This window comes from Manis pentadactyla, chromosome 7, assembly GCF_030020395.1.
Source record: "Manis pentadactyla isolate mManPen7 chromosome 7, mManPen7.hap1, whole genome shotgun sequence".
Taxonomy (NCBI): Eukaryota; Metazoa; Chordata; class Mammalia; order Pholidota; family Manidae; genus Manis; species Manis pentadactyla.
Genome location: NC_080025.1, coordinates 119,333,847 through 120,351,026, shown reverse-complemented (window position 1 = coordinate 120,351,026; position 1,017,180 = coordinate 119,333,847). Strand labels below are relative to the sequence as shown.

General features: G+C 36.5%; 3 protein-coding genes across 8 annotated transcripts; 2 read left to right on the top strand and 1 right to left on the bottom strand.

Annotated features, from left to right (window-relative positions):
* The first annotated feature begins 61,461 nt into the window (after positions 1-61,461).
* On the top strand, positions 61,462-129,428 carry TSPAN12 (tetraspanin 12). Of its 6 annotated transcripts, XM_036905668.2 has the most exons (9): positions 61,462-61,576; positions 61,823-61,991; positions 62,890-63,025; positions 81,318-81,400; positions 82,260-82,395; positions 104,166-104,240; positions 107,916-108,023; positions 111,707-111,850; positions 128,163-129,428. In XM_036905668.2, exons 3-9 carry the CDS (start codon positions 62,960-62,962, stop codon positions 128,466-128,468), a joined length of 918 nt encoding a protein of 305 aa, XP_036761563.2. In that variant the 5' UTR covers positions 61,462-61,576; positions 61,823-61,991; positions 62,890-62,959; the 3' UTR covers positions 128,469-129,428. The 6 variants fall into 6 exon arrangements, with proteins under 6 accessions (XP_036761563.2, XP_036761567.2, XP_057360686.1 ...); XM_036905672.2 differs by lacking the exon at positions 104,166-104,240; XM_057504703.1 differs by lacking the exon at positions 61,462-61,576 and having other exon boundaries at positions 61,731-61,991.
* A 30,523-nt stretch (positions 129,429-159,951) lies between these two features.
* KCND2 (potassium voltage-gated channel subfamily D member 2) lies at positions 159,952-667,983 on the bottom strand. The gene is made up of 6 exons (XM_036905673.2): positions 666,324-667,983; positions 177,081-177,243; positions 165,844-165,939; positions 164,918-165,010; positions 161,864-162,111; positions 159,952-160,238 (listed from the first exon to the last, which is right to left on the bottom strand). The coding sequence occupies exons 1-6, from the start codon at positions 667,436-667,438 to the stop codon at positions 160,061-160,063; spliced, it is 1,893 nt and encodes a 630-aa protein (XP_036761568.2). The 5' UTR covers positions 667,439-667,983; the 3' UTR covers positions 159,952-160,060.
* Positions 667,984-667,999: 16 nt separating this feature from the next.
* On the top strand, positions 668,000-671,297 carry LOC118922657 (uncharacterized). Its single transcript, XM_036905674.2, has 2 exons — positions 668,000-668,551; positions 668,897-671,297. Exons 1-2 carry the CDS (start codon positions 668,000-668,002, stop codon positions 669,485-669,487), a joined length of 1,143 nt encoding a protein of 380 aa, XP_036761569.2. The 3' UTR covers positions 669,488-671,297.
* The last annotated feature ends 345,883 nt before the right edge of the window (positions 671,298-1,017,180 follow it).

The following is a 1,017,180-nucleotide window of genomic DNA, read 5'->3' as shown; positions in this document are numbered from 1 at the left end:
AGATGGAATCATCATGACTGCTAACTGTTAAACTCTGTGAAGAAAATAGGATTCCAGTGGTCATTCAAGTAATTGGACTGGAATACTGAGAAGAATTTTCTAAATAGAAGGCTTTGAAAAATTCTCAAATACACGAGTAGGTTGACTTCCAAAGTGTTTTTTAATTAGGCTTGCCCTAAGGAGCAAAGTGAAAGTGAAAGTAATATGGTAATTCATTTTGCTCTATGTATTTAAAATCCTCAGAAGTTCTAAATATTAATAGATAAATAAGATTCCTAGGGAACATGAGAAAGAATATTACCCCAGTTCATTTCAGTAAACATTGATTGAACAGCAAATACCATCAATACAAACATGACCAAGAAACAGTCACTGTTCTTGCAAGATGCACAACTTGGTAAGAGAATAAGGTGGTTAGTGAAAAATTGGTCAAATACAGTGTGGTAGGTGCTATCATATGGTCACATTTTGAGGAAGGAAGAATTAAGAATTCACATAAGTTTGATGGGGAAATGATTATTTCTTTGATGAGGAATGAATATATAGATTCAACAAAGGAATAAAGTGCTAGAGACCAATATAAAGACATATTGAATAAAATTTCCACAAATTCAAGTACTTTGCAGCCATTAAATATTATGTTTTTGATTACTAGCAAGGTAGATGTTCAACTACAGTATTTTCAGGAGTGCTGATGAGCTGATTTACGCTGATACAGCACTAACTTTTTTGTTAAAATACCAAGATAAGGTATTTCACATCATATGCCATCAGGGAATTGTAAATTAAAACCACAGCTATTAGAATGGCTGAAATCTGGGACACTGGCACCACCAAATGTTGGCCAGAATTGGAGCAACAAGAACTCTCATTCATTGTTGGTGGAAATGAAAAATGGTAACAGCTACTTTGGAAGACAGTTTGGCGGTTTCTTGCAAAACTAAACATACTCTTACCAAATGATCCAATAACTGCATTCTTGGTATTACCCAAAGAAGCTGAAAACTTATGTCCTTACAAAAACTTGCACACAGATGTTTATAGTACCTTTATCATAATTGCCAAAACTTGGAAGCAACCAAGATGTCCTTCAGTAGGCAAGTGGATAAATAAACTGTACATCCACACGATGGAATATTATTCAGTGCTAGAAAGAAAAGAGCTACCACAAGAATACATGGAAGAACTTTAAATGCATATAACCAAGTGAAAAAAGCCAATCTGAAAAGTCTGCTTACTTAACAATTCCAACTATATGACATTCTGGGACAGACAAAACTACGGAGACCACAAAAAGATCACTAGTTGCCAAGGGTTGGGAGAGGGTTTGGGGGTATGAATAGGCAGAGCACAGCAGATTTTTGGGAAATACTCTGCATGATATTATAATGATGGATACATGTCATTATATATTTGTCCAAACCCATAGAGTGTACAACACCAAGTGAACCATGTTTTAAATTATGAACACTTAGAGTAATTATGTGTCTGTATAGGTTTGCCAGTTATAACAAATGTATGACCTTGGTGAAGGGTTTTGATAATGGGAGAGGCTGTGCATGTGTGGAGGCAGGAGTATTTGGGAATTCTCTGTACTTTCCCCTCAGTTTTGCTGTGATCCTAAAACTGTTCTAAATTAATAAAGTCAATAGAAGATAAAGAATTGAGGTACTTCTAGTGGTTTGTATATAGTAGCTGCTCTGAGTTCCCAGAGTGTCCCACGCCACCCTGGCTGCCATGGCCCTTCCTGTGAGACTTTCTCGGGCTCCCTCATCATGAACCTACTAAGGTGTTAATAAGCAGCATGCCAGGACCCCTCTCCATTGAGGCCAGCCTCGGCAATGGGTTGTTAATTATTTTGGATATTATTCCTGTATACATTATGAAGTAAAATCAGGTTAGAAGTACTGTGTGGAATATGTGGATAGAAACAAATAGACACATTTATATTTAGACTTGAATCTACATTAGAAAATTAACAATTGTTATTTCTCAACAATGGTAGGATGACAGGTGACTATATTTTCTAAGTTTAAAATTATTTTATAATCAGATATATATTTGGAGAGAGAGAGATGAACGCAATCAGACTGGTACCTTATGTAGTATGTTGTGTGTGCACACAGAACTCTTTCCAAGTTCTATAAAACTGGACAAATATCAAATATTCCCGGAATAATCAGTTTTACTCTCCACAGCTTTTCTTAATTTTCCAAAGCTGAGTTAATATTGCTATTAGGATCAAAGTGCTATCCAAGTTTCAAAATACCACGCACAGTCATTAAGCAAAAGAAGCATTCAGGATTCTGAGTCCCATTACCGGTCTTGGGTCAGACACATAAAGGTCAGGATCTGGGGGAAGCAGATACACAAATAGGAAATGAGGTCAAGAACACAAGGAGGAAAGAATTATTTTCCAACTTAGATCCTGGAACACAGCACAACATGCAAAATGCTAAGTTAAGGTCAGCAGAGGTAGCAGAAACAACAGAATTCAGGTTTTGGATATAATTAATAATAGGGAGCAGTCTATTCTGCATGGCAGGCTAAGACCTGCTTCCCCACCAACCCACTGTCATGATGGCTGGTGCAGATGACACTGAAAGGAATCAGCATCCTTGTATCATTGAGGCTCTTTCTCATCTAGCTCAACACGTGTGTGTTTTCAGAATGGAACAGATAAGAGTAAACAAGCAAGTCTCTATGTTATCCAGACATAGATGGTAAGTGGATCCTTGGGAACAGATAACATTGTTCAATGCCAAAGGCATTGATTCGTAGTAAGACCATATTACAGATATGATTGCTAACCAGTAGACCATGGTTCTCCACCTGGGGCACCAGGGGTGATTTTGCCCCCCAGGGAGATTTGGCAATGTCTGGAGACATTTTTTTTCACTGTCATGACTTGGGGAAATATACTGGCATCTAGTGGGTAGAGGCCAAGGCTGCTGCTAAACATCCAGCAATACAAAGGACAACCACTTGCAAAAAATAATTTTCAGGTCCAATGTCAATAATGCCAAGGCTGAGAACATTTGCTGCAGACATGCTGTAGTTGCAGGGTACACAGTATTCTTGGGTCAGTGTTTCATGTCTTTCAGTAACGTGGTCATTTCCTTAACCCAGTAGTGTTGGTTTGAGAAAATTGTACAGCAGAGGGCAGTGATAAGCAAATTTCTGTGCTTGATTATCATTTGTCCTCCATAAGTTTTCTTCCTTTTTCTACTTCTTGAATCCCTAAAGCAAATATAATAATAGAAATAGAATAAATGAAAGAAAATAATTTTGTATTTTTGAAGAAAATATCACTACATTTTATGCAAAGGTTAAAGATTGTAGAATAGGAGTTCCACAGATACAAGAAACATGACTTGTTTATCTTCTGAGGACTGACATCTGCAACATTTTACTCAGAGAAAACAATTACCAATTGCATGGAAATATTAAGAAAATGAAATATGTCACCTCATACCAATATATAATCGATCATACTTTTCTGGGGAGACTATTCTAGGATTTAATAAATCTTAATTTTGTGAACTGCCAAATCCAACACTCTTACTATATGTTCTTTTGTAGTTAACACAATGAAATTCAGAGATGTTATTCTCCTTATATCAGATTCTACCTGCTCAAGGAACTTTAAAAATACATCGTCTTTTTCCAAATTAAGTAAATAGTCATCAAAATAACAAGAAGTCACAGAGAGCTTGAGAAAGGCCATTTTTATATTCAATGCTATTACTTTCCCCTTGGTAAAAATAATAATACTTATTATTACTGTATTTATAATAATAATAAAAATCATGACAAAATGAAAGACAGGAATCTGCCCAGTTTGAACCAAGCCTATAAATATTTTAATTGTGGTTTCAAAATTTTATGTTATGTTGCAATAAAAGCTTTTGTTATTTCAAGATATTAAATGTTTACCTCATTTTCTTCTAGTTATTTTAGAATTTCTTTCTTTATTGATATTTTTTAAACAATCTGAAACTTGGTTTTGACTTATATAAAAAAAGTAATTGAAAGTAATTATTTGCTAAATGGTCATTCAATTGTCCTCAAATTTTCAGTAGAAATAAAAATACTAGATGATGGATAGAGAACGAGAAAGAGAGGGAGAGATTTTTTTTCTCTGTAATGTGACAACAAACTAATAGTATAAAAGAGCTTATAATGAAATGCAGGAGACTCCTACCTTCTATATCCTCAGGTCTCTTCCATTCTTTGGAGGAAGTTATTTTCTGTTTTTAATTCTTCTAGTAGCTGCGTTCAGAACTTAAAGTTTCAGGTTTATAAAGTTCTTAAATATTAATTTTTGGATAAGATGTATTGTCCCTTCAATAAAAAAGATGAGTATGTAGAATACTTACACACCTTCCTGGCTTCTAGACTTTGATATATAATTATTGTTTCATTGGTTAGACTTTCAATGTCAATTAGGCACTTAAAGTGTGTAACCCTAATCCTAAGAACACTAACTCAGTTCGATCTCCTTGGACAGCATCTATTGACTTCTTCCTTGGAAGATGAAATTATTTGGGTGCCTAACTTTTTTATTTTTCACTGCAATGATATTTGAAAGAAATGTTTTCAGCACCATTTCCTAACGCCATCAAGTGTTGAAAACCATGCCACTGTTTACTTTGTTTTATGTTTATACTTGTTGTCCATCCCCCTCCCCTCTCTGTGTTTTCTAATTATTTTTCTATTTTTCTCATGCTACATACTCAATTACCTTTTAATTCTCCATCATCTTATCCACCTCTCTTGTTATACTCTAATCGATATTGGTTGCTGTCCATGCTTACTGCACATTGTTATCCTAGAACATTCTTTTATTATTGCTGGCATATGAAATATAATTAACTTTTAAATATTGACTTTATATCTCATTACTTGGCTAAATTCACTTACGTTCATAGGATATTTCTCATTTTTATAAAAATTCCTTTAAGATTTTCTAGGTGTATAAATCATATCATCTGTGAACAAAGACAGTGTAATGGGCTGAATTATGTCTCCTTCAAAATTCATATGTTGAAGTCTTAACCCTGAATACCTCAGAATGTGACTGAATTTGGAAATAGGGTCCTTACAAAATCAATTAAATTAAAATGAGGTAATTAGGATGGGCCCTAATCCAATATGACCCATGTAAGAAGGGGAAATTTGGATGAGACCACAGACAGACAGAAGACAATGTGAAGACATAGAAAGAAGATAAACTTCAGAAGGAACCAACCCTGTCAACACCTTGGTCTTGGACAACCAGCCACCAGAACTGTAAGAAAATTTCTAATGTTGAAACTACCCAGTCTGTGGAACTATAATCACCCTAGCAAACTAATACAGACAGTTTCACTTCTCTTCTATTTTGTGCACAGTTACAATGAATAGAGCATTCTAAGTAATGTTGAAAGTGGTAATAAGGAAAATGCTCCTGTTTTATTCCTAGTCCTTGGGATAGAGTGTTCAATAACTACATTATTAAATATGGTAATAGCTGTAGAGCTTTTGAAGAAAGTATTTGTCCTATTGAGGAGGTTCCCTTTTATTCTGACTTTGGTAAGTGTTCTTTAAAAATCAGAAATGGGTGTTGAATTTTGTCTAATGCTTTATCTGAATCTAGTGACATTATATATAATTTTCCTCCTCCTGATAAGGTGATTAATTTCACTGATTTATATAAGAAGATTAAAACAATTTTGCATTCCTGGTATAAAATCAACGAGTACTAATACTTTAGTAATACTTTTTGTATTATAATGATACAGTATTATATATACCACAGTGTCATTACTATTGTAGTACTGTAGTAATGCTTTTTATATATTGATGAACCTGATTTGCTGATATTTTGAGTGCTTTTTGTTCTATGTCATGAGGACTTTTGGTCAGTAGTTTTGTGTTTCTTTTTTCTTTTTTTGAGGTTTGATTTACATATAACATTTTATTAGTTTCAGGTGTACAACAAATGACTCAGTATTTGTATAACAAAATGATCACAAGTCTAGTTAGCATCTGTCACCATGCATAGTTACATAGTTACCTTTATTGTGATGAGAACTTTTAGATTTACTCTTAGCAACTTTCAAATATGCAATAAAATATTATTAAATATATTCACCATCCTGTACACTACATCCTCAGAACTTAATTACTTTATACCTGAAAGTTTACCTTTTTTGACTCTCTTCACCCATTTTGCTCATCCCCACCTCTGACTGGTAACCACCAATATATTCTCTGAGAGGTTTTTTTGTTTTGTTTTGTTTTGTTTTGGTATCATTAATCTACAATTACATGAGGAACATTATGTTTACTAGACTCCCCCCATCACCAAGTCCCCCCCCACATTACAGTCCCTGTCCATCAACATAGTAAGATGCTATAGAGTCACTACTTGTCTTCTCTGTGTTGTACAGCCCTACTTGTGCACCCCCACATTATACATGCTAATCATAATGCCCCCTTTCTCCCCCCACCCCCTTATCTTTCCCTTCCCACCCATCCTCCCCAGTCCCCTTTGCTTTGATAACTGTTAGTCCATTCTTGGGTTCTGTGAGTCTGCTGCTGTTTTGCTCCTTCAGTGTTTTTCTTTGTTCTTATACTCCACAGAGGAGTGAAATCATTTGATACTTGTCTTTCTCCATCTGGCGTATTTTACTGAGCATAATACCCTCTAGCTCCATCCATGTTTTTGCAAATGGTAGGATTTGTTTTCTTCTTATGGCTGAATAATATCCCATTGTATATATGTACCACATCTTCTTTATCCATTCATCTACTGATGGACACTTAGGTTGCTTCCATTTCTTGGCTATTGTAAATAGTGCTGCAATGAACATAGGGGTGCATATGTCTTTTTCAAACTGGGCTGCTGCATTCTTAGGGTAAATTCCTAGGAGTGGAATTCCTGGGTCAAATGGTACTTATATTTTTAGTTTTTTGAGGAACCTCCATACTGCTTTCCACAATGGTTGAACTAATTTACATTCCCACCAGCAGTGTAGGAGGGTCCCCCTTTCTCCACAACCTCGCCAACATTTCTTGTTTGTCTTTTGGATGTTGGCCATCCTTACTGGTGTGAGGTGATATCTCATTGTGGTTTTAATTTGCATTTCTCTGATGACTAGCGATGTGGAGCATCTTTTCATGTGTCTGTTGGCCATCTGAATTTCTTCTTTGGAGAACTGCCTGTTCAGCTCCTCTGCCCATTTTTTAATTGGATTATTGACTTTTTGTTTGTTGAGGTGCATGAGCTCTTTATATATTTTGGATGTCAACCCTTTATCAGATCTGTCATTTATAAATATATTCTCCCATACTGTAGGATGCCTTTTTATTCTATTGGTGGTGCCCTTTGCTGTACAGAAAAGCTCTTCAGCTTGATATAGTCCCACTTGTTCATTTTTGCTTTTGTTTCCCTTGCCTGGGGAGATATGTTCAGGAAGAAGTTGCTCATGTTTATGTCCAAGAGATTTTTGCCTATGTTTTTTTCTAAGAGTTTTATGGTTTCATGACTTACATTCAGGTCTTTGATTCATTTTGAATTTACTTTTGTGTATGGGATTAGACAATGATTCAGTTTCATTCTCTTACATGTAGTTGTCCAGTTTTGCCAGCACCAGCTGTTGAAGAGGCTGTCATTTCCCCATTGTATGTCCATGGCTACTTTATCATATATTAATTAACCATATACATTTGGGTTAATATCTGGACTCTCTATTCTGTTCCACTGGTCTGTGGGTCTGTTCTTGTGCCAGTACCAAATTGTCTTAATTACTGTGGCTTTGTAGTAAAGCTTGAATTTTGGGAAGTGAGATCCCCCCTGCTTTTGGTTCCTTCTCAGGATTGCTTTGGCTATTCGGGGTCTTTGGTGTTCCCATATGAATTTTAAAACTATTTGTTCCAGTTCATTGAAGAGTGCTGTTGGTATTTTGATAGGCATTGCATTGAATCTATAGATTGCTTTAGGCAGGATGGCCATTTTGACAATATTAATTCCTCCTAGCCAAGAGCATGGGATGAGTTTCCATTTGTTAGTGTCCTCTTTAATTTCTCTTAAGAGTGTCTTGTAGTTTTCAGGGTATAGGTCTTTCACTTCCTTGGTTAGGTTTATTCCTAGGTATTTTATTCTTTTTGATGCAATTGTGAATGGAATTGTTCTCCTGATTTCTCTTTCTGCTAGTTCATTGTTAGTGTATAGGAAAGCAGCAGATTTCTGTGTATTAATTTTGTATCCTGCAACTTTGCTGAATTCAGGTATTTGTTCTAGTAGTTTTGGAGTGGAGTCTTTAGGGTTTTTTATGCACAATATCATGTCATCTGCAAATAGTGACAGTTTGACTTTTTCTTTACCAATCTGGATGCCTTGTATTTCTTTGTTTTGTCTGATTGCCGTGGCTAGGACCTTCAGTACTATGTTGAATAACAGCGGGGAGAGTGGGCATCCCTGTCTTGTTCCCGATCGTAGAGGAAAAGCTTTCAGCTTCTCACTGTTAAGTATGTTTTTGGCTGTGGGTTTGTCATATATGGCCTTTATTATGTTGAGGTACTTGCCCTCTGTACTCTGAGAGTTTTTGTCTTTGTTTTTGTTTCTGTTTTTTTAGACTCCACTTTTAAGTGGGATCACATGGAATTTGTCTTCTCTGTCTGACTTATTTCTCTCAGCCTACTTTTTAGATCCATCCGTGTTGTCACAAATGGCCATATTTAATTGTTTTTTATAGCTGAATGATATGCCATTGTATATTTATAACACATATTCTTTATCCATTCATTCATCAGTGGATAAATAGGTCATTTCCATATCTAGGCTCTTGTAAATAATGCTGCAGTGAACATGGAGGTGCAGATATGTTTTTGATTAGTGTTTCCTTTTCTTCAGATGAATAGCCAGATGTGGAGTTGCTGGATTGCATGGTTGTTCTATTTTTAATTTTTGTGGACCCTGCATACTGTTTTCCATAGTGGTTGTACCAATTTATAGTCCACCAACTGTGCACATCCTTTCTTCACATCCTTGCCAATACTTGCTACTTCTTGTCTTTTGGATAATAGCCATTGTAACAGGTGTAAAGTGATATCTCTTTGTGGTGGACTGTCTCTCTTCAAGTAGAGGGTGAGATTGTTTTTATTTATATGAGAGGAAAATGTAATTATGTCGCATTATGTTAGGTGTTTTTTATTGATGTTTGTGGAAGTTCAGGGGGAAAAAATGTGTGTAAAATCAAGCAGCTAATACGGTGGCTTGTGGTGATATTTGTCATAGTTCTGAGCTGTTGTTGAATACATTGCCTATGTTTGGGAAATTCTTTATCTTAATAGGGGAAAAAAGGCAGAGAGATGATAGTTTTCCCAGATTTCCTTGTGGATGTGATTTCAGCACTCTAATGGGATGGGTCCAGAGTGAATCTAATCAGAAATTGATGACAAAGCTAACACCAATGAGAAATTTATGGTAGGATAGGGGTGGTGGTGTCCACAGCCAGTGCCAACAATGTGCAGAGCTAATAGTACTATCTGTAGTTTCCACGCTTAGCAGTGGTGACTCTATGTTCAATTCAGGGCTACAGATATTTAAAAAATATGTTACTCTTTTCTAAGCCCATTTGTGGGTCCTGCCAGAAGGCTGGTGAGCTACCTAATATCTCTTCTGAGAAGTTCATTTACTGCCTAAACTTATCAGACTTAAGTGTACATGTGTTTCAACCAAAAAATCTTCCTGAAACAGTTCCTTTCATTTTGTTGTTGTTCTTTTTCAAATTCGCAAGTTTAATGCTTCTTTATTTTCATTCATTCTTGTGTAGTAATGTATGTACAAATGGCTAACATTTCCTTTAAGCATTGTTTAATTTTTTCATTGTCACTACCATACATTGCAAATATTCTAAAATTTTGGCTTTATCATTGTTTCATCCCCAAAATTGCTTAACCAGGGAGTTTTGAATTTCTAGCTATTGTGAGGATTTTATGTTGTAGGTGTTTTCTATTTTTGTTGACTTCTAATTTACTGCCTTATTATCAAATTATGTGTTCTATGTTGTTTCTGTATTTTAGAATTTATTGAAATTTTATGGCTTAACATATGGTAACCTTTTATAAATGCTAAAGGAATTTTTGAAAAGTTGTTTTTGTTTTGAGGATATTGAATTTAATATCTACCTGTAAGTTCTACAGTATTGTTATGTAGGGTCCTTATATCCTTACTTATTTTTCTATCTACTTATTCTATCATGTGCTGAGCAAAGTATTGTTGTTTTTCTGTATCTCCTTGTATTTTCTTCAGCTTTGGATCTTGAAGCTATTGTTTTGTGCATAAAGATCCTTGAGAGATATTCATTGTGGACTGCATTATTTATTGTTTTAAAGTGTCCATTTTTTTCCTTTAAGCCTTTTGCTTTGACTTAATAATTACCTAATACTATTACTGCAAACCATACTTTCCCCATATGATTAATATTAGTTTTGCTTTTTTACTTTCAACCTTCCTTGAGTCATTTTATTTTAAATATGTCTCTTGCATCTGGTTGGTTATTATTTTACAGACAATCTAATAGATTAATGTAGTCTCTTACACTTGTAATGTGACAAATATGTTGAGATTTAGTTCAAATTGCATATTGTTTTCTGTTTTTAGTGTTTCCTTTGTTTTCTAAGATTTGCCAAGAAAGAAATATTTAGAGCATGATCTAAAGAAGCATAAAACATTGAAAAAATTGTTTTCTCCCTAGTCATCAGTTGCAAAGACTAGTAATTAACTCTGGCTTTCTCTTCTACATTAAGGCGAACACTGACCACGAGACTTTCTTAGTGTCAGATCCCTAGAGTCATGTATCATCTCCCTGGCTTCCCAGCTCTAGCTTTTTATTTAACATCTTGGATATTTTTCTGCTGACAAATATAAGACATTTTGTTTCTTTATGAGAGCTCCCCACTAACTTTTCTGCACGAAAGAAACTGCTTTCTCTCTCTCTCCCATTCACTATGCTTTCTGTTTTAAAGCCATGTAGTATAATTTGTAGAAAAAGAGTCGGTGAGGATCTTTGTTTCTACAACTTTAAGAATTATCTTTCCTTATTTTTCTTTTAAGTTTCTTCTTTAAATGGAGCCTCCCTTTCACTCCCTTCAAGTTTAGAGCTTTAAGGTCAATGTTCATTGACTTATTTAAGAAAATCTAAACTTCTTTTAAAATCTCACCGCTTCATAAACTTACCTCTAATAGGAACTGTGACTCTCTTTTCTACTATTTTCCCTTCGCAGTCTACATTATAAACACAAACTGGTAAGTGATTTGTTTTGAGGATTACACAATCATACATTCTTTTCTCAGTGAAGCAGGAGTATACCCATTTTCATTGTAAATTCTTACAGATAGTTATGTCAGTACATGCAATTCGATGATGATAAATATTGACTCAGTAGTGCTTTACCATGAACATATCACTCTTATGAAAAATTTACTTTGAACTATGTATATATTTTCAACCAAAGAAACAAATTTTGGGTAGCAACTAATCTATTTCAAGATCAAGATCATTAATTACATGTTTCCTCAACAGGAAAATGGAATTTCCCTGTATCTTCAAACTTGACTTTCAGCCCAGATTTGGACAAATACACACCTTCTCTTTTAGTTCATTTCATTTACAGCTGAATTAGTCATTATTTCCCTTTTGTTTCCCTGCAGTCTGAAAAAACATCATCAACTATTAACCATTTTATTTCCACTTACTCAAAATTTACTTTGAATTAATTTATGTCCCATTACCTGTGAGCACAAAGATCATACATCTTTAAAAGTGATTAACCCTTAGACAAAGTTGAGTTAAAAGATCAATTTTAACTTACATTTTATTTGTGTATTCAGTAAAAACAACTTTTGAAGGCCTATTTTTGCAATTGCTTTATATGAGTTAAAATATAATGTTACTTTGAAAGTTTGTTTTGGATCATTAAAATATTAAAATGTCTCCAAAGGTTGACTCTTATTTAAAGTTGTTAATTAGATATGGTTTATTGCTTTTAATACTATGGTAATACTAAAGATACATTTTTACTTTAATTTTTCTTAAAACCTTTTACATTGCAGTGTCTATAAAATCCCTTGTGCTTAAAAAAAATTGTTGGTACATACAAGATTAATAATGTCCTTAGGAGTTGGACAACATGGGACCAACTGCCTTCTTCATAATGCAGTAGCAGATACTTAACCTCTCCTTGCCTCAGCTTGCTTATCTGTAAAATGGGTATAATGATAGTTCCTACTACATAGGGTCGTTGTACAAATTAAATGAGTAGATACATATAAAGTTCTTATAAGAAGACCTAATATTTGTAAGCACTATAATAATGTTAGTTTTGTATTTCTCCAATACATAGTGTGGTAATTAAAATCATGGGCACTGAAGCTGGGCAAACATGGAGACCAATCCCAGTTCTTCCTCATACCACCAATGTGATGTTGGCCACTCATTCATTTATTTGCTCTCTCCTCCAAGCTCATATCTTCCCTATCTGTTATGTGAGGATACTAATACATACTTGCCACATTAGATGGATGGCTTAATATCATTCCTGAGCTAAACCCTGTGGTAAGCACTGAATTAATGGTGCTCACAAATTCCAAATATGTCTTAGAAAGTCTTTTAAATATTTTTTGGCAGAAACTAAAAAGTAAGCTTTATGTTAAGATGAAGACAGGCAAAAGTAATAAAAAGGAAAGAAAGAAGGAAGGAACTTTTAAGTGAATAAAGAATATTTTTCCCTTAAGTGCCAGCCTGTGGAAGTAGACAGGAATGAAAATCCCTGACTTGAACTAACACAACTCTGTGTCACTCTTGCCTTACACCAAAGCCCATTTGGTCTAAATGTCCTCATTTATCCAAATGTGAATTCCATGCTGACCCTCAGACTCAGGCCTGAGTTCTTGCATGGCAGGCAAATGTCTGTGTGTGAGGCTCTTCTTCCAAAAGTATTATTTTCACAAACATGCTGCCATTACAAGTATTATTCTTTATAAAGATGCCTATTCCTTGGGAGTTGTCAGAAATAAGCAAAATGGTTTATTCATTATCTCTTAATAGCTAAGTGTGGAGTGGAGCTCTATAGAATAAAGTTTGAGCGAAGAACAGAATGAAGAGTGTTTTAAAAATCCTGTTGGCTTTCTGGAGGGTATAACCTGTTAGCAGGACCTGGAAAGCTCAGAAAGTAATGATCTTGGAGGAATGTTAGAAGTAATTTCTTTAACTTTAAAATTAAAAATGAAATCACTGTTTTTGTAAATACTTCTATTTTGTAAAGAGCAGGAATAAAAATCATTAAACACACTTTTGGAATTATTGTAAATTTTTGTTATTTTATGGATCAAGAAATCATAACTTTCAAATAGTTGCTGTTTTACAATGGCTAAAAATAACCTCTTGGAAAAAAAGCCCCAGTCGGGGACTAGAGGTCACTACAAATAGGAGCATGACTCACAGAAATCTCATTAAAGTTCCATCTGAAAAAACGAGAGGAATAATTTGTATTCATATTTACATCATGCACATAGAAAGGTTCTTATGATTATGACTAATTCAGAGACTTAGATCTCTTCTCTCTCCTTAAATTGGGCCACTAGCTTCTAACTATATTCTCCTTCCCCCTCTATTACCTTGGTGGAAACACATTTTCCATAGGCTGTATTTAGGCATTTCTTTCTCAAAGATCTTGCCACTAATGTAACTCTGACCTTGTGCTACCAATCTGAGTCATTGTCATAGTAACACCTGAGTTTTGAATGTTCCTGATTTACTGTTATTATTCTGCCTGCCTCTTTTTTATCTTAATAATGATCATAATGTGCATTATTCATCTATTGTTTCACAAAAAATTAAAACTTAGTGACTTAAAACACACATAGACATTTATTATATCTCACAGTTTCTGTGTCAGAAATTTGGGAGGTGCTTGGCTGGGCAGCAATTCTGGCTCAGGGTCTCTCATGAGGTTGCAGTTGAAATGACTGCCAGGGTTCTACAGTCATCTCAAGGCCTGAGGGGGCTGGAGGATCTGTTTTCAAGGTGGCATTTTCATACGGACAGTGAATTGGTGCCAGCTTTAACAGCAAGCCTCAGTTCCTTTTCACTTGGATCTTTCTATAGGGTTACTTGAATACCCCTAGTGCATAGTGGCTGGCTTCCCTCAGCACAAACAATCCTAGAGAGTGAGGCAGAAGCCACAAGGCCCTCCAGGAACTAACCTCAGTCTTCATGATCCAACAAAGAAGAGGACTCAAGAAAAGAAAGCCCTACTAGCAATACACTTCTCAATGAAATCACTCAGGAGTCAGGAACCATTATGACCCCCAGTGAATCGTTAGCTGGTGAGTTTAGAGCATCCCTTTTCCTTTTCAATCTTAATAGCATCCCATTATCAGTGTAAGCCTTTTCATAGTCAGCTGGAGCTTTGGGCGATTCCCTGCTCTTGGATAGTATATGTGTGGAAACAGGAGTAAGTATATTAACTTCCATGGAAGTGTACATTGTCTTGTTAACCACAATGGTGGAACCTTTTGTTTTTCCAAGCTGTACCATTGCACTTGTTTTTCTTAAAATTAATATTTATTTGGGTTATAGATTACTGCTCTCTACCTCAGTTTTACTCTAGAGAATAAGTCTTACATGGAGGAGGTTATTGTTTGCTTTGGTTAAATGTGAGCTTTTTGGTACTCTTACTGAGTTAAGTATAAGTTTTCCTGGATAAGAAACAATTTTGCCTAACAATGAGATGATTAATGGCACGCAGCTCTGTAAGCCTAGGTACCTGAGCAAGAGTGTGTTAAAATGATAATTCTGTTACTGATTTAACCAGAGTGTCATGATTAGTGACATAGAATTCTGTAAGCAGAGATATTTATACAAAGAGTGTGGTAACTCATATACTATGTTTAGAACAAAACATTGTTTTGTTTTTTTAATTCTCTAAAACAAAAATTACAATGCAAGGCAAGTTACATAAATAAATTATGCTGGATTTAGATTGGTAGACTTACTGAGCATATATTACATTTTAAAACCTTACTGAACAGTAGTTGATGATCTAAAGTTGTTCTAAATGTGTATTTTAGAATAAGTGTACAGTAGCTAGTATAAATTAATTGCTTCTTATAAATAATTTTATATACTTTAATTTCAGTGAAAATCTTTTAATACACATTTCTTCAAGAAGTAGGTCCCAGCTTTAAGGCTGAAATACTTAGAATATATTACTACACTATATATCAGTGACTCAGTGAAATTCACTGGAGATAGCATTTCTCATTAAAAATTCCTGAAACAGCTCATTAGGCAAGCTGTATGAGTCAACCTCTGGTAATTTTTAGTAAAGTCCATAGAATTTAGTAGAATTAAAGTCCATACAATTAAAAATTGAAAGTGCTGGGAGAAAAGAACTGAAATACTTTCCACTTTGCTTCCACTAGTCCTAAGCTTCTGGTCTTTTACCTGTTTGCCCTTTAGAGTTGGGAAGGGATAAACAAAGAAAAGATCATATGAAAAGGTAGACAGTAAGATGAAGCACAGAAGTGAAGAGGCTCACTTGGCACAATTAGACCTTACTTAGAAGTCATGCTACAGAATGAAATGTTTATGTCTCCCTCTACCCCCAAATTCAGATCTTGATGCTGTAATTCCCAGTGTGATGTAAGTGGAGGCAGAGCCTTTGGGAGGTTATTAGATTTAGATGAGGCCATGTGAGTGGGACCCCATGATGGGATGGATTACTGCCCTTATAAGAAAAAGATACTAGCGCCCTCTCTCTCTCCACCATGTAAGCACACAGTGAGAAGGGGGCTCTCTGCATACCAAGAAGAGAGCTCTCCCCAGATACTGAATCTGTAGGCACCTGATCTTGGACTTCCTAGGTTCCAGAACTATAGGAAATAAAGGTCTGTTGTGTAAGCCTCCCAGTCTGTAGTATTTTGTTGTAGAAGCCCAAACTGGCTATATAGGCAGATAACTCAGGAAAGAATGTTCTAGGTGGAGGGAACAAATAGCTTCTCCTGAGGGAGAAGCATGCCTGGTGTTTTATTGAAACAGTAAGGAGTCTGGTGTGGATGTAACAGGATGGAAAAAAGGAGCATACATTAACCAATAAAATAGCCTACACCTGATCAACCCAAGTGGCATCATTTATGCCAATAGGATAATTATTAACTGGTAACCGAGCAAGAGTGTGGCTATCACTTTGGGAGAAGGAGATTTGGGGAATATTAGGGAAATATCCACACCATTTTGAGAATAATTTCCCCAGAAGAGATTATGTGTTAATAACCACAGTAATTTTATTTTAAAAAGTAGCTCTGTTTTGTATAATGTCATCTTCATTCTGAGACTCAGTATCTCCTCTTTTCACTGGAAGAAGAACTCAATCTCCATATCAGTCCAAACTACCTAGTCATGTATGTGGTTATGAGCTTACTGAACTGATAAAATCCTGTGTTTTTACTTTCCCTACACAAACATGCTATAGCCACTATTAAAATGCACTACTAAAACTCTTAAATAACTCTCCAAGTTTGCTAACTTATCATAAGTTTGCATAAATGCCACAATCAGTTTGCTTTATTACTTAATGTACCTAAAGAAAATCCCTTGACTCTTTTTGAATGTAAATTGCACAGCTAGCTAATCCAATTAAGGAACTGAGGTTTGGTCATGGGTCACATGGAGCTTATGGATGTCTCTTTCATCCTTGCATCCTTGTAATTGACAAAGTCCAACTGTAACATTTGAATCTATTATCTTATTTCCCATGACAATTTGGTGAAGACTTGGGAGGATCATCAAGTTCTGAGAACAGCAGAGGGGACATCATGCTGAGGACCAGGTGTGAAAAGAATAAGCTTCTTTCCTGTCTTACTTTCATTTCTTTCCCCTAGCTTCTCCTTTATTGTCCAAGGCTGTTGAGGCTATTTTCATCCTAGATCTGTTTTTTTCAAAGGCTTTGTTGTTTTAGCAAAAGAATATAAACTAATTCTATGTATCCAGCAGGTGGGAGGTGGAGTAATCCCTGTTCTGAGGTCCTTTTACACCAAGCAGTTCTGTAATTCTCTGCCACCAGCTGGGTGTCTTACAGTTCAATCCTATTCTGACACAAACTACCCAATGTTAACATCAAACTGCAGATTTAAGGACTCAGTCCCAAATACTGCCCTCACTTCAGATACCACTCCCAAATCCCAAGTCCCCAGGCTATCTGTACTCCGTCTGACTTGGCTACAAATTGTGGAATTCCTACAACTCCCCAAACCCCACCCACCCCAGTTCAAAAATTTAACTAGAATAACTCGCAGAACTCAAGAAAACACTTCATGGACATTTACATGGTTTGTTTTAAAGGATTCAATTGAAGAACATCCTTGTGGAAGAGCTGCATAAGGCAAGATATGAGAGTTGGGGTGGCAGGAAGCTTTTATGTCTTCTCAGGGAACATCACCCTAGAAGTACTTAGACGTGCTCACCACCTGGAAGCTCTCCACATCCTGTTTAAGTTTACTTGTGTGTGTTGAGATTTCGTTATACAGACACAACTGATTAAATCATTGGCCACTGGTTATTGAACTCAGTCTCCTGCCCCCTCTCCCCTGCCCAGAGGTTGAGGGATGATGCTGAATGTTCTAATCCTCCAGTTTCCTGGTTGATTTTCTTGGTGATCAGCCCCAACCTTGAAGCCATCTAGGGGCACCAAGTCATCTCATTAGCAAAGGTGAGGTATGGCCGTAAGGTCTTGTTATGAATAATGAAGATACTCCTATTACTCAGAAAATCCAAGAGTTTTAGGACCTCTGTATCAGGAACCAAGGACAAAGACCAAATATATTTTTTATTATACCACACCTGCTGCCTATTTCATGTCTTTCCTTTAGATACCATAAAATGTTTATGGTGTCCTAAGAACCAATTTAAAGGGGCTCCTCTAGCCAAATCTTGGCAAGATAAATGACAGAGGAGGAAAAACTCATGAATAGAATGTCAACTATTAAATGTTGAAAGGACAATGGAAAATAATCTCTTGGCCACAATCAGTTCAGACAAGAATCAATGGATGCTAGAAAAAGTGGGTATATGTGCGATGACAAATAAGATATTTATGTGTCTCAAAGTATCTCTCCCAAAATACTTATTACTTAGAAGGGAAATATAATAATTTTACAATGGAGAAATCTGGCAAACACTACCTAAACATAAATGACTGATGCTAATATCAACAGAAATGGGTCAAACCAATATCATGTGTCTCCTGACATGACTTTTTGAAGAACCCAACCTTACTTTTGTAGTATTCTTGCCAAAAATGTAGAACCTGACTCTAATCATGGGGAATATCAGACAACTGAGGATATTCTACTAACGCCTGGCCTATAGCCTTCAAAAATTGTCAAGATCATACAAGACAAAAAAAAAAAAAAAAAGGGCAGAGGAACTGTTCCAGGTTAAAGGAGACTAAGACAGGACAGTTACATGCAGCATATGATCTTTGATTACATTAAGGACTGGATTTTTTTTTCTTAAAGATGTTAGGGCAATAACAGAAAAGTAAACAAAATTTTCAGATAATGGTATTGAATCATTATTTTCTGATTTTCATAATTGTGTTATAGACATGTAAGAGTGATTTTTCTTCTTGGGAAATAAATACATGATAAAGTGTTTGGAGCAGAGAGTTTCATGTCTATAACTACTCATAAATTGTTCAAAAACTATATAGTAAAATATCACCAACAGTAACAGTTGGGGAGCCTGAGTGAAGGATAAATTTGAAGTTTTTTCAAAATATAAGGTAAGTTTCACAGACCTATTTGTACTCAAGAAAGAGAAAATCTACTGTCTTACCTGGACCCCTTATAAGGTCCTGAAAGGGCTCTAGAGATGATGGTGTACCATGGCAGATTTCCAAAAAACTGGTGACTTAAAGCAACAGAAACTTACCATTTCACAGTTTGGGAGGCCAGAAGTGTGAAATCAAGGTGTTGGCAGGGCTGTACTTTTTCAGGAGCCTCTAGGGAAGAAGACTTCCTGCTTTTTCCACTTCTGTGAGCATTCTTTGTGATTGCATCACTCCAGTCTCTGTCTCTGTCTTCACACAGTCTTTTCCTTTGTATCTTTGTCCTCCCTTCTCTAAGGATGATTAGCATTTGATTTAGGGCCCACCGGAGTAATCTAGGATGATCTCATCTCAAGATCTTTTACTTAATTATATCTGCAAAAATTCTTCCCCAAATAAGGTCACTTTCACAAGTTTGGGAGTTAGGACTTGAATATGTGTTTTGAAGGCCACCCACTACATATGGTCATATTTGCAAAATATGTTTTAAATACACTTGGTTAAGACTTATGTTTCTTTTCATGTCAGTGTTTTCTTTGTCACATTCTTCTTTGTGTTAGGTGGCTTTGGAGTTGTAAGCAATTTGGGGATCTGATGGGAATTTGAGTTGGACATACATTTGGTGTGAATGTAGAAGGAATGTTTATGTAATGGTACTCACTTGTAAGTAGCATTAAGTTATTGCTAGCATGCAGGTATAGGGATGGTTTCTAGGAATTCTTTTGTGCCCATTATATTGACTTATCACAGTGCCGTGATACAAAGGTGCAAGGTCATACCTATGTCATCACATGAATGTGTCTGACAGCAACCAGCCCTGGAAATATATGGGTCAAAAAAAGGGGGGAGGAGGGTGCTTAAATGTATGAAACAAGGCATTAATAGGTGGAAACTTATTCCAATCATTTGGTGTATAAAACTGAGCAAAAGCCTCTGTTCTTATCAATGCCTTGTCAAAAAAAGGCCTCTCTAATCAGAAATATACTTGATAATACAATGTATCAAATGATAAATACACAATGTATATTTTTTCAATATGAGCAAAATTGCATTTGTCAGAATTCCTGTGTTTTTAGGGCACCAAATTTTAGCAGTACTATAATCAATTAGTGTATCTATGTGTGAAGTCACACTTTTTATGCTTTCCAACATACTAGATATCTGCTCTATCATGAACTGGGGAAGTCTGGCTGCTACAACCTAGGGAAGATGCAAATGCCTACTGACTCAGTGGCATAACCTGAAGAAATAATAGTTCCAGTGACAAAATTCCTACCCATAATTAATAAGGCAATGTGTATAGTCCTAGAGTAAATTGATTACACAATTATGTAGATCAGTACAATATAGCAGCAATTTAAAAATTTGCTTTTCCCTTAATTTCAGATTAATTTTGTTTCTTTTTCTCAGAATTACTGATCCCACCAAAATTCAAACATGATTGTCAGAAAGTATCCTAGTTGAAGCAAGAAAAATGTAAACTGAAATGCAGAATGGAAGAAGTTTCAAAATGCCAAAAATTCTTTTATTATCTCACAGTAAAATTTTTGATGGTCTAAATCATGAAGATAAGGAAAAGAAGAAGGATATCCAAAAAGTATGGGAAATGAATGTACAACAACATTGAAAAAAAAATTATGAAATCAGTAAATTTTTTTTATTAAGGCATCAGTGATGTACAATCTTATGCTCAGATTTCACATGAGCAACATTGTGTTTACTACATTCCCCCCATTATCAAGTCCCCACCACATACCCTCATTACAGTCACTGTCCATCAGCATAGTAAGATGCTATAGAGTTACCACTTGTCTTCTCTGTTCTATACTTCCTTCCCCAGGCCCCCCCTATATTATGTGTGTTAACCATAATACCCCTTAATCATCTTATCAATTATCCCTCCCTTCCCATTCACCCTCTCCTGTCCCTTTCCCTTTGGAACTGTTAGTCCGTTCTTGGGTTCTGTGAGTCTGCTGCTGTGAAATCAGTAAATTTCTATATAGGAACTTTAAAGTTGATTTGAGGAAAGAAAGAAAAACACAATTTATATGAAAAATATCAGACAAACTGGTTAATGAGTATTGTCAACATAAAGAGCATCTAAGATTAGGAACAGCACAAGAAAAAATGACCTTCCTTGACATTGCACAGCTTATTATGAATAATAAACTTGATAGAGGTTTTCCCAGATTTTACAAAAATCCTAAATATTTACATGATATTAACAGTAAGGCATTATGAAGCTGAAAAATGCCTATTTTATTAATATAAAAATATTTGGATCAGTCCTTTGGGAAGAGTGAAATATCTGTTCTTTCTACAGAAACAATATTACAAAATTATCATCACATGAAAAGTCAATCAAAAGCATATATAAGCCAAAAATATAATGAAAAAACAATAATTCAAAGATGGGGCAGAGTAATTGATAGAAACATTAGCCCATATTTTTATATTTTGTAATGCTTGTGATATTTTTCACCTTTTTAAAAACTGCAAACTTGTGGCCCTTTTTCATTCTGAACAAATATTGACTTTTGTATTGAGCTGTAGATTTGTATTACTTAAGGGGGCTTTAAAACTGCACCCCCACTAATCTCAAAGGTACTGATCAGACCTTGGAATTTGAGTATGTGTAAATGTTAGTGACTCTGTTTTAACACATGAAGCTATCTTTATTTCACAGATATGGGACTTACTCTCTCAAGTGCATCCCCAGCACTATGATTCATAAAAACATAGTTTTTAAAATTAAAATAGTATTGAGAAAGCTAAATTCTCTACTTGTGATTGGTGCCCTCTAATTAAACAAACAGTAGTTGATTTTAAGGAATGAAAAAATTTTACTGGTAAAAATACAAAAAACTTGAGTTTGAATTTTTTTTCCTTAATGACTATATGTATGTATTTATATATAGTTAAAATATATATGAATTAAATGGTTTTGATCAAAAACTGTATTTTCCAATATAGTCTTAGGCTCAAAAATAAAATTAATTTTTGGTTTGATAAGAACAGACCCAGGCCATATAATAAATAAGTGGCTCAATTATCACAAGTATTTTTTAAAGTGGAAGTTTTAATTCTTGCCTATTAGCAAAGCCCTGGATGTAAAACAATGAAAATTATGGGCAAGAGGTTATTCGAATTAACATTACCCCCTACCCTGCTCCTCTTTAGTTTCCACTAAATTTTGAATGCACTTAATGCTGCTGAATTGTACACTTAAAAATGGTTAAAATAGTAAATTTTAGTATATTTACCACTAAATTTACAAATGGCATGTAAATATTTCATTTTAAAAAGCTTTAGTGGTTTTCCCAGCTTCTTTATTATTTGGAATAAACTTTTCATGAGTCAACATCACAGATGTTGCCATGATCAACATGCTTTGTGCTATAAATTCCATCATCTTTCTGGTGGACATAAACCATAATGTCTAGGAAAGCCAGTTAAAGAACCTCAGGTTTTGGCTGCCTCCCTATTCTTTGCCACTTACAGCCTTAGTAAATGACAAAATCGTTTTGTTTTTTTTTTAACTTTGACTGTGTTGTTCCACTCTCCCTAAAGCTTTTTATTTATTTTTTAAATTTTTAAATTTTTTTATTTTTTTTGAGAGGGCATCTGTACAGGGGACTCAATGCACAATCATTAATCAACCCCCAAGCCTAATTCTCAACAGTCTCCAATCTTCTGAAGCATAATGAACAAATTCTTACATGGTGAACAAATTCTTACATAGTGAATAAGTTCTTACATGGTGAACAGTGCAAGGGCAGTCATCACAGAAACTTCCGGTTTTGATCATGCATTATGAACTATAAACAATCAGGTCAAATATGAATATTCGTTTGATTTTTATACTTGATTTATATGTGAATCCCACATTTCTCCCTTATTATTATTATTATTATTATTATGTTTAATAAAATGCTGAAGTGGTAGGTAGATGCAAGATAAAGGTAGAAAACATAGTTTAGTGCTGTAAGAGGGCAAATGTACATGATCAGGTGTGTGCCTATAGACTAAGTATTAATCCAAGCTAGACAAGGGCAACAAAACATCCACGGATGCAGAAGATTTCTCTCCAAACAGGGGGGGTGAGGTTCTAAGCCTTACCTCTATTGATCCCCAATTTCTCACCTGATGGCCCCCCTGTCTTAGGTTGTTCCTCCCTTGAGGAATCTTACCCATCTCTGGCTAACCAGTCATCTTCTGGGGCCATACAGGGAAATGTAAAGTTGGTAAATGAGAGAGAAGCAATATTGTTTGGAAAGGTTAGCTTTTTACTTCTTTGCAGATTTATGCCCTGTGGCTTTTATGCCCAGCATTTGTCTTGAGGTATCTTTACCACTTGGAAGAATTATGATACTCGGTAATTTCAATATGAGGCACGAATTCTACTTAAGGGTTATAATTAGGAAGGAGGAAGAAAAGTAAAGCTTTTTATTTTTAACCAATTTATATTCTGATTGAGAATATTTGTGCCCCTTTATCCCTCTCATCCTCTAGAACCACCCACTCCAAACCCTCTACCATGGTAACCACTAGTAACTTCTCACTGTCTATAAGTCTACTTTTGTTTCATTCATTGTATTTTGCTTGGTTTTTGTATTCCACAAATACGTGAAATTATATGGTATTTGTCTTTCTCCACCTCTCTTATTTCACTGAGCATAATACCCTGTAGATCCATCCAGGTTTTGCAGGAAATCTTTTCTTTTTATGGCTGAGTAATGTTCCATTGTGTATATATACCACATCTTTATCCATTCATCTATCAATGGACAGACACTTAGGTTGTTTCCAAATCTTGGCTATTGTAAATAGTGTGGCAATAAACTTGGGGATGTATATATATTTTCAAGTCATGGATTTTGTTTTCTTCAGGTAATTTCCTAGAAGTGGAATTATTGGGTCAAATGGTATTTCTATTTTTAGTTTTTTGAGGAACCTCCATACTGCTTTCCACAGCGGTTGTACCAATTTATATTCCCACCAACAGTGTAGCAGCGTTCCCATTTCTCCACATCCTTGTCAACAGTTGCTATGTCTTGTCTTTTGGATAGTGGCCATTCTAACTGGTGTGAAGTGATAACTCATTGTGGTTTTGATTTGCATTTCCCTGATGATTAGTGATGTGGAGCATCTTTTCATGTGCCTGTTGTCCATTTGTATTTCTTCTTTGAAGAAATGTCTGTTCAGGTCCTCACTCATTTTTTAATTGGGTTATTTTATTTTATTTTTTTGGTGTTGATGTGTATGAGTTCTTTAGATATTCTGGTTGTTAGCCCCCTTTTTGGAAAAATCATTTATGAATATATTCTACCATACTGTAGGTTGCCTTTTTTGTTTTTCTGAGTGTGTCCTTTGCTGTACAGAGCATTTTAGTTTGATGTAGTCCCACTTGTTCACTTTTGATTTAGTTTCCCTTGCTGAAGGAGCAGTTTCCAGGAAAAAATTGCTCATACTTATGTTCAAGAGATTTTTGCCTAAAACTACCACTCTCCCTAAAGCTTTCTCTTCATTACTTTATTGTACTGATGTCTTCTTCTATTGTTCTTTTACTAAGTATGGTCTCCTGTTGTACTCATATTCTCAAAAGGGAGTTATGTGGCCACAGTTATCCCCCGACCAAGCTACAGCTTCTTTAACAGGTAGAGTTCTTAAAAGTTGCTAAGTCAGGTCTTTGGGTCAGGCATTGATCTGTGCATGATCCATTATGGTCTGGCCAGGTGGCCAGGGGCATGTGACACAAAGCATGGCAACAATCATGCAAAACCTGATTCAGGCCAATTCCTTGAGCATTACACAACCACTCTGAAGTGTTGATGTTGCTTGCATTGGGTACACAGATACATCACAAACATTGTACATTTGCATTGGCAAGATTAGAATTAAGGCTATCACTACAGACATGCCTAGGCAGAGCACATAGTGAAATAGTACACTAACTGGCACAGTCAATCCAAACTGGCTGGGCTGGAAGGCAGAGCAGTCTATAATACTGGCTTCAGCTTCCTAACCAAACTAAAGGTTTAAAGACTGAACAGTAGCAGATTGTGGCCTGTTGTGTATTTGTGAGATCTCATCTGTCATAATTACTAAATCTTCTTAATATATTTCATCACCATCAATGGAAGCCCATACTTTATCTAAAATGACCAGATAATATCACCACTCCCAGGATCCTGGACCATAGCCAGTCTTCTGGCATTACAGTGATCCTCGACGCAACCCAACACCACTGTGAACAGGATGCTGAAGCAGCTGTTGCAATAAGCTGAAAGGAAGAATTTGCAATCATTGAGCAAAGGAAATACATAGCAAACTGTACAAAGTATGTACAAGTAATGCAATCATGCCTTGAACAAAATATGATCTTTTTAGTTGAGTTTAATTGTAGAAATTAAGGCAGACTTGGAAATATAGTAGTCATTTCTCAAGAAAAAGTTCTCCTTTGACAAAATTTTGAAATTTGCTAATTTATCTATGTAATATTTGTGTCAATTACCCAATGTGGGATTTTAGTATATGCAATTTTTCAAATCACCCTTGTTGATAATTAAAGACAAAAGAGCTAGGGTTAGGAATAGAAAAATGAGTAAATCAGAGAGTAGAGAAAGAACACTTTATTTTGCAGTTAAGGTTGAAAAGATAAAGAATGTTAAAAAGAAGAAAACTTCATTTTTAGAAAAGATGTGAGTGAGCTGGGTCATGTACAAAATAAAGCTGATGGAGATGAACTAAGGATATGGGGACAATGGAAGCAGGGAGGAAAGGATTGGGATTGGCATGTAGATGTTAGCATCTCTAACCATCAAATCAGAAAGGCATTAAACAAAAAAGTCTTGTCGCTGTTATGATGGCAAATTTATTAAGCGATTAATGATAATACTGCCTTTCTCCTCCCCTGCATCCATCAAAATGAACCCTGCTTCATCTTGTCAGTTCTCCCCTCTACTGAGCTCCAGAAGAGGTACTGTTGTTTTCCACTTGTCTTTGGGGATTTCATGATGAACTACTGCAGAAGGAATGTGTGCTGAAAGGGAATAATTTGAATACTAGAGCAGTTTCAGGATCAAAACTTTCAAGAACGTTTTTCAGAGGAATTTTGGACAGAATGGCACAGAAGTTACCTTGTGAGAGAGAAGCAGATGAGTGAGGGAAGAAGAATTTTAAACATTGCCATAGAAAAATGTTTCTTTTAAGGACTCTAAGAAACACATGTGAAGAGTTTAAATTATTTTAAAATGATCTCTTTGGTTGTGTTCTGACTGCTTTGCTGACCTGATGCTGGACCTCATGGACTATGACTGTATAAATATTACCCTAGATTGTACATAATCCTCAATTTAATCCAACAGCTGTGCATATATCTTTTAGAAGCTGCAGTAAAGAGAGAGACTTGTTAGTGATTTAGGTGGTAAGCGAAACAAAATAGTGCAGAACAAATTCTTAGTTGCTTTCATTGATCATTATTTGTCTTATCCTTAGTGATAGTTTCTTCTCTTCTTTTTGTAGTGAATACAAAAGTATAATATTTTAACTGGTTAATTTCTGACTTCAGTTAACTCTATTCTATTTTTCTTAACTATAAATTCTCCTATGCAAGAATTTTCAAAGATATGACCTCTACAGTTGGGAAGATACTATTATAGTTTCAAATTTTTATTTTTCACAAATTGTATTTTTCACCTAAACTGATTAGTTTTGTTTCTCTTTCTATACATAGATTTCAGATGCACAGACATATCAACATACAAATAGCCAGACATGTATACAGATATCCTCACTGACCCCAGTCTTTTCCTCCTCCTTTCCCTCACTCTGTGTCTGTCTCTGTTTTTCTGTCTTTCTGGACACACATGTACACATACACACACACTTTCTTTTTTCCTTGGCACAGCTAAAAACATGACAATAAAAAAGATTAAAAATGCATTTCTCTTGGCCAAAGCCAAAGAGTTGATGGCAGTTCTTCTTTAAGCTCATCATTTGGCTATTATTAATAGGATCCTGTGGTTTAAAATATGATTAGTAAAGGCATACATGTCGTGGCAAAATGTATCTTGAAAATTGCCTCAATCTGAGCTGAAAAAATTGGATAAGAAACACAGCTACAACTAATGAGCCTAGCTTCCAATGGCTATATTTATAACTACTTCTATCTCAAATATATATAAAGACTGTCCATGCTATAAAATGCTCCAGGGCAACCACAGCATTGTGTTAAAAATGATTGAGCCCTGCTGGAGAAGCACCTATTTGGAGGAGTGCCTGATCAGGTCCAGCCCAGAGCTATGTGCTATTGGAAGCTGCTTCTCCCTTCAGTTTTCCTGTGCAACGGAATCTTCCTGAAGGTGGTGGGACCAATCAATCAATCTGCACAATGAAAGATACTAAGGATACCTATTCCCCCAAGTTTTTGCCTTTCCACAAATGCAGACTAGTTAACCAAGGTGAGTTCTTTACTCTCCCTGAAAAGAGCCTTTCTTTACACCCAGATTCCTAATTTGTCCTGGCAAATCCCATAGCAGCCCCATCAGAAAGTTTCCTTGAGGTATGCTCCACACATTCAGTTCAGTTCTACTCATCACACACCTTCAAAAACACTATCTTTTGACTAAACCTTAATTGTACTTAAAAATAACTTTTAGGAAAATGATTTCCTACCTTAAGAATGAAGAATGAGTGAAATAACCTCAGATGGAGTTCTAGTTCTTCTCCCAGCCTTGGGCAGAAAGAGTTGTATTTAAGGTCCCACTCCAGAACCTCCAGACCTTTGGAACCTTTGATGAGGGAAAGATGCAGAGTCACAGGTGAGATCCTCTTCTTCCCTCCTCAGGGCACATCATTCAAGTCCCAGCAGTCTGGGTTCTCCCAACAACACACTCGCTGGGTTGGGTTGGGGATGACTGCCGAGCTGAACTAGAAGCATAATCTCTCATTCTTTGGTCATTACTCTAACATGAGTGTGTCTGTCTAGCCTTGCTTCCCAAAGCAGCTCACCTTTCCATCAGCCTTCTTGTTTTCCCCCATTTCCAATTTTGTGTGTGTGTGTATGATATTTCTGGAAACAAAAATAAATTCCACCATGACATTTAATTATGACTTCCATTAGGCAGCCATGAAACTCAGAACCCCACAGTGTTTTCTACAATTGATTTTTGCCGGCCCAATCAGTAATTTCCACCTCTTGCAAGGATTTGAGGCCATGACATGCTATGTAAGTTGAATGGGATTTGAGTGTGAGAGCTAAACCTAAATGATGGATGGGCAACTCTGCCTCACCTCCTGTGTTGTTTGGACTTTCCCTGCTGTATCAGGATTGCAAGCACTGGGAGGCTGAGACATTCCACAGATCTCACTTACTTACATAAACTGTGAGTAACTCAGGTCTGAATTTCAGTCACTGCTGAGTTAAGAGACTAATCCTCTTCTGTGTGATTAACATGGCATTGATGAGTCACTGACTTAAATCCTATTTTCACTATGTTAAGTTTAAACCACTTACATCTATCATCACTTTCCCCGCTGTCTCAAGAATCATTCTATAGTATTTTACATTCTGTGTTCTCTTTTCTCAATTAAAGTGTTGTTACTGAACAAGGATAACTAAATGTAGGCTTATAAAGTCCTAACATGAGAATTACCATTATTTACAAATTTTTATTTAGAGAAAATGAAAATTTCATGAATTACCTTGGTTTATATAAGAAGCCCATTTTATCACATATCCTATATTTTGGTGAAGTTCCCAAGGAGTCAGTTTGCTAATGGAGAAACAGACTCATGATAATTTTACTTAATCTATATTCATTTGCAATATATTACAAAATTTTTGAAAGCCACACCTGGAAATAAATAATGAATAACTCTACATGCTAGCAATATTGTGTTTTAGATAAGCACATTAATTCATTGATACATTTCTCAGAAAACATTTAATACATGCTTAGGTATTAATTTTAATAATCACATTGAGACAGTAAAGTATTTTTAAGAGTGCTTTACTTGAAAAAAATTTTTTTGCAGAATGGCATATGATATTATTTGCTTGATATTTGTATGGATTGAGGCCCAGGCTAACAATGGATCACATAATCAGTTTAAGGAGAGAAAAGTCTAATGAATGTCTATTCTTGATGGCCTCATTCTATGTTACCTCTTCTTTCTAAAGTAATTTTTCCATTTTCTTAACAGATGCATAGAACATGTGCCTTCTTGTATGTCTTTTGTATCTTATAACAATTATTTGTATTTTTTATATTACTTTATCCTCATATCCTCAAAGATTCAGTTTTTATGTCATTAAAATTGTCATGTATGGATGGGGGAAAAAAGATAGTGGTGTGAGAAGTGAGGCAGAAATCTCCTCCCAAAACCACACATATTACGAAAATGCAGAACATACAACTATTTCTAAAACAGTGACCAGAAATAAGATTGCACTAGCCTGTCTACATCTGGGATATGAGAATGGAAAATCTACATCATGGAAAAGGGTAAAGTAACAAAGCTACAACCCAGTGGGACCTGAGTACTCCCCCCACCCCAGCTCACCGGTGGAAGAGAAACAGAGCAGGGAGGGAGTAGAAGCCCTGGACTGCTAAATACCCAGCCCTAGAAATCTGGTATGGGAGCACAAACACACGTTGCATGGTGCTCTGGAGATCAGAGGAGCTGAAAAGCAAAGTCAGAGACAGATTTCAGCCGCTAGGGGAGAAAAGGTTCCCACAACTGGCTGCTCTGGGACAAAAGAAAGGTGGGCACTTTGAAAGACTTCCCAACAGTGAGAGGGCTGCTAAAGGGCAAGGATTACACAGAGCTTGCTGCTCAGGAGAAGGAACAGGTGGACAAAATTGTCCTAGCACACCGAGCCCAGCAGGTTGGGAACTTTCAGGAGCTTCACGTGCTCCAGACCACTGGCTGGCAAAGCAGCCCTGAGGCCCCCCACTGTGACAAGTAGCCTGCCATTCCTTCCTCCCCTCCAGCACCTGCGCGCACACCTGCAGCCCCCACCATCATGCCAGGCCAGCTGGAGGATAGCTCCACCTACTGCAACTACAGTGGCTTAACACAGAGGCTGCTCCTTGTGCGTGGGGGTAATTGGCCCTGACAGCAGAGACAGACACAGTGGCAGGAAGCAGGAAAGGGCTGTGTCCTTCCAGCAGGCACCAGAGACACTTACCTGTGACACCCACCATTGCTCCAGGCCAGCCGGAGGGAAGCCAACCTACGGCAGCTTAGGGCCTTAATTCAGAGGCTGCTCCCTGCACACAGCCCACTGTCCTTGACAGCAGAGACTGGCTGTACAGTTGGGAAGCAAGAAAGAGCTCATTCTTTAGGGTAGGCACTGGCACTGCTTGCCTACGACCATCACTCCAGGTGCTGGGCACCTCTGAAGAGCAGAGCTTCTGGGCACTAGATGGCACTGCCTACACAAACCTAATATTTCTCATTAGCCAATATGATAATGAAAAGGCAGAACCTTTTTCAATCCAAAGTCCCTCAAGCACCAGAAAGAGGGCTCAGTCAAACTGAAATCACCAATCTTCCTGAAAAAGAATTAAAAATAAAAGTCAGAAGCATGCTAATGGAACTACAGAAAAATATTCAAGAGCTAAGGGATGAATTCAGGAGGGAGATAGACACCTTGAAAAGTACTCTAGCTGAAATGAAACATGTAGTGGAAGGATTTAAAAGCAGATTAGATGAGGTAGAGGACATGGTAAATGGAATAGAAATTAGAGAACAGGAATACAACAAAAAAGCTGAGGCAGAGAGAGAAAAAAGATTACTAGGAATGAAAGACTATTAAGAGAACTGTGTGACCAATCCAAATGAACAATATTTGCATTATAGGGGTACCAGAAGAAAAAGAGAGAGAAAAAGGGATAGAAAGTCTCTTTGAAGAAATAATTGATGAAAACTTCTGCAATCTGGGGAAAGAAATAGTCTCTCAGGCCATGGAAATGCACAGTTCTCCCAACACAAGAGACCCAAGGAAGACAACACCAAGAAATATAATAATTAAAATGGCAAAGATCAAGGACAAGGACAGAGTATTAAAAGGAGCCAGAGAGAGAAAAAAGAAAATCTATGAAAGAAAACCCATCAGGCTATCATCAGACTTCTCAGCAGAAACCTTACAGTCCAGAGGGGAGTGGCATGTTATATTCAATGCAATGAGACACAAGGGCCTCAAACCAAGAATCCTCTCCCCAGCAAGATTATCATTTAAATTTGAAGGAGGGTTTAAACAATTTCCAGACAAGCAAAACTTGAGGGAATTTATCTCTCACAAACCATCTCTACAGTGCATTTTAAAGGGACTGCTCTAGATGGAACTGCTCCTAAGGCCAAATAGCTGTCACTGGTAAAAATAAAACCACAGTAAAGGAAGTAGACCAATTAATTACTAACTAAATGCAAAATTAAATCAGCTAACCACAAAGTCAGTCAAGAGATACACATAGAGTACCTAAAATATAAAGAGTGGAGGAGGAAGAAAAGGAAAGGAGGAAAAAAAAGAATCTTCAGATTGTGTTTGTAATAGTATAATAAGCAAGTTAAGCTAGACTGTTAGATAGTAAAGAAGATCCCCTTGAAGCTTTGGTAACCAAAAATCCAAAGCCTGCAATGCAATAAGTACATGTCTATTGATAATCACCCTAAATGTAAATGGTCTGAACACACCAAACAAAAGACATAGAGTTACAGAATGGATAAAAAAACAAGACCCATCTATATGCTGCCTACAAGAGACTCACTTCAAACCCAAAGACATACATAGACTAAAAGTGAAGGGAAGAAAAAACATGTTTCAAGTAAATAATAGGGAGAAAAGACCAGGGAGATGCAACACTGTTCTTGTACTGGTATAAGAACAGAGCCATAGATCAATGGAATAGAATAGAAAGTCCAGATATAAACCCACACATAGATGCTCAATTAATATATGATAAAGGAGCATGGACATACAATGGAGAAAAGACAGCCTCTTCAATGACTGGTGTTGGCAAAACTGGGCAGCTATACATAAGAGAATGAAACTGGATTACTGTCTAACTCCATACACAAAAATAAATTCAAAATGGATCAAAGACCTGAATGTAAGTTCTGAAACCATAAAACTTTTAGAAGAAAATATTGGCAAAACTCTCTTGAATGTAAACATGAGCAACTTTTACATGAAAATATCTCCTAGGGCAAGGGAAACAAAAGCAAAAATGAAAAAGTGGGACTACATCAAACTAAAAAGCTTCTGTACAGCAAAGGACAACATCAGTAGAACAATAAGGTATCCTACAGTATGGGAGAATATATTCATAAATGACATATCTGATAAGGTGTTAACATCCAAAATACATAAAGAGCTCACACACCTCAATATCCAAAAAGCAAACAACCCAATTACAAAATGGGCAGAGTATCTGAACAGACACTTCTCTAAAGAAATTCACCTGGCCAACAGGCATATGAAAAGATGCTCAACATTGTTAATCATCAGGTAAATGCAAATTAAAACCAGTTAGGATGGCCAACATTCAAAAGACAAGCAACAATGAATGCTGGTGAGGATGCGGAGAAAGGGGAACCTTACTTCTGTTGGTGGGAATGTAAAGTAGTTCAACTATTGTGGAAAGCAATTTGGAGGTTCCTCAAAAAACTAAAAATAGAAATGACCATTTGACCCAGGAATTCCACTCCTAGGAATTTACCCTAAGAAAACAAGACTACAGATTCTAAAAGACATTTGCACCCCTATGTTTATCGCAGCACTATGTACAATAGCCAAGACTTGGAAGCAACCTAAGTGTCCATCAGTAGATGAACAGATAAAGAAGAGATGGTACATATACACAATGGAATATTATTCAGCCATAAGAAGTAACAAATCATACCATTTGCAACAACATGGATGGAGCTAGAGAGTATTATGCTCAGTGAAATAAGCCAGGTGGAGAAAGACAAGTACCAAATGATTTCACTCATTTATGGATTATAACAACAAAGCCAGAACTGAAGGAAAAACAGCACCAGACTCACAGAATCCAAGAATGGACTAACGGTTACCAAAAGGGAAGGGGTTGGGGAGGGTGGGTGGGAAGGGAGGGATAAGGGTTTTCAGGGGTATTATGATTAGCACACATAATATGGGGGGGCTCGGGGATGGCAGCATAGCACAGAGAAGACAAGTAGTGACTCTATAGCATCTTACTATGATGACGGACAGTGACTGTTACCGGGTGTGTGGTGGGGACTTGATAATGGGGGGAATGTAGTAACCACAATGTTGCTCATATGAAACCTGAGCATAAGATTATATATCAATAATACTTTAATTTAAAAAATTGTTATGTACTCTTAGTTTAATTTTTATTTTTTCATTAATGCCCTTATTTTAAAAACCATGACACAACTTTGCTTGGTCTTTCCAGTTTGAAAAATATTATGAAACTAATTATTTAACAAAACTGTGACCTTTCAGCTACTACTGACAAAAGAATGGATTTATTTCCAATGTACATCAAAAATGAAAACTGAACAAATACTAACAGCTGCCAAGCCATCAGCTTTCTGCTTATGACATACAAAACATACATTTCAAAGGGGCAGACATATGGGCTTTATATCATGTTTATGTAGGCTTTTGTGAACTAAATGCTACAAAAACTGTTCTATCCCAGACTATAGTTACATCTTTCACCTTAGGGATATCCATAAAAATTATTGCGTCAGGTTTTGGTAGAGTTAATATATTCCACTTAACCACAGTATGTTTTGTAGTTACTAGAAAATATGTTCCAGTTTGTTACTGTTTTCTTTTGAGGTGTAATTTACATACAGTGCAAATCAGTATTTTTGCATTTTGAAAAATGTACCACAATCAAGATAAAGTACTTTTCCATCATTCCCCCAAAATCACATGTATCCCTTTTGTCATTATTCTTTCTCCCCATACTCAGTTCCTGGCATGGAAAATCCTGACTGATTTGTTTTCTGTCCCTATTGTTTTGCCATTTGCAGAATGTCATATCAATAGAACCAGACACTATGTAACTTCTTGAGTTAGATTCTCTTTACTTAACATAATGCATTTGAGATTCATCAATGTTTTTATGTGTATTCAGAAGTATATTTCTTTGAATAGCTGAGTACAAGTACACTGCAGGATGTACTAGTTTGTTAATCCATTCACCAATGAAGGTCGTGTAGCTAGTTTTCAGTTTTGACAGTTACATAAAACTGCTATAAGCATTTGGTTTATTCTTATCAAACTCTTAGGTCTCCATTTAGAATGAGGATGAATTCATAGAAATGGGAACAGTGTAACAACTCACTCTTATCAAAGCATTACAATATAGTTCTTTTGGAGATATTTCCTTGACCGAGCAATATATTACCTATGACAAAGGTATAGGTAAATATTTCTTGACTGATATCTTTCATCTAGGAATTCTTTACCACTGTGGCTTAGGCCTAGAACATGATCCTACATCCATTTGGGACTCAGTTGTCTTCAGGTTCTGTAACAAGGATATAAACTATTAAAATAGTTCCATGTTTATCTTTAAAATAACAATGAAGCAGTATGACAGGAATCAGACGACTTCTAGCTAAGTGAAAAAGAATTTAATGGCAAAGTGATCAGAGATGCCTAAAATAAAGAAGGATAGTGTATTCTTTTTCTAAAGCAGCTGACCAAGACTAAAATAAATCAGTGCTATGTGAAGCAACGCAAGAGAGATTTACCTGTAAGTGTGCAACACAGATACAGGACTGGGGCTGTGTATTTCAAGCTATGTAGTACTCCACATCATTTAGCCTAGTGTTTTGTGCATAACAGCTTCAATAAATGATTTTTTAAAGATACATTTATATATATATATACAGCATGACCCCAAGCAAGGAACGTCAGTGCACCATGCTGTGCCTCACTTTACTTCATTCTCTACAATAATAAGTCATATCTTTTGACTTGGCAAATAATTTTCTGTCTTTTTCTTTCTATTTTGTGTTCTCTATGCCCTAATTCTTCAGACACATAATATGTACAGGAATAAGTAATTTATATTATCAAATTAATAACCTTTAAAATGCCTCCTGACAAGTTGACTATTTTGGAGCAATTCTTTCACAGTGAAATAAAAATACAATTAAAAGTATTAAGGGAAAATAATTAAGAAATGAAAGCAGTTAAGATGCTTTGTGATATTTAGGATCTATAATAATCTTCCTTTTGAACCTAAAGTTAGTATTTAATTATCATTAGTTGAAAACTATATTCTCCCACAAAATTAATATTGAACAAATATTTAAAGAAGGGGAAACAAATGCGCTTACATGGATTAGCATATGACTCAATCTGATTTTGCTTTAGACAAACTGATCATTAAGGGAAATACTACAGGCAAATTAACTATAGATGAATTACAGAGCCATGGATTCCACAGAGTTAAGATTAATATTTGGAAAACTTTTTACACAAAATAGTTACTAAGCTGAAATCACCTCAAGGATTTATTACATAGAAATGAATAAAGATAACCTGTAAATATTTGCACATAATATTTATTGAAATGTTTTTAATGGCCAAAACTATAAAAAATTTGAGTGTTATTTCAATACATCCACACAATGCAGCTATTCAAAAGTGTGAATTCTATTTATGTTTATTGGTTCAGAAGGATGTATCTGATGTATTTTTAAATGAAAAAACCAGATTGTCTATTAATATATGTTGCTCTATCTTTGTAAAAAAATTAACAAAACCTGTGTGTGTGTGTGTGTGTGTGTGTGTGTGTGTGTGTGTGAAGAAACAGAGAGAGGGAGAGAATGTGAGGAGGTAGTATGCACTGGCTTGTATGACCATGAAGAAATGAAGGTTAACTCTATTAGGTGGGTGGAAGAGCATTTAAAACATGGGTAGTAAACTTTCCTTTATCTTTGTATAACTCTTGCTTGGTTCTGTTGCTATGATTAGAGTGTGTTACTATTATAAGTAACAGACGTTTAACAAAATTAAAAATTTTAATTGCGGTCTCAGGAAATATCAGTTTACTTATCTCCATCTCTAGCTCTTCTTTCCTGCAGCAAATCCACGGCTGATCAAGCAAAAGTTCTTAATAACTGCTTACTTTTGATAATTTAAGGACTCCCTTGCTTAGAGGCATGGTATGAACTAGATGCCCTCTCAAGTTTGTTTTGACTCTGAACATATATCCATTCATATGAACATATATTCATCTACATTAAATTATGGGAAACTATAGGACACATTTTAGCCCAAATATTTATGTCCCATATAACTATGCCTCTATAGAATTAGGGAGTATTTTACAGTGGAAGTAAATGAATGACAGACTTTCAAGTTTTGATTTAGAAAATTCCCATGAATACATATACAGAAATATTGAGAATCCTTCATTCCAAATATATATATATATTATTTAAAAGCAGAAACATATGTACAAATTGAGGTAGAAATAAGATGGTGTGAGAAAATTATGAAGCCAGTTGCCATTTTAAAGTAATATTGTGTAAGACCACATTTATAACTTTCAATTGCTCTTTAATCTTACTCCTCTGCTCTCTCAGTTCCTTATATTAATATAACCTTTCTACCTCAGAAATTCTGAAGTATTCTAAGCAACCTCTGTACACTACAAAATTAAGTTTGAGGAAATTAATAAGTAAAATAATTAATGTCTTTTCTTTCCTTTTCTCTTCAGAAAGAAATGAGAACAGAAGGCACTAGAGATAATTTTCCACAACAGTTTTAATTAACTTAAATATGGAATGAAATTAAGGTATTCTACAAAGAAAACTAAAGCTGCATTATTCTCTTCCCCATCACACAAGGTGATCACAGTTACAAAAACACCAAACTCTAGTACTAATTTCAATCACTCCCCCTTCTGAAACTGAGTTTGGGGAGGCAAGGATCAGATCAGATCTCTGTGTTTCATAAATATTCCTGGTATAGCATCTTCTATACAACTATATTCAATAATTCACTACATATGGATTAAAAATGTCTCCTTGTAAATGTTTTCTGTGAATAACACAAGAGTATAATAGTAATAATTAAAAAAAGATCACTACTTGAGTCCTGGATAACAAAGAGAAAATAAAATCATTGCTCTCTTCTTCCTCCCTCTGATTTCCGAATGACCCAATTTCCAGGAAATTTACAGATACAGATCTCCTCTGTATGTGATATTCATATATATATATATATATATATGCAAACAACCCATTTATTATGGAGGAATGTGGGATATGGTCAAGTTCTCCTCTGGGGATGAAATGATGGTGCCTGATACATAAGAAACCAACTTAGAATGATCTGCTTATAGTCTTCTATAACTATATGACTTGGTCACTTAAAGTATGACTTGCTGGGAGATCCTAATCATATGGTAAAGGTCTTGGGAATTGGTTCGGAGTATGGACTTTGTAGTCAAACTGCTCGGACATATGTTTCTGCTCCACTCATTACTAGCAAGGGATGTTAGTGCATTAGTTTCTCTAAACTCAGCTTCCTCATTCTTGATTGCAGTGCCTAATTCATAGGATCATGAAGATTACATAAAGGGTTGCTTGCAAATTGGTTAGCAAAGTGCCTGACACATAGTCAATGGTCTATATATGTTAGCTATTAATAATATAAGTTCAGGGCCATTTCTCACTGAGCTAGAATGAATGTTTTGTTCCATGTCTGTATACTTCTGTTTTCTAGGTCCTGCAGTAAATTGAAAAAGAAAAAAGAAGAATTAAAGACCGAGATCGTTAAACAGAACTAGAGCTAATTTGCAGACCAATTAGACCAACGGAAATCATGACCCTAATGTGAAACATAATGGAAAATACCCTTCAGAACTGCCATGGTTCTTGGGAAGTAGTCAAAGATGACGGCATCAAAGGAGGATAATCTAGGGAAGACTACTTGTAATTCTTCGGGAGGATAAAAATAGCAATTCCAGGTGATTTAACCCATCTTTAAAATTTTCTTTCTTGAGACTGCAACTATGAGGAGTATGAGATGTGGAAATGGTTATGAAGTATTTTTTTGCTTCTGTCTGTAAGAGCTGGTTTCTGTGAGCCAGAAAAGAGGCAGAAGAGGTAAAAAAGTTCATAGGAAAGGTTAGAAAGAGTGAAGGGAAAACTTTATTAACCAGCATTTATGAATCAACTAATATGTGCTAGGCACTCAGCTAGGTGCTTGTTTGTATTATTTCAATCCTTTCATTAACTGCATAGGGATGTTCAGTCAGGGTAGGGTAGGTTATCCTGCAGTAACAACTCTCAGTGGCTTAAAGCAGCAAGATTTTAGATCCAGGTAATTCTCAAAAGCAGCACTTCTCCATGGGGTAGCTCAGACTTGCAACTCCATCTCATACCAACACATGCTTCCAAAATTGTCCCAGAAAATAAAGATACTTCTGGAAAGTTTCATAATGCCAATTAATGCTTCTTCCCAGAAATGACAGATTATATCTTACCAGCCAAAGTAAGTTACAGCAACATTCCTAACCATAATGGGTAAGAGAATCCAATTCCCTCATAAAGCACAAGAGGCAGAAGTACTGGTGAGCAACACTGATGTATATCGCAAAAGGGGACTTCCTGTTTTGAAGATGAGAAATTTGAGGTTCAGAAATGTTAACAACTTTGGTAAAATCACCCTGTTCTTACAGTGGTGTGTGGGAATGCAAAACTCATAAACCTATATTCTTTCCGTTGCATCACATTGCCTCACATATATTCATTTGCTCATTTATATTAATGTAAAGCACATATTTTCCACTTAAATCCATATAGATATGAGCATTGTAGTTATTCCACAGCCAGTTAAACACAGGTAAGTACATCAGTTATTGTAAAAATTACTGCTATTATAATCATGTACTTTGGAACAAGTTCTTATCCATTGATATTAAGATAAACTATTTACAATTTTGCAGTGCTGGCACATTATTTACTTGCTTTGCTTTTGTTTTCTAACAGATTTTAGTACTCATGTATCCTGAAGAAACCTCTGTTGTACACTTATAGGACAGTAAAATCCATGGCATGCTGTTCAAAGAAAGGGCACCAATTAGGCTAAGAACATTTTCCAAATTCAAGGAAGCCTTCTCCACATTTGAGCATGGTCTATGGATCAGTGAGGACAGTAGTTCAAAGGGACTAGTCAGTTTAGGAAAATAAGAACCTTGGTTACCCATTACATTTGCCTTTGTAAATAAAGTACAGTGAGTTTCCCTTTGATCTTAAGAAGATAGTTCAGCATGCTATACATAGCACAGACATGAAAGCGGATGAGCTTGCTTAAAATGAAATATGCCACCGAGTGATATAAAGCTTTCAACTCTTTTGAGCAGAAGCAGAAGTAATCTTATAAATAATGTCCTCACTTTGCAGTATTTTCATGGGACTTTTGTCATTAATTTCAGGTTATTTTTGATTAATCTGAATAAGCAATGGGCATTGCAGAGAAAATGTTATAAAACATTAGGCATAAATATGATCAATGATCTATGATCAGTTGCATATATCTGTTTCCATTTCTTGGGAATTACATCTAGCTTTCATGTTATTTCATCAAGAATCCCTGCCATCTCTTCTCTCTGGCCAGGACATTACAGTTTTTAAAATTAATTTAAAAATGCCTCCATGTCCTTATATTTTATCTTCCCCCAACTGGTTGACATGACTTGTCTTATTCTTGGTAGAGGTTGGTGCATTTAAAAAACAGAAAATAGGATAAAGTTACATTATTGTGTTTGCCATTTCAGTGACCCATTCTCAGCTTCTGGCAGATTTCTTCTGATACACTTGCCTCCTCGAATGTCAAGTTTTATCCTAGTTTTTAACAAATCCAGGCCAAGGCTTTTGCTAATATTTAGCTTACATTCCGAGAGCTGGCGTTTTAATCCAGGATTTGAACCCAAATGAATGAATCCCTATTGGAAGAACTTGCACCACAGGTTATAGATAGCGAGTAAAAACAGGGCTGAACAGCATGCAGCAACTCCCACAGGTGGTCTCGTCACTTGTTTGGAAAGTCACCTGTTTGGAAAGCTGACCCTGGTTGAAGGATATACATAATACATCCAATGATTCCTACTCTTGCTTTGTAGCTGTCGATGTTATGGTCTTTTTAAAAGTTTACTGAAGGAACCTTATTTTTTAAAACCCTAAAGTATCTATAAAGTTTGGGCTTTCAGTATTTACATGACCCCATGTTTCTTTGACAATTAAAACAAAAGGACCTATTTTTCAATTGGGTCATTATCGTAAACATTATTTTCCATTTTTTAAGAAATTATTCTAAGTAAATTAAAATTATGTTCCCATTTGATCATGTGTTTCTTGGAGATTAAAATAAATTTCTAGTTTTTTAAAGATTAGAAGTAAGTTACATATGGATAAACACAGAACTGTACTTTCATATCTAAAAGACAAACATGGTAGGGAAAATGATGGCCAAAGATGTCTCTGTTCTAATTTCTGGAACCTGGACATGTTACCTTGCATAAATAAAGAGACTTTGAGGATATGATTAATTTTAAGGACTTTGAGATAGGAAGATTATCCTGCATTATCCAGGTGGACCCAACTTAAACGAATCCTTATAGAATCTTTCAAACAGGAGAGAATCAGGGAGAAGAATGGTTACAGAGATGAAGGAGGCCATAAGCCAACAAATATGGATGGTCTCTAGAAGCTGAAAAAGACAAAGAAATGGATCATCTCTAGGGCCTCCAGAAAGGCACACAGCCCTGAAAAAATCTTGATTGAACCTGGTAAGAGCCATGTTAGACTTCTGAGCTTCAGAATTAAGACAAGAAATTTGTGCTGTTTTTAAGTCTCTTAGTTTGTGGTAATTTGTTATGGAAACAGTAGAAAAATAATACATTATTTTTGGTACCAGGAGTGAAGTTTGACCCCATATGCAATATACAATATATCAGATATTATTTTTCTTTAACTAGAGAAAAATAAAAGTCTAGCAATGAGATTTAATAACAAATTTGGAAAACAAAGCTACATATACAATTTCATTTAATAACTTTCTGTGTGCAGCAGTTATGTTTCTTTCTGGTTTGCAATGAAAATAATTTATTGGTTTTTCTAATTAAAGTTATAACATAAGAACATTAATACAGAAGAACAAAACCAACACAAACCAGAAGCCATCTGAAATCTATCTTGAGAAATCTTCCATTAATACTTTAATGGTTGCCATTTGACACATGTATATTTTCACACATATACATACATGCACATGCACAAAATGTTACATAAATGGAATCATTACACTTGCCATTTTTATCATGGATAAATTATTTTTGTTTGAAACCTACTTGTATAGAAAAATATTAAAACATACAACTAATGTATACATAATAATAAACACCTGTCCCCACTACTCAGCATAAGGAATAAAACATTTAACAGTACTTAGAAAGTCCCCTGTGTACAATTCCAACAGCATCTCCCCTCATTTGCTTCCAGAAGTGACCACGTTTCTTACTTTTATATTGATCTTCCCTTGCCTAAAGAACAGATTTAGCACTTACGGATTTATTCCTAAACAATTATTTTTTAGTTTTGAGAAACTGAGCAACAAGTCTAATTTATGTGTAAAAATAAAGCATTTAGTGCTATTAAATGAAGGTTCCTATGAAAATGTAAACAGAAAAGAATCTCTCAATCTCATAGTGCAGTTTAGCTCCATGGAGTCTATTCAGTACCTCTCTTATGATTTGGGGGGACTGAGTTATCCTTCATGAACTTGGAATTGAGGGAATTAATATTGAGATATGATAATGGATCATAGCAAAGACATGCAAAGAATGTTTTGAAAGGGAGAATAGTTTCCAGATCCATGAAACTTAACATTAACCTCATTTGATATATTAACAGAACTTATGGAAAAGAAAAAACAACCCTGCAAATGAGGCAAGGGATTTTACTGCATACAATATGCAGTAAAAGAGTGGAAAGATGAGAATCACAGAGGCATGTGCTCCTGGTGCCCATCCTGACCCAATCAGGGACAGAAGCAGTTCCCAGTACTCAACCCTTTCCTGACCCCATGGCAGATCAGGTCAGTCCTTCTTGAGCAGGTGGATGTTGCCTCGGCATGGGGCACCTACTCCCTATTCTTTGTGTGGAAGAATTCCTTGGCCCCTCTTGCCACAGAAGAAATGTCTTATCTAGTAAGTGAAAATTGGAAGAGAAAAATGTCACTCTTTGCTCACCTCTCTCTCTCCTCTTTGGAAGCTAGCCTTCCCACAAGATGCTTGCATTTTGGCCTATTTCCCCATAGTCAGGGGGTTGGCTGTGGGTCATTGGGATTGAGCAGCTGTACCAGTGACAATGTTAATGGTCTCATTCAGTGAAGAAATAGCATCCAGTTCACTTAGCTGCATAACTAGAGTTATGCCCTTTATCTAGCCCTTGTCAGTACTAAAGCTGACATTTTGAGCTCCATCTGTTTGACTCCAAATTTACCTCTTAGTTGGTAACCAAACTCTCAAGGTAGGAAGGGAGGCTATCTAACTTCTTTAAACCCCAGCAGATATATCAGAATGTCTTGTGCTGATGTCATTCACTAATCATCCAAATCATATATTTAATTCCTCTTTTTCTGATTCCATATTCACCAGACAGCCTTCAGCTAATAACTTGCCTCTGCATGAGATTTGTTTATAGGAAAATAATGTGTGCACCAGAAGATTTTAAGTGCCTGGCTTCCTTACCAGCCCAATTTCTTCTTGTAAATTAATACATTGACATTTTGATACTTTATTTTTGTGAGGCTGGTTAATGTGCATCTGTCCTTAGGAGATGTGTCTGTCAATAGAATGACCTTGGAAGTTGTGAGCAGAGGTGGTCAACAGAACTCCAAGGCATTTCAGCATTCAATCCAGTGGGGTTTTAATGCCATGGAGAGTTGGGTGGTTTGAGTAGTGTGAGGATACTTTATATTCAAATGTCTTTACACCTAGATGTAAATACATTTACTCAAGAACCAAGGAAAGCAAAATCCATTTAAGAGGGATGGCCACCTGGGTGAGAGTTGCAGATTCTAACCTGCCTTGAAAAGTAGGTAATGGTGTGATTCACTCCTAATGAATATGAGCCACATGAAATTTTCTTCTTTCACCTTTGAAGTCCTTATTATAGTCTGCTCACATCTGCAGGGTTTAGTGCACTCCATCCCTGTCACAGACAGGATCCAGTATTACCACAGGACTAGCCTCAGATCGTTGAAAAGCTGAGAAAGCCACTGCAAATTTGAATGCCAATATAACTCCTAAAATTTTGTGAGATGGTGTGTTTCCTTTGTGCAAATAATGTTTCATATCTGGAAAGATTTAGACTTAATTGTAGAAATGTTTAAGAGATCCACAATGTAATATTAATATTTTACACTAATTATTAAGTAGCTATAATGTATAAGAGACTTTAACTTGTACACCATTTTGTGTCTGATTGAACTGATTTAAAATTGTGCATCTAGACTGACCATAGTTAATGTTGTATATAATATTTGAACATTTAAGAAAACTTGAAACCATTTTGAAAGTTTCATTTATTAATTTTATAAGTATTGCTTAAATACTTGAGAAAGTTTGTTAAAATAATTTATGTTTATATAGAAAGAAATTGAGTCTATTGAATGTATTAATGCAATTTAAAATGCTAAAAGCAGTTTAATTAACAAGGTTTATAACTGGTTCCATGTAGTAATGAAGGGCCTCCTTTAAAGTGACTGAAGATTTGCTAGCTTTATACATGGCATAATAAGGTTTATAAAATGAACTGACAACTTAAACAATTAATGCTTGTTTACTTATAAGTGTATTTGAAAATTTTAAAAAGTAGCAACTTATTAATGATTTTTTTCTCCCATAAGAAGCAGTCTCTAGGAGACAAAATTCTCATTTAAGAGGAGTCACTTCTGATATCAAAAAGTTGAGACCAGTGTCTCAATTAGGCTGTGGTAAATTCACTAGAGAATGCCAGCTTTGGATGGCCATGTGGGATGGGGAACTGGTTTTTAATATACTGCATTCTGACCACAGTATTGGCAATTTCCTTACTTTTTGGGAACTTCTACATTTTTTTTAGTGCTTTATTAAAATAACTTATTTCCTTAGTGTACTGAATATTTAAAACAATGTACTGAGATTAAAGCACACACTTTAAGTAATCCTGGGTTCTTAACGGTTCTCAAGCAAGTTAGCTCTGGAAATAATGAAGACAGGCTTACAACTTTAATGATTGAATTGGCCTAACTTCCTAATGACTTTCCATGAGTTTTCACTTCACAAGATTTTTCTGCCCTTTACCTAGGTCCCACTGTGATGCATAAATAAATCATTGGTTATCAGTGTGGCAAGAGGAGTTACCAATGGCAATTGGTCTGAATTACAGCTCAGCCTTATAAGAGTTCTGAAACTTTGGGCAAGATATTCAACCTCTCAGTCTTCTTATCTGTAAATTGGGGATGATAATACCTACATTATAGGGTTGTTGCAAAGCTTAGAGATATTATATGAAAAGAGTGGGTATGAAACTGGCCCTCACAGAGGAAGATGTGATTCTTATGGGGCAGTATGAAAACAAAGCTGTTTATGTGTTGTTAGGTGAGAAAGAGTTAATTTCTGCAGTGGGTTGAGTGTGTGTGTGTGTGTATGTGTGAAAGGCCAGCTGCCTTGACAATGTGCTGCTACAGTGAATCATGGCTGGTCGCCAAACAGGCTCCAAAGACCCATGTGCAATGTTAGGCAATGATCTGCAGAGTGTAAATTATATCCTGCAAGAACTCTGACTCAGACTTCATGGGGTTGAAGCTCTGGCCTCAAACAGTCTCTCAGTGATCACATATCCTATACCCTATGGAATGAGGACAATCTCTAAGCCCAACAATTGTCCATATAGCTTTTGGTCTACTTAATTTCTCAAGGTCCCTTTATTCACTAGCCACATACTCTGGTGTTAGCTTTGTTCATATAGCCAGTGGATGCTTCAGGGTCCACCCCCCCATGAATATTTGATGCAAAATACCAGACATTGAAACTCTTATGAAAACTATCAAAAAGATCTTCCACATACTGTTGTGGTTGATGAAATTCTCAAAGTGGCATTTTATATCAGGCCCCAATACTAAACAACATTAAGAGAATCAAATACAATAATCTAGAATTTATTGAGAGAGAGAGAGGGGAGCCAAAGATGTTGACAATATTTGGATGCAAAAAGAATAAGGTGTTTTTTTAGGGAGTTAGGTAAAAGGAAAAAGATCTCCATTGATAGCTTTACTGAATTTCACTGTGTTTCAGTGAAGTCTTCATACATCTAAAGACACTCTATTTAAAAGAAATAGAATGATAGAGATGGGGTCTAATGAATAACAAGAAAGCTGCTGACTAATTCCATTAAGTAAGGAACATCGAAATCAAATATTTTACCATCATTCCAAATACACTTGGTATATCAAAAGTAAAAATTTTCTAGTTGATAACCTATTTCATTGAATTCTTCCCCATTTGGCCTAGTGGAGGCTGAATCTTTTAAGTATTAAAGTATTCATTGAATGACTAACTTTAAATTGCCTTCAAAAATGAGTTACACTTCTTATCATGATGTAGATTTTGATTAAAGTGATTTATTATATTATTTTAGAGAAGTTAATTTTTTTAATTTGAAAAGTATATTTACAGAATGCTTATCAAACAATTTAGACACTAAGGAGATGAACAATAGACACTGCTTTTAAAGAGGTTATAGTCTAGTGAAGTCCAGAGACCAACAAATAATTCTGATACACTATTTACATGTTAAAAGAGGTTACGTATTGTGTTATGGGAGCATACATGAGGGTCACTTAATTTAGCCTGGCTGCTAAAGAATCCAGTTTTAGGCCTACTGTGTTGAAATGCCAGTGAGTTGTCAATAGAAGCTGGATGTATGGTGGAGCAAGGAAAGGCCATAGAGGAACTCTAGGGGCTGACTCTTCACAAGTACGACAAATCAAATGTCTCTAGAGGCACTTGTCTCTCATGTGTAAACACTGTGCTATTCCTTATGATTGATTTCAGGTGTATATGAAAATGCAGTTTAAATACAAATATTATTTAGGGTGGCTTAGGAATTAACCAAAATAAAGAGTTTTGATGATATATCTGGTTAGGAAAATTTAGAGAGGAAGGGAAATATTCTAAGGAAGATTATAATTTCTAATCTCAGTTGCAAAGAACCTTTTGATTAATCCCTATAACACAATCTACAAAGTTAATAAAAATTGACTTACTGAAAATTGTGAAAGTAATGAAAATTTGGTCACAAAATTAATCTAAAAGGATCAAATATTTCAGTTTAAAATAGTTTACTTAAGTATATATTTTTAGTTTTCTTCAGATCTATTTTAGAGTTTTATTGTGAGTTTTTAATTATAGCTAGGAGAGAATTTAGAAAAATGCAGAAACAGAAAATTACAGAGAAGAAAATAAAAGTGCACATAATTTTACCTCTCTCATATTCCCTCCTCAATAGTCTCTTAACCTTTGATAATTGATATTTACATACACAGATACACACACACACTGATGTGTATACATGTGAGTTCTCTAGTCTATTTTAATTTTGGAGATGTGCAAAGTACTCCTGTGATCACTATTCCTTTAAATACAGAACAACAATATAGTTTAGTAAAAAGAACCCAAAATTTGAACTATCAGATCCATTTTGTAGTTATACAGAATGAGATAAATTGTTGAACTCTGAGCTGGCTCATGCAGTTTAAAATTCTGGCTCTATCTTTATTGCCATGTAACCTTGGGCAAATTTATTTACCATCAGGAAACTCAGTTCCCTTATCTGTAATAATAGGACAATAATTCCTACTACATTTTTATGAATAATGGATCAAGGCCAAAAATATCGATGTTACTGAAACTGAAGAAGTAGTCCAGTTGAGAGATTGCCGTTTTCTTCTTCTTAACTAGGTTGGTGACAACAGAGCCAGGGAATGAGATAGATATGAGGTATATTTTGCAGTTGACTGATACAACTTTCCAGTAGAGTGAAAACAGTTTAGGTATAACAGAAAAGGACAAATGAAGGATAAAATCTAGGTTTCTGGTTGAGTAATGAACGAGTAATGATTCCACTTACTACTTACAGAGAAGTGGTGTGGTGTTCCATTGCTGACAGGTACATTGCGCACACAGAAGCTTGAGATAACCTGTACATGATTGAATATTGAATCTGGAGTTCCCCGTGGAGGGAGTCAATGCTGAAGATATACTTAGAGGAGTTGTGAAGTTGTACATGTAATCTAAACTTGAGAACTAATTGAGATCGTACAAGGGAAGAAAGAGACTGAGGAGGGAAAGAAAAGGGAGAAAAATAACCAGAAGGGACAGACTGGCTCAGGAAACGCAGCTGCTCTCCATTCCATCATCTCCAGTGCCCTGCAAGGAGAAAGAGCTCTTGAAATTAATCCCACTGACTCTTTTCTTGGTTAATTTGGCCGAGTAGGGAGGGGACAGTAAAGACATATACGAAAGCCTTAAATAGAAGCAGCTGCTGACTCTGGGTAGTAATATGATGACTATTTCTTTAGCTTCAGTGGAATAATTTTGGTGAGTTTGATGAAACAGTTTAAAATATTCTTATGCTGACTGTATATACCTTTATGTCTTACCAATTTAAAAAAATTACATGGATAGATTTACAGAAGGGCATTTCCATGTGGACTTGAGATGATTTTAGGGTATAAAAAACTTGGATATGCCATGTGTTCAGTTTGAATTAGCCCATTGAGCAGATAGTACCGTTACAATTCTAAAGCACTCTGTGCCTGCTAATGATGGATGATCATTTCCCTTTGTGCTTTCCCCATTGTTATGAAATAAAATTAAATTATGTTGGCAATTTACATATATTATTCTGTAATAGTAACTGATTTTTTTGTTGGTATTTAATGGAAAGCAATAATTTAATAAGCCAATGAGAGTTTTAAATGCTTATTTTATTAAGTAAGGGATTTTTCTTCATTCTCCTATTCAACCTGTAAGCTTGGGGACATTTTTTTCCTTTTTTTTTTTCTTAAGGAATGAAAGAGATGAAAATCTACAGCATCCCCGGTTATGGGCTGCACTGAGGTTACTAAGTTAAAAAACAAGTTCAGCAAGTTTTAAAGAAAAGACCTGTTAGTTAAGCAGAAGACAAATATTTTCATTAGTGCTGAGTGGAAAAGGGAAAGTTTCATATAACACATCAATGTTCGATCACTTCTCACCTGAAGGCCTTTTAACTCAGAGATGAGAGGGAGAAAACAAAATAAAGAATTTGAAGTGAGGAGAATTTATGTCAGCAAAACATTTTTTTCCTCACAAAATACAGAAAGAAGAGATGTTATTTTATTCAGCACCTTTGTACTTTTTCTTAAAAGAGAAACTCATCAATTATTTTGTATATGTTTTTGACTAGAATGGAACAATTAAGGATAGCAACTAAAAAGAAGATGCTAAATGTAGTAAGAAAGATCCGGAAAGAAAGTGCATTGTTTAAGCACACTGCATGGTGTGTAATGTGCTGGAGATACAGGTGGCTTTTCCACTCCTGAACGTCATCTAACACCTAGATGGCTCCCGGAAGGCTTTATTTACCCCCTGGAAGGGCTGTGATGTCTGGACGTGTTGAAACTGAAGCAACGCTGTGGGGAGGCATCTCTAAAACAGAGGAATTTCTCCTGATGTGACCCTAGAACCGGGGAACTGAGTTGGGAAAGAGGAGAGTGAAGGTGTTCTGTTTTAAACCTATGAGTGTAATTGTTAGTAAGGAGAGTTGCTTTCTGTTATTTGTAGTACTTTCAACCCAGCTCCAAAGGAAGGTCACTCCAGGAACATGAAAAATTTGTACAGAAAATGCTGAGGTCCCAAACCACTCTGATTATGAACACATTAAAGGAACTGTTATGCTGGCTGGAGGAAGATCCACTCACCCCTCTACGTACACCCCCTTTCTCCTCTTAAGGAAAGAAGGAAAAAGACAGTGGGAAGAAAGAAGGCACGACAGTGGAGTCATGCCATGATTTGCCTACATCACTAGAGCAACAGGGTTCTGCAATGGAGTCGCAGTGGCAAGGGAAGTTAAGTCACTAGATCGGCACTTATGTCTGTAGAACAAAATATAGTGCTACCCAGAGACAGGGTGAGATCGGCTGAAACTTGTGGAAGGAAAGAAGAGTATGAAAGCTCACAGGCTAAAACAAACAAACCAAACCTATAGTAACTGTATTGTCCCCTCCTGTTGCAAACACATTCTCTCATGTTGGTGAAAACAGGCAGCACGTATCCATACAGAGGTTCTATTTAACACATTGAATGTCACTCTGACTCAGACACCAATAAATTAGAAGGGATGTTGTAAAGCCTTGGAACAGATCCTGGAGGATGCATGCTGCCCCAACCTTAATGCTTTATTTTCTAGATAGTGCAAAGACTGTGGGAGAGTGACAGGATAGCTGGAGAGACAAGGGCTCAGAGCAGCAGCTCTTTGCCATGTAGGTCAGAAGCATTTACTATTTTAATAACTTGTGTGGCCATATCAATGCTTGCAAGATGAATATAAACTCTGACTAAATTAGAGAACAATTCCCAAATGCTCCCCCCGTCTTGAAAACTTGAATCAATAGTGTGCAGCATTTTTTTACATTTTAGTTCAATGAATCTAAGCATGTTTCCTTAATTATTCATCAAGTATTTATTTTACTAAACATCACTTTTGATGGTAGAAAAGATTTTAGAATTACTTATTTTGAAACTTTATACCTCAGATCTATAATCAAAATTAAATTATTATGAAGTGGCTTTTATAGGTCTAGATCAAAACTTCATTCATGTATTCAAACAACATTCCAATGTAAACATGCATTTGAAATATTTCAGGAGCATTAAAAATAAAGACTGAGGAAGAATTCATTTAGTACAACCTTTCCAAGCATGATTTTCAAAAGGTAACCAGAATAGCAAATAAACTGAGCTAATCATAAATTATGAAAAATTATTAATAAGAAAGATTGCTTTTTTTCCATCATTGATGCAAATAGGGAAGAAACTGACTTGGATATAACTCAATTCTGCCAGCATGACAGATGGAGCGGCTGTCCCAACCAGCCAAAATCGACCATGCACATTAAATTAAACTACTTTCCAGCACTGAACTGGAGTTTGTTCTGCCCTCCTATGAGCCCTCAGTCGATTAAAGGCCATACATTCCAGGGGGCAGCAAGAACTTGTGATTCTGAGAACCAAGACTGTCCAATTAGGTGGCTCAGGGTTTCCTTAGTTATGAAAGGAATGGAAAAAGATATTAGGGAACTTGGAGAGTTTTCTGCTTGGGAGAATTATAGGCAGAATTTAGTCCTCTCTTCATGTCCATTTTCCCAAAGAAAAAAACAAAAGACAACAACAACAACAACAACAACAAAATCCCATTGCCAGATAGATAGACAGGTAATATTTCAAGTTAGGCTTGGCTCACCAGTGAGTGATACACGTACAGTCTCCATGTTCTTGCTTCTACTTCAGCCACCTCATTAACTCTTCCTCGTCTGATTCCTCCTTCCTTCATTTCAGTCTCCTTCCCTCCCATCCCCACCCAGCCTCCTCTTTCCTCTCCTCTCACCTCCCCTGTCCTCCTTCTTCCTCCATCTCTCAGCATCTCTGCCCCTTCCCCCGCCCGCCTTGTTCTTCCTTCCTCCCGGGTTCTCTCACTGCTCTCAGGCCAGTCACACAACACTCCCTTAGCTCTTTCCCTCCTCTTTGAAAGCTTCAGCACAGATAACGCGGCACAATGTTGGGAATTTGTCAGGGAATTTTGTGGGGATACGAGATAAGGTTGTATAAGAAATATTTTATGATGTGGGTATTTTTAACGGTTTACAGTGGTAAAATATTCAGCTTCTCTACAGTTAAGATCATTAGAAGAAAGTATATAAAAAAGGGTACAGATTAAACTAAATGTGCTTTAGTGCTACTAATTAAACTAAGTGAATACTTATGATTTGTTTGATCATTTTTGCATCAAGAAAATTTCTCAAATGGAGGATAATTACAGCAAAAGCCTAATTAGATGCTAACAGGCCATACTCTTCTGTTCTGATACATTAGTGATTTCTTTTGTGTTATAATTGTTGTATTCATCAGGGTAAGTTAAGTGTTGCTTTTCCAGGATTCATGTAGAACACTGCAACATGGGGAATGTGACTTAAGGAAGAACCAGTATTTGAAATGAGTTTGATATTTCTGGTCCAATTCTTTGTAATTTTATTATCTGCACTGCAAAAATTTCTAAACCATTTGGCACCACTGCTAGTTATAGCAGAAAACATGTCTTGAAAATCACCTTTCCCTCATTCTGTTATTCAACTGAGAATCTCAAATGTACTTGTTTCAAGCTCTTATTGATTACTGACATGCTCATTATTTTGTGATGACTACCAATTAATAAAAACCACACAACAATGTCATTTTTATCCTGCAACTGAAAGAATAATAGGTTAAATGCATTATGATTTAGGGTCTTGAATCTGAATTAATAAAGGAAATGAGAGCTACCAATTAGCATTGACTTATAATGATTATGAATGGCCAATGTACAAAAAATTACAGGTATAAATACGAATGTAGATGCCTAATGCAATGTAACATTATGAATGGTATGTTTTAGTCACAGCCATCTTCAAAGTTGAGAGACAAAAGAATAAGGAAGAAAGCAAATCCAATATCTATCATGCCTAGATACACCTAGAGGAGACAAAGAATTTGATTTATACAGCACAAGGACCATTTCTTCTAAACAGATCTTTTTTAACCAAAGTAATATGTAAACTAATATTGTAAACATAACTTTGAACCTCAACTATTGAGATGTTATTTATCACAATAATATCAAAACACTGAACTATTGTTACCAATAGAATCGAGGGACAGTTACCATATCAGCACTTGGGGGGTAGATTTATGAAAGGTTATTAGATCATGAAAGTATGCCTCTAAAAAAATTACTGTAGGTAGTATTTTTGGCAGAACTAGAAAGGACGGAATTTTAAATATATGCTTGAATCCAACTTTGAGTGGGAACTATAATATTAAAATTAAAGAAGTTAATTGATTGATAGGGATAAAGAAACTCATTCTTACCTCTCCAGATGGAGAGCCATTATGTAACTCCAGGTTTCCTGGCTCAGGGCAAATCTGGATTAGCAGCTCAGTTTTCTGCTTCCCAGTTCAATGATCATTTCACTCATACGCTTGAAGTAGCTCAGATACAATATTAGATTGGGAGTATTATGATCTGTTAAAAGTAAAATTCCCTTCAAATATTTTCTCAGAGCCTTTATTTCCAAAGATTAATTCAGTAATACTTTCATGACCAGAGGCCACTGATTTTAGGAGTTTAAGTACCCAGAACACAGATGAGGAAAGCACACACACAGGTACACACACAATCCTTACATTAAATTCTTATGCAAAAATAGACCACAAAATCCTTACACTAAAGCTCACCGCTTTTTCTGGACTCATTATGGTATATTTCCTTCGACTTTGAGTTCTGTTCTATTGCCTTTGTTCTCCCGATTTTCTGCCCAGAGTAGATAAGAAAATGCGTTCCTTAGCTTTGACAGGAAAGAGCAGGGCACAGGGCTGGGGAGAGCACCATCACTTGTTGCAAGCACACTGTGACCAGCAAAAACAACCGACAAGCCAGCACAACTAGCCTGACAGTGAGGAGACAGAAAGCTACATGAAAGATTCCTTTAGTAGAGAAGCCAATAACCTGCTTACTTCCAAAAGCTCAACACCGAAAAGACATTTATTTACATGTATTCACTGCTAAAACTCAAGCAGGTTTAGGCAAAACAAAAACCATACTAATCCCTACAGGGCAATTTAGGGAAGTGTTGGGGACAGTGCCCCACCTCTAGGACTTGAGGTACATTTCTGAAGGGTCGAGGCAGACTCAGTCTTGCTTCTTGCAGGTTTTAATATCCAAGGAGGCCTGACGTGTATGTATGTGTGTGTGTTGAAGGGTGTTTGTGGTGGGGGGGTGGAGCTGATGGTACATAGCATCAAGAAAATTTCAAATGAATCAGGTTGCAGCATTGTAACATTATGAATGGACAGTAGGGGCCCATTCTCAACAGGTCCAGAAAAATAAGAAACAAATTAAACTAGGGAACAAGACCTAGGCTTGGGAGGGAGAGATTAAGAACAGTGTTAAGGCATAGCCAGGAAGATGAGTTTCAGGGAGGATTTCTGATTCTAAATCGGATTCAGAATTGGAATGTCAAGTAAGGAAGCAGAGGCAGGAGCCCATAATTAGTACTTGGACCCCTAGTGTAGGGCCAACAGGGACAGGCTGCAGGACTTCTCAGAAGCTCTGGTAGCAGACAGTCTTGCCCTTCCTGTCACACCATCTACACTGCAACATCAAGGTTGTTTCAGCACCAGAGCGGGTTGAGCATGCACAAGAATGGAGCTGGGAATTTAGCAGCTGCTAAGGAAGATAAGAGTTGGTGTCATTATCTTTGATGAAGCAGGCAGGAAAATTATTTCCCTCCCTCCCTCCCCCCTTCCCTTCTTGCCTCCTCCCTTCCTTCTTTCCTCCCTCCTTCCCTTTCTTCCATTCTTACTTCCTTTTTTCCTTTCTGTTTTATGTAATTACTACTTGATCACCTATAGTCATTTCCTTAGCCAATTACAGCTTTGCTCCACCCACCTTGTCTGTGCTGTTATTGACAAACATATAACAATTTTATTACATTTCTACATGTTCTAGGCTCAACACATTATATATATATATACACACACGCACACACATATATAATGTATTGTTATATATATATGTAGTTGTATATAAATGTATTTATATCTATATAATGCATAGATGTAATATATATATCTATATAATGTACTGTTGATCTAGAACATATGGAAAGATTTGGTTGTTTAATAAATGGATTTACCTCTGTTTATTGATATTATCTGTATGAGGTGACACTGTGTTACATCTTCCTTCACTTCGTTAGACAAACTTCTGTGCTGTGAGCATCTTTCTAACGGCTACTTTGAAACGCTTTCCTGTGAGATCCAACATCAGGTCACATCACTGGCAGCATCTGTTGTCTGCTTACTTCCTAGTGTATGAATTATACTTTCCCATTTCTTTTCAGGCTTTGGAACTTCTTGTTGGACACTAGATTATTTTAGATAATATGTTGTAGCAACTCTAGGTACTGGTTGCTCCCTCCTCATCTGGGACTTGTTATTTGCTTGTTTATTTGTGGAATATCTTTCAGTGAAGTCCATTTCCCCCCATGGTGTTCAGCCTCTGGTGTTGCTCCCCAGGGACACAGCTTGGACTGTGCCTCAGGGACCCTGGGATGATGGTGGCACTGGTAGGGATCCCTTCTACTCTCTGCCTGACCATAGCAAGATGGTAAATTCCACTAAATGCCCACTGATCCATGTACTATTTTCAACAATGCCTTTGGGCATAGATTCCTCTACAAACTAATCTAATCAAAATGTGGCTTCTTGGAAGAAATAGTTTCAGAGGTTAGTGTTTGATATTTACCCTGATCCCAGAATGACTCCTCCTGGCTGTGTTAATCCCAGGTTCTCTTCTGAAAACTCACTGTCTGCAGCATAGGATGCACCTCCATTAGATCCATGAATCTCTCTCCAATTGCCTAGCACCAGAATTTCTCTTAGGAAGAGAACTGTGTGAAAGCTGAGACCTCTAGGGCGGAGTTTGAAAGAAGACTAGGAAACAAAAAGGTCAGGCTTGCAGCCCAAGCTGTGTCATCTGCCTGAGAAATTCCCAGGAATTTGGAGTTAGCATGTAAGCAGTGAGAGAGAACAGAGAACAGAGGTTCTGTCAACATGGAAACTTCAGGAAAAGACAAACATCAAGAAATAAGTAGTATTAGAGTAGCCAGAGGATTTCTAATATTTGTGTTTGAGTTGTATGTGGTGCTGCTATGGAGGTGGCTATGAATGTAGGCCTGTGCTGGCCATACTTTGAGAAGGAAGGCATTTTCTTCAAGGCTGTCATCCTTCAGAGAAAAGACCAGCATGCCCAGGAAGGCAAAATGGTCCATAAACTGATTCAGAACTCTAGAAAAAGTGTGTTCCTTCTTGAGCATCCCAAGAGGAGTTGCAAGGGGAGAAAAGTTTACCCACTGTTCTCGGAACTGGGGCTCAATCTATTCTATTTAAACTTCAAAGGACAATGTGACCAAGCTAAATTTAGGCCACTCACATATTATACTCATGCCCACTTTAGGAGGTAGGTATACAGATAAGGAAATGGAGGCCTATGAGGTAGAGTCATGTGCTGATTATCATCCTACCAGCAAGTGGGGAAGCCAGTATTCAAGTGCTCAGCTGACTTCAAACCCCTGCTGTTGTCAGTATGTTACTCTTAGGGACTAGAGGGATTTCTCTGTGATTCTTATACTTGAATCTTGCTTTTCTAAGGACCTGCATTCTTCTCCCTGGACCAGCCTCACCAACTAGGCCTCAGAAGAGGGGGCCTAAATCACCTTGACATGCAGAGGATCCTTCCTTGCTGTTGTGAACCTTTTCGTGTGTTTTGCTGCCAACTCTGGTGCCCCTGACTTCTGTCGGTCTGCCAGGGCGCCTATTGGCTCCCATTTGCTGGGCCTCTCTGATGCTGCCATCTGTCTTCCTGTTGAAATTTCCACCTCAAGCTTGCCAACACATTCCCCTCATACTTGGTTCCGCTCAGCTGCCTGGATTTACATGGCCTTTTAATGGGTCTTCACTCAAGTTCCAGTCACACCCTAATTGATTGGTAGTTTTTAGGTTCTGGCCATCACTGCCTGCTCCCAGAACTGAACGAGGCTTATTTGTGAGCCTGGGAAGCACAGCACACATGATAAGTTCATGGGAGAGTGAGCACCATTGGCCTGAACAGAGTGAAGGCTGTGGAGGAGAGGGAAGAGGGGACATGATTTAAAATGCCCCCAGGATATGCGCTAGTTGGGAACAGTATAAGAAAGAACAGAGAGACAGAGTAAGCCCCAACAGTGAGAAGTTTTCGTCTGCTGTATTTTCAGCTTCTGCGTGTGATCTAAGGAATGGCTTCAGGGACCTCCTTAATTAAGTTCACATATGGTCAGCCTTGCAGCCCAAGCCGGCTGCTGCCCCATTTTAGGTCACCTTTTCCAAAGTGAGAAGCAGCTCATCTCCACATTGGCAGACCTGGAAAGATTCCTCTCTGTGACCCAGTGCTAGTGTGATAGTGACTTATAAAATGCCATCAATATAAAACACACCACAAAACACAGCATTTAATTACTGTCAGTCATTTTGGAAAATCTGTATACGTTTTCTGAATCGAACAGGTTACATCCCAAGTCTTTTTTTCTAGTCATTTACATTGAGTAATATGACTGATAAAACTAAGCAATGTATTAAAATAATAGACATGCTTGTAAGTTATTAAAACTAATGGCATGAGTTATATACAGATGTCTTATGTCCATGACATGTTATCTCTTCCTTTATTATGGTGACTAGTGTCCTTTAATACTGCTTTATAAGAAAGAATGCTGTCAATACAAAGGTGGTAAACGTCATGGCAATAGCTCCTGAAACAATGAAAAAATGTAACATCATTACTGAACAAAAGCAGGAACACTAGCTTTCTTTTCTTATTCACCAGCCAACTGTGTATGCACTCACGCTATGAACTATGACATGAAAACTCACTACATCTCTAGTTTGCCATTCTTGGGTGTGGTTAATACACACACACATACAAATAATAACATAAGAATAGGAAGTGTAGGTTTCAATGATAAACCTTTTGTACAGGCTGAATTATAATCACAAAATCACAACTGTTTTTGTTACATAAAATGGTTGGTTTGTAGATGGTAGGGTGAGGACACTTGTGAATTTGGGTTAACTAACTGAAAATAATTTTGAAAATAAAATATTTTTACCTGGTATAAAAAAAATAAATGTCTTACTAATGCAGTGTTGAAGTAACCTGAAAGTTTTGAAGCACAGCAAAGAGAAAGGTCAACAGATGAAAACAAATGTCTGATTGTTGTGGTGACTGTTTCCCTTTGTCCTAGCTGTCGCATGGCAGGCATGACAAGAAGCTGAGTTAGTGGTACGATGGAACAATCCCTGAGGGATCTAAGAAAGGTAGAGTTTGGCAGTTATTCGTAAATGGAGTCATATTCTTTCCTTTTATTTACAGTTTGTTGCAAAGAACTGTAAGACTTTATACAGGTAAGAGTTCTTAAGTTCTCTAAATTTTGCTTTCTGAAGAGGAATTATGCTAATAAAGTGATAAATTCTTTGACAGTCAAAATTATGTTAGAACTTTTGTTATCTCCTATCAAAATTCTGAGTTTGTAGTAACAATTCAATAAGTATTTATTGAATAGGACTAGATTATTTATACCAGTGTCAGGTAGTGATATGAGTCCAAATCTCTGAACTTTGTACAGAGGCTGGGTTTGGATACATTTTAAGAGGAAATTCTTCTAGGGGTTTTCGGGTTTTCATGATGTTGCTGATTTGGGCAATCCTTTAATCACCATATGGTGTACAAGGCAAATATGGGTGCAGAATGTAAGCTTATATCTTGGGGTGGGAATGATGTAATGGAGTTTCCATAGGATCTTTTGCTGTGACCAGTAGGTTTCTGCTTCACTGGTTCTCAGTAACTAAGGGCTGTTGCTGAGTAAAGCTGCAGGAATTGTTGGCTGAGAGCTAGGGTTTTTTTTAGCAATGAACAGGAGAGAGAATGGTAGCATCATTCCTTTTCTTCAGCCTAAAGTTCAAACAAAATTCTGATGCTATTCAATTACCTAGCCTCCTCTGTCTGGCCATGCACTTCGGAGAAGAGTTGTTCCAGGCACAAGGAATTTGTCCTGATTGTTTTAAACTGGTCACAGCAGACCAGTAATTCTTGTTAATAACTGGTGCATATGTATGTGATGGGGTTTGAGCTAATGAATAATAAGGGGCAACCTGCTGCAAAACTTTTGGGAGAGGTTCTCTTGATCCTAAGGGAGAACCCTCCAGGGAATAGTTTCTTCCTCCTCTAGTAGTAACTGGATGCAATACCTGGATATCCAAAGCCATCTCGGGATCGTGAGAAAAGGTAGTCCAAGGACATTAGCTGATACATGGTGTACATCAGAAGAGTAAGGTGGAAAAAGAACTGATTCCTTGACGTCATTGTTGAGTGGATGAATTGCTATTTTTGGACTTATTGTTACAAGAAATAATATATTTACTTATGTCCTATTGCTGTGTCATTTTGAGTTGAATTTTCTGGTTTGCATAGGGTTGCCAGAATAGCAAATAAAAATTTAGGATGCACAGTTAAGTGTGAATTTCAGATAAACAATGAATAATTTTTAGTATTTACATGTCCAGTGCAGTATTTGTTTCATGCAAAATTTGGGACATCCTTACACCAAAAAATTATTTGTTGTTTATCTGCAATTCTAATCCAGCTGTTCATTTTGTATTTTATTTACCAACTTTAAACTTGTAGTTGAGAGTAGGCTACCTAAGTCAGTGATAAAAGGCTTTTTAAAGGTCCTATTGGGTGTACTCTTTCAGACGTAAAAGATGAAAGTAGATTTATCAATCACAGACTGAGTATATATAGTTGAAATTCAGCCTCATATTCTCAAGAACTAATAAAACATGTCTAGAATATTTTTCTTCTTGTGGCTTGTCAATGAGTCTCCACCCCAATTTGCAATATTATTGTAATACAGATTAACAATGGAAAGAGTCAGACAACTTCTCAATTTCTTCACTTCTTATATGTCCCTGTAGACATCAACTATCTCAGTCTCGGTATCTCACTGGGTTGTTATGGGTAATTAATAAGATGTATTTTGAGAAGCACCTATTATGTCAGGAACATATTACTTGCTAAACATTAGATCTCTTTCCTGTATTGTAATGAAGAGCTCTCTTAGGTGTACTTGTAAGGAGACTATACCTATGCAGCTCCTTCCCTTGCACAATATGAGCAGAATGAATGGAATAAGATATGTACAAATGAGTTGCTTGGTGGAGTGAGGAACTTGTAGTATCTTATTGCATAGCTGAGTTTTACTCCTGACTCTGGGACTGACACATAATGAGATTACACATAAATCTTAGTTCTTGTTATCTAAACTGACAAAATAATTTTGCTTTTTCTTGGAGATCAGGGGTCCATCTGATTCTTAATATCTTCAGCATGTGGTACAGTGGGTGCCACACACTCAAAAAGTATTTAGTGAAACAGACATGGCCATAGACTTGGTTTCTTACCTGATGGGCAGTGAACAGACCAGACACTCTCCCTGCTGTGTTATTCTACATTCAAAATAGTCATGACCGTTTTGTGATTTTCCATCATGCTTTTGTGCACACATAAAAAAGTTATTCTCATATGGAAAAATCTTACTGTGCTTCTATAATCCTGGAGAGGAGACTTGGAGAGAGGAAAGAGCAACGGCCCTCAAAGCGTTGAATGCCTATCAGATGGAGAAGGGCTGCTCATGCTGTAGACTCTCCAAAAGGCAGAACTAGAATAGAGGAGTAGAAGTTAAAAAGAGGTGTGGTCAAGTTTAAAGAATCAAAACTGCCCATACTGCCCTGTCTCAAATGTAATGAGATCTCCTCCACTACAATATTGATTCATAGCTTCTGATGATCATTTATCAGGATTATTATAGCAGTAACTACAGCTCTGTTTTCTTACCTGTAATTGGGGATATTAATCCCAATTTATTAACACTCAGGTAGAGGATCTGATCCAGCTAAACTGGAAGAGAGTGCTTTGCTAGTTTTCAGGCATCTGAAAAGTGCTAGTCGCAGTGGTTTTCAAACTTCAATGCAGATGAGAAAGAATTTGGGAACTTTGAAAAATTGGATGTCGAGGCCACATCTGAAGAGATTTCAATTTAATTGGTGCAGGTTATTGCATGAGCATTAGGATTTTTCCAAAGCTCCTAAGTGATTCTCGTGTATAGCAGTTTTGAGAGTCACTGAACTAGCATACTAGTTAGAGAGTTATGATTCTGGAATTAGAATGGAGACTGATTTGACTAGAGTTGTAACACTGAGCAACTTCTTTAACTTCTCTTGGTTCCATATTCCTTATTTACTAAAAAGTAGGGGGGACATGCGTATTTCTCAAGTTTTATTACTCTAGGGCCCTTAAAAGTTTATGAATTATGAAAAGGCATTTAACTGCTTTCTGGAAATAAAAGAGGATCTCTGTTTATTGATTTGGGAATTATGTGCACTCTTTTTGTCAGTTTTAATGGCAGTCACAGACTCCCCCAGTGTGGGGGTATTTCTCTCTCTCAAAGGAATGTGTGGTACCAGCAGCATTCAGAAGGTGGGCTGTTTGAGCAGTCTGTGCTTAGAACTGGTGTACACCCTGACTGGAGCAGAAACTGACAGAAGATAACAGTGGGTTTCTTTGCTCTTCTCCATGTTCCAGAAGATGCGCTGTTGCCAGAGTTAGAGTCATCTGATGGATAACTGCACGTTTTTCTTGGTATTTTGTGTGGATGGCTATCTTTGTGCTCTTCTGGGCTTGCTGCCTTACAATTGGCTTAGTGACTTGCTTGCCAAGACTTTTCCTAACCTTAACCTGGAACACTCCGTGTCTCTTTTAGTCTTGATTTTACTTCTACCCAAATGAGAGTGTGTATCTTGTCACTCTGGTCATACAGCAACTGACCCTAGACAGATGATGATGGACACAAGCCTCCAATTCCCTTTTTTTTCTCTGAAGAACTTTAAAGAGAACTCTCATTTTTAGGTTTTCTGGAAAATATTGCTTGTATTTCAGAGTATTCATACTTGTTAGTGAAGTGGTACTTGACATACAATATGCACAAAAATTAACATAGAAATGTGGACTATTATGAGGCATAAAACATCAACATTTTACATGGAGAATATGATTGAGTGATTTAAGTGTGAAACTTCTGAACTTCCAAAAGGGAAGGTACTTTTGGAAGGATCGTCTCCTATTATTTTAATTCTTCCTGAATTACTAGTTTCAAAAAAATTCAGAGACCCATCGTGATGCAAGCAATTCAAGACAAATCACCCACTTAAAACTCAAATAATCTTATTGGGGGGAAATTTTGGTGACTTTGGGTCACTCGTGAAAGAGTTAAATTATTCTTTTTCCTATCCTGGATGTCAGACCTGGACACATTTACTCTGGGGTTTATGTAAATGATATTATGTGCAAGGGGGAACAAAACCGGATTTTGTTGCTTTTTAAATCAGGGAGGGCACCAAAGCGATAAGAAGGATCATTAGGGCACCATGTTAGTGGCAAATCACAGGAGGTGGTTCCACAAAGGTTGTGAAAACTAGTTTCTCATTGCAGGAATTGGGTTGGGCCATTCCTCCACCCCCCTTCTCAAACACAAATATTTTCATATAATAAAAGCCAGTTTCCCTATGGTTATAAACCCAACCTCCCTGAACCTGACACCACCATTTTAAAGAGGTTTACTGCGTAGACTTTCCCAAAGTCTCTAGGCTTTAACTCCTTCTGGGCTGTGTCTGTGGAGGTGAGGCGTCCCTTCGGGGGCTCGTGTCGGGTGAAGGAACAAGAAACACCCACCAGGATCCAACCCGGCAGCCGGCGGCCGGAGCATGCGCTGAGAGTTTGTGCAGCTGGCCCTGGCCGCCGCCGCTGCCTCGAGTCCGGACTTGGCAAGGACTTGGGAGGGACAGCGGCGCTGGGAGGTGGCTTAGCAGAGACTTTCCAGCAACTGCTGCCCAGGACTCTTTTTTTTTTTCTTTCTTTTTCCCAGGAGGCGGCGACGGCGGCGGCGGGGAGAGAGGAAGAGAAGGAAGCGTCTCCAGCTGGAGCCAGTGCAGCCCCGGGGCTCACCGGGAGGAGCGCCCCTGCCCCGATGAGCCCCCGCCGTGCGTCCCCGACTGTCCCCCGGCTGGAGTGGGGCACGCAGTCCAGCGCCGACGGTGAGTGGCCGCGTGTCTCGCGTCTTTCCTGCGCGCGTCCCGCCAGCCCGCCGGCGGCTGCCCTGGGCGCTGTGTGCTAAACTACTTAGAGGCTGTCTCTGGGGCTCCCGGCGCCCTGCCGGGGGCGCGCGGACGCGGTGGCGGGGCGGTGACCGCGCTCTGCTTTGTGCTCCTCGGGCAGCTCCGAGCGCGGGGTCGCGGCAGCGGCCGGGGCCGGGGGAGGGGGACGTGAATGAGTAACTCGGCGTCTGCACAGCTGCACCGGCCCTAATTCCCCGGCGCCCCTCCCCGCCCCCGGTCCCAGGCTAATCCATCATTCCGGGGCCGAAACATCATTTCTCACGTTCTCCCAAAGAAACCCTGGTCGCGGGCAGAGTCCCAGCTCGGCGCTGCGCCCCCTCCAGTGCCCCGCATCCACACGCGAGCTGCGGGATGGGGTTGGGGGTGGGGGTCCAGGAACTGTCCTAAAAAGAGGGGCTCGCCGGCGGCGCCTGTGACGTCTCCCGGGGGAGTGTGGTTTCTGACCTTCGGGACAGTTCCGAGCTGAGCTGTCCCCGAGGAGGGGCGTGGACTGAGGGAGGCGTTAAAGAGCGTCTCATCAGAATGCAGAGGACAGCGCTGCGTGTCCCCTGAGAACTGGAGTTCGCTGTGCGCCTCCATTCATCCGGGGAGTCAATCTTTTCTCTTCTCAAGCAGGTGATATCTGAAGCCGGTTTGCTACTTCTGGGAGTTTAGGTTACCATTATAACTGTAACAAATGATTTTCGATGAAGCGATGTCTCGAATGAACTAGGCTTGGGACCAGATTCCGGACCCAGCTGAGGGCTGGCGGAGGAGGGATGAGCTGGGGGTGCGCAGCGCAGTGGTGAGAAGTCCGGGTTCTTCTCTCCCCCTGCAGATCGCCGCTGCTTTGCCCGTGGGGGTAGGATGTGGTGAAAGGATGGGTCTTCTTCTTTCCCGGGCTCACAATGGCCAGAGAAGATTCCGTGAAGTGCCTACGCTGCTTGCTCTACGCCCTCAATCTGCTCTTTTGGGTAAGTCAAACAGTTCCACTGCACCAACAGGTGGGGACGGCTGGACTCGGTTTCCTGCAGCCACCGTGTAATGCGCCAAAGGGCATGGCTGAACATTAATTAATTACATGGGATCAAACCCTCTGATTTTCAGAGAAAATTTGACCTTAAAATGCCTTTGATTTAGCTCGTTCCATTTGTAATAACAAAAAAGAAATCCACTCCTACAAGTGGCGGTAAAATTAGACTTCAACTTAATCTAGGGATATAAATAAATGCACGTGCTTGTAGATAAAGAAAATTATGACGAACTACTTAGGAAACTGCTTGTGTTCAGGAATTTCAGATAAATGTGCAAGCTGTAAATTGTTTCCTCACTTCTTCGTAGCCTATACTATCTGGTTGAGGCAAGCAGCCTTACTATTTTTGTAGGAATTCATATCCAGATATCCTATAAAGAGACTGGAGTAGTTCTTCTGGAAGATCCCATACAGCCTGAAAAGGTGTTTCTCATATACTATTTCTAAACTGGCCAAATTTTAAGGATTTTTGTGTATGCTTTTGGAAAATCCCATAACCATTTAAGGAAATAAAATACATAAGATTTAACAAGCTCATGGAAATCTTTGTGCTCTATGAGCTAATGACTTTTTAATGTTTTGCACCCAGGCATAAATTTTCATGATGTGTTATTAATAATCACATTATTATTTATAAAACTTATGAAGAAAATATAAAATTAAAACTTTGAATATTCCTTAGGGATGGCTCCATTTTAAGGTGACAAATTAAGCCTTACTTCAGTGAGTAATGTGAAATATATCTAAACTGGCATCATTTTTTTCCTCAACATGAGAAATAAAGTATTGAGTAGTTAAATGCACCACTTGGAAATGTAAAATCAGTAATTGATCGCAGTTTTAAATTCTAAAAAAGTACATTTTAAAGCCTGGTAATTAATTACCTGCTTAGTTAATAGGTATTAAGATTTCAAACTTTGTTTCTTTAAAATGTGTAGTAATTCTCACTCTATTTACTAGTCTTTCACTTTTCCAATTTATGCTTTTAAATTATAGAATCATCGTATTTTTATAACTAAGGGGGATTTAAAGATTACCTGGTTGAACTTCCTTACTTTGTGGATGAAAAAAGTAAGTGTAGGTTAGTGACTTGCCAAAGGTCGAATAGCCCAATGGTGACAGTGCCAGGAGCAGAACTCAGCGTTCTTGCCCCTAGGCAGTGCCTCCACATGGACAATTACTGAGTTCTGAACCTTGCAGTGTTTCTTAATAATCTGTATTTTGTAGAGGAAAAAACCCAAATCATTTAACAAAAATATTGCTCTTCTGAGTAATGAATTTGCTTAAAACACCTATTCCTTGAACAACTTCAGTGCTATGTCCCCAAAGAATAGAAAATATTCTTTCTTAGTTGTTATCTTGTGTTTCAGCTTTCTCATTTTCTGTGTTGGTGTTCTGATTTATTTATTTATCGAGATTGCTTCCTTCTTTCTCTGGCCCTTCTCTTCTCTCAGTATCAATCCCCTCTGTCAAAATAGTCCATGGTAACCACCTAGTGTGCATCCCTCTGTATTTTCCCTTGTTAAGTACAAAGATAGATTTATTTATACCTGTGTACATGTTGTTTTTAGTAGAATTTTTCTCTAAATTTTATATATTCTTTTATATTTTTCTGTTTTTTTTAAAGCACCTTCCTTTCTTGTCTTGGCTAAGGTTTCTTTCTCCATATGGACTTCAGATTATTTTGTATAATTAAAAATAGCTGTTGAGATTTTTGTTGGAATTGTATGACAGGTATATGCTAACTTTGGGGAAATTGGCATTCTTTCCATGTTGAAGCAATACTTATGGGTCCTATATTTCCTTACTGAGTCAAAAGTAGTTTTCAGCCTTGTGCCAGGCACACTCTTGGGCATCTTCACACTCCTCTCTCATCTGATTCTCATAGCAGTCCTGGAAAATAGGTTTTTTTTTTTTTTTTAGGTAAAGAAAAGTTGCTCAGAGAACTTCTGTAATTTGCTAATAAGGATCAGAACAGAGAGTCAAATTCCAATTTTCTTTTTTCTCCAAGTAGGAAATTATGCTACTGGGAATGGTAGTGAATTTATTTGCAATGGAGAACTAAACATCCCCGGTAGGAAGGGATTAGCTGTCCACCTGCTCATTCCAAGTCCTCTAAAGCAGTGCTAGTCCAATGCCATGTGCATAGGAATCACCTGGGCATCTTGTTACAGGGCAGATTCTGATCCAGCATGTCTGGGTGGAGCCTGAGCATCTGCATTTCTAAAAAGCTCCTCCATGATGCTCATACTGATGATCCCAGTGCCTCTCCTCAAGGAGCAAGGCTTTAGTCCTCGCTTTGACTTCACGCTGGAATTACAAGCAGAACAAACCAGTGGCATATGAGCCCCACTTCTGAAGCCAGCCTTCACCTCTTGGGTAGAGAGAGGGGATTGTTCTTACCTCTACTTTTGAAAGATTGAGAAACCTGCCTTCCTTACCTAAGAGATCAAAAGCTGTACCTTTTATTCTCCACTTTAGATATTTTTTTCCAATCTATTTGTATTATATTGGTACCCTTTCCCCTTCCCTACCCCAGAAGGGTTTTAGAGAAAAGCAAAATAAAGAGGACCTATACAATTTTGTTTTGCTGTTCTGGGAGTTGAAAACCTGAGTGATTTTTTTTTTTTTAAGTAAAAAAGGACACTCTGAATACTCAGTTTTTTAAAGTGTGAGGCACAGGCATGTCTAAGAGGAAGCAATCCACAGCACATTCAAGATCACAAATGCAATACCTTTTCTTCAATGCCGTGGACCAGTGACCTTGATTTGCCATCTGTTGAGTGGCTCTTCCATGCTTTGAAGAAGCATGAGCCTGGTGCTGCTGGACTGGGGGTGGCAAGCAGATACTGGACCTTCTAGGTTTGTCGTGAGTGTTGTGGGTTTGTAATGCGAACGGGCACATGAGACATGGTCCGTGAGTAAACTGCCCCAGGAACTCCTTTCAGGCCATGATTCTCATTCTGGTTATGATCGAGCAAGGATATGGGTGATTTTCACTTCATATTTATCACATGTTAGTATTTGAATGACATGTTATTTGAGTAAATGAAAGCTTTCCTTCATTTTGAAGAAATTGTGGCTTTATGATATGAGTGTTTGCCATTCTTAGGTGATAATTTTCTGCTTCTACAAGTATGGATAAAAAATATGGTTCTCTTTGGATGTTTCTGAAATTGATGAACACTGGCATTCATCAAATATGTTTACTATTTTGTTAAAGTATAATATCCCATCTGTAGCTTTTAACTCCCATTTCTCACCAGCAGATAAGAGCCATTGTTTTTCATTTACCACTACCGAAGATAGTAGCAGTGAAGAAGAACTACTCTGATGAAATATGAAAAGAAACTTATAAAAGAAATCCTAAAAGGTGGACAGGAAATCTAGTTCACCTTTTTGGAATATATGTGAGGTATGAAAAAACAGAAGGCTCAATGTTCTGTTTCTTTTTCTCTAGCCATTTGTAATGAACTGTTAGGTGCTTGACCCATGCAGACCCTAAAGAGATTCTTGGCAGGTGAACATTGGCATGCACACGGTATCTATAGAGTCATACAAAAATATGACTTTTTAAATTGATACTCTCAACTTTGTACTATGAAAGGCATTCAAGTTTCCTTTAATTCTAACTAAGGAAAAGTGGAGAGCTCTCTGACAAATGTTAGTGCTTTTCAAAAATAAACTTTAAGTAAACTTTATTATCAGGGGCAAAGCTGATAAACTTTTCTTATACAGTGTGGCCCAGCTGAGCAACTGTATGGTTGTTAAGCAAGGCCTTTTGAAGAGCAAGGCATTTTGGATGAGTCTTGGGGGCATACCTCTGCTACAGACAGGAGCAGTAGGCCCCTCACTCATCTGTCCCCACTCAGAATAAGCATGAACTGGGGCACTGGGAGACTGGACTTGGAGCTTCCTGCTGTTAGACTGCATAGAAACTGCAGTGTAGAATGAGACATTCCATCCTTTTACGGCATCGCCTATAGGGTGACCATAACATCTGTCATGGAAATCAAGACAATTCTGAGAGTAAAGTGGAGAGGGTATCTCTACTAAAAATTATGCCAGGACAGCAGAGGCTTAAAGCAGGTCAAAGAAGGATATATGGTCACTCCTTCTCCAGGGCAACATGATCTATAAAACCTCTTAGTCAGAACAGCTCCAGGGTACTAATGATTTATTATCTCTAATTAACAGATGTTCATGCATAAATGATACAAGTAACCTCTAGAAGTCATTTCAGCTATTATTTACATTGCCCTTTTTTTTTTTTTTTACAACACTTGAAAATAGTGTCTTCTATTTGTTCTCTTTTCTGCTGCTCATCTCCTGATAGAAGGTGAACTGAGAAGGTATAAACTGCCCAAAAATGCAGAGGGGAGCAGGCATGGGAGCATGAAACAGACCTGTCACTGGGAAGTACTGACACTGGACTGCCAGCCTCCAAATAATCAAGAATTGTTTACCTTTACATTTCAATAGCTAACTATTTGAATTCTTCTATTTTTTTTTTTAATGAAAGGGAATTTTAAAAGCATTTAGTTCCATTTCTCCATTTTTGACATGAGCAAAGAGAGGTCCTGAAAGTTGAATTACTCCTCCAAGTTCCCTGTCTCTCTTCTGCATTCTATTCTTTGCTAACAGATTTGGCATAAAAAGAAGAGTTCAGGTAGGTGGTTTTAGACATCTGAACAGAAATGATTGGTGTCACTGTCATCTTATATGAGACTATATATCATGTATGGCAGACAGCTGAAGGTTAAAAGTCTGTTTTTTGACTGTGACCATATTATTAGGCAGAAACTATAGGTATACATTTCATAATAAGGTTAGGGAATGTGCATTCACATAAAAAACTCTTATTTAGAAAACAACTTGGTTCAATACTTATTTTTACATAATTAGATTTAAGCAAAACTAGAATATATCTTCCAACACAGCAAGTTTCATGTTTATAAATATTTGTTGAGAGCTAGCATTTTCTAAATGTTTTTCAAGACAGAAGTGGCAAATATCTTGCTAAGTAAGGTGTTAAATGTATTTCTCTAACATTTGTTTTATTTTCTAAATATTTCCTCCAACTACAAATAATATTTTACATTATTGGAGAAAATGTAAGGAGCTATAACATAGTTACACATGATCACTGTAATGCAATGTGCCTAATAACTAATCATCATGAATGACATTTAAATAATTATTTTAATTTTGGAAATTACTAGACAATACCATTATTAGGAAGGACTTCTGAATTCCTTGTATAATTTGTGCTTCTAGATTTAATAACATCAGGATTGGTTACTGAGGTGACCTCATCTCATTTTAACTTAGTTTCTTGCTATAGTATGCAATGTATTTGTGGTCACTATGATGATTTTCTCAATCATTCTTTTAGAATGAAACTGTTCTCAGACATTTAATGTGGCTGGAAATAATGTCATAATAAAAGGTAATTTATTCTCAGAGTTGGTTGTTTACTGTGAGATAAAGCTTTGTGTTGATATGATTTATTTTGAGTAATGTTCTGTGCACAGATACTTGGGTAATAGATACTTGGGTAACAACTGCCAAAAACAGTAGGGCTAAGGAGAACACAAAAGTCTGTAGTTCAAAGGACTTTTGAGAACGCTGAAGCCAGCTTCCAATCTGATATATAAGTCTTTGATCTTATAATTCAGCAAGCATCTCTCTACTGGAAAACTCCCAGTGATAGAAAGCTTAGTTCTTCTTAAAGCATCTGCTGAAGTTCTTCAACAGTTTAATTATCTAGCAGGTTGAAATCATCTTCCTTTAATTTATTTTTTCATTCATTCATCCAATATATCTCAGGCCTCACTACCGGGCCTGAGACTCTGTTATATGCTGGGGCTGTACACAGTCTGTGTCCTGTAGCAGGGTGTGATGGGTGGGTAAAAATAGGAAACAATAGATAATGGCTCTATGAGGTCTGTCCAAGAACTCTGACTCCGGGTAAGGGGGGAATTGGGAGAAAATCTGTACATGCTAGCTGACAGTTGAGCTGGTCTTTAAGGATAAGGTTGCCCTGCTCTGAGGACAGAACGGCTGGGGCAGAGGGCATGCCAGGCAGAGGGAACTGCATGGGTGAGACTTAGAGGCTTGGGCAGAGCTGCATGAGCCCTCATGGAGAAGGCGAACAGGTTTTTTTCTTGCCCAGGTACAGAATGTGTGTGGGAAGGAACGGGCCGGAAACAGATTGAAGAGACAGGCTCAGAGGTGACTGAGGAGGGCCTGTGTGCCCTGTTCAAGAGTTTAAACTTTATTCTCCAGGGGAGAGTTGTGGGAAGTGGGTGGGAGAAGCTGTAAGGGGCAGCTGTGAGAGCTTTTAAGCCAAAGATCTGGATCTGTGGTTTATAAAGCTTACTGAAGCCTCCATCTGGGGTGGGACCTGTGAGCTGGAGAGTTCTATTGTAAGTTGACTAATTGCCTCACAAGAGCTTGAGGGCCTGAACTAGCCAGAAGTGGCAGGAAAGTGGGGAAACCCACCAGCGGTGTCAGGAACAGTCTGGAGGACTTGAAAATAAGTAGATATGGGACTGAGGAGGAGGGAGAGGTTCCACCTGACCACCAAGTTGCCACTTATGTGACTGAAGTGTTGATTATACCGTTTACTGAGACAGGCAACAGTGGGAGGGACAAGCAGGTTTCGAGAGGAATGGTGATGAGTTCAGTTTTAGGGATGTCAAGATGGAGAATGGCCGTGGATGTGCAGTAGGTACCTGTCAGAGCTTCCTGCCTCATCCATTTGTCAGACCTTCCAATATCTGAAGATTCCATTTCTGAACTGATTTAGGTCTGGTCTTGTCTTTTGAATTGAGAACTGATAAGAGAAAGCCCTGTGGTCAAGTGACTTGAGATAGTTAATTGGTCATATATATGAGATCCTACTCTGTTTTTTCATCAGATAAATATTCTATAAAATCAGACTTCTTATTATTGCAACATTTTATATGTGAGGAAATTAGAAAAGACTGACACATCCAGAGTCATCCAGCTCTAAAAAGGAGCAGAGCTGGAATTCAAACCATGGCTTTTTGATTCAGTGGCTTCTCATTGTCATTTTGGTCAGGACCATATACCTTAGAATTACCTCTAAGACTGTGTGATCTGGACCCTGCCTGGTTTTCCATTCTTACCACATGCCAATTTTCCTACCTTGACCAAATCATGTTGCCTTTTACCCTGAGACCTTCGCTGTTCGTTCTGACTAGAAGTTTCTTTTCGACCTTCCTCTCCCTAGTGAACTTGATGATTATTCTTCAGATTTCAGCTCTCAGAGAAGATCCTTTGACCCCATGGAACAGGTCAGTCACCTATTCCATCTACAACTAAAGGAGCTGTAGCACGTCATACCATTTGAAGAATGACCTCAAAACCCATGTACCTAACCATTCTACCATATTAGAAATGTTCTGGAATGTGCTATTTAAGAGAAATACACCTTTTTTTTAAATACATGGAAGAACTGTGTATATGGCAACTACTGATAATATATTACACAAAATTAAGAATCCAGTAATTCACTGACACCTGTCTCAGAGCTATTATATTGAAAAGCCTCTAAATAGCCTGTAAGAAATTAGAAGATGGAGAAACCAAGATCAGTTAGTACTTTAAAGAATGAATGGTAAAGAAGGAGGAGAATTATTTATGGCTGCAAAAGAATTTGAAGTAATTTGAGGTAAACTTAAGAATTTGAGGTAATAAAATGGCACACTGATATTTTTCCTGTCCCCCCATGGAACTTACAAGCTGTTTGAAGACCCACATACAGCCAAGGAAAACATAACCTCAGATTTAATAAAGTAGTCCATTGTTCCCTGCTAGTCCTGGGTGTTTTAATAGGCACTGTATTATTTAGGTATGGTAAGGGCAACGGATCAGGAGACGACTGCCATTGAAAAAATAATGTATTATATTCTTCGGTTCCAAAAGGGAGTACATATCTTGTCAGGGCAGGTCAAGAGGGGCAGCACTGGGATCCATCTCAAGGCAGAGAGAGAGGGTGTGGCTGGGCAAGAACTTTCATTGTGGCTTCTCCCAGAAGGAACGGAGAAGACAGGGTAGGTAGGTTTTGGATTAGCTAGTCTGAATAATTTCAGCAGCCTCTGGAGTATAGGGGCTGTCCCTAGTTGTCTGGCACCTGGACCTTGGATTGACTAGGGCAGGTATGGAGTGGGCAGAGCGAGAAATAGTAAAGGAAGTGGCTGGGGGTGTGGCCTCCAGGTTGGTTGTTTTGTATTTGAGAAGGAAAAGCAGATGCCTGGGGAGAAGGACTCTTCCCAGGGTGGGTGGAGGGCATGCAGCCAAGACAAGGTGACTCAGGCATATTATCACCTTGTCCAGACCAAGCTGTGTCCAGCATAGGCATACAGAACAGATGTTAAAGTGGTAAGTGTATGGAACCTAGAAGCGTGGTTAATACACTGTGGCTGACCCACTGGATAACTATCAAGGCTTACAATCTGTTCTTCATTCCCAAAAGAAATGATTGTAGTAAAAATTTTCCTAATTCTTCTCTGAACTATGGTCCCAGGATTCTCAACCTGTTTTAGGCCAAGGATGCCTAAGGTCCCATTCACCAAAGAATACAGTTCAGACTCAGCCTGACCACTACAGACTACCTCTGCCATCAAACCCCCTTCTAAAAAATTCCCTATGCTGTGCTTCCATCCTTGTGACTAATTCATTTATTTATTTATTTATTTATTTATTTGAGAGGGCATCTCTCATATTTATTGATCAAATGGTTGTTAACAGCAATGAAATTCTGTATAGGGGAGTCAATGCACAATCATTAATCCACCCCAAGCCTAATTCTCATCAGTCTCCGATCTTCTGAAGCATAACGAACAAGTTCTTACATGGTGAACAAATTCTTACATAGTGAATAAATTCTTACATGGTGAACAGTACAAGGGCAGTCATCACAGAAACTTTCGGTTTTGATCACTCATTATGAACTATAAACAATCAGGTCAAATATGAATATTCGTTTGATTTTATACTTGATTTATATGTGAATCCCACATTTCTCCCTTATTATTATTATTATTATTTTTAATAAAATGCTGAAGTGGTAGCTAGATGCAAGATAAAGGTAGAAAACATAGTTTAGTGCTGTAAGAAAGCAAATGTAGATGATCAGGTGTGTGCCTGTAGACTATGTGTTAATCCAAGCTAGATAAGGGCAATAAAACATCCACGGATGCAGAAGATTTCTCTCAGAACAGGGGGGGTGAGGTTCTAAGCCTCACCTCTGTTGATCCCCAGTTTCTCACCTGAAGGCCCCCCTGCAACTGTGCCTGTCTTAGGTTGTTCCTCCCTTGAGGAATCTTACCCATCTCTGACTAACCAGTCATCTTCCGGGGCCATACAGGGAAATGTAAAGTTGGTAAGTGAGAGAGAAGCCTTATTGTTTCAAAAGGTTAGCTTTTTACTTCTTTGCAGATTTATGCCCTGTGGCTTTTATGCCCAGCATTTGTCTTGAGGTATCTTTATCACTTGGAAGAATTATGATACTCGGTAAATTTGATTTGCGGCACGAATTCTATTTAAGGGTTGTAATTAGGAAGGAAGAAGAGAAGCTATAGAAGTAGCAGATGGAAGAAAACATGGGAAGGTTGATTATTTCTTTGACATATCTTCTTGTAGAGTAACTTAAGCATGTATAGGTTTTAAACTATTAATTAAATTGCACACACACATTAACATAATAGGAATACAGTTACATAACCAAAGCAGACCTACAATTACCAGCCATCTCCAGTGAAACCAAGAAAACCAGTTAGGCACCCTAAGCATTTGTAAAAACTTATCTATGATATGATGGATATTGTCTAACTTAATTTGAATAGTTTGAGAAAAATCAGACAAATTAAAACAACATATTCCTGGGAATTGTTCACATCCCATATGTTCTTTTAACAGTAGATAGTCTGTAGTCTCAAGATTTTGGAGCGCTGCAACTTGCACTTCTCCTAATTCTTGGTTGAGTTCCAACAGTATAGATCCAGTCAAATTTGTTGTTTTACTGTATGCACAGGCCAGCTTAGATATCTCCTTCTTCATTCCAATGGCAATTCCAGGAACCAGTGGGATGAATGCAGCTATAACTGCAACAGCGCCAGGATCTTTGTTGAAGTTTTTTGATGATCATTTTCTGGAATGACTCTTCCAGAGTATGTTGATGTTGGAACTTCTTCTTCATATCGTATCTTAGTTCATTTTCAGGGTAGCCAAATTAGGCTTTGATCCTCTGTATAAACACAAACAGACCCTTTGCCCACACTTTGATATGCCTTTTATACCATTGTGAAGAACTTATTGGAGGTCACCACACAGGAACTGCTTTTTTTTTTTAAGAGAAAGGAATATTATCAGAAAAATGTACTTCCATAGCTGATCATCTGACACCCTTTAAATGATCAAAATTAAGGATATTTAAAGCATGCATTACTCGTTGATTTACAGTTAGTTTTATCCTATCAGGGAGTAATCCCCCTTTCCTTTCTTTTTTTTTTTTTTTTTTTATCATTAATCTACAATTACATGAAGAATATTATGTTTACTAGGCTCTCCCTAAGAGTGACTTGCAGTTTTCAGGGGATAGGTCTTTCACTTCCTTGGTTAGGTTTATTCCTAGATATTTTATTCTTTTTGATGCAATTGTGAATGGAACTTTTCCTCATTTCTCTTTCTATTGGTTCATTGTTAGTGTATAGGAAAGCTACAGATTTCTGTGTGTTAATTTTGTATCCTGCAACTTTGCTGTATTCCAATATCAGTTCTAGTAGTTTTGGAGTGGAGTCTTTAGGGTTTTTTATGTACAATATCATGTCATCTGCAAATAGTGACAGTTTAACTTCTTCTTTACCAATCTGGATTCCTTGTATTTCTTTGTTTTGTCTAATTGCCATGGCTAGGACCTCCAGTACTATGTTAAATAACAGTGGGAGAGTGGTCATCCCTGTCTAGTTCCCGATCTCAGGGGAAAAGCTTTCAGCTTCTCGCTGTTCAGTATAATGTTGGCTGTGGGTTTCTCATATATGGCCTTTATTATGTTGAGGTACTTGTCCTCTATTCCCATTTTGCTGAGAGTTTTTATCATGAATGGATGTTGAATTTTGTCAAATGCTTGTTCTGCATCTATGGAGATGATCATGTGGTTTTTGTCTTTCTTTTTGTTGATGTGGATGATGTTGATGGATTTTCAAATGTTGTACTGTCCTTGCATCCCTCGGATGAATCCCACTTGGTCATGGTGTATGATCCTTTTGATATACTTTTGAATTCCGTTTGCTAATATTTTGTTGAGTCTTTTTGCATCTACATTCATCAGGGATATTGGTCTGTAATTTTCTTTTTTGGTGGGGTCTTTTCCTGGTTTTGGTATTAGGGTGATGTTTGCTTCTTATAATGAGTTTGGGAATATTCCCTCCTCTTCTATTTTTTGGAAAACTTTAAGGAGAATGGGTGTTATGTCTTCTCTGTTTTTCTGGTAAAATTCCGAGGTAAATCCATCCGGCCCGGGTGTTTTGTTTTTGGGTAGTTTTTTGATTACCGTTTCAATTTCTTTACTCGTAATTGGTTTGTTTAACTTTTGTGTTTCTTCCTTGGTCAGTCTTGGAAGGTTGTATTTTTCTAGGAAGTTGTCCATTTCTTCTAGGTTTTCCAGCTTGTTGGCATATAGGTTTTCATAGTAGTCTTTAATAATTCTTTGTATTTCTGTAGAGTCTGTCGTGATTTTTCCATTCTCATTTCTGATTCTGTTGATTTGTGTTGATTCTCTTTTTCTCTTAATAAATTTGGCTAGAGGCTTATCTATTTTGTTTATTTTCTCAAAGAACCAGCTCTTGGTTTCATTGATTTTTGCTATTGTTTTATTCTTCTCAATTTTGTTTATTTCTTCTCTGATCTTTATTATGTCCCTCCTTCTGCTGACTTTAGGCCTCATTTGTTCTTTTTTTTTCCAGTTTCAACAATTGTGATGTTAGACTATTCATTGGGATTGTTCTTCCTTCTTCAAGTGTGCCTGGATCGCTATATACTTTCCTCTTAAGACTGCTTTCACTGCGTCCCACAGAAGTTGGGGCTTTGTGTTGTTGTCATTTGTTTCCATATATTCCTTGATCTCTATTTTAATTTGTTCTTTCATCCATTGATTATTTAGGAGCATGTTGTTAAGTCTCCATGTGTTTGTGAGCCTTTTTGTTTTCTTTGTAGAATTTACTTCTAGTTTTATACCTTTGTGGTCTGAAAAATTGGTTGGTAAAATTTCAATATTTTGGAATTTACTGAGGCTCTTTTTGTGGGCTAGTATGTGGTCTATTCTGGTGAATGTTCCATGTGTACTTGAGAAGAATGTATATCCTGTTGCTTTTGATGTAGAGTTCTATAGATGTCTATTAGGTCCATCTGTTCTACTGTGTTGTTCAGTGCCTCCATGTCCTTACTTATTTTCTGCCCAGTGGATCTATCCTTTGGGGTGAGTGGTGTGTTGAAGTCTCCTAAAATGAATGCATTGCAGTCTATTTCCCCCTTTAGTTCTGTTAGTATTTGTTTCACATATGCTGGTGCTCCTGTGTTGGGTGCATATATATTTAGAATGGTTATATCCTCTTGTTGGACTGAGCCCTTTATCATTATGTAGTGTCCTTCTTTATCTCTTGTTACTTTCTTTGTTTTGAAGTCTATTTTGTCTGATATTAGTACTGCAACCCCTGCTTTCTTCTTGCTGTTGTTTGCCTGATATATGTTTTTCCATCCCTTGACTTTTAGTCTGTGCATGTCTTTGGGTTTGAGGTGAGTTTCTTGTAAGCAGCATATAGACGGGTCTTGCTTTTTTATCCATTCTATTACTCTGTATCTTTTGATTGGTGCATTAAGTCCATTTACATTTAGGGTGACTATTGAAAGATATGTACTTATTGCCATTGCAGGCTTTAAATTTGTGGTTAACAAAGGTTCAACATTAGCCTCTTTAGTATCTTACTGCCTAACTTAGCTCGCTTATTGAGCTGCTATATACACTGTCTGGAGATTCTTTTCTTCTCTCCCTTCTTATTCCTCCTCCTCCATTCTTCATATGTTGGGTGTTTTGTTCTGTGCTCTTTTTAGGAGTGCTCCCATCTAGAGCAGTCCTGTAAGATGCCCTGTAGAGGTGGTTTGTGGGAAGCAAATTCCCTCAGCTTTTGCTTGTCTGGGAATTGTTTAATCCCTCCATCATATTTAAATGATAGTCGTGCTGGATACAGTATCCTTGGTTGAGGACCCTTCTGTTTCATTGCATTAAATATATCATACCATTCTCTTCTGGCCTGTAGGGTTTCTGTCGAGAAGTCTGATGATAGCCTGATGGTTTTTCCTTCATAGGTGTCCTTTTTCTCTCTAGCTGCCTTTAAAACTCTTTCCTTGTCCTTGATCTTTGCCATTTTAATTATTATGTGTCTTGGTGTTGTCCTCGTTGGGTCCTTTCTGTTGGGGGTTCTGTGTATTTCTGTGGTCTGTTTGATTATTTCCTCCCCCAGTTTGGGGAAGTTTTCAGCAATTATTTCTTCAAAGACATTTTCTATCCCTTTTTATCTCTCTTCTTCTTCTGGTACCCCTATAATATGGATATTGTTCCTTTTGGATTGGTCACACAGTTCTCTTAATATTGTTTCATTCCTGTAGATCCTTTTATCTCTCTCTATGTCCGCCTCTATGTGTTCCTGTTCTCTGGTTTCTAGTCCATCAATGGCCTCTTGCATCTTATCCATTCTGCTTATAAATCCTTCCAGAGTTTGTTTCACTTCTGTAATATCCTTCCTGGCATCTGTGATCTCCCTCCGGACTTCATCCCATATCTCTTGTGTATTTCTCTGCATCTCCGTCAGCATGTTTATGATTTTTATTTTGAATTCTTTTTCAGGAATACTGGTTAGGTCTGTCTCCTTCTCTGGTGTTGCCTCTGTGATCTTGGTTTTCCTGTAATTTTGCTTTTTCATGGTGATAGAAATAGTTTGCAGAGCTGGAATGAGTGACGGCTGGAAGAACTTCCCTTCTTGTTGGTTTGTGGCCCTCCTCTCCTTGGAGAACAGTGACCTCTAGTGGCTTGTGCTGGGCAGCTGCGCGCAGATAGGGTTTCTGCTTCCTGCCCGGCTGCTATGGAGTTTATCTCCGCTGTTGCTGTGGGCGTGGCCTGGCTTGGGCTCCTGCTCCAAAATGGTGGAGTCGTGTTGGAGGGGGAGTGGCAGGGAGGCTATTTCTCTCCTTAAGGGGCCTCCGTGCTCCCTGCTGCCCAGGGGGCTAGATTGCCCAGAGATCCCCAGATTCCCTACCTCTGGACTAAGTGTCCCGCCCTGCCCTTTTAAGACTTCCAAAAAGCATTTGCCCAAACAAAACAACAACAGCAACAAAAAAGAAATTAAATAATTAAAAAAAAAAACAAAAAACCGTTCGCTTTTCTTTTTCCTCAGGCGCTGGCCTCAGGTACCCGCTCACTGGTCTTGCTGCCCTGTTTCCCTAGTATCCAGGACCCCACACATACCCTGTGTCTGCGCTCTGGTGTGGATGGCTGGGGCTGGGTGTTCAGCAGTCCTGGGCTCCCTCTCCCTCCTGCTCCGACTCCTCTCCTCCTGCCGGGAGCTGGGGTGAGGGGCACTCGGGTCCCGCCGGGCTGGGTCTTGTATCTTACCCTCTTTGCGAGGTGCTGGGTTCTTGCAGGTGTGGATGTGGTCTGGATGTTGTCCTGTGTCCTCTGGTCTCTATTCTAGGAAGAGTTGTCTTTGTTATATTTTCATAGATAAATGTGGTTTTGGGAGGAGTTTTCCGCTGCTCTACTCAAGCCGCCATCTTGGCTCCGCCTCTGACTAATTGATTTTATACTTGAGATCTTTTGCCTCTTTTTCCCCTTTACCTATTTCACCCCCCTCCTCCATGGCAACCACTAATCTCTTCTCTGTGTTGATGAGTCTATTTCTATTTTGTTTGTTTTGCTTTTTTAGATTCCACATATAAGTGAAATCATATGATATTTGTCTTCTCTGCCTGGCTTATTTGACTTTACATAACACCTACCCTCTAGGATCATCCATGTTGTCACAGATAGTGAGGTTTCATTCTTTTTATTACTGTGTGTGTGTGTATGTATATATATATATATACCACATCTTCTTTATTCATTCATCTATTGGGGACACAGATTGCTGCCTTATCTTGACTATTGTAAATAATGTGGCAATAAACATAGTGCATGTATCTTTTCAAATCAGCAATTTTTTTCTCTTCAGGTATATTCCCAGAAGCAGAATTACTGGGATATATGGCATTTCTATTTTCAGTTTTTTGAAAAATCTCCATATTGCTTTCCACAGTGGTGCCCCAATTTACATTCCTACCAATAGTGGGCTCCCTTTTCTCCACGTAATTTCCAACACTTGTTATTTCTTGTCTTTTGGGTAGTGGCCATCCTGACTGGTGTGTGGGGATATCTTATGGTGATTTTGATTTGCGTGTCCCTGATGACCAGTGATGTTGAGCATCTTGTCATATGTCTGTTTGCTATCTGTACGTCTTCTTTGGAAAATGTCTGTTCAGGTCCTCAGCCCATTTCTTAATTGGGTTATTTATTTATTTGGTGTTCAGTAGTATGAGTTCTTTATATATTTTGATATCAGCTCCTTAGCAGGTATGTTATTTTCAAATCTACTCTCCGATACAGTTGGGTGCCCTTTCGTTTTGTTGACAGTTGCCTTTGTGTTGTTGCATGTTCCGCTTTAAAAAGGAACTGTGCAGGCTAGCCTCCTCACTGTCCGTCAAACTTACAATGCTTGTTTCTAAACCCAGAAGGAAGTTTGTGACCAAGCCTAAAGCTCCAAAGACCAAAGACCTGGATTTGAATCTTAGCTCTGCCACTCAGAGTCTGAAAGACCTTGGCCAGGTTACTTCACTTTTCTGTGCTTCATGGTACATGTTACCATGTGTAATTATCTGGCCTATATATTTATTCCTTGTGTCTACAAAAGCCAGGATCTTGTTTCTTTTACTCATTTCTGGGTCTGCGAATCTAGCACAGACTGTACCAGGCAGATAGCAGGTGTTAAGTAAACATTTGCAATTGAATGAAGGACAGGTGAATTCACTAGCTGATTTTCTAAGCAGGTGGCCATACTTGCCTGTGTAAGAGGTCACAGAACTCTACATATTTTGCTTTACCTTGAAGCTTTTATCCAGAAAACATTTTCATGGCCACTGCTGGAGTCAGTATAGGCTCATTCCTAGCTTGTCTATTCATTATTTCAGCATTTACAGCTAAATCTATAAGATGTAATGAATGGTGAATGACATTCATTAAGATGCAAGAAATTATTAAAAATCAAGTTAAGGTAATTTTTACTCTACTATGCTTAAGAAGATAAGTATAAGACACATTTTAGAAAAAATTCCATCAAAATAGGAAAGACCTTCAGAACTTAGGGGTTAGCCTTCAGCTTTTGGAAAAGCTTCCCAGGAAGACTCCTTTTGAACATGTTCTAAGTAGTTGCGTTAAAAAAACTTTTTTTGAATTATGGACAATTTAAAACATACACAAAAGTAGAAAGCATTATATTTACCCCTAATTACTCAGTTTCAACAATTATCAACATAGCCTCCACTTTCCCCCTAACCCTCCTGCGTCATTGTTGTTAAACCATTCAGCATGTATCTCTAAAAGCTGTCGGTACTTAATAAAAAAAAACCTTAATACTTTTGCCACATCCAAAATAGTAAGCAATAATTCCTTAATATTTTCAAATATCCAGTCATGTTAAAATATCCCAGTTGCCTCTTTAATGCCTTTGTGGTTGGTTCGTTTGAATTAGGATCCAAATCAGGTCAACATACTGCACTGGGTAATCTATAACCTCTCAAATCTCTTTTAATTTACAACAGCTTCTCCTTCCTTCTTGCCTTTTTTTCACTTGCAAGTTTTAAAAAGTTGAATAAACCAGATCATTTGTTCTAAGAGTCTCTCATATTCTCAATTTTGCTGATTGCATCCCCATGGTGGCATTTAACAAGTTTAAATCTGTTCCCTGTATTTCCTATACACTGATCATTAGAGCTGGAGGCTTGATTAAATTCAGGTTTGACTAGTTGGTAAAAATATTTCAAAGGTATCTTTGTGAACTTCTGATTGCTGCGTGTTGGGACATCACATTGTAGCTATCTGTCTCTTTTTGTGATAGTAAGATTGATTAGTGGAGTCTCTTTGGTATCGTACATCAGCCTGGTCTCTTCATTCTAAAAGTCCCCATCAGCCTTTTACAGAAATGCAATAGTTCTCAGCCCTGACTACACATTAGAACATCTGTGCAGCCTTTACACATTTCTGATGCCTAGGTACCACTTCCAAGAACTGGTCCAGGGTGGATGTGGGATCAGTAATTTTTTTTCAGAGTCCTGGGTGATTTGGATGTACCAACAGGACCGAGAAGCACTGACCTGGTAATTTTGACAGCTACTGAGGATTTTTGCCTGGAGAGCCATCGTTTCAGAAGGGGTTGTTAAATAGTGATACTCTGTCATACTTTCTGCACATGTCAGCAGGAATTCTGTAAAAACTTTCATTAAATCTTTGGCTCTTTCTTTAGTCTGTATAGGAAAAGTAGGATAAATACTGGATTCTCTTCTGAACACTGAGCATCCAGACAAGTAAGTTTTAGTTATTCTTATGAATTCATACATTTAGTATATTTGATGTTTCAAACAGTTGCATTCATTGTATTATTACTATTATTTTGATGCTCAAATTGTTTGAACGTTAGCCAGTGGAAGCCCTTTCAAGTTACCTGCTTTGACATTCGTAGTATTTGATCGCTTCCATGCTTTTATGTCTGACATGTTTTAGCTCATCTTACACACTTGAAAAAATTTGTGTTCTGTGGCCACTTTGCCTTGCACAATTCAATTCCTATTTGAACCTGGAATCAGCCATTTCAGTGTAGCCATCTGTATTCTATTTTGTGACACTCTGTTTAGTGGCTATGACAAGATTACAAAATGGAATGGCAAATATTTATAGTAACAGTAAATTTCAACAGATCCTAAATGGTCATTAGGAAAAATCATAACAATTATGTGATGAAAATTCTTGATTTTCTTAATGTGATGAAATTTCTTAATAAATTATTAATCCTGCTGAGAATGTTGCCTACATTGTTGGTAACCAATTTGTATTTTTTTCTCCCCAGCTAATGTCCATCAGTGTGTTGGCAGTTTCTGCTTGGATGAGGGACTACCTAAATAATGTTCTGACTTTAACTGCAGAAACAAGGTAGGCTTCATAATTAATGATTACTACCTTTCATCAGCTTCCTCAGATGCTGGTTTCTAAGCAACTTTGTCCTTAGCTGTTTAGGTAGTAGTGCTCTTTCAGGATCCTTTGGAAAGTTTTTCTTGCCCATGGCAACCTTTGTTGCAGACGCTTGCATTTTCTCACATTCTCATTAAGGCATGCATCTTATCCCAGAGAACATTCTGGTTTGGGAATACCAGCTGCCTGTCCTCCCGACAATATGTCAGCCATATCACATTTGTGTATAAAGGACAGCCTAGCTACTTCTCTCTAAGAAAATCACTGCCAACTTTCTAACCTTCATGTTCCTGAACTAACGAAATCAAAACCCAGCAATGCCATTTTCTTCTCAAATTGCAAAGGTTGATCCCCTAACATCATATGGGGCAAATTACTAAACTTCTCCCAGCCTCAATTTCCTCTTCTCTGAATGGGGATGGCAACATATACTACTCTGAAATGTCTGAGTATGGTTTTGTAAAATCCTTAACACAATGGAGCTTAGTAAGCACTTAGTCCTTTTTTGTTGTCATTATTATTACCCTTAGTATTAGGGTTCTAGTTAATGATTTTTCCATAATTTTCCAGCAAAAATCATTTCTCTCTGCCATCCTCTTTCTTTTAATATGGACCAATTTCCCTTCATATTGAAGTCTCTCACGTTTTGGGGAAGGATCAGTTGTTGGGAAGGAAGTGCTGTACGTGGAGACCCAGATCAGGGAAGAAGAGGGAGATTGTTCTCAGCTGGGAAGGAGGGGAGAGTCCCTGGTGGTTTCCTGAGGCAAAGGCGTTTTGATTTTATTTTACCTATAATATGACATTATTGTTCTTCTTTCAGGGTAGAGGAGGCTGTCATCTTGACTTACTTTCCTGTGGTTCATCCAGTCATGATTGCTGTTTGCTGTTTCCTTATCATTGTTGGAATGTTAGGATATTGTGGAACGGTGAAAAGAAATCTGTTGCTTCTTGCATGGGTATGGGTTTGTATCTTCTCTTTCTTATGTTTAAAAAGACCAACCAGTACACTGTGTTGTGTTTTCATCAGCACACACGATTATGTTCTTAGGGAACTGTGAGAGCAATACTCTAATCTGGGGTAATTGTTCAACATCCTGTGAGAAGGGGAGCATTCTTTCCATGAGAGATGACTTCAATAGAAGTATTTGCAGTGGTCAAATGATGAGGCCTGGAAATACATAAGCTATTTAATTATTTCACTTGGGCTATGTGTTGACATTTTCATTTGGAAGTTGAGTTTTTTCTCATGTCATGGACCTTATTACAACTCAGACAGGCCCCTTACGACTAGAATTGTGAAGTCATAATGAAACTCGTTTCTTTCTCTCTCTCCTTTTTAAAAATAAACTTGCCCATAAACCACGTGGAAACTCAGGTAGTGCGGTAGCAGACAGACATTACAATCCCAGCATTGCCTTTACATAGGCTACTGGGTATAAATGAGTCTTTGTTTCTATAATCTTAGTGTTTTCTCTTTTTTTTAATTGTGAAAGAGTTGGACTAAATTACTTCTTTTTATTTTTCTTTTTATTTTTTTTAAGTGTACAACACAGTGATAAAACATTTATATACATCATTCTAGGTACCAGCTATCACCATACCAAGCTGTTACAATATCTTGACTATACTCCTTATGCTATACATTACATCCCGGTTACTTATTTATTTTACAATTGGAAGTCTGTCCTTTTTTTTTTTTTTTTTTTTTTTTTTGTGAGGGCATCTCTCATATTTATTGATCAAATGGTTGTTAACAACAATAAAATTCTGTATAGGGGAGTCAATGCTCAATGCACAATCATTAATCCACCCCAAGCCTAATTTTCGTCAGTCTCCAATCTTCTGAGGCATAACAAGCAAGTTCTTACATGGAGAACAAATTCTTACATAATGAATAAGTTACATAGTGAACAGTACAAGGGCAGTCATCACAGAAACTTTCGGTTTTGCTCATGCATTATGAACTATAAACAGTCAGTTCAAATATGAATACTCATTTGGTTTTTATACTTGATTTATATGTGGATACCACATTTCTCTCTTTATTATTATTATTTTTAATAAAATGCTGAAGTGGTAGGTAGATACAAGATAAAGGTAGAAAACATAGTTTAGTGTTGTAAGAGAGCAAATATAGATGATCAGGTGTGTGCCTGTAGACTATGTGTTAATCCAAGCTAGACAAGGGCAATAAAACATCCACGTATGCAGAAGATTTCTCTCAGAACGGGGGGGTGAGGTTCTAAGCCTCACCTCTGTTGATCCCCAATTCTCACCTGATGACCCCTCTGCGACTGTGCCTGTCTTAGGTTGTTCCTCCCTTGAGGAATCTTACCCGTCTCTGGCTAACCAGTCATCTTCCGGGGCCATACAGGGAAATGTAAAGTTGGTAAGTGAGAGAGAAGCCTTATTGTTTGAAATGGTTAGCTTTTTATTTCTTTGCATATTTATGCCCTGTAGCTTCTATGCCCAGCATTTGTCTTGAGGTGTCTTTACCACTTGGAAGAATTATGATACTCGGTAAATTTGATATGAGGCACGAATTCTATTTAAGGGTTGTAATTAGGAAGGAAGAAGAAAAGCTATAGAAGTAGCAGGCGGCAGAAAACCTGGGAAGATTATTTCTTTGACATATCTTCTTGTAGAGTAACTTCAGCATGTATAGGTTTTAAGCTACTACTTAAATTGCGCACACACATTAACATAATAGGAGTATAGTTACATAACCAAAGCATATCTGTAATTACCAGCCATCTCCAGTGAAACCAAGAAAACCAGTTAGGCACCTTAGGCATTTGTGAAAACTTATCTATGATATGGTGGATATTGTCCAACTGAACTTGAACAGTCTGAGAGAAATCAGATAAATTAAAACAACCCATTCCTGGGGAATGTTCACATCCCTTATGTTCTTTTAACAGTAAATAGTCTGTAGTTGTAAGATTTTGGAGCGCTACAATTTGCACTTCTCCTAATTCTTGGTTGAGTTCCAACAGTATAGATCCAGTCAAATTTGTTTTTTCACTGTATGCACAGGCCAGCTTAGATATCTCCTTCATTCCCATGGCAAGTCCAGGAGCTGGTGGGATGAGTGCATCTAAAGCTGTAGCAGTGCGTTGATCTTTGTTGGGATTTCTTGATGACCATCTTCTGGCATGAGTCTTCCAGAGAGTGCTGATGTTGGAAGTTCTCTTTCATATCGTATCTTAGTTCATTTTCAGGGTAGCCCAATTAGGCTTTGATTTCTGTATAAACGCAAACAGACCCTTTGCCTACACTTGTATATGCCCTTTATACCCTTGTGTAGAACTCATTGGAGGTTACCACACAGGAACAGTCCTTTTTTTTGTTTGTTTGTTTGTTTTGTTTTTTTTGTTTTTGGTATCACTAATCTACACTTACATGACGAATATTATGTTTACTAGGCTCTAAATTACTTCTTAAATTACCTTCAGCACTCAAATTCTATGATTCCAAAATCTATGGTTAGGCTTTTAATTAAAAAATTAGCGAACTCTCTTTTGATAATAACAACTTGAGTCAATTAAAAGTACAGTTTACATGTGAACTTTTTACATAAATATTTTTTGAAGCACTTTGAGTATACAAAATTTTGCATATTAGGGGCACCAGGTAGTGAGGCTGCTACCATGTAATTGCAGATGCATCAGATTCCTAAAAAATTCACCGAGTGCATTCCTTTCTTTGCAGTGGTTCTCAATGCTAGCTGCACATTAATTTCTTGCAGGGAACTTAAAAAATAGTTTAACAGTATGCTGGTATGCTAGATATCTGAGCATATTAAAAAAAACTCGATTGTAGCATTTGAACATTTCCTTGGGCTAAATACTCTCAGCATGGTTGATATCAGGCTACCAATGTGGTATCACTGAATGCAAGACTGGGGAGAGATGAACACAAATTGGCTCTCAGGAGCCAACTCCGCACACCCAGTGCTTGACTGGCTCCCATCCCAAGCCAATTAAAACAGAATCTAGTGTGAAGCTGAACTAAAGCTTTGCACTTCACAGGAAGAACCTGTGTTAATGTATTACTTGGCTTCTTGGAGTATAACTCTTCAGATCCATGATTGGAAAACCTTAAATGCTGCAGAAAATTAACCACTCTGAGAAGGGGCCATGCCCATTGCCTTACTTCTCTCTGCTTGGTATATAATGAGAGGGAGAATGGTTGGAAGGGTTTGGATTTTATTTTGCAACTTAAGGTAATAGGACAGTAATTTAAGAAAACTTCTGCAGGATTTACTTTGTATGAACTTTAGTGTTAAAGGATGGGTAAGGTATGTTAAATTAAAAAAATATATATCCTCAGAATCCTATTTTAAAACCATAGTCTCACTGCTGTTCTTCCCCCTCCCCCGATTCTGTATGACCCTGGATGGTCCCTGGACTGAGGTATGGGGTGGGGTGAGATAGCACATTTCATGAAAGCTCAAAGACCTTTAAGAACACATTCTGAAAACCATTTATACATTCCACTAGTATATGGATATATATTTGAATGCTAGTAAAGCAATTTGGCAAAGAACAAAGTAATTTGATCTCTCCCTGAGACAGAATGGATCATAGAAACCTGTGTGTGAAAAGCTAGTTTGTGAGGGAGGAAAGTGCTTTACGATGCAAAGGTGACCTAGAGGACTGAAGTTGTAAAGGCCATTAACTTATACATCCATTCATGCTTCAAATACGTACTGACAATATAGGCATTATTAGTTTTTACCATTAGACCAGTGTGTATGATAGACAGTTAATCCCACCACTGTCTGATGAGACCTCTAAGAAGGCTTTCCCGGGTGCTCTGAAGCCAGAGAGGAGATGCCTCTCAGCTGAGGGGTCAGCACCTCCTCTAGAAGGGTGTGGAGTGTAGACTGACACAGCTGTATCCTGTCCCTGCCTTTGCTTGTGGGGTGTACTCTTTTTCACAGGTAGTCCTCGGTGCATTGCTGTTGAGTGTGTCTATCTTGGCTGTTTTGTAACATTGACCACCTTTGGCAGTTCATTACCAGTTCCCATTGTGCTTCATCTTTTCCCATGAAAAGTTTCTTGACTCTACTCTGTCTGGATCCAGCACACCTTTTCCCTTGCTAGAGAATGATCTGTGGTCTCAACTCCCAACTCCCTGTCACTCATAAACAATGTGCATCTCATCTGCTTCTCGGGCAGTTTCTTCTCTGACTTCCTTTCTGCAGTATCCTCCTCTAAACAATTGCCAAGTCCTGTAAATACTGAATCCACAATTGCAGGAGCAGTGTCTTCTTTACTCTTACTTGGAGCACTCAGGTCCAGGCTCCCCTGACTTCTTGCTGAAGCAGTGCAGAGCCCCCTAAGTAAACTGCCTGCCTCTGTTGTCTCCTAATTTACCCAAATCTAATGTCTCAGTTTAATATGATGCAATGGTGATCACATTATTCCTCTGTTCCAAAAACTGGAAAGACTTCTGGTTGGGCATTGAAGTAGAGATGCCCTGATTTTGCATCGAATTCTTCTGCAATCAAGCCTTCATCTGCCATTTTTATCTTTCTCAACTACTTCATGTTCTCTGGTCAAACTGTATTTTCTGACCCTTGTACAAACTTCTTTTGCTCCAGTCTTCTCTGCTTATTCTTGCTGTCCTTTGAGGTGGGACTTTCTTAATACTTTTGTTTCAATACTACCAGCCCATGAAGACTGGTCTTAAATCATAATAATGACAAAGATGATGATGATGATCAAAATAGTTAACATTCTCAGGTGCTTACAGATACTCTAGAGATTTATGTGAATTTTTAAATAAGAAGAGTTTTACATGAACTGATCAATTTTGTCCTCTCCACAGTCCTAATGAAAGAGTATTAGGAAAGCAGGCATTATTATTCCCATAATGTAGGTGAGGAAATGAGGCAGGCTGGCCAAGTGATCTGCCTAAATTTGCATAGCCAGTAAATGGAGAATCTGGTGTTCAGACTGTGGCAGTCCAGTTCCAACAATATATTTATAACAACTTCCCTATTTTACTCTACAAATTGCTGCCTTTACCTAAGTGCTATAAATGTATCTTACATTGTATGAAAGATTTTCCCTATCATGTTTTATTTTAAATCTGACAACAATCATCTAAGATAATTATAAATGAGGCTCGGAGAGGTTCAGTAGTAGTATATATGCCCAACATCATGTAGCAAAAACGAGGAGGGTTTTGATTCAGACCTCAGAGTGTTTCTGATTGCCAATCCTGTTGTCACTGGGCATTTACCAAATGTCTCTAATAGATGCTTCTCACCCTTTGAAATCTAGCACATTTCCATTGTTGTAAATTTCCTTTTTTTTATAACCAGCCCAATCTACTGGACTACAAACAACTTGTTAATATGAACCATTCACCTTACCTACTGCTTTAATAAATGTTCATTAAATTGCCTAATATACAGGACATTAGAACAGTGTGAGTCGGGGAGGCCAGCATATCAGATGGAGGATAATGCCTGAAAGGCAGTGAGAGAGAGATTTTAAAGGAGGAATCTGCCTCTTAGATGTTTAGACTGCAAAGCTAATGACTTGCTAAAGTGGGGGGAACTCAGGCAAAATATGACATGATGTTAGATCTTTGGCAAATATTTGCAGGGCAACTCTCATGGTTTCTTCCTCTGTGCCCTTTAGCTTTTCAGCCTAATTAAAACAAACTTTAGGTGGCTCCTTACTTTTATTTTGGATGTAAATATTTAAACAAGCCCAATGCATTCAAACCAACTTGCCCATTTCCTTGTATTCAAAGTATTGTTTCACTTTTAAGACCTAGCCAGATTAGCAGGAAGAATATTTTTTTTAGACAACTAGTATCTCTGAGAGCTGCCATATCTCTTAAATGATTACTAAAAAACAGCTAGCAACAGGGCTATGGTGCTCCTCCAGCAGAAGTCAAAATGCCATTATTCATCAGGCCGACCAAGAAAAAATGAGACCCTCAAAACAGATCTTTATAACCAACTTGCCCTGCCATCTTACCCCCTCCAAGAAAATGCAACTCAGAGGCCACCATAGGAAACATTTCTGGTAACATTGGTTATGAATTTGACCCTTCTATTGAATTCTAGGTGCAAGTTGTTAAAAAACCCTAATGTAAGTTTCCTGAATAAATTACAGGACATCCAATTAAATTTAGATTTCAGAAAAACAACAAAATAATATTGCAGTGTAAGTATGTCCCATGCAATATTGAGGATATATATCTACTAAGCTGTTATTCATTGTTTATCTTAAACTCAAATTTAAAAGGGCATCCTGTAATCTTATTTGCTGAATCTGGCAACTCTGCTGTAACTAGATTTGTTCTTAATAAATGTGAAACTGTCGTAGAACAGAAACTTTTATGTATTTATATGAGGAGATTAAGAATAATTAAATTCTAATTATATTGGGAAAACAAGGCAAAAATGACTTGGGAAAATAAACTTGAAAATGCCATGTCGTTCAAAGTAATTTCAGTAGCAGAAATTCCTTCACTCTTTAAAAGACAAATTGAAGCTAAATGGAAATTGCTTTTAGGCTGTAGATGGGTATGTCCCAAGGCTTTTAGCTGTAGACTAAATGAAATTCATTTGTTACTGCAATTCTACCTTACTATTAACATAGGCATTAGGAAAGCAGTGCCAGCTCAGGGGGAATGTAAACAGATTGAACAGACGTGTTTACAATATCGACAACAGCTGAATGTCACCATCAGGAGATGTCATTTGTCAGAGTGTGATGCTAATAATATATGCTTGACTGCCAGCAAACCACATGTAGTCAAGTGTTGGTCAGAAATGAAATTGGAGGCACCTTATGTGTTAAGCAGTACCTTGTGTTTACCAGGGAAGGTTTTCTTTTTTTGTTTCAGTATTATTATTCCAGAGAATTTTCATATGGCTAGTGATTGTATGGAAGCACTTTTAAAGCTTTCTTAAAATAAGCAGTGATTGGACCAAATTTGAAATGACTCTCTTAATGGAAATCAAGTAAATTGTTAATGACCATGGAGAAATGAGCCATTCTCAGCTTTTTATTTGAAATCATAATGCAAAACTGTAATATCTTCAAAGAGTAATTTTCTGCAGTCTCTGTTTAAGGCTTTCTGTTAAGTAGTTATACATTTTATATTTATATAGCTAGTCCTAAGCCATTAAGTTAAAATTAAACTAAGTTAAATATGTTTATATTTTGTTTGTAATTTTGGTTGAGAACCTAGCATCTTTATTTCTGAATCAAGGTCCATTCACGGACTGCATGTTTAGCATCTGTCCAGTGTTTTACCCTGTTTCTGCAGTAAATACTTATAGCAGCTTTAGATGGTCAGACTTATTTTACAGTTGAGGAAGAGTAGAATGCCCAAAGATACACAGCTGCTAGCTGCTATCATTAGCATTCAAATACAGTCCATGCATGTTACTCCAGCACACTGCTATACATTTAATTAATACTGGCATTATTTCTGTAAGACAAATATGCTTCATTTATAATTCCGTTGAACCTTTAAAAGTATAATCATCTGATATCCTTATTATAAAAATAACCCTAAAAATTATACCATAATTCTCTCTTATTCTGTCAAAGATTTAAATGGTTTCTCCTTTCTCCTTTCTTCCCTTCTCATTCTCCTTTTCTTTCCTTTTTCCCTCCTTAAACATATATCAAGTACCCAATCTGTGACAGACACTTAACATACAAAGATGGGCAGGGAGAGTACAAAAACAAATGACATAGCAAAACCCAGTATTCAATTTATAAATAAATTATTATGGGAATTAGAATAGGGAGCAATTGAAGACTTCTGGCAGGTTTTGCAGGAAAATCTTTATCTGAGCTGTGTATGGAAGTGTGGAAGTGTTTTTTGGTGGAGAAGGGAAGGGGCTTTAGAGCAGCATGAAGAATGTGTGCACAGACACTTGGGGTGAAGGAACACAGCAAGTTTAGGCAAAGCGGAAATTCGTTGTGGTTCTGGTGTCAGTGCAGAGTTGTAGGAGAGAGTCTAACGTTATCTCTTGGGCTATGGAGAGCCCATGGAGGGCATTTCCAATGCTACAGAAATGCCATTGGCAATGGCACACGCTATAGAAAAGCTCGTTTGCTGTGAATGCTGGTTACCAGTTCAGCACAAGCTACCTTGAGGCGAACTCAGCAATTGTGAAGTGTTTTTGCTTTCACATCTGCTTGTCAGTTTATTGGCTTCCTCTGGCAAATGTAAAGCAGTAGACATTCATATAAAATCATATAGCTATGTAGATGACTCAGGAAACAGTTTTTCCTAAATGTTTAGAGTTAAGCATTTTAAGCGTTGTTATGTCTTGTTTCCTTATATATATAGTTTTTAGGGCCGGAGGCACTGGGAAGCCCTGTCCATGGTTACACAAATCATCTTCAGAAACCATGGTTGGGGTCTGAACTAAGACTTTGGGGACTGGATGGGAGGTGGCTGAATTTCAGTAGACCTTGCTGAGATGAAATTATGGAGAAAGAATTATACCACAGTAATGTTTGTATTACTTGACATCAGGAAATGAGGTATTATTCAATGTTATGCATTTTCATATGATAGAAACATGTCCCTTCAATACATTCATTATATTTTGGCATGTTAACTAGAATTCTTTAAAAGCTATAGTTGTTAAATTTAGTTGTTAAACTCAAAAAACTCTCCAGCAGAGGAAACTGAAGAAGATTTAGGCATTTCTGGACCTAGAGACTCCGTTTGGACATCTTGTTTTTGTGTGCATGGAAGCCCAGGACACAGTTTTGTAACCTCTTCCATTTCCTAAGTGATGGTGTTTGACTGCCTCTAACTATGCCCCAGAAAAGCACATTAAGTAGATGTCTTTGAAAGTAAATGTTGTGTCCAAGACTGGGACCCAGGACAATTGTGTGATATTCATGCCCTTCGTGTTGGGTCTTGGTGACAGGGTTTTGATGCTCATTGGACTTTGGCTTAACTTAGGGTTTGAAGGATGAATGGTTCAAGTTTTTGTATTTCTGCCCTTTGCATGCTTTAGGTGTACTCTGGCATGGTAAGCATTTTAAGCGTTGTTATGTCTTGTTTCCTTATATATACATTTGAGATAGCTTTGGTTAAATATAAGCCATGTAAATCTATATATATTGATTGGGTGAATGCCCTTTGTACAGAGTTCAAAGCCAGATTTTTCTCTGTCAGCACACGCTATAGAAAAGCTCATTTGCTGTGAATGCTGGTTACCAGTTCAGCACAAGCTACCTTGAGGCTAACTCAGCAACTGTGAAGTGTTTTTGCTTTCACATCTGCTTGTCAATTTATTGACTTCCTCTGGCAAATGTAAAGCAGTAAACATTCATATAAAATCTTATAGCTATGTAGATGACTCAGGAAACAGTTTTTCTTAAATGTTCAGAGTTAAAACAAAGGGGCAAATGACACATATAAAAGATGAGCATACTGTCCTTTAAACGAAGGAGGCAAGTTGCTGTCAGGTAAGCTTTTTAGAAGAATGATGCTTCATACTTACTTTATATGCAGTGTCTAATGAAATTGATGACTAAATAACAGCTTATTAATTAAAGTTGTTTCATGAAATTTCATAAATTTAAAAAACTTCCTTTTTCAGAATTGTGATCTATATATGTTTCTCTTTCTTCATATAAAGGGTGATAACAGGCCCTTATTATGTGCTCAGATAAAGATAAATGTTCTCACATGACAGAAATAGTAATTTAAATTTTATTTAGAATGTGCAAATCCAGTAGTTGTCTCACTTAGCATTCCTGTAAAGCAGTACATTTGGTTACTCTAAAATAAGTGGCTATCCTTGAATTTTCTTTAGGTTACCATTTTTCAGTTTTAAAACTGTAAAATTTGTAAACTAAATTTCCTCACAGTGATCACAACCATGAAGACATTTCTAAAACACTGTCTTTAAGAAGATCGGCATTTTATTAGATGATCTTTGCCAATGTAAGGGTGTTTCTAATTGCATAAACATATGAATTTTTCAGTATCTCTTTTAGGAAACACACATTAAAAATATTTTAAAATTTCAAGTTCTGTGCAGGGTTTGCATAGCTGAATTGAAGACATGGACTGGTAACTGTTAGTGAGACCGTAAGAGGTTTGCCTTTTAGAATTAAAGGATTTTAATTCTAACAGTTTTTCCTTTGCGTTATTAAAGATACTTTAAAATAACTCTAAGGAACAATAGCCTTGTTTTACTGAGAACATTGTATAAAGGAACATGAAGACGTGTTGGACCTGAGATCTAATGGTAGAGGGCAAAGTGTGGGTGGTTGGTAAATGCTGGGCAGAGGTAAGCTGTGGTTTACGGAAGGGCCCTTTCTCCCAGAGCACAGTATTTTGAGGAACTGAAAAGCTAGTGGAGAGATAAGACTTGGATGCTCACAGTGTGTTTGGAGAAGGGCATGTATAGGTCACATGGCAAATGTGTGCCACCTATGTGGGAGCTAGGGCTGTGTTGAGCTAGGGCCCAAATATGGGGACTCATGAATGGCACGCATACATACTCTGTGTTTGAAGTTTTGTGAGCCTGAGAATGATGTGGTCAGATCTATCTTTTGCTACATCATCCAGGTAGCAGTGTCTGTTCTTGTTTGCTTCCAGACCTTTTGCTCATTTACCTGGGACAGAAGAGCAAGCTGGTCTTGCCACTCTGGGGTGAGGGGGTTTCACATTTATAGAAGTTTTTTTAATGATAGAAGAGAGCATTGAAGGCATACATTTTTCCTCTAACAATCTGCCTTTGCTGATGAAGGAATAAAGGTATTCAGGTAGGGAAGTCTAGTTAATGATTTAGAATTTTGTCTAAATGTATATTTTAAACAAAATTCTACTAATCTGTATGTGTTTATTATTTTGTTCAGGTTTCATAGCAAAAATAGCTATCAAGTTGAATAGGCACCAGGAAACTGGTTGCTGGGCTAAGGTGCCCTGAGAGTGAGACAAGCCAGGTTCAAGGACTCTTGTGGAAAAGTTAGAACAGTAGTCCTTTGGAATGCTGCAGCAATTTTCCAGCCTCAGGGAAATAAAGTTCCATAAACAATTGACTAGTACCAGAGGATTGTTGTAGAACTGCTTGACTCATTTGAGACCAAGCTTTTCAAGCATGTTAGAAGCATTTACTTACAGATAATGGGCATGCTCCCCTCAGATCATCATCAATCTGTTCCTAAAAGCAGGCCTTCAGTGTCTCCACTTTTCAACACTGGTATAGCTCAAATATTCGTTGTAACAAAAGTGAATATCTTTCCATCAATCTGTAACTCATGCTATTTAATTCAAACTGTTCCTTCTATCAGTTAGACTGAATCTTAGGATGTTTATGCAACTTTGGTAAGAATTTAATGGCTTTATCATTATTTACACATGGTCTTCTTTCCCCGAACATTAAGCATGACTGTGAATTGGGTTATGTTCATATACTTTCTTCTTTTAAGGAAGAAAATATATTTTTTGGTTTAGGAAGAAAGTGTTTTTGCTTGAACAGATTTATCAAAGAAAAAAAAAGAAGAACAAAAAAGAATCAACTTCTCCACTTTCATTAGATATGTGGGTGTATGGATTTGAAAAATTTGAAGGAAACATTTTTCTTTAATACTCTTTAACAAATAGGGTTTGCAGTTATTCTGGGGAATATGTGAGAATAAGTTAATGTGCATAGCTTGTCTGAAAATAAAGGGAAAATAATTAAAAGACTGTGATTTAGAAGAAGATATTTTCACGCAAAGTTATAGAAAAGTATAAATTCTCTTTTTGCTTAAAAAATCATCTTTAGCAATTTCCTATTTCCTAAACTGCTGTCTTGCAAAAGGTGCTGTCATAAAGTGCCTATGATAATGAACTCATTCCACTTTTGTGTTTGGGAGGGATCTGGCCACATTTGGTTGGGTCTGAGAGGCATGATCTGGATCCGCCATTGAGTCTGTTGTTCTTTTGGCCTTGTTGGGTAGGAAATTTCTAAGGTTCCTTCCTATTTGCTCTAATGCCCAGTCTCTGGTGATGGGGACCCCTGTCTTGAATTCTGAGGGATGGTCCAATAATATGTAGCGGTATTCTCTTCAGAGACCAGTAACACCCTTTAACTCTCTCCAAACAGGGCTGAGCATGCAGACTTTAGCTGACGTAGCTTACAAAGCAACAGAAACTGTATACGTGGTGACCTGTCTACATGTCCAGCTACTTTATTGCCTTACCTTTAATGCTTTAACTCTCATGACATAGGTCTCTGACCCTGGGAACTCATAGCCCTTGACTTAAGTCCCTCGATCTTGGCATAACACATTTTTCTGTCTAATAGTTTGAACAATGTATGAAACAAACACCTACTAATTTGAATGTCACCAACATCTTTTTTAAAGGAATCAACTCAGTGATTACTGGGGTAAATAAAATTGAAAAGGGGAGTGAATTAAGATCCATTATTAGAAATAGTCCTCTATATTTCCTCAAATAAGAAAGAAAAAAGGGCCACAGCATGCCTATACTTTCTTATCTTAGCTAGAGTTTCTGCAGGGGCTCAGGCATGGCAAGACTTTGTTTCTTCAAAAACTGGTTTCTAGTTCTAGCTTTTTCCTAAATTAGACTGACCTCATTCCATGTATGATTCTTAAAAGAAAAAATATTTAATATTGCCTTTTCTTTGAAAGAACTGTAGAGAAACATAGAACATGGTGAATAATTGGCCTTTAGAAAGTACCAGGCTTGTGTCTACTATGACATCATTTTGAGGGAAGGCTGAACCAGATGCTTTGTGTGGATGAGTGTTTTAAGCAGCAGGCCCTCTTGGATTGTTAGAAGTTCAGTCCCAGTGGATTCTTAACAGAACGTCGGTTGTTCCATTATCTTGTACAAATATTTGGCACTGGAATTCTCTTATTTACTAACTATAAGTAATATTATATTTTTAAACCTCCAATCACTGGGGAAGGAAAAATAAACAACTGACATAGAGATACTTAGCACTGAAAGCTTGCAGAGTTTAGTATTTGACAGGGTAGAGACTGGAGTTTATCATTTATCATTTAGTGAATGCAGGCCTTTAATCACACTTTTTGTTTATTAAAAGTGTCGGTTATGTAGCATGTAGATAGGAGTCAAAAGGCACTGTGACTTTAGAACATTAAGATGTCCAGTAGGGTATGTTATATTTTGAAATAGTTTTTATTTGGAGGGAGGTGAGCCTCAGGTTGTATTAATTATCCAGAATAAGCAAAGCTGACTTTTCTCATTTCAAATTGTGTAAAATGTTGCTTGTGAAAAATCAATCTCAGTTTTTAGTTATAAATTAAGAGATTAGCAGATTTGTGTTTATAATTTTTACTTTTCCCTCAGTGAAATACATTCTTACTGAGGGATTCTATAATACTTGGCTGACTATCTGCTTGCTTACACAGAACAGCTTATGTAAAAGTGCTCAAGAAAACATTACAATTTATTTTAATGTAAAAATTCTTTTCCAGTTGGCATTTATATAGAAAAGTAGTTTGGAAAATAACTTCCTGGTAGGTTGTGATAGGTTGGATACAAGGTTTTTTGTTTCCTTTAAATAGTGTATATCTCAGAGTCCTCTCTATAACGCTGGATACAATGAGAATAAGTTTTATGTGAATAGGATTTACTTCCTATAAACACTCTTTGTAATCAAAAGTTATTTTTTACCTCTATCTCTCAACTGTTTATAAACTTTAATGCTTTCCAAAATGTAAACACTCAGTAAATTGATTGGCTTTGTTAGGATAGATTTGCTTTTCTCTATCTTTATCAGATTGATAAAAAAGTTAAAAATGAAAATTGAAAAATAAATCTATTTTCCCAAAAGCAAAAATTATTTGATATTTTATACAAAAGCAAGTACTGCTTTTTATAAATTGTGTTAATATACATTATTAACAGTAAAGATGAAAACAAAATAAATCACTTGTTTATTAGCACTTTTATAAAAGTTCAATTTAATGATCTGTTTAATGCTCAGTGTCTACATGGCACCAGATATCATTATAAAAATTGTATTAGTTTCATTATAAAAACTGACTTGCCCACTATTAAGTGGTCGAAGTAGAATCTGAATCCAGGGTGTGAGGTCCAAAACCTGTTCTCTGAGGAATTTAGTGCCTCTCAATCACAGAGGAATGTGCCAACTCCATGTTCTTTTTTCAAAAAAACAGAGATAATGATGTTTTTGTAATATTTATTGAGTGGTAAATTATATAATGTATGTACATCTCTGGCAAAATAAATGACTTGTTCATGCACATGTGTGTGTATGCACTCACACACTTGCATATACACACATATAAAAGTATGCTTGTTTTTTACATACTCGCTATATACTTGTAATTTTATATACACACAATATTTGATTATATAGACAAACATATATATCTCTTGAGCAAATAAACCAAATCAAGGCCTTCCTTCTGGAATGAAATTGCCCATGATATAGAGTTCTAGGCTTTAAAATTTTGTGACTGAAATTATTCTGGAAAATAATCTAACTCACTGATTTGAGCAGTTTTAATGAAAATATTGCAGGAGCATTCCAAATTGCCAAATAGGGTCTAGTGAAAGAGACCTCTTGGTGGGGTCTATAAACCCTTGTAAGCACACACTTTTGCATTTTGTTATAGCATCACTATTTTGAGCTCCTGAAGGTACATTAAGCAGAAGGATGACACCATCTGAGCATTATTTCCAGTTGCTACTGACCCTCTTCCATCTCAATTACCATGAAGTATAACTGAGCTACTTTTAATTTTCATCCCTTTTGAATAACTTTTTTTATGTAAACATACCTAAGTTGCTTCTTCTTTGAACCCTTTTCTCTTTGGCGAAAAGGCTTCAGGGGAGGCTACTGTTTGTTTTCATTTTGTTTTTACTTTTATCGGAGAGCTTCATATACCTATTTACAGAGCAAATTTAATTCTTAAATGCTTATTATGAAAAATACTAGTCTTCCAGGCTGACAACTTTCCATTCCTAAAAGGCAGCTGCTTTCAATTTTATTTCAGCATATGCCCTTGGAATTTACTTCCACATCTCTAAATCTCATACTTATGTAACTTTTCTCATTCTTTTAGATTTTAGTTTTAAGCACTATCCGTTGATTTCTTATGGAAGATGAGAAACCAGCACCCTTTCCTGCCCTCATGCCTCCCCTGATTCCCACCCCCATGTATAGTTCCTATCACACCTCAACTTCGACATATCATAATTTAGGTTTGATCAGTGTTTACCTGATTATGACTATGTAAATGTGCTTCACAGCTGGGCCACAGAAAGTACAAGGTTTAGTTTTTCTTTCTGGAATAATACTTTGTTTTTCTTGGAATTAATAATTCTCTTTGTTTTCTATGTATTTCAGTCTAATTCAGCACTAAACTCCCTCTGCTCTAAATGTTCTCTTTATATATTCAAATATTTCGTGCATTCTACCAATGATATTTTTTTAAAGGAAATCTTTCAGAACATTCTAGACCTGCTCCAGTGTAGGCCTGCTGAAGCTGTTGCTGTCATGGGATATCCCTTTACTACCAGTCTGAGATTTCCTTTTCCTCTATTGTTTTGGGGCCTTTGTTTTCTGGATTCCAAGTCATTGTCCTTCTCTGTTTAGTCTTTCATTTCAGGAAGCACATCTAGTAATTTCTGGAAAAAACATACAGAGCAGACACAATTTTTAAAAGACTGTATGTGTAAAAATGGCTTTATATACCTCTACATGTTAATTTTGCTGGCTATAGAATTATAGGTTGGACATCATTTTTTCCTCAGAATTTTGAAGACATACCTCTGCTGCTCTCTAGCTTCCAGTATTCTATTGAGAAATTCAGTGCTATTTTGGTTTTATTGGAGTTTTGAACCATTGTGGGAAAGGTGTGTAAACTTGAACTTTAATTTTCTGTTTCCAGGACTGTGCTTTATCCTCTACTCTGCCTAGTGTCCCCAGACCTGAGATTCTGTTTCACTGTCTCCACAGAATAAATCCCCCCAGCTTTTCTGTTGGTGGGGGTGGGTAGTCCCCCAGCTACGTATATGGGGAGGGGGGGGCCTGAGGAGTCTAACCTCTTCCTAAACAGGTTTTCAACAAGGCGTCCTCTTTTCAGCCCCTACCTTCATCCACTTCCAGAGGCATCCAGGGCTGCCAGCGCCTGAGCATTTGGGGCCACTGTAGTGTGAATCAGGCTGTCCCTGACTCTCCGCGCTACTGGCTGAGCATTCAGCTGTTGGGCGACTGCTGAGGTATTTGCTCTCTTCTATCTTCTTTGCACATTCCAAACTCTACTTGCTGTCATCTCCTTTTCCTTTATCTCTGGGTTTGTGCTTTAAAAAAAAAAAAATCCCTTTATTGTTGTTTTAGGGAAGTTTCAGGAGAGAAAAGGGGTAGAGCATGTGTTTAATCTGCTTTCTTTAGGGGAAATCCTGGGGAGGAGAGTGTCAAAGAACTAGATCACTTTTAGAACTAAATGTTTCTTTAAGAAAGGACTTTCTTGAGATTTATACTGTTTTGTCTGTACACAGATAATGTAATGAAACAACTTTCAGTGGGGGAACTAAATCCCCTTTATTTCTATTGGGAGATACATTTACCTATTTATCACCAAGGGCTTACATAGGAAGGTGAGATGTCATGCCCTTCCTTTCCTCTTAAGATAAATCCAGCAGACAAAGGGACTAGTAACATATGCCAGCCACTCTTGCCATTTTGTGACAACCTTAGTTTAAAATAACAGACCATTATTTCAGTATTTTTGGAAAAAGAAGCCAGGTTCCCAACCTGCTCCCCCCCCCATGCCCTTCCTGTTCTAGTTTCCTAATAAAGATTTTTGAAAAATACCAGCTATATTCTTACCACACGATTTTACTAAAGATTTTACCAGATAGCCTGTGGGATTAGATGTCTTTTAGTGGGAGTGATTCTGGTAGTTTTAGGAAGAGATGAATAGTTTTAGTCGCCATCATCCTACAATCATGGTTACGTCTATTCAAAGAATACACGTTGAGTACCTGCTCTGTGCCGGGTAGTGTGATAACTGGCCATAATGGTACCTCTTGTCCTTATTGAGTTTATGTTCCAAGAGAGACTATGTATGGTTAATAATCACTACCATTTAAGGATTGCTTCCTATATGACAGCACTTTATCTGTTTGAATCCTTAACGCAGCACTGCAAGGGGGTTTTAACATTCTCATTTTACAACTGAGGAAATGAAGGCCTTTTAATTTGCCCAGGGTCATCCAGCTGGTGGGTAAAGGCATCAGAATCTGGAGCCAGGTCTATTTTATTTCAAAGCCACTGCTCTTTCCATTTGTATAATTGTTAGAAAAGAGTCCAGAAAGCAATTTCACATTCATCATGTTTTATCTAACCCGATGAGGGCACTCATTTTTTAGTAGAAAGATAATTAATTATTCTCAACTTGAGAAATTTGGTGGAAAAAGTATCACTAATTAATTGCATCATTTTTGGGTGACATGTCTTATTATGAGCTTGCCTTGCTTGATGCAAGCTTTTTATGAACAATGTTTAGGGATGAAACTTATTCTTATAACACAAATTTTAGTTTAATTACATTAGAGGAATTTAGCTATTTTAAGGAACTCAATATTGCATAATTTTTAAAACAAAATAGCTTGTCATACAAATAATTGCATTCCAATTTCCTTGTATAAACACACACTTTCCCATTCTTCCTTTGTCTAAAATGTTTAGTTGTTAGCAGGGCAGGAATGATGGGTAGAGTCTGCACATTGTTCCTTTTCTTTAGCTATGTAAATTGTCTAAATGTTTAAGGACACACTGGATTATCGTGGAATAATTCACAAAACAAAAATGACAGCAGTAAAACAGAAAGACAATATTTAAAATATAAATGAGTAAGCAGAAGTCAAAAGGAATCAAATGTTAACAAAAAAACAGGGTTCACCTTTGAGAATCTCAACATAATTTGAAATTGGTCTTTTTAGTTGGTAAACTGATCATTACCACAAACATTCCTTGGGTACCTGCTGTGTGCCAGGGACTGTCCAGTCACTGAGGATAAAATAACGTTTAAGAACAAGAGGCCTACCAGCCAGAACCAGTGGGCTAGCAGTTCCGTGAGCCCTGTGACTTGTGGGTGAGGCAGTCAACTGGTTTGAACACGAAGCCTCTGAGGCCTGATATACAGCAGACAGAGAAACACAGAAAGAAGGAGAAAAATAATGGGACAAAGAATGAGAAGAAATACTGGAAAAATGATAATGAAGAAACTGGCACTTTGCAGGCCACAAAGGCTATGTATGGGAAGAAAGGGCATGTCAATATTGGATTGTATTTCACAAACCAGTTCAGAAAAGTATTATATAATTCTTGACAAACTTAAAACTTTCTAAACCACTGTCACGTGTGTCCAACCAACCTTGATGATAACAGTGAAGAAAGCTTTATCTTTATCTTCATTATACAGATGAACAGACTGAAGCCAGGGCCGTTTAATGATTTGCCAAAGATCACAATGTGTTTCAGAGCTGGGCTTGAACATCAGTCTTCTGACTCCAAATTCAGAGCCCTTTCCACCATTCCAGGACAGCACAAGGAGAAGACAGGAATGAGTGGCTCTGCAGACTAGATTGGTACAGGCCATCTCATCAAACCATGTGCACTAGGAAAGTAAGAGGCATAACACTAGGAAAGAGACACATGCTGACACCCTGAGGGGAGATACACACGTTCCCAGTCACACTGGGGACAAGAGACGGTTTTGTACTGGAATATGACATACATGTATGCTTCAAACCATAACAAAGTTCCATGGGAGCTATTGCTTGATTCTTTGCTAGTTTTGTTCTATGGATTAACACCATGTTTTATAGATGCCTAACTCAGATCCAGCCCTTACGCTGAATAATGGCGAAATGGTTCCCTGTGTGATAATCAGTGTGAGAATAAATTTAGCTAGACTCAGAGCTTACTGGAAAAGAAAATGCAGGGGTAAATGGGGTTGATCTGTTTATGTTGGCTTAAGGATGGATTTGATATTTGAAGATTTCCTTGGAATTAGAAGACTGGATGTGTGAGGCTAATGCAATGATAACAAAGTAGAGCCACTGACTGTGAAGAGGCAGCAGCGCTTGTAAAAACAAATATTTTATTTGAATTTAATTCTAGGTTTGATTTGTTCCAAGAAAGTTTTATGCTGTTGATGAAACTTGTATTTTAAATCTGAAGGTCAAATAAATCTGTGTTCCTGAGTATAAGTGGAATAAAGACACCATTGTTTTATATGGGAGAACTTGCACCAATGAGAACGCTAGAAATCTGAAAGAGTTGATCACTTCAGTTTTCCCAGAGTTAAAAGAGTGTCCAACTCATGTGGACCGCCTCCTTCCCATGATCGGTAATCTCAGTGTTCAGTTTGTAATGAGAGATAGTTTTATACATATAATATATATGCTTTATGTATGCATTCCTGGGGATGCTTAAGTTACAGTAAAGCTAGCTCATTGTAAAGCTCACTTTAAGAAGTCAAAGGTGATGCAGGCCTCTAGTTATTGTAGTGTTGTTTGGCTCTATAGGCCTGGCAGAGTTACTCAGGCATTATATGTATTACATGCATCTGAGCATGGCCCTTGGCCCTGTGCTGGGAGCCTTTCTGTGGTGCAGCACAGACATCATAAACCGGTCAGTGACTACAAGAGGAAAGAACAAGGGATATGACTCCAGTGGAGTTCAAAAGGATATAAAATCAATCCAGAAATCTGCATGGTTATCACCAAGGCAAAGTCAGGATATCTCCTACTTTCTTTCTAGCAACAGTGCACATAATTCTCGTCCGTGTCCGTGTTTTATCTTAGCAGTATCTTGCCTTTCAGAGCTGCCTTGGCTTTCATTGTAATTACACATCAATTTTGAAAAGAATTTAGGTCAGCGATCTGAGAAAACAAGAGTATCCCATAGTATAGTTTTACTCTGGAGTCTTAATCTACCCTAGGATTTTATCTTATCAAATATAAGAAAACTGATCTTGTGTATAATTATTGAACAGTTTATCTCTTTGTAATGTAAGGTGCAAATATAGTATTGTTTATGTCTAGCGATCTCTTGAGTAAAGTATTATGAGAGAGTTTGGAGAAAGCCTGACTTGGAATACTGTGTTGATAAAATTTCTTCTAATCATCATTTCAAGGCTAAAGTCTTCAAAGGAAGGCAACACTTGGAAATGAGATCTGAGGAGATTGAAGCTGACCAGGAGAACTACATATACTGAAAATAAAACTGCTTGTAAAATGGCATCTCCTTAATGGGATGTAGGATCCCAAAAGGGGACCTTTTTTCTTTGGAACCAATTATTTTTAAGCCACAGTATTGTCTAAGAGATTATGCAGCTATATAGTCTTCATTTTTTTTATATGAGAGCAAATAGCAGTGATTTATATTTTTAAATCATAGGGGACATACATGGAAGTATGTTTTATATTTACCTTTCCTTTTTTGGCAAAAATTATGAGCAAAGAAACTCAACGTTCAAGTCCTGATGGCTCACAGTCCTTAATAAGTTCATTTTTCCCTCCCATTTCCCTGGTAGCATCCTAGTTCTGCAATCTTTAATTTAGTTGCCCTGATCACACCCTTGCTTTCCAACAGGTCATTTTGCACAAAACAGCCAGAATTCAGTTTTTATTATGCACATCAGATCATACCCCTGCTAATGGATTTCAGTTAAACCTAAAATAAAATCCAAAATCCTTTCTGTAGTCCACAAAGATCTGACTCTTTGTACCTGCCATCTGCTCACACTCTCTGTGCGCCATCCCACCCCACTCTGTGCTTCAGTTACCACTGAGTTCTTAACTAGCTCGCTCACCCTGAAAGATGACCTTGCACTTCGTATTTCCTCCTACTGAGTGGCTCTTCCACAAGTCTTATCAGCATGGCCTTCTCCTTGTCATTACTGACTCATCTAAAATATCACCAAAGCCTTTTCTGGTCAACCAGTCCAAGGCAGCTCCCAGTCTCTTACTATCATATTGCTCGGTTTTGTTTTCATTTATTCTTTTACGGGATATACATTTATTGAGTACCTACTTTGTGATGAGCAATGCAATGAAGTCCCTGCCCTTAATGAAGCTGTCATTTCAGTGAAGGGGAATAATCAATAAACATCACTATCCTGTACCGCCAGCCCGACTAGCACTATAAAGGGAGTGAAAGATTCAGGAGAGCAGTGGTGGTGTCTTGTTTATGCTGGAATTAGTGCAGGGAGCTTTCAGAGAGCCCATTCTTTCTCACACTGTTGCTATCTACTTCCGTACAGTTGCCTCCACAGCTGGGGAGGTCCCAATACAGCCCACGGCACAGGGCCCCAATGTCCTAAGCCCTCCAAAATTGACTATGCACATTCTTGAGCAAGTCACATTGTCCACTTGTTGCACTAATTTTCTCTTTGTAAAATGAGGTAGTCCTATTCATTGCACAAGGTTCTTGAGTGAGTTAATGATGAAAGTACATGGTAAACAGGGCACTATTGCCTGGCCCACTGAGGTGAGTATTGGATGTTGTACACACGTCTCTAAATGTGCTGAAATTATTCCCAGCTGCTCCCAAGGGAGCTTCTTGAATATGTGCCTCTGTTTTTCTGTCCATCAGATAAACAACAGTGAATAATATTTAGTTTGTCTCTGATGAACATATTTTACTTTGATTTTATCTTAACAGCATTAATTTTCTGTTCTTCTACAGTACTTTGGGAGTTTACTTGTCATTTTCTGTGTAGAACTGGCTTGTGGTGTTTGGACATATGAGCAGGAAATTATGGTGAGTCAAAATGGGATATAAACACAATCTGAAATAATATCCAGTTTGGCCTTTTAAATCAGATACTTCGGAGTAGCTTAGGACACAATTATTAATCTGAGTATTTATACTCTATAATAACAATGAGTAGTCCCTTTACTTCTGAAAAATAACCCTTTCTTTTCTGTGTCTAAAGCATGGCTCCAAACCATAGTTTGTAATATTGCATTTGGTGTACTTTATGTCTTTAATTCCACAGCTTGCTTAAATCTGGATATAATGGACTAAAAATAACATCTGTTTGAAAATAAGTTAACCAAATTCTGAATGATAAGAGGAAAGATTTGAGTTTGTGACAGGATTGAGAAATCTTGAAGATCTGCATGAAAAATCTATCGAATATTCACCACAGCTGTATGCTGATGTCTAGGAAGCATGCATCTCCTTTTTGCAGCAAGATGAACCACCTTCCACGTTAAGAAGTGTATTTGAAGAGTTGCAGTGTGTTTACCTCAGTCTTCTACAAATGCTTTCACAGTTTGAGAGTTGGCTATGTGAAAACAGCTCTTCAGCACTTTTTTTCCTCTCATTTTGTTGTGGAATAAATTTTATACCTATGTTCGAATGAATATAGATCACAGCTTCTCAGTCTTTAGATTTTACCAGTCATGTCTGGCTTACCACTTGTTCTTCACCTTGCTCACACTGGGCATTATTACTTAATGTTTTCTCACTTTACTGGTGAAAATTGGTGTATTTATCACTTTGAGGTCAAGCAACTTTGCATGTTTGTGATTGCTGACAGTTTACATGGTTGCAGACCAGATTTTTTGCACTGTAAGCATCATAGAGTAATTCTGTTTCAGGAGAGAGATGTTTTCCCCCATGTTGTCCTTGGACTATCTACAGCTGGAGTCATCCAGGAGGATCCTTAAAAATGCACATTATAGGGCTCTAGGCCAGATATGCTAAGTCAGAATGGCGAGAAAGGCAGAGGAAGAAGGGGTAGGGACTGGGCATTTGCATTTGAGCAAGCTCACCAGGTGAGAGTTCAACATTTTAAAATCTAAAGGCTCTTAAGAAGAGAGGGAGGTTATTCTATTTGTTTCGGATATGCTTTTTGGCAGTTGTGTAATAAAACTGAAGTTGTTTCCGATACTGATGCCATTATTAAAGATTCAGTGGTGAACCTGCTACTGTAGTAAGACTGTTCAGAATCCTCAGTGGTAATTACAGACTAGTGGGTACTCTGCATGCTCCAGTTTGCACGTGAATGGGGCTTTGGCACTGCCACACATCTGAACCCCTTGAAAACACTTAGTGTATGACAACTCTCAGTCACAAAACAGAATTTATGACAATTTTTTCTCTATTGAAAATTGAAAAATCAGGGCATGTTTCAAATAAAGTTAAGAACTTTCTTTAAAACTAAATCTCCCTTAAAATAGGGTTGCTCCTGCTGTCTTTGAAAATCACGTGATTACTTCATCCCTAGAAACTTTTTTTTATATTTAGGGGAGTAAAAAAGTAGTTGGTTCCAGGGACTCAGTTTCTGGGTCTTATTGGTAAAGAAATGGTCTCTTTTATTTTTTTTTTCTGTTTTCAAAAAATACATGCATGTGTCTTCTTGATATTCAGGCAATGAATAGTAAATCATATAATTAATTCTTTATCCCCTCACCTCAGCCTTTGATTGTGTTCTTTCATAAGTAAAAGGTCTTTAGAAATGAGTTTACTTTCTGTGGATTTTTAAAATGGTTTGTATTGTGTTTATGTCATGCTCAAATTTGATAAATCTAATTTATAACAAGTTCAGAAAGAATTTAAGGGTTTTGAAAGGAAATGGTTTGATTGTAATATAATTCTGAGAATTGAATTGAAAGGAATTTGTACTTGTTCAGAAAACTTTCTTATATCCTGTTAAGGGGCAATCTGCGAATATCTTCTCAGTAACAGTGGCATTAAATGGGTGCACACTGCGATTTCCATTGAGGGCATATATAACTGTGCTTGTGTGTATCTCTCCCATTGAGCCACCAGGATAGAGCAAGGGATGTTTAAAAGTGAAATGTGGAAAGTAATCCTTTAGAAAAAAGTTTGTCAGAATTTTTTATTGCTTTTGCACTAATAGCAGTGTAAATGAAAACTGCCATTAAGTTTATTAGCTGCCAAATTTTGCAGAACCCAACCTTTGCATAGAATGGGCTTTGTGCTCTTAACTGTTCCATGAAAGAAGCCAGTAAATGTGTTTTCCTTCATTGCCAAATCACAGTATTTTGTGCCAGAATCTCAATGATCTCCTCTGTTTTTTGCCACATTTGGTCTCAGATCAATTGTGGCCACAAGGGGGAAGCAATTTACATTTATTTTGGAAAATAAAATAAAAAGTAAGGCTAATTCTAATAACCAAATCAAGAGATTTGATGTCAGTCTGTCACCCCATTATTTCTGTTGTTTATATAGTCATCTCCTATTCATTATTCCTTTTCTAGAAAAAAAGTCAATAATATTGTTTCAGATTATATATTCCTAGAGAATTTATTTCAATTTATTTTATGCTCAAAAGGATACAAGATAATAATACAGTGAGTAACTTGAACTTTAGTTAGTTCCCTGAACTTGGTTGGACATGAAGTGTACCCAATTGGCCCATTATTTGGAGAACTAAATTATGTGCCCAAGTGTTGAGGTGTTTTTTTTGTATTATAAATTTCCAAGTCATGAAAAGAAGCAAGTTAGCAAAGGAAAAAACATGAAGACTTTTCTGTGGTCAGGAATATTTAAACTACTTTACTGATGTTAATATTTTAAATAATAAGACTTTAAAATAACCTAAATCTTGAGTTGGTGTCAAGCTTGCTTGACTAAGCCCAGTCTGTATTACTCCACAGATCAGTCTGTCTGGTTTCCCAATTGCATAATCCAAACGTGATAGCACATGTGTGATGGGACTCGTATGCCTCCGTTTCTCCTATGGCACTATAGATAAAACACAGCATGACATGCTAACTAGATTTCTGGCCAACTATGTGCTGTGTATCTGAAGTTCTGTAATGATTCAACACTCTGTTAAGAGTCATGATGCTGGTGACATGAGAATAAAAGCACAAAAAATGCTTTAATTTGAGAACTATTTTTTCCAAAATTCTAGCATGCCTCCAAAATCCAATTTTGAAAAGGTGTTGACAAACTTATTTTAGAGTGTGGCCCACATGAGCTGAACTCTTGCCCTTCTTAATTCATCTTTTATTGCAGGGCTACAATTTGCAGTCATTTCAAAGAATAGCTTCATAGCATATGAAGTCAAATCAAAGGGCATTTCTCTGCAGAGATGAATTGTTTGAGGAGCTTTTCAGGTGAATCTGTAGGATGCATAGTAAACTACTTGTTTTTTGATTTTCTTGAGCATGATAATGACATTAAATGATTTTGCATTCTTTGCTAAATATGAAGTACCTCCTCGTTTAGTACAAAAATCTACACATAGAGATGGTTCAGTAAGTATTAGTAAGCCTTAGCTTAATTTAGGCCACAAATAAAAATTTTAAATAATATTTGTCAATTGCAATGCATTCCAAGTACGTGTATGTTTATGAGTTTGCGAGTGATTGTGTTTGTGAATATGTGAATGTCTGTGTGTTTGAATGTGTGTGTTTATCTATTACAGTTGTTGATATTTTGTTTTTTTATCTCCAGGTTCCAGTACAGTGGTCAGACATGGTCACTTTGAAAGCTAGAATGACAAATTATGGCTTACCTAGATACCGTTGGCTTACTCATGCTTGGAATTTTTTTCAGAGAGAGGTAAGTGCTACAGTTTCTGAGGTAGAGAGTGTGGAATAAATGGCACACTTCCAAAACAAATGTTCCAAACATTGGTTTTGGTTATTTACTCTGTGCTAAAGAAGTGGATCTCTTGATTTAGTTACCACCAGTGTAATTCTTTATTGAGAAATACCTTAGTTACTCCATGCCCTGGTTTTCTTCCCAAGTATGCCGTTTCCCTTTCATTTCACATGGTTCACATATATTTTAGAATTTCTTAAAAGTCTTTTTACTAAAACTGTGGTGTTTTCCTCATATGAGAGTTCCTTAATAAATATCCAATTTCACTTTGAATAGATCATTTTTCATGTTTTTAGCACTATCTGTATTTCAATCATCATTTAAAAATTTTAAATAATCGTTCTCATTTGAGAATAAGAACCAGTAAATAATTAAAAGCATGAACTTTCTAGTCAGAAAGACCTTGGTTCAAATTCTGGCTTCACTGCTTACTATTACATGAGTTTCTATAATTTACTTAACTTTTGTAAGCCTCAGTTTTTTCACTTGAAACATGGTGATAATAAGTACTTAGCTCTTCAGGGTGTTGAGAAGAGTAAGTGAGAAGGTTAAGATAAATTTGATTTTATTTAGTTTATCTTTGACAATAACATTACAGAGTTTAACTATTTTAGCTTTGCTGTCCTAACTTCCATAGAGCACTACATTCAGTCTTCTCAAACAGAGTGTATATTTAGGTGTTTAAAATCTGGTGACTTGAAATTAACCATTATTATTGTTTACAACCAAGCTTTTCTCCCAAGCAGTTTCCTTGTGATTGGAGTGATGTTTCCAGAGCATTCCCAAGGGTTCCTATTTCTTTAATTTCATTCAGTGCTGGGCCATAAGGTATTTGAGAGTCAGTGTCTTAAACGACAGCTACCCAGCTCTCTGCTCAGTTACTCTGTCCACTACACAGGCAGAGGTTCAAGTCCAGGAGAGTCTCCAAATCTGGCTCTTTGTGTCACAATCGTTGAGATGGTGAAAATTATCATTGTAACACAGATTTCCTGTTTGTTTAAATGCTTCCTGACTTTGTTTGTTTGCTGTTCATTTGTACTAAAAACAACATGAAGGGAAAATAAATGAAACATTAGGGAACTTATGATAAGCTCTGTTCAGCTACTGCCCTGGGTAAAAGCTGTCCAGAGCTTATTTTCTGGGAATTTGTGATGTAGACCATGATGACCTGGGTTAAGAAAAAAAATGAGTTTTTTTCTAATGGTAGGAAGAGGGCCTCCACCTAGATGGACAATTTACAAGCATTGTGAATGAGAGCACACATATTTTTAGATTTGTTGCATGCTAACAAGTCTCCTCCATATCATAGGCCTATTTTGCCCAAAAGAAAGTGGTGAAGACCTCTGGACACCCTCAGAGAGCTTTTAAAAGCCCGTTGTATTAGCTTGTTAGAGTTGCCATCATCACAATGTGCCACAGACTGGGTGGCTCAGGCAGCAGAAGTTCACTGTCTCACAGTTCAGGAGGCCAGGAGCTGAGATCAAGGTGTGGGCGGAGTTGCTGCCTTCCAGGGCCTCTCTCCTGGGCTTGCAGATGGCTGTCTTCTCTCTATGTTGTCATGTCTTCCCCCTGGATGTGTCTGTGTTTAAATGTCTTATTATAAGGACATCAGTCATATAGGATTAGGGCCCATCCTTATGACCTTAATTTAATCACCTCTGTAAAGACCCCATCTCCAAACACAGTCACATTCTTGGGGTCAGTGTGGATTTAGGGTGAGGGAGCCACAGTTCAGCTCATAACTTCCCTCTCCCAAAATAACTTGTAGAGCTGAAAGTGGCCTTGTCAAGCCTCAGGCTTCCTGACTCCGCTGTAGCTCTGTGGACTCTTGCTTAAGCCCTTGGCACATTTATTTAATACCTTGAAACAAAAAATGAAGTTTCGCAAATGTATTTTAATATAGTGGTTGGAGTACAGGCTTCAAATAAACAGACTCTGCCACACACTGCTTTGTGGCCCCAGCAGCTTTCTTAGCCCCTCAGATCCTCACTTCTTCATGTGTGGAGTGCTGGGGGCATTTCTTGTTTGACACAGTGTTAGCAAGGGTGGCCCCATCTCACAATGCCATTTTAAAGGAGGCAGGAAAAGTACAAGGAAATGTAGATCACAGGCATGGGTGACATAACAATGGGTTGTCTTGAGGGAGTTTGCAGGAAAATTTTCAGTACAAATTCATTATCTTCTGTTGATGAAGAAAAAAACTACCTAAAAATAAAAACAACTCAGCCACTTATTAAAATAAAAGGTGTTTGGCACTGGTATGCTTAAGTTATTTGGAAAATTCATTTATGTATAGCACCTCATTTCCTGACAAAGCCAATAATAATAAATGGGCTGTTTTATTGTGGATGGAGTTGGAGTATTCTGTATTCCAAGAACTGTCCTGTCATCAACGTGGAAAAACACATGTCATTAGGGAATGAGAGAAGTGGGTTTTCTCTGACTGCAAGGATGTAAAAATACTGACTTGGAAATGTAGTTGTTTATGATTTTTAGAAACTGAAGTCTTTTTACTACATACGTTTTGATGGATACTGTAACTTACATAAAATATATAATGTCAAATTATGTTTGACCTAATTTGTGATGTTCAGGTATATTCATGGCTTTTAGAACAAGTTTGTAAAAGGAAACTACTAAAAATATTTTTTAAGTTTCTTGGAAAATCTTAGTATAACTCATAGCATCAGTAATTCATCATTTAAGTACTCTGAAGGAGATTTTTTTCTTTTAAAAAATTAGATATTTAGGTAAATGAAAAGATGTAAAATCATTTTTAGTATTTTTCTTTTCATTTTAGATGAGAAGTGCAGAATTCTCCAAAATTGATCGTAGTTGAATTTTGCAATGGTAGATTGTGATATTTTATGACACAGTGTTAATCTTGGACATAGATCTGTGTCCTTGATCAGAGAAAGTTTTTGCTAATCTTTGGTGAAATGAGACAAAAAAGAAAAAAGGCAACATAGTTTATCTTAAATCCAACTTTACTTAGACTGAAGTCACATCATTTCTTCTGAGATTGTGGTGATAGAATATGATAATTTGTTTCAAGACTCTCACTTGGTTGAATACCAATTTGTTGGCCAAAACTGTGTTTATATCTCAAACAGTTTTGGAATTTTACTGGCTAATGAATCCAAGTTGGCTAATCTTTATGATGTGGGCTTTTTTGGTCAACAAATCTTTCTACACACATTATGGAAACTTTTAATATAATACATGAATTTTGTAAGTAGTTAAATTGTTAACTAGGTAATATGCAAATAGATTGATCAACTATTCCTTAGTGGCCAAGAGGTTACATGATAAATAGAAGACTTCAGCTATTTGTTGTGTTAGTGAGTAAATTAACCCTGTGGCTATATGATCATTTGTAGAGGACCTTGCAGCTGGGGAGTGAGACTCAGTTCTGCCTGATCTGTTCTCATGTGTTACGGGCATTATTGTTCAGAACTCTTCTATTGTGGAGCCCCTTACTACATGTTTGTCTTTGATGTAGAACGTACATGTATTATTAGGTGATGAAAGAAGTGAGTTTAGCTCTGGGTACAAAAATGTAAGAAATCTAGTGTTTAATCTCTGATAAATTAAGAAAATATTTTTGTAGTTTCTGGGCCTGACCAGTTGTTCTTTTGCAGTTTAAGTGCTGTGGAGTGGTGTATTTCACCGACTGGTTGGAAATGACAGAGATGGACTGGCCCCCGGATTCCTGTTGTGTTAAGGAATTCCCAGGATGTTCCAAACAGGCCCACCAGGAAGATCTCAGTGACCTTTATCAGGAGGTAAGGCCACATGTGGTTAACTTATGAATAAAGGAATGGGCCAATGAAATTTTCCTCTTCTGTCTAAACACAAAGGCTCTTAACATTTTTCTCTGATATGTGAAGAAACAGGATAAAGCTAAAAATCAATATAACATCTGAATACTAACTACATTTTAACAAAGGGAATTGGAAAAGACTAGGGTTTAGAATTTATTGGATTGTAAACTCTTGTCTGAAGTTCCATTGCTGCCTCCTAGGGGGTCTTTTGAAAACAGGCACATGCAGAGTGCGTAACTAACTCTGGATATTTGGGAAGACAACTTTTGGAGTTCCTGAGCAGAGTATGTATTTTAGGCCTCCACGTAGACTAAAACATGTAGAGGGGAAACAATCTCACTCTCCAGAGAGAATGCTGTCCTGTGCTCTTCGGTTCCCCCTGCTGGCTAACGATCAGTGATGTCAGCTTTAGTTAGCTGATGTGATGGAGTTAGATGCTCACTGGGATGATAATCAAGTGTCTCGTACCCAAGAAAGTTGCATATTTGTGTTTCCTGGGAGAATTTACCAGAATAATCAGTTATACCTTTGTTATCAGAAGTTTTCCTATTCCTTCATATTTAGTGGTGATTTTCAAACTTCATTACCAGCAGAATCCTATTTCAAATTATAATCTATACCATCCCATACAGTATCCAGTAGCTACATGTAGCTATTTAAATTAAATTTAAATTAAATTAAATTAAAATTTCATTTCCTCAGTTGCACTAGCTGTATTTCAAGGGCTCAAAAGCTATTTGGAACTAGTGGCTCCTGTATTGGACAACACCGATCTAGGATATTTCCATCCTTACAAAAAGTTTATTTGCAGTCTTGGTCAAGAATGGAAGCTCAAAATGTAAATCAGATGGAAGGGAAGCTGCTCAGGCTGAAGAGTTGGGATCATTTCCCAGCCAAACTTCCAGTCAAGTCCCTGGGTATCACACAGCACTATGGAAAACTTCTGGCTTAACATAAAGTAACAGCACTATTCACAATATAGCACACATACACACACATATATATAGTATGGCTGTAAAGATAAAGCTTTAAGACAAAACACATTAGAATTTGTGAAACATGTATTTTTACATATTTCAAGATGGTTACCTTAAGAGGTTACATATTTTTCTCTGGAAATACTATTATTATTCAGAACATCTTTTAGGCTGCCAGAGTCAGTTTGTGGAGTTGTATAAACATCAGTTTCATTAACTTAAAGTATAAACTAACTTATTTGAAAAAGATCCTGGATTACCTACAGAAATGATCCATTCTTTTCATGTCTTAGATATGAGTAGTTTTCGGCTGTTAAAAAATATTTATCTCAGAGAACAAGACTATGGCACATTTAGCAATATTCAAAATAAAGTGCTTTGAACTCTGAAGGAATAACACAAAGAAGAGTGCCTGGTATTTTTGAGCCTCAGAATTGTATTGGTTCCCTAGAGCTGCTGTAACAAGACAGCACAGAGTGATTGGCTTAAACAACAGATATTTATTGCCTCCCAATTGTGAAGGTTATGAATCTGAGTTCAAGGTGTCAGCAAGTTTGGTTCCTTCTGAGTGGTATGAGGAAGAATGTGTTCTACGCCTCCACCTCAGCTTCCCGTGGTTCTATGGCAATCATTGGCATTCCTTGGTTTGTAGAAGCATCACTCAATTTCTTCCTTCATCTTCACATGGCATTTTTCCTGTTTGCATCTGTCTCCAAATTTCCCCCTTTCATAAGGACACCAAGTCATATTGGATGAGGGACCCACCCTTCTTCACTACGAACTTATCTTAAATCATTATATCTACAACAATTCTATTTCCAAATAAGATCACATTCTGAGGTACTGGGGATTAGGACCTTGACATATGCATGTGGGGGGGACACAACTCAATTCATAACAAGAATTGTCCAAACAACTGGATAAGTGTTTATTTTAACAGGTAAGTAAAATACTTTTAGTAATGTCTCACACTACTGGGAAGCATTGTCTTTGGGTGTTATCATTTTAACCAAATAATGTTTAGTAAAACCTTTTGGCTTTGATGAAAAAAGAATATGCAAGGTGTTGTATATTGAACAAAGAATTATTGGGTCAATGTCCCTGAGTTCTTCAGTGATTATGCTACATCTTTTTCTCCGGATGAAAGCTGAATATTAGCAGGTGTCTGTAATAGGGATGGCCAATTAACAAGTTCATCAGTTAGTCTTGTTTGTTTCATAAAACAGAAAACAGTGCTTAATATTTTCTAAGATAATATTGAGTGCAGACATAATTGTGGATATGCAAACATTATAAGTTACCACTAAGTTTTTAGGAAGCAAATGATGGCTGTATAGATATAAATGTAGATACGTGAATTGAAACCTACCAACTTTCCTAGGGTGAACTTAATCCAATTTGTTAGTTTTTAGGAGTGGAATATCAATGTGAGAAATTATTGACTATACCACCATACATAATAATTTCCACCTTCTATAGTAATTAATATTAATAGTATGCTTATTGATCAATATTGATCCTGAAAATGGCAGAACGTGAATCAATTTGCCAGATCTTCCCACAAACTCTGAATCTGCATAAATTCATTTCACTTTTACCCTATTTTGTTGGAAAATATTCATTTAAATATGTAATAAAATTTTTCTGTTGTAAAAATGCAATTCATTTTACTAGTTCATCTTAGATTATTTTCACTTAGAAAATACTATTTTCATTGGTAGTATTTATATTGTGATGCTTTTCTTTCAGGATGTTTATAATTGCTTGTTCCATGAATTTTAAGATTGAAAAAAGCCACACTATTGTACCTGTGCAAACTGATGGTGTGATTATTTTAAGTTTTTTTCACATTTTCATCAAAAGACTTTCAGTAGTAAGCTGGCATTGTCATTATGACAATGTCATTCTATTACTTATATTATGAGATGTTCTTTAGACAGACTTCCAGCAGAGATGGAGGTTCATTCTGCTTTTGTGTTTACAATTAATAACAGATACTAATGTTGGTAGTGCTGTAGTGCATAATTATATGCATAGTTGACTTAGAAAAGTGGATCACCGCTTAGTAGTTTTATGGCTAATTATACTTTAAATACAATTAAATCGATCATTAAAAATAAGACTTAATTCCACTTTGCCCTGGAGAACATATGTTTCCTGATTGCTGTGTGCCCAGAGATCATCCACCTGGAAGATGAGGGGCCTACAAGGAAGAACCAGTGAGACATGGCTGGAGGTGTTTAGGATGTTTATTCTGAAGTAGCAAATGCTAAGAGGAGATATTTTAGATGTCTTCAAATGTTTCATAGTTCATCATTCAGAACAGGAACTAGATTTACTCACTGATGCACCAAGGGCCAGAATTTACAGGAAGGAAACTTTGAATCAGTAGAAGGAAGACCTTGCTCATCAAAATCCTTCCAACTGTGATACAAATTCTCTTGTAAAATAGTGAGTGAGTGTCTCATCACTAAAAATACTAAAGTCAAGGTCAGATACTCATGCCACTGGTGGGTAGAATGAGTTTTTTAAATTAAGAGTGAATCTAGACTAGATGAACTTCAAGGTCCCTTTTTTTCCATATTCTGTAAGCTCAGAGATAAGAACTGGCTTTTTTCCTGCAATCATTCTTCAGTAGACTGAAATCAAGGAAATAAATCATTCTCAACCATCTGGTGGCCTGCATAGTCCCTGACCCAATAATATTTTATGACACATTTGAAACCTGTGAAAAATGACAGAGCAGAAACTTAGCAACAATTGCACATCTTAGAAACATTCCCATCAGAGGTATTGCTGGGTTTGGTACACAGCTCCTCAAATACCTATAATGAACTACATACTTATATAAAAGTATAGATTTTTAAAAAATCACAGGTGAAAATATCTTCAGCCTTCAATTTGTTTCCATCAGATTCATTCATTCAAAATATTTTGTGAGGACCTGCTGGGCTCCAGGTATTGTAAATACTGATATTTACATTCTGATAGTGCAAAATGTTGCAGACAAAAACCTTTCCACTCTTTTAACTTATATTCTAGTTAGGGACATAGACATTTAGCAAGGACAAAGAGCAATAAAAAATAATTCCAGGTGGTAGTAAGCACTTTGAAGACTCTGAACAGGGTCATGTGCTGGAGAATGGCTTTATTGGTGAGGATACTGCATTAGATTGGATGGTAGGCAAGGAATAGGTTCTCTTTGGAGGTGGTGCTTAACTGAGACCAGTTGATGAGAAGGATGCAGATGTGCAAACATCTGTTGCAGAGTATTTTTTTGAGTCTAGGGAGCTGCAAGTGCAAAAGTCCACACAGAGGTGGCCTGGGTAGTTGTTACTGACTGCTTACCCGCCTGTTGATTGGTTTGTTTCTGTAACCATACTTTCCAAATATCACATGTGAAACTTGGCCTCAGTGAGACTTCAGAGTTTCGGTTGGTAAGATACAGGACTGTTAGGCATCTCTTCTTTCACCTGCTGAGTTTTCCACCATATCTGTTACTAAAGTTCTGTGTCTAGACTTTATCTGGAGAAGAAAAACAGAAGGAAAGAAGAAGACAGAGGCTGGTAGAGAAAAAGTCTTTGAAGTGCGGAGACTCTTGCCCATGGACCTGTTGCCCCACTTAGGTGGGCTTCAAGGGAAAAGTGATAACTGCCGCCGTTGTTTTCAATATTTTATATGCATTTCTTTCAGTGACTAGCATCCATAGTTTTCAACTGTTCTTGGGGTTCTATATCTAAAATGGTGAAGGACACAGTTGTAGATAATAATTAAAGTGTTTTGCTATCTCAGACAGGAAAGGAAGCATAAACATCTCCTTAAAGAGACTGAAATGCCATTTTCCAACTCTGTATGCCATGCCCAGAAAAGTAAATGGAAGTAAACAGACTCATGACAGGCCATAGTTCAAGAGGATCAGTGCAAAATATGAAATAAAGAGGGACAGAGAGTCAAGTAAAATGTACTCCTAAAGACACATTTCTTGGTTTTGTAGCTAGGAGGAAGACTACTGTTAAAAGATATTGGCTGCTTCTTCAGAAAACCAGTATCTGCAGAGGTTTATGTAAGGACAGAGATGGTTTTCTCCCGCTGCGTGTCTTTGGGGCACTTGTCCTTTAGACTATTCCATGTGGCGTTGAGTTTGAATGTTAAATGCTCTTAATAATTTGCTTTGTGACAAATTGTGTTGCTCAAACCATTTCTGCCTCTGTAGATGGTTGTTTATTTCTTCTCTGAGTAACAGAAAACATCTATAAGTAGGGAGAGGGAGAAGGGCAGGGGGCATTTGTGAAGGGAGATGATCTTTGTCTGTGAGTTGTGGCTCACAGGACAAAGACCCCAGATGATGACAAGTATGTGTAGGTCTCCAGTGTGCACAGACAGTAAATGGACATGTAGGGGTCCTCCTCCAGGTTAAAGGTGGGGGCAGTTCATAGAGAACCATGTGGGATGGGCTGTTTGTGGTTTGTATCCTCTCAGTTGTGTGTTAGCTGCTCTGTGAGCTGAGAGCCAAGAATTCATGCTGCTGGCCTCACCTAAACTGGGGATCTTCTTCCTGCTGTCCTTGGCAAATGGTATTTGTTTTATAATCTATGTATGTATTTTTTTCCTAGGGAGTATCTCAACACTGTTTGCTAACACTCTTCTAGTGTTAACATCTTTGACCAATTTAAAAATTGTGTCAATACTATGTTTTGACTAATAGAAGCTACTTTTATTTTATAATTTTCACACACAATATCTTAAGCACATAAGTATTTCTTCAGCACTTCTGAGCCAGAAGTAGAGGTGTGAATGTTGTAAGTATGAAAGGGCATGATGGGGAATAGGGGTGTGGCCTTCTGGCAAGCTCTACATAATTATGGGGTTGATTATTTTCTTTCAAGTATACCTGCTCTTAAGTTACTAGTGTGATTCTTCTTAAGATCAAGTAAATTGCCACACTGGAAACAAAATGAGGAGCAAGGGTTGAAAGAGAAGTCTAAGGCAGGAAGTAAGAGATAACAGCAGCTGCACTAATGTACAGTTAGTCAAATCTGCAGAGTAATGATCCTCACTGTCAGTGGCTAGAATAAGATGTAGGAATTGGATTGTCTTGAATTTTGGCACAAGAAGGAGCCTGACATAGGGTAGGCAATCCTTAATTGCTATTGTGTTTCTGTTTGGGATTTGCAGTGGGAGCACAGGACGGAGCACTAACTCACTGGGCTTCCAATCTTAGATAAGCAGGTGTCAGCAAGCAGCCTGGGGCCACAAAGGGCATTCCAAGCAGAGAGGCCCTGGTGCAAAGTTGAGCTGGAAGCAAAACCACACCGCTGGAGAACAGTGCATGAGGAGGGCCAAGTGGACAGGGCTGGACAGGGCAGACAGAGGATTATGAAGAGCTCTGTATGTCCTGAACGCATGGTTTTATACTGAGTTCTGTGAGTTATGCATTGCTAAATAAAAAGGCAGACAGCTCACAAATGTGAGGCTTAGGATGGAGTAGTCATGGGATTCTGATTTATTAATAATGAAGGTCTGTTCTCAGATAAACACACACCGAATCTCCTGCCCAGATAGGAAACAGTAGGCAGCTTTCAGGCTCAGTGGTTATTTAGATGGAATATCCCCAAGAAGTTCCATTCTCAGGGTTCTTTTACATAAAGTCAAATCCCTCCTGCCTCTGCTGACTTCATTATCTCCTCAGCAACACAGGCAGGGGACAGGTTGACTCTGACTTGAGGTGGTAGCTGTTTTATCATTGAAAAGCCCTGCAGGACCATTTAGGTTTGGTGGCAGGAAAATCCCTTTTATCTTCAGGCTTTGCTTGATCTAATCGGGCCTTGAACTATTCTGCAAGTTTCACTTCAGGTATACAAATGCCTTCTTTTCTTTCACTCTCTTTCTGATATGGTTCAATTGTGAGCTTCCTATTACCTATTCACTATTCAAACAACTTTTCTTCTCCTGCTTTTTCAGTAAAGACTTGAAAATTCTGTCTTTAGAATTGACTGATATGAAATCTATTATAATATTTTGACCTGAAAAAGCACCTCACAAAGTAACAATTTTGGATTTGTGCTTAAAAATCATATCCGCATTGTGGAGAATGAATTGAAATGAGTATTCGGTGTTGAGGCAGCGAAGAGAGTTAGGAAACCATTGTAGGTAATTCATGGGAGTGATTAGAAGGGCTGAATTCAGGTGGTGCCATTGAGGCTGGAGAGGAGGGGATGAAGGTGAAAGATATTTAAGGAAAGAAGGAACAGAATGATGAAGGAGGTGTGGGGAGTGAGTGTCAGGGAAGCTTCAAGGACACTTGACTTGGACTTGAATACTGGATAGATGAAGAAGCCATTCATTGCGGGGAGAGGTTGGATTTGATTAATTCCATTTTGGAAATGCAGGATTCAATGTTCCTGTCAGGTGTGCCATGTACAGAAATCCAGGAAGAAATATGAAGCTCAGGAGACAGAACTCAGCCAGAGATACGGGCTTTGTGTGTGCTAATTAGAGGAAGAGCTAACTCCAAATGCAATGGCTTGAATAACATGCGAGTCTGTTTCTCTGTCATAAACCAGGTAGGTGATCCAGGCTGCCAGGCAGTTCTGCTGTACTAGGTCATCCAGGGACCCAGGATGGTAGGTAAGACAGCTTCACCTGCTGTAATACCTGTCTTCCAGAGTTGCTTTTGTTTCTCTGAAGTTCCAGTCAGCAGGGGAGGGCTCACATGGCTGTGCTTAGCTGCAAGGGAGGCTGGGAAATGTGGTCTCCAGCTAGCAGGCTGTGTTCCCGGAGGGGACGTCAATTACTATGCAGATGTGGAGAACAGACTGGGTACGTTTGGGGGGCTAACAGTTTGCACAGTGGGTGTTATCAGCATATATGAGTCAATGAATGCATGGTACGACCACACAAAGAGAGAGTGTCGTGTATGTGGCAGAGGACAGAAGTTGGAGAATGGCAACACGTAAGGGCAGGGAAGGAGACATCTGTTGTAGACAGGGAAGAAATGGAAAGCAGTGTCCTAAAAGTCAAAGAAGGAGATTTTAGGAATGGATTTTCCTTAGTGAGGAAGCGTGGTTCAGAGGTTAGGACTAGACTGAGAAACCAGATTCTTTGGGTTAAATCTTTGCTCTACTTCTAACTGGCTATGTAACCTTGGGCAAGTTTTTTTTAAAAAACTTGTTTGTACTTCATTTTCCTCAGCTATAACATGAGAATAAACCGGAGTACCCATCTCAGGGTTATTTGAAGAGTGAGTAGCCCTTAGAATAGTTCCTGTGTGCAGTATATCTACCAGTAATAGCTGAGATTTAAAGCAAATTAGGGATTGAAAAGTAGACATTGGATTTTTCAAATAGGATACACATTTATGTAGCTCTATGAATGAGCATTTTATATCTATTATGACATTTAAGCCCTAAAATATTTCTATGAATGTACATTATCTCTAGTTAACCGAAGAGAAAAGTGAGGCACAAAAAAGCTAAGCAAGCTATTTAGAGCTAGTCAGCTATGGAGCCTAGGTCTATTTGATGCCAAAGCCCATAACTTTTCAACACTGAAGTTCTGAGGTGTGGAATACATGAGGAGAAGCAAGCTGAGGGTTTGTAGACTTTTTTTTCACTTCTAAACCTCAATTTCCCTATCTGTTAAGTGAGATAATAATAGTACCTGCCTCATTACACTATTCCAAAGATAAATCAAGCTACTTGATGAGAAACCCTTTGAAAACCACTTGGCACATAATAAACACAAATGTTCAATGCACAGTAGTTGCTAATGACAATAATAACAGTAATTTATTAATTTATTTATTAAAGTAGATAGAAAAATTAGCGATCTGTGATGAGATTTTTAACTAGCCAACTTGCACCTGCTTTTGCTGGTAATGATGGGAGAGGATGCATCTTCTGGCTATAGTACTTGTGCTGGCTGAAGGTAAATTTTCAGGTCAAGGTTTTGGGTGCTTCATGTGGTTTCCTACTTTGCTTGTTTTAACACCTTCCCACTTCTGATAGATGAACATTTAGATGGACAAAAGGGCCCAGTGAAAGACAGTGTTTGCATGAGCAGTTTGTAAATGTTCTGCTTAGTCAGGGCACGCCTGCTGCAGGAATTGGCCTCATCAGGGAGAACAGCACCCTCTGGGTTTTTTTACTTTAGTTTCTTTATAACAGCATTTTAAAAATATAAAAATGAAAAATATTCAGTAACTGCAGTCCCTTAAATCTGATGATTCTGCCTATTAGATAATGGGGCTACTGTGAGGATTAAATGAGATATGAGACCCTGTTGTTATTAAGAAATAAGAAGACTTTTTCTTCTGCATCTCCTATGCAAGGGTTTGGTTGACTCTTCAGAGAATAGAAAAGTCCTGTGGTGAATTTTATTACTTGCTGTTTAATTGCCTTTAAGGAAGCATTTATTTCCCTGCAGAGCTTGTGGGTATCAGTGGAGAACTTTTGGTCCAACCTGTTAAAGCTCATGAACCCATGAACTGCTATCATTCAATTTTTAAATTTTAGAAGAAATAGGGCTGAAGATTATATACTTGTACCTGATAATTAACACAGTCATTTCAGACTCGAGAGTCATGTTTATTACCAAAAATCAATTACAAAATTATTAATACTGTCATGTATTGGCACCTAGGTTTTATTTATACTATATCTTCATAAGCACATTGGAAGTCGGTGTAATTTTTTCATGCGGCCTGTGAATATTGAGTAGTGAAAAGCCATGGGTGTTCTTCCAATTTTAGAGACTCATTCTAGAGATAGATCATAGAAAAATTCATGTTTATAATTTCCTCTAGTGAAATGAGGCATTCTGACATGCCTTCAAACAGATCCCAGGAAATTAGGAACTGGTGGTTTTTCTCTGATAAAAAGATAGTGTTATTATTTACAGTTAATAATTGACCAGAATTTTAATATTACAGCAAATAAAGTAGGTTAGCCAATATGTCTTACTCATACCTTTGAATTATCTGAGGTTAATCCTATGGCTTAACATAGCTTTATTTAGGAATGAAACATATTTATGGTAAAGCAACTCATAATATTTTAGTTTGAGGAAAGCAAATAAGTTCAATTCAGTTCTTTCCTATTCAGAATAAAACACACTTTGAAAAGTGGAATGCAGTTTTCAACTTTAACATTTCTATTTCCTCTTTGACTCATTTAACAGAAATGTTTGTTTATGCAGCTAAATATCTGTGAATAGTACAATAGGTTATATAGAGGCACATTTGTATTTTTTTTCTATAGACTGAATACCTTTCTTTTCAACAAAAGTATCCAAGTTTACACTGAAAAGTGTAAACCTTATGCGTGATTTTTCAGTTGGTTCAAAATAAGCTCACAAGTTATGTATGTTCAGACTGAATTACTTCAGTGAGGATAATACAGAATGGACCATAAACCTTGGAGCTGTCTCTATGAAGAATTTAGGGAGTGGCCGAGGGAGATAATTATTTTATTCACAGAAATCTGGAAAAATAATGTCTTCCCAAGAAAAGGAATATTCTTTTGGGAAGTTAATCCTTAACTTAAAGTAAATATTTAAATGGTTTACTGATGATATCTAATATGTTGTAAATTTCTGCCATACCTTTTAAGTCATCAAAGAAGTAATAAATTGTGTGTAGTATAGATTTGTGCTTTTACTTATATTTTATATAAATATACAAACTATATGTTTTACTATATACTATGTTACATATACACACTATATTATATTTTATATATATGATATTATATATAAAATATATAATATATACTCTATTTTATATATTATCTATGTAAAAAATACTCTATTTATATGCCCTGTATCTTTTTTATTAAAGGATTTAATGTAGCATACAACAAAAAAGATAACATGAATTAATGATAAAACATAAACAGCCCTGGAAAATCTGGACTAGGGAAAGAGTAATTAGACATTCACATGAGGCAAACAGGGTTGCTGTTGTGGAGTTTTGTATACGCCTTTGAGCTTTCTGAAAACCCAGGTCAAAAGCAGCCATAATCAACTGAATGATTTCAATGGTAAAAAATCAAATATTCTAATTTTTCAAAGGGAGCAAAATTCTGAAGTAGTTTTTTCTAGTGGGATTTTCTATTTAGTATTCTAAATTACCTGGGGATATAGCTCCGATATTGTTTTTCACAAATCTTCCCAAAAGTAAAAAGACTGACATACTGTTAGAAAAAATGAGGACTCTAACTAGGTCTCTTGCCACCTCCACATGGAGGCCATCTTCAGGGCCCAGCGACCTGGAAGGAGGCCAGGCTCTGACTATCTGCTGTATGATACAATCCCACGTCCACGCCTCTGGGACACCTAAAAAACTTTTTTCATGGAATCCAACCCCATTCACAACAGTTGTGGTTGTCTCAGTATTTCATTGCATTCTCTAGTTTTCTAAAGTAAAAATCAGCGTTATTTTCAAAACACTGACAAAGTCCGCACAGTCCACAAAGAGGTCATCAGGACGATGCAATATATATATATTGGGAAAACTTGAAGGACTAAGAACACTTAGTCTGGAGAAGAGAGAGAGAGTGGTGAAAGGGGAAGCGCCGACCCCTCAGATAAAGGCTCCCTGCGCCATGACAAGGGATCATGTGAGGGCGGCGCTGGGACCCGGGGCGTCTCGCTAAGAACACAGATTCCAGCCAGGAAACGCGCGGCCAGAGCTGCTTTTGCCCAGGCTTGGGCAGGGCTGGCTGGTGAAGCAGGAGTTCCTGTGCTCGTTGGAAGTGCTCTTTCTTTGATGGCTCATTTTGTGTGTACATGAGCCATACTTTCTTGTTTCTTTGCATATCTTGTAATTTTTGTTTCTGTTGAGACCTAGACCTTTTAAATAATATGATGTAGAAACTCTGGGAATCAGATTTTCCTCTCTCCCTAAAGTTATTGTTTGTTCATTAATGATTTTCCCCAACTAACTCTGTAAAGTCTTTGTCTTGTGTGACCATTGAAGTCTCTGCTCAGTTAGCTTAGCAGTCAGTCATTGAATGAACTAGTGATTTCCTTAGATTCCAGGAATGAGCAACTTTTCCAGCGTTTGCCAAGGCTGCACAGAGCCTCACGTATAGGCAGAGGTGCGATCTTACGGCCTTGCCAGAGCTTCCGTCGCCTGCGCACTCCCTGGGCATGAGCTCAGCTCACCTCTGTGACTTTCTAGATCCGCGTGGATATACCACAGCTTTGCCAAGACTCCTGGTCCTCCCAGCTTCTCCCGTCAAGCTCTCTGACTCGCTCATTGTGTGTAACTGTTACCCCTGCCTCGGGCAGCCTCAGCGTTCACAGGTGCTTCTGGGGCTTTGGCAAGCACTCCCACGGGAAAGGCCATCCACCCTGATAGAGCTGCAGGTCAGGTTCAGATAAAGTCAGGCTTGCAAGCAAGGTCTTCCTGAAACCACCAGGTGGGACAAATAGTGACAGTTCCCTGAGAATGTCAAGGTTTTGAAGGAATTATAACCCTATTCTGCTGTCTCTGGCTTCCAGGCCCCTGGTTTTCACCATAACTGTGAGCTGTTAATTTTCAAGGCTACTGCAGAGCTGGGGAGCGGGAGATGGGAACAGCTCCAGTTAAACTGCTACAAAGCTTGCTGTTCTTACTGAGACTCAGGTGCTTCTCTTAAATAAATCTCAGATTACTGAAAGCCTTTGCTTAATTTTCAGAGTTCTAAAAAAGTTGATTCTGACAATTTTTGCTAGTGCTTTCATTGCTCATATGGAGGAGAGACATTCACAGGTCCCTTTCCTGCCAGTTTTGCTGATGTTATTCTAGAAGTGCTTTTTAGCCATGTTTTAAATGTTAAAAAGGTGAATTCATTGACTTCCAAGGTCTCCTCCTACTCCAGAATGTTCAGTGTTAACTAATATATCACATTGCCAAACCATTCTGGATAATATAATTTACTATACCTTCTTAAAATAAATGTGATTGTTTAAAATAAAATTGAAATACGGTCCCCAATGCCAGAATATGAAGCACAGTAGACTGTAGCTTAGTTAATAATCTCTGCTTTATTTTATTCACAGATGTAAAAAGAAATACTGCCTTTCCTGCACAGGTTTTCAGGTTAAAATGAATTATCCAAAAGGGGTGGGGGATCTTAAGACAATAGGAAGAACTGTATGGGTAAAATTTAAACGCCAGGGACTACTGAAAAGGTAAAAATCAAATGACGAATGACTTGGAGCCGTTCCCAGGCCTGAATCATCAGCACAGTTTTTTCTCTCCTGGTGTACCTTTAATTCTGAAATTTAATTATTATTACCAAAATATTAATAGGCCCACACTAATTCTTCCTTTATTCATTAAATTTCCATCTTTATACTAAGTCCTGAGAACATAGGTAAGGAATCAATTAAATATAATCTACAGCCTCTTATATCAGTTTTGTTTAAGATAGATATGTTGAGCAGGCACTGCATTACTTGGCACTGATGCTACATTTTATGTCCATATACATTAATTTACCAAATGTCTGAAGCTAAACTTTTTAAGCTTAACTATCTTTAAATGTAACTCTTTCCAAACTATTTTAAATTGTTCTCTGCTTAATGAGAAGACTCGTGATATAATGTCTCAGTGACAACTAATCATTTTGGATAGGTGCTTCCCTGTCCTGAAAACCAGTGACAGCCACCTCGGCTCTTTTGGACAAGGGCTGTTGCATCAGTATTCAGTGGTGACACAATGCAGTGATTTTGGCATTTTCATAGTCTTGTTAAAAGTGTTGTACCTTATGCTTATCCACTAATACCTGCTTCTCATAGATTTTTCTATCTATTTCAATTTGAGCTTTCTTACCTTCTGTGGGCTGACACACCAGAGAAGAGCTGACACCTACTGAACGCTTAACACATACTAGGCCCCATTCTAGGTGTTTCAATGTGTTTATTCATTTGATTCTTCCAGCATCCCAAACAGGTAGGCACTATTATTATCTATGTTTTCACATGAGAAAATTAAAGCTCCAAGAGAATAAATAGCTTGCCCAAAGTCACATAGCTTCCTAAATAGCAGAGCAGGGATTTGAAATTCAGAGTGATCTTACTCGTTATTCTACTCAGTGTCATCTGAGGACGCTTATTAGAATGGCACACAAACGTAAGAGTGAATGGACTCTAATAGACTGGCTGAGTAGAACTCTGAAGAGTCTTTGAACTTTGGTGAGTTGTCTTCTTGTGATATCTATTTTGGTTTCTCACAGAATGTGTGTGTACGTGTGCACGTGACATGCTTTATTTGTGTGTGCATTAAATAAGTAAGATGGCCAAAGAAGTGATTTCATTAAACCAATGTTAAGTAGTATTAAATTATAAATATTTTCATTCTTGGTGAAGTTGATGAAACTTTGCTTATCTTTTGCTGTTGATTTGTATACATGGTAAACCAGATAATATAGTTATTGGGATGTGTCTGTGACTAGCTTTACATGATTGTATTTCTTGAGACTAATGACTTATTGGGATATAGTTACTGATCAGTGTCTTTGGAAATCTATTATTATTCACTCCTCCCCTCCAATATAATGAACAAATTAACAACTGATTCAGTAATCTTGCCTTCCTTGGTTTAGTTGTGCTTTTTTTTGTGTGTGTGGAATCTGAAGAAGAAAACAAGGGGACAGTTATTTAAATACTTTTCTGGTTATTTTTATTCAAGTAGCTGCCTCAGCATTTACCCCTGTGTCACTTTTACCCCAAACTCAGAACAAAAACTTAAAAAAATCAAGTTCTCATTGTTGAAAACTGATTTTCCATGTTTCTCTTGTATTTCTGCATGTCTGATAAGCAGAGGTGCTAGCTGTCTTTGTTCTACACTGTCTTTTCAAAGGTTTTGCATGAAAAATAGCCTTGAAGATAGAAGTAGGATCTTTCTCCAGAGAAAAGGGCAGATTTACTGTCCAGTATAATAAAGATAATGTCTCTGTCTGATGCAAAGGACAAATATGCATACTGTCCCTTATAAAATATTAGGGTTCCCTGAGCTTAGGTTCCTCTCCCATGATGCAACCCATCCTCTGTGCAGGCATCAACTGGCTTCCTTAATGTTGCCTGTGGGACTTGAGGAACCAGCACATACCTCTTCCAAGTAGAGTAAAATCTGAGGATCTTCAAGGATTTGTTTGAAATTTGTTATTTTTATAAAATTCTCCTAGATTTTCACCTTAGTTGAGAATCAGTTTCCCTTTAGAAGAGTGTATTATCATTTATTTGCTGTGGATTCAATAGACATGGCAGGTCACCTATGCTTTGCTCACCTGAGAGGTGACTTAATGACAATAATTAGTCACATTCTACCTCCTTTTATTCCCATCCCCCAAGTTTTCCTTCAGTGTGGCTTTTCTTTCTCTTAACATTTTTTTCTCTGTTTTTTTAAAATTCTCTTCTGTATCTACTATAGGCACTCCCTAGTCTTTTGTACTTACAACAACACACAAAAAAAATCCTTGCTAATCTTTTAAAATCAGATGTCTCTAGTCTATAGGAGAGCTAAAGAGCTTTAAAACCCTTACCTGGTAGAACTAGAACTTTATGTCATGCCTTAAATTCCCCTATGTGTATTTCTGTGACAGGCAGTGGACAGAGGTATGTATGCATATGGGGCTTAGGAAGAGGGGAATAGACTGATTTCCACCCACCAGCATGTTTCAGTAGCAAACTGGGAAAACATTCCTGATCTTTGGGAAAAGCTTCTGACCAAATGAGCTATAATCTAGCAGTGAATACAAATAATAATAATGAAACATAGTTTATGAACATTTTGGATCAGTCTCTATCAGGAGTCAGCAGCCTGTGTCCTATGCCCACCCAGCTCTGGCTGGCTGCCCTTCTGTTCAAGTCTCACTGGAACACAACCACATCCATTCATTTACTTACTATCTGTGGCTGCTTCCCTGTTACAGTGGCAGAGATGAGTAGTTGCAGTAAAGACCATATGGCCTGCAAAGCCTAACAGATCTACTCTCTGGCCCTTTACAAAAAAGAAAAAGCTTGCCAAACCCTGCTCTAGATGTTGTGTTTTATACCAGTGGTTCTCAATTTCAGGTTGTGAAGAAGACAGAGGAAAGAATAAGCTTATTGGCCTCACTTGGGCCAGCTTTTCAAAAAGTCCACACACTTCATCTCTCCTCCAGCTTCTGATAGGCGTTCCTGTTGCAAGTCACTATCTTAAACTTCATGATTCAAGTTACTTGGTTCCATTAAAGATAGAGATTATTTTCACTATTTTGACCCTCTGTAGCACATCCAGTGTAATATTGACCATACTATTTCTTTTACAGGGATGTGGGAAGAAAATGTATTCCTTTTTGCGAGGAACCAAACAACTGCAGGTGCTAAGGTTTCTGGGGATCTCCATTGGAGTGACACAAATCCTGGCCATGATTCTCACCGTCACTCTTCTCTGGGCACTCTATTATGACAGAAGGGAGCCTGGGACAGACCGAATGATGTCCCTGAAGGACGACACGACCCAGCACCTGTCGTGTCACTCGGTAGAACTGCTGAAGCCAAGCCTGTCGAGGATCTTTGAACACACGTCGGTGGCAAACAGTTTTAACACACACTTTGAGATGGAGGAATTATAGAGAATGTCAAAGAAGGAAAGTTATTTTATTGGACTTGTGAATTTTTGAGCACATACTTACCTGTTTCAGAAATGTGCAAAAATAAAATGTTGCCATGAAAGAACGCCTAAGCATATAATTTTCTACCCTTTAAAATGAACAGGGAAAAATTGCATAGTGTAAGTCCCCACCAGGACAGTAGTTGATGCCCTTTGCAATGCTGGGCACAGATCTAATACCTGTGTTATAGCCTGTGTAAGATTTTTATGGACAGAGTTAGGCTTTGAGCTTCTGACATAGTTTGACCAACTTTTCTGCACCCATGTAAGTGAGCCACAGTGTGGTATGATTGGGGCTACAGTCAGGTTTGATTTACTTCCCTAAGCTTGCTAGTGTATAAACTACCAATTAACTGCTAATATAGTAGACAGTACTAATGACTTTTATTACTTGGCGTTATATTCTTTTGAGAGTGGATAGATTATACATAAGAAAACTCTAAATATTGATGACTACCTAAGTGATTTTTTGCGGGTTACTAAAATATTCTTACTACTTACAAGAGCAAACTAACATTGTCTTCAACTGATCAGGGATATATGTGTATATAAGAGTCTGTGTTAAGTCTGTATGATTTGGTAGATTTAGTTTCTTACAATGTTAAGAATAACAATTGTGAAAAGAATAAATTTGTCCTGTATAGCCCCATTATTTTTAACCTTTCCAGGAAATTTTTAATAGAGCTTTAAAATTCTGTCTGGGTTTATATTACATACACAACTGTCAATTTAAATACTTAACCACTAATTTTGAAAAATTATCAGTGTGATACAAAGAAATCATTATAATTCAGAAGGTAGTGTGGTCTCTATGAAGTAACAGGCAAGTTTAGACATCATTTAGTGCATTCAGCCATGGAGATGGATGCTATCTTTCTCCCAAACTAACTCTTTTTGACAATAAACACTTTTTAAAGGGGTTTACCTTTGCTTTCTCTAAACAAGAAGCAACAGTTTCCAAGTCTAAATATAATTCCACAGAGAATAGTGTTCCCTTTCTCCAGAAAAATGCTGTGAGAATCATTAAAACTGGTGACACTTTAACTAGAGATTTTCTTTGCTTTATTTCACTGACTAAGATACTGTGGTGCATTACAAAGATTATTAAATTCTTTACAAGAGTAAAATAATTTATTTGAAATGGGAAAAGTGCATTTTACTGTATGTTGTGCATGATGTTTATTTCTCAGAAAATGGAAAGAAACTTAAAACATATCAATAAATATTTTCTAGAGAGTAATAATTTATCTGTATTTAATTTTTACATTTTAATAGCACCTTCATCACTCAGGAACATTAACAGGGAGAGGAAAATATGAGAAGAAATGATTGAGTAAAGTAAAAAGGGATTTCCAAACTTAGGAACTAATCAGTAAGAGTATGTGTGTTCACTGAGAAAAAACAAAATGATGCCCCTTTACTTTTGTTTGTTTTTGAGCTGAATGATGTATAATGTATTTGATATAATATAAAAATGAGCTCATTTGTGTTTACTTATCTTTTCAATGTTTTCATTTTCCAGTTTCCTAAAGTAAGTGTTAAAAGAAAATGAGTCTAAGGAATATGTTTGAAATCAACTGCCAGATTTCATCTCTTCTATTGATTTAATTGAAAACTAAGTAAATCACTTAGAACCAAAAGAATCCTTTTTATAATTTCCTCAACATCCCTAGCTTCCCATAATTTCACCTAAAATGCCCAAGTGATTGAGACATCTCTATTATTTGAATTATTTCAATAGTGGTCAAATTTGGATGCTTTGTGTCTCATAGTCTCAGAAAGAACAAGCGTATATTGAGCTCAGTAAAAAAAATACAAGATAATAAGTAAAAGTCTATTTTTATATTTTTAGACTTGAGATATGTTGATATATTGCGTGATTTAGTGCTCTATAGAATAGTCAACATAGATTTAAACAATCATATATAATACACTTGCTTAATGGGAACAAATGACATTTATAACTGTGGTTTATAAAGATCTCTTATGGTAGCAGCGCACCTGGAATAATAAAACTGCAAGGGACTTACAAAAGTGCACCGTATATGGCAGAGCTGAGGGAGTTCACTGTGGAGGTACACTGGAAACAAAATTGTTAACTGTTTCTTTGGGAACTTTTAAAAGCTTTCTTTTGAAAAAATCACCATTTTTTAAAAGTAAAAATTAAAGATTATTTACAGACTGGTCAATAGACAAGCCAAAGTGCCCTAGAGATTCAGAGATGGCAGGAAGAGATGGTATCTGTCCTCAAGCACTGTAAAAATGGGGTCGAGAGACACTTATGCTAACCACAGATGATATTAATACAGGAATACGCATGTTTGTGACTATGAGGCAGAAGAGAGTGGAATTAAGGCCGCCACATGAAGGAAATGGCCTTCAAGCTGAGTTAGAAAGGAACAGTGGAGCTTAGCCAACCATGGAGCACATTTCTCTGAAGTTATAAAGTATACATTATTTTGGGGGCAGAGCCTGTCCTTCAAAGTAGATAGATCATAGATGCCTGAAGAGATACTATAGAAAAGGAAATGGGTGAAATTTAGGTTTTGGATCTCAATTTGTAAATTCAGTGGAGAGTCACTGAAATATTTTCAGAAAAGAAGTAATAAAGGAATTTCACTGTACTAGCCAAGTGGGAAACTAGGAAGAGGGAGACAGGTGAACCCATTGCACAACTCGGGAGGGTGGAGGTGAGGAGGGCCAGCCTTTGCCCCGTCTCAGTACGGAGTGCTCTGGAGTTACAGGACTCTGGAGACTCCGGAGGCACTGGCTAGATAGCTGTTGTGGTCCTGGAGAGACAGGAGGATCCTCACTAGTACAATGGAAGTAAAAAAAACTACAGTGCATGAAACAGATAACACAGTAAACCAACAAACATTGGTAGCAGCTTTATTTTGGGGATTATGGGACAAGAAGTTAAAGACTCGAAGTTTCTGGATTTTGTGCCATTAAATTGGCAATGGCATCAACCTAGATAGAAGACCGGAGGGGAACTGGTGTGCGGGAGGGTAATTAATTTGGTTTGGGACGTACAGAGTTGGACGTGCCTGCAGGACATACAGATGGAGATGTCTACAGTCAGCTGCAAATTCCAGGCTGGAGCTCATGAGAGTTCACTGTGAAGCCTGAAATTTTTTACACATTGCTTTCTGATCTCAGGAAGCCTGACAGAAAATGGGCTGAGAACCAAATCTTATGTGCAGAGAATCTTAAACGGGATGCTACAAGAACTTCCTTTTGTCTGAACTCCCACTCCTGTGGATGAGTCAAGGGAGGTGAAGAGAAGTGAATGCACCACTGAATCCTCTGTGGCAAAGGAACCACCCTCTTTTTAAAAAATACTGCCAAGTGCTATGTTACTTCACCCAACCCCCTTCCTATTATCATCCTGTGATTTAAAAGCAGATTCATTTTTTCTATTAACTGAGTTCTTATTTTCTCACATCCAGGCTCCTCCTAGAATCATGGATGAGAGAGTCTCTGATATCATCTTGAAAGCTCATTTATTTTCTGTTATGTTATTGTCATTATCTTTTATTTTACGTGCTTATGGGTGCATGTTGGGTGCCATACCACAGGGTACTAGTTACTTTACACATATTTTTTCTGCCCTTTTTTGCAATCTATAGTCATTAATAACCCTATTTTACGAGTGAAGAGGAGAAGCTTAGAGGAAATTTATTTAACAAGTGCGTGCCAGTGCCCTACCTTCCTCCCCCTCCATTCTGTGACACGGCATCTTCATCAGCCTGGGGTGAAGCTCTGCTGATGCCTTACATAAAAAAGCCAGATTGTTCTGCATGGGATTCAATATGTCCAATCTTAATTTGTCTCCAAATTCTGTTACTTCTTGCTTCAAAGTGACTCTTGCGTCTATGTAATTTCACTCGTCCTACTATTTGCCAGAACAAGTTACAATTATCTAAAGCTTTGATTGAAGTCATCAATTTATCTTCTCTCCCCACCTCTTATCTCCTCTCATTGATCTCTCTTGCACAAACACAGCCAAATTACTTTCTTTGATAAACCTTATTGAAGTGATTATATATATCACCTATTTTAAGTTTAGTTAGTTTTGACAAACATATATACTCATCTAACCACAACCACAATCAAGATATAGAACATTTCACCATTTCAAAAAGTTCAATCATGCCCCTTTGCTGTAAATCCCTGCCATCCCCATTCCTAGCCCCAGGTGACACTGACCTGCCATGCCTTACTCAGATTAACTCTCTTACAATGCAATTGTTTTCATATCACATCCTTACTCAAACACTTCACAGTTTTTAACTAACACAGAGCTTTCCAGCTCATTTGTGTTAATCATTTATGTGGCACATTGTGGTAAATGAAGGTCAGAGGCGACAGGCCATCCCAGTCCATGCCTGGCTAAGTGAGGACTGTAGGGCAGCAATAAGGCAGCACACAGATTTGGCTGCAATGTAGTGACTTAAATAAAATAGAAGTGAGTTTATAGCTACAAGTAAGAGAATTAAACTGTCTAACTCAGTACACAAAAGTAAACTCAAAATGGATTAAAGACCTAAATGTAAGACATAAAACCACAAAACTTTTAGAAGAAAACACAAACAAAAATCTTTGAACATAAACATGAGCAATTTTTTCCTGGACATATGTCGTCAGGCAAGGGAAACAGAATAAAAAATGAACAAGTGAGACTGCATCAAACAAATACTTTTGTACAGCAAAGGACACCATTAGCAGAACAGAAAAGCAACCTACAGTATGGGAGAATATATTCATAAATGTTTCATGCCATAAGAGGTTAACATCCAAAATACTTAAAGAACTCATATGCCTCAATGCCAAAAAACCAAATAACCTGATTAAAGAATGGGCAAAGGACCTGAACAGACATTTTTCCAAAGAAATATAGATGACCAACAGGCACATGAGAAGATGCTCTATATTGCTAATCATCAGGGAAATGCAAATCAAAACCACAGTGAAACATTAGCTCACACCAGTTAGAATGGCCCGTATCCAAAAGACAAGGAATAACAAGTGTCATTGAAGGTATGAAGAAAAGTGGACCCTCTTACACTGTTAGTAGGAATGTAAATTGGTGCAGCCACCATGGAAAGCAGTATGGAGTTTCCTCAAAAAACTAAAAATAGAAATACCACATGACCCAGTAATTCTACTCCAAGGAATTTACCTGAAGAAAGCAAAATCCCTAATGTGAAAAGATATATGCACCCTCCCCCCATGTTTGCCACCCATTATTTACCAAGAAATGGAAGCAACCTAAGTGTCCATCAGTAGATGAATGGATAAAGTAGATGTGGTACATATACACAGTGGAATATTATTCAGCCATAAAAAAGAAAGAAATCCTGCCATTTGCAACAAAAGGCCAGGTGGAGAGAGACAAATGCCATATGATTTCACTTATTTGTGGAATCTAAAAACAAAACAAAAAATGAACAAAACAGCAGTAGATTCACAGACACTGAGAAATGACTGGTGGTTACCATGGGGGTAGGGTTGGGGTGGGTGGGTGTGGAGGTTGAAGGTGATAAAGGGGCACAAAAAGTCTTGATCATAATATAAGTTGGTCAGGGGGCTGGTAGTACAGCGTGGTACTATGTTGACAGACAGTAACCACACTAGTTGGGGTGAAGATTTAATCATATAAGTGACAGTTAAGCCAGTGTGTTGTATACTTGGAACAAATATAAGATTTTATATCAATGATACTTGAGTTAAAAAAATGGAAATGAGTTTATATGTCATAAAACAAACATATGTGAGCAGCCGGAGGTATGGCTGCCCGGCGGTGTGAGAGGCTCAGGCTCCTTTCTGCGGCTGCTCTGCTCAGTCATACCCCAAGGGCATACTCTACTTCTGCATTTCAGGCATCAGGCTGGAGAAAGGGGTGAGTGAAAGAGGAGGAGGCATGCTTCTTCCCTTTAAGGACATACCGTGCAGCACACACTGCTTCCATTCACATCCCGCATCTACAGGGCCTGGGAGGGAATAGCGTGTGTATCCAGTCACACCAGGCATTTCAGTTCTATGACCACAGAAAATGAAAATGGGTATTAGGTGTCAACTAGCCATCTGCCACATTCCTTGACACTTGCAGAATAAAATCTTCCACTTGTACTTCTTTTTCCAAACTTATTCCCTAGTACTTTCCCATATGTTGCTGTACACCAGCCACATAGGCCGGCCACGGTCCACTCATTGCTTCCAGCATCCCATGTATGCTGTGCTTTCATGACTTTGTTTACATCCTGGTGCTTCTCTGACGTACCTTCATCTCCGCAGGTTCACCCTGCACTCAACCTTTAAGTCCCAGCTCAGCAGCCACTTCCTGCATCAACAACCCGATTCTCGGGACCACAGTGGTCCTTCCTCCTCTGAGCTGTTGCTATGATATCTAGTTTGATCCCTGTATTTTCTATTTTATTGTTTTCATTTATATTAGCATTTTCTTTTTGTATGTTTAGTCTCTTTTGAGAACAAATTTTATGTTATTTTGTAACCCATTCAGCATTTTGCATAGGCCTGAGTAGTGTTTCTTATGTATCAGTAGCATATCTATTCACTATGTGTATGAATTAATAAGTGCTTGAATTATGAGTTGGTTACATGAATCAAAAGCTGTTGTTCAAAATAATCCCATTAAGGAGAAACTGCTCTAAAGGAGGCCATCTGTTCTTGACTCGGATAGAGGGCACTGGGTTATCACGGGCTAAGGACTCATTTAGCTATAAATGGATGTAGATTGGATCTGCAGAATGCATTTAGAGCTCAGTCAAGTCTTATAAATGTCTGAGTGAACTATAAAATTGTACTTGTGGTCTAATAACATAATAGTGTCTTAGATTTATAAAATGCTTTTATGCCTAACACCAAATCCTTTAACTTTTAAATCTACATTTGTTTAACTGGGAGAGTACAGAGTAAAAGCTGAGTTTACATCACTAAAGAACTCTCTGGAGAGCTGAAGATTGGAACAAATGTCCACTAGCTTTGGATTTTCTTTGGAATATCTATGCAATTCTAGAAAATTACTTTAAAAATTGTGACATCCAAAACTTTTGCACTGTGTACATCAAACACAGTATTTCATTTACTCTTTTCATAATTCCAATGAGGTCAGTTTTATAAGAAAGATAAGGTACCTCCATAGGTACCTCAGAGAGCTTAAGGGGTATGCCCCAAATTACATAGCAAGTAAGTGATATTGCTGATATTTTACCCAAGTTTGTCTAAACTTCAGAGTCCATGATCTTAACTACTTTATAAGAGAGCTATTTTATTATGAGATTGCCTAAATTATTCTTAATTTCTTGGTCATGACATATTGTTATTTTATTCTATTGCTCAATTTTGCTATAATTTCCTTAGAAAATTTTTAATGTTCAAAGGTTTTATGCATTTTGTATGTGTGTATGTATGTGTGTATAAAGAGATTCATCTTTGATAGCTATTGTATCAAGGTCTACAAGCTAGAGTCCCATAAATACATTTATTTAAAATTTTATTTTTAGTTTAAGAACTTGGAAGGTATACATCCTGTCTTTAACTCTATAAGATAAAAATTCTTGTATCTGTCTGTCTGTTATTGACCTTAAGGATGCAAAATAAGACTTCTACCTCCAGCCAAGATGTGCTATTGGGGACCAAATATACCCTCCTACTTGAAATAGACAACAAAGTGCTGAGAGAACGATTTTCAATACACTGGGTATCAGGCAATAAAGAAAGGGATCTTTCAGAAACTGGTACCAAATGAGATGATCCTTGTGGTTTCCTCAACTTTTTGCCTTGAGAGAGCTTTCAGGGTGTAGTGAAGCGGGGGAGAATCTACATAGAGTTTGGAGGACTTCATATGCAGAAGATGTGAAACTCAGAATCTAGGGAGACCAAGGCAGTTAGGGTTCGGAGGAGAGAGATGCATAGACAAAGGACCTGCTGATATGTAGAATTTCCCCTCTGAGTATTCAGAAGAGAACTGAATCTACGGTTAGAGTGACAAGTGCCTAGTGTCCACAGAGAGCTGGGAAAAGTGCTACTCACACCAGCCAGACTAGAAAACCCCATAATTCATAGGGCATTGGCTGGAGTATGCAGGAAGTCCCATTTCAGTAGTGGAGAATAACTAGCCCTGGAATAAATTTGGCTCTTCTGGCATCAAACAAATCCTAAAAGCAGGATATTAGATTATCACAACCATTTCCATGTAATATAACTGCATCCAAAACAAAGCTCAAGAATATTTAAGAAAATATAAAAATGTCCAAAAGGAAAATTCACAATATCTGACATCCAGTCAAAGATTACCAGGAATGTTAAAAAGCAACAAAATATGACCACAGTGAGGAGAAAAACACCAATTGAAATACATTCAGAACTGCCACAGATATTAAAGTTAGCAGACAAAGATATTAAAAGAGTATATATACAGGCACACCTCAGAGCTACTGCATGTCCAGTTCCAGATTTCTACAAAAAGTGAATATCACATAAAATGAGCCAAATGAAGTTTTGGTTTCCCAGTGTATATAAAAGTTATGTTTACACTATGTTGCAGTCAATTAAGAGTGCTGCAGCATTCAATCTAAAAAAAAATGTATATACCATAAGTAATACAAACTGTATTGCTAAAAAGTACATCACCTGAGCTTTCAGTGAGTTGTAATCACTGATCATAAATCAGAAATATAATAATGATGAAAGAGTTTGAAATATTGTGAGAATTACCAAAATGAGACACACAGACATGAAGTGAGAAAATTCTGTGGCAGGGATAGACTTGTTCAATGCAGGATAGCCACAAACCTTCAATTTGTTAAAAAAAAAAAGTAATATTGTGAAGTGCAATAAACGAGGCATGCCTACAGTGATACTCCATGTGTTAAACTAATTAAGTGGAGATAGGGAAGATAATAAAAAGGACTTAAACTTTAAGAGATTAAAAACTACAAAGTATGACATTAAAAACATGCTGGATAAAATTAACAGTAATTAGCCATTGTAGAAGAAAATATTAATGAATTTCAAAGCAGACCATTAAAAATTATGTAAAAAGGAAATCAAAGAGAAAGAAAAATATCCAAAACAGGGAAAAAGGCATCCCTGAACTTTGACCATTTTAAACAATCTAATACACATATAATTGGAACCCTCAAGAGAGAGGGCAAAAGAAAGATGTGAATAAATGATATTAGTAAATTTTCCAATTTGATCTTAAAGTATCCAGGAATGTCATATCCATCAGATGGAATGTTATTCAATAATAAAAAAAGAATGGCCTATTGATCATACAACAGTATGGGTAAGTCTCGATGTAATTATGCCTCGAGCAACAAAAAGAATGACTTACTGATATACACAGCAACATGGGTGAAAAATCAAAAGAATTATGCCGAGTGAGAGAAGCCAAACAATAAATGGTGCATACTATAAGAGTCCATTTACATAAAACTCTAGAAAATTCAAAATAACTGATAGTGACAGAAGCAGATCAGCGGTTGCCTAGGGGAGGAAAAGGAGGGGAGGGAATAAGACTGAGCATGAGGAAACAGTCCTGGGGACGCTAGGTGTCTCGAATCCTGACAGTGGGAGAGGCTTCGTTATGTCCCCACCTGCCTCTTTAGGCTTAGGTCCACTTGCTACCTAGTTCCTCTTTGACCTGGCTGTCCTCAGTCCTGGCCTGAGCTTCGCTGACACCCTTCTTTATTAACCATTTGAACGATTTACTAGTCTTAGTGTGTAGTAGTTAACACTTTACTAGGACTTGACTGAATTTCTCCTGTTTTAGTGTAAGATAACTTCATCTGGACAGAGCTGAACAAACCATATGCTGAGCCTGCTCATAAGCCTGATGCATCAGGGCCTTGCAAACTAGGCAATCAGATGCAGCATCTCTTCTGTTTCTCAGGGATTTGCTTTTTCAGGATAATATGTCCTCCCAGGACATATTCTTTCTTTTTCTTAAAAGAAGTTTTTTAAAAAAAAGGCCTATAATTCATGATCTTTGAACTAGTAAGAAAGATAGAAATCATCTCTTAGTATGGCAGGAGAAGGTTCCCTCTGTTTTATAATTAATGTTCAAACATGTGTCAAAGGGCAGGGACCTGTAGCTAGAACAGTTAAAGGAAAACAAATGGATGCATTTTCTGAAATTAAAAATTAAGCCTTGGGCTAGTACCTTTTCTGTATTATGGACTAAGCAAGTGAGAATTTAAATGCCCTTGTGTTGCTAAGTTTTCCACACATGCATAGCTTAAAAATCTATTTCTTTCTGGAAAGATGTGCTCTGGCAAAATTGGAGAGAAATTGCTGTGATGAAGGTACAATGTGCTATTATTCTGCTTGCGGTTCAATATGAATCAATCTGACAATCAGATGTCTAATGGTGGTTTCTAATTTCCTTCTATTCTCTCCTAGTTTTCCTTGAGATTCAATCTTCTTATCTTCTCTTGCCAAGTTTGAGACCAATTCAATTCAATTTAATAAGATCCATTGAACATCTGCTATGTAGAATAAGAAGGGCTGGACACTGTGAAGGTCAGAAAAAAATATAAACTATAACCCTTGCCTCAGGGAACTCACAGTTTAATTGGAGAGATAGGGCAAATGGACATAGAATAGTTACAGTTTCTGGTGACTGAAGATATTCATTAATGTGTGAACTGAATTAACAACATTGAAAATTAATGTAAGACTAAATGAAAAATATGCAGTACACACAGGATTTCAGAGAAAGCAAGACATCAAGGCAGATGAAGTTTTGGCATATCATAGAAAAGTCGTATGGGAGGGGCACACTTTAATGAGAAAAAATGTGAGAAGGATATTTCAGGTTAAGGTCATCATAAATTAATCAAAGAGGTGGGCATTAGCATAGTGTGCACCCATCACAGGGAGGAGGCTGTTATGACTGGGGTAGTTAAAAACACAGAGGTAGTCTGGACTCAGATAATGGAGGGCCTTATAAGAATTTTGGACTTTATTCTGAGTACAGGGAGAACCTCACATGGGTTTTTATCAGCACAGCCATAGTTCTGAAGTCTGTATTTTCACTGCATGTAGGATAGACAGGAAGAAAAATACTCTGAAGGGAGGGGACCTGAATGTAGAAATACAGACACTTGGTGATGACAGCTGTGAAGCATTATGTTTGCAGCACGGTCAAGAGGAAAGAAACCTCGCATGGAAAGCAGAAAACAATGAGACTCACACATTATGAAAAATAAATTTATTTTGGCTCCCTGATTTACGAGTCAAAGGTTCAGGAGAATACAGTTCAAAAGACGAAAGAGAAATGAGAAGGTACAACTGTTGTAGAGATTTTGTTTTAGGCTCAAGTTTGAGATTATTGTGGCAAAGTCAGGATGATGCAGGTTTTTAAAGGAGAAGCTCAGACTAGAGACAACGTATAGTGGTGAGCTTTGACCCTTGGGAACAATTGGATTTCCTCTGTCAACTCAGCAGAATCCCTGTTTCTTCATTCTCCTGTGTCCTAGGAAAGCAGTCTGGAATCCATTCATCAGAATTTCCTGCTGGTATGGCTTCAGGGCAGATTTTTCCAATGAGAGCCACTTTCATGGATTTCCAAGGGCTCAGTCCTCCCGCCCCCTGTGGAACCCTGGTGGTGGCCTCCCGCCTGTGAGTGATCACCCCTACATTTCTGACCACCTTACTTTTGCTTCCTCCAGCCCTAATGGTATTCTAATTCCCTATATCAAACCTCTTTATACTCAAAATGTCTAAACCGGAGCCTTCCTTCCTCTTGAATCTGACACAGGAACACATTCTATGGAAAGAGAATATAAGCAGTGACTGAGATCAGGCTCCAGTTTTGTGTGTGTAGGAGCAGAAATAGACCCAGTGAAAGAGACAATGAATTGTCAGAAAATTAAGGAAAAAAAGGAGCACATCCTGTATGAGAGGCCGTTTCAGGGAAAATTGCAAGGAGAAACATGATTTTTTTTTTTACCGGGCACAGGGACAAAATAAACAAAAGGAGACTGCCTGCTGAGAAAAGGGTGCAGCCTTTGTCAAGGCGGAGGTCAACTGGCAGGAATTCAGTTTCTGTGGAGTCCCACACATTTAATTAGAATGACACTACCAAACACAGTGGACCAACATGATGTCTGGTGGGATGATAAGACGACTAGGGTCCCGGGAATGTGGATACCACAGAGGCCCAGAGAGTCCCTGGAGCTGAGTCAGTCCAGGGAATCTATAGCACTGTCCCTGCCACATGACAGAATTTTGCTTCTCTGATCTTTAGGAGTTAGTGTAGAGGAAGAGCATTTGCCATATCTCATAGTGGCATACTGAACCACATCTTGAAAAACTGCACAAGTGGCAACACGGCTTGATTTTATTTATGAAAATCCATATAATTCTACAAAATCCATCTGTCTTTGGCAAAGACCATGTAGGTGAATGAGGGGAAGAGCAGCCAATGGGTAGAGTTGCGGGCTGTGTGGCTTGTGATCAGCCAGGAGCTCTCCCCTATAGTCTGCACTGACAGCTGGGCTGTCTATCGGGGCTTGACCCTGTAGCCATGCCAACTAGCTGGTTGGTCATCGACCCCTTTGGGGGCAAGAATTGTGGCAAGACTTATGGGCCTGTGGTCAGACTAAAATAATTACAGTATACCATGTGCCACTGGCATCCCCAGGAAGTGATGAAGCAGATAAATTGGCTCAGATACGTTGGTTAGAAGGAAAGCCTGCCTCTGATGTAGCCCAATAGTTACATCAGAGTTTGTTGCATGCGGGGCAAAAGACAATGTGGGCTGTAGCCCGTCAGTGAGGCTTGCCTTTGACCTTTGAAGAAGTTAGTAGGGCCCCTCAGGAGTGTGTGTATGCTCCAAAAGGGACTTAGACTGAGTTCCGCAGCATCATGGGACAATAGCTAAGGGGTCTATACCCCTCGTCAGGTGGCAGATAGACTATATTGGGCCTCTACCTGTGTCAGGAGGATATCGGTATGCAATGACTTGTGTGGACACAGCTACTGGACTTCTGGGTGCTTTCCTGCCTGTTGTGCAGACCAACAGGCAACCAAAAGAGGCCTGGAGCATCTCTTTGCTGCCTATGGCCAACCACAGGTGATTGAGAGTGATCAGGGCACCCATTTTACTGGAAATGCACTGCAAGAATGCGTGTGACAGCTGGGAATCAAATGGAAGTTTCATGTGCCATACAATCCTACCACAGCAGGAATGATAGAGAGGCACAATGGCTTGTTAAAATCCAGACTAAAGTCAGATACCAACAGTCTGCGGGGATGGTCAGTCTGCTTATGGACCGTGCTATGGTGTTTGAACGAGAGACCCGAAAAGGGATCCCTGAGACCCGAAGACATGTTAACACATATGGCTGCCTCCTCTATATAACTGCAAGTACAAACCAAGGAAGAATTACTGACGTCAAGATTTGGCCACCAGAATAACATCTTGCTGCCAGCACCAACTGCACTGAACCCCGGAGAATCCATTAAGTGGACATGGCCTTGGACCTTTCGACACATGGACCATTGATGGCTGGCTCTCCTGGCACCTTGGGGACAAGGCCTGGAAGCTGATCTCCTGTGTATTCCTGGAATAACAGCAGAGTGGCTGCCAAAGGTTACAGTCATATATCCTGAATGGCCAGAAGGTAGGAGTATCTTACCTGGGAGTTTTGTTTGATCATGGCCAGTGCATGCACCTCCAGTAGCATTATATATAGACCCTTCAGTAACCCCCATGGGGAAAGGAGTAAAAGTATGGCATACTAGCCTGGAAGGGACCCCCTTCCTGCTACAGTCCTATCATAGGACCGCTCTCTTGCATGCATCCTACTTGATGGACAAGATTTGCCTATGTTGGTGTCATGAAAACATGTGTCTTATTGCTCCTAAAGTCTTTGTGGATTGGGAACTTCCTCTGGCTTGAGGATTATTATAATTTTTTGTTACTAGGAACCTCCTCTGGCTTGAGGATTATTATAATTTTTGTTATTATCTCTAAGTTGTTGTTATTCTCTGTTGCTACTGTGGAATCTGGTTACAGTGCTCCAGCTTTCTCGCACAGGGACCATCGCAGAAGACTGAAAGCGTGTAGATTGTAAGGTGAGAATCCTGGAGGGGTGGAGTGTGGGGAAGTTGGGGTTCCTATGGCCAGGATCCTTTCTGAACTTAAACCACCTGATGATGTAACTGGCCTGTTGCTGGGCTGCCATTTCCACACCTGTAGGCAATAAGCTATTATTGTGCTATCTAGAGAGCTTGGCCCAGTGCTCTGGGCAGAGGCAGAGATGCTAGTGCTCCACCTACCGCTAGGAGAACAAGCAGGGTAATAAACTCTTTCACCCCAAAGAACGTTTTGCTGTCAACTTCTTTGGTCACATTGAATCCATAGTGAACTTGCCTGGGGCTGAAACCCATTGGCAAGACAGTGAATTAAATGCAAGAGGTGACAGAAATCTCTACCCCTCATTGTTCAGATAGGACAGTGGCCCTGATCTCTGAAGTATTATTGGTGGTTTTCTACTTTTGAGGGGAGGGGCTGTTGCAGCCACTTTCATTCGATTCTTTCTGCCTTACAGTCCTTACTCCAAGGATCAAAGACCTAACTTGGGTATACCTCCTGCTGTTGAACTCCGGAACTGCACCCAGAAACTGTGTAGTTAAGCACAGGTGAGTTCACAGAACCGCTCAGTCCATAGTAAGGATGGACTCTGGCTTGTGCATTTCTTTCTCTGCATTATAATAAAGAATTTCTGGCTTTTCAACTCCATTTAATGTAAGCCATTGACTTCTGCAAGTCCCTCTTCTGCCTACGGGGCCACCCGGGCATTTAGGGTCTAGATTAGTGTTATCTCTGAGCCAGTCCAATAATCTCTGAAGAGTCTGAGTATTTCTTATTCCCCAATGCACAGCCAGACTAATAAATGACTGCAGGTGCCCTTGGGGAACCCAAGGAGGATTTACACAGCCTTCTGGTGGTAGTGTGGCAGGAGGCAACCTTGAGGGAATCTGGTCCCTTCATTTCAGGGGCCTATGTTTATGAACTGGCTCAAATCTGGGATTTGAGTGGCAAGTTGTGGCTCTTCATTGTTACAGTTAAAGTCAAAACTCTGCCTTGAGAATTAAAATTTTTAAAATTGTTTCTTATATTATAGGCTGTCCATATATAGTTTTTTCTAGGAACACCATACTCAGTTAGCTACTGCCAAAGATCTCTGTGGGTTCAGTTATTTTGATTATTGCTCTAGTTCTGCTGCTCATTCTGATAATCACTTCCAGCTGTCCCTTCACACTGAGCATCAGGGAGGCCCTTTCAAAGGGAGAGTCGCTCACATTGTCGTTGGCTTGAAGCACTTGAGCTTTTTAGGATGTCAGTCCTTTCTTTACTGGGCCTTTCCTTATATTTCTCAACTGGTTGGTAAAGGAGTGTTTCCTGAGCATTCACTTGGGAGAGAGTTATTGGGTGGGTGTCTTGCCAATGGGTTTCAGCCCCGGAAGAGTTCACTATGGATTCAATGAGACCAAAGAAATGACAATGGAACGTTCTTGGGGTGAAAGGGTTTATACCCAACTTTATTTCCACAGTGGCGGGTCAATCACTAGAATCCTGTCCACTCAGAGCGAGTCTGCATGCAGCAAGCTGGTCTCTGCCTCTGGACCTCTCTGCCCCCACGGCTGTCTCAGTCTCTGTCCTTGGCAGAGCTCCTAATATAGAGTCAATAGCAACATATTCCCACATGTGTGTAGTGAGCTAGCCAACCAGGGCCAGGTGAGAATCGTGGCCACAGGAACCTTCACTTTATCCACAGTGGGTGAGTAGGTCACACGATAAATTCACTCCAAATTCCTATCTCCCAAAGCTTCTGATCCTTTCATTAAATGTACCAAAGACATTCTGGCATCTCACCTTAATTTGCATACATGCCTATGTAAAATAATTATTAAAACACAAATGGACAGTGTAACATACAGATCTCAGGGTAAGGTTTCTGTATAGAGAGGGAAGAAGGGAATGGGAATCTGAAAGCTTCACTTGTAACTTTAAGGCTTCATTTCTGAAAAATTAAAGAAATACCTGAAACAAGGCAAAACATTAACATTTGTTAGATCTCAGTGGTGAGAACATATGTGTTTGTTTATTCTTCCTGCTTCTCAGTATTGTCAAAATATTTCATATTGAAAATATTTTAAAATCTCAAACAATCGAAATGAACCCACCTGTTGCAAGTAAACAGATCACAATGCAAAATGTTTGCTGAAATTCAGAAAGGTAGTTCTTAAAGGCTCTTAAGAAGAATTGACTACAACGAAAATGAACTTCTAAGAAGACAAAGAAACAGAATAAATTTATATTCTAATTTAAATTTTTTAAATGAAGAGATGCTAATTCTGCATGTTTCTTTAACTTGTTAAGTGGATCAATCTTGCCATTATGACAGCTTTAGTCATTCATTCCTAGACCAGCAACTTCCCCTAGGAATGCCCTTCTCCTTTATGTGAAAGGTTAGAGAAGACAAAGCTGAAAAAAACAGAGAGAAGTTTAACTCTAACTCCATGGTTATCTCAATAACCAACCGTGAGTACATATATTTTGTTTATACACATTTCATCTGAGGTTTCTTAAAGTATGGATTTTATTTGTAAGTGACCTTTAATATAATCATCTGCTTACAATTGCTGTGATTAGCGTGATTGTTTTTTAATGATTTCAACAGAGAGAAATCTGACTTCTCAGCTTGAACAGAGTAGAAACTAACGCTGAAAATGCTAACTTGACTCAGACTGTACAGCTCATCTCTGAGATTTGTTATCTTTAGTTCAGATAAAATAGTTCATACCAAGAATTACCAAGAAGGAGAAAGAACGAGCTCCTCATAATTTATAAAAGTAAAATAGAAGCATGCCAGAATCAGGTGTATGAGGCTATATGGGAACACTTAGGTAGAAATGCGTCCTTTGGAGTAAAATATTCTGGGCTCATACAATATAAGAACAATTTGAAAGAGGGACATTCAGTGTGGCCTGAATAAATGTATTCTATCCTCAAACAAACCAGTGATGTCTATCAGCCATTGCCATCAACATGCCAATAGCAGAGGGAGCAGACAAGGATGGCTGTGTGATCATCCTAAAACCTTGCCTTTTAAAAGGGCTTTCCGCAGGTTTTATTTTATTTAACTCTCCCATCCATCTTTAAGGTGGGCAGAACTTCACTTTAGAGATGCGGAAATGGAGACTCAAAAGGCTGGATAGACTTCCAAGGTCACACAGCCAGGCGGTGGTAGAGCCCGGGTTCCCGCACACGGACTACTTCTCCTTCCTCCTCTGTGTGCTCTTGGTCTTGACCTTCCATTTTTAGGGAGATTGGGGAGGGTTTAAAGTAGTTCTGTCTGGGAATACTTTACAAAACCCGTAGTGTATTAACACTGACCTCTAAGGGTTGTGTTTCAAGATCAGAAATGCTAATTGAGGTAGACAGCACTTTGACCAAAATAGCTGGAGGTGGAAGATGTGAACTACACGTGGGTCTGTGCCATGAGATCTCATTTCTGTTTTGAGAAAAGATGAGATCAGTTCTTATCTCTTCAAATACATTTAGCAGATTTGATTTTTTTTTTCTCTTGGGAGTAAAGCAATAAGAACATTGGAGGGGAAGCCTGTTATATGTTGTTACGTAGCACTTTCTGTCTCCATTATGCTGATGAACTCACTAGCTAATGCTTTGAATATTTACCCCAAAACTTAGTAGTTTGAAACAACAAATAGTTATTATCTCACAGTTTCTGAGAGCCACGTGGCTGCGTGGTTCTGGCTCAGGGTCTCTGATGAAGACACTGGATGAAGCTGCAGTCACCTGGAGGGGCCCCCCGGGATGAAGGGCCCACGTCCAAGGTGGTACGTTCGCGTGGCTGGCAACTGATGTGAGCTGTTGACTGGGAGTCTGGATTCCTCTCCGTATGGGTCACCTCACAACACAGTAGCCAGCTTGCCTCAGAGCAAGTGGTCCGAGACAGAGTGAAAAAGAACAGGAAAAAACACCCAAGATAAATGTGAAGTCTTCTTATAATCTAATCTTGAAGGGAGATTCTGCCACTATTGCCAGATTCAGTTAATTAGAAGAGATTCATTAAATGCGGCCCCCACACAAGGGAGGGAAATCTAGGAGGAAGGAATAGCAAAGAATTCTTGGACATTATCTTTAAAACCGCCACAATGCCTTGCCCAAATTCTTAGCTTTTGCAGGAGAAAGCACATAAAATAGATTTATTTTCCTTTTCAGTAGGTTCACATAGTAGTAAAACTGATAAAAACTGTCTTGCTATTTCTCATCCTTCACTGATAGTTCTATTTTCTCTGCTGCCCCTCCTCCTCTGTTTGCTTTAAAATGTTGGAAGAGCCCAGCTGCTCATGACTCCTTCTTTATGTACATGCTCACCTTGGCAACGCACTCCAGGACTGTGCTTTATACACCATCTCTAGTCTCACAATTCTGATTTCTATCTTCAGCACTGACCTCTCCTTGCAATTCCGCTTTTAGATATCCAGCTGCTCCGTGACTTCTTCATGTGGATCCCATGAATTTAAGGTGTACATGGTTAACAGAACTCCTGATCCCCCCACTTCTCTTCCGGGCTTCCCTGTCTTAGTAAATCCACCTAGTTGTTTAGGCTCTTCCTTGTCTCACGTCTAATCCCTTAGCAAGTCCTGTCAGTCCTGCCTTCAACATCTTTCCTGGATCCACCAAACTTTCTCCATCCCCACTGTTCCCCTTCTAGTTCACGCCACCTCCCTTCTCATCTGGACCCTTGCAGTAGCCTCCTGATAGGTTCCCTCACTTCCTTTCTGTTCCTTGTAAGTATTCTCGGGACTACAGCCACGATGATGTTTTGAACTCTCTATGGCTTTGTGTTTAACTTAGAATAATAAATCCGAACTCTCCTCTCTGACTTAGAATGTTTTACGTATCCTCGTCCCTGCTCACTAGCCAGCTGCACTGATCTTCACACTCATACATAGAACACAATTTGGCTTAACAAAGGTCTGATTGGAATTGAAACTTTATTTCAATTGTAACTAAAAAATTAGAACATGTGGATTAAGTAGTAATTATGAGAAACAATTGGACAGAAAACCTGAAGCAGGAGTATATACCATAAAAGTGAAGGACATGATCTATTTGTTCACGTTATGTGAAAAAAAAAAAAAAAAAGACCATGATTGGGATCAGTAAGTTGGGTACACCAGTAGGAAGTCCTTACTTAGTGGATGATGGGCTGATAAATAAAGATGGTAATATAGTGCTCCAATAAAAGTATAGTCAATGTAAAAATATACACAGTACTTAGGTATTTTGGTGCACGCTATCTGAACATGTGTGTATCTGTATTTTTGGTGTTTGTGGTGTGTACAAGTGTGTTCATGAGCACTCTGTGTGTATTATGTGCATGGGGGTGTGTAATGAACGTGTCTTGATGTGTGAGTATCTCAGTATATGCACATGCGTCAGTGTGTGTGCTTGGGTGGGTATCTGATGTGTGTCTCTGTATGTAGGGCTGTCCTGATTGATAAGCAGATCAGGCAGACTAGACAGTTTCCTGGAGAATACTCAGGGACCACAGATATCTTTCTCAATATTAATATTTCTCTAGAGATTCATTAAGTTTAAGTGGTCTCTTTTCAATTGCAAATATCCTGGGAATTGCGTCTGTCACTGTATCTTCGTGTGAGTTATTCTGATTGAATTGTGTTCCCCCTAGCACTGGCTGGCCTCCTAGCGCTGGCTGGCCACATTCAGAGATAAAAACTCAGGCAAGGGTCTCAGAAAAGGAAAGCCAGGGGACACTTGGGTGGCGGGTGGTGGCTCGCTGGCTGAGGCAACACCTCCTGAGTCGTCTCCCCAGGTCACAGGGATTCCTCCTATCTGTAGGACTGGCCAGTGCCTGGAAATGAGGGGAAAGTACAGAGAAGGAATTCAGATGAAACAAATGAAAACTCAGTCAGCTGCTCTCACACTTTGCTGAGTGCCATACATGCCTTGTACGTTTTTGTGCCTCAAAGGTTTCCAGGTGCTCTTTAGAGTTAGGGTCATGCCTCCTATTATTCAGAACAGTGAAAGGGCAGATTTGTCCCCAGTAGACACTGTCACCCCATGGTGAGCACAAACAGAGGATGGCAAGGGAACACACTCAGTGACTATGCCCTCCTCTGCCTCACAAGGCCACAGATGGAACCTGTGCGAGAGGCTCATGCGGGGGCCAGAGGCAGTGACCCTCCCTTCAAGGGCTCCTCCTTCTGCTCTCTGAGTCCAGGCCCTCCTTTCTGCATTCTGTTTCCCTTCTCTTTCCTGCAACTTCAGCCTTTCCTTTCCTGTCTACCTGGTCTTTCTTACCAAGACTGGAACATGCCGTGTTATAACCTATTAAGCCGGCAAAATAAAATCCCCACTCCTTTCATCTTGTGCTCCCCTGAGAGATCTCATCTCGGAGCTGGATTTCATTAACTCCTCTATGGTGCTGATTCCCAAATGAATAACTCTCAAATCCTCTTCTGTGCTGTGTACTTCTATATCTTACTAGTTACTTAAAGACCAAAGAGAAAGATCCCTGGGTGGATAAACTTTCAGGTTTTGGAGTCAGACTTAGAAACTTGGGGTTAATTCCAATCTTGCAGTTTATTTGCTGCATGACCCTAGGAAAGCATGTGACATCTCTCTGCCTTGACTTCTTTATCTATAAACTGGAGAAACTAAGAGTATATACTTGATAGGGATTTATGATGACAAATGAAGTAATACATTCAAAGCACTTAAAAACTGTGTCTGGCATACAATAAGCATTTAATAAATACTTCCCAATTCTTTTTATTACTATTATTTGCCCCTCCTCTTGGATGACTCATGCACATGTTTAACAGAACTCCTGATCCTCTCAGCAAATGGCACTTTCCTCCACTCAGCTATTTCAATCCGAAATCAACAGTTTCCTTAGACTTCTCTCATGCTGGTCACTACCAAGTCCCCTATGCTTTGACTTCAAGGTGTTCCTTCAGTCATTCAGCATCTCAGGTACCACTTCAAGCCAGCCATATGTCGTGGCTCACTTGAGCCGCTGAAATGGTTTCCTAATTGGTCTCTTGGCTTCCTTTGGGCCCTTTTCCCCAACTTATTCTTCAGCATACAGCAACTAGAGTGAATTTTAAAAGCGTACATTGGATTATGTTACTCCTCTGCTAAAAATTCTCTGTGGTTTCCCATTGGACCATGGCCAAAGTCAAAATCCTTATGTGGAAGAGTCTATAAATTCATTTACGCCTTTTACCGTGTCCACTTCCCCGTCTGCAGCCACTCCTCCCCTCACTTGTGGTGGCTCAACCACACAGGCCTTCTAACAGGTTTTCAAATGTTACAGGGGCTCTTCTCTTTTGCAGATTATAATTTTGCTTCTAGTGTCTGTCTAGAATGTTTTTCTCCCCTTTTGGAATAGCCCCCACTTCTCCTTTGGGCCCCAGTCAATGTCACTTCCTCAAAGAGAACTTTCCTGAACCTTGAATCTTAACTTAGGACCAGTCTGTTATTCCTTTCATGGTATCCTTTATTTTCCATTATGGCACTTAACCACGGCTTGCAATTATGTATTATCTGTGTGCTTATTTGCTTAATGATATTCCTTTCAACAAACATTGTAATATGACAGAGATCATATTTGTCTTGTCCATTATTTTATTTCAAATGTGCAGCAGAGCAGCACTTAATCAATATGTGTTGAATCCATAAAGTGAGTGAGTGAACTGTGGCTGATGTAAATACTTGTCATTTCAGTGAGGAAAGCACAGTAATATAGATATAAGCAAGTTGTAAGATGTTCCTAAGTGTTTTGATGTTAAGTGATGGAATCCAGAACTGTGTGCTGTACACAGATTTAATACTATTTCATTCTGTACTTGACAAAATGACCTACTCTGGTAAAGGAGTAAGCACATAGTCTTTGCAGCAAACCTGGGTCTGAATTCTATCTTAATCATTTACCAGTGGTGTAGCCTTGGCTAGTTGCTTAACTTACCCTGATCTAAAATGTCCTGTTTTAAAAATGGTTATCTTAACACCAGCTCCAAAGTTGTTGAGAAAATTGAAAGGAAGTCAATGGCTCGCGTTAGTTGCTTAATGAATAAAGGTTAGCTGTCATCTTCACTGAGAGACCTTTATTTTGGCAATTAATTATGAAAGGGAAAGAAATAGAAATCAAGAATGATAAACTGTTGATTTTTTTGCTTTCATATCCAGAAAAATCTGTCCCCAAATCATATAAAGTCCTGAAATAACGGGCAATTGAAGGGAAAAATTAAAGTCCATGAACTTTACTGAAATCAGATAGATTGGTTTTTCACATTCCCAGGGCAAATGTACAGACGTTTCACAGGTCTGAAATGCTCTTTAAGGGGGTGGCCTGTTATTCCTTCTACCGATCTCACATGGCTTTTCAGTGGCATTTTCATCAACACCGTATTTCATATTCCCCCCACCTGACCATTTTCACTGCTGATCTGAACACCCCATATATTTTTTCCTGGAGTGCATCTTACTATGAACTTGGTTTGCTTAATTCCACTTCTGCCTGTTTTGGGTCCGAGTCAACAAGTAGACTATCAATACCAAAAAGTAGCAGAATACAACACCCCAAAACATGACCATACGAATACAGAACTTGCCACCCCAGAATATGTTGCTTTGGTATATTGGTGTTTGTAGCTGTACGCACTTGTAAAACACCAAATGCAGGAGAGACTTTCTCTGAACCTCCCTTATCTGCCTAAAGATAAGTCCTCCAAAAGGAACTCAATATTCAGAGATGACCCGCCTGGCAGTTTCATCAATCAGGGAGAAGGACTGATCCTCCTCACAAGGGACTAGAATTCCACACCCTCCCTAGATAAACTGTCACAAACTCTCATACCTTCCATCTATTCTTCTTCCTAAAAATAATCTATCCTTCCCTGAGAGGTCCCCACCCCTTCTCTTTTTCCCTGTGAAAATGATATTCAATCCTGAATTCTAGGCCACCTTTGGTATCTCCCTGGGTCTCTTCCATGTATACATGAGGTATATACATTAATAAACTCCTGTTTTTCTCTTATTAATCTGTGTTTTGTTACGGGTTGGTCTTAGCCAAGAACTCAGACAGGAAAAAGGAAAATGATTTTTTTCTCCCCTGCAATACTAACAAGGGAAGAATCTTGTCACTGGCTTATGCCAGCACCTAGCACGGTGCCTGGAACATACAGTGTGCTCACAAAGAACCTGAATGAGGAGAAGGGTTACCTCCACAGCCCGAGCCTCATTATGCCCCTTTGCACTGCTGTTTTTATCATAGCTGAAGTATAATGCAAAAATCATTCCCCAAAATTCACTTTCTTGTTAGAAAATCTCTTGAAATGTATGTAGGTTAAAGCTGCAGGCATTATACTGTCCATTAAAGGAGCTGAAAAGAACTTTCTTGAGTCACACCTCACACTGTTTAATATTCAGGATGCACTTAACATTCCCTTTGGATGAGGAGACTTGCTTCCATCTCTTGGTATATCTCCAGTTCTCCACACAGTCATATACAGTATTAAACATGGACTGGAGACTGTGGGCATGTGTGTACATCTGTCATCCTTATCAATTATGAAGTCCTAAGAAAGTGGCTTAGCCACTTGAAAAGTAGGGAGGAGACAGGGCTGAAGCTCATAGATACGTTTTGAAAATAGAATGTGAAATTCTTGGTGTCCTTTTCAACTTTATGGTAAGAAAACAGAAGGATAGTTTGCTTTTCACAGCTCCACTATCAGATAAAATTACCTTAATGTTTAAAACAAGTTTAGCTAAGAAATTGATTACTTTTAAAGAAAATCTGTTGCTTTACTTAAAAGTAGCCTTATAGGCACAGATTCTCAATAATCTGCAAGTTAATAAACAATGAGTTTCTCTTTTTCATGTTTCACTCAAAATCACTGCTATCTCCTTTCTTTTCTGTGTTAGTGAACACAGGCTCAGGCATGCTGTGTATTTAAGCTTTAGAAAAAAGATAATGCTATTTGGTTATCCTAAGAATGCTACATTTGATAGTTCTTTTCAGGAAGATTCATTTAAAAGCCTAGACATAGCTACATCATAATTTTCTCCAATCAACAAAGAAAACAAACCACCAGAAGACTTAATGACTACTGACAAGAAAAGGTTGCCTTCCAAGAATTTCCTTAAAATTCTATTTTTATCAGTTAGTGAAATCAATGGAATACCACATTTTGCCTGTGTGTGTACGTGTGTGTGCATGTGTGCACGCATGTGTGTTTAACTCGCTCCCTCTAACATTTTCCCTCCTCAGTTTTATCTGAAACATCAAAGAGACTTCACAGTAAAACCACTGCATAAGTTATATGGTAATCTATGATTAAAAACAGAAATAAACATACAATAAATTTCTTAAGAACTTGTGTTTTTATAGCAATATTTTGTATTACTTCACATATTCCTATTATGAAAAATGCATTTGATGGCTTAAGTTAACTTTTTTTTTTGGCTTTCTCTTATATTGTGAAAAACCATTTCTTGAGGCTAGGCTCTTCTAATATATTTTGGACATCAAATTAATTTTTCTCTATTATGAGAAAAATGGAGAAGGGAAGTGCAGCTAATTAAAAATAAACAATAGACATTCTAAAGTTTATGCATTTAAATTTTGATTCTAAAATTATTATAGAAACATATTTAATCAATATCAGAGATACTCAGACACATGAACTGAGACATTTCTACTCTCACTTTTTGACTGATGACCTTAACCTTCTTCTCCTACACTGAGTTTATTGTAATCATTTTAGCATTCAATCTAAATTTAGGTTGAGATACTTTTTAAAATTTGAGTCTATAGGTGATAGAGGAAATGTCTTGAATTACTTTCAGATAATCTTACAAAATATATTACCTGTATCTAACAGTAAATAATTGCAGCATAATGAACTGAACTCTCAGAATATTTTCCAATGAACTGAATTCTAGGTAAGATGACCGGAGAAACAGACATGATTGAATTCTTCTGGTCTTTCAATCTCTGTATCTTCCACACAATATTTGGTTTCAGTTTCCTTAAGTCATTTAGGGCTCCATTTTTTAGTCTCTCATTAGTAGGCTTACACACACTTGGATGAATAAATGCATTTTGTTTTAGACACTAGGGAGTTGTCTTATGTTATATATATTAAGCCTCTTTTTCAAATAGAGTGTGATTTTTACATTAGAGTTTACCTGCTACATATTCCTACTTAGGGTAAAACAGAAATGAAGGATTTTAATCTTTCTGCAAGACAATTTGGAGGTTTTATTATTTCATTGAGGTACATTTTTATAATTTACCATCATTGTCAATAGGATTTAACGATAAATCATATATAATATTAACTTTTCTATACAATTCTTTTAAATCATAATTTCACCTGAATTTTTCATGTGAAAGAAGTTTTGGGAAAAATATTAATACTTAGGATGAATAGCACATCTGCCTTTTGAGAAGTAGGAAAGGGAAGATTGAGATGGAAAGTAAAGAGATATTATTAATAGGCCAGTGTTATTTTGGAACATAAAACAAGCAAACGATGAAACCCAAAGAAGAAGTTTTATTACAAGTAGTTATATCCCAAGTACCATTTTAAAAGGTACATTAAATTTTCTACAGTTCTGTATAAATCAAATGTCTGTGTTTACACCTTTATTGAAGCTCTCTATTTTACTAGGAGCAAATAAAAAATATCAGCAACCTACAGAAAAATTTCGAAGTTCTTTGCAAGGATGTAAAAATCCAAGCATATTTTTAATTGTTATCACACTAACTTGGGGTACAGAATTATGCAACCATTTTGCCTATCGGACTCTCTTTGCACCTTATTTTGCATATTGTGCTAAATGCCAATAGGACTTAACTGTCATCCTCTGGAATTTTTGCCTGAAAGAATTTGAACAAGATACAAAAGATAATGAAGGGTGGGAATTGTGGTTATGGACTTTAATTCTACCGTATTTCTGTTCTGTTATTACAAGTTTCCAGGACTTGGACTATAGACCAATTAGGTGACGCAAATTATAACTGCAGCCCTGATCAACAACCTTGAAAATTTTGGCAGGCCTTGTTCAAGAGAGGGAGTAAGTGAGAGATGATAGACGTTCTACCAAACAGTTCTCTCTGTTACTGGAAAGTTAGCTCAATGTGTATGCTGTGCTGATAAGCAGTTGCTGGAAAAGTCTTTGTCAACGAGGATAGAAGTGTTATTTTCCAGCTAGGTTCTATTTTTATTTTAATTCACCAATATCAACCAGAAATCGTTATTAGCAGCCCATTTTTCAAGGTAAGAAAGAAATACAGACCAAATAAAATGAGCAGAAACATTAATCACCTTTGATAACAACATTGCAATCAATAGACCACAGCTATCCAGGCTTCTTCCTGATACTGTTTCTTTTCATTTGTGTTTTATGTTAAAGGAAGAAATTACATCAATGTTCCTACAAAATAGAACTCTATTGCAGAAATAGGTGATTTAATTTTAAAAATTATATTATCTGAATTACAAAATTCCAGACCCGTCATTTTTCAGTGTTAAAGATTTCTCAACAGAAAAGTAGCTAATAAATTATCTAATAGAGTTTTACATTTCAAGCGATTAGCACAATGCCTGTCATGTATTTAGGACCTGGTAAAACTTAATAGTCTTCATTATTATTGTTATCTTTTCCTGGTTGTAATAGTCATTATTATTTAGTGTTCACTGTGAATTCACAGAATAAACTGTATATTGGAAAGGATGCATCCAGATTTTACTTCTGTAGTTTCTACATTGGTCCCTTACTAGGGTGGCTGGGAATTAAAAATGAGGCTCGTTAGGTCTAGGTGAAATCCTAGGTAAAAGTGTGAAGTGCATGACATTTTTACTTTTAAAATTTTTATATCCAGTGCCTCTGATTGGGAAATTTAACAGATTCGTCTATTCAAGGTTAAGGTACATGCTTCTGCACTTTCAGCTCTTTCCCATTTATTGGGGCTGGTTCCTTATTCTGCTCTTTTAGGGTTTTGTTCTCTGTTATACAGGGGGTCTGGGAGATCTCTGAGCAATTTATTGGTGCTTGAATATTAAAAACTGAGTATAGGTTAAGATAAGTACCTTTTGGGGTTAGAGTTTGTAGTTCTCTAACAAAGGAATTAATCTGATAAATGTAAAAAATGCTGAATTGTCAATTAGAATCAAAGCCTAATGACACATCCCTAGCACCTTGTAGCCTTGTCAATACCCCTATCCTTGTCTTCTAGGGTTTCTCCAGCTCTCTCTTCACATGTTTGGTACCCACCCTTCAATTCCCTTCTGCAGGCAGCCCCATGCCTTGGAATTGATAGAGACCACATAGACCCAAATGATTGGTGAATGCCTCTGATTGTAAACTTACCCTTCTTTCTAGATTTACTGCTCTGTTGTCCCATTCTCTGACATTTCAATGGGATTAAGCAGATGAATCAATTTGAGGTGGGATTAGGATTCACAGCAGCACTATGTGGTACTCCTCCTGCAACACTCTCTTAATAGCTTTTTTCACATCTTTTGAAACCATGGTGGGAAGGGCAGGATGGATACGTGGGAAAGACTAGTGTTTTTCATGCTCAAATTAGAGGATCTGATATGGATCTATTACTATTTCCACTGAAAGCTCTTTGCAGTGAATAGCTTTTATAATTGTCTTAGGCAAATGTGCTGTTCAAAAGTAGTAATTCCTTAAAAGTAAAAACAATACTCTTTTGAGAATATTTTACTATCCTAAATAAAATGAGCCAAGGTGGGTACAATTCAAACTCTTGCTTAGAAAAAAAAATACAGTGTGCCTATCCAATCGTGTTGAAAGTTCTGATGAAACTGATACAGTGCAGAGCAATAACCATTCTTATACCTGTGAGTTAATAAAACAAACACCTCAATAACACTCTGGGGAAAAGGAGATGCCTTTCTAATGAAACTCTGAGGAGTCATCTATTTGATATCCAGAACCCTTTTTATTCTTTTGAGCAATGTTGCTGGCAGACATGGAAATAACTCCCTGGAGGCTATTTCCAACTCAACATTGTAACTCAGTTGAAGGGATGGGGGTGTGTGTTGGACCTTTTACCATAGGATTGGCATCTCAGTAAATGAAGGACCGTAAAGGAAAAGAATTAATAAGAAAAAAGAGAAGACTATCCACCAAGCTGATCACTAGTTATCACTAGTTAAAACCACTCTGTGTTCTAAGTGATTTACTCTTTTTCCTTCTTCTAATAATCTCTTAACATATCCTTGTTTTTTGTCCCCTATTGAAGAGAAACAAAGCAGCATATGCATATTTTTTAAATAAAAATGTATGCATATGGGTGTGAATATATATAAACATACATATGTAGACACACACACACCCATAGCTAGACAAATAAATCCTGCTGTTTCCCTAGATAGAAAAGTCTTTGATTATGAATCTGAGTTCTGACTAAAGTTATTACCTCAGAGCTTCTCTTTACTTAACTCAAGAAGTATTTAAGGTTCAGGCATTAGCCTTACCTCTTGGTCCACAGTGTTCAAGAGGCAAGCGGCATGGGGTACAGGCTAAAAAACTGTGGGTCACACACTGCAAAGAGCACTCCACTTGAAAGTCTCACATTAAAAACAACAACAGATTTTACCCATGCTACCTTTTTTCCCAATGACCAATAAACATCGTACTATCCTTAAATTATCATAGTTAGTAGCTGTGGAGTTGTATTGTCAAGCAAGCTAATTCCAAAAACAGCCATTTAAAGCAATGATGCTCTTCTATTTTTAGATGATATTAACTTTTCTACTAAAGTCTCTGCCTAAATTCCCAGTGTAGCAGAAAGCTACTACCTCTACTGAATTAGGCTAATGTAAGTATCGTTCACTGTGGACGGGTTCTTTGAGTTTGCACATGTTACAGGGTCTTCCCGAGTATGTACTGCAAGTGTGGCACATCCTAGCTTTTGGAAACGAAGGAAGTCTAAGAAAAAAAGGGCAACAGTCAATCATTTTGTCCTGTTCAAGCATGCACATGTTTTATTTAAGTATTCTCCAAAGGTCTATTTTTTTCCAGCATAATGCAGATATTATGCTACCCTTTGAGATAAGATATATGAATTTAAAACAAAATCGGCAAAACAATGACCTTGGCTAGTCCATATGGTACACAGAAATAATTACACTTCACTTACAATACAGATGCACTTAACACAGTCATCAATAGTCATTCACCACCAACACAGTTTATTTTTAAATCACCTAAAACACCAAAAAGTTTTTTTTTCTTTTCCAAAAGTCTAAAGAAATGAATAGTTCGGGATAAATGATAAGTTGAAAAAGGAGGCATTATTGATAACTGAAATAATCTAACTGTATTTTTTAAATGCAATATTAATATCATGAAAATATAACTTCTCATTGGGAATCAAAAGACCTAGGTATTCCTGATTGTGGTTTCCTTAGTCTATTTTTTAAAAAGTTTTTCAACAAGTGCCATCAAAGAAGTTTCACTATATATTTGCTCTAGAAGCATAAAGTGACAAAAGGCAGGTGTTAGTATAATTGTTAATATTTACGCTCCAGGAAGATTAGTAATTTTTTAAAAGGCATACTAGGAATAAAGCCAGTTCTTCCCGACAGTAGGGCTTATTTTACTTTCACTCAGCAAATGTTTTTTAAGATCTACTATGTGCATAGCACTGTTCTAGAAGCTGTTCTAGAAATGGGAAGCAAGAAATTTTCTGGCTTTACTTGACAATGGCTGGATTAATTCCTTTTTATGATAAATCATGATAAGCATTTTAAAATCTCTATAATAGAGGGATAATTATTAACTCTTCCCATGTACAGAAGCTAAACCTTATTCCTTATAGTGGTGGTTTGGAATGAACAAAACTTCATTGGACATAAAACTTTTTTACACTGTCACGTGCAGACATGTTTGCTGTTAGATTTCAAAGGTGAAAAGGTATAAAGACTTTTCACTTAAATGTACATAGAGATCAACTTTGTATTATTAAACTTCCGTCCTCCTGATTTAGTGGAGAAAGTTGTTCCTTGCAACATACAGGAATCTTACAGAGATAAACTTGTGTTGCCTTCCCCAAATGCATAGAAAGCAGGCTTTCATCAAATATTGCTACATAAAGCACTGTAGTTTATCTCTGCATTTCAATTCACATTAGTTATTCTCAAAACGTATTCAAGATCTAAAGCAAAATAAATAATACATCAAGTGAGATTCTGGGATCATTGATCCTGTGGTATTAGTCCCAGCCAACTCTTTTTATGAAACATACGGTGATATATCTAGTATCTGGGCTTTTCCATAATAGCAAAGAGGTTAGAGATAATTCATAGACATCAACTCCTTTTTTTCTAATTTTTGACAAGGGGATTGATGATGATAATCTACTTACAAGATAAATTGTTGGGGGGATACAAAAGTAGGAAAGTCACTTGAGCTACAAAACATTAGTTGATGACGATAAACACAACAGAAAGGCGCTATAGAAATACAGGAACAACTAATGCACTGGCCTGGGATTACAGTGGACCAAATAATATTACTGAAAAACAGTTATGGCACAATAGTTTTGAATTAAAAAGTTATCTAAAACCTGGCCATACTGAAGCTTTTCTATGAATGTGGCTGTTACTGTATCTATGAAGATCTGGAAAGAACAACAAAAAATCCTGATTCCTGATACAACAGGTGTACAATGAATTATTGCAGTTGTAACAGTATCTAGGTGCAAGGTAAAACAATAATTAATATTGAACTATCTGAACACCTTAGTTTATTAATGAGCATCCCCATGAGCAATGCTGCAGTTCTAAAAGGAGTTAATTGGCACAGCCCACCATGGAATATGACAATCAGATTGTTGTAAGTGCACAGAAATTCCCCCTTTCTACAATTACAAGTTATCATGCCTATTCTGAAGACAACATAAGGACACCGATATCACTGCTCCAAAGAATTCTAGCATGCATTATGATGGTCTCCTCCAGTTCAGACAAATGTGTTGTATGAGTTTTTTTTTAATATGTGATCATCTTCATCATAGCCAATGTTCATGGTTTTAACAGGAAAAAATTTATCAAAAGGTCCTCCATATTTTTTTATTTTGCATTCACCTGGAACATTATGTTCAAAGATTTATTTTATTTATTTTATTAAAAAAGAGTTCTGGTCATAAGAAGCATCAGTAGGTGGCATTTCATTGTGCTCATTCACAAAGTTAAAGGGCCACTGACTTTTCCTCTGTAAAACAGGCCAAACTCTGTCTAGAAATGCCATTTGGTGATTTTATTTCCATCCTCAAGTTGGGTAGCTTTGTTTTTATTTCAGTATCAACCTTCTCGCTTTGTTGTTTTCGTCTGCAAAAGGTTTATTGTTTCTTCTCTCTTCCACATTGGGATTCTTCACACAGCTAGGGTTCAAATTCTCTCAGACCTGATTCTGTCTTACAAAGCAGACACTCTGACAATATTCCCCCCTGAATACTCAGGAGATTCTGGCCTGTCATCGCCTTCAGGAGTGGTTACTGGAGGTGTCGGGATGCTTATTATTGCTGTAGTCACATAAGGTTGTTCACAGTTTAGTTTAACACACTCTTCCATTTTGGCATTTAAACTGGATCGGCTGAGGAGGAAAAAAGAGATTTTAGAAAGAAAGTTGTTACTTAAAAGTTTTTTCCCTTCAACTGAGGGATATGTTCTCATGTTTATAAGCAACATTTTAAATGTCTAAGCACAATCACCATGATTAAAAAAAAAAGGAAGCCTCAAACTTTAATATATGTTAACACAAACAGTACTTAAGCTATTAATATTAAATCAATGCCTAAAAGTTAGCTCAACTTGGTGTAATCAGTGTTTCTTGAAGTGTTTTCTGTAAAAATGCAAGAAAGAAGATCAGTGAGTTTTGGAAAGCCTGGGTTGAGCAGCGTAAAATAGTTCTCTTTAAGACAGGACTTCTGAACAGTTTGGGATACCACTTTGAAAGGAATATGCTCTGTGGATGTATCTCCATTCTTTTGAGCAGACTCATTTTTCTCTCTTGTCTTCTGGAATACATGACACCCTTAAAGTTCTCAACTTAGTGACAGCCATATGCTCAGAACCCAAAAACTTAGCCATTACTAATACTTCAAGGTTTACCCAAGTGGCATTTTTGCAAGGGGAAACGGGGGAAAAAAGCAAAGGGGGGAGATACAGAAGGGCTTAAAATGAATTATTTTTACAGAAATATTAATTAAAATGTTCATGTCCTAAGATTTTATTTCTAAACACTTCTGTTTTCTACTTCATTTTGGAACAGATGCAAAACAATGCAGAGGTAGAATATCTTAGAGACAGAAGTCTCTCATTGCTCCAAAATGTAATATTCTGGTTCCAGAAACATCTGATTTATGTCACCATAGCCTGACTTCAGAAGCTCACCCAGGTTTTCCACAAAGATGGGATGTGAACAAGGAAGCAGCACTGAATTAATAGATTGTTAATATACAAATACAGCTATTAATTTGAAGAACAAAGAAATTTACTGTGGCAAAAACTGATCTTTCTAATGGCTTGTAGAGTTTGAATGTACTACTTATTACACATCTGTGTTGTGGGAAAACCAAACAGCAAATAAAGAGAAGTAAAGGAAAAGTACAAGTAGAAAATTTTCACTTAAATTGTCCATGAACTAACCAGGGGTGAACAATTTTAGCATTTTATTTATCTTTTCTTTTATATATTGGATTGATTTTTGTGCTGTTGTGGCCAAAATACCTTCTTGGTCAAAACTATATATTGATTCAAGAGATTGTGTAAGCACAGTTTTATTTTTCACTGTTACACTGAATGTGTTGATGTATTTTTAGATGCTGTTGAGTACCTTTCAATCATATCACTGTCCATTTAATTTGTCTCTTTTTAGTACTGTTGACTATCACGTCAGGCTGTTTGCATTTACATAAGAGGCTCCTGGGTGTAAGGGTGTCTGCTCAAATAAGAAAAAGTTGTGGAGTGAAAGAGGTAGAAATACATTTGCGCATGTTTGACCATCTTTCTCTACTCTTAATACTTATATAACTACTACTTTGACTCCTATATTATAGTAGATCTAATTTCCTACTTGTTACAGTATCAATTTCATCTCCTTCCAAACCCTAGGAGTTAGGACTTAGATGCCACAGAGGTAGCCACATGACTGTAGGTGGAGATACGCTCCGGAAATCAGGACAGGTGCGTGTACACACACAGATTACTCTCAGGTACCTGTTAGATAGCGGGGTTCTCTCCACACATCTGATCTGAATTGTGCTGAGTTCTTGCACACTGCCTCGGTGGCTTCCTGATACGTTGGCATTTGGGATGCGGAAAGTTTTCTTGTGTCGTCGTGAACAGCAAGTGCTGGTGACTCCTTGTTGTGAGGAGAGAGAGGGACTGTGACTTGAAGGACGATTAACAGTTGCAACTTCCATGCAGCTTTCTTCAAAGACTTGCTCATCCACAAACTCGTGATTCTGTTCCATAGTTGTAAGATTATGGGAAGAAAATATATAAACACATCTTAACTTAAAACAAGGAAATTATAGCTTTGTTTTTAAAACTCAAATATGCTCGTGTATATTTAGACAATCCCCTGGGTAATTAATACCATTTTAATAAAGATTAGAGTATCGAAGCCACCTCTGGCATTTGTGTGCAAATAAAATCTCTCCACTTAGACCTTAAGATCAATATACTCGGGCTTACTTGGTGTCCATTTTAGATGAAATTTCTCTTGAAATATCATTTATTAATTAAAACATCAAATTTGGACATTAGAAAACTACAGAAAAAGTGCTTGCAAATGAATGTAGATAATATCTAGAGGGACTGTGTAAATTCACATTGACTTTTATTTTTTAAACAGATTGAATATATGGAAAAAAGACTTTTAATCACTTGTCCAAAGTCAGGTTGTCTTTTATATATTAGGAAATATTTTAACACGGGATTGAAAACATTCTTTAATTAGAAAAGGAGATACCTAACACACTTTCTATTTCTTTAGATGCTCCTCAAAAATTCCTGATGTATAGAAAAACAGGACTTATTAGTGACATAAGTAAAATACATTTATCTGCAAAATGTGTCACTTTTATGTGTGACCTAGAAGGTGAGCACCACGCTTCTGAGGTCTCCTTTCTTTATTGTACATCAGTGGCTGTACTCATCATTTCTACCTGTAGTAAGAGCTCTTCTAGCCAAGCAGCAGTGATGGGCATCATTTCATACACCATATTTTAGAAAAACACAGCATAAAGTTTGCTTTTTATTATTTAATAAAGAATTGCCCTTCAAATGCCTGTGCAAGATTTTTACCTCACAAATATAAGGGAAAACATTTTTGGTTTGAACTAATAGAGAGCGACTCCAGTTACATTTTTTTTCCTTTGTGTGGGTGGGAACAATCTTATAACGAAGGATTTGCACTTGCCAAATTCCACCTAACCATCTCTCATCCTAAAAATATTAGTGAAACTATGGAGCCGATTCACTTGCCAACAGCAAACAGATTTTCTTTTGCTGAGAGAAGCATTCTGAAGTAAATGAAATTTAAGATTCTATTGCTTAGGGTCCAGAGAATATGATCAGATAAAACACAGTTTCATTTTTGAATTTCAATATTAAATTTTATAGAAAAAACATGGCTCACAAAGGATCACGATGTTTTCTTCTCTTGCAATGCACATTTCACACACATATACAAGTTCTTTATTAAATGAAATTCTAATTTATCTCATCAGTGACTGGAAATGAAAGTCACTCTGTTGTTGGTTATCCTATGTTTTTGTAGGTAGCTCAATTTAAGATGTATTAATTGGTGTTAAATAATACCTGATTTTTAAAAAGCCCTAAAAGGTAAAACAGTAAAAAAAAGAAAATAAAAGGGAAGTAAGATACAGGGATATATACAGTCAGTTAATGTTATCATTTGACTTTCAAAGCATTATCTTAAGTTACTGACCTTATCCTGTAAGTTATAGATCTTTATGTAAAAATGCAAATATAATCATGTAACTACCTTGTTTAAAGTCCTCAAAGAATTTTTCATTCATTATGAGATAAAAATTAAAGTTCTTTCCACGTCCCCAAAGCCTAGGATTATGTAGGCCATTGCCTCTCTGCCTATGTGCCACGCTGCATTCCCTAATTGTTCCCACCAGCCTCAGATTCTTTCACTTCCTCTGAGGTCACGTCCGGCCTTCCTCGGTGCTCACAGTGTCACCCACACTTTCTTTGCCTGACTAGCTCCTAGTCGTCCTCTGAGTTTCAACTCCGGCTATTCTGGGAGGCTTCTCCTGATCCCGCCTCACAGGCTCCGCCCCCACTGTCCGCTCCACTGCGGCTTCACGTACTCTGACGCTGACGCGGCTCACGGCCCTTCTCCAGGACCTGCCGAGTCTGTCCCCAGGGGGAGACTTGGCGAAGGCAGAGGTCGCACCTGACTTCATGCTGTCTCTGAGTCGGCCTCACTTTCTGGTACATAGTAGGCAAGTGACACATACTTGTTGAATGACCATACGGGTAAATGAATAAATAGATGGGCAAATGTATTAGAATTTAAAATAGAAATATGCATCTCCGGGGAGTGAGTGAGCATACTTGCTCAAATATGGAGGGAGTTTTGTTCTGCTCTGTGGTCTCAGCCTGTGACCCCTTCTGACAAGCTGTCCAGGCAACAGGTGCCTTTGCTAAAGAGGAACTCTGATTGACAGCGTATGAAGTGGAGAGACGCAGACTCAATCCTCAGCTCCAAGGCGCTTGCCAGTGATTAAATGTGTGATTTTTCTTATAAGAACAAGTACTTTTTATTATCCATCTCTGTTCATTACAACCTGTTAATGAGAGAAATGCTTATATTCAGTTAGTCTCAATTATTCTGTTATTGCTATTAATATTCCCCTTACCAGATGTCAGGAACACTTGAACTTCATATTTTTTTCTATTTAATGAGTGTTTTAAGAATCAGGGAAAAATGATAGTTTATAGGACTTGTAGTAGGCTGTTGGAAAACAGCCTTCCATTTACATTAAACTGGTATTTTAGACGAGTTAAAATCACCACTAAGGATACAAATATTTAAAATACAGGTCTAAAATATACTTTCCAAGTTGATATGTCATTATAGCCTTTCAAAGTAATTTCAAATATTGTGAGGGTTTCTCTGCATATTTTCCAATGATGCAGACAGTGAAATCATGCTTGGAAGCAGTGAGTTGTCACAAAACCAGACGAGATCGCTGTCCCAGGGCAGGGCCAGGTGTCAGGCCTTTTCCTTACCGTGGTTTTCTCTAGGCAGTGAAGCAGGTGGTGGTGCTGGGTTTCAAAGCTTGAGCCGGATTTGCTAAGAAAGGCCTGCTCATCCTCAGAGGACTGTGAACACAAAGATTAAAAAAAGGTTTTTTATTTGTGAACAATGAGAACCTCAGCTATAACTTTCCACAGAGAGATCCAACCTATTTCCTGAGATGAAATGGCAGCATTTTTATATTTTTAACTAAAAAGGGACAAATGTGCAGTGGCTTCTTAAGTTCGATAATCAGCATTTATGATTCATCAAATTAGCTGTCTGGTCTTTTAAACATGCCTCCCTGAATTGAAAATTTAAATCTCTTTTACTCATTCAACTACCAACTCTCTTTGAAAGCCTGAGAGCCATTCTTTTAGGACAATAAAATTTCATCTGGTGCTTAGATAATCCTGAAACCTCTACCAGGCCCACCTACAGAAAAGCTATTTTGTTAGTGAAGATGACTGGAACCCTAAATATTAAAGGAAAGTTTTGAGGTAAAAGTAAAGTTTCCCAAGTTGTATTTCATATGGTGTGACTTTGTGACACTGTATAGTGTTCCCTCCACATTAAGAAGTAAAATAAGGTATCATCCCTTCCTAATTGTACCCAAATGAACATTAAGGAACATAGTGATTTTGAAATAAAAATAAATGGGTATCAGTTGTTGAGAATTCCTGACCTTTCCCATGTTTTCACGAGACAGTGCAGAAATATTGCCTGATCACAAATGGGCATCATGAGATAAACTGCTACAGCCAAGAAGATACAAGACAAGGTTATTTAAAAATGACACTTTTGTGTTTCAGGAGCCATTTTCATAATCACCCACAAAAAAAATTTACAGTGAAGTAGAATGAAATCAATATTACACTAATAAATTGAGCATTAAAAGTAGTGAAGTGCTAGACTGTACCTGTAGCTGATTACTGAGTAAGCCATTCCGTTTGCTCTGCATGTAAGCATTTGCACTTCCGCTTTTGGCTGCCCGGATCCTGGCAAGTCTGGCTTTCTATAGAAGAACAATGAATGCTCTGTGAATACTTATGAGCTGTTTTCTTGTATAATCCTAATGTCAGCATACATATTTTTGAGAGTATGCCAGCATTTCACACGTAACTCTTGAAAATTAAATTTTCACCATTTGAGTGCTTTATTTTAGTTAACATTTATCAGTAAGATCAATTAACTGCTTTGGAGCTGGGTCATGCATTTAAGAATTATAAGTAAGTCTTTCCAGTAAGATCAAGTTATTTCATTATTGTTTCTGTCAATTGTGTTAGAGAAAAATAGGCAGTATTAGTTCACTTGTATTTTCACTTATCCCAATCTGAGTAACTCGATGAGATGAAGACCCAGAAAACCAGCTACAAACTCCTTTTCATTTAAACTAATGTCCTTCTTAAAATTAAAAATGAAGTTCCAGGAATCAATTGCCTGCCTGCCTTCTTCTTTCCTTTCTTTCTCTCTTCTTTTCCTTTCTTTCTTTTCTTCATTCCTTTCTTTTGTTAAAACACACAAATGAGTTATATCTGCACTCTCAAATGTCAAATTTTTTGTTTTCCCAACTATGTCATTAGATTGGCCAATGCAGACCCGGTGCTGAACAATATAGACTCTTGAAAAAAAAACAAACCCTAAATTTATCCACCTTGTCTACTGGCACAGATTTCTGGTATTCCATTCTATTTTAGAACTGCTATTGTCTATCTGCCCCACACTGTCATGAGATGAATCTGGTTTTCACTTCCTGGAGGGCACTATTTTGCTGACCATTCTATTTGTAGGATGCATGTCTAGAAAGTGTAGGTAAGGAAGCAATTGGGACAGCTTGAATAAGTTCTTGTAAAATTACCCCACAGAGACTCCTTTCCTCTTTCTAAAGAACCAAGATAAATACAATCTTTAGCCTCTGGCCCTGGAATGTTCTTTTTTATAGATTTTATATTTTTATTTTGATATTATTAATATAAAATCACATGAGCAACATTGTGGTTACTAGATTCTCCCCATTATCAAGTCCCCACCACATACCCCATTATAGTCAGTGTCCATGGGTGTAGTAAGATGCTATAGAGTCACTATTTGTCTTCTCTGTGCTACACTGCCTTCCCCGTGTCCCCACCCCCATGTTATGTGTGCTAATCGTAATGCCCCTTATTCCTCTTATCTCTCCCTTCCCACCCATCATCCCCAGTCCCTTTCCCTTTGGTAACTGTTAGTCCATTCTTGGGTTCTGTGCTGTTTTGTTCCTTCAGTTTTTCTTTGTTCTTATATCCACATGTGAGTGAAATCATTAGGTACTTGTCTTTCTCCTCCTGGGTTATTTCACTGAGCATAATGCCCTTCAGTTCCATCCATGTTGTTGCAAATGGTACAATTTGTTTTCTTCTTATGGCTGAATAATATTCCATTGTATGTATGTACCACATCTTCTTTATCCATTCAACTACTGATGGACACTTAGATAGCTTCCATTTCTTGGCTATGGTAAATAGTGCTGTGATAAACATAGGGGTGCATATGTTTTTTTGAAACTGGGATCCTACATTCTTCGCTCAAATTCCTAGGAGTGGAATTCCTGGGTCAAATGGTATTCCTATTTTTAGTTTTTTAAGGTACCTCCATATTGCTTTCCACAATGGTTGAACTAGTTTACATTCTCACTAGCAGTGCAGGAGGATTTCCCTTTCTCCACATTCTCACCAGCATTTGTTGTTCCTAGTCTTTTCTATGTTGGCCATTTTAACTGGTGTGAGGTGATATCTCATTGTGGTTCTAATTTGCATTTCCCTGATAATTAGCAATGTGGAACATCTTTTCATGTGCCTGTTGGCCATCTGAATTTCTTCTTTGGAGAAGTGTCTGCTTATATCCTCTGCCCATTTTTTAATAGGGTTATTTGCTTTTTGGGTGTTGAGGCGTGTAAGTTCTTTATATATTTTGGATGTTAACCCCTTGTCAGATACGTCATTTACAAATATATTCTCCCATACTGTAGGATGCCTTTTGTTCTGCTTATGGTGTCCTTTGCTGTACAGAAGCTTTCTAGCATGATGTAGTCCCATTTGTTAACTTTTGATTTTGTTTCCCTTGCCCAAGAAGATATGTTCAGGAAAAAGTTGCTCATGATTATATTCAAGAGATTTTTGCCTATGTTTTCTTCTAAGAGTTTTATGGTTTCATGACTTACATTCAGGTCTTTGATCCATTTTGAGTTTACTTTTGTATATGGGGTTAGACAATAATCCAGTTTCATTCTCTTACACGTAGCTGTACAGTTTTGCCAACACCAATTGTTGAAGAGGCTGTCATTTCCCCACTGTATATCCATGGCTCCTTTATCATATATTAATCAACCATATATGCTTGGGTTTATATCTAGGCTCTCTAGTGTGTTCCATTGGTCTATGGGTTTGTTCTTGTGCCAGTACCAAATTGTCTTGATTACTGTGGCTTTGTAGTAGAGCTTGAAGTTGGGGAGTGAGATCCCCCCTGCTTTATGCTTCCTTCTCACGATTACTGTGGCTATTCGGGGTCTTTTGTGGTTCCATATGAATTTTAAAACTATTTGTTCCAGTTCATTGAAGAATGCTGTTAGTATTTTGATAGGGATTGTATTGAATCTGTAGATTGCTTTAGGCAGGATGGCCATTTTGACAATATTAATTCTTCCTAGCTAAGAGCATGGGATGAGTTTCCATTTGTTAGTGTCCTCTTTAATTTATCTTGAGTGTCTTGTAGTTTTCAGGGTATAGGTCTTTCACTTCCTTGGTTAGGTTCATTCCTAAGTATTTTATTCTTTTTGATTCAATTGTGAATGGAATTGTTTTCCTGATTTCTCTCTCTGCTAGTTCAGTATTAGTGTATAGGGAAGCCACAGATTTCTGTGTATTAATTTTGTATCCTGCAACTTTGCTGAATTCAGATATTAGTTCTAGTAGTTTTGGAGTGGATTCTTTAGGGGTTTTTTTTATGTATAATATCATGTCATCTGCAAATAGTGACAGTTTAACTTCCTCTTTACCAATCTGGATTCCTTGTATTTCTTTGTTTTGTCTGATTGCCATGGCTAGGATCTCCAGTACTATGTTTAATAACAGTGGAGAGAGTGGGCATCCTTGTCTTGTTCCTGATCTTAAAGGAAAGGCTCTCAGCTTCTCGGTGTTAAGTATGATTTTGACTGTGTGTTTGTCATATATGGCCTTTATTATGTTGAGGTACTTGCCCTCTATACCCATCTTGTTGAGAGTTTTTATCATGAATGGATGTTGAATTTTGTTGGATGCTTTTTCAGCATCTATGGAGATGATCATGTGGTTTTGGTCTTTCTTTTTGTTGATGTGGTGGATGATGTTTGAATGGATTTTTGAATGTTATACAATCCTTGCATCCCTGGAATAAATCCTACTTGATCTTAATGGATGATTGATGTATTTTTGTGGAATGTTCTTTTTAATAAAAGTTTTAAAATTATGTAGATTTTTAAAATGGAAAATGGATATATACTTATGATAAAAATTTCAATAGTACAAAAGTGCATAAAAAACCATGAGCCTCCGTGAACCCTGGAGGCTGCCCTACAACTATGCTTCAGTGTCAACCACTGTTAAGGTTTCTAGAGAATCTTGACAGACATTTTCTTGGCATATAAAAGCAGTTATCTATATTCATATGTAATGCACATATATTTTTATTCAGTTGGGAGAATACACCTCGCATTCCTTTGCACTCAGCTGTTTTCATTTAATGCAGACTGGAACTCCTTTCAATTCTACGCATACAAAGCCACCTCATTTATTTCTGTATGAATGAAGCAACATTTATTTAGCAGCCAACTGCAATTAATTTTTAAGCATCTTTTTCTATTGAAAGCAATGCTCCCTGCTTTAAACATCATGATGAACTTATCTGCAAAACACACTTCCAGAAGCAGAATTCTTCCTGGATCTAAGGGTGGGTGCGCTCGCGTGTGTGTGTGTTGTTTGACAGGTTTTACCAAATTTCCCTCCAAAGTTATAGCGAGATGCCCTTTCACCTACAGCATTTGTGAGTAGCACTGTTATGTTTGAAGCTCTCAAATAGCATTAAGATATCATCTGGGTTCAAGTCCACCCCTTCTCTCTTCCTCTGGGAATTTATTCTTCCTGTGTGCTGATGCCAGGTTAAAATAATATTTTGTAAAAAGATCATATTTATAAATGACGGGAAAAATAGACAACTTTCACTCTTAATTGGCAGGATGCTGTTTAGAGCACTCAAAGTACTAAGACAACCCTCAAGAATCAATTTGGAGGGTAGAAAATTTTTAACTTCAAAAGCTGCACCGCACAGCCAGGATGTCAGGCCTGACTCCATAGAGCAATGGCAAGTGACAACTACATTTGGAAATGACTTAGAATTGATATACTAATTCAGAAGTAAGTAATTAAATATGCATTTGGTTTCCAGAAAGGGGCTGTTTTTGAAATTTCAGTCTCAAAATCTCCCTTTTCCCCCACTTCCTTTCCTCCCTCTTCCTTTCATTCCTTTCCTTTCTCTTTCTGCAACTACTGCATATAATTATATTGCTTGTATCGTAATACTGTTCTCACCTACGTCATTCTGCAAGCATTTAGCAGCAGCATTAGGAATATTACTTTCTTTCAGAAATGAGACATTTACGTTAACCAAAAATACTGCCCCGCAAAGGCAAATGACATATATTTCCCATAATGGAAAGCATACCTATGTTGGCAACCAGTACCACAGAAGTAGTTGTAAGCTGAGGGAAGAAAGAAGCAGTTGTTTTAGAGACAGATTAGCTATTTTGCTAAGTCATGTAGTGTGTTAGGAAAAAGAACCTCCCATATCAATTTCAATCATGACTTTTCTTTCATTTTACTACAATACTATATGAGTTAATTGGCTTAATTGGTCTTGCGGAGCACCACAGCCAATGTCTCTTGAATGCTAGCCTTTTGTACCTGTGATTACATCTTTGGTTTCAGTAGGTAATTAAGGGAAATTCTTCTGCAAAGATATTTTAGAAAATCACTTTACTTCTGACCCACTCAGCATGACAATCTTGGCAACTCTGGCTGTGCAATTTGGAGGTTAAAAGAAAATCACCTGCTAGTGAGAGGAAATGTATTCCTTAGAACCCCTCACCTCCAGCCCTGTAGGAAATACAACTTCTTGGCATGGCCAAGTGTCAGCACATATTAGGTAAATTAGAGTAAGTAAGGTTTCAGTAAATACTTTACCTTAGCCTATATGGAAATGTGGAGGCTTCCAAATTTTAATTAAAAAATAAGATTTATATTGTCAGTGTAAACTGACAATTATTTTCAAATTTGCAAATTTGAAGTTATTTTCAATTTTTTTGTTTGCCTTGAGAAATACTACTAATTAGAAAAAAAATTGTTTCATAGCACATTTTTCTTATGCATCCCAGTTCTTCATAAATTCAGTTTTCTTCTTAGTTTGCTAAATGGGGCAAGATTTTCTCAAAGTTAGTTCCAAGGAACTAGTAAGTGTTATGGGTAAAATTCAAACCAGTCACATGAAACAAAAAAAAACTGGTTTTGTGGTCAGAAAAAGTGTGGGAAATGCTGAGAGGTTAAACAGGTTTCTTTGCTGTTAGACTCCTCACAACATGTCATACTGTGGGTGTTCATTGTAAAGATGAACAGGGGAGGAGGGTGTGTGATTTTTCTCAGACTAATATGACATGGAACCCTTTTATGGAGAGCATTCAGAGGCTAGTTTGCAGTGGTTTTTAGCAGGTAGATGGTTTTCTAATCACAGCAAATGACATTATATAAACTTTACAATGTATTCTCTGCAACAGAGGCTGGGGGAGCCAAGCAGAGAAAGATGTAAAAGCCAAAAGCCATTGAAATAACAATTTTCTTAAATGGGATCTATCTTCTAAATGAGGTATAAAGCAGATCGTGAGACGTTATTGGCCAGGTTATTACCAAACCATAAAAAGTTTTCAATACTTTTGAAAAACAAAGGTGTCCTAGGCAGCCTTCAGTGTGAGGTAGAGAAGGCCTTTCTCCTTTGTAATCTGAGGCAATTCCTTACTTCTCAAATATCAGCTCACATAGTCCCTGTACCATTTATTCTGGAAATTTTACTTACACTTGTTTCTTTCACTTAAGCTTTAGTAAAATGCCTCAGGTGGAGGTAGTATATTAAGCTTCATCAGTTTTTAAAACTTTAAGAAATTTCTTGCATCCTTTCCATTTGCTAAGGAAAATAGCTCTACTAGAAATGTGACAAGTTAGTGCCAAATAATATGTATATGAAAGGAAGTCACTGGGAGAGAATGCAAGATTCCCAGTTCTAGTTTGGCTAAGCCTGGAGATGGCAGGCCTGGGCAGGCACAGTGCTGGGGTGTGGGGCAGTGGAAAGGACACAGGAATGGTCAGCAGAAGGGTCAGGGCAATGAGAGGGCAACCAGAGTATTCTAAGTGGGAAGAGGTGAGAACCGAAAGGGGTGAGGGTTCCAGAGACAAAAGTCATGCTTCCCCTTATTGTGGTAAAGTGGTCCTAGGAATGTCCAGCATACTCTAGAGACGGAGGACACTTCAAGGTGAAAGAGACCTGGATAGTCATTCTTTCACTCATTGCACAAATATTAAATATGCCTATTTTATGCTGAGCACTGCGCTCAGTACAATGGAGGGAGAGAGAATACAGTGGAATACATGATAAAAAATATGCGTAATACTGTGCGGGAAGAGAAAGAAGAACAATGAATAGAATCCACATCACTTAGAAAAATCTTCATCAGATGGGTGGTGTTTGAGTTAAATCTTGAGCCCACAGCAAGTGTTTGCCATATGACTATGTTAGGTGGTGTAGGGCTGGAATGGAGACTTAAGAGCAGAGGTAAGTAATTCAGTAAGGCTGATAAATAGAGTAGATATCAAGGAGTATGCAATCTCCAGATTCCTATGTGTGTTGATAATAGGGCGGTTATTGAACTACAGACAAAGAACCCCCAGAAAAACAAAAAAACAAAATGAGGTTTCCACAGAGATTTGGGGTAAGGACTGGATAATATTTTCTAATATTGAATAATCTCAGAAATCATTCTCAGGCTCCAATACATAATTATTTCTTGCTTTTTAATTTTTCTAGAATTCTATAGAAAAATTTTTTTGATTTGGACATTACTCAGTGTACTAGGCTATGGTTCTCAAAGTGTGTTTCAGGGACCAGCAGTATCAACACCACTTAGGAAATGCTAATATTTAGAAATGCAAATTTCCAGGCTCTAACCCAAAAACTACTGAATTGGATGCTTTGGGGGTCCAGCAATCTGTATGTTAACAAGCTCTTCAGATGATGCCATTGAATTTAAAGTTTGAAAACCACCATAGTAGAGTGTGATAAATGGCAGACTGAATATTGGTAACATTTCTCTTGCCAGTGTCAAATTTTTATAGGAAAAGTACAAAATTTATTTACGGTGTACCTTGGCTATACACTGCCTCATTGCTTCAACTCCTCACACTGTATTTAGAATTATCTATGGGAAAATCCCTAAAGATCAAGTTAAGCAATGCCAGAATTTCTTTGTCTTAGACTTTAATCAATAGGTATATAAGTATGAGCAAATCATCTAAAAAATGGGAATAACAACTACTTTTGCAAGTTGATTGTGAAAAATATAAATAACAGATATAAAGCACCTGGGACTTATGAGAAATTCTAGAGAGAACTGTTGTTGATGTTATTAGCATTATTAAATTATAATTATAATTACCTATTACTATAATACATGATAATTACACACAAGTTAGCCTAGCAAGTATGCAGATTATTGAGAGGTGTGATTTGTATTTTAAAAGAGGGTAGGTTCCCTGCTTCAAAATATCAACCCCAGCACCTGTCTCCGCAACATTTTAGCTTCATTTTGGAAAATACATTTAGTCCATTTACGTTGAAGATAATTATTAATAGGTATGTACATATCTTACTAATTGTTTTCTTGTTGTTTTTGTAGTTCCTCTCTGCTCCTTTCTTCTTCTCTTATACTCTTCTCTTGCTATTGATGGTTTTGCTTGGATTTCTTTTATTTTTTTATAACTTTTTTTGTGTATCTATTCTAGGCTTTAGGTGTGTGGTTACCAGAAGGTTTCCTAACTATATATAACTATATAACAGTCTGTATTAAGTTGATGGTCATTCTATTTCAAACACAATCTAAAAGAACTACTAATAAATATTTATTGAATAACTGAGTGAATAAATAAATCCCCTAAAATACAATTACCAATGGTTAGAGTGGGTGAGAGCTGTTATAGGTTAAGTATATTCACCCATATGTCAGTGGTTAGTTAAGAATTGGTCAAAGATTGATAGAAATGAGGTAGGTGATGCATCCCTTTGAGGGGTAAAGGGAGAAAGTAAAAAGCAGGAAAAATATTTGTGAGAGGGAAGAGCCTAGAAGAAGAAAGTATCCTTCAGTGTCTCAAATGCATATTATATTTATTTCATGCTTTTCTTTAGCTTTGAGTTGGCAATGGGACTAAACTTCCAAAAAATCTGTTCTAAAAAATATTTTGCAATATGACTTAATATTCAGGTTGAGTGATGTTTTTACTGAAGGGGCTACTTGCTTGACTGAATTAGCTAGTTGTTTTTGCATTACTTTAATATTTGTCAAAGCACCCAGTTCCAGATAATCCTAAACTGCTTTAACCTAATGAATGTTTATTCTGTTTTACTAATCTCCTGGAAAGAAAAATAGGAAATATCCCTTGATAACTTATTTAGTTCCATATCCATTGTTCTTTCTTAGATGACTATGTTCAGTTTATCGGTCACAGACTATTTACTGGACAGATCACAGTAGATTATTATATTTGGTGGTATTAAGCCAATTTTTCTAGGAGTTATGATGTGCAAAATTCATTTCATTATGGCAGAAACTTAGAATATAGGAGATATTTTAAAGATACCAAAAAAAGCATTCATAAAACTTGTTCTTCAATTTATTATACTTTTAAAATACCGCATTTATTTATTTTTGCATTCTACATCTACTTAAGCAAAAAGCTTTCTAAAATATCCTAAGATTTCCTTTATTGATTTGCTTGTTGCAGATGACAAAGTTTGAAAAAAATACAGGTATTTTGGAGATCGGTTTATCTGAAAATCAGATTTATCCTTCCTACAATTTTCATATAGGTGCCTTTGTATTGGCATTGAGAAAATGAATTATATATAGGTAGTGCTTATATCAAAAAAGGAATTTCTAGGATGGAAATGGATAGGTACTGGGGAACTCAGCTTTGTGAGGATTTCTGTTATTTTAAACAATGTGCTTGTGTGCCTAGTAGAAGGATTGTAAAGTGTGCCTGGAGCCACAGTTCTGGTCCATCAACATCTCTGGTGAAGGGGCCAGTTGTGCTGAATTGTTCTCTCCCTTCTTGCCAAAGCTGTGCCTGCATGAGACTACGACTGTCCACAGAGAGCCTTCTGCTAACCCTCGCTGTTTATTGGATTATCAGTTCCATATATTCATGTTAACTGGATGATTCTTAACAATAATTAAAGTGTAGGTGCTTGTCCAAAAATGGAGGATTCTGTACAGCAAGAAACGACATGGCTGAAAGAACAATTCTTTGCTAAAGGAAGAGAACTTCTAACAGCAGAAATGAATGAATTCTCTGGACAGTATGCTGTGTGACCATTCTGATTAGCTTGAAGTTTCTAAGGTTACACTGTGAGATTTTATACTTTCCTAAAGAGACTGTCATGTTCAAAGGCATATTTAAATTCCTGTTCTGGAAAATTACCTACAAAGCCAGTTATGAATTACACCAAAGTCTCTCATGCTTTCATAGTTGTACCACATTACCTGATTGTGCATCCACTTTAGTCATGGTTATGAATTGTTTTTGCATCTTAAAAAAAAAGAATTGTTTTTATAGGAAAACAATACAGTGTCCATGAAGAATACTGGAAATCTAGCTCCACAGTCCCGAGCAAACTACAAAAGGGATTTCCAAAATTATTCCTAATTAACAAGGGCCCTGCCTCAAAAGATGGCCCTTTTGACAAAGAATGGGGAAGGAAAATGTGCTAACATTTTGTCTGTTCTTCTGAGAGGCAGCCTGCCATAGTGTTTAAGTGTATGAACCTAGGAATCAGATTGGCTTGGATTGAATGATGGTTCTCCAATTTACTAGGTATGTAACCTAAGGACTTCTGAATTCTGGTTACCTTAGGACTCTAATCTACAATATAGGAATAATAATGGTAACTAACTCTGCGACTTCTGGAGACAATATGAACTATTTTTTTAAAGAACATCAAACCAATACCTGGCACAGAGTAAGCCACCAGTAAATGTAAAACATTGCTAATATGATATGCCTATATAGATTTATACACATTGCATACAATCTTAATTTTATTGTGAGGTAGGTATTGTTTTCCCAATTTTATAGCTGAGTATGCACCCTGCTAACTCTTAGATTAATGAACTGGCATCACAGAGTTCAGAGAAACAGTAAACTGCTGGGCCAGGAATACAACTCAGCTATAAACAATCAGCTGCTTAAAATATCTGGGACACATTTTGGTTCCCCTTCATAGTCCTTGTCAACTAGAACCAACTTAATCCCACATGAACAAAGACTAAATGAATAGGGTCTAGAAACCTGATTTTAATAAAATTTGCCAAGAATCAATCTTTAACCTCATTATGTTCATTAGTGCTATTCATGAGATATTTCTTTCCTTCTGCCTCTGGTTGCACAGTAGGATTGTATTTCCCTGCTCACTTTGAAGTCACGCTTGACTATGTGACTTGCTTTGGCTAATGCAATAGAGATGAAAGTGGCTTGGCCCACTTTCAGGAGGAGGTTTTAGGAGTCAGTGTGTGAGTCTTCATGTCCTTTTACCCCTGCCTGAATGATTATAGAAGTACATTGTCAAGATGGGGTTTCCATCACTGGACCAGTAATGGACCTGTAGCATGATGGAGAAATATTCCATGTAGCTTGTGCTACCTTGTGCTGACTGATGCAAATATTGACCAAATCCAGAACACTGAACAGTCGGTAAGGGATTTTTAAAGCTCATTGTCAAAGTCGGGTGCGCCAAAGAGAGGTGCCAAATCACGTTTGCACTGAGCCGTATACGCACCTTCTGTGCTCTCCGTTTGTCTGCTCGTTGGTTTTGGTGGTAGATTCGACTGAAGTTAGATACAATCACTGGAACAGGTAGAGCAATGACCAAGACCCCACTCAGAGAACAGATGGAGCCAAAAATCTTCCCTGCTATGGTTTTTGGTACCATGTCACCATACCTGGGTTAAAGAAAAAAAATACATTGTTTTAAGTCACAGAAAGTTCTTTCTACCTGCTACATAAAGAGCTTTTAGCCTTAAGCCAAATGATTTTTTGGACCAATCTATCTCTACTTCATGACTATAATATACGTGGCATAAGACCTCAATAAACCAGAAATTATGACTGAATATAAAAAATAACCTTTCAACCTTGCAGAAATTGATTCTAACATTTAGAAATCTCTTGATTGGAAAATATTTTAAGCCAGATGATGTAATGATAGCTCTTCAATCTATCTTTTATGTACTATGCAAAGTTCTTTATGCTTGCTTTTAGTCAATGTTTCCATGCTGAATTTGATAGTCTAGGTAGCACACTTCTCCACTTAATGTTTTCAACACTGCCTCGGTTATGAAATTTAAGCAGAAAAAGTGGTACAACGCATTCTTTTATCAGATATAATCACCTAAAAAGTAAACTTTCCAAGGTCCCATTAACCTTCATTTGTGAAATCCAATGGCCATTTCTTCATGACAGTCTTCTGGAAATCTAGCACCACATTTGAATTTGTATTTGAATAGTTCTCTTTCCCCTAGAAACACTTCTATTGGCTTCAGCATTAGGAAATTCCCTTAGTGGTCCTCCTACATCACTAGCTGCTGCTTCTTCATCTTCTTTTATGGCTCCATTTCCCTTATCTGATTTCTAAATCTTGGAGTAATGTGGGGTCTCAGACTCTTATCTTCTCCATATAAACCCTCTTCCTATGTGAGTTCATCCAACAGCATAGCTTAGAACTCTATGCTGCTATACCCTAATTTACTTTGGCAAGCCTGTCTATCTTGAATATCAGACTCGTATCTTTAGTGGTCTGTTCTGATGATTCCTAGCCCTGGACGTTTATGAGCTTAAGATTTAGATTAAGTCTTAAATTAGCCAAAAAGGAGCTCTTCTTTTCTAGCTTCTTCTGCCACCCTCAGATCTGTTCCTCCTGTGGTCTGTCACTTCTCATTACATGGAATGGCAAACATTGGGGTTGCTCACATCAAAATGGAAAGAGCCACCGCAATACTCAATCTCCACATCTCATTTCTCAGCTAGTCTTGTTATTTCTGACCAAACCAAATTATATCCTGTTTGGGTGGTGTCTTTCCTCAAGCTCCACTTTACCACAATACTTCAAGCCATCATCATCTCTTGCCCATCTCATGTACACAGCTTCTCACCTGAACTCTCTTTTTCACATTTACCACTTTACAAGCCATGTGCTACAACATAGCAGCCAGAATTATGGCTTTAAAATGGAGATTAGAGTGTTGCTACTTTGCTTAAACCTTCACTTCAAATAGATTTGAGACTAAAATAAATCCAAAGTCCTCACTTTTGTCTCCAAGGGCCTGTATCACTTAGCTCTTACCTGTGTTTCTCCCCACCTGCTACCACCCTCAATCTTCTCGGGTCGCACTGGCCACCCGGCTTTCTGTCACATGTGCAGCCCCCAGATAATCATTATTCAGGTTGAGACTTGTATGTCTCCATCCTAGAAGTTATTTTTCTGGCTGCTTTATCTATGGCATTCTTCTTCTCTCCCCCCGTCATTCTTTACAACATTTTCCCATTTGATTACATGTGGTATTTTCTAATTTATTAATGTATTAACTTTTTCACTCCCCCACTTGCCCTGCCAACATGAGAATACAACCTTGATGAAGCAGAAGCTACTCTGTGTTGTGTCTCACTAGCACAAAGCACACTCTTCATAAGTAGCTGAATGAATGCATTGCCTCTACCTTACTGACACAGAGTTCTTCTAAGAACTCCCTGGGAGGGAGACAAGAAGGCCTTCAGATCATACTATTGCAGAAGTCACCCAGCTGCATCTGCAGAGCTTCAACTACTACTTACTCCCTATTCCCTTCGGAGCTCAGGGCTGCTCAGCCCTCTGAGAGGAGCTCAGGCATTGGAATCCAGACTCAAAGGGGTTTAGGAGTACTTGGGGATACACTATATCTTGAAGGGTGGCCTAGGAAGTGATTGCTCTAATTAACATTCTTTGTGTGGCAACATGTTTGCGTGTCAATATGGAGATGGAAGTTTCAGAGGAACTGGCCCAGGGGAGGCTGGTGAGAGTGACAGCAGGCTATGCTGATTAGCACTGCATTTGGTAACCCCATTCCAGGCTCTGAGCCTCTGCTGTGAAGGTCCCTTCCTTCATTCTTATTTTTTTAAATTTTATTTTGGTATCATTAATCTACAATTACATGAAGGACATTATGTTTACTAGGCTCTCCCCTTCACCAAGTCCCCCCCCACATCCTCGTTCACACTCACTGTCCATCAACATAGTAAGATGCTGTAAAATCACTATTTGTCTTCTCTGTGTTGCACAGCCCTCCCTGTGCTCCCCCCCACTATACATGCTAATCATAATGCCCCCTTTCTTTTTTTCCCACCCTTATCCCTCCCTTCCCACCCGTCCACCCCAGTCCCTTTCCCTTTGGTAACTATTAGTCCATTCTTTGGTTCTGTGCTTCTGCTGCTGTTTTGTTCCTTCAGTTTTCTTTTGTTCTTATACTCCACATATGAGTGAAATCATTTGGTACTTGTCTTTCTCCACTTGGCTTATTTCACTGAGCATAATACCCTCTAGCTCCATTCATGTTGTTGCGAATGGTAGGATTTGTGTTTTTCTTATGGCTGAATAATATTCCATTGTGTATATGTACCACATCTTCTTTATCCATTCATCTACTGATGGACATTTAGGTTGCTTCCATATCTTGGCTATTGCAAATAGTGCAGTGATAAACAGAGGGGTGCATCTGTCTTTTTCAAACTGGAGTGCTGCATTCTTGGGGTAAATTCCTAGAAGTGACAATTCCTGGGTCAAATGGTATTTCTATTTTGAGCATTTTGAGGAACCTCCATACTGCTTTCCACAATGGTTGAACTAATTTACATTCCCACCAGCAGTGTAGGAGGGTTCCCCTTTCTCCACAACCTCGCCAACATTTGTTGTTGTTTGTCTTTTGGATGGTAGCCATCCTTACTGGTGTGAGATGATATCTCATTGTGGTTTTAATTTGCATTTCTCTGATGACAAGCGATGTGGAGCATCTTTTCATGTGTCTGTTGGCCATCTGAATTTCTTCTTTGGAGAACTGTCTATTCATCTCCTCTGCCCATTTTTTAATTGGGTTATTTGCTTTTTGTTTGTTGAGGTGTGTGAGCTCTTTATATATTTTGGATGTCAACCCTTTATCGGATCTGTCATTTATGAATATATTCTCTCATACTGTAGGATACCTTTTTGTTCTATTGATAGTGTCCTTTGCTGTACAGAAGCTTTTCAGCTTGATATAGTCCCATTTGTTCCTTTTTGCTTTTGTTTCCCTTGCCCGGGGAGATATGTTCAAGAAGAGGTCACTCATGTTTATGTCTAAGAGATTTTTGCCTATGTTTTTTTCTAAGAGTTTTATGGTTTCATGACTTACATTCAAGTCTTTGATCCATTTCGAATTTACTTTTGTGTATGGGGTTAGGCAGTGATCCAGTTTCATTCTCTTAGATGTAGCTGTCCAGTTTTGCCAGCACCACCTGTTGAAGAGACTGTCATTTCCCCATTGTATGTCCATGGCCCCTTTATCGAATATTAGTTGACCATATATGTTTGGGTTAATGTTTGGAGTCGCTATTCTGTTCCATTGGTCTGTGGCTCTGTTCTTGTGCCAGTACCAAATTGTCTTGATTACTGTGGCTTTGTAGTAGAGCTTGAAGTTGGGGAGTGAGATCCCCCCCCAACTTTATTCTTCCTTCTCAGGATTGCTTTAGCTATTTGGGGTCTTTGGTGTTTCCATATGAATTTTTGAACTATTTGATACAGTTCATTGAAGAATGCTGTTGGTAGTTTGATAGGGATTGCATTGAATCTGTACATTGCTTTGGGAAGGATGGCCATTTTGATGATATTAATTCTTCCTAGCCAGGAGCGTGGGATGAGTTTCCATTTGTTAGTGACCTCTTTAATTTCTCTTGAGTGTCTTATAGTTTTCAGGGTATAGGTCTTTCACTTCCTTGGTTAGGTTTATTCCTAGGTATTTTATTCTTTTTGATGCTATTGTGAATGGAATTGTTCTCCTGATTTCTCTTTCTGCTAGTTCATTGTTAGTGTATAGGAAAGCCACAGATTTCTGTGTGTTAATTTTGTATCCTCCAACTTTGCTGAATTCCAATATTAGCTCTAATAATTTCAGAGTGGAGTCTTTAGGGTTTTTTATGTACAATATCATGTCATCTGCAAATAGTGACAGTGTAACTTCTTCTTTACCAATCTGGATTCGTTGTATTTCTTTGTTTTGTCTAATTGCCGTGGCCAGGACCTCCAGTACCATGTTAAATAACAGTGCGGAGAGTGGGCATCCCTGTCTTGTTCCCGATCTCAGAGGAAAAGCTTTCAGCTTCTCGCTGTTCAGTATGATGTTGGCTGTGGGTTTATCATATATGGCCTTTATTATGTTGAGGTACTTGCCCTCTATACTCATTTTGTTGAGAATTTTTATCATGAATGGATATTGAATTTTACTGAATGCTTTTTCAGCATCTATGGAGATGATCTTGTGGTTTTTGTCTTTCTTTTTGTTGATGTGGTGGATGATGTTGATGGATTTTCGAATGTTGTACCATCCTTGCATCCCTGGGATGAATCCCACTTGGTCATGGTATATGATCGTTTTCATGTATTTTTGAATTCGGTTTGCTAATATTTTGTTGAGTATTTTTGCATCTACGTTCATCAGGGATATTGGTCTGTAGTTTTCTTTTTTGGTGGGGTCTTTGCCTGGTTTTGGTATTAGGGTGATGTTGGCTTCATAGAATGAGTTTGGGAGTATTCCCTCCTCTTCTGTTTTTTGGAAAACTTTAAGGAGAATGGGTATTATGTCTTCTCTGTATGTCTGATAAAATTCTGAGGTAAGTCCATGTGGCCCAGGGGTTTTGTTCTTTGGTAGTTTTTTGATTACCACTTCAATTTCGTTGCTGGTAATTGGTCTGTTTAGATTTTCTGTTTCTTTCTGGGTCAGTCTTGGAAGGTTGTATTTTTCTAGGAAGTTGTCCATTTCTCCTAGGTTTCCTAGCTTGTTAGTATATAGGTTATCATAGTACTCTCTAATAATTCTTTGTATTTCTGTGGGGTCCGTCGTGATTTTTCCTTTCTCGTTTCTGACACTGTTGATTTGTGTTGACTCTCTTTTCTTCTTAATGAGTCTGGCTAGAGGCTTATCTATTTTGTTTATTTTCTCGAAGAACCAGCTCTTGGTTTCATTGATTTTTGCTATTGTTTTATTCTTCTCAATTTTATTTATTTCTTCTCTGATCTTTATTATGCCCCTCCTTCTGCTGACCTTAGGCCTCATTTGTTCTTCTTTTTCCAGTTTCGATAATTGTGACATTAGACCATTCATTTGGGATTGTTCTTCCTTCTTTAAATATGCCTGGATTGCTATATACTTTCCTCTTAAGACTGCTTTTGCTGTATCCCACAGAACTTGGGGTTTTGTGTTGTTGTCATTTGTTTCCATATATTGCTGGATCTCCATTTTGATTTGGTCATTGATCCATTGATTATTTAGGAGCGTGTTGTTAAGCCTCCTTGTGTTTGTGAGCCTTTTTGCTTTCTTTGTACAATTTATTTCTAGTTTTTTGCCTTTGTGGTCTGAAAAGTTGGTTGGTAGGATTTCAATCTTTTGGAATTTACTGAGGCTCTTTTTGTGGCCTAGTATGTGGTCTATTCTGAAGATTGTTCAATGTGCACCTGAGAAGAATGTGTATCCTGTTGCTTTTGGATGTAGAGTTCTGTAGATGTCTATTAGGTCCATCTGTTCTAGTGTGTTGTTCAGTGCCTCTGTGTCCTTACTTATTTTCTGTCTGGTGTATCTGTCCTTTGGAGTGAGTGGTGTGTTGAAGTCTCCCAGAATGAAGGCATTGCATTCTATTTCCTCCTTTAATTCTGTTAGTATTTGTTTCACATGTGTTGGTGCTCCTGTATTGGGTGCATATATATTTATACTGGTTATATTCTCTTGTTGGGCTGAGCCCTTTATCATTATGTAATGTCCTTCTTTATCTTTTGTTACTTTCTTTATTTTGAAGTCTATTTTGTCTGATACTAGTATTGCAACAGCTGCTTTTTTCTCTCTGTTTTTTGCATGAAATATCTTTTTCCATCCCTTGACTTTTTAAGTCGGTGCATGTCTTTGGGTTTGAGGTGAGTCTCTTGTAAGCAGCATATGGATGGGTCTTGCTTTTTTATCCATTCTAATACTCTGTGTATTTTGATTGGTGCATTCGGTCCATTTACATTTAGGGTGATTATTGAAAGGTATGTACTTATTGCCATTGAAGGCGTTAAGTTTATGGTTACCAAATGTTCAAGGTTAGCTTTACTATTTTACTGTCTAACTTAACTCGCTTATTAAGCTATTATGAACATGGTCTGATGATTCTTTATTTCTCTCCTTTCTTATTCCTTCTCCTCCCTTCTTCATATGTTGGGTGTTTTGTTCTGTGCTCTTTTTAGGAGTGATCCCATCTAGAGCAGTCCCTGTAAGATGACCTGTAGAAGTGGTTTGTGGGAGGCAAATTCCCTCAAGTTTTGCTTGTCTGGGAATTGTTTAATCCCTCCTTCATATTCAAATGATAATTGTGCTGGATACAGTAGTCTTGGTTCGAGGCCCTTCTGTTTCATTGCATTAAGTATATCATGCCATTCTCTTCTGGCCTGTAGGGTTTCTGTTGAGAAGTCTGATGATAGCCTGATGGGTTTTCCTTTGTAGGTGACCTTTTTTTTCTCTCTGTCTGCCTTTAATACTTTGTCCTTGTCTTTGATCTTTGCCATTTTAATTATTATGTGTCTTGGTGTTGCCCTCCTTGGTTCCCTTGTCATGGGAGTTCTGTGTACCTCTGTGGTCTGAGAGGCCATTTCCTCCCCTAGTTTGGGGAAGTTTTCAGCAATTATTTCTTCAAATACATTTTCTATTCCTTTTTCTCTCTTCTTCTTCTTCTGGTACCCCTATAATGCAGATATTGTTCCATTTTGAATGGTCACACAGTTCTCTTAAAATTCTTTCATTCCTGGAGATCCTTTTATCTCTCTCTGCATCAGCTTCCTGCGTTCCTGTTCTACGTTTTCTAGTCCATTAATGGTCTCTTGCATCTCGTCCATTCTGTTTTGAAGTCCTTCCAGAACTTGTTTTATTGCTGTATTCTCCCTCCTTAGTTCTTGCATATTTCTCTTCAAGTCCATCAGCATGGTTATGACTTTTGTTTTGAATTCTTTTTCAGGAAGACTGGTTAAATCTATCTCCCCAGGTTCCTTCTCAGGGGAAGATGTAGCAGATGCTGAAGCTGTCTGGGTTAGTCTTGTCTGGATCAAATTTTTTTTGCCTTTTCATGTTGATAGGTGCAGTGGAGTGCTATTGACGCATCTATCAGCTGGGAGATTCAAGCCTTTTTCTACTTGGCTCCTGGCCTTTCTTTACTGGGACAACTCCAACCCCTAGTGTCTTGTGTTGGGCAATTGCGTGTAGACTGGGTCTCTGTATCTTGCCCTGCCGATATGGAGGAAGCTCCCGTGCTCTGGGAGTGGCCAGCCTCAGGCTGCCGCTCTGCTATGGCGGGTCCCCGGAGGGGTTATGGACAGGGGGCTGTTTGGCTGTTTACCTCCGTGGGGGGTCTCAGAGCTGTTGCCCAGGGGGTTAGTGCCACCCCCCCCGGAATTTCCTGCTGCTGGTCTGTGACCTGGGATGCTTCCGTCCAGCGGTGGGGTCCCTGTCCCTTTAAGACTTTCAAAAAGCACTCACTTTTCTTTGTCACAGGGGCGCCAGCCTCAGGGACCCGCTCAAAGGTCTTACTGTCCTGTTTCCCTAGTATCCAGCACCCCAATGCATGCACTGTGTCTGCGCTCTGGTGTGGATGGCTAGGGCTGGGTGTTTAGCAGTCCTGGGCTCCCTCCCCCTCCTCGCTCCGACTCCTCTCCTCCCGCCGGGAGCTGGGGGGAGGGGCACTCGGGTTCTGCTGGGCCGGGGCTTGTATCTTACCCCTTTCACCAGGCGCTGGGTTCTCGCAGGTGTGGATGTAGTCTGGCTGTTGTCCTGTGTCTTTTGGTCTCTCTTTTAGGATTAGTTGTATTTGTATTTTCAAAAATATATATGTTTTTGGGAGGAGATTCCCACTGTCCTACTCATGCCGCCATCTTTGCTCCGCCCCTGCCTCCTTTCTTCATTCTTGTTAGTGTTTGGGGGTGATCAGTAGTTGAGCTAATTCACTGTAACTAAAATTCCCACGACACTTTGGCATCAGAATAACAGTGTTAATTTATAGTAAAAATAAATAAATAACCCGAGAACTGGAATGCTGCATCCACATGAAACAGGGTCTCTTTCTGCAGTCCATCATGGAAGTTAAATCATAACTGAAGATAATGTCAGTGAGAAAACAATCAAAACTAAAGGACTTTCCAAGGTGAGCAGAAAAGGCTCAAGGATTTCTTACCATTGGGATATGTTAGCAGAATTGGAAGATCAACTTTTTATAAGATGCCCTGTGCACGAACCAATTTCCATGTTTGCCACAGTTCACACTGAATGCCTGGCTACATTTTATAAACAACTATTTCCCTTTGCACTGATTATGCAGTAGACCCTAGAGAAGTCTTAAACACACATATACAAGCATTTTTTTAAAAGGAATTTGCTTGTAGTATCTACCAAATAGGAACTAGAAACTGTTTTTCCAAAGAGAAAGTAAATAAAACAACTCTTTGATATGACCAGAGAAGACAAGCTTAGAGTCCATGTATTTAAAATGAACCTTTTAAAATAGAAACATATAAAATAGCTAAATGAAATCTATCATATCATTTTTCCTGTCTCTAAAATATTTTTAAAATTGATACTTATTAACAACTATTTATATTCTGTGCTCACTAAGTCATAAAGGAGGCAAGGCCTACATACTTATAATTACTAGAGAAAATTAATGGCTCAGTTGTGTGGTATGAACCCACAGCTCACAGTAAGGTTTTAGGAAGACAGAAGTCACGTTGGTTGGGGTAGCAGGTGTTGATGGTGGTAAGCATGGGGGTAAACATGCACTCAGAAAGGCCCACCTAAAAGAAGGGAGAAAATAGATTCTGAGGGATTCAGTCAGAGGGATTCTGGGCCAACATATAAGCAGGTTTCCCCAAGAAAGCAATTATTAATAAGGTGCCGGGGTTCAACCAGAGAAATAATCACTGCAAATCCTTTTTAAATGTAAACAGTTCAGAATATAAATAAATAAAGCAGAAAATGAACTTGTTACTCAGAAGGAAAAAAATGAGTGAAACAAAATGTCTTGTTCTTTTTGTAACAAAGAGTAGAAAGTAAGGATAAGACCCAGCTTGACGAAAGACAGCAAATTCACAGCCCAGAAGAATCCATTAGGGAAAAGAGATAACAGATACAATAGGGGTGGTTTCATGTCATAAAGCTATGCTATTCTGCATCAAATACAATTACGTTCATTATTTACCTCCATCGTACTTGTTTTGTAATCCAAATTTCGTTCACAATCAAGGAAGCATCATAGATGAGTCTTGAGATGACTGGCCAGTCCAGCAAGGTTACAGTGGGAAGAGGTAAGGAGAAAGAAGTACTCACTGATGGAGCCATCTTCTCTCATCTTTTCACTCTTGGGAGGAAGGACCATCCTTTCCCATGTTACAGAAAATGAGGATGGACCTCAAGGCTCTGCTGCTGTGAGGTTGAGGCACAGGGAGAAGTGGGAGGGTGCAGGAAGCAGATGGGCAGGGTGCTGACAAAGTGCAGGCTACCCTCTGCGGGCATCCACGAGAAGACTGCCTAAGGCCTTGGCCGGTTCCCAAGGAGCACCTCCTGCCTCCTTCCACACACTCCTTGGTACTGTACCTATGACCCTTTCTGCTTTCTCCCTGTTCCTTCTGTTTTATAAGGTTGGACTGCTTTGGTATTTGCAATCTTTTAAGTATATTTTCCTAGTTTGAGTATGTTAGGGAAGCATGAAAAACACACAGTGTGATTTGTACCTGTTCTTACATTGTCCACACTGTGTCTCTTCTCACTTCGGAGTAACCTTGAGAATGGAAATGGGTAATCTTTATCTGCAAACTTTTAATTGGACACAGACTCTGCTGGGGATGGGAAATAGCACTCTGGCAAAACCAGCTGTTTTCCTTTGTTTAACAAAAGATCTTTTAACTAGTATTCAAACTCATAGTAAGAAGCAAAACAGCATTTTATACCTCAAGAATCATCTCTCTCTGAAACTCAGTGGAGGGAAAGTTTAGAATAGAAAGCTTTCTAATGAGCAGAGACACTTATCATGGCTAAATGACCATTTAAAGTTTATGTATTGCCTACAATACTGCCATCTTTTAATGATTATTTCTATCCTAGGCAAGTCGTTTATCAGTTGATATATCATTATTTTTATTCCATATAAAAACATAACCTCATTTTTTCTGACTATTCTTAAATTTATGCTGTCTGAAAATACTGTATATTCTATTCTTTCTGTTTTCCTTTGCAGTTTAGTATCATGTCTCCAGACTTCAAAAATCCATTTTCCAAAAAAAGTTCCACTAAATTACATGGAGATGTGGTTTTAATGGAAACATTTTTTTTCTACACTTTAATAAAATTGATTAAGAGACTACAAGGGGCCTCTAAGACCAAGTAAGATAAATACTGAATTTTTAAAGAACAAACGAAAACAGGAGAGAGGTTAGCATAATATAAAGAATAACTCCCAAAAAGTTTTAAATAAAATGAGCAGACTTGAACTTTGTTCATTGAAAAGGAAGGTTTCCCATCCTTCTACTTTGCTCTGCTTCTTCTAACTTCCCTCTTTTTGCTACATTCAATATGGAGAGCCACTCTGGTTTCTTTCTGCTCCTTTTTCACCCTGGACACCTGCCAAATCTTATGTTTATTGCTCCCTTTCTTTCACATCAGTTAAAAAGGTACAATATGGAGGTGTCATTCACAAAAATATGTTCATTCTAAATTTGCGCATACTTCCCAAAATGCTTGGTTAAAATTACACCCTTTGCCATATGTTAAAGATCACATCAAACCAATTCCTTAGAAGAGATTCAAATGTTGGTTCTTGAAAATTTGAATCTCAAATAACATCTAAAAGTTTCATACAAAATACTTAAATTGCCAAAAAACTGGTTAGAGCTGGTTAATTCAGATAAACAGGTAGAGCTGTCAATCATCTATCCATTCATCCATCTTTCCAAGTTATCAAGTAAAGAAATAGGTTAGAAAGTATGTATAAATTTTAAACATAATACATTGTAAATGAAATTTTATTAATATCCACTCAATTTTTCCTCTTCTTGGCATTTCTCCAGAAATCATGGCTAGAGCGTTGTTGTCTTTAGTTCTCAAATGAAGAAATATTTCCTTGAATTTTCTTATACGGTGTTTGAACACAATACTGTGAGCTTCCTAGTCCTATTCACTTAGTTTCTATTTTGTCTTTTCTTTTTATTTGAAAAGCATAAATGTAGACTTGTTTGATAAAGGAGAAATGTTATATAAGGCAAACCTCTCCAGGTAAGGCATGACTTTCCATCTGTGAAACTATTTCCCGTGGATACTAAGACGGAGAAAAAAACCCCACAGCATGTATTTTATGAACAAACATGAACATAGAGAAGATCTTCATATAACAGGAAGGAATTGCTGAATTGAAAACAAACCTCAGTGCTTACTGCAGCCGAACCCCTCACTCTTCCTTGTCCTTTCTCACAGTGACAAAGCCTTAAACTGTTAGGTGTAAGGAGTACAGTGCAGGGACCACGGACAGCTGCACAGGCCGGGGGCATCCTGTGCTTTGTATAAGGCCAGGTGCTGGCTCAATAAATACTCTATTTCAACTACTACATTAGTTTTAAAAAAACACAACTTTGTATGGGACATGAATCAGTATTTGGGAGTATAAGGATTTCAAAAATAGGTATCTGCTTTGTTATGTCTGAATGTGTCTTCCCCAAATTTGTATTGTGAAATACTCTTGCTCTATGTGATGATATTAGGTGGTGGGGCGTTCGGGAGGAGATTAGGTCATGAGGGGCGGAGCCCTCGTGAAAGAGGTTACCGTCCTTACCAAAGCAACCCCAGGGATCTCCCTAGCCCTTCCCACCATGTGAGGATGCCACAGGAAGAAGTTTAGTCTATGAATCAGGAAATGGGCCCCTGCCAGCTGCCACACCTAATTTGCTGGTGCCACGATGGTGGCCTTCTTCGCTTCCAGAACTGTGAGAAATATATTTCTGTTTTTTATAAACTACAAAGACCATAGTATTTTTTAAAATATGTTTTTATAATAGCCCAAATGGACTAAGATGGCATCCTTTAAACAATTAGATGGAAGTGATATGTACAATAATAGCCTGGTGAAAGCTGCTAGCTGATTATGTATGTGTGTATTTTAATTTTTTGTGTTTTTGTGTTTTGATTTTTCTCATAGACCTGAATACTGGTCAGAGAGATCTGAGAAATAATTTCTTCTGACCTAGAAGCTGGATCACTCCTCAAATAATAATTCTACCCCTTAGGGCCCCAGTAGCTATGTTATTCATGGATTTTCTGCCATCAGCTTGGTACTCTAGAAGGATCATAGTTTGATGACTAATTTTTATAGTAGCTGCAATGTTTGCAAATAGCAAATGATTTTTTTTAAAAATGGTGCTATGTAACACCTGCTTATGGTACAGAACTTTTTTTCCAGAGCGACCCTGGCATTCTCTTTGACATTTAAAAATCAATGTTTGCCTATAAAAGTGCCTTGACTTTTTCCTCCATGTCTCTATCCTGTAGGATAAATTCTAGCTGTGTTGAAAGCTTGAGAATTTTTTTTGGACTCTCTCAGATATATTGTTACTTAAAGTGCAGTTGACCTTTGAACAACATATGTTGCAATTGCATGGGTCCACTTGTATGCCAATTTTTTTCAATAAATATATTGGAAATATTTTTTGAGATTTGAGACAATTTGAAAAAAACTTTCTTTTCTCTACTTCACTTTAGTTTAAGAATATGTGTATATACTACATATAACATATAAAAAAATATGTGTTAACCAACTATATATGTTATCAGTATGGCTTCTGGTCAATAGTAGGCTAGTAGAGGTGTTTTGGAGGAGCCAAAGTTATATGCAGCACACTTATGTTCATTGCAGAATATTTTTTACAATAGCCAAAATGTGGAAGCAACCCAAGTGCCCACTGATAGATAAATGGATAAAGAAGATGTGGTACATATACACAATAGAATGTTACTCAGTCATAAAAATGAAATCTTTCATTTACGGTGACTTGAGTAGACCTAGAGGGTATCATACTAAGTGAAATAAGCCAGGAAGAGAAAGACAAATGCATATGATTTCACTTACATGTAGAATCTAAAAAGCAAACAAAGAACAAATAGACCCACAAATATAGACACCAAACTGTTGGTTACCATAGGGAAGGGGCTTTGGAAATAGGTGAAATCAGTGAAGGGGATAAAGAAGCACAAAATGCAAATTGTAAAATAAGTTAGATAGGAATGGAAGTACAACACAGAAAATTTAGTCAATAATACTGTAATGTCTTGGTATGATCATGGGGTAACTACAACTAATGTGGCAAGCATCTAGTAATGTATGTAATTAATGAGTCACTACATTGTACGTATGAAACCAAGATAATATTGTATTGCAAAAAAATGTTACATGCAAATTTTCAACTGTGCAGGGGTGTGGGTGCACCTAATCCCCAACATTTTTCAAGGGTCAACTGTATTCTGTGTTTCCTCCTGCTTCTTTAAATTTAATTCAAATTTTGAGCCAGTATTTTTTAAAACTGTGTTTTCCCTTTCTCCTTTTTTCAAAACATTAATAATTTTAGCACCTACTGAATGAGAAGAGAAGCTAGAGGACCCCCCACCTCATTAGAGGTTCTTAGCCAGGAGCCAATGCACCCTTAAGGAATTCATGGATTAAATTCAGGTGTGTCAGGGAACTCTATGACAGTGTGTCTTTATAGGCATTTTCTTGAAAGCCTTTTCTTAAATTACCCAAAGTCGTATGGCCCAAATAATGTTAAACACTTACGGTGTGAATATTTAAGGGCATACCAATGTCACATATTATCTGTATTAACAGTTTGAACACATTGTACAAAGGAAACGCTATAAAAATACCAGCATTATTTTACAACTGCAGAAATACTAAGTACCCACTAGGGGGCATAAAAACCTAAATGAAAGTTTGGAAACAAACCAGGATCTTTTTTGGTTTTTCACAAGCTGAGAGAAAAGTATTTCCAGTAAATTGCTTGTACCGATTCCTTATCTTTGCCTACACGCATTCAATATTTAGTATATATTTTGGGCATCTCATTCCTCTGGAAATAGTGGAACAAGACAAAACTTCACCAGTTTCATTATCTATGTTCATGGTGTTTCCAAAAAGATGCAAAAACAATTCCAACAGCATTTTCCATTTCTTTTAGAAAGATAAGTACATTTCTGTAATGCGAGATATCACTAACACACAATTTTAAAGAAGAAGCCCTTTAACCAAGACCCTCAGTATGAAAGTTAGGAGAAATTAAAGGATTGGGTTTGCTTTACAGAAAAGGGGATATTTGAGGAAAGGATGATGTTTTTAGGAAATCTACTCCCATTTCTACTCTGAGTTCTCAACATCAGTTTTCTGTAGGTCTTACTGTGTTCTTCTAGCTTGTGCCTTTTTCAAAACCAAATTCTTTTCTTCTATTTTTTTCTCTTTGTTTTTAGGCTATTACATGACCAAAGGAGGCTTTAAAGGTTATAAATGAAACATGTAATTATGACCTAATATCCTAATAGCATGTTTTTTACCTAAATGAATACCATCAGTAAAAGTCTTTACAGACTCTTTTAAAGAATCTTTTATTTTCAAAGTATGCCTCTCAGAGCCTCTGTTTGTAACATTTTATTCTTCATTTTGAAAAAAGTTATAAAAATACACGTACAATGTATTATTGTGAAGGATACATTAACACAACACGAGGGGCTGGCTTTCCCAGCTGTGGGACCACCGGAAATGTTTTCTCCTGCTCTGGGCTCCTAGTTTTTGTTGCCTGGAGCTATCCTTTTCATCCTCACATATCTTAGAGTCGGATCATCTCATTCTCTCGCATCAAAGCCTTCGTTGTCTCTCCATCACCTGCAGGAAAAAGCTTCAGCTTCTTAGCGTGACACACGCAGCTCTTCAAGACGTGACTGCCCCATCCTCCACTGCCTACCCACACATACCCTATGTTCTAACTGAAACAAATAACTTTCTATTACTGGAATGTCCTATATCCTTTCATTCCTCTATCCCTTTATATATATATATATATATATATATATATATATATATATATATATATATATATACTGTTCTTTCTAGAATATTTTGCCCTGCGTAAATCTTTTGGGTAAACTCCTAATTTACATTGACAAAGCTCCAGCATTAGTTCTTATTTGAAGAACTTCTTGACTGTTTTATCTCTGTCCAATAAGAGTCATATTCTCCCTCTTCAATGCCTCCAATGCTGTTTGCAACTAATAGAGTACAATTAGTTTTTTACATGTCTATTTTCTGCCGCTAAACTATGAGGTCTAGGAGGTCAAGGATCATGTCATTACTATAAAACCCAAGTCTAGCACAGACCTTGTCCAGGGCCGAGCAAATAGTTGGAACTCAATAAATGTTTATTGCTTAAATAAATCCTCCAAGGAGAGATCTGATGGTAAACAATAAATATGGGAGGCAGTGCAGGGGGAATACACATCTATTGCTCTTTTTCTCTTAAATAGATTTCTTGTTCTTCTTCAGGCCCAGCACTATCTCATCTTCTCAGTGTGTCTAAATTCCTCTTCAGATACTTAGATGATATGCCCAGAATAACCTAGTTCTACACTGTCAATTAATCTTTTTAAACCCAGAAAAATCTTTTTAACCTACATGATTCTAAACAGAGAAGTTGAGAGCCCTGACATTTTCCCAGTTCCTACCTGTTGTATATTGTCACATGCTTAAGCAATATATATTCTGCTGGAATTTCAAAATATAAGTCCCTCCAAATTTGACAGGTTTTACAATCCTCAAATACCTAACAATGTGAATGAATATGACTCCTGGTTTTCTGAATCTCACACGTCATCCTGGGAAATGGCTGGATCTTTCCATACCTCTCTCATCTTCTCACAGATGCTGCTAATTTTAGATAGTGAGCACTAGCAAATCTCTGAAAATTCGCTTGTTTGGTCCCATTTCTTGTAATAAGGTTCTTTCTGGTTATGCCCTGGGAGTAACTGGAAGTTGTATGCTTGTCTTCCCTCAAAAGAAAATTAATCCAATTAGCAAACTGAGGTCCCGGGAAAGCCTCGTCACTTTGGCTTTGGGCTGACAGAACCAGCTGCCATAGGATGCGTGGTTTAGTTTTGCACCCTAAGGGGTTTCATCTTCTACACTGCGAGAGCTGCTCTTACACTGGGGGCCTCCTTCAGTTACCTGCTGCCATTGCTTCCCTCTCTTGCTGTCCTTTGAAAGGTAACTCCGTTGGAGGAAGCTCTCCACTGTGCCCGGTTCCAAGCTGTACTGCAGGCTGTGGCCCCAGGAGCCAGCTCCCAGTGCCATCCCGACAGTTCTGTGCACAAGCTTGTTTTCTTATAACCTGCCGCCTATCTCACTTGCTGACACCAGCAGAATTATTCATTGTTGACACTCTGTTCAGACTCCTAAGTGCCTTTGCCATGGAAGGAGAGAGGAGTTGGTCCCCAGGGTTATGCTTGCAGTGCCAGGCTTAGAGGAGAATTCGGTAGGCAGCATAAAAGCATGAAGTGGGGAGGTTTAGTGTCAGTTTCATTTTTTTCTACCCGAGTTTACACAGTCTAAAACTTATTAGCTACAATGGGCCTCATGATACCTTTAAGATGTCTTTAAGTATTTACATATTTTATTTTGGACTGTACTTTTAAAATTACTTATGGATTATCCAGTGATGACCTAACACATCTCTTGTTTCTAATTCTGTCCAGGAAGGCATGGTTAAACTTGCTACATATATCTACTTCTTAAGTTTTACAGAAAACAAGGCATGCAATTCTAACTGCACTGGAGACGAGCCTTGACCCTGTACTAGGGCTGCAGATACAAGCTGTGTTCCTCCTGCAGATCTGGAGGCTGGGAAGTCCAAGGCCATGGTGCCGACAGATTTAGTGTCTGGTGAGAACCCACTTCTCAGTTCATAGATGACTGTCTTTACACTGTGTCCTCACCTGGTGGTGGAGGGCTAGGGAGCTCTCTGGGACACTCACTGCATTCATGAGGGCCCCATCCTCATGACCTAATCTCCTCCCAAAGGCCCCACTTCCAAATACCATCACACTGAGTGTTAGGCTTTAATATATGAATTTGGTGGCGGGTGAGTGGATATTCCATCTATAGCATGATGTAATGGCAATCCCACAAATGGCCTGACACCCCTTATTCATCTGATCACCCGGGCAGGGTCTGGGCTCCTCTGCCTTGTGGTGGAGGTGAGTATCCAGGTTGAAGCTCACCGCCACAGAGCAGTTTCTCCCAAGTCATGCAGTCAGTTCATATGCCTACCCTGTTCCTTCCTCATTTTTGCATCACAGTGCCCAGTCACTGACCTTGTTTATGCTAAAAATTCCAAAATTCTTTAAGCATAAATAATTTAGTATGATTATTAAATTCACAGCTGTTTAAAATACAAAAGGAAAGGAGATCAGGGAAGCTAATTTAACCTCCCAAAGATAGTCAGGCATTTCCACTAAAATTCTAGTCTTTAATTTAACCTAGAAAGTTTCTATATCCTTAAACAAACTTTGTGTTTGATGAGACTCCAAGAGCTTATATTTACATTAGAGATGCTTTTGGAGAACAATTCTATTCTGTACAATGGGAGCTAAAGAGATTTCCTAAAACTAAATGAAGATACAATATCCATCTTGCATTTTAGACTCTTTCATCTCTTCTTAGGTGATCAAAGCATTGATTAAATGGTCATTCTTTCCATTAACTAGGTAAATTAGGGACTGTCCCAAATAAACGTAAATGAAGAGAGCCTTAAATAAATTCATGTCTCTACCTCCACAGTTCTAACTGGTCAGATTTCTATATGAAAAATGATCTTATGGCCACATTGTCATTGTATCTAATTTTTTAAAAAAACCCATATAACAAAACAAAAAAAAAATGAAACAAAAAGTATACCTGCTTAAATGTAAAACAACTAAAAAGGACCTTCTAAAAAATTAATTTTTCTGAAGTTTCATTTTAAGGAAAGAAAAGAAACAAATTATGTGGAAATAAGTTGAAGCTGGAAATTAAAACTAAAAAACAAATTCCGGAATATATCCCACATTCCAAGCATCGTAAATGCACAATTTCTTACATTTCTTTAAATGTTCCTATCTATGCTTACTTTTTCTGGAAATGAGATTAGATTATAGGCACAACACTACTTTTAAAATAGTATTCTTTATATTCAAAGTCTAAGCAGGAAAACAGACACCACTTCAAATATTTACAATAGAATGGATTTAATGAAGAGGAATGAAGGGTGTCTGTGGGCAACAGAGCTGCTGCGAAGCCCATCACGGGCCTGGAGAGAGCCAGAAGCCGCTGCCTCCGTGAGGCTGGAGGAGCAAAGCTGCAGAAAGCTGTCTGAGCCCAAGCGCAGAGGCCCTGATGGAAGCTGGACCTTTACCAGGCTATTAGGGAAGGAGCTGGACTACCAAGGAGGGTCAGCTGCTTCCTTAGAAGATGCGAAGAAGGTCAAACACCCCTGGCTCCTCCCTTCCACCTCCTTCCAATCTGCCAGTGCTCCCATTGTCCAAACCGGCAGAAAATCAGATGCCAAGCCAACTGGCAAATGTAGCCTGTCGGGGGCTGGAGAGCTAGTAAGAGGAATAACCAAATTGGAACAGAGGCCTTTTCCCCCTAAACCTGTGCTCTGCCCAGCTCCCCGTAGCTCACTGCTAAGTTCCATTCTTATTCTAAGTTGTTATGACCCAGATGCAAAGCTGTTATATTGTTGATAGAGTCCAGCCCTCCCCTAAAAGCAGAAAATTACATTTTATCAGCATTAGAGTCCCAGTCGCGAGACGGCTAGGACCTCTCTGAGTGGTGGTGCCAGTGTCGTAGCACCATGCCCTCTGAAACATCACAAGCTTTCCGCCTTCCTCCCTTAAGGACTCAGGGCAAAGGGCCCCTCATCTCCAGCAGCTCCAGGCTTTTCGGTTGCTGCCAAAGATGTGCGTTTCAATCCATTGTAAATTGAGAATAAGCTTAAGAACCAAGATATCTGTTTTGACAGAGTGAGGGAAAAACATGCCAAACATGAAGCAACATTATAAAGATGTCCAATTAGATCTGACGATCGTAAAATATTCTAGTTGTATGAAATGGGCACAATGTGTAATAAAAGCCGGTCCCTGGGGCTTCCCAGCCTCATGGTGACTAAGTGCTGGCAAGAGGTTCTTAATCAGAATAAATCATCTCAGAGTTGTATCCTTCAACAGATCATTGAGAATGCTATTAGTAATAAATTAAAGCATATTTTAAGGGCAGGTGAATACCTGTAAAACAAAGTTGCTTTTTAAGAGGAATACAGTTCCACAATTAGCCCAGGTGCGCATAAGCCTTTTCATTGCAGGAGTTTTTTTCTTTTTGCTTTTGTTGCTGCTTTTTATTATAGTAATGAAAATCTATAGTTAAACATGTCAGAGCCTGGCTGGTAGTTATAAATTTAAATAAAGAAAAAATATTCTTAGGTATCAAGGAGAATGTAAGATGGTACATGGGGGTTTTGGCAATTAAATGAAAATATACAACGTGTGTTTTACATTAAAAACAAGAAAGAACAGAGTGTTCCATTACAGATGTCATTCACATGATAGCTAGAATGCTCTTGAAAGTTGGTTTGATGATGACTTGATGTTTCTACCACTAATGAGAGTCTATGATAACAAAGGGTCTGTTTACAGTTTTAGGGTAAAGTCTTCACGAGCCAGTGCCTTCACTTCAGAGGGCGGTCACTCTGTGATCAATAGTGGTTGATTTTCCTTATGAGGAAAAGAGGCTTAAACTTGAAACAGGAGACATAACCTTCCTTGAAATATTCCTCAAAACATTTGCTCACTTATAAATACAAATAAAACCATCCACTTAGATAAAAGTACTCAAAGTAGTGAACTTCCACATATAAGCAAGAAAAATAAGTTAAAGCAAATCGTGAAAGCCAAAAGCAAATATTCTTCTCAAATGTATTTTCCTTTTTTTTCTCCCTTCCTCCCTTCCTTCCTCAAAAATTTATCTCGTTCTTAGAGTGAGTGAGATACTTTGATACTGATAATACGTTTAATACTTGGTTGTTCTCTGCCCCAAAGACCTCCCAGTTAAGGAAGTTAGAGCCATAAACACATAATTGAACTTTCATTATATCTCAGCTTCTAAATATTTCTATATCTATTTTTCCCCTTCCCCCAAGATGCCTAAAGTTACTGTTTGCCTCATTCAACTTCTTCTGGAAACAATTGTCAGTTACTTTGTTTCCACCTCTACTGCTCACAGGCAGGAGGGATCCTCCAGTGGCTTAATGTTTTCCTCATTCTCAAACTGTTTCTGAACTATTATACTGTCATTAGGTTGTTCATGTTGTTCCTACTATGCTCACTGAGAGCCCTCTCTTTGTAAAGGGCAAGATGGTAATATTTTAGGCTTTGCAGGACATACGGTTTCTGCTCAAATGGCTCAACATTGTTGTCACTGTACAAAAACAGCACTAGATGATCCGTAAGTGAATGAGGGAGACTAAAGTCCAATAAGAATATCTCTGTCCATAAACGAATAAGATCTTTATTTACAGACACTGAAATTTTTATTTCATAAATTATGAATTACATAAATAAATTGTCAAGAAATTTCTTTTGATTTTTTTGTAACCACTTGAGCATGCAAATACTCTTTGAAGACTGCAATCAGTACACAAACAGGAGCTGGGCTGTATTGGACTTGTGGGTCCCAGTTTACCAACCACTGACTTAGAGGGACTAATCTTTGCATAGTCAACTCACTTTGGGTTAAGTGTTGCTTTCTTGTAGCAGACTTTGAAAACTTTCAACAAAACATTGCCTCAATACTGTCAAACATATTCCTTCAAAAATTTTGCAGTTCTTGACTGTGGAGATGTACCTTCTGGGAGAAGGAGAGTAGATGAGCCTTTATATCCCAGCTCACGTGCCCCTTTCGCACCACTGCCTTCTCCCTGATTACTGTTTGCCTGGTGTCAAAGGGCGAGGAGCAGATGGAAGGGAGAATGAGCTAATTGCTCTGGTTACTGTCTACTATTTATGTAATACTGGCATGGGAGTGGGGGAGGACATATCAGGTTCCACACACTGTGCTAAGTGTGAGAAGGTAGAAATTAAAGGCAGCAGTCTTTCTCTTAGTGACTTCCAGTAGGGAGAGCGACAACATAGGAAATAACAACATAGGAAATAATGCGTAATAACGACTATAATAGAAATGACTGTGGGATTCCTTGGGAGTTGAGTGTACTTGAGAAACAGTTCACAAGGAGGCAAGATTTGAGCTGAATCTAGAAGAATAAAAGGAGCGAGCCAAACATTAAAGAGAAAAGATGTGCTGGCCAGAGGCTTTCAAGCATCCCCAGCAGCAGGGATGGGCTTTGGAGTTGGGGGAGTTACATCCCTATTTATGGCGATACTGAGATGACTTCCTGACAACTCCGTGTCTCTCACGATCTTTGACTTACTTAAATTCCACAGTTAGAGACTAATTCTGCCTAAGAATTCTTGTCTTTGCTAAAATACAACTTGACGTTAAGCCTCCGAGCTCATGTGTATCTCTTTGGGATTGCATTTATATATCAAATTGTTTCTTGAAGGCAGGTTTTAATGGGGAAAGGTTGGAAAGAAGTCACATTCAAAGGAGGGAAAAGGGCCCAGAAATGAAGCCTGCAGCACTGAAATGCAAACTTGGACTGTTTAAAAGTTTTACCCAGGGCTGGTTGTGCCTAGAAAAAGCTTTTTTCATGAACCGACTTTGAAAAGGGCGTTTGTTTGTCTAGCAAGAGTGAACGGAGCCAGCCATTATGCCTTAGAGACCCTGTATTGATCTTTGCAGACAAACCACTAAATAGGTCTTGACTGCTACACAATGGAGGATTAATTCTCCCTTCCGCATAAGCCTACAGTGGGCATGTCAATATGCATTTATGAAACCTCCCTCTGTGCAGAGAAGAGAGCAGACAATCTAATAAACCAATTAATGTGGGGAAGTCAAAAAGGGAATGTGGCCAACATGGCTTGTTTTTCTTAAACTCTACTGAATGAAATCAGAAAAAAAGCAAGTTTATAAATATCTTCCAAACTTCTTCCCTTTTTTTTTAAATTTACTGTTTATATATATAATGATGCAAATTGTTTTATATTTTAGAAGGAATTTTTTTTTTTTTTTAGTGAGGCTATCTTGTTGAAACATCCCAAAAGATTATAGAAGATTTGAAATAAAAGTGAATCTAGGTAACAATGAGCTCTTGCTAGTCAAGAAATTGGATACTTTTTTTTGGTATCCTTAATCTACAATTACATGAGGAACATTATGTTTACTAGACTCCCCCCATCACCAAGTTCCCCCACATACTCCATTAAAGTCACTGTCCATCAGCATAGTAAGATGTTGTACAATTACTACTTATCTTCTCTGTGTTGCACAGCCCTCCCTGTGCCCCCCCCCCCTACATTATACATGCTAATCATAATGCTCCCTTTCTTTTTAACCCCCTTTATCCTCCCTTCCCACCCCTCCTCCTCAGTCCATTTCCCTTTGGTAACTGTTAGTCCATTCTTGGGTTCTGTGATTCTTCGGCTGTTTTGCTCCTTCAGTTTTTTCTTTGTTCTTATTATACTCCACAGATGAGTGAAATCATTTGATACTTGTCTTTCTCTGCCTGGCTTATTTCACTGAGGATAATACCCTCTACCACCATCCATGTTGTTGCAAATGGTAGGTTTTGTTTTCTTCTTATGGCTGAATAATATTGCATTGTGTATATGTACCACATCTTCTTTATCCATTCATCTACTGATGGACACTTAGGTTGCTTTCATTTCTTGGCTATTGTAAATAGTGCTGCGATAAACATAGGGTTGCATCTGTCTTTTTCCAACTGGGCTGCTGCACTCTTAGGGTAAATTCCTAGGAGTGGAATTCCTGGGTCAAATGGTATTTCTATTTTGGGTTTTTTGAGGCACCTCCATACTGCTCTCCATAATGGTTGAACTAATTTATATTCCCACCAGCAGTGTAGGAGGGTTCCCCTTTCTCCACATCCTCGCCAACATTTGTTGTTGTTTGTCTTTTGGATGGTGGTGATCCTAACTGGTGTGAGGTGATATCTCATTGTGGTTTTAATTTGCATTTCTCTGATGACTATTGATGTGAAGCATCTTTTCATGTGTCTGTTGGGAAGTTGGATACTTTTTAATGGAATTTCACTTAGGCTTACCAAGAAAGTGGAAAAATAAGAAAGTTCTTTAGCTAATAATCTATCTGAGTGACCTCAAATCTCACATTAAAAGAAAAATTCGTTGTGTTTTTTTTAACTAGATTGATCAGGTATGGATACGAGTTTAACTATCTAATTATTAATTAATGACCAAAGTCAAAAGAATCTACAAGTGATGTTCAGGAAAGAGAGCAAAGAGAGAACTTAACATGGAAAGTCACATGTTGGATTTAATATAAAGTCAGAGAGTATTATGGCTCCCAAGAAGAGGTGTCACTCTGTGCCTACTGAAGTATGGTGCTGTTAATGGGCAGATGTGGGACCAGGGTAGTAGGATAAGTTAATTTTCAGCATTTTGGTCTTTCTCATGATATGTGTGATATGCTGTTTTAACCTCTTCTCAGTTTTCCTACTCAAAATCAAAAGTAATCTAGCAGCAGTTATACTGCTAGGGTCCTAACATAGTAAATTACTTTGAGAATAATTTTAATGAGTTGGTTTTAGCTGTTTTGAAACCTTTGCATACAGAACACCTACCCTTCATGGGAATGTCTTCTGAGAGGAGGGGCATCTCTTACAGAAGAATAGATTTGGATAAGGAGCACACAGTAGTTAAGGGTTATTAATTAGAAGGAAAGAGGTAAATGGAGCGATATTTCCTATCTTTTCATAAAGTGGATATGTAAAGTCCAAGTCGTTTTAGCGGAGCAGAACCAGTCTTGAAGAACTTCTTACCTTACCTGGTTACACAACTATCATTTTTCTTTTTTTTTTTCAAAAGTAATCTTAACATCTCCAAAACAATGAAACCAAACAAACTTTGGGGACCACAGAAACAAACTTCCTCTAAGCACCCTGGGAAATCCCTGCAATGGGACAAGAGTCACCCACAGTAACTGCCCCTCCCAGTCAAGCTCCTCTTTAATGGGTCAAGTTTCATCAGCAATGCCAGTGCCCTAAGATCCCTGCCTCAGCGGGTAAATGCCAGGGAAAGCCAGAGAAATGAGTAAGAGGCAGGCTGGGTGTATTCAGTGGGCACTACCTTCCAGCTCTAAGGTCTTCATTCACAGTTGTTGATTTTTGGTATCCCAATAAGTCTTTAATTATCTTAAGGGCTATTTAATATTGTCACATAGTCTTTTGTGATTAATTTATATTTGAGTCACTTGAAATGTACATAAATATCTGGAATTCTGCTTTCTAATAAAAAATGCAGCATGTTGTAAAATCAAAACAAGAGAAGAACATCTCCATTCCCACAGGCTAGGAATGGCTAAAGAATGAGATTTTTCCATTTTTTTGTCCTATTTCATTATGCCATAGTGCCTGCCACAAGAAGGTAAATTCCATAAATACTAAATGTAAGCAAACAAGTAATACAGAATGAAGGGACAAAACATATATGAATATTGCCAAATTGTATCTATGGTTCCAAATTGCTATACAATTTTGGGAATAAGAATTAAAAGATCAGAAATAACTAGGAAGCTACATCAATGTGCTTAGTTATTTCTATGGATAGTTATTTGCAAGTACAATGTTGGCCTCCCTGTGTCACAGTACAAACAGATCTATGAACTGTATACAGCTAGACACTTTTTATATGTTAACTGCATTGTGTTCTATGACCAACACATTTTTACTCACATAATCACATAAAAACAGTAATTAATTTTGTCAGAATATCCTTATCATCGAAAGGATGCTTTATCTGATGAATTTCAGATGGTAAATTAAAATTCTCAATGATCGAACATATCAGTACCATTCTCAATGGAAGCATGTAGGAAGGGATTGATGTCTTTAAGGAAGAAACAAATGAGCTGGTTTAAAAAACTGAAGGATTGGTAGGACTCAGAATTACTATCAAATGTTTGATTTTCTTGCATTAATTGTTTATCTATTAGCATTAGAGGTTAAACAATATTTATGGGCTCAAGAGGGCAATGTAAAAGATGTACTAACCCTCAGATATGAGCAAAAACTTTTTAAAAATTATTTTATAGCTCTCCTGGAATAAGCTATTGCACATAGGAAAATGCCATCAAGCCATTATTATTCCTGGGCTTCTTAATGTTTGCTGTGTCTGAACTTGCATCTGATATTCCAGAAAAACTATACCAAACCAAAACTAGTTATGTCACCACAATGCAGACTTTCCAAAGTCTTTACCCTCACATTTAAAACTGTGCAGTTCAGGTAACTAATAACATTACAGCAGAACCTCCCAATGACAATGAGGTCTGTAAATCTCAGGTGGCACTTGAGTTTGTTTCAGGAAAAATTTGATGCAACTGAATTTCAGATTGGCAAGAGATGACAGGATTGTTTGAATGAGGGTTCGATGTGAAGGCACTTGTCACTGTTCATGTCCATTGCTGGTGGTACATTTGCCCAGATTTGAGATGTGCTTGGATTTTGCTAAAAAATGCCAGAGGCTACTGTTACGGATTATCAAACACTAGTGTATTATGCCCCTTGTTTCCCAGTTGATGATTTTTTATTTGAAGCAACATGACTATAGGTTATTTCAATCTTGGAAAGACATGAAGTCAGAATACCCGAGGACACAGCTCTGTGTTCTACCAGCCTTGTGACACTGAATAAATGATCTAACCTGAGATTGTTTGTTTATCTGTAATATATGGGGATGAGCATATTCACTCTCTCTACTTCCCAGTTTGGGAAGGAGTTTATTAGCTTAAACTGTCTTATCCAGGTTGGAGATAAGTTGGTACATGGAGGCCCTATAAACTCCCAAAGAAGCTCTCTTAATATGGGCCATATTTCCAATGAGGCTGGAGAGTTCAAGTCTACTGTAACTGAACAGTTAAGTACATTTATTAGACACTATGCTGAAAACCTTTTATGGAAAAAGACATTTATACTAAGTTTATACCCCCATGATGAGGTAGGAGCTACTATTACTCCTATTTTACAGATAAGCAAAGGAGGCTTGAAGGGGCTAAGTGCTGGCAAGGACAATCACAGGACAGGTGGGAAGGGCTAGGTGGGCCTGACCTCACATTCGTCAATGCCAATTGAATGCCATCTATAGTGGGCTCACATGCAGTATTTTAATCTTATTTACAAATAATGCTATGCAGAGAGATGAATGGCAGAGCTAAAATCTGAACCCAGATATTCTGGACCTTGCAGATGAAAGAGTATTTTAAGAAGCGAACTAGGGTAGATTCTGAAGCTGTTCAGGAAGCTCAGCCATCACTTCAGGGACCTGTAGCAGGTTTTTGAACTTCCAATTTAACTTTACTATTTCTTTTAGTTTCCTTTGGTTTTAAAATCAAATTAACTTTATTTTCTTGGGTGGAAATGTGTTTTACTTTTCATTATTGATTTCTATTTGCTCTCCTTATTTTATATGCTTTTATTCATTTATTTTCTTCTTAGACCATAAAGCTAAGTTAAAAAACATAGATTTCAGAACTCCAAAATTCAAAGGAAAACCACAAAGTGGAAGTTTTAAAAAAGTAAATAGGCTCCAGAGAAACAAGTGCAAATTAGATCTAGCATACCAAAAAGCAATAGCTTTCTTATCTCAGTCCTTTTACAGTTTATGTTGACAAAGAGTAGAGCCAGAAGCATCAGCCAAGCCTGATCCATGAAGTATTGTGCAGAACATAAATACTCAGTTTTCTTTATTTTCCTTAACATTATTTAGAGTCTTTGTTACACAATAAGCTCTTTTATGGTCCACTTGTGTATTGTGATTTGTTCATTTATTGAGTTAGCCGATTATAACCTGGTACTTAAATAAAATAGATTATCATGCCAACTGTAGGTACAGACTTCAAAGAATTGTCATATTAAAATGAACCAAAATAAAAATTAACCCACTCCTGCAAATCTATTATGAACTGCTTTTGCCCAGAAACCAAATTTGTCTAAAACCCAAAAACCATCTAGGTCTTTTACTTATTCCTAAAGAAATACAAAGAATTCATATCAAATCCTGAGTGACAAGAATGGCTATTTTCTTATGTGATCTAATTTCTTATGAGCCCTATCGGGTCCCTTTTCCTGACATGACCTCCAGAGCTTATCTTGTTCTAGTTGTTTTCATAGGAGAACACAATTTCTTTTGACATGGGCCTTTGGTACTTCTTAAGTCTGGAAAAAAGTAACTTCATAGCTATCAGACATTGAACTGTTTTAGACATCCTAGTAAAGTGAATGCAAGTTGTTCAAATACATTGTTGAATTCACTGCTTTGCATATGCTAACTTTCAGTTTTACTCAGTAAAAACAAATGTTATACAGGATGTGGAACACACATATCTAGATGTATGTAGGCTCTTCAGTGATGAAATTAGTATCTTTGAAACTTTGATCAAATACTATAATCAGTAAGTTTGATGAAAGAATATTACATGTCTTAGACAATTGATCTTTACTTTGTCATTTTTATTTAATCATTTATAAATTATATATGATATATAAATGTATATAAAATGTAATGCATAATCTACATTTTATATTTCTTGTATCATATATATGAATGACTAAGGAAAAAGTTTAGTAAAACACTTCTAATTGTAGCTTAAGGAAATACACCATGTATTACATCTTCAAATAATAGTGGAAGAAAAATTTTAAAAAATGTATGAGAAACAGTGTAGACAGACAAAAAATGTGTACTTTAGTGCATAAGAATGTAGGAGAGCTGACTAATGTAAATTAAAAAATCAGACAGAGTGGAGAAAAGAATGCAATAGCTCTGGTTTGGTAAAAGCATACAGATAACATTACCTGATCTCTGGCTTTAGTGAGCTCGTTGAAAATGAATTGGGTAAGAACGCATGCTTTGCCAGTTCTGAGTGCAAATTCTAATGCTGCCATTTACTAGCTGTACTAGCTGTGTGAGTTACTTAACCTCTATGAAACTAAGTCTTCTCATCTGTTAAACCTCTGTTCATTAATTTTCTTGATAGAAAGTACCAGTCTTAGAACGGCTCCTTAAGCCAAGAGTCCCAATGTGTGACAATAAGTAAGAAAAACATGTCTTTGGCACGGCTGGTAGAGCACAGGCCCTCAGAACTGGGGTTCATGTCAAAAGAGACTAAGGACAAATGCACAATTAACTGAGTCCCAAAGAACTGGGAAGATGGTTGACCTTGTTTATGATGGTCTCTTCAGAAGAGCCTGAATAGTACAATGTCCTCCTGCCTAAAATACTTGTAATTGCATTATTGTATAATTTAACTGTTACTCAATTTTAATAGCAAAGTGGAGGAGAAAATACTGCTGCACTAAATTACCTGCTCCCTGCTCAGATTTGAATATTTAATAGCTCAGTCAATGGCAAAGCAATTATAAATGTCTGCAAATAAAAATAATTCCTTATTCCTGGTGTGAAACATATGTATCTGCCTCCTTTACAAATTACAATAGAAGTTTGAAAAAAGACTGGGCAACAATTTGTCATCTGTTGTTGCCCTCACAGTGTACTTGAAACCAGGTACATTTACCTTTTAATAATGTGATTCACTGCTGTGATACAGAGTTTGGACACAGCACCATGGAGTACACAGCTGCAGCTCACAGTGACAGAGACAGTACATGGGGCCGGCTTCGTGAGAGTGTGACGTGTGCAGTCCCACAGGACCACGTGCCCACCGAGGGCCACTGCTAGCCTTAAATCCCTGCTATGGAATTCCTAATGATTGTATCTTTGATTTTGTGTTTGTAAGCACAAGCACATTCCTGTGGGACAAGAGAGCACGTGCATGAGCAGAGGAGGGGCGCACGGCATGACCGTCAGTTTTTCTTCCTATAGCATTCAACACGTCCCAGGAGAGTTCTGGTGGACTCACAGATTGTGAGAATTCTGCATCCAAGATGAAGATTTATATTTGCATTTGAAACTGGTAGTGCACAATATAAAGGTGAGCAGTAAAATTCACAGTGATACTTTAAAGTTTTAAGTTTTCTTTACTTAGAACCACATTAAGTAGCAAAAAAAAATTGACAAACAAAAAACAAACCATAACAAGTGAAGGGAAGTTGTGGGAAGAAGGATAAAGATATTTTAATACCTTTAATGGCACTTTTTTCCTGCTTTTTGAATAGGGGCCTCAAATTTCTATTTTGCTCTAGCCCTGAAAATTAGGTAGCCTAGCTGGCATAGATAGGATAAGAGAGTGGTTAACTCCAAGGACTTTAAGGCACTGAGAGCTTGGTTTGAATCATGTTCTGCTGCTTATCCATGGCCTTATTTAACTTTTGTAAGCCTCAGTTTTCTCATTATTTGGTTATTTAATCAACTCACATTTATTAAGCCTACTGGTATACTGTGAGGAAAGCAGTAGACTCTCTGCCATCATGGAATTTACAAGGTAAAATGGAAGAGGGAAATTAAACCCATAAACAAAAAATAAATGCATAATTACATATTATGATGAGTGCTATGAAGAGAGACCAGGATATCTTGCAAAAGAAATTTGGGGGTGGCTATTGAGATTTAATTTATTTTGGGTAGTGAAATAGTTAATTTGAGACATAGATGAGTAGGACATAACTGGGAAAAGAATTGGAAGAGAGAAGAAATGAAAATACCTATCTTATAAGCATCTATGAAGACTATGATGCATATGAAAAACATTAGCACAGAACTGGCAATAGTAAGTAGGGGATACATGAATAGCCTTTATCATTATTAAAAGGCTGCTATTAGTCTATAAGGTGATCTTTGCCTCATTCTTCCCATCCATTCACATTAGGCAGTGTGCATGGGAATATTTTTCAAGAAATTTCATTATCAACATGGTCACTCATTCAGTGATGTTTATCTGACCTTTAGGTACATAATACAGTTCCTTTTTGTTAATTGTCTCTCCTTGGTATAGCTCTTTGCATACACACATATCAATTTCTAAGGAATTTACCTCGGAGGCTGGTCTGAATCTGTATGTTATTGACTCAGTTTTGTTGCATTGTATTGTGGTAGCAGTTTCTCCTTGGGCACAATAGCCTTTCCTTCAAAGAGAGCTAGTGAAGGCCTTGCTTTCCTGTTGTTAGTTTTCTTTCACATGTCATTGATTTTAACAACTGTTCTGAAAATGAAAAAAAAAAAGTGCCTTTCTTCTCTTTGAGTTGCCACTTTTGTCTCCCTTTCTTCCAGTCATGGAATCAGTGTTTCCCATGTGCCTCTTTTATCTGAAAATGGCCTCTTGTGTCATCTTGCCTGGTGGAATCCCAGGTCTGACGTCAAGTTAGCTCGTTCTTGACTAGAGCAGAGACATCTGGGCGAGGCTACAAACGGAGAACGATTCCTGGGCAAAATACTGTAATAGGTTAAGCTGGTCTTTGGGGTCACTCCACTAGCTTTTTGACATAGAGCTGTCCTTCCTTGGTCACCCAGAACGCTTGAGCTGATAGAAGAGTGTCCCTCTCTTCCAGGCTGGCATGTTATCCCTGAGCAGCATCCTGAGTGCCTGGCAGTCCCTTGTTTGTCCCGCCAGAGGCAGTTAACAAAGCATGAACTTCAGGGCTCCTGTCACTGAGTCCACAGGGTCATGTATATATGTGTTTAATTCTCCAGAGCAAAAGATATTTTATGCCCTAGCTGAGTGCTACTGTCTGCTTGCACTTCAACTCTCCTCACTTCATATTTCCCTTGTGGGGAAAGAGTGTCAGAGTATTTGGGGATCTGGCTAAAGGGTTAAGTTGGACATATGTTTAGTTTGATTTTAGTGGGCTACATTTAGGTGATTTGCAGTTACTTCCTTGAATAGTTGTTGTTATACTCTCCTGGTGCAGCAGGAATTATTTCCAGGAACACATCTACCATCCTCCGTGCCAGATTCCCTGGGTTGGACCCAAATCTCCAAGACTAGAGTCTGTATCAATATGTAAATGAGTTCTAAATCATCTGATACTGGAAATAGGTAGGTTTCTCCCAGACTAGCCAGAAACTCATCAGAGGAAAATTCTTTTCAATCATCAGGTGTGTAAACTGGTAAGCAAAGAATTCAGTTCTAATCAATACCAAGTCAAAAGACAAGTTCTCTCCTGTCAGGGACAGAATTGATGATGCAGGTATGTTGCACCAAACACTTGGGAGATTTTAGAGTAGAATCATACACGGATTATTATTATTATGCAAAGAGGTGAGCAGCAAGTATGCAACCTAGAAATGTGAGAAAGGTGTTATAGATGGGTTGAGCAATTAATTCATAGAAATACTTTCTGGATTTTGTGACATTTATATTATTATTCAACTTTCTTAACATAGTTCTAAAAATCTGCTATTTTTTTGTCTAATTCTAAATAAGTATTTACTTCTCTCTAAAATTTTTGCATTCGTAACTTGATTTTTGGTCTTAAAGAGGGGCCTCAAAATTATAAAAGCTTTAGGTTCCATAGAAGCTGTATCAATCTCCTACTCCAACTCTATATATCTTATCATCAGAATATTAATGTTAAGGTGATAACAAGCATTTTATGTTGCCTTTTGGACGAGTGTTTTGTTGGGGTCCTAGCCTCTGTTATGTGCCCATTGCAAAGGGTCTTCCTATGACCTAATTCTATGAGGTAGACAGTGAACTGTATGACCCCACCCTCTGGCTGCACCCTCTGTCCCATAGCTGGGAGTGAAAAAGAAGTTAATAAATAAATAAGAGGCCCTGTGTGAGACAAGAGATGCAGAAGGGGGCTCCAGGGAGCTGTGTGTATTAGAATTAGAATGAGATGAGAAGGAGGAAATGGAGCAGATGCTCAGATAGTGGACACACATCACATGTGCAGAAAGACCTTTATTCCTTTTCGATTCCCAGTTCCAGATCCTCTCTTTTGAAAGCCAGGGAATGATTTGTTACTTTATTGCATTATTGCTTCACACCTCTCATTTATTGGGATGTAAGTGGCCCTCTGTTCCTGACAACCAAACATGTTCTGAAAAATCATTCTTCTCAATGAATTTGCATTTTACTGGAGGACTTTGGAAAATAAGAGCTATGATTAATTAAATGCCAGCCAAATTATTGAATATCTGCACTACGTCTAACTCTTCACAATATCCCAGCAGGTAGTTATCACCAACATTTTTTAAGTGAGAAAACAGGTGGCCTTGGAGAAACTTGCTAAAGGTCATGTAACTGGAAAGTAAAGCTGGACGGCAATTCAGCTTTGACTCGAACCTCTGTGCTCTTTCTGTTATACTCTATTGCCTGTCAGTGTCTAGAGCCAAAGGAATTCATTTCTGCTTATGAATTTAGACATGATTTTAAATACATGATTGTTGGATATTGAAAGCCATATAGTTCAATCCCACATTTTTACATTAAGGTCACTGAGGTTCTTAGAAGTGATGTTGCTCAAGGTTCCAGAACAAGTGTCTGAGCAGGGCCAAGAACTTGGGGATCCTGGGTTCTTCCCATTAAGTTTTACCTATTCTGAGAGTTTTTAAGAATCCCAGACATAGTCTTATGCTGTTTCTGCCTGAATAAAATCTAATGGCCTCTAGTAAATTCACATCTAATAATTGATATTTTTTATTCCAAAAGAGATCATTAATAGACAATATTAAAGGAATTGAAATATTAATTTAAAAGGTGTTTTAATTTTTATTTCACATGTAAATCCATTTCAAAGGATCTGCTCTTTATGTCATTTGGTTCATTTAAAAACTAGAAAAATAACAATACTTGCTATCAATAGCACCTTCTGTGTTTTACATACATTATTTCTAATCCGTACATAGTCAGATATACATAGGGATGACGAAACCTAGATAAATTAAGTAACTTACACAAGGTCACCTAAATGACAAGGGACAAAACAGGATTTAACCAAGGTCTTGGTTCACTACAATTAACAAATATTTCACCAATTTTGTTGAAGTTTAACAAATAAGATAAAAAATGTGGGCATTTAGACATGGCTCATGTTATGCTTTTGTGTTTCTTTTCTTACTGTGAAATGATTATGGCTTGCCATTGAAATTAATGATTTGGTCAATAGCCTTTAAATATTCCTTCAACAGAAATCTTGGTATATAAATATTCAGGGCTGTGAATTTTCTCATTGAGCAGTAATAGCCTTTGAAGAAAAAAATACATCATAAGAAAAACAACTCACCTGATAAGAGTTTTAAGATTTAAGAATCTGTTCTGTACTTTAAACTGAAGTTCAAGGATTTAGAAGATTTACTTAAGCCCCTAGGGAAAAAAAATCTTAGGAATTCTTCCATACTGAATAATAAATACATCATCCAAAAATAAATTAGAATTTATTATGAAATTCTGATGTTATAGAAATGTGACTTTCTAAAAATTGCTTCTTGGCTATGTTATGGTTGATTACACTAATACTAATTTTTGTTCTAGAATAAACAGATAGGGGTTATGAAAGGCAATATTCTTTATCTAGACCTTTATTATACTCAGGATTCTATTAGAAGGAAAGTAGACAGGACTGGATAGTATTTGGCCAATAGCCATTATCAGGAGATGAAATGAATATAAATCTAGCATAGTGCCTTGCCTACAGTAGAAGTTCAATAAGTGTTAGCAATGGCTATTTTTATTATTGACTATAGAAAGATGCCAGGGAAATCATCAGAGATGTGTATGGCTTCCTAAAATGAACATAGTGTTTTGTCAAATATTTCATGAGACATCCAAGTGTGCTAGACTAGTGCTGAAATAAAGTGGCTTTATGTAGCTACAAGATGGGATTTGGTGTGCACCTGGCTTTGTGCCAGCCATGTCTGAGCCCTTGTTGATTACCGTGCAAGTTTGATCTGACCTGCTGATGTGACATTGCTGACATCACAGAGCAGCCAGTGCCACCTGCAGTGTGTCAGCACTTTTCCTCCTGCACAGGCCTCATACCTCTAGTAAATATCCAATTTCTCACTTGGGAGATGCACTTTCTTTTCTCCTCTTCTTGAATTGAGGCCCCAATTTAGGGCTAGTGCTCTGTGATAACTGTCCTTCTGCATGTTAAAGCAGATGAGTGGGCTCACATCATTTTCCACCTGAAGTAATCGAAAAGGAGAAATTGGCAGCCAAACACTCTGTCAACATAGCCACATTGTTCCCAATTATTTTTACTACAAAGGGTGAAAAAAATCTGTCAGTAGACAGGTAATTATTCTCTATTAGAGTTCACAATCTTCGAAGGGCAATTTGCCAAGGTCCAGGGTATCACCATCTGGAGGGTGGTGGCTGAATGCTGACTCCTGTCACGAAGCAGTAAGACTGGAAAAGCACCGACCTTGGGTATTTCCTGAAGGGAGTTGCTGATGAAGGGTAGGGGCTGCTTTGATTTTGTTGTTAATTTAATAGGCAGTTGGTGGTGGTGATGGTGTGTCCAGCTTCTGTGCCAGTGAAAATTGGCTTGTGTTTGAAAACTAACTCACATTCAGATGCTTTCTCTATGACAGCAGCCATTCAAGAGTTTCTCAATAATGCCAGTTAAGCCCCCAATCCCCGGACAAATTACGACACCTAGATTCTACTTTCCACATTTGAGGCTAATTTTCTAGTCTTTTCATGGTTATACTGAAATTGTGTTAACAGAGCTAAGATAAACAATCACTAAGTGAATGAATATAACTCCCCAGGCAACCGACTTAGAAAGATGAATACTCCTCTAGAACATGACAATTAGCCATCCTAATTTTATCCTAAATTCACCTAGTCCCTATCTCACTTTTTGTCCCGTCCCCCATTGGGCAGGGAAGGAGCTTTGGAAGCTTTAAAATTTCATCATGAATGGAACCATGTGGCAGAGAATGCTACCGTGCGTCAGAAATTGCTACATAGCCAATATAGCTAATACACGTTTTCCTGAGTGATAGAACTAGAACACTAATTTCTAGCTATGGATTACAGTCGTTCACCCTGGTATTAATTCAGCTAGGTAATGCCATGCAGCCAAGCTCTGGCCAGTGAAGTATAGGCAAAAATGTAGGAAAGAACTTTTGGGAACTTTCCTTAAAAAGGAAAGGGAATAATTTCATTTTTCCCTTTTCTACCATCTACTGCCAGGAGCATAAATGTAGTAGGGTGGAATGCTAGCCACTTTCTCTGGCCATGAGGACAAGGGCTACATCCTAAGGACAGGGAAGCAGTGATCTGGAAGGAGTCTGTATCTCTCAAGACTTTGTGGAAATTCCATAACAGGCTTCTACTTCCTATCTTTATTCTTCCTATATGTAGGGATCAAATACACTTTTATGTAGTTTAAGTTGCTTGGTCGAAAGTCATCTTTACACAGATTTTGATGCAGAATAGACTTTGCAGAAGTGGTTTTATGTTTAGCATTACATTCATTAGCTACTGTCTCCCCCTTCATGACTCTGCAGAAACCTATGTACTTTTGCATTCAATAAATATTTAATGAGCAAATGAGTCTTAACCATTCTAGGACAGTTTTGTGCTACATTTAAAGAACTGAAAAAGTGATTTCAAAATTTTTTTGCTTCATTAAGGACCTTGCCAAGCTGATTAAAATTGTTATCTTAACTTCTAAAACATCAATTTTTCTATTTTAAGTGCTCAAAAGTTTGCATGTTGAGAAGGGCCATAATGTGTTAATTATGATTTTTGTCATGGTTGTAATAGCATATCCAAATGGAATATTGACTTCAAACGAAGAAAAAACTAAGAGAGAGCTTACTTATCATGTCCTGATTTGGAAATAAAAATGTGGTTTGAAATTGAACAGGCTATCACTCTGTTTGCGATAATGTCTCCTATAGCTTCAGTAAGGCACAGTGCGGCCTAGGGGGAAAGAGTATGGATACTGATAACTTTGCAAATGTTCTTCTAAAAACATTTTTTTAAAGAAAAATGTTCTTTCTGAAAGTTTAATTAGCCTTACATGAATCTGCCAGATGAAGCTTCTCCCTTTCAAGTGGCTCATTATTTGCAGTAAATACATGTGATCAAAACATTTCCATTAAGAAAAAAATCCTCTTCTCACTGCCCAATGTTCATTACTATCCTATTCATCTTCTTTTCTTTAGAGAAACTTCATGAAAGATTAGTCTAAACTCTGTACCCCCACGTTCATAAGGCTTTCCTGGTCTAATTATTCTTGACCAACACTGGTATTTGCCACTGGTTTTAATATCATCCCCGAAGCTCCCTTGACTCTGCTTCCATCAGAGTTCCTGTCCTAGATCTCCCAACTTAGTAGCCACCCCTCATTCTCAATTTCAATTTTTTATTTTAAGTGCAAGCTTTTAAAAAGTTAGTTCTGAAAATTAAGACATATCACTAACACCTAATGTCAGAATTGGTGAGGCCTTGACTTAAAACTTTGTATCGTGATTTCCTTTTAAGTGGATTTTCCTAAGTGAAACTTGTTAAATTTTTTGTCAACTAAATGTTTTTCTTTTGTTAACAAAAATATTTTTCCACAATGAAACAAAACAAAACAAAAACCCAACTTCTCACTTGGCTCTCTTCTTGTACCATGCCTAAAAAACATTGTTTTTCTTAGGATTCTATCTTGAGTTTCTTTCTCTCTCACTTCACATACCACCTATTTTCTGATGACTCATGTTTGTACATTCTATTTTCTGAAATTTAGAGTTGTATTTCTGTAATTGTTAAAGAAAAATCTACAAATCTAGGACTGAACTCACCCATCTTAAATGTCAGGCTATTGCCTCCATTTCTCCTCTGGCAGTATTCTCCTTTTTGAGTGAGAGCATCATTTTCCTTTCTATCTCTCTTGGACTTGGAAAACTCACTCATCCTTCAAGATAAATTTCAAGTGTCATCTCTGCTTGGAAATTAATGGAGGTTTCCCCCTTCTGGGTCTGCTCTCTGACCCCATAACACCAAGGTCTTACTTCTATTTTATACCCTGTGTTGTAATTATTAAATTACTTATAAATCATCCTCACTCCATTGTTAGTTCCTTTTGAGTTGGGCTTTGGGTTGTTTATCTTTGTGTCTTTAGATCTACTACAGTGCTTCATACAAATGGGGTCAAGAAAATCTTTTGAATAAATGAATAAATGTTTCCTCAATACTTGCAAATAGAGCCATAGTTTGGATACATAATTCACTGATATCATCCCATTTTTTCTTTGCTAGACCTTAATGATCTCCCATCTCAACTAGTCTTTTTGTGTAAGTTAAATTCCCACTAATTTCAGAGACATTTTGCATAAAAGAAATATGTAGGAAAGAATTTCAAAAGAATCATAGTAGTACTTTCTTGTTTCTGCTTCTTTTGAGCCCAAAGAACACAACAGTTTTCTTGGTGGTAACAGAGAAATACATATCAGATTCCAGTACCAAATTCCTTTTACAGGGAAATTGTGATTAGGAATCTAGCCTACTTACTGTGTCTGACATTAGCATTCACTTTAAAATCTAGTCAATTAATCTACAGCCTGGTACCAGTAGGTATTCACTAAATATTTGTTGAGTGATTTTATGCATGAATGACTTCATTTATTATTTCAGGTGGAGATAGTATGTGGACTAGCTCGTAACTCACGGGAATCATGAATAATTATTGGTTACTGAGAGCATATTTGCCAGGCAGCCTTATAAGGAAGATTTGTTATTATTATTGTTGTTGTTGTTGTTGTTGAACAAACTGGAAAACTGAGCCACAGAGAGGTTTAGTATATCATTTCAAATATTATCACAAGCAAGCAGTAGAAATGAAATGTAAGCTCAGCAGCCTGGCTGAGCTTGCAGACTTTAAGCAACCTTCAGTAGCTGTTCTGTGATAAACAAAGGGGCTCCAAATACATTTTCCAAGTAAGTTCATATAACCCAATATACTTCCTTAAAATATGAGAATTATGGGTAATCTAAATAATTATTCCTTGACATTTTTTCATGGTATAAATATAATGGTATTTATTTAAAAATCGACTCCCATAATTGCGTGAACAATAAATGAAAGCTCTTTATTTTTTTCTAAAATGTCCACTACTTTATTTGAAAGCAGTTGATACATGATGTTAAAAATAATTCTTCAATGTCAGGCCCTGCTGACTGTATTGCATTGTTCAGTGGCAGGCCACTTCCACTTTAACTATATTTCACAGCTTTGTTGATTGTTGTTCTTACCATTATCCTGTCATTAGCCTCTCAGCTTCTACTTTTGATTCTCTTGCAGTTGGTCCACTGGGGTAGATCTATGGCTCCCTTACTCTTTTGCATTTTACACGCTCTCATGTTTTTATGAAACCTCTCTGAAGGGTTATCCGTATATCACTGCATGCATGACTTACATATTAGAGTATAGAGGAAAAATTTATACTCTGCAAAAGCTGTTAAAACCTGTTTAGCATATCAGACTAGGGACTCTTTATTATGAGGTATCTTGGTGTTCTTTTTAAATATCCTAGAGCTTTTCTTTAGCTTGTAAAACAAATAATTATAATGAAAAATTCTTCTCACACCCAGATAAATCTAAAAGGGACTTATTTTACCCATCTAGGAAGAAAAAAAATGTTAACATTTTAGAGGTGGGCATTTTAAAATAAACACTGGAAAGATGCTCAGTTTAAGTAATGCAAAAATTATTGGTTGCAGTATAAAAACTTATCCTTCGATTAGTTTACCTCACAGTAATCTTATATGAAAGGAGAAAACACATAAACCATATCCGTATTTAGAAGGCAAACTCACTCATTTATCAGTACTTAGAGAAGATTCATCCCTGAATATATACTCTCTTCCTATGGAAAATGATAACACTTCCAGTGATTCAGCAGTTCAAAGTTTTATAAAATAGAATATCAAGATTTTTTAAAAGATAATGTCATTATTTGCAAATGTCTATGATGCTAGTTTTTCAAATATTTAAGTAATTATGTTTGCTTGATAATCTATAAGCATTTTACTTACTGGTCAAGCAAGACAGTTTAGAGTTTCCATTCAGTCCACACAATTTTGTAATATGGCCACTTAATATGGAAAAATGACCTAAGAGGTCACAATATACATCCATCAAAATAATACACATTGGGTGGGGTCTTTGTAGACCACCCTTAATGAGCAATGGGACTGGCTAAATTAAACTTGGCTTTGGAACTCAACAAAAGGCAAATTTAGCTTTCAGCTCAGCCAAAATTTGTTTCTGCTGAGGAAAAAAAATATATAATGAAATGATTTCCTTTTACCCATTCGGTACCAACAAAGAATGTCTGCAACCTACATGGAAAATAACACCACATTGACTTGTCCAGGAAAAAATGAAACCAGGTTTTTCTAAAGGTAAATTACAATTTGAGTTAGGCAGCTTTATGCAACAGAAATGTTCTTAGGATAATGACATTTCTGGCTGGATGCCTTCTTTGATGCTCCCAGAAGTGGTTTCCATTGAAACATTAAATAAAAGGATTGATGTGACATGGAACTGTAGCCTGTGGTTCCCCCTTGTATAAGGATTAGTTGACTCTTTGATTTATTTTGGCATTCCATTTTACACCTCTTTTTACAATCCACTCATGGCCATGTAGTCAATCAATCAACCTCCATCTATAAACTACTCAAGTGTTCTTCTACTTTGAGATACTCTGTATGTGTTCTGATTAATCTTATATCATCTCCAACTTTACTAAAAATAAATGAGTCAAGGGCTTTAAACGCAGAGGGGAGAGAAGTGGAGGCCTGGTGGGTAAGCTGAAGAAAATGAAATTTCCATTTCCACTGCTGTTTTTGTTATCATTAGCCTCATCGGTAAATGTATTTATTAAGTTCACACATGGACTTGTCATTTTCTCATTATAGTTTCACTTGAAGGCATACACATTTGAGAATTATTAAAAACATGCTAATTTAGACAGCCTTGTAAATTGATGGCACTGGGAAAATTGGATATTCACATGCAAAAGAATAAAACAGGACTTCTATCTTTCATCACTCACAAAAATTAACTTGAAATGGATCAAAGACTTAAATGTAAGACCTGAAAGTATAAAATGCCCATAAGAAAACACAGGGGAAAACATCTTTGACAAAGGTCTCGGCAATGACTTTTTGGATATGACACCTAAAACACGAACAACAAAATAAAAAAACAAGCAAGTGGGAATGCATCAAACTACCAGCCTCTGTACAGCAAAAGAAATTATGAACAAAATGAAAAGGCAGTCTATGGAGAGAGAAAAATATTTGCAAATCACACATCTGACAAGGGATTAATATCCAAAATATGTAAGAAACTCATACAACTTGATAGCAAAAAAACCCCGAAAACAAATAATCCAATTTAAAAATGGGCAAAGGACCTGAGCAGATATTTTTCTAAAGAAGATATTCAAATGGCCAGGGGACATATGAAAAGATACTCACATCACTAATCATTGGGGAAGTGCAAGTCAAAACCACAAGATATCACCTCACACCTGTTAGAATGACTATCATCAAAAAGACAAGAGATAGCAAGTGAGCTGAGGTGATGTGGAGAAAAGGGAATTCTCGTGCATTGCTGGTGGGAATGTAAGTTGGTGCAGCCACTATGGAAAACAGTACGGGGCCTCCAGAAGTTAAAAATGTAACTGCTGTATGACCCAGTAACTCTACTGCTGGGTATGTATTAAAAGAAAATGAAATCCCTGTGTTGAAGAGGTATCTTCACCATCATGTTCATTGCTTTGCACCATTCTTTACAATAGCCAGCCAGGACATGGAAATGATGTAAATGTCTACTGGTGGATGAAGAAAGAAAATGTGATCTATATATATATACATACATATATATTCAGCCATCAAAAGAAGCAAATCCTGCCATTGTAACAACATGGACAGACCTTGAAGGCATTATGCTAAGTGAAGTAAGTCAACAGGGAAAGACAAATGTTGTATCATCTCATTTATATGTGGATTCTAAAACAACAAAACTCCTAGAAACAGAGATCAGATTGGTGGTCGCCAGAGGCAGGGTATGGAGGGCTGGGAGATTTGGGTGAAGGAGTCAAAAGGTAGAAACTTCTAGTTATAAGATAAATAAGTTCTGGGGATATAACGTATAGCACAATGATTATAGTTAACAAGGCTGTATGGTATATTTGAAAGTTGCTAAGAAAGTAGGTCTTAAAAGTTTTCTTCACAAGGAAAAATATTTGTGACTACGTATGGTGATAGATGTTAACTAAACTGATTGTGGTAATCATTTCACAATGTATACATATATCAAATCATATTCCACGCCTTGGAAGTGTGCAGGTTGTATGTCAATTATATCTCAATAAAATTGGAAAAAAGGATTATTCTATTACAGTAATAATTTTAAGTGTAAGTATTCAAGAGTAGTGCATTTTACCCTTCTTTAAATTATCTCCACCTATGAACGAATATATATTTTCTTCACTATTTTTTTATCACTCTGACATCATCTACACATAAATGTTTGAGAGACTTGTATTTCTTTCTTTTTTTAAATTAAGGTATCATTGATATACACTCGTATGAAGGTTTCACGTGAAAAAACAATGTGCTTACTACATTCACCCATATTATCATGTCCCCCCCATACCCTGTTGCAGTCACTGCCCATCAGTGTAGTAAGATGCCACAGAGTCACTATGTGCCTTCTCTGTGCTACACTGTGAAAGACTTGTATTTCTAAGCAAAAAATGTTAATTAAACAATCTTCACTGGGGAAAAAAAAACATGCTAATTTAAACCTAGCCTAATTCCTCTTTTTCTTAAAAAGCAGCAGATAGTGTGGTAGACTACACCAGCACTCTCTCACAAAATATGTCTGGCATGAAGTGGGAAGTCTCACCATCTCATCAACAGAGAAGTCATAAAACATTACATTCAGCATATTTTCTATTGTCACATATTCCCATCCTTATAATTAGAATGAAACACACTTTTCCTGCATGTGGTTGTTATTTCTTAAAATGAAAGTGAATCAATAAGGCAGAAAAGTTCTGGGATATACATGGTTTGAACTGATATTTCTTTCTGTTTTTACTGCTCTAAAATGAAATTATGCTTCCTCAGGTGTTAAGCATCATGGTACTCAATGATAGGTGACAAGCTAAATCCCTGAGGAATTTGCACACTTTGTTGGGAAGTAAGAATTAGTTTCCAATGAGTGCTAAAATGTGATAGGGAGACCAAAAGTGCTATTGAAATTCCATGGGAAGAGATCAGATTTAAACTAGACCTTGAAGGTTAGGTAGGGTTTGAGAAAGAAGACAAAGATGCTAAATGGTATCCCCTTCAGCCTGGAGGAAAATCTTGAGCAAAGGTAGGCCCAGTAGAACATGGGCCAGTTGGTATAACTGCAAAGGTAGGTGGTTTGGGGAACACTGGTAATCTAGATTGCATATTAAAGTTGCATTTCATGGAAGTTTTCTTATTAGGAATAGTAACTCATGTGACTTTTGAGCATGCCCAATTCTGAGAATTAACTTCACTGTCATCAATTAATCAGCCTAGGACAAGGGCAAACAGAGCACATAGGCTTCTTGGTGGGTAGAAAATCATCATGAAATAGAATTGCGGTAGTCCTTTTAACTCATTTTAGATTTAGTCTTTTTCATAACTGGAGTCTGTGCAATATTATTGTGGAAAAATTATCTATAGTTGTGCAGGGACAGAGGGCAGCTGAGCTTGGACTTGTCATTGTCTAGGACATGGCTTAGGTAGACAGTCGTCCTCCAACTTGAGTCTGTATCTGGCCAATTCTTCTTGCAATGACATGGATGGATCTTGAGGGCGCATTGCGTTAAGTAAAGAAAGGATTTTAAAGTCATAATTATTTATTTATAGACTGTCCCTGACTTCATCCCAGACATCAGACTGTACAGTCCGTATGAACAGGACAATACTTTGTAAAGACCACCTGTGAAGACTCTTCCTAGGTAAAGGGGTGTCCAACATGAAGGGCTGTTTCCTAAAATATCAAGCTGGGATGGGCCTTCCCCGCCAAAGTGTAAAGATAGGAGATGGAGACAAAGTTCTTCAAGTTTTGAGAAATGCAGACAATAATTGCGTCAAGCTGGAGGCACTGGCACAAAGGGCTTGGGAAAGGAAGTATCGACATGGATTGCCAAGACTTGGATCTGAGAAATTCCTGGAAAATAGAGGAGATCAATCTTGTCTATTTTCAAATGTTTACATTTTTCATTTCCTTTCTAGCTTTTCTCTTCCTTATTGCTATCCTTGTTGTCCCAGAATAGCAGGAAAGTGAGACAGATACATGATTTTTAGACAGGAAAACATTCTAGCTGCCCTTTGCCACTTGAGTCTCTGAGTCTCAGTTTTTTCTTCTGTAAAGTAGGAATGATAATTGTTTCTTCTTTGAGCCAATTAATTGAAGTAGCAAGTATAAAATAGCTAACAGAGCTAGACAGGCCATAAGCACATCCTTGAAGCTATTTTACTTCCCTACTTCTTTCCTTCATCCCCTCTTCCCCCACTTTCTCCTTCTCCCTCCCCTTTTTTCTGTTCTTTATTCCTGTCTCTTGAAAAACTTTTTTAACCACTTCCCATTTGCTAAGTTCTGTGTTTGGCACTGAAGATTAATTGGTTCCTTGAAGGGGGAAAATAATCCTGGCTCTCATCAGTTTACCTTCTAATAAGAGAGACAAACATTAATCAAAGTAGGACAGAGAGAATGTAAAAAATTGTGTTAAGTATAAAGCAGAAGTACATGGTGGTATGAGAGTGAATAATAGTACTATTAATATCTTTTCCTTTTTCCAGTCTATAAGCATAAACACAAAAATAAACTATGCTGGAGTAGAACTCAGAAAATTAATAGAAAATGTATTTATGTATTGATGGACTGATAAATGTATGAATGTTGTTATTTCCATATTTTAACATTCTAGGATCAGGAAGTTTAGTAATAAATATCGAAAGCTAACATATTTCTATTTCATTACGCTTCATCGGCCTTTTCTTTTTTTATGAGTAGTTGTTTTAGTAGATTTTCATTGTTTTACTCTTCCTTTGATTAAATGAATAGGATTTCCTTTGTTCCTTTGGAGGAAAAATGTACTCTGGAGTTCAAAACAGTGGGTTGCCCCAAAACTCTATGTTCAACTCCATTACAGCCACTCAATAGAAAATAAAGCTTCTTTCCTCACAGGAGTTTCATGGTAATGAACAGAGCAGAGGCAGCTTCACAGTACGGAATGCCCTGCAGGGGCTGAGGTCTCTCCCAGGCCCTGGGGCTGGGACAGAATAGAGAACTAAAGTCCCCATCTAAGTAAGAACTCTTGCCCTGGAGCAACAGAAGTCAGCAGTGACAAACAGCAAGACACTCACTTATTGGATAATAATTCTTTTCTGGTTAACCTTAGAGGGGATGGGTTCTTTGTAGGGGGCCTTGGAGTCTTGGATTAACTTAAATAAAAATTAACTTTTTATTAAAGGACTGTGCCTGGGAACTCTCTTTTCCTCATTTACCATACCTGCCAAGGCAGGGGGGTTGGGTCCTGTCAGTGCGTTTATATCACTAGATTATACAAACATAACCTAGTGTAACATTTCTCCTCATAGTAAGTGACTATTTTGTGGACGAAACTGGACAAGAAAAATAAAATCAACTACCAAAACTCCGAAATAGGGAATGTGGAGTTAACCGATTCCCAGAGCACCATCATGGGCATCATTTCAGAAGTCACCCTTAGGGGAGGTCAGTTATGGTGACTGTTGGCCTTCATGTAATACGTCGTGGCCTAAACACACACATCCCAAGTGACTACACAAACACTTGTTATTTCTCTTCCCTGTACCATCACCAAACAAGCAAAAGAAACATTTCTCGACTCCACTTCCTTCTCAGGCTACCTCCTTATCTCTCTCCTGCGTTCACTGAAAGTATCACCATCTCCAGTTCATCCCCTTTCATTGCATCTCTGTAACAGTCCAATTAGACTTTCTTCCTGCCACTTCACCCAAACTGCTCCTTTGAAGGTCTTCTAAATTGCTCAATCCAAAGGTCAATTCACAGTGTTCATCTCACTGGCCTCATTCACAGCATTGACACAGTTGAGCACAAGCTCCTTCTTGAAACCTTTTCCTTCCTTGGCATTATAGTTCTCCTGGTTTTGTTCCTATTGATTGGCCTCTGCTTCTCAGTCTCCGTGTTGCCTCAACCCCTATGCACTGTAGTCACCTGGCTTTTGCATTCATGCTCACTCCCTTGGAGGTCCTATCTAGTGACCAGATTTCTAACATTTATACTCAGATGACACCAAATGTACACTTCCAGGCTTAGATTCCAGACTCACATATCCGACTGCCTGAGGGTCACATCCATTTGATGTCTAGTGAGCATCTGAACATTAACAGGTCAAAACTGCTCTCCTAATCCTCCCCTCTGATGCTGTCATTCCTCGAGGTGCTCAGGCCGAAACCTAGACTTCTTTCTCTTACATTCACTGTCTAAGTATAAAGCAGTGTCAGAAGACCATGCCAACTCAACATTTGAAATATACTTACTGTCCAATCTTTTCTCTACATTTCCTTTGCCAGCCCTCTGGTTCAAGCCCCCATCTTCTCTCTCCTGGCTTATAGGAATAGCCTCCTGGTTGGTCTCCCTGCCTCTGCCTTGTCCTTCACAGTCCAGTTTAGTCTAGCAGCCAGAGAAATCCTGATAGAGCAGCTGTTAGAAATGTTTTAGACTGTTACTCCTCTGCTTAAAACCCTGCGGGTGGGAGGTGTCTGATCTCACTGTGGATAAAACCAAAGCCATTGGGATGGTCTCCAAGGCCATACACTATCTGGTACCTAGTTAATTCATTGACCTCGTTCTGTACTGGCATTTTGGCCTCCTTGCTGTTCTTCACAGACCCGGGACATGATCTTGCCTCTGTGCTCTTACAATTGCCTGGGACTCTCTTTCCCTAGGTATCCGAGGCTGTAGGCCTTTACTCAAATGCTATCTTCTTAATATGGATTTTCCTGACCACACTACTTAAAATTTCAATATCCACGTCTTCCTAACACTGTTTATATTCATTTTCTGTTTTCTTTTTCTCTATAGCCTCTATCACCCTCTAATATACTGTGCGTTTAACTTATTTATTTTGCCCATACTTGTCCTTCCCCACACTATCGTTCAAGCTCCATGAAGGCAGATGTTTCTGTCTGTTTTATTCACTGTTGTCATCTGTGGCTTATAACAGTGCTTGGAACACAGAACTTGTCAATAAATATTTCTCATTTGGATAAATGCAATTGTGGGAAGTAGAATTTATTATCTGTGACTCTGACATGCACCCTCGCCCTGCTTAATGTGTTTCTACTTTCCTCTTCCTATCTGCTTCTCAAGCACAGTTCCAGTGTCCTGACCCACACCAGGTAGGAGGTAGGCAAAAAAGATGGTGTAGGTGATGCAAACAGGATCATGTCACTGCAGCTTTGGTGGCTCTGCAAGTCTATGCAAGCCCCTGGTTCTTCCTGCTGTCCTGAGACCACCCATTCAGTGACACCTGGAAACAACTAACTGCTGAGTGTCAAAACCTCTCTGGAAGTTATTTGTGGGTTTCTTTCCTTTCTAAAAGTATTACATGAAAAGATCATAAAATCATCTTTGTATGTATACATGTTTATTTAAAAAATAATAAAACAAATTTAAAGTCATTTTAAAGAAGGTATTTTTCTGTACATCTTAAATTCCCATGATATATTAGTTCTTTGTGGGTAAGCACCGGGCACATACTTGTTTACTGAATGCTTGCTTGTCACTGAAAATAAACAGTATTTCCATTTCTTAATAAAAAATTTTCATTGAAAAAAGAAACATTTTCTAATGCCAGAATCTCACCGAAAGTTTTGTGCTGTGATTTACATGGTGCCAAGTAGTTCTAGAGGTATCAGGTATCAGGATCACTGATTGGAGTAGAACTTCTGCACACTCCTCAGCAGATACTAGAAGTGGGCACTGAACTCTTCCGACTCTCCTGCTTGGTACAGAGGACCAAGAATCCTGCTGCTTAGCCAAAGGATGCTCTGGGGAATTACTTAATGGAGAATATTCCCAAGATTAAAAAGTTGTTTAATCCCATGCCCTCGTTTTTTTTTTTTTATTGGCCTTAAGGAGAAAAAACAGGGCTGTAAAATGAAGTCAATTCACACTAATTCCATGCTGCAAAGAAGCATGTTATTGCAATTTTCAAATACATTATCCAAGTAGTTTTAAAGAGGATAGTGATGATTTATGACCAAGTTTTCATATAAATCAAAATTGCTAAACCAGAATATTGATCCAAAAATAAAATGAGGGGTAACCTGCATCATAAATTTTTATGATTTGGGATTTATTATATATATTTCAAGTAAATATTAGGTCCAAATTATACAGATGGTAACTTTGGACTCATACTCTTTATAGACAAAATATAGCAATCTGCAAAATTAGGTTATTGAGCTGGCAACATTTCAGTTCAAAGAGAAAATTAAACACCTCTTTCAGTGTGTGTAACTGGGGCATCAACATTTTAAAAAGGAGAATTCAGGGTTTTTTTGCACTATTATTCCTGTGGTTCAAAATTGGTGACAAACAAAAAGAAAACAATACCAGTGTTTCCTAGTATCTTGTGTGGTGCTTGTTGAATATTTTTATTTTGTGTGCTTTGCCACACTTTTTTTGTCCGGAAAGTGAAAGTGCAATGACATATTGCACAGAAACGTCTGGTTTTAGGCCCACTACTGAGCATTTTTAGCTCATCGTCCCATTTCTCGTAAGGTAAGACTGTCGTACGGAGACATCTGTGTGTACTGTAACAGAGCTAAGGTTCTCTAAAGCACCTGGAAGATGGCGGAGCAGCAGCAGGACCAGGTGGAGAGGACTGCTGTGTGGAGGCTGCGTGTGGATCCGTCACATGTGCAGAAATCTGTTTATTTGCTTTTTCATATTTGGGATCCAGCTATTGGCATACAGGAAGTCAGAGTTCCCTTCCTCGTGGTCAGCTTATAAAAAGAGATCTTTACAAAAAAGTATTTTCAGAGTGGTGCAGGTAGCTCTATTTTTAAAATTATAATCAGGCTTGAGTCTTACTGTTCAAATTTTTTCTTCATGGATTATGTTATGGACTTGAAACAAAGATTGAGGTGGATGGACATGGGTTTCAGAAGGTGAAGGACAAGGATAATGAATTGCTCATTGCTATATGATGCATACAATCCGTAGCATCTCCTAGGCCTGGGAAGACTTTCATCTATAGGGCAAGGTTTGGTAAATTATAGACCAAGGGCAGATTCAGGAGCCTCACATTCTTGTATAGTCTGTGAGCTAAACACCATTCTTAATTTTTAAATGGCTGAAAAAAACCAAAACAATATTTCAGGGAACATGAAAATGGTACGAAATTTAAATCTGTGTGCTTATGAATCAAGTCTTAGTAGAACTCACACATGCTCATTTGTCTATTTTCTGTGATTGCTGTCATGCTACAACAGCAGAATTGAGTAGTTTCAGCACAATGTATGGCCTACCAAGCTGGAACTGTTTACCATCTGGTGCTTTATAGAAAAAGTTGTGGACTCCTGGTATTATTTATCCAAGTCTTCCCTAAATTGACAGGTGGGTCCATTTTTTATATTAGATATAAACTCAGAGATAAATATACCTGTTACATAGTATAGCATTAGTTTTTGCAGCCCTAACTTTTAAGAAAGCCATATTAATCTTCGCACTTGTCTGAATCTGAGATTCAGGAACGTGTTCTCCACGTTGTAATAGGGGTTCAGACACATAGTCCAGACTAGAAGCCGAATGCTTTCCATACTTAACAATATTGATTTTGTCTGCCCTTATTTTACTATTAAAAGAACAAATAGCTGAAAACTGAGGCTCAACAGCAAAAGAGATATTTTTGAAAGAAGGGAAACTTCAGGATTTCCTAACTATAAGGATTATGTATGTATGTGCCCTTACTGTTATGAAAACACTTTGGTTAGAATACTGCCTATTATGATTTACCATTTAATCATAATCTAGATTCCAGATATTCTTATGTGGGGGTCCAGAAATGCAATCATGTTTGATTTAAAGCACCTTCAGGCTACATCCCTCAGGGACTCATGTCTTGACCTTTACTAGAGACAAAGTTTTCTAACTGCTTTCTCCTTAATGTACAGGAGTGTGTGTGGGGAGGAGCGGGATGGTTCATCTTTTCAGTCTCGTGAATATGGTCTTTGAGATCTAGGAATTCTTGCTTCTTTTCCCTTTTAAAAGGAGATTCTAATAGAACAAGCTCCAACCCCCAGGGGAGTGGGGAAGGAAAAAGTTCTCTCCACATCAGTGATACCACTTTTTACTTAGCAGGAGAGAACTGTACAAAAAAAATTGGCTTGGTCAGAATGTTCCTTAGCAACTGTTTTTTCAAAGAGCTTTCTCCCTTATATAGAACAAAATATATTTTATCAGGATTCAAATAAAGCTTTAGGATAGAAATTAACTGTTTTTTTGTGCCAGCAGATACGGAATTGACATCACATGTTGAATGAAACCAGACTCTGTGGTGACACACGGCTCAGGCAGCCAGTGTTGGCTACGCTTGAATCTGGATACTTGTGTCATCGGCTGTGTGATCGTGCATTTGTCTCAGAGTTCCAAATTCCATCAGCTGATGCTGCGGCATCTGATATCATTATATCAGCTTCCTAGTGCCACAGTGTCCCACACGTACTGTCAGAAGATGGTCTTTATACATGTGATCTGATGAGAAAAGAAGTATTGTGAGAACCTGGACAGACTTCTACATCAGTGTATATATTGGACCATGACGTGGCTAATGACTCTGAAGAATCCTCAGAGCTTATGTGACTTTAGAGCTTAGGTAACTGCTCAGTTTTTACCTACCAGATCTGCAGGGGTGATCTTCCCTGTTTGGAAGGAGGGCATCTCATCTTTCTCTCAGTCTTGGTTTAGACATACTCAGAGTCCCTACCTTTATCGGCACTCCTCTGTGTCGCTATCTCAGGGCCTTGCTGTGCACTGCTTTCGAGACTTAAGGTCTACTGTGAGGTCCACTACAGTCTGCCCAGAGTAACTACCTGGAGACACATAAGGTCTATCCAGAGTATGTAACTTCCTGGGTGGCTGAAAGTTGGCTTGTACCATACAAACTCGGACTTCTTAAAAATGAAAGCTGGTGGGAATGAGGTGAAAAGTATTAGCCGATCTGCTACAGCTTTCATGCTAAGAGGGAAATTTACATACCCTGTTATATTGTAGAAGGGCTTCTTGTAATTTTTAAAAGTAAATCTCTACCTCCTTGAAAATAACTTCTATTTACATGTAGTTGCTTAAACCACAAAGGCCCAAGGCAGTGAAATGCAGTGTGCTTGTGCTAAGTTGAACTTCATGAAATGTGTTTTAGCAAAGATGAACTTGCTGTATTTGCAGAATCCAGGTGCAAGGCTACTCCGTGCTAGCCTGCACACACTGTTCAATCCTTTGTACAGAATTAGGCCTGTCTTGACAGCGGCTTTCTGGTTAATCAGCAGTATCTTTTTTGCTTTTAGGTGATAATGAAGAACTCCATTTTCTTATTACAACTATTTTACCAAATAAAAGCTCTATTTGGAGATTGCCCCTGTTATCCCAATAGCTCAAGTAAGAAGCCAGAGCAACATTAAAAAAAGAAGAAAAAGGACAAGGGCATTTTATACAAGCTGCAGTGAAATCATCTGTGTTTACACCACCGTTCCTACCATTACTTTGTCTGTATTTAAGCTTTCAGACCCCAGTTCTGCTGAATCTCTGAAGTGCTGTTTCCACTTCTAATTTCTTTTTCTTCTTAAAGAAAACTTAGAGGGATTTAACTTCTTTATTATTCAGAGTTCTTATCCTCTATTTATCTTAAGTTTCTGCACTAGAACTTTTGTCAGAACTCTGCTCATCTGATCTGGTCATTGATTACAGCGTTAGCCTCAAATTTTCACATGCCTTAATCTTCTTTTCTCCAAGCATTAAATATCTTTACTATGTTATACATATTCAAGTTGTACATATATTAAATACCAGTTCTGATATCATTTTAATGCTTTATTTATTCCTATTGCTAAGTATCTTAGAACACAAAACTTCTCACATTTGTTTTGGGTGTTTGGCTTCTTGCACTGACTGTAAAGATGCTACCAGCATCTTTCCAATTAGTTCTCTTGATGTCCCTTTTCACAGAGGATAAAGCACTTCTGAGTTCCACTGACAGCTTTCAACCCTGTATCCTACAGAGTGCCTGGGACCCTCATCATTATTAGTGCGTCCTCTCACTGACTTGTTTAGGCAATACCAACAGTACACTCATCCACAGTAAACTAAAGGTCATCTCCATCATTTGCAGGGTCATCATCAGAGAAGGCAAATCAACAACTGTAGGACTTTGTTTATTCCTCAGACGTACTGAATGACAGGCACTATGCTTGGTGCTAGAGTTAAAACTTGGCTCAGATTGCAGGGAGAGGAAATAATTTCCTCAGCTTCTCTACTTTCAGGGTTGGTTAAAAGCCAGAATTTAATCAGAGTTTTCAGGTGAAAAATTGTGCTCCTATTCAATTCTGGTGGCAGATATTGATGTTTCCTTTTTTCCACACTCATACCCCTTTCTTCTTTCCTAAGGAAGTCCAGTGTGGCTCAGTTATGGGCTAGTGTGTTTCTCTTAAAAAGTGGCATCCAGCCAGTGTTTTGTAAGATAAACCAATATGTGGTCTGTTAGTCATGGTAACCCCATTTGTTTCTGTCAGTGATTGGTTTAGAGATGAGCAAGCAAAACATTTTTTGCCACCAGAATAGTTGGTGATCTGCTGCGATTCTCTGACATATGGGAAGAATTGCCCTTCTTCATTCATTTGGAAATTGTTCTACGAAGACATGATACTTATGGCTGCTGTAGTCATCTTAAAACCCTAAACGAAGATATCACCAATACATCAAATGAAGACAGAGCAGAAAAGGGGACAACATTATTAAGTGACCAAATCAACCCTGGAACTGCCTAACGCCAGAGTTCTTATTAAAAGACACAATAAATGATTATTTCTTAAAGTACTCTTACCTAGGCATTGTGCTACATATAGCTAAAAAATCTTAACTGATATACATTTCCCATTCAAATAATTCTGAGTTGTTGCTTCATTTCTGAAGTCTTTTCTCATCTTTAGCTGTACAATGTCTTTGCAAAAGAAAGAGTGTTTTATCTTTAAATAATGATTAAAATGGCTGATCAGTAGGACTAGTTTTGATACTATTAGTGGGGAGCTGAGATAATTTTTGGCTGATACCATGGAGGCTTTGCGCTGTTTGTGTTTGTTTGCGTCTTTAGAAAGAACAGCACACTATAGGAATAAACCCACTTTATATTCTATTTCAGTTTACAACCCCAGATTTTAATTTCCTCTGTATTCTATCAGTTAGGAAAAGTGACCATTACTGGAAATGTATCTGAAAGATTGCTGACTTTTAATTATTAAATGTCTTGATAATATACTTTACTGGGTGCAGTAACAGATGTATTATTGCTGTCATATTTGTGAATATTATCTTTTATTTTTTCACATATTTCTGAGGGAAATAATTGATGTAATGAAAACAATTTGCACTTAGAAAAAACATGCAGAAATCTTGTGAAATTATGTTTATGTTCCTTAACTTGGAAAAAAGGAAAATAAGGGAAGGTTACTATGGCATTAATGGAATGAATGGCTTCAAGTTATGATAACTTATGTTTTCACAAAGTAGGAGATGATATTTTTGAAAATGAGACAATAAGCCACAATTAAGGCTAATTTATATTCATTACATTAAGTAGGATTTTATCATTTGCTTTTAAACCATATCTTTTCTAATATCTTTTCTATTGCACTATTATCTACTTAAAGTGTAACTGTGCCTTTTTGGGAGTTTCATTTAATTATTTCTAAGTCAGTATTAGCTGCTTGATTAGCCTAATTGCGAGATAAATAAAATCCTTCCATGTGGACATTCAGTAAAGAATATTTGCAGGTATAGTATTAAAAATAATAATCTTTGATATAAAACCAGCATTCCAATATTCTACCTATTTTTTTCTCAGCAATACTGCTGATAAATAGGCTTCTTGACATTCAGCCATGAAAATGCGAATAGTTATGACCAAAGGATGGAGAGATCATGAAGCGTAAAACTTACGTATGTACATACGACAGTTGAGTGGACAGAAGTTGGTATCTTCTACCAGTAGATGATAAAGTTGAGTAGAAAGAAGTTTAATGACTTTGTACTATAATCATAATGCTCACTCCTTTTCTAGAGGTGGCTACAGAAACTATTTATTTGTTACTGAAGCACTTTAAATATTTCTATCAGAACCGTCACCAGGTACCGGTGCAGGTGAAGAACCGTGCTTCCAGAGCAGCTGTGTTTAGAGCATGATCACCCTGCTCCTCTGCCCCACTCCCCAGACTACCGAATCCTTCCTCGTTGACGGTGACCATATCAGGAAGCACTAGAGCTGGAAGGGATTTGACCACCCACGCCAGCCACCTCTGCACCCCTCCTCTCCTCTATCCCGGGAGGAGGAAGGTGAGGCACAGAGATCTAAGGCCCCTCAATTGTTGATAGCAGTGAAGTCTTGCGATTCCTAACTTGAGTCCAGGACTCTAAAATGAATATTCCCTGAGCAGTCTCAGCTCTTCCAGGGCCTGCATCCCACTCAAATGCCAGTTTGAAATAAGTCTCCTTTGGAGAACTGCTTGTTTATATAGCTTGAGATGCTATATAAACAAGAATAAGTTGTTCAATACATGAAATTAATCTTAATTGGATGTGAACTATGGGATTTTATCTTAAAGCGCTAATGAGCATGGCACTACTGAGAGTCCAAAAGCCACACCAACACGTAGCATCATGTTGGCCTATCAGTCAGGGGCCACAGGCCCTTAGGGAACCTGATGCTTTGACCTAGTGTTTGGATGTGTATTAAATGTATCTGGATGACTTGTCATTGTCTTAGTCTAAAATTAAACTCATCATCATTTGCTAAAAACTTAGTTCTTCATTTCTTTATTCAACAAATATTTACTGAGTACTTCTTTGTGTCAGGCAGTGCTCTAAAATGAAGAGGTTTTCACAACAGTGGGTAAAACAAACAAACTCCCTTCTCTCAAGGAGCTTACACAGTATTGGATTACACTGAAAATAATTTAATATTGAATATAATGAAAGGCAGCAATAAAGACTGCAAATGAGGCAATATGAGTGGTTGAGAGGTGGGGACTGGGGAAAAATATGGACTGGGTGGCCAGAGAAGTTCTCCCTGACATGATATTTGATCAAGGATCCCCTGTATGTAGCACTTAGCATGTTTTATTTTGCCTTGTCATTTGCTTTATTCATTCATTATTTGTTTTGTGCTTCCTGCTGTAAGACATGCCTCCTGGTATTATACCTGCTCAGGCAGTCCCAAGTGGTCGCTCTCATGGGGCTCAAAGTCCAGTACCAGAGATACACCGTGTTCATGTAGGAATAACTACACAAGGTAGGTAGTGGTGAATGTAGAAGAGAAATACTGGTAAAGTGCCAGGGAGGTCAGAGGAGGAAAGAAAATGAAGAGACTGCTCACTTGAATTGTCTTCCCAGCCCCCTAGCTTGTATCTCAGCTTCCTAGCACAGTGCCTTCTCTGCACCTTGCTTACATTAGGGCAGTCTGCTGCAGATGATGGCTGCGTTCTCTGACTATTGTTTCTTCTGTCAGCTAGTGACTGCTCTCCTTTAAACTGTCCTGTAAGAGACAAGTATTCACTTGTAAATGAATCATATCCCAAACAAAAATGCAACTTTTTTCTTTTAATTTTCTTATATACGACCACCCAAATTTAAACCACCGCAGACTTCCTCCTCTATCTTTATCTAACAGTAGTAGTCATATTATGAAAAGATGACTCTGTGTCCCCCCATCAATCTGTGTAGGTATTAAGGGCACATGAGCAATGTATGCTTAATTGAGCAAGTGCATAAATGGAAGGACTCCTCTGGGCATGGAGTTTATCATTATTGAAATCAGTTATGAAATGGAGAAAGTTTTAAGTTTAAAAAGAACCTTTTAAAATGAATGTACAACTTGTCCTCAATGGCTAATTTTACTGGAGCAGTGGAACTTCTACTTCCAGACCTTGGTTAGGCAGCCATTGTGTAAGCAGGTTGAAAAAAATAATTAAAAGAACTGAAATAATCATGTGCATAAAATATGCTGTCTCTACATTTAAATGCACACCGGACTGTCTTCTTTTGTGATCCCTTTGGAATCCCAAGTGTCTCATTTCAAAAGGAACCATCCTGGTTCCTCCTTCAGTCAGAAGATTAAACCGTTTCAATTTTCTGAGGGGAGAAGCCCCCAAAGTCACATAGAAGTTTTTAATCTTGCCCTAATATAAGCTGAATTTTCCAAAATGCCTGCCTCTGAGGTAAACAGAATCCATTAAAAAGTAGTTATTAAGCCCTGTGAACAGAAAACAATATTAGAAGCCTAAAAATGATAGCTTTGGGGCAATGAAACTCATTGGAAGAAGAGTACAGAAGCAGCAACAGAAAAGGGAGAGGGATCCTTCAGCACCAAAAAAAGATTATGATGAAAAATATAACTAATTAGCATTTTCATTGTTTCTTTCGATAAGAATCTCAAGAAACTTTACGGGACAAGTAGGGTGATAAAATGAAGCCTCAGGGTAGGCTAACAGATGGAATAATATATACAGGATGGAAATATATACAAATATGGAAATTTCACTGTTTATGTAAGCTGTGGAAGTGCGTAATCATGTTTGCTGTATATATTCTCTACCACATTGAGTACTTTTGAAGGGCTTAATGTTTAACAGCAATACACATTCTTTAGAAAGTACTGTCACTGTACAAAAATAACTCTAAAGTCAAGTACAGTGGGGTCAAGTTTCAGAAGTTGTGAACTAACACACATATGTATAAGAGTTCTAGGAAATAAGAATACATACACATATTTTTGTCATACTAAGTCCTATGCAATTGAATGCAAATGGGAAATTCAGCATACTTATTTAGGTGCTGGTATAAATGTAAGGGGTGTTCTTGTTAAGGTCATATTCCCCTAACCATCCTGGAGTTAATGTTCAAGAATCATAATGAAGTTTAAAGTAACCCATGTTAACGGTGCATGTGTTCTGTTCAGATAAGGTTTATTTTCAATAAATGGAGTTAAGGATCAGCCTCTGTCACAATTCATTAAAGCCATCTATTATACCTGCTAGTCAACAAAAATGGCTCACAAATTAATGATTATATTTTCAATAAAATATATAGATGGAACACTGATTAAGCTATATAGACTATTGATTAGTTTCATGAACCCTAAAATAATACTTGTATACATATTCTCCCTGAGCTAGAAATAAGCTTGGGTCTCCTTTTAAATGGTAAGCCTATATCAGTCAATTTAGGAATTAAAGAACTTCAGATTGCAATCTTTTTCTACAGGAGCTAGTATTTGGAGTAACTTAGCATTTTGAAAACAAAAATGAAAACACTAACATCACAGTCAACAACCATAAATGACGACCCAAAGACTGGCAGACTTCATCTAATTCATGCTTTGGATGTCTTTGGGAGTAGGGTTTCCTATGTTCTATCTTCTGGATATTCACATTTCTGTAATTTAGTGCAATATTTAGAGCAGCACTGGATCTTTTATACATACTTGGATTCTCACTACCAACTATAGATGGTCATGGAAACTCAACCTAATCACAGACCCACCTCTGTCCTTCATTATTTTCCAAAGACTAGCTGGAAAGGAAGTCTTTGGGACTCACAGTGGTCTGTCTCACCTTAAATTCATCATTCTTCCCAGATCTTATCAGTTTCTTGGCTTATTGGCTTATTTTTCCTTTGAACTGATTCATTCCAAGGTAATAACTGGCTACTTACAAACCCTCAGATGTCAGTCAGTCATGTAAATGCACATTTACATTTACTCTCAGATCTCATTTTTTGGTAGCACTGTCTCTACTGTCCCTAGTTTCAGTTCAACAAAATTCTACCAAGCCCAGTAACTGTGATTTCTGCTATTACTCTGTTCCAAAACCTTTGCTACAGTCTCTGTCTATTCTTCAATCCTGGTAGCCTGATCACTGCCTGGGTACCGAGAGAAGAAGAGCAGTTTCCAGCTGACTGTGATCGTACACTTGCTTGACTTTTCCATGGTGATTGCCCATTGGATTAATAAAGTGCTTATTTAATCAGGACCCAACTTCACTAGTTATGATTTTATGATCTTGGGTTTCTGTTCTTCAACACCAGAGCAGATTTGAATACTTTATATGAGTCCTCTACAAGAGGACACAATTCTTAATTCTTATATAGATTGTGGTCCCCCAGATTCCTCTTTTCTCCTATCTATCCCACATCATCAAACAGTTGGATTTGTAAGCATTTTAGTCATCATATTTTGAAACAACCAGAGACACAAGGGAAGGAAGTATTGTAAGAAAATAGGAAAATAAGCCTGGTTACCATGGCAAATACATGCACAGTATTTCCCAAGAGAAATGTAAATCACTGATCAGGATTTTTGCTCACTTCTTAACTCATCTTTGATACCCTGAAATACATCTCTCTTCAAATGAATCAGATTAAAATATTCAGTATATTATTAAAGAAACATGAGTTCATTGCCAATGTAGAATTCTTATATCCTAAAATGAGCGAATGTAGCATTATGTAAGAGACAGAAAATACTACAGGTGACTCTACAACCTAGAAAGATGAACAATTCATACAATTTAAGGACATCTAGAAACTAAAGTCACTGCAGTTAAATTCAATGATGCAGAGCTGAGCACACAGGGACTATGCAATTAAACAAAATGAAATACATCCAAAGTATGTTTTCAGTTAATGATAAAATTCCATTTAATTGCAAAAAAAGGGGTGGGAGCATTTAAAAACTAGACCCCACAAAAACAAAAAAAATCAAAGAAAGATGTTTCAACATTGAGTAGAAAAGCAGTTGCCAAGACAGTTCAGTACAACACCATTTACTGAGTGTCTCTAAATGTGAGGTTGTTTTTGCTGCCAAGAATAGAAAAATGAGTACATGGATACTACACTCAGATAACTTAGAAACTAGTCAAGGGGAGGCCACATCTATGTAGCTCATGATAATACTATGATAAATATGATAATTGAGGAATAAGCAAAGTGTTATGAGTGGACAATGATGTTTGAGTCCATTCTCCTTGCTAACATCTACAGTTCTAGCTACATGTATATTGGCCTGAGATGGAAATAGGTATGCGGCAGATAGGTAGTCTCTCTGTCATTCATTCTTACACATATTCCAGAGACATATTCAACAGACATACATTGGACATAAACATGCATTCACCATAGAAAAACAGTAGAAACTCAATAAAGAATCATGGAGTTGAAAACTCAATGAGTTAACAAGCTTCAGTAGAATGAACACAGTTGAACAATTTGTATTGATTCTACATAACTAGATGAAAAAGTTGTGATTTGATGGAAGATTTTTAAGAAAAGAGTTAAAGTCACATATCCAAAAAAAGCTTCAGGTAGGAAAAGTTTAAAAACAATTTTTTTTAATGTAGGTTGAGATAAGATGAAATTTCAGTAAATAGTCATTATAAAAATCCTATAAAAACCAAGAACTTGCTTTTCAAAGCAACTTAAATTGAAAGAATGCTTATTTTGAAACAAATATCATTATAAAGGCATAAATTTTATTCATTTGAGAAAGAACAGCCCCCTCCCCACATACACACACACACCTCTTGTGAAATATAAGTAAAACGCAGTAATACGAAATTTGAAAGCCTTGGGTTTATGTGGCACATATGGTTGACCATGAAGCTAGAAGTTTATAGAACTTTAGAACTTGGAAGATATACCTGTAAACTGCCTTTAGGATGTGGCTGTAATGTTTTAAATAGAAGAAGGGAAAATTTAGTACTGGAAGAATTAGGGTATTTATCTGGAAATATTTATCTAAAAAAATTCTCTAACACATAAGATATAACCAGTTCTACTAATGACTTTCCCTCAGGAAATTCTAGATAAAATTTAAAATGTCTAAACCTGCACTGTATATTTATTCCTTAATTTATTTTTCTATCAATTTATGTTTATTGAACTCATATGAGACCCTCAGGATGCAAAGACAAGGTTTTTCAAAGACTTTACATCTAGTGCCTTGATGCACAGGTAGAGAGCCTGTTGGTGGACTATATACATCTAATGTTTTGGGCTGTCATTAGAGAGGCACCTAGACTGGGCTGGCCTCTGGCAGGTCATGAAAGTATAGCTTTTTACAAAGTGCTATTTGTGTTGATTTTTGTAAGAAAAGTTAGGCAGATAAAGAAGGAAAGTCTGTATAAAGGCACAGAGGAAAGAGTAGCAAACTTTAGGAAATTTCATGAAGTTCAGAATGTGCAGAGTACAGACCAGGAAAGGCAGATGAGGCTGGATGCGGTCCTTGGGTCATGGGGGGCATTTTATGCCATCATGAGGACTTGGATTTCATTTTGTAGGCTAGGAGGAACCATGGAAAGATTTCTAGCAAGGGAACAACATAACAAGATAGGCACTTTGGTATGCTTGTTCTGGTCTCAGTGCAAAGGATTGATGAGGGCAAGACAAGACAGGAGATGAGTTAGGCGTACGATGAGGCATTTACGTGAGAAGTAATGATACGGAGAAGGGAGACGGGCGTGAGAGCTGTGCCGTTAACACTATCTGCTAACCAGAGAGTGGCTGAAGAAACTGAATGTACCAATGACGACTACCAGATCTGTGCTCTGGGAGCTGGGTAGATGTAGATGCCTACCGTTAGTGTGGGAATGAAAGAAGAGAAGCAGGTTTTAAGGAAAATAAAGTTAATTTAATTTTGAGCATGTTAGGTTTGAGGAAATTATGAAACATCCAGTTTGAGATGACCAGAATGCTGTTGTTTTTATGGATCCAGAGCCGAAGAGAAGGATTTGTATTAGCTGGCTAGGGCTGCCGTAACAGAATACCGCAGCCTGGACGACTTCAGCAGCATGAATTTCTTTCTCATAGTTCTGGAGGCTAGGAGTCCAATGTCGAGGTGTCAGTACATTGGTTTCTTCTGAGGCCTCTCTCCTTGGCTTGCAGATGGCTGACAATTCCCCGTGTCCTCTGTGCATGTGTGGCCTACCGTGTGTCCACATTTCCTCTTCTTATAAGGACACCAGTCAGATTGGGTTTGCTTTGAACAAGTATTTTAATTACCTTTTTAAAGGCTCTATCTCTAAATACAGTCACATTCTGAAGTAATGCATGTTAGGGCTTCAGCATATGAATTTTTTGGGGACACAATTCAACCCATAACAGATCTGATCCACAGACAGATTTGGGACTCACTGACTACAGTTGTAATTTTAGAAGCATAATAACAGATAGGCTCATCCAGAGAGAATGTAAAAATATTTGGCTTTCAGGATTTTTACAGAAGATGAAAGCCAGAGAATTCTCTATCAGTCTTAAAAATGATACACTAGTCTGGATGGAATAGCAAATCAGGACATTTTTAAGTCAAAATGCCATGTTACCTGTGACTTTCTAAGCTCAAGAGGACTATGGAGCTACAGAAATCCTTATGTATTATTACCATATCTTTATTTTTATAAGCAGTAGAGCCATCTTTTGAAACAGATTCCAGGAGTGCATGTGAACTTCTTTCTACACTTTTTATTATTGCTGCTGTGACTGCATGTGTTAAGTGTATACGAACCTGGTTACTATGGAACAAGGATGATTCACAGGAGCTTTAGTACAGGATGAGATCTGAAAAGTTTCTCCCAGCTTCTTCTCAGAGCTGCTGACTTCACGATTCATGGAGGCCACTAGTGAAATACTTTGCCTCTGGCAGTTGCTATTTCTATATTTTGCAACAAGAGAGGCTCAGGGTTTGGGAAATCATTAAAGTTTTTCCTATCCTTTTCAAGTTGCAGACAATTCTAGACAGCCTCCCAGTGAGGTATCTCATGCCTCTCCTTGGAGAAGCCTGGTAACTGAGATATGTAGTCAAATAGCTTCTGTTTTCCTACAGCTGGAAGAACAAGTCAGCAAATGGTGGAAACAATATTTCACCATATCTATTAGTTTCTATTTTAGTTCTATGAATTTGACTGTGTTCCACTGGTGATCATACTGTGGCATATTAGAAAACCAATCATCATAGGGTTACTTCAGAAGCCAAATAATGTAAGATCTGTATTTCTGTATGTATGATAATATTGTGACCTTGGAGAAGGACATGGTTGAAACTCAAGAGATTTGCTTGTACCCTATATGGAGTTCTATTCTAGGATAATTCATGCCTATATGGACCTCAGTTTTACACATGTGAGATAATGAAGCTAGACCTTCATTTTTTTCTCTTGGAAATAAAGAAAGTTGAGTAGATCTATTTAAATCCTATTTACCTGATTCTGCTAAGATCCATTTGAATATTTTAATATTTTACAATTATTATGGCTTCCCTAAAAGAAAAGAGCTTTGCCAACCCATTTTTACACAGAACTAGAAAGAATGGACTGTTTAAGTTCTTTCCTAAGAAGAGCTGTTAAGCAACAGGATCATCTATAAAGCACTTTTGGAAGGAACTGATCAAATTTTGCAACTGGTTCTAGATAACAAAGAAAAATACCTATGCAATCAAAGATAAAATGAAATAATTTGGTAGCTCCATCATCATAAATAGCAATGAGCACTGTAATTTTAATGTTGTGAAATTGGCACCAGGGCATTATTGATTTTCTGTATCATCTAATGGTTTCCTGCAAATATCTTTTAGAAAAGTGCATTATACATCTTCTTAATAATCTTTGCTTGAGCCATATGCTATCAAATCCTGCACAGTACTATTCATTCAGCAGTAAGCTAAAGTCATCAAACATATTTCTATTAAAATTTTACTAGACTCGAATGAATATCCTAAGACTGACACAATGTAATTTTACTATTCAACCAGCCACCTGCATTGTTTTATGTTAAGAAACATTTTAAAAATCAGAAACACTTTTAAAAAGAGTATTAGAATTTATTACAATTTGGCTTTTGGCATTTTTAGTGCAAGGATGACCATTTAAAGACCTACTGTCATAATGGCTTTCCTTTCTCAGTAAACCTTTCCCTCCATGCACCCCACACTCCCAGTGATGTTCACTTGGGCAAAAAAAAATATCCTCAAATCTTGACCTATGTGACATGTGTGTTAGTTTTGTTCAATTTCCAGCTGCTTGACATCTTGACATAGAAGACTTACTATATTACTATACCATACAATGTTCAAAATATAGAAGATGGCAGATAATTACTGAACTTAATATATTGTCGTTGATGTGTGAAAATTTTCTAGGAAGAAAATCCATTCATTTTGAGAATATAGGCACACTGGCTTAACATACTACTTTGTCCCATGAAAAATTCATTCTTAACCCTCTTTTTTTTTGCGTAGTAAACCATTATAGGAGACTGTCAGTGAATTAAGATTTTATTTTAGGAACAAGAGATGCACATATTTTAATGTTTATATTCTTCCTCTGGTCTCTCAGGCATAATGATGAACTTTTTAGTTACTGATATCTTTCAAGGTGCTTTCTCTCTGCTTCTTTTTGCGGCTATCAGTATACAATGAAGTTTACATTGGCATTACCTGTCACCTTTACCTCCTCACACTGAGAAAGGGATTTGTGTTCCCTGTGAGGGAAAGAAGTTGAGGTCACAGTGGAGTGATATGTCTGGCCCAGCTGTCTCTCTGTTCCCTTTTTTATTTCTTTCTCCTTGTCCTCAAGCTCAAGAAAGAGTCAAGTTTGGGCATAGTCGCATCTGCTGAGTAGAGACAGAGACTGGATGACTGAGAGGGGTTAGATATATTCAGTTAAAGAACTCTACTATTTTTAGATGAAATGAGAATCATGAGGTATTTTGCACACTCCTCAGTTTTATTCTTAAGACCACTCTTAGAAACTGAATATGGGGCTGAAGGCCCATTAATCTCAGCCATGTGGTGTTTTTTAGGCTCTTATTACCTATACATGAATGAATCTGACCCAGTACTCTACTTCTTAGATTTTTATATACATACATTACAGAGTTCATAGTTTCTTCTTCCAATTACTGTAATTAATTAGAAAGGCAACTGAGATAGACAACATGTTAATGCAAGCATGGATCCCTTGGATGGCTACATGGACTCTGAGACCACTTGGAAGCTATATGCAAAAGACTTTTTATGTATGTGTATCTGCACTTTTCTGGGGAAATCCACAGCTTTTACTAGAATTGTAAATGTCCCCCAGAGTCAAGAATCCTTGTAAGTGGACTACATGGCTTTAACGAGCAGCCATAACAGGTGTTCCAAACAGAAATCAAAGTCTATACTGTTTGCTATAGCAAGAGTCTTTTTCTACTACAGGAAAAAGATGCTAAGCTTAAAATTAGTCTGCTACCTTATGCCTAAGAAGCAGACTGTTGACTGACGCTCCACTTGTGATGTATTTTTTCCTTATGAAGTCTTTTATAGGACTTACATAGTCCTCTCTGTCTGTCTTTCAGTCTCTTCCTCCCTCTCCTGCTTCTCTTTTTTTCAGTTGTTATCTTTTCCTCTGTACACAGAAAGAGAACTGAATTGAGTAAATTTGGCCCTAAAATTTCTTTACTGCTAATGTCCTAAGTATTGAGGTTTTTTTCCCCCTTGAATTACCTAGACAACTACATATAAGTGGTAAGTGAAAAGAGACAGGCTGGAAACATTATCCATTGATGGAGTTCGTTCTTGGATGAAGGGTAGGGCTCTAGTGGCCAAGAGTTAGCCTAGAACATTTGAGGTTGGGCCTACATGGTAAATATAAGGGATACTTCTACAAGAGCTTACACATATCTTACAACTGGATAAGAAACAAAGAAATTGGGACATTCTCACTTGCATGTATGTTAATTCATCCTTGAGTAAATAGGGAAGTAAACTTCAATTTGAATTCTTAAGGGTGACCTAAAGTATTTACATTTTGTGGCCCTGTTTTACTAGCATGTGTTGTATGTACTGCACTGTATATTTTTTTAAAGTAAAATAACTGCATCTTTTATCTTAGTATTTTTAGAAACTAGCTGGGTGCCTGGCATACAGTAGGTATTCAAAACTAGCCAACTCCATTCCTCAGTGCTATGTAGGAATTCACTTTTTGTCCTTCACGGTTGTGGTTTTCCTATTTATTCCTGATTTCCATGCCATGGATCATAATGTTTAAATCTCATAAGTTCTCCCTCCAACCCCAAAATTGGCATACTTAGACGTACAGCCAATAATTACCAGATTGATCCAACATTAAAAATATTTTGTGATATAATGCTGGACTGACATTATGCACACTTATGTGAATAATTGTCAAACCCACTGCTTTAATTTTCAAATAAAATCCTTTTAAATCTCTGAAAGATCTGTCCTCAATAATAGTTTTCTTAATAATCCTCTCCTCCCAGTATTATTTTCTGGTTGCCTTGAAATTTTGTCTCATCAAGCACTTAATTTTTAGTATATGCAGTTATTTGCAAAATATGGACCATATTTGAAACACCATCTATAATTACTAATGGGGCAATTGCAGATTTATACTTGATTGGGTGTGCATGCTTATAAATGATTTTCCCATTTGTTATTTGAATAATCGTGCTTGTAATATAAAAGACACAACCACAGGAAGATCCAATCTAGTTCGATCATTGCAGAACTATGTGAGGAAAAAGAGATGGGTTGTGTGAGTCAATTATCATAAAGAGAATGGAAAGTAAATGACTCCAGTGATTTCTTTTAGATTAGTAAAAGCAGCACAGAAAACCTCCCAATTTCCCTTCTTCCTCCTTAACTAATTTTATGTTGGCTTTATTGCGAGCAAGTCCGCAGGCGTACACAGCACCTTTCCTCCATGCCCTGAAGGAATAAAAGCTGTTGACAATATTTGGAAGAAAATTAAGGACTTGAATCTGTTTTTGTGCTATCCAGGCAGGCGACTCAATAAAATAAAACTAGCTAATGAGGAATTAACTCAATTTAAGATAATGAAAAGTGCATTGATATATCAAGTAAAGGTGTGCATGTAAAACAAATTGAGCTTGGAGGATTGCCTAGAAGAGAAGTAGATGTGTCACATTCAACTTAAACATCTGATGTGTTTCTTAAATGTAGAACTAAAAAAAGACACAAATAATTATCAACTCATTAACCAACCAACTCATAAAGTTAGATTAATTCAGCAATTACTCAATAGTTTGTTTTATTTTGATGATATCCAAAGGTTATTTCCCTCCATTCCATCAATCCTCTTAAATATCCACTTGTTTGCACTATAACCTGAGTGGCAAAAAGTAATTAGGATTATGAGCTGGAGTGTCACTGCCATCCACACAGAGCTCAACTTTTCAGGATGATTATCAGCATTTTGGTTCCGTGAGTTTTAAAATCCAGCTAATTAAAACATGGCTTTGTGGATCTTGTAAAATAAAAAGCAATAATCCTGAACAAATTATAATTAAATATGATATTCCATATCTCTGGAGCAATATATCCTTATATTTTTTTTCAGGGTTTTTATGAGATGTGGGAATCTAAAATGCTAAATTGGGAAGTATTCTGCGACTGTGTGATTTGAAAGTTATGGCAGAGTTTACCTACCTCTAAATATCTCTCCTACAGAGTTCATTGGCTTAGAATAATCACCAAATCACTAACATGATAGCCAAGGCACCTGGCAAGTCAAAGATGAAACAAGAGATCAAATCTTTAGGGCTGGAACCAGGGGTTCATGAGTTGTCTTTGCTCAGCAACAGAACTGTCTTCGGCACAAGATGATTATGTTTCTGCTTGAAAACCTACAGTGACAGCTTTTAAACGATGATGCTAAATATGCATTTCTTGTGGCCTGTATCTTCCTCTCATTTTCCTTTCTTCCTTTCCTCCCGCTCTTCTTCCCTTCTATTCAGTAAGTCATTATAGAAATTCTACCGTGAGTATAGCAGTGTTCAAAAGGCAAAGATTTGGATTAGTCTGGTGAAGACTAAAGGCATATGTATGACTATATACAAAGCTGTTGATGGTTGGTTTATAAACTGTTTTGATCAAGGCAGGAGAATAAATAGGTTTGTATGTCAAATAAGCAAAAGTATGTTTTTTAAAAAGTATGTTTGTTTTTAAAGCAAAACCATTCATGATGGTAAAAAGGCTGAAGAACACACCAACCAACAAAAACAACAAAAACTGAAACAATAACGGAACAATCGAAATTGCCCCAAATGATGTATCCACGATTCTAAGTGTACATGTGTGTATGCACACACATGTGTGTGCTTGCATGCAGGTGCCTATGTCAAAAGCGGTCTGGTATTGAACGGAAGCCATCACACTAGGTCATCAGAAGTCATGGAGAGATTAACCCACGTGTCTCAACTTCTGTTCTGCTACACAAATACTCTAGAACTAATTGGATCAATGAGAACAAATGCTGTGAAGTGCTCTGGAAGTTTAAATTGTGGTAGATAATGAAGAGGAAATTAATTGCTGACTCTTGTAAAGATAAGGAAGAGGCTGAACCTGAAGGCTAAGGGATGTTGCAAAACATGTTTTCACCACAACTTCTCTACAATACTGGGATTTTATTTATGATGTAGTATTAGTGAAGAACACATGGCATGTTACAGAGAAATAAGCACATACTTGTAATCATATATATGTATTTATAGGGGAAGATACAACTTTTCTTCTACCCTGTTAGTTTTTTTTGGCTGGTCTATAAATTTAATACCTCCCATACACATGAGAAGTTCCAAACGTATGAAATTAAATTTGTTTTTTCCAGCCCTCTTAATCAGTCTCATGTCAATTTATTTAATAGACCAGCTAAAAGAACCTAGAGGGACAGAGGAAAATTTTTTTCCTCCCCTACAGTTGGCAACCACAAAGGGACTAACTCTACTGGCTGGACATTGCTTGCTCCGAGGCTGCTGCAGCTGAAGTCCTGGGACTTCTGATAAAGAGCTTGCAGAAGGTAAAATTCTTACCATGTTAATAATCCCTGGATCTTTGCTTGCAGGGTCTCTGGAAGTGAAAGTGGAGAGAGACTCCACACACACACCCTCTTTTGTTTTCTTTTCTAAATTTAGATGAGCAGGTAAAATATTTGTGGAACTAGTTCCTTGGGTATAGCAACTCTAGTAAAGATCTGTTATGAGTACTTTCGGTTCTTATTGATCCTTTTCCTCCCACAGACGGTCATTGTGTTTCTTTATCTCTGTCTGCTGTGTCATTTGTCATAGAAGGAAAACTAGAGTAGAATGCAAACATAGGCTGTTGCATCCGGCCTCACAAACTGGTGAGGTCGTGGTTCTCACCAGATTGGCATCTATTTAGACAAATTTGCTGTGAGTAAGTGCGTGTGAGATAAAAGCTGTGGCTAAGGAACATCATGAAAGTCAAGGCCACAGAACTGGTGGGCACAGGTTGAGTACTTAAAAGCTATTAGAGTGCTCACCACCATACCCAAAGACTGCCAGGTTAGTATTAGCTGGTCACAGAATGGGATAGTTTGACACAGGGTCACCCCCCCAGGCGTAAGGAAATTTCCATGCAGTGAGGCACTCTGCAGAGCCCCCACAGCATCCACAGACTAGTGGCATGTCCCCCTCAGAGCTTGGTTTGGTTCTGAGAGCCCCAACCCTTAGCTAAAGCTGTCAATGTGCATATAAAACAAAATAAAATGGGGTTTTCCTTTCATCTTGTTCTATGCCTTGAGAGCTTCGCTTTGTGACCAGTGAGAATATCCTTTCTGGTCTCCGCCAGCCAGAAGGAGCACATGTGGGTAGTGCATCTTGGTGGCTAGACTGAGGTTTCAAGACCCCAAGCCACAGCAAAGCTCTCTGTCTGACTGTGCCAGCTCTCAGTGAACTTGTCATAACGGTCCACAAGGGTCTTTTGCCATCTCTACCCTCATTGCTTTGCTTGTGCTGGCAGAGTCCCATTAGGGTAGTGCCCGTCCAGTGTCACAGTTTATTGTGACAGAAGATAATTTAAATTTGTTGGTTTCAGTAAAATAGACATGTCTTTAGAGTTATAAGCATTAAGTATAATATTCTTATTTTACCTACAGTTTCTAAAAGTCAAACAAGCTCATGTTATCTTTGCTACAAAAATTTGCCAGCCACAAAAATAACTTAAGATGATGGGCAACTCCTTTAATATCTCATGAATGTTCATGTATAATCTAAGTATGATTGTTAAGAACACATGAATTAAATAGATGTGCATGAGATAAAAGTTTTTAGGTGAAAGTTTTAAATAGTTCCCAAATCTTTTTGGTACCCTAAAACCATAAAGTTTTACCAAGTTAAATTAAATGATAGATAGCCATTAAACATCTGGATCATTTCCAAATAAAATAAAATAAAATACTAAAACATCAGTAGTTAAACATAGGTTTCCTTTTACAGAAGAAGTAAAGATATCTGGGCAAATTAGTGCATATGTCTTGTGCCATACAGAAAAATTTACTGTGGGAAAACATATACTTCTAGGAATTATAAAAAGTATTTTAATAAATTTGCTAAGCCGCAGGATACTAACATAAAAGTTCATAATTGTTTACTTCTTCATTTTCACTAGAAATTAAGGTTTCTAAGGGTTAAAAATTCTCATATATGTGAACACTAGCTAGTAACACGGGATGAACACTCAATAGGAACTGTCCAAACAAAGGGGAAAAGCCCCAGGTCTGGTCACAGCACAGGTCTTCATCAAGAAAGCTTTCATTATATTATTTCATTTTTGCAGGGAGCCTTCAGTGTAATGATCTGAAGTGATATCCACCAAAAGCTGGTTCCTTTCTCATAGACCTGCTGCCCTCCTTTCTTCTTGTGCTGCTTTGTGCTCCTCACTCTAAGCCGCAGGAGCCTGCGGCCATGAGTGTCATTACTTAACAACTTAGAATAGTTTGCATTAAAAAAATAATAAGCTGTTTCTTGACTGCAAATTTATAAACAAATGGAATTTTGTCTCAGCTTCTAAAAGCAATGCAATTGATGCATTTTAGAGATGAGGAGATTCAATCCTCTCTGCTCTCTACCTGCTCCCCCACAATGTGATCATTTAGGTTCAGATATTTGGAGGACACTTGCCTTTATAAACTGTATTAAGGTTAAAAAGCCTCACCTAAATGTCCTTTGAGGAAGTTCCCCATATAAAATAATATTTAAAGAAAGTGATACTTATTACTCCCTCTCATGTTCCTCTCAGTTTCTAGGAAAAAGAACTTTGGGATGGTTCCTCTTTAAATGCTGGCTGGAAAAAATCTATGTGATAGGAATGCATTTTTTACAAATACATCATTCAGCTAAATCTAAGAGCAAGGTATTCCTTGATTGAAACTACAAAGTCTATTATAACATATTCTTCAAAGATCTTTAACACATACACAGATACCATTGATACTTTTGTATGCAATCAAGCCTCAGTTTGTATTATAATGACTTGTGGTTGACATTTGCATATAATGGTTTTTGGAGGCCATGCTGGCAGCCCTATCCTAATCAATAGTAATGGCACAGTTTGTGTTTTTATAGCAAATTAAGGCTAAACATACTTAACATAAAAGTTATTTCCATTGAAATCCAACCAACTAGAAAGAGATCGGAGGTCATGATATACGTAAGGAAAATAAATGATCCATTCCTAATTGCAGAGTCCTTTTCACATTTACATTTATTTTATTTAGGGAAAAGACATTTTTCTTAATGAGGAAACTTTCTTCATATGGCCAGTCATCATTCTCTTTCAAAAATTAAAAAAGAAAGGATGGATGCATTTTAGTTTGAGGACTGAATGCACAATGGTCACTGCTTTTAATTGGAGGAAAGACTTCAGGACTGATGAGAGTCAAAGCTTGCTTGCCCCTTGTTGCCTAGTTATATTCCTTGTAACACATCAACCATGACCACCCATAATATCGCACTCAAGTGGAACCTACAGACTCTCTTGAGGGGCTGATGTTTCCTACTGATCTCTGAAGCAACAAGAAAATCCAAAAGTAATCTTTCCTGCTATAGTTGCCTGGTGGAAATCAGTTTTCTGTTTAAATACAAATGACTCATTGGATTGACGCATAAGGACCAGTGCAAATACACTATTTTCTCCACACAGTTTGCAATCAGCAAAGCAGCATCTTAATCACAGAAAAGTTTCACAATTGCAATTTAAATGTATAAGGCTACCATGCATTTGCCGGTCATTTTCCACCATTATATATGCAGATTTTAAATATGTCACATGATTCCACACATAAATACTTCTTTCCAGGTGGTGCCACTGAGAGTATTGACATGTTTGTTGGATTAAGGGCTCTGACAAGGAGACCACATGGTTGTGTCATCTATGTCAGTAGTTGTGATTCAGAGTCAAGGTTAGTAGTTTTAAAGGTGCCGATCCCCATCAGCTCTTCTGCAGGAAAAGTGGTAACTCAGATGCACTCATCCTAGAGATACAGCTCAAAGGCATGTCATATACATACCTCTGCACAGGAGAAGACACGGCAGGGCCAGAGGGAAACTGAAATCTCTCAAGTTTGAATGATCTTTCTTTGCTCCCCTGCCTTCTCCCTTTCCACCATCCACCTCTGAATCTTTGGCACCCACAGCTTTCCTGTTTTATCAAAATCCGATTCTGACAAAAATTACTGCTATTGACTTAATGTTTATGTCCCTCCAGAATTCTTATGTTGTAAATGCCGTGTGAGGGCACAGGGAAAAGGTGGTCAGCTGTGAGCCAGGAAGGAGCTCTCACCAGACACCGAATCAGTTGATGCCTTGATCTTGGACTTCCCAGCCTCTAGAACTGTGAGAAATAAATTTCTGTTGTTTCTAAGCCTCGGTTTATTATAATTTAATTATAGCAACCTGAAAGGACTAAGGCATTGATCATTCTGTTAGTCATATATTGAGGATGCTTTCATACAAAGTCAGGAAGGGTCCAATTCCTGTAATTCTTTACGTCTCTGGTGTCTGAGTTTGAAAGAAGGGTTCAGTTTTTCTCATCTTTGCATTTTTCCAGCACTCAGTGCATTCTTACTGCTATAGACCCACCTAACAATGCCCATCATGTGCTCCATAACTGTGGAAAGAATATGAGAAATGTGCCTTCAGTTAAAGCATTTTAATGACTTGTAACATGGTCTTTAATGTAAGGCAGTAAGAGGAGCATAATAATGATTAGGAGAGTGAACAGTAGAGCAAAGGAAACACCAGTCCTTGAGTGCTGGGGTTGTGACCCTGTCAAGTAATCCCTGGCTGTTTGGAGGTAAAAAATTAGGACCTTTCGCTTTTAAGGTCAGTGTATGATGCCGTTGCTGATGAGGATAATGACTTAATTTTCATACAGTATCAGGAAAAACAGTCAGAAATGAAAATAGCCCCCTCCAAAATGGTTAAATGTGGGAAGAATAACAAAAAAACCCACCAATTTTCCTGGTTATTTAAAATAATGCTAATTTAAATCTGCTTATTATTTATGCCTAAACCCCATGTCACCCAGCAGACATTATATGAATCGTATTTGGAATTAAAACAATGCAATGACTCATCTGGCTTCAGGTTTTGGGATCATTCTGTATAGTGGTCTGCATCTAAACAAGGAAAGAGTAAAAATTCAGGATATGCTCTAAATGTTGGGGAGCTAGCAGGACCAAAGCAGAATCAATTTCTCGCTTGTTTGAAGTTTAAAACTATCACTACTGATAGCTCTTCCTCTTGAAAAAATTTTGCTTCTTGTCTAAAATATCAAGACTCTATGTGCAATTTTCTTCATGGGAAATTGATTCGGGGTACTGATCAAATTCTAGTAGAAATATGGATTATATATTAGGTTAACTAGTGTCCAAGCCAGTTAGTTTCTCTTAGCTCCATAACAAGTTTAAGCATGAATATGAGCAAAAGACTTTAGAAAGTGTTTTACTGATCAAGAGTAAACCCAGGTAATGTAAACCTACATAATTTGTCCACTATTGAAAATCAGCCACACAGTTAAGTACATACCTAAAGAACATAAATTAAGCATAACATCTTTCTATCTACCAAGAGTCAGCTCTTGACTCAAATGAGGGCCAGTATCTTCATAGCAAAGAAGATTTGAGATATGTGTTGATCGCTGTCTGTTTTCATATTTGTTATGGGCAAAAACAATCTGTTTCTAATAACATACATTCCAATTATTCTTTACTGTTAAGACAGTAACCTACTCAATTTTTCGAAATGTCCTCTATTTATTAGAGATGAACAATCTTCCCAGAATTAGCAGTAAGAATGCATGGACTGGAATGTCATTTCTATGCATATCTGGTCTAGTAAAAATATCTCCTCTTGCCACATGACTATAGCTGTTATTTCTCCTACTTCACCAACTCACAGAAAACAGAATATCTTCTTCCCATCTTTGCAAGCGCTGTTAAAGGACTATTTCCCTGTCTTTTTGGCAAAACGGTTTCTTGTGATGTGAATATGCCACATTTGCATGTGCGGCCCAGAGGCCTCGTACAGTCTCAGCTGGATAGGTCCCTTGGAAAGGGGAGTAGCTAACATATCACATTTTATGATGAGGTTGCCAGATTGTTGTTCCCCTATATGTACCTCCTAGTTGTTCTGCATGAGGGACTCCCTTGGGTGAATGGGAGAGATAAATGAAGTGTTGGAGGAAATAATAATTTTGCACAAGGTGAAAGGATAAAGGAAAAGTGAAAAACATGCCTGCTTAGCCACAGGATAAATCATATTAATTAGTCTGCATATGACACAACTCTACAAGTGAAATGAAATTTATGAAAAGAGAGCCATAAAATGAATACACCTCAGAGATAAATATCCCTTGAATGCTATACTTCACAGCTTTTCCACATTGTATAAAGTTACTTCATTATTCATGACCTTATTAATACACATTATAGACACACTTGGATATGAATTCTAAATACTTAATCTCAGTATGTCTGTGTATTTAAAAAAATAATGAAATATCCATTTCTACCATTTCAGATTTAGACATTTGCTTTACAGTGACAAATTACGGAAGGAAATAGTTTTCTATGGTTCATTTGGTTAAAAACTTATGAGTCAAGTCTAGACTACAGTAATGTAAAGAGGCAGTGATGTGCATAATTTAAAAGTATGAACACACATTTGCCTCTAAAATATCCTTAAGTATTTTCTGCAAGTACACCTTCTGAATTTTGTTTGGCTTAAGATATTAATAAATTTTATTTTATAAATATACCCCAACTGATGGCCAGGGAAGCTAGATCAGCCATGAAAAGAGAAATACATCCAAGTGTGGAACACCACTTGGTATTAAACACCTGATATACATAATCTATTAGGGGATAAAGAAGAATTGATAGGATACTAAAAATTTTCCCCCTTTGTTATTAAAATACTTCTGCAAAAGCATGAACTATCTATAATTTTAAACAGATGAAAACCAGGAAAGTTTGTGGTTTGAGTATTTGCAATCGAGGCATGGCCTTTCTTCTTTAATCTTGCTCTATATAATTAGATCAATTAGATTAGATATATGGACATAAATATATCAGTAGATAATCTCAATTACGATTGTAGGCAAATATTAATGTGTGCGTTTTAGGCTTTTTGTAGCTAGGATGTAGATAATTATTTACTCTGAAGAGACAAATTTTTCCTCCCCATTTTTTTCTTCCAATCCTCCATTAGATTTTTTAAAATATTGTGGTTAAAATAAATAACATAGAATTTACCATCTTAATTCTTTTTAAGTGTACAGTTCAGCAGTGTTCTGTCTATTCGTGTTCAGAAGTGCCTTAACAAATGTCTGTGAGAAAGCCAGTAGGTCATGAACAATCTAGAAAGTAGTATTAAATTGACTTTGTGTACATTTTTCCAGAAATTTGTGAGCACAAGAGTTTACTGGAAAGCTCAATGCTCTTTTGAGAAATGTGTTTTGCTATTTTTCATTAATACATTCCCCTTAAAATATTATATATAAACAATTTTCTCAACAGAATCGAGTCATATTTCTTTAAGATGTGCCTATATCAGCATTGTTTCTCTTGTATGATGAAAGGAGTAATCACTACAGTATAATAATTATCTTTTTTTTTTCCAAGGGGTAATTAGGAATGCAACCCTGAATAAGTAATGGTGTGTAAATTATTGCTGACATACTAAGGATCCAGTAGCTCACACATTTTTCTTTTCAAAAGTTGTTTTTTTTCCTTTGATTATTATGCCTCGTTTATACTATCAAATACAGTATTCATCTTGTTTTTATAGCTGATGCTACTTGTTTTGGAGTAATTGAAGTTTATCAACTTCCTGGGGGAAAAAGTAATTTAAAGAATTTAAAAAATATTCTCCCTCAAGAAAAAATTCGAACTTTCCCCTACATAAATATAAAAATGGATTAGCGTGTATAATTCTTGTGAATTTATAGAAAAACTTTCACCATAAGTATTACAAATATGGTTGAAGAGACATTCTGTGTATTATGTATTTCTTTTGTGGGCTCATTTAATGCATTTTTAAGTAGGTAATACATACATATCATGTTCAAAAACAACAAAATGTATACTATAAATGAATGTTTGTATTCTATCTCCTTCTCCTGTGACCATTGCGACTATTTCCTGTGTATCCTTTTAGCAAGAGCTGTAGATATACAAGATTATATGGATGTATGTGTGTGTATCCATATCTATGTCTAAAGCTCTATCCGTACATCTTTCTGCACTAATGATTTTATACGACACATACAATTGTGCATTTTTCTGTTTTGCTTGACATTGTATCAGTAAATATTGTGTGGTCTCATCCTTTTAAACCATTGCATAGTAATCCATTTTATGTAACTGCTTGAATGTACATTACATACTATATCTAATAATTTACCTAATAATTTCAATAATCCAGTCCCCTATTGTTCTGAACATGTATGTGGTTTCTAAACTTTTCTTATTATAACCACTACAATAAATATCCTCATTCATATGTTACTTCCCAAACGGGCTAATATGGGTGTAGGATACATTCCTAGAATTTGTATCTCTGAGTCAGAGTATGTGAATTACAAATTATGATTGATATTTCCAAATCATGCTCCTTATAAATTGTACCTTGTAACATGCCAATCGGCATGTCTACTACTCTTCACCTTCAGAGTGTTTCATGTTGAAAGTACTGTATCTACACTCAAATAATTGCTTAATTAAATATGAATATGAAATTTTGCATTTTGTAAACAAAAACTTTTTTTCTCATTGAAAATATCTAATATCCTGTATTCTTGGGGCTCATGCTAGGATCTGAAGAAACAATCAAGCAAAACTTCCTATTAAAATTGAAGAATCACAAGAATGATTTAACCAGCCTTGCTTCTCTGTAATAAACAGTACAACTTAGAGGAAAAGGGAATTAAAATAATTACTATTAATAAACATTTGTTGAGCACTAACCATATGAGAAGCACTGTAGAAAGAACCCAGAATTGGACATGGTCTGGGTACATTAAAGCCATAGTATCAATTTGGGTGGAGAGAATATATACGAAAAGATGCTTTTTTTAAGTCTACTGCATGTTACCATTCCCCAGGCAAAGTGAATGAGTCCCTGTTCCATATTCCCCTAGGGCTCTATTTGTATTACACACCTCATCACTGTGGATTGTATTATCTGTTGACCTCTCAGCAGCCCTCTGGCCTGTGAGACTTTGATATCAGGAACTTGAGTTTTTGTGTATATCCTCAATATTTAGCATAACATTTACTACATAGTAGGTGTGCAACTGTGCCTTGTTTTTATGAATAAATGGATGCTGAACAACATCACTTTTTATCCTCAAATATATCTATGATGTAAATGATATTACTGTTCTAGATGAGCTAATTTGCATCTGTAAAGGATGGCTTGTTCTAGGTCACACAGTTAGCTGCAAAGGGAGAATTCATATCTTAAAATTTTCTGACACCAAACTCAAGCTTTGGATGAAAGTCAAGATACTGCCTGCCTAGGGACAAATGAGCTAAATGAAGGCACTCGCAGAAACAATTTAGATCACTGAGTGGCCCTCTATCCAAGTCCTGCAGAGTCATTGACATTTGGTCTTAAGTCTTTCCATTTAGCTTTGACTATTTTACTGTCCCCAGAGGTTCCTCTTCATGGAAGGACTGTAAAGAGGGTGAGTTTCTCCCTGATCTTGCTATCATCAGAAATGCATACTCTAAATACTAAAAGTTTTTCTGCTAATCATTAAGAGAAAAAAGATGGGGTAAAATTTGCAATAACAATATAAGGACATTACAAAGAATCTGGACAATATAAGAGTTGTTTTTCTTTTTTGGCATCTAACTATCTCAGTTATTCCTTTCTTCAAACTACTCAACTCATGTCTGGTTTCTTCTGTCCAGTAGGAAGAACTGAAATTAGAGTTAGATGGACAATAGTTTTAAAGTTGTGAGCTTTTCAAACACCAACCTTAAGAGGTAATTCATGAAACCACATAGAGCTAGTTCCTCTCCATTTACCACACATGCAGTTCAGTGAAGGTCTTTTTCAGAAATCTCTTTGTAGTTCTCCAGGTCCATTCTCCCGGACTACCCAAGGAAATCTGGGAGTCTGATTAGTTCCTCAGTCATCACAGTCTCTATACTCTGATTTCATGAGTATCCCCATGGTTTTTGTTTGTTTGTTTTGCTTCTTTAATCACTGAAGAATATGGACAGCTGAAGTCAAGCAGCATGAGGGCATCTACAGCAGAATCATACTGTCTTCTACTCTTTTAGTTCTTCATTTCCCTACTGTCATAGATGTCCCAATTACATAGCACTATCTGTGATCCAAGGGCTTTGGATTATGGGGGGTAGAAGGACTACTTCCTTTACACTAAAACTAACAACTTTCTCATAAATTTGATAAGCTGGATTGAAATGTATTATTCACCAAAAATGGGTAGAATCATTATCACATGGATGCAGTCAGAAATGTGGGCTCAAGGTGTTCATGGGACCTTTCAAATCTTTTCCTTTTGGGAAGACTTAAAACAAAGTTATTTATTTTGAGATGGAAGAAAATGTGCCTTGAATAACTGGTTGTCTTAAAGTGATTTATGAATTTAAACTTAACATTTCAGAAAGGAAAAGGGTATACCAATGAGAAGCAGAATGATGTAAATTTATCACTCATTAACTTAACATGAACTTTTTAAATACCTACAATGTGTCCAGCAGTTTGGTAGTGATATAGCAATAAACAAATCAGACCAAAATTCCTGCCTTCTTGGAGTCTATTTTCTCCAGGATGGAAGAAAATCTAAGCTACAAATAAGGCGGATTGGATTCTAATCATAACTTCAAACATTATGTGAATTTAGGAAAATCACTTCACCTATATCTAACCTCAATTTCAAACTTGAGATTTATCCTACTTATTATACACAATGTTGTATAAAAACAGAGAGTGTATGTGAAAACACTGTGCAAAGCCTATCGAGCTATAATAAAGTGCCAGAATGATATTTACTTTTTATTATTCCTTATAGGCCTGTACATCACAGCAACTATATCTGAATCAACTTTTGATTCTGAATTCTTAACTACATTGGTAATCCATATTAACATGTTTCAATTAAAATGTCTAGTTGAGTGGCCATCATAATACCAAGAAGCCAGATCCACTTGAAATGCACTGGAACATCCCCTTTACCCCCACAAAAGTGTGACACGGCTAGGTAAACAAGACCAGATTGTCACAGTTAGAAGAAATTTTGAATGATTTCTATAGACCAAGAAAGTTTAAAAGATATTTATGACTCCATAAAATCTGATGATTTCATTACTCTTTGAATTCACACTCAATATATGAAACCTTACTTAAGTGGAGTTCTGATGATACATTTTTCTTTATCTGATTTTTTATGAACTCATAAATATGAGTCAATTCAATCTAAGTCCAGGGCTGATTACTTTCCCATATTTGTCAATGAAATATCCTTGCCTTTTGGAGAAAAAATAGTTTGTTAGGTCTTTTTTTCCCCTCCTCTTCCTTTGCCTCCTCCTTGTTCCTCTCAACTATTTACATAAAGGAGGCATGTTTGGAATATTCTATTGCTTATCCACTGAGCATTGCTGTCTTACTTATCTTGGAAGATTTTTTTCTTTTCTGTAATGAATTTCAATTTTTGATTATCTCCATATTACAAAAAGTGCCATAGGATTTAAAAAAATCCTGTCAGTGCTAATGTGTGAATAATGATGCATTTCTTAGACAATAACAGACTTATATGAAAAAAAAATACTACATTTGTTGATTATAACTGAGAAAGGAGGTGCTATTCTGAATTCTAGTTCATAACTTTGACCCTAATTACTTATATTGTCATTGGGAGAATCTCTTAACAACTGTAGGCTCACTTTCTTCAACATTGAATTGAGGGGTTAGGATTAGTCTACCTTTAAGATCATTTCTTCCAATGTCAATGAGTCTATTAAATGACTTGTTTTTACAATAGGTTTATTTCAATTTGCTAAGCAAAACCTTCATTAATATGATTAGATTAATTATTAATTTTAATTACATGATGTATTTTCATAAAAATTGCCTCCTGAGAAATGAAAATATAGTTTACATTGACTTCGTAATATTGTAAAGAGATATAAGTCATGTTAGTGTATAAGAAACACAGTAGCCATTTATAAGGAATGCTATTGCAGTTGGAATACATGGCTGTGTTGTGTTTTGGGGTTGCTGTAGTAGAAGTGTATATAATGTGCATGTAAGTCTAAAATTCTCCAGGGTTTTCAGGTCTTCTAATTAAGATGGATTTTTGTTGTTTTAAAAGACATCGGGAAAGTATCAAAGTTGAAATTAAAAATCATCCAGAATTCATTAGTATACACTGGGGGCACAGAGTTAACACAGTGGCTCAGTTCCTGTCCTCTTGCATTGGCATGCCCTTTCCATTTCTGCACTCAGTTCCTCTCAGTGTGCACCTGCTCACCTGTGTTGCTGTTCCTTTTCTGCTTCTTTCAGTGTCCCTCTTCTGTCCTTCTCGTATGGCTGTGCTCTTGCTTTTTACCTTCTGGTCTGTCTTCTCACACTCTTCTCTGTTTTGATGCCCTTCTACTACATATACTCCTTCATTTTATTCTCTTTGAGGCCACTTGCTATTCTGTATTTAGTTGTCACCTCCATTTCCATGGCACTTTATAGTAGGGCCACCGTTTCATTTCACTATAGTTCTAATTCCTCTTCTGTTCTGTTTTGATCTGCACTATACAAACTTATTCATCCAATGTATGGTGGTTGTTACCTTTACTTATTTATTCTTTTAATTATAAATATTTATTGGGCTTCTGCTATGAGCGCTCATCAGGCTTTTTATATATCTCTCCATGGGGACAAAATATTAGAAGACAAAACAAGTATTTAGAAAGGGAGAAAAAGATTCTTTTTATCACTCCCTTTGTTAGAAGCATAAAATAAAAAATAAAAACAACTAACTTCCATTGCTAACTATTATAACTGAATATTAAACAAACTTGGACATGACTGCATAAACAAAGCAAGAATCTTTATGCACCTATATATATGTGCACACAAAAGAACCATATCCTATCTATGTGCATACAAGGTCTACACATATACCATGTATGTGGGACTAAAATCTGTATGTTCTGATCCAGTGCTACCACAGAATTTATTAAAAGTTGTGAGTCTATTTCCACATTAAATGAACACAAAACTATGGATATCATATAATATACACACACATACACATAGAGTTGAATGTTAAAACTAATGAAAACTTACAAGAAAGTTAATATGACAAATATTTAATAAAGTATATTCAAGGTATTTTCCTGAACACAATTAGCCATTAATGGTGAGTCATTCATGCAAATGAAAATCATCAGCATTTTTTCCCACACCTGAATCTGTCAACAAATTTGTGCCTTTTTAGTTTGACTAGAAGTTAAAAGAACCTATTTTCAGTATGGTAATAAAGTAACTAGATTACTTCCCTAACAAACGTTAATGTGTTTGTGAAGGGAGAGGGGAAGGTGAGAGGAATCTTGGAGTGTAGGATAGAGAGAAGACAAATAGTTTAATCAACCATAAAATAAAAGTGATGGCATGTGGTCCATGGCTGTTGTGTAACTGTAGTATAGATAGGGACCATCCATGGTGATACAGCCACCTTCCCTAAAAGCCATGGCAATTGTGATTTAATTATTGAAGGTACTATCCTCACAGCTCTAGCCAGCCACAGAGGGCCGGGCTCAAGGGTGGTTAGGGCAGTAGGGCTGGTGCAGTGAAAGTGAACTCTATGTCTTGAAGGTTGGTGTGATATTTAACTTAAGGCAAATTATGATCACATGTCTTTGAATTCAGATACATCCAATCAGTGGGAGAGTCACAGTGCACAAAGGTAGGGCTGGAAGCAGAGAAAACGTCAATCAACTGGAAGTCAAGTACAAAACATGGCAGTATGGGGATTATTACTTTATGATGCTTCAGTGAAATAAATACTCTCAGCCTAATATCATTTTCAGTTTACACTTAATCATTTAAGCTCTTTCTTAAAACTCTATGTATCTGAGATAAGGATCTGAAGGTGTAAGAAAAAAATGGCTCTTTGGGTTATCTTTCCATGAGATAAAACACACTTGAGTAAATAAAATCAAAAAGAAACATGCAAAATTAAAGTGAGGATTATATTTTGGCTTGCAGAAAATGCACTTTTTTATTGTCTTTCTAAAGGAATATGATTTGCACTAATTCACTGTCAAATCTCTTTTGATGAAAGAAATGAGAACAAAATTATTTATTTTCCCCACTGGTAAGATATCTGTGAATTCCCTCACATTTTGCTTTAAATAGCTTCTTCATTTAGATACTGTGCTCTAGGGTTTTCTTTTTTTCTTTCTCCCTCTCACCCCCAGTACAATGGAAACTATGTGGCTTTTCATGCACTCTTGGAGTGGAAAAGTCTTTCACTGTGTGTTGGTATGGGCAGAAATCAGAAAGACTGATGAGAGATCTGACTGCCTACAGTGCAAATGTAAATACAAAAGTTGAGATGGAAAAGGAGTCACAATAAACAAAACTAAAAGACAGATATCTAATTTAAATAAATCTCAACTAACAGCATCACTAATAGAGAAATTATTTTATAAAAATATTTTTAAAAAGATGTCTTTGGGCATGATTACATCTAAGAGTGAAACAAGTCTGAGCTCTTAGAAAAAAGGCAAAGAAGGGGCCGTTATTGTGGAAGGAGAGGGACTCGGCAGGCTTCAGGCCGCGCAGATCAAGGATGGCAAGGCCATCACGTGGATGCTGTTGGGTGAATGCTTTCCCGATCTCTTCTCATGGCTCATTCAGAAAGAGAGTCACTTCTTGGGCTGTGTTAAATGTGTCACATATGATTGCAGGAAGAAACTCTCTGGTCAGATCGTCATAGGGAAATGTCTGCATTGCAAAATAATTCTAGCACATCTCAGTTTGATTTCCTAGTGCCACATTTTCATCTTCCTGAAGTGGAGTGATTTCACGGTCCAGATCTGCATGAAAGGTAACAAAGCTACATTCTGGTAGAGGAAGCTTACATGATGGTATCTATTTTCTCACCTCACTAAATGTGAGGGCTTCTGCTTTTTCCTTAAAGAGTTGGAAAATGGAACTTGCCAAGAGTCCACTGAATTCATTACTTTGTACAAATGAATGTTAAGATATCTGGCCTTTGGACATCTGGCCCTGTATCAGCATGCCATTTATCTTGTGGTCATCCATTGGCTACACAGCCCTGTGTGAACGTGCCGTGTATCATGGGGCCAGCTGATAGGCAGTCTTTAATAGCCATGGGGCCCAGGGCTACCGTTTTGTTCCATCTCTTCGTTTAGTTGTGAGGACTGGAACTGCTTCTGAACTTTTTACTAAGCCAATTTCCTGAGTCATTTAACAACATAGGACAAATGTCCTCCTGAATGCAGATTGCTGCAGTAGGCACAAAGAAAGATCAAAGGCAGATATAGGACATATGCAAAGTTTGCAGAGAGGCAGAACAACTTATTGGAAAAAAACAAACTAGATACACACAAAACAGAGTAACTATTCATTGTCATGGCTGAGATACTGTTAACAGCCATTGATACAGATGTGGTTAAAATAGAGTCTGAATCTAGCCTGTATATCTGGAGAGGACCAAATCTCTATTGGTAGACACAACAAGTATTAGGGTTTAGAAGAATTAATGACAAAGGTTATTTCCAGTCTAGGATGTATTAGAAGAGATAAATAATAAAGACACACATAATTTATGTAGATGGTCTTTGTCTTAAGTAAAAGTGTTCTTAATTAACTTTCAAAGATAGGACCCGGCTTGGGATAGTAATTAGCATTTACCAGTACAGTTACCTGAAACCATCATGAAAATGTTAACTGAATTTGTGTGATGTGCACATCCCTATCTCTGAGGGAAGGGACATTTTCTGCCCACAAGGAACATTTAATCTAGTTGAGGAGAAACTGATGCTGTCATCTTGACCAGAAATAAAATCTTTATTAATGATTTCTTTGCTTTGAAATATTTTATGCTAACATTATTTAGTATTAGAGAAATTAAATATGGCCATTTCCTGGTACTTGTACTTTTCTAGAGGTTTGGGAATTGATTTTTAAATCATTTATCCTAGCAGTTTCCTTAGTAAACTTAACAGGTCTATCCCTAATATATCTACCTTTCTGGAATTGTCAGATTTCATTTGGTAGTGTTGTCTGGCTGGAATCTCTGGGCTTCAGAAATAAAACTAAGTTCTAGAAGGAGACCAATATATTTTCTAGTAGAGTTGAAAAACAGGAATGTCCCTGAAATGGATGGCTCTCCCAAATAAGATTGTCTGAGACTCTTAGATCCTCTGTCTCTTTATAGAATATTCTGAGATTCCTGTCCTCTCCTTCAGATAGTCCAAAATCTCAGATGTGATAGGTTGTGTCCTAACAGGTATTTCATTCAGTTTCTTAAGAACTAGGGAACAGATAAACCTTCGAATATATCTCACTTCCAAAACAAACATACTTTCACCAAAGTTCATTCTGAGATGGCTTTCAGTGCGACAAAATAAGGAAATAAGTCTAGATTACTTAACATTTTTCCTAGTAATATGTCCTGAAAATACCTAATAATGTAACATATAAAATAGAAGCTAGCATATTAATAATTATATAATTATCTTATTATAAATATCAAAGTCAATTTTTGAAAAATTAATTGCAATCCTTATTTGCCAGTCTTCCAAGTGTGATTGGTCTTTAAAAGGACTTTGACTTCCAATATGTTGAAATGATTTCCCCAAAGCCTGAAATCTTGAGTCATTTGTTTTCCTAAAACCTCTCATAGACATTTAGAATGAAATACTATATAGTTTAAGATAAGAAAATTTATTATTTTAATCAAATCATACACACCTGTGGCACAGAGCTTGCTTTTACAATTGAATATTATATATTCCTAACTGAAGAGTTTTGAGAAATATATGGAAATTTAAATACTGCATGACAGAGAACTTTACACATTAGAATATTCTTATTCTCTGTTGCATTCAGAAGTTGCAGCCTATCACATGAAGCCTACTTTTACATTTTATCCTTGTTTTGTTAATGTCACTCCCAAGATTAAAACTACCTCTTCTGTGGCTAATTTTTTTAGTCCTTCACTTAGAAACAACATAAAATTATTTGTAGAAAAAGAATGGCTTTAGAAGATAATGCCTTATTCTGCAAAAGATTCCATTATATATTGCTCCGAATTTATTTAATTAGCAAACATTTTTTTTCACAGTTAGTATGTGCAAAACTCAGTAGAGTTGCACCTGGAAGAATTTTTGTGACAGATCTTATGGGATAACATGCTCTGGAAGCTGGAGACTGCCATACAATGGAAGCCAGTATTATTGTAGAGTTGAAAACTTTATTATAGAAATTCTGATACATATTGGGGGAATTACCATGCAATTTTGGTATCACACAGTATGATTAAAGTCCTAGTTGTTCTGTTTTCAAGATGTGTAATCTTAGCAAATCACTTTAAGATAGTTTTTTAACCTACAATGACTACTTCATAGAGAGTATTAGATTTAAGTAGATAATGTATGTGAAAATGTTTTATAAATTCTGAAGTGGTTTACAAATGTTCATTATTATAAAAACATGGTTTCTGCCTTAAAGAGGTGAAGTATGTAATGAAAGAGAACAAATCCTATTAAAATGCATTGAAACATCTTTATTCTCTTTGAAGTATTAAATTAAACCTAATATTGTACTTTATATAATAACATTTTCTATAAAAAGACATTTAAGAATAAACTTTTATGTACAAATGATTATACCTAATAAGAATTTTATACAATAAAATTATATTTTTTATATAAAAAGAGAGATCTGGATGCAGATTTCTTTTTGAGGGCAAGATCAATATCTTTGATCCTGGGATATATTTGTAATACAAATAGGGAAAGGATTTTGTTTTTTAACTGGCAATAGTCAGCTCTCATAAGAATATAGAGAAAAATGAAGCACCTTAAAGATAGACTCTCAACAGTCAACATCCCAAAATATTTTAATTAGATTCTGATTCAATAACATTTTTCTTATATGAACTTAAACTAGGTATCAAAATTGCAGCAACCACAGGGACAAGGAAGTTCTAAGAGCTCTCATCTTACTAGGAAATGACAATGGCTGGTTTTTCAGACTACACATCAGTAGGTACACATGAGAGCTCTATGCTTTTCTTTCTTTATTTTTCATTATCTTTTATCTTTATGCTTCATAACACAGAATATTGGTTATTCTTCCAGGAAATTTTTATAATTGGATTTTTAAATATCAAATGTGCAAGAAAAAAAAGAAAGAAAAGAGAATGCTTTTTTATAAGATTCTCACTTTAAAAAGAATATCCAAATCAGTGATGTAGGAATGACATTAATAGTGTCTTACTTCACTTCATGTCATTGCATGGATATTAAGCAGCAATGCTTTAAAGATTTTTCCATCAGTCCATTGCATCTTGGGGGCATTTCTCTTGGGGTGCCCACGTGAAAGTCCAATTAAAGTCAGTGGGAATGAGGTACCCAGAGGAAAAGAGAGGCAGATACGTGGAGAAAATGTCCATTATCAGTGTGATTTACACAAGGTCACAGATGAATTTGGGGTTCAAAAGCATGCCAGTGGCAGGGAAAGCTTGGCTGGAAGCCTTCTGCCCTGCCTGTTCCAGGGCATCCAGAGGGCTCAGGGCCTTTCGGACTAGCCATTCCAGAAAGACTATTCTCATTTCATTTTCCCCATGTGCTCTCCTTCGGTTCAATGTTACAGAATTAACTGGGGGTTGCCAAAATGCCAGCCCCTGAATGAGTGGGTGCCAGATCAACACAAAGTCTAGGTAACTGGATCTGCTGTGTTAACTAAGCAGTTGGCCTCAATGAAGCTCTGAAGACATCAATCAGATTCCATTTTCATTCTCTGGATAATTAGATAGCCTACATTGGTTGTAGAAATAGCACTTTCAGCTATCTCTGTTTCTTTTGTCTTCATTCTATAATCTTCCTATGAGAAATGTACAGGTAGCAAAATAAAATGCATATCATATCACCAACCTGGTCCAAGGTTTGATCTCTCTAATGGCTGGACAATATCTTTCAGGAGAAGAAGCCAAATGAAGGACTTACACGATGAGTTATTAGCAATAACCAAATTCAGAAAACTACTAACATAAAACTTTTCCTCTTATAAGACATTTCTGAAAAATTTGCAGTATAACTTTTAGGCTGTTCTTTATGGAAATACATATTTATGTAAATATAAATCATTTAAATATATGGAACTATACAATGTGGATAAACAAGATTTACAAAGCCTCTTATGTTTATGATGTATTTTTGCACAACACAACCATTTAATGAAAGGGTTCAAGAAGCCCACTGACATTTACTTTTCTTCTTACCATATATTTATTAAGCCTGAATATAACATTCACATTAACATCAAATACACATAAAATATGAAATTGCTGGAGAGGAATGATGACATATTTTAGTACTTTGATGGTGGTGCCAACATTTCATTTAGGATATTTATATGTGTCATCTTAAAAGGACAATAAATTTCAATGAAGGCTCAATATATTACAAGACTTTTCATCAACACACACCACAGGGTAGGCTAAAACCACAGAGGGAAGGAAGAAATACCGCTGAATAATCAATCTTTGAAAGCATTCAATGTTATTAAAAGAGCTACATTTAAACTATCCATAAGTCTAAAAAATGAATGTGTCGGAAGTTGTGTGATGCATACGTGTGGATATGAGAGTTAATGGAACATTTACTTTACTTTCTGTTTTTCAGTTTTAAGGTAATTAGGTAAAGAAAAGTATTTTTACAAATGCAGTGGGATATTAGTGATGCTAAGGCTTTGACTGAACTCCCTCCCCTGGAGGTAGAAAAACCTCTTTTTCTAGAAAAAGAAGCATTTGTTTGTGTGAAGCATTTTGTTAGTTCCAGTGACTGCCCTTGCTAGCTGGCACAGAATAATTCCCCACATGGCCCAAACACATAACAAAACAAGACAGACCAACTTTTCAGTTTTAAGGATGGATGAGTTGGATTGGATACATTCATCGCTCTTATCTGCTCCTGAAGATTGGAATGACGTTTGCTTACGTTTGCCCTATCCTGAGTTTTCTCTGACTTCACATGTCTAATATTTGAGCATGATAGACAAGTATTGACTTGAATCTGTGAAAAACCATTATGACTATGAGGCTGTAAATGACCAACAGCAATGGGAAGAATGAAAGAAATACAGCTTTTGTTCCCAGGGGCGGAGCTGCACTGCTCCCTGCTAGAGCTGGGAGCACCATATTTTAAAGTGAAGGGACAGCGGCCCACAGTTGTGCCCCTCATATCTTTTGGAAGATATCATTTTATTCACTATAAACAGCCCAGCTTTACTGTTTCTTAAGCTTTGCTCTCTAGTACTTAAAAACGCATCATATTGAGAGGAGAAGTTCCCTAAGATCCCACAGTAAAAGAAGACCTCCTGATTCTGTTCTCTATCAGAGTTACTCTCTTTTCACTTCCTTTTGCTCTGTGAATAAAATCAGAAAAGTCAATAGAATAGTTTCTATCTTTACTGCCAAGAAGGAGGTCTTTTCCCCTAATAAATGCTATCAAAGCTGTGGTAGTATTCCTTTGTCTAGACTCCATTCAGTAATACCAAGGCATGGGTGCATGACAGCATTTGAAGTTCTTTCAGGTATATATTAGGCACCAAAGGAAAATCACTTTATAAAATCCATTCTGGGAAAACAGGCTTAAAAACACTCTCAGCAGAATATCACTGAAGAGGAATGTGGCAAAGTGACAACCTGTTTATTTTTGTTTTTCACATTGATAAGCCTCTCTCTTGCTTTCCTTTTCCACAGACACACACACACACGGCCCTTTCTCCAATGATGAGTATGACTTCAAATAATCTACACATCTTCAACACTTGAAGTGGTTTCTTTCATTGCTATATAAGCTCAAAGCATGTACGAAGCACCTGCTGGATGCAAGTATTCTTGATTTCCAGAGAGAACTTTGCATTCTGAAGTAGAGAGAGGTATTAAGCCTCCTCACTATGAAAGCACTGTTTACAAATGGAACCTATTATTCTCAAAATCTTAAGAAGGAATTATTTGTCATTTAACAGAGAACCATACATACATCATCTCTGCCTAAGGGATGATATATTCTCTCCAGAGGACTTTTAGAATCCACATGAAATTTAACCCTCAAGAGAATAAGCTTGAAAGTTGGTAAATATTGTTATTAGGTAGAGAACCTAAATCCCTCCCCAAATTTCAAGAAAAATTCTCCCTTTTGTAAATTAGTGTCCTATACCCAAATTAGTGGCCATATCCTTAGAGGTGCACTGAGGGGTTATCTTAAACTTAAGATACTGAATATGTGTGTCCTTCAATGGGCTTGGAGTTCAGTGGGTCTTACAGATGTGAAATTTCTCAAAGCTCAGGTACAGGTAGAGTGATAGTCATGGAGCGTCCACATTGGAGATGTTTTATAATTCTCCATTACTTTGTTTTGCACTTACACAGTAAAATGGGAAAAACAGGTCAGGAGCATATACAAAAAAAAAAACCCCTCTTTTATCAGCACACATCTAAGAAATTCTAAGAGAAGACCCTAAGCCGAAATTTCCCTGTCAAACTTTTTGCTCTGACCTTGACTTTACTGCAGCCACTTCATTTCTCCTCCACTGTTAAGCCAATATAATCTACTATCTCAATTTTAGTGCTTTTCTGGGGGTTTATTTTTGCTGTTTGCTGTATCAGCTGTGTTTGTGCTTTTGAAGAATGGTTATCTTCCAGTGTCTGCTCCTTTATACTTTATTCTAGCTCTGAGTCAGGCATTCCACTGGGTTTTCATTTTCAGACTCTCAGCAAAAGCTACCTAAGAGCTAATCTCTTCACACTAGGTCCTAGAACTCTTGTGATGCTAGGGTGCTCTCTAGACTATTGATAGGGATCAAGACATTTCAGGTACTTCAACCATCTTAAGAAATTTGAAGAATGTATTTCCCAACTCTGACTTAGTAAAAATTCGCCATAGATGGATTTTTTTTTCACCTAAACAGTGATTAAATCAAGTTAATCTACTTACCCACCTATGAAATAGGCTCTGAAATGGCTAGAGAAATTTTGGTCTTAAGTTAACGCTTACATCAAAAATAGAAATGAAATATTTTCTCTTTGTACAGTACAGTTGATGCTCCATGGAAGAATTACACTAGGGTTGTTTCTTGCTCCTTAAGAGGATGATTGCCTTGAAATAATTGAGAAATGCAAAATTTTTAAAGAAAAAATTTGAATAATAATAATAGTACTTTTACAATCCATTATCTGTTTTGAGTCTGGTTACAACCCTTGGCAGGACAGGTATTATTATCATTCCTGTATTTCAGACTCAAAGAGGTTTTGGATTTATCTAGCAAGTAAGAATCACAGGATGAACTTGATTTTCAGACTCAATGCATGGACTCTGTTTATTATGCTCACCAATTTTTTTATTGAATTCTACTCTTCTTTAAAAGTTTATGGGGAAAAAAAAGAAAGCTAGACTCTAGGTTACAGAGATTCAGCTTAAGAATTCCTGAGACTCAAAATTTAGCAAACATTTATTTATTGTCACCTTGTTAATGTATTTTGAAAAGTGATTTAACCACAAATCACTCAGTCTAGAGTAGATACCACTTCTTATTCATCTTTGGCTCGGACAGCATAGAATGGTACACAATGAATGCCTGTTGAATGAAATTACACAGTGGCCTTGACTCTGGATGAATTGCCTTCTCTCTTTAGTTACTTGATAGAACAGAGCCACAAAAGTGAAATGTATAAGTGCCAATATTCCTGATTACAGTTCTGCAGGTCCTAACTGCAGTGTTTGGTTGTTGATTCATCAGAGGGTATAGAGGCAGAGTGTGAAAGAGTTGAAGAGCTATGGTATTACTTGGTGGATTGTAGAGGAGTAAGCTGCCAACTTAGGTATCCTGCAAAATGCTTATCCCTTGATATTTTTTTAACCTAAATGACGTTCTTAAGAGTTTACAGATCTTCACAGACAGCTCTTCAATGCATGCTTTCAGGTCATCAAGACATTTTGTTAAGACTATTTAGTTATATTGTTAGAAATGCCAAGCTTCAAATATGTGGGAACTCAATCTCTACATGGTGGCAAACATATGCAGCTTCATTTAGTAAGAAGGAGAATATTGGCAAACACAGAAAAAAATTCTAGTTAATCACACATTTTAACCACTATCTAGTTGACATGTGCCTGCTGTGCTAATTGCTTCATTACTTAATTATGCAACAAATAATAGCATCCACAGCAAACATAGACCATGAAGCATTATTAAAATACAAAGAAACATGCTCTAGACTCCTGAGTGCAAACATAAATATTTCATAATGAGGAAGAGTACTTAATATATAATAGTAATGAAGATTTTGCAGCTAGCTTGAGTTCTTCCTCTCTGTAAACCTGAAATATTCCTATGCACCATAATTTCTGCTATCTGTGTTTGTAATTTCAGATCTTGCTCTGACTCTTACCTCACAAAGATTTTTTTAGGGCACTGTTTTATGTACCTTCTTTAACACATAATTTCTGATTACTATGCATATATTAAACAGAAGAATAAATGAATACTAAACAAGTGAATCAATCTGAATCAATCAGGGAATAAATAAACTAATTGATCAAGAGTATAGTTATGGAATTAGAGTTGAGGCTCAGCAACCACTTACCTGAGACACAAGATAGTGCATCTAGCTGGAAGGCCACAGCTGTGTTCCAGAGATAGCAATAGTGCCCTTGGTCCAGGGATTGATTTTTACATAAACATACCTATCCCTGGGCAAGAAAACTAATATGGCCATTTGAAGTCTTCCTCTATCATTGCTTTAAATGTTTCTTAAATTCTTTAAGAATCTCTCCTGGCAAGTTTAAGAGAAGAAATGTGGTTTCATTATTTTTCTAGTTTTTTCCCTCAACTCAAAAACAATATTTTGTCTCTGCCATTATCCTTACCATATGTAGGTCTTAAATTTGGATGGTTTAAACACTCAAAGGCAAATTTGAAAGTAAAATATTTGCAATTATTCTGCAGAAAGGTTTTATGATTCTGAATGTAATTTTTTAAAAAAGTATTCCCAAGTATCATAAAAGATGGAGGCATCCTTGGAATAAATGTATGGGCTCCACAATCTTTTCTGAAGGAGGTAACAAACACTTATTTGGAGATCTCTGTTGTATTTTCAATCTTTCATATTTTAGTAAACAATCTCACTCCTTCCCTTATATCTACCAATATTTGTGTAGTTCTTATAATGCACATCATTTTACTGGGTCTCAGTGTAGAGAAAAGAGAAATAAGGTAGTCTCCCTGCTCCCAAACTTTATATGAAATACTAATATACTTGACAAGTTAGAATAGCACCATGGCCAATGCTTAGTCCTCCCAATAGCTCTCAAGATGAAGTATGTTGATTCCTATCTTAGCCAAATGAATTTTTATTTTATTCATTCATTTACCTGTTATACTGGACAGTTTTTGAATATCAATATATTTATAATGACCTGCCCTAGACTTTAGGGTTATAGCTGTGAACAAGACAGGCAAGCTTATAAAATAAGAATTTAAGTAGCATGAGGAATGAAGGAAAAAGGAAGGAAAAAGGTGTTAGATTCTCACTAGCCGGAGGAGCTAACCAGGTTAGAGGGATGAGGAAATGATGTTAGCTAGTAGATTTTAAGTCAATAGGCTCATCCAAGTGAGGAAGAGGAAGAAAAATCAAGGGAAAGGGAATAGCATGGGGTGGCTGAGAGGTGAGTAAGAGGTGGTGTGAGGTAGCTCTGCAGCAATTCCAAATTGCTGACATCAAGACCTGCAGCTGGAGAGTAGGCTCCGGTGAGGATGGATAGGGGGCCGGCGGAGTCATGGGTGGGAGTCTTATCATGACTTTAGACATTACTGTAAAGCTAGTGGAAAGCTGTTGTAGGGTTTTAGATAGGCAGGTAAATGGTCATTTTTGTCATTTTAAAATTTCACTTTGGCTGCAAAGTGGAGAATAGAGAGGTGGTGCCAAGAAACGGATAGCTTTGAGAGCTAACTAGGGTACATTTAACAGACTTGGTGGTGGACAGGGTGTAGCAAATAAGTTGAAGGAGGTCACAGTTACCACACCCTGGGTTCTGGATTGAATATGGAGTGTCCAGCAGCACCAACTCCTGTGCTGGGAATGTGGTGAATGGAACAGTTCAGTGTTGGTTTTATATAATACGACCCAATCCTTGGACAGAATTTTAGTGTGTTCATAGCACGGTTTCTCACTTTAAACTATAAACAAAACTTTGATGTAAAAAAACATTATAATAAGTATTATTCGGTTAATAGTTGTTGCTTTATTGAATATCTCCATTTTATGGATAAAGCAACCAGGTTCAAAGAGTTGAAAAGTGTTTTTTGCCCAAGGTTGGAATTCAAGCCTAGAATGGGTAGCTCCAAATTTTATAATCTTTCTATGATATCAATATTACACTATCTAAAAATGAAAAGATTTTACAAATGTCAAAGATCATGGCGATATTAGATAGTACTTAAAAGGTTGACCTTATCTTCATACTGTTTCTTTCATGCATTTAATAAAATTTGTTTTCCTTATAATGCTCAAATAGCTTCAAAATACTTGCCAGATGCTCTGATTTAAATTCCTTGCTATTCTCTCCAATTTAAGACTTGATGTATTTTCTAAACAACATAAGGCTCACATAAGGTCAGGCTTATAAGTTTACTTCACTGTAATGCAAAAGTTGCCATTTTGTAAGAAGAGACTGAATCTTTCTCATTTATATACCATGTGATGAATTCAGAATAGCAAAATGGTTGAGAAGATGAGTTATGGAATTGAATTCTATGGGTTCCAATTTTGAGCCCACAGTTTACAAATAATTTTGATAAAGCACCTGAATTTTCTTAAATACAGTTTTCTCATCTATAGAATGGAAAATAATAATACTCATGAGGGCTTTTTTTTTTTTGAGAGAGAATTAAAGATATTCCCAATAAAATGTGCTTACTTAAGTTTGGCTCTCATTACTACTTCGATAGGAGAGCATAGTCATAAATAATAGCATGTCTTTTTCTTCCAAATGTATTGCTCTTTCTTGACCACCCATTAAGTGTCAACAAGAGACTTGGCATCTCTAAGTTCATTGCATGTTCATGTCCTGCCCCAATATTGTAGTCCATGCTTGAAAAGTAATTTTCTCTGATTGATAAATAGCTTCCTCAATGGACTTTTATCTCCAGACCAATCTGCCAAGTTTACCTCAACAGAAACTTGATAATCAGTAGCATTGTTCTCTTTTAAACAGTCCTAGTGAAAGAACAACAGTTATAAGAGCAATAGTGAACAAATAGGTAATTAGTTTAAAGTGAAAGACATACATCCTGAACCCTATCTCCTCTCAATTCCTCTATCCTCTGAGAAGTGAAAGAGACATTTTTTTCAATACTTGAAATGGCAATAAATCAAGGTTTTACTTGTGTGATTTACAGTGGATAATCAAACCTGTAACTGTGCTGTTACCAATGGAATTATTTTTCTGGTAGTTTGACTAATGGTGTAAGAATTGCTATACATTTAAAAATCTTTCCTTATGCCTAGATTGGAGATTCACCCTAATCTTTGCCCATAAACTGCAGACAGCCAATCAGAGAGAAGTCAGCCTTTCTACCATGGGGTCCTTCAAATTTCAAAGGCTACCTCCAAAAGGTAGTAGAGCAGTATATTAATCCTAGCTCTTTACTTTGCAATCTGCGGCAAGTTACCTATAACCTCTTCATGCCCATTTACTCACCGGTGAAATGATAAATAACATCTTGTGATGTTGTAAGGATTTAATGGGTAAATTTACACAGCATGTATATTATATAGAGGGCAATAAATAAATCATGGTTATCATTATTTAATAAAATCAAATGAATAAAATAAAACAGTGTGGGAAATTTTGGTCATGTAAAGTATTTGTTCTCATCTTGTAATGAAAAGGAAAGATCTCCATATGTCAGTAGCAAAATATATATTCTGAATGTTCCTCTCTCTTGTTAAATAATTCCAGAGAGAGTCATTTTCTTGTTCTGTACATTGTGTACCTCATCTATCTAAGGAAAGTAGTAACTTACAGGTTGTTGTCTCTGGCTTTAAAAATTCATTTCTTTTAACTACTTTCAATTTCTTAGATGCAAGGTGTATACAAATACAAGACAGAATTATTTATTTTCTGGAAGTATACCTTGTTTCCCACTGTTCATCATGTGTGCATATATACTGCTGCAAGCACATCCTAATGAGAGCAAATTGCAGAATTATGGGATAGTCTGTACCATTTTTTTTTAGAACTACAAAATCGGGAGACTTAACAGCAGATGCTGCATTATGAACACAATTTACTGGAATTGCTCTCCTTTAATCATATAGAAACCATGTTATGCCCTGGAGAGGTTATAAAAATATATAGAAATCCATTTATCCTTCAAGAATATTGAGGTCTTAGAATAATGACAAAAACCTGAAGTCGAGTTGGGAGCCCTGACATCATGACTGGAGACAGTGTTCTAATGATTTCATTTTGTGAAGCCACAACATACTACATGAATAAAATGAGGAAATGCCTTCCACAAAAGGTATCTGTCATTTTAATCTTTCTATGTTATTGCTTAATAAGAATTTTCTGCAACAGAGTTTTTACATTTGTGTAATGAAAAGTTTACAATCCCCATTTCTAGGTTAAATTGAGAACAATGAACTTTTTGTACCTGATGCTCTTATTATGAGCTGACAAAAGTAATTATGCATATATAAAATTACTTCTCCATATTTTCTATTTATAGATCTAAAAGCCAATCTATGCAATGTAATATGTAGTCCAAACAATAGCATTCCGTTCCTATATGTCAGCATTCGAATTTCAGAAAATTAAATATGTTGTTTTAGAAAGCTTTGCATCAGGTAGGATATGTAATTTTATTTCCTGCCAGAGGAAAACTCTGTTATCTTGTCTGTTTATCCTCCTAAAAAGTGAAAGCTTATAGAAGCTTGAATTTGTATATGGTCTTTGTTACATAAACCTTATTTTAAGCCTTTGCAAAGTAATAAGTTTTAATAACTTTAGATACTAGTTTTGATATTAAAAATCACAGCCTCAAATGGAAATGCTGTGATTATCTGAATGCTGGACTACTTCATATAGTACATTCACGTTTTTAGTTTCAGACAAAAACAGCAACATCTCAGAAGGAAGAGCTGGATAGATAATGACTCAGTAGATAAAGACTGTAAGATTATTATTTAAACTTGCAAAGCAGTAATTTATGAAACCCTATGTTTGATTTAATGCCATCTTAATGAAAAAAGGATCAAAATATTACCTTGGTAAAATTTTCAGACATTTCTCAAGATAATAGGTATTCATTTCCTCTTCCATCAACAGCTTTGGAAACAGTTGTTAGAAATACATCTAATCCTCTTAAACTGCAGCTCCTTAAGGCTGATGTGATCACTAAAGCATAGATTTTCTAATTTACAGATTTACTTAGCAGATGTAGTTAGCACTATTCTCATAACTTAGCAGGCATATACACCTAATTTCAATTTCTTCCTTAAAATATTGTTGTGGTCTGCTTCTGGCAAGAATAATTTTCATATTAACACAATGGCAAATGAAAATGCAAAGCTTTAACTTAGATGTTTTAAGACTAGTGATTTATCCTAGAAAACATGTTGGGTAAAGTATATATGACTCGATAGCCTTTAAGCAAGATACCACAATTCTCATTCTCTCAGTAGTTTGGGAATTCCCTAATGTATAAGGAATAGGAAGAAATTTTATTAGTATTATATGGATATTTTTATTTACTGTGTTTTCCTAATAGTTTCCTTATAAAAATGTTGATAACAAGTTGTTATGAAATAAGAAGATCTGAACGGGTACAAGAGTTTCCCTGCCATTCATGACTGAAAGAATGAACTTGGTTGAATCATAGCTGGATATTCCTATAAATGGAGCAATGGAAATTGACACTTAAAATGTTAGATAGTTTGGAAATAAGGAACCTTTTGCACATTGAAAAAATGCAACAGCAGCTTTGACACTTCAAATTACTCTCTAGGCACTATGCTTCTGTCTCACATTTCTTTTTGAAAATACTATAGTGCCTTGATCTTTTCCAAAATGTTATTGAATTTGCAGTACCTGTCTTAGTGTATCGGGGCCAGTCAGGCATGAGTCTGCCACATCATAATGAAAGTGGCTTTTGCTAATTGCCTATGTGCACATGGCGCAGGGAAGAGTGCTATAAGACAGTTTATTTTCTTTTGAGAACTTCCCCTTCCCCAATGTCAATGTTGTATGCTCGTCTTCTTTATCTTCCTTAAATGTCAGTTCTGGAACTTCTTTACTTTGGTGCATTCACTCCTAGGTCTTTCATTATGATATCTATACTGACGATTCCTAAATTTATAACTCCAGCCCAAACTTCCTTGAACTCTAGACTTGTACAGCCAACTGCCTATTTAACATTTCCATTTAGACGCTCAATTGATATCTCAAACTTTCTATGTTTAAACACAAACTTCCACCCAGCTGTTCAGCACAGCTCCATTATTCCACGTGTTCAGACTAGACACTTAAGAATCATCTCTTACTCCTCTCTCACACACGCAGCATTCTATTCAACAGACTCCAAATACATCCAGGATCTAGTCTAGTCTAACCATGCCAGCTATCCTTCCAGTGTAAGCTGATAACAACTTTCACCTGCACTGTTGCGACAGCCTTCTAACTAACTTGCGGCTTCCACCTTGACCCCTTACACTCTGTTCATCATTCAGCAGGCAGAGCAATTTGTTCAAAAGATGTCTGTTGAATTTCCACTTTCCTAAATATAAAATCAGAAGTGTTTCACATGCTGTATAAGGTCTCTATCTTTCACTTTGTGTCATCTCCACCAACCCCAATTCATCCTCTTTTCCTTGCTTATCTTAAACCAACCACCGATCCTTCTTTCTGATGGTCATACTGGCTAAGCAGCTTCTTGCCTCAGGGCCTTAAAATTAATTTTTTCTGCTTTGAAAAAAATTCTTCTCATCGATATGTGCATGGTTCTCTCTTTAGTTCATTTAAACCATTCCTGAAAGTGACACCTTAGCAGTCGGTTCTTCCATGAGCTGCTGTATCATTCACTCCCTTATCCTGATCATTTTTCTTATTAGCTTTATCAGATTATTCATGACATATTTGTCTCCATCTCCCTATAGAATGTAAGTCCTTGTACTGGGACTTTGTTTTTCTCACTGTGGTTTCATCAGCACATAATAACAGCACCTAGCACAAAATAGGAACACAAACAAAATTTACTGAATTAATTCAGAAAAGCTGCATGAAGTAATGGTGAGGAGAATGTGGTAAATATGGATTTAATTACAGAAACTCCCTTGGGGGTGCTATCCACTTATGTAGTGGCTGGAATTGGACACTTGGGCTTAAGGAATATACTCCTTGCATAGCCTCTAGAATTTCTAGGCCCAAAAGGGAAAAAAAGATTTTCCCTAGGGATATGGTTAGTTCTCATTTACATATTCTTATTTATGACAGGTATATGGCAAGGGAAATGCATTCTTAGTCCCTCCAGTTATGATCTGCAGGTGTACCTCATCTCCAAATCTGACTTACTCACCCAGAGAAACCATCATTAAAAAATTAAAATTGCCTCAGAGGAAATTTCCTGTGAGGAAACAGTTGACTGGCAGCTCCTTAACTAACATTGCTTCAGTGTCTGGTAATGTGCATAGTCCCTTGATTCTTGGATGGTGGAAGGTCTAACTGATTTACTCTGTGTTCAATGCTGCAACTCTAAGAGTACCTGGGCTCCACCTCTAAGATGACCCTATTATTCAGAAAATAGCATGGATTTGGGTTTGCAGATTTGTTTGTTTTACACCTTTAGCTTTTTCATCCTTGTTCTCAACTTATGAGAGGAGATAATCAAAACATTCGTCTTACTTATTTGGAGACTTCATTAACTTGTTATAATGAAAATAAATGTCTTATAATCTGGTTCTTCTCCTTTTGCTGTCTCTGTATATTCACTGTCCTCAGTACCTCTTACATAAAATACAGGTATAGATATATGCTGCTATACTAACTCAATGCCAGAGATTCCTGGAACTAGCATGGGCATTTTTTATACCACACTTTCTGGCCTAACAAACTGTCCATTAATTTCTCAAATTACTAATTATTATTGATTAATTGAAGTCTTAACTTTGGACTCTTTAAGGCCTCCTCAGCAAAGGCAATGGAAATAGCAATTATTATGTGTCTGCAAAAAAAATAGATGATTTCCTCACCTATATATAATAAATTAATAGTTTAATATTATATGTAATCTATCATAAATTCATCTGCACAGTGGCTGTGTACAATTCAACAAGCATGAAAATCTTTGATCAAACTCTCTGGGGTCACTGCCATAATCTTCCTGCCTTAAATCGTAGTATAATCCAGAACATCGCTTTACTTCCACAGAAGGGGTTAGATCACCGAGAAGCTTATAACAAATTGTCTACTAGAAGGTCATTGACAAGTGAATCATTAAAGAACAATTTTTTTAGAACTGAAATAAGCTGTAGTCAGTAACATTTAATAGAAACTTTACTTCTCAAAATAGGCATTTATTTGAAAAACTGACATAAATCAACATCATGAATGATATCATCTTTTAAATCAAATACCTCTTTGCTAAAATAAACATTTCTCAACCATTAAAAAAAATAATTCTATTGAAAGTAGGATGTTCTATGTTAATTTGTCTTTCTCTTCAATTAGATGAAAATCTCCTGAAGGCTAGAAACTTATCTTCTTTTTCTTTGTTTCCATGATAAGCACAATGCTGGGCACACTAAAGATGTTTAATAAGAGTTTTGGAAACTGAATTCGGTTTCCTGTTCCATCTGCGTTCCTGCTGTGCTAAGTACCTACTTGAAGTTATACTGCAGTATAACAGCCTTAGGGTGTCTGATGAAAACCGTATCGTGCACAAATGGGAGTGGGTGTTGACCAACTGTAGATCAAATACTACACAAACTCAAAGAGATGAGACTTTGTGTAGCTCATATCACATCACTAGACAGGAACTTAAGGATCATGAGAAAGCAATCATGAGGTTTTCTTCAGGAGTTACTCTGTAGTGATTTATTTCTTTAGAGTACTACGTTTCAAAGCATATTTACTGTGAGCTGTACTTGAAATCCCGAACGATATTATGAGTTGCATAGGGTAGAAACTATAATCCCCTTTTAAAAATAAGACAAAAAGCTTACAAATAGGAAGTCAATGATTTGCTCAAGGCCACACAAGTAAATCAGCTTTTGAATCTTGAATACAACTGCATATCAATTGCAGTGCAGGCTACTGTAACATTTATTTTCAAATAAATTCCAGGACTGATTTAGAGATATGCCAGTTCTTGTTGTTCTTACTATTGGTGGAATCAAATAATGTAGATTGATGAGGGCACTTAGACTACAACTAGCTATCTATGTGTTCCACACAAAACTCATTAACCTCAGGAATCACCTTGGTTAGTACTAATATATAAATACACACATATTATATATTATATATATTATATAGACATACATATATATAATATATACATACTATATATATATACACACAATATACACAATGATAGTTGGTATTTACTTTTATGAATCCTTGTTAAAGTTCAAAAGGATTATATGAAACTTTAAAAAGAAGCCATGCCCTTTCTTTTATACATTCTCCACTATAATGCTTACTGTGAAAGTGGGCTTTCAATAAATTTTTTATTATATTGAGAACATTAACTTACTCTTCTTAGAGTCTAGTTTTCTATGTAGAAATAAAAATGAATCAGAAAACTCTGCAAACTATTTATGTAGCAATAAACCAGAAAATGCAAGAAAAGTAAATAATTAAATATTAATGCAGACCACACATACTTAATAGTGATATTAAATTTAAAACAAAAGCTATAAGAAGTGTTAACATTGTTAGAACAATTGAAAATAGGTTCTCATTTTAGATTTAAAATGTCACAAAATTTAGAGTGCCCCTTCAAATGTCCTTACCATGTATTCAAATTACATTCTCCCAAAGCAATTTTATAAAGGCAGCTAAAAGTTTTTCTTTTACAATTTGCAAAGTTAGGACAAAATTTTGAGGATTTATCATAATCAGTGATAGTAAACTGTCAAACTGAAATCACAATGAATCCAAAACTTTTCAGGTTTCTTCTACTTGCTCTTGGTTTTGTCTGACACATTCACGATTCTCTCAACTTTCTCATAAGAAAGTTATTCTCATGAATTTGTCAGTCAGATCTCACAGTTTGAAAAGTTTAGATATGCTTCTGAATATGTCTTCTAATAATCTTCAAATTTCTTCATGATTTCTATTGAATTTTCCACAAGTAAAATAAATTTTTCTCCCCCATATATAGTATGAATTAATGGACCCTTACCCTGGGACTTCTCTATTTGAATTAAATGAATTACTCTAACTCAGATTAGAAAAGAGGGGCAAGAAATCAACTGAAATATTGATACTATAAATAGAACACTGCAACATAAATATGAAATGTACAATAAAGTTCTAAAATATATTCTTAGTTTACATGTGAAATAAAGTTAAAATTATATGATAGTAGATAAAACTTTTGCAAAGCTTAGAGAAAAATCCAGAGATGTGAAAACTGGAATGGAGACTGCATGCAATGTCTTTAATGAGCTCATTACATTTTTTCTCTTAATGGTAGTAGCCTACCTTTGCTATTTTACTATGTTTTTTATTTTTATTTTGGCCAATTACTTACTCTGCTTCATTGGTTCTAAGTGATGCAATACACTAAATCACTTGATCTTAGACATCACTTACAAGGGCTACTCTTTGGTTAATTTTATAGCAGCTAAATTAGTTAGTTGCTAATACCATACAATATGGGCCAAGTCTCATTCCAATTACCCCCCGGAAATGAATCATATAGTAGACAAAATTGCAATTAGATGCTTTGAAATATACATTAGTGAGTGATTCAGCTGTGAACTTCATAAATTTGATCAAAAGTTGTGTTGATCCTTTTACAGTATAATCAAAAGTGCTTGCCCAAAATATGACTGTTTTCTCCTTCTGTCATTAAATACATTATCAGACAATGTCATGTTCTATTTTTACATTTCAGCTTTTTTTGGAAGATACCTGAGTGGCTGACTTTCTCCTCATAGGTTATTAATAATTTCATACATTAACTCTTTAATAGCGATATTGTTAAATATGAGAAACTGATTACAACATGTGCAAACAAGAGTTTCCCAATATAATGAAATAAGTTGTTTTTGCTGTTTTTCTTTCTGGTGGTAAAATTGCTGGAGCTGCTCATGTTCAGGAAAGCTGCAACATAATTAATGTGTTCTATTGTTAAACGACTCCATGAAACAAATTTATCTTAAGACCAAAATAAACTTCTGTCTAATTGCTGTCAGGCATAATTATAATGTGATTTAACATAGCAAAAGGAATGATATGTAAAGATGTCTTATATTTGATGTCAAATTTAAATCCTGGAGGCTTAATTAAATATATAGTTTAAAGCTAAAGTTAAGAGCTCATTGAATCTGCCATCTTCCATCTTTTCCTCACCATCAACCATTTTACACACCACAGTCCAGAATAACTTCCTAAAAACATAGTGATCATTTCGCAGACTGTTCAAAGACTAGTTTGCTCACTGCTTGTAAGACCAACATTTGCATCAAACAAAATATTCTAACTTACCTACTTTGAACCTAACCTAAATCTGATGCTTTGGGCTCATTGGCTGTGCTAATAATCCCTGAACATTTCTTGTGCTTTCCTCTCCACAATTTGGTTCATTCTAGAATTCCTTGCCCTCTACTCTGTTTATTCACATTTTTGTAATTTTTCAGGAACTGGGAACATTCTCAGCTTTTCCATAAAGTTTTCTGTAGTAACATCCTCTGAACATCTTAAAAAATTATGGTTTTCCTAATTAAGTTGCTGATTTAAATAATATGTTTCATGTTATCTTTTTAATTCAAGAAATATCATTGAATATCTTCCATATGCAAGGCAATATCTAAGTGCTGTAGGGCCCTGATACTCAAAGTGTGGTCTTAAAACTCCATGTACATATGTTGAGTCAGAATCCAGTATTCAGGGTAACAAGCTCCAGGAGATTAAAAGTGAAGAAGTAGTTCTATGGACTCATAGAAACATGAGCAAATCATAATACTTGCCCTCATACCAGTAGCTGAGCATGAAATAATCAAGGAAGAGTGAAAGTTAGGATCAGAAGTGGAGTATGAACAAAGTTTCCAGGGCAGGGGAATATTAACAGGAGGAAAGATCACAGCCAGACACAATTATAACTATGAATACCATGAAGTACCACTAGTAGTAATAAACACGTAAGCTTTTAACATGCATTGTTTTTAATCTCCACAGTGATCATGTTATGTAGTTATTAGAATCCTCATTTCACATATGAAAAAAAAAAAAGGTTAAAAAGCCAGCTATTGTCCTGGTCAGGATTTAAATCTATGTCTATTTTCTCTGTTTTTTCACTATATGAACCATTCATATCATTTCTTATAAATTATCTTTTCCATTGAATACAGTTATTTCTCCCAAAGTTGACTGCAATGACTTTTAAGTCTTCAAATTTATGCTTCTTTGATTCTCCTATAGAACTGATTGAAAACACTAAACAAATATTTCATTGTTATCTGAAAATTGACAATTGCCCACATATTTTTTTTTCAATTTTGGTAATATAAGGCATATACTGGTATGGTTTATACTAAAAAATTTCTAGAAGTAAAGGGGCATCTAAAATGTGTGTGCATAAAAGGAAAAGGAGGAGTTATTTTAAAGGTTGGCAGAATTAAAAAATGACATTAGCTTGAGTGTCCCATGATTCTGCTAAAAAACCCTTGCATATGGTTGGAAATTAAGATGTGTTTTATGTATTTATTTGCTTACTTATTAACAGAAATGTTAAGACTTTATTTATAATAGTTTTACATGGGTTATTTTATTATTATTTATTTTTTAAATTACCTAGTAATCTTTGGTAAATAATCTTTGGTATAAATTCCCATTCACTGGTCCCACAGAAAATCTGACATATCTATTTTGAAGTAGCATAAGGCTCCCTTCTTAAAAGAGAATCCTGTAAATGCAAATATATTACTCTTCATACATCTCTAAACTCTGACTTTAGTGTCTTAGTAATTAAACTATTCTTCTAAAGAGGTTTAACATATGTTAAGTTCTTTAAAAACAAACTCAGATACATCAGTTCTAGTTTGTTTAAAATCCAATAATATAACATGGCAATAAACCATTGGTTTAAAAATAGGATTATTTATTTTGTAATAGTGGTACTTCTCTTTTTCATATAATCTAGTATAACATACATTGTGTACTGTAAGAATTTCCATCATAAGTGGGTGAGGTCATAATGAATTAATGAAAAAAAGAAAACAAGAAAACAGCCTTTGAGAAATAAGGCTCGTTTCATTCTACAAAAAAACAAAAGACCACACTTCATTTTTTATATAGTTGAATGTCATTTTTCACAGAAGTATCAGATTAGCTGGACTCTTTCAGAAACAATGAACAAAAGAGAAAGGAACTCCATTCATAGCACTTTCTGCATTTATCAATCATTAGCAGTTGTAAATGGAGATACTGAAATCTACTCCTTTAATCTTGTTTTCCTCTTGCATTAAGTAATGCAACATTTTCTATTTTCTTCTTTTTATTCTGTCTCAGAATGTGTTTTTCTATTACCACTGTCTACATGTTTTCAATTATTTGTACTTGCTGACAACAAAAGTGTACCAATTTTATATTTTATTAGGAAAACAACCTAACATTTAATATCACCATTACCTTACAAAAGAAATAATATTTTGTAGGAAAGAGCAGATCTTAAAACTGAAAAAAGGTTTCTTAATGAAAAGCTCACTTCACTGTCCATATTGCTTAATTTTGCCCCCAAGAAAACCAACATATTAATCATGGACTTCCGAGTGTATTGAACTGCATTAGGAGTCTCTGGGCTAGAGAACATAGGCAGGTATGTCTCCAGAATCACCGCAAAAATAGCACCTCATCCTCTAATGTGTTTAAGAGAAACAAATGAAAGGTTATAGGGTGACTTGGCAGAATAGGAGAGGTGCCCAAAATGACAAGATACTTTAGAGGTATGTTAAAGGTCACTTTTATTTTAGCCAAGATGAGTCTGAGTTTGCACAGGATCTAGACCCTTGCATATCAGGGGTTTTTCATGCCCAGCATTAACCAACTTATTTGGATTAAGACTGTATGACTTTGCATATCAATTTCCCTCTTCCTATCAGTGGAAAGATGTAGCCCAGTTCTTAAAATCATAAGTTTTTACAAATTCCTGGACAATAAATTTATAAAAATTCACTTAGTTTTCCTGAGAAGTTTAAGACCTTGGTATTAGGACATTTTAGGGAAAAATACCAGGTAGGAATCTTTATTCTTCTGTATTAAAACCACAAACAATTTTGTCATGTTTAGTTTTCCTGGGTTTAGTTTTTTTCCTTCATTTATTCAAAAAGTACGAATTGAATTAAATATATAACTGAATTCCTACTATTAGTACTACTACCAAGTACTGTGCTAGAGATAGAGCAGTGAACAAGACCACCACACTCCCTGCCCTCAGCGTTTACTCTGAACTTCAAATTATATTCTCTCATGGACTAGATATGGATTGTAAATGAACAAAAATGACTAAGTGCCCCTTAAGAATAAGAGAGATTTGTGCGGTTAGAATTCTACTGGTTTCTCATATAAGAGAATGAATGACAGGATTTACATGAAAAACTCAAGACACCATTTTAAAAATATTATGTAATTGAGACTATTTACTTTTCATAATTATTAGACCTATTTCTGTACTCCTAAAATTATTCCCAAGAATCTCATTGTTTGAGGTAATGGAAAGAATTTTTCTTGTAATTAGACAGAAAATGTTCATTTTTGAGCCATTTGAGGAAGGATATTTATATTGTCTAAACATTAGCTTTACAAATAGAGCCACCTCTTGAGTATATTTACTTGCAAAACAAATCCCTTTCAGCCTCCTCTTTCCCACATACTATCTTGAACAGGGAATATATGAATCTTGCTTTTGTATTTCTGTCTCATAAATTCATAATTTAATGTTCAATTTTCAAAAGATCACAATGAGCCAAGAATAGTCACGACAATAAGAAAAATAAAATTAAGGCTTCCTGACTGCTGACTTAATGCTCTTTAAGGAACCATATCATGTGACTGTATTCTGGTTATTTAGTTTCTGTTGCCATTGTTACAAATTCTATTTCATGCCTGTATATTACATTTTCTAAGTTTGCATGCACAAAATACTATTTGTTACTCCAGTAGTTGGTTTCTGGTTTCCTAAATTCATGCATGAACAGTTAGCTGCTTCATCTCAACTATTCATGTTGTATATATTAAGTTACACATTTAGAACACTTATGTTTTGAAACTTATTAAAGATTTTTACTTTCATGAAAGATCCATGTGTTCTTGGTCAGTAGTCCAGGTAAAATTAGAGTAAAAAGTTTAATTATGTTTTCATTTCCTAAAATGATAACTATTTTATTCTTCAGTCATTCAACAAACATTTAGGATAAGAGAAAGTAAATAAATAATGACTTTCAACTTCTGGAAATCCTTTGGAAAATCTTCCTAAAATCTCTAAAGTGAGAACAGAGGATATCAGAAAGAAATATTTAATGTGTTTTTTTAACTGATGTCTCTATCCTGATATATAGCAAAATGTTGCTGACTAGAGTTCATTTACACTAAATTAAACCCTAACTGAAAAGGTCTGAAAATCAATCATTAGTACAATAATTGGAGAGCATACATACTAGGTAGAAGACAATAAAACTTGCAATTTTTTCTAAAATAGTTTTATGTCTTTTCCTTGTAAAACAATGGCAATCTTTAAAAATACTAAATATTAATTATATTATTGATAAACATTGATAACAAATAAAACATTTATAATGAGACCATAAATTTAATGCAGCTATAATTCAGTTTAGAGAAAGTTAGACTAATAATCATTGAAACAGAGAACCTGGATAATGTCTGCATCATCTACAGACTCTGTAGGCTTTTGTGAACACAATATATGGCATCTAAAATTCAAACAGAAAGTATTCTAAATCTACTTATATTTTATAGAAGAGTCCCTGGACTCATATTTGACTCATATTTTGCTTCATGTTTCAAGTTAATAAAGTGGATAAATTGGCTTAAAGCAGTTTCATTACAAAAATCTGGGACACATTCTTTACAATTTCTCTACAAGGTATCATGTATAGCACAAAGTTGGTGTAGACCTGATAATTTGGATGTTATCCAGAAGGAGGTAGTTAGCAGAAGCACCTTGCTGTATCTGTTCATGTGTAACGTGTTCCTAGGTCACAGCCTAAGGGCCGTATGCCAGTGAAACTCTGGAATATAAGTCACCCACATGGCGCACCTGGAATTTAAAAGCATACATACATCTTGTCTTCTGAACATGACATTTATGTTCTGGTGGGATTAGTATACAATAATTAATGTGATCACCAGGGTTAAATTTTTTTTTTTATGATTAACCCTTTGATGAGTTGTAGGTGCAAAAGTGGCTGTTGTGCTTAGATGTGCTTAGAAGCAGACAAGGGGGAATTAAAACCAGAAAAAGCTGAGCAACAAGGACATTGGGTAGAACTAAGAAAGGAAGGGCTCAGAAGACAATTAGGCATTAGGATTTAAAGGATGCACAACTGTGATCCATTTGAGAGATGCAAGTTAAAATATAACCACACACATACACACACACACACACACACACACACACACACACAAAGTTTCACAAATTTTTTTCCTTTATTTACTGTAATTAAATGAGATACAAGATATACTCTATTTTCCATTTTACTCTGTTGTCTTTCATTAAAAAATACTACTAATGCCTACAAAGTAAATTGATTTCACTTCACTAATGAGTCATGTGTGCTGTGTAGCTGGGGGCAAAAGTGACTTATTTTAATGAAAGGTCCTTAATATGAAGGACATGATAGGTTTGAAGAGCTTATTAAAGCCACGGAATTATTTAATGCATGGTCCATTTCCATCAGATTCTCAAATGGATTCCATGACATCCCCTTAAGATAATAAAAGCTAAAATATATAGAGCTATTTACAGTTATACAGTACATATGTTATACTAACACCTTTATATGTTTTCTCTCATTTAGTCCTCACAACAGACTTTTTAGATTGGTACAAATTATATCCATATTTTCTAATAGAGGAAATTAATGTTCAGTGGAAGAAAATAACTTTTCATTAAATTACTTAGTAAACGTTAAAAAGGATTTTAATACAGATGGTTTGACTCCAGACTATTTTTTTAATCCTGTGAAGTCCAGTAAAGATGAAAGTGAAAATGAAGACACTCTGAAATTACCCAGAATTATCTTCAATACGTTATACCTCCTCAATAATAATTTACCACATGTTCCAGCCATATTATTGGTCAAACTAACTTGTTATCCAGTATAATAATATCCCAGGTATTTCTCACATTGAAAGTGTGTTTACTTCAACTCCGTGAAAAACTCAAACCACCTGACTGATGTAGAACCAAATTCTAAGAACTCCATGAACTCTTCAAGTCAATGCAACTCCAGTCATTTTAACATATCATCACTGAATATCGAGTAGTTTTAAGGCAAAGGATTCAGTCTTGAGAGAGGGAAATGGTTCCTTTAGAAGCCCACACAGTTTGGTGCACTTTCAGATCATGCACTTGAAACTAGAATACTAGGCAAGCCATTATTTGCTACATTTTACTTTCTCCTATTTTCTAGTACAAATAGAAAGGCAGTTAAAAAGGTGATTTATATAGAACTCAATTCTGGTAACCACAGGGAGGATTTACAGGACAAATGGTGAAGGAGATAGCAATAAACACTGTGAAGATTGTGGCTACTGAAAGAAACAGCGGCACTTTAGCATCTTGTCACTCTGAGATGGGGTTGCCCCTTATCAAGTAAGGGTGCACCCAGGAAAGCTACCAGTGTCAGCCTCCAGGAAGACAAGGGCCATATTGCCCTGGAAGGGACAATGTTTCTCATTAATAATTTGTCCTTTAAAAGAGTAATACATTGTAACCTCTACACTAATATTATCTTCCCTGGCTAAGCAAGCAAACACTTTCTACACATGAATATCTTATCACTAGACCGTATGGCCTTCAGAAACTGAGCTATCCTCAGTGGGTTTTGCAAACTATCTGCCAATCCAAATTCTGCTGATAAATAATTTTTGAAGCCAGGTTCCACAGGAGGGCTATCAATGGCCATGCCACTTTCTGTCATTGATGACTCTGGGAAGTCCTCTTTCTATATACAGATTTCTGAAACAGAAGCAAAGAAGAACAAACATGTCCATAATGCATTATGGTGTGGTTGGAAGAACAGGAATAAAGTCAGGGTTATAGGCCTCACATGGTTATTGAAGCTCCCTAGTGTGTGGATTGGATTAAAAAAAAAAATCACTCAAGTGTTCAGGTCATCTGCTTCATCATTGGTACACGAAGCCTCATTTAGATGGTCTTACATATTCCTTTTTATTCTGAAGTCTATGAACCTACAACAAATGCCTTTAAATTGTTAGTAAATGTTTGAAAAGATTAAGGTGTAGCACAAAAAGCCCTACACATTCCATTTACACTATGTTTTCTCCTAGGCAGAGAATGGCAAATATCTCCCCTGGAAATATCTTTCAAGTCTTATTTTATCTTAAAAATTATGCAAATGTTGTATTTTACCCCATAAGTTTTCCTTGTTCATTTTAATACAGTGTTGGATATAATTACTTAACAGTATAAAAAAAATCAATACAAAAAAAATGTGTACCATACTACTCCAGGGGTGTTCACTATCTCCTAGCAACATCAGGTTAGAAAATGAAGTTTTAATCCAATGTTCATTGCATTTTAATCGAGTTTAGCTGGGGAACATGTAAAATATAAGTGAGAAAGGAATATGTGTGTATGGGGAGAGGATATTGTGAGGTAAAATCTGGAAGATTGTTGGCAAAGGAATTGAATGAAGCAGGAGAGTTCTACAATGGCAAATAAAACTAGATGAGGTGGATTTTTAGTTCTGCAGACTTTATTATAGATGCAGGGGCCCTGAGGTTCAAATCAAGCAACCCACAAAATGATTCTCTGTTGGAGTACTTTGTGCCAACTCTTTAAGGCATTGAGCTCTGAGCATAATCTTTTAAAATTATCCCAACAAAAGTTAAAATGCTTTATTAGAGATTTGTTTATCTACAAAGCATTTTATATACAATAATTTTTAGACTTCAACAACAAGAGGAGAATAGATTTCATAGTTCAAATGTGCTGGGATATGAAATGTAGAATCCAGTTTTGGTTGGTTCCTTTGCAGGGAAGTAGGAGCTGCCTTTTAGGAATTTGAACCATCAAGAAAATATAGAGAGGACTGTAATTCTCCTGAAAATGATAAAGGACCCCAGAAGGAAAACAAAGGACGTGCCTCTTCAGCTAGAATTTTCCACCTTCATCGGGGCTGAGTTCTGCCATGGTTAATTGAGAAACAATTGAAGGAATAGGTATTTGTTCACTCTGGAGGAGGAAAAGAAACAAATGGCTGAATCATACCTGTCTTTAATTGTGCAAATGGTTGCAACCTTCTTTCTTGAGGTTTTAGCTATCCAGCTATCTGCAGGCAAGGAGTTAGACCAGTTGACCTTTCGAGTTTCTGTAGTTAGCTATTTTTCTGACTCACTGTGCAATAAGGGGTAGATGTCCTCTAAACTCAGATCACCCCAGGGAAAAAGGAATTGAAAATTAAGCTAAACATCTGGTTATTCACTGTACAATGTACTGAATACTTGTCCCAATTTCTAGGGTTATCTCTGTGCTTTTCTTAGATTCATATGCATGCTCTTCAGTTTAAATATTTCAGTTTATTTGATATTCCTTTTATTTTACATTTTGAATTTACAGTATGATTGTGAAACCATGTCTGGGTATGACATGCAACCCGTTCCTAACTAATTGATGAGAATTCAGTTATTTTAACAGTTTTCTTCAAATGTCTAAAAAGGTATCTAAATGAGACCCATATAATTATAGTACTTAAGAGTTTATCAAATTTCTTACAGATTATAAACTGATAAGGGCTAGTAACCAGAAATCATTCAGTATGCATTAAGAAGGGCCTCGGACTTCTTGTAGAACTCACTTCCACGATTGAAGTGCATGTTTCTTAATACTTAACGGTTTGCCAGTGAATTATGGATGCCTGGGATCTTAGCATGCAGCAAATGGTCTGACTATTCAATGCAGCATTATAAAAGGGGCATAACTTAATTATTGGAAGAGTAATGTGAAAGAATTTGTAAAACAAATATGCATGTCTCACTGGAAGAGCAGTAAAACAGACGTGGCTGTTTTATCTTTCAACGTATTCCTTTATAATATATTTAGTACCTTAGCAGCACACCTTATGTGTTATTTCCTTCACTGCTGAATGATTCTTAATTACTTTATTTAATGGGCAACACTACTTTACACAGAATGACTGTTGTGAGGAGATATAGTTATGGAACCAAAGTACAACGTTAGCTCTTTATTTCATGAACTATAAGTGTAAGTGTTTGGGCATAGGGGATTCAAAAACGAGTTACGGTGTTTTTATTCAGATGTAGTTGCTTGTTCAAATTTAGCCTGAGTGTTTATCAACACTTTATATACAAATTCAGGGACAAATTAGCAGCGATGCAATAGCTCTCTATCTGCTCGTTAGTACTAAACAATTCACAAAAGACATGTCTTTGGTAGAGAGAGCTATTGGCTAAATGTCCTATAAGGTGGATTGGGAAACCTGAAAGAAGCAAGTCTCTGCAGTCATTTTGGATGAAGCACATCTTAGAATTTAGAGAAACCAGACTGGTTGTGCATAAACACACTTTTTATGGTAAGACAAAATTCAGCAGAGCTGTTTTTGCAGAGCTCTACCCAGGGAGTCTAACACCAAGGGACCAAAAATTTCTTCCTATGAAACATTCTTTCCTTTTCCAATCCATTTGTGGTTTTCCTAAGGAAGAACAGGTAAGAGCTCTGTGATGATCCCGGGGGTTCATAACTTCTGATGATATTTTAAATATCACTAAAAGGAAGTATTGAAAGGTCACTTTATCGGGGACCCATCTTGGAACAAAGTCCGTTTTTCACTTTATTGTGGAGAACAGAAAATGATATTTTTCATATTGGTGTCTCTCAGGTTAGCCTCTGCATCCTTATTTATCTGTCCTCCCTAATCTCCCCACTTCAATCAGGATTTATGGACAGAGACTAGAGTTTTAGGAACTATTTTTTCCATTGCCCCTTTTATACCCTTCACCCCAACCCTAACCAAATAAATATCACAAAACACACATCCTCTCAGGAACAGTTCTTCCCTATACTGACCTATACCCCCTGAAAATATGGGGCACCGAATCACAGTCCTTCCATGGATGGGCCAGAGGACGTCTACAGACAGCTACCAGTTACCTTGCAAGGTCATGTTCAATTACTTCAGCTTTAAGATTTTATTTTCTAATACTTAGTTTTGAACTAATAACAAAGCTGCTGCTTCATGTTTTAAAAAACCACAAAAGGATACCATGACAAATGATGTGTATAATAATTAAACACTATCTGTAAACTGTATGGAGTTTATTAAATAAAACAGCACAGATGAACCCAGGTACGGTCTTGTCCATTACCAACTTTAATGTCACGGTTCTGTACTTTAAGAGGGCTGCTGTAGGTAGCAGGCCATTGTATTTAGTAAGCAATTATCCTCCCACAGTAATAGAAGTAAAACTTAAGACTCTTTGTGATTTGTTTGGGATAGCAAGATGGTGTTTTCAGAACTGATATGAGAAATAGCTTTGGATAGATGTGAAGCTGGAGTTCTTCTAAGAACAGCTGAGTGGGTGAAGAGAATAAAAGGGCAGGCTGGTTCATAATACTGAAAATACACATTTACCTATGTAACCAAGCAATAAAAACAAGGTGAGCAGATGAATAGCAGGCTGTTAATGTTCCCCTTCAGTATGAAGACATGCAATTTTTTTAAGAAAAGAGACTGTACCTTCTTTAAAAATGATATAACCATGGAATGACTACACAAGCTCTGAAAGTAATTAGTTTCCTCATGAATAGTAATTGCACAGTACATCTATTCTCTGTTTATTTCAAGGCAGGTGATTGATTTGTTTCCTCTAGGGCTTTGCCTCTCAAGTATAGTCTGCAGACCAGCAGTACAGGCATCTTTTGAAACCTTGTTTGGAAATTCAGAATCTAGGATCCTTCCCAACAGTGGAATCAGATGCTGTGCGTTATTGAAACACCCAGTGATTTATGTGCATATGAGAGTAGAACAAACACCATCCCAGGAGATTCTTTATTTGTCCTTCTCTTCGGGATGAAGGTAGTTAAACCCAGCTGCCCTGCATAAAACACTTGGTCCCAACATTGTGAGTTTTTCAGTCATTGAAGAGGGATCTGGTTTCTCATTTTTAAAATGTTTCAAAGATGGTTCTGTACTCCTTAGGGAGCCCAAGAAGTGCAGGTGGTTCGCTGAAGGGGTATTATAGAAGCCTGCCTCATCCAATTTCGATATCCTTTCTGAACTTTCAAGTTAAGGGCAACAGAGAGTCAGACATGTTCTGTAGTTTAGTCACATATGCCATTGAGTATTTTGGGTTTTAAAGGAGTAAATATGGTAACATATCTGAAAGCACTCAGCACATACTAGGTGCTCAGGTATGTATTACTGTTGGGGTAATTACTCTTTCCAAATCATTGCAAAATTACATTGTATGTTTAAACACTCAGTATTTATGCTTATCTGAGCATCATAAGCCCACAGCAGATGATGTTCATACATTTCTTAATTTTTAGTTCAAAAGCACATAGAATGTTAGCTTTATGGCCAGATAACCTATGCAGTTGTATGGGCCCTGTGCTTAGAATAGCCCCACGGTCGATTCAAAGCTTGGATGTGGCTGTCATGAAATTCTAAAATAATTTTTGTAAGTCAGGGCCAGCATTTTCATTTTGAAAATTATGTAGCTGGACTAGTGTGGAAGAGATCTAGTAGTATACAGAGTCAGCTTAAACTCAAACCACATATTCTGTCTTTAAGTTCCCTCACTGCAAATACTTTAGATGGGAGCATTTTTCAAAAATTTTATTTTTGGAATTTATTTTGGAAATCAGCAGTGTCTGCAAGGGAAAGTTCACAAAACTCAAATACAAAAGTTTTAGTTGCACAGCAATTATTGGAGAATAGTAGGTAATGCCAAGACATCCTCACTGTATGCATTATCCTTCCCCAGTGCTGGTTTGACCACATCAGTGATCTGTTTCTGGTCGGGTCTCTAACTCTGACACCCAAGAAATATGTAGTAAGTTCCCAAGGCCATTCCAGAACTGTGTGAACAGTTGTCAGGGTTGATAGAGCATTGTGCAACCCTCTCCCTCTTATCAAAGAAGCAGGAAATGTTGGCTAACAATGTCAGTCAATCTATGTTCTAAGGTGTCACAGGGGAAATGGAAGCTGTCTTAATTATATGACTTTAGTCTCCCTCAACTTAATAGGCTATGGACATTATCAAAGTCCTCAAGGTAGTGATTTAGCTTTTATAGTGTTACATTCTTACCTGTGCATGAAAAAATATCCAGAATACTATGAACTGCTTTGCACTACCAGCACAGTGTGGTGAAAGACAGTGAACCTGCTGAGAACCAAGTTCAGACCCTAGCCTAACTGGGGCAAAAGCACACAGAGAGCCAGGCTGCCTTTGTGTGTCCGAGAACTGAGTCTTGTAAATGTGACCCTTTAGAGGACACACCATTGAACTAGTCAGTTACTTGTGTTTTTTTTGTATGTTTTTTTTCATTAAGAAGGCAATTTAATCATGAAAGCCAACCTGGCCTCTGGAAGTCTGGCAGATTGATGGGGCTATCCTGGCATTTAGTCCAAACTGTGAAGGAATTTTTTGACTTCAGGTGTTTGAAGAGTTGGTGGCCATAGTTAACTTTAACTGTGAAAGATTACTGGTCTTCCTGATGCCGTGGCTGAGTGAATAAGGTATTGGAAATCATAATTCTGGAGGATTGCGAATCAAGATTGTGGGAAGCCCAAGACGCTGAAGTGAGACGACAGAGGAAAACAAAGAAAAAGGAATATGAAGACTCTACTGAAGCTCAACCTTGGACTTCTGGCAACAAAAGATGAGAGACAAATTAATCTATTGCTCTGGGAGAAGAGCTATTCTAAATTAGGCTTGAAAAATCAGAAGATGCAATAAACCAAGGACCCTGTAAATAGAAAATGTGATGACACTATTAAAAAACTATCTATACACTCGTAAATGGAAGAAATGGCTGGATAACTTTATCTCAGAATGGTATTCAGTTGCCTGGGACTGTCAGTTGTGCTTATACATGTATATAAGATTATTGGTTCTAGAACCTCTGAGAAGCAAAACATCTAAAACAAATAAGTCATAAAACAATCAGAAGGCTGGTGCCTCCATCCTGTCTTCAGCCTGCATTCTATGCTATTTTAGATTTTTAATTTGTAATTTCCCATCTTTCCACACTGCTTTTATCCTGATGCTGGATTACATTTGACCACAGCATATCCTTCAATTATATTTGTCAAATACTTACAGACATATGAAGGTTCATTTTTCTGGAGTATAGGTGGAATCATGTAATCTTTAACAGTTCTATGTCCCCTATAGAAACAAAATTCGCATTCCTTATATTGGTGTTAAATGCACTCCATGGTCTAGGCTAAATCTTCATTTAACCTTGTTTGTCACTACTCTCTTTTAGATACTCTAAGCTACAGACAAATACTAGTAGGAAGTACCTACTTCCCTTTTCCCAGCCTAGAACTAGTGTTTTCCTGATGTCCATGCCAATGTTCCTGATGCTTCCTCCTCTGACACTCTCTTCTGCTACCTTGCATATTCCGGGCCTATTCATGCCTTGTCCAAAACAAACAGCACAGTCTCTGTGTAGCCTCTCCTTAATCACCAAGAAGAGCAATAATCCTTTACCCTGCCTCTGAAATCCCATTATCTGCATCCCCCTTTTTCATTTATCACATGTAACATATATTTAGTTAGATACATGTCTTATTTATCACTCTGGGAATACTTTTTATTTATTAATTTTTTATCCACTAAAATCTCTATCACAGTGCCTTAAGCATAGCAGTTACTGAATAAACATTTGAAGAAATAAATATAATGAATGGATACTAAGCTGGGATTAAAGGATAAACAGAGGTAAATAGTAATGTGGTTTATATGAGAGTATATAGAAGGAGAAAACAAAGAGACTGTAGGTTTCTTATCCTACAAGTAGTTTCAAATTGAATATTCAGGAATACTCAATGTCATCCTTAGACTGCTTTAATGGAGTGATCTCAGAGGGAATGGTGGAGTACCACCTTTGAGAATCTTACCTCCATAAAAGCAATGATAACACTGACTGAAATTGTCAAAATACACTTATTCAGAAGTGTGGAGATTAACCGAAGGCTTGCAACAACCTAGGAAGCATTTAGTCAAGAAAAAAAAAGGCTGAATCTCTATAAGAAAAGTGAGCTTTGTTGTGTTATAGCTTCCCCTATTCTCATTCTCTTCCCTTTGGTTCCATATGCATCTAAAACCAACAACCCAGTAGTCATGAAAGCTAACAGCCTTACAGGAAAGAGGGGGTTAGTTTCACATATGAAAATCAATCCATCATTGTAATATACAATATCAATAAATTTAACAAAATGAGTGCAAGACTTGTACATTGAAAACTACAAAACATCATAGAAAAAAAGTAAATACCTAAGTAAATGGACATCTTGTGCTTGGATTGTACATAAGGGAGAAAAATATACGATCATCTCAATCTATGCAGGAAAAAAACAGCACCATATCATGGTGAAAACACTTACCAAATTAGGAATAGAAGGAACTTGCTCAATCTAAGACAGGGAACCTATGAAAAACCTATTGCTAGTCATGGTTATTGGTGAAATGATGAAAGCTTTCCCCTAAGGTCAGGAAAAAGATATTTCATTGGAAATTTCTAGCCAGGGCAATTAGAGAAGAAGAAGAAATACCAGTCTTCCAGATTGGAAAGGAAGAAGGAAAACTATTCTTATTTGCAGATGACATAATCCTGTATATAGAAAATCCTAAGGAATACACACACACACACACACACACACACACACACTATGAAAAGGAGTTCAGTATGAGAGCAGGGAACAAAATTAATACATACAAATCGATTGTATTCCTATACACTAGCAGTAAACAATCCAAAACAAAATTAGGAAAATAAGTCCATGTACAATAGCTTCAAAAAAGAATAAAATACTTAGAAATAAATTTAACAAAATGAGTGCAAGACTTGTACATTGAAAACTACAAAACATCATAGAAAAAAGTAAATACCTAAGTAAATGGACATCTTGTGCTTGGATTGTTAAAATGGCAATACTCCCCAAATTAATCTACAGAGTCATCAAAATCTCTGTCAAAATCTCAGCTGGTTTCTTTGCAGAAATTGACAAGCTGTTCTAAAATTCATATGGAAATTCAAGAGACCTGGATTAGCCAAAACAATCTTGAAAATGAAGAGCAGAATTACAGGACTCACATTTTCATATTTCAAAGTTTATTACAAATCTACAGTAATCAAGACAGCATGGTACTGGCATAAAGATAGTCATATGCAGATCAATGGAACAGAATTAAGAGTTGAGAAATAAACCCTCACATTTATAGTCAATTGATTTTCCACAAGGATGCCATGACAATTCAATTGAGAAACAGCAGTCTTTTCATGAGTAGTGGGACAGCCGAGTATCCACATGTAAAATTGGACCCGTCTGCACAAGATACACAAAAATTAATTCAATGTGGATAATATAAATGTAAGTGTTAAAACTACAGATATCACAGAAGAAAAGATAGAAATATAGATGTAAACCCTCATGATCTTAGATTAAGCAATGGTTTCTTAGATACAATACCAAAAATAGGTAAACTGGATTTCATCAAGTTAAAAATCTTGTACTTCAGAGGACATTATCAATAAAGTGAAAAGACAGCCCATGGAATGGGAGAAGATATTTGCAATTCATTATCTGAAAAGAATGCAACACTATAAAGAAAGATGAGTCAAAAATGGGCAAAAGATATGAACAGAAATTTCTCCAAGATAGATATACACATGACCAAAAAGTACATGAAAATATGCTCAACATCATTAACCACAGGAAAATGAAAGTCAAAACAGTACTACAAGTTCATATCTACTAGGATGGCTATAACAAAAAAGAAAAAGAATAAGTGTTGGTGAGGATTTGTGGAATTGGAACCCTTACACATTGCTATTAGAAATGTAAAATGTTGCAGCTAGTTTGAAAAACAATTTTTGACAGTTCCTCAGAAAGTTAACATGTAGTTACCATATGACACATCAATTCCAGTCCTAGTTACATGCCTGAAAGAAATGAAAAGATATGTTCACACAAAACCTTGTACATGAATAAATCATAAAAGTCAAAATGTGGAAGCAAGGCAATTGTCCATCAATTGATGAATGGATAAACAAAACATACAGTGGAATGTTATTCAGCCATTAAACTGAAATGTACTACTGTAGGTATAACATGGATAAACCTTGAATACACTGTTAGGTGAAAGATTCTAGACACAAAGGCCACATATGGCATGATGGCTTTTACATGAAATGTTCAGAACCTGCAAATCTATAGAGACAAAGTAGAGTAGTGCTTTCCAGGGGCTTGGGGAGTGGGAAGTGGGGACAGAAAAGAGGAATCTTTTCTGGAGTGATGAAGACATTCCAGAATTAGATAGTGGTCATGGTTGTGCAGTTGTCCCAGACATTGCAAAATGAGCATGGGGGTCAAAATTGCTCTGCTAGAACCATTGATGCAGACCTATAGGTACTGATGTGGAAAGATATCAAAGATGTATTATTAAAGAATGATAATTTAAAATGTAGAAAAATAAAAAATTGCATTGATGTTCACTTCAAAGATTGCTTGCACTTCAGGAGAGGAGTACATTTCAAGTGAATAGGGTAAGAATAACCTGACAAATACCTTCTCATATGAAAAATAGGTAGCAACATTTTACCAATATCAAAGGCACACTATAATGATTAAGAGGTCACATTTATGAATGTTTTACTTTTCATAATGGTTAGATGAAAGGTGATCACAGTATAGAAAACGTATTTTTCTTATACATTCTGTACTTAACACAGAACTGAAAAATATTCAGCCTATTTTCCACAGTGACTTATAACATAATTACATAAATAAAAGTAAATCAAACTTTTGTGTATTTGAGACAAGAGAATGCAAGGAGCACTTGTTTTCTACTTTAATTGCCAGAAAGAACATTGAATCTAAATTGGATTCTTTAAGAGATACCATGTTAGTTTAAAAATGCCAAGATAAAAAGACAGAAAAGGTAGAGCTTCCTTTTTAAGGTTCACTTAATAAGAATAATAGTAGAGAATAAAAGTAATCATTTACATTTGAGAATTCATTAGATATGTCAGGCCTTGCACTGCCTGTTTCCATTTACGTTTAATTCCCTGATCCTATTAGATATGGGTCCAGGAATCACTCCAATTTTATAGCAAAGGAAACTGATGTTTAATAAGATTCAGGACATATAGGCAACAAGTGTGATATTGGGTCCTGAATCCAGGCCTATTTAATTACAAAGCCCACATATTATATCAGCATCCCACTAAGTTTTTTTTTAAATTTCTTAAACCTTGAGAATGAGTGTAGGACATACAGTATGACTTACATTTCTCATTACATACAGCTGAACTTTCAATGCCATCTCTGCCTGTAGAGTTAAAAATCAAAAATCACTCTGGTGAGCAACTTGCAAATACGTTTTCACATGACAGGGACCAAACAGACTTTCAATAAGGAAATTTGTAGTGGGACTGGAGAAGGCCAGGATAAAATGGTTGGCTCTACCCAAAGAGTCATAAGAGAAGGTCAAAGCCAGAGATACTTAATAAATGTGGGGCCAAGATTTGAACCCATGCCTGTCTCACTGCAGACATTTTGCTCTTTCTGAAGCACCATGCTGCTTCCCACAGTCCTGCAAAACAGATCATACATTCCAAAGACAGGGCTCAGGATCAGCCCCAGACCCTAACTGTGTACCCAGAATACAAGTATAGAACTCAGAATCTGACTTGTGGAAATGCTCTGGTCTGGGGCTCCAACACATGTGCCATTGGAATATTTGAGCTGTTCCTTAGAAGGAGCACTCACCATAGGTGTTTTTTCAGGTTGGGGAGCTGTAAATGGTGTTGCCACACTTAGTATTGTATTTTAACTTCATAGTAACCTATTAAATAGAAGTTGAAATCTACCCTTATTGCTGTTTACTTCATTTTATTATTTACATCCATACTACAAAAGGCCTGAAGTGGAAGCCATAATTCTGTCAGTAGGTGTGGAGCTCTGCAGCTTTTGTTCAGTGCATAGGGAAGAGCAATAACTAACGCTGTCTTCTGCTGCCTGTCCTAAATTATATGCTCTTATCTTCACTGGACAGTTTTATATTTGAGGATTTCCCTTATCCCCCTCTTGAAGCCGATCAAATTGCAAAAATCACTGAATGGAATTCTATATTGGCCTCACCTGTGAGCAGGTGGACCTATAAATTAGCTAGTGAGAAGGGGTCATGTATTCCAGGGGACATTGCATTTCGCTGTTGGTGAAAAACTTTAAAGCTTTGAATAGTGGACTACTACAGGGAATTTTTGTGAGGAAAATTAGAAAGGACTGAATAGGGTGGTTTTACAGTACAAGTATCTGTACTCTATGTACAACTCTTGAATCATGTGTTGCTATCCATCTTGATATGCTGTGTGCTGTATTACATGATACAGAGAGTTGGATTTCTTGAGCTGTGACCTGCCCTGCATGCAGAGAAGTGGAACTTAAGCAGGATGCTAAATCTCCATTCCCTGTCCACAGTTTAGTGCTTGTTAACAATAACCCGTTTCTGCAACCATGGTCTTACATGGCAGAGTCATCCGTGTCTTGGAAACTGCCTCACTTAGCACTAAAGCACCTTTGTTTATGCTGCTCTCCTTCCAATATCCTTTCTTTCTCCTACCAATGGGATTCAGTTCAAAGGCTATCTCCTCTAAACAGACTTTTCTAGGAAGAATTGATAATTGGACCCTCCACATTTTTTTAAGAGTTCTACTGCTGCAGCATTAGGCGTGTAAGTGCACACTATGCGGCCAGAATTGTTTTAACACAATAGCCACAAATATGAGGTATCCAATGTTGTCCTTACTCTGAAAGGATTTACAATATTGTAACTGCTACTTATGTATTTGATTCACCCAGAGAATAGCATATAAACTCCAAGAAGGTAGACATTGTGCTTCATTTATTTTTGCATTCTCAGCACCTAGCACAAGGATTTGTAGAGCATGAAAAAAGTTGATTATAGTGCTTACTGACTGAATAATTGGCACTAAAAACATATATCTGATTTACCAGATGAAAGGTGCATCTTAATGAAAATATAAAAATACAAAACCAAATACAATTGGACCAAAGTTAGGGAATTATGCATAATGGACTATATACTTTTTTTCAGTAAAAAGTGACACATAACTGATTGATTCATTCAGTTGTTCAATTAACAAATATTCACTGAGATCATACACAGATCACATTAAGATATTTTCCCAATTCTGCATATTATTCTGAATATTGAAAATTACATATGAAGTTATTTAGAATTGGGAACAAAGGAAATTTATAACCAATTTTCTCAAATCTCTAAAAAATGATGGCATATAATGTTTTAACATGATGCTCCTCTGGTAACTAGACACATCACTGTTAGTCCCCTCTATTTTGAAAAATCAATTTACAGTTTACTTTCACAGTCTGTTGGTTTTCTCTTGAATGAACACTCAGTAGATTATCTGAAATAAAAAGTTAATGAAGTTTGAGGTCCATTTGGAAATGTTGGCCTTAAATATCTAAAACGTTGGATTTCAGTACAACTCATTCCAATGAGATATACTTAAATATTTTACACATCTGATAAAACTAAGAGTCAGTGGTAGTATATCTAATTTTACTTCTCCAGAATTAAATTATTAAAAAATTAAAATCTGGATGAGTTATTTAGGATTTAAGAAGACTAAGGAGGCTCTCTGGTATCTGCTCAGTGTACATAGAAAGGTGGATTGGCACTGGATGTTTGAAGTCTGATTTCACACCATAAATATGCAGTGTGTAAATTTTTGGAAACTTATGTAAATTTCCATACATGATAGATAGTGTTTTCATCTGAGGTACCACCCTCCTCCATGAAGTTTTCACCCTATGATTATCCAATATGAACTCTTATAAAATTCTTTGTCAGGAAACAACAGACTTAATAGACTAAAGAAGAAAAATTAAAAGAAACATATGAAAATCTTAATAGATCATATGCAAGAAAAAAATGTTCTTAAAATTCACATTCTTCCAGATAAAAATCCCCAGAATGTAGGATTGAAGCTAATTTCCTCAACCTAGGAAAAGGTTACTGAAAACTAAGATGTCACATCATACTTATTTTGAGAGACTAAATGCTTTCCTGTACTAATGAGAAACAAGACAAGGATGTCTGCTTCGACCACTCCCATTCCTTATTTTATTGGAGGTCAGTGATATGAGGCAAGAAAAAAAAACTATGCAGGTCAGAAACAACAAAATGAAACTGTTTCTAATCACAGAGCTGTGATTGTCTACATTATAATGTTAAGTAATCTACATAAAAGCTACTAGAACTGATACATGAGTTCAGGGATGTGGCAAGATGTGAAGTCAACATACAAAAACTAATTTTATTTCTATATGCTAGCACTTGGAAATTGAAAAAAAGTGCCACTTAAAATAACATGAAATACCTAAGTGTAAACCTAGCAAACTTGCAAAACTTGCACCCTGATAACTACAAAATGCTGATGAAAGAAATCAAAGAAGACCTAAATAAATGGAGACATATGCTGAGGAGGACTCAATAATGTTAAAATGTCAGTTCTCACCATGACTTATGTAGAGATTCAATGTGATCCCAGTAAAATTTCAGCTGATTTTTTTGTAGAAGTAAATAAATTTATTCCAAAATTTATTCAGATCTGCAAAGAATCCAGAATAGCCAAAAGCATTTTGAAGAAGAGCAAAGTTAGAGGACTGATTGCCTTTTGCCTGCAGAACTGGAAGTGCCAGTGGTTGGGGGCTGACGCACTCTCCCTAGACGAAGATTCACACGTTGTTCAGGGGAGGTGACATACTTCTCTGGAGGCCGTTTTTAGCATCTGCAAATAAATCTCCCACACCAAGTGCAGACAATCCTCTTCACTTAAAGAGTCTGCCCAGCGACAGAAGCTGATGGCCCCAAACATAAATCACAGCTGCCGGCACTTTGGCACAGGCTGCCTTCTAAGAGAACAGGGCAGTTCATGAAACAAGACTGAAAAGTATTTATATTTCCCACATAGTCTTCTTCCACATGAAAACTTAAAACAGAAAGGATGGTTAGACGTGGGGATACTCTCTCAGGACCTTAAGGATGGAAATTACTTAGGTCGTCTCACTTTCCCACAAGATGGTCCCCAGGTCTTTGCTAGTCGTGGTGTAGTGAGGACTTCAGAGCTCTGCACGCAGGTCCAGGAAGAGCTGCACGTCCGAGGGTGTGAGACCCCAGAAGGAGCACACTGACTGGTGATGCAGTTTTACGGGAGACCAACCAACCATATGCGTCCTGCCATACATGATAGATAGCGCTTTTCTTCAGCTGACTTTTCCATCCGATATGTCTTTTGACTAATTTTTATTCCTGAGTCTTAACTGATTAGAAATCTTACTGCAGCTATGAAATCTTTTATTTAAACGAAGCGTGCCAAAAGTTAAACCTATTTCTCCTCCCTACAATTCTTTCTTGACTTTATATGTTCTATTTTTGTTAGGAATATACCATTCTTCTCTTCATTTGGGCTAGAGCCCTTGATCCTTGACTCCTCCCTATTTCTTATCAATACCCGCACTGCCTTCTCCACATCCAATCAGGCATCAAGTGCTCTCACCTCTCCCTCTCTCTCAATATCTCTTGCCTCATTCCTTTCCAATTCCACTGCTGCCATTCTAGCTCAGGTCCTTATCACCGTCACCGGGATTACTGCAGTAACCTAACTGATCCCTTATTCCAGACCCTCCTTCACTTTCTAAACTGCAATGTCATTACTGTGGTAACCTAAGTGATCTCCCTTATTTCAGTCTCTCCTTCACTTTCTAACCTGGGAAGAAATATAGAATAGTAATTAAGTGTAAGAGTGCCAGAAATAGACTGCCTGACTTTGAATTTCAGTCTTGGATAAGTTACTTAGTATCTCTAAGTTTTCCAAGTTTCCTATGAGATTGACATATAGTCCTCGGTATGATGCCTGGCACATAGGACTGCTAGATAGATATTAACTATGACTATTTACCTCCCTTTCAGGTCTTAATATGAGAAAGTATAATCACATGTAGACTGTTTTATCCTTTCACAAGGATACTTATTAGCATCTGCAAATAAATCTCCCACACCAAGTGCAGACAGTCCTCTTCACCTGCCCTGCTTAGGTTACTTAGGTTGTCTCACTTTCCCACAAGATGGTCCAGAAAATTTAGTGTGCCTTCACCACCTATTAATTGTAGTTCTTGGATAAGTTTTGGAGCCTGCCTGTCCCTCAGTCTTCTCACAGGTTGTTGAGAGGAATAAATGAGACAATACCAGTAAAACCCCTAGTGTGGTATTTGCCTCTGTGTCTGAAGCATTTACTTCAGACAAGGTATTACTTAAGAGCTTATAAAACTTACAGGTTTTTGGCTATGCACCGATTGTATAGGAACTAACACAGAGTAAACATAGTAGGGTGCAATAAATATTTATTGGGTAGCATTATGTGGATTTTATTTATCAACTGTATATAAATTATATTCTCAGTTCTTATCATGATTCCTAATACTTACCTGGAAAGAATATAAGCTTTGAAGTCAAACCCACCGAATTCAAACTCTGGATTTGACATAGGCAAGTGGTGGGACATGAGATTCAGAAACTTTCTGTACCTTCTAATATTGCCAGAAAAACTGTCATCAGAATCTTTTCAGCACAGCTTATAAGTTTTTACTAACATTAAAGTGTCAGTTTCCTCTTAACATGGAAATCCCTGCTACAAATATGCGTACAAGATCCTTTATAGTTTTGGAAACAATGCATTTTTGCTTTATTTCTTTCAAAGCACATGTTAGCTGGTATCATCATTTTCATAAATGAAGAACAATTTGGCAATAGTTTGGCTACTATTTAGTTCATTGAAAGAGCCCCAAAGTTAACATAATTATAAAAGAGTTCTTCAGGGAAAGTTGGATACATTCTGCCTTACATTTTTGAGAAACAGTGAATCTTAGCAAATAAAAGGGAGACAGAGTTATACATATCAAAAAGGAGACAGGAAAAATTCATTTAACATCATAATAATGAAGAGGGTGAGAAATTTTATCTTCTAGTTTCATAAAGATTAGCGAAAACACAAACATAAGGTCTGTATCAACAAGAGGCATTCATTAATTCATTCACTCAGAGATTCCTCCCTCTGTTCCTCAGACCCTCTACCTTTCTGCCTCCCTTCCTTCCTTCTATATCTATATTGAGTGACTTCTCTGTGCTGGGTGCTATAAAGCTTTACCTTTTGAGGAACTCATAGTGTAGTTTTAAGGGAAATGCACCTGATCATTTTAAAGCTCAATTCTTTTTACACTGGGGTCTCTCAAAAGTGGGATTAAAAACAGCATTGAGATCATTTTGACTTAGCTATAGCTAAGACCCCTATATTCCTTGAGATACTGGCAATGACAGAACAATTTCTTTGAGAGGGATTTTTTTAGGTACCTGTTTCCATTCTGGGTTTTAGCGGGGACTGAAGCGGGATTGTTAAGCTTAGGATGCAGGAGACTTAGGTGACACCTCTCCCTAGAGGTACCCTGTGCACACCGACACACCAACTTCCAGTCTCTTGTTGAACTTTTAAGGACTTCTTTCACTGTCCCTATGTTTGGGGCAATGAAGTAGGCATTATACCACAGGAAGAAAAGTTCTGTGGTATAAACTCTGATTGGCAAATGCCAGTCTGTGTATGGAGGTTGTATACTCTGCCTAGGAATTCATTCAACAACTACTTTTTGCAGCCTTACTATATGCCTTTATTGTGGGGAACTTGTTCAAAATACAGATTTCATGAGATCTACTAAAATTTTTCATTAGGTCAGAGGTGAGATCCCCAGATCTATTTTTAAAAGGGTTTACCAGATGGACCAGATGTTCAGTGAGGTTTGGGGCCCCCTGCGATCATACTCTATGTACTGGAGGAGCTCTGCCCTTGGAATGATTTGGTTATGAGAAGAAGTTCCCCGTGAGCCAAGCGGAGGGCCAAGGCTGGCAGCTTGGCTGAGGCTGGTGGCAGAGTGGGCAGTCATCCAGAGGTAGGAGAGACTGGAACAATTCAATGGAGCATTTGAGTAGAGGGACAGCACTGCTCCAATGATATGTGAGAAAACGTCCACATCTCCCTCCTTGAGGAACAGGTTGAGAGGCAAGACTGCAGGCAGAGGCTTGGTTTCCTTTTTACACACTGCATGTGTACTTCGGGTGTGGGCAATGGTCTGGTTACACCCTTTGCTTATTTATGCCTGATCATTTATACATATATTTAAGTGTCCTTCCATTGTGCAATTCAATAAATCTGCTGCTATAGGACATCATAAATAAGGAAGATCTCTTGCTTCCAAAATTGTTTGGATGAGTTTTCTTACCTGGCTATTGGTGTGGATATTGTGGCTAGGAAGTGGCTTTCCTATCACAATCAACTCCTTGGTGTGCGGTTTTAGTAACAGTGGGAAGTGACAGGGAGTTTGTATTTGAAAGGATTCTGTGACATTCTACTCCAATATATAAAAAGGGCAATGCCTATGGACCTCATCTGGTAGAGAAATTCACTTAGCTCCTTGCCTGAGCATTTTTAAGTTAATTGTTTGGGGAATCAATCAGGAGGTTGTTCTACCCCAAATCAAGTATTTCTTAGGAACAAAGAAGAGATAAATTAGTATGTGATTGGATCAGCTGTCACATAATGCATCTCATTTGGGTTCCAATGCTTGCTCTGGGAAGGAATATTTGATAGGTAGAAGTTTGTCTTTCATTTTATCTTAGTGTTTAGCTGAAGTAAACAAAATTTCCACAGGATATTTTTGAAACAATTTTATTTGTGTTCTTTTATAGTCTGTTTTGCTGGTATTCATGATGGCCATTTTCTATGAACTTCTTACCAAAAAATGTTTACTGGAAGTATTTAATATTTCTCAGTGTGTGTGGACACCAGATAACTCTCTACTCTTCCAGAAAATGTTAGTACTGAATATTTATCAGGATCATGTTGTGATCTCCCTAGACATTTCCTCCTTTTATAATTCATAAATATCTTCATAATGTACATTTGTAAGACATGAATTCTAGTGAAGATAATCTGAGTAGCATTATATGCACTCTAATGACTGTGCATCTTAATTTACTTCAAATCAAATTAACTTATTTTTATTAGACCTAGACACATTAATATATTTTCTATTCTTTATAATTTGTAAAATTGCTTCCAACAAGATTAGATGTGCAATAAGGAGATTGTGAACAAAGGCTGTGGCATGCATACTAAAGTCTGGTATTTCCAACAAGTCTTTGTGGTATTACAAGAAATGTCAACTTTTTCTAAAATTGTGCACATAACTAAAACTGTAATAAAGCCTTCCACTCCATTTGCTTCTTTATGCAAGAAAGGGACCACGGCTCTTGTCATGGAACTGTGTTTTGTGGACATTGTTGCATACAGCTGGATTGTGCACTTGATGACTGAACACACCTGACAGCACAATCATGCTAGCAGCAGCCTCATTAAAGCCCCTCAACTGCATCCACTGCCATTAAACAAAAATTGGGTGACTAGGACACTTTGAACAGCAATTTTTAAATTAAAACTTTTTTCATTAAATTTTAATCAGTGCCTAGAACCTCATTAATTATTGTTTATAAAATCTTGTCAGCTACCAGTTGCTATTATATGAAACCATTTACATGTGGGTTATATATTTTAGCTTCCTGAAATAGGCTTTCATTTTGTTATGTCTACTAACTTTAAGGACAAGGCAAAAGCATTACATTTTATTAACAATGGCTAAGATTTATTGAACTTCACACACAGAGGCAAATACCACACTAGGGGTTTTACTGGTATTGTCTCATTTATTCCTCTCAACAACCTGTGAGAAGACTGAGGGACAGGCAGGCCCCAAAACTTATCCAAGAACTACAATTAATAGGTGGTGAAGGCACACTAAATTATACACTGAATGCACTTACAGTGCTTGAGAGATCTTTAATCATGGGTTAAAAGTATCGAGTTAAGCATGGTTCTGATTCTTTATTAGGCAAGGCAGTTGGGTAAATCTTCAAAGTTATGGCCTGTCTCAATACTTTGTATTTCTATATGTTTTTCACAATACTTTCCAACCGTGTTATTTTATTCTCACAGTCTGATGAGGTGTATAGGTATAGTGGGATTGTCTTCTACTCATGCAGAGGATCAACTTCTGCCTGAAGCTGCAGAACCTGGACTAGAATCAATCTTCTAACCCCATGTGTGGGGCCCTTTCTATTGAACCATACTGTCTCAGTCTGTAGGCCAATCCACTCTTTTGCTATGATTGTTAGTGACCAGTAATTCAGAGTGAACCAAGCTATGGAAGCGTGTGCTTTAATATGGTTACATGTTTTGAACCTGATATCCCCAAATATCTGATAAGCATTCACCAACTTTGTAAAGGAGTATTCTATTTGTAATCATAACTATATGGGTAGAAAGTTGAGGCATAACATTTCACAAAGACATTGAACATAATGGTGATATATCCTGGGAAAAGGACTATTCATTTTGACTTTTTCAAAGCAAACGTGTGAGAAATTCAGAAGAAGCAATATATGGTAGGAAAATAATCAATCCATAATAAATTCAACATGGAAAACCTGTATATGAATTACAGTATAGATTTTCTAGCAGTCCAAGAAGAAATATTTACCTGTCTATAAGAAACAGCTTTTTAGAATTTTGATGACACAGGGACACAAGTAAAATTTCTCTTATCAAGTCTTTATAACAAGACTATTGTAAAAGGTTAATATAAAGGTATTCTAGAGTGTGATGTGCATAAGAAATACCAGAAACCAGATGATAATAACATAATGACAAAATTTAATTTAGTAAAACATTCTACAAAAGGGGAGTCCAGGTATAAACTCTAGAATATATGGTCAATTAACATATGATAAAGGAGTCATGAATATACAATGGGGAAAAGACAGTCTCTTCAATAGCTGGTGTTGGGAAAACTGGACAGCTACATGCAAAAGAATGAAACTGGATTATTGTCCAACTCCATACACAAAAGTAAACTCAAAATGGATCACAGACCTAAATGTAAGACATGAAACTATAAAACTCTTAGAAGAAAACAGGCAAAAATTTCCTAAACATAAGCACAAGCAATTTTTTCCCAGACACCTTCCCTCAGGAAAGGGAAACAAAATAAAAAATGAACAAGTGGGACTGCATCAAACAAAAAATTTTCTGTACGGCAATGGACACCATCAGCAGAGTAAAAAGGCAACCTACAGTATGGGAGAATATATTCATAAAAGATTTATCCAATAAAGAGTAAAATCCAAAATATATAAAGACCTCACACACCTCAACACCAAAAAACAAACAAACAAACCTGAAAAAAATGGGTGGAGGACCTGAACATTTTTCCAAAGAAAAAATAAAGATGGCCACAGGCACATGAAAGCTCCACATTGCTAATCATCAGGGAAATGCAAATCAAAACCACAATGAGATATCACCTCACACCAGTTAGAATGGCCACCATTCAAAAGACAAGAAATACCAAGTGTTGACAAGGATGTAGAGAAATGGGAACCCTGCTATACTGTTAGTGGGAATGTAAATTGGTACAGCTACTGTGGAAAGCATTATGGAGGTTTCTCAAAAACCTAAAAATAGAAAGGCCATATGATCCAGTAATTTCACTTCTAGGAATTTACCCAAAGAAAACACAATCCCTGACTGGAAAAGATAAATGCACCCCTATGTTTATTGCTGCATTCTTTACAATAGCCAAGTTATGGGAGCAACCTAAGTGTCCATCAATAGATGAATGCATAAAGAAGATATGGTACATATATACAATGGAATATTATTCAGAAATAAAATGAAATCCTGACATTTGCAATAAGGATGGACCTAGAGAGTATTATGCTAAGTGAAATAAACCAGTAGAGAAAGACAAATACCATATGATTTCACTTACTTTTGGAACACAAAACCAAATAAACAAAATAGCAGTAGACACATAGATACTGAGAAGTGACTGGTGGTTACCACGGAGGAGGCGTTGGAATGGGTAGGGTGACAAAGGTGCACAAAAATTCTCAATCATAATATAAGTTAGTCACAGGGATGATAGTACAACATGGAGAATATAGCCAATAATTCTGTAATGTCTTCCTATGTTGACAGTAACTACACTAGTAGGGGTGAGAATTTAATAATAAGGGTAACTGTTGAGCCACTGTATTGTATACTTGATACCAATATAAGATTGTATGTCAACAATACAATAAAAAAAACAGTTCCACAGAAGACCAAACCACTAGAGTTCACACATATAATTTCAAGAGGGCCTGAATCGATCCAAGGGTAAATGAGAGTATTCCAAAAATCTCACACCCAAAAAAATGTGGCTTTGGGGCCACCTGTTTCTTTTGAGAATCAGATGACAGCTGTGATTGGAACTTCTCCCTCTGAAAACACAGACAGAAAAATTACAGTTCTAATAGGTTTGATTTTAAAAATTCTATACAGAACTGAAAATCTAGTGTCTTTCTTTTTTCCCAGAACCCCATTCTTCACATGTGGAATTCCTCCAATTGATGAATGGATAGTTTTAATGTCCCATTAATATTTGCCACAGTCAGGAGTTTGGTTAAATATTACAGCAATGATGTGAAGGTTGAAATCTCTGACAACAATCCATATTTTTTTCTGGTGAGCAAAGAAAGATACATGCCACTGTGGAGATGAAATTAAGACCTTTATGAAAATTAAGGAATACAATGAACACATCAACTTGAGAGGCTGCTCTCTGATTAGAAGTATATGAAATGGCAATAACAATAACAATGATGATGATAAAACCATTACTGAGCACTTACATGTCCCTACTCAGGTTTCCACTCTACTCTATGAAGTTCGGACTGTCGTTATCCTCATTTTACATAGGAATAAACAGAGGAACAGTGAGAGTAAGCGACTTGCCTCAGGTCTGCCTCCAGATACAACACTTGAATTAATAGAATTCTTTTGTAAAGCTTTCAGTTCTCCATCTTAAAAAATTTGGCATATATTTTTCCTAGAGAATGAATTATTTTAAAATAAATTGAACTCAAAACTTTTTGTATTAAAATGGATGTCAAAATAAAATGTAACCATCATAAAATCTATTTACTGCCTGCTGTCGGTTCCCAGCATCCACAGACTTGGGGCTCAGTGAGCTGGCAAGCACATCAATAGGGACTCTGTCCCCTTGCAAGTGCTTTCACTTGTCATAAATTGTTGTCAAATGTTCTTGGTCCCATGGTTTAACAAATCTACAGCCTTATCTCACAAAATAGTGTGCCAAATTCTTCAATATATATGTATTTATTATATATTAAATGTATGTTTGGGTGACAGGGGTAATGATTAAAATTCAAAGTCTAAATTTCTATTTATTCCTCTGCTATTCATATTCACCATAAATACTTCTGATATTTATGTCACACCATGAATTTACTATATATACTAGGACACATTTATTTTGTAAGTGCTTATAATTCTATTATCCATTATTTGTGTTCACTTAGATTCTAATCTTAGAAAGAAGATTCTCTGCCTACTGCATTATGTTCAGCTTTGTGAAAATAAGCATTGCCTATGTATGTAAACTAGCTCCTAATTTTAGGCTTCACTAATATTTGCCAGTTTTGGCCTGGGTCCTTAGAAGAATGTTGATGGGCTGGCTTATGAGAAGGTGTTCTTTGATGAACATTGTATTACCTTGTTTTATGACAGCACATATTTTAATTTTGATTCTTCAAACATAGCACAAGATATAATGCTCTGAAGCAGCAAGACATTGCTACATTGAAGCATTCCTGAATAGAATATTGCCAGAGAGGCAAGTGGATAATTAAGTCCCAAACCTAAAGAAATTAGATAAGGAAAAATTTAAATACACATTAGGCGGGGGTATAAAATGAATTCAGTCCTCTTCCTGTTCCCATCTACTCTGCCGTTCCTTCCTCCACCCCCTTTTAAAGTTTTCATCATGACTGGCCAGTGAATGTAGTTTTCTTCCCCAGCTGTGTTCCTGGAGCCCACAGATGTCAGGAGGAGGTGGGAAGGATGCAGCTGTGAAACAGAATCAAGTTTCATCCTCCCCGATAAATAGCAGGGTGAACAGTGATCTCTCTTCTTTCTATAAGCAGCTTCCTATTAGATTCTATTTTAAGGTGATAGGCCCAAACTGAATGATCTCTGAGGTTCTGATCCTAGTTTCTAGTCTGAAGGACCCACTCAGGAAAAACCATGCTCATCACTGTTTCCAAAAGGGCCCTGGGTATACATTCTGAGACATCCCAGACCAGAACTATCCTGAAGGCTTTTCTTCCTAGAAATGGAATCCAGTTTTTTGCCATATTGGGTTTCATCTGGACCACATCGGTTTTAATAGACTTGACACAGATCAGGAATCCTATATATACATATTGCCATTTCCAGCAATGCCACTCATGTCCCCTCTTGGTTGTCCCTACCCCTCCAAGGAAAACCAAGGCCAGACGTCTAACCTCAGAGATTGAGATTCTAATATTTATAAATCAGGAAATCTGCATCTCTGTCTTCCTTTGAGAAATCAGATCCCACATCCCTGGGTACATATGTTCTCTGGAGGCTGTGATCTGCTGAAGCAGGAGCAGCTGCCCCTCAGGGAGGGTGTGGCCCCTCCAGACCCACCTGACTCACTCCCTGGTTTGTCACCTGCCTGGCCCACTGGCCTAAGAGTCTACGGCACTTGCGTTTTCCATCTCTTGGTCCCAATTTCAGTGTTGTTGTACTTTTGAGCACCATGAGCCTTTTGTATAATAAGGTGGCATTAGATAAATAAGTAAATCAAAAAGTGGAAAAATACGTATATATTTTGATATAGTTAGTTCCCTCTATTGTTATTCCTACCTGCAATCAAAACAAACAAACTGTATGTGCCCTTTGAAGGGACGATTTATTCATAACATTTTAATTCTGTAATTTAGGATTACAAAAGATGATTGCAATGAGATAGGACTTTTAAGGTACTTCCGTATACCTGTCAGAATATAATGAAATCATAGGTAAAGTACTTACGTCAGAAAAGCCACTAATTTCTCACTTTACTTGAATAAAAGTCCCATTAACTTTAATGTGAGTTTTTATTACATTAGGAACATAGTTTGCTGTCCTACAAATTATAACTGTATAAACATTCAGCTGAGGAAAGGAGCACATGTGTTAAAATTAAAATAGATAGTTTTGCTATTTACTAGGCAAAAAGGGTATCCTTTCTCTGACTGACATTATAGTACTCATGTATGAACATGAACGCAAACATATATTTTAAAAGTATATGTAAAATATCCTTGGCTTCTAACCATAGGTCTCAAACTTTAAAGTCTGTCAGAAAATCTGTAGGAAGTGTCTGTAGATGAACATTTGTGAATACTACTAAATTATTTTTCCTATTACTCAAAACACTAAAAAATTAAAGCGACAAGAATAAATGCAACCACACAAAGTGGGAGCTGTCATATAGACCAGGTGCATTATAAAATGTAATGCTTCATGAAAATGGGACATCATGAAGAGAGGAACTTTTATAAAACTGAAAGTGTTCATTACACAGAAAGAACAGAGTGACTGATGATACAAAAGAAATGTTGAAAGAGAAAGGTTATCCCATCTCTGATTCACTTGATTTATTTTTTTTCCCAAAAGATAGATACATCTGTCAGGAAGTCTATTCACCTGGAAAAAAATCCTGTAAGTCATTAGAATATATATTATCCCTTGTCACTTATAACCACATGAACAAACCATTCTTACTGATTATGAAACAGATGAAGAAGAATAGTATAGAGCTGCCTTGAGGTTAAAATACTGAAAAATTATAGCACCTTTCAAAAAATTAGTATTCTTGGTGTCTACTTGACTTGGTTAGAAATGGAATATGGGAAATATTTCTGTTTCTGGCTTTCCCTTTCTGAATTTCTGACTGAACAGATTTCTCTGCTAGATTTGGTGCATTTTAAAGAAATATTTGTGGCCCGAATTAGAGGTCTTGGAGGCTTTAAGAAAAAATTATGCCATACTCATTACTACTCTCTTAGAAAATGTTTAACTAAAATTGTAGAACAAAATACCAGCCTGTTTGCCTTTGTAGAAAATGTTTATAACATTGAGGCATAAAACATGTTTGATTTATAGAGCTAAAATAGTGGGTATATTAAATAAATAAATATATATATATATATGTGTGTGTATTCAGAAAATATCATCTTCTTCCCCTTAAAAAAACTAATTAAAATTTATGTTTGTATTTTGAATAAAAATTTAAAGTTAATGTAGTAATGTGTTATAATATTGGATCTATTCCAAAATCAAAGAAATAATATATATTTAGTTACTTTAGGGGCTTTTTAGGAAGTTGTGCTTAGTTCTTTAATGAAACAAAGTGAATTTCACCGAGATAAAGATCTTGAAGAGGCTTGAAAAAGTAAGAGCAGTCCTAGTCTAAATGAAACCATTCAAGCAGGGCTATGAATGTGCCTTTGGCAGAGATTTATAACATCTACTTAAAATGCTACTCTGGTAGGAAATAAGAAGAAAAAGAAAAAAAAATTCTCTGGAAGATGGGAAACCACTGGAAAGCAGTGAAAATCTTAACAATAAAATACTGCAAATCACTAATAATACATCTTCAGCTGCTTGACAATCTACAAAATACACAATTATACAGACTTAACAGTGTAGAAAAGGGAGAATTAATTGCTAAAAGTGATAGAAAAATTTTTATTTGTGCCTGAAAATTCCTGATAAAGGTTAAATTTATAGTAAATTTGGTAACAACATCATACTCTACAAGTTTAATTATGAATAAAGATACTGGTGAATGTTAAGTGTAACCAAAGATCTCTTTTGTCCTTAGACAAAAACAAAGTAAAAAAAAAGTTAATGAAGAGACTTTAAGTATTTAACAGAGAATATGAGAATTGAAAAGCTTTCAGTAAAAAATAAATGAGGGCCAACACTGTTAGTTTAACTTTAAATATGTAGGTGTGATTTTCTTAGGAAGATGGCACATTGTCATAATTTTGTGACTACCTGGCTTTTATGCATGTGCATAAACACATTTTGTGTGTTTATAGACACTGTATGTTTCATATAACATGATATCTAGGATACTTAGATACTTGCATGTGTTTATAGACACTGTATGTTTTATATAACATGATATCTAAGATACTTAGAAACCTAAGATACTTTGGAATCTGATCATATAATATTTATATTGAGAAAAAAACTCATATTGACATCAAGGAGAACAGCTTTTGGTATTTTTCCTGAGAAAGTATGATGAGAGTGAGCTCAGAATTTATAGTTTGAACTGGACTAGGTCATATGACTGTTAAAGATCAATTTTAAAGTGCTATCAATTCAACCCAATAAAACCAGTGGTATTTTCCCATTAATGTGGAACAAATGAATGGCCAGTGTTGGCTCACAGACATCAGGAAAGATCATCTAATGTACCAGAGATGAACATTTAAGGGATTAAGAATCATTACCAATGCTATCAAACATCACTTTTGGAATAGGTCCCTGGTTCAAACAGCCTAGCACTGAGATGTACCACTGATCATATTTCATCTATAGGGCCCAGCTTGTGATTCCTTGTCCTGCTTCCTGGAATTCATTCTTTCTTAATTACACAGATGGCACCTGCCTTCTACTTGTTTCCTACCATCCTTTCTCCCCTTGGTGTCTACTGTGTGGTCTCTTACTTCCTTAAATAAGATGCAAATGTGTGTTCTTCTTATCTCCCTGAATTTCAGACCACGGCTTCCTGTACAAAGTCCTAGCACAATACATTTCTCTGTACTCTTTCCTCTATTTATTCTGTCTGCCTAAGTCATGTCTATCAAGCCAGAAAATTCACAAAGCTCCCCTTTCCCATATACTAATCATTTGAAACTGGACCACATTAAGCCCCTTTGTCGACTATGATGATGCTCCTTACTTTTAACTCTCACTCCCCTTTCTTTGCCTATATTCTTTCATCCGTGTTTCCTCGTGAGTCATCCAAGGGACAGACATGTCAGTACTGAGGTGAATTTTATACCACTCTAATGATGTCTTTTTAGCATGTCCTCACACTTAATGCACACAGAGGGCAAACTCAGTGATGTCACTGTCATGCTTGGTCAATTCAAAGAAGAGGAGGCATCCTATGTATGTTTTAGGAACTCTGAGGTATATATCCATAGTCTGAAAAAGCCCTGCCTACCTCAAATCTTCTCATATTCTGCTCACCTAGGTGAAAAAAATGACTGCTCTAATTCATACAAATGTTCTGAAAAAATTCTGTCTCCCTAGGGTTTACTTCTTTTTCTAACGTTGGAATTTTTTCATTTCAGTGCTGATCATGACAATTAGTAAGGTATTTTTCTTTAACAAGCCAAATACAAATGTACACTTTCAGTTTTTGTTGTTTTGGCCAATACTTCATCTTTCACCTGAAGTGCACATGGTGTGCACTTGTGTGTGTGTGTGTGCGCAGTATGCAGAATACCATACACAGAGATGTGGAAGAAAGTGGGCCCATATGTTTAGGATTCCCAGTAAAGATTAGAGTGCTATTTATTTTATAAAAATAAAAATTAAAAGAGTCATATTATGTTTCTGTGAAAGTTTGGGGGGATTTGTGAGGAGTCTTTCCTACAAAAGGATGTTCTGTAGGCAGCTTATTCCTAAATGGGTCCCTTTAGATTCTTCCCAATTTATTTGTTTCAAATACGAACATATTCAATTTTTTTCCACTGATAGTTTAGAGTGGCACTGAACATAAAATCCATCTTAGCTGAATGAATGCTTTTCTTCTTACTGTTAAGAGAGTCAGTTTGGAAAATTACAACATGAGTCACCTAAGAAATAGCAGGAATACCAGCAAGGACACTTTAAAATGTGCTGAAAAAGCCACCTGAACGTGAGGCTAAAAATGATCAGTAAAAGCCACGACTCTGCTCGGTCAATAAAAGATCGAGGTCTAGGGACAGTGTTGGGAAATGGATCTGCACGGAAGGCTAAACTGTTGATACACAAGGGCAGCATATGTGCTGTGAGGTAATTCAAAATATAACTTATGCCTCCAAAGAGGATAGGAAGCTTATTTATATTAGCAAAGCATACACTCCATATGTCTCTGTCAATTGTGCATTCTAGTTATTTACCTCAGTTTCATGAGAATTTCTCAAGGGAATAAAAATTAAGATGATTAACATCCCCTGAAATGTCACTGGATATATTAGCTACTTCGTTTTCTTTACTGACACAGTGTTGAATCCGATGACATCCCTGATGTCCTCTGGTTGACACCTGCCCAGCTGAATTCTTCAGACATTAGCCTGAGACATTGCTTAAATTTTTGTGTGGTTCTTTTGTTTGTTTTTTTTCAAAGCTTAATGTCTTCCTGTGTTTTCTTGTCTTCATGAAATTATTTTTTTTACTTGAATTTCTTGCACTGTATACACACACACACACACACATGGTGGTTACGGGCTGAATTTTGTTCCCCCCAAAGTGGGATGTTGAAGTCCTAACCCCCAGTACCTCAGTATGTGACTATTTGGAGATGGGATCTTTATAGAGGTAATTAAGTTAAAATGAAGTCAGTATGAGCCCTTGTCCAATACGATTGGTGTTCTTATCACAGGGGAAATCTGGACACAGGAGGGAATGGAGGGAAGACTGTGTGAAAATGCCAGGAGAAGACAGTCACCTACAAACCAAGGAGACAGACTTCAGAAGAAATCAACACTGGCAACATGTCTATTTTGTGCTTCTAGCCCAAAACTGTGAGAAAATAAATCTTCAGTGTTTAAGCCACTCAGTCTATGATACTTTGTTATGACAGCACAAGCAACATAATGTAATATCTGTATGTGTGTGTATTCTAAATAAAAATTTCAAGTTCAGTTTCAAAAATGGAATAACATTATATTAATAATATAAAACTCCTAGGAAGAAAATCATAGTTTTGCATACAAATTTGTGAAATAAATGAAGACCAAGGAGAATTAGAGAAAGTGGTGGTGAGAATGGAGTATGTCCTGCAGCATCAAGGATGTTGGTCAGAGTAGGGTTCTGAAGTAATGAGGAGGGTACACTATATTCCTTGTCCGTGTTGCTGACAGTGATTGAGTTCTTACTGTCACAATTACGAATATCTATTTGATATTTACTATGAGCAGGACACACTGCTAGGTCTACAAATCATACTGCAAATACATAATATGCTTTTCTTCCAAGAGAAACTGAATTTGGGAAAGAAGATGAAATTGGAAAAGAAGATATATACATATAAAACACACACACACAGAATGAGAGAGCACAATGAAAACCAGATGGGATGTGACATAAGAAACTAGAGTTAAAAGCTAAGAAAACTGTAGGAAGCCATTCTGAAAGTTCTATTGGTTATAGAACAGCTGAAAGTGTGAGCCTGGGCAGGAAGGAAAGAAAATGAATAATATAAAGAATAAACCACCTGCTGGGCTTGGGCTGGGGCCAAGGATAAGATAAAAGTTGACCAAAAGATGAGAAGATGTTTGCAGGGGGAAATTAATTACTGATTTCATTACATTTTTACATTTATATTTTTGTTATTCTTTACAGATTTGCTGGGACATTGATGTGATACTTGGGAGTTTGAGAGCAGAAAGATCTCTGAGGATCAAGGTGTAAAGGAAAAAAAAGGGGTAAAATAAGGGCCCTTTGTGGAATAGGTGGATGGAGATGTAGTAGGAAGAAGAGGTGAAGGAAGAAAGGGCAGAGACTTAGACTCAAGAGCTTGCAATGTGACCGAATCTAAGGTGTGGGAGAGGCAAGGAGTGGGTAATAATAGAACGTGCCACAGGAAGGTGAAGGAAAACACAGGCTAATTTAATAAGCCAGGTATCATTTGTGTCCTTAGAACAACATTAGTACAGGATGAGGACAGAAGCTTAACTGCAGAATAGTAAAGTGAGGAGGGTGAATATATTGGCAAAAAAAAAACTGAAAAATTTAGATTTGCCAGAAATAATAAAAAAAAAAAATTGAAGAGGAGCAAGTAGGAGAAGTATCACATTTTATTTTTTATCACGATGGTGAGGTGTTTGGATCTTTGAGGGTCAGTGAGGAGGGAGTAAATAACATTGCTTCTATACCAGGGCTGGAAGAGGCTATGGACCGAGGTTCTGGAAAACCCAATGAGGAAAGGTTGGGAGCAGGGACGCTGCATTTTCTAGATGAAGAGTGATACGTTGTTCTTAAATATTAAGAGGATAGAAGGCTTTCTTTTCTCCTTTCCTTTTATACTTTGATGAATTGTTAAGGTCTACCAATTTTGGATTCCAGGCAAATACCTTGCTGCTTGCTCGTCTTGCCTACTCTGTGTTTGAGCAGAATACTAAAGCTATGAGCCAAATTTTCCTCATGTGAGGAAAAATGTAGGTGGAGGATTACTTCTCTCCATACACATGGAGGAACTGCAATATTGCTATTTCTGGTCCCTATTGTTGTACTTTACTCCTCTTTTATAATCTAATTAGATCGCCATCAGAAAATATATATTTCACTCTTTAGTGAGAGATGAGGCATTTTAAGGTAGGACTGGATAAGAACTTTCTGTCCTGGGCTCTTCAATTCAGTCCCTGCACTTTTATTTAGTACTTTCTGGATGCAACACACTCTGTGTTAAGGGTTGCCTATGATAGACACTTAACCAGACTCAGACACTAAATATTTCCTATAGGACTTCTATAGGCAACTTGCTTTTAGAAAGACGAATATTAAACTGGCTCTAAAAACTACAATCTGTTAATACTCACCCTTAGCCCATTTGTTCAAAACAGTATGAATAAGCTTGGAAAACTGCCCATTAAGTATCCCTTGTTACTATACATTCTAATAAGGTATTCCGTTAGGAATCATTTAATCTTGAGTTCTCAGAAGTTTTAGTTTCAAATTCCAGTTTAGCAGGCTTATATATTTTACTTTAAGTCATCTCAAATATTTTGGAAATAAGTGTCATGTATGAATTTTTGGAGTTGAAATGTAGAAATTATTTAGCTCAGTCTTCTACTGAAATTAGAAACCTGTATCAACTATCCCTACATGAAGGTTATTTCACCTTTCTTTGAGGGCATTTTGAGATGGGGAGCCCACTGCCTTTTCAGCTGATCATCATGACAGAATAAAAAGAAACCCACACGCTGAAGTTATGAAAGTTATTTTTCAGATTCTGGCTGCAGACTACATAGCAGAGCGCATAAGAGATTAAAGTAGTTTGTCAGACATAAAAAGAGACTTATTAATGCAAAATCAAACCATGCCTTTCTTATTAATAGAACATAAGTTCTAAGAAAAGGTGAACTGTAAATGTGTTCAGGAATCAAAAGAAAACAATAGACACTTGGAACAGGGGCAGGTGTTTGTAAACAGTGCGGGACTGTCTGCACAGTTATCACTTAGGAGACGCAATGCCCTAATTCTAATTAGTGGATTGTGCTGGTTTTCAAGTTTCAGGTCTACTTTGCTGACTGCTTAGGGAGCAGAAAGAGGAAGGGGTTAGGGTTGCATGAAAGGAGAGGAGGGGGAAAAATAGGAGAAAGAATGCATCTCATCTCTTTTCTGTGCCATCTCATCTTATTCTTTAGGCTTACCTTGCCCTACTGAGAAGGGTTATGACCTACTGATATGCAAACCCTGATGGAAATAGTATGACTGATAAATATCTGTGAGAGATGGAATGGAGACAGTGGAATTTCCATGTGAAATGTTATTCGTGGGTATGGGTATGTTTAGGGGAACACTGTAGTGTCCAAGATTCAGTGCTCAACCACACAATTCTCAGGATCAGAGATGGAGCCAGGGTGTCCAGATTTAGGTCACTAAAAGCATTCCCAGATTTGTTGGCATAACCCATATCCACCATTCTTTCAATGTTTAGTTTTTCTTCAGTTTAACATACTTAGCACAGAGAAAAATTGCCCAATTCTATACTAAACTTTTCCTATAGTTTATTTCTGGTTTATTATGGTTAAAGTAAATGCTCTTTATTTAACCTGAGGCAAAATTAGAAATATATGGACTCTATAACTTTGGATGAATATATTTAATAAAGTGCTTATTTTGGAGTAGATCTCTAGGGATAGTTTTCATTTTATAAGAAAAATAAATGTAGATTTTATAAACTTTATTTCTTGACTGGTATATCTTATTACTCACCTTGTTGAGGTTAGGAAATAATTACAAAGCAATTATCAGCTAACAGTAGGCTGATGGGGCAACCCTAAGTGATAAGATTTAATGTGCTCGATTAGCATTTTTTATGGCAATATAAAGTGAGTTGAATTTTAAGTTGGTGCTTCAATGCTTTAAAAGAGGATATTCTTTGAATGAATAAAAACTTAATTGAAATGTGTTTTCTTAAAAATACTAAGTTCTGAAGTCCACCCAAAGATGGTGGCATGAGTAGGGTGGCAGAAATCTCCTCCCCAAACCATACATATTTTGAAAATACAGCAAATACAACTATTCCTAAAAGAATGACCAGAAGATACAGTACACCAGTCAGGCTACATCTGCAAGAATCCAACATCTCATGGAAAAGGGTAAGGTGTGGAGCTGTGACCCGGCAGGACCCGAGCACTCCCTCCACCACAGCTCACCAGCGGGAGGAAAAGAATCAGAGTGGGGAGGGAGTGGAAGCACAGGACTGCTAAATAACCAGCCCTAGTAATCTGCCCCAGGAGCACAGACACACATTGCATGATGCGCTGGATATTAGAGGAGCAGAAAAGCAAAATCTTTTCAGCGAACAGGTTCCCACAGCTGGCTGCCTTGGAACAAAAAAAAAAGCAGGTGTCTTAAAAGTCTTAAAGGGACAAGGGTTTAACAGGTGGACAAAACCATCCTGGCACACTCAGCCTAGCAGGCTGGAAACTTTAAGCAACTTCTGGCACCCTATCCCCCTGGGTGGAAACACATCTCTGATGCCCCTCACAGCAATAAGCAGCTTGCCGTTCCTTCCTCCCCACTGGCACCTGTGAGCAAGCTGGCAGTCCACACTATTGCTGCAGACCTGCTGAAGAGCCACCCCACCGACAGCAACTCACAGCTTAACACAGAGGCTTCTCCCTGCTTACAGCTAATGGGCCCAGACTGAGAGGCTGCTCCCTGTGTGCAGTTGACTGGCACAGACAGTGGACAAGGGTGCAGAGTCCAGAGGCATGGAAGGGCTTTGTTATCAAGGCAGAACACACACAGCTCACCAGCAACCCCCACCAGGCCTCTTGGCCATCCCAAGGGCCACCCCGCCCACGATAGCTAGAAGGTTAACCCAGAGGCTGCTTCCTGCACACAGTTGACTGGCACAGACAGTGGAGATGGGTGTGGAGACTGGGAGGCACAAAGGGGCTTTGTTCTCACAGCAGAACATGCGCCGCTCTCCTGCAACTCCCTCCAGTGCCCAGGCCATCCTGAAGGCTGCCCTGCCCACAGCAGTCTAGGGGATTAACCCAGAGGCTGCTCCTGGTGCTCAGTTAACTGGCACAAACAGCGGAGACAGGCAAGGCAACCGGCAAGCAGGAAGGGACTTTGTTCTCCCAGCTGACATAGGTGCCACTTGCCGGCGACCACTTCCATCACCATGAAAAGGCAGAAGAAACTTGTTCAGTCCAAAATCCCTCAAACAACAGAAAGAGGGGACAGTGAGACTAAAATCACCAGTCTTCCTGAAAAAGAATTCAAAATGAAAGTCATAAGCATGCTGATGGAGCTACAGAGAAATATTCAAGAGCAAAGGGATAAATTCAGGAGGGAGATAACAGAAATGAAATAAACAATGAATGATTTAAGAGCAGACTGGATAAGGTGGAAGAGACTGTTAATGAAATAGAAATCAGAGAATAGAAATACAGAGAATCTAAGGCAGAGAGAGATTAAAGGATCTTTAGGAATGAAAGAACATTGAGAACTGCATGACCAATCCAAATGGAACAATATTTGCATTATAGGGGTACCAGAAGAAGAAGAGAGAAAAAGGGATAGAAAGTGTTTTTGAAGAAATAATTGCTGAAAACTTCCCCAAACTGGGGGAGGAAATAGTCTCTCAGGCCATGGAAGTCCACAGATCTCCCAACACAAAGGACCCAAGGAGGACAACACCAAGATATATAATAATTAAAATGGCAAAGATCAAAGCCAAGGACAGAGTATTAAAAGCAGCCAGAGAGAGAAAAAAGATCACGTACAAAGGAAAACCCATCAGGCTTCTCAGCAGAAACCTTACAGGCCAGAGGGGAATGGCATGATATACTCAACACAATGAAACAGAAGGGCCTCAAACAAAGAATACTCTATTCAGCAAGATTATCATTTAAATTTGAAAGAGGTATTAAGCAATTCCCAGATAAGTAAAAGTTGAGGGAATTTACCTTGCACAAACCGTCTCTACAGGGTATTTTAAAGGGACTGCTCTAGATGGAAGTATGCCTTAGGCTAAATAGATGTCACCAGAGAAAATAAAACCACAGCAAAGGAAGTAGACCAACTAAATACTAATTTCAAAATATAATATAAAAACAGATACCCACAAAGTCAGTCAAGGGAAACAAAAAGAGTACAGAATAAAATACCTAACATATAAAGAGAGGAGGAGGAAGAAAAAGGAGAGAAATAAAGAATCATCAAACTGTGTTTATAATAGCTCAATAAGCAAGTTAAGTTAGACCGTTAGATAGTAAAGAAGCTACACTTGAACCTTTGGTAACCATGAATCCAAAGCCTGTAATGGCAATACGTACATATCTATTGATAATCACACTAAAGGTAAATGGACTGAATGCACCAATCAAAGACAAAGAGTTACAGGATGGATAAAAAAGCAAGACCATTCTATATGCTGTGTACAAGGGACTCACCTCAAACACAAAGACATACACAGACTAAAAGTGAATGGATGGAAAAAGATATTTCATTGAAATAATAGGGAGAAAAACAGATGTGGCAGTAATTTTATCAGAAAAAATAGACTTCAAAACAAAGAAAGTAACAAAAGACAAAGAAGGACATTACATAATGATAAAGGGGTCAGAACAACAAGAGTATATAACTATTAGAAATATCTATGCACCCAACACAGGAATACATATATATGTGAAATAAATATTAACATAATTAAAGGAGGAAATGGAACACAATGCATTCATTTTAGGAGATTTCAATACACCATTCACTCCAAAGGACAGATCAACCAGACAAAAAATAAGCAAGGACATAGAGGCACTGAACAACACACTAGAACAGATGGACCTAACAGACATCTACATAACTCTGCACCCAAAAGCAGCAGGGTACACACATTCTTCTCAAGTGCACATGGAACATTTTCCAGAATAGACCACATACTAGGCCACAAAAAGAGCCTCAGTAAATTAAAAAAGATTGAAATTGTACCAACCAACTTCTCAGATCACAAAGGTATAAAACTAGAAATAAATTGTACAAAGAAAACAAAGAGGCCCACAAAAACATGGAGGCTTAACAACATGCTCCTAAATAAACAATGGATCAGTGACCAAATTAAAACAGCGATCAAGCAATATATGGAGACAAATGAAAACAACAGCATAATGCCCCAACTTCTGTAGGACATCATGAAGGCAGTTCTAAGAGGAAAGTATATAGCAATCCAGGCATATTTAAAGAAGGAAGAACAATCACAAATGAATAGTCTAAATTCACAATTATTGAAACTGGAAAAAGAAGAAAAAATGAGGCCCAAAGTCAGTAGAAGGAGAGACATAATAAAGATTGGAGAAGAAATAAATAAAATTGAGAAGAATAAAACAATAGAAAAACTTAATGAAACCAAGAGCTGGTTCTTTGAGACAAAATAGATAAACCTCTAGCCAGACTTATTAAGAAAAAAAGAGAATCTACACACATAAAAAGAATCAGAAATGAGAAAGGAAAAATCACTATGAACACCACAGAAATACAAAGAATCATTCAAGAGTACTATGAAAACCTATATGCCAACAAGCTGGGAAACCTAGGAGAAATGGACAACTTCCTAGAAAAATACAACCATCCAAGACTGACCCAGAAAAAAACAGAAAATCTAAACAGACCAATTACCAGCAACGAAATTGAAGCGGTTATCAAAAAACTACCAAAGAACAAAACCCCCGGGCCAGATGGATTTACCTCGGAATTTTATCAGACATACAGAGAAGTCATAATACCCATCCTCCTTAAAGTTTTCCAAAAAATAGAAGAGAAGAGAATACTCCCAAACTCATTCTATGAAGCCAACATCACCCTAATACCAAAACCAGGCAAAGACCCCAACATAAAAGAAAACTACAGACCAATATCCCTGATGAACGTAGATGCAAAAATACTCAACAAAATATTAGCAAACCAAATTCAAAAATATATCAAAATGATCATACACCATGAGCAAGTGGGATTCATCCCAGGTATGCAAGAATGGTACAACATTCGAAAATCCATCAACATCATCTAACACATCAACAAAAAGAAGGACAAAAACCACATGATCATCTCCATAGATGCTGAAAAAGAATTGGACAAAATTCAACATCCATTCATGATAAAAACTCTCAACAAAATGGGTATAGAGGGCAAGTACCTCAACATAATAAAGGCCATATATGACAAACCCGCAGCCAACATCATACTTAACAGTGATAAGCTGAAAGCTTTTCCTCTAAGATCATGAATAAGACAAGGATGCCCATTCTCCCTGCTTCTATTCAACATAGTACTGGAGGTCCTAGCAATGGGAATCAGACAACACAAAGAAATAAAAGCATGCAGATTGGTAAGAAAGAAGTCAAACTGCCACTGTTTGTAGATGACATGATATTGTACATAACAAACCCTAAAGAATTCACTCTAAAACTACTAGAACTAATATTTGAATTCAGAAAAGTTGCAGGATACAAAATTAATACACAGAAATCTGTTGCTTTCTTATATACTTATGATGAACTAGCAGAAAGAGAAATCAGGGAAACAATTCCATGCACAATTGCTTCAAAAAGAATGAAATACCTAGGAATAAACCTAACCATGGAAGTTGAAGACCTATACCCTGAAAACTGCAAGACACTCTTAAGAGAAATTAAGAGGACATTAATCAATGGAAATTCATCCCATGCTCTTGGCTTGGAAGAATGAATATTGTCAAAATGGCCATCCTGCCTAAAGCAATCTACAGATTCAAATGCAATACCTATCAAAATACTGAGAGCACTCTTCAACGAACTGGAACAAATAGTTCTGAAATTCATACAGAACCACAAAAGACCCCGAATAGCCAAAGCAATCCTGAGAAAGAAGAATAAAGCAGGGGGGATCTTGCTTTTCAACTTCAAGCTCTACTACAAAGCCATAGTAATCAAGACAATTTGGTACTGGCACAAGAACAGACCCATAGGCCAGTGGAGCAGAATAGAGAGCACAGATATAAACCCAAGCATATATATGGCCAATTAATATACAATAAAGGAGCCATGGATATACAATGGGGAAATGACAGCTTCTTCAATAGCTAGTGCTGGAAAAACTGGACAGCTACATGTGAAACTGGACTACTGTCTAACTCCATACACAAAAGTAAACTTGAAATGGATCAAAGATCTGAATGTAAGTCATGAAACCATAAAACTCTTAGAAGAAACCATAGGCAAAACTCTCCTGAATATAAATATGAGCAACTTCTTCATGAACTGCCTCTCTGGGCAAGGGAAAAAAAGCAAAAATGAACAAGTGGGACTACAACTAAAAAACTTCTCTACAACAAAGGACATCATCAGTGGAACAAAAGGCACCATTCAGTATGGGAGAATATATTCATAAATGACAAATCTGATAAGGGGTTGATATCCAAAATATATAAAGAGCTCATGTGCCTCAAAAAAAAGAAAAAAGCAATTATCCAATTAAAAAATGGGCAGAGGAGCTGAACAGATACTTCTCCAAAGAAGAAATTCAGATGGCCAACAGGCACATGAAAAGATGCTCCACATCGCTAATTATCAGGGAAATGCAAATTAAAACCACAATGAGATATCACCTCACACCAGTTAGGATGGCCAACATCCAAAAGTCAAACAACAACAAATGTTGGCGAGGATGCGGAGAAAGGGGAACCTTCCTACACTGCTGGTGGGAATGTAAATTAGATCAACCATTGTGAAAAGCAGTATGGAGGTTCCTCAAAAAACTCAAAATAGAAATACCATTTTCCCCAGGAATTCTACTCCTAGGAATTTACCCTAAGAATGCAGGAGCCCTATTTCAAAAAGACATATGCACCCCTATGTTTATCACAGCACTATTTACAATAGCCAAGAAATGAAAGCAACCTAAGTGTCCATCAGCAGATGAATGGATAAAGAAGAGGTGGTACATATATACAATGGAATATTATTCAGCCATAAGAAGAAAACATTTGCAATAGCATGGGTGTAGCTAAAGGGTATTATGCACAGGGAAATAAGCCAGGTGGAGAAAGACAAGTACCAAATGATTTCACTCATCTGTGGGGTATAAGAACAAAGCAAAAACTGAAGGAACAAAACAGCAGCAGACTCACAGAAACCAAGAATGGTCTAACAGTTACCAAAGGGAAAGGGACTGGGGAGAAGGTTGGGAAGGGAGAGATAAGGGGAATAATGGGCATTATGATTAGCATACATAATGTAGGGTGAGGGGAGGGAAATGGCAGTACAGCACAGAGAAGACAAGTAGGAACTCTACAGCAGCTTACTACGCTGATGGACAGTGACTATAATGGGGTATGTGGTTGGGACTTGATAATGGGGGGAATCTAGTAACCACAATGTTGCTCATGTAATTGTATATTAATGATATCAAAATAAAATTTAAAAAAATACTAAGTTCTTTCAAGAGTCCCAGAAGGCATAGTTAACTTAGTGTCACTTAGCACAGGCTGAACTATCAAGCTAGGTCTTCATTCTTATCCTTTCATCCATGAGACACTCACGTAACAGAATGGCATAAATGATACATGCTGTAGGAGAGACTTCTTTCACAAAATTGGCACATTCACAGTAAGTTATGAACAAAAACATTGTACAAATTAAAAGGGAAAAACAAAATGACCTTCCAGCTATACTGTTGTTCTTTTCTATCTTCCCAAGTATATCATTTAGTGTTTCTTAAAATGTTAGATTAATCACTTAAACTATCCTGATGTAAAAAAAGAAGAAAAGCCATTATCGCATTTTTGTATATTCTTCCTAACGATATGGAGACCCAGATTCTCTTTTTCAAGGAGTAAGATATTGTGGAATAGCATATCAATCTTTATTGGGCTTTAATCATCTATGGTCTTCTCACCTTCTACAACCAGCCAATTTCTTGAAGGAATGAAGAAAACATATTTAGAAGTAAATCTTTCATTCACTTGTAAAACTGAAGAAAAAAGGCACTCCATGGTAGCGAAAGTTTGACAATATGAAATAAATACTCCAAATGAATCCATACTCTTTGAACTTGTAATGCCATAAAATCTAGCCCAAGGAAATAATTAGAGGCAACCAAAGGCACAAGTTATTCCTCAAAACATTATTTATGAATACAGCACCAGAGGCAACCTAAATTACCTTATCTTAACAGTAGAGTAAGAGCTAAGCAAATCTCAAGATGGAACATTGTGCAGTGGTTAAACTACTGTATTTTAAAACTGCATGGTATTGGAAACGTTTTTTGCTATTACATTTAAGAAGAAAGGGATCCTCAAAATATTTAACTGCTAGTGGTGGGATTATTTGTGATATTTATTGATTCATTCAATTTTTCCCTTTTATCCAACTTTCATCATGAACACTGTTACTTTTTTACATGAGAACTAAATATGTATACAGTCTAGATTAACTCTTTGAAGAAAGACTGGAAAAGAATATACCAAAAGGTTGAGTGGTGAGACAAGTGTGATTACTGACTTTTGAAATGATTTTTTCTATTTCCACAATGTGCATGATGCTTTCACAATCATCCATGATATGAAGAATTAGGATATGAAGCATTGTATAATCACGGACCCAGTTTTATAGTAGAGTGACATATATGTGCAAATATAAAGGGAAGGAAATTCACCTAAGTTGTTAAAAAATGAAGCATAAAATCTGAGAATTATTAAGAATTTTAGATGTGACTTTGTTAAGCTCATCTATTTTGGAGATGAGAGAGCTGAGGTAAGAGATGGAAAAAGATTCTTCCAAAGGCATGTGAGTCAGGAGCATGCTTGTCTATATAAAGATGCCAGAGTCACCAGTTTGCTTCTAGTCCAACCAAACACAGGTTAAGATTCGGGACTGAAGAAGAGAGTATTCTCCTGATTTCTAAATCCCCAAAACTCTGGGCACGATATGGTCTGGTGCACAGATTGTTGGGTAGCCAGAATCACTTTGTAAGGAGACTCTGCGTAAGTATTTGTTTATTTTTTTGTTTCATATCTCTTTGTAAGAGTGAAGAATGGAATTACTCTCATAGTAAGGATCAACTTTATAAGTAAGGACATTTTTGACACTTTGAAGAAAAAGTTACATAAAATCATCATGCATAGTTTCCCTGAAGATTGAAGGACAGCTATTTGTTTTGTTGAAGTTACAAAAACTGATTTGGGTGGTGGGGAGAAGGACAGAGGGAGAGAGAGAGAGAGAGAGAGAGAGAGAGAGAGAGAGAGAGAGAGAGAGAGAGAGAGAGAGAGAGAGAAAGAGAGAGAGAGCCAGTCCAGAACAGTGGTTTTTAACTGTCTATACATTAGAACCACTGGGATAAAAATCCCAACACCTAGGCTATCCCTTAGTCCAATAAGAATGGTATTTGGTATTTTTTTAACTGTCCCTGGATGATATCAAAGTTCAGCCAAGTTTGAAAACCGCAAGTCTAGAAGTGTTTGATAATTTATTTTATTTCTTTCATAGTTTGTCCTTTGCTGCAATAGCCTGTTACTCAATGTCCAGGTTCCCTTTCTTTTAAATGTTTGATACCCTTTCCAGATGGGGTAACAAAAGGCATCATGGAACACATGTACCGCTCTTTTTGCTTTCATCTGTTTACTGTCAAGTACTGTCATTGCTATTTTTGGTCATTTTTCATTTTATTTTACATACGAGATGTGGAATTTGGCTGTTGGCAAGTATTTCTATTCATATGCATGATCACAAGACACTTGACAGTGATTGAGTTCAAGCTACCCGGTCAATTTACACTCGACACCAACTCCTTTTGGAGGCCATTAAAAGGGAGTCCTTTAGCTTTTAACACGGAAATACAGTTAACTGCATTATAAAATAGCTGTCAACAGTGCCATCTTTGTTCATATTCTAGAATAAATTCTTGATGGAAAAACATATGTATTATCTTCATTTATCTAGTGAAAGAACAAGAAAGAGTTAGGGATCTTAAACCTTAATATTTCCTAGGATTCACTTAGTTATTTCTACATGCTCAAGTATCTTTTCTTTAAATTAATTGATTTATTAATTTTGTTGTCATTAATCTACAATTACATGAAGAATATTATGTTTACTAGGGTCCCCCCTTCACCAAGTCCCCCCCACAAACCCCATTACAGTCACTGTCCATCAGCGTAGTAAGCTGCTGTAGAATCACTACTTGTCTTCTCTGTGTTGCACAGCCCTTCCCATGCACGCCCCCCACCACATTATACATGCTAATCGTAATGTCCCCTTTTTTTTTCTCCACCCTTATCCCTCCCTTCCCTCCCTTTCTCCCCAGTCCCTTTCCCTTTGGTAACTGTTAGTCCATTCTTAGGTTCTATGATTCCGCTGCTGTTTTGTTCCTTCAGTCTTTCTTTATTCCTATAGTCTTTGGGTTTGAGGTGAGTCTCTTGTAAGCAGCATAGAGATGGGTCTTGCTTTTTTATCCATTCTATTATTCTGTGTCTTTTGATTGGTGCATTCAGTCCGTTTACATTTAGGGTGATTATTGAAAGATATGTACTTACTGCCACTGCAGGCTTTAGATTCATGGTTGCCAAAGGTTCAAGGTTAGCTTCTTTACTATCTTACTGTCTAACTTAACTCACTTATTGAGCTATTTTAAACACTGTCTGGTCATTCTTTATTTTTCTCCCTTCTTATTCTTCCTCCTCCATTCTTTATATGTTGGTTGTTTTATTCTGTGCTCTTTTGTGCTTCCTTTAACTGCTTTTGTAGGTAGTTGATTTTATTTTTTTGCCTTTAGTTGGTATTTGGTTGGTCTGCTTTCTTTGCTGTGATTTTATTTTCTCTGGTGACATCTAATTAGTCTTAGAAGTGCTCCCATCTAGAGCAGTCCCTCTAAAATACCTTGTAGAGGTGGGTTGTGGGAGGCAAATTCCCTCAACGTTTGCTTGTCTGGAAATTGTTTAATCCTTCCTTCATATTTAAATGATAGTTGTGCTGGATACAGTATTCTTGGTTCAAGGCCCTTCTCTTTCATTGCATTAAATATATCATGCCATTCTCTTCTGGCCTGTAAGGTTTCTGTTGAGAAGTCTGATGATAGCCTGATGGGTTTTCCTTTGTAGGTGACCTTTTTCCTCTCCCTAGCTGCCTTTAAAACTCTGTCCTTGTCCTTGATCTTTGCCATTTTAATTATTATGTGTTTTGGTGTTGTCCTCCTTGGGCCCTTTCTGTTGGGAGTTCTGTACACTTCCATGGTCTGATCGATTATTTCCTCCCCCAGTTTGGGGAAGTTTTCAGCAATTATTTCTTCAAATACTCTTTCTATTCCTTTTTCTCTCTCTTCTTCTTCTGGTACCCCTATAATACAGATATTGTTCCTTTTGGATTGGTCACACAGTTCTCTCAATATTGTTTCATTCCTGGAGATCCTTTTATCTCTCTCTGCGTCAGCTTCTATGCATTCCTGTTCTCTGGTTTCTATTCCATCAATGGCCTCTTGCATCTTATCCATTCTGTTTATAAATCCTTCCAGAGATTGTTTCATTTCTGTAATCTCCTTCTGGACTTCATCCCTTAGCTCTTGCATATTTCTCTGCAGCTCCATCAGCATGGTTATGAGCTTTATTTTTAATTCTTTTTCAGGAAGTCTGGTTAGGTCTGTCTCCTTCTCTGGGTTTGCCTCTGTGATCTTGTTCTGTATCAATTTCTTCTGCCTTTTCATGGTGATAGATATATTTGTGGGGAGCTGGAGCGTGTGTTGGGTAAGAGAAAGTCCCTTCATGCCAGTTTATGGCCCTCCTCTCCTGGGAGAACAGCGGCCTCTAGCGGCTTGTGCTGGGCAGCTGCGTGCAGATGGGGCTTCTGATCTTGCCCGGCTGCTATGGAGTTTATTTAGCTCTGCAGTTGCTGTGGGCATGGCCTGCCTCAGGCTGCTGCTCCAATATGGCGGAGCTGCATCAGAGGGGGAACAGGCGGGAGGCTGTATATCGCAGTGAGGGGCCTCCGAGCTGCTCTGCAGGGGCTGGGGCGCCCAGAGTTCCCCGGGATTCCCAGCTGCTAGGCTAAGTGTCCCAGGATGCTTCTGTCCAGCTGTGGGGTCCCTGTCCCTTTAAGACTTTCATAAAGCACTCGCTTTTCTTTTTCCTGAGTGCGCCGGTTGCGGAGACCCGCTCACATGTCTTAGTGTCCTGTTTCCTTAGTTTCTAGCACCCCACGCAGGCACTGTGTCTGTGCTCTGGTGCGAATGGCTAGGGCTGGCTATTTAGCAGTCCTGGGCTCCCTCTCTCTCCCTGCTCCAACTCCTCTCCTTCCGCCCAGAGCTGGGGTGAGGGGCACTCGGGTCTCGCTGGGCTGCGGCTTGTATCTTACCCCCTTTGCGAGGCGCTGGGTTCTCGCAGGTGTGGATGTAGTCTGGCTGTTGTCCTGTGTCTGCTGGTCTCTCTTTTAGGATTAGTTGTATTTGTTGTATTTTCAAAAAATATATATGGTTCAGGAGGAGATTTCCACTGCTCTACTCACGCCACCATCTTGGTTCCCTCCCCATGCTCAAGTATCTTTAACTTAGCCTCTCTTCAAGTGCCCAATACTAGCACAGGAACAAAAGCACAGAGATTTAAGTGTTAAAACAACATAAATGTATTTGTAATGCTCAAATTCAAGTTCTTCAGGGAATGATATAAGAAATGTGAAGCTGGGATCTGTCACAGAATTTTAAATGGCAACTGAAGATGCATTTGCCAAGCTCTTTCCCTTCATTTGTTATGAAAAATGTCTTTAGGTGCCCTGGAGAGGCAGCCCACAGTAGGTGAGTAGAGGACAGTAATTGTCAAATAAATTTAAGGGGGAAAACTGCAAGTGGCAGAATGAGTTTCAGAAAAAAAACTCATTTCAGTCTGCAGTGCTATGGAAACTTCAGATGACCTAAGCTTGGATTTTTCTTACTTCCTGCATTTCTGCTAGAGGCTTTCAAGATTTTAGTCAAATCTTGAGGAGAATACTTGCAACCTAGTTTCCAATATGCACTTTATAATTGCATCTCAATTCTGACCATAATGTGTTACATATTGAGCAATCAATGACCTGTATTTTAATTTACTTGGGAAAAAAAAGCAAACTTTGTTTTGATGGGAAAAATCAAGCAACAGTTCTATCCTTAGCCTCTGTCTAAGCTTATATGGTTAGAATCAGGGAAATCATAATCATTTAACCAAGTGATAACACAGGTGAAAGTCAAGCCAATAAACACCACCAATCAGGAATTGGTCACAAAGATGAAGCTGGGAAAATTCCAGCTAGGAAGCTAAGCATTTCTTTTCATCATTAATCTTCTTTCTGTCATTATTCCCTAATTTTACCACTATAATCAGGCTTCTGAAGCAGAGATGGAGAGTGAAATGGTATCAGAGAAAAAAAAGAGGAAAAATATTCTAGGTGAAAAATGCAACCAGCAGATTCATGCAATTGTGTTTGGAGTACAAATATCTGACTTTGAGGAAGACTAGGCGGGTGGATCATATTGTTGGCAATCCTGGTTTATTTTTAATAGTATAATTTGTTTCATTTAGCCAGCTGTTTAGGTGATATATATTACAGAGGATGGTTCATTGGGAAAGAGTTATGCAGCTTTTAGAGGAAAGACAGATGTTGAACATGCAAAGGTACCCTAAGGAGTAGTTTCTTGCCATGATGCTTCATGTAAACTAAAAAAACCTCAATTTAACTTGTTTCCGGCCCATTTTTCTAGGATAGAATGAGAGGAGTGTGAAGGGCTAGTCCATCCTCAGTCTAGGAAGTGACTCCACAAAGAGGCAGGCTACCTTAACTTTTGCATTATTTCTTCCTCTCCTTCCCTTCCTTCCACAAATCCATGCTGAATAACTGTTTTGTGCCAAGCATGGAGCTTAAAGAACTGTGTCCAAGCTGAACCAAGATTTTCCCCACAATTACTTTTTCTGGTTTCAGTTTTAATTCATTTATTAGACCAAATTTTTTCTTTCTAAATCCTTTTCTCTTTTATTCATATTTCAGCTTCTCTCTTCAATTCAAAGCTGTACATCTAGGTAGACTTATGTATCACAAATAAAGGCTCAATATAGTAAATGCTGAGTTAGGAAAAGATGTTGGGACACATTGTTCATATATCAACCGTTCATATTGTTCATATATCATCTATAACTGAATGTGAGTGGCATGGAGAGGAATTTAGAAGCTCTGCTTTGGTGATGCTCTTAGGTGGGACACCAGTGCAGTAGTGGGTGTAGGGTCAGAAATGGAAAGAAAGGGGGAGACATGAGCAGTGCAGTGGAAGTCCTTAGAATTGAAATTGTTGCCATAGTATTTTTATCACATAGAACTTTCATTTTTCAAATCTTTTCAACATTACTACACAAGACATATTTAAGAAATACCAACTGTCTCTACAACTTTGGATATTATCCAGGAAAGGAAAAGCTACACTTAATTTTATGAACAGGACGGGTGTGTTACATTCTCAGAAGAAATGACTGTTTACAAGTCTGTCTGTCCCCTTCCCTTCTGACACACACACACACACACACACACACACACACACACACACACACACATGTTCCTGCCTGTGGTTGCTTGGTGGTTGGGATTTTAAGAAATCTGAAGGTGAGGGTAACAGTGTGAGGAAACTATACAAGAAGCAAACTGTAATAAATAAAGACACGATCAAATCCTTACTTGAGAGGCATCTTTAGTGAGAAACGTAATGTGTTACTTATATGTAGACATAGAAGAGGATATCGTGAGACTTAGCGAACAGATATTTTTGAGAGAGCAAAAGAGAAAAATGCAAAGCTTACACAAAGGTTATTTAAATAGAAAAATTAAAGCAAAGGGAGAAATTCAAATATCACTATTACTCAACTGCCAACTTCAAAACATCTTATTTCCTTATATTATGCAGATATTCTGAAATTATGTTCTAACAAACACAACTATTCACAAAAGTTTAAGAGGTAGGAGGCACACCAATTAAAAAAAAAACAGTTTTTACACACAGAGGGAGCCTGACACTTCTGTAAATACCCATAATGCATTACCTAACAAAGACAGTGCTTGGAGTGTTTCAGTTATCTTTTTCAACCCTCATTTAGCATTTGTCAAATGAAAATCAATCCCCATCTGAAAGGTCCCCTGTGTCCATTACAGCTCAATCAACCTGTCACTCTTGTGGCCCTATACAGGCTGCCATCCAATTACAGAGTAACCTCAACTGTCCTCTATCCTAGAATCCCAATTTATAAACAAGGGTTTACAAAATCATCTTAGAGAGATATATACTGTGTTTAATGGAAAGGAAATTTAAGCTAAAAAAATTTTTTTTTTCTGTTTTTCAAACAAGAGCTTAAGGGATCCCTGCACCTTAGGTATAGAGTTGATAAACATAGGAAAATTTTCCCTTATGACATTTTGCATTGTGGAAATATTGCTTTAAGGTACAAGTGTTAGATTAATCAGAACCTTTAATTAGTTAGGATTAAAACACCTATAATTAATGTTGAAAGGTTGGATAAGCACATGGATTCTGGGCCAGGTTGGCTGGTCTTCAACATTTTTTGATCTGTTACCTTTAGGAAGTTACTAAACTTCTCTGTATCATCAATCCCTGTATCAATTAAATGAAGGTAGTAGGAGGATCTACCTCCTCGGGTTGTTATAAAGAAAAAATGAGTTAATTTTGTAAGTGCAATGTGTTTTTTTAAAAGATTATATATTTTTTTTGGTGAGGCAGGAGCATTGTGTGTGTGTGTGTATGTGTCAGAGGGGAAGGGGACAGACAGACTTGTAAACAGTCAAAAGATGAAAGGCTTCTTTAGTCTGAGTTCTTAATTTTGATATGTACTAATAATAACATCCTCCAAAGCAAAATAAATAACTTGGGATATTAGGTTTTATTTACAAATAAGGGGATGCAATCAATAAATAATTAGATAAATAATTTTCAGAAGTAACAACTGACAATTAGACATCTTATTAGAAATACAGTACTGGAAGGTATTTCGCTTCTCCCATCTTTAACAAGGGAGCTAATCAATGAATCAAACCTGGAATTAGAACATCCACTTACTTGCACAGATTCTTTTGTTAATACTGTGGTTAAGAAGATGCCAACTAGAACATACAATGTGGTCACCTCAGAAATATCTTTACATATTAGGGATGAAAATAGCATGAGTAAATTGAAAAATAAATGTACTTATTATTGCAAACTTGCTCTGGGGCAACTTGAAATCAGAACTATGCCCCAAAGTTAACTTTTCATTTTTCACCCTACTCCTGTTTGCTTATCTATTCCATCTGCTGGGGGTGCCAGTGAGAAATGGAGGGACTAGAAGTGAAAAATTCATTCACTCTTTTGGTCAAAGTTATTGCACATTTATCTAGGAAGTGCCAGAGAAAACAATAATTTAAAAACCAGACATACCCTGCCTTTATGGAGTAAATGAGTAATCAGTTCCAAAAGACCAAGTAATTCATAATGATCCTCACCATCTTTGCTAAAGCAAACACATTACACTTACAAAATTAACTCATTTTTTTCTTTATAACACTCCGAAGAGGTAGATCCTCCTACTACCTTCATTTAATTGATACAAGGATTGATGATACAGAGTTTAGTAACTTGCTGAAGGTAACAGATCAAAAAATGTTAAAGACCAGCCAGCCTGGCCCAGAATCCATGTGCTTATCCAACCTTTCAACATTTATTATAGGTGTCTTAAGTCCTAACTAATTAAAGGTTCTAATTAATCTAACACTTACTTGTACTTTAAAGCAATATTTCTACAACTGGAACATTTGCCACATTATCTTAAGTAATTCTTTTGGAAGTCCTGGGGTTTGACTTTAAGAAAACCTTTGCCCTAAAGTTAAGATAAAAAAGTGTTTTGAAAGAATATGTAATCTCTAAATTTCACATTAATTTATAGTCATTTGAATTCCTTGAAGTTCAATATGACTTTTTTTCTGGATTAGTCTTTTATCCTAATAATGGGAATGCACATTTTGCTAAGGATAAATAGGAATCTGGTCAGTCTCACTAGAAACTCAGTAGTTCTAGAATCAAATGATTTTTAATTCATCACAGAATACTTACAGAACCTCAGACCTGTTAGTTTTAGTTTAATATATAGCAGTCGCCATGCAACCACACTGAATTTTCTACAATATCTAATCTTCAGGGTTAGAAAAGGGTTATTTGCTGCCTGTCTCAAAGCCATTAAACTTCATTCCCCCACATGTTGAGGAAAGGCTTACCTAAATATTCCTGGATAATTTTTCCAATGCTTTAAATGAGAAACTGATTTGTATCAATCATTCTTCTTGTAGGTCTATTACCAAGAACATACAGAGGGAAGTCCTGAATTAATCCTTTATGCTTATTTTGGTTACCCACAAGAATAATATATGCATCCTTGATCCAATGTCTGTGTACCTGGAAAGATGAAAGAAGTGAATGCTTACTTGGTTTGAAGCCACAGATTGGGTTCTTAGCTGCAAATATTGAATTTCATTTCCTAAGCATGTGTTTTCTTTACTAGCATGATGGCATGCATGATGTCAGTGCACAAGATTTAAAATCTGCAACCAGTTTTGCAGGCAGAAATATAAATCTTAGTGAAAATGTTATACTGCATAATTATCATGTCAGGAAGCAATTATAAGCAAAACTTTATACAGGGAGAAGAAAAGCATTTACTCATTTTGGATATCTGTGTTTCTCTGGAAATATTTTCATATAAAGACCAGGGCCTGCAGAAATTTATGGGATGTCCTCACCTTGACAGCGGAAATTCTAAAAGGGCCCTACCATGTTGCTCTTTGAAAGAGAGACCTGGAGTTCAAGCTTTGCAGGTACACTTGAAAGAAAATCAATTTCTGAGTTCTTAATTGTGGCCAATTAATTTTCTTCCTAGATCCTGGGCTATTTTTCAGATGACACATATATGAATTTCAAAATTATACCTGATTCTACCTGAGGTAGTTATTTGTATCAAGCGGAAGGAGTGCTATAACAGAGACTAAATACCATTTCTGTTCAAATTTTGGGTCACTAGGGAAATATATTAAATACATGCAATTATAGATGGCTGTTCACAGATTGGGTAGCTAGAGCGGAGTATGGTTATATTTATTAGAGTTTTTATAAAGAAGAATGTTCATATTCTATGCAAAAGCATAGCAATTATTGTGACTACTGAAGAGATAATAAAAGGGTTGGTTCAAATGGTCTTTGCACATAGATAAGCCCAGCAGGAGCAAGAACATGGGGATTCTCTTATAAGATTTTTTTTTCCTTCAGAGAAATAAATCTGATAATAAGTGTTCTGAGGAAAGATAATTTCCTATCTCTAAAAATGCAAAACAGGTTTATGTACAAACAAAATATTTAGTGTTTTTCAATGCACTCATTAGTAAAGCATAATCATAAACTTCATAAATGAGCCAGCAACTTAGCCCATTGCTAGGGGTTTAGGTATGAATGTAAATACATTTAAATTAATTTGTGAAAAGTTCTCTATGAAAACCATACATGGGAAAGATGTATAAATTAAACATTAAGAAGAGGTAATACCTTAAAACAATAAAGACAAAACATATAGGAAAGAGAATTGGAAACCATAGGTTTATAATATATGTAAATACATATATAGAGCAGGATATATATACATTCTGTTCTGTTCTGTTGATTGGTTGGGCTTCTCTAAACCTCAGTGAGCCTTATAACATAGTAGTAGAGAATCTTGCTAAAGAGGTGACACAAATATTTGAAAAAAATGTTTTGATATCTAGACTATTGTACCTCAAGTAATTTAGAACAATGGGGAAAGCGATGTCTCTTTTCCCAACAAGTTCCTCCCTTCCCCCTAATCCATGCACTGCTCTATTTCAGAGTAGAATACAAATGTCAACATGGCGCCCTAAGCGTACATGTCAGTAAGATAAGAAAAAATTACATGTCCTTGAGCAAGCACATCTTTTTTCAGTAGCAGAAGTTCCTAGGGGCTCTTTCTGTCCATGACCACCATCACCTATTCCCTGTGGACAGGTGGACAGGTGTTACAGTTTGCGAGCCCTCCAATCTTAAGTCCCTTAAGTTTGCTTTAATGAATAGGATGGCTTGTACACTCAAGAATCAGAGAATAATTGTGTAATCCTGTGTTAGACCAATGGGAAACTGAGTAATCATTCCCACCTTGTTGGAACTTCTGAAAGTTAAAGTATTCATCAGCAATGCACACTTTGGTTTCTTAAGTAGAACAGAAGCAGAGTCTTGAAAATTCCTTCTCACGTGGACTGCAAGGATATACAGCTAGATGTTATCATTCAAAGAAGGAACACTGTAGGAAGAGAATCCCAAGCCTCCTCTTTCCTGACTTAACAGACATGCACTGCATTTTAAAAATCATTTTAAAATGTTCAATTCATTAAAAAAAAATCAATTAAGAATCTCAGGGATCTTCATTCTTGCCCAGAGAATTGGTCTGTGACTTCACATCTCTGCAAAATGATTCTTACAAACAGAATCCTAAACAAACTGCTTAAGACTTACTGGATCCTAACTAGCCTTTTCACAGATAAGCTCTCAACACAATTATATTTTGGATTGATAATTTTACCCATTGGGTGGATAGCCAATATGGCCTTGCGATCATTTCCTTTACTGGAGGTGCAATCTGAGGGGCTGGTACAGTCCTAGAATGATTACTTTAACTTAGTCTTAGTCCCTTTCTTTCCTGTAATGGATATATATATATATATATATATATAAAATGCAGTATGTTTTTGAAAATACCTCATATTTCTTTGTTAAATTGAAATTAGCAACCATTGTCAGATGTAAAAAATTTGTTCTTGTAAAAATTCAGATGATTTACAATGTGTGAAGATGTCACATCTGTCAATCCAGAAAACAAATTAAAGAGTATTTAGTACAACCTCCTTGCCCAGATAAGGACCTTGAGGGCCACAGCCATGAGGTGCCCGTCCAAGGTCACAGAGGTGATGGCAGAGCAGATCTCCCAGGTTCAGCTTAAGACTTTTCGCTCCAGTTTCTAATATAATGTCAGTAACAGGATAGCAGTCACATGAAAACAATATTATCTTTGCCTCTTCTGTCAGGACCTATTTATAAAATGTAGAATCCTCTTAAAATGTAAGAGAAATATATTACTCTTATTATAAGAACTTAAATTGAGTGTGAGTAAATACAAGTTTTGAAAATGAGAACCTCCCCCCATTTCAAGCATCTACAAATGTTACTCTGCGAGAACAGACATGTTTGGTGATATGTTAAATATGATTAAAAAATAGAGTCTCTTTAAAGAAAATTAGAATGAAGATGGGCACATTTTGTAGAAAAGATTCTAAAGGGTGAACTGATTAAAACCTGTATCAGAATCATAATGCAAATTCTTCAGCCCTGAACCAGGGTACTGAATCAGAATCCCTAGCAGTGGGAACACTAATTATATATTTTATTATGAATTTTAGGTGATAATTAGGCACAGAGAAATTGAGTATCAGATGTTTAAAGCTTATAAACTACATAAGGATTATTAGAGACAATTCTTGGCACTTTCCATGCTTCATAAAAAATACAAATGTTCCCTTCAGTTTTATGTGTATTTTTCTAGTATGCATGTAAAACCTCCTAAGTTAAAACTTTCAGCCCACAAGTAATTCTATGAGGAAGATCCCAAAGAGTTAAAATCATTCTGATGTTTTTCAGTTTAAGTCTAATTCTGTTACACTCTATTAAGAACTGTATTGCAGAAGTATATGTAGTTATATTCTTGTTGAGTAACATCTTTATTAATCAAACAGGTCTAATTTATTGAAGCAAATGCTTAGTAACCAGTCATTAATTCATGGGCTACTAGTGTGGTTTTTTTCTCCAGGGAATCCTTTGACTGATGGGCTGTCAGAGCGTGCACGGGAGAGCCCAGACCTGCAATATGGAGTTCTGTACAAGAATATGGTGTTCTGTCTCAAGCTGCTTATAAAAGCAGCTGAAACCATGGCATCAATTTCCCAAGGAATCACTAACAAGAACAAAAATTACAACAATATACATTATTTATTTGCCTTATTATTATTAATGAGTTCTAGCCTAATTATCCCTGTTGGTCTGTTATCCTGTGCTTTTATGGATGAATAAACAGAGACTTGCAAAAAGAAATTTATCTGTCCAAACGTTTTCATATATTATATACAGAAATATGTTTTTTTCCCATTCATTTATTTATTTACTTCACCTAAAAGTAAAGAAGACAACACACTTTATCCTTAAGTAGTTTCAAGTAGAAACATGGGTATCTAAACAGGAGGTTTCAATATAGTTTTATAAATGTTCTAGTGGCGGTAAGGGGCTCATAACCCGGCTTTGGAGCATTGCACCTATGGGGATAAATTAAAGAGTAGGAGTTAGCCAGGTACAGAAGTGGATATTTCAGGCAGAGGGAACAGTGTCTGCAATGGCTTGGAGGTAGGAATGTGCCTGGAGTGTTTGAAGCACTGCAGTAGTTCGGTTTGGCCTGAATGCTGAGGTGGAGGAACACATGAGTCAGATCATTAAGGATTTTGCACATCTTGTTGAAGTATTTGGACTTCAATCTGTTGGTGATTACAGGATATTGAAGATATTAAAGTCATGTTTTAGAATGATCCCTATGTTTGAGCAAAATGGATTGGGAAGGAGTAGAACTGAAGGCAGACAGTGTGACCAGTTTGAAGGCTTAAAAAATGCTAGCTCAAATCTAGGTAGGGAGAGTGGAACTACAGATGATCGATAGGCTTAACACATAGGAAGGGAGTAAATTGAAAGGACTTGGTGATTAATGTGGGTGATGGGGAAATAAAGAGTACAGAATAGTATCTCATATGCTGGGCAATTAAGCGAACAGTGTTACAATCTGAGATAGGAGATAGGAGGAAAGGCTTTAATGGTAAGAGAAAAGCCCTTCACTGCTTCAATATTTTTCTTATAAATTATTCTAGAACTTACTATGTGCATACTCTTCCTACTTCCTAACAGTGGGAAGGGAGGAAAGTTTATTTCTTTTCCTAAGGATAACCTGTCTGTAATATGTTATGGCATTCCTCTTCCAGCTCTTGACTGAGCTCATGGAGCTAGACCGGTGTTTCTCTTATTTCCTTATCATACCATGTATACCCTTATAGAAATTTCAACTTTAAGAGGAAGGATTTTCTTATAAAGAGAATGGTGTGACATATTTTTGATTACTAGGGAAAATAATTACATTGAGCTTTCCTCTAACACATATGCCAGGATTCCATATGCTTGTAATATTATAACTTCTAATTACGGCAAATAATAAATGGCTTGACAGGAGCCTAGGATAAACCAAGATTATAAAAATTTCAATTGCCTGACATTTCAAATTCAAATTTATTTGTATTGCAGACAGGCTGACAGTTTCCCCTGAGTATTATTATAGCTTCTAAATACTTTTTCACAAAGATGTATTTTATTTCATAGAGACTTAATGGCATATACTATCTTTCATTATCCTCTAGTGATCTGATGTATTTCCTTTGGTTCACCACATCATTTCTGATTGTGTCCATATTTGCTCATTACTGATCTTTTGTCAAGTGCAGTGGCTGATGTTATGTACATTTACCAAAATGTATCTGAGGTTTATTTTATGGAATTAATCTTAAAAATTGCAACACATTTGTTACTAATGATGGCAAAATTGTCCTTTAAGAGACTATTTTATTTTTGAATGCAATTAAGAGACTGTCATTTCAAAGTGGGAGATCAACCTAATTAAATCACTTTTATTTAAAAATCAAAATGTGACACAGGAACACTCCTTTTTTTGGCTTCCCCCTACACAAACTATTTCTCCACTTCACGGTACGATTGAGACCTGACCGTCTCAAACTCATAGTTCCATATCTCATACAATGGTTCTTTTACTCTATCACTCCAATAACCTCCTGCTTACCAATTTCAGTGGACAATTTTTAATCCTTTAATTCTTTGACTTCTCTTTGAAGCTGACACTGTGGAATGTGCCCTCATCCTTTAATTTTTCTTAATACGATATTCTTGTATTTTACTCTTTTCTTTCTGACTTTCCCACCTAATTCAATTTTGCTGGCTTATTTTCTGCTCTCTCTCCTTAAATGTGGGTGTTCGTACTTCAGAAAGCATCTCCTAGCACTCGGTATACTTTCTCTGAGTATTGTCCACACCCATACTTTCATCTGCTACGTTTGTGCCAAAACTCCCAAAGAGAGATCTGCAGCCTTACCAATATGTAAAAATGCCTGACTCAACAGATTCAGCTCTGTCCAAATGAAGAAATTGACCATCTTTCCCCCTTACCTATACATCTATTTATACTTCTTCATACCCAATTTACTTTAGAAAGACTTCCATCTGCTTTGCAGTTCAAGTCATCAGAACTATCCTATAAAAGGCAGATAGCTTAGTGTTTAATGTGAACTCTACGACTGAATTGCCTGGGTTCATATCCCAGCTCTGGGGCACTGGGAAAGTAGTTCAGTCTCTCTGGGTCTCAGTTTTCTCATTTAGGTCTCTTGGTTTACCTAAATACTTACAACAGTCTCTGAAACAGTATATGTGAGTTATTATCAATCTTTACCTTCCCTATCTTTATGTTTGCTTGCCTTGAATCCAATCAGTCTTCCAACTCTATGAACCATGTTTCCTACTCAATTCTCTTTTGTCCACCTTCACATCTACTGCAGTCCTTGAGAACAAGGACAGAGTGGTTTTTACCTCTGCAGTGCCCGGGGCAGAGGAGATTCTCAGTCACTGTTAAGTAACAACTGAACTAATGTGTAGATGTTGTAAAATCTGGCTTTGAAAAGATGACTCCCAAGCACTTTTTAGTGATCACTGTTTGTATATCCTCTCAAGGTAAATGTTTAGAAAGATCGATCATTTGAACACAAATATATTGCTGTATTTGTTAATCAGTCTTATTGTTTATAAAGCTGTTGTGACATGATGGTACTAGTGGCTAGCTTACAGGCTAATCACCATTTAGTATAACAATTGATTACTATGCCTCCTACTGTTTTTGTAGCATTGGGGCAAGTCATATACAGCATCTCTGAGTTCCATTTTCTTCTCCTCTAAAAGTAGTTGGACTAGAATTATTTCTATAATCCATTAACATTTATGATTTCAACAGATTTGAACAATTATTCAGCACTTGAAATATGAGACACCAAGAGAAACACATCATGTAGAAAATTTCAGACAGGCAGATATTAAACTAATGACCTTGATTTATCAGCTTGTTGTTAAGTTCAATGAGACAGGCTGGTAGACAGGATTTTCTAAAAGACAGTTCTTCGAATTTAATTTTGCAAGGTTTTCCCTGTCCTAGAATTAATTTGCATTTCTTTCAAACATCAAGACTTTCTCTTCCAATAGAACAAAAGATTTTTGCTTAAGCTGGTGTCTACATTAAAGTTTTGACCTTGAGCCCAGAAAGGGCTCTCTATATAGAAAACGAATCCCTATCATTTAAGATGATACTGGCTTTTAAAAATGACTCATTTTAATATTGTATTGTCACTTTTCCTCCTGATTATTTGATTGGAGGTTTTTTAAAAGGCAAAATATTTTAAATCAAATTTGATTCATCATTCCACTTCAAATAGCAAGTATTTTAAATGTAGCCTTTTAAAACTACTGAATATCTAAAATTTCTTCTGCTGATCGCAAGCTCTTTGTGTAATAAAAATGGACTGCAAAAATGATTTCTGGAACCCGGGAAAGAGTTTTTCCTGTAGAAACCAGCAGTGTTTATATCAATGTTGAATTATTTATGAATCAGCCATATTAATGCTAAATTTTAACTGAGAGTGACCCAACAATTGTGGCCTGCATGCACTGTTTGCTTAAAATTATTATTTTATGAAAGATAGTCATGTTATGATTTTAGTAGAGAAATAGGAAAGTCATTCCAGTTCTATATCCATAGAAAGTTGCTTTGAATGCAGCATTAAATCATTTATTTTACATTAGAGTTGTCCTTCATCTGAGAACTTCCTGTGCCAAAGCACTGTAGAAATTTCACAACACATCCTTAGGAGATCAGAGTTACTATTTATTAAGACTTTTATTAATCTGATGGATGCTGTTAGAAAATTAATGCATGATTATCATATTTTGATGCAAAAGATTAACATATCGAGTTTCAAAGATCACAATTAACTAAAGCCAAATGCTGGTGTATGGAAGCTCACTGTATCAGACTGGACTGCATGGCATACTCTGAAAATACAGGCTAGCTCACAGTAAAAACTGTCCAACACAGTCTCATTTTCAAACATACTGTCCCACTTGCTCCTGAGTATACCTTTGTGTTCCTATTGGAACATATGCCTAGTTTTCATTTAGAAAATATTGCCATAACTAGATACAAAATAATAAAACAGCAACCTCTAGAGCAAATCATTAAGGATGTAGCTAATATTTAGCTCTCAGTCCCTAGTCTTTCTCTTTCTACATGTATGATCTTGAGAAGATTCTCTGATCTGCCTAAACGTTTGTGTTCTCACCTGTATAATGGGAGGATTAGCCTATTCTTCAGACCCCTTGGGATTATTTGTCAGATCAAGTGTGAGATGCTGTGCGCACAATGCCCAGCAAATAAATAGAACTCAGCTAATTCTAGCTATACCATTAGTAGTAGTGATAGTAGTAATAGTATGCTTATCATCACGAAACTGAATTTTAAAAAATTAGAAAATACATAGTTTTGCTAATGATAGCACTGTGACTATCACTTCATCAAGGAATAAAGCACCCAAGGCTGGTCATAGACTCATAAAAGGTGACTCAACTTCTGAGGGATGTAATAACATTTACATTTTTTAAACAAGTATTTAAGTCTACATGTCAGTAAGGGGACAAAATAGTATATTTACTCAGTGAACTCTGGCTGTATCGGTTATCAGTCATTTATCTATTCAGGTACTTTGTAAACCAGAGAGTCTTGACATGATGTTTTGGACAACCTACATCCTTTTATACTCTTGTGCCCTGTTGGATATAATGATTTCCTAGACATGTGTGTTTGCATCTATTCAGACTAGGGAGTAGATATTTTGAGGGAACAGACAATAATTAAAAAAATAGGAATTTAAGGCCCAAATTATCCTACAAAAAAAGGACAAATTCATCAGCTCATCACTTGAAAAGCTCAGGGAACAGCTGACTCAATCTGTTTCACCATGGGACACAGACCATTATTTTCAATGAAAGAATCATTCAAGTGAAGATATTATAAGAAACAGAGTGGCTAATTAGTTGTTCACATATATCCTACAGATCCTATTTAGTTCTTCCTAGAATCCTGTTATGCAGATAGATAAAATTAATTTAATTCTGAGTTGAAAATAAGGTGTTATGTCCCCCTCCATTTCTGAGGGTGAACAGTTAGGGGGAAGATGTGTCTGTGTGGGAGGAACAGGTTTTCAGAGCTGTTACTGTCACCAAGCATGCTGTAATTTAAGGGTGTGATGGTTGTCCTTCTCTGTCTTATCCCAGCACCTATGATTGCGACGCCTCTCCTTTTGTGATTCATCAGGGCCATTTATATTCTCTCCTTTGAACAGTTTTCTAGATACTTGTATTATTTAAGCCTGGAATAAAATCTTACAAGAATCAGACCCTAATTTTTTGAAGATGTACCCTTTTGTGGAGTTCCAAACTGTATGAAAACATAATTAAACATTCCATGAAAACCTATGATAATTTTCTGAAGGCCTCTGAACATTTTGTAGAGCTATGAAAAAAATATTAATAATAAAGGCATCAGGGGAAACATTAGTAAAAATTTGAGAGGGCTATGTTGTTAATTTTCTCAGCCAGGTTTCAGTAAGTTAGCCAATTAATGCAACTATGACTATTCAAATCTTGTATTTCTTCAGTAGTTTGTTACTTGAAAAACACAAAACAAGAATTATTCTTTTTAAATTGCTCATTATTTCTTAGGTGCCTCTACAACTGCCACATAAACTAGGATTAGGTTGGGTGTTGACATCAATGTAATGTCAAGGATTTTTACTGAGCACTTATTTAGTGTTAATATTTTGTTAGTTGAAATTCAGCAACAATAGATAACAAAGTCCTGGACCTCTCAGGGAGCTTAGGCTATAGGGGGAGAGACAGGCAAGTCAATTAAAATATGGATGTACTTTTTTTTTTGTAATTTAATATGTACTCTAGCAGGAAAGCTATGTTATTAATATAGTAAGTAGGTTATTAGTTATAAAAACAAGAAAAATGTAGGCACGGGGGGTTAGGGAGCATTTCAAGTGGGGCCGACAGCATGATTAAAGGCACAGAAGAGAATCTCAGATACAACTTACACAAATTGTTTTATACCATCATTTTATATATGGCTTTAAAGATATCTATGTACAATTTTTTTTAAATGACACAAAATAGTCTGGAAAGTATTTTTCATGAGAGGAGCAAGTGTTATGTTATCACACACAGGAAAAAACCAACACCAGCAGCCAGCCTGTCAGATCCAGAAATAAAATCCAGGATTACAAACTTCAGGAGTTAGGGACCTCCACAGATGAATGCACTTGTTAATTGAAACAATATGCACATAACTACTTATAAAATGTTAGTGAATAAGACTGCAAAATCTCCAAGTGGGATAAAGGTAATAGATCTCTACCGAAGGTAACTCTGCTTTATGTAATGTTAATATGTCACAAATTCCTTAGAGTGATTTATATTGCATGTCTATTGTACAGGTAAATCTGTTTTATTAGTATTGTAAGTCTAGGTCATTTGCCACCACATATTTTTTCAGGTAATACTGTTTCTGTGCATGTGCAATAAATCCTCTCTCTTGCAAATCTGTGCTTTAGTAGCAAGTCCTCATTCTGCATCTCGATAAAGTAAAATGTCATAGTGAATAAAGCACTATAGCCTCATATCTCATGAGATCCTAAAAGAACTTCAAAATATCAGAAAATCTTCAGAAAAAGTCTTCAAAATAGCAATAGAAGATAAGCAAATGGCTGACTAGTGACCTGTCCTAAGGGAAGATCCTCAAATGTTGAAACAGTGTCTACACAACCAGGCACCCCTGCCTTCCCTGAGCAGATTTCTCAAGTGCTCCTTGAGGAGAGGCTCCTCACTGGCTTCTGTTCTTGTCTCCCTTCTAATGATACATACAGAAAAGCTGGGTCACCTTAATTTGGTTGAAATCGGAGGCTCTTTATATGTGTATTCTGGGCAGTCAGGCCAGAATCTCTTCATTTTAGTGCTTTGCATATCCTTCACTTTCGAAAAAAGCCCTGAGGGATGGAAGGACAACAAATAATGTTGGAAGCTTTTGCTTTTTTGGTCACTATTTTTCATGCGGTATGCATCTCTTTGAAGTCATATACAAGATGATGATGTAAAAGATGACACAAGTAATCAGCACTTTCCTGTACCTCACATGTGTCAACTCATGTTTGCCTTTAGTTCAGGAATTGCTCAAGTGCCAGTAATTTCTAATGTCTCAGTTTTAAACTCCCTCTTGCCTACACAATTAAGATTATGATTCCTTAACACAAATAATGTAGAATATTCAGTGCATGGTAAGTGATTTTCTTTGAGTTGTTTTGTCCACAAGGAAAAATATCTCTGAATTTTGTTTACAGATTTAACAGCCACATACTGTACTAAAGCCAGCAAATATTCTGGAAGATCTACTCATATTCAGGGACATTGAGCAGCTCAACCAGAAACTTAATCTGACTTAAATGTCCCCTGAAATAAATGTTACTACATTCACATTTGATTTACATTGTACACCTATTTAAAGACGCCTTTAAATTACATGTCCTTCATCCCCCATGAAGCCTCCTTTACACCTCCTTGACATCTCTATAGTCATATAAAACTAAATCTGAGCCAACAGTTGGATTTTGTAGAGAGCCCACTGTCTTGAATTTGTAAGAAGTTGACCTGACAGATTTGATTTTCATGGAGTAAGAAGACTTTGCTGATCATGGTGTCTTTCTACTAAGAAAATACGATGCAGGAAAACATAATTAATATGCCCACATTATTTTCCCCAATATTATGAATTATTCATTATCAGCTTTGTCCCAAACCAAAACCCTCCCATAGTTCAGAAAATAAAATCGAGTGGGGGATGGCATTACAAGCCTCTAGGGGTCAGCAGACACTAGGAATGTATGGTAGCTCTGTCCCTTCTGTCCCTTGAGGTAATCAGAGGATAAAGGACCTGCAGGTCTCTGGGTGGGTGTACAGCAATGAATTTAAGTTCAGACTACAGTGAAAGAGGAGTACCATATAGCTAAATGTGGGCTGGATCAAGATTTTATAGATTCACAGTGTTTTGTCCTTAGAGCCACTGCCTTTGAGTATGTAAATGGGTGAGAGGAGAGAGAGGAGGAGAAATTGAGAAAGCCAGACAACTGAGAAGAAGGAAAGGTAGAACCTTTTAAGGAGCACAGCTCACTAGGTTCCATTCTGTGGCTGACTCCCAAGATCCATGAGATCTTCTTTCTGTAATCCAGGGGTTCTCAAGGTGTGGCCCCCAGACCGCAAGCATCAGCATCTCCCAGGAATGTTAGAAATGCAAACCCTTGGTATCACCTGGGAACTACTAGGCCAGAAGCTCTGGGTGTAGAGGCCACAGTCTGTGTTTACTATGTCCTCCTGGTGATTCTGGTGCCAATGGAAGTTTGAAAACCGCAGCTCTGACTTACAATTGAGATGATGTGGGACTGGCCAGGAGTAGGAGGTGCCATATTATATTTACTCCACACAATCTAACTGAGTTAATTCTCTTAACTACTAAGTGAGTGACTTCCCCTTGGCTCCTAAGTTACTTGATACCATTTGGTGTGTTCCTGTGGCCAAGATGGATCTTTGAATTCTTTTCCAGCTCAGCTGGAAAGTAGGGTAACCCTGTTGGCAATTGCAACAAAACATTACAAATTCCCATGCGAAGCACATTAAGTGTAAAGACCCATGAGGTTCTGAGCTGCTTATTAAGGCCAATAAGTCCCAGGATGAGACAATCCCAGGAGACCTCCAGCTTTTGCCTAAGCAATCTGCATAATAAACTTTTTCTTGAGGGAAGAGAAGGACAATTAGCATTGCTCAGGATGGGAGCCCCAACTCACGCCTGCCTCTGTATCATTTGACATGGTTGTAAAAAGCTGCTAGACTTTGCTTTTCATCTGTACTTAATTCTAGCCAATCTCTTTAAAATATCACTTCAGCCAGTAAATACTAAGAAAATCATTTTCCTTTGCCAAGTGATCTAATCTCTGTGCTCACAGGGTGGCCTAAAATCATCCCCAACAGATGCAGGCTGCTTCTCTATTTGGAAATGGATCGAGATGATAATTTATCAACCTCATCAGCAGCTGTAGCTGCAGAAACAGCATCTCGAGTACCCAGTATGCAGAGTGTTTTGTGTAGGTGCGGGAGCCACAAACTCAAGGGACCTATTACCTAGTTGTAAAAACAAAGTAGTGCTGCAAAAAAATTACAAGAGGATAAAGGGTCAAAGTCCTGGTAAATGGCAGGAATAAGTAGTATAAACTTGTGAAAAGTGTGCATTTTAGAAATCTTCTCTCATCATTGGTTACTCCTTCACATCCAGTAAAGAACCACACTGCCCATTCTCTTATTCCAACAGAAAGTAACTTCTGTGAATTCTTTGGGTGCAGTATAATTGAAACTTTACTACATTCAGATCTCACTCTACTTGAAATATATGGGATTATAAGAAAGCATTCCCTTCTAGGATTCGCATGTCCTTATAGGAACCTTTTATTTCTCTTGAGGGTAAGACATTTATTGTAGTCTATGATCTTAGAGTCTAGTTCTCATTTGGTGTCTTGTATCCTTGTGCCAAACTGGGCGGTCATGATCCCAGAAGGCAGAAGAGAAATGCATTGTGACCAGTACTAGCAGTGTGTCCCCTGGTTATCTGATGTTCTCCAGGAAGGCCAATGACTCCAGAGGCTACCTGAGGACAAGGCTTTTGCCTTATTCATGTTCATTTCTGTAGTACCTGAGTACAGCGAGTTGCGTGGCACATACTAAACATTCAGTGAGTATCAGATGGATGAATGACTGGACACACAAATTACAGGGAGGGTTATCATACATTGCTATCCTTTTTAGAGTCAACCCAGTTGGACAGAAGGGAAAGTGAGAATGCCTTAAAAAAACTAGGCCTCTTGTGGTTTAGCTAATGAAAAATCATGTTGCTCTTAAAATAGTATTCTGTGGTAATGTTTGTAAAGCCTGCAAGCTAACTTACAATGAAACAAGACTGATAGCGCATTTCTCTGTGCACTGAGAAAATTTGAGGTGTTCCATCCCATGAAAAACACTGCCTCACAGGTACAGTGTTATCACCTGGTAGAAATGAAATTTCAGTTTTTCTCCTCACAGCTTGCATGATACAACTTAATATCTGCAATACCTAGCATAGTGTTTGGCACAAAGAAGGTGCACAACTGCTGATCGATGAATGAACAAATACTGATCAATGAATATACAAACAAAGGAAACATGGGTGATATGTAACCATATGTTGAGGTTTTCACTACTAGGGGTTCTTAGGAACCTGTTTTAATAGATAGGAATGGTTTACAATTGTGTAGTAACTTATTTTAGTAGAAATTTGTATATGCTTACAGCAGGGGAAATAATTTTTTCTTAAATTGTTCAAATATTTTCAGCAACTATTCTATTCCCATTCCTAAAGTGTATCTCTTGCAAATAGAATAAGAAGGAGCTTTATTAGAGTGCTCTAAGTTTATTAAAAATTCTGAATGGATATAAAAGAAACTTATGAGCTTTTATTGTACTTGAATGTTGATTGGCATTTTTCAATCTTGGTTCCCTACAATAAATAACGGCAAATTCTCATCACTCCTTTTCCCTTCTGAGCTTCCAACAGAACACAATCCTCTCCTCAGAGCTGGCCCATTTCTGATCATAACACCTCAATTTAATCTTTTGAAATCAGGTATTTCCAATTCAGAAGTACTATTTAAAGGTTGTTTTTCCAACTCCACTCTTGTGTTTATTTCACTGGTGAAGCCCATATGAAAGTGACTTATTATTTTGTCTCTTTCCTCAGAATTTGCTCTCTCTCAAACTGATAGGAAGATTCCACAAACATAAAGGCAAATTGTTCTTACTCTAGAGGCAGGGAGTTATGAAGGCATGTTTTATCCTGAAAGAGCTCCCTGGGGACCTTGAAGAAGTGGCTGTGAATACAAACAGCTTGAGCTTCCTGTGGTTGACTGCAAAGTGCTTGGTGGCAAAATCATTTCCTGTTTCTTAACATAAAATGGGATCAAGTACAGTCAAGTGCCATTTGGAAAAATCTGCAGATACATCATCCCACAGTGAGATCTGACCAACTGAACATTATTCATTCTGTAACTTAAGTTTGGCCACATCTGTGGGTCTCTCTGTTTTAAGCAAAATACAAAATGGTGTAATGGGACAATTCTGACCATTTCCTTCTGATCATGTCATTGAATCTTGTGTTTCCTCATTTTTTTCTATTTGTAAATTGTGAATAATAGACCTCTTCACCACAGGCCTCACTAACCCATCTTGATAATATACATTGCCCCTAAATGCCCGTAAAAAATGGGCATCTAAACTTTAAAGAACAAGAGAAAATTAATACCAATTTTAATACCACTCCCCAAAAAGCAATAGAACAAGCAGAAGCAGTGAGAGCTGGCTATGGGAGGTGAGAATATGGGCTCTGTGCAAACCTAAAATCCCTCAGCAGAGGTAGTTTCCAACTCCAGGTATGTGTGAGACTGGCTCTGCACTCAGGGGACATTGCTAAGTTATCCAGGCTTTCATCTATTCTCAACTCTCCTTTATTCCTTTATTATCTTTATGCCCTTTATTATAATCATTTTTTTTTGAGAGGGCATAACTTATATTTATTGATCAAATGGTTGTTAACAACAATAAAATTCTGTATAGGGGACTCAATGCACAATCATTAATCAACCCCAAGCCTAATTCTCAATAGTCTCCAATCTTCTAAAGTATAATGAACAAGTTCTTACATGGTGAACAAATTCTTACATAGTGAATAAGTTCTTACATGGTGAACAGTACAAGGGCAGTCATCACAGAAACTTTCGGTTTTGATCACGCATTATGAACTATAAACAATCAGGTCAAATATGAATATTCGTTTGATTTTTATACTTGATTTATATGTGGATCCCACATCTCTCCCTTTATTATTATTATTTTTAATAAAATGCTGAAGTGGTAGGTAGATGTAAGATAAAGGTAGAAAACTTAGTTTAGTGTTGTAAGAGAGCAAATGTAGATGATCAGGTGTGTGCCTGTAGACTATGTGAATCCAAGCTATACAAGGGCAATAAAACATCCACGGATGCAGAAGATTTCTCTCAGAACAGGGGGGGTGAGGTTCTAAGCCTCACCTCTGTTGATCCCCAATTTCTCACCTGATGGCCCCCCTGCGACTGTGCCTGTCTTAGGTTGTTCCTCCCTTGAGGAATCTTACCCGTCTCTGGCTAACCAGTCATCTTCCGGGGCCAAACAGGGAGATGTGAAGTTGGTAAGTGAGAGAGAAGCCTTAATGTTTGAAAAGGTTAGCTTTTTACTTCTTTTCAGATTTATGCCCTGTGGCTTCTATGCCCAGCATTTGTCTTGACTATCTTTAGCACTTGGAGGAATTATGATACTCGGTAAATTCGATATGAGGCACGAATTCTATTTAAGGGTTGTAATTAGGAAGGAAGAAGAAAAGCTATAGAAGTAGCAGATGGAAGAAAACATGGGAAGATTATTTCTTTGACATATCTTCTTGTAGAGTAAGTTAAGCATGTATAGGTTTTAAACTACTAATTAAATTGCGCACACACATTAACATAATAGGAATACAGTTACATAACCAAAGCAGATCTATAATTACCAGCTATCTCCAGTGAGGCCAAGAAAACCAGTTAGGCACCCTAGGCATTTGTGAAAATTTGTCTATGATATGATGGATATTGTCCAACTGTACTTGAACAGTCTGAGAGAAATCAGACAAATTAAAACAGCCCATTCCTGGGAACTGTTCACATCCCATATGTTCTTTTAACAGTAGATATTCTGTAGTTGTAAGATTTTGGAGCGCTACAACTTGCACTTCTCCTGATTCTTGCTTGAGTCCTAACAGTGTAGATCCAGTCAAATTTGTTGTTTTACTGTATGCACAGGCCAGCTTAGATATCTCCTTCTTCATTCCAATGGCAAGTCCAGGAACCAGAGGGATGAATGCAGCTACAACGGCAGCATCGCCTGGATCTTTGTTGAGGTTTTTTGATGATCATCTTCTGGTATGACTCTTCCAGAGAGTGCTGATGTTGGAAGTTCTTCTTCATATCGTATCTTAGTTCATTTTCTGGGTAGCCAAATTAGGCTTTGATCCTCTGTATAAACACAAACAGACCCTTTGCCCACACTTTGATCTGCCCTTTATACCATTGTGTAGAACTCACTGGAGGTCACCACACAGGAACTGCTTTTTTTTTTTTTTTAAGAGAAAGGAATATTATCAGAAAAGTGCACCTCCATAGCCGATCATCTGACACCCTTTAGGTAATCAAAGTTAAGGATATTTAAAGTATGCATTAATCGTTGATTTACAGTTAGTTTTATCCTATCATGGAGTAATCCCCCTTTTCATTCTTTCTTTTTTTTTTTGTTATCTTTAATCTACACTTACATGAAGAATATTATGCTTACTAGGCTCTCCCCTATACCAGGTCCCCACTATAAACCCCTTTACAGTCACTGTCCATCAGCATAGCTAAATGTTGTAGAATCACTACTTGTCTTCTCTGTGTTGTACAGCCCTCCCCTTTCTCCCACCCCCCCATGCATGCTGATCTTAATACCTCCCTTCTTCCTCCCCACCCTTATCTCTCCCTACCCACCCATCCTCCCCGGTCCCTTTCCCTTTGGTACCTGTTAGTCCATTCCTAGGTTCTGTGATTCTGCTGCTGTTTTGTTTCTTCAGTTTTTCCTTTGTTCTTATACTCCACAGATGAGTGAAATCATTTGGTATTTCTCTTTCTCTGCTTGGCTTATTTCACTGAGCATAATACCCTCCAGCTCCATCCATGTTGCTGCAAATGGTAGGATTTGCCCTCTTCTTATGGCTGAGTAGTATTCCATTGTGTATATGTACCACATCTTCTTTATCCATTCATCTACTGATGGACATTTAGGTTGTTTCCAATTCTTGGCTATTGTAAATAGTGCTGTGATACACATAGGGGTGCATTGGTCTTTCTCAAACTTGATTTGAGCATTCTTAGGGTAAATTCCTAGGAGTACAATTCCTGGGTCAAATGGTAAGTCTACTTTGAGCATTGTGATGAACCCCCATACTGCTTTCCACAATGGCTGAACTAGTTTACATTCCCAGCACCAGTGTAGGAGGGTTCCCCTTTCTCCACAGCCTTGCCAACATTTGTTGTTGTATGTCTTTTGGATGGCAGCCATCCTTACTGGTGTGAGGTGATACCTCATTGTAGTTTTAATTTGCATTTCTCTGATAATTAGCGATGTGGAGCATCTTTTCATGTGTCTGTTGGCCATCTGTAATTCTTTTTTGGAGAACTGTCTGTTCAGTTCTTCTGCCCATTTTTTAATTGGATTATTTGATTTTTGTTTGTTGAGGCGTGTGATCTCTTCATATATTCTGGACGTCTAGCCTTTATCGGATCTGTCATTTACAAATATATTCTCCCATACTGTAGGGTTCCTTTTTGTTCTATTGATGGTGTCTTTTGCTGTACAGAAGCTTTTCAGCTTAATATAGTCCCACTTGTACATTTTTGCTGTTGTTTTCCTTGCCCGGGGAGATATGTTCAAGAAGAGGTCACTCATGTTTATGTCTAGGAGGTTTTTGCCTGTGTTTTCTTCCACGAGTTTAATGGTTTCATGGCTTACATTCAGGTCTTTGATCCATTTTGAATTTACTTTTGTATATGGGGTTAGACAATGGTCCAGTTTCATTCTCCAACGTGCAGCTGTCCAGTTTTGCCAGCACCATCTGTTGAAGAGACTGTCATTTCCCCACTATATGTCCATGGCTCCTTTATCAAATATTAATTGACCATATTTGTTTGGGTTAATGTCTGGAGTCTCTAGTCTGTTCCACTGGTCTGTGGCTCTGTTCTTGTGCCAGTACCAAATTGTCTTGATTACTATGGCTTTATAGTAGAGCTTGAAATTGGGGAGTGAGATCCCCCCTACTTTATTCTTCTTTCTCAGGATTGCTTTGGCTATTGGGTGTCTTTGGTGTTTCCATATGAATTTTTGAATTATTTTTCCAGTTCATTGAAGAATGTTGCTGGTAATTTGATAGGGATTGCATTAAATCTGTATGTTGCTTTGGGCAGGATGGCCATTTTGACGATATTAATTCTTCCTAGCCACAAGCATGGGATGAGCTTCCATTTGTTAGTGTCCCCTTTAATTTCTCTTAAGGGTGACTTGTAGTTTTCAGAGTATAGGTCATTCACTTCTTTGGTTAGATTTATTCCTAGGTATTTTATTCTTTTTGATGCAATTGTGAATGGAATTGTTTTCCTGATTACTCTTTCTATTGGTTCATTGTTAGTGTATAGGAAAGCTACAGATTTCTGTGTGTTAATTTTGTATCCTGCCACTTTGCTGTATTCTGATATCAGTTCTAGTAGTTTTGGGGTGGAGTCTTTAGGGTTTTTTATGTACAATATCATGTCATCTGCAAACAGTGACAGTTTAACTTCTTCTTTACCAATCTGGAATCCTTGTATTTTTTTGTTTTGTCTGATTGCTGTGGCTAGGACCTCCAGTACTATGTTAAATAGCAGTGGTGAGAGTGGGCATCCCTGTCTAGTTCCCAATCTCGGAGGAAAAGGTTTCAGCTTCTCACTGTTCAGTATAATGTTGGCTGTGGGTTTATGATATATGGCATTTATTATGTTGAGGTACTTGCCCTCTATTCCCATTTTGCTGAGAGTTTTTATCATGAATCGATGTTGAATTTTGTTAAATGCTTTTTCAGCGTCTATGGAGATGATCATGTGGTTTTTGTCTTTCTTTTTGTTGATGTGGTGGATGATGTTGATGGATTTTCGAATGTTGTACCATCCTTGCATCCCTGGGATGAATCCCACTTGTCATGGTGTATGATCCTTTTGATATACTTTTGTATTCGGTTTGCTAATATTTTATTAAGTATTTTTGCATCTACATTCATCAGGAATATTGGTCTGTAATTTTCTTTTTTGGTGGGGTCTTTGCCTGGTTTTGGTATTAGGGTGATGTTGGCTTGATAAAATGAGTTTGGGAGTATTCCCTCCTCTTCTATTTCTTGGAAAACTTTAAGGAGAATGGGTATTATGTCTTCTCTGTGTGTCTGATAAAATTCCAAGGTAAATCTGTCCGGCCCGGGTGTTTTGTTCTTGGGTAGTTTTTTGATTACCGTTTCAATTTCTTTGCTCGTAATTGGTTTCTTTAACTTTTGTGTTTCTTCCTTGGTCAGTCTTGGAAGGTTGTATTTTTCTAGGAAGTTGTCTATTTCTTCTAGGTTTTCCAGTTTGTTGGCATATAGGTTTTCATAGTAGTCTTTAATAATTCTTTGTATTTCTGTGGAGTCTGTCATGATTTTTCCGTTCTCATTTGTGATTCAGTTGATTTGTGTTGATTCTCTTTTTCTCTTAATACGTTTGGCTAGAGGCTTATCTATTTTGTTTATTTTCTCAAAGAACCAGCTCTTGGTTTCATTGATTTTTGCTATTGTTTTATTCTTCTCAATTTTGTTTATTTCTTCTCTGATCTTTATTATGTCCCTCCTTCTGCTGACCTTAGGCCTCATTTGTTCTTTTTTTTCCAATTTCGATAATTGTGATGTTAGACTATTCATTTGGGATTGTTCTTCCTTCTTCATGTGTGCCTGGATCGCTATATACTTTCCTCTTAAGACTGCTTTTGCTGCATCCCACAGAACTTGTGGCTTTGTGTTATTGTTGTCATTTGTTTCTATATATTCCTTGATCTCTATTTTAATTTGTTCATTGATCCATTGATTATTTAGGAGCATGTTGTTTAGCCTCCATGTGTTTGTGAGCCTTTTTGCTTTCTTTGTAGAATTTATTTCTAGTTTTATACCTTTGTGGTCTGAAAAGTTGGTTGGTAGAATTTCAATATTTTGAATTTTGCTGAGGCTCTTTTTGTGGGCTAGTATGTGGTCTATTCTGGAGAATGTTCCATGTACACTTGAAAAGAATGTATATCCTGTTGCTTTTGGATATAGAGTTCTATAGATGTCTATTAGGTCCATCTGCTCTACTGTGTTGTTCAGTGCTTCTGTGTCCGTACTTATTTTCTGCCCAGTGGATCTATCCTTTGGGGTGAGTGGTGTGTTGAAGTCTCCTAGAATGAATGCATTGCAGTCTATTTCCCACTTTAGTTCTGTTTGTATTTGTTTCACATATGCTGGTGCTCCTGTGTTGGGTGCATATATATTTAGAATGGTTTTATCCTCTTGTTGGACTGAGCCCTTTATCATTATGTAGTGTCCTTCTTTATCTCTTGTTACTTTCTTTGTTTTGAAGTCTATTTTGTCTGATATTAGTACTGCAACCCCTGCTTTCTTCTCTCTGTTGTTTGCCTGAAATATGTTTTTCCATCCCTTGACTTTTAGTCTGTACATTCTTTGGGTTTGAGGTGAGTTTCTTGTAAGCAGCATATAGATGGGTCTTGCTTTTTTATCCATTCTATTACTCTATGTCTTTTGATTGGTGCATTCAGTCCATTTACACTTAGGGTGACTATTGAAAGATATGTACTTATTGCCATTGCAGGCTTTAAATTCGTGGTTACCAATGGTTCAAGGTTAGCCTCTTTAGTATCTTACTGCCTAACTTAACTCGCTTATTGAGCTGTTATATACACTGTCTGGAGATTCTTTTCTTCTCTCCCTTCTTATTCCTCCTCCTCCATTCTTCATATGTTGGGTGTTTTGTTCTGTGTTCTTTCTAGGAGTGTTCCCATCTAGAGCAGTCCCTGTAAGATGTCCTGTAGAGGTGGTTTGTGGGAAGCAAATTCCCTCAGCTTTTGCTTGTCTGGGAATTGTTTAATCCTGCCATCATCTTTAAATGATAGTCGTGCTGGATACAGTATCCTTGGTTCAAGGCCCTTCTGTTTCATTGCATTAAATATATCATGCCATTCTCTTCTGGCCTGTAGGGTTTCTGTCGAGAAGTCTGATGTTAGCCTGATGGGTTTTCCTTTATAGGTGACCTTTTTCTCTCTATCTGCCTTTAAAACTCTTTCCTTGTCCTTGATCTTTGCCATTTTAATTATTATGTGTCTTGGTGTTGTCCTCCTGGGATCCTTTCTGTTGGGGGTTCTGTGTATTTCTGTGGTCTGTTCGATTATTTCCTCCCCCAGTTTGGGGAAGTTTTCAGCAATTATTTCTTCCAAGATACTTTCCATCCCTTTTCCTCTCTCTTCTTCTTCTGGTACCCCTATAATACGGATATTGTTCCTTTTGGATTGGTCACACAGTTCTCTGAATATTGTTTCATTCCTGGAGATCCTTTTATCTCTCTCTATGTCCGCTTTTATGCATTCCTGTTCTCTGCTTTCAATTCCATCCATGGCCTCTTGCATCTTATCCATTCTGCTTATAAACCCTTCCAGAATTTGTTTCATTTCTGTGATCTTCTTTCTGGCATCTGTGATCTCCCTCCAGACTTTATCCCATATCTCTTGCATATTTCTCTGCATCTCTGTCAGCATGTTTATGATTTTTATTTTGAATTCTTTGTCAGGAAGACTGGTTAGGTCTGTCTGGTTCTCTGGTGTTGTCTCTGTGATCTTTGTCTGCCTGTAGTTTTGCCTTTTCATGGTGATAGGAATAGTTTGCAGAGCTGGAATGAGTGACAGCTGGAAGAACTTCCCTTCTTGTTGGTTTGTGGCCCTCCTCTCCTGGGAGAACAGCGACCTCTAGTGGCTTGTGCTGGGTAGCTGCGTGCAGACAGGGCTTCTGCTTCCTGCCCGGCTGCTATGGAGTTTATCTCCTCTGTTGCTGTGGGCGTGGCCTGGCTCGGGCAGCTACTCCAAGGTGGTGGAGTCGCCTTGGAGCAGGAGCGGCTGGGAGGCTATTTATCTCCGTAAGGGGGCTCCGTGCTCCCTGCAGCCCAGGGGATTAGGTTGTCCAGAGATCCCTGGATTCCCTACCTTTGGATTAAGTGTCCCGTCCTGCCCCTTTAAGACTTCCAAAAAGCACCCGCCAAAGCAAAACAACGACCACACACACACACACATACACACACACACACACACACACAGAAAAAATGGCTGCTCGTTTTCCTTTATTCTCTTGCTCCAGCCTCAGGCATCTGCTTACTGGTCTTGCTGCCCTGTTTTCCTAGTATTGGGGTCCCTATCCCTTTATGACTTCCAAAAATTGCTTACCAAAACAAAGCAACAACAACTACAAAAAAAAAAAACAATTGGCCGCTCACTTTTCTTTTGTTCTCCGGTGCCAGCCTCTGATACCCGCTCACCAGTCTTGCTGCCCTGTTTCCCTAGTATTGGGTTCCCTGTCTCTTTAAGACTTCCAAAAAGCACTCACCTCAACCAAACAACAATAACAACAAAAAAATAAAATAAAATAAAATGGCCGCTCGCTTTTCTTATGTCCTCTGGCGCCAGGCTTCCGGTACCCGCTCACTGGTCTTGCTGCCCTGTTTCCCTAGTATCCAGGGCCCCGCGCATGCACTGTGTCTGCGCTCTGGTCCGGATGGCTGGGTCTGGGTGTTCAGCAGTCCTGGGCTCCCTCTCCCTCCTGCTCTGACTCCTCTTCTCCCGCTGGGAGCTGGGGTGAGGGGCGCTCAGGTCCCGCGGGGCCGGAGCTTGTATCTTACCCCCTTCGCGAGGCGCTGGGTTCTCGTAGGTGTGGATGTGGTCTGGATGTTGTCCTGTGTCCTCTGGTCTTTATTCTAGGAAGAGTTGTCTTTGTTATATTTTCATAGATAAATGCGGTTTTGGGAGGAGATTTCCGCTGTTCTACTCATGCTGCCATCTTGGCTCCGCCTCCTATTATAATCATTTTTGATATGGCTATCTCTATTTTGTTTTGCCAATGCTATAGAAAACAAAAAAACAAAAAACAAACCTCATGGTACAACAAATGATGTGACACTTATGATAGCTGAGGTTAAGATAAGCATTCTCTCTAAAAGAAAGCATTTCTCTGCAAAGTATCATGAGAAGATGATATTTTCACTACTTCGTGGAGTACTTGTTCAGGCAACTTCCACTAATGATAATGGGAGCTAATCAGAGAGAGAATAAACACCTTATAACACATTGCACTTAAAACTCAGCATGAACTCAAAAACAGCTATTTTACTCAGTTAGCAGGATGGATGCTTTTAGAGGAAAGGGAAAAGCTGCTGTTGAGTTCACAATTTCTCTAGGGATAAAGGAAAGAAATGATTTTAAATATTCTTTGTTTCTGTAACCAACAGGAGTACTCTAGCTATAATTTGCAGCAACAGGGCAGTTAATAGCAGATACACTGTAATGGTGTCAATCAACATGCAAACACTGAGTGTGCAAGGACAGGACTTGGTGGGCGTGTGCTATTAACACTTAGAAAAGAGAAAATGACTGTCTTCTCCATCTCTGCTTTCTCTTATTTCCTCTTCCCATTTAACTCTTCTACATATCTCACTGGTGTCTTCAATACAAAATGACTAATTTTTATAAATCGTGACTGATCTGTGGAACAGAAAGGGATGTTTTATTCAATTGGTATTAGGCTGGAGATCCTGTTTAAAATGTCACGCTTTCTAATTCCCAACATTACTCAATTATAATATAGTTTGAATGCACCTCCTCTCAGAATCACCACTGTCCAAAGCTGCCACGCTGCTTCTGCTTTCATTTCAAAAGATCAGCCCTTGTTTCTCTGGCTTTTGATCTCTTGATGGATGTGGGGTCAATTTTCTCTGTGATACCAACCTTGTTAAAATTCAATTCCTGCAAGTGAGTGCTTCTTTTGAATCCAAAGTCTAGGAAAGAAATGACATCTAACTGCCACACCAAACTGAAATGGCCATTGAAACAAAATGTTGCCACGTGGACAATGAGCCACATGCCCCGGTTTGGCCAGTCCTCCGAGGCCATCCCTTGCTTTGTCTGTTCCACACTCAGTACCTCCCTTGCCCAGCACCCTCACCAGCCTTTCTGGTCCAGACCTTTTAGAGTCTCATCAGCAATGCATAGCCACGGAACTTGCCACTGGTAACAGTCCACTATCTCTTCCCCCACTCACTGAAACAAAGCTTCCATATCAGTTCCTTTTCATCAGGCTCTGGTAAAATGACTGAATCTGAAGGCATACTTCCTGAGGGAAAGCCACAAGCCTTTTCTTTCTTTTTCATTCATTCATTCATTTATTCAATCAATATTTAATGAGCATGTACCACTGAGATACTGTTACGGAAACTTCCTTTGCTACCATGGAGCTATACAGACGCAAAACCTCCTTTGTCTGAGCTGGAAGAAATCAGTCTTCTAGGGGAGTATGGACTGGCTGGAGGCGAAAGGCAGGCTGGAAGGAAAGCCCTTTTGGTGGATTCAGGGCTTTCAGATCCTCCTGATTCACCCCACATAGAGACTGACAACACTATTAAACTAAGGAAAAATCCTGTTCATCTTCTTAGTAGTAGAAGAAGGAAAGGGAGGAGATGGTTTCAACAGTGTTTTTAATCAGTTCATCTAATCAGAAATCTTATTTATCTACTTCTTCCTTCCATTCCTTCTCTTCTGTCTAACACTCTGATTTGGGTCAGTTTCACTCTGACACAAAACAGGCAGACTATGAAAAAGTCACAAGTTAGACTTCCACCAAAGTAAAAGCTTGGCTATTCTGAATGAGTCTCCAGACTCCTCCTCTGGTTCCCAAAGAGGGTTTTGATTACCCAGTTAAACGCATGTTAGAAATCTGTTAGAAATCCTACCAGCTACTACTTTCAGGCAATTCTCTGGAGCACCCAGTTGCTAGCTGGAAAAACAGTTTTTCTTTATAGGACTGAGGAAACTGGAAAATGCTTTAAAGGTCATAGAGTCAGAACAGCTGCTTTAATACAGAAATGTAGAAACTGAGTCCCCAAGAATTTAGCTCTCTTAGCCACTGTCACACAACTTGTTTGTGACAGAGTGAGGCCAGAGCTCTGCCTGAAATACTGCGGCTTCTCTCCATCTTGGAAAAGGCTATATCTAAAATTCTCTAGGACACATAAAGGTGAACAAAGCTGACTGCCTCACATTCTTAATATATTACTCAAGTCTCAAGTCAGTATAAATGTAGCATCAATCATGTGATGACATTCTATACCACTGACAATACAAAGAACATTCAGGAAGCACCTGTTAGTCTTTTTTTGCACTTAAAATTAAACATAGAAGAACAGCATAATTCTTAGTTGCCTAGAGTTATTTTAAGTAAAGTACTTTTTTAAGATGAGTGAATAATTCATCCTTATCCTTAGGCTGACTGTGAAATCCATATCACCCCTAGATGTACTGGACCCTTTAATAGCAACAACAGCGAGAAACAAGCACAGGCAACTGAGAGTTCTAATAGCCTCTTAGGGACTGCAACAAGCACAGCCCTGAGTCTCTGCCTGTCATTTTGCCAGAGCAATAGGGGAAGTAAAGATCCTTTTGCAGTGAGAACTGAAAAGAAAATGGAGGCTCAGGGAAAACATGACCCACAAAAATCCACTTTCCTAGAAAGTGAAGTCAAAGGCAGAATTTCTTCAGGTAACATTAGAGTAGAATGGAGAATTATTTCAGCCGCTGAGTTCTTAACTGAAGTTCATGATGTAAACGCAATGGATTTTGGCCAAGTTAACTCCCAAGCTGGCTAAATTTGATTCATTCACAATTTGCTTCTCCATCTATATTTGACCTTTTAAGACTCATTTTAATTTAACAGATAAAAGACTTAGGTATAAGTAACTACTGAGCACTCAGATGGATTTTTCATATTTCCATGTATATTATATACTTTATTGTCAATTAATTGTCTTGATTCTAGTGCCAGAGCCAATAGCTTATAATTACTGAAGAACATTGGTTGTTGAAATGACTATTATTATTTCTGATTTTGATAACAGAATGTAGATTTTATAGGAAGCATGAAATAGAGAATGACAATGGAAAAAATGTAAGTATTATTTTACATTGACTGAGAATCCTTAACATGAGAGTACAAACACTTTTTGGAGACATGATATTTACATTTAAGATTTCATAGTAGAGAGTATAACATACATATGTGTGTGTATATATACATATACACATACATATATATATATACACACATACATATATATATACACATATATATACATATACACATACATATATATATATATACATACATATATATATATACATACTATATACTGTACTGTATATAGTAGATACTAATGTACAGAATGGATAATTTCTCTTAAATTATCTACATATAACTAAAAATCTATATTATATTCCTAGCGACATAGACAATACCTTTTGAATGAATTATTTATTGTCTAATAGTTTGTCAGCCCAACTCTCCAGCTCACCATTTGGATAATGTGAGAGTGAATCTGTGGGAGGAGATGTTTTCCAGGAGGCAGAATAATTTAAAAGGAAAGGACCTGAACATAAATTATAAGCTCCTGGTGGCTTCTATTTTTGCACCTCTGAGTTAGTAGTCAAGTGGTTTGGGAAAACTCACTTAACTGTTCTGAGTGTTGGACTTCTAATTTTAAAAGCAGAAGTAGGCAAACCTTCCTTCTCTTGATGCATAGGGTGAGTAAGAGGACCACATGAAATAATGGATATAATCACTTTAAAAATTGCATATGACGTGAATTCCCCCCCATTGCTAAGTAGATCCCTTCACCAGAATTCAAGGGAAGAAGAGAATTACTGCTGATGTCCCTGTTCTACTTACTGTCTCCTTCCCAACCTATTTTCTCTGCCTCATTGACAGGCCTAGGACTGGGCTCACTCAGCAGTGCTGAGACTTACTAATAAATCTGACTTTCAAAATACAGAAGATCATTACTTTCCTGAATTGTTGGGTCCTATTGTGAAGCAGAGATAGAAGTCAAATGACTGGTGGTTAGATAGTTATCTTGCCCTAATATTGGGAAGAAAGTTAAATGTTTTTATTTATTGTATTTTCATTTTAGATTTGTATGTTTTTATTTATGTTTCTTGAGCAATCTCTCCTTGTAGAGTAAGAACATCTTTTCCTCCTTGTTTAAACATATTTCTTGGTGTATGTATGGTCAGCTCAGTCAAGAAGCTAACCCTGGAATCTAAAATCAATGACTTTGAATTCTAATGGCTTGATGACTTGCTAGCCTAAGGAAGATCTGTTTAAAAAAAATTTTTTTTTCTTGTAACAACAGTTGCTAAATGAGAGGTTAGAACATGTTCTTCATTTATTTTCAGAGTGACATTTTTTTTCTGTAACTGTGAGTATTTTTCTAAGCTGCTTCAACACCAGTAACTTTTATCTTGCTTTCAAAGTCATGCTTGCTGAACCCTACATTTCCTCTGCTAATGTACTAACTTCTATACTGGCTGATCTGTTATCTGCAAACTAGAGGCACAAAAATACTACACAGGTTATGTCTGAAATTTAAATCATATCAGCAAGAAAAATTAAAAACAGAAAAATATATTTCTATTTATAAGGACAATTTATCATACAGGGATTGTTCTGAATATTTCCCCTTAACAACTCTTTAACTTAAGGAGTATCAGGAAAGGGAGTTTTATTCATGCAATTTACATCATGAAAATCTATGTCCAGATATTTAACCCATTTTGTTATGTATGTAATACCTGTAGACACAGTATATTACTCAAATGTTCAAATAATCCTGTATCATTTGAGGCTCTCCAAAGTTTTCCATGAGACCTGGCTTAGCTTCAGTGAAGGTAGATTAGGAAAATGGATACCTGCCTTGCTGCTCGATTGTAGTATCCCATTCTCAGTGCCTGACTACTGCATTGGTAGGCACATAGGAAGGCAGAGACTGATGGGTAGAAAGTAGAAGTAATTTCTGCACATAATGACATGAATCGAGTTACTTTTGCCAAGATATTATTCCTTTCAAAGATATGTCTAGAATTTGAATCTAAATAGTTAGTTTACACCTATGACAATGTTTAGTTGGATATACATGAGAGGAAAAGAGGGGAGTTTACAGAAATATGAAAAGATCTCTAAAGTAGTTTTCAGAACCTTGAAAGAACTCCTAGTATTGAATATTCTCAGAGGTTTTCTCGAGGTAGGAGTTATCTCCATTTTTTATATTCAGACTTGCTCTTATTTCCAAGGTAACTTAGGGAATTCTCAGCAGATTTAGATGTAGCAGCTCTTATCATCTTTTATCACTTGACTTTCCCAGAAAACCAGGTGATTGTGAACTCCAACTTTGTTTAATGACTTAGCTTTTTCAGTCACCAAGGAATTAAGAAATGAGCAAAAGTCATTGAGAATGAGTTTGTAGGAACACTTGTAATTATTATCAAGGACAGAAATGCAGGAGACCAAATGCAGGAGAATCTGATCCTGATATTCTTGAACTGAGTTACAGATGGAGCCATGAGTCATAGAGTTTTAAAGGATCCACCAATTGCAAAAGCCAAGGTCAAGAGACGATTGCTAACTTTAAGTTGATTCTAATCCTTTATGAAAAAATTTTCAGAATCGTGTTGTTGCATAGTGATTATCGATTTATGAACTGTTATGAACTTAAAAACATTTCCTTAAATAAATAAAAAAATAAGATATTTTAATGATGGTACTGCTTTTTTTTTTTTTGGTACTGCTTTTTATAATTCCATGTTGGGAAAAAATATTACAGCACATTACATGACATCCTTGCTCACAATGAACCATGCCTTAGTATTTTGCTAATCTCTCCAGCTACTTTTCACTGCTTTCCTGTTTTCTACTGCTTACAACCTATTATAATTTGCCTCAACACAGAATATCATCCCTTTAAAAAAGTTTATTTTATACAATATGTTACTGCCTCAATCAAAACATCTTTTTATTTGGGTAGCCAGTTCAGAGAGAAATAAACATTCCTAAGTGAATTCTAATGCTTTTACTTGTCAAAACCCCGAATTCAAATTGGTCATGGAAGTAGTAGTATATGCTTTCTTAGATTCGTGTGATTATCACATCCTTGTCCATTCTTTATTAGTTTTTCAGATTAATTGGTCAGTGTGGTGGTCTATCCCAACTACACAGATAACCAAAAAACTCATAGAAGATGACACTTTACTAGGATATAATAATTGCCTAAAATGCAGATTCTTATCAGAAATGGAGAAGAGTTATGTTCAATGAAATCTATCATGCAGAAAGAAGACTGGCTAAGAAAAAAATTCCAGGCTTCTTTGCAAATTAGATGTTTAGATATGCAAAGCAATCTTGGCTTAAAAAGAAAGATGAAATAAAAGGACAGATTTTTAAGATCAATAACAGTTTCAAATGAAGGATACATTCTATGTACATGACAATTATCTTTGATTTTTAAAACTCATAGATTTAGGTATATTTCTACCACAGCAAGACAGTAAGACAGTATTGCATGTGGAAAAAAAAACATAATTTAAAAAATATAACCACTTTATTCAAATTATTATTAAAATAGTTCATAGTACTTTAATACTTGAACAGCTGTACAAGCTATTTCACCTATCAAAACCTCATTTTAGCCTCATTTTTCTCATCTGTGAAATGGAAATGTAATAAAGAATTCTAGAATATAAGGGTCTGCATCCTCTCCTACTTCTCCTGTCACCTAAAGCAGAAAGTTGCTAGCCCTTTGTTGAATTGGAAAAGGATATATAGTAAGAGGACAACTGGAGAAGACAAAGGAAGGCGTGCTCTACTTGAGAAAAATGATAACATCCTGGAGGGTATGAAACTGAACTGACAAGTAGAGAGGAGAAGCGTCCAGAGAGGGGAGTGGAAAGAGCAGAGCAAAGACAGAAGGACTGATGTTGGCAGAGTAAAGGAGGAGGTTGGAAGTTTTGGAGATAATATTGTTTGGATTTTTTTAGAAGAATTTATGTGACAAATGCAATGGAAACCACCTATACTTTGCAAGAAAACTTTAGTAAATATCTTAAATGTTTTTCAATACTTTTAGAGACCAGTATTGAGTGGTGTGTGTGTTTGCTTGTGTAGGTCATCCTTCTCTTTGGATGCAAAATCGACTTTTGTCAAGAGCAAGTAGGGTCAAATGGCTGGGTTAACAGATAATCCTTGTCCTGTTGGATTGCTATAACAGCTAGAATTATTTATTACATTGCCTTACACATAGCAAGTGAGCAATAAATAGTAGCCATCTGCTGCTTCTCAATGTGAAGAGTTGCTACAACAGACGTCATCTCAATATTAGCTGTGCTTCCCAATCCACGTGCTCAGGCTTCCAAATTGTACCAAATAGTATCCATAAATTACTGGAAGAAGTAAAAATATCTCTACTATTATTTAGCAATCAAAGTATTTCACTGGCTCCAGGAGAGGTCAGACACCTACAAGACATTTCATTAAAAAAAACAGAAACATGCTCCAGTCAACTGAATAGAACGTGGAGGAATGGCTGGGGCACTTCAGTTAGAACAACGTGGGCATCAGGTCTTATTTACATAATGTTATTGCTGTGCCAGAAGTTGGAACACTTGTTAGGATAATACTGTTTTTCTTACACTTATGCAGAATCAATACATAAGGAATCCTGTGCTATTTGGGAGGAATAAAATGAGTAAATTTCTTTTAAAGCTGCTTTACCCTAATAAAACAACATGATAATTAGCCAAGTGAATAGTGTCAAGTGCTATGAGCATTTCTCCCAAATCCCATTATAAAACTGATTTTAAAACACTTAAAAGGTGTTGACACTTGAAAATGAAATAAAAGACCCAGTGTATGGCAAATGCTAGCTGCAGTGAATTTGAAGCTAATCCAGTGTGTTGATATTGCTCGAGGTCTAACATTGTCACTGTCTTTGATTTACTTATTGCCTTTCAAACTGGAGGATCTGAAATTTCAGGTTCTATTTCTAGCTCCATTAATTTACCGAGTTGTAATAAGCAAATAATTGACCCATGTTCCTGATACCAAACCATTTAAAAATACTTAATAAAAGAGGCCACAGAAACAGCACATCAAACTATAAATGATTAGAGAGTGGTATATGTGTTAAGCTGAATACTCAGAACATTATAATGATCGATTCCTTCATCATAAAGAAAGATACTGAACAGAAGAACAAATATGACAAAAGCTATTAAGTCCTTTCAAATGAATTTCCCTGAATTTCATAAATTATAAATTATCAAATTTATACATGTATATACAATTTTAATGATTAATGACACCATATGGCCCATTTCTTTTTCTTCCTGACCAAAAGGATTATTACACCATGTTTATGCAATGTACTGAGGCCAAATCCTCCTCCTGTTCTCAGGCCACTGGGTGCTTCTGGGCTTGTGGCCAAAGAAAGCTAGAAAGTAAGTGGACTCTGGCCTGTTCTGGTGGCCACTAGCTAGAAGGCTTTATGTGCTTAGAATATGGAAGCTTCATGCATTAGCTCTGAAAATTCTCCTCCAGACTAAAGATTTCAGAATTTAGACTTGTAAGCTCTCAGGTCTTTCCACATATCAGGTAATACCTCAGTGACATTTAGTGTGGGTAGATAATGTATTCCACCCCCTGGTCTATATGGGAAAATATTCCCACCTCTTCTACCCTCTGAATAAATTTGCTCAATCAGAATAGCTCTGTTTTATAAAGTTTCCCCAGTGAGTTCTGATCACCTGCCAGGTTTGGGAAGAATGAATCTATTCTACAGCAGTGGCACTCAAAGGAACTAGGGTTCTCGCCTTTCACCCCATTCAGGTTGAGATAAGGACAGAAATTGAGTGTACATGCTTAAAATTTTAATAGCAATTTGATGAGCACTTTTATTACTTCTAGTCTAGTAATAGGTAGTATTCTACATGTCTCTATTTTTCTAGTAATTTTTTTTTTACTACATTTACACAAAGGATTGGGGGAAAAACTGAAATAGAGCATAGGCTGGGGGGAGAAAGGATAAATGTACAATATATTGTTCTAAGTTCTACCATCCTGAATCATTTTTAATAAAAATAGAATAAAATAATTTTTAATAAATTGAAGAATGAGTACAAAAGAATAGTCAAATCAGTGTGAAATTATCAAATCAGAAGTTGACCATTTTGTTCTTACAAAATATTTTTGATCTATATGCAACAAGAGTAATAAATTTAGCTATTGATCAATGAAAGTTGTTATTTCTTTTACAGTGGAACAAACTCAGATTTATTCAAGGAAATCAGTCAAGAAAGTCAGTGTATTATGAAATTAGTTATTATTTTGATTGACTTATTTACTACAATGGTTAAAAGTTGCCTCTAGACAGAGCCATCCTCCAAGCAGGCAGCTTTATTTGGTACAACTTCTCTTACAGCTGACCTGCTTAAGAAGTAGATAAATTTGAGCATTATTCCATATATGAATATTTATCTAAGCATTTGGCATCATCCAAATATCTGAGACTCTAATTAAGAAAAACTGTAATGTCACTCCTAAATTTTGACATGTTTTAAAAACACAGTCAAAGCTAGTATGTCAACAAGGTATGAGAGAAAGTTGCTATATATATGGGTCTTCTCAAACCAGCTGGAGAATATTTAAGTAACTATATAAAGACAGGAAACTAAGCCTATATTTAAAAAATACATTTAAAAATGTGTATTTCTATCAAAGCCTATATACTCATTAAAATAGGACAATTCATAGAGATAACTTTAAAGAGATTTTGACAATTTGGTATTATAAGATATGTTTAAATAGCATTTTAGTTATCATATAACACCCACTGCTGAAACATAAAGTATATCTTATTTCATTTGCTGCCCCAGCTCTTTCATTTCCTAACTCCCTTCCTATTGGGTTCATTATGGTGGAGGCTTGCCCTTTTTGTAGAAGGAAATTTTCTGCAAAAGAAGCAAGTCCCATGTTCTCTTTTTTTTGTCTCTGGAGTGCCACCCACCCTTGAGGTGTAATGAGACTTCAGAGTGAACAGGGATGCCAAAATCATAACAAGCAGTGCACGTCTCTGTGTCTCCATCAGCTTTGGGTGATGCTTGAATCACATCCTCAGGAACTACATCCTAAGGGGGACGCCAGTTAGCACCTCTGAGAGTCTCTGAGAGGCTCATTTTCCAGTCTTCTTTCCTGATCTGCTGCCCTGTGCTCACTGTTCCATGGCAAGCTCAGAGTGAGCACCCTGCTTTTCTATCAAATGCATCGCAGACATTGATATTCATGCAAGGAATCGGCAAACTGGTCATAAGCCCCAAAGCTCTCTTCAAAGGTGACTTTGCTTCCTTTAGTTTGTAGGCTTTTGGCAACCAAATCCAGATAGTTGCCACAGATGTCCCTGAACTCCCAAAGTGAATGTGCAAATTAATTGAAACAGACAGTGATACTAGGAGTTAAACTGCTTATGAGGAAGAATAAAAATATATGTATATGCATCTATAATACCTGTCAATTGATAATCTGTTATTTGACTTTTTGGTAATAATCTCCCCCTTTATTCTGGCCTGCAAAATATATTATGTATGGCTATATCTGCATATAATATATATAACTGGCACATAGTCCTTATAATTAATATATGTTATTTCTAATTAATATATAATACATAATAACTGTTTCAGAAAATGATTTAAAAGGATGACTAGCTTAACAAGTGGCCACATTGCCTTAGGATTTCTAGTACGAAATTTAATAAAAGACGAAAACTTAGTGGACTGTATTTTCTTTTCAGTTATCTTTCAGTGGTGCCAAACATACTCTCTCTCTCTCTCTCTCTCACACACACACACACGCACACACTATTCAGCAGTATGTGCCAAGTCGAAGGGTCTTCTGGAGATCATGCACTATCTCCAGCTGGGTCCCTTCATCCTGCTGCCAATAGCTAATTCTTTTATTTTTTATTATCATCCACAAAAGACAGTGTAATTTCAGAATGTCAAAATTTAGAGTAATGATGTCAAAAACATTAATATCAATATATTCTGTTTAAAATTATGAGAAATAGAAATTCAAATAACAATTAAAATCTAAAACATTGGGAAAACAATTGTAAACACCACTTCATGAGTACTGCATTAGAACATAGAGAGTCAAGTTTCCCGTATGTACTTTGCAATTAAGTATGTACCCGTAGGGAAATGACTTACAATTCTCTGCCTCAGCTTTTTCCTCTGAAGACTGAAGATTTTGTGGGAAGTGAGTCTATATCACCTTCTACCTCCAAAACAAACTTTACTGGAAATCAATGACATGTCCTCATATAAATGGTACACGAAACACCTACTAAACAAGAGTTTTTAAGATAGTTTACAGTAGGTTTTTTTTGCAAAGAAACCAGAAGCTATAATGGGACAGTACAGAGAAAAGTGATATTAAACCATTTATGACTAAAAGTGTACAAATAGGCAGAAGTAAATTTGAATTGTTGAACTATGTATGTCAGATGAGAACAGCACACAGAATGTGTATATATTGGTATTTGTGAAAAGGAATGATGATGGAAGTAAGTCATGCTTTAGATGCAGCAGAATGAAGACATCCAAAGGATATAAAGTAGCCCATAATTCTCCAGAAGATTACTATAATAGTAAGGTTTTATTGGGATTCATCCACTTTTCCTCTTATTTATTGAGACATGTATTTCAACTGTATTTGTAGCAGTTACAACTCTTTACAATCGAAGACTATACATAAAACACAATCTTGCTGGAGTGATAGAATGACTTCATAGAATACATCTTCCTTAACCAGCACAGTCTTCATTTAGAGAATAGTACATATCAAAGATCAAAAATTATTTCTTTTACCACTCCACTTGATGTGGTATGTGGAGTATTTCCTATAAATGCTATTTTATAGTAGACGGTACAAGAGGCATTGTTAAGTTTAAATAATCTTTAGATTTAGAATTGGAAAAGATTCAGATTTACAGAAGAGTTGTGAAAATAAAATAGAGTTCATGTATATTCCTATCCAATTTGGGTATATCATTAACACCTTATATTACTATAGTACATAGGCACAATTAAGAAACCAACATTGGTATATCATGATGAACTAAAGTCCATCCTTCATTCAGATTTAATTAGTTTTTCCCTAATGTCTACTTTCTGTTCCAAAATCCCATCCAAGATTGCCTCTTACATTGAGTTATCATGTTAAGCTCCTCTAGACAAGGGAAGTTTCTCAGATTGTCCTTTTTAGATGAACCTGACAGTTTTGAGGGATTTTCATTGGGTATTTTGCAGAATGTCCCTGAATTTGGGTTTGTGTGTTGATTTTCTTATGGTTAGAGTGAAGTTAGGGTTTGGCAGAGAAAGATCACAAAGGGAAAATGCCGTTCTTATCCTATCATCTAACAGTACATGCTATTGGTAGGACTTCTACTGATGATGTTAACTTTGATCATGTGACCGAGGTAGTGATTTTTCGGTTTCCCCAATTCTAAGGTTACTCCCCACTCCTTCCATACTTTATTCTTAGGAAGTAAGTCAACAAACACAACCTACTCTCAAGGGATAGAAGTTATACTTCACCTCCTTGAGTGGGAAGTATCTACATAAATTATTTGGATGTCTTCTGTGTAGGAGAGACATGTAAGAGACATTTCTAATATCCATTTTCTAGACTATCATACAATGTTGTAAAAAAACCCCAAAATTTTGAGCTATAGATGATGTGGTGCCTCAGGAAGTTGGAGAATTTTTCTTGGCCTTACCATTCCACTTTTATGACCGGGGTAACACAATCCTTCTTTGAACTGGTCATTTTCAAAAGGAAACCATTACTTATTCTGTACCAGTTATTACTTAACCAGGGTCATAGTATGTAATTAGTATTTAAGATATTAACTCCTCTTACTTACAGTGGCTAATGGATCATAAAGAGGGGTCTGTGGAAACATTCATAGGTCAAGGTGGAGGGAACCATGGATGATCTGGACAAGAAGTAAGAGTGTGATTTTGCAGAGCCAGTTACCCAATTAATATGACCTATGCTGATTTTCCATAAAAACAACGTATTTCCCATTTATCTGAGATTAGACTTATTCATGTCTTAGCTTAATAGAAGTTATTTTAAGATATTAGTAATGGATTTATGTTAGTTCACATACATGTTATCATTATTGAGGGCAATACCAAAATTTGTTAAGGATCTTTGTAGGTAAAGCTGAGTTAGATTCAGCAGATATTTTCTCTGTTTAATTATATCCTTTATAGCTAGAGGCTATAATTACTGAAATTAAAAACTATGCCAGAAATACTTTGTCAAGTGTGAGATGAACAGTACAGAGAATACTATGAGAATCTATAGAGAAAACAATCTCTAACGGTATTGCGGTCTCAAAGGATTCATGGAGGAAATAAAATGTAAGCTGGACTTTGAAGGCATTAAAAGTTTGGCTAAAGGTGAGAATGTGCACATTGCCTAACAATCAGAAGGTAGATCTTCTTTGCTGGAACAGTTTTCAATAATAGAGAGGTCAGAAAAATTACTGAAAAGTTGGTGAGTGGAGTAGACTTTGGAAGTCTTTGAATTCAAGGTAAAATAACTTGTAAATGGATTGAGAGTAAAAAGTTTTAAAGGTGAGTAGTGATTTATTTATGTATTGATTATTACCCTTTGCTGATATTAAAATAATGAACTTATTAACAAAAATACAAATAAAAGTAAAAACATGAGTAAACTCTTCGTCAACTTTCCTTCATAGAACTGCTGTAAACATGTTTTTAATATCTTTCCAGGGGTGCATATGTGTGTGGTGTGTTTACCTATGCATTTATGTATTTACATATGTATTCTCAAGATATTATGATAGTATGACTATACAGTACTTATTCTATATCTTCATTTTATATTGCCTATGAGCATGTTCCCCTGAGTTTTCATAATTATTTTAAAATTATTTTGTTTTAGATAAGACTCATGTAAAATACATACATGTATTTTTAAAAATTGAGTATTTTGTTCATTTATTTTCATAACTGATATATTTCATCTTACTTTTTCATCATATTTTTCCAATTATCTTATACTGCTTTTCTGCATCATTTCCTCTATTACATTTTAGTCATTACGCTTATCTTTTGTTTTTGTAGTGATTTGAAAGCAATATACAATCTTTTTAATTTTGGTTGGGAGGTCCTTACATTTGTGGTTGTTAGTACTTAATCCTGATTTTCTCAAATTGTATACATCACGTTTGTAAACATTGTTTTTTTTATTAAAAGAACAGGATTTTAGAACCAGGATATAAAAATTTGAATGTTATAACATCAATTTTGTTAAGGATATTAAAAGTAACCATGTAGTTTATGCTTAAGTTATTTTAAAGCTTATTGTTTATACTTTAAACTAAAACTTCCTTATGTGAGATTATTTGTTTAATTTTTCTGTATCCCATGTCACACGTTCACAGGTACTAATATTTCTAAGGAATGTTGATCTAGTTTTTTTTAACTTAAGAGAAATAATAATTCATTGAAATCATAGAGATATTGGTATAACTACGGCTTTTAGCAAGAATTACTATTTTCCTTGATTTGTTTTTGGTTTTTAAAAATAAACTTAAAAATGTGATTTAATCCCCACACTCACACCTCAAAAGTTCGTTTTGATATGCCCACTGGACAGCCAAGAGGAACTCAGAGGAGAGAATTTGAGGCTTGAGGCCTGAGAGTTTGTGCAATATTTGAAGGCTCAGATTGGATAAGATCACCTAGAAAGTAAATGTAGATTAAAGAAAGACAAGGCCCAAGATCAGTCAACTGCAGAACTCCAGCACTGCTTGGAAAAGAAAAGCCAAGGAATGAGAGTGAAAGAGTAGCTAGTCAAATAGGACAACAACCAGAAAAGTGTAGTGGTGTGGAAGCAAAAAAAAATATTTTGTAAAGGAGGCAAAAAAGTGATTAACTGCGTCCGAAGAAGCTATCGAATAAAATGGAGCCTGTGATTTGACCACCCGAATAAACAGCATTGATGTTATTGGTGACTCAGAAAAGAGAACTTACAGGAGGAAAGTGGGCTTCAAAGCCTGATTGTAAAAATACCAAGATAGAAATTAATAGAAACAAAACTTTTGAGTTTTTCTATAAAGAATGATAGCTGGAGAAGGGTTATTTGAGAGCCTTCTCTAAGGCGTAGGTATCACAGAAAGTTTGTATGCTGATGAGAACGATCAATTGGTACAGGAGAAAGATGCAGTTAATGACAAGATCGAGGACTTTGGGTGCATGAGAAGGGGTGGGGTACAGTTAAACTGCTGGATTTCAATAGCATCAGGACAGTTCACCCACTGAAACAGAAATAAAGAAAAATACAGGGGTAAAGTTAAAGGCAGGTTGGTAGATTTGGTGGTGGAAGAATTAGAAAGTTATTATCCAAATGCTGTTTTAAAAAGGAATAAAAAAACCAAGGTAATCGCCTGAGAGAGTAAGGATGGGTGGGGAAGGGGACCTTTGAGATCTGAAAAGAGAAAAGCAGATCAAGTAGTTATTTCAGAGTACGCAAGCATGAACTGACTACAGAAATACAGTAGGCTTTCTGGGCAGTGCTGAGTCATAAATCTATGGCCATAAATTTAGCATCAATCAGTATAACTGTTGGTTTTCTCCATGTTCAGCTGCTCCGATGTAGGCTGGTAGTAGGAGGAGACCTGGAGTTTTAACCAAAGCTGGCATTTGACAGGTGAGTTTGATAAGGAAAAAACAGGCAAAGAACACGAAGAAGCAAGGGAATAATAATGACAAAGATGACTCAGGTAATCTCCATTATGTAAAAGGGTGGTGAGTAAGGTTAAGTGGGGTGAGGGATAGTAAATTATTGCTGGTGCCGATGAATTGCAGGTACCCGTGGGACTGAATAATGGTTGAAGTTGAGCTAATAGAAGCGAGGTGGAGAGGTAGTAGTAAGAGGTGGTCAGACAGTGGAATGTTTGAAATTGAGATTTTAGACATGTTGCCTATAGTGATTGGCATTGACCAAGTCTAGGGAGACCCTGGGAAATAATAAGGTGGAATAGAAGACAAGTTTGTTGGAAGAGATGACATGGGATCTGAGTGCTAGATGGAAGACCTTCATGAACTCAACAAGAATGATGGAAAGGTGGAGTAGGTATTAAGTTTTCAACAAGTGCTGTCTTTGGAAGTGAAGACAGTATTACTGAGCTATTACAAAGCACAATGATGGATGTAATTAATCATCAGCAACCACATGCTTCAAAGAGAAAGAAGTGGGTTTCTTACGGAAGCTGAAATAGCTGAGGATGTATGACATGGATTTAGTCCTGATCACTCCTCAAGGGAACATGGACAGCCAGCCTCCTTTTTGAGGGCATTTTATAGTGCTGAATGCAGCAATGTTTCATCCGGGAGGCAGAGAGCGCTCCTGGAGTGCTACTGGGAACTATGTTCAGTCCAAGAGGACAGGCGGGTCATTTAAACTGAGTTTCGACTTGAGTTGAACAACTGAAAGCTTATGCACAAGAAAATGACTGCATTTATTGAAACTGACTATGAATTAATCCTGATGGTAGGGTGTCTACTCTCATATTTGGGGATCAGCAGTCTATTTATTTTGGAAAGGCATTTTTGCTGCTAGCTTGATTTGCTCTTTGGGATTTTACTGACACAGTTGAAATTTAGCCAAGGTAATAGAGCATTTCAAATTCAACTGGAAGAAAAGCAGCTGGAGGGCTGCCATGAAAAGCTTTCTAGAACAGGGTGAAGGTGAAATGGCCAAGTATGTCTGAAATCCTGGCATCTTTTACATCCCAATAATTCAGATACTTCGTTTCACTGCTGAAAAAGTCACTGGGAGAACATCTCTCTCACTTAACTTAGACACTGTTTAATCTCAAACCTTAATATGGCTGGCATGGTGGGAACTAAGGGGGCAGGCAAGAAAGCAGACAGAAAACATGCCCTGGACTTAGTTTCAAAATGGGTCAGTGTGTCTCAGATAAGCATTTCTGCACACATTCTTCTGTGCACTGCTCTCACTGAAGGTCCTTGCTTTGTGAAAGCTACCAACACCCAAGGAGGAAAAAAACATTTAGCAGAAAGTTTACCCAAGTATAGTTTTTAGGAGACATCAACTCAGAGTATCTATCTTTTCTCTATTGACTCCATATTAGTGGCATGTAGAAAAAAAATGTTGGAAATAATTAGTTACAGAGGTTTATAAACATGTTTGTCAATTTGGAAGTCTCCTGAATCCTACAGCTTTATTCTCTCTTGTGCCTCATAAGTCAATGCATTAAAGTTAAGGGACAGGGAGGCTGAGAACAGTGGTCATATTGAAACAGGGGTTATTGTTATGTATTATTAGGAAAGAATTGACTCCTGTGTGGAGTTCAAAAATTTTCTAATCTGTAGCCATGGTTGCATAGAAGAGTGTAGTCATTGCAGTGAGATTTGTATCATCCTTGTGCTTCATTTACTTATTGTGGGTTGTCTCTATAAGGTTAGCCAATTATTGCCCCACATTCTGGAAGGTGCTGGCTAGTCTGAGTATATTAAGATGGAGAGAATTCAAAAAGAAAAAGAGAAGATATTGACTCCAATATTGATTAAGTTTACTTTTTAAATAACATATACTACCTTACATGACCATGAATCAACATTTTGTCCAAATTGTATATTTAATTAGATTGATTCAAGCACCCAGACTAGAATAACTCATTGCTAAGTGTTCTTCTAAAATGTTATCAATTTCTTTAACATATAATGAACCACTTTTAAAACCTCTTCTACACCTGCAACAAGCTCTCCTTTGCAATCTAACCTCTAAATCATTCCTCAGAGCAGGAAAAACTGAAAATTTAATTTTACATTGCAATTGAGAGTCTAAATTCTATGACTGCTGTCATTTTTAAAGAAGCTGTCCTGATCCAATTTAAAGAGCTGTGTTTGTATAAACTACTGTGAAAATCATTCTTCCTTCCCTGAGGGTCTGAGAGTATTGGAACAATGTCTGTCTTTGTAGCAGAAAAGTAATAAAATCACAGAAAAAGTAAGTTTATTTGAATTGTTGTAATATGTTCTTCCATGGCACAATAACAAAAATCACAGCTACATTTAAAAGATACATTTATTTTATCACTTTCCACAATTAGGTCATTGCAACTCTTTGTGATCAAAACAGATGGATAAACATCCCTGGTCTACAAACCTATTTGCCTTTAGTATCCAGTACTTTCCCTATTTCACAAAAATGCATCTGTTATTTATTTATTAATTTAATATTTCCTGTCAGTGTGACTGTTAATACAAAGATGTACTAGTCCCTGCCCTGAAATTTAATTGAGCAAAGATCCAGTATGGAAGAAAGACACACATACATACAATTATAAAACAATGTAGACTGTCATAGATGGTGCAGTAGGAGTTTAAGCAAAGAACTATGAGAACATAAAGAAAGAAAGAAAGAAGTAAATTTGACCAGGAGTTTGATAAAAAAAAACAAAAAGCCTTAGGGGCAGGTGGCCCCCTAAATGGGGTCTTGAAAGATGCACAAGCCCTTTTAAAAATTTTATAGCTTGTATTGATTGTAAAGGTAATACAAGCTACTCGTTCAAGATGACTGATTGAATATCTTTTCTCTCAAAATCTCTGAACTGACATAAGAAATATAAAATAACTACAGAAGAACTGTTATGGTTTATCCATATTGGGTTAGCCAATTTCTTCCTGATTTCTGTATAGCAAGGCAACTTCATCATATACAAAAAAGTCTGATTATTAAAAAATGTATACTTAAAAGGAATAATCTGTAACTATACTAGGAAAGTATATGCAAATTATCATAATCTGGATATAAAAAACTCCAAATTATTCACCAAAAGCAGTGGTTAATTAAATTATATTCATTCAGGGGAATAAAATGGAAATTTAATAAGAATGTGGCATATATATTATTAAGTGAAAAAACATCAGAAGAATATGTATAATATAATCCAAGATATGGAGAATACATATGTGGTGGCATAGAATATGTGTATATTCTCTATGTAAATCGACAAACATATTCCTAGATGACTATATAATAAACTGTAAATAGCAACTCCCTGAGAGGAAAGAGGTGAAATTAACAAAGGAGCTTAGGGGATGAAGGAAACAGTGAAAACATTATAGTCGCATTTTGCTCTGTTTAGAATGTGTGGGAACTTATTTATTTATTTTGTAATGGCAATTCAAAATACAGAGGTATTTTAGAAAAGTTGAAAAAACACATAAATGTACAAGGAGGACATAAAAACCATCCACACCCCCACAAGCATGACTAAGGAACAGAATATAGATGGGTAAAAGTAGGTGAAAACTATTTCTAGTCAAAGAGATCTTGAGTATTTAGGGGAAACAAAACATTTCCTGAATCCTACCTTCCTGTGAGCATTTCCTATGTTAAATTTACATATCACTTGTTGGGAACCTTCCTCAGGCCCAGTTCCCTAGGTAGGGCTAATACATACCCAGCGACCTCACTAGAGACTTAGTGTCCCTAAAGTCACGAGTCCTCAGGTGTCTGGCAGTTTTAGGGATGCCCTTGAGCTGAGTCCAACTAACATGCAAGAAGTTATAAAAACATGATCCTTGAAATGTTACTGATTTCCAGGAACGAGGCCCCTAATCACCACTATACTTCACTTGCAACATGTTTTATAGATGTTTTTATTAAAGTTGACTTAATTTCCCTCAGTTCACATGTTCCTGCTAATTGAATCATTTCCCTCAGTTCCCAGAAGACCATAAAATAGAGAATTTATTATATACCATGCAACAATATACATTAGGGTAAATATATTGATGTGAGTCCTCGGCCAGCACATTGTGCAGATCTGATAAAGTACCATCATAATTACTCAAGAAGCTGACATACTTCATTATATTATCACAAGCTCTACTGGTTACAAAAGTTAAAATGATCCATTGTTATTATTATTGAATTAAAGTCAAATATTTTATGTGCTCTCAGGTAGAGGAAAGACATATTACCTTCCTCTTATAATTGATTCTGGATGGTTAGTGGGGTTTTGGCTTACTGTCCTTCTGACAATAAATGCAATGTCAATAGAAAATGAAGGACTAAAAAAAATCAGATTTCTCTATATTGTAAAAAGGAGCATAGCCAGCATGAATACCGTGGCACTTAAAAAATAAGTATCAGAACAATTATAAATTTAGATAAACATTTTTCTATAATGGATAATTATACAAACTTGATATTTGAGTATTAAATTAAATCTTCTCTCCCCTAAAATAAGTTCAATTTTTGAGTCAGTTATTTTATCAGTTCACTGAACAGAATATGTTAAGAAATAAATAAATAAGTAAAATATCAGGCTCCTTTTGCCAAATTTCTCAAACTAATGCAATCTGTTTTCTTTAGATGTGCTTATATCTGGAGTCCTTTGTTAGATACAGTGAGAACAAAAGATAATACAAATCTTCTTTAAGAAGTGTAATGTTGGTGAAGCTTACATCCTTACATTTTTTTTACCTTCAAGTATAGTCTCCCTTCTGTATATGAGGAGACAAGCTCAGAAAACTTTAATGGGATTATTTCCCCCCAAAGCCACATAAATTTCATAGTTAGGATTCATCCCAAATCTTTGATTTAAGATCCATTTCTCATTCGTCTACACTCTGCCATTTTTCTGCAATGTACAATCAATATTGATAAGTTGAATTCTGAATTGAATCAGAATCTGAAAGTAGTGTCTAGTGAATTGCACATAAAATTCATAAAAGAGAATGTATAGATCACACTTACAGGCTGGCATGATAGCACTGGGTCAGGATAAAAGGCAGTGACTTCTGTTCTGTGGGAAGGCTTTAAAGACTGGGAAAACTGAGGATTAGAGAGAGGGATTATCATTTTTTAAGGGAGAAGAAAAAGATGGTTGGGCAGCCTATGAGTATTAGGATAACACAGTGTACCCAATTAGGTTACAGTGAAGTTATTTTTTTAACATGGGAAAATTGAAGATATTTCTAAAGCAGAATTCAGACAACATTGTGTATATAGTAACAAATAGAAGAGGTTTCAGTTTGGCTTTAATGAGGTAGTATGGGTGACCTGGGTATTTATGATAGGTTTTCTTTTTTCACTCATTAATTTCTCTCATTAATTACTGAATGAGTAAATGGCATAACACAAGGCACAAGGCGCTTGCTTGCATTACTGAGTGAAGAATTGTATAATGTTAAAGCTGAAAAATTAAAGGAAGGGTGTAGGGAGATTTGTGAATCAGTTCAAACCTTGCAAAGGCATGACTTCACCAAGTGTGTAGCCACCTGGGGAAAGACTGGGATTTCCTGCTAGATACTTAATTGTGCGCTCAGAATAGTAAGCAGAAAGTTTGAATTTATTACGCTTACACCAGCTTCTATTATACTATGCTGATTTAAGACTATACAGTCATAGCATTCTGAATACAAGTTAGTGCTCTGAAATAAAATAAGAACATTCCCAGAAAGTATGGCAAGGACTCAGAAACTAATTAAAATTCCATAGACTCAAAGGCTTATGTAAGTCTCATGCTTTGGTCCATTTTATGACTCTAGTTCAGAATCCAAAAATCTCAATTTCCATTCTGGAGCTCAACACTTTAAAAGTTCTTCCCCAAACCATAGTTTATAGATACAATTTTAAAGTTTTTTCTAGTGGTTGACAACTTGAATTTGTACAGAATAGCAAACAAACATTTGGGGGAAAAATTAGTAAGCATCACAGACTCTGGGATTTTATCCTATCTAAGGCTAACTAATAATAACAGTAACTAATATGAGCTAGAAGCCATTTAGCATTAAACATAGTTAAAGAAAAATTATAATAACATCTCATTAATTCAGAATGAGTAAAGAAGGAAATCAGAAATAAATGAAGATTGCTAAGCATTTGGAAAGAAATACAAGTTCCTAGTCACAGTCACACAAGAATGTGAAGTCCTCAAATACAGTGAAATGTATTACAGTTTTGCTTTCGTAATGTTGAATACACTCCTAAGAAAGTGAACCTTATTCATTATCCCTTAGGATAATTTGGTATCCTAAGTTAAACCCAAGCAATTTGTTGGCAAAAGCACCTCTTGTATTTTAAGTTTCATGCGTTAGGATATTGACTAGTCCTAGTATTTTCAGAATAATTAAGAGCTAAACCAAAATTGTCAAAATAAATGAATAAACTGCACCCTGAGATAAAATATCCATGACTTTTATTATATTTGTTCACATACTTAGTAATTTGCAAAATTCAGCCATCGTCTCTCTGTCATTAATGTGTATTAACAAAGCCCTACCATAACAACAGTTAGAATGGTAATTATGGAAAATGAAACTACATTTCTAAAGAAATAAATTGGTGTCTTTAAAGACTTGAGAGCTGACAATGAAGGTTCTAGGAGAATTTAAAGTTACAGTTTACCTACCCTATAGTATTCTTGGTTAGACAGTCAGATTTGTGAAATCCATACATACTCAAATCGCTCTCTGTGTCAAGACTTAGAAAAGTGCAGCTGTGCAGGCAGGCAAGCTAAATTAGCATAAGTGATTAGCATAAATAAATTAGCATAAATGATCCTACCAACTTAGCTGATGAAGAGGGGAGAAACATAGTAGCAAACCTTCTGCACTGTGTATCTGTTGCAAGATTTACAAGGGTTCTTATCATCCCCAAGGCAATCAGGGGCTGTTCTCCACCCTTTGAACTGTCTCTGCCAATAAATTATTTTTTGAGTCTAGTTTGGTGCAATAATTTGTTTATCTGATGGTTTGCAGCATCATGACTCTAAGCTTTACCATTATAGCAGGGGCTATTGCGGCTTCTCTCAGCCTTGCATGTGGTTTTATGTTTTAAATGTGCTTATGCACAGAGACTGCATTTAAAAGGCCTTTCCTGGTACTACAGAGTCTGGTGGATCAGAGACACTTGAACCCTCCTCATCTGTATGGTTCACTTACACAGGCTCCTCTGGGTTTTCTATCTCTGGTCGCTTCTATTTGGGCACAACCTAGTGAAAAATGCTATGAATTCAGAATAAGAATAAAAAAAGACAGGTGTGTCTAAGTAACAAAGGGAACATTACTGAAAATTGGCAGAATACAAGGACTCTCTTTATCATTTAGTATTTCCATAAAAATGAGCACTTTAGAGAGATTTGCTTTAGTATTCATGAAACCAGCACTAAATTTACCAGATTTTAGAGGCACAGAACCTCAGACTTGCCAGGATGAAAAGTCCCGAATATTCATGACTTTTATTTACTCTTTCTGGCCTTTCAGGGATGGTTCTTAGTACTGTTATTATAACACACTGAACAATCACTTTTCCTAGGATTTGTAGTAGTGTTTGAAAGTGAATGACTTACATAGCAATCATAACAAAGCATATTAGAGTGCGTCATTTCTAAAAGGAAGGAGAGTATTTGAAGAAATTTTTTGCTCCTCTGCTTACTTCCAAAGACCACTTTACATATATTATCCCACTGATCTTTCAGGACCTCTAACTTGGAATAACCATAAGTCAATTCCCTTAGCTAAAGTCTCATGAGATTAAGTGATTCACTCAGGGTCATGCCGTAAGTCCTTGGCTAAGCTGTCAGACTTCATGCATTCTGTTCTCAAATGGTACCCTGTAGCCAATTGGGTAGATTAACTTGGATTTTTGAATTGTGCTTATACAAGACCTTTTCTAAAAAGCCCAAATGAAAGCTAACATAGAAGGCCATGACAGCAAATAATTTCACTTCCTAACAACAGGCTGAGGACAAGAAAGGCAATTGGAGAGCGATTAGGAAGATTAGCAGGAACACCATAAATGGAATCCCGGAACCAAAAGCTGGCAAAGCGGAAATTGAGGCTAGAAAGGGTGACGGCAACTTTGTGCAATTCCGTATCATTCTAATTGTACCTTTTCGTAGACTAATAGAGCAGATGGCACCCAAGAGATCACTGGGTGCAATACCTCCCTTTAGGCCACTAAATTGCTGATAATAGAGGACAGAGGGATGTCCAGACTTTCATTTAAAAAAACAAATTGGCCTTTCTTCAATTTGCCTAATAGCTTATTCTGCTATGTTCTTGTACAACACTACAAGTATACCTTAGGTATGCCAATGTGTGTATGTATACATATAAACTACACAGACACACACGAACGTACATAGACAGATGATAGATAGATAAATGATAAATAGATACTATATCTATAAAGCTTTTCTAAGGTTCTAACAACTTTCACTTCTTTTTCTTCATTTGAATCTTGCAACAGTGCTACGAAATAAGTAAGGTGTACATTTAAAGACTGGGAAATAAATGTCCCAAGATGTTGATTGAATATATTTAAAAATTCAATTTTATTCCTTTGCTGAATGTAACTCAGTATCTACATTTAAATAGTTTCAATATTTAATCAAAAACAATGCAGTAAAATTTTTGTAAAAAGTCCAAGGAGGATAAAAACATTCTGTAAGATTATCTGATTGTGTTTATAAAATAAATCTAGTACAGGTAAAAGATGCATATGCAATTGATGCAGTAATTATTCTCTTGATTTTATAATTTAGAATTGCAAATGAAAATTAAAGGGAACATTTGGAATATAACCCCAGAAACAATGTTTTGAAATTGGCCATTTTATACTTTGAGAGCAAGTCTGATAAGGCTTCATGCTCCCTAAAACTGAATATTTTACATTTCAGGGTGAAGTTATTTTAAATTAAAATGTTATTTTCCTTTCACTACATTTACAGTATTCTTATGTTAAGGTGCAAAGACTATAGGTTTTGCTTTCATGTACACTGATATGATTTTCACAGGCTTAATGGGTAGTGTCTACTGTCATATAATGACCCTTTCATATAGTGTCATATGTATACTCCACTTCCCAGTCATCTGCCTTTAATCAGAGCTTGGCCCTGTGACTAGTCCCTATCATGTAACATGTACAGATTATTTACTAAGTGGGTGTGTCTTCTCTATTCCCTCTTTCTCTGAAGCTAACTAGTTGCAGAAGAGGATGGTAGAGCCAAAAGATGGATGGAACCTCACTTCCTTAATCACTATAAGGGAAGAAAGACACCCACTCTGACACATAAATAACCTTCTATAATATTCATCCATCAAAAATTTAGAGATGATTTGTAATAACAGCTAGAGTTACCTTAGCTAATATACATACCCCAACTCCATCTCTCTCTCTTTCTTTTGCTGTTTTTAAAAGAAAAAGATGCTACATTTTCATCTTTTCTTTCATTTACTAGCAACTAGTAATAAAAAATTACTATAAATAATAAAAGCAAACATTTCATTGATTTAGCTGATTTTTTGATTAATGTAATAAGCTATTTTTAGCTTTATGTCTATCACATAATCCATTACTGTCACACTTCTTCATTCAGGTCTATCTGTCTCTATTAAAGGTTCTTGGGAACATATACTGTTTGTTACTTTTTTTTTGTCACTGCTGTTTCTTTTCTTTTATTTCACTGATTCATGTTTATTTCCCGTAACGTTTTCAAGGTAAAGAACTCTCTTCATCTTTCCATCCCATTCAGGAAATGTTGGTTAAATGACGACTTCTTTTCTCATACACATAGATATAGGGAGTTCTTTTTCTCCCATTCTGTGCAGAAGCCAGTGAATAGCAGGAGATAAATTAAAAGGTACATTATAAATGACTAAACATTCTTTGGAAAAGGCCAGTTGAGTGACTCCAATGAGAAGTTATAGAGTACCTTTGTTCAGCAAACTTTTTGTAGTTCAGGGTTATAACTAAATCCAGCAAATATCAAAAACTTAATTTCATCATCATTTTCAAAGGCCCCACCATTTAGGGCTACATTGATATTAACCAATCTTTAAATTTTATGCAAAACCAGAATACTAATGGTAATTTATATGAGCAAAACTAACAACTGGGCTAGCATATTCATGTATTTATAGCCATTCTTCCTGTAAACCTAAATCACTCAAAAGCCAACTTGGAATCTAAAGGTTTATTGGAGAAAGAACATGAGGTAACAACTTGCTTATTCAAATGTTTAATGGATTAGACTAAGGTAGACTGACGGATCTATTTATGCAGTAAGGCTAACCTTGCCAATGAAGCTATGACACTTAAAGTCCATTGGCACCTTAACTTGCCATATTGTGCTAGTGATCTAATTTTTACTTAAAGGTGCTTTTATTTTCATTATTTTAGCATATCAAATTACAGCATATCATTCCTTCACTCACACACTCTTCATTCATTCAAAAATATTTATTAAACACCTATTATATGTCATTGCTTTAAGCACCAGGTGACAAAGATAGACTTTGTCCTCCTAAGGTTTGCAGTATGTGAATGGATCACAAAAATGAAAGTATAATTATGGTCTGACTTAGTAAGTGTTATAAAAGAATGAGCGTTATATAAGCTGCATATACAACACAAAGGGATCCTGAGTATAGTGGAGGTGTTGGAGCTGATACCTAAAGGATAACTGGTTATTCACATTACGAACAGGTCCAGGAGGTGGAATCCAGGGAACAGCATGAGCAAAGGTGTGCTCCCTTTGGGAGAGTGACTGAAGAACAACGCAGCTCAAGAGAAGAGAGTGAAAACGGGAGAGCCCTGAAAAGCAGCTGGAGAGTTTGGTGGGGGTAGCCATGCTCGGCCTTGTTAGCCAAGTTAAGAATTTCATCCTCCAACCATAGAGCCAAGGAGAGCTACTAGGTTTAAGCAAGGTGGTATGGGCAGATCTCCTGCAGAGGCTGATCATTCTGACTGCAGTGAGATGTGAGAAAAGGATAGAGAGAAGACAGGGTGACTGATGCTGCAGTCCAGATGAGCACTGAGGCAGCCAGTGCCAGGACTGGTAAAGATGACCTAAAGAGAATGGATTTCTTAATGATTTCTGTGAGCAAATTCTCAAGGGTCAGTTTTTTCCCTTTTATTTTCAAGTTATTGGGGTTTTTTAAATTTTATCTGAATGTAAGTCTAATGCAATCCTGTCTAAGCTTAGGTTTCATCAACCTACAGAATTACATAAGAAGAAAAACTATAATCAGGCTCATAGGGTTTAAGACATTGATGTGATGATTCAGATATCTATTTTTAATGCATTTCAATAAAATCATAGAAATCATAACCACAAATGTTTGAAAATACAAACAAGAGCAATCACCATAATTCCATTATTCAAAAGAACTATTAATATTTATAATTTCTTCCTTTGTGAATATCAACTTTTTAAAATAATTATAATCTTAAAATAGATTTTATATATTTTCACCTAAACTCATAATCTTATGAGTTGCTATATATTCATAACTGTCTTTTATGAAGGTGTATTATACTTTATTGAGTGTGTATTTAGAATTTGGGTAATCATTTCTCTACTGCCCAGTTCACTTCAACACTTTTCTTATCATAAATGACACTGTAATGAATATCCTTATGCATAACTGTTTCATATTTGGAAATATTTCATAAAATAGAGTGTTCGAATTGGGATTATTGAATTGACAATATTTGTTAAATACCATATCCTCTGCTAATTCATATTACACATAATATGAGCAGACAAAACTATTTCAATAAGGACTTTTCCACCTATGTTGTAATTATTTTTATTCTTATATGGCAATTATTATTCATTATAAAGAACTATTGTTAATATACTCATTGTTGAAAGTGTACTCACTAAATTAATGAGAACAACCATTATTTTTGAATAAATATTTTCACCATGCAAATATTATGATCTTAAATAATTATGATAGTTTGTAATTTATATTCATGGCTTACCTGTCAAAATCATTATATGTCTTAACATTAATGCTGATTGCATAAATATTACATTAACTTCAATCACAAGAATTTTAGTAACTATTTTAAATAAATATGAAGGTGATGAATCAGGCATGAGTGTAAAAACCCCAGCTATATAAGAATATATTTTATTATTTTTTAAAAGTTTTATTTTGTCTGATGGCTCTGTTAGTGAAATAATAATTTCAATGAAAGGGAATCGGGGAAAAATATGTACTAGTTTTCTATTGCTGTTCTAATGAATTACCACAAAATTAGGGTTTAAACAACATAAATTTATTACCTCAGTGTCTAGGTGAGAAGTGTAGGTGGGATCAGCCGGTTTCTCTGCTCCTAGTCTCACAAAACTGAAATCAAGGTGTCAGTTGACCAAGGCACTTATGTGGATTTATGAGATATAATTCTGGAGAAGAATCAATTTTCAAGCTCATCCAGGTATTGGCAGGGTTCAATTCCATGTTGTAGGGGTGAGGTCCCTCTTTCTTTGCTGGCTGTCAGCCAAGATCCACTCTCAGCTCCATAAGGCCACCTGTAGACCTTGCTTCATTGTTCCCTCTATCTTCCAACTTGCATGTTTAGTCCTCACGCTTCAAATCTTTCAGACTTTTTCTGTGGCATCTTTTCTTCCAGCCAGAGAATATTCTCTGCTTTTAAAAGCTCATGTAATTAAATGGAATCTACCTGGATAATTCATGATAATAGCCCTAATCTTAATGACATCTGTCAAGTCCCTTTTGCCATGTAAAATAAAAATCCACAAATTCAAGGGATGATAGAATGGATGTCTTGGGAAATATTATCCAGACTATGGCAAAGTGCCATCATATTGAAAAAATTGTTTCAATTCTTATTTATTAATTTAGCTCAGATTTCACATTCCTCTCCTATACTACAAATATAATGAAAGCTACAGTCATTTTAACAATATTTTCTATTTCATACCTACATGTTTATAGAGTCAATGAATATAATCTGTACATATAACTTTATTCTAGCAGATGGTTTAGTGTATTGGTAAGTTTTAGGGAAAATCTACTGAGGTTAGATGAAGTGAGAATTTTCCAGATGATTATAGGGAAAAATTTTAAGAATTTGTTGATTTAACATCTTATCCTTTCTTTGATATTTAAGATAGTTGCTTCATTTGTTCTTTAGTTTACTCTATTATTAAGTAATAATTATTTACCTCAATGTCTCAACTGAGTTTTTTTATTATATACATACATATACATATATTTGGTATCGTTAATACAATTACATTGGGAACATTATGTTTACTAGACTCCCCCCATCACCAAGTCCTCCACACATAACCCATTAGAGTCTCTGTCCATCAGCGTAGTAAGATGCTATAGAGTCACTAATTGTCTTCTCTGTGTTGTAAAGCCCTCCCCGTGCTCCCCTCATTATACAAGCTAATCATAGTGCCCCCTTTCCTTTATCCCTTGCTTCCCAGCCACCCTCCCCAGTCCCTTTCTCTTTGGTAACTGTTAGTCCATTCTTGGGTTCTGTGAGTCTGCTGCTGTTTTGTTCCTTCAGTTTTTGCTTTGTTCTTATACTCCACAGATGAGTGAAATCATTTGGTACTTGTCTTTCTCTGCCTGGCTTATTTCACTGAGCATAATACCCTCTAGCTCCATTCATGTTGTTGCAAATGGTAGGATTTGTTTTCTTCTTATGACTGATACTATTCCATTGTGTATATGTACCACATCTTCTTTATTCATTCATCTACTGATGGACACTTAGGTTGCTTCCATTTCTTGGCTATTGTAAATAGTATTACAATAAACATAGGGGTGTATCTGTCTTTTTCAAACTGGGCTGGGCATTCTTAGGGTAAATTCCTAGGGGTGGAATTCCTGGGTCAAATGGTATTTCTATTTTGAGCTTTTAGAGGAACCTCCATACTGCTTTTCACAATGGTTGAAATAATTTACATTCCCCTCAACAGTGTAGGAGGGTTCCCCTTTCTTCACAACCTCGCCAACATTTGTTCTTGTTTGTCTTTTGGATGGTGGCGATCAGTAATGGTGTGAGGTGATATCTCATTGTAGTTTTAATTTGCATTTCTCTGATGACTAGCAATGTGGAGCATCTTTTCATGTGCCTGTTGGCCATCTGAATTTCTTCTTTGGAGAAGTGTATGTTCAGCTCCTCTGACCATTTTTTAATTGAATTATTTGCTTTTTGTTTGTTGAGGTGCATGAGGTCTTTATATATTTTGGATGTCAACCCTTTATTGGATCTGTCATTTATGAACATATTCTCCCATACTGTAGGATGCCTTTTTGTCCTATTGGTGGTATCCTTTGCTGTACAGAAGCTTTTCAGCTTGATATAGTACCACTTGTTCATTTTCGCTTTTGTTTCCCTTGCCCAGGGAGATATGTTCATGAAGAACTTGATCATGTTTATGTCCAAGACATTTTTGCCTATGTTTTTTTAAGAGTTTTATGATTTCATGACTTACATTCAGGTCTTTGATCCATTTTGAATTTACTTTTGTATATGGGGTTAGACAATGATCCAGTTTTATTCTCTTATGTGTGGCTGTCCAGTTTTGCCAACATCAGCTATTGAAGAGGCTGCTGTCATTTCCCCACTGTATGTCCACAGCTCCTTTATCATATATTAATTGACCATATATGTTTGGGTTAATATCTGGACTCTCTATCCTGTTCCACTGGTCTGTGGGTCTGTTCTTGTGCCAGTACCAAATTGTCTTGATGACTGCGGCTTTGTAGTAGAGTTTGAAGTAAGGAAGCGATATGCACCCTGTTTTATTCTTCCTTCTCAGGATTGCTTTAGCTATTTGGGGTCTTTTGTGGTTCCATATGAATTTTAAAATTATTTATTCCAGTTTGTTGAAGAATGCTGTTGGTATTTTGATAGGGATTGCATTGAATCTGTAGATAGCTTTAGGCAGGATGGCCATTTTGAAAATATTAATTCTTTCTAGCTAAGAGCTTGGGATGAGTTTCCATTTGTTAGTGTCCTCTTTAATTTATCTTAAGAGTGTCTTGTAGTTTTTAGGGAATAGGTCTTTCCTGTCCTTGGTTTATTCCTAGGTATTTTATTCTTTTTGATACAATTGTGAATGGAATTGTTTTCCTGATTTCTCTTTCTGCTAGTTCATCGTTAGTGTATAAGAAAGCAACAGATTTCTGTGTATTAATTTTGTATCCTGCAACTTTGCTAAATTCAGATATTTGTTCTAGTAGTTTTGGAGTGGAGTCTTTAGGGTTTTCTATGTACAATATCATATCACCTGCAAATAGTGACAATTTTACTTCTTCTTTACCAATCAGGATGCCTTTTATTTCTTTGTTTTGTCTGATTGCCATGGCTAGGACCTCCAGTACTATGTTGAATAACAGTGGGGAGAGTGGGCATTCCTGTCTTGTTCCTGATCTTAGAGGAAAGGTTTTCAGCTTCTTGCTGTTAAGTATGATGTTGGATGTGGGTTTGTCATATATGACCTTTATTATGTTGAGGTACTTGCCTTCTATACCCATTTTGTTGAGAGTTTTTATCATGAACGGATGTTGAATTTTGTCTAAAGCATTTTCAGCATCTATGGAGATGATCATGTGGTTTTGTCCTTCTTTTTGTTGATGTGGTAGATGATGTTGATGGATTTTCAAATGTTGTATCATCCTTGCATCCCTGAGATGAATCCCACTTGATCATGGTGTATGATCTTCTTCATGTGTTTTTGAATTTGGTTTGCTAATATTTTGTTGAGTATTTTTGCATCTATGTTCATCAGGGATATTGGTCTGCAATTTTTTTTTTTTGTGGGGTCATTGCCTGGTTTGGTATTAGGGTGATGCTGGCTTTATAGAATGTGTTTGAAAGTATTCCCTCCTCTTCACATTTTTGGAAAACTAAGGAGAATGGATATTATGTCTTCTCTATATGTCTGATAAAATTCAGTGGTAAATCCATCTGGTCTGGGAGTTTTGCTCTTGGCTAGTTTTTTGATTACTGATTCAATTTCGTTGCTGGTAATTGGTCTGTATAGATTTTTTGTTTCTTCCTTGGTCAGTCTTGGAAGGTTGTATTTTTCTAGGAAGTTGTCCATTTCTTCTGTGTTTTCCAATTTGTTAGCATATAGATTCTCATTGCATTCTCTAATAATTCTTGGTATTTCTGAGGGGTCTGTTGTGATTTTTCCTTTCTCTTTTCTGATTCTGTTTATGTGTGTAGATTCTCTTTTTCTCTTAATAAGTCTGGCTAGGGGCTTACTATTTTGTTTATTTTCTCAAAGAATCAGCTCTTGGATTAATTGAGTTTGTCTATTGTTTTATTCTTCTCAATTGTATTGATTTCTTCTCTGATTTTTATTATGTCCCTCCTTCTGCTGACTTAGGGCCTGATTTGTTCTTCCTTTTCCAATCTCAATAATTGTGACTTCAGACTATTCATTTGTGATTGTTCTTCCTGAAGATTTTTAAAAAAGTTTTTATAATGAGAGGCGGAGTCAAGATGGCAGCGTGAGTACAGCAGTGGAAATCTCCCCAAAATCACATATATCTATGAAAATATAACAAAGACACCTCTTCCTAGAATAAAGACCAGAGGACACAGGACAACATCCAGACCACATTAACACCTGCGAGAACCCAGCGCCTCGCGAAGGGGTTAAGATAAAGTGCTGGCACGGCGGGACCCGAGCGCCCCTCCCTCCAGCTCCCGGTGGGAGAAGAGTAGGCAGAGCGGGAGGGGGAGGGAGCCCAGGACTGCCGAACACCCAGCCCCAGCCATCCGGGCCAGAGTGCAGACACAGTGCATGCGCGGGGCCCTGGATTCTAGGGAAAAAGGGCAGCAAGAACGGTGAGCAGGTACCGGAGGCCTGGCACCGGAGGACATAAGAAAAGCGAGCGGCCATTTTTTTTTGTTGTTCTTGTTGTAGTTTTGTTTTGGCGAGCGCTTTTTGGAAGTCTTAAAGGGATAGGGACCCCAATACTAGGGAAGAGGGCAGCAAGACCGGTGAGCAGATGCCTGAGGCTGGCGCCGGAGAATAAAGAAAAAAGAGCAGCCATTTTTTATTAATTTAATTTTTTTAATAAAAAAAATTTTTTTTTTGTGGTCGTTGTTTTGTTTTGGTGGGTGCTTTTTGGAAGTCTTAAAGGGGCACGGCGGGACACTTAATCCAGAGGTAGGGAATCCGGGGATCTCTGGGCACCCTAATCCCCTGGGCTGCAGGGAGCACGGAGGCCCCTTACGGAGATAAATAGCCTCCTGGCAGCTCCCCCTCCAACGCAACTCCACCACTTTGGAGCAACAGCCCGAGCCAGGCCACACCCACAGCAACAGCGGAGATAAACTCCATAACAGCCGGGCAGGAATCAGAAGCCCTTTCTGCGTGCAGCTGCACAGCACAAGCCACTAGAGGTCGCTGTTCTCCCAGGGGAGGAGGGCCACAAACCAACAAGAAGGGAAGTTCTTCCAGCCATCACTCGTCCCAGCTCTGCAAACTATTCCTATCACCATGAAAAGGCAAAATTACAGGCAGACAAAGATCACAGACAACAACAGAGAAGGAGACAGACCTAACCAGTCTTCCTGACAAAGAATTCAAAATAAAAATCATAAACATGCTGACAGAGATGCAGAGACATATGCAAGAGATATGTGATGAAGTCCAGAGGGAGATCACAGATGCCAGAAAGGAGATCACAGAAATGAAACAAACTCTGGAAGGGTTTATAAGCAGAATGGATAGGATGCAAGAGGCCATTGATGGAATTGAAACCAGAGAACAGGAACACATAGAAGCTGACATAGAGAGAGATAAAAGGATTTACAGGAATGAAACAATATTAAGAGAACCGTGTGACCAATCCAAAAGGAACAATATCCGTATTATAGGGGTACCAGAAGAAGAAGAGAGAGGAAAAGGGATGGAAAGTATCTTGGAAGAAATAATTGCTGAAAACTTCCCCAAACTGGGGAGGAAATAATCGAACAGACCACAGAAATACACAGAACCCCCAACAGAAAGGATCCAAGGAGGACAACACCAAGACACATAATAATTAAAATGGCAAAGATCAAGGACAAGGAAAGAGTTTTAAAGGCAGCTAGAGAGAAAAAGTTCACCTATAAAGGAAAATCCATCAGGCAAACATCAGACTTCTCGACAGAAACCCTACAGGCCAGAAAAGAAGGGCATTATATATTTAATGCAATGAAACAGAAGGGCCTTGAACCAAGGATACTGTATCCAGCACAAACATCATTTAAAGATGATGGTGGGATTAAACAATTCCCAGACAAGCAAAAGCTGAGGGAATTTGCTTCCCACAAACCACCACTACAGGGCATCTTACAGGGACTGCTCTAGATGGGAGCACTCCTAGAAAGAACACAGAACAAAACACAGAACATAAGAAGAATGGAGGAGGAGGAATAAGAAGGGAGAGAAGAAAAGAATCTCCAGACAGTGTATATAACAGCTCAATAAGTGAGTTAAGTTAGGCAGTAAGATACTAAAGAGGCTAACCTTGAACCATTGGTAACCACGAATTTAAAGCCTGCAATGGCAATAAGTACATATCTTTCAATAGTCACCCTAAATGTAAATGGACTTAATGCACCAATCAAAAGACACAGAGTAATAGAATGGATAAAAAAGCAAGACCCATCTATATGCTGCTTACAAGAAACTCACCTCAAACCCAAAGACATGTAGAGACTAAAAGTCAAGGGATGGAAAAACATATTTCAGGCAAACAACAGCGAGAAGAAAGCATGGGTTGCAGTACTAATATCAGACAAAATAGACTTCAAAACAAAGAAAGTAACAAGAGATAAAGAAGGACACTACATAATGATAAAGGGCTTAGTCCAACAAGAGTATATAACCATTCTAAATATATATGCACCCAACACAGGAGCACCAGCATATGTGAAACAAATACTAACAGAACTAAAGGGGGAAATAGACTGCAATGCATTCATTCTAGGAGACTGCAACACACCACTCCCCCCAAAGGATAGATCCACTGGGTAGAAAATAAGTAAGGACACGGAAGCACTGAACAACACAGTAGAGCAGATGGACCTAATAAACATCTATAGAACTCTACATCCAAAAGCAACAGGATATACATTCTTCTCAAGTGCACATGGAACATTCTCCAGAATAGACCACATACTAGCCCATAAAAAGAGCCTCAGCAAAATCCAATATATTGAAATTCTACCAACCAACTTTTCAGACCACAAAGAAAACAAAAAGGCTCAGAAACACACGGAGGCTTAACAACACACTCCTAAATAATCAATGGATCAATGAACAAATTAAAATAGAGATCAGGGAATATATAGAAACAAATGACAACAATAACACAAAGCCCCAACTTCTGTGGGAGGCAGCAAAAGCAGTCTTAAGAGGAAAGTATATAGCAATCCAGGCACACTTGAAGAAGGAAGAACAATCCCAAATGAATAGTCTAACATCACAATTATCGTAATTGGAAAAAGAAGAACAAATGAGACCTAAGGTCAGCAGAAGGAGGGACACAATAAAGATCAGAGAAGAAATAAACAAAATTGAAAAGAATAAAACAATAGAAAAAAATCAATGAAATCAAGAGCTGGTTCTTTGAGAAAATAAACAAAATAGATAAGCCTCTAGCCAAACTTATTAAGAGGAAAAGAGAATCAACACAAATCAACTGAATCACAAATGAGAATGGAAAAATCACGACAGACTCCACAGAAATACAAAGAATTATTAAAGACTACTATGAAAATCTATATGCCAACAAGCTGGAAAACCTAGAAGAAATGGACAACTTCCTAGAAAAATACAACCTTCCAAGACTGACCAAGGAAGAAACACAAAAGTTAAACAAACCAATTACGAGCAAAGAAATTGAAACGGTAATCAAAAAACTACCCAAGAACAAAACACCCAGGCCGGATGGATTTACCTCGGAATTTTATGAGACATACAGAGAAGTCATAATACCCATTCTCCTTAAAGTTGTCCAAAAAATAGAAGAGGAGGGAATACTCCCAAACTCATTCTATCAAGCCAACATCACCCTAATACCAAAACCAGGCAAAGACCCCACCAAAAAAGAAAATTACAGACCAATATTCCTGATGAATGTAGATGCAAAAATACTTAATAAAATATTAGCAAACCAAATACAAAAGTATATCAAAAGGATCATACACCATGACAAGTGGGATTCATCCCAGGGATGCAAGGATGGTACAACATTCGAAAATCCATCAACATCATCCACCACATCAACAAAAAGAAAGACAAAAACCACATGATCATCTCCATAGACGCTGAAAAAGCATTTAACAAAATTCAACATCGATTCATGATAAAAACTCTCAGCAAAATGGGAATAGAGGGCAAGTACCTCTACATAATAAAGGCCATATATCATAAACCCACAGCCAACATTATACTGAACAGCGAGAAGCTGAAACCTTTTCCTCCGAGATTGGGAACTAGACAGGGATGCCCACTCTCACCACTGCTATTTAACATAGTACTGGAGGTCCTAGCCATGGCAATCAGACAAAACAAAAAAATACAAGGAATCCAGATTGGTAAAGAAGAAGTTAAACTGTCACTGTTTGCAGATGACATGATATTGTCCATAAAAAACACTAAAGACTCCACCCCAAAACTAATAGAACTGATATCAGAATACAGCAAGGTTGCAGGATACAAGATTAACACACAGAAATCTGTAGCTTTCTATATACTAACAATGAACCAATAGAAAGAGAAATCAGGAAAACAATTCCATTCACAATTGCATCAAAAAGAATAAAATACCTAGGAATAAATCTAACCAAAGAAGTGAATGATCTATACTCTGAAAACTACAAGTCACTCTTAAGAGAAATTAAAGAGGACACTAACAGATGGAAACTCATCCCATGCTCATGGCTAGGAAGAATTAATATCGTCAAAATGGCCATCCTGCCCAAAGCAATATACAGGTTTGATGCAATCCCTATCAAATTAACAGCAACATTCTTCCATGAAATGGAACAAATAATTCAAAAATTCATATGGAAACACCAAAGACCCCGAATAGCCAAAGCAATCCTGAGAAAGAAGAATAAAGTAGGGGGATCTCACTCCCCAATTTCAAGCTCTACTATAAAGCCATAGTAATCAAGACAATTTGGTATTGGCACAAGAACAGAGCCACAGAGCAGTGGAACAGACTAGAGTCTCCAGACATTATGGTCAATTAATATTTGATAATGGAGCCATGGACATACAATGGCGAAATGATAGTCTCTTCAACATATGGTGCTGGCAAAACTGGACAGCTACATGTAGGAGAATGAAACTGGACCATTGTCTAACGCCATATACAAAAGTAAATTCAAAATGGATGAAAGACCTGAATGTAAGTCATTAAACCATTAAACTCATGGAAAAAAACTTAGGCAAAAACCTCCTAGACATAAACATGAACGACCTCTTCTTGAACATACCTCCCCGGGCAAGGAAAACAACAGCAAAAATGAACAAGTGGGACTATATTAAGCTGAAAAGCTTCTGTACAGCAAAAGACACCATCAGTAGAACAAAAAGGAACCCTACAGTATGGGAGAATATATTCATAAATGACAGATCCGATAAAGGCTTGACGTCCAAAATATATAAAGAGCTCACACACCTCAACAAACAAAAGTCAAATAATCCAATTTAAAAATGGGCAGAGGATCTGAACAGACAGTTCTCCAAAAAAGAAATACAGATGGCCAACAGACACATGAAAAGATGCTCCACATCACTAATTATCAGAGAAATGCAAATTAAAACTACAATGAGGTATCACCTCACACCAGTAAGGATGGCTGCCATCCAAAAGACAAACAACAACAAATGTTGGCAAGGCTGTGGAGAAAGGGGAACCCTCCTGCACTGCTGGTGGGAATGTAAACTTGTCCAAGCATTGTGGAAAGCAGTATGGAGGTTCATCAACATGCTCAAAACAGACTTACCATTTGACCCAGGAATTGCACTCCTAGGAATTTACCCTAAGAACACACAAATCAAGTTCGAGAAAGACCAATGCACCCCTATGTGTATCGCAGCACTATTTACAATAGCCAAGAATTGGAAACAGCCTAAATGTCCATCGGTAGATGAATGGATAAAGAAGATGTAACATATACACAATGGAATACTACTCAGCCATAAGAAGAGGGCAAATCCTACCATTTGCAGCAACACGGATGGAGCTGGAGGGTATTATGCTCAGTGAAACAAGCCAAGCGGAGAAAGAGAAATACCAAATGATTTCACTCATCTGTGGAATATAAGAACAAAGGAAAAACTGAAGGAACAAAACAGCAGCGGAATCACAGAACCCAAGAATGGACTAACAGGTACCAAAGGGAAAGGGACTGGGGAGGATGGATGGGTAGGGAGGGACAAGCGGGGAGGAGGAATAAGGGGGGTATTAAGAGCTGCATGCATGGGGGGTGGAAGAAAGAGGAGGGCTGTACAACACAGAGAAGACAAGTAGTGATTCTACAACAATTAGCTATGCTGCTGGACAGTGTCTCTAAAGGGGTTTATAGCGGGGACCTGATATAGAGGAGAGCCTAGTAAACATAATATTCTTCATGTAAGTGTAGATTAAAGATAACAAAAAAGAAAAAAAAAGAAAGAAAAGGGGGATTACTCCATGATAGGATAAAACTAACTGTAAATCAGCGATTAATACATGCTTTAAATATCTTTAACTTTGATCACTTAAAGGGTGTCAGATGATCGGCTATGGAGGTACACTTTTCTGATAGTATTCCTTTCTCTTAAAAGGAAAAAAAAAAAAAGCAGTTTTTGTGTGGTGACCTCCAATGAGTTCTACACAGTGGTATAAAGGGCAGACCAAAATGTGGGCAAAGGGTCTGTTTGTGTTTATACAGAGGATCAAAGCCTAATTTGGCTACCCCGGAAATGAACTAAGATGCGATATGAAGAACTTCCAACATCAGCACTCTCTGGAAGAGTCATACCAGAAGATGATCATCAAAAAACCTCAACAAAAATCCAGGCGATGCTGCAGTTGTAGCTATATTCATCCCACCGGTTCCTGGACTTGCCATTGGAATGAAGAAGGAGATATCTAAGCTGGCCTGTGCATACAGTAAAACAGCAAATTTGAATGGATCTACACTGTTGGAATTCAACCAAGAATTAGGAGAAGTGCAAGTTCTAGCGCTCCAAAATCTTACAACTACAGACTATTTACTGTTAAGAGAACATATGGGATGTGAACAGTTCCTAGGAATGGGCTGTTTTAATTTGTCTGATTTCTCTCAGACTGTTCAAGTACAGTTGGACAATGTCCATCATATCATAGACAAATTTTCACAAATGCCTAGGGTGCCTAACTGGTTTTCTTGGCCTCACTGGAGATGGCTGGTAATTATAGATCTGCTTTGGTTATGTAACTGTATTCCTATTATGTTAATGTGTGTGTGCAATTTAATTAGTAGTTTAAGACCTATACATGCTTAAATTACTCTACAAGAAGATATGTCAGAGAAATAATCAATCTTCCCATGTTTTCTTCCATCTGCTACTTCTATAGCTTTTCTTCTTCCTTCCTAATTACAACCCTTTAGTAGAATTCGTGCCTCATATCGAAAATTACCGAGTGTCATAATTCTTCCAAGTGGTAAAGATACCTCAAGACAAATGCTGGGCATAGAAGCCACAGGACATAAATCTGCAAAGAAGTAAAAAGCTAACCTTTTCAAACAATAAGGCTTCTCTCTCACTTACCAACTTTACATTTCCCTGTATGGCTCCGGAAGATGACTGGTTAGCCAGAGACGGGTAAGATTCCTCAAGGGAGGAACGACCTAAGACAGGCACAGTCACAGGGGGGCCATCAGGTGAGAAATTGGGGATCAACAGAGGTGAGGCTTAGAACCTCACCCCCCCTGTTCTGAGAGAAATCTTCTGCATCCGTGGATGTTTTATTGCCCTTGTATAGCTTGGATTCACATAGTCTACAGGCACACACCTGATCATCTACATTTGCTCTCTTACAACACTAAACTAAGTTTTCTACCTTTATCTTACTTCTACCTACCACTTCAGCATTTTATTAAAAATAATAATAATAATAATATTAATAATAAAGGGAGAAATGTGGGATTCACATATAAATCAAGTATAAAAATCAAACGAATATTCATATTTGACCTGATTTATAGTTTATAATGTGTGATCAAAACCGAAAGCTTCTGTGATGACTGCCCTTGCACTGTTCACCATATAAGAACTTATTCACTATGTAAGAATTTGTTCACCATGTAAGAACTTGTTCGTTATACTTTAGAAGATTGGAGACTGTTGAGAATTAGGCTTGGGTTTGATTAATGATTGTGTATTGAGTCCCCTATACAGAATTTTATTGTTGTTAACAACCATTTGATCAATAAATATAAAATATTCCCTCTAAAAAAAAAATTATCAATCATAAGTTGCTCATGGGGATAGTAGTACAGCATGGAGAACATAGTGAATGAATCTGTAAATTCTTTGTATGTTGACAGTAAGCTTGCCATGTATGGTTTGTGTTATATTGAGGTATCTACTCTACCTAATTTACTGAGAAATTTTTTGATGAAAAGATGTTGAGTTTTGCCTAATTATTTTCCTGCATCTATTGAAGTGATTATATTATTTTTCTGCTTCAAAAAAATAAAATAAAATAAATGTATTCCCCCAAACACACACACACACACACAAAAGTTTTTATAATGAAAATTATTGTAACTTGACACTGTGTAGTCAAATATGTTTTGCTAGGAAAGAATTCTTAGGTGGAGAGGGTAGTACAGATTTGCCTTAGAAAAACATTACTGCAGAATAATAAATCCTGATTATACAAGAACATGCATCAAGCGTCAAGTATAATGCTATGTAGGTGCAATTTTCTGTCAATTTTTTAATTCCCAGATCCAATATTCAAATTCTATAGATACAAGGTCACAGATTTCTATTTAATAAACTCTTCAGGCATAGATGATCATATACTCTCAAGCCATGGAGAGCCCACAGAACATGCTACTAATAAATGGCACAAAGTAGTTATGCTCCAGAGAACTATATAGGGGATACAGGGGTAAAAATGTCTGCTTGAGTCTTCTAAGAAGACCTTCTAGTGTAAATTTTCAAAGAATGTGTTCTTTAACCAACACATAGAGGTTTCAGATAAGGAAAGTAATATGAGAATGAATACTGATTATAAAATGCAAGGGAATTTATATTTAAATGTACTCATGAAATGAATATGTTATTCATGTATAAATATGTAATGCAGGCAAATAAAAATGGTTAAACTTGACAGTAGTTGTGTATTCATAATAACTAGCTTTTACTGAAGTTGTGTGCTAAGCGTTTGGCTTTCTAATTTTTTTAATCAGCATAACAAAGTTAAGAGATATTTTTCTCCTTATTTTGTAAATTGAGAAGTTCAGGTAAATTAAATAATCCTGTGCTTTTGTACTGTTATGCTGTACTGCTCCTTTTGGAAATCAGATACTACAGAATGACTTTGCTGACACTTCACAGCTTACTGATATTAATTATAACTTGAACTTCAGCTATGGATATTATTTGTGAACAACAGTTACAGAAAAATTATAGAAAATGCAATTGTGACTCAACAACTATACTGAGAATAACATTTTCCTTCCTTTCTTCAAAAAGGATATTGAACATATCAATAACAAAGTCTAAGTCTCATAAGTTTTAACTATGATTATACCTCATGCAGTACAGGTTAATTCACAAAAATTCATTACCTGGAAAATTGTGTGCAAATCCAATTTTGATAAATGGAATTGCTTTTTTAATATGCAATGGGGTTACTTTAACAAAAGTAACTGTGTAGTCAATAATCTTTAAAATGAATAATCAATTCCTATTTTACCATTGTTTTGTAAATTAGAACCTGACATACTATCCATAAAATTATTTCACTGGAAGAAATGGTTTCCTTTGGAGCACATAAAATTTTGACAAGTCATAATGCTGATTTCATACTTCTCAAAACAACCTCAGAACCACCTCAGAACCCTGGGAGCTTTGTGTAGAATTTTACACAGCATTTCTTAAGGTCCTGTCCAAAGATCTCATTGAGAAACATTTCTACCATTAAAAACTCTTCCTGAAGTTCTGAAGTGTAACATGTAAGGCCCACATATTTGAGTCTCCATATGTGTATTTTGCATATGTGAGTCCCATCTTCTTTCAAGTTAAATACAGACTATTGATATTAATGGAGTTCAGCCAGTACACCTTCATGAGCTCAGCTTACAGCACTTGGAGAGCCAGGCAGTACATACACAGAATTGTGCCAGTAAGTCATTTCTGGATGTGAGGAGCATACAGCTCTTCATCTTGAACCTCAGTTTCTTCTCTAGTTTTTTCATGCCCTAATTTACACGGCTTCCTCCTTCAATTGGCTCAGCTGTAGAATCTCATCAGGATCTCTCTTCGGGATTCTGCTCTCAATTTCTCTTAGCAATGAAAAGAGAAAGTACTGAGACGCAATAAATCTTTTCAAAAAGTGAAGCAATATTTGCATAACTATATAGACTACTAAGATTAATTTTAAAAAGAACACTCGTGTGTATTTGTTTGGATACTGCATATCATAAGCAAATTCAATAAAATCCTAGAAAAATTATTTGAAGTGTCAGATGAAAGGAAAACTACTTTTCTAATGACCTTTTATAATAAAACATTCACTACTTATCAATGAAGAGGAAAAGCCTTTGATTTGGAAGAATTCATATATTCATTTAGTCAATAATATTAATTGAAATTGGGAAGATCAAAATGTGAATTGTATCCAGGTATTATTTTTAGAGACTGATATGAGAAAATACAAAATACTACATTAGAAAGAATAAAATGCTAAACATCTGAAGGAAATATAAATCAAATGTAAGGTGCTAGTTATTAAGTTACTATCTCTCAGGGTCAAATCCACCCTTCTATGGCTGTTTTATTATGCTGGAGTTGGCTTCTCCTTTGCCAGCTGGCTCCCTGTTCATTTTCTCTAATAAAGAGAGTAGATGGCTGAAGGAGGGAGAAAGGATGTGCCACTTGACTGTTTTGCTTCCTGGTCCTAGTATCATCATCCAAGAATTGACTGTAATCTTCACAGCATCTGTTAGTTCCACATTCCATTTCCCTCTCAATCCTGGAAGCAGAAACAAGCCCCAGACAGAGGGGAGACTCATTCTCAGGATCCAAAATCCTCATTCTGTGGAGCGATGTGGATAAAATTGTAATATCTCGCCTGGCTTTAGTGCCTCTGCATATCAGCAGGAGTTCCTCAGGGGTTGAGACATGTTCATCTCCATATCAGTGGGTAGTTACATGGGCAACCGAGGGCTTATCTGAACCTGAGAGGTGAGGGGGAGGTCTGACTTTGCTTCTGCCAGAGCAGGAAAGAGAGATGGCTCCAGACTGCAGTTTGTAAGCAATAAACGAGTTTTAAACTTTATTTCTCCCTTTGACTAATTTCAGTTTTAGAGGTATTTTGCCCTGGGATTTCTTTCCTTGGAGTTACAAGGAACCTCCTCTGAGATCCTATCCCCTCCTAACCATGGGTCCCAGCCACTAGGAGTCCTTCTTCCCTGTGTCTAGGTTCTCATAAGCTCAACCAGTTCCCCGTTCTCCTGGCCCTAGGGTATGACACCTCCTTCCCACAATTACTGTCTCTACATAACCTCAGGGTTCTCCTCCCCTTTTTGCCCTCCCATGCCTGTTTAAACAAACTCTCAAATTCTTTCTAGTAAAACAGTTGGCATGGGTTGCTTTTCTCACTGGATCCTGCCTGATACACCAATAAAACACAGAAAAAGAAATATGCACTTCCAGAGGGAGAATTAGAGAAGGCATCACAAAAAATACATGCATTTCCGCTGGGCCATGAATGACAGCTGACGTGAGGTGAGACTAAATGCAGGAAAATAGACAAGCAAGTGGCAGAGGCTGGAAAACAGGAGCATATCTGTGGAAGACGAGTAGGTCAACTCTGCTGGAGAGAAGGTAGTGAAAACCCAATTTTTTGTAAGTGAGCAAGAAGAATGAGAACAACTCAGAACTATTTGTCTTTCTTTTGGTGTGCAAAAAAAAAGGTACAGCTTGAGGGTCTTTTAATTTTGTGAAATATTATTGCAAGAGTACAATAGATTTAAAGGAGTGGAACAAAAGAAGAATGCATTTTAAGTAGGAATGTATTTCCTGACTTTAATAACTCTTATGGAAGGAGACATTCACTATCTCATTTGTGGCAATAAAAATAAAAATAAACTACTTTATAAATGAGTAAAAAAAAACAACACTTTATATGCTTGGGTATTGAAATGTCCTATTGGAACACATTTTATAAATAGGTATGTTATATAGGGATATAAATTATAATTGACTAAATACAATATTTGATTGAATCCAGAGAATTTATCAGTCCACTGGGTATAGCGTGACATCTATTTGTGGGATGCTTACTTGGGAGTTTGCATTTTATATACTGTCTTTGAGAAAACTGAACCATGACTTTTGCTTCATAACTGATCTCATGTTCTTTTGACAGTTTTTAATTTCATGTTTTCGACAGTAACAAAGCATTCTTTGTTGATGTGGATGGGTAAGAATATTAGCCGGCCATCTGTCATGGGAAAAACCTTCAATCACACTAGTTTTTTAATGTGAAAGTCAGATTTAACTTACTCATATTTGCAACATCTTTTCCAGGAAACTGTTACAAGTGAGCACACTACAGGTAAAAAATAAATCACCATATAAATCGCCTAGTCCTTCCAACAATGTCCTATTGACTTCAATGGAAGCTACATGTGAGATCCAAGGGAAAGTTTGGGCCATTACTGTTTATGAATTCACATTTCAGTGCTCATTAGCGGATTTAAGTTTTTAGTAATAACACGTTACATGTTAGTCTGTGTGCCAGAGTACTGCCGTGGTTTAAATCAAATTGTCTTCCAAACAATTCTTGGAAGTATACAGAAGTTTTAATTTTTGTGACCTTTGGATGGATATTTTAAATCACTACTGGTTTCTCAAAATAGTTTCACATCAAATGTGAACGTTATCCTAATGATACATTTTTTTTCTGTACTTATTTGCTGAGGTTCATAACCTACTGAGGGTAATATATTAGATAGAAAAATTGGGTTTCACTACAAAACTATTGCATTCTTCCACTTTAAAGACACTCCAAAGACATCTCAAAACTGTAATTCTTAGTTAGTGTAGACAGTCTCCATCCTTCTAGCCTTTATAAAAAAGGAGATAAAAGTCCTCACTAATTTGTTATAATTGATCCTAACACACATGTGTCATCTACAAATCACCTTATCTGTTTTCATGTGCAAAGAGATAAGCAAGAAATTGACAATTAGGAAAAAAAACAACACCCAAGTGTTACAACTATTTAAAATAGAACAAGTTTTCTCCGTATCTTTGTTCTCATCTACTTACCTTTTATCCATCTAAACTAAAGCATTACTAGTTAATTCCAATAACTTAATGAAATGGGAGGGTCACTTAAGTGAAATCAATCAATCCAACAATTTGTTTTAAAAACGGAGTACCTGAGTCTATAAAAATGTTAAATTCTTAACCTTATATAGATAAGAACTGTATCATAAGTGGCAAAGAAATTAAAAAGCTAAATGAATTAAGATAATAAAAATCTCTGTGTGTATGTGAGGAGAAAAATAGTGATGTAATGTCTCTATTGATTGTCTGTATTGGTTGGCTTCAAAGACTTGTACAGTCAAAACCTTCTAAAGTGCATTTCTCAAAACATGTTTCAGAAAATGTGTGCAGTCATTAGAATTTTGTGAGCTGCTGAGGTTAACAGATTAGATATAAAATTGGGTTTCTCTAGAAAATTGCTCCATTTATTCATTTTAAAGGAATTTCAGACATCTCAAAACTATAATTCTTACCTTAGTTTTTATCCTTCCTGCCATTATAAAAAAGTAGGAAAAAAACCCTCACTAATTTGTTATAATTGATCCTAACATGCATGTATCATCTACAAATAACCTCATCAACATTCAGAAAGGATTATCTAAAGGAACCTGTCTACATATTGCTCCTTATAATGAGCCCCCACAAGACTAATGACTTATTAGTGCCATGGGCAATGAATGATTATTTAGTTGATTCTAAAGAATATAATTGCTACCTGTCCCTAATTTCTGAAGGTTAGAAGAAGTTAATGTGATGCTAATGTAACCCAATAGACTCAATGAATTTTTTTATTAGTAAATTTTTTAAAATTTGAAAAACTGACCATAATATTTACTATGAATTCTAATATTTAATGTTCACTATCTAACATTTATAACAAAATAAACAACTACATATTCATAAACATTTCTTACTATTTTATCAGTCCTTTATTTTTAATCTAATTTTTTAATCAATATCATTCTCAATTTTCAATGTAGATAAAAATTTTGCACTTACAATGTATTTTTTGAAATGCATTAATTCTTCATTCTTTTGAAGTTTGATGAGTCCTCTGCTTTGAAAATGAACTGAACTGTGGGATTGTTGATCTTCCTAAACACAATCTGCTCTCAATTATTAAGTGTCAATGAATGGAGATATTGGTATGAATAAATAACACTAGTAGTAATCCACAATCTGGGTTAGGGCAGTTTATCTCAGCTTGCTCCAACATCTGAATGAAAAGGCAGTATATGTTATATATGTATAAATGGAGTATAAATGAAGTATAAATGGATAAATTCCATTTGTGCCAGGCTTGGAAAGTGGCAGGGAGGTGGGGCTGTTATCATGTAACACAAATAACTTGGTCTGGGATCCTATTCTGTCAGGGGCATAAATGCTCTCAATGACAAATATGTGTATATTAGCCTGACATTTCCATATAACTCTAATTTAGTATTTTCTAGGTATTTGTCCTCACTGAAATCTGCAAGATAAGTGTTATTATGCCCACATTATGGTTGACAACACAATCTCAGAAAGGTAAAAAAAAAACTCACACATAGTCCCACTGATAAATGACACTATCAGAATTTAAAGTCATGTCTGTGCTTTGCAGAAAATGAGACACTAACAATTTATTGCATTCAAATAATGCAGAAATCATTCTTGGTATGTACGAATTACCAAGGAAGAAAAGAAATATTGATAAGTGCATTACAGTACACACTGCATATGTTATACAACATATGCATGAATAGATTCATTCATTCATTTATCCAAAAAATATCTCCAATGTCTATGAGACCACATGCTGGATATATCCAGTGAACAAAACTAGTCTCTGCCTTCAAGAAGATCACACACTTGGGGGACAGGACAAATAAAAATCAAATAAACTATTGTGCGTAATAATTTTAGATGGTGACAAGTCTTTGAGGGAAAAACAAAGCATGGTAAGTAGGGTTTGTGTGTGTAGAGTGAAGGAAGATTTGGGAAGGTCTCCTGCCTTTGGTGATTTTCTTGAGAAGAAATGTGAAAAAAGTGAGAATGAGCCAGAAGCTTTGCAGGTGAAACCATGAAATACGAAGAGACTAGTGTGGTTGCTAAGGAGTGTGCAAGGGAGGCAGTAGTTACAAAGAAGATCTGAGAATGTGTGTGTGTGTGTACATGTGTGTGTGTGTGTGTCAGTGATGAGGGTGGGTGCTGAATCATATGCGGTCTTAAAGAGCTTTTTAGGATTTGGGTTTTTCTCTGAAAATGGGAAGCCATTGAAAGGTGTCAATAGACGAGCAATTTAAGTTTTAAAGGACTCTGGCCGCTGTGTGGGGAATTGACCGATACAAGGGGGCAGAGGCTGAAGCAGGGAAAACTGGCTGGGGATGGCTAAATTTGTAAATTTGTGAAAGGTATTCCCAGGATCTTAAAATGTTCTCAAAAATCAATATATTCAAAGCTACAGTTGTCAAAAAATTTTGAATGTGTGAAAGAATTTAATGCTCCTTAGGTAGAGAATTTTCAGAATTCATGAAAGATTGTTAAAAGATATGGTGCCAGTTAGTCACCGCGCCCTAACAAATCTTTGGGAAACTGTCATCTAGTTGCATTGTATACATTTATTAATGAATAAATTGAGACGAAGTGCTTTAAGGACTTTTAGCTAACATTGGGCTTGAATTTTTAGATCTTATAAGTTCCCCCAAACAATGCTTTCCTCAATATTTTCATGCTCTGACAAGATTCTGGGGGGCAGTGAGTGATGAGAATTTTGATCCAGGCTGCAGGAGGTAAAACCTGGTCCCAAAACTTAATAGTTGGTGGTTTTGGGAAAGTGAACTAAAATTTCTGGCCTCAGTTACCTTTTCTCTATAATTAAGTTACTAATACTACCAACGTTAGAATGTTGTTGAACATGAACTCTAATACATGTGGAGTTCTGGCTATCTGTGATAGCTGGACCATACCACATGGCATAGGTTACCATCAACCTATCTCATTGACAAGTGGGTCTTTGAGGTTCAGAAAGATTCAAGGCCTCTTAGTCTGGACATTAATCCCAGGGATGCATGTACGAGGGGATTTTTGTCACATAGGAAAGCATAAATGTTAAACATCAAATAGTAAAGCTCAGAAATGATAGGGGAGCGAGAGGCCAGCTTCCTAGAGGGTTTAAAACTAGACGGTCCAATACAGGAGACATAGTATTTTCCCCACAACAGCTATCCCACAGCTCCTGTTGTTTCGCTAGAAGAAAGAAGCAAAGCTTATCCTAGATGGTGTCCATATACTGAGCCCTAGGTATTGCGTACCTTATTGAAGGAATTGTGGGAGCTATTTTCTTTATTGGAAGTAAAATCCACTTTGACTACATAACCATAAGTTGGAAAATATTTTTTGCAACTGGTTCTTTTATGTTGCATTGAAATAAACAAAAACACTGATGCCACTCATTACTATGTTACGGCACACCTGCCATGCCGTGCACAAATGTAATAAATGCCAGTAAACGCCAACAAATTAGGAAATTAAGATGCTGTCTGACTGTTAGCAAGCCATCTAACTCCCGTAGTGTGTTGCCAAAAGAGGTAAAAAGTTTGATCTTTATGAAGCTTATAAATGGAAGTGACAGTTCCCACCCTGGATAAGAGGTTATTTTTGAACGCCTATCTCTGGTTAACAATATTTTAATGTATTTGTAAAAATGTACTTTTCATTTCGGAACTATTTTAAGTTCATAGAAAAATCGCAAAGAGCATAGAGTTCCCTTACATCCCACACTCAATTTCCCCTCTTATTGACATCTTACATTAGTGCAGCACATTTGTTATAATTAATAAAGCAATATAGATACATAGTTATTGACTAAAGCCCATAATTTATTCAGATTTCCTTAGTACTTACCTAATGTCCTTTTTCTGTTCCCGAATCCCACTTAAGATACCACATTATATTTAATAGTCATTTTTCCTTAGCCTCCTCTTGGCTAAGAGAGTTGCCATAATATTTTAATACTATAACTACGATTACAAGTAAAATAAAGTTTCGATTGACACTTTCCTTATGCTGAATTGAAAACTTCTTGGCATAAATATCTCTTCCATGTTTTACCTGTGTATGTCACATGAATATTCACAACTATGTTGTGTTTCTAATATTTTATCAGTGTCTAATATTTTGTGTGTATCCAATATTTTATTTAATAATTTATCAGTGCCAGTCTCTGGAAACAGTGGGGTTGGGGGCTAAGCACAGCCTGTTCATTCCTTTCTTTAAAAAGCACTGTTGATGGAAAAATAAATCATAAAAGGTAACTTCTACCCTAACAGTGTGTATTTGGAGGAGGGTAATAGTGGCTAATCTATTTTGTCTTGATGATAACATTGGTAGATGCCATATAAAATTTCTGCCATAACATTGGTAGAAAACATATAAAGTTTCTGTAGCAGCACAGATTTTCCATAGTTTGGAAAAATGATTTTACATATTGTTGGGACCAGTTTTTAAAATAATTAATAGAATCTGAGGAACAATCAAAATAGGCATTTTTGAAACTTAGGAGTTTTGTTTTTCACACAGATTTGACTGCAGCTTTTTAGATAATTAGGATTGCTAGAGCAACCATTTTGGAAGAATATAATTTTTAAAACATTATTTTTTTTCTTTCCATTTTACTATGAATAAGTAGTATGTTGCAGTCAGAGGACAGGATGAATGAGAGAATGATATTCACAGCCAGCTTTCTTGAAGCCATCTTTCTAGCAAACTCTTTTGAGAATGAAATCTTCAAAATCTATCAGTCTGTTTGGATGTTATAAAAAATAATACTTGAAGTTCTTGCTTAAATTTAAATAATGTTAAATACTCATTTCTGATTGGAAATCTCTGACCTCCAGAAAACAGATGCATACTGTAATTGATAAAAAAGAGTCCCAGCTTTCTAATATAATGTAAAACTGAATATCAGCAGAAGATGTGATATTCATAATAGAAAAAGTGATCTTAATTATAAGAAACAATTTTTTATTTGTTCTAAAACTATCAAGAAATAAATTTTCAAAGCAGAAGAAAAAGCCAACTAATTCTTTATTTTGATTTTCTTGAATAAAGGACTATTTAAAATTTTCTAAATGTGCCTGAATTTGCATGGTGGTTAATAAGGAAACAAAAAATTCTGAATTTCATTACAATGATCAAAGTAGCCAATACAGATGCTTAATACCTTTTAAAAATTCTAAAAAGCATAAGCATAAGCTTATTGTTAAATTAAGGATAATACAGCTTAAAAATAAACTTTCAAATATTTGAAATTTACCCTCAATGAGCTTATATTTATGAAATGCTACTATGAAAATCAACTCATACAGCAATACTGCCATGTTATATCAAAATGCCTTTTTACATGTTATTTAAGTATAATGACTTTGGAAGGCAAGTAAAAAAAAAATCTTAAAAAGTTTAAAGAACCCCAGTGCCTTATGTAAGATAAAAACTTACATGAGAATTTTGTTTTACCAGGAAGTCCACAATTAAGAGGTGTAGGGCTAATAGCACCTCCATGACATGAGAGGTCCAGATATATTTTACCTTGATATTCTGTAACATGTAGGCACCCCTTCTCAAGGTCACCTCATATTTCAAGATAACTGTTGAAATGTTCATCATTGGATATGCACTCCAACCAATGAGGAGGGGGAAAGGGAACAGACATGCCCTCACCTGTCAGGGAAATTTCTGATAAAATGAACATATGAGATTTCTGCTTACATCCCATTGACCAGAACTTCATTTCTTGGTCACACCTAACTGCAAGAGAGGCCGAAAGATGTAGTCTTTATGCCATGTGATCATACGCCCAGATAAAAATCAGGGCAGTATTAGTAATGGAGAAGGAGAGGACTGATATTCAGGATAACCAGAAGTCTCTGCCAATATGCTAGTACAGAAAAATCAATAGGTGTCTCCATTCTCCACAATTTGGTAAAAAATTATAAATCCTATTTATAAAAAGACCTATTACAGGATCTAACATTTCTATCCTGTTATCTTTTTCCAGTCCCTGCTCTTGAACAACAATAAGTAAATCGATTTTCCTAAAACGTGCCTATAATTGATTAAAGATGAAGAATATGGTCTATGATAGCTGTGTGCTTACTAAATAATGTCAAATTTACAGCTTGAATAAATGTTTAACTGAACCAATTAAACTGGTTAATTTATCATTATAAAACAATATATATAATACATTTTATATATATATATATATATATATATATATATATATATATGCATAGACATAGTCTATGATATTTAGTTAGAATCACCACCCTTAGTCCCTTAGTTTCTTCTTGTTGGTAGGCTTCCTCAGAAAATGAATAAATAAATAAAATGTTGATTATTATGACACCAACACCAATTAAAGACTCACACAAACAATGTAGATTATAAGTAAATAAGAAAAAGAGTTCTTAACTAATACATAAGTCTGTTGTGGAAAATCCATCTACAGGTAGTTCAGTTACAACTAAGAAATCTCTCTTTTCTGCAAATTGTTATGTTTATAGGTTTGTATTTGTTATTCTAAATCCAGATTCCATATTTAAGGATTGATTTCTAATAAGTGAATTATGGAATTATTAAATTTAATTACTCCATTAAAATCATTTACAGTTTTAAATATTTTTCAGATTATTGAATAGGTGCATTTTGTTTTATGTTTTACAGGCTAAAGTAGAAATAAACTTTTTGTGTATTTGAGCAGTCTTAAGAAACATGGTATCAAAAAACCTTTTCTATTACCTGTACTTCATATATCTTTGCTGTCCTTTCAAATTCTGTGTGACAAGAGATAGCGTACAAGGGCACAAATCCATGGAAGTATCTAATCTGTATGCAATCTATGGCCATAGAACAAAGAGGAGCTAATTGGTCAGTAAGTGGTATCTATGATGCTGGCATCATGTAGAATGCTGCTCTAAGCCAATTAACCAGCAACTGCCCTTCCCTGTATGCTGTTCAAGGGCATGAATCGTATTTATTTTTGTGTACCAGCATCTAGCACATTTCTAGGCACATGAATTGAACTCCTCAGTATTTATTAAATGAAAGTAATAATCCCAAACTATTCACTTTTAGAAATACCCGCTTTCTTTATGTATTCCTTCTTTCAAATTTTAGGGGGAATAAACAATTTTAAAAAACAATTTGAAAGAAGGCAAGATCACTATTTTTTTTCTCAAGGGCTTCAAATGAATAATTAATTGTAAGTAATATAATGTAGAAGCGACTTAAAGTTCTTTTATTAATATCAAAGAACAAATTAAAAGAAAATTTTCTAGACAAGAAAAACAATTGTAATGTCAACTGTGCTTTTATTATAAAAAGTCAAAAGGAAGTTAGATGTTCTAAGGGCAAGTAGCACCCAGACACTGAATAGTGGGTAAAATTAGACCTAAGTAGGTCGATCCTACTGTTCTCTATCAGTGCTTTTTTCTCATTTATCTGCTGTATTGACTCTAAGTCCAGAGTTCTTACCACTATACTAGCTGTTCATAAGTCATTCTAATCTCTCTCTGGATTTAGGTAGGCTCAGGAGGGAATCGCCCAACCTGAGAGTGTGTAAGCTGACATTGGTCCAGGGGCAAGAGACTTTACTGAAACTTAGATTTTCTTATTGACATGATAAAATTTGACTTTAGAAAAACAAAAATGTGGATTTTGTTATGTTATTACAGATATGCAGTTTCTCTGTATTGTCCTATACAATAATATTGCTTTAGTGTAACAGCAAAATAAAAACCACCGATCGAGTTTTTCAGAGTTGTATTTGCAGCAGAATGCTTTACTTCAGCAAACACAAGTTCTGTTTCTGTGTCTTGTTTTGTTTTATTTATTTTTTGCTCTCTGCTTCGAGATTTATTTCTGAAGATTCCTAAGACAGATGTTAAGGGGAAGAGGGAGAGGGAAGACACTTTTTTTTTTATTTCAAAAGAAGAGGGTGCATAGTGTTTTTATCTTCAGCCAGCTCATGCTAGCTTTTGCCTGACATATTTTTACTGAGTTTCAAAAATAAAACTTTTATTTCAAAAATAAAAATAAGATAATGTTTAATGATGTTATTCAATAGTAGCTAGCAGAGCAGTTATTTTTATATTTTGTGAGAATGAATTTATGATTTTAAATATTGCTGGAGCATTTTTACTATTTTTTAAATTGGGTAAAATGTTATCTTTAACAGAAGAAAATATTAGCCAGAATTGGGCCCTTTATTTTAAAAAAGCTAAAGTATTTTATATTTTGTAATGGGACACTATTTCTTAGTGTCTCATCCAATATTCAGATGCTAACAATATTTACCCACCTCCTCACCTGCTAAAAGAGAGTATATCAATATTCATGAGTGATCCAGAATTCTACCAGCAGAAGTGGCATTCATCAGTCTTACCAAAAGTACAAGAAGTGTACCTATGTATCATAATGACATTTAGAATGCACAGCTTTCCATAATTTATAGAACCACCCCCTAATCCTTAATTCAAACATGTATACCAATATTTTTCTAATTTTACTGACAATTGTACCACATGGTCTTTAGTATGGCAGGCTGCCTAGAAACTGTTTCAGTAAATTACACACCAAGATGATCTACTCTTTGGACTGTCTCCAGAACAAAGACTATGATGTATAATTAAAACCAACTAACAATTAACTGCCATCAAATATAACATGAGGGACAAGCATTGTAAATGTAGTTATTTACAATAAGAGGCAACATAAAGTTTTTTTCAATGAATGATAAAAAAAGATCCATATTCTTGAGGTTATAATTTTAAGGTTTATGTAGAATAATAATGAAACAATAGAAAGCTAACATGTCCCACATTTCATTGTGTTGAGGTAATCTTGTTAGCATAATAAGGAACTGTCTAAGAACTCAAAAATTATTCTATTCATCGCATGTTTTGAACTGAAGAATTATTTTAGGAGACATAGTAATATTACTTTGGCATCACTATTAGTTACATAAGTGTGAGGGTGTTGAATGAGCCAAAATTATGTTTTTGTACACTATAATATATTTGTGCATACCAAAAAAGAGTTACTTAATTATGGTGATGTAGCTTTTATATTTAACACCCACTTAAGAATCAGATTTTAAAGATCTGAACTGAGAAGTTTCTTTCATTATTTATTCTTATATAACCTAGGGGAAAGGCATAGGGAAGCAGCTATCTAATTATGACTGTTTCAGGAAGAAGAAAGGAGCAAAATATTTTTCCAGACCTTTTATATATGAATGCAGTGGCGGATCTGCTATGAAGCTCACGAAACTTCAGGGCCCCTCTCTTGCAAGGGTCCCTTCCAAGGTTCTGAACTTAATTTGCTATTCATTATTTTGTATCTATTTCTATTGCTTAACATGTCTTCTTTTTCAAAGAGTAGGAGGCTGCAGGTTTCATATGAAGTGGACCCACCAGTGTGTATGTATGAACTTTGGGACATCTTTTCAGTTTTAAAGAGTTGGGTACCTCAGGATTGAGAAAGAACTAAATATACAGCATACTGAAGAACTGTGAGCATTGTGGGCAAGTTTCATTATCTTCAGAAGTACACAAAGAAGAGGAACAAAGGACAGAATGCAGAAAGGTGAAGGAAAGAAGGGGAGGGCAGGTGAAAGAATGGAATATTGTATGAGGGGGGAAGGCGGAAGAGACAGCAGAAAGTTTGAAAAACCTCCGTGGAAAAGAATTTGAGTCTCAGGGAGTGACTGAAAGAGTACTCACTGGTCTCGCATGCTTTCTCGGCCGCAGTGTTGAATTTGAATCTATCCCTCTTTTTGGAAATGAATTTGTAATCTCAAGTTTTAAAACATACACTTTGCAATATAAGCATGGACTATTGTTACTTTTATCCTGAGTATACCGTTTGATTTTTATTTCATAAATGAATACAAATTGGAGAAAAATCACGATATGCATTTAACATATGAACCTACTCTTCCTCTTCCCTCTTTTTTTTTTCCTAAAATCCTTTACTGATTTCCCTGCAGTTGGTGGTTACAAAGAACCAGAGTCCGACTCCTACCCAGGAAACCTAATAGGAAAGAAGCTCACCAATTGCTTTGGTGCTGGACTGAAGCAGAATGGCTTCTGCGTGGGAATTAGCTCACATTCCTATGGTTTGTTCAATTAAAAGGACAGGGCCACCTGAAGGGGCAATGGACACTCAGCCAATCAGAGCTGGACGTGGATTGGTGGATTCCTAACTGCTGCCAAAGCAGTATGCAGCCAGCTGAAAGAGAGGAACTCTCCTCCAGACTGAGGGCATTTTAGGTGACAGACTCCAGTTAAGTGGCGCATGAGAGAGCTTAAATATCTGTAGGGTCAGGGAAGGTGAAGCCATCTTACCAGTCAAGAGCTGACCTACCTCCTCTCTGCTTGCCTCCCTCCATCTGGCTGCAGCTTTTGTGAGGTCAGAAATCTTAGTTCACAAGGTGGCGGAAGAGGGGGGGAAAGCTTAGGATATGGGAAGGAGATTAGAAAGGCAATACCCTAAATTCTCTAAGCCTGGAGCCAGCCTTTTGTAGGTCCCAGCTTTGGAAGGTGAAAAAATTTACCCTTAAATCAGTGTTTTGATTGTTATATGGAACTTAATGTTATATGGGAATGAGTTTGCTGTTAAACAAGGTAGAAGTTATGGGTTTCCAACATTTTCAGCCCTTAGCTGGAGAATTCCCCACCACTGGGTAAACTTTAAGGGGGCGGGAGGGACAAAAATAAAGATGCTTTCTGATTCTATCATATTTGTCCAGCTTATTTAAATCACAGCTTACAAATGCTTTACAGTGTTTACAGATTGATTTTCTGTGATTATGCTTTGCTGAACTGAGTTGATGCAACATTTTTAAAGCATACGTTCCTGAAAAACTTTAACTTTGCCAAGACATTTTTATTCTGGTCATCCAAGTGACTAATTAATGGAAAACGAAATTTTAAAACTGTAGAGTTTTAAAAAAAATTTGAAACACTCATAGAAATACAGAAAGCCACAGAAAGAACTATCTGATCTTATGGAACAAGGGTTGGAATTCTCTAAAACAGAGCAGAATTGTGAGTATAGGCTAAGTTTCTTATGTTTGTTTGTCTATGAATGTGTGCATTTCCCAGACTGGAAATACATCAGAGAACATGTTGAGTTTAGAAGCTAAATAATTCAAAAACATTTTGAATTTAAATATGTTCTTCACCTTTTCAAATAATTCTCTGGGTTCTTTTAAAAAATGTTTTTTCTCCAAAGGTGATGCCCTGAAAGGGCAGAGGGCATTTATTTTAAGTGACACTTGTTTCTACTGCATTGGCAAATGTTCAGTTATAAGACTGGGCCTGGAAGAAATGTGATAATTCAGTGCACTGCTCAAGAACCTGAATCACAACTCATTTCTTTTCTGTATGCCGTTATTCTCTCCTATAATGTACAAAACCTTAAGGGACCTGTCATATAAATATTTCTAAAGATCAGTCAATACCTGCAGCATAGCCATCCATCATTGCTGAACAAGTTCTGTTTTACACAGTAATCACATAAATCGAGTTATAAGAGATTATAATTCTTTAAGACACACCTCTTGGTCCTTGACAAGGTCATGACTGTGCCGTGAGTCAGTTCCCCAACATGACATGTCAAAGTATAGAGACCAGTGCAACTAAGAAACAAAGAACATGGACTATCAGATTCTGGAATAAATTCTTACTTACAAAAAATAGCTTAAACTTTATGCTAACATTTGATGATTTCGTATGAAGCTTAGTGAATTTTGCATTTTCATTTTCTCACACAAAAAGAATGAATTTCAGCCAGAAGTCAAATACAAGATGTAGCCATTGCTTGGGGTGCAATGGAATGGAACACATATCAAAGTCATATTATTTATTCCAGGCTCTGGCATGATAAACATACTACCAGTGTAATATTCTCCCTAATGATACACAAACCTGTTTATTAATCATAACTCATAGATGTATATGTGTTTTAGAAAAGCAATGTTTATCTGTGAAATGAGGCAAAATATCAAGTTATGTAACGATGAAATTCTGCTTCCCTTTGGAACGTTGCATGACTTATTTACAGTTTCAGGTTAATTTTGCTGTTGTTATCATCTGTTGTACTGGTTGGCTGATTTGGTTTCTGTTTTGAATTGAATTACCCTTGGATATTGTAGTTTTTAAACATCTGGCCCAGAAAGGGTTTCTTCGGGAGAATTTCAAAGAAATATAAGTACATGGGAACTTCTAACAGTGGAAGTGGTGGCGATCCTCACAAATTTTGCAAGAATGTGTCAACAGTGAGAATTAAGAATCAAGTTAGATGACCTGAGAAAACACACTGGACTTTATTACCTGATAAGGGAAGAATATAATGAGCACTATTAAAATAGTTACAGAAATGCAAAGTGTTAGGAGAGAAGAATATTCACTTGTATAAGAGGACTGGAGGAGATGATGTCTTAGGTAGAGACTATACGTCTTGGCCCTTCCTAACAGGGTTTTGTGAACCACAGAGTAATCTGTTGCTTCCCATCTCTGGACTGTGCTATTAGAAAAAATAAAATCTTAACTCAAGCAAAAAAAATTGCTAAAAATGCAGGTTAGACACTATCTCTGATCTCCAAAGGTAGTATACAATTTAGTAAAATGATTGTAAGGAAACAACAAATCAACTCTTTGGAACTAAAAACACCCACATAGATTACATAATTTTAGTATACAATTTAGTAAAATGATTGTAAGGAAACAGCAAATCAACTCTTCGGAACTAAAAACACCCACATAGATTACATAATTTTATGAAAATGTCAATATAATCCCATATTTTTTTAAGTGTTGCTTTCTTTTGCAACCATGACTATTGTATTTTTTGAGCATTCACTATGTGCTGGATACCCATGTTAAATGGGGGCCACAGTGGTACCAAAATGAATTAGATAAGGTTTCAGTGCTCAAGTAGAGTCAACTACTAGGAGAGATAAGATGAAGACAGAGTACTATTACAGAAAACTATGCGCTGTGTGATCAGATAAGTCCACATAAAGGGTAAAAAAGACAGGCTTGACTTCCCTGTGGGGATAGCATAAAACATTTCTGTGATAGTGTGTGAGCTGGGTTTTGAAAGTTAAGTGGGATTTTCTCTAAGTGTGTGTATGATGGGCATCAGACATGGGCAGAGGGGACTGGTGCAAACTGCAGAAGGATACTCTAAATAAAGAGAATACAGTTAAAAGCTCCACACCACTTAGAACAATTTCTGTGATAAATATTATTACCTGAAAATGGTTTTAAGTTCTTGAAATATAAGGCTACACCTCTTTTATTGTACTTTGTACATATCCCAAATACAGCATGTAAAGTAAAATGTATTTTTGCTACTGATAAGGAAAATATACATGATATTTTTCCTTTATTTTGGAACTTTAAATATAAAACAAAATTAACTGGCTAATATAAATTATTATTTATTTTTAATTGAGCTATAATTTATATATAATAAAATACAAGGCTATATTTTGAACATTCATTAATTTTCTAAGTCTGCTGGATCTGACTTTGTAAAATTTCCCTTTTCAGAGAATCCTTTTAGATACAGTTCAGTATATAATGAGGTTTTCTTCTCTTTACTTCAGTTTAATATTTAGCAGTATAGAAACTTGACAGGTTGGGCAATTAGAATATAATTTTTGACACAAGGCTCATGTGAATGAACTGCTTCCTGCCCATAATTTAGCATATAAGTCAAATCACAGATTTCTTATGCTAGTCCCAAAGAAAAATTTTCCTATGAACTAAATAGCATAATATAGTAATAGTTTTACTTCTATCTTCAAGTGACCATGCTGGAAAGTAGTATCTAATGCAATGCATTGGCCACTTAAACGTGATTTAAAAAACATAAAAACTTTATACACCGGTCAACCTAAGCCTCATGGACAACATTTATTCTCCATGGGCAGACACTAACATACTGGGGTTTCCACAGTGTCTTTTAATATATTGTTTTCATTTGGTTTCCTAAGTAGTCTTCCAATAGACACGGGTGCCACTGTGCCTTAGAATATGCCTACCTCAGTGAGAGTGGTATCTAATACTTACAAAATGTTGATAAGTGGTTATCTTTTTGAAGCGACATTAAATAAGGACCAGTGTGGCAAACTGCAAAATTGTTAAGACCTTGCTGTTTCCTTTACTCTTGTTTCATTAATTTATTTCTCTAAATACTTTCTTTTTAATCTGTACTATTTTACTGCAGAGGCTGATGGGCATCCTCTAATATACTCTCTTTTTCCACCATAATAAAGCACCTGAGTTTTGCCTGAGTACATAATTTGGAGTAAAATTACTCTCCCAGGCTCGTTTGTGTTAAGGTTGATGATGTGTTTAATTCAGGTCAATAAAATGCAGTTGGAAATGCCTAGTGCTTCTGGGCATCTGGAACCCTTCCTTAAAACACAGTAGTGCTCTGACTACTGCCACTGTTTCCATTGTCCATGGACCTTGAGTGTAACAGCTGGAGCTACATTTGCTATCCTGGAACATGAGAGCAATGGCTATACTCTTGGATGACTATGTGGTACCTGGGTCCCTGAGGGCTTGGTGGAGCAGAGCCACCATTACCTCCTAACATGAAAGAAATATAAATCTTGATCATTTAAAAATGTATTAACATAGTCTTAACTTAAACAACACGTGAATCTAATCTGAATTATAACTTATTTCTTATATTTTTAAACATTCCAAGGACTCACCTCTTTCAGAAAACCTTCCAAGACTGAGCAATATACCATATATGTTCTTGTGAATATTTCATTTTCCAGCTGGGGAATATTGACCCTCCGAAGGGCCCTTAAAGGCAAGACAATTTCTTAAAATATATATCACATGAAAGAGACCTTGGGAGCTTGTTTTGGCAATTAATAATAATGCAATTAAAGAACTCTTGATAGAATTGGATGATCCTATATGCTTATTATTTTTCCATCTAAATGTTAGCAGTATCCTTCATTTTTACTTCAAATTTCAGTCTAATTAACAAAGAGAACGATTAATCAATATTTTATATGCTACATATAATACTTAACAGGGAAAAGATATTATTATACGCTCAGATATTTGACAGTTCTTATAAGTTATCTTTATCTTAAAAAGAACTTAGACAAATGCCATCATCATCATCTTTAAGCCAAATTAATAGTTTTTTCATGGGGTTGGGTAATGGAGTTGGGAATCTGTAATTCCAGCTCTTGGGGAGGTTAACATAACACAAGGAAAATCATTATTAACACAAACCAGAGTATGATGCCTGCTACAAAGTGCAACAGAGATTTAGAGTAGAGAAAGGTCACAGCCAGTGAGCAGGGATTAGGAAAAGCTCCAAGAAGCAGGCAACAGTAATACATTGTGCAGCTGTGAGTCCAGTTAGAATGTGTGGCTTTCTCATCTGACATTAACTATGGCCTCAATTTGGACCAAGAGTGACACAAACAGGGTACAGAGAGAGGTTAGAACTACTGAGTAAGTCTAAGGCTTGGAGATTAAAGTTCTCCAACCTCAGAGGCTGTACAGCAAATTCCTCAAGGAGATCTTCAAGGAGAGTGATAGAGGTTTAATTTGCCCAAGGAGATCTCTGAACTAGAGAGAACTACCTTTTCCTCTTGTTATCAGGCTACTGCTGCAAAAAGTCATTGGTCTTGCCCTCTTGATTTCTACAACCTTTAATAATGACTCATCTTCCTCTTATTAATGCTGAAGCTACCTGCCCATATCGACCAGTTCTTTATTTGATTTTGCCTATTTCTTGTGTTACTTCAACCTCCTTCCAGCATTTCTTTGGCTCTCTCCCATGCCTGCTGCGTGTCCCTGACATGCTGTCTGTTAAGTAACAATAGAGTAGATTAATATTTTGCTTCTTCAAAGCTTAGGAAATTCTTATACTTCCTGCTGTTTTAAAGACAGAATTATTGTTTTGAGACTTTGATTTTTGCCAAAACTCAGGTAGACACCAGCCCTCAGGCAGGTGGAGCAGAGCACAGGTAGAATATTTTGGACTGCTATCTTCACCTTTCTTCCTAGTAATCCACTTCTGCATCCTGACCTTGGCCAGAATAAGTGAATGTAGCTTCTCTGGATGACTTTATGAAATTTAGGAAAGAGAATCTCAATTAAAGATGTACCAATGACAATTCTAAAATTTTAACTTTCTATTTTTTCTTTTTCTATCTGGGGATGGGGAAGAGTTAATGGCATTAAAACAGATTAGGTTGATCAGCCATTATGCTAATGAACCATCTGCATAGTTCTGGGTCAGTAACATTACAGCCTCAACTTGCCTGATCGAAAGGGACACGGTGACCTGGGAAAACCAGTTTGACAGGCTTGTTTGTTATCTCGTAATAATAAACCAGGTATCATCAGAGAGCTGCATCATATTGAACTGGGTTAAAAAAAATAGTTGTCATTCTGTCCTGCTTTAAAATATCCAAGAGTGGGTTGCTAATATCTTTGTTTTTTTTAAATGAAATGCTCAATCTCATTAATTTTCAAAACAATGCTGTGGTTGTTATCTACTGCTTGTAGAATAGGCTTGGATGTTAACTTCTATGAAGTGTCAACATGGAAGGGTTCCAAGTTAGTATGCTAGGGAGAAAAAAATAAATAAAACTAACATGTTTTAAAGATTTGATTATATCTCCAAAGCATCTACTTATTTCAGCAGCCTTATTATTACTAATGCACATGATTTCAGGGTAATAGAGAGAAGCTGAATTCAAATAACTACTTGTGGCACCACAGCACCAATTATACACGCCATAGCTATTTATGTCCTTTGCTGATCAACCAGCAGCAGGGAGTGAAAATGACAGCACCCTGGTCCAGTCACAATTATGGGTCAGCTTTCAACAAGCCTGTTTAAATGGCTCCATTAGGTCCTACTTGAAATACTTATTTACATATATTTTGACTATTTTCAGACATGTTATCCACTTTAACATGCAGTGATATAATCATTTCCTATAAGGATACATTAGTCACGAGTACTGAAAAAGAAAACAGCAGGCCATGCACACACATTTCTGTTGAGTTTAAATTGCATTAGAATACATCCCCAACCACATTTTGGAAGATTAAAATATCATTTGGATTTCACAGCAGGGCTATTTAATAGGGAATTTGGATATTTTTAGAATTGTTTAAATGGGCTTTCCCTCAGAACATTAATGTATTATTAAGGTAAACATAAATTGTCCATAAGACATGAGATGTCTTCCTCTACAGACCCATGCCCTATCTAATTTTTATTATCTTTCTTATTAGTCTGACCTAAATGTAGCTTTTCCAGGTGATTTCTCTCTCAACTACAGCAACAACTCCATCACAAAGATTTATAAATATTGTTCTTTTAGAGGCATTTTTTATGGGACATAAACATCTTGTTTAAACTGTTTCTTTTAAACGTGATATCACACCATAGAGAAAAAACATATGTAATACATACTGCTAACTGGAGAGGATAATGATAACATGTACAACTTGTCAATCAACTTCATGTCTAGACATTACTGCTACTTGAAGCAATCCAATTGTTCCTCTGATGGCATCTTCTATCTCCCCCACTGAAAGAGATAACTAGACTAAGCTTTGTTTTTCCTCAGATTTTTAGTGCTTTAAAATATAGCTTTTATTCCACATATATGTTTCCCTAAACAGTACATTGTTTCATTTGCTGACTTCTTAACCTTCTGAAAATGACACTTTTATTCATAAGTAGATGGTACTTTGTACTTATTTACATTTTTACTAGTTTATGATTGATTCGTGTTGAATGTAATTACCTGGTCAGTAATTTTTACTGCTTATTTAATATTCCTCATATAAATATATCATGATGTATTTACCAGTTGGAAATTTGAGATGTTCCCAGTTTAACACTATTCTGAATTATGTTTCTAAGAGCACCCTGGATCATATCTCTTGATACAAATATGCAAGAGTTTCAAAAGTGGTGCTATCAGTTTCTATTCCCATGAGTAATACATGAATTTGCATTGTTTCAAATCTTCATCAGACCTTGGACTTATTAAAATTCTTAGATTTTGCAAATATAATGGATGTGAAATGTGAACTTGTTAGGGTCTTAAGTTTCAATTCTCTTATTACTGATAATATCAATAATCTTTTCATAGGTTTCTGGTGTTTTTGTTTTTGCTTTTCTGTGGAAAGGAAATGCCTGTTTGTGCCCTTTGTCAATTTTCTACTTTGTTATTTTTTTTCTTTTGTGTTTTCAAGAACTCTTCATGAAATTGTACACTGTTTCTTCAGACGTCTGTCTCCATCCTATTAAACTTTAAATTCCTTGAGGGAAAGAACTACACCTTCTTTATTGTTATATCCTCAATGATCAGTGTCATGATTCAATAACATAGTTCTCTCTTGAAGATAGTAGCATGTTTCTTTTGCTAAAATTTCTTCTTAAATCATTAAGGAAAGAAGGCAAATATTAATTATTGTTCTACAGGATGCATATGGGATGATGGAATAAAAAAGGGCCATGGGATGGGAATGGAAGTCAGGATATGTGTGTGTGTGTGTGTGTGTGTATTCATATATATGTATGTACCTATATGTATGCAATAGATCAGTAGAAAGGTGATATCAAATTTTAGTAGGGTACACCAGCTTGACTATAAAGTGACTTCAAGGAATCCACCTACCTTAAGACTTTCTTTCTAAATTAAAGATTATGTTATAATTTTAAGTTACTACAGAGAATATATATTTTTGTGTGTGCATGTGTGTTTTACTTTTTACTAGATTCTCATTCCACAGAAATGAACAGAGATGGGAATTGAAGTGTTCCAAGATCTAGAGAAATAAATCATTTTTTATTTGACTGATGGCCATGAAATAGTGTGGTCAGGAAAATACTGATGTCTGGAATCAAATTATGCAAGGGAAAAAGAAGATATTTTTTCATTTGAAAAGATGAAATTGTAACTGCTATTTTGTATAGCAGTAGTAATATAAAGTTTGATTACACATGATTTAAATGGCCACAGATTTAAGTTAAAATTCTTACCATTACATGAAATCTCTTAGATTATAGATATTTTAATAAAACATAATAAACCATAATTTCCAGGTTGTAATTATTTATATTAATTATATAATTGCATTAATTACATAAGTAGGTAGCATCACTTTCAAACATTCCCTAATTGTTTCTAAAATTTCAAATACATAGAATGAGAATTAAAACTAAAATGACAATGAAGAGGTGGAATAATTCTGAGAATTCATTTTTTAAAAATGAGTTAATATGTTTATAGTACTTAAATCCACACATGGTTTGCTAAGATTTTATAAGATTTTATATTAGGCTTATATCATTAACACTTAAAGATATGACTACTTTCTGTGAATCTGCACACAGAATTTGCTCCTTTGTGTACTAGGAATCTAGACTATTATTCCTACATGCCCTGGGTTAGCCTTTTTACCAGAGTTCCATAAAACATGAAAAATAGCTACTACCTTTAATTATGAATGATAGTCTACCAACCATAATATATTTCTTCAAGTGAAAGGAAAACCTTCCTCTATTATCAGAAAACTCTTCTTTATGGTAAGAAACTGTCTGTAATCATCCATGTGTCCTGCTGCTGTAGGAATGACACAATGCCTTGCCTACAGTGGGCACCCAGTAACTACTTGTTGCATAATTAATTGATAACACATTTCAGGAAATATATTCTTACCCACTGAGAACATTTCTTGCTCCTCTAACCCTGTGAACTGAACACTTGGTATATGATATCTGTTCATATTTCTTAAACATGATTCTGAATGTAATTGTGATAAATCCATGTCATAAAAATTTTCTGCTTATTTTTGAGAGTTTGGAAGGATTTATTTCTTGTGTATTAGAAGTGTGGAAGACAGGTCCTCACTCCTAGGTGTCATCAGTGTTAAAGCCCAGCAGAAGTTCTCCAATCACTTGGTCTTTAGCATCCACTAAGTATCAGATTTACTTGCTTCAGCAGGAGATTTATACCAGATGGTGATGACTAATGCTGAATGTGGAGAGAAATATTATTTCCTGAGCTATCCATATTTTTTTGTAAATAATTCTTTCATCCAATCAACTCCCAATCCCTCTGTGGCTATTTGGCACTTTTGCAATCTCCTAGGGAGTGCTTAAGATATAGGCTAGAGTCACCAGCTGTGGCATAAAAATCATTCCTTAGACTTAAGATCTGATGCTACCGTTTAGCTCATGGTCTGCATTCTGAGCTTCTTCACGATGTATACTCCATGCACGCTTTTGGTATTTTGGTGAAATATATGGATTCCTTTTCTGAATAGAGTTATAAAATACATAAGGTTAAAACAAAAAACATTAGTTCTGAGGTTCCATTATAAACTTATTAAAAACTAAAATCATGATCTGTTTTGTTATCAACAAATCATATAAAAAGGCCCATATATCTAGGATTGGGTCTAATAGCTACCTACATCACAAAGTAGTGAAGAGTTTGGCTGCACAACTACTATAATACAGTATGATATAATGACTTAAGAGTATGGTAATACTACTGTGCTGTCACTTATAGTCATAACTAAAAGAAATGCTAAATAAATATCAATGACATATGGGCAAAAATGAAGTTGTAATTTTGTTGCCACCCAAGTTGCACAGACTACATTATCACTGAAATCTCTGATTTTTGTGAGTAATATGCTTCAGGCCAGACTGCCCTTTGCGCAGGGGAGCCGTGGAGACACAGCCATCTGGTATCTCTTCCCAGGGTTCAGGCTTCCAGGTCACCCCGACGAAGCCTAAGTTTTAAGCCTAGTTTAGTAAATGCTCTCTTGTTTTCCGAGGGACATGATCACTCTCCTGGCTCTCCACTTTCTCTTTGCTCATCTGGCTGACCCACCTGTACAGAAGGGTGTTAGACTGAGTGACCACTTAAATTGCTTTCAATATCGTCTCTTTTTCTCCCAAAATTATCACAGAGCACCCATAATTGAGGTAATCTTTACTAATTTCTTAAAAATATAGAATCCACAGTATTTACTACTTCAAATCTCAGATACTTCTTCTTTGTCCCTTTGTGATGGGACATGAAGCCTAGCGCTTTCTATTCATAAAATACCACTTCAAGATCAGAGCTGTTTTTGATGAGGATGTGACTGAGTGAATAATAACAGCTGAAATGAAAACATTTTCATCGGTATTGGAACCACTGAAAATGCAACGTGGAAAAATAACTTTACAGAATATGCCTCTGTCAGCAGCTTGGATGATCCATTAGGGACAGGAGGAGGAGATCTTTGTAATGGATGTGGGATTTTGTGAGTGTTATTTATTTAGAGCATTTTATGATGACTGTTTTATCTCAGTCAGAGGTTTGTAGCTTAACTTGCATAACTGCACCAGTTGCATGAATGCCTATCTTTTCAAAGGAAGAAAAAAAGAAATTCACTACCAAATTAACAGAACTAATTTTCTGTTAAACTTATTAATCTTTAATTTGTATAGTATAGATGTATAATACACAAACATTAACATATATATATAATTTATACCTGTGTATTTCTCATTCAAATATCAATTGAAGAGAACTAACTTACAATAGAGTTATAATAACAGAATGATCCACAGATATATAGGTATTTGTATTATGTATGAGTTAATTCCTATTTATGTTAAATGTTTTAGATATGATGTATTAGTTACACAAATATAAACTATTCTAGATGGAAAGAGGATTATTTTTTTGGTCTGTGTTTAACATATGAAATATTAATACATATGCAGAAAGATTCAATTTATTTCTAGCAGAGTGATCATTTTAATCAGGACACTTGTTAACATTTAGCTGTAATTGTTGATTTATCCTAATGATCTAACATTCTATACTTTCAAATTGTAGGGGAAAATTGGACAGATTATTTAGAGTACTTATTGAATATGTGCTTTTTTTAAAGTCTAGAAAATACACTTTGGTTTAATTAGCATACTAGATACCCAAACTAAGTCATAATTGATTATGTTAGTTTTCCAATGTATATTAAATTGTATTTAAAAGATAAAAGTTTTTTTAATTTATTTTTTCAAGTCCAGTAAAATGAACCAAAGAGACAGTTCCTAGAAGGTGAAACAGAATTCATAAACAAACATGAAATAAGTTAAATAAAAAGAATGGGGGTAACATTTTTTTTCCAAATAAACCAATTATTTTTTATATTAACAAATACTATTTTAACTTTCAAATACTTCAAATTTTTACAAACATTTAAACAATAAAATATACTTCTATTCCTTCCATCAAAATAACTTCATATCTTTTGTATGGGTATTGCCAAAATGAATAACTGATTTGCAACCTGTTTTTTACGTGTTGTGTAAAATCATCAGATCCTTTCTCTATTATTTGAAATGAAGTCTTAGTTGAGGTGAAGTCTAGGCAGTTAAGTGAGGTGTGGTTCAGTATTTCATTACTTTGCCTTCCAAGAATATCAGGCCTAATGAGGCTAACCAAATACAGTCTTTCTATATGACCCCCAAGGAAGGGCAAGGCCTGGGGAGGCCACACGTGGCCACTGCAATTGGGCCTTTTGTCTAGGTTCTGTGAAACCCTATGACAATGGAGACAGTTGATGACATTCTTTCCCTCTCTTCTCTTCATATTCTACATTATCCTTTTTACTTCCTTCATTTTTCTGATACTCCATGTTTTAAATAGTTGTTCCTTTCCTCCTATCTTGGACTTGGCACTTCTTTGTACCCAGAAGAGTGATTTAGGTCAGTTTCTGATATTGAAAGCTAAATTGTTGCTTGCTCTAATATTAAATAAATCTCTCTTTTTTTCCTCTTTACTTAAAGAACATTCCTTATTTCTAGTAAGAACTGTAGGTCCATTTGGCAAGAAAGCCAAACCTGTTGAAATTTAATTTATAGACTACAGATGCCAGGCATTGGTGGGCGCCGACTGAATCGCTAGAGTGCTTCTGTTCTGTGCTTTTCACATTGGCTTCCAGTGGCTCAACATATTGATTTTACAATTTATAGCTTTCAAAGCCATTTGCAGCCTCGATCCTTCTTATAGTTCCAACTTGCTTATGTCAGTCAAGAACACTGAAATTGTTCTGGGGCAGCAAGTTTTCTTTGTATCTCTGAATTTTTAATAGTTCAATTCATTTAAATTGGGATTGAAAGTTAACATTGATTTCCCTTTTTAATGTCTAGCGTTCCTCAAGTTCTAGTCCCATATATTTTGGGCTTATAATATATATGTTTAGAAGGATAGCATTGATAGGTGGTAGTGATTTACAAATTCCTTTTTCATTGTCTCAATTACTACAACTGACTCAGATGACTTTGTAAGCTACCCAAACAAGAAAGAGACAATAAATAAGCGAGCCAGTCACAGAAAGAAGCCTGAAATTTCTCACCATTCAGCATGGAAGTTGTCAATCATTTTTCTTTGTTTTAATTTTGATGCTTTACCTGAATCTGGAGTCTCTGAATTGACATTATTTACCAGCTTTCTCATTCAACCTTTATGGAAAGCAATCCTCTGGCCCTTTCCTCATCACTTGGTTGACTCGCTAACTGCTCCCTATCTTAACTTTCAGTCAATCTTCCTGATTTTCCCTTCCACCTACAGTGTGCTTAGTACCTGCTGCTCCAGAATGTTTCCTTAGTTCCACAGCATTAATCACACTGCATCCTCTCGGCTTCCCCTACCTGCAGGCTTAGGTCCCACTGCTTCCTGGTGCACTGCGTCAGCTACCAGTCCCTGTTTGCTCTTGGCCTTCCACAATGTCTGTAGCTCTCATTCAGCATTTCTCCTATCATTCTCTTCGACCTCCCTGACTTTATCCCTTTTTAATTTACTTTATTATAACCTTGTTGGACCTTCAGGATGGGGTAGAGCTCAACATACATCTTCACTTATGCCAAATATCTCTAGTGTTAATTTGCAAAAGATTTTTACCCCAGAAATACACCTGAAAAGTGGTGTTTATAGCATTCAAATACATTAGACATAGAGCTTATATTTATAGTCAGCTTGTCACAAATTATGTTAAGATAAATATACACCAAAAACACATTAACTCTTGGGTGAATGGATTCTAATAGATCAGATCTGTTCATTCACTTATGAATTTACATTATTTATTGAACACATTATATTGACTAGGTGCTGGCAGTACAGCAATGAACGAAATCAACACGGTCCCTTCTCTCACGTAGCTTACTTTCTAGAGAAGAGAAATAGAAAATAGAGAAACCAAAAAAACATGTGTGTGGTGGTAGAAATGCTATCAAGAATAATAAAACATTGAAAGTTACTGTTTTAGAAAGAATCTCAATGTAACCTCTTTGATGAGGTGGCAATTGTTATGAGTTTGTTCTTAACATTCCCTGTTGATTAAAAATAGTCTCTAGAGTTTTCCACATACATAGGACATGGTTTTATTTATAGGGAATTCAGTAGAGGCAGGTCTTCTGTGAAACACCTCAAGGTCACTCTTTTGTCTGAACAAATCCAGGACTACTGTTCTCCTCTTCTTGTTTTGTGAAAAGCTGTGGTCATATACCTTTGTCCACGTTCCTGGCTGGGCCCTGTATTTCCATTCCTACACTTCGATAATTCATGTTGCCATGGAGTCAACTCCTTCTTGGCATTATTGGAGATCTTTCTCACCCTAGGATAATTAATTCTGGGCATTTTAAGACTTGATATTTAGATGAGTTTTATAAACTGAAGAAATCATGTTCAAACTATAACCTCAGTGATTTCATCATTAGCATAATATAAAACACACCAGTTATTGTAAGAAAATGTTAATGGTTGCAAGTACTACACTAAATGCAAGATAATTTTCTAGTTCATCAAAACTAAAAATAAAAACATTAATATTAAAAATTCTCACAAAATTGATTAAAATTGTACTAAAATTTATTTTTAACTTGTTTTGACATATGTGTGTATATATGTGTATATATACATAATGCTTAACCGCCTGGTTCTTTGAAATAGGGTGTGTATGTGTGTGTATATCTTATTTTATTGTGACAGGAAAAAACCCAAAGGTATAAAGCTCTCATTTTGATAGGTTTCTTTAACATTAAAATCTTGACGTGTTTTTAAAATAATATGAGGGATCAGATAAATGGTAGATTCCATCTCTAAATTGGAGGTTATGCAAGATCTTTGTATTATATATTTGATTATGTTATATAAAAAGAAATTAGGGAAAAAAGTGAAAGCACTTAGAGCAGTAAAGTATTCAAAGGTATAATAAGCAAATTTAACTGAGGACATTGAAAAGTACCTTTTTAATCTTAGGAAGAAAAGGAATTTGTGAGATGTCTTTCAATGTACGTTGAATAGAATACATTCCATATTAGTAATTTTTTGCTTTGTAGACATGGGTATTTTTTCTTCTATGTAACAAAATAGATTCCATATCAACATAAAAGAAAACAGATGTAAAGCTATTGCAGAGTTATGGAAAATAACTCCACAATTGGTGGCATAAAGAGGACAAGAGATACCTGTCCACCTCACTGAAATCTTAGGATAGCTCTATCTCAAACCCTTTATAAATCTAGGAGTGGAAATGTAGATGTCAATAAAATAACTACTCAAAAGGAAATAGATCTGTAACAGTCACATCAGTGTGTCCTTTATCCTACCTGCCTTCCCCTCATTTCCTATATCTATGGCACCACTGCCCTTTCATTTCTGAAGTTCACCTGTCCTGAGGTTTACTGCGGTTTTCTTTTCCTGTGTTTTCTAGGACCTTGCTCCTCAAGAATCTTTTTTTTGTGTCTTTATCTTAACATTCTTTTCTTTTTACTATTTTTTTTTCTCTTCAGCTATTGCACACAAAATTCCTCCATGCTAAAATATATTTTCTAAAGCAAATCGAAACAGCACAACAAAAAAATCTTCTCTGGTTGCTACCCCCTCAGGTACCTGCACATACCCATTCTTCCCTCTCTTGCTGAACTTCTAGAAACAATATTCTATACTTGGTGTGTCTAATTCTTCATCTTACATTTATTTATCAGTTCAGCAGAATCAATCTTTAATTTTATCAGTCGACTGATATTGCTTTGTTCAAGGTTACACCACTTTTCTAGTTTTCAACTTCAGAATCCCTGCCCAATTAAATGTATCTATAGCACTTTCCACTATTGTTCCTTTTTTCCACTGTTTCTACCCTTGGTTACTGTAATGGTGCACGCTTCTGATATTCCTCTCTCTCTTTTGGATGAATCCTCTCAGTTAACACTCTTTCATGTTTTCATTAAATGCAGATATTTTCAAGAATCCTTCACCAATCTTATTTTTTAGCTTCCCATTTCTCCTTTCAGATAAAATCAGATATTTCTGTTTCACCTATCATTTTCATGCAAATAACTCAAGAGATCTATATGTCTAGATGTGAGTTTTTAAAAAGCTGAAGGATCCAGATTCATATTCCAGTCTCCTGTTAAGTATTTCCTCCTGGTTGTTATTCTAGAATACGAAACTTAATATGCACAAATATTAAACTATCTAGTTTTATTTTCTCATGTTTCTCTCCTGGGCATTTCCCTTGTTGAAAGAAACATACTATTCAAGACCTGATGTAAATACTGCATTCTTGTTAAAGTCTCATATGGTGTCAGTTAAAAAAGGCTAGTTGAAGTTTTTTAAGTCAATCCTTAAACTATAAAGCCATTATATCAACTACAGCATGGTGATTAAGAACCTACGCTTTCAAGGTCAATCAGCCCTAGATTTGAATCTCAGCTATGCCCCTTAGTAACTTTGTGAACTTTCTCAAACCATGTAATGTTATTGGTTTTCTCACCTGCTAAATAAAGATAACAGAACCTAATTTATAGGGTCATGACTATTAAGTGACAGTTAATCATAAGCAATACATCACTGTTCTCAGAATATATTCAATAAATTCTGGCAATGATTGTTATTAAAAATAAAATAAAATTCTTAGAGCATAATGTATGATCCCAAATGGCAATCTGAGCTGGAGGTATCTTGTCTACCTTTAAAGCAGCAGTAAAAGGGTAAAGAGAAGGGAACCGTTTCTTTAAAAAGACTTCCTGGAAGTTCCTAACTTGTTTCTCAAATCATAGCTGCAAGGGAGTCTTTGAAATGTGTCATTTAGTTGGATGCAAGGCTATTGTGAATAAGGTAAGAAGAAAGAAGAATGGATTTTTCTTTCAGGTAGGCAACTAAGCTTCACTACCCTAAAGATTATGGTAGTTTCAAGTTTAGCATGATTAACCAATTAGATTTAATTAGAGCAGCTGTATAGCTTGATCAATGCAATTAATTTATTCAGTGATTACTTCTAACAGAAGAACATTTATAGATACGTTTATAGATAAACTTGAGAAATCCAATGAGAGTTTAATTTCAAGGCTCCCTAGATTTACATTTAGAATTAATTTGAGTTGTGTATGGATTGCAAGTTTATATGTTGGCTGGTATGGGAAATACATGTGAATGTGGACAAAAAATCAATTTGGCCTTTAAAAGTAAGAAGAAAAGAATTTGGCTTATGGATTTCTAAGAGCTTTCCAAACAGAATTTTTTAGTCTAAAAATATATCACAAAAAGCTTATTTTAATGACAGAAAGAACTCAAGACATGCTTTCCTCATATAATTCTAAAGTTAGGAATGTTAATATTAATACAAACAGAATCTGATTTTGAATATGACAAATGCCTGCATATTATCAATTAATGGATTTTGATGGTCAACTTAACATACCTTTTTTAAAGACAATTTTATTATGAAAAAATAGAAATGTAGAGAGAAAAATAAATAAAATCCTCAAGAAATCATGTCAGATTCAATAGATTTCCTGTTTTTGCTCCATTTGTTTTAACTACTCTCTCTCCAACTTTCTGAAGTATTTAAAAATAAATCCCTATGTCACTTTACCAAAAACATACCTTTCAAAACAGTATTCAATCATTAATTGGCAAATAATGTATCACTGCCACATGTTCCTAAGAGGTTTGATAACATATAACATTTTCAAATGATACCTTTATCAAAAAGGAAGAATGCTTCACATTTACAAATACTTTGTCATGTCTATTATGTAACTTTTCCTATACTGCAGTCATCCAGAGATCTTAGTGTTAAAATACCCTCCTTCTTTGTGATGGAAGAAGAAAATTAAGCATATGCACAGACTCAATTACAGTCAATATTCAACTTACTTATCTAATCACTACATGGAAGCTGATTTATATAGTCAAGAATAGTCTATTTATTAAAAGACATAGTAATCTAATCAGTTTAAGCTCAAAGTCTTTTTATAAATAAATTTTATGAATAAAACTCATGACAACTGAACACAGACATTTGTTTTGGACAGGTATCAGCTTTTATCCCTATCTCATCACTACCATGCAATGATTTATATGTCTTTTCTATATTTGAGTATTCTGATTCTTTCTCCTTTTGAGGGGGTATTTATACAAATCAGGTAGAAAAAAAATTCATGCTAACAATTACCAGAATAAACATTTAAAAATCTCTGGAAAACCATAAGAATATATTTTAAAAATATTTCTTGAAATTCCCCTCCCATAAAAAACAACTGCTGTGGAAAATAATGATACCTATACTTTGAGGTTCATTACAGGTTCATTTTAAGGAGTAAAATGTCCTTTGCAGTTTAATACATTTCTTCTAGTTCTTTTGAAACTCTGTACAGTTATATTCCTTTTTTGTCTTTTCCATTTACAATCTCATTAAAAGTAAAAAAACATGAAAACTAAGCTAAAGAAAATACCATTTTATTTCCAGGGACTGATAAAACAGAGGTTAAGATGTTTGATGATATACTGCTTTTTAAAATGTTAGGTTCCTTTTCTTCTACAAGAAAGCTGAAATTTTATGAAGACCTGGTATAATTTTCACCTAAACTTTATTGTTATACAGATAGGTATGATACATATTCTACTCAAATACATAACTTGGTGAAACTTGAGTAGAGATAACAGTGATCTACTGAATCTGTGATTATAAATAGAAATACTGCTTTATTGTAACTCTTGAGTATGTTCTGCATTTGAAATGAAAGCAAACAGGAATATGGAACGCATATTCATATATTTTTTCTAATAAACAATGATACAGCTGGGCACAAAAAGGGTGCATTTTAAGCCCCTTAGGAAAAAGGTTATGAGGTTCTGCTTTTCCTTTGTTTCTCATTGATGAAATTGTATGCAAGATGTCTCACAACACACTACAACCTTGAATTTTAAGTAGATATTGCCTGTAGTCAAGTGTGAGTCATGAATTTCAATACATTTGTTTCAATTGTTCCCTACAGCAAAAGATGCAGAAAATACTTATTTCCCTGGTTAGTATCAAATTCAAATGAATTTCATCATTTGAATCAAGGAAAAGACTCTAAGGTACTATCCTGCCTATAAAAAAAACATAATGAGGGAAAAAATATTAATGGTTTAATACATTATTAAATTACAGAAGATCAAGTTTCCTTCTATTTTACTTGGATATAATGATGAAATCTCCAGTAGGGTTATTTTTCCAGCTTGTCTAAAAAATAGATAAAAGATCCCATCTCTCAAGTCTGATAGAAAACATTATAGCCAGAGGCCAGTACAAGAACTGTTACAGAGTAAGAAATATGAACTGTTAGTAAAGCTTTTTTTCCAACCCAGACTTTTTCTTATAGCTATAATTATATTATTAAAAAATTTATACAAATTTTCATCCAGATTATCAGAGATTTAAAACTTTTCAAAGCTCTTTATTTTTCATGTTACATCAGGAAATCTTTATTCATAATTCATTATTTAAGTTGAGAATAAATTAATTTCTATTCTTCCCATGAGCCTCTGGCATAAAGAAAAAATGAGGACAGTAGTAGAAGTTGGTTCTAGTAACATCTCTGTAGTAAAGTGAAAATGTTACTTCATTGACAAGTTGTTTTTTTATCTGAAAATTAGCAGAACTTAATATTGTTATCAATGGGGTAGCCAGTATGACTAAGTGACAATTCATGGGTGATATAAGGTCAATTTCAATGTCTGATGTAAATGACAATTTATGGATGAAAAAAAGCACAATTTAAAAGTGTCATATATAACATGACAGTACTGTATCTTTTATGTTTGCAATGCGCTTTTAACTGTGCAACTGTTTTAGGATATACTTCTCATTTGGGCTACACTTAAGAGACAATCCTAACAGCATAGAGATTATAAATGAAATTGGCTTTGTAAGGTCTATTTAGTATTTATTTTTGCTACAAATTGTTGACAAATTAATGTGTGATGCATGATGAATGAATGAGTAAAAGAACTTTATTGTTATTATTATGCTGTTATCATATAAAAAGGATAGAATCCACATTGAGCATTTGATGGGAAAAGACAGTGACAAGACATAAATTTAGATATTTGTGACCAGAATTCTTAAAAAGAAAGCAACTCATTAGTTTTGACTCCAATTTGTGTGTCTTGTAATAATTATAATATGACCTCATTGACCTCATGCTGACCTCACCTTACAAGTATGGAGTCCAAATGGACAATATCCAGCAATTGTTGTTGACTTATTCAGTTGACCCTATAGTATCCTAATTGACTCTACTCCAGATAAATATCACTCCAATTTGTCCAGAATGCTTGACAATAATGCTTTACTCAGACCAACTGCCTTAGCAGACAGTTCTGTCTAATTCTATCTCTCCCCTGTCTCTTAAAATTATATTTTTGTGTTTCACTGTTCATAATGCCTCTGGAAGATACTTAATATACTGTAGCTAGCTTACAGTAAGGTAGTAATATACAGTGAGAGAACTTATAGAAAGATTCAAGCTATTATGTCACTCCTTCTTACATATCTGTATCTAAACACCATATACTGATGCTAGGTTGGAAGGAGAAATATGCTTGTATTATGGAACAGTCTAACTATTTCTCAAAAATGTCCTGTCATGTTGGCTACCTGATTTAACACCTTAGTCATGAGACTAAATGCTAGCTAGCACTTGGAAAGGTTAAGGGCTGTGTAAAAGCATGCAGTCCATTGTGATGCCAATACACAGCAACTTCTCTTATGGCTAGCTCTTTCTTTCTTTTCCTTTTATTGTTTGTAATTTCCTATTTCTATTTTATTAGGTTCTATTGTCCTCGAACGTAAGTCAGCACAAATCTCTTGAATTTTTTGAAAGGAGTAAGGATGGTATAAATAAGGCTGTGTATGAAGGCACTACTTACTACCTACCTTCTGTTTTCCTTCCCACATAGACATAAAGGCACACAGACCATATAGCAGAAGAACAACAATTTAATATAAATAAAAGCAGGTAAAATCTAAACTATTAATTGACTTAGAAGTTTCATAATATGAATAGAATGGGGTGGGCTGGTTAGCTCCACGTTGCCTACTTATTTTATTTGGTTAAGTAATAAGTATTCAATTAACTGATATTTATTTGAAAGTATCCTCCTAAGCCAAGCACTGTTACAGACACAATGAAGGATTTAAAGTAGTGAAGGAAACAGACGAGAACTGCTTAGTTTCAGGAGCTTACACTCTAATGACAGCGCAAAATTTCTTGCTCTGTGTCAGGCACTGTTTAAGTTGTTTTATGTGTTTAAGCTTCACAACAACCCTATAAGACAGGAGCTATTAACAGAGATGAGAAAACAGGTATAGAAAGGTTAGGTGAACTGTGGTCATGCAATGAGGAAACAGTGGTGCTGGGACCTGAACCCAGTTAACTTCTCCCTAGGTTCTGGGCACTCAACCACTGACCTACATAGCCCGGGCCTCATGGAGGTGTTAAAAAGGTTAACATTTATAAAGCATCTGTTTGCTGAGAACAGATATATTCTTTTCTACTGGAATTAAGAAGCCTTTCTTAGGGTTGGCTTTGATAAAGAGTATTCACCTTTGAAACTTTTTGCATTTCCCTCCTGCCATTACCATTTTCTGGCAATTGTCTGACTATGATTTGAGGTTCTGGGATTTGATTTAGTGGGAACTTTATCATATTTTATCTCTTCGTCTTTAATTTTAACCACTTTCACCCAAATTGGTAAGATTTGTGTTGAGATTTCCATTCAGCAATGTTATATGGCCAAGGCATTACACACTTTATATATGAGCACATTAAATATTCTGTCACTTACTGTAACTCTGTATAATCATATGGTCATTGTTAACATGAGGAAGTTTGGAAGAGAAGAACAAAACAACACTCTCCATCCATTCTGTTTGTTGCTTTGCGGTGCTCTGCTATCTGACAGCGGGGCCTGTCATTTAAACTATAGGGTTCCTTCATAGGAACCTCAGTTTTCACCTCCAAAACAGAGTTACTAACAACCTTCCTTCACACCAGTGGTACTGGTGTGAGGATCTAATATGAAAATGTAAATAAAAAGGCTTTGTAACTTTAAGCAATTATGCTAATTTTGTTACAAATAATTTTAAGGAAAGGGATAGAGAGCATTTAACTTACTGTGTAGCAAAGCATCATTATGATAACTTTATCTTTTCCCCTGATACATATACACTGGAATATATTATGTATTTACATACAACTTTAAGAACCAAATTAAAAAAATAGAAATGTAATTACCTCGTGTTTCTAAAGAAATGTCTAAGAACTCTTAATCCCTTTTTTCTTCCCCTTTCCTTTCTGAACATACGACTTTTCTGAGTAAAAATGTCAAAGGATTAGCATTTCTCACAGCAACTGTATAATGCTCAGTTTGGTATCTAAAGCCAGGTCCTTAATGGTAAACAGTGAAGGCCTTGAGAGCTGGTAATCGAAACCATTCTTGGCAAAGACTGGAATGCAAATATGTGGCCTTGACTTCCCCTATGCTGCTTCTCTGGAGAAACTGGATGAAGACTGCTGGCACTGAGGTGCGGCCATGGGGCTTAGCGGGTGTTGGATAACTGACGGAAGCCACAGAGGCAGAGAACACCCCTGCTTCAACTGCTCATTAAAGACTGAAAAGAATCCACCACTCAGAGGACTCCACATGTACCTGGGCTGCCTTCCTCGGAACAAGCAGAGCAGAATGGCCAGGTGCGGGGAGACGTGTGCTCCCTGCGAGGTCTACAGCACCCACCAGAAGCTGGGCTAGGGAGTCTGTGGGAGGAGGGCTCACAGGAAAGTGCACTGCCCAGGCTGGGGCTGACCAGAAACACAGCGAGATCAGCCCACAGTGAAGTGACAAGCAAGATGAGTGGGACTCAGGCAAGGGGCGTCCTTAGGCTACATCACAAGTTACACAATTACGGATTACAGGAATGGCAACAGGATAAGCAGGAATTTAGGACTTAGGACACTACCCTGAAGTCCTAAGGAGCAGAGGACTCCTCCCAGCGATCCTGAATCTCCCTTCTCAGCACATGGTCACAAAGCTTCCTGCCTCCCCCACACACCCAGTGACTAGCTTCTAGAGGGAAGTAAGGTGAGTGGAGAGTAGCTAAGAGACTGAGCATTTCATCCATAAAAGCTCAATAGCCCTCTACACTGTCACGCTTATTAAAATAAAAACAACAACAACAACACTTTTGATTGGATTAAAAGGTTTTTCTTCTTCTTCTTCTTAACCAATACATAGAGTACCCATAAAGGAGACCAGGTTAATTATAGATATAATGAAGAAATGACATTGCCACTAGGCATAAGTTGGTGTTTGAGTGACATTTGCTATTCTGATACAAGAACAACGAGGTGGAGGAGGAGAAAGTATTAGGTGGGGTGATCAGAGGAGGCCTTTCTGAGGAGATGGCACTTGAACAGCATTCTCAGTGGATAGAAAAGCTCAGCTAAATGATCATAGGACAGTCTTTCTAGTCAGAAGAAGTGCGGAGCCCCTGAGTCCTGAAACCTGAGCTGGATGCCTCCCTACAATGCTTTTTGTTGCTGTCACCAGACACATTATTCCCTTTGAGAGTGGCCATGAGCATGGAGGTTAAATCCTTTAAATTAAGGCTAACCCATAATTGTTGCTTGGGACCACATTTCATCAACCACCAGCACAATCACAAGCTACCCCCCTACCCAGTTCTCACATGTGCTTTAGAACCATGGCTTCCTCCGTCCCTCGGTGGTGCAGCTGAGACTCAGCACTGCCTCCCTGCCGAAAGCCGGCAACGTGTTCTAGTCCCGTGCAGGCTCCCAGGGCTGACCGGGACCTGGAGGCTCCACATTCTGGGGTCAGCCTCTAGCCATCCTCCAGTGCACTCCTGTCATTATCTACATGTTCACCGATGGTCTTGGTTTTATCTCTGAGACCCTCTTTAGTAACTGTTCTCAATTCTTTGTTATCTCTTCTCAACTTCCTCTGTGGACTTCAGCCTCAGGCTGATTCACCAAGTCTCCCAGCTGTTCCAGAATGCCTTCTCTGGTGTCACCACTCACCTTTGCATATTGATGACTCTTGCCAGTTTTGCATTTCCCATTGTTCATAGCATTTTGTGTCCCGGTGGCTCCTAGGGTTCGAGAATCTAGTTCGCTGAGTCTAGGTATGGCTCTTCCAAAGTTTAAGCTTCTCACTAGACTCAGGCTTCCTTCCTCTATAGTTAAAGAAATAGCCAACCAACAAACAAAAATAAAAAATCCCCAAACTGTGTGTGTGTGTATGTGTGTATTTCAAGACATACAACAATCTTATGCAAAAGAAATGTTATCACTGTTTTAAAAGACCTAGAGGCTTGGTAGAGTAAATTGCCCATAATCACAAGCTGATGATGGGAATTTGCGACTAGCACAGTGTTATTCCAAAGCCCACACACTTTCCACCATGGCACAGAGGGTGTTTACTCCAGGTACTCTCCTGGCATTTTTCCTGGCCTGCTGTTCACTCATCACTGAGTTCACATGATCCTCACATACTTTTAGTGAGAACCCAGTCCCTCATCACTTGGTAGCAATATAACTTCAGGTAAATTACATCACTTTCCTGAACCTTGTTTTCCTTATATCTACAATGGGGATTAACTGAGGGTTAACTGAAGTAATACTGGACACATAATAAATGTTTATTCTTATAGTCCAGTTGCTGTTTTGTTATTGATCACATGCTCTTTGACAGATGTTTACCATTTGGGTTTCCCCCATGTTTCTAAAGATTCCTTTCCCTACATTTTTGCCTTACTGAACATTAACTTATTATTACAGCTCATTTCAACACTTTACATTACTCAGTATTAAAAAGTACTGCAAAGGATATTTGACATTAACTCTGATATTTTGTAATTGAGGGTAGAATTTAGTATCCTCTCCAACAGGGTTAATTTTCAAAGGGATAATGGTATCTTGTCATCATCAGTCTCCTTATGACATAGACCCTGAGGACAGTGACTATGTGGTGATAGGAAATTAAAGGCTTAAATAGCTTGACTCTGAATGAAAGGGACAGATAGTGACAGTAAAGAGCTCAAATTTCTGGACGCTCCTTATTAGAATGCTACCCAAGTCAAAAAAAGGTACCATGCAGTGTCAAATATAAGTGATTACAGATCTGTGGTGTCAATATTTCATGCATATATTTTCTATTTAGAGATAATCCGGAGACATTTTTAAAAGAATCACTTCCTCCAATTATACATTTGGAGAAATGTAGAATTCTAGTCAAGATAATGACAAATAGCTACTATTTGTGCATGTGCCACAATGAATCAGCATTATTCTGAAGATTTATAATATGAAAAAATTAGTGACATCTTCAATTTGAAGACAGGTAGGCAACAAAGATAGTAGTAACTTTCCAGTTGATACTCAGGAAGTACTAATGAAGAAGAAATGTATTCTTTCCTATCATATTAAAACATAGTAGCTCACTCAAAAATGTTATTTACATGTTATATAATAGTTAAGTATGGCTTGTCTTTAATTCAGTGTGACAGCTAATTATATGGAATTTCAGTCAGCATGTTAACCAATTTAAGTATCTTCCATGTCTAGTGACTGATGATTCACTTATAATTCCAAATGGTTTTAATATTACACACACACAAGCACATATTTCTTTTTTCTTATTTAGGTTACTGGGATGTATATGGGGAGTTATTAAGCTCTATGACTAATCCACAAACTGGCTCCACCATGGCACATTACCAAGAACATTAATTCAATCCTTAAATGAAAACTGGATACATTTTACCTATATTACATATTATATGTATAAAGTCATATAAAATTGCATGTATGATATTATAGCAAATGCACTAAGTTACCGTGACATTCATCTCTTTCTATTCCTCCTTGCTCATTACCATAGTTCCTATTTTATGTCTTTTCAATATTGGTTATTTATTCTTGTAGAATCATAAACTCTTTAAGGTCTGGATGGGAAGTTAAAGGGGTCACTCAGTCCCCTCTCATTTCTATTCACCATTTTCTCTAAAAGCAAAAATGAATAAAAACAACACATTCTCTAGTTAAGAAGTTTATGGAAATTGGATAAGGAACTATAGGAGGAAGAGACTGTGAAGGGAAGAAGAACCTTTGCATGGCTACGTTTTAAAAAAATGTCATTATGGTCTTAAATCTAGTACACAAAATATTAAAAATGAGGTTGATATTAGCTCACCCGGAAAATAGATAAATAGGCAGGGTATGTGCAATGCACTTACATTCAAGTACTTGATGGTAGGGTGGACAATGAAGTAGGAGCCGGCAAGGAAAAATGCCCAGATTTGTGGATATTACTAGTTGGCAAAAATCTAACAGTGCACAACTCATTTAACAGAGTAAATAAATTTTCTCCACTTTCTTTGAGTACATATGCCTGGTAATGGTAGTGGTAAAATAATGCTATGCAAGGTTTGAGCTTTATAAATTTGTTATAGCATGACTGTTTCTTAGGAAGAGAGGCACTATGTGTACCGATTTTTACATGTATGTATGTAAGGAATATTAATTTTGTTATTAAAAGGAAAACAATCAGATAGCATGTCACTCTAGGAATTTATTTTAAGTACTAAGTAGGAATATAAAATTTTGTTATAGCCCCTTACCATCAGAGGTAAATTGCTAGCCATAATCTCAAATCTCAGAGTAATGCTCAACCAATATTCTTACTTTATAGTAAGTAACAGACCAACATTCCAAGTGCGACTTTTTACACTACTGAAAGGACTTTGAACTTCAGTGTTATTTTTTTCTTTCTTTAGGAACCAGAAAATAGATCTTTAGTCTCTGATTGGAGCAATACAGACCTAATATGTGGTTAGATAGTTTTCGAGTTAGCAGACTCATATCAGATTTATAATTATTTCACTCAGAAAAACACTCACAATTGGTCTAATAGAGAGGATGGGAAAAAATTGTGCTGATCTGTATTTCACCCCAGTTCATGGCCACAGTCCAGGGCTGCTAATTTAGCTTTTGACTCTGTCATATGCCACGGAACCTTTCTGACCAAATGTCCTATGCACCTGGCAGATCAAACCAGAACAGCACTGGGATTTGGGCTGCCAGCCTTCCACTACTGAAACAGAGCAATGACGAATAATGATTTTTCTAACAATGTTAGTGTTGTTTTAGACTCCTCCATGTCCTTTTGTTGAAGTCTTTTGGCACCAGAGAGCTAAGAATGAACACACAGGACATATTTAATGCTAAAAAGCTCTGCATCCTCTAAAGACATCTAAAATTCCAAAAATGAAATTATATGTAGCACTACACTGTGAACAGATTTTAAATATGCCACTCATGGACAAAATCATGAATTCCATTTTACTTTCAAATACACATCTTTATAAAATTACATTCAGCTAATAACTAAACCTACTCCATTACAGAGGTATGAAAAAGATGAAGTGCTGAGCTTCACAAATGAGAGGATCCAATTCATCTATGTTTTGTGAACTACTCATGCTTGACATTTGAGGAATTTATACCAATAAAATGCATAATGGATCAAAAGTTAGTAAGTTTTCAATTCAATTTTCAAATATAAGGGCTCTCAGGTGGGAATAGCACTTTGAAGATGACGGGCACTGTGTGTGTGTGTGTGTGTGTGTGTGCATTTATATTATATGCCCATATACATAAAGATCTTTCCAGAATTTGCTATTATCATCCAGGGCCATGTTTCCCAAGTAAGTTCTAATACGGAAACAACTGGGATTTCACAGCCAGCAGTATCCTTGCTTTCAATCAGGGATCAATGAAGAATAAGCCTGAAGCTAGGCCTATATCCTGTGCAATCTCATATGACAGGTTTTTAGGAAATCAATCTGTCTCCTGTTTATTGCACATTTCTCAGATAGATCACATTGAAATTCAGCCCTAAAATTCAACTCTCATTCCACAGAAAAGAGCAACAGTGGAACCAATTCACTGTTAAAAAATAAATAAATATGTAAATAAAATCATAGCATATAGATAGGCTTGTTTTTGCTGTGGTCTTTTAAATATCTATAAAAGAATAAAACTTTTAAAAAATATTCTATAGAAAATTATGTTTCTAACTAGAAGTCACTTGGATTTTTTCCAAAAAGGAATGTTACAAATATAAATTTGGGAGTTTCCATGCAAATTACCAGTAGAAAGAATGATTACTACAATATTGTCTGAAGAAATGCTATAGATCTGTATCTTGGATAAGGTAAGGACATTAAAAAGGACACTCCTTACAACAGTGTTCAGACAAAGCCGGCCTCATTTCCCTATCTGCTTTAGAGAAAATCATATTACAGTAGAGGGACTCCATTTGTTATTTACTTTAAAGCTGCACATAAATACTCATTCTCTGTCTCTTATTCATCTATCTGAAATGAGAATGTAAGAGAGAATTAGGTAAAGTACCTAGTAAATATTTGCAAGGGATTTAAATGGGAAAACAAAGAGAAAAATCCTAATAGTCGAATGCTGTTTTCTCCACTTGCACGGAATTAAAAAATTTCACATACCAGTCACTAAACCATCTGCACACATTCTCCCAGAGACCAATTAGTTCACAACATACTTTTTTCTTTAACAGATACCTGAAGCTTCCAGAGCCTACCTTGATGAATGCAATTTTGTATTTATATGCATAATTGTCATTTATCAACACTAATGTTAACAGTGAACTTCGTAAGTGGCCATTAAAAATTCTCAGGAAGGCCTTATTTTTCGTTGCAAAAATACTACAGAAGTACCTTTATGGATTTATGTTCCAGATGGTAGTACCATCTGGGAGCTAACTTTCATTGTCTAATGGTTTCTTACTACATTTACATGTATTAGGCATCAACACCCACTTCTGGTTACAAGCATTTTCTTTCCTGAGTCAGTGCTTAGCAGAATCTGTTGTGTACAGCTTATTATGAAACTGAGCTCAAGTGCCAAAAAAGAAGTAAACAGACTGGAAATTTCACATTGCTAATAATAGAATGCAGAGCAATAAAGTGACCTCCATTGACCATTTTCAGATGTGCAATCAGTAGCATTTGTACTTAACACATTTGCATGAAATGTGTATCCTAAGCAGGTTGGGTCTGCTACTCTGTTCCCCTGTGAATGGAGACTCACCAGATGGTGCTGATGAAACTTTATTTTCTTGAGAGGCTGCATTTAAAGAACACCTGATGGCCTCCAAATGCACCAGAAATTAAACTGCTAGATTTTGTAGTAGATTGATAAAAATGAGAATAAAATAGAGTGAACAGTAACTTCCGCAGTGCATCACCCTTTTCTTAGGGACACCGATTCCAGTCTAGTTCAGTCTTGAGAATCAGGGAACTTAAGGATAGGCCAATCTTTGATTCCATATACCATGACCAAGATTCGACTTATTTCTCAGTCAAAATGTCTACCACATGTAATTCTTCCTCTTCAATCCCACGTATCTGAACCTCATAATTCCCATCATACTGTCACAGTCTTCTTTTCACAGGACAGCTCCCCCAAGACGTCCACATCCTAATCCTTGGAACTTCTTAACATGTTGCCTTACACAGCAAAAGGAAATCTGGAGATGTGATAAAGTTAAAGATTCTGGGATGGGAAAATAAGCAGGATTATTCATGTGAGTGAGTCCAGTGTAATTACAAAGGTCCTTAAACAACGGCAAAATAGTCAAAGTCATAAGAACGAGATGGCATGACAGAAGCAGAGGTTGGAATGATGTGTTTTAAAGATGGACAAGGGGCCATGAGACAGGAATACATGCAGGCAGAGTCTAGAAGGTGGAAAAGACAAGGGAATGGATTCTCCCTGGGAGCCTCCAGAAGGAACACAGCCCTTCCAGGAAGCTTGATTTTAGCCCCTTAAGACTCATTTGGCCTCTAGACCTTAACAAAGTCATAAGTCATTGAAAGCACCAAGTTTGGGGTAGTTTGTTACAGCAGCAATAGGAAAGTCATGCAGGTAACTTTTAGTCTGTGGACTCAAGCAGTGTTTTCACAGACTGCTGAATTAGTTTACTGTAGGAATAATCTGTAGAAAGGGAGAGTTTATTACCGAGGGAGGGAAAGGGGAGCATTGCTGGAGCAATGATCTTGAGAAAGTCAGAATGACTGGAATGCTGGACACGAAGAGGGGGACTGTCTTCAGCTAGGAACAGAGAGAAATTGGTTTCATTTTTGGATCTCCAGTAATAAGCATATAATAGGCTGTGCACTGACGGCTCACAAGGTCTCTTAGTTTTCATACAAACTCTGTGAACAGCATTACTCTCCATCTTCTAGGTTCACTTTCCTCCATCTTATTTTCCTATTCCCAGTGATCCCAGCAACAGACTGGTTCTCTTTTCCCATTGGACCTCTCAATATTCATCTTCTCCTTTTCCAATTGCAATATCTTCACTGACTGCTGGTTAAAATGAATGCTTTCTAGAGCAACGGTTCACAACTGGGAGTTATTTTTTGCCCCACCCCTACCCTGAGGTCATTAGGCAGTGCTTGGAGAGACACTGGTTGTCACAACTTGCAAGGGGTTAGACATCTAGTGGGTAGAACTCAGGGATGGCTGTTAAATATCTTATGAAGCACAGAACTATCCTCCATTGCAAAGAATTATCTAGCCCCAAACAACACTAATGACACTGTTGGCTGCTGAGAAACACTGTTCTACAGGTTACACTATTTTTTTTTATTAAAGCATCATTGATATACAATCTTATGAAAGTTTCACAGAAACAACATTGTGGTTTCAATATTCACCCATATTATCAAGTCCTCACTGTCCGCATTGCAGTCACTATCCATCAGTGTAGTAAGATGCTGTAGAGTCATTACTTGTGTTCTCTGTGTTGTACTACCTATCCCATGACCCACCTATACTATGATTGTGAATTATAATGCCCCTTAATCCCCTTTCCTTTTCCTCCCCACCCACCCTCCCCAACCCCTTCCCTTTGATAACCACTAGTCACTTCTCACCATTCTTTAAGTAATGTTACAGCACTCATTTTCCTTTAGGCCAACCTTCTTGAAAGAGTAGTCTCTGCCAATATTTTCTACTGTTTTTACTCCAATTACTACTTTACGATAGCAAGCTGATCAACTCCTGTATTCTTATGCTCCCCTTTGGAATGACTTTCAAATTCATGACTTTCAGTATTACCAATACACAGATGATGTTCACATCTTTCCATTTAGCCAGTTCTACCTCCAAACCTCAGCCAAACAGATTTGACTTCTAGGCAACCTGACCTCTTTATTTCAAACACCTCAAATTGAACATATACAAACTATTCTCATCAGTTGTCACTAAAACTTACTCTTCCTCCTGCATTTGCAACTTTCTTTCCTCTAAAGTCTTCATCTTTGACACTTTGTTTTTCTCTTTGTGGTCCACTTATTAACTGCTCCTCTTACCTGACAAATTCTGTTCAAGTTTCTTCATGGAAACCTCTTCTAATACTTCCACTTACTAAGAACTGAATCAGATCTTCCTCTCTGCTCATTCCTTACTGCTCTATGGCTTCATCCTTCTCATATATCTCTTACATAATTCGCCATATGGTATTAGCACTTGGCCACGCAGAAATGGAAGTCTATGAAATTGCATGATATTTCCCCTTATGAACTCAAGATGGGTATCATTTGCCTGTTTTGATACAACCACACTAGACTTTCCCAGCTTCCCTCACAGTATGACCTAAACTTTAATGCCCTTGTCTCTGTCCTTTCTCTCCAAAATACTGGGGTTGAACTTTAACTCTGTAAAAATGATTTCCCCCAAGCATAGTGTGCAGAATTCTAGAATGGCCCCCAAGACTTTGGGCCTCTGGTGTTTCTCCTGTTATTATGTTACCTTCCATGGAAAAAGGGATTTTGGAGTTGCAATTAAGATTATTAATCAATTCATTTTAAAATAGAGAGATTATTTAAATAGGATTAATCTGATCATACAAGTCCTTAAAAAGCAATGAATTTTCTCTGGCTGGTAGCAGAAAGTAAAGTCAGAGACATTTGAACCATCAAAGCTTTGAGTGCCTTTGCTGGCTCCGTGAGGATGGAGTGGGAGGGGTGCCTAAGAAAGAAGGCTGGTGGCCTCTAGAAGCACACAGTGGTCCCCGGGGCCCACAGCCAGCAGGGAGACTGGGACTTCAGACCTATAGCTGCAAAGACCTAGTTTCTGCCAACAACCTGAATGAGCTCAGAAACAGATTCTTCCCTTGAACCTTTAGATAAGAACTAAAATTTGCTGTCACCTTGATTTTAGCCTTGTGAGACCCAGAATAGAAAGCCAGTCAAACCCACTCAGACTTCTTACCTATGGAACTGTGAAATAATAAATGTTGTTGTTTTAAGATGCTAATTTTGTGGTAATTTGCTAAGTAGCAATCAAAAACTAATATAAGTAAGCCCCAACTCTCCCTCCATCTCAGCAAATTAATCACTTCTTTTTCTATACAGCAGTACAAATAGCTTTACAGTTTGTACGTGTATCTGCTTCCTCGACCTGTAACCTTTAAGCCCCCTAAAGGTAGTCATTGTGGATTATTTACACAATATCTAATAAATAAATAAATAATATTTTAAAAAATCATGTGACAAGTCATTCTGTTGGTTTGGCTCTCTATAAACAAACATATTTTAACCCCAACTGGCCAAATCAAACTGCCTAACTGGTTTGTAAGAATGGACTCAACCAGAGACAGGACCCCTGAAGCCCGATTTGATACAGCAGTAGAGCCTAGTTGACAGCTACTTCTGATGTGCTATGGCGTGATTTGGCACAAGCTCTTTTTGAAAGAAAGAGGCTCAGCTGCAAGAGAAAGGAATGAGAAACCAATGGATTCAGTGAGGGTAGTCTACTACAATATATATACCTACCTCAATTCCAATCCTTCAAGAATGGACCGGCATTATTTTCTGTATGCAAAGATTTCACTTATGTGGTAAAAAGTCCAACCCACCATCAGAAGTCCTTTTCTAGGAATAATATAATCTGCAATGTCACCTCTAATTTTGATAAACCAAGATCCAAATGGGAAATAATGTAGCCATCAAAGCGGCCTCTTTTGTTTCTTTCTGTGGATCAAATACTAGGGCAGCTGTGGTAAATTTGACCCACAGTTTACAACCCAAGAGTAAGCAGAAAAGATTGACAACTGAATGATTTTGCTTTAACTATACAGATTGGACACTTTAAAGAATGTGTCTCTCATTTTAGACTAGGTCGTATCAAAATGTAAAAGATACAGTGACCCAAGTATATAGAAGGATTCTGCTTAACACAGTGTATTACTTATAATACAATTTAATTTGCAAAATAAAAATTAAAAGTTTAAAGCTCATTTATACACCTATGTATCTGCTTTACAGATTATAGATGCGAAAAATGAAACTTATTAAAATAAAGGCAAGCACTTTAAGAATAGTACCAGTTCATTTACTTTGAGAGACTTAATTATTATATTCTTCCTGATTATATCATTAAAATTGAAAGGGAAAGACATAATTCCTCTGTCTTGATGGATACATTCTATGTGCCAAAGTTTAAAAATTAAGTCGTGATTTAATTATTTTAGCCTCTATGGGAAGAAGATTGCATTAAAAAAGTGGATGCTGGAACAGACTAGTAAGCGATATGCTTCCTCTGTCAATCTCCACAGGACTTTACAAAGGAATAAGTAAGCATATATTGTGCCAAGCTTTGAGTTTTGATCTGTTAAGCAGTACAGCCTATCTTCTTGATCTATAGATGGTAAGAAAGGTAAATATGGGTAAATAGATAAATGAAGAAAAGAATTAAAGCAGAGCAGAAAAAACTGGTGCTCTCATTTCGTTTTATATTCAATATTTGTGTGAAAATATGAAAATATGAAAACCAATTATAGTTCGGTTTTGTCTTTTGGTTCTTATTTGAAAAGTTTGTTTCTTCATATCTTATGCCTTTCTAATAGTTATAGTCTTATTTTGTTTCTTTTCATAGAGAGCAGATGGATGTTGTAGGATAAAACAGGGCTTATTATCACTTAGCATAGGATTAAGTAACAAAGTAGATGACTATTTCAGCCAACAAGAGAAAGAGCTCAAGGCAGAGCATATATGCTACTCTATTTTCTTTAGTGACAGTGTATTTTCAAAAGCATTTTAGTATATGCTAAAAGTATATAAACTTGTAAGCATTATTCTATTAAAAGAACATTATTAGAAATAGTAGTATTTCTTCCTGGCCAGAGACCTGTCACAGTTATGGTCTCCATTATCTGTGCTTTTTAAAATGCTGTTACCTGCAAATTTATTCTCAATAAGGCAAAACTGAATGACTCTCAGAATCTAGAATTTATACAAGAGTAGTGGCAAATATTTGTGTTGGACTTTCTTCTTATAAAAGGTTGCTGCCCTACTTATATTAGTTTTCTCAGATTTAACAACTTGGTTATGAGGAGTTCACTTCAGATATAGAATTTTAAGTGTCTGCTGAATGCCTTAACTCTTTAGACCACTGCATGCAAACAAAAAAAAAATCCACTTTTTTTTTCCTTGGATGTTTTGGACAATATACTTTGAAGTGTACTAAGGAAACCACATTAATGAGATTACTTGTAGAGAGAGTAACCAATACTAAAAATCATATACTTCCTATGGCATTGTGAGAAATATTTAATCTTAAAATTTTATTTCTGACTTTGCTTATATCTAAATGTCTTAATTCTATTCAAATTGATGAAAATAATTGTCTTTTTTGGTTATTTTTAAAGAGGATACATGTAAGGATCCAACTTTCTCGAGTGTATTTTAAAATGTCTTGAATTTACTAAGCATACGCACTGATTTGTTAGATCTGCAATGGAAAACTACAAGTACAGGAGTGGGAAGATTATGATTTTAGAAAGGTGACAAAAGCAGAATTAAATGAGGGCAGAAATCATTTTTTTAAAACAAAAATAGCATCCTATACTGCAAAAATAACACCATTTCCATTAATCTACATACATATTTATAATCTTCTTTGAAAAACCATCCTGCACCTCTTAGAAAACTCTGACAGTTAGTAGAAGTCTCTGTCAATTATATAATTTCAAATAGCAGCTCAAATATTTAGCAACCTCCCCATATATCTGAAACCATACACATGGTGAAAAGAATAACATGAATGAGAAGGAAACTCAAAAACAGGCAGATCCATGCAGGTTTGAATAGGGCACTGATGTAATAATCTGTGGGTTTTAAAAAGGCAACAGGAGGGGGGGGTGCAAAATATCTGAAATATCAGCTATATCCAATTTTTCAGCAGTGATGGAAGAAATGTTATCATGTTTTTAATCTGAGAAAAAAGTAATTATAGTTTACTCTAGGAATTGTAGTGAAAAAGTACTTGCTCTTGTGGATATTTCCACAAAGAGGAGAAGCAGAGTGATTGACCAACTGACCAGCCACCAAGGCTAATTAGCTCCTATCCTGTCAATGGACACAAATCCTGGTGGGCGCTGCTACGCAAAGTTCTTTAAACCACGGTGCCTGGAGCAGAAGGTGCTAGTAAAGCACAACCCAGGAGGCCTTTGGGCAGTTCCTTGCTTTATGTGAATTTTGGCATTCAAGAACTCAGAAGGTGCTGGTGACAGCAGAAAAAAAAAAATGACACATTAGGTTTTAACAATAAAGGGTGATGTAGGAATAAGGGACACATGTTCCCTTTTTTCCAACAAACCTATCAAAGCAGCAAAAAAAAAAAAAAAAGACTCCTTTAACTACCTGGGAAGGTATTAATTTTTTCTAATGGTCTGTAAGAAAAAGAATTACTTGTCTTGGTTGAATTTGTAAGGAGTGTCAAGTCTCTTAAATCTTTCTGTCTTTTGTTTAGAGTGAAAGAAAGTGGTCAGCGTTAGACCGAACCCACAAATTAGTATGATTGCCTCTAGTTTCTCTTTAGCCTGTAAAATACAATCAGCACCAGTATGTAAATGGCCCTGATACTTCCATAGGCTGTTTTTAACTTGTTTTATAACTTACCTCCCTACATGTGTTCAAAACAGATAATGTTTCTATGGTTTATATTCTAGATTCTAATTTCAAATGTTGATATTTTTTCTTTTTTTGAAAAAGGCCTTGGTGATTGAAACACATTCTCTTAAGCTTTTTAGTAGCTTAAGGATGCCTTTGGGGCTGAGAATCATACTGGAATAATGAAAGGAGACAAAGTGCAGGAAGAAATATTTGCATTCAGATGTAGGAAAGTGGAAAAGAACCATTTCTGGAGTTAGGCCAACATGAGTTTGGATATAAGCTCCTCACTAGACAGCTGACTTTGGGCACATTGTCTATTTTTGTCCAACTTTAGTTTTCTCAACTGTAATATGGGAATAATAATTTAGAGCTCTACTATTGTTGTTTGAATTAAATTACGTCACAGCTCTGGAAGCCCCTGAAGAGTGCCTAGTCTATAGTGCTCATTTAATGAAATTCTCTAAGGAGAGCTCAACTAAGTCTACATAGAGATAATAATGTTAATGCTTAATTATGGAGGAAGTTGGTGGCCCTAGGACACACTTAAGGAAAGAATTTCCCTTCTCCAGAGTTTGTACAAGGGACACATTCCCTTCTAATTGGGAGCATTTCCATTTCTGCCTAGATTAAATTCTAAGATGACAATCATTAGCAGAGAGAAGCAAAAGGAAGGGAACATTGGAAAAGGTATAAGTAGAAGATGCACCTCAATTTATTAGCCACACTGTTTCCTTGTTCTTTTCACTCTGATATTTGGAGGACAAGAAAAGTGGTTTTATGCTGGCATCTATTTGGGGGAGAAGGAGGATTCCTGCACTGTGAGCTCACAAGAATAAGGATGGAAATACAATGTTTAAATAATAGATTCAGTAATTAAATGACCAGGAAAATATACTCTGAGACACAAAAGGAAAAAGCAAGGCAGAAAGGGAAATCTTTGTGTGTGTTTTCCCTTCAACTGAATTGTTTATTAAATCATTTAATTAACAAAAATTTATTGAATGTGTACTATATGCCAGGAAGAGACTGTTTGAGGCACTGTGGAGAGAGCACTAACCAGAGGGACAAACCTCCTTGCTCAGATGGAGCTTACAATGTAGGGGAAAAGGAATACAAATGACACATTAAATAAACAAATGATATAAAACACTAGACAGCTATAACTGCTAGTGAAAAATATAAAGCAAGAAAGTGGGATGGGTAGTGCCATACTGGGGGTGGGAGCAGCCACTGACATTTTAAATAGGATGTTTGGAGAAGGGCTCACTAACAGCACAGGTATAATCAAGTAAAGATTAAAAGAGGTGAAGGACATGTTATGCAGATAATTTAAAGAAGAGCAATCTAGGCAGAGGGAATAGACAATAAATTCAGATCAAGCACTCTAGGCAGGAACAAACCTCTTACATTGGGAGAATAGCCAGGAGGCAAGTGTGGTAAGAGTGCAGAGAATGAGGGAGGAAATAGCCAAGCAGCAGGAGTGGATGCAACAGGCCAGGTCTTGCAGGGATGTGTAGGCCACTCTAAGTGGTTGGTTTTTTTTTCTGGGGGAGATTGAGAGCCACTGGAAGGTTCTGAGGGACAGGCTCTGACTTCCATTTTAGTTGGTTTAAACTGGCTGCTTTGTTTTGCAAAGACAGTAGGTCTTAAGAGGTAATAATAATAATAATAATAATAATAATAATAATAATAATAAAGTAATTTTCTCGAAACAACTAAAGGTTCCGTCAACAGGATTTTCTGGTGGATCAGATATGAGGTAAAAGAGAAGAAGAGTCAAAAATGAAAATCTAAGAATTTTCTATGCAGGGAAAATGTTCCATTCATTTTCCTGATATAAAGTGAGTAACTGGACAGTTTTCAAATATTTCTGCTATATATTTTTATCCTCTCAGTTTTTTGCTCCCATACTCCCTATCACATATGATTAAAATTTTCCATTTAATCATCATCCTGCTTAAATGCTGTTCTGGAAAACAAGGAATGTGAATTACTCATTGTTATGTTCTCAGGGCTGCTACAGGACCTGACACACACTGGTGGTTACCGTGGACCTAGAATCATCACTTTCATTCATTTTGGCCATCTAGTATCTGAATCCATTTCTAGGTTGTGGGAACTTTCTCATCTAATGAATCTTGGTTGATATCAAAGACTAAGGCAAACTTGCTTCCCCAGCCTCCCTTGTGTTTTGGGTTCAGACTTGTGATCTGGGGTCTATCTCACAGACATTCACAGTGTAGGGGAAGAGGAATACAAATGATACATTAAATAAACAAATGATATAAAATATTAGACAGCTATAACTGCTAGTGAAAAATATAAAGCAAGAAAGTGGGATGGGTAATGCCATACTGGGGGTGGGAGCAGCCACAGACATTTTAAATAGGATGTTTGGAGAAGGGCTCACTAACAAGGCAGGTATAATTGAGTAAAGGCTCAATTATATGAAAGGCTCAATTACATGAAAACATAGCCTGGAGTTAAACACAAAGGCAGGGCAACAGCATTTCCTCCTTTTAGCTGCCCTTGATCAGATTAATTCTGAGGTATAGTTTTGGGTATAATTCTTGGCTGCTTAGGCCTATGCTTGGTTCTCTAAACTTCTCAATTGTTCTGTGAATTACCTCATATTCTTTCATAACTTCCTTTTCTGTGTGAGTAAGCCATACCTGACTTTGTTACTTGGAATAAAGAGCCCTCACCTTAATGTAATGCTCAATAAATAATCACTTAATGAAGAATGAATATTACATCCCACTTTTAAAAATGTATATACATTACCCTGAGATGGAATAGAAGATAGGGTCTTGAAATCCCCACGTCTATCTTCCTTGCAAAATATGGAGGAACATACTGAACAGAAAGAACACAGATCAGCTGAGATTTGATAGGAAGCAGATGAGAAGTAATGAGAACAGTTTCTGATTTTTGGGTCACTGGCAATTTGAGAACCTGATAAACTGTATGGATTTTCTCATATGAAACTGCGCATAAGCAAAAGCACAGACTTTTTCATGAAATTTTAATGAGATCAAATGCTTTGGCAACTTCTCTCTCTTGATATTATATAGTTTTCAATAACACAGTCTAAAATGTGAAGTACTAGACTAAATCCCTTCTTACTGTGCTGCTTTACACACATTATTAACATGACTATAATTTCAAATTTGTAGCTAATACGATAATCAGTTTCATAGTAGTGAAATTGCATTTACTTATTGTGATATTCCCAGAGAGAAAGTAAGCCAGGAAAACAGATATAAATAGTTGAATTTCTCTAGGTATTACATTGATATAAAGATATCAATATTGTAAAAAACCAAAGATTAACACAAATGAATTAAAGTTTGAAGTATAAATCAATGCTAGATAATTAATACTAACAAAATAATAGATTTTGAGAGTAGTACAGATTATTAAAGTTCATCCAAATTAATGCCATTCTTTTATAGAAATTGGTTTCAGAGAAGTTAGGTAAATTACCCAATGCCATCCATCTAGTTATTATTTATAGAAGAATATCCTTCCATTAGACCAGTTGTTTTAAAACAGAAAGCTTCATATTACTCTTTGTTTAAATGAAATTTTATAGCCAAACCCATGTGTGAGAATTAAATTAAAGTAGAATTGAAGACAAATTTTGAGAGGCCTCTCAATCTTCTCTATGAAGAGTAAGGTTTGTAGGTTCTGCACTCTATCACCTCTGTCTTCTGGTATTAATATGCAAAAATAATTAAAAATTAGTATCTTTATGTGGGCAAGTCCCATGTTAAATGCTTTCAGATTGCATATCTCACTCAATCTTTCCATCAAACCTATTGCTATATAGTTATAAGAAATATATATTTGGTCATTCAGATATTCAGAAGTTATATATGGTCTTATTCACAGTTCCTGAAAAAGCTTCAGAGCCATGAAGGCGAACTGGGTGTCTAGTCATGTCAATAAGAGATTTTTGGACCCCACCCAAGGGCAGGGGCTGGAGGTTGAATCAGCCAATGACCAATGATTTTGTCAGTCATGACTATGCAATGAAGCCCTCAAAAAATCCCTATAAAAGAATGGCATTTTGTTTTCTCTGGCATCTTTCTTTTCTGCCAGAGAGAGCTTCCATGCTTGGGGAACTAGAATGCTTCTACATGCCACTGAGTCAGGCCCCAGGCTCCTTGAGGACAGAAGCTCCTTTGTTTGGGACTTCGCCCTATGTATCTCTTCATCTGGCTGTTAACTTGTATCCTTTATTAACTGGTAAATGTGTTTTCCTGAGTTCTGAGGATCTCTCGCAAATTAACGGAACCTAAGAGGGAGGTCGTTAGAAATTCCCATCTCTAGTCAGTGCAACAGCCTGAGCCTTGCAACGGGTGTCTGGAGCTGGGGGTAGAGGGCAGTCTTGTAGGACGAAGCCCCTAACCTGGAGAATCTGGCGCTGTCTCTGGGCAGATAGCATCAGAAATGAATTGAGTTCTTGGACACCCTGCTCTTGTTCCAGAATTGCTTGGTGTTAGGAAAACCCCCTCCCATGCACACACTCACTGGAAGTGGGTCCGGGAACCCAAACTGGAGTACTATTAATTCCATTTTACAAATGAAGGAACAAGAAAATAGAGTCACAGAGTTAGAACTTGAACCCCAAGTCATCTGACACTAAAGCCTGTGCTCTAAGTCACTGGCTCAAAAGCCCTTCAATTTTAAAATGTTTGGTTATTTAGAACACTGTTCTATCTTCACATTTTTCTTGCCTCACACAGTCTGAAAAATGAACTTTTAAATAAGAAGAAAATAATTAAATTAAAAAAGATTTTATCAGTGAAAAAAATATTTTACTGATTTCGGTTATACTTTGGATAATCACATAGATACCATCCCAACAGCTTATAAAACAGGAAAACTACTAAACATGACTCTTGATTTATCAGTACATGTGGACTTAGCCTCTGTGACTTGTTATTTGGAAAACTCTTCTAAGCTATTGAAATTTCTAGAATTTTAAGTAACATTATAACAAAACCATTGTCATTAGTTAGCAACAGGAGTTTGTTGATCTGTACTTTGAAGGTGTTTGGAATAACTGATATAGTAAGTATATAGCACATAGTACAGCACTGGGCCTATAGTAATATATTTAATCAATATATTGTTTAATTGATAAATAATATATGAATATTAATAAATAATATATTATTTTTATTGTTTTAATTTTTATAAGAAACATCTAAATAAACCACACAACTATTGATTTCGTACTTCCACACAGAATTATAAAACAAAAAACAGATGAGTACTTTTTTGCTCATCATTCAAATTTCCCACTCTGTCCACAGAAGTTTTTTAAATATATTTTTTTCCTGAAAGAGATGCTTCCTAGGATTCAGTGATTTGGTGGACATTAAGGTAAGCCAAGCAACTGACCCATTTCCCCCTGTAAATTCCAACCGACTGCAAGCAGACACAGAGAGCCACGTAACAATCTAGGTACAGTATTGGCTTTGTTACTGTTCCATGCAGCACTGGAAAACGCAGGCCGCCTATTTCAAACCCCAAATGGACCACTGCAATGGGAAAGTTCTGCTTGCCCCACAGGCAGACAGGAAGCAAAGGGGATGGGTCATGTTTTGCTTGAGAAGAAGCAAGAGAGAAAAGGAAAGAGGGGTGACAGAAGAAGAGAGAGGAGTGAGGAAAGCGAGATTACGTAGGACTGCTCTCCACTCCTAGTAAAAGGAAACTCCACTCATCTTCGGGGTACAACCTTTCATCTCCTTGTCAGGGAGGGCAAAGTGCGAGGCATACAAGACATGTTCACTTTCCTATCATTCTCTCTTGAACAGTGGCTCAGAAGTCTCACTCCCCTTATGGAAATATGAGATAAAGTAAATGTGCTCTATACCAAACATGACCCACCACCCATGACTTTAGACATTTTTTATGTACTCTGAGTCAAATCATATTTCCTTTGCCTTTTTTATACCTGAATCAGGTCATGTGGCATGGACTTCAGAGTGCATGCTGAGGTGAATACGGAGTTGTAGTTTGTGTACATGCATAGCTATTTAGTGCACTTCCCACACAAATCCACAAAGGGCTTTCCACCGTTGTCTATGGAGCCTCGTCCTCTCTGCTTCTGTCTTCTCCTTCCTTCTCCCTCCCCTCTCCTAATACCCATCCCCATGCACTGGAATCAGCAAAATCCGTAACCCTATCCTACATTTAGGTGGGGAGGCAGGGATGGATACTGTCACCACTTGAGTCAAACACACGTATTTCAGTAATACATGGAATAGAATCTTCACAGACATCATATGACATCTCACCATAGGAATTCTTACAGATTTGGATTTTCTTTTTTTTTTTAATTTTGTATTATAGACAATGATTGCAGCAAATCTCTTTAAACCTCTGAGGTTTGCTCAGTCGTTTTACTCACGGAAGGCAGAAACTGGCCCTTTGTCACTATAGATTCAGATTGGAAATGGGCTCAGCAAGCTGTAGTGTTCTATACTTTAACGTCACAATTGTCAGGCATTGCAGGTAAATTACAGAGTGAGTGACAGGTTTAACCAAGGACAGGTTTAACCAATTTCTTTTTTGCTTCCTTCTGCTGAAATTTTCCCAAAGGGATGTTTTTCTTATCTTAATGGTTTAGAAATTATGCATTTCCTTCTATTAATGTTAATCGATCTAAATCTTCATATCCTAGCTTAACACAATAACATTGATTCTTAGTTTTAAGTGAAGAGGTATTTTTCAAATATTAAAAATGTTTAGTTCCTAGTGAACCAAAGTTTTCTAAAAACAAACAAAAATAAAACAAACTGGGAACATATCCACTCTTGCATGATATCAAAAATCTTAACTGGTGATGGTGAATTCTTGTCTTCAGTATGATCAGGGAAAGGCCAATAAGGGAATGTGAACAGGTATGGTGGTGTTTGAAAAACGAATTTTTCATTTTGTTGGAAAGATTTATATTTCTGCATGTATGATTATTTGTTTAGGTGAAAGGGAGCCAGTGATGACAGATAATGACATATTAATACAAGCTTAAGTTCAATTTAAGTATAAGAAAGTGTATGAAATACAATGTACTTTCATTTGCCTAACAGTGATTATTGTATGTTATAAAAAGTTCAAAGAATTCAAATAGATGCATATTTTAAAAATTAAGGTTTTCTTTGATGAATTCACCAATACAATTCAGAATATTTTCTAAAATTAATAATTCATGAGTCAAGGTGATGATCTAATCTAATAATTAGTAAAAATTAAGCTTATAAAAATAGTATTATATTTATTTCATGTCTATCCAAGAATAAAAAATTGGAAAATACATAGGAAAAAAACAATCTCACAAATAAAATCCTGCGCATATGAAAACCTGAAAGAATTTAAGTTGCTTATAAATATTCAGATGGGGACATTAATTTTGCTGACTGGAAGAAGTAAAATGTTATATTTTATGATAAGAGCTATGAGTTACAGAAGTCTTAGAAATTTATATTCTCAACTGTTAGGTTTTGAGCTGTAGGTAACAATACCCAACAAAACATAGAGTAAACAAGAAACACTGTTATTCTCACAGTACAAGACATTTTGTAAGAAAAGGAGGTATAGGTTGGCCTAGAAGCCTAAAAATGTACAGCCTCTGAGTTGTTTCCTTTGCAATTCTCTTGACCTTCTTTTCGGTTGCAAAATGGCTACAGAAGCTCCAAGAATTGCATCCTCACACATCAATATCTAAAATTAGGAAAAAAACTGGGCCTCCTTTAACACATCTTTCTATTTTTTTTTTTTGCCAGGCTAGAAAATTAAAGACCCAGAAGGCATTTCTTCTCCTGCTGGCCAGAACTAGGTTTTATGTCCATGCCTCATCTTCAGGGAGACCAAGAAAATGACTCTCATGTAGATGGCTCTCAGAAAGGAAGTGGGCGGTAGAGGCTCTGTTAGGGCAACCTTCAGGGTCACTGAGCAATTGAGCAGTAAGGTGTGGTGGCTGCAAGTGTGCGCCGTGGGGCCCAACCCCGTAGGTTTGAATTCTGGCTCATTCATTTCTGACCTGTGTGATCTTGAGTAATTATTTTGCCTCTTGGAGTTTCAATTTCCTCATCTATATAAAACAGGGATAAAAATGGTGTCTTCTTCAATTGATCTGAGCTGTTACTTACAAAATATTCAGTTACAATTCCTAAAGTGAAACACTGCATTATTTGATTAACTGCACTAAAACTTTGACTTTGGTGCCTCTTTAGAGAATGAGAACCAGGCACACCATTTTTTTTAGAAATGCAAACTATGTTAGAATGACAAGTGAAATAATATTAATTTTAATCTTAATAGTCTCTATAACTGATTAATAGCAGTGTTAGACTCAGGGTAAATTCTAAGGTATTTGCTCTGCCACCCCCACCCCCCATAATGATAGAAACTGTGTACAGGACCAGATGACTTAGTGTCCAGATGGCCTATGAGTATACAGAAGATAAGCACTCTTTTAGTGTCCCTGAGCTAGAAGCAAGAATCCTGCTCTAACTCCTTAACTTCATGTGATAATGCATGTGTATGTGTTTGTGTGTCTATGTGTATCTAAATATGATATACAACATGCAATATTGCAAATCATCCTTCCTTTAACACTGAAACAGTTATATTCCAACACTGGAAGAAAAGGAGAATAATTCAAGTAGAGAGATTAACTTGGCAAGTACAAGAAATCCTAGTGTGGTTGTTGGTAGTTATCAATTAATAATTATTTGTTGATGACCAGCTGTAAGATGTTATCAAAGAAGCATCAAATTAATCTCTGCCTTTAAGTTGCGTATCATCTAGCTGAAGAGTCAAATTTAACATGTAACTAAATCATTGTAACGCTAACTTCTATTGCACTGAATCTGGCTGTACAAAGTTTGAGGAGGCAGAGGTTAGGGTGGACTAGAAGCACTGTGTAGGAATCCCAGGGCATGATTAAGGGTGGTTGCGTGTACTGGCTAGATGGAGAAATGTATAAATAAAGTGGAATCTTTGTTTTGAGAAAGATTAGATTAAGTTAATATTTACTGAGTGCCTATTACGTGCCAAGCTAGTGTTAAGGAGATAAAGATGAAGAATAAGAAATGGTCCCTACACTTAAACAGCTAGATTAAATGGTTGTGTTGGATTAAAGGAGGGGGGGAGGTAGATAAAAAAAATTCTATGGATTAGTGAATAAATCTCATTCTTAATTATTCGTTGATAGTTATGAATAAAGAGTTTTCTAAAATAATTATATAAGACATGCATTACATTGATATGCTTTGCCATAATATACAATACAGTAGACTAATCATTGCAAATATATTTTGAAAGAGTACAAAAATAAAACCAATGTGAGAATTGGTTTATCTTATGTTTCTTCCAATAAAATATGTATCATATTTATAAGGTGACAATATTGATAATGAACACTTATTGTATGTCACCATGTGCTAAACACTCTTAAAAGTGCCTTAAATTTATTAATTTATTTTAAACCCACAATAATCTTGTGAGGTAGGAATTCAAATACTTTCAATTAATCAATAAGGAAACTAGGCATTTTTATGCAACAGTAGTATTGTTATGCGACTTTCCTTAGATGTCACACTGGTCACCAGTGGAACCACTCTGTGAAAAGTGTGGTTTCACAGACTATCCTTTTAACCACTAATCTGTAAGTAATTTATGAAATTTAAAATGAACACAGAATCCAAGTAGTGAATCTTTTCCAATATATAGCTCATCCTGAAATTTTAGTGGAACACAAATCATATAATATTATTGTTCTTCAAGAATAGATTTTCTCACTTGCTTACTAAAATTTGTTTTTAAAATTTCACATGTCTACTAGGATGTTTTATAAGTATGATTGCAGTTTGTGTACAGATTCTTTTCAAAGGTGAGTATGTATTAAAGAATATTGTTTTTTGCCTTTATTTGATGATATCGAGGATAAAAGATCAATTTTACCACAAATACATGTGAAGAAAAATGTCCAACATGGATGCTCTAGTCATTCAGTCTGACATTTCTTTGTGAAGTGGGCAGAAAATTAAATTGCCTCATATTAGAGGAGAAAAATCACGCACCATGAAAAGTAACATGTCCAATGACAGTTGAGGTCGCACTTCCACTGAAGTATGTGTGAATTTTACCATGAGTTCCATTCACTGTAATGGGAATTGTGCAACTGCCCTTCTTAATGTGCTCTGAATTCTTACCCCTTAACATCTTCAAAATATCAAAATTTTCCTGGCATTTTATATTGGTTTTATAGTATGACATTGTTATTATGTATTTGTCTGAAAAGCTGAAGTTAATTTCAGCTAAAGTTGTTTCTTTAGTTTTAATTTTTTTAAACTGTCCTCAACCAACCCCCTGTACCCCCAACAAATATTCTGATACTCTAGATCTTTAGTCTTTCAAACTGCTCTTTGCTTTAAAATAAGCACTTAAAATTGGAATCCATTAGTCATTTTTTTCAGTATCCACATTCTTACAGCAAACATTTCTTGAGATGACCCTAGTGTACTCCTTATGAACATTAGCAGAAGACACTTTGTGCTTAGGATAGAAACAGCTGAAAGCTCAGGGTCTAATATTAGAGAACTTAGATTTCACCTCTGACTTGCCCTGTGGTGAGAAGAAAATGGAAAAGGTAGGGAGGGGTGGCCTTTGCAAAGTGAGTAAGTTTTAATACCACTCACTATGAGCAAGGAAATAACCCAAATAAAGCAAGTAACAAGATTGCCTGGCATGTGGTAGGCACTCAATGAATTATTCTAGAGGAAGGAGGAATCTCTTTGAACTAGATAGGGATCAAGGTAATTTCATTAAGGCATCATGAATTAGGGTATAAAGATATGAGGGAGGGACATTTCAAGCCAAGGAAGCAGCATGAATAAGGAATGAAGGCAGGAAGGCAAGTGAAGTTCAAGAACAGATCTCAAAGGGGAGTAAGCACTCCCACTGGGGGTTTGGAAACGGTGGGAGCAGTTTCCGCTGTCACAGTGATTGAGAAGCGCTGTTGGCATTTACTGCACTGAAACCAAGGAGCCCAGATATTCTGTAATCACTGCCACACAACAAAAGGTTGTCCCTCCCAGGATGTCAAAAGCACTTAGAAAAACTGGAGGATATGGCTATGAAAGGAAGCAGTGAGAAATGAAATTGGAAAAGTGGGCTCCAAAATCATGCAGGACATCAAATGCCATGCAAAGGAGTGTGCCTTAATTGTCGGCAATGGGGAGTCTCTGAACATTTTTGGACAGAGGAATGATATGATGAGTCTTTGAAAATGTTGAGAATAAGGAATATTATGGTTCAGCAATATGAATCCGGCATGCATTGGCTAAGTGATAAAGTCGGGGGAAAACTGGCAATGGGGAGACCAGTCAGGAGGAGTTCACAGGCAGTGAGAAGGGAAAGGAGAGAAATGCTGGCACAATTTCTCCAAGGAAAGAGGCTGAGACCCCAATATTTTTCTCAGATTCTTCTGCAGGACGACTTCCCCGCCCCCTTTGGAAACTGCTAACCAGCAAAACTTTCAAGTTTTTTCTGAGGGCATAAGACCGGAGAAGGAAAGGTAAATCCTATCTAATCCTTCAGAGCCAGAATTTCTTCTACCCCACTCTTTAATCTATCACAATAACATTGCCTCTAGGGAGAGAGTGGGAAAGCGAGTGTCAGAAATGCGATTTCAGCAGCACCCCTCAAATAGATGAGCTGCAAAATGCAAACACGGGCTGCAGCTCTGGGGCTACGCACCTGAGGCTCTCTGTCAAAACTGACACCGTTCCAGCTCTTCACGACTAAGCAACAATAGCCCACAAACACTGGGAAATGATAGAATGAGGGAGACACACACACACAGACATATGTATGCGTATACACACGTGCAAACACTCTCTTATACACCCTTTCTCTCTTAGAACACAATAATGCAAAGGGCCCAGTTAAGGATCCTGAGAACATTTACAGACCTTCGGTTTCTTTCTTTAATTTATCTTTAACTAAAAATTAAGTAGCTGAAGACCATTGTTCCTGAGTTTACTTTAAAACAAGAGCTAGAAATGATGGACACATATGACCAAGTACACTGGCATGCTTTGTACAGAGGACACTGATGGCTATGTAGAGTTTGCTGTTGGAACCAGTCTCAAAGCTGTTTTGGGTTCTTAAAATGTTCTTGTGGGACTTCTTAGATGGGTGTCTATAAAAATTTCTTGATGTGTGTTATGTTAAACATACCCAACAATTAATTGCTCTCCAATTATGTAAATCGTGACATTCAACAGGCTAATGATACATTGCTTCAAAAAGGATTTGCTATTTCCTTTTCTCAGTCTGCTGACTTTTAGGCTCTCACTTATTTTTGCATGGCATTTTGTATTTTAGAGAACTCTGTAAAGTCTCTACTTATTTTCCTTCTCAGTTAAAGAAAGGTTGTCCTACACATCAAGACTTGCAAACGCCAATCCGCACACTTGAGATAAAAGGCTGCAGAGGAGGCTGCAGAGGGGGCTGAAATAAACTAGGCAGAGCACGCCTAAGTAAAGGCACACATGTTCAATGTTCTGAACAATCACCAAACTGAAGACACACAATACATGCTCTGGCTGCTATTTTGAGATTTGAACTGCAAGTTTGAGATTTCGGACCATAACACTTCCCTCAATTCTTTGTTAATGGGGCTCCACAGCACAGCCCTTGGAGTATTCTCTCTGCTGAGTACAGGCAGCATCCCTTGGTGTTGGAACTTCTGAACTTCCTCTGCAGGCTCTGGTAAAGAGTTGAGGGAAAGCCCTGTTTCACGAGGGCGTGTATGCCAGTGTCTGTGTTACTTTTCACCAAGGACTGGGCCTCTCAATTCTGAATGGGCTTCCCTGTCTGTCAGTTAACTAAAGGGAAGAGATATGAGGTGGAGGCCAGCAAGACCTCTCTCAGATATCATCTGGCTGCCAACTTGCAGGTAGTTTACACAAATCCACAACAATAGCCAAGGTGCCAAGAGAAATTTACAGCCATGGGCAGAGCATGGTAACCATAAATCTTGAGCACAAACATTATTTTCTGATAAGCTTATTCCCTGAAGAACAATGATGTTTCCCCTAATTAATTTTGGTTCCATATCTAGCCGTTTGTTAAACTCACTCAGGAATTATTTGTTGTCTAACTAGATGTAGGAAAATCTTCTATAGGTTAATTACATGTTGTACAAAAGAGAATTTTCTATGTCCCATTTTCTCTAGGTTGCCTGTTAGATACCCATATATTTTTACAAGCCATTTATTATTTTATAGACTATTATAAAGCCTAAATTTATTCTTTACATAAGGAAAAAGTAAACAGAGTCCACCCTGCCTCCCATTCCCAGTATTTAAAATAATTGACTCACATAAGTAAGCATTGAAATCAAAGAGCTATTTCCTGAAGAATAAAATGAATAGAATGGTGCCCATTTGTGGCTGCAAAAAAAAGGAAATATAAAAGTCCTACTGTGTGTCATATAGTCATATACCTCTCGCAAACTCAATACTAATTAAATTTTCCTAAGAACTTTTAGGCATTTATTAACATAGGTGGACAAACTGTGTAACAGAGAAGTTACATGACTTGGACAATTTCACACAACTACAAAGATAGGTCCCTCTGCTTCTAACGTTGTTCAATTTCAAAATATCTGTGAAGTTACTCTTTCCCTCATTAACTAGTTTTCTCTTTTCAAAGCAGGAAATTGGTTTGATTTACTTCTTCTTCCATGAAATTGCTAGTTGTAGTGTAATTTGAGGGCTCTTATATTATTTTCATGTAACCATCAGTGTGAGTAATGGAGGCTGAATGGAACTAGAAGGTTCTGACTACCTCTCTTCAACTGAAGGATTACTACAGAGAAAAAGGATGCCCTCAAATCTGAGCATTTTTGGTTACCTGCTTTTTGAAAAACATCCCTTGATATTAAAGAGATCCTTTTAGCATGGCTAGAGTAACTAGAGATATGTTTAGAGAAGAACAATCATAGGATAATATAATCCAGGAACATATAAACACTCACCAGGATCACAGAGACCCTGGGATTCAGAAAATATGGGCTACATGAAGGAGGAGGCACAGGTAAGTGGAATTCAGGGTCAGTGGTTCAGGTAGGGAGCTGGGTATATGAAAGGGCTTTTGAAGTGTCTCTCTGGGAGGGGTATGAATGAAAATAAATGATATGTAGAAGTTTTAGGTACATATTTTGGGTCAACTACTCTCCTTTTAAAATAATTTGTTGGTATCCCATTGCCAGCCTTCATTCCCTCAGACAATTTCTGCACAGCAAAGTGAAGTCAAAAACTGTCAATTAAGGAAAGCCTTGTTTTTTATCTAGATGAATAAAATGAAATAAATTCTTGCACTTTCAAAAATTGTTCATCCTCCCTCATCTGAAAACACTAGCCATCTGTTTTAATTTTGTAAACAGCCTCATTTAAAAGTCAAAGATTAAGTTCTATTTTATTCCTGTTACTCTTCTTACCCTAGAACCTGAATGTAAACTACAGTATTTGTGTTCCACAATTCTTCAAGTAGAGATCTTTAAGGCTAACTAAGATTACAAAGCTAGTTTAAAATTTTATTTTTCTATACTGGGTTCCAATTAACATAATTCTACTTTAAAGTAAACACAATTCAAGGAATCCTAGAATTCAATTACAATTTGGTATGGCTTATTTGATGATATATCAAATGGAACTCTTACTGTTTGACAGCACATCTGCAGATTGAAAAATAATGTTTCATAATGATGGAGGCATCACTGTAAAATCCTCTGTGCCTTCTGCATCTTCAAAGATCAGACTATATTTACAATAATTTGAATTATGAATGTCTTCTAGCTTCTAGATTGAGTAGAGATTCTAAGAGGGGAGTAAAAGTACCCTGACACACACACAAACATCCCCCTTCTTGGCAAGGCAGCAGCAAGCGAACCATGGAAGAGGCTACTTAGGAACTAAGTTCATTCAAATCGTACCAAGTTTGTATTTCCCCAACAAACCTACAGTTCAGGAAATGCCTGAAAAAACAAAGATGAAGGCAAATTTTTATAGGGTATTTTCAGGAGAGAGGTTGTGTGAAACACAGGTCTAAATATAAACCAAGACTATAAATTCTAAAGAGGAGGTCTACTGCTGTACCCAGGCCTACCACCTTGAATGGCAGATAAGAGAGATTCAGTTAATGTTCAGTATCTTAGTGATGAATAAATGATAGAACTGATGATGGAGAATGGGAATTCAGTACTTCTCAGAGTTTTGGATGAATGCATCTACTTTTATAGAGCCAAGGTGACTCTGCTTGGAACTCAAATATTCCTCCTAACACTACTATTTTGATTAAATATTTCAAAACAAATCACTATGGGAAGATTCTCTGAATCAAAACTGATCTAAATCCTATTCTAATTGGTAGGCTCTGTATCCTGAAAAAAAAGAAAATTTCTTTTAGTTATTTCCTTCAACATGGTACCTACAACATATATTTGAGACACAGTGTACCCTAATTTCCCCTAAAAGGCAATTCAAAGTTCAATTTCTTTCAAAATACAGCTTAATATTTCACAGATGGAGCAAAGAAGCTCAGGCACGACTATTCCACTATTGACTTTCTTGAACTAAGACACAGCCATGCTGAACAAGATTTCTAGAATAAAGAAGTTTCTAGATTAACAAGTTTCTAGAATAAAGTTCAGACATGAATAAAAGGTTAATTAATATATGAATTGCATAGCACATGACTGTCATGGAAAAGCTGTATAAAATATAACATGATTTATACTTTCAATAATTACATATAAATGAGTTGAAAATGAACACAAACCTGAGTCAGAATGAATGTATACAATAAAACCTGACTTTTAATGTTGCAAGAATCAAGGCAGAGAGATATCCTGGCAGCCACTTCCCATTCTCATGATATATTTTTAAATTACTTTATGATTTCAAATCATTTTAGATTTAATTGGACTGCAGGAATTCTTGTAAAGAATGTTATATGGTCTTATTACTATTACGATCATGATGTGGCCACAATAAAAACAACCAAACTGGCCTTAGTGCCTATCAAATTCTTTCTGGAAGGTCTAACACCTAAATCAATCAATCAATTCATCCATTTATGTATCTATCCATCTATCATCTACCTAGTATAATATTCTACACATGATTATTATCTTTATCTCTGGCAAACATTATTCAAATTGAATATAATACATGAAATGGTTCCATTTAAGGCTGAATAGAGCGAACACATTATTATCAAGTAGATACACCAAGAACCTTACCAATAAGATATTCCAGGAGAGCACCTGGAATTTATTCCATTACTAAAGCCAACTCCTGATAACATCTGGATTGAATTTTTCTCAAATGTTATTATCTATATTTTGAGATTCTGGGTACCAAGTTAAGAACTTGATAATATGTTGCCATACATCCAAAACTGTTGCCTGGAGAAAATGAGGCTGTTTATGAAACCTTTGAAAGGAAGTGAGCTGGTCCTCTATAAATTCTCGTCAGTTTCATAATAACTTGCCAAGCATGATAGCTGCTGTTGATTTCCAAAGCATATACCTTACCTTCTATGAACAAAGTAAAGACCTGACCTTTCAGACTTGCATTATATAGCACAATGTGGACTCTCTGCTCTTCAATTTCTAATTCTTCCAGTCAGAGAAGTGATTTTTAGGGAGCTTCATCTAAGAGGCATGCATTCTCAGAGGCACTCTAAAATTCGTTATTGGGTAAAAGTTGGATCACATTTGTTTAGCCATTCCGAATTTGACTATACAGAGCTGCATTCTAATGTAGTAGTTATGGTTTGTTTCCACTGGTTACTAAAAGAAAAAGAGTTTTAAATCTAGAAGCATATTTGCTATGTTATTCAGTATCTGACATGGAGATAGGTGAAATAAATATCACTATTGTTCAGTATCATATGTAAATACATAGTATAGTTTTAATTATTTTATCTGATTACTTAAGAAATATCTCTAGGATATTCATATATTATTATATTACCAGTGTGACTTCTGTTCTTGGCATCTCTAGAAAATCTATGCCACCTTCCCCTAACTCAGAATATTCCATACTCATTGTATCACGTAGTCTGATACATTGGAAATAAAAATAAATAAGATGGACCTATTAGATTTTGAGTTTCAAAATCCAAAGACTGGGGAGAATGCAGAGCGAGTGAAATAAGTTGTTCTCTATCTCAGCTTCCTCTCCAGGGCAAAAGATCTATCTCCTTACTACAAAGGTTAGGAAGAGGGAACAAAAATGAGAGGGGAAAAAACGTAAGAGTCTAGATGTTGTGACATTATTGAGAAAGGATGCATTTGCTTTACTGATGCTCACAGAACAACCCCCACTTTGGGGAGAGAATGACAAAAGCTTCAGAAGAACTGGGGCTCCCTAAAAGGAGGATTCAACTAGGCATGTGGGCTGAGAGCAGCTTACAGAGTTTTCCTTAGCCTGGAGCAGTACAGGAGAAGCAAAATTTCTCCAGTGAAAAATACACACAGAGACCCAGCAGGCTTAATGTGTCCTTGGAATGAGGACAAGGAGGCTGCGGTGGCCACCTGCAAGGACCAGTGGCCAGAGACCAGACTGAAAGGAGGAAGCCTCGGGGGGTGCCGGCAGGGAGAGCTGATGACACTGAAGGCCAGATGGCCCCCCACCTGGCATTTGGTGGACACAGTCCTGGAGGAGAGTCTGTTAGGGCTGATTGAGATTGAGTTTCTGCCACTTGATGGAACTGGGGCCCAGAATACAAATTAAGTTCAGCTAGAGAAAAATACAGAAAATTGTGTTTCCTGCATACATGAACACCTAAGGTTATACAGTGAGATTTCTGTCTCCTACAGGTCTATGAATGACATATAGGAAAACTATTATTAATAAAATATTGCATGCTAATTGTTGTTTTTACATAATATACATCATTTTTTACCTACTACTATTTTATCTATAGATTAATAATTTATTCCTTAATCATGGTACACACTAAAATCTACTATCAGAATTGTCTATTCTATCCTGTATTTCCTTTCTACTCTTTTTTTCTTGTGCTCCCCTAGGCTTGTCAACAATGGTGATGGGAAATTTTTACTAGAAATAATGTATTCTTTTTATATATGATAATAACAAAAGTTTATCAATCTCAAAAGCATAGTCAAGTTTTATGGTCTTCTCTTACTGTTTGGCTACCTCTATAGTTTGGTTTCAAGCAATGTAATTCCCAAGTCTGTAGTCATATTTCAAGTGGCTATGGCCAACATTTCATCCTTCATACTCTGTTCTTAGACCAATTTCCTAACATTTCATCTGATTAGAGCAGGTATCACATGGCTGTAGATTCAAAATTCTGGACTTTAATTTTCATTAATATAGTGCACAGTGAACAGTGCAGCTAACTCTGCTAGGGGAGCTAAGAAAATACATCCACTGCCCAAATATTCAGACAGACATACTGCATTGGAAAGGGAAAATGAGAAAGGGCAGAGAGGATGGGCTCCCCTGAGGCCAGCCGTATATGTACGCAGTGATTATAGATGCCGGAAGGAATTACAGCTCAGCTGAGGGGTTTAGATCTAATTTAGATTTTGGTGTTGTTAATCCTGTCTAATCTAAGTTTTGATAGGTTCTAAATTGTATAAATGCACAATTAATTTTTAATAAAGTTCTTCATTTGTTTTAACTATGTGCTTTCTATTACTTCCTATAAAAATGAAATGACTTCCTCACCATGTATCCAGTTACTTTAAAATTTTAAGAAACAGTGGCTTTCTAGAACATCATGTAGAAGGAATGGGAGGGTAGCTAATTTAAAAATTATATTTTATATTCTACATATGAATTCTAATATTCACAAGATAAATTATTCATATTTTCCCCTACAGATTAGAATAGTTTTCTACCATGCAAATATATCACATTCTTTTCTTTTTTTTTCAAGTCTGCCAGTCCTGTGAGTCTTGAAGAGAAGACAATGTGTCCTCTGACATCTACTAATGGACAATGATCACAGACTAGTGCAGGTGGGAAATGCTATTTCAGGGTAATAGCTCACACCTGGAAAGGTCTATTTTTTCTCTCAGATCTTTTTACACAGCAGTGAAAATAAACTAATTAGGTCAAAGCATCACATTGGGACCCATGAGCTTTGACGGTCTCTCTCGGTCGTATCCCCAAAGAGGCCACTGTCCAGAAGCAAATAAGCAATAAATTCCAACCAGAACAGGAGCCTCTAATTTAACCATTTCTCCTTTCAGTGAATCTGCCACTGTATTGCACTACATTTGAATTCATGCATTGTTCACAGGGGATCAAACTGGTGTAGAGTGAGGAAGAAGATGCAACAAAGGAAAGAGAAACAAGGAAGGAAGAAACAGTGTTTCCTAGAATCAGAGCCTCTGCTCAGACCCAACTGCTATGAGGGTCTGCTTAGGATAGATTGTTCACAACCAGGGGTCAGCAGCTTGATTTTTCAGCTTCCCCAGGCTTCTGTGGAAACTCTACACTCAAAGAATTTAAAAAGATGGGAAATTCGGGATTCCAGGCATGGAAATACATTTCTTGTATTCATCCTTCTTTATAAATTTTGTCTACTTGCATTAACCATGATCTCATGTTTTAACCTTGTTGCTATATTACTGCATGTTCGCTCATGTTCTTAATACTGCACTCATTTTTAATGATTGTAAAATGACATCATTCTTCTAGTGTTATTAGGTTAAATTTTTTTTTACTCATCACTTCATTCAATATTCATTTATTGAGCATTTACTACATGTCAGGCAATACTGCTGGTTGTCAAGGACATAACATGGTCCCTACCCTCCAGAAGTTAACAGTAGAAGTAGGAGACAGACTTATAAACAAAGAATTAAATACAGCAAGATATGTGCTCATAGATCTACAGTAGATTGAGTCATATTATACTGAGTTTCCTGATGGCCCCAAATGACCAAATAATAGCCCATTTGAAATAGTTCAAACAAATACAATGGCTATAGAGCCATTGATGACAGGAGACAGGCATGAATTTAGAGAAAAGGTAATTATTTGAGCGGAATTCTGAAGGAAGATTTGGATTTATACAGCCCACAAGTAGGGAGTTCAGTGCTGCTCCATCTTTTATCTATTTTAATTCAACTAGAGGACATGACACCTTTTCAGTGGTAACAATGATTCACCACTATAGTCACGCTCAACAAGGGGTCACTACCTCTGGCTGGGGGGATGCAAACATCTCTGAGAAGTGGGGGATGCACATGGATAGTCTGAAATAGCCTCCTTATGATACTGATTATTATCCCCTTCTCACCCTTCCCAAATCTTTCTGCAATCTCTGCAAAGTTTCTGTGAGAGGTACAAGATGCATACATCTTCTATGATTGAAGCCTGGAGGAGCCGCTGGGGAGTGGTAAGAGATGGAGGTGGAAACATAGGCAGGATCCACATTGTCAAGGCCATGGAAGTCAGATGAGGGGCTTTGGCCTTGCAGTTAATTGGGGGAACCATGAAGAGTTTTGAAATAGCGCCCTGAAATGCCTGAGAGTAATGTAGTGGACAGACTGACAAACAAGGGACTGCAGATGAGATAAATAATGCTCCAATGGAGGGACAAGGATGTTTCAGCTAAGGTATACAGAGGGGATTTCCTTTGTTAAATATTATCTCTATAAAATTAATTATCAGGAATGGTATTACTTGGCAAAAAGTTACGAATATTTTCATTTCTCTTAAAATATATTTTCAAGTTAATTTCTAAAAATACTGTAAGACACACACATATGTATGATATGCACACATACATATATAATACATATATATATATATGTATCAGTAGAGAATATAGTATAACAGTATAGAAGTATACATGTATATAACAGTATAGAAGATAGTAAGAGGAGGAACTATCAGGATGGGTAAAGTAACGAAAACCTTGTCTGAGAAGTGTTTGAAAGAATCAGTGATATTTACATTGGGGGACAAAATACTAAAGGAACAAGGAACAACTGTCTTCAAATATTTGAATATCTGTCATAGTGAAAATATTAATGTTTTGGTTGATTCAGAAGACATATCTAGGATGAATGAGCATACATTCAGTGGAGTTAAATGTAGATTCATCCTGAGGCTATGTATTTTAAGAATTAGGGCCAATAAATAGGGATTTATGCTGTTGTATGAAATGATAACCCTTCTACCACTGCACATATCTAAGATATCAGGAACAGCTGGGAAGGGAAGACTCTGTGTGTGTGTGTGTGTGTGTGTGTGTGTGTGTGTGTGTGTGTGTGTGTGTGTGTGAAACAGAGAGAGGGAAAAAGAAAAATGGTTAAAGTGAGCAGTCTTTGACATAGTTCAAGTGCAGTGTCAGATAATGTCAAAGTGCAAGTCCTAGGTATTTATGGTAAATATGAAACTTAAGGTTGGAGTAAAAAGTATAATGATGAGACTGAGTAACCCAGAAGCTTTCCTCCCCCCAAAGACTCTGGTCAACCCTCCTTTCTCATCCCCTCCCAAGACTCTGGTCAACCCTCCTTTCTCATCTCAGATGAAGAATGGCAGATGATCCCTTCTCTAATGCTGAAAATGCAGAAGCTTCAGGGTCCTGCTCTCATTCCTCACCCACTGCAGTCCACTGACTATTTTCCACAAGCTCACTATAAGCAACCTCCCGATGCTATAGGGAATACTTTTCTGCCTGCAGTCGTTGACACTTACCACTTCCTCCTTGAAACTGGTTTTCCTGGTCTTCCCCAAAAACGTGTTTTCCCGGTTTTTCCACTGGAAAAACATGGGCCATGTTTGTTTTGTTTATTTCTGTGTACATAAATCTCAGCCAGTACCTAACAAAAATGATGTCTTCTTGTCATTCTTCTTTGCCAACTGGTCCTCCTCTATCAAGTCTTTAAATACAGGCATTCCTCATATTTTTTAAAAATCAGTTACTAATTTCTTCTTACTTGTTCTTTGATTTTATTCAATCATCTTCAGGATAATTGTAAGTTCTAAACCCACATATTCAACATCTAAGCTGATATTCTAAAGCTGCAGCTATTAAACTTTTTGGTCTCGGTAGCCCTTTAGATACTTAGAAATTTATGAGGATCAAAGAGCTTTTGTTTATGTGTGTTGTATTTATTGATATTTATACTGATTTATTTACTGGCATTTACTATGAGAAATTTGATTAATTCATTAAAAATAGTAATGAAAATTCCATTGCCCTTCAAAGAGGCATGTTTTTATGATAAACATCTTTGAGAACAGAAATAAAGTAGAAGATTGGCACTGCACATTTTTGCAAATGTGTGGCTTCATGGCAGACAGCTGGATACTCAAAATTGCAGTCAATCTTTCATGATATGCTATTTTGGTTGAAGTATGTGATGAAAATCTGGTTTGACAAAAACACATAGTTGGGAAAATCAGTAAGTAGTATTTCAATAGCCTTATCAGGAAATTATGGATATTCTTCTTTGATACTACATCAAAACTTGGCAAGCGGTAGATGCTTCAAGTTGACTTCAAGGAGGAATCTGAAAAACAGATTGTTATGGACTGACTTTTGTCCTCCTAAAAATTCATATGTTGAAGCACTAAACCCCCAGTATGACTGCATTTGGAAACAGGGCTTTAAAAGAGGCAATTGTGATTAAATGAGGTCATAAGGGGATGGCCCTAATTTAATATAACTGGTATCTTTATAAGAAGTGGGGAGAGATATCATGCATGCATGTGCACACAGAGAAAAGACTGAGTGAGGACACAGAGGGTGGTTATCTGTAAGCCAAAGAAAAAAGCCTCAGGAGAAACCAACCCTGCCAACACCTTGATCTTGAATTCCCACCCTTTAGAACTGTGAGAGGATAAATTTCTATTATTTTGGTCACCTAGAGTGTGGTATTTTGTTTTGGCAGCCATAGTTAACTACTACACAAAGCAGTGAAATTTGAGAAATCTGTAATGTTAAAATCCACTGGCTTAGCTTTCACTTTGGACTGATATTTTATTTTATACATGTGTGATTTTTGTAAAGTCATGCATAGGCCATTTGGAAAATATTTATTCATTGAGATATACAGATTTTCCAAATGTTGACATATTTCATTATACTAAATCAAAAAATCATATTTTTTAAAAACACCATTCACTCTATGAAGTATGTCTTTATTAGATTTCAAGCTTTCAGTAGCTGATCCTAGTTTTTCAACTTTCTGATTTTTACCTGAATATTTGAATTTTATCATTGACAGCAAATCCTGTCAATGGGTTTCCTTAAAATGAGGTGTTTATTTTACTGAGTTTTGAGATGTCAGCCAGTACTCAAATCTGAACAATCATAGTTCATCTATCAATTGTTGTTTCAGATAAAAATGGTGCTCATGACAAAAAATGTCTAGTTCTGCTTTGGAATTGAGACAATCACACAAGTCGTTTTTTTCCTTCTTTTTTCCTTGAGATAATCTGAATGTAGTACAAGTTCTTTTTGCATAACTACCATTTGGTCACAAGATTATTAAAGGTAGAGGTACTCAAGGGTTGCCATTTGATAAAATTAGCAAATTTGCCCTAGGAATTTACCTGAAGAAAAAAAATTCCTGATTCAAAAAGATACATGTACCCCTATGTTTATCGTCACATTACTTACAATGGCCAAGATATGGAAGCAACCTAAGTGTCCATCAGTAGATGAATGGATAAAGAAGATGTAGTTCATATACATAATGGAATATTATTCAGCCATATAAAGAAGAAATCCTGCATTTGCTACAACATGGATAGACCTAGAGGGTATTATGCTAAGAGAAATAAGCCAGGAGGAGAAAGACAAATACAATTTCACAGTATAAAACAAAACAAAATGAACAAAATAGCCATAGGCTCATAGACACTGAGAAGTGACTGGTGGTTACCATAGGGGAGGGGTGAGGGTAGCGGTGGGTGACAGGATAAAAAGATACAAAAACTCTCAATCATAATATAAGTTGGCCACGGGGCTGGTAGTACAACATGGAGAATACAGCCAATGATTCTGCAACATCTTTCTAAACTGACAGACAGTAACTGCATTAGTGGGGGTGAGGATTTAATAATACAGGTAACTGTTGAACCACTCTGTTGTATACTTGAAACCAATATAAGATTGTGTATCAATGCTACTTCGAAAAAAACATTAATAATTTAATGGCTTCTACCATTTTCTTGTGCAATGTAGAATGTAACAGCTACAAGTGACTAATGTTAAATTGTCAAGAGTTTTTCCTATTCTGGTAGCATTAGGAAAAAGACCAATGCAGTGGACAAAAGAAAATAACACCTTAGTAATGTTAAGAAATCAGGTTTGATCTTGTGGATTCCCAGAAACATCCTGAGGTCTAGAGGTCTGTGGGCTACATCCTGAGTTTTTAGTTCTCATGGGCTCTTCCACAGGAACCTAGCACTCAAAAGATCCAGCACTGAGCTACTTTTTTACTCTCCAGGACTGACCATCTCCCTTCTTCCATCGCATTGGTAGGTACCATTAGGTACCTATTTCCTTAAGACTGCAATCTAGCATCACCTTAACTTCCTGTTCCTGGATTTTTTTATAGAGATCAGGAGGAATGGAGGGGAACAATTTTAGAGACATTATCAGAAGACTTTTAAGTATTATCATAGGGGTTTACGAGTTCTTTACATAGTCCAGAATTAAAGGAAAGAAACAAACACACTTTCAATTAATTTTAGATTAGGTTTGATTTTTTTTTTGATTAAATACCATCACCACCACTCCTATCTAGTTCAGAAAACATTTCTTAATTAAATTACTTCAATACATGCCTAAATTTTGTGCACTGCACCAGTCTTGCCTCCCTCCAGTATATTCTCCCTCCAAGAGCCAGAATTCATTGATTCACTTACAGTTCTTTAATAGTTTGACGTTTCTCTCAAAATAGAGTCCAAAATGCCTTCTCATAGTTGAATACTTTCTAATTGGATCCTACTTAACTGTTTACTCTTTTGTCTTTTACCACATCTACTTCAAACTCTATGCCAAAGCCAAAAATCTTTGGTTTCTTAAATATGACATTGTTTCTCCCTAGACTCCTAATCATCACATATGTTATCTTCTTGGAATGGAAAATTCATTCTTTTCTCCTGATACTCCTTTTTTGCTCCAGCCCATGCTATGATTTCACCTTAGATAACATTTTATCATCATCCAATTATGCTTCCATTGCATCTATGCCTCCTTTATCAGAGCACTTATTACGGTATATTGGAACTGATTCTTCCATTGCATGTGGGCCCTTGCACAGACCTTCAGTAATATGAGAGCAAGTACTGTTAGCAATCATCATACAATCAACTAACTCCATTTCCTGTTGACTTGGTTTTTTTAGAATTTTAATTGCAAAGATTTTTAAAGAGTAAGATGATATACAAGTATAAAACACTGAGTTGAATATGACAAGCGTGCTTTGTCTTAATGCCCTATGTTCAAGTGTTTATAATATTCAGATTGAAAAATATAGTTTTATTTTTTTATACTTACACTGTTTTATACTTACACTGTTTATACTTAAACAGTTTTATACTTACACTGTTTCTATTTGCAAAATGTTCAAATAAGATGTAAACCAATTGAATTACCTAGAGCTTGTCAAATCTACCCTATAAAGTGGTTCATTGTTATACAAAATAGAAACAGGAGCAATTTCATGATCATTCAGAAGGACACTACTGCTATAAAAATGTACAGTGCTGAAAGACTTCTAGACATGTCAAAAGACTAAAAGTAAGGAGACACAGATAAAGGCATCTTTCTCAATTGTTAGATAACTGTTACCTCTATTGAGAAGAGTCAAAAGAGAAATGGAGTAAAAAACTATTGGCAAACAAAACAAGAATCTGATTTTTTAATTAAAATAGATTAATTTTATCTTTTTACTAGACTTAAACTTTTCTTAGTATAAAGTTTCTTATAAATATGGATAAACATTTCTCACATGTTTTCATATTCTTATTTATATTCATTTCACACGTAAAAAGTATACATTTTCTCTCAGCTCTTAATAGTCCCTTCACAATTCGCTGTATGATACCAGAGCTTTAGATTGCCACAGCAGTGGGTGAAATGTTAATTTACCCAGCTGAGTTCTTCCCATTTGAGGATGTCAATGGCCTAAAAAACCTTCTTATTGTGGAGACAGAAAGTGGTTAGTCCAAGGCTCAAACTAAAGTTCATCAAGGTGTCCTGATTGGCTTATGTTTGAGCATGAAGTATAGTCCACAGGGGCAGGTATAAGGCTCTGCTTACCAAAGGTCATTCCTCAACAGACCCAGGGATGTGAGATAAGGAGTGAAGAAATGAACTATGTGCCAATTCCTAGGAATCTGGGGGCCTTCCGCAATTGAAGTTTGTATGAAATATTCACAAATGCTGGTTTATTACCAAAACAGTAAAATGAAGCTGACTTCAGGAAAGTAAACATGAAACAAACCATGAGAAAGATTCTGGGAAACACTGAGGGATTTGCTCTGACACGATTCTCTGCATCAAAGCAAATTTGAGAAAACATGATGAGTTTAAGATGCCTATCTGGAATTTTTCTGTATTCATCAGATGCACTTGACAATGAAGACAGTTCCCTTGTAGATTTTTCCACTGACTAGAAATAATACTCTAAATGCAAGGGAGACTTGCAAACAAAATATTCTAAATGCAAGGGAGACTTGCACATCATCCCTTTCAATAGTCTCCACAGGGAGTAGTTTATTCTGAAGTGGCAGGATATATGATGAACACATTTTAATTTAGCTTTATTATTTAACTTTTAAGAATCAAACCCCAAATTAAGTTGATAATCAGAATCTTGGAAACATAAAATGTAAGTCACATTCCAGTGCTATATAAGTCTCTTAGAACATGTAGAAACCCTAAATTATTTCTTCCTTTGATCTCTATTAAATGCACATCCTATCTTTAAGACATAAAGAGTGTTATGAAAATTAAATTTGGATAGTATTTTATACTTTCGAGAGGTTAAATATCAAATATATATTTAGTCTAAGCAAGAATTTAATTCTTATTTATTTCTTCCTTTCATTTAATGAAGCATTATCATTGCACAAATTTAATTATGTGCCCTTCTCATTGCACACCCATTTCTTTATTCATTTTTTAAAAATATGGTCAGCTGTTGAAATGCTTAAGGTAATTTACATATAAACAAAGAAGTCCACAAATACTGCTGTTAGGACATTCCCTTACTTCCCAAAGAACATTACCAAGTTCTAAAAAATACAAGGAGGACAAATACGAGGAATGCAAGGGAGAAAGAAAGCTGCTGAAATTTAGGAGGGAATTTTTTTTTAAATACAAAAGAAAGGTAGCAGTTAATGTGATTGAGAAGGTCAATTTGCTTATTCCCCGCAAGCCAGGTAGAAACATGGTTGAGCATGGCAACAGAGCCAGCATTACTCTGCTCCCCATACAGCCACAGAAAGAATAATGTGACCTTGGCGAGGGTGCCCTCTGCAATCAGAGAATGAGACTTCCTAGGACATTCACAGCATGGATTTGTTATGCTAAATAGTAATGGGAGAATGTGAGCAGAGCTGAGTTACAGAGAAAACCCTGTGACTGCATATCAAAGAAGAAAATTTCTACAATATAGAAGTAATTAGAATGTACAGCAGTGCTAGCTGCAGATTAAATGTGTGTGATGTTGGCCCTGGGGTCACCATCAAGGCAGAGTTCATGTGTTTATTTCAACTATTTCATCACCTTTTGTCACAGTCCTTAGCATATTAATTCCTCAACAAATAGTTGTTGATTGAATAAATGTTGAGAAATATTGCCTTAGGCAAACAGCACATATCGGTGGCCTTGACAACACTGTGTGTGTCTAGTATCCAGTGTGTTCATTCCAATATCCCTTTGCTAAATGGCAAATGTTGTGTGTAATGGGAATGGGTAGGGCAAGATGCATTTCTAGTAACCTCGGTGGAGGGGGTGAGCCAAGAAATTACTGTTCATTACTGTGGTTTTCACTCCATTATATGCTCACTTTGCACCTGTTACATAAATGTACACAGAGCAGAGATGAGCATAAGGAAGAGGAAAAAGAATATACAAATATTCAATACAAAGAAAACTAATTATATATACCTTTGAAAAAGAACAGGGAGAGAGAAATGATTCTGAAATTTCATTATAAAAATGGAATCAATTTGTTTCCCCTTTTAGGAAACTCTGCCTTGAAATATTTTTTTCAGGTCAAATCTAGGACAGCAGCTGATATTAACCATAGAAATAAACTAGCAAAATGCATGTCACAGTAAAGCACAAATATAGTTAGTTCTGTCTTGAAGCTATGGAGAAAAAAAATATCCTTCATTAATTAGTCTTTAGATTACGGGGTAGATTAAGCTTGACTTCACATCCATTGTCAAGTAAACTGGAAATTTATTTGTAATTTCATTTACTTTCATGCCTCCTATTACTTTCCCTAGTAGCTAGGTTCAGATTTCTTACATGTGGCTGGTTTGTGGACTCTGCTCATAAAATAGAAGGTGAGGTCAAATCCATCTATAGGAAGGCATTGTTTATTAAATAGGGAATCTATTTCAGGAGACATTGTCAGAAACTGTATAGCTCCAGATCAAATGTATCTTTTTTCCTGTGGAATCTGTCCTTGGCTTCCAGAGCTGGGCTTATGACCTCAATTAGAAATGAAGGTGATAAAAAAAGCCCACCATTTAAATTTTTGTGATGGATGCGCATGTTGGGGCTGGTATCGTCATCTTAATTAGCTGGCAAGCCGTCAGATAACAAATTCACTTTCCATAGAGATCTTAGGCTGAACTAGATTCTTTATGTACTTTATCTCATATAGTCTTTATTCAGTTCTATCAAGTAGTAAATATTATCTGCAGTTTGGTGATGACAACCTTAGAGACATTATTAATGTGCACAGGATCACAAACTCAACAGTGGCAGTGTGGGGATTTGAATCCCAATGGATCTGATTTTGAAGCTCCTCTTCTTGGCCACTAAGGTCCATCAACTTGATAGCAAGTTTATGTTAAAATAATATCAGCTTTCTCATGAATATTAATTCAAGCTGTAACAGTTTGTCAATGGCACAGTTATAGCTAGGATTTAAAGGAAATGCAGTCATTAACCATTTGCTGAGTGGCATATCTTTCTTAATATTTTCATATAGTGAGTGAGAAAATTAGGGAAAGTATCTTATAGTTAAACCTAACATGACACAAGGAAGTTTGTTTTAAAAGGTTGTGAGTACTAATATATTCAAAATTATTATATCTTATTTTGTTCAAGTTGGGTTAAAATGCTCTGATAGAAAATAAAGAGTAAAAAACCCCCTATAAGAAGTAGCCTGGTTTTGATAGAAAGCCAAATTTTAGAATGTCAGCAGTGTGTACCAGAACAGGAAAGGTTAGTAAACAAGGCACTAAAATGTATCACTTTGTTGTAAGAGCCAATAATGCGGCATGAGTGTAATGAGTTCTTCCAGAGAGAAAAGTACTTCCTGCCTGTCATGGAGGGTAAAGGAAGACAGGTTAGTCCAGTTTCAAGTTCATCCCACCTTAAGTAGGGTGGATTCTTGTGTTCAGACCTTACGGAGACTCAGTAAGCAGACTTATGGGAGAAAAACAAACCAACCCAGGCATTAATTGTGATAATAACTGTGGACAATGAGACTGATCCCTAGGAAGACAGTACACTCATACTTTTTAGGTTAAGCTGAAGGTTTGCTCTTTGCTCTGACAACTTATTTCTGACATCGTCGAAGAACTGCCTATCCCAGATTCTTGCATGAAATCTAATGTAAAAGGAAAACCTTCTAGATAGTACTGAGCAGATGAATTCTATTTTCCTGCAACCCTTCTGATGGTATGATCACAGGTTAGGAAGAAGGGCTCATGCTGTATTTGGAGAAGGCCATGAAACTAATAGGAGCAATATCACAAGACAGGAAGGTAAGCAAATGTATGTCCTCTGTTGGGGGGGAGGTAGTTCGAGGCAGAGAAGTCAAGTCAGAAGTCAGACAGAAAGGTCTGTTTGTGGTCAAAACAATGTGGTCATGGAAATTAATCAGATGAGTTTGGGGAAGTTCTACTCCAAGGGATTGGCTCCTTTCTTCATAAGGGGTAACCCAAAAAGACTGTCACCTGCTCAAAGAGGGCTCATATCCAGCAGGACACTGATGCTACATGGCAGCAACTCAGAAATGAGGGCATATCAATACAGAACGGAGGCTGGCACCGACTGCCTTGTGGTGCACTCCTAGAAAACAGGAAAATGGAGCACCCTGAGCAGATGAAATAGCAGGAAGGTGAATGTACTCTTATATTCCATCTTGATTCCTGAAGTAGAAGAAATTCCCCAACTCTTGCAGGGTCATAGTGGGTATAGGGAGAAAGAGCTGTGTGGAGGGCCAAAGGCTGCCACGGAGCCACCTGTCTGGCAAGTGGAGTAATCGCATCACCAAAGCCAGCGATTCCAAAGCAAGGGTCCTGATGGCGGAAGGGTCCCAACCTCGGGTTGGCAGCAACTGTGAAAGTAGAGGTAGAGTGCCGAGAGCGAGGTGGGAAGGACAGGAGCATCATGGTTTTCCCCAGGGGTTAGTTTCACAATGGGGGCTGCTAACGCAGAACCACAAGGAGCCAAAAGTGCCTTTGTGATCACCAATGCCAGATGCCCACAGCAAAGGCGAGACCCACCCCCCACGCGAGGGTGGGACCAGCATGAGCCCAGAAGATAACCTGAGGAAATGGATCCTTCTCCAATCCCATAAGGATGACTGCCTCCATGAAGGAGGAAGAAAATGGGGAAAGGCTCTGAGTGTGATCTGGGGTTCAGATTGGTTACATATTTTCTCAAGACTGTTTTAAAGTATTTGAAGAACAACAACAAAGATTTTAACAAGAAAAGTTTTGAGAACCTTACATTCATTTTCTACCAGCCAGAGTGGTAAGTAAGGCTCATGAAGATATTTAGATCACTTAAAGAACATAAAGAAGGTACAGATTTTGGTGTATCTGCATTAGAGTGTGCACAATTTCAACCATGCTACATATGTCAGGCCCAGATGAGAGGAGCCACCTCTTCACTCTTTTTCCACATTTAGCATTTTATGAGCCAAGTAATTTTCCTAAAGATTTTATAAGGAAGATGTACTAAACAGCGTTCTGCCATCCTGCCAGTTTGCTACACTGAGTCTCCCTGTTGCCATGTTTCTGACATGTGATCCCTTCACTGGGCAGAACTCCCTAAATGACCGCTAGTTCACCAGCTCCCACCACTTCTCCTGTAGGGAGCAGTTATGGCAGGTGAGCAGGCACTGAGATTGTGGATGGAGGGGTTCTATCTTGCTGTCTAGGCTTACATTAGAATAGCCTAGCAGTTCAAAACTTGATACCTTGATAAGGAGGGAACAGCCTGAAATGATAACTGGTATTTGTATGGCTGTAATTAAAAATGGGAATGTTGTATAAATTGAGACCTAGGAGGACGTGAGATTGAGTGGTTCATGCCTCAGTCTCAAATAGTGTTTCCAAATGGTGAGCTCCAAACCTGGCTGAAAATTAACAATTACTCATGGATCAATGGAAAAGATTCCTGGAGCCAATAAAATGGTAAAATATTTAAAACACTTTCACATTGCTTTTCCTACAAAATAGCCCTGCAACGAATGTGTCCAGTCTCCATTATTCAAAATTCAAATCTGAATTTCAGTGCAGATGTCATGCATGTAGGTCTCTTGATGGGAAATCTTAAGTGTCCTGGCTACAGACAAGGGCTTTGTCCTATCCTTATCTCTAGGTAAATTGTCTAACCTTTTTGAACCACAGTTTCATTATCTCTAGAATAAAGGTGATTATCTACATTTAGAATTACCATGACAATACTGGTAAGAGTGCTCAATTCACATAAAAGAACACTGACATCATTGTCAATGGGTGAGCATCAGTTTTCAGTTAGCCATACCTGACATTAACTAAGGTGGCAGGTGCTTGAAGTGCACGTGCAATAATTAGGAAATCTAACAGTCAAGTGTATTCTCATAACTTAAAAAGTATTTCAGTGGCATACTCATTATTGTTATTGATATATTTTATTTTTGATGTGATCAAATACCTGTCACATGATTAATAATATTATAATTGTTACTGTAACAATCAAAAGATGCTGTTACTGTTACAGCAATATCATTCAGCACTCCAATTTGTTCTCATAAATTTCTGCTGTTGTCTCACATAGCTCAGGATTTTATGTATGACCAGTGATACAATAAATGCTTGATTCCTATGTTATTAGTTTTCAGATGCATATATTTGGCAGCAATCATCTGGAAGATGTTGCTCTCTTCCTTTGGTCTTTATATATTTTATTTTTAATTTGAATTTTTTTTCTCCTCTTACCAATACTCAGATAGTGAAAATTTATCCAGAGTCTTTAGTCTTCAAGGCACAATATGATAACGTTCTGGAACTGGCTTCACTGTCTACCTACAAGCTGATCAGATGCCCTTTATCAACACATCTCTTTCTCCCCCTCTCTCCTCCAGATGAATATGAACTTTTTTCACTGAAGTTGTCCTTAACTATTAAGCATACAGTTTTCTCCCTGTTGTACTGAGGTGTGACTGTCCAGCAACTAGTTACCTGAGGCTGAGCTCTTGAGATATCTGAGACACTACTCTTTCAAGAGGCACCACTGCCAAGTTCTTCTTTTTCCCCTCCTCTGCTATGAACTTATATCTTCATTAGTTCTGCAAATAATTGTTGAGCACCTCCAACCTACCAGGCAATGTTATATCTATCTCACCTATTAATCCACTGACTGCAGGAGTTGCTTTGTTCCTCTGTTTTCTGTAATTGTAAATCTCAGAATAGATGGAAAATTAAGTGGGTATAATATCTACTTATAAAAATACCTTTCTTGCAGTGCTCTATTAACCATTACTAATTATAGAGTAATTATTCTATGCTAGGCACTAACTAAAGATTTTGCATGGATTAACTATATATGGTTCTCATAGAAACACTAATGTTGATCTCTTTTGTCATAATTTTTAAAATAGAAACTGAGGTTTAGAGAGATTAGTAATTTCTTACGGTCAGACTGCAAGAACTAGGCAAGTCCAGGACTCAAATTCAGAGACTGTACTTTTAACCATTATGTAAAACTGATGCTCTTCAGTTTTTTGATTCTCTGCCCAGGGTTTAGTTGGTAGGGCTCAGGGAACAAAAAAAGGGCATCTTTCCACATTTCTTTTTCAGGCAGTGATGCGCACCAGGAATGAAGTCTATTTATACAGCCATGACTATTTTCCCTAACCCAGTTCCAAAAGCCTGATAATTAGGGGAATTAGTTCTTGAGTCTGACCATAGGTTGTGACCATCTGCTTTTGATGGTGTTTCTGGTTTTAACTTTTTATTTGTCCTCACAGGGGAGGACACATTGGGCTACTAGGCTGCCAGATTTTATATACACACATACTTAGGTATATATATGCCTCTGTGTGTGTGTGTGTGTGTGTGTGTGTGTGTGTGTGTGTGTGTGTGTGTATGTGCATAAAATCTCACACGGCTGCCATTCTGCACATTGTTAATTGAGGTTCTCCAACAGTTAGGGCCCACTTTAGATGGACGCCAAGAGAGACCACATACTGGATCCTACTGCTCAGTCAGTTGGACTAAAGGAAGATTCCTTTGTATGTACAAATGCCTGGGACATATTGCCAGGACAAATGGGATTTGTCTATATACTATACATACTTAAATTCCCAAAAAATCACTCATAAAGGATTTTCTTTCCTTTGACCAATCATTTTAACTTTGTTTCCTAAAACTGAAGAAGCCAAGGGAAATTCATAGCATCCCCTTCGACAATGCATAGCAGATGGGAGTTTGAAGCTTTAAGAGGTGCAGGGAAATAAAGTTGCCCCTCCCTAGTAGTAGACCTTTTATTTCAGAATAGAGAGTGATTCAGGTTTAAAAATGACTTGTAAGTGATATATATAGGAAGTACAATATGTTCCAATTCAACAACAGGAACGGTACTCTTTTAGAAGAAAATATAATGCAGGGATACACTCACACTCATATTCATTTATATAGATTTTAAAAGGCAGAAGGCCTTAGTAGTACAGTGACGAATTATTTCACCATTCGAGGGTTTGGGGAAGGGCCATCTGACTGAATATTCAGCAGAGAATAAGTGTCAATTTAGACAAGCAAGTGATTTAACTCATGATTTTTTTCACTGAATTTCCTGCCTGATTGAATAAATCAATGCCTTATTTTAGCAAGGGTTAAGCTATTAAACCAATAGATCTGTTTAGTGGAACAATTAAGTGAAAAAAAAGAGTACAGCCACTTGGGGGATATGAGTAAGAGGCTAGAAGGCATCCTCAGAGTTGAGTTTCAGATACTCTAAGCTGCTTCTTTTACTCGTGTGCCACTTCTTACCTAGATAGAGTGGTGAGTTGGAGTCAAGCATCTAGCCAGTAAACCCCAAGTGTGGCTAAATACAATTTACCCTTGAACAATGTGGGGGTAAGGGGTGCCAACAACCTCCCCCCATCCAGTCAAAAATCCACATATAATTTTTGACTCCCTAAAAATTCAACTACTAATAGTGTATTGTTGACCAGAAGCCTTACTGATAACATAGTCAATTAACACATATTTTGTATGTTACATGTATTATATACTGTATTCTTACAATAAAATAAGCTAGAGAAAAGAAAATGTTTTTTTTTCAAATCATTGCACATCTCAAAAAAATTTTCCAATATATTTATTGAAAGCATTTTGCATAAAAGTGGACCTGCACAGTTCAAACCCACATTGTTCAAGGTCAACTGTACAAGCATCACCTGGGGTACTAATAAAAAAATATCCATCTCAGAGCTGCATCCAAGAACAATTTCATTAGAATCTCTGTGAGGAACGAATATCCCTAAATGTCACCCCTCTTCCTGTCTGGGGTGGTGCTAATAGGCAGCTTGGGGAAAGAACCACTGCTATATTGGAAATGAATTAAGTCACGTTCAAGGCAGACCTTGGTTGCTGAAAGTAGTCTGTTCTTGAGCTACATTTTTTTATCACAAGGTAATTTCTCCTTAAATTTTTTGCTTATCAGTTGGGAAAATAATAAAAGGTGCTTATAAATCCTACCAAACACTCCATTTTGTGAAATCACAGTAATTAATGTACGAGCCCCTTTTTTCATTATCACAACAAGGATATAACCTTCTGAAAAGTATCATTGTTTTTATCTAGATAAATGCTTGCTAAGGTCCTGGCATTAAGATGATAAAGTTAAGCTTCTACTCTCTCTTAATAGGATTTGGAAAGAAATGGAGAGATTAATATCACAACTGAGGTAGAAAGTAGAAATGACCTTTTATATTAAATGAAGGACAATCTAAAAAAGTTGTTCTATCTTAAAACAAGTAAAATATTTCATGACCCAACCAGAATCTTTCCTTGGATCAGCTTTTACTAAGTGACTTTTGTGGCTTTTTTTAAGTGAATATTTTATCATATTTTTGAAATTTATAAAAGGCCATTAGAAGAAGTCTAGAATGCCCAGTGTTAAATCTACACAGCAGGGCCTAGATACCTGTTTTGAAGAAATTAAGTTTATATTCACCATAAGCCAGATCTCTTTCTCTCTTTGAACTTTGAATTCTGTATTGTGCTGTTCCCACTGACACTGTAAATTAAAGGATAAAATGGTGACTTTCCATGCTGCTTCCCCTAATGATGTATTCTTAGTCAAGCTTAGGTGAGAAATTTGAATGTTTCAGAAAACCAGATTGCTTTCTTTCCTGCCTCGGGGACCAAACTGGCAAACACAGGGTCATATATCATTCCAAAAAATTTATACTTGCTTACAGTATCAGGTTTTGTTTTAGCCTTTTATTTCTTCTCAACAGATTTTTCACAGCCATAATACTGGAGGCTGTTTCTGAAAACTGCTAATTTTTAAAAATAGACCAGTCAACCAAATTAGCAGGATGACTGAGGGAGAACTTTATTAGGGAGTGAACAGCCGTAAGGTCTCGGTACATCTTTTCAGTCATCTGAAAAAATGAAAAGCTTGGAGTGATAAGGGGGACAGGGCATGATTAGCTCAGATTTATTCTAACGACCAAAAAAGCAAATGTATGATTTTATATAAGTCCCTTTGAAATTTCATTTTCACAGACTAAACTTTCTCTTGCCTGAGGAACACAATCATTTTCTGTGATAACATGAATTTAGGAACTAGATGTTCTATTAGGGGATATTTATTTTAAAATATTTTTCAGACTTCCCCAACCTTTCCCTCACCAGCAAACTATTCAAACACCTGCATTATGTATAGCTCATATATAGCTCACTGCATTATAATTTTTTTAATGTTTTCCCTGCTAATCTGAGTCCTTTTAGTGCAGCGTTTATATCTTTCCTTTGTGCCTAGCATATGGTAGGTACGTGAAAAACATTCATTCAGTTTTACTAAGGGCTGAATTATTCTTTGAAAGAATAATTTTGCTTATTTTTTCAAAAGTGGATGACTTCTCTGATTATGAGATTTTCGAGAGCATATACTGGGTCTGGCATTACAGTAGGCACTCAGTAAATATGTGTTAAATTAAGTGTTTTTTTTTCCTCATGAAGTTGTATCACTGTTTTCATCCATACCTAGGTTGTTAAATCAGCTTTTACGGGAAAATTTTTATAGGATATTGTGAAAGTCAATTGTAGGAGACTGATCTTATCTGGAGTGTCAAGGGGATTTCTGTGAAGAAGTGACATTTCAGCCAAGATCATAACAAAGCATAGGCAAGGATGGTGGTGTGAAAGGTATGGGGGGTGGGGAGGACAGGGAGGAAGTGTATTTGAAATAGAGGCAAAAGTATATGTGAAGGCCCTGAGGGCACCCAGGTGCTTGACATGCTAAAGAAACTGATAAAAGCCAGTGTTGGCTGGAGCATAGAGAGGACCCAGTGGTTTTAAGCAAAAACTGTTCTTTCAAACTGTTTCTAGCTTTTATATAAAAAGAGCCCTAAGAGAAGATGTGGGCAGGCCAGATAGGATACTATTGAATCAGTCCAGGCAAGAGAAGATCGTGGCATGAACTTGGGTATGATAATGGTGGTGATGCTGAGAAGCGGAGTGACACGAACACATTTGAGGCTAAATCAACAAGGCTTATTAATGGATTGGATACAAAATGAAAGAAAGAAGATGTTCAGAATGACTCCTAAGTTTCTTGCTTTATAAACAGGTGAATGGTTTGGTTGTACCTTCCAGTAAGGAATGGAAGGAACGTGGGAGGAAGGTAGAAGTGCAATATTGTGAAACTACATAAACTGAATTTTACGGAGACAACTGGGCTAGACATACAATCAGTTGTTAGCATGAATGATTGGTTTTAAGCTAATACCATTCACTGGGTTATTTGGCCTGGGTTGGAATATAGAATGGAAAGGGAAGGGGAATTCTTGGAGCCTACAAGATCCCAGCCTTTAAAAGAAAAGTAGAGGAAGATGGGTAACAAAGGACATTGAGAAAGGATTTGTTTTGTTTTATCTTGTTTCGGCTAGGTCATCTACAGAGACTGAATGGGGTAATAGGGACATTGAAGAGCAGGCTTGAAATAATCTTTACAGAGGGTGGGAAAGATAAAATGTAGTAGGATTACATGGCAATGATAGTCCAGCAGAGGTTAATTAATATACGCTAATTACAGTGGCACCAATTTGACATGCATTGTTTTTTCTCTAGCTGTGCCCAGCTATACAGAGGCAGGCCAGATTAAAAAAAACAATTGACTTAATGAGCAATTGATAATTTTCATTATCAGAAAGTCAAAGCAAGTGGGGAAAGGGAATTTTGGGTATTGACATGAACTTATTGACATGATGATCCATGGAATTTGGATCATTTGAGGCTAATCAACAATGGATTGGATACAAAGTGAAAGAAAGGTGTTCAGAATGACTCCTAAGTTTCTTGTTTTATGAACAGGTGAATGGTCCTACCTTCCATTAGGAATGGAATAAGTATACAAAGTGGCTTTGAAGGAATGAAAACAAAAGGAAAGTGAGGGGCAACTCAAGAATAAGGAGAGGCCTATGAGAGTGATAAGACAGTGTCAGATGTCACGACCTGGTGGCAGAATGATCATATTGGGGGTACTTCAACCATAAAGCTGGTGAATGAAGAGAGGCCAACAATCGTAGCACCAAGGAAATGAAGATAACAATCAAGTACAAAAATAAACATATGTCGACAGTAAAAGTTGTATTCCCAAAGTAAGATGCTTGATTAATGATCTTTGGAGGTGACAGGTTTTGGGGATAAGCAGAGAACAGGGCTCTGAGACTGATTGCTTGAAGTGTAGTACAGACAGTTATGGGAGATGAAGAAGTGAAAATGTTAAGTGAGGCTCTGGTAATGAGGGTATCCTAAGGTTAAGTCATATGAACATGCACCGACGATCAGGGTAGGAACTGGGCGGCAGAAGAAAACTGAAAGAAGTGCCTTCGATACATCTTAATTCAATGAGCCACAATAACAAAATAGTCAAAATGGGGTAAGAGTAATCAGGAAATTGGTAATTATTTGTGACTATTGGCTGGAAATTTTTTGGAATAATTCCAAGTGGTTTTGAATCTAGATGAAAGTAACATAATACATTTAAACTGTTTAAAAACATAATGTCTTATGTGCTCTTCCTCTGGAGTCATATTTTCTAAGAAATTAACTATTAGAGTGACAAATAACTATTTGTTATTGTTATTTTGAAAGCACAGAACAACGATTAGTTTTAATAGAAATTTAAGATATCAATAATGATAAAAGATGAGGCTTTCCAAATAAAGGTGTTTATTCTGTATTTTCTATTTCTTTTCTAGCAGCAGAGAATCATAAATCTAATCATCATATTTAGCACAAGAGGAACAAAACAACTTCAGTCTAGTAGATTAATTTACTGTACATGTTCTGAAAAAAAGGAAATTGCCTAAGGAAATACCTGAAATACAATAAATCAGTTTAAGGAATAAAGCAGTACTGTATATCTTAATGCCAAAAACCATCCTGGCAACATTAATTTATCTAAATCTTACATGGGAAAAAAAAGTCCTAACTAGCCAATGTTAATCACCTAATATGCAGCATTTATTTAAAATATTCACTAGAAAGTGTCAACTAATAGGCAAATAATATGAATTTCTCTTTTCTTATCAACTTGAACTTTTTTTGGTATTTTACTATAAACTGTAGTACAATGCTGCTTGAGAATTTCAAGGATAACTTACATGAAAAGGGATCAAATTGCTACTTAAACATAATTTTGGTATGTTGTACTGAATAGTTAGAGATTACTCTTTCTCTAGATATATATATATGTATATGCATGTATGTGTGTATAGACATATTTTGGAAACATAAACAATTATTGATATTATATATAGAATGTCAAAAATTAACCACAGTTTTCTCTAATAATATACAAATGTAGACATATCTGGACAAATTAACCCTGAAGAAATTATGGTTTATTTAGTAGCAAGTATGGTTTGCTTAGTAACTCTTCTTCTGTTAGTTCCTTTCCAGGTAAAAACACAATTCACCTAAGTGAAATATTAATGTTTGATGCTGTAGAAGCTTAACCATAGTCCTCAGTAATTCCTGAAAAATTGTATTATACTCAAAGAGAACCTCACTATTTAATTGGATTGTTCAGCTGATTTCCATTAATTAGCCACTAACAATTACATTGATGTTGTGACTGTTGAATCTTCCTTTAAATATCCTACTTCTTAAATAAACAGTCTTCATAATTATAGTATTGGGAGGATGATGCTAGTCACAATTCCTACTCTATCCGTATCATAGTAAATTTCTGCAGGCAATTTTCATGCTTTTTTGTTGGTTAAGATTTCAACGGAACTAACCAAAAGAAGGGACTTTATATTTGAGGTGTGAACGAAGAACACATGACCTGGTGTAAAGGCGTACCGGCAAAGCTTCTGAAGAAGTTGCAGATTTCAAAGGGCTGCTGCTTTAGTGTGGCCGGAGGAGTCTTAAAATGGAAGCATTAGGAGGTTGATGATATCCAACCAGAAAGCAAAACTGATGGAGTCTCCTGAGGAAATTAACATCTCTCAACACCATGTGTAGAAGGATTTTGGAATGTATTTCAAACACTATAGCTTCAGAGAATGCACTGTCTTAGAAAAGGCTTGCAATATGAAATATCCTGGAGATCACACACAGGGTGGGAGCTCAGGGTTACAGCAACAGCAGTCACATCGTTATTTTAAGGCTTACCGGATAAAAATAGAAACTATAAAAAAAGGAAACTCCATAGGAGACCAGGAGGAATGGTGCAATGCATACATGTAAATTTTTCAAAAGGAGTAAGAAAAGAGGAAAGAAACAAAGTGAATCCAAATTTAAAAAGTAAAGCCTTGATAACAGATTAACTGCAAACCTTAATAAAGCATACGGAGATTTTTAAGCTCTCTCTGCAACACGCATGAAAAGGTAATGGTACACCAAGACTTTGAAAACACAAGAACAGCACTGAGACTAACCCAATCATAAGACAACCATTATTGATTTCCAAGAGAAAGATATGGTATTAAAACTAAGTGCGTGCCAGTTCAGTAATTCCCAATTTAATTTTTATTTGTTTGATTTTAATGTAACTGCTCAGTGACTCAGTTATAAAGTTTAGCCATAATGGGATTAAATTATTGAAAATCCCTTTTTGCTTGTCTCAAGACTGGACAATACAAGCGAAGCATTCTTTTCAAGGACTTTTTGGATCAGGTGGAACATAAATCAAAAATAAAATGCAGTATGACATTGTTAGAAGTAAAACACGTTAATCCAGGTTTACCTTCTGACTATCTGGCTGCTAGATGGTATTCAGGGAGGGATAGTTATGTCTATGCATATCCCTTGAAAGATACAATTAGTTACAGAGTTGCAAAAGCACTATCTAGTAACTTGAGAGGGGACCAATACAATCAAAAGAGAGAGGATTCACAAGGCCCAAGTACTGATACATTATTTGTTACTTAGTATTTTCATAATATTGAGAAAGACACCGTATTTCCCATCCTCAATTTCTTCATCTGTAAAATAATAACTAGTACATTATATGAATATTGGGGTTTCTTAGAAAATATTGAAGTAAAAAAATAGTAGATATTACTTCCTTGCTAATACATTTTCAAATACTGCCTAGGTGTCTTGGTACCCTTCCTTCCTCTTCCTACAGGGTTTTTTCTTTCTACATATCCTCCCTCCTTTTTTTTCCCACACATACAAATATTCATACCCAAAGAGTAGATCTGGTTGGGCTTTAATTACCTATTTTCCCATTTATTTTCCCAACATGATAGATAACTGCTTTTAGCAGAGTTATCTATATTTTTAACTTCTTTTAGCATAGTTAAACTTGAACTGTAAAGAATGTATTAAGGCCACCAATATATGTGTCTGAAGTAAAACTCATACTCATGAATACAGTAATGGCAAGAAAACTGGTTAAGCTAGTCACATATAACCAGGTATCAAGTAAAGTAAGAGCGAAAAGGTAATGGTACACCAGGACTTTGAAAACACAAGAACAGCACTGAGACTAACCCAATCATAAGACAACCATTATTGATTTCCAAGAGAAAGATATGGTATTAAAACTAAGCGTGTGCCAATTCAGTAATTCCCAATTTAATTTTTATTTGTTTGATTTTAATGTTCAGATATGTGCTTTTCTCAATGGGTACTGTCTCAATAACCTTCAAGAATAATGGACAAGTGAAAATTTAAATTTAAAAAATGCCACTTATGATAGCATCTAAAATATATACATTAATGGGATAGAGTCTAATGGGAAAGAAACTAAAAATTGACTCATACACATTGGGCCAGATGATTTTCAACACCTGGATATCCATATTCAGACAAAGAAATAAACCTTGATTTTTTTTATCTCCAATCATATAAAAATACTAAGAATGAGTTGTGAAATTAAATTTAACAGCCAAAATTGCAAAATATTTAGGACTTTGTATTAGGCAAATATTTCTAAAACGGTACAAATAGCAAAAATTTTTAAAGAAACAAACAATAAAGTGTAGTTGCTCAAAAATTTAAAATTTTGCCCCTAGGATGACTCTTGAGAAGATGAGAAGGCAAGCCACAGACTGGCAGGTAATATTTGTATTCAGTAAAGTACTTGTATCTAGAGTATATAAAGAACCCTTAGAACTGTATAACTCGAAGACACAAAACCAAACAAATTGATGGGCAAATATCTAAATGTCATTTCAGAAAAACAAAATATCCATTGCAAAAAAAAAAAATACATGAGAAGATGCTTAACATTAGTCTTTAAGGAGATGAAAATTAAAACTACAGTGAGACACTACTGTACACCCACTTGAAAGGTTCAAATTACAAAGGTTGGCAATGCTAAGATTAGGTAAGGGTAAGGATAAGGATGTTACAGCAATTGGAACTTTCATACATTGTTGGTAAAATGCAAAATGCGCAAAATTTGGGAAAGCTGCCTGACAGCTTCTTACATAAACATATACTTATCATAGTCAGCAATCCTAAACTTATATTTTCTGAAGAAAAGCAAAAATATATATCCACAGAAAATGTTTTTACGAATGTTCATAGCCACATAGTATGCTTTAATGATAACCAGATGACTATCAGCTGGTGAATGGATAGACATATTGTGGCATATCTATACAATGGAAACAAACTACTGATACAACAACAATGGATGAACCTTAAAAACATTCTAAATTGAAGAAGATGGCTACATAATCTATAATTCCATTTATATGAAATTCCAGAAAATTCTTTAATGATTCTCTAATAATAGAAAGCCATCAGTGGTAACCTGGGTTTGGGCTTGGTGGAAGGAGCACAAGGGAACTTTGGGAAGTTTTAAAAGCCTTTTTTTATCATGATTTTGGTGGTGGCTAAAGGGCTGTACACATTTGTCAAATCTCAACAAATTATACTCAAAATGAATTATCTCATTGTATATTAATTACGCCTCAATAAAGCTGATTTTTTGTAATCTATAGGGTAGGATCTAGAGCAGGAAGATTAACTCTATTAAGTTTTATAGTCTTAGCCACCAGAAGAACTCCATGTTATTAGTTGGTCTAAAAATTGCAAAATTGACAAAATGGAAATTAAATTTATTGAACACCTACTCAATGCTGGTAGTATGCAGTTTAAGTTATCATAACTTTTAAAAATTATATCTTTTGATTCACCCAATTATGTTTTCCCCTTATATGTCATGGCACTGATAAGAAATAATATTTTTTATGCTCTGATGGGCTAAATGGATAAGGCTGCTCAAGCTGCTGATAATAGCCTTGGGGGCTGCAGATTGTCCCTGCATGGATTAGCCCAAAGGCTTGGCAGTTCCTACCTCAGCACATCGTACCCATGACTGTCTCACACTGGTGAGATAACAATTGCTTACCATATCATGGGTTGTGAGGTGCTTTACCTGTCTCATTTAACCATCCTAATCATCCCATCAGGCAGCTATTATTTTACAAGATATTTCAAATGGATAAACAGAGACTCATAGAAGTCTTGTCTATATATCTTGCCTAAATTAAATATCTTGTCTAAATTTCCTTACCAAGAATGAGGCTGTGCTATAAATCCAACTCCAGCATCGCATTCCACCATATCACACTGTCTGCCAGCAGCTCACGGTCTCTTAAATGGGAGAAAGTCATGTATATTGTCTTGGTCTTAGTTAAGATAGGTAGCACTGATTCTCAGACACATTTGAAAAAGGAACATATCCATTTGTTCTTAGCATGGCCTCCCAGTCTTTCTCCCTCTTAGGAAACATGTATCAACTAGTTTTGACATATCTTTGTCCCTTTTATTCTAATGCTTTTGCACTCTGGTCATGTGATTTAAAGGCTCCACATATTGTACATCAAAGGTAGTGTATTTGGTGGACAGTGGTCTTCAATTATACACTGGGGAATTATTTGGGAAAACAGACCCTTATAATACTGTCAAGAAAGGAAAAAAAGAGAGCAATCTGCAGCTGATTCTGCTCTTCAGTGAAAATCACGCCAAAGTTCATGTGTGTGTGTGTTTAGGCAGGGCTGCACTGGTCAAAACTAACTCATGAAGGAATGAGGAAGTTTAATTTTGAATTGAACAGTAATAGTAATTGAACAGTTCTCACCATCTCCCATATCTTTACATGTGGTGTGGCAGGTAGTGACTGGCAAACCTTTACTTTAGATCAGATCTCTCTCCTGGGATCCAGATATGGAAGTTTGGATAGCTCTTAGACAGATTGCTCTCTATCTACCCCCTGGGAACTCAAACTCAAGCACCACAGCTGGATCTATTTGTCTTCCTCCACTATTCCTACCCCTTATCATGTTCTGCTTTTGTTCCCTAAATTAATTAGCGACACTATTTTTTATTCAGTCTCTCAAGCTACAATCTCCACATTCATTCTCACTTCCTTCCTACCCTTCCTATCCCTTCAATCACCAAAAGTTTAGGATTATATTCCTTAAATATTTTTAAATTAGGCCTTTTTTGTCCATTTCTGCTGCCACTACCTTGGTTCAGACCCCCATGTCTTAAACAAGTGATTACAGGAGACTCTTGGCTTATCATCAGGATGACCTCTCAAAAGTATAAATCTGGATATGACAGTTTTCTTCCTATAATCTTTCCTTGGCTCCCTATCACTTACCAATTAAAAACCTGCACAATCAAGTGAAAACTCTTCAGTATGATTCTCCAAGCTCATCTTCCACCTCTTACCTCCTCATATAGCAGCCTTTAAATTGATTTAAATTTCTAAAATACATGAAGGTGTTTCACAAACCAGCTCTATAAGTGGAGTCCTTCTTCCTGGAATGCCTTAGCCCTTTCACTTCCTTCTTACCTCTCATTTCATAAACTTCTGTCCCTCCCCCCAAAGGTAGCTTTGACATCATTGCTCTGTTAAGCTTTTATATTATACGATAACTATGAATATTTACATAGTACTTATTATATGCAAAGTATGATTAAATATGCTTCATGTGCATTATCATTTAACCCTCTTAGGAACTATCTGATGTTGATACTATTTTCTCAATTTTAGAGATGAAAAAACCTGAGCCACAGGGAAGACAAGTACAAGGACACACAGCTGTATCTTTTACTTTTATCCAAGGACACATAGATGGTTAGCAGAGGAACTAGAATTCAAAGCATGGTGGCTTTGATCCAAAGTCCATGAACACAAACATATAGTATGCCTGTTTCTCCCTTTGCATAGTCTTCTTATTATATTGAGTGATGTTACAGTATTTTTTGATTTATGACTACACTCTGAGTTCTTGAGATAATGTCTATTTGTAAATTATCTCTAGATTCTTATTCCCTAATATAGTGTTGGCACACAGCAGAGTTGAATGAACTCTGAATTAATCAAACTTAACTTTCCTGACACTGGTGTTTCCAAAATTTTGTTCCATGTACACCTATGGTAAGGGATACTTCACAGAAATAGGATTTCACAATCTAGCAAGTTTGGGGCTTCATCTAGCTTATAGCCTTCTCTTGGAGTTTCACAATGCACATTAATATATTAAGAGTTCTATGAAGATCTGTTATAAGAAATCTTATTTTTTTTAATTGAGAATTCCCCAAATATACTGAACTTCTAAGTTTCACTCTTGTCTTTTCCAATGCCCCAGAAGTAGCTATTACATCTTGTAGAACTTTTTGAAGTTTCAAAGATTATGCTGGGGGAAATACTGATTTAAAGGATAAAGTCAAAATCACTTAGCCAGACATTCAAAAGCTGTTATACCCTGACTCTAAGATAATTTTCTAGTCTGTCTACTCTCTATAGATTACCCTTCATATATGCACACTCGCTTTTATCTTAAAAAATCATTTTACTTTCTTATCTCTCTGCCTTATCTCTGGGCTTTTCTTGAACCTAGAATGACTCTCTGGACCTGACTCCATTCTTTATTACTCAGCTCAATTCCTAACTTTGCATTAATATGTAGCTTACCTCACCAGTGAATTGATCTCCTATGAACTCCTTTAACAATTACTGCCTCAGCCATTAATTTTGCTGTTAATCATGTACTAATTTGTCACACATTTCTTTTATTGATTAGAAAGTTTATTTAAATTTTAGTGGCATATGTTTTGCTTTTCAAAAAGAGACTATAAACTCTTTGACTTAGACATGAATTCTTTCCCTGTTCCCTCAGTGTAGCACAGATAACAGGCACACAATGAATAGATGATCTTTTGTTACTGCTTCTAAATCAGCAGAAGGAATTTGCTAAAACAAGAGGCGTTATCATAGATGAATGCAGTGAATTTCAAATGACAGGGAATTTACATATTTTTATGTTATACAAACTAGGTTGTTTTTGAGATTCCTAGAAGAACTAATGCATATCTTAAACATATCACTTAAATCTTATTTGAAATAATTATCTTGTGACAGGGAAAATGTACTTCATTCAAGAAGTAAAAGTAAATTTCATCCATGATGATTAATTACTGATGAGCCTTCTTTACTTCACCCAGTATCTCATACCTCCCTGGTTTCACTGGGGAAAAAGCAAATATATTAAAATGTTTTGTTTGTGATTAGAATTGAATTCTCAAGTAACTCTTTTCTACCTCTTCCAGCAGACAAATGTACCTACCAGAAAGCACATAACTGAAAAATGAAAGCCACAAACAAATGAATTTTCCTTCATTTTTATCACTAACCAATATCTACCACACCATGACAGAAACCAATAAACATTTGATGCAATTTATAGTTTCACAGCATATGGTATTTCCCCAGGAGCTTGCCTAATGTCTAAACCACTACTTTGAAAAGTATTCAATACTCCTACCTCTATTCTACATTTAATATCTGTCATGATTCTGCCTTTAGAAAGACAGATTAGTCATAGGATGACAAATAGTTCAGTAACTACCTGAAAAATCAGATGATTTTTAAAAAAATTTATTCTCTTAACTTTGATTTTGAGGTGACATTTTATTGTTATGAATTTGGCAGACATAGCCTTATAATAGTGTGCATGCAAATGATATATTTTAGTGCCTATTTACTCACTTTACTTGAGATACTTATGTAAATACACATGGACATGTGTTATTTCCTTAATCTCATGTAGAAATTATGCTGTGTTTTTGGCAAGTCAGCAGAGTAAGATGTCACCTCTTAGTAAGATGTGTTTTCCATCACTCTTGTTGCTAAAATTCAGTTGCATCAGTATCAACCCACACCACCCAGTAGAGCTGGACCTGCCCAGCTGTCAGTCATCCTTGCAGAAATGTCAGGAGAAGACATTAGAGACTCACCTGGGATTCGCCATGCTAGATATCAGCAATAATGGGCTTTGTAAAGGTGGCTTGAAGTAGCACATGGTAAATGTTAACTTTAAAATTGAAAGTAAATGATGTACTGGACTCACTTTAACACAATCTTTATTACATGCTTTGGTCTTTAAAATACTACAGCTTTACTGGATATTTTTATTTATGGTCCTTTTGAAAAATGTGGATACTTGCTTTCTCAAGGTAATTTATGAAATTTAGATGAAGGTATTTAAATCACAGATTCTGCATCTTTTCTCCATTATCTTAACTGCAAATAAAGGGCATCCAAATTTTGTTAAATTCATTCCCCAAAGTGTTTTTTTTTTAAACAGTTAAATATGCATTTGGAGAGAATATGGTTAGGATATATCTCATCTTTACATATATAGAATAAAGTCCGTGACTTTACCTGAGATGCCTGTTTCTATGCCTTGAATTTATTATCCATCAATGTTTGCAGATGAGAAGAAAGAGGTGGGAAGGAGGAAGGGAAGGAGAGAGGGGGGTTCAAGAGATGAGACACTCAGGAAGAATCCTGAAACTATCAGTGCTAATAAAGAAGAAGTCTAGGATTCTTTCCTATGTCACACATGTCAAAGATGAATCTAAGAGACATGAAGAATAATTCGTGTTATAGCAGAGCTGAGTCTAGAACCCTAAGCTGCATCCTAGGCTCTTGCCCCTGTAGCATGTTGCCTCCCTAGGAGGGCTGGGCTGACAGGGGCCAAGCAATTCTTCCTATTCAGTGTATTAGCATGCTTTTCTTTCTTTCTTTCTCCCTCGCTCTCTATTTCCTCCCTCCCTCTGTCCCTCCCTCCCTTCCTTTCTTCCTTCTTTCTTCCTTTCCTTTCCCTTCATTCCTTCCTTCTTTTCCTTCCTTTCATTCCTTTTCTTTTCACAAAGGCTATGAATTTTTCTCAGTGTCCTTGCTTTACACTATTTCTTCACCCATAATACATGTTTAGGAAATTCAACAAGCTATGAACAGTATTTTTGTCATTGTTAAGAGATGTGACATTAAGAGATGTCACAAATGTAGAGATATTCACTGTTCGCTGTATTCTACCAGCAACCCTGTAAAGGTTTGAAAACTGACATGTACTAATAAGACCCGTGGCACTAATGAGAGGATCTGGTGCCATATAGTACCTTAAAATCCTGCCCAGGGTTTGTTACTATGCCATGTCGATCATGTCATTTTTAGTAAATTCAGGAGTGACTCATTCCTGGCTGACAGGTAAGTGCAGATACTGTTATGTTATCTCTGAAGCTCTGTCAGAGAACTTGTCAGAAAATAAAACAGCATCCTTACTAAGAAAACATAAAGGTTCAAACTTTCCAGTTTTTTACCTCAATACATTGAAATTTCCTGTATGTTGTCTGCTGAAATAAGTATGCATTGTGTGAACAAACACATTTTACTGAAAAAAAAAGAAGCATCTTTGTAGCTTCACACAAAGGTTATACTATCTTTTTAAACTTAGTAGACTTTTTTTTGCTTTAGTTTCAATACAAAAATCTTAGAGACTTTTCTAAAAGATCTTGATATTTTTATGTTTATTTATGTATTGTTTATTTCCATATTTTTATATTGCTTATATGCAGAAGAAAAGTTAAATTTGTTTTCCTAAACAGAAAATAGTCATTGTTTGTATCTGCACAAAACTTCCAAAAATGTCTCTTTGATAAACAAAACTTGTAATATGAGTGTTGATCAATAATATAAATGTATGTTCTTCCAAAAGATGGTATGTTGTTATTTTACATTGTTTTCATAAAATTAGAATTCCACAAATGGAATTATTTTCAATTACAAACCTTACATTCAAAAAAATGGAGAATTATATTCTGTGTTGGTGACCAGATGATTTGGGTTCGTTTCTGAATCAATCTGTAGGTATCATCTCTTGGGGCATTTTCTTAGCTGGTAGCAAGAAGTATCTTCCACATATCCATGGCCGCAAATTTTCCCTCCCAGGAACTTGGAATTGGGATAAAGATATTGTAGTTCAGCTTGGGATAATCTCTGGAATGGGGAATGTGCAAACTCTTAGGAGTTTTGGCTCACCCACCTTGCCATGTGGACAATGCATGAGAGACAGTAGATTTACAAACAGGAAAAAATCATGGAAACGTAGAAAAAGTGATGAATGAAGGATGCATATCATACCCTCAACTCCTGAACACTTCCCAATTCCTATGTGCAATCCCAAGGCCTTTCTGCATGCCTTGATTTTCTGAAACAATTTTCTTTTAATCAAAAATACCCGTTTTTGTTTTGTTTTGCTTGGTTCGGCTTGGCTTTTCTGCTTAAGCTTTCTCAAGTTGGGTTTTGTTACTTGTAAGAGTCGTACTGAGTACCCAGGCCTCAATTGTTGTTGATGGAGGTGTGCGTGTTTCTGTGTGAATATGAGAATGAGTATAGACTAGTTTTTTTTTGTTGGTGTTTTGTTGTTTTTCAAATAAATGTGACTGCCAGAAATGAGACTTTAGTGGAACAGGACAAGCTTCAGAGTCTTTTTAATCATCAGGATAAGAAAACTGTGGGTATCCATCAGGCTGGGCCCATCAAGGAAGATGACTCCAGAAGTCAATGGTCAAAATTTTGCAGGGTAGAATATTTAATTGGGGTGTGTGTGTTATGTGGGGGGTATAGTTGGTTCACGAGAATAGAAAAGAAAAAGACGACACTCTGCAATGTTGTAGCAGCGCCCCTACCATGGTGACTGAGGTCTAGGGCAAATACACTTAAATTTGGGGGCTATCCTGAGGTAATTTGTGGCTACAATCAGGTACTTTGACAGGGGCTGTTAAGACAGAGGTAAACTTCTCCAAGGGGGTTATAAAATGGCTGCAGGAAAAAAGTTAAGTGTTCAAGTACTGAAATCCAGAGGTGATTTTGCCCCACCATCCCCTGGGACCTTGAGCACATCTGGAAACCTTGTCAGTTGCTGCAAACAGATTAGGGTTTACTAGTGCGGTTTATTGTGGGCAGAGGCCATGGACACTTCTAAACACCCTGAACTTCACAGGATAACCCTCTACAATAAAGAATTATCTGGCTCAAATGTCAATAGAGCCTAGGCTGAGAAACCATACTCAGCCAATAAATAAGCTCAAAGTAGAATTCATAGTGAATCTCAAAACTCCATGGTTCTCATATATGGAGTTAAATTAGTTTCAGATAATGACTATGGGTTGTGTGGAAAGGAGCTTAGCTTTGAATGGGTGAAAAAGTTTACTCTCAGCTGGCACACTCAGTCACTGTAGTTATTTTATATGTTATTTTTCCTAGCATATGTCTAGCCTATATATGTAGCACTCAACCTAACTGTATTTCCATAGCCTCAGACGCTTGTTGATACTGCGGTTCTCAAAGGCTTAAAATAATTCCAACATGACGCAGTGAAACCAAAATACAGAACAGGCACCAAGACCTGTTTAAGTGTACGCCATAGTAGAAACATAAGCTAGAAGTATCATTTTCTATTATGACAAGAATACTATAGTAAAAGCAAAAGTCTGAAAAACTTCTAATTTGGTGTCTAATAATATCCTAGAGCTCTAGGAACCATTTTCTTTTACTTTCCAGACTAGAGCTTTCTCTTGTTCCAGGACCCCTTTCTATCACCAAAACCAGCGATTACTTGAGTCTTTCTCAGGATGCCATCTCTCTGGTTCTGACTTTGTGCCTCTCTCTTCCCTATGTAAGGACCCTTGGTCCAACAGGATAATATAGATAATCTCCTAATCTTAAAGTCAACCCTTTGCCATGTAACATAATGTGTTCAAAGATTCTGGAGATTCAGATTTAGACATCTTTGCGGAGATCATTATTCCTTTACCATACTCACTAAAAGAACATTTTACAAATAAGAAGATACAGCTTATTAAGCTGTATTAGTCACAGAATTGAGCTTTGACATTTGAAAGGGAATAATTACTTTAGACATTAAAACAAAGATAGTTAAGTAAAACCTTGAGGCTTCAGAAGTGTTCCAAGAATCTTGTGGAAGATTCATTTTTTAATACTGTCTACCTCCTGGTATGTTCACAGAACAAATGAAATTGTAATTTAGGAATGAAGGAATCTCAGGATAATATTATACTATCAAATAGCTATTAATTTTATTGTTACCATAAGATTAAGTATGGAATTTCTAGTTTTATTAACCTTTTGATATGTCACAAAAATTCTCCCTACACCCCAGCTCTCTGCTCCTAAAAATGAAATTCTCTATCAACAACTATGAAAGGTAAAAATATTTCTTCTTCCCACACTGAGTACAAAAAGCAAGTGCTATAGAGGACACCACGGTGAATACTGCAGTGCTGTAGGCGATGCAATCCTTCATACTGGTGATGATGACGTTCCGAAGATACTGACAGGCTCAGGACCATTGATAGTTCTCTATAGATTGAAATTATCCTTTAGAAGAAATATGCTTTAGCCTTTGATCCATTTATAATTTAGTGTTAATTTAGTAGAAAGGGCACAGAAAATCACCAAACTGCTTCATACATCTTCATGAGAAAAAAATAAATAAAACGACATAAAAGTAGACCAATAATGCATTTTTTTTCCTCCAGGAAACCAAGGGATTTCCACCATATCCACTCCATATTGACAATTTTGAGAATATCACTAACACTGATGCACATAATCATGCCTCTGAATAGATAAAAAATGTACTCTACTCTTTTTAAGAAGTCAAGGAAATAAACAGTGCATTTAAAAATGCTTACATCTTTAAATAACAAAATGATAATTAGGAACAAAAATGAACACTTTAGCACTTAAAAGGGTTTTCTTTTACCCACCATACCTAAGTTATTCTAGAGAACAAATATCAAAAAACAAGCAAATGAATCTTCTCTGAGCTACAAAAAGTTCATGAATTTAAATCACAATTTAAAGTTACAGAATAGAAGATGTGATATGGTATAAATAATTGTCAACTGAGTTGTATAAAAAATAAGAAGTGTAAGATGTGTGTTATTGAAAATAAATGCTATATGTCTTACCTATCCTTTCAAAGGATATATATATTCTCCTGGTCTGACCAAGCGCAATTTGAGGTCCTGAAAGTCTGAGAACATGTCTATATTTCTTATATCCCATACAATGCCCAACTTTCACTTGATCTTAGCAGGCAACATTGTTTTTGTTTACTATATTCTGCAGTTCTGAATATTGACTTATCAGCTATAATGAAGAGATTAAATGACAAAGAACTGTAATACACATCTTTTTTAAACTGCAAATCCGTTATCTAAGTTAGGTATATTCTGTATTTCAAGTAATGCTTCCCCACTTCATTTATCATGTTGACCTAATTAAACATACTTGTCCCAGAGGAATTAACTTCTGGTTCCATAACTCAACAGTAATATCATAAGAAGGTTTTACAAAGCACTTCATTAAGATTATACCCTTATCTACAGCAAGCTCATTGGTCTAATAATTTAAAATATGTAAATTTCATACATAAGTTACACACAAAAGGATAATCTATATAAATATTTAAAAATTGCACAGGTATTTTAAGCCCTGGGGAACATTTTTTAAATGCTGTAATTTATTTATCAGTTGCCCCTGTTAAGCAACACAATGAATCATCTTTGGATGGTAATGAAAAATTTTACTCTCAGGTACAGTAGCATGTGACTAGTAGCCTTAAAATAGAAACTAACTTTGCAATAACCAGAGAAACTACTGCTGTATTAATTCACATAATGTAACTGATCTGGTATCCCCTTCTCCAATGTCTCTCATGTATTAAAATCTACCATAGCCTGTTTCAGTTGAGAAAAAAAAACATAAAAGGCCTCTCAGTGCATAGTAAATAAATGCTCATTCTCAAAAGCTGGACAGCGTTAGGTCGCTAGGCCACCACACTGTGCTCTCTGTTCCTTGCTTTCTGTGCTCCAGTCAGCATTTGTTTCGGGGGAAGGGTGCACAAGGGAAGCTTCCTTAATTCAGTTCCTTTCATCTGAAGATTTCAAAAGCTTTGCTGATGGCTATTATTTACAGTCACCGAACAAATGGGTGTACTGAGCCAATGGGAGGTTATAACATTTCTATAAATGAATTACAAAGCAGTACAATCTTGTTAAAAAAATGTCAGGATGTAAAATGTCTTAGGCACCCTGGTCTACTGTGAACCCATCTTCCATTCTTTTTTCCAGCAACTTTCTCCATATTGCAACTTTTCTCTTCCATCTTTAGATTAATAAAGATCTTGCTCACTTGTTTAGATACACAGAATCATGGGACCCTAATTATTTTAGAAATGAAAGCCAGCCGATATACCACCTATGCGTGTACACATTAAAAGGTGGGTGGGGTGTGTACGACATTATGACAGGCAATTTGTAACATTAGGATATAAATTTTAAAGAGAAAAAAAAAGAGAGAATAATAAGTCTTTAGACTGAAACCTGATGGAAAAGAGAATAGAGGAAATCACTATTATGGTTAGAGGGTCAGAATATCTTAAAAAGCAAGGTCTATGACAAAATAATTTTTTACGGCAGGCTATTAAGAGGCAGATGAGGAAAGGAGTTTTATTTAAGAAACAGAAATATTGGCTAAAGATGAGAGCAGGGAAATGACTCCCTAGAAATACAATTTCTTCTTTAATGAAATACCTATGGAGGCTTTTTAAAGTCATGATTCCCACATCGGGCCAATCATCTGAATTATCTAAAGAACATTCATAAATCAATTCTCATTGTGTGCTCCCTGGAGATACTGATATATTAGGTCTGCCTTAGAATCCAAGAATCTGAATAATATTTCTCGAAGATTCTGTGTGGAATCCAAAGCGTAAATGCTTTAGAAGATCTAACCTTCCACTGTGACCAGTACTCAGGAGGCATATCCAGCTCTGGGAGCTGGGCGTGTTTCGCTAGCTTCCACCTAACATTGAGAAAGTCAACTTAAAATAGGAAAGGAGGAAGGATGGCTCTGCCCAGCTATCCGACGTCACACTTGGACTGTTTTCTGTTGTCAGAATGCCTCCGTGGGCTGTATCTTGAGATGCTGTTCTGTTACAAGGCTTCGCTTTTGCTCCTCTCTTTTTTCCCCAGTTTGAACCATCAGATGGTGACCCCAGTGCAGCCCGAGTGGAACACTGGACTGTATCTGGACCTTTAGGCTGCCCTGTAGTCTCACCACGTTGCCAAATATGTTCTTAGCTTTATCTTCTGTTCATACTGACACCACACTGCTTGCCACCAAGAGTCTGACCTCCAATTCCCCCACCACGAGTCCCGGTTCAGGAAGCATTTTTTACAAAAGCAAATGAATGAATGATGACTGAATGAATAATCTTAGAGTAGATATTTCATATTATTTCCAGGACAGTTCTCAATGTGTAATTTTTTCTAGTTTGCTTTTACAAAGTTCATTAATGCTCACTTTTAATTATTTTCTCCAGGTCATTGTCACTATGGATTTTATTTCTAAAGGAAATTATATGGATATCTAAATATAAAAAGATACACATATATGTATGCATATACATTTATCCCAGTACTGCTATGCATTCAGAAAACAGCCAACTTTACGACCAGCTGGTTGAGATATAATTACTTAGAAACATATTTGGCAGACAAAAGAGCAATATGTATGTTTTAAAGCTGTTCAAGCTTTCAGAAGCAGCAATTCAGCTTTTAGAAGTTTGTTCACCATAAATTATTTTACTTAATTAATTCTAATCTTGTTTAGTATAGCAATGTTTTTAAGAATGTAAAGACTTGAGATACTGAAATTTCTAAACAACATGATAACATACAGGAATATCTAATCAAATGGAGAAATGTTAATTATACACTTAAGTGAACAATGAGTCACAAAACAGTACAGACAGTAGGAATGACAGTTAACTACTATATCAAATGTGACATCCAGGAAGACATTTATTTATTTTTTATTAAAAGGTTTTCAAATTTATTATTCAGCATTTTAACTCCAGAGCAAAGAAGAAAAATCATACAACCATCTTGAGTGATACCCAAAATATCTATTTATGGAAAATCAAAATTATCCCTCACTACACATTAAACCCCAAGAAAAACAAAAGAAGTAAGTATTCTGTGTGTGTGTGTGTGTGCCTCTCTCTCCTAGGAAGTCATTTAAAAGGAAACAAGCATGGGAAAACAAATTAGAAATATAAAGAAAAAGGAAAAAATTATTTTAAAATTAAAATACATCAAGGGGGGAGGGGCGGAAGATGGCGGCGTGAGTAGAGCAGCGGAAATCTCCTCCCAAAACCACATATATCTATGAAAATATAACAAAGACAACCCTTCCTAGAATAAAGACCAGAGGACACAGGACAATATCCAGACCACATCCACACCTGAGAGAACCCAGCGCCTCGCGAAGGGGGTAATATACAAGCCCCGGCCTGGCGGGAGCCGAGCACCCATTCCCCCAACTTCCGGCAGGAGAAGAATAGGCAGAGCGGGTGAGAGACGGAGCCCAGGACTGCCGAACACCCAGCCCCAGCCATCCGGACCCAGACACAGGACGTGCCCAGGGGGCCCTGGATACTAGGAAAACAGGACAGCAAGAACAGTGAGCGGGCACTGGAGGCCGGGCTCCAGAGGACATAAGAAAAGCGCGCGACCAAATTCTTTTTTTTTTTTTTGCTACTCTGTTTTGGCGAGCGCTTTTTGGAAGTCTTAAAGGGATAGGGACCCCAATACTAGGGAAACAGGGTAGCAAGACCGGTGAGCAGAGGCCTGAGGTTGGCACCGGAGAATAAAGAAAAACGAGCGGTCACCTTTTTCTTTTAATTAAAAAAAAATTTTTTTTTTTTAATTAAAAAATTTTTTTTTTTTTTTTTTGGTGGTCATTGTTTTGTTTTGGCGGGTGCTTTTTGGAGTCTTAAAGGGGCAGGGTGGGACACTTAATCCAGAGGTAGGGAATCCGGGGATCTCTGGGAACCATAACCCCTGGGCTCCAGGGAGCAGGGAGGCCCCTTACGGAGATAAATAGCCTCCCAGCAGCTCCTGCTCCAAAGCGACTCCACCACTTTGGAGTAGCTGCCCGAGCCAGGCCACGCCCACAGCAACAGCGGAGATTAACTCCATAGCAGCGGGGCAGGAAGCAGAAACTCTGTCTGCACGCAGCTGCACAGCACAAGCCACTAGAGGTCGCTGTTCTCCCAGGAGAGGAGGGCCACAAACCAACAAGAAGGGAAGTTCTTCCAGCCGTCATTCGTCCCAGCTCTCCAAACTATTCCTATCACCATGAAAAGGCAAAGCTACAGGCAGACAAAGATCACAGAGAAAACACCAGAGAACCAGACAGACCTAACCAGTCTTCCTGACAAAGAATTCAAAATAAGAATCATAAACATGCTGACAGAGATGCAGAGAAATACGCAAGAGAAATGGGATGAAGTCCGGAGGGAGATCACAGATGCCAGAAAGGAGATCGCAGAAATGAAACAAACTCTGGAAAGGTTTATAAGCAGAATGGATAGAATGCAAGAGGCCATTGATGGAATTGAAATCAGAGAACAGGAACGCATAGAAGCTGACATAGAGAGAGACAAAAGGATCTCCAGGAATGAAACAATATTAAGAGAACTGTGTGACCAATCCAAAAGGAACAATATCTGTATTATAGGGGTCCCAGAAGAAGAAGAGAGAGGAAAAGAGATGGAAAGTATCTTAGAAGAAATAATTGCTGAAAACTTCCCCAAACTGGGGGAGGAAATAATCGAAGAGACCACGGAAATAAACAGAACCCCCAACAGAAAGGATCCAAGGAAGACAACACCAAGACACATAATAATTAAAATGGGAAAGATCAAGGACAAGGAAAGAATTATAAAGGCAGCTAGAGACAAAAAGGTCACCTATAAAGGAAAACCCATCAGGCTAACATCAGATTTTTCAACAGAAACCCTACAGGCCAGAAGAGAATGGCATGATATATTTAATACAATGAAACAGAAGGGCCTTGAACCAAGGATACTGTATCCAGCATGACTATCATTTAAATATGATGGCAGGATTAAACAATTCCCAGACAAGCAAAAGCTGAGGGAATTTACTTCCCACAAACCACCTCTACAGGACATCTTACAGGGACTGCTCTAGACGGGAGCACTCCTAGAAAGAGCACAGCACAAAACACCCAACATATGAAGAATTGAGGAGAAGGAACAAGAAGGGAGAGAAGAAAAGAATCTCCAGACAGTGTATATAACAGCTCAATAAGCGAGCTAAGTTAGGCAGTAAGATACTAAAGAGGCTAACCTTGAACCTTTGGTAACCATGAATTTAAAGCCTGCAATGGCAATAAGTACATATCTTTCAATAGTCACCCTAAATGTTAACAGACTGAATGAACCAATCAAAAGACACAGAGTAATAGAATGGATAAAAAAGCAAGACCCATCTATATGCTGCTTACAAGAAACTCACCTCAAACCCAAAGACATGTACAGACTAAAAGTCAAGGGATGGAAAAACATATTTCAAGCAAACAACAGCGAGAAGAAAGCAGGGGTTGCAGTACTAATACCAGACAAAATAGACTTCAAAACAAAGAAAGTAACAAGAGATAAAGAAGGACACTACATAATGATAAAGGGCTCAGTCAAACAAGAGGATATAACCATTCTAAATATATATGCTCCCAACACAGGAGCACCAGCATATGTGAAACAAATACTAACAGAACTAAAGGGGGATATAGACTGCAATGCATTCATTCTAGGAGACTTCAACACACCACTCACCCTAAAGGATAGATCCACCGGGCAGAAAATAAGTAAGGACACGGAAGCACTGAAAAACACAGTAGAGCAGATGGACCTAATAGACATCTATAGAACTCTACATCCAAAAGCAACAGGATATACATTCTTCTCAAGTGCACATGGAACATTCTCCAGAATAGACCACATACTAGGCCACAAAAAGAGCCTCAGAAAATTCCAAAAGATTGAAATCCTACCAACCAACTTTTCAGACCACAAAGGCATAAAACTAGAAATAAACTGTACAAAGAAAGCAAAGAGGTTCACAAACACATGGAGGCTTAACAACACGCTCCTAAATAATCAATGGATCAATGACCAAATCAAAATGGAGATCCAGCAATATATGGAAACAAATGACAACAACAACACTAGGCCCCAACTTCTGTAGCACACAGCAAAAGCAGTCTTAAGAGGAAAGTATATAGCAATCCAAGCATATTTAAAAAAGGAAGAGCAATCCCAAATGAATGGTCTAATGTCACAATTATCGAAATTGGAAAAAGAAGAACAGATGAGGCCTAAGGTCAGCAGAAGGAGGGACATAATAAAGATCAGAGAAGAAATAAATAAAATTGAGAAGAATAAAACAATAGCAAAAATCAATAAAACCAAGAGCTGGTTCTTCGAGAAAATAAACAAAATAGATAAGCCTCTAGCGAGACTTATTAAGAGGAAAAGAGAGTCAACACAAATCAACAGTATCAGAAATGAGAAAGGAAAAATCACGATGGACCCCACAAAAATACAAAGAATTATTAGAGAATTTTATGAAAACCTATATGCTAACAAGCTGGGAAACCTAAGAGAAATGGACAACTTCCTAGAAAAATACAACCTTCCAAGACTGACCCAGAAAGAAACAGAAAATCTAAACAGACCAACTACCAGCAATGATATTGAAGCGATAATCAAAAAACTACCAAAGAACAAAACCCCCAGGCCAGATGGATTTACCTCGGAATTTCATCAGACATACAGGGAAGACATAATACCCATTCACCTTAAAGTTTTCCAGAAAATAGAGGAGGAGGGGATACTCCCAAACTCATTCTATGAAGCTAACATCACCCTAATAACAAAAGCAGGCAAAGACCCCACCAAAAAAGAAAACTACAGACCAATATCCCTGATGAACGTAGATGCAAAAATACTCAACAAAATATTAGCAAAACGAATTCAACAATACATCAAAAGGATCATACACCATGACCAAGTGGGATTCATTCCAGGGATGCAAGGATGATATAACATTCGAAAGTCCATCAACATCATCCAACACATCAACAAAAAGAAAGACAAAAACCACATGATCATCTCCATAGATGCTGAAAAAGCATTTGACAAAGTTCAACATCCATTCATGATAAAAACTCTCAGCAAAATGGGAATAGAGGGAAAGTACCTCAACATAATAAAGGCCATCTATAATAAACCCACAGCCAACATTATATTGAACAGCGAGAAGCTGAAAGCATTTCCTCTGAGATCGGGAACTAGACAGGGATGCCCACTCTCCCCACTGTTATTTAACATAGTACTGGAGGTCCTAGCCACGGCAATCAGACAAAACAAAGAAATACAAGGAATCCAGATTGGTAAAGAAGAAGTTAAACTGTCACTATTTGCAGATGACATGATACTGTACATAAAAAACCCTAAAGACTCCACCACAAAACTACTAGAACTGATATTGGAATACAGCAAAGTTGCATGATACAAAATTCACACACAGAAATCTGTGGCTTTCCTATACACTAACAATGAACCAACAAAAAGAGAAATCAGGAAAACAACTCCATTCACAATAGCATCAAACAAAATAAAATACCTAGGAATAAACCTAACCAAAGAAGTGAAAGACTTATATTCTGAAAACTACAAGTCACTCTTAAAAGAAATTAAAGGGGACACTAACAGATGGAAACGCATCCCATGCTCATGGCTAGGAAGAATTAATATCGTCAAAATGGCCATCCTGCCCAAAGCAATATACAGATTTGATGCAATCCCTATGAAACTACCAGCAACATTCTTCAATGAACTGGAACAGATAATTCAAAAATTCATATGGAAACACCAAAGACCGCGAATAGTCAAAGCAATCCTGAGAAATAAGAATAAAGTGGGGGGGATCTCACTCCCCAACTTCAAGCTCTACTATAAAGCCATAGTAATCAAGACAATTTGGTACTGGCACAAGAACAGACCCATAGACCAATGGAACAGACTAGAGAATCCAGACATTAACCCAAACATATATGGTCAATTAATATTTGATAAAGGAGCCATGGACAAACAATTGCGAAATGACAGTCTCTTCAACAGATGGTGCTGGCAAAACTGGACAGCTACATGTAGGAGAATGAAACTGGACCATTGTCTAACTCCATATACAAAAGTAAACTCAAAATGGATCAAAGACCTGAATGTAAGCCATGAAACCATTAAACTCTTGTAAGAAAACATAGGCAAAAACCTCTTAGACATAAACATGAGTGACCTCTTCTTGAACATATCTCCCCAGGCAAGGAAAACAACAGCAAAAATGAACAAGTGGTACTATATTAAGCTGAAAAGCTTCTGTACAGCAAAAGACACCATCAATAGAACAAAAAGGATCCCTACAGTATGGGAGAATATATTTGAAAATGACACATCCGATAAAGGCTTAACGTCCAGAATATATAAAGAGCTCACACGCCTCAACAAACAAAAAACAAATAACCCAATTAAAAAATGGGCAGAGGAACTGAACAGACAGTTCTCCAAAAAAGAAATACAGATGGCCAACAGACACATGAAAAGATGCTCCACATCTCTGATTATCAGAGAAATGCAAATTAAAACTACAATGAGGTATAACCTCACACCAGTAAGGATGGCTGCCATCCAAAAGACAAACAACAACAAATGTTGGCGAGGCTGTGGAGAAAGGGGAACCCTCCTACACTGCTGGTGGGAATGTAAGTTAGTTCAACCATTGTGGAAAGCAGTATGGAGGTACATCAAAATGCTCAAAACAGACTTACCATTTGACCCAGGAATTCCACTCCTAGGAATTTACCCTAAGAACGCAGCAATCAAGTTTGAGAAAGACAGATGCACCCCTATGTTTATTGCTGCACTATTTACAATAGCCAAGAATTGGAAGCAACCTAAATGTCCATCGACAGATGAATGGATAAAGAAGATGTGGTACATATACACAATGGAATACTACTCAGCCATAAGAAAAGGGCAAATCCAACCATTTGCTGCAACATGGATGGAGCTGGAGGGTATTATGCTCAGTGAAACAAGCCAAGCGGAGAAAGAGAAATACCAAATGATTTCACTTATCTGTGGAATATAAGAACAAAGGAAAAACTGACGGAACAAAACAGCAGCAGAATCACAGAAAGCAAGAATGGACTAACAGGTACCAAAGGGAAAGGGACTGGGGAGGATGGGTGGGTAGGGAGGGATAAGGGGGGGAGAAGTAGGGGGGTATTAAGATTAACATGCATGGGGGGGTAGGAGAAAAGGGAGGGCTGTACAACACAGAGAAGGCAAGTAGTGATTCTACAAAATTTTGCTATGCTGATGGACAGTGACTGTAAAGGGGTTTATAGGGGAGACCTGGTATAGGGGAGAGCCTAGTAAACATAATATTCGTCATGTAAGTGTAGATTAGTGATACCAAAAACAAAACGAAACAAAACAAAACAAGGGCAGTTCCTGTGTGGTAACCTCCAATGAGTTCTACACAAGGGTATAAAGGGCATATAAAAGTGTAGGCAAAGTGTCTGTTTGTGTTTATACAGAAGATCAAAGCCTAATTGGGCTACCCCGAAAACGAACTAAGATATGATATGAAAAAGAACTTCCAACATCAGCACTCTCTGGAAGACTCATGCCAGAAGATTATCATCAAAAAACCCCAACAAAGATCCATGCACTGCTACAGGTGTAGATGCACTCATCCCACCAGTTCCTAGACTTGCCATGGGAATGAAGAAGGAGATATCTAAGCTGGCCTGTGCATATAGTAAAACAACAAATTTGACTGGATCTATACTGTTGGAACTCAACCAAGAATTAGGAGAACTGCAAATTGTAGCTCTCCAAAATCTTAGAACTACAGACTATTTACTGTTAAAAGAACATATGGGATGTGAACAGTCCCCAGGAATGGGTTGTTTTAATTTGTCTGATTTCTCTCAGACTGTTCAAGTTCAGTTGGACAATATCCACCATATCATAGATAAGTTTTCACAAATGCCTAAGATGCCTAACTGGTTTTCTTGGTACCACTGGAGATGGCTGGTAATTACAGATATGCTTTGGTTATGTAACTGTATTCCTATTATGTTAATGTGTGTGCGCAATTTAAGTAGTAGCTTAAAACCTATACGTGCTGAAGTTACTCTACAAGAAGATATGTCAAAGAAGTAATCAATCTTTCCATGTTTTCTTCCACCTGCTACTTCTATAGCTTTTCTTCTTCCTTCCTAATTACAACCCTTAAATAGAATACGTGCCTCATATCAAATTTACCGAGTATCATAATTCTTCCAAGAGGTAAAGATACCTCAAGACAAATGCTGGGCATAGAAGCCACAGGGCATAAATATGCAAAGAAATAAAAAGCTAACCATTTCAAACAATAAGGCTTCTCTCTCACTTACCAACTCTACATTTCCCTGTATGGCCCCGGAAGATGACTGGTTAGCCAGAGACAGGTAAGATTCCTCAAGGGAGGAACAACCTAAGACAGGCACGGTTGCAGGGGGGTCATCAGGTGAGAAATTGGGGATCAACAGAGGTGAGGCTTAGAACCTCACCCCCCCGTTCTGAGAGAAATCTTCTGCATATGTGGATGTTTTATTGCCCTGGTCTAGCTTGGATTAACACATAGTCTACAGGCACACACCTGATCATCTACATTTGCTCTCTTACAACACTAAACTATGTTTTCTACCTTTATCTTGTATCTAACTACCTCTTCAGCATTTTATTAAAAATAATAATAATAAAGAGAGAAATGTGGTATCCACATATAAATCAAGTATAAAAACCAAATGAGTATTCATATTTGAACTGTTTATAGTTCATAATGCATGAGCAAAACCGAAAGTTTCTGTGATGACTGCCCTTGTACTGTTCACAATGTAACTTATTCATTATGTAAGAATTTGTTCTCCATGTAAGAACTTGTTTGTTATGCCTCAGAAGATTGGAGACTGACGAAAATTAGGCTTGGGTTGGATTAATGATTGTGCATTGAGCATTGAGTCCCCTATACAGAATTTTATTGTTGTTAACAACCATTTGATCAATAAATATGAGAGATGCCCTCACAAAAAAAAAAATTTCCAGTGGTAAAATAAATAAGTAACCGGGATGTAGTGTATAGCATAAGGAATATAGTCAAGATATTGTAACAGCTTGGTAGGGTGATAGCTGGAACCTAGAATTATGTATATAAATGTTTTATCACTGTGTTATACACCTGAAACTAATGTAATGTAATACTGTGCGTCAACTACCCTTCAATAAAAAATAATTATCTACAAAAAAAAAAAAAATTAAAATACATCAAGTAATTAAAAATTGTGTTAGATATTATTCATATATTTGACAATAAAATCAATATAAGATCACTTAAAGTAGATGTTATATTGCAAGGATCTATAGAAGTTTAAGATCTACTAAAGGATTTCTACTATATAAAAAGCTCTTAGAAATCAGGTCATCTGTCACATTTTCCCTGATTGCAGATGAATAATTTAATAAAAAGAAAAAAAGTGAAGGATAAAAGTACCATTTTATTCCTCCCTATGCACATTTTAAGTTCAAAATACAACTAACAGTTTAAAAATGGTGGCATGATGGGCTAACATTAAGGCATGATTACAATGTGTAATAAAAAACACTGGGGAGATGCAAAAGCGGTGTCCATGCTTTGTCCAAATATGTTTCTTTGTATGCTGTATATCAAATCCTATCTTCTAATGTAAGGCATTTAAAATTGGTTATTTTCCCAAGCACTGGGTATAAATTGTGTGTGTATAAAACTTTAATGAAAATATATTACAAAATGATTATAGATATATGATACATGTTGATTTTTAGAGAGTCCTAGCTAGCTTTTAGTTATTAATAAAAATATAATTGTACCATTGTATTCTTTCATGTATTCACTCAACAACCTAAGGATAAGGGCCTACTATGTGTCAGTACTGTGCTAAACATGATAGTGACCAAGATGTTTTTACTGCCCTCATGTTTCCCCAATTCTAACTGGTAAGCAGTGCCTAAGAAAATAACCATATGTAATAAGGTATTATGGAAATTTATGGAGGTAGGAAGGGAAAAGCCTAGAGAATTGAGATGAATTGGATTTAAAGTTTGAATTTGGCTGAGCTGATGGAGAAGCAAATCAGTGTCCCAGGAGTAGCAAGAGCAGAGGCACTGGAGATGCAAAGGATGTTTTGGATAGTAACAGTGGAGGGGCAGCTGTGTCTGGTTTTGTGTTGACCCTAAGAACTCCAGTAAATGATGCAGGAAAAGAAAAAGGCACAGAAGTGAACAGAACACCCACTAATGAATTTTTATTTCATTCCGTACAATGAAGAGCCAGATAATGTTTTTATTTGTTTGTTTGCTTATGTGGAAGGTAATAGACTGGCTGACTGGCTAGTTGGCTGGTAGGTTAGTGATTTTATCAGGGAAATAAAACATTTGGAAATTTTGGAAGGAAAACCAAAAACAATAAAGATAAACTGACCAAAGCTACCATAATAATCACTATGAGTTAATAATGTGTTTTCTTCTTTGCCTGCTTATAGTGAGGACTTTGGGAGTCATATCAATTACCATGATTATTTGAAAAGGTCATTAGGATACTCTATCCATGATGTCTTCGTGTGCCAATAAATTTCCCTTTTGTAAACAAAGGTTTTCAAACTCTGTTCAGTAATAATACAGGTGCCTCAACTATTGAAATTTGTTATTACTTTATCCTTAATGATATTTCTTCAACTTAAAAGCATTTTTAAAACAATTGAATTTATGTCTTTTTTTCTACATCTATTTCTATATTTCTATTTTTCTATAAACCACCTTTGTTGGTTCAACATTTGCTCATATCAAGTTAATAATAACAACCAAAAAAAAGCAACAGCTGCAGAGCATTTTATACTTATTTGAAACCCTTAAAAACACAAATTACCAGGACATTGTAATTATTTAAGGAAATATTGTACATCCTGTTGCTTGTCACTGGACTGTTGGCCTCTGCCACCAAGTAAATAGATCAACAGAAGTTATGACTTAGCAGTTAATTAACACATATTAAAGAAACTGAAGAGTACTGTTAAAGTTGGCAAAATATAGAAACTGCTTATAATACTATAGCTGAGAACTTTAAAGTTGATAACTTTGGCAGGGCCATCATACAAGAGAAACACATCCTTTAGGATTTCTAACTTTTTATTCTATACTATGCAGTTATGGCCAAAAGACCTTAACTATAGCAGTGAAATACAGGAAAGAAGTGCCAACTACTGACCAGACAGGCAAAGAATCTGTTCAAAAAATATAGTCATACCCACCAGGAACTAGTAATATTCTTGGCTTGTTCTACTTCAGTGAATGAGTTTAATGAGGAGACTCCAAATTGCACTTAAATTTTGCTAGTATTAGCTCTTAAAATGGGCATTCTTATGTTGGCTGGTATATAAACTCTCTCATTGTAGTGCAGAATTAAGATGATACTTCATTATTTAGTCTATGGAGAATGAAATAAGTACATAGATACAAGATGTTTATTTCTAGGAACATGTAGGTGAACTAAAAAGAAAATAAGATAAGCTATGCAAGGACAATTTGGGAAGATTAACTTAAATAAAATAAAAGATAATTAAATGTGGATTGCTTGGACTTCTAAAGCCTAGAGGGGCATGCCAAATATTGATAAAATAAGACAGTAAATAAAGTCATTTAGCAAGAAAACTCATTCAGTAAATAATGACAACAGCAAAACCCCACTGGCCTGTTGTGTCATGTGGTTCTGACATCCTGGGGTGTGTTGGACATGAGTTTGCGGGGTCCTGCTGTTGCCTTTGAGTCTCTCTAGGACCAGTGGCTCACATTTGTTAAACATACAGAGATCATTTAGACTGTTCCATTAGGCCAGACATACATAGGCTAAATTAAGCTCAGGGGTACTAAACACCTTCTAATTAACTGAGTTGTCTCTAAGTCACACTGCTTCCTGATGTTAATAGGCACTCACAAATAATAATCAACCTATTTACTTAAAAATACAAATCCAGTGAAAAATGCAAATTCAAGTCAGCTGACTAATATTCTACTGAAAAAGAAATCATAGAATAAAGTCTTATAAAATATAACTATTTCACTGAGTCCAAAAGAGTAAATCATTTGGAGTTGTTCCAGGCTAACTCAGCAGGGTGTCATGGACATTTAACAAAAAATATGCTTCTTGACCCTGAGGATATAAATCAGGAAACTATTAGCTGAGGCACACCAGTTGATTCTGTGAAGCTCTACACAGCAGTTCACATAATGTCCTCGACAATAAGGAGGAAAACCAATTAATTGATCTTATGATTAATTTGACCAACTGAGAATGTACATTTAGGTCAAAGAGTAAACACTGGACTTGACATAGACCACCTTAGCTAACTATACAGATTGAATTAAACAATTAATTGCTATCATGTGATCATATCTGACTGTGGCCTTGTACCTACCAATCTGACTTTTATTTGAAAGTTCCACTGTTAAATTTCTTTTATCTATTTACCTCAGATATGGCTGAATTTCTGGGTTGGAAGTCCTTAGTGAACATAAAAGGTACCCAAGTAAAACAGGCAGTTTAATTACGTGGAGACTACAAAATTTGAGTGACTGGTGAGGGTGGAAAAAAATGCAATTTCTATGTCATTAGAAAATTACTTACTCAATACTCAGAGCCAGTGTTAATGTTCCTACCTTGAAAATGAATAAGAAGTCAAAGAACTGAAACCATTTTACTAGTTTGCATTTACTTACACTGAGTTATGTTGAGTTTGAAATACTAGAATACTTACTGAAAACTGTCCCAAATATGTTACAATGTAAAACTGTAAAGAACATGGAGTAATCTTTTAGAGTTTGCCATATATTAAATTTTTTTTTAATTACAAACAGAGCCATATCTTAAGAACATTGTATCACCTCCATTGATAGGTGAAACTAGAAATCTTCAGGAATAAACTCCTGCATAGGTAAACATGCAGCATATAAAGGTTTGGGTCGTTATCATAAGCAAGAGAGTTTCAATAACAGAGAATATAACCACAGCATCATTAGTTTAAATGGCACAGAATAGCATATTTCTGATAACAGCCACAGAAGAATCTATATGCTTCTAACAAAGTTAAAGGAAATGCCTTTTCTTTTCATGCAGCCAAAGCAGGTAAAAACAATATTAATCTTAAAACATATATGAATGTTCATTTGATTTAGATGGTTTAAGTGGAGACTTGACAGCAAGAAGATCAAACAGATTCTATAAGTCCCTTCATTTCTGATTATTTTCTCCTAATACAAATACATTGTAGTATATTATTGGTTATTTATTATCATATATATTATGATTATTTATGCCCTAAAAATGCAGTATATTATCTGCCTATGGTAATTTATCACATTTCTCTTATGAAGTCATGTTTTCTGAAGTAGTTTAAAAAGTTGCTTTCCTTTGAAAAATGTCAACATTTTGAGGTTAACGGTGATTAGGAAATTTTATATATTTGGATTCCATTGCAAGATATTTCTCAGAATAAACTTCAAAAGTTGAAAATAGAAAGTAAGAGGCCTTCTTTCCCACATTGTCTTATGTCTTTATCTGGAGATATTTCAAAGAGGTCCTGAGAAAATCATCATATGAAACAGTAACCTAAGCAATCTGAAATTTCTAAATCTTAAATCTTCATATATTTCCATAATCAAATATCACAGGATCCTTGGTATGTAAATAAATTTCAGTTTACCAAGGATACATTGATAAACAAAAAAGAGGGGAGAGAGTACATAAAATGCAAACATCATGTAAAACTTTTGAACATATGTACATAAAGAGAAATGAGAAGTCAATGTATTTCTAGATGATACTAAGATATTCTTTTTCTGAAAGTATCTAAGATTAAGAGTTGAAGGGTAAAGAATTTTGAATGATGTTTTAGTGTTGGTCAGATAGAAGGCACTAATATTTACAGTGCTCTCTGAGCCTGGCTCTGTGTTAAGCAATTAGTATATTGGTATCTACTTTATTTCTCCCAGCAAATCTGATGGTTATATACGATTATACCTATTATATATAAGTATGCACATCTGTGATGCACAAACTGCAGGAAAACAAGGTATGCCTGTGCATAGACTAAGGCTTACAGAAATTAAATATTTTACTAAGTCACATAATTAGTAAGTGCCATGAGATGAGAAATGAAGTTAAGTCCATTGATTCCAAAGGTCTGAGTATAGGTGTTTCGGACAGTTCAGAAAACAAGAGAAATTAAGTCTATCAAACTTTATCCTATTAATTTTCATTTTTTATAGTGAGTGTCAAACATCCCCATTATATTGTTTGGATTAAAAAAAGTGAAAGCAATATAGTATAATAATAAATACGTAATTTCATATGATAAGTAATACTTGTTTTAAACATATATTCTTACCACTGGACTTTATATAGGACAGGGAAGTCTGACTGGTCAATTGTTTAGGATTATTAAGGTAACCCTAAATTCTATGATATTGGTGTTTGTCAATTTTAGTATCCTAAGCACTGTAGTTCTGTTAGATTAAAACAATCACCTCTGTGTGTATGAACTAACTGCTCATGACACAAAGATTGCAAGGGCAAGAACGGTGCTTGTGACAGTTCTGGAGGAACAATGCTAGAAGAGCAAAGGAATCGCCTCAGTCAGGGAGCTACCTGGGAAGTCACCAACACAGGCTTTCCTGCGAAAAGTATCTTTCTACAAAAAATAGCCTGCAGAACATGTTAGTAAATATAAGGACAAAATTACTCATAATATTCAAATAATAAATCTGGAAAATATTAATAGGTCTGCTTTGAAGAGATTTCTCTTTTAAAACATTCTGTTTGCCATGACCAAAGTCATTATTTGATATTCTTGGGATCTGATATTTGGACACATAGGGATGAATAGGCATGAAAGGGCAATGGCTCTCACTTCTGATCATATACATTTTTAATCTGAATTATCAAGGGGATGATGAATGCTATATAGGTTTCATACATATCTATTATAGAATGAGTAAAAAATTATGAATGAAAACATACCCTACATACTGATAAGCATAATGAAGAAAACTAAAAATAATAATTATGTTTTGGGGCTACTACATTAGTTAATACTGTATGTTAAATATAAAAATACTACAATATAAATTTTGAGGGTAAGTATATAGCATAGGATTAAACTGAATTTCATTCAATTCCACTTTAGAAGAACTGTGTGACCTTAGCTCAGCTACCTAACTTTAGAAGACTCAGTTTACTTATCTGTAAAACAGAGATAATAACTATTTCTCTCTCATAGGGCTACTGTGAGGATTAAAAATGACAAAATATGGGATGGAGCCAAGATGGCGGCGTAAGTAGAGGAGAGGAAATCTCCTCCCAAAACCACATATATTTTTGAAAATACAACAAAGAAAACTCTTCCTAAAAGAGAGACCAGAAGACACAGGACAACAGCCAGAACTCATCCACACCTGCGAGAACCCAGCACCTCGCGAAGGGGATGACATGATATTGTACATAAAAAACCCTAAAGACTCCACTCCAAAACTACTAGAACTGATATTGGAATACAGCAAAGTTGCAGGATACAAAATTAACACACAGAAATCTGTAGCTTTCCTATACACTAACAATGAACCAATAGAAGGAGAAATCAGGAAAACAACTTCATTCACAATTGCATCAAAAAGAATAAAATACCTAGGAATAAACCTAACCAAAGAAGTGAAAGACCTATACCCTGAAAACTACAAGACACTCTTAAGAGAAATTAAAGGGGACACTAACAAATGGAAACTCATCTCATGCTCGTGTCTAAGAAGAATTAATATCATCAAAATGGCCCTCCTGCCCAAAGCAATATACAGATTTGATGCAATCCCTATCAAATTAACAGCAACATTCTTCAATGAACTGGAACAAATAGTTCAAAAATTCACATGGAAACACCAAAGACCCCGAAGAGCCAAAGCAATCCTGAGAAGAAAGAATAAAGTGGGGGGAATCTCACTCCCCAACTTCAAGCTCTACTACAAAGCCATAGTAATCAAGACAATTTGGTACTGGCACAAGAACAGAGCCACAGACCAGTGGAACAGACTAGACAATCCAGACATTAACCCAGACATATATGGTCAATTAATATTTGATAAAGGAGCCATGGACATACAATGGGGAAATGACAGTCAATTCAACAGATGGTGCTGGCAAAACTGGACAGCTACATGTAAGAGAATGAAACTGGACCACTGTCTAACCCCAAACACAAAAGTAAATTCGAAATGGATCAAAGACCTGAATGTAAGTCATGAAACCATAAAACTCTTAGAAAAAAACATAGGCAAAAATCTCTTTGACATACACATGAGTGACCTCTTCTTGAACATATCTCCCCAGGCAAGGAAAGCAAAATCAAAAATGAACAAGTGGGACTATATTAAGCTGTAAAGCTTCTGTACAGCAAAAGATACCATCAATAAAACAAAAAGGTACCCTACAGTTTGGGAGAATATATTTGTAAATGACAGATCCGATAAAGGCTTGACATCCAAAATATATAAAGAGCTCATCCACCTCAACAAACAAAAAACAAATAATCCAATTAAAAAATGGGCAGAGGAACTGAACAGACAGTTCTCCAAAAAGAAATTCAGATGGCCAACAGACACATGAAAAGATCCTCCACATCGCTAGTCATCAGAGAAATGCAAATTAAAACCACAATGAGATATCACCTCACACCAGTAAGGATGGCTACCATCCAAAAGACAAACAACAACAAATGTTGGCAAGGTTGTGGAGAAAGGGGAACCCTCCTACACTGCTGGTGGGAATGTAAATTAGGTCAACCATTGTGGAAAGCAGTATGGAGATTCCTCAAAATGCCCAAAATAGACTTACCATTTGACCCAGGAATTCCACTCCTAGGGATTTACCCTAAGAATGCAGCACTCCAGTTTGAAAAAGACAGATGCACCGCTATGTTTATGGCAGCACTATTTACAATAGTGAAGAATTGGAAGCAACCTAGGTGTCCATCAGTAGATGAATGGATAAAGAAGATGTGGTACATATACACAATGGAATATTATTCAGCCATAAGAAGAAAATAGATCCTACCATTTGCAACAACATGGATGGAGCTAGAGGGTATTATGTTCAGTGAAATAAGGCAAGCAGAGAAAGAGAAATACCAAATGATTTCACTTATCTGTGGAGTATAAGAACAAAGGAAAAACTGAAGGAACAAAACAGCGGCAGAATCACAGAACCCAAGAATGGACTAACAGGTACCAAAGGGAAAGGGACTGGGGAGGATGGGTGGGTAGGGAGGGATAATGGGGGGGAAGAAGAAAGGGGGTATGCATAATGTGGGTGGTGGGAAAAAGGGGAGGGCTGGGCAACACAGAGAAGACAAGTAGTGATTCTACAACATTTTGCTATGTTGATGGACAGTGACTGTAATGGGGTTTGTGAGGGGGACTTGGTATAGGGGAGAGCCTAGTAAACATAATATTCTCCATGTAATTGTAGATTAATGATAACAAAAAAAAAATAGAGAAAGAAAAGGGGGATTACTCCCTGACAGGATAAAACTAACTGCAAATCACCGATTAATGCATGCTTTACATATCCTTAATTTTGATCTTTCAAAGGGTGTCAGATGATCAGCTATGGAAGTACATTTTTCTGATAATATTCCTTTCTCTTAAAAAAAAAAAGCAGTTCCTGTGTGGTGATCTCCAATAGGCTCTTCACAATGGTATAAAGGTCATATCAAAGTGTGGGCAAAGGGTTTGTTTGTGTTTATACAGAGGATCAAAGCCTAATTTGGCTACACAGAAAACAAATTAAGATACGATATAAAGAAGAACTTCCAACATCAACATCCTGTGGAAGAGTCATTCCAGAAGATGAACATCAAAAAACTTCAACAAAGATCCTGGCGCTGCTGCAGTTGTAGCTGCAGTCATCCCACCAATTTCTGGACTTGCCATTGGAATGAAGAAGGAGATATCTAAGCTGGCCTGTGCATACAGTAAAACAACAAATTTAACTGGATCTACACTGTCAGAACTCAACCAAGAATTAGGAGAAGTGCAAGTTGCAGTGCTCCAAAATCGTGCGACTATAGACTATCTACTGTTAAAAGAACACATGGGATGTGAACAGTTCCCAGGAATGTGTTGTTTTAATCTGTCTGATTTTTCTCAAACTATTCACATTCAGTTAGACAATATCCATCATATCATTGATAAGTTTTCACAAATGCCTAGGGTACCTAACTGGTTTTCTTGGTTTCACTGGATATGGCTGGTAATTGTAGGTCTGCTTTTGTTATATAGCTATATTCCTATTATGTTAATGTATGCGTACAATTTAATTCATAGTTTAAAACCTATACATGCTTATGTTACTCTACAAGAAGATATGTCAAAGAAATAATTAATCTTCCCATGTTTTCTACCGTCTGCTACTTCTATAGCTTTTCTTCTTCCTTCCTAATTACAACCCTTTAGTAGAATTTGTGCCTCATATCGAAAATTACCGAGTGTCAAAATTCTTCCAAGTGGTAAAGATACCTCAAGACAAATGCTGGGCATAGAAGCCACAGGGCATAAATATGCAAAGAAGTAAAAAGCTAGCCTTTTCAAACAATAAGGCTTCTCTCTCACTTACCAACTTAACATTTCCCTGTACGACCCCGGAAGATGACTGGTTAGCCAGAGACGGGTAAGATTCCTCAAGGGAGGAACAACCTAAGACAGGCACAGTCGCAGGGGGGCCATCAGGAGAGAAACTGGGGACCAACAGAGGGGAGGCTTAGAACCTCACCCCCCCTGTTTTGAGAGAAATCTTCTGCATCCGTGGATGTTTTGTTGCCCTTGTCTAGCTTGGATTAATACTTAGTCTATAGGCACACACCTGATTATCTACATTTGCCCTCTTACAGCACTAATACTATGTTTTCTACCTTTATCTTGCATCTACTTACCACTTCAGCATTTTATTAAAAATAATAATAATAAAGAGAGAAATGTGGTATCCACATATAAATCAAGTATAAAAATCAAATGAGTATTCATATTTGAACTGACTGTTTATAGTTCATAATGCATGAGCAAAATCGAAAGTTTCTGTGATGACTGCCCTTGTACTGTTCACCACATAACTTATTCACTATGTAAGAATTTGTTCTCCATGTAAGAACTTGTTCGTTATGCTTCAGAAGATTGGAGACTGACGAAAATTAGGCTTTGGGTGGATTAATGATTGTGCATTGAGCATTGAGTCCCCTATACAGAATTTTATTGTTGTTAACAACCATTTGATCAATAAATATGAGAGATGCCCTCACAAAGAAAAAAGAAAAAAAAGTACACACTTCCAATTGTAAAATAAATAAGTAACCGGAATGTAATGTATAGCATAAGGAATATAGTCAAAATATTGTAACAACTTGGTATTGTGATAGCTGGTACCTAGAATTATCATGTATATAAATGTTGAATCACTGTGTTGTACACCTGAAACAAATGTAATGTAATACTCTGTGTCAACTACCCATCAATAAAAAATAATTATCTACAAAAAAAAAAAAAAAGTGTAGGCAAAGGGTTTGTTTGTGTTTATACAGAGGATCAAAGCCTAATTTGGCTACCCCAAAAACGAACTAAGATATGATATGAAAAAGAACTTCCAACATCAGCACTCTCTGGAAGACTCATGCCAGAAGATTATAATCAAAAAACCCCAACAAAGATCCACGCACTGCTACAGGTGTAGATGCACTCATCCCACCAGTTCCTAGACTTGCCATGGGAATGAAGAAGGAGATATCTAAGCTGGCCTGTGCATACAGTAAAACAACAAATTTGACTGGATCTATACTGTTGGAACTCAACCAAGAATTAGGAGAACTGCAAATTGTAGCTCTCCAAAATCTTAGAACTACAGACTATTTACTGTTAAAAGAACATATGGGATGTGAACAGTCCCCAGGAATGGGTTGTTTTAATTTGTCTGATTTCTCTCAGACTGTTCAAGTTCAGTTGGACAATATCCACCATATCATAGATAAGTTTTCACAAATGCCTAAGGTGCCTAACTGGTTTTCTTGGTTTCACTGGAGGTGGCTGGTAATTAGAGGAATGCTTTGGTTACGTAACTGTACCATTATTATGTTAATGTGTGTGCGCAATTTAATTAGTAGTTTAAAACCTATACATGCTGAAGTTACTCTACAAGAAGATATGTCAAAGAAATAATCAATCTTCCCATGTTTTCTCCCACCTGCTACTTCTATAGCTTTTCTTCTTCCTTCCTAACTACAACCCTTAAATAGAATTCGTGCCACATATCGAATTTACCGAGTATCATAATTCTTCCAAGTGGTAAAGACACCTCAAGACAAATGCTGGGCATAGAAGCCACAGGGCATAAATATGCAAAGAAGTAAAAAGCTAGCCTTTTCAAACAATAAGGCTTCTCTCTCACTTACCAACTTAACATTTCCCTGTACGACCCCGGAAGATGACTGGTTAGCCAGAGACGGGTAAGATTCCTCAAGGGAGGAACAACCTAAGACAGGCACAGTCGCAGGGGGGCCATCAGGTGAGAAATTGGGGATCAACAGAGGTGAGGCTTAGAACCTCCTCCCCCCGTTCTGAGAGAAATCTTCTGCATATGCGGATGTTTTATGGCCCTTGTCTAGCTTGGATTAACACATAGTCTACAGGCACACACCTGATCATCTACATTTGCTCTCTTACAGCACTAAACTATGTTTTCTACCTTTATCTTGTATCTACCTACCACTTCAGCATTTTATTAAAAATAATAATAATAAAGAGAGAAATGTGGTATCCACATATATATAAATCAAGTTTAAAAATCAAATGAGTATTCATATTTGAACTGACTGTTTATAGTTCATAATGCATGAGCAAAACCGAAAGTTTCTGTGATGACTGCCCTTGTACTGTTCACCATGTAAGAACTTATTCACTATATAAGAATTTGTTCTCCATGTAAGAACTTGTTCGCTATGCTTCAGAAGATTGGAGACTGACGAAATTAGGCTTGGGGTAGATTAATGATTGTGCATTGAGCATTGACCCCCCTATACAGAATTTTATTGTTGTTAACAACCATTTGATCAGTAAATATGAGAGATGCCCTCTCAATAAAAAAAAAAGAAATAGGATTGTTAGAGAATTTTAAAAAAAGACAAAATATACAAATGTTGACTGTAACCACATATATAGCACTGGTCCTTAAGACCATAAACATGAATTTATGATGAAATAAAAGTCTAAACTTGTCCTCTCCCCTGAATATCTGACTAGGGGTATTTCTCAATTCCACTTCTTTATCTGAATCTTGAGAAATGCCAGGGCTGTATGTAAAGATTTTAAAAGGGCTCTTTACAAAATTTCAACAATCTAGGATAGGCTGGAACTGTTTTTATATTGCTGAACTTTATTTAAGCATATATCTGTGTCAAATACTCCTTACTTTTATAATTGTCATAAAACTAAAGTAAATAAAAGCTACAATTTAAATATTTAAAAACCATTTAAAACCAATAAAAATTAGGTTAACATTCTCAATGAAATCAGCAAGTTTATATAAAAAATGATTTTTTAATGAAAATAATTTTAGCAATTTGAAATGTAAGTAATTGCTAAGTTACTGACCTTTAAAATTCAGTAAGTCATCCTATCAAAAAGGCTATGTAAAGAACATTCTCCTATGACTTTCCCTACTGGACAGTGTAAAATCTTCTTTCTACTGTGTGGATTAAAATTATTTGGCCTCTCCTTAAGGAAAATACATTATTTATGTATTGTCTACTTCTTTCTAGATGATTAAATAACCACCAACAAATGTTTACGTATACAAATTCTAAAGTGAGAAGTGGCATAGAGCAGAGGCTTATATTACTTAATTTTAGATTGTCAGCAAAAAGATATCACTCATTCCAAAACAGAATTCTCATAGAGAATATACACATCTCTGAAAACATGCCCACGGAACAACAGAAGCCCACCTGAGTAGCTTTGTTCTAGTTCATCTGGACTAATTTCTATAGCAGAACTTTCACCAGGATATGATTCTTGCTCTTAGTTAGCTTCCACGAATTTACCTTCCCAACTGTCCTTTAACTTCCAAACTTCTGGGCTTGCAGCTCCAGCTCTGGTTCCCTTTTGCTCCCTCCCCAAAACTATAAGTGGATTTCACCAACACTCTGGGTTGGGCCCTCTGGCTTGCTGAGAAGAGATATATGTATACATTTATTCACCCAGGATATGTTCATTGGCATCTACTTTATACAATACCCCATGTCGGGACTGGGGAGAGGGCAATGCATTATGCAGATAACGTTGGGCCAAATATCTCCTACTAAACAGTCATTTGCATCAGCAGGCATACTTCACTGATTACAGAGAACTCTACACAGTTGAATTAAAAGATGGCTTTTATTCACCTGTGTAAAAACCCTTTTTTGAAGACTGGGGTTAATTTCTACATCACCATAAAATTTTCTATATCACCAATAATTTTTAATAGATATCAAATGCTTTAAACTTCCATTTTATCCCCAGAAATAATTAGTAAACACACAAATTATAATCCACTCAATGAGAAAACTAACTATATCAGAATTTTTTAAATGTAAACACATTTACAATAATCTACTTTGGAAAACGTGCGACAGCACAAACATATCAGCATTTAAGCCTATCACTTTTGCATACTTTCCTTGATTATATATGTTTTTGACTGATACTCATTTATAATGATGACCAAGAGACACTGTGAAATTCTCACTCGTGGAAGCAATAAGGATATTAATGAGGTACTTATCTATTAACATCAACATCCTATTATGAAGGATAGGATACTAATTCAGAAGAGATTTATTTTGTGCCAAATAGAAGTTACAGTGCTTACGAAAAAAAGTAAATCCTCAGCTGCTAAAAACAGTTAACAAAATAGCCATTCAGTCCAACTTTCAGGTGACCAAGGTTTCCCTAACTCTGTCACTCACAAAAGGACATTTTGAAGAATTATTTTCCTAATCAATTTATAAAATACAATTTGGATTTCATGCTGCTTTCTTAATAGCTTCCATAATGAGAAGACACAGGGGTACAGCTATAAGGAGTACCATGTGCTTAGAAATTCAGTGCAAAAGTCCCTATTTGGTTTATGAGATAACATATAGGCAAAAATACAACCACTGAAATGTAAAAAATGATTTAAAAATATTTCACATTAAATTGTCTATTGGAAAATAAAACAATGATAACTTTTGACATTTTTGGTGATTTTTCTAAATCACCATCTTTATTTCCATTAATAGGCAAAAGAGATTTACATATATTTCAATTTATACCAAAATATTTTCACAATTGGGAAACATCTCATAAATAACGATTGTATTTTAAATAAATATCACAGATATATTCATTTAGTGTGTCATTCAATTTTTTATATAAAAACAAACTGATTGAGAGTGCTAACTGAGAGACACTGTTTTAGCCACTGGGAATTCCACAGTGATCAAAAGAGATTAAAAGTCCCTATCTTCAAGTAGCATACCTTCCAGTGGGGGAAGAGAGATGATAAGCAAGACAATAAGTATGCAGTATGTTAGACAGTGATAAGAGCCCAGAAGGAAACTAAAGCCAATAGTGATGGATGTGGTGATTTAGTTAATTTAATTAGGACAACCTCATTGGACAAAATTACACTGAATAAAGAAGTGAAGTTGGTGAGAACAGAAACTTCCTTCAACACTGTCTTACTTTGATTGTAGTTATTGATTAAAATAATGTTAAGTAGAACATAATTCCTCAGTATTTTCCCCTCAATTTCTTCAAGAAAATTCCTGGTAAGTAGCTTTAAAAAGACAATTTTAAGACCACGTTAAGAATGTTAAGACACATCTCTTTATGGAGACAAAGAGTGATCGAATGTTTCATACAACAGTCCATACATTTAAAGAACTGTCAGCATTTGTCAGTAGAATATTGATTGAAATGGTTTTTGTTTCTTAAGTAAAAAAATAAAATAAAAACCAAAGAAAAGAAGACAGGATCCTATAAAGATTTCTGAATCCCTAAACACAGGCATAGACCACTATAACAAGTCAAATGAATTGTTTGGTTTCCTAGTACACATAAGTTATGTTTATACTCTACTGTAGTCTATTAAGTGTGCGATAGCATTATGTCTCAAAAAACAATGTACATACCTCAATTAAAAAATACTTTTTTTCTAAAAAATGTCAACAATCATATGAGCTTTCAGTAAATCCTAAGCTTTTTGTTGGTAGAAGGTGTTGCCTCTACGTTGATGGCTGCTGACAGATCAGAGTGGTGGTTGCTGAAGTTGGGATCATTGTGGCAATTTCTTAAAATAAGGCAACACTGAAGTCTGTCACATTGACTGACTTTTCCTCTCATGGATAATTTCTCTGGGATATCAAGAACGTGATGCAGCTTGATAGCATTTTACCCACAGAAGTTCATTCAAAATTGCAGTCAATCCTCTCAAAACATGTGCTGCTTTAAAGTTTATGTAATATTGTAAATCTTTTATTGTCATTTCAACAATCTTTACAGTTTGTTCACCAGGAATTGATTTCATCTCAAGAAACCACTTACTCTGTTCATCCATAGGAAGCAACTCCTCACCCACTCCAGTTTTGTCATGAAATACAGCAAATTCAGTTACATCTTCATGCTCCACTTCTGGTTCTCTTACTGTTTCTACCACATTTGTGATTGCTTCCTCCACTGAAGTCTTGAATCTTCAGAGTCATCATGAGGATTGGAATCAACTTCTTCCAAATTCCTATTAATGCATTGATATTCTGACCTCTTCCCATAAATCATGAATGTTCTTAACGGCATTAAGAAAAGTGAATCTTTTCCAGAAGGTTTTCAATTTACTTTTGCCCAGATCCATTAGAGAAATCCTTATTTATGGCAGATGTACCTTTATGAAATATATTTCTTAAATAACAAAACCTGAAAGTAGAAATAACTCCTTGATCCAAAGGCTGCAGAATGGATGTTGTATTAGCAAGCCTGAAAACATTAATCTTGTCTCATATCTCCATCAGAGCTCTTAGGTAACCAGGCATATTGTCAATGAGCAGTAATATTTTGAAAGGAAACTTTTTTCTGAGCAGGAGGTCTTAACAGAGGGTTTAAAATCTTCAGTAAACCATGTTCTGAATAGATGTGCTGTCATCTAGGCTCTGTAGTTCATTTATACAGCACAAGCAGAGTAGATTTAGCATAATTCCTAGGGGCCCTAGGATTTGCAAAATGGTAAATGAGCATTGGCTTCAGCCTAAAGTCACTCACCAGCTGCACTAGACCGTAACAAGAGAGTCAGCCTGTCCTCCGAAGCCTTGAAGCCAGGCATTGACCCCTCCTCTCCAGCTATGAAAGTCCTCAATGGCATCTCCTTCCAATAGAAGGCTGCTTGTCTACATTGAAAGTCTGTTGTTCAGTGCGGCACCTTCATTAATGATCTTATTTAGATCTTCTAGATAACTTGCTGCAGCCTCACCTTGTATTTTTATGTTATGGAGATGGCTTCCTTCCTTAAAGCTCATGAGCCAAGCCTCTGCTAGTTTCCCTCTTCTGCAGCTTCCTTGCCTCTCCCAGCCTTCAGAGAATGAAGAGAGTTAGGGCCTTGCTCTGGATGAGGCTTTCACTTAAGGGAATGTGTAGGGTTGGTTTGATCTCACCAGACCACTAAAACTTTCCCCATATCAGCAATAAAGCTGTTTCAGTTTCTTATCATTCGTGTGTTCACTGGAGAAACACTTATAGTTTCCTTCAAGAACTTTTCCTTTGCATTTTGGCTGACTGTTTGGCACAAGAGGCCCAGCTTCAGTTCTGTCCTGGCTTTCAACATGCCTTCCTCACTGAGCTTCATAATGTCTAGCTTTCAATTTAAAGTAAGAGATGTGTGACTTTTCACCCAAACACTTAGAGACCACTGTAGGGTTACTAACTGGCCTAATTTCAATATTCTTGTGTCTTAAGGAACAGGGATATTCAAGGAGAGAGAGAGAGAGAAAGGAAGGAACAGCTGGTCGATGGAGCAGTCCGAACACATACGACATTTATCAATTAAGTTCACCATCTTATATGGGAACAGTTTGTGGTGCTCCAAGACAATTACAATAGCAACATCAAAGAGCACTGATCACAGATCACCAAAACAAATACAATAAAGAAAAAGTTTGAAATATTGCAAGTATTACCAAAATATAACACAGAGACATGAAGGGAGCAAATGCTGTTGGAAAAATGGTACCAACAGACTTTCTGGAAGCAGAGTTGCTACAAACCTTCAATTTGTAAGAAATGCCATATCTGCAAAGTGCAATAATGTGAATGCCTACAGTAAAAGGAGGTATGCCTATACAGTAAACAGGGATGTCTTAATTCTAGCTCCCTTGGCTTTTTATATAAGGATTGCTAATTGATTATCAAAGAATATTTATCATTGTATTTACTCTTTGTATTTGGACCCTTTTGTATGGACCTGTTTGGGGCCACCTTCTGGGGTTCTCCTTCAGCCCTGAAATACCTGTTGATTTCCAAGGTAATCCTGTGTTCCAGAGAGCCTCTGAGGAGAGAGGCAAGCAGGAAGCAAACAGCCAGATGAAAAAGGTGTTGGCAAGAGGAACGACTAACCTTGTAATGCATTGATTACACATGGCCATTTGATCTCACAAATGGACATGGAATACACGTAAAAATAAATATGACTTTTATTCTTGAGAAATATTTCTATATCCTGAAACATTCTAGCATCTTCTTCCAAGTTGAAATCAGAGGGCAGTGACTCCTGAGGTAAACACTGTACAAATGCTTCTGACTTTGTCCTCCCATCAAGCCTACATTTTAATGGCAGAGTCATTCTGACAGACTCCTGAGGCTAAACAGAAGAGGTGAGGTTTGCACTAAATTCTTAGGATCAGTATAAAGGAGTGTCAACCCCAAAATAATGTGTGCTCAGTCTCAGAATACAAAGAAGGCTAGATGGGAATCAGTATCATCAGGTGGTCACTGTGCTCATTTCCAGTTGAGACTGAAAATAACTGTGCTGGAATGAAAATAGCCCGATGCAGAACAACTGGAAACCACTGCATCAGCCAACTGAGCTAAAACTCATAGAAAAGGAGCAACATATGAAAATACTGGTATATGGCTGATAAAACTGTACAACAAGAACATTTTTTTTCCTCAAAAACCTTTAATATTGTCTTTGGTTAAATATGTTTCACAGTTCAGCTATTTCTGGAACATTAATAAGTCTACAAATGAAAACCTCAGATCTTTTGGAACTGTGTATTTTTTCTTTTTTTTTGCTGCATAAGTTATTGGCTTTGATGACTGTTTCTTACTAAGAATTTGGAAGAATTGAATAATCATTTTCCTATGCCAAATTGGAAGTTAAATTTGTCCCTTTTCAGCATTCATCTATTTGCTAATACTCCTTATGTTTGGAGTAAATATGATTGGTGATGACTTCAATGTTTCAAAAGTTGGGAATTTTGTCTAGTCAATAAACAGTTATTAAGTACCTACTTGTTTTTTTCCAGCCAGGCACTGATCTAGGCATGAAATATTCAGAGATACACAAGGAATTCCTGAATTCAATATGGTAGGATCCGTGCTTAAAGTGAAGTTGTAGGCAAATGGCTTTGTTTACCCAGAGGAAAGAATAAACATTCTGGGAAGGTATGAAAGACTGCTAGTTTTTCTAAAATACTTATTCTTACTTTCTTGTATAAGATTAGAGTTTTGGCTAGGCATAAGGCCCCTTGACTTACAATGACATTACCAGCCTTCTTTTGTTCTGAGCACTTGACTGTAAGTGGTAGTGAGATGATCCAGTTCTAAATTTTGCTCTCAAAATAGGTGAGTGTTTTCAAATAAAGATTTACTTAGCCTGTTACCTGGATCTTGTCTGGTATATTCCAGGTAGGAAAATCAATGTTCTAAAAAGATTTTGTGTGTCAGTGGAAAAGAGATTTAGATTAAGTCATCGAATGGATACAGTTTCAAGTGGTATGTAGTGTTCTGCATTCCTGAGCCAGCCTACCAACCATGTGAATACCCCACCGTGGCCGTGGCTCCTTAGTCCCCAGTGGCGATGCCCCAGATGGTGCAGCATGGAGTAGGCCAGCTGTGTCTGCTGAATCCTGCCCTAATTGGAGACCCATGAACAAAAGGAATGGCTGTGGTTGCTTTAAGTTGCAAATATTGCAGGGTGGTTTGTTATGTAGCAAAACAGAACTGACAGATATGTCCAACTAAAAAAAAAAAAAAAAATCCTGTTAAAAATTCACCTTGAAACTGTAGAGGCAATCAGTTTCTTTAAAAGTTAAACATACATGTACCATATGATCCAACAAATGCACTCCTAGATATTTATTTATCCAAGAAATAAAGGAAATATATGTCCATCAAAGGACTTACACACAAATGTTCGTAACAGCTTTACTGGTAATAGCTCAAAACTAGACACAACCCAAATGTCCATCAACAGATAAGAGGATAAATTGCAGTACATTCCTATAATGTAACACACTCAGGAATTAACTACTGGTACACAGAATAACATGGGGAAGTATGTCCAGATAATGATACTGAGTTAAACCAGACCAAAAAAAAAAAAAAACCTGTAGAGGCACAGGAGTTTCAGCTCTATTTGGAAAGTATGCGTCATGGATGGAGGGAAAGGAGTAATTTGTGTTGGTGAGCCTAATAGTAGCTAATATTGTAGCAGCATGCATATTAATTTTGTTGACAATCTTTGGCTCCCTGTTTATCTTTATTCAGAAAATTATCAATGAATATATAACTGAGAGCACAGAATGCAATGCATATACTTTGTTATGTTTTGCCACATATAATTTAATCAGACTGATAATGTAGATAGAGCTTGTTCTACTAATATAGTAGGACATATAAAGAAGCATACAACTTATTTTACATATTTACATATAAGTAAGCATATGACTAAGATGATTTGGAGTACAAGATGAAAGGTGAAGTGCACATTGCCTTCTTAATATTTAACTTTTTAAATACTGCCAGAGAATGTCCCTTTAATTAAGATTTGCATGTAATTTTTTTCTTTGAGTTGAGATACACAACGGATAATATAGTACACATACCTGTGTGTGTGTGTGCATATGTACATACATACACATCAATACAGGGTCAAATATTGCTTGTTTAGTTTTATATATTCAATAATGTTTTACTAATGTTAAGTCCTATCACTTATTTTGCCATCATATGTCAACAGGTGGGCGATTCTTGACTAAACTTCAGAATTTATTAGTGCTAAACTTGAAGATAACAATATGTGGCTTCTCAGTTTCAAGGAGCCTCCAAGAGCTTAAATAATTACAATTTCCCAACCCAAAAGAAGAAACACTTAATTTTAATATTATTCACAGTGTTTATTTGCCTTAATTAAGTAAACTTTGAATAAATGAATGTAATGTGCTGAAAGGATATTAAAACAATAAAGAATAAATGCAAGTATATTAGCAATCTTTGCAGCCTGGATTCAGTTGTCTGAAACAGAGTGGACAAGACAGAAAGAAAATCTGGCCAGAGGAAAAAAGGGAGAAGAGAAAAGAAACAGAAGTTGTAACTTAAATAGTGCATTAAAAATCTAAGGGGAGAGAGAGAACCAAGATGGTGGTGTGAGTAGAGCAGCGGAAATCTCCTCCCAAAACCATTTATATTTTTGAAAATACAACAAATACAACTAATCCTACAAAGAGACCAGAAGACACAGGACAACAACCAGACTACATCCACACCCACAAGAACCCAGCGCCTCACGAAGGGGGTAAGATACAAGCCCCAGCCCGGCGGGACCCGAGCGCCCCTCATCCCAGCTCCTGGCGGGAGGAGAGGAGTCAGAGCAGGAGGGAGAGGGAGCCCAGGACTGCTGAACACCCAGCCCCAGCCATCTGCACCGGAGCGCAGACACACAGTGCGTGCGTGGGGTGCTGGAAACTAGGGAAACAGGACAGTAAGACCTGTGAGCGGGTCCCAGCAGATGGTACCCTGGGAACAAAGAAAAGAGAGTGCTTTTTGAAAGTCTTAAAGGGACAGGGACCCCACTGCTGGACGGAAGTGCCCCGGGACACAGCCCAGCAGCTGGGAATCCCAGGGAACTCTGGGCGCCCAAACCCCCGCAGCGCAGCTCGGAAGCCCCTCACTGTGATAAACAGCCTCCTGCCTGTTCCCCCTCCGAGGCGGCTCCACCATATTGAAGAAGCAGCCTGAGGCAGGCCACGCCCACAGCAACTGCAGAGCTAAATAAACTCCATAGCCACCGGGCAAGATCAGAAGCCCCGTCTGCACGCAGCTGCCCAGCACAAGCTGCTAGAGGCCGCTGTTCTCCCAAGAGAGGAGGGCCATAAACTGGCATGAAGGGACTTTCTTTTACCAACACATGCGCCAGCTCCCCACAAATATATCTATCACCAAGAAAAAAAGGCAGAAGAAATTGACACAGACCAAGATCACAGAGGCAAACCCTGAGAAGGAGATAGACCTAACCAGTCTTCCTGAAAAAGAATTAAAAATAAAGCTCATAACCATGCTGATGGAGCTGCAGAGAAATATGCAAGAGCTAAGGGATGAAGTCCGGAGGGAGATTACAGAAATGAAACAATCTCTGGAAGGATTTATAAACAGAAAGGATAAGATGCAAGAGGCCATTGATGGAATAGAAACCAGAGAACAGGAATGCATAGAAGCTGATGCAGAGAGAGAGAAAAGGATCTCCAGGAATGAAACAATATTAAGAGAACTGTGTGACCAATCCAAAAGGAACAATATCCGCATTATAGGGGTACCAGAAGAAGAAGAAGAGAGAAAAAGGGATAGAAAGTGTATTTGAAGAAATAATTGCTGAAAACTTCCCCAAACTGGGGGAGGAAATAATCGATCAGACCATGGAAGTGTACAGAACTCCCAACAGAAAGGACCCAAGGAGGACAACACCAAGACACATAATAATTAAAATGGCAAAGATCAAGGACAAGGACAGAGCTTTAAAGGCAGCTAGAGAGAGGAAAAAGGTCACCTACAAAGGAAAACCCATCAGGCTATCATCAGACTTCTCAACAGAAACCTTACAGGCCAGAAGAGAATGGCATGATATATTTAATGCAATGAAACAGAAGGGCCTTGAACCAAGAATACTGTACCCAGCACAACTATCATTTAAATATGAAGGAGGAATTAAACAATTCCCAGACAAGCAAAAGTTGAGGGAATTTGCCTCCCACAAACCATCTCTACAGGGTATTTTAGAGTGACTGCTCAAGATGGGAGCACTCCTAAGACTAAATAGATGTCACCAGAGAAAGTAAAATCACAGCAAAGAAAGCAGACCAACCAAATACTAACTAAAGGCAAAAATAAAATCAACTACCCACAAAAGCAGTTAAAGGAAGCACAAAAGAGCACAGAATAAAACAACCAACATATAAAGAATGAGGAGGAATAAGATGGGAGAAAAATAAAGAATGACCAGACAGTGTTTAAAATAGCTCAATAAGTGAGTTAAGTTAGACAGTAAGATACTAAAGAAGCTAACCTTGAACCGTTGGGAACCATGACTCTAAAGCCTGCAATGGCAATAAGTACATATCTTTCAATAATCACCCTAAATGTAAATGGACTGAATGCACCAATCAAAAGACACAGAAAAATAGAATGGATAAAAAAGCAAGACCCATTTCTGTACTGCTTACAAGAGACTCACCTCAAACCCAAAGACTATAGGAACAAAACAGCAGCAGAATCATAGAACCTAAGAATGGACTAACAGTTACCAAAGGGAAAGGGACTGGGGAGAAAGGGAGGGAAGGAAGGGATAAGGGTGGGGAAAAAGAAAGGGGGCATTACAATTAGCATGTATAATGTGGCAGGGGGGCATGGGGAGGGCTGTGTAACACAAAGAAGACAAGTAGTGATTCTACAGCATCTTACTACGCTGATGGACAGTGACTGTAATGGGGTTTGTGGGGGGGATTTGATGAAGGGAGGACCCTAGTAAACATAATATTCTTCATGTAATTGTAGATTAATGACAGCAAAATAAATAAATTAATTTTTAAAAATGCCAAAAGAATATTTAAAAATCTAAGGGGAAATGGTTTTATTGGAAGACAACTGGGAGGCTATCAGTTAAAACTAATTACAGAACAATTCTGCAACATCTAAATCTCTGAACCCACTTAAAATATTTTTTTTCAAGAGAAACAATAAAGCCTTAGAATCATGCAGGTCACAGGTAAGTGTGGCAAACATAAATGTCACTAGCAGCTCAAAGGGTAATGTCATGTAAGATTATGGGAATGGGATGATCAGCAAACACATCTATTAAGTGACACTGACCACCGACTTTCAAACTGAACAGGAGGAACAAACAAAGATTATAGGTAATGTACACTGTTCATCTTAACCAAAATATATTCTTTAAGAACACAGAATGATCAAAATAAAACATAATTAAAAAGTAATCCTTAGAATTGCCCCATAGGATTTCTTTTTAGTAAGTACCCAAAGTCTTCACAGGACTACAGTATAATTCAATTTGACTATTACTTTGCTGGAGCTACTTTTTTAGTTACATGAAAGCAAGATGAGAAAAATATACATATGGAAAGACACGTAAGATAATCTTTGTATGTTAATGCTGATCATTAACTCAAGAGTAGCAAAAGGTGAGAACTTAACAGGAATAACAGGCAGAAGTTTCTGTTCAAGGTGAAATTTTAGAACATGTGGAAGTAGGAATTTGAAAAAAATCAAGTTTTTGCGTTTGTATTTGAATTCTAATAATGGTAAACATTGTTAGTTCATTTGGGACAAAAAACCAGTAATGGATAATAGTTATTCTAAGATGAATACAATTCTTTTCCACGCTTGCACTCTTCCAGTAGCTTAACAAAATTTACCATGTTCTTGCTCCCACCATGGATATCTATACTATATAAAATTTTCATTGTGCTTTTAAATGCCCTAATCAATATTTGATTAATTAAGATATCAGTCTCATTTTCAGTCTTTAGGCAATTAGATTATGTGGGGAGAATAGGTGAAAACTGTATATTTTCAAATTCTAAAAAGATTTCCCTACTTCCTTTAATTAAAAAAGAAAGGAAAAGAACACTTTCTCTGAGCTGGAATATGCAAATAGGCCTTATAATCAGCTACATATTCTTTGACTTCCTCAAGGAATAAAAGTGTGTTCAACCTGACAAAGGTGATTGGATTGTAGAAGAATTATATAGTTAAGTAAATAAATCACATAGAATTAATGATTATGATTTTATCTTTATAAATATTGACATTATGAGAAAGTAAGGGTTCCCTCCTCTCGCCTTCTTAAAATTGAATGGCACCATCATTTTAAATACAAAGTGTTTTCCATACCTAAAATTACCTTCTAGAGGGAATAAAATTTCAATCTTATCAAACCTCACAATTATACATCATGGCACTCAGTTAGTCATAATTTTGGTATACTTATTTTCCATAGTTTCTTACCTATATATTTGGTTAATATTTGGGAGGATTTTAATTAACTCTGAGGATAATCAAATCTTTCTCAGTTACATCGGAAATTATCAACAATTTTATGTATTATTCTATCCCACTAATTTATTATTCCATACAGTATTTTTTATTTATTTTTTATTTTTTATTTTGATATCATTAATGTACAATTACATGAGCAACATTATGGTTACTAGACTCGCCCCATTATCAAGTCCCCACCACATACCCCATTACAGTCACTGTCCATCAGCATACTAAGATGCTATAGAGTCACTACTTGTCTTCTCTGTATTGTATTGCCTTCCCCATGCCCTACCCCCACCACATTATGTGTGCTAATCGTAATCCCCCCTTTTCCCCCTTATCCCTCCCTTCCCACCCATCCTCCCAGGTTCCCTTTGGTAACTGTTAGTTCATTCTTAGGTTCTGTGAGTGTGTTGCTGTTTTTGTTCCTTCAGTTTTGCTTTGTTCTTATATTCCACAGATGAGTGAAATCATTTGGTACTTATCTTTCTCAACCTGGCTTATTTCACTGAGCATAATCCTCTCTAGCTCCATCCATGCTGTTGCAAATGTTTTCTTCTTATGGATGAATAATATTCCATTGTTTATATGTACCACATCTTCTTTATCCATTCATCTAGTGATGGACACTTAGGTTGCTTCCATTTCTTAGCTATTGTAAATAGTGCTGCAATATACATAGGGGTGCATATGTCTTTTTCAAACTGGGCACCTGTATTCTTAGGGTAAATTCCTAGGAGTGGAATTCCTGGGTCAAATGGTATTTCTATTTTGAGTTTTTGAGGAACCTCCATACTGCTTTTCACTATGGTTGAACTAATTTACATTCCCACCAGCACTGTGTAGAACGGTTCCCCTTTCTCCACATACTCGCCAACATTTGTTGTTATTTGTCTTTTGAATGTTGGCCATCCTAACTGGTGTGAGGTGATATCTCATTATGGTTTTAATTTGCATTTCTCTGATGATTAGCAATGTGAGGCATCTTTTCATGTGTCTGTTGGCCATCTGAATTTCTTCTTTGGAGAAATATCTGTTCAGATCCTGTGCCCATTTTTTAATTGGATTATTTGCTTTTTGTTTTTTGAGGTGTGTGAGCTCTTTGCATATTTTGAATGTCAATCCTTATCGGATATGTCATTTATGAACATATTCACCCATACTGTAGGATGCCTTTTTGTTCTATTGATGGTGTCCTTTGCTGTAAGGAGCTTTACAGCTTGATATAGTCCCACTTATTCATTTCTGCTTTTGTTTCCCTTGCCCAGGGAGATATGTTCATGAAAAAGTTGCTCATGTTTATGTCCAAAAGATTTTTGCCTAAGTTTTCTTCTAAGAGTTTTATGGTTTCATGACTTACATTCAGGTCTTTGATCCATTTCGAATTTACTTTTGTGTATGGGGTTAGACAATGATCCAGTTTCATTCTCTTAGATGTAGCTGTTCAGTTTTGCCAACACCAGCTGTTGAAGAGGCTGTCATTTCTCCATTGAATATCCATGGCTCCTTTATCATATATGAATTGACCATATATGTTTGGGTTAATATCTGGACTCTCTATTCTGTTCCACTGGTCTGGGGTCTGTTCTTGTGCCAGTACTAAATTGTCTTGATTAGTGTGGCTTTGTAGTAGAGCTTGAAGTTGAGAAGCAAGATCCCCTCTGCTTTATTCTTCCTTCTCAGGTTTACTTTGGCTATTCAGTGTTCCATAGTATTAAACATGGCTTTCTTTCATCCCTCCTGTTATATCAAATTAAAAAGATAATAAAGAATTTGGCAGAATGTAGCAACAAATAAAGCTGCATTGTCTTTCTTCATTTAGTATCATGTTATTATCAATAAGACTTGAAATCACTTCCCTCAGGCAAAAACCAATTACAGTATATAATTACTTTGCACAAAATAAGAACTGCGTTATATATTGTTACCTTGAATCTTTAGCATAAATATTGAGATTTTTTCATATTTTTATATTTTTGTAAGTAACACCTTTAAAACTTTGGTGATTTTGACAACTTCTTAAGAAACCATTTTGAGAACTTTAATTGCTATTGTTGATAAGTTGTCAATGCTCTTGAAATAAATATATCTGAAACAATTTTTAATAACAAAAATGTACTCTTAAATTCTACAAATTTGGTTATATATTATAGGGCAGAATGCTGTCTCAGTTCAGGTTTGGGGAAATAGTGTATATCTGTCTTCATTTGAAAGAGCTTCTATACATCGTGGCCATGATTTGTCCCTAAAATAGTTAATGCCTAAATAGGTGGATATTTTTCCTACAAAAATATTTAATGTTCTACATTAGTAAGTTTGTAGCTCTAAACGTTGCCTATAGCAAAGTCACAAAAAAGGGGTAAATTTTATGAAACATTACCCACTTAATGAAGATGTAGGTTTGAAATTTTAATGACTCTTTCAATTCCTATGTATTGTCATTAACTTGTATTTTTGTCATTTCCCAAAGTCGTCCTACTTAAGAAATCTGTGCTGCATCAGAAGCCACTGCAGGTCTTCAGTTGTCAGGCCCCAGTTCATCACCCACGTGCTCCCTGACCCACAGACCCTACTCACTTCACGAGAAATAGAGTGCTTATAAGTGGGAAGAGGAAAGGCACAGGTGAATGGATAAAGATGATGCCATCTTATAATAAATAGGCATATAAATTTTGGCAAGGCTTTATAATAGACTCATATAAAATATGTATGACTATCAGCGTCCTTTTCTTTGTGTTGTAGGTATTTCTGAAAGTTATCTATAACTTGAACTGACATTATAATGCTTACCATGCTTTTATATCCTTCTAAATTCATTCATATTTTCATATTTTATGTATTGCAGTCATCAAATAAGTCATATTTCCAAAAAAAGATATGTCAGGATAGCACAGGTTTTGTTGTAACAAACAAACCCCAAAACTCAGTATCATATCACATCTTAATTAGTACCAATGAAAAATTTATGTTTCAGTAACATAAAGAATATTAGTATCTGCAACACTCTGGGGTGGCTACTGCCCATGAGATACACCCAGTGATGCAAACCAGTGATTTGTGCCTCCACCATCTGGACACAAGTCTCTGTTTTCAGCAGCAGGGAAGAGAAATGGTAACAGAGTAAAAAGGTGTTTCCAGATATCATATGTATTTCCCCCAATCACATTCACTGGGCAGAACATTACGTAGTCTCTCTAACTCAAGACATTTGGAAAGGCTCCTTTCACATTTTGTCAACGAAAATAAGAAACAAATTTTTAAGAAAAATTTCCAGGCCACAGACAGACATGGTTGTATGTGTGTGTGTGAGTATAATTTTAAGAATGACTTTAAGAAAGGCAAATTTGAAATTCCCCTGGCAGTGACCCATAGACATTGTTGTATATTTTATTTTATTGAAATAAACAATATTTAACATATCATTTTTCAAAGCAGTATAGTCAACTGGCAAGGAGCTAGGGTCATGAATTTTAAGTTGAAATCTATCAGTTGCAACCTTAAAGCGTGACACATTATCTAATTTTTCTGTACTACCATTCCATCAACCAAATAATAGTCATAATAATTCAGTAATTATTTCTACTTTATTGACATGTGTTGTTACATATGGATGAGTGACTTCTTCCATGGCTGTATGCCAATACCAAAATATTACTACATTACCAAGATTGGAAATTCCACGGTTCATAGAAAACACACACTCTTACTTTCTTGAGCTTGCTAAATGTCAGAACCATTTTATTCCATTCTTAAGAAAGAGTTAACCTTAACGAGAAAGCACATTAAATATTTCTCAGATAAAAATACTGGCATGGGTAAAGATCTGTCTGGTTTTAAATAACTATTAAAATTTTCTGGTCACTTATTCCAGTTTTATTGTATTTTCAGTTACAAATGAGTTCTCCTCTTAAACATGCATATAAAGTCCCAGCATAGATTAAGGTAGAAGACATGAGCCACTTGCTACTAAGAAAACTAATATTACAACTAAGATATTCATCATCCTCTCAGTCCCTAGAATAGTTCTAGTATATGAGATTTTATATTTTTAAAAAACAGTCTTAAACAGAAAAGTAAATTATTCAAGGAAACTTTCTATATTTCTTGCCACATTTTTGAAATGTTGGCATTTTTGAGCTGCTCCTTAATAATGACCTCTGAAGGTTATGTTGAAAGCAGAAATTATCCCTAAATATTTATATAGCTAGGTAATCCAGTTAAAAAAATCACATTTTTGTGAAGCTGCTTTGCATGTAGTTTTGTTCTAATAACAATACCTATTATTTCGAACAGCTTATAGAGTTAACAAAAGACTTCTATATAATTTGTATTGTATTGTATTCAGTTAAATTACTGTAATCACTTAAAATCCCAAGTATTTGCATCACCAGAGAAAATACAGTGGCCAATAAAATAATTCTGTAGCTTATTCTTAATTTCCACAAAATATTCCATGGGAAAAAACTTCTACTTCAGTTGGTGTGAATTTAATCAGAGGAGATCTTCAAACTTTGTGATTGCTGGCCTGTAGCTTGTATTCCAAATGCCTTTGTCAAAATGTGTGCCTACTGAAAGAAAGCAATGTAATACTTTTTTCTATGTATTTCTGCATCTTTAGTAATACATATTGCACATATAACACACTTAATAAATTAAAAATGAAATTAGGTATATATGTATATAATTTTAGACACAAATATGGTATATATATAAAACATACATATGTGGTTTTTCTTCGTGTTTGTAAATAAAGGGAAGGGAGAAGATAAACTAACACTTGGTGTTTGCCTTCAATGTTTGGCTTTGGTGTTTCCTGTGTTTATTCACTAAGAAGTTATCTAGTACTTCCTATGCATCATTATCCTTCCTCAAAATAATACAGTCTAGATAAGAAAGGATAGGCAGAGGCGGAGCCAACATGGCGGCGTGAGTAGGACAGTGGGAATCTCCTCCCAAAAACATATATACTTTTGAAAATACAACAAACACAACTAGCCCTAAAAGAGAGACCAGAAGACGCAGGACAGTGGCCAGACTGCAGCTACACCAGCGAGAACACAGCGACTGGTGAAAGGGGTAAGATACAAGCCCCGGCCCGGCGGGACCCGAGCGCCCCTCCCCCCAGCTCCCGGCGGGAGAACAATAGGCAGAGCGGGAGGGAGACGGAGCCCAGGACTGCCGAACACCCAGCCCCAGCCATCCGGGCCAGAGCGCAGACACAGTACATGCCCAGGGGGCCCTGGATACTGGGGGAACAGGGAGTAAGACCTCTGAGCGGGTGCTGAAGCTGATGCCCCTGTGACAAGAAAAGCGGGGGCTTTTTGAAAGTCTTAAAGGGACAGGGACTTAACAGCTTGACGGAAACAACCCAGGTCACAGTACAGCAGCTGGAAATTACAGGGAAAACCGGGTGCACTAACCCCCTGGGCAACAGCTCTGAGACCCCTCACGGAGGCAAACAGTCAAGCAGCCCCCCCATCCATTACCCCACCGGGCGCTGCGAAAGCAGAGAAGCAGCCTGAGACAAATTCCGCCCACAGAAAGGGAAATTTCTCCCTTCCGGCCAGGCAAGACACAAAGACCCACTCTACACGCAATTACCCAACACAAGCCACTAGGGGTCGCAGTTGCCCCAGTAAAGAAAGGCCAGTAGTAAGTGAAAATTTTGGCCCTCCCAGCTGACAGTCAATAGCACCTGTCAACATGAAAAGGCAAAAAAATATGATCCAGACAAGACTAAGTCAGAGAGCTTCAGCATCTGCTACATCTTCCCCTGAGAAGGAATCTGGGGAGATAGATTTAGCCAGTCTACCTGAAAAAGAATTCAAAACAAAAGTCATAACCATGCTGATGGACTTGCAGAGAAATATGCAAGAACTAAGGAAGGAGAATTCAGAAATAAAACAAGCTCTGGAAGGACTTCAAAACAGAATGGACGAGATGCAAGAGACCATTAATGGACTAGAAAACAGAGAACAGGAACGCAGAGAAGCTGATGCAGAGAGAGATAAAAGGATCTCCAGGAATGAAAGAATTTTAAGAGAGCTGAGTGATCAATCTAAAAGGAATAATATAATAATCATAGGCATTCCAGAAGAAGTAGAGAGAGAAAAGGGGATAGAAAATGTCTTTGAAGAAATAATTGCTGAAAATTTCCCCAAACTAGGGGAAGAAATGGCCTCTCAGACCACAGAGGTACACAGAACTCCCATGACAAGGGATCCAAGGAGGGCAACACCAAGACACATAATAATTAAAATGGCAAAGATCAAAGACAAGGACAAAGTATTACAAGCAGCCAGAGAGAAAAAAAAGGTTACCTACAAAGGAAAACCCATCAGGCTATCATCAGACTTCTCAACAGAAACCCTACAGGCCAGAAGAGAATGGCATGATATACTTAATGCAATGAAACAGAAGGGCCTCGAACCAAGACTACTGTATCCAGCACGAATATCATTTAAATATGAAGGAGGGATTAAACAATTCCCAGACAAGCAAAACTTGAGGGAATTTGCCTCCCACAAACCACCTCTACAGGGCATCCTACAGGGACTGCTCTAGATGGGAGCACTCCTAAAAAGAGCACACAACAAAACACCCAAAATATGAAGAAGGGAGGAGGAGGAATAAGAAGGGAGAGAAATAAAGAATCATCAGATTGTGTTTATAATAGCTCAACAAGCGAGTTAAGTTAGACAGTAAGACAGTAAAGAAGCTAACCCTAAACCTTTGGTAACCACAAACTTAAAGCCTGCAATGGCAATAAATTCATACCTTTCAATAATCACCCTAAATGTAAATGGACTGAATGCACCAATCAAAAGACACAGAGTAATAGAATGGATAAAAAAGCAAGATCCATCCACATGCTGCTTACAAGAGACTCACCTCAAACCCAAAGACGAGCACAGACTTAAAGTCAAGGGATGGAAAAAGATATTTCAAGCAAACAACAGAGAGAAGAAAGCAGGTGTTGCAATTCTGGTATCAGACAAAACAGACTTCAAAATAAAGAAAGTAACAAAAGACAAAGAAGAACAGTACATAATGATAAAGGGCTCAGTCCATCAAGAGGATATAACCATTATAAATATATATGCACCCAATACAGGAGCACCAACATACCTGAAACAAATATTAACAGAAATAAAGGAGGAAATAGAATGCAATGCATTCATTCTAGGAGACTTCAACACACCACTCACTCCAAAGGACAGATCCACCAGACAGAAAATAAGAAAGGACACAGAGGCAATGAACAACACACTAGAACAGATGGACCTAATAGACATCTACAGAACTCTACATCCAAAAGCAACAGGATACACGTTCTTCTCAAGTGCACATGGAACATTCTCCAGAATAGACCACATACTAGGACACAAAAAGAGCCTCAGTAAATTCCAAAAGATTGAAATCCTACCAACCAACTTTTCAGACCACAAAGGCATAAAACTAGAAATATACTGTACAAGGAAAGCAAAAAGGCTCACAAACACATGGAGGCTAAACAACACGCTCCTAAATAATCAATGGATCAATGACCAAATCAAAATGGAGATCCAGCAATATATGGAAACAAATGACAACAACAACACTAAGCCCCAACTTCTGTGGGATGCAGCAAAAGCAGTCTTAAGAGGAAAGTATATAGCACTCCAAGCATATTTAAAAAAGGAAGAGCAATCCCAAATGAACGGTCTAATGTCACAACTATCAAAATTGGAAAAAGAAGAACAAATGAGGCCTAAGGTCAGCAGAAGGAGGGACATAATAAAGATCAGAGAAGAAATAAATAAAATTGAGAAGAATAAAACAATAGCAAAAATCAATGAAACCAAGAGCTGGTTCTTCGAGAAAATAAACAAAATAGATAAGCCTCTAGCCAGACTTATTAAGAGGAAAAGAGAGTCAACACAAATCAACAGTATCAGAAATGAGAAAGGAAAAATCACAACAGATCCCGCAGAAATACAAAGAATTATTAGAGACTACTATGAAAACCTATATGCTAACAAGCTGGGAAACCTAGGAGAAATGGACAACTTCCTAGAAAAATACAACCTTCCAAGACTGACCCAAAAAGAAACAGAAAATCTAAACAGACCAATTACCAGCAACGAAATTGAAGCGGTAATCAAAAAACTACCAAAGAACAAAACCCCCGGGCCAGATGGATTTACCTCGGAATTTTATCAGACATACAGGGAAGACATAATACCCATTCTCCTTAAAGTTTTCCAAGAAATAGAAGAGGAGGGGATACTCCCAAACTCATTCTATGAAGCTAACATCACCCTAATACCAAAACCAGGCAAAGACACCACCAAAAAAGAAAACTACAGACCAATATCCCTGATGAACGTAGACGCAAAAATACTCAACAAAATTTTAGCAAACCGAATTCAAAAATACATCAAAACCATCGTACACCATGACCAAGTGGGATTCATCCCAGGGATGCAAGGATGGCACAACATTCGAAAGTCCATCAATATCATCCACCACATCAACAAAAAGAAAGACAAAAACCACATGATCATCTCCATAGATGCTGAAAAAGCATTTGACAAAGTTCAACATCCATTCATGATAAAAACTCTCAGCAAAATGGGAATAGAGGGCAAGTACCTCAACATAATAAAGGCCATCTATGAAAAACCCACAGCCAACATTATATTGAATAGCGAGAAGCTGAAAGCATTTCCGCTGAGATCGGGAACTAGACAGGGATTCCCACTCTCCCCACTGTTTTTTAACATTGTACTAGAGGTCCTAGCCACGGCAATCAGACAAAACAAAAAAATACAAGGAATCCAGATTGGCAAAGAAGAAGTCAAACTGTCACTATTTGCAGATGACATGATACTGTACATAAAAAAACCCTAAAGACTCCACCCCAGAACTACTAGAACTGATATCGGAATACAGCAAAGTTGCAGGATACAAAATCAACACACAGAAATCTGTGGCTTTCCTATATACCAACAATGAACCAACAGAAAGAGAAATCAGGGAAACAACTCCATTCACAATTGCATCAAAAAAAATAAAATACTTAGGAATAAACCTAACTGAAGAAGTGAAAGACTTATATTCTGAAAACTACAAGTAACTCTTAAAAGAAATTAAAGGGGACACTAACAGATGGAAACGCATCCCATGCTCATGGCTAGGAAGAATTAATATCGTCAAAATGGCCATCCTGCCCAAAGCAATATACAGATTTGATGCAATCCCTATGAAACTACCAGCAACATTCTTCAATGAACTGGAACAAATAATTCAAAAATTCATATGGAACCACCAAAGACCCCGAATAGCCAAAGCAATCCTGAGAAAGAAGAATAAAGTAGGGGGGATCTCACTCCCCAACTTCAAGCTCTATTATAAAGCCATAGTAATCAAGACAATTTGGTACTGGCACAAGAACAGAGCCACAGACCAATGGAACAGACTAGACAATCCAGACATTAACTCAGACATATATGGTCAATTAATATTTGATAAAGGAGCCATGGACATACAATGGCGAAATGAGAGTCTCTTCAACAGATGGTGCTGGCAAAACTGGACAGCTACATGTAGGAGAATGAAACTGGACCATCGTCTAACCCCATATACAAAAGTAAACTCAAAATGGATCAAAGACCTGAATGTAAGTCATGAAACCATTAAACTCTTGGAAGAAAACATAGGCACAAACCTCTTAGACATAAACATGAGTGACCTCTTCTTGAACATATCTCCCCGGGCAAGGAAAACAACAGCAAAAATGAACAAGTGGGACTATATTAAGCTGAAAAGCTTCTGTACAGCAAAAGACACCATCAATAGAACAAAAAGGAACCCTACAGTATGGGAGAATATCTTTGAAAATGACACATCCGATAAAGGCTTGACGTCCAGAATATATAAAGAGCTCACACGCCTCAACAAACAAAAAACAAATAACCCAATTAAAAAATGGGCAAAGGAACTGAACAGACGGTTCTCCAAAAAAGAAATCCAGATGGCCAACAGACACATGAAAAGATGCTCCACATCGCTAATTATCAGAGAATTGCAAATTAAAACTACAATGAGGTATAACCTCACACCAGTAAGGATGGCTGCCATCCAAAAGACAAACAACAACAAATGTTGGCGAGGCTGTGGAGAAAGGGGAACCCTCCTACACTGCTGGTGGGAATGTTAACTTGTTCAACCATTGTGGAAAGCAGTATGCAGGTACATCAAAATGCTCAAAACAGACTTACCATTTGACCCAGGAATTGCACTCCTAGGAATTTACCCTAAGAATGCAGCAATCAAGTATGAGAAAGATCAGTGCACCCCTATGTTTATCGCAGCACTATTTACAATAGCCAAGAATTGGAAGCAACCTAAATGTCCATCGATAGATGAATGGATAAAGAAGATGTGGTACATATACACAATGGAATACTACTCAGCCATAAGAAAAGGGCAAATCCAACCATTTGCAGCAACATGGATGGAGCTGGAGGGTATTTTGCTCAGTGAAACAAGCCAAGCAGAGAAAGAGAAATACCAAATGATTTCACTCATCTGTGGAATATAAGAACAAAGGAAAAACTGAAGGAACAAAACAGCAGCAGAATCACAGAACTCAAGAATGGACTAACAGGTACCAAAGGGAAAGGGACTGGGGAGGATGGGTGGGTAGGGAGGGATAAGGGGGGGAGAAGTAGGGGGGTATTAAGATTAGCATCCAGAGCGGGGTGGGAGAAAGGGGAGGGCTGTACAACACAGAGAAGACAAGTAGTGATTCTACAACAGGTTGCTACGCTGATGGACAGTGACTGTAAAGGAGTATATAGGGGGGACCTGGTATAGGGGAGAGCCTAGTAAACAAAGTATTCATCATGTAAGTGTAGATGAATGATTAAAAAAAAAAAATGCAGTTCCTATGTGGTGACCTCTAATGAGTTCTACACAATGATATAAAGGACATATAAAAGTGTAGGCAAAGGGTCTGTTTGTGTTTATACAGAGGATCAAAGCCTAATTTGGCTACCCCGAAAATGAACTAAGATACGATATGAAAAAGAACTTCCAACATCAGCACTCTCAGGAAGACTCATGACAGAAGATGATCAGAAAAAAAAAAAAAAAAAAAAAAACTTCAACAAAGATCCACACACTTTCACAGGTGTAGATGCACTCATCCCACCAGTTCCTGGACTTGCCATGGGAAAGATGAAGGAGATATCTTAGCTGGCCTGTGCATGCAGTAAAACAAAAATTGGACTGGATCTATACTGTTGGAACTCAACCAAGAATTAGGAGAAGTGCAAATTGTAGCACTCCAAAATCTTACAACCACAGACTATTTATCGTTAAAAGAACATATGGGATATGAACAGTCCCCAGGAATGGGGTGTTCTAGTTTATCTGAATTCTCTCAGACTGTTTAAGTTCAGTTGGACAATATCCACCATATCATAGATAAGTTTTCACAAATGCCTAAGGTGCCTAACTGGTTTTCTTGATTTCACTGGAGATGGCTGGTAATTACAGGTATGCTTTGGTTAGGTAACTATATTCCTATTATGTTAATGTGTGTGCACAATTTAATTAGTAGTTTAAAACCCATCCATGCTGAAGTTACTCTACAAGAAGATATGTCAAAGAAATAATCAATCTTCCCAGGTTTTCTTCTGCCTGCTACTTCTATAGCTTTTCTTCTTCCTACCTAATCACAACCTTTAAATAGAACTCGTGCCACATGTCGAATTTACCGAGTATCATAATTCTTCCAAGTGGTAAAGACACCTCAAGACAAATGCTGGGCATAGAAGCCACAGGGCATAAATATGCAAAGAAGTAAAAAGCTAACCTATTCAAACAATAAGGCTTCCCTCTCACTTACCAACTTAACATTTCCCTGTATGGCCCCGGAAGATGACTGGTTAGCCAGAGACAGGTAAGATTCCTCAAGGGAGGAACAACCTAAGACAGGCACAGTCGCAGGGGGCCATCTGGTGAGAAAATGGGGAGCAGCAGAGGTGAGGCTTAGAACCTCCCCCCTCATGTTCTGAGAGAAATCTTCTGCATACATGGATGTTTTATTGCCCTCGTCTAGCTCGGATTAACACATAGTCTACAGGCACACACCTGATCATCTACATTTGCTCTCTTACAACACTAAACTCTGTTTTCTACCTTTATCTCGTATCTACCTACCACTTCAGCATTTTATTAAAAATAATAATAATAGAGAAATGTGGTATCCTCATATAAATCAAGTTTAAAAATCAAATGAATATTCATATTTGAACTGACTGTGTATAGTTCATAATGCATGAACAAAACCGAAAGCTTCTGTGATGACTGCCCTTGCACTGTTCACCATGTAACTTATTCACTATGTAAGAATTTGTACTCCATGTAAGAATTTGTTCGTTATGCATCAGAAGATTGGAGACTGATGAAAATTAGGCTTGGAGTGGATTAATGATTGTGCATTGAGTATTGACCCCCCTATACAGAAATTTATTGTGGTTAACAACTATTTGATCAATAAATATGAGAGATGCCCTCACAAAGTATATATATATATATATATATATATATATATATATACACATATATATATATATATGTATATATATATAAACACACTTCCAATTGTAAAATAAATAAGTAACCGGGATGTAATGTATAGCATAAGGAATATAGTCAAAATATTGTAACAACTTGGTATGGTGATAGCTGGTACCTAGAATTATCATGTATATAAATGTTGAATCACTGTGTTGTACACCTGAAACTAATGTGATGTAATACTGTGTGTCAACTACCCTTCAATAAAAAATAATTATCTACAAAAAAAAAAAAGAAAGGATAGGCAAACACAAAGCTATAAACCAACAATTTAATTGTATTACTGAAGGTCACATTATCTATGCAATATGACTATATGAAGAAGGATGCCTAAGCTGGTGGACTGCATCATAGAAGGCATTATAAGGGCATCAGACATTTCAAGATCAAACTGAAAGGACGTACAGAGGTTTCTTAGGTGGACAGACTGGGTGAGAGGACTCCATGTAAACAGGAAAGCATTAGAAAAGTTATGGGTATATGATAGAACATCCTAAGTTCCCAGAATATTTGGCATTAAAAAAAATAAAGTACAAAATGAATATACTTGCTCCCATTCTTACAAATAAAGAAAAGGTAGGTTAAGAATCTAAGTGGCGGTGGAGCCAAGATGGAGGCGTGAGTAGAGCAGCAGAAATCTCCTCCCAAAACCAGATATATCTATGAAAATATAACAGACAACTCTTCCTAGAATAAAGACCAGAGGACACAGGACAACATCCAGACCACATCCACACCTGCGAGAAACAAGCGACTTGTGAACGGGGTAAGATACAAACCCCAGCCCAGCGGAACCCGAGCGCCCCTCCTCCCAGCTCCAGGCAGGAGAAGAGGAAGAAGAGTAGGAGGGAGAGGGAGCCCAGGACTGCTGAACACCCAGCCCCAGCCATCCGGACCAGAGCGCAGACAAAGTGCATGCGATGGGCCCTGGATAATAGGGAAACAGGGCAGCAAGAACGGTGAACGGGTAGCGGAGGCCTGGCGCAGGAGGACATAAGAAAAGCGAGTGGCCATTTTTGTTGTTGTTTTTGTTGTTGTATTGTTGAGGTGAGTGCTTTTTGGAAGTCTTAAAGGGATAGGGACCCCAATACCAGGGAAACAGGGCAGCAAGACTGGTGAGTGGGTGCCTGAGGCTGGCGCCGGAGAATAAAGAAAAAAAAGAGTGGCCATTTTTTTTTTTTTTAATTTTAAATTTTTTGATTTTTTTTTTTGTGTGGTCATTGTTTTGTTTTGGCGGGTGCTTTTTGGAAGCCTTAAAGGGGCAGGGTGGGACACATAATCCACAGGTAGGGAATCCGGGATCTCTGGGCACTCTAATCCCCTGGGCTGCAGGGAGCACGGAGGACGCTTACAGAGAAAAAATAGCCTCCCTGCCGCTACCCCTCCAACGCGACTCCACCACTTTGGAGTAGCTGCCCGAGCCAGGCCACGCCCACAGCAACAGCGGAGACAAACTCCATAGCAGCCGGGCAGGAAGCAGAAGCCCTGTCTGCGTGCAGGTGCCCAGCACAAGCCACTAGAGGTCGCTGTTCTCCCAGGAGGGGAGGGCCACAAACCAACAAGAAGGGAAGTTCTTCCAGCCGTCACTCATCCCAGCTCTGCAAACTATTCCTATCACCATGAAAAGGCAAAGCTACAGGCAGACAAAGATCACAGAGACAACAGCAGAGAAGAAGACAGACCTAACCAGTCTTCCTGACAAAGAATTCAAAATAAAAATCATAAACATGCTGACAGAGATGCAGAGAAATACGCAAGAGAAATGGGATGAAGTCCGGAAGGAGATCACAGATGCCAGAAAGGAGGTTACAGAAATGAAACAAACTCTGGAAGGATTTATAAGCAGAATGGATAAGATACAAGAGGCCATTGATGGAATTGAAACCAGAGAACAGGAACGCATAGAAGCTGACATACAGAGAGATAAAAGGATCTCCAGGAATGAAACAATATTAAGAGAACTGTGTGACCAATCCAAAAGGAACAATATCTGTATTACAGGGGTACCAGAAGAAGAAGAGAGAGGAAAAGGGATGGAAAGTATCTTGGAAGAAATAATTGCTGAAAACATTCCCAAACTGGGGGAGGAAATAATCGAACAGATCACGAAAATAAACAGAACCCCCAACAGAAAGGATCCAAGGAGGACAACACCAAGACACATAATAATTAAAATGGCAAAGATCAAGGACAAGGAAAGACTTTTAAAGGCAGCTAGTGAGAAAAAGGTCAGCTATAAAGGAAAACCCACCAGGCTAACATCAGACATCTCGACAGAAACCCTACAGGCCAGAAGAGAATGGCATGATATATTTAATGCAATGAAACAGAAGGGCCTTGAACCAAGGATACTGTATCCAGCACGACTATCATTTAAATATGATAGCAGGATTAAACAATTCCCAGACAAGCAAAAGCTGAGGGAATTTGCTTCCCACAAACCACCTCTACAGGACATCTTACAGGGACTGCTCTAGATGGGAGCACTCCTAGAAAGAGCACAGAACAAAACACAGAACATATGAAGAATGGAGGAGGAGGAATAAGAAGGGAGAGAAGAAAAGAATCTCCAGACAGTCTATATAACAGCTCAATAAGCGAGCTAAGTTAGGCAGTAAGATACTAAAGAGGCTAACCTTGAACCTGTCGTAACCACAAATTTAAAGCCTACAATGGCAATAAGTACATATCTTTCAATAGTCACCCTAAATGTTAATGGGCTGAATGCACCAATCAAAAGACTCAGAGTAATAGAATGGATAAAAAAGCAAGACCCATCTATATGCTGCTTACAAGAAACTCACCTCAAACCCAAAGACATGTACAGACTAAAAGTTAAGGGATGGAAAAACAAAGTTCAGGCAAACAACAGTGAGAAGAAAGCAGGGGTTGCAGTACTAATATCAGACAAAATAGACTTCAAAATAAAGAAAGTAACAAGAGATAAAGAAGGACACTACATAATGATAAAGGGCTCAGTCCAACAAGAGGATATAACCATTCTAAATATATATGCACCCAACACAGGAGCACCAGCATATGTGAAACAAATACTAACAGAACTAAAGGGGGAAAGAGACTGCAATGCATTCATTCTAGGACACTTCAACACACCACTCACCCAAAAGGATGGATCCACCGGGCAGAAAATAAGTAAGGACACAGAAGCACTGAACAACACACTAGAGCAGATGGACCTAATAGACATCTATAGAACTCTACATTAAAAAGCAACAGGATATACATTCTTCTCAAGTGCACATGGAACATTCTCCAGAATAGACCACATACTAGCCCACAAAACGAGCCTCAGCAAAATCCAAAATATTGAAATTCTACCAACCAATTTTTCAGACCACAAAGGTATAAAACTAGAAATAAATTCAACAAAGAAAACAAAAAGGCTCACAAACACAAGGAGGCTTAACAACACGCTCCTAAATAATCAATGGATCAATGAACAAATTAAAATAGAGATCATGGAATATATAGAAACAAATGACAACAATAACACAAAGCCCCAACTTCGGTGGGACGCAGCAAAAGCAGTCTTAAGAGGAAAGTATATAGTGATCCAGGCACACTTGAAGAAGCAAGAACATTCCCAAATGAATAGTCTAACATCACAATTATCAAAATTGGAAAAAGAAGAACAAATGAGGCCTAAAGTCAGGAGAAGGAGGAACATAATAAAGATCAGAGAAGAAATAAACAAAATTGAGAAGAATTAAACAATAGCAAAAATCAATGAAACCAAGAGCTGGTTCTTTGAGAAAATAAACAAAACAGATAAGCCTCTAGCGAAACGTATTAAGAGAAAAAGAGAATCAACACACATCAACAGAATCAGAAATGAGAACAGAAAAATCACGACAGACTCCACAGAAATACAAAGAATTATTAAAGACTACTATGAAAAAGTATATGCCAACAAGCTGGAAAACCTAGAAGAAATGGACAACTTCCTACAAAAATACAACCTTCCAAGACTGACTAACAAAAGTTAAACAAACCAATTAAAAGCAAAGAAATTGAAACGGTAATCAAAAAACTACCCAAGAAAAAAAACCCCGGGCTGGACGGATTTACCTCGGAATTTTATCAGACATACAGAGAAGACATAATACCCATTCTCCTTAAAGGTTTCCAAAAAATAGAAGAGGAGGGAATACTCCCAAACTCATTCTATGAAGCCAACATCACCCTAATACCAAAACCAGGCAAAGACCCCACCAAAAAAGAAAATTACAGACCAATATTCCTGATGAATGTAGATGCAAAAATACTTAATAAAATATTAGCAAACCAAATTCAAAAGTATATCAAAAGGATCATACACCATGACTAAGTGGATTCATCCCAGGGATGCAAGGATGGTACAACATTCGAAAATCCATCAACATCATCCACCACATCAACAAAAAGAAAGACAAAAACCACATGATCATCTCAATAGATGCTGAAAAAGCATTTGACAACATTCAACATCCATTCATGATAAAAACCCTCAGCAAAATGGGAATAGAGGGCAAGTACTTCAACATAATAAAGGCCATATATCATAAACCCACAGCCAACATTATACTGAACAGCGAGAAGCTGAAAGCTTGTCCTCTGAGATCGGGAACTAGACAGGGATGCCCACTCTCCCCACTGCTATTTAACATAGTACTGGAGGTCCTAGCCACGGCAATCAGACAAAACAAATAAATACAAGGAATCCAGACTGGTAAAGAAGAAGTTAAACTGTCACTATTTGCAGATGACATGATATTGTACATAAAAAAACCCTAAAGACTCCACTCCCAAACTACTAGAACTGATATCGGAATACAGCAAAGTTGGAGGATACAAAATGAACATAGAGAAATCTGTGGCTTTTCTATACACTAACAATGAACCAACAGAAGGAGAAACCAGGAAAACAATTCCATTCACAATTGCATCAAAAAGAATAAAATACCTAGGAATAAATCTAACCAAAGAAGTGAATGACCTATACTCTGAAAACTACAAGTCACTCTTAAGCAAAATTAAAGGGGACACTAACAAATGGAAACTTATCCCATGCTCGTGGCTAGGAAGAATTAATATCGTCAAAATGGCCATTCTGCCCAAAGCAATATACAGATTTGATGCAATCCCTATCAAATTACCAGCAACATTCTTCAATGAACTGGAACAAATAATTCAAAAATTCATATGGAAACACCAAAGACCCCAAATAGCCAAAGCAATCCTGAGAAAGAAGAATAAAGTAGGGGGGATCTCACTCCCCAATTTCAAGGTCTACTATAAAGCCATAGTAATCAAGACAATTTGGTACTGGCACAAGAACAGAGCCACAGACCAGTGGAACAGACTAGAGAATCCAGACATTAACCCAGACATATATGGTCAATTAATATTTGATAAAGGAGCCATGGACATACAATGGCGAAATGACAGTCTCTTCAACAGATGGTGCTGGCAAAACTGGACAGTTACATGTAGGAGAATTAAACTGGACCATTGTCTAACCCCATATACAAAAGTAAACTCCAAATGGATCAAAGACCTGAATGTAAGTCATGAAACCATTAAACTCTTGGAAGAAAACATAGGCACAAACCTCTTAGACATAAACATGAGTGACCTCTTCTTGAACATATCTCCCCGGGCAAGGAAAACAACAGCAAAAATGAATAAGTGGGACTATATTAAGCTGAAAAGCTTCTGTACAGCAAAAGACACCATCAATAGAACAAAAAGGAACCCTACAGTATGGGAGAATATATGTGTAAATGACAGACCCGATAAAGGCTTGACATCCAAAATATATAAAGAGCTCACACGCCTCAACAAACAAAAATCAAGTAACCCAATTAAAAAATGGGCAGAGGAACTGAACAGACAGTTCTCCAAAAAAGAAATACAGATGGCCAACAGACACATGAAAAGATGCTCCACATCACTAATTATCAGAGAAATGCAAATTAAAACTACAATGAGGTATCCCCTCACACCAGTAAGGATGGCCACCATCCAAAAGACATACAACAACAAATGTTGGCGAGGCTGTGGAGAAAGGGGAACCCTCTTACACTGCTGGTGGGAATGTAAACTAGTTCAACCATTGTGGAAAGCATTATGGAGGTGCATCAAAATGCTCAAAACAGACTTAACATTTGATTCAGGAATTACACTCCTAGGAATTTAAACTAAGAATGCAGCAATCAAGTTGAGAAAGACAGATGCACCCCTATGTTTATTGCAGCACTATTTACAATAGCCAAGAATTGGAAACAACCTAAATGTCCATTGGTAGATGAATGGATAAAGAAGATGTGGTACATATACACAATGGAATACTACTCAGCCATAAGAAGAGGGCAAATCGTACCATTTGCAGCAACATGAATGGAGCTGGAGGGTATTATGCTCAGTGAAATAAGCCAAGCAGAGAAAGAGAAATACCAAATGATTTCACTCATCTGTGGAGAATAAGAACAAAGGAAAAACTGAAGGAACAAAACAGCAGCGGAATCACAGAACCCAAGAATGGACTAACAGGTACCAAAGGGAAAGGGACTGGAGAGGATGGGTGTGTAGGGAGGGATAAGGGTGGGGAGGAAGAAGGGGGGTATTAAGATCAGCATGCACAGGTTGGGAGAAAGGGGAGGGCTGTAAAACACAGAGAAGACAAGTAGTGATTCTATAACATTTAGCTATGCTGATGGACAGTGACTGTAAAGGGGTTTATAGCAGGGATCTGGTATAGGGGAGAGGCTAGTAAACATAATATTCTTCATGTAAGTATAGATTAAAGATAACAAAAAAAAAAAAAGAAAAAGAAAGAAAGAAAAGGGGGATTACTCCATGATAGGATAAAACTAACTGCAAATCAACGATTAATGCATGCTTTAAATATCCTTTATTTTGATCACTTAAAGGGTATCAGATGATCGGCTATAGAGGTACACTTTTCTGATAATATTCCTTTCTCTTAAAAAAAAAAAAAAGCAGTTCATGTGTGGTGACCTCCAATGAGTTCTACACAATATTATAAAGGGCAGATCAAAGTGTGGGCAAAGGGTCTGTTTGTGTTTATACAGAGGATCAAAGCCTAATTTGGCTACCCAGAAAATGAACTAATATACGATATGAAGAAGAACTTCCAACATCAGCACTCTCTGGAAGAGTCATACCAGAAGATGATCATCAAAAAACCTCAACAAAGATCCAGGCGATGCTGCAGTTGTAGCTGCATTCATCCCACTGGTTCCTGGACTTGTCATTGGAATGAAGAAGGAGATATCTAAGCTGGCATGTGCATACAGTAAAACAACAAATTTGACTGGATCTACACTGTTGGAACTCAACCAAGAATCAGGAGAAGTGCAAGTTGTAGTGCTCCAAAATCTTACAACAACAGACTATCTACTGTTAAAAGAACATATGAGATGTGAACAGTTCCCAGGAATGGGCTGTTTTAATTTGTCTGATTTCTCTCAGACTGTTCAAGTACAGTTGGACAATATCCATCATATCACAGACAAATTTTCACAGATGCCTAGGGTGCCTAACTGGTTTTCTTGGCTTCACTGGAGATGGCTGGTAATTATAGATCTGCTTTGGTTATGTAACTGTATTCCTATTATGTTAATGTGTGTGCGCAATTTAATTAGTAGTTTAAAACCTATACATGCTTAAGTTACTCTACAAGAAGATATGTCAAAGAAATAAATCAATCTTCCCATGTTTTCTTCCTTCTGCTACCTCTATAGCTTTTCTTCTTCCTTCCTAATTACAACCCTTAAATAGAATTCGTGCCTCATATCGAATTTACCGAGTATCATAATTCCTCCAAGTGGTAAAGATACCTCAAGACAAATGCTGGGCATAGAAGCCACAGGGCATAAACCTGGAAAGAAGTAAAATGCTAACCTTTTCTAACAATATAGCTTCTCTCTCACTTACCAACTTTACATTTCCCTGTATGGCCCCGGAAGATGACTGGTTAGCCAGAGACGGGTAAGATTCCTCAAGGGAGGAACAACCTAAGACAGGCACAGTCGCAGGGGGGTCATCAGGTGAGAAATTGGGGATCAACAGAGGTGAGGCTTAGAACCTCTCCCCCACTGTTTTGAGAGAAATCTTCTGCATCCGTGGATGTTTTATTGCCCTTGTCTAGCTTGGATTAACACATAGTCTACAGGCACACACCTGATCATCTACATTTGCTCTCTTACAACACTAAACTATGTTTTCTACCTTTATCTTACATCTACCTACCACTTAAGCATTTTATTAAAAATAATAATAATAAAGGGAGAGATGTGGGATCCACATATAAATCAAGTATAAAAATCAAACGAATATTCATATTTGACCTGATTGTTTATAGTTCATAATGCGTGAACAAAACCGAAAGTTTCTGTGATGACTGCCCTTGTACTGTTCACCATGTAAGAACTTATTCACTATGTAAGAATTTGTTCACCATGTAAGAACTTGTTCTTTATGCTTCAGAAGATTGGAGACTGACAAGAATTAGGCTTGGGGTGGATTAATGATTGTGCATTGAGCATTGAGTCCCCTATACAGAATTCTATTGTTGTTAACAACCATTTGATCAATAAATATGAGAGATGCCCTCTCAAAAAAAGAAAAAGTAAAAGAATCTAAGTGGCAAGTCTGAACATCAGTCTATGTTTGTCTGACTCCTTAAATTATCACCATATTCTTTTTTTTATTAGGGGAAAGGAGTGGGGAATGACATTCTACACAATTGCATCTTTAAGAATTCTGTCATACTTAGAAAAACTACTAACAACCTGCTCACTGATTTTTGGAAAATTAAGTAGAATATATTTTAAAAACTAGTCAGGAAGCAAGAGAATCAAATTCTTAGCTAAACTCTTTTTATCTTTGAAAGCTTGAGCTCACCATACTTCTATTTGTTTGCCATCTCTGGATGTATTTTTCATGCATTAAATTAAGGAATAAAGTATAATATTCTGGGATAAATGCTTTAGGTACATATCATAACTTGCTTTTAAAATTAAATCTATGTCCTACATATCTCTGAGACTTCTAAAAATTCTCAGAGGAAGTTAAGCCAGTATTATTACTCTTACCTTTAGGAGGGCAAAGTTAACCTTTAAAGAAGTTAAGTGACCTGTCTAAAATCACACAGCTGATACATGGCCAAGCCAGAATCTGAATCCAGTTTTTCAGAGTTCAATTTCAGCACTTTCTTCAATACCACATCTAATGCTAAACAGAAAAAAAATCTAATTCTTATTTGAAAATATAATAATTTAACTTCAGCGAGAACCTTAAAAGACTTGGCATAAATAGAAGATATACACTAAAAAGCCCATCTCTCATATGAGAGAGAAAAAAAAAACCTAAGCTACAGATTCTGCCAATACAATGCTAGATCAGCTGGATAAAAAGAAAAAATTCAATGAGTCATCTAGATGCTTGTAAGAGACAACAAGCATTAGAAATTTGAAAAAGTCTTAGTATGGATGAATTTTTAATGCTGTCTTTTTATCATTTTAGCACCCAGTTGAGATAAAACTATAGAGCCTAAGGTTTTTTTTTTTTGTGATTCTTGAAAGGTAATATTAGCTAATGAACTGAAGTAAAAGGAATCAAGAGGTGATGGCTAAAACTCAGTATCATCATCCAGTTCAATATTCAAAGACAGTAAGTTCAGGGTTAAGGATTCGAATAGACTGCAAATATACATACATACTTACATACATACATACATATATATATATATATATACACACACACATATACATATATGTATATGCATATGTATATCTTATTTTATATTTTGTTTTCATTTATAACTTATTTTATAGTTTATATTTAAATGTATTTATATTTTATTTCCATATAAAAAGAAAATAAGAGAAAGTCTTAAAAAATAACAGCAGAGGGATATCAATTACCATTAAGTGAATGTATGTGAAGTTTTTCAATCATTTACTCTCTTAATAAGACAATGAAAATCTGAAACTAGTTCCTCACAAGTTGCTAAAAGATTTTTTGCAAGAATTGCCTATTTGTAACTGGTCTCTTGGCTCACAATGTGTGACCTCCTGCCACTCAACAACACCCTTATGATAACTGGAATTCATCTAACATTCAGTGGAATTTCAAGAGAGCAGAATACAGATTAAAAAGTTACTGGGAATTTTTGTTTGATACTTTTCTTTTAGTTTCTCCTTTGAGAGACAAGAAAGGCATTTCAAATGTAAATGAATGTACTTCTACTTGTAGTAGAAATATACAAATGGTATGGTAGTGTCTGTGCTTGGTTGGGAATGAATGATTTAAAAAAAAACAACTTTGTTTTCAGCCAAATATATTTCAATGAGAAATGTTGGCTATGACAACCTCTTTTTCTTACAGGATTATTTTTCCCTTAAAGCCCTAAATATCTTATTTTTATAAAATGAACATGACTTGTTTCTTTTTTTAGGTCATGCTAGCCTTAATTGTGGACAGAAAGGGGTTATTTTATTATGTTGAAAAATAATTTCGTGGTCATTACAACACCCACACAAATAGAGTTAATTCACTTATAAACTTGAACTTCATCAGTAATATACTACGTTAGCTGGCTTTTCAAATGCCAGAGAATGGTTCATTAGCTTTAACTGTAATATTATGATGACAACTCATGTAATAGAATGGAGAACCATATCTTTTTATCTACATAAAAATAATGCAGTCTCTGATGAATTTAAGATTTCTGACAGCTCAGTTATCAAGCCTTGATGTACATTCATGGAGCATATTGAAAAGTCCTATTTCCATTGTTATGGTACATTTAAACTGACAAGGAAAAGAACTGAACAATGATTCTTTGATCTAAAAAGACTTTCTATGGTATGTTATAAGCATTACGCCATGCAACATTTACGCATAGGAGATTGAAAGGAATCTAAATTTGCAAGTATATTCTGATTAGAAATGGCAGAGACAGAAGTCTTCAGTTAATAACTTCTTAATAAGCAATTATGTTTAAAGGTGTTTGTGAAGAAAAAGGTAACTATTCCTTCAAAAATGTATGTTCCACTGGAAACACTCAGTATTTACACAAATCATAAATAGCACAGTGTAAGAGACTTTAGAGATTTTAGTTTAGAGGTTGGAGAATATTCATCAAATAACAATAAAAAATGAAAAACAAAAACAAAATCACATATTATGCACCTAATAGTTTCCTGGTGAGGTAGGGCAGAGACATGGGACAAGCATCGTAATTAATTTTTCCTGCCTATGAAGAAAATGCCAAGATATAAATAGTAAAGTAACAACAGAAAAACTCCATCTTAAGGCCAAGATTCCGTTTTAAAAACCAAGGAGTTAGGAGGTAAGATTCCTAACATTTTATGGTAATTAGCTAACAACTGACTCTATCTTAAGGCAGAGCAAGCAGTCCTAAATGGCATGTCCCCATTGCTTGAGGGTAGTAACCATTGTCTTAGAGAAGAACAGGATCAAGAAATTCTTTGTGTTAGGTTTATCTGACAGAACATCTAGAGGACAAACTATGGATGGTGACATAATGTCTCTCACCAGAGACAGACATCATTGGACCACATGTCAAGCCTAAGCCCCGCCCCCCCACCTTGGCCCTTTGGCCAATTCTTGAAAGCCTTAAAAGACAAGAATCCTAAGCCCTTAAGCACACCTCCTCCCTGAGGTTTCCCGTACTCCTCTTCACTCAAGTGTGCACTTTGGCCTAAATAAAGGCTTCTCTTACTTTTTAACTTTCTGCATTTTGTCTCTGCATTCTTCCAGTGGTAAGTGCCTTTGTTAATTCACTATTTCATTCAGTTTTATAGACTTAGCACAAGTCTTCACTCTCTTTGTTCTACTTCAGACAAGTAAGGAAGAGGAGTTACTGAAATATTTGATTTGGGCTTGCAAGTTTTTGTTGCCAGGGTGACCCAGACAGACTGCAGCTATATGACCATGCCCTTTAGTAGCCTGCCCCAAAATCTCCTTTCTTTGCCTTTGGGAAATTCTCAGAACATAATCTTACTCCATTCAGTGCTCTACAGCTCCCCCAAGTCCTGGGGTGGTAGGGGCTTAGTTCCCACACTGTGCAGATTCAACCAGGTGGCCCTGGCTTTAGGAGTTGGCAATGTATTTGCGCTATGCCAAGCAAGAGTTCAACGAGTTTCCCTTTCCTCCCTGTGTTCTTTTTTGCTCTCTGCTGCCTGCGTGGTCGCTGATGCCATTCACTGCTACTCTCGCTTTAATGAATTCCATCCTTACCTGAACATATCCAACCTGCCCGACAACACCAGCACTATGCCAATTGTTGGGCAGAAGGCAAGTGACTTCCCTTCTGAAGAAGCTCAGGTCCCAAACTGAGAGATGTTACAAGGCAGAGACATAGTAGATTTCTTTTTCAGGAAGGGCCAAGGCCTCTATAAACACTATCAGGATATTGACCTGAAGAAATGAGGATTGGTAAAGCTGTCAGAACAAATATTATCAGAGTAATGTCTTAAAGGACTATTAAAATATAGTAGGGTCGGTAAAGGGAGAGATGCTCTATTAGGAAGAAGAAATACAATGTGCAAAGGTACAGCAATGTCAAGGGCAAAGTGGATTTTAGAAAAGTGCTTATGTTAATTAGAATTTGGCCTACAGGCTTTGAGTATGAAAGCATAGGTGGGGCCCTGTGAGAAAGAACCGGAGTTGCCCATTAAAGATTCTAAATTTATCTAAAAAGCAATGTGCAATCTTTAAAGAAAATCTCTTAATTAAGACCAAAGTATATATTAAGAACTTGACTTGTTGGCAGTTTGGAAGATGAAATTGACACAGGGCAAGACAGCGAGAGATCTATACGGAAGAACTTACAGTAATTCATGAGTATCTTAAAAAAGTCATACAAAATATAATTAATTAAGCTAACCTTTAGCTCAAATCTACCTGCTCATTTCCTCCCACACTAAACTGCATTGTAGAAGGAAGTAAGCCAATTAAGAATTGTGAAATGCTCATCTAAAATACAGTATCTTTGAGTGGTCACACATACATACCTTTTAGTTCTCTTTAAAATTTTGTTTAAACATCTGTAACTTTAATATCTATAAAGTGGTAACCACTGTAGTAAGAATAAACAAATATACAGGTTAAACAAGTTTATGCTAATGATGTGACTGTAAAAAATTACATTTGATTCAAAATACAAGTATTGTAATTTCAGGCTAAAATAGACAAGCTTTTCCTTAGAAAAGACAGATAAAATAAGGTAAAAAACTTTGCAAAACAGGCAATTTCAGGCAAACATTTTAAAGTACTTTCAATTAGCAATTTCAACAAAATTATTCTAATTATGAAACCAACTTTTTTAAGCAAAACTAGTAGTAAGATGAAATATTTCATTTATTTATATCCCTGGGTTTATTTACTAGTCAGAAAATATAGAATTATATAAAATGACTGTCTATATTTAATTTTTATGTGGTTTCAAACCTTTTTGAAAAAATCATAATGTATAAAAACTTCAAAGTTGTTTAATTCGAATGACACTGCTTTAATTCTTCAATAGTAGATAGGAAATTTATCAGCAAATTCCTCCATGGTATCGATACTGAAGGGAGCCAAATTTGCCACCCCAGAATGCCTCTGGCATAAGGAATACCTTGGGTTGGTTATTTTTAAGAAACAGCAGACACAGAAGCAGCTCTGAAAACCCAGCAGAAGTTACCCTTCTGTAAGACACTTTTACATTTATAGAGGAAATCTCCATTTGTAAGGGTGTCTTCCTCTCTGTGTCAGGAAGAGGAAGATGATCAAATCTCCAGAACCCCCTATCAATGATAAAGTCAGGGACTTAAATCTGTATAGCAACCTGTGGGGAAAACTAATATTTCCAGAATCTCTTGCCTGGCTTTGGTACATCCGCATATCAATAGGTGTTTCCAAGAGGTGGAGAGCAGTAGCCATCTCCATACCAATAGGTATTTCAATGGGTGGAGAGAATTGGTTCATCTACATATCAATAGGTAATTACCTGGTCAGGGAGAGACTGGACCACTGCTTGTAAGAAATAAACGTTTCTCTTAACTTTATTTCTCCCTTTCACTGATTTCGGTTTCAAAAGTATTTTGCTCTGGGATTCGCCCTTGTCCCCCCACCCGACCCGAGTTACACAGCTATACCCTGTTTTGCCTGATAACCACCCATAACATCCCCCTCCATCCCAACTTTTTTGTCTTTAGCTGGAGAAGGTATTTAAGTTGATGGCTTGGACTATTTCATTTTGGGAAGCTTTCTGTTTTTCCGGTTGTCTCCCATGAACACAGAACTCCCATGAACATAGAACCCATGTTACTAAACTTTTTGTTTGCTTTTCTCCTGTTAATTTGCATTTTATTACTGGGGACAGGAGGTGGGGGGGGGGCGGATTACAGCCAAGAACCTAGAAGGGTAGAGAGAAAAATTATTTTTCCTACCCTACAATACCCACACAAATAAATGTTTAAAGAAAAAAACCAGCTAAACCACTTTTGCTAACAAATGGACTTTGAGATTTTGTCTACTACCTGATTTATCCATGGATCTAAATGTCCGAATTATGAAGGTATTAGATATTTAAAGTGTTAAGTGTTCATGTTCATGATCACTTTCTTCCCTGTGTGGAGGTAACTATTGACTAAATCCTGAAGTTGTGGAAGTACTGCAGATATGCCAGAAGAAACATTGTTTGTTATTATATTCAAAAAAATGAAGGAGCAATTCAAAGCTAAGTCAACTCTAAAAAGGAGGTAGAGAGCTTTTCAGATTTGCATATGAATCACTCTTTATAAAAGAGTTCACTGCTTTCTAATATGAAATGATAAATGTACATTGGGTATTCTGGATTGAAATGTGTCAGTTAATACCAGATAGAAAGGAGAGCAGGGCCAGGTACAGGCTCTGCTTTGCAACTAGCAAAAAGAGCAGGTTATTCTATTTTTCTTTCATCTTTTGGGAGAAAAGGAAGTAAATCAATGCTATATTAAAAACCTAGTACTAGATGAGAGGAAAGCAAAACTCATAGGAAAGAAAAAAAAAATCAGAGAAAACGAAAAACTGCCAGGATAGAAATAATCTCTGTAAAAATGAAGTAAATTACATCTTGCATTTTATAATTAGTTAGATGCAGAAGGAATAAAGTACTAGAGCATTGGCAACTCATATGAAAATTCTGAGAGGACCGAGGCAAGTCACTGAGAGGTATCATTTCGCAGAGAGTATTCTATTGAAGCTAAAGAAACCCTGGGGGGAAATGAAGCTAAGGGCACCTATCTGAAGTGAAACTCTATAAAGGGAATTAAATTGACAAGTTCTAACCTGGGTCCAAAAAGTCCAGGTTCATAAAGATTTGTAGTTGAAAGGCTGGTGGCAGCGATTCCATTTTGGAGACTGAGTAGAGAGCTTTGATCCTTGAGTATTTGACAGTGCTAAACTTAGCAGTCCTGTGCCTCTGGAAAAAGACACTTATCAGGAAAGAACTGTGTTAGTAAAACAAAAAGATAAATTTATAATCATAGTTTTGACTATTTGGGGAAAAGTTTTGGAATTATAATTTCAAAAAAATGAAAAGAAATGAGAGTTGGTATAAAATGGACCTATAATTCAGTGAGACAATTTTTTTCTTTTTAAAAACTTGAAAATCATTCCAAATTTTTATTTTTTTCTTAGATCCACAAATAAGGTTTACTTCACATATAATTGAAATAAATTCTTTTGTTAAAAAAATTTTTTTTCAGATAAAATAATAACCCTTATTTAAAACATAATGGAATAACAACAGTAATATTAAGTTTTGAAAGCATCTGTTCATGAGAGAATTTCACATTTTTCAGATCAATTTAATTTATAGCAATTCTAGATGTATAGAAGGCAGGCAGTAGGGGATGGTGGGGTTAAGGTGAGGGGATGAGGTTTAAAGAGAAATTAGATTGAATACCTTGGATACTGGAGAATCTTTAGCAAAACGAGTACTTCAAGAAATAAACAGGGTAAATTACTCTCATAAAAGTATCATACAAATTATCCTAAATCTCAAGAAAATTTCTGTAACACAGTTTGCAACCTAAAACAATACCAGAACCTCCTTGAGGTGAGAACAAAACAAAAACAAAAAACACGCTCTCTGACATGTAAACGACTACTCTTCTGTGACATGCAAGAACGGTCACTTTCTTAACAGCCCATTCCTGTGGAAGACCTTCTAGCACACATTTCCACACTGATCCATCCTGCCAATCCATTCATGAAGATTTTCTAGAGGGAACCCAAGAGCAAAAATTAAACTATTAGAATCACTGACATTCCACTTACTTTCAGCACAACCTTGATTAAATAAAGTCACTTGGCTTTGAGTACGTTCATTCATTCTGTGAAGCCTGACTACTTTCTTTGTGCCAAGCACTAAACAAGCTAGTAAAGAGAAGCAGCTGGTAATACACAGGCCTTGCTTTTTTAAGGAGCTCACATTCTATGGGAGAAATATGCAAAAATGATACATTATATTACTGTGTCTTCTAATAAAGGGAGAAAGATAAAACAGTGAAATAATAGTTTATTTAGATCCTACAGTACTCTCCTTCTATGAGCTATCTACAGCTGGCTGAAATTCAGATTAACCATCAGCATATTAGGGTATGGAATTTTTACTTTCCACTAGAAGAAATGGATTTCACGGAATCTTACAATTCGTTTGCTGAGAAAAATCCAGAACACCCCTCTCCTCCATCCCCCGACTAAACCCCAGTCAGGATACCTGGCAGTCAAAGTACTTCACAAGGGCTCTTTGCCTAGGCCCTGGTTTATAGTGTGGGAAGTCTCCTAACCTAAGGATTGAACTGGCTGTGTTTGTATTGCTTTGTTTATAGGCATGTCCAGCCCTGGAAAGTGCCAGCAGATCAGCACCTGCAAAGTACATGGGCATGATTAAAACCACGGCAGCGCCACTGGCCACTGTGGTAGATCAGAATGTACTCACAATTTCATGTCCCTCTGTATGGGACCTACTCCTGTCGGAGGTGTGTGAGCCCTGCTCTGTTGAACTCAGGAGTGGTTGCATGACCCACTTGGGCCAAAGACAGGTGGACAGAGGCTACATGTGTGTCTATCTGACAGAATATTTAAAAGGCAGCCTACGGCTTGGCATACTCTCTTTGCCATCATTTGTGATACAGACATGTCCCAGCTAAGGGCTGGTCTATCAGCCTGAGTCTCAAAATGAAGAAGAGAGTTAAGAAGTGAAGATGCAGCAGGCTTTTGATAGGCTTGTAGCACCAGAGAGAAATAAACCTTTGTGGAGAGACTAGTTGTTCCCACTGCATAAACATAAGATATTACTATCTGAAGTAATATAATCACTCCCCGTCAGTACTGTCAACACTTCCCAGCTTTGTTATTTTTCACTTGTAAAGAAGCAAAAGAAGATTCATTCTAAAATAAGAGGTATTCTTTACTTTTCTCTATTTTTTGGCTTTTTCTACACTCTTTGCTTCAATACATGGGTAGTTCAGGTTATGAGCAAATACTGTAATGCCCAGATTTAAATCCAACTCTGTCCTGAAACAGCTGTGTGACCTGTGCTACATGTTCCTCTTCTATAAAATAGGAATAATAATAATTTGCCCCTAACAGGATGTTGTGCAGATTAACTGAGTTAGCACACATAAAACAGAAGAGTATCTGGCAAATAGCAGTGCTTTGGCTATTAAATTTACTATGCCTATTACTATTATTACTTGCTATCAATATTATTTACCAAGATATCTATGGTTTCCACATGCAATTCATGACATTTTGCATCTTTCTGAACTGTATTCTAATCCAAAAAATATCCTTTTGACTCTACATTCAAAATATATCCAGAATCTAAAAAAATCAGACGATACTATTTCTGTGCTCAAAACTTCACAGGGTCTTCCCATTTTTCTCAAAGTAAAAACTGAGTCCTCACTACAGCCAATTATGCCCCCTCCAGGACCTGCATAGGACCACACCCCTCCACCCCTTTCTCATCTCACCTCCTGCTGCTACCCCCTGGTTCTCTCTACTCCATGCAAACTGTCCTGCTCTTCCTCAAACACTCTGTAAAATGCTTTTGCTTTTGAGTCTCTGCACGAGTTCCTCCATCTGCCTGCAAAGCTCTTCTTCCAGATATCTACTGCTGAGTGCTTCACCTCCTTCAGGTCTTGCTGCAAATGCCACCTTCTTAAAAGGCAAATAGATCATCCTTTTATAAACTGCCCCCCTCTCCTCCCCACCTCATACACACCTGGCACACGTGACTCCCTCAACTCTTATCAATGTTTTCTTTTTGCCACAGCATTGATCACCTTCCACCACCCTATGTATAAGTGTCTTATGATACATGTTTATTATCACTATCTTTTATCTTCCATAAAAATATAAGTTTCATGAGGCAGGTCCTTTGTTTTGTTCACTGATTCCTAGCTCTTAAAGTAGTACCTGGCACATGATAGGTGGCAAATAAATATTGTTAGCTAAGTGAACCAACAAGAAACAGAGAATAATGTGAGTCTCTTTTCTATAAACAAAATCTTTATTTAGCAGTTAACCATGCCAAAGTTAACTTCTAAGAAACTGTGCCTATTAAAAGAGATGAAGTGCTAACAGACAAATAGAGCCCAAATGATGAGGTATAGAGACAGAATGAGGGACATGATATTCATACAGATTCTACGTTTGGATCAAGGAAGGTCAGTTATTTCGGCTAATAAAGAAATCATGTTCTCAGAAGCCTTGAGACTGTAACACTGTTTAGAGCTGTACTTTAATATTTAATTTCATGTATTTCCTAAAGGAAACTGATTAATAATTGCAACCAGTGAAGCATGTACTTTAAAAGATTGACCCCCGCAAGCTGTTGTTTTTTGAAGATTAAAATAATGCCTTTTTTCTTATAAAACAAGTCACTGGGGTGACATCCTTCTAACCTCACAAAGCTGAAAATAAACTGAGGCAGAATATGAAAGATAACTCATTAGCCACATGCTTTGTAGGCTTTTTTTCTTTTTTAAGACAGCAACAAAGTGGATTGGTGCACACTTAGATATTTCCAGCTGATCCTAATGAAATATTAATGTGAAATGATTATGCTTCTCAAAATTCCTTTCTGTTTTAACCCATTTACTTCAACCCACAAAATACTGTCAACTCTCAAAGTCTAGGTCACATACATTTATCAAAGAAGAACAATCAAATACCATCGCCACCGCAGCAGTCCGACAGCATGCTGGTGTGTCCAGTCAGGAGCTCCAGTTTAGCTTAGGAAATGAGCAGCTGCCCATTTTCCACAGAAAGTGTAATCTTTTAAGGCCAGTGAATAAGTGAAATCTGATGAAGCAAAAATGTTTGAGGAGAAACAGTGGTTCACCTTCCCCTCAATGCCTTCTGTATTGAGTTACATCCTTCATCTTCCCCAAAAGCCTTCTGTGTCTTCCTTAGAATCGACACCCCCTTTTCAATTTTCAAATTCTTAATGGCACCAGTAATTTCTTCCAAGAGACTTGGCTTATAGCCAAATTGCCTAAAAAACATCTTCATATTATTAACCAAACTGAAAATGATACAGGAGAATTAGTAAAAATGAATGCTCCTGAAAATTTAAATGGGATGTATAGCTTATGCACTAAATGTATACATTTATTGGAAACAAAAATGCATCAAATGTTCTTCAACTTACAGATTTCCACTAGCAGACAAAATTAATTTTTAAAATACAAAAGATGATTGGTCATTTCCATGTTTACTAAGAAGCACTTTAAATAGATTTTAAAAGATTTATAACAAGGAAACATGAATTGTTTTTTTTTTTCAGTAGTATGGCTTCTATACAAAAAAAAATACTTCAACTGTCAAGAAATACCTTGAAGCCCAAGAAAGTTATACTAAAAATAAAAACTTTACCCTATTCTCAACTAGCAATTAGCAGTTCCGCCACTAATGAGAAAAAATGTCTCTGGATTTGCAAGGAGAATCTAGAGTAATATAATAAAATTTTTAAAGGTTAAGGAATCTTCCTTCCACCTTTTTTCTGGAACTTTCTTTCACTGGAGCCAATGAGAGGTGAAAGCTAAAGCTGAAACGCTTTGGATCAAATGAACCTTGACATAGTACTCTAATCTGAGACCAATCACGCCGGAAGATGAGCAGTGTGTTCAGACATTTAGATGTGGCGCTCCTGGTTATAGCTTGCCTGGCTGAATTAGTATCAAATAAAACAAGTATCACAGGCCTTTTTACACTCTGGCAACAAAGATCCCAAAGGAACTTAAACCTTTAAAGCAGGTGTTTGTCAGGATTGATGTAGCCCTTCCCTGGTCACCTTGATAGGACACTGAAAGGGAAGATTTAGCAGTGCCCTTATTGCTGCTTTTTCCTTTGAAAATGAGTATGAAATTAACTGGTCTCTATTTCTCTGAAAATGACACTATAAGCTGAGTCTCTGGGCTTTCTTACCTATTTAGTAATTAGAATGACACCTCTAAAATTTTGCAAGGAACCTCACTCACCCCCACCCTTTTTTAAGGGCTTTAAACCATAGAATAGAAGTTGTTATTGGAAAGAAGCCTCGTTTAAATCACCTGTGAGGCTTTAAAAATTGTGCATGTCCTGAAATTCCCCATACAGGCACTTCCTCCTCAACACCTACTTTAGAACAATTATTAAAACTTCATTCTAGTGATGAGATACTGCAATGATGCAAACATTGTAAGGGAAAACACCGTTCTCAAAATTCTCTCCCAGCTCTACCCCACCCAAACAGCTATTCAGCCCCCACTTTGCATTTTTTTTCCCAAAGGAAACAGAAAAGCAGCCTTTACTTTCAGTCAGAACAGAACAGGAAAACCCCAGCTGCCTCGATGTTTTTGGTTCACCTTGCGGATCTGCTTCTCTTAAAGCAACAGGAAATAAGCTTGGCAGAGGGGCATCACCCTAGGTTGGAATCCTAAATCCTGCTATATTGACATTTTGACCATAAGCATATTCCTTTATTTTCATGAATTCCAGGTTTCTTATGTGTAACAAAGGTATGGTGACCATCTTATTGATTTAATAAGTTTGTAAGAGAAAATGTGTTGTCAACACAAAGAATTGTGCTTGGCCCATAACGTACATTCAATAACTGATAACCTACACTCCCTTAGAAATTTTCATAATGCTGTGCAATTATATACCACATTTTAAATTCTTAAAGCACTTTCACATGTATTATCTCGTTCATATCTTAGAAGAAAGATGGAAGAGGAGAGATGGGTGAGGTTAACAAATGTTACCCCACTTAACAGATGAGGAAACACGACCCAAACGCTGGTAATCTATCCAAGGTCACACCAGTGATGACAAAGATTCAGATGCTGGAAATAATATGGCTCCATCTGTTCTGCTAACAAATGAATACATAAAAGTGCAGAGAACTTCAGTGACAAAGAACCAAGACGGTCTCTGTTTTCTAGGACAAACTGCCATCTAATGCAAACTCATTGTTCTCTAACGTGTCAGGTCCCAGCCAGGGAGCAAAGACAGCAGCATATAGTGGATCTATTCTACTAAAATCTTCTTCTGGAACAGTCAGGAGCTTCTTTCCAAACCCCAGGCCCTGCTTACTTTCCACATCTACACCCAGGGCTGTACTACCAGCCCTAAGAATTGAAAAAGTGGTTATACAAATGACCCCACAGACATGTAATTATATTATGTAGTTCAACATAACCAAACAGTACTAAGCCCTAAAATAAGGCTAAGACCAACACAATTAGAACTTTACCCAGGGTGACTCTTTTAAAGCTTATTTAGAAATCTTAAATACAAAATTAATTTAATATTTTAATAAACAATCTCTGCTTTACTGGTGCCCTAATCACACACCCAGCAGGCCAACTGGGTAATCCAGCACCGCCCACACATCTGGTTTCAGCTCCTGAACTGCACAGCAGAGAACTTCTCTAATCCCTTTTGTGTCCTTAGTCCCACTATTTGTTCTACTTACACTTTCTGCCTCTGATTCCATAGAGATAAGGCTTTCCCACTTTTCCAATCTCAGGGCCATATCCAGACTGATGAATTTGCTGCCTCACTGAAAGAGGATTTTAAGATATAGTATCTTGAAGGGATAAAATTATCTATGGTACATCAGAATACTGTGCCTGGTTGTAGTTATTACATTGTACATCTTCAGTAGCCAAGTTTCACTTCAGGACAGCAAATGAGCTCTTGGTTTAGGAAGTTTGGATTCAGTGCAGAAAATTACATGAGGAAGTAAATAAAAGTCAGTTAAATGGAGATACATTTAGTAGGTCAGCATCCCTTTGCTTACCTCCCTCAAAAGACATAGCGGGTTCTAAATAAAAATTCCTTGACTCCTAGCCTCATGTTCCTTATACAAATTACCCAACTAGTGTTTAGTCATCACAGTTCAATGACATCTCATCTGTCAAGATTAATCTTTTCCATGGGACTATGCAATTCACTGTAATGTTGTCTGAATCCTCTCTACTTTAATTTCAGTTGTCTAAAATCACTTCTGAGTAAGGGTGCAATTGTCAAAAGCCCTAGAAGCTTTCTTAGAAATCACCTACTTTCTCCATTTGAACATTTTAAATGAATTTTGGAAGAATACTTTTGAACTTCTACTAAACATTCTTACTTTTTTCTATTTAAATTAGTACAAAGTACTACATTTTATTTTTTCAGTTATATTACAAGATACTTTAAACAAATACATGATTCTTAGACATCTTTTTGCATACTTATTTGCATCAATACTATACATAAAGTTTCCATTTAGAACACATGCATCCTATTTTAAAAATCTCATTTATCTTTTCTTGTAGATGCATTTTTCCATTTCCTTCTTTTCTATAGCTTTAACCCTGCATGTCAGAAAGTATTATGTAATTGCACAATTGACATGCCAGTATTTTTCTCATTTCTGTATTCATTCCCCACAGGCCCAGCACCTCTGCCCTTATCTTAATCAGGAGACGGCAGATTGTTTAGGGCACTGACTAAACCCTTGGCCGCAATAAAAGCAAACACATATCTGTCTCTTCTGTCCTGAGTAGAGATTGAAATTACGAATAGGAGCCCTATCTGATACACTGACCTTTGACCTATGTCTGCCCAGCCTTTCAGTCTTCTTTGTCCCTCAGGTCCTGACCCAGGATAAAATCTGCTGGATCACTACAGTCTGTCATAATGCCCAGTCTTGACTCCTCTCCCTGGCCTTGAACTCTTGCTTCCCACACTTGAAAGAGATTCCCTGGCTCAGGACACATTTGAAAAGTAGGTTTTGTCAATTAGAACACTTGAATTAACACTTTCCTTCCTCTCTTCCTTCCTATCTCAAAACAAAATACAAAGAGCTAATAAGTAACAGCTATGAACTTTATCTTGTCTTTAATACATCCTTTGTGCAGTTTGTAAATTTCCTATTTTGCTTCTTACAATCTTTGTTGTCATATCAGCTAATCTCATCCATAAGGTGTGTCTCCTTATCTGTGGATGATTTTGCTTTGAAAGGTGACCTACTCTCTTTTTTAATGCTTTCTCCCGAGAAATCTGGGTATCAAAAATGCTTCCATTTACTAAGCCAGACTTCCTTCTGGAGAACACTTACTACAGAGTTGACAGTGCACAAGACAATGGTGAGGTCCCCCAAGAGAACTTGGAAAAACAAAGCACAAAGCTGATGTCAGGGTTGAACTTATAAACTGGACACACATTGGATGTATTGGCAACTAAGAAAGTAAGACAAGTCCCAGTGGTAGAAATAAAAGATTAATAAATTCAACAAATATTTACTGAGTACCTACTATGTGTAAGCACCATTCTAGATGGCTGGGATGCACGAGTGAACACAAAAGACAAGGTTCAGGAGCCGATGTCATGGTCATGCAGAAACCTGAAGAGCGGGATGTAGTTAGCCAAGTGGACATGTGGAAAAAAGTGTTCCAGGCAAAGGCATAGTGAGTGCAAAGGCTCCTCTTGTGCTCCAGAAATAAGAATAACAGTAAGAAAGCCAGTGAGGCTGGGCACAGTGGACAGGAGGAACAGCTGGAGGAGACATATCAGAGGGGCCCCGAGGTAAGGAGATGTTGGGAGAAGAGTACCAGGAAGGGAGAAGTTCATGCCGGGCCATGTTGACTATTATAAAGACTTTGGATTTTATTCTGTTTCAGATAGGAAGTTGCTGCACAGCTCTGGGTAGAGAAGCAACATGATCAGATACAGATTTTGACAGGATAACTCTGGACACTGAGATGGGACAAGTGCTGTACAGGGATTCTTGTTAAGTGACTAGTGCAATGACTCAGGTGAGCGATGACAATGGCTTTGACCAGGGTGGCTGCAATGAGAAGTGGTTGCTCTCTGGATCTATTTTGAGCATAAGGTCACAGATTACATGTGGTATGTGAGAGAGAGTTTGGAATAAGGATGACTCTGAGAGGTTTCACCTGGGAATTCAAAGGATGTGGCTTCTATCACCTGAGATAGCTATGATGTAGTCAGAGGAGATTTTGTGGGGAAGATCAAAAGTTTAATTTGGGTCATGTATGGTTTGAGAAACTTATTAGACATCTAAGGATGTATACCAGAATCATCCTAAAAGGCAAACCTCTCCCCTCTCCCCTTTCCCTCCTGTTTTTCCCAGTTATTCTCCCTCCCTATCTTCCAATTAATAATTTCCTAAGGACAGTATTCCTGCTTGGAACACCCTTTGTCCCACTTATAGTAGTCTTCAGTAGAAAAGCAAAAAATACACTCTGTAATTTTCAAAAATAAAACAGATTTCAATGTTGAACTCTTTTTGATAGGAAGCCATAATATATAGCCATGTCACAGAGTTACAGACTTTTAGGAACCTTAGGCAGAATCTGCGGCAACCTCTTATTTTATACTGGAGGAAACTAAAGCCCAGGGAGAATAAATGACTTTCCAAAGGTCAGCTGTCTAGTTATTACAGAGCTAAAGCTCGAACCCAGGGATCTGCGAGCTATGAGAGCATGCGGCCCCTCAGTTATTTTCTGCTTTTGCTATTATTCATATGCTGCAGCCCTCACATTGTATTTACATATTTTATTTGGAAATATAATTAAATACCAGTCTTCTAGCATAGGGTCACTGCTTTCATGGCCTTAAAAACACAACTTTTTCTTTTCCTTCCTTTTCTAATTAAATGCCTTTTGAGACCTTCAGTTAACCTCAGATGAATAAGACTATGGATTGCAAAACATCAGACATATAAATGATTTGCACTAATAAGATGGTCTGGGATTTAAACCAGAGAAAATGCAACTTTTAACTTTTAAAGACATTCAAATGAGTAGAGGTAGGCTATATAAAAACCATGACATTACAAATAGTTCCAAGAAATTATTTATGAAGAGAATTCTGCACTATCATAATTAGAAAAAAATTCTTAAGATTTACAGCTGTGCTTTCTTTCTTCTGTTACAGGTTTAGTTATAATTCCATACTGAACAATTTGCAACCAAATGAGAACAAATGATAAATTAAAATATCCCACCCAGTTAGGTAATACCATAATTATAGCTTTAATTATAACTTTCTATAGTTATAGGACATGGAAGATTATTGGTTTACTTATTATTTTTCAGCTGTACTTTCCATGTCTTCTTCAGGAAATCCTCACAATGCCATCATGTTTGTTGTTTTCACACAGAATTCACTAGATTTAGTGAGAACTGTAAATCCTATTTAGTTCTGACAGCATAGAAATACCCTAGACTTCTTTAAGGTGATTTAGTCAGCTGCACAATAATCTTTAAATAGAATTAGAACTTTGTATTTTCCTTTCAACCAGGGTCTCTGGTTACATTAATGAGCCAAATAGGGATTAATGGTGATTACAGCAAATCCGTATGTGAAATTGTTGAGACTGTTTTTAAGCACTTCCGCCTTTGCCTTTCTGGTTTTCAGCCTGTGATCATGGTCTCTTCTCCATGCAACATGCTTAACATGCAACTCACTCCCCATGTGGTGGTGTTGCTCATTCTTCTCACCTGCCCTGGATGACTCAAAACACAGTTCTCCATCCTCAAATCAATGGCTTTACAAATTGTCCTTTTAAGCACAGGAAGATGATTTATTGAAAAGTTACTGTAGGCAGATAATCTACTGAGAAATTAATTTATGTTTTATTTCTAAGCTGTATTCATTAGGAGGAAAAGAAGGGAAATGGTCCTATCTCCAAGAATTTATTCCTAGACTGAGCTCTGCCTGTACCATGGAGTGGGAAACGGATTTTTGTGTGTGTGCATTTCAGAGAGAGGAAGGAGAATTTTTAGACTAGGATGGACTAAAGGCAATTCACTAAGCAGTCTTTGATTTCAAGATTTAGGTCAGGCACTGTACATCAGGCACTCTACACTTGGGTTACAGAGTAACTTGCAGACTCTAGGAATGAAGGCTGCTGACAGTCAAAACAGAGGGACCACTTTTGGGATTGCGTACACACCACCAAATTTGTGTATAGTCATACAGGCAAGGCAAGCATGGTTTCTCTTGCCAATGAATGACCAACACTGGAAGTTCTACCATATGTGTCTATGGAGAAAGGATGGGTATTTGAGATTAACTTAAGTTGGTTTAAACAAAGATACGTGATACTGCCTGCACAAACGTTTAAAACAACTCTACCTGTTGGTTCTGGATAATAGGTTCATAAATAGCACAAAGTACAAAAAGGACAAAACCAAAAATGATTACATGATTTTAAGTCTTTGATTAGGTAAATGAGTAAAATGCCATTTTCATTTTTTGAAAGCTATGAATTTAAGTGTTCCATAGTATTCGTGTATGTAAAATTTTAGTTTTGTTTAAACTGAAATGTATTTAATAAGGGCATCAAAATTTAGAGGTAAGGACAAAATCATATTTCTTTTATTGAAGAGAGGATATAGGAAAAAGGGTCAATATCAGAGAACAACAAAATCAAATTTCACCCTATCCCAAGTCACCTAAATCTGATGCTTAAATAAAAATGTATTTAGAGCCACTCAGTCTGCTTTCAAACTGAATGTTGTACTTCAAATAATATTGGCACACAGGCATCATCTTTGTACAGAGTTTAGGTATCTCTTGTTAAATTTTTGCAGCTTTTAGATCTGATAAATTTCCAAAGCTTCCAGATTAAAGACTGAAGTATGATATGGTGTGATAAGAGCATGAAACAGGCAATTAAGATGAAGGATAAGTGGAGATGGCTTTGATAAACCTTATCAATAATAGGAGAGTCTTGGAAATCTTTGGGCAGAAAAGTTATTAGGCTAAAAGATAACCTTAAAGACAGCTCCTTGAGATCAAGACATGTACCTCTTTTCCAGTTCCCTGCAAAATCTATCAGTTTTGATATATAATAAGGGTCAGTAAAAATATATTGTATTGAATTGATTTCTAGTGAATATCACCATGTTTCTTAGTAGCTTAACCAAAATTTTGCATGGAGAGCTATATTACCCCTAAAGAAAAAGGCCATATTTATATAATTTCCACACTTAGATCTTCTGGTTCAAAGCTTTTATCATGCAGAAACTTGTTCTGGTGTCAAGCACTTTTTGTATCAAAAGAGAAGTTCTTAAAGTCTGCCTCCCTTATTTATAGGTGGCAATTCCCTTTACGGAAAAGATAAAGGAACAAGAGAAAATTTACCTTACCACTTACACAAAATAGATGTAACTTGTTTTTCTGTTTTTAAATTGTATGGGTACCAAACATTATGAAGACACATAAAGTCTTAAAATATCATGAGGTCTCATATTATATGGAATGCTTGGATGTCAAGCATTTTATGGCTTATATCGGTGGTGGGACAAACTATGGTGTGTTTCATAAGGTCACCAGAGAGGCAAATATAAAACAATTTCCCTTCCCACATATCATCTTAATAACTTTCCTTGTAATACACAGAAAGTGTGTTGTTATGGAGAGAGGAGGGGCATCATTATTGGCAGTAAATTTAGGAATATCTTAAGCACGTGGTATAAAATCTTTCCCGAAGTTGCTATTTAAAATTTAGGCTTCAGACAGAGCTCAATCTGTTCCCATTATAGTAAGCACTGAATACCATAATCCAATTTATTCCAGTTTATAAAATACCACACTACTACTAATTCCTCATGAAGAACAATGGGAAGGTACTACTAATTCCTCATGAAGAACAATGGGAAGGATTAAACACTAAGGGTAAGTGAATGCCTCCTGTGGCTTGTGAGAGTCTTTCTCTCTCTCTCTCTCTCTACAGAATAGCCTCTGCTGTTGCACACAATTAATGTTTATGATGCTTCTAGTGTATGCAAAAAAGCAATGTAGGAGGTAGCAAATAAAATCCTCTCCTCTTTCTGTGAAGACAAAATTTGCCTGTGAGGAATAGCCAAAGATGTGTTTAATATAGCATATTATCAAATACTTCGCTGAGGAGTAGTTTGGGAGCTCATGGTAACAAACCTCAGGGAAGTTTACACCCCTATAGAAGCTGAACTTGAAGGCAGACTTTACAAAACAATTTGATGATTGAAGAAGAGTTCGGTAGAGCACTTCAGACAAAATAAGTTCACGAGCAAATTCATACAGTCTATTAGGGATACTGCTGATAGTGAGCTAGTAGGAACACTGAAGAAAGCATGCGATAAGGTTGGAGAGGCAAAATGAAACCTTAAACTGAAGACATTAGAGCATGAAAATGAAAAGTATGAACTCAGTGCAATGGATAATAGTGTTTACCTCATCTACCACCAACTGATCACTGTTTAGCTTTGAATTTAGATTTAGATTTGCGTATTGATATTAAAAACAGAACAACCTGTATGTCTGCTAGATTTTCCTATGGATCAAGAAGCAGGGAGACAAAAACATTTCTAACTTCAAGGGCTATCCTTACGTCAGTTTTGAGAGGATTTTTCAACACCGTCACGATCTGTACTTAGCATCTTCTCAGCCTGTTTATGCACACCCTGCTAATTTCTATGTAAGTAACTTTGCTCTTATTGTCACTTTCCATCATAAGAAATATTTTCTTGCATGCCAAATTTTTCCAGATTATACTCATGCATCAAATTCTAGTTTATATCTTCTTTTCTGCAGCATATGTTTGACTCTCCTCCATCTATACTATACTTAACTTTCAATTTTCTAAACACCCATAGTATTTCTTTTTAACTCATGGGAGATAAGTACCATATTCATTGCCTGTTACACACTGAATTATGTCCTCCCAAAATTCATATGTTGAAGATCCCTCCCACTGCCCCATGAGAGATAGGGCCTTTAAAAAGGTAATTAAGGTTAAAAAGACAAAAGGCTGGGTTCCTAATCCATAGGACTGGTGTCCTTACTAGAAGACCAAGAGATACCAGGGGTACAGGTGTAGAGAGGAAAATCCATGGGAAGACACAGAAAGAAGGTAGCTGTCCTTCTGCAAGCCTAGGAAAGAGACCCCAGCAGAAATCCAACCAGCACACAACTTGATCTTGCACTTCAGCCTCCAGAAGCATGAGAAATAAATTTCTGTTGTTTACAGCACTGAGTTCACGGTATTTTATTATGGCAGCCCTGAAAAACTAATATATTGTCTCTATTTGCTGTATACTTGTCTTATCTCCCTCATTTGACTCTGATCCTGGGGAAGGCAGAAAACAAAAGTATCTAATTTTTAAAAACACCTTTTATAATGCTTGAGATATTTTATTTGTTGCGATAAAGTTGGATAATTAAACGTTTGTATACATGAATGAGTGAATTTCAGTTCTTAGAAAGTATTCTTTAGGAACATTTAAACTGCTGCTAAGATAGAAGACTGAAAAATCACTTCAGAATCCCAACCCAATAGAAAACAGGAGAGAACATTGTAAAGGAAATTATTTTGACTTGTGGGTCATAGAACCCTGGCTTTGAATCCTGGATCCTCCAATTAATAACTATGTAGTTTGGTGTTATGTTTCATCATTTTAAAATTGGACCATAACAACACAACTTTCAGTATTATTAGAATTAAAAGAAGCTGTTAAGCCCTGACTCTCATTTCTGGTGACATTTGCTTAATCAATGTTGGCTATTTTGATAATTTTACATAGTATGATTAGTAGAAGAAGAAATTAGAGAAAGGAAAAAAAAAACCTGAAAAAAGGGATAAATGTATTGTGAGAAGCCTGAAGAGAAGCTAGTAAAGGCTGCAGGACAGGATCATCACTTCCTAGGGGCAAAGCAGTACTAAAAAGAACTGCTCAGTCTGGAACCCCAAATTGCAAAGGTATCTATCCACAGGGTCATATAATTTTTTCCAGCAATGCTAAAAAGAGTGAAAAATAACATGAAAATAGAATGACTGGATTCACATGCAGCTTTAAATCATCTGGATGGTATGGCCAAAATAAAAGAATGTACAGAGAGAATGAGAGTGCTGCAAAATACTAGAACCTTAGTCCACGCTGGGTAAGAAATATGGTTGGCCAAGAAGAAGCTGATAGCAAGGGAGGACATAGAAATGGAAATTGTGATTTTTTTTCCTGCTCCCACTTTAGTTATTTTTTGACTTAATCAATACTATGGCTTTTCAAAATTTGAAACATGGTTATATACCAACAGTGAGCCACACTGGGGTCCTCTACTCTGATCAACTGCATTTTCAATGAAGTCATTGCAATAGGATTTAGATTTTTGTGAGCATCTTATTTCTTACCTGTTGTCATGATACACTGATGTAGGACTTGTGGTCACTCAAATATTCATTTATGATTTAGAATTTCCATTATGGTATCTTTAGATTTTTATGCTTTTAAAGAAAGAACTTAATACTTGTTATTTTTCTTAAAGTAGCTATACTCTCAGCAGTATCATTATAGTGTATATGATGTTAAAGGCACACATAGATGAGCACATGTTATTTCATGACTTTGTAAAAAATGCTGTAATGATATAATCACCAGGGATGGCACTCTGTCTGCTCAGGGAGCATATAACATCTCAGTACTTTTCCATTAGAGCATTGCTGATATGGGATTGGCATAAAGAATTAGGTGCCCTCCCTCAGATCAAGGTTAACACATAGGAATCACAGAATTCATATTCCCATTGTGACTGGTTTGTCCTTTCTCATAATTTTTCCTCTTCTAAATGAGTTATTTAATATCCTGTGTGCACTTAGCTCTAAAATATAATACTTTAAATGATCCTTGCTCTAAGAATTTATTAAAAGAAACAAAAATACAATGTTCTCTATATATCTGGTGATACATAGAGATAGAAATATTTCAATTTATAAGAAATTTTCATGTTAAAAATGATATATTAGAAATGATGATAAAAATTAATGGAGATATGGTTTCTACTGCATGAATTTCCTACAAGAAGATACCTGTATACTAGTGAGCTTCAATAAAAAATCAATCAAGGGAGAGAGGGTCACCTCTTTGTTGTTTGGACTGATAGTTTAAGAACGATTGTTTACCAGAATACTGACTTGATGCTTTCTTCATTCCTTCCAAAAATATGTCTAAATATTGTTCATTTGAACATGCTTTTTGGATACTTATCAAAGGTAAAAAATATTACAGTTTACATAATGTGTATCTCATATATAAAATGTTTATTATGAGTTTTCTTTAGAGAATTTCTAGTAAAAATTACTTAAGGCAAAGTAAGTCCCTTAAAGCATATTTGCCTATGTCAAGTAAGGGTCTCCTTAGTCACAGAGTCTTTATGTGTGTGTGCATGTGTTTATGCAATGGCCCATAAGATTATATACAATAAATCTCAGTGAATGGCAAATGGCTAACATTTACCTTTTTTATTAGAATTAAGGCTGAAGCCAACTTCCAAATCAACCAATACAATCTAATTTTTGTGTTTAAATTAATTAACTATTTAAAAAGAACACTAATAAATCCATTACTTATTGTTTGTTCACATAAATAACATCTTTATCATGAAAAATTATATCTGCTAATTAAAAGGGTGACTTTCCTTTTTTTTTTTTTTTTGCACTTTAGCAAATCTCTTTAATGATCAACTTAATAAAAGACCACCAGATTCCAGTAGCTGCTTCTGAATTCAATCTGTTGAGATATGTTCTTTTGGTTGACATACATAAAGACAATTCTGCCTTGAAGAAATAAATGTTTGGAAAAGGGTGGTGCATTTTAATAGCAATCTCAGATAATTGTGGATACTCTTTTTCAATACTAATAAATATTGACAAGTGGCAATTTCTAAAAGAGTAGTTTCAAGGTGGGATTTGGAACCATATCAGTGAACTTTTTATATTCTCTTACATTAAAATTAATTCCTCTATCCTGCAGTTTGAATGGATCTCTTCCCATGCACCATTTTGTAATATCTTATAATGGACATTTATAAAATATTAGTTCCCTGAGTTACACTCATTTTTCAAATGTTCACACATTTCCTTATACAATACATATGTTTAAAAAAACTCCACATTTTCTTACCGGAGAAGTCAATACTAGGAAGGAAAAAAACTCCACATTTTCTTACCAGAGAGTCAATATTAGGAAGGAATAAAACTCATAGTAGTGGTTATGACAGGCACACTTATTAAGTTTTTAGAAAATATTGTATTTTTTAGAAATACCCACATCTAAATACCCACAGGTGGCATGTCAGTTGTTCTTTAAAAACAAAAAACAAAAACTGGTATCGCATGAAAAAAGTGGCTAGTTCAATTTGCCATTTGAACAAGTGCACAATTGTTTCTTCTTGAAACAACCAGAGCACTCTGTTTAAAGCAGAAGTGCTTTATGCATATTTAACATTTCTTCACACAAAATATTTAACTATTAAAAATCTCAAAGGTTGAGATTTAATAAGATTAATAGATTTTTACTGCTTTGAGTTCTTAAGTGAAACTTTTATTTTTTATTTTTAAACAGAGAAAATGTCATGATAAGGAACATGATAATTTTGTACCACTGCCTTCATTGGTGCTAAGGCTCTTTTACTCATTATTGCTTTTTCAGCATCAGTGAAAAATATCAATACAGTGAAAAAGGCAAATAATGCCTTAGAAAATTATTTAAATAACTTGATCCTATGTATTCCCTAAAAGTATTTTAGAGAACCCCCAGGGGTCTATGAAGCACAATTTCAACACCCCTATGCTAACTCAAAACCTTTCCTTGAGCTAGAGACCCGTACGCTCAACAGTCTACTAGACGTTCTGCAGGCACTGCTCTTTCAAGAATCTTAATTGATTATTGGTCCAATGATTATTGGTTATTCCTTTTTCCTCAAGCTGTTCCTTTTTCATTTCCTATCTCAGATGCCATCTTTATACAAGTCACTCAAGTCCAAAACCTAGGAGTCACTTTATTTTTCTTTCTTCTTAACCCTTTTTATCTAAGTTAATCACTAAATCCAATCTCCTACATGAATATGCATCTCTGTTGAACACTATTATGATTGAATTAGTTTAAGCCTTCAGCACCTCAAAAAATTACCCTATAACTAGTTTTCATCCCCATTTTCCTCCTCCGATTTATCCTTCACTCTCCTGCTAAGGTTAGCTTTCAAAAAAGCAAATGTAGGTGATGCAATATTGAGAGATGAGAAGCTCTGTGTCACAGTACGAGTCTCAAGTCCTGCCTCTGCTGCTTTTCAGCTGAATGAACTTAGCAAATTACCCAGGTTGTCTGTGTTATATCACATACAGCAGCAAAGATAGAATGAGATAATTCACATAGAATATTATCTAGATGAATTCAGAGTGTTATCACTTAGCCTGACAGCCAGCAAGTTGTTAATAAATATTAACGATTTTTATTTTGCCAGTTCTCTCCTTAAAATTCTTCCAGTTTTATTGTCAACATTATCTTATGTTTTTCTCACTCCTTGACTATGATCTCCTTGGAATTAGAAACTTTAATTCATCTTCACTCTCTGCCTAAGGGATAGCATAGCATTTGAAACACAGTTTATGCTGAATAATTACCAGTTAATTAAAGTTTTTTCTGAATTATCTACAAGTGGCCTTAGTTTTATTACTATTTGAATTTTTTAAGTCGTATGTCTCAATTCCTTAAGATTCCCCCTAATTACCAGATAAAAATATATTGTAATATGTACACACATATAAGCTAAATTTTATATTCAGATTAATCTGCTAACATATTGTCCCCAGTTGACAAAATCCTAAACCATTTTTAAAACACATTTCTTCTAAAGACTTGTAAGAGCAAGACTTTACCTGTCCATTGGTTGGCTTGAGGAAGGGTAGCCAGGGCCTATAAAATTCACTAAAATTACATATCATTTTTAGTGAATATCATTTATGCACATTGGGGTGAAGAATGTCTACTGCTTTTTCATATTCTCAAAAGAGGTATGTGACCTGGGAGAGAGATTTTACATCATGCAAACTTTTTGGAACATGTCAAATCACACAATGAAGGCAACTGACCAGCAGGTCTGCATTTATCTGAACTTTGGACATAAATTATATGAAGTCTACAACCCTGAACCCAAGTACCTAACCTCTGAACAAGAGCCTATAAATTAAATTTCATTGCATGCTTCTTACTATATACCTTGTATTTGTTGCCAACACTGCTGGGGGCTCAGAGAGTTCCTGTGATGATCATAACCTTGAATTTTGTGTGTTTGTATGCATTCTTCTGGATTTTTTAGGTGCCCCAATGTAAACAATGAGTAAATTTTCAAATGCATACATGATCCATAATACATAACATATAATATGATCTGTATTATGAATATACATTATGAAACAACATATGTAATACAAAATGTAAGCTATAATATTCAATATAAAATCAAGCTTATTCAATATATCATATATGATATATAATGTGGGTATTTATGGTAACAAAATTATTTGTATATTTAATGTAGTAAATCTACAAGCTTTTAATAAAAATATAACTTCTAAAGTCATTATTCTCTATCAACAGTTAAAAGCCATTTATATTTTTCAATAACTGTATTTAAATATCTTTACAACATTTAATGGGTATGTACCAGCTTAAGGGAAATTTTTCTTTGGATTCATTTTTGTGTTGTTGCAGTTTGTAGTGATTTAATGTTTAAACACATACAGTTGACCTGGGTGTATATTGCTTAAATCAGCATTTGTCCAAATGGAAGTATGATTGGAGCCACAGTTTAGAACTTGGCAATTGATTTTACTTGAAGAATATGTTAAAAGGTGTTTCAGTTACAGGCTATCAAGTGAATAGAAATCTGTCCCTAAGTTGAACTTTTCTAAGGAGCTGAGGTAGAAAAAGCATGGATGTGTTGTAAGCATAAACATTCTGAAATCAAACACACTGATTAAAAATTCACAGAGTTGCCTCAAAATTCACTAATGAAATAGTCATCAAACTGAAATAATCATTATCAGCTTTTCCACCTTTATTATCTGTTCTTGTCTGCTTCATAAAAATCAGAAAATTAAATGCAAAATCTTTCCGTGAGTGCACTGCTAAAGCTGTAAATTTAAAAACAAGTCAGAGAATATGAAAGCTAAGATCTTCTTAGTAACATTAACTTGTCCAACAGTGATTATATATAATTCCTGAATTGCTGGTTAGTGTTCTAAATGTACACTTTATTACAAGGCATAAGAAATGTAAGGAAATTAATGCTGTTATGAAAACTCTAACTTTTCACTTTCTTGAGTTATGTAGGTTAAAATTTGCAGTCCCAACATTGTATTAGCAGGGTATTCTGAAATTTAATAAAATAAACTGGTTGAGAAAATGAACTATGCTCACTCAATAAAAACAAAGACTGTTTTCTTGAATGGAACACTTACAGCACCTGCATATAAAGGCAACAGATGAAAACTTTAAGAATTTAGTAGTTTTTATAAACACTGATAAAGTTACCTCATAAAATGACAATATTCCTACAAAATCTGTAAAACTTTATGTAATGTTATATCAAATTGTAAGAATTCTTATCCTTTAAACAACATAGACAAATTCATATAGTATATACACATATCAAATATATAATTAATTAATCACTGTTCTTTACATTTTTAAAGAAACTGAAAAAGTACTATATGGAAGGAACAACAGATAAGATTTCATTGTTCTTATGATATCTGTAATGGACTACAGATTAAAAGGAGTAAAAGATAGCAGAACAATAATGTAAGTGATAAATAATAGAAAAATGAAAGCCCCAAAGGGGCCATAGTCTTTGTATGTTTTGTTCAGTAACACATAAAAGTATCTGGGTTATAATAGCTGTTCAAAATCATTTAATGAATAAATTAGCTTGCATGGTATCCTCAATAATAGAGAATTTCAAAAACCCTTATTGATAGTGAGGTTCCCTGAGAAAGGTTTAGCAGCAAAGCGAATCAGAGTAACCTGTGCAGTAGATACATACTCCAGGAAAAAAAGAAAGAAAAAAGAAAAACAAAATCAAGTGTGTTTGTGATCACCCATCCCAGGATATCCAAGACTCGTGGTTGCACTTCAGGCCATTTTGCTCATATTTTCCTCACTAGGTTAAACAACAAAGACAGGTGCATTAATTCCAGAGAGATGTTACTAAAATGTTCACATGTACAAATGTGTGTGTGTGTGTGTGTGTGTGCACGTGCACGTGTGTGTTAGAGAAAGCAGTAACTTAGACATTGTGGTGATGGTAGTAGTGGTGGAGGAAATAGTGGTGATGGTCTTATGCTTCTCATGCTACTTCAGGCGTCCATGTCATTAGTCACATGAGAGGTGCCAGGAAAGCATGGGAATCTTCCTTAGGTGGATATGGAACAAAAGGAAATTTCTTTGAAGGATTAAAAAAGAGGCTATGGAAAATAGTATGAGTCTCCATAAGTAGAGGATATGGAAGGAAATAAACAGAATAATGCCTGTTTTAAAGTGGGTCAATTAAAATTTTTCTTTGGAACCTATAGTACAGATTTGAATGTCAACATGTTCATTCACATATTTAATGAATATTTACTGAGAGTCTGGCATATTATCATGGGCTCTGTAGGCATACTATTTATGCTCAGATCCTGATCTACCACCAGTGACATGCTGACAAGCAATGCATGGCACCTGCCTTCTAAGGACATGACACTAAACTATAAGAATTAAGTAGCCACTGTAAAGCAAATACATACAAACTTAGAAATACACAATCTTACATTTCTAAAAATCAGAGATATGAATAATCCCTAATCATATCTTTGCTAATGGCTAAAGCAGCATCTCTCAAGGTGCAGCAGGACAGGACCCTTTCCTTTTGGTCTTTCTTGTCATTTGTGAGAGAGAATGCTGGATCTAGGAGGATGCATTTACTCACAATGAGGTTGCAGGGTGTTCCCGTCAGGTCTTATGGAGTATAGAGCAGGCGAGCCACTCAGATTTTTCTTATCAGAGGAACCCTTTCTTAGCTACTTAGCCTGTACCAAAGTAGTTAAAGTTCAGTTCAAGCTAAACCCCTTCTCAAATAAGATGACCTAGCCTTTATCAAATCAAGGTATATATTATCTTTGTCAAGGCACATGTTCCCACATCATTTGGTTCTAAATTAATCATCTTTTAATATCATTTGAACAACAAAATGATCATGAGATGCTTTAGTAACATGATCTAGAACAACTTTTTAAAGTTTTAGCAGAGAAAGGCCTCCAAGGGAAGTCAGTATCCCCAGAAACCATGCCTCTATACCTTAGTAGGGAGGTGTCTTAGTCTATTAGGGCTGCTAACAAAATACCATGGATTGAGTGGACTGTAACAATAGAAAATGTATTTCTCATAGTTCTGGAGACTGGGAAGTCCAAGATCAAGGTGCAAGCATACTCAGTGTCCAGTAACAACCTTTCTGGTTCACAGATGGCATCTTTTAGCTGTAACCCCTTATGGTGGAAGAGGTGTACTAGCTCTCTGAGGTCTCTTTTTATAAGGGTACTGATCTCAATAGTGAGGGTTTCACACTCATGACCTCCTAACACCATCACCTTGGAATTCAGGATTTCAAAATAGGAATTTTGGGGGGTCATAAACACTCAGTCCACAGGAGGAGGAAAACTGTAGCCAGTCTCATTGACAGCAATAACTTTATTCTGTTAAATGGTGGTTTGTGGGACATCTTAAGAGAAATCTTTACAATATTTAAAATCAAAGAGGCAGCATTATAGTGTTCAATAATTCCCTATTCATCTTCATCTAGAATATGTACTTGAGTGTCAAACATGAGAGCTTCCTTCTTGAGGTTACTCAGCTCCTTAACGCCATCTCCACTGCATTTGAATACACACACACAAATGGAAGGTCCAGATGCAGATATTCAAAAGCTGAGTAAGGATGAGGCCTCTCTGTTATAATAACTGTATATACACATCCCCAAACCTGTTCTGACTATTTGACTACTTAAGGGCTGGAGATTATGATTACAGATGTAAAAACTGTTTCCTGGGAAAAAAAAAGAAAAAGAGACTTGGAAAAAGAGGCTATCAAAGCAACAGCTCATATAGGTCAGTGAATCCAAGTTAACATTTTTGAACTTAAACCTTCTTAGAAACAACCTGTTCAAAACAGTGTAATGATCTGGGCTTAAATGAGGTAAACATCACTCACACTATAGACTCAATCAAAAATAGCTATGCAACACTGAAAGCTGGCACATTTCACCTAATTTCAGTGCCTCATGTTCCCCCACTGGACGATAAGCCTTGATTCAGAAAGAACTATGTGGGAAGTAACCTCTCATATCCTCCCCTTTTACAGAGCAAAGCACAAAATGCACTTAGTGTGTACTACAGAAGCGACAGTTCTTGTTAATAATTCCGTTCATGTCAGTCAGTGCAGAAGCTTTTCATCATGACAGTGGCTAGATTACATAATAGAGAGCCCCAGGCACCAGTAAAGCAGGAAGAGTATAAAGGAACTGAGAGGGAGGGCCAGAGAGAGAGAGGGAGCAGAAGAAAGAGAGGTCAGAAGAAAACTACTTAACTTCAGCATATACTTCTTTTTTCCAACTTGGAAAAGTTAAAATTTTACAGTTGATTTGAAATGTCCAGCAAGTGATAAATAAACGGCCAATTGTGTTCAAATAGGGCTGAAGGTCTCAAGTTTTTGTACTTTCTATCCAAACAGTTTGCCTAATTTTCAGACATCTGAACTATGTTGTTTTGGTCCTTCAAAGGAATTGTCTCACAAATATCTGCATAAAATTATGATTATGCATGTGGTGTTTGTTTTTTTCAGATAAAACTCAGTTCTGCTCCTATCTCTTTTAAGCCTTGTATTTTTAATCCTTATCCTTGAAGATTAATTCAACATTTCTTCCCCTGTGAGGTCTTCTCTCTTTGACAGTGCTGACCACTCTTACCCTTGGACTTCTCTTATGTCTTGCAAATAACTCGTTTATTGCATTTACTGCCCAGTTAGATTTATACTGACTATGAGTTCCTTAAGGATAAGGACGCTTCATATCCATCTACGTGTCTCAGGAACTCAGCAGATAGCCAGGCAAGAAATGTAAGTTCAATATTTATTTATGGGACGGGGATGAAGCCATCTCTTATAACACTGCCTTATTAAATAATTGCAAAATAAGTTCCTCTTAGAGATCCGAATTATGGGGGGCAATAAAAGTCCACTTGCTGCTTCTTTTTACTACATAATACATTATTTCACCAAGTAATACAATTAATTTTGTTTTTCTTTTTTGACTCGAGTGTCAAGAAGACAAATGGCAGACATGTCCCCTGAATAAAAGTTTACTCCTGGCATTAGTAATCTAGTGTGAGTAATCTAGTGTCATCCCATCACTGCTCCATCCTGTCTAGCCCTCAAGTCTATTTTGAAAGGAAGTGACATATGATTAAAATATGTAAAAGATGCAATATGAGGCTTAATAGGAAGATGCTGTTTTAAAGCTGTCCTCTTCAGTTTCCTTTCTTTGTTCCATGAATAATGTTGCCTATGTTTCAGTGAATCCTAAACATCTGTGCTCTCATTACTGTAATATCTGTTCTCATACACTTTATGTTGTCTGGTTCAGTTCTGAGTAGGCGGTATAGTCTGTTCTCCATAATTTGTTTTCTAGTGTATATCCACTTATGTGTCATATTAGTTATTCTATTTTTCCTTAAACTGTGGCTATATTAAGCTATTTTTCAAAGTAATAAGACAGTTTAGAAGCACCCCTTCTAGGTAAGATATGCACACTTAAGTTAGTATAATTAAGACAATGGGAAATATGATCTCCTAAACAATCTTAAGGCACAGAATTTAATAAGAGATCTGTATCTACATTTAGATTTAGGATTGACTGTGATTCCCTGGAAAAGTCATTTGAATACTTAGGACTAGATAACCTCAAAAGGTCTTTCCAACTCTAAAAACTTATGAATCTGTTACTAATATCTAGAATGATAGCTGAGGTGCTAAACTCTTGCATGGCAATAAACATAAATACTCATCTGCATGTGTACATGCATGTTTATACATTGCCCTCTATGAAAAGATGCCACCTTGAATATCACCTAAAACAGTTCTCCATTCTGATTAATACACAACAGAAAAATTAAACTGTAGAACTCAGGATTATATTTGCATTTGCTATAAACCCCTTAATTAAATGAGTTATCACTGTTATTTTACTTATGGTATAAAATAACATAGCTGCAAAGATAGCTTCTAAATTATCATATAATTTCTAATCCTGGTATCCAAGACAGACCTTAGTCTGGTCCAGCTTATCTATCCATCCCATCAATATAGGAGGATTTCTAATGCTTCACTAATTAAAGTCAATTCCTCACCCCAGCCCCAGCCCCAGACTAATTTCATAGTTGAAGTATATTGCAAGTTCCTTCCTACTCTCATGGTTATTTGCTCTCTGAAAACCATACTTAACCCTTTCGTGACAAACCATGTTTCTTGTGTCTTGGTAGGCATACCATTCCTTGATAGTCTATCTCTTCTGTGAAACATTATCTGGTTATCTAGTACCTATGGAGCTTAAAATGATCTGCCCAGTTTCTGTGTTTTAATAATACCACAGAGTTCCTACCTAACTTCTAATTTAACATCTAGTAATATACCAACTTTGGAATAGACTAGCTAGTTCATTCATAAGCACATATTCTCCTCCTTGGCACATATTTATACTGCCTTTCCCAGCCCCTCTGCATCTAGATGGAACACATAGCTAGTTTTGGCCAGTGACAGGTAGGAAAACATGATGTTTACCTCTTTGACATCTGACCTATAAAACTTTTTAAATCCCTCATTCATTCTCCTTCTTTGTATTTTTCTAAAAGATTCTAGGGAATGGCAGAGATCCTTGGTGCCTCAATGACTAGATGGAAACTCCTCCATCTGCCCCAAAATACTTTATATGGCATCTTTGATTTTGGGGATCTATTTATTACTTTCTTGATCAAAAAACATATCTCAATGCTTTTAATAATTCCCTATCTAACCAACTATAATTTAATAACATTCATTCAACATGAACATATTTTTAATAGAAAATACATAGTGTCTTTAAAGTTGGCACATCATCATTCAATTATATGCATTCTACTTCATAACATTTTCTGAATAGTTATTTTATATATTTATATGTTGTTCAATGATTCTAATTATATATCCACATAATTTTAAGAAGTGAAGCAAAAAAATAACATTTGCTTTACTATTCATTACAAAAAAAATGATGTATCCACATTTTCTTCTTCTAATTTTTGTTCATAATAGGTGTCATGTTAAGAAATATAAAGCCAGAAATTGAAAAAAAGAAACTCTTCTAAGAGTCCACAAAACACATTCTCAAGTCACTGAAATAACACACAGTTGATGTATGAATGAGTTCATGAATCATTTATCAGTGGTGATAGAAATAGAAATTATTTACCTCAGAAGTCTATCTTTGTTACAGCACCCTGTAAATATGTTCAATATTTGAATCTCTGCTTTGAGAGGGAATGAACATTAATTGAATGCTTATTTTGTGCCAGGTGCTTTACATAAATCACTCTACTTACCCCTCACAACTCTGAGGTAGTTATTTTTATCTCCATTACAGAAATGAATCACCTTAATGAAGAACTCAGCTCATAAATGGCAGATTGGAACCCACACCTACCTTCTTCTTTCACACCTTTCTTCTCTAACACAGAATTCTCTCTAGCATTACTCATCTATGTACTTTTTCATGATACTCTGTGTTTGAAGTACTTTATTTCTCTAAATGTCAACACATAAGTCAAAGAGTTATTATTAAACGATTTTCACATTATGCTAGACAAAATGAAGTTTTAGAAGTCACACAAGAGCTTGCCTTTATCGAAGACGTCACATTGAAGGACGACCACTTCCATTGTTATAACTGTTTCTATGCCATTTTTTTCCCTCGTCCCTGTAAACCCTAGCTTTTATGTCCAGTCATCAGATTATACTGTTCACTACCTTCACTGTTGTGGTCATTTAATGACCTTGCAATTAACTCCTCCATGTTTCCCAAATATTTTAGCTCCTGCCTGTCACTCATTTGAACATAACTCTTGATTTAATTGTTGACAATTTCATTATAGACATAGATGATCCTTCCTGAAATCTGGCCTCTTGACATCTTGATTTTCCTTCCTCTGAATATCTTGTCCTCCATGTTATCTCAGCTAATCAATTCCCTGGTCATTTCTAGACCTATTTATTGCAAGTAATGCCCATATTTCCACAATCACTGTTTCATGTATCCAGTTCTCTGACCATCATCTCCTCTTTCATTTTGCTCTAGATTCTTAACTCTAACAACCATTTGATTCCACTGGGACTCTCAATCAATTGAACTTCATACATCTCAATGTTCAACAACAACCTTTACCAGGCAAAATTACAATCCTATTTAAATATAACTCTCTGCTTCTTCAATATGTGCATGTGTGCAGCTAAATATGCAGACAGAAACAAACACAACTCTGAATGATCTCACTTTAAATTAAATTTGACAAATTTTTGGAGGACCCCTATGGACCCACAATCATACTATATTTCACTAGTCCATGTGCTTTTTATTATCCTAGAGAACTATTTCATACCTCCTCCTTCTTCTTAAAGTTCCAACACCTCCATCCTAATACTCACTTTCAGTTGATAACTTTTTTTTCTTTCACTGAGAAAATTGAAGCAACTAGAAACTGTCACAGCCACATATATCAACCCACAATTGAACCCAAATGCTCTGTATCAAGTTTCTGGAGATAAATGATATTTACACCATTCTAAAACCTTCCCTTGTGCACTAAATACAATTTCTCATCACCTGAGAATCACACAATGAAATTTATTCCCTTTATCTACATTATTATTTTTTCTTATGTAGTAAAGATGATCACCACTAGAAAAAATGTTAGTTTTTCCCATCTTAAAAAAAAATCCTCTTTGAAACCCCATTTCACCTACTAGCTATTACTCTGATTATCATTTCCATTTTGGAGCAAAATACCTTGAGGTATTTGAAACTATACTCAGTAATACCAATTCCATTTCTCCTATTCTACCTTAATCCTCTCCAATCTGATTTTTCTCTGATCATTACTACAAAATTATTCCTGTCAAGATCACCAATTACCTCCAAATTGCTAAATCCAATGGCCACATTTCAGTTCTTACCGTACTTGACTTACAAACATCAAGTGTGTTGTCCTTGATACATCTTTTTCACTTGGCATCGATGACACCATACTCTTATTTCTCTTCTAGCAAAATCATTGCTCCATTTCAACCTCCTTTGCTGGTTTCTCCTCCTCTTCCAGATCTCTTAATATTGGAGTTCCCTAGATAGATCTCAATCCTTTATATCCTCTCTTCTTCTCTGTCTACATCCACTACACTATGACCTCAATCAGCATATAAATTTTAATAGCAATATGTTCATGTCACTCAAATGTATGTTTTTTGTCCAAACACATCATCTGAACTTCAGACTCGTATACAATTGCCTACCTGACAGATCCACTGGAATGTCAAATAGATATCTTCAGATTGACATGTCCAAAACTGAACTGCTCCTTCTCTTGCCTCTGCAGACCTGTTCTACCCAGAGTCTGTTTCATTTCTCATTTAAATGAATGGCCCATCCTTTCAGTTTTTCAGACAAAAATCTTGGTTTCATTCCAGATTTTTCTGTTTTCACATTCACATCAATTCATTAGAAATCCTGTTGTAGTATCTTAAAATATACCCAGAACCCAATCACTGTTCAAAATTTCTATCGCTACTACCTTGATACCAAGCCATCATTACTTCAGTGATTACAGGAATCATCTCTTAATGGCTTATCTGCTTCCTTTTACTTGAAAACTATTTCAATGCAACAGCCAGAGGGATCCTTGTAAAATATAGTCAGTTCAAGTCTTTCTCCTGCTCCAAACTCTCTACTAGTTCCTCTTCTCAGAGTTAAAACTCCAGTCACAACAGGATGCTGCAATGACTACAGTATCAGGCTCCACACCCTTTCTGATCTAAACATTCCCTGATTCATTCACCTCCAGCCACCTGACCTCCGTACTGTTCAACAAACACACCAGCCGTACTTAAACACTTTAAAGACTTGGGCTAGCAGAACTCCTTCTTGGAATACTGTCCTCTGGATATTTGCTTGCTTATTCCCCTAACCTACCCCAAGCCTTTCTCAGATGCCACCTTCTCAATGAGGCCAACACTGACCACCTAAGTAGAAAATGCAACCGGCCCCCTTCTCTTTTCCTCTGCTTCATTTTTCAATAGCCATTACCACTTTCTGCTATCTAAATAATTTGTGTGTGTGTGTGTGTGTGTGTGTGAATGTGAGTGTGTTCCCTTAACATAACCCTAGTGCCTAGAACAGTGCTGGACATGTGGTGGATGTTCCAATAAACCTGTAAAATAAATGTATAAAATAATGAAATAGAACCTTGCTCAAGCCTAGACACACACACACGCACACACACACACACATACATAAGACTCTTAAGAGAATTGGAAATGTGTCCTTGATAATTGAAATATGATGATGACCTGCATCTAAAGGATAGTTAATAATTGTGAATATAAGATAATAGACTCTCAAATTGTGAGGAACTTTAAAGGTTATATAATCCAATCATGCATATACTGTTTATATTTCTTCTACATGTTTTCCTATATTATATTTTAGTCTAGTCTTGAATACTGCAGTAATGGGGGACCTTTTACATGGGTTTGAATTGAGAAAATTTTAAGTCAAGGTTATTTAGTATTGCCTAAGATTACAGAGCAACTAAAGAAAGTAGCAATGTTAGAATCAGAAGCTAGGTCTCTTGCCTACTAGACTAGTGGCCTTCACCATACCCAGTTCTGCATAGAAAACCTTGAGTGAATTTAAATATATATCTAATGAATATACCAAATTACTACTTTAATAATTGACAATTTAAAAAATATTTATACAATTAAAGTCAATTTTAAAACATTATCAAGAGTCTGAATATGTAGACAAACCTCAAAAAAAACCCTTGAAAAACACTCATTTAAAAATGTAAACTATTTTGTAAGTTTTATCCTTATAAAGCAATGAGGTTGATAAAATCATATCAAGAGACACTATGCCTAGAGATACAGAGAGTTCTACAGGTAGAATCAGAACACCATTACCATGCTCTAAGAAATCGCCTTCATGTTAGAAAGATGAAGAATGAAAACAAAGAAAGACATAATTTAGATAGAACTAAACCCATCAAAGTTTCCCTCCCAAAATTATTCAAGCAAGGACTGAGTGTATCACATTAAAAAGTCACTATACTTTCTACCAGTACATAAGTAGAAAGAGGTACTAAAAAGAAACAAAACCCAAACATTATGTCTGCATTGTGAAAGTGTTTCATATTTTCATTATGTTTTGGACTTCTCACTGTGATACAAATGAATACAAAAGTAATATAATGATAAGCGACAACGAAATATTTATAACTAGGATGCCTAAAAACAACACAGAAATCATGATCAACAAACTCGTCAGTACTCAGCAATATCACTAAATTCTTCAAATTTTTAAAGACCTTCTCCTGTATAGAGTTGTTCTATTGAATGGATAAAAAGGCAATTTTTATTATTGTGAGACTCTGAAATGTAAAACATCTTGATGTTTTTGATTCACCATGTTATGTTCAAATAGACTTTATTCCATGCAGCTCAATAGGAACTCTGAAAACTTTGAAAGAACACAGTGCTTTAGAGTCATTTCTCAGAAGGGGCGAATTCTTGATACTATGTTAGAAAAGAGAAAAACTTTGTTTTCAAAACAGTAAATGCATCTCATTAAAATTTCTGTAAGCTGTTTCTCATTATTTCTCTTCCAAAACTTTCTCTACTTGTGCTCTTGTTTTGTTATAATATACTTACTTGCTTACATGTGTTTTCTTATGTGTACTTTTACACACACATGCATAAGTTTCTTGGGTTTATGAAGTTAAAGTTATGGAAATACGACTTTAGAATGGGAAGGGAATTTACTGGTCATCTATTCCAACTTGATGTTACTGATGAAGGAACAGAAGTGAAAGAAATTTAAGAAACAACTCATCAACAGAACTCAGTTCCAGAGACTCTGACTGCGGTGTTCTTTCTAGTACTCCACCCTGCTTCCCTGCGTACACTAAGTTAATAGAGCTTCATTAAGTGGAGTTTTTGCTATGCTCTGATGTTTTATGTCATATACATATTAGATTTGATGATCTTTACTTGGATAACAGATTTAAAAATTACTTCAGCTTCAATTGCAAAAATTGCTACCTGCATGGAAACTCATTCACAATATCCTCATGTTTTAAATTACTTATTTGCAAAGGTTAAATAAATAAAAGACCTCCAGTTGATTTGTGGATAAAGAAAAATAATATTATATGGTTGTAATTTATTCAAAACTAAATAATATACTATTTTAAAGATATAAGCCATGCCTTGGAGTATGAAGTATGTATATGTATAGGGGACATCTCTTATTTTTCTGTTTTCCTTACATAATTCCCAAGGAAAAAAAAAGGAGGTAAAACCAAATGCTAACAAAATTACTTGCATAGTCAATCCTCCCATTTCATGAGGACACATAGAGTTTGGGATTTTAAACAAATTCTTGCTGGAGAGAAAATAATTTCTTGGACCAGTGTTGTTTGCTTTAATTTTAGTGTTCATGAAAACTCCCTAGTGATCCTTAAAAAATATAATAATAATGCAGATCCCTTGTCAATTCCACCCCTGACCCCACTTACTTGGAGATTCTAACAAGCATCCTAGCTGATACTTATGCACTGGGGGTACCTACATACTTTTCTCCCTCAAACTTTCTGTCATCTACCATTAATACAAATGATTGTTTCTGCAAAGTATTTAATATGAGGAGAATTGAAAAAACTATCTTTACATAAAAGGATTTTATTGGCTTGATCAAAATTTAGAACTTGAATGGTTTGTGTAATTAATTATCCAATTCTAACATGAACATTATTGCCACTAACTATATCCCCATGCTGAATACAAACTTCTATCATACATGGAACCTGCCTTCAAAGAATAATGTCTTCCCAGGGAAGAAGTTACATGTACAAATGAAAACAGAATGTGTCAGACGATCTGGAAAGAACTCAATCTAACACATATACGACTTCAAACAAAACAAAACAAAAAAGCAAAGGAAAAGGCACTTTCATTATGGATGACAATATAGACAATCTGGGGGAAATCCTGAGGTTAGGAGATTGCAGTGGGAAAGCAGAATGACCATTAATAGAGTCATACACTCTGAGATTTGGAAATGTCTTTGGCCATTATCTAATCTACTCACTCATCCTGTCCTTAAATACATAATATTCTTGACAAAGGATTTGATGGCTTCTAATTGAATACTTTCTGTGATAAATGAATGAGATTGAATTTTTTTAAAGTAACTGTTTATTCTACTTCAAACAATGGGGTTAAGCAACAAATAATTAGCATGTATGGTTTTGAGGTTTTACATTAGTATAATTTACTTCTTAGCAGTATTAGTTATGATATTGCTTCTCTGTGCTTCCCTAAGTTTGATTAAGCATTTGAGACAAACAGGAAAAAACTCATGATTAAAATGAATGTAGTAATTAAAATGTGCTTCTAATGTTGTAACTTGGGGAAAGTTTAAGCATTACATAGTTATCCCTATACTACCACTGCTGGGGAAGGAAGAAGTAAATTAAAGCCATAGACAAACCATGCCATGCTCTCAGGGCTGTTTACATGCCTCCAATCTGGGTTACTTCTTGGAACCCAATTCTATTTTCCCAGCCTTCACCTCCTCCATGGAGGGAGAGGTATACCTGACAGGCACTTAACAGTCAAGCTGAAGTCTTCAAGGAGCCATCTCCACATCTGATGCTTTTCAAATCCAACTGGGAGAACAGATTCCTGAACCATGACATTATCCTACTCTGAATAAATTGAGAAAAAAAAGGAAAAACTAGTTTTGTTTTTTTAACTTAATGCAGCACAGATTAAAATCTTACGCTTAAAGAATTTATATACTAGGAAGACTCGTGATATTTTACCATGGTGGTTTCTGGGGGTGATGTAAATAAATTGTATCTACTGCTGACTCCCAGACCTGTTAGAATTTTAAGATGAAGTGAGATACATAGTCCTTTGTCCCTAACCGAGGGTAAGTGATTGAAATGGAACATCTGCATACCTTTACATACCAGTTACAGTGCCTAGACTCTAAGGACAAACTTTAAATTATGGAAAGTATGTTTTTACTGAGTGTTACTGAGTGGTTGGTTTGTATGCTCTCAGAAGGTAACTTCTACTCCTGACCTTGATTGAAATGTGTGTCCCCCAAGTCAGGAACAATTACCATCTCTCCAGTAAGGACACATTAAGTTACTGCAGAAATGGAGTAGACCTATTACTAACATGTGAGAGTAGTCAGAAGAATAAAGCAACTAATTTTAAGATACATGATTAAAATTATCAGAAAGAATAAAGCAACTAATTTTAAGATACATGATTAAAATTATCAGAAAAATCCAACATTTTTTGAAGAGACAAAAGGAAATTAATGACCCTGCAACCATCACCAAGAGACAGTATGCCTAGCCTTTATAATAAGTAGAATAAATACAATCACTCTTCAAAACTGCATCCATTCACATATTTCAAAATTTATATTTTGATGCTTGAATATTCTATTCTTTAGGCTAACCTGCCATGGCTATTTTACCCCTTTTAATGGTCATGTGCTATGGATACAAGACCCCCCTATTTCTTCTTCTAAACTTAGGCTTTCTTATGTTCCCCTTAAAAGAGTAACAGAAAACAAAAATAAAAGTGTCTTGAAATGTTACACAAATATATTATTTCAAGAACCTAGTTTCCTTCCATCCTTACACTGTAGCAGATGAAATTTTTATTACAATTTATATAAAATAAAAATGATCATATTCAACATTTTAAAATAAAAAGGTTTTAACTTATTAATGTGTTTTTAAGATCTAAAGGGCCAAAAGATAATTTGCAAAGTATTTTCAAAGATGTCCCTCAGAGACTTTCAACAAATACATGAAATGAAGTAACACTTTGGCAAGAATAATTTTTTAAAATTAATGCTAATAGCCGATGTCACAGAATCCAGTACCAACATGCTATAATGGTTCGAACTGGCTAGTTAAAATATCTGCATTGATCAAAGTTTTCAAAAATAATAATTGCAATATAACAAGTTAAATTTTGGAGATACAAAATTTATACAATCAGTGGATCATATTCTGGAAAAATAAATAAATTTCCACAATTCTTTTCTAGTATTTTTCTTACCCTACAAACTGTGCCATTATGGCAAAGGTCCTAAATGCTTTCTTATGTTGATGATTAATGTTGGGTTGCTTTTCAACAACTGGGGTTGAATTTCTAAGAATCTGTCTATGTTTTATCATCTACTTCTTCTGGTGATTGACAGCAACCATCTGCAAGGTAGCTGATCTGCATAAAAAAAATAAACCAACCCTTCATGGGACCTAGCCAAGTACTAAAGTCTCATTTGAACATAATTACATCAATTAATCTGTAGTTATAATAATATCTGACTATTATAAACTCTTAACAATTTGGAAACAAACAATATTTCATTTAATTCTTGCAATAAACTTATAAGGAAATCAAGGAATAAATTATTAACTCCCCTTTACAGATAACGTAACCCTGCTCTCAATTTTCTTAAGTTTTCTTAACACATCAGAATAACATAAGCAAGTGACTCAGAGGACGCAGGTCTCTGTTCTTCCAGCTGCAGGCTCTTCCATTTGTTCAAACAGTACTGCAGAGAATACTGTATGATGATAAAGTCTAGAAGGTACCAAACACATGGAAGACTGTTCACAACGACTCTGAATGGGTATGCTGGTTTACATAATTTAAAATAGTATGCGAAGTGAAATGATTTTGAATAGGTTAATAAATTGTCTTTATTATCTTGGCTAAATTTCTATATGCTTAATTTCAAAAGAAAATCTAGTTTTTACTTATAAAATGATTTTATGTTAACCTTTATATAAAATGCTCAACAATTTAGGATCTATAAGCTGAAGTAGGCCACTGATCAACACCCCACACACACATTTGTGTGTGTATATGAAAAGAAACAGGCAACAGAAAAATTTTAGGCAACACTGAGCTTCTATAATTTGTTTCTCTTTTGTACAACTCTCCATGTGGTCGTCTAGAGCAGATTTCTATTCCAAGTTTTATGAAAGACTCCTTTAAAAGAAGCTCCAAACTGGGATGCCAGAGATTTAAACATTCAGTGAAGCATTTAAGAGAAAGTATATAAAGATTTCAATAGCCATTCATTTATACTGGAAACACTACTAGATTAAATGAAAAGCTAACTGCATTTGTGTTTCTTACATTTAAATAAGGAATCCTCCAAAAAAATGCCAACCACATCTACCTACTTTTTTTCTTGATATAATTAGTACTCTCCAACTGTTTCATAAATGTATCATTAATTTTTAAGCATGACTAAAATATTTGTGGCATGTTGCCTCATGTCTCACATTTGGCTTGGCAATGCTGAAAAATCAGATTTGATACTCTACAACAGGAGTAGATAATTGGCTTAAAGTTACAAACATTTTAAAGATGGTTACATGTGTGGATATGTGCCTTTCTCTGGTATTTTAAGAGTAATTATTTTATTATTGTTTTAATTCAGTGGAAGATAAAGAGCTGCTTCTGATGTTAACTTAATTACTTTACATTCTACTAATACCACTGCAGTAAGTTGGGGACAATCAATAATATCAACTTAAAAAGAATGGGGATGACGGTGGAGGGGTTACTGGTATTTAAAATGTTAAAGGCAATAGAAAGAAAGATCAGGTAGAAGAAGGATATTGAAGGAGAACTTCACAACATTTCTAACTCCAAAGAAGAGGTGGTAATGCGGTGAAATATACTGAAAGTAGAGGAGAATGGGACACAAATGAACTTTTAAAAGGAGAGAGAGAAAAAAAAGAGGGCACTATGGCTGGAAAGAATGTGACACAATCAGGGTTTTTACAAATCCTCGAACATAGTACTTAAATGCACAGCCAAGGCAGCACGGTGATTTTGCAGAGTTCTTTGGATTCTTCCACTTACAGCAGGAGAGCCACGAGATCATTGATCATAGGGGCATTTTTCTCTGAACATGACAAATTCTTGTATGTTGCATCAGAAGATAAGTTATAAGCATAGTTACTATGTCATAATCATTAATTTCTGCAGTTACTTTGGTGTTGTGAAACCTAAAACAAAGTAAAAACATGTATTTCTGCAAATACTGTAAATGCCAGCAAATCTACCTTTCTAATCTCTAAATCTCTCCCTCCCTCTCTTCCTCTTTTGTTCCCTCCCAATTTTTTTTTCCTTTTTTCTTCTTTTTGGAAAGAAAAAAACATTCCTGAGATCCCAGGCCAAAGACAAATAATATCAAACTACCAAAATTAAAGCATACAAACCTTAAAAATAGATTTAAATTTTTTTTTAAGGATAAGAAAAAAAAAATTTAAGAACCTTTACCTTGATCCTTTTCACTATAAATTAGAATCATAAAAAAGACTAAATTGTAATAAAAATATATTAATTTTCTTGAATATTACTATCTGTTTCTAACAATAAAAGTGAGGAAGTTTGATAAGGTATGTGATTAAAACTTAAATCTGGAAAAATGTTGTGCCCTTAAGTGTTTTATACTATTATGGCTGTTCTATTTTAATGATGTAAAAGCCTAAAACACAGGAAAATAACAGTGTTTTGAAATCTTAAAAAATAAATGAATAAAAACAGAAGTTATAGATACAATTTTTATTAAAAGATAATTTTCAATTTAATTTTGTTATTTTTATCTTCAGAAATGTTGGAGACCTGTCTCATTCCTCATTTCTATTTCATTTAGGTTTGTATGTGTCTTTTACATAGTTAACAACATTAGTGCTTTTAATCTATTTTTAAAATCCTTTCTGATGTGTTGAAAGCATCATGCTTTATTTAGAAACAGTGTAGCATAAAAAATGAAATAGCCAAATATCTACATATATTAATTTCTCTGCACCTGCATGATTGTTCTATCACTTTTCACATTCTGAAATGGAACTCATCCATCATTTTTTATATCAGAGTGCACAACCATACTTTCTTGTGCTTTTTTCTTATTTCAGCAGAGTTTGTTTAACTTTTTTTTTTTTTTTTTAATAATTATTTTTTATTGAAGGGTAGTTGACACACAGTATTACATTACATGAGTTTCAAGTGTACAACACAGTGGTAGAACATTTATATACATAATTCTAGGTTCCAGCTATCACCCTACCAAGCTGTTACAATATCTTGACTATATTCCTTATGCTATACATTACATCCTGGTTACTAATTTATTTTACCATTGGAAGTCTGTCCTTTTTTTTTTTTTTTTTTTTTTTTTGTGAGGGCATCTCTCATATTTATTGATCAAATGGTTGTTAACGACAATAAAATTCTGTATAGGGGAGTCAATGCTCAATGCACAATCATTATTCCACCCCAAGCCTAATTTTTGTCAGTCTCCAATCTTCTGAGGCATAACAAACAAGTTTTTACATGTAGAACAAATACTTACATAATGAATAAGTTACATAGTGAACAGTACAAGGGCAGTCATCACAGAAACTTTCGGTTTTGCTCATGCATTATGAACTATAAACAGTCAGTTCAAATATGAATACTCATTTGGTTTTTATACTTGATTTATATGTGGATACCACATTTCTCTCTTTATTATTATTATTTTTAATAAAATGCTGAAGTGGTAGGTAGATACAAGATAAAGGTAGAAAACATAGTTTAGTGTTGTAAGAGAGCACATGTAGATGATCAGGTGTGTGCCTGTAGACTATGTGTTAATCCAAGCTAGACCAGGGCAAGAGTTTGTTTAACTTTGATGAAAAGTCTATATTTTGAATAGTAACGTTAAATAATGCCTACTTTTTTTTTTTTCATGTGTTAGGCACTCTTCTGAATTTAAAAGATGGACTCATTTTGTCCTTACAACATCCATCTAAAGTAAGTATTATATGTTCCTGGTTTTCAGAGAAAGAAACGACACATAAAAAGTGCTTATACAAGCAACTTGCCCAAGGCTTACATATCTGGTGACGGGATCTGGGGTTTCAACCCAGGCCACATAGTTCTAGAGTTTGGATCAGAATACTTTCTCTTAGATCTGATTTTATCTGTAGCAAAACAAAAGAAACTAACAAATGAAAAACACTTATCAGTGGTGAATATAAATGGAGCATTCTATTTAATAATCTACAGGTGCAAAATAAATTGTAATATATGCTCTTTAAAGAAATGAATTAATAAAAATGGGCCCTAGACAAATCTTCAGCACATCAGTAAAAATTTTCCATATTTTTCTGTATTCAGAAAGTCACTGGACTTTAAAACTCTACATTGTGTGGGTGCTAGTAGAAAGGACTGCCTATACAGAGTCAGTTATTTGGTTCCTAGAGTGGCCTTAAGTTTAAGAATAGTTTGAAAGATTTTTTTTCAAATCACTGCAAACCTGGAGCTCAGAATAGTTCATTTGTTGTAAAAAATAACTTGAAAGAGCAGTATTACTTAAGAAAAGAACAAATGACAAAAAAAAAATAGGTCTTCATTTCATTGTACAAAAATCCTCCATTTTATACTGAGAAAAGCAAGAGTTCTTTCCTTTAAAATTCATTTAACTTTGTATTTTCATACAAAATTGCATCAGAAAACAGCATCAGAATAAACTCTTGGGATATTTAATTGAATTTTGAAATGGCAAAGAAAATTCATATTAAAGTTCTGAATCAGAAAGTATGTGTGGCATAAATACATACTAAGCTAGTTATATTTTCATTATCTTGTAGTTTCATCTTACCACATGATATTATTTTATTTCCATGACAGTAGATTGCAGTAGCTGCTCATTAACTAGGTTAAGGGGATTCATAACTGAATTAAGACAGGACAAATAAGTAACCAATTGAACAATTTATACTGAGATATTTTTACAGCATTTCCCAGATACTTTAGTGAGATAAAAACATGATGTGTTAAAAAGTACTGGAAGCTGAGTTTTACAAATATTAAATATATACTTATTGAAATATCCATTAACACACAGTGTATACAATAAAGAATATATAGCTAAAATAAATTTGAATGTATAGACTCTGAATACTTGAGAGAAAATAAAGACTGTAATATACCTATGATTCTAAACATAAGCTTAGAACATTATTTTACTATTTTGAAGCTGAGAACCAAAATGTTAAAATGCAAGGTAAGTACCTATAGATTATACATTTACCACATTTCTTGATAATATTTTTCTCCCTTTCTTTAGTGTTGAGATACATTTTATGCACTATTTCACTCACTCAATTCATTTATTCATTACCTAAGATAAAATGTCTCCTCTTGAGGCTGGAATTCAACATCTCCAACTATTCACAGCACAAACCTTAAGCATGCTTACATTGGAAACAGTCCTGGTTAGAGTCCCAGCTTTACTATTTACTAGCTACATGGGTGTTGGCAAATTATCTCTATAACCAAGTTCCTCACCTATAAGGTGAGAATAAATAATAATAGTAATAATAATAGTACCTGTTCAATAGGGTGCTTCTAAAAATTAAATGATAATACACAGCCTAGCACAGAGATATTGTTCAATAATTATTACCAAATATTGAGTAAAAATATTAACATTTGACTACCTAAGCACTTTGAAAATCTTTTTATAACACCTCATAAGAGCTGAGTTGTATTCTATGCAACTAAGCAATGGAAACTCTATCAATAAAGACTGAGCTACTTTTATTGAAAGACGCTACCACCAAGTCCAGTTGAGAATACTGTGATATTACATCATGAAATACAAATAAATTTAATACAAGGGCTGTAGCAGGCAGAATAATTACAGCAAATATCTGAACAAAATTATGATATATGTCTTAGTATCACAGGTAATTATGAGTTATAGATCTTAATAGAAGCCCAGTGAATGGGACCAAATCTGTAGATTTAGGGACATAGCTGCTGTGTGGCATGCTCCCAAATTCAACCAAGGAAGAAAAGACTCAGTGGGAAGTTGGTGATGTTATACAATAGATATTTTCACAAAATTTTACATATAACTCAATTAAAAATGAATTCCAAAATCTTTTAAATAATGAGGAAGTTTACTTTTTCAAAGAAACTTATGCTTAAAACTTTGTAAAATACTGAATCTTCTATAGTGAAAGTCATCATCTCTGTAATGTGCTTCTTCAAAAATCTTAGCATATTTTCCATTCCTTTTTGATGAAACAGAATGAATAAATACAAGAAAGGTTATAAAAGTGTCAAACAGCATATTGTGTGCCTCATGTTAGAATTTATTATTTCCTATAATTTCAGTAATTCATAAATGTTTTTAGTTGATGCAATTTGGGATTGATTCTAGCAAACAAAGTTTTGTCTACAGTCTTGAAACAGGACTCATCCTATTAACTGTTTTGGGAGAGTAGTTCATGATATTCAAGGAGAGAGAGAGAGAATTCTGAACTTTAGTCTATATATGAAACATTTTTGACAAATGTGGAGATGAAAACAATTACAAACACATCTGAGTTGAGGGATCATTATGGTCTCCTCCTGAAATTGTGTCTGTAAACTCACTTGGGACATCTACAGCCTAAAGGTTTAATGTAGTTCCCGTGTAAGAACAGTACCATCACTAAAGACTTTTCACGCTAATAGGCCACCATGCGTAACTATATACAAATTCACATTCTTACCTCTAGAATATAAACTACCAGAAAAGCCAAAGGCTACATTTTCTTTATATTGTTTTCCTTTTGAACCTAAACTTAAGTCCTGTGTATTACGGCATTTATGGCAATGTGGAAGAGAGACTTACTATCAACAAAGAAAATATTTTCAAATCTGAAAAAAATGTCATTTTTTCTTCCAGTTGTTTACGGCAATTACCACTAGATATTTATTGGTATAAGTATTTGATTTATTTTATCCTATTCTCACCCTCTCAGCAAGATATTCAGGTAGCAGTCTACGCCTGTTTTCGTCACCAGCACACAGCTCTCACTCAGTTCAGTACCTGACATTCATTCATTCATCAACAGTTATTAAATGCCTATTACCGTGTAAGTATGGTTAGAGGTACAGGTTATAAAGCAATAATCAGGCAAGACCACATCTTTTTCCTGCAGTTTACATTTCTTGTGGGCAAGACACGAGATTAACAGGCTCTCAATACATATTTGTAGAACATGTGAAAGAACAAATTGAATTCACATTTACTGTGATTATTTCATATCCCTATTCTGGTGGAATTTGATTATAATTATGTCTACAATTTTCTTGAAGAATTCTTCTAATTCTCCAGTTTGAAGACAAAAAATTTTGTTTGATGGGAAGGGGATTTACTGGTAATCTATTTTCCCTACAATAGACTATCAATTATTCTTGATTTTACTCCCACAACTATAAATATGCACAGATGCTTATGTACATTTATGCATATTGTTGCCACTTAAATAAATTGATGCAAATATATGGAATCACTTTTCCTTTTGGATTTTTTGGAGTTAAGTCAGAAATTTCCACATTTTTTAGACAGATGCCCATGATCAAAGTATGGGTGTCATTTTCTGTCAGAAAGTAATGGAACATTTAGTTAATGAATACGAAAATGGCTACATTAAATTTATCAGAGTGCTTTTCTCAGGCAACGCAAAAGAAGCTTTGGTAACATCTGTGCACAGGTGTTCTCTGTATCAGCCTTTCCTAATCAAGGAAGTGCATATTTCATATATAAAGAAACAGTCATATATTTACTCAATACAAATATTTAAATTTATGTACAAACAATATTTTAATAATATAGTAACTTAAAAAAATAAAATGTGTCCAGAAATATGTCCAGTAAGTCTTTATGTGAGCCCAACCTTGGCATTTATCAAACTCATTGTCTTTAAAGAAATCAATCTGTACAATTAAGAAAAACTTTGAAAAGCAGGGTTCCTAATTTCACTGGGTAATTGAACTATTATTCTCCTGCTTTCCTTCTGCTGTCAACTTTCTTTCCCTACTGTGAGTACTGGGTTCCTTTATAACCAAAGGTTGCCCCCATACCACAGCATACACTAATGCCATTGCATTGATATTAATATTAATATTAATATTAATCTCTAATAATCTCACACCAAGTGGATGGTGTTATTTTCAAATGGCTGATTCTACTTTTAAGTACTAACAGTTTTCCTTCCAGGTTGTTATTTTAACCTACTAATTAAAATCACTATGCTGATCAACAACTATGTTTCAGAACATTTTACTTTTTATTACAAATCAGGTATTACACTTAAAAGTAAAGGATTACTTTTAGTAGTATCTAGAATTTGGTTTAAAATTTTCAGTTTAATGGCACTAGATAAAAGGCCAAGTATTCACTGATCTAATATCTACAAGTCACTTATTGGAAAACATTACATGCCATCAAAAGAAAAGCTATTATATAACTTGCCAATAACATTACTGAGTTTTTCTCAAGTCATAGAAAATATTAACAACTGACCAGCTATCAAAGAGAGGAGGCCATCTTTCATTCTTACAATGACCTAACAGCCTCAGAACAGGACACAGAAATTTTCTAAATGATAGATGATATTGATGGCAAAATTAAACATTTCTTTCCTTAAATTACTACAGTATCTAAAGTATACATAGCATCTTAAACTATTCAAGTCTATAATAACAATCTCAAGGCAAGTAAATTACATTGCAAAAACTAGAAATATTTTGTTTGCTTCATGAACTGTTTTCTTTAAAAAATACTCTAAACTTTAATGTATGATATGCATGGCAATGCTGTGTAGCAGAAAGAGCCACAGACAAGGGAAGGGAGTTGGATCTTGTCCTACTCTTCTCACTGACTGGATGTGCCACCTCACGTGAGGCATTTAACATCCCTGGATCTCAGTTTCTTCATCTGCAAAGTGAGGAATCTGGAACAATGCAGTGTTGAATTTCCTTATAATTCTAAAATTTATAAGCCTATTAAAGAAAGGAAGCTTATATTTCACATAAAAATGTGTTATGAACTAGATAATTTTACATACCGCATTGATTTCAATTATGCTTTTTCAAGATATTTTTCCCCTGCAGAACTGATTTATTTCACCTAAATTGTTTTTCTTAACTTAGCAACAAAAATTCATTTCTGGACATTTTATATGGTTTCTCAATAGGTTTACAACAAACACTGGAGTTGGTTGTCAGAGAAGTAAAGGTTATTTGCCAAGTTATTATGCTGAAAATTTAAGAGTGGCCAAATAAATAATATAGGGATAATTAAGCTGAGTCATCAACCTTAATCATGAACTTCCTCTTCCCTTTTCCGGTTCCCTTTCCAGTAAATTACTACTTCCCAGATACCTCAGATGTTTTATGATAGTTTTTCATTTTAGAACTTTACAGAAGCTTCATATAATAGATTAAGTCCCAAAACCTTTACAATATGGATTAAACCATTCCATCAGCCTTATATTCTTTCTGTTTCATTATTCAAATTGCCTTTTCACCACAAGTTAGTCTCTTATCCCGTATTTGTATCTTCTTTCAGCCCAAAAGATATTCTTAAAATGTTTCTTACACTCATTTGTAGAAATTGAAACTGTCATTTATATTTCTGAAACTATGTATCTCACAAAAGCATATTTGCGATGCTCAAAATGAAAACATAAAACTCCATAGTTGGTTGTGCGGCTTGAGAAATATTTACTTTTTGCTTTGTTTTATTTTTAGTTGTTAATTTTTAGATCTATAGCCAGTATGCACTTTATTAACGCTGGTATATTTTCAATTTTTAAAAGATACATTTCAGTGACCACATCTACATTAACTCATCATACACATTCTTTTCCTTGTTACTAGTAATTACCTTTCAACAGCACTGATAATAATGAGGGAAGATAACATGGAAATACTGGCTTTAGAAGAAAAATTAATCTCTCCGTTCCTCTTCATCACATGTCCTGATCTCAATCCTCAATAATTATTTTCCATCAACACAGATGGACAGTAAACTGTCTAATTCAGTATACTTTCTATAAAAGTTTTGCATCTTGGCCAGACACCCACTTGCCCCCACTATGGAATACACATGCTCAGCATACATTTTTTAGAAATCACATGCAAATGCACACACAGATAAAACAGTTTAATAACTCCATCTGGTACTATAGTAACTATGTATTAATATCTTCAGCATTTTTCCTCTTCAGTTCTTTCTCTCTTATATGAAAGATGCACCATTTAAAAATTAAAATCGTGGGTTCCTATCATTTTCTGGATTAAAATGTTTGACATCTCTCAATGTGTTACAAATAAATAAAATCCAGAAAACCACAAGTGTCTTCCTAGGGCACACTGACCCTTCACAATCTGGGAGTCTGCCGCTCCCACCTCCATGACTTCCTTGCATATGTGCAGCTCTCCAGCCAACAGAACCATGTATTGTCTCCATTCTGCTTATTATATAATGTCTATGAATATCTGCACTTATTCTTTTCTCTACTTACAATATCCTTACCACTTTTTGTGGATATTTTGGGGGTAATTTCCTACTCATATTTTCTCATTATTATAAATGTCACCTCTTCTGAGCTTCTGTAATGAACTTCAGGCCTATTTTATCTATCTTAGCATCTTCTCAATATCTACTATGGTTACTGAATAAACACTTACTGTGTGAGTGATTAATTGTGATAGGAACAGGTGAGGACAGAAAGATACCCAAAATTTGGTTTCTTCTTTCAAAGACTTAATAATGAAATATGGAAGAGCACAACTCTAGCTATGCTATGGACATAACTAGAACATTAGACAGTATATATAAAGGGAAGAACCAGAATGAAAAGTAAAAAAATGGAAGAAAAAAATGTTGATGTGCTTATTCTTTGCGAGGCACAATACAATGTACTTTCACATCTGTTATCTCCATCTCTATTTGAGATATTTAAAAATTTTAAGTGTACACACATTTTCAGCAAAGAAAGCTTATTAATATCACAACAAAAATCCTTAGAGAAATTATGTTTGAAATCATCAATTTTCTAATAAATGTTCCAAAGATATATACAGGAATTCAACATATATTTATGATTTTTGAGTGTAGTCAATCTGCACTTAGCACGCAGTACTGTGATTGTTCATTTACTTCTTAGTTTTCCCTACCAAATTAAAATAGCAGAAGAGTCAACTGTGGTTATTCATGATGCATCCATGTACCTACCTAGCAAAATCTACAGACATCTCTTTAATGGATTAACTAATGAACACACAAGTACATGAATGGAAACACCAGGAAGGTACGGTGACCTGGGCACTCTGAAATACTCCACTTCGGACATGGAGTCTAAGCACAACAACACAAATCTCCTAAAGAATCCTTCACTAATTCATAAAGTGTTATGTTGTAGGTACCAAAGATCTCCACAGATCCTTTAGCCTTACTATATCCAAAAATGAACTTGTTTTCTTCAACAAGCCTGCTCTTCTTGCATTCTTTATCTTTCTCTGCCACTGGGTCTATCAACCAGGTTAGGGAGAGCCATCACCTTCCTCCCTCCAATTCCCATTTTCAGTTAGTCACTTGTCCCTTTGCTTCTACTTTCTAAATGCATCCCCATTACTATGTGTTACTCTCATTTTCTTCCTTTAAAGCCATTACAATAAACACTTAATTGGCTTTTCTGCTTTCAATTTCAACTCATTTCAATCAGTTTTCCAAAGAGAAGCCTCATTGTTACTTCTTGACTTGAAATTCCTTAGTGAGTCTCTTTGACAGGATAAATTAAAAATCCTTTTGTAGAGCAGAAAGGCATTTCCCTAAGTGGCTGCCTACCTGGCTTCACCCTGGCTGCACTAAACTTCACATGCTGAACCATGCCGACATACCAAATTCTCACACTTACAGGTTCTGCCAGTCCTTGGGCACTCTTTCTAATCTGGAACAAACACCTGAGTGTCATTGTCACTCCACCAGGCCAGACTCCCAGACCTTTGTGAACCTTCCTTAACTCCCCTCTGCAGATAGGATCATTCTTTCCTTTGTAACTCCCCTGCACTGCTTTGTAACCTATTATTACGTTCATCTTACCATGTTACATGTCAGTCTACTCCTCAACTTCTGTGTATCTCTAGTGCCTGGCACATATACACAGTTCTAAAATTACTCAACATTTGTTATCATTCAGTAGTAATATAACCCAGCAGTTATTATTCAAGTAGTAACATAACTCAACAGTTATTATTTAAGTAGTATGAACTGACAAAGGACTGCGAGGTGGGGCAGAATCACTCAGACCAACTGGCTCAGTGAATTTGAGTTTCAATGTTTCTTTTAAAAATTTTAAAAATTATTTTCTTATTTTTGTGTTTGTATTTTGCATTTGCATAGCCTAAACTATATGTATTAATATTTAGTGCTATGATACTACAACTTAGGAGGAAAATATATAGTTGGTCTTTCAGATGACCAACTATGTATTTCTCATATGTCTAAACTTCATCCATGGTTCCTGGCTCACAGCTCTCCAAATGATTGGAATTTCCTGTGTTGAGAATGATAAAGATCTCTTATGCTATATTAATAGGGTGACTTTTGGAAAACACCTAAGGATAGGGACTGGTAGCCAGTAGAGCCAATCATGAGATTAGAAGATTAGAGGATTCAGCACAATTCCTTGACCTCCAGGGACAGGAGATGGGCTGTATGTTGAAGTCAATAACAAATGGTCAATGATTTAATCAGTCATACCCCTGGGATGAAGCCTCCATAAAAAACCAAAAAGACAGGGTTTGGAGAGCTTCTGGGTTGGTGAACACGTGAGGATTTGGGGAGAGTAGCATTCCTGGAGAGGAAGCTCCATGTCTGTTCCCCATATCTTGACCTGTGCATCTCTTGCTTCTGGCTGTTCCTGAATTATATTCTTTTATAATAAACCTGTGACCTAGTAAGTAAATGTTTCTCTAAGTTCTGTGAGCCACTCTAGCAAATCAGTTGAACCTAAGGAGGGGGTCGTGGGAACTTCTGATGTACAGCCAGCCAGCCAGAAGCACATGTAAAAACCCGGGCTTGCAAGCCATGTCTGAAGTAGTGGTGCGGAGCAGGGTGAGTGGGGTGCAGTCTTGTAAAACTAAGCCCTTGAACTATGGACTCTGATAGCATCTCCAGGTAGAGTATCAGAATTGAGTTGAAATGTAGGGCATTCATTGTGTGTGTGGGGGAACCCCCCTTCTCCACACAATGAATTGGTATCAGGACCTTTTAAATGTTGACCACTAAACTCTGTATATATACTCAGAAAATACTTCATGGGTTAAAACAGTATCAAACTAATCAGCATATATAGATAGAAACATAAGTATACTATTGATTATATGACTTCTACATAAATGGAGGGCACAAATGTTTATAGTAAGACCTCATGGATTAAAGAATATAATTATATTAAATTTTATCTCTAGTTTCTTGAAATATTTAAAGTACTGACTTGACAATATAGTTATCTAAAAAATGTTTTTTAAATGACTCCAAAATTATTTTGATATCATTTTGCTATTTCAGTGACTTAAAGCAGAAGAAGATATAAAAACATGGCACATTTTAGGTGAATTAACTATAGTGCTATTTATTGTGACCTACCTTTAGAAGCAGAGAAATAATTTGTTTCTATATTCCATTCTCCTTCTACTTCATAGATAATATTTTGAAAAGCCTATCTACCTTATGAAGAAATCAACATCCAGAACCTATGCTTGCTGTTAATAAGAAAGTCTATTGTAATCCAAGAAGTATATGGAATAGAATAGTGAATGTAAAGTCTGTGCCCTATTTTTGGCTTAGAATTTTGTTTAAGAAAAGCCTAAGTTGGTATAGTGTAATACTATTCTACAATTTATCCTTTAAAAATAAAAATAGCTCCATAGCTATTCCCTTGTTACTCCATGGTGCTTTTGGAGGAATGCCTGGGATTATATTTAGAGCCCTGTAAGAAATAAGAAAAAAAAAACCAACAGCAAACTTAGCATACATTCAGGAAGAAAGGTATTAGAACCATCTCTATTAACTAGGTTAATGGAAGGGAACTTTGGCGCAGAAAATGTAGAACTAAATGCTCTGATGCTCCCATGTAGTGATGCTCTAGGGAAGGAGAAGGGTGAAAAATAGTAGAGGAAAGGAAAGGTAAGTTCATCTACTAAACAGTGATGGGAACAAGAGCATAAAATCATCTCTACATTATAGGTGAATATGATATTTAAAAATGCAAATAATCCTTACAAATTTGAAGTCTACTCTATATTGTCATAAGGGTAATTTCCAGATTTCTATGAAATATATTAATGATGATCTGTTTATTTATACATGTTTTAGATACTGTCTCAAAGAGTGATACAAGTCTGTTGGAAACCATGTTTTGAATCTGGTATATTAGCATTGACTATGAATTTTGTTTGTTTATATTGATAAAGAACATTTCCTTGCTTTCATGATCTGAAGCCTGGAAGAGTCTGAAGCATTAAAAATGCTGCATATGCCATTAAAAGAAGCTTTTATTTGGCTTCCAACCTCTGGGTTTTAACAACCAGGGAGTTATTTCAAGATATTTTCAAAGCCAAATGAGCAGTAAGCATTGCCATTAGAGCAAATAGATACATTGCATTAACATATAGGAGTTGTGTTGATGTTATGATTAAATTTAGAGTATTATGCAAGTATTAATTCAGCATGTTTGGGTTATTAAGAATGACCTCAATCAACAGATTGTCATTCATGTGGAATTAGTGAAGGCGATGGATATTATTTCTGAAAAATCAGGATTATGATCTAGATATAACAAAATAAATGTTTATATTTAATCATCCCTTGGTTTTCCTTCCCACGGCATCACTATGTAATTTGTACAGTTCCACTTTACTATCTTTAGTCAACACATACTCTGAGCACTTAGGTTAACTTCTGTTTTGTCTTGTGTTTGTCCTAATTCTAATACTGATGTTAATTTTAGATGTGAGAGCTTAAGTCACTGGCATTTTCCAGGTTTCAACAATAAAGAAGGAAAATTGAATCAGGATTTTCTCTAATGTTTTGCCAAATCTAACATTCCATAACTCTCTTACATCACAGCCCACACCTTAGAGTACAAGGTGGCAAATACACAGCAGGTGCTTAATTTATGCTTGTTTAATTAATATGGCATAGTTTTACTACTTTGCATCCAGGCTGACTGCAGGAAGATTGTGTTTCTTAAAGTTTTTCACAAAACTAATGGTTGGAACATCTCAGAGCTCTCTCCAACTGATTGATTTCAAATCATTGGCTTTATACTCTTCCCATAAAACTGCGGGTTTTTACAGCTTTTTAGACAATAACGAGCACACTTAATTACATATGCACAGTAGCAATAATCTCCAAAGACAATTTAATTTCTAAAGCCATGTACTGTAATCTCAGCCAAGTCATAGACTCACACAAATCAAATTGAGATGAAGCTTATGGATGAAAACCAATCAGCCTCACTTTGCAGTACTCTAAGCTATCTTTAAATTTTTGGTAAATAGTGTAACTTATAGGTCATATTAGAACCATGTATTGTAAATAGGTATTTTTTAAATTAAAGTGAGCTGTTTTCAGTACAAGATGCATCATTCACATTGTGCATGACTGAATGCTGCAAGAAAACCTAGTTCATTCCTTCTTGGGGGGAGAAAAATATAACTATAAGTAAGGACACAAACTTACTATGTGTTAGATAGGTATGACATATACAAATTGTGGTTGAAATATCTTAAAGGTCAGTGAAATATTAATATAAAAATCATCTAATTTATAATTAATGCATCTTTTAGAGGACCTCATGCCATGTTGTCATGGTTTTATTTTTCTCGGAACATTTACCATTCATCATAAACCAGATTGACGTAAATTACTTCTAATAGTTTCTTGCAGAAGTTTGAGATATATAATATTTCGCTCAATAAAGCACTGACTATATAAATGATTTACAAAAATGATCAGCAATTAGTAGGCCATAATCTGATTTTTTTTAAGTTTTAGACATTGAACACAATTAATTCAGTATAATGAAAAGTTGTATCATTTCTTTGCCAAATAAAAAGTTTTACCCATAGGCATTTAAAAAAATTTTGGTAAGAACACTTACATTAGATTTACCGTTACATGAACAATACAGTATTATTAACTATATGTTCTATGTTTTAAAGCAGGTCTCCAGAACTTGATTATTTTGTACAACTGAAACTTTACCATCTTAAGGTATGTCTAGCTCTTCTTCATAGTGAACAGAGTAAGTAGCCAATATGTCAACATGACTTGAAAATATTCTGTTAAATGTAAATGTAAAATTTATATTAAAAACATTGGCTGTACTTTAATAAACCTACTGGGAGAAAAGAAGACATATGCCAAACTTCACATGTAGAAACAGGAACTTTATATAAGTACAATGCTGAAAGCATCAAAAGTCTACAAGAAACAAGTTATCTCAAAAATGAGTTTTGATTTAAATGTAAGCTCAAGGTAGTTATGAAAAACATTAGAGGAAATTGGAAAGACCTTGTTAAAATAATTGAGCTTACAGAAGCAGTGATAAGAATGTAAATCTGAAAATTGCCTCTGCATCACACAGCTAGTTAAATAATCCGAGAAGTGGAATCATTTTTCTTTCTCTCAAAGCAAAATTGGAATTTTAATAGGTGCAAAGAAAAGTGGTATGGAAACCATAATCACCTGGATTTCAATCTCTTGTGAGACACGTTAAGGCAGATAAAAAAGAATAAGCTCTATATTTTAAATTTATAAAACTGGAGATACATATAGATTTTTAAAATAATGTATTATGACTTTCTCAACCATGGATGTATTTAAATTTTGGACTAAACAAATAATATTTCCAACTTTTCTCCCTTGGAGCTACATAAACCTACTGATGCATTTATATGTATGTGTATGTTATATGCTCCTTTGTGTGACAAGGTGTGCCTATTCCTCCCAGATGTCTGGAATTTTGATGCATCTACAAAAATTGCTTTGGCAATACTACTTAATGATTCAATCATCTTCAATTTTCATCAGTTTGCTATGGATGAATTTCTTAGTCTGATGCAGAACAATTCATAGGACAACCAGGTTCACCACCTAAAAAAACATAATAGCAATGGAAGAAGTGATACATAAATGTCAGCAAGGCTGTGTGATATCTGCTAGGTTTCTTCGGGTTTAGAAAGACTAATATAAGCATTAACTATTGTTCATAGGAACTGGATTAAAAGTGCCTAAGAAAAATAGACACCAAGAGTAGATGATTAGAAAAATTAGGCTCATGTTATCAAGCACACATGTATCACACATGAAGTAAAAGATTAATAATCTTAGAGGGTTCAAGTAGGGGCCAGAATTCTGTACAGTTCTAGAAAAGGCTATGTTGCTATTGTTTCTTCCAAACTATTCCAGGAGGTTGTATTAGTGGATTGTATGCTACTTCATCTGCCCAGTTCCCATGATGAGCCTGCTCAGAACTGGGTGAGAGCCATATAGTCTTTTCTGATTCATACTTTTCCAGGAAGTCTTATTGCTGCTGACATCTGTTCACACCCTAATGCACTTTCTTTCTCTTATTATAAAGTAGTCTAATGACTTTTCTAGGTTGCTTTCTTAATCTCATATACTATTGATTTGGCGATCTTAAATCTTATGAATTTTCCAGGTCTTGTTGAAACCAACTAACTTTCATTATGTTGAATAAAGCTTCAGAAATCCATGCCAAATATGGTAAAAATTCCAACATTAGCTAGTCTGTCATTGCTTAGAACTACAGCAACATATAGCACCTAACAAACACTACTGCTGAAGTTCACCTAAGGGAACCTAAAAACAAAAGACAAAAAAGCTACATGGCTATATAAAATTTTTAAGATAATATTAATTGACATACTTCATTTTCTTGAAGTATCACAGATCAAAATTTCATTTATGCTTATGATAACTTCTTGGTAATGAATCGCTAGTTGTCTGCCTAGGTAATTCAGTTCAAACAATAAAGTTATCATGTCTTGAGCTCTACCTTACTTTTTAGGATCCCACTAAAACCATTTCTTATAACATCAAAAGTCAAAAACAGATCAGAGGTCCTTCCCTTTTAAAGAAGGGCAATCGATGTAGTATGAAGAGAAAGTAAACTTATTTGTGTTTTATTTTTATAACTGTAGTTATCCTGATAAATGCTCTTGCTCCTAGTTTTTTTACTTTTAGGGAAAAAAACCCTCATCTCAGAAAATGTATCAGCATTATCTATCTCCATATTCATTATTCTTAGATATGAAAGCCCAGATAATAACACCTAAGTTACTGTTCTGAGGATATTTTTCCCACAGTTACTTAGGGAAAGAGCTTTGTGGCATTCATTAGTCATATGGATTCCAAAAAAAAGAAGTCATTTTTTCTGTAGTTCTTTACCAATATTTGCTGTTTCTCAGCCAGCTACAAATTAGAATAGGCTATTGATGGTTTAAATGCCCCTAGGTAGTGGTGAAAAACTTAAAGATACAATGCAAGAATTCTCAGGGTCTGGAGTATAAAAAAATTAGTTTTGATTGATGAATACATTTGTTTTCCAGTTGAGTACTTCATCACATAGATAAGACTTATAAACATGAGTGTACCTTCAAAACTGTGGAGTATTATATAATTCACATGTTACTCCTGATAATAAAACTTAAGAAATATTATTTTGGAAGAAACTTGAGGTTTTATTTATTTAATCATTTAATTATTATTTTAACACGATTTAAAAATAATCAATAATAAGATCATTTAGTCTTGGTAATTCACTTAGATTTTAGTATGAATTTGTTTACCTAAAATGCCTAATAGGGTAATAATTATCTAATTTTTAAGGTGAATATGGGTATAATTGAAATTTTATCAAACAATTTACCCAACAAGATAAATTATGTGAACAGGTAATGGAAAAGGGGAATTACAAATATTATGCTAAATATAGTCATTACCATTTAAATAGTCATTACCATTTAAAATATTACCCAAATTGTATGTTACAGATCTTCATGCCTAAAAATACTTCTTCAAGAGTTAAAAATAATATGTGTAATACATATATATATATATATGTGTGTGTAATACATATATATATATATATATATATATATGTAACAAATATAAAGAAACTATTTACTCAGTATAAACTAAACAGCTATGAGCTGTCAAAGACCCACAGCTTATTGCATGTATTTTCCTTTGGTTAAACATTTGCACACTGTAAAATGTTACCATTACTGAATCTTAGTAATCTGCTTACTCCCGAGTCAAAGCTAATCACTAAGTCTAAAAATATTATTTAAAAAACAAGAAACAAAAAACAGTGCCCATGGAAAAAGCACAAGGCACTTGATGACTCACTGCTTGATTTTTCCTACATTTACAACAGTTGTTTGGGACATAAAATCTGTGACATGGTGATCTAGATATTATCAGAGTCAGACTGACACATTCTGGGGTCTTCAGGGACTCCTCCATAAGAGTGGCACCAAATACTTCACAGACAATAAATGTGTTATTATCTATGTCTAGCAAAGTAATTAATACCAAGATTCTTTATAGGAATAGACAATTTTAGGTATTAGTCCACTTCTGAGTCTTCCACTTTGCTGTGGAAAATTCAAGTACTGCAAGTTTCCATTGTTTCTGATTGTGCTCTGTCACCCTAAAATAATATTAACATTTAAACTCCTAGAGGTCCTAAGAAGCATCCCATGCTATGTATAACCAGGATTTTAAAGATTAAAGTATGATCATTGTTCACTCAAACATTGTTTCCAGTGAATGCACCAATTTCCACAGAAAACTCTGGGTTTGCTCAAACTCTGCCTTTGGAAGTGTGATAAAGTTTGTATGTATGGGGGTGGTAGGGAGGGCAGAAAGCAGCAGAAGCCCTAATGAGATGCTGAGCAAGGTTTAATTTTTTCAAGCTTGCATGCATCTGATATAAATATTAATAGATGCTTTATTTTTCCCTTTTCAAAGTAATTTACATTGGACTAAGCTTTAATCAATTGGTAACTTGATATTTACATCAATATATCTTTCAATAATTGTACTTTTCATATTCTCCACAGATCATATGTGTGTGTGTATCCTGTGTTTTTCCCTTAAAGGTTTTAGGTGATAATGTTGATGTTTCAACAAAGAAAGAGCTTTTGACTTAAAATTCCAATGTAGCTAATGGGCAGGTGTAATTATAACACACTCAACTTTTTATAACATTTCATTACTTTTTCATATTTAATGTAGATTTCTCTGCTGGAATTGAACATATAGATTATTATGCATTTCAAGCCACATAACATATATCTTGGTGATTGGCTATAATTATGTACTGGTTTGCATTTTAATGTATACAAGGCAACAAATTTGTAATTATTCTGGCATTCTTTACATTGTTTATAGATCCATTGCTTATTCCAGCCCTGACACATATTAGCTGAATGAATGACCACTCAAGGCTCTAAAGTCTGTTTCTCTATGCATAAAATGAGATTTATAATGTCTTCATTATGACTCTGTGGGATAATCAGAATAAAATATATGAAATGCCAAAGAATTATGAAGTACTAATTTGATTATGCATTTATTCCCCCATACTATCTATAAATAATCCATTTCACTAATTAGCTTTTTAAACCAAGAGTTAGTGAAAAAGAAGAGGTCCATATGGTCTTTCTCTTATTTGCTTGACCTTAAAAATCAAAGAACGAAAAGAAAATGCATTTGAAAAGTAAATATTCACCCCGTTATATATAATCTGTTTTCACAAAAGTAACTTCAAAAAATAAGAAATAAGTTAAATCAATCTTAATAGTCCTCCTTCTACCTAAATTTGTTCTTTTTTATTTTTTTACTCTACTATAGAGTTCTTTTTGAAGGAAGTTGAAGATCAGACTTTTTGTACTTATTCAGAAGAAATAAATGTGCCCTTATGGAGGCTTAAAATAGAGGTTTAAATTCCCAGGATTACTTATTATTCAGCTTCCTGGACAGGGATGTGTAAACTGTTGGCTTATGTCTTACAGTATAACATCACAGGATTCTAAAAATACTGCCTGTTTCCAAAGAAGGACACTGTTCTTTAAATTTACCAAAAATTCCCCATAGACATCTTAAGCAGTGTTTTCTAAAGAACAACAAAGCTTAAGCACTCCACCAGCAGGGACAGATCTAGAAGCAATTTAGAAGCCACCAACAAGGCAGCCTATAGCATTCGACAAACACCCAGCTGCTACTCCTCGAAGAAGTCTTCCTATTTTTGCCATCCATGTCTTATAATTACTACCAAAAGGAAAAACAGAAGGGACAGAAAATGTGGTGTGTGCTACATCAACCCATAGCTATGCTTTCTATATTTAATATTATTACAATGTACTTTTAAACTTTTGGTATCATTCTTTTCACAAGAAAACCTTTAACAAAGAATGCTTTTCCTACCAAAAAGTCTCTGCCTTAATAATGAAACAAGCTGTCCACCAGCTACTTAATTTTCACGTATACAATTATATACACATATAGTAGAAACATTATATCTGTAAGAGAAACTACTATCTTTATCAATTCATTTGTTTAAGATAATTTTCCTAGTCAGCAATAACAGAAACTAAATCGCTATTCCACAACATCTCTATCCATGTATGCTTCAAGCCAACCTTCGGCCAAACAAGATGAAGAATATTCCTAGTGAAATTTTCATAAGATCACAAAGAAAAATGGAAGTGTGTAAATAAGGAGATAGTTTTTGGCTCCATGGGTACAGAGTTGGTTAATAAAGTTCCAAATGGATCAACAAACTACCATAAGTAAATTCACTTTTTTAAATTTCTGCAATGGAAAAGACCTCAGATTGTCTTTAACTGCCCTGGGTCACAATAGATGCTTCTAGCCGAGGTAATGCTGTCAGAGCCAGAAGTTCAAGATTTGTCAGGGAGGTGGAGGGGGGACTTTCTGATCTTCTTAAAATGGTTGGTGGGAACCCATTTACCTATCCATATATCCATTCATATACCCATTTATTCAACTCTATTTTGTGGTTATTATCCTTGCTATTATCAATATCTATTCATTTGAGAGCTTATTTTCTGTAATTCCAATGACGATAATGCCTCTCCTTGCTCATCTTTTCAAGACAAAACTAGAACTATCACTGAATGAGTTAGACAGTGAGATACACCTGGGAAAATTAGTTAAGAGGTTAAGTAATTGTCGGAGGCTGATGTATAGATGTCCGTTGCCCCAGCCATGAATGTCAATTTTTAAATATCTACAACTGAACTAATATCTTCTACACAATCACTTTCTAGTTGCATAAACTTAGCAAGTACATTATAATTTTGTATCAGTTTACTCTTCTAAAAACATGTGGGTCAGTGCATTTCCTGTCACTTAGAGTTCTAAGAATATAAGGAGATAATCCATTCAGGAGATTTTGCAGGTGCTCAATAATATCAGTTGTTGCTACTACTAAAAGGAGGCAGTTCAGAAACTTTGGATTCATTTCCAAGTCTCACTCAAATTAAAATGTCCCATTCTATCCCAATTCCCCTATAGTTAATCAAAACCCTCCTATCATTGTAATGGAAAACTGGCAAATATTTAAAATATTTATATCGTTCTCTCTGATTTTTTCTTATAACAAAGGCCACTTGAATAATTATCTACAAATCCTTCAAAAGAGCTTTTAAAATATGCATTCTTACAAAGACTCCAGTTAGCTTCTTGAGACTTCCATTAAGAATTAAGGATATATCAGCGAAAATTCCCAAAGAGCACAGTTTTGTTAACAAGAGGATGTGACATTCATCTATGCTCTATTTATCAGGAATCGAAATGCAGAAGAAGAAGAAAAAATTATGCATGCTATGAAAGTGAGAACACAAGGAGTCTAAGCTATCCACCAAACAAAAAAAATATAAACTGCAATATACACTTTAAATTTCAATAATACACATCAGCTTTTCTTCAGTCCCATTATTTAAACACAATTATGTTTATTAGTAATTCTATAGTGAGAAATAGGGCACAGAAACAAACAAACTTAATCCTTTGATAATCAGTCTGAGCTTTTTGAAAATAATAGTCGACAGGTGTCAATTAACTATTTAGAAAAAATTTTTTCTTTTAAAAAAAATGATAATGTAGGATAAATCAAGTTAAATTGTTCTTCATTGTCCTTAGGAACTGTAAATAATATATGATGCTACCAACTGAAAGATACATAAATTCTATTTGTTGATAATACAAAAAAGTATGTAATTTTTAAATATTTAGGTTAATACAGGTGATGCAGTTTCAGATAAATCATAACACTTTATTTATATATTTTAAAGTTCTTCTTAATTCTAAAATTAACATTGTGTGTTGTTAAGGTAGTTCTCTTTCTTTTTCTCTCTCTTTCTCCCTGTGCTGTGACAGAGAAATGTTTCATGTGCTCTGCAAATATGGAAAGAAAAAAAAAGTTCCCAGTGGTTCCAATTGGGAAAGTCAAGAAAGGAATTACAGAAGAAGTACCAACTGAAATAAGATTTGAAGGAATAGAAGAAACTCTTCAAGTATACAAGAGCTTAAGGAGTGAAAGGCATGGGGAAGAGAATATATAAAGGCAAATGTGTTTGACAAAATTTTGCTTGTGGCAAAGAATTCCCCATAACTAACATGTAGGTAATCAAGAGTCTTTCTTATATGCCAAAATAACAAGTTTATATATAGAGAGAGAGTTGTTACTGGACAGCTTTAATCTAGAGAGTGACAAGATCAGGTTGGATTGGACAGGCTGGCTACCTAGGTGAAGCTGAAGTTAGGAGACCAATCAGTAACACCCCCTCATGTGGCTGTACTGGGGATATATGAGCTTTTATTTGTGAAATACATAGCACAGAACTTGGCACATAATAAGCTGTGTAAGAATTAAACAGATACTTCATTTTGTAAATTAAACTATTCACTAGAGAAACTCTTTTATTCTTATGCATGTTACTTTCATTTTCCCCTAGGGATGTATCCAGTTATACGTAAAATAGTATGTTGACCTTATGTAAACACTTTTTAATATGGTGCCTCACCTCTATTCTCTGTTGCACCAAGCCTCTCTTTCTACAAAGGACTTTGGGTTGAATTTCTGTGAAGAATGATTATCTTTTGTCAAGGTCAGGAAAGAGTAGTTGCTTAGCTGCACAGAGTGAAACTCTGGGATCGATATCTAACTATTCCCCATCGGGACCTTTAGCTCATTCCCCATCCATGTCCTCCAAAATCCCAAGTACATCTTGAGCCTTCCTGGTGTCCTGCAGCACACACTGGCTTGTTTTCTGCTGATGTTTCCCGTGGAAAAAACTTAGGTCTTAGCATATCTAATCTACTGAGTCAGTTACTATTGTCCACATATTTCCCATCCCTTAAAATCTTGGGATAAACATTCATTCCTTGTCATCTCCTCTCCTAGTCTTTGTTTTTAGTTTAATTAGGTCTCAAAAAGGAATAGAGATAAATGGGTTCAAATTAATTTGTAAACTAGGAACTTATTTGTTTTATTAAGGTAGGGAAACTGAGTGTCAGAGAAATTAAATCTCTTGTTATTTATACAGCTGACAGTTGGCCAAGAAAGAAATGAATTCTAAAGGGATCTGCCTCCAAGGCCATTTTCTCCTACCCCACATTTCTATGAACAACTAACGTGACTTTTTGATAAGGAAACCAAAATGATATCTGATTCATATTTCAATAATCAGTAACAATTGAAAACACTTGAATTCACAAATTACATGAACCAATGTAATTTAAGATAATTCTGTTACTAAAAAAAGACAATGCCTATGCCCCTTGAAACCTAAATTCTCTAAGTTTATCTTTGCTTGAGTTTTTGTTCACTTACTGTTAAAAAATAATTGTAAAATCCTGCTAAGCCCTCAAAAGACAAACCAAAAGAGCTCTCGTGCTGATAGTAAGAATGGTAATGTATCATCTCGGCATGGCACTGCTTGGAACTATTTCAGTAAACAGGATAAAGCTATGTTAGACTAAAGAGCTGGTGCCCTCCTATCACCTTTATAGGAACCATACAGTGATTATAAGAAGCATGGACATAAAACCACCTTTATAATCATAAAAGGTTTCACATCATTTGAAATCGGACTATGGATAAGGCTAAGAGAGAACTTTTTTCCTGTCTCTCTTTAGAGTAAAGCCCTTCACCAAATGGTATTCTAGGGAAGTATAAGCTCTGGGTTTCAGATAGTTGCATGCCAGCAATGTTAAACTGGTAACTGTTCACATAAACAACTCAAATATATCTGTTTACTTTGCATGTACTCATGAAAAAAAAAGGGGGGCCTTGCATCATAAAATTCTAAAACCCACAAGTTTTAGCTCTTCTGTCACATCTCAGTGCATTTAATATCTTTCTACCATATTATTTATGACTTCACAAAGAAGTAGTTATTTCCTATTATCTGTTCAATAAATAAGTAGAGAAAATGCAGGCTGCAGAGACACAATTTGTTAATGAAATAGCCCAGAGAATCTTCACGGTGTCTAGTCCCAGAAGCTTGCGCAGCATCGATTAAAGCTTGCTTCCATTCTAAAGAGTAACTCCACTTTTAACACACTGATATGTTCCACTCAGATAGCTGAGGCATGCCTTCTGAGCAGATTATGCAACATGAGTAATGCATGCTCTGATACTACATATATCTGGAATGTTTAAACACTTTTCTCTACTTACTCAACCTTTTTCTACTGCTGGGATGAATACTAGGAAAAGACCAGTTATAATAATATACATTCCCTTTATTTATTGTGAAGGTTTTAATTAATTTCCCTGTAATAATGAAGCTACCCAAAGGGAGATAGGCCCTTTTATCTGATAACATCAGATTTTGAAAATATCTAGAGGAGGAAAGAAAAATACCATATAAATCATGAAAACTTACTTCTGATCTTACACACAGCATGGACTTTAAAAGCAAAGTTATGAATATACTTAAACTTTAATCAAAACTTGAAAGTGACCAAATGCTGCTTAGGACTGAATATATTCTTTCTTTCTCTTTCACAATTTAAAGTACAGTTTAATTTCCCCTAAGAATAAATATCCTATCTTTTGCAAGGGTTGGGGTAAGGTAGTTGCCCAGATTTACAAATTGTTTGACAGACTACAGTGCAAAATGTGTAAAACAGTATATATATATGTTTTACTATTTTTGATACTGAATATTACTTACTAATTAATAATGTTCCCTTGAATATAAAAATAAATTCAAATATATTAATATGTAATTAGGTAATGTTCAAACCCCTAAAATAATTTTTAGTCAGTTATATAAGAAATGCATATATACTACTTTTATTTTAATAGTAGTAAACATACACTTACACAATTGTGAAAATATGTATTTCTTACTAGTGGATATAAGAAAAGCCATTAATGTAAATATTGTTTTGACTATGCCTTTCATAAGGGTGGTAACTGATATTTCTGTATAGTTTGTCATGGACATGATTAGTAACATTTTACTTAACTCATTTTGAAATTGTTAGTGATATGTCTAACAATTTTGTATAGAATGGGTTATATATTACAACATATTTCATGCCCTTCAGAGAGTGACTAACTTAAATTTAAATAACTGACAGTTAAACATGATTAAATTCCCTTTTTCATTTAAAAAGTATTTTAGAAATTGTTGTTTTAGAAATTCGCTTCTGTGTACTCTGTCTCAGATATCTAGAAATATCAGGTACCATAAGGTCTTACTCTGAGGAAAAACCTGAGAGGTATTTCAAGCTCAGGAATTACTTGAAACTACCCAACATGCATTTATATGGGAGGAAGATTTGTGCTTTGAACTGTGAGACTTTGGTCTTTCCTATTTACTGGAGTTATTACCAATTTGACAGAAAGAACTAGTTTATAAAATATGATGGTTTAAAATAAATATATATATTTCCCTGATTTGAATAGTTGTTACTCATATGGGATGTGTGATTTAATATGGTTAACAATTTTTGTGAAATTTTCACTTTCTTGTCACTTTTATTAATCTGAAGATTTTTCTATGATAATATGTCCTGGAAAGAGAAACTGTTAAGCTACCAATGTTAGAAAAATAAATAAATAATTTAAATATTCTCTATTTCTCTGTTTTATTCTACTCTTCTATTCTTTCCCCTGTCTCTATCTATCCCTGATGATTTTTCATGTCTCAACATAGTTTTCTGTTATGGAAAAAAAAAATATTTGAGTTGAAGGAGAGAAAACATGCAGAAGGTATAGAAGTCAATATTTGGAAAATTCACTACACAACTCCCTTCACTCCCCAATACGCATACACACATAAGCCTGAAGTTTTATAATGAGGTTTTCTTGAGGAATCTGGGAATTATTAAAATACAAAAAACATGGCCTCATAAATTTAGGAGTACTTTTTTCAAACATACCTTTTTTTTACAAAGGCAGGAAGAAACATAACTTTATTGCCTGCTCCTTATAACTAATGAATTTATGCTAAATCTTATTTCTATAACAGTGTGACAAGAATTTTTCTATAATATTTCAACTTGTTTTCTAAACTGTGCCATTTAATTTTTAATTTTTAAAAATTTAAAACGATTCATCAGATATTCTTGAATCTTTTCTACAAACAGGACAGCATAAAGACCTCAAAACAATGACTAAACAACTGTTCAAAATATTAATTTAACAAAAAATCATGACTGGGTTTGAGAAAAGAACATAGTTGACTACCATTAAGTAGAGTGAAATATGGTCATAAAAGATCTGTAAGTTGTGTGCGGCAGTGTCAAGCGGTGTTCTATGGAGGAGGAGGCATTGAAGGTAGAACATGAAGGATTTCCAGAGCTAAGAGAAGGACCCCCAAATTCTTGGTGGACGAATGAGTCTGGGCCCACCACTATATGCTAGCCACTTTACCTATGTCATTCAACAAATCTTCAAGTAACTTCAAATAATTCTTCAAATTGAGAATTTAAGACCCTGCTCATGATATCAAAATGAAGTTACAAGTAATGAAGTTTATTACTGAGAGCTTATAATGCCCTTCATTCTTCAGGATGCCTCCTGAAAGGAAAATGTAGCTTGTACTTGGGTCATACAGGTTTGGCTTCACTTTGGGGAATAATGGAATTTAGAGACAGAAATCTAGAGAGGTAATATTGTGAAGGGGTGAGGCTACATGGGAGAACCTGTGGACTCTGCAAAACCACAGATGATTTTCGGTAGGAAAATGCAAGTGGAAGTGAGTTTTGAGAAAAACAAGCTCATAGTTGAGTACACAGGAGACTGAAGTGGGAAGCGGAAAAACAGATAAGGCTTTGTCATTGCTTCATTTAGATTTACAAAAAAATCCCTTATTTTCTCTGGGTTGAAGATACGTCACCTACTTAATTTCTTTTATTGCAGGTTGTCTACTTTCTTAACTTTACAGTATATCTAGCCATCTTCTCATGAAGCCTTCAGGATGGACTAAAATGTCATACAACATAGTAAAGGCCATAAGAAAAAAAAAGAGAAAGAATATGAATTTAATGTCTCGCTTACCTTGGACACATTTTCAACTGAATAGCTTGAACCTACAGCCTCATAATTTTCATGCTCTTGGAAAAGACACTTGTAAAATTATTTTCTTGCTAAGCTCTGGTTCAGAAAATTACTACCCTTTTGATGTGAAGGCTGATGTAACTAATTATAGCTAGGAAGACACAATTCCTCCTTTAATAATAAAGAAATAGCAATCTTTCCCCTAGAATATAAAACAGGGTCTGTATTTGAAGCCTGAAAGATTAAATCAGTAAGCCTTGAAATTCTATTATATTCAAAGAGGCAGTGTCTCCAAGGACAATAATATTGACAGTAGAAGGAGGTTTCTTCAAGAGCATGTCAACCTATTAACAGACATCAGGTGCTGGGAAAAGAATGTGGGCTGAAGGAGCAGAGACATGCACTCCCATCCAGGCTCTTTAATCCGCTGAGTATTAGGTCAAATTGGTCAACTTTTCCAGCTTAACAATAATGCAACGATTAGCTCCACAACCAAGTCATAGTAGAGGTAGGAAAGGAGGAAGAATGCAGAGAGAAAAGAGATGGAAGGAGAGAGGGAGAAAGACCCGGGAAAGAGACATGTGAGAAGGAAGAGAGTGGGAGAGGCCAATTGCTCTGTTGGTGGTTCTTAACTTTAACTGGCATCAGAGTAAGCTGGAGGGCATTTTAAAGCACAGAGTGCTGGGACCCCCCACGCAGAGCTTTGATGCAGACTTTCTGGGGTGGGGCATGTGAGTTAGCACTTCTAACAAGTTCCCAGGTGACAGGAGGGCTGCTGGTCTGGGGCCCACACTTCGAGACCACCGTATGCCTCCATCTATAAGGAATCTTACCAAGAAAAACACTGGTGTAATTCAGTTTGCTCTGTGATTTATGTTAAGAAAATGACTCAACAGACATCTTTCTCCAAGTCATTATCCTTCCTAATGTGCTACAGTATTTTGTTTCAAAACACTGAACTTCTCCTACGTATGCATATGATAGTATCATCATTACTTATATTTGTGCTATGGTTAAATGGATTTATTTTATATTTCACTACATATCAGAAGTGGAAAAAAAAAAAGCCTGAGGACGCAGTGCACATATGCTGATGGGTAGTGACAGATAAAATGGGCATCCTTATTCATTGCTGGTGCAAGCATAATTTCGTGGGGGTTTCAGAGTAACTTTTGGTGTCATGTAAAAAAAGTCTTATTAACTCAACAGCTAAAAGTACACCTGCAACAATTAATAACAACAGTAACTGAGCACTTACTCTTGTGCCAGGCATTTGGCTAAGTGCTTTAAATGTGTTGTGATATTTAATCCTCCCAACAAGCCCAAGAGGGCAAAAAGGATCCCACTGTGTTTTTTCTAGGTCAGATCAATTTTTTACAGTTATTTACCTGTAACAGCATTATTTAAACAGAGACACTGATACTCAGAAGAAGATGGGTGTATTACAGTCAGAATGAGAGTAGAAAGGTACATTCTCTATTTCACCCGTCTAAGGACACTGAGCAGGGCAGGAACTAACTTACTTTCTCCTGCTCTGGATGAATACCCATGAAAATAGTTCTAAATACTGGAATGTCCAAAGAGAGATTAGAGTTATTAAAGACATTTCCCATCATGGATCTCTGGGAATAAACTTCATTATCTACTTTCTTGAAAATTGCAGTATCTTCCTTCATGAAGTAATTGTCTTATCTCCCTTTGTTAGAATCTATGGAACTTTTATTGCCAAAAGACAGTTTTCAGGTTATTTTGACTTCTAATATCCATGTCCCACATTTTCATTAAGTGTCTGTGAAACAAAGTAAAATATATTAGCAATAGAACTTTGAATTACATAATATGCTGCACAGATAACAAAGTTATTGCAAAAGGAATGAGGAGACTGAGGTTCTAACACGTTTTACTTCTACTCTACCTCTACCTCTAAATAACTGTGCGACTTTGTAAAGATCCCTTCACCATCATGTATCCAATTTTCTCATGTGTAAAATGACCGCATTAGACAAAGTACTCTCTAAAATCATCTACTCAAGCTCCCCAAATTTATGATTATTTATTTACTAGCTGATAAGCTAGCTGTGGTCCTGGTGGTTACAGGTTAAAAGACATTTCAGATAAGATCACAGATAAAGTTCTTAGTGCAAAACTATGCTTTTAAATACAGTTTGTGCATGAGTTCTAACAAGAACACACTCTGATAGAAATGAAATTAATAAGATGCTTTTATATCACTTTTTTAGATTCAAACAATTAACCATACATAAACGTGTTTAAGGTATTTTCTTAGTAGTATGCTTAGAGTATTGATTATTATTACTTAACATGCATAGTATATACAGAATAATTCACTCATTCTATTACAGTAATAATGCAGCTAGGTAAGTTAGGAAACTGGTTGGAATTTTTAGGGGATCTTCTTTAGTGATACTGATTATTGTGCAAAATTAGGTAAATAGGTCTCTGTATCACATATATAAATATATGGGATAGATAAAAAGAATCTAATAGCAATATGTCAAAATATGAGCTTGTATGTAGCTTGTTCTAACTTCTAACAAGTAAACAAAAGCTTATTCAGAGGTGAACACATAATTCAGGAACATTGAAATTATACATATGATGCTAGTGAACATACTTTACAGTAAAAAAAATAAAAGTCATCTGGTTACCTGTTTCATTTTTCCATGTTCGCTTATTCAAGTTCGCTTATTTCATGGGTGTTATACAGAGTATCATGGCAGCACATGTTTTTCTTAATTAGTTAAAGCTATATTCAATTTGTCCTTTATCTGAATCTTAGCATATACAAATGTTACTGTGGGAAAAACGGAACTTTCTGACCAAGATTCCCAACTGGCCTTAATAGCTTCCATTGCATATACATATAAGAACTTGTTTGCACATCTACGGATGTTTACTGGGGATAGAGCAGCTGGTCAGTCACAGGAGTACCTGCCCAGGGGAGGGGTAGAAAGGAAACACCCATTCTCTCCTCTTCCTGTGTTCCTGGTACATAATTGGTCAGGTATCTGCCAGTCACCAGAGACCCACCCATGGAGTTCCTCCCAGAGCATGGGAGCAGGGAGCTTGGTGTGCTGCCAGGAAAGTGGGAAGGGAGCTGTGGAGCCCTGGTGCTCCTAGAGGATTAAGCTCATTCTGGGGAGCAGAACCTGTAGCCAGCCTGGGGAGCACATTCAAGCCAGTCTCAAGTACCAAGCTGTCTGTAACCACTGTGGGAAATAAACATGGTACCCCCTTCTGCCTTCAACTTTTTACCCTTGTCTTTATTTGGTTTCAGTGCATTCATAAAGAACCTGCCCCAAGTGGGGAAACCCCTCCTCCCAGAGCTACAGTTACCTTTAAGTGCATAAGGAGCAAAATTTCTAAGTTGAAAAACTCAGATACTGTATTCAGCAAAGATAACATTGGAATAATAAAATTTCAGAGGTTGCCATTTTTATTCCTCTGAAGAAACTGTGCTGCCACAGAAGTGGATCCAGGGGGTAGCAATTTTCAAAGCACTTGTACAGAAAGTAACTGATTCTAGGATTTAATAAATAGACAGAAATAATTCTAACATTTCATTAAGCTTAGAAACAACAAACCCTGTTAATGCTTTTGGATGGTGATGCCCCCAGAAATAACTAGATCTTCAGTAAATGTAGCAGGAGAAATTCAACATTCACCTGGTGACTAGCTCTGCTTCATTGCTTTGCTGAGGAGAAAATCATGCAGTGTTTGCAGCACTTTTATGTTTACTGCTCAGAAGCAGATATTTCCATGATTTTGCCAGAAGTGAGAGAGTGGCATAGACTAACAAAATGGGAATGATTGTTGTACTAAAACCTGCCTCAGAAGCTTCTAAGAACTTCTAATTGAGTGAGTTAATTTGTATAGGACGCTTACAACAGCGGTTGCTCCATAGTTGATAATATAGAAGTTTTAGTAATTGCTTGTTATGTATTATTGTTTAATTGTTATATGCAATTCATTATGCCTAAAGGGAAAATTTCTTCAGATTCTTATTGGCTATCCAGAGCTATGTTGCAACTTTTGTGGGCCCCAGAGAACTGTATGGACCTCTTTCTCCTTTAAAAAATTAAATATTATATTTTACAACTGTGTTCATATAAATATAAATACATCAATGTTAAATATTTTTAAAATTCTGACCTGAAATTTCGTTTTTCCTTCCTACTTAAAGAGGAAGTAAACCATTTTCATAGGCCCTCTGAAAGTAGTGGTGGCTATAGGCACTATGTCTACTGTGCTTAATGTGAACCTGGTCTGTGGATATCAAAATCTTAGTGATTGTGGTGTATATGAGGGAGAATATTTGCTAGTAGTTAAGTTTTTAGATGATAATAAAGACTTTCCCTTAACCATAATTAGTTTGTGTTTTGTTAAATTCATGAGAATATATTTTATAATTATCAGTTACTATAAAAAAACTTAATCAAAAAAGAAAAGAAAATTTTAGCATATGTTCACCACGATGGCTTTTTCCTCTAATATTTATTTTTGATTATATATTTTAAAGAAAAAAAATGCTTCAGATAGTTTTGAAATGAAACATATAGTATACTTAAATAGCAATCCAAATGATCTTAATTTATTCTCTTTCTGCAAAGTCAGCAATCAGAATGCAAATCCAGTATATCATATGAGTTTATGATTCATTCTTCTGAAAATGCCATTTAGTTCTTTCATCTATTTGCTGAGATGAGTTAATTGTGAGTTTTGTTTTCTTTATTGCCTGCTCATTATTTTCTGGATACAATGCAATGGAACTGTAAAATTATAAATATCCTACTAAAAGGAATTGGTACATTCTACATTAAGTCAGTCTAGTGAAGTGAATCTTTTCCAAATCATTTTAAAAGTAGTTTGTCCTTTATCAGGTGTATTTTATTAGGGCCTGACCTCATTGTTCTAATCAAAGACCAGTGGCTCTTTCCAAATGCTACCTTTGCTGCAACTCAGGAATAATCCTTGGCCAGTTCTGTATTTTTATTTATAGAGCTTTGTATATATAATAAATAGTTTTAACATGTAACAAAATAATGGTCTATTTCTACAGTAAAGTTAAGAACATCATTCTAGTTCAACATTAATCTTCGAAGTGAAATCTCATTAGGGGGACCTGAATGTTGCATGTCTTCTGTCAAAAAGTCCTGGATCAGCTATCTTACAGGCAGACATGACAGTATTCGGGCTTGTAAACAAAAATTTCAAGAGGAAACTACCAAGAAATCTCTTGAAAGTCATCTAGTGTAGGCCTTTGCCCATTTTCTTTCCTTTTCTTCTTCTTAGAATAGGAAGGCAAGGTGGAAATCTCCTCACACACACACACCAAGGAAGCAACTACAGAAAATACAACTAACCCTGAAAATGATATGAAGACTGCAGAAGAGACCATCTACACCTGGCAAAGAAGAGAGGAGCACACAGAAAATGGTAAAGCAGCAGAGCCGTACCCGAGCAGGATGCAAGCCCTTTTCCCACCCCAGCCCACAGGTGGGAGGAAGAGGAATGAAGCAGGGAGGGGACAGGTCCTCAGGAACTCTGGACAGCTGGCCCTGGAGATCTGCTGTAGGAACACGAGTCCACATTGCATTGGGTGCTGGTGATTAGCAGGGCTGAACACCAGGGACAGTTGGAACACAATGGGAGGCTGAGACTCCAGCTGCTTGTGGAAGATAGGCATGCTCCAGTGGTCCCAATGAGACCCAAAACACAGGTGGCAGCTTGAAAGCTTTGCCAAGATGGGAGGGGTGCCAGAGGAGTGAGGGTTGGACAAAGCTCTCTCCTCAGGAGAAAGGGTAGGAGGATGACATTTCCCAGGCCCTCCCTTAGCGGAACAGGTTGGGCACTATCAGGATCCCCAGATGCTCCATCCACTTTGCCAGAGGCTCATCACAGAGGAGCTTCCCTGTATACCTGCCCACCCACCAGGCCCAACAGCATGAGAATTTGCTGCCTAGCAGGCAGAGGGAGGCTTTACTGTCCGGCAGGCACAGGGAGGTTTTCGCAGCTTTCTCTGCCAGTCCCAGCCCAATTTGAGAGGCACCTGCAGGAGTGAGCTCTGAAAGCTCCTTCCTCCTTGCATGTGGCCCAGCCTGCTGCCACAAACCCCTCTACAGCCTGAGCCTCAGCCACTGCTGCCACCCTGCAATGCACCCTGCACATGCTGTTATACCAACAGCTCTGCCATACTGCAGGGCAGGCAGAGGCTGGCCCCACCCACACCAATCCCAGCACGATCACCACTGCTCAACTCACAGAGGGCCAGTTGAGGCAAACTGCCTGAGGAAAAGGACTGATATAGACCACTGCCAGAAGACAGACAGAAAAGCAGCCCTGCCCACAGCCCACCAACAGCAACCAGGGCTCCACCACAAAGGAGAATCAGGCACTGGACAGTAAATTATCTTCTGTGTACCACAGGATGTAAAATAACTTCTGTGTACCACAGGATGCCTTCTTCACAAGGCCATTATTCTAAAGACCAGGAAGCATAGAAACTCCATCTAATACAAAAGAAGAAACACAGAAACCCTGACAAAATGAGGATGCTGAGGAATATGTTACAAACAAAGGTACAGAATAATACACCAGAAAGAAGGCTAAATGAAACTGAAATTACAAATCTTCTTGATAAAGATTTCAAAGTAACAGTCATAAGTACACTCACTGATTTGCAGAAAAGTTTTGAAGATCTCAGGGAAGACTTCAACAAAGAGAAGAGTAGAAAAAGAGCCATTCAGAGCTGAAGAATACAGTAACTGCAATGAAATACATAATGGAGGAAATATAATAGATTGCTTCAAGTAGAGGAGACAATCAGATGTAAATTAGAGTACAGGAAAATAATGAAGTAGAGGACAGAGAGAAGAAAGAATCTCTAGAAATGAAAGGATGCTAAGAGAGCTGTGTGAGCACTCCAAATGAAACAATATTAACATAATAGGGGCCCTAGAAGGAAAAATAAAGACAAGGGGATAGATTAAAAAGTCTCTTTGAGGAAATAATTGTTGAAAACCTTCCCCTGGGGAAGGAAATAGACACCCAGTTCATGGAAGTTCAGAGAGTCACTAACAAAAGGAACCCCAGGAAGACAACACGAAGACATACAATAATTAAAATAACAATTATTAAGGATAAGAAGATGGTATTGAAAGCAGTCAGAGAGAGAAAAAAAATTGTTTATAAAGGAAACTCCATCAGGCTAGCAGCAGATTTCTCAGCAAAAGCTTTACAGACCAGAAGGAAGTGCAATGATATATTTAATGTACTGAAACAGAAGGACATTCAACCACGAATCCTTTAACCAGCAAGATTATCACTCAATTTGAAGGAGAACTTAAACATTTCCTACCTAAATGAAGGCTGAAGGAATTTATGACCACTAAACCAGCATTACAGGATATGTTAGAGACTTCTGTAAATTGAAGTGTTCCTAAGTATAAGTAGTTTTCACCAGTGAAAATAAACCCACAGTAATAGTACACCAATTACTTACCAAGCAAGGATGAAATTAAAACAAAACAAAAGTAGTAAAACCAACTATACACAAAATCAACCAAAGGACACACAAAAGAATGCAGATTATGACATCTAATACATAAAGTAAGGAGGAGGAGGAAGAAGTACTTATAAATTGTGTCTGAAATAGAGCAATCATCAACTTAATATAGACTGTTATATAGTTAGGAAGCTATCCTTTAACCTTATGGTAACCACAAATCTGAAGCATGTAATAGATACACAAAAAATTTAAATAGAGAAATTCAATCACAACACTAAAGAAAACCATCAAATAAAAATACTATAATAGTTGAAGACAAGTAATGACTCTAGAGCATCGTACTATGCTGACAGACAGTGACTGCAATGGGGAGGTAAGGATGTGATAATATGGGTGAAAGTTTAAACCACAAGGTTGTTCATGAGAAACCTTCATAAGATTGTATATCAATGATACTTTAATAAAAATAAAATAAAAAATTTAAAAAATGTAAATGGACTGAATGTACCAATCAAATGACATAGGGTGGAAGAATGCATAAAGAAACAAGACCCACCTATATGCTGCCTACAAGAGACTCATTTTAGACCCAAAGACATACATAGACTAAAAGTGAAGGGATGGAAAATGATATTTAATGCAGATAATGAGAAAAAAGCTGGAGTAGCAGTACTTACATTAGACAAAATAGACTTCCAAACAAATAAAGGAACAAGAGATAAAGAAGAACATTACAAAATGATAAAGGGGTCAGTCCAACAAGAGGATATAACCATTATAAATATCTATGTACCCAACAAAGGAGCACCTAAATATGTAAAACAGATACTCACAGATTAAAGGGGGAAATAGACTGTAACTCATTTATTTTAGGATATTTTAATACTCTATTCACATAAATACACAGATCAGAGGACAGAAAATAAATAGGTAAACAGAAGCACTGAACAACACATTAGATAAGATGGACTTAACAGATAACAATAGAACAGTTCACTCAAAAGCACCAGGAAACACATTCTTCTTAAGTGGACATAAAACATTCTCCAGAATAGATCACATACAAGGCCACAAAATGAGCCTCAATAAATTTAAAAGATTCAAATTGTATCAAGCAACTTCTCAGACCACAAATGTATGAAACTAGAAATAAATTACACAAAGAAAACAAAGAAGCCCACAAACACATGGAGGCTAAACAATTTGCCTCTAAATAATCTATGGATCAATGAACAAATCAAAATAGAAATTGAGCAATACATTCAAGCAAAGGAAAACAAAAATACAACTGTCCAAAATTTGTGGGACACCACAAAAGCACTTATAAGAGAGGAGTACATGGAAATACAGGCCTACCTGAAGAAACAAGTATAATCCCAAATAAACAGTCTAAACTCACAATTGAAGGAACTAGAAAAAGAAGAATAAGTGAAACCCAAACTTAGTAGAAGGAGGGACATAGTAAAGATCAGAACAGAAATAAACAAAATACAGAAGAATAAAACAATATAAAAAAATCAGTGAAACCAAGATAAAATAGACAAACCTCTAGCTAGACTTATCAAGAAAAAAAAGAGTACACAAACAAAATAAGAAATGAAAAAGGAATAGTCACAATAGATATCACAGAAATACAAAGAATTATTAGTGAATTCTATGAAAAATTATATGCCAATAAATGGGACAAACTAAAAGAAAAGGACAAATTCCTAGAAAAATACAACCTTCCAAGACTGACCCAGGAAAAAACAGAAAATCTGAACAGACCAATTACCAGTAACAAAATTGAATTGGTAATCAAAAAACTCCTAACAAATAAAACTCCAGGCCAGATGGCTGCACAGCTGACTTCTACCAAACATTTAAAGAGAGCTAATACCCATCCTTCTTAAAGTATTCCAAAAAGTAGAAGAGGAGGGAGTACTTCCAAACTCATTCTATGAGGCCAGGATCACTCTAATACCAAAACCAGACAAAGACACTGCAAAAAAAAGTTTAGACCAATAGCCCTGATGAACTTAAATGCAAAATCCTCAACAAAATATTAGCAAACTGAATTTAAAAACACCTCAAGAGGATCATCCATCATGACCAACTGATGTCCATTCCAGGGAGGCAAAGATGGCATAATATTAAAAAATCAATCAATATCATATATTATATTAACAGAAAAAAAGGATAGAAACCACATGATCATCTCAATAGATGGTGAAAAGCATTTGACAAAATTCAAAAGCCATTCATGATAAAAATTCTCAACAAATTGTGTATGGAGGGCATGCACCTCAATATAGTAAAGGCCATATATGACAAACCTACCTCTAATATCATACTTAACAAAGAGAAGCTGAAATAATTTCCTCTAAGACCAGGAACAACACAAGGACATACACTCTCACTATTTTTAGTCAACCATACTGGAGGTCCTAGCTATGGCAATCAGATATAAAAGATATCCAAAGTGATAAGGAAGAAATGTACTGTCACTATTTGCAGATGACATGATATTATGCGTAGAAAATCCTAAAGACTCCACCAAAATATTATCAGAACTAATAACTAAATTCAGCAAAGTTTCAGAATATAAAATTAATATATAGAAATCTATTGCATTTCTATATACTAAAAAAAAACTAACAGAAAAAAAGATCAGCAAAATAATTTCATTTACAATTGCATCAAGAGGAATAAAATATATAGAAATAAACCTAACCAAGGAGGTGTAAGGCCTATACTCTGAAAACTATAAGACATTCATGACAGAAATTTAAAAAGACACCAATAAAGGGAAACCTATCCTGTGCTCATGGATAGGAAGAATTAATATTGTCAAAATGGCCATCCTACCCAAAGTAATTTACAGATTCAATGCAATCCCTAACAAAATACAAATGGTGTTTTTCAGTGAACTAGGGCAAATAATCCTAAAATTCATATGAAACCACAAAAGACTCCAAATAACCAAAGTCATCCAAAGAAGAACAAAGCTGGGGGGATTATGCTCCCTGACTTCAAGCTCTACCACAAAGCTACAGCAATCAGAAGAGTATGATACTGGCACAAGAACAGACCCATAGATCAATGGAACAGAATAAAGAGCCCACATATAAACCCATGCATGTATGGTCAATTAATATATGATAAAGGAGACATGAACATACAGTGGGGAAAAGACAGCCTCTTCAATAACTGGTGATGGGAAAACTGGACAGCTACATGCAAGATAATGAAACTGGATCACTATCTAACTTGAGACACAAAAGTAAATTCAAAATGGATCAAAGACCTAAAAGTGTAAGACATGAAACCATAAAACACTGAGAAAAAAGCATAGGCAAAAATCTCTTGAACATAAGCAGAGCAATTTTTTTCTGGACACATCTCCTCAGGCAAGGGGAAAAAAATAAAAAAATGAACAAGTGGGGCTACATCAAACTAAAAACTTCTATACAGCAAAGGACACCATGAGCAGAACAAAAAGGCCACCTACAGTATGAGAGAACATATTTGTAAACAACTCATCTGATAAACAGTTGACAACCAAAATATATTAAGAACTCATATGCCTTAACACCTAAAATACAAATAACCTGATTTTTTTAAATGGGCAGAGTATCTGAATAGACATTTTCCAGAGAAGAATCATAGATGGCAAACAGGCATATGAAAAGCTGTTCCATGTTGCTAATCATCAGGGAAATGCAAATCAAAATCACAGTAAGACCTCACACCAGTCTGAATGGCCACTACCTAAAAGACAAGAAATAACAAGTGTTGGTAAGAAAAATGAAGAAAAGAGAACCCTCCTATGCTGTTGATGGAAATGTAAATTGGTGCAGCCCCTGTGGAAAGCAGTATGAATGTTCCTCAAAAAACTAAAAACAGAAATACCATATGACTCAATAATTCCACTTCTAGATATTTACCCAAATAAAATATAATCCCTGATTCAAAAAGACAGATGAAAAAAAAAGTCAATAAACAAGGAAGATAAAACAAAAACAAACAAACAAAGACAGATGCACCCTTACGTTTATTGCTGCATTATTTACAATAGCCAAGACATGGAAGCAACTTAAGTGTCCATCAATAGATGAATGAATAATGAAGAAGTGGTACATAAACACAATGGAATATCATTCAGCCACAAAAAAGAAATACTGCCATGTAACGACATGGATGGACCTAGAGGTTATTATGTTAAGTGAAATAAGCCAGGCAGAGAAAAACAAATACCATATGATTTTGCTTATTTGTGGTATATAAAAACAGAAGAAAATGAACAAAACGGCATTAGATTCATAAACACTGAGAAGTGACTAGTGGTTACCATGCAAGAGGAGTTGGGGTGGGTGGGTGGTAAGTGTGAGGGGGATAAAGAAACATAAAAATTCTCAATCATGTGTAAGTTGGTCACAGAGATAGTAAGTACAGCATAGAGAATAGAGTTAATGATTCTATAACATCTATCACAGCTATGATAGTCTCACTCCTTACTAAGCTCTTAACTCACTGACTTTAACTCCTTTATTTATTTATTAATATTTGTGAATAGAATTTGCTGTTCCTTTCCTTTACTGACAAGCACAAAGTATTACTAAGAAAATAAGACAAAACAGAACCAAACAGTAATAACAAGTAAAGCTAAAGGATACCAGCAAAACCATCCTCAACCCTTTACTTGCATTGGTGATTCATGGGCAGCAAATAGCCATATCCGATATAACTTAACAGCTGCACTTTCTAATAGTAGTGCTCAATTATTATTAACTTGCATGAGCAGAATAAAAATGAATCTTAATTCTCTGTGGTTCTTTTATGAGAAACATTTTCTACTTTGCTCTAAAATATATAGTTTTGAATTTATTAAAGCAGAAACTAAAAGAAATCCTTAAATCAATGTCCTCATCACAGAAAAAAAAATTTTGTGATATTTCCCAACACTTATTTTTAGAGTTTATTACCAGGAACACCAGGAATGTGTGGTTAGATAAGGAAGTACTCTCAATCATCCATCATCCAAATCACACTGAATATTCAATTTAAAATCATGAACTAATCAATCACTAAATAGCTGGACTGAAAAATACAAGTGATCTGGAAATTTTAGCCTGTGAATGGGTGTATTTCATGTTTCTGGTTGCAAATATGAAAATACTCTTTTTGTTTTTTAATGCCACCATAGCATGGTGACATGGTTGAGTTGTTTTAGTTAAATTAGTTCCCTCTTTGGTGACTATTCTAATTTAACAATGATATTACCTAGGGAAAGTATAGCCAGTGTAGAAGCTCATGACACTTGTTACAGAGACCTTTCTTGTCATATGCATGCCTGTCTAAGTTAATATCTCAATTTCACAACTTTAGAAATATATAACTTTAGTATCCATGCAATTAAAATATAGTAACTATACAGATTCAATGTAATCCCTATCAAAATACTGACAGCATTCTTCAACTAACTGGAACAAATAGTTCTAAAATTCATATGGAACCACAAAAGACCCCGAATAGCCAAAGCAATACTCAGAAGGAAGAATAAATCAGGGGGGATCTCGCTTCCCAACTTCAAGCTCTACTACAAAGCCGCAGTAATCAAGACAATTTGGTACTGGCACAAGAACAGACCCATAGACCAGTGGAACAGAATAGAGAGCCCAGATATAAACCCAAGCATATATGGTCAATTAATATATGAGAAAGGAGACATGAACATACAGTGGGGAAAAGACAGCCTCTTCAATAACTGGTGATGGGAAAACTGGACAGCTACGTGTATGAGAATGAAACGGGATTACTGTTTAACACTAAAGTAAACTCAAAATGGATCAAAGACCTGAATGTAAGTCATCAAACTATAAAACTCTTAGAAGAAAACATAGGCAAAACTCTCTTGAATGTAAACATGAGCAAACTCTCTATGAACATATCTCCTTGGGCAAGGGAAACAAAAGCAATAACCAACAAGTGGGACAATATCAAACTAAAAAGCTTCTGTAAAGCAAAGGACACCATCAGTAGAACAAAAAGCACCCTACAGTATGGGAGAATATATTCATAAATGATTTATCTGATAAGGGGTTGACATCCAAAATATACAAAGAGCTTATCCACCTCAACAAATATAAAGCAAATAATCCAATTAAAAAATGGGCAGAGGATCTGAACAGACACTTCTCCAAAGAAGAAATTCAGATGGCCAACACACACATGAAAAGATGCTCCACATTGCTAATCATCAGAGAAAGGCAAAGTAAAACCACAATGAGATATCACCTCACACCAGTTAGGATGGCCAACATCCAAAAGACAAACAACAACTGTTGGTGAGGATGTGGAGAAAGGGGAACCCTCCTACACTGCTGGTAGGAATGTAAATTTAGTTCAACTATTGTGGAAAGCAGTATGGAGATTCCTCAAAAATCTAAAAATAGAAATACCATTTGACCCAGGAATTCCACTTCTAGGAATTTACCCTAAGAATGCAGGACCCCAGTTTGAAAAAGACATATACACCCCTGTTTATCGCAGTACTATTTACAATAGCCAAGAAATGGAAGCAACCTAAGTATCCATCAGTAGATAAAGAAGATGTGGTACATATACACAAAGGAATATTGTTCAGCCATAAGAAGAAAACAAATCCTTCAATTTGCAACAACATGGATGGAGCTAGAGGGTATTATACTCAGTGAAATAAGCTAGGCGGAGAAAGACAAGTATCAAATATCTTTTAGTCCACAGCAAAATAGTGGAGTATAAGAACTCATCTGTGGAGTATAAGAACAAAGAAAAAACTGAAGGAAAAAACAGCAGCAGACTCACAGAACCCAAGAATGGACTAACAGTTACCAAAGGGAAAGACAGTGGGGAGGATGAGTGGGAAGGAAGGGATAAGGGCAATAAGGGGCATTACAATTAGCACACATAATGTAGTGGGGGCACGGGGAAGGCAGTAGCACAATGAAGACAAGTAGTGATTCTATAGCATCTTACTATGCTGGTGTACATTGACTTTAATGGGGTATGTGGTGGGGACTTGATAATGGGGGGAATCTAGTAACCACAATGGGGTATGTGGTGGGGACTTGATAATGGGGGGAATCTAGTAACCACAATGGGGTATGTGGTGGGGACTTGATAATGGGGGGAATCTAGTAACCACAACGTTGCTCATGTAATTGTATATTAATGATACCAAAATAAAAAACACAATAATAAAATAAAATAAATATAGTAACTAGAACTGTTCTATCAAACACAGAACCTGCTGGCCATGTGTGACTATCTAAATTTTAAATAGTTAATACTAAATTATATTAAATAATTGCTAACTGGATGAAAGGCTTAGTGTTTGGGTATTTTCAATGTTCTTTCTTGGCTCTTCTTATTGATGCATCATTTTCAGGTCTGGCTCTGATTTCTTCAACCTGCGCCATCAGATCCAAAGACTATTTAAATGTTTGCTTCTTCTTTTTCACTAAGTATTGGGAAGCTGCTTCTCTTAGTAACTGTGTCATACATTATTGCATTTAAAGTATTATTCCAAATTTATATATATATATATATATATATATAATAAGCACCACACAAAAAATTTGGATGGCTATAAAGAATTAATTCTTAGACTATTTTGCTGTGGACTAAAAGAGGTCTTTTCAAATAAACAATTAGTATTCCCATATGATCACACTGAGGCACATAGTGAGTTCTACTTTTGTAAAAATGAAGGATAAAATAAAGCTACTTATTAACATCAAGTCTTTCTCAGGAGAATCATTTCAAACCAGAAACTAACTTTTAAGAGATTAAATTGAAATAGAGATTCCCTCTCTCCATGGTCCTCAGAAATAAACTTAATGAGATGGAGCATTCGTAATCTTTTTGAAAATTTGTGGGACAAAAATCACAATTAGAAGACTTCCGACACTTCCAATGGAAGAACATAGTGTGTAAAACACAGCTTTCCAGAACTGAAAGAAATGTTAACCTCAAATGCAACATTTACCTTTTTTAATACTGTACACGGATGCAATCCTGACCTGCCAAAAGGAGACTGAATGACTATATATAAATATTGCAGTGCAAGAAAGACATATGCCAACCATTTCTATGTGTAAAAAATAGAATTAAATCTTCAGTACTATATGTTAGGAAATGGCCAAGTTGTTTTACGTAATACTTAAATATTTAGTGTTTACTTAAAAAATTTCCTTGAACCCTTGCTATGGGGCCCCAGACCAACTGCTGTGAATCCTTCCTTGGGGAGTAGTTTATGGCCACTCTAAATGATTGGGGCTGTCCAAACCCAAAACTGAAGCTTGTACAAAGGTGCTTAATAAGGACTCCAGAGTCAGAAAGCCTGAGTCTGTATCCCAGCTTGGACTCTTGAGTTTGCATTACTTCATGTGCAAAATAGTGATTGAAAATTGCATTAATCTAAAAAGTTATTTTAAGACAAAAAACTAGCAAATCCATGTAAAACTTTTGGGACAGTTAGTTGTACATGTAAATATTAAATACATAATATGTAATATTTGTATTATTGCAAAAATAACCTAATATCTCTTTGTTTTTGTCATTCCTTCCATCTGGAATGACCTTTCCACCCTCCATCCCTGTTTCTTTTGATAGCCCCTACTCATCCTTAAATATTTAATTCAAGACTCACTATCAGCAACCCTTCTATGAGACTCGCAGCTAGATTAGGTGACCCTCTCCAGGGTTCCCATCATTACCTAGCATAACTTCATTACTGCATGCCTTACACTATAATGTAGAATTACTTTCTGTGTATGTGTATGTGCATGTATGTGTGCATGTGTGTGTGTGAGACTATCCTACAGTACTTGCCTTCAAGGCAGAAACTATGCCTCATTGATCTTTGCATCCTTAACACTTACCAAGAGCATGCCCAGAGCAGGCATTTAAATATTTGCTGAAAAAAGGAGAGAATAGAATCTTGATATTTTCTAATAGCTACTGAGACAGAACATTATAATATTCTTGCAGCCAAAGCTGTTCTAGACTAATGTTTTATTGAGTTTGCTTCCTTGACGTCAATATAAGTTCTTAGCACTACATATTGAAAACCATTATCTCCAAGCTGAGATAATTTCACTTTATAAATAGAATACTGCATATTTTTAACAAAACCAATATAAAAATCAGCAAAAGAATGTATTCAATGGCTAAAGTAGTAGATAAAATTAAGTTACATACAGGTTCTGACCTCCAGGAATTTATAATACAGGAGTACAAGATAAATAAACATAGATATTTCTCAAATATGTTATCTGTATGTGTACATATTTATGATATATGTAGTGTGTGTGTGTGTATATATATATAGTATATAAATGTGTGTGTGTGTGTGTGTGTATATAAAATAGAAATGTAGGGAAATCCAATGTACAATAACAGGTCAAAGTGTTTACCTAATAAGCATAGATTTCTTGAAAATCTTTACCACATTAATGATTTTTGAAAAATTATTTCATTATAAGAATAGTTTTAATCAAGCCCTAACTGAATTTTCAGTAAGATGAAATCATTCTAAGATGTTTGCTATACTCTGTATCTAGGTTCCCTACAAATTTTAAGTTAGATGAAAATATCTATATAAATATGTATTTTGTCATTATACTTTTAAATTTTATATGGCACTAATTATAATCAGATCTAGTGAATTTATAAATGATAGATAACACAATAAATAAAATTACTTCCAGAAAGAAAAAAATTAAGATTGTCAAAAATATTGCCTGTCCATTTGTCAAGGGTAAGCTGACACCATTTTCTGACTTAATGTATGTCTATTATTGCTGACATGACACACCAATAAGCAAGTCAGACAAGCATCTACAACTAACTTCTCCTGTGCTCAGTACAAACTCTATTCCTAAAGTAGTGACACGATCAACTCTCTCTGCTACAATGAATGTATATTTTGTCCAGTTGTGTATTATTTCAAAGATGCTTCAAACAGAATATATTAGAGAACACCCTAGAGGTTTTTTTTGCCTCTGCAACAAGATAAAATAAACAAGACTCCACAACCTACCCACCTTTTCACTAAACTATTTTAGAATGGCTGTGTTGAGGATTGTGTTTCTTCTTGAGTGACTTCAATTAGGAAACTTGCAAATCACAAACCAACACATGCCTACAATACTCTATTATAAAAGCCTTTGTAAATATACTTGAAGAGCAGGAAATTTAATTTTGTCATTGCTGGTGCTGACACATTATGAACCAAGACTTTCCTACAGCATTTCTATCTCCAGAAAAACAGTTTACATTCTGACTACTAATTATTGGACAAATAAAAAACATTCCTGAGTCAGTGTGTTCTTGTGGATAATGCACATGTTTTGGAGACAGACAGAACGTTAATTCTTTCCAAGTCACATTTTGTTTACCTGTAAAATAGTGGTAAAACCTACATAGTACTACCACATGTGAGAAGAAGTATATGTAAAGCCGAGCTGAGTACAGTGCCTGAGCAAGGGTAATTCCTCATAAAATGAGAGCTTCTGTCATGATGATGATTGACATTTCACCCCTTGGAATGAATTTGAAATAAGAAAGAACCTGAAAGCTGTATGTGTCTGAACCTTTTCCTTTATGCATCCCAGTTGTCTTAATAGGCTCATTATTGATGATCTTGGAGGGAATGAAGGGAAAAATAATAAAAAACCTGGTCAAACAGAACCAGAAGAGCTCAGGGATGCTAGAACAATTCAATTAGGATTTTTAATATACTCTTTCCTTCTCTCCTTCCTCTCCTACTGGATTTTAAATGTCTGTTTGCACTGGAGAGATGCTTTCATGTACAATGATCTGGATAAACCCTTTCATTGATGAGGACTCCTTTATAGCTTTTCCAGATGAACACTGTCTGGTGTGTGTTCTGTTTCATTTTTATAATACAATCAAATAGTGTCATGGAGAAGTTTGAGCCATGTAGCTAGGTAACTATCAAACAGTGCATTTTTATTAGCTCATAGAATGAAATTTACAAGGATTAGAGAAAAATCTGGTTGAATTTATCCTCAAGTAGTAAACAGTATACTGAAAGAGAAGAAATAAAAGGTTTTATGGCATTTCAAGTAAAAATAAAAGACCTGTTATTTTACCACAAGATCAATACAAGTCATTGCATTTAGGCCCTACTCAGAGATACACAGTGTTCGTGTCATGGGAGGTCGTGATTTCAATGTACTCCCTTCCAGTCAGACCAACTTCAGAGGATTTGAAATCAAGACAGTGACAGGGTTCAGAAATCACACAGCGCACAGCAAAGTTTCAGTGACTTAGGGAAGTTCACCTCAGCAGAGAAAAGCCCAAGGAGGACACGATAGCTCCCTTCTGCCCTGGCTCTTCAAATACAGCCCTGGAGAGAACGTGGGAAAAAAAAAATTCTGTTCAATCTCTAAAACCTAATTTAGATAAATGGGTGATAGAGGAAGGTGTACATGTCATGGCGGCTCAATTTTTTTTAATGATAAAAGTTTGAGCTGTGCTGCAAAGAAATGGGCTGCCTTAAACTTCCAATTACACAGACTATTCAGGAACTTCATAAAAGACAATATAGAGAATATATTAGAAAGAGAGACTTTCTATTGGTGGAAGTTTGAACTAGGTGACCTAAAGGACATTTTTAGTTTCAAGTTTCTATGATGCTAAGAATATAAAGAACAACTGCTTGAAAAATCTCACTTAAATGTCTGTATCTATGAATCTGAATTTATATGAGCGTATCATGGAGTATGATGGCTAAAACAAACAAGATGAAATTGAAAAGGATCTGGGTACCATTGCACGAGTGAAAATTAATTAGGACAAAGGGAGAAGTCCTAAAAAAATTGAGATGTAAGATTTAAATATGCTTTTGAAAGACATAATAGCAATATGTCTTTCAAAATATAACTAGAACATTTACAGTAAAGACTCATTTAATACATTTCAATAAAATTATCTCTGAAACAACAATTGCTATTAGAGGACAAACATTACAATATTCTCAATGGTTAATACCACATCATTTATCAATTTATGTTCTGGATTATTAAAAAACTACAAAAGAGGTGATCTTAAATTATTTGGAAAAAAGCAAATACTAATTATGTTTTACCAATAAAAAATTAAGAGAAAAAAACAACAGATATAGAAATTATTTAAAGTTAGTTTACAAGCATCCTAACTATTCTTCTCTATTTACTAGGATCGGCCTAAAAGAAGGAAAGCAGGCACTGATAGGAGAAAAATCTGGCTCAAATAGCTTTGCAATCTCATACCCTCCATGGACTGTAATTTGACTACAAGAATTGATGGTGGAAGTTTGTTCTTTCCAACTCAGGCAAACAATCGCTCATTTCAGAGCATTAAGAAAGTTCCTCACACATTTTATATCACACAAACACAAATACATCTCTAAACTGCATCCAGGCTTTATATAGTGAGCTGGTGAGAAGAGCCAGAATTAAAAAACCCAGTTCTGCAGAGAACTTAGTCTCTCATATCTTTTCTTCATAGTGCCAAGTATGTTGTCTGGCATATAGGAACAGTCAATAAATTAAGTACAGATTCTGTGTTTACTTGCTATGTTTTATGTATGACTGTGCATTTGTTTTTCTGTGTTTATGGGCATTATATTTGTTTTTGTTAAACAACACTGTTCCATTATGTCTGTATGCAATACATAATGTACATCAATTTCACAGATTATTAATAAATAATAATCTTAAGGTGAAAGATAATTACTAGATCAGTATTACAAAAAGGTAATGTGCCATGTGTCACATAATATTTGGGGTGAAGGGCACAAGTATTAAGACCATAAAACAATACTTAAATGTCATCGAATTCAGTCTCTGTTCCATCCTCCTGCTAGGGTTGTTTCTTTAATTTCATAAATATCAGTTGAATTTTTATGTATTCAGAAAGACATTTTAAATGTATTCTTTCATGAATTCCATTTATGAGGGTCAAACATATAAGAAAAGTAAAAATGCATATATGAACACAAATATAGTTTATAAGTTGAAGAGATTATTATTTGTGCTTCAATAATTACTTTCAATCTATTTGAAGCAGAATTTAAGATTCAAAAAGTGACAAGCAATTCCAGAGTTTTGCTCAGTCAACATTCAACAGATATCTGAGTGCCAAATGAATCTACGCACTGTGCCCAGAATATGCCCTGCGTTTTTCTGCTGCAGAGACTTTGTTCATGTGATATAAAGAAGCTCTCCTCTATCCCCACTATGGCTGACATCGCTAATTGGACATGGCACCCAGTAGAAGTTTTCTCACCAGTCACACAGGAAGCATCAAAATTCTAATGGGTTTAGCATACAGGAAAAAAAGAATAATACTATGGGATAATGAATAATGTGCTACTAGACAATATTCTATGTTTAATGGTTCTGCATTAGATTTGGAAATATTGTCTACAAGGCCATTTTTTATACTGATCATTGCTAAAAGCCAAGGGCATAATATTTCCTGATAGCATAAATCTGGATATTATTGTCTGGAGCTCAGAAGAATGGCCCAGGATAGATATGTATAGCTATGAGCCAACAGCATGGAGATGGGAGAAAGAGAACAAAAATGTATGGGATTTCTTTTGAAGGTAAGGAAAATGAATATGGATTTGGAAAATAGTTTTCCAAGGAATCAGTAGTTTTACAGAGGAATCCATCAGCATATCAAAAAAGTGTCAAACTCTAAAGATTTATTTCATATATAATTTTTTTAATGTATATTGAACTGGAGACTTTGAATCTGGGGGAATTTCATTTCTCTATATAGATATTTGTGTGTTAGAGGACATATAGCTGGGAGAAAAGTAGCTAGAAAATATTGTGAGTGGTGTAAGTTCCTAAAATGGGTGGGGCCTTCCTTCACCTCTACAAAGAAAAGGAAAAAAATATCTTTATTCAGCATCTATGACCTACAAGGCAATGTTCTAAGCATTGTTATAAACCTATGTGGGAGATTTCAGCTAAACTCTGAGTTTCTTTGAAGAGAGAACTTTTGTCAGTAAGCATATGAAGCACCTTAAACACAACAAGGCTATAGAAAGGGCATTATAGATCTATGGTTTTTTTTTCTTATTTGGCTGATAGGGATACTACAAATAAACAGAAGTACAAGTACAATGTGTGCTTAGAAACAAATTGTTTGTTTAAATTTAGGTACATATTTTCAATAAAACAGATTCTTCTAAATCAACTGAAATGAAGATGAACAAGAAAGTATATCAAATCAGCCATGCAGTGGACTTTGATTTAAAATTTCTCTTATGCTCAATTATAATGTAAAAATTCACCAGTCATTTGTTTTCTGTCTTTAGGTCCTTTACAGTTGAAATCCCTATGTGATTAAAAATCATACTTTTTGGAAAGTAAATCCTTTCAAATCAACTTTCTGTTTACATAGAAGAAAAAGGGAGAGAGGAGAAAAAAAATATTTACCCAAAGAAAATTCTTGTCTATGAGATTTAGACTCTTCATACATGGTGCTATCTTGCTTCTCATAAACTCTATCTTTCTGAGACTCTGATCTAAGACTCCATGTTCTTTATTTTCATTATGATTAATTGGTCAGTTAACTTTTGCCTCCACTAAGGAATGCTCAATCCACCTGTCCCTGACAGGGTTAGGAAATCGGTAACTTTAAAAGCTCACAATCCTGAATTCCGAAAAGGAAACAGTTGTGTCTTTCTTATGCAAGTTGCTTTGCAGAATACTAGTACTAGTGTTTATCATCCATGAAACTTTATTACTTAGCACAGGATAGGTTAGGGCTTTTCCAATAAAGAATCAGTTTAATACCTATATTCAAAATTTCTATGTTTTTTTCTCTATACAGTCATTAAGTAATATTGAAAGCTAGCACTTTATATAGATCATTGCTTTAAGTGGTTTGTTTTTACCTTGTAAAATTCCAGCTCAAGGCCAATAACCCAGGAGAATAATAGAGACAAGTTTAAATACATTCTTCCAAATCGGCAGTTCTTAAAATTTGTTGTGAAAAATCAAAGTGCAGTTGTGATGGTTCCCCACCTCCAGAGACTATCGAAGTTGTTTAGATAGTACCAAGAATCTGCATTTTTAATAAATGCCCCGGGTGATCCTAATTCTGGTGGTCTTCAATCTACATTAAGGAACATCACTCAGAATTTGCTAATCTCTGCAATATGAATCTTGTAATTATCTGTAAGTTATATATTTTGATTAAATCATTTATATAACCTATGAACATGTCTTAGTGTTCTTAGATTATTTTTATGTGCTTTGCATTACAAAAGTTTATATACTATATGACCAAATCAAAAATAGTTCAAATATGTTGTGAAACTATTGTTGCAGACACTGTTGTTACATGGGTAGATAACCTGCTTATAAAGACCCACATGACAAATTCCGTCCTTCCCCTCCTCCTTTCCTTACTCTCTCTCTTTTCACTCTCACTCTCTCCCCTCTCTCTCTGCTTCTCTTTCTTCCTTTCCTTAAAGCTATACATGCTTTACGCCTACGACACGATGAGTTTGGGGATAAGTATATACCCATGAAACCATCACCACTATCATGGCCATAGCCATAGCTATCACCTCCCAAAGTTTCCTCCTGCTAATTTACTATTTTTTCTAATGCAAGAAGAACATGCACTATATTTAACATCACAGATTTAATAATAACAGCAATCCCTCATATACCACCTTTCATTCTGGCAACTTTACATATTTACGTTTAATTTCCACCAAAGTCCTCTGAGGTAGGTATTGTTCACCTATTCTTACAGATGGAGAAACTCAGGCAAAAAAAGAATTTCACTTGATAAAGCAACTTGACCAACATCACTGAGGTGGTGTTGAAACCCAGGCCTTCTGTAATCTACCGCCTGTATATTTAAGAGCTGTTTGAATGAATCATCAAAGGGTTATTGTAGGAGAAGGGATCTATTTTTAAATAACATCTGGCAAGGTTTTTTTACACAGAAAAATATGAAGACAAAAGGCCCCAGATGTCCCCAGAGAGCCCTCTTTTAACAGACACTCTATAAGCTCATGGAAAAAAAATTAACACAAAAAGGTATAAAATGGAATATAAAATGGTTCTTTCTATTTCCCACATGCCCAGACTTCTTAAAAAAGTATTATCACCAACAGTTAATTGTGTGTCCTCCCAGAAAAATAGAAGAGAGGGTATGTGTATATCAATGTATTGAGTAATATTTAAGACAATTATGTATATCAACGTATGTGTGCATACTTACATAACCATACATTTTGTATAGATATATTATGAGTTTGTGTCTCACACATATTTGACTATACATTCACACATATTTTAGTAATATTTAAGACAATAGGTATAGATCCCGAAAGTGGGCACTGAATAATGTGAGAAACCAGGAGACAGAAGCAAAAGGAATGTGTAAAGCCTATAAAGTGATTTCTTTACTCAAAGTTTGGCTTAAAGTATATACTTCAGAATATATTGCCAAAATTTGCTACTTGACTGAAAAAAACATGTCTTCTTCTAATTGTTTTTGAAAAAATAAACTTTACTTTTCACTTAGGTGATTACAAAGATATCTGGACTCATTATAGGAAAAATAAGAAAATTTTTTGTGAAATCACTGGCACTCTACTTATCAATACTCTACAACCACGCCAATCCAAATTTAAAAAGTGCCTTATTTCCATAAGGAAGAGTTTATAGCTATTTTCTGTATTATATTATTTTTCTTTTTATTACAATATTTCCTGTTTCCTTTTGACATTTTGTATCAAATTCATATAATTTTTGAAGTCAAAAGTACAAATGCTCCATTTTTTAAAAAGACAACAGATCAACATATATATACTATAAGTTAATTATGCTTTTCAAGACAATTGCTTCTTATTGCAAACATTTAAAAAAATTGCAAGGGTATCTCTGAAGGATTGGAAATAATACTCATTTTTATTTCCATAATTAATAATTTCCTGAAGTGGAAGTAATTTTCTCTTGACATTTATTCATGTCTTATTTCACAGTAATGTATCCCCTTCTGAATGCCTAGGAAATGCCTTGAAATTAGTATAATTTTTTATGCTGTTTATATGATAAACCAGTCAATGTGAATGGAGAGGATGTGAATATTTTCTTGGTTGTACATCTTTGCAAAAAGTTATATGTAACATTTTATAAAATAGTATCAGAAAACCAATTGAATATCAACTTCAATCCTCATTCCTAATTTCACTAGGATCAGTAAACCAAAGCCTTGTGCAATATCTTGAGGTCTGATGTTTTCGTATTATTGGCTTGAGTTCAAACATATAGTTGAGGTTAATATTTCACACATGAAAATATAAACATGATGTTTAACAGAGTAAATTTTTCAGGTTGAAAAATAAAAGAAAACCTGACTACAAGTCATGGAGTTGAATAAAATGCATGTTATGGATATTACAATTATGTTAATTTCTCATTTAAAAAAGATCAAGGTAAAGCAATACCAGTGGGAAAACATTCTTAATTTTTTTCATAGTAACCTACATCTAAACATATGCAATTCCTCTTCCCATTGCATCCCACTGTCTCATAGAAATCATCTTTTTTGAACTGTGATTTATTTATTTGTGGCTAATGGTAGAGTCAATTAATGTAGCAAATTATGAAAAATTTGGCTTTCTCTCCAGAAGTTGAACATTTATACTTACGACCCACCAATTTTACTCCATGTTATGTAAAACAGGAAAGACACTTGCACACGTCAATAATTTACATATTAATTAATACTCTCCAAAAAAAGCTAGAATGAACATGAGTGCCATCATCAAGAGCATGGTTAAGTAATAATGGAATGAGAGATTATATAGTAACCCAAAAATGAATGATAATGCATGGCAACAATATGGATGAAAGTTGCTGACATAGTATTATATGTAAGAGCCTGAGAAATTGCATGCAACATGATATCCTTTTATAAAATTAACAAAATCTCACAATTAAAAATACAGTTTTAAGAATGATAAATACAGGATAGAGGATAATGGCTATCTCCAGCAGGAAAGATAGTGGACTCAATGGGAAGAAGAGGTAGGTAAAATGTAGGTTAATATCAATGATACAGCTTTAGTTTGGGGGCAAATTCACCTGTTTATATTGCATATTAAAATTAAATAAATAAAATGATAAAGAGGGTTACGAATGGGTGAATGACAGAAGTGTGTCATTGAAAAAGGATAATAAGTTAAATTCTGTGCACCTGGAGTAAAACAAAAGCAGTTTATCTTGGTTTAGCTCTTAAAGCTCTTAGTATCAAAGGCTTGGCTCCTTTAAATACATTCTACTGAAATGTAAGATCCTTCCTTGTAATTTATAAAGTTAGCTTCATCTTGAAGATTTATCCTAAAGTGTTAGAAGTATCTGCTTACTTCCTAATTTTCCAGAATATTAACTTGTAAAAAAATTGAAGAGAATTATAGGAGTTGTTTTTCTCAGTAATTTCAGGGATTAAAATGGCATTTTATGTTTTTCAAAGTAGAAGTACACTGTTTAAATAAGTTTGAGAATACCACCTCAAAATATATTCCTTGTTACAATGTTTAACTGAAGAATATTTTAAAATATCCTTTCATTTGAATCTTAACATATCTTTACATCTGATAAAGAAAACATACCATGGTATTTTTTGGAGCAAATTATGAATGTATCTGATAGTCCAAAATTTTGAATTTCTGTTCCTTGGACCAAAACAAGTCAAACTAATCTGATGATGATTCTACAGCCTGCTTTCAACACTGTTGATATTAAATCAGCAAATCATAATTTAGATAGTTGTCTAAATCCAGAGCTGAAACTTCAATTTCATAATGAATTTTCTTTAGTTTCAACAAGATATAACAAGTAACAGATGACCAAAGGAAAAATAACTAATTGAGACTTACTACATGAATTTGTTTATCTACAGTACTAGTTTATTTACATTACTAATTTTTTATATTACTATTACTATAATTATATGCTATATCATATAATGGTGAACTATGAATCAACAATCTAGCTATATACATAAATATATATAATATGAAGATATTATCAGAATTTTAATTATATTATGAGGCTACTCCATAACTCCACAATCATCTATAGGCCTTTTTAGGTCTGCATGTATACTACTTGGTTTTGTTGCTCTGTTTTGTTTATTATATTTTAGTTAATGATGGGAATTGGTATACATTAGAGACAGAAATCCAGAGAAAAGAATTCTAGTGAATTGTGTTCTAAAGAGTATTAGACTTCAAAGGAAATGAAGCTTATATTCTTCTACTAACTAGTTCTGTGATTTTGTTTCCTAGTTTCTTCAAGTGTAAACTTAGAAGTTTTTACAAGATGATTTTGAGAGATCCCTGCATATCAAAATTCCATGACATTAACCTTAAGACTGAAGCAGAAAATCAGACATTAGGGACAGTCCATATGGCACATACTTTTCTGACCCAATAAAATGTCTAGCGTAGTGGGTTAATGTAGTGTAGTATAGTTATTGGGTTGATTTAATTTAATAATACAAATATATGTTTTTTTCCATTAAAAACACATTTGATAACAGGAAACATTTTCACAAGTTCCAAAATGTTATCTAAAACAATATATATAAGGATGTCTTCCAAAGTGTATTAAAATGGTACAGAGTTAGATAGCTTCAATTTCTGTAGCAAGATGGAAGGAAACGGGGTCCCTACTTAAAATAAACAAAGGCTAGTAATTGTAAGAGTATAATTGTCATTAGCAACTTCATCCCATGCAAAGGATAGGAAATACCTGGACTTTCCCTTTGTGACGGCCTTCATGAATTCTGGCCTGTACCATCAGAAATCAAGCCTCTGGATAGATCTACTGGGTAGATGCAGAATTATCTGGCGGGCAATTGTTTTAATGGAAAAAATGCCAAAGTGAGATGCCACCCTGATTTCCCTTAGATTCAGGAACTATTTTCACAAGTTGCTAATCTGAGAAGAACACATAATTTTTTTGTATTTTTTATGCTTTTAATCCAATTCTTGTTTTTATAAACTCATATTCTTTCCAGTTATCCATTCATGATTATGTGTTACTTTTCCAGCATGGTGATTCTTAACAAAGCACTGCCTCTGTAACTTTTCACGATACATCTGCTACACACATGGCCCCAATTTAATTTGGGTTTAAAAATACCTATTCTCTGGCAATTTTCAAGACATGTAAGCCATTTTTTCTTTCAAACTCACAAAAATAACAAGGCACCTGAAGTTGAATATATGTACCTACTGCAAAGTGAGAGAAAAAGGAATGAAAAAAATCTTTAATTAGAATCCAAAGCATATGTTATATTTTTGAACACTCACAATGGAATTGACAACTGAAAGTCGGCAAATCTGTATTCAAAATAAACAATAATCCCTAGTCATTTCCCAGACAGCTCCATATCTATTGAGAACCACTTTTGTCTTTTCAGCTAAAATATGGAATTCATTTTTTCATTTGAACTAGTTTCATTTTGTCAGGAATAATTTAACCAAGTAGTCTTACAAAATACTCCATTTTTTTCTGGAATAGCTCATGAATAATTGGGCATAAATTTTAAATAAAGGTAAATATAATGAATCTAATAAAGAATGGAGATTTATATATGGGAACAAATTAATGTTAAAATGGCCATTTAAAAATTTTTAATGTTTCAAAGCTTATGCTCATTTTAATCCAGTAATCACATCCTATCCTTAACATGCTCATATGCTTACAAGGGTCTTATAATGTCTTTTTGATAACATTTGCTGCTAAGTCCCTCCATCCCTTTGCTTCAATTGTAGTTTTAGGTGGAATAAACCAAGCCTCCTCCCACCCTGATTTATTTGTATATCTTTTCTCTGCTCCTCTAAAGTTCATCATCTAGATATTCACAGGAGTCATTGAAAATTCTTTTAGTTAGCAATCAGTTCAAATATTCCCCATGAAAAGGCCTTGCCTGTCCCCTATCCAAAATAATGCACTTTTTACCCTCATTCATTCTGTCTGTAGCACCCACCATTACGTGGAACTATATTATATATGTATGTGCTTACTTTCTGCCTCTCCCACTGGCATCCATGGTTTTCAAGATCAGAAAGTTGACAGTTATGTTTACTGCTGTAGTCGATGACAAGTAGTAAATCATCAACTACTGAATTGAATTGAACTCTGATTTACATTTTGATTTCCTGAGAGTATATGCTACTGATAAAACTTTGGGTTTCCAAAAACACTATTACTGTTATTCTTAAAAATGAAGAAAATGAAGCAGATGGAAGAATCAGGTCCACCCAAAAGCAAAAACACAAGATCTTTACTTTTAGAACAAAACCTTCCCATTCTAATTGACATTATTCCAACGTCATCCTACTCTTTCAATGTATTTTTTTCTCATTATTAATTTCTGATAATCACTCCCTATTCTTCCCACTCTTTTTTATGATTTGGATCTTCTTTACATAAGAAACTTGTCAAAAAAGTAAAAGGCATTGCACCATGCCAAGATAAGTATCTACATGTATATGTACATCTTATATATCTCCTTTTTAATCACTTAGAATGGAAACTTCTTCCTGACAGAGATTACATTTATCTTATATATCATTTACAGGTAATAGCTCACTATTTTTAAATAATGCCATTTTATGCATAAATGAATGCACCTAGATGAATAAAAATAAGTGCCAGCTAGTGTTTAGTGGGTAAGAGATAGAACATTTTCCAGTGACAGAGTGTCATCAACTATCTTGGGGTGCTTATATTTAGAAGGGAACTGAGCTTGAAAGAGAAGGCATTACATTTCTGTGCTGATTCATATACATTATAAGATATCTCTGTATGCTTCTCAGAGGCATCTGCTGTTTACTCAGCCCTTACCAGAAAGCAAACTGATTAAGGAAATAGCCATCAGTAGCCATTAATTCTAACTTTTGCAGACAAATTAGTTACAGATCAAAGAGTGGAGAAGTCTCAGAACCCTTCCTAGTTCAAAAGGAAAAATAACAAGGGTAGACTGTAGTACATTCAAAGACAAAATGTTCAAATAACAAATTTCAATTTTCTTACACTGAATAAAGCAAAAGTTTAGGTTAGTAGATGATTGCTAATGTTGTGATGGCTCTGTTCCATGGCTAAGGAGCTCATGATGGTGATATCTCCAGGTGACCATCTCACACCATGATCAGAACACATTAAAATAGAATTTCTACATTTGAGCACTTGAACTAGTAGGTAATAGGTCTCCAAAAGGTTAGACCCAAACCTCAAAAGCCTTTCAATTCTAGTTAAGAAGCAGGAAGTAACACCAAAAATTAAATAGAAAGTAGCACTTATTAATGTCGATTGTTATTCCTTCTATAGAGATACAGGGTTGGAAGGTTGAGAGGCAGAAGGTCAAAGCAGAGGCTGGCTCTCAAAGGAGAAAACTGAAGGGCAGAAATTCCACTGGATCTTCCAAAGCAAGGGGCAGTATAAACAGGCACAGAAATGTGGAGACGGCATTTCACCCCAGGTTCCTTTTCAGTCCAACTGAACCCCACACTGCCAAATCCAGTTGCTGAAGCCAGTTATTCAGAAAACAAGACATATGGAGAGTGGGGGGAAAAGCAGAGTGGAATCATTATTACAGCTCTGAAGGAAAAAACTTCCTTTTCAGTCAATGTTCTTTTTACTATTCCTATTCTTTCAATGAAAGACCAGTTAAAATAGTTTTAACAACCCAGAGGCCAACTTTTTTTTCAGATAATTCAGGCAAAATAATTGATTTACTTTCCTTTCCATGAGGCCAGGCAAAATGCTCGCAATGATGTGGTTTGCTCCCAAATTCACTGAGTAAGTTCACTGAATAAGGACACGTGGTTGTGGTCTATCAGCTGGGCACCATCATGACAAACCCCATTACTGTGTGAATGAACACAGAGCTAGCAGTGATCCTGAGGCATGCGATGTGAGTCACAGAGAGAACTAGGAGAGATATTCATTACATTAATGGAATAAAGGGTAAATTTATTCCTTTTATTATCCCCATGGCATCAGCAGCAATAATCAAATAGTGATTATTGCACCTTCAGAAATGTCTTAAGGCCTCCAGAATAAAAAAATTTCAGAAAATAGTGCTGCAATTTCACTGTGTAAACTATAAGACACACACACACACACACACACACACGCACACAAATATCTTGCATGTGCAAAAAGATGGATTTTAAGTTAATAACAGCTAAGTTTCCTTCCACAAGGAATTCTGAAATTAGGGAACAAGAAATTTGAACTTCATTAACTCATTTTCAAAGATGAGTAAAATTGAGAGGAAAATGTACACAAATACAAAATGTATGATAAAGTGACTATACAAATAAAGTGAATGTAAGACAAAGTCAACCGTAGTCTAAAGGGAAGTTCTGAAAAGAAAACAGCCCTAACAGGCCCACTGAGAATTAGAAAATGGTCCCTTCCCCAAGATACTGTGCTGAGAGAACACACACTCTCTCTTCCCGACATACCTCTGTCTGGCAACCAGGTAAACACTTGTAAAATAAAATAAAATGCTAAGTAAATAGACATTTAAAAAAATACATATGTCATGTCAAATATTGTCTCTAATTCAAATGAGAACTAAAATAAAATGAAGACCTTAAGATTTAGTTACCTGTAATGCTAAAAGAGGAATACATATCACGTTTTTCTACATTTCTTTACAAGTTCATTTTCTACTTCCACCAATTAACATGCTCTATAAAGAACTTTGTAAAAATATATTGCAGTATGTCAAAATAAAAATGAGTACAGCTCAAAGCATGGCTCTTCATTAGAAAGATTAATATTTGTACTTCCCACTTTGTAAAGATGTACTGGATTAACACCTTAGTGATATTTATGTACAGATACAACAGAAAATAATTCCATCCATTTTCAGTAATAGCTGGGGAATCCTAAACTCTCTACATAAATGATTCTTCAAGATATACTCCCAACATTTCCCAAAGCTATGCAGTCAGAATAGCTATGATGGCAGGAAGATATTTAAAAGTTCATTCTTCTTTTGAAAAATGTATTTTATATATATATATATATATACACACACACACATATATATATATAAGGAAATAAAGATATATTATGAAAACCATATATAGGTTACAGATTAATATTGCATGCATGTTTTATAACATATATAACATACTTAATGTATTCATGTTGTATATGATATATAACATACTTGTATGACATACTGTGTGTGTATGTGTATACATTTCTTCTCTAATTACGCCACTCTAAAAAAAGAGGAATTTCCCTAATAAATTAGGAAAAATGAAAGAAAAACTATTTTGATTTTTGTTTCTTAAAATAGTAACTTACAAAACCTATTAAAATTGAAATATTATAGAACTAAGTTTGAGATTCTTTGCAAACACACAACTATACTAAGTTTTCTGGGAGCATGGATGTAATTTCTACCATATTTGTTGATTTGTTTCTGATGAGTGGTCCCTACAAATGAATTTTGATGTTCCTAGATTTGTTCAAAATTCAGAATATGATTTATGTAGCTAAAGTCATAAAGTTTCATTTTAAATATGAACTTTACAGAAATGTCAAGTAGCAGATTTCTTTTTCATTCTGAAAACTTTGATGAGAACAATTTTGTTTTAAAATTAAAGAAGTGGTATAGATGACAAGAAAGACAAACCTCAAGTTCTTAAGTTTTATGTCATAAGTAATATGATCTCTATTTTTAAAAAAGGGTCTAAATGGTTAGCATCATGACCAAGAATGCAGATAACCGCCTACCATAACAGTTCCTCCAATTATTTAATGGGTCACCTGCTACCACTTCCAATTCAGAAGTCATGAATCTGATGTACAATGGTAAAGGGAAGCTGGACCTTGTTAAATATATTTTTACAAAATCATTTTTAATTGTTGGTAAATATTTGAAAATTTCCTACATTGGGCAACATTTGAGTATACCACCTGAATATAAAATAACAACTGGAAGCTCTCTCCCAAAGGTCAAAAGAGGAGTCTAAAGGTTTTTATTTTCCCAAGGCAGTTTCAAGCAGTAAATGGAGTTTACAGAAGGGAGAGGAGGTTGGGTGGGGAGTAAAAGGGCACTCAAGGCCCACCCAGAGCAGGTCAATACACATGCGCAGAAAGAAAGGATGGAATGGAAGAACTGACATGTATGGTCATTCAATCTAAAGCTGTTTCAAAAAATGACATTCTTCCTTTCACTGATGTTTTTCAACATTGTGCTTTTGATGTTTCCTACTTTAATTAACAGGAAATGGGTAGGCTTCAAATTATATTTTAGAGTACTTGTTTTACAGGCAAATTAAATAATTACTTATATAACAAGCATGGCAATGTTATTGTGTAATGACATATTTGATATTTCAGGGAGTACAAAAATGATTAGATGAATACACAATAGTTCTAAGATGGACCCACTCATTTCTCCAGACCAAAAAAACAACTGAATATTGCCTAAAATGACCTGAGAGGTAGCAAGTAATTCTGCCAGCCTTGAAATACAAAGCTCTTTGTTATTTCTTCTTGTGCAGATATTGTTTGTATGAGCTGGAACTATTGTTAACCACTGTTGAGGATGACATTTTCCCTTCTAATTGATGAACACTAGCTCCATTAAAAATAATAGCCATGTAAAAAAGAGCTCAAAAATTGTAGTGGGAATCTTGGTCATCTATTGACACAGCTTGATATTAGCTCCAACTACCACGTATTTTCCAGAAAGTTTATACTTTATACTTCAGCTTATAAGCATAAAACTACAGAGTAAAGAATAATTTCAGGCAATGTCTTTTGTTGGATGTTTTCTGTTCTTAAATAAAGCTGTTGAGTCACAATACAACCAAAGACACCAAAAAGGCAGGATTTAAAAAAAAAATCAATTTCTCTAGGAAAGTAACACATCATAAATATATTTTGTTGAGAAACTGAAGATATTTTTCTAAGAAACTTTTCTATATTACAAAGCAGATGCTTTGTTAAATGTTCATACACATTTTCCAATAAATGGATTGTATTTTGATTGCATCAACATTTCTACATCTTAGAAGTATGATTACTATGTTCCATCAGGATCATTAATTAGCTTAATTTCCCGAAAATTAAAATTTTCAACTTCAGTGAAACTTGTCTTAAAAATAACTCTTACTCTGTTTTCAAATTCAGAGAAAGTGAGTATATTTAATTGTTCTAATCCTGTAACATACAGAACACATGAGCTAAGTCCAGTTCAAAAATTTTACTCAGGTGTTATGATTCAATTTCTTAAGTCATGTCAAAAAGTAGATGCTTATAAGCATTTTATTTATATAATAAAAAAGACATTAATGGTTAACATATCCTCATTTTTTTCCTGAAAACAAATATAAATTTCAAATTAAAATAAAAATTTGAAAGTCATTTCAGGAGACACATTTTAAAATAATACTAACTTCACCTTTTAGAAAAGAACTTCTAGCCAAATGAAATTAGCACCTCATCATTATAATAATACCTTTATTCAGTCATAGAGACAGTATATAGTATTAAAATGACTCACTGACACTTGATGAAAAACACTGCCATAGACACCAAATTTTTAAAAATATATTTCCTTTTAATATTGTTCCCTTTATTTCCTCTTACCACAGTTCTCTTTTTATTCATATTTATTTCTGCTTTGAGGTCCTAATGGTGATACACATCTATCAGATTGTCCTTAATAGAGATTTCAAATGACAAAAAGGCAACAAGACCATAAAAACATATGTATAAAACCCTCTTTGATAAGAAATACACACCTACACTGCTAAGGCATTCTGCACCTTCTTTAAAATTTGTCACAAAATCACCACAGGAAATAAAAGCAGTAGGATATGGATCTTCACCAATTCATTTTTGAAAATGCTCTAGTAGGTCTTCAAAAATTATATGAGACTGAATCAAAATCTTAAGTTCCTGTATTTTCCTATAGCATGATTTCTTAATTAACTTAGCCAAAACAATTCTTCACATTTAAAATATTCCATTAGTTGGCCATATGATAGCATGAGAAATTCTATTCAACACAATATGTCTAGTAAAATTAAGTTGACTTTAACCACACTGTCACTTAAAGGCGGCAATTAAATTAGCCGGAAACACAAAACTGAAAAGTAGCCTTGGGAATAACTTTTCTTACAACCATCACCAAAACCTTACTGCACTGATCAGCTGTTCAAGAAAAGCATCTTAAAGCTGAAGAAAGGGCACTATCACTACTTGGCTGACCAAAGAACTCATAAAAGTAAAAGGCTCTAACCATTTTATTTTAGTAGATTCTCTAATATGTACATTCTGCTACTTTTCTGCAGTTTAACGTTAATAATCATTTCACACTTTTTCTTTTTTTATACCATCTAAAAAAAATCTTAATTCTAGCTTAAAATTTATTTAAAAAAAAACATTAATTCAGAGTATGCCCCTTTGGTTGTAAAACACCGTTATCCCAAATACAAGAATGCACAGAAGACTTCTAGAAGGAAATTAAAATGCACAAAATTCTATAATGCAACCACCTCTTGGTGACCATCAATCTCACTAGATATTGTTGTAACCTTTCACGCATATTTAATGTTCATGGGCCTATTGCCTGACGGGATTTGTAGTTTCTCAAAAATGTGTACATAACAGTCATTTTCTTCTTTTTGTGAAACTATGAATCTAGAGTCTTAAATATCCTGCAAATATCATTCCACTGCATTCTGGATGATTGATCAGATTCAGCCCTGATATTCTAACACTGCATAACCTTATCAGCCATTATGAGAATGCATATATATGGATATGAATATGCACATATGAATTATTTTATCAAAGGATAAAAATCCTTTTATATTGATATCTATAATCTATGTTTTATGATGTTGTAAAATAAGAATGATGACTCTTAGAAGGAAAACATATGCCAAAAGTATCTATACATATGAAAATAACATTTCAAATACATATGGAAACTTCATTTGAATACACTGAAACACTTGCTGGGCATTTCAATTGATATTGTGTATATTCATACATTTATTTGGGTACAAATTTTGTTTTCATTATCATATTTTTATGTATTCATACATACAATTTTGATGACCTTTTCCTACATGCAGAAATTTTCAGCTTTGTTTATAACTTTCAGGCATCAATACTCAGCATCTGCCAGCAACACAACTCCCTACGTACTTCAGTTTCTCTACCATACCCATTTAATAGATCAAAAGATTCTTCAAAACCATTTAGATAATGCCTTCCTAAATCCATCTGGAAAGAGAAAATACATTTCCTTTGAATTACTACATAACCCTAATGGGTCCACTATCCCCTCATATAGGATCCAACCTCTATCCCATTTCCCTTGATGGCACCTACCCTAGTGTTGTCATGGTGACGATGGTATACCAGAAGGCTGCGGGAATGCTGGTGAACTTGCTGGCAGAAGACCCCTTCTCCGCATAGAACATAACTGTAGCGAAAATGATGATAGCCATGGTGAGCGAGAAGAGCAAGAAGCCCAACTCTGAGGCACAACTCTTCAGTGTGTACCCCAGGATGCGCAGGCCTTGAGAGTGGCGGGAAAACTTAAAGATCCGGAAGACCCGGAACACGCGGAGGGTGACAAACGCTCCGCTGACGTCCTCGTTGTCCGTCATCACTAGCCCAATGTAATAAGGTAGGATGGCCACCACGTCGATGATACTCATGACACTACGTACAAAACGGTAACGACTGGGGGCTGCAGCCAGGCGAAGCAGGTACTCAACTGTGAAGATCATGACGCAGGCTGTGTCCAAGCAAAAGAAGGCCACTGCATAGCGCTCCCCACAGGGCAGCTCTTTAATGTGACCTGGGCTAGACCCGCAGGGCACTGTTTCTACCACGTTAGCGATGACGGAGACGGCGATGAAGAACCCGGTAACATAGTAGAACACCAGGGCCATCGTGCTGGTATGGGGGTTCTCAAATGCCCGCCAGACCCTCTGCCGCGCGGTCATGGTGGGCAGCGCGCTCTCCCCGGTGTTGTCAGTGTCGGCGTCGTCCTGCAGGCGCTCCGCGTTCTCTCGCCGGCGGTCCTTGTACTCCTCGTAACAGCAGTCTCCAATAATTTCAGGGATGAGGCCAAAGAAAGCCAGTTCTTCGTCATAAGCAGAGATGCACTCGTGGCGAGGATAGTGGAGCTTCCCAGTGCGGTAGAAATTCAGGATGTGGCGGAAGATGTCTGGGTCACGGTCAAAAAAATACTGCTGAGTTTCTGGATGGTAGAAGAAGTCCCTCTCAGAACTGCCCAGCAGAGTGTCCGGATAACGTTCCAGGGTGTCCTGCCACGTCTGGAAACGGGTGCCACTCACATTGAGCACAATTAGAGCATCTTGAGTCCTTTTCCTCTCCTGCCTTGGGGGTGCTGGCATGGGCCCGGAGGCCACAGGCATCCACCCAATGGCTGCTGCCCTTGCAAAGGGCAGCCACGCTGCTACCCCCGCCGCCATGGTTCCTGGAAGTGTAGGCGAGAAGGGCAGTCAGGCCTCTACAGTGAGTCAAAGTAGCCACAATCACCCACTACCTCTCTTCAAAAGAAAAACTACTGAGAAAGGTGGTCCGGGGGTACTGCTGTTAGTCCCAGGTAGCGCTCCTGGTGAAGTCACCGTTCTCAGTAGGGCAAGTGACCCTCAAACACAGGTATCTGAAGTAACAGAGGGGGAAGCAAAACAAAACAAGTCCTAACAATCACGCCCAACAGAGTCTAACCAAACCTGTCCCAGCTGTCGGCCCAGGTCTCCACTGGTACCAATAAGTCACAGGTGACTTTAGATGCAGCGATTTCTTCAAACAGGTGTCTTTGATTTCTCCCCCGGCACAGTCTGGATAATGTGGGGTCAGTATGCGTCGTTCGCAGAGAGAAAACGAAGGACAGTCACTCAGTGGTATTCTTCTGATGAATCAGGGAACCCTTCCGCTCTCCCTCTTAGCTCTTCCAAACCTTCCCTTTCCGAGTGGCCCTTCCCGCCAAACGAGTCTCAGAACGGCGACCTGTTGTTTTAGCTTCCTGCATGCGGCCACAGCCGCTGCCCCACGTCTCTTCAGGGGTCCGGTCACCGCCTCTACTCCTTCGGCCCAAGTCACGGATGGCGGTGCTGCGCGCTGGGCACCGGGAGCCGAGGGGCGTTAGTACAGATCCGCCTCCCCGTCGTCTACAGGCACGCCTGGCGTCTTCCGAACGCGTTCTGCCAATCGCCCCTTCACTCTCTTTTCAAGTTCAGCTCAGGTGCAGCGTGACAGTTACGGAGCCCGGGAGCTGGCGGCCGCCGCCGCCGCCGCCGCGGCAGCAGCGTCTGCCTCCGCGCAGAATGCGCCTCGCCCGCGGTACATACCTGGCAAAGTGCGCGCCGGGGCTGAGTTGCATGGACTTTCTCCTCGTCGTGCACCCGGAAAGGAAAAAGCCGAGAGAGCAGCTCGCTAGCAGCCGAATCCCAGGCGCCCAGAGCACAAATGCAGCTCAAGCGAGCTCTCCCCCTTCCCCCATCCCCCCGTGCTTCTCTCCTCCTTTTCACCTTCCAAACGCCAGGCGCAGGCGAGCCGAGCTGCAGCAACAAGTTCAAAAGGTGCGGAGGCGGCGACAGCGGAGGGGACCCGCTCCTGCCAACTTACTGCGCCGCCGCTGTCGCCCGTGTCCGGGCGGCGGGGTGCGGGGCGGCGGGGCTGCGGGGCTGCGGGGCGGCCGGGCGGGCGGCGGCGGCGCCGCGGGGCCGGGGCCGGGGCGGGCGCGGGCAGGCGCCGGAGCACGGAGGAAGGAGGCGCTCGGCTGCGCGGGGGCGCGGGAGGGCGACTCGCTGCTTCCCCGCCGGTGGGTGGTCCTGCATCGCCCCGGGCTCCCCGCGCCGCTCTGCTCGTGCGATCAATAAATAAGGAGAAAATAAATAAATAACCGCGCACGCCCCGCCACGCAGGTTCTGAGAGGCGTCTCCTGCCTTTCCCTCTGCTTGACCTTTCTCCCACCCCGCCCCCTCGGGCTCCTGCGCTCCACCCCAGCCACCCACCAGCCCCGGCGCAAAATGTCACCGAAGGAGAGCGTCCAGGTGGATCTGCCGGGGAGGAGAGCGAGCCTGGTGGAACAAAGGGAAGCTTCACGCGCTCGGCTGCGGCGGTTCGATGAAGGAGAGGAGCGCGGGCACCGGTGCCTGGCTTCCGCCTCCCTGGGACCTGGTTCAACGCGAGCGTGGGAAAAAAGGGAAACAGAGAGAGAGGCTGGGAAGGAGGGTGAGCCGAGCGGAACGCGCAGGAATTGGTTGTCTTCTGGGGGCTACTGGGTGACAAGACCTGCAAAACCCCGCGGCGGAATTTTTAAGTTGCATTTCCGTCTCTTTATTTGTGCAAACCAGATGTTAACGTTGCAGGCGTTAATATGTCATCTAGCCAACTTGCCGAAAAGTCAGGCAGTCTCCTTGCTCCAGGTCTCGCCGCAACTCCTTTTCGCGTCCTCTGAGAATGACAGGAAGGATTTAGATCCCTTTTCTGAATGTCAGCATCTAGAGACGTAAGTGTCTGTGTGAGCGTCCCCTTCACTCTCTCTGCCATATCTGCGCATATCTAAAATGGTTAAAGTAGTTAAAGGTGTCAGTGTGAGGCGTAAGTGATATGATGTGAGACTAGGTAACTGTCGCGGCCAACCGTTTTGTTTTTCGTGTACCCCGCCCCCCAGTCATTAAGAATCTTCCTAAAAACCAACCAGTTACCTTTATAGCCACTAGATGGCGTGAGTGGAGAGAAGTTAAATCTACACCGAAGGTTCGGATGCTTTAGAAAGGTGAAGGATCAACAAACTGACCCGAGAGATCTATCACATAAATATCCTCAAATCCCCCACACCCCACCCACCTTTAGAGGATTTATATGAGAGTAACTACTTAGGCTTGAGCCTGCATTTTGATGCAGGAATGAGATGTGGAGTTTCCCGTTGAAATACCTCTTAAAATTAAATTTAGATTACTGAATAGTAATAATGACATTAATAATAATAGTAATAATGAAGGCCATAGGAAATACTGAAGCTTCATCTGTGTTGTTTAAGGAGCGAAGGCTAACTTCTGTCTGAAATGACCTTTTTCAGGCTTTGTTTGACTGTTCACTTGGTTTGTAAAGGAAGTGGACTGTGATGTATTCTTGAATTGACTTTCAGGCTTTAGAGACCTTAGACAGGATGGGTTAACCTTAAAAGTCTGAAATGTAATACCTCGATAAAAGATAGGAACTGAAAAAACAGAGTATACAGTAAATGACCAGAGAAGGAGAAAAACGAACCTCACGATGTACAGGATTTTCTGTAGAGATGGAAAGGTATTTTTTAATTTACTTGTTTACTGCTGTAGAGGTTTAGGGAATCCCATGTTAGTAGTTAATAAAGTCGGGGCTAATGCACCATGTAAGTTTAGAAATAGAACTGAAGACACCTGCTGTTTATCTGTTTGTATTACTTGAATTGAAAGATGCTTGTAACAATAACCTGCATACCTGAAAAACAAACACTTTAACTGGAAAAGAAAAAGAAATAAGGGGACTATTTAATTATTACTGTAAAAAATTAACCCTTTCCTAATCTGAACAGTAAGGTACCATCATAACAGGTGCATCCAGAGAGTGGAGAGCCATGAATATTCAATTGATGCCAAAGTGGTGTGCCATCCTGTAGAGATGGGGCAAGTGACCTAAATAGAGCCTTTAAAACTTCCCTGCAGGAAACCTAACACAAATATAAACTTAGGGGTTTAACTGCACAAAAACCCCTAGATAAGCAAGAATATAAAGTCTTCGATTTTAAGGTTTTATGATCTGCTCTCCCTCACTCTCTGCAAGCTTCTTGATAGAGTGGAAAGAATGTGGGCTTAGAAGTTAAACACATCTAGATTCACATTCTAGCCCAAGAAATTACTCAGACTATGTTTCCATTGGCAAATTACTTTACCTTTTTTTAGAAATTATGGATGATAAAACTTTTTACTCCTTACTGTGAAGAGTAAAAGGAAAATTCTTCTGAACACTGATGTGGAAGTCAGCATACACAGAGGGTACTCAATATCAATTTCTTTTTACTTTAATGCACAGTGGAAATTTATATCATTATATCCAGCCTGTATTTGAAATTCTCACAGATTTTTTTTATGTTGACTTTTGCCACTAAGTTCAGGAGTCCCCTTGTCATGATATGCTGGTGACCCTGATTTTTTAATACTCATTCCTGCATTGAAATAATGTTATGTACACAAAATCCAGCATAACACTCTATATGCTTCCGTTGCCCCAGGTTCCTGTTCTTCCTTCTCATATTCTCATTTAACATATTCTGCTTGGTGCTGGAAAATAAAGATCAAAATTGAATTAACCACCCCTTCTCCACTATTGTCTATTCCTCCATTTTATCTTCTGATGAAAGCCCCAGGAAGAAGCCTCATGGTGGACACAGATTGTGTTCTGTTCTTCACCAGTTTCCCCCCAGAAAGACACACACTCATCCAGTAATTCCTGTATATTCCACCCTCTTTCCCAATCCTTATTTTGCACCTTGAGTGATTTTTTAAAACTATTTTGAGATAATTACAGATTCCCACAGAGTTGTGAAACGTAATAGAGATGATTCCTTATATTATCAACTAGGTTCCGCCAAAGATAACATCTTGCATGTTACAGTACAATATCACGACCAGGAAATTTACCTCGATACAATCCACCCACCTTATTCAGATTTCACCAGTTTTACATACATTCATGTTTGTGTGTTATACTTAGTTCTGTCTAGTTGTATCATAAATGTAAATTTGTGTGACCACTATCAAGGTAAACAGAAGATTCCCACCACAAAGTCCAGCTCTCTCCTTCCCTCCCCCTCCCTGTCCCTTGTCAACCACTAATCCATTCTCCTCTATGATTTATCAATTCAAGAATGTCATATAAAAGCAACCAGGCAATGGAACCTTTCAAGACTGTCTTAGTTTACTCAGTAAAATTATGTTCAGATTCATCCATGCTGTTGCATGTATCAATAGTTTATTCCTTTTAATTGCTGAATATTACCACACTTTGATTAAACATTTACCCACTAAAGGACATCTGGATTGGTTCCAATTTTTGACTAGTATAAATAAAGCTTCTGTAAAAATTCAAGTACAGGTTACTGTGTGAACAAAATTTTTCATTTCTTTAGGATAAATACACAAGAGTACTATTGCTGGGTTGTATGAAAGATGTATGTTTAGTTTTGGGAGAAGCTGTCAACTGTTTTTCTAGAGTGGCTGTACCATTTTATATCCCACCAGTAAATTATAAGTTATCTAGCTTTACAGAATCCTCACCAGCATTTGGAATTATCACGATTTTTTTGTGTTAGCCATTCTTATAGCATATAGTGACATGTCATTGTGGTTTTAATTTGCATTCTCTAATGACTAATTTTGTTAAACATATTTTTCTGTGTTTATTTGCCATCTGTGTATTTTTCAGCAAAATATATATTTCTGTCTTTTGCTTAGTTTTAATTGAATTGTTTGCAAATTTTTTTACTGTTGATTTTAAGAGCTCTTTATACATTCTAAATAATTGTCCTTTGTCAAATATGTTCCTTGCAAATATTTTTTCCTACTCTATAGCTTGTCTTTTCATCCTCCTCAGAGGATTTTCTGGAAAGCAAAATTTTTTAATGCTAATGAGATCCATATTATCAATTTTTCCTTTTTATGGATTATGCTGTTGGTGTCAACTCTAACAACTCTGCCTAGACCCATGTTCCCAAAATTTTCTCTATTTTTTTCTGTATGTTTTATAGTTTTACATTTTAAACTTAAATCCACAAGTTATTTTGAGTTAACTTTTGTATAAGGTATGGTGCTTAGATCAAAGTCCTTTATTTTTTGCCTATGGTTATCTGGTTGTTACAGAACCATCTGTTGAAAAGTCTATCCTTTCTATATTGAATTGTTTCTCCATCATTGTCACAAATAAATTGAGTATATTTTTGCATTCTAGTTTTAGGTTCTCTGTTTTGTTCCACTGATATGTGTTTCACCCCTCACAAAAACACACTTGATTACATAGCTGTACTCTTAATTAAAGTTGTTCCTGCCACTTTATTATTCTTTTTCAAAGTTGATTTAGCTCTTCTAGCTTCTTGACTTTCTATGTTAATTTTGAAATACTATGTATTTCAAAACAAAAAACCTTGCTGGGATTTTAATAGGCATTGCATTACACCTATAAATCAATTTGAGGGAATGGACATGTTTATTATGTTGAATCTTTCAGTCCATGAGCATGGTATGTCTCTCCATGTACTTGTTTTATTTCTTTCATCAGTATTTTGAAGTCTTCAGGATACAGATCCTGACCCTGCTCTAGTACCTTTATACTAAGTATTTAATTTCCTTTGATGCTATTATAAATACTATTGCATGTTTTTTAAAATTTGGTTTCCATATATTCATTGTTAATATAGAAATGCAATTGGCTTTTGTGTATTGATCTTGTACCTGCAATTTTGTTGAACTTCCTTATTTGTTCTTGGGTTTTATATAGTGACAATCATCCTCATGACCTAAAGACTCAGTTTTATTTCATCCCTTTTAGTCATATACCTTTTAGAGTTTTTTTTATGCTCTTATAATCATGTCACTACCTCTTTAAATATCTTTCAATGATTTCAGAAATCATTCCTTAGCAGAGAAAATAGAACCCTTCAATATTTCAATTTCCTCTTCCCTTTAAGTCTGATCTCATGCTGTCTTAATACTAGTTTACTTCAGTCACATTCAGCTCTTTTTTGGTCTACAGGATTTGGTGTGTTTTATCTTGATCTGGGTCTTGGTTCATGCATTTCTTTCTCACAGATCTTGAGTACTCAGCTCTAGCCTCATCCTCCAGGAACATTGCCTAACTCTTTGGATGATGTCCACTTTGAGGGCTCCATCAGAGACTATCATAGCTTAGATGAGATTTGTGTCTTTTCTACTTTTTCTTAGCTACCAGACTGTAACCTCTTTGAGGGAAGGCAATGGTTTTTTATCTCTGTATCCTCAGTATCTACAATTGTATTTGGCACATAGTAGAAATAAAATGAATGTTTGCTAATGACTGAATGCTCTAATTAGATAGTTAATATCACCATTTTTCCCATCATAGATTATTATTATAACTCTCCAAAATATTCATAGAGAATCAAGCTAATTTACCACCAAGATGTACAATGGAAAACATTACCTTAGCAATGAGATAAATGATCCACGTTTGTATAGCTGTGCAAAGAGTACTTTCTAAGTGTACTCACTATGACTGATTTTCAAAAAGGGCTTGTGATGTGGATCATTTATTTATCCTTGTTTATTTTATCCAAAAAGAAACAAAGTTCAAGGGGGTTAAATGATGTTCTAACATTATATCATAAAAACTAAGAGGTAGAAGATGACTCATTCCCAGGCATTCTGACCCTACAAAACATATCGTTTTAGGTCTGTAAACATACTGCTATCTGTAATGGTGAAGTCTCTGACAATTTGTTAGTACTGGTGATGTATTTGCACAGATGGGTACCTGCTACTGTACTCATCTCCCATGGCACACCTCTGCAAGGTCTCTGACCAGGGCAAGAAACCAGTCTGTGGTCATGGAGAAGGGAGGGCACTGCATCTGCTCATTGCATATTTTAACCAATTATGCAACTGCTTAGAGTGATAAACAAATTAATGTCTAGATTATATATTTCACATAAGACAAATTTAATATATCTGACTACATTCTTAGAACCTCTTCACATGGAACTCTTTTGAAAGTCTGTATTAAATTATTTTACTTTACTGGTTTTTATTGAAATATAATTGACATACAACACTGTAGTTTTAGGTATACAACATAATAATTTGATAAATGCACATATGGGGAAATATTTACCATAATAAGTTTAGTTACAATCTATTACTACACATAGTTCTAACACTTTTTCTTGTGATGCGAACATTTAAGATCCACTCTCTTAACAACTTTCAAATACACAGTGCAGTATTTTTAACTGTAGTTACCATGCTGTGCATTACATCCCCAAGACTTAAATGTATTATACCTGGAAGTTTGTACCTTTTGACCATCTTCATCTATTACCTAGCAAACTTGTATTCAGTTATTTTAACATTGTATCATCTTTTTGTTAAAGAAAAACAGTCCTAAATGAAGAAAGAAATTCAATCACCTTATAAAATGAGAAAAACTTCTAGCCAGTAATTGAAATTATGTGCAGTAAATCTTAAGGTCTAACAACTTCAAATTTTTACAAATCAGTTTTTTCCATAAAATAACATGTTCATTTATACTGCTAAATATTAAGAAAAAAACGTTTTTACCCTAAAATATTTGATCATAAATCACAAATATTTCACATAAACTATGATTCTATACAAAAATACATAGTTTACATTCATTCATTTTTCTAGGTTCCATATTATATCGAGTATGGCAAATGTATTTTATCCAAAGGTAAGTTTGGTTTGGATCCTTTATTCATTGGAAAATATACAGAAGCTGTCTATGTTTTTGCTTCTGTTCCCCGAGATAATAAAATCTGACACAATAATTAATAATATAGGGGATATGAGGAAGTCAGAGCATAAGTAAAGCTAGTTAAATATTTAGAACATACTTGGGATTTTCAAATACCTCACACTATCCCTAGGATATGGCCATCAGGGAAAGGGCAATGACCCTGTGTCTTTTTTGGACCACTATTAAAAAGCTAAGTTGGCAACCTGAGTTTAACTTCTTTTTTCCCTTTATTAGTACTGTCAAAGCCCCTTTCAAAGTCCTCTTCAAAGGATCTTTCCCTTTTTAAGTTTTAGACTTTGAACATCTCCTATTAAAAATAGCCCATTTTCAGGGTCTTTATTCCTCACATACAGAACATCTTAAATATATTGTATATAATGCAACGGACTTGACTTTCAAAGTTGCTGCAATGCTGCTGTGAGACCCTGTCACATTCTGTGTGACTGGAACTGTAAGCTAACACAGTTTGTAAATAGATATAAAATTCTAACCATCCTGGTATGGCTTCAATTCTGCCTCAAGAGCTGGCCAACATTATGAAGGAACACAGAGGTTGTTTTAATATAAGGAATATATTTTTGTTGTTAAAATATTCATGATATCATGAATGGTGGTGCACATGTTGTTTCTATGAACTAAGAAGGCAAGGGACAAATTACAGGGGAAAAAATTCAGTTTTTAACACATTATCGATCATTTACAATGTATAAGGCACCAAGTTGGACATTGGCATGACCCAGATTATTCAAGATCAACCTCAGGGAGTTTGACATCTGGGATGTAAAAAAAAAAAAGAGAGCATGGAAATCTTTTTTAATCCAAAAGTAACCTTTCTGTGAGTTTCATTTCATAATTTTTCCCTTAAGTACTTTACTCTGAGAAACCATTTATTTGTTAGAGATGGAAAAACAGGGAAGATAAGAGGGAACATATAAATTTGCTTCTTGGACTTATTATCATATTTATAACTTTGGGATTAATTGTTATGAAATAATTCTAGTGTCAGAAACTGAGAGTTGTTTTTACAAATAAGAAAGAAGCAGTGAGAATTCCAAAGAAACAAAACCCTATTTTTCTACAACTGGAGAAAGTAAATTCTTGCATATGTTACTAACATTGACAAAGAAGATAAATTACTTCCCAAATAGCTTATTGTTGTTGAAAATCTTAAAGAAGCCTTATAAGGTTTTCATCATTTAAGAAGCCACTTCTGTGAGAAAATTGGCAATTACTTTCTTTAAAACTATTTGATATGCTCTAACAAGCCATTTTGATACACAAAGTATATCTGCTTCATTATTTCTATACACAATAATATAGTTGGCTTTAATAAGTCACTCAAAATAGTAGAGTATAAAGAGAAGCAAAATAATACAATGCTTAAAAATATTTGGTTAATATAAGGTCCCTGGATTACCCCACTTTTAGAAATTGACATTATGTAAATTTTCTATTTACCACTTAGCCTGCATTGGATTTTAATTTAAATAAAGAAAAATATTTAATAGAGGCTTATTAAACTGGCTTTACACTGCAGCTGTTCCAGTCCCTCAGGTAAATACTTACTGAGAGAGCTTATTAAAGTTTGTTCTGTTTATTAATGTTTAAATTATTTTTCCTTTCCTCTTGTATGAATCCTTTGTGGGGACAGAACTCCCATTAACTTTAAAGAATTCTGTGCATATAGATTTGGGGAGAGCAACATGCTTGGTATGTTTATTAAGTAATTGCCTTTTATGTTTTTAATCTATAGATGTCAAATTTTCTGTACCTTTTTTTTTTCGGGAACAGGAATTGGACTCAAAGAAATTTGGAGAGCTTAGATTTTCTACTATAGTAAAAAATTTCACAGTAAAAGGGGGCATAAATAATTACATTAGTATTTTTAAACATTTAAAACCATTAATAATATGTAAACATTTAAAATATCTAAAATATGAAAAGAAAAGTTTGTGTGATGTGAGGCAAAGATACGAGAGCAGAAACAGGTATTGCTTGCAAGGAAAAAGAAATTGTGAAGTTAGAGGAGAAAGCAGTTTAAAAAGATACTCTAACACTGATCCTACTCCTTCAGACTGTGTCTACTTATGTAAGTGATTTAAAGAGGAAATAACAAATGTTTCATTTTATTATAGCCATGTACAGGATAAAGCTAAAAGAGAAGAGACTGACAGAAAAATATTTTTTAAAAAGGCCACTCCAAATAAAGGATACAATAAAAAAGAAAATGAAGGATGGACATAAGATGATAAAATGAGATGGACATAAAAAAATGTAGCGTGTGTGATTATTTGAATGTTGGTCATGAAAGGCTAAGGAGAAAAATATAGATGACACCAATTGAGTCTAGTGATTGGGAAAATAAGTACAGGAAACAGGAGAATAGATGAAAACTTGTTTAGGGAAAGAAGATGCTATCTTCCGTATTGGGAATGTTAAGACTGAGGTTGCAGTAAGCTGGACATACAGGATATAGTGTGATTTAATGGAAGACTTGATTTAGTTAAAGATCTTCTAGAAATTTAGTTTTTGATATTACACATTCAGATATTAGTATTCTGTTCTAGATCCCCAATTTCACTTCCAGTTGTCTTAGATGCAAGCGATTGACCTTGAAAGGGAGAAAATAAAAACCTTTAAGAACCCATTAGAGATTAAGAACAATAAAATGTTTCACTGGTGCTCATATTGTATATACTTAATAACTTCTCTTTTCCTAACAGAGGAATCTACTTTCATCAAAATAACTAGTGAACTATTTGGTTAAAGAATATAAAAAAAATATTTTAATTATCTTGTAGTCATACAGTAGGACAACAGAGAAGAGCAACATATATATAGCCTATTAAATTATAAATATATAATTTAAATATATATGTAAATCTCTCTCTGTCTCTGTCTCTCTTTCTCTCTCTCTCTCTTTGCTTCTGCCTATCTTTGTCTCTGTCTTCCTGTCCCTGCCATGAGTTCACCCTGAAACTCCCAACCCAACTGTCTTATGACATTCCTTTCCACAGTCGCAGTGCCTTCCTCTGACAATGAGAGTCCTGTTTCTCACTAACCTACATATATTTACTTATTTCACTGATCCTCCTTTATGCACCAATCATCCACTGCTGCTACTCTCCCCCTTCCTTAGTCTCCACTACTCTCTGCCGAACACTGTGCCTCCGTGCACCAGTGTGTTCGCCCTTGTCTCCCCGCTCCGAGATCCAAAAATCCTGCCTTAGGACACCCCATGCATGGCTGCCCCACTCACCCCACCCGGCTCCGACACAGATGCTGTGTTGCGTCCCCAGCGGGACACCTTCCTTATACCCAGGCTCCAGCATTCCGGGCTGGTCTCCGCCTACACTGTGGAATCCCTCCCTCACCCCACACAGCTCGAACACCCTACTTTGGGTCACCACAGGCCAACATGCCTCCTTTCCACCTCACACATGGGTACATACTTTCCTTAATGATATTATTTAATGATATTAATTAAGTATAATTAATGATACTTACTTAATGATATTAATAATATCTTATTCCGGAAAGAAAGGAGATGGGAAAAGGAATGAACTTAGTTTAAGGAAAATAAATTGATTATCTAGAATTTTTCAAGAAACTTTTTCTAAGTGCCTAATCTTTACCAGGTTTCATATAAAAAGATATCAGAGAGAATATGGGAGAGAAAGCTAAATATACTGGTAATGACACTCCACAGTAGGAAATACTGTGAGATAAATAGGCATGAGGGCACTAAAGACCAGCAGCTACTGCTGAGGAATCAGAGAGAGAATCTTTAGGGGGTTACTTCTTGTGCAGAAAGTAGTTATCACAGCAGGCCTGAGACTGCTGTCTTTAGACATGCCTGCTTGTAAGATTGGCCCTTAGTTGGCATCCAGACCCCTGATCCCCCAGTTAGTAGTTAACTGATGGAAGTTCACTGTACCTAGAATGTGGAAACAATGTGGTTTATGCTGAACACCTTTCCTTCTGGGAGTCTGAAGTTAGTACATGCTAGTACCTGCATGAACAGCTCTCAGTTCAGGCTCCAACTGGCTTCCCTGGGCAGAAATATCACATTTATGTTGCTGCATTTTTAGCTGGAGGAAGAGAATAATGTGACACTTTGTGGGATGGAGAGAGTGTAAGAAAACCACCATGTAGATTCTTCCAGACACTATGCCCTTTGCCTGTATGATCCAGCCACGTACCCTTGTATCACTGTAGTATCCGTGGTGAGTACACCTCCATGCTGTCACCCGTGAGTCTTTCTAGCAAGTCCCTGAAAGTGGGGATGGTCTAAGGGACACCAACAGATTCCTGAACTGAGTTTTAAGTTTGCTGAGCCAAATTTTGTCAAGTGAAGATGGCATCCAGACATTGCTGGGCAGAAGATACAGCAAAACATAAGCAATGGGAGTGGGAATCAATGTGATGTTGCAGAGATATGAGGTTCCACAACTCATTCATTGTTTCTTTTTTTTTTCTCTCTCCATTTTTTTTCATTCATTGTTTCTTAAGCAGTAGTTTAAGGAAAGAAATGTCAGAAAATACAAGCAGAAGGAAGATCTCAGAAGTTCTTCCATTAAGTATTACTTCTTAATACTTTAGGAAGTATTCAGGATGAGGAGTAAGAAAAATTGGGCAGAAGTAAAATGACAGGTTTTTATCCTTTTTAATCACATGAGTAAAATTATTTGTGCCCGTACTAGTAAATTACTAATACCCTGGGAAATGATTAACTAATTAGCTATTTGGTATTCTACATTTTCAAACACAGATTCATATTAAAGTTATTTTCAGCTTAATAGTTTTTACAATAGACTACATTTTTATCTTATTCATAGATTCTGATAAATAAAAGAGGAGGCAATAAATTTGGTATTCTTTACTCAGTGCTACTGGCATTTTGTTTTATATGTTCTGGGGTGTTTGTCAGTTTTAGAACCACCTATATATAAGTTTCAAAATGTAATACATCTACAAAATGAAATTAATCACTTATGCACTGTATGCAATATAAAATACTGTGTCAACAACTTAAAATATAGTGTCTGTATGGATGAGGCTGTTAAATATTTGCCTTTGAAAAACAAGACTCTTCATCTTCATTCTTTGGCAGACCACCTTGGGAAAAAATATGAAGAGCAGTAGAATTAGACATAAATCCATTTGTGGTGGGTTCTGGTGTTGTTATTTCTGTTTTTTAAATTTCAAGTACTTCCCATTGGAGATAAATTCAAAGTGAAACATTATTAACTCTGCAATTTAACACTAACCATATATTACCTCTAAAAGTTAAAACACAAAATCTTTTGACAAAATCTTAAAGTATTTATACAGATAATTACTGGAATAAAAGCAAACACAAAAATATTATTTTATTAAGATTTTATATTTATAGGGTAAATGGCAGAATTTCTAGAATCTCCTACCCGGCCTTAGCCATTTACATATCAATAGGTTTCACTGCTGCAGCCTCCAGGGAAAGGAGTGGACAGAAAATGGCCATTCTCTCCTCCCCTCCGTTCCATTTGCCATCACCAAGGCCCAGGGAGATCCTGCCAAAGGGGCAGGCAGGAGAAGCAGAGAATGAGCCACAGTGGAAGGAGACAGTCCGTGCCAAGCCTACTAGTGATGTAAGGAAAAAAACCTTTTTCCCAACCTATTCTTTCCCTTGACTTATTTTAGTTCCACCAGTTCCATGGGGGGACTCACCCCAGGGCCGGGAACACCCTTCCCCCAAGAGCTACAATATTATTTCATAAATATTTCTTTTTGTCCAACATAGCATTTCCAAAAGAATGGTTTCTGATATTTTAATAAGTATGAATTTAAAAATATTTAAATTACAGAATTTACTCTGAATTTACTGAGCCCAGTGATTATAAATGACAATAGTCAATGAATAGTTTTGCTATTTTTTAGGACATATTTGAATTTTTTTGTGGAAGGTTTTTAAGAGTCATCATAGACTAATTTGTATTACAGAACTATAAAATGACTAATAATATCATACTCAGTAGCTTTTTACTCAATAATTGTTCTCACACTGACTTTTTATGTGCCTCTGCCTATTTAATGGTCCTCCTTGTCAGTCATACTTGAATGGGCTCTGCATCATAATGCAGAGTAAATAATAAAACAGTTTTCATGGTTATAAAATTTTCCAAAGCGAAAGCCTCTTGTGTTGCTTAGAGAAGATATGCTTTGCTTCAAGTCAATAAGATGGAAAACACATAGCTGAATCCAAATCTTCAGATTCATACTGTCTACAGGGACCTTGTCATCTAGAAGAAAACGTTATGAAAGACACATCCACCTTGCAACCTGTATTATAAATGAATAAATCAGAAAAAATGTTGCTTTGGGGAAGATAATGTTGCACATTTTGAATCAAAATTACAGGTATTGCATGGTATTTGAAAGAATACATGAAAAGACATTTTTGAGATATTGAGATCAATTCCTGTATCTCAGGTACCAGTAAAATAGTAAATGAACAAATACAGACAACTAAATCAAACATTGGTATATAGACTTAGCACTACTGTTGAGGATCAACATAAGTAATATATATTTAAAATGAAATGTGAATTGAACTGACATAAGGTATGTGTTATATTTTAAGATCCTTTTAACTTTAAATGGATGAAACTAATTCTTATGTATACTAACATTTTCATATATTTGGGTAACATTCTGACAAATTCATTTTGCAAACATTTTTGATTGCATGTCTTTCTCAAAAACCTTTATTATTCTTTATATATATATACATATATATAATTTCATTATTATTTTATGTACTGAATACTATGGGCCAAGCTGTGTTACCAAGTACCAGCATACAGAAGCCAGGCAAACAGACCAAGAGCTGCTGGCTGCTGTTTGGAGGTCACCGGCACATTACAAGGTAATGCTCTATAATGTAAGATGTACCTCTTAAGAATGCTTTATTTACTTTCATTCAGGTTACCACTGCCTTTTAACAATCCATTTCAATACTGCCTGGCCTCAAACAACATCATTTTTATTTTGCTCATAAATCTGTAATATGATTAGGACTTGGAGAGGAAGGCTCCACTTTAGCCGTATAACATAAACTCACATGGCTGACAGGTGGTGCTAGTTGTTAGGTGAGGGTTCAGACAGGACTGAGGGCCTGTGTCCCCAGTTCCTTTCCATGTAGACCTCTCCATGTAGCCAAGTCTTCCTTATGTCATGATGGCTGTGTTCTACAGGCAGGCATCCAGAGTGAGAGCCGTCTGCTTAAGTGACTAACCTCAGCCTGTCACACAGTGCCACTTCCACTTTATTGTGGCCTTAAGAGGCCCATCCAAGGTCAGGAGGAGGGTGCATAGACCCCACCCTTTGTTAGAGAAGGGACCAGATTCTAGAAGATCACATGGGACTAGAAAGATTATTGCAGCCACTTTTGAAAAGTACAGTCTAGCACAACTATAATATATAGGAAAATATTCCCACCTATCTGAAGTATAAACATCATAGTATTGATGAAATCATGAATGACACATGCCTTTTAAATTCTTTTAAAGAAAATCAAGAACTCATATCAAAAGAGCCTTTTTAAAAGATGTGCAGTTACAGTAACCTGTCAGGACTTATTACTCAGAGCCTTGTTAATGAACTTGGTACTGAGAGGAGGAAGACATTTCCACTCTACCCCTCAAGGGTCTTCTGCACCATCTAAGAATCAAATTGACATGAGATAGATTAAAAGGAGAAAAAAACAAAGTTTTATTACATATGTACAGGGAAGTCATAGACATGGGTTCCAAAGACAGTCGGGGAGAATGAGGTACGTAGTTCATCCTGAGCCAAGGAGAAGGCAGTAGGGGGTCTGAGACTTCAAAGGAAAAGAGAGGCTATCCATGAAAAGAGTAAACGTTTTGTACACAGAACGCCACCAGAAAGAGTGGAGCAAAAAAAGAGATTTTCAGTCCACCATGCCTAGTTTACATTATGATATAGCCATCTATGCTGATGGCTCTCCTCCAGGGGTAGTTCCTCTAGTTAATTTTATGTAGTTGGGTGGTGGGAGGTCAAAGTTTCTTTCTGAGTCTTTTGGGCTTTGATTCTTCTCAACTCTGAAATAATCTGCATGTCACAATGGCACATCTTGGGGCGGCCTGCCCTCACTTGGTCCTACCAGTACAATTAGGTATAAACTTCCATTCCAGTGTTCTTCTCTGGTCATTGAAATGGTGGTGTTGTTTAAATGTAGTAAAACTCTGCTAAAAAATATGACTGATCGTTTGCTATTAATAGCAGTGGTAACTTGAATAAATCTACCTGAAAGACACTATGATAAAACTTTCCATAATCGGAATCATAATAAAATAAATATGAAAGGCTATAAATCAACACATTTGAGAACAAGAGTTAACTCTCTCATTTATGGGTGGGATTGAAACTATGTTTATTTTTTGTATATAGACATGAATATACACACAAATATCACAGACTAAGGAGTCTGCATAATCTTATGCCACAGTTATCACCTGGCAGTTTCTTATCACTTGCAGATAACATAATAAAATTCAGGTTCAGTTAGAATCAATTATTTTTTCTATTCAAAATATATTTATTGAGTGCTTATGAGCACAAAATCTGTATCACAGATTGTCAAGCATGGTAGGGTCCCGACCATCAAGGGTCCTCTGAGATAGTAAAAGTAGCAAAGAAAATAAAAGCTAAAACAGAAGGAATAAGCAATGTTACATGGGAGCAAAGAAGAAGGAGAAATGAATTTTGACCTGTGTAGAAAAATGAACAGAAGCATAATAATGTATTAAGATGTGAGTGATTCTAACAAGATGAGTCACGTTTAGATGAGGTGGAAACCTTAGATGAGAAAAAGATGACACTCTTTCCCAGGGTAACAGTGTGACTGTGGGCTGTTCAAAAAAGGTTAACTGAACAGGGTAAAGGAAGAACTTGAATCAAAATACTTACAGTGTCTTCAGGTTGAATGAATGAAAAGTTTACCAGATACTTTTCTAAGTAAAGATAAGTGCTTGTAACAAGGTACGAAGTTACTCTCAAATCTATCCAACCCTTTTCCTTCTTGTTCCTGCAACTCTCTTCTTTCATGTGGTCACTGGCCATAGTTTCCTAACTGGACTCCCCAACAGTTTCTCTTTCCACTCTGGCATGATCTACGGTGCACAGTGATATATTGGAAATTAAAATGAAAAATATATATATTTTATACACATACACACACATATATTTCACTCCTTCACTGCATTTCTTAAAGAGCCCGTCAGTATCTGGAGCACAGTTACAATGATCTCTGCAGTGGTTCCATTTCATTTCCTGCAGTCTGCGCATTTCTCTCCCCACTGCATAACCCAAAATGACTCTTGACATATACATACTATCATTGAGTCATGTCAGAATATGTGCAAATGTCCAGATTTTCTTTTTATGTCTTTGTGTTAGGCAGGAAAACAGATATGAGCAGGGTGGAAAGAAAATAAGGCCAGTAAAGCCAGCAGAAGGGACTCAAAGAGTTAACCAGTTAAAAATAAAAAGCTCAAAGGCCAGGAACAACTTGGCCTAAAAGTTTGAATACTCCCCAGATAAAGAAAAGTATCTGAGCATAGCCTATGTTTTCACTGTGTCAATTAGAACATACCACTGTAAGATTTACTTTAGCACCTGCTCAAAGGCCCAGCTTATTCAGGAAGAATTGTATCTTAAAGATTTCATTTGAATCAAACGGACAGTGGCTCAGCCCACACTGGAGGCAAGGCAGACAGTCTTAATTAATATGCTTCCAGATGGAAGCTGATATCCTGGAAAGGAATCAAAGCAGTATATTTCTTGTGTTGAGTTAAAAAAAAAAAAAAAAGAAACTTAATGTCTTATCAAAGATGAACATTCTGGGACGATTTGGCCGGTCTGCACCTGGCTCTTAGTGGATTTCCTGAAAATCCTCAACTGTCTATAAAACCCCAGACCCTACACCTTTCAGCGCTCCTCTCTCTAAGGTCGCCTGCACTTTCTAAGTGCGTAGACATTCTCTCTCTCTGGTAAAACTTAAACCTTTCAAGACGCCTCTCCTCCCTTAGGTCACCTGCTGCACATTTTCTCTCTTTAAGTAACTTTAAATAAAACTTTTACTCTGCTTCACTACTGTGTCTCTGCCCTTCAATTCTTTGTTGCAGTGGGGACAAGAACCAAGGAAAATACACAACGCTCCCCCAACATCTGTGCATATTCTATCTATATCCTCTGATTTAAATGCCATTTCTCCCTTTCCCTAATTAGCAACTCCTTACTCAAATACACTCTTTAAAATTCTTCTTCAAAACTGTAAGTTGCATGCTACTCCCCTTTACTCCCATAGAAGTACCTGTATACCTGCATAATAAGATTTATCATGTTTTAAATTCTGTAAAGATGGAATGGTATTCAATGTATCTTTTCATCTTACTTGATAGACCATTGTAAGTGCTACTTCTCTTACTACATTGCTTTTTACTCCATTCCACATCACTTCTTGAAAAAAGGAAAACATGAAAAGCATTTACCAAGTGACTAAACATAATTTAAAACAAGCAGAGTCACAAAAATACAATAAAACACCATCTTAAAAGAACTTTGACTCTATCCATCATTTTAAAGGCATGTTTATAGGCATGGATATTAATGAGCTTGCAAAATTGATTGAAGGACCTAAGTGGCACTATAAAAATAGTTAGCCAGTATGAATTTAAAACCAACATTGTTTGTATATGAATTTCTGCTATATAATTAGCCATATTACTTGGAATCAGAATTAGGATGGTAAATGGTGATGCTATACTTTTCCAAATTCATCAGTTGTATGAAGCTCTCTTTCCTCAACACATTGGTGGCATTAATATTATCAGTGATAGAATATTGTAAGTGGATTGCCACTCATCGTCAAGCAATGCATTTTATGAAAGGAAATATAACGACTTCAAGTCACAAGCTGCACAGTGTCTAGACTCTTGAACAAAATTAAAAATCTGCAATTTGCAACAACCAAAACAGCAATGTTGGAGTCTGAACAAATGGATATTATACTGACTCATAAATGTAGATTTTTAAAATATGTGACAAGAAAATCATGATTAATGTTCCATTTACCAAAGATCTTTGAATTGGATATATAAACAGATACAGCAGATTTTTAGTTACGCCACCCACCAAGGCCACTTTAATGTATCATTTAGGGGGGTGTCACAAATAAATTGTCTAGATAACATATTAAAGAGTGGGAGCCAACACCACATAACATGTGGTTTGCATTTTTATGGAATGAAAGATTGGATATATTCTACTTTAGTTCCTAAATCATTTTCTGAGTAATACTAAAAGATACCTAAGTTTGACTTTTACAATAATGTGCAAACACTTCTAATATGAACAAAAGTACTATGATGTCTTTAACTTGATGGAGATAAAGTAAAAGTTAATGTTTTATATGGAAAATTGATTAATAATTACATGACTAGTCTAGACTGTATCATCATAGTTACTGCCTCATGATAATTCCATGCTATAGACCCAGCCAAGCAGGTAATTTCTGGAAACAGAAAGAAGGAGGAATACACATTTGGAAGTAATTCAAATTTAAACTTACATATCTGAAAGAATTTGACTATAAATATCAATAAATCCCTTGAAAATATATTTCAGGTTGGATAAAATGTAATCATAGGCCAGTTATGAAGTTATAAGCAGTTCTACTTTTTTAAAATATTCAATCAGATATTTCAGATTTGAAATACAGCATAGTGCATGGCGAGAAGAGCATATCTTCTAAGAACAAACTTTAATATCAGCAAATATCCACAGGAAATATTACAGCAGGAATGCTGACACATGGGAGGACATGAATGCTTTCCTCCACTAAGTCTGAGGTTTTCTTAGGGAGCATCTTGAAATCTTCATAGAGAGGATTGCCTGAGACAGGGGCTAAGACCAGCTCAGCTTTAGGGTCCCAAGGTGGAGTTAGAATAACAGAATATGAAAGGATGTGATACATTTGGAGATGATGAGCTGACTTTATTTAAATTCATATGCAAAAAACATCCACTGAAAACTTTTTTAAATAAAATTCAGTTTGATTTAAATACAGTAACGTGCCCCCACTTAAGTGTATATTTTAATGAGTAACCACAATAAAACTATGGAATACTTGCATCAGTAACCTTCCCCATGTCTCTTCCCAGTCAATTCAACCCTCTACAATCAACCTGAGGGAATCACTAATCTATTCATTTTTTTCATTATAAAATTTACATTCCTACTTTCTAGGGTTTCATATGAAAGCAATTATAGGATATGTCCTCCACGTCTGAATAAAGGTTATAGGAAGATTTCTTTGTAAGTCTTTTTGGAATGTCAATCTTCATTTCTCTTGGTAAATACTTAGAATAGGTTTTATGATGTATGTGTTTAGTTACTTAACAAAGTGCCAAAAATTCTTGGCAGAATTTGTACAATTTATATTCCCCTCAGCAAGGAATGAGAGTTCTAGTTGCTTGTCTCACCTGTGGGTTTCAGCCCTGGGCAAGTTCACTATGGATTCAGTGAGACCGAAAAATGACAGAAATGTTGGTGATAAAAAGGAGCTCATACCAAGTTTTATTCAAATGGAGCAGGCCAAGTGCTAGAATCATGTCCACCTCTTCCCCAAGCCCATCTCAGTCTCTGCTCTCTACTCCAGGTTCTGCCTCTGCTCTCTGCTCCCTAGTCTCTGCTCTCTTCTCTAGGCTCTGCTCGTAGCACCAGGAAATCTCATTTATAGCGATACCAGCAGTAATGGCTTATTGCCAATGGGTATGTAAGCATGTGCCTGCAGAGCAGGCTAATTATTACCTCATCACATGTACACAATAGGTATTAGGTGAGGATCGTGAACATGAAACTTCCATTATCCCTATATTGCTCCACAAACTCACCAATAGTTGGCATGGTCAACCTTTATAATTTTAGCTATTATAAAGAGTATGTATCAATATAGAATTTTGGATTTAATTTGCATTTCCCTGATAACAAATGGTGTTGAGCATTTTTATACATTTTGTGCACTTGTATAACTTTTTTGTGAGTCATCTGTTTTAATTTCTTGGCTATTTTGTATTGGGTAATTTACTTATTTTTGAATTGTAACTTAAAAAAAATTCATCATAGAAATTCAATGTTTCATACATCTATTATGAATATTTTCTCCGGGGTCTTCTCTGGTCTATGCCTTGACTTTTCATTTTCTTTATAGACTCTTTTGAGGAGTTTAAGTTTGTATTTTGATGAAGTTCAATTTATCAATCATTTTTCATGTTCATTGCTTCTTATGTCCTAAAAAAATTGTGTCTATCCTAAAGGCTTGCAGTTTCTCTCCTATAAGTTTTTTCTAAAGTTTTATTTTAGTTTAGTTTTAGCTTTTATATTTAAGTCTGTGACTCATTTGAGTCTATTTGTATGTATGACATGAGATAAGGTCAAAGTTTATTTTTTTCCATATGAATATGTAGTTCCAAACCATTTATTGAAAAGACTCTTCTTTCCCCATTGAAACACCTTGGTAGCTTTTAAAATTAATTGACCGTATATATGTGGATGTATCTTTGGATTCTGTGTCCTGCTCTATGCATATATAACTGTATCTTTACCTAAGTACTATACTTTTTTGACACTAGTAGCTTTATAATAGATAACTTTGTCTCAAAAGCAAGTAGTCTAAATCCTTCAACCATATTCATATTTTCAAAATCATTTTGCCTATGTCAGACCTGTTGTATATCCAAATAAAATGCAGATTCACCTTACAAATTTCAACATAAAAAGCCTATGGAAGTTCTGTTGAAATTGCAATTAATTCATAGACCAGTTGGGGATAATTGTCAATTTATGATGAATGAACATGGTAGAGCTCTCCATTTATTTAGTTCTTTAATTTCTCTCAGCAGTGTTTTCTAAGTGCAGAGTATTTTATGAATTCATACCTAATTACATTTTTGAATACTACTGTACAGTATTTTTAAGAAAATCTCCATTTCCACTGTTCCTTGTTAATATATGGAAACACAATTGAATTTGCATTGACCTTCTATCATGCAAACTAAAATGACAAGTCTAGTAGCTTTTTTCCTGCTTGCTTGCTTGATTTATTTTTCATCTATTTATTTGTCAATGCACACATTACTGTTATATACATATAAAGATGGCTTTAATTATTTTTCAATTTGTAAGGCATTTATTTATTTTTCTTACCTTACTGTAGTGGCTTGGGTCTATAACACAATGTTTAACTGAAGTAGTGAAAATGGACATTCTTCCTATGTTGCTGATCATAAGAGAAAAAGCATTCAGTCTTTTATCCTTATGTATATTGTTAGCCATATATTTTTTCAAGAATACTATTACTAGTTGAAGAAATTCGCTTTTATTCTTAATATGTTAAAATTTTTATCATGGCCAACATTATACTTAACAATGAAAAGATGAAAGTTTTTCATTTAAGACTGGGAATAAGACAAGAATGCCCACTCTCACCACTTTCATTCAACATAGTACTGGAGGTCCTCGCCACAACAGAAAACACAAAGAAATAAAAGGCATCCAAATTGGTAAGGAAGAAGTTAAACTGTCACTGTTTGCAGATGACATGAAAAAACCCTGTACATAAAAAAACCCTGAAGAACCCACTCCAAAACTACTAGATCTAATATCTGAATTCAGCAAAGTTGCAGGATACTAAATTAATACATAGAAATGTGTTGCATTCCTATACACTAACAATGAACTAGCAGAAAGAGAAATCAGGAAAACAATTCCATTCACAATTGCATCAAAAAGAATAAAATATCTAGGAATAAACCAAACCAAGGATGTGAAAGACCTATATTTGGAAACTCTAAGACACTCATTAGAGAAATTAAAGAAGACACCAATAAATGGAAATACATATTGAGTTCATGGATAGGAAGAATTAATATTGTCAAAATGGCCATCCTGCCTAAAGCAATCTACATATTCAATGCAATCCCTATCAAAATATCAACAACATTCTTCAATGAACTAGAGCAAATAGTTCTAAAATTCATAAGGAAACACGAAAGAACCCAAATAGCCAAAGCAATCCTGAGAAGGAAAAATAAAGCTGGGGGGATTATGCTCCCCAACTTCAAGCTCTACTACAAAGCCACAGTAATCAAGACAATTTGGTACTGGCATAAGAACAGACCCATAGACCAATGGAACAGAATAGAGAGCTCAGATATAAACCCAAGCATATATGGTAAATTAATATACGATAAAGGAGCCATGGATATACAATGGGGAAATGATAGCCTCTTCAGCAACAGGTGTTGGCAAAACTGGACAGCTACATGTAAGAGAATGAAACTGGATTATTGTCTAACTCCATACACAAAAGTAAACTCAAAATGGATCAAAGGCCTGAATGTAAGTCATGAAAACATAAAATTATTAGAAGAAAACATAGGCAAAAATCTATTAAGTATAAGCACAAGCAACTTTTTTCTGGACACATCTCCTCAGGCAAGGGAAACAAAAGCAAAAGTGACCAAATGGGACTACAACAAACTAAAAAGCTTCTGTACAGCAAGGTACACCATCAGCAGAACAAAATGGCATTCTACAGTATGGGACCCTAAATTCATAAACAATTTAGCCGATAAGGAGTTAACATCCAAAATACTTAAAGAGCTCACAAGCCTCAACACCCACAAGGCAAACAACCTGATTCAAAAATGGGCAGAGGACCTGAACAGACACACTTCTCCAAAGAAGAAATTCAGATGGCCAACAGGCACATGAAAAGATACTCCACATTGCTAATCATCGGGGAAATGCAATTTAAAACCACAGTAAGAATGCAAATCTCACACCAGTTAGGATGGCCAACATCAAAAAGACAAACAACAACAAATGCTGGTAAGGATGTGGAGAAAGGGGAACCCTCCTACACTGCTGGTGGGAATGTAAATTAGTTGAACTGTTGTGGAAAGCAATATGGAGTTTCCTCAAAAAACCTATAAATAGAAATACCATTTAACCCAGGAATTTGATTCTAGGAATTTACCAAATGAAACAAGATTAGAGATTCAAAAAGACATATGCACCCCTATGTTTATCGCAGCACTATTTACAATAGCCAAAACATGGAAGCAACCTAAGTGTCCATCAGTAGATGAATGGATAAAGAAGATGTGGTACATACACACAATGGAATATTTTTCAGCCATAAGAAGAAAATAAATCCTACCATTTGCAACAACACAGATGGAGCTAGAGAGTATTATGCTCAGTGAAATAAGTCAGGCAGAGAAAGACAAGTATCAAATGATTTCACTCATTTGTGGAGTATACAAACAGAGCAAAACTGAAGGAACAAAACAGCTGCAGACTCAGAGATTCCCAGAAGGGACTAGCGGTTACCAAAGGGGAGGGGCTGGCAAGGGTGGGTTGGAAGGGAGGGAGAAGGGGATTGAGGGGCATTATTATTATTAGCACACACAATATAGGTAGGTCATGGGGAAGGCAGTATAGCACAGAGAAGACAAGTAATAACTCTATAGCATCTTACTACGCAAATAGACGGTGACTGCAATGGTGGGGGTGGGGGGTGAAGACTTAATAATATGGTTGAATGTTGAAACTACAATGCTGTTCATGTGAAACCTTCATAAGATTGTATATCAATGATACTATAATAATAAAAAAATAAGTTTTATCATGAATGGATATTCAATTTGTGAAATTATTTTTCATCTTTTGAAATTATATGGTTTTCCTTCTTTATACTTATCATATAACAAATACATTATTTGTTTTTTGAGTATTAAATCAATATGCCATAGTAAAATAAACTTGTTTATGGTTTTCCTTCTTACATAATGCTGGATTAGACTTGCTAATGTTTTAATAAATACTTATGCATCCATGACTATAAGAGATAGTGGTCTTTAAGTTTCTTTCATGTCTGGTTTCATGTCAGGGTAATTCTGGCCTCATAAAACGAGGTCTTCCCTCTCTGTTTTCGGTAAGAGTTGTATAAATAGATGAGGAAACAAATAAAAAGAGAGATTAATATAACTTTTCCAAGAGTATACAGCTAGTAAGTGGTGAAGCTGGATCATAAAACCAGGCAGTCAGGCTCCAGAACCTAAACTCTAAATCTTATTCTACACTAAACCTTAAGAGAGCTAGAAATACAATTCCAAGAGAGTTCAGAAAGGAGATAAGCTGGCTTCTGTGCTGACCTTAGAAACAAAGGTCAAACCTTGACAGACACAATTATGAAGGGGTAGAGGCAGGAGAAATCATCTATTTGTCATTTTATTGACATATATACCTTAGGAGCTGAAAAGACACTTAGTCTTTATCTGGTGCAAGTCACTGTTTTAAATTAAGAACAAAGGACACAGAAATGATCATTGATTCGAAAAAGGTCACACAGCTAATTAGAGAGAAGTCTGGGAATAGAACCTAGGTTTCCTGACTTCTGGTTCAGAGCTTTTTCCACAAAACCTTGTACCTTGAATACAAACTGTACAGACTGTTCTATTATGTGCTGTTTGCAAGAGTCTCAGTCTTTTTGAAAAGAGCCATTCATCATTCTGGGGGTGGAGAAACAGCATATAGAGCATAGTTACAAAAACAGAGATAAATGATACCTATAAAAAAAACCGAGGTATTACCTGTAATGAATGTTAAAAAAAATAAAACAAAACTGGTGCATTCATTTAATTTAATGAAATATAGCCAATTTTCAATATTACAATAAGTATATAGTATGATCTGAAATCTATCCCAGGGGATGGAAATACAAAGATGAATTGTGAAAATATAGTTAAATGCATAAATGCTTAAACATGTCAACCTATCTTATTATTTGGTGACTTGCTTGGAATGCCCTCCCCCGTAATACCCATACTCATTTAAAGTACCTGCACCTCTGAGAAACTTCCATAATCCCATGACCTTGTTGGATGGAATTTAAAATTACACTCTTTCTATCCTCTATCTGCCTTGTCCCTACCTCTGCTATAGTACTTAGCACTACAGAATTATAGCACTATAATACATTCTGTTGTGTAAAAGATTGTCATTCCTAAAAAAACTTGGAAGATTGAGAGATCACATTCCAATTTTCTTACTCAAATTTGTATCCTTATCCAAGCACAATCCAGCCGAACCCCAACACAGTGTTTGAAATGCAGTAGGTACTAAAAAACCTAATCAGTGTTGAGCAAACAAAAATATGCCTTTATCTTAATACATACATGAGCTTAAAAAATTAGAGCAGTGTTTTACAAAGTCCATGTGACTTAAATCAAAGATGTAATAATAATAAAATGCTGACTATTTATTTACTTGGTTCTTGTTTCTTCTTCTACTTTCAGATATCAATAAATTGTGATATTTATGTAGATTAATAGAAACAGGCTTACCTTAATTTGAAGTTGAAATATTTCCAATATTCATTTCTGAATGAATCTTTGAGTGTGTAAAATCTGTGACTTGGATATTGCAACACAAATTTATTGGATTGTCCCAAAGAAATACCTAACAAATCTGACATCTGTGATTCCCCAAAGGAATGGCTTAACTATAGTGAAGCTCACAATCAGCCCCACTTACAGGTTCATGGAATCAAAATAGATTTATAGCCCTCTGCGGGTAAATGTAAGTAATCAAAAGGTTTACCAGATACAAAGGAAACTTCTAACCTGAAAAGAGAGAACCATCATTAACAACAAGAAAAGAAAAAAAAAAAAACTCAGAAGAAGGAGAAAATGTTAGAAGGGGAATAAAAGTCTTATTATCATCATTAGCCTCAAGGTGGAAAGAAATGTACAACTGTAACCATGAAACAAGAAAAAGAATATACATGTGTATAAAAAGATGCATTCCAGAACCTAAAATAGCTCTTGGAAATGAAAAATATCTTAGCAACTCCTAATTGAAATGTGGGAAATAAGGCTGAAAACATTTCCAATGAAGTGGAAAATAAGGAGAACTTACAGCACCTTTTACAGACCAGCTCATAAGGTTGAGTAAGTCTAGTAAACAAATTGAGATGTAGAGAGTAAAAAGAAAAGAGGAAAAAATGGCCAATGAAATATTTTTTTAAGTCCTAAAACTAAAGGATATTAGTTTCCAAACAGAAAGTTAATAAATACACAGTACTTAGTAAGACAGATGAGATAAACTCAGAAAGTCACATCATTATAAGATTTGAAAATACAGGGAATCAAGAGAAAAGTATACAAGTTTCCAGAGAGAAAGAGGGAGATACATATACAAAGTCTCAGTGAAGCCTGGTTTTAGACTTCTCAACAACAACATAAGAGTTTAGAAAGCAAGAAAAGAAATGTCTTTAAAATCAGAAAGATAATTCTTCCCAACTAGAATGCTATTTTAGCTATGTATAAGGGTAGAATATGTGAGTACAGAGGAAGTTTATAATCCAAGATCTCAAAAGTCTTACCTTTTATGTACTATTCTAAAGAAGCTATTGGAGAAGGTACTTCACCCAATCAGGGAGCACAGAACTAGGAAGACATGGGAAACAGGATCTGGGACACACAAATCTAAGAGAAGCACGAAGAATATTTGAAATGGTGCTAAGGGGAGATCCCGGAATGTCACTATGCACCAGAGGCAGATGACACACAGGCCCAAAGCAGGTCAGAAAGCCCAGGGCCAGCGGTTCAGGGATCAAATTCAGGAAATTCATATGCTTCTGAAATGTCTTGTTAGGATTTTTTTTTAATTAGAAAAGAGTTTTGGGTTAAAATAATATAACTGCATAGAAAAACAAGCAAAAAGGATAGTTTTTAACTCTGGGGGAAATGAAGAATTTTCCAGGAAAAAGTAAAACAAACAAACAAAAAAATTAGAGCTCACCATGCATAGGTTTAGACGATAGTAATAATGTGAACATTGTTGACTTAAGCATATTATAATGTGACTATATTGGATACATGAGAGGATGGAAAGGATGTTGTGTAGTGCAACTGGAACAGTAAAGAAAAGGCATCCCTATCATCTTTCCTAGTACCATGTCAATAGATAATATGTGTTATGGGCTGAACTGGGCCAATTCCAAATGCATACATTGAAGTCCTAACACACAGAACCTTAGAATGTGGCTACATTTGGAGACAGGGCTTTTAACAGGCAATGAAGGCAAAATGGAGGTTACTATGTGAGCACACAGTCAGAAAGAGGTCATATGCAAGCCCCTGGAGCATCCCTAGAAAACCAAACTTTCCAAAACCTTGACCCTGGACTTCTGTCCTCCAGATCTATGAGAAAATGAATTTCTGTTGTTTAAGTCACCTGGTCTGTGATATTTTGTTATAGCAGCCCTAGAAAACTAATAAATACCTGAAATTGGGCAATCAGTAAGTCACAATACAAGAACATTATGTAGAACAAAGAATATAAACAAATTCTCAAAGAGAGAGATAACTGAGGAAAGTGAAGGTGGGGACTATTACTTTTTACAGCAAACTTTATATAACTGACTCATTAAATAAGGACATTAATAATTTTGACAGCAGCAGACAAAACTAAACTTTAAAAACACAGACTTTTCTTCAATAGTTAAACAAATGTAACATGAAAAGCAGTTTTTTTCTTCCTGTCTTTATTCTTAAAAATCTAGGAGGCTTTAATTGGTGAGATCTCAGAAAACAAAATTTCACTCTGGATAATATTCCACAGTGTACTGTATGAAAACATCATAAAAAGCTAGTCTCAACTCTCTAAAACTACATACAGATTAACCAAAGGTCTACCATAATATAAACTGTTATTGTTATTATCGCTAAATTTTTATGTTCAAGTTGAAGGAGAAAAAGTTCACTGATTGTGCAGGATGTTTTCCTTTTGTCAACAGATACACATTTCATCATTGTCCCCCTGCTCTTTGCCCTAACAAGCAGAACTTTATGGATTGTATCTATGAACATCCATGCCTTCTATATGTCATATTGGATTTTGAAAATGGGCATCATAGCAGGAAGTCAAAGGGAGAGAGTGAGATCAGTGTATTTTATCTTGCTTTGTTCCAGTTAGAATACCTTGGATTGGCTGTGCCTCTCAGTTGAAGATTACTATTCCTCTTGCAGCCAGAGAGAGAAAAAAGATTACTTATAAGGGAAACCCCATCAGGTTATCAGCAGACTTCTCAGCAGAAACATTACAGACCAGAAGGGAGTGCCAAGAAATATTTTACATATTGAAACAGAAGGACCTTCAACCAAGAATTACCATTCAAATTTGAAGCAGAGATTTAAAATTTCCCACATAAATGAAGGCTGAAGGAATTTACAACCACTAAATTGGCATTACAGGATATGCTAAAGAGACTTCTGTAAATGGAAATGTTCTTAAGCATAAGTAGTTTTCACCAGTGAAAATAAACCCACAGTAATAGTATACCAATTACTTACCAAGCAAGGATGAAATTAAAGCAAAACAGAAATAATAAAACCAACTATATACAAAATCAGCCAAAGGATTCACAAAAAAATGCAGATTATGACATCTAATACATAAAGTATGGAGGAAGAAGAATAAGAATAAAGAAGTACTTTTAGATTGTATTTGAAATAGAGCAATCATCAACTTTAATAGACTTACATAGTTAGGAAGCTATCCACAAATGGCAACCACAAATCTGAAGCCTTTAATAGAGCTTCTTGTATTGTGACTTACTGATTGTCCAATTTCAGTTTAAACTCACAAATAAATGGCAACCACAAATCTGAAGCCTTTAACAGATAAACAAAAAATTTTTAAAGATAAATTGAATTACAACACTAAAGAAAACCATCAAACAACAAGAGAAGAGTATAACAGAGGAAGAAAGGAACAGAGAGGAACTACAAAAACAACCAGAGAACAGCTAAGTGGCAGTAAGTACATACTTATCAATATTACTTATATGTAAATGGCTGAATACACCAATCAAAAGACACAGAGTGGCAGAATGGATAAAGAAAGAAGATCCATCTATATGCTGCCTACAAGAGACTCATTTAAGACCCAAAGACATATACAGACTGAAAGTGAAGGGATGGAAAAAGATATTTAATGCAGATAATGAGAAAAAGGCATGAGTAGCAGTACTTATATTAGACAAAATAGTCTTCAAAACAAACAATGCAACAAGAGAGAAAGAAGGACATTACATAATGGTAAAGGACTCAGTACAACAAGAGGATATAACCATTATAAATATCTATGCACCCAATATAGGAGCACCTAAATATGTAAAACAGATACTAATAGAATTAATGGGAGAAATAGACTGTAACTCATTCATATTAGGAGACTTTAACACACCGCTTACATCAACAGACAGATCAACCAGACAGAAAATAAAGAAACAGAGGCACTGAAAAACACATTAGATCAGTTGGACTTAACAGATATCTACAGAACATTCCACCCAAAAGCAGCAGGATACACATTTTTCTCAACTGGACATAGAACATTCTTCAGAATAGATCACATACTAGGCCATAAAAAGAGCATCAATAGATTCAAAAAGATTAAAATTGTATCAAGCAACTTCTCATACCACAATGATATGAAACTGGAAATAAATTACACAAAGAAAACAAAAAAATCCCACAAATACTTGGAGGCCAAACAACATGCTTCTAAAAAATCAAAGGATTAATGAACAAATCAAAATAGAAATCAAGCATTACATGGAAACAAATGTAAACCAACCTATAATAGTACAAAATTTGTGGGACACCACAAAAGTGGTTCTAAAGAGAGAAGTACATAGCTTACTTAGGTAATACAGGCTTAGCTCAAGAAATAAGAACAATCCCAAATAAGCAGTTTAAACTCACAATTAAAGAAACTAGAAAAAGAAAAACAAATGAAACCCAAAGTTAGTAGGAGGAGGGCCATAATAAAAATAATAGCAGAAATAAACAAAATAGAGAGGAATAAGACAATAGAAAACATCAGTGAAACCAAGAGCTGGTTCTTTGAGAAGATAAACAAAATAGACAAATCCCTAGCCAGACTTAATCAAGAAAAAAGAGAGTACACAAACAAAATCAGAAAGGAAGAAGGAATAGTCACAATGGAAGCCACAGAAATACAAAGAATTATTAGAGAATTCTATGAAAAATTATATGCAAATAAATTGGAGAATCTAGAAGAAATGGATAAATTCCTAGAAAAATACAACCTTTCAAGATTAACCCAGGAAGAAACAGAAAATCTGAACAGACCAATTATCAGCAACAAAATTGAACTAGTAATCAAAAAACTTCCAACAAACAAAACTCTTGGCCAGATGGCTACACAGCAGAATTCTATCAACATTTAAAGAGCTAATACCCACCCTTCTTAAAGTATTCCAAATAGCAGAAGAGGAGGGAATGCCTCCAAACACATTCTATGAGGACAGCAACACTCTAATGCCAAAACTAGACAAAGACACTCCAAAAAAAGAAAATTATAGACCAGTATCCCTGATGAACATACATGCAAAATCCTCAACAAAATATCAGCAAACTGAATCAAAAAATACATCAATAGGATCATCTATCATGATCATGTGGGATTCATGGCAGTGATGCGAGGACAGTATAATATTTGTAAGTCAGTCAATGTCATATACCACATTAACAAAAGAAGGATAAATAACACATGATCATCTCAATAGGTGCTGAAAAAACATTTGACAAAATTAAACATCCACTCATGATAATAACTCTCAACAAAATGGGTATAGAGGATATGTATGTCAACATAATAAAGGCCATAAACAACAAACCCACAGCTAATATCATACTCTATGGCAAAAAGCTGAAATATTTTCCTCTAAGATCAGGAACAAGACAAGGATGGCTACTCTCACCACTTTTCATCAACATAGTACTGGACGTCCTAGCCATGGCAATCAGACAAGACAAAGAGATAAAGGGCATCCAAATTGGTTAAGGAAGAAGTTAAACTGTTGCTACTTGCAGATAACAAAATATTATATATAGGAAACCCTAAAGATTCCACCAAAAATCTATTAGAACTAATGACAGGATTCAGCAAAGTTACAGGATACAAAATGAAAACACAGAAATCAGTTGAGTTCCTGTATATTACAAGGGACTAGCAGAAAGAAAAATCAGGAAAACAGCTCCACTTTCAATTACATCAAAAAGAATAAAATACCTAGGAAAAAACCTAACTAACCAAGGAGGTGAAAGACTTGTAATCTGAAAACTATCACTCATGAGAGAAATTAAGACACAAATAAAGGGAAATCTATCCTGTGCTCATGGATAGGAAGAATCAATATTGTCAAAATGGTCATCCTTCCCAAAGCAATTCACAGACTTGATGCAATCCCTATCAAAATATAAATGACATTTTTCAATGCCCTTTTTCAATGAAACAGAAAATTCAGTGAATTTTCAATGATCCTAAAATTCATATGGAACCACAAAAGACCCCAAATAGCCAAAGCAATCCTGAGAAAGAACAAAGTACAGGTATTATGCTCCCTGACTTCAAGCTATACTACACAGCTACAGTGATCAAAACAGCATGATACTGGTACATGAACAGACCCATAGATCAAGGGGACAGAATAGAGAGTCTGGATACAAACTGACTCATATATGGTTAATTTATATATTATAAAGGGGCCAAAAACATACAATGGGGTAAAGACAGCCTCTTTAATAACTGGTGTTGGGAAAACTGGACAGCTACATGCAAGAGCATGAAACTGGAGTACTGTCTAACTCCATACACAAAAGTAAACTCAAAATGGATCAAAGACCTAAATGTAAGACACGAAACCATGAAACTCTTAGAAGAAGACATAGGCAAAAATCTCTTGAACATAAGCACGAGCACTTTTTTCCTGGACACATCTCCTCAAGCAAGGGAAACAAAATGAACAAGTAGAACTACAATTAAACTAAAAATCTTCTGTACAGGAAAAGACACCATCAGCAGAACAAAACAGCAACCTACAGTATGGCAGAATATACTCATGAACAATTTATCCAATATGGGGTTAATATCCAAAATATATTAAAAGCTCATACACCTGAATGTACACACAAAAAAAATAACCCAATGAAAAAATGGGCAGAAGATTTGAGCAGACTTTTTTCCAAAGAAGAAATACAGATGGCCAACAGGCACATGAAAAGATGCTCCCGTCTCTAGTCATCAGGGAAATGCAAATAAAAACCACAATGAGATATCATCTCAAACCAGTTAGAATGGCCACCATCCAAAACACAAGAAATAACAGGTGTTGGCGAGGAGGTGGAGAAAAGGGAATCCTCCTGCCCTGCTGGTGGGAATATAAATTGTTGCAGCCACTGTGGAAAGCAGTATAGAGTTTCCTCAAAAAATTAAAAATAGAAATACCATACAACCCATTAATTCAACTTCTAGGACTTTACCCTAAGAAAAAAAAAAATCCATGATTCTAAAAGATACATACACCCCTATGTTTACTGCTGCATTATTTACAATAGCCAAGATATGGAAACAACCAAAGCATCCATCAACAGATGAATGGATAAAGAGGTAGTACATATACACAATGGAATATTATTCAAGTCATTAAAAAGAAAGCAATCCTGCCATTTGCAACAGCGTGGAAGGATCTAGAGGTTATCATGCTCAATGAAATGAATCAGGTAGAAAATACCATGTGATTTCACTTATTTGTGGACTTATAAAAACAAAAGGAAAAAATGAATAATATAGCAGTAGACTCACGGATACTGAGAAGTGACTTGTTAATACAGGGGAGGGTATGGGATGGGTAGGTGGGGAGGGTAATAGATAAAAGAGCACAAAAATTCTCAGTCATACTATAAGTCCATCACAGGGACGGTAGTACAGCATGGAGAATATAGTCAGTGATTATATTAACAACTTCCTATGTTGACAGACAGTAACTGCACTAGTGGGGGTGAGGATTTAATAATATGGGTAACTTGTTGAACCACTATGTTGTATACTTGATACCAATACAAGATTATAAATCAACAATACTTCAATTAAAAAAAAATTTTCTGTTTGTTACAAGGTTATTGATTCTACAAGACCCTTTCCTCCCAGATTCTAGCAATTTGTGTCTCTTCTCCCTTTGATCTCCAGGTCATTACTAACTAACTCCATGTTACTGTGCTTCCCTTGGTTTCCCTATTCTCACTCTTTGTAAATAACCCCTCCATGAACTAATAGTCCTTGAACTATATTCTATTTTGAGTGTGCTAATAGATTTGTTTTAGGAATCTAACTGGTATGGTAAAATATGATAAAATATATTAGACATTAAACAACCATCTCCTTGCCTTTTGACTTTATAGGCTTATTTTAATATGGGTAGTAATTGCAAAGCTATTTTGAATTTTAATATGGTTATTCATGTAACAAACAGTATTTATTATATATCAAGATTTGTCAACTACACAAATGAGCAAGGAAACTGTAATAATTAACTGTATGTAAATGGTGAGGTGAAGCAGGAAATGATTTGGCCCCTTGATATAGCTACTACAGAGTATCACTGCATAAAAAGAGGCTGCATATCATTATCATACGTCATGTTCATTGTATTAGTTATTTATGCCAATTGTTCTAAAATTGAAGCGAGTAGCTTTGTCTTTAATAAAGTAGCTGTATCACTTGGGTAGAACATAAAAAGGAAGGTATAAACTGAAGCGGCTTTCTAAGTAATAAGTTGTCTGATTTAAGTCCTTACTTATTTCTTACTATACATCACGATGGAGCTTTAACTTTTCATTAATTGAGGAAGAGTATGACAAATATTCATTTCCACTTCATTGATAAACTAATATAGAATAGGGAGAGGTGAGATTGAAGGAGGCACTATCAGGCCTAGAAGCAGGATCTGCTTCTGTTTGACCTAGTGTACTACCTTGTGTGTTCTCTGTAGATCCTAATGGGCCCTGCTTTATTTTAAAGCAGAATCTTTCCCCTGGAGAACAACTTTGCTAACATTCACTTAGGAGAAATGTTACTTACTTCAATTCGCTTAGAGATTATAGAAATATGATCAACAGAGAAACACTCTTTCCAAAAATGTCTTTAAAATGTTCAAAGTCAGTCACAAAAGAGATCTTGGTAGGGCTTTATATCACTTGTTTCTTTTTTTTTCATTGTTTTTTGCTTACTTTTCCTTATTTTGTCTTGCTGTAATTCTTATTTTCCTATTACAAAATTGCTAAATTATATGAAAAATATGGAAAAGTATAAGAAGTAAATGTACACTAAATTTGCTCACGTTAATGTTAACATAATGTTTATAGGTTTATAAATGAGACCGTGCTAATACATTTTATATTTATTCTTATTTTTTTACTTTATGCTATATAGTGATAATTATCTCATGCCATTATGTACTTTTAAAAATAAGATGTTAAATGTTTTACTTTTTTATAATGGCAGAGATGCACACTTGTGAATTATATGAACATAGAGTGATTACTAATCAGGACATGATTACATTTTTCAATATCAAATACATGATTTGAAAGGGCAGGTAATGGACTGAGGATGGAAGAGCAACGGTGCTTGTGTGAGATGGTTAAGGAGATCAGGACCAATTCAGTATGATATGGTAGCTAGCTCACTGGATTAGATACAAATATCCTGTGTTCTAGGCTGCTGGGTCTGTCAGTTGATTACAACCTTTTTAAGTTTTGTAATAGTGGTGCAGATATGGCAAATTTGTATTCTAGATATGTATTCTTTCTGTTCAGAATTAACTGTGGGCTTTTGCAGGGTGGAAGGAAGCAAATACACTCAATGTGCCACCAAGTGGCCGATGCGTTTCCTTTAGGGAGATTGTCATATCAGGGTTTAGTATTAGACTTTGCAGCTGGCAAGTTGGATGTTTAGCAATAGCAGTAGCTAAACCAGCTTTGTGGGAAGTTATGTAGTTGTTTCCATGCATATCTTCCATGCTTCCCAGCATGAGTCTTTTGTGAATCTGTGCCTACTGATAGAGGGTGGACAGGAGTACCGCCTTTTTGAATAAATCCACCCACCACCCCAGAGAGACCTAGGTTTCATTTTACCTAGGCAACAAGCATTTTCCAGACGACACCTCAGCAAGCCACAAGCCCACCTTTTCCCTGACCTATTCCCCTCAAAAGCCCACCAAAAAAACCTGGCCATAAAAATCCTCTTAGCCTGTAAGAGACGCCCTGTTTGTTCTGCTTGCCAGAACAGAGGGATCCCTCTCAGGTTTAGCAATAAACCTGCTTGGACTGTTGAGTTCGCGTCCCTTCCTTTTCTTGCATCTGGTGCCAAAACCCGGGAGTGGGAGCTGAGAGCAGGAGCTCTTCTGCAGCCCAGGAAGCAGTGGACAGAGGCAGCTAGATCGGAGCTAACACCTAGATCCTGAGAACCTCCTGTGTCTCGCCCCATTTCCCTTCCCTCCCTCATCCAACACTCCCCTCCTGAACACCAACCAGTCCAGGGACTGTCCTTCCAGACCTCAAGCTATGCATCCACCACCAGCCACTAATCCACTGTCATTCCCAGGAGGGTAAGACTCTGGCCTCATCGGCTTTCTCTTGGTGCCCAGAGGAAGTCGATCACTGTCCCCTCTCCCTTTTCCCTGTTGTCCTTTCACTTTCTCTGTGTTCTTCATATGAGAACACCATAACAAGGGGAGCTCCTGCACTCTGACTGGGGGGATGGTTTCTTTCAGCAAACAGGACAATCTCGTCCGGCTCTAGGAGTCCACGGACTCCAGTTTGGAAGCCGATTGCAGGGAGACATCCCGGCGGCCTGTTTCCCAGCCTCAGCAACCTTTCTCACCCTCCCATGATAGGCATTTCACCCTCAAAAACGTTGGGAGATACCCTCTCAGCTGTCTCCTGTGTAATCTTTACCAATTGAGATTAAAAGGAGACACTAAACCAAAAAATTGATCTTTTACTCCATTTCCATGTGGCCCCAATACAAACTTGATAACGGGTCACCCTGGCAGCTGAGGGCACTTTCGATTTCCAAATTCCCTGTGATCTTGATAACTTCCTCCAAAGGCCTGGAAGACGGTCAGAGGTTCCCTATGTCCAAGCCTCCTTCACCCTCCACGAGCAACCCGCCCTTTGTTCCTCCCTCTCGTCTCTTCAGATCCTTCCTGCTGAACAAGACCCCCCTCCATGTCCTTCTGATGAATGAAAACCCTCTAAAGTTCTTTCTGAACAAAAATCCCCTCCCCCCACCCTGACAACATTGCGCCCTTACCCACCTCCCCTCCTCTGTTGACGAGTTTGACCCTGCCGACGACCCTCCTCCTTACCATCCTCCTCTCCCCACCACAGTCTCAGCAAAGTCCAAATCCCTCCCCACCGTCCCTTCCCCCTGAACGCCCCTCCCCCTCCTGCTTCCGCCAGCCCGTCTGCCTCTCTTAACCCAACCCCCTGTCCAAACCCACTCCTTTTCCCCACTTCAGACAGGCTCTCGCACTCTCGCTTCCCACCCAATACCTCCCCAGACTGCTTCTCACCCTACCCCACCCCTCCATGAGGCAGCCAGCATTGAAAGGCCCATTTGTGTTCACGTCTCCTTTTCAGTTAATAATCTGGAGTGTATTGAACAAAAGATCGGGTCCTTCTCAGAAGATCCTGATAAATTCAGGAAACAGTTCCTCCACATTACTCAAATGTACGACCTCACTTGGGGGGACATTTACCTCACCCTCTCGTCCATCCTCACAGATCATGAGAGGGAACACATTTGGTGTGCAGCTGAAAATCATGCCAACGAGTTGTACTGCCAGCACCCTGCTAATCATGCGCCAGCAGCTGGAGCGGTCCCCAGGGCTGCACCCCCAAACCCCGAGCGGACATACCAATGCAGTGACCCTGGTAGGGCAACTTGTAATCACATGATCACTTGCCTCCTGGCAGGGATGGAAAGAAATAAAAATAAACAGGTCAACTACAAGCGCCTCAGAGAAATTACCCAGGGGGCAGATGAAAACCCAGCCCTCTTTATGAACCGCCTTTCAGAGGCCATGATCAAATACACAAACACCAGCCCTAACCCCCTTGAGGGCCTTATTCTCCTACACTGCCACTTCATTTCCCAGTCTTACCCAGATTTTCATAAAAGCCCCCAAAATTAGAAAATGGACCCCAAACACCCCAAAGCTTATAGGCCTTGCCTTTAAAGTTTTCAACTACTGGGATGAGGAACAAAAAACTCAGAAAGAAAAACAGGCTAAAGCCAAATATCAGATTCTGGCCTCCCTATTTCAACCTCCCACTGACAAGCCTGCAAAAAAGGCTCCACCCCACACCCATCTAGCAACTGTTTCCCTGTGGTAATCTGGGCCACTGGGCAAAAGTTTGCTCTAATCCCCGGCCTCCTACAAAGCCATGTCCAAACTGCAGACAATGGGGTCACTGGAAGATGGATTGCTCTCTAGGGAAGTCAGCCCCTCCCTTGAGTTCTATCCCCTCCAGGCGACAGGACACATCTAGAGAGGACCTGGAGACCCTTATGGTCTTGTCTTCAGTGACCGACTGATGGGCCATGCATTCCAAGGCCCCCTCCACAGTGACACCAGCAGATCCACAGGTAACAATGGTGGTGGCCAGAAGGCAGGTTTCTTTTCTGGTGCACATGGGGGCCAGCCTCTCTGCACTTACTGAGTATTCGGGGCCTTTGCTCCCCTCCTCTAACTTGGTTGTTGGGATGAAAGGCTTAATAGAAACACCAGCCCAAACCCCTCCTTTATATTGTTCCTTGGGTCATATTACTTTTACTCACTCCTTTCTGGTAGTCCCCCACTGCCCCACACCTCTTCTGGGAAGAGATGGATGGGGTCATCCCTTATACATTCCCTCACTTCCCTCAGGAACCCTCCATCGTTTTCCCAATCATACCCCCCTAAAGAGGCCCTCCCTTCTGAGGCACTACAACTTATTAAATCACAAATTGACCCTATTGTTTGGGACACAAAAAACCCTTCTATAGCCTCACACCACCACACCCTCAGAATACTCCTGAGACACCCTATACTCGAGCTGTCACAGTTAACTGATACCCCCTGAGCCTTGATGGCCATCTTGACCTCCGGCCCATCATCAACTACCTTCTTAAGGCCCAAATCTTTATCCCTCAACAATACACCCATCTTTCCTGTTAGAATATTTTACTGTCCTAGATCTCAAAGATACCTTCTTTACTATTCCCCTCAGCCCTGATTCCCAACAACTTTTTGCTTTCATCTTGGACAGACCCTATATCTCTGTTCACCCAATAACTCACATGGACAGCTCTTCCCCAGGGATTTCGGGACAGCCCCCACTTCTTTGGCCAAGCATTACAAAAGGACCTCCAATCCCTCGAACTCACCCCTAGCCGCCTGCTCCAATATGTCGATGACCTCTTGCTTTGCAGCTCCTCAAAAGACTCTGTATCCCACACTATCTCCCTTCTTAGGTTCCTGGGGAAAAAGGGGATACCATGTCTCAGAACACAAAGCTCAGTTAGTACAGAAAAAGGTCACTTAACTTGGTCTTGACCTCACCCCTACCACTTGCTTAATACCCACCTTCCAGAAACAAGCTATTAACAATCTCCCTTTCTCCACCAAAAAGTGAGATTTTCTTTCCTTTCTGGGGCTTCTTAGTTTTTTTTAGACTCTGGATCCTAAATTTCTCACTCACTGCAAAACCCCTTTAAAGGGCCTCCCACAGGGATCCCCAAGAAAGGGGCCAGAGACAGACTTAATTCCTGCTTCTTCCTGGGCCTTTAAGCGAGCACTCCTCAAGGCACTTGCGATGACTATACCTAACCCTAATAAACCTTTCTGCCTATTCTTAACCAGCAAAAAGGGATAAACATTAGGGTTACTCACACAATCAACTGGGGACTCCCACCAGCCTGTTCCCTATTTGTCCAAACAACTCAACCTTGTGATAAAAGGCTGGCCTCTCTGCTTACAGGTCCTAGCGTCAGCTGCTGTCCTTATTCCCAAAGCCCAAAATGTTGCCCTCCAGCATCCCCTACAGGTGCACTCCTCACACAACCTCTCTGAACTTTACAGCCACCGTGCTCTAACCCCTCTCTCTCTCTGGCCCGAGTCCAAGTCTTACACTCTCAGCTTCTACAATCCACAGTTACCTTCTGCTGCTCTTCTGTCCTAAACCCTGACTCCCTCCTCCCAGGACCTAACTGCCCAGACTCTATCCCCCAACATGAGTGCCCTGAGCTCCTTGATTTCACTCTCATCCACTTCCATCACATAACCTCAGAACATATTTTGGGGTCCCCTGATTGGTTTATTGAAGAAGCACTTCAAAGGCCGTCTCCTCCCAGGCAGGGTATGCCATCATTAAGGGCTACCATGATAGCCAATCCTCCTACCCTCCCAAGAAGTAATCGAGGTGGCAGCCCTCTCCCCTGGGATGACCTCATAGCAGGCAGAACTTATTGCACTCCCCAGAGCTCTTACTCTGGCAAAAGAGGAAAGTATCAACATCTATACAGTCCAAATATGCATATAATGTCCTGCACTCAAATACCCAGACCTGGCATGAGAGAGGATTCCTAATAGCAAAAAAACCCCTAAGAAAATGGACCCATAATTCAACATCTCCTAGAGGCAGCACTTTTACCCCACACAGCTGCTGTCACTCATTGCAAGGGCCCTCAAAGACCTAACTCACAGGATAAAAATCTCAGACACATCATCTATGGAAATGAGGCTGATAGAGTAGCAAAACAAGCAGCTATCAATCTTCTCTCCAATTCCCTCCTCCTGTTCCCTCTTATACTCTCCTACTCATCCCAAGAATTAGCTCTACTCCAAGAACAGGGGCACTACAAGAAGGACAATGGTGATTCCTCCATGGAAAATTGGTTCTTCCTGAAGGCTTACAAAATAAATTCCTTTCATTTTTCCATGACCAGTTTCATGCTGGATCATTCCCTCTACTCCAATGCCTATAGACCCACATACATCTTACTCCTGGTCTTAGGACTTCCCTACAAAAGATTATTGCCCAATGCTACATATGCCAAACCACCAACCCCCAAAGCAACCTCAGACCTCCTCCCTTTCCTACCCATCAGTTCCGGGGACCCCTCCCCAGCACTGACTGGCAAATACACTTTACCCATATGCCTCTAGTAAAGAAACAAATATACTTCCTTGTCCTGGTTGACACCTTCTCTGGATGAATAGAGGGCTTTCCTACATCAAATGAAAAAGTAGCACATATCATCCCCTGCTTTGGACTCCCAACCTCTACCCAAACTGATAATGGACCTGAATTTACCTCACAGGTCGCCCAACAGGTGGCCTCCTTCCTAAATATAACCTGGAAGTTCCACATCCTATATTGATTCCAATCCTCAGGTAAAGTAGAGAAGGCTAATCACCTCAAACAGAGCCTATCCAAGTTTTCCCTCCAGGTTCATTTGGACTGGACTAAGCTCCTACCGCTAGCCCTTTTTAACTCAGGTCTCTCCCCTGCAAACCTCTTATGCTCAGCCCCTTTGAGGTTCCATATGGAAGGCCCCTTATTGTCTTCACTTTTCCCACATCCAACTCAAGCCTACCTCGCCCTATCTCAAATTCTTTACTTAATACCCTTAGACATCTCATATGGAACTATGCTGACTCCACACTCCCAAAAACCTCTGACAACCTACACACCCTTACTCCTCTGTCCTTAAAAACCTGGAGACTGGATATATATGAAGCCCCTTAGCCCCTTCCAAAGGCTAAAACCAAAATGGATGGGGCCCTTCCAAGTAATCCTGGCTACCCCAACAGCGGCCAAACTAAAAGGTCATTCCTCCTGGGCCCACTTTTCCTCTTTAAAAAAGGCTCCCAGGGGGCGGAGCCAAGATGGCTGCATGAGTAGGACAGTGGGAACCTCCTCCCAAAAACATATATATTTTTGAAAATACAACAAATACAACTAATCCTAAAAGAGAGACCAGAAGACATAGGACAACATCCAGACTACATCCACACCTGTGAGAACCCAGCGCCTGACGAAGGGGGTAAGATACAAGCCCTGGCACAGCGGGACCCAAGGACCCTCACCCCAGCTCCAGGCAGGAGGAGAGGAGTCAGAGTGGTGAGGGAGAGGGAGCCCAGGACTGCTAAACACCCAGCCCCAGCCATCCGCACCAGAGCGCAGACACAGTGTGTGCGTGCGGGACTGGAAACTAGGGAAATAGGACAGTAAGACCTGTGAGTGTGTCCTGAAGCCGGCGCCCCTGGGACAAAGAAAAGCGAGTGCTTTTTGAAAGTCTTAAAGGGACAGGGACCCCACAGCTGGACGGAAGCATACCGGGTCACAGTCCTGCAGCTGGAAATTCCAGGGAACTCTGGGATCACTAAACCCCTGGGCAACAGCTCTAAGACACCTCATGGAGATAAACAGCCAAACAGCCCCCCATCCATTTCCCCTCCAGCCCTGCCATAGAAGAGCAGAGGCCTGAGGCTGGCCGGCCCTGGGTAAGGGAGCTTCCTTCATACCAGCCGGGCAAGATACAGAGACCCAGGATACATGCAATTGCCCAACACAGGCCACTAGGGGTCGCAGTTGTCCCAGTAAAGAAAGGCCAGGAGCAAGTGGAAAGACTTGGCTCTCTCAGCTCATAGAGGAGTCAATAGCTCACCATTGCACCTATCAACAGGAAAAGGCAAAAAAATCTGATACAGACAAGACTAACCCAGACAGCTTCGACAACAACATCTTACCCTGAGAAGGAACCTGGGGAGATAGATTTAACCAGTCTTCCTGAAAAATAATTCAAAACAAAAGTCATAACCATGCTGATGGACCTGCAGAGAAATATGCAAGAAATAAGGAGGGAGAATACAGAAATAAAACAAGCTCTGAAAGGACTTCACAGCAGAATGGACAAGATGCAAGAGACCATTAATGGACTAGAAAACAGAGAACAGGAACGCAGAGAAGCTGATCAGAGAGAGATAAAAGCATCTCCAGGAATGAAAGAATTTTAAGAGAACTGTGTGACCAATCGAAATGGAACAATAGCCGCATTATAAGGGTACCAGAAGAAGAAGAGAGAGAAAAAGGGATAGAAAGTGTCTTTGAAGAAATAATTGCTGAAAACTTCCCCAAACTAGGGGAGGAAATGGCCGCTCAGACCACAGAGTTACACAGAACTCCCATGACAAGGGATCCAAGGAGGGCAACACCAAGACACATAATAATTAAAATGGCAAAGATCAAAGACAAGGACAAAGTATTACAGGCAGCCAGAGAGAAAAAAAGGTCACCTACAAAGGAAAACCCATCAGGCTATCATCAGACTTCTCAACAGAAACCCTACAGGCCAGAAGAGAATGGCATGATATACTTAATGCAATGAAAGAGAAGGGCCTTGAACCAAGACGACTGTATCCAGCACGATTATCATTTAAATATGAAGGAGGGATTAAACAATTCCCAGACAAGCAAAAGTTGAGGGAATTTGCCTCCCACAAACCACTTCTACAGGGCATCTTACAGAGACTGCTCTAGATGGGAGCACTCCTAAAAAGAGCACAGAACAAAACACCCAACATATGAAAAAGGGAGGAGGAGGAATAAGAAGGGAGAGAAATAAAGATTCATCAGACCGTGTTTATAATAGCTCAACAAACGAGTTAAGTTAGACAGTAAGATAGTAAAGAAGCTAACCCTGAACCTTTGGTAACCACAAACTTAAAGCCTGCAATGGCAATAAGTACATACCTTTCAATAATCACCCTAAATGTAAATGGACGGAATGCAACAATCAAAAGACACAGAGTAATAGAATGGATAAAAAAGCAAGACCCATTCATATGCTGCTTATAAGAGACTCATCTCAAACCCAAAGACATGCACTGACTTAAACTCAATGGATGGAAAAAGATATTTCATGCAAACAACAGAGAGAAAAAAGCAGGTGTTGCAATACTAGTATCAGACAAAATAGACTTCAAAATAAAGAAAGTAACAAAAGATAAAGACGGACATTACATAATGATAAAGGGCTCAGTCCAACAAGAGGATATAACCATTATAAATATATATGCACCCAATAGAGGAGCACCAACATATGTGAAACAAATACTAATAGAATTAAAGGAGGAAATAGAATGCAATGCATTCATTCTGGGAGACTTCAACACACCACTCACTCCAAAGGACAGATCCACCAGACAGAAAATAAGTAAGGACACAGAGGCACTGAACAACACACTAGAACAGATGGACCTAATACACATCTACAGAACTCTACATCCAAAAGCAACAGGATACACATTCTTCTCAGGTGCACATTGAACATTCTCCAGAATAGACAACATACTAGGCCACAAAAAGAACCTCAGTAAATTCCAAAAGATTGAAGTCCTACCAACCAACTTTTCAGACCACAAAGGCATTAAACTAGAAATAAACTGTTCAAAGAAAGCAAAAAGGCTCACAAACACATGGAGGCTAAACAACACGCTCCTAAATAATCAATGGATCAATGACCAAATCAAAATGGAGATCCAGCAATATATGGAAACAAATGACAACAACAACACTAAGCCCCAACTTCTGTGGGACACAGCAAAAGCAGTCTTAAGAGGAAAGTATATAGCAATCCAAGCATATTTAAAAAAGGAAGAACAAGCCCAAATGAAAGGTCTAATGTCACAATTATCGAAATTGGAAAAAGAAGAACAGATGAGGCCTAAGGTCAGCAGAAGGAGGCACATAATAAAGATCAGAGAAGAAATAAATAAAATTGAGAAGAATAAAACAATAGCAAAAATCAAAGAAACCAAGAGCTGGTTCTTTGAGAAAATAAACAAAATAGATAAGCCTCTAGCCAGACTTATTAAGAGGAAAAGAGAGTCAACACAAATCAACAGTATCAGAAATGAGAAAAGAAAAATCATGACAGACCCCACAGAAATACAAAGAATTATTAGAGAATACTATGAAAACCTATATGCTAACAAGCTGGGAAACCTAGGAGAAATGGACAACTTCCTAGAAAAATACAACCTTCCAAGACTGACCCAAAAAGAAACAGAAAATCTAAACAGACCAATTACCAGCAATGAAATTGAAGCGGTAATCAAAAAACTACAAAACAACAAAAGCCCCGGGCCAGATGGATTTACCTCGGAATTTTATCAGACATACAGGGAAGACATAATACCCATTCTCCTTAAAGTTTTCCAAAAAATAGAGGAGGAGGGGATACTCAAAATTCATTCTACGAAGCTAACATCACCCTAATACCAAAACCAGGCAAAGACCCCAACAAAAAATAAAACTACACACCAATATCCCTGATGAACGTAGATGCAAAAATACTCAACAAAATTTTAACAAACCGAATTCAATAATACATCAAAAGGATCATACACCATGACCAAGTGGGATTCATCCCAGGTATGCAAGAATGCCACAACATTCGAAAGTCCATCAACATCATCCACCACATCAACAAAAAGAAAGACAAAAACCACATGATCATCTCCATAGATGCTGAAAAACCATTTGACAAAGTTCAACATCCATTCATGATAAAAACTCTCAGCAAAATGGGAATAGAGGGCAAGTACCTCAAAATAATACAGGCCATATATGATAAACCCACAGCCAACATCATACTGAACAGTGAGAAGCTGAAAGCTTTTCCTATGAGATCGGGAACTAGACAGGGATGCCCACTCTCCCCACTGTTATTTAACATAGTACTGGAGGTCCTAGCCACAGCAATCAGACAAAACAAAAAAATACAAGGAATCCAGATTGGTAAAGAAGAAGTTAAACTGTCACTATTTGCAGATGACATGATACTGTACATAAAAAACCCTAAAGACCCACCCGAAAACTACTAGAACTGATATCGGAATACAGCAAAGTTGCAGGATACAAAATCAACACACAGAAATCTGTGGCTTTCCTATACACTAACAATGAACCAACAGAAAGAGAAATCAGGAAAACAACTCCTTTCACAATTGCATCAAAAAAAAAAAAACCTAGGAATAAACCTAATCAAAGAAGTGAAAGACTTATACTCTGAAAACTACAAGTCACTCTTAAGAGAAATTAAAGGGGACACTAACAGATGGAAACACATCCCATGCTCATGGCTAGGAAGAATTAATATCGTCAAAACGGCGATCCTGCCCAAAGCAATATAAAGATTTGATGCAATCCCTATGAAACTACCAGCAACATTCTTCAGTGAACTGGAACAAATAGTTCAAAAATTCATATGGAACCACCAAAGACCCCGAATAGTGATAGCAATCCTGAGAAAGAAGAATAAAGTGGGGGGGGATCTCACTCCCCAACTTCAAGCTCTATTATAAAGCCATAGTAATCAAGACAATTTGGTACTGGCACAAGAACAGAGCCACAGACCAATGGAACAGATTAGACAATCCAGACATTAACCCAGACATATATGGTCAATTAATATTTGATAAAGGAGCCATGGACATACAATGGCGAAATGACAGTCTCTTCAACAGATGGTGCTGGCAAAACTGGACAGCTACATGTAGGAGAATGAAACTGGACCATTGTCTAACCCCATATACAAAAGTAAACTCAAAATGGATCAAAGACCTGAATGTAAGTCATGAAACCATTAAACTCTTGGAAGAAAACATAGGCAAAAACCTCTTAGACATAAACATAAACATGAGTGACCTCTTCTTGAACATATCTCCCCGGGCAAGGAAAACAACAGCAAAAATGAACAAGGGGGACTATATTAAGCTGAAAAGCTTCTGTACAGCAAAAGACACCATCAATAGAACAAAAATGAACCCTACAGTATGGGAGAATATATTTGAAAATGACAAATCCGATAAAGGCTTAACGTCCACAATATATAAAGAGCTCACATGCCTCAACAAACAAAATACAAATAACCCAATTAAAAAATGGGTAGAGGAACTGAACAGACGGTTCTCCAAAAAAGAAATACAAATGGCCAACAGACACATGAAAAGATGTTCCACATCGCTAATTATCAGAGAAATGCAAATTAAAACTACAAAGAGGTATCACCTCACACCAGTAAGGATGGCTGCCATCCAAAAGACAAACCAAAACAGATGTTGGCGAGGCTGCGGAGAAAGGGGAACCCTCCTACACGGCTGGTGGGAATGTAAATTAGTTCAACCATTGTGGAAAGCAGTATGGAGGTACATCAAAATGCTCAAAACAGACATACCATTTGACCCAGGAATTCCACTCCTAGAAATTTACCCTAAGAATGCAGCAATCAAGTATGAGAAAGACCAATGCACCCCTATGTTTATCACAGCACTATTTACAATAGCCAAGAATTGGAAGCAACCTAAATGTCCATCGATAGATGAATGGATAAAGAAGATGTGGTACATATACACAATGGAATACTACTCAGCCATAAGAAAAGGGCAAATCCTACCATTTGCAGCAACATGGATGGAGCTGGAGGGTATTATGCTCAGTGAAACAAGCCAAGTGGAGAAAGAGAAATACCAAATGATCTCACTCATCTGTGGAGTATAAGAACAAAGGAAAAACTGAAGGAACCAAACAGCAGTGGAATCACAGAACTCAAGAATGGACTAACAGGTAACAAATGGAGAGGGACTGGGGAGGATGGGTCAGTAGGTAGGGATAAGGGGGGGATAAAAAGGGGGGTATTAAGATTAGCATGCATAGAGGGGTGGGAGAAAAGGGAGGGCTGTGCAACACAGAGAAGTCAAGTAGTGATTCTACAACATTTTGCTACGCTGATGGACAGTGACTGTAAAGGGGTATATAGGGGGGACCTGGTATAGGGGAGAGCCTAGTAAACAAAGTATTCATCATGTAAGTGTAGATTAAAGATAAAAAATAAAAAAGCAGTTCCTGTGTGGTGACCTCCAATGAGTTCTACACAATGATATAAAGGGCATATAAAAGTGTAGGCAAAGGGTCTGTTTGTGTTTATACAGAGGATCAAAGCCTAACTTGGCTACCCCGAAAATGAACTAAGATACGATATGAAAAAGAACTTCCAACATCAGCAATCTTGGGAAGACTCATGCCAGAAGATGATCAGCAAAAAAAACCCCAACAAAGATCCACGCACTGCCACAGGTGTAGATGCACTCATCCCACCAGTTCCTGGACTTGCCATGTGAATGATGAAGGAGATATCTAAGCTGGCCTGTGCATACAGTAAAACAACAAACTGGACTGGATCTATATTGTTGGAACTCAACCAAGAATTAGGAGAAGTGCAAATTGTAGCACTCCAAAATCTTACAACCACAGACTATTTACTGTTAAAAGAACATATGGGATGTGAACAGTCCCCAGGAATGGGTTGTTTTAATTTATCTGAATTCTCTCAGACTGTTCAAGTTCAGTTGGAGAATAGCCACCATATCATAGATAAGCTTTCACAAATGCCTAAGGTGCCTAACTGGTTTTCTTGGTACCACTGGAGATGACTGGTAATTACAGGTATGCTTTGGTTACATAACTGTACTCTTATTATGTTAATGAGTGTGCGGAATGTAATTAGTAGTTTAAGACCTATACATGCTGAAGTTACTCTACAAGAAGATATGTCAAAGAAATAATCTTCCCAGGTTTTCTTCCGCCTGCTACTTCTATAGCTTTTCTTCTTCCTACCTAATTACAACCCTTAAATAAAATTTGTGCCACATATAGAATTTACCGAGTATTATAATTCTTCCAAGTGGTAAAGACACCTCAAGACAAATGCTGGGCATAGAAGCCACAGGGCATAAATATGCAAAGAAGTAATAAGCTAACCTTTTCAAACAATAAGGCTTCTCTCTCACTTACCAACTTTACATTTCCCTGTATGGCCCCGGAAGATGACTGGTTAGCCAGAGACGGGTAAGATTCCTCAAGGGAGGAACAACCTAAGACAGGCACAGTCGCAGGGGGGCCATCAGGTGAGAAAATGGGGATCAACAGAGGTGAGGCTTAGAACCTCACCCCTCCTGTTCTGAGAGAAATCTTCTGCATACGTGGATGTTTTACTGCCCGTGACTAGCTTGGATTAACACATAGTCTACAGGCACGCACCTGAACATCTACATTTGCTCTCTTACAGCACTAAACTATGTTTTCTACCCTTATCTCGTATCTACCTACCACTTCAGCATTTTATTAAAAATAATAATAATAAAGAGAGAAATGTGGTATCCATATATAAATCAAGTATAAAAATCAAATGAATATTCATATTTGAACTGTTTATAGTTCATAATGCATGAAAAATACAACCTTCCAAGACTGACCCAAAAAGAAACAGAAAATCTAAACAGACCAATTACCAGCAACGAAATTGAAGCAGTAATAAAAAGCTACCAAAGAACAAAACCCCCGGGCCAGAAGGATTCACCTTGGAATTTTATCAGACATACAGAGAAGATCTAATACCCATTCTCCTTATAGTTTTCCAAAAAAGAGAAGAGGAGGGGATACTCCCAACCTCATTCTATGAAGCCAACATCACCCTAATACCAAAACCAGGCAAAGACCCCAACATAAAAGAAAACTACAGACCAATATCCCTGATGAACGTAGATGCAAAAATACTCAACAAAATATTAGCAAACTGAATTCAAAAATACACCAAAAGGATCATACACCATGACCAAGTGGGATTCATCCCAGGGATGCAAGGATGGTACAACATTCGAAAATCCATCAACATCATCCACCACATCAACAAAAAGAAAGACAAAAACCACATGATCATCTCCATAGATGCTGAAAAAGCATTCGATAAAATTCAACATCCATTCATGATAAAACCTCTCAACAAAATGAGTATAGAGGGCAAGTACCTCAACATAATAAAGGCCATATGTGATAAACCCACAGCCAACATCATACTGAACAGTGAGAAGCTGAAAGCTTTTCCTATGAGATCGGGAACTAGACAGGGATGCCCACTCTCCCCACTGTTATTTAACATAGTACTGGAGGTCCTAGCCACAGCAATCAGACAAAACAAAAAAATACAAGGAATCCAGATTGGTAAAGAAGAAGTTAAACTGTCACTATTTGCAGATGACATGATACTGTACATAAAAAACCCTAAAGACCCACCCGAAAACTACTAGAACTGATATCGGAATACAGCAAAGTTGCAGGATACAAAATCAACACACAGAAATCTGTGGCTTTCCTATACACTAATAATAAACTAATAGAAAGAGAAATCAGGAAGACAATTCCACTCACAATAGCATCAAAAAGAATAAAATAACTAGGAATAAACCTAACCAAGGAAGTGAAAGACCTATACCCTGAAAACTATAAGGCACTCTTAAGATAAATTAAAGAGGTCACTAACAAATGGAAACTCATCCCATGCTCATGGCTAGGAAGATTTAATATCATCAAAATGGCCATCCTTCCCAAAGCAATATACAGATTCGATGCAATCCCTATCAAACTACCAACAGCATTCTTCAATGAACTGGAACAAATAGTTCAAAAATTCATATGGAAACACCAAAGACCCCAAATAGCTAAAGCAATCCTGAGAAGGAAGAATAAAGTGGGGGGGGGGAATCTCACTCCCCAACTTCAAGCTCTACTACAAAGCCACGGTAATCAAGACAATTTGGTACTGGCACAAGAACAGAGCCACAGACCAATGGAACAGAATAGAGACTCCAAACATTAACCCAAACATATATGGTCAACTAATATTCGATAAAAGGGCCATGGTCCTACAATGGGGAAATGACAGTCTCTTCAACAAATGGTTCTGGCAAAACTGGACAGCTACATGTAAGAGAATGAAACTGTATCACTGTCTAACCCCATACACAAAAGTAAATTCAAAATGGATCAAAGACTTGAATGTAAGTCATGAAACCATAAAACTCTTAGAAAAAAACATAGGCAAAAATCTCTTAGACAGAAACATGAGTGATCTCTTCTTGAACATATCTCCCTGGGCAAGGGAAACAAAAGCAAAAATGAACAAATGGGACTATATCAAGCTGAAAAGCTTCTGTACAGCAAAGGACACCATCAATAGAACAAAAAGGTGTCCTACAGTATGGGAGAATATATTCATAAATGACAGATCTGATAAAGGGTTGACATCCAAAGTATATAAAGAGCTCACACACCTCAACAAACAAAAAGCAAATAATCCAATTAAAAAATGGGCAGTGGAGCTGAATAGACAGTTCTCTAAGGAAGAAATTCAGATGGCCAACAGACACATGAAAAGATGCTCCACATCGCTTGTCATCAGAGAAATGCAAATTAAAACCACAATGAGATATCATCTCACACCAGTAAGGATGGCTACCATCCAAAAGGCAAACAACAACAAATGTTGGCGAGGTTGTGGAGAAAGGGGAACCCCCCTGCACTGCTGGTGGGAATGTAAATTAGTTCAACCATTGTGGAAAGAAGTATGGAGGTTCCTCAAAATGCTCAAAATAGAAATACCATTTGACCCAGGAATTCCACTTCTAGGAATTTACCCCAAGAATGCAGCACTCCAGTTTGAAAAAGACAGATGCACCCCTATGTTTATCGCTGCACTATTTACAATAGCCAAGACATGGAAGCAACCTAAATGTCCATCAGTAGATGAATGGATAAAGAAGAGGTGGTACATATACACAATGTAATATTACTCAGCCATAAGAAAAAACAAATCCTATCATTTGCAACAACATGGATGGAGCTAGAGTGTATTATGCTCAGTGAAATAAGCCAGGTGGCCAAAGACAAGTACCAAATGATTTCACTCATATGTGGAGTATAAGAACAAAAGAAAACTGAAGGAACAAAACAGCAGCAGAAGCACAGAACCCAAGAATGGACTAACAGTTACCAAAGGGATAGGGACTGGGGAGGACGGGTGGGAAGGGAGGGATAAGGGTGGGAAAAAAAAGAAAGGGGGCATTACGATTAGCATGTATAGTGGGGGGGGGAACTGGGAGGGCTGTGCAACACAGAGAAGACAAGTAGTGATTTTACAGCATCTTACTATGTTGATGGACAGTGACTGTGAATGGGGATGTGAAGGGGACTTGGTGAAGGGGGGAGCTTAGTAAACATAATGTCCTTCATGTAATTGTAGATTAATGTTACAAAAATAAAATTTTAAAAAAAAGGCTCCCTTTTTCCAGTGCACACCAACTGGACCCACATCCCACCCCTCTCCCCCTTTATGGCTGTGGCTTTTAGCTCCTCCTTCCATATATGGCATAAATTCAAGGCAGTCCAACATTTACTTCCCAACCTGTCCCAGACTTCATCCTCTTGTTTCAGTTTGATCTTATTGGATGCCTTTCCCTGGAAATAGGCATCTTTTGGGGGTGCAGAGACAAGGCATACATTTGCTTGCCAATCAACTGGACTGGAGTCTGTACTCTGGGCCTCCTCACTCCCACCCTTTCCTTAGCAACATCTGGTCTACCCATCCCCATCTCTCCCACAACCCATGTCAATGCATAGTGTGCTAGTCCCCTTCATGGCCACCTTGGAAATAATCACAGGTGCTGGGATAGGGATCGAGGCCCTAGGATTCTCTCTTTCAGAGTTTACCAGGTTGTCCAAAGTACTCACTGAAGGACTCAGAGGTTTCTGATCAACTGTGACACTTCCAAGGTCAAGTGGAGTCCCTGGCTTCAGTCGTCCTCCAAAACCACAGAGGTCTTGATCTCCTGACAGCTTCACCGGGCGGCATACGTGCTCCACTCCAAGAACAATGCTGCTTTTACACCAACAGATCCAGCTTGGTCAGGGATGGGACAAAACAACTTCATGAGCAAACTTCCAAACTGCTTGAAGGCAGATTTTTACAGGATTGAATGGCGGCCATCTCATGGGCAACTACTCAGAATACCTCCAAATGGCCTTCCTGCTTCAAAATATCAGAAAACCTCTTCCATCACTACCTCACAGCAGGACGTAGCCAAGAAAATAGTGGTGATTTATCTTCCTATACACCCTCTAGAGCCAGGAATGATAGAGCCCAGACAGGAGTACTGCCTTTTTGAGTAAGCGCACCTGCCATCTCAGCGACCTAGGTTTCATTTTACTTAGGCTATAAGCATTTTCTGGAGGACACATCAGTAAGCCACCAGCCCACCTTTTCCCTGACCCATCCCCTCAAAGGCTCCCAAAAAACCTGGCCATAAAAAGCCTCTTAGCCTGTAAGAGATGCTTTCTTTGTTCTGCTCACCAGAACAGTGAGGTCCCTCTCAGGTTTAGCAATAATCCTGCTTGGACTGCTGAGTTTGCATCCCTTCTTTTCCTTTTACCTACCCTGGGGCAGATAATGACAGAGGCTGGTTGATTAAGTCAGAATTACTGGTTAGATTTTCTGTCTTCTTGGTTGTTTAGAGCCTCTTTTGCAGTGGAGGGGGTTAATAAAAAATACACCATTTGTGGACACTTGTATAATGCTTCCAAATTCCTTTTCCCTGTACTTCCTTATCCCTCATCTTCAGATTTTTCTCTTTCCAGGCCTAGGCCAATCAGCCAAGCCATTTGTCACTGCTTTTGTCTTACAATATTCATTTTTTGGGCCACTTCTCTTTCTGTACAGTTGATGACTAAGTATGCCACCTGAAGATTTGCTTGTTGCAGGAATTCCCTTTACTGCTGTCTTTAGTGGGATGAAGTACAACAGCAGGCCATTTTAGCCTGCACTGAAATACACAGCCAACAAATCTCTGAAAAAAGTTTGCAATTTTTCCTCCTCTGTCACAGTTGATATGACACTGAGCTTCACCCTATGTGGCCATGGGTGAAAGGAAGAGAGACATCAGTGCAACAGTGGTAAATGCCATGGGGATCTGGGCCTCATGCTTTTGATGTGGTGTTGCAGGGTTCTGCCTTCTAAGTACCTGACATCCTTTCTGTCAGGTCCATAATCTTGGCAAAGGATCATGACTTTGTGACAGTAGGACTCAGAGTTTCCTGATAATTCTCTCTTTCTCCTTCCCTTTCTCCCTCTCTCTCCCTTTCCCTTTATTTTCCCCTTTCTCCCTCTCTCTCTTCCTCCTCCTTTGTGTAAATTGAACAAGGAGCTCATTGACTGTTCAACTTCCTGAACCCTAGAGATGCTGTGCTCTCTTAACCATATTCATTCAATACCTCAGGCTATCTCAGCTCTCATTCCAATCTCATCTCTCGTCAGGATGACTGTAACTCTACTTGCTTGTTAAATGTAGGTAGCTGGTGGACTTTTCAGCCTTGGGTAGTATATCCACTCTAACATGCCTCCTGCTCTGAGCCTTTTGATCCTTTCTTTCAGTATCTGCCATAGGCATTTCTATTTAATGCAGTGTGAGCCATTATTTTCTCCATACTTCCAAGAGCAGCATGTTAATACTGTTTTCTGATTTCTTTGCCAGAGTGTTATATCCTGTATCATAACACGATGCCCAGAACTTCCCCAGGCACATTGTGACTTGACTTTAGTAACTAGTGGTTAGTGATGAGGGGAAGTGTGGGCCGATCCTGCAGGGTACAAGTGTTGTCTTGAAAGGCAGAAGCTGCTGCTATAGCTTTAAGCAAGAATGTAGCTCTACCTTCTAACTATAAGGAGAGGGCTACTTCTGCAGGTCCAGAGAGAGCTCAGTGCAGTCTGGAGTCTGTAGGTTTTTGAATGAAGGGAAACAGATGGCTGCATTTTTCCTCCTCTGTCACTGCAGTCTCAATATCCCACTCTTTCCCAGCCATGCTTGGCACAGCAAAAATGGGATGTGTAGAGGGGGCTAAGAATTTACCTTCCCTACACTTGCCATTCATATAATTAAGTCTTGGTCCAACTCATTAGATTTCTCTTTCCTCTCTTCCCTGGAACTCTACTTCTCTTTATAATTAAGTCATGGGCTTCTTTTTTAGGCTTTCCTACCCTCTGGCTGTAGGAAATAAGACTCTCTTTTTATGCTGCCATGGAGGACTTCTCCATCACACATTGACTTTCATTCAGTAATTAATCTACTTTTTAATGTCTTCCACCAGTATATAAATGGCACCTATAAAGAGCTATCAAGATACAATTGTTCTTATAATTTGCACTCCTAAGGAACTTAATAAATTAAACAATAACAAATATTATACCTGCCACTGCATATCTATTTAATCTCAAAGATAAGATTTTAACTATTGGGAAAATTTAACAGTTGCCTTGCAACAACCTGCAACCAGTGGGGTCTTATTTTGCACCTGTGTGGCAGGTATTCTAGTTCCAAAATCCTGTTTTAGAGTCAGCTTCCTTGGACCACTCCTGGAACCAAGCTTCATGGTGATTTGCCTGGGAAACAGGTTATGAAGCAGAGATTTTTATGCTGAAAATTTATAAGGGACTACCCTCAGGGTCAACATCTGTGGAGGAATGAAGGAAGCAAGTTGGACAGAGAGAAGAGTGAACTGTGATACAGATGCACCCAAATATCTCAGTTGTTACTCTGGGAGCTCTAGAGATTGTACAATACTTCAGAATTGCTCCAATTTGAGGCAAAGGCATTTATATCCCAGTATCAAATCCCAGTCGCTGGATGCCTGCTGACCTCCAGCAGGGAGAGGTGACCTCTGACATGGAAATTCTTTTTGCTTGAGGACAATTTCCTGAGAGGGAATACCTAAAAGCCATCAGTAGCCAATACTCCATTAAATATACATATATTTTAAATGATTTTAACATAAGATCTGTTTTAATACTTTGTCTAATATTTCTAGTACATTTTGCTAGTATTAGCATATAATGTCACCAAAAATGTGAATGTACCATTATATATGAATTTATATACATACAGATATATCTGTCATAATTTGGATGGGTCTTAGGTGTTTATATTTTTCAGAGACTGGAAATACTGCATAGATGATTATGACAAACTATACTATTAAATCATTAGTATTACTTTATAAAAATCTGATTATGGTTCTATTCTCATTATAATAAAAGAGGATATAAAATAAAGTGGGGGAAGGAAGAAACTTAACAAAGACATACTGCATTATGTGTGGTTTTCAATACAAGGAAAAAAGGCAGAAATAATTCATGGTAGCCAAAGGGTTTGAAAAGAATTGAAATTTACAAATACTTTGGAGAAAAGGGAGCACAAGATGTAAGGAAAGAACATTAATAAATAAAGACTGGTAAGTTAATGATGATTCTGAGGGATCTGAACAATTGAGCTCATTTTAAAAAATTCATATTGGAAAGAAATAAAAGAATGGAAAGCTTTGTATTATTTAGCTATAATCAGGCAGATCTTGGAAAATTACTTATTAAATGAAAATAAATTATGGTGAATATCATTTTTAAGAAGAATTGAGTGCTAAATAAAAATATTAATAACTGGGTTTAGGTTTCTCTCTCTCTTAGTTAAAAATGATTTGTAAATTGATAGCCTCTACCTCTCATCTCCTCCTTACTTGGCTCTTGATTTAAATCCTTAGGCCGTTTCAACAGTGATTTCCACTCGTCTTGAGATGGAGGATGCACTTTATTTCTCAAACAAGTAACTCTTTCCCCTGGCAGGCAGCTCAGTAACCTACCCTCCCACTAGAAAAATGGCAGGGATCCTTGCTCTCACCAATGACCTGTGTTTCTCCAGCCCTGGCACTGCCTTCAGGCAGTAGTTACAGGCAAATATAACACTAAGCTCTCTAGAACTATGACATGATATATATGTAAAGAAAATAATCTTGATCTAGTAATTTTTTTGCAGTAATCTTATCTGTTTTCAAGAGCTCTGCATTTTATAAAGTAACACCATCTCTGTAAGAGTTCTGTCTATTTTCCACTCTGGATTTGATATTAAAGTAAAACAAAGCCTTGCCCGAGGAAAAGGTGAAACAGTCATACTGCCCACAACTAATATTCTCGGGTTCACAGAATACCTTCTTTCAGTGCTTCCTCACATCCCCACTGAGACGACCACGGCCTGCTTTCATATACATTACTTCTACCCATGTTGACTCTCAGTGAGATGTTTCATTATAAGACCCATTCTTTAATTATTTTAAATCTATTTTTCATTATAAAATGTGACAGGAAACATTTTAATTCTTGACCACTCATATTTACTCACTCTAACCTGCCCAAGAAGCGCCCTATTGTCTTCCTTTGCCAGAGTGGCTCCTGGGCCATTGGCACACGCATCACAACAAAGAGGAACAAGCAGAAGTTGTGAAACCAGAAGGGCCAATACGATTTACACTGGAAAGAACTGCGAGTAGCTGGTAATTATTAGCTACAGGACAAATAAAGGTATTAAGGGCTGACTTGTGTCCCCCTTGAATTCACATGTTGAAATCATAACCCCTAGTGTCTCAACATGTGACCATATTTAAAGATTACATTAAAATGAAACCTTAGGGTGGTCCCTAATCCAAGACGGCTAGTGTCCTTCTTGGAAGAGGAGATTAGGACCCCGACACGTACACTCGGAAGACCAAGCAAAGAAACAGAAGACAGCCATCTGCAAGCCGGAGGCCTCAGAAGAAACCACGCCTGCCCACCCTGATATCCACCTTCCACCCTCCAGAACTGTGAGGAGATAACTTCCTGTTAAAAGCCTGTGCTTTTTTACAGAAGCCCTAACGAACTAAAAGGAAAGGAAAAATTCGAGACAGCCTTATAGAAGTTGTGGTCTGGGGGTAGCTTGGAGTTTAGAATGAAAAAGGACTGAAACTTTAGAGGAAGCTACCTTATGGCTTCAAGTTTAGGAGAGAATTTAAGAATGAAGATTGAAAAGCAGTTTGATGTGTATTAGGCATGTAATCCCTATTGCCTTTTTTTTTTTTAAGAGAGAGAGAGGCTGCTGCAAAAATTTACTTTTGGATTGTATTTGTACACCAAATAAATGTTCTTTGAATTGGAACAGAGATTAGAAAAGTCACCAAGTGCTTGATTTAACACTGATTAGCAATCAAGTGCCAACTATGTAGCAAAAGCTTTAAATATCACAAAGCGTCCTACATATGAAACAACTTGTCCAAGTTGACTCATAAATTAAATTTCAGAGCAGGAATTTATTCTAGATTAACCTGATTATAACAATCAAACTCTTTCTAGATTTTACCACTGCAGTTTCTCAAGTCTCGTTAAGTATGTTCTGGAAGCAGCTGGTGGTTGTGGTGGCTGGTGTTACCTTGCCACGAACCCGTGGCAGGTCTGAGATCGCCCATCTCCCAGTATTTGTGAGTGGTGGCTGCTAATAATTGCAGTTACATTCTTTCCTTAGAATCACCCCCATGGTATAGGAGATACTTTGCTTCAGGATAAAATGTCTCAGTAGACAATCCTGTGCTAGAACTTGCCATGGGGTTAGGCTGAGACTGGATTTTATCTTCACGAACATGTTTGTAGTCTCTTCCCATCTCCTACTTTTCTAACTCTGTTATATGTTTCACCTGAGAATGATATCTTTCTAAATCATGGCTCAAGAATCCCCATCCAGGGGCTAAGCTTTTAGAGAATCTGATCCAAGACAAGGTTCTAGTACTTAGCTGAATAGTAATATGATTCAAGCTCATTATCGGTAAATAAAATTATACAAAAATAAACAAATAAAAGCAGCTTCTGGGCATGTAGTTAAATATATATCACATCACATAGAAATGACAGTGTTAAAGACATAATCTGGAAAAATTACTTATTGAGACCTACAATATGAAGAAAATTAAAAGCATTATGTTTTAGCATAGACCTATGCAGTTTTTGCCAAACTACCTTGCATGGGATATAAATTTCACAGGTTTTTAATGTGTCAGGACTATTTTTGACTGTAAGTGATAGAATCTCAATTCAAATTAGTCTCATCCAAGAAAAAAGTCATTGTCCCTTGTGTCTGTGGAACTCAAGGGTAAAGTTTACTTTAGACATGGTTGGACCCAGGGGTTGCAGTTATTCTCTCTACTGAATTTCTTTAACTCTATTCTACACACATACAAAGATGCTTCTGTAAAGGTAATTTTTTTAGTGTCCCTGAGAGATTGGTTTGCAGAGGACTTTTGCTAGTCTTGAAGTAATTACTGTGTCCTAAGGTATGTGGTGCTCTCCCTGAACAGCCAGGGGAGTGCATCTACCAGAGCAACAGGAAGAGACAGACATGACTGCCAGCATGACTGGGGTCATACAGATTAGGGAGAAGTTCTGAGTGAAGCCAGGAAAAGGGGCATCTGAGGGTATAGTAGGCAGACCAAGAAAATGCTTTTACAATCATCCTCTGTATTTGCTAAAAATACAATAATATACTGTGAAATACAATGCTGTCCATGGAACATGAAAAAAGACAGTGAGGTCTGATATGTTTGGAAAATGCTGGATTAATCAAATTGGAATGCATTTGTTAATGTAAGACTCTGGAGTGCCTTAGAATGCTTACGGAAACTTTGAAGTTCTAAGATGGATACGTGTGACACATTATTTTCTTAAACTTATTTAACCATGGGACCTATTTTTATGACTGGGATTCCAAAACAGATGCTATACTTATTAACAATAAAACTTTGGGAAATTAGTTCTCTGGGCCTCAGTTTCTTCAGGTGTAAAACACAATAACTAAATGGACCTAACAAGTTTACTATAAGGATTAGAGAAAATGTATTATAAATTATTGGTTCTATTAAAGTAGTTTGTATTGGACCAGCTAGTATCAATTTGGAGACCCTTGCATGACTCCCAAGGTTAAGTCATTAAATTATTTTCTTATAGTGAGATTATAATACTTTGTTTTTGTTTTTTTAAACAAACTAATGAGAGTCAATTATGGTATTTATGAGGATTTATTTATGGCTTGGGTATGGGTTGGTCTGGATTTAGGGGGGACAAAAAAGAAAGGAGCCAGAGATATGGGGAACAGTTGAGAGCTTACTGTAATAAACTCTGAACTGATGGGCACCTGAACCACGGGAACAGAGGGCAATACTGTACAACTATTAAGAACAAATCATAAAAATGATTAGAAGACTTACAGAATGACCCAATTCAGCAGTTTACCATGAAAATTTTATTTTTCAAATAGTCTATTTAATTGAATAATGATGGGTGCTAAAAGAAGTGCAAGGTGTCCTTTTTTCCCTGGGTTAATACAATAATATACTGTGAAATACAATAAAATTCCAGAAGTTTAATCATCATCAGTTAAATCTTCCTTTATACAATTATGTATTTCATACAGTCCCCATTTCTGCTAATAGAGTATGATATAAAAGGGATTTTACTTCATATAGTGATCATTTAAGAATTGTCCTACTATAGAGTATGTACTTAGATAAAATGCATATTCAGTACTGATCATATTTGAGGCAATATTGAAAAATTAAGTAGATAGTGTATTTTCAAATATTTTAGCAGAGTAATAACCATATACAAACTGATTGTTCCTCAGATATAGAAATGCATTTTCAGGATTAGCAGTGAAAATTAAGAGAAGAGAAATTGAATTTAATATCTGAAAAGAAAGTCACTGACTCATTTAATAGGCTTTACAGAGATACAATTTTACCTGTGTTTGGATCACTTGTATTTGTTCTAAAAGTACAATAGAAACAAATTAAGAAAATTATTGTATTTATTGATGGATTTATGACATACTATAATAGTATTAAAGCATTTTTCTTAAGCTCATTAATAAGGATAAAAAGAAAAAAACTCTGAAATACAAAACACAACTGCTTCCACAAATAGTTTTTAAAATTACTACTCTCTTAGATAAGATATTGTTGGTTGCAAAAGAGAGGAAAAACAAAAGCTTGAGCTAACTTAAGCAGTAAAAGAGAATGCCAAGGAATCAAAGGGAACACTGAAAAACAAAGGTTTCAGAATGGGCAGAAACCTGGAGGATTTGTAGTTTGTAAAGGTGATGAAACTGGCCCAACCTGGGTTAGATGTCAAACTTAATTCAATCATCTGCCCTTCTCATAGAAGAGCTACTGTGCAGACCCCCAGTAGGTGTCTAGGATATTTGCTAAATCTATTTAAGCAACTACAACTTGATCTTTAAACAAGGCTAGCAGTGAAAAGATGTACACATTTGTTAGTCTTAAACTTATCCTAATCTTGCTCCTATGTTTTCCAGGTAAACTTAGAGCTGCTGGTGCAGCCAGCAACACATGCCTCTTACTCTGATTTGAGTTCTAGGTAAGCTTGATGGATAAACTTTTCACCTAGGCATCATTTTGAGAAGTTTCCCTTTGGACAAAGAAATAAGATATACATACTACAGTGTTTTGTACTGAAAACTTGTTTGTATGGTTTAGTTATTGGAACCTTTTTAATTTGCAAATATAATGTTAACATCAATTTCAATTTAAATAACCAATAGACATGATTACTTTGAAGTAAGGGAAGATACTACTGACATTCCCGTTCATTTCAATGCTCTGTTTTCCATTTATGGTGGCCCCTGAAATTCCTTTCCAGAAAACCGTATCACTACAGAACATAGTTTGAAAATCACTAGTGAATTAAAAAAAAGGACCATAAAATTTTGAATCAAAGGATCAGAGTTTTATAAAATACTGACTCTGGAACACTCTAACTTGAAGACACACTAAATCACTTAAACTCTCCACATCTTCATTTCTGCAGCTGGAAACTAAAGATAATACCTATACAGTATAAGTCACAAGGTTGATGTATTAAGTCACCCACAAGAAAGTATGCAATGCTATACACTGTTAACTGACACTGTAACTGACATCTATTTCCCCACTTTCTGAGGAAAACCTCCAGACTGCTAGTTCCTTTAAGGGCCTCTCCAGACCCCAGTGACCTCATGTTCAACAATTTGAACAGTTCTTTATACTCTTCAATAATTATGTTGGCAACCAAGGATATATTACTCACTGACAATCTATATTCTAACAAAATATTGGTGATTCAATTATTTTGACATCACACAGCTTACTTCATATGGGCTTGTGGTTATTTATCCTCTTCTGTGGCCCTGGAGGAGTGGGAAGGATGAGCACAATCAGAGAGACAGGCTGCTAAGTCACGTATTCGACCCCATCCCTGGAGTTGGTACGATCCAAATGTGAACAGCGAACTCAGTCCTGTAAGGCTCCTCTGAGAATTGTTCATGGAGATACAGAAGGGTACCCAGGGGAAATGGAGACTGAGGAGACAAAAGCACCTTCCTGATAATATTCACTTGAGAATGATCATAAACCATGAAATGAGTAACTGACAAAGGCTGCCTAAGTTGAGGCACACATTTTCACTCTATTTTGGATTCTGGTACTCTGACAATATATTTTCAGCTCAGCATTCACTTCTTTTTCTTTTTTTCTTTATTTTTAAAATTCTCATTCAGTTGTGTGAAAGACATTCTTCTCAAGACTGGAGCTTTTCTGTAGTATTGTCTGTTTAGGTTTGAAGCCACTGGGACCCTGGCACAGATGACTGGAATACTCTATTTTTAAAGACATATTGTGTCTATTAATACAAAGGTCATGGTGTAGGTTTTTGCACTTAGAATCAGCACGAGAATGTGGGTCTGTTCTTGCAGATCTTGGCTCCATGCAGCAAATAAATTAAAATAAACTGGAAGCTTGAAATAGAAATAATCCTCTTTCCAAGAGTTTCATTTAGAGAATGACATCCTGTTTTCTTCAGAATATCTTGGGTAATTCTGAATATGAATGAATTTGGGGATAGAAAAGGCCCAGAAAATGAAATACACAACATAATTTTAAGAATTTCAGGCTTCAGTAATAAAAATAAATGATGATGCTTTTCCGTTCAAAGTGTGAAGGAAAAAGGGAAACCTGACAGTTACATAAAGTTTTAGAATTCTATAATATATGATAGCATGGGAACTAAATTCTGCCTATAAGAGAATATTGTATATATTCAGTACAATTTACCATTTATCTTATAAGGAAAATTTTGACACAGTTTGGCTATTAGCTACAACAGTCAGGCCATCTTTCTGATTATAGCCATAAGTGAAAAAGGTATATTTCAAAAATGACTGTAGCCAAGCATCATCCACTGGGAAATTCTTTGATTAAGCTCCCAACTGAGCCCGGAAAGGCTATAACTGAAGTCCAAAATCACTATTGTCGAAGTTGTAGAAAATCTTAATTGTCAATGAAACTCCATTACTATTAAAACAAAATGAGTACAGTGGCATAATTCATTAAATTAAAAAATAAATTTAATTCATAATCTTAAATATATAGGTCTTCCATTATGTCACTGTTAAAACTGACCCAGAAGTTGCAGTGATCTTCGCCCATACTGATCTCTAGTCCTTTATGTTGGACTATATTGCTCTTCTTCCTTTAAAAGGAATTAGGAGCTTAGCTGATTCCCTGTCTTGAGTAAAGAAAAGATTAGGAGAGCTCTTTCATATATTTTCATTACCTACAATAAAAAGATTTTCTTAGCATCCTCTCAGGAAGTAGGGTGAAAGTTTACACTGGAAATGTCCTGGCAATTTTTGTATCAAGATGCTAATGATAATGATAAAAATAATTATTTGTAACAAGTTGAGTTGGTAAAATCCATGAGTTCACATGAAATTTGTATTAAATATTGGCCATATGCTCATTAAAATTTTCCCTTTTCTTGAGTACAGTTAAACTACGTTTTCCAGTCCTATTGATTGTAGGTGGAGTTTGACTGGTTGACCCTAATGAAATGAGAGCAGAAGTCGCTTTTGGCGTCAGGCAGTTTAGAGCTGCTCCACTATCTCTTTCATTCTCTGTTCTCTTGACTGGATATGAATCTGAAGCCATGCATTAGAGATGGCCAACCTTCAGTAATGCTGGGTTCTGAGTTTCTCCACACATTAGAACCTTTTCTTTGCACTCCTGGGGACCAAGATGTATTTTGACATCAGTGAATGATAGACCTTTATGTTGTTAACCCTCCAAGATTTGAGGGTTGCTTATTGCACAGCTAACATTATTTACCCTGACTGCTACATATTCAAAATAGATAATAAAAAAATAATCAAAATTGTGACACAAAAGCAAGGTGTTAAAAAAAAACAGTAGGATGTAGGCAGGACCTAGTAAACACTGCACACTGACTGTAACGCTAGATGTATCAGAAGCGATCACAACTGTTCCAGAAAAAGGAAGAACTTGATAAGTAATGCAACATCAATTAAGTGAGATAGATTATTCTGGTATCCACCAGTTAATCAGGATTGTCACAAAATGACACAAATATGACAAAATAGTGACATAAAATGAGCAAAGAGAAAAAAAATGTTTAAATATTGTGATAAAAGGTATGCTTTGATCAAATGTCTCATAAACGAACTGATAGGAAGACATGAGTCATCATGTTCTAGGAGATATATTTTCTAAATGATACGTATTTATCCTAAAGTACTGGTCAGGCATACATACATGTTTAATAGTACTGGCAAAACAGGTCAGTACATCATGATATTAAAGCAATGGATTCTGTAATACTGGTAAAACAAAAATTTGAATGGATGATATATATTTTGAGACACAAATTAGGCTTCATGCAATAAAACTGATATGAATAATTAAACAAAGAAAGCGAATTAACTAATAAATTCAGTACATTATTTATTGAGCATTCACTAATTTCAAACCCTATTCTTCATGTTTGGGATATGGCTGCCTTCATTCCACATGTTAATAAATTTAACTATTACAAACAACCTCAGCCTGATGGTGAGTGTCTTGACTTTGAATATCCAAAGGAAAATAATTGTAATCCTTTATTTTGTCCAAGAATCAGTAGATAGACAACTCAGATCCTTGGCTAGTTTGATTTGGTATTCTTATACCTTCACTTCCAGTAAGAATATTGCAAACCCCTTATGAAGTATCAAATTTATATTACTAGAACTATGAAAGATATCAAAATAATTAATTCTAGAACAAAGTTACCAACAAAATATTGGATATAATGAGGATATATGCTTCCCATGATGGTTATATGTAAATAATATACTTAAAATATTTTTGTATTTTTGTTTTTTCAATATAGTTTATCTGCTGTTTAGTATATTTGAAATATTCAAAAGCATCCATAATTGGAAAAACTGAATTCAACAAATTTAATCAATAAAATCCCTAGGTAATCTGTAAAATCTATAGGCAATGCTTAAATAACTAAGAATATTTGGTTTTCAATGTTTCATTCATTTGGTCTGAACTCCATAGAGATGAGGCAATGTGACTCTGGATTTGACTTTTTGCAACTCTGCTTTCTGAAAAATTCTGAGTTAAGATAAATGCAAATGATGATTGGTTCATGCTGTAACAAGAAGATTGTACTCAGGTATCCAAAGTCTTCATTGTTAAACCTCTGATTGCTGGTAATCAGAGTATTTCAGCTATACTCAACTGGCATATTCCTCAAGAAGGGTTACTTGGAAGAGTATAGAAGTTAGGTGAGGATAGTAACTGCACTAGAGGGGTTGAGGATATAATAATATGTAACTGTTGAACCACTGTATTATGTATTTGAAATCACTGTAAGATTGTATATCAACAATACTTTAATAAAAATAACATCTGAGCAAGAAAAAAAAAAGTTAGGTGAGGAATGACAGAGACTCCATTCCTATACTGAAATGGCCCACACACATTTCAGTTTCAGCACTTGCACTGCAGTGCTCCTATTGAGGTAGGGGGACTAGAATCTGTACTTGAGATGTTGCAAGAACTTCTAACGCAATTGCTGTTTGGCTGAAAGCTATACCACTTTGTTTGTGTACTTTGAATGTAAGCGTATTTTGCACTTAATAAACTGGGTGCATTTTGCCTCTTGTGAATCTAATTCCCAACTCAGGACAAATTGAAATTGAGTCAGTGGTTATACAACATACAGGGTTGATATTCGATGTATTTAACAAAGTAAAAAACATATTTGTGAGTATTTATTTCCTCATGGAAAGCAAGTATTGGACATAAAATCCATGTATAGCTGAATGCTAGTTTCCCAGTTAAAAATAATCCCAAGAGGTCTATTATTCTTGAGGTTAACAATGAGATACAAAGATAACTGTTTCCCCCTAACCCCTAGCCCATGACTGACTATGGAAGCTGTGATCTATATTTGCACCCATTAAACTTTCTCTCCCTCTCCTTCTCCCTTCCTTTCTCTCTCTCTTCTTCTCTCCCTCTCTCCAGTCTCCTTCAATCTGTTTTTCTTTTGTTTTCAGTCTCCCCATCCAGGTCACCAGAAATGGAGGATTTGGTCGGACTTTTTATCATAGGCAAATTGTATTAGATATTGACCCCTACTCTTTATATAGATTACTGGTAAATGCTAACTGACTGACTGCATTTCACTCTACAGACAAATGATAGTTTTATGGGATGGGAAAGTCTACCTCAATTGTAGCTTACACATAATCCTCTATATGACTTATAAAATTTAAATTCTTGCTTCAACAATAGAATATGAGTTAACTTGCACTTCTATAATTACAATAATAAAATGTAAAGTATTTAGAGATTAGTATATAAAAATTCTAGTCCCATATGTTGTACTGAAAAATAAAATTATCTTATTGCATGTTGAAAGGAAGTATATATCCTTTTGTTGAGAGAGAAGTAATTTTGTTGCTATTCAATAACCAAAGTATCATGTGTATTTTTATTTTTATTTCTTTATTTTTTATTATTAAGGTATCATTGATATACACTCTGATGAAGGTTTCACAAGAAAAACAATATAGTTATTACATTCACCCTTATTATTGAGTTTGCCCCCCATACCCCACTGCAGTCACTGTCCATCAGTGTAGTAAGATGCCATAGAGTTCTTATTTGTGTTCTCTGAGCTACATTATCTTCCCCATGACCCCCCCCCACACACAATGTGCACCAATCATGATACCCTAAAATCCCCTTCTCCCTCCCTCCCCACCTTCCCTCCCCCACCCCTTGCCTTTGGTAGCTGCTAGTCCCTTCTTGGAGTCTGTGAGTCTGCTGCTATTTTGTTTCATGTATATTTTTATATAAGGAGATGCCCATGAAATCATCTTTATTATCCATTTCTTATACTTGGCTATATGAGTATTGGAATACAATATAGGAAAAATATCAGGGTGTTAATGTTAATATGGTTCAGATGTGAAGAAGAGAACAGGAGCAAACTTAAGGGAAGGTAAGACAGTACCATACTTATCCCTTTATCTTATCTTTCTCAAATAATGATTATTTTAGTTGGTTTTTAGAAAGAGCTGTGTAGAGCAAACTTAAAATTGGTGTCTTGGTTAATATTAATATTCTGAATGACTGTTGTACATTGCTTGATTTTTCTATTTTACAATAACCCTATGAAATAAACCAGTTATTAGCTCCTTTTGTAAAAATGAGGAATTGAGGCACAGAGTTGTTGAGTAACTCGTCCAAAATAACATTAATGTGAGGGGGAGGAGCTGGGGTTTTGGTCTCAGACAGTCAAGTTCTAGAACTTTTGCCTCAGATTCCTGAATCATTAGGCTCTGGGTATCTGCATGGTCTGGGTGCTGATTGTTAGGTGATCCCTGCGCATTCACAGAGGCAAAATAAATGAAGTCATAATTGTGAAACTGTATTTGCTTCCAGGAATTGTCACCACCTCTTAAACTGAAGAACCATTTCACGGAGGCCTGAAGACTGGGCCAAAACTGTTCAAGGAGGTATCTTTCTCGATAATTGGTTGAAACCCTCAATTTCCGTGTCACAGATTGAATAGATAATTTCGTATTTAAAATTCCAGGGCTAGGTATTAGACATTTGCTACTTTCATTGAAATAGAAATTCATTAAGCCTGGTGACTTAGGGTCTGTCATGGAATGTTAGGTAGAAAGAGCTCCCATTCCTAGGTTATTACATAATTGACCTATCTGAATGAAATTATTTAGCATAGTCCTTTCCAAGACTGCAGTAAAAATTACAATGTGGGTTTTTAGTATAAGTGATAATGCAAGGCTATTTTTCCTTATTCATTTTCTTGTCAGGCAATTACTTTAACCAATTATTAAACTATCTGCAATCAGTAGACTACAAAAAAAGAAATAGTTTTAGTTTTCTCCAATCACTATTACCATACTGGTGAATTCCCTTTTTCTTTTCAATTCCTAAATGATACCTTTGGAAAATATCACAGATTTTAATCTCTTTCAGTTTTCATATACTTCACTCTAGTTTATTTTAAAATCCCAGTGGAAATACATTCCATTTCTACCTAATTTATATAAAGTTTTGTGACCTCCTCTCCCAACCACACTTGTTTAGACTTGTGCTCACATGAACTGGAATGCAAAGAAGTCCTCTTCCTGAGATAGATGCCATCTCTCTTTTCCTCTTCTTATAACCTACTCCTCCAGCAGGTTGAGGAGGAGAAGAGGAATGGGAGAGGACTTTGCACTAACAGTGGCTATGTGACAACACACTCTGTGGGGCAGGTTTCCAAATACTGAGCTGCATGTGCAGCTGTTATGGGAGGACCATAGGCAACCTCCAACTGCACAGTTCACTCTTCGAAAATTGTTTGTAATCAGACTTCTCTTCACCCTGCATTTCACCTCTACCACTACCTCAGTACCCTACACTTTACCCACAGGAAACTCATGTGTACTTGTCTTACCAATGTGGGTACTGGAAACTGTCCTGTGGAAGTCTCTCTGATATGTTTTTTTCCAGATCTGCTCAGCCTTTCCTCAAATGAGCATAGGAGGCAAAGTACAATCTACTATATAAAAAGATGTCCATCTATGAAATAAGATGTCAGTCTCCATTTTTGTGCATGTCCCCTCTCACAAATCTCCATGAATGGTACTCTTGGATTCCCCTTATTTGCCTTGAAGGGAGCCCCTTTATTTGATTAAAGTTTGGGAAGGGAAAAAGCATTAGTCATCTTCCCCCTTTGTTAATATTTTATTATAGTTGTGCACATACATGTTAAAGGGAAGAGCAAAAGGAGGAGATGATTGGAATAGTAGTTTGAATTCAGTCATGTCCTTGTAAACTCTATAGGATATGTTTGGTCCCACTCTCTGCATTTATTATGACCAATTGCTATTTGATATATTTTAACCTCAAAGTATGGAAACAATAGATATTTATATATTGATTTATTTTATCCTGCAAGTTTACTGAATTCATTTATTCTAACAGTTTTGTTTTTATTTTTTGGTGGGGTCTTTAGGGTTTTCTATATATAAGATCATATCATCTGTAAACAGAGACAGAATTTTACTTTGTCCTTTCCAATTTGAACGTCTTATTTCTTTTTCTTTCCTAATTGCTCTGGCTGGGACTTCTACTACTATATTGAAAGGAAGTGGTAAGAGTGGCATCCTTGTCTCATTCTTTATCTTAGGGGGAAAAGCTTTTAGCTTTTCACTATTGAGAATGATGAGATCTGCAGTCTTGTCATATATAGCCTTTGTTATGTTGAAATACATTCCATTTCTACCTAATTTATTGAGAGTTTTTACTGGGAAAGGATGTTGTATTTTGTCAAGTGCTTTTGCTGTATCTATTGAAATGATCATAAGATTTTTATCCTTCATTTTATTAATGTAGTGTGTAACATTTATTCACTTGTGAATGTTGAACTACCCTTGCATTCTAGTTTAATCCTTTTATGTGCAACTGAATTTAGCTTGCTAATATTTTGTTGAGGATTTTTACATTTAAGTTCATTAGGGATATTGACCTATAATTTTCTTCTCTTATAGTATCCTTGTCTAGTTTTGGTATCAGCATAATGCTGGCCTAGAAAATGAGTTTGGATGTTTTCCCTGCTCTTGGATCTTTTGGAAGAGTTGCAGAAAGATTGCCATTAATTTTTCTTTAAATACTTTATAGAGTTCGCCAATGACGTTACTTGGTCCTGGACTTTTCTTCATTGGGAGTTGATTACTGATTCAATCTCCTTACTCATAATTGGTCTTTTCATATTTTCTATTTGTTCTTGTTTTTGTCCAGGTAGGTAGTACAGGCATTCATTATGATTCTTCCTGAGAATTGCCTAAAATTCTTTACTTGAAATTTTTTTGTCATATTTATCCTCTCTGGCTTTCTTACATTTTATTTTATTTTGTTTTTCATTTCTCTCTCCATGCTGGGGAAATCCACAAATTTGTTCTCCATGATATTGATTAAATCATCTTCTGATTCAAACAACTTTTGTTATTTACTATCTCTAATGTGATCTCAGATATGTGCATATAAAATGAGACATTGTGTGTGTCAGTGTGTATGTGCATATTTTCAAAGGAATGGCTGTCTTATACACTAGCCAACATACAGTTCTCTCATCCATTATTAGTCCACACAAAAGATAATTAACTAATTTTATGTTGATAAAGAACTTGAACATGGATAGCAACAGTGGTCAATAAGTAAGAGGAATCATATCTCTTTTTTGATAACTAGGTGACCAAAAAAAAAAAAAGTTTTGCTTATATGGTATTCATTTCCCTCTGAATTATCTTTGAAGATTCAGCAAAAGTCAAAACATTCAGAATCAAAAATTAAATCTCAAACTATTCACATATTTTCAACAAAATTATCATCTTGTGTGACTGACATGAAAATTGCAATCTAAAACTTAGATTCATGTCAGTTCCAAAAATACTGATTGCTAGGCAGACAGCATATAAAACTGGATTATGTCTAGCCTTCTGTTGCCCTAATGTTACATAGTAGCAGTGCACACACATACTGGATGATTTCTTCTCTCTTATACTCATTAAGACAACACCATGCAAGGATACTATGACCTAAATAGCAAACCAAATACTTAGAGAAAAGTGCCTATAAGAGTTACTGTGCTGTCCCCTCCAACAGAAATGTCAAAAATATAGTACGGATACATAGAGGGGCAGGATGGAAATACACTATAAAGGTGGTAAGTGGTCAGGCTCTTTTCTAAGGCTATTAACAATTAAGATGATAAAATCATATAAATAGCATTGAAAACATTATTTAATATTATGGCAAGAGGACAAACGTCCAGCATGTAAACTATGTATCTTAACTTAATTGCTTGGCAAAATAAGGCAAAGTGATAGTTTAGTCCTAAATTACACAATTTGAAGTTAGAATTTCATTTACCAAGAACCAATTTCTTTTTACCCTTATTCTTGAAATTATATCAAAATACTATATATAAAGTTACATCAATAACCTGATGTATGAGTCTTCTTGCTTAAACTGACAAACATTCCTGACCATTTAATCAAATGCTATGACTCTTGGATCAAAAAATTGTGATAACCTTATGATGCTCACAGCTATTTTCTTATGCAAGCAAAATAAAATTATATACATATAGCTGTACCTAAAATTTTTAGTCCTCAATTTCAGAGATTCAAATAATATCCTTTAAAAAATAAAGCACAGAACATCCACGGATGCAGAAGATTTCTCTCAAAACAGGGGGGGTGAGGTTCTAAACCTCACCTCTGTTGACCCCCAATTTCTCACCTGATGGCCCCTGTGACTGTGCCTGTCTTAGGTTGTTCCTCCCTTGAGGAATCTTACCCGTCTCTGGCTAACCAGCCATCTTCCAGGGCCATACAGGGAAATGTAAATTTGGTAAGTGAGGGAGAAGCAATATTCTTTGAAAAGGTTAGCTTTTATAGTTCATGATGCATGATCAAAACCGAAAGCTTCTGTGATATGACTGCCCTTTCGCTGTTCACCATGTAAGAACTCATTCACTGTGTAAGAACTTACCATGTAAGAACTTGTTCGTTATGCTTCAGAAGATTGGAGACTGTTGAGAGTTAGGCTTGGGGTTGATTAATGATTGTGCATTGAGTCCCCTATACAGAATTTTATTGTTATAAACAACCATTTGATCAATAAATATGAGAGGTGCCCTCTCAAAAATAAATAAATAAAAAATAAAGCACAGGATTTCGAACAAATATTATACAACCTAAAGTGTCTGTATTTTAGAGAAATAGTTGCTCCTCTTGATAACATTTCAAACAACCTTTTATATAGATTCTGATGATACTGTATTTGAATATCTAAGAGTCAGGCAAATTTGGGTCATATTTAAACAAATGTTGATTTTATATGTAAATTTTATTGTTTAGGGTTATAAAATTATAATTATATTCTTCTAGAGGAACACTTCAGGAAAATAATTTTAGGTCTTTAATCCCAGAGATATTTTCATCACTGGAAATTTTTGCTCCCCAAATTTCCTTCTTTGAATATATTGTATTATGTATATTATTATATTAATTATAGTTCAATTGTTTGATTCATTTGAATTTCAATGGTTTCAATTATACTAATTATACTGTATTTATATTAGTACAAATATACTCTTAAATATGTTATATTAATTATACATTAATATTAACTATAAAATATTCAATTAATATCCCAACCAGTATCTATTTTATGAAATCCAGTTTAGTCTTGCTAAGTTACACTTAAGATATTCAACATTAATAAAGTCTCTTGTGATTTTGAGTCTACTTGCTGACATTCCCTGGTTTTTAATAAATGGCCTATAAATATTTTAAGAAAAAATGTGAAATACTATAGTCACCTTAAGAGGGAAGAAAGTAAGGATGCTAGATATTTAGCCATGAGGTAAGAAAAGCTGAGTTCAGCCTGTCTTAATCCTGCTTCTATGGTTAGTGAGGAAGCCCATTCTTAAAGGTCCCTTAGAGTAGTTGTTATATTTAGTTTTACATATAGTACATATATGCTTACTTTTTGCCTTCTTAATTTAATGATCCTATCTACCCAGTTACATATATTTACACTCAAGGAAAAAAAATACTGATGATTAATATAAATGTACAGGTGATGTTTTTAATTTTAATAAAATAAAAGCAAATTTTTTATTATGATGATATAAAATGACTAATAATTAAATAAACAATTACCCTGAACTCATGACTAATAATCCTGAATTAGGACTAAAATAATTTTGCAAAGCCTCTCATTGCTTTATTAATGTTGCCATATTTAATATTTAATATGGGCAAACAAAGAAAGTTTGGATAAGACACTAGGGATCATATTACAATGTTTTCAAAAGGCTACATAGTCTTTACAAGCATAAAGACCAAGCAAGTTGAGATGTTAACTCATGAGTATAGCTGGATATATTTTGTACCAAGTTTATGTACAAGATTTTCTCTTACTATATTTTGGGGGAAATAATCTTCATTATCGCTACCTTTCTTTTCAATTTCTCTGCTTTATAACACATATATTAGAAACTTAAAATGCTCTTATCTATAGAGGAGAGAATAGCAATCAAATACACATAGGGGGTCCACAGAGGTTGTCTTTCGTAGTGAGGATTTTAGGTATTATCTGTTTCTCCAGTGCTATTAGAACTTGATTTTTTTCCTAAGAAGATAAAGAAATAGAACACTTATTATAGAATTATAATTTTTGCTATCATATTCTATGACATTTCTAAGTGTACTTTAGTTAAATTTAGATTGGAAAATAATTCTTTTTTTCAATCTCCACTCATATGATATCTGAAATTATGTAAAATACATAAAAATAATGAAAAATATAGTCTATTAAAATTCAGATTATAGAGTGATACAAGTAATATAGAAAGCATGCATTATTTGAACTGCATACCATTAAAGGGGGGATGGCTGTGTCATTTGTTTTTTTTTCTGTGAAGTATCTCAAGACTAGAGGAATCGGTCCAATAGTAAATCTGACAGGAATAGTTTTGTAGATTGTGAAATTGAGGTCCAACCGTGTCAAGACAGAAGGTCATAGAGCAAATCAATGGATCAGAGAAGACAGGAACTTGGAAATTTCTTTCATCCTCACTATTACTCAATGAAAACGTGTTGAAAAATGAGGTTAAAAGCTGACAGTTGTCTGGTGAATTAAGATTGCTCAGCTGGTCAATATATAAAATTTTGGACATGTACTTCTTCCATGTCTATTTTTTTAATTTGGCAGTTTCTCTTGATTATATATTTATACTTAATTTCTATCTGATAATTTCCATTTTGCTCAATTGTTTAAAATAGTCTTAAGTTCATAGATCTGCTTGAGTTGGATTTATGAAAAAAGGAAACAAACAATTGGTGGAGGCAATTACTACAAAGCAGGAAAACGGGCCAATAGGCAGAACTTGGAACCATATTTGCTGCAATGTAGCTGGGATTATTGGCATTTTATGTTTTAAAGATAAACAATAAATTGTTTTATGCTAAGTAATTACATATCTCTATTTAAGTTTTAGAGTATAATATAGAATCCTTAAGCTACCAAAGAGAGATTTTTTTTCCTTTGCTGAGCAACTCCATATTTGTATGTTTGGTTTATAAATTTTCTCAGTACACTTACAAAATATTAAACACCGAGATGTAAAATAATAGGGGAAATAACTGAAACTCCAGGTCTTCTTGCAAAGATATTTCTATTTTTGAATGGTTTATTCCGCCATTTTTACCTTGATGTTTCTGGACACCCTTGGAAAAAACAGCAGTTTACTTATTTGTCTGCTCTTTAGCAAAGTCTACCCTGCTACAATGAGAGAATGTCTGAACTGGAATGGAATACCATACTGGGTCCTAGAAGACAGCAAAATGATGACTTCAAGTGTCTGAAGGTATCTATTTTTCAACCTTGAAGAATCAATTGAAGAGGAACAAAACTGACAGTTTTCTAAACAACTTAACACAGTATTTTATAAGTATGCTAACAATCTGAAGGAAAAATAGTTTGCATTAAAAAATGGAACCCATAGTACAGAGAGCAGAAAAAAAAAGATGGACTCATTTAATACCAACTATTGTCTATAAGGTATTAAGAAAAGGATGTTCTATTTCTCTACAAAAAATTTAAAGAGATACTTGATATAATGAGAGATGACCGTTGAGGCATGAAAGATATACCCAGAAACCCCAGGTCATGCAGGATATCATAATCACATTATATAAGCAGCCCGATTCAGTGGAAGCTAGCAGATATGGCCCTATCTTGAGTGATTAGGTAGAAAGTTAGATAAAGTCAAAAGATAGAAGAAAAATAATTATCTGTATAGATAAATCCCAGTGGGTACATTTGGGAATTTCTACATACTGTAAACTTTTCTTTTTTTCTCACTGGCATGGATGCTGATGAGTTTATGTTTTTCAGTGCTAACAGATTTACATTGCTTTGTCTGCTATTCATCCACATCCCTGAAAAGACAGGATTTAAGCTGAAAGGCATGGGGTTCATGTGGTTGAATCAAAGACTGTAGCACTTAACAGTCCACTGTTGCCTATGGAGGGAGGCATGTGAGGAGGAAGACCATCAGTGAGGGTGGAGAGAGACAGATCTACAGATAACCAAATTCACCCAAGTGAGAGGGTGCAGTATCACATTTTTAAAGAGGCAAGGAATCAAAAAGCAGAATGTCTTTTGTAATCCCCCTTTTTAGAAGAGACTGGAGAATATGCTAAGGAAGAAATGTAAAGAAAGAGATGTATTCATGAAACAAGAGATGCCCTATTCCCAGTTGACAGCTGTACAGACAAAATTAGAGTAGAAAAATAGTATGGAAGGGTGGTGTCCAAGGGCAGCAAATGAACCTGATGTGCCTGAGCATTTGGAACAATTATTGTGCTTTGACAGACAGAATATTAGTATATTACATTGTCCACAGTAATGCAGCCATCCAATAATTTCAATATTGATAGAAGGGATAGGATAAGAGATTTGGGATCCAGGGTAGAGCAGAAGATTTAAAAGAGCTACATAACTCATAGCAGATTATTAATTAATATTCTATGAAATTTATACATATAGCAATGATTGTATATTACTTAGAAATATGGAGATTAATGAGAAGAAATAGTCAAGAATATTGAAAGTTGTTGACTATGGGAAGTGAGACTAGAGAATAGCAAAATGTGTAGGGGGATCATTATTGACATATGTCTTTTAACACTAATACATTTTCAGATACATGTGCTTTTGTTTTTATAAAAATAAAATAATTTTAGAAAATAAAACAATAATCTATATATTTTCAAGGTGTGTTTATATTGCTTTCATATATAGATACCCTGTTCGATTTTAGTAACATAGTTATTAGTCCATAAAGTTTGATAGGGCATATGTTCTTATCCAGTTTTTAAATAAGAGTTCGAGCCTCAAAGAGGTTAAATAATTTGCCTAGAGTTACATTTTCATAAGTGGTACAAGGAATCTAACCTGAGTCTTCTGGGTTAGTGTTCTATTTATATACATTACTGTTAAGAATTTGGTCGTTAGATTAACATGCTTTCTATACAAGGATGTATTTTACTGGAAATGTCTCTACATAGTGTTTTATCTCCATTATAGAAGTACTTGTATAATATGACATGTCAAAACAAATGAAAAAGTTCAACCACTTATAATTCTTATTTAAATTGTCAAAAACACTGAGACTCTTGAGTCGATCTAATCAAGTTTGGTACATTTATAAATAGTTTCTACAGTTAAAAATTGATGATTTTACATCAATTTTTAACTGCAGAAACTTAATCTTGCTTTTTAAACATTGAGTTGTTAGAAAAAAATGTGTTTATGGCAAGTTAGATAACAAAATAAAATCACCTGTCCCCATGGAAATCTGCACTGTGTACAAGGATAGTTCTCTCTTGTCCTAAGGGGTTAAACAAGGATGCTCTGGACACCTACAAGACATGATATAAACGATACCTTGCAACTTAACAAAAGACAACTTCGGTTCCTGAATCATATTTCCAATTATGTTGCAGCTCTTTGGTTCAAGCTTGATTAAAAGTGACAAATTATAGGATCCAGAGTTGATGGCTACTCCATATGTTGAAAATATGATTGGAAAATAATACCTTGATTGAAGACTTCTAAACTCCAGAACTTAGGAGAATAAATATCTATTATTTTAAGCCATCAAGTTTGTGGTATTCTGTAGGCAGCTCTAGGAAACTAAAACAAGGGTCAATTAGTAAAGAAGGTAGAATTTTTGTGTCTCAGTGCTAGGAGAAATAAATATTCTTAACAATTTAGAAGATACTTTAGAATCTTGAATTTCCTCAAAATCATAATTAAAATAATTAACAATCACATTTTTCTTATATTTTAAATTTGTTTATTGTCTATTGCCTCATTTGACTATCTTACTCCCCTCTGTATAGTCAAAGATAATCGTTCCACCCAGCATATTCTCAGTGTTATGAACATATTTGAAAATATGTTCAAAATACGATCAGAAAAGAGGATTTCTCTTTCTTTAAAAAAAAGAGCAGGCAGGGGATCTGAACAGACACTTCTCCAAAGAAGAAATTTGAATGACCAACAGGCACATGAAAAGATGCTCCACATCACTAATCATCAGGGAAATGCAAATTAAAACCACAATGAGATATCACCTCACACCAGTTAGGATGGCCAACATCTGAAAGACAAGCAACAACAAATGCTGGTGAGGATGCGGAGAAAGGGGAACCCTCCTACACTGCTGGTGGGAATGTAAATTAGCTCAACAATTGTGGAAAACAAAATTTGAAGTACCTCAAAAGACTAAAAATAGAAATAGCATTTGATCCATGAATTCTACTCCTAGGAATTTACCTGAAGAAAACAAGATCACAGATTCAAAAAGACATGCACCCCTATGTTTATCGCAGCACTATTTACAATAGCCAAGACATGGAAGCAACCTAAGTGTCCATCAGTAGATGAATGAATAAAAAAGAAGTGGTACATGTACACAATAGAATATTATTTAGCCATAAAAAGAAAAGAAATCCTACTATTTGCAACAATATGGATGGATCTGGAGGATTTAGAGGATATTATGCTCAGTGAAATAAGCCAGGTGGAGAAAGACAAGTACCAAATGATTTCCCTCATTTGTGGAGTATAACAATGAAGCAAAACTGAAGGAGCAAAGCAGCAGCGGACTCACAGAACCCCAGCGGTTACCAAAGGGGAAGGGAGTAGGGGGTGGGGGGAAGGGAGGGAGAAGGGGATTAGCACACATAATGTAGGGGGGAGCACGGAGAAGGCAGTGTAGCCCAGAGAAGACAAGCAGTTACTCTATAGCATCTTACTGTGCTGATGGACAGTGACTGCAGTGGGGTGTGTGTGGGGAATTGATAATATGGGTCAATGTAGTAACCACAATGTTGCTCATGCAAAACCTTCATAAGATTGTATACCAATGATACCTTAATAAAAAAAAAAGAATCTAAGTATTTAAAATCATAAATTACCTAAATACAGGTCCCCATAAAGTGTAATGTTACTGCTTTCTAAAAAAAAAAAAAGGCAGAACCAAGAAAATTCTAGAAATTTTTCTAAAATTCATTCTAGAAATTTGCTAATTCGCTTCCAAGAAGCCATTTCCAAACCGGTTCACCGTTATCCAGGTAGATCCTTGAATAGGAGCAATATCATATTGTGAAGAATTCTGTCATTTTGCAATTGTTCAAAGTTCAGATATTAATATGCAGGAACTTCATCAACTTGTATTTGAATAGCTTTAGTTTTTCAGTTTTCATTGTTATTAGATTTTGGAGACACTGGCAATATGACTCCTATTCTGTGTGTACATATTTCTGGTAATAATTCTCACTGAGATGGGGCAATCTGAGAGCTATTTTCTCAAATCATATACTCCACTCTTTGCCACTTTGGAAGTATTCTTTCAAGCGGCAGTAGCTGTGAATAAAAATAATGATGTTTATTTCAGTGCTTTAGTCATTTCATCAGAATCATGTGTTTTTTGTATATATAAGAGGAAAAGTCAGGGACATAGGTCCCACATTTGCTTTGGATTTTTGACAAAATTATTATTAGGATTTTCTATCAGTCAGCTTTTCCATACATCCACACTAAGAGTTTCAGTGATGAATTCAGCCAACCCTTTATTGAATCATTTCTCTAACAAATATTTGAGCACTGAGAATATGCTGGGTGGAAAGGTTGGCTTTGACTCTACAGAGGGGGCAAGGTAGTCAAATAAGGCAGTAGGCAATAAGCAAATTAAAAAAATAAGAAAAATGTGATTGGTAATTATTTTGATTATGATTTTGAGGAAATCCAAGATTCTCAAGTATCTTCTAAATTGTTAAGAATATTTATTTCTACTAGCATTGTGACAAGAAAATTCTACCTTTTTTTTATTAACTGACCTTTGTTTTAGTTTCCTAGGGCTGCTTATGGAATACCACAAACTCGGTGACTTAAAATAACAGATATTTATTCTCTTAAGTTCTGGAAGTTAAAAGTCCACAGTCAAGGTATCAACAGGCTGATGCTCGCTCTGAAAGTTCTAGGAAGGAATCTTTCCTTGCCTCTCCCTAGCTGCAGGTGGTTGCTGGCCATCTTTGGCATATCTTGATTTACAGACACGTCCCAATTTTTGCTGGTTTTCACATGGACTTTCTCCCCTCTGTGCATCTGTGTCTCTGTGTCTTCACATAACCTTTCATAAGGACATCAGTCACTGTACTTAGGGCCAACTCTAATCCTGTATGACATCATCTTAACTAATTATATCTGCAATGACCTCATTTCTAAATAAGGTCACACTGTGAGGTCCTAGGTGGACATGGATTTTTGTGGGACACTATTCAATCTAGTACAGCATTACTTATAGTTGGAGTACTAAATAGATGCTTTATTTTAGTAGAACTGTCATTTATTAGAAAAAAAAAAGAACTTTGGAATCAGAAGGACCTGGGTTCAAGTTCCTTCAGTTTCTTTGACTTTGGGCCAGTGAGTGATTGATTCACTGTCCTTTGTAAAATCTGGATAACAGCTATCTCAGGTGCTGTCAGATAAACTGATTTATTTAAATCCAAGCAATGTCAAGTAGATGTTACCTCCTCCCTCTCTATACCTGTATTTCTAAAAGAAGAGAGATTATAACTAACCTATCAAAGAAGTGATTCTTATGTCAAGTTGGGAAAGATAATGCAACATAATAATGTTATTTGGACCAAGTCATATACTAAAAACATGTAAATTTTCTGTGGTGAAATTCATATTTAAGGACATCCCTTGCCTTCTGAGTGGGAGAACAACTGCCATGAAGGAAAAGCTTGTTCTGGCCTAAGGCTTGAAGTTGCCAGGACTCTACTAAACTTCCCCCATTGCTGAGACGTTGACCTCATCCTCCAGAGATGAATCAAGCATCAAAAATGCAGTCAATACTCATTTTTTATTTGTCTGGAATGAAGACATATTGTGAGATGAAAAGGGATTTTTAGAGAAACCCCAAGTGATTTGCTGATCGATGACTCACCACTGCTTGCAGTACTGTTCTACTGGACTCAACCGTACATTGCCAGTTATTACCACATCTGCTTTCTTTGATTTTTTTCATAACCCCTGTCAATCCAGTCAGACCCCATCATACTGCACTGGTGAGCATTCTCTGCCTAGGACCTTCTCTTACCAATGTAACCAGCCCAGTTCAGCTTTCTAATGCCATGTAGTCCAATTTGACACCTTTGATTCTCGTCATGTTCTTGTCTTTCCGTTCCTGGTAATGCACTATCAAGACTCAGAATTTTTCATCCCTTCATTATACCTTGAAAAATTTCAGCATCTGAGTTATTTAATTGATTTATTTTTCTGTTTATATCTCTATGAGATTTTTAAAATAATGGTTTGCTTGATTTAGTAGAGACATTTTCTTCAATATTATTTTTACTTTATAGAATTCCTATACATTTAAATTTACTTTCTAAATTTGCTTCCTAAATTGGGTTTTTCAAAATTTGATAAGATACACATATTCACTGCCATCTGGGGCAACATAAAGAGGGTATAGAGAGGCAAGAATTATGAATGTAACTTTTCCCATTCTCAAGATTATTTATTGGGGTGAGGGTGAGCCATAATATATGACAACTTAAAAAACATTTAATGCATTTTATTAAACTCTGATCTTTTATACAAATGTTTGTGTCTATGGAAAATAAACTATAACTAGAATATTTATATTTATCAAAATATATAACCAAATAACTATTGATACAAAGTAGTTGCAATTTTTTGTAGGCAATCCAGGAGTTAAGGCTTACATATTCATGACCTTAAAATTTTTTTATTTGAAAAGGGTGTCATTTTATTTTTTGTTATAAGTCATGTTTTTGTGGCCCATATTTTATTAATTACTTTTTCTACCCATACATGGAAGATGAATGATTGAAAACAACAGCAGATCATTCACCTATACCTAGGTATCAGGCTTTGTTGGGCTATCATTGTTTTTGGTGAGAATATTTAATAAAAAGGGTTAAATTAATACAATCATCATTATGAAAGTATTTCATGTAAGTAACATATTGTGTGAAATTAACAAAAATATGAAATTTTTGTCCTTTACTCAAATTATACTACTTGAATATACTGTATTTAGATTACATTAATTGCTTCACTGAGCCTTCTAATAGTAATGTCTGTCATTTTTAACTACTTGGTATAAGAAATGTCTTATGAAGAATGTTTTTGCAATTTGTTTAAAACTTCTAATAAGATAGTGCCCTGAATGTTATTTCTATTATTTATATGGTAGTTTCTAGAAAATAATTTTAAAGTCGCATAGTGTTTAATATTGGGAGGAGCTTAGTAGAAATAACATTTATCTCAACTTGCCTATTTCCTTTCATTAGACAATTAATATTATGTAATCTTTTATATTGTTCATTTTGCTATGGCTGCCAGGAACCTAAGAGCCACATGGATGGAATGAATAATTGTAGAAATTACTTGATCTTGGCTCTAGTACAATCAGTGTATTTGTTTTTCTAAAATTTAAATTGTCTTTTAATTATGCAAGATGTACATATACAAAATAATCTCTTAATTTTTAAAGAATTATAGATAACAGATTAGATAATATATTATATATGACTAGATAGCAGAATAGATAATATAATATTATATATGACTCTATAAAAATAGATAATATATTAATTGAGTGCTTTGCCAGTTATAATGTATTTTTGCTTTCCCAGGTATACTACAGCTTTTTGTGCCCTGGTCTCTGTCCCCAGGGGGATCATCTATTTAACCATATGAATGGACATCTTCATCTTCTGGCTTCTAATTGGATTCAACCTCAAAAACCTGACAAAAAAGCAGGAAGAGGGAGTGAAATCAAGTTGAAGCTCCCTTTCTGTTTGGCTTCGTTGGGATAAGCATGTCCCTTGTAAAGATGATACAGTTCCTCTCTTGCAAATTTCAGTAACACTCTATGCCCCCGACCTTTGGGTATCAGCACGGTAAGAGCATCAGTGCTCCTGGACCCTGGGAACTAAAATATTCCCATTGACCCCCGACCTGATCACACCTATTACATTTGCCCTTCATTAAACATTCCTTGAATTATCCTTAATAAGATATGCCACCCATTCTCTGCTGGGACCCTAACTGATTCAGGAGCATTTTAATTAAAAAACTGCTTTAACCACACAGGGAGAAAAAGCTATAAAAAAGTAACTGCTCTCTCAAAGAGAAGCGCAGAACTAGATGGCTTCACTGGTGAGTTCTAGCACATAGTTAAAGAAGAAAAATAGAGAAAATATGAATAGACCTTTAACAAGTAAAAAGATAGTTTTATAAAGAGAACAGATGGTTCAAAATGATGGTAATTTATTTAGTTTATGATTCTGAGTAAACTGTGCTGGGCTCTGATGGGTGCTTCTTTGGTGTTCTTGGCTGTGCTGACACATGCATCTGCAGTCAGCAGCTGGCCTGCTGTAGAATGACCTCAACTGGGAAAGATCGTCTCCTCTCTATGTGGTCTCTCGATCCCCAACAGGCTATCCTAGGCTATTTGCATGGCAACTAGGCAGGATTACATAAGAGTGAAGAAACATGCAAAGTTTTCTAGTGCATGAGCTTGGGATGGCACATCATCAATTATGCCACATTCTACTGGCCAACAGAAGTCACAGGACGAACTCCTCTCAGCGGGAGGAGCTGGAAAGTCAGATTACACCAGCTGGCTTTCTGGTTGCTCTGGATATGGCTTTACATTGGGATTTCAAGCTGGTTGTCTGATGTCAACCTATTTGATGCTTAGTAGTGGTGGTATCCAGTTCAAACTTGGTGAGAATCCCATATTAAAGTAGAAGTACAAATGATAATTCTGTTACCATAGCTATTCCAAAGTGTATTGATCAACACTTGTGCACCTGAAGAAAATGGCTGATTGACATAAAGCAGACTATTTAGTCTATGTGATTACTGAGATACTCTTATTCAGAGGGTAATTTGCTGAGTTTTAAGTGAGGCACAATCTTTCTTGGAATATGGGCACATTCACAGATAATATACTTGTCATCAATTTTTTCAGTCATGTTCTTTCAATCTGAACACCTGGCCGAACTTTTAGCTATTGCCCATGAATTTATGCTTCTCTTTTTCTAGACTAAGAACATCATGAGATATACAATTTGAATTTTTAACCATTGGTAGGATTTTCATTCTGCCTTACTCTTGAATAAGACTGCATAATTGCAGGACTACAAATCCAGCTGATGTAAATGTATCACTAGGAGCCCTTGTTTGTCAAGCAGGCCATTTTTTTGTTCTTTGGTAAAACTGATATTGTAGTAGGCAATATCCATGAGGCTATAGATGTGCTCTGAGGAAGGTATAGCCATGTATGTGCATAGGTATATAGGAAGTGGAACTATACACAGTTGCAATTGTTTTCTTTAATGCAATGTGAAGGCACATCAGGACTTGTTGAAGCCCAGTACTATAAATGCCTCTTCTACTTGAAGGAATGTCATTGGGTATTCAATTTATGATGGGCAACTCAGTTTGCACAGACTTCTCACATCCACTGGTCAATCATTTTACCAAGTCTCAAGGCAAATTACAGTTACCAGATGAAAAACAGTCATTTGTCCAAAGAGGCTAAGAGTTTGTTTGAAAACCTTAAAGATCTCCTTGATATTACATCATGGAACCTGAATTAGACTTCATCCATTACCTTTGCTACTTTATAAGTATTAAGCAAATAGATTTCTTGGGAAATAAGAGCCAATAAGTGGAACAGCTTGAATTGTAGCATAGACTAACTAGAGGTGCTTTCTTTTTTCCTTAAAAAAACCAAATGACTTCACTAAAAGGTTAAAAAAAAAAAGACACCCACATGTGATATATATCTTTCCCAACAGCTAAACAGACCTTCTAAGCAGCAGATCTTTTTAGCAGGAGAGAGTATAATGAGTTTAAATATGTCTTTCAATTTAGAATAGTTGTCATGATACAGCCCCAAACCCTGGATCTCCTAAAAAACCCATTGAGATGGCAGAAACCTATAATTTCATAAGATTTATTTCCATAACTGGCATCCATGTGCCTTCCCAAGACATTTAGAGTATCTACTGTGTCTTACTCTCATCTTACTCATGAGAATATATCCGCATATGCCACCTAAATATAGAGTATCATTTTGATGTTTGGTGGTTATGCTAATACAACTAAGATCTCTTTGTATGATAAAGAATAGGAAAATCTGTGCAAATCTGAGACAAGAAGGTAAGGGCTTACTGTTGTCCCTGCTTGGTAAGAGTCAACTGTTTCCAGTGTTCTTCTCTCCTTACAAGGATATAAATGAAAAATTTGTCATATCAGTGGATGAATACCAGGGTCCAAAGCTTATGTAATTCACACAAGTTTTAATGACATTTATATCAAGTTTTCTTCAGTATGGGCCAAACCGGCAGTTTAAAGGGGATGGTGATAGTATCACCCTAGGTTTTTCCATTTGAATGAAGTGTTCTTTTAGATTTACTATTTTGAGCTAGTGGGAGAACCAATACTTCCCCTGACCTCCTCAAAATTAGTTGTAGAAATTTAGGAGTTGGTGAAATAATCTATTCCAAACACAAACTCAAAAATTGGATGAATAATCATAAGACTAAGTGTTGACTAAGCCATGCATGAGCAGCAGTATAGCCAAAACAGGTTATCAGTGATTTCCTTACCATGGTTAGGGAATAGGCAAGAAGTTCATACATAATGGATCAACTCTAAATATCCTAGCTCTCTGTTTATTTGGGTTCCTTTGGATTCTCTTCTGGTTCTCTATTTGGATTCTCTAGATTTGTACCAGGTAATGTATAGCTAGTGTGTATGTGTGTTGGGGTGGGGGAAGATTATTCTAGATACAATATTTAAAACAGAGGGAATTTAATACACATAGTTTGTTGAACATGTGATGGAATATCTGAGAACCCAAATAATAAATGATGAGGAAAAGTCAGTTTCTTGCAATTGCTAACACTGTCCATCAGCTTGGGCTGACAAAGGAAGGAGGCAGTTATGTTAGATTCCAAGGAACACAGAGTCAAACTGAAGGATCTCAAACCACAGCAGACCTGTTTGGCGGAAGGTGGAGCCATGGGCAAGGTAATAGTCACTGAAGGGTTCCCTAAGAGAGGCAGAGAATATGAAGCTAAATATCCTGCCTTTTCCCTTCTTTCCATCCTCCAAACTGCTTCCAGTTCTTGTTTACTGAACAAAACAGGCATTCAAGCCAACTTGCAGGAGCAGGAAAATGCAGCTTGTAGGGCTCATATTTGCTGCAATACAGAGCAAAGCAGGGGAAATATGAAGAATAGATCTGGGTTCAAATAGGCCAAAGAATGGCACATTACACCAAGTGTTCTGAGTAATAAACCGCCCTGAAACTTAGTGATTTAACACAATGGCAATATTTATTTTGCTCATGAATGGGAATTTGTTCTGCTATACTCATTGTGAGCTGGGGTGACCTGGAACCTGACATCTTGCTTAGCTAGCTCTCTGGTGCTGGTTCTGGTTATCACCTGGGAGCTCAGCTGAGACTGCAGCTGGGACAACTCTATTGGCCATTCCATGTGGCTCCTTGGCTTACACAGAGCATGGTGGCTTAGTTCCAAGGGTAGACATCTCATAAGGTTTGGATGTAAGCTGTTGTTTCTAATATAGTCACAGGCTTGCCTGGACTTCATGGAGAGATACCATATACTTAACACCTTTTAATGGAGGTATAACATCCTAACTTATATAACAAAAAGATCATGTGAGATAGAATATATTGGTTTGGACGTATTTACAAAGTACAGCTGATACACCAAGAAAGGCTGGAAATTCACTTTTTATTCATGCCTTCAATTGAGTCTATTTATTAACCAACTAATGAAGCCAAAAAATTATGTCACTTAGCCTTTTGAATTCAGAATCCCTGGTACATGCATACAAATTGATAAATTTAGCCTTCTGGTTTATCATCTTAGAATCCATCCCCACACATTCCCAGGTTTTCCTCATTATAAATTAGCAAATAAATTACAAATCTTGAGATTTGAATTTGTACTCTTTTGGGCTTCAACTTATACTGTTCCTTGGGGGAGTACTGAACTCTGACCTTAGATACCTTGAGGGTATTTAAAAGTAAGTAATGAAAAACAATATGATTCCCTTTCCTAATGAAGTGTTAGAGACATCATAACAGGATCTCCATGGAAGCTATCAAGACCCTCATGAAATAGAAGAGTTTTTTCTGTTTCCAAGGGAGACTCCATTACACTTCCCTTCAAATTCACAGGCCTTTTCTTTTTTTTTCCACATATGAGTCTAGCTAAGTCTGTGAATTCAGCTGATGTTGTAATTTGGCAAACTGTAGATTAAATGTTATAGCTACAAGTGATTCTTCTATAAAATCAGAGAAATCTTCATCTCCTGGTTAGATTTTGAGATGAGAATTTTGGACTTTAAATCTATAGTTCATTTTCTTTAAATATTTCAGTGTGACTAGAGATAATCAAGCCCCTGACTTTTTCTTGAATTACTCACTACCAAATATTTTTCTGATACTGGTTTATTGGTCCTTCAAAGACTTGCCTTCAACAATAATTTCTTCATTCCAGGATAATTAAAGTTTATTATCTACAATGCAGAGCTCTAATGGAGGTCAGACTTTCATTGGTTAAAAACTAATGAAAACCAATTATTATTATTTTACTACAAGACAGGCTATAATATATTAGTACATTTTAAGCCAAAGAACAAATGATCTGATTTAATTTATTAGGTTCATTTTAGAGACTCTGCTCAAAGTAGATTTTAGTAACAAAAGATAAAAGCAGTGATACCAGTAAGGAGTTTATTGGAATACACTGACTGGTAATGGTGGATTATACAAGCTACAGTGGGGATGGATGGTGTTGCCAGTTAGTACTGTGGGGGAGACTGCACAAGTGGCAGGGTGAGAAAGGAGGATGGGGGCAGGGTGTATGGTATCAGGGGTTCCACTTTCTAAGTGTTAAGTTTGAGATGCCTTGCAGATACTCACATTTATGCCAAGGAAGTGGTTGAGGATTTGAGTCTAGAAATGAGGATGGGGTTTAAAATGGATATAAAATGTTTTAATTGACTGTATATAGATGATGTCAATTTATTTCATGTACTAATGAAATAACACATGATCCCCAAAGTCATACAGACAGGGAAGAGGCTTTAATCTAGGAGCACTACAGCGTTTTTAGCTGCAAGTATGAGAAAGATGAATTGAAATGTCAAAAAGTTGCAGGCTATGAGGTTAAAAAAAGTTGAGGGATGTTTTATAAGAGGGAATTAAGTCTTGCTGGAGGAAGGGTAATCCTAGAGTCAAATGCAGAGAAAGCAAACAAGATGCAGGCTGAGAAATGACCATTGGGTACGACAATATGGAGTTCACCAGTGATGTGCACACAAGCCATTCCTGTGGAGCCGTGGGAGTGAGGACTGACTGCGTCAGGACTGGGAGAGAAATGCCAAGAGTGAGCACAGACATTTTCACAGACATTCAGTTTCAGAGTTTTGCTCTAATGGGTTCAGAGATAATGAAAATTTTTTTTCCTTTTTAAACTCTATTTCTATTTTATAACAGTTAATGTATTATTATTTGTATTTTACAGTAATTCTCTTCTAAATTCCCATTTTGTAATAATTATTATTAACTCCCTGCTAGGAAAGGTGTAGTTATTAGCACTATAACTTTTACCCTAATTTCTCCTTCCCCACAACTTATTTTTTAGAATATATTTTTACTTGGTCAGAGTTTGTAGCACTTATATTTCTGGTCTGTATCCACAATTATCTTTGTTTCAAAATCTTAGTTCTATATTTAGATGATTTCAGTGTATACCACCAGCCCTTCTAAGTGGCTTCTTCAAATCTTCTTCAAATTCGAATTGTATATTTTGACTGTATCTTGGTTAGCTAAATTTCAATATGTTTTTCATAATATATAGGAGCAGATTTAATACTTTCCTCAGGTTAGACTTTTCTAATAATTTATACAAGTGTAATTCCTTTGATTTGTTGCTTTTTGCTTTTTATGTTACTGGCTTTTCTCATACGATTTTTTGAGTCTTGTTTGCAGTTTCTTCCTTTTTTTCAGATTTTCTGTTAGACATTCTTCTGAGTCTGTTTTCACAGTTCAGTTTGTTTTCTGTGGGGGTCTGCTGCATGTGACTAATGCTTGTACTCTGTGTGCCCTCCATGAGGAAGAGGGTGGGCAGGGACGTAGAGAGCAAGATCTGCAGGTACATCTGGGTCGGGCCTTCCTATCCTCCCCCAAATTAACAGTCACTTGAGACAGTATTTGGCTAATTATTTGTAAGTGCATTTTGTGCAGAAGGGAAATAATTCCAGATGGAAGCTCCATGATACGGAAAGGAATTAACAGCAACATAAGTAAAAAATATGTAGGCCAAGTTAAAAAGTATTTTATATTAAGAAATTAACTATGAGTTTTAAAACAAATGAAGAAATAAGACCAATGATGATAGTACAAGGTTTAGGAATGGGGTAATTGGAGTTGACTGCGGCAAGGTTCTCAAGTTGTTTGAGATGTGGTAAAAGTACTTAAGATAGCTAATAAGCAGCAAAAATTTATATTTTAATCTTTACATTACTAGTAAACTAAAACGGCATAAATAACATATTAATAGAGGAGTTACCATAAACTAATACAAGTTGATTACACAAAGGGAGGATACAAAAGCATGAAGAAATGAATAACAATGGAATAATTAGAAAATAAATAGCAAGATGATTTAAATCTGCCTATATCAGTGGCTAAACATAAAACTAAACTTTCTAATTAAATGACAAAAATTGTCAAAAAGGATAAAAACGTAAAAGAGCCAATCACTGTCCCTTTATGTATGTCACACTTTAGAAGAGAACATAATAGATTGAAATAAAGTGACAAAAAAGGTGTACTGACTAAAAAAGTGTAATTACAAATGAAAAGAAATTAGATAACTATAATAACATTAAAAAATTTAATATAGGAAATGTTATTAGATGCAAGGAAAGGCTTTTTGTGAATAAAATGGTCCTTATAAAAGTGGATATATATAATAATCCTAGATTTGCTTCAAAGTGCAAAAAGCCAAAATTTAAGGGTAGAAGAAGAAAAATAGAAAAATTCGCAATCACAGTTGGACACTGGAACACAAATCTTAGCAATGTTAAGAAAGGCTGATGCAAAAATGAAAGAGATATGCATTGTTTTAATAACACAATTAACCGACTTGTCCTATTTGAAATTTATAGAACCCTATACTCGAGGAGCAGAAGGTACATTATTGTAGTAAAGATGAGACACGTCCCAAAAGGAACTCTGTGCTAGACAATTAAGCAAGTATAGACAAATTTATTTCAAAGTATTCAAATCATAGGTAGAATGTTTTCTGACCAAAGTGTAATTAAACTGGAAAATGACAAAATAATTAAAAAGTCCCCCCAATTCTTGGAAATTAAGCAACCTGTAGGTCAAGAAAGAAATTGGCATGGCAATTATAAAATACTTTCAACTGAAAAAAAAAAAAAAGAATTGTCAAAACTTGTGAAATGCAGCTGAAGCAGAGCACAGAGAGTCATTTACAGCCCTAGATGCATACACTGGAAAAGAAACGATGAAACATTTCAAGAAGCTACAAGTTGAATAACCATGACATGTCTTATGTTTGAGAGTCTCATTCTACATGCAAGATGGTAACTTTCAGAGTAAGGGTCATAATTTTATTTACAATTTATATATTTTTCATTGTCACAACAACTTAAACTGTCTTAAAAATATCTATACATTCAGACAAAGGAAAGTTAATCACTGTAATGGTATGCACATCATAAGCATGTAACATAAAAAAGTACATTAAAAAGATTTTTTGTCATGAAGACTATTTATTGATTGTTCTTTGGAGCTAAATTAAATCTTCAATTCTCTGCTCTGATTCTAATGTTGGGATTCATTTCATTGTGAGCTGACTTTACAGGTCAGCCGGAAGACAGAAAGCTTGGAAAGTGGGAGTTGTGGAGAAGGTATTTACTTCCTGGTTCCCCTATTCCTATCAATGTTGGTCTAGAAGTACCAGCAGGCTCAAATCTCCAGATTTCTAATTTTTTGGTCACTTTCAGAGCCAACCTGTCTGTGTCCCCCCACGGGTAATAAATCTGAGCACCAGAAGCTGTTAGGCCCCTTCTTCTGAGCTGTTAGGTTTTATAAGTCTCCTTTTTTTCCTAAACATGAAAGTGGTGGCTGCTTCCTGTAATTATTAATGCTTCATTTTCTCTGAATCTCCTTTTTGTTCTTTAGGCCTTACAACAATCATGTAACCAATTTCTTATTTGAAATGACTAGAGTGGTTTCCAATTTCTGGATGGATTCTGACCATCCAGTTCCCACTAAAGGAGGAAAACTACTAATATCAAAACATCCCTAGAAATTTCTAGAATTAATAAAAATACATTAAAAAGTCCACAGATCTGCTACCTAAAGAAACGTGAAAACCTCAGCAGATCTGACACCACTAAATAATGCATACAGATGGGATGAATTAAAGAAACAACAGTCTACAATTTGAGCAGGTGAAGAGCTGTACCAAGATGGCGACAAACACCAGAGGGAGACGCATAAGAGAGACTAGCTGGTTGTTCAGGTAACAGAAGTTCTCTTTAAATATTTTGAGAACTAAGTTATAAAAATTAAATGTGATGGTATACTGCAACCATGCATTTTTATTCAATAATGGGGACACCTGAAGTGTAATTATGAAATATTATCTCTTGTTAATATGATATCACACATGGTAGTTATATAGAAAATGAATAATGTCAATGGTCTTTGAATTAGATATTACATGAAATGATGCCCAGGAAAGGCATCTATTTTGTTTGAACACTTTTTCTAAACTGTAAAGGTAACACAAATTATCCAGAGTAATGGGGAATTTAATGTAATGATTAATATACATCAAACCACACACACACACAAGTCAAATATCAAGGACTTGAGGAGAGTAAAAACTGTAGGCTGGAATTTTCCCCTGGCTTTGGTATCACTGAACATGGGCATAACTCCATTGCTTCTTGGCAACTTTCTTTCTGTCCTGCTACCAACTGGCTTGAATTTGAATCAGAACAGTTTGTGATTCTTGTTAAAGATGCATATACTGGGTTCCATTCCAGATTTCTTTTATCTGGATGTCTGTGGTTAGAGTTGGGAAATACGCATTTTCACTATTTCTCCAGTAAAATCCAAGTACCAAAACACTTAGAAACACTTCCAAAGAAACATCCAACAAAATGCTACTCCAGACCTTAGTAAGTGCAATGTATATCACCCATTCTTCTAAATGCTCCAAAATTCATCCCAATGACATATTGTTTGTGTTCTTTTGGGGGTAAAATTGTACCCCTACTACTGCAGCTTTTAAAAGATTTGAAATACAGACATAAACATCAGATGGGCATTAAAATGTCAGTGGGAAAACTAGATTAGATAAAAGGTGCAAAAATAAGGATTTCTACCAGTTTTTCCAAAAATCCAGATCTGTGACCCACACACAAGGAAATTTGGTCTGCAGTTGGACATTTACTCAGGCAGCCTAATTAAATCGCTGGTTTAACTCATCTTGTCCTGAGAGTGGGAATACAGTAGTCTGCAATTCAAATTTGCTTCTAAAAGGCAGACTTTAGACTGGTACTCAGATGTGCTTGTTTTATGAAATGTAGATTCAGTGAGGAACAATCTGTTGCCATAAACTAAAGTGAAAAGGGAAAGCAAAACAGAAACAGTCTTAAGTCCTCAATCCTTCATAACAGAGGACAGAGTGCCAATAGCTGTGAGGTTCTTCTCATTCTATCAATATATAAATCACTCCTCAGAAGAAATAGTTACAAGGGTGAAGGGAGAGGTAGTCATAGCTTTCTTAATAATCCCCTAATGGAAGAACTTTCCATTACAATAACCCGAAGAATTTGAGAAGAAAATTATCCACAGTTCAAGCCTCTAAGATGTCTACCTGGATGATACACTTTTAGAAACTTTTAAACCTGCTTTCATTTAACTATATTTAAATATCATTTGTGGACTAAGTAGAGCATAGATAAGAAATGGCCTAAGCAATTTGGTATGTTATTTATTACAAGGTTATTTTTGAAGATGTTGCTCACTGCGTTATATTGTGTTCTGCTGAAGAAGACTCATGAGGAAAAATTCACTCTGTCAGTTTCAGAAACAGTTACATCTCTCTGGAACAGAGTACCAGACAGTGACATATCTACTAAACAGTCTTAAGACCTGTTTGTCCAAAATGTAACTTATCTCTCCTTCCTCAAAACACATTCCTCCTCCTGTTTCTTAAAACTGGAGAATGGGGTCATCAACCAAAAATGGGTGCTATCCTTGGTTCCTCCTGTCTTCACGAGGAAATCACTGAATTTTGTGAATTGTATCTCTTTAATACCTCTCTATTCCCCTTACAACTTCCCCTTAGTTGCCTGGATTACTACAAAAGCATGCCAGTGTGTGTGTGACTGCTTCCTGTCTTGCACTCTTGTACTCCACCAAGTCATGTTTTGACCAGTTTATGACAATATTTAGGCAGTGGATTGAAATTGGCTATTTATACATTTGTCCTACAGATTGGAGTATAAGCACTGAGAAGGGAGGTACTATGTCATGGATATTATGATGAACAGAACTATTTTTCCTTCTTAAGTTAGACACTTGTGAACTCATCCTAATTTTTATGTCAACTGACAATGATATAGCATCTCACATATTAAGTAATAAATATCTCCATGGATGTATCATATTTTGCCTACTGCTGGATCTTAGCTAATTGATTCATTTACTCAAATATTCCTCTTGTGTGTATTTTAAGTCCAAATTCCTTTAAAATTAGGCAGGATATAAATATATTAAGTAGCATAAACATTAATTCAACAGAAAAACCTGGGCTGGCAGAGAACCTGTAATGTCCTTGGGGACAGCCAGTGTCCTATAAATCACATATGAAGAACAACTTGTCTTGTTCAGTGCATGTCTATGAGGTTCTGTGTCTTTTATACCCACAGTCTCAGTGATAACATGCTTCAGTCCAACTCCACACTTAACTCTAAGGTATCACTACATATACCCATAGAATGCCATATCATTTCAGGCTTCACATGCTCTATGGTTTTGACCTTTTAAACATTATTAATAAATGTCATAACTCTTTTTGACCTCATCATCATTCAGAGAAACTTCTAAAAGCACTGCTGAGAGACATATTTAAAAAAAATAGAATTCAAAAAAATTGCACCAGATAAGTTTATAGGAATGTGAAAAAAAACTGAATAGTTATAAAATGTTGTTCCCCCAAATCTTGGGGTTATTTGGGTATTTCTGGAGCTACTGCAAGGGAGAAAAGAAAAGATAATTGGCTGTAAGGATATTATTTTCTTGCTTTTCCATGTCAGCCACAGTATTCCACTCTTTAGAGGTTTTTGGTGAGGAGCTCAGAATGTTTTAAGAAGGAATATATGATTTCAGATATATGCACTTGTTAGAAGCATTTGCATTTAATTGAGGATTTATCCCAGTTCACCTTCCTTAAAAATCTTACTTACACACGTCCAACTTGCTGACTATGGTCTTTATTATTTTCATCTCCTACCCAAAGCCCTCATCCGAAGTACACTGATGCTTTGGTTAATCATGAATGGGCCTCAGTTTTTATCCAGGGTTTAGTAGGATTAATCACTCCATTAAAAAATGTTTTATTCATCTCTCTGCAGAAGGGCCAGAATCTTAATCTATAATTCTTTTAAAAAGTTATGAATTATTCTTATGTCACCGGTTTTATACATGCTGAATAGAATTGCATCACATGAGTAAAAAAAGTTACAGAGGAGAAATATTAAGTGCACAAGAATTTGCAAAGGAAAGCATGAAAATGAAAATTTTTAGGAGTTCACTCTAATTCAATCTGTGTTGCAGATCAATTTGGAATGGAGGGGAGTATAAATTGCATTCTAAGTACCTCTGATTCACTTAATCAGGAAAACTTCAAGAAGCAAATAAATTGTACCAGAGAGCAGTTGTTATCAAGCATCTGGTAAAGTACCTAAAGAGGATTATTCTCTTTAACAAGATTTTTTAAATCTACATTTTAAAACCATTCAATGAACTTAATCTTAATCTGCATGATCACTACTACTCTATTATCTATTTAAAAAGATAAAATACAAGAACCAGTGTTTCCTAGATGAACCAGAACATTTCCAGAATGATGAAAAGTATTCCAGCCCACTGAGTATAAAATTAGATTGCAGAATGACTTTGGCTGGCTCAGATTCTGAGGTCATGGCGACTCTTCTATGCTAAGCAGATGAAATGCCAGAATAAAATCAGAGCTTGGCTTTAGTTATGAATCTTAAATTAGGTGAGATTAAAAAACCTTTTGAAGTGTCATGTACTATGATTTAAGTTTTATCTCCTTATTCTTATCCAGGGTACCAGAAATCTTATTATACACCATGAAGACAACTTGCTAGCTAACCTGACTTTAAATGAGCTGTGCTCACCTTAAGGGAACAGCGAAGCATCTTCGCAACACAGTTAGTTTACAATCACAAGCATGCTGCCAGGTTCACATCTTGTTTCACTTCCATTGTTCATTTTGGAATGATAGGCAGCAAACCATTCCAAGCCTACTACATCATTTTGTGCATAATAAACCACAATTTTATTTTCTCTCCTCTATATCCTCCAATGATAAAATACATTGAAGTACACTCCGTTTATGTTTTAGGAACTATGCATAGGGCAAGAGTCTCTAAATGTGTCAGTCAAGGCTATCATCAATCATTATATCCTTAATGTCCTTGGATGTAAGAAATTACTACTATCACAGATTTTCCAGCGTTGCTAAGATTTCCACAGATTATGGCCCAGTGACACTATCTGTTGCTCAGGCCTCTGAAACTTGGGATACTAATATTCTGATTGTATAGAATTTTAATTAAAAATTTACCTTATTTATGTCAAAGTTTTGGGATATGTACCATCGTCTGCAGGACTGAGAACTTCAGAGCTCAAAGCAGGAACAGCACCCTCCAGGTTTACCTCTTCCACTAAGCTTTACCTTGAAGAAATTAAAATCTAGACCTTTCAAGTACACAGTTTTCTAGCTCACTCTCATTTCTTGCTCTCTTTTTCCCTGTTTCCCAACATCTTCTATCCTTTAATCTAATGGAAAAATATTTATGTGAATATATATTATAGATATACACACATGTACACACATATATGTATTGCTTATAATAATTAACAAAATTTGTGGAAAGCAGTATGGAGGTTCCTCAAAAAACTCAAAATAGAAATACCATTTGACCCAGGAATTCTACTTCTAGGTATTTACCCTAAGAATGCAGCACTCCAGTTTGAAAAAGACAGATGCACCCCTATGTTTATCGCTGCATTATTTACAATAGCCAAGATATGGAAGCAACCTAAATGTCCATCAGTAGATGAATGGATAAAGAAGAGGTGGTACATATACACAATGGAATATTACTCAGCCATAAGAAAAAAACAGATCCTACCATTTGCAACAACATGGATGGGGCTAAAGGGTATTATGCTCAGTGAAATAAGCCAGGCAGAGAAAGACAAGTAACAAATGATTTCACTCATATGTGGAGTATAAGAACAAAGGAAAACTGAAGGAACAAAACAGCAGCAGAATCACAGAACCCAAGAATGGACTAATAGTTACTAAAGGGAAAGAGACTGGGGAGGATGGGTGGGAAGGGAGGGATAAGGGTGGGAAAAAGAAAGGGGGCATTACGATTAGAATGTATAATGGTGGGGGCACGGGGAGGGCTGTGCAACACGAGAAGACAAGTAGCGATTTTACAGCATCTTACTACACTGATGGACAGTGACTGTGAAGGGGTATGTGGGGGGGACTTGGTGAAAGGGGGAACGTAGTAACCATAATGTTTTTCATGTAATTGTAGATTAATGATACCAAAATAACAAACAAACAAACAAATAAATAAATAAAAGGAACTCTTCAAGAATAGAAAAAAAAAACAATGAGGCTCAGTTTTAAAATAAAAAATTAATGTCATCAAATACTCCAGGGTTCTATTTATGTGTAGCTTTATTTTATGTAGATACAGGTCAAGTGTGTTCTGGGATATGAATTCATTTTTATGTTAACAGAATATTAAGTATGGTCCCTAACTTCACTTTACATATCAAACTTTCCAATCCTGGATTATATCTTCCTAATTAATTTTAAGCATTTTCTACAACAGATTCTAAATGCATCTTTGGGTATTCCCTGCCTACCAATGAATTGAATGTATTGCTTCTAACATTTTAAGGAAACTGATTAATGCTTCCATCTATCATCTTTGGAGGGTTTTTCTAGAATGTTAATAAGATACCTTGATTCTGGTCAAATGTAAATCCAATATGCTATCTTAGGTTTGAGACAAAATGATGATAACCAAAAGTTCAGTTATATGTTCCATGGGACCAAATGCTTGAAGGAATATGAAAATAGACTAAGACCATCATAACTGCTTTAAAATAAGTTAAGCTGCATGTCAGACATTAAAAGAGGTAAAAAGATATACAATAATGAATGATCACTCTAGCCAAAAATAACTGTTATTTTCTAGAACATTAATTTCTATGACTGGTCGCACAACAGACTCAGTAAGGATAGTTTTAATATACTGGTGTTTGGATCACAGCATTCATGAAAGAGAACACTTACGGATCTGCTTTTCTAAGACAATTCCTAGATGGTACTTATACAGCCACTGATAGAAAAATAGAATAGGTATTTGGGAGTCACAGATTTAAAATATTATGTTGGAAAGCAGTTAATTATACTTTGAGTTTCACTTCTGATATGTAAAGAGCTTGGAAGTCATCACATCATCCTTACAACAAGAAAAGGCCAAAACACCTGAAAATCAATGAGTTTAAGGATCCATCAGAGCATGAATGTTACAGAGCCCCAAATCTGTAGGAACAGGTGCAAGCTTACCTGGAGTAGATCTAGCATCTAGAATGCTTCAGCAAAGGTATCTGCTTACCTAGAAAAGATGGCACTGGGGTCATAAAATGACAGGAACACTTACTGGTAATTTTGATGGATTGCTGAACGTAGACTAGTGTGAGAATGAGAATGTTCTCTCTTGGGAGACTCCAAATTTTTGTGAGCTTTGCCCAGTTTCTCTCCAGTGAGGATGCAGAAACAGATACCCTCAAGGCTCTGCAAGGGAGAAAAGTAATCAATATGAACATTATCCGGAGTCTTCACCATGACAAAAGCATTCTGTCCAGGGGAAATAATGTTAGCAGAGCACTCTGAGCCTAATCTCAGCCCCCATTCCATACAGTTTTCTTGTTTTAACAAGGAGGGAGGAAAAGCACAGCCACCAGAGCTCTGGGGTCCTGCTGCTAGAGAAAGAAGTGGGTGGCAGAAGGGAAAAGGAAGTCACACCACTGAAAAAACAGATGCGAGACTCACAGCTCTGAAAACCAGACCATGAAAATAATGGGATTTAACTGGAAGATTGGAGAATGCTCACCCTCCTCACACCTTACTAACAAATGAGAGTGAAATACAAAGAGAAGAAAGAATGAGAAAAGGGAGAACAGAATATACAAGAACTTTGAGACAAGTTCAAAAATATAGAATATATATATATATATATATATATATATATAAGGAATACCAGAGTAAAAAAGAGAAAAATGATCTGAAGATATATCTGAAGTAAATGGCTGAGATGATCCCCAAACTGACGACAGCCACCAAATCACAGAACCAGGCAACTGAGACAACATCAAAGAGAGTAAATGCTAAACACAACAAAAACAATCAACCAAACTAAAGCAAACCAACAACAACAATGAAAACTTGCCATACTAAACAAATATACTAAAGCTGCAAAGACAAAAAGAAATCTTAAAATAAGCCAGAGAAAAAAATCATTTTACCAGCTGAGGAGCAGATCCAAGGTGGCGGTGGACTTCTCATCAGGAACCATGGGGAAAAAAAGAACAGAATGGAACGACTATTTTAGCATATTTAGCTACAGATGTATTTAAAGTTTTGGAAAATGTCTATAGCTATGGAAACCATCCTTCAAAAGTAGAGAAGAAATAAAGGTTTTTTTCTCAGACAAATAAAAGCTGAGGGAAAGTCACTGTTAACCAGACATATCCTGCATATCTTAGATGTTCTAAAAAGCAGGAAGAAAAGGATATACATGCGAAACTCAGATCAATATAAAGAAAAAGAACACAAGGGAGGAGTTAGAGAAAGTAATATATTTTATTTTTTATTATTAATTGACCTTAAGGGTAACTACTTACTTTAATCATAGCAACAATGCTTTGGGGATTATACGATATGGAGAAGGAAAATGAATAGCCTAGATGTTACAAGGAATGACAGGGAATAATTGGGAACTCTCTGTTTTAAGTATCTGTACTACATGGGATGCATTATGATGTTACTTGAACATAGAATAGTTAAATATGTGTATTAAAACCTCTATAGCAACCACTAAAACTCTTCAAAAAGCAGTGCAATTGATGTACAAGGAAAGACCATCTCATAAAATGCTCAGTAAAGAACACCCATATACAAAAAAGCAGAGGAAGAGAGCAGGGAATGGAACAAAGAACAAATACAACAAATAGAACATAGTTACAAATAGCATATGTATTTAACAAACTATGGCAATATGACTTTAAATATAGACTAAATATACCAATTAAAAAATCAGAGATAGTCAGAATAGATTAAAAAGAAAGACCCATCTATATGCATATAAATAGCTCACTTTAAATACAAGAAAATGTATATAAGGACAGCAAAGGGATGGACAAAAATATATTACTCTAACACTGATCAAAATAAATCTGAATTAGCTATGTTAGTTTTACACAAGGCCAACTTGCAAATAAGTAAGATTATTGAGGATAAAGAGGTGCATTAAATAATGATAAAGGGTGCAGTCCTCCAAGAACAATTCCAAAATGTGTATACATTGAACAATAGAGTATCAAAATACAGGAGGAAAAAAATGATAGAACTAAAAAGAAAGTAAAAAATCCACTATTTTATTTGAAGGCTTCAGCATCTTTCATTTAGTAATAAACAAAGAGAATTAGGTATTCAGTTGACCTGAACAGCAATATAAATATGCTCAATACAATATTAGCAGAATATACAGTATTAACATTATTTTTGAATTCACATGGAATAGTCACCAAGACTTATTAACTTTGGGACCAGAAAACATACTTCAGCAAATTTAAAAATAGAATTATACAAATTATGTTCTCCAAATAAATGGAATTAAACTAAAGCTCAAAAACAGAAACATAACTGGAAATTTTCCAAATATATGGGAATTAATAAATACATTACTAATAATACATGGTTAAGAAAGAGTAATAGAAATTAAAATATTTTGAAGTGATTAAATGGTGATGTGAGAGGTGAGACAGAGATCTCCTCCTAAAACCACCTATAATATGAAAACATAATTAACACAACTAATCCTGAAAGAGCAACAGGAAAGAAGGCTGCGTCAGACTGCATACACCTGGAGAAAAGAACAGACCTAATGGAACAGGGTAACATACCAAAGCCGTGACCTGGTGAGACCCAAGCCCTTCCCCCACTTCAGCTCATTGACAGGAGGAAGAGAAATAGAGTGGGGAGGGAGTGGAGGCCTAGGACTGCTGAACACCTAGCCCTGGAGATCTGCTCTGGGAGCATGAACCTACATTGCATGGTGCTCTGGTGATTAGTGGGATTGGAAAGCTAAGACAGGTGGAATACCTGGAGAGACTGAGATTCCAGCTGCTTGTGGAAAACAGGGATCCATATCCAGCTGCACTGGGTGGACAGCCTGAGAGACTTCCTAAGAGTGACAGGGCTGCTAAAGGGGCAAGGATTGCACAGAGCTTACTGCTCAGGAGAAAGGACAGGTAGACAAAATTGTTTGGGCACACTCTGCCCAGCAGGTTGGGAACTTCCAGAATCTTCAGGTGCTCCATCCTCTGGGCTGGCAATACAGCTCCAAGACTCCTCACCATGATATGCAGCCTCCTGCATTTTCCTCCCAGTCAGCCTGCACCTGGCTCACAAACTGGTAACCCCTACCCTGGTGTCAGGCCAGCCAGAGGGAAGCCCTACCTACAGCAGCTACAAACACAAAGCATAGAGGGTTACACCTGTGTGTTCAGCCTACTGGTTCTGGCAGTAGAGACAGGCAGGAAACAGCTCTCTCCTCCTGCCAGGCACAAACACTGCTACCCTGCGACCCCCAACATAGCTCCACTGGCTGAGCAGCTCCAGAGAGTAGAGCTTCTGGGCAGTAGAGGGCACCACATACAAATATGAAACATCAAAGGAACCTGGTTCAAATGCAAATCCCACAAACACCAGAAAAAGACTCAAATGAAACCAATCTTATCAATCTTCCTGAAAGAGATTTCAAATTAAAAATCATAAACATGCTCATGGACGTACAGAAAAATATTCAAGAACTCAGGAATGAATTTAGGGTGGAGATCCAATCATTAAGGATCACACCGGAGGGTTTTAAAAGCAGATTAGATATGGTGGAGGAGACGATAAAGGGAATAGAAATTAGAGAAGAGGAATACAAAGAAGCTGAGGCACAGAAAGGAAAAAGTATCTCTAGGACTGAAAGAATATTGAGAGAACTATGTGACCAATCCAAACAGAACAATATTCTTATTATAGGGATACCAGAAGAAGAAGAGAAAAAGGGATAGAAAGTACTTTTGAGGAGGTAATTGCTGAAAAATTCCCCAATCTGGGGAAGGAGATAGTCTCTCAGGCCATGGAGGTTCACAGATCTCCCAACACAAGGGACCCAAGGAAGACAACACCAAGACATATAATAATTAAAATGGCAAAGATCAAGGATAAGGACAGACTTTTAAAAGCAGCTAGAGAGAGCAAAAAGATCACAAAGGAAAACCTGTCAGGCTATCATCAGACTTCTCAGCAGAAACCTTACAGGCCAGAAGGGAGTGGCATGGTATATTTAATGCAATGAAACAGAAGGGCCTCAAACCAAGAATACTCTATTAGAGAAGATTATCATTTAAATATCAAGGAGGGATGAAACAATTTCTAGATAAGCAAAAGCTGAGAGACTTTACCTCCCACAAACCATCTCTACAGGGTATTTAGGAGGCACTGCTATAGATGGAAGTGTTCCTAAGGCTAAATGGCTGACACCAGAGGTAATAAAACCACAGTAAAGAAAGTAGAACAGTTAATTACTAAACAAATGCAAAATTAAATGAACTACCCACAAAGTCAGTCAAGGGATAGGCAAAGAGTACAGAATAAGATACCTAATATATAAAGAATGGAGGAGGAAGAAAAAGGAGGAGAAAAAAAAAGAACCTTTAGATTGTGCTTGTAATATATTTCTAAGTGAGTTAAGTTTGACTCTTAGATAGTGAAGTTACCCTTTAAACCTTTGGTAACCATGAATCGAAAGCCTGCAATAGCAATAGCTACATACCTATAGATAATCACCCTAAATGTAAATGGTCTGAATACATCTGTCAAAAGACATAGAATCACTGAATGGATAAAAAAGTAAGAACCAATTACATGCCGCCTACAAGAGACTCACTTCAAACCCAAAGACATACACAGACTGAAAGTAAAGGGATGAAAAAGATATTTAATGCACATAAAATGGAGAAAAAAGCAGGAGTTGCAGTACTTGCATCAGACAAAATAGACTTCAAAACACAGAAAATAACAAGAGACAAAGAAGGACATTACATAATGATAAAGGGGTCAATCCAACAAGAGGATTTAGCCATTATAAACATCTATGCATCCAACACAGGAGCACCTACATATGTGAAACAAATGCTAACAGAGGAAATAGAATCCAATGCATTCATTCTAGGAGACTTCAACACTCCACTCACTCCAAAGGACAGATCAAACACACAGAAAATAAGTAAGGAGATAGAGGCATTGAATAACCCGTTAGAACAGAAGGACCTACCAGACATCTATAGAACTCTACACCGAAAAGCAGCAGAATACACATTCTTCTCAAGTGCACATGGAACACTTTTAAGAATAGATCATATACTAGGCCACAAAAAGAGCCTCAATAAATTCAGAAAGATTGAAATTGTACCAACCAGCTTCTCAGACCATAAAGGTAGGAAACTAGGAATAAGTTATGTACAGAAAACAAAAAAGCCCACAAACATATGGAGGCTTCACAACATGCTCCTAAATAACCAATGGATCATGACCAAATAAAAACAGAGATCAAGCAAAATATGGAGACAAATGACAACAATAATTCAACACTGCAAAATCTGTGGGATGCAGCAAAGGACATGCTAAGAGGGAAGTATACTGCAATACAGGCCTACCTCAGGAAAGAAGAACAATCCAAGATGAACAGTCTAAAGTCAGAATTAATGAAACTAGAAAAAGAAGAACAAATGAGGCCCAAAGTCAGTGAAAGGAGGGACATAATGAAGATTAGAGCAGAAATAAATAAAATCAAGAAGAATAAAACAATAGAAAGAATCAATTAAAGCAGGAGTTGGTTTTTCGAGAAAATAAATAAAATAGATAACCCTCTAGCCAGACTTATCAAGAAAGAAAGAGAGTCTACACACATAAAGAGAATCATAAATGAGAAAGGAAAAATCAATATGGACACCACAGAAATACAAAGAATTATGAGAGAATATTATAAAAATCATATGCTGACAAACTGGATAACCTAGAAGAAATGGACAACTTTCTAGAAAAGTACAACATTCCAAGGCTGACCCAGGAAGAAAGAGAAAATCTGAACAGACAAATCACTAGCAACAATATTGAATTGGTAATCAAAAAACTACCTAAGAACAAAACTCCTGGACCAGATGGCTTCACTGCCAAATTTTATCAAACTTTTAGTGAAGACATAATGTCCTTTCTCCTTAAAGTTTTCCAAAAAGTAGAAGTGGAGGGGATACTTCCAAACTCATTCTATGAGGCCAGCATCAGCCTAATACAAAAACCAGGCAAAGACATCACAAATAAAGAAGATTACAGAGCAATATCCCTGATGAACATAGATGCAAAAATACTCAACAAATTTTAGCAAACCGAATTCAAAAATACATCAAGAGGATCATACACCATGATCAAGTGGGATTCAACCCAGGGATGCAAGGATGGTAGAACATTCAAAAATCCATAACATCATCTACCACATCAACAAAAAGAAAAACAAAATCCACATGATCGTCTCCATAGATGCCAAAAAAAAGCATCTGACAAAATTCAACATCCATTCACTGTAAAAACTCTCAACAAAATAGGTATAGAGGGCAAGTACTTCAACATAATAAAGGCTATATGTGACAAACCCAGAGCCAATATCATATTTAACAGTGAGAAGCTGAAAGACTTTGCTTTAAGATTGGGAACAAGAGAAGCATGCTCACTTTCTCCACTTTTATTCAACATAGTTCTGGAGGTCCTCATCATGTCAATTAGACAACACAAAGAAATACAAGACATTGTATTTCCAGATTGGTAATGAGGAAGTCAAACTGTCACTGTTTGCAGATGACATGATATTGTATATAAAAAACCCTAAAGAATCCACTCCAAAACTACTAGAACTAATACTGGAATTCATCAAAGTTGCAGGATACAAAATTAACACACAGAAATCTGTGTATTAATACACTGAATTCAAAAATACATCAAGAGGATCATACACCATGATCAAGTGGGATTCATCCCAGGGATGCAAGGATGGTACAACATTCAAAAGTCCATAACATCATCTACCACATCAACAAAAAGGACAAAATCCACATGCACTAATCATCATTAGTAATCCTACACTAATGATGAACTAGCAGAAAGAAAAATCAGGAAAATAATTCCATTCACAATTGCATCAAAAAGAATAAAATACCTAGGAATAAATCTAATGAAGGAAGTGAAAGACCCATACTCTGATAAATACAAGACACTTGCGAGAGAAATTAAAGAAGATACCAATAAATGGAAACATACTATGCTCATGGATAGGAAGAATTAATATTGTCAAAATGGCCATCCTGTCTAAAGCAATCTACAGATTCAATGCAATCCCTATCAAAATACTGACAACATTCTTTAATGAACTAGAGCAAATAGTTCTGAAATTCATATGGAACCACAAAAGACCCCAAATAGCCAAAGCAATCAAGAAGGAGGAATAAAGCAGGGGGGATCTTACTTCCCAACTTCAAGCTCTACTACAAAGCCACAGTAAGCAAGACAATTTGGTACTGGCACAAGAACAGACCCATAAACCAATGGAACAGAGTAGAGAGCCCAAATATACACCCAAGCATATATGGTCAATTAATATACAATAAAGGAGCCAGGGACATACAATGGGGAAATGACAGCTTCTTCAACAACTGGTGTGACAAAACTGGACAGCTTCATGCAAGAGAATGAAACTGGATTATTGCCTATCCCTATACACAAAAGTAAACTCAAAATGGATCAAAGACCTGAATGTAAGTCATGAAACCATAAAACTCTTAGAAGACAATAGAGGCAAAAATCTCCTGAATATAAACATGAGCAACTTTTTCCTGAATGCATCTCTTTGAGTAAGGGAAAGAAAATCAATAATGAACACATGTGACTAAATCAAACTAAAAGCTTCTGTACAGCAAAGGAAAGCATCAACAAAACAAAAAGGCAGCCTAGAGTATGGGAGAATATATTTGTAAACAACATATCTGACAAGAGGTTAACATCCAAAACATGTAAAGAACTGACACACCTCACCACCCAAAAAGCAAATAACCCAATTAAAAAATGGGTGGCAGGTATGAACAGACAATTCTCCAAAGAAAAAATTTAGATGTCCAACAGGTACATGAAAAGATGCTCTGTATCATTAATTATCAGGGAAATTCAATTAAAACTACAATGAGATATCACCTCACACCAGTTAGGATGGCCAGCATCGAAAAGAGTAAGAACAACAAATTCTGGCAAGTATGTGAAGAATGGGGAACCCTCCTACACTGCTGGGAATGTAAGCTAGTTCAAGTTGTGGAAAGCAGTATGGAAGTTCCTCAAAAAATTAAAAATAGAAATACCATTTGACCCAGGAAGCCCACTCCTAGGAATTTGCCCAAAGAATTTAATTTCTCAGATTCAAAAAGATGTATGCACCCCTATATTTATTACAGCACTATTTACAATAGCCAAGATATGGACGCAACCTAAGTGTCCATCTGTAGATGAATGGATAAAGAAGATGTGGTACACACATACAATGGAATACTAATCAGCCATAAGAAAGAAACAAATCCTACTATTCATAACAACATGGATGGAGCTGGAGGACATTATGTTCATGAAATAAGCCAGGCGGAGAAAAACAAATACCAAATGATTTCCCTCATATGTGGAGTATAACAATGAAGCAAAACTGAAGGAACAAAACAGCAATAGACTTACAGACTCCATGAAGGGACTAGTGGTTACTAAAGGGGAGGGGTCGGGGAGAGCAGGTGGGAGGGAGAAGGGGACTGAGGGGTATTATGATTGGCACACATGGTGTGCGGGGCATCATGGGGAAGACAGTGTAGCACAGAGAAGGCAAATAGCAACTCTGTTATATCTTACTACACTGATGGGCAATGATGGCAATGGGGTATGGGGAGGTACACGATAATATGGGTGAATGTAATAACCACATTTTTTCATGTGAAACCTTCATAAGAGTATATATCAATAATACCTTTATAAAAAAGTTAAAAACTAGAAAAAAATATTTTGAAGTAAGTGAGTGTAAAAATACAATGTATAGAAATCTGTGGTATGCAGCCAGAGTGGTGGTTAAAAGGAAGTTTATAGCATGAAGCAAATATATTGGAAAAGAAGGTTGATCTAAAATTAACAATTTAAACTTTCATCATAGGAAAATGGAGAAATAAGAATAACTTAAGCCTATAGCAAGCAGAAGAAAAGAAATTTAAAAATAGACTAGAAATCGGTAAATTTAAAACAATAAAATAGAAAAACATTAACAAACCCAAAAGTGAGTTCTTTTAAAATTTCAATAAAATTGATAAATTAGCTAGGCTAGCAATAAACATTTTCATATAGCAAAAGAAATTAGAACATATTCAGATTTACAGAAAAATTATGAAGATATATAGTTTCATATGCCTATGCTCCGTTTCCTCTATTATTATCTTACATTCACAATGTATATTTATCACAATTAACTAAAAAATGCAGGCCCATTATTTTTAACTAAAGTTATACTGATACAAATATTTCCTTAGTATTTGTGCAGAATTTTTTGTTCCAGGATCCAATCCAGAATACCACATTCATTAAACAAAAGCAATTAGAAATTATGTGATTGTTCTACTTCTCAAATTCAATGCCAACCTCAACTTTGATTAAGAAATTTATACTTTCTTAATTCCCTAGCAATGTATAACTTGTTTTGGTATCTTCTCTATACTACTTATTGAGAGATCTTTCTTACTTTGATATTCTACTGGTATATTTAGATATTTCAAGCACTCACATGTTTATTTTAATAAAAATTGCATTTGAATTTGAAATAAAAAATTTTTAAAATAAGGTACTTATAATTTGAGAACTTAACTTAGCTGAGAGCTTGTCCTTAGAAATTACACTCTAAGCTCCTTGTTTTAGATATAAGATTAAAGATACAATAAGTAAAATGTCTTGCCAGGAAAACAGAGCTAGTTAGTGGCAGAGCTCAGGTTACAATACCGATTCTGGATTCTCACTTCTGCACTTTTCTCTTTTTTCAACACTGCTAATTTTCCATCTTTATCTCTGGTCTTATTCCTCCAGCTTTAATTATAAATTAGGATAATTCCTCCAGTTTTGTTCTTGTGTATTTGGGAATAAATTCGAATAGCATTTGAATACTCTATAAACAAATACCTTTCTAAAAAATAATAGCTGCAGAATATTTTTGAAATGTAATGCTTTTAAAAGTGTTCAGAAATTAACTTTTTTCAGACATCTCACAAGTGGTTTTTTGGAAAACATATTTCATTCTTATGGCATCTACAGTAAATCATTGCAATACAGGCTTGATATTTTTATCTTGGAAATATTATAAGCCATTTTAACCAAGAGATGGCCCATTCTTAGCACCTGTACTGACTTAATTGACAGTAATGGCTCATTTATAAGTTTTATAACCTAAGGGTTTAATATTTCACTGGAAAGACTCTAATAAGAAAAATCTATGGAGAAGTGAGATGGCTTTTATAGATTATTAAGTAAATAGCACTCATTTAAACAATACACACTTCAGTGCCAGAAATTTATGTGAATGTCAAAGAGATTTTTTTTTTCAACAAAGTGTTTGAAATTCCTGCATTTATAGTTTTCTATCAAAGTTTTGGTTTATAAGAGGTTGATATGCATATTATAAATGATTGTTGAGCACATTTGGTTAAAAGAAAGAATACTTTCTTAAATGAGATCATTTGAGTTCCATTACCTCATCTGTGTCTCCATTTCTTTAATATTATACTCACTATAACAAATGTTTCACATAAAATGGGATGGGTGATTTCAAATATTGGCTTTATAAGTGGCATATTATAATAAAGTACTTACTTCATTTTGAAGAAATTCTTTTTCTAATTACTTATTCTGCTCCTAGATTTTATCAACCCATTTTTCCAAAATTCTATTTTATATACCTCTGTTATTTTATGTATTTTTAAATTTTATAAAAACTTGTATATATCTAGCACATAGTTATGCCATTTATTAAAAATAGAATTGCTCAAGAATTTTTACTGTAGTATGTTTTTAAAAAGTACTCCTTTTAGAGCAGTGCCATGCAGTTCTCATGTAAGTGGCCATGCCTGACAAAACTCTTTGAAGTACCCCTCTGACTGCCCATAGGATATTGACCTGATTATGACTGCAGGAGTCAGACAATCCTGTAGAGCCAGCAGGATCCACCATACTTCAAAGAGCGAAGAGAGTGCCTTGTCTGAAAAACCTACCATATCTTATTTGAAACACAGATATATCAGTGCATGGTCTGGGATGATTCAATTAATTTCAAAAGATTCTAAGGACAAGTAAAGGAAATGATAATTACTGAAGAATTATACACATTGTGGGATCCAATCTTTCAGCAAGGCAGGGAGGCAGGGGTAATGAAAGACACTGCAGGGTGAATAGCCATAAAGTTGCTGATGTCGTTTGATTTGAGGGAAGCAAAGACCAAAGGAACTTACTCCTACAAAAATTCCTGTTATCTGAGCATGACGCTTACAGGAAGCTCCATCCGACAGTAGCCAAGGATACATTATTCTCAAATTCACATGAAATGTTCACTGTGATAGACCACATTCTGCATCACAAAATACAGCTTAATGAATTTAAAAGAACAGAAGTCATAAGAAGCATTTTCTCAGAACACATTTAACTAGAAATCAATAACAGAAAGATAGTTGGAAAATCCCCAAATATTTGACGATTAAACAGAGAACACTTCTAATATGCTCAATAAAAAAAAGACCCAATGAAAAAAATCTCAAAAAAAAAATGTGTATTTTGCATGTAATGAAATGTAAATACAACTTATAAACACTTGAGGGATGCAGCAAATGCAGTGGTTTTTGAGAAAAGAAGAAATTCCAAAATCAATCACCTAAGCTTCCACCTTAGGAAATTAAATTAATAAGAGCAATTTTAAGTCTAAAATAAACAGAAGGAAGGTCAGGATAAAATTTATGAAAGTAACATATAAAGTTGAAAACAAGAAACAAAGAAGAAAATCAACAAAACCAAAGCCAGTTCTTTGAAAAGATTAATAAAATTGAAGAACCTATAGCCAGGCTAACCAAGGAAAAAGAGAGCACAGACACAAATAACTAGTATCAGAAATGAGAGAGTGTCATCACTTCTGATTCCATGAACCTTAAAATATTATGATGCAGGGAGTCAAGCCAAGATGGCGGCATGAGTAGAGCAGCGGAAATCCCCTCCCAAAACCACATATATCTATGAAAATATAACAAAGACAACTCTTCCTAGAATAAAGACCAGAGGACAAAGGACAACATCCAGACCACATCCACACCTGCGAGAACCCAGTGCCTCGTAAAGGGGGTAAGATACAAGCCCCAGCCTGGCAGGACCCGAGCGCCCCTCCCCCCAGCTCCCGGCGGGAGAAGAGGAGGGACAGCGGGAGGGAGACGGAGCCCAGGACTGCTGAACACCCAGCCCTCGCCATCAAGATCAGAGCGCAGACACAGTGCATGCGCGGGGCCCTGGATATTAGGGAAACAGGGCAGCAAGATCGGTGAGCAGGTACTGGAGGCCTGCCGCTGGAGGACATAAAAGCAAGCAGCCATTTTTCATTTTTTTTTCCTGTTCTGTTTTGGCGAGAGCTTTTTGAAAGTCTTAAAGGGATAGAGACCCCAATACTAGGGAAACAGGGCAGCAAGACCAGTGAGCGGATGCCTGAGACTGGCGCCAGAGAATAAAGAAAAACAAGCGGCAATTTTTTATTTATTTATTTATTAAATATTTAAAAAAAATTTTTTTTTTTTTTTGTGGTCATTGTTTTGTTTTGGCAGTTGCTTTTTGGAAGTCTGAAAGGGGCAGGGCGGGACACTTAATCCAGAGGTATGGATTCCGGGGATCTCAAAGCACCCTAATTCCCTGGGCAACAGGGAGCACAGAGGCCCCTTACGGAGATAAATAGGCTCCAGGACATTCACCCTCCAACGCGACTCCACCACTTTGGAGCAGCAGCCCGAGCAAGGCCAAGCCCACAGCAACAGCGGAGATAAACTCCATAGCAGCCGGGCAGGAAGCAGAAGCCCTGTCTGTGTGCAGCTGCGCAGCACAAGCCACTACAGGTCGCTGTTCTCCCAGAAGAGGAGGGCCACAAACCAACAAGAAGGGAAGTTCTTTCAGCCGTCACTCGTCCCAGCTCTGCAAACTATTCCTATCACCATGAAAAGGGAGAGGTACAGGCAGACAAAGATCACAGAGACACCACGAGAGAAGGAGACAGACCTAACCAGTGTTCCTGACAAAGAATTCAAAATAAAAATCATAAACATGCTGACAGAGATGCAGAGAAATATGCAAGAGATAAGGAATGAAGTCCGGAGGGAGATCACAGATGCCAGAAAGGAGATCACAGAAATGAAACAAACTCTGGAAGGGTTTATAAGCAGAATGGCTTTGATGCAAGAGGCCATTGATGGAATTGAAACCAGAGAACAGGAACGCATAGAAGCTGACATAGAGAGAGATAAAAGGATCTACAGGAATGAAACAATATTAAGAGAACTGTGTGACCAATCCAAAAGGAACAATATCCGCATTATAGGGGTACCAGAAGAAGAAGAGAGAGGAAAAGGGATGGAAAGTATCTTGGAAGAAATAATTGCTGAAAAATTCCACAAACTGGGGGAGGAAATAATCGAACAGACCATGGAAATACACAGAACCCCCAACAGAAAGGATCCAAGGAGGACAACACCAAGGCACATAATAATGAAAATGGCAAAGATCAAGGACAGGGAAAGAGTTTTAAAGACAGCTAGAGAGAAAAAGGTCACGTGTAAAGGAAAACCCATCAGGCTAACATCAGACTTCTCAACAGAAACCCTACAGGCCAGAAGAGAATGGCATGATATATTTAATGCAATGAAACAGAAGGGCCTTGAACCAAGGACACTGTATCCAGCATGACTATCATTTAAATATGATGGTGGGATTAAACAATTCTAAGACAAACAAAAGCTGAGGGAATTTGCCTCCCATAAACCACCTCTACAGGACATCTTACAGGGACTGCTCTAGATCAGAGCAACCTAGAAAGAGCACAGCACAAAACACCCAACATATGAAGAATGGAGGAGGAGGAATAAGAAGGGAGAGAAGAAAATAATCTCCAGACAGTGTATATAACAGCTCAATAACCAAGCTAAGTTAGGCAGTAAGATACTAAAGAAGCTAACCTTGAACCTTTGGTAACCAAGAATTTAAAGCCTGCAATAGCAATAAGTACATATCTTTCAATAGTCACCCTAAATGTTAATGGACTGAATGTACCAATCAAAAGACACAGAGTAATAGAATGGATAAAAAATCAAGACCCATCTATATGCTGCTTACAAGAAACTCACTCAAACCAAAAGACATGTACAGACTAAAAGTCAACGGATGGAAAAACATATTTCAGGCAAACAACAGCGAGAAGAAAGCAGGGGTTGCAGTACTAATATCAGACAAAATAGACTTCAAAACAAGGAAAGTAACAAGAGATAAAGAAGGACACTACATAATGATTAATGGCTCTGTCCAACAAGAGGATATAACATTCTAAATATATATGCAACCAACACAGGAGCACCAGCATATGTGAAACAAATACTAACAACTAAAGGGGGAAATAGATTGTAATGCATTCATTCTAGGAGACTTCAACACACCACTCACCCCAAAGGATAGATTCACCAGGCAGAAAATAAGTAAGACACAGAGGCACTGAAAAACACAGTAGAGCAGATGGACCTAATAGACATCTATAGAACTCTACATCCAAAAGCAACAGAATATACATTCTTCTCAAGTGCACATGGAACATTCTCCAGAATAGAGCACAAACTAGGCCACAAAAAGAGCCTCAGAAAATTCCAAAAGATTGAAATCCTACCAACCAACATTTCAGACCACAAAGGCATAAATCTAGAAATAAACTGTACAAAGAAAGCAAAGAGGCTCACAAACACATGGAGGCTTAACAACACGCACCTAAATAATCAATGGATCAATGACCAAATCAAAATGGAGATCCAGCAATATATGGAAACAAATGACAACAACAACACTAAGCCCCAACTTCTGTGGGACACAGCAAAAGCAGTCTTAAGAGGAAAGTATATAGCAATCCAAGCACATTTAAAAAAGGAAGAACACTCCCAAATGAATGGTCTTATGTCACAATAATCGAAATTGGAAAAAGAAGAACACATGAGGCCTAAGGTCAGCAGAAGGAGGGACATAATAAAGATCAGAGAAGAAATAAATAAAATTGAGAAGAATAAAACAATAGCAAAAATCAGTGAAACCAAGAGCTGGTTCTTCAAGAAAATAAACAAAACAGATAAACCTCTAGCCAGACATATTAAGAGGAAAAGAGAGTCAACACAAATCAACAGTATCAGAAACGAGAAAGGAAAAATCACGATGGACCCCACAGAAATACAAAGAATTATTAGAGAATACTATGAAAACCTATATGCTAACAAGCTGGGAAACCTAGCAGAAATGGACAACTTCGTAGAAAAATAGAACTTCCAAGACTGACCCAGAAAGAAACAGAAAATCTAAATAGACCAATTACCAGCAATGAAATTGAAGCAGTAATCAAAAAACTACCAAAGAGCAATACCCCTGGGCCAGATGGATTTACCTCGGAATTTTATCAGACATACAGGGAAGACATAGTACCCATTCTCCGTAAAGTTTTCCAAAAAATAGAGGAGGCGGGAATACTACCAAACTCATTATATGAAGCCAACTTCACCCTAATACCAAAACCAGGCAAAGACCCCACCAAAAAAAGAAAACTACAGACCAATATCCCTGATGAATGTAGATGCAAAAATACTAAATAAAATATTTGGAAACCGAATTCAAAAATACATGAAAAGGAACATACACCATGACCAAGTGGGATTCATCCAAGGGATGCAAGGATGGTACAACATTCGAAAGTCCATCAACATCATCAACCACATCAATAAAAAGAAAGACAAAAACCACATGATCATATCCATAGATGCTGAAAAAGCATTTGACAAAGTTCAACATCCATTCATGATAAAAACTCCCAGCAAAATGGGAATAGAGGGCAAGTACCTCAACATAATAAAGGCCATCGATGAAAAACCCACAGCCAACATTATATTGAACAGCGAGAAGCTGAAAGCATTTCCTCTGAGATTGGGAACAAGACAGGGATGCCCACTCTCCCCACTGTTATTTAACATAGTACTGGAGGTCCTAGCCATGGCAATCAGACAAAACAAAAAAATACAAGGAATCCAGGTTGGTAAAGAAGAAGTTAAACTGTCACTATTTGCAGATGACATGATACTGTACATAAAAAACCCTAAAGACTCAACCCCAAAACTACTAGAACTGATATTGGAATACAGCAAAGTTGCAGGATACAAAATTAACACACAGAAATCTGTGGCTTTCCTATACACTAACAATCAACCAACAGAAAGAGAAATCAGGAAAACAACTCCATTCACAATTGCATCAAAAAGAATAAAATACCTAGGAATAAACCTAACCAAAGAAGTGAAAGACTTATACTCTGAAAACTACAAGTCACTCTTAAGAGAAATTAAAGGGGACAGTAACAGATGTAAACTCATCCCATGCTCGTGGTAGGAAGAATTAATATTGTCAAAATGGCCATCCTGCCCAAAGGAATATACAGATTTGATGCAATCAATATGAAACTACCAGCAACATTCTTCAATGAACTGGAACAAATAATTCAAAAATTCATATGGAACCACCAAAGACCCCGAATAGCCAAAGCAATCCTGAGAAAGAAGAATAAAGTAGGGGGATCTCACTCCCCAACTTCAAGCTCTACTAAAAAGCCACAGTAATCAAGACAATTTGGTACTGGCACAAGAACAGAGCCACAGACCAATGGAACAGATTAGAGAATCCAGACATTAATCCAGACATATATGATCAATTAATATTTGATAAAGGAGCCATGGACATGCAATGGCGAAATGACAGTCTCTTCAACAGATGGTGCTGGCAAAATGGACAGCTACATGTAGGAGAATGAAACTGAACCATTGTCTAACCCCATAAACAAAAGTAAACTCAAAATGGATCAAAGACCTGAATGTAAGTCATGAAACCATTAAACTCTTGGAAGAAAACATAGGTAAAAACCTCTTAGACATAAACGTGAGTGACCTCTTCTTGAACATATCTCCCCGGGCAAGGAAAATGACAGCAAAAATGAATAAGTGGGACTATATTAAGCTGAAGAGCTTCTGTACAGCAAAAGACACCATCAATAGAACAAAAAGGAACCCTACAGTATGGGAGAATATATTTGAAAATGACAGGTCCAATGAAGGCTTGACGTCCAGAATATATAAAGAGCTCACATGCCTCAACAAACAAAAAACAAATAACCCAATTAAAAAATGGGCAGAGGAACTGAACAGACAGTTCTCCAAAAACGAAAAGCAGATAACCAACAGACACATGAAAAGATGCTCCACATCGCTAATTATCAGAGAAATGCAAATTAAAACTACAATGAGGTATCACCTCACACCAGTAAGGATGGCTGCCATCCAAAAGACAAACAACAACAAATGTTGGCAAGGCTGTGGAGAAAGGGGAACCCTCCTACACTGCTGGTGGGAATGTAAATTAGTTCAACCATTGTGGAAAGCAGTATGGAGGTACATCAAAATGCTCAAAACAGTCTTACCATTTGACCCAGGAATTGCACTCCTAGGAATTTACCCTAAGAACGCAGCAATCAAGTTTGAGAAAGACAAATGCACCCCTATGTTTATTGCTGCACTATTTACAATAGCCAAGAATTGGAAGCAACCTAAATGTCCATCGATAGATGAATGGATAAAGAAGAGGTGGTACATATACACAATGGAATACTACTCAGCCATAAGAAAAGGGCAAATCCTACTGTTTGCAGCAACATGGATGGAGCTGGAGGGTACTATGCTCAGTGAAACAAGCTAAGCAGAGAAAGAGAAATACCAAATGATTTCACTCATCTGTGGAATATAAGTACAAAGGAAAAAAACAGCAGCAGAATCACAGAACCCAAGAATGGACTAACAGGTACCAAAGGGAAAGGGACTGGGGAGGATGGGTGGGTAGGGAGGGATAAGGGGGGGGAAGAAGAAAGGGGTATTAAGATTAGCATGCATGGGGGGGTGGGATAAAGGGGAGGGCTGTACAACACAGAGAAGGCAAGTAGTGATTCTACAACATTTTGCTATGTTGATGGAAAGTGACTGCAAAGGGGTTTATAGGAGGGACCTGGTATAGGGGAGAGCCTAGTAAACATAATATTTGTCATGTAAGTGTAGATTAATGATAACAAAAAAAAAAAAGGCAGTTCCTGTGTGGTGACCTCCAATGAGTTCTACACAATGGTGTAAAGGGCATATAAAAGTGTAGGCAAAGGGACTGTTTGTGTTTATACAGAGGATCAAAGCCTAATTGGGCTACCCCGAAAATGAACTAAGATACGATATGAAAATAACTTCCAACATCAGCACTCACGGGAAGACTCATGCCAGAAGATGATCATTAGAAAACCCCAACAAAGATCCACGCACTGCTACAGGTGTAGATGCACTCATCCCACCGTTCCTGGACTTGCCATGGGAATGAAGGAGATATCTAAGCTGGCCTGTGCATACAGTAAAACAACAAATTTGACTGGATCTATACTGTTGGAACTCAACCAAGAATTAGGAGAAGTGCAAATTGTAGCGCTCCAAAATCTTACAACTACAGACTATTTACTGTTAAAAGAACATATGGGATGTGAACAGTCCCCAGGAATGGGTTGTTTTAATTTGTCTGATTTCTCTCAGACTGTTCAAGTTCAGTTGGACAATATCCACCATATCACAGATAAGTTTTCACAAATGCCTAAGGTGCCTAACTGGTTTTCTTGGTTTCACTGGAGATGGCTGGTAATTACAGGTATGCTTTGGTTATGTAGCTATACTCCTATTATGTTAATGTATGTGCACAATTTAAGTAGTAGTTTAAAACCTCTACATGCTGAAGTTACTCTACAAGAAGATATGTCAAAGAAATAATCAATCTTCCCATGTTTTCTTCTGCCTGCTACTTCTATAGCTTTTCTTCTTCCTTCCTAATTACAACCCTTAAATAGAATTCATGCCTCATATCAAATTTTCCGAGTATCATAATTCTTCCAAGTGGTAAAGATATGTCAAGACAAATGCTGGGCATAGAAGCCACAGGGCATTAATATGCAAAGAAGTAAAAAGCTAACCTTTTCAAACAATAAGGCTTCCCTCTCACTTACCAACTTAACATTTCCCCGTATGGCCCCGGAAGATGACTGGTTAGCCAGAGACGGGTAAGATTCCTCAAGGGAGGAACAACCTAAGACAGGCACAGTCGCAGGGGGGCCATCAGGTGAGAAATTGGGTATCAACAGAGGTGAGGCTTAGAACCTCACCCCCCCGTTCTGAGAGAAATGTTCTGCATACGTGGATGTTTTATTGCCCTGGTCTAGCTTGGATTAACACACAGTCTACAGGCACACACCTGATCATCTACATTTGCTCTCTTACAACACTAAAGTATGTTTTCTACCTTTATCTTGTATCTACCTACCACTTCAGCATTTTATTAAAAATAATAATAATGAGAGAAATGTGGTATCCACATATAAATCAAGTATAAAAATCAAATGAGTATTCATATTTGAACTGACTCTTTATAGTTCATAATGCATGAGCAAAACCGAAAGTTTCTGTGATGACTGCCCTTGTACTGTTCACCATGTAACTTATTCACTATGTAAGAATTTGTTCTCCATGTAAGAACTTGTTCGTTATGCTTCAAAAGATTGGAGACTGACGAAAATTAGGCTTTGGGGTGGATTAATGATTGTGCATTGAGCATTGACTCCCCTATACAGAATTTTATTGTTGTTAACAACCATTTGATCAATAAATATGAGAGATGCCCTCACAAAAAAAGAAAAAAAAATATTATGATGCAATAATATAGACAGTTCCATGCCCAAAAATCTAATAATTGAGGTGAAATAGAATAATTAATTGAAAGCACAAACTACCAAAACACACAGATAAATTGATGATATGGATAGACCTTGTTATTCATGTTATTGTTATGAATATTAAATAATTTGATTCAATAATTAATACCAAAAGTAAACATACAATAAAGCTACCATATCTTTCTTAATATAGATGCAGAAATTCTCTCCAAAATGTTAGCATATTAAACAATGTATTAAACTATTATATTCTACAACTGAATGGTGTTTATTCTAAATATGAAGACAGGACTAACATTCAGAAATCAATTAATGTAATCTATCCCATCAATAGGCTAAAGATGAAAAATCACATATCAATTGGTAAAAAACAAAATGCATTCTTACAATTGAATGCAAACCTATAATTATCTCAACTAAAAAACAACATAAAATGAAAAGGACAAAAACTGCTTACTGGGACACAAATCATGTAAACAAATAAAATATATGCCATGTTTTATTGATGGAACTACTCAACATCCCGAAGAGTGTAATTTTCCCTAAGTTTATGTCTAAATTTTCTATGGTTCAATAAAATACCAAATACAAGTGTTTGGACTTAGAAATATTTATGTATTTAAGTCAAACCAGTAAAAAACTTCAAAATAAGAAGAGAATTTATGTGGGCTTGCCAAAATTTGATAAAAAAAGATATTGAAATTACAATACCTTAAAAAGTGTTTTATTGGTAAATACATGGAATACAAAGTCCAGAAAAAAATGCATTTAAATTGAGTGTATTATATAATCAAGGAAACATTATTCAATAAACAATGTTGGGACAATAGGACTGCCATCACAAAAAACAAAGTTCCATCCTCCCTATTACCTTACTCATGTAAGATTTCTGAATGGATCTAAAATTTAAACATGGAAATTAAATGATAACCCTTCTAAAAATATGGGATAATTTCATAATAATATTGGAGTGAATAAGTCTGACATAGTATGTAGATATCATAAGAGGGATAATTGCAAATACATTAAAAATATCTGCATGAAGACAAAATACTTAAAAAGGATATGTGGAAAAATGGGAATATATTTCACCTCCTATCACATAAAAAGGTCTACATTCTCTAATTGCTAATAACATTTGAAAGGTCAAAAAGTCAACATGGTCTAGCCATTAATATAATACAAAAGCACAAAGGATATGAACAGATAACTCAATTAAAAGCCAATACAAATAGCTTTCAAATATATAGAAGTGTTTGATCTCATACTAATAGAAAACATTAACATCATGAGACACTATTTTTCAGTTCGCTAGGCACAATCCCATTTTGATAATATATTCTTAGACAAAGTGAGATAGGCACTGTTGTACTTTGGTGTTTGGGAGTTCAACTATAATGCAGTTAGAGGTACTTATCAAAATTAAGATTTCATATACCCTCTGACATAGCAGTTGTATTATTTGATTTGTATTGTTGTAAGATTTGACAATACTGAAGTATGGTACAGCTATACATAGGTATGCATGCGTTTGCCTCCATACGTAGCTGCTAAAAAGAATACAGAAGTTCCATACAGATTTACACAAACATTTCAAGATGTAAAGTTAATAAATGAATCAATATACTGAATACTGAATATTATATATAGTGGGCTATATCTTGGTGTAGAAATGTTCATATGTGTATAAATGTATATTCATATATGCTTAAATATACCAAAAATATCTTCGAGACTATCTTTGAAAACATTGTCCAGGACTGACAGCAGTGGTTTGCCTCTGGCAAGATAATAAGAAACCAAAGGCAGGGTTAAGGTGGAGGTCTGTTTTTCCCTATTGCATATATTACTGTTACCAATGGAAAAAGAGACAAAATGTAAATAAAACATCAAAACAATTATATACTTTAATTGCTGTCATTAGTATTTAATTTATTCCATTTACCTACAAATGAAGTACTGATGCCTTATCTCTTCATAAATACAAAATACATCTTAAAAGATGTCCCTCTATTTTATATTCCAGAAGTGTATCTTTGAGCTAACTCTGTCTTGATTGTTCTTTTCTTATTTCCATGTTAGCAGATTTAAATTTCATGTTATTATGTAGCTCTGAGTTTAGATGGTCTATTTTTATTCTTTTTCCTATTCTCCATAAGCATTTAAAAAATGCAGCTGGAATTATTTCCAAAAGTGGCATTGTGATTTCCTGAACTCATTTACCTTTTGAACTTGCTTTACTGAGAACATTCCTATTTATTATCATTAGCAAAAATCAATTTCTTGAAGCTCATTTCTTTAACAAAGTAATTTCCTTTTTTCCCCCTCTGCTTATATTTAGGAAATCCTCCCTCAAACTTGCCTCTCTTTTCACCCTCGAAAAATGCTTTGGGTGCCTTTAATTAACCCCTTGTTATATATACAACTTCTACTCTATAGCAAATGTTTTAATCCTTATTTGATTAGTAAGGAATGGTATCACTAGCCATTTCTAAAGAACTTGTTATTTATTATTCATCTAAAAAGTCAGGATTGTATGAAGACCAGGGCTGAAGAGTAAGGAAACAATTTCTTTGTTCTCTTTGAAAGCTTTCTTTTTTTTCATCTGTCTCCTTGAAGTTTGGAGGAAGATTTAGTTATGTAAGCGTAACTCCCAATTCACAATTTTTTAAAAGTGCAATGGAGGTATTTTCAAGAAGATTGCTCTTGTATTTATTTATTTTCTTTTTTTATGGAGTGCCACCTTTATTGTGCTTCATTCATATTACTTTTCAAACTGTCTGTCATGTTTTGCATTCTTGACATATTTACCATAAAGTAATTGGTTTCTTGAACAATCTTTATGATTTAATTGAAACACTAGGATGGGGGCTATTTGATGGGTAGTTTTTCTTTCTCATTATTAAATATAGTTCCTGACTAATATAGAAAGTTCATATTCGTACTAATCTAGAAAGTACATTTTTGAAATAAGTTTTCTGCCTTAGCAAACAAAACAAAAATATGTGGCATAGTCTTAGCAGATGGATGGCAGAAGGGAGAAAACTAGATTGGAGATTTAAACAATGGTAATCCATGTTTGTAATGACTAAAGATTTACTAAATCATCACTTGTAATAATGAAGAAAAAACATGGATTTGCAGGATCAGCTGCTCCAGAGGAGGAGGCTAGAAAGTAGGATTTAGAATATAAAACCCTGGTAGGGTGTGTTGGCTTCTATGAGTTGGGCTAAAAAATGCTGTAGTGGGCCCTACTATGAATATGTTGGTACATACACACACACATACATAAGCACATAAGCATATATATCATATAAAATTCTCTAAGAATACAGATATATATATACACACATACACATATATACAGAGAAAGAGAGAATTGTAACCTGTACGTGTACAAATATACATTAATCTTGTTTGTATAAGGTCGTATCAGAATATTTTGTCTACTCCCTATTGGCAGTAATAAATATGAAGAGAAAATCATTTTCACTAATAAGCAAGACTTCTGGAAACAATGTTGGTGATTGCTTGGGCATGAAAGAGGGATTAACTAGTGAAATGGAAATGCACAAACGTTTATCTGATACTATGTACTGCTCTTTGTTAAATAATTTTACAATAAATGAGCTATTGCCCACATTTAAGTGAGGGAATAGAAAAAAAAATGAATTCTTTTAACTTTGTACAATTAATAAGTAATAATAAACTGAGATATGAAACCAATATTCTATAAGTGAAAGTGTACTGAAGTGACACAATATAAAGATGACACAGGAACAAAACCAGGTCACTCAAAATGTATACAGAAGTTGTACACAAATCATTAATTTTAAGTACATAGTTTTCAGTCTCCATACAATAGAATAATGCAAAGAAGCTTTATGGTTCTGATTGTTCTGCAAGTAAGAATCGAAACTATTATGTTTTTCCTTATTTTTTTTAGCCTGATATTTAGATAAAAGTACTTCACATAAGTTACTAATACATTCGTTTGAAATGAACTCACCTTCCTAATATCATGGAAAGCATGATTTAGTATATAATATTTTATTTTGTTTAGAAAGATACTGAAGCATTATGGCTGACTATAGTAGCTTTTAAAGCCCTGTAATTACTAATTAAAATCTGAACACTAGGCAAATTATTAAAGGAATCTTTTATAGATGATGATTGATTCTGTGAATGACTTTAAAATTCATTAATCTAAACTCTTAAACACTGCCTGCTAAAAAATTACTCTAGACAAATTATTGATGTGTGCCTTTAATGCAACTATTATAGCACACAATTAAAACACAAGTGAACTTAGCATGGACTGTTTTTTAAAACTTGGCTCAATCACTGACTAACCAACAAGTAATTTTTACTCTCAAGAGCCTAAAGTGATATTCCAGACATATGCATCTATTAATTGAAATAGTACTTTTAAAACAATTACTTATCTATTCAAGACTTTCTAAGATACAAGGTAGGAATATAATACACAATCATCAAAGGACAAACATTTTGTTGGATTATAAATGCAATCATTTCATTAATACTTAAAAAATTGTGGAAAATAAAAAAACACTGTTTTTTAATGTTTTAATGAAAAAAATAATACATTTCTGGCAGCAGAAGTAAAAATTTAACTATATCTGCCATACCATATTTGTGTAATAAAATTTTCTATAATGGTGGTATTTTTTTTTATTAATTTTATTTCGGTATTATTAATCTACAATTACATGAAGGACATTATGTTTACTAGGTTCCCCTCTTCACCAAGTCCCCCCCACATACCCATTCACAGTCACTGTCCATCAACATAGTAAGATGCTGTAAAATCACTACTTGTCTTCTCTGTGTTGCACAGCCCTCCCCATGCCCCCCACACACTACACATGTTAATCATAATGCCTCCTTTTTTTTCCCCACCCTTATCCCTCCCTTCCCACCGTCCTCCCCAGTCCCTTTCCCTTTGGTAACTGTTAGTCCATTCTTGGGTTCTGTGCTTCTGCTGCTGTTTTGTTCCTTCAGTTTTCTTTTGTTCTTATACTCCACATATGAGTGAAATCATTTGGTACTTGTCTTTCTCTGCATGGCTTATTTCACTGAGCATAATACCCTCTAGCACGATGCATGTTGTTGCAAATGGTAGGATCTGTTTTTTTCCTTCAGCGAGTAATATTCCATTGAGTATATGTACCACATCTTCTTTATCCATTCATCTACTGATGGACACTTAGGTTGCTTCCATATCTTGACTATTGTAAATAGTGCAGCGATAAACATAGGGGTGCATCTGTCTTTTTCAAACCGGAGTGCTGCATTCTTAGGGTAAATTCCTAGAAGTGGAATTCCTGGGTCAAATGGTATTTCTATTTTGAGCATTTTGAGGAACCTCCATACTGCTTTCCACAATGGTTGAACTAATTACATTCCCACCAGCAGTGTAGGAGGGTTCCCCTTTCCCCACAATCTCGCCAACATTTGTTCTTGTTTGTCATTTTGATGGTAGCCATCCTTACTGGTGTGAGAAGATATCTCATTGTGGTTTTAATTTGCATTTCTCTGATAACAAGCGATGTGGAGCATCTTTTCATGTGCCTGTTGGCCATCTGGATTTCTTCTTCAGAGAACTGTCTATTCAGCTCCTCTGTCCATTTTTTAATTGTATTATTTGCTTTTTCTTTGTTGAGGTGTGTGAGATCTTTATACATTTTGGATGTCAACCCTTTACCGGATCTGTCATTTATGAATATATTCACCCATACTGTAGGACACCTTTTTGTTCTATTGATGGTGTCCTTTGCTATACAGAAGCTTTTAAGCTTGATATAGTCCCACTTGTTCATTTTTGCTTTTCTTTCCCTTGCGCGGGGAGAAATGTTCAAGAAGAGATCACTCATGTTTCTGTCTAAGAGATTTTTGCCTATGTTTTTTTCTAAGAGTTTTATGGTTTCATGACTTACATTCAAGTCTTTGATCCATTTCGAATTTACTTTTGTGTATGGGGTTAGACAATGATCCAGTTTCACTCTCTTACATTAGCTGTCCAGTTTTGCCAGCACCATCTGTTGAAGAGACTATTATTTCCCCATTGTATCTCCATGGCCCCTTTATCACATATTAGTTGACCATATATGTTTGGGTTAATGTCTGGAGTCTCTAGTCTGTTCCATTGGTCTGTGGCTGTGTTCCTGTGTCAGTACCAAACTGTCTTGATTACTGTGGCTTTGTAGTAGAGCTTGAAGTTGGGGAGTGAGATCCTCCCCACTTTATTCTTCCTTCTAAGGATTGCTTTCACTATTCGGGGTATTTGGTGTTTCCATATGAATTTTTGTACTATTTGTTCCAGTTCATTGAAGAATGTTGTTGGTAGTTTGATAGGGATTGCATCAAATCTGTATATTGCTTTGGGAAGGATGGCCATTTTGACGATATTAATTCTTCCTAGCCAGGAGGATGGGATGAGTTTCCATTTGTTAGTGTCCTCTTTAATTTCTCTTAAGAGTGTCTTATAGTTTTCAGGTATAGGTCTTTCACTTCCTTGGTTAGGTTTATTCCTAGGTATTTTATTCTTTTTGATGCTATTGTGAATGGAATTGTCTTCCTGATTTCTCTTTCTATTGGCTCATTGTTAGTGTATAGGAATGCCACAGATTTCTGTGTGTTGATTTTGTATCCTGCAATTTTGCTGTATTCCGATATCAGTTCTAGTAGGTTTGGAGTGGAGTCTTTAGGGTTTTTTATGTACAATATCATGACCTCTGCAAATAGTGACAGTTTAACTTCTTCTTTACCATCTGGATTCATTATATTTCTTTGTTTTGTCTGATTGCCGTGGCTAGGACCTCCAGTACTACGTTAAATAACAGTGGGGAGTGTGGGCATCCCTGTCTTATTTCCAATCTCGAAGGAAAAGCTTTCAGCTTCTCACTGTTCAGTATGATGTTGGCTGTGGGTTTATCATATATGGCCTTTATTATGTTGAGGTACTTCTCCTCTATACCCATTTTGCTGAGAGTTTATATCATGAATGAATGATGAATTTTGTCAAATGCTTTTTCAGCATCTATGAAGATGATCATGTGGTTTTTGTCCTTCTTTTTGTTGATGTGGTGGATGATATTGATGGACTTTCCAATGTTGTACCATCCTTGCATCCCTGGGATGAATCCCACTTGGTCATGGTGTATGTTCCTTTTCATGTATTTTTGAATTCGGTTTCCAAATATTTTATTTAGTATTTTTGCATCTACATTCATCAGGGATATTGGTCTGTAGTTTTCTTTTTTTGGTGGGGTCTTTGCCTGGTTTTGGTATTAGGGTGAAGTTGGCTTCATATAATGAGTTTGGGAGTATTCTCGCCTCCTCTATTTTTTGGAAAACTTTAAGGAGAATGGGTATTATGTCTTCCCTGTATGTCTGATAAAATTCTGAGGTAAATCCATCTGGCCCAGGGGTTTTGCTCTTTGGTAGTTTTTTGATTACTGCTTCAATTTCATTGCTGGTAATTGGTCTATTTAGATTTTCTGTTTCTTTCTGGGTCAGTCTTGGAAGGTTGTATTTTTCTAGGAAGTTGTCCATTTCTGCTAGGTTTCCCAGCTTGTTAGCATATAGGTTTTCATAGTACTCTCTAATAATTCTTTGTATTTCTGTGGGGTCCTTCGTGATTTTTCCTTTCTTGTTTCTGATTCTGTTGATGTGTGTTGACTCTCTTTTCCTCTTAATAAGTCTGGCTAGAGGCTTATCTATTTTGTTTATTTTCTTGAAGAACCAGCTCTTGGTTTCATTGATTTTTGCTATTGTTTTATTCTGCTCAATTTTATTTATTTCTTCTCTGATCTTTATTATGTCCCTCCTTCTGCTGACCTGAGGCCACATTTGTTCTTCTTTTTCCAATTTCGATAATTGTGACATTAGACCATTCATTTGGGATTGTTCTTCCTTTTTTAAATATGCTTGAATTGCTATAAACTTTCCTCTTAAGACTGCTTTTGCTGTGTCCCACAGACGTTGGGGCTTTGTGTTGTTGTTGTCGTTTGTTTCCATATATTGCTGGATCTCCATTTTGATTTGGTCATTGATCTATTGATTATTTAGAAGCATGTTGTTAAGCCTCCATGTGTTTGTGAGCCTTTTTGCTTTCTTTGTACAATTTATTTCATGTTTTATGCCTTTCTGGTCTGAAAAGTTGGTTAGTAGGATTTCAATTTTTGGAATTTACTGAGGCTCTTTTTGTGGCCTAGTATGTGGTCTATTCTGGAGAATGTTCCATGTGCACTTGAGAAGAATGTGTATCCTGTTGCTTTGGGATGTAGAGTTCTGTAGATATCTATTAGGTCCATCTGTTTCTAGTGTGTTGTTCAGTGCCTCTGTGTCCTTACTTATTTCCTGTCTGTTGGATCTGTCCTTTGGAGTGAGCAGTTTGTTGAAGTCACCCTAAATGAATGCATTGCATTCTATTTCCTCCTTTTGTTCTGTTAGTATTTGTTTCACATATGTTGGTGCTCCTGTATTGGGTGCATATATATTTATAATGATTATATCCTCTTGTTGGACTGAGCTCTTTATCATTATGTAATATCCTTCTTTATCTTTTGTTTCCTTCTTTATTTTGAAGTCTATTTTGTCTGATACTAGTATTGCAACACCTGCTTTTTTCTCTCTGTTGTTTGCATGAAATATCTTTTTCCATCCCTTGACTTTAAGCCTGTGCATGTCTTTGGGTTTGAGATGAGTCTCTTGTAAGCAGCATATGGATGGTTCTTGCTTTGTTATCCATTCTGTTACTCTGTGCCTTTTGATTGGTGCATTCAGTCCATTTACATTTAGGGTGATTATTGAAAGGTATGTACTTATTGCCATTGCAGGCTTTAAGTTTGTGGTTACCAAAGGTGGAAGGTTTGCTTCTTTACTATCTTACCATCTAACTTAACTCGCTTATTGAGCTATTATAAACATAGTCTGATGATTCTTTATTTCTCTCCCTTCTTATTCCTCCTACTCCCTTTTTCATATGTTGGGTGTTTTGTTCTGTGCTCTTTTTAGGAGTGATCCCATCTAGAGCAGTCCCTGTAAGATGCCTGTAGAGGTGGTTTGCGGGAGGCAAATTCCTTCAACTTTTGCTTGTCTGGGAATTGTTTAATCCCTCCTTCATATTTAAATTATAATCATGACAGATCGGAAGATGGCAGCATGAGTAGAGCAGCGGAAATCTCCTCCCAAAACCACATATATCTATGAAAATATAACAAAGACAACTCTTCCTAAAATAAAGACCAGAGAACACAGCACAATATCCAGACCACATTCGCACCTGAGAGAACCCAGCGCCTCATGAAGGGGGTAAGATAAAAGCCACGGCCTGGCGGGAGCTGAGCGCCCCTCCCCCCAGCTCCCGGCAGGAGAAGAATAGGCAGAGCGGGAGGGAGACGGAGCCCAGGACTGCCGAACACCCAGCCCCAGCTATCTGGGCCAGAGTGCAGACACAGTGCGTGTGCAGAGGGCCCTGGATACTAGGGAAACAGGGCAGCAAGAACAGTGAGCAGGCACCGGAGGCCGAGTGCCGGAGGACAGAAGAAAAGCGAGCGAACAATTTTTTTTTTTTTTCTGTTTTGTTTTGGCGAGCGCTTTTTGGAAGTCTTAAAGGGATAGGGACCCCAATACTAGGGAAACAGGGCAGCAAGACCGGTGAGCAGATGCCTGAGGCTGGCACTGGAGAATAAAGAAAAATGAGTGGCCACCTTTTATTTTTATTTATTTCTTTATTTTTTTAATTAAAAAAATTTTTTTTTTTTGTGGTCATTGTTTTATTTTGGTGGGTGCTTTTTGGAAGTCTTAAAGGGGCAGGCGGGACACTTAATCCAGAGGTAGGGTATCCGGGGATCTCTGGGCACCCTAACACCTGGGAAGCAGGGAGCAGGGAGGCTCCTTACGGAGATAAATATCCTCCCAGCCGCTCCCCCTCCAACGCGACTCCACCATTTTGGAGTAGCTGCCCGAGCCAGGCCACGCCCACAGCAACAGTGGAGATTAACTCCATAGCAGCCGGGCAGGAAGCAGAAACCCTGTCTGCGTGCAGCTGCCCAGCACAAGCCACTAGAGGTCGCTGTTCTCCCAGGAGAGGAGGGCGACAAACCAACAAGAAGGGAAGTTCTTCCAGCCGTCACTCATCCCAGCTCTGCAAACTATTCCTATCACCATAAAAAGGCAAAGCTACAGGCAGACAAAGATCACAGAGACAACACCAGAGAAGGAGACAGACCTAACCAGTCTTCCTGACAAAGAATTCAAAATAAGAATCATAAACATGCTGACAGAGATGCAGAGAAATACGCAAGAGAAATGGGATGAAGTGCAGAGGGAGATCACAGATGCCAGAAAGGAGATTGCAGAAATAAAACAAACTCTGGAAGGGTTTATAAGCAGAATGGATAGGATGCAAGAGGCCATTGATGGAATTGAAACCAGAGAACAGGAACGCATAGAAGCTGACATAGAGAGGTATAAAAGGATGTCCAGGAATGAAACAATGTTAAGAGAACTGTGTGACCAATCCCAAAGGAACAATATCCGTATTATAGGGGTTCCACAAGAAGAAGAGAGAGGAAAAGGGATGGAAAATATCTTGGAAGAAATAATTGCTGAAAAATACCACAAACTGGGGGAGGAAATAATCGAACAGAACACGGAAATACACAGAACCGCCAACAGAAAGGATCCAAGGAGGACAAAACCAAGACACATAATAATTAAAATGGCAAAGATCAAGGACAAGGAAAGAATTTTTAAGGCAGCGAGAGAGAAAAAGGTCACCTATAAAGGAAAACCCACCAGGCTGTCATCAGACTTCACAACAGCAACTCTACAGGCCAGAAGAGAATGGAATGATATATTTAATACAATGATAAAGAAGGACCTTGAACCAAGGATACTGTATCCAGCACGACTATCATTCAAATATGACGGTGGGATAAAACAATTCCCAGATGAACAAAAGCGGAGGGAATTTGCTTCCCACAAACCACCTCTACAGGGCATCTTACAGGGACTGCTCTAGATGGGAGCACTCCTAGAAAGAGCACAGCACAAAACACCCAACATATGAAGAATGGAGGAGGAGGAATAAGAAGGGAGAGAAGAAAAGAATCTCCAGACAGTGTATACAACAGCACAATAAGCGAGCTAAGTTAGGCAGTAAGATACTAAAGAGGCTAACCTTGAACCTTTGGTAACCACGAAGTTAAAGCCTGCAATAGCAATAAGTACATATCTTTCAATTGTCACCCTAAATGTTAATAGACTGAATGCACCAATCAAAAGACACAGAGTAATAGAATGGATAAAAAAAGCAGGACCCATCTATATTCTGCTTACAAGAAACTAACCTCAAACCCAAAGACATGTACAGACTAAAAGTCAAGTGATGAAAAAAGATATTTCAAGCAAACAACAGCGAGAAGAAAGCAGGGGTTGCAGTACTAATATCAGACAAAATAGACTTCAAAACAAAGAAAGTTACAAGAGATAAAGAAGTACACTACATAATGATAAAGGGCTCAGTCCAACAAGAGGATATAACCATTATAAATATATATGCACCCAATACAGGAGCACCAGCATATGTGAAACAAATACTAACAGAACGAACGGGGGAAATAGACTGCAATGCATTCATTCTAGGAGACTTCAACACACCACTCACCCCAAAGGATAGATCCACTGGGCAGAAAATAAGTAAGGACACGGAAGCACTGAACAACACAACAGAGCAGATGGACCTAATAGACATCTATAGGACTCTACAACCAAAAGCAACATGATATACATTCTTCTCAAGTGCACATGGAACATTCTCCAGAATAGACCACATACTAGGCCACAAAAAGAGCCTCAGAAAATTCCAAAAGACTGAAACCCTACCAACCAACTTTCAGACCACAAAGGCATAAAAATATAAATAAACTGTGCAAAGAAAGTAAAGAGGCTCACAAACACATGGAGGCTTAACAACACGGTCCTAAATAATCAATGGATCAATGACCAAATCAAAATGGAGATCCAGCAATATATGGAAACAAATGACAACAACAACACTAAGCCCCAACTTCTGTGGGACACAGCAAAAGCAGTCTTAAGAGGAAAGTATATAGCAATCCAAGCATATTTAAAAAAGGAAGAGCAATCCCAAATGAATGGTCTAATGTCACAATTATCAAAATTGGAAAAAGAAGAACAAATGATGCTAAGGTCAGCAGAAGGAGGGACATAATAAAGATCAGAGAAGAAATAAATAAAATTGAGAAGAATAAAACAATAGCAAAAATCAATGAAACCAAGAGCTGGTTCTTCAAGAAAATAAACGAAATAGATAAGCCTCTAGCCAGACTTAAGAGTAAAAGAGAGTCAAAACACATCAACAGAATCAGAAATGAGAAAGGAAAAATCACGAAGGACCCCACAGAAATACAAAGAATTATTAGAGAGTACTATGAAAACCTATATGCTAACAAGCTGGGAAACCTAGGAGAAATGTCAACTTCCTAGAAAAATACAACCTTCCAAGACTGACCCAGAAAGAAACAGAAAATCTAAATAGACCAATTACCAGCAATGAAATTGAAGCAGTAATCAAAAAACTACCAAAGAAGAAAACCCCCGGGCCAGATGGATTTCCTCGGAATTTTATCAGACATACAGGGAAGACATAGTACCCATTCCCCTTAGAGTTTTCCTAAAAATAGAGGAGGAGGGGATACTCCCAAACTCATTCTATGAAGCTAACATCACCCTAATAACAAAAGCAGGCAAAGACCCCACCAAAAAAGAAAACTACAGACCAATATCCCTGATGAATGTACATGCAAAAAAACTCAACAAAATATTAGCAAACCGAATTCAAAAATACATGAAAAGGATCAAACACCATGACCAGGTGGGATTCATCCCAGGGATGCAAGGATGGTACAACAATCATAAGTCCATCAACATCATCCACCGCATCAACAAAAAAAGGACAAAAACCACAAGATCATCTCCATAGATGCTGAAAAAGCATTTGACAAAGTTCAACATCCATTCATGATAAAAACTCTCAGCAAAATGGGAATAGAGGGCAAGTACCTCAACATAATAAAGGCCATCTATGATAAACCCACAGCCAACATTATATTGAACAGCGAGAAGCTGAAAGCATTTCCTCTGAGATCGGGAACTGACAGGGATGCCCACTCTCCCCAGTTATTTAACATAGTAACGGAGGTTCTAGCCACGGCAGTCAGACAAAACAAAAAAATACAAGGAATCCAGTTTGGTAAAGAAGAAGTTAAACTGTCACTATTTGCAGATGACCTGATACTGTACATAAAAAACCCTAAAGACTCCACCCCAAAACTACTAGAACTGATATCGGAATACAGCAAAGTTGCAGGATACAAAATCAATACACAGAAATCTGTGGCTTTCCTATACACTATCAATGAACCAACAGAAAGAGAAATCAGGAAAACAACTCCATTCACAATGGCATCAAAAAAAATAAAATACCTAGGAATAAACCTAACCGAAGATGTGAAAGACTTACTCTGAAAACTACAAGTCACTCTTAAGAGAAATTAAAGGGGACACTAACAGATGGAAACTCATCCCATGCTCGTGGCTAGGAAGAATTAATATCGTCAAAATGGCCATCCTTCCCAAAGCAATATACAGATTTGATGCAGTCCCTATGAAACTATCAGCAACATTCTTCAATGAACTGGAACAAATAATTCAAAAATTCATATGGAAACACCAAAAACCCCGAATAGCCAAAGAGATCCTGAGAAAGAAGAATAAAGTAGGAGGGATCTCACTCCCCAACTTCAAGCTCTACTATAAAGCCATAGTAATCAAGACAATTTGGTACTGGCACAAGAACAGAGCCACAGACCAATGGAACAGACTAGAGAATCCAGGCATTAACCCAGACATATATCATCAATTAATATTTGATAAAGGAGCCATGGACATACAATGGCGAAATGACAGTATCTTCAACAGATGGTGCTGGCAAAATGGACAGCTACATGTAGGAGAATGAAACTGAACCATTGTCTAACCCCATATACAAAAGTAAACTCAAAATAGATCAAAGACCTGAATGTAAGTCATGAAACCATTAAACTCTTGGAAGAAAACATAGGCAAATACCTCTTAGACATAAACATGAGTGACCTCTTCTTGAACATATCTCCCCGGGCAAGGAAAACAACAGCAAAAATGAATAAGTGGGACTATATTAAGCTGAAGAGCTTCTGTACAGCAAAAGACACCATCAATAGAACAAAAAGGAACCCTACAGAATGGGAGAATATATTTGAAAATGACACATCTGATAAAGGCTTGACGTCCAGAATATATAAAGAGCTCACACGTCACACCAAACAAAAAACAAATAACCCAATTAAAAAATGGGCAGAGGAACTGAACAGACAGTTCTCCAAAAAAGAAATGCAGATAACCAACAGACACATGAAAAGATGCTCCACATCGCTAATTATCAGAGAAATGCAAATTAAAACTACAATGAGGTATCACCTCACACCAGTGAGGATGGCTGCCATCCAAAAGACAAACAACAACAAATGTTGGCCAGGCTGTGGAGAAAGGGGAACCCTCCTACACTGCTGGTGGGAATGTAAGTTAGTTCAACCATTGTGGAAAGCAGTATGGAGGTACATCAAAATGCTCAAAACAGACTTACCATTGGACCCAGGAATTGCACTCCTATGAATTTACCCTAAGAATGCAGCAGTCAAGTATGAGAAAGATCAGTGCAAACCTATGTTTATTGCAGCACTATTTACTATAGAAAAGAATTGGAAGCAACCTTAATGTCCATTGATGGATGAATGGATAAAGAAGAGGTGGTATATATACACAATGGAATACTACTCAGCCCTAAGAAAAGGGCAAATCCTACCATTTGCAGCAACATGGATGGAGCTGGAGGGTATGATGCTCAGTGAAACAAGCCAAGCAGAGAAAGAGAAATACCAAATGATTTCACTCATCTGTGGAATATAAGAACAAAGGAAAAACTGAAGGAACAAAACAGCAGCAGAATCACAGAAGTCAAGAATGGACTAACAGATACCAAAGGGAAAGGGACTGGGGAGGATGGGTGGGTAGGGAGGGATAAGGGGGGGAGGAAGAAAGGGGTTATTAAGATTAGCATGCATGGGGGGGTGGGAGAAAGGCGGGGCTGTACAACACAGAGAAGGCAAGTAGTGATTCTACAACATTTTGCTATGCTGATGGACAGTGACTGTAAAAGGGGTTTATAGGAGGGACCTGGTATAGGGGAGAGCCTAGTAAACATAATATTCTTCATGTAAGTGTAGATTAATGATAACAACAACAACAAAAAAGGCAGTTCCTGTGTGGTGACCTCCAATGAGTTCTACACAAGTGTATAAAGGGCATATAAAAGTGTAGGCAAAGGGACTGTTTGTGTTTATACAGAGGATCAAAGCCTAATTGGGCTACCCCAAAAATCAACTAAGATACGATATAAAAATAACTTCCAACATCAGCACTCTCGGGAAGACTCATGCCAGAAGATGATCATTAAAAAACCCCAACAAATATCCACGCACTGCTACAGGTGTAGATGCACTCATCCCACCAGTACCTGGACTGGCCATGGGAATGAAGAAGGAGATATCTAAGCTGGCCTGTGCATACAGTAAAACAACAAATTTGACTGGATCTATACTGTTGGAACTCAACCAAGAATTAGGAGAAGTGCAAATTGTAGCGCTCCAAAATCTTACAACTACAGACTATTTACTGTTAAAAGAACATAAGGGATGTGAACATTCCCCAGGAATGGGTTGTTTTAATTTGTCTGATTTCTCTCAGACTGTTCAAGTTCAGTTGGACAATATCCACCATATCATAGATAAGTTTTCACAAATGCCTAAGGTGCCTAACTGGTTTTCTTGGTTTCACTGGAGATGGCTGGTAATTACAGGTATGCTTTGGTTATGTAACTATACTCCTATTATGCTAATGTATGTGTGCAATTAAAACCTCTACATGCTGAAGTTACTCTACAAGAAGATATGTCAAAGAAATAATCAATCTTCCCATGTTTTCTTCCGCCTGCTACTTCTATAGCTTTTCTTCTTCCTTCCTAATTACAACCCTTAAATAGAATTCGTGCCGCATATCAAATTTACCGAGTATCATAATTCTTCCAAGTGGTAAAGATACCTCAAGACAAATGCTGGGCATAGAAGCGACAGGGCATAAATATGCAAAGAAATAAAAAGCTAACCATTTCAAACAATAAGGCTTCTCTCTCACTTACCAACTTTACATTTCCCTGTAAGGCCCCGGAAGATGACTGGTTACCCAGAGATGGGTAAGATTCCTCAAGGGAGGAACAACCTAAGACAGGCACAGTCGCAGGGGGGTCATCAGGTGAGAAATTGGGGATCAACAGAGGTGAGGCTTAGAACCTCACCCCCGCTGTTCTGAGAGAAATCTTCTGCATACGTGGATGTTTATTGCCCTTGTCTAGCTTGGATTAACACATAGTCTACAGGCACACACCTGATCATCTACATTTGCTCTGTTACAACACTAAACTATGTTTTCTACCTTTATCTTGTATCTACCCACCACTTCAGCATTTTAATAAAAATAATAATAATAAAGAGAGAAATGTGGTATTCACATATAAATCAAGTATAAAAATCAAATGAGTATTCATATTTGAACTGTTTATAGTTCATAATGCATGAGCAAAACCGAAAGTTTCTGTGATGACTGCCCTTGTACTGTTCACCATGTAACTTATTCACTATGTAAGAATTTGTTCTCCATGTAAGAACTTGTTTGTTATGCCTCAGAAGATTGGAGACTGATGAAAATTAGGCTTGGGGTGGATTAATGAGTGTGCATTGAGCATTGACTCCCCTATACAGAATTTTATTGTTGTTAACAACCATTTGATCAGTAAATATGAGAGATGCCCTCACACACACAAAAAAAGTACACACTTCCAATTGTAAAATAAATAAATAACCGGGATGTAATGTATAGCATAAGGAATATAGTCAAAATATTGCAACAACTTGGTATGGTGATAGCTGGTACCTAGAATTATCATGTATATAAATGTTGAATCACTATGTTGTACACCTGAAACTAATGTAATGTAATACTGTGTGTCAACTACCCTTCAATATAAAATAATTATCTACAAAAAAAAAAATTATAATCGAGCTGGATACAGTATTCTTGGTTCTAGGCCCCTCTGTTTCATTGCATTAAGTATATCATGCCATTCTCTTCTGGCCTGTAGGGTTTGTGTTGAGAAGTCTGATGATAGCCTGATGGGTTTTCCTTTGTAGGTGACCTTTTATTCTCTCTGGCTGCCTTTAATACTTTGTCCTTGTCTTGGATCTTTGCCATTTTAATTAGTATGTGTCTTGGTGTTGCCCTCCTTGGATCCCTTGTCATGGGAGTTCTGTGTACCTCTGTGGTCTGAGAGGCCATTTCCTCCCCTAGTTTGGGGAAGTTTTCAGCAATTATTTCTTCAAAGACACTTTCTATCCCTTTTTCTCTCTCTTCTTCTTCTGGATATTGTTCCGTTTCAATTGGTCACACAGTTCTCTTAAAATTCTTTCATTCCTGGAGATGCTTTTATCTCTCTCTGCATCTGCCTCTCTGCATTCCTGTTCTCTGTTTTCTAGTCCATTAGTGGTCTCTTGCATCTCATCCATTCTGCTTTGAAGTCCTTCCAGAGATTATTTTATTTCTGTATTCTCCCTTCTTAGTTCTTGCATATTTCTCTACAAGTCCATCAGCATGGTTATGAATTTTGTTTTGAATTCTTTTTCAGGAAGATTGTTTAAATCTATCTCCCCAGGTTCCTTCTCAGGGGAAGATGTAGAAGATATCAAAGCTGTCTTGGTTAGTCTTGTCTGGATCAAATTTTTTTGCGTTTTCATGTTGATAGGTGCAGTGTTATGCTATTGACACATCTGTCAGCTGGAGAGCCTAGACTTTTTCCAATTGCTCCTGGCCTTTCTTTACTGGGACAACTGTGACCCCTAGTGGCTTCTGTTCGGCACTTGCGTGTAGACTGGGTCTCTGTTTCTTGCCCCGCGGGTATGGAGGAAGCTTCCTTGCTGTGGGCATGGCCAGCCTCAGGCTTCTGCTCTGCTATGGCGGGGTCCCAGAGGGGTAATGGATGGAGGGCTGTTTGGCTATTTACCTCTGTGAGGGGTCTCAGAGCTGTTGCCCAGGGTGTTATTGCACCCGGAGTTACCTGGAATTTTCAGCTGCTGTACTGTCACTTGGGATGCTTCCGTCCAGCTGTGGGGTCCCTGTCCCTTTAAGACTTTCAAAAAGCACTCGCTTTTCTTTGTCCCAGGAGTGCCGGCTGCGGGACCCGCTCACAGGTCTTACTGCCCTGCTTCTCTTGTTTCCGGCACCCTATGCATGCACTGTGTGTCTGCGCTCTGGTGCAGATGGCTAGGGTTGGGTGTTCAGCAGTCCTGGGCTCCCTCTCCCTCCCCGCTCCAACTACTCTCCTCCCTCCGGGAGCTGGGGTGAGGGGCCTCGGGTCCCACCAGGCTGCGGCTTGTATCTTACCCCTTTCACCAGGCGCTGGGTTCTCGCAGGTGTAGATGTGGTATGGCTGTAGTCCTGTGTCTTCTGGTCTCTCTTTTAGGGATAGTTGTATTTGTTGTATTTTCAAAAATATATATTTTTTTGGGAGGAGATTTCCACTGTCCTACTCACGCCGCCATCTTGGCTCTGCCCACATCAATGGTGATATTTTGAAATGAAGGTAAACCTCAAGTTTCTTTTCATATTTGTTTGTACTGTTACAGCCCCAATTCTGTATGAAGCAGTGCTTTGATTCTTTACAAAGTGGTATAGCGAATTTCTTCTCTTATAAACAAGGTATCTTATACTCTATTGCTTGTGGCCAAAAGGACAGTTCAAAGCTTTTCATTTTAACCAAGAATGACAAAGGTGAAATTGCAAAAGAAAGAAAAAGCCAATCATCTTATACACAGAGAATACCTGCCAGATTATTTCAAGTAAATTGCTAATTGTATGTATTTTACTGAAATTGCCTAATATTCTAACACATCTTATTATGTTTGAAAAAAATCTATATACTAAGTCTTTTTGCTTTTCTTGGGTATTATTTTATTTTATATTTATGATGACTTTGTCTAAAAAATAATAAGGTTTCTAAATTTGAGGAGATAATTGGAAATGTTCACTATGTAAAGTAAATTTATCTATTAAGTTATTTAAAAATTTAAAAATACTATTAGAACACTGAAGAATACCTAATGCAAACCAAAGACCTCTTGAGATTGTGCTTTAATTTAACATAAATTTTGGATTCAAGAAACATTTAAGAACTATAATCGATGTGTAGGAAGCAGAATTCATCGTACTTGCATATACTTCTATTTATGTTAAAAGGCATTGGCCATAAAAAGTATTTGCAGTTATTTTTGTATTCGAGTAAATATTTTCAGGAAATAATATATTTTCTAAGAAAAAAAATTTTCATAATATAATAAAAGTCATGACTATGCCAGTGTAATGGAAGTAAGCCAGGGAGGGCATCTGTATAATCATCAGGTTTTGCTGTGAGAGTGATGCTTAATAAATAACCATGGAACCCAGTGGGTTACAGCAACTAACACTCATCAATTGCTCACAGACCTGTGCATTTTTGGCTGCTTCTCCACTCAGCTATTCTGTGTTGCTGAAATTACCTCTGCTAGATTTAGCCAGGAGCCAGGATTAGCCACAGGCTGTATTAGGATTAGGTTTGTTCCACGTCTCCTCACTCTGGAACACAAACTGAAGGAGCACCTCTCATTCAAGAGATGGGGTTTTCATAAAAAAGGAGTAAGAGGGATAAATAAAACATCATTGTCTATTAATGTGTTTGCTCAGAACTAGCACACATCATTTCAGCTCCAGGGACCTCTGTGTCCTCATTCAGAAATTCATTAGGAACATTTCTACCCCAATTTATTTCAGATTACAGTTTTATTAACTCTTGTTCCCCTATTGTACATAGTTTGAAATATTTCTGTCCACGATAATAACCTCATGGCTGACCACCATGTATCCCCAGTGTCAATGCCACATACTTTAAGGTTTTGTTATGGCAGCAATCTACATCGAGTATCAATTTCTGTACTAGTCTGGTTTAGTTGTAACTATACATAACACTCAACTGACAATTTTGATGTTTACAAGACCTCGCATTTATATCTTGTTTCAATGTGTAAGAGCTTGTTGTGACTTTTCACAGCTCTACTGGTTTTCTCTCTGCTGGACTCTGACAGACTTGGATGTAGGATGTGAGCTGAGTGAATACTGCTTCACATGGCTCCTCACTTTGGGAACAAGGATGAAGAAGCTTATTTTATAAATGATATGTTTTCAAAATGAACAAAAAACTAGAGTGGTAAATGGAGACACACAATATCTCTGGAAACCTCTGGCTAGTATTGGCAAACTCTGTTCTGTCCCTATTCCACAGATCAAAAAAAAAAAAGTTACTTGGCCAAGACAAAACTTGAGTGGGAAAGTATACTTTTTTTCCACATTAAACCATAGCAACAGTGAGGCAGAAAGGAAGATCCATAAATAAATAATACAATCTACACACTGAGTAAACTTGATAAAATACTCTTGCATTTTTTATGTCCTTCCCATTAGTCTCCTTTATTGCAAAAATAAGTACTATTGCAAAATTATTTCACTAAACTAGATAAAACCTTATCAAGTTGACTCATTTTGACTTTGTTTTGTAATATTAATACTGCAGCCTTGTACACAAATCATCAATATTAAGTACATAGTTTTCAATCTCCATATAATAGAATAATGCAAAGAAGCTTAATGTTTCTGAAACTAAAGGCTGACACAATTATTAAATAATAATGACAGTGATAAATATTTAAAGTGTATGACAATACCCAAATCAGGTAAATGTTTCTAACATTGTTATTTCTTTAGCTACTCAGTTTCTTCAACTATATGTTATGATGTGTTGGAAGATAAAATTGCTGATATTTCCAGCTCTCTAAGGGGTAGTAATAGGGGAGGGTTTGGAGATTTTTGTTTGGTATGTTATTAATATATACATAAGATCACTAAAAAATGAAGCTTTCTTTGCCTATATGCTTAGTGCCATTAATTTTATCACCAGGGAAGAAAGTATGGAATAACTGCAATATGTATAGTTCCGCTTTTGCAAAATCTAGCAATGTTATGACTCAGTCTGATTCTGTAATGATCTTGAAATTCATCTATGCTCAAACAGTTAGACACGCCTACATGAGATGTTCTCTTTCTAAACTTCTTTGACTGTGACAGATTACTAATTGCTTTATATCAATATTTTACTGAAGGATGTCCTAAACTAGATCTCGTTTATATATTGGAAACTGAAATCCTTGTTCACAAGAGCTGGTCAGTCACATTTATCAAGCAAACACACAATGGGTATACTACTATACATACCGTCTTTTAAACTGATGCCTACCTCTGGAATTCTGACATTACATGAAATGTTTTTATACCTATGAGTGATTAAGCCCTAACCATTTGCTTAGGGTCCTCCAAATTGTATCTTTCTTCTCTTCCAGTAACGTGATCAGACTACTTCCCACTTCTCTTGAAGCGGGGTATGTCTATTGGACTGATTATCAATGGAATGTGAGCAGAAGTAATGTTTTCCTCCTCCGTATTTGTCCTCAGAATTGTGGCTTTATCCTACCCACTGAAAGAATAGTAGGAACTCCACAGAGCTTCAGCACTGAGATGATGAAAATACTTAATGGGATATGGCTACACCATGGTGGAGGTGTCCAAGTTTCTGGAATGTCCACATAGAACAGAGTTATGTTGAAAACACTATTAGCCTAGAATTATTATATAAAAGTGAAATAAACTTGTCTATTTTTCTCAAACACCACATTCTAGGGCTTACCTTAAACCTATGAACCCATAATAGTTATCTTATTCTGCAACAAGGCATAGTACTTTCAATAGCACATTCTTACATAGCAATGTTAAGATAAAATAGTGTCATCAAATGCAGAGTCTTTTTTCACTTTTTCATCACATGGGTTACATAATGTTTTTTATAATTGAAAAGGATCTCATTTTAAATTATTTTATGAAGCCATACAAAATGAATATGCCAAACATCAAAAAGTACCACTGAGAAGTTATATCTGTGCAAAAACATGTCAGTTTTCATATTCCTCATTTAAAGTTAAAATGAGTTCTTTCAAATTTCTTTTCATCTTCATTTTTAAAGTTTACCTTTTCAGAAAGAGATGTTTCAAAATGGAATGTAGTTGAAAGTTCAATGATAAACAAATAATATTCAAAATGATATTTGGGGTGGAGTCAAGATGGTGGCGTGAGTAGAGCAGCAGAAATCTCCTCCCAAAACCACATATATTTTTGAAAATACAACAAAGACAACTCTTCCTAAAAGAGAGACCAGAAGACACAGGACAACATCCAGACCACATACACACCTGCAAGAACCCAGCGCCTCGTGAAGGGCATAAGATACAAGCCCTGGCCTGGCAGAACCAGAGCACCCCACACCCCAGCTCCGGGCAGGAGGAGAGGAGTCAGAGAGGGGAGGGAGAGGGAGCCCAGGACTGCTAAATAGCCAGCCCTAGCCATCCACACCAGAGCGCAGACACAGTGCATGTGTGGGGTTCTGGATAATAGGGAAACAGGACAGTAAGACCTGTGAGCGGGTCCCTGCAGCCAGCGCCCTGGGAACAAAGAAAAGCGAGTGCTTTTTGGGAGTCTTAAAGGGACAGGGACCCCACTGCCGGATGGAAGCATCCTGGGACACTTAGTCCAGCAGCAGGGAATCTGGGGAACTCTGGGCACTCTAACCCCCTGGGCAGCAGGGAGCATGGAGGACCCTCACGGAGATAAATAGCTCCCGGCCAGTCCCACTCCAACACGGCTCCACCATATCGGAGCAGCAGCCTGAGGCAGGCCACGCCCACAGCAACAGCAGAGATAAACTCCATAGCAGCCAGGCAGGAATCAGAAGCCCTGTCTGTGCACAGCTGCTCAGCACAAACCACTAGAGGTTGCTGTTCTTCCAGGAGAGGAGGGCCACAAAACAACAAGAAGGGAAGTTCTTCCAGTCATCACTCGTGCCAGCTCTGCAAACTATCACTATCACCATGAAAAGGCAAAATTTCAGGCAGACAAAGATAACAGAGACAACACCTGAAGAGACAGACCTAACCAGTCTTCCTGAAAAAAAATTCAAAATAAAAATCATAAACATGCTGACGGAGATGCAGAGAAATATACAAGAGCTAAGGGATGAAGTCCGGAGGCAGATTACAGACGTCGGGAGGGAGATTACAGACGTTTGGAAGGAGACTACAGAAGTGAAACAAACTCTGTAAGGATTTATAAGCAGAATGGATAAGATGCAAGAGGCCATTGATGGAATAAAAACCAGAGAACAGGAACGCATAGAAGCTGACACAGACAGAGGTAAAAGGATCTCCAGGAATGAAACAATATTAAGAGAATTGTGTGACCAATCCAAAAGGAACAATATCCGTATTATAGGGGTACCAGAAGAAGAAGAGAGAGAAAAAGGGATAGAAAGTGTCTTTGAAGAAATAATTGCTGAAAACTTCCCCAAACTGGGGGATGAAATAATCAAACAGAAAACAGAAATACAAAAAAGTCCCAACAGAAAGGACCCAAGGAAGACAACACCAAGACACATAATATTTAAAATGGCAAAGATCAAGGACAAAGAAAGAGTTTTAAAGGCAGCTAGAGAGAAAAAGGTCACTTATAAAGGAAAACCAATCAGGCTATCAATAGACATCTCAACAGAAACCTTACAGGCCAGAAGAGAATGGCATGATATATTTAATGCAATGAAACAGAGGGGCCTTAAACCAAGGATACTGTATCCAGCACGATTATCATTTAAATATGAAGGAGGGATTAAACAATTCACAGAAAAGCAAAAGTAGAGGGAATTTGCTTCCCACAAACCACCTCTACAGGGTATTTTAGAGGGACTGTTCAAGATGGGAGCACTCCTGAGACAAAACAGATGTCACCAGAGAAAATAAAATTACAACAAAGAAAGCAGACCAACCAAATACTAACTAAAGGAAAAATAAAATCAACTACCCACTAAAAGCAGTTAAAGGAAACATGAAAGAGCACAGAATAAAACAACCAACATATAAAGAATGGAGGAGGAGGAATAAAAAGGGAGAGAAGAAAAGAATCTCCAGACAGTGTATATAACAGCTCAATAAGTGAGCTAAGTTAGGCAGTAAGATACTAAAGAAGCTATCCTTGAATCTTTGGTAACCACGAATCTAAAGCCTGCAATGGCAATAAGTACATATCTTTTAATAGTCACCCTAAATGTTAATGGACTGAATGCACCAATCAAAAGACACAGAGAAACAGAATGGATAAAAAAGCAAGACCCATCTATATGCTGCTTACAAGAAACTCACCTCAAACCCAAAGACATGCACAGACTAAAAGTCAAGGGATTGAAAAACATATGTCAGGCAAACAACAGAGAGAAGAAAGCAGGGGTTGCAGTACTAATATCAGAGAAAATATACTTCAAAACAAAGAGAGTAACAAGAGATAAAGAAGGACATTACATAATGATAAAGGGCTCAGTCCAACAAGAGGATATAACCATTATAAATATATATGCACCCAATACAGGAGCATCAACATATGTGAAACAAATACTAACAGAACTAAAGGGGGAAATAGACTGCAATGCATTCATTTCAGGAGACTAAAACATGCCACTCCCCCCAAAGGATAGATCCACTGGGTAGAAAATAAGTAAGGACACGGAGGCACTGAACAACACACTAGAACAGATGGACCTAATAGACATCTATAGAACTCTACATCCAAAAGCAACAGGACATACATTCTTTTCAAGTGCATATGGAACATTCTCCAGAATAGACCACATATGAGCTCACAAAAAGAGACTCAGTAAATTCCAAAATATTGAAATTCTACCAACCAACTTTTCAGACCACAAAGGTAAAAAACTAGAAATAAACTGTACTAAGAAGACAAAAGGCTCACAAACACATGGAGGCTTAACAACATGCTCCTAAATAATCAATGGATCAATGAACAAATTAAAATAGAGATCAAGGAATATATGGTAACAAATGACAAAAACAACACAAAGCCCCAAATTCTGTGGGATGCAGCAAAAGCAGTCTAAAGAGGAAAGTATATAGCGATCCAGGCACACTTGAAGAAGGAAGAACAATCCCAAATGAATGGTCCAATGTCACAATTATCGAAATTGGAAAAAGAAGAACAAATCAGGCCTAAGGTCAGCAGAAGGAGGGATATAATAAAGATCAGAGAAGTAATAAACAAAATTGAGAAGAATAAAACAATAGAAAAAAAAAAAAGAAACCAAGAGCTGGTTCTTTGAGAAAATAAACAAAATAGATAAGCCTCTAGCCAAACTTATTAAGAGAAAAAGAGAAGCAACACACATCAACAGAATCATAAATGAGAATGGAAAAGTCACAACAGACTCCACAGAAATACAAAGAATTATTAAAGACTACTATGAAAACCTATATGCTAACTAGCTGGAAAACCAAGAAGAAATGGACAATTTCCAAGAAAAATACAACCTTCCAAGACTGACCAAGGAAGAAACACAGAAGTTAAACAAACCAATTACGAGCAAAGAAATTGAAATGGTAATCAAAAAACTACCCAAGAACAAAACCCCTGGGCCAGATAGATTTACCTCGCAATTTTATCAGACATACAGGGAAGACATAATACCCATTCTCCTTAAAGTTTTCCAAAAAATAGAAGAGGAGGGAATACTCCCAAACTCATTCTATGAAGCCAACATCACCCTAATACCAAAACCAGGCAAAGACCCCACCAAAAAAGAAAATTACAGACCGATTTCCCTGATGAATGTAGATGCAAAAATACTAAATAAAATATTAGCAAACCGAATTCAAAAATATATCAAAAGGATCATACAAAATGTCCAAGTGGGATTCATCCCAGGGATGTAAGGATGGTACAACATTCGAAAATCCATCAACATCATCCACCACATCAACAAAAAGAAAGACAAAAACCACATGATCATCTCCATAGATGCTGAAAAAGCATTTGACAAAATTCAACATCCATTCATGATAAAAACTCTCAGCAAAATGGGTACAGAGGGCAAGTACGTCAACATAAAAAAGGCCATATAAGATAAACCCACAGCCAACATCATAATGAACAGCGAGAAACTGAAAGCTTTTCCTTCGAGATCGGGAATAAGACAGGGATGCCCACTCTCCCCACTGTAATTTAACATAGTACTGGAGGTCCTAGCCACGGCAATCAGACAAAACAAAGATATCCAATGAATCCAGATTGGTAAAGAAGGAGTTAAACTGCCACTATTTGCAGATGACATGATACTGTACATAAAAAACCCTAAAGACTCCACCCCAAAACTACTAGAACTGATATCGGAATACAGCAAAGTTGCAGGATACAAAATCAACATACAGAAATCTATGGCTTTCCTATACACTAACAATGAACCAATAGAAAGAGAAATCAGGAAAACAACTCCATTCACAAAAGCATCAAAAAGAATAAAATACCTAGGAATAAACCTAACCAAAGAAGTGAAAGACCTATACCCTGAAAACCACAAGATACTCTTAAGAGAAATTAAAGAGGACACTAACAAATAGAAACTCATCCCATGCTCTTGTCTAGGAAGAATTAATATTGTCAAAATGGCCATCCTTCCCAAAGCAATATACAGATTTGATGCAATCCCTATCAAATTACTAGCAACATTCTTCAACGAACTGGAACAAATAGTTCAAAAATTCATATGGAAACACCAAAGACCCTGAATAGCCAAAGCAATCCTGAGAAAGAAGAATAAAGTGGCGGGGGGGGATCTCACTCCCCAACTTGAAACTCTACTACAAAGAAATAGTAATCAAGACAATTTGGTACTGGTACAAGAACAGAGCCACAGACAAGTGGAGCAGATTAGAGACTCCAGACATTAACCCAAGCATATATGGTCAATTAACATTCGATAAAGGAGCCATGAACATACAATGGGGAAATGACAGTCTCTTCAACAGATGGTGCTGGCAAAACTGGACAACTACATGTAGGAGAATGAAACTGGACCATTGTCTAACCCCATATACAAAAGTAAATTTGAAATGGATCAAAGATCTGAATGTAAGTCATGAAACCATAAAACTCTTAGAAAAAACTTAGGCAAAAATCTCTTAGACATAAACGTGAGTGACCTCTTCTTGAACATATCTCCCTGGACAAGGAAAACAACAGCAAAAATGAACAAGTGGGACTATATTAAGCTGAAAAGCTTCTTTACAGCAAAAGACACCATCAATAGAACAAAAAGGTACCCTACAGTATGGGAGAATATATTCATAAATGACAGATCTGATCAAGGCTTGACATCCAAAATATATAAAGAGCTCACCCACCTCAAGAAACAAAAAACAAATAATCCAATTAAAAATGGGCAGAGGAACTGAACAGGCAGTTCTCCTAAAAAGAAATTCAGATGGCCAACAGACACATGAAAAGATGCTCCACATCACTTGGCATCAGAGAAATGCAAATTAAAACCACAATGAGATATCACCTCACACCAGTAAGGATGGCTACCATCCAAAAGACAAACAACAACAAATGTTGGCGAAGTTGTGGAGAAAGGGGAACCCTTCTACACTTCTGGTGGGAATGTAAATTAGTTCAACCATTGTGGAAAGCAGTATGGCGGTTCCTCAAAATTCTCAAAATAGACTTACCATTTGACCCAGGAATTCCACTCCTAGGTATTTACCTTAAGAATGCAGCACTCCAGTTTGAAAAAAGACAGATGCACCCCTATGTTTATCGCTGCACTATTTACAATAGCCAAGAATTGGAAGCAACCTAAGTGTCCATCAGTAGATGAATGGATAAAGAAGATGTGGTACATATACACAATGGAATATTATTCAGCCATAAGAAGAAAACAAATCCTACCATTTGCAACAACATGGATGGAGCTAGAGGGTATTATGCTCAGTGAAATAAGCCAAGTGGAGAAAGAGAAATACCAAATGATTTCACTCATCTGTGGAGTAAAAGAACAAAAGAAAAACTGAAGGAACAAAACAGCAGCAGAATCATAGAACCCAAGAATTGACTAACAGGTACCAAAGGGAAAGGGACTGGGGAGGATGGGTGTGCAGGGAAGGATAAGGGGCGGGAAGAAGAAAGAAAGGGGGTATTATCATTAGCATGCATAATGTGGGGGGGTGAGAGAAAGGGGAGGGCTGTGTAACACAGAGAAGACAAGTAGTGATTCTACAACATTTTGCTATGCTGATGGAAAGTGACTGTAATGGGGTTTGTGGGGGGGACTTGGTATAGGGGAGAGCCTAGTAAACATAATATTCTTCATGTAATTGTAGATTAATGATAACAAAAAAAAAAAGAAAGAAAAGGGGGATTACTCCCTGAGAGGATAAAACTAACTGCAAATCAACGATTAATGCATGCTTTACATATCCTTAATTTTGATCTTTTAAAGGGTGTCAGATGATCAGCTATGGAAGTACATTTTTCTGTTAATATTCCTTTCTCTTAAAAAAAAAAAAAGCAGTTCCTGTGTGGTGATCTTCAATATGTTCTTCACAATGGTATAAAGGTCATATCAAAGTGTGGGCAAAGGGTTTGTTTGTGTTTATACAGAGGATCAAAGCCTAATTTGGCCACCCAGAAAATGAATTAAGATACGATATGAAGAAGACCTTCCAACACCAACATTCTCTGGAAGAGTCATTCCAGAAGATGATCATCAAAAAACTTCAACAAAGATCCTGGTGCTGCTGCAGTTGTAGCTGCATTCATCCCACCAGTTCCTGGACTTGCCTTTGGAATGAAGAAGGAGATATCTAAGCTGGCCTGTGCATACAGTAAAACAACAAATTTGACTGGATCTATACTGTCAGAACTCAACCAAGAATTAGGAGAAGTGCAAGTTGCAGTGCTCCAAAATCGTGCAACTATAGACTACTGTTAAAAGAACATACGGTATTTGAACAGTTCCCAGGAATGTGTTGTTTTAATTTGTCTGATTTTTCTCAAACTATTCAAATTCAGTTAGACAATATCCATCATATCATTGATAAGTTTTCGCAAATGCCTAGGGTGCCTAACAGGTTTTCTTGGTTTCACTGGATATGGCTGGTAATTGTAGGTCTGCTTTTGTTATGTAGCTGTATTCCTATTATGCTAATGTGTGTATGCAATTTAATTAGTAGTTTAAAACCTATACATGCATATGTTACTCTACAAGAAGATATGTCAAAGAAATAATCAATCTTCCCATGTATTCTTCTGTCTGCTACTTCTATAGCTTTTCTTCTTCCTTCCTAATTACAACCCTTTAGTAGAATTCGTGCCTCATCTCGAAAATTACCAAATATCATAATTCTTCCAAGTGGTAAAGATACCTCAAGACAAATGCTGGGCATATAGCCACAGGGCATAAATCTGCAAAGAAGTAAAAGCTAACCTTTCAAAGAATATTGCTTCTCTCTCACTTACCAACTTTACATTTCCCTGTATGACCCCGGAAGATGACTGGTTAGGCAGAGATGGGTAAGATTCCTCAAGGGAGGAACAACCTAAGACAGGCACAGTTCCTGGGGGGCCATCAGGTGAGAAATTGGGGATCAACAGAGGTGAGGCTTAGAACCCCACCCCCCGTTTTGAGAGAAATCTTCTTCATCCGTGGATGTTTTGTTGCCCTTGTGTAGTTTGGATTAATAGTCTATAGGCACAGACCTGATCATCTACATTTGCCCTCTTACAGCACTAAATTATGTTTTCTGCCTTTATCTTGCATCTACCTACCACTTCAGCATTTTATTTAAAAAAATGATAATAATAATAAGGGAGAAATGTGGTATTCACATATAAATCAAGTATAAAAATCAAACGAATAATCATATCTGACTTGTTTATAGTTCATGATGCATGATCAAAACTGAAAGTTTCTGTGATATGACTGCCCTTGCACTGTTCACCATGTAAGAACTTATTCACTATGTAAGAACTTGTTCACCATGTAAGAACTTGTTTGTTATGCTTCAGAAGATTGGAGACTGTTGAGAATTAGGCTTGGGGTTGATTAATGATTGTGCATTGAGACCCCCATACAGAATTTTATTGTTGTTAACAACCATTTGATCAATAAATATGAGAGATGCCCTCTCAAAACAAACAACAACAACAAAAAAACATCAGAGCAGGAAAAAAAAAATAATAATACCTACAACGTTTAAAAGAAAACAGCACTTGCACTCCCACCTAAGAACACATCCTTTTCACCTCAGTGTGTCTCAAGTACATGATCACAGATGTATTGTATGTACTTTTAATTATGTGGATAAAATTTTGTATACTCGAGAGGGTGGGGCGGAAGATGGCGGCGTGAGTAGAGCAGCGGAAATCTCCTCCCAAAACAACATATATCTATGAAAATATAACAAAGACAACCCTTCCTAGAATAAAGACCAGAGGACACAGGACAATATCCAGACCACATCCACACCTGAGAGAACCCAGCGCCTCGCGAAGGGGGTAAGATACAAGCCCCGGCCCCGCGGGAGCCGAGCGCCCCTCCCCCCAGCTCCCGGCGGGAGAAGAGCAGGCAGAGCGGGAGGGAGACGGAGCCCAGGACTGCCGAGCACCCAGCCCCTGCCATCCGGGCCAGAGTGCAGGGCGCTCGATACTGGGAAAACAGGGCAGCAAGAACAGTGAGCAGGCACTGGAGGCTGGGCGACAGAGGACATAAGAAAAGCGCGCGACCATTTTTTTTTTTTTTTTTTTTTTTTTTTTGCTTTTTTGCTGCTTTGTTTTGGCGAGCGCTGTTTGGAAGTCTTAAAGGGACAGGGACCCCAATATTAGGGAAACAGGGCAGAAAGACCGGTGAGCAGAGGCCTGAGGCTGGCACCGGAGAATAAAGAAAAACGAACGACCACCTTTTTTTTTTTAATTAAAAATTTTTTTTTTTTTTAATTAAAAAAATTTTTTTTCTTGTTTTTTTTTGTGGTCATTGTTTTGTTTTGGCGGGTGCTTTTTGGAAGTCTTAAAGGGGCAGGGCGGGCCACTTAATCCAGAGGTAGGGAATCCGGGACCTCTGGGCACCCTAACCCCTGGGCTGCAGGGAGCAGGGAGGCCCCTTACGGAGATAAATAGCCTCCCAGCAGCTCCTGCTCCAACGCGACTCCACCATTTTGGAGTAGCTCCCCGAGCCAGGCCACGCCCACAGCAACAGCAGAGATTAACTCCACAGCAGCCGGGCAGGAAGCAGAAACCCTGTCTGCGCGCAGCTGCGCAGCACAAGCCACTAGAGGCCGCTGTTCTAACAGGAGAGGAGGGCCACAAACCAACAAGAAAGGAAGTCCTTCCAGCCGTCACTCGTCCCAGTTCTGCAGACTATTCCTATCACCATGAAAAGGCAAAGCTACAGGCAGACAAAGATCACAGAGACAACACCAGAGAAGGAGACAGACCTAACCAGTCTTCCTGACAAAGAATTCAAAATAAGAATCATAAACATGCTGACAGAGATGCAGAGAAATACGCAAGAGAAATGGGATGAAGTCCGGAAAGAGATCACAGATGCCAGAAAGGAGATCGCAGAAATGAAACAAACTCTGGAAGGGTTTATAAGCAGAATGGATAGAATGCAAGAGGCCATTGATGGAATTGAAACCAGAGAACAGGAACGCATAGAAGCTGACATAGAGAGGTATAAAAGGATGTCCAGGAATGAAACAATGTTAAGAGAACTGTGTGACCAATCCCAAAGGAACAATATCTGTATTACAGGGGTTCCAGAAGAAGAAGAGAGAGGAAAAGGGATGGAAAGTATCTTGGAAGAAATAATTGCTGAAAAATTCCACAAACTGGGGGAGGAAATAATCGAACAGAACACGGAAATACACAGAACCGCCAACAGAAAGGATCCAAGGAGGACAAAACCAAGACACATAATAATTAAAATGGCAAAGATCAAGGACAAGGAAAGAATTTTTAAGGCAGCGAGAGAGAAAAAGGTCACCTATAAAGGAAAACCCACCAGGCTGTCATCAGACTTCACAACAGCAACTCTACAGGCCAGAAGAGAATGGAATGATATATTTAATACAATGAAAAAGAAGGACCTTGAACCAAGGATACTGTATCCAGCACGACTATCATTCAAATATGACGGTGGGATAAAACAATTCCCAGACAAACAAAAGCTGAGGGAATTTGCTTTCCACAAACCACCTCTACAGAACATCTTACAGGGACTGCTCTAGATGGGAGCACTCCTAGAAAGAGCACAGCACAAAACACCCAACATATGAAGAATCGAGGAGGAGGAACAAGAAGGGAGAGAAGAAAAGAATCTCCAGACAGTGTATATAACAGCTCAATAAGCGAGCTAAGTTAGGCAGTAAGATACTAAAGAGGCTAACCTTGAACCTTTGGTAACCACGAATTTAAAGCCTGCAATGGCAATAAGTACATATCTTTCAATAGTCACCCTAAATGTTAATGGGTTGAATGCACCAATCAAAAGACACAGAGTAACAGAATGGATAAAAAAGCAAGACCCATCTATATGCTGCTTACAAGAAACTCACCTCAAACCCAAAGACATGTACAGACTAAAAGTCAAGGGATGGAAAAACATATTTCAAGCAAACAACAGTGAGAAGAAAGCAGGGGTTGCAGTACTAATATCAGACAAAATAGACTTCTAAACAAAGAAAGTAACAAGAGATAAAGAAGGACACTACATAATGATAAAGGGCTCAGTCAAACAAGAGGATATAACCATTCTAAATATATATGCACCCAACACAGGAGCACCAGCATATGTGAAACAAATACTAACAGAACTAAAGGGGGATATAGACTGCAATGCATTCATTCTAGGAGACTTCAACACACCACTCACCCCAAAGGATAGATCCACTGGGCAGAAAATAAGTAAGGACACGGAAGCACTGAACAACACAGTAGAGCAGATGGACCTAATAGACATCTATAGAACTCTACATCCAAAAGCAGCGGGATATACATTCTTCTCAAGTGCACATGGAACATTCTCCAGAATAGACCACATACTAGGCCACAAAAAGAGCCTCAGAAAATTCCAAAAGATTGAAATCCTACCAACCAACTTTTCAGACCACAAAGGCGTAAAACTAGAAATAAACTGTACAAAGAAAGCAAAGAGGCTCATGAACACATGGAGGCTTAACAACACGCTCCTAAATAATCAATGGATCAATGACCAAATCAAAATGGAGATCCAGCAATATATGGAAACAAACAACAACAACAACAGCACAAAGCCCCAACTTCTGTGGGACACAGCAAAAGCAGTCTTAAGAGGAAAGTATATAGCAATCCAAGCATATTTAAAAAAGGAAGAGCAATCCCAAATAAATGGTCTAATGTCACAATTATCGAAATTGGAAAAAGAAGAACAGATGAGGCCTAAGGTCAGCAGAAGGAGGGACATAATAAAGATCAGAGAAGAAATAAATAAAATTGAGAAGAATAAAACAATAGCAAAAATCAATGAAACCAAGAGCTGGTTCTTCGAGAAAATAAACAAAATAGATAAGCCTCTAGCCAGACTTATTAAGAAGAAAAGAGAGTCAACACAAATCAACAGTATCAGAAACGAGAAAGGAAAAATCACGACGGACCCCACGGAAATGCAAAGAATTATTGGAGAATACTATGAAAACCTATATGCTAACAAGCTGGGAAACCTAGGAGAAATGGACAACTTCCTAGAAAAATATAACCTTCCAAGATTGACCCAGGAAGAAACAGAAAATCTAAACAGACCAATTACCAGCAACGAAATTGAAGAGGTAATCAAAAAACTACCAAAGAACAAAACCCCTGGGCCAGATGGATTTACCTCGGAATTTTATCAGACATACAGGGAAGACATAATACCCATTCTCCTTAAAGTCTTCCAAAAAATAGAGGAGGAGGGGATACTCCCAAACTCATTCTATGAAGCTAACATCACCCTAATACCAAAACCAGGCAAAGACCCCACCAAAAAAGAAAACTACAGACCAATATCCCTGATGAACGTAGATGCAAAAATACTCAACAAAATATTAGCAAACCGAATTCAAAAATACATCAAAAGGATCATACACCATGACCAAGTGGGATTCATTCCAGGGATGCAAGGATGGTACAACATTCGAAAGTCCATCAACATCATCCACCACATCAACAAAAAGAAAGACAAAAACCACATGATCATCTCCATAGATGCTGAAAAAGCATTTGACAAAGTTCAAAATCCATTCATGTTAAAAACTCTCAGCAAAATGGGAATAGAGGGCAAGTACCTCAACATAATAAAGGCCATCTATGATAAACCCACAGCCAACATTATATTGAACAGCGAGAAGCTGAAAGCATTTCCTCTGAGATCGGGAACTAGACAGGGATGCCCACTCTCTCCACTGTTATTTAACATAGTACTGGAGGTCCTAGCCACGGCAATCAGACAAAATAAAGAAATACAAGGAATCCAGATTGGTAAAGAAGAAGTTAAACTGTCACTATTTGCAGATGACATGATACTGTACATAAAAAACCCTAAAGACTCCACCACAAAACTACTAGAACTGATATCGGAATACAGCAAAGTTGCAGGATACAAAATCAACACACAGAAATCTGTGGCTTTCCTATATACTAACAATGAACCAACAGAGAGAGAAATCAGGAAAACAACTCCATTCACAATTGCATAAAAAAAAATAAAATACCTAGGAATAAACCTAACCAAAGAAGTGAAAGACTTATACTCTGAAAACTACAAGTCACCCTTAAGAGAAATTAAAGGGGACACTAACAGATGGAAACTCATCCCATGCTCGTGGCTAGGAAGAATTAATATCGTTAAAATGGCCATCCTGCCCAAAGCAATATACAGATTTGATGCAATCCCTATGAAACTACCAGCAACATTCTTCAATGAACTGGAACAAATAATTCAAAAATTCATATGGAAACACCAAAGACCCCGAATAGCCAAAGCAATCCTGAGAAAGAAGAATAAAGTAGGGGGGATCTCACTCCCCAACTTCAAGCTCTACTATAAAGCCATAGTAATCAAGACAATTTGGTACTGGCACAAGAACAGAGCCACAGACCAATGGAACAGACTAGAGAATCCAGACATTAACCCAGACATATATGGTCAATTAATATTTGATAAAGGAGCCATGGACATACAATGGCGAAATGACAGTCTCTTCAACAGGTGGTGCTGGCAAAACTGGACAGCTACATGTAGGAGAATGAAACTGGACCATTGTCTAACCCCATATACAAAAGTAAACTCAAAATGGATCAAAGACCTGAATGTAAGCCATGAAACCATTAAACTCCTGGAAGAAAACATAGGCGAAAACCTCTTAGACATAAACATGAGTGACCTCTTCTTGAACATATCTCCCCGGGCAAGGAAAACAACAGCAAAAATGAGTAAGTGGGACTATATTAAGCTGAAAAGCTTCTGTACAGCAAAAGACACCATCAATAGAACAAGAAGGATCCCTACAGTATGGGAGAATATATTTGAAAATGACACATCCGATAAAGGCTTGACGTCCAGAATATATAAGGAGCTCTCACGCCTCAACAAACAAAAAACAAATAACCCAATTAAAAAATGGGCAGAGAAACTGAACAGACAGTTCTCCAAAAAAGAAATGCAGATAACCAACAGACACATGAAAAGATGCTCCACATCGCTAATTATCAGAGAAATGCAAATTAAAACTACAATGAGGTATCACCTCACACCAGTAAGGATGGCTGCCATCCAAAAGACAAACAACAACAAATGTTGGCAAGGCTGTGGAGAAAGGGGAACCCTCCTATACTGCTGGTGGGAATGTAAGTTAGTTCAACCATTGTGGAAAGCAGTATGGAGGTACATCAAAATGCTCAAAACAGACTTACCATTTGACCCAGGAATTGTACTCCGAGGAATTTACCCTAAGAATGCAGCAATCAAGTTTGAGAAAGACAGATGCACCCCTATGTTTATTGCAGCACTATTTACAATAGCCAAGAATTGGAAGCAACCTAAATGTCCATCAATAGATGAATGGATAAAGAAGATGTGGTACATATACACAATGGAATACTACTCAGCTATAAGAAAAGGGCAAATCCAATCATTTGCAGCAACATGGATGGAGCTGGAGGGTATTATGCTCAGTGAAACAAGCCAAGCGGAGAAAGAGAAATACCAAATGATTTCACTTATCTGTGGAATATAAGAACAAAGGAAAAACTGAAGGAACAAAACAGCAGCAGAATCACAGAACTCAAGAATGGACTAACAGGTACCAAAGGGAAAGGGACTGGGGAGGATGGGTGGGTAGGGAGGGATAAGGGGGGGAGAAGTAGGGGGGTATTAAGATTAACATGCATGGGGGGTAGGAGAAAAGGGAGGGCTGTACAACACAGAGAAGGCAAGTAGTGATTCTACAACATTTTGCTATGCTGATGGACAGTGACTGTAAAGGGGTTTATAGGGGAGACCTGGTATAGGGGAGAGCCTAGAAAACATAATATTCGTCATGTAAGTGTAGATTAGTGATAGCAAAAAAAAAAAAAAAAAAAAAAGGGCAGTTCCTGTGTGGTAACCTCCAACGAGTTCTACACAAGGGTATAAAGGGCATATAAAAGTGTAGGCAAAGGGTCTGTTTGTGTTTATACAGAGGATCAAAGCCTAATTGGGCTACCCCGAAAATGAACTAAGATACGATATGAAAAAGAACTTCCAACATCTGCACCCTCTGGAAGACTCATGCCAGAAGATGATCATCAAAAAACCCCAACAAAGATCCACGCACTGCTACAGCTGTAGATGCACTCATCCCACCAGTTCCTGGACCTGCAATGGGAATGAGGAAGGAGATATATAAGCTGGCCTGTGCATACAGTAAAACAACAAAATTGGACTGGATCTATACTGTTGGAACTCAACCAAGAATTTGGAGAAGTGCAAATTGTAGCGCTCCAAAGTCTTACAACTACAAACTATTTATTGTTAAAAGAACATATGGCATGTGAACAGTCCCCAGGAATGGGTTGTTTTAATTTGTCTGATTTCTCTCAGACTGTTCAAGTTCATTTGGACAATATCCACCATATCATAGATAAGTTTTCACAAATGCCTAAGGTGCCTAACTGGTTTTCTTGGTTTCACTGCAGATGGCTGGTAATTACAGATATGCTTTGGTTATGTAACTATACTCCTATTATGTTAATGTGTGTGTGCAATTTAAGTAGTAGCTTAAAACCTATACATGCTGAAGTTACTCTACAAGAAGATATATCAAAGAAATAATCAATCTTCCCATGTTTTCTTCCGCCTGCTACTTCTATAGCTTTTCTTCTTCCTTCCTAATTACAACCCTTAAATAGAATTCGTGCCTCATATCAAATTTACCGAGTATCATAATTCTTCCAAGTGGTAAAGATACCTCAAGACAAATGCTGGGCATAGAAGCCACAGGGCATAAATATGCAAAGAAGTAAAAAGCTAACTTTTTCAAACAATAAGGCTTCTCTCTCACTTACCAACTTCACATTTCCCTGTATGGCCCCGGAAGATGACTGGTTAGCCAGAGACGGGTAAGATTCCTCAAGGGAGGAACAACCTAAGACAGGCACAGTCGCAGGGGGGCCATCAGGTGAGAAATTGGGGATCAACAGAGGTGAGGCTTAGAACCTCACCCCCCCGTTCTGAGAGAAATCTTCTGCATATGTGGATGTTTTATTGCCCTTGTCTAGCTTGGATTAACACATAGTCTACAGGCACACACCTGATCATCTACATGTGCTCTCTTACAACACTAAACTATGTTTTCTACCTTTATCTTGTATCTACCTACCACTTCAGCATTTTATTAAAAATAATAATAATAAAGAGAGAAATGTGGTATCCACATATAAATCAAGTATAAAAACCAAATGAGTATTCATATTTGAACTGACTGTTTATAGTTCATAATGCATGAGCAAAACCGAAAGTTTCTGTGATGACTGCCCTTGTACTGTTCACTATGTAACTTATTCATTATGTAAGAATTTGTTCTACATGTAAAAACTTGTTTGTTATGCCTCAGAAGATTGGAGACTGACAAAAATTAGGCTTGGGGTGGAATAATGATTGTGCATTGAGCATTGACTCCCCTATACAGAATTTTATTGTCGTTAACAACCATTTGATCAATAAATATGAGAGATGCCCTCACAAAAAAAAATAAATAAATAAATAAATAAATAAATAAATACCAAAAAAATTTTGTATACTCTTTTAAACCAAACATCACATTATAAGTATTTTCCCACATTGCTAAACAATCTTTATAATTATATTTTTCAATGTCTTAAGTTTGTTTTTGTTTCCTTTAAGACTTAGATTTTTTCATAGGTAATGTATGCACATGGAATAAAATTTAAAAGGTACAAAAAAAAGATATTTGGAAGTTTATACACAAAGTTGAAAATTCTTGTTGATAGATGCAAGATAAAATATTTTTCTGTGTTTCAACTATTTGTCTTGAAATGTAATTATTTGAGCTCCAGGGAAGATGATTGCTACATAAGAAATGATATAATCCATATTTTGCATAAGATTGGTTCTTTTCAACAATTTAAACCTGGAAGGGTAGTTAGGAGCAGTAGGGTGATCAGCACTGACATAAAGCATGAGGATAAATACACATTTCTGCACAAAACATATTTGAAATCTAACAGCACTTTTTATTTAAGTATTGACTAAGTTATTTGATGTATAATTTTGATGACTCTCAAATTTGTGTTTTTCCTAGTTCAGGAATATAACAAAATACTCAAAAGTTCATTCTTATGTACTTGCTCATTAACTTCAACCTGATATAGTAAGTATGGCCCAGAGGAAACACCATCATTGATGACTTCAGTGTCCAGAGTCTGGGTTCCCCCACGTGCAGTCCCGGGAAGCGCAAGTGAAGAACTGGGGACAGTGGGACAGAAAAAAGCCGGTAAAGAATTATGAATGAAGGAGTTGCTTCTAAGGGCAATTAAAGCTCAGCCTTGCCAGGGTGTGGGGGCCCTCTGAGAAATGCTGTGGAACAAACCCGGCATCGTCTCACCAGAGTGCAGACTGACTGTACCATTCACCTGCTGTCATTACGCACTGGACTGGCATTGTTCTCAAAGGTGACAGTGCCTCCACACCACCAAATTGTATCTGATGGTGGGGAGGAAGCCCCCTTGGGGCTGGAGAGAGTCCTCAGGCAGAGGAGGGAGAGAAATGCAGGGTGAAGAAGCAGTGGGTATGTTGGAAACCATCTGCCTCTACCTGGTGAGCTCAGAGGGCCCAAGGCAAATGAGCTGTTTCATCAGTAGCATCTGCCACACTCTACTTTGTATCTATTTTACTTTATTTGTTTATCCATTCATTCAATATTTATGGGACGCCTTTCATTGGGGAAGATCTGTTCTAAATGCTTGGAAAACAGCAGTCAACAAAACAAAATCCTCACTCTTATGGAAATTTTATTCCAGTGGGGAAGACAGATGTTAAAATAAAAAGAGCACATGAATATATAATTAAGTGACATAGATAGAATTATTAGGATTGAGATAGTAAAACTGTCTACACCCCCCTTTTCCACCTCCCCAAGCACCTGGGAATGACATCCAGCAGGTTTTGGTTCACTGTAGGGTTTGCCCTAAAGGTACCTGAAAACAATGAAACAGACTGCCTCTTTAATTAAATTGTTGAATTTTTATATGTTACAGATAATGTAGAATGATTAATGGATTATTCAAGATGTTTGATTAAGTGATAATTACACTCCTGCCGACTTTAAGAGAAGTAGTGATTTACCTTTAAGTTTTGTTTTGATTCTTGATTCAACTTGCAGAAATTCTTAGCATGATTTAGAATTAAATGATAACATTTGAGATATTTCATGTCACCAAAGAATATACTTTGATTCAAACTGGATTTACCCTTTTTCTCAGGAAATCTCATAAACTGTGTACACAGCATATGTATTTATTATTAAATCTCTAGCCCTCACATAATACCTGATGTGCAATAGGTACTACCTCAACTGTCCAAAGTATATATGTGTGGACTTATTTTTTTTTTTTAGATAAATATTTTTTATTGAAGGGTAGTTGACACACAGTATTACATTAGTTTCAGGTGTACAACACAGTGATTCAACATTTATATACATGATAATTCTAGGTACCAGCTATCACCATACCAAGTTGTTGCAATATGTTGACTATATTCCTTATGCTATACATTACATCCCGGTTACTTATTTATTTTACAATTGGAAGTGTATATACATATATGTATATATATATTTTTTTTGGTGAGGACATCTCTCATATTTATGGATCAAATGGTTAACAACAATAAAATTCTGTATAGGGGGGGTCAATGCTCAATGCACAATCATTAATCCACCCCAAGCCTAATTTTCGTCAGTCTCCAATCTTCTGAAACACAACGAACAATTTCTTACATGGAGTACAAATTCTTAGTGAATAAGTTACATGGTGAACAGTACAAGGGCAGTCATCACAGAAGCTTTCGGTTTTGCTCATGCATTATGAACTATAAACAGTCAGTTCAAATATGAATACTCATTTGATTTTTATACTTGATTTATATGTGGGTACCACATTTTTCTCTTTATTATTATTATTTTTAATAAAATGCTGAAGTGGTAGGTAGATACAGGATAAAGGTAGAAAACATAGTTTAGTACTGTAAGAGAGCAAATGTAGATGATCAGGTGTGTGCCTGTAGACTATGTGTTAATCCAAGCTAGACAAGGGCAATAAAACATCCACGGATACAGAAGATTTCTCTCAGAACAGGGGGGGCGAGGTTCTAAGCCTCACCTCTGTTGATCCCCATTTTCTCACCTGATGGCCCCTCTGCGACTGTGCCTGTCTTAGGTTGTTCCTCCCTTGAGGAATCTTACCCGTCTCTGCCTAACCAGTCATCTTCCGGGGCCATACAGGGAAATGTTAAGTTGGTAAGTGAGAGGGAAGCCTTATTGTTTGAAAAGGTTAGCTTTTTACTTCTTTGCATATTTATGCCCTGTGGCTTCTATGCCCAGCATTTGTCTTGAGGTGTCTTTACCACTTGGAAGAATTATGATACTCGGTAAATTCTATATGTGGCACGAATTCTATTTAAGGGTTGTAATTAGGAAGGAAGAAGAAAAGCTATAGAAGTAGCAGGGGGAAGAAAACCTGGGAAGATTGATTATTTCTTTGACATATCTTCTTGTAGAGTAACTTCAGCATGTATAGGTTTTAAGCTACTAATTAAATTGCGCACATACATTAACATAATAGGAGTATAGTTACATAACCAAAGCATACCTGTAATTACCAGCCATCTCCAGTGAAACCAAGAAAACCAGTTAGGCACCTTAGGCATTTGTGAAAACTTATCTATGATATGGTGGATATTGTCCAACTGAACTTGAACAGTCTGAGAGAATTCAGACAAATTAAAACAACCCAATCCTGGGTACTGTTCACATCCCATATGTTCTTTTAACAGTAAACAGTCTGTAGTTGTAAGATTTTGGAGCACTACAATTTGCACTTCTCCTAATTCTTGGTTGAGTTCCAATAGTATAGATCCAGTCAAATTTGTTGTTTTACTGTACGCACAGGCCAGCTTAGATATCTCCTTCTTCATTCCCATGGCAAGTCCAGGAACAGTGGGATGAGTGCATCCACACCTGTAGCAGTGCGTGGATCTTTTTGGGGGTTTTTTGATGATCATCTTCTGGCCTGAGTCTTCCAGAGAGTGCTGATGTTGGAAGGTCATTTTCATATCGTATCTTAGTTCATTTTTGGGGTAGCCAACTTAGGCTTTGATCCTCTGCATAAACACAAACAGACCCTTCGCCTACACTTTTATATGCCCTTTATACCCTTGTGTAGAACTCATTGGAGGTCACCACACAAGAACTGCTTTTCTTTTTTTTATCATTAATCTACACTTACATGATGAATACTTTGTTTACTAGGCTCACCCCTATCCCAGGTCCCCCCTATATACCCCTTTACAGTCACTGTCCATCAGCGTAGCAAAATGTTGTAGAATCACTACTTGTCTTCTCTGTGTTGCACAGCCCTCCCTTTTCTCCCACCCGTCTATGCATGCTAATCTCAATGTCCCCCTTTTATCCCCCCCTTATCCCTCCCTACCAAGCCATCCTCCCCAGTCCCTCTCCATTTGGTACCTGTTAGTCCATTCTTGAGTTCTGTGATTCTGCTGCTGTTTGGTTCCTTCAGTTTTTCCTTTGTTCTTATACTCCACAGATGAGTGAATCATTTGGTATTTCTCTTCCTCTGCTTGGCTTGTTTCACTGAGCATAATACCCTCCAGCTCCATCCATGTTGCTGAAAATGGTAGGATTTGCCCTTTACTTATGGCTGAGTAGTATTCCATTGTGTATATGTACCGCCTCTTCTTTATCCATTCATCTATCGATGGACATTTAGGTTGCTTCCAATTCTTGGCTATTGTAAATAGTGCTGCGATAAACATAGGGGTGCACTGGTCTTTCTCATACTTGATTGCTGCATTCTTAGGGTAAATTCCTATTAGTGCAATTCCTGGGTCAAATGGTAAGTCAGTTTTGAGCATTTTGATGTACCTCCATACTGCTTTCCACAATGGTTGAACTAATTTACATTCCCACCAGCAGTGTAGGAGGGTTCCCCTTTCTCCACAGCCTCGCCAACATTGTTGTTTGTCTTTTGGATGGCAGCCATCCTTACTGGTGTGAGGTGATACCTCTTTGTAGTTTTAATTTGCATTTCTCTGATAATTAGCGATATGGAGCATTTTTTCATGTGTCTGTTGGCCATCTGTATTTCTTTTTTGGAGAACCTTCTGTTCAGTTCCTCTGCCCATTTTCTAATTGGGTTATTTGTTTTTTGTTTGTTGAGGCATGTGAGCTCTTTATATATTCTGGACATCAAGCCTTTATTGGATGTGTCATTTTCAAATATATTCTCCAATACTGTAGGGTTCCTTTTTGTTCTACTGATGGTGTCTGTCGCTGTTCAGAAGCTTTTCAGCTTAATATAGTCCCACTTGTTCATTTTTGCTGCTGTTTTCCTTGCCCGGGGAGATAAATTCAAGAAGAGGTCACTCATGTTTATGTCTAAGAGATTTTTGCCTATGTTTTTTTCCAAGAGTTTAATGGATTCGTGACTTCCATTCAGGTCTTTGATCCGTTTTGAGTTTACTTTTGTATATGGGGTTAGACAATGGTCCAGTTTCATTCTCCTACAGGTAGCTGTCCAGTTTTGCCAGCACCATCTGTTGAAGATACTGTCATTTCGCCATTGTATGTCCATGGCTCCTTTATCAAATGTTAATTGACCATATATGCTTGGGTTAATGTCGGGAGTCTCTAATCTGTTCCACTTGTCTGTGGCTCTGTTCTTGTGCCAGTACCAAATTGTCTTGATTACTATGGCTTTATAATAGAGCTTGATGTTGGGGAGTGAGATCCCGCCTACTTTATTCTTCTTTCTCAGGATTGCTTTGGCTATTTGGGGTCTTTGGTGGTTCCATATGAATTTTTGAATTATTTGTTCCAGTTCATTGAAGAATGTTGGTGGTAGTTTCATAGGGATTGCATCAAATCTGTATATTGCTTTGGGCAGGATGGCCATTTTGATGATACTAATTCTTCCTAGCCACGAGCATGGGATGAGTTTCCATCTGTTAGTGTCCCCTTTAATTTCTCTTAAGAGTGACTTGTAGTTTTCAGAGTATAAGTCTTTCACTTCTTTGGTTAGGTTTATTCCTAGGTATTTATTTTTTTTGATGCCATTGTGAATGGAGTTGTTTTCTTGATTTCTCTTTCTGTTAGTTCATTGTTTGTGTATGGGAAAGCCACGGATTTCTTTGTGTTGATTTTGTATCCTGCAACTTTGCTGTATTCCGATATCAGTTCTAGTAGTTTTGGGGTGGAGTCTTTAGGGTATTTTATGTACAGTATCATGTCATCTGCAAATAGTGACAGTTTAACTTCTTCTTTACCAATCTGGATTCCTTGTAATTTTTTGTTTTGTCTGATTGCCGTGGCTAGGACCTCTAGTACTATGTTAAATAACAGTGGGGAGAGTGGGCATCCCTGTCTAGTTCCTGAACTCAGAGGAAAAGGTTTCAGCTTCTCGCTGTTCAATATAATGTTGGCTGTGGGTTTTTCATAGATGGCCTTTATTATGTTGATGTACTTGCCCTCTATTCCCATTTTGCTGAGAGTTTTTATCATGAATGGATGTTGAACTTTGTCAAATGCTTTTTCAGCATCTACGGAGATGATCATGTGGTTTTTGTCTTTCTTTTTGCTGATGTGGTGGATGATGTTGATGGACTTTCGAATGTTGTGCCATCCTTGCAACTCTGGAATGAATCCCGCTTGGTCAGGGTGTACTATCCTTTTGATGTATTTTTGAATTCAGTTTGCTAATATTTTATTGAGTATTTTTACATCTACGTTCATCAGGGATATTGGTCTGTAGTTTTCTTTTTGGTGGGGTCTTTGCCTGGTTTTGGTATTTGGGTGATATTAGCTTAATAGATTGAGTTTGGGAGTATCCCCTCCTCTTCTATTTTCTGGAAAACTTTAAGGAGAATGGGTATTATGTCTTCCCTGTATGTCTGATAAAATTCTGAGGTAAATCCATCTGGCCTGGGGGCTTTGTTTTTTGGTAGTTTTTTGATTACCGCTTCAATTTCGTTGCTGGTTATTGGTCTGTTTAGATTTTCTGTTTCTTTCTGGGTCAGTCTTGGAAGGTTGTATTTTTCTAGGAAGTTATACATTTCTCCTAGGTTTCCCAGCTTGTTAGCATATAGGTTTTCATAGTATTCTCCAATAATTCTTTGCATTTCCGTGGGGTCCGTCATGATTTTTCCTTTCTTGTTTCTGATACTGTTGATTTGTGTTGACTCTCTTTTCCTCTTAATAAGTCTGGCTAGAGGCTTATCTATTTTGTTTATTTTCTCGAAGAACCGGCTCTTGGTTTCATTGATTTTTGCTATTGTTTTATTCTTCTCAATTTTATTTATTTCCTCTCTGATCTTTATTATGTCCCTCCTTCTGCTGACCTTAGGCCTCATTTGTTCTTCTTTTTCCAATTTCGATAATTGTGACATTGGACCATTCATTTGTGATTGTTCTTCCTTCTTTAAATATGCTTGGATTGCTATATACTTTCCTCTTAAGACTGCTTTTGCTGTGTCCCACAGAAGTTGGGGCTTTGTGCTGTTGTTGTTGTTGTTTGTTTCCATATATTGCTGGATCTCCAGTTTGATTTCGTCATTGATCCATTGATTATTTAGGAGCGTGTAGTTAAGCCTCCATGTGTTTGTGAGCCTTTTTGCTTTCTTTGTACAGTTTGTTTCTAGTTTTATGCCTTTGTGGTCTGAAAAGTTGGTTGGTAGGATTTCAATCTTTTGGAATTTACTGAGGCTCTTTTTGTGGCCTAGTATGTGGTCTATTCTGGAGAATGTTCCATGTGCACTTGAGAAGAATGTGTATCCTGTTGCTTTTTGATGTAGAGTTCTGTAGATGTCTATTAGGTCCGTCTGTTCTAGTGTGTTGTTCAGTGCCTCTGTGTCCTTACTTATTTTCTGTCTTGTGGATCTATCCTTTGGAGTGAGTGGTGTGTTGAAGTCTCCTAGAATGAATGCATTGCATTCTATTTCCTCCTTTAGTTCTGTTAATATTTGTTTCAGGTATGTTGGTGCTCCTGTATTGGGTGCATTTGTATTTATAATGGTTATATCCTCTTGATGGACTGAGCCCTTTATCATTATGTAATGTCCTTCTTTGTCTTTTGTTACTTTCTTTATTTTGAAGTCTGTTTTGTCTGATACCAGAATTGCAACACCTGCTTTCTTCTCTTTGTTGTTTGCATGAAATATCTTTTTCCATCCGTTGACTTTAAGTCTGTGAATGTCTTTGGGTTTGAGGTGAGTCTCTTCTAAGCAGCATATGATGGATCTTGCTTTTTTATCCATTCTGTTACTCTGTGTCTTCTGATTGGTGCATTCAGTCCATTTACATTTAGGTGATTATTGAAAGGTATGAATTTATTGCCATTGCAGGCTTTAAGTTTGTGGTTACCAAAGGTTCAGGGTTAGCTTCTTTACTATCTTACTGTCTAACTTAACTCGATTGTTGAGCTTTTATAAATACGGTCTGATGATTCTTCATTTCTCTCCCTTCTTATTCCTCCTCCTCCCTTCTTCATATGTTGGGTGTTTTTTTCTGTGCTCTTTTTAGGAGTGCTCCCATCTAGAGCAGTCCCTGTAGGATGCCCTGAAGAGGTGGTTTGTGGGAGGCAAATTCCCTCAACTTTTGCTTATCTGGAAATTGTTTAATCCCTCCTTCATATTTAAATGATATTCGTGCTGGATATAGTAGTCTTGGTTCGAGGCCCTTCTGTTTCATTGCATTAAGTATATCATGCCATTCTCTTCTGGCCTGTAGGGTTTCTGTTGAGAAGTCTGATGATAGCCTGATGGGTTTTCCTTTGTAGGTAACCTTTTTTTATCTCTCTGGCTGCCTTTAATAGTTTGTCCTTGTCTTTGATCTTTGCCATTTTAATTATTATGTGTCTTGGTGTTGCCCTCCTTGGATCCCTTGTCATGGGAGTTCTGTGTACCTCTGTGGTCTGAGAGTCCATTTCTTCCCCTAGTTTGGGGAAGTTTTCGGCAATTATTTCTTCAAAGACTATTTCTATCCCTTTTTCTGTCTCTTCTTCTGATATCCCTATAATGCGTATATTATTCCTTTTTGATTGGCCACTCAGCTCTCTTAAAATTCTTTCATTCCTGGAGATCCTTTTATCTCTCTCTACATCAGCTTCTCTGCGTTCCTGTTCTCTGTTTTCTAGTCCATTAATGGTCTCTTGCATCTCGTCCATTCTGTTTTGAAGTCCTTCCAGAGCTTGTTTTATTTCTGTATTCTCCTTCCTTAGTTCTTGCATATTTCTCTGCAAGTCCATCAGCATGGTTATGACTTTTGTTTTGAATTCTTTTTCAGGAAGACTGGCTAAATCTATCTCCCCAGGTTCCTTCTCAGGGGAAGATGTAGCAGATGGCGAAGCTGTTTGGGTTAGTCTTGTCTGAATCATATTTTTTTACCTTTTCATGTTGACAGGGGCTATTGACTGTCAGCTGGGAGGGCCAAATTTTTCACTTGCTACTGGCCTTTCTTTACTGGGGCAACTGCGACCCCTAGTGGCTTTTGTTGTGTAATTGTGTGTAAGCTGGGTCTTTGTGTCTTTCCCGGCCGAAGTGTAGGAATTTTCCTTTCTGCCTTTCTGTGGGTGCTTTCGCAGTGCCCAGAGGGTTAATGGACGGGGGGGCTGTTTGGCTGTTTACCTCCGTGAGGGGTCTCGGAGTTGTTGCCCAGGGGGTTATTGCGCCGGTTTTCCCCCTTTCACCAGGCGCTGGGTTCTCGCTAGTTGTAGTCTGGCTGTTGTCCTGTGTCTTCTGGTCTCTCTTTTAGGATTAGTTGTATTTGTTGTATTTTCAAAAATATATATGTTTTTGGTAGGAGATTCCCACTGTCCTACTCACGCCGCCATGTTGGCTCCGCCTCTCATGTGTGGACTTATTTTAAGCATTAAATATCTTGGAATTATTATTGTATGAGCATTTTAATGTGCATATTTTCTATTAACCATCTCTACATCCATTTTTCTTACATACATATCTAAAGTTTGGAACTGCTAGCTGCCGAGTTGAAGCAGAGGAGAAAACAGGAATTTCAGTTATAAAATTTAATCAAAAATGTTCTTCAATAGAAATTGTTTAGGCAACGCTTTGCATACAGCGATATTTAATTTCTTTTGAAATTGGTGGCTGGTAGTGGTAAGCATGACCAAGACACATGGTTTCTGAAATTTCCTTCATAGAGTATATTTCATCTCTTGTATACAAATACAAGGAATTTAGGAGATGATTAATTTATGAGATGTAGGGATAATAAGTTTAAAAAGTTGCTCTCTTCTTTTGATTATTTTCCTCAGAACCAGAAAAAAGTTTTTGAAAAATCATATGCTTCTAAATAAACATTGGAGACCCTTTCCTCCAGTATGGCTTTAATAGAACAACGATACAAATATAAGCATAGTCACTCTTGTTTCTTCCTCTCTGAAATACATAATGCAGATTGTTTTACATAAATATTTTAAACCACTGATAAAGTTCTTAATATTCTAGCCGTAAGCTTCAGGCTCTCCAAGGAAATTACTATATATGTTGCACATACATACATACACATGCACGCATACACACACACAAACTGGAGGCTCTAGTTAGATTCTACAGTAGTTAATAAAGCTGTATAAAGCCCCATTATATTTTGATATTTTCAAGTGAGAGTTATTTAAAGTGTTTATATACATATTATAATTGATTCCAGAAACTGACAAAACTAGTACAAAAATCATTTCTTTCCAGGGATCATTTCTAGTAGAGATATAATTTTATACTATTTGTCAAGATACTTTTTATATTTGCATAAAATTTTGATGTGTATGTTCCTAAAATTTAACTCTATTTATATTTATGATACATTACAAAAGAGAAAGAGTATATAGTTAGAGATGATACATTTCTTAATCTACACTCATAAGGTGTTCTTTCTGTTCAGTTGAGAATGCCTTTGGATCCCCAGTAATGGATTGATGTAGATTTGCCTTTAATGATTTGAGATTCTGAGAATAGCCTTCTCAGACTTTATGAATAGAAGGACTCTCCCTCTAGATTCATAAAATAGAGGCCTGGAAGCAGGTCACAATTTTGCTACACAAATGGGGAGTGTACACAAATGTTATAGGGCATTGGCTACTTCATGTCTTTCAGAAGCATTGTGATGAATATGAGAAACTGCATGATGAAAAGAAAGACTAATTCTAAATGTAAGTGTGATGTTCACTGAACATATGTTAATACTTATCTTTCTGTCTTAGATATATCCTCAACCAAGTTTGAAATAATTTATCAAGAAGTGGACCTTTTGCCTATTCCCAAACATCTAATTATTTTAGCATCTTTCTCATCTCTTTACTTAGATAGATCTACAAAGATGGCATAAAGTGGTATATTTAATGTACAAATAAAGCCAATACATGTAATCCATTCATTATATCTCATCTGGTCAAATGCTTACACTGAATGATCTTTTATGTAACCCAGGTTTAAAATGTGCACAGTTCCTAGTGTCAAATACCAAAAAGGCCACTAAATAAGCAAACAAAACAAACAATTCTTCCCTGCAAGTACTTAATAATAGCTTAAAATAATTTACCTAGTGGCAGCCATCATGGTAACAATGCTTTTTCTGTATTGATGGATATTTGGTAATACACAAATTATTCTTGTCTCAGAGGAAGAAAGTAACTAGAAGTATTTCCTTCTTCCACCTCTTCTTTATTTTTTCTAATTTCCTTTGTATTTTTCTTCTCTCCAACTCATCTCTGGCAGCTTTCATTTTTCCCCTTCCTGTCTCCCTACTTGCCTGCCTCCCTCCTTTCTTCTTTCCTTTGTATAACTGTATTCTATTACTGTCAGGTAAACACGAAACCCTGCTATTTCCTCCCCTTCTCTTGACCTACACCACTTTCAACTTCACTAGCTCTTGTTTTGCTGTCTTTCTCACCAATGTCTTCTGCTAAGGATAAGCAGATGATGGGCTCAGAGAGGTATGCCTCCATTCATCATCTACTGGCATTTGTTTTCCATTTATAATTTCAAAATAACACTTCATTAACCCACTGCTGAATGTATGGGGGAATTAAGAAGTTCTGTTGCTGAATGCACACATGGAGCTAAATTGAAAGACATTAAATATTCCATAAATTGTTAGTAAGCACTGAAAATATATGATGCCCTAAGGTTGATAAGAGAATGCCCCAAATTCTTTAATTCTCCTCTCCTTGAGAGTTGGAATATATTACTCTTCTTGAATCTGGGCTGGCTCAAGATTGCTTTGACCAAAAACATGACACTCTATGCTTAAGCTCTAACATGGAGCAACTTCTACATTAGCCTCTTGGAACCCTGAGTCACCATGAAAGACGTCCAGCTATTCAGCTGGTGAGACCGTCGGAGGTCACTGGAGAGGCCCTAAAGCTACACTGAAGATGGGTCGATGTAGCCATGCTCAGCCTTCAGTCTTTCCTTCCCAAGGTACCAGAAAGATGGGTAAAGCCATCTTACACCATCCAGATCAGTTTAGCTGCCAGCAAAATACTATGACTGAAGAGTTGATGTCACATGGGAACAGGAGAATCAACCCTGAGCCATGATTACACAGAGGCCTCACAGAAGAGTGAGACATATTAAAGTGGGTGTTGTTTAAAACCCTATGTATTCAGTTGCTTTTCAATAGATAAAAAGACCATGCCCTAAAGGGAAAAATCTACATAGTGTTCTAATTATTTTTATTATATGACTACTGCATATTTTCTACATTATTAATAACATCTCATATCTACACATGGCAGTTGTGTCTCAGACACAAATGAGTTGAGGAAAGAGAAGGAGGTAGCACTGAACTGTTTCTCCCATCAAAACCCTTGAAATATTAGGAAATTTTAGAAAGAGGAACAGGGCTCAGATAGGAGTGCAAGTACATAAGTAAGATATCTGTCTTAGAGGAAAGGTTCAAAAGCCAGCCACTTTGATGCCAAATACCTGTAGCCTTGTACTTACAGGAACCCTTCTTTTGACGAGGGTTCAAAGCTGTGATTTGGTAAATGCGTTGCTTCCTATAACTCTCCAAAGCAGTTACTGGAGAAGCCATGCCCCATTCAGGCAGCTTTCCTTGAGTCTGGGCATATTTTCTGTGTTTCAGCAGCTCCTAGCTCTGTGACGTAGTTTCAAATTGTGCTTCAGTTTTTCTTTGAAGCAATTTTTTTTTTTGCCCAGTGTGCTTATTATAAAGGCCCTCCTTGAGCTCTTAAAATGATAAAAGGATGCATGAAAGTCAATTATTTCCAAAAGAGTAAGATGGGAAAACAAAAGTAGGGACTGAGAAGTTGGGTAAAACATAGTTTCATGATTTACTTAAAACAGGTCAAAACATTTGAGATTTCTTGATGTCAACTGTTCAAAATGATTTTAATAACATCAAGTCTTCCAGTCAGCACACATATAGAATTCTACTGTGTGGTTACATTGCACTGGGAAAACATCACCAGGAAGAGACACAGTGTGTGGATGTTCACATCATTTTCTGTCAGGTTGTACTGATTTATACTGATGCATAACTATAAAGGATTTATTTTTTAAAGTGTTACTAAACACAACAGTGTTTCAAAAATATCTTCTCTATTTGACCAGATACTTTGAAAATATATGGAAAGATTAAGTGGCTTATTTTGTCATCATGAAAATTGAAAATGTGATCATGAAAAATAAAAATGTGAAAATCACAGTCTGAGATATCACAGGCATTACATTACTGGGTTTTTACAAACTATTGCAAAAATCTGTGAATATATAAAATAACACCAAAAATTCCATCCTGACAAGGAAAGGCATAAAGTCAATCTATTGCCAAAATCTTACATGGTTTTCTACTACCTACTGGTTTGATGAAATATATAGCAAAAATAAATTCTACTACAATTGGAAGTGATGACTGCTAGCTAGGTCTACTGAGTTCTAATTGACGTACCTATGAAAACACAGAAAGAGAAACACAGTTATAAAATAACTAAAACCTGATCACAGGTGAAGAATTTTCTAGGCCCCCAAAGAAACTGTCACAAACATGACAGAGACAGGACCCTAGCAAAAAATGAAAGTCATTAGGAAGATAATGGCAGATTTCCTTCCAGTCATGGAGAAAACAAATCTTCCCGGACTAGAAGGTGAAATATTATTCTTTTCTCTATCAAAATGTACATGCATACACCATAAGCGAATCGTTTTCTGATTTTTTTCTAAGAATGTGACTACATTGAATGTTCTAGTTCTCATTCATTTCCCTTTCAGGGCTGAGTGAGACATCCAGTGACCTGTTACATCCTAGGACGTAAAGCCCATTCCAAGGAAGGGCAGAGATGGAAAATGCTGAAGTGTTGGGATGTTAGGGGTTACAGTGGCTCATGATTTCTGAAAAGGAAATCACTGCAGACTATTTTAAATATTCTAGTAATAAATTCCTGTCAACAAACTGAAGAAAAAAAAGAAAAGAAAAAGAAAGCCCTTTGATTTCAACAGAATATTGTTAGACAGTCTAACCTGAATCAACAGAATTGGGGGCACATTTAACAATATGGATTCATTTCTTATTCAAAGAATTAGGAAGCCAGAAATAATGTATCCATTCTGTTTATGTCAAAACTTACGTCAAGCTTGAGCCCTCTCCATGTAATGATAGAGAAACAAAGAATACCTGGATTTTGAAATAACATCAATGAAAAATGTCAACATAAAAAGTGAAACAGCAATGAAAATATGAAAACTATACTTGTGTACTCTTAAAAATGAAAGAAAATGCTGACCCTAAAAATAGATAAAAGATGATATAATAACATAATAAATTCAAAGGAAAAGGTATCTGATAAAATCAAAGCACAGAACGAGAGTGTAAGAGAGGGAGGGAGAATTTCATTGGGATATGAACATATGAGGAATATCAAAAGTTTCTAAAACATGATCAATTTTTGGATGAGAACTATATAAAACTGAATCCATTGTACAGATGAAAACTGTGGGAGAAGTCTCTTCAACACAGAGAATAAAGATAAATAATTAGAATAGGAGAACATTAGTATATTAAGTATGGGCTATTGATAATGTGACAAACAACAGATATGGAGGACAGGGAATGAAATGCAACAAAAAGATAACAGATATCCTTAAATATGAAAGGAAGGCTGATCTACAGTAATATAAACCTGGATATAAGGGTAAGATGAAGAGTAAAAATTCTTGAGAGATCACAAACATAACTGAAATATTCAATAACAATAATCTGGGTACAGAAGCATTATCAATAGGCTCAAATAGAAAGTAGAATCAAATGTATACATGTTAAGGTGCTTCTAATACAAATTCCAATGGTGATTTAAATTTGACAGAATGAGGCCATATAAATAAATGAGAATATTCAAGAACATATTTAAAAATAAGTATGAGAGTACATTTTATACCACGTATTAATATGTATACTTTAACACTATAATAAATAAGATATGATTTGGCTGAATGAAATAATATAAGGAGTAGTTTAACACAGTCAGAATTTATCACTTAATACCTGCTAGGTACTATTTTTAGTATTTTATACAAATGAACTCATTTAATATGCATAATAATTTTTTATGTATGCACTTATATTAGTTTTCTATTGCTGCCATGTTGTGTTAGCTCAAATTTAGTAGCTTAACACAAACTTGCATTCCACAGTTTCTGCAGGTCAGATGTCCAGCACAGTCTTTGCTAGTCTAAAGTCAAGGCATTTTAGGGCTGTGTTCCTGTCTGGTAGCTCTAGGGAAGACTCTATCACCAAACTCATTTAAGTTGTTGGCTGAATTAACCTCCCTGTGGTTGTAGGGCTGAGGTCCCCATTTCCTTGCCGGCTTTCAGCCAGGTATCCTCTTCAGCTTCACCATCCACATTCCTTGACATGTTTGTGCCTCCTTTCCCATCCTCTGAGTCAGCAACAATGGGATGTCTTTCTTATGCAGCAAATCTCTCTTCTGCTCTCTTCTTTAGCTAAGTATCTGACTGCCTTCCTCCTCTTCCTTCCTCTACTGCTTTTAAGGAATCACATAATTACATTGAGCCCACCTTGGTAATTGAGGATAACCGGTCTTTGTCAGCTAATAAATAAACTTAATTTCATCTGCAAAGGGTCCCTTCACAACAGTACCAAGTTAGCATTTGATGGAATAAGCAGGTGGTGAGAATCTCAGGGGAATATCTTTAGAATTTTCTTGTCATAGTACTATACTTACCTCAGTTGTACAGATGAATAAACTAGGCACTATGTGGTAATATATCCACCAAGGACACAGAGCCAAAGGTAGAGAAGCAGGAGTCTGAAGTGAGTATTCCTGCTCCAGAGTCCTTGACAGCCATCATAACACCAGCAGAACACCACATGTTTTAGATAATTCTAATGTCATCACAAATAAGGAAAATTACTAGGGCTCTATGATACAGCATTCACCAATATTAATTATAGCAGCATTAAACATTGCAATATAAAATGTAACATTTCAAAAGTACTAGAAGGAAGTGTCTGCGAATTTCTGTCATCTTGAAATGAGAGCTGCATAAAAGCTAAAAGAAAAAACATACGGAACAAAAACATTGCTAACTTTGACTATATTAAATTTATAGGTATTGTATTTCCAAGCCTACAATAATGGGAGAACATCTCTTTATACAAGTCAATCCCTAGGTATAGGTCCTTAATAAAATAAAAATGTAAACGCATTGTCTTTTTCAGTGCAAAACTCCCAAAAGCCTTACACCAGATTTTATAATTAAAGGTGAGATACTGGTAGCATTCTCTATAATGTAAAGCAGAAGAAAAGAATGCCTTCTATTGCTGTATATATTGAACATCATAAAGGAGGTCTAGTAGCATAGAAAGTTAAAAATCAAACAAAACAGAACAGAAAAGAATCAAAAGAAAAGAGAGAAAGTTTAATCAGAAAGAAACAAAACTATTAAAATTTGCTGGCAAGATAATTGATTACATACAAAATCCTCAGTTTGACCAAATTTTAGACAGCATTCTGTCTGACTTCAGGCTCTTACCTCCCTTTACTTAGAGCGTTTACTTTAGAAAAAAGTGTACTTGTAAATTCTTTCTCTTCTCTGTTGACCTGTAAATCTTTTTAAAAGCCTCTTGTCAGTTTTACAAGCCCACATGTCTTTCTCAAGGACCTGGAGGCCATCCTTTAAAATACAATCATCAGGAAAGACAGGGCACCTATCTCCCAGTTTCTGTGGGAGGGAGGAGACTTACTCCAAGTTGTAAAGCTACTTTCTGGTCATGAAAATAAGACAGTTTGCTTTTCCTTTGGGTAAAGCCAATTAGCAAACATAGGTGGCCCCAAACTCCTCCACTCCAACTCTTAGCAACTGTCCAGCCCTTGATTTCAGCAGGACTGAACTAAGACTGAGCTCTGACCTCATTCTCTTGCTGCATTGTCTTGAATAAATCTTCCTTGCTTGTTTAGCTTTGCCTTTTGCAGTCTTTGCCTTGATCCCCGCTTACACTGGAGAACGAAGGGAAACCCAGAAGTCACAGAATGTTGGGAAAGTAATGAGCAAGAAAGGAACAGTGAAAGAATTTTCTCCTACTCCCCTTCTCCAGGAATAATTTGGCCCTAAGCTGGGGAAAGGGAAAATCTACCAACTTGAAGTGAGATTTAAATTTTAAACTGGACTCTACTGGAGCCATTATTTTAATACTTAAAAGTGCATTATAATTATTAAGATAAAACTTGTTTCTGTAACTGAAAGTGATGGCTTCTGTCTTGGGAGTCATTCATGGCAGTGGGAGGATACTGGATATTAAACAGTGTATTTAAAGACAGTTGGGTAAAAATATAGATATTTCTTGATGTACTCTTCTAAGTTGAGTACAATTTAATCAGATATTTATATTACTTTTCAAAAATTATACCATTTACAGTATGAACATAGTTAATTCAGAACCTAAAGTAACAAAATGTGTGTAGGATTTTATTGAAGAAAAAACAAAAAAGTAAACCAAACTAGCTGAAAAGATATACTATAATTAATTATTAGGAGACAAAGTATTAATATGTTAATTATCCCCAAATACAGCTTTAATTCTTAAAATTCAAATTAGAGTATTTTTCCTACCTTGTACAATTTTTATGCTAAAAAATATAATCTGCATAGGTTAAAGGACTAAATGTAGAAAAGGAAAACTTTTGGAGTAAAATATAGAAACACATTTTAATCACATCAAACAAGAGAAGGCTTTTTAATGAAACGACATTAAAACTACAAAGCCTATAGGAAAAGATTTGTGAAATTGACTTCATCAACAACTAGAACATTTAATAAAAAAAATGTGAATTTGAAGTAAAAATTAGCATTAATATATATGTTGTTCAAAATCATGCACTCATTTATTCATTTACAAATAGATATTGAGCCCCTGGTATGTTCTCTATATATTTTATATACCAGGAATACAGCAGTGAACAAGACAGATCAACTCTGTGTGTCAATGAACTTGAACATGGATGGACCCTGGATTCACGCCCATGTTCTTTAACTCCAAGCTCATATTATTTCACTAAAGCAAGCATTTTTAGGTAAATCTAATTTGCAGCTTTATTATTTTTCCCCCCTATAGGTTTTTATTTGTCCTTTTACAAAAATAATTTATCTATATCTCTACTTTGCAAAAGAAACCCAGACTTTATATATTTTGTAAATAATTCAATTAAATCTAAATTCTCTGGACAGACAATTTCTCTTCTATGTATCAGTTTGCTGGTCCACCTGCTTACACTGTACTTACAAAGCTGTCAAACGCATACATTCTTTCCTCTTGGTAATAGGAAACCTTTTTCAGGCCATCACCTTCGACATTATGTTTCATCTTGGCATTAATTTTAATGAAATAATAATGTACTTGGCACCAAAATATCATCTACCATCCAAGGACCTCCAAGTATGTAACAAACATTAATTAAGTAGCACAATAGCTCTGTAAGGGAAAACATCATTATCACAATCCTGGAATTAAATAGATTGTTGAACAGAGAAAATAATGACGGGGAACCCATTTTGAACTAATCAGAAGGGAGCAGGTTGCCAACTTCAATACTTTCAGTTCATTCCCGTACGCAAAGAAATAGAAAAAGGGTTGGGGATGAGTGAGGCTGAGCTCAGAAGAGACGGAAAGCCAAATCCTGACATGGAGGTAAAATGTCTTACTCCTTCCCTTAGCTTAGTAGAGGAATGCTCTGTGATAATATATTGAAAAAGATGTTTGGTTGACAATTTAAGAAACCTAAAAGCATTGGGTTTAAAACTATAAAAAAGCCCTTAACTCAAACCTAGTCCTTAAAAGAAAGATGCTTATAACTGAGTTGACTAGTTGAAAGCCAGGCATATACAAATCAGTTAGTAAAAAAATCATTATGGTTACTAAAAATGACTCAGAAATCATTATGGTTACTAAAAATGACTCAGAAATGAATTATGAGATATTTCCTTATGAAACATAATATATTTAAAAATCTAATATAAAGTACAAAGTCAACATTGTTCCTCAGAGAAGGTCACTCACCTATAAACAAAAAACATGAAATTGAGTTTTATTCCAATAAGATTTTTCTATGTTAGACAAAGCTTTTAATTGCTGGATAAGAATCACCCTGATCATTTCCCATTTGGTGTGGTAATATTTGATTCTTATGTATCCCAAGGTCAAAGACAGTCCTTATTCCAAATAGAAAGGTTCAATGAAAGAACTCCAACATGTTTTCTGCACCCAGTAAATTTATTATTAGATGGATGTCTCATTTTGTTTATCATGCAGCTTTCTTGTATTTAACCTTACCTAACTTTAATAACTGCTGGACTTTGTGCATTTTCACTATTAAAAAATTTCACACATTTTTCTGCTTAGCAATTGGCAGCACCTTTTAAAGGTAAAGCTGTGGAGAAACATCAGAGCTAAGGGGCCAATGTTTTGCTTGGGTTAATATATTACATTTGCATTACCTATAGCTCTTGTAATTTGTAGAGGTATTTTGTGTTTGTATAAAGATGATTTTAGAATTACTTTTATCCTTTTAAGCAGAAGTAGTTGAAAAATGCTGAATGAGGATAAGATTGGTCATTAAGCTATGGAATAAGCAGAGGATGTTCTAATGCATTTTTGCATTTGGATTATATCATCCATAAAAAATAGTTTCTCGGTTACTTTGATTGCCTTTTCAAAAACTACTTGACAGCTGCATGCTGTTAATATACAAGTTCTTGGCAATGTGTTTGCTTATGTATAATGTAATAAAGTCAAGATCACCCTAATAAACACTAGTTAAATGAAAGTTTATTGGGAATTCTAAACTGCTTAATGTGAATTAATCTAATCATCCAAAAGGACTGTTACTGTTACATGTATTGCACATAAAAAGAGAAAGTAAATTGATTATTGCTTAGAAGTGACTTAAAATATATCACAAAGCTTCTTTTTTAAAAAAATCTTTTACCTGAAATTTTACCTTGCCTATTTGTATTCTTATGTCATCATCCTTAATTTGGCTAACACATTGCACATATAGATCAATTATTATGAGAGGCTATTACTTAGGGCTCAGGAGTATGAATTTTGTAGAAAGAATACTAGTGAAGGGGAACTATATTTTTCATGTTAAAAATATTGTTAATAATATAGTTATATATCAAGGAAGACATTTTTTATTAGGCAGGTCATAAATATTTTTTAAGTATTTGGTCATTTAATCCTCATAGAATTCTGTGAGATGGAACTATCCTATAGTTAATATTGTCATATGTATTTGAGAAATAAGCACAAAGTAAAAATGTAACTTGTCCAAAGCTACAGCAAGTTTAAGTGTCAGATCTGTACTTGGAACACAATACTGGATTGTGTCTTGCTAAACAGAATCTGTGCGGCGACTCAGTCATGTAAAGAGCAGATCGGGAAGCATGGATAATTCTAGCTCAAATCTGCAGATGATGGATTTGAAACTGAAAATATGACTTTGGTTTTCAATATTTAATGAGGAAATCTTAGGTTTGGACTTTAAGACACAGGTGATAATGTCTATACCTGACAAAGGCTGCTGTATGTGGAAAAAAGTATAATGCTGACACTTTTCTTAGTAATACATATTTTCCAATATTATTCATGCACTATTAAGCCAAGTGTCTCTCTCTGTTCCTAGGTTCCCAGGAAGGAACATTTCCCAGACTTAGAGTGTAAAATCTATCTTTCTATCTCATGGATGATCACATATTTCTTCCACAAGCAGACCTGGGGAAATTGATCATTATGATTACATACTGTGGAATAACTATAACTGGTCAACTCAACTAAAGATTATAATCAGAATGACATTCTCCTTAGTGTGAGCTAAAAAATTCTAGGCTACTGATGCTAAGTTTAAAGTATATCACAACTGATTTTCAGGTTATAATTCAACAGTCAAATTCTATGAAATACTTAAGAATTTTACAGGAAAACTCTAGCGCATTCAAAATAGTATAAATGCTTCCACAAATAGTACACTATAAAATTGTAAATTAAGAGGTAATATTGTGGCCATAAGGGCAAATTACATAACCTGCTTATGTGTTGGCCTATTAGAGCAGAGCTCTTCTACTACGATTGGTGTCCAAAGCTGGCGCATTCTGGTTGCCACACTCCTTTAATAGTGACACATATCATCTCACACAAAATACTTTCTGGTTAGTACTAAAAGTGGCTTTTCTTGTGTGCTAATTTATTTTTCCCTTTCATTTAAAAAAAAATATTTGTTTGAAAAACATTATATTTTGCAAGTAGTATCTACAGGTTTGATTCAGGTAGAGTGCATCAGCAACTATTAGGAAAAACCTAAACTACATGAAATAAAATGTTACTTGGTAATAGTTTTCTTAATTTATTTGAGCTATTATTATTAGATATAATTAGTATTTTTCATCCCTACTCCATTTGAGAGTAAAAATATACTCTTGATAAAATATCTTGGTCCTAAATTTTAGTTTCTGTTGTTCATGTGTCCAGCACATAGAATAGCTTTTTTAAAAATACAAGTGTGGTGTTTAAACTTTGCAATACACAACCATTACTCAAGAATATCACCTAACAAAATAATGTTGACTTAATTAACACATTGCTAGAGTTCTTATTTCACTGGTTAATTTACTTCAGAACTGTAGAAATCATGTTCTTTTGATGACATTTATGTACCACCATAAACAATGACATTTATGTATAACACTGCCCAAAATTTGTTAGAAGAAAATGAAAAATAGAAAGAAGGAGGAGGAGTTGGAAGAGAAGAAACATAATATATATGATATACCCTATATGAGAGATAATATGTTTATCCCATTTACCGCCAGTGAGGAACTAGATGGATGCAGAGGCTAAGTAACTCCCTCAAAGTCATACAGGTGGTGGAACTGATACTTGAATCTCCATGATGGTTCTAGAAACTATGTTCTTAACTGCTATTTTATACATATTTCTGTAACTATAAAATGTTGCTTTCTTAATACTTTACCTTTGCAGTTCTATGAACTCTTCTTTTGAACACAAGAATCTATTGATCCAGAGATGGAATATTCATTTCAAATTATTTTTTTTAGTCATAGCAGTGGAACTGTATTACTCACTTACATGTTTGTAATCCTTCATGGTCAAAATATATGAGCAAGATAATCTTCTGGCTTCCCATAGTGTTAACTTCTCATATATACTGTGCTTAGTCAACTGAAATAAACAGCAGAGGAAACACTAATTCAGAATGAATCAGAATGTCTTCAATTCTGAGCCCTGAGGATTTTCTGCAATTTAAAAAGGACTCAGAGCTTTAAAAAACTGCTTCAGCTATGTGACTGGTCTACAATAAGGATTGAATAATAAATGCTACATATTAGAAGATAAATAATAAAAACTTTTTTCACTCAATAACTATTTACTGTACCTTCTATTGTCAAGAGCTATGCTCTTCCCTGAGAAATATACTGTACATACTCCAGTCCTTGTCCTCAGGGAGTTTACAATTTAATAGGGAAAGTGAGGCATTTAACAGCTCAATATAAGTGCAGGGTCTGTCTAAAAGGTAAGCGCAGACTGCTAAGGGAGCGGTTTCTACTTGGGATTCAGACTAGGATGTTCAGGGAAGCAAAAGTACTGAGATCTGAAGAATGCAATTATCAGCTAAAAGGATTTGAGGGAGTGGTACAGATGGAAAAAGATGGAGAATGTTCCAAACAAGTGGTATAATACTTTCAAGAATTACAAACAGAACACAATTTAAGGAAATTCTTCAAAGTGTGTAAAGATTCTTGAAAGATAATCCAAGGCTAGATAGTTAGGCACTTGAGGAAATCTAACTGTGATCTGAAATCTTCCTGCTTCATTCATACTTCCTCAAAGGCTAGAGAAGTTTTAGAGGCAGGCCTCGAAGGCCACATCTGTAAGATGACAGCCATCTCTCGCCTGCTTTTACTCTGCTTGGGCTCCTAATTCCCCAACAAACTTCCACTGTTCCTACATTTGGCTCCTTAAAGCAGCACCCTTTTACATCAGGGGGAAATCTGTCCAAGTTGTGACCGCTCCTTACAACACTCGAGTGACTGAGTACTGGGCGACCCCTTTCTGTGGCCACATTGGGCAGCCTCTACCACTCATCAGTTCTCGTTCCTTCTGTGTCTTTTCCTGCCATGATGCTGCACAGCTGATTGCTCGAGAGGAAATCAAACCAGCACCCAGGTCAGAAAGCTCAGCTTTCAAATGCTTTTTTGCTTGTTTCAGAATCATTCTGTGTGCCTGTGTCTCTGTGTGGGTGTATAAGAAAGCGAAATGCTGCTCTCTGCTTAAGTCATGTATTAGTAATCTAAAAAGAAGGAACTGATCATGCTTATGAGGACACTAAATAGTTTACAATATTTAGCATTTGTGAATGTAAAGAAAGGAAACTTGAATCCAGAAATCAGTAATACACATTGGTTTGCCTGGCAAAAACTATCAGCCACCTCCCAAAATCTTTCTTCTCTTTATTTTTACCTTGACACACAGCAGACTATGATCCTGACTTTTACTGCAGTTAGATGTGACTGTAAAACTAAGTCATGAACTAATGAATGTGAAAGGAGTAGTAAGTGCTGCCTCCAGGACTGTCCCTTAATATTTTCTGTGTGTACTTCTCCATGTTCTTTGCCCTCCTGTCGCCTAGAATAGAGAAGCCATGTATTGAAAATGGGAGAGTTTCTATCAGTCTGGGACTCTGAATGAATGCTTGGAGCAAGACCTCCTCCAACCCTACCCCACCACCAGAACTGTCACACATATACACCTTTTCTCGCTTACCTGGAATAATGGCCTTAGACTATTAGATGAGAGAGAAATATATTGGTTTTTTGCTTGAATCTAACATTTTGGGCATACTTGTTGCAGCAACTTACCCTACCCTGACACAGAACCTCTAAATTCTTATTCTGCATTCATGAAACACATTATATTATAGGTAAACAAAACTATAGTCTGTTAGTGAGATTCACTTCTCTCTTGATCAATTGAACTCCTCTGATAAAATAAAAAACTAACCCATAGAGTCTTTATCATTCATTAGTTTATAGCTAATAATATTTTTAAGTTGTACAAGCAAACCTAGAAGTTTTAGTAATAGTTAATTAGCAATACTTAACCCAAGAAAAGTGTTTTAATGGAGAGTTCTTCTATAGTACCACTTTTTGGTTGAAGTGTCCTATTACTCTTCATTATGTATTTCAAATAGATGAACTCAAGTTCTTGCAATACTTCTCTATAACTCTTAAAATAATCACTCAAATGATAAAACCCTAATTTGGACCTGAAATTTTCTCTTTTCTATTTCAACACATATAAGTATGCTAGACTTCAGTGTGTTCTTCTGGAATGCAGTTATCAAAGTTTTTCACATAAAATTTTAAACATTTTAAAAATGTAAAACCTATTAATAAGCCATAGTGCTGTATATTATTAAAATATCTTTGCACCTAATTGGAAAATTATTAATACGGGTCATTATTCTGAAGTTACTAAAATCTCCCTCGATATTCTGGAGAAGCTCTGATTTATCAGGCTATATTTATTATACCATGGCATTCAAGGTCAAGGTCCCTGGCAGCCTTTGGTTTAGAGCTATGCATATTACGAAGAACTCCTGTGGGCTTCCAGCATATAAGCAAGGCAAATTTCTTCTATCTTACTCTTTGTATAGATAGGAGAAAAAAGAAAAACTTACAAAAATTCTTTCTTTGATTAGCCATGATCAAAATGCTAAAATATCCAACTAGGATATTCTATCAAAGACGATTTTCTTGTGGCTCAGTTTACTGTGAAAGGAGTTTGTGCATCATGCATCTTGAAATAAAACTTACAGATTGGAAATAGGCTTTCATCTGAAGTAAATGCCATTGTTTTTCTCTTAAGTCACCGGCTTCTTTTTTGTTTAATGTATCTTATTATAACTCTTCTAAGCCAAATTCAATGCCATCCAACTTTCATTACCAATTTCTTGTCATATGTTGAACTGAAATTTGGAGAAATGTCTTGATGTGTATAGATTCTTTCGGAGAATATGGAATCTGTTTTTTTTTTATTCAGAAAAGGTAGTTACAGGAATCTCAGAAAAGCAGAGAAGGTAGTGTAGTTTCTTATCATTTGTGGAATCAAATTCCTATAATTAATTCTTCATCAAAAACTCTGAGTCAAGGACTATCTCAATTTGAAACAGTCCCTTGAACGCCAATGAGTATATATACCCATTAATACATTCATTCATATGCACATACAAACAACCCCACATGCTCAGCTACCAAGAGTAAACATTAGCAAATAGTTAAACATCAAATAATGTTGAGAAGTTTTCTTTTAACATTTGCCTCTTTTTTGTGTTAAAGACTAGTGATAATGATACAGCTTATGGCAGCTACCATATGGCTGGATATTATAGTGCATGGATAATAGCTTCAGGAAACAAACAGCAACATGAGGAAATACTACTTCCATACTGTGGGCTAACCAGTCATTGAAACTATGTGACTCTCGCAACCTAAATAGGGATTCTGCTCACAGGTAGCAGACTGGACACATACTTTTATTACTTTCTTTCATGGTTTAAATGGTTATATAGAGAATATAGTCTTTTTAAATATAAAAAGTGATAAAACAAGAAATAGCAAACGTAACAAAACCAGAAGATAGAAAACAGATGAGACCATATTTGGAAAGGAAAAAGAAACTATAAAACAAAGCAGGCACAGAATAGGAATGTTGCATAGGTAAGAACAGGCTTTGCCATAGAAGCTACTGAGAAACCACAAGCTCAGTTTAAATCAACTAAAACTGAGCTGTGACAACATCCTGTGAGTACTTAATTGAAGGACTGCTTATGAAACAGATCATTCACTCATTACTTTAGGAATAGCTGGATTGTTATGTGTACTGCTAGTTAAACTTGTAAATTCAAAGTGGTAGGACTTCTTTCAATGTTAGGAGTTAGAGAAACTAAGCAGAAAAGCTTAATGTATGTCGAGATTTTCAGAAGAAGTATGGAGGGGTAATGGGTGAGAAGAAGGGAAGTCAGCTGCTGCTGAAACACACTCACGCATTACACTCCAGGTGAAGCTGTTCCCCATTTGGTCCCTGCAGAGGTATCCGCGTGGCTCCCTGGTCCCACAACATGAGGAAAAACAGCCTGTCATCAAAGATACATTTTAAGGAAATCTGGCAGCATTTTAAAAGTAAATATATACAGGTGCTTTAATTGAACATTTGTACTTCTGGGGATCTACCCTGAAGAAATACTTGTGTGCGTGTGTGTGTGTGTGTGTGTGCACACACATGAATATTGATTTTAAATGTTTATAAATGAGGATCAGCACAAATATTTATCAATAGAACACTAATAAACAAAGCACAGTATATCCATATAAACCAAGGTCATCCTGCCATTGTAAATCATGTCACATGGAGATGGAAATAAGAACAAGGGAAATGGGATATATCTTGTTTTGGTTACCTGGGTGCATACGCTTGCCAAGGGTCATCAAACTGATCTTTATATTTTACTGAGTGTAATGATATACCTCCAAAACTTAAAAGCTAACAGAGAGAAGCCATGGTGAATTTTTGTCAAGAGGTGTTAGGACACACATATAGGAGATCTGAGGATGAAATATTTTGCAGATACTTAGACTTGAATGGAAAAGGGGTTCACTATGATGATAAGGAAGAGCAAATAGTAACAAGAAAATTTGAAAAAAATATGTATGACAGAGATGGGCAAACAAATTAGAGATTTTTCCTATCCTGATAAACCAGAGGAGATGACTATTTTGATATGAGTATCTGAGAATGATCAGTTAATTGCTGGTTCTTAAACTTGGCTGCTTAGTAGAATCACCTGTAAGCTTTAAAAGAACTACTGATGCCTAGGTCCCATTGCCAGAGGACATGGTTTAATTGGTCTCGGGCATTACCTGGGTATCAGGAGTGTCAAGAGCCTCCCAGGTAAGACTAAAATGCAGCAGATTTTAAGAACTAATAATTAATCATTCTCAGGTTGAGCTGCAGATGGTGGAATGAAACTCACTTGCCTAAAATTAAACAAAGATAGCTTTAGGAGCATTTGATGTATTTCAGATTACTGAGTGGATGTTGCTGACATAGATAAATGATTTAATATATAAGATGTTAAAAGGTGGGTGTGGGGAACGCTCATTTTGTGCTTAACTAAATGATATGAGCTCTGCTAAAGGAGCTACATTTCTTAAGATGAATGAATATCACCACTTCCACTCAGGGGATCTGTCTCATTCTGTTCTATCCTTTCTTGTGTTGTCTATGTTCTCTGGCACAAAGATACCGACAGGGACATTAACTGAAACAGAGAATGTGAGTTTTTAGACTCTTTTTCCAGACACCCTCTCTGGATGCCATATCAACACTGACAATACAAATGGAAGAGAAAGATGCCTGCTGATCACCTCTGAAGCATTCCCCTGGTAAGCCTCAGCCTCACACTACCATCTAAATAGGAATCTCTAAATACCGATTTGCAGAATTCTGGCTGGTGGCTGGGCCTCCTCCCCAGAAGCACTGTTAAGAAACAGTCCTCCATCTCCAGGGAACAGTTTTCAAAGAGAGGATATGCAGAAAAGCATGTTTGATGACCAGCTCTAAATCTTTTGTACAAGGGATGGAGCTTCACTCCAACAATGGAGCCAGACTGAGCCCTAGTCTTGCTTGTTCTCTAGCCAACATCTCTGCAGGCTCACTCACTGTGATTTATGTCTATGATGGAAGGACTAAACTCACAGGGGCAAGATAATCTTATCATGCCAAAGCCAAATGCAGATAAGCTGATTATCACAGAGGGTTTGAAGCAAGAGAAACTGGATACAGAACTCTAAACATTTCTCATTATGAGCGAATGTGCACAGCAGCTGCTGGTAATCACCAATCAAAACAAGCAGATAAACAGAAAAGGGGACAATATTGTGGATGCACCCAAATTTCAAATCTTGTCATCTAACTGAATTTAGCACAGAGCATCAGCATGAATTCAAATACGTATGAATCACAGTAATCATGTGAAGTGCTAAATCACACACTTCATGATTTATCCAAGGTACCAGAAACACTATATTCCATGTACCATTAGTTCTACTAAGCTTTTCAGGGCCAAACTTCTAGTCACCACACATACCCTTCCCACCAACATGCTTTGTTACAGTATTATATAGCAATTATTATATTAAACATGAACCAAATATTTGGATGTGTGGACCTAAGATACTGACAAGAACTTTCATTGAAATTAATTTAACAAGGGGGCGGAGCCAAGATGGCGGCATGAGTAGGACAGTGGGAATCTCCTCCCAAAAACATATATATTTTTGAAAATACAACAAATACAACTAATCCTAAAAAGAGACCAGAAGACACAGGACAACAGCCAGACCACATACACACGTGTGAGAGCCGAGAGCCTGGTGAAAGGGGTAAGATACAAGCCCCGGCCCAGCAGAACCCGAGTGCCCCTCACCCCGGCTCCTGGCGGGAGGAGAGGAGTCGGAGCGGGGAGGGGGAGGGAGCCCAGGACTGCTGAACACCCAGCCCCAGCCATCAGCACCAGAGCGCAGACACAGTGCATGCGTGGAGGGCTGGAAACTAGGGAAACTGGGCATCAAGACCTCTGAGCAGCTCCCGAAGCTGATGCCCCTGTGACAAAGAAAAGCGAGTGCTTTTTGAAAGTCTTAAAGGGACAGGGATACAACAGCTGGATGGAAACAACCCAGGTCACAGTACAGCAGCTAGAAACTCCAGGGAAACCCAGGCGCACTAACCCTCTGGTCAACAGCTCTGAGACCCCTCACAGAGGTAAACAGCTAAACAGCCCCCCATCCATTACCCCTCTGGGGCACGGCCATAGCAGAGAAGCAGCCTGAGCTGGCCACGCCCTCAGCAAGGGAGCTTCCTCCATACCGGCCGGGCAAGATACAGAGACACAGTCTACATGCAATTGCCCAACACAAGCCACTAGGGGTCGCAGTTGTCCCAGTAAAGAAAGGCCAGGAGCAAGTGGAAAGTGTGGCTCTCCCAGCTGACAGTCAATAGCACCTATCATCATGAAAAGGCAAAAAAATTTGATCCAGACAAGACTAAACCAGACAGCTTCGGCATCTGCTACATCTTCCCCTGAGAAGGAACCTGGGGAGATAGATTTAACCAGTCTTCCTGAAAAAGAATTCAAAACAAAAGTCATAACCATGCTGATGGACTTACAGAGAAATATGCAAGAACTAAGGAAGGAGAATACAGGAATAAAACAAGCTCTGGAAGGACTTCAAAACAGAATGGACGAGATGCAAGAGACCATTAATGGACTAGAAAACAGAACAAGAACGCAGAGAAGCTGAAGCAGAGAGAGATAAAAGGATCTCCAGGAATGAAAGAATTCTAGGAGAGATGAGTGACCAATCTAAATGGAATAAAATTTGCATTATAGGGGTACCAGAAGAAGAAGAGAGAGAAAAAGGGATAGAAAGTGTCTTTGAAGAAATAATAGCTAAAAACTTCCCCAAACTAGGGGAAGAAATGAACTCTCAGAACACAGAGGTACACAGAACTCCCATGACAAGGAATCCAAGGAGGGCAACACCAAGACACATAATAATTAAAATGGCAAAGATCAAAGACAAGGACAAAGTATTAAAGGGAGCCAGAGAGAAAAAAAAGGTCACCTACAAAGGAAAACCCCTCAGGCTATCATCAGACTTCTCAACAGAAATCCTACAGGCCAGAAAAGAATGGCATGATATACTTAATGCAATGAAACAGAAGGGCCTCAAACCAAGACTACAGTATCCAGCACGATAATCATTTAAATATGAAGGAGGGATTAAACAATTCTCAGACAAGCAAAAGTGGAGGGAATTTGCCTCCCACAAACCACCTCTTCAGGGCATCCTACAGGGACTGCTCTAGATGGGAGCACTCCTAAAAAGAGCACACAACAAAACACCCAACATATGAAAAAGGGAGGAGGAGGAATAAGAAGGGAGAGAAATAAAGATTCATCAGACCATGTTTATAATAGCTCAACAAGCGAGTTAAGTTAGACAGTAATATAGTAAAGAAGGTAACCCTGAAACTTTGGTAACCACAAACTTAAAGCCTGCAATGGCAATAAGTACATACCTTTCAATAATCACCCTAAATGTAAATGGACTGAATGCACCAATCAAAAGACACAGAGTAACAGAATGGATAAAAAAGCAAGATCCATCCATATGCTGCTTACAAGAGACTCACCTCAAACCCAAAGATATGCACAGACTTAAAGTCAAGGGATGGAAAAAGATATTTCATGCAAACAACATAGAGAGAAAAGCAGGTGTTGCAATACTAGTATCAGACAAAACAGACTTCAAAATAAAGAAAGTAACAATAGATAAAGAAGGACATTACATAATGATAAAGGGCTCAGTCCAACAAGAGGATATAGAGGATATAACCATTATAAATATATATGCACCCAATACAGGAGCACCAACATATGTGAAACAAATACTAACAGAACTGAAGGAGGAAATAGAATGCAACGCATTCATTCTGAGAGACTTCAACACACCACTCACTCCAAAGGACAGATCCACCAGACAGAAAATAAGTAAGGACATAGAGGCACTGAACAACACACTAGAACAGATGAACCTAATAGACATCTACAAAACTCTACATCCAAAAGCAACAGGATACACATTCTTCTCAAGTGCACATGGAATATTCTCCAGAATAGACCACATACTAGGCCACAAAAAGAGCCTCAGTAAATTCCAAAAGATTGAAATCCTACCAACCAACTTTTCAGACCACAAAGGCATAAAACTAGAAATAAACTGTACAAAGAAAGCAAAAAGGCTCACAAACACATGGAGACTTAACAACATGCTCCTAAATAATCAATGGATCAATGACCAAATCAAACTGGAGATCCAGCAATATATGGAAATAAACAACAACAACAACACAAAGCCCCAACTACTGTGGGACACAGCAAAAGCAGTCTTAAGAGGAATGTATACAGCAATCCAGGCATATTTAAAGAAGGAAGAACAATCCCAAATGAATGGTCTAATGTCACAATTATCGAAATTGGAAAAAGAAGAACAAATGAGGCCTAAGGTCAGCAGAAGGAGGGACATAATAAAGATCAGAGAAGAAATAAACAAAATTGAGAAGAATAAAACTATAGCAAAAATCAATGAAACCAAGAGCTGGTTCTTCAAGAAAATAAACAAAATAGATAAGCCTCTAGCCAGACTTATTAAGAAGAAAAGAGAGTCAACACAAATCAACAGAATCAGAAACGAGAAAGGAAAAATCACGACGGACCCCGTAGAAATACAAAGAATTATTAGAGAGTACTATGAAAACCTATACGCTAACAAGCTGGGAAACCTAGGAGAAATGGACAACTTCCTAGAAAAATACAACCTTCCAAGACTGACCCAGAAAGAAACAGAAAATCTAAGCAGACCAATTACCAGCAATGAAATTGAAGGAGTAATCATAAAACTAGCAAAGAAGAAAACCCCCGGGCCAGATGGATTTACCTCGGAATTTTATCAGACATACAGGGAAGACATAATACCCATTCTCCTTAAAGTTTTCCAAAAAAGAGAAGAGAAGGTAATACATGCAAACTCATTCTATGAAGCCAACATCACCCTAATACCAAAACCAGGCAAAGACCCCATCATAAAAGAGAACTACAGACCAATATCCCTGATGAACGTAGATGCAAAAATACTCAACAAAATATTTGCAAACCGAATTCAAAAATACATCAAAAGGATCATACACCATGACCAAGTGGGATTCATCCCCGGGATGCAAGGATGGTACAACATTCGAAAATCCATCAACATCATCCACCACATCAACAAAAAGAAAGACAAAAACCACACGATCATCTCCATAGATGCTGAAAAAGAATTTGACAAAGTTCAACATCCATTCATGATAACAACTCTCAGCAAAATGGGAATAGAGGGCAAGTACCTCAACATAATAAAGGCCATATATCATAAACCCACAGCCAACATATACTGAAAAGCAAGAAGCTGAAAGCTTTTCCTCTGAGATCGGAAACTAGACAGGGATGCCCACTCTCCCCACTGTTATTTAACATAGTACTGGAAGTCCTAGCCACGGCAATCAGACATAACAAAGAAATACAATGAATCCAGATTGGTAAAAAAGAAGTTAAACTGTCACTATTTGCAGATGACATGATATTGTACATAAAAAACCCTAAAGACTCCACCCCGAAACTACTAGAACTGATATTGATATACAGCAAAGTTGCAGGATACAAAATTAACACACAGAAATCTGTAGCTTTCCTATACACTAACAATGAACCAATAGAAAGAGAAATCAGGAAAACAATTCCATTCACAATTGCATCAAAAAGAGTAAAATACCTAGGAATAAACCTAACAAAAGAAGTGAAAGACTTATACTTTGAAAACTACAAGTCACTCTTAAGAGAAATTAAAGGGGACACTAACAGATGGAAACTCATCCCATGTTCGTGGCTAGGAAGAATTAATATCGTTAAAATGGCCATCCTGCCCAAAGCAATATACAGATTTGATGCAATCCCTATGAAACTACCACCAACATTCTTCAATGAACTGGAACAAATAATTCAAAAATTCATATGGAACCACCAAAGACCCCGAATAGCCAAAGCAATCCTGAGAAAGAAGAATAAAGTAGGGGGGATCTCACTCCCCAACTTCAAGCTCTACTATAAAGCCATAGTAATCAAGACAATTTGGTACTGGCACAAGAGCAGAGCCACAGACCAATGGAACAGACTAGAGAATCCAGACATTAACCCAGACATATATGGTCAATTAATATTTGATAAAGGAGCCATGGACATACAATGGCGAAATGACAGTTTCTTCAACAGGTGGTGCTGGCAAAACTGGACAGCTACATGTAGGAGAATGAAACTGGACCATTGTCTAACCCCATATACAAAAGTAAACTCAAAATGGATCAAAGACCTGAATGTAAGCCATGAAACCATTAAACTCTTGGAAGAAAACATAGGCGAAAACCTCTTAGACATAAACATGAGTGACCTCTTCTTGAACATATCTCCCCGGGCAAGGAAAACGACAGCAAAAATGAGTAAGAGGGACTATATTAAGCTGAAAAGCTTCTGTACAGCAAAAGACACCATCAATAGAACAAGAAGGATCCATACAGTACGGGAGAATATATTTGAAAATTACACATCCGATAAAGGCTTGACGTCCAGAATATATAAGGAGCTCAGACGCCTCAACAAACAAAAAACAAATAACCCAAATAAAAAATGGGCAGAGGAACTGAACAGACAGTTCTCCAAAAAAGAAATACAGATGGCCAACAGACACATGAAAAGATGTTCCACATCACTAATTATCAGAGAAATGCAAATTAAAACTACAATGAGGTATCACCTCACACCAGTAAGGATGGCTGCCATCCAAAAGACAAACAACAACAAATGTTGGCAAGGCTTTGGAGAAAGGGGAACCCTCCTACACTGCTGGTGGGTATGTAAATTAGTTCAACCATGTGGAAAGCAGTATGGAGTTTCCTCAAAATGCTCAAAACAGACTTAACATTTGACCCAGGAATTTCACTCCTAGGAATTTACCCTAAGAACGCAGCAATCAAGTTTGAAAAAGACAGATGCACCCCTATGTTTATCGCAGCACTATTTACAATAGCCAAGAATTGGAAGCAACCTAAATATCCATCGGTAGATGAATGGATAAAGAAGATGTGGTACATATATACAATGGAATATTACTCAGCCATAAGAAGAGGGCAAATCCTACCATTTGCAGCAATATGGATGGAGCTGGCGGGTTTTATGCTCAGTGAAATGAGCCAAGCAGAGAAAGAGAAATACCAAATGATTTCACTCATCTGTGGAGTATAAGAACAAAGGAAAAACTGAAGGAACAAAACAGCAGCGGAATCACAGAACCCAAGAATGGACTAACAGGTACCAAAGGGAAAGGGACTGTGGAGGATGGGTGGGTAGGGAGGGTTAAGGGGGGGAAGAAGAAGGGGGGTATTAAGATTAGCATGCATTATGGGGGGGTGGTAGAAAGGGGAGGGCTGTACAACACAGAGAAGACAAGTAGTGATTCTACCACATTTTGCCAATTGATGGACAGTGACTGTAAAGGGGTTTATAGGGGGAACCTGGCATAGGGAAGAGCCTAGTAAACATAATATTCTTCATGTAAGTGTAGAGTAATGATAACAAAAAAAAAAAAAAAAGAAAGAAAGAAAGAAAGAAAAGGGGGATTACTCCATGGTAGGATAAAACTAACTGTAAATGAATGATTAATGCATGCTTTAAATATCCTTAATTTTGATCACTTAAAAGGTGTCAGATGATCACTTAAAGGGAGGTACATTTTTCTGATAATATTCCTTTCTGTTAAACAAAAAACAGTTCCTGTGAGGTGACCTGCAATGAGTTCTACACAATGGTATAAAGGGCATATCAAAGTGTGGGCAAAGGGTCTGTTTGTGTTTATACAGAGGATCAAAGCCTAATTGGGCTACCCAGAAAATGAACTAAGATACGATATGAAAAAGAACTTCCAACATCAGCACTCTCTGTAGAGTCATACCAGAAGATGATCATCAAAAAACCTCAACAAAAATCCAGGCACTGCTACAATTGTAGCTGGATTCATCCCACCAGTTCCTGGACTTGCCATGGGAATGAAGAAGGAGATATCTAAGCTGGCCTGTACATACAGTAAAACAACAAATTTGATGGATCTATACTGTTGGAACTCAACCAAGAATTAGGAGAAGTGCAAGTTGTAGCGCTCCAAAATCTTACAAGTACAGACTATCTACTGTTTAAAGAAGATATGGGATGTGAACAGTTCCCAGGAATGGGTTGTTTTAATTTGTCTGATTTCTCTCAGACTGTTCAAGTTCAGTTGGACAATATCCACCATATCATAGATAAGTTTTCACAAATGCCTAAGGTGCCTAACTGGTTTTCTTGGTTTCACTGGAGATGGCTGGTAATTACAGGTATGCTTTGGTTATGTAACTATACTCCTATTATATTAATGTGTGTGCGCAATTTAAGTAGTAGCTTAAAACCTATACATGCTGAAGTTACTCTACAAGAAAATATGTCAAAGAAATAATCAATCTTCCCATGTTTTCTTCCGTCTGCTACTTCTATAGCTTTTCTTCTTCCTTCCTAATTACAACCCTTAAATAGAATTCGTGCCACATATAGAATTTACTGAGTATCATAATTCTTCCAAGTGGTAAAGATACCTCAAGACAAATGCTGGGCATAGAAGCCACAGGGCATAAATCTGCAAAGAAGTAAAAAGCTAACCTTTTCAAACAATATTGCTTCTCTCCCACTTACCAACTTTACATTTCCCTGTATGTCCCCGGAAGATGACTGGTTAGCCAGAGACAGGTAAGATTCCTCAAGGGAGGAACAACCTAAGACAGGCACAGTCGCAGGGGGGCCATCAGGTGAGAAATTGGGGATCAACAGAGGTGAGGCTTAGAACCTCACCCCCCCTGTTTTGAGAGAAATCTTCTGCATCTGTGAATGTTTTATTACCCTTGTCTAGTTTGGATTAACACTTAGTCTACAGGCACACACCTGATCATCTACATTTGCTCTCTTACAACACTAAACTATGTTTTCTACCTTTATCTTGCATCTACCTACCACTTCAGCATTTTATTTAAAAAAATAATAATAATGAGAAATGTGGGTTTCACATATAAATCAAGTATAAAAATCAAACGAATATTCATATTTGAAATGATTATTTATAGTTCATAATGTTTGATCAAAACTGAAAGTTTCTGTGATGACTGCCCTTGTACTGTTCACCATGTAAGAACTTATTCACTATGTAAGAATTTGTTCACCATGTAAGAACTTGTTCATTATGCTTCAGAAGATTGGAGACTGATGAGAATTAGGCTTGGGGTGGATTAATGATTGTGCATTGAGCATTGAGTCCCCTATACAGAATTTTATTGTTGTTAACAACCATTTGATCAATAAATCTGAGAGATGCTCTCTCAAAAAAAAATTAATTTAACAAAATACCAATTCAAAGAGCTATATATGTATTTGTATACATATGTAGGTCTCTGTGTGTATACATGTGACTATCCATCTATACACATGCACACACACATATATATCCAATCAGAAAATTTAATAAATATTTATTAAGCCTATCAGTAGGCCCAGTCTCATGGAGATTTTAATGCAATTAGAACAGATGAAAACACAGGAGAAATTAAGCACACTAAAAGTCAATCTCAAGAATCCTTGTAGTGATGTTAATGTTCTGTACTTTTACTGTGGTGGAGATATACAAGCACACAGTTGTGTTAAATTTGCATTGAGCTAGAAAGACAAACACACACAAAGAGTACAGATAAATTTGAGTAGATATGAGTATGATCAGTGGCTATATCAATGTCAGCATTCTGGAGATATCACCATAGAGGGAAACTAGATAAAGGATACCCAGGATATCTCTGTATTATTTTTTATGAGTGCATGGGAATCTACAATGATCCCAAACTGAAAGGTTCGCTTAAAATAAAATTGAAATACAATGTGATGAGTGCTAAAATAAAAGGAAGCACAAGTTTGTTATGGGGCATATAATAGGGCTATGTAGTCTAGATTGGTAGGTTAAGGAGATTGAGTAGAAATAAATTAGCCAATTAACAAGTAAAGTAGTCCAATCACAAAGATCACTTTATACAAACAACATAATTTAGTCTAGAATATCCTATTCTTAAGTATAGTTAAGTAATTTTGAATATTCTTCAGGAAAGAAAAAAATGAGATTCTTTGTAGAAAGGGTCAGTGGCTAATTCTTTTAAGAAGTACATAATAATATGTTAAAGTTTATGGATCCAAACCTGAAATGATATGGGAAGTCCTTTAAAACTTCTATCTAGAAACATTAAGATTATCTAATGGCACTGTTGTGAATGTCATGAATTAGGCTAAGATGGGGGCATAAGTAATATATAAATAGTTGGAAACACAAGACAGATTGAAATCCATGACAGGTGAAATCAAGACAGAGTGCCCGTCACACATTGGGAACTGGACAAATACTTGCTCAATGTAAAAGGAGACAGTGTGGCAGCAGAAGTGGTAAGGAAGGGGTGCATAGCCCTGAAAGGTGTGGTAGACAAAATAATCCAGATGACTCCTAGATTTCTTCTTGGGATAATCCAGGAAGAGATGACTCCAAATTCACAGGTAAGTGTCGTAAGTGTTTAATTGTACCATTTATCTCCTTGTAAACCCAAATTAAATATTAGCTTGTAACTTTATTTCCTTCTCCTTTTCTTTTCTCTAACGAAATACAGCAATCTACCTTGTGTTGTAAAATACAGTGAACAGCCAAGATTACCAGGGAACAAGATAAGCAAGTCCAGTTCTTTTTATTTATAGTGTCACAAACCCTGCTAAGTCCTCCAAAAATAGTAATATTGTACCATATTTTTATTTCACTTTTGAAAGAAGTGTACACTATGCTTTTTGTTCCAAATATTCAAATAACATGTTCCTACTGGAAATCAAAAGTGTAATTGTCACCTGTTCTATATAAAAGCAGTGATCCTCAATAATTTGGAATGCTTTGATGGCTGCCAAATAAGTGTCAAAAACACTAATTTTAACTTCAAGATAACATACTGTATTTCTCTTATGATATCCCTGCAGTGGTGAAAATGGGAATTATTGGCTCTGGGAACCTGGCCTACAGAGCTGTTAATCACTGTATTACTATTAATTGATTTCCCTAGGAGTGAGCCAGAGACAGAACACTACGTATTAGACCTCTCTCCCACTCGTAATGCAGTGATTTTGATACTGCTTAGAGAATTTTTAGGGACAGGTTTGACTCTCAGAACAGTTATCTTTTTGTGAAACAAACAAGAACCAATTAGTTTAAGCTACACAGTAATGGTTGACTCTTTGAATGAGAAAGGCTGGAATTGATCTTCTTCCCTTCTTGTCTGCATTATCTTAAGGAAATAATTTGAAATTATTTATTCAAATATTCACTTCAGTCACCTTGCATTTGTGTGCAGAAACCTCGAGACCTTTTATTATTTTGAAATAACATGAAGGGACCTTTCTACTTTGTCCACTATACCTAGGGAAATCGTTCAATTTTTGTCAAGAAAAGTACCCCAAATTTCTAAAAGCTAGAAGCTAAAAGCCAACTTTTCTTTTTTGTACAATCCATAACTGGCAATGGAAAGCATGAGATCAGGTATTAAATAAAACCATAACTCAGAAGAAAAACATATAATGATATATTTACAATAATAGAATGCCTTGCCAATGTGAATATATTTATGGATATATTTAAACAATGAATATATGTCTCTGTTGACTAGGCAAATTTGAAGGACTATTATCCAACACATTAGGAAGTTTGATTGATTGATCATTTTGCCCTTTTGCTTAATAGACTATTACAGTATAGACAAAGGAGGAAATAAAGTGCCCAGCTAATCAATCTGTATCATATTGGAAAGGTCAAAACAGAACTGTGCATTACCACTGTCAGAAATATATAAAACATTAACATTTCCATACTACATTCTCATTACAGAAATTGTAATGGGGACTGAAAAAGACAATGTTCCTCCATTCTTATGATCAAAATAGCTATTCTATGGAAATGGAATGGCATAAATCTAATTTCAGGTGAGGTGCTGACCAGAAGAAAAAACTATGGATTCATTCCTTTCTTTTTTTCAGGATCTTGAGTTCTCACTCATGTTATCCTCTATGTACTCAGATATTTTTTCCACAAGAAACATTCAAATTGATGTATGTGTACTCATGACTTACAAAATAGCATCTCTCTTAGAAACAGGCCAAGGCATAGAGGAATACCAAATAATAATGAATTTAATAAATAACATATATATATATATATACACACACACACATATATATATAACATAAAGTAATAAATATAATAATTAAGAACATCAATTAAGAATTACATTTTCCATCTTAAACTGATGCAGTACAGGACCTTGAAAAAAATTTTACATAAATGTAAATATGAATAGCTTCAAATTTAGTGGGTTATGATATTTTTAAACATCATTGTTACCTATGTAATTGTGTTTCATATTGTGTTATGTGGGATTATTTTTCATATCATAGTGTGTATATGAGTACTATACAGATGCACATATACACTAAACTCTAAAATTGCATTAATTTGTTAATATGCATAATAGGACAAAACTAATAGCTCAACAGAGCATGTTTTATCAGAGATAGGAATTCAAAGAAGCATTGAAAATTTGAGAACTCCTTCTTAGTTCTTAGGCACAAAACAACACAAGTTTTTGTGCCTCTTGGCAGTTCAGTTTAAGCTGAAATTCATGTAGTAAACATCCTACTTCCTACCTCTGAAGGAACTCAGTAATAGACACTTGCACCGGAGGCTTGTTATTTTAAAATATCCTTACTCTGGGGAAAAAAACGAGATGTTAAACTCAGCATAATTGCTGAAGACATGCTGTTTATGAAAACAAAAAAACTTCCAGCTAACATTTTGTTTTGGACAAAAAGGATTATATTGTTAACATGCCATTAAAAATCAAATGTAAATCCATCAATATTTGAATGCCTATTAAGTGCAGCACAGTTTGTTATGAAAAACATAAAGAATAAGTAAAGGGAACTTTCCCAAGGAGTTTATAATCCAATGCAGATGTAATAAAAGTCTGAATACTATAACTACTACAAAAGACCTGGAAATATGCACTGGGGAAAGTTAGAAGAAAAAGAAATGATAGGGATAGAAGTATCAGAAAATGCTTCATGAAGGAAGTGAATAAGGTTGAAGAAGCAGAAATGTCAAAGGAGGAAACTTGAGGCAGATACCCAAATTGAAGAAATAAAGTGTGCAGAATAAAGGGAGGTAGTATATGAAGACATTGCGAAAAGCCCAGGTACATTAGAAAATAGTTTAAGTACCTAAAGAAGTACTGGGATATAAAGGCTGAAAAATATGACTGGGTCACATTTCCAGTAGCCTGAATGTCAAGCTGCATATGTTAGATTTTACTGGATAGGAAATGGAGAAACTAAAATTTTTTGCATAAAAATATGAGAAAGAAGGTTTCATTTAGTAATTGTATATAGAATGAATTGTGTGAGCCACTCTTCCAGCTCATTTATTTTTCAAAGGCTTTTCTGTGGATTAAAGGATGATTCTCCCGTGCAAGAAAACTGACTCCTAAATTTGAGTTCATCCTTTTACTCTGTACATAACATCTCACACAATACCTCTAATGCACTTACTTATGGAATTTGGTATAGTGTTTGACACCCAAAAAGGAAACAAAACATGTTTTCTGAATGACTGAAAGTAAAGTGTATAGAGATGATTAAACTAGTTTGAAGACTATTATAATTCTCTAATCCAATAGGAATCATGGAAAGACATAGGACACAGCAGTGGCAATGAATACAAAGAAAAAAATTTATAAATAAAGAAATCAAAGGTTTTGAATCCAAAGTTTTGACTTGGAAGGCTTCAAAGAGTGGATAACAAGTCATCAACATACAAATGTTAAAAAAAGTTCAATAGTGGGGGCATTGGTGTTTGGGAACATGTTGAATTTCAACTGCAGATGAAAGGCTGAGGTGAAGTTAGAATAAAGGCTCAATCATGGGAGAGTATTCCTAGGAAGAAGTAATTTCTAGAGATGAAATTTTATCAATAATCTATAATATAGAAATAATTGAAACAATTGAAGTAAATATCACCCAAAGCATGAAGACTATAAAAGAGAAATTCAAAGATGTTACAGCTTGGAAAGCCTATGATTAAATAAAAGAGAGTTAGCAAAATAGAGGTCAGACTGAAGAATAACATATTTGGACTGATGATGAAAATTATTCAGATGATCTTTCTGATGATGAAAATGGAAATAATATATAACATTTAACTTCTACTATATAGCACTGTGCCAGTTATTTTTTAATGCTTTTCACATTTAACCCCCAGAGCATATCCCTGAGATCTATTATTATTTTTCCATGCTTTTTTTTTAATGGGGAGAATTGATGTCCAGAGTGTTTCAAGAAAGGAGAAATGTCAGAATTTAAAAACAGGGTCTTTGAACTTAAGGATCCCAGATCTTAATTGAAAAAATATTTCTTTGAATAATAAGAAAATTTTAAAAAGGAGAAAATTCAGGATGATACAACTACAGAATCCATTTGCAATGAAAGAAGGATAAGTCTGCAAACCTGGCCCACAGTGCTTGAATACATGAGACCGAAGAATAAATGATAAGTGACTTAGCAAGGAAGAAGTCATCCCTAACGACCTTCAAGTTGGGATGGGGGTGGGGAGTGGGAGGACTAATGAAAAGCCCTGCATAACCTTTGGAAAGCTTCAGGTATTGATGTATCAGGCACTGTGAGAATGTGTGTAGTGGTACAAAAAAAAAAGAGCTTGGTGAAAAGTTAGTTAAAATAAAGGTGGGGGACAGTCTGTATTTGCCCCCAAAGTCCTATACCCAATGTAGGTACACAGTGTGGAAGTATCCTTTTTGCATTGGGTCGGGCTCTGACTATCCATCCTTTTGCTTATTCAGATCCAGAGAAACAGGAGCCAGGTTTACACCCCCTGGGCAGACGAGCTGACTGCCTTACAATAAATTCAGTGCACATTGAGCTTCCAATCAATTTTTAGTGCCTCATTTGTAAATATAAATGGGCTGCCAACATTTAAGGACTGATGATACAGACAAAGCAAGCAAATAGAAAAAAGGAAATAGTGACAATGATGGAAGAAAAAATATTAGTAATATATTCAGAGATAAGGGTGAAATGATACTTTAAAATCATTCAGAGGTAAAGAAAAGAGGTCTTGAAAATTCTAAATATAAAATAGTTATAAAAGTAGTAAACTGATTGTAAGAAAAGTCAAGTCTCTCTCAGGGAAAAGAAAGAGAGGTCAAGATGATGTTCAACAGGAGGAAATAGATAAGAAAAATAGTAGAAAAACTGAAGTGATCTAAAATTTGGCTAACAGAACTTCAACAAAAGGAGAAAAGTGAAATGAAAGAAAAGGAAACCCTGAAAGCAATCATTCAAAAAATATAAAAATCTCAGAAACAGGGGCATGGATTTCTAGCGATGGGGTCCAAAACTGCTCAGCACAGGGAATGAAAATTAGGCCCTTATTTAACATGAACTGTTAGAACACAGAAAATAAGAGGTAGATCCTAGAACACAGAAAGTAAGAGCTTGGTCCTATATGGAGTGTAAATCCTAAAATTAATATTATTTGCTTCCTTGACGATTGCTAAAACTGGAACTGCTTCAAAGGCTTAACTGTAAATCATGCCCCACCCTATTCTGCTCCTGCATTTAAGCCCCCTAGCCGAACAACCCTCCTAGCAGAGGGATCAGGCACAGCTCCTCGTTATCCTGAGCAGTGGGTCTCAGTTCATGGGATTATTTTGGCCAATGGAATTAATCAAGCAAGCTCACATTCTTCAGCGGACATGAAGGGCACCCCAACCTACTGGAACCACAGAGCCTGCCTCCCGCAGCTTGTTGTTCACTCTGTCCCCACGCGCACCCCCTCTGTAGCTTTGCAGTATCCTTCTGCCCCGGTCTGCAGGCACATGTGAGTTGTAGTATGCGGTTACTCTCCGCTCAGTATTAGGTGTCATTTGTTCAGGCATCTCCTGTGACTCTGGCATGCGAAGTCCTCCCTCACACATGGGGTGAATAAGGGACAAATTAAAATACGAAAATTGTTTGAAGAATAGATAAGTCCAACACAAAGGATGATGAATCAGTGTATCAGGTTCTCAAATGCAGCAGTAGAAGCAAGAATTCTGAACAATGTTTTCCAAATTCTGGGCAAAGTATATTTACAACCAAGAATTCTTTATCCATCCAGATTATTTAACATATAGCAGAGAAGAATAAAATTATTTTCAGACTTTCAGAGTATAGAAAATTTGACTCTCCTGTCCCTTTTCCCAGGATGCCATCTGATAAGCATTTCTGTCAAGACGAAGAAAGAAAGCAACATAGAAGTGTGATCCAGAAACAGTGGGCCCAACAGAGTAGAGAGATGAAAAAAAAAATCCAGAGATAACGGCAAAAGGAAGTATCCATGTGATAGCTGTGTAGTAGGACCAAAGTGTACAAGGTCACAGTTTAGTAGGTCAGATATCTCCATTAGGCATATATTCAGGAAAATAGAATGCTTGAAAATGAGTTGAAAGCTGTGACCATATGGCAAATTTTATAATGAGGCATTCTACAGAGCTTCTGAAGTGCACAGGCTGACTTATTCATAAGCTCAAAGAAAACCAAATCAAAAGGGGAGGTCAATTTTTAACTCTGGTAACAAAATAAATGTAGAGGAAGGAAACATAATCAAGTACTTTTCTTGGTTCTGCAGTGAACAGTATTTGAAAAGTCATCATGGAAATGCTAAATGTGTTTAAGTAAAATTGTGGCCTAATTATTGAGAGGAAAATAGAGGGTAGAAATGAGCTGAAATAACAGAATAGTACAGTAAGTTGTCAGGTAATGTTTGAACTGATTTTAAACAAGATACAGCAGTGTATTCATAGTCCTTACATCTTTGGAGATGATTAGCACACAAAATTGTTAAATATTAAATGTTTGCCTTTAAGTTATAGGACAGGTCTTAAAGAGTCAAGGAATAATTTTTTTAAATAATCATTCAGGGAGAGTTTACTTTAAAACCAGTTTTATCTAAAACATTCTTTGAAAATAAGTATTAATTTTTAAAAGCAATCTGGTTTATCTCTGATTAATGAAAACGTGTCCATCCCATAGCAATACCCACTGACGAGTCACTTGATGTTTTCCACTATTCTTTCTGGTAAAAATACAAGTATAATTGCTTTCACTATGACAGTTTTACTATATTAATTCAATTTCTCTTTTTGCTTCATTTTAATGCTTCAATCATCCCCCTCCAATTTACTCCAACATGGTAAATTAATTGAAATCTTCTTAAGAATCATTATAATGTTCTCATTAAGATTAGTCTTTTGGTATCAAATTATGCTAAAAATAAAACGATTCTGGAGTTCTAATTTATCTCTAGTTTATGACAACTGGAACCCTTGAATCACTAGGCCAAGGGTGGTGATGTGTACCTAATCATTTTTTAAAACATTGTACTTCTAAGGATTCTAGTTCTAACTTGAAATCTAGAAAGCAAGTTGATGATTAACTAAAAATCTATAGCAAATTCAAAAGCTGCTCTTAAAGTCTTTTCTATTTTTTGTTTTCTGTATTTTTTATTAATGTCACTGACATATGCCATTATATTAGTGTTAGATGTACACATGATTCCATATTTGTATGTATTGCAAAATGATCACCACGATAAGTCTAGTTAATATCCATCACCATAGATAGTTACAGAATACTTTTTCTTGTGATGAGAATTTAAAAGATGAAACTTCTCAGGAACTTTTCAAACATGCAACACAGTATTATTAACTACAGTCACCATGCTGTATATCCCCAGGACTTATTTATTTTATAACTGGAAGTTTGCATCTTTCCATCTCCTTCACCCTTTTTGTCCAGCCCCTCTCCCCTACCATCTGGCAACCACACATCTCTTCTCGATCTGTGAGCCTTTTTATTTTCCCACATATGAGATTCCACACATAAGTGAGAGCATATGGTATTTGTCCTTCCCTGTCTGACTTAGTTCACTTAGCACAGTGACCACAAGTTCCATTGTAGAAGGTCTTTTAGATGTCTTATATTTCACTTTGCATCTGAGTGATATAATGTCATACTGAATGGAAGACCGTTATTAGAATTGAGTTTGTTATTTACATTGGGAAACTAAGACCCTGGGTCCTAATTTGCATCCAATGCACTATTCAAACCCATTCTCTTTTAGTTATTCAAAGAGACTCTTAATACTAGATGTGCTTTTACTTACAAAAATCATCATTATATTTATAAGAATATGTACATTGCTGTTTAAAAATTATGGTCATGTGAAGATCTACATACAGGTGAGTTTAGTACTGTGGTTAAATCTTTATAAATTTGCAGTTTGGCTCTGTGGTTAAAGGAATGAGGTGGTCTGTATCTACCAGTACCTAGAGATAAATGTTGGTGAAAATATACATTATGGGAAACTCCAGAGACCTGTGCCCTACTCAAGAGTATAACAGAGGATAAGGTGGGCAGGTAAACAGGTATATGAAGGGGTATAAATAAGGAGTGCACATTTGAGGCCCCTCGGGTGGAATGAACATGTCAGAAATGAAGCCCTGAAGTAATATCTCATTTCATGCAGACATTTGTTTTCTAACTTTTAAAAAAGATTCTTTTAATTTAGATAAATCTAAAACATTTTATAAATTGGAAACACTAACAATATAATAGTGAACACTTAGGTTTGAGCTATAAAACAATTCTCATTGATTTTGAAATTAATATTTGCTAAGCTAAATGAATTGAGTTTCTCGTTTATGCTGACAAAATAGGCTATAGACAAAATTGGTAGATTCTAAAGGAACCTCCAGGCAGGTAATTAGGTAAAGAATACCTTAATCAATATTTAAGTATTTGTTTCAGACTCTTTGTACCCTGGAAACAAGATGAACATTTAAAAAACAATTCTGTGTAGCATAGAAGCTCACAAACCAAACCTGCTTACAGAAAAATGTGAAAAAACCCAGACAGATCCACCCATAATCTATCTATGAATTAAGGCATGTAAACATTATTCTGATATAACTAGATTACTAGATTATGATTCTGGGTAAATATTCTTCAAAGAAATATGACAATATTCATATTGTGTCAATAAAATATAAGTGCACACCAAACAATTCCAAAACAGCCACTTAAAAGCTAACACACCGAGAAGTAACAGTACAGTAAATAATACTAACATAATGTGTGCATGATATAGCTACATCAAATTATTCCAAGATCTGGAGGACCTAAGGAACTAATTTCAGGGGCATTATAATTTGTGTGTCAATTCTCATCACTTAAAAAGAGAAATCTAGGTGCATAAATTTAGTTTTATAAATTTCTAGGTATATTTTCCTTAAAACATTGCCTTAAGTTAAATGAATCCTCATTTCTGATTTCTTCTTGTTCAGTCTCATCTATACTTAATGTTTACTTAACTCTACAAGCTATAGTACAAAACAGTTGTTATTCTGTAACACTAGGGCCTGGTGAGGCTTTCGAAAGTGAATTTTGACCTGCACATGCATAGCACTATGACTAACAGATGATTTGACCTTTCCTTGAAACAACTGTGCTCACTCCTTACATCTAACACTGTAGAACTCACTCAGTTCTCTGCCAGGGCTCCTGTCCGCACTGGCTGCCATCTCACTGCAGGGAGATGCCACTGTAGTTGTCTGAAGGGATGACTAGAGCACCTTGGTTTGTTGTTCCGATACACTAATCCCTATCACTCAGAAAACGGGTGACATGACATAAAATTGGGGACGTGAAAATGACAGACAACACCGCAAAAGCAAATTGACCTACATTAGTATTGTTACACTGTCTTACACTAAACCTTTCTCAGTGGAATTAGATAGTCATCTTCTGTAGATTAATATTGCCCACATATTGGGAAATTGTCTACAAAATAAAAATGTCTAGAATTATCATTCCATGAATAGGTATGGAGTTTATTCATGATTTCTCAATTGTTGTGATTTATAGAGGTCCTGAAAACTGAATAATAAAGGAAAAGGCAGTTAAGCAATAAGACATCTGAGCATGCTATATTTCATAGAGTTGTCTTCTTCATTTTAGACAGAGAGACTATAGAAAGTGGATTTGTGGAGACAGAGATGGCAGGGTGCTGATGGAAAGTCTGACTGTCCCCTAGACAGGCAAGATTTCAAGCCCAATGACATTCTCGTGGTGATGAGAATAGTTTGTTTTACAATCTCCTGCTTCCAGACTTTGACACTCCTCAGAGAAGAACATTAAGAGATGCTGAAAGGAAGTGGAGAAGAAAACTTATATTATGAATCAATGTAGCTGGAAGAAAAATAAAATAAAAACACCCAACCCAACACTCAACTTAAAGAAAATCTTACCAGACCTACATTCTTAAAATGTGTATAAACATTTTTTTTAAAGTATAGTACAAAATCCCATTGTGCAACTACCAAAATTTACTACAACCTAGATTACTTTGTCTTGTGTGTTACTAATTTAATAAGCACTTCAAGAGTAAAAATCTATCTTGGTAAAGGGTTGCATAGAACTAGTAGACCTAAAGATCTAATCTATCCTTTCTTTTTAGTGATTCATGGTATCATTTTGTGAGGAACTAAACCTGGAAGATTTATCTTACTGCTCAAAAATGTGTAACTGTTCATACCTTAAAGGGAACTTAAATATGTTTAAATGAAATTTCTGATTTCTCAAATAAGGTCATTGTAGCCCATATGGATGAAGCTCATGCCTAATGGCATAGAGCAAACCATTTCTATTAACACTCCTGTGCCCCCCTCCCACTCTTCTGCTGTGTCACATGTGGTCCATGCTTGTGTGAAGCTGAGAAACTAACACAATGGATGTCATATGATTTGGGAGTATCGGAAATGAGTATTTTGAAATATTGGGGAAAATTCCATGTTTAATTTTATTTGATTATCTGATGTCAGATACCTTTGCATTTTTCAAAGTAGAAATCAGTTCTTTATCAAGTATGGTATTCCTATTTTGATCCCGGTGGTTTTGTTTACATTAAATGTTTGGGTGAAGAAGATAAAAAGGCTACCATTTCAAAACACTACATAGGGAATTGTGGTGATAAATAGCTTTTCAAAGACATGACGACAGATGCCATTAAAAGCTACAAGCTGTTAAACCTAGAGTCTCATATGTGCTTTGTTCTTGATTTCTAAATTTATCCCAGGTTGTTTTCAGAACTTAAAACACAGTCATCAGAGGTTGGTGATTAGAGAAACTATTTGAAGTTTCACAATCAGAACAGCTGGTCCAGAGATGACTGAAGATGATGCTGAGTTTTATGAAGCAAACGCAAATAGTAATTGGGGGATGTTTTGGCAAGCAATAAGAGAATCCATCAGAGACTTATTGCAGGTGTCAGACCACATTCAGATTATCTATGTTTTCCAAACTCTATGTTTGAATTGACCCTTTTACCTCAAAGTGAAAAAGTTGTATGATTATTTGAGAAATATAGAAATGAATAGAGTTTTGCTTTCAAAACAAGCAAAAAACTATTACATAGAATAAGTAATGAGGAGCTCACAAGTTCTAAGGACAAAAGATTATGATCATCTCTCACCTAAACTACTATGATCACTCCCTAACTAGTCTCCCTGAATTAATCTTCCTCAGAGTTCTTAGGGAATATAGAGTGACCAGTTTTGATTCAGATCCTCTCATTATTCTACCCCAAATCCCCTAAGGTCTTTCATCACATTTAGAATTAAACTGAAATCCTTTCCCTATACCTGAATAGCCCTCTATGGTTTGGCTCCTGACTACTTCTCTATCAGCCTCTGTTTCTGTCCCATGCTTAGAACAGAGTGGGCTTCCTGATGTTCATGAAACATGCCAATCATCAATCCATTTCAAGACCTTTGCTTTTGCTGTTTCCTTCACCTGATATTCTTCCCCCAGATTATTTGCATGGCTAGTTCCCAAACTTCTTTCAAGTGTATGTTCAAATGTCACCTTGTCACCCTGTCTGAAATAATTTCCAGAATTCTTATCTCCTTATCCTTTTTCTTCATAAAGTATATAAAATTACTTCTATTTTGTTTTGCACCTATTTATTTTATTTTCTCATTATCTGTCTTATGAACTTGAATGTCAGCTCCACTAGATCAGATTCTTGTCAGTCTTTTAATTTTGTATCTTCAGAGCCTAAAACAGTGCCTTACAGAATAGCACTCACTAAATATCCCATTAAAACAAAAATGAATAGATACATTTTTATATTATGTAATATTACTGTCAAATTATTCCAGATGATTTTAAAGTAGGTAGAGTAATGAAAGCTTAGTTTATGAAAATACACTAAGCCCTTAAGGGATGGGTGGGAAAAGGTGTCCTGTTTTATCTCTCATAGTGTCATAACAGAATATACTTACGGTTTAGGCTTTATCTCTTGTCTTGGATAGGCTCTATGAATATTGATGTCTGTTGTTAATGTTTTCCCTTGGACTATTATTTGACTATCTTGGTATCCCATTTTTAATTATACTCACTCCCAGTGTTTGTTGAAAACTATAGATTTCCAGTTGAGCCTCAAACATCATTTCAACAAACAAAATGTAAATTGTCTTCCTTTCCCCACAGCTTTCTCCTAACTTTTGTTCAAAACAAATACCCTTCCAATCCTGCACCCTGATCTGGATGAAATCTTCAACCCTATCCAGCAGAGCAAACCAACTCCCAGCTGTATCACATCTTTGAGTACATCAGAGATGGGTCTTATGTCCTTCTAAGATACAATCTGAGAAGCAGGAAATTATATTATTAATGATGCAATGTTTAATTTATTTAGAGTGACAAAATCTATTAATATTTAGCAATTCAAGTATTCCTCACTCCCTTAAGCCAATTTGTACAATGCTATCTCAAATTCATTGCATATTATAAGCATCATCATACTCAAATTGAAACTGATAGTCTATATGACACTGCCCCTTTAAAAAGGAAGCATGCTGAAAATATTCTGACAGGTACAGTGGTTCCTATAGCCAGGGAGAAGGTTAGCCTGAGGCATGGGAACTAGACAATAGCCTTTCCCTGGGCATATGTGCTGTAAGATCTTGGTTGGAGGTCATATTTTTGTTTTCACATTATGTTTCTTGAACATTTCCTCATAGGTAAGTAGAAAGGCATGCTTAAATTGCCTGACTCAGTTGTGAAGCTATTAAGAGGCTAAAACATGTCTCAGGATGGCTTGCTAACAGGGCTGAATACAATGCAAAACCTTGCAGTTTTACGTCTAGCTCAATATCACCAATGCCCTCATGCCGGAGTCCAGCTCCAGCCGAGGTGTGGGTCACGAAGGAAAGGACAGCATCGGTGAGTGAGGAGATGAGTGAGGAGATGAAACACCCAGTAAAGGTTGTAACATCTCCTAACATCAAACGGCAGGGTCTTTACTTTTATATCTTTGTAAGGTTTACATAATGTTACACATTTTCTTTGATCATGGATGGTACAATGTTTTTTCCTTTCAGTTTTTGTATAATTCCAGCTCATTACAGATGTTATCATTTTTTTGAGCAGCTTTCTTGTAACATTTAATGTTTAACTTTCCCTTAACCTTTTTGGCCAGAGATGTAGGTTACGTGCTAGGTGCTAAACAGGAAATGGCATAAGACAGCGTGTGGGCTAAGCATGTGGGCTATGATTTTTACTTATAAGCGTGTAAAATTATATAGAGTTTAAGATATGTGTCTAAGGTATGTGTCTAAGGCTATATATAAAGTTTAAGCAGGTTATATAAAATGCAAGCTATATGTCTTTTGGTTATTAAGTGTAACTATATTATTAATTAAATCCTATCCTACACATGTGGGTTGAGGCTTACATTTAAAATTTAGGGATGGTACTCTTATCACCCATAAGTTTTAATATTCTTCAACATTCTTACGAATGCAATAAAAACACCTTATTCTTTCATAATATTCATTCTACAATTTTAGATGTTTACACCTTTCCTCCTGCATCTACAGGCACTAGGGCCTTGCAGTCCTTTTTATTCTTTATATAATAACACTAAATCTGCTCTTATCAAGAATGATAAATTCTTGTCATGAATTTATTATAAACTTTTATATATGGGATATTTATAAATGTAAATTTTCCTATTTTTCTCATAAATTCTTTCTATGACGGGGATACCAGAGGTGTCTCCTAATATTATAAGCAACAAAAGGGGGACCCTGGGCAATGGGGACTATTAATCTCTATTACTTTGCTGTTTCATATAAGTTTCTTGGGAGAATGGGTTTTTCCATGGCCTAGGTTCCCATAACTCCTTCTCTGCCAATATTCTAAAGAAATCCTGGTTAGTCATGTTTGAATTGTTACAAAAGGAGGACAAACTGCATCTAGTTTTGAGAGGCCTGGGCTGTTCTGTCTCACTTATTTGTGGCAATATGCCTGGAACAGTTGGTCCCGTAACACTGCTTTCGTTTCCGGAATTGCTGCTTTGATCAATATTTTGGGTTATGTTATTTACTAAAGATTAATAAATCTTAAATACATAAGATTTCCCATATATGAGCCTAATCACCAACATCATAACTACAAAAATAAGTGTGGGAATTAGCAGGGGCCAGCTATGAGGTTTCCTGTTTTCAGGATTCCTCCTCGTGCCTGGACCTTGTCAAACAGCATGAGCAGCATGGCCCGCACAACCCTCACCACCCTTTCTTATTGCTGAGGCATTGCTATGCTCTCAAAGATGAAAATTATTATCCAGGTCAGTTCTGAGGCTTAGTGTTGATGCCAAATACCATTCCCCATGGCTCCCTACCTGTCTTTCGTGGTATCTGAGCTAGGTTTATGTTGGTTGTCTTTCCAGATACACATTGCCCTGGAAGACTGGGGCCTCTATGGATTTCACTGGTGAGATCCTTTGTGCTATAAAGAAGAGCACTGATAGAAGCACCAAAAAAGGGTGGGAAATAAGGTAAATCCTGGCTTTCTTCAGTGGGGTTCTCTCTGGCTGACTATATCATGACCACTCTCTCTCTCTCTCTCTCTCTCTCTCTCTGGATTATTCTCCAAAGCCCTCTGCTCACATGTGGGCCTGGGTATGGCACCAGCGGACTGTGGCCAGCACTGCGATATTTCACCCCTGCCTAGGCTCTCCTTATTTAGTTTCCTCCCCACACCTTTGTAAAATAATACATTTATTAAACTCTCCTCCAACTACTCAATTCGAGGGTCATGTTGGAAACCTGCTAATGTCATCCCAGGTTTGAGAAGTCATAGGGAGAAGTAACAGACAGATCCTCTGCCTGCCACAGAGATTCAATGGACCATTTTCAATCATAAGAGGGTCCACATTTGACTCTGAAGGGGAAAAATTTTCACATAAGTCTAACAAACATAAACCAGGTTTAAGGAAGTAAAGATGAGTAACAGGGATGGAAATGCTATTTGATGAGATACATACTTTGACAAGTCTTCACCAGTTTAATTTTTAATCATCTGATATTCTGTTGCCTTGCAATTCTAAGCAACTTTGGGAAAGTGACCTTAAAAGTAACTTTAAGGTATGCCCTTCTTCTTCCCTCTATTCTTGAGGACACCAAGTTTAAGATGAATTGTTATGTGAATTGTCTGAAAAGAATATTAATGCAGAATACTCAGGATGCATGGATTATTCTGGAAATGACAAAGTTTGCTATTTTAAAAATATTTTTGTTTGCTGATTCAAATATTCTACCATCTGCTCAGCTATGAAAAACTAGTACATTTTTCTTATTTAGAAAATTATTTTATTTTCAAATTTTTCTTGATACAATTTAATTTTAAGCTTGTTTTTCTTAATTCCTAGATCATTTCATTTTAATCATAGAATATGAATGATGTCTTATTTTGGGTATTTCTGTGAGGTTATATTTGTTATTTAAAATAGGATCAATCATGGCTTATTTTCCATGGAGGCAGAACATGCAAGCAGCTTCTACTTAATGAAATATAAAATATTTGACAGAGGCTTACTAAATAACACCCTCCTTTCTCCCTGAGTTTTGAACTGAGAACCAACCCATCTATCATCAACTTATTTGTCCATTTTATTCACTTGTTAAAATAATGCATGAAATCATAGCAAAATCTTATTAAAAACTCAAACAGATAAACTAGTATCTCCATGTCAAATACACAAACCCACTCTCCCATCTTAAGAGGTAATAACCATGGTGAATTTAATGTCTAAACTTCCAGACCTTTTTGTACATATTCATACATTCACATTTACATATATGCAGATGAATATGTAGTTTTGCTGTACATTTGTTCCATGTAAGTATCCTTGCACCCTGCTTCTTAAACTCAATATTATGATTGAGAGATTTAATGGTTTATTGGAGTCACAGGCACAATTTCTTTTTCGTTGCTTTTCTATGTTGTAAGGCTGGTAGGCAGAGAAGGAATGATCTGAATGGGTCTGGTAACTGACTCTTCCACACTCTTCAAATAGAGTAGTTATGGAATTAGAAATTCTACCTGTGGGTTGCATTTACCTCCTCCAGAAACATGGACTTTCTTCTCAACCTGATGAAATCAGCATTAACAGCCTTAGCTAGTGGTATTTGCTGTCCTTGGGCCTGCTGTAAATGGCCATGAATGCCATTTTTATATAATTATTTCCTTTTTCTTTAAGTTTACTCTTTTTTTTTGTCCCATTCTCTAGTACCAAGCATAATTGCCCTCTTTTTCTAGTAACTTGCCTATTATTTTCTTTTATAGTTGTAGTTATCACTCTTTAGCAACACAGTCCTTTGAGATTTTAGCAAATAAAACCATGAAGAACCAAGAAGTTTTAAATTTCAGTTATCTGCTTTTCCATTGTGTATTGTTTTTCATTTTGTTCTGACTACTTTATTTGGCCTACACTGAACAGAACTAAGGGAAAATATCCAGCCCTTCTTTACTCCACCAGAAATGAGAGGTGCACCATTGCATATGGTGGGGAGGAAAGGAGTGTATGAAATTCTCAATGGAAGGATTAGGTAGAAAGACAGACATGAACATCTGGGGAAGGGGAAGATAAGGTTCAGGAAAAAAAAACAATAAAAAACAAAAAAGTGCTCAAACTCTGCCTGGGTAGACGGTTCCACGTGAAAACATAAAGGCTTTGCAGGGAGATAACTTCTTGCCTATTGAGACCACGCCAAACTGGTCCCAACCAGGTCCCAGCGGGCACAATGGAACAAAACTAAGAGCCGCCCAAACTGCACCTCATCATAACCTCACTAAAATAAAATTGTGCTGAGAGTTTTTATCATGAATGGATGTTGAATTTTATCGAATGCTTTTTCAGCATCTGTGGAGATGATCATGTGGTTTTTGTCCTTCTTTTTGTTGATGTGGTGGATGATGTTGATGGATTTTCGAATGTTGTACCATCTTTGCATCCCTGGGATGAATCCCATTTGATCATGGTGTATGAGCCTCTTGATGTATTTTTGAATACAGTTTGCTAATATTTTGTTGACTATTTTTGCATCTATTTCATCAGGGATATTGGTCTGCAGTTTTCTTTTTTTCTGGTGTCTTTGCCTGGTTTTAGTATTAGAGTGATGCTGGCTTCATAGAATAAGTTTGGAAGTATTCCCTCCTCTTCTATTTTTTGGAAAACTTTAAGGAGAAAACAAATCCTATCATTTGCAACAACATGGATGGAGCTAGAGGGTATTATGCTCAGTGAAATAAGCCAGGTGGAGAAAGACAAGTACCAATTGATTTCACTCATTTATGGAGTATAACAACGAAGCAAAAACTGAAGGAACAAAACAGCAGCAGACTCACAGAGCCCAAGAATGGACTAACAGTTGCCAAAGGGAAAGGGACTGGGGAGGATGGGTGGGAAGGGAGGGATAAGGGGGGAAAAGGGGCATTACAATTAGCAGACATAATGTAGCGGGGGGAGAGGGGACATGGGAAAGGCAGTATATACAGAGAAGACAAGTAATGATTCTATAGCATCTTACTATGGTGATGGACAACGACTGTAATGGGATATGTGGTGGCGACTTGATAATGGGGGGAATCTAGTAACCACAATGTTGCTCATGTAATTGTATATTAACGATGCCAAAATAAAAAAAATGTAACATCAAAACAACAAAAAAATAAAATTGTGGTTTTACTCCCTTCCAACCATGGGCTTTTCTGTATATATTTTGAGAAAAGACATGCACAGCAAGAGGAATGGGTGTTTAACAAGACCTGTCAATCAAATGACCTAACCCTGTCAATCAAAGAACTGCCTCCAGGCTAGGTCATGATAAATAGACCCTCCCCTAAAAGTTTGGGGCCTCTGTCTACCTTAACTCTGGCCTGTTCCTTCTTTGGAGTGTATTCTTCATTCTGTTTCCCTAGTGTGTCTCTGCTTTTCAATTCTTTGCTGCAGAGGGGATAAGAATGGGGAACAAACTCAACCCGTAACAAAACGAAGTGAATAACAACACATTTTTCATAAATAACCTTAAGATATTGTGAGAAAAAGTATGTATGGGTGAAAAAATTATTTTAAATTATTAAACTGATACAAAATAAAATTTAAATCCTCTGATCCCTCACTTTCACCTTCAAGTTCCTGTGGGTAGCCACTTTATCATATTTCAGTGTATATTTCCAGAAATATTCTGAACATAAATATTTGTCTACTTACATGAACATCTTTTATACAAATGGTTTATATATATATACACATACACACACACAGTTATAAACATGCATATACATACATATACAACTAATTTATAATTTACTCTTTTTACTTATTTTATCCTAGACTGTTTTTCTGCATATCTATACACCTAGATTTGTCTTATTCTTTCTAATTAGTAAATGTATCTTATTGCATGGAATTATCATAATTAACTCAGTAAATCTATGGCTTTTGCACTGATTTCAGTTTTGCTATTAAAAACAATGCAACAAAAAGCATATATATCTATATATATCTATACATGTTTTCATGCACTTGGGTTAGTATAAACTTTGGCAGACTTTTAAAAATTTAATCTTCTTAAGTTTATTAGGACTTCTACATATGTATGTTTTTAATCCTTAGCTTTCTTTTTTTTTTTAATAGCTGGTATTTCTCATTGCTTTGTAGGAAATATCTTTGATTGCTTTTGATTTATGAAAGACAAGGCGTTAAACTCCTCATTAATGCTCACACTTACCCTGTGTGGACACCACTCTACCTCTGTTTATTGGACTGAAATAAGAGGAGATTTTATGTAACATTGCTATGTCTATATTATGGCTATGTTTTACAGCTGTGACAGAATTCTTCATAAGTGCTCATAATGATCCCTCTGAGGGATGTTTAAATATCAGCTGCAATCAGAGATGCACATATTGAATTTCAGTAATTTGAACAGTCTAGATTTTTTTGGATTGATTTACAATTCATATTTCACAGTGTGAAATATAAACGTGTGTATAAAATAAATATTTAATACACATATACATTATAAAAATATATAATATACATATACATGTATATAATACAGAAATATGTAGTATGTATTTACATGTATGTATATATGTGCATATATACATAGCTGTGATTTATCTTGCACCGAGTGTAAAAAATTATACTTCCACATTAAATGATTTATCCTTCTAAATAATGATTAATAATTTACATATGTAATTTATCCTACCTTGTTTTTATTAAACAGCAAAACAATTTTTCATTAAGGTTTTTGGTTTTTAAAACTGCAAGCTCTGTCATTTGTATTTACTTGACAAAACCAGGTAGCTATGGTATTGTACTTTTAATAATCTTAGCCTATTTGTTCCTTAAAATTGCTTTTCAACCAAGTACAATTCTTTGACTTTAAGCTATTTTATTGCCACAGATATTAAGATCTAACTATTCATATTTTTTTTTACTAGATTGTAGATCAGACTGTGTGTTGGAATGACAGTTTTTTCACTGATTATAGATTATTTAATAAATAATAAATACCTATACTCAATAATAAATTTGGCATTTAATGTCTAAGAGATGCCCTATGAAAAACAATGTGTTAGGAATGACACTTCTCTAGGGCATTGCTTAACAATATTCTGAAAGCTCATAGCATTCATTGCAGCAATTACCATAATGATTGTGCCTTTAAATGTGTCTTCACTTGTAAATCTTTAGGCAATTAGCTTTAACAATGCCAACATACTTTCACCTATCAAACACCTCCACCTTTTTCTAAGCTATTAAAAAATTCAAGTGCCTCAGAGTGAAAAAATATATTGCACATTAAACTAGAAAGAACAATAAGTGGATATATTCATATCCTGTAACATGAAAGAGATAGAGATAGAGGGACGAAAACAGTAATAACTAATACTTGACAAGGAAGCCCAGAATATTCCATGGAGAAAAGACAATCCCTTCAATAACCGGTACGGCAAAAACTGGGTATTTGAAGGGCCCCCACCCATAAGATGGCAAACCTCCTGCTTCTCTTCTGAGTCCTCGGTTCCCGCTGGCGCCACCTGAAGCCCAATCACCCCTCGCCCCGCTCCCAACCCCAGCACCTAGCCAATAGCCACCAGCCCCGTAGAAGTAACACCACAATCACCCCATGCCCCTTCCTATATAACCCAGCACCTTTCCCTAATAAAGCGGAATTCTCCGGTGAATTGCTGCTGTGTGTGGCTCCTTTCCTTTCATTGGTGCCGAAACCTGGGAGACGGGACACCCCAACTGGGCCCCGTCTTCCCCTGACACCAGCAGCAGCTTGCCCTCGTCCTCTTTTTCCGGAGCTGGCTCCTCACACTCACCACTCCTCTTTGGCCTTTGGGTAAGTTTTCCCCCGGAGCGGGCCGCTCTTCCCCGACGAGGGAACTCTCCCCGCCTTAGGCCTTCACGGCTGCGGCGGAACCCTCAGCCCCCTCCTCCAACAGCCATAAACGAGGTGACTCTTTTGCAGATGAGAACGCTCCCTTTTCCCCCGCTCCTCTTTCCGTTCCATCAGCCAAAAATTCCTAGTACTAGGTACCTCGGACTCCGGCACTCTGCCTTCTTAGAGAAGTCTGGGTGATCACCCACACTTCCTAAGAAACTGACTCGTATACGAGTTTCCGCAGACCACCAAGGATCATCAGGGACGTCCTTTGTCTCCTTGCGGTCTGCTCCCAGTCCGAGGGTCTCCTTTCGTCTTCCCCTGTTTGTCTCCTTCTCTTTTAGCCATGGGAGCCTCCTCATCCCTCCCTGAAAGTTCACCTCTTGAATGCCTGCTCAAGCATCTAACTACCCTCTCCCTGATGCCTGATATAAAACCAAAACTTCTCCGTAAATACTGCTCCCAAGATTGGCCAACATACCCCCTAGACAATAACAACCAATGGCCTGCAGGGGGAACTCTTGATCCTAACATCACTCGCGATCTCTTTAACTACTGCCAGCACCTGAAAAAATGGAAGGAGATTCCCTATACCGAAGCTTTTTGCCTCCTAGCTCAAAATCCCAGCCTCTGCAGCACCTGTTCCCCACCCCAAGTTCTCCTAGCCTGCAGGCCATCTCCCTCCCCTCCACACACTCCCAGTCCCTCCTCAATTACCTTTGACCCAGCCTACGAACCTCCGCCATACAGGCTTACCCCTTCAGCCCCTCCCCCTCCTACAACCCCTCCGCCCTCTTCCACCATGGCCGCTGCCTCCCCCTCCTCTCCTACAACAGCCCTTCCCCCTTCTTCCACCACCATCTCCTCCCCCACCTCAACCCCTTGCAGTTCAAGCCTGAGCCTTTCAGCCCCCCTCCAACTAATTTCCAGGAGCCTCCTCTGCCTTTGCCCCCATCACCTGTTTCTCCCCCACAGACTGAGCCAGAACCCTTCAGTCCTCCTCAGACTCGGTCCCGAGGACCTCCCAAAATTATTGCCCCCCTTCAAGAAGTAGCAAGATCCGAAGGCATCGTGCGCGTTCACGTCCCTTTCTCCTTAGGAGATTTAGCCCAACTGGAGAAATGCCTAGGTTCCTTTTCCATTGATCCCATGACATATATCAGGGAGTTTCAATGGACCCTCCAGTCATACAGCCTCACACATCATGACATTTTCATGCTCCTGGCCAATACCCTCCTTCCTGAAGAGCGCAGACGAGTTTGGGACTTCACCCAAACGCACACCACCGAAACCCACAGGACTGACCCCACCTATCCCCCTGGCCCCACTGCTGTCCCCGAACAAGACCCACATTGAGATTATAATACCACCGTGAGTCTCCGCTCTTGAGATATCTCCGCCTGCTGCTTAATAGCACGTCTGAAAAAGGCAGCTCGTAGAGTCAATTTTCAAAAGCTCCCTACAAGTTCTTAGACTCACTCAAGCCCTATTACAGTATACCAGCCTGGACCCAGAAACACCTGATGGGAGACATGTCCTTATGACATATTTCTTAGCTCAAAGCTACCCCGACATTAAAGCTAAACTCAAAAAGTTAGAACAGGGCCCCGCTACCCCACAGACTGAGATCCTAACAGTGGCCTTTAAAGTCTTCCATAACCAGGAGGAGGAGAAAGAACGCCGTAAACAAAAGGCTGATCAGGCCAATTTCCAAATGTTGGCCCACCTGATAAAACCACAACCTGGGCGCTCTTCTACAAACAAGCCCCCCCCAGGAGCTTGTTTCAAGTACGGACAAGAAGGACATTGGTCAAGGGCGTGCCCTTCCCCCAGATCTCCTACCACCCCATGCCCCAGATGCCACAAAAAGGGCCACTGGAGGTCAGATTGCCCACCACCCGAAGGGGAGGCTGGACGAACAACCCCCATCCTAAGCCCGCCATAGTGGGGCTGGCAGAAGAAGACTGATGGGGCCTGGGGGCTTCTCGCCCAACCATTTCCATCACCAAACAAGAGCCCAGAGTTACTTTAATAGTAGACAGTCGCCCCATCTCCTTCCTCCTAGATACAGGAGCCACCTTCTCAGTCTTGCAGGAATACCGGGGCCCTACCACGCCTGCCATTACTCCTATAGTCGGGGTAGGAGGTAAACAGATTTTCCCATTAAACCCCCCCCCTTTTATGCACAATCCAAGACAATCCCATACCTTTCTCCCACTCCTTCCTGGTTATGCCCCAGTGTCCCATCCCCTTACTAGGACGAGACATCCTTTCTCTCCTCCATGTTTCCATGACTATATCCACTCCCACAGCCCCCAGTACTCCCTTTCTGGTGGCCCTCATAGCCGACGACTCCCCTCTACCCAATGAAAGTTCCAGTTCCACCCTCATACACCCTGTAAATCCCAAAGTTTGGGACATTACAAGCCCCTCCGTGGCTCTATGTCCTCCTGCCTCTATCAAATTACGTAACTCCTCTCAGTATATCTGTCAGGCCCAATACCCCCTAACCACTTCAGCCCTCATAGGCCTCCAACCCATCATTCAAAATCTTTTAAACAAAAATTACCTCAGACCCACTCACTCCCCGTTTAATACCCCCATATTAGCTGTTAAAAAAACCAACGGATCTTTCCGCCTTGTCCAAGATCTTCACCTCATTAACATGGCCATCGTCCCTATCCATCCCTTAGTCCCAAATCCATACACTCTTTTATCACAGTTCCCTGCCTCGGCTTCCCAATTCTCAGTCCTAGATCTCAAGGACGCATTTTTTTTTCTATCCCTCTGGACCCCTCCTCCCAAGATTTTTTTGCCTTTACCTGGATGAACCCATACACAAGACATTCTGAACAACTCACTTGGACAGTTTTGCCACAAGGCTTCTGAGATAGTCCCCATGTTTTTGGACAGGTCCTAGCTCAGGACCTCAAACAGTTTCATCATGATCACTCTGAGTCCACCTTATTACAATACGTGGACGATCTTCTACTCTGCAGTCCCTCGTGGGAACAGTCTCAACTTGACACTGCCTCCCTACTTAACCTTTTAGCTTCCAGAGGTTACCGAGTATCCCCTGTCAAAGCTCAAATCTCTTCCCCTTCTGTCACTTACCTCGGATTTCTTCTATCTCAACAAAGAAAGTCCATTACCTTAGACAGAAAACGGCTCCTCTCTGACCTGCCCATTCCCAAAACCAAGACAGAAATCCTTTCCTTTCTAGGCCTGGCTGGGTATTTTAGAGCATGGATCCCTAACTTCTCCCTGTTGGCAAGACCCCTATACGACCTCAGCAAGGGCCCCCCCTGAAGAACCATTATCCTCCTCACCCCGACACTCCTTCATTAAGCTCTGTGGAGCCCTTGTGGAAGCCCCAGCTCTCCATCTTCCTGATTTGTCGAAGCCCTTCTCATTATACATTCATGAGAGGTCCAGTCAAGCTCTAGGAGTCCTAGGCCAACATTATGGCCCATCCTTTGCCCCAGTAGTTTATCTTTCCAAGCAATTAGACCCCACAGTTCAGAGATGGGCCCCCTGCCTACGGGCATTAGCCGCTGGACAGCTCTTGCAGAAGGAAGCTCATAAACTGACATTCGGGGCGCCCCTTACCATTCTGTCCCCACATCACCTAAAGGATCTCTTAACCTACAAAAGTTTACAGGCTCTCCCTCCCTCCAGACTCCTGACCTTACTGTCCTCTTTCCTCCAAAATCCCGTTCACCTCCTTTGCCATCCATACCCGAAACATGACTTTTTCCTCCTTTACTGCTCCCTCGCTCTCTCTCGCTTTTTTTCCCTCATTCCTATTGTCTTCCCTGCCACCCCAGCCTCCTTTGTATGGCAATTCAAAGTCAGACAGACTTACACACAGCATCAAACAAAAATTACTGCCCTCATTGCCACATCAGACTGCCCTCTGAAAGGCTGCTCCGAGCCTTTATACCTCCACTTTCCTCCCTCCACCGAAGTGTTCACTAGCAGCTACCTTTATTCTCCCTACCTCTGCTTCCTCTATGACCAAAAACAAGCCTGTTGCAGGCGATGGCCAGACACCTACGGGGATGTCCCTACTGGTCTTGCGCCATTCACTACATGGGTAACTCCCGGTACCCACAGTATTACTCCTCCAACCGTTTCATGAAATACCCCAACAGCTCATTCTCCTTATTAATCCCTGATCCCTGGAACACTCGATGGGCGACCAGAGTCACAGCCTCAGTTTGCTATGGGGGGTCCTTGACACCCCACAGTACCCTTCATGTCTCTTGAGAGTATGTTCCCTCTCATTCCCAGATCTTTCAAGTTGCATCCGACATCGGACATTCCGAAAAAGTTATTATCCAAACTCTTGACGGCGCCTCTTCATCTTCTTACCCCCACTCCTACTCTTGGTTACAGCTCATCCAAGACACCACCATCTTTCTCAACCACACCCTCAACACCGCCAATTGTTTCTTGTGTGCATCACTACAGCACCCACTGCTGGCCGCCGTGCCCCTTAATATTTCCAACTACTCCTTCCATGCAGAAGGACAACCCTTCTGTCCCCTGGAAGACATACCCATATGGGAACCAGAATATGCAGATAATCTCACCATCCACTACTGTGTAGGCCCAACCCCTCCCCCCTCCAGCGCACTTCACTGTCTCTCTATCTACACCCCTACGTCTGGCTCTAAGACTTTTACACAACCAGGTCACTTCTTTTGGTGCAATGGCAGTCTTTTTAACTCACTGCCTCCCAACTCCAATATACCCTGCATTCTCGTCACCCTAATCCCACAGCTTACACTTTACAGCATGGCAGAATTTCTTGAGCTCCAACCTCCCTTGCCCTTGCCTACAAAAAGGGCTGCTTTCCTTCCCATCATGGTCGGTATCTCTTTGACCACCTCAGCCATTGGGGCAGGGTTTTCAGGAGGAGCCTTGGGTCACTCTCTATGGGCAATTAAAGATCTCAACGCCAAACTTGAGGGAGTCCTGACATCCACTGCTGATTCCCTGGCCTCTCTCCAAAGACAGGTCACTTCGCTAGCTAAGGTCACCCTTCAAAACCGGCGGGCCTTAGATCTGCTTACAGCCGAGAAGGGCGGCACCTGCGTCTTCCTTCGGGAAGAGTGCTGCAATTACATCAACGAATCCGGCATTGTAGAAACTGACATTACCAAACTCACCGACCTTGCCTCCAGCCTCCACTCTGCTTCCAATTCCAACCCATTCTCTTCAATACTAACAAACCCCTTCCTCACCTGGCTGTGGCCCATTGCAGGCCCCACATAATAATCATTCTCCTCGCCTGTCTCTTCTTGCCTTGATAGTAAAGTTTGTCAAATCCCAAGTCGGTAAAATCTCTAATCTAACTTTCAACCAGCTTTTACTCAGGAACTACCAGCTTTTAGCCACAGAAGATCCCTCACCCTCACGTAACCTCCTCACCACACGCTGAGATGGACCCCTCTCTCCGCTGGAAACTGTTCCTGGAAACAATGGCCGCAGACGCCTGGCTTCTGGCACCCGTATCCTCTTGGCACCATTAGAATCAACAAGTCCTCGACCTATAGTTACAGGGAATCTTCACTGATTTCCAACCTGAAGAAGTCCACATCTACTCGTCCTTACTGTGGGGAATCCTATCAACCCTTTCCCCCCAATCCTCAAGCCCTCACTCCCTTTTCCACCCCCATTCAGCAGGAAGCAGTCAGAGAGAAAGCAACGTCCACAACCCCATAGAGGAGAAAGGGGAGAATGAAGGGCCCCCACCCATAAGATGGCGAACCTCCTGCTTCTCTTCTGAGTCCTTGGTTCCCGCTGGTGCCACCTGAAGCCCAATCACCCCTCGCCCCCCTCCAAATCCCAGCACCTAGCCAATAGCCACCAGCCCCGTAGAAGTAACACCACAATCACCCCATGCCCCTTCCTATATAACCCAGCACCTTTCCCTAATAAAGCGGAATTCTCCGGTGAATTGCTGCTGTGTGTGGCTCCTTTCCTTTCAGTATTTACATGCATAAAATTAAAACTAGACCCCTATCTTATGCCACTCACAAAATTAACTTGAAATGGACTAAAAACTTAAATGTAAGGCCTGAAACCATGAAGGTCCTAAAATAAAACATTAGGGAAAAAACAAAACTTCTTGACATGGGGTCTTGGCAATGAATTTTTGCATATGACACTTAAAATACAAGTAACCACATCAAAAATAAACAAGTGGAACTATCAAATTAAAAAGCTTCTGCACAGCAAAAGAAACAATCAACCAAATAAAAAGGCAACCTGCAGACTGGGAGAACAAATTTGCAAACAATAATTCTGATAAGGAGTTAATATCCAAAATACATAAGGAACTCACACAACTCAACAACAAAAATAATCCAACTAAAAAATGGGCAAAGGACTTGTAGTGATATTTTTCCAAAGAAGATATTCAAAGGGCCAACAGGGACATGAGGATGTACTCAGCATCACTAGTTACTAGGCAAAGACAAATCACAGCCACAGTGCGGTATGCCTCACACCTGTTAGAAAGGTTATTATCAAAAAGACAAGAGAGATCAAATGTCAGTGAGAATATAGGTTCTGGTTATGTGCAAGTTCTGAGATTGCTTTCTGATACCCAAAATATGAGCCACAACCTCACAGTTTTCTTACAGATTTGAACAGAACATGATAAAAATGTGGAGAACACCATATACCCAAAATGTGACCCACAACCTAGTAGTTTTCTTACAGACCCAAAAAGAGCACGGCAAATAAGTAGAGAACACCATATTGCTAAATGTGTTTAATTTGAATGATTTAATGGCTTTCGAAAAAGTTTACTGGATGAAGAAGTTAATGTAAAATGTAAAACATTGGCAAATTTTAGAAGGTGCCTTTGGTCCTGAACTTAAGGAGTATAAGTTAAATTCTTAATTAAATAAATGAAATTCTCAATCTTTTGATATGAATAATATTAATAGGTAATAAAGAAATTCACAGAACTGTAACACCACCTTCAGCATCTAAAAATATACCTCATATTTAATATGGGAAAGTATGCATTGGATAACACTACCTTACACATAAGGTTGTAATGTTGAGAGATGATAATATAATAAAAGTGTTGGGGAGGAAGAAATACTACTTCTGCTCCTGGAGATTCTTCTAGCTAGTCTAAGAATCAAATTGACATGAGACAGGAGAAAAAAAATAAAGTTTAATCCTTACAAAGGGGAAGCCATAGAAATGGGTTCCAAAGACAGGGAGAATGAGGTATATATGTCATCCTGAATCAAACAGAAGGGGTTAGGGGCCCAAGACTTCAAATGGAGAGGGAAATAATTCATAGGAATATGAAAAACTAAATGTTTGAGAAACAAAGTACTTCAGTGGCCACACAGCACAAGGAGAGAAATTGAGAAATTTTAACCGACTTAACCACATCCTTCCCAGTCTACCAGACCTAGTTTACATTATAATATAGCTACTCATGGTGCCGGCTCCCCTCCTGGAGTAGTTCCTCCATCTCAATTCTTTTTATGTAGTCCTGGTGGTGGCGTCAAAGTATCTACCTGACCTTTTTGGCCTTGATGATTTTTCAGCTCAAAATAATCTGCATGTCACTGTGGCACATCTTGAGGAAGCCTGCCCCTAGTCCCTACAAAAGAATACCAGAGAAGATATTTTTCTTTAAAGATCTTGGCAAAATTTGAATCTAAACAGATGATGCAAAAATGGCAGAATTAAACTGCATCACAATATCATTTTCTTTAAATATTAAAAGTAATGAACATTATAACTAAAATCCTTTAAAAAATAGCTGCTAAGCAAAGTAGCATATGGTTCTAGGAACTGGAAAAATTACCAAGAACATTGGCAGTCAAGATTATTGAAGGCTGTGAACCCAGGGTGCATGGGATTGGCAAACAGGTCAGAGAATTCTTAATACAGCATCAAAAATGAAGAACAGAAATCTGGGACTGTGTCCTTATGAGACAGGGAGGCAGCAGGGTGTAACTCCTGCTCAGTTAGAGTAGGTGTGGGCCCTGGAAAAGGACAAAGCCTTACAAAATAGGGTGCTTGAAATTGAAACTATGTAACAATTTATTCCCCATGGGTACTCTAGTGGTATAGAACAGCTCATCACTCATAATCCTGTAGGCCCATTAGTTAACAATAGAGTATCCGGGAGACCTTCACAGATACAGGTTAAAATATAACCAGCATTCTAGCTGAATCTATAGAAAACTCCCACTGCAGCAAGCATAACACCCTAGACACCAAGACCCCAGATGGCAACCTTGCCCCTCCCTGCACCTGCGGGGAGTTCCATACTTTCTCTTATGTTGAATAAAGCTCTCTCTCCATACCTGAACAAAAACTCTCTGTAAATCTCCTGCCCTGTCTGTCCACGAAGTTCATTCGTCGACTCTGCGCACAAGAACCCCGGCATCACTTACATTCTATTTTTTAAGACTGGTGAGTTCTAGAAATGAAAGGAGTGGATAACTTTATGGCACATTCTATTTTTGTTCCTGAATATTTCTTCCCTTCACTTGGAGAAAAGTGTTCGTATTTCAAGTGGCTCCCCATGGATGGCAGATAGATTTCTTCCCCAATGTCAGGCTCATCCCTGTTCCTTGTTTGGACTAATGAAATATGAATGGATGCTACAGTGCGCCAATTCCAGTTTTATGTAGCATTGCATGAGTTTGCTGTTTTTAACCGAAATGTCAAATTACATGATGAGTAGGGGGAACAGTCTGTAGCAGAAGGGTATTTACCATCCAATTACGTGACAGGTGTTCTGGTCTAAGACAGTTATTCCTTTTTTCATTCAGTAATCATTTATTGAGCATCCACGATGCGCCAGGATCTATGGCAGGCTGTGTGGACTGAGGACACGGAGTGTGGGCATTTAACATTATTGCAGAAACCAAGGCAGAGCATGGGGTTTCTAGGAAGGACTGCGTACTGCCTCTCTCAGGCTTTCTCCTTTACGTATCAGGCTCTCAGCACACAGAAATGTGCTTAAAACAGAACGTAGCTTGGTATTAAACAGTGACAAAGCAGGGGAAACAAGCAATATAGACATAGTGAGAACATGGTCAAGATACGTCAAAGAGAAAAGAAAAAAATTGCTCCAAGTTGCTCAAGCACGAAAAAAGTGGGAAGAAATGGAATGGCAGCAGTGCAAAGTAATGCATGTAACTCAAAGCAAGGATCATATCAGGTACAGTGTGGGCTAGTTTATGTATGCTGAGACAGAAGAAGCTTCCCACAAATAATCTGAACACTGAAAAGATGTAATAATAATTTTACTTTAATAAAACAATACCTTGAATGCAGAATGTAAAGGGGTAAAAGAGATGGCAAGAAAATGTAGTTTTTAGTCTTAAAAAACTGGATCAAGGACAAAAGTTACATTTGATAAAATTAATTCAAAATGGCAAGAAACAGAATGGAAAAGGTCGACATAACATAATCATACAGATTCTTTATATTACTGAGAAACATTACAGAAAATAAAGTTTGAGAAAACAACTCTTTTAGTCACCAAATGGGAGGGGAAAGAACTTGCATAAAGGCAACTCAGTTCCCTACAGCCTCAAACTCCAACACCATTTAATGCTTGGCAACATTGCAATGATGGAGATTTCTGGCAGATGGGAAGAGTAACTAAGAATTCCGTGCTCTTTAAAGAATATGCAAACTTTAGATCTCCATGTTATCAAGATATTTTTCAAAATACGCTGGCATTATTTTTGTCTAATTATTCGACAGTGTGTTAGAAGCACTAGGCCCTTTCCAAGTTGGGACATTTCTAATAGTACACAGCTGATCCTTCAACACTACTACTTTAACAAGTTAATGAAAACATGATTGTGTAATATCAACTGATTAACAAGATAATGTTTCTGCAAAAGGCTCCCTTGCCTTTGGTATTTTTTAGCCCATAAAATTTAGGCTATTTCTGATAAATTACAACTGTTTTCCATTTATAGAAACAAATCTGACTCAATCTTACTTCTTGAACTTAAGTATGATGTGTAAAAATTAGAGAAAATAAATATATGCATCATCAAGGAGTTACTGACATTGATATAGCTGAGAAATAAAAATTGTTAAAATGTTTTCTTCTTTTCTATTCATTTCTTAAACGTGAACACAGAGAACTTACAACAGTTTTTCCTCTCTCTCTTCTACACACACACAAGCAAACACATACACCACACATTACAGACTTTAACATTTTCTCGTAGTCCTGAAATATATACAATCATTGAATTGTGTGGATTAAAACTATATTTGAGAACAACCCCCAACATAATGTCTTTCACCACTCCACTAAAATACCTATAGATGTATTTTAAAAAAATGAAAACCTTCAGATCTAAATAAAAGAATAAATAATTTTACTAGGATCTGGTACCCAAGGCCTGGCAATTGTAATGTAAATAATTTCCCTAGCTTCTCCTCTTTATATAAGTTTCTTTTGTTTCTTATTACTTTGCTTTCTCTTTATACACCTCCCCACTCCTTTTCCTCTCTCCCTTTTACCATTTTTATTTTCTCATTATACAGCAGATGCCTGAGAAATGGCAGAGGATGTTTTAAATTTTCCTTACAGCCTATGATGCACTGAATCAAAGAATCAGTCTTTGATGACATGAAAACTGAGCAACCAAACCTATTTTGGCTGTTTGTTGATTCTTTTTCTTCTAGACAAAGTGTTGACCTCTCAGTTACCTACCATTTTTCATATGCATTCTAAGGTAGAGGTTCTCAGGAGAGAGAAAAAATCATAGAGAATAAAAGAAATGTGTGTGTGTATATGTGTGTGTGTTGGGGGTAGCATTAAGGATGGCATTTTAAATTCTTAACTGTCATTCCCCACAAATAAAGCATGAGAAGGTAGTAGTAAAGAGGAAGAAAAAAATAGTAGTTAATGCTTATTTTGAAAAATCCTTCTCATGTCAGAGGTACAGATAATCAAATAGTAGGGTAACAAGAGGATGCTGCCTCATTAGAGAAGAGATGCACAAGGTAAGAGTTTGAGGGAAATTATGGATTGTACCTGGAGCTCTGGATAAGAAATTGTCATTTATATGTAAACCAAGAAGGGAAATGTACAAGTGGAGACAAAGCAGAGTATAATAATAGTAATTACCAGTATATAATAATTATATATTATATATAATATATACTACTATATAATTACTTTATATAATAGTAATAATCATCATTATAGAAACAACAGTAGCAACCCCTAAATTACTAAATATTTCTCAGTTTCAAGTACTGTTTTAAGAACTTTGAACATATTATATCATTTAATTCTCAAAATAACCAAGAAGCAGTTACTATTACCAACTTCATTTTATAGATTAGGAAAGTCAGACACAGTGTTAAATTAATTCCCCAAGGCCACACAAATGATAAACAGCATTTGAAATGTAAACATAATATACAGAGCTTACATTTGTTGTAGGGACCTTGAACAACAGGCCAAGCCAGGCTTACTGAGAGAAGATGTGATTTTAACAATTAAAAAACAAACTAAAAAAACACACTCATTGTATAAAACTTAAATAAAAATGTTATTAGGAATTATACTACATAGAGTTGTATTGTTTAGATATGAACTATATTCCAACCTTGAATACTGCAGAAATTTGCTTCATAGGGTCTTTTTTTTGGAAAGATAAGATTCTATATTCATTTTCTTAATATTTTATTTAAATTTTTCTAAGAAATTGTCTAAATCTTTACAGTCTTAGGTCTTAATTTATTTCATTTTTAAATAGGGAACTGTTAATGAGCCTTTTTTGCCCTGAAAGTTATATAACCTGAAACCCGAGTATGCCATACCCTTTCTGAAAGTGTTTCTAATTGATAAGCAATTACAAACAATTCAATTAAACGAGCACATTTTTATGTTTAATGAAGTTGTTCCCATAATAATTCTTTTTTGAGAAGTATATGTCAAGCATCTAAAGATACTTCTTCTATTTGCCTAAATAGTTGCTTGAAAAAATTAAAATAGTATCTCTTTCAATGCTTAATCTTTCCCTCACCATAAAGGTGTCAATAAACAACCCTTTGGGTAATTTTGCAACATTCAGACACTACCATGCTATTTTCAGAAAAAAACAATCACTATACGGTTTTTTGAATTTTAAGTAAAAACAGAAGAGTTCAACAGGGAAGTGGAGGGTCGTATGGTTGCTATTTTCTTTTCAAACGTTGAAAGACTGTAATATTAATCTAGCCATAGAAGAAGTCTGGAAAGCAGTTGAGGTATTAATAATGTACAATTAATAATAATTTAACTTGCATGCTTTCTCTGAGGGTGGTGGCTTCTAATTAAGGAAAATTTAAGTAGATCTGAGAATTAGAACAGAGCTTGGACCTTTTAGGGTATGTACAATATTTTCTACATATATCCTTATCTCTAAAATATATAATCACATGGAATGCTAATCATTTAGCAATGCATACTAATACAGAGAGACTTGTATGAAGAGAATCCAGCAAATACCACATGAGATAAGAGAAGTTAACTGAATAACATGCTATCCCAGACCAAAGAAAATCTTATAACAGCTGTAGGCATTTCCAGGCATATAAGATGTAGTGGTGATTCAGGTGATTTAAACAAGGTCAATTTCCTCCATTTGTTGAACCAGGTAGACAATGGGTAGTGATTAACAGAGTAACTTCTGCAGACACAAGGAGCTGAGAAATGATGGTGATGATAGGACCAGGGATGGGGAGGTGATTTAACTCAATTTCCTCAGATTATTTTTCAAAGGATGACTACAGAGAAGTTATCTTTCAAGAAAGAACACTGATAATGGAAAAAGAAAAAAAAGAGGTCCTGGCCCTTTACCTACTTGAGAAGAAATTAATTTCCCAGCACTTTTTGTTCAGTGAAATTTATTCATATGTTGAATGTATTTGATGATATAAGTTCAGATCATGGCAAGGAGGTGCAACACTACTTTCTCTGAACATATTCCTAAACACAGAATGCCAAAATACTTTACTGAAATGCTCTCAATACTTTAACTGACTTAAAATGAGAAGACAATTTCTGCAGAAAGGAAATACTTATGATTTAATAGTGGAATAAAGCCATACTGCATCTTGAAAACAAGAAAGAAAAATCTTTATGGAGTGAAAAAGGAAGAACCACCCCCACTCCCGCCCCACCACCAAACAAAAATACTCAAAAACAAAGGAAAAAAGAGAAAATATAGATAAACTTCAAGGATAGCTTATTTACAAAGAAACAACAGTCTGTCATTCACTAGAAATATAATTATGCTTTGATTTATCTGAGACTACATAAGCTCATAGAGGGTGGGTAATTTCCAGAAAGAAAATTAAAAAGCACCACAGAAGAAGGTAATGAGCTACTGGGAGGATCAGTGAGCAAGTAAATCAGGAAGCAAATAAAGTATATTGCTAATCCATATATTTTAAAAAGACAGTAATTAAAATAATCCAGTTTGATGTATTCAAAAGCAAACTGGAATTACATTTGTAGATAATAAAAAAAAGTAGCGAAGAGAAAGGTGTAATGAAAATTAAAGCCTGCTTTTAATTTATTGAAAATATGCACACAAATGTATTTTTTGTTAAAATCTAAGGGGAAAAAAGAAACCTAAAAGTGTGTGTAGATGTGTATATCATCCAAACCAATAAAGTAAGAAAAATGAAAGTCAAAGAAATATAGTCAGTTCAGTGTAAAAGAAGTCAAGGCAAGTTAATGAAGGAGGCACGAAGAATGAATCTGAAGTACAAAACACACAGTGACATATTTTCTAGTAATTCCAGATAAACCAGCAATCATAATGAATAGGAATAACCACTCCTTCATAAAAGTAGGTTCCTTTTAGATTAAGAAAAAAAATAAAACCTATCAAGTTTAATTATTCAATTCCAAATAAATCTGTAATCTAAAAAATATGAACATATTATTAGATCTCTTAATAAGCACAGGTTCCTTTTGATTTAAAAAAAAACCTCTCAGAAATAGAACAAATGTCTTAAATGAATATGGATGAACTGAATGAAAAGACAGAAATTGGAGAAAAGTATAATCAACTCTTTGAAAGGAGTTTTGCTGCAAAAAGAAGTAACATAGTAGCTGGTGGCAAGAGTGAGGATAAGAAGAGTACTTTTTTGAAGAAGGAAAAACAGTAAAATTGGGTGTTCATGGAAATGATAAAGGAAAAAACTGAGCGTGGAGGAAAATATCTGGATAATTGTTAGAACCATACTTGACTGGCAGCAGGGTCTCCTTACAGTTTACAAATCAAGAGATACTGTTTTCATATAACAGTTAAATCATGAAAATAATTCTCATAAGAGGTAATCATAAAACTATCCCTAATAATATATATATAGGTAAAGGTGTAATGGTTAAGACACAAATGTTCAAATTCATCAGCAAATATTCTTAAAAATTAATAAATTACAATAGGCTCAAGATAGATATGCAAATTATGCATATGCATATACACACATATATGCACATATATGACAAATATAAATATCAGAAGAGTTAAAAACATATACTTTTAGCATTGATTTGCCTTTGTGAGTAAGAAAGCTGAAGGGACTTATTTTGAATACTATATTCTCTTGGGCCATTTGAAAATTATTGCTCCGTGTGTGCATTATCACTATAATAGAAAAAAATAACTTATTTTTATGGTAACAAATTATGGTACATCAATGGAATATGAAGATGAATTACATAGACTAAGAGAAATGCATACATGTTGACAGTGTTAGATCTTTCAATACATTATTGTGTGAAAATTCAGTTGCAGAAAAATACGCATTAAATCCTAAACACATACATTTGGGTAGAGGATTGAATTGGGGAGGGGAAAAGAATATCCATTTTCAAGTGGGATTTTTAAAAAATTCAGCATGAATTACTCAAATAATTATATTCTTAACTAACAAGGTTTAGTAACTAATAAGAATTCTAGAAGCCTAAGGTTTCTGAGATATTTGAATTATACTGTAAAGATAAATGCCATTTTGGTGCATAAAACACTTTCTTCTTTTGATGCTGGAATAAGGTCATGGAGCCTCCATTAATTTACAACAATTTGATCACTTTTAGTGACATCAATTACTGGCCATTGAGGAATGAGAATCTACTTTTCATTTAGAATTTCTAAAAAGATCGGGACAATATGTCAAATCTTACCTTTCTACATTGATTCCCTGTATCATGCTATAATCTTGGATCTGTACATGTTAATTATTAGAATAGCTTCAAGCATTCAATAGCACATGTGATCTAATGGAGTTTGTAAACCAAATACAGATTGACAATTTTTATTTTAAAAGATAAACATTTTAGACATACAAATTAAAATTGTATTGATCACTGAAGTGCTATAAAGTTGGCCCCTCTGTGTTTTGAAGCTAAGCCTAGCTGTACAGCACAGAGTTTAACTACAGAGATTCAGGAGCCAGCGAGTATACAACATTAAATCTCTCCTGGTTCTAATATTTATCATTCGTATGCTTTAGTTTCCTCATCCATAAACAGAAATGAAAATAGCACTCAACATATAAGGTCATTTTGAAAATTAGATCTGTCAATATTTGTAAAGTGCTAGGAAATGAGCTTGGCAGATCTATACACAGAGTTTGTTAAATCAATCAATTAAAATATAAACTAATGGGAGAAGTTAAGAATAAAGTCTGGCAATGTAATGTTATATTAGACAAGGTCCAGATTTTTCTCCAGTCCATTTCCAGGCATAATTTCAAATTTTTGAGAAATGAAAATAATTTTTTCAAAACTATATATTTTTGTGAATGAAACACACATGCATGTGTATTTATTTCCATGTGTCTTTATAAAATTAAATAGCCATCGTCCCCCATCTCATGTGACAACCCTACAAAGAAACCGAGCTGCAGGACAATTTCTGTCAAATGAAAATAGAAATCTAGCATATTCTAAATAAAAACTACACACACTGAATGAACCAAAGTGTCAGGTTAACTGGTTCAGAGTTGGCTTTAAAATATGGTTCCAAACCTGGAGAGTCACAGGATCATATAAGGAGTTTTATAAACATAAATACTCAGAACCTGCTACAGATGTATGATCCAGAATCTTTAGATCCTTAGAGGTAGGGCCCCAGAATACCTCTTCTTTAAAAAAAGCAATATACAACAAAACAGGAACAAAATAAATAAAAGAAAACCCCCTCCGGATGTAATTACAAACACGTGTAGGAACCTCTGGCCAAAAGGTCTCTTAAGGACTCTCAAATACTTACTTTTTTCCTTGTTTATGGAGGACTGTGAATCTGTGTGTGAGCTAACCACCAAGTATTAGTTTAGAGCCAAGAAACTTAAATTATGCTTTCTTTGCCTTGTCTGTGTTGCCTCTCCCATCCTTAATGTTTCAATTACTACCAAGTTCAAAGTACTGTATACGGTTGCCATTAGTTCCCTATATGTGCAATTCATAGGGTATGAGCAATAGCACTTATTTGGAAACAATGGGCTCGTAAAAATAATGCCAACAAACCCCATTGCAGGCAAAAACTGAAAGTATAGCTGCTACCAATATAGCATCTTGCTGTCAAAAATCAACATCAGATGATAGGTTATTACTCAGTGATTCATTGCATTTGAATATAGCAACTAAGCTATAGAAGATTGTTTGTTGTTTTTTTTTAAGGAGATGAGTAGGGGGATTGCCTTTCTAGTTCAGCATGCGCCAGCTGACAAAGCTCAGTTTTGGGGCAGTGAAAAGAGGAAAATAATGTATACTTTTACATGATTTGGCAAATCATGATTTCATAGTGCTATGCTGTTTATTTTCTAGACAAAAAAGGCACAGTTAGTATCAATAATAAAAATAAGGTATGTGACTAGTAAGAAGTGATTTAAAAAATGTTAGGTACAATATCTCAGCAGATCATATAAATCCTCTTGCTTACTGCACTGATCTGATACAAGTTGCTTGTAATAGGATTCAAGTAAATTATAAGCAGACGGTTTATTGGGAGGAGTTCACACTGAAGTGTTGACAAACACTTCAAAAAGACTGCAAGGGGTTCCAGTTCACAGTCAAAGCAGCTCTAACTGTCTATCTTTTATTAATCTGTAATAAAGAGATGCAATTTCATGGAGTCTAATTGATTTTAGGTTATCATGTCTTTCATCTCTTTTCCATACAAAGTTCTGGAAATATCCTGTAAAGGTACAGATAGTTCTTTCTTTCCTTTGGTCTTCACTTGCAGAATGATATTTAGCAGTAACTCTAACTGCTACTGGTTTCTATGGGGATAACATGTTTTCACTAAAATAAGTAAATATACAGAAGGACTTAAGAGTCTTAGACATTTTCATCTGCTGCCGTATGATGTTTGTCAAGCAAAATGAATTGCTGTTTCCACTTACATGACATTTTACCAGTATTTCCTTAGATGACTCAGTATTTTTTCCCTATGAGGGTTCACAAAATTTTTGTGTGTTGTGCTGTGATTTTCTTGCCTCCCATTTAATTTTTCTGTTCCAAAAAGATATCTTTTTGAGTAATGCTGATTTCTTAAGCATATTTTCCGAAGTCATCAAGTTAACTCAATAAGAAAATCAAAGAGATTCAAACTAGTCATTTCCTGACATGAATCCAAACAGTGATGTGATTAGATTGACAATACTTTATATGTGACATGACAAAGGCTCTTTATTTTATCAAAGCCCAATTTACTTATTTTGATACTTACTTTTGAAACTACCCCTTTCACAGGGCGGCAGGGAAACTGTTATTCTAATCCTCTGGTAAGCACTTGTGATGGGCTTCTTCAGCCTTGCTCCACTGAACAAAAGTGGTGTCTCAATGATGGGGATCCTGGTACCAATAGGCCCTCAAAAATCACTCTTATAACTTTGTTTTTATTAACAATCATTCAATTTCCTAGAAGCTTCCATACTAACATTGTAGAGGACAATTTTGAGCTACTTAGGATTGTCACATGTCATTAGCAGAACAATGTATCTGTTCCACCATGGATGGACTCTGGCTGGACTCCCTTCTTTCCTACAAAATCAGGAAATACTGATCATTTTACTCATGAAAGAGCAAACTTGACATGATTCTATACCTGTTGAAATGAGTAAATAAGCCAGGCAGACAAACCCTAGGCAACACTGCCTTGAAATCTTTCATTATTTAAGCACCAAACAGAAATTAGAGTTTATTAAATCTCTATTTTCACACAGTGTTTGGAGAAAATACTTTTCAAAATGTTTTTATTCTGCATTAACTTGTAGCTTCAGTTAATAAAATCATCAATCTCTCCAAGACTTTAATAATCTGAAATGATTTTATAGTTACATGTTTTGGTTGTGATCATACATGTCATTGACCTAAGAATAACTCTTGTTAAATTTTTGTCTACCTGCCTTAAAATAGTGCAATAAACTATTCATTAATTCATTCATTTATTTATGGGTCTTTGATGATTCTTCCAGAAGTGGATTAGTCAGTATGTGATAATTGTATAGTTGTTTGCTATGGTATTGTTAGCTGGTCATACTTTAAAAAATTCTCACAATGATTAATTTGATTAATGGCAAGCCCCTTGTATACTAGACACTAAGGAGAAACTATAGAAGGAAGAGAAACTGCACTGTAGAACACTAAATTACACCAGCTGAGCCTTAAATGCTGTACAAATGTAGCCTATGAGTAGGCTGAACGCCCACCTGCTGTGAGAGCACAATACTAGATTTGAAAACTGTTCTGGAATTCTAAAACCAAACAAACACGGAAAGAATATAGACCACCAGCTAAAAATGAACTGAAGGAAGCACATCTCCCCTTTTCCCAAAACAGTTCAGATGCAATTTTTCAGTGGTATCTATGACTATTAATACATAAATATTTTTAGTAATGATTAAATAGAATAAAAATTCAACTAATTCTATTTATACAATGAAATACATTTTCTTTATTGTAAAACTGGCTACTTTCCTGAAACCTTGCAAGTATGAATTTAAATCAATAACATCTCTGGACATTTACTATATTTTCAAATGTCTTATGGACATAATTTTAATCCACAATATAAATGAAAATCATATTACAAAGTAAAACACACATATGTTTAAGAGTAAACAAACATGTTAGGAATAGGCAATACAATGAATGTCATGAAAAATTAATGTTTTACAATGAGAAACATGGTACTTACAGTAAGTATTTGAAAGAAGAGTTTTCATTTCAACAAAGGAAAAACCATAGTATTTTTTTGAAAGGATTAAGGTATTTAGAATGTGGAAAGAATGTGTAGTAATGGACTATGTGTGTACACTGGCACTATGGATAGAAGCAAATTTGAAAATTGAGGAGCAAATAGAGGTATAGCCTCTTTACCTTAGCCCAAATCCTTCAAAATAACTGGAAAGGTGTGAAAAAAAATGGTACATTTATATGGAAAGATACGTGGATTTGAATGGAAGAGGAAACCACAACTCCAAGTGAGCAGGTACAGACTCAAGCAAAATATAATGAATACCACTTGACCCAGGAATTCCACTTCTAGGAATTTACCCTAAGAATACAGCAGCCCAGTTTGAAAAAGGCAGATGCACCCCTATGTTTATAACAGCACTATTCACAATGGCCAAGAAATGGAAGCAACCTAAGTGTCCATCAGTACATGAATGGGTAAAGAAGATGTGGTATATATACACAATGGAATATTATTCAGCCATAAGAAGAAAACAAATCCTACCATTTGCAACAACATGGATGGAGCTAGAGGGTATTATGCTCAGTGAAATAAGCCAGGCGGAGAAAGACAAGTACCAAATGATTTCACTCATATGTGGAGTATTAGAACAAAGAAATAACTGAAGGAACAAAACATCAGCAAACTCACAGAACCCAAGAATGGACTAAGAGTTACCAAAGGGAAAGGGACTGGGGAGGATGGGTGGGAAGGGAGGGATAAGGGGGGTGGGAAGAAAGTGGGCACTACGATTAGCATGTATAATGTGGGGGGAGGCATGGGGAGGGCTGTGCAACACAGAGAAGACAAGTAGTGACTCTACAGCATCTTACTACGCTGATGGACAGTGACTGTAATGGGGTTTGTGGGGGGGACTTGGTGAAGGGGGAAGCCTAGTAAACATAATGTTCCTCATGTAATTGTAGATTAATGAAACCAAAAAAAAACCTCTATAGCATAACAACAACAACAACAACAACAAAAATATAATGGAGATGATTTGCTAGTGACCCGAGCAACCATGTGGATCAATGTTTGCAATGTTGCTCTAGGACCCGCCGAGCAGGTCGACATTTTATTAATAATGCCGAGTAGGATAGCAGAGATGTTGATTCCCACACAGGATCGGTGAGTGAGATCTAGGGAAAGAGAGGCAGAGCTGGCTGAGTAGTGATGAAATCTAGGAGTATGGGGAAGCCCGCTAAGCCAGAGAGGAGTGACTGCCACACAGGACCTGACAACATGAGCTAAAAGCAAAACCCAAAGGACTAGAGAGAAAAATGAGTGAGATGAATGCAAATTATGGTGTGCATTCTGTGACTGTTGTTTTCAAACTAGCACCCACACTCTTATTTTTTTGTGATAACATCTTAATTTTTTTTCTCAAAGTCCACTTCTCTGTCACTCTCATTCCTGAGTCTCTGAAGCTGCTGCCCTCTTGAGACCACAGACAGAAATATATTCTGAGAAGGGAGATGACAGAAAAGCTTAGCTGAATTACGTGACATTAACACCAAGTTCTGGGATTTTAAAGTGCCTCAGGTTCATCCGTAGTCAGCATTACTCTTGACTTTCCATTCAGATAAGCTTATAAAGACCCTTTCAGGTGGAGGTGGTGTGAGTGCATTATGTGACACTTGCAACAGACAGATTCTAACTAATATCTAGTATAATATTATGATTAGCACACATAATGTAGCGGGGCGGGGCACAGGGAAGGCCGTACAGCACAGAGAAGACAAGTAGTGACTCTATAGCATCTCACTAGGCTGATGGACAGTGGCAGTAATGGGGAATGTGGTGGAGACTCGATAATGGGGGGAATCTAGTAACCACAGTGTTTCTCATGTAGTTTTAAATTAACGATACCAAAATAAAATTTTTTTTTAATTTAAAAATAGTCAATAGAGGAAAAATAAGGAAGAAAAGTTTAAAGGACATGGGGTATGGATATGGAGGTACAGAATTTCCAACTTTTTTGTAAAGGAATTTATGGAAAATATATATTTTCTTAAATATGGAAGAGAATAAAGAAAATCAAAATTGGCAAAATGCAAAAGGAAAAAAATATATAGTGGTGTCAGCTAGGGGCTAAGCAGGATGAATAAATGAGGATATGAAGTCCAGATGTATCATAGTAATATTTTAATCTGGCTAGGATTAAAAAATTCCAGATTTCCAAACACAGACATTTGTTCGCTTTGCCTAACTCTGTTTTTCAAAGTGACCATTCTCTCTGTGGATACTCCTGTTGGGCTTCTAAGCCTAAAAATGCTAAGTTTGTTCTGGGCCTTTCCAAAATTCTTTAAGGTTTTTGTTTAATGTTTTTCATTTCTATGCTGCTTGAGAATCTTTTTTTCATGTGCAACTCCTTGCCTGCCTCATATACTGGTGATACAAGGATTCAAGCTCTAAATAGCTACCGCATTCCAGTTTAGTCCACAGGTTTAGATTAACAACCTCAGTCCACCTATTCAATTCCATTTGTCACCTCTTTTCAGTTTTGGGCCACTCACTGCTTTGAGAAACCCCCACATTTCACTCAAACTTCTCAGACCAGACCACTGGAGCTGTACTGTAGTCAGTGTATTTTCTTGATGTGGATAATCTAGCTTTCTAAGAGATTCAACTTGTTTTCTGATTTAAACATTTGGAGTTACTGTAGCATGTAACAACTGGCTTCTGAATATCAGAATAATGAAAAGTTATTACCGTTTCCTAGTTTACTGGCAACATGTACATTAAATGTGTTTATGAGCATTTTAAGAAACTCTCAAGGTATATTCTGCAAGAAAACTCTAGGAATTCTGCCAAAAACATTCCATGATTTGGCTGATAGTCAAGAAGAGCTTTTATGGGGCACAGTTTTATTACCCCATTCTGCAGGACATTGATTTGCCTTTGAACCCAACTAAAGTCCATTACTCTATAACTCAAGTTAATGTGTATGTATACAGAAAATTTCCTTACCACAGCAGTTATGTCTCTCAATATTTTTTATTTATTAAATTTATTGAATGCTCAAAATCCATCAATGTCTATGAACACTTTAAAGAATAAAAAAGGATGATACTGAAATGTGCACATCTCTGCAAACCTAGTATGAAACAGAGTATCAGGGGAGTTTTCCATACAATACAGGTCACCAATTTTTTCTTTAAATTTTGCTTATCTGGACTGCATGCATTTTTAATTACCTAGGATAATATTTTTTTCAAAAAACTCAATAATTTTTAAATACAATGGTGATAGATAACTGTCCTGTAAGTGACTGAATGTCTTAGAGTTCATATTCACATATATTCATTCAGTCATAATTTTTATTGTTATATGATGCAACTACTTTTCAATGAACTATCTGGAATCAATACATTTAACAAAGAAAGAGATTTAATATTAGATAGTTGAACAATGCTGATAATAATTGAGAACTTTAAAATAGCTTCCTCTCTAATATCCATTTTTGAATGTTAAGCCACTCATCTAAGCAATGACTCTGAGAATGAACTGAATTACGTAAGACAATCACAGTGGATATCCCAAGGGGCCAGCAAACAGCCCAGCACAGCCTGGCTAATGAACTTCTAGATAATGCTTCTAAGATCCAAACACTCTGATAGAAATCTAAATTGCATTTTCTTCTATACTGCATACAACATTATATTTTAGCTAACAGAAGAAGCTGAAGGAGGAGAAAAAAAGAGGAAATGAATTTTCACTACTGAACACCCCGATGTAATCATCTTTTGCATTGATAAACAGAACACTCCTGTCATTCACAAAAAACCTTCTTGGGTGCACCTTCCATCACTACCACTCACAAGGGTAACCACTCTGCTGACTTCTAATAGCAGAGATTAGTTTTACCTGTTTTTGCCCTTCATATACATGGAAACATAAGATGTCATCTTGTGCCAGGCTTCTTTCACTCAACATTATGAGATTCAAGTCTATTGCTACACATGGTGGATCCTGCATTCTATTCGCTATATATCATTATGCAGATTTGCTACAATTTAATTGTCCTTTCTACTATTGATAGTCCTTTTGGTTACTACAGGTAGTGTTGCTATGAATATCTGGTATTTTACCAAATCATTCTCTTTTTATTTCAGCATTTCCTTTGCATATATACCTACAGTGAAATTTCTAGGCTATAGCATGCGCAACCCTGCCAGACACTGACTAACGGTTTTGCAAGTGTTTACACTTCCATTAGCAGTATGTGAAAATTTGTGTTCTCCATCAGCAACATTGGATTTTATTATTTTTAATTTAGCCATATTGGTGAGTATGCAATGGTATCACCATGAAATTTTAATTTTTATTTCTTTGGTGACTATATGAAGTTGAGCATATTTTATGTTATTTGGCCACTTGAATATACTTTTGTGTGAAAAGCCTTTAGAGGATCATATCCTTTGCCCATATTTCCATTCAGTTTTCTCTTTTTAAGTTAGTGATTTGTGGGAATTTTTAAGATATTATTGTTACCAATTATATATTAGTTATATTATAAAATATCTTCTTTCAAATTGTTGCTTGCACTTCACTATCAGTGCCATTATTTGATGAACAGTTCTTAATTTGTTTCAACACATTTTTTTTTTCAGTTAGCACTATCTGTATCTTGTTTAAGAAACCCATTACTATCTTATGCATGAAGGTATATCCATTGGTATTCCTCTGTTTTCTTGTTTATATTTAATATTTTGATATTAAATCTACTTAGAATTTATTTTTTTATAATGTGAATGGTGAAAAGTGTGAATAGCATAGGGCCAGGTTTGTTTTTGTCCCATTGGTATATTCAGTTTAGATGGCATTTTACTGAAAAGACTCTTTGTACATTTACTACTCTGATGTATTCCCTTTATCATGAATCAGATTATTGTAAATGTATGTTATTTCCTGACTCTCCCTTCTGTTCTACTCTTGTGAAAATATTTTTATAGCTTTAAGTTAAATATCTGGTAGTATAATTCTTCCAACTTTAGTATTTTCCTTCAAATTACCTTGGCCTTTTCTGGCTCTTGACATTTCCATATGAATTTTATAAATTCACTGTGTTAAATAAATGATAGGAGATAATTAACATGTCTTCATTATTATTTTAATCCATAAGTATGGTATATCCATTCATCTATTGTTTTTAATTTCACTCAATTCCTTACATTTATACCATAGATACTCATATTGTATTTGTTTTTTTGATGACATTTGTATATGTTATTTTTTCCTATGTGTTTTTGGTATATAAACATACAATTACGGTTTTTTTGTAACAATCTCATGTGCAGTGACTGCTAAATTTGCTATTATTTCAAGCTTATATTTAATGGCAATGGTTATGTGAGATGAATAACTGAACATTATTATTCACTAGGGAAATGCAAAATTTTATCATAATGATGTGCCACTATACACCTACTAAAAGGCTAAAATTAAACAAAACTGACTATATCAAGTTTTGGTAAGGATTTGGAGCAACTGAAACTCTCATAAACTACTGGTAAGAATGTAAAATACAGTTCATTGGGAAAACAGTTCAGAAAACCTCTTAAAAAAGTGAGGCACATATACCTACACTTTTACTTAGCCATATCATTCCCATGCATTTACCCAGCAGATGCATATGTAGAAGATATATGACAGTAATGACAAAAGCACCAGATAAGAGGAAACAGAAGTATACTGCTCTATTATATGAAATGACACAATATTATCTTGACATTAAATATGTCTGTCTTCTCTCACAAATGCATAAAGCAATTTTGATGTAATCCATGTCGAAACTGAATCTGTACTTAGCCTTTATTGCTGAGTAGTCTTTTATTGTATGGGCCTAATGCTATTTGCTTATCCATTCATCATTTAAAGGACCTTTTGGTTGATTCTATTAGGGAGAGTTTATGTATAAAGATACCATAATCCCTTGCATCAGGCTTTTTGGTAGACATACTTTCAATTCTCTTGGGTAACTGGCTAGTCATAGGATTGCTGGGTCAAAGGGTATGTATATGTTTAACTTGATAAGAAACTGTCAGAATATTTTCCAAAGGGACTACCTAACTTTGTGCTTTCACCAGTCATCTATGATTATTTCCATTCTTCACATCTCTACCATAACTAGCACTTGCAGACATGTTTTAATTTGATCGGTTTTCTCTTTTAATAGCTATGTAGTGATATTGCTTTGTGATTGAGTCTGCATTTTCCTAAGAATTAACGATGTTGAGTCACTTTTAATGTGCTTCTTTGCTATCTCAATAGCTCCTTGGTAAACACAATGTTCAAATACTTTGCCCATGTATTTTAAAAATTATTCATTTTCTTACTATTGAGCTTGAAAGTTCTGTAAGTATCTGGATGCAAATATTTTATCATATATGTGGTTTGAAATATTTTCTCCTAATCTGTTTACAGTCTTTTCATTTTCTTAACTGTGTATTTTGAAGAGCAGAAATTTAAAAAAAAATAACTTTAAGCCTACTGAATATTTCTAAGACAGATAATGATGCCTTCTCTTCTATTTCTGATATTCATACTCTGTGACTTCTCTCCATCACCCTGTCACCCTGAGTTTTTATTTTCTTGGACTTGTCAAGAAAGAGCTTTTTTCATTTTTCTATTGTGTATATTTCTGATTTTTGCTCTATTATTTACTTCTTATTCTTATTTTTCATCCATTTCCAATTTATTCAGGAAAAACCTTAAGCCATTGATTTGAGATATTTCTTTCTGAGTATTTAACAGTAACATTTTCTTCTAAGTACTATTTTACTTGCATCCCACAAAATTTGGTACGTCCTGTTTTCATTAAAAAAATTTTTTTTTTAGTTCATAATACATTCTATTTCCCTTATGATTTCTTCTTTAACCCATTGCTATTTATGAGTGTTGTCTGGTTTTCAAATACTTGGGAGATTTGCTTTCTTTCTCTTCTGGACTTCTAATTTAATTATGGCCAAGGAACACACCTATAACAATTTGAAACCTTCTGCAATTATTGAGAGTGTTTTTTTCCATTATCCAGAATGTAATGTATTTTGGCAAATGTGTACTTGAAAATAATGGATATTATGCATTTTTGGGTGAACATTTCCTAAATATTTATTAGTCAGTTTAGTTGATATTTGTTAAGTCTTCTATAACCTTATTTTTTTTTCTATGTATTTGTTCTTATTGAGTGGACGGTGATGAAACCCCCATTACAATTTGGTGTTTTTATTTTATTCTTCTTTTTGACCTTTTTATGTAGTTTGACACAATGATATTAGATGCAAAAACATTTATAATGTATGTTCTTTTGATGAATCATCTCCTACATTAATATAAAATGAGCTTTTTTTATTCCTGACTTTATTCCTTGGATTTACCTTGTATGCTATTATAGCCAGGCTAGTTTTATTTCCACCAGTATAAGCATGGTAAAACTTTATCCATTTTTATACTTTTAAATCAATTGGTTCTTTGCATGATTGCACCTTTTGCTGCAGTTGTTTTAAGCATTTGAACCCAAATTGACAGTTTCTGTCTTTTAATTCGGGTGTTTGAGCCATTTACCACCTGTGATCATTGATATGTTTGGATTTAAATCTATCATTTTAGTAGTCATTTTCTATCTTTTCCATTTGTTTTTTGTTCTCTTCATTATTTTTTAATTAATTGGGTACTTATATCATTCCATTTTATTTCTTTCATTGGCTTTTTGCCCTTATATCTTTGTTCATTTTTTTTAGTGATTATTTTAGGGCTTATAAATGTTAGTGATCATATTAATGCTAAAATGATACTGTATTATTTCATATATAGTATATACCACTGTTCTTCTATTTCCCTAAACCTGGTATTTACATTCCTGCTGTCACACATTTATTTCTACATGTGCTTCTACATTTACTTCTAGAACACTTATTAAAATAATTTTTGCTTTAATTTTGAAACTTCTGTAGAACTTTTTAAATAACAAAAATATTTTGTTTGCCACATATTTATCATTTCCAGTAATCATTTTTGTGTAGATCCAGATTCCCACCTAGTGTCATTTTCCTCCTGTCTGAAGATTACCTAAATGTATCTTAAAGTCCTGGTTTGTAGGCAATGACTTTTTAATTACCCCTCATTGTAATAGATTCAAAAGTTTCTTTCAGAATCATAAGGATGTTGCTTTACAACATTATTGTTTCTCTCATTTCCAAAGATAATTCTTTCATTATCCTTTGTTCTTCTGGACATGTCTCTCATGGACAATGTGTGTTTTCTTCTCAACGGCTTTTAAGATTTCTCTTCATTGCTAGTGCTAAGTATACATTAGTATAATGTGTCTTGGTATAGTTTTCTCATGCTTGGTGTTTACCAAAATTCTTGGTTGTGGGTTTAGAGTTTTTGTCAATTTTTGAAAATTTTGGGAAAATATTTTTCTGCTGTTCTGTTTCTGTTTGTTCTGCTTTTTAAGTTTTGGATAGTTTCTACTTGAAAGTAGTATCTAACTTGCTGTTAATATCATTTTGGTGTTGTGTTTAATTGTCTTACATTATATTTTTATTTCTCTCAGTTTGATATGTGTCTTTTTACATACTTTCAGTTATTTCCCTATCATGTGTATGATCTTTTTTCCACCTTAACAATGAAGTCTATTATAGCTTTATAATTGCCTTGCCAGATAATCTTATCATCTGTGTTATTTCTGATCTATTATTTGCTTATTTGCCTAATTATGAATTATTTTTTTCTGCTTCTTGGCATATTTGATAGTGGAATATCACAAGTTAAAATTTACATAATTGAGTAGATTTATAATTGCTAGATTTATTGGAAAGGAGAGTAATATTCCTCAAACTATTTTTTAGCATTTTTCTATGATTCAGTTATATTACTTGAAAACAGGTTTATCCTTTCAATGTGCATTTTTAACTTTTGCTCTGTTTAAAGTTTCAGGGACTAGTATAACCTTTGCACTCAGTATAAGTTGGCCCAACTACTAAGGTGAGGTACTTCTGTGCACTTTACATGATTTACTGGATATTAGCATTTTTTCCATTCTTCTATGCCAAGCCCTACTGACTTCTGGGATTTTATCCGGCTGCAGGTAGGAGCCTGGGCTTTAGGTTGGTTCTTTATAGGTGTACATGCTTAGTATCTGGCAAAAGACAAAGTTCTCTGTGTCAATTTTTTCCCTTCAATACTCTGCCTTGTGAATTCTTGCCATCTTGGTCTCCCCAAACCCTGAAACATCTACACAACTCAGCATCTTCCTTTGCTGTGGTCTAGACATTCTCTCCAGGCAACAGGGTGGATAAACTCCATGGCTAACCTCATTAGCTTTCCCTCTCTCAAAGATTATTACCTTTACTATCAATTTTCTTGTGTATGAAACATTTCACATTTTTTGCCTGCTTTTTTTGTTGTGACAGTTTTTAAGGTGACAGAGTAAATCTGTTGCTCCATCATGACCACAAGTTCAAATCACCAATTTATTAACAATTTTATAGAGATGAATAAAATAAAGAATTATCACTCATAAAAAACCATTTTTTATCAACGAAATATAGGGAAATCAGAATAGGCTCCTATTTTCTCTATAAAAATAATAATAGAGTATTGCTAGCTAAGAGATGATCAAAGAATAAAAGAAAAATGTAGAAAACATTACTGTATGTCACATATAAATTTGTTTTTCTTATGTTTATGTTGTGCCAGCTTTTAAAAATTATAATTTGTGATGTTTTCTCTATCTAAATAAATATCCTTTATCATAAGTAACTTTTAAACATAACTTAGTATTTATTTTTTACCTAATGACTCTGCCAAATTGTCTAAGGTTAAACTCCCAGGAAGCTTAGATTCACAACTGCCAATGTGTGGAAGATAGAAAGAAACACTGAAAGAAAATTCTATCTGTGAGTCATTCTAGTTTAATGTTTTGTGTGTGTGGTATTTTGCTTCAATTAAAAATACACCACATTTGACTCAGTTTCCTCTCTTCCCACTCTCAAATCTCAGAAAATTTTCATGATATCTTCTCTTATTTGTAAGTCTTTTGTGTGACCTTGAAAAAGTTACTGGTGCTCTTCATCTTGAACAAGTTACCTCTCTATTTTAAAACATTCTCTTTGAAGTAATGTAGGATAAAATATTCTTACTACTATAAACAAAAAAATGAGCTTAACATAGATTACAAATAAGAATTCTCAAATCTACAAAAATAAATAATACAAAGATTTCCTCAATTCCTTCTTGAAATTCTCTCATGATTTGTATAGAAACATCCCTATCAATCCACCAATCATGTCATTTTTAAACAACAAAAATGATGTTCTTAAGCATAAATTCAATTCTACTTTTTCTCTGTGTAGGTCCCTTCACACATAGAAATAATCTTCTCCATCAGAATTAAGTGTATTATGACTGATGATTTCAAGCACTCCTAATGACTTTTTAAGTGTTGAAATTTATATTCCTGTGCAAGGTCACCAGATATTTCTCTTGTTCTATTCAAATGTTCCACTGCTATTATAGCTGAGATGCTACATTATATGCTTCAGGTTGTTGGGCTTTATAAATGAACAGCCACTAGCTTTCCAGGGTCTCACAAATAATTCCCTTTGCTCTATTGCTACTTTTCAGCCCCCTCAGCCAAACTGCAGTTCCTTCAACACATCTCAGAACATGTATCTCAGGGAGTCTTTAAACATACTTCTCCACATCACTTAAATGATCACACTTGGATCATTTACATCCTCCAGTTCATTCCTTTTCCAGCCAATAATCTGAAAAATCTATGTGGCCCAAAATGCTGTATAGCTCTAGCACCATCTGGTAATGAAAAGTCAAAAAAAAAAAAATCAGATAATAGAAGAATATCTATTTAGGAAAAAAAGTACAAGGAATTCTAAAAATCAAAATGAATAAAATTAGCATTTTTCCTAATATCAGCAATAGAAAAACTAGACAAAACTTTTGGCAAACAAGTTTTTTAAAAGGAACAAAAATGCATATGGCTTATACATATTAAAAGTAATACTGACTACTGTATGTACCTCAAAATAAAATTTAAAAAATATAATTGAGAAATTAAAAAAAATTTCAGCAACTTAGTGATGCAAACCATTTATCTTGATTACAAGTGTTAATTTATAGGTTTAACATTATTCCCTAAATATCCTAATTTGATTTGCTTAGTCAAATTACATAATGTCATTCAAAGAAACATCTATAATAATATTCAGGTTTTAATAAGTTCTAATATGTTAATCATTTTGATAATGCAGGATATAACTAATGAGTATAAAAATACTCAAAATTACATAAATTGAATCTGCGTACATTAGAATCAAGAGTTAGAACAATGGAATAGACTTGTGTGTTAGATTATACCACAGGAAATTATTTGTAAAGGATGCCATGCCCTATGCTTAAGCTAATAATGGCTTTCTCTCACTTACTTTATTATGTAGTCCTACAAATTTTATACCCAAGTCTTAAATCTTTCCTTTCCATCTACACAGTCACGAGTCCAACAAAAGCAACCATCTTATATAGCATATGATACAATATAATAGCCTTGCAAAAATCTAAAATAATGCAAATGGATAATCATGAGAGTCTTGATAAGTCAAAGAAATAAAGACTCAAGCATAATAGAACACAGAGTAGGCCTTAAGAAGGAGTTAATATTCCTACCTTAAAAGTTTGTCTTAGAGTAGCTATTTTAGTTTGTGTCATGCAATCCAAGATTACTTAATTTGACCTGTAAATCAGTAGGTTTGGAGAAGACCAGTACTGTGAACCAAGATAATATTATTAAAAGACAAGTCTGGGAAAATTATAAGACAACAATATGAAAAAAGGTGTTTGTTTTTCTGAAGTAATTAAACTCCTCTCATAAGCTCTTCCCCTAAAACTGTAGGAGAGATCCAGCCTGTACTTTCTCATAACCCACCAGGCCAGTATTTTGAATTTCCTAAGACAGAGGTTAAAATGGATATGGAGGGCAAGAAAGAACCAGTGGTCCAAGTGGAAACCATAACCTGAATCCTGATAAGAGAAATGAAGCCTGTTGATTAGAGAACTTTCTAGACAGAAAATTAGATCAAAGGAGTATAAGTAGGCAAGATTTCCAGCATTGCTTAATAGCCTTTTAATTTCAATCAAAATAAATAACAAAGCTGATATTAAAAACAAAAAAAAATTTGAAGTTATATATTTAACAGAAGTCTAAAGACACTGTATTATGTAGCCTGGTCTTCTTTACTAGCAAAACCCCCAGGCTACTCAGCCAACCCATTCAACATGTTTATAAGATACTCACTGCTAAGAATTGCACCTTGTAGAATTTGAAGGACATTTGCGTGCCTATGTCAGACATTTTCAAGATGGGTGAGAACAGGGGACTGCCAATGATGTAAAAACACAAAACAAAATAACAACAGCAACAAAAACAAAACAGTTCATTACCAGTTTAGGGAGTGCTTTCTCTTCTATATTTTAGGATATATGTACTATGAATTAAGAACAATCATGTTGTAACTCCAGGGGGAAAATCCTGGAAAATACCTTTGAAACTGAAATCAGTCAAAGTGAGAAATAGTTTATTTCTTACAAGTAGTCATCCTCCTCTGCTCCCCCGTGTCTGTGTCTCTCGTGACCAGGCTGCAAAAGAAGAGCCCCACACACAACCTCTTCAGTTGAGATAAGCCCTTGCTCACCTTTGTAATCACCTATTCATATGGAGATGATTACTCCTCTCCACCCCCTGGAAACACCTACTGAGTGGACATGCGCTATAGTCAGGCGAGAGATTCTGGAAATACTGCAATTTTACCCACAAATGTGAAATTTTCTATCCTCTCCTCTTGAATCAAATAAGCCATCTCTTTACTCCTTTTAGATGTTTGTTACATTGTCGTGGCTCAATAAATACATAATTTAGCTATAAGTTATCAGAGATTGATGACTGTATCTGAGCCTAATGTCACCCACAAATCCTGGATTTGAGTCTGGGCATACTATAACTAGATGAGATTACTGTAAATCCTTTTGTAACAAAAATTTTACATTTTATATATATATATGTGTGTGTGTGTGTGTGTGTGTATACATATATGTGTATACACACACACATATCTTATGTGAAAGAGGTCAGTCAAAAGTGTAAATATGTAGTTCTTTGTTTTTGTTAAAGTGTCCTTTGTTTTTGTTGATTGCATTGAGGAATGTAAAATAGAGTTCTATCTTGTAACCTGAGAGGAGAGCCAATTGAACAGAAATGTCAAAGGATCAGGAAAACTGCTATCAAGTGTTGTTTGAGCAAGGAACTTGAGCTCCACTTGAACCACTATTACCTCCAGATTTTGTAGGTAAGCGAGATAATGAATTCTGCTATCGATCTAGCTAGTGTGAATTGGATGTCTTGCCACTAGCAACTAGAGAGATATAACTAACAAAAGATAAAACATCAAGAAAAATCATTTGGTATATATGTTTACTTGCTTTGTTGGCATTTAATCTCTTAAATCACTGAGATGTCTAAAGAGCAATGTATTATAAAAATCTAGAAATATCTTCATTTGCCTGTGTCCAATCCATTACTTCAACAGTGAACAACCATATACCATGGGTCCCAAAAATATAGAATTAATATATTCATTCTCAATAACATTATAAAAGTCATGAAGATGTTTTTGCTATTCTCTTATTATGTAGAATAAATACTCTATGAGGGTAAGCAATGTATATTTTTTAAGTTTCACAGAGACATAATCATGTGTTTACTGAATATCCAATGAATTCAAATGATTTAACTTTTACACTAGAACAGAAGGCTCTCTTGAACAGATGCTGTTGTAGGCCAAAAAATAAAAAGCAAAAATCAACTATTTCAGATGTGTGCATTACAATTGAGTCCACTCCAGCCAGCTAGTAGGAACTGCAATGCTTACCTTCAAACTCACTGGATTTCAATTTGTTTTACAGTGAATGGAGTTTCAGTATCTTCATGTTTACAGTAAACAACTTACAATACATTCTGTAATTTGGGAAGTATCCTTGGTCCATGAGCCAAAAATACTATATTTTTTGGCAGTCTTCTAGCTCCTGGGACTTTAGTTAAATAAGAAATGGTTTGAGAGAATATAGATTTCTAGGGTGAGAAAGCCCAAGAATTTAAATGACTTGCTTGTTTCAGATGCCTTTTCTGAGAAAAAGCTGGAAGAATGCAAATTTGATTTTTGTTTTTTTAAGTACTTGCCCTGCATTCGCTATCACACACATGAAAACTCACCAGATTATTTTACAAGGATTTATCACTTTCATGGTTACCAGTTTCATTAAAACTTGTCTCCTCCTGTTGTACTATGAGGACCTTCTTTGACAAAACCTTGACATCACACTGCTTATGAGCTAAGGGCAAGGCAGCTGTTATCAACTGGAAAAATCTAGAAGGAAAGTAAGTGGAGAGTATGGAGGAAGAGTCCTATTCTGGCAGTGAGCTCAGAAACTCACCAGGCAGGAGGTCAAGAATTACTGATCATCATCTGCTATTGGAGGACCTTTGTTCTAAAGAATAAGAAACACATATAGACCATAAAATGAAATATTTGTATGCTATGTAGTTGCAACTATTCTTTAACTTTAGTGGGGGAGAAAAAAGACAGATTGACAGAGCAGAAAATATTTGATTTTTGATTTGAATTTTGATTCTCTATTACAAAGTAGATATTTCTTCCTAAGATCTGCTTATCCAATATCTAATTGATTCTGGTAAAATTTCTTGGTAAAATTAGCTATGTGCAGAGGGTTAAATAAAACTTCATGTTGAGAAATATCTACAAAGACATAGAGTAATACACATTCTAGGTGATACTTAGAAAGTTTAAATAGTAGAACTGAATTCCTGCCTTGTTATAAATTTTATCAATGATTTGAGAATTTTAAAAATACAGGATTTCTATTTTTAATGTTAACATAGTAAATATGTGTGATTCCCATAAATGTAGTTAAACGGAACCAGATTTGTATACTAATGAGAACAGGTCTAGTTTTGAATGAGTGATTTTTTTTTATTTATTCATTGCCCGAAAGCACGGAATTTTAAAATTAATATAAAATATTTCTAAATGTAGTTTTTCACATGTAAATAAAATGACTTTCAATATCATATCAACTAAACACCAAAAAGCATACAAATACATACATGACAAGTAAAGTAGAGAATGTGTTAGCCATTTGCTTGAAACTTCAGTCAAGTGCATCTACTTGACTGGAACAATGTAACTTTGCTTGCTAATACAGGAAGCTTTCTCAAATCTCTTATTTATCAAGCATGGGTATATATTGTTTTTGCTTTTCTTCTGTGCCTTTAAGATTATATATTAACCCATGGTACAAGTGTTAAAATACTCATTTTAGCATTATGCAAGTTCAACAGTCAAATATGATCAAAACAACTAATTGCTTTATTTTTATACAAAGTACATTTATAATTAATTTGGGCTGAGGGAGGACTGGAAATTTTGGCAGACATGATTTAAGACCTGCCTTCTGACTTACTAACTTTTTAGCCAAGGCAAATCACTAAACGTCTCTTATCTTCAGTTTCCTTACTTGCAAATCTGGAATTAAAAATGTCTTCCCTACCATTTTCTTTTAGAATGCTGTGTGAATTTTATACCAAATCATGACTATACTTCACATACCAAAGACATCATATAGATGTGAGGTGCTAATATACAGGGCAAGATACTGTACTAGGCGATAAATACTAGGTGTTAGTAAGTCCTCAGAACCTTCCTGGTCATTAATTAGATTCTACTTCACACTGAAATAGGAATATTAATTAAAGTTAGGAATATTATTTTTCCTTTTTTTGCCTTCCCCCGTCTTTCTCATCCCCTCAAATGAAGGATGGATGAGTATACCTTCCCAGGCCAATCATGAGGAGTCCACAAAGTTGTTCATAGATTTTTAAGGAGGGCCATGAAATTTCAGGCATCTCACTATGGCCAGCAAGGGGGCTGAGTGTGGTGAGAGACTTCTTGAGAGAGCCTAACATTTCTGGGAGACTGGCTAATACAGAGGATAGAGAGGAAGCCAAGAAATGGAGCCACAAGTCCTCCTTTGGAATGGCCAGGGCATATGACTCAGTCCTGGGCTGAGTGATGCCACAGGAAGAAGATGAGCTGGAGCTCTCTTGCCAAGGCCCGTCCCAAATGGTTGGTTGCCTGGCAAAGGGTCCCCCGTAGCCAGAGTTTGTGATGTATCAGTGGAGAGTGAAATCTAAGTCATGCTTGCTTTGCAAGCAGTCACAACGAGGACATCTTTCCTATCAGGAAACTTCAATGAAAAAGCTCCTACAGAGTGTCTAGAAAGCAACAACAAAACAAAACCACCACAAAAAAACCCACCTGTGTTCCATGAGATTGCAAAATTGGAATGCATGCCAGGAAATACAAACAAACAAACAAAAAATGATTCAGTCGCTTCAATTCCCTCTCCCCTGTTTTTTTCTTTGGCAGATGCATGGCTTGATAACCATCCATGCAGAGGAAAGACCACATCCTCTTATCACTAGCAGAACTCAGTTCATTCACTAACTATTGCCCCCTTAACGTGTGCCTGCCAGCCAATGATGGTTTGAAGTGGTTGTCACTGTCCACATGACCCTGTCTATAGAGGGAGCTGTAAACTTGAAACATAAAATGTTGAAACTGGGCTAGAATAAAGGAGGATGTTAGAGTAGTTAACTAAGTCTGATCTAATTTCTTAAATTTCAAAATTGCTTATGCTTTTAAAATTCCCATTCACAAGGGTAAACTTTAATTTGAAAAGTTATTAGGAAAAAGTTATTTCAACAGAGCTCCCATATCTAGAGGATTTCAACAAATGGCATTCTTGTCTCTTTCCGGTTTCAAATGTTCTCCCCAGAATTAGATGACATAGATGAACAAACCTATGCTTGTACAATGGATATTTTCTTTGTATTTATTATATATATAATATTAAATATATAATATGAAATATTATATATAATATATATATATATTATATATATATTATATATATATAAAATATATATAATAATATAAATATATAATATGAAATAATTTTATTTTAGATTGATTAGTTCTAGTTATTTAGAAAGAACAAGCTATTTTTCTATGGTAATTTGTCTGCAAATAATCATTAATAATTTCTTATCTTTATAAGTATGTTTAAACAGACAATTTCAGGACATGTTTATAGTTATTCCAAAGAAGAAGGATGATATCTAGAATATTCTCTCTTTTCATTATGGGCTGAAGAAAACAGTACAAAAGAACAAAAAGTGATGAGGACATGTTACAATAAAGCTTTTCCACATCTTAAAGGATAATAAATAAAATCTTGTAATTTAAGAGCTATTGCAGTAAACAGGACTTAGGCTGAGGTGGCGCTCTTTCATGCCTCAGTAGGCTGCACAAGCAGACCAAAACTAAACCCAGAGTCAGCTTACTTGAGTCTGAGAAAATGAAACTTAAGAACAACCGATCACACATAATTCACTCAGCTTTCCTGAATAAAGCAACTGTTTCAGTTATAGCCTATCAAATAATTGATTTGCTTTGATTCTAGGACTTTTCTATTAAAAACCCTTCCCTCAGCTTCTGTCTGGCAGAGCCTATATGACCTTTGGTGTGGCATGTCCAGATTGGAATGGATGTATGTGCAAATAAACTCTAGAAAAATTTCAGTGTGCCTCCATTTACCTTTCAACAGAGCATACTTGAGTTTCTTCTTAGGCTTAATCAGTTACCTATGGTTTTTAATTATCTTCTTGGTTTTATGTCTAGAACCACTTCTCTCCTATAAAACATGCTTGCTTTTATGTGTGTGTGTTCACAGTTTCTCAGGTATAGCATACCTTTACATTACAAAACTATAACATAAAGTACCTTCTGTATATGTATTTAATGTGGTATTTATGAGTTATAGTTTTAATATTGTATCCATGTCAGCATTATTTTCTATTCAAAAGTTGTTTTTATCAAGTGGCATTTTGCCAAGATTCTTATTCATTTTGTCATTTCTAATCATGCTTAAATTTCTACCTGTGTAAAATGTTTTTCTTTCACATTATGGATTATATTCAAATGTTACTTTGAACTAAAAAATTAGCAATAAGGGGCATTAGGGGAGGGTTTATCACTCATAAAAATTTGGCCTTGCCATATTCAGCACTGGTACTTATTCAAAACTGTTACACTTTTTCCTATTAAAAGTGATTGCTTTGAAATTGAGCATTTGAATGGATGACAAGGAAGGGTAGTAATATTCTTGATTATGCCTCAGGGTTAGAAGTTCAATCCTGAAGGAAAATACTGAGGTATCTTTATAAGTCCATGTTTCATAGTGAAAAGCAAGAGTACTTGCATTTTTTGGAATGGGATGCAGAGATACACAAAACATTTGGCAAAGACATAAGCAGAGCTTATTACAAGGTTGAGTTCATTGATAGCACTCACATTAATTTCTGAGGCAGAAAATAAAAGTGTCTTGAGAACAAGGGCAAAGTTGCCTCACAAGAAGTTTTCATTTTATTGTGTGAAAACTGCTTGAAAGCTTAAGGGAATTTTACCCTGGCATCACTTTGAAAATGCTTCCTTCTGTTTCAGTTACCCGAGGAAGTCTAAGCTGATCTAAGTGTTTACAGACCTCGTTCTCCCGTTCACAATCCATCAAATGCTCTCCCTGCATTATTACAGATATAGGCACTCTTTTAGTGCCAAAGACCATGGAGACTCTCTTTCTCAAGCTATATTTTCATAATATTTTCACCATTTTTATTTAATGGTTTATAACAAAAAAGCCTTTACAAAATAAACATAAAGTAACTCCCCAATTATTTGAATCAGTATGTCAGAGTTGTAGGCTTAAATGGAGCCTGCGATTTTGCCAGTAATTTATGAGAAAGTTTTGAAGTGGTCTTCCAATCATGTTGAATACCCTTTTAGCTACCTTCAACAGAGGTAAATGTCTAACTTTGCCTTTTGTTAACAGTTGAGTTTAATTGGGAGTCACATGAGTAACTAAGATAACCGAATTAAATGAGATAATATTTGAATGATAAAATGAAATAGACTATAAGCTGAAACTTGTTTCTCTATATTTGTTGTGTATCTATATTCTGTGGCTAGACAGAGGAAAGACTATCTCAGTGATCCTGGAGGAAACAACTGCATCAAATTAAGAATACATCCCCTGGAACTTGGTAGTTCAAATCATAATGCAAAGGAGACCCAGCTCCATCAAGAGCCAAAGGGAATGGAAACACCATGTTTGTCTGCCAAGTGATGTGTGAAACTTACTTAAAATATATTCAGTAAGTAGCTGTTATACTGACATAAATTGGGGTGAAACAAAACAGAGGGTTTTCTCTTCAGAGAGAATGAGTATCTGATTCAACCTCTTGAATTATTTCCTGTAAAAAATTTATAGGCAAATAAAATACTACCTTCTGCTTCTGAAATATTGCATTAGAATTCCCCACCTAGATGAATACAAAGGAGACATTTCATAACTGATAAAATAAAGGTTATTCTGTTATTCTCTTTCTCTAGGTTTCCAGGGTATTCACTTGTTTCTATTTATTTATCTCATTACAGGGCAGCTTTCGCTCTCATGACAAGTCCATATAATACATGACCCTCGGGTTCTGTGATGATCACCACAAGGTGGCAGTATTTCAGGAAACAATCCATGGGGAGAACAATCATTTCTTTTTATATCGGACCTAAAATAATGTAATATATTTGGCTATACTTTTAGTGTTAGTGACTAAAAATATTCAAAGTCATCACTACAAGCGATTAAGAATTAATGATAATAGGATGTCTGTCTGGTAATAAACATGTTGCCTTTAAGTAATATAACTGCCAGTTTGATTGTTCCAAAACATTAGGAAGCTTCATAAACACAGAAATGAGTTGATGCTAAAGGACTGTCAGCAGACTCATAAATCTCATAATTGCTTACATATTGGCCTATAACTATAACCATATTTTTAAAATTGTTTGGAAAATAACTTATTCAAACAAAATATCAATTATATTCTATATCTGCATGATGCTTCATAACCAGTTTTAGAACAAGAAATAGAAATTAGCAATTACACATATTAAATGCATTATTTATACATTCTAAAACTTCAGAATTAGGGATCAGCAAGATTTTTTATTGTAACCATGCTCATAAAACTCTAAATTTTTGCTTATAATATGGCTGCAAAAATACCTGTCTAGAAAACAATGCAGAATATTGTTTCATAGAAATTATATTCTTCCACTGTTACCCTGCTTGTCCAAGGGGGCTGCTCTGGCTATCATCTTTATAGGAATCACACGTAATTTCTGTCCTCTGATCCATGCTTTATCTCTATTAAGTGGACCTAATTCTCCTACTTTTTTAGGTGGAGTTACTCTAGGAGGATATGGGGAATAGTCATTTACCTTAGAAAAGTAACTTAACCGTTTTTATGTTTTCTTAATTATCCAATTGAAATCTGGCATTACTTTCATCAATCTTCCATTAGTTCCTTTGGAATCTGTACATTTTTCTCTATATCTGTTTTTAATAGTCCATTCCACCCCTCTGTTCTTTGCTTTGGGAATAGAGGGTAGTTATACATTCTGAATGACATAATTTATTTTAGACCAATTCTGAACTACTTTAGCTGGGCAGTTAATCTGACTCAGTGATCAGAGATCTCCAATTTCATCCATCAATGACCTCCAAATTACTAATCCTATTAAAGTTAATTCCGAATAATTCTTAGATTACAAGGTAGGACATCCCTTCTGGAATATGCTTACCATGCTTAATATTGTTTCCTCTTAGAATTCTTGTTGTCTTTTTTAATATTCATCTTTTTAATTTTGTCTTGAATATACACATAAGGTGTTCTGTATGAGAGATATAGCATTTTTTTATTAAAAAAACAAGTAATGGCAATGTGTTTTCCTATATTTCTATTCTTACTCCTGGGGTGACACAATGAAAACCAAGTCAAACATTTTACTGATACAAAGTCTGTAACACAGGTAACAAACAGAGGAAAATGTTTTTTTCTGCCTACACACAAGAGAAAGAGCTATCTGCCTCCCACTTCCCTTCTGAAAAGAGAAAAACCTTTGCTCCTTGGAGCAAATTCTACTTGGAGTAGGATTCTGGGTTCTCACTGTAATTTTTGAGAATATAAATACATTTCTCCAAGGGCAAGTGTGGGTAAAATTGCAGTATTTCCAGAATCTCTCACCTAGCCTTAGTCCATCTCCACATCAGTAGTTGTTTCCAAGGGGACAGAGAGAAGTAGTCCATCTCCATATCAATAGGTGATTATAAAGGGGGTGGAGAGCAAGTGCACACTGGTGAGGCTGGGTGGGGTCCTTCTGCAGTCGACACGGGCGACTTCTGAGAGAGACACGGGCGAGAAGAAGTAGACAACTGCTTGTATGCAATAAATGGACTTCTCCCACTTTCTTTCTCCCTTTGACTGATTTCAACTTCAAAAGTTATTTGCCCTGGGCTGGGAACATATTTGCCACTGGAGTTACAGCAAGATAAACCTGAGTATAAACAGTTTCAAGACCTAAAGATGTCTTGTAGATCCTGTCCTTATTCACCTTAAAATAGAAACATACATGCAGAGTTAAGTAAATCTCCCGAATTCTCTTTCTCCACAGATTTAAGGCTTAAGGTTTAATAATTTAATCATATTTTGGGCTGATTTTACTTACATTTGTACTGTACATTATCCCCTATTTTGTAGCCAGGCAATTATCATCTTTTATTTCTTAATTACCTATTAATTATTCCAGCTTGATTGTAATATTATCAATAAAACATTCTATTAATCCTTTGAAGGACAACAGAATTTGCCATCCCAAAATATGCCTCCTTGGCATAAGCATTATTTTAGGCTGATTATTTTTAAGAAACAGCAGGCACAGGAAAAGCTCTGAAAAACCAAGTAGAAGTTACCCTTTCTGTAAAAGAAATGTATAAGGGAAATCATTTGCAAGGGTGTTTCTCTCCCTGTCCCGGAAGAGAAGGATGACTAAATCTCCAGAAACTCTTATCAATGGAAAAGGCAAGAACCTAAATATGCATAACAATCATACCCTTGCTCACTGTGCTTTTGCTGACAGCCCTCCATAACAGGCTCCCCTACCCCCAACATCTTGTGTCTTTTAGGTGCACGTAGTATTTAAGGTGGTGGGCTTGGGCCATTTTGAGGAGTTACTCAGCTTTCCTGGGTCTCTCCCACATATGTAGGTGGTGTACATGTTATTAAATTTCTGTTTTTCTCCTGTTACTCTGGTTTTTTATTATGGGCAGGTTGATCTCAGTCAAGAACATAGACAGGTGGACAGCAAATTATTTTCCCTCCCCATACCCTTCTTTAAATTGTGACTTAGATTTCTGTCTATATAGTTTGCTATTACCAGATCATTTTTACACCCTTATGTTAATTTAGTATTTGTGTATAAGATCCCTTACTCTGTGAAGGCAAAAGTGGGTGTGATTTTCCTGTGCTACTAGTACTACAAAATCTCTACTACTCAAATGTATAATTGACATGCATTTTTAGGAGCTGTTTGAAATCTCACCTAATAATTATCCTTTGTTGTCAAGTGAGGCTGCTATTTCCGTGAACTTTTCTATTTAATTCTTGAAGTCAACAGGGAATCTCCTCTCCATTTGCCCCACTTGAACCATTAAGTTTCAAACAACTTTTTTTTCTTTTTCACTTTTTGTTGGTCTTTAGACATTTAGAGGAAAAAAAAAGAAATTCCAATAAAATAAAAATGATTTAAAAAAGTCCTATTTCCCAAAGGCTTTCTTTACTAGTAAAATGGAGAGTCATGTGGACATATTACTTCTTTTATCAGGAATTTTTCTAAAATATATTGTATTATTTTATTACATCTTCCAATCCTCCTCTGATATTAAACTGATGAGTATTTACAGCTTGGTCTGATGTTATATCAGGTATATTTCATCTTATCTATGTATTTTTTTGTTTCAATTTTCCTGAGATTTTTTTTTTACCCCCAAATAGTATCATCCCTATTACACATCCATAAATCAGCAGTTCTACAACTTTGTATTTTCTCAATGGTCATCTTGAAAACTGTTTCCACTGTTCCATATCCTGTCATTTGGTTATTCAGCTCTTCAGGAAACTCTCTCTTCTTTTCACATCCAGTGACTAACTTACTCCAGAACTGTTACTTGTATTTTTTACATATCAATCACATTGATTTTCTTCATCATTTGGGGCTTATGAGTAATGGTTGTGTTACTGGAGAAAGGTCCTTGGTCTCATTTCAAGAACAGATGTAAAAGTGGTTGAGTTTAGGAGATTATTTGGAAAATAAGAGTATAGAGAAAAGCATAAGTCCACCCCTGAGAGTTGGGTGTGGGCAGATCTAAAGGGAGTTATGCGGAGGAAACAATAGGGAGCCTTTTTATGCAAACGGACATAAATATTCACTAAGTTGGGATAGGCTTCGAAGTGAACAGGTGGAGTCTTCTTGGAATTTGGGCATGCTCAACCGTCATGCCGGCTGTGGGTGTTTTGGGCTATATTTATTTCTCATTGGAACTGTCATGGTGTGGGGAGGCATGATTTTTACTACAATAATGGCAGAGGGACAACATTTTTATGATATTAATAAGGGTATAATGTATTTTGGGGTGAAGTTTGGGTCAACTTCTCCTCCACCTTGGAACTAGCTAGTTTCAGCTGGCCTGCTTTCTATATTTTCATTCCCCCCATCCTGCGAGAACAGCTTATGTAGAATGTAGACATACAGCAAAATGTACACAGCAGCCTACTGTAAACAATGGCTGAAGTCCCTACTCCTTTTCCCTGCTCATGTCTGGCTGTCTACCTACTCTAACAGTTACAGTTGCATAAAGGCAACTGTCCTCTGACCTGACCAAAATCTGGTACCACCACTACTATAGTTCACTTATTTCCTAATCTGAGAGTTTAGAAAACTTCCAGACTTGAAGGTTAGAGTATAATACACTTTTCCCTGTTTTTGTTTTATTTTGTTTGTTTTGTTAATCTAGGTGTTGGTTCTAATATAAGGCCCTTGGTTTTTCTACAGGGCTTTCAAATCTTTTTTCTGATTATCTGGATAATACCAGTGTTCGTGTATTACTGGCATAAAATGTTTTCTTGTTTTCATTCCCCTTTTTGTCCAATAAATTATTTTATTATATCCAAACATTCTTTCCTTCTATCCATAGGTACATATATTTTGCCTTTAGGGATATTCTTATGTGTTATGCATTTCAAGATCTTTTTCTCTTTACATTTCTTCATAGGTAATAGCTATACACACACAGATATTTTACATATCTGTATGTGTATATGGTATCTATGCAGATGTAGTTTTTAAAATAATTTTTAAAGCATAATATTTATATGATGTATTTTCTCAGTTATTCTCAAGGCATCTATCAATCTCTCATTTTTTTTTCTATAGCAGCTATAATGCTACCTAATTCAGTATTGTTGTAATTTAGTATTGGTGGTGCAGATCTCATTACTATCTTTTTAATTTGTTCTGTTCTTTTGACATATAGAGGTCAGTCCTCATACCTTTTTAGTTGTGATAACTATATCCATTTAATTCTGCCAATATGATGTAGGGGCTAAAGGCAGGCTGCCCCAAGATGTCACATTGCAGCATGTGAGCTGAATGCAATCAAGGCCATGCATGACTCAGAAAGATAGTTTGACACACACCAACCCAACTGCATAAAAAGAATTTAGATGGAGGAACTGCTCCAGGAGGAGAGCTAGCACCATAGGTAACTATATTATAATATAAACTAGGTGTGGTAGACAGGAAGGCATGGGGCTAAGTCTGTTAGAATTCCTCTCTGTGTCTATGGTTTCTGTGTGGCCCATTAGTTCGCCAAACATTAACTCTTTCATATTCCTGTGAATTGCTTCCCTTTTTCAATGAAGTCTCAGACACCTAACCCCCTTCTCCTTGGTTCAGGATGATATAATATATACTTCATTCTCCCTGTGTTTGGTATCTATGGCTATGGATTCCCCTATATGTAATTCTTTTTTTTTTCTTCTATTAATTTGTCTCAAGTCAATTTGATTCTTAGACCAGCTAGAAGAACCTTGAGGGGTAGAGGAAATTTCTTCCTCCTCAATAATGGTTCCTAAGTCAATGGCTGCTGTTAAGGTTTTTGATGGCTTTATTAGGCTCAGATCATCAAAGTTTTCACTCTTTGTACACACACCTCAGTAGAAACTTGGTAATATTTTTATGCATGACTACAGCCTTTAGTTTTCCTGTCATCTCTAGCTTTACTTCTTGTTCTGGTAGGAAACCAACGTCTTTTCTTCTTTTAAATAAGTACATTTCATGGAGCTTCTGATTTTCCTGACTTAACAGCAAAAGTTTTCCCTCACATTTTGTAGTTCTACCCTACAGAATGCTTTGGTTTCTATGACTTCTATATCTGGCATTTCTTCTATTTTCGAGCATTTCTTTAAAATTACTGCTCTGACTAGCAGAGACTCATTGTCACCATCTTTTTTCCTAGGTAGACCATCCATATAGAGTAAGGACCACACAGATCATCATCTGGTAGATAGTTCAGCTTTTACATTTTAGCCACATTTTCTGCCCTACCTTTCTGTCTCTCTCAAGAATGCATGGAGTCTCTCTGCTTAAGTTCAAGACATAAAATAGCAAATAAAATTGAGAGATGTCACTGATGACAAGCTTACACTTGTTTAGTGTAACATCTACATTTATTTTTGTTCAACTAGCTGAGGTTGTGAGTGAAGGAGGAGAAACAGTAGTAGGGAACACTATATTATCAGCAAATGGTCAGCCTCTCCTGCCTTTGAATGACAGCCACCTTTGAATCAGAATTCTACTAGCAAGATTTTTTTTTTTTGTCCTGAAAGGACACTGGAATTGCTTCACAGTTAGCTTTACCATCTGCAGAATATCTGATTCTCCATGAGAGACATAGGGAGATTAATGTTTGGTACTCAAAGCTCAATGGCAGTATTACTAGGCAGGCCGTAATACTAAAACTTACTTAGGGACTGGAGGGTTGTAAAAGCCAGGTATTGAAACATATAATTACTGTTTTCCCATGCTTTCTTTCCAGTGGAAACATCTTGTTTACATTACACATTTTTCAGGTAAAAAACCTGTTTTCACCTTTTTAACTTTTCTCAAAAATGAGTTTTATATAAGCATGTTTACCACATTTCCTGAAAACAACATGTTTTACCTTGCAAAGTAAGGTGAAAACATTACCAAAACAAGTTCACATTGTACGGGGCAGGAGACAACCATGTTTTACTCATTTTCAGGTAAATTATAATATTACATACATGCACATGTTAACTATGCTAAGTATTTTCAAGATTTAATTTTGAAAATTAGTGGAATGTATTTTAGATTTTTTACATCCTGAAGAAAGGCACTTTTTTTTTAAGAAATCAAAGCTGCATCTAAGATTATTTCCTACTCAAATATTAGAAATCTTCCAGTACAGAAATTCAAGTTGTATGACAATTACCTCATAGTTCTGATTTTTGGAATACAGAATTTACGCTAACTAGAAATATTCATATTCTATTGCTTATATTAACTCCCATCTATTTCCTGATTATCTTACTTCACTTAAAATAATTGAAATTGCTATGTATTATATTAGTTTCTGTTCACTTCTTAAATTAATCTATATTAAAGTCAGATAAGGTTGTATGTTTATTTTGTATAGTAACTATCTTCTTGGTAGTATTACAACAGGTAAGTTTAGATTCAGCTTAACCTCAAAGAAAAAAGATGAATTAATTTATTGTCAGCATTATTGTTTAAATAGCAGTCCTTTATTTCCCAGTCCATGTCATATTTACATCTGTGGATTATTTTATTCATTAAAACAATTTAGGGACTAAAAACTTAAGATTTAGTTTAAATTCAAATCCAGTTTTCCTCACTTACTATAGGCAAACTATATAACTTTCAACACCTTTTTCATTCATCTTGAAAAGAAAGGTAGTAATAAAGGTAATTATATTTATCTATTTGCTTTGTTCTGAGGAATAAATGGGGAAGCATATGAGAAAATATATATTTAAATTTTCTATTATGTCATTTTCAGATACAGAACAAAGACTCAGAGAATTTAAATGACTATTCTGAGTACACCCAAGTCAGTGGTAAAATAAGAATCAATTTCTGCACTGATGAATATTCAGACATAATGGATATCTGGTTATTTTGATAAAAGAGAATGCATGTTTTTATTGATAAATTTCGAGGATGAGATAAAAATGATTTCTACCTCTCTGTTAGGGCATCTGGAAAAAGCACATACCCTTTTATCCAGTTTTTCTATACAATTTATTAACATGACTAGAGAACTTCAGATCATAGAGAGGGTAAACAGTAGAGACAGTATTTGAATATAGAAAAAATACTGACTTTCAGTACTAAAATGTTTTTAATATATCACTAGATTCTATGTTATCTAATATAGGACAATCTGGCAATATACCTAAATAGAGTTTCTGTTTATAAATAGCTAAGTCTACTTAGGAAAAAGACAAGCACAATAAATGTAAATGTTATAAATAACATCTGAAGATAAATATGAAAGCTAACAAAACAGCATGGGGTTAGTTAACAAGTGAATGGTATAGACAATGTACATGGTGGGAATTTAAATGAGGGGTGGAACCTCTGTGTCTTGCTTCTCAGAATTTAAATGAGGGGGAAACCTCTCTGTCTTGCTTCTGAAAACTCAGCAACTGAAATAGAAGATATTTTTGATAGGCTCACTCACAACAGTTCTCTATCCAGGTATAATTTCTCATATCAGTCATTAACTTCAACCTTCCTTTTTGACAACTTTTCCCATGCATCTAAAAAGATTAAATGAACTATTTTGGATTTCAACTTTAATTATGTGCTATGCAGTAAATATAGTACTATATATTTTTTGAACATACGCTATGTCAATGTTCAGTCCCTTTCATCTCAGAAACACTCTCTGATTTGAATGTAGTCATTGACTGGCTGAACTGTTTACAATATACTGTATATTCAGAATTGAACTGGTGGGCTTCATAATAGTCTATGATACTATGATCACAAAAAAATTAACTATGTATGGTGACAGGTGTTAACTAGACTTTTTTGTGATCATTTTGCAATATATACAAATATTAAATCATTATGTTATACAACTGAAACTAATACAATGCATGTCAACCATACCTCAAACAAAAATAAAAACTTAAAAAAAATGCTTATCAGACTAGATTTTTAAAGTAGATACTGTTTGTAAGAGAAATACATAAAATGTATGTATGTATGTATGACGTCTACCTGGGCATATTTGGGAGAAAGTATATGCATATGCCTATCTAAATGCAAGGATTCTATTATGACTTAAAAAGATAATTATCAAAAAAACTATGAGGATATTGGTGAGGAAGCAGTTATTTTATTATAATAAATTTGCATGTCCAACATGGGCCAGCAGTTTGCTCATCAAGGTCTTTCAGATACCCAGACTGATTGAGCACCTGTTATATGTCACTAAGGGAAGAAAAAGAGCTCTGGAAAGTCTGACAAAAGAATGTATTACTCCGGTTTACAAGGGACACGTAACTAACTACACTCACACATGATTGGTCAGAATAAGTCAGAGGGATCAGCCACCAGGGTGCTAGAGAAAGAAGTGAGGAGAATAGAACATATTTGGTGATCAACATCTGAACTGCAAGAGTGGCTTTGCCCAAGTCATTTGTTTCTCAAGGCTGATCACATCTAGAGACTGCAAGAAGGGAGTTAAAAAGGCCCTGCCATATGAGATCAACACAGGGCAGCTCTGCAAGGAGATAACTTGCCCAGATCTTCCACTATATTGGCTGAAGCTCTGACAGTTGGCATCATAACTTGACTTCATCCCCTCATCAGTTCTGCTGCCTTACCCCTTCCCTTCAGAGATGTTGATCCCTAACAAACATCTTGTACCCTAGACTCTCTCTCAATTGCTGCTTCTGGTGGACCCAAACTGTGATAGTCTAAAATTGGTTCAGACTTTGTGAATATAGCCATTAGAAGATTTTCTTCCTTCATTATACTAATTGTCTAACTCCCCCCTGCCCCCACATACATTCTCCTTTCCTTGAGGAAAGGAAATACATGTTCCTATTAATGTATTTTATGAAAATAAAAACAAGTCATATTTTATTTGAACACAGAGAGTTTGGTTTTTATCATTTTTTAACAATTATTTTAGACTAATTGAAAACATAATCCTCAATTTCCTGTTACTTTTTAGTAATGAGACTGGCAATTGATGTTTTTCTTAATTTTTTAAATTGTTTAATTATCTGTGTATGCATGTGTGTGACAAAAACTAGAGATTTTGTCTCCTGATATTTCTTTTTCCCTTCTACGGTAGTAGAACCTTTAAATGTACTAGTTCATATGCTCACCCAGAACAGGGACTACATTTCTCACCATTTCTTTTAGACAGGTGTGGACACTGATTAATTATAGCCAATAAGATGTAGAGGAAAGTGATATTACAACTTCTAGGATAGAAAATGAAACTATGATCCTTATTCTTCATCTCTTATATTCAGTTTCTTAGAATATGGAAATAATGGCTGATATTTGACTATTGTGGTTAATATGGACAAACATCTTAACCTAGGAATTATGGAGGGAAAGGTTGGAATCACTGGATTCTCGGCAATGCAGACAACATACCATCCCTGCGATGCTTAGATTTTTGACTTGTTCAAGGAGGAAATTGTCTTAGCCACAATTTACTTGATTTACTCTCGTATGCAACCAAACCGAATTCTCACTGATATAGTTTATTAAGTGTTTGGCATGGATGTATCACTGATACATGAAAAATTGTTCTAAATGGTCAATATATTTACATATAATATAGCATAGCATTTAAAGGTCAGCTTTTCGATTCAGTCTGCATGAGTTCAGTAATTCCAGCATCTACTAGCTTCTGGACTTAGACAAGATACTAAGACCTTGTAAGCCCTATTTTTTTTTTCAGTTTGTAAATTGATATTAGCAAAATGCTTGTCTCACAGGTTTGTTGGGTGCATAGAATGTGGTAATAAATGTTAAATACTGAGCACTAGGAACAGCATATATTAAAAGCTTCTGATGCTAATTATTGTTGATTTTCTTATGTTACTTATGTAACAAACCACTCAAAATAAATAATGCCCCATTTTTGGTATAGGCAAAGGGTAAAAACAAATAAACTTATCTGTTGAAAGGTATAGCCATAAGGCTATTTAGTACCAATACTTTTAAATCATATCTTGACAAATGATTTATGTGCTGAAAATAAGACTGTGTACAGTTCATGGGTTAGAAATATTCTGTTTCTTGAGCTATGATGGATGCATTTTTAAAAACTATATTCACAGAGGCGGTGTATTTTCTTTGGTACTCATAGAAATAGGACCCTTGCTATGGGCAAGAAAAAAATGAATTGACTACATAGGGAATACAAAAGCCTTTAAAGAGTTCCTGATACCTCACTGCACTTATTTTAATATCCATGAATATATGCAATCAAGATTCAGCTCTTTGTCGAATTTAACTGACTAAACTTGAATTAATCAATTCTGTTCTCTGAGTACTTAGCTTCTTGACTGTCGTTCTTTGGGGAAAATCCCGATTGTTCACATTCTGTATCAGTAAAAATAGAAAAAAATTAACCAATTTTTATAACTTTTCCTTACAGTTCTCTCTGCTCTTATCACATATGCTATATATGCCCAATTGTTCTGATTTAAATTTTGCATTTTTAATACACTCTTTATTAGATATAATCATATTGAAATGTTTAATTCCTTGAAGACTGTAGATTACTATAAACTGAACTTCCTCTTTGCATAGAAAATCAAGGGCAATTTCAGGCCTTCCCTGATATTTGATGTAGTATAATAAAGAATGCACTACATGTCATGATTCTACCAATATTACACTGCATGAGTTTGGCTAAATAACTCCAAATTTCTAAGTGTCAAATTTCTAACAGTAAAATGAGAGCAGGGTCTTCTAAAGGAGATACAGATTATATATATCCATATATACCAAATATGGGCCATCTACATTCTTTCCTAAATAACTAGGGTGGCTAATTATAGCATGTTAGGTAATAAAGTATCAATTTTAGCATTGTCAAGATAAATCAATAATAGTTAAATAGCTGCAGGGCTCTAATACTAACTTCTTTTTATCAATTTTAGTGAAGAAATTTTAATACAGTATTTTTATATACTAAATTAGTCTCTGTGTATGTGGAGGGTGGCAGAGAGGATAATTGCTATTTTGACTCCAGTATTAACGTTTACTGCATGGTTGAGAGTCATTTCTTAAGTTTGATTCAAGTAGCTTCATGAAAGGAAATTATGTTTATAAAATCATACAGATCCAACATTATCCAGAGATTGCCCACATTATCAGAACTCTGTGTAATTCATAATCCCAGCACCAAATAACAGGTTTGTTTAGAGAAATATAATATACTTCCACAACAATTAGTTCCTCTTGATAATTAATCATAGGGAAATTTTGTGATATATGTAAAAATACTCTATACTTACTCAAATTTTAAAGATGAACCTTTTATGTAAAAATCTGTACATTATAAAAATGTAATATGTTCTTTGATTAGTTCAGCATTTTTTAAAAAAACTGTGATTACTTAAAACACCAAAGAAACTCAGCTCAGAAAAAATGAGTTCATTGTTTCATTTCCTCCTGCTGTGACCTTGTGCCCAAGTTTGAGGATTAATGTTCGCATATCATTGCATATTTCAGTTATTATCTTGTTTTCCACTAAAGCTCCAATTTCCCAAAAGTCTGATATCTTGCTGAGTAATTTTCTAGAATTTTTATATCAATGTTCATGAATTAGATCTTTAAATTCTTAAATTCAAAAAATATTTTAAGAAACAACAAATTCAAATTTCAATAAATCTTTTCAAGACTTTGTGAAAATAAAGCGACAGTATTAACAAGGAATCAGGTCCAATCTTATACTAGAATTGCTAGATGATGCATTTTTTTAAGAGGAGGAGGATAATGATATTTATAAATTATCAATTACTTTTGGTTTGTCAAATCATGTCATTAATTTGATATACCTAATTTATAAGATAAGCAATTTGGGAAAATGTGATGAAAAGGTTTAAAATGGTGGTAAATCACTTTCGGTTCTGACAGTGTATTTGGCAAAGTGTCATCTGTGCTACCTTTGATGTTCTTTCTAAGCATATATCACTAGTGAAATTTTTTGGAAAAATCCAAAAATCTAATGGATGTTGAGTTTGGTGATTATTTTAATATAAGAGAAGAGCTCAATAATGGTTTGGCAAGGTTATAAGCATATATGCACAAAAGAATAGAAAGAATCTGAATAACTTGACTGCTTCTAGCCCCAAAACAGATGGAAATAGAATTAAAAATATCTGTGTAACTGAGACCAATTCAGACTATTCAGTTAAGCAAAGTGATTCTGCATTATGATCAAAATATTAATGTGGATTGATATTTGACTATTTTGTCTCCAGTATTGATATTTGTTGCATGGTTGAGAGTCATTTCTTAAGTTTGAATTCAAGTAGTTTCATGAATCATATTAACATCAGCTTTTTTTTTTTAGATTATGTAGAGAGAGGCATATTTAAAATCAAATAGAGCAATTGGTGTGAATAAAAAAATTAATTAGGTATGAGAATAATGTTATCATAACATGGATCTTCACAGAATCACATAGATCAGAAGCCTACTAAGTTTTTAATACTTTAACTGTATTATTAAGTTTTGCTATATTACCAAACAAACTACTTTTCAAAAAGAGAAAATTTTGTGACTGTCTGAATCTTAAAACCAATCTTGGGGTGTCCAAAGCTCAAATCTGAACAAGCTATAACTTGGGGTTGTCCAACGCTCAAATCTGAACAAGACATAAAAGCTAAGAAGGTGCTAAAGAAGAGATTTGAAGACATTCTAACATTAAAATATTTGATGATTAATGTGAAAGCAGAATAAAACAGGCATTTTTTTCTTACTACTACATTCATGACAATTCTCTTATTTGGAACATAGCAAGCATTAGCTCATACTTTTCTTTAATATTCCCGCTATCTTCTCACACTCCAAAGTCAAATATCCAAGTCTAATATGTCTATAAGGTCCAGTATCATCTAACTCTACTCACCTTTTATTATTGGCCTCTCTGCCATTCAAACACTCCAGGTATATTTCTGAATCATATTCTTGGCACTAGTTGTTGTATCTACTTGGAACACTTTCCCCCAGATGTTAATACGATCTACAGGGAAGCTGTGAGCAAATGGTTAGCAAAGTCTCTTTTCCCTTTTGTATGAGAATTTGGCCTTCAGTTAAATGTTCGGCTCTGTTTTTTGTAACATTATAAGAGTGATATTGTCAACAAAGTTGCTAGGCAATATTGCTTTTCATAAAAATGACTGGTCATTTTAAATTGTTGGCAGATTAAATGATTGGTAAATTTTATCTCCAATCAGAAGCATATATGAACTAAACTATCTGAGGACCCTAAGATGTCGGATTCTAAGTGCAGTGACTTTTAGTGACTCTTGTAAAGGATCATGTCTCTTGCAGGTCCCCTAGAAGCATCAAATTTGGAAGTATAAAAAAGATTTTGGCTCTTGGGGAGCATAAGAATTTCAAGTCAAATAACTCCTACCCTATATGGACTGCTCAAGGATATTCACTGAAGGGGAAGTCCATGCTGTGGTTACTAATCTACATCTATCTGAGTAGACAGGTGTCAAATGTAGCCTAAGAGAGTCTTATAAATCTTTATGTTTGGATGAACCAAAGAAGACCTCCTTAGTGGTAATGCCATGAGGCCACATGCACCATCTACATATTTTTGATGAAGCTAAAGTACTTCTCAGATAAAACCCACTTTCTGCAAATCCTCTATATTTATATGGTTGGCCTGTATTCCATTAGATCTAGATATTTCTTATGCCTTATAGTCACTGTTATTTCTGGGTCCTGTTCATCCAGAGACCAGCTTTTGATATGACTTCTTTTCAACTGCTTTCTCCAAACTGGTTTCTCCATGAGTTATTTCAACTGTCATAGTCCCAAACAAAGGCATTTGAACATTCTCTTGACATGCCAAGAGCTTTGTTACATCAGGTAATTTAATGGCTCACTTCCTAAATTTATGCATGTATGTGTTGAAATTTTTCTACCCTGTGAGAAAGAGGGAGAGAGCAAGAGAGAGAGAGAGAGAGAGAGAGAGAGAGAGAGAGAGAGAGAGAGAGAGAGAGAGAAGATGACAGGAAGACAAGTGGGAGTTGGGGGAGAAATTACATTTATTCAGCTATTTGTTTATGTGTTTATTATATGTATCTCCTACGTGAACACAAAGACACACACACACCTTGTAGTTTGTCTGCTTCACAATAAGTTCCCTGAGTGGTAAAACTTTTCTGATTTACCAGCACCATGAAGAATACCTGGCTGACTGAGAGGGTTAATTTTGTGTGTCAAGTTGATAGGGACACTGGGTGTCCAGATATTTGATTAAATATTATCCTAGGTATTTTTGTTGGAATGTTTTTGGGTAAGATTAACACTTAAATAGGCCGACTGAATAAAGCAGAAAGGTTTCCCTGATATGATGACCTTTTCCCATCATGTGAAAGTCTGAATAGATTAAAAGGGCTGATTTTCCTACAACTAAGAGAATTCCCTCTGCCTAACTGCTTTTGAACTAGGACAGAAGCTTGTTTTGCCTTCCAAGTAAAATATCAGTTCACCATAGTATGCTGGCCGTCAGACTGGAACTATGCCATTGGCTTTCTTGGGTCTCCAGCTTTCTGACTCGCCCTGCAGATTTGGGGACTTGTCCAGTACACACACACACACACATATATGTATGGATGACAACTCCACAATTCTAAAATGTTAGAATTAATAAACATATTCAGTAAAGATGTAAGATTTGAAAATTAACATACAAAAAGTAGTTGAATTTCTATACACTGCTAATGAACTATCAGAAATAAAAAAAAAAACTGGGAGTATAATCTTATTTTCAATTGCATAAAAAAATAATAAAATACCTAGGATAAACTTAACCAAGGAAGGGAAAGTTCTGCACACTGAAAGCTGTAAGACACTGATAAAAGAAAATGATGATAAATGGAAAGATAGCCTATGCTCAAGGACTGAAAGAATTCATGTTAAAATGTTCATACTATCCAAAACAATCTATAGATACAATACAATCCTTGTCAAAATTCTAATGGTACTTTTCACAGAAATGGAGCAAACAGTTCTAAAATTTGTATAGAACCACAAAAACTCCTAGTAGTCAAAACAATCTTGAGGAAGAATAACACTGGAGGAATCATACTTCTTGATTTTACACTATATTATAAAGCTATAGTAAACAAAAGAGTATGATATTGGCATAAAAATAGACACATAAATCAATGCAACAGAATACAGATCCCAGAAATAAACCCATGCATATGTGGTCAATTTATGACAAAATAGTCAACAATATACAATAAAGGACGGGCTCATTAATAAATGATTTGGGGAAAACTGGACAACCACTTGCAAAAGAATGAAAATGGACTACTATCTTATACCATGCAGAAAAAATAACTAAAAATGGATTGAAGACTTAAATGTAAGACCTGAACCCATAAAACTCCTAGAAAAAAAACAGACAGTAAATATCTTGATAATCAGTCTTAGCAATGATTTTCTGGATTTAACAACAAAAGCAAAAGCAACAAAAAGCAAAAAGCAAAAAGAAAACAGCAAACTAAAAAGTGTCTCCACAGCAAAGGAAACCATCAGCAAAATGGAAAGCAAGCTACTGAATGGGAGAAAATATTTGCAAATCATGTACCTGATTGGGGTTAATATCCAAAATATATGAGGAACTCATACAACTCAATAATAAAAATAAAACAAAAACACAAATCCAATTAAAAAAAATGGGCAAAGAACCTGAATAGGCATTTTTCCAAAGGTAATAAACAGATGGCAACAGGTACATGAAAAGGTGCTCAACATCACTCATTACCCATGAAATGCAGTCAAAACAACACAGATAACACCTCCTACCTTTACAATGGCTGGTATCCGGAAGACAAGAAATAACGACGACTGGCAACAATGTGGAAAAAAGGGAACCTCCATGCACTGCTGGTGGCGATGTAAATTGGTATAGCCACTATGGAAGACAGCACCACAGTTCCTCAAAAAAATTAAAAACAGAACAATCATATGATCCAGCAGTTTCCACCTGGATATTTATCCATAGGAAACAAAAACACCAGCTAGAAAAGATATCTGCGACCCTAGGCTCAATGCAGCATTCTGTACACGAGCAAGATATGCATGAGAACAACTTAAATGTCCATGGGTGGATGAATGGGTAAATTGTGATTATATATAATCACAATATATATATAATTCAGACTTAAGAAAAGAAGGAAACTGTCATTTGCAAGAATATGTGTGAATGTGGAAGATAATTTAAGTGAAATAAGCCAGACACAGAAAGACAAATACCCCATAACTTCATTCATATGTGGAATCTAAAAAAAGTCGAATTCATAGAACCAGAGAAAAGAATGATAAGTTTCCAGGGGTTGGGGGTAGGGGGAATGGGAGATGTTAGTCAAAGAGTATAAACTTTCAGTTGTAAGATGAATAAATTCTGGGAGCTACCATACAGCATGGTAACTATACTTAACAATATTATATTGCACACTTGAAATTTGCTGAGAGTAGTTAAGTCTTATCACATTTGAAAAAAAATTTGTAACTATGTGAGGTAATGAATGTGTTAAATAACCTTATTGTGAATACCATTTTGCACACAAAATACATACATACTAAATAATCATGAGGTACACCCTAAACATACACACTTGTTATTTGTCAATTTTTCTCTCAGTAAAGACAGCAAAAAGTGAGTTGAATGCTAGAAAAAATATCATTTCATATAAACTATTATTTAAAAAAGGGTAGATTGTGGTAAACATAAATTTCCCATGTGTCATAACTAAAATGCATCCTGAAACTTAATATTTTTCTTTGTCTCCAGAATAACACAACACTGCTTGAGAACATGAGACAACAAACAAAAATATGTGATATTATTTCAAATATAGTTGACTCCAGGCATGTAAAATTCATATAAAATGGATTCCCAAATCAAAATGGCTTTTGTTAACTTTTAGCTAGCAGAAAGCTTTTTTTTTTTTTTTGGTTACTAGGTATAAAAATAACTTCTACATTCAAATAATTGCTTTGAAAACTCAAGGAAAGGTACATACAGAATGAGCCTCTGTGTGTATGCATGTGTGTTGTATGTATGTATTATAAATTCTTCAGAGCATAGTTTTTATGGGCAAAAGGCTACTTGCAGATAGCAGACAAAGATAATAGGGCATACTGTTATATACATTGCATTAGAGCACCTTTCTTTGAAAGAGTTTTCTTTTTATACTGAGGTTGATAATCCCCAAGGAAACTAAAATGAAGGGTTTGGACATCAAGCCAGCAATTGTTGTCTTATCTTTTCATTCTTTCAATGTAGAAAAGAGGCAGGTTGTGTCTCAACTATAATTTTATAGAGTAGTTAGAAAAACTGAAACAGAAAACATAAGCTTGTTTCTTTCTTCAAGTTCATACAACTAGTCGGCGGTGGCAAATACGATGTCCACTGTTCACTGAGTGCCTATTTTATCAGAGCACTTTACATATAGTGTATATTTTAGTATTCATTTTAAACCCTTAAGTGCTAATCTTATTTTTCTTTAATAAAATGAAACAGAGGCTCACAGACATTCAATAACTTGTGTCAAAGTACACTGGTAGCAAACAGGAAAAAAAAAAGCTGGGATTTTAACAAGTATATCTATGCCCCCAAAACTTTCTAATTCCTGCTTCCCAACTAATTCACTACATTCTTACTGGGAGCTGATTTACCCTGTGACAGGTAAGGGAGGCACACAGAAGTTTACTAAGAGAGATACTATATTAGTGGATTTGCTACATAGTATTTTTAAAGGAAACGTAATTTTATCACTTTTAAGTTAAACAGTAACCATGATAATAAAATGCTTCTAATTGGAACCTAGGTAACTTGATTAAAAATGAAAAGTTTCATATTGTTGTTTTCAAGTACCCAAAAGTATACACATTTGGGGGATGGTTGCCTTTTTAAGTGTGAACATGACTGCTGTTATTCTACTTAAAAATTTACTTTTTTAAGTAATGAAAAAGGTCTACATTATACCAACCCTCAGATCATGTCATCGGATTTCCAATTATTCAGCAAAAATTAATAGAATCCTGTTGTTTTTTTTCCAATTCCTTAAACCAGTGTCACTTTTCCTAACATACCACAATTATTAGGGAAGAGCCTGCACTTGCAGAATGAACCCAGGTAGAATAGCTACTATTTAAATATCTTACAGGTTATGAATAATAGCTGTTTCATGAGGGAGAAAGAATGCTTAAAATGTTTATTAACCATTGAATATTTATACAATAATAATACTAATGATATTTTGCATTTATTCTGAACTTTTTAGCCAGAGCAATTTTCGGAGATAGCATCCACTAAATGTAAAGCAGCATTCATTTTTCTCTGTTATATATCAAGGTAAGGTCCATAAGTGTGTCATTCAAGTAGAAATTGTAATAAACAGAAATGGCAGCTAAAATTAAGTTAGATAGCATATAAACCTGAGCAGCAGAGGAATTATTTCCTATCTCTATCCAAGGGAATATTTGGTAGAGTAAAGGGACAGTATAGTAGAAAACAAAGAACATTTGGATTCAGAAATCTTAGCTATGAACTCTACCAGTTTTAAGACCTGATGCAAATCACTTAACCTATCTTCTCAGTTCTATCTGAAAAGGAAATAATCCTTCTTGACCAATTTACCCTCAGGGTTAATGTGAAGTCAAATATATTAGTATGTAACAACACATCTTAAATGATGCAGCTGCACAAAATAAGATGATTTTCTGTTCGTTGCTACACACACTGTTGGCTCTCGTGGTCAGCCAAACATTGTAGGCAACCTGTGAAACCACCAAAGTACACTCCAATCCTAGTATCGTTTCATCAAACTCCTGGTAGTTGATTACATTCACCATTATTTACATATCAACTAATGACTACTGCCAACATGAATTCACATGATCAGTATTCATACAAAAGCATCAAAGACAATTTTGACAATACAACATGGGCTTTGTTTGGTAGAGACAATACTTTGTTTAGAACCCCCAAATCCTGAAATTACCTTGTATTTAATGTTGATTGAGATGCCTTTTATTTCTAAGGATTATTTCCTCAGCCTTTTAAGGCTGATTTTCTATAATTGTGGGAGAATTATGTACCCCCTAATTAGTTCACAATATCCAGTAATTGAATAGTGCACATTTTCCTGCAAAAATATGTCCAAAATAGTGTTAGCATGATTGAGACTTTTGTCTCTGTAATTTATGTAGATGAGCAAGCAAGAATTATGATAATGTACTAGGTGCCAATGCCCAACTTTGGGCCCATATGCTAATGAGCTGTGAGCTCATCCCATAAAGCTGAATGTTTTATTCAGTGACCTGAACACAGCATTCCAAGCAGATACTGCCAATTAATTGCCATTTAATCCAATTTGCTCTCTCTGAACTAAGGTTTGGGATAGTCTTAAGATGTAGGTCATGGGAGACTTTCAGTTCTAACCTAGAGAAACCATGTCCTTACCAGGAGTCTTAAAAAGCCTTCATATTTTACTGTGAATCCCTCTATGCTGTAACATAGAATTAATAATGATAATTATCAACTTATGAATATAATCTTAAGTTAATTTAAACTATTTATATCAATGGTATCATCATTGCTGAAAATAGTAATAATTTATTTGACAAGTCCAAAAAACTAAGTATAAAAGATTGGAAATAACTCTGTTTTCATCCAGGAAGGAAAAACTGGTGTACGCTCTATAAACAGTTATAACACTGTTCAGAACTAATATAACGAGAGTTGTCAAAAACTGGACAATAGGCAGAATGAGACTGTGATATCTGAAAGAAAAGATACTAATGAGGTGAGCTCACAATCACAATTTTATGACTTGAGACAATTTCCCAATGTGGCACAGAGAAATGAAATCTAAGCAGAGCACAGATGTGCCTGTGAGCTGAGGATGCAGAAACCAGAATTTGGTGTCACAGCAAACATGCATCTTTAAATCTTATTAGTATCTTTACCTTGCTTCTGAGAAACCTTAGGAATAAACACCATTATCTCAGACCTGCCCTAACAAGGCTTAAGTTCACAGAGGGGGTTGAGTCCAGCAAGGGTAGATGAAGTTGGAAAACAAAGTGCAACAAAACTACACAAGTTCAAACTCATTATCCACTATTTCAACTGTCGGCTATACTAAATATCAAGACTCTTCAGAAAAAAACAAGATTTTAGAAAAAACAATTCTATTATATATTATCCAAAATGTCCAGTGTCCCACCAAAAAGGAATAGACTTATGAAGTAACAAGGAAAAAAATTTGGTTCTCAAGGGGGGGAAAAAAAAACAGGCAATAGAAACTGAATCCAAATGGATCAGATGATGGTGGCTATGCAGATACATATTTTAAAATAGACATTTTAAGTATAATTTGAGAATCACGTATATTAACAAAAATAGATTCTTAATGAGGCAATAGGGAATCTCTGCAAAAAATAATCAACAGGATATTTTAGACCTGAAAGGTATCATATCAGAAATGAAAAATTCGCTCATTGGGCTTACCATCAGACTGGAAATGGTGAAAGAAATTCATAGAACTAAGGAACATAACCATCAAACTGAAGAAAAGAAAAGAAATGAAAAGTTAACAGTGCTTTTGTAAACTGGAAGGCAGGAAAAAAAACAAAGTTAGAAAATCATTTGAAGATATAATGAGCTATGACTTCCAAAATTTTATGATTATCACTGATTTAGATATACAAGCAGGATAAATTTATAAACAGAATAATACCTAGGTATATCAGAGTAATACTGCCGGACACCAAATTTAAAGAAAAAAATGAAAAGCAGTCAGAGATAAAAGATACACGGTCTACCAGGAACAGGATAACTATGACAGTTGACTTCCCATAAGAAAACAATGGAATAAAATCTCTACAATAGCTGGGAAAAAAAAAAAAGAAACACTATGATTGCAACATTATATATCAATATCAGGCTTTAAAACAAAAACGAGACTGTAAACAAATAGGTTTTAAAACCTAAAGGGTGCCTTTCAGGTTGAAGGCAAGTGAAACCATATGGAAAATCTCATCTGTAGACAACAATGAAGAAGAGCAGAAATGATCAATATATGGAAAATTATAAAATAATATATTTTCTTCTAATCTGTGAAAGAAAATAAACTATTTGAAGCGGAAATTATAATCTAATAAACTGGTATTAAAATATATGAGGAAGTTAAAATAACAGATACACAAAGGATGTGGGATAAATAGAATTACAGAATTCAGAAGATCATTACATTTGAGAGCAGAAAGTGGGAACCAGAAAATAGAAACTGGAAGTGGGAAATAGGAAGAATCTAGTGTAGATGGATAGGGGTGAAATGTCAGAGGAGCAACATAAAGTTTGAAGACTGATCAAAAATAAAATCTGAGAAGATAACGATGCATATTGTTAGGCATATAGCAACTAAACATAATATTTTTTAAAAAGTGCAACTAAGGAGACTATAGAGGAAACAAGATGGAACTTTAAAAATTTTCAATAAATCTCCCAAGATGCAAAAAAAGAGCAGAGGAATAAAAACAGTATGGAAATTTGAAAAGCATTAGCAAGATAATAGAGTTACATATAAATATTAAATTAAGAATTAACTGTAAATGGATGGAACATCCTACTGAACATATAAACATAAATTTAGAGTTTGAACTGGACTTAAAAAAGCAACTGTATGCTGTTTTTATAATATGAATTTTAAATAAAAAGACAAAGACATGTTGAAAATAATTAAAGGACAATGAAACACTTAGCAACCACCAATGATACAAGAACTTCCCTGGTTATTTTAATATCACACATGGTAGACATAAAAGTAAAACATAAGACTTAAGAGTAACAATATGTAACAATGAAGTAGCAATTTATTGGGAAGATGGCCTATTTATTAGGATGGCCCTAGCCATCCGCACCGGGAGCGCAGACACACGTTGCGTGGTGTGCTGGATACTAGGGAAACGGAACAGAAAAATCTGCGAGTTGGTCCCCACAGCCAGTGCTCCTGGGACAAAAGAAAAGCAAGTGGTCTTTGAAAGTCTTAAAGGGACAGGGGCCACACAACTGGATGGCAGTGTCCCGGTACACTCAGCCCAGCAGCTGGGAATCCCAGGGAACTCTAGGCACCCAAACACCCTGGGTGACATCGCAGGTCTGAAGTCCCTCACAGCAATAAATAGCCTCCCGTCCATTCCCCCTCTGGCATGGCCCTGCCATAGCAGGGGAGCAGCTGCGGGAGCGGCTGTGCCCACAACTGCCCAGAGCCTCCTCTGCAGCTGCCTGGGCCAGACTCAGAGGCCTCACTGGCGTGCAACAGCCCAGCACAGACAGAGGAAGCTGGGACAAGGCATGAAAGGTCACCGTTCTCACAGGAGAGCACACCTGGCGCGCGTGCCTATCCCAGGGGGGCTCTGGGCTGCCCCAACGGCTGCCCCACATGCTGTGGCTCACGAAATAAAACGAGAAGCTGCTCCCCATGTGTGGAATGCTGTTCTCCCACCTGACATGTGCACCAACTGCCTACGACTACCTCTATCACCATGAAAAGGCAGAATAATTTGATCCAGTCCAGATTTACCCAGACAACCCCTGAGAGGGAGCCTGGGGAAATAGATTTAAGCAAGTCTTCCTGAAAAAGAATTCAAAATAAAGGTCATAACCATGCTGATAGACCTGCAGAGAAATATGCAAGAGTTAAAGGATCAACTTAGGAGAGAGAATATAGAAATAAAACAATCTCTAGAAGGATTTAGAGTAGACTGGATGAAGTACAGGAGGCCATTAATGAAATAGAAATCAAAGAATAGGAACACAGGAAGCTGAGGCAGAGAGAGATAAAAGGATCTCCAGGAATGAAAGAATATTAAGAGAACTGTGTGACCAATCCAAATAGAAGAATATTTGCATTATAAGGGTACCAGAAGAAGAAGAGAGAGAAAAAGGGATAGAAAGTATCTTTGAAGAAATAGTTGCTGAACACTTCCCCAAGCTCGGGGGGGAAATAGTCTCTCAGACCATGGAGGCCCACAGAAATTCCTACACAAGGGAGCCAAGGAAGACAACACCGAGACACATAATAATTAAAATGTCAAAGATCAAGGACAAGGACAGAGTATTAAAGGCAGCCAGAGAGAGAAAAAAAGGTCACCTACAAAGGAAAACCCATCAGGCTATCATCAGACTTCTCAACAGAAACCCTACAGGCCAGAAGAGAATGGCATGATATATTTAATGCAATGAAACAGAAGAGCCTAGAACCAAGAATACTGTATCCAGCACAATTATCATTCAAATATGAAGGAGGGATTAAGCAATTCCCAGACAAGCGAAAGTTGAGGAAATTTGCCTCCCACAAACCACCTCTACAGGATATTTTAAAGGGACTGCTCTAGATGGAAGCACCCCTAAGGCTAAATAGATGTCATGAGAAAATAAAATCACAGCAAAGAAAGCAGCCCAACCAAATACTAATTAAAGGCAAAAAATAAAATTAACTGTCCACAAAAGCAGTCAAAGGAAACACAAAAGAGTACAGAATAAAACACCTAACATATAAAGAATGGAGGAGGAGGAATAAGAAGGGAGATAAATAAAGAATCATCAGACTGTGTTTATAATAGCTTAGTAAGCAAGTTAAGTTTAATAGTTAGAACGTAAAGAAGCTACCCTTGAACCTTTGGGAACCATGAATCTAACACCTGCAATGGCAATAAGTACATATCTTTCAATAATTACCCTAAATGTAAATGGACTGAATGCACCAATCAAAAGACAGAGTCGCTGAATGGATAAAAAAGCAAGACCCATCTATATGCTGCTACAAGAGATGCACCTCAAACCCAAAGGCATACACAGACTAAAAGTCAAGGGATGGAAAAAGATATTTCATGCAAACAATAGGGAGAAAAAAGCAGGTGTTACAGTACTATTATCAGACAAAATAGACTTCAAAACAAAGAAAGTAACAAGAGATAAAGAAGGACATTACATAATGATAAAGGGCTCAGTCCAACAAGAGGATATAACCATTATAAATATATATGCACCCAATACAGGAGCACCAACATATGTGAAACAAATACTAACATAATTAAAGGAGAAAATAGAATGCAATGCATTCATTTTAGGAGACTTCAACACACCACTCACTCCAAAGAACAGATCCACCAGACAGAAAATAAGTAGGGACACAGAGGCACTGAACAAGACATTAGAACAGATGGGCCTAATAGACATCTACAGAACTCTACACCCAAAAGCAGCAGGATAAACATTCTTCTCAAGTACACATGGAACATTTTCCAGAATAGACCACATACTAGGCCACAAAAAGAGCCTCAGTAAATTCAAAAAGATTGAAATTCTACCAACCAGCATCTCAGACCACAAAGGTGTAAAACTAGAAATAAATTGTACAAAGAAAACAAAAAGGCCCACAAACACATGGAGGCTTAACAACATGCTCCTAAATAATCAATGGATCAATGACCAAATTAAAAGAGAGATCAAACAATATATGGAAACAAATGGCAACAACAGCACAAAGTGCCAACTTCTGTGGGACGCAATGAAGGCAGTCTTAAGAGCAAAGTATATAGCAATCCAGGCCTATTTAAAGAAGGAGGAACAATCCCAAATGAATAGTCTAAAGTCACAATTATTGAAATTGGAAAAAGAAAAAACAAATGAGGCCTAAAGTCAGCAGAAGGAGGGACATAATAAAGATTAGAGAAGAAATAAATAAAATTGAGAATAAAACAATAGTAAAAAAATCAATGAAACCAAGAGCTGGTTCTTTGAGAAAATAAACAGTATAGATAAGCCCCTATCCAGACTTATTAAGAGAAAAAGAGAATCTACACACATCAACAGAATCAGAAACAAGAAAGGAAAAATCACGATGGACCCCACAGAAATACAAACAATTATTAGAGAATACTACGAGAATCTATATGCTAACAAGCTGGAAAACCTAGAAGAAATGAACGACTTCCTAGAAAAATACAACCTTCCAAGACTGATGAAGGAAGAAACAGAGAATCTAAACAGACCAATTACCAGCAACGAAATTGAAGCGGTAATCAAAAAACTACCCAAGAGCAAAACCCCCAGGCCAGACGGATTTACCGTGGAATTTTATCAGACATACAGAGAAGACATAGTACCCATTCTCCTTAAAGTTTTTCAAATAAATAGAAGATGAGGGAATGCTTCCAAATTCATTCTTTGAAGCCAGCATCACTCTAATACCAAAACCAGGTAAAGACCCCACTAAAAAAGAAAATTACAGACCAATATCCCTGATGAACATAGATGCAAAAATACTCAACAAAATATTAGCAAACCCATTTCAAAAATACATCAACAGGATCACACACCACAACCAAGTAGGATTCATCCCAGGGATGCAAGGATGGTACAACATTCGAAAATCCATCAACATCATCCACCACATCAACAAAAAGGACAAAAACCACATGATCATCTCTGTAGATGCTGAAAAAGCATTCGACAAAATTCAACATCCATTCATGATAAAACTCTCAACAAAATGGGTATAGAGGGTAAGTACCTCAACATAATAAAGGCCATATATGATAAACCCACAGCCAACATCATACTTAACAGCGAAGCTGAAAGCTTTTCCTCTAAGATCGGGAACAAGACAGGGATGACAGGGATGCCCACTCTCCCCACTGTTATTTAACATAGTACTGGAGGTTCTAGCCACAGCAATCAGACAAAACAAAGAAATACAAGGAATCCAGATTGGTAAAGAAGAAATCAAACTGTCACTATTTGCAGATGACATGATATTGTACATAAAAAACTCTAAAGACTCCACTCCAAAACTACTAGAATATCTGAATTCAGCAAAGTTCTGGGATACAAAATCAGTACACAGAAATCTGTGGCATTCCTATTCACTAACAACGAACTAGTAGAAAGAGAAATCAGGAAAACAATTCCATTCACAACTGCATCAAAAAAAAATACTTAGGAATAAACCTTATCAAAGAAGTTAAAGACTTATACCCTGAAAACTACAGGACACTCTTAAGAGAAATTAAAGAGGACACTAACAAATGGAAACTCATCCCATGCTCCTGGCTAGGAAGAATATTGTCAAAATGGCCATCCTGCCTAAAGCAATCTACAGATTCAATAGAATCCCTATAAAAATGCCAACAGCATTCTTCAACGAACTGGAACAAATAGTTCTAAAATTCATATGGAACCACCAAAGACCCCAAATAGCCAAAGGAATCCTGAGAAGAAAAAATAAAGTGGGGAGAGATCTCGCTTCCCAACTTCAAGCTCTACTATGAAGCCACAGTAATTAAGACAATTTGGTACTGGCACAAGAACAGACCCACAGACCAGTGGAAGAGAAGAGAGACTGCAGATATAATGTTCCTCATGTAAGTGTAGATTAATGATACCAAATAGAAAAAAAAGTAAACTACTATCGGTCAAAATGTCCATCCTATTAAGAAAAAAACCTAACCTTAAAGTATCTTGAAGGAAAGAAAAAATATGAGAGCAGAATTTAAAATAATAGAGAAACGACAAGCCATAGGGAAAGTCAAAGCTGAAACCGGTTATCTGAAATGATCAATAAAATTTATAAAAATGCCGTAAGTAACATTGAAAAAACAAAACTGTATTAGTCTTCTTTGGCTGCCATAATAGAACGCCACAGACTAGAGGGGTTAAGCAGCTGGAGGATGAAAGCATGGTTAGCTTCTGACGAGAGCCCTCCTCTGGGCCTGCAGACGGCTGCCTTCTCCCTGTGTTCTCACACAGCTGAGAGAGAAGCCCTAAGCCTGCCAGGGGGGCTCTGCCTTCATGACCTCATCCAAACCTAATTACCTCCCAAAGCCCACCCTTCTTATACCAATGCATCAGGAGGTTGGACTGTGCATACATATTTTTGGGGGTACACATTCAGCCTAGAACAGAAACAAAATATGAACCAGCAATATTTAAAATGAAAATAGGGTTGTCACTGCAAGTCTTATGGATATTAAAGTATAATAAGGGAATGTTAAGAAACTTTATGTCAGTAGGTTCAATAACAGATGAAATGGAAAACTTCCTGTGACTTGTTTCTCACCAAAATAATATGTCAATGGTGTTGGAATGTCACAAAGTAGAAGAGAAGCTTGCTGTGTTGTAAACATTTTCTGATTGATTTGGTAATATAAAGCCACCTAGTATTCCTATGATCAACCTTACAAAGGCTGATATATTATGCTCAATATAGCTTTGCTATGCTATTATGTTGCTTAGGGCTTTTGCATAAATATTTCAGGAGGAAAGTTGACTTGTCACTATCCCTTCTTATAATATCTCCATTGGATTCATTTTCCAATTATGTTTTCCTAATAGAATGAAGTGGTAACTGTTCTTTCTTTTTCTACTATTTGGAAAAGTTTGGGCAGAATTGCAATTAACCTGTTTCTTGAGAGATCATTTTTTAAAGACAGTGATGTCTTTCCAATTTTTAATTCTCCCAGCTTTTAGCATAAGACTTAACAGAAGTATGTAGTCAACTAACAGCTATTAAATTGTCTTCACATAAGACTCTTTCAGTTGTTCAGGAAACTTCTTAATAGGGAAATGCACTGGATTTCACTTATTAGCATAATATTGGGAATGCAAGTCAATGTTTCACATATATTTTAGAAAAGAGCTGTGATATGAACACTTTTCCTGAAATAAAATTAGAACAGAAATTATAAACATTATATGAAATTTTAATTAAAATATATACAAGAGCATCAAAGTTTTCATAAAATGTGGTATGCACAAAAATGTTTTGGAAAAAAAAGATTCAGAGAAGTAACATATTTTTGGTAACTATGGATTAAAGATAAATGAATTTGGCATAATGAAACATTCTTTTAGTACGATTTAAGTTCTCTGAATCACTGTATTCTTTACCTGAAAATGGCACAATTATTTATGTAATAAGAATTGAATTAGGTTGTATATTTTAAGCACCTGTGAACTATAAAGCACTATACAAATATAGAGTGTTATTAGAGCTGATTAGGTGTAAACTGAAACATAGTAGGTGAAAAAAAAGATGAGATTATCACATGAGATTCTAAAATCACTGAAAAAACATTTTTTCATACATAAGGAAGCAGATAATTATTGAAGCTAAATATTCAAATGCACTGCTTAGAAATGAAAAAGAGGAGACATGCTAAATGAATAAAACTAAGGAAATTTTTTGTCTAATGGATTTTCCATGTGTAATTATCTACTGCCTGATTGGAGACAAAAGTATGGCTTATTAAGCAATATTTAGTATAATCAAGTAACATCCACTAGAGGATACTGAAGGATTTCAGCAATAAAATTGGGGACATGTTTATCTAGATGGGCACACTAAAATTAAAACTAATTATGAGGTAGGCAGAATGGTTTCCGAAGAGGTCTCCTGGACCTGTGAATGTTACATTGCAAGGCAAAAAGGAATTTTCAGATACACTTAACATTACAGACTTTAAAATAGGGAGAGTAGCCTGGATTCTCCAGGTGGTAATTAATACAGGACTCTTAAAAGCAGAGAACTGTCTCCAGCTGGAAATGGAAGAAGGCTGCTGCTCTGAGATGCAGGGCCCTAGGTTCCATGCTAAATGCTGGCCTTTAGGGAATAAATACAGTACTCAGTGATTAGCAAGCAAGAGAATGAGGATCTCAACCCTAAAACTTCAAAATCTGGACTTTACCAATAATCTGAATGAGGTTTTAAACAGTTTCTTCTCAGAGTCTCCCAATAATGGCTAAGTTGGCCAACATGATTTTGGCCCTGTGAAACTCAAAGCAGAGGCACCAGCTGATCTGTTTTGGAGCCTACAGAACTCTGAGACATTAAACTTAGGGTTATGTTAAACTGCTAAATTTGTGGAAATTAATTAAGGCAGCAGTAGAAAACCCATACAAGCCTTGAGACAAAAAATGAACAGAATAAACTGTAAGGACAGGGGACTGAGGGATTAAAAATGAATCTTAGTCTTATGAATTGAGACTCGAGGAATAAAGCATCCACAACATTCCCCTTTATCATGCAAATGATTTGTTGTGCCTAATAAGTATTATAAATATTAAGAAATGTCACATTATTTAATTTTTGATACGGAGGTAAGGAATTTAGGCTTTTATAAAGCCTTTGAAAAAGTCCTGAATAACTATTATCAATTACAGTTGACATCACTGTAGTTGTGGGTTCCCTATCAAAATGGACCTGCATATTAAACTTTCCACAGGTATTTAAACCACATTCATTAACAAAGGGAGCACAAAAACTACACCTAACTCACACAAGAAGATTTTTAATCTGTGTTTATGCAGTGAAAGGTCCAAAACCAGAATATGAGCTCCAGCTTACCAAAGGAATTGGGAGGAGACTGAAGTGCAGGAGGTGGTGAGGGAAGCCGAGGTGTGACAAGCACTCCCAGGTGAGACAGTTCTATGAGTGGGCAAATACTGAGAAAACCTTGGAACCTGGTAAGATCATTAGTGTTAGGGAGTCAAAATAAATAAATAAATAAGTAAAAAAGACCAAAAGTGGAATCAAAGGGACATAATGGTTATAGAAAAGAAAAAGTTCTTAGACTAGAAAGGTGGTGTGGAGAAAAACAAAGCAAGGAGCTCATTTAAAGTTCGACAGAAACAAGTGCCTCAAACTTAGAAGACACAATATCGTCTTTCTAAAAAAAAGTACGTAATCCGTTAAAGAAACTGCACTTACTTGTACCAACAGAAAACCACTGTATCAACTTAAGAAACCTGAGAAGTTGCCCATATTATTCAATACTGCTTACAGCAATACACTTTTGTATTTCTGCTTACAGAAATACAGGAAAATATTATAAATTTTAAAAGGAAAACAACAGGCAGTATCATAAAACACTACTATATGAAGCAGAAAGTAATAAAGTATTAGAGGCGATGAAAAAAATCCCCTCAAATCATAAAGAAGAAAACTAACACAAAAGTTCAACATAACTAAATTTTTACACAGCACTGAGTGACAGTAAGAAAGACCAAAAAACATAAATTTTACTCAGTATATAAAAGGGTACTAAATAAGAAAATAATTATGGAAGGTGTTACTGAACCAAGCAAAGAATATAAAAAGACCTGAAAGACACTCTCAGTAGTTAAGATTAAATAACAAGTGCAAGGGAGATTTTATGCAACTCAAGTAATAAGGAATATAGAGATGAGTAAAACTAAATCAAAAGAAAGGGGGAAAGAGGTGTTGAGAAAATAGGTATAAAGCATAATTATTATAGCAAATAAACAAATATCCAAACTAGAAGATACTGGGGACCTGAGGAACTCCGTGGTAGTGAGTCCCTGGACTTTCTTGTTGCCTCCTAGATCCTAGACTACTGGGAGTGAAAGAGAAACCCCACAGGTGGGCTGAATTTTTTTTAACCCATAGGAGCAAAAAGCACTCCCCTGACATGTGTGTGATCTCTCGCCAAACGACCATTCATGGAGCAACTTCACAAGACAGAAAACTTTTAAAAAATAGTCATTCTACTCCACCCAAACACCACAGAAAAAAATGACATCCCAACCTACCCATTCCAGCAAGGGTAGGTAGGGGTCACCAAGAGGATGTTTTTACACAACACACACACACACACACACACACACACTTTATTTTATTTTAAGGAATTAGCTCACTTGGTTGTAGAAGCTTGGCAAATCTAAAACCTGATGCAAAAGGCAAGCCGACTGGAGGCTCCGGGTAGAGCTGCAGTCCAAAGGCAGGCTGCTGACAGAATCCCTCCTTGCTTGGGTGAGGTCAAACTTTGTTCTAATAAGGCCTCACCTGATTGGCTGAGGCCCTTTCACACTATAGAAGGCAACTTGTTCAGCTCAACTCTTGCCTATTTAAATGTAAACCTAAAAAAACCCCAAAAAACATTTTCACAGAAACATCCAGAATAACATTTAATCAAATTTCTGGATAGCGTGGCCTAGCTAAGTTGGCAAATAACATTAAACATCACAGATGCCTAGACTTCCAGTCTTACCAGGTTGTAATGAGGTGCATCAATCACGATTCTGAGGTTGTTTAAAACAAGGCTGAGTAAGGAGGTGGAGCTTTCACCCCACTGGGAGTAAGAAGATGGCTGTTTTACTGAAGTATGACATACATACAGAGAAGTGCACAAATTAGATGTCAACATCTAAATGAATTTTAGCAACGTATCAGTGCAGACTAGGAGGAGAGATTGCACCTGTACCCCCAGCTGTCAGAAATGAAGCATCCCTCCTCCACACTGGGGTAGGTGCCAAAGGAAGCCTAGTGGAGGGCTAGAACTTCCACCACCTCCCTGCACTGGTATCAAGGACACCTTCCTGCTGGCATCACTGGAGGCCTACTGGATGCTAGAACACCCACTTGCATCATGAGGAGAACCTGGATTTCTACCTGACTCAACAGTAAAAAGACTTCATTCCTTCCTCCTGCTCTGCCAGTGCAGTGTCAAAACAAAGCAGCTGAAACAATGCTTACATAAGAACAAGCATCTCATAATATAATACCCAAAATGTCCATGTTTCACTTGATAGTAAGCCATCATACCAAGAAAATATCAAATGGCAATGAGAATATTAAGATACTGAACTTAACTAATAATTAGGGAAATTTATATTAAACCATGGATGTGTTCCTTTTCTACACTATACAGATAGAAACCCATCTTAATGTCAAAACTGTAAAATTATACTCAGCTGCCATTAATTAAAGTCAGGTCCCTGGAAATAAACTGCCCCATAGCAATTCCCTGAAGAACTTGTCAGTCTAATTAGTTCACTGAACACAAATCCATCATAGCAAATGTGCCTTTTTCCTAATTTGTCAAATAATATATTCACCAAATTGATCAAAATCTTGTTTCTCTTACTGTCTTAAGAGCCTGTTCAAAATGTTCAGTGTATTTCTTAGAATTGTAATTTTAATGCATTTAGATATTTAAGTGCTGAGCATGTCAGCATTAGTTTTAAAAAATAGGGTTTATGTTTTCCAATACATTTTCAATCCACTTTAACACTTTTCCTACTTTCTTAGTGCTTGTATTTACATTCTTGGATGGGAAAAAGTGGAGAGAAGTTAATCAGTAATGCAAAGGATTTTGGTTAGCAATTTTCAAAAAAAATCGTGGTAATTTACAAATTAGTACAAAATAAAGATGTATATTGCACTGCATAAATTCTTCCAGAAGTTGAGACACATTTTTATACCTTCGCAAGATCCTTTAAACCACTTGGGGCTCATGTGCTGTCACCAGGTGAAAATATCTGTACATAGGCCACAAATGTTTGACACTTCCCGATTCCTTTCTCCGATTCTTTCCTTGTATCTCCACTCCCAACAGGTGATTTATATTCCTTTGAGAGCCAGAAATTAACCCTTTACCACTTTGCATTATTACCCACTCTTAAAAACAAACAACCAACAAAAAAACCATATAATTTTCTGCTTTATTAAGCTTTAGCATTTGGAACAGAACTTTAGATTTCAGAAATACTTTTTAATTACTCCCTTCAGTGAAAAATGACTTTTGTCTCTAAGATAATTATCTCAAAGTTTTATTTCTTTTACAATGTTGCAGTTACATACCTTTAAGTATATATGCTCTACCTCTCAAGAATATGTATATATAAAGTTATCAACGAGGACAATTTTTTTTTTTAAATCAGTCTTCCTATGTCAAACATGATTGCTACAAAATTATTTGAGCAAATATGTAGTTTAACTTGGTGCATGTAAAAGCTGAATGACAGTTTTTACATATCTCTATTTCTTCTACAAGGAAAAAATAAAATCAATGCCAATGAAACTTTTGTGATAGCACAGAGCATTTCCTGCTCATCAGTAAAAGCCATAAGGACACCACTACAAAGAAAGTGTGCAAAGCAAAATAAAGGATGTAACATTAAAAAGTGCAGTTTTTATTCTCCATGAGTTCATAAACTAATACAAGAGATAGACATGTGTCTAAACACAAGACATATTTCAAGTGCTTTGATAGAAGTATAAACACAATTCTATGCTAGATATTAATTCCAAGTGATGGGATTTGGAAAGAATTCTGAGAAGTGAGAAATATTTAATTGAGTTCCAAGAGAAACATACAATACTATCCCCAAACTCAAGTGAACATTAGGATATAAATTGTTTAAGGTTAAAGTCAGGAAAACAAAAATGTTGAGCAGAATGGGAACGAGTCATGATAATGTATTGGATGACAAAGTAAGATTGTTAAAATTCTAGTACAAGTAGCCTAACCTACATAGATATATGCTATATGGCTGAATTTCAATTGGAATTGATTACCTAGACAGAAAATAGGCATTTTCCACATGTAATACAATATATCAACTTTAACAAAGGTTGTTTAAACCAGACTTGAAATAGCTGTTCGATATATTTATCACAGACCTCATAGTCAAGCTAAAAAATATATAGTGGCAAAATGCATGTTACCAGCACATTGCTCTTGTCATATCTATTTTTTCTTATCCACATCCTCCTCTTGTTGCTCTCTCTTCCTTTTTCTCTTTCCCTCCCCTTTCACCCTCTCTCTCTTCCTCTCATTTAAAATATAGCAGCCTGTTTTGCTAATGGGTTTCAGCCCCAGACAAGTCCACTATGGATTCAATGAGACCAAAGAAATGACAGTAGAATGTTCTTGGGGTGAAAGGGTTTATGCTCAACTTTATTCCCACAGTGGCAGGTCAATCACCAGAATCCCATCCACTCAGAGAGAGTCTGCATGCAGCAAGCTGGTCTCTGCCTCTGGGCCTCTCTGCCCCCACGGCTGTCTCAGTCTCTGTCCTCGGTGCTGCCACCACTAGTTTGCTCTCCTGCCGCTGTGTTGCCCAGAGCACTGGGTGAAGCTCTTTCTATAGCGTCAATAATGATGTATTGCCCACACATGTGTAGTAAGCTAGCCAACCAGGGCCAGGTGAGAATCCTGGCCGCAGCCACCTTCACTTTATCCACACTGCCACTGGTGAAAATGATGCAGTTCGCCTTTGGCCCACCATCTAGATTTAGTGACTTTAATATTTAATCCTATATATGCCTGATTTTTAAACACATTATTTATGCATTACAGATACATATGAAAAGCCTTGTTTACCCTTCCCCATCTCCCTATCAAAAATATTTTTTCCAAATTAAAATTTTATTTTTGAGAACATTTTTGCACCATACTATATATATATATAAAATATCAAAGATTTGTCATCATTCTGAAACCTGATACATTGATATTTGATTTTTGGTCAGTTTATCCATACTGATACATGGGTATAACTCACGTTCATTGCTGTACATCATTCCATGGTAAAAACCATAAAACATTTGTCTGTACTTCTACTGACAGCAGAAGTTTAGGTTGTTTTCAGATGACTGCTCTTCTAAATAATAATGATAAATATTCTCATAATATTTTCTTGTTATTTGTGTGAAATTGCTCTAGGTGGAATTTTAAGGAAATGCATGCTTGTTTTTTCACTGTTAGGCTTACTCTCAAAAGGGGCTCTACCAAATTAGACTTCTTTCACCATTACACAAAGTTTCCACTGTTTGCATCTAAGCCACCACATTTGCTACTGTTACATATTCAAATTTTTGTAAATTATTTTTAATTTGAAATTTATTTTTGTATTTCACTAAGTATAAGAAGACTGTGAGAATCTTTTTATGGAATTTTTGACTTTTTGTTTTTCCTTTTCTGTGAATTGTTGATTCATGTTCTCCTTTTTCTCTTGCATAATATATATTTTCCTTATGTATATTTGTATGAGATATTTGTATAGTGGTTTGAATTCTTTGTTAGTTAATTATGTGTTGCAAAATAACTCCCACAAATATACTGTTTGATTTGTATATCGTTTATGGTGATAGTTTTCATACATTCAATGTAACTAATTTATCAATCTTTTCCTATGTGGTTTGTGTACTTTGTGTCCTATTTTCAAATATTTTTAAACATTTAGGTAATAAAAATAGTGTACATGTTTTTCTTAAAAAATGTTAAGGTTTTATTTTTGAAATTGATAATTATATGTCCACAAAAAATACATTCTGTTTATAGTGTTAAATTGGAATCTATTTATTTCTTATGAAAAACCAATTGAGTAAGAGTAATTTATAGGAAAGTTTATTTTCTCCACTGATCTCTATCATATAAATATTCTCATGAAAGTAGGTTTTTTTTCTAGACCCTCTATTTTATTTATTAGGAATATTTGTCCATCTATGCATGTTTTACCAATGGGTTTCAGCCCCAGACAAGTTCACTATGGATTCAGTGAGACCAGAAAAATGACAGTGGAACATTCTCGGGGTGTGTAACTTGTGTGGGAAGATATGTTCCAAGCCTGGGGCAAATAAGCCTTTGAAACTGAAACCAGGCAAAGGGGGAAATAAAGTGGGAGAAACTGATTTTTTGCTTACAAGCAGTCATCAACTTCTGCTCACCCATGTCTCTTGCAACACAGCTACGGAAAGACCCCACTAAACCTCTCTGGTCCAGGTGCCCACTTGCTCTCCAAACCCTTCTTAAGCACTTATTGACATGGAGATGCACCACTCCTCTCCACTCCTTGGAAACACGTATTGATAAGGAGATGCACTAAGGCCAGGTGAGAAATTCTGGAAATACTGCAATTTTACCCACAGCCCACTCCTCCAGAAATTTCGCCTCATAGTTTACTCACTCTCCATCTTCTGCAATGGCTCCTGTGTGATAAAACTGGAGCACTGTAACCAGACTAATAACATACAATAACAACAGAAATAAAATCATGATAATCCACAAGCTGGAGGATTCAAAGTCCTATGCAGATTAGGTCTATAGCTCTCCCATTCTACAGGCGGTCAGTAGCTGAACCAGTAGGGAGTTAGGTGCACAAATCATGCAGCAGCTGCAGCCAGGGATGCATCCAGGCCACAGGGACTGTAGAAGAAAGTAACCTTAAAGGCAATAAAATAATGTTTTAATGACACCAGCATAGGCAAATCTTCTCTGTCAGGTAGGATGCATGCATGACAGTGGTCCTGTGGTAGGTCACTGGCAGGAATAGGATCTCATCCTGATTTAGTATACCAGAAATTCATCTCCCTCCCTGTGGGAGTTGCAGATGGGTCAATATATAGGGCTATGGGAGGTACATGTACTGGTCATAAAGATAAAACAAAACTTCCCCATAAGACACTCTTACCTCCTGGATGTTTTGGATATACTACTGTGATCTGTGGGGGCCACTCTGCAGTTAGTTCAGGAACACACAGGGGCCAGTTTCCAGGCCTTTTCCCCAAGGTTCCAGAGGGTCAGCCATCCCTGGTTCAGGTGTGAGAATGTCCAGAGCCACCTACACTCAGAATGTCCAGGGCCATGTCCAGGGTTTAATACAGTTGGGGCTGGCAGCACGATATTGCTCTGTTGGCCATATCCTGGCTTCAGTATACCTCCTCTTTGATTTGTACATACAGTTGTATAGGAGAGGCAGTAATGTGTGTTAGCATGTCCACAGGGATAAAGGCTCCTTTTTGGGGCTTCTCATTAAAATGCCATAGCTCTGTCCATAAGTGAACTGACCAGCCCTATAGACTATTGGTATCAGACTCCAGACTTCAACAAACCATTGCTCTTCTCTATCATGCTTGCCCCAGTAGGTTATATGGTACATGAAACTCCCACTTTATCCATAATTGCTGCACCCATTCTTGTAACACATGCCCAGTAAAGTGGGTGCCTTGATTGCTCTCAATCACCTGTGACTGGTGATAGACTGAAAAGAGATGCTCTAGGCCCCTTTTGGTCATTTGCTGATCTGTACAACATGTGGGAAAAGCAATCAATTGTCCAGTAGATAGAATACTGTATCATGGGTATCATGGCATACTGATACCCTTATGAAATGGGCAGAGGCCCAATATAAGCTATCTGTCACCTGAAAAGGGTATTGGCCCCTTTACTATTTTTGCTTGTTGCTGCAGGACTTGGTTTGAATCTGTCTTTGAGCACACAAGTTACTCCTTCCAGGCTCTGCTTTTTCAAAGGTCAATGGCAAGCCCCACTGATGGGTTACAGCCCACATTGTCTTTTGCCTCATATGCAACCAATGCTGATGTAATCATGGGGCTACATTAGAGGCAGGCTTTCCTTCTAATCAATGCACCTGGACCAAGTGTCAGCTTCATCATTCCCTAGGGATTTCAAAGACAAATGGCTAGTCACATGATATATGGAAATTCTCTTAGTCTGAGGCCCATAGGTCTTGCCACAACTCTTGCTCCCAAAGGGCTAAGTGACCAACCATCCAGTTGGCATGGTACCATGTCAGTAGCCACAGGGTCAAGCCCTGATTGATGGCCCAGGTGTCAGTGCAGACAACTACAGGGGAGGGCTCCTGTGTGGTTATGAGCCATACTGCCCGCAACTCAGCCCATTGACTTCTCTTCCCCTCTCCATCCTCCGTCCATGTTGTCTCAGTCTTAGGATGGAAAGTCACAGTCCTCCACTTTTGGGGCTGCCCAGAACTGGAGCCATCTCAATACCAAGCATCTTCAGTTACAGGGCCTTTTTCCTCTTGATAAGTACTCTCAGCTACCAATGGCTCAAAAGCAATTTCTTCCTGCTTTCCACTGGTGTAGGTCACTGGCACCAATAAGCATTGGAGTTCTTCACTTAAGTGACTAGTGGAGAGGGCACTACATTGTTGTAAACATGTGCCCCATTTGGCCAGTGTAGGCATCTGTGTCACACTGCTCTGTGGCCTTTGGGTTGTGTCTCAACCCACCCTGCGATAGGTGGTTATTACCTTGGTCAGAGATGTTCCAGTGATGGCCTCTGTATCCAGCAAGGCGTGCTACACAGCAGTCAGTTGCTTCTCTCTCAGGGTGCAGCAGACCTCTGCACCTTTTCATAGTTGTGGCCAGAATCCAATAGGTTCATGTGTCCATTCAAGCTGCTGCCAAAGACCCCATCCATAACCATCTTCAGTTACATGAACATCTAGCTCACAGGGCCTTGATGAGTCCATTATGCTCAAGGCCTGTATAGCCTACACTGTTTGCTTAGCAGCAATAAAAGCAGCATCACAAGTAGCTCAAAAGACCCCAAAACTCTTGTAATACTGCCACAGAGGTAGAGGTAGGGAAAGCCTGAATCTTTTCTATGACTGCTTTTGAGATAACTTTAGCTTTAACCAACCAGAAAACCACCAAGAACTTTACTGTCAAACAAGGCCCTTGAACCTTGGTGCTGTTTACAACCCATCCTTTCTCCTGTAGATGTTGCAGCAGTCTAGGAACTGCTCCTTCTAGATCTGCAAGGGAATCCCACATGAGCATAATATTATCAATGTCGTGATATAGCTGCACCATTTGCAGTTTCTTCCATGTGGCCAAATTCTGGGCTACAAGTCCATGCATGACATGTAGGTGGGACTGTGGTGGTATCTCTGCAGAAGGACAGTGAATGTCCACTGCCGTCTTTCCAATGTGAAGGCAAACTGCCCCTGACATTCCTGTTGTAGGTCAGTAGAGAAGAAAGCATTAGAAAGGTCCACAACATAATGATATGTCCCTAGTTCATGACTGAGGGTTTCCATAAGGGCTGCTATAGAGGGGCAGCAGCATGCAAAGGAAGTGTGACTTTATTCAATTCCCTGTAGTCCACTGTCATAGGCCAGGAGCCATCTGGCTTTCTCACTGGCCACACTGGGGAATTAAAAGGAGTACAAGTGGGCTTTATGGTGCCCAACTTCTCCAACTCCTGTAGTATTTCTTCAACTTCCTTGAGTACACAGGCAATTTGTATTGCTTAGTATTTGTCACCCACCAAGGTACAGGTAGAGCTACAGGCAGGTGCTTAGCGTGTACCTTAAGAACTGCATTTAGTGTACATACCTTCAGATTGAACTCACCTGCAGTGGTCTGTAACCACTGGCTCTGCAGGATATTCACCTATGAAATATATTCAGGGATGGGAGAAATGTACATAGTATACTCCTTTGGGGATAAACAGCCTATCCCCAGAGGAATTTGTGCTTTCTTCACTCTAATTGCTTTACCCCCATAGCCATCTGTCACAGCAGGGGTCCCAGGAAAATGCTCAGGGCTGCAATAAATCAGAGAACACTCAGCTCCTGTGTCTACCACTGCCAGAATACATTGTACATTAATGGCAACCAGTGAATTGCTAATTCTACATGTGGCCACTGGTCCCCACCATGTTCCCCAAGGTGGGGCCTTGTCCCCACCTCAGTCAAACCAGAATGCCCAATCATCCTCCTTTGGGGGTGAGAGCCCAGGCAGAACTTGAGTACTGTCCCCCAGGAAGTCTTGCAGGGACACAGTCTGGACATGGGGTTTTGCCTCTGGCTTCTGTGTCCTGCACCTCAGTGGCTGAAACCGCTGCTCTGGCTTTAATTGGTCACACAGTTCTAACAAGATCCTATTGGGCTGCACATCAAGTTTTTCTTTCACTATTCCCACATTTATCAAATCAAACCACATCTGGGTCCTCAAAACCTTTAGGGAACTTTTGTACCTCTCCTTTCAGTAGTAGCCCATACTTCCCTCTGTGCTCATTTCAATCTCCTCCAGATCTGCTAAAATATGAGTAGCCTCACTTATGGCTTTCCCAATGTGGGGGACAAGAATAGTCACTGGGGATCCAAAGAGAGATGGGAGAGCTGAATGCAGCACCAGATTTCTCATTCCTACAGCGAACAACTCCTCATCAGGGGCCTGGGGATCTCCATTATAGATGATGTTTTCTTGCCCAATTCCTATAACACCTGCTGGATCTCTGCATACGTTTTCCAGCTAGTGGGTAAGTATGGTAAATCACCCTGATTAGGCCAAACTGCCCCAATGACTACTGTCAGCCGATCCAGAGGCGCCTGATCCCCTGAAGTGTGACAGGCACTTTGCAACTGCTGCCAGAGAGAAGGGTGAGTCATCAGAGAAGCCAGTCTACCCATTTCAGAACCCAACATAATGATGTTTTCCATCCCCATATCCCAGAGACGCAAAAGCCAGGTACGCAGAGGTTCCAATGGCTTCTGCTGAAACTGGACACTCATGTCCTCCAGCTCATCCTGGCGGAGGGGTATAGGGGCGGAGAATGGAGTGCTCCACAACCTGGGGAGGGGGTGGTTCCTCCCCCTGAGGAGCCCAAGTTGTTGTGCTTTAATTTTCTTAATTACACCCGGGTGGGCCTTTAATATGTGAGAGGCTGGTGCCTTGGGCAGTGGACTTGGCAACGGCTCCACCCTCGGCCCCACCCCCTCATCCTCTCCCGACATCTCCACCATTTCCAGGACTGAAGGCACCGCTCTTTCCTTCCCCTCCCCCATGGCTTTCTGCAATGTGGCTTCTCCTGCTGCCTTCTCCCTCACTGCTAACTTACCTTCCAGGAGCACAACCCATCTTCTCAATAATTGTCTCTCCTCGTCAAGGGCTTCCCATAGGATATTGTTCAGCTCCTCCAAGCAAAGCCAAAGTGTGTCTATCTCCTCTATAACCCTTTCCACTATTTTGAGAGACAAACATCCCACAATCCTGGCTGCCACATGGCCACTCAGGGCCTCTAATCAGTCTTCTATCTCACGGAGGGATAATTCCACAACTTCTGGTGTCTCCACCCTTTCCCAATTCTGGGAAGGCCTCTCCCATCTAGGAGCTGCTTTACCCTAGACCAATTCCCTGAGTGGAATCCCCACAGACAGAGGGCTCCCGGGTGAAGCCACACCATCCACCACTGCCTGAGGGAAGGGTGAGTCATCACCCACCACCACAGCAGCCACCAGGGCCTTCCCACCATCCACAGGGGTATTTCCTGATATCTCCCCACCATCTCTAGGGGAAGCCCACCCGAGCATTGCACCCATAAAGACAGATTTCCAGCTCGGAGATCCTGCTGACTACCACCAGGTATAACTCCGGGGGGAAGAGATGTTCCCAGCCCAGGGCAAATAAATTTTGAAACTGAAATTTGTCAAAGGAAGAAATAAAGTGGGAAGAACCCATTTATTGCCTACAAGAAGTTGTCTGCTCCTGCTTGGCCATGTTTCTCACTACCCAACAGCAAAAAATCCCACTAAACCTCTCTGATCCAGGTGTGAGTTCACTCTCCACCCAGTATGTAATCACCTATTGATATGGAGATGGACTATTTCTCTCCACTCCTTGGAAACACCTATTCATATGGAGATGTACTAAGGCCAGATGAGAGATTCTAGAAATATTTCCATTTAACCGGCAGGGTAAAAGGGTTTATACTCAACTTTATTCCCACGGTGGCAGGTCAATCACTGGAATACTATCCACTCAGGGCAAGTCTGCATGCAGCAAGCTGGTCTGTGCCTCTGGGGCTTTGTGACCCCTCAGCACTTAGTCTCTGTCCTTGGCGCTGCCACCACTCCAGTCTCTGCTCTTCTGCAGCTCCAATAAGATCTATTTGACTTTCCATACAATTTCTCTCTGTCTGCTGCTGCCTTTAGCAAATCAGCCCACATCTGGATCTTTGTAACCTTCACAGGGCCCTTTAAATTCTTCCTTTGAGTAGCAGACTGTATTTTCTTCCATGCTTTCATTGCTTAAGCCTGAGTTTAGGAGCAGAGAACAGAGTGCTTCATGACCTGGGGAGGGGGCTGCACTTCTCCTGGAGGAACTCGTGGTTGCCAAGTCTTCATTTTCTTTTGGGCTTTCCACCAACTTTCAACTGGGTGGCATTTCAACTGAGGCAGGGCCGATGCCTTCAGCACTGGCAGGGCCTCCACGACCTGTTTGTCAAACCTCAGCTCCTCATTTCTGGAGCTGACAGCTCCACTACATCCTTCACCTGCCCTACAGCACCTGGCAGCCTGCACTCTTGGGCTGCCTCTTCTCATGCTGCTTCTTCTTGGGGTAACATTACATCCTTTACCATTTCCACAGCATCTTGTAGCGATGCCACTTCAGTCATCAACAAGTTCTTTACCTCCTCTATGGCACCTTGCAGCTCATATTCTCATGTTGTCTCTTCTCATGCTTCCGGCAGGAGGACCTCTTTCTCCCTTATGTCCTTTCTCAGTACTGTGAGAAAAGACCATCCCCATAGTTTCCACTGCCTTATGGGCACTCTGTTTCTTTAAGGAATTCCCTATTTTGCTGAGGGCCAACTTTGTTGCCTCAGGTGTTGCCTCTCCCTCTTCGCATTAGAGCAGCCTATTCCCTCGGTCTACAATTAATCCTTCTGATGTTGCCAATTTTCTTGCCAATGGGTTTCAGCCCTGGACAAGTTCACTATGCAGTCAGTGAGACTGAATGAATGACAGTGGAATGTTCTTGGGGTGACAGGGTTTATACTCAACTTTATTCCTACAGTGGCAGGTCAATCACTAGAATCCCATCCACTTAGAGCAAACCTGCATGCAGCAAGCTGGTCCCTGCCTCTGGGCCTCTCTGGCCCCACAGCCATCTCAGTCTCTATCCTCACCGCTGCCACCACTCCAGTCTCTGCTCTCCTTCAGCCTTGTGGCCCTGCAGCTGTGCAGCAGCTGAAAGCATTGCACAGAGCTCTTTATATTATATAGAGTCAATCAATGTATTGCCCACATGTGTGTAGTGAGCAAGTGGACCAGGCCCAGGTGAGAATCCTGACCATAGGAGCTTTCACTTTCTCCACAATGAACGAATATTACCATGACTTAATTATTACAGCTTTATGTTAAATCTTGCTTTAAGGAATAGCATGTACTATTTGATTTTCAAAATAATTTTTTTCAAAATAGCATTGGTGATTGTTAGTTTATGTGTCATGTAAATAGACCTGTTTTGAAAAAAATCTATGAGAAAACATGAAGTTAGGTTTGGGGAAATAATTATTTCAATATTATACTAACAAAGTGCTATCTTACAAAGAAACCGCTATCCTAAAAAAGTGGTATTATTTTGTACTCTGCCATTAATGCTTGAGAGTTCTAATTGCTCTATGTTCTTGCTGAAATTTTGTGAATTATGGGTTTTTACTTTTAGGTATATTTTTTAATTCTGAGGAGGTATGAGTATTTTGTTTTTGTGGTTTTATTTTGAATTTCTCTATTAAATAGTATATACACACTTTCTTCTTATTGGCCCTTTTCATATCATCCTTTGTGAAATGTCTATTCAGGTTATTTGCTCATGTGAAGATTCTTTTAGTTATCAGTTTATAAGAGCTGTTTATATGTTCAGAGTACCATTTCTTTTTCATACCTATATATTTTCATTTATTAGAAACATATATAAACATTGAATATTGTCAATATTCATAAAATATTTTCTCCCAGCCCTTGGTTTCCCATTTCCTTATTTACTCCCTTAAAGGGTCTTTGATGAAATTACATCTTTTTGATGGATATTTTCACTGAATACAGCTAATTTTCAATTATTCTGTTTGACTTTTTGATTCTTTTAGTGTCCTAAACATAGTGTGTTTTATGTTGGCTTCTATTCTTTTAGTGAAAAGTCAATCATAATCACCATTATTGGTACCTTTTATGTAATCAGTTTTTTCTCCTGAAAGGTGCAATTAATCTTTAACATTGGATTTCTGCTCTTTAAGTATGATGTGCCCGGACATCGTCTACTCATATTTATTCTACCTTGGGTATGTAGAATGTCTTAGATATCTTGGTTGATATTTTATATCAAATTTTTAAAATAAGTGGTCATTATTTTCCAATGGTTTACCTCATCATCTCAGTCTTCCTTCCCTGGAACTAAGTTACATTTTATTAAACTGATCTTTCCTTTGCTATATTCAATATGTTGTTAGATCACTCTATTAATTCTTGATTTTTGAATTGCCATCTCTGTTATTTTGAATTTTCATTCCTCTCCTGAAACCTCCATATCATCTATTATTCCCTTTTCCTTTAAATTATTTTACATATTTGTAATAGATGCATTACAATCCTTGTCTGCTAGTCCGAATTATGCACATAAGTAACATCCATCTGTTAGTCTATTTTACTGTGTTTCCTTTTTCATGATTCTTTGCATATTTTATATATTTTCATAATTTTATTCCAGATATTGGTTATAAAATAATAAGGAATTACAATCACTTCTGTTTTGCTTTGATTACCTCAAAATTGGAAGCCCTTTCTTCTTTAAGGTGGTTAAAGTGAAGGGTTAATTATTAAGATTCTTGCTAGCGATGTGTTAAGCAGGTGCTAGCCCAGAGCTATAATTAGATTGAATTTACTTGTGATTAGATCACCTTTCAAAATCTTGTGTCCTCAATAGTTTTTTGACCTTATAAGTATTTAAACGGAGAGATCAATGAGCTGTAATATTCATATATTTTTAATGCATATATGAATTCAAGTCCAAGAAGATTCTAGAATTTAAGGACAGAAAAAATGTATAGGACCTTTCATTTCTCTCTGCTTTCTTCTCCCTTGTATGAGTGGATTGTTCAGGACCAGTCACTTGTTTTTACCTTTGACACTCACTCCTCCATGTCCTTCCAAATCATTCTGCCATTAAAGTCCTCACTGCTTTCTCCTTTTCCTTAAACATTCCCACTAACTTAGCCAGGCTTCTCCTTTGTCTGATGTGTATAACAGGCCAGGCACACCTCTTCAAATGGGAGCTGCCACCAAATATAAATCTTTATTTCTTTCTGGAATTGATTTAATCAAAGTTTCTTTGCATTCACTGCTCTTTGTTAGTTCATACAAAATTTTGACTTCTATTTTCTCTTAGGGTGTTCTTTAGTTACCATAGATACAAAGGTTTTCTGGATCTTTCTATACCTATCCATAATTGGAGTCCTTAACATATAGTTTTACAGTATTTTACATAGGATGATATTGAGAATGTAGTTATAAAACTAGTGATTTACTTGGTTCATATACTAGTTGAGTGAATGTAACCACCACCTTTTGGCTTGCTATAAGCATTCAACTCAAGACATTGTTTTTTTGGAGAGACAAATTAGAATATCCTTGACTAATTTCCTCCTTCTTCTTGATAACTTAACAAAGAAGTACTTCTGAGTATTCTCATTTTAAAACAGGCTGTTACAAATTCATCTGCTCTAGAGGCCCCTCTTTCTAATAAGGCTGTTATTGTTAACAAGGAATCTTTATGTCCCTTCCCTTGAAGTTTGCTGATAATTATAGGTGTAGGATTACTTTTTCGTGGGGTGTGATTCATATTGCAAACAAGTTAGCTATGCCCAGATGCAACATACATCTCTGTGCAATGAATGAGTTTCTTTATTTTGCATACTATGCACTGCTTCCACTCTAAGTTTTATCCAATAAGATTTCGTACTGAAATATGTAACACCAGTATTTTGTGTGTTCATGCATTTTGAAGGGCAGACTTTATTTTGTGGTCTTCATATAGGGCAGGAATTCAACTCAGTCCTGAATTTAAGCTGTGACCTTGACTTTAGTCCATCATCCTGCAAGAATCACCTTAAGCCCCAGCTACCCTTCAGGATTCAGAATTCTTATCACTTTTTGCTTCCAAAGACCCATTGTGCCCTCAGCTATAGTCCTACTTCACCACTCCACTCTTTGTTTCCTTTCTGTGTCCAGCCTATCATGCTTAATTTCTTTTTAAATACAGTGAGATAGATAAAAAGAGCATGAAATCTAGACACAGACTATCTTAGATTTTAATTCTACCACCACCATTAAATGCATCATATGTGATAACCACTCTTAGACTCAGTTCCTTAAACTGTAATCATTAGAATAATAATAAATATCAAAAATGCTTACCAGAGGTGTGATGAGAATTAAATAAAATATGTATAAATTTTGAGAATACCTAACACATTCTAATCATTATGAACAATAATTATGTTTTTATTAAATCTTATCATCTCTTATTAAGCATTTGAAGCAGAGGGTGATTAACAGAGAATAAATTTTTTGTTCCATGTATCCTCTCCTGAATTGCCCTTCCCCCTTTCTTCTGCTCTTAAATTGAACATATACAGAAAACAAACGATGTGCATACAGAATTATATCATTAGCCCTAAAAACTTCACAAAACTCAGTCAAGAAAAGATTATCACTCCATTGGTGGACTAGATATCCTGGGAGCTCTCCTATTAAATTACTGTATCTTTTAGTGTTTTCCTGTAGTTACTAGTAAGCAGTGGAATGCCCTAAGATCAAAAAAAAGTACAAAGGGAAAAAAAAAGGAAAGAAAGAGATACTGAATTAAGAAGGTGGCATCTATGCAAGAAGCAGGAAGGAGTAGAAAGAAAGCAAGATCAGAAGCAAAAGGCTGTTACATTTACCTAAGATTCTGTAAGCAGAGACTAAGCCTTTGTCCAAGGGCATATGGGGAAGGGATGCTTGAAAGGTGGCCCTTAACAGAAGCAAATAAAATTCTTTGAATGCTGAATGTAGGCCCTCAGTATTCTCACATAACACAGTCAATATGGAGAAGAGGATATAACTGAAAACACAATGCTTAGGATTTTCCATACTAATCAAAACTAAAAACTGATAGTTATAGAAATTATCTTTAATATTACAATGTATAATTGCTCAAAAATTCAGAGGCCAAATACTTTAACATTCAATAATAAGGACAGATCATATACCAAATAGAGACAATTAGGCCAATATAATTTTCAGTATCACATTGAAAATCAGAATATATTAAGAAATATTTTAATCAATCTAAAATTGTAGACTGACCAAAATGATTCTTTTCAAGACAGAAGGACAAACAAATGATATTTTCAGGTCAACAAAAACTGACAGATTTATTTCATATATTATATTTATATTATTTTGTCACAGTCTTCTTTGCTTTAGAAAATTCCCTATATGTAAATACTTTTTTAAAGTTGTATATATTAAGGTTTACACTTTTTACTGTAAAGGTTTATGAATTCTAAGCATTTGTAAGAATGCTTAATATCTTATTCACCATTACAGTTTTATACAGAATAATTTCACTGCACTGAAATTCTCAGTGTTTAAACTTTGCATTGCTCTCCAACACAACTCCTGACAACCACTGATCTGTTCACAATCTTTATTACTTGCTTTTTCCAAAATGTTATGTAATTGGTATCATAGGATATCTAGCTTTCTCAGAATGGTCTTCTTTACATAGTGTCATACATTTAAGATTAACACTTTTTTTTGGTGTGATAATTCATTTGTATTTATGAATAATATCCTAATGTATATATGCCATAGTTGGTTTTATACATGTGGGTGAAATTGCAATATTTCCAGAATCTCTTGCCTGGCTTTAGTGCATCTCCATATCAGTAGGTGTTTCCAAGGGGTGGAGAGAAGTAGCCATCTCCATATCAAAAGGGGCAGAAGCAAGCACACGCCAGGACCAGAGAGGTTTGGTGGGGTCTTTTTGCAGCAGGGTCGCGAGAGACACAGGCGAGCAGTAGTAGACGAGTAGACGACTGCTTGTAAGCAATAAAGGGGTTTCTCCCACCTTTCTTCCTTTGACTGATTTTGGCTTCAAAGATTTATTTGCCCTGAGGTGGGAACATATTTTTTTCCCCTGGAGTTACATACATTATCCATTATTCAACCCATGGAAGAAAATCTTGGTTGTTTCAAATTTTTAGCAGTTATGCCTAAAGCTGCTATGACTATCCATTGGGCAGGTATGGGCAGTAATTTTTTTTTTAGTGAGTTGGGTAAATACCTAGAAGCATGATGACTGGATTGTATGGAAAGACTATGTTTAGCTGTGCAAGACTGCCAAGCTGTCTTCAAAAAAAGCCATACCATTTTGCATTCTCACCAGGAATTAATGAAATTTTCTGTTGCCTCATGGGCACTTAGTACTGCCAGCTTTTTGGATTTTAACCATTCTGATAGGTATGTAGGAATATCTTTTTGCAGTTTTAATTTGTAATTCCTCAATGACAATGTTCAGCATTTTTTCATATGCTTATCTGCTATCTGTGTATCATCTTTGGTGACGTGTCTGTTCAGGTATTGCACCCATTTTTAAATTGAATTGTTTGTTATCATTGAGTTCTAAGAGTATTTTGTGTATTTTAGATACAAGTACTTCATCAGATACGTTTTAAAAATATTTTCTCCCAGTCTGTGGTTAGTCTTGGCATTGTTTTAACAGTATCTCCCAGAGAGGTTGTTGATATCTACAGAACAGCTTTCTGGGACTTGAGAGTGTGCTGAGTCTATAGATCAAATTGGGGAAAACTGACATCTTAACAATATCGAGTCTCCCTATCCAGAAACATGGAACATCTCTCCATTTATCTACATCTTCACTTATTTTTTTTAAATCAGTGTTTTGTAGTTTTCCACATATATCTCCTTTAGAAGTTGTGTTAGATTTATAGCTGTGCATTTCATTCTTGCTGTTACTGTATTATTTTATTGATTTCAAATTCCAAGTGTTTATTGTTGGTATATTATAAAATAAGTGAAGTTTTATATTAACCCTGTTATCCTATAATATTGCTTGAACTGCTTATTAACTTTTGGAAGTCACTTTATTGATTTCTTGGGACTTTTATGCATAGACAATTATGCCAACTCTGAACGAAGTTTTATTTCTTCTTTTTCTACCTGTATGCCTCTTAATTTATTTTATAATTCTTTCAGATATTCTCCATAGAAGATAATGTTATCTGTGAATAAATAATTTTATTTTTTCCTTCCCTACTTTCCTACCTTTTATTTCCTTCACTTGCCTTATTGTATTAGATAGTACTTCCAGTACTGTTGCCGGGGTTCTTGTTTGCCGAGTCAAAGAATGAACTTAGCAAACAGTCAAGGTAGGAGAGCAAGGTACAGGCTTTTATTTAGAGATAAAGTGAAAGGACAGACAGAGCTCCTGGCTCACACCAGGAGGGGATTAGAGAGCCCAGGGTGGTGCATTGCCTAGGGGATTTATAGGCAGTGGAGGACTTTTGGGAACTGCAGGCTTAGCGTGTGGACTTGTACCACCTGCCCTGCCCTCAAAGTGGGCTGGGTTGTTGTCTGTTTGCTAGGGCTGTTTACAGTGAAGTCACGGGTTATGCTGAGATACCCTTGTGGAACACTCAAACATTCCAGGCCAAGTTTCTTCTGGCCTTTTGATCTTTAACTCATCTCACTGAAGACATCTATATTCCTAGTCTAGTGTCTTTACCCCAGAGAATTAGTGTGACCTTGACTTTGCATAATGCTGAACACAGAGTTTCGATAGGGACTTTACATTGTTACATTGCTTTGGCTGTAAATATCCTGCCTTGCTTTTTCCGGAGGCCCTCACCCTACTCTGACTATACCCATGGTCCCTGTCTCAGTATGATGTTGTAAAGGAGTTGTGAGATGGCCATCCTTGCCTTGTACCTAATCTTAGTGGGAAAGCTTTGAGTTTCTCACCATTAAGTATGGTGCTAGCTGTAGGATGTTTGTAAATATTCTTTATTATTATTGGCAAAGTTTCCCTCTATTCCTAGTTTACTGAGAGTTTTTTAAACTATGAATGGGTGTTGAATTTTTGTCAAATGCCTTTACTGCATTTATTGATGTGATGGATTACAAGAATTGCTTTTTTAATATTGTACCAACCTTGCATATTCTGAATAAATCCCACTTGATCATGGTGTATATTTCTATACATTATTGGATTCAATTTCCTAATATTTTGCTGAAGATTTCTGCATCTATATTCATAAGATATATTGGTTTTTAGTTTTCTCATAGAGTTTTTGTCTCATTTTAGTAGTAGGGTAAAGCTGGTTCATAAAATGAGTTAGCAAGCATTCAGTTTCCACCGTCTGAAATAGACTGTAGATGATTGGCATAATGTCTTCCTTAAGCATTTCAGCCATTATTTTTTCAATATTCTTTCTGCTCCATTTTCTGATTCTTCTCCTCCTGGTATTTCAATTACACATATGTTACATGTTTCAAAATTATCTGACATGACAGGTCTTGGATATTTTGTTTTTTTTATTTTTCTGTTTGTATTTCTATTTGTGAAATTTCTACTGACAATATCTTCAAGGCCTCTACTTTGTTTCCTTTGCCATGTTGAGTCTCTTAGTGAGCTTATCAAAGTCATTCATTTGTTAAGTGTTTTTCTATTATTATTTCTAGCATTTTCTTTTAATTTCTTGTCTCTGCTCACATTACTGCCTGTTTTTGCATATTTCCACTTTTTTCATCAGAGCTTATAACATATTTATCATTGTTTTAAATTCTCTGGTATTCCAATATGTATGTCACATCTAAATTCTTTTTTTGGCTGTATGTTTGTCTTTACAAACTTTTGTCTTTTCTTGCTTTTTAGTATGACTTATGATGTTTTGTTGGAAGCCAGGCATGTTTTTTTCATAGACAGTAATTGAGGTAAATGAGCCATTAGTGTGAGTACTTATGTTAATCTGTCTAGGATTCGGGCATTGTTTAATGTTTGCAGTAGCTAATATTCCAGAAGCTTTATAATCCTCCAATGATCTTACCTCATCAATTCTTTTTGTTTTGGATTTCCTTAAATACTCCTAAGAAAGTCTGTGTTTTGCACTTCTTTCACCTATAGTCAACTATTACAGTTGTTGGTGTGGTGGTAAGGTGCCTGGCAGAGAAGCATTCTGTAGTTTTCCAATTAAATCTCAGTCTTCTGTTGACTACTATTTCTGGCCTATGACATTTACCTATTTTCTTATGTAGCATCCCCCTCTCTCAGGCAGGACGGGAAGCAACAGTGGGCAAGAGTGAGACTAATGCCCTTCCGCCACTGCTCTGGGACAAGGCTCTGATAAAGATTTTCCCTGGAAAAAAAGCTTTTGTTACAGAGAAGGGTTTAGGAGTATTTCACAATACTCTTCCTGGTGGCTGGTCTTTCTCAAATTTTTACCATGAGAACCTGATGGGATTGCTGGTAGAAAAGCCCAGGAAAGTTCCAGGCCCCTTTCTTACTCTCATGCTAGCAATTCATTTTCCAACAATCCACCAAAATTACCATTTATGTGGACCTATCAGTTTATGGCTCCAGCTCCAGCACTTGCTCCAGGTAAACAGACTCAGCTGTGGTTTTTCTGGATTTGCCAATGGAAACTTCTTTCTCGGACTGGTCCAGAGAGTCACTGATTTTCAGTTTGCCCAGCCTTTTCTTGTTGTCAGGAGGCAAGTAACAACTTCCGAGATCTTTACATGTCAGGGCTGAAAATCAAAAACTCCAAACAGTTTTTAAGTTTTGTTCATAATAAAATTTTAAGAGAAGACGATATAAAAGAGGAAACCTTTTTAAGTTACTTTTGTCTAATTCCCATATTCGATCTGGTGAATTTTAAGTTGCTGAATCTATGTGTCATATGACTGTGGTTAGTTATTTTCCCTCTAAATTAATAAAACCATGAAAGCAGAAGACAAACTGGAGTCAAATGACTTCGTAATTGCAATTCTGTAATTAATAATTTACGTTTTTCCCTATGCAGACAGCCAAAGAAGTAAATCCTGGATTAATCTCATTGCCAGTTATATTTCAAAGAACATTTGGGAAAAAATATGGCTACAACTTAAAAACTAGAAAAAAAGATCCCTTTTATTTTCTCACTGTAACTTTCTATTTCACTAGTTTATTTGGTATATTCACATTCATAGTCAGATGTGAGGAGTGTCTCCATTTTGGTCTATTTTTTGTATGAGCTTAAACCAAGATAAGAGAAGACAATTGGTAACTCAGATTTTCTAAATTCTCCTTTGAACTCTATAAGAATTATAACCCCCAGGAACACCCTGCTACATTTTTAAGGCAAAGTATTAGGCCAGCAGTAGACTTTGTCCTCATTTTCTGCCTCCCCCGCACTGCCTTTGGCATTTTAGGCTATGTTTTTTTAGTCTGTGATCCCTATCATTAAAGGGTTGGAACTGATGCAGAGCCAGTTCCACCCACTCCACAGATGCAAGAACCGATGGGGGAAAATGAGGCTGAAAATAAGCACCTGTGATTTAAAAGGAAATGCAGTCATCTTAAAGACAAGACATCAAGGCATTGTGAGGCGAAATATGATATTAATGAGCAACGTTAGAACACCAAATGATTTAAGTGGCTATGTACATATGACCCCAAACTGTCTGCCCAACAGTTTTCAAAAGAAAACCAATGATTAATAATGAAGTATTCACTTAAAAAATAGTTCCTTAGTATTTAAATGTTTTTATTTGAAAAATGCTATTCTGCTAATCAAAATATTTTAATACTTAAGAGGGAGGTAGTGCTGGATTTTGAATATTTTCCAATAAGGAGGGCATCTTGGGTAAATTGCTTGGGTTATTTTCCTGCTTTCTTTGGATAAAAATAGATATTTATTGGGACTGTACAAAGCTTTGGGGATTATGGCTGGAAAATTATTTGACTGCTTTTAGGAGTGTGGGTTTTCATAGATGTATTTTTTTATTGTGACATTTTGTTTAGCTTTTAACTTAAAGTCTGCTATTAAACCTTAAGGTTAATCTACAGAAAAGATTCACTAGAACAATTTCAAAATCTTGTCCTTTTACCTAAGAATAAACATCTCTGCATGAAAATTCTCAGTAACACCATTTCCCTCTTGTATGTGTTGCTATTCTCAGAAACAAATTAATAAAGAAAAAACTGCTCCACTGGGTGAAGTTCTGTGTGTCCCAGCTGTACAGTTTCGGCGTCCTCACACAGCCTCCTCTCGAGCACTGCTGTCTCCTTAGCGTTGCTGTGAATGTGGAACATCACAGGAGCCTCAGGACAATGAAGGCACTGGTTCCGTTACAAAGAAACAAAGCATTTTCCCAAAGTGGCTATCCAGCCACTTGACAATGAGATAAATTTTCGTGGAAAAGATTAATGAAGTTCAAAAAGAGATCCTGAGTTCAGTTCTTGGTATAATGTTGTGAAGCTTTTTCTTCTTCCAAAGATGAAAGCACTTATTTCCCCCTTGCCATTCCCCTTTTAAGCTTCAATGGCCACTTCATTAAGTAAAACAATGCTGTCACCATCCATCATCTGCTAGGCCTTAATTCCCCATACAGCTTGGTGCTCTGTAATCCCAGCATGGAGGTCACTGTTTCCATCTTGATTTGCATTTTAATCTATGAAGTCATAATATCTGTAAATTTCCTAAGTGTATTAAGAACTCTGGAGTGAAAAGGAACAAGTACATGTTTCTCTTTTCCGTTTAGTTTCTAACACAGTATGTAATACTTTTCATTTTTTTGTGGGGGGGAAGCAATCTTTGTCTTTTTTTGTTAACTGGTGTATTCTCATCTCCAACAATATTTCCTGATACATAGTAGGCCCCAATATACATGTTAGGTTGGTTAGAATAAATACCTTATACTTGGAAAACACAAATATATACAGGGTATTTTGCACAATTCCATACTTTTAGTTAGTTCAGTACATATCAAATAATGAGACTACTGACAATATATAAAATGTGAACAAGGTCTGAAAGAATCCAAAATGAAAAGGCTCAAAGAATTGTAATAAACAACTTAAACAACAAAAGGATTTCATGAATGTAGATAACGTGTACAATCTTTTAGCTAACAGGTTAGTAGTTTGTTCCTTTCTGCTCTCCTTGTTCTAAGAGGGAATTTTATTATTTCAAGTTTAAAGCCTACAATTACTCTCAAACATGTAGTATTTTCTTTGTTCTGTAAACTCACGCTCAGGAGTTTCCTGGGGACATTTGCAATTAAGAAAAAAAGATATGATTTGTGCTATAAAGCCAAAATCTCCTCCCCTTTGTCCCCACTCTACATATATGTAAATACAACTACTTGATTGTATAACTGTTTGCTTATATAACCAAATAATTAAGATAATATATATATCCTGATGCACTAAGTTTTCATTCTGTTCTCTTCAGTCAATCTTTATTAAGGAAAAATCCATGGTTTGTTTTGGACCTGATTCCTATTCACTTCTTGGTCTTTTCTTTCTTAGACTGCATACTCATAGTTATTTTAAACTTTCTCTGGGTATCTCCACATGTGTTTTGACTGAGACTTTTACTAATATGCATGTCATGAAATTGATCATAAAGAAAGATATATAAATTCACTTAGGATATCAGAGTTCCATCCAGCCCCTTGGATAGGGTAGCACATGACTTAGTTCATGACTAACCCCTTGGAGGCCAGGAGATACTGTCTGCTTATGAAACATAAGGAAGAAAGACACTACACTTGTTTCCTAGCATAGCTATAACAAAGTACCAGGGACTGAGTGGTTTAAACAGAAATCCCAGCAGTTCTAGAGGCTAGAGGTCCAAAATCAAGGTGTTGACAGGGTTTCTTCCTGCTGAAAGCTGTGAGGGGAGACTTCTATCCTTTGCTCATTGATGTCTATTTTCTCCCTATGTCTCCTCACATTCTCTATCCCTCCATGCATGTCTCTGTGTCCAAATTTTCTTTTTTTATATAAGAATACCAGTTTTATTAGATTAGGGCCCACTCTAATACTCTCATTTTAACTTGTGTCTGTTAAAACTGTATTTCCAAATAAGTCACTTTCTGACATACTGGGAATTAGAATTTCAACATATAAGTATTTAGGGGATACAATTCCACCCATAATGCATACTTTGAGCCTATGCTGGATATCGGTTTGTAAAGCCCTATAAACTCAGGATCGTATACTCTGGCATCCTTCATGAATATAGATGATACTCTTTTCCTTTCCTTTTTTTTAAGGAAAGTATAGGTCTGGGAGTAAGGGGGTTCCTCTCCCAGGGCAAGTTCCCTATGAATCTGGTGAAACCGAATTATGACAAGGGGAACGACAGATTGGGTTAAGGGGTTTTATTTCTTAGAATTTGCTCAGAGGGTGGGTCCATGGTGACTGAGGGGCACCAGACCAATCAGGTACCAGGAACAGAGTGGAAGAGAGAAGGCCTTTCCTCTCCACTCCTTGCCGCAGATGCACCAGAGGCTCTGCTGTGGTGAACATCCTTTGGTATGTAAATGGACTAAGGCTGGGTGGGAAATTCTGGAAATTCTGGGTGAAAACTTCCATTTACCCCATAAAAGGAAAGAAAAAATGAATATGATAACCAACATTTAACCTACTTGCTGCTCTACTATTTTCTGTGACTGCTCGTGCTGCTGCTGAATGCGAGCTACCCTATTCAGCTCCTAGTCCTGCCTGAGCTTTCTCTGTTTGCACACCCGTGGTGCACCACCACTCCTTGACAAAAGGAAGGGGAAGTACGAGATCTCACGTCCTGGCCTTCTGACATCCTAATCTCTTTCATGCAGGTACCATGGAGTGATTTGCTCCTTTCTTACAGAAGAGTTTAACTCTGTGGTATTCATTTGCAAGAACATTTTTCTTATATTGCTGAGGTGTATACCAGCATGACATCTATTTGTCATGTGCATATGCTTTGCTCATAATCTGAATTATTAAACATTAAAGATTAAAAAACAAACAAGCAAAAAAGACACAGATATTTAGTAAGTTGAAAATGTGAAGAGCATAATATGAAAAACATATAACCTATTTCTCAGCACCTTTGTTTCCTGCTTTTGTTGTTCCTTGACCGGATGAGATTATATGACTTCCAGTAATTGTGGAGTAAACACTATTTTTTTTCTTAACTGAATTTACAGCCATTTCCCCTGCATTGTAAGGTGGAAACTAGCTGTTATTATCTATAAACATGCATGTGCATGTGTTGGTATGAAAAGATGTCAAAAGTTTAATAAACTTTTATTTGGCACCCACAGTGGACAGTTGTGATGTCCTAGGGTTAAGGACAATGGTGTCTGGTACCTTGAATGATGGGTCCCTCAGAGCTTGGATGGCCACAAAACTGAGGATCTCTTTAACTGTAGTTTGCCTCCTGCTTCAAGACTTTTGAAATTAGTGTTGCTTCCTAGAATCTTAATAAACTGATGGTGCTGTTGATATTATTTAGATCATAGACACAGTAGAATTCTGACTGTATTGCAAACACTGGGATGAACCTGAGTCTAGAATCTATTCCCATATCCTGTTTCAGACTTCTGGGACTAAGCTTTGAAACATCCAGTCAATCCATGAAAATTTGTGATACGAGTATAAGCAATTGAAAATATTACTCCAGAATCAAATCCCTTCAAAGAGGGAAAGCAAGTCAAGAGAAAGTGGTTTGTCCTACCCAAACTTGCAGACCATCTTTCCCTATCCCTGCCTGATTCCTTCTCCAATCCATTCATAATAAGATCTCTATAGTATTTCTAAAATTAAATGTTATTTTATTACTTCTCTGCTTAAATTCCTCTGAGTCTCCTCATAGCCTTTTGATAAAGTCCAATTCTTTGACATTTCAGATCTTTCAAGATCTGAGCTCATGTCTTAAAAGCATGGATCTAGCATTCTATAATATCATCATCTCTTATAACTAGAAAGACTGTAAATGATTTTCTTTTTCTTTCCCATGTTTTTCTGCATGCTGCTTTCTCTGCATTGCCTAAACTCTCACCAAATTTTTTACTCCTCTTCAGACAGTTTAAGCTGGTGAAGTTTAACAATTCAAACTGAGATAGAGATATATATTATGCACTCATTAATCTGGCTGAGAAAACAAAAGACTGTAAACATATTTTTCTATGATTTACTTAAAGAAGTAATAAGTGAGTTATCACATAATTATAATATATTTGAAAGAGTTTTCTGGTATCTGAAAGAGCTAATGTGGTTCTATGTTCCTTAAAGATATAACAAAAATTTCAATCAGGTTAATTTCTACTATAAGCTTGGTAAATTTACTAAATATGTAATAAGTTAATTCTAGTTTATTACATTTTCTATGTATTCTTGCTGTATTTATTGAAATTATTTTCTCCAATGATTATGTACAGAACAAAAATCTTTAAATTATTATTGAATGAATCATGGTTATGAGGAATCAGTGTGTATTCTACTAAGACCAAGCTAACCCTTATCTAATATAATCCTAAATTAAAAAGAAAAATATATGCACAAAATGTAGTATTATAGTTGAAATGTCTGTGCCTTCTTTCATGTCACTCTGCATAATAATATACTCAATAAAAGTATTTTTTTCCATTAATATACACCCTATAGGACCTCTACTTAGCCTTATATAGTTAGCAACTAATCTATTACTAAATTTTATTAAGTGAATAGTAATTTTATCTATAAATAATTAAAATTCATAGCTTTCATCAGTTCAAAACATTTCACCTCCCTCTTAACTCACATTACTTTTCATGTTATTTTTTTAAAGCACAATGATATGCTAAGGCATTGGGGAGAGCAGCAGTTCATTCATAAATTTTCAGGAACATGGAACTAGTTTTGCTGCTGAATATATAAAAAAGTTGCTGGTCACCATATGTACTTGGGACTGAAGATATTACAGCACATTATTACATTCCTTATGACGGGATGTAGGGTACTAAAGTGCTCTAATTATTGTAAGAAACAAGCCCAGGGGAGACAGACTGTCTTGAGTTAAGGTCAGTATTAGTAATAAAGAATTAGCATTGAACTGTCCTGAGAACATTCATGTTCAAAATGCTTCTATTTAGCATATCTGAATTCTGATTATGGTTTTACTTTATTTTACAAAGTAGTAATATTTCATATTTAAAAAATAAATATCAATGGCATATGATTCATTTTAAAAGGTGGTTTCTATTATTTTTGTAACACACTTGAATTCTAAGCTCACTAACACAGATGCAAAAGAATAATAATTGATATAAATGTAATGCGTTTCTAATATACCAGGCAATAGTCTTACACCATATTTAACATATTCTGAGTGGTTTAGCAAATATGATGCAGTATCCTAATTTTCTATAGAAGATTCTCATTCTTATTCATATTTTCGTGTATGTTTGGTGAGTGTCAATGACATTAATTCCATACCTGAATCAGTGCAGGAAGAATGTCTGCTGTTGTTTCCATTTGTTGTGGTTAATTTACTAGAAAATAGCTGACCGCTTAGGGTGTGTCATGAATTATACCTATTTGCTATTGTCCAATATTTGAAGGAACACACAGGCAAAATAATTTAGAAACTGACAAACAATGCCCAGATAGTCTCTCTGTAATAGTGACAACCTAACTCAATTTTATATTTCTCTGTGCTATAAATTTTAGCTATTCCCTGGTGGAGAAATTTACAATGTTTTCCTTAAACATCTAGCACTTGTTAGGATAGTATCTGCACTGGCTATTTAAAAATGCAATTATTAATTAAGGATAATTCACTTTGTATTCTATTTTCACATTATGAAAGGAGAAACAAAAAATAAAGTGCTTTTCATCAGCATTGGGAATTCAGGATGGTCGAAAAGCACCGAGTGGGGCTGACACTTTGATTTTTTAGGGTCAAAATCCTACAGTCTGATACTGATAGAGGAAGACAAGACCATTCTGTAATGAGACCCGCAGGATTTGAGAGGCCCTGTGTTCTGTGATCCAATAGTGAGCTCTGAGTGTAAGAAGCTGGGTGACCTCAGGGCCACACAGAGCTTCAGGCTGAATTCAAAGTGAGAGTTTTATCTGATTAATAAATAAATTAATTAATGAAAACAGAATGAAGGAACACAAGGTAACTTTGGCTGACGTTGAGCATGTCTTTTACCTTGATCATGGTGAAGGAATATGTCCAAACTCGTCAAACTGTATACACGAATATATGCAGTTCTTTGTATATCAATTGTACCTCAATAAAGCTGTGAAAAAAAAGAAAGAGTCAGTGTAGGAAGGAGAGGTAAGAATCATATATTCAGAGGAAAAGCTGTAAGAAAACTCTAATGTTTGCTTTCTTGGTTCATCGGAAAGCAGTGAGTCAGTTATTCTGGGAGAATGCTGTTGGCTGGGATTGTTCTGACTAGACAGCTGGGGAACACTGGCTGCAGTGTGAGAAACAGATTCTCAGAATGTGCATATGAAAATCTGATAGTAGGTGACAGCAAGCTACTAGTCACTGTATTAATGTCCTAAGACCTAACACAATACCACATACTGGATGGATGAAATCAACAGAAGTTTATTCCTTCCTGGTTCTGGAGGCTACAAGTCCTAAATCAAAGGGGTTGGCAGGGTTGTACTCCCTTCAGATTCTCTGGGTAATAATCTTTCATGGCAGCTCCTAGCTTCTCGTGGTTACTGGCCATCTTGACTTTTCTTGGATTGTAACTGAATCAGATCAATTTCTCCTTCTGTCTTCACATGACCATTTCTCCTCTGTGAGTGTTTATGTGTCTGCAAATCTCCCTCTCCTAATAATGCTCCTGTCACTGGATTTATGGTCCCCCCAAATCTAGTATGACCTCATCTTAACTGGATTACATCTCCCAAGGTCCTATTTCCAAATAAGATCATAGACACAGGTGCCTGACGTTAGGACTTTAATATATATCTTTTGGGGGACATAATTCAACCCACAATAGTCACTTTATAACAATTAAATCAGGAATGTAAAGTAGACAGTCCATTTGGAAAAAAAAATTTGGGAGCAGGAGGAGGAGATTGAAGCAAGAAAAAATGCCCAAGGTATACCGTTATTAAAAAGAGAAAAAAATTTACAAACAATATTCAAATAATAATGATGGCTACTTTGACTTAACAGAAAGACAGTGTATAGTAAAAACTTTTGTTTATATATATTTACTTATGTCACATATACTTCTACAGGACAGATTCCTAAAAGTAGAATGCTGTGTAAAATGTATAGCATAGTATATGTTTTTTCTTCCTTTTTAAGTGAAGATTTCCCTTTATAAGAAAAATATATATTTTTCACTCTCCATTCCCATCAAAAAAATTGTTCCCATGTGTTTAAAGTTGAGTAAAATATATTCCAATTTACACAAAACTTAGTGGGCCACAAAATTTAGTTGGAGTATATTTTATGAAGCTGCTCAGTGAAGGGATTATATCTTCCCGAGATTACCCCTTCGGATTTCATTTTACTAGACCACTGGCAGAGTTAAATAAACAGAAAGACAAACTGAGTTTACAATACTGCATTTTAAGTTCCCCTTTCTGAGTTGTACTGTTACATACATATCATTCCTCAATCATTTTGCAACCACTACTTTTCTACAGCAAACACGCAACTCATAGTTCAAGCTCTTTATTGGCACTTTATTTAAAACCAATCTTCTTGGATTTCAATAATTTCCTACAGTTTACAAAAGAGGCAAAATAAAGAAGTACTTTATTGATCTATTTAAAAACAAAAACAAAAACAAAATTCTAGGTCCCAAGATTAGACTTACTTTCCTTAATTGCAAAGTAGGAAAACTACGGAAATGTAAAGAGTAAATGATGAAAAGAGTGTAAAAACATTAGTTTCCAACTTGACACATGGTAGTTAAGCAAATGTGTTGAATCTGAATGTGCAAAATAAATGTAGATCATGCAATTGTCCAGACAATTGAATCCAAAACAGAAAATTTTAAATACTTGCATTAATTAAGGTATTTGGAAATGTCACTTGAAAGTTATTTTGCTACTAAATTATTTAGATGAGAATTAGAATGCTACATTTTTTTTGGCAAACATTTTATCACCAGGCCTGGTTGAGTAATTGATGAAAAATGAAAAGATTAATATCGTAAATTCATATAAACTGCTTCAGATCTTTTAAATGCTTTTTCTTATATTTGAAATATCTGACTTCATCTCCAATCTCTTCTTGCTAATCATCCTTTCAATACCTGATGCTAGAGACATATTAATATTATGTTTTGAGTATATATAATTTTTGTGTAACAAAAGTGGATATTTTACAAATAAATAAAAAATAAAAATGAAACTAAGGAAGAAAAAACCAGTCATAGATCTGAATTTGATTATGACACTTTGGAGGTTCTCAACCAGATATAGTCTAAGGACAAGAAGAACTGAAAGAAAACTTTGAAATTAGTTACTAGCTTTTGTTGCTGTTCATAGAACTGGAGCAAGTAGGTTAATGAATTGGTGTTTTTTGAGAAAAAATACCCTGTTTTTCTGATGTGGTGTACTAGTCACATGGTGTCACTTATGTAGAATCCTGGCCAAAAGTGTTTAACCTGAATAAACCATGAATAAATCATATGCAATATACCAAAATTTCGATTTACTGTAGCCTTGAGTCTTTAAATACGTTAATGCCATGAAATACTGAAGTATGAAGGAACTGTCTGCAATACAGGAGAATGAAGAGTCATGAGAAATACATGCAAAGGATGATGCTTATTGAGATTCTGGACTAAGTTTCAGCAGTTTGAATCTGCACTATATATTAAGTACTAAAAGTGGTATTCCAGAGGTTAGATTTCCAGAGGTGATGTCTATGTTGTGGTTATGGATGAGGCTGTCCCTTCGTCTTTGGAGGTATACAGTAAGTATTCACAGGTAATGTGTCATGCTATATACAAATAGCCCTCATGGGTTTCTGTGTGTGTGTATATGTATATGTGCGTGTGTTTTTGAGTATGGGAAGGAAGGAGGGAGTAAGAGAAAGAAAAGGTGGGAAAAGGAAGGGAGAAGATGAGGGAGAGAGAAAATAATATATAATTGGTAAATCCAGGTGAAGGTTATATATTTGATTTTTTTACATAGAAAGTTGGGGTGAAATTATCCTCTTTGGACTTACATTTAGAATCAGTTTTATTTCAGCTTTATTAATTCTAGAGGAATATTTCTATAAGAAGAAGTCTGAGCAATCATTACTAGATGAAGTTTATACAAAGAAACATGAAATTTGTCTTAGGCAGTCTAATGTAAATGTTAGGGAAAAATAGAGAAAAAAATGAAATAATTAAGACACAGAGTCCTCCCTTCTTTTAGAATTGGAATTTAACTGTAAAGAAAACGATTCCTCTGAACTACCTGTCACAGAATAAGTGAGCAACTGATATGTCATCTGGGAAATAGGTTAAGAGAGGTTAAAATTTTGATCTCCAGAAAACAAGATGCAATCTTGTTTTCAATATGAGGAGGTAAAAACATAAAGAAGAATATGGAATAATGTATTTCCAAAATTATAAATATTTTTATCTTTAAATTGTCACAAAAGGAAGACTAAATTATACCTTGAGGAGAAAAACCCACTATTCCAGGAAGCTGGAATTAGAAAATCAAATAAATTTGCTTCTCTCATTTCTACAAATCTTTAATTCCATGCATTGCATAACCATTCACTATTCAAGCCAGAACCAAAAAGAAACATAAAAGCAGTGTCTGATACAGGACAACTAACATCTATAATACATCAGCCTTAACAGTTATAACAGTGAAAATGTTAAAATGAAAAAGTTTGAAAGATAGAAATGGCAAACAAGGGAAATTGATTGAGTTAGTAGTAAGAGAAGTGCTTCTGTTTAATTGCAAGTAAATTGTTTTATAGCTGGTGGATGTAGTCTAGCAAATCTGGTGAACACTTCTAGTCTAGCTAACTTATTAGTGATAGTCTTCAAGGACATGGTTGTGCTGGCCTTTTAGAGAGATGGACATGGACATATGGTGCAAGGCCCATCTGGATAGGATAAGGCTTATGACTAGAAAGGTCTTCATAGCATTTCATAGCATTTTGGGAATGTGAATGAAATGCCTTTAGAAAGAAAACTTCAGGTTACCATTATTAAGTGGAAGGGGTGTTCTAATGCAAATGACTGTTTCTTATGTTTCAATATAAATTCTTTATGTGAGTGAACAAAATGCACATTATACATAAATGTAGTATAGAATTCTATTGATTAAACTTTTTCTGTGAGCATGAAAGTAAATAACAACACCTAACAGAAAATTGCATTTTATTTACATCTTCTATTCCTCTAAAAGATCCTGAAGTCCCATTTACCATAACAGATTAAGGGATGTTCACCATACTGAATATTCAGAGCTATGAGGGGGAGCATCCCTCCTGGGTTCCCTGGGCCTGTCACAGTTTATACCTGCTTCCTGGCTTCCCATCCAATATTGTAAGTGTCCAATTTGGATAATTCATGTAAACAACTTCACTAATAAGTTCAGGTACTCAATGCTCCCATTGGTTGAATTACATACTGAGAAAATGTGTTATCTTTCTCATGCCGAACAGTTTATACTAGTTACAGTTATTATTGCATTTATGTACTTCAATTAACATATAAACTGATAAATATGAACAGAGAAAAGACTTCTTATTTTAATACAAACTGGGTTAAATAATTTGTAAGACTTAATAATAATTTTATATTCTACTATCCAATTAAACACATATGGAGATACTATATATTTATATTTTATGTTTAAAAAGACTTAAGGACTGGGTATTTATTGGTCATTACTGGGACATAATTTTAAGTTAACTAACCAGTTTCTAGTCTCTACATAACCAGACACCTACTCTACTCACAATTTCTAATATTAGCATATTAAGAATATCAAACATAATTCTGTTTGAAATGAATACAAAAAGCAAGGTATAGTCTCATCCCTTTCCATTTATTTCAATTTATCATTCTTTGATAACAATGTAATCTTTCTCCTTTTGCAAACTCATTTTCATCTTCAATCAAAAATAAATTTTAATATCTTGCTTCTGTATAAGTATATAGGTACTGAATATCCGTGGGCCTGTCACACACTTTCTGTTGCTAAGGTTTTAGTTGGGAGTCTTTTGATGGCATAGCGTTTTTATTCCACTTCAATGTGCTCAGCTCTCTCTCACTCTCTGGTGTCAATTTCTCAGCACAGAAGAAAAATTGACTTCTAGTTCCACACATCTTGGCTTACAAGGGAAGAAAACATATCACCAGCCACCTTGTATTTGCACCTCTTGTCATTTTTCAATAAGTGTTATACTTCTAAAGGGGAAAAAATTCTGCCCCCCATTAAATACATCAAATTAGTGTACCTTTAGTTTATTTATGGAATGCTGCCTATAGCTGTCATATGTCTGACTCAAACTATTTCTAAGAGATTTAGAATACAAAACATGATCCTCTGTTATAAATTGTAAGACATCCTAGCAAACAAAAGTGTTGTTTCTAACAAAGGGAATTAGTGGTTTCTCCTTAGCTGTGCAACGCAGTGGAAGTGGTTAAAAAGAACAAATAAATAGCAGGAGTTATCCACAATTGTACTGTGAATCCATCAGGAATGTGCTCAGTTGCAAGTAAAAGAAAACTTCACCTTTATGACTTACCTAAAATAGATTTTATTTCCTCACTGAGACAAACTCTGAAGGAGGCCATTGCTGATGTTGGATCAGCTGTTTAATGATGCCATGAAGAGACTGAAGCTCTTTATGGTATTTTGTTCCATCTGATGACTGTGACATCACTGTCACAAGATGCCCTTGTCGTTTAAATTATGTATCCTGTTTTAAGGCAATAAAAAATAGTCAAAACAGCAACCTCAGGTGCATGTCCACTTTTTTGCTGGGAAAGAAAACTTTCCCCAGAATTTATCACAGAAGACATTCACTTATATCCCACTGCTCAAAACCGTTACATGTCTATACCAAGATGTAGAGGGAAGCTAAGAAACTGTGTATTTAAATTCCACTATCCAAGTAGAAAAAAAAGAGAGAGAGAGAGAGGAGTTTGGACTGAGTATTGGGTGTTCCCCCTTGAAGGGTAAAATGACAAGAGCTGCACAAGGGTTTGACTGAACCACAACAGGGGAAAGATAAAAAATAATTTGTCCCATTACTATGAACAGAATATATCCTAGCTCAATGATGTTCTTGAAGATTCAGCACAGACCTCTTGTCACTGAGCCAGGAAGAATTCAGTGTCTGCATGAAGAAAGTGTCTTTGTCATTCTCTATTGTTTTAACTCCCATTGCCACAGAACTGGCACATACTCAGTGCAGAGTACGTCTTTGAGGAATGAAATAATAAATACCCCCATAAAAAGATATAACAGTTTGTATACATGTTGCTAAACTGAGATGACTTCTTAAAGGTAGATTCACCCATTTATTTGTTAAATCTTTTATAAAAAAGATTTTCAGTAGCTGATATATAAAAGTGTTTTTTTGATAACTGTGAGAGAGGAACATACACCTATGAGCCTAGTTTCAGTCCTAAAGGCATGTATTTTTCAACTGAATTAAAAATAAGGGGACTTCTTACATGTATTCTATAGTTAATTAAGATTTTTGAAAAAGCAGTCAATATTTTCTTAAAAAGAGAGCACATAAGTTAAGTTTTTGTCAAGACAGAAAGAAAAATGAAGACGTAAGTGTTGGAGGGATATATTAATTTATGATTTAGGGGGTCAGGAAAAACTTTATGGAAATGGTCATCCCCAGATCTTTTCAGAGCCATTAATAGACTCCCTCCCTCTGTGATCATGAAAAACTGACAACTCTCTATTCATTCTTGCCAGGAGTACTGTAGACGTGGTTTTATGTTGCTATAAGATCCAAAGACATAAAAGGGATGCTAAGGAAATCAGAATTTACGATGTGAGATTGTAGAGAGCAAGAATGTTTATGTTCACTTAAATGAATTGCCTCTATCAAAAGAGCTTACATTATTCACAGTTTGAACAATGAAAATAAACATAATGCGTGGCCATAAAGATTGAAAGCCATCTGTGGTAATAATGGATTGCTAATTAGAACACTGCAAGGTAAGAGATGAGATTGAAGGCTTCGTTCAGGATTATCAGAATCTCAGGAGGTGTGTTGGGAGATCATCTTCCTTGCTTTAGCAGAAGCACTCTCGATAGACTGAGGCCAAATCAGCCATTGAACTGTATCTCTGTGAATTGTATCTGTAGCTATGTGAAAATGGATATGCGATAGGAAGAAAATTGCTATTTAAGTGAACAATATTTCATGTTTCATAATATGGAAATGGATTCTTGTTTTCAAACTGTTCCACGAAAATCATTCTTTATAACCATTATGATCCTAAGATATACATGAAATACGTGTAAATCCAATTTTTCCTCCATTGATTTACAATGTGTCTAAGCTCTAACGTCAATGAATCTGTTACTGTGCTTTCTAAAGTATTTTATCTTTGTTGTACATACTTCTTAAGTCTGGTTTCCTACAATATTCTGTCTTTCTCTTTTATTCACTCATCAAATATTTATTAACATTTATTATGGGTCAGGCATTGATTTCATGTTTATTTGCCATTCTGTCCATTTTACTTACAGTCAGTGAATATTTGGTTATATTGTAATAGCACACACCTAAGGTAGCAAAAGTCATAAATGATGAAATGGAGAGGATACAGAGAGGATTTAGCAGTTGAGAGGATGGCAAGATAATGGGACAGAAGTAATGAGATGGAGAAACCAAAGATTTTTCAGTGTGAGAGGTTTATCTTAGAATACTAATCTACTTTATCTTTATATTTTTCCATTACTCCTTTTTCCTCCCACTTATAATTAAAGTTTTTCTGTCCCATAGCCTATACCACAGCAGGGAAAAATAAAATTAAAGTATTTCCTTTTCAAAATATCCAATGCATCATTCAGTTGTAGATGGGGTTCTCAGCTAATGGAGCCAAAACATTTATAGCCTTTCTACACATATGAGAAAATGTGGAATCGGAAAGGAGTGAAATTGACTTAGGAAAGTGGGCATTTGATCTAAATGGAAAGTAATGCTTCAGAGTGATATGTAATTGAAACTTCTACAACTGTGTGTGTTAAATTGTCTTCTTAAAATGGCTACACACGTATAAAGTAAATGGTGATGCTTTTTAGAGAGATTTGTGACATACGGTTTTCATGGATAAATGACGTCATGTAGAATGGTAAATACCAGTAAGCGCAAGTTCTGTGTCCATCATGAAAGTTCTTGAGTACTTGAATTTAGAATTTAAATTGACATTAAATATGACTTTCAGGTTTCTGAGGTAATTTCTACAAAAAGTATTTTTACAAAATAAAAATGTTTCCAAATCATAACGTGTAAATAGTAGACTTATTTGACATAAAAGTACAAAATCATTGTAGCTAGAACATCCAGACAGCTATAAATTTATTTGTGTAAGTATTTCATATATCTTTAACCTATAATTAACTGTTTCCTATTGACTATGTCAACTGGCTGCATGGAAGCATTAGTTGGCCAATCATGGCAAGGTGCAATTGGTTGATGTTCTAAGTGGCCAGGAAAGAAGATGAAACCGAATACCTCTCCCACCACTACCACCTAAGACAGGAAACGGCTGTCTTCAGCACAACCCTGTGCTTAAAAAGAATCAGAAAAAAGGAGATGGCTATTTTCTAGCCATCTTTCATATTTGAACACATGTTAAAGTGAGAATTCTTTTACTACACATTAGCTTCACTATTAGAACAAACCATGGCAGAGGAGATAATTTATTTTACTGCAGTTATTAATAAAGTATTGAAAATGAAATTTTAACAAGTGCTAAACTGGACAATAGTTCTAAACTACTGTTTAAATTTATATATATATATGTAAATATGCCTGGTTACAGACTGTTAGTCTTCTCTAATCTTATCTTTATTACTTTAAAAATTTTTTTCTGGATAGGTAGCCTCTCAGTCAAAATATAGTTAATATTTTTCCTAAAGGAGTTGAGGTGAAAAGCAAAAAACAAAAAATTAAATTAAATTATGAGGTTAGAAGAAATGGTATTAAAATACTTTTGTTGGGTGGCAATGATTAGCAGCCATGCTTCAGGCTCTGAGCACTGCATATAGGATTACTACAGGTCTCATGCTTCATAGGTGTGGCCTGAAGTGGAAGGCAGAGGAGCGCACAGGCAGTGTGGGCTGCCAGGAAAGGCTGCTTGTCTAATCTGAGGACTGTGGTTTCTTTACCTTTGGAATAGTGCTTGACATTTCATGCCCTAAATAAATATTTGTTAAATGGAATGGAATTGAATTTGAAAAAGGAATGTATGATTTCAATTGTGTGACTGCAAAAGTCAGAGAACAGACGGTAAAATAGAAACCACACTGGAAAATCGATGGAGGGGATTTTATATAGGAAACTGGGTATGCAGGTGTCAGAGGTCTGAAAGGGCAAACAAGATGCCAAGGTGAACCTTGAGAATAACTCCAGGATGCAGACAGCCCTCCTAGGCTTGGGGCACAACAGAGAAGAGGTGGGGGTTTGCAGAGCCTAGAGCTTAGATGAAGACTTCACAAAGCTTGGTAATACTGGTTCTCCCTAATTCCCATGTCCATTGTGAGTATTAAATGATACACTCATAAACTAAATGTATTTAAGTGCCTCCCAGTGCCAGGTCTGAGTATGTACTTACCATTTTTGTCATTTTGTCACCATTATCATTATTTTACCATCATGAGGAGAACCCAATGTGCAGTACCTGATTGGTAGTAAATTCTCCTCAGTTTTAGCATTTTTAACTTATTAAGTATAGAATGCAAAAATACACTGTAAAACAACATGCAGATACTGGTCATAATTACAATATGATAAAGTTCTGCTACATTGATTTAGGATGATGGCTCATGTCTTATAAAAATTGAAAACAGAAAGCGTATTTTTGTCTTAGTTATTAAGCTTTGTCATTTTAACTTTTCTGATATGGAGAATGTTTGAATATGATCCCTCAGAACATATAATGTGAGACTTATCCTCTGGTGAATGTAAATATGCCTTCACTCCTGCACTTTTCAACATATTCACTGGTGCATGCTGTGTTTCTGATTTTTACAAGGACAATCAATCTTAGGTTTTTCAGTGTTTCTGTTTTCCACATTACAGACTTCTGCAGCAGTAAACTCACACTTTATATCGATATAAAATTCACTTACACTGTAAACAAGGGGCTGTTGAGAAGAAAATCATACAAACAGGTATATGCCTTCTCAACACAGATGGTGTTTTCATTTCAATGAGTCAGCTCATGTCAGCACTGTAACAGTTGCATTTTTAGTTATGGTATAAGATAAACCTGCTCACTTTATTAACATAGGAGTAGGCTATCACTCTGCTACTCTTTAATTAAGTGGTTAAAACTACACTGTTACAGTCCATCTACTACAAGGCAAAACCCAAATTTATCAGTGTTAATGCAATGATATTTTTCCATGCATAGGCAGCATTTGGTGAAACCACTTATGTATAGCCAACCACTAACGAACTTAAACTAAACAAAAAATAGTTATTATTTTCAATAGTCATAAATGCACTCTGAAGTTCTTTCCCTTTTGGTTCATCACACATCAACAGACCCCTTTCCCATATGGTGTTTAAAGCCAATCATCTAGAAAGCTAAGATATTATTAATATTTTTTAATAGGAAGCCTTAAATAGTAGGATGCTTTTTCAGTGATGTGAATAGCCTCTAAAATTTACTTTAAAAGTTTTTATAATGACAGTTAACCCATATATTTCTTTTATATTTGCCAGACTATTACTTAATGTGTATCTTAAATATATTAGTTATTTTAATTCTCAAAATAATCTATGTAATAGATAGTAAAATTAGCTTTATTTCACATGTAAGTGAAATCAAGGGCTACATCCTTGATTTCACAGTGAAATCTCAGTCCTACATCTATCCACTAGCTCAGTGATTCACTGGAAAGAACCACATGGCTCAGTATAAAATTATACTCATGGCTAAGATTTATTACAGCAAAGAATACACTTCAGGAAGTGTGGGACAAATATGTACATAGGCTGAAGCTAGATAGATCAAGGGAGTTTTCCTATCTTCCTCTGCAGAGATTGCATAGACACACCTTTCTTTCCATCTGCAACCTACAGGGAAATGTGTGACATGTCCTCTCTTAAGAAAGTCCTTATGAGTACTGGAGTCAAAGACCAGCTATGGTGCAAACTCCCAAAGCAGGTATTAAGTGCATGTAACAAATGTTAATGTTTTGCTGTAAATGTGCTAACAACATCATTCATCTTGACCTACTGCTCTGGGCATACAGAAAAACATATTACTAAGTAATTATGAGACCATTCCAGTAGTTTAGTTCTCAGTCTTTGACCAAGTGCATCACAATAGTAACAGAGATGAAGAGCAGGAATTGAGTGAAACAGCCCTACTCTGTTAACTATTTCCTCTCAAAGGCACAGAGAGGTTGAGTAACTTACCTAAGGTTATACAGAGCTAAGTTCCAAATCCAAAAAACATAAGCTACAGAGCTCATACTCTTAAACACTAAATATAAGTTCCTTTCTAATATCATATGCCATAAATTAGAAAGCATATGTTCAAGAGTAGTGCAATTCTGTGCATCTCACAATCTTATTTTCAAAACTTTTAAAAGCTTAGCCCCAAAACTCACCATCATGTTTTTTCTTCAAAATCTGAATCCCCTTTATTATTAATAATAAAGTATGTTATTATAATGATTTATTATATTCACCCTGTGGCTGTGCTCACCATCCATGAGTATTTTCCACAGGATATATGAATCATATCTGGATTCTGAGAATAAAGAAGCAGGTGTTGGAATGGGGTGTATGGGGGGGTGACTATTGTTGGGGAACCATTGTGATTATATCAAATCCATACCTGATTAACTTCAATGATCAACCAAACTTATAATTTTGAATCTTCAGCTACTTTAAATAATTAAAGTTGAAGCCAGATATTCATTATCAAGTCACACAGAAAAGATTTTCAAGATACAGCCTCATTGCAGTTAAAATTACTAACTTCATTCTCCACAGCTCTATTAGTTAACTTCACATCTAACTGACCTACCCTTAACAAAACATCATGATCTTTTCTATTTCAATGTCTTTGCACAAGTTTTTTGCATTCCTGAGATGGAGAATATTTCAGAGAAACGTGAAATTAAGTGTCAACAATATATACATTGACCTATTTCTGTGAATTCCATTATTTTCACTCATATAATTATAAATCCTTCAGAATTCCATTTAAAGTTCCCTTTCTACATTATATAAATATATCCATTGTATTGTACATTCTGTTATGATTTGTTATTTTCTTTACAGCATTATAAATAGCTTTTTGGTGAGACCCTGACTAAACTGAAATATTTCTAAGTGTCCAAGGAGATGATAATATTCCATGAAAATGGAACTAATATAAATAGTTCAGTAATATGTTTTCAACATTTTCGACAATGATCTCTTTTATTGTTCTGTCCTTCCCACCTATGCAATTAAACCCATGTTTTAAATATATTTTACATCTATTAGTTCAGTTTTATATAGATCAGAATTAGCCACAAGCAAAAGTAATAAATGTACACATACCCTATTATTTATGGTAATTTACCATTTACTTACATTGTTGATAGTTAATGAGCCAAAGTTCTCAAGTTTGGAACTGCCCTTTGCTCCTTCAAGCCCCTTGCACTTACTCTCTCTGTACTGGGGAGGTCATAGCATCTATGATGATTTTTATTACTTTGTATATAAAACATTAATAGAAATACTTGACCTACCTAAAAGCTTACAGATAAAACAATCTTTTGAATATGATTGTTTATCTATTAAACTCAAATATCATTTTAAAGCACCGTATATAGGTACTGATCTGTTGGAATTAATTCTAATTGAACCGTGTTGAGTTTTTCAATCCATATCTTAATTTTTCTTCTGGCATTTATATATAATGTAAGAAAAAAATGCTTATGAATACATATGTAAGAAAAAATAATTGAATTACCTATATAATTATATTTTTAAAACAAGCCAGTGAGTTCAAAATTTGTAACTTGGATCTAAACCTTTCTTCTGAGCTCAAAGATTATAGATCTATCTACTTGAGCTTTATACTTAAATATCTATTAAACAACTCAAATTAAGCATGAGCAAAGCAGCCCTCATGCATGATCTTCCCCTTTGATACAGATCTTTAGGACTTCCCTCTCAATGAATGGAATCAAATACTAATAAATCAAAATTCTAAAAGTCCCCTTGAAACTTCTATCATGCTTATTCCATTAATCTGTCAAATCAATTGGTCAAGTTTCAGTGAACAGAATATAAGAATAATTTTCTAAAGGCTGACTATGAAATAATGACTTATTCTCAGTAAGCACTTTCTACCTAAATGTGCAGGTATATTCTTACCTAAAGTTCTGGAGAAGTAAATCAGCCTTTTACTTAAAAGAAGGAGCATTTGTAAGATTCCAGAATCCTGTTATGGGCTGACTCGTGCTTCCCCTAAATGCATACGCTGAAGCCCTAACACCCGGTACCTCAGAATGCGGCTGTGTTTGGAGACGGGCCTTTGAAGAGCCCACTACGTCAAAGCCAGGTTGTCAGGGTGGGTCCTAATCCAATCTGACCAGTGTCCTTGTGGAGTCCGAACAGACAGACACCAGGAAAATGCCACGTGAGGACGCTGTGATCATGTATGTGGTCATCTGCAAGCCAAAGGGAGAAGTCGCAGAAGAAGCCAAACCTGTTGGCACTTTGATCTTAGATATATAGCATCCAGAACTGAGAAAATAAATTTCTGTAGTTTGAGTAACCCAGTCTGTAGTATTTTACTATGACAGGTCCAGGAAACTAATATAATCAATCACCTTATATCCCAGACTAATTTTGAGAATTACCTCTGCCTATTCTCAATCTTATAATTGAAATGGAAAGACAAATTAATGAGGTTTATCAACTTTTTTTTTTTTTTTTATACTTGATTTATATGTGGATACCACATTTCTCTCTTTATTATTATCATTTTTAATAAAATGCTGAAGTGGTAGGTAGATACAAGATAAAGGTAGAAATCATAGTTTAGTGTTGTAAGAGAGCAAATGTAGATGATCAGGTGTGTGCCTGTAGACTATGTGCTAATCCAAGCTAGACAAGGGCAATAAGACATCCACGTATGCAGAAGATTTCTCTCAGAACAGGGGGGGTGAGGTTCTAAGCCTCACCTCTGTTGATCCCCAATTTCTCACCTGATGGCCCCCCTGCGACTGTGCCTGTCTTAGGTTGTTCCTCCCTTGAGGAATCTTACCCGTCTCTGGCTAACCAGTCTTCTTCCGGGGCCATACAGGGAAATGTGAAGTTGGTAAGTGAGAGGGAAGCCTTATTGTTTGAAAAGGTTAGCTTTTTACTTCTTTGCATATTTATGCCCTGTGGCTTCTATGCCCAGCATTTGTCTTGAGGTATCTTTACCACTTGGAGGAGTTATGATACTCGGTAAATTTGATATGAGGCACGAATTCCATTTAAGGGTTGTAATTAGGAAGGAAGAAGAAAAGCTATAGAAGTAGCAGATGGAAGAAAACATGGGAAGATTGATTATTTCTTTGACATATCTTCTTGTAGAGTAACTTCAGCATATATAGGTTTTAAGCTACTACTTAAATTGCACACACACATTAACATAATAGGAGTATAGTTACATAACCAAAGCATATCGGTAATTACCAGCCATCTCCAGTGAAACCAAGAAAACCATTAAGGCACCCTAGGCATTTGTGAAAACTTATCTATGATATGGTGGATATTGTCCAACTGAACTTGAACAGTCTGAGAGAAATCAGACAAATTAAAACAACCCATTCCTGGGGACTGTTCACATCCCATATGTTCTTTTAACAGTAAATAGTCTGTAGTTGTAAGATTTTGGAGCGCTACAATTTGCACTTCTCCTAATTCTTGGTTGAGTTCCAACAGTATAGATCCAGTCAAATTTGTTGTTTTACTGTATGCACAGGCCAGCTTAGATATCTCCTTCCTCATTCCCATGGCAAGTCCAGGAACTGGTGGGATGAGTGCATCCACAGCTGTAGCAGTGCGTGGATCTTTGTTGGGGTTTTTTGATGATCATCTTCTGGCATGAGTCTTCCAGAGAGTGCAGATGTTGGAAGTTCTTTTTCATATCGTATCTTAGTTCATTTTCGGGGTAGCCCAATTAGGCTTTGATCCTCTGTATAAACACAAACAGACCCTTTGCCTACACTTTTATATGCCCTTTATACCCTTGTGTAGAACTCGTTGGAGGTTACCACACAGGAACTGCCCAATTTTTTTTTTTTTGCTTTGTTTTTGGTATCACTAATCTACACTTACATGACGAATATTATGTTTACTAGGCTCTCCCCTATACCAGGTCTCCCCTATAAACCCCTTTACAGTCACTGTCCATCAGCATAGCAAAATGTTGTAGAATCACTACTTGCCTTCTCTGTGTTGTACAGCCCTCCCTTTTCTCCTACCCCCCCATGCATGTTAATCTTAATACCCCCCTACTTCTCCACCCCTTATCCCTCCCTACCCACCCATCCTCCCCAGTCCCTTTCTCTTTGGTACCTGTTAGTCCATTCTTGAGTTCTGTGATTCTGGTGCTGTTTTGTTCCTTCAGTTTTTCCTTTGTTCTTATATTCCACAGATAAGTGAAATCATTTGGTATTTCTCTTTCTCCGCTTGGCTTGTTTCACTGAGCAAAATACCCTCCAGCTCCATCCATGTTGCTGCAAATGATAGGATTTGCCCTTTTCTTATGGCTGAGTAGTATTCCATTGTGTATATGTACCACATCTTCTTTATCCATTCATCTATTGATGGACATTTAGGTTGCTTCCAATTCTTGGCTATTGTAAATAGTGCTGCAATAAACATAGGGGTGCATCTGTCTTTCTCAAACTTGATTGTTGCGTTCTTAGGGTAAATTCCTAGGAGTGCAATTCCTGGGTCAAATGGTAAGTCTGTTTTGAGCATTTTGATGTACCTCCATACTGCTTTCCACAATGGTTGAACTAGTTTACATTCCCACCAGCAGTGTAGGAGGGTTCCCCTTTCTCCACAGCCTCGCCAACATTTGTTGTTGTTTGTCTTTTGGATGGCAGCCATCCTTACTGGTGTGAGGTGATACCTCATTGTAGTTTTAATTTGCATTTCTCTGATAATTAGCGATGTGGAGCATCTTTTCATGTGTCTGTTGGCCATCTGTATTTCTTTTTTGGAGAACTGTCTGTTCAGTTCCTCTGCCCATTTTTTAATTGGGTTATTTGTTTTTTGTTTGTTGAGGCGTGTGAGCTCCTTATATATTCTGGACGTCAAGCCTTTATCGGATGTGTCATTTTCAAATATATTCTCCCATACTGTAGGGATCCTTCTTGTTCTATTGATGGTGTCTTTTGCTGTACAGAAGCTTTTCAGCTTAATATAGTCCCACTTACTCATTTTTGCTGTTGTTTTCCTTGCCCGGGGAGATATGTTCAAGAAGAGGTCACTCATGTTTATGTCTAAGAGGTTTTCGCCTATGTTTTCTTCCAAGAGTTTAATGGTTTCATGGCTTACATTCAGGTCTTTGATCCATTTTGAGTTTACTTTTGTATATGGGGTTAGACAATGGTCCAGTTTCATTCTCCTACATGTAGCTGTCCAGTTTTGCCAGCACCACCTGTTGAAGAGACTGTCATTTCGCCATTGTATGTCCATGGCTCCTTTATCAAATATTAATTGACCATATATGTCTGGGTTAGTGTCTGGATTCTCTAGTCTGTTCCATTGGTCTGTGGCTCTGCTCTTGTGCCAGTACCAAATTGTCTTGATTACTATGGCTTTATAGTAGAGCTTGAAGTTGGGGAGTGAGATCCCCCATACTTTATTCTTCTTTCTCAGGATTGCTTTGGCTATTCGGGGTCTTTGGTGTTTCCATATGAATTTTTGAATTATTTGTTCCAGTTCATTGAAGAATGTTGCTGGTAGTTTCATAGGGATTGCATCAAATCTGTATATTGCTTTGGGCAGGATGGCCATTTTAACGATATTAATTCTTCCTAGCCACGAGCATGGGATGAGTTTCCATCTGTTAGTGTCCCCTTTAATTTCTCTTAAGAGTGACTTGTAGTTTTCAGAGTATAAGTCTTTCACTTCTTTGGTTAGGTTTATTCCTAGGTATTTTATTTTTTTTGATGCAATTGTGAATGGAGTTGTTTTCCTGATTTCTCTTTCTGTTGGTTCATTGTTAGTATATAGGAAAGCCACAGATTTCTGTGTGTTGATTTTGTATCCTGCAACTTTGATGTATTCCGATATCAATTCTAGTAGTTTTGGAGTGGAGTCTTTAGGGTTTTTTATGTACAGTATCATGTCATCTGCAAATAGTGACAGTTTAACTTCTTCTTTACCAATCTGGATTCCTTGTATTTCTTTATTTTGTCTAATTGCCGTGGCTAGGACCTCCAGTACTATGTTAAATAACAGTGGAGAGAGTGGGCATCCCTGTCTAGTTCCCGATCTCAGAGGAAATGCTTTCAGCTTCTCGCTGTTCAATATAATGTTGGCTGTGGGTTTATCATAGATGGCCTTTATTATGTTGAGGTACTTGCCCTCTATTCCCATTTTGCTGAGAGTTTTTAACATGAATGGATGTTGAACTTTGTCAAATGCTTTTTCAGCATCTATGGAGATGATCATGTGGTTTTTGTCTTTCTTTTTGTTGATGTGGTGGATGATGTTGATGGACTTACGAATGTTGTACCATCCTTGCATCCCTGGGATGAATCCCACTTGGTCATGGTGTATGATCCTTTTGATGTATTTTTGAATTCGGTTTGCTAATGTTTTGTTGAGTATTTTTGCATCTATGTTCATCAGGGATATTGGTCTGTAGTTTTCTTTTTTGGTGGGGTCTTTGCCTGGTTTTGGTATTAGGGTGATGTTAGGTTCATAGAATGAGTTTGGGAGTATCCCCTCCTCCTCTATTTTTTGGAAAACTTTAAGGAGAATGGGTATTATGTCTTCCCTGTATGTCTGATAAAATTCCGAGGTAAATCCATCTGGCCCGGGGGTTTTGTTCTTTGGTAGTTTTTTGATTACTGCTTCAATTTCGTTGCTGGTAATTGGTCTGTTTAGATTTTCTGTTTCTTCCTGGGTCAATCTTGGAAGGTTATATTTTTCTAGGAAGTTGTCCATTTCTCCTAGGTTTCCCAGCTTGTTAGCATATAGGTTTTCATAGTATTCTCCAATAATTCTTTCCATTTCCGTGGGGTCCGTCGTGATTTTTCCTTTCTCGTTTCTGATACTGTTGATTTGTGTTGACTCTCTTTTCTTCTTAATAAGTCTGGCTAGAGGCTTATCTATTTTGTTTATTTTCTCGAAGAACCAGCTCTTGGTTTCATTGATTTTTGCTATTGTTTTATTCTTCTCAATTTTATTTATTTCTTCTCTGATCTTTATTATGTCCCTCCTTCTGCTGACTTTAGGCCTCATCTGTTCTTCTTTTTCCAATTTTGATAATTGTGACATTAGACCATTCATTTGGGATTGCTCTTCCTTTTTTAAATATGCTTGGATTGCTATATACTTTCCTCTTAAGACTGCTTTTGCTGTGTCCCATAGAAGTTGGGGCTTAGTGTTGTTGTTGTCATTTGTTTCCATATATTGCTGGATCTCCATTTTGATTTGGTCATTGATCCATTGATTATTTAGGAGCGTGTTGTTAAGCCTCCATGTGTTTGTGAGCCTCTTTGCTTTCTTTGTACAGTTTATTTCTAGTTTTATGCCTTTGTGGTCTGAAAAGTTGGTTGGTAGGATTTCAATCTTTTGGAATTTTCTGAGGCTCTTTTTGTGGCCTAGTATGTGGTCTATTCTGGAGAATGTTCCATGTGCACTTGAGAAGAATGTATATTCTGTTGCTTTTGGATGTAGAGTTCTATAGATGTCTATTAGGTCCATCTGCTCTACTGTGTTGTTCAGTGCTTCCATGTCCTTACTTATTTTCTGCCCAGTGGATCTATCCTTTGGGGTGAGTGGTGTGTTGAAGTCTCCTAGAATGAATGCATTGCAGTCTATATCCCCCTTTAGTTCTGTTAGTATTTGTTTCACATATGCTGGTGCTCCTGTGTTGGGTGCATATATATTTAGAATGGTTATATCCTCTTGTTGGACTGAGCCCTTTATCATTATGTAGTGTCCTTCTTTATCTCTTGTTACTTTCTTTGTTTTGAAGTCTATTTTGTCTGATATTAGTACTGCAACCCCTGCTTTCTTCTCACTGTTGTTTGCTTGAAATATGTTTTTCCATCCCTTGACTTTTAGTCTGTACATGTCTTTGGGTTTGAGGTGAGTTTCTTGTAAGCAGCATATAGATGGGTCTTGCTTTTTTATCCATTCTGTTACTCTGTGTCTTGTGATTGGTGCATTCAACCCATTAACATTTAGGGTGACTACTGAAAGATATGTACTTATTGCCATTGCAGGCTTTAAATTCGTGGTTACCAAAGGTTCAAGGTTAGCCTCTTTAGTATCTTACTGCCTAACTTAGCTCGCTTATTGAGCTGTTATATACACTATCTGGAGATTCTTTTCTTCTCTCCCTTCTTGTTCCTCCTCCTCGATTCTTCATATGTTGGGTGTTTTGTGCTGTGCTCTTTCTAGGAGTGCTCCCATCTAGAGCAGTCCCTGTAAGATGTTCTGTAGAGGTGGTTTGTGGAAAGCAAATTCCCTCAGCTTTTGTTTGTCTGGGAATTGTTTAATCCCACCGTCATATTTGAATAATAGTCGTGCTGGATACAGTATCCTTGGTTCAAGGCCCTTCTGTTTCATTGTATTAAATATATCATGCCATTCTCTTCTGGCCTGTAGGGTTTCTGTTGAGAAATCTGACGTTAGCCTGATGGGTTTCCCTTTATAGGTGACCTTTTTCTCTCTAGCTGCCTTTAACACTCTTTCCTTGTCCTTGATCTTTGCCATTTTAATTATTATGTGTCTTGGTGTTGCCCTTCTTGGATCCTTTCTGTTGGGGGTTCTGTGTATTTCCGTGGTCTGTTCGATTACTTCCTCCCCCAGTGTGGGGAAGTTTTCAGCAATTATTTCTTCTAAGATACTTTCCATCTCTTTTCCTCTCTCTTCTTCTTCTGGGACCCCTATAATACGGATATTGTTCCTTTTGGATTGGTCACACAGTTCTCTTAATATTGTTTCATTCCTGGAGATCCTTTTGTCTCTCTCTATGTCAGCTTCTATGCGTTCCTGTTCTCTGATTTCAATTCCATCAATGGCCTCTTGCATTCTATCCATTCTGCTTATAAACCCTTCCAGAGTTTGTTTCATTTCTGCGATCTCCTTTCTGGCATCTGTGATCTCCTTCCGGACTTCATCCCATTTCTCTTGCGTATTTCTCTGCATCTCTGTCAGCATGTTTATGATTCTTATTTTGAATTCTTTTTCAGGGAGACTGGTTAGGTCTGTCTCCTTCTCTGGTGTTGTCTCTGTGATCTTTGTCTGCCTGTAGCTTTGCCTTTTCATGGTGATAGGAATAGTCTGCAGAACTGGGACGAGTGACGGCTGGAAGGACTTCCTTTCTTGTTGGTTTGTGGCCCTCCTCTCCTGGGAGAACAGCGACCTCCCCTTCGCGAGGCGCTGGGTTCTCTCAGGTGCGGATGTGGTCTGGATATTGTCCTGTGTCCTCTGGTCTTTATTCTAGGAAGGGTTGTCTTTGTTATATTTTCATAGATATATGTTGTTTTGGGAGGAGATTTCCGCTGCTCTACTCACGCCGCCATCTAGGTTTATCAACTTTATTCAAGACCAGTAATGTATCTCAACCCATCTATATCACACATCATATAACTTGAATAAAACAGTTTTTTTGGCATGAGATTTGTATACTTAAGGAAAATGCCCCCACAAAATTTAAAATTAGAAAGACAGTAAACTGACTTGATGGCTTATTTTTGAATCATTGCAAATAATCCTTTAGAAATGTGTGTTCTCAGGAACAATACTGGTTATTAGCTAGGGATTTAAATAAAAAATTATGTTGTTTCACAGTACCTCACCTTACTATGTTACCAGAACTAACTGCTTTGTCTAAAGCCATTTTCAACTTGCTGCTTTTTGTTACTGTATAAATAAATTGTTACCATGATATATTTATAGTATTTTGGGAACATGTGAACTTAGGTGGAGTCAACATTTTAGATATTGACTAATTATAGTAAACTCTATTATATAACTTATTTAGTTTTTTCATTATTAATCCGACTACTACATTAACTAAACAGAGAAGTGACTTTTAATGAGTTTATAGTGCCCTAATTATGAGATATTCATAATTCCATTGCAATTAATAATTGATGTGATTTAAAGGAAAAAATAAAACTCACCATTTTCTTAGAGAAACAAGTCTATAAAGAGGAAGAAATAATTGGACTTTCATAAGGCACCAAAATATCCCTGAGGACTCCAGATGTCTAACTTCCACTTGATTTCTTCAAGTGCATTTCTCCTTAAGGATCTTCAACCAGGTCTGTTGCAAACATTGCTGTTTCAGGGTTATTCAGTTCATATTTCTAAATAAAAACAGTTTCAACAAATAAAATTTTAAACCATGTTAAAAATGGAAAAGATTATAAAAAACAAAAACAAGGGAAAAATATCTTCATAGGATATTTAATATAGACGATAATACAATTTAATATAGACATAAGACAGTATGTTCTGGATGATGAAAATAAAATGAGGTCATTGCCAAAATGAGGGAAACTACAAAATTGATATTTATTACAACATTTTGATATTTAAGCCACTGCTTATTGTATTAGTTTGCAGGAGTCACATTAATGAAGTACCATAGACTGAGTGGCTTAAACAACAGAAATTTTTTGTCTCACAGTTCTGGAGCCCAGAGGTTTGAGATAAGGTGTTCGAAGGATTCATTCCTTCTGAGGGGTGGGAGGAAAGACCTATTCCAGACTTCTCTCCTTGGCTTATACAAGGTAGTCTTTTCCCGATGTCTCTTCACAGCATCTTCTCTATATTCATATCTCTTTCCTCTGTAAAGACTCTATGTCCAAATAAAGTCACATTCTGAGAAATTGGGGGTGGGGTGGGGTGGGATTAGGACTTCAGTATATAAATTTAGGAGAGGAGAGGGCATAATTCAATCCACAGCATTTACTGTGACTCATTACAATTTTGAAGTGACTTCTTTAGAAAAATGGACCCACTTGTGAACTCAGAATTATGAACTGAAGACTTTTATGTTCAATCACATTCTAGGAAGTATAGAAATATAGTACTGGATGAGAAACATCTAATTTCAAGGAGTTCACAAAGTGCTTTCAGGAAAGAAAAGGCCTTAAAACATCATTTAATAATAGTATATAAAGATATGTATGAAATGAGTAATACAGTTATTTTGACTCTCATCTGTACATACTAACTCCCTTATTCACTAATAATTGGCAAACCTAATATCATCTGCTAGGTGAATGTTTTTCTGTCAAACATTTTCTACAAGCCCTTTCTTTCTATATGCTATATTATCTATATTATCTAATTGCTGTGTATTGTTTTAGTCTGCATTTGATTCTTAACCCTGTTTCTTGCTTTGCCATTTATTCATCTATATAGGCATTCATGACAGATTGAATGCCGTCCATGTCCTAGATGTTGTGCTGAGCCTGAGCAACACTGATGACTAGCACAGTGTTCTCTATTCTTCAGTCCAAGTCTAATGGATGAGAAGAGGAAGCTGACTAATGATGATGCTATTTAGCTTAAGTACAAAGTAGAAAACATAGGCTCAGAGAGTGGATAAACAACTCGTACTTGAGGCATTTAAGAAAGGTTTCATTAAACTGAATCTACAAGGAGACTGGAGATTTTGCTTGGCGAAGAAGAGTATGAATATGAGAAGGAAACATGGGGTTTGGAGGAAAGACAGAGGTTAGAATCAGGAGAACAGACAGAAAAATAGGAGAATATTCAAGTTTGAACAGTATGCAAGAATGATTGCCTGGCATATTCAGAGAGTAGAAGGGAATTTGGCCTGGAAGGAGAATAGGACACACATGGGAAAATTTGAGATAAGGCCATAGAGGAAGAGAGTAGCCAGACCTTGTGATTTCTTTGGATCCAAATTTTAGCTTCACCCAAGTGTAAAAGATATGGCCTACCAAATGATAGTTCACATCAAAGATTTTTTTAGTTCTTTTAGCATTTTTTCTGTCCTGTCCTCTATATTCATATTATTTTTTAATCTCCTTTTCTCTTCCAGTAATATAGCTATGGTAAGTGTTGCAATGTACTCAAGAACTGGATAATAAAAATGTAATAAAAGACATACTGGAAAAGGTCAATAACAGCAAATAATTCTTTAAAGCTAAAACATTATAGAATGTAAGTTAGCGACACTGAAGAGGAACCATCCTCATTAGCAGATGTGCACTTCTTTTCATTATCACCTTTTCCTTGGTGACCATCATCTCTAATGATGACAGAGGATGAAGTGACATCAGGATATCAAGGCTCTGACAGTCACACAGCACAGTGATGGATGCGGCTGTTGTAGCACTGGTCCACATGATCTGACTCCTCCATTCCCACTTAGTCACCAGCCTTGGCAAGACGGTGAGCTGTTCTTCCAAGTTCCAAAGAAATAAAATCATACCAAAGCTATCCACTTTTTTGGTAAATTTTTCCAAAGTCTATAGGTCCTCAAAGAGAAATGACATTGAACAGGATGCAACCCTCATTAAACACGTCTTTGTTCTCTTTACGAGTTCCTCCAGCCACAGGGCTTGTTCTTTCCAAGACCCCTCTCTATGGAAAGGTTCAGTCCATTTGTCTCTCCTCTCACTCTTTCTAAATTAGTTTTGCCCCAGAATATATTATTAAGAAACAAAAGAAAAAAGGTACATTAATGTAGTCAAAATGCAAACAGTAGAAAAGATGCATTTCATTGATGACTCTGTTATAGCCATGAAAAAAGTAATTATCCAAGATCCCTGGAAAAGCCATTGTCATGAACACATTGTGTACCACTTCTAAATTGGCCAAATACAACCAACCATTGATATGAACACATAATACACGAAACATATATAACTAGGACCTTGGAGTACACATTGCTCAGCACTCTTCTAATTCTAAATCTAGACACCCAGGAGTTCTTCCTGTATCAATTAACATAATTAATTATGTTACTCATTTCGATAGATTTTTGGGCTTTCTATTGTGTGACTATAACACCATTTTTTATATTAGTCCCCTTTTGATGGACTATTAGAACATTTACTAACTACTTCTAAAAGAAAGTTGAAAGCCAGATTCCTACATGGCTTATATTCATGAAAAACACAAATCACCTTTTCAATAAAGCCAATTTCCTAAAATTTTTAATTACAATATTTACTATATAATTTTTTTCCATTTTTTAATAAAAAGCATCTTTAATTTTGAAAGTGAGGCATTGGGAAGAAATATTGCTTTTCTGAATCAACATGACAATAAACTAGAAACTTTAAATACATGACTTTCTATCTATATCAAAGTCAATTCATATTTACCTCCTATCAGCCTAAAGTTTATGTGTATAGGTATTTTTAAAATTCCTTGAGTCTTTTCCATATATCACTCTAAACAGATTTGAGCCCTTTTTTTCCATCAGTCATTCATCCTTTGATTTGAATTTATAACCCACAAGTTGGATTAAAAATATATTAAAGAAAATAAAAACAGATAATATAACTTGCATATATTTATATTTTTCACAGTACACACACACACACACACACACACACACATACACACAAAATAGTACATGTTCTAGATGATACTTCAAGTATTTTAATGTTTGTTTCAAATTCCAAACGCAAATGATAATATAATCCTTGATACTGTATTTAACTCTACGCCAACCAATGCTAGGCAAAGCTACAATATGTTTCCATGTAGTGCCCAGATTAAGATGATATTGGTTAATTAATGTACAATCAAAGAAAAATCCCCTGGATTATTGATAGATTTAAAAACACATAAAGGAAAACAAAACAAACTTGTGAAATTGTGTTCTTTAGTTCTCAGAAAAAGTGATTAATACTGTATAAATATTTTGAAGTATTTGAATACGGACAGACTACATGTCTTTGTGCAAACTCTTTTCTTGGTTAGATGCCATTCCTCACCTTTTTCTGATTTCTCAACTTTATAACTCTCAAGTTTAGTCAGGTGGCACTTATTTTCCTGTCCTACCACTCTATGCAAAACTCTATGTAGTACTTTGTCTCCTGAATTGCAATGACTGATGATCATATCTGTCCCCCATATTAGACCATTTAGGATATGGATTGTATCTTCTACATTTGGATAACCTAATTGACATTCAATAAATGCTTATGTACTAAGTCAAGTAGTAAGTTAAAATTTGTTCTGTGTGAACTAAGGCAGTTAAACTAACAATGTTGGATAGAAAAAAAATAAGAAAGCACATTTTAATTTAGCATAAGACAACACTTCTAACAATTAGCACTTCTAACAACTGTAGAATAGATCACTTTGGAGGATGCATTCTAAATTACCAGATACCCTATGTAAGAATTCATATGAGTAAGTGGTAGGCAGGATTTATTCATCAGACAGAAGTTTGAAATTGATGCTCTCAACACCTACCTCTCACAGGGTCTATCAAAATTGCTAAAACTGACGTATAAATGATATAATGCTTTCAAATAAATCACCTTATATGAATTGTACAAACATGTTATCAATTACATTAAAGTGAGTTAGCTTGATTTTCTTGACAAGGCAACTGAGGCATTAGCTATTTAAATGACACTGAAGCTCAAGAAACTATTGGGGCAGAATGTGGGATTGAAATGGAGATCACTAGATTCAAAGAACAATATCCATTCTTGCTAGACCAGTCATCCAACTGAAAGAATATGAAGAGATGACTGTGTTCACAGGTGGGAGGCCATTCAAAGTCCTTGCAACCCAGGACAGCTCTCTTGGCATTGGAATGAACATGCTGAGTCCTCACAGGGACAGATGGATTTAATGACAGCAACGCTGCATAAAGGCTTTTATTAATAGCCTTTATTTTTAGCCTAGCATATGCTATTCTTGTATAAATGTTTAATCGTTTTGGAAACTTACTAAGTATTTTATCTCTTATAATATCCTGTTGGAAAAAGTTCCCGTTTAATTATATACTGCTCTATAAAAAATTACAATGGTATAGTGACCTCTGTGTGTCCCAGATGAAACAGTGCTAGCTTATATGTCAGCCTGAGTTTTCCTAATCCTATTTAGAGATCATGGCTTATAATAGAAGATGAGACAGTAGAATGGAAATTAAATCTGTAAATTTATCAATAGAATGAACATAAAATTAGATTACATGTAACCAGTATGCATATAAAAAATGTAATTTCAATACAAGGTTTATTTCCTTTCAGCAAGCCTAATAAATTGATAAAGTCAACTAAACTTCAGAATGTAATTTATAATCACGACATTGATGGCAACATGACATGATAACCCTTCGTAACTGTTCATAATACTGCATGGCAGCCCTAGATGCAAAAATTTCAGATCATGGAGAATATAATAATTATGAAATGTAAGTTAAAATTAGGCATAAACAAATGCAGATAAACAATTATTTCACACTTTGTATTATATCTAAGCTTTTATTTATCCTTTTTGGAATGTCTCTTTGACTGTTTTCCCATCTTCTTTGACCTGGATGCTATTTTTAAATACATCAAAAGAGAATATTATCCAGTGAGCTAGTTTCTAATTCTAGTTGTAGAAAATTAACTCTATAATTTTTTAAAATCCCCTTTGCTCTTTTATGTAATTTGGGGGTTGAAATAAATGATTCTAGTGCTTTCCATCTATAAATATTCTGCAAATATGTAAGTTTACATGTAATTGTCTCTATTAATATCCAGAAAATTACATTTTTAACAATGCTGTTTATAAACTTTAAAATTCATGCAAGCAAATGTATCATTGTATAAATTACATATCACCCCAAAAATGTTTTAAAATAAATATTTATTATAGAATCACTTATATGTATAAAACATACAAATCTTAATTGTACAGCTTGGTGAATATTTACAAAGACCAGAAGAATATACCACACATAGCAATCCTCTAGATAAGAAATAGAACATTACCACTGCCAGACAATCTTCCCTTGTGCCAAATTATACTCATTTATCCACATAATAATATGTTGAAAAATAAGTTTCCCTTAAATAGATTTTAAAATGCAGAAGGAGAGAGGACAACATGAAATTCTCTTGTACTAAAATACTAAATATTAGGATAAATTAATAATCACAATTAAGAAGTGCAATGTTGTGGAGTTGGAGTTTAGATGTGCATTTTGTATTAACATCATGAAACTCCGGGGGCTGGGGGTTGTGGAATCCTGGGCCAAAATACCTCTGAAATTGAAATCAGTCAAGGGGAGAAATAAAGTTAAGAAACCCATTTATTTGTTACAGCAGTCTGCAGCAGAAGAGACCTCCACCCAACCTCTCCAGTCCAGATAAACCCTCACCCTCAGATAGCTCTTCTAATTACCTGTTGATATGGAGATGGACCACTTCTCTCCACCACTTGAAACACCTATTGATAGGCAGATGCACTAAAGCCAGGCTAGAGATTCTGGAAATACTGCAATTTTACCCACACATCATAAACTCAGTTTAGTGGCTGATATTAGCACACCTTTATGTTAGCAATATTTATATTAACAGATACAACATAAATAAAGAAAAGAGAAGGTAGGAAGCAATACTATTAAAATATAATGAAAATCTAAAAACAAAAGTACAACAGTTGGAGTCATTTAGACTTGACCGCAAAATGGCTGCTTCCCATGATCTTGGAACCAAGGAAAAACATGCACTGAAACTACAATAGGGAAATGTATTAGTCTGCTCAGGCTGCTATAACAAAATTTCATAGACTGGGTGGCTTTTCAACAACAGAAATTTATTTCTCACAGTTCTAGAGGCTGGAAGTCTGAGATCAGGGTGTCAGCATGGGAAAGTGAGGGCCCTCTTTTGGGGTTGCAGACTCTTGCTGTATCATCACAGTGGGTAAGGGACAAGGGAACTCTCTGTAGTTTCCTTTGTAAAAGCACTAATCCACTCATGAAGGCTCCATCCTCATGAACTGTTCACCTCCCAAAGGCCCCACCTCCTAATAACATCACACTGGGGATTAGGATTTCAACATATAAATATTGGGAGGACACAAACATGCAGCCCACACAAAGAAATAGGTCTTTTAGAACTTGAATAATGTAGGCTAAAGGCTATCACCACCTTAAGAATTTTATCAAACTGTATGTGTATGTGTATACAGATACGTGTATCAAATTGTAGGTGTAGGTTTGCAGAGGGTGGGGGGGAAGTGCTGAACAATATGTATGAAAAGAGTTTATAAAGACACATTAGTATGTCATTCATATAATTACAATGTTAAGAGTTAATATAACTAAGCAAAACTCTCACTATTTAATTTCCCATGTAGCCTGTCTATAAGGAGAGGAATATGTGGAGCCAGTCAAGCAATCATTTGATTTTATTTCTCATTATAAATTAATAGATCTTCTTTATAGATTTATGCATTTATTTAGGAAGTTTTTAAGCCTCATCACTATCAACTTTAGGATTTTAACAAAAGTAACTTTTAAATGTTCAAGGATAACTGATATCATAAGGTAAATGCCTCATTCTAGGATAATTCAGGCTTACTAAAACTTCCCAATATTCCATCTGAAGTGCCTTAAATATACATTTAAATCTCTGACTCTGTAAAGCAGGTAATAAGAGGGAGAAAACGAAGTCTGTAAAAGCAGAAAAAAAAAACATTAGAAAAGCCTATTTAAAAATGACATATTTAACACTATAAAAGTTATATTTTTGATACGAATTATTTTTGAAATTAAAACAATGTTTAAACAGGCAAAAGTATCAGAAAAGAAATCATAAGATATTATTCTCAAATCTTTTTGTTTAAGGCACATTATTTAAGAAGTGAGCTACATCTAAAGTCAAAATATCAGTACCATACAATAGTGAGAGTAAAAATAATTTAATTGGACATCAGGAAAGAAAGAAGTCTAGTTATAAACTAAAGGATTGCTGTATTACATTAGGGTTATCACAATTCTTTTTAATTTATAATCATCAATGCTGTAAGGTGATTGATAATTCAAAGTAATGACTGGTAAAAACAAAAACAGAAATCTTAGTCTTTGAAATATTTAACACCTAGAAAAAGGAATAGAGGCAAAAGGGTCAGTTTTTTGCCTAAGTCAGTGTTTTGCTGTTTTGTTTTTTATAATGGAGGCTACCTTTTCTTTGACCTCTTAAGACTCCCTTCCATCTAGGTGCTGAGACTTTTAACTTGTTCTTCTACCTGCTCCTATTTGTTCCTACTATCCTTAAACAACATTTTCTAATAGTTTTAAAGTTTCAGAGTGTGGATGTTTCATCAATAATTTAATTTTATAAAGCACATTAGTATTGCTCATTATCACTACTATAATATTCATTTCAGGTTAGGTTGTTTAAAGAAAGTTTCAGTTAGTCACACTAATAGAATCAGAGAATAGAATGGTGGCTGCCGGGGCGGGGGGGAAGAGGACATGGGAGATGATTGTTAAAGGGTATGAAGTTTCAGATATGCAAGATAAATATATTCTGGAGACCGACCATACAATATAGTGTCTACAGCTAACAATATTGTATTGTATACTTAAAATTTTCCAGAAGGGTAAATCTTAAGTGTTACCAAACACACACACAAACACACACACACACACAAATAATGTGGGCTCTTTGGGCTCTGAATAAATTGTTACAGACATGCCAACTGACTAGATTCTAGCTATTTTCACTTCCAATAAGAGAATTTTCAGTTGTATTCCCAAAGGCTTTTAGAAAGAAGGTAACTCTCATGCTGTAATGAATTTGGAATTTATGAACTCTCAGGCATTAAACTAAAAGAAAATGGAACACAAAAACAGGTCAACTTTCCTCTCTGTGTAACAGAAACATAAATTTGGAAATACTGCAGAATCTCCGTGTGCATGTGAGATTGCACTTGCTGAGGATAGTTATTTAACTTTAGTTATATTTTCAAAGATAAATTCATGTGCCAGTTAGTACCACCTAATCAATTATACATAAAGATATTTACACACATATGCACATATATACTCATATATAATAATGTATAAATATATATGTGTGTTTGTATTTGTTTTTATACCTATATATCTGCATACGCATTTAATAGAGTAAAGAGGTGAGTATCTCACCTCCCTTTTCAGGAGTTACTGACAATCAGGTGAGAGTGGCAATAATGGGTACTATTATAATGAGACACTCATTCCTCTAGCTGTTTGTGGAGTATTGCCCACTGATGGTTTACTGCTTAGTCCCTTTCCAACAATCATTCTCAGTCTTCCCCAGGGCTATACCACCTGGGATAGCCTGCGTGAAATGACCTGTTAATGTGACAACCCTTGACACATTGACTTTATTAGGTATTCCTTTGAAGACTATCCCAGCCTCAGAATTTATGGGATCCTGCAAGGCTACTGTTTCAACCATTTTGCAGCTAAACCTCTTCCTCTAATCCACATGCTCCCTCACCCCTGACAGGTGTTGATCCCGAGATTACTCCTCAACAAACCTCCTGTAGGCAAATTTCCATTTCACCTGTTTGCCAGGCCCAAATTAAGAAAATGCTCTTATTCATTATTTATTTGTTGTGTCCAATATGCTTTACCTTTTAATGATTTTCACTTTAATGTCAAACAAGTATTTTTAATTTATCTTATTGCTTTTTGTTATCATTTTTTAAAATATTTTGAATTTCTACTTGTTTTTGACAATATTTAGGGTTTATGGGACATGACAGTATTCTTTATTTAACCAAGAAATACGTAAAGGATAGTCTGTGAATATTTAGACATTCTTTCTTTCTTTCTAACCCAAGTGAAGCCTGTCAGAAATATATATATTTTTATACACACACACACATTTTTTGTTCTTGTTCATTCTCCAAACCCATCCCAATGTAATTTTAGCCCTTCTGGAGTTGTGGTTTTATATGATAGCCTCAGTCACAGTAGCCCAAATTGTGCTGTTACAAGATCTGTCTTAGTCTTGACAGTTTGAAATAGGGTTCTATATGTCTATTTCTGATGCGTCAGGCAGATGAGATTCTTCAGAGTCAATGGCAATCTGGTCCCTGTCTTTCTCTCTACTCACCCTTCCCCACCCTAAACGTCTCCTTTTCTTTTAACCATAGCTAAGGATGAGAAGTGAATATTTGCTGAGTGGCATCCCACATGTTCTGATGTTGGCTACAATGGGTTTTGAGCATTCTCTGTTCTGGGATATAAAAAAATAAAAACCTTTAAGATATACATGAGAAAAAGATGCTTAACTGATACGGTAGTAAAGAAATAGATTGAAACACTTTTGACCCATAACTATATATTTACATGATCAATACTGATTTAATAAAATGTGTATCCTCTAATAAAGATGATGTATGAACAATTTTTTTACTTTAATATTTTTTGAAGGAAGAATTTATTTTTCAAAAGTAACTTTTTTGCACTATCACTTTTTAAATAACTCTAAGTTCTTAAACACCATTAAACTGCGGCCTCGTTTCTAAAATTGCTTAATTCAGCAGTTTCAATACCATTATTTCTTTTGATTATACTACCAGGATTTCAGATACTGAGTCAAAGTACATGAACTTGATTGCTAGGTTAGAACAATGTAGTATTTTCTGGTTCTGAAGTCTGACTGATCTGTGTTTGAATCCCTGCTTTTTTTTTTCAACAGTTGTGTGAACTGAGACTTTCCTAACCTTCAGTTTATTAATCTACAAAACATGGACGACAACAGAGCCAATTAATATAATTTTGACATTACATGAAATAATGCAAGTAAATGTTTATTAAGATAAGAATGCAGTGCATGATCTTCTCATCACTGTAGTCTGTTATTTTGGTGGGAGATGCATGAGTGGTGGTAAGAATATAATAGGACTTTCACAGTGATGATTTTCAAGATGTTCATTTAAAAAAATTATTTAGAAGATCTTATTTAGTTACTTCCACATATGCTTAGTAAACTATATTCCTAGAATTCTGCCATCAAATTTAAAGATTTCAACTTTCCCATATTTTCAATTTTATTGAAGATGGATACTTCATCAGTTCTAATTCGTGTCCATGGAAGTCACCAGTATTCAACTTTCCATTCCTCTATTAAGCCTGCATTCATCAATTGTAAAAAAGTGCAGGAAATATGCTAAATATTTAATGTGGTAGCATTCAGTCACGTCACTTTCTGTTAATAGCTGTAGATCAAACTTATTTCTAATGTGGATCAGTAGAAAACTCTCCTTAGTTAGAAGATGCATATGCCTTATTAAACACTTTACCAAGTCATATACTGTCCTCTGAGTAATCAGGCTAATTGATTTCTGTAAAACATTTGCGTTATTTGTCACTTCATACATTTATATGACAGATTTATTTTCTTAATGCTCTCAGTTGAAAAACAATTAGGTTGCATATATAAATACTAAAATAGCACCTTCTAATAATGCCAACGAGGTAACACATATCAAACAATGGCATATGTTTATCAGGAAGCTTTTTGAATGATGGGAGTAATATGTTACTAATGATCCTGGTGGCACAGGGGAAAGAAATTAGCTAGGCCTAGCAAGAAGCTGATTAATAAACATGAATTAATAGACATGAATAATGCTTTCGATACCCAGGAGGTCTAATGGATATCATTATATAAATGATTGACTTGTTATAAGCCACAAGCATTAATGCTCGCCAAATTGTGGTAAGGGTCAAAATGCACCATTTAGTTTGATTCATCTTATTAACCACAAAGTTTTGTATTTTATAAAGGCCTCCCATCTGATACTATTCTTGTGACATTTTATACAAATATAACATTTGAAAATTAGGAGTGCCTCAAACACACATTCCTCTAGAGTTCTTGGCCTTGTGGCATGTCTCCTCCATAAGAAGTAGGTCTATTTTCTCACTTTGAAACCGTCTAAGAATTATGAAAATATACAAAAAGGGCAAATCATCAAATACTATGCAAAAGGTCCTAATGAAGAAAGATTTATTACCTGAGAATAGATTCCCTTTCCCTTTATAGTTTGAGAATTCCAAGGCAGTTTAAATGTTATATTTGGAAGTTTTAATTAACTATAGTTTTTATTATAAAATATTTCAAACCTAAAGAAATTCACAGAAGTAAAAGATATCCATTTATAAAATTAGAGTGCTATGCAGGTAAAAAATGAACATATGTAATTGTGTAGTAGACAAACATTTTAGTAGGCAAAATACCCTCTGTATCAGTGAGTTCCCACATTATTCACAGCAGTAGATTCCCAGAATACATGCTTATAATGAACAGTCAATTGATTGGGTAAGGAGCAGCTCTATTTTGAAAAAAAAAATCTGAAAATTGGGAAATAGGACTAGAGATGATCAGTTATAATGGGTTGGTTCTCAGAGAACATTATGTGTGTTAGGAAATAGCAGAGCTGTCTCCTCCCCCCGCCTCCTTGCTGCCTGCCTTCATTCCATTGGCTTCCCTCTTCCTTTCTCTGCTCTCTTCTCCTTCACCCTTGCTCCCTTCCTCCCTTCTTATCCCTCCATTCTTTCTTTCACCCCTTTAACTTAATCTGAGTTGCTTACTATAACTTGAAAAAAAAACAGTCTGACAAAAACCATCCTGCTAATATGTGTACGTGTTTCATTTTCACACCTCAGCAACTTGAAAACATTAGGCAGACAAATGACAATATAATAATAAACAATAATTGGAGGTGTATTTGCTTTCTGTGCTATGAATTGAAATGCTATGTTATGAAATAAACTTCCATTCACAATAAACTGGAGTCTTTGCCATCTATAATACAGAGGAACAAGCAAGCATAGTGCTAACATTTTAAAATATGAATGGAATGGGTAATCTATCATTTACTGAATAATTGCTACATGTCAGACATATGGTAGGCACATCATAACTTTAATTTGTTAAAACTTACACTAGCACTATTAGTATCATTATCCCCACTTCTAACCCAGTTAATACAATCAACTAGATTAAAAAAGGAACTTATGTTGATCAAAAGTCACCTCAAAGAAACTGAAAAGACAAACTTTAAATATTTGCAAAAAATATTTTTTGCAAATATATTTGCAAAGAATATTAAACTGGAGACTCACGTGGAATTGTTGCACACATGCACAAGGAATAATTCAAAGCTTAACAATACATTTTTAAATTTACTCATTCATCTCATAAAACTATATATTAAAGAAAAAGCAAGGGCATGATCAGCATAAAATCCAGGACAGTGGTATGTTTAGGAGGGAGGGAGGAGTCAAATGGGACAGATTGGGGAAGAGTACAGAGGTAGATGGAAGTTACCAGTAATGTTTTTACTTTTGTTTTTGGTGGAAGATTTTTTTTATTAACTGTTTAATAAAAAAAATAAATCAATGAGTAGTGAATGAATGAAAACATGCAAGTAGCAACAGAGAGTCCTCCCTCTCAAAAAAACAAGGATATAACTTTAGTGTCTAATTAAAGGTTGCACAACTGGCAAATCAAATGGAACCAACACTGGAAACATCCTTTTCTTTGCCTTGCATCAAAGTACTATCTCTACCAAGGAACTACTTCAAAATGACAGTAAATTCATTGCATGCAAAATGCATTTGCTGCTGGGGTTAATTTTGGATAAGTGGGCAAAAATGGAGATTGTTGGAGTAGAGGGATTTTTGTTTGCTTGTTGAATTTTACCATTCTTTAAATTCTTTCTTCTGTTTTCTATGTGAGTTTATCATTATAATTATTACATACTCTCACTTTATCTCTTACCTTTCCTCAGATTTCCTAAGATTGATACACTTTTCTCTCTTCTTTTTCTCATTTCCAGCTTATTTGCCTTTTGCTTTGGCTCATTCCTTTTTATTACCCCTTTATTTCTTCATTTTTCTTCCTGACTTTGCCATCTCCTCTTTTCATTTTCACATTGCCTATCATTTTCATTTTACACTCTTTACAGACTTAGAAGTAGGTGAACATTAATAAAAATACACCTCTCAGCAGTATATGAATCCCTCCTGTATGTTTGCTAATAGAGAGCTCCTCAAAATGAATGTGAGACATGGGATTGTTGTTTTAGAGACTATTAGAGTTGCTCCAGCATCTGGTGGCTCTCAGAAATCCCTGGTTCTCTTTGACTTGTGGCTTCGTCTCTCCGATTTCTGCCTCCTTTTGCACATGGACGTGCTGAGCTGTAGGGGCCGTCATCACCTGTACCAGCCTCCAGGCATCTTGGGTATGTATACTGTGTCCTGTCAGACTCTGAAATAGGCAAGACAGAACACAGTCCCCGGAAAGCCAGAATGCTGGAAGCATGTTACCCAGGGAGAAGCCGGCAGCTCGGTTTTCTCGTACTTATTCTGCCCTGTGTTGGAGGAGGGACCAAAGAAAGGGAGTGTGTGCTAATCCGAGCCTTCATCTGTGTTCTCAGCATCCCTCAGTCTGGCACCCCTTCCTGTCAATAAATTTACTCAGGCCAGACAGAAACTAGTCCCTCGTGCAGCCCTTCAAAATGTCTTCACAATGAACCAACATGTCAGTTTTCTCTTTCCCTTCTCGAGGAGAAGTTGAGAGTTTTTGCCCCATCTACTCTGCAGTGCTAGGCTAGGAGGAGGCACTATAGAAAGTAAAGGCCACAATGTTTCCTACCAGCTTCAATATGGCTGGTTTTGTGCTCACCTGGGGTGCAGAAGCCTCTCACCTGTGTTATGGATTTCTCACAAAGGGAATTGGTCTGCATATTGCTGAGTCAGTGTCTTCAAGGAGGGGAAGGAGGGCCTGAAGCTTCCCATTCTGCCATCCTGCTAGCGTTACAGAAAATAATCTTATAAATTCCAGGTTTACGTACAGCAGAGAATCACTTCTTATAAGACACGTTATTTTTTTCCTCTGTGACATTCATTTATCTGAGACTTGAAACTTAGGAATGTTAAAAGTTGACCCTCGAAGCTTGCAAGCAGATCATTTAAGGGCTTTTTAAAAATATTTGCTTTGAGCATCAAAGAGAGCGAGACTGAAACTTAATTAAGTTCCAAATGTTCCTAGGCTAAATGAAATTTTCTTTGGTTAAATAAAAATGAAAAGAAAATTCATATGTGGCCTCATCTGCCATACATGTGAAATGTATGGATGTTTATGCTAACCTGTGCCTTTAGCTTGTCACCCTGAGGACTCATTAACAGGCTGCCTGCGCCCAGTATCATTACTTTTCTTTCTGGGAGAAAGGGGAAAGAAGAAAATCCTTATTAATGTTTAAACAGTCCATAAATAATTTAAGTTATGCCTTAATAACATAAAATAAGTGGGTAGGAAGTCAAAGCAGGAGCAGTTGCTGTGGCTTTTTCTTTTTTCAAGAAAACTTGTGACAAATTAAATTCCACTGAAAATATTCTTATTGCTCTATATTTCCTATTTAGTAACATTTGAGGGGGTTTAAAAAAATAACATGAAATTATAAATATGAATGAAGGCTTGTACAAAGTGTCCTATATTGTGGTACGTTTTCATGTTCTTGAAACTGAGTAATAGAGGATTTGACATAGATTGATTCTAGTCACCTACTTCAGACCAGTCTCAGCGAGCATGCTTGTGGTTGTGTCCTCATGTCAAGAACTGGACAGTCACAAAACTGCCAATGACTTCCTTCTGTCCTCCAACTGAGTACTAAGAATAACTTAGTCATTCTTGCCATGTTTCCTCCATTCATGAGCTCTTACCTTCAATACCTCTCAAGTTAAATGGAGCAATCTCTGGAAAAAAAAGAATTCGTGGAAGCTTTAAGAATTTGACGTATTGTCTAAACTGTGGTTTAGGTCTCTGTGATTTCTTTGGATCATTAGGAATCAGTTATAAAGGCCCGAGCATGTCATGTCATTCATGATATTTTCGAAATGTAGTCCTTTAAGTTGTTGCCCTTCTAGCACCTGTGCTGTAGAGGTTATGTGACAGAAGTGATTTTTCCAACAAGTCTATATGGACTCAAAGTAAATTGGATGTTTTGAGGTATGCATTGTACTTTAAAATATTTTAGCAGAGGCAATGTGCTCATTAGTTAGTTAAAGTTGCATTCTAGAATCACTCAATTTCCTTATTTGGAAATTTATATCTGAGAGGTATTTAGTTAACATTCTAATTAGAAGGTGTGGACTGCATAAGTTGCTTCCAAAAGTACTTCATTTATCTTTATGTTTGATTGACATCAGTGACTTTTTGATTAGAATGATGGATATTAAGAAATTTCTGTTTGTGTGCATATGTTTTAAGTAAGTGGAATTCAAGGATATGGATTTTCTAATATGTCATTGAAATAGTCTTTACCTGTGTAAGAACAGCGTATACAAATATCAGAAACCACATAGCTTGTGTAGGGACCAAGGGCAGGCTGTC

Bases quoted from the DNA above. Each gene is read 5' to 3' on its own strand.
- TSPAN12 (XM_036905668.2), top strand. From the start codon at position 62,960: ATGGCCAGAGAAGATTCCGTGAAGTGCCTACGCTGCTTGCTCTACGCC. The intron at 81,401-82,259 runs GTAGGCTTCATA...TTCTTCTTTCAG, and splicing joins ACTTTAACTGCAGAAACAAG to GGTAGAGGAGGCTGTCATCT. The intron at 111,851-128,162 runs GTAAGGCCACAT...TTTCTTTTACAG, and splicing joins TCAGTGACCTTTATCAGGAG to GGATGTGGGAAGAAAATGTA.
- KCND2 (XM_036905673.2), bottom strand. From the start codon at position 667,438: ATGGCGGCGGGGGTAGCAGCGTGGCTGCCCTTTGCAAGGGCAGCAGCC. The intron at 165,940-177,080 runs GTGCGTATACGG...GTTCTTCTATAG, and splicing joins ACAAACGGAGAGCACAGAAG to AAAGCCAGACTTGCCAGGAT. The intron at 162,112-164,917 runs GTAAGGAAAAGG...ACTATGGAACAG, and splicing joins ACTGCCTAGAGAAAACCACG to AATCACGAGTTTGTGGATGA.
- LOC118922657 (XM_036905674.2), top strand. From the start codon at position 668,000: ATGCGGCCACAGCCGCTGCCCCACGTCTCTTCAGGGGTCCGGTCACCG. The intron at 668,552-668,896 runs GTGCGGAGGCGG...CCCGCCACGCAG, and splicing joins TGCAGCAACAAGTTCAAAAG to GTTCTGAGAGGCGTCTCCTG.